This window comes from Molossus molossus, unplaced genomic scaffold (genome assembly GCF_014108415.1).
Source record: "Molossus molossus isolate mMolMol1 unplaced genomic scaffold, mMolMol1.p scaffold_m16_p_18, whole genome shotgun sequence".
NCBI lineage: Eukaryota > Metazoa > Chordata > Mammalia > Chiroptera > Molossidae > Molossus > Molossus molossus.
The window spans coordinates 43912988-45066420 of record NW_023425353.1 but is presented as its reverse complement, the minus strand read 5'-3'; the positions used below and the strand labels follow the sequence as shown (position 1 = coordinate 45066420).

At 39.1% G+C, this 1153433-nt stretch overlaps 1 protein-coding gene across 3 annotated transcripts; it reads left to right on the top strand.

Moving 5' to 3' along the window:
- Positions 1–240717: 240717 nt before the first annotated feature.
- On the top strand, positions 240718–980360 carry ZNF385D (zinc finger protein 385D). 3 transcript variants are annotated; one of them, XM_036267087.1, is made up of 9 exons: positions 240718–240823; positions 396407–396625; positions 760835–760977; positions 856722–856832; positions 895709–895871; positions 962865–963098; positions 976390–976568; positions 977663–977764; positions 980078–980311. In XM_036267087.1, the coding sequence occupies exons 1-9, from the start codon at positions 240718–240720 to the stop codon at positions 980309–980311; spliced, it is 1491 nt and encodes a 496-aa protein (XP_036122980.1). The 3 variants fall into 3 exon arrangements, with proteins under 3 accessions (XP_036122980.1, XP_036122982.1, XP_036122981.1); XM_036267089.1 differs by lacking the exons at positions 240718–240823; positions 396407–396625 and adding an exon at positions 689029–689460 and having other exon boundaries at positions 980078–980360; XM_036267088.1 differs by lacking the exons at positions 240718–240823; positions 396407–396625 and adding an exon at positions 690252–690315.
- The last annotated feature ends 173073 nt before the right edge of the window (positions 980361–1153433 follow it).

Here is a 1153433-nt window from a genome sequence, read left to right as displayed (position 1 = left end):
AGGTTAAAGAAAGACTCTTGTAGTTCAATCCAATCTAAGTTTATCTTTAAGACTTTCTTTTTCTAGTTGACATGATTCTTATTTCACAAATATAACTGTGCAAAAAAATGTTATTAGTCAATTTTTAAAAGTAATGAAATCTGAGAAGCTATGTTGCTTAGACACTGGGAAATTGCATATCAATTACTTGATTTTATTCTATTCTTTCTTGCTTTGTTTAAGTATACAGTATAAACATGCTACGTCCAGTATTCTGCACTTTCCTTTCCCCTTTTTTCATTAAGACTATTTTTTAGAGCAGTTTTAGGTTCATAGCAAAATTAAAGGAAAGGTACAGAGATTTCACATATATTTCCTGCTCCCCACCCCCACACGCATGCATAGCCATGATCAAAATCCCCCACCAGAGCGGTGCATGCGTTACTACTGATGAACGCACATAATCATCCAAAATCCATGGTTTACATTATGGTTCATTCTTGTGAACATTCTGTAGGTTTAGGCAAATATATTGTAACATGTAGACATTATTATAGCATTATACAACATATTTTCATTGCCCTAAATATCTTCTGTGCTCTGCCCCTCAACCAGGCAACCATTAATCTTTTACTCTCTCCATCGTCTTGCCTTTTCCAGAATGCTAGATGTAACCGTATACACCTTCACCTACTGAAAAATATCTCGGTTGCTTCTAAGTCTTGGCCATTATGAATAAATCTGTCAAAAACATCCACGTGTAAGTTTGTATGGAAGTAATTTTATTTTTATTTTGTGTATAAGGCACTGGCACACTGGAAGATTATAAAGTGATTAGGGAATGAATTGCTCTCTCAGTTGAAATCCATTGGATTCACCAGTGATCCCCTTATTGTCCAAGCCTATCTAGTTTTTTTGAAGTCAGAATTTTTGCTAAGCTCAGGGATAAGAATCTTTGTAAGGGTTGTGAGTTCATAAACACACCCCACATAGCTTTCATGATCCTACCAACTACCTCCAATTTTAAGCTCTGTAAGGGTATAAATTTCTATTAGCATATTAGTTTGTGCTAATAAGTTAACATATGCCTTTATGAATGAGTGAATATCATCAGGGAGAGAAACATGAAGTTCTGCTACTCAGCTCCCAAGTGCTCTGAGGAATGAATCTTCTCCTGGCCTAAACTATCGTTCCTGCTCCCACCCCACCTCTTATCTCCCGGTCCTCCTCCAGACTTTCACCCTTCCATATTCTGACGTTTTCTTCAATGAACATATGACTCTTGTAATTGTAAAAACTAGATAGATGTGGAAATACTTATGCAATAATAATAGGAATCTTTTCTCCTTTATGTTTTTAAGGAGAATTTTTCTCCTTTATGTTTTTAAAGAGCTGAGACAAAGAACTTTGTATATTTCTATTTTTTTTATTACTGTCAACTAGTTAAGGGTAGATAGTGAGATGCTTCTCATGAAGAATATTGTCAACATCATGAATTATGGATGATTATAACCCACTTAAGCCTTATTGTATTGAGATCTCATTTCTACCCAGCTTATTTTTCTTGCTGGCTGGTTGATCTCATCAAAGATATCAGTTGTAAATATAGTGTTTTCTCCTATTTTATTATTGTAGTTTAACAACTAGAAGACATCTAGGAAAAAAGAAAAAATTATTTTCCAATAACAATATTTTATAGAAATGTTTTTCAGACCATAGGTTACAATTTACTATGGAGTTGTGCAATCCATCTAGGGGATTTCAACTAACATGAAAAAGTGAAGTAGAATAAAATAAAATAGGAAAACTGAGGGTATATGGCATATATAAAGCTAAACACTGTTTTGCAAATTTTTTGTTTTAGTTATACATTTACATGTATATATACACACACATGTGTTTGTGCTGGGTCATTTAAAAATATTTGTTTCTGTGAATTGTAGTCAAACAAATTTGAAAGCCAATGTTTTAATGATTATCTGTTACAATATAAAAATAACGATAATCCATGATCTTCCTTACTATCACTGATATTATGCATAATTAAGAATTGCATCTATGTCAATATATTTAAAATTATTTCATAGTAACCAAATTAATATTCAAAATATTATTTTTCTACTTTTTAAAAAATATTCTTTTTATTTTATTGCTTTTTTAGAAAGAGAGGAAGGGAAAGGGAGAGAGAGATAGAAACATCAATGAGAGAGAACATCAACTGGCTGCCTCCTGCATGGCCCTCCACTGGGGATTGGGCCCACAACCTGGGCATGTGCCCTGACTGGAAATTGAATTGTTGACCTCTTGGTGCATGGGTCAACGCTCAATCACTGAGCCACACTGACTGGGCCAAAATATTATTTTTCGAATTTTGGTAAAAAGAGTGTCTGAAAAAAACATAGCCCAAATCTCCAATTCTTTTATTTTAGAGGGTGCCCAGCTGCTTTAGAGAGAGGATCTCTGGGATAATTAAAAATAACCCCAAATTCTCATTTGCAGAGTGAGCCATATTAGGGAGAGTTTAACAGAGAGGTTCTCTAACCTCTCCTAGGTTATAGATTATCTAAATTGGAGTATTCATCTGAGTTGATTTAAAAAACAACCCCCGAACCTCAGGGTCTTGACAAAAATAAAGGTTTGTTCTCACTTAAATTAAAGTCCAGTCAGAATGATGTTATGCTCTATTATCCAGCCATTCAGGCTCTTTGGCCCTCAAGTGCCAGATGCAGTTAGAGATAAATTATGAGAGAGAAGGAGAAACCATCAGATAGTTGACTTATGCATCCAAATGAATGCCATTTGCTGAAATGGGTGCCTGTGAGGCATCCAAGTGGAGCTGTCAAAGAGACAGTTCGTAGGATCTCCAACTATAGCTCAGTTTCCAGAAAACCCAGGTGTGGAAACAGCCTGCTTGATATTTTCCAATCCAAATCCAAGGTGGATCCTTGAGCCATGTACTAGGCTGGCCTGGTTCCTCATGGTATAGTTAATGAAATGGTGAAGAAGAATGATATATATGGTATAGTTAATGCTTCCTCATGGTATAGTTAATGAAATGGTGAAGAAGAATGATACATATCTCCTGGGAAATCATATCTGTGATGTAAAGTAGCCCTAGCGTAGTGATTCACACAGTGTGGGTCACTAGGCCAGCACCAGTAACAATGGTATCAATTGACAACTTGATAGAGACGCATGGCTCTGCCCCAAACCTGCTGAATCAGAAACTCCGGGAGGAACCCAGGAATCTGTGTTCTGAGAAAGTCCTCCAGGGAGCTCTGAGGTGGCTGAAGTTTGGAAAGCATTGTCCTAGATTATCCATGAGGAAGCTGTTGTGAAGTCCTTAGCGATTTCCTCTTACGTCCATTCATTCCTCCAAACACAGTTCTGAGTGCTGGCTGTACGCGGGGCCACTGCTGGGTTATTCCTGGGCAGATTGTCACTCTCTGCTCAGTTTCCACTCTGCAGTAGCCTCCAGGCACAATTTCCATAATCATCCAGGGGAGACATTGTGGAGTGTAAATCCGGTTTAATACTTGCTGAAAATAAACCTGCTTCAAAACATGTAACACATTGTAAATAAAGTACAATGAATATTGCATTGCTCACTATTTATTTTTATTATTATCTTCACTAATATTCTCTTATGTTTGCTCTAGTTAATTAAGTGTTGCCGGAAAATCAAATGTTTAGATTGCAAGTTCGGTGAAAGCAAATACTATCTTCTCTAAATTTTACAAACTTAGAAAAGTTGCGTAAATTAAATTGATATTAGCTGTAAAAAGGAAACACACGGAGCAAAATTGACTCTTCTTGTAAGCTTTTCCCACTTCCACCTGCAGCTATGGTTACCAACATGACAATAAATGTGTATCAGATTAAGTTCTTGAGAAATGAATTGGTGCCTTGTTTTGTAATGATCTCTTCCTTACCGAAAAGGCAGCCAAGATGTTGTCTTCTTGATTTCTGGGCTTACTCACTACAAGGGTAGTTAGCAGTTGTCAGTGTTTCCGAGGGAAAAGAAATTGCCACACTTTGGAGCCATCCCAAACAATGTTTTTGCAAACTATTCTTGCAGTGTGCTCCATGGAGCACTTACTTCGCAAACACCTGAAGAAGCCGTGTTCTAACGCTCCTCTTCGAGGTTTGAGAATAATCGGTCTGCTCCAACTGAGGCTGGATCATTTGAAAAAGTTGGGGGAAGATTGGTGCTTTGAAGGGAATAGGGGCTGGACTGACCACAGAGCAAGAAAGTGAGATGAGATTCCAAGAAGCTGAGAGGTTGAGGGTTTTCCAAGGACAGTAAAGAACGGTGACCTAAGTACTAAACACCCTAGATCTTTAGTATGGGTGACTCCATGAACGGCTGTGGTTTGACACAGAAGGAATAGCTGATTCCAGGCAGGTGCCTTCAAATGGACCTAGGTGCATGGCTTGGAAAATGACTAGTTTTCTGTAAGACAAAATTGGGTTCTGACCAGGCCATATTTTTCTTGCAGCATATGATCCCTAAGAGTGGAATTCAAGAGTGAAAGAGTAAGCCCTGAAAAATGACTGACTTTGAACTTCACACTAACTTTTGGAGAGGGCCTCAAAGCATGCTTTGACTTGATTTCAAGGGGAAAAAAGCACTTGTTGCATTTTGTCTTGGAGTAATTCATGAAATAGCTGAAAATATTTTTTATATCCGCCTCCTGGCATTCTTGAGATTAGTGTTCCGTCTTACTTGCAAACTCATTTCATCCTGTTTTCTGGTTTATACCATCTCCTTTCATACCTTAATGTTGCATTATGTTGTTTAGGTGAAACATTAAGTTCAGGTCTTTCTTTCCTCAGCAATACAGCATTCACCATATATACAGGGAACCAAGCAATGGAGATGGCCAAGCTAATTTTAGAGTCTACATTACATGGATTTGTTTTCTCCATTTAGCAGATTCTCGACGCCTCACTGATATCCCTTGTCCGCATTCAGGCTCAACCTCTGAAGAACAGCACTTGCTTTTTTTTTTGTCATATGATTTTTCTGCCACTATATCTTGCTTTCTCCATGCCCAAGGCACGATGCAAGTATGTGAAATAAGTACCTTCCCCCTCCCCCACTGCCAGCAGTTCTCACTCAAGGTCAGTGGGAGTCAATGCATAAATACCTCTGCTCCCTCACTCTGTGGTGAGATAACTCTACTGCCCATGTTATACATTGGCCCTTGGAGTTGCCCAGTAGGATTAAATTCCAGTTAATTATATCGGTAACCTACATACTTACGGACACTTTATTGGCTCCTTTTATTTCCCTGTTGGTATTTTCTGATGTCCCTTCCCAATGAACAACTCACATTCAAATTCTTGTCTTAGGGTCTTCTCCTGGGAGCATCTAAACTATGAAACGATGAGCCCTTAATTTTGGGCTCTATGATCTGTGTTCAAAATTTCAAAAATGAAGAAAGGTTTCAGTCCTTGTCACTCTTGTGAGTAGGAACATGAAGTCTTATAGGAAGAGTAATTAAATAATTTGCTCGTATGGTTCATATTTTGATTTACTAACTTAAAATTAAACAGGGAGAACAAAAAATGTTTTCTCTTAAGTACAAACATTGAGTGCCTGGTGGATACGCAAAATTGGCATAGGCAACACGGAAGATATAGGAACTTTGGCTTTTAGAAGTCCATGTTACCCATCAGGGAAAAGGATGGATGCTTCAGGTTACAGAACTGTAAACCCCCAGGACTGTGGGCTTTCTACATGGTCACAATGTAATAGTCTTTGAGGTCGGGCTTTAGTCATGAAAGTCTCATGTCAATCGTTTGGAAGAAGAGATGGAAAAGCATAAGGATGGAGAAATGCAGGCATCACAGGCAGACTACGTGTGAACAAATGTCAGTGGAAGGCACTGAAAATTATATGAAAACAATTATCTTGTTGAAAAGTGCCTTGTTTTTATATTTAGCCAGATCGGGAAGCAAGTGCCACTCAAACCTTCAAAATCTGGCAGCAAAAAAATTAGCACTGTGTCATTTCTTTGTACTGTATTTATAACAGCGCCAGCATATTCAAGCAGGATTAACGTTAACAATGGCTCAAGAACAGAGCCCGATTCAGAACTCTAAACATCCATTATTTTTCCTCTGGAGGAGAACAATTGAGAAGGTGTATTGTGGAGCAAGCAGAACAAATATCTCCCACTTCTTTGTTTTACTAAATTAATCCTCTTTGTGAAGGGGAGATGGCTCCCTGAGTTGTTAATGAGATGTAGCACATTTCCCCTTCGAAGAGTCCCTGACTATGAGCAAGTCTGCTCAACAGTGACCGAAAGTCATCCTCTTGATTGATTTTACTAGTTGAAGAACTTATCTGCTTCTCTAGATAGTTTGGCCTGAAGGAAAAACTATTAATTTGTGTTCTAATCAACAACAAGAGTTTCCAGTTAAAGTAGAATGGCACCTTTTCGTCTTTTTCTTTTACCTTTTCGACCTTTGCCATTTTTCTAAGAACTACGGAATTGGCTTTAGTCCAGTCATGAGTCCCTTATGCAAACAAAAACAACAAACCAATTGAGTCCTGATAGCACTTGAGACCTAGGGATTTTAAAATCAGCACTTAACATAAATAAGCTTCTTGGCTTGGAAGTAAGAAAATCTAGTATATTTTTTAATTTGTCAGGTTTATTATGAAAAGTTTTGAGAGGTTCACTTCTCCCCTCCCCTAACCCAAGCCTGATTCCTGAATTTGTATGTTATGAGTTTTAAAAATCTAAATTCAACTTGTACCTAAGTTCTTGTTTATATTTAATATACCTTCTTAAGATTAAAGTGTCATTTGTAAATAACTGTTTAGGATGCTATCTCCTAGACAAGACTCTATCTTATTTTAAAAGCCTCCCAGAGAATTAAATTCATCCCTAGCAAAATAAATCTTTGTTTAACCACCACCACGTTCAATAAATGGTCTCATCTTACTTTCCAACTGCAGCGAGTGGGAAGAGGCAAGATAAACCTGGGCTCCAGAAGGCGGCCCTGGGGTAACCCTGAGGGTGGTGGCTGGGTGTAGAACGGTGTGATGGGATGTGCCATCGGTTACTGAAATGGATGTGAAGGCCAGCCAGAATCCAAGTCCACAGTCTTCACATGTCAAGTTCTAGTGGTGACTCCCACCAAGACCCAGGCGGAGCCAGATGGCAATACGCCAGTTCTGGAGGAGAGCTAGGAAAGAAAGAAGCAAATACAAGTAACTGGTAAATGGCATAGGTCTGGCCCCGGATTTTGCTGCAGAAATGCCAAACAAGGAGTGGCCACCATGAAGGAATGAAAACCTGAAAACAGTTCCAAACAAGAAAACACAGTGGCTATTAGTAACGTATTTTCTTCTATCTCTTCTTTTTTTTTTTTAATCTTCACCTGAGGACATTTTTTTTGCATTTATCTTAAGATAGAGCGGGAGGGAAAGAGGGAGAGAAACAGCGATGTGAGAGAGTCACATCGAGTGGCTGCCACACACAAGACCCCATCTGGGGCGGGGACAAACTGCAACCGAGGTACGTGCCCTCAGCGGGAACTGAACCTGGGACTCTCTGGTCTGTGGGCCGACGCTCTAACCGCTGAGCCAAACCGGCCGGGGCCTTATATCTCTTCTTTTGTGGACCTTGATTGGACCCTGAATCCCCTACCCCTCGGGGAACGGACTTCGCCTCCAGTTGGCAGGAGTGCCCAGCAGGCCACCCTCAGCTCTCAGCCTGTCTGAGAGGGAGCTCAGCTGTAAGGAGGTGCCGCCTCCAAGTTTATACCCCGTGTTCCAGGTGCTCCACCTTCAGTGGCCGATGGGTGTGGGGTCTAAGGGGATTTAGGGTTAGTTTTTGTTTAAGAAACATTTCAGTTTTCAAGATTATAAGGATATCTCTCGTATTTTATTATAAAATTTTAAAGTTTTATTTTTACTCCACCTGGAGTTCATTTTGTATAGAGAGGGGAAGGGTTATTAATGTTTTCATCCTCCATATGGGTAATCAGCTGTTTCACTCCTATTCACACCTATTCATTGTCTCTCGGAAAGGCAAAGCCACTTTCATGATAAAGTGTCCATACAGGTGTGAGTGTGTGTTTGAGTTTCGTGGCTTTTTCCTCATTGACTGTTATGTCTGTCTTCATTGCAATACCACACTGACTTAATGACTATAGCACTAAATGAGCTTTGATGTATGGTTGGTGATTTAGCCCCTCATTTTCCTTCTTTAGTGGTTTCTTGACTATACTAAGTCTTTGTACTTACAAATAAAATTTAGAAAGAATTTGTCAAGTTTCATGAAAAATCCTATTGTGATTTAACAGGAATTATTTTAGATCTTGAAATACAGCTGGAGAGAATTGACTTTACAATGTTGTCTTCTAGTTATTAACATATGTTTCTTAAATTATTTAAGTCTTCTGTAATGTCTTTTAATCAGCTTTGTTATTTTCTTCTTAAAAATCTTGTACATTTGTTAGATTTATTCTTTTTTTTTTTTTTTGGTACGTGCCCCTAGCGGGAACTGAACCTGGGACTCTGCAGTCTACAGGCCGACACTCCAACCGCTGAGCCAAACCGGCCAGGGCTAGATTTATTGTTAAGTTAGTTATATTTTTTGAGCTACTATAAATAATTATGTTCATTACTATATTCTTTTAATTTATTACTGGTGTTTAGAAATACATCTGACTATTGAATTTATATTTATTCACCATGGTGAGTTCACTAATTAATTTTCATAATATGTATACAGATTCTTTTTAAAAAAATAATATTTTATTTTTATTGTTGACATTATTACACATGTTCCCCATTTCTCCCCTACTTTTTTCCCCCTCCACCAAGACCTCCCCCTCCCCCTCCCTGTGGCACTCCCCACATTGTTGTCTGTGTCCATGGGCTATGCATATATGTTCTTTAGCTATTATCTTCACCTTCCTTCATCCGGTCTGCCCCACCCACCTCTCCTCTGACATCTGTCAGTCTGTACTATGTATCCATATCTCTGGTTCTATTTTGTGGATCAGTTTATTTTGTTAATTAGATTCCACATGTAAGTGAAATCATATGGTACTTGTCTTTCTCTGACTGGCTTATCTCACCTAGCATGATGATTTCCAGGTCCATCCATGCTGTTGCAAAAGATAAGAGTTTCTTCCTTTTTCACAGCCGTGTAGCATTCCAGTGTAGAAATGTACCACAGCGTTTTTATCTGCTCATCTACTGATGGACACTTGGGCTGTTTCCAGATCTTGGCTACTGTAAACAACACTGCTATGAACATAGGAATGCATATATTCTTTCTCATTGGTGTTTCAAGATTCTTAGGATATATTCCCAGATGTGGGATCACTGAGTTAAAAGGCAGTTCTATTTTTAATTTTTTGAGGAAACGCCATATTGTTTCTACAGTGGCTGCACAAGTCTACATTTCCACCAACAGTGCACCAGGGTTCCTTTTCTCCCTGTCCTTGCAGGACTTGTTGTTTGTTGATTTATTGATGATAATCATTCTAACAGATGTGAGGGGATATCTCATTGTGGTTTTAATTTGCATTTCTCTGATGATTAGAGACATTGAGTACAAATTGGCAGTTACAAAATAGTCATGAGGAAATAAAGTACAGCATAGGGAATATAGTCAATAATACTTTAATTAACTATGTATGGTGCCAGGTGGGTGCTAGATTTATTGAGGGGATCACTTCGTAAGTTATATAAATATCTAACTACTGTGCTGTACACCTGAAATTAATATAATATTGAATATCAACTGCAATTGACAAATTTTAAAAGGTTGAAAAAATATATTTTGCAAGTTTTGGTGTAAAAGTCTTACACATCTTGTATTAAATTTATTTGTACATATTTGATTTTTGATGCTAATATGAATAGAATTGCTTTTTGTTTTTTTTTATTGAAAAAATTTTTCTTTCCTTTATTGATTTTAGAGAGAAAGGAAGGGAGAGGGAGAGATAGAAACATAGATGAGAGAGAACATCGATTGGCTGCCTCCTGTGTGCCCCCCACTGGGGATAGGCCCACAACCTGGGCATGTGTCCTGACTGGGAATTGAATTGGTGACTTCTTGGAGCATGGGTCGACATTGAAGCACTGAGCCACACCAGCAGGACTGGAATTGCTTTTTAAATTTTATTTTGGATTGTTCATGTGTTAGAAATACAATCGATTTTTTTTTTTTTTGATGTTGTATTTTACAGTCTTGCTTTTTAGTGAGTTCCTCAGTATATATGTATTTTTTAACTTTTTTCTTTATTGATTTTAGAAAGAGAGGAAGGGAGAGGGAGAGAGAGATAGAAACATCAATGAGAGGAACATCGATTGGCCACCTCCTGCATGCCCCCCATGGGGAATTGGGCCCACAACCTGGGCATGTGCCGTGATTGGGAATCAAACCAGTGACCTCTTGGTGCGTGGACTGATTCTCAGCCACTGAGCCACACCAGCCGGGCCTCAGTATATTTTATGTACAGGATCACATTACCTGAAAATACAGTTTTTAATCTCTTCTTTTAAAAATATAGATGCCCTCTCTGTCTTTTTTGGAAAGTGATTAATTTTTAAATTTAATTTTAAGTATTTCATTTATTTAATGTTACTATTTCTTTACAGGCCTATTTAGATGATTTTCCTTTGTATTTTCAGTGTGTCTTTCAAGGAATTGTTACATTTCATTTAAGTTATCAAATTTGTGGGCATAGAATTGTTCATAATATTCCTTTTTATCTTTTTCATGTTCTTGGGATTGATAGTGATGACCTATCTGTAATTTCTCATATGGATATCTGTCTTTATTTTTGGTCCTTTTTTATTTCTTGGTTAACTTGGCTAGAGGCCTTCAAATTGTACTCATCTTGAAGAACCAGCTTTTGATTTTTCTAATTTTCTCTATTGTTTTTTACTTTATTTGTGTGTGTGTGTATGTTTCTGCTTAATTTTATTATTTATTTATTTATTTATTTATTTATTTATTTATTTATTCATTTCCTCACCCGAGGTCATTTTTTCCATTTTTTATTCAGATAGAGTGGGAAGGAGAGAGAGGAAGAGAGAGAGAAAGCAACATTGACTTGAAAGGGACACATCAAGTGGCTGCCACCCGCACGACCCAACCAGGCCGGGGACAAACTGCAACCGAGGTACATGCCCTTAGCGGGAACCGAACCCGGGTCTCTCTGGACCGCAGGCCGACCCTCTAACTGCTGAGCCAAACTGGCCAGGGCTCTGCTTAATTTTAATTAGTCCTTATCTATTTCTTGCTTTAGGCTTAATTGAGCATTTTATGTGATTTCATTTTGTCTCCTCTTTTAGCATATCAATTATCCTTACTTAAAAATTGTTTTAGATTTTGCTTTATAGTTTCCATATGGAAGATAATGTTTACTAAGGCATGAGTAATTAAATGTGTTAATTTGAAGCTGATATATATTCTTAGCAAACTTTTACTTTTACCCAACATAAAGTAACCAGTATTGGATTTACTCTCCCACCTAAAACAATTTAAAAATTATATCAGAAAAAATATATAAAGAAAAAGTTTTAAAGACACTGGATAAAAAACAACATGGGATACTGGTATCCAGAGATGAGAAGTAAAAAATATTTGCTCTAAAATTCCCCCAGCTTACTACCTGGAAAGAAAGTGTCCAGTCTGTGGTGTATGTTGGGAACTATATACATTTAGAAGAGGGCACTCTTTGAAAAATCACACACCGTGGTTTTCAGACACACTAAGTATGCCACTGTGCAAACGTCATGTCTTGTTAAATCACTGCACTCAAGGAAGTCCAAAGCTATGGATCCCCACTAAGTGTTTATAGTTTTTTGAAAACCTTGTAAGTAAAAATCATTTTGTCAATAAGGAGCCATTTCTGCCATATCCGGTATTAGCTGGTGACAAATCTGACATCCTGTCCACATCAGGTTTCCAAGGAACCCATCTAGAAAGGTAGCTCAAGGTCAAATTTATCCATAGAATAGGAGACAATGTTACATTTACCCTTTACGCAGATGTGTGTACATAAACAATGCACTTACAGTTTTATGGAAATACCTGGTAACTACCCAAAGTAAGGTATCAAATTATTATGGGGACTTGTAGAATGGTGATTAATGCCAACTGGACTGATGGGAGAGGATTTCTAGGGGGCATGGATTTCAATTAAGCCTGAAAAATGATCAGGAAGATTTCCAAGGGTGAAAAGAGAGTCCTCAGAGGACAAGGGCAGTCCCGGCTGAGGAGGGGCCTGGCTGGTTACTGTTAACAAATGATTTTCCTCTGAGGGCTGTGTTAACTCTTAAAGTCTACTTGGGCTTTCCCATGGGAATGGAATAGTAGGAACAAAGGTTATTAGATGGTTTCTTAATGTTTCCAGTCAAGGACCGATTAATCTGCTCCTAGGCACTTTCTCTTCAATTCAGAATCTAGTGCTACGCTACATTCTATGAGATGGAAAAACATCGTCCAAAAATAGGCTCTTCCTCTTTCTGAGATTTTTTTCAACTTGAACTGATATTAAGAGAGAAATTATGAGGCATTCTTCCAACAGAATGTAGACCCACTTGAATGATTTCTACATTTCTAGGCAGCGTAACATCACCACAGACCTCTTTTTCTAGTAAATATTCAATGGAGTAGCGACATAAATTATTTCTGTCTTTATTCCAAGAGAAGGGTAAAAGTTTCACAGATTTTTTTTATTTTTATTTTCTTCTCCCCTTAATGGAAGTCTTCAATTACACCAGAGAATATGATGGCTTTTAGGAATCTAAAACCATGAAATTAAATGTAATTACTTTGTTCCTTTTATTTTTAAAGCCATTTGTGTTAAAATGTTAGAAATTAAATTACTCTAAATTAAAAGGCATGCTTTTGGCATTTTGCAAGATGAACAACAAAAATCTTATAAGAAATAAATGCTGGTTGTGTAGACGGTAGGGCACGAGGAAGCTCTTAGGCCTCAGTGTCTGCTTTCACAATCTCCTTTGCATTTAAAGTCACAAGGTCAGCGTTTTGGACAGTTGTAAAATGCTCTGCTGATACCCAGTAAGCCACCTACTGCAGTTTGGTGAAAGGAACACAATTATTTACACATAACTGCAGACTAGCACACCTTTCTGCTTGAAAATGGACCTATTTAGCAAAGATAAAATTGAACAGATTTTCTACATTTAAAGAAAATCAAGTAATTCTCACATATATTTAGAAACAGCAAATGGCTCTACTTGGTATTTCCAAATAACAGCAATACGAAAAGGAGAAGCTAGAGGGAGGAATTGTGAAAGTGGTACGTTTTTCAATTGAATTGAATGCTTATGTCTTAGAAGAAAAACAAACCTGCATCAGGCTACTCTAATAAAAGCTTTAATTATGTTACTGAATCAACAATCTGCTTCTTGTTATTAAAGACAAAGGAGAAATTCCCTTGCGAAACTCCTTTTATTAGAGTCATGGAGAATGCCAAAATAATTGCAGTATATTACAGAGAGGTGTATGTGTGGTATTTGATCTTAAGTGAAGAAGGTTCAGCCCTCTTTAATTGGTGTGTAACACCCACAAAAATATCAGAAACTTTTAAAAATAAGTAGCAAATAATTTCATTAATATGAAAGCCTCTGTGTTTGTAGGTGATATACCAGTTTCTTCAATATTTTGATAATAATTAGAAATTCTTTTTGATTTACTATAACTTTGTTTTAATTAGAAAACAGTTCATGTATAGGGGTGATTTTTACTTCCCTTTATAATTAATCAGTTAGGAATCTTTAACAGCTGAGAAAAAAATCAAAATACCTACTGGTTTCACTTTTTCTCTTAAGAATGGGTGCTTGCTTTCCACAAATGGAACATGTGTTTTTCTTCTATTGTTACTCTTAAAATGTGCTCAGAAGTCGGGCCCTGCTAAAATGCTGCCTCCCAGATGTCTGTGCTCCAAGGATGATGTATATTCTACTCAAGAGTCTATTTTTATATCTGTGTAAAGGTAAGGAGCAGCAGTATATTATGGTGCTGCATGTAAGTACATCTCCTGGAATATTTGACCTAGATTTCTTTTACTTATGTGCTTTGGCCAAGATAATGAATGGGTAATCCAACTATTTCATCACCAAGTACCTGTGAGACACAGTGAGATTGACCTCATACACCGAACAGTCCATTACTAACAAACCATCCAAATGACAAAACAGGCTCCGCCATTCGGACCGTACCTGTGCTTTGAAGGCAGTAAACAGGATGTTGTGAGAGTGTGTGAGAGGGAGGCTTGAGTCTTGACGAGTCAGGACAGACTTTCCTGAGGAAATCTTTCGGACGGTAACTGAAGAACGAGAGGGGTTTACGAATCTTGAAGGAGTAGGGGGTGGGAACGTTTTATGCCGAGTGACAGACACATGTACAGCCATTGTGGTAGAAGGAAACATGGCACGTAGGAGGCACATGGAGGGTAACAGGGTACAGAGTGCCCCATCTGTTAAGGCAAAAGAGGAAGATGATTTGAGATAAACTCTGAGAGCCAGGCGGGGACCAGCACGGTGAAGGCCTTATTGACACAACGTTCAGTTGGCCTGGGACAGTTCCTGTTTATGTTTGCTATGGAATAATTGTTAATACCCCCTCTCTCCTAACACACACACACCTCTTTAAATGTCCTAGTTTTGGTAGTACATTTATTTTATTTACCGTTCAGGTTCAGTCTTTAAGAGCAATGGAAAATGTTCTGGGTTTTTTTTGCTTTGTTTTAAAGTAAGGGTATGTTATGCTTATGTTTTATAAGGGAAATGCTCAATAATTGGGAATTGGCAAAGTGGATGGCACCCTTCTAAGGGAGGGACAGATGACAGCTTGGAGAAGGGAAGATGTCATTAGTAGAGATGAAAAGACAAGGATAAAGCAGAGATATATTCAGAAATGAAATGATTCGTCCATGGTGATGAAATACACAGGTCAGAGGAATGGTGGGCATTGAGGACGGCTTCTGAGTTTCTGGATGAGCATTGTTTGCTGAGATAAAATACCAAGCGAGAAAACCCAGTCTGGAGGGAAAACTACACATTTGTTCTAGGATAAGCTGAGTTTGAAGTGCCTTTGAAACATTCAAATAAGAGGCATAAAGTTTGATCTCTGTGTCTGAGACTCGTATCAGAGGTAGAGGCGAGAATTCGGTGCCAGCGGCGTGGCGCCTAGAATTTCGATGTGCTGGCAGAGAAGAGTTTCCCCGCCTCAGCACTGCTAGCCCGTGGACTGGATTGTCTTTGCTGCAGGGGACTGTCCCGTGCATTGTCGGTGGAACAGAATCCCTGGCTCTGCCAGTGGCACTCCCTTCCCAGCTGTGATAACCCTTGATGTCTCCTGATATTGCCAAACATCCCCGACAGATGGGGGAACAGGGACAAAACTCTCTCTGGGCCTGGAGTGACAGTACAGAGTAACAGGAGGGCCTAGCATTGAGTCCGGACGTCTCTCATATTTAATGGCTCAATAGAAGAAAAGTTCAGAAAACTAGGAAGAAGACAGAAGACTGGTATATCAGTCAGCTGTCGCCACAACAATACTGTGTCACACTGCTGTGGACTAAATCGTGTCCCCTCACATTCATATGTTGAAGTCCTAGCTCTCGGTATCTCAGAATATGACTGTATTTTAAGACAGGGCCTTTGAACATGTAATTAAATTACAATGAGGCTGTTGCCTAGTGTCCTTGTGAGGAAAGGACATTTAGACACACAGAGAGACTCCAGGGAGGTGTGTGCAACAAGGAAGGGTGTGTGAGCACACAGTGGGGCAGAGGCCTCAAGAGAAACCCAACCATCCAGAACCTGGATCCTGGACGTTTAGCCTCCAGAACCATCAGAAAATACATTTCTTGTTGTTTAAGTTGCTCAGTCTGTGGCATTTTGTCAACTAATACACATACCATCCCAAACCCAGAGGCTTAGAAGAACAATCATTTATGTTCATGAGTTGGCTGGGCTACACTTGGCGAACTGGGGTCCACTTGGCGGGGAAGCCGAGCTTCAGCTTCCGTGGCCGTGGCGGCTCTGCGTGTGCATGTCAGTCTGTAGGTCGGTCAGTGGGGTTCTGCGCTATGGAGCTCTCCCACTGCTCACACCAGGTCCAACTGGAGCTTCTTCCTCCTGACAGAGGTACAAAGAGTAAGTTACCTAGACGTGGGACTGGCACATTGCCTCTTCCAACGTATTCCAAGGGCCAGAGTTGTGACTGAGATAACCCCAAAGTCGTGTGTGGGAGGACTCCGCCCCCGTGAACACCACAGCACAGGTATGGGTTCCGAGAGGATGAAGTCCTGGAGGTGATACTCCAACCTTTCACGTCTGGTGGCAGAGACCGAGGGGACCGTCTTTTCAGACAGAAAGGACTGGTCACCAGAGTTGTGTTGATGAAAACTGAGAGGCCAAGTGAGATGACTGCATTTGGCAACAGGGTGGCAATTGGTCAATTTAGTGAAGATTTTGAAATTTTATTTCTTAGTGGAATGATGGAAAGATGGGGGAGGAAGCCTTAGTTAACACCAGGCTCAGACTTTCAAATCAGACTCATATATATCAGATAGCAAATGCATTGTCCAGCTTTCCAAATAATCCAAGGCTACAGGCAATAAAAAGACAAAAACAAATAAGAGAGAGGTCTGAGGCATGCTGCATGGTGACACCAGCTCTTTCTTCCTTGGTTGGTCATGGGCTCTCTGGTTCAGAATAATGGATGAGGATATCTAGTAAGTTTTGGGGGGTTATCACATTACACAACAGAGCTCATTTAATAAAGGTGATTATTTTATAATGCTGATAGTTATACACATTACTTAATGTTCTCTAGACAGCCATGCTTCACAGATACATTGTTTTTAGATTTATTTACTGTAAGTAATCTTTAATCATCCTGCTAGGCTACTGCATATATAAAGGCTCATTCTACTAACAAAGATAATTAGTCTATTTACCCAGAAGTCCGGTTGAAAAGGAATTTAGACCAAGTCATCTGCCTTCATCTTTTCTCCCCTAGAGGAAAGAAAAACGTGTCATGTAAGCAAATTTGAGGGAGAGAGCAGGACTGGAAGACAGCTGCAAAATCTTCTCTGAATAATTCACAGTGAACTCAGAGTACTGACTGCAGCTAGGAGGGAAGGTGGGTGATTAAACCGCACAATGGCTCCTGTATTCCAGAGCTTACAAAATGTTGGCACACAACAGGAATTCCATGAGTATTTGTTGAATGAGTTAAGACATGAATGGACAGATGAGTCTCAGAGGGACAGTCTCAGATTGTGAGTAGTGGTATGCAGAAGCAACTGGGAAGAAGGAAGATACTGATCCCTCCTCTAGACACTGAAGTGCACGCAGTACGCAGACAAAAGATCCACTGCTTTTGAGGGCTTTAGAAGAATTCACATGATAAGAAGGTAGCTGGGTTTCAGTTGAGGGTCAGAGAGGAGGTTGAACATATATTTAGGTATTGTTCAGAAGGTGGAGTGGAAGGCTTGGAGGGTGGGAGGGAGCAAGGTACTGAATCAGGTGCAAGAATATACACGTAGCACCTGTCTGTGCTCAAGAACTACTGGACATTGTGCTCAAGAATCAACCTTCAGGGTGAAGAGAGGGTTGGGGCTTCTGTGTCAGGTTTACTAATGAAAACAGGGATGTCTGCCTTGGTACATTTGATCAGGTTTTGGTTATCTCTTTCTCAGTTTCTAATCCTTGACATTTATTTGCCTAAATTGAGAGAAAGAAAATAAGGTCATGGTTCAATAGAGCAGAATGATTTAGGATTCTGACAACATCATTTTCTTTAAAGCAAATAATACCCCTTAAATTAAAGCAAATAAATTTTCTCTGATCTATGGTAATTCGAAATTCCATAATCCTATGCTTAGATTAATTAAAAGTAAGCCATTCCCACACCCATGGATAGTGTCACACAAAGGTTCCTTATTTATATGTTGAAAAAACCATTCTTGGGTCTCAGCAGCTATTTGATGCTGGGTGATCATTGGATGTTTCTGAGCCTCAGCTTCCTTGCTTTATTCTAGAACAGGTTCTATTACATTTAACTGATAAAATGTGGAGTGGAATATAAAGAAAGTGTAAATACAAAGTAACTAGTACAGTACTTATATAATTAGCACTTTTTTGCCTTTAGGAATGTTTGATATTTAACCAATATATCTGAAGTACCCTTAAAGCTGTTTCCTTCTATATCTGTTTTTGGGGGGTGGGGCAACAGAGGGTAGGGTTTAAGCATCCCTATAGTTAAAGAGTGTATGCTCCAATCAGTTTTATGGGACAATCAGAGGAAAGAGAAAAAGGCACTCAGGATAGAAATCATCAATTTGTGTAATATTTTCTCTTCTTAGGAGTTTAATGGATGACTTTCTCCATCAGGGTAATGACTCTTTGAAGGGACTCAGACTCTCAGAGAGAGCATAAGAAGCCAACTGTTCTTCCCTGCAAGCCACAAAGAATATGGTTATTTAATAGGAAGCAGTCATGACTTCTTTCATGTTCTTAATGAAAGGAAACATTTTATATCTGTAGGTATCCCCATTTCACTCTCTACAGCACTTTAAGAATTGATAAGTGAAATTTGACATTTGGAGACTTTTAAAGGGAAAAATAGATGTATATCAATGCATCATTTCTTCATGCAGTATACTAGGTCTATACACTTAATGAAGATAATAAGCTTTCATTAGCTTCAAGTTACCAAAGAGAATATCATGTAGTAATTTTCTCCTACTGTTACCTAAGATACATTTGGATAATAGAGCAATTTCCTGCTACTTTTAGCAAAAAATCGGGTTATAGTTAATTTCATTAAAGTAAGTGGTGGTTATAGACTGCCCTCTCTCCTTGCAGCTAATTCAGTCACAGGAGGTACTAAATGCAATTTATGTCCTTAAAGATACACAATATTCATGGCACTAATGGCGGTGCTCATTCTGAAGCTCTGGGTTTCACTCAGTTAAGTTACATGAAAACAAGGTTAATATGATGCCAAGGCCACTGTTTCTTAGACAAAGCTTTGGTGAGTGCAGACAATTTCAGGGGGTTGCATGGTAAACAAAGCTGTCATTACAACAAAGTTGAAAACAGTCCTCAAAGTGTTGCTTACATTTTCTATTCTTCTTTGAACCAAAGCCAAACAGGTTTTCATCTTCATCACCTTTCTCAAAAAGCTCTCATCAACATTTCCAATGACTGTGATATTGCTAAGTCCAGCCGCCAGTTCTTGGTCCTTATCTTACTTGACTTCTCAACACCATTTGATCTAGTTGATTACTTCCTTGCAACATGTTCTCTGTTTGGCTTCTGAGTCACCAACTCTCAGTTTTGTTTCTTTCTTACTGCTTGCTTATCCTCACTCTGTTTCGCTAGTCCTCTTTCTCACTTCCCCTTCCATTTCCCTGTCCTTTTTTTTTTTTTATCCTCACCTGAGGACATTTTTCCATTTTTTGTTCAGATAGAGCGGGAGGGAGAGAGAGGAAGAGAGAGAGAGAGAAACATCGATGTGAAGGGACCCATCGAGTGGCTGCCACCCGCACGACCAACCAGGGCCGGGGACAAACTGCAACCGAGGTACGTGCCCTTAGCGGGAACCGAACCCGGGTCTCTCTGTATCGCAGGCCGACGCTCCAACTGCTGAGCCAAACCAGCCAGGGCTATTTCCCTGTCTTTTTAATGTTGGATTATCTACGGCTCATCTTTGAACCACTTTTATTTTCAATCAACATCAAGTAATCTCATCAAATTCTTTAGTTTTAAATATGATTTATATGGTGAAAACAACTAATTTATATATCCAGACTCTGAAATCCAGATTCTAAACCCATTTGCTGATGAACATCTCCAGCCGATGTTTAATAGTTATCTCAGATTTAATATAGCCAAACCAATTTTTTTTCTTGCACTCAATACTGCTTCTCCTCCAGACTTCTTGATTACATAAACGATAATTGTGTAAGCCAAAATTTGAAGTCGTCTTGACTTTTCTCTTTTGCTCACACCCCACATCTAATCCATCAGCAAATCCAGCTGACTCTACCTTGAAAATATTCATTGTTACCATTTTCACCACCACTACCACTGCTACTACACTGGTTCAAATCGCCATCATCTCTCTCCTGGATTTTTGCCAAATCCTCCCAAGTAGTCTTCCTGCTTCCATCTTTGCTCACGTTTCATCTGTATCCTGTACTTAGACCCGAGTAATCCTGTTCAAGTATGTCTGATTAGGGCTAGAAACCTTTCAGGACTCCCCATCCCACTCAGAATAAAGTCCCACATCCTTACAGTGGCTGATGGGTTTCTACATAATCTGACCCCTGTTGTCTCTCTGACCCGATCTCTATCTATCACGCCTTTGCTTACTTCACTCTGGTCACATCGGTGCCCTTTGCTGCTTCTCAGTCACCTAACACATGCTTTCCTCAGGACCTTTGTACTTGCTCATTCCTCTGCCTCAAAAACTCTTTCGTCCCATATCGACATGGCCGCTCCCTAACCCTGCTCATGCCTTTGCTCACACATCATCTTACACTGAACCTTCTCTGACCATCCCATGTGAAAGTCAATCCTTCTCTTTATTCCCACCCTTTTTCTTGCCACTCCTTTACCCCTTTCTCTTCATAGCACCCAACATACTCATATTTGCTCATGTACTTGTTTATCATCTGTCTCCATCGTTAGAATGCACACTTGTGGAGTACAGGGAACTTTGTCTCCTTTGATCATTGCTCCTCTATTTTTGTGCCTAGTGCAGTGTCTTACTTGTATAAAGTATCCAGTCCATATTTGCAGAATGAATGAGATTGAGTAATAATAAGCATTTTTAAACTGTATGTGGTGGTTCCCCATAACCTACCACTTTCACCTTCTAGGGTCTTTCTCTGATTATTAATTCCCTTGGTCCCTCACATCAGTTGCATGGTTGGGCTGTGGAGTTTATAAGGGCTGGATGGGAGCTATTTTGTTGTTTTCATTACTAAAGGGCCACTGTGGATGATTGGCCCCAGAGATCGGATGGACCCGAACAAACAGGTTGGGAGTTGTAACAGGACCCAAAAGTAGTCGGTGGAAAGAAGCTCATGGAGATAGTTCCTCTCAGGAGAAGTCCAGAAGTAGGTGATTAGATGTCCCTGATTATAGGGGGGGGAGCTCCACATAACGGGAGAGGGGCAGTTCAGGCAGATGGTGTGGCTCAGGAAGCTCCGGCTGAGGTGGGGCTCAGCCGCGGTGCAGAGTCAGCAGCAGGGCTCTAGCGCACAGCAGACGAGGCAGGCAGGAGAGACGCAGAACTCAGAGACAAGAGTTTTTCTGAACTGAGGAAAAGTCAGGAGTTCTCAGAAGATGCATATAGATTTCTGGTGACATTAATAAGAAGCAAAGAAACAAGACAGAGGACTGGAAATAAAAGGAATGATTTGTGTTTGTCAAAATGTCAAAGGCCCACTTCTATCAGCATCACGCAGGTTGTTTGTTAAAAATGCGGAATTCTATGCCCACCTCAGTTGATTGAATGAATAAGCTGCCGTGGAGGCTCTATGATAAAGATCACCTGATAGGCATTAGATAAGGAAAAGGATAAAAGGGGAGAGACAGCACAAGAGATGCCATTAGGTATTAAAAGATTGTGATCAGAAATTTTAGGAATATGATATGTCCTATGAACCCCTTTGAACACAAAAAAAGATTTTGGAAGGTTTATTAATAATGTTGTAAGAACCAGATTTACCTGTAAACTCCAAATTCTGGCTAGCACTAGGAAAGGATTATATACACATATGTATGTTTATCTTACTATTCTTTTTTTGTGTGTGTGATACATGCCCCTAGCGGGAACCGAACCCAGGATTCTCTGGTCTGCAGGCCGACGCTCAACTGCTGAGCCAAACTGGCCAGGGTGTATATCTTTCTATTCTACATATAAGTATGTTATTTATGATTTGTTTCTGTATGTGGAGGTGGGTATTATTGAAAATATGTGTTCACATTGTGCATTGGCAAAGACATTGTGGTTGCCCTTTAGATTATATCCATGTGTTTCTGTGTGTGGAGGTGGGTATTATTGAAAATGTGTGTTCACATTGTGGCAAAGACACTGTGGTTGCCCTTTAGATTATATCCATCTGTTTCTAAAGAGGAGGTCAGAAATAGGCGGCCTGATGGGCAGAGCTGACCTAGAAGTCATTTATTCACTGAACAGTGTCATCATTTTGGAAACTATAAATTCGTTGACAACTTTTAAACATTTGGAGATTTTGCTTAAAAATTGGATTTCTGACTTTTGATAAATCTGAGTTTATGGCAAAGCTAGTTTTCACATTTCACAGGAGAAGAGAAGCCGTTTTCTTTGTATGAAACCGTCCTTCTTCGATTTGCCATAGTTTCCCCATCCCCTAACTTCACCTCACTCATTGGAGTGTCTTGCCTAGTCCATCCATAAGATAAAATAATTTAATTCAGTGAATCGATTAATTCTTTAACCAACTAATTGGTCCACTCAATCAAGACAGATGATTAAGTACACTGATATAAAAATAGTATTTGACTCATGCTCCTGACCCTTCTATTGATTATTTCACCCCTAGGCCTTTAAATAAATTAAATCCAACGTCTAGGAAAAAGATGTTGGCTTTCAAAGTTAATATATCATCTTTCCCCTATAAAATAAAAGAAATGTCCGAGGAGAAGAGAGTATAGTGAATAGTAATTTTTGTAAATTTTTTTCAGCTACAATATAGATATATTAATAAGATAGAGGACACAAGAAGCTAATGTACAATTCATCTTTTTAATAGACTAGAAATTCATTGTTTAAACCATTATGTATTCTGTAATTTTTTTCATGATGAACATTTATTGTATTGTAATTCCGCAAACTGTAAAGGGTGGAAAAGAGATTGGACATGGCTGGGTTATCAGCAAAGACGAAGGGATTTTCACTGACAATTCAAATGAACTAACATATGCAGAAGAGGGATCCCCAAAGATTTAGCAAATCGTAGTACCTTACTAGTTGGAATGCTGCCATTAAATCCAGCCTAGACTTAATATGGGTAAAAGAACTTCTTTAAACATTGCAGCAAAGCTGTGAATATAGATAAATGAAAACTCTAAAGGAGGTGACTTGATCCTCCTTCCTTCGTGGGGAGGATTTGCAGCCTGGCAGGCTATATGCCACGTGCTGAGAAGGGCTGGGCTTCTCACCCCACTTGGGAAGCTCTGGGGACAGGGACTGATTCCAAGATTGAAAAAGTAATTTCAGAGGCAGAGAAGCTGAGATTAGTGTTAGGAAACCAAGGCTAGTGTTAGGAACCAAAGATAAGAATGAAGGAAAGAAAAGGAGTTAGAGGATCAAAACAGTGACGTGGATCTAGCCAAGTATTGGATGGACAGAGAAGAGCTGCTGATGATTCTCCCCAACAGATATGAACCGGAAATAGGAAATGTGATAATGGACATGTGGTTATTGTATTTTACTAGCCTAGTAACAATTTTCCTTTTTATTTGTATGAGAATTTGTCAGTTCATGGCACAAAGCCATTTATCAGAATATTTAACATCATTTGTAAACGAAGCACTCATCTTTAAATGTGATGGCTAAAGCAATTGATTTGCTTCCCCCTAAATCGAGGGCAAAATAATCCTTTGCAGTATGAAATTAATGAAGTTGGTCACCTGATATGGAAAAAAATGGCAAACTACAGTAGTATAATCAAAGTTACACACCTCATAACAAATCAGGTAAAAAGTACATCAATATTGGAGATGATAATAAAACCAGAATGAAGGTAAGTGATTCACTGTCTTGTTCAAAGTAAAATTAGGAGACAAACTGGATATTTTCTTTCAAAACACAGTTAGCGGTTACATAATATAAAATGCAGTCAGCATGAACGTACAATTATTCTTGTATATGTATTAGATAATTACAGGTGGACGAACGCTGATAGTATGGATCAGCTCCTGGCCCACATTGATGACTTTTTGTTCTGTTTTTCAACAAAACCCTATGTTTTCAGGTGTTAATGATTTTTTTTCTGTTTAATTTATAAATTAGAAATTTGTTTTTGGGAGCAGTAGATAGAAAGCACTAGCTGTGTGCAGAGAAGGATGTGTGTTACTGCACAAATAAAGGCAGATGCCACAGATGCCCATCCATAGATGGGCTTGTTGACGGGACAACAGGCAGTGAAAATAATTATTCGGATCTCAAGTCAGCTGTGAAGGAAATGGAGATATTTAATAAGTTCCTTTTGCATCCAGTGTTGGTATAAGAGTATCCCAGCTTGGAGAAAAAAAGAGCACAGATGAGTTTTTAAAATGAGAACTGAATTTTTAAAAATTTTATAACAATGGTAATGCCAGTCAAACTATGTCAGTATACTTTAATGTCAGTGTTTAGAAGACTTGATAAAACACCAGAATTTGTAATGAAGATCACATTGTGATATCACAACCCACAATGGCTTGAATGTTAAGAGCTGACTCTCACCTGTATTTTATGAATTTCATTGAAGAAATAAAACACTGACATATTGAACATCTTTACAAACAATATCTAAAAATGCTATAGACTACAACTTACAAAAAAACCTGAAGCTGAATGCAATCAAAACCCAAAGTAGAAAACAAGTCTCCACTATTTCACAAGTAGAAATAGGCACTTTTTCCATTTTAGGGTGTGGTATACTCATAAATTTAGGATCTGATAGCATTCTTAAAGTAGCATTACAGGAAGGTATTTCTCAATAATTCCTGGGCCCATGTTTGGGACATTGCTGCCATTGAAGATGGCATCTATAAATCTGGAGTGTCACATTTAACGGAAATAAAGGACAAGAAAAGAAATTGAAACTGTTTAAATGGGAAATCTGATCTATGTTCCAAGCTATTTGGCATTAAATCACATACAGTTGCTTTGGAAAATTTGCTAAAAGAAAAACTTATTCTTCATCACTACTACGCTAGTTTATAATGTTGCTTTATTGCTTTTAAAATTATTTAAAAATAATCTAAAATCGGTGGTCTGTGTGTGCCCTCACTGCTGAGTAAATGGTTTGCTGACGATGAAATGCTCAGAAACATTGAGCTAGAGAACAAGTCAGGTACGGCCAAAGAAAAATGGAGCCAGACGCCTGGAAATAATCAGTGCAACAGAGTGTGAGATAAACAGCAATGTGGAAATGAGTTTAGGGGATCCAGGATATTTTCCGTGAGTCAGGCTGGTGTTCAGGACTAGCTACTATTGCACGTAGGGGTGTTGCTTTCATTAAAGGCAATACAGTGGGACATGGGGCTGACTCTCTGAAACTGTTGCTTTCATAGTAGGATATTATCTTAATTGTCTTTAAACCGTCCTTTCTCAATGCCCTTCACTTATCATTTCATCTTGAGTGACCACCTCTGCAGCCCCCCAACCAACAAATGCCCATATATCTCAAGTTAAGCCCTGAGCCTCTTTTCTCATTATATTCTTTCCACACTTTTATATACTTCTAGCTTTAACTACGAATGCAAAGCAAATAGCTTTTAAATAAATGTTTCTACCTCATCAATCTCTTCACTCATGGCCCATTTTTCAGCTGCCAGAGACTCTTTGTTCCTAGAGGGACTCTTCGCCCCAAAGGTGAATTTCTTTAAACTACAAACATGACTTCCTCCTATTTTGAACCCTCAGAGCCCACTGTTCCTCTGAAATTACCACTATCACATGTAATTAATTCGTCATTTATCACGTATGTGTTGAATCCTTCACACTGGATTGTATGCCTCTTGAGATCTAAGATTTTATTTATTTTATTAGCCCTGCTCATCCTCCTTGCTCCCTGCCATTTATAGTGTCTACCAGAGTGGATGGTGCATAGCAGGCGTTCCAAGACATTGGCTAAATGAATACATGAATGAGGGGACTATTTCAGACACTTGCATCTCTGTTTCTGGCACTTTATTGGTAAAACAGAAATAAAATTACAATATAAATTCCACTATATTTCTGTTCATTTGCCTGCCATAAGAGATACTATTCTTGGGATATAATATTTAACAGCTTTCTTAGTGTTTCTTTTTAAAACTAGACATCTTTATTAAAATGTACTGAGATCAGGATGATATGCAAAGTAAGACATAAGGCTAAAGGCCATAGGAAAGCAAACTTAGCAAAATTTAGCCATAAAGTGAAGAAAAGAGGCTTCGTATATTTTAATCATGGTTAATTCTGGTAAATAAGTATTTAATTTTAAAATAAAGAAATGTGTATAAGTCGTGGGCTTTTGCAGACCTACATGTCAAGGCAGATGTTTTAGAGAGTCTTATTACTTTAGTGACTTGATAAATTTCCTCTACTTAAAATTCTATTAAACTTGCAACCATTTACTGGGGTTTGTGCATTCTCTGTTGTATTTTTATTTTCGTTGCTCAATTTGCTCACTTTTTCTTTCTCTATATATAATAGATTTTATAAAACCCATTCTTGGTTGTGCAGTGTTTTGGACATAAAAATTTGTGTGCTAAATACAACCTTAAAAATCTTTAAGTGAGTCCATTAATCTTAAATGGGCTTGATGAGCTTAGATCCTTCATTTATCTCTCTTACAAATACACAAACACATCAGAAAATACAATAGTTATTCAAGTCCTTAGAAGATACTTTTATCAAGATCCCCCACCTAAAGTAGATAAGAAAGAAAACTGAAATATCTGTACACAGACACACACTTATACACACACACATAATTCAGGCACACATGCACATGTACATATTTGTCATGCCTTTTACTCTGTAGTCAGAATGCATGGGTCAGAAACCAATCAGTAGAGATGGAAGTATCACCTTTCATTATTACTGATCCACTGTAAGCATTTTTGTGTGCCTTTGGTTGGTCCCTTGGCCCAGGGAGTTTGGCAGGTCCTAATGCTCAAGGGAGGAATGCTTACCAGGTAACATAGTTATAAGTCCCATGAAATAAATCGGCTCCTATGTTCCTATTGGCCTTTTTCTGCCATTCAACCAGCAGGTAGAGAGTAGCATCATTGTCTTGGCAGGAGAAGTTGATCCCACTTATCAGAGAGAAATTGGATCATTCTTCCACGGTGAAATGGGGCAAAGAAGACTATATCTGGATTCTTCCTGGAGTGACTTTTGACGCTCCCTTTCCCAATAGCCCTGACCAATAGGAAAACCCAGTAGAAACAGACCACTGTGTCATTTCCCACCGGAGTAAACTTTGTGGAGTAGAAGAAGGAAGCTCTAATTAAAAAGTTAGGTCTTAGGAACCAGGTACAGAAAGGACAACCGAAGCAACTATGATTTATGTTACATATTTATTTATTTTATTTTTACTTTCTGTGAAGAACCCAATACTGGCTAGTATATAAAGGTTGAGGTGAGAGTATGACTAAGTGGACATCACCCTATTATACATTCGCCAATGGGACTTCAAACATTTCTTACCGGGGACATGACCTTTTTACCTGGGCAAGGACAAGAATAAATGCCGGGAGAAAAAAGGGGTTGGCTGTGATGTATCTCCTTCTTAATCTCAAGGTCTACTCTCTGACCTTTTCTGCACCAAGCAACCAAAATGTCAGGCTTAAATGTACGGTCTTTTTTGCCCTCCACCTTCCAGTTGGGTTTGACCAATCAGTGGTCAAGGCTGTTGATCAGCAGGAGGGAGAAGAAGGAGACCTAAGTGCTTACTTTTCTGGCTCAAGTTGCCTCTGACCGGCCTCTTTGACTAAAGTTCAGTCTTTCACTCAAAGTAGCCCTTTCTATATGACTTGCTTCTCAGCCTGGGAGTAGCTGCCTTTACTCTGGGTTAGCTCATAAGCACCTTCTGTTTTTAGAAGCCGCACATGTTTGTAGCCTTTCTCAAATTATCCTAACTTGGGTGGTCATCTGCTTCTTGGTAGGGACATCCCTGACATCCTCTCTTCTATAACTCCTGTCAGTAAAAGGAAGCTAAGCTGGAATAGGGTTTGAACTGGAGAAGTGGTTATGAATTGTGGCTTGCAGCTCTTAGAAGAAGGAAGAGGAAGAGCTGGGAATTAAGGATCTGGGGAAGCATTATGAATCTCTTCTTGTATTTTAATTGTTTTCAAATAATTTCTCCCCTTTGGCAGGTTGCCTTTCCTTTTTTTCTTATTATACTCTTTTACAATTGAAATATAGTTGTCATAGACTATTATATTACTGCATATGATTCAATGTTTGTATGTATATACTGTGAAATGATCACCACAATGAGTCTAGTTAACATCCATTACTGCACTTAGTTACAACTTTCTTTTTTTTATGAGAAGAACTTTCAAGATCTCCTCTTTAGCAACTTTCCAGTACATAAAAGTAGTCTGAATTGTCATCACCGTGCTGTATTGCTGTATCTTATATCCCAAGGACTTATTTATTTCACGATGGGAATCTCGTAGAGCAGGCCCATTCTAGTTCTGTCTTGTCATCATAACAGTGTCAGCTTGTTCTTCAAATTTGTATAATTCAGGATTTAGACTGAAATCAAGAGGAGCACATACTTCACGGTGCTCAGTGAAAAAGAAAAATGCACAGACTCTTGTTAAATAATTCTTAGTAATTATAAGATGGCAAAAGCCGAGCCGTAGACCAAGTGCAGGAACCCGGAGTGCCAGGCCCTGTGCCCCCACGGCGTGCATGCCTGTGACACTGGCCCTGCCTGCCATCCGTAGACGTAAGCAGGAGTTGCCATGACTGAAAACAATGAAAGCAGATACGAGCCACCACGATCAAGGTAAGTCTTACGTGAAATACATGTCATAATGCCTGAAGCAGATACGAGCCACCACGATCAAGGTAAGTCTTACGTGAAATACATGTCATAATGCCTGAAGGCAGAGAGGGCTGCTTTGTTCACACTGTTCTTCCTTCCTGGGGCTACTTTAAGAAGGTAGAGGCCTTAGGAAGGGATGATATAAGTTCAGAGTTTGGGGCATCTGGGATACCGAGACAGTGATTCTCAATGCTGGCTGCTAATTTGAATGTCCTGGGGGGCTTAAAAAAAATGACCCAATTAATTGTTCTGTACTTGGACCAATGTAGCTGCAACAACATTCTAGGTGATACTAATTTGTAGCTCAGTTTATAAACTTTTTTTTAATCTTCACCTGAGGACATTTTTGCATTTATCTTCAGATAGAGCGAGAGGGAGAGAGAGAGGAAGAGAGAGAGAGAAACATCAATGTGAGAGAGACACACCGAGTGGTTGCCACCCACACAACCCCAGGAACAAACTGCAACCGAGGTACGTGTCCTTAGTGGGAACTGAACCCGAGATTCTCTGGTCTGTGGGCCGAAGCTCTAACCGCTGAGCGAAACCAGCCAGGGCTGCAAACTTAATTTTTTAAGTTTGTTATCTTAATTTTTTCCTTCGAAGTTGGAAATGGTTTGCAGTTTAGTTACTTCTAAAGAGAAGTTGACACATTGCTTTTGCCCCCTAAGAAAAAAAAATCACGTAGGATTTTACTAAATCAAGCTCTTTCCCCACATATTCAGGAAATGTAATTGAAGAACTTGAAGTTGGAATGATGAGGTCTTTATTTGGACCTGAGCTTGAATTTTCTTTCAGTTTAGCTTCAAATTGTGTTTTCATTTCCGATTACCATTTGGGTATAAATAAGTGTTCAGTCACTGGGTATTTGATACTTTAATATACACACATATTCCTAGATAAAATATTTCTCTGTGATTTGTATATACCAGTGATTTTCAAAATGTGGTGTAGAGATTTTTTCAAAGAGTCCATGATTCAAAACTATTTTCTTAGCTCTTTTAAGATGTTATTTGCATTTTCACTCTCATTTACTTATGTGTGCAGCAAATGCAACAGGTTGGCCACAGAAGCAGGTGGAGAATCTAGTTGTTTTATATTAAGCTGGACATTAAAGGATTTACGAAAATTTATAACAATGACACTTTTCTCACTATACATATTTTAAATAAAAATGTTATGCTAATACATATAGTGCTACTGTTATTTTTAAAAGATTAAATAAATATTCAATAAAATAATTAGCTTTAATTTCTAATTACACTAAATAGTTATAGTCTAACCTACATAAAAGTTCTTTGAATTCTTTAATAATTGTTAAGTGTACAAGGGAATCTTGACACCAAAAAATTAGATAATTGCTAGTGTACATTTTGCCATTTTTTAGATTAGGCAACTATATTTCACTTAAAAAGAACATTTAAACTTGCTTTTGGTCCCATATAAAAGCACTTAAACCCTCTGTGAACTACTGGCATAAGGGCCTATAACATAATAAGTATTGGTCTAAAGTTCTACTATAGACCAGGTATTGTGCTAGTTCCTGGGAACACAGAAGAGATCAAAACAGACATAGTCTCTGCCACCATGGATCTAACTTTCAGTGAGTATAGAAAGGAGAGAAACATCTAACAGATCATCACAAAAAAAATAGTAATTCATTACACTTGTGATGAGCACCTGACAAAGATGCACAGGGTGAAGTGAGCAAGAATATGTATGAGGATTACTTACCAAACAGGGGTCCTTAAGCAAATGAAATTTTAAGTAAACAGTATGGACTAGGTTATGTCTGGAAAAGAATACTTTACTTAGTAAGCAAAGAAAGAACATCAAGTAATGAGGCTAGAAAGATGGGCAAGGGGTCAGATTATATAACACTATGTAGATTACATTAAAGAATTTAATCTTTGTATGAGTGTGTATGTGAGTATGTACATGGCTGTGGACAGCTAATAGACCCATTATAAACAGATGGAACTGTTAATATTTATTTAATGTCAAACCATAGGAGCTTAGTTCAAGTATGATACATTATTGCAGTGGTATATTACAAATGTCTTAAATATGATACAAATGCAAATTCAAAAAAGAAAATCAGTTCATGATCTCTCTTATTGCCAAGGCTTATTTTCATTTATTTATACATTGACATTTATTTTTATTGATATACAGTTGTATGAGTTTCAACAGATGAAAAAAAAATGATGTAACTACCACCTCAATTAGGATACAGAATAGTTACATAACTTCAAATAACATCTTCATACTGCCTTTTGTGTGTGTGTCAAGCCGCTCCTTACCCTCGAAACCCAGCAACCACTGGTTTGTTCTTCATCCCCATGGGTTTGCCTTTTCTAGATGTTATGTAAATAGAATCATGGCTCATTCCCTTTATAGTTAGTTATATTTCATTGTATGGGTATAACAGAGTTTCTACATCCATTTTTCTGCTGAAAGACATTTACATTATTTCCAGTCATTGGTGACGAAAAAAAATGCTGCTATAAACACTCACACACAGGTTATTGTGTGAACATACAATTTCATGTCTTTGGGGTAATACTGAGGGATGGGATTGATGAGTCATATAGTAATTGTATGTTTAACTTTCTAAGTTGCCAAAAAGTTTTCCAAGTGGCTGTAAAATGTTCCATTCTCACCAGCAGTGCATGAGATTTCAGTTGCTCTGTTTCTTCACCAGCACTTGATAATGTATTTTTTTTCTCCACCCATTTTAATAGGGATGAAGTGGTATCTCATTTAATTAGCATTTCTTTAAGAGGAATAGTGTTTAACCATCTTTTTACCTGCTTATTTTCCACCTTTACATTTTCTTTGGTGAAGCATGTGTTAACTATTTTGCCCTCTTTTTATTGGGTTGTTTTTTTTTTTATTGAGTTTGAGAATTTAAAAAAATATATTTTTTGTTGATTTTTAGAGAGTGCAAGGGAGAAGGAGAGAGAAAGAGAAACATTGATGTGAGAGAGAAACATCAATTGGCTGCCTCCTGTATGCCCCCTACTGGGAATCGAACCAACAACCTTTTGGTGCAAGGGAGGACGCCCTACCAATTGAGCTACCCTTGCCAGAGTGAGAATTCTAAGTATATTCTGTATACCTCTTTTGTCAGATTTGCATCTGTTTTCTCTCAGTCTGCAGCTTTCCTTTTTATTTATTTTTTTGTGTTTCTTCCAGATCAAAAGTTTTAATTTTGAAAAAGTTTAATTTACTGTTTTTCTTTTTTGTGGATTTGATTGCAGTATTATATTTAAGAAAACTTTTTTTAGCCCAGTGTAATGAAGATGTTCATTTTTTTCCTAAAGTCTTATAGTTTTATGTTTATATCTAGGATTAATTTTGAGTTAATTTTTGTATAAGATATGAGACATAGAAATAGCCAATTGTTCCATCACTGTTTGTTGAAAAGACCATTCTTGATCTGCTGAACTGACTTACAACCACAGACAAAAATCCATTGACGATATTTGTGTGGGCTTATTTCTGGATTCTCTAGTAAGTTCCATTTATTCATGTGTCTATCCATTTATCTTTTCACCAGTACAATACAGTTTTGAGTTGTGTAGCTTTTTTATTTTGACAAGAATATGTGTGTGTGTGTGAATATATTTTATTTATTTTTTAAATTAATTAATTTATTTTTGTTGCAGATGTTTCTCTTCCCTCCCTCCCACTGATTCCCTGAGTTGTGTAGCTTTATAATAAGCCCTAACATCAAGAAATGTAAGTCCTCTAATTTTTTCCTTCATTTTCAAATAGTTTTGGCTTCTAATTCCTTTGCTTTTGTACATTGATTGTAGAATCAGCTTGTTAATATCTTGGAAAAGTCTTGCTTGGATTTTGATGGGTATATCATTGAGCCTATAGATGATTCTGAGGGCAATTGACATCCTAACAATATTGAGCTGTCTGATGCATAAATATGAGCCAGTTCCCCTTTAATTTAGGGCTTTGATTTTTCTCATTAGTAGTTTTTAGTTCTTAGCATACAGATCCTACACATATTTAGTTAAGCTTGCAAATAACTCATTTTTTGTAGCTATTATAAATTATACTTTTAAAAAACTTTAGTTTTAAATTATTCATTGATGGCATAAAGACATATGATTGATTTTTGTGTATCAATCTTTTATTCTATGAAAACTTAAAGTTTTTTTGTAGCTTTGCTGAGATTTTCTATATACACAATCATGCCCTCTGTAGGGACAATTTTTTTTCTTTCTTGTCTGTATTGCTTTTATATCTTTTCCTGGCTTATTCCTGAAGAATATTTTTTGCTGAATGTACAGTCTTGACTTGGCATTGTTTTTTTCGAAGAACTTCAGTGAAACTGGTGATTCCCTGTTGTGGTAGGCAGAAAAATAGTCACTCAGAGATATCCCCAACCTAATGCTAAGAACCTGTGACTAGGTGACCTTATTTACAACCTTGAAACGTAATTGTAATTAAGACAGGTACCTTGAGATGGAGAGAGAAGGCTGTATTATCCAGGTGGGCTCAGTTTACTCACACGCGTCTTAAAAGCAGATAATCTTTTCCAGCTGTGGTCAGAGGGCGGCATGAACAGGGATAAACGGTGAGAGGTGCACTGTTGTTTGCTTTGAAAATGGAGGAAAGGGGTCACAAAACAAAAGGGGGAGGCTCTAGAAGTAGAAAAGGCAAAACTGGATGCTCCCCCAGACGCCCCACAGAGGAATGCAGTTCTCCAGAAACCTTGGTTTCAGCCCATTGAGACCCTCATCAAAGTTCGACCACAAAACTGTAAGGAAAGAAATGTATGTTCCTTAAAGCCACTAAGTGCGTGGCAGTTTGTTACAATAACACTAGAAAAGTAATACAACAGTCCTCTGTTTTATGACCGATTTCTGGTTCTGGTTTTTGTTTAGCAATCTCCAGCCATCGGAGTTGTTTCTTTTTGTGTAATACTCCTTTCTCTGAATGTTTTCTGACATTTTTGGTGTTCAGTAGTTTTATGAAGTATCTGTGTAGGGTTTTCTTTGAATTTTTCCATTTGGAGGTTTACTAAGCTACTTATATCTGTAATATTATGTATATTAAGATGAATTGCAATATTTTAAGAAAGATTGGCAAACGCAGTGAAGATTAAATGGGTTGAAGAAACTTGCTTTTCTTTTTCAAGATTGTTTACACTATTCTGTGTCCCTTGAATATCCACATAAATTTTGGGATTAATTTGGCAATTTATCAACTGGGATATTGATAAGGATTGTGTTGAATCTGTAGACCAGTTTGGCAAATATTGCCATTGTAACAATGTTAAGTCTTCTGGTGTCTTCCCCTTTATTTGTTTTCTCTAATTTCTTTCAAGCTGTTAGAGTGTATGTTTTGCACATCTTTGTTAAATTTATTTTTTTAGTATTCTTCCTGAGACTATATAGAATTCTTTTCTTAATTTCTATTTTAATTTGCTTGTTGCTACTGTATAGAAAAACAATAGATTTTAATATGTTGATCTTATATTCTGCAAACTCACTGAATGCTTTCTTAGTTCTAATAGTTTTATTTTTTAAGTATATTCCTTACTATTTTCTGTTAATGTGGCATATTACAGTCAATGTAGCATATGAGTTGATTTTCAGATGTTGAACAAATTTTGCATTCCTGGGTTAAATTATATTTAGTCATGGTGTGTAATAATCCTTTTGATATTGCTAGATTTGATTTATAATATTTTTGTTGCGAGTTTGGCATCTATATTTATAAACTATTTTGCTCTATAGTTTTTTTTCTTGTGATGTCTGAAGCCTGAAAGCAAGTCCCACTGAGATTACATGTAAGAAGATCTCCTGCCCCTGGTTCTGGCATTCAGGCTACATGGAAAAATCCTCACGTTGCAAAGGTTGTGGGCGGAAGCAGAAGAGTTGGTGGGCATAACTCCTCAAAAAGTGGTTGGGGCCCTGGCCGGTTTGGCTCAGCGGTTGGAGCGTCGGCCTGCGGTCCAGAGAGACCCAGGTTCGGTTCCCGCTAAGGGCACGTACCTCGGTTGCAGTTTGTCCCCGGCCCTGGTTGGTCGTGCGGGTGGCAGCCACTCGATGTGTCCCTTCACGTCGATGTTTCTCTCTCTCTCTCTCTTCCTCTCTCTCCCTTCCGCTCTATCTGAATAAAAAATGGAAAAATGTCCTCGGGTGAGGATTAAAAAAAAAAAAAAAAGTGGTTGGGGGAGCTATTGCTTATATGTAGAGTACTCCAGGATTATCTCTAAACGATGCTGTCTTGCAGGGAAGGGCCGAATTCTTCCTGGTTCCAGAGGATGAGTAGAGGAGTCTGGAGATAACTAGGCTGTTATGATCTGTGGGGAATGAGTCAAGACGGAGCTATTTGTGACATTCAGGCAAACTTTATCCCTATCTGTCTCCCACTGTGGAGCCAGACACAGCCCATTTTTTAAAAATTATTGACACTATTACAGATGTTCCCCTTTCTCACCGTTTGCGCACCCCCCAGCCCCTGTTGAAACACATCAAAGGCCTGGTGCGCCAAAGTGCAGTGACCACCCCTCCTGGTTTGCTCTAGACTAAGAGGTTCCAGGACATGGGGCTTTCGGTGCTAAGTCTGGGAGAGACCTGGGTGAACTTGGACAAGTTGGTCACCCTATTTCAAAGTGACCTACTTCCCTAGGAAAAATATGACTTCTCCCTCTACTTGATCGGGGTGGAAAGAAGAAAACAGTGCTACTGGAGTAACCCACATGTAGAGAAGGATGATGAATCATCTCTACACCTCACGTTTCTTATACTGGGAGTTAGTGTAACATATTTTTACAGTTCTCTGTGGAAATAGTATTATTTTTGTTTCAATTATAATAAAGTTAAATGTAAGATTTTTAAAACTCGGAGCATGTATCTGATAAGCGGATATTGCTTACGCTGTCCGTGCCGGGGTTTTGGCTGTTTGACATCTGGTAGTTCTGTCTCAGTTGTCGGGTCCTAACAAGTAAAAAGCAAAGTCAGACTCTACAGTAAATGCCAAGTGAGGGCCAGACGTCTCCCCTGCAGCTTGTTTCGACTCAGTCTCCCAGTCTCCCGCTATAGAAGGGTTGGGAAGGTGAAATCCCAGCCGAGCACAAAGCAGTGAAGAAGGTAGAACTCAGATGTGTGTGTCACTGAGTTCACCACCTTTGGGTCGAGACTCCTGGATTAGTTTTGGTGACATAACATCATCAATTACGTTACTGTTTCTCATGATTATATTTTATTGGTTTAGTGATTGAGTTTGAATTTGGTTTTATTGTTGAAGGAGAAAAACTAGTTATAATTAGTTTATGTTAAGATTTTGTGCTTGCTGTACAAGTAATGTAATTAAAGTCAACACTGAGAATATAGATTTTTATATAAATATAAATATAAATAAAAATATAAATAAAAATGTTTTCTTTATTATTTTTATTTTTTAAAAATATTTTTTCTATATTGATTTTAGAGAGAGAGGAAGGGAGAGAGAGAGAGATATAGAAACATCAATGAGAGAGAACATCAATTAGCTGCCTCCATCATGCCCCCAACTAAAGACCAGGCCCACAACCTGGGCATGTGCCCTGACCAGGAATTGAACTGGTGACCAAGATCTTGGTGCATTGGTTGATGCTCAACCAGTGAGCCACATTGGCCAGGCTGTTTTCTTTCTTTAAATGATGATATAAAGAGAATTATGTACAGCTTTCCAAAGGTATCCTTATTTAATGCAGATACATTCTATTTGTAAAATTTTAGGCTCTATAGAAGGAGATAGGATTCAGTGGGAAGGAAGGAAGAGAAGGTGGGGATCTTTTTGTTTGAAGAGCTAACATATTCTTTATAGAGCTAACATACTCTTTACATATCTGATTTTCTGCCATGTTTGATTATATTTTTGGAATCCACAAACTTCTTATTTAAAGATATCTAAATCATAATCCCATGATTTTAGTGGTAAGATTCTAAGGAAATATAAGTCTTGGGTGGGAGTCCTTTTGGGATGTATCAGGTAATACATGGACTTCTTGGATGTATAATATTGAGAATTAAAATAAATAATACTTAACATATATTGCCTATATGTCACATACTGTTCTGTTTATTAGACTTTTATGAGTGTTTCTATTTCATAGAAGAGAAACAGAGGCACAGAAAAGTACAGTAACTTGCATGAGGTCACACAACTTACAAATAATGAATCTTGGATTTAAACTCAGGTATTCTAGTCTTAGAGTGAACACTCTTAGACATTATGCTATGAAATGTGATTAGCAATATCAGCATCAATGATCCATAGTAGACAATAAATTTAAGTTTCTAGGTAAATTCATGGAAATAAGTGATTAACAATAAACAAATACCCATTTATAATTAAAGACAGATTTTTATTGCTATCATGCTGATAATCACTAATTATTGGATCTAACATTAAAGTGAAAAGGAACAAAGAAAAATATTAAACTATAATTGAAGGCTCCATTTTATTTCACATGTATAATGTTAACTACATATTATATAACTGGTAACAAACTAGAAATTATTGATGTCTTCAAGCATAAAGAGGGATGTAATAAAATGATTTCCTTGTTGACTAAGTTTCCAAAAAGTTAGATGGCAGTGTTGTAAAATGTTTGGAAAGTTGCATATAGCATGGCCCCCTTTCTAAAAGTGAGCAAGACCAGACAAGTGCTGTTGCTTGAGGAATAGCTTATGTTCTACTGAAGTTCATCTCCCTAGGAGAAATATATTTTGCTAGTTTATATGCTTAGGTTGCACAAGAACTGGAATATCTGAACAAGGTGAAGTTATTACTGTCATTAGTAAGGATCCTGTTATCTAGTAACTTGGAATATTTTATTATCTTCTTAAAGTAATAAACTCCGTAGGATCTGGCTCAGTGGTTGAGCATCGACCCATGCACCAAGAGGTCGCCGGTTCAATTCCCGGTCAGGACACATGCCCAGGTTGTGGGCCTGATCCCCAGTGGGGAGCATGCAGGAGGTGGCCAGGCATAGATGTTTCTATCTCTCTCTCTTTCCCTCTCTCTCTAAAATCAATAAAGGAAAAAAATTAAAAACTCCATAGGAATGATCAATATAATGCTTCAATGTTTCCAAGGAGTATATTGAAATCTGGATTTATATATATCATAGAAATATTTCTTCCTCAGTGAACAGCATAAAGAGAGGCTTCTGTTTTTGTTTTTAAAGAAAAACAGAAATGTAAATGGGTCACTTAAATGAAAAGACCAAGGGTGGAGCTCATTTTAAAAGTAACTGGATAAAAGCTTAATCAATGTCATCAGGAATGCATTTATTTTATTTTGCAAGCTCTTCTTTCTGCTTGGTAGGTTTTATGCTCAGGCTTTTTTATGGGAGTCAAAAATAAGTGCCATCATTTCAAGAATTATAGTACCTTTGTAGCTCTGTACTGGTGTCGGAGAAAAGTTTAGGTGGCCTTTCTCCACTGCTAGAAGGAGTGGGGTGCTTAGCATACTGTTGGAATCAGCATTTGCAGCGGCCCCACAGGGGGATGAGATACGGCAGAAAGCGTTATTTCCATGGAATTGCATCCGTCAGTAAAGCTAGAAGCAGAGCCAGCATTCAGCTTCCTTCCTGTGGTGGAGTTGCGTCCGGGACAGCATCAGGCTAGTTGCTGTCCATTAGTCCATTGTGCGGGGTCCACATGGCAGCAGAATGTCAAAGAAACAGTAACTTTCTGCCTTTTATTAGCCAAAGTTAAAAGACAACAGAAATTGCCCCAATGAAATATTAAAGAATGATATTAAGATAATATATAACTTCATGTTTATCTTTCTGCAACTGAAAGTTTCAGTTGCGGAATCACAATGTAACAGATAGAACTTTCTTTTTTTTTTTTTATTATTATTATTTTTTATCCTCACCCTAGGATATTTTTCCATTTTTTGTACAGATAGAGTGGGAGGGAGAGAGAGGAAGGGAGAGAGAGAGAGAAACATCGACGTGAAGGGACACATCGAGTGGCTGCCACCCGCACGACCAATCAGGGCCGGGGACAAACTGCAACCGAGTACGTGCCCTTAGCGGGAACCGAACCCGGGTCTCTCCGGACCGCCAGCCGATGCTCTAACCGCTGAGCCAAACTGGCCAGGGCTTGCTTTTTTTTTTTTAGAACTTTCTAATGTGAGTTGTGAAAGCAAGATTTAACTTTTCAGAGAAAGCAAATTAAAAGCAGGTTTCAGAGCTCTAAGATACTGTCATTGAAAAAGGGGAATAGAGAATTAGGTTATTGGAGATTTTTCAGGATTTGGTGCAAAGGGTTTCTTTGGTGAGAGGTGCGCATTGACTCCTGCCCTTGACAGGAGGTTGGAAGCATGTGGTGAAAGGCACTTCATCAGGACCATGGAGATTTTGAGATGCGATCCCTGTAGTTCAGTCACGTAGGACTGGCTTTGATCACAGCTGCTTTGCCAGTGGAGTTGCTATGACGAGGCTAGTGTTGGTCCGAGTTTCTCGGGGCAAAGGGAGCATGAGTTTTACCTTTGGATCAGAGGATGGCCAAATGAGAGATCCAGTCTGGAGCCATTTGAAATCCAGCCAAAAAGTTCTCCTGAAACTTCTCTGGGCTCCCCAAAGAAAGTTTTTTTTATGTGGTGAATGGCTAAAAATCAATGAGCTCAGGAAGATTGATTTCTTGTGTCTTGGGAAAGAACAACACAATGTTCCCAGTTGGGAAATCTCTGAAGAAGGCACAAAATTACTTAAGAGCAAAGGAATCAATTTTAAACATCTGCCAGGCTCAGAATGCAAACCCAGCTTAAAATGAGGCCAATTAAGCAAGAACTCGCCTATTTCTCTTCCCCTTCTCACTAACTACCTAGATCCTCTTGTTTGCAAAAGTAGTGATGGGGGTACTTCTAAAAGAAGTTGGTCTCTAGCAAGGGTAACTCAAGAAAAAGAGACAGTACAACCAAGTCTAGGGTATGATACGTGGCTGGACTTTTTTGCTGTGGATTTGAGAGAATGCATGGAACTTGAAGTGGCCTAGGCTTTCACTTCTCTAGGAGCAATCAGGGGCCAAATATTCCATCAGCAGGCTTAAGGAAACTAGAGAGCAGCTCCTGTGGGCTCACACCCATGGGGCATGTTTGTACAGATTACTGGTTATGTTCATTAAGACTTACATTTGAATAAAAAACACAGCCTTTCAAGTCTCCAAATGATACTTTTCATTAACATATTTCTTTGATTTCAAGTTGTACTATTTTTTCACATATTTAAAATTGACATGCACATTCAATGTGAAAATTTGTTTTTCTAAAAATGTTTCCATAATATTAATAATGTATCTTAGAGTTGCTTGGGTCCTAGAATTTAGGAACTACAGTATTACAAAGAGAGTATGTGCTATAGTTTACATAATTTTAAGTTAAATATTGGATGAAGTCACTGGGGGGTGGGGCTAAAATTGTTATTTAAATATATTCAGTGCCGATATAAGTTCTTATATTCAGTGCCGATATAAGTTCTTATAATAAAAAAACAAAACTAGGATTTTGGCCCAGCTGGTGTGGCTCAGCAGATTGAGCATCCTCCCATGGACTGAGGTCTCCATTTGATTCCTAGTCAGGGCACGTGCCTTGGTTGCTGGCTTGATACTCAATGGAGGTCATGCAGGAGGCAGCCAATCGATGTTTTTCTCACATTGATGTTTCTCTTTCTTCCTCCCTGTCTATGAAAAACCAATAAAAATATATTTAAAAATAAATAAAATAAAATAAAAAACTAGGATTTTGATCTTGGAATTTCCATATAATAGCATAGTATTTTTGAAAGGTGCAATCATTAAGGATCCTGCTTTCAAAAAAGACTGAACTGGTGATTTAAAACTGTAAATTGTTTTGTTAATTGTAAATATTATGATCTGAAATAAAAGTCTTGATGTCTAGGTTAAGTTACTGGTTTTGGAGAAGGTTAAGTAGTTGAGGAGAGTGTGAAATTAAAATGCTATTCCTTCAGGTTTCAGTCTAGTGTATTTTTTGTTGTTGTTGTTTTTCTCTTTTTTTGCATAGAGATATATAAGATGCATCAGAAAAGTATAATAACATCATTGGGAAAAAATTATATACACACTAACTGCCCATATCAGCTATAAGATGCATGCATTTCCAGATGTGTAAAAATAAATATTCAGAATCAAGAGAATATAATACCCTATGCTGTCAGATATTAATAATTTAACAAATGAATCTTGTTTGTTGAACCCTGCTCTTATTAAGGACATCTTTAATGTAGAGAAGAGTACACAGAAAAGCGTAAGGCACAATTCCTCCTCTCAGGGAAGTGAACGCTGTCCCTGGAGTGAGACCTGTGAAAAGGAACATGCACATGGGACGCATGGTAAGAGCACAGAGAGGGGCACAGATGAGGGATCTCATCTACTCTCACAGCTTCACCTACTACCAGAGCGGGGTGATTCCCAAACCACTGTTTCTAGCCTTGACATCCATAATAAGTTTTATTTTCATGTTTTCCATATATCAACCACCTCTTAGATGTTAAAAATTTTTTTCTTTATTGATTTTAGAAAGAAAAGAAGGGAGAGGGAGAGAGAGAGAGAAACATTGATGAGAGAGAACATCGATTGGCCACTTCCTGTATGCCCTCCACTGGGGATTTGGCCCACGATCTGGGCATGTGCCCTGACTGCGAATCAAACCAGCAACCTCTTGGTGCATGAGTCGATGCTCAACCACTAAGCCACACCAGCCAGGCCCTCTTAGACATTTTTATCTGACATTCTCAGGATGACTCAAATAAAGCATTATCTTCCCCAAGAACCTTAGTAGTACTTCTCTATTTCATCTTTGTAAGGTCATTGCAGTTTCTCAACAATGAAGAAAAACCTGGAAACCTCAAAGCTGTGTTAGAATGCTTGTTTGTCCTCATACCTCCTTGCCATCAAATATTTATCACAAAGACCTGCTGGTTCCTGCTCTAACGTGTTTTTAAAAAGCTTGATGCCTCATTTTATTGGGTACTTCATTTTTGGCTCAGGCTCCCATCAACTTTTGCTTTTGTCATAGTAATAACCTCTTAATTGCTTTCCTTCATCCATTTCTACAGCCCTGACATCAGAATTATCCTTTTATAACAAAGAAATGCTCATTTGAACCTCTAATTAAACACTTTTCTTACTGGTTTTTAATGTTAGACCACTGCAAATTGTTGAAGTATGACTGCTTTTTCTCCCCCACCCTTAAAGTACACTGTACTGTAAACATTCTATTACAGTAGACTCCACTTAGAGGGGCTTCCTGGATTCATTCATATGTCTATTAACTCAGTAATTCACAAATATCAATTGAGCAGCTAACACATTCTCTGTAAAGAATTTAGCTTTAGCAATAGAGCAGTAACCAACAAAAAGTCCCTTAACACAAAGGCTTACATTCTGATGGAGAGAAATAGACAATAATTTAAAAATAAGTAATTTTGTATCAGTATATACACATGTGTGTTTATTTGTACTTCTGTATATATAACCTCAGACATAATACATGTGATTGGAAAAAATAAAGGGGTAGGTTTGGAAGGCTATGCTCTAGTGCAAAAATAACATTTGAGATAAGAACTGAGGGAAATGAGTAAGTCACATGGGCTAGAGGATATAAGGAAGCAAAAGTATAAAAGCCCAAGTTTTTGGATGACTTTTCTGCTGTGTCTAGCCTGCTGATAAGCCCATGGAATTAATTATTAATCCATGATAGCATAGTTCTCATTTCCATATCATATATTTTATATTTTCTCTTTCTCTGAAATTCTACATTGTGGTCATCTTTTCCATTATATCTTCTAACATATTTATCCTGGGACAACTTTAGGTTTGCTTCTGTTGATAGTTTCCTGTCTTGGCCAGGGTCATATTATCTTGCCTTTTTACACATTTTTAAATTGTATGCTTCATATCTGTATAAAGTACAGTAGAGAATAAAAGAAATATTACCACCATGAAAGAGCACATCTCTTTGGTCATGTTTCTGAAATGCTGAGTTAAACTAATCTGTGGTTGATTTGGTTTTGAGCTTTGTTTGAAATTTTGGTTAGATTTAGCTCACCATGAACTTAACTATTACTAGAGTAGAATCAGGATTTTCTCTTCAGTAGGTTTTGAGATCTGACCTCAGTGAAACCCTGGAAATATTTTTCTGCTTTATAGCTGGGCTGGTATGTGTTTTGGGAACTGATCTATTATTTCTGGTTTCCATTCTCACTCTTAACTTTAGAACCTTAGAAAAATCTCTCTGCCGTGATGCTGTTCCCTAAACCTTCAGAGGGATGTGCAGTGCCTTGGAGGAACCTTTGTTAGCTCTCTTGCCTCAACCCCAGCCACTGGCTGATGGTACTTGACCCTTGTAAAATCCTACTGTGTTCAGAGAGGTCTGTCTCAAACTTCCTGCCCAGCATTCAGCAGGACTTTTTTTTATTTTATTTTTATTTATTTATTTATTTATTTATTTATTTATTTATTTATTTATTTATTTATTTATGTTACATATGTTTCTCCTTTTCCCCCCATTGACACCCTCCTCCCCCTTCCTCCCCCACCCTATCCCCAGCTTTGTTGTCCATGTCCTTTGGTTATGCATACATGCATATAAATTCTGTGGTTTATCTCTGCCCACCAACCCCCTCTTCTGGGAATTGTCAGTCTGTACCCTACTTCCCTCTCTCTGGGACTACCCCATTCTTCAGACTGTTAAGTACATTATATTCCACAAATCAGTGAGATCATATGACACTTGTCTTTTTCTGTTTGGCTTGTTTCACTTAGGATAATGCTTTCCAGGTCCCTCCATGTTGTCTCAAAGGATAAGAGATCTTTCTTTCTTAAGCTGCATAGTACTCCATTGTGTATATGTACCACTGCTTTTTTATCCATTCGTCTACTGATGGACATTTGGGCTGTTTCCAGATCTTAGCTATTGTAAATAGTGCTGCTCTGAACGTGGGGGTACATATATTCTTTCTGACTGTTGTTTCAGGCTTCTTAGGGTATATTCCTAGAAGTGGGATCACTGGATCAAACGGCAATTTAATTTTTAATTTTTTGAAGTAACACCATATTGTTCTCCATAGTGGCTGCACCAGTCTGCATTCCCACCAGCAGTGCACTAGAGTCCCCTTTTCTCCACACCTTCGCCAACACTTGTTTTTTGATGATTTGTTGATGGCGACTGTTCTGACAGGTGTGAGGTGGTACCTCATTGTTGTTTTAATTTGCATCTCTCTGATGATTAGTGATGTTGAGCATTTCTTCATATGTCTCTTGGCCATTTGTATGTCGTTTGGAGAGGTGTCTATTTAGGTCCTCTGCCCATTTTTTAATTGGGTTCTTTGTTTTTTCTTTTGTTGAGTTGTATAAGCGCTCTCTATATATTGGAAATTAACCCCTTATCTGGTATATCATTGGCAGTTATGCTCTCCCATACAGTGAGTTACCTTTCCATTTTGATGATTGTATCTTTTGCTGTGCAGAAGCTTTTGAGTTTGATGTAGTCCCATGTGTTCATTTTCTCCTTTGTTTCTGTTGCCTCAGGTGATGTATCAGTGAAAATTCTGCTGCATATGATGTCTGAAATTTTGTTGCCTGCGGTTTCTTCTAGGATTTTTATGGATTCATGAGTCACATTTAAGTGTTTTATCCATTTTGAGTTTATTCTTGTGTATGGTGTAAGTTTAGGTCTAGTTTCATTTTTTTTGCATGTAGCTGTCCAACTTTCCCAATACCATTTATTAAAGAGGCTATCTTTACTCCATTGTATGCTCTTGCCACCTTTGTTGAATATTAATTGAGCATAATGTTTTGGGTCCATTTCTGGATTCTCTGCTCTATTCCATTGATCTATGTGCCTGTTCTTGTGCCAGTACCAGGCTATTTTGATTACAGTAGCTTTGTAGTATGACCTGATATCCAGTATTGTGATCCCACCTACTTTGTCCTTCTTTTTCAAGATTGCTGTGGCTATTCAGGGTCTTTTTTTGTTCTGAATGAGCTTTTGAAGTATTTGTTCTAATTCTGTGAAGTATGTTGTTGGTATTTTGATGGGGATTGCATTGAATCTATAGATTGATTTGGGTAGTATGGACATTTTTAATGATATTATTTCTTCCAATCCATAAACAATGTATGTGCTTCCACTTTTTTATATCGTCCTCTATTTTTTTTCAATATCCTGTAGTTTCTGCAAATAGGTCCTTTATTTCTTTGGTCAAATTTATTCCTAGGTATCTTAATTTTTTTGCTGCAATGGTAAATGGGATTGAATTTTAGTTTCTTTTTTTGTGAGTTCACCTTAGTTGTATAAGAATGCTGTCAATTTCTTGACATTAATTTTGTATGCTGCTATTTTGCCAAATTCATTCATAAAGTCTAGTAGATTTTTGATGGAGTCTTTGGGGTTTTCTATGTATAATATCATGTCATGTGTGAATAATGACATTTTCACTTCCTCCTTTCCAAGTTGGATCCCTTTTATTTTTTCTTCATGTCTGATTGCCATGGCTAAGACTGCCAGTATTATGTTAAATAAGAGTGGCAAAAGTGGGCATGGTTGACTTGTTCCTGTTCTTAAGGGAAATGCTTTTAGTTTTTGTCCATTGAGTATGATGTTGGCTGTAGGTCTTTCATATATGGCCTTTATTATGTTGAGATATGATCCCTCTATTTCCAAATTGCTGAGCATTTTTTAAATCAGAAATAGTTGCTGGGTTTTGTCGAATGCTTTTTAAGCATCTACTGATATGATCAGGTGGTTTTTATCTTTTATTTTGTTTATATGGTGTGTCACATTTATTGATTTGTAAACATTGTACCAGCCTTGCATTCCTGGGATGAATCCCACTTGGTCATGGTGAATAATTTTTTTGATATATTGCTGGATTCAATTTGCTAGTATTTTGTTCAGGATTTTGGCATCTATGTTCATCAGGGATATTGGCCTGTCTTTTTCTTTCTTTGTAGTGTCTTTTTCTGGTTTTGGAATTAGAATTATGCTGGCCTCATAAGACAAGTTTGGAAGTCTTCCTTCTTCTTGCATTTTTTGAAATAGTTTGAGGAGAATGGGTGTTAGTTCTTCTTTGAATGTTCAGTAAAACTCCCCCATGAAGATGTCCAGGCCTGGGCTTTTGGTTGCTGGGAGAGTATTGATTACATCTTCAATTTCCTTAGTTGTTATTGGTCTGTTCAAGTTTTCTATCTCTTCCCAGTCCAGTTTTGGGAGACTATGTGTTTCTAGAAATTTGTCCATTTCACGTAGATTGTTGCTGTATAACTGTTCTTAATATTTGTTAACAATACTTTGTATTTCTGTGGTGTCAGTTATTATTTCTCCTTTTTTATTTCTGATTTTATGTGTTTAAGTTCTTTCTCTTTATTTCTTGGTGAATCTAGCTAAGGGTGCATCATCTTGTTTATCTTTTTTTTTTTTTTTTATCCTCACTCGAGGATATTTTTCCATTTTTTGTACAGATAGAGTGGGAGGGAGAGAGAGAGAGAAACATCAACGTGAAGGGACACATCGAGTGGCTGCCACCCGCACGACCGACCAGGGCTGGGGACAAACTGCAACCGAAGTACGTGCCCTTAGCGGGAACCGAACCCGGGTCTCTCCGGACCGCAGGCCGACGCTCTAACCGCTGAGCCAAACCGGCCAGGGCTCATCTTGTTTATCTTTTCAAAGAACCAGCTCTTTGTTTCATCGATCTTTTGAATTGTGTGTGTGTTTTGTTTTTTTTTTTTTGGTCTCCATGTCATTTATTTCTGCTCTGATCTTTACTATTTCCTTCCTTCTACTTGCTCCGGGGTTTTCTTTTTGTTTGCTCTCTAGTTCTTTAAGTTATGAGGTTAGATAGTCAATTAGGAATTTTTCTTGATTCTTGAGGTGGGCTTGTAGTGCCTGAACTTCCTCTCAGAACTGCTTTCATACATTTTGTGTTTTTGTGTGTTCATTTTCATTGGTTTCCAGGAATTTTTAAATTTCTTCCTTAATCTCCATGGTAACCCACTTATTGTTCAATAACATGCTACTTAGCCTCCGTGTTTTGAAGTGTTTTTGCGTGTTCTGGTTGCAATTAATTTCTAGTTTCATGCCATTGTGATCTGAGAAGATGCTTGATATAATTTCAATCTTCTTGAACTTGTAGAGACTTAGTTTGTGCCCTAACATATGGTCTATCTTTGAGAATGTCCCATGTGCACTTGAGAAGAATGTGAATTCTGCAGTTTTGGGGTATAATTCTCTGCAGATATCTATTAAATCCATTTGATCTAGAGCTTCATTTAGAGTCTATGTTTCCTTGTTAATTTTTTGTCTAGATGATCTATCCAGTGATGTCAGCGGGGTGTTGAAGTCCCCTGCTATGATAGTATTGCTGTCGATTTATCCTTTGAAGTCCTCCAGAAGATGTTTAATGTATTTTGGTGCTCCTATATTGGGTGCATATATGTTTATCAAGGTTATATCTTCCTTTGGATAGATCCTTTCAATATTATGTAGTGGCCTTCTTTGTCTCTAGTTATGGCCTTCATTTTGAAATCTACTTTATCAGTTATGAGTATTGCTACCCCAGCTTTTTTTTGCTCTCTGTTTGCTTGGAAGATTTTTTTCCATCCCTTCATTTTCAACTGATGTGAGTCTTTTGTTGTGAGGTGGGTTTCTTGTAAATAACATATATGAGTCATGCTTTCTTATCCAATCAGCTACTCTGTGTCTTTTTATTGAAGCATTCAACCATTTACAGTTAAGGTGATTATTGATATGTACTTATTTATTGCCATTTTTGTTTAGTGTGGTTATATTTTTCTTCTTATTTCTTCTAATTACAGCAGTCCTTTTAACATATTTTGTAGTGCTGGTTTGGTGCTAATATATTACCTTAGCTTTTGGTTTTGTCTGAGAAGCTCTTTATTTCACCTTTTATTTTGAATGATAGCCTTGCTGGATAGAGTAGTCTTGGATTCAGATCCTTGTTTTTCATGACCTTGATTACTTCATGCCATTCCGTTCTGGCCTGTAGTGTTTCTGTTGAAAAGTCAGCTGAGAGTCTTATGGTGTTTCCTTTGTAAGTGATCTGTTGCTTATCTCTTGCTGCCTTTAGAATTCTCTCTTTGTCTTTAATTTTTGGCATTTTAATTACTATGTGTCTTGGTATGCGCCTTTTGGGTTCTTCTTACTTGGGGCTCTCTGTGTTTCTTGAACTTGAATGCCTTCTTTCTTCACCAAATTAGGAAAGTTTTCTGTCACTATTTCTTCAAATATATTCTCTAACCCTTGCCCATTTTCTTCCCCTTCAGGGACTGCTATGATGCAAATGATATTACATTTCCAGTTGTCCCACAGTTCTCTTAAGCTATCTTTCTGTTTTTTAATTATTTTTTCCTTTTGGTTTTCTGATGGGTTGATTTTTTTTTTTTCTACCCTGTCTTCTAATTCACAGATCCGGTCCTCAGCTTCCTCTACTCTGCTGGTTAGTCCTTCCAATGTGTTTTTTATTTCTGCTATGTCATTCTTCATTTCCACTTGGTTGGTTTTCAATGTTTCTATATCTTTACTCATGGTGTTGATGTCCTTACTCATGCTGTTGAGCTTCCTCAAGATCATGACTCTCAACTCTACCTCTGATAATTTGCTTAACTGCATTTTATTTATGTCATCTTTGATAGAGTTCTCTTGTTCTTTCATTTGGGATTTGTTTCTTTGTTTCACCATTTTGGCTACCTCAGTGGGTCTTGGAGACTGCCAAATTTTCTCTGTGGGTGTTGGTGTTCTGCTGTTTGTGGCTCCCTCTACTGGGTTTGGATGAGCCTGGGTGGGCCCACATTAAACACCACTGTCAAGTCTTACTTTCCTGGATAGATTTGAAAGCCCAGGAAAGGTTCAGTTATCCTCTAGCTTTTTGCCTGGAGGTTATTAGTCTCAGTTACTCAGAACTTTGGAATGTAGCCCTTGTGTTCTGCATAAGGGTATTTCCAGGGGGTGGGACAGATAGTGGTTGTTAATGTGCCTCAATTTGTATTTCTTTGCCTCACCAGGAATGGGCTGAATCTTGGAGGGAGGGGCTGCTGCTTTTCTCCACAGCTCTGGGAATGAGCAAGCTGGCCACTGTCCTTTGTGGATGCAACTTAGCAAACCTCTGAGTGCCCTCCAAATCCCAGGTGTCCCCACGGAGCTCCAGTCCAGTCTGCCCTCCCCCTGCCAGAGCTCCAGGTGAGTGGCTGTTGCCAATGCAGTGCTCTGTCCTGGCCCTCTGTGCTGTGGAGCAAGCTTAGTATTTTATCCCCGAGGGCACTGCTCACAGATAAGACAGATGCTCTCCGTGGGCTCCCAGCCCGCCACCCTCTTGCGCCTCCACAGATCCTACCGATGTACCTGGTTATATGGTCTTGTCCAGCTGCTTTTCTGTTGCTTTTCCCAAGGATTTGTCTTTATTTTAGTTGTAATTCCCATTTGGTCCTGGGAGATTGTCTGTGTAGCTTCCATTCACTCTGCCACCATTTTCACATCCCAGTTTTTTTTTCTTTTATTGATTTTTAGAGAGAGGAAGGAAGAGATGGAGAGAGATAGAAACATCAGTGAGAGAGAACATTGATTGGCTGCCTCCTGCATGCCCCCAACAGGGGATCAGGCCCACAACCTGGGCATGTGCCCTGACTAGGAATTGAGCCAGTGACCTCTTGGTACATGGGTCGACGCTCAACCACTGAGCCACACCAGCCGGGCCGGTAGGCCTTTCTTTGTTTTGCACTTGTAGAAGGCCTTGTACACATCAGAAGGATCTCTCAGCCCTTGTCCTTTGCATACCTACCATCGTGTACTTGGTGAAGAGCTGAGGCAAACAGCTGGTGGCTAGAAGAGACTTGCTCTGTTGCCGGGTTTCAAACCTGTAGTCCATCATGCCAGTCCACACAATTCTTAAAAATGCCACTGGTTTCTTCTTACCCCTGCCCATGGTGGACTCCTCCTCCCGTTGCTCCACTAGGGATAAAAGTAGTTGTGGCTCCTTTCTCTCCCCAGAAGTTCTTTTCACTTCATTAAATTTAGTTTTGATTCTTCAGATCCTCAGTTCTTTGAAGCTTGCTTTTGTAGCTTTTCCGGTTTGTTGTTGTTTAGGTAGGAAGGATAATCTCTTGTCATTCTCTACTGGAAGTAGAAGTCTTGCATCTAAATTTCTGAGAAATCCAAAACTCTGACAAATTTTCCTAACAGGAAAAGGCGTAGGTGAATTTGGATGTAAGCCAAGAGGAAGCTAAATTATTAATCATTAATTTTCTATTCTAGAAAGAGTTTTGCATCTCCCTGTATGTGTCAGGGATTGTTTTAAGCTTTGGAAATATAGAAATGAACAAAATAAATTCCCTGCTCTCATGAAACTTACATATTTTAGGGCAGGTGGACAAGAAGAAAATAAATATGCTTAAATATTGTTTTAAACAATGGCAAACACATTGAAGGAAAAAAAGCAGAATATGTGGATATGTTAGACAAGTTTATGCACCATCTTGGATCTGCCTAGCTTTACCTACTTGCGTCCTCACCCTGGGTATTGATTTTATTGGCTGGATTGAATCTAGTGATTACTCCATCTAGTGATTACATCATCTCTAGAGTCATTAAGCTACCACAGCTGCCACCACAGTCTTAGGAGACCATCTGTATGGTGCCAATTGGAAAGGGGAGGCCCTTGTTCATTCAGTACTTGGAATGGATGCTTGAAGTCTCTGGCTTGTTGAGTGGCTTCCTGGAAGAGTCACTTATATAATCTGAGAGTGTAGAGGAGTTAAAAATCTTGTTGGACCTCATACTCATTGGGATGGCTACAGTAAGAAACAAAAACAACAGAAAATAAGTATTGGCAAGGATACCGAAAAATAGGAACCCTAGTGCATGGTTGATGGGAATATAAAATAGTGTGTAAAAAGTGTGGCAGTTCCTTAAAAAATTAAAACTAGAATTACTACGTGATTCAACTACTCTACTTCTGGGTTTATACCCAAGGGAATTGAAAACAGAGTCTTGAAGAGGTATTTGTACACCCTTGTTACACCAGCATTATTCATAATAGCTAAGAGATGGAATCAACTCAAGGGTCTACAGGCAGATGAGTGGATACACAACACTTGGTTATACATAAAATGGAATATTATTCAGCCTTAAAAAGGAAGGAAATACTCCAACCTGCTACAATGTAAATTCATTACAAAAGGACAAATATGTGTGATTCCACTTAAATGAGGTACCTAGAGTAGTCCAATTCATAGAGACAGAAAATAGAACAATAGTTGCTAGAGACTGGGTGGAGGGAGAAATGGGTTGTTTAATGGGGCCAGAGTTTTAGTTTTGCAAGAAGACAAGAGTACTGGAGATTGCTTACACAACGATGTAAATGTATGTACCACTACTGCACTTCACATTTAAAAAATGGCTATGACATTAAAATTTGTTATGCATATTTTATTATAAATAAAAATATGAAAATGAAACCTGGCTAGTATGACTTCAAACAGTGACAGCAAGGTAGAAGGTTAGAAGATAAATTCTGCACTCTTTCCTTGTGCCCTACAGTGACAGACTGTTAGGAGACTCGATAATTTCAAGCAGCCTTTCTGGGGACTCTGAGAGAGCAAGTGCTGTTTTTTCTTGAGAAACTGGGCCAGCTCAACAGCGCACCCTTTGGCATATGCTATCTTTTATTCCATTATCCTACTTCCATTTTTATGCTCATTTTGATTTCTCTCAGAGTTCAAAAACATCCCACTTCCCAATACATATTAGCACTCTTGAATCACGTTTAATTCCTAGGGAACCCCGACTAAGGCAGTGGGTTTGTGCTTCTTTAGATGGTTTGTTCAGGGCAAACATTTTAGGACAGATGCCATTTGAGCTGAATCTTGACTAAGGGAGTAGGACTTACAGATCTTCCGACAGTGCATGCCGGAGGCAACAACCAGTGCAGAGACCCTGAGGTGGGAGCCAGCTTGGTACTTTTGAGGATTGACAAGAAAGGTAATGAAATACGAAAGAAGACAAGTAGTGGCAGATGAGACGAGAGAGGGAGTTGTGTCCTCAGTCAGTTAGGGCCTTGGAGGCATTGCAAGGATTTGGAATTTTACTCTAAATGATAGAAGCCAGTGGAGGGGATTTACCTCAGTTGAGCTACAGCTATAAATGCTCTTTCTGGCTATAATAAAAAGACAAGCAACACATGTTGGTGAGGATGTGGAGAAATTGGTACCCTTATAGAGAGTTGACGAGAATGTAAAATGATGCAGTTGCCGTGGAAAACAGTTTGGCCGGTCTCAAAAAGTTAAATCATATGACCCAGCAGTTCCACTTCTGGGTATATACCCAAAAGAATTCATATATTCAAGTCAAACAAAAACTTTTACACAAATGTTTCTAGCAGAACTATTCACAAGTACCTAAGGTGGAAATAACCCAAATATCTATCAGCTGGAGAATGGATAAGCAAAATGTGGTATATGCACGTATTAGTATATTATTCATTCATGTAAAGGAATAAAGTTCTGGTACATGCTAAGCATGGATGAACATCAGAAACAGGCCCAGGGAAAGAAACAAGATACAAAGGTAATATGTTTTGTGGTTCATGTATATGAAATATCCAGACTAGGTCCATAGGAGCAGAAAGCCTGAGTGATTGTCAGGGATGAGGGGGAGGCAGAATGTGAGTGATTGCTAATGGATGCAGTTCCCTTTTGCGGTGAGGAAAATGTTTTGGGAACCGATGATTGTACATATGCTAAATACCACTGAACTGTACACAAAATGGTTAATTTTATGTTATATGAATTTTACCTCAGTTCAAAAAAGATCTTTCTGGCTTGTCTGCAGAGATAAGAGAAAAGCAGAAAACTCAGTTAGGAGATTATTGCATTAGTCCAGGCAAGAGCTAATGGTGGCTTGGGCTAAGGTGGTAGCTAATACAGATTAATAAGACATCACTTCTTAGGATGGAAATAAATGTGTGTGTGTGTGGGGGGGCAGTTGAGGAGCCAGAGGGAAGCCAATGAGATGGAACATTTCTAAACGGGAGCTTAAGAACCTTATATACCCACTCAGCAATGTTGTGTGTGTGTGTGGGGGGGGGGGGCAGGGGGGACAGTCCTGGTCCATTTCACTGGACCCAAGTGCCCCATGGTTGGTCAGAATCTTGAATGAACTAAAAAGAGACAACTTGATTTCTTTTCCAATTTGACAGTTGCCTATTTTGTTGTTAATCTGTTTTCAGTGTTACTGTTAGAGAAAGAGGAAACACTGGGTGTCTACCGGTTCCTTTGCTCCTCCTGCCCTTTATGCATGCAATGGGGACAACGGTTTGCTCATTAGATGTTTCACTGCAGCCAGGAATGGGTGAAAACCCTTCTTAAATGTACCCTTTGCTTTAGAAAATCACGAGGCATTCCATTGGTTCTTTTGTAATTTCAAGATAATTCTGTTGTCTCTACCGTTGTGCTAGGGTTTTGCTGGAGGAGTCCTTACCTGGTGACATCACTAACTACTTTTCTGCTGACCTTGAACTAGCCTGGCATAGGTTATAAAAGATTATTTTGAGATTCTGCAAAGCAAAATGTGGTTAAAACATCAAATAGGTTTGGACTTTTCTTATTTTATTTTATTTTATTTTATTTTATTTTATTTTATTTTATTTTATTTTATTATAGAATAAGATGTGTATACTCCCTGGCCTTTCCAACACATTAAATAATTGTTAGTAAAGGAACCAATGCCAGAGAGTTTTTACTCAGTAGTTTTCCATTCTGATCAGCTAATTTTGTGTTACATGAGATCAATTTTACTCTCTTACCTAAATCAAGATTGTGGGGCTTTTATGCAAATCTAGATAAATGTGAGTGAGGTGGAGTGGTGATTGGGGCAGTTAAGAAGCCACTGGCCTACATTTTCTCAATATCTGAATGGTATTCTTGTCATGGAATGCCATTGCTGTGGCGTGAATAATGACCCGGAAAGGTGCTAAGGAAACAATTCCTATGCAAGGAATTGAAATCACCTTTCCCTGACTCTTATGTTAGCAGCTTTGTTCAGTGTTGTTTGTTTTTGTAACTGACATAGTACTCTAGTCCCACAAAAGGGAAAAAGTTCAGATCAGAGACCATGCACTGGAGAGTGAGCGATTTCTAAGCTGACAGAATTTAGGCATCACTCCTGGGCTACAATGCCTGAAAGACTTTTTCCAGCTCAACTTTCTGCAGATCAGTCAGTTCCTTTGTACGATGGAACTCATAAAAAGGAAACGGGGGTAGAAAACTATTTGTAAAAATGTATTTTATTGGAAAATAACGTGCTCAGGTTCTTAAGTTAGCAGTTGAACTTTTCAGTGCTGGAATATAAAAATAGGTCAAGAGACATATTAAAATAGATCATGATGAGACTGTTTCCAATGACTGTCATGGATAAGCCAGCAGCAGCATGTCACAGATAATATGGGTTTTCTTCCCAGTCTCAGGGATAACTAGATAGGCTCAAAATAGCAGTCATTCATAAACTCATAAGTGGTAATGGGATTTTTTTAAGTCTGATTTTTTCTCTCACTCGGTCTAGTCTGCCACCCTCTTTGTAGCCCATTTTATGTCATAATTGACACCCGAGAGAAAGACAGGTGGTCACACCTCTTAAGTACCTCTGTTGCTTCCTGGGCAGAGTGCTGGCTTCTATTCTATAGCTACTCCCTTGGCTACATCGAAGATTCTGATACAAAAGTAGGTAAGTACAGTGAAACGGAATAAACCTTAAAAGGATTAAAGTATGGACAGTCCGTCTTCTATCTCGTGCAGTATTTTAAGAAATCGAACCAGTTGTTAGTATTTAAAAAAAAAAAAAAGATTTCACACACCAAACCCCAGGTTCCCAACATCCCTTTAAGAACTGGAAAATTGTAATTCTGGAGTCGCATTCCCACATGACCCAAACCAGTTCTCTCTACATAGTGATAGCTCTCAGAGGGGTTAAACCGTGACAAGGGCAACATTTCCCCGTCTTGGTTTGTTTCTCAATCAGAATTTCTGGTCTTCTTTAACTGTCTAGATTGTATTAGATATTTGCATCGAGAACACCAAATTAATGAATGAACTTTTTTTATAAAGTGGAGATGGATAATCAGAATTTGGTGACTTCTTTTCTAAACCATAAGCCCTAAATATACAGAACCGAGCTTTCCTGGTGCTCATCATATACCTCCAGCTCTGCTCTGTTGGAGTGTTTGACGTTTGCTACCATAGAACAGTGATTATTTTGGCTCTCTCTACAGAGGAGATATGGAAAAGAGAATTGTGTGGAAGTGTATTTCCTGTGACTGTCTGTCTTGGGATGTCTCTTAGATGGGATATGACCCCACCTAAAGAAGAAACTTGAGGCAGAAAAAAATAATTATCCTGCTCTTCAAAATTGCTATAGTCTTTTGGGAGGGCAGTTTATTAAGAGGTTTCTAAAAAACCTTAAAAGCTTATATATCCTTTAGCCCAGTGATATCATTCCTAGAATACATTTTGAATAAATAGGCAGAGATGGACTCAAACATTTATTGTGATGGTATTTATAATTGCACAAATATAGGTGCAATCTAAATAGTTAATATTAGCATAAATTCTGGTATATACATATGAACTGAAGCTATGCAGTCACTGGAAATAATGTTTAAAAGAATGTACAACTGCCCTGGCTGGTTTGGTTCAGCGGTTAGAGCGTCGGCCTGCGGTCCAGAGAGACCCGGGTTCAGTTCCCGCTAAGGGCACGTACTTCAGTTGCAGTTTGTCCCTGGCCATGGTTGGTCGTGCAGGTGGCAGCCATTCAATGTGTCCCTTCATGTCGATGTTTTTCTCTCTCTCTCTCTTCCTCTCTCTCCCTCCCACTCTATCTGTACAAAAAATGGAAAAATATCCTTGGATGAGGGGAAAAAAAAAAAAGAATGTACAACTATGTAAATGCAAATGATTTATTAAAAATGGGCAAAGGCTGTCCGATTCCAAGATTGTGAAGCTCACATTCATTTGCAGATATACAGAGAAAAAGGGAAGGCTCTCATAACAAAATATTACTAGTAATTGTCTGGAATAGTAACATTTCATCTCTTTTCTCTAATGTGACATTTCTGCTGTGAATAAATGATTTCTATAACTGGAAAAGGTGCTTAATTTAAATTATTTTTTTCTCCTATTACCCTTCTGGTTTTCCCTCCAGGCATCATCCCCTTCCAACTTTCAACAACTGGAGTCAACAAATGAATAAAAAGGTCAGAATTAGAGAATCTTCATCAAGAGCCAGACTACAACTTCCGGTCAAGATGGCGGGTAGGTAAACGCGGTATCGCGTCCTCCCACAACCACATCAAAGTTACAACTAAACTACAGAACAACCACCATTCAAAACCGCCTGAAATCCAGCTGAATGGAAGTCCTACAACTACGGAATTAAAGCAGCAGCCACATCCAGACTGGGAGGAGGGAGGAGGGCGGAGGGGACGGGCTGGTCCCACACCCACGTGTGGCGGATAAAAATCAGGAGGACACCTCGGCTGGGAAGGTCCTCCCCGAGGACTGAGGGGTCCCCGTCCCACACCAGGGGCCCTGCTCAGGGTTCCAGTGCCAGGAAGAGAGTCCCCATCACTTCTGGCTGGAAAAACCAGCGGGAACCGAGGCTCAGGGAGGCTGAGGCGGCTGGAGGCTCAGGGAGGCTGAGGCGGCTGGAGCCCCAGGCAGCTCCTTAAAGGGCCCGCGCACGGACTTATCGGACTCTCTCCCTCTAAGCTTGGAGGGGAGCCAGCTCGAGGGGCGCCAGAGACATACAGGGAAGAACTGAGCTGTTTGGCACTGGAGCGAGGGCTGGAGAGGGGGCTTTCTCCTGGACAAACGTGCTGTCAGAGGCCTTTGTTCCTTTGGTGAGCCCTTCCCTGGGCGGCAGACAGTCCCCATATCTGGGACTCCAGCAACCTGGCTCACACTGGTAGCCCCGCCCTGGTGACTCCCTGAGGCCCCGCCCCACCCAACTTTCAGGCCCACCCAAGCTGTTGCCAGTTGCTTAACCATAGGATTGGCCTATCTTGGATCCTGCTTCGGGTTTTCCTAAATTCTTTCAAACAAGCAGCATCTGGTCTCAGCTAGCCCCATACCTCTCGTTAAGTAATACAGAGAAACAAACACAGGGAGGCAGCCAAAATGAGGAGACAAAGAAACAGGTTCCAAATGAAAGAATAGAACAAAACCCCAGGAAAAAACTAAGTGAAATGGAGATAAGCAACCTAACAGATGCGGAGTTCAAAATACTGCTTATAAGGATGCTCAATGAACTTAGTGAGAACCTTAGTGAACTTAGGGAGGGCCTCAAAGGCATCAAAAAGGACCAGTCAGAAATGATGGATGCACAGTCAGAAATAAAGGAGGCATTAACTGAAATAAAGAATAATTTACACAACTTCAATACTGGAGTACGTAAATCCAAGAAGCAAACCATCGATTTGGAATATAAGGAAGCAAAAAACGCCCAATCAGAACAGCAAAAATAAAAAAGAATCCAAAAAAATGAGGATAGTGTAAGGAGACTCTGGTACAACTTCAAGCATGCCAACATTCGCATCTTGGGGGTGCTAGAAGGAGAAGAGCGAGAACAAGAAATCGAAAACCTGTTTAAAACAATAATGGCAGAAAACTTTCCTAACTTGGTGAAGGAAACAGACATACATGTCCAGGTAGCACAGAGAGTCCCAAACAAGATGAACCCCAAGAGGCCCACACCAAGACACATCATCATCAAAATGCAAAAGGTTCAAGACAAAGAATTTTAAAAGCAGCAAGAGAAAGGCAGCTAGTTACCTACAAGGGAGTTCCCATAAGGCTGTCAGCTGATTTCTCAAAAGAACCTTTGCAGGCCAGAAGGGAGTGGCAAGAAATATTCAGAGTGATGAAAAGCAAGAACCTACAACCAAGATTACTCTATTCTGCAAAGCTGTCATTTAGAATCGATGGCCATATAAAGAGTTTCCCAGACAAGAAAAAGTTAAAGGAGTTCATCACCACCAAACCGTTATTATATGAAATGACGAAGGGTCTTTTTGAAGCAAAAGATAAAATATATGAACAAACAAAATGGCAATGAATACATATCTATCGACAATGGAATTTACAAACAAAATGAACAGGTAGATCAGAAACATTCCCATAGATATAGCGAATGTTTTGTTGGTTGCCAGATGGGACGGGGTTGGGGGAATGGGTGAAAAAGGTGAAAGGATTAAGAAGTACAAATTCATTGCTAGACTGACAAACCTCAAAGGGAAAGGGGTTGGGGGAGTGGGAAGAAATAAACCAAAGAACTTATATGCATAACCAATGGACACAGACAACAGTGTGGGAAAAGGCGGGAGGGGGACGGGAGTGGAGAGGAGGGGGTCAGTGGGGGAAAAATGTGTAACATCTGTAATACATTCTACATTCAACAATAAAGATTAAAAAAAAGAAAGAAAGAAAAAAAAAGAGCCAGACTGCTTGAGTTCAGATTTCTAAAATGTTAAGTGTTTATACTTGTTTGGGTGTATATTTTTGGTATCTTTCCATAGGAATGAAACTTTATGAAGATAGGGACATTGTATAATCTGTATTGCCCATACTCAGTTCAGTGCCTGGGCACAAAGTAAGTGCTCAATAAATATTTGATGATGAGTGAATGGCCCTTTATTGAGAGCCTCATGTGTTTTAATTTGTTGTAATTATATAGGAAGCATTATCTTAAGTTATCTTCAAAATAGCCCTAGGATTTGAGAACTATTATTTCAGGTTTTCAGAGAGGAAACAGACCCAGATAGGTGAAGCAATTTCCAAAGTTCACACGGCTAGTAAGCAACGAGGTTCTGGTTCTAGTCCACATCCGAGGGATTGCAAAGGCTTTGCTACTGCAGCCTTTGCGGCCCTGTTCTCGCTCAGTTCTCATGTTAGCCTTTCTCCTCTCAGCTGGACTTTCTTCCCTGGGAAATTGTTTAGCATCCTGATCTCTTTGCGACTGGAATCCTATTTTTGCTTCCTCTAGTTACTCTTCTGAAGGGTTGCGTCTTGTTCCTGAGTCCTGACGAGTAGTAGGGCCCTTCGCTCTGAGCAGATTCCCCCTTTTGTCCTCCTGCCTGGACTTTAAGCATGCCAACACCAAGGAGAATCCTGTTTGGATTTCTACCACTTCAGGTCTGACCCCAACTCAAAGAGTGTGCTCACCTGACTTGCCTAAGAATCATTCATTGAGTGTCCCCATGACCCAAGATCTGGACATTCAGTGGAAATAACACAGACACAACCCCTGCCCATAAAGACTTCTCTGATCACTAGAGAGGAAGTATGTCACTGATTAATGATAAGCATGATGAGAGTTCTTCTGGGTTGTTCTATAGCAGGGTCAACAGATTTGTTCTTTAAAGAGCCAGAGAGCAAATAGTTAAGGCATTGAGGGCATTGTGGTCTAACTGTGGTCTAACTGCTGCTACTTAGTTCTGCCACTGTTGGGCCAAACAAGCCGAAGACGATACACAAGTGAGTGAGGTTGACTGTGTTCTGGGTAAACTTCATTGACACAAACAAGTGGTGGGGTAGGCTCGGTTTGGTCTGCAGGCTGTACTTTGCTGACCTCTTTTGTTATCTATTCGGCTTTAGTGAGAACTGCATTTCCCACAACCCCAGCCCGGGATGGTGTCAGGCTAGGGTTGGTATGAGATTTTAGGAAGTAAAAGTGCATCAGATCAAGGCCAAAGGGCTTTGGTGGTTAGAGATGGTAAGAGGTGGAGAGAGTGCAGGTGGGCTCCAGCTCATCCGGCTGGTGCCGGCTCTTCTATGGCCGGTTCCTTGTCCAACCATGAGTCTGGCCCACTTTGCTGTGAATTCACGGAACACTGACACTTTCCACAGAATCAACCCCACTCGCTTTCCCATTATAGCGTGTAGACATGCCAAGCTTCCAGGTATATCTAACCACTGAGCCCTGAAGGTTCAAGTCCAGAGGGTTTGAGGTTTTCTTTGGCTAGCCCTCAGCATTTGCTACTGGCAGGTCTCCCGCTGAGTGCATTTCTCCTTCTCCCTGTCACCTCTAGCTTATTGTTGCTTACTCTAGCTTTGACTGACCTTTATTTTAATTTACATTATTATTTTATAATTGATCTACAGCTGGAGATGGGTAGGATGTTCTTGATAAAAGAACTGCACAAGCTATTCAATTCATCAAGTAAGACAGACACACTCTTGCAAGCAGCCAACTTGGGTGTGTGTTTTCACTCCCCCTTGTTTAAGACCTGCTAGAGGTCCCGGCTCAGGTGCGGTACGAGCCTTGGTTGTTGGTGACAGCTGATCTTGATTCAAAGCCTTGTATTCTCTGGGTAAGCCTGGAGAAGTTATTTATCATATCAGAATCGGCATTAGCTCAGATGTTGTGAGGAGAACCACACCTACTGAGAGATGGTTCATTGACACAAACAAGCGGTGGGGTAGGCTGGGTTTGGCCTGCCTACCAAGGCAGATGTTGGTATACTCTACAGAGATGTTGTCATACTCTACAGTTAGCATGCTGCTGGGTGCTTAATGGCTATGAGGTTTCCTGTCACTACCTTTTCCCCCTCTCTCTGCCATAGCCTCTTTGGCTTTATTCAACTCTCTTCTCCAGTCCAGCAGGGTATCTCCTCCTCTCAGGCCCAGCACACCTGAACATTTCTATCAAAAATAGTAGCTCGCTATGGGATGTGACTCATTGAAATGTTGGCCGGGGAGGAGAGAAGATGAGAAACCATAAACCCCCAATTTCTAAATGAACATACAAAGCATAGATGTTGCTGATAACATATCTCTAAGAGAGAATGATGGGAATTCCTCTGCTAGCAGAATATTTCTAAAGACACAGGCAGATATAATTGCTTCACCTGGAATGGACTATATGCAGCCTCTGGTTGAAAGAATCAAAGCTTCCCTGGATTAAATGCTACTTTAGCCTTGAATTCTTTTCTGATCCTTTTAGCTGCAAATTTCCGTTTACTTTAAACTCACATGAGGCTTGACTGTCCTCTGATGATACAAATAATTTACACTGGTGTATTGAAGCATAGCAGTTAAAAGTGGGAATGAAAGATTAAAGTTTTATGCTAGTTTTTTACTCGTTGTTCAAACTTGGAAATACTTACTTTCTCTTATTCCTAGGTCCCTTGTCTTTAAAATGGGGAAACTAATAGTACCTACTTACCTGATATTATAAGTACTCACTATGACATTAGTAGTTATTCTTGTTATGTGGTTGGCTAAGTTTTGTCCTTCCCTTGCAAGTGAATTCTCTCGGAGAAAAATCTATGTTTGATGTATCTATGGCTTTGGTCTGGTTGTAGATTCCCAATTCATGTTTGCTGAAAGGATAAATATATGAATGTACTTAGCTGATCAGATAAAAATGATTCACTGGGGAAAGAAAAACAGATCAGTGTGCTTGGACATACTTGCTTCCTGTAGACCATATATTTAGGGTTGAAAACACCTTATAGTGTTTTCAATCTATATACCTTTAAATATTTAAGGTCCTAAATTGACCTCTTGCTGTGCTTTCTGCCTCCTACCTCAGAACTTATTTCTTGCCCATCGTGAACTAACCCCTGCTGGCATCCATCCCATGAAAGAAAATGAATGTGCTGATTCCTAAATAAATAATGACCCCGTTGCTAGTTTTTTCCACAAGGGATTCTTCCCATGTCTTACTGGGGCAGTGAGACACGCACAGAGAAAGGACTTCTCTGCTCTTTCTTTGCAACGGGAAGAGACATTTCAAAAGCAAATATTTCACATTTGTTTTGGGTGATACTGACACACGTCTCAATTTACAGTGATGGGGCAGCACTAGGTTACAAAGCTGACATCTGAAGAAAAGGACTGAAATGGGAAAATTTGACAATCTCTGCCTTTTTTCATCACCCCATGAATGATGGATGATTTCATAGTGATGACAGCTTGGGACATAGCTCTGGAACTCTGTTTTTGTCAAATTTACATGAAGTGTGTGTGTGTATCTATCTCTATCTCTCTATATCCTAATATTTTTCTCTTTTTCTCTAAGCGTTAAAAAGAATCACTCTCTTTGTTTGTATCTTGAAATCTATAAGAAGGTAGGAGAGCAGCAGAGAATCGATTGCATCTTTGACTTAGGACTAATCTGCATTAAAGAACACCTGGAGCTGCAGAGAGAGGTGCAGGTGTGAATCCTACATTCACGACCAAAAGGTTTTCTCCTCAGCTTTCTCCTCCTCCTCTTCCTTCCTATTCCCCTTCCTCCCCCTGTTTTTCACTCTCCTCCTTTCTTTCCTTCAAATTTTGTGGTCAGATCTTAGTGAAAAATAAATCGTGTAGCATACTGGTTCCTTTCAGTGAATAAGCATCATCTCTAGAGATTTTAAGTTATTATTGAAGTTCATCTGATTCTGACTTTCTGCCACTCACTGACAACTTTTGGTAATTCTGCCTGGAAGTCTCTTTAGTCTTACTTCTCTCTTTGATCATAGTGTGCCCCATTATGATGACAAAGTGGCATCTGATTTTAAGATGTAAATACCACACTGAACTTCACAATGTTTCATCCTTCACGAGTAGACTACAGCTTTATGGCTCATAAATAAAGCACAGCAAGGATAGTTAAAATCTGGGAAATATATGTACAATGCATCATACAAAATGTTCCCATTTCCTAAGAAAGCAAGCTTTCTATTAATGTAATATATCTTTCGTATTATTCTTGTTTGTGGTCAAAATTGTATTTTAACACCATGATTCGTCAACATAGACTTAACCACATTGATCCTTGATGACATGGAATCATAGTGTGTTAAAGGGAGAGGGAGCTTTGGAGGTCATCTAGCAATTATTGCTGTTTTATTCAGGGGGATATCCACGCTCAGAATGCATGTCTTGGCCTGGAGCTAATTGATTACCAGTAGAAGCAGAAGAAAAATTCAAAAGTTAGCTTTTACTAGTAAATACAAGTTACATTGCTTATTTCTACTGAAGACTGTCAGAGCATCAAGAAGTTGTGGATTGCTAAATTATGATGACTACGAAATGACAAAATGATGAATATGGATGTGGGCTGTACTGTCAGACTGATTTACGTTCAAATTCCAAACTTTCCAGCTGAATGTATTAGGCAACTTGCTCAAACTTCTCTGGGCGTTGACTTCTTTAATCATAAGAAAATATAAAATAAGTATTTTCCAAAGTAAAGGAATTAGGTAATTGCCATATATTAACTATACAGTAATTTTTAGTCGCTCACTGTATTTTTATTAGTAGTAGTAGTAGGGATAGTGTTATACTTATTAATATGTTCTTATAATAATAACTGTTGTGTCTGAACTAATTATTCCTGGGTTGTTTATGGTATATGATATTCTACATTTCAGTTGAAGCTTAAGATTAAGTGGGTCCTTCAGCCCCTGATAAAAATGTATACAAATTTGGGAGCATGTGGACACTATGGATGCAGCCCTAAGAATGATCTTTGCTACCTCAATGATTTTAAACACTTTTAGGCCATATATATGTCCACCCATTCACACATCCATCCATTCAGTAAATTATCACTGGATGAGTTCTATGTGCCATGATAGAAAAATAATTCTTTATGTGCCAGAGGAACAACTTGCTACTGCCATCAACATTTTTCATTGCTGAAAATAGGTCCCTAATAGGGATGAGAAAGGGTACTGTTAGATACAGGAGAGCATCCATCAAAGGGTTTGCCTTTGGGTTATTGATGATGGGTTGTAACACAAGGCCTAGGTCAGTGGAATACTTTGGAACATTTTGTTCTATGACTGCCCAGAAGGAAACCGAGCCATGCCTCGATAGCACTATGCCACATATTTTCAAATCAATTTGGCAGAAACAGGTTTACCCTGACTCTATTGAAGTTATCCAGATCGGTGGTTCGAAGAATGCTGGGGAAAATCTGCTGTGGCACTATAGACTTGTAAATTTTTGGACTGCAGCTTTATTTTTACTCAACTTCTCCTCCATCTTTCCCTCCCTCCCTCCAAAGATGTATCCATACTGTACCCCGAGGAGAAACTAGGATCAGAGTTTTCTGCTGTAAAACTCCACCATTTATTGAACCTGCTTTGTGTCAGATACTGTGTTAAGCCCCTTGCATGCCTGATCACCCGTGGGGTAGGCACTATTATAAGAAACTGATCTAGAGAAGTTACATAGAAAAGAGGAACTCAGATTTCTTTGAGTCTATGTCTGTGATGGTATTCACCACTTAAGAAGAACTGGAAAAGAAAAAAGTCGAAGAAAGTGTAAGGAAGATTGCCTGCATTAGGGCTGAATGATATCCCCTGAAAAAAGAATAAATATTTTTGCACCCGGGTCTGTTTTAAGACTCTCTGAGGTTGCAGTTTATCTTAGGTTTTGCTTTCTGATGAGACAATATGTTATAGAAATGATGAGAGAGGACTACTTAGTGAAGGCAGCAGTTTGAAGCATTTTGCCCATAAACCTGAAAGATGTCGTGTTTTCTGCAGAACTGTGCAGACCCAGAAACTGATTAAGGACATTTCCCATGAGAACAAAGGGGAGGACACTTTAGAATATAAATTGCCAAGAGGCATTCCCTTTTAAGCAGTCACCAGCATCCAAGTTATAATCCCTGGTGTACAATGTCATTTCTCCAGAGTGATAACCCTGAGCAGAAGCTAAGGAAAAGAGGAGGGTAAAAGAAAGTTTCAAGCTCACCAAGAGTTATTACGCCATTCAAGTTGCCAGTGTATCTCAGAAAGGGATGTCTAGTATAGCTCCCATACTTGTTCAAACGCTAATGCATAGCAAAGTTGGCTAAGGTTTTGTTGTGTCAGAGGAAGCATAGTTTCTCTTAATAATTTTTAAGTGCAGAGTACATGAGTCCAATGTATGTAGACCCTCGCTGAAAAACAGATGAGTGAAAAGCAACATGTTTTCCCATATACTGTGTTGATTGAAGGTTTGTTAGTGCTGTTATGAGTTTGGAAAAAGATATACATCTCCCCTTTGACATCCAGAGGAAAAAGCTTTTTTTACTACCTTGCCTTGATTCTCATCTACCCAGAGAGCGGCCCCTCTGCCTACCCCTGTGCTGCCAGCCGTGATGGGTGCCAGCTGCCCAAGAAACTTTACTGTGACCTTGTGTTGGTACAGTCCTGCTAGTGAGCATAGCTTATCAGTACGGAGCCCACAGCCCCAGACTGAGAGCTGTTTTATTCTCCACTTACCTACATGTCAGGTTTTTCTCCTTTTGGAGAGTGTGTTCTCAAAAATATACAAGGATGTGATGCAGGGCTTGGAACTTGAGTATGTTCGTGATGGAATGTAAACATGCACATGTAGGCAGAGCCGATGTAAATTTTCTTTTTCTCTGTTTACTACAGGCTTTTTTCTTTTTCAAAATGGAAATAGCATTGAGCCTATAATTGTGGAGTTTGAACCTATACCTCATAGTGTTGTTGTAAAGATCAAACAAGATAAAACATGGAAAAATATTTAAAACTGTAAAAAAGGGGGGGGGTTGTTTTGGGAAATGCCATCTCCTCTTCTTTCAGTCCTATTTCCAGTCTGTCTTTCCCAGATGAACTATATGACTGGTGGGGCTGGGAGGAAGCTGGCTTCAAGGGAGACTGATTCTGTGAGAGCTGTGGGTTTCAAAGGAGTATTTGTGTGCCTTTATTGGTGGATGAGATTCTAAAGGTCAGTGTAGCCCTGGCTGGTGTGACTCAGTTGGTTGGGCATTGTCCTGTGCACCAAGTGGTTGCCGGTTTGATTCCCTGCCAGGGCACATGCCTGGGTTGCAGGCTTGATCCCAATATGGTGCGAGCAGAAGGCATCTGATCCGTGTTTTGCTCTCACATCGATGTTTCTGTCTCTCTCTCCCTCTCCCTTTCTCTCTCTCTCTCAAAATCAATAATAATAATAAAATAATAATAATAAATTATTTTTAAAAAAGAATGATAAATGCCAGTATCAGAGGGCACTGAAGGGAGGATCAGAAATGTCATGTCTTGGGGAAGCCATGGATCTCACATTTGTATGGACTTGCTGATAGAGGTCAACATTGGCCACATGTGTGGCTGGTCCCCGTGGTCCCCGTGAGGTCAAAAACACTGACTGGTGCATAGAGACCTCCTTGCCCCGAGGCTGAGCGAGTGAAAGCAGGTCAGGAATCAGGCCAAGGATTTTGTTTGATGCCTTCAAAAACTTATTAAGTTCTTCTGGTACTCCAGTAATCAAATCTTAGACTCCATTGAAAAATAAAAGCAAAGGTGCCCAGAAGCTAGAAACATGAGGATCAGTCAGAACAAACCAAAATCCAAATCCAGTGAAATAGAGTCTAGAGGAGCCAGATGCCCACATGAAAAAACATAATGAGCATTCAGGGCAATATAAGAGTCAACTTTCTGGTGCTAAAAACAATTTCTGTGCAAAACAGTTGGGTTTAATTAAAGGAGAGGTTGGTCAGAGTTGAGACTGAATTTGTGGTCCAGGAAATCATCTGGGATACATATCTGAAAGCACGGGACAGAAGCAGAGGGAGAAATTACGAAACAGTTAAGAGACATGGAGGGCAGACCCTGGACATCTAAATGTACCTGTAACTTAAAGAACTTTCTTTGAAAAGACCTGAGTTACAGAATGAAAGTGCATAATGAGATCCAGGGAACATTGACAAGAAAAAACGTGTGTGTCAGCATACTTGGAAAATTTCTGCCCTCTAAGGATAAGACATTCTGACAACTTCCCTGTTGGAAAGATCAAGTTACACATCGGAGAAAAGACTCAGGCGGCTATTGTTTTTGGTCTGCAGTGTTGGAATCTAGAAAAGAATAGTATTGCTCCCAGAGACAATGGTGCATACAGGACTTCAATCAGAGAAGCTCTTACCTAGAAAACTATAATTCACCTGGAAAGCCAAACCATTCAATTAAGATTTTATAATAACTCAGAGAAGCCATCTCTAAGGAACACATAGGCTAAAAGAGAGTCTAAATGAATAAGTGAAGGAGAAATAAGTAATCAAGCTAGGGAAATGTGAAATGAAATGGAAATTTTAACCAACAAATTTGAGAATAAATGAGTGCTTATTTTCCTGTTTACTGAGAATGGGATATAAATGCTAAATAAATATGCTAAATATGATAAAATGTAAATAAAAAGAACAGACACAGCCCTGGCTGGCGTGGCTCAGGTGGCTGAGCATTGTCCCATGCACCAAAAGGTTGCGGGTGTCACTCCCTCAGGACACATGCTCAGGTTGCAGGCTCCAACCCCAGTAGGGGACTAAGCTGATCAGTGTTTCTCTCTCTTTCCCTCTCTTTTTTTCTCTCTCTCAAATCAATAAAAACATATTTTGAAAAACAGAAGAGAGACAAAGCAATGGAAATTCAATTAATAGTTTAGAACTAAAATTACTGAATTCTTAGTGAACCCTAGAATTTGAGGTGAGGTGAGGGAAAAGATAGGAGAAGTTAAAGAAGTAAAATCATTCTTCCCCAATTTTGATTGAAAGGGTCAAGGAGAGATGCTAGATGTATAATCTTAAGGAGAAGTGAAAAATGATGGGAAATAGAGATTTTTTAAATTTCAAATAATTGTAGAGGAATAGGTTTCTGATAATGAACAAAAATAGAGAGAAGCTAATCGTTGAAGATTGAGAAAGAAATCAATTGGTAAAATTTCCAAGCAAGCATAGGAGAAGGAGCCCAAAACAAATAGCAATGATCAAACTAGAAAAATAAGGCAGAAAAAGTAATGTAAAATAAATGATGAAAATTAAAAAGGTAAGGGATAACATTAAGTATGTCAATGATTTCACTAAATATAAAAGCTGAATTACTTGGATAAAGGTGTTAAACTGGCTTAAAAAATGCAGTAACTGCTATTTATAAGGAAAACACTTAAAATAATTAAAAATGAAGGCTGATGTGAGGAAAATGCAAAGGAAAAAGAAAGCACAAGAGACAAAAGGACTATCCGACAATGTAGAATTTAAGGTTAAAAGCAGTAAGTCTTGAGGGGCAACAATTAAGGGCACAGTTTACAAAAGACACATACCAGCTAAAAGCAGGCATGCACTCAACACCTCAATAGTATTTAATAGAAATAAAGCAAAACTTACAATAATAAGAAAAACTCAATAAAAATGCAAATAGATTATTTCAATATACCTCTTTTTGAACTGTGCATATCTTGAACACAAAATAAGCAATAGCAAAGAAAAATATAATTAATAAAGGGAGATTTTTAACATCTTTCAAAAGAATATACTTTATATAATCCTAAAATATTTACAAAAATTGATCATGGACTTGGCCCAAAGAAATTTTGCATTTGAAGTATAAATTTTATAGTCTATCTTGTCTACCATTAGAAATTGACATTGGAAATTGAATGAGACAGTTATTAGAAGTTAGGAATAAATGACATGAAGGTATTCCCAAAATATTAAATGTATAACAACTAATAATGAACTTCTGGATCACTATTGAACAAAACGGATAATCAAAAAAAAAAGCCCTGGCCGGTTTGGCTCAGCGGTTAGAGCGTCCACCTGCGGTCCGGAGAGACCTGGGTTCAGTTCCCGCTAAGGGCATGTACCTCGGTTGCAGTTTGTCCCCGGCCCTGGTTGGTCGTGCGGGTGGCAGCCACTCGATGTGTCCCTTCACGTCGATGTTTCCCTCTCTCTCTCTTCCTCTCTCTCTCCCTCCCACTCTGTCTGTACAAAAAATGGAAAAATGTCCTCGGATGAGGATAAAAAAAAATAATAATAATAAAATAAAAAAATAAAAAAAATTGCGAGCTTTATAGAAACCAGTGCAAACTGGAGACACGTGCCACAGCCAAAGCAGCAGTCAAAGCAACTACATCTTCAATGTTAAAGAGGAAAGAGGAAAATTAAGTGAATTTAACTTATAACCAATTTTAAAAGATTAGAAAAAATGAATCGGAAGAGGGTATTAATAAAGGTAAAATAAAAGTAGTGGGGGAAAACACTATGAAAAAGGATAAGCAAATCACATTTGTTTTTCAAGAAAACAAACTAGTTAAACCACTCAGGAGTCTACAGAAAAAGATTAAAAGACAAAAGTGTAAAAATATGGGTTGGAAAGGAATAACCATGCACAGAGCAATAGGTAAAATCTTACGTGATGGCTACAAGAAGGGTCTTAGTAGAAATTTTGAAAAACTAGATAAAAATGATATTTTCCTAGAAAATTACAAATTACCAAATTAGTCCATGAAAAAGCAGACAACTGCATAGTTGATTAAAAATGATAGGATGTGCTAAATTTAGCCTTGAAAAAGGGAAATGTTCAAGTATAGCAACACACACACACACTCAAGTGTGCAATATCTGTATATAAAATATACACATACACTCTGACATACATAAGTATATACAGATATGACTGCACACACATATGCACATTAATATGTATCCACATAAATAATGTACATAAATTATATATCCATATATACCTCATGTATATATAAATGTACATGTGTATATATATATAAACATACATTTTTATACATATAAAAAGATATACAAAAAGTTAAGCTATTTGCCTACTAAGATATTAAAACATACTAGAAATTCACACTGATATGATATTGACTTAGGAATGAAAAGTAGATGACATGGAACAAAATAGAGATTCCAGAAATAGAATAAAATACATGACTTGGAGAATAAAATACATGACAAAGGCAATATTTTAATTTAGTGGGAAAGGATGAATTATTACTAAACTGTGTTGACCCTATGCCCTATGCATACGGAAGAAATCATATTACTCCCATCTTACATCATGTACAAAAATAAATTCCAGATGGATTAAAGATGTTTTCTTCCTGAACCATTTGAGAGAAAGTTGCAGACATAATGTCCTTTTACTCCTAAACACTTCAGTATATATTTCCTAAAAGCAATCACAGTACAATGAAAATCACAGTCAAAACCAGGAAATTACAATTGATAGAATATTATTATCTCATCTGCAGTATTAGATAACAACCAATTGCACTACTGTCTTTTTAAACAACAGGGGAATAGTAATTTCCTTTTCTGCTCTGGTATCCATTTCTGATATCATGTAATACTTGGTTGTCAAGTCTTTTCAGTCTCTTTTAATCTGGGAGAATTCTCCAGTTTTTCTTTGACTTTATAACCTTAACACTGTTGAGGAGGATGGGCCAATTATTTTGTAGACTATCCCTCAATTTGGTGTGTTTCATATCACCGAAGACATTCTTAAGCATGCTTTTGATTGGTCTATTATTTTCTCTCCTTTCAAACAGTGGCCTATGCCACTGATTCGAGGCTGCCCAGAGGCAAAAGTGGATGGACCTCTGTTCACCCTTCCTTTCAAGGCTGCCTGCTGACAGTAGTAAGACCCCCGATATTAGCTACAGCCCACACAAGAAAACCTACGATTTCCTTATTACCTGTAAATCTTAGATTCCCTGTAATCTTCTTAGGTTCACATTGTTTATCAATTACTAGAAAATTTCTGCCTTCTTGTTGGCCATAAAGGTAATTAGATTTGAGGCAACACCCTTGCATAAACCTTAGTCAATCACATAATCAAATTTCATATCCAGCTAAATCAGGCCCTCATGACATGTCCACCCAGAAAGGAAAAGCAGTTTGCTTTATAATTCTACTTAATTCTGATGGCTTTCCTTGAGTTGGCAGGTAGTGGTTGTCTTTGTTGTAAATATAAATAATTTTTAGCTAGCTGGCAACAGCATTTTATTTTGCATAAATCCTTTTGACCTTCTGCCCCTCTTCCAATACCACAAAGACTTAGTGGGCCAGATCTTCCACTGGTCAAAACCAGCCTTTCTTTTAATAGGTGTAATTGAATCTCCTGTCTGTTTCTCTGCACAAATGCCAATGTTGTAACATTTATCAAAAGGCTTGTAAACTGGCTGCCTGATGCTGCCCACCGGCTAAGTGAAATAAACACTGCCCTAGGAAACCGGAGCCCTGGGTTTTCCCAACTTTTAATTAGTGTGATTGGAGATTAGGATTTGTGATGCTTACTAGATAAGACCTCACTTCCACCACTTTACTACTTCTCTGAGCTTGGGCAACTTAATTAATATGTCTGTGTCTAAACTTTCTCACCTATGAACAGTAACAATGATGTTATTTATTTCATAGGTACTAATTCTAATGTGAGGAAGAAATTAAATAATTGTACATGGTGCATAGCATACACATAACGGCATCTAGTAAATGTTGCCTTTTGTTATAACCAGTTATGTCACTTTGGTAAATCCTGTAAAATGAGTGTCTATTGATGTGTAACAGACTACCCCAAACCTAGTGTTTTAAAACAAAAACCATATTATTCTTACAAGATAAGTCAAGAATTTGAAGGGGGCTTAGCTGGGTGCAACATCAGCTGGTATCACTTAATCATTTGTAGCTGGTAGCTGGAATGGACTTGAGTAGTCCAGGAATCACCACTGGTTTGGGTGTCACTTGTCTGGTGGCTTGGGGAGGAGAAGCTACAAGACTGGTCTCCACACGGTCTCTCCCCTTGTCCATAGAGTTCCAGGCCTTCTCATTAGGTCTTTTCAGGAGGATATTCAGACTGTCTGCATAGCGGCTCAGGACTCGAGTGAGTGTTCTAATAGACCGAAGAGCTGCACAGCTTCTTGTGTCACAGTTTCAGCAATCACAGTGTCACATAGGCTGCATTCTTTTGGTTTCACAGGATCACCTCATAGTTTGGAAAGAGGCTACACGGGCATGAATACTGGGAAGCGGGATTCATTGAGGGATATCTTGGAGACAAGCTTACGACAATGAATAATGTTTCATCCAGGGTACTCATTTGTATCTGTGTGCAAACTAATGTTCATGTACTACTTGAGCATATGTCCAAGGTATTTTATTGCAAAAATGCTTGAAAAAAGGACGGTAGACTCATCACACGGAGTGGCTTGAAATTTTCTGAAATTGCATTTCAAGAATAAGATTGGCCTGGGAGAGACCAGAAAACTATTAGTAGGACCAGACTCCTCTTTAAACTCAATATTTTCTAAACACTTCCTAATGTTTTATTGCTCTGAACTGTACTCTGTAAAATGTCAGTGGGTTTTATAATCGGCATTTATTTCCTGTTCTAAGTCAGCTGTAGCTTTGCCGGGCTTAGCTGGGATCATTTGGGGTCAGCTGGATGACTAGGCTTCAGGCTGTGGGTGGGTCCAGGTAGGTTCACATGTCTCCTCATTCTGGAACCATAGAGTTCCATTCTGAACATAGGATGAAATCAAGAACTCTAGAAGTTAAAGCAAAACATGCAAGCACACATAAGACCTCTGCTCATGCCATGCCCACTTACATTCCATTAGCCAAATCAAACCACGTGGGAAAACCCAAAGTCAGTAGAGCTGGGATGTCTATTTTACTTACAGGGAGGCCATGAGGGAAAGGAATAATTGCGAACAACTAACATTCTCTACCATAGACATAGCAGGATAAGAAGTCAGTTTTCTTGGACATTCATATCATGTTGAATGGATCTGCAATTCTCCATTTGTGAAGCTCTATTTCCTATACAGTAGAATGGAGCATGCACCTTCTGATAAGTTTGGGGGGATCCTCAGAGTTCAATCCAAAGCATGAGATTTTAATTGTATTACATACAGAAATTACTACCCTATTTTTAGACTTTGTTATTCATATTCATATAGTGTTTATGAAGAACCAGCACTGTATTCAGCTATTGACAATGCATAAGAAATTGGTCTCTGCCCTGAGGAATTTATTTCGGAGCATTTCAAGCTGTTTAAATCAGTGTCAGGCTCTCAACTTTGAACAGACAGCTGTGGAGGGGAGATAAGCTTTTGAAGATGCAGCGGAAATGGTGTTTATAGAAGAAATGAAAATGGGAAAGGTGATAAGCAACCAAGAAAGGGAGAGTTTATCCAAACTTGCAAAACAAATGATAGAAAAGGAAAAAAAAATCAGTTCAGGTGATGAAACAGACAAAGGTGAGGCTCCAGCTCAACTTTATCCTCGGCATTTTCAGAAATCCTAAGAAATTTAGACATTCTTGATCATGGTGAATTTCTCTCAGTCCCTGTGGGTATGTTGTTAATAGAATGATTGATAAACTTTAGTAATTCTCCAGTTCAAGTTACCACATGAGCATACGCTGAAAAAGTAGCTTCCAATATGTTATAATTTGAGGGTTCCCATAGGTATATGTGCCTTGAAAATAATTTCTACAACTAAGCTCATTGTGTACCTGATGATCCTAAATTACTTACCACAGGAAAGTTGCTCTGCATTACAGGAATTAAGGGTAACAAGGAAGACTGTGGCGCCTCATAGACTGACTGGCTCATTTGGATGGAGACATGATGAAGGCATTTGATAGACAGATTCAGGCTGGTAGTAGAGTCCCCTTGCCGTCATAAATTGCCCACTCACTCTGTCCAAACTCCTTTTTAGCCTCTGTAGGGAGATTGTGGCTGCCCAGAATTGAGTAACTCTCCCCAGTATCCTCCCATCATTGTTTTTTGGTGAATTATTTCTCCAACATTGTGAGTAATATTTGGCGAGTCTGTAAACTGAGATGCCCTGTTCTGCTAGTCTTCTGTGATGGTATTTTGATGTGTCAGCTTGGCTACCCTACTGTCCCCAGTTATTTAATCAAATGCTAATCTGTATGTTGCTGTGAATATATTTGGTAGATGTTATTAAAGTCCAGAATCAGTTGACTTTACGAAGAATATCTTCAATAATCTGAGTGCACCCGATTCCATCAGTATGAAGACTCTATTAGCAAAGCTTAAGCTCCCCCAGGAAGAAGAAGACATTCAAACTATGGGCACCAGCTTCAGGCTGAGAGTTTCAGGTTGCTCTCCTGATTCCCTAAAGAGTTTGGACTTACCTAGCCAGCCCCCTTGTGAAGTGAAGCAATTGAAATGTGTCAAAAGGCAGCACCTAATGGAGGATGAGGTAGAATAAGGGATGGAAGATAAAGAGGACGGGGGGGGGGGGGGGGGGTGTTTGGGATTGCCGCAATAGTTACTAGCCATGCTCACCCGGTATGGCAGATAGGGTAACGGCCCCCAAAGTAGGCCTCCTATGTTATTTTAATGGCAAGGAGAAATTAGGTTGCAGATGGAATCAAGCTTGCTAATTGCTAACCTTAATATACAGAGATTAGCTTATTATCCAGAGACTGGCTCAATGTAATAAATGGGTCTTTAAAAGAAGAAGGTGGCAGAGGAGCCAGTGTCAGAGGGATGCGATGTGAGAGCACCTTGCCCAGCCATAGGTGGGATGGAAGGGGCCTGTAAGCGCAGGAATGGGGTGCAGTCTCTAGGAGCTGAAAAGCCAAGGGAAAGGTTCTCCAGTGGAGCCTCCAGAGGAAGGCGTCCCTGCGGACGCTGATTTAGCCCAGTGATGCCTGCCAGCAGATTTCTGACCTCCAGAACTACAGTGGAACCTTGGTTCTCGAACTTAATTCACTCCGGAAGTCTGTTTAAGAAGTGGTTTGTTCGAAAACGATCATTTTTTTTTTTCCCCATTAGAAATAATGTAAAAGAATTAGTTTGTTCCCGACCCCTAAATGATTCCGTTTTTAACCTTTCATATATACAATACATGTCTAATCAATAAATCTATACAGTACTATTGAATCTATAAATAAACACTTCTTAAATGTATCCAACTTAAATGTATCCTAGCTTTGACCGCATCATCTTCAGCAGTCCCACCAGGGGTGTCTTTCAGGAGGTCGGTGTGTGGCTGCTGCCACAGTGTTTCAACCTCTTCAATTGCCTGTGATCATTGACTGTTTCACGCTTAGCAACATTAGCATTCTTGATGGCCTCTTTATGTTTTAAAATTGTGCTAATCTGCCAGCAACAAAAGAAAAAAAAAAAAAAAATTCACAGGACATTTTCCTGAGATGTTAACAAGGCAAAGTTTAGTTGTAAACTGACTTAAACAAGTGTTCTCTCCTTTTTTGGGGGGCCTGAAAGATGCTTGTTGTCAGGCTGATGTATCAGCATGAAAGGGTTGTTGTCAGGTCAAGAACCCAAGTTAACTGAGACATTTCTTTCTTCCCTGAAAAACCTGGTGGAGAACCTAATGGTTGGAGATGGGAGACATTCGAGAACTGAGGTTTGACTGTATAAGATACATATTTGTGATGTGTTAAGCAATAGGTCTCTGGATAATGTGTTATGGTAGCAATAGAAAATGAGCGGGGGGCAGCCAATGTGGCTCAGTGGTTGAGCATTGACAGGTCACCAATTTGATTCCCAATTAGGACACACACCCAGGCTGTGGGCCTGATCCCCAGTGAGGGGCATGCAGGAGGTGGCCAATTGATGTTCTCTCTCATCGATGTTTCTATCTCTCTCTCCATCTCCCTTCCTTTCTCTCTAAAAAAAAATTAATAAAGAAAAAAAATTTAAAAAAAATAAAGAAAATGTGGGATGGGGAGACTTTTTGCCACCAAGGCCATTTGGATATTTATATTATTATTTGCAGGCCATAGAAAATTATCAACCTAAAAATTAGCCTGCTCTATTGGGTCAGGCTCATTTGGTGAGGTGTGCGATGTTAGCTGGTATTGATGCCTTAGGCCTTAACAGCCCGTGGGCTGGAGGTTCCCCATCCCTGGCTGGAAGGAATAGAGAAGTGCAGACATAAGACCTGGAGGAGGTCTGTACAGTCAAATGGTACAGATCATTTCCTGTCTCCACCATTTACTGGCAAGGTGACCGTTGGCCAGTATTTAATCTCTCTAAACTTAAATGTGATCACCTCGAAAATGGGCAGAAGATACCTTCCTTTTAGGGTTTTCTTCTGTACATGAATACGGTGCTTAGCTCTTCATATCTGAACTCTTCCTGGCTCTGAATCAGGGGTGGCACCGGGGGCCACCGAGGGGCAAAGGAGTGGTCTGGCAGGCAGGGTGCCAGCTCAGTGCGGTCTCAGGAAGATAATAGGTGACAAGAAAGGCAGAGTGGCTTTGAGCAGGGGCTAGCAGTCTGGCACGGTAATCGAAGGATGAGCTCGGGAGTGCAGATGCTGGAGAGAGACCCAGAGGCAGGGCTAGCCGCAGGCCTCCCACAATTGCGGAGGGCTCTCTAAGGATGCCTCCATACTTTAGACACCCGATGGTGGCTCACTAAATATAAATGACTGGCTTAAACCAAATTTGGAAAGATTGCAACCATTATTTCTTTGAATAATTTTTCCTTTGTCTTCTCCCACCCATTATACATCAGTTGGTTTGTATGCATGGTGTCCCACATGTATTTTTTGGAGACTCTGTTCTTTTTTCGTCATACTTTTCTCTCTCTGTTCTCCAGGTAACATAATCTTGATTTGATCTATCTTCAGGTTTACTGACTCATTCTTTTGCCAACTGATATGCACTGCTACGCCCCTCCAGATAATTTTTAATTTGGTTTGGTACTTTTTCTTTTATTCTATTTTGTTCTTTTTAATAGTGTTTACTTTTTATTAATCTTTCTTTGAGGAGACATTGTTATGATACCTTCATTTCTTTAAGCCATGGTTTAATATCGTTCTTTGAACATCTTTTTAATAGCTGCTTTGAAGTCTGTGGCTGCTAAATCTACAATTTGTACCTCAAAGAAGGCAGTTCTTATTGCCTGTTTTATTTTCCCCCTCTCCTATGTATTGGTCACATTTTCTGTTTCTTTGTATGTCTTGTAATTTTCTGTTGAAACTGAACATTTTAGATAATGCAGCAATTCTAGATACAGATCCCCCTAGCCATTTTTGTTTTGTTTGCTTGGTCATATGTTTGCTTAGTGACTTGGCTACACTCATTCACCATCATCTTGGTTGTTCCTGCCTGGAGTAGGGTCCCGAGGGGAGTTTGTAGCACAGAGCTGGGTAAGGAAGGTATGTAAGGGAGTAAGTCATGACTTCAGTGTAACAGACTCTCAGTATCCTTACCAAGATTTAGTAGATTATGAATGAGTATTTTCCCATTTGATTTATTCTCTTAGAACAATTTATAGACTTCAAAATACTAAAAAAAAAATCTTCCTCAGTTACATTTTTTGTTTTGCTGGGGTGTGTCTCCACTGAGCTCCTTGTTATATCATTCTGGAAGTCCTGCCTCTCTTATTTTATTGTTATTTTTATGCCACTGCTAATCTGAAGATATCCTACTGCCCTTTAGATGATTGAATGAAAATTATTTCTGTGACACCATTTAGCATGAACTTTGGTAAATGAGAAGTTCTGAACTGTGCCCAACTTGGGTATTGGGGTCATTGATGTCAACTCAGTTTATCTACCAGCAGGAGTCGTAGTATCCGAGAAGCAGCAGTTGGAATGTGGGGCTTATATCTGAAGCACCTAGTTCAATACAGTGATTCATTGTGGCGTAAATTTAGGTTATCTTTGGAAAAGTCTGACTGCAGAGTTGGCGAGAGACATGGTTGGCCCTCCCAGAGGTATCTGAAGGCACTTAGTAGAATTTCTTTTCATCTAGTAAGAAAAAAAGGTGATAAATGAGCTAACAAATTGAACCTTCAGTGTTAAAGTAAAGGTCTTAAATGTCAACTAAAGAAACACAGGAAAAGATCAGAGTACAATTGTGGTTAATAGTGTATGTTAGTCAGTACGCTGGAAAAAAAAAAATAGCTTGGCCCTGCTACATCTTGATTTCAGACTTTTTGCATCCAGAACTCTGAGAGGATACATTTCTGTTGTTATAATCCACTAGTTTATGATAATTTGTTGTGGCAGCCTTAGGAAGCAAACATCTACTTTGTCTCACGCTCCTACTTTTAGTGTGTTTAATGTGTGTCTTCCCATCCAGTGTCCATATGCTTTGTGTAGATATAAGGACAGCTTTGATATATGTCTAGGCTTATTAACAGTAAAAAGAATATAGGTTTCAAATGGCTGTAAAGAAATCTACCAACAAGTGCCTTAAATATGTCAGACAAATTCTGAGGGCAAATAATCTGTCCCAATTGTCTCAGAAGTCTACTTAGAAATTATACTCTCAAACTTGATTATCATCACCACAGTGCATCTTTTGAATTAGCATAATGATAAAAATTATTCCACAGCTGATAAGGGAAATGGACATAATCATGTGTTGCTAGAGGAGCTATAAATGGACCTAATGGTTATAAATAGAAATTTGGCAATTTGAGATAAGAATCATAAAGATGGCACCTTTTGCTTAGATGACACCATTGCTTTTAGAAATGTGTCCCAAAGAACTACAAAAGAAAAAGAAATCTATGAAAGCATTTCTGTACCAAAACAAAACAAAAAGAAAAACTAAAATCTTGGAGGAGTTCAAAGGTCAAACTGTGAATTAGTAGCTGAACAGGCTGTGTCCCACTCATTCATACAATACATTTTTATTTATCAAACACCCTTTTCCATGCTAAGGATCAAATAGAGCAAAATCATCTTCTCAAGAAGCTTAGAACATAATTCAGATTCTCTCCTATGATAGAAACCACTCTGAACAGTAACAAAGGCTCAGTCTAATGATTCACAAGAGAACAAGGTTGTGTGTGTGTGTGTGTGTGTGTGTTGGAGTTCATGGTTGGCCAAAGGATGGCCATGCTCCCTGTAGGTGCTTCTCAGGATTTCTGAGGAACAGGTTTTTAGTTTTGAATAGCTTTTCACTGGAAAAAATTCTTCTGGTAATTTCTATACACTCTCATGAGGAGAGAGAGATTGAGACCACTCCCTAATAATGTTAACATCCATCAAATACTTAGTTTTTGCTAGGTATTGTCCTAAGCCTTTTTCATTAACTCGTATTACTCACAAGGTGGGGAACCCAGGCATTTTAGCTCTGGATGCAATGTTCATAACCCTACATGACTGCCTCTTCTTCCCTGATAAGTAAAGACGAATGGATTATATTAAGCTAAACTTAGAAATCATGTTGAGTTGGAAATACAATCTGGAACAGATCTTGCAATGTGGCCTATACAAGAGCAATATCATGATTATGTTACTAAAAATAAAATAAGTCAAAAGCAGCTACAACAAAGGTTGTGTTTTGTTGGGGTTGAGCACACTTCTGTTGCAAGATAATTGATACCTTTATCCTGCTAGACCTCAAATCACTAATCTGTATAGTTCAGTGAATTTCTGTGCACTTCCTCATGTATTGATAACTTTATGCTCATTTCTTGCTATTTATGATAATTCCATTTTTTTGGCTATTGGTTCACTGTAGATCTGAACATAATTTAAAATCATCAAAGGGAAACAAGCTCAATTAGCATCAAAGTTGCACCCCTTATCTTATTTTTCTCCATGCACCTATCAACTTTACTAGCATTCTTTCCAGGGTATTAGACTGTTTACAACCAAAGGGGAAGGGTCCCCATGTTATCTTAATATATTATGTGTGACCAAATATAATGGTGCATTCTGTATCCTCACATATCTCCTCTATTCTGAAAGCCTATCTTTATAAACTCAGCATTTTAATTATGGGGGTTTCATACATGTTCTCTAGTCCTTTGCCTCAAAATTTCTTAGAGAATGCATGTTAACTTTTCACTCACCTTCCTTATAATAACAAGACAGAATATTTCAGTAATTATTACCCCCCATATAATTGGTTGTTTAGATAATTATAGTAGATGTAACACAACATTTTAGCATTCACCAAGAGAAAAGACATGAAAGCATCAGCTGAGATAATTGGTGTATATTACTAGTCTGTAGCATGCTAATGGCTTCCTACATAGCCTCTGAGCTACCATCCCTCGTATAATAAATAATAGCGGAGACAAAAGGGTGTCAAATGATTTGCTCATGGTCATTAAACATGAGTTGACATTTGGAGACTGGTTCCTATTAAATCACATGATCTGCATATTATGCTGTTTTCTATTGAAAACAATGTAGTGATTCTCAATTGCCTATCAAATTCCAAACCCCATGGCTGGGCATTATTAAATGAGTAGACTCGTGGTTCTCCAACTTACCCATGAATCAGAATCACCTAGGCTCGTTGACCAGATTGCTTGGCCCCTTCCCCAGAGGTTCCAATGCAGCGTGTTGGAGGTGGCGCCTACAATTCTATACTTCTAAAGGACTTCCGGTGCAGGAACAACACATCGAGAACTACTGGCATGAGCAGTAAACTTGTTTATTATTTTAAGTAGCAAGAAATCCTGGGATAGGGAAGCTCCAGGGTTGGAGAATTAAGCGACTCAAAGAGTCTCCATTTATGAACTCCACCTCCTGTCATGGCTACAAGACAGCTGCTGCAGTCCAAAATACCTCAAGAAGTAGAATGTATGGTGAAGTGGAGAGATCAGTTTTTGTATGTTTTATTTTCTGGTGTGCTTCTTTTAACACATGGGAATACTTCCCAGATGTCCTTAGAAGACCTTTATTGGCCACAAAAATGTGTCTTATATCTAGCCCTTCACTAATCACTAGCAAGGCAAACAGGATTACCATGCTAGACTTGGATGAATTAAGATATGCTTGCAAGTAGAAGATGGGGTCACCTTCCTAGGCACATTACCAAGTGGAGGAAGGTGAATAATCCCAAACATAATCACCACTAGGTTAGCAAGGGCAAGCTGGAAAAAAGGTTTGGATTGGCAACCAATAGCATCTATTCTACTAGATATTTAAGATCTTGTACAGTTTAACTTGATGTTAAAGTAAGTGCAACAATAAGAGAAATTTGATCTTAAGTGTTTCTATTTGCTGAGGATTCCAGTGAGTAGAATATTCCATTCTGTGATGATTTAATGAAAGTAAGCTACCCTTAGAATAGTATAACTCGCTCCAAAGAAATTGGTTGGTTTCCCTCCGGTGGAAATGGGTTATATTTAATATTTGAAATAACATTTAACCTAATGTATTTGGTATAGGGCTTCTGAGTTTTTATTTTCTTGCCAGAGAAGCATTAGAAGAGGCATTGCTTGCTTCATGAGTTGGAGAGAATGCAGCTTCCGAGAAGAGCAGAGGGAGCATCAATGACTAGGGCTTGCCACCCAGAGACAAAATTTTCTGATCCACGTTCTTCCCCCTCCCATTTTCTTCCTTTCCTTCCCCTCTGTGCATTTCTCCCAAATACAACAACAACAACAACAAATGTTAGAAATTTAGATATTAGGATTAGAGGAAAATTCCAACAATACTTCAAAGGAGAAAATTACAGTTAAATTTACTATATTGATTGCAGATTTCTTCTGTCCATAAGTTACTAACACTGTGTTTGAAAAATATGACAATTGGTTTCTGTCTCCCTGTGTCAGATGATGTGACATGAAGCCCATGGTGGTGAGGTCAAATAAACTCTGGGCCTTTAGAGGTGATATCTTAACAGTGGTGAACTGGTAAGTTGTAATAAAATAATTAGGAAATGATTTATTTTGAATATTACCTTTGTTCCTAATATAATTTATTTAATTGTAAGCTTATATAAATTGGTTTTTAATATAGTATATTTAACTGGCTCACAAATATCCTGCAAATGTATGGGTTGGCATGAGGCAGTTTCTGTACACCACTGGATATATTATACGGAGGGAGCTATTTAAACCAAGGCCATTGGTATTCTTGCTGCTGCAGGTCCTCCCCTTCATTCCAATGTCTGCTGCTGAAATGAGGGGGTGTTCTAAATCTATGCCAATTCTACTAGCAGGAGCCCATGTCCAAAGTCCATTTCTGTCAGAACCCTTGCTGACCCTGTGTTTCCTTGGCTCTGAGTATCCTAAGTAAAAACTAATTATAACTGCCCTGGCCGGTTTGGCTCAGCGGTTAGAGTGTCGGCCTCCGGTCCCGAGAGACCCGGGTTCGATTCCCGCTAAGGGCACGTACCTCGGTTGCAGTTTGTCCCTGGCCCTGGTTGGTCATGTGGGTGGCAGCCACTCGATGTGTCCCTTCACATCGATGTTTCTCTCTCTCTCTCTCTCTCTCTTCCTCTCTCTCCCTCCCACTCTATCTGAACAAAAAATGGAAAAATGTCCTCAGGAGAGGATTAAAAAACAAAACAAAACAAAACAAAAAACTATAACTCAAGTCATAAATCCACAACAGATGACAATATCAAATCCTACTTAATCCTTCTCCTCCTATGTGTGCGAACTCTTATGTCCCAGGAATACCACCCAGTATTGTGCTCCCCTTTGCTGGTCCTCAACCATCATTTGATACCAGCTCAAGCTTCCCTCTTAATGTAAGAAGACGAGAGGGATGAAATGATTGGTTGGGTTGAGAGAGAGAGCAGAGGAGATCAGAGAGGAAGCTACATTTTTTTTTCCCATCTTGATTTCAAAATAACTTTATGAAAACTGATCAAGATGAAATTGTTACCGGAAACCTGCTGAAAAAAAAATTTAAGATATTTTTCCATTAATACCTCAGTGACCATAATTCTGTATCTTGAGAGCCAGAAATTCAAAAGATATTTTGAGATTTGGATTCTCATCATTTGATCTCTAAAGAAAATCAGCATGACTCTAGTCTGCTTCCTTTTAAGTTTCTAAAATGGGTAAATTGTGCAGGTCACTTGGTACCATGGATGAGCAGGAGCACAGACTTGGAGAAGCCAGTGTGTGGGGTTTGGCAACAATGCCTTAAATATACACACACACACATTGTACTGTATATATGTGTATGTATACATATGCACACATGTATACTATGTGCTAATATATATTAGCATATATCTATATTTTCTGGTTTTCTAGAGTCTGAAGCTTTCTTTGAAAGAACTTATAAGGTACCTTCCTTTGTAGTTCAGCCATAAAGGTTTTCCTAACAGACACTTGAAGGGAGATAGAGATCATACTGCAGGGAGGGACAACTCCTGTGCGAAACACAACCACGGTAAGGAGGGCATTTGGCATGAGTGCTTACGCTCAGCTGCAGGAAAAGCTGTGGTGCTAAGTAGACCGGCCTATGGTGTGCAGGCTCTGCAGGCTCTGCAAGGAAGAGAGGTGCATGTACAATGACAAAAGTGTAGCACGACAAGTCCAAGTTCCTCTGGGCAATCCCCTCCGTCAGTTAGTGGTTTTATAAGTGACACACAGAGGAGAGACACAGAGAGGAGCTGAAAGTGGAGATTGGGGTGATGCGGCAGCAAGCCAAGGAGCTCCTGGAGCCATCAGAAGCTGGAAGTAGCGAGGACAGATTTTTTTCCTAGAGCCTTGGTAGGGGACAGTGTCCTACCATTTCCTTGATTCTGGACTCCTGGCCTCTAAAACCGAGGAGACATGTTTCTGTTGTTGTAAGCCACCCAGTTTGTGGTAATTTGCTATTGGAGTCCTAAGAAACAAATACAGGGCTGAATGACAGAACAATGTCTACAGATGACTGAGCAACCACTCGCCTCTGTTGTGGGATGCCTTCTAAGAACTGGCTACCAGAAGGGGGCATTCATTTTTCACCTGGGGAAGGGGACCGCGGAAGCTCACTCAGAGACAAATGATGATATAGCTCTACCCAGAGTGATGGGCAGTGTCAACACTTCAAGAGTTATTGCACGCCAAGCAGAGTCAATGCCATGACTTGCCTCGCTCAGGCGAAGCTGCAGTGATGTAGTCCGTGACAGTGCCAGAGGTGGTGAGCAGAGCCACCGTGGGCATGGGAGCCACCGTGGCTGGGCTTATCTGTGAAATCGGCTCCCCTCTCTGGCAGCCAACCCACACGGCAAGGGGAATGGCTGGCGTCCGGCAAGTTAACAATCAGAACAAAATATTATTACTATTTTTTAAAGGATAATTTTCTTATCTTTTAAAAATTTTTTTATTTAAATCCTCACCCAAGGATATTTTTCCATCTATTTTCAGACAGAGTTGGGAGAGACAGAGAGAAACATCGATTCGAGAGAGACACATTGACTGGTTGCTTCCTGCACGACCCCAACCAGGGCTGGGGACTGAATCACAACTGAGATATGTGCCCTTGATTGGAATCCCAGTAACCTGGGAATCGAACCCTTGACTCCTTCGTCCATGGGCCAACACTCCAATTATTGAGCCAAACTGACCAGGGCTAGAACAAAATATTGAAGTAAATTTCCTAGGACCTATACGTTACAGAGTTCAAAGGGACATTTTGGTCTCAAATTTTGGTGACTAGAAATAATTACAGAGTTGTATTTTTCATGTTATTATGGAACTAAATTATTTATTGCTTGAACTTCTTTTGATTATCATTACCCCTATAGGTAGAACTTGTATATCAGGTACTATGAAAACATTTTCCAAGGCAAAGAGCTAAAAACATCTGTGACAATAATGTTGTGCCACTTTGGGTAGTAAATAGTAGTCAGGGAGATATAGCCTTTGGATGATAAAATCCTGAAAATTTCAAATTGTGGTAGGACTGGGCAATTCAACATAATACATAAAATTGCCGTTTTCGCTCCCCAGAAAACCCAGATAGTAGAGACAAGGAATTAGCAGCTCTTGTTTTCTTAGCTTTGGTAAATTGAGACTAGAAAAAAAAAAATCAACAATGCATTTATTTTTTTACCAAAATATAATTCTAATAAAAAATGGTGCTATTAATGAAGTCTCTAATTAATGGTACTCAGGGTACTATAAATTTCTAACTGAGAAGGCACTGGATTAAAGATGGCACACTAACCACACAGGTTATGTGGATTCTCAGAGCATGATGAAGGTTGATAAAGCTTCAAGGGCTGTAAAATTCACTCCCCTCATTTTGCAGATGTGGAAATTGAGTCAGGAGTTATTATACTGTCTGGAATAGAACCTGGACTAATGAATTGCAGTCTTCGGTCCTTTTGACTTTGCCACAGTCTTCAAGGACACTTATCAGAACACTGACTTCCTCTGCTCTCAGCCTTGTCCTTGTCCACTTTGTGTAGCTTCTGGCTGGTTATCGTGGGCTTCAGCCTTTTCCCAGCTGCTTATCAGAGGCTAAGCTTCAACTGCCTCCTTAACACAGTCAATTCGACTCGAAAGACTAAGCTGGGCAGGGTTCTGAATCTCTTAATGTTCTTAGACATCATGAGCTCTCTTCCTTGGAAGATCTCCAATCCAAATTCAGTCCCTTTAATTACAAACTTTTATTTCCTTCAAATCATTTATCTCAGACTTAATTTAAACACCTTTTTGGCAAAAGAAAAAACACACACACAAAAACAAATAACGAAGAAGGCTTTAAATAAAAGCCCACAGGTTCTTCTCATACATCATTAACATGATGCTAGGCAGGATCTATGTGAATTCTTAGATACACAGTGGAAGAAAGCATGACAAACATACGTAATATAAGATTTTGAAATCAAGAGGATGTTAACTCAAATCCCAGACTGACCACTCTTTCTAAAGTCTGGACTACAGCTGTATCAGTAACCTAGGAAACATCTTTCGCTCGAACGAAATAGCCCGATGGAGTTAGTCACAGTGTTATTCTTCTATGGGTTCATCAAGACAGTATGAGAGGATGAGAGGAAGGAGTATTGGGGGGAAAAAAAGTAGTCCTGACACTGTGGTTTCTGTTGTTGTTGTTGTTTTTTTTTTTTTTTTCCTTCTCTGGAACTCCTGGGGCCATTAAGAACAGCAGAAACGCTAGGAGCCAGTGTTGAAAGTAGGGGGCTGTTCTTCATAGTCCAGTGGTCTTTGGGGTTTCATCATATTCTTCACTGCTGTGATTGAGGCAGACACAGAGACTGTCCCAATGACCACTCCAGGAATGCAAAGTTGGGACCAGCAGAGGTTACCAAGAGGTGCTGGATTCTTCATCGGTCCAGCACTAAATTTATTGAGAAAAGATGGTTGAAAAGCAGTGGTTGTAGGAGCCTACCTTCCGCCATCAGCAGGATCCCATACTTTCCACCAAACATGCTCCCCTGTGGAAAGTGCAACATGTTGCAACACGTTGGACATGATGTAGGGCAAGTGGAACACCAACTTAGGTCCTCTTGGATCCTCCTCCGAGCTGTGTGGGATTGTTGTTGTTGAGTTTCTATATCATCAGGTATCTATTGTCCTTCCAGGCCCATGTTCAGGGCATTAGGGCACTGAGCTCCAGAGAGTCAACTACTTTACCCTGATCTTATTTCCTTGAAATTTCTTTCTAAATTTGTGTCCTCTTCTATGGGCCCAGAGGGATTTTTCTTTCATCGTTTGTGACAGGATCTGTGATTTCATCAAATGCTCTATTTTCTATGGAATCAAACTCTGTGCTCAGACTTCCATGCTTTACTCTTTATATGTAAAAGTACAGCTTTGAAATTTAGCAAAGCATTTAGTCTCTAAACAAAGTCTGGTCTGTCAAGACTATTATCATACTGTGGACTCGAGAAAAAAAATTTTTTTAATTGTTTTTATCGATCTTTTTAGAGAGAGGAAGGGAGAGAAAAATAGAAACATCGATAGGCTGCCTTCTGCACACCAGCCACTGGGGATCGAGCCCGGAACCTGGGCATGTGCCCTGACTCAGAATCGAACTGGGACCTCTCAGTCCATGGGACGACGCTCAGTGTACTGAGCCACACTGGCCAGGCAAGAAAATATTTTTTTGAAGTTTAAAGATGAACAACGACTTCTTTATTCTAGACGACATCTGACTTTCCTCAGAAGTGAATAAGCCATTAAATCAGAAGCCAGAGGCAACATGATTTATGGGGTTGGAAGAATCATTGTTTTAAACATCTCAAAATAGAATACTCTTTTAAGATCAAGGATCTTGTTTCATTTCCGATTGCCTAGTGCCTAGCCCCACATCTGCTACACAGCAGGCAGTTAATAAATGTGTCTTGGGTGAAAAGGTAGTCTCATTAGCTTTTATTGAGATCATACTTTATAGCGCACCTTTGGATATGCTAGTTTAAGTGAAATCAACTGGAGGATATCTGTGAATGAATGAAGCATGTTTGTACTGGATTGGATTGACATGCCTCCCCACATTTACTCGGTTCCACCGATTTAACCCCTTGGGCCTAGGCTGCTTGTCACCTCAATCCTAACACAATAATTCTTCATGTGAGGTACTTGGATAAGCAGTTATCAGCCTTACCTGAGAGGTTATAATAACGCAAATCTTATGCTTCACCTAGATCTGCTGAAATCAAAAACTCTAAATTGAGGCCCAGCAATCTATGCTTTAACAAGCCCTCTAGGTGATTTTGATGTGTGCTAAAATTTGAGAACTACTTCTCTTACACCTCTTTCTAGCTCAGCCTTCCCCAGGATGCGAGCCAGGATATATTATGGCCTCCACTGAGCCCAACTGGAAGGAACCTCAGTTCTCCCATACCCAGAATTGATTGGACCAGATGCTTAGGGCTTCTGGTTTCCCAGAAAGAACAGGTAATACAATCCAATAGTGCCCAGGGAGTAAATGCCTCATACAGATTTATTGAGGTGATAGTGGGAGTCTATGTGAAAACTCAAGCCAATGAGCTTGATCTTGCTGTGTCTGCAGTTGAGATGAATTTAAGGCTATGTGAGGGTGAACATATGGCCTGAGACCCACGTCACAGTTTAGATCTCAAAAAGACATTATTTTGTAATGGGACTATCTATCTGGCCTTCAATCCCTGATGACTGAGTCTCACTGCTTTTGTTAGTCAAGTCAATGAATTTCTGAAATACATCATTAACATCTTAAATCAAGACTTTCTACAGATAATAATAAGACGACTTTGAATAACTAAGATTTTATGTGGAATGTATAAGGTAAAGTTCACCTAGCAGTTCAAGGAAGCATGACTGTAAATTATGTACAACCAATAGTATGGTTCTCATGCCAAATTTTTGGTACATTTTCATTAGAGGACTAGTAAAAACCTTAGGGAAATGTCTCTGCCCTGCCGCTGTTTTTCCTTGTTCTGGTTTTTAGTCATTCAATGAGTCTCTTCTAAGTCCCATCTGTTCCAAGTCCCAAGATGTCCGTGTTTGAATGGTTTCCTTCCTCATCCTAATTGCAGAGACGTTTCGGTGCTTTGTCAGTGGTGTTCAAGATTCATGTTGATAATATATAGCAGCTTCATCAACTGTATGTGCACAGCTTTCTCCTCTGATTAATGCCTACTGAGAGTGTCCATTCATTTCTGGAGCTTAAGAAAGTTTGCTTTTCTAATGGCTGCTCTCTGTTCCTCTAAGGACTTTTTTCTCTGAGGCTTTTATCATAGCTTGCTCGCTCTCTTTGTTCGGAATGCTTGCATCTCTGAAATCTGTCTATCTGAATTAAATAACAGTGGTTTTTCCTTTGGTGGAAAAACACATTTTAATCTGACATGATTATGAAAAGGCTTCTCTCTGCCTTCCCCTGCCCCAACAGAACTCATTTTCTGATCATGCTTTGTGTTATTGTCAAATATCTCCCACTTCATGTTGCCATATAAAATATTTTTGTTGAACTCTTCTTATGTATGACTATGTAAATTCACCGGAGGAGTGATTTCATAGGTAATGCAAGAAGATATCTGCTGAAAACAGAACCATAAAGTGGATTATGGATCTTTAGTGGGGAAAGGAATAGGTTTGGGTAGCAAGCCAAGGAGTCAATATGTATTTTCAAAGATGATCCCTAGCAACTGAGACCCAGACAGTGGAAGATGAGATGGTCTGGAGGAAGACACGGAGACCTTCTGAAGGTTACAGTGACCAGGTTGGTGCTTTTGGAATCCAGATTGGGGAAGAAGTTAAGAACAGCCAAGAAGAAACCAGTTGAGGAGAAAAGTTGAGTTAGCAGAGGGCAAGTGAGGATTAGGAATGAGTTCATATTACCATAAACCTCTTCAAAACCCTTTGATGTGTGACTTCTGAAGCATTTTGTCACTTTTGCCTTCACACACTCAAACTCCTGACACCACCCTGTTCTGAAGAAGCCTCTTCTAGCCTACTGCAGGATGGAAGGCCATGGCGAGGGAAGGGAGGCAACCCAACCAATTGCCAGACAACCGCCAGGCATGTGAGTGAAGCCAGGTTGGACCTTTGGCCAGCCAACCCTCTAGCTCAAAGGTTGGCAAACTTTTTCTGTAAATTGTTGGATAATAAATATTTGAGGTTAATGTTTCTTTCACTAAACCTTATACTACAATGTACATTAAGGGCCTCTCCTAGGTGCTCCTATAGACCCTGCTCATGTCAGTTTCCACTATGAAATTTAGGTGCCCAGGAACTGTCTGTATTTCCTAGTAGGCTGTGGGATCCACGGACTCAGTGATCACATTTCTTTGGTTTACAATTGAACTTGAGTGTCTGGCATACTTCTCGGCACATAGTAGGCAAACGATAAATGTTCGTGAATGAATACATGCATGAATGAATGAATCCTTCTTTAAAAAGCTAAGGGTACAATAGGGGGATTATTCATTGATACTTTTTCATTGTGTGAGATATTTAGATGGTAATTTGAAAACTGGATACTTAACTTGTTCTCCTGTTAGGTTATAAGGTTACAAACCAAAAGCATTTTCTGCCTTTAAGAATGTTAAAAAGTAGAAGACAATAGAGCTAGAAACAGATATTACTACTATGGCTATTAGCAACGACAGGAACACAGGAACAGCATCAACCATTACCAGAACAGCCACAGTAACAGTTGTGGACATGGGTTTATTGGATACATTTTGAATTTGAAATGGTACAAATAGAAAATGGCTTTATTTTCCTCCAAAAAGGCCTTCAAACACACTTTGTTGGATCATCCATGCCAATCCCTGGGTAACTTAATGTTTGGTAGGTCTCATACCTACTAAAAAGTTGAAGCCAGTCAGAATGGAGACCAATATAAATTTTAACTGCTCGATGGGAGAGTCTGACTATATTTTGTAGTAGATGTCAATATTTATTAAGTTTATTTTAACATAAATTTATTGGGCAACCAACTGGGGTATGAGTATAAAAAGTTTTATAAGAAAAAAATGCTAACCTGTGGCCAAGAAAATAAAGAGTGCTGCAGTATACATGTATGTACACATGGCCAGGACAGCAGAGAGGAGGAACAACCTAACTGCACCTGGGGTGTGGTTAGAAGGAATGCCTGTCTTGAGGCTTAAAAGTTACTAGGGAAGAAGATAGCAGGAGGCATTCATAGTATAAAAACATAGGCCAAAGGATTCAAATGTGAAAAAGCAGCTTTGGGTATTGCTGCATTAATTTTTCATTACATACAGTTGCTCAAGGAACTGTTTGTAATACAAAGCCTCGTAGGGTTGTTCATCCACAGATGTTTATTAAGCATCTACTTGGAATGATTGAAAGAACTTCTGAGTACCTTATCCAGTATTTTCTCAGCTTGAGTTTGTTCTCCTTCATACTCTTCTGCATTGGCAGGATTTCTTTCTACAGTTTTTTTTAAGGATGTTAAAGTCATGTAAGGTGTCTATCACAACGAGAAGGTGTCTTAAAACTGAACTCCAAAGCTGTGGTATGAATGACATCTTCTGCAAACCACCAGTATGGTGGTTTACCTATCATAGTATGAATGTGATGGAATTAGTCTTCAAACTGATATTCTTCTTGACAGGTGACTTTGCTTGAATAACACCTGGTTATAGAAAAATCCCACGATTAACACTGTCAAAATAAAACATAATTATATGTCTATGATTTGGAACACTAGGGATGATTAATTCACAAAGGGAATAGGAGCATTGTTTTAAAAAATGTATGCCTTGTCTTTTATCTCAGTACACAGGTGGATCATAAATAACTATTGTCAAAATATATCATCATATTGCTGAGATGTTATGACATCTTTTCTTCAATAAAGTTTTGCATATATTTTCTTCCATATTATATGTTGCTTCATGTACCAAAACATAAAATTCTATATTTCATAAAACTACTCACGGGTCATTTTTAGAATCATGCAGATTTAGGTGCATAATATGGAATAAAGCTAACATTTTTTTCCCTCTAAGTCATAGAACTAGTAAATTATTTTATAATTTGTCCTTGCTTTAGTAACTTCTTCTGAACTGATAGCCTATTTTCAAGGCTTCTCATGGAAGTAAAGTTAGAAGTCAAAATGTTTTGCACAAATTGAATTTGTTTTGCATATTTTGAATTATGCTAAAAATAATTTTTGTTTTAATCCTGACCTGAGGATATTTTTACTTTTATCTTCAGACAGAGTGGTGGGGAGGGAGAGAGAGAGAGAGAAACATCGATGTGAGAGAGACACATTAATTGGTTGCCTCCCGCATGACCCTAACCAGGGCCAGGGAAGAACTGCAACCGAGGTACGTGCCCTTGGCTGGAATCGAACCCGGGACTCTTTGGTCCACAGGCTGACACTCTAACCACTGAGCCAAACCGGCCAGAGCTAAAAATAATTTGCTCTTTTTCTCTCATAGCCTTTTACTATAGAATCAAACACAATAATGGCCATTATTCAATAGAGCAATTCAAAGTGACCGCAATCCTCACGTAGTACAAGGCAACTTTGTCTCACACTAATTGTCTGTAAAGAGGACTGGCTCAACAAACTACAAAAAGTTTCAGGACTATAAAACGTATAATTAAAAATTACACTTCTTGGAAGTGTGATGTCAACAGATGAAGATTAGAAAGCAAGGAAATGAATGTTAAGTGATTATACTAAAATTAAATTTATTCAACATTGATTCCCTCAGGGCTCTTAAAAGACATGCTGGGTAGCCTCAAGGAGAAACTTAGGGTTTATTTTCTAAACTCACACCTGGGGCTGTGACTGCCAGGCTTAAACAAAACCTTTGCCAGCACCCCAGTAACCTGAGGACAAGGTCAGCGTCCCGTGGCTTTGACAGTGAACCCCAGTGACCTTCTCCTGTGTGGAGTTGATGAGTCAGGCACACATGGGTTTAAAGCTTATGTCCTGCCCTGACCCTGCAAACAGAAAAAAAAAATCTCTTTTCTCTGAATTCTCATAGCCATGGCACTGGCGCTTCTGTTCCACTTCCATACGTCCTACCTTCCGTAAGGTATTCCGGTTCATAGGTTTCTCCTGTTAGACTGCGTGTTCTCTGAAGGGTGAGGATGGTGACTCCCAGGACCTTCCACGTGGTAGGTACTCTATACACGTGGACTGAAGGAATCTAAGAAATAAAGGTGCCTTGGAGAATTAAACAAAAAGAACAAGAAAACCCAACCATCAGCCCAGCAGAGAAAACGATGAGGCTATGTAGACTCTGGAAGATAAGTTCTAGACGGCCGAGTTAGAAATGCCGGTCGGATTTCATTCACGTCCACACGACAGCAAAGGTATGGAGCAGCCACACAACAGGTTCAGAAACTCCTTCCTGCTGAGATTTTTTCTCCTCCTTCTTTTGAAACAACTCCTGTACTTCAAATCCAAAGTATTCAAGAAAGCTCATGCCTGATGCTTTGTGAACCCATGACTGGCACTGTTCCCCAGGCCTGTCTGACAGCAACAATCGGCCAGGGCCTTGCCTCTCAATGGTCCTTTCTCCAGCAGGCTTGGTGTGCCTGGGAGCTTGCTACAGATGCAGACCTTCTGGTGGGACCTCCCATCTACTGAATCAGGATGTGTATTATAACAGGCTCCCTGGGTGATTTGTTTTTATTAGTTTGTGTATTGAGAAGTACTGAACTCAAACATTTGTTCAAAATACTGATTCCTAGGTCTTTTCCCATAGATTCTGATGCACTAGAGGGTTTCTGAAAATCCCTGTTTTTAGCAGCAGTGATCATAAAGCAGATTTACAAAGTACCACACTCCTTCAATCAGGCACAGAATGTTTTAAACAATGACCCAACACAGTTACACCCCCTTAGTACGTCCAGATGTTCCACAGGAAGAAGGGAATGTCGATGTAAGAACCATTCAAACCTGTGAAGAACTTTTGTGAGTTGTTTTGAGCCCAAACTGTTGACAATTGCCAGGAAGCAAAACCTCAAGGGACTGAGATGTGCTCCAGAGAATGGCAGTTTTGCCCTTATTGTATACGTTACAATCAAAAGAGGAGACCTAAGTGGGTTACGTGAACTCCATTGGTGATAGATTAGGGAGGTGGGAGAAGGAAATGGGGGGAAACCTCTGGGATTGGATGAAAGGTAAAATGATAGACACATCTTTCACAGAGGTGGGTACAGGATGGTAAGCAGTCAACAATAAACTCAGTATCAATGAGGGGGTTTGTGGTCTCCATAGAGTGGTGCCTGTGTTTTGAGGGGTCCGGAAAAAAGAAAATGACTTTAACATTCCAAAGAGATATTATTGTAGATGCAAAAAGACAATAGACAGGCCCAGTTAAGGTAAAGACTGAAGTTTGTCAGGGAAGATGCCGGCCTGGGACATGACTACCTGCCATAAACTGCTTTTAGTAAAAAGGTCTTATTTTCAGACCATCCTTTGTGGTTACTTTAGGCCTTTGAGTTTGCAAGGCCGCCACACAGGCCTTCCCTGAGCTTGTCAGGTTAGCATGTGGCCCCTTTTCGTCCACAGAAGGAATCAAAGACAGGAACAAATATCAGTAATGGGACCCTTGGGCCCACAGTGATCATCTACAACTGGGATACTCCATATTTCTGAAGAGCAAACAAGCCTGTTGCTTAGGAAATACACTTTTTAAAAAACGTTCAGCTGTTTTGGATAGAAATAGTCTAACATTGCATTTCATGCTTCCTTACTCTGGCAACATAACTCATTCTTTAAGGATGATGTTATCAGCTTGATGTGTATATTTGTTGTAGGATATTATACAGTGGAGCATTCTGGGGATGTCAGATGTGTACCGACAGCCACTCATGCAGGGAATGATCCACACAAATACAAAGTATATTATATGTGTATGGTGTGTGTGTGTGTGTGTGTGTGTGTGTGTGTGTGCATTAACATATGCACATCCATTGTATCACATGCATATATTCACAAACCAAAATTCACTTGTACACTTTGGCAAGTGCGTGCGAATGTACATCAACACAAAGCAATACACTGAAGTGATTATTTGATCTGAAGCCTTGGAGGAGAGAAGGGTTTTAAAGCCAGAGTTTTTTCTTTCAGATTCTAAAATTGTTTTAAAGCTGTAACGACAAATTTACTTAATAAGACCGATTGCCAACACAATGAAAGGTCGATCTGAATCCAATACACTAGACATTTTCTTTCAGCACTTGCCACAGCGAGAAGAATTTCTTTCAAAGCTATTTAATGGCACTGAGGTAACTAGTGAGTTCTGGTGAACCGGGACCTTCCTGGAAGGATGTTTGAGACTAAAAAGCAGTTAGCACTGAGAATATACCAGAAGATTTGCTTGTATGAAAATAATGATCTGACGAACAGACTTCGTGCTGAGAATGAATCCCTTTGAGCTCAGTGAGAAAAGCCAAATAGTGAAACAATAGGACAAATAGAAATAGGAAACAATGTCGAAAGAGACTATAAACCAAGTCTCCTCCTGCACCGCCTTGTCCTGAACTCGTCTTGTGTCAGGAGCGCCCTCCTTGCACTGTTAGGAGTATTCTGTTTGCGTTTATAGTTTAGAATACTGATGACTTAGCGTTATTACAGAATAAAGCCTCGAACTATACTATTTCCTATAAAACACTCTCTTTTTTTGTCTACATGCAGTAATACTTGTTTAATATATTCTCCTCTTACTCCTAAGCATGCTTGCATTATTCTGTAATTCTCTTGTATATATAAATCTCAACACTTCAATTCCTTTGAGCAGGGACCATGTTTAAATATCACATGTACCACTTATGAAGTATTTGGTGCCCTTTGTCTAGATGTAATGAATGGGAGAGAGGCCATTCGACCGTGTACAATTCAGTCCACAAACATTTATTCAGTATCCACTATATCATGTGAACTGACTTAAGCAGTAGAGATATAAGGTAGATGTGCTTTCTTCTAATAGCTTAATTTTAACGGTGGGGTGGGCAAGTAAGTAGACTGCAGAAATAAACATTCTTTTGGAAGAAGAGGGCATATTGGCAACTAACCCAGAGATGGGAATGAAGGACAATTCCCAGAGGAAGAGCTCTGAGCAGTAGTTTCCAGGACAGTAGGTTAGAGACGAGAAGGCAGGAGGGATGTAGAGACCCAGGCGTAAGGAAGACAGTGTACGGGTCTCCTGACTAGAGAACGTGGCACGTTTACAGACCTGAAGGCTATTCAGTGTGCTGGAGTGTGCATCCCAGAGTAATAACACCTGACACTCTATTGCCCTTTAAATTTTCCTAAGTGCTTTCTCATACATATCTAGTTCATGACTCATAATAACCTCAGCTGGCTTTTAGGTAAGTAAGGTCAATAGGGATGAAGTAAGTTCCAGGCTCAAAACTGCAACCAAGCCTCAACCTTTTCATGTCGCATTCACATTCCCTTCTAGTTTTGCTTTATGCACGCTAATATATCGATGTTTAATATGTACACTTTTATGCTGTCCTCAGAGTTTGGAGAAGTCTATTTCTTTGTTCAGCAGATACCTATTTAATCTGAAAAACACCATTCATTTGTGTGTGTGTAAAAGAGACAGTTTCCAGGGACTTTGAGACACTGAAACCTCAGGGGAGACACCTAGAGAGATTAATTAGCTCAGATTTGACAATAATTAAAATCTAAATGATAAAAGGAATGCTTTATTGGGCCCGGAATCTCACAGAAAAGTACAGATTTAATAGATGTCAGGAAAGAGCAGCTTTTTATCAATTATTTAAGGGGGGGGCTCTTACCCTAATTAAAATTTTAAAGAACTATCAGTCATAGAGTTTTGCTTAGCAAATGATTTTCAAGTATCTGTTTAGCTTTTTAAAAAATCACAGATTAGCATTTTTACTATGAACAAGATAAACCTAAATTTTAAATGGAACACTTGAATTATCATGTTTAAAATAATAATAGCTTAAGACAGTGAAGTCCTAATACATAGGCATTGAAACCTTTCTGCTCACTTGCCACAGGGAAATTACCTTCTTTGGGCCTCAGTTTCTCAGTCTGTAACAAAAATATATCTTCCAAGGTTTTTGTGAAGATTAAATAAATAAATGGTAATCATTATATAGTCATATCAATCTAGTTACTGAAAAATAATTTTTTTAATTTGCTCAATTCTTATTGAATTCCCTTTTATCTCATTAAATACTAAAGAAAATTGAGATTATTGCTATCAAGGGACTTTGTGAAGGGTAGACTGTTAATGAAATGCATCTAGAGCATAGCCTGGCAAATCGAAGATGCTAAAAATATTAGGTGAATGAGTTCACCCTTAATATAAGGGCAGACCAAAGAGGTGGCCAGGAAGTCGTTGTTCAGGAAGAACAGTAACCTGATATTTGGGGTGTATAAGGTTTGTAAAAAGCAGCTTCATTCTTTTGGGAGGAGACTGAGGGAAAGCATGGTGTGGTTCCAAGGTCTGGCTTTGTGGCTATGTGATTGCTTAGCTCACTCTAACCAATAATTCTGCAGTAGGCTGTGGCCTAGGCTGGGATGGTCCATGGAAGACCATCCTAGAAGCTGGACCTGTGTGAATGGTGGTGTGTCAAGAGCCCATGGTTCCAACAGGAATCTAAGAATCAAAGCTGCACTCTTTCCGGGCTCCCTTTCAAACTAAGCACTATTCTGTGGATAGTTTACCCCCTTGTGGTTGCATCAAGAGATGCATTCTAATTCCTCTAAGAGCTTGATTTTTGAAGTCCTTGAGAATCGGGGTTTGGAACTCATTTTCTGATCAGACTCAGTAGAACAGGGACTGGGGATATGATAATGGGGCCTTGTGGGGAGGTTAGAGAAATGTACTTGTTAAATTTATTCTGTAAGAGATTGGAATACTGTGAATGAATGGAAACTTTTAATATAAAAACTTGTTCAAAAGATGAATGAATGATGAATGAATGAAAGTTGTGTGTGTATGTGTGTGCGTGTGGATGCATGACATGCACATTATAGCTTTCCAGGTAAAATAATAATTAATAAGATAAAAGCTAACTCCTTGATCCTGAATAATATTTTATATTTATGACAATAACATATTAGTAGTAATTATTATTAGAGAAAGAGCAGATCCTTCACATTTACCTTTAAATTCATATGACAATATTAAGACCTGTATCAGTTTTCTATAGCTACAAATTATCAGCAATTTTGTGGTTTAAAATAGCACAGATTTATTTAAAATGTTACAGTGATGGAGATAGGAAGTAGAGAAGAGAGATGAGACTCCGATTGTATTTTAGAATATCCTTCTAGGTACTTTGATAGGCCTCAAAGCAGATAGCGATACCTGTTTATTTAAATAAATGGGATTATCCTTTGTCCATGTCAATATATATATATATATATATATATATATATATATATGTCTGCATCATGATTTTTTTAATCGCTTTTTAGAATTCCTTTGTATGATGCCTAATTTAAATCTTATTGATGGGCATTTCAATGATTCTCATTTTCAATTTATAAAAAAACACTGCAATTAAAAAATAAGATAAATTCATATATTTGTACATAATTCATTTCCTATTGATTTCCTTAGTATATATTCTAGGTGTATATTAAATTGTTAATTGGTATCAATTTATATTCAGGATATAAATAAATAACACAGTTCACAAGCCTGGAGATTAGAGATCTTATTATGATAATAGTAGATAATTTAAAATATACTGTATTGAAGAGAAGGAGTAAGAATGACTTTTGCACATAAATTTCAAATGTTTGTTGTTTGGATAGTTGCTTTGCGCTCTAGAATAAATTGACTTTATTCATATGTTTAAATCTCACTTTCATTCTTTCTTTGGGAGTTCATGGAACTCGAGACTAATGGGCAGAAGAATCCTTGTACAGGAAATAAAAATGAGCCACAAAAGATGATTACACTCTATTTTGAAAAAAGGAAAGAAAGAACTATAGCTAAGGGCCAGTTTTATGGCTAAAGTCATTTAGGTCACCTCTTTGGGACTTGCTGGTCATAGGATGGGGCTGAAGAGATGATTGATTTCCTTCTGGCTCTAAAATTCTACCAATATTTCATGCTCAGCACTAAATAAAATGGTGTTTTGATGTTGAAATTCCTTACTGATTTACATTATTTATTTAGGTAGCCTCTTTACTTCCAAAAAGGCTTGTAGCATCCTACAATAAACACTTTAAGAAAAGTCAAGTTACTGAAACCCTGTAAATCAGTTTTATTGGTGGAAAGGGAATTTGGACAGCTATATTACATAGCTGTTGAGCAGGTTATATGGAATAAAGGATATAAAATTCCCTGTCCAGCTTAGGTCTATAGTTCCCATCCTTGTCCTCTCAAGCAAAAGAGAGAAAGCAGGGAAATATTGGAGCAAAACTCTGGGTGAAGACTATTGCACAAAAATAGACTCGAGCTCCCTAGCATCAAGCAAAGTGAGAAATATGGTGGTAGATATAGCTGACTCTGCCTGGTACCAAAATTCAAAAAAGGCCGACCAAGTTCCCTGGACCAGCTAAAATTTTGGTGGTGTCATTGTTACCAAGCCTATTTTCATGGTCTTGTTTAGAGGAATATTAAGTCACATCATCTGATTGTAAAAAAGTGAATAACATTTTCCCCATCAGCATAACAGCTTTCTTATCATCACTGATTGCATTGGCCTGGCTCTCTTAATTTGCTTCAAGTGTGTTTCTCCTTGCCTGGAGGAGGTGCTTGCTCACTCTGGAATGGGACAGTTTAATTTCAGAGGGCGGCAGGTTCACTATCTTTCATTGTTGATTCATGTTGATGCAAATCATCAAACATTAATTTCCCAAATAAAAGATCTCATTGACTTTTTGGGGAGGTTTTTTGTTGTTGTTGTTGTTGTTTTTTATCATCACCTGAGGATATGTTTACTGATTTTAGGGAGAGAGAAAGAAACATTGATGTAAGAGAAACATCAGTTGCCTCCATACATGCCTTTACTGGCGATCGGATCTGTTTTCAAGGTAGAATGTGCCCTGACCAGAAATGGAAACAACAGTCCTTTTGGTGTATGGGATGACACTCCGACCAACCGAGCCACGGGACCAAGGCTTGGGGAGTTTTAATGTTATGGGCCATGCATTGTGTTACCCGTTTCAAGGGTAGTTATGTGAAAAAGAAATTCAAACATTAAAGAAAATCTACAAAAATAAGAGTAAATTATGAAATAAGTGTTTTCATTGAATATATGTGCTGTAGACGAGCCTCTTATGTCCCAGTAATGGAATGTGTATTTAAGGAGCAATGTTTCAGCAGTGGTAAATGCAAGCTTTAGTTACTAGTGCAATTTAAAGTTTAATTTAAAAAGCTATAGAGTCACAAATCAAGCGGTTGTAATGCAGATACTCTCCACATAATACGTTATATAAACATGGCTTTAAAAAATCTGTACACATAAAGTATTTATAGAGTCAGATTCCTAATTGAAAAAGTGGTATCTTTTCCTTCTCCTATAAACCAACATAGCTTTTTCTTCTTCTTTTTTTTTTATCCTCACCCGAGGACATTTTTCTGTTTTTTGTTCAGATAGAATGTGAGGGAGAGAGAGGAAGAGAGAAAGAAACAGCGACATGAAAGGGACACATCAAGTGGCTGCCACCCACACAACCTCAACCAGGGCCCGGGACAAACAGCAACTGAGGTACGTGCCCTTACCGGGAACCAAACCCGGGTCTCTCTGGACTACAGGCCAACACTCTAACCGCTGAGCCAAACCGGCCAGGGCAACATAGCTTCTTAAAGAAAACCCTTGCCTCCTCATTAAAAAGTACATGCCATAAAGTAGCACATTTGGAAGGTGCAAATTAGGAAGAAATATCCTTAGGACCTGAATTATATGGAAGTACACTGAAAACATTATTGGGAAAACTAACAGGCAGAAGGGACGGTTCTATTTGATCTTTCCAACTCGAACGTAATCCTTGTTTTACCCCCATTGAAAGGAGAAACAAATATCAAGTATTGTTTTTGTTTGTTTGTTTTGTAATTTTCTGCAAGTTGTAAAAAAACAAACCACTACAGTATTAGAATTGTCAGGCACTATAGAGCTTATCTTCAGATTTCTCATTTCATAGATGGGAACTTAGAGGCTCAGCCAGGAAATGACTTACCCAGGGCCACACAGCCAGCTTGACTTTCAATGTGGAGTTCTTCCCCCTGCCTATCATTTGGGTCTCTGGGCTTTTCACCTGCAGGGAAGGGAGTGCCCCATTCTTCCACTTTTCAGCCCATTATGAGGAGGGCAAAAGCAAAGATGACTCTATCTGTGACATAGATATTATCTTTTCAGTGACTCTAAAAACCTATTTTCATTTGTTCTGAATGTCCTTTACTGTAATGTGAAATGAGTGATACTCTGAAATCTCTCTCTCTTTTTTTTTTTCATCCTCACCCGAGGGCATTTTTCCATTTTTTGTACAGATAGAGTGGGAGGGAGAGAGAGAGAGAAACCTCGACGTGAAGGGACACATCGAGTGGCTGCCACCCGCATGACCAACCAGGGCCGGGGACAAACTGCAACCGAGGTACGTGCCCTTAGCGGCAACCGAACCCGGGTCTCTCCAGACCACAGGCCGACGCTCTAACCGCTGAGCCAAACCGGCCAGGGCTGAAATCTCTTTTTTTAAAATATGTTCTTATTGATTTCTCAGAGAGAGAGGAAGGGAGAGATAGAAACATCGATGTGAGAGAGAAACATCATTGGGCCACCCCCTACATACCTCCTACTGGGGTTTGAGCCTGAAACCAGAGCATGTGCCCTGACCAGGAATCTGACACTGACCTCTCAGTCCGTGGGACAGTGCTCAATCCACTGAGCCACACCGGCTGCGCTCTTTTATATTTTGGTTTTGTATTATGTTTGTACTAGTGTATACAAATTGAAATGATTCTCAGTGAATCTAAAACTCTCCTATTACAAAAATAAAAGCTGAGAGGCAGTTTAGGTATGTTTCTCTCTTTTTTCTTTTTCCTTTATGAACAACTTATTGCATTGCAGGTCAATTGTCAGGAATGTTTATTTAGCTGAGGTTGTCCTTCTGAGCTGAGTAAGACGAGGAAAAAAAAAAAAAGGTTGATTGAAAAGTCAGTGCACATGAGTTCACTGTGCAATCAACAGGATGATCAAAGTGTTTTTTTTCAGATTCAGGTTGCAAGGCATTATGCCTGCACAGATGATTTTTAGCTTTTGTAGTTTAAATATTGGGACTAAAAGGCCACATAAACATTACCTAAGCCCTAATTGCCACCAAATTGGAGGCAAAACAGCATGTCTAATGATTTTAGAGTCAGCCTTGACACTTTTTGTGGCTTTGGAGATTTGTAGAAGGTTTATGAGTGTCAGTAAAACTTGAGACTCTCACTTAAAATATTTATGAATGAATGAATGAATACACACTTATATTTCTATACACATTTTACTGGAGCAAAACTGGCTGTGTCTTATGCTTAGAGAGGGTAGAAGGAGAAACACAGGTGCATTGCAAGTCACAATTGAAATCTAGGAGCAGAATATAATTTATTTTCTCACCTTTTTTGACCTTTCAGCTACCGGTAGGTTGGTTGAGGTTGTTGGCCTGTGAACAGACTTGTTTCCTCAGGCTACAGTGCCATAAAACTCATTCAGTCATCGTCACCAACATCACCACTGCTACCTGCCACCAAATGCATGTTGTTTGAGAACCTACTAAACTTGGGCATAGCATAAGCAGCATGAGTTGGTAGAAAGAGCGTATCTTTCTTTAGACTCTAATGACTGTGCAATTAGTTAAGTTGCAATTGTCTGGTGACCTGTTCCCATTAAAACAGATCCCCCTGCCCACACACACACACATGCTTATTTAACAAGCAGTCCTTTTGAGCACCTACTATTCGTCAAGTGGTTACAGGCACTGGGCATTAGTGCCGTTGAATGTTATTACCATGGGCCCTGCTCTCATGGAGCTCAGAGGACATAAACTAATGACGTGATTTTAAAATGAGAAGCACTCTGAGTTCGTGCAGTCTGAAAAATGTCACCAAGGAAAAGACAGTTGAACTGAGTCTGTGGGGCCCTGGCGGCCATAATGTGAACATTTGGGAGAAGTCTTGCCAGGCAGATAGACGAGGAAGAGGAGAGCTCGACGTGGGAACACCCTTGAAATGTTTGAGGAACGTGAGGAAGGCCAGAGCGGAGGGACTGTTGGACGCCGGGAAATGGGTGGAGGAACTGAAGTCGGGGGGAACGGGCCGAGTGGGATCGCCCTGCAGAGCGCAGTGGGCACTGGTGCGGGGACATCCCTGGGCGCCCTCAGCAGGGGCGGTGAGCCCGGATTTGGGTTTTGGAACTGTACAAAACTGATTGATCGTAAAGCGGAGGAGAATGAGTGTTTTATGAGGGCAGGGATTTGTGTGTGTTTTATTCCTTGCCGTATCACCACCTTTGAAACAGTGCTTAGAGAGTAGCCCTGGCCAGTTTGGCTCAGCGGTTAGAGCGTCGGCCTGCGGTCCGGAGAGACCCGGGTTCGGTTCCCGCTAAGGGCACGTGCTTCGGTTGCAGTTTGTCCCCGGCCCTGGTTGGGGCCATGCAGGAGGCAGCCACTCGATGTGTCCCTTCACATCGAGGTTTCTCTCTCTCTCTCCCTCCCACTCTATCTGTACAAAAAAAATGGAAAAATATCCTCGGGTGAGGATAAAAAAAAAAAAGAGAGAATAATAGGTACTCAATAAATAGCTGTTGAATATACAGATAGTTGTATGTGTAGTGTTCCTATGGTTGATAGATTTTGTTAAGTATCCATGTGTCCCTTAGAGTTCCTCCATGTAATTACTAATTTTATCCCTAGAAGGTAGCATTATTTATTGGAAGTTTAAATATTTTACCAAGGAAATTGATAATTTGGTGTGTGTGTGTTATTTTTTTTTTTTGTAATTAGTCTGCATATTTTATACATGCAAAGTGAACATCTCTGAAATTCCAGGTGAGGGTCAGTTATTTTTATACTCTCCAATCTGCTATAAATTATTTTTTTGTACCTGCATTATTTTTCTTTTAAAACAAAACTGTGTTCCAAGTAACATTTCCCTGACAAAAGCTTGGTTTTCTTTTTGGTCGATTTAACGTTTTAGCCACTAGAAACATCCTTATCAGTTTCTTACGCATGCACCTCTATTTTATTTGCTCATTTTCTCTTTATTGTCTTAATTTGATTTTATATCAGGGCATTTAAGTTGTGCTTCTTTGCCTTGTCTCACCTCTGGAGATAAATTTTAGATTTGGGGGAGGGCTTTTTCTTCCTTTATTTGTCTAAGAAGGTGCTTATGCTTGAACAGCACATTGTATGCCTGCCTGAGGCCATGACTACACATCTAGTGGTGAAACTTAAACATTTATAGAGATGTCACCTCCGAACATTCCTAAATACATGCCCTCATCATCCTCCCTGGAAGAATTTCAAAAGCTCTCAATTGATCTCATTGTCAATAGGTTCTCCTCACGCTAATTCCTCCTACAGTTACTGTTTCAATTTCCTAAAACCCTGGCTTGTTGATGTCATTTCCCCACTTCAAAACCTTTCCTGATTCTGCTTTATCTGCAGAATAAATTCTGATCATAGTGACGCACAATTTAAAGTCCCCTACCATATCAACTTCATTCCTTGTTCCCCAGCTCCCTCCGCCACCGTCGAGAGTTTGCTTATCCTCAACTGTGCCCCTTTTCACTGAAGGCACCATGCAGCCTCATGACTTTGTTTACATCTCTCTTTTCCCTGCTTTCTCATCTCATCAAAGTCCTAATCCTACTTTAAGTATCTCTTCAATGTCATTCTCAAATTTCTGGGACAAAATTGATGCTTATGGAACTTTGCTTATGTTGATGTTCCTAAAACTCTCTCTGTCATGCTTAACTGGCTACATATCTATTCTCTTTACTGGTCTATGAGCTTCTTGAAGGCTGAAGAAGAACTTGATCATCGTTTTATTATCATTACCACCCAATACCGTCCTTAACCAACTAAGTGTTCAACCACCACTGGGTAAACAAGTGACTGAGGGACCAAATTAATTATTATATTTGTAAACATGAGTTGGACTGCCTGGCCAGCATCATCCTCCAAATTGACAAGACTTTTATGTTGTATCAGGAACTCTGAGACATGACTATTGGCGAGACAAGCAGTAGCAGACTGGGTCACCTTGAAACTCCAGCCAGAAGAGTCAGAGAAACTGTTTTGATTTTAAGTAAGGCATCTCAGTTTTTATTCTTTTTTTGGAATCTTCATTGTTTGTATATTTTCTACAAACAATATTTAAAGAAACTTTTTAATTAAACTATAGCATACATATGTATGCACAATGACTTTTCACAGGGATAATAGTCCAGGAAATCTTCACTCAGGCTGCAACAGATCATTGATCATCTGATTCTATCCCTTCAGGCCATCTGAGTTCACCTGTATGTAGGCTACACAGTGCCTCACATACCGAGCTTGTCTATGAGAGAGGTGGTGGGTGTTTGATGCCCCTGGGAAAACCCTAAGGCATGGGAGTCTAGTCCTGCCTCCTCCTCATCCAGTGGGACAGTTCTGAGATGTGTTTCATGAGGGTTCTCATACAACCGATTAAGTCATTCTAGCTAATGTACTTAGAACATAATTCAAGACTTTTCCCATGTAAAATTTTGTTAAAAACATTGTATTAAGTTTATGGAGAACAAATACAATTTTTATTCTGTATAAACACCACATAAAACTATTGTATTTAGAGTATGAATTTTGGATATTAGGATGAGATATGGTAAGAGAAAATATTAGCTCAGGAAACAGTTTATTGATATGTCTTGTATAGTGTAGTGGCAAAGGCTACCTAGTTGGAGATAGAGCCAAGGCTAGCTGTATCAGTAATCCAATCAATGTAAAATAATGAAATTTACCTATTGAAGAGTGTGTGTCGGGTTAAAGAAGAGCCAGCTATGTGCACTTAATAAGACTGACACCTAAAATCTAAGACTGGAGGAATTTTGAAAGTAAATGACTGAAATGTAAAATATAAAAGGGCCAACAATATAAAAGAGATAAAGAAGAATATCACTTTATGTGAAAAGAAATAGTCTACTAAGAATGTGTAACACTTAAGACTTTTATGCATTTAACAACCTAGGCAGGATTCATGACTCATAAAATGAAAATAATTACACTTTGGGAGAATTCAGCACAACTCTTTCAGAAACACAGATAAAGAATGAAAAAGTAGACAGCAGTATTTATAAGAATACAACATAATGGAAACCGAATAAATAAGCTTCAACTAATAAAGGTATACAAAATCGTTCATCCAACAAATAGATAATATACATTATTTTCTAGTACTTATTAAGCTTGCATAAATTTATTTATTACAAGCCCAGAAAATAAGTCTCAACAAACTTCAGAGAATCAATATTATATAAGTGATAATCTCTGATTAAAATTACTGTGGTAAATATCCATAGATATAACACATAAACAGAACCTCTTTGACATCCTCAATAGTTAATAAGCTTATAAAAAGGTCATAAGATCAAAATGCTGGAGAAACCAGCTGATTCAGTCAAATTTTCTGTCCCATCCTTCTCTCTTCTCTCATCTCAATGCAAAAATTAATCAAGATTCAGTCCGTTTCAGTTTCATTGTCAAGGCTTCATGGAACAAACCGCTATAGAATTTTCCAAATGTGTTACTTTTACCATCATAAAAAATATCTTAATAGCAAAATCTGACAAGCATTGTAAAAGAAAAACATTTTTTTAAGACAACTCACTTATTAATCTATAGCTGCAACCTGCTTACATAAAACATAGTAACTAAAATCTAGCACTGTATAAAAGACACTTGTTATCAGGTAGAGTTTATCCCACAATTACAAGGATGACCCAAAATGAAAAATTAATGTAATGTAATCTCTTCATTAATATATTAAGGAAATAAGCATGATCACCTGAAAAGATACAGAAAACTCATTTGAATAATCCAATGATACACATTAAAAGTCTCTTACCAAACTAGCAATAGAAGGCAGTTTACTTCATCTGATACATGGTATATATCAATATCATAGTTAGTGGTCTATATATAGAAGCGTCCAATTAGAATCAGAAACAGTATATGCATGCCTGCTATCACCTCCACTGGTCTTCAATCTATCGGTAATCACAGCCTATATATACAATAAGGAGGAAGAAAGGTTTAATATTACAGACTAAAAAGTGGTCTGCAACATATCTAGTAGAATGAGTTCAATATGAGAACATGTAAAGATCACATGTAACCTTATAACTAAAGGCTGAACAACTCAAAAGAAAAGTGGCAAAGCACAGAAAAGCAAACAAAACGGCCATGAGACATACAATGAAATCCACCCTTACTACAATCAGAGCAATGTGAAAAAAAAAAAAAAAAAGGTGTGATAGCCTTCCTATCAAAACAATATTATCAAAAGGGAACCTTCCTGCTAGTTAATACAAGAGCATTAAAATCCACCATTTTCTGTACTGGTGGTGTGTTTTGTCTACGATGCGAATACTTTGTTCTACTCTGTGAATTTTTTTCTCCTGAACTCGTGTAATTTTAATAAGAAGAGATTTCATGAAATGGACTATGGTTGGTTGATAACTGTGTGGGACCCACCGAAGATGCCCACACCCTAATCCCTGGAACCTGTGTTTATGGCACCTTATGTAATAAGCCCGGCTTTGCAGATAGGATTAAATCATGGATCTTGAGATGGGGAGGTTACCTTGGGTTATCCAGGTGGGCCCGATACAATGATACAATGACAACGGTTCTTATAAGAGAGGCAGGGGGCAGGGACGAAGGGAGAAGGTGATGTGAGGATGCTAGCAGAGGGAGAAAAGCCATGGCCACGAGCTAAGAGAGGAGGGTTAGCTCTGGGGCTGGTGAAGGGCAGGGAGCGTGGTCCCCGTGAGCTCGAAGGGGCGCAGCCCAGCTGACGACTTGATGCTAGCCCACGATCCTGGACTTCCCACTGACTGTAAGGTAGCGCACCTGTGCTGTTTTAAGCCCCTGCATTTATGGTAACTTGTTACAGCAGCAATAGGGAGCTAGAAAATGGCCTGTTGGAGTCTAGGATTTCCCCTCCACTCTTCACAGATACGGAAGAACAGACGGATGGTGGCCGGAGGGGAGAGGGGTTGGTGAATAAGTACAAATCGTAGTTACAAAACAGTCACCAAGATGTAAAGTACAGCATCGGGAATAACATTGTATTAACTGTGTGGTGCCAAGTGGGTATGGGAAATGGGGTGTGGGGGCGCACTTTGTAAAGCATATGACCGTCCAGCCACTACGCTGTACATTGGAAACTAACACAAAATAATATTGAATGGAAACTGTAACTGAACAATAAAATGAAATAAACGCTATCAGGAAATTCCTGATTCCTGTGAGGGCGCACCCAGTTCTCTCGACCCCAGCAGAGGATCTATGCCCCACCGTCTGGTCAATACATTCGCAGTGAGAAGGATCAGGTTTCTCAGATGAAAGCAACTGTCAGTAGGCCGCTGAGTGATTTCCCGATGACTCTTGCCCTGAAACAGCTTACTTCCACCCACCTGTTCATATGCTCCACCCTCTTGGGCCATCCTGAGAATTAACAAGGATGCAAACCAGTTCCAGAAGAGGCTAGAATTATGTTCTCATCGACAGGCAGGAAATGCCAAGATCAGAAGTAGTAGGGCAGCAACATAGAATCGGAAAGAAGTTACCCAGATTTGGTCAAGCTGACGTTATTTTTAGTCGCACTAATGACACTGCCCTTTGGAGAGTGCGCTCACCCTCCAGCGGTGGTAACCCGTGTTCCTGCGCCGGCTCCGGGGGTCTGGCCTGTGGGTCTGTGGAGAGGGCAGAGAAAGCTGCAGGTCTGCTTTCCAGCTCAGTGACAGCTTTTATCCTGTCCTTGTGTAGCTGTTGATCTGTGAGGTGATCGAAAGTGCCACATGGCCCGAGAACGAATGGCTGCAATTTTCAGTGTTCTTGCTAGCAGTCACTTTGTTCCTGTAAGTCGCAGGAGCCGGGCCAGCTCGATACAGCTGACTTATTTTTAATGTCTTCTGGTGTCTGTGTGTGTGGCTGCCTGTCTGTGGAAGGTGGTGCGTGTGTGTTCAGACACAGGTGTTATGTAATTAAATGTGTTGATCACATAGGAAGGACCAAAGAGACTGTTTAAAAGAGGACATCCTGCCCTGGCCAGTTTGGCTCAGGGGTTAGAGGGTTGGCCTGCGGTCCTGAGAGACCTGGGTTCGGTTCCCACTAAGGGCACGTACCTCGGTTGCAGTTTGTCCCCAGCCCTGGTTGGGTCGTGCGGGTGGCAGCCACTGGATGTGTCCCTTTCACATTGATGTTTCTCTTTCTCTCTCTTCCTCTCTCTCCCTCCCACTCTATCTGAACAAAAAAATGGAAAAATGTCCTCGGGTGAGGATAAAAAAATAAATAAATAAAAGAGGACATCCCCCTCCCCGTGGCTCATGGATGACAGAAGTGTTGACCAGTAACTACCAAAGATGGGGTCAACAAAAGAAAGAGAAGATAGTAGTGAAATACCTTGTGTTTTTTCTGGGCAGAGTGGGCCTGCTAGACTGCTTTAGAATTTTTGGAAGAATAGGCTTTTGTAGGATTTTGGAAGTTTGCAACTTGCCTAGTCAGATGCTAGTCAGCTGTAAATAATGGCCATTTAAAATATGGTACAAGAGCTGGGCTGAGTTGCTCAATTGTTTAAGCATTGTCCAGTGCACTGAAGGTCCCTGGTTCAGGTTTGATTCCCAGTAGTGACTGATGGATGTTTCTCTCTCAGTGACTGATGGGTGTCGGTCTGTCTCTTTCTCTCTCTCTCTCTCTCTCTCTCTCTCTCTCTCTCATTCTCCCTCCACCCCCTCTCTTCCTCCCTCCTTTCCTCTCTCTAAGCATGCCCTTGGCTACAAAAAAATGTGATTTAAATTCCAAGTGCAAGATGACAGTGCAAAAAGACAGATTTGTAATTTATTTGAATCTCCTGGCTTGTTTTTCAGGATTGGTGGTCACTTGTTTTGCTTGTTCACCTAAAGTGATCAGTGTCAGGGAGTTCAAAGATAAAACAGGCCTGGGAGACGAAGGCTATACGGAAAAAAAGAAAAGCTGTTCTGCTGTCATCCCGCTCAGGTGCATAAGTGCCCCACCCCACCCTCCAGGGAGCTGGTTTCAGTGTTTTGTGTTCTTGATGACATCATCAGCCCTGGTGAAACAGAGCATTCTTATTCTTAGCAGCCCATACCTGGTACATTCCTTTGTATTGATCTTGGCATACATTGAATTTTTTTCCTCCTTGCTATCACCTTTGCTAGGTAGATTAAAAAACAGAGTCTCTAATAGTTTAAGAGATGTACCCAAGGTCACAAATCGAGTAAATGGTAGCATATACATTTTTATTTGTTATTTTTGAGAAGATACATCTAAAGAGGTTAGTACGCAGTATTCCCAAGAAATTATTAGAATGTTTGTTTTATTAATTGAGTTGCATGAAGCTGTCTGTCTGATGGCAGGATTTATTATTTTAGATAACTTTCCTTTACACAGGTATGGGACATATTTACAGTCGTAGTTCCCAGGAATTGTAGTGACCAAAGTATAATGATTGGACAGTTGTTTGCATGAGGTTTTCATATGCTTTTGTGTCTTTTGTTATTGTAGTTTAATTTTTAAGCCACAAAAAGCTGTTAGCACTCAGTTTGGGCTCCTTAATACCACTGGGTTTTGCTAAACATCAGATAATAACCAAAAGATTAAAAATCTTACTTTAAAAATTCCAGCCTTTTATTACGCATTTTCCAGCACATACATTAAAGTAGCAGTGGTATGTTCAAATCACAGTGGGTGCTTGGTGTGTTTTGCTTTCGTTATTTTTCTCTGTGTTTATAATTTCACCAAGCTCCAATATATTTTACTAATAACTTTAAAAAAGGCACAGAGAGCAGAATGGCAGAGATTTGTATCACAATAGCATTAATTTCAGTGTCCTTTTCATAAGGCTCGTAACAGTTGCCAGGTTTAATCACAGCTATCCATCCCCAAGGAACTCTTTGGTTTGAAACTATTTGAGGCATGAAAGTTTCTTAACCTGAATTAGCTTGGCAGCCTAATTTGGAGAAAAATGAGGGTAATAGGTAGAAATAGTGTCATCATATTTTTTTTTTAGTGAAAAATGCATTTCTTGTAAAACTACTAAGGAACACAGTCATAAAGGTTGAAGTTTTACTCTGTTTGTGTGTGTGTGTGTTTGTGTGTGTTTGTTGCTCTTTTCACCCCTGAACAGGTGCGAAGACCATGCTTGGCCAGTGGAAACCTGGGCGATTCATTAATTTCTTCTCACTTCATGCAAGGAAGCTTTCTCTCACACCTGAGGTCCTCTCTCTCGGACCCACGCTGACCTTACCTAGGACCAGTGAAGCCAGCCTCAAAATAACCAGAAAGAATGTGCATAGGTATTTTCCCTGATGGTTTGCATGGCCTGTATCTAGCACTCCTCGTCTCTCTAAAGGAGCAGGATGCATTAAAAGGATCAGGGATTTATATCCACACAAAACCCCATTTGAGTCAGGTCTACTGCTTAGTAGTTGTGTTAAACTGAGAAAATGACTTAACTGTTATGAGCATCCGTTTTCTCATCTAGAAAATATAGTTACTAGTATATTTACTAGTAACATGTTTATTAGTAACATGTTTACTAGTACACATGCCTTGCAGGATGTTTGGGAATGAGAAGTCATGACATACAGTGTGGAGTACATAGAAAGCCTATGATATATGGAAGCCACTCATCATATAGATGGTATTTCATGTGACTTCTCCATCAAATTCCAGTCAGTCTGAACTGTGGATGTGTCTCTATGTGAGATGGAACGAATAGGGTCCACGTTGCTTGGGAATATTGCTTCACAAAAGAAAGCAGCATGTCCCGTGTGGGAGCTACAGGAAACACACCTGTTCTTCTTACTGAAAGAACTAAAATTTTTTTTTTTTAAATTGAGGCCTAATTTACATAGGATAGATAGCACAAATCTTAAATGTACAGCTCAGTGAATGCTTACATATTTATGTACCTCTGTAATTACTACCTGAGCAAAATATAGAACGTCTTGGAAAGATCCCTCATGCCTCTTTCTAGTCAATGTCCTCCATCTGTTCAGAGGTAATCGCAATTCTGACTTTTATAACCATAGTTGAATTCTGTCTATTCTTGAACATCACATAAAGAGAACCATACAGTGTGTCTTTTGGGTCTGGCTGCTTTTGCTTAATACAGTGTTTTTCACTCACTCATGTGTTAGTACTTCCTTTCTGTCACTTCTTAAAATATATTTGGGTTGCTTCCAGTGCTGGACTGTTATGAAAAACTCTGTCAATAATTTTTTACAGGTCTTTTTGTGGACATATCCTCTCATTTTTCCTGACTTATACCTAAAATTGAAATCGGTACATCAAAAGGGAAGCATGTGTTTAAAATTACTAGAAACTGCCAAACTGTTTTCCGAAGTGATGTTCCAACTTCCACTCCCGCCAGTGTGCAGGAGAGTTCCAGGCCCCTCCATGCTCCCTAAAACTCACATCGTCAGTCTTTTTCGTTTTAGCCATTTAAAAATAATTTTGTGGTGGCATCTTATTGTGCATTTAATTTGCATCTCTCTGAGTACTCATGAAGTCGGGTATTTTTTCATGTGCTTATTGGTCATTTGGGTATCTTCTTTTGTGAGCCTAATGATAGAACCCAAGACTTGTTGACCAATTGTACTTTTGGGAGTCCTCATGTGATAGGTAAGTACTTCCCTTGGAAGTAATTGATTTAAGAAAAATCAAATAAATGCAAATATGCTTTTAGTTCCTAGATCAGGGCTAATTGGTTGTAAAGAAGTAATAAGAAAAATACACAGGGGTGTCCTTTAGCTGGTTCCCCAAAGTTCCTGTAATAAGATGTTCCTACTGCTCATAGCCTGTTGGAACAGAGATGTCACCGGGGAATACTTTGTGCCTAGGGCTGGATGGCTGCTTGCACAGAGCAGATATGATTAGGCATGTTAGTGGAAGACAGCTCAGAAGGGATCTGACAGCTTTCCAGCGTTTGTTGTTCCACTGAGGTGTTCCGAGGCCCTCAGGGTGACATCCGGTGACGGCTGATTTAAGCAGAAAGTGTCTGGATGGCTATCATTTGGTGGCTGTTATTGAAAATGTACTTCAGGAAACAGAGAGTCATAAGCAGAAATAAATGCATGGCTCATAGAATTGTAGGATTTTAAAGTTAGAAGGGACCTTAGAGATAATCTAGTCTAACCATATCCTTTTATGAATGAGGAAATCTAGGCTCAATGAGATACTGGACTTTTTGAAGTTTTCAGTGCTGGTTAATGAAGGAAGTAGATCTTTGCAAGGATTAGGATCACTGGTGAGTAAAATTAAATTCAATGCAGGGAGATGGAGACACACACTTTGCCTCATTTGCAAGGTGCTGATAACTCTAGTTAGTTCTATTTATTACACAAGTCAAAACATGATTCTCTGTATGCCCCTGAATTCCTGCGGATAGAAGTTTTCCATGTTGTTTTCCTTGTGCCCCTCACATGTAAAGCCTGGTACAGGCTCTGAGCCCCTAACCCTAGGAAGGAAACTGCAGAAACTAGGCGGCATCTCCTCATCTCAACAGCACAATGGAAGAGAAAGTCATATGTACACGTAGCCTGAAGAAAGAGTTCAAATTCAGGCTGAAGAAGTTTGTCCCCAAATCTGTAAAACTAAGAGCCTTGATGTAAATTTCAACATATAGAGTAAGACCCTGTCTGCTGCAAGTAATGGAAATTTTAACAAAATGTGACACTTTTTGATCTCCTCCAATAATAAGTCTGGAGGCAGGGACTTTCCAGAACTGATGAACTTAGTGGACCAATGGCATCGATAAGGACCCAGACATCTTCCATCGTTCTGCATGAAATCTGCAGCAGACTGGCTTGTTACCCAGATGCCCCAGGTCTCACTGCAAGGAAGGTCTTGCTGAGAGATGAAGTCAACAGGCAGCCTCCAGCTGTCAGTTCCTTTAGAAATATTATGCCTCAGCTAAAGACAGCTGTCTCACGTCATGCCTTTTCTTCAGATGGCTGAGCGAGTGGGGGAGTAGAGAAGCAGCCATTTCAGCCCAGAGCGGGGCAACTTGTATAAGTAATACTGGTCCAGAGCTCCCTGTGGGGTTGTGTTCCAGTGGAACTACTCCCTTGCACCAGCCCTGCTTCTTCCCACTTCCTATCATGGGTGTTGACCTCTAATAAACACATTGCACTCCAATCTCTGTCTCTTTTGTGCATAATAGTTTGTGTGTATTCAAAATTATTTTTTTTAGGGTAGATTCTCATATGTAGAATTACTGCGTTAAGGGTTATGCCATTCTAAATGCTGTTTTGGTTTTTATAGCTTCCTTGAGATTTAATTGATATACCGCAAATCACACATATTATATACATTTTGATGAGTTCGAACAAATGCATATACTCATGATACCATCACCATAATTGAGGTAATAAGCATACCCATCCCCCTCAAAATATTCTGTAAGTACGTATGTGTATAGTTAGTACACTCAACATGAGATTCACCCTCTTAAATTTTAAAGCATACATCGCTTATTAACTATAGATATATGTTGTATAACAGATCTCTAGAACTTATTTATCTGATATTAATTGTAACTTTATAACCGTTCAACAACTCTTCTCTGGAAACCACTATTCTATTTATTGCTTCCAAATGTTTGACTAGTTTAGGTATCTCATATAAGTGAAATTATGCAGTATTTGTCATCCCGTGACTGACTTATTTTACTTAGCATAATGTCTTCCAGGTCCATTCATATTGTCACAAATGATAGGATTTTCTTATTTTTAAAGGCAGAATAATATCCTAACCCCTGTGTTATATTTGCTTCTGTAATATTCAACCCCCCATAGACTCTAAAGCTGGGCCTCCTTCCTGAGATTGTTTGCTATCCCAGCTCCAGGTGGCATATACAGACAATTAAAAAAAAAAGTTTTATTACTGATTTTAGAGAGAGAAACATCGATGAGAGAGAGGTACATCGATCGACTGCCTCCTACACAACCTCACCTTTGGAAATGGAGCCTGAGACCTGGACATGTGCCCTGACCAGGAATTGAACTGGTGACCTCTTGATGCATGAGATGATGCTCAGTCAGCTGAGCCACACGGTCCAGGGGTACACAGACAATTTAAAGGTAGAAAAGAGAACATACATCTGTTTTGTCCCATTTGAGGAGTAAAGAAGTTTCTCCTAGAACCACTTAGCAGACTTCCTCTCATTTTTATTGGCTGTAATTGTGCCACAGGCCAAGCCCCAAGCCAGTCACTGGGGGCGATGAATGACATGGTCATGACGGTCTTGGACCCGTTAAGATCTACCCTGTTGGGCTTGGACTGTGGCCCAGCTTCCTCTTTTTTTTTTTTTGGTACATGCCTGTAGGAGGAACCGAACCCGGGACTCTCTGGTCCACAGGCCAATGCTCCAACCGCTGAGCTAAACCGGCCAGGGCCACCTTCCTCTTAAGAACAAGACTGGGCTATGGATAATGAATAAAATTGGGGCTTTGGAAGAAAATGGCAGGGACTGGAAGGAGGAGAGCAGGAAATGATGCTTGCCTTGGTGTGTGATCAAAAGGGACCACGACAGCAGGACTCGCGGGGCCAGAAGTGGCGTGAGACATGAAAGGCAAAGGGAGGAGCAGTTGGCGGAGTTTGCAAACGACACCGCCAGAAAGCATGGATATAGAATATGTGGTCAACGAATTCTTGCTGAATTAATGAGAAGAGGTTTTATGATTTATTGGTCCCTTTTGGATAATTATGTTAATTCTGACTTTCTAAATCACTATAAAACCATTCATATATTGTAATGGACCTGTAGAGATTTTAATAAAACCACTTCAAAATTTGTAGGTAAGGCAGATACCTACAGACTGCCCCACCCCCGACTCTTTTCCCCTCTTTTGGCCTGGAATTTATAAAAAACATTTTTGTAAGCATATGACTCACATTATTCAAAGTAGAAATTTATGTGAAAAAGTAAATATGATTATGCCAATTTAAAAGTAAAGAATTGCATTTTACTTTCTTTTAGAAAGAGAGAAGATTAATTTTTCTTATATAACACCGATGAAGACAAATATGTCTATAAAACAAGCAAAAATGACTACGTTTTAGTTAAACTGAGAATATATTGAATTCACAGATTTTTAACACATATTAATATAGATACAATAATATTATTGTTGATATCACCTGCATCACCAATTTGCCTCCTTTTCATTTGACATATGAAATTGTTTTGTCTTTATAGAGATATCCTAGCATTATTCTCCTGAAAGGCAATGTGGCTATACTTGCTCTGTTCACCCTGCCTTCATCTAGTTCTTCCTTCTTAGCTACTTACCCATGGATAAAATTAAATTGAATTCAGAGATAAATGTAAAATTACCATGAAAAGGCACAGTGATAATTTTCAAACACTCTACTCTGAGGTGTGCCTGTAGAGTTCTATCCTGAAGATGGTTGGATGACTATGGCCGATTGTAGATTAGGTGCAGTTGTAGCTGGTAGCTGCTATAACTACTTTTTCTCTACCAGTTCAGAAAGCATATTAAGATGCAAGTGTGTGAGAGTGATTTATTCCAAAACTAATTTTTAATCAGTACTAAATTATAAATCAATTTTCACAAGTTTTATATTTTGACTATTGATTACAAAATATTAGTGATATATTTCTCAATATTTATTTGGGGGTTGAGAATCGCAGTTGTAATTGCAACACAGAATAGTTTATGTAACTCTGGAGCACACTTTGTTTTAGTGTTTTTTTTATTGAGGTGAAATTTATGTAAGATAAAATTAACCATTTTAAAGTGCAGAATGCATTAGTTCATATCCACATGGTTGTGAAACCACTGTCTCTAAAAGTTCCAAATCATTTTCATTGCCCCCAAATTTTGGTGTGTTTTTGATTCTGTATGCTAAATTTCACATAAATCTTTTATGGGATAAATGAGGGCAAGTATGTTGAGACTAGGAAGGTCACTTTAGTAGAAAGCAAATACATCCATCTTCTAGGAAAACCGAGGGTTTGGATAAAGGCTACTTCATTACTCCACGCATTTGGCAATTAATAATCACTATTAATCATATAGTCATCTGCACTGAATATTCAGACAACTGCAATAAGTATGTCTCAATACATACGCACTCACATATGTGCCTTCAGACATATCTAGTGTGGTTAAAATGTGGAGATACGAGTCCTGATTATAGGAGTAACAAGTAGCAAGATGGATGGAAATTTGTTTTGCAGTTCTAAAATAAATGACTATTTTATTCTGTTCTGCTATAACCTTACAAAAATGGCTTATTCGTAGTTTAAGTTGCCAATCATTGATCCAAAATGCCAGCTCAGGTATCTCAGTCACATCAATCACTCGCTAATGGATACAACTTTGGAAGTGTTATGATGATGATTGTTTAAAAACAACAGGGATCTGTAACTGTTCATCTTCTCTCATTATCTGGCAGATAAATCGTTTAGTATTATTGTGAGTAAATTGTAGGTCTAACAACTCTCTTTTTTTATTTGTTGCATTTTCATTCACATCCAGTATAAATTTCTTTGAAGCCCTGATCTCCATTACATTCAAATGCTAGCCTTCCTGTTATATTTACTTTAAAATCCCTGTGGTAAACCAAAACAATGTTTTAAAAATACTTGTACATTTTCCAAGAGACTGACAAATACTCTTCATGACAAATGAAAGAAACGTGTTATTGGTTGGAAACCTTCACAAATTTAAGCTGAATGCCAGAACTCTCAAAATTTATTTTAAAAGATGAAAATGGAGAGAGGAAGATTCTTTCACAGATTCAAAACACTGACAACAAAAGATAAGACTTAAACATTTGAGGACATAACTTTTTTAAATGAAAAAACTGCAAACTTTTATACAATGAGACAGAATAAGCTAAGTGAAAAATATGTAGGATGAGAATCAAGAATGTAGCTCTGGCTAGTTTGGCTCTGTGGTTGGAGCATCGGCCCGCAGACCAAGGAGTCGCAGGTTTGATTCCGGTCAAGGGCACGTACCTCGATTGTGGTTTGGTCCCCGGCCCTGGTCGGGGTCATGCAGGAGGCAACCAATCGATGTCTCTCTCTCATATTGAGGTTTCTCTTTCTCTCTCTCCCTTCCTCCCACTCTATTAGAGAAGTAGAAAAATATCCTTGGGTGAAATTTTTTTAAAAAAGAATTTATAAAAAAGTACACATGCATGTGTAAAATGAAAGCTACCCATTATAAAATGGACACTGATGTTAATAAACAACTCACCTGAAAGGAATCTCAAAAGTTCAGTAAACAGAAGAAGCTCAAGGTCGCTAATAAACAAATACATGCAAATCTAATCCAGAATCAGATAATTAACCCCAGTTCAAACTGGCAGAGTTGAAAAAGATTCAACTATCAAATGGGAAATATCAACTCGCACAGATGCTATGAATTGTAATATAAATTGGTTTAACATCTCAGAAATCAATTGGACAATATCAAACATATTTAAATATTTACAAGCTCAGTTATTCTCATGGCTATCATTTAGAGAACTAGAATACAGATTAACAGGAAACATACACAATAATGTACATTCCAGATTTGTGGACAACATCAGTACTGTAGAAAGAACTTAAATGTCAGCCATATGAGAGATGATAATATTCTGCATCTAATTGTAAGGGAGATCAGATATGAAGGGGTTTATGCTGAAATAAAGAAGATAGTAGGTGGATTATAATAAACATATTAGGAGAAGGGTTATCAGGAAGGAGTTAAGGAACAAAGTTAATTCAAATATTTAAGTTATAGTCATAAATATTAATTAAAATCTTCAATTAAAGCATAGTGATAACCAAATTGGATTTTAAAAAGTAGAGAAAGAAAACAAAAATATTTTAAAAGCCCAATTCAATTCTATGCTATTTATATGAACCATACTTTAAACATAAAGACATAGGAAGATAGAAAATAAAATAATGAAACAACAACACAGAGTGTTTTTGTTTTTTTTAGGGAGTAGCATTTGCAGGAGACCATCTTCTATTCTTTTGCTTTCTACATTTTTTTTTAAGATGGTTAATAGGCAAGGAACAGATGGAGGGCTATATCCTAGATACATATAAATCACAAGGTACTATATCCAGAATATGTAAATAACTCTTACAAATCAATAAAATATAAAAAAGACAGACAACTCAATAGAGTAATGGGCAAACTTTTTTTTTGTAATCCTTGCCCGAAGACATTTTTGCATTTATCTTCAGATAGAGCAGGAGGGAGAGAGGGAGGAAGAGAGAGAGAAACATCAGTGTGAAAAAGACGCATTAAGTGGTTGCCACCCACACAACCCCAACCTGTGCTGGCGACAAACTGCAACCAAGGTACGTGCCCACAGCGGGAACTGAACCTGGGACTCTCTGGTCCGCGGGCCGATGTTCTAACTGCTGAGCCAAACTAGCCAGGGCCAAACATCTTTTTAAAAAATATGTTCTTAATTGATTTTTTAAAGAGAGAGGAAGGGAGAGAGAGATAGAAACATTAATCTGATAGACACATCAATCAGCTGCCTCCTGCACGCCCCCTACTGGGGATCATACCCTAAACCTAGGCATGTGCCCTGACTGGCAATCAAACCATGACCTCTCAGTCCATGGGACTATGCTCCATCCACTGAGCCACACCAGCCAGGCTAATGGACAAACATCTTGAAAAAAAACACTTCACAAACGAGTGTATGCAAATGACTGACAAATATATGACATTCAATTAAAGCCAAACAAGAGTCCACTAAACACTTGCCAAAACAAAGAAAAACATTTACAATATTACATATTGACAATAATATGATGTAACTGAAATTCTTATACATTGCTTGGTATAAAAATTGCCATTATTGTTTTGGAAAAACTACTTGGCAGTATCTTCTAAAGTTTAACTTACTTATGCCTGTAGTATGACTCAGCAATTCCACTTCTTTGTGTCCAAGGGAAATGTGTGCATATGTTCACCACAGAACATGCACAAGAATGTTCATTGTAGATTATTTGTAATAGTTAACTGGACGTACTTCCATGTACATTAACGGAATAATGAATAAAAGAATGTTATAGTCAAAACATGGAATAAGACATAGAAATGAAAATGAATAAACTATCTCCATAGGCAGATGCTTGGACAAATTTTACTTACATAATTTTGAGCAAAATAATCCAGGTCTAAAAATATATATCTGATTTTATTAATACAAAGTTAAAAACAGTCACAAACCCACTGCGATAGTCAGGATAATGATTGCCATGGTGAAGGTATGGGTTCTAGTGAGTGAGGAAACCCCCGAGGAGGGCCTCTGGGTTTATGTTCCCCTTCTTGAGCTTGGTGGTGGTTACATGGGTATGTTCATTTTATGGGACGCCATTTACCTATATGTTTTTGAATAATGCATTTTCTGTTTTGTATGTTAGGCTTCAATAAAAGATCATTTTAAAGTACATTTAGTTATGTTAACATGTGTTAAATATATATTCCTGGTAAATAGGTAGGTGTAAGTTTTTTTATTCTCTGCAATTTATCTCGAAAATAATTATTAATTTAAAAATAATAAAGAAAAGTAAAGTAAAACCATTAATAAGCAATCATTCTCTTGGAAGAATCGAGCTCTAAAGTGCAGATAATACTATCTTAGGTGTCAGTTAATTTATTAAATCAATGAATTAATTTAATAGTTTAACCTAATCCTCCATTTTTCTGCCCTGCTCACTCACTCTCTCCCCTGTTAAAAATATCCATCACATTATTATTTTTTTATTCCCTCCCTCCCTCCCTCCCTCCCTCTCCATTTCACCCATAAAATGATAATCTTTGTAATGTGTTTATGCTCAGGACTTTCTGGGAAATATTCTCAGAGCCAAAAAAAAAAAAAAAAAAAAGTCGAAGCTTCTTAACTCCTGCTGCTGCTCCCAGAACACTATCTATTAATGGGCTGAGAATTAAAGAGATAATGTCAGGCCACAGGACGATAACATTTATTGATTTCCTTAAAATCATAAAGGGTTTATATATTAATTACATAAAAATATAATCATTCATATTCCCAGATACTCTACCAACCTTGTTTTACTTATATGCTGATTTTTAAAAGAAATATAAGTATCTAATTATAAAATACAGGGATATGTAGATAGTTGTATAACCTACTTTTTTTCACTTAGCATAGCATGAACCTTTTCATATAACTAAGTTATATATTGTGATATTTCTTTTTTTTCCAATTTTTATTAATTTATTTGTGTTACAGATGTTTTTCCTTTTTCCCCCCTAGACAACCCTCCCAGCATTGTTGTCTATGTCCATTGGTTACACGTACATGCATATAAGTTCTTTGGTTCATCTCATCCATCCCCTCCACCCCCCTACTCTGAGGTTTGTCAGTCTGAACAATACTCCTTTTTATGTCTCTGGGTCTATTTTGTTCATCAGCCCACCTTGTTCATTATATTTCATAAATAAGTGAGATCGTGTGGTATTTTTCTTTCTCTGATTGGCTTATTTCGCTTGGCATAATACTCTTGACCCAATGGTTTAGGACCTTTAGAAGTATGATGACTATATGGACTATGAAGGGACCGCCATCCTGGTGTTGTGCTGATTACCTAGCACTCCTGAGTGTGTCTGCTAGGCGGGCAATGTAGGGTGTTCACTGTAAAGCTCTGGATTTTGATTTTCCATGCACAATACATCAAAACCTGGATCTCTGCTCCTTTTCAAAGAAATGTCCTGTAACCTCTGAAACAGGGAGTGTCCACCCATTCCAGAAGAAACTGCTTTCTCTGAGAAGACCCCAGAGAATGTCCCGTCATCCTCTCCAGCGTTGTTCCCCCTTTCTGCTTCCTAAATTACCTTTTTTACTCCTGTCTTCTGAATTCAGGGTGGTCTTTTATCCCTGCTTTAACCCTCCAGTACATAAATACATGATGAGATTTACTGTAAGATTTACTTATATGGACTTGGGGAAACTAGACTCCTTTCCAAATCTTCCCATGAGAACAAACATTCCAAAGTCATCCTTTGACTGTCTTCCCCTTAGCTTCTCTATTTATAATTTCAGTTTAATTTTAGAAGTCTTTAGAAATGCTGATTACATTCTTTATGCTTAACTTGGCAGAAGAATGGATAAACTGGTATATTAATACCACATTATTTTATGGTTACAATAAACACAATTAAATTGTAATTTTAAGCCAGTTTGTGAGTCAACCCAAAGATCTTACTGTGCTGCTTTAAAGGCTATCATCTGCTTCAAATTAAACAATAATTTTACAGCCCCTCTGGTAAATGTACAAAAAAAAAAAGCTAGTTAGAGGACTGTAACCAAGAAAGTTTATGGTGATTCAGCCACAAAGAAAATTATCTGTGGGGTTACACTCTCCACTTACTTGATTCTTCTTGATAGATTGAGTCCATAGGTACTCTAAGTGAAAATAATCAGTAATTAAGTACATATAAGTCAATATATGACCCAATATATAGGGTCTGTGATAAATCACTAGAACATAATGGAATATACCCATTTGATATTATAGATGATATTCTAGTTTATAAAGTTCTTTATAAGATATGATACATTTATAAGAAATTAGAAATTTAAAATAATCTATAATTCCATTGTTCCTTTTTGGCAAAGATGAGATGTTTAAGTGAATTCTGGCAGTTGGCTTTAAGGACTTCAAAGCTTCATGTTTTCTATGAAGTGCTTCATTATTAATGTCCTGATGTAGCTGGTAATGTTCAGTCTAATTGGAAATAGCTTATTGTAGAAAACTTTCATTTAGGGTTATTTTTTGCAGCCTCAGTGATAATATCTGTGTCATTGAGAGTTTCCTAAGAATCTTTGCCAAGACATTTTCAGCCGAATAGTTCTGTCTCATTATCATGTCTATGATGGGATAAATTAATCTAGTAACTTTATTAATAATAATGATCCTAGTTTTTCCTAAGTATATAGACATCAGAAAGATCTGGTTCACATTAATTGTTCTGTTATAAGATGACATGTTAGCTTTGTGTGGTTGGGGTGGAGGGGAAGGGTTGCTAGGAAATATATCTACATCCATCTGTACAAGAAATCTCAATACCTTTGATCCCACCCTGCCCCACTGAGGCCAAAAAAGGGGTGCTGCTGGAAAACTCTGTATGATTGGGGCAGAATCACAGTGTTCAAGAGTGTCTATTTCTGTCTGTCTGTCTGTCTGTCTGTCTATCTATCTATCTATCTATCTATCTATCTATCTATCATTTGTCTATCTATCATCTGTCTATTCATCCATCTATCTACCCCATCTCTCCTCTCCTCTCCTCTTCTCTTCTCTTCTCTTCTCTTCTCTTCTCTTCTCTCTCTCTCTCTCTCTCTCTCTCTCTCTCTCTCTCGCGTATGGAGTTTCACTGTCAGCCAATCAGTGTTCTAAGTCCTTTAAAATATTAACTGGTAGATGAGAAAGAGGCTTTATAATGAGGTAAACTCTATTTTGTATTTAAGGCTGTAAAAAGACAAATGATAACATCATAAAACTAAAATCAAAACCTAGCTATAGTCACAACATCGTAAGTTATGAAAGGCAGGAAAACAAGGGAGTCTAGACACAGGTAGAGTCCCTTCAACTAATCTTGAAATGACTGGGAGACCCAACTTTCTGCTGTGAACATGATACATTGTATCTGTCAAAGGACTAAACAGCCTCTGGGAATAGCTGATTGGGAGCAAGTAGATAAGTCAGAGGAATAAATAAAAACTCTAATTTTGCTACTTTGCTTTATTGCTCAAAGCCCCTTACAGGTGTCAGGAGATTCACTAGTTATTTTGAAACATTCCTCTGGTATTCAATAGAAGTCAACAGACTGTCCTTCCTTTAACTTTTAAAAGAGAACACTGTGGGTCCAGGTCCAAAGATGCCCTGAAGTTACCGTTGGAATCAGTGATTACTTTATTGTTCCCAGTTTTTGTTCTCTCCAACCCTCTAACGTTGTTGTGTTTTCCTCCCTAATGATCTCTCTTGATTGTCACCTCACAAAATCACGGGAAGAGATGGGTCCTATGAAACAGAGTAGAAATTATTGTAGTGCAGTGGCCAGTGATCTGTCAGAGACTAGGATGATGTCAGGGTTACTAGGCAGGACCTGGGGTAATTTATGGATATCAATTCTGAAAACTATCAGGTTTAGGGAAAACAATCCATTAACAGATAATCATAATACTCATGACTAGAAATACGGTTTTTCTCATTTTGATGAGATTTTTATTAGTAGTAAAAATATAAATAACAATAACTTTAAATTAATAAATAACTTCTTTATAATAAATACATTCTTCAAAAATTAATAGAGATGTCAAAAGGAAGAATGAATCTCAAAGTAGAATGATCGTATAAGCCTGAAGACTTAAAGTGAATGTTGTCCAATAGAACTTGCTGTGATCTCTAATAACATCATAGCCACTGGCCACATGTGGCTATTGGGCACTTCATATGTGCCTAATAAGATAAAAAACGGATTTTTGAATTTTATTTAATATTAATTTAAATGTAAATATAAATGCCACATACCAAGTAGTCACTGTATTAGACAGGGAAATTCTACTGATTCCTTTTATGAAATTTTAAATCATAATTATGTATGATAAGACACTGAAGAAACATTTTATATGTTTTATATACTATACATCACCATCATAGTTTAAATATAATATATAACTTATAAGAAGTACAAGAAGAAAATGTTTGGTTAACTATACGCAATTCCAAAATTATATTTGACACTGTGGCTTGGTATTTCAAATACTCTTCCCTCTGACACTGTGCATCTTTAATTTTTTAAAACTATAATTGTGATTTTTTGCTAAAAACATGATAAACTATGACTATGGCAATATCAAAATACTTTTAATTTGAAGTTTTATGTGTTTGCTGAAAAGGGGCCTATTTAACACTAGTTTCATTGAGATATGTTTTACCTACCTATAAAGTTCACCTATTTAGTATACCGTTCAGTGTTTTTTAGTATATTTGTGGAGTTGTATAGCCATCAGCATAATCTATTAGCACATCTGCATCACCCACCAAAGAAACCTTGTCACCTTTGGCAGTACCCCTCCGTTTCCTCGCTAGTCCCTGGCAACTGCTTTCTGTCTACAGATCAGCTCATTCTACATATTTGATGGGAATGGGATTATACCACATGTAGTAATCTGTGACTTCCACTAAGAGACTAATATCTTCACCCAAAAAACAACTTCTTTTTTTTTTTTTTTTTTTATCCTCACCCAAGGACATTTTTCCATTTTTTGTTCAGATAGACTGGGAGGGAGAGAGGGGAAGAGAGAGAGAGAGAAACATTGATGTGAAGGGACACATCGAGTGGCTGCCACCCGCACAACCAACCAGGGCCAGGGACAAACTGCAACCGAGGTACATGCCCCTAGCGGGAACCGAACCCGGGTCTCTCCAGACCGCAGGTGGAGGCTCCAACCGCTGAGCCAAACCGGCCAGGGCCAAAAAACAACTTCTTTACCTAAAAAAAATAAGTAAATGCGATTAAAAATAATAAATTGCACTTGTAGGATGTCCAGAAGGTTCTGGAGAATAGTGTAATAATTAATAAAACATGTATGAAACCAGTATCTAGAAACCTCCATAAATAATTTATTCCTTCCTCTACCTGAAGTCACTACACATGCAAGGTACACAGTGCAGATACCATGACATTAGGAATTGTCCCGGGAAACCAGTAGTCTGTAGTAAGGTTTTGTTCTCTCTCAGTTTCCCTGTGAATTCTGCCCTCCTTTTAAGTTGCTGCCTGTTCTGTCTTGGGGGCTCAGAAAAATGGCTTGGAGCATGCAACGTTCAGTTGTCATTTTATTTTATTTTATTTTTTTTATTTTTTTTATTTTTTTTTATCCTCACCGGAGGACATTTCTCTATTTTTTGTTCAGGTAGAGTGGGAGGGAGAGAGAGGAACAGAGAGAGAGAGAGAGAAACATCGATGTGAAAGGGACACATCGAGTGGCTGCCACCCGCACAACCGACCAGGGCCGGGGACAAACTGCAACCGAGGTACGTGCCCTTAGCGGGAACCGAACCCGGGTCTCTCAGGACCGCAGGCCGACGCTCTAACCGCTGAGCCAAACCTGCAAGGGCCAGTTGTCATTTTAGGAGAAGAGCCCTCTTCCTCTCTAGTGGTTTATTCTTAGAGAGGACAATGTGCTTCTCTGTCAGCACTTTGCAGAGATTTAACTGGGTAACTTTTTTTGGTTTTTGTCTACTGCTTCCTTCTTCCCTCTTGCTTCTCTGCCACGTGCATGAAGTTATGTGTACATTAAGGAGACTAGAGGACAAATGCCTTCCCCAGACATTACGACCTAATTGGAATTTCTACTCTCCTCTGAGAAACAAGACTATGCAACTGGTCCGTCTGGCTTATCCTGCCCTGTTCTTTCTTCCCCACGATGAGTCTCTACCTCGAGGCCATTTCAGTTCCTCATGAAAATTAGTTTCCAGCAGGTCAGACTCCCCAGTTTTTCAGACATGTCCAGGTATTTAGGAACACCAGATCTATGTGGCGGTCATCCGATGCTGGGGATCCCACATATTTCTCTCTGTGTGCCACAGGACCTCTCAGTAGAGAACAGGGAGTGGAAATATGTAAGTGAAGCCCTCTGGTGGTAGGGCCATCTCCACACACCTTCCATCACACCCGATGTTGGCTTCTATGGAATTCTCATGTTGTATAATTAGCTTTGTCCTCATTCTTACATCTGGGAGGATAGTTCCCAATTCTTCAGGAACACCAAACACACACACACACACACACACAAACAAAAAAATCATGTTTTTCAGATCCAATAAATTGACTTTTTAAAATATAGTTGAATGCTTATCTAGACATTTTATCTTGAAAGGGCCTATATGTCAGCAGCAGCAAGAAAACTATTTGGAAAATGAAATATTATATGATATGGTGCTATGTGATCCGCAAAGAAAAACTGGCTGACTGGTTTCTGCTTACAAAAATTACGGAGTTCTCTCGAATTAGACACACACTGTGCTACCAGCACTATATAAATCGAGCAAAAAACTGCACATTCCCCTTACTTACACCATGGAAAAAGAGAACGCTAAAGAGTTTGGAATTTCTTGAAAAGCTATTTAAGTCAACATTAAGAAAACATATTAAGGATCCAGTATAAATCCAGACTTATGGAGGGAAATGAAAATTTCTTCTTTCAACACATGTGGAATGGAGCAGAAATCATTTCTAAAATAAGGGTGTTTTTAGACTTTTGGAATATTAATGTTAGCTTTAATCCATAATCCTTCAATTATTGGACCTTTAACCATGTTCTACGGGCAGATGTTACCAGCATACAAAAGATGACTCTGTTCTGGGGGCTATGCCTCCACGGGGCATCTCAGGACAGAGATGCTTATTTCTCCTGGTGCGGAAATTTAACATTTTCCAGATTAGTGTGTGATAAGTATTACTCTTCTTTTTACTTCTTCTTATATATTTTTTGTCCCCTACCTGTAAAGAATATCTCAGGAGCAGAATTTACAAAAATATTTCTCTAGCTACATATCCTCAAGATGGCTCGAGACTTAAGCCTTGCTGAGTTCTTCTGGTTGCTTATATTTCCATTCTTCAGGAATGTACTGAGTTTAGAAATGATTACAAATAAGAAGAGAGTTAGTCAAACAGATGAGTGTAGTTTGACACGGAGGGAAGCAGAGGCAAAGTGCTTCTAGATCTTGGAACCGTGCGCCCCTGATCTGAGAGGAAGGGCTGCAGATGTTCTGAAGAGAAGCCCGGTGCTCGGGCAGGATGAGTAGGCTGGTGTGCTGCCCGAGGCTTTGGCGTAGTCTGTGAATTCTGATGCTGAAGCCACACTTTTAAACTTGGTGAATGCTCTCATCTTCCTGTGGCCCAGGGTGAATTTCAGCTTCAGGCAAGAACACATCAACTCTTAATGTATTATTACAGGTTGGGGAGCCCACATTAGTATGCTGACAGGCACTGGAGAGAAAACAAGACGTTCTCCATGTTCTGAAGGTAGGCGCTTCCAGGCAAATAATCGCAACATGGTATTACATGTTGCAATAGAGAAAGCATGGAGTCTAAAAGCAGCCAAGCAAACAATTGCAAGTAATTCTGTTTTGGGAGAGTGGAAGGCATAATCTAATAGGTGACATTTGACTTGGGTATGGAAAGAGGAATCGGACTTTTCCAGGTAGCGAGGAGCAAGAGGGGAACAGAGTTGAGGAAATGATGCCTTGGGAGAAAGGTATGCACACGGGCAGAAAGAGCTTCCCATTTTCATAATCCTTGGCTCTATTAGACCTTAAAATGGGAGTAAGAGCCCTCTTTGTTCTCCTGTTTTCTTTCACGCTATTCTGGAAGTTGATGTATGTGTGGTGCCAAATGGAGTTTGTGCTCAAAATTTCCTAATCCATTAATCTTCAGGTGTTTTTCACATTTTCCACTCGAGCGACTACTGTAGCCCCACTGACCTCTGAAAAGATTGGTAAGACGAAGAGAAAACAGCAGCAGACTCCCTGAATGGTGAGTATTTATAGAAAAGACAGTTCACTTAGAGTAATTACTCAGGGAAATTAGGGGGAAAACATGGACTGAATGCCCATCATTTATTAGTTTAGAATAAAACCCAGTATAATCTCTAGCAAATGGATCTAGATGACGTTTTAAAGTGCAGCCCTTGCCCCAGTGGTGCCAACCCTCTGACCCCAGGGCCGGCCCGCCTGCTGAATCACTCGAATTGTGGCTCAAAGCCCACAACTCAATTCTTATTGTTCGGTGTCCTCTATAGTATGTTCTCTCTGAGACTCAGCTTGTTCTGGCAGAACTTGGCCTTATTGAATTTTGCTTGATTCGCTCTTTCTTTTGGGTCTGATGAAAGTTTCCTATTCTTTTCAGCAGCTGCTTCTTCCTGCTTCAAGCAAAGAACTTGCTTAGTTAGTTCAGTTTGATTTTACCTGTGGGGTTTTCCCAGTAACTCTTTTAAAAAATTCCTCACCCAAGGGTATGTTTTTATTGATTTGAGAGAGAGAGAGAGAGAGAGAGAGAGACATCGATATGAGAAACGTCAATCAGTTGCCTCCCATATGCACCTAGACCGGGGATTGAACCTGCAGCCTTTTTGATGCGCAGGACGATGCTCCAACCAACTGAGTCACCTGGCTGGGTCTCCAGCATCTTTCTTTATTGCAGAAACCTTTTCGGATAGAAACATGGCCTCCTGAGTGGATAACAGTAGCATTTGTTAACTAACTAATGTACTAACCCTTATACAGCCCTTATTATTTACCAGACGCGATTCTAAATGCTTTTCATGAATTAACGCAGTCATCTTTAGGAAAACGAAGGAGGCAAGTATTACTTTCATTCCCATGCTCCAGATAAGGAAAGGGAGGCAGGGAGAGAGTGAAGAGCTTGCCAAAGATCACGGAGATGCTCCCAGTTGCCTGTGCTTTGAATGGTTATACTCTACAGACTGTCATTAAAAGCCAGGGCTTTACATGAATTAGCAGCCTTAAAAAATTTTTTTCATTTACAGTTTACGTTCAGTATTATTTTGTATTAGTTTCAGGTGTATAGTATAGTGGTTAGACAATCATATACTTGACAAAGTGTTCCCCCTGGTAAGTCTAGTACACCTGGCACCGTACATAGTTGTTACAATGTGATTGATTATATTCCATATACTGTACTTTACATCCCCGTGTCTAGTTTTGTAATTACCAATTTGTACTTCTTAATTACTTCACCTTTTTCACCCAGTCCCCCAACGCCCCTCCCCTCTGGCAACCATCAGTCTGTTCTCTGTATCTATGAGTCTGTTTCAATTTTGTTCTTTAGATTTCACATATAAGTGAAATCATATGGTATTTGTCTTTCTCAGACTGACTGATTTCATTTAGGATAATACTCTCCAGGCCCATCCATGCTGTTACAAATGGTAACATTTCATTATTTTTTATGGCTGGGTAATATTTCATTGTTATATGTACCACTGCCTTTTTATCCACTTGTCTATTAATGGGCACTTGTGTTGCTCACATATCTTGGCTATTGTAAATAATACTGCAATTAGCATAGGGGTGTATATAGTCATTTGGATTAGTGTTTTGGGTTTCTTTGGATATACAGGGGTGGGCAAAACTATGTTTACAATTATTCATATGGAAAATATATTAATTAATAAATAACAATGCAAGAATAAACTCTGTGTTACATGTACTCACAACTATAAACCTATTTTTGCCCACCCTGTATACCCAAAAATGGAATTGTCAGATCAAAATAAATTTTCCACTTTTAATATTTTTGAGGACTCTCCATACTGTTTTCCATAGTGTCTGCACTAATCTGCCTTCCCATCAACAGTGCACAAAAATTCCTTCTTCTCCACATCCTTGCCAACACTTGTCTATTGATTTACTGATGATATGGCCATTCTGACAGGTGTGAGGTGATAATCTCATTGTGGTGTTTTTGATTTGCAATTCTCTGATGATTAGTGACATTGAGCATCTTTTCATAGTTCTGTTGGCCATCATTATGTTATCTTTGGAGAAGTATCTATTCAGGCCCTCTGCCCATTTTTAAATTGGATTGTTTGTTTTGGTGTTGAGTTATATGAGGTCTATATAAATTGAGGGTATTAACTCCTTATCAGATGTGTCATTGGTGAACTGAGTTAACACTCTATTATTCATGCCCTCCCTGGAAGGTGGGTACTTTATTCTTAACTCACATATGAGAAAGCTAAGGTTCATAAACTTTATGTAACTAGACCAAGTTACTTATAATTGGCTAAGATGTGTTTGAGTTGCTAGAACCTGTAAAATCAAATCCCTTGCTCTTAACCACTGCACTGAGCACCATTTTTTTTTAAGTTGTGATCCAGAGTTCACATCCCAGACTTCTTTTCCTTCCATGAGTGATCACATCCTGCCTCATGACTTTATATAACTCGACTCTGATGATTGTCTTCCCTGGGTTTCACATTCATGCCTTTGGCGACAGGTGTGTGTGTGAGTGGGGGTGGGGGAGGTTCAGGAAACACTTTCTGTAAAGACCCAGCCAGTAAACACTTTTAGGTTTGTGTGTCATCTCCCATGGTATGAGCAACTTGAGAGCAGAAATTGGATCTTGTTCATCTTGGCATCCCTGGTCCCTAGGACAACAGCTGGCAAATACATTCTTAGAATTTGTTCATTAGATACATTAATGAAGGGATATTAAACATTATCTCTGAAAGGATGGGGCTGAAAATCCTGATTATAGAAACCTTTTCCTGATGAACTCCTAATGCACATTATCTGCTCAATGCAAGGGGGTGTTTTTCTCAAAACCCAGTATCTCTGCAGGAAATGGGTTTTCTCTCCATACTCCTAACTCTAATACTTTGAAAAAAGTTATATAACCATGTAAGTGGTCATCCTTATTGTTGGTGTTAATTTTGATGTGCATAGGTAATTAGCACAGGATTTGGCTCCAGACAGAGCTGGAATCAAATAGTAACCCTGTCCCTTAGTAATTTTATGACAATATTCAACTCACTCAGACTTTCCCAGCCTCAGTTATAAAAGATGATGTAAAAGTTTTACAGCTAATGTAATAGATGCATTGTCATCAATCATATAAAAATCATAACACTGAAGATCAAAGGACATAAAAAGCATAATGTAGTGAAAATTAAAGAACATGGCTCAAATAATGTGTTGTTGCACACTACTGCTTAATTAATGGTAGCTATTGTTGTTGTTGTTCTCTTGTTTAATTAGTAGTATTATTCACCATCTAGGTACAAGAATCATAGACACTGTACCAAAACATCGTACTAGCCATGAAGTAACTGTTAAGTGAGTACTTTGAAGAGAATATCTAACATTAGGATGGTCATTACTGACTCCTGCCAAAGGCAGGTTTCCAGAACTCTCTTGAAGAGAAGCCAGTTCAGATCATCCATCAGCGGCACTTCCTGAGTCAGATGCTATGCTAGCAACTAGGGCAAAGGAAGAGGGGGCTTGGGCTGTAAGGAATATAGCCTCTAGTTCACAAGACAGTATACCCAAAGGGATAGAGAACACTGTAAATTATCTGTCAGTTGCTCAGTTAAAAATATATGGCCTAACATTTCAGAGGACAAAAATAACCCATCTAGTAATAGGATCTAAGGCTCCCTTCCTTGTGTTATAATCCTCATCCTAGAAAACAGTCTATTGTTTTAAACAGAGAAGGAGGCCAGATGATGCTCAGGAATATATTTCTTCTCTATGTTCCCAAAGCCTAGCACGGTGCCTGACATATACTACACTTTGAGTAAAATAGGTTGAATGGATAAAAGAATAAATTTTAAAAAATGTTCAGCATAGAACATGAAAGGGATGTAATATTACAGGGATATTGACTCGTCTGTCCTTTCTATCATATATTTAATTTCATTATCCAAAATTAATTCATGAGGGAATGAAAGTAACCACATCAGCATCATCCTTATCATTATCACCGCATAAAACCAAAAGAGATATTGATGAAAGCTTAAGAAGATTACCTTACCAACTTCACCAGGAGCATAACAGTAGCTAAAATAACAATCTTGTTAGAACCATCAGCTCTTTACTTGGTCCAAAGTTTTATTAGGAAGCAACATGATTTATTTTCAGTTCTAATTCTAAAGGCTCGTTCTGAACAACTGAATGCTGCTAAAATTTTAATGTATAAAAAACATCACTTGGGGACCTTATTTATTAATTATTTATTTATTATTATTATTATTTTTTAATTCTCACCCGAGGACATTTTTCCATATTTTGTTCAGATAGAATGGGAGGGGGAGAGAGAGAAAGAAACATCCATATGAAAGGGACACATTGAGTGGTTGCCACCCACACGACCCCAACCGGGGCCGGGGACAAATTGCAACCGAGGTACATGCCCCTAGAGGGAACCGAACCCGGGTCTCTCTGGACCGCAGGCCGAAGCTCTAAGCGCTGAGCCGAACCGGCCAGGGCTATTTATTATTTTTTTTTAAATTTCAACTGCAGTTGACATTCTATATTATATTAATTTCAGGTGTTCAGCAGAGTAGCTGGATATTTATATAACTTACAAAGTGCTCCCCCTGATAAGCCTAGTACCCACCTGACACCATGCATAGTTATTACAGTATTATTAATAACATTCCCTATGATGTACTTTACATCCACTTGGGAATCTTTTTAAAAGGCAAAGTCTGATTCTAGAGGTCTGGGGTGGTGTTCAAGATGCTGCATTTCTTACAAGCTCCCAGATGATGTTGATCCTGCATGGCCATTATCTGACATGCTTCAGGAAATGTCTCTGTATAAAAATCACTGTTAGCATTCCTATCCTCATCTCTACTCATCTCAGAACCAACCCAGACTGAAGTTCATGTACATGTTGCAACATTTTAATTTCTCATGAAGTCTCTAAGTCTACAGAACTCTGTCCTTTTGATTCGGAAAGCACTGTGAAATGAATGCAACCCTCAGAGATGTCTGCATCTGAGAAGAGCTTTTGTGCCCTCCCCTATGATTGCATATGTGCAAAGGGTTTGACCACATCAATATCGTAATTCCTCATGACGAAACATAATCCTTATCGGAACCCAGAGGGATTGCTTGAAAACAATAGGGAGTCTCAGAATTCTTATCAGAGTGTACACAGCCAACTTAGCCTCAAAGAGGTCAAATATAATCCTGTAACATTCTCCTATCACTTTGAGGATGTGTTATATAAATAAATGAATGTGTATTATAAAGAGATGGTGGTTAAGTTAGTTCTGAGTTCATGTGCATTTAACATGCAATTTTCATCATTTCTTTTTATAAATCTGTAGCTATAAGCTAACAGATTTTTCTCCTAAGTGTTTAGTGAGTCTTAGAATATGATTTAAAATACACATATATTTTAAAATATTAGCAATTCACAAAAATCCACTTGCATTTTTAATCAAAAGAAACTCTACATTGCATTTTTTGTCAGTTTTATTCCAATATTTCACTTGGTATTTGCCTAGCCATGGCAGATATACAGTGTCTTTATTTATTTATTTTTTTCTTTATCGATTTCTTTAGAGAGAGGAAAGGAGAGACAGACAGACAGACAGAGACATGGATGAGAAAGAACATTGATTGTCTGCCTCCTGTATGCCCCCGACTGGGAATTTGGCCCATAGCCTGGGCTTGTGCCTGACTGGGAATCGAACTGATGACCTCTTTGGTGCATGAGTTGACGCTCAACCACTGAGCCACACTGGCTGGGCTACCGTGTCTTTATTTTGATCATTTGTCATTTGGCGATGTTTAGATATACTTTAGAAAATAATTCTAAGGCCCAGTGCCAAGCATGTTCTTGTGTTTGAAATAGCCAGTGACACAAAGCACTGAAACACTGTTTAAGCATTACCTAAGGAGAAGTCAAGTATTCAGGGAAGTACATGGTCAAGATGTTTTGAAGAGGATAAATATGGATTTCTGCCTGTGTGTCCCATAGGATATTTTGCGGTCTAACAATAATGTATTCTTTCCAAATAAGAATTTTAACAAAGAATTTGTTGCCAGATTTAATGAGAAAGACAATTAGCGTTAGGAACAGATCCAAAACTTTGCCTTCTTTCAAACCTCAAAGATCTCAGGTCACTAATCGCCCAAGGGAAAGACAAAATCTGTTATAAAAACTATCAGACCCAGACAAAGCTTTGAAATTTAGTTTAAAGAAAGTGGAAAATAAAGGAACCAATAAAAGTAAGGTTTTTTTCTTTGTTTTTTTTAATTCTCACCTGAGGATATTCCTCTATTTATCTTCAGAGAGAGTAGGGACCAGCAGGGCGTCAGGGGGGAGAGAGATGAGGGAGAGAGAAAGAGAGATAAACATCAATGTGAGAGAGACACATTGGTTGGCTGCCTCCCACATGACCCTATCCTGGGCTGGAACTGCAACTGAGGTACATGCCCTTGACTAGAATTGAACCTGCAACTCTTTGGTCTGTGGGCCGATGCTCAACCTACTGAGCCAAACCGGCCATAGCTCGGTTTCTCTCTCTCTCTCTCTCTCTCTCTTCTCTCTTTTTTCTATTTCTCAGGCATTAGTAGGTCTGATCCTGGAAATATATAAGACTGTATTACATAAAAAATGAGAGCTGTATAAAGAAAAATAGGGAAACTCACACTATATAATATGAAAACTTTCAATGTTTATAAAGACTTATCTAGAACACTGCAGAAAATATTCAATAATTTTTTTTTTGTTAATCCTCACCCAAGTATATTTTTTCCATTGCTTTTTAGATAGAGTAGAAGGGAGGGAGAGAAAGAGGGCGAAAGAGAAAAAGAGAGAGAGAGAGAGAAACATCAATGTAAGAGAGACACATTGATTGATTATCTCCCACATGACCCCGACTAGAGCTGGGGATCAAACCTGTGATCCAGGCACATGCCCTTGTCCGGGAAGTCAAACCCATGACCCTTCTATGTGCGGGCTGACACTCAAACCACTTAGCCAAACCAGCCAGGGCAACAGTTATTTTTGATGAAATTTGCATTATACAGGTTAGGCTAGGTTATCCTGTAGACACCATCTCTTTCTCCTTCCCCAAAGGGACTTAGCACCCAACATTTGACGGGTATCTGGATGCCTCTCCAGGGAAATTCTAATGGAGCATCCCAAGTCCAGGTTGTTCTGCTCCTATGGCTCCTGCAAATAATACAAACCTAAAGCTTGGTGGGGCAGAGAGGGCATGGCGAACCTCTCACCATCTCACAACGTTTGCAACTGGAAGTTAAAACACCATTTCTACCCCTACTTCTTTCTTTCTTTATTTTTTGAACTAAAATCTATTTATTGGGAAAATTTGCAAAGCAATGTGCAGCATATACATTATCTCAAGTGTTTCTCAAGGAAGCCCTGTGAGGTAGGTATTGTGTCCAGATCGTACAGAGAATACAACAGTTTCAGAAAAATAAGCTGTTTGCCCACAATCACACTGCTAGGGAGAAGCCAAACCATAATGTGATCCTAATCTGTCTCATACACCAGGATGAACTGATGGATAAAACTTATTTCCATGTATGGGAGATCCATGTTTTCAAAGAGAAACAGAATCACTTCAGTTTATAATCACATGTAGTATCAGCGTCACCGCTGTCTGAAAAAAGGTAAATAATCTGTAAATAATCTTCCAGTTTGCTGATTCTGCTAAAATGTCCTCAGAAATGGCATTATCTGTGAAGCTGCCCAACAAGCCCTCTGAAACAAAACACATAGTGCAATGGGACTTTATTTATATTTAGTGCAAATTACAGTTTTAGGATGTTAGTATATGGCTATACCCTGCATAGATATGTATAGTAACGTTAGGTTCAAGGTTATCACTGTAACAGCAAAAGACAGGAAACAACCTAACTATTCATCAGTGATAATAGATTAAATAAAATATGGTGTATTTACTCAATAGAATCCTATGTAGCCAAAAAAGGAGAGGTTCCTTGTTCCTTACATACTCATTTGAAATGGGGGTGGGGGTGTGTGCTGAAAGAATCTATGTATAGTTTGTCATCATTTGTGCAAACAGCCCATGCACACGTGTTTAGGCACAGAATCTTTTTCAAAAGTACCCAGTGAGCTGGTGGCAGTGCCTACCTCCAGGAAGAGGAGCTAGGAGCTAGAGGTGGGAGAAGCCCTTTAGTCTACATCACTCTTGTATCTTGACCCACGGGAAAAGTGATGCACTCAAACATTTTTGTTTAATTTTTTTTTAAATGGACCGATTATATATTTGACACATTACAATGATAATTTGTGATTGCAACAACAAAAAAGTGTTCTTGTGAGAGCCACTATGAAGTTATAATGTAAATACATTTTTTTAAATGTGAAAAGGCATACAATTTCCTTTATATAAAACTCATCATTCATCCGTCAGGTAATGTCAAATGCACCTATACTTAAAATACGTGTGATTCTTTCGAGGAAAAAGAGCCAGATCAAATACATCACTAAGGGAAAGCACGTGTACAAGACTACGAAGTCTACTGAGGACAAAGACCACCGTTTCACATATTTTTAATTCCCCAGTTCCTGATGGGTTTTCAGACTATAGTTTCTCGGTTGATGAGTAGCAAATTGATTTACTGGTTAAGTGAGCAACTGTGGAGTCATATATGTCAGTTATACTGAGAACAGCATAAAATAAATGGGTAATTCACCAGAAACTGGCTTCTAGATTGTCATTTTAATGGCCTTGAAACAACATGATTTAATACCAAATGTTTAAACACTCATTATCATTGCTAACCTGTGAAATCAATATCATTTATATCTGATTAGCTATACAAAACTCATCAGTTTTTCTTTTGAAAAAGGCAGTAGAAATTCCAAAGAATAAGGGAGGGACTACTAATTAAAGGTCATGTTTACTAATCTAGCACCATAATTCCAGTCTTAGGACCTCCCAAGCAGCTGGACGGAGGCAGGGAAGAGGTGAGATGTTGGAAAAGTGAGGACGGACAGTTCTTAACCCGTGGCCCCCTTTGTGCTCGAAGCAGCGCAGGGTCTAGCAAAGGCTGATGCTGGAGGTAAGGCAGAGCTTTGGTTCAGATGCAGAGGAGGCCCGGAGAAGAGTACAGCCAGGATTTCCCGGAGGCAGCGCTGGAGCTGGCCGCATGAACTAGGGGGTTTCTTCTTGGCATCCAAGTCCTTTTTAATTCCTTCAAGTTCTTTAGCCAGGTTTGGTATGTCAAAATTCTGAGCCAGATACATTCCAACCAGGTTGCCAAAAATAGATCCAAGCAGGAACTGGAACATGATGATCTACCCACACTTCTTTAGTTGAAGCAAATCATATGGCACATTCGCCTTCCAAGGGAGCGAAGTACAACCACCTGTGTGCTAGGAAGTACTGTCTGTCACAAAGTTCTCTGTATTCATCTCTCCTGAAATTTATTTTCTTCTTGTATGTCACCTTACTGGTTAGGCCTTTTTTTTTTTTTTTTTTTTTAATTGCTCACCTAAAAAATTGTTTTAGCCTCATCCATGGATTTCTTATTTACCATCTCCAAACCCTTGTCTATCTCGCACATAGTCACAAATAAGTTTCCCTAAACGGAAGAGGTTTCCATATAACCTCCTCCCTAAATCATCCATGATTTCCCAACTGACCCATTTCTAATGCATCATGACACTGAAGGGTTAAATGTGGGTGCGACCACCTAGAGATGCCACGTAGTTGGAGTCACCAGTAGAGAAGCAGACATTTTAAACCAACTTCACTCACTTTAGCTGAGGAAACGCTAGGGAGAAAGGCCCAGGAACAAGTTTAATCCAGGCATGACCCGCGAGAGTGTAATGATAAGGAATGTGCCATTCATCCAGACAAGCAGTTGGCATTGCAAAGGCTCACCCAAGACAGCTATGGACCTCATTTCAGTTAGGCAGCTCCTGGGCATAAACATTTAGGAGCATTGGCCATGTATAGATTCATGCAGGCAGGTATCAGCAGAAAGCAGATTCTCAAATAGAAAAGTGGAGTCTGGGAAGAGACTCCATTACTGACCAATGCTGCGGGTTATGTGTCCATGTTGGAACACAGTGTATGGAGATAGGAGCTCATGCTAGAGAAGACAGTTAGGACTTGAAGACACACAGTCATCAGTAAGGCACTAGCTTTTAAATCTTTTATTGCCATTTCAAATGGAACATTCAGAATTCCAATATATATAAGTTAGATGATAGCGGAGCTATTCTGGTTGAAATCATCAAGGTATCCACCTCGAAAATAAATTCTTAATATCTTTAAGTTTCCACCAAGCGAGTATATGGTCTTAATTTAAAGGAACATAGCAGATGTACAGGAGCCAAAGCTAGCCTGGGGCAGGAGAGTAAGAAGCCGAATGTGTGCTAGCAGGAAAAGTGTTACACTGAGACCCCTGTCTGATGAACCAGGTCAGGCTTTGCAATCCCATCTGACGGAGGCAGGTTGGAGCTGGATCGAGGAGCAGAGGGAGCCTGTCTTCACAGAAGAAATGTCGCTGTTGTAATAAAGGACTTTAGTTCTTTGGATCCCAGACTCTCCCACATTTTCAGAAACTTGGCTCCTAAAGTTCTTCCTCTCTTGTATCACCAACATCTTTCTCTGCACAGGACCATGTTCTGCAAACACATACTCTAGACCAGAAGTTCTCAACGCGTGATCCCTCGATCAACAGTATTAGTCTCTCCTGGGAACTTGTTAGAAATGCAGATTCTCACAGCCCAGCCCCTAACTATTGAGTCAGAAACTCTGAGACCCAGCAGTGTTCTTTAAATAAGCTCACCAGGTGATTCTGATTAAGGTACAATCTGAGAACTGCTTTAGCATAATCCACTTAAAAAAAAAAAAACAAAACCAAAAACTAGAAACTGGACCTTGGCCCCTCAGTCTCCTGTAACCATTGCCCATTTCCCCTTCTTACTCAGGACGAACTCCTCAAACATGTTATCACATGTATCCTGCCCTTCCACATGGCTTTATGTGTGTGATTGATTATATTTGTGTGAGGATTCTTTGCATTCAAGAGGAAATAGAAGTTACTAAAATTTTACTTTTACTGCAATTTTTTTTTTTTTTTAATGTGTGACCTAATTAGCTCAAATGATCTTCACATTTTGGAAGTTTTGCTTCATAAAAAGGAAAGCAAACATTAACAGCCTCACTGCTGCTTTGCCAAACCAATAAGTAACAAAAAAATCGAAATGAAGCAGTTCAATACTTAGAATTAAAGGAGAGAAAAACACCACAGTGTTAAAGCAGAAAATGGATATTTCCACTAAGTCTATCTTAACTGAAGCAGCTATTTCTTAAAACACACACACACACACACACCCCAAAATGAATGTAATTCTAGCTTAATTCAGTTTTGTTTTATCAAGTCAGCAGAGTTAATTCTATGTCAATAAAAAAAGAAACTCAAGCTGTGCAAATCATTTTACACTCTATGTGAATTTCTGGAGGAAAAACTGAAAACATATTTAAATTGCACCACAGGAACTGTGAGTACATTTAATTTTACAAAAAAAATAAAAAGAGGAAGTGTCATCTGTGTTTCTTTGAGAATAAAAAAGATCCAAACAAAACAAACCATTTCATAATTTCGTGTTTGGGCCACTGGGTTACCAGTGGAAGAAGTTTCCTCCCAGGCCCCAAACAAACGCTGCTAACATATTGTTCTTCAAATCAATACCAGACCAAGCTAGGCGGGGGCTGCGGGGCCAGTTCTCTCTCTAGCAGTTTTAAAATAAGTGTACACGGTGTTTTATGAATGAAGAAGGTTTGGTTCCCCGTGGGATAATTGCATAGGAGTTATTGTGCACATCTCAAGTGTTAGTCTTGACCCCTGAACGATGTTATCTGGTCTAGGAGTTGGCATTCACCGTGAGCTTATCCCTGTAGGTAAATAATTGCTATTTCCAGAAACTGAAAGAGATCAGAATGAACCAGTTAAGTGATCTGTATATAGCTCAACTTCACCTCTTACAGTAGTCTCTAAAAAGAAGAAAAAACAATGAGTGTTTATACACTATGTGCTTTAAGAAGATACAATGAAAGCCAGCCATTTGCTTTATGAATGGTTTTACCTGATTAAAATTTATCCTGAAGTGTATGTGTGAGGAGCTGGTGTAGCATGATATTCAAAGGCTGTTTACTGTGTCCAATTTCCCCCTTATTTTGAAAAGGGAAAGAATTGAACTAAATCTTTCCAAGAAAGATAACTTTCTTATTTTCTACAAAGTAAAAAATAGAATTGGTATTAAAACATCAATTTTGTCAGCAGGATGGGGCTGGAACCTTGGTAGAAAAATCAGAGAGAAAATGAGAGAGAGAGGGAGAGGGAGAGAGAGAGAGAGAGAGAGAGAGAGAGAGAGAGAGAGAGAGAGAGATTGAGAAATTTTTAGTGTAGAGACATGCTTGAGAATTCACAGACATGGCTGATACTTCAGAACAGATGTCATCTGATTTTGGACAAGAAAATAACCCTTTAGATGCTACTTGCCTGTGGTGTTTCTGTGTGTGGCACCTACTTCTACAGCTTCGGAGATCTTGTTATTTGATAAAATCTCTTTGCATTTTCAAGTAATTTCCTCCAAAGGTACATGATTTATTGACTTCAGATGAAGATTACATGATATGTTTTTGACGTTAATAATTGCATTTTGAGTTTATTATTCATTCATTGCATTTGTTAGGCATTTATTAATGCACTTCTATATCTAACAAAGTTGATATTTGATATTTTTTAATACCATCCATCCTTCCCTATATGTCAGCTTCATTTTTAGTAATAAAGATGAAGTGAAACACATACACATACACACACACACACACACACATATCTGAAGTTTGTACCTACCAAACAAAAATATTACACCTTGCAGCTTAAATTCGGTTTAACTATTAAAACCTTAAGTATAAATAGAAACTCTAAGTGGCCAAATAGAATGATAGAATTGAATTAACCTAAGTTCCTTTTTTTTTTTGTCTTCACAATCACTATGTTGTTATTATTTTCAAATATGTTTAAATGTAGGAATCTTGGGAGAAATGAATTGTGCCTGAAGGGTGTTGGGATGATTCATAACTGCTATGAAATTACTCTGTGAGCACACCTAGTTGAGTCAACTTATGTTGAAAGCTGACTATGTAACTGAGAGTTCTCCCAATTAATTTCCATATAGAATTCAAAGCTTACTTAAAGATAATAATAAAAATGTGCTAATTTAGCCCTGGCCTGTTTTGTTCAGTGGTTAGAGCATCGGCTTGCGGACCAGAGAGTCCCAGGTTCGGTACCCGCTAAGGGCACATACCTAGGTTGCAATTTGTCCCAGACCCTGGTTGCGAACCGGGGTCGTGTGGGTGGCAACCACTCGATGTGTCTCTCTCACATCGATGTTTCTCTCTCTCTTCCTTCTTCTCTCCCTCCCATTCTATCTGAAGATAAATTCAAAAATGTCCTCGGGTGAGGATAAAAAGAAAAAAATGTGCTAATTTAAAGCATACACGCATGTATATTTATATATATTATATATAAATGTAATTGCTACATAATTATATGCTTATATGCAAACTCTATCTATCCTTCATTAATCTCTTTACATTGCAACAGTAATGGCAACAGATTTTTAGACTTTATTTTTTTCAGTTATCTTAACATTATTTATTGAGTTAGAGAGTTAATTCATTCCCTTTTAAGGCTAAATAATATTCCACTATGTGTGTATACCACAATTTGTTTATTCATTCATCCATTGATGAACATTTGGACTATTTACACCTTTGACTGTTGCAAAAAAATGCTGTGAATATTGTCATAGAAATATGTTTGTATTCATAAAGTGGACCAATTTTTAACTGGCTTTATTACCTTCAAATCTCACATTGCACCCCACACTTGTACTCCTGTGTAGGGGAAAGGGGACCACTGTAGTAAGTAGGAGACTCAGATTTTTGCATCAACTCTATGGCTGTGTGATCATGGATGTCACAGCTACATCTGCATTTAATTATCCCTAGAATGAGATTGTTTGATAGAATCACCTCTATTCCAGCTTATGACTCTACAAGTGCAGTCAGAATCAGTAGAACACAACTCTATTTATAAAGTACTTTCCCCTTTAAGTATCTCTCAGTCTTCACAATAATGCTGTGAGGTAGGTTTTATGGTCATTCCCATCCTGAAAGGACAGTGATCCTTTCCCATCTTTGTTTATTAATGCCTCGTAGGACTCTAGGACAGTGCCGGGCTCCAGGAGGGCTCATAACATGTATTAGTTTAATGAGTGTATTTTTCAGTTGGAGTTTTGAGAAGTTGGATTACTTGCCTTGAATACTTTACCCAGTAAATAGTACCTGTTCTGGAACTTAGTCTTCCAATTCCAATTTCTATACAAGTTTCACCATCCCGTATTGACATATTTTACTTCCAGTTGTAGGATCAAATATTTATTAGTGATGTGCCTTGCTGAGGACTTTCACATTCATTATTTCATTAATCTTTACATTCCCACCTGAATTACGTAAACTCATTCTAGTTCTGTAGATGAAGACCCTGAGCTCAGATTGTTGAAGTGACGTGTTGAAATTGGTAAGTGGCAGAGCTGGGATTTTGACCCCAGGCTTCCAACTCCAGAGAGAGGTCCTATAAATAAATAATCAGAATGAGCAGACACAGCTTCTTGAATAAATTTGGACTTAGCCCCAAAGAAATTGCAGGATAACTGTGGCAAATTTATGGAGACAAAGGAATAAGCAAGTTTTGGGCAGGAAATGAATAAGTCTAGCTGTTGAGGGGGCTTCTTGGAAAAGAGTAAGAGAGGAGACTGGAGCTCCTCCAAAAGTTCAGCGCTGTCTGTCAGCATTGAGAGAAGGAGGTCGGGGTGGGAGATTTTTCTTTATTTTAGGGCAGATTTGCAGTTGCTGTTTGGTTTGGCTGTCTGTTACTCAGGTTACAGAATACAGCATTCAAGTCCAGAAATTTGTGAAGACAGTCTCTGGCAAGCTGATTCATACTAGCAGAATCATGAGAGAATGACTCATAAATCAGTTATTTTACAGTAGAAAGTTCACTTTACTTGATTCCTCGTAGGACCTGGTAGGTGATGGGAGTCCATTGGGGTTGTGGTAGGGGGGCCACAAGCATCAACACCAGAAGTTATTTTAGCTCAGGAGATAAAGCAAAGGATTTCTTCTTACACGATCAGTCTTGTAAAACACAACAACAACAACAAACAAATGATGTTCTTTCTTACTAAAGTAAGCTGATGAAATGCTATTTTAAATTCTAGAACTATCTGTTAAAGACCTGAAGTTAATAATTTAAAAATATCTACCATGGTGGCTACAGGAAAACACTTTCATTCTTACCCTCTACTCTCCTTTTTAATACCAGGATGACACTCTCACTTGAATATAGTTTCTCATGTTACAATCTTGAAGTTTATACTTGCAAAGCCACGTTAGAGCACTGGGTTGGGAGTCAAGGAGCCCATGTTTACATATCAGTTTTGTCAATGATTAGACAGTAGACTTGAGCAAGACACTTCCAAAGATAGGCCTAAATGTCCTCACCTTTTACAGAAGTGTTGGAATAGAGGATAATAATGCCCCATTCTGCTTTAATGGACTAGACTACATTAAAAACTAATGGTACATATTTGTTTTTTAAGTGCACTTCCCATAGTGGTCTGAGCTGTTTGTTCACTGCTGGACATCGTTCCATCTTGTCTCATGGCTTAGATGGAAGAGGAGAGGAGACTTAGGAGAGTTCCTTACGTAAGTTTTGAATTAGTTTTTGCATCACCCCTTCCCCCAAACTCATGTGAAATCCTACCTCCTCAATGTGAGGGTTTTAGGAGGTAAGGCCTTTGGGAGGTGATTGGGTCATGAGGGTGGAACCTTTATGAACTGAATTAGTGCCCTTATTAAAAGAGACCCCAGAGAGCTCTCTTGCCCTGCCCAGCATGTGGGACACAGGGAGAAAATGGCCATCTGTGCACTGGAAAGTAGGCCCTCACCAGACACGGACTCTGCAGCTAACTTCATCTTCCCAGTCTCCAGGAATGTGAGAAATTAACGGTGATTAAGGCCCTCAGTCTGTGGATTCCTTGTTATACTTGCTAAAACAGATTAAGTGTCCCCTTGTTTTCAACCCAGTTGCTCTTTCCTGCTTTCTCCTCTTCCTCGTGTCTCAATTAATGAAGACTTTCTGGGATTATGACTGGCATCTCTCTCTCTCTCTCTCTCTCTCTCTCTCTCTCTCTCTCTCTCTCTCTCTCATTCTTAACTTTATTTTTATTACTGACACAATTACAGTTGTCTCCATTTACCACCCCCCCTCGGCTATCACCAAACTGTTTCCAGACCTTGGTTATTGTAAGTAGCGCTGCAGTGAACACAGGGGTGCATATATTCTTTCAAATTAGTGTTTTGAGATTCTTAGGATATATTCCCAGGAGTAGAATCGCTGGGTCAAAAGTGGTCTACCTTTCACTGCCCTGAAATGCTCACATTCAGTGCTTTGTCACGTCCGACGTCTGCTGCCCAGTTTGCCCACACTGGTGGACATCTCTCCTTGGCCCATTTTCTCCTTTTGTTTTCATTGTCCTTGCTAGTTACACCTTTTGAAATGTCTTTACTGTCATTTTTAATGGGGTTTCAGAAAGTAATAGAGGTAAACACATATCTTTAATTTACCGGGTTTAACCCGAGAAATCACCTCTGTGATCACATTTGATTAAAGGAATGAGATGGAAAATGTTCGGGGAAATGGTTTTGGCAGTTCTGTGTGAGTAATGGAGAGGAACAGGTCAGGAACCAGTGGCAGGGAATCAAAGAAGGCGGTTTCTGTAAGTATAATGTAAGGGGATGAAATGAGGGCTTGCTGATGAGAACAGCTTGAATCAGAAAGTTATATTTGGAGGAAGAATAAAGTAGAGTTTAATAACTTTTAAGGTGCTGAATAACCACCGTCAAAGGTGAGAGAAATTGAAGTAAACTCCGTGATTCAGAGCTGAGTGAGTGCTGCCGATGGGAGTCAGGAGGCTGTTAGTGTTACAATGGAGTCAGGCTTATGTGACTTGTTGAACAATTTAACTCTGAAAGGAAAAGGCACCAGGGCTGGAATTAAAGGCCTACGGATTCAGAGAAGGATTTTACTTTTATTTTCAGGTGGATGACACCTGACCTGAGCACAAAATCAGTGAAGAGGTAGAAGATTGTGGTGTGTAGGAGGGAGGACTGTGGGTCAGGCAGCTCAGATCTCCTCCCAGAGCATGGACTTCGGTGCCATGAGGACAGGTTTGCCTACAGGATTCTTTCTGATTTCGATGGTTGTATCCTAATTTGACCTCAGCACAAAGCTGCTGGGAACACTCGGGATCACCTCATTTCTTTCTGACTGGTCACTTTTAGGTTTGCCAACAATTAGTCCCTATTGTTAAAATGAGCAGAGCTCCTTCGTTAGGTGCTTACACCAGCTCGTTGAACATTATCTAACCTATATTTCTTGCACATGAGCTCTATTCCTCTATGTACATTTTTGAGAGGAAACTTACTGGTTTACTTTAATTCTCAGTAAATCCAAATTCACTATCTGTGTTGTGTGTAGCATCTGCTAACTCCTCCCCAAGCACATTGATTCGGTGGTTATGAGCTCCAACCAAGTGCCAAGTCCCCGTCTCTCCCCCCCCGCCCCCCTTCTGACTAGTTGACTGATTGCTCTCAGAATCCTCACTAGGGTTTATGATTTAGGATCTACATCTATTTGACACTTCTTTTTGTGTTTAGATATCTTATTCATATCTTAGGTCTTGCTTCATCATTCTAAAAAGCACCCGAAAATGTTTAAATAAAACTATAGCATTTTCAATATGGTTGTAGTTACATTCTGGCTACTTCCAGCTTCTGGGATTAATGTTTTTCCTGATCTCTGTAAGAATATCTTTCTCTTGACATCAACATAGTCTCACGTTAGAGGTTTTTTTGTTGTTGTTGTTTTGTTTTCATGGCTGTGTCTCAAATGTTTCAGTGAAAGCAAGATGTTTTTGGTAGTGTCATTTTTATTATTTTAAGATTCTTCACACTTTGCAGAATCCTGCTTTGTCAGCGGCCACTGTGTAGATATTCACAAGGGCAATATATCAGCAGGGTCAGAACACTGGCATGAAAATCAAGAAACTATAACTTATGAGGGGACATTTGGGGGAACTTGGGACATACAAATAAGAAGTTACATATTGTGTTACTTCTTCGAAGAATACAGAGGTATCATCCCCAGGGGGGAAGAGTATGAGTTCCAAGTACAGATTAGCGAAAGGTGTTTATGATGCTGATGGGCAAAATATCTAGTTTGTGATGAAGTATTTGGAAAGAAGGTCAGAAATGAAAGCACATTTCAGCCAAAGAACTGACTAGGAGCAATAAATACAGAAGATACAGGAAAGTGTGTGTTGTGTTTGGAATGGAATATATTATTAACATCTATAGAAAACAAGGAAGTAGCTGTTAGAGGACAACAGAATGGGTGAAATAGCATATTGACTCATACACTGTTTGTTGTTTTGAATTTCTAAGAAGTAAATTTGTTTTTATTGATGATGGACAGTCACCATTGGAGAATATCAAACTTTAGACTTTATATACGGGATAGAAATGAGAGGGACTAATATATAAATACCTTCTGTATTTGAGGAAAGAGTATATGGGGTATGGTTGGGGAGCAAACCAAGAGTACTCTGGGACATGTTTTAAATGGACACAAGTAAAGAATTTCAAAGTAAGTTTAGATGACCAACTCCAGGGAATCATCATTTTCCAAGTTTTCTATCAGTGAAGAAGTCTTTAATTATGTATTTCTGAACGGACAAGGTATGTTGAGAAATGGTGTCCATGAAACAAAAAATGTTATGAAGTAATAATTCATTTATCTCCTCGTTGTTAAATCCACTACTGCATAAAGTAGAATTTGGTGTTTCTAATGACCATGGGGAAAACTGAATAACAGCCTTAACTTAAAGTATATCCTATGGGAGTTTTAATCAGCCTGCATATCTTTAGCTTGGAAAAAAGGAATAGTTTTCTTTAAGTTCTTTGAAATATTAAAAATAAATTCTTAGATTTCTATGTGTCCCTTTAAAACTGCTGGTTATCTGAGCAGCCAGGCTTGGGTGCCCAGACTGTCCACGTTGCACTGGACGGGAAAGGTGATTCAAAAAAGATGAAATTAGTCTACATTTCTGTCCTTGTTCTACATTTCTGCTCATAAGTCATTAGAGTTTTTAAACAGAATATTGTAAGAAATCTCAGTTGTTGGCCATATTGTTACCAATACCCAGTGATGTTTGTTTTCCTATTAACCTAATTTTGAGAGTATACATACTCTGATGAGGTGTTTGGAGCCCCTGGTCCTCCTTGAGACATCATTTCTATAAAGTCCCCTGTCAGGCAGCCTAAGAGGTGGAGACATACTATTTTTGCCTGATAATAAAATACCTCTGTCTGACATTTTTTTTTTTTTTTTTTTTTAATCCTCACCCGAGGATATTTTTCCATTTTTTGTATAGATAGAGTAGGAGGGAGGGAGAGGAAGGGAGAGACAGACAGAAACATCGACGTGGAGGGACACATCGAGTGACTGCCACCCGCACAACCAACCAGGGCCGGGGACAAACTGCAACCGAAGTACGTGCCCTTAGCGGGAACCGAACCCGGGTCTCTCCAGACCGCAGGCCGACGCTCTAACCGCTGAGCCAAACTGGCCAGGGCTCTGTCTGATATTTTTAATTGAAAAAAGTTATAGGAAATCTAGTGGATCAAACATGAGAGGCACATACAGGAATCAAGGGAAAGAGACTATCAAATACCATTTTAAAGGAAATCAGATGGTCATATGAAAGTGAATATCCACAAAGTATGTGACTGAAAAAGACTCTCTGCTCTAAGTAAATCCCTGGAGTATCTTATTCTCGTCTTGCCATGATCCAAAGCACACATACATAGGTGCGTAAGTCTGTATATATGTGTGCTTAAAGTTATAAAACAAATAGCTTAATTATATCCTAAGAAAATATAATAGTAATAAATAATATCCTTCCAAGTGGAAGATTATTTAAACCAGCAAATGGATAAAAGAAATATGCAAAAATTAGGCTCAATATAACTACTCCAAACAAATAATTGTTTGAAACACATAATTGATTACACATAAGGAATATAGAACGTCACAGTTTTTTGTTGTTGTTGTTGTTGTTTTTTTTTTTTATCTAGATTTTAATAGTTAATGTGAGCCAGTTAACACAATTGGTTATAACCTCCTCTTTTTAACAATTGAGATAGAACTGACATATAACATTGTTATTTTCAGGTGACAACATCATGGATTGTTATTGGTATACTTTGAGAAATAATCATCACAATAAGTTGACCTCTATCACCACACATATTTACAAAACATTTTTTTCCCTGTGATGAAAACTTTTAAGATCTACTTTTAACAACTTTCAAATATTTAATACATAATTAACTATGTTTATCATGCTGTACATTATGTCCCCATGACCCGTTTATTTTATAAGTGGATGTTTGTATATTTTGACCCCCTTCACCCATCTCTCCCACCCTCCACCCCTCACCTCTGGCAACTACTAATCTGTTCTCCATATCTACCAGCTTGGTAGGTTTTTTGTTTACTTTTTAGATTCCTCACATAAGTGAGATTACACAGTATTTGTCTTTCTCTGTATACCTTATTTTACTTAGCATAATGCTGTCAAGGTCCATCTGTGTTGTCGAAAATGGCAAGATGTCATTCTTTCTTATGGTTGAACATATTTTTATTCTTTATCCATTCACTTGTTCATGAACCCTTAGGTTGTTTCCATATCTTGGTTATTGTAAATAACGCTACAATGAACATGGGGGTTCATACACCTTTTGGAATTAATGTTTTCATTTTCTTCGGATAAGTACCTAGAAGTGGAAATTTTTGGAGCATGTGGTAGCTCTATTTTTAATTTTTTGAGGAACCCCCATACTGTTTTCCATAGTGCTGTACCAATTTATAGTCCCACCAACAGTGTACAAGGGATAACTTCCTGTTTTTGATGCTAAGGCTAAAGGGTCATTTTCTCCCTGGGATAGAAGAACTACAACATATGGGCTACTTAGTAAACAGTTTGTAGCATGGCTCCGTACTGCAGCCAGAAGTGAGCTCTGCATAACCAAGATGTAAGCATCTTTGTACAAACAACCCAGAAGATCTGCCCTGCTGATACATCTTGGCACAATTGCAGATGCAGAGTATAGAAAATGACTCTGGCCCTGGCCGGTTTGGCTCAGCGGTTAGAGCGTCCGCCTGCGGTCCGGAGAGACCCGGGTTCGGTTCCCGCTAAGGGCACGTACCTCGGTTGCAGTTTGTCCCCGGCCCTGGTCGGTCGTGCGGGTGGCAGCCACTCGATGTGTCCCTTTCACATCGATGTTTCCCTCTCTCTCTCTCTCTTCCTCTCTCTCCCTCCCACTCTGTCTGTACAAAAAATGGAAAAATGTCCTCGGATGAGGATAAAAAAAAAAAAAAAAGAAAATGACTCTGCCACAAAGTTAAGAGTATAAGGTCTTATCTTTAGAAAGTGGTGCAGATAAAATTCCATTGCAACCCGTATGTTGTTTTGTCAAGAAATTCCTTTCCACAGAGTATATATAACTTAAAGCAGCAGCAGACATTGCTAACCCCTGGTAAGACCCTCTTCTGTAAGTGCTGCCACTTGCTTATCTGATTAGTCTTTCATTTCCATTTGTCAGTGGGATTCCAAATTGTCTACCTCTCTCTCCCTCCCTCTCTCTCTCACTCTCTCTCAATAACTCAAGGTTTTATAATGTCACTTCTCTAAGGATCGAGGGCTATAAAAACTTCCTGTGTACTCCATGCAAACATGTCCCAAGATGCTTTTAGCCAGTACCACAGAACTGCCAGTGTCTGAGAAGTCTGGTGCTGAATACAGAATCCTCACCAACGGCATCTTTCCTGTTCCAGCTACCGCGAAGATGTGTGTTTGCAGGACTTAAGATTTCATCTTCAACATGCTTTCAAAACGCCCGCTGCCATGTCAAGTGGCTTTATGGGGAGCCTCACATCTCTGTGGCTTCTCAGTCCTCCGATCCTCTGTAATCCCGACAATATGTGTACTGTGCTTCTCTGGTCTGGGGTGGGGAATAGCTCTGGAAAGCTTGGGTTTAGTATAAGAAAAGACATTACATGAGATGAGAGACCCCAAACCTCCCATCCTCTTGCCTGGGTGGGGTCCCCTGCCTCGTCTCTCCAGGAGTGCGAATTCTCAGCCAGGAGCTCTCGGAGCCTAACGTAATAACCCCAGCCTGGGGCATCCAAGTGTGTCAGGACCGTTCATTCAGTTACCTTTGTCTTTTCAGCAGGGAGAGTGTCTCAGAGTCTTGTGATGAAGCCTCTCTATTTCTGAAACAAGGAATGGGAGAGGTAGACAAAGAGCCATCTCCTATTTGTAGTGTACTTGATTGTTTCCATGTTGAATTTCTTGTGGTCGTCTCCACAGCCCTAGGAGCTAAATAGATAAAATTAAATAAAAAACAAAACAAACACATTATTTATTCAAAGGAACTAAGACTCAGAGATACACCTAAATTAATAAGGAATGAAAGCAAGAACTTCCACGTTATCCCTATAAGTCATATTTCCGAATCCTGCTTCCTCGGGAAACTTTTTCTGTGACTGTAAGTAGGACAGCTGCCAGCACCGCTGAGAGGAAGGTCTAATCACCCTAAGAGGGGGAAGAGAGCGGGTCCAGGAGCCGCTGTCCATCACCTCCTATTACGGCTCATGCAGGGCTGAAAGGTGAGGGCTGAATTACACCTCTGCAGGAACTGTGACATTTTCCAGTGTTAATTACCTCAGTGTTCCCAAGGCCCTGAGTTATTGCTTGACATGGTGCCGCCATGAATTTAAGAGTATAAGGTCCTATCTTTGGACAGTGACACAGATAAAACCCCATAGCGATTTGTACATTATTTAGGCTGTTAAGAAATTACTTTCCACATAGTCTAATTTTCTGTTCCCTATTAGCAGCAGCAGCAGCAGCAGCAGCAGATCTATAATAATTTCTTAGGCTCCCAACAGGGATGTGGGTTGGGGGAAGCTAGGAGGAGCAAGGAAAGAAGGTATGTGTATAAGCAATCACAGCAAACAAGTACGTAATAAGTAAAAAAGACCTAGAATATAAGCCACGACAAGGTCTCAGACTTAACCTGCACTTGGATATGTCCCAGCATTTTAAATCTGAAATATCTCTGACTCTGTACTTTGCCTTCCATTCTCTGCGATGATGCCAGTTGAGATATCAGGGCAGGGCCTTCAGTGAGACTTAGTGCAATACAGCGGAGCTTCAGCGGGCCTGGGGATGGGTCATCTACACTGCATTCTAAAGATACGGGCCCTTTCAGAAGCCCGCTACTCCTTCATCTCAGGAACCTTCAGGCCCAGAGAACGTCATACATTTGTTTCCCTGTTTGATTTTTTAATTTTATAATCTTCTATACTGACTTTATGTCCACACAAAATTTGTAAGTTAGCCCTGGCCAGTTTGGCTCTGCGGTTAGAGCGTCGGCCTGCGGTCTGGAGAGACCCGGGTTCGGTTCCCGCTAAGGGCACGTACTTCGGTTGCAGTTTGTCCCCGGCCCTGGTTGGTCGTGCGGGTGGCAGCCACTCGATGTGTCCCTTCACATCGATGTTTCTCTGTCTCTCTCCCTCCCACTCTATCTGTACAAAAAATGGAAAAATATCCTCGGGTGAGGATAAAAAAAATAAAAAAATAAAAAAAAATTTGTATGTTAAATCCTGCTGCCCAATGCGATACAGTCTTAGGACATGAATACATTGGAAGGTAATTCGATGGTTTGAGTGAAACCTCATGAATGGGATTAGTGTCTTTATGAAGAGTCTGGGGAGCTTTCTTGTCCCTTTCACCACAATAGGACACAGCCAGACGATGGTCATCTACGAACCAATGCTCATCTGTGAACTGAGAACAGGCCTTCACCGGGTGCTGCATCTGCTGGTTCCTTCACTGTGTGCTCCCTTGCCTTCAAAACTGCGAGAAATACATTTCTGCTGTTTATAAGCCACCCGGTCTCTGGTAGTTAGTTATCACAGCTCAAGTGGACTAAGGTATGGCCTGAGGGCTCATATCAACCATGTGGGCTTAGTAGCCAAATAAAGGCAAACTGTCACTAAAAGTATGATCAATGCACACTCAGGTTTAGGTGCAATGCTAAAATGATGTATTGGCCATATTTAGACATCAGTCATAATTAGTAATTATTTTTCCTTGGTAGTGTTATGTAATAATTCCCATCTACTGCCTCCTGTCTTATCTGATATTTTCAGTTATAGTCACTTAAATGAAGAGACCGTCCAAAGGATGCAGAATGGATGCCAGACGATTATCCCAGGCACGCACACCCATTGCTAGCAGTGTTATTAGCATTAGCAAAGAGAGCACAACATTGAAATCAAATTGATTTTTTTAAAAAAAAATCATGAGTTATTCATTGGAAAATGGAGAAGGAAGACAACCAGAATGTTTATCTTTTATTGTGGTAGATGGCATGATTTTCTTTTTTCTAGAAATGGTTTGTTTGAAGATAAAAAAAACCCCATAGTGGTTTAAAAGCTATCTATTGGTTAGGCAAACAGGTGGTATAATCTTTATTATTGTTATCGTAGTAAAAGTAATTATTTGCGAAAAAGCCGTGAGTGCTTTTTCTCCTTTGTAACTACTTCCTTTGCTTGCACCGATATAACACTTAATGCTTTTCAGAATACTTCCACTATAGTATTTTATTTGATCCAAAGGGATGTTTTCAAGCTCTCAAAAGAACGCCGACAACAACAAAAGCTTTCATAATAAAGAGATAAATAAATAGATAGGACATTGGAGAGGAAAACATTGCTAAATGTAGCTGAAATGACGGGACAAAGGCGGCAGGCGCTCTGTCCTACCTGACAGGGTGGTTCTGGGGATCAGAGCTGTGATCATTCAGAAGCAGCTCTGGTGGAGGCAGTGATGCAATACTGTTTTAAGTCCTTTCATCCTCAAAACACCCTTTGTTTTCAATCATTTCACCATCAAAATGACCTAAGCAGTATACTTTATTTTACAGGTGAAGAAACTGAGACACAGAGACATTAAGGCACTTGCTCAGGATGCACAGCTCGTGAGCTAGAATTTGAACCCAAGGAATCTGTCACTAGAGGCTGTGTTTTCATGCCTCGTTTATCAACAGAATTTGGAGGAGAGGAAAAATCTATCCCTGAAAAACTCAACTCAAATACTGAAAATATACTTGTTCTCATTTAACTTTAATCGTTCCTTCCTGCCCTCTCTTCTCTAAGCAGCACTGTTGAATGTTAATGAGCCTATATTTTATTCAACTTCACCAGTCATTTGGGGGTAATTAATCTGAGTTTTACACATACCGCCTCCCTTTTAATAAGTAAACTTTGAGCAAAGCATGCTTCCTCCACCGGGTATTTGCTTCTGCTTGTAGAGGCAAATAAACAACACAGACTCGGTTTCTGTTTCACAGTCCTTGTTGTGGATTCGGTAGTAAGGACAAATGGGGACATCGCTAATCAGAGTATAACCGTGCATTTTAGCAGTGGTCTGTGGGAATTCTGACACACACAGATGCCTCAGCCCATCAACAAAAGACAAGCAGAGGCTGTGCTTTGCACGTTGAACACATAGGCACTAGTCATTCTGTGACACAGTCAGTGGTCAAGTAGATGACTGTCCGTGAGCCACATTGGCTCTTTCAGGAACGGCCAGCCTCAGTGACACATAGAAAAGCAGGATCAGGTTGCTTTCCCCACCTGCATTACTTCTGCGCCCCTTCTTCTTTTACCATGCTGGAGGATTTGGTGTATCCTTGAATTTCATCTCATTACGTATCTGGTAGTAGTTTCCCCGAATTTTGCAAGTCCCTGGGAGAATCTTAAAATCCTGCAAGAGCTTTAAAGGATGTGAAGGTAGGCACAATGCACTTATTCAGGGTATAGAAGTTCAGAGGAGCTTGGAGTACAAGATTGCTGAAGGGTCCCCCATGGTGTGTGCCTAAGGAAGAGGTGGGATAAGCCTTTAAGCCTTTAGGGAAATTTACACTGGGGGGCTCAGTATCCCCAAATCCTTTTGTGATATACTGTGTTTTGAGTCAGGGTAAACATATCGCAATACTCTAGAGAGTAAATGTATATACTGTGTGTGTGTGTGTATGTTGTGTGTATATGCACTCAGTTTTGCCTCTAACTTTTCATCTTTAGCCTGCCATGGGGGAGGGCTGGGGAAGGAACGTGGGGGTACCATTGAGCGAGGGGAGAGGCAGCTCCACCATGATATAGGACATTGATACTCTTGTAATCTTTGCACATTACCCACGAAGGAATGCAATCTAGTGGAAAGAAATGGCAGAAGCTTTGGAATCAGACAGCAAGAGTTTCAACCACAGCTCAGCCGTTGATTCCGTGACTGCCATTGGGCAAGCTTTTCTTCCGTTCTAAGCCTCGGTGTACTCTTAAGTGAGATGGGAATGGTACTATCCAACTTGCTATACTGTTGTGGGGACTTGATATGATTGTGTATTTAAAGGGCTAATGAACAAAAACATGTATTTGAAATGTTAAACTATACCTAGAAACTATACCTATTAAACAGAAGTTTTACCTAATTGACGGCTTTGACAGAATTAACTTTATAATTAAGTCATAAGACTGCACCTTATTGATTCTTACCCAAATTTGACCAATTTCCCTCACCAAAGATATAAATTGTTTTTTTGACTTGTGATGGTTTCTTTGGTTCCTTATTGATTCAGCCTTAATAGAGGGCAAATATTCTGGTATTTACCTAGTCACAGGAATGTAGCAACATACAAGCCTGATTTCAAAAATATTGGCTGAAAGGGCTTATTTCTTTATATGTTTTTATAAAGAGTATTCAGTAACAAACCTTTTTAAAAAAGATAGGGGGAATGTATCCTGGGCAGTATATACGTCAGTGTCAATAACTAAAGACAGGATCGATTCTTTGCTTCCCCATCTCTTCTCTCCCAAAGCAAACCGAGGTAGGAGAATTGGCGAAAATTACAGAGTAAAATGTTTAGAACAAGATGACGAGTGGGCTTTTTTCCTCCTAGGATTATTTGGAACTGTAAAATGTGGTTCTTATTTGCAGCATGCGTGTGTGTTTTAATTACAAAATATGGAAGCATATGAAACACTCAGAAGAGCTTGTTTATGAGTCATTCAAAAGCATCAGATGGGGTAGTATGTGTGTTATATGTAATTCGCTGCACATGTGATGATCGCTCTTCGTGTCAGCCCGTTAAGGAACATCTGCCTTCACAACTGTCACCAGGCTAAATTATGTGTGTGCCTTCGAGGACGTCTTCAGTGTAGATAAATTATAGATGTTGAGAGATTTTTATGGATTAACTGAAAATGTGTTATTTTCTTCAATTCTGTTGGAAACACACTCATTGCTCAAGAGGATTTGATTCCATTTCAGTTCGTTACGATTATCCTGTTCGGACTTAGTTCCCATTCGCGAAACCAGTGAAGACCATTTTTACAGCGTGTCCTAAAAATAATTATTTAAAATATTAAGATTCAGCTTCCACTCACTACATTTTCACAGAGCCTTTAATAGTCTCTACCAAGGTTATTTGGGAACATTTTTAATCTAAAGTTAGCAGTACTTCTCAAAATTTGTAAAATGCTTAGAAAAAACACCTCCAAGACCTGCTATTTCATTGGTTGTGACAAGTTGGGGTCAAATTAACATTAAAAGAGTGTTTTGTGAACCAGGCAAAATAGTTTCCTTTATTTTTTCTCCCCAAAATGAATAAATCTGTAACTGAAGGAGATTATTTTGACTTTACTATATTTGTCTATAACAGCGATTTTCAACTGGTGTGCCGCAGCAAATAGTTCACTGGTGTCCCACCAGAACTTTAGAATCATTAAATACCTGACTGTTTAGTCAGGGGCACTGACCTCTTTTCCCTTAGATTATATAAATAAATAAATAAATAAATAAATAAATAAATAAATAAATAACAACAGCTAACACAGCAATAGCCATCCGGTGTGAATGAATCAAAATTATACCGATTTTTTTTTTTTTTTGTCAGATTGGCAAAAAACATTATTGGTGTGTGATAGAATTTTAGTAATTAGTTTATGTGAGTCATGAGAGGAAGAAGGTTGGAAATCCCTGGTCTATGACTTCGTTACTGCTGCTTTAAGTCATACAGAAACAAATGAATTTATTCAAAGCACATGGATGTATGGTATTATGGTATCATATATTGTTTAATAAGAGCTAAAGTTGTTTCCATTATAAAAGGGAAAAAATGTATATTTTGGAGAAATTCCCAAGTGGAAGTTTTGTAAAGAAATTTTAGAGAACGGACGTGCCTGGGCTCAGGAAGAGAGGAGCTTGTGGAGGAGTCGAGGTGAATGGTGAGAAGACTTGAGAACTGGTTTTGAGTTTGGGCTCTGTCTCTCATTAGTTGTATGGCCATGGGCAGCTAATTTAGTTTCATTGGCTTTAAGTTAATTTATAAATTAAGAAAGAAGATTTGACATAATGATCTCAAATGTCATCTCCTGCACTTGTAGTTTGTGTGATATTATCCCAGCACCCACGGCTATGCCACAGCCTGCATCGTTGTTACTATGGTTCTGTGAGGACAGAACCTAAAATGATTTTTCCAGACGCCCTCTTTTCCAACTGCAGTTTGCCTGTTGCCACTTATTTGTTTCAGACTTCCACTGCTTTGCATAATGTATGAAGCATTGTTTTCAAGGACAATTTTGGCATTTAAATGACCTTATTTCCCAAAGGATGTATTTTTCAAATATTGCCATCATCAAAATTATACAATCATGTAATATTAATGTGTGAAGGGCCCTTAAAGGAAACCGTTGTTTAAGGAGATTTCCTTTAAAAAATTTTTTTGATCAACACTTATTCGCTGTGATAAAAGCTCCAAAATAGAAATAGCTACATAAACAATCACTGAGTTGAAAATGAAGTGTCAATTTAGATACAATCTACTAATTAAGCTAATCATTAGTGGAGAGTAGCCAGTCATAATTGTCAGCAGTTCTACTTTTAACATGTGCCCTACACAATTAGAGAATATAATTTAAGGAAACGATTTCTGTGTATGTTTAAGATGGACTTTATCAAAACCGAACTAATTCATGTGCCTACACCTCCCTTCAGCTTCGTAATCATCGTCATCTTCAAAGCTAATGTTGATTGAGCCTTTTCTATGTAATAGTTGCTTGGGTCAGGCTTCCCCAGAAGCAGACCCTAAGGTGGAGATTTCTGTGCAGGTAGTGTACTGGGAAGTGGTTCTGTGATGGACATTCGTAAGAGAACAAGGAAAGCAGTTTAGGCAGGAGAAGAGGTCTCTGCCAGTCCAGGTCTGGACTTGGCCTTTTAGAAATTGTACTGAAATGACACAAGGGATCTGTGACTTAATGCTGTCTCATCGACTGAGCATTGGATGTAGATAGCGGTCCCCACCCCCACCTCCTGAACAGATAATGGTCTGGCTGAGGGTAATTCCCAGAGAGGAACTAAACGGACAGTCATCAACTTCCAATTCCAGTGGAGAGAGACTTCTATGCCTCAGTCCAGAAGAGGGGATCCCCATAATCAGGCATTGGAATATACCCTTACATTGTGTATCTTGCACTATAATGGTAGCAATAACTCTCTAGCTAGCTATTGTGACCGTCCCATTATTATTACTTCAGAGATAAGGCTTAGAGAATTAACTTGCTGAAGGTCACACGGTAGTAAGTGGGTGGGGCCAGATAGTTCGCACTTGGACCAAAGCCTGAGCTCTTCCTTCTCTCTTTCTTCGTCTTCCTTTTTAAAATTTATTTTATTTTTGCCATCACCATTGATCCTCTCTCTATCCTCTTCCAGCTCTGTCCCACCACAATCACCACACTGTTGTTCATGTCCATGAGTTCTCACTCTCTTTTAGTTTTTTTTTGCTCAATCTCTCCATCACCACTCACACCCCCCCCTCCCACCAGAGTTGTCTGCCTGCTCTCTATGAGTCTGTCTCTGTTTTGCTTAGTAGGTTAGTTTGTTTATTAAAATCCACATATGAATGGAATCATATGTGACTTGTCTTTCTCTGACTGGCTTATTTCACTTAGCACAATGTTCTTCAGGTCCATCCATGCTGTTGCAAAAGGTAAAATTGTCTTCCTTTCATGGCAGAATAGTATTCCATTGTGTAAATATGCCCCAGCTTTTTTTTTTTTTTTTTGGTGGTACGTGCCCCTAGTGGGAACCGAACCCGGGATTCCCTGGTCTGCAGGCTGACGCTCAACCGCTGAGCCAAACTGGCAGGGCTGCCCCAGCCTTTTTATGTACTCATCTAATGATGAACACTTGGCTGCTTCCAAATGTTGGCTATTGTAAATAATGCTGCAGAGAACATAGGATTTAACCACCCAGATAATATACACCTGAAATCTTGAACTAGGTAATGGCTTTGTAGTGTCGTTTCAAACTCATGACCATACCATAGCAGATTATACCAATATCAGATATAACTTCATTCTTTAAACTGCTTTTTTTCTATCCGTATTAGGGATCTGAAATAATGTGGCACATTATTTACAGTAAGTGGTCTTATCCTGTAAGGTAAACTATTCTACATATAACATTTGGTTTGTGTACACATTTTGCTAACGTATTCTACTGAACTCCATAACCCCTGGATATCATCATCTGCAGTTACAGAATTTAGTAAGTGGTGCTTGGGTGACAGGGGGCTGGTGGATCGATATGCGGTGCATGTAATATACTTCTAATTAAAAAAAGATAAGTCTTAAACAAAATAATATATGTAAAACATCTTGACAAATACTAATTGGCTATAGGATGCAATCTATTATTACAAAGTGAAAAAAAGAATAATTATGAGAGTGTCAATGTTCCAAAAGTTGATTCTATCCCAATTCTTAGGTAAAATCTTTAAATAAAATGATAATTTTTAAGTTGTAATTTTCCTCCCAAAGTGTGTTTATATTGTCTGTGTTGAAGTGATTGCCACACTGTTGGTTTTTATAACTAATGTGTGTATGCTAAGTGAGACCAAATAAATTAGCTTGCATTTTAAATAAGTAATTAAAAAGACCTTTGGCTCATGGAGATAAAATTGTAAAAAGGAATACTACCCAAATGTAATTATATTATTTTTCCATGTTCTCTACGTGTTGGTAATTGAGGATTTTGTCTAGGTTTTGTACTTTATGGGGAGGATTATATTCCTTGTGTATTCTCAATCCCTCCATCCAGCCTCCTTTAATAGACCGCATGAACTGGTATTCTTCCTGACTGTGGCTGAAAACCGAACTCAGGCTGGCTTAAGCAAAAATGGAGTTTATTGATCTGGGTAATTAAACAATCAACAGTAGGGCATGTCTCAGGCCAAGAGCCCAGGCACCTCTCCGAATCCCTCTCCACCTCTCACTTTTACTTTGTGTCTTGGTTGAATTCTCAGATTTGCCTTTCCTCCTGAGGGCAAGCAAGGTGGCTAAAGCAGCTCTAGCTTATGTCCTCTCATGTTCAAGGTCAGGAAAGAACACCTGCCTTTCTCCTTGTGGCCCAGCAGAAATTTCATGTTTCTTTTCTCAGTGGTTCTGGACCCATCACTGTGGCAGCGCAAGCCTGAACCAAATGTAGCTGAGAGAAGAGTCAACAGCAGTCAAGCTCCAAAGATGTCTCCATGGATAGCGTCAGAGGCAGCCCTTTCGTGGAGTTTAACTTTAATTTCCCCCCAAAAGAATGTGAGAAAATGAAAGCTAGATAGCCCAAACTGGTGATTATTTATCACTACTACTTAAACCTATAAAGTTTACTTCTCTGAAAGATAAGTAATTTATAGCCTAGATTATGTATTTTGTGTTCACTGAGGGTCTGAAATAAAAATAAAGCAAGCAGAAAAAACGAAGAAGTAAACTCTTTCTAACAGGAAAATGAAGCTTCATGAGAGAGAAAAATTATGCACAGAAGTCCTAAGCGCAGGTGTGAGTTATATGCAAAGCACCTTTAACTATTTATAAAGGTAGCGTCTCCATGAACCGTAAGAGATACAGTTTTTGTTAGGATGAGAATTTTGCACTGTCTTTTAATTATTGCCGGAAAGCTGAGGAATACCCCCATCAGTTTAAAACGCACCGATGGGTGGCGGCTTGTCAAGGTTACTCCTGTCAAGTAGATGAGTCATGTTTAAACATGACTGCATTATTCTCAATGTTTGATTTTGTCGTGATTTTAATAGCTTTTGTGATTGTTCCTGGGGGATGGAAAATTCATATATATATAGCAGATGACTCTTTCCATTAACCTTGCCAAAATATGACATTCTATTCTAACTACAAGTTACAGAGCTGATGTTTTTTAGCCTAGCAAATTTTTTTCAGAATTTATATACATCTAAGCTCACCGAAAGTTACAAGGGTGAATATAATCGGTGGATTAGAAAAAAATAACCCTAAACCTTGTTCTAGAGTTCTGCATAAACTAGCTTATGTCTGTTTCATGTTCATCCATTAAAAACGGCTTTCAAATAAGACATCTGCTTAAGAAGAAACATGTCACTGAATGTAGTACACCTCTGTTAGGGTTCAGTCTTCCTTCTCTTCCGATACTGAAATGGGTTCTCTTGCCACAGTTGGGTGTGAAACACCACCTGGCAGAAAGTGTGGGTGGGGAGGATATGGGTGAAACTAACCACTGGGACCGAGAAACACTGAGGGACAAATCCAGACGCAGGCAAGTGAAGATGTTCCACTGGGCAGGTCCACCCTGTGCCAAGAGACAACCAGTGCTGCTGCAAGGAAGCATTTAGGGCCCAGGTCGGTCTATGGAAGAGATGGGCAGGTAGGGATAACAGGGCAGCAGAGGCAGCACATTAACAGTGGAATTAAAAGCATTAATTCCTCAGGGATCCACAAAGGAAATCAGAGTCTGGGGCTTCGTTGCTGCAAATAACTTCTATTCCTAAGCTTAGGAACAAGATTTTAGACCCTGAGAGGAACTGTTGGCATATGCCCAGGACCTCGGTCTTGGAGGGATTAGAATTTGGGGGGAATTATCTAGCCAGGGACTCAGAGCAGGAAAAGAAGACAGAAATCTGACAACCAGAAGAGGGCCCAACAGAAACTTAGCCTCAGAACTAAAGCAGAGGTCAGGGCTTGCTTCACAAAGTGTGATCTGTGGCCTGCTGCTCTAGCCAGAAGCTTGTTAGAAATGCAGCAGTGTGGGCCTCCTGAACAGCAGCTGAATTAGAACCTGCATTCTAACAAGGCCTTCAGGTGTTTCATGTGCTCTTATAGGTCAGAGATATCTAGGACCTAAGGCCAGGGGTAGAGGATCAAAAGTTTGGTCTTGGTGCTAGGTCATCTTTATTTTTATTTTTTAATAGGTTTTTTTTATCAGTTTTTTAGAGAGGAAGGGAGAGAGAGAAACATCCATGTGTGAGTGAAACATCCATCAGCTGCCTTCTCCACGCCCCCTACTGGGGATCAAGCCCACAACCAGACATGTGCCCTGACTGGGAACCAAACCCAGACCTCTCAGGCCATGGGATGATGCTCAATACTCTGAGCCACATGGGCTGGGAATGTTAAGTCATCTTTATTTATTTATTTATTTTTTTATCCTCACCCGAGGACATTTTTCCTTTTTCGTTCTGGTAGAGTGGGAGGGAGAGACAGGAACAGAGAGAGAGAGAGAGAGAGAGAGAGAAACATCGATGTGAAAGGGACACATCAAGTGGTTGCCACCCGCACGACCAACCAGGGCCGGGGACAAACTGCAACCGAGGTACGTGCCCTTAGCGGGAACCGAACCCGGGCCTCTCGGGACCGCAGGTCGACGCTCTAACCACTGAGCCAAACTGGCCAGGGCTTAAGTCATCTTTAAACATTGAACTTCAGGGGCACTGATGCCTGGAGAGCTCCCTCCTCTGATCCTGTGCCCAGTTCTTTTCCTCTGTCTTTTCATTTAATCTTTATATCAACTCAGTGAGTTGGGTTTCTCCCTCATTTATAAAGCAAAGAATTAGGATTCAGAATAGTTAAATAATTTACCCAAGATTAAACTACTTATAAGTGATGGTACTGGATTTCTAAAAATTATTTCTTTTGGAATTGTTCAAGGATCTATGAAAGTAAAGAGAATAATAGAAAAACCCCATGTGCCCATCACTCAGCTTCAATAAACGTTAACATTTTACTACTTTTGTTTTATCTTCCCCCATTGCAACAAATATACTTTTTTCTCTCTTAGATCCTGGCTTATATATGGGCCTGGTTGACTCTGGAGACTGTTGTATCCACTATACTACTCACCTTGAATCACTCTGATCATTAAAGGGATTGTCACAGACACTGATATGGAACAGAGCCATATAAATGGAGCAAATGGGAAACAGGGTGAAAGGAAGCTTATAGAGTTTGTGAATCAGACAAACCCAAAGATTGCTACTGAAAAGTTCTTAAGTCAATGCATCTCTCTATGAGTAATAGATTTCTTGCTCGGAAGTAGTTCATTCCTCAATCAATAGACATTTGTGAGCATCTGCAGTATGAGAGTTAGTTAGGCACTATGCCAAGTGACCTGCTCTGCAAGGCCTGTGTGACATGCTGGCCTCTCCGGCTGACCTCCCACCACTGTCTTTCCACTTACCACGTCTCATTCATACTGATATTCAGTTGCTTGAAAGTCATTTGAAACTTCAGTTCATTGCATAAGATGTTCCTTTGTCTGGAGCGGTTTACACCTCACCAGCCAATCTGCACTCTCTCTCAGATCCCAGCATAAATCTTCTGCAGAAGAGCTTTCCTTCAGCCCATTCCCCATGCCCTCCCACCTCCACACTCACACATAGGCTAAGCCATGTGCCTTGCTATGAAGTCAGCATACTCAGTGATGATCACAGCCTGCAGTCTAAGCTCTGATGGCTAGTGGCTGGGTTTGTCTTGCTCGTACCAGTCTCCATGGCTTACGTAAGACCAGAACTTAGAGGGATAGGGCAGATAAAATGTATGAGTGCTTGGTTATTTCCATTCTTTCCCTCATCCATCTGCAACAGAGGATTCTGGCGTTGCTGGCTCTCTTTCTCCTTCTCCCTTGCTTTACAAGTAGGGCTTTGCCACTACCAAACTTTTGGACTTTTGTGATAATTTTGTGACAAGTGGTGGGTTCCAGAGGGAAGTGGAAGAAACTTTTATAGGAAAATTTTGGAGGAGCTGTGGAGTGTGAGGAAAACTAATTTTTGCTGCAATGTATCGATTGGTTATTGAACATCTAACTCCATGCTGGATGCTCATGTGGTATATTATTTCATTTAATGCACATCAATTCTGTAAGGTAAGTACAATCACTCTACTGCATATTGACTACATCATTATTGATAAAACAGCAACCTATCTTTTGCCTCTACTGGTCTCTTGACAAATTCTTGATGGCAAAACCCGATCTTTCAAGTAAAGAAGACGTGTGAGGAAATAACAGGAGAGGCTCTGGAAACAGAAATAGAAGGGCAAGTGGATCTCTGCTCAGATATTGCGGTCATGCTGTGTGCGTTGCACCTGGGCAGGGATCACAGTACTGAGGACGGAATGGGACACCAGCCGTACACTGAGTCCTATATTGGTATAGAGTTTGGCATCTAATTTAAGAAGTGATAGGGTACAACAGAATGGATGATTTATGTTCCAACTCAATTTCAAGCAGGAAGGACCATGGTTTGTTTTGTTTGTTTGTTTTTTGTTTTTCTTTATCCTCACCCGAGAACATTTTTTCATTTTTTGTTCAGATAGAGTGGGAGGGAAAGAGAGAGAAAGAGAGAGAAACATCAACATAAAAGGGACACATCGAGTGGCTGCCACCCGCACAACCCAACCAGGGCCGGGGACAAACTGCAACCGAGGTACATGCCCTTAGCGGGAACCGAACTCCGGTCTCTCTGGACTGCAGGCCAAAGCTCTAACCGCTGAGCCAAACCAGCCAGGGCAGGACCATAGTTTTTTAACTCTAAAAATACCTTGGATACTTTTAAGATTTTTTGATTTTAGGATAGATCTCACACTATTTGCAAATTTACTGTGACAGTGTCGTGCACTCAAAACACACACACACACAAAAAAAAACACTGTTAACTAAATTGGTGGTAAATTTTACATTTGATAGCTTTTAAAGAACTTTTTGTAACCTAATTTAATATACACCTGCTATAGACTTAGAATAGGAAAAATGCTCAGGTTAGATGAGCATAGAGAGGCACATTATCATAGTCATTACTGGGCTTAGAACAGCAGCCAATCAAACTGTATTTTAATCCTTCCTTTGAACTCAGTAAATTGTCAACACTTAAGATCTGAGTTATGGAGCACATAAATATCTTCAAGTAGCAATTTTTTTTAGGCATGTCGTTAGGGAGATGAACAAATTCTTTAGTGAAGAACTGGAAACTGATTTTAAACCTATTTTTAAAGTTCATTTTATGGAATCATATGTATAACAAATTGCCTCGGAGTTCTTATTTCAAATAGTAGATTGATCATTTTCGACCTATCCTACTGCTCTCTATAGAATGTTCCTCACATAATGTGTCATTAAGTATTATATATGGGTGATTATGGGGTCTGAATCGACTGCCCTCTTCTTGGCAATTAGGATGATGATGCGTAGATTTGGGAAAACATGGGCGTTTTCTTACTGCATTTTGTTTTCAGAACAAGGTGAAATCCCCTTCCTGTAAAGTACTTTCACTGCAATTGTTGGTCACGGTGGTCACAAGCACTGGGAAGTTAGGCGAGTGCTTGAACATGTATTCAGCTGTCATTCAATGTCCCCAGACCAGTTGCCAACGCAGGGAACGGCTTCGGTGCTGTCGATTTATCCCAGGCATTCTTATCTTATGTAACCATGCGTGCACAGAAATGTGTGCAGATTCCCAAGTTTCTGCTGGTTTGGGTTAGTTTTTGAGACTTCTGGAAATTCTTTTTTTTTTTTTTTTTATTAATTAATTTTTGTTACAGATGTTTCTCCTTTTTCCCCCACTGATTCCCCCCTCCCCCTCCCTCCCTGCCCTTTCCCCAGTTTGTTGTCCATGTCCACTGTTCATGCACGCATGCATATAAGTTCTGTGGTTTATCTCTTCCCCACCCACCCACCCCTATTTAGGGGATTGTCAGTCTGTACCCCATTTCCGCATCTCTGGGACTACCCCCTTCTTCAGACTGTTATGTTCATTATATTCCACAAATAAGTGGGATCATATGAAACTTGTCTTTCTCTGTTTGGCTTGTTTCACTTAGGATGATACTTTCCAGGTCCCTCCATGTAGTCTCAGAGGACAAGAGGTCTTTCTTTCTTACAGCTGCATAGTACTCCATTGTGTATATGTACCACAGCTTTTTGATCCATTCGTCTACTGATGGACACTTGGGCTGTTTCCAGATCTTAGCTATTGTAAATAGTGCTACTACAAACATGGGGGTACATATATTCTTTCTGATTGGTGTTTCAGGCTTCTTAGGGTATATTCCTAGAAGCGGGATCACTGGGTCAAATTCTGAATGAATGTTTCTGTATGTGGAGCAGAGTCAACAAACTTCAGTGTGACTCAAGAGAGGCTCCATTCCTTCCATGTAGACTACAGTCTCCTTCAGAGATGATGGAGGTGTACCACATAGACAGTTACCAAATGCGTCTTTTTGACTTTGGAGTCTCTTATACCCAAGTTGGCTGCACTCTTTTTCAGCTTTTACAATCTCTCAGGAACACATTGGCAAGCACTACTTGGTAATACAGGTATCTAGTAATTCTTATCTTAGGATATTCTTAGCAACCCAGCATGACTTTACCTTCTGATGGTGGTATACCTTGACATTCTGTCTTAAATTTTAAACAGAGAGAGCTGTGTATTGTTTGTTAATGACAGCAAGTGCTTGTTGCTTTGTCTTTTGTCCACAAGGCTAAAATTTCCCCCCAAAATTAGTTTCAGGGCACTTTCTAACATGCATTTCTCAAACAAGGACCATTTTGTCTCTAAGCCATTTCCAAGCTTCCTCTTTCTTACTTCCAGTGGTGGTTCCCAGAACAGAGTGCAGTCTTCCTCCTAGGAATGATTGTTCCTGACCCAGAGATGTTATTGCTCATTGGAACTGGTTCGTCTGTGTCGAAGAGGCTGGCTTTGGGGTTATATAACAGTTTTCAGGGACAGTTCCCATGTCGATTTGCTTGGCCTTCAGCAAGTCCCTTAATAATCTCCATTGGAAGAAGTTTTCTTGGTGGCAAATAAGAATTGTCATTCTCTTCATAACCACGTAACAGAAATGGTGTAAGGATACACTTCGGTGGAAGTTATAAAAGTGCTCTGCAAACGTTAATAGGGCTACAAAAATGTGAGCTATTATTAATGAAAAGAAGTTTTCAAAACTTAGATCATTTGACTAACTTTCATTTTTCCTGGGCTAAGAATGCATTTTTAAATTACATTTGTATTTTATTTCATAGGCTCTTTTAATCATCACATTAAAGAATTTCATCGGGGTTGCCACTATTAATTTTATAGTAGTATATTGTATCAGGTCAGCCTTTAAAGTTTTGACTGCCCCCTTTGAACTAAAGACTGGTAAAGAAATTTACAAGTTTTTCTTCCATATTTGTAAAGCACAGGCCAAAGTATGTCAAGAAGATATACACTTTATTAAAGACTTATACTGGGTATTCTACATCATTATTATTTAATGACTGAAAGAAATTATGTATGAATATTATACTTGATGAGTTATAATTGTATGCATAAACTAAGTCTCGGTCATAGAGTCAAATAGATAGAGGTGTGTGCTAATTGATTTCTAAGATCCTTTGTCACTCAACATTTTTAGTAAATAATTTGTGCCCACAAAAGTCTGGTAATAGCATTATTATTTTAATATAAAATACATACAATTTTAAACTATTTTCTTATAAATTCTTAACATAGATGGCTAACAGCTTCTGACAGATTACATTTTGGACCAAAGTACCAGATATTTTGGGGGGTTCATTTTAAATACCTCCCTCCCTTCTTTCCACCCACTCTTAAAAAAAAAATCAGTGAAAAAATATCCTTGATGAGGATCAACAACAACAACAAAAAATCTAATTCACATACCAAATATTTACATAAATACTACAAAATTGTAAAACATTTGTTTTATCCTCTAAGTCATCATCTTTAAAAGATTGCTTACTGGAATAATTATAAGATAACATTTTCAATTCTGAATGTTAATGAGGAAACACATATTGGAGCAATATGAGGAAGTTAAGTCGTCTTTCTGAGAAGTAGTGGTGCAGCATAACTGCCCCTGGGGGTTGTCATAGGGAGGAGGTACTTCTGTAAAACAGTGAGAACTGAAACTGTATCTTCACCAGCACACAAAACTGTGAGAAGCGTATGTTTCCAAACTTACAGATGCTCAGAACTCTCTACTGTAGGTCAGTGAACTATTCTTAAATATTCCCATTGTTCATTTCCCCAAAAAGTCAATGATGTTTTAAATTCCTTTCAGGCATATATTCTTCTAATAACTAGTATTTACTCCATTTTAAGTTTCATCAAGCTTGCTTATGTGTCAAGTCTTTATTTCATCTCTTTAAACTCACAATAAAAATTTCATTCCAGTTGTTCAGGTGAGAAAAGATAATGGATTGTTTTTTACTTCGGAGGTGGTATTTACTGTGAAATATTTTTTTCTTACTTTTTCTTTATCCAAGCCCTTTTCTTTCCCTTGTTGCTTTAAAAACAATCTAATTGATGTATAATCAACATACAGTCAGTCAGATGTATCTTTCATTGTGTCCAGTTCAATGAGTTGTTTCTCTTCCTTTTATCGCCCATTTCTCTGCCAGCCACGGCTCTTCCACAAGGGACCCGGATCCAAACCCCAACCTAGTGTGTTTGTCTCTTCCCCTAGTGCAGCCTCAACAAAAGCGATTGATTTCCTATCACTTACATTTGATTTTCATTAGTTCTTGTCCTTCACCAAAGATTTGAAACAGAATTAAACAGGACTGGTCTGGTTGTGGCTTGTCTTTAACTGAGTGAAACACTGTCAGAGGATGGAGTTATAGAGATGATCTTTATTCCTCGCCATCTGTGGAAATGGTTCTTGGTCTCATCATCTGAGACCTGATCTCTGCTTTCCTCATCTTTTTCTGAAGTCTTTCTACTTTAAAATGCTTGATGTCTACGTGCCCACCAAGATAGAATAAAATGCTTTAAAATTAGGCATTCAAAATAAATGGTGAGGGTTCTGCCTCAATAAGGCTCTGTTACATTGTACTCTGGTCACAACCAACTCCAAAATCTTTGCAGCCAAACACCAAAACCAAAACAACCTTACTTCTCACTCAGGCTATATGTCTATGGGTGGAGCTCTGCTCGTAGTTCATGTACAGGAGCTGTGGGTGATGGTGTTTCTATCTCACCTGTGTCTCCAGATCGTGGTGAGGGGTCAAGGGAACAGGACAGTTCTGTGCTGGCTTTTTAAACTTCTCAGAAGTGACATATGTTACTTTCACTTATATTTCATTGACCAAAAAGTCCCATGGCCATACCTAACTTTAAGGAGGTCAAGAAAATACAGTTCACCCATGTGTCTGGAAAGAAGATGAACCAGAGAAAATATATAAAGAACCCCCTTAGGAGGAATGATAAAAACAAAGTATTAAGCAAAAATATACAGATAGATCATCAGCTGAAATTATTAGCCACACATAATTATATATGTTCATTTGAGAATTCTGGTATTTCAAAAGTATAATAAAAGTTATAGCTTTACTTCTGGACAAGAAATACAATTTTAAAATGTTGACATGTTCTGTAGTGGGTTTTTTTTTTTTGTTTTTTTTTTCTTTACTTCTTGTCACATACTTTACTTAGCCAAGAAGTTTTCTTTCCCTGTCCATTTGTTTCCTTTTAATTACATGATGATGAAGCTACTTGTGCTCTTAGTTTCAGTTCATTATTGGGTTTGTTACACAGCTGTGCCTAGACTGCCAAAGTGGCAGACTTATTAACTTCCATAACGTGTCTTTATTTTCTGATAGACTCGCCTGCAGCATGAGCCAGTAATAGCAATTGCAATAGTAAGGACTGTGGAGGTCGATCTGGAAGTGGTACGTACACACACACACACACACACACACACACACACAGAGAGAGAGAGAGAGAGAGAGAGAGAGAGAGAGAGAGAGAGAGGGAGGGAGATTACCAGGCAGCACCTGGAATGCAGGGGAAGAAGAGACCCTGGTCCAGTTGACCAGGGAGAGTGGGAGGAGAGAAAATAATTATACAGGGAGCAATATTTCATTATCCATTAACTTCTACTTTATTTAAAAATATAATGAGCCCTGGCTGGTGTGACTCAGTGGTTAAAGCATCAGCCTATGCACCAAAGGGTCATGGGTTTGATTCCAGGTCAAGGGCATATACCTGGGTTGCAGGTTCAATCCTTAGCCCCAATCCATCATGCAGGAGGCAACTAATCGATGTGTCTCTCTCTCTCTCCCTCTCTCTCTTCCTCTGCCCACCCCCAAGCTGCCTCCTTCCCTTCAACTTCCTCTAAAAGTCAGTAAAAAAAAACAACAAAAAACTATCCTTGGGTGAGGATTAATAAAACAATAAATAAAAAATAAAAATATTATAATGAGCAAAACCTGGTGTTTATACAGACCTTTTCTTCAATAACTTCACTAGGCGGGTCGGTGCCCTGGGGTATCCTTGAACCTAATCGTGGTTTAAGGAAAAGCTTGGGCTAGGACCACTCATCATATTCAATTTCTTTTTGTTGACAGTTACTGGACAGGTTTATATCCACACGTTGCAGCAAACGAGCCCCTTTTAATCTTACCTTAGAGACTTCTTTAAAGAGTCACTGTCATCCCAGAGAAGATGAGCAGACTATCAATGTCTAATCCTCTTTTATCTGCAGAGAACAAACTTCGGCTATTTATCAGGAAAATACTTCCCAGTCAAATCCATTCTAGTCACAATCTTTAAGGACTCATTCTGGGAGACATTTATTGAGCATCTACCTTGCATAATCGAATTTTAATACCTTAATTCATTTTATCAGTTTGTTAAATATTTATTAGAGAATTCTCATTTTACTGATTAAGATATCTGTAACCCAGATTTGTGGCTAGAATGTACAACCTTCTCTCCTTTATTAATCCAGGATTCCTACTGCTAGGTTCTGCTGCAGGAACTGTAGCTCTGTTCTCAGGAACTCTGTGATCTACAAGAGGAGAAAAAGACAGGTAGAGAAATAACTATGAGTGCAGAATACCTTGTATGCAGAAGGCAATATTATTTACCATTTATTTAGTTCTTAACATAGCTAGGCAATTAAAACATTTTCCTCTGCTGCTCACAAAACCCATAGAATACTGTTGGAAACTAGGGTTTGGAGATGTTAAATAACTTACTCAATTTATCAGTTCACAGCTAATAAATAGGGATCTTAGGTTTGACTCCAAATTCAGGTGCTTAACTACTTTGCTAAACTACCTCAATAAAAATTTTTACAGAAAAAAAAAAAAAAAAGAAATAGGTACAACAAAGAGCTGCAGGGTGCTTGTGACCTATTCAAAGAAAAGATGGCTTCCTACCATTTATAACAGACCGTCTTTTAGCATTCTTCTCCACTCTTTGCATCCTTCTGGTTATTCTTGTAACATACTGCACTAGTTATTAATTTATCATTTCTACTGATTATAGTATTCCTCTGCTACCCTCCCTTCCCCTTCCTCCCGAATAGAATGTAAGCTGCATGCTGGCAGGGACCTTTGTTTTATTTATTGTGAACACCAAATATCTAGAATAATGCCAGCCGCATAGCAAGAACTCTGTGAACACTTGTCAGGTTTAATACACCAATAACATTAATTCGAAGACTGTCTTCTGGAGGCATGTCAACATTTTCAGATAATTATGGGATTTTTAGGTTCAAAATGGGGACAAGAGTATCAAACGTGTGAGGACTCTGTCCAGGGTAACTTATCCTCAAACTCTGGGCATGGCTAAGAATGTATTAAAAATGCATATGTTACCTGGTACTAGTGTTGAGATAGCTGCAAAGGTATCCTTATGTGATGGGAGAGAACAGCTGTTAAGCTTATGTTTTCTTTTAAATAACTGAGACTTTTGAATAGCATTTTCTTTTTAGGGAACGGTGAAAGGCAATTTGAGATTTTGCTTTGCCCTTCCCTTCCCGATCTGTCCTTTGAGCCACCTGGATCTGCTGACACAGAACTGCCTCTGTCGTTACTTCCTGTCAATGGCAGAGTCCCTGGCATCACTGCTGGTGACTGGATACTGACAGTGGACTTGCTTTGCCGAGTGAGTTTGGGCGAGGTGCTGTGTGCAGGTCTGCAAAGGAACCATAGCTTGGCCATAACCCTGCTCAGGTTTCAGCAGCGCAGACTCAAATATGGCGATGGACTTGTAAGAGAACATAACCATTTGTGTATAGACACCAGCCAGGTTGACCAGTAACAGATACAATCTGTACTGTTTTCCCTGTGTTTGGAAATGAAAGTGTGGGCAGCCTCCGGGGCTCCCATGGAGATGTGGTTGGAATTCATGACTCTGACAAGTCTCTAGCAGGTTTCCATTCTTGCCCTTCTTTGTTTAGGGTGCTAGGAGTGAGGTTTTCATGGTTACTTTTCAGCTTGGGTTTGGGGACCTTGGTGCTTTGAGCTGTGAGAGAGCATCGGAAATGGTTTCCTGCAGGACTGACAGCTGAAGCCGGCACTGACATCCAAAGGCAGGTCACAGTATCCGAGAGCTAGACAAGAAGTGGCAACCTAAGCATAGAGCCAGACTTGGGTGCATGTTTAGTAACCAAGACTCAGAGAGACTGGGTTGGTAAACACGCTGGGCCAGGGCAGGAATGGCTGGCTGTGAAGTTCTGAGGCAAAAGCAAAATACACTTTTATGTGTTCCCTATACAACCTGTGTGTACACATCAGGTGCATGTAAATCAACCTAAACAGAATAAATAGTACCTTGAGTAACAGAAAAAAATATATACATATTATCATGCTCACTGAAATGACAGCCAAGACAGACGTCCTTGTTGCTCTTCCCCTGGGAACCCCCAGGATGTTATATTTGACAGAACCCAAACGTCTTCATTCACCCTCTTCCTATTTCTTTCTACCATTGAGGATAAAGTCTGCACTGATGCGCTTGTGAATTCGGACATGTAGGAAAAGAGATCCCAGCTCCTTTCCTTCCAAGCTACACATCCTGGTATCACTAATTTTTTACTCAATGTGAAGAAATCTGCTAATAGGCTATTTCTAGGATTTGGGCAATAAAAACCTTCACAGAAACCTAGAGAGCCTTTGCAGTATTTAGGTCTTTGTACATAATGCAGTAGGTAAGTCAACCTAGAAGTAGCGTACACGGATAGCTGGATCCCACTGGACCAGGGAGCGCAGGGCAGGACTTCCTGAGGAAGAGAAGTCACTCTCCCCTGGATTACTGAGATAGATGGTATAATGGTGGGCTCCTCCAGTATCTCATCTCAGGTGACTGACACGGAGGGTAGAAGAGTTGATGTAGCAGTCCAGTTCACATTTTACATGCTCCTGGCACAGTCTTTGCTCTGAGCACTAAGAACCAAGCTTGTCAAAGTGTATCTACCATCCAAGGATGGCCATCAGCTTCCTCTTGAATGCTCTGCTCAGTCTTAGAAGGAATGCACTGTGATGGATTCGCAATGTTTACCAAGGCAGTGGATGGGAAAGTAAGTATTCAGGAGCCCCCAAAACTAACTTCTAAAGTTAAAGGACCACTGCAAAACACTCTCCTGGGCCTAGGGTGTAGCTTGTTTGGGGCCTATCATTAATGAAATTGCAAAACATCTCTTGCAAAAAAAGAAAATGCAGAATTGTAAATTTCTCAGCTACAGTATTGAACACAATGTGAATCAATGATCTTTAACATTTTTCTTTTACTCACTATTTAAAAGTGGTAAACGCACTAACCTTATCACTTCATGTTGCAGCGTCCAGTATATTTGTTCCCTGTTTTAAAGGAAGCATATTTGTTTGTTTAGTGAAACTTCCTTTGAGTGTCAAGGGGTACACACTTATTTCTAATGCAATGAAACATCATAACGAAATCCATGTATCCTTACCTTTTCTTTTCAAAATCATGGAAATGTACCAGGTGGCCTCTTGGCCTCACTTGATTGGAGTCAGGGCCACATGGACAACTAAACTGCTACCCCCACAGGACACACTTGGCAGTGGCTCCAGGATTCTGCGTCAGAGTGGCACCTCTCAGCTTGCACACCCTCAGTCTTTAAGTGCAGTCTAGATTGTTAATCGAAATCCCGGATCAGCAAAGCAGAGCCTAGGAGTTCAGTTCTGCCCACTGCCTGTTGTTGCATGGCCAAGAGCTAGCAATGACCTTTCCATTTGGGTGACAGTAAACACTAAATTTGGGTATAAACTAACTGGTATTGGGTCTTGGCCCACAAAGCCTAAAATATTTACTATCTGGCCCTTTACAGAAAAAACTTACAAACTCTTCATTTAAATGCATGTCTAATTAAATAATAAAAACACATTTTAATAAAATAAGGCACACCTAATTACTGTTTTTATTCCCCATCTATCTGGCTCATGAGAGTTAATGCATGTGAGAGGTTTTTGGTTTGTTTGTTCTTTAAAATAGTTACATCAAAGAATATCAAAGTCAAATATCAGGCTGGATAATTAATTGGCAAAACAGTTCTAAGAATTTCATATGCAAAGAGTCTTTTCTGTTTTGGATTATAATTGAGAGAGTCATTCATCAATACAAACAGCATAGTTAAAAACAAACCAACACCTAGGATTCAGATGGGGAGGGACCTTCTCGAGGTCCACCTGAAGGACTTGATTCTGTCGGAATGCATTGCAGACTTGGGGAGAACCTTCCTAGCAGGCTTTTCACGTTTTAAAGTCCACGCTGAAGCTGTGGCGATGGCTCAGGTGCTGATTCTGACGCATCAGGGTCTGAAGCCGGGCCTGAGATTCTGCATTTGCAGCAGGGTTGAGAAGACTCTGGTCCCTTCCCACTGAAACATCACCACTTGTCCCTTGAGCCGGGACAAAGCTGACTGCAATGGTATTACTTTGCCCTTGAGAGTCAAGATCATAAAAAATCACTAAACACCTGGACCAAGTTTTTGTTTTACTGACAACATTTTACAGCTTTGGCATTCCATCTATCAAGGTGGTATGGAAATCATGAAGAACAATTGCCTCAAACTGTGTATATCTACCTGGAGGCAAAAGCGACAGGCTGATGGCTGTACCTTTGAAGTGCAATGCTGTATATTAATTGAGCCACGCAAACAGCAGACAAATGCTGATGAGGGGGTGGGGGAAGGAGCAATTCATAATAACCACAGAGAACTCACATTTCATAAGGTAAGCTAATTGTTACTGGTGTTATACTAAAGTTCACCCCATCTGTGCCTCCTAAGTACTGCAGCTACTGACTTTCCAGGGCGGGAGATTATGCAAAATCACAAAGCTTTGAGCTCTGATGTTATTCTGACTTCTCAGAAGTTTGCATTATCAGTGTTAGAAGTGGTTTCTAAATAAACTAACAGACTGGATTAACATATTGAATTAGCAACTTCCTGCTTTTTGATGTACTTGCTTTTAATACTTTTTCTATAGATGTAGATTTGTTTTACAGAGGGTCTGCCTTCCACGCTCCCTTCTTCCCTCTCTTCTTTCCTTCCACTTTTTCTTTTACTCTTTCTTTTATTTTTCAAAGAGATTTTCTGGAATCTTAAGGCAAAAGGACCTTGCTATATATTATACTTATGTAACTCAAAGTGACAGAGGACACAAAGTCAGTCTTCTTCACTCATCTTCTTTATTTTTTTGGATCCACAGTCATGTAAAGAAACGACTTGTGGAACCGAGAAGGATATGTCTATATAACAAACCAAGACAAACGAATCTGATGTTATTATTAATGAAGCAGGTGGCACATCTTTTCAAATTCCCATTTTAGCTGGGCAGTGATTTGCAATGAAAGCTGACATGTTCATTTTTGCCAGGCTAACACACCCAAGGTCTACTGAAAGTCAGCGTGGAAAGAAAAAATGAAAGAAAATAGGCCTAAATTATTTAATAGGTCTAAATTATTGTTGCCGAATTTTCGTGGCTTCCTTTTAAAAAGCGAATTTTTATCTCTAGTTATTGCCACAAGCTTGCTAGTGTGATGGGAATCAAACAGATGAGTTGTTCCTAAGACTCTCTCCACAATTAATGGATAACTGTTAATTCAAGAATGGGAAAGTCTGAGACACACTGCTCTCTCTGCTTATTCTGCAAGTGTTATTTTTTTAGACAAAATGTAATTGCTTGGAGTAATAATCTGTGTTCACGATTTCTGGCTGAAGCTGTAAAATATTTAGCTGTCATAAAAATGATGAACATATTTAGTCTGTTAATTATAAGTGTCCATCATCACACCGTTTCTCCACTTTGATGAAACCATGTGACTAATGGAGGCAAAAGCAGAGATAACTGACCTTTACAGGTACTTTCTCAGTAGATCTGTCTGGGCTATAATTCTTTCTCATTTTAATAGAACAGATTTTAAGACTTATGAATATTTTAGAGTTCCACTTAGAGTTTTTTCCTCCTTCGGTGAAAGAGCTACCATGACGGTGAATTTCCTTTTTCTTTTGTATCAAGCGTGGTCCAGGAACCTGCTGGAACCTCTCGTGCTGGAGGCAGTTCACACGGTAACTCATCTGACTCACCTGGAGGCTGGAACTTTGCATAGCATTAGATTCATCAGGAGCACCTGAGTAATAAGGGTTTGTCTCTGATTGGGGGCTGAGATGCTGAAACCTTGTTTAATGAAATACTTGCTTCAATAGCACCTGAAGGTGAGGCTGATCTCGGAGTAGTCTTCTCCTTTGCAGAAGAAACACTGAATTCTGTCGGGGGAGTGGCTTCCTATCCGTGTTTCAGAAAAATTAAACAACACTGTATCCAGACTCGTATCGTGTTCTTTGAAATTATATGTTTAAAAGCTCAGTGCTGCTAAGGAACAAACACGAGGGTGTTCGTGTCCTTTTACCCTGTAGGATGCGATGCGCTCAAATAAAAGTTTGCTGCCAAAATGAATCAGTAAAATAGTTGTAGGAGTTTCTTGGAGAAAGATCATCATGAGGTTATTGAGTTAGGTGAGAATGTTTGCTCCCATTTATGTTTTTATTTATTCATCTTCCTGGCTGCTGAGAAGAAAGAGTAGAAAACTCAGAGGGGCACGTGGGTATTTTCCCGTAAGTTCTCCTTTGGCCTCGAACATGGAGTGGAAGGTGACTGGATGTGTCTAAGAGCAGAGACGAGAGTTTCTGCTCTTAGCTTTCCAGGAGCTTGGGAGACACAGTCAAGTCCCAAATGGCAAAATCAAAGTTTAGGGTGAGTAAAAGGTGTACTCTATTCAAACCATGCAAAACCTGGGTTAGGTTAAAGTTGGACGCATAGCTGGCCACTCAGAGGTGCCCACGTATAGCTGGTTGCATATGTTTCAAATAACTAGGTCAACAGACACCAAACTACAGTAATTAGTAGAATCTCATTTTCAAAGGGAAACTGTAATTGAGAATTGATGTGGGGAGTGGGCATGGGTGGAGGTGGAAGAGAGAGAGTATAGAGGGGAATACATGGTGATAAAAAAATTAAATTAAAATGCAAAACAATGAGATAGCAAAAAATAAAAATAAAAAAAGAATTCATGTGTTAGAGTATTTGACTGAGACATTAATACCTGGGTGGTGCCTATCTTGTTGGATTGCAAAACCATGCCCCAGGGGATACTATCAACTGACAGTCATTTGCAAGAATTGCAAGGTTATCTGATTTCAGAAGACTTCTAAAGCCCAACTTATAAAGTGAGAGCATCCCTGGCCAGTGTGGCTCAGTTGGTAGAAGCCTCATCCTGTGCACAGATAGGTTCTGGGTTCATTTCTAGGTTGGGGTCCATACTGCAAGTTCGATCCCTGGCCCCGGCCTGGACATGTATAGGAGGCAACCAATTCATGTGAGAGATGTTTCTTTCTCTTTCTCTCTCTCTCCCACCCGTTCCCCTCTTTATAAAAATATCAATGAAAAAGTATCCTCAGATGAAGATTTAAAAAAAAATAATAGGCCCTGGCCAGTTTGGCTCAGCAGTTGGAGTGCCGGCCGGCCTGTGGACCAAGGAATCTTGGGTTTGATTTTGGTCAAGGGCATGTACCTTCATTGCAGCAGGATCCCCAGCCCTGGTCAGGGTCATGCGGGAGGCAACCAGTCGATGTGTCTCTCTCACTTTGATGCTTCTCTCTCTCTTCCTCCCACTCTATCTAAAGATAAATGAAAAAAATGTCCACGAATGAGGATTGAAAATAATAATAATAATAATGATAATTAAAAAATATAAAGTGAGAGCAAATTTAGGAGTTAAGTCGTTTTATCATATGAATCCTGTCGAATGTATCAAGATTTCAAATAAAAAGTTTCCTGAATCTATGAATTTTACTTGATAAAATGTAACCCTTTTTTATGTGAATGCCTTTCCTAGAAATTGTTTCTAGTCTCTGTTTGTTTCTCTATTCTGTTTGCTTTTCAAAACCAAATATCCTTTGAAAGGGAAATGGTATTGCTGATAATGGGTAGATGGGACATTTGTTTACGATTATTTCTCTGGTAGCTCTAAAACCCCCATATTTCAGGTTGGGGGTCACGGATTCATTTGCTCATGTACACACACTTGTGGGCCTCAGCCTTCAGACCCAGGGTTCCACACGCGAGCTGTAGTGCCAGGCGAATACAGGGGTGGGAGAAGTGGTTTACAGCTAAGAGGACGCAAAACAGAGTTTATTCTTGTACTGTTATTTATTAATTATTGTATTATTTTCCATACAGACAACTGCAAAGCTACTTTTCCCATCCTGTATGTGTGAAGCCTAACAGAATGCAGACCCTTGCCTTTGTCTCATCATCATACCTCCTCTGCACATGCCCCCCTGATACTCTCTGAATGGCTGGGAACAGTAGCGTTTTCGTCTTCTTAATTACATAACTCTGAGCTTTGGCATAGATTGTTTCTCATGCTCTTATAGCTGTTTCTAAAAGGTTGGTTTGTCTCTTGAACATGATCCTACATCCCCCAAGGGTCTGGCCTGCTTTATGCTCCTCTGTTTTTCTTATGCTACCCTGAAATATCTGTTAGGTGGTGTTGGATTACATTTTGGTACAGCTCCTACCCCATGCCTCTCCCACTCCCGAATATAGAACAATATAAAATGTCTAAAGCAGATAGATTTGGCTCTAGCTGATTTCGATTCTTGTCATTTAGTCTTTTGTGTGGAGTGAGTTTTCTCACTGTTTTCTTGATTTTGACTTAATAATCTGCTATAGATGTTACCTTCTGAATATGAATCCTTTTTTTTTAATCCTCAGCCAAGGATATTTTTCTATTTATTTTCATACAGAGTGGGAGGGAGGGGGGAGAGAGAGAGAGAGACAGAAAGAGAGATACACAGAAACACCGATGTCAGAGGGACACATCGACTGGTTGCCTCCTGCATGACCCCAACCAGGGCTGGGGACCAAACTGCAACTGAGTACGTGCCCTTGACCAGAATCAAACCTGGTCCACAGGCTGATGCTCTAACTGCTGAGCCAAACTGGCCAGGGCAATCCTTGTAAGACTTCTAGAATTTTGAGAGGTGTGTTTCACAGGTAAATATTATAAAGTGAATTCAATGCTTTGGGAGATCACCTGACACTGGAATCGCAGAGTAGGCAAAGGGATGCCATGTTGGGTCCTCAGTTGCTCATTGGTGATCTCAGCAATGTTTTAATTAAAATCTACTCTTTATTAAGACACTAACACTTACCTAATACAACCATAATGCATAAGGGAAATTAATTCACCTGTAGGGAAGAGTATTGACCCCTCAGCTCTTTCAGTGATTCAAGCACAGTGATTGGACAAATGTAGAGAAAACATCCTCTCCACTAACGAGCAATGACCCATGCCAGTATTTTACCATCATATTATTCTAACACATTACAATTTCGAATACTGTGTTAAATGTATTTTTTCTAATTATGTTTTTAAATCTAAAGATGGAATACTATTTACTGTGTATTTTTATTTTAATTATTTATTTATTTTTTTCTATCCTCACCCGAGGACATTTTTCTATTCTTTGTTCAGATAGAGTGGGAGGGAGAGAGAGGAAGAGAGAGAGAGAGAAACATCGACGTGAAAGGGACACCTCGAGTGGCTGCCACCTGCACGACCAACCAGGGCCGGGGACAAACCACAACCGAGGCACATGCCCCCAGCAGGAACCAAACCCGGGAGTCTCTCTGGACCGCAGGCCGACGCTCCAACCACTGAGCCAAACCGGCCAGGGCCTGTGTATTTTTTTTAAAGAATAGTCTATTGATTTTTTAGAGAAAGAGGAAGGGAGAAGAGAGAAACATCGATGTGGGAGTGTAACATCAATTGGTTGCCTTCTGCATGCCCCCTAATGGGGATCAAGCTTGCAATCCGGGCACATGGCCTGACCTGGAATTGAACTGGCACCTTTCAGTGCACAGGACCATGCCCACAACTGAGCCACACCCACCAGGGCACTATTTACTGTTTAATATCTACACAGACACCATAAAGAATATGCTACTCAACACATTTTTTTTTTTTTGCACGTGATGTGAAATGTGATGATTATGACTCCTACCCTAGTGAAGTGCCATATTATTTTCTTCCAAAGACAGCCTTTTCTTTTTCTTCCACTCTTTTAAACACCATTGCCCGTTGATGAGACCGATGTTTAAAAGAGTCAGTTTTGAAGTCCATTACCTCTGTACCTTTGTACTTACAGAGCTCATAAAGTAAGCTTCCCGCTAGCTTGCATTCTTCTTGGGCCAACCTCCACACACCTACAGGAGAGTCATTCCGTCCTGTGGCTCCATGAACAAGTTTCTTCCCCACTTGCCTGATGCCCGGAATAATAACAACAATTCCATTAGAATGGTATCACCAGTGTTTCAGATGCTATTAAATTGCAGGCATTTGTCAATTGCAACTGAGTGAAGATAGCTTCTAACTACAGAACTAAATGTGAAGTGTATTAACAGTATTAAGCACCCAGACCCTGACATTACAGAAAAGAAATAGTTGTTCAAAAAACAAAGTAGTTCACACAAAATATGAGTGTGAACCATTTTAAAAATAGGCTCTAAACTGATGTAAAATACAAGCCATGATTCAAATGCCTATGAACTGTTTCTCTAGACAATGCTCAAAGAAGAAAAATCAAAGAGTAATTATAAATGGATAGTGAATTGGATAACTTGTGATCAAAGAGTTTGCTTATCCTAATTAGAAAATACAATTGCCACTTTCATATTTGGGTCGAAAAACGTTTTTCCCCCAAGGAAAGGTCCAATATTTTACACTACATAACAGTCGCATTAAGATTCATGATGTATTTCTTTGTCTACCGGCTTGTTCTGAGAATAATGGACCTCTGTTTTAATGGACTGGTTTAAATACTTTCTGTACTTGGCCACATCAAGAGCCGTTATAATAGTGCCCACCAGCCATGCCTTGCTCTGTCTTCCCTCCTCACCGAGTGTTCTTTTTTAGATAAGTGATTGTTCTTCTGCATGTAGCCTTGTAATACCACATGTGGTTGTCAGAATGAATTCTGGTAAAAAAAAAAATTGTACTTTTTTATTTATTTATTTTTTCTGACCAGCGTCTGAAACCTCCTCCTATGCTTAGAGAAGCTGCAGTCAAGTACATGATGGTGGGAAGCAGAACTCAACCTTCCACTACCAGGGAGATTAAAAAAAAAAAAGGCCAGATGCCTGCCCTTCCTGACCTCTGACATCTAGAGCTCAGCTGAACAGATGCTCTTGCCTGAAATTTAACTCAAGGATGAGAACAGAAAAAACAGGTATGGTCTAGAGCAGCAGCTCTTGAGTGGATCCACAAAACCCCATCAGAGGATCCACAATGTCAAATCTAATTTCATAATCACACCGGCACATTATTTCCTGTTTCACTTGCTTTATCATGAGTGCACAGTGGAGTTTTCTAGAGGCTACACGACATGATATTGCAGTAGAGTGAATGCTGCAGAAGCTGGGGGATGCCAGCTGTTTACAGTGAAATCAGACTTTGCAAAAATGTAAAACAATATTCTCACTAACTTGTTTTGTTTTGGAAAAGACAGTTATTTATTAAAAAATATGTATGTTAGCATATAACGTGTTTATTACTATTTTAAAGGAAATGAAGCATATTTTTTAAATTTCTGTTTTAATTCTAATGCATTAAATATTGATAGACTTTGCCTGTACTTTTGTCCGCATCAGCTCTCTCGGCTCTTACTCATTTTATTTTATAATGCAGTTTTCTATTCTTCACGGTTCTACATCTGCATAGTTTAAAATGTCGGAGTTCACAAAATGTAAGAAAAGCAGTGATTTCTTGCTTACCCCCTGCTTTTCAGAGGAAATTGTTTCCAATCTCTTAGCTTTTTCTTTTGGTATTTATCTCGGCATCTTTGTAATAAAATACTTACTTTGCCAGTTCTTCATTTAAGGGTTTTAGGCCTATTGACTTCCCACTGTGGGAGATGAAGACTTAGCTCTATTTCACTTTCTGCCCCACCCCACAAATGAGCACACTTCCTGTATCCCCATTGTCCAAACATACTTATGTTATAATTTTGCTTAGTTTAACACTTTGTCTTTACATGATGTTATTCACTTGAGCTGTTTTGTTTGTAATGACCACCTTTTCTTTCTTGCCCAACATTTTCCCTTTGTTCGTGAGAATTGCTTAATTTTTTTCTTTGCTTAATTGTGTAAGTACTTAGTCCTAGACTCTTTCTCACTTGTGCAAACCCATCACAACAGTTCAGATATTCTAATAATTGCACTTTTTAGCATCATCTTTTGTTAGAATATTTTGAACATCTCCAGCCTAGATTGTTTCTGTTCATACTGATACACAGTATCATCTGGGGTCTCCCTTCTGCATTTTCCTAAAGATTGTCTTCATTTCTCCCTGGTGTTAGACTTCCTGTTTCCTACGTCTTTCTCTTTTCTGAATTATCTCTGATCTTTCTGAAACACCTTCAGTTTTTACCTAAGAAGACATGCATGGGATGGAAGTTTCTTAAGAAGTTTTGATTGTTTGAAAATGTCCTTAGACTACCTGTACATTTGTGACAGTTTTGTTCAATTGGAAATAATCTTTACCAAATTTTTGAAGCTATTTGTCCATTCTTTCTCAGTTTTTAGTGATATTCAAACAATCCTGATTCCCTTCTTTTGTATATAACCATATTTTTTCTCTAGAAGATACTATTATATTGGGTAATAAGTGGACACTTTTAATAAGAAATCCCACGTCCTTCGAATCATGGGCATTTATTGATGTATTTCTTTGATGCTGTTTCCTCCATATTTTCTCATCCCTCTTCTTAGAATAGCTATGAATTGAATGATAGACCTCCTGATATATTTCTCTAATTTTATCTTTTCTTTATTATTTTTTTATCTCTGACTTTTTCCCTGTGTTCTGGGCAATTTCCTCAAATATGTCTTCCAACTCTTCAGTTGAATGTTTAATTTCTGCTGAATTTTACATTTCCCAGATCACTTCTCTATTTTTTTAAAAAGTTTTTTTTCCCCTCTTATATATTCTTTATTTTACCCAAGTTGCTTGTTTTGTTTTTTGGGGGAATTTTTTTATGTTAATGGTTTTCTCAAATGTGTAGTCAACTTACCTGTCAGCTCCTATTTAAAAGTGGCTAACCAAGGCTGTTGAGAAGTTCTGTGAATAATGAGGCTTGTCAACTGTGGCTTCTGTCTCTCTCTTTCTCTCTCTCTCTCTCTATACACACACACACACACACACATATGTGTCTATATGTATATATATGTATGTATATGTGTGTGTATATATATTTAAATTAATATAATTTATTTTTTAGAGTTTACAGAAAAATAAGTGCAAAGCATGGAGAGTTCCCTGGATCCTGTCACCACCCCTCCCCTTATTAACACATTGCATCAGTATGATGCTTCTGTTACAATCGATGAGCCAATATTAATATAGCATTGACTAAACTTTATAGTTCATATCTGGGTTCATTCTTTGTGTTGTAAATTTAATGGGTTTTGACAAATATAATCATATTACCACTATTACAATATCATCTAGATAATTTTACTGCCACAATAATCCCTTGTGCTCCACCTGCTCAGCTCTCTGTCCCTCCCTTTCTCCCTCCTTACCTCTTTCCCTTTAAACTCCTGGAAACCATAGATTCACTGTCTCTATATAGCTTTTTCTTTTCCAGAATATGTCATATAGTTGACATCTTAAAATGCATAGACTTTTCAGGCTTTTACTTAGTAATATGAATCTAAAATTTCTCCATTTTGTGTGTGTGTGTGTGTTTTGATCTCTCACTTCTTTTTAGTGCTGCTTAAGATTCCAATGAGTGGGTATATCACGATTTGTTTATCCATTCCTCCGCTGAAGGATATCTTGGTTTCTTTTAAAGTTTTGGAAGTTATGAATAAAGCTGCCATAAACATTCACATGCAGACTGTTGTATGGACATAAGTTTTCAACTTCCAGGGTGGGGATACCAAGGAGCGTGATTGCTGGATTGAATGGTAGAAGTATATTTAGTTTCCAAAGAAACCACCAAACAGTCTTCCAAAGTGACTACTGTTCTGCATTTCCATCAGTAATAAATGAGAGTTCCTGTTGCTTCACATTTGGTGTCGTCAGCGTTTTGGACTTTGGCCTTTCTAATAGGTGTGTAGTGGCATCTTGTTGTGCTAATTTTCATTTGTATTTTGTTTCTTTCTTTTTTTTTTTACACAAATTGATTTTTTTGTTGTTTTTTTTTTGTTTTGTTTTTTTGTTTGTTTGTTTTGTTTTGTTTTATTTTTTATGAAAGGCAGTGGTTCATTCACATATCAGGAAAGGGGTGTCATGCAAAAGCCATATATAAAGATGCACCAGCCATATACACAGATAGTATGTTTTTAGGGCAATGCTTGTGGAGGAAAGTCATAAAAACAAATATCTTCCCAAATCTTGATTTCATAGGTATAAAAAGTAGGATAGGAAATATAATCAATAATATTGTAATAACTAAGTATAATGTCAGGTAGGTACAAGACTTATTGGGGGGATCACTTTTTAAGTTATATAAATGTCTGATCACTATGCTGTACACCAGAAACTAATACTGAATGTTTACTGTAGTTAAACAAGATTAAAAACTAGGAAAGAAAATGATTTGACTTCAAAAAGGCTCAGTTAAAGATTAAAAGAATTTTTTAAATTGTTGTTTTCTTTGAGAGTCATTCATGATTAGCATCAAAGTTGGAATAGCTTGTGATGTTAACACCTGATTCACTTTAAATATCTCATGGTCCTAATGTTATTATCTTTTAATCAGAGTGTGTCACTAGAATTGAGATTAGATTTGAACAGATAAGTGGGAGAGAATAGCCAAATCATTAAATTGAGTAAACAGCAAGCCAAACCATCCAATAAGATTGTTTATAATTTTAATACCCAACAAATAGACTACTGAGTAGCAGAAATTCAAACCCTGCTCTCAGTTGAGAACTGCCTGGATCTGGAGAGTTAAAACCAGGCAGCCCGACTATGGTTTGAACGTTGGTGGGATCTGACTGGATTCTCTCAGGAAGAACGAGGAATTCAGGTACATCTTGACCTGTGGATCACTGATAGAAAAAGGAAAACAAACAAAAAAACTCTGAAGTTAAGGTTTACTTGCAGAATTTCTTATGGTAGAAGTTTAGAAATTACAATATAAATAGCTTGAATTTGACCATCAGAGTAGCATTTGCAAAGCCCTTTCATATTAGCCTTTAAAAAGTTTCCTTCTTAGCTTTCTCTGCATATATTTGCAAGGCAATATCACCCAGTTTCTGCTGGGCAATATCATCCACTAGAGCTTCAAGGGTCAGGCACCACGTATATGCTGATGGTCCTTTCTACTGAGATCCTGACAGATCTTTCATTCATTCCTCACCCTAGAGATTGAGAAACTCTTTCATAAACATATCCATTAATGGGTCAGATAGAACAACTTACCAACTATGAGGCCTTGAACAAATTTATTATGTCTCTGAACCAATATATTCTCTGTAGGTATAATAGTACATACTACTCAGAATCATAAGGAGTACTAAATAAAACAATATTTGTAATTTTGTGTCTGGATTCCTACTACTACTTCCTTAGCACAGAAAATCTTTATTTATTTACTGGACTATTACAATAGATTTCCGAATTGTTTCTTTGCCTTTCATCTGTTTCCTCATCTGTATAAATTCGCACCCTAGCCCTGGCCGGTTTGGCTCAGCGGTTAGAGCGTCGGCCTGCGGTCTGGAGAGACCCGGGTTCGGTTCCCGCTAAGGGCACGTACTTCGGTTGCAGTTTGTCCCCGGCCCTGGTTGGTCGTGCGGGTGGCAGCCACTCGATGTGTCCCTTCACGTCGATGTTTCTGTCTGTCTCTTCCTTCCTCTCTCTCCCTCCCACTCTATCTGTACAAAAAATGGAAAAATATCCTCGGGTGAGGATAAAAAAAAAAAAAAAAAATTCGCACCCTAATGCTATACAGTGTTCATACTTCCACTAGAGGTGACAGGAGTTGTGCTTAGGGAAGCAGAGTCCAGGAGAAAAAGGTGGAGTTCACCTGTGTAAGGAGACAAGAAATACTGCAAAGAACCCGGATGAAAAATGTACAGATCTAGACCCTTACTACTGCTCCAGAAATGTGTAATAAGCCCTTCCCACCCCAGCCCTACCTCTGTACTTACAGATGCCAGTAAGAAAAAGATAATGGAGTGGGGGAACTTGGAAAATTGACAGCATTTTCCTGAAGGGGAATTTTTAAGCTAAGAGGACATCGTTTAAATGGAGTGAGGTAAGAATATCATTAATTGGCAGGCTTATGTTTCCCTACTGGTTCATAGTTTAGAAGAAGATAAACTTAGTTAAATGTAAAGATATGCACTTTATATTCACCTTTAGTATTATATATATATATATATTTGCAACCCTGAAATATAGACTTAAAGTGGTGTCTCCTGAAATTATGGTTCTGCTATTTTCCAGACAGTGGAACTTTGCTAAAAATCTCTTCTGACTGATGATCGTTTTATGGAAATCCTAACTTTTTACTACTGTCCTTTTAAAAATGCATTATTTATAAATTTGGAGTATAAAAGCAAACAAGAGATTTTCTTGATACTTGATACAAACTTCCATAAAAAAATTATATTTGACAATATAAATCTCTCTGGCCTTTGACTTCTCTGTGCAAGAAGATAGTGATAAAATGCCTTCAAAATCCTAAGAAAAATGAAACTGACATGTTCTACAGTTTATATTGAACCAAATGGACATTCAAGTATGAAGGCAATAAACAGTTTTGATCATAGAAAACCATCTCAAAGAAACTATCATGTATTAAACTTTACCCAGCTCAAAAATGAAGAAACTGGGCCGAAATGACTTATTATGGTCAGTGAATTCATTTAGTTAATAGTCAAAGATTAAATACAATGTGGCAATTACGGTAGGAGGAAAGAATTATAGATGTTCTCAACCTGATCCTAGCCTTAGCTTTCTTTCTTGCCTCTTCTGCATCACGCTCAAGGCCCTTTTCATGCTAAAATTCTTGAAATCAACTCTAATGCTCTTACCATGGAGCCTTTACACAAACTCTCCACTCTGCTTGACACCGGCTTTCCCAACGCCCATCACTTATCCAATCCTACCCATATATTCACTTTTCTGCTGCCCAATATCTATGTATCCTAAGGACTCGGCTTCTCATCTTTTTCTTCAGGAAAGTTTCCCCATCACCTTCCACTGTTGTGCTTTTGTGCTTTGTCACTCACCACACGTAGCCAAGCTGCGTTAGGAATGTCCTGAGTCTAACCATTCTTCCCAGTCCCTGTGGTCACTGAAAGACTGTTCATCTTGTGCTTCCAGAATTAGGATCAGTTATGCTCATTTGTGTTTAAATCCCCGGCATCTTTCACGGTGCTAATAGATGGTAGACACACAATAAATTGATGTACATCAAGATATGGATAGTTTTTAATTTTTTGTTTTTTGCTTCTCCTTGTAATTAAACACACACACATTATTGCCATATTTTTTTATTAATTTATTTTTATTACAGATGTTTCTCCTTTTTTCTCCATTGACAAACTCCTCCCCATCCCCCTCACCCCGTCCCCAGCCTTGTTGTCCATGTCCATTGGTTATGCGTACATGCGTATAAGTTCTGTGGTTTATCTCTTCCCCACCCCCCACCCCTTTTTCTGAAGATTGTCAGTCTGTACCCTACTTCCACATCTCTGGGTCTACCCTGTTCCTCAGGCTGTTATGTTCATTATATTCCACAAATAAGTGAGATCATGTGATATTTGTCTTTCTCTGCTTGGCTTGTTTCACTTAGGATAATAACTCTCCAGGTCCCTTCATGTCATCTCAGCATTGCCATATTTTGAAAAATAATTTAATTAAAAAAAAAAAAACTACATGTATTTTTTTTTAATGTAAGTAACACGATTCACAGTCTGTTCTGACTTGCCCAGATTGAGGTTTTAGGTAAAACCAATCAATACTTTTTGGTCATTAAACTATGCCATTTCAAGTGATGGTTTTATACCACTGAAAGATTAATTTTATCACATTTGCAAAGCAAACCATTAACTTGATTTATTATGAAATAGCAAACTTACTTAATTTGACCAGACACCATGCTGTCAGTAATTTGACAGTAATGATATTGTTTTCCCCCCAGTGAGTGAGATTAACAATACCAATTTGCTAACTTAATGCTTGTGTGACTATTGTCAATAAATAATTGAGTAACTTGAATAAATTAAAAAGCAGATTCTGATATCAGGACTACTGAACTGAAGAGTTCAGTTTGGTCAAATAAGCTACATTTCCAAACTATGTGTGTGTGAAATATAATTACTTATTTTATTATAATGTATTTTATTACATATTGAAAAAAATTACATATAAGAAATAAAAATATAAGAATATAAGATGAAATTAAATTATAAAATATTATCCAAGTGACTCTTTCCGGAAGCGGTCATTCTCTTTCTGTAACAGTGGTTATAAAAGTTTTCACCTTAAAAAACTTCTGGCATTATTATAATATTCTGATTTATTGAAATCAACTTTAATGTGTTTTTTCTGAAACATGCAGTAATGGAATTTAAAAATGTTACTATCTTTTGAAGCCTAGAAACATGATACAAATACGAGGAGACAAATACGTCTTTCAAGACTCTTAATAGTCATTTTACTTTCTTTAAAATTAGAGGTAAATTTAGAGATACAACTTTTTTCTAACTCTCCTCTGCAGTTTTTCTTCTACTCTATCATCTATCTCTATTCATCCATCCATCCAACCATCCATCCATCCATCCATCCATCCAACCATCCATCCATCCATCCATCCACCCACCCATCCATATAAAATAGTTTAAATGACATGTGTTAAAACCAAATAGGAAACACTGGCTTCACATTGGAAGTATGCTTTTTCAGCACAATGCTTTATATCTGTACCAGCTGCCTTCAAATTTTACACAAGAGCTTGTTCTTCCTTTTGGGATTATTTCTTTATTGTATTTAGAAAGGGCCATTGAATAATCAGATATATTGGTCACTACTTAGGTAATATTTAGTCAATATTTAGGTAATAACAATATGTCCTTATTTAGTTTTACTTTGAGAAAAGTATACTGAAGATTGAAGAAATATTTCAAAAATGGAAATATATGAGTTTTTAAAATTAGATATATCCAGACTTATCTCTCTTCTTTCGTAATTTAAACAGCGAGTCAAAAGTTCCATCCACATTGTGAGTTATGTTAAAAGGTGCAGAAGGACATACAACCTGGAGCATAGCTCTCCCAAGGGGAGTATGGGTGGTGCTGAGAAATTTGAGGCAGGGCACAACACTCCCATAAAGCATGCTCACTCAAAAATAAGCTATCTTTTTTTCTTTTTACTTTTCAGAGAGAGAGAGAGAAACATTTGTTGTTCCACTTATTTATGCATTAATTGGTTTATTCTTGTATGTGCCCTGACTGGGAATCAAACTCACAACCATAGGGTATTGTGACAATGCTCCAACCAACTGAATTACTCAACCAGGGCTAAACATAGGCTGTCTTTTAAGGAGAAAGAGGCACTCCATTAATTAGTGGGCATCTGTTTTACTAGACAATGATATGAATGTAATATAGATATGTAGGACCAAGTTGAGACCCAGGACTATAGCAGACGAGTACTTCAGGTTACAGGGTGTGTAAGAAGAAACTTTGAGTACCTGTTTTTGTTGAGGATGACTATTGGGGTGGGGTGGTATGGGGTTTGCTCTGTTTTAGTAAACTCTCTCCTATGTCTCCCTTTAAATCTTTGATAACTTCTTCATTACTCAATAATGATTTTTTGAGTGGACTATCTGGAGGATTTGTGAAGAACCACTTCAAAGCTGGTGATAAATGCCAACAGAATACAAATGTAGATTGCTGGGTATCTGGGTCATACGTGTAAAGATTCTCTCATTCAACAACAGGATTGTTATGTATACAACTTACCTTAGAGGTGACTTGTTCTTGGGAAATACTTTGCATCATGAGCCTATTTGGGGGGCATATTCTATTTTTATCTATTCTTGCTACTTGTGTGTGTGTGTGTGTATACTTTCATTTCTATAAAACACATATGTGCATTGCACCTTGATTCTTTTGTTCGTGACTTAGACCACCCAAGCTCTGTGCAAGAATAACCCATCCTTTAAGTTCTTCAAATGTGTTCTTTTGGGCAGGCAAAGGAAGGAAACACATAGCTCTTCTCTTTACTCCGCATCTGAAAAACACATTCTACATGGAATCAGCATTTACACCAGACTCCACCCACATACTTTTGGTTTTGGTGTTTTTTTTTAAGCACCTCCTGTGATTTTGATTGGGATTGCCTCAAATCTATAGGTAGTTCAAGGAAAACAGATTTCTTAGCAAGATGGAGTCTTCTTACCCATGAACAAGGAATAACTTGTTTTATTTGGTCTTTAAATTCTCCCAGTAATATTTTACAGTTTTCAGCACATGGGTCTATCACATATTCTACCAGATGTATCCTAAAATACTTCATATTTTTTATGCTATCATAAATGATATTGCTTTTTTACTTTCTTATTTATTGTAGCATATAAAATACAGTTGATCCTTTCTATATAGATCCTGTATCTACTAGTTTTTATGTTGATACCATCAGTTTCTATATATATGATCATGATGTAGGTAAAGAAAGACTTACTTCTTTTCTAATCTTGATGACTATTAGTTTATTCTCTTCTTTCTCCCTTTATTTATTTAACTAAACACACTGGCTAGAACCTTTAGTACAATGTTGAATAGAAGTAGTGAGAGCAGAAATTATTTTCATGTGCCCAATCTTAGGGGGAAAGCTATTCAATTTTGTAGAACTCATTTTCAAACTGAGAGAGCTTTTTTGTACTCCTAGTTCTCTGAGAGTTCTTTTTTCTTTAAACCAGGAATGAATTAGATTTTGTCAAATGCTTTTTTCTATGCCTGTAGAGATGATCATATGTTTTGTTTTGATGTCTTTTTGTTTATGAATGTGGTAAATTAAATTCATTGATTTCCAAATGTTAAACTTAATGTGCATTATTGGAATAAATACCACTGGGTTATGACATATTATACTTTTCATATATTGCTGCATTCAACCTGTGAAAATTTTGTGTAGGGTTTTTATGTCTATATAGTTTTATTTGTAATGTCTTTGATATCAGGGCAATGCTGGGCTTATAGAATGTATTAGGAATTATTCTGTTCTTTTCAATTTTCTAGAATAATTTGTATAGATTTGATAGTGTTTTCTCATTAAAATTTAGGTAGAATATGTAAGTAAAGACATATAGGCCTGGAGTTGTCATTTTGGAAAGTTTTTTAAACTACAGACTGAATTTCTTTAGTAGCTATAGGGCTATTCCAATGATCCATTTCCCCTTGAGAGAGCATTGTTAACATGTGTCTTTCATATAATGTGCTCTTTTAATCTAAGTTGTTAAATGTATATGCATGGAGTTGATATTAATACATACTTATCATTCTATTAATGCTTTTAGAATCTGAGTGATGTCATGTTTCTCATTTCTAATATTGGTAATTTGTGTCTTACCCTTTTCCCCCCTGGTCAATCTGTCTGTTTATCAATTATACTGGTCTTAAAGAACCAGCTTTTAATTTCATTCATTTTCTCTATTTTTGTGTTCTATTTCATTGATTTCCATTTTGATGTTGGTTATTATTCTTCTGCTCACTTTGGGCAGCATCTGCTTTCTTAAAAATAGTGTTCTAAGGTATAAAATGAATCACTCATTTCAGATCTTTCTTCTTTATGAATATAAGGATTTGTTACTATAAAATTTTTTCTAATTACAGATTTAGTGACATTTTCTATTTAGTGCAATAGAATATATATATATTTTATATATATCCTTTACTTTTTTGACCTATTGGTTAATTAGAAGAAAGTTACTCTGTTTTAAAATATTTGAATACTTTCTTTACATCCTTCTGTTATAAATATCTAATTTGTTTTATTTTTTGTCAAAATACATGGCTTATATGACTTGAACCATTTAAAACATACTGAGATTTGCTTTATGATTCAGAATATGGTAGTAAAACCACACTTGAAGAGAATACACACTCTGTGGTTGTTGAGTAGAACATTTATTTAAAGTCAATCAGGGGAAGTAGATTGATAATGTTGTTTAAGACTAGTATAACTTTTCTGATTTTTTCTTGTTCTATCACTATTGGGGGGGGTATTGAAATATATGACTACAATTGAGGATTTGTCTAATTTCTTTTTGCAGTTCAATCTAGGTACATAAATTCTAGGTACATAAATATTCAGGATTGCTAAGACCTTTTGATGAATTGCTCTCTGATATTCCTAATAATATTTTTTTGTTGCAAAATCTACTTAGACTAAACATGGCCACTCCTGCTTTATTTTGACTAGTGTTAGCATGGCGTCACAGATTTTCTTTTATTTTAGTACTTTGAAGTTGTTTCACCACTGTCATCTTTCTTGCATTGTTTCTGATTACAAATCTGCTGTCATCTTTGTGTGTGTATCTCTGTACATAACATTGTTTTATTCTGGCTAGTTTGAGTTTTTCTCTTTCTTACTGGTCTCAAGTAATTTGATTATGTGCTAGTTTAATATTTCTTTTCCTTGGAATTTTTCAAGATCCTTAGACTTTCATATTTGTAATTTTCATTAATTTTGGAAAGTTTTTAGCCATTATTTCTTCAAATATTTTTTCTATCCTTCCTTTTCTCTTCTCCTTTGAGGATTTCTAATTGCATTTATATTAGCCTGCTTGAAGTTGTCGTATAGCTCACTGAAGTTTTTTTTTTTAATTCTCTCTTTTTCTCTCTCTCTAATCTAGATAGTTTTTACTACTATTTTCTAAGTTCACTATAGTTTTCTTCTGGAATGGTTAATCTGCAGTTAATTCTATCCAGCATATTTTTCGCTCAAATATTGCACTTTGAGAAGTTCAATGTTTTTAAAAAGTATCTTCTATTTCTCTCTTTAATACTTTGAACATATGGAACACAAGTATAAATAATGGTTAAATCTCCTACTTTGTCAATTACATCTGTGACAATACTGAGTCATTTTCACTTTACTATTTTCCTCATACTGAGCCATGTTTTCCTGTTTCTTTTCAGTCTTAGTATTCTTTTAATGGGTGGAAGATACATATATTGTGAGTTTTACCTTGTTGAGTAGTAAATATTTTTATAATCCTATAAATATTCTCGTGCTTTTCCTGGGGTAAGTTAAATTACACAGAAACAGTTTTATCCTCTCGGTCTCACTTTTACGCCTTGTTAGGTTAATCTGAAGTAATGCTCAATCTAGAGCTAGTCATTTCCCACTGCTGAGGCAAGACTTTCCTGAGTACAATTTCTGTCAATGATACATTGTTTCAATCTGCCTGGTGAGGCAGGCATTTTGCCTTGTCCTGTGTGAGTACCAGGCACTGCTTCATTTAATCCTTTCCCATGATTCTTTCCTAGGCTTTGGTAAATTTCCTCACACGTTTGTGTTGATAAATACCCTGATAAATAGTCAAAGCTCAATGCAGTTCTTCAGAGCTCTCTTTCTGTGCTAGTCTCCACTCTCTGGAACTCCGGTTGCCTTGGTTTCCTCAGACGCCAACTTCCTTCTCCTTAACTGAGGGAGATCACCAGCTTCTGCCCGGTTTCCCTTCTCTGTGCCATTGCTTTGGAACGTCCTCAGGTTGGCCAATAATCAAACGCATCCTGTTTGTTTTTCACTTATTCCATCCTTTGTTGGAAGCAGAAGCCCATATGTGGATTTTATATTTCAGACCTTTTCTAGGGATCAAAATAGTCTACAAAATAGACCTTACAGGATTGGTCAGGTGACACGAGGGCTCCTTACGTTAATGTGAGCTAAGATTATAATTGATTGTTTTACTAATCTTAAAGGTCTGCACTCTTCCTCTGAGATGGCTATTAGATTGGATTATATCCAAACCCATCTGAGATTATGCGTGGCAAGGTTCACTGATACCTCCACAGGGATTAGAATGGAAAGTTGTCTTTTCTTGGTCTGTGGCTTTGGGAAGGTAGTTCAACCCCCTTAGTTCTTCCTGGGTAAATCATGAATTCATTGCATTTTAACAGTACTTCATAATATACAATAAAGAATCTTGTATAGATTGAATACATCTAAGGCTGGATGGTTTCTCCTCTCAGTTCTATTAATCTTTTGGGTAGGTTTGCTTTTTCTGTAAGCCCTTGCCTCCTAGGGAAACAAGTAATATATTGTTGATCCTTTCTTTTTGCATAACTGAGATGGTTCCATTCTAAGTATCCAGCCGTCAGTCATTAGTGACATAATGAACAGGAATTTATTAAGCTCCCTAAAAGCAATGCCCTGATCTGCTCTCTTCCAGGATTTGCTCTTCACCATTAACAAATAACACACAGCACTCTGAAGAATTTTTTTACTTTTATATCTGTATTCCTTTGTGGCCAATTTCCAACTACAGTATTTTCCTGGTTATTCTCACTTCAACAATGCATTTTCCTACTCCCACTGAATGCATGTACATGCTTAGGGAGCAGGGCCTCTTCCAGGACCCTCGATCACCTGGCTCTCCATTGTCCCATTCATCCAATTTGAGAGGCCTTTCTGCTTTTAAAATATTAAAGCTTTCCAATTATATAATATAACCTAAATGTTTTAAACCTAATTTTCATGAATATTTTAATTTTCATATTTTCCTAATAGTAATTTAGGCTGCAGCAGGTTTTATTTTTTAGTGTTTAAACTATTTGGGTTTATATCTGATCTGTGTGAAGAAAGTTGTTTGCGCAGGTTTAAATTACATCTTCTCTGGTATGTATCTAATATAACAAACCCCTAAAGTGTATGCCACACTCAACAACCATATGTTAGCTGTACTCTTAAAACATATTTCATATTTTCATTGCTTTTCAGTGTGTCCTATTGGCCTATCAGTTTTATTCCGAAGAAACTGTGATTAAAGGAAGTATGTGTTCAATGTTCTTTTCTATCAATGTTAGCCAATTTAAAAATGTGTTTATCATTGGGATTTTGATATAGTTACAAATCTTAAATCAATAATAGATATCTAAAAACATCTGTTCTTTATTTTGTCAAAATCATCTCTCCTTTAGAGCTTTTTATTTGAATTTCAAGATAAAAATTCAAGATCCCAGGAAGACTACCAAAGACTTTTTAATGAGAGGCAAGATTCAGTTATTCTCAAGAGGGCAATGTAAAGCAGTTTGAGCTATTAAACAATAATATCCAAGACAGCAAGTGCAGAACCTGGAAAATGGATCAATTAGGAATCTATTGTATCCTTGGGAGCAAGAGCACTTTAATTAAAAAATTGAGGCCATAGCTATTAATATTATTAAGTAAAGACGACAAAAACTGTGATACATTTTCATTTACTATTGTAATGCGCAAGGGCCAGTTGTAGCTGGCACATACGGTTAAAATGTTCATTTTTTTCATGACAACAAGAATTCTCTAACAGTAGGTTTGGTCATCCTTGTTAAGAGTTTTCTTGAGCCCAGCTGGTGTGGTTCACTTGTTGAGCATTGACCCATGCACCAAGAGGTTGCTGGTTCAATTCCAGGTCAGGGCACATGCCCAGGTTGTGGGCCTGATCCCCAGTGGGGGGCATGCAGGACGCGGCCAGTTAATATTCTCTCTCATCGATGCTTCTATCTCTCTCTCTCCTTCTCCATTCCTCTCTCTCTAAAATCAATGAAGAAAAAAAAAGTTTTCTTGATCCATTTAAATTTTAACCTCCCTCCTGCACAACATAGAGTATTTATTGACTATTTGCTGGAGAAGAACAGAGCAGTCACTTCTAAATATTATAATCAGGATGTGATATCAGTATATCCATCATGAGTATATATATGTATGAAATTATATGCATATGTGCATTTATACTTTTCCTAAGAATTTATTAACTTACAATGAAACATTGTTGATCCTTGACATCAGAAAATTCTCTGTTTTCCATCTGATAGTTCTGATATTTGCCAAGTAGATGGATGATCTGCCCACTTTTTGGCATATGTAATATTACCATACCGGTCCCAGACACGCCCTCTCTCCCCTGGATTAGCCAAACAGCAAGCTGGTCTCCTCTTTCCTCCCTGCCCCTTCACAGTCTGTTCTCAATAAAGAAGCTGGAGTGATCCTTGTCCTGGCATATCCGCTTGATGTTCCTCTCTGCTGAAGCCCAGAGCAGCGCTCCGTTTTACCCCAAGGAAAAGCGGAAGGACTTGTGACCTATAAGGCTTTACCTGACCTGGCGTCCTGCTACCCTCCGGCTTCTCACGCTCATGGGCACCAGCCACACTGCTGTTCTTGCCCGCTAACAGGCTCCCATCCTGAGGCCTCTGCACCAACTTTTCCTTCTTCCTGGGATACTATTTTCCCAAAGACTCTCCTGGCCACCACCCCCACCTTTTACATTTAGTCTCCGCTTAAATGTCAACCTTCAAAATAAAGTTGTCTGTCACCCTATTTAAAATGGCCTATTCCATCCCAGAACTTTTAATTATGTCTCCATCACTACCCTTTTATAAACAAATTTACCATAGCAGATAATATGTACTTAATTCATATTTGTTAAAGCAATAAAGTAAATGAAATTATTTATCTCAGTGACACTTGGCATCAATACTTAGTATACGGGAGAAGGACAAAATATTTACTCTATAGGTACAGGACAGATATACCCTTCTCTAAATCTAATTAATACATAGAGCAATTCCTTTATTTGCTTCATTAGCGTCATTTTAACCAAATACATTTATAAATAATGAACACTTTGTTGCGCCTTTTAGCTTAGCTCATGCATACACAGTATTTGTACTATGTAAATAATTTATTGAATTAACTGAGGTAGGTGTGGTGTAACTGAGAAAAAAGTATATTTTCAAAGCTTGCCACTGGCCCTGATTATTTATTTGTCCTGGGTCAGGGTGTGTACACCATGGCAGTACACCTGAGTGATCCGTTCTGCCAGTTTGGATGAGCCATTCAAGTGCTTAATATCCTTAAGCATCAACAGCTATTGCATTTGGGTAGAAATGTTGGATGCAGTAGTTTCAAAAGAAAGAAAAATAGATTATACGTAGGGCCTAGTGCTAACATACATGTGCATGTTTACATGTGCATGTTTTAATTGCATTGGACATCTAAAGCTTTGTCTGAATATTATTTATTTGAATTACTTTTTGTTGCTCATAAGGAATTATTTCGAAAATGCCCTTTGATGTGTAATGAGTCCAATGACTACATTTCCTTAAAACAGTTTTCTTTGCGTCAAATAATTTTTAAAGCAAAACATTGTTTACTAACATAGAACACTGGTAATAGTTATCTAAACTGAATGTTAGAAACATTTCCCACGTGTGAAGATATTCACTGACACTGAAGGTGAGTAAATTCTTAAAGTGTGTCTTTAAGATTATTCATACACGTTTATCCACTGCCCATATTTGGGAAGGAGAATTGGAGGAGCTAAAAGCCATTGCCAAGATGCTCCCAAAGCCTATTTTGAAATTGCTCTATTTTTCTCCATTACCAAATGTAATGATGATTGCAGTATGCAGTCATACACAATAAGAAAGTTATACATACAAGCAATTAAAAAAAAACAACCCAAGTGTAGTGGTATCTAATTCCAGCTAGGGAAATGCAACTGTGTGTGAACAAATATAATTTTACTCTACCGTCATCATTATTGTTGCTAGAACATCTGGATGTCGTTACAGATGTACTTTGAGCACTCCAGGCTTAGACTTTCGGGGTCACCTTATCAGTAACACTTCAATGCCTCACTCTTCATGTTGCCATTTGTTTGAACAGTAGAAATTCTAGTATTTTTGATGCTTTCTATTCTTTTGTTAATTCAACAATTATTTACTTAGCACATACTCAATTTAGGTATCACTTAAAACTCTTACATATTTAATATGTGTCCTTTAGGCAGTCGTTCCTTGGTCATAAGTAAGGTTGTTCCTGCTCAATATAACTTTTTGGGATGATGGGACTTTCCTATAGCTGTATTGCTTCACATGGTATCAGCCACTAACCCATGTGGTTACTGAATAATTGATATGTGGCTAGTGTGGCCAAGGAAATAAGCTTTTATTTTATTTACATTTAAGTTAAATTTAAAAAGCCATATATAGCTAGTGGCTACCATATGGGACCTCTCAGGCCAGGATATTGTTATTTCTACAGAGTTAGTAGACCTCACAAGGACTTTGGACAAGAATGGCTGTTTTCTCTCTCCTTCAACTCTTGACCCCTGTGGGATTTTGGTCATATTGTCTCCTTTTAAGCTTCTGTACCACGAATCATGTGACTCGGACCATTGCTCACCCCATTGTCCATCAGCTCCTGAATCTCCGGGACCACACACGCATTGTTGCTGAAGTCCCTTTGACCCCTCGGGTAAACTTGGAAAGTTTCGAGTCTGAACTTCCCCCCTTATGTGACTTAGTATTTATTGCTACTCCTGTCTTCCCCAAACTGGGTTGTTTTTGGTCCACCTGGAGTGCTGAGTCTCCTACCATTTTTTAAGGAGCTGCCATTCCACCCCTATGTTTAGAAAACCAATCAGGAAACCAGTTGGATGAGCTACATGCTGGATTCATTTAAAAATCTTATTACACAATTTGTTGAAAAGGTTCAGAGTGTTTTCTGAAGCTTGCTGCCTTCGATGCCAATTCCTGAACGCTGGACCTTATCCCCTTGTTAGATTTCCCTGTGCAGATATCTTCCGCCAACTGGAGTTGGGTCTGGATGGGAGACTAGCCTCAGCAATGCATGGAAAAGACTCCTGGTTACTCCCCCTCCTCCTGTATCTTGCTAGCAGGATAACAGACATCCGTAGGGATAGGACACGCATACCTATGGTTTGTGAGGGGGACACTCACTAGACTTTATGGTCTTGTGGGCCTTGCCTGTCTAAATAAACTTGAGCTGTTATGGCAGAATTTTTCAGGAGAGAATCTGTTCGTGAAGCTTAAGTTTTACTCCTTTTTCTAGCCAATAAAAAAAAATAAACAAAAAAAGATAATTAAAAAAATCTTTGTTGCTCTTGTGTCGTCGTTCCGGGCAGGGGGGCGCTGCTGTACCCTTTGTCACTTCTACCACAGTTCTCTCCTTCCCAGGGCGCACAGGCGTGTTGGTGGGAAGCTAGTTTCAGGCCTGGTCACACGTCCCCTCACGTCGCACTGGCTCCCCTCAGAAACCTAGCAGGGTCCCGTCTATGCTGTCAGGTCTCTTCCTTCCTCACCCACAGGGGTTTTCCTCCCCAAGGCCTCTGCTTCGCTCTCAGTAGCTGCCTGTGGTGATCAAACCTCCCAAAGCCCCAACCTGCTTGTGTATTTCTGAATCTACATTGTGGACAAAGTTCGAGATCTTTCCCACAGGACTTGCGGGCCCCGTAGAAATCACTGTGGGTTAATGGGGGTTTAAATATCCCTGAATGGGTACAGAGCCCTGTCTGCACAATGCAGCGGTTCTCAACCTTCCTAATGCTGCGACCCTTTAATATGGTTCCTCATGTTGTGGTGACCCCCAACCAGAAAATTATTTTCATTGCTACTTCATAACTAATTTTGCTACTGTTATGTCTTAGGCGACCCCTGTGAAAGGGTCGTTCGATCCCCAAGGGGGTCGCGACCCCCAGGTTGAGATCCGCTGACCTAACGTAGACCTCTGACTGAAATATACTTAACTCTGCACGCTGGGTGACAGGCTCATCCGAGTCTCACATTTGACTGAGCCAAGATACTAATCTAAAACATCTTATGTAAGAAATGGAAGTTACACCAAACACTTTAAAGCAAACCAGAGAAGCCCATACATACGTCACTGGGATGACATAAATTTTCTATGAAGAAAGAACGTGAAGGGCCTGGATGGTAGAACTGCACACCTAATACATTCGCACTCTTCTCTTGAGGAGGCAGTAGAGTGAGAGAAAAGTGTGCGTATTTGTAAGATGCTTTTACGTTCCGCGACTCACTTGATTCTAATGAAAACTTATTGGAGTACACAGGTAGGAGGTGATTGGGACCCAGAGGGGTCACGTAACTTGCTCAGTTAAATGACATTAAAAACAAGTTTTCCTAATGCACAACGTTCAAAGATTATTCAAAAGAAAGAATGCAAGTTTAGATTTGGGAGAACTGCATTAACTTTTTATCCTGAACTTAAAGTACAGAGCTGGATTTCTTCGCTCTGTTGTTGAATGTGTTCCTTCATTTGTTTCTAAGACCCCTAAGAAACTTCTGGTAATTTAGCTGGGAGTTTATTTTTCTTATAATACAGTTTTTTTCCTCCAATTTTTTTTTTTTTTTTTGAGAATTTAAAGTAGAGATAACAAAAAAAAAGGAAAAAGGAAAAAAGGAACCCAATTGAATGATGTCACGTCTCACATTATTAGTCAAAACAGCTGCCTAACAGCCCCTACCTCTGTGGCCTCAGAATGCAATTGTCACATTTGTTCTGCCCCTTATTTTTCATTTCATTGGGAGACATTGGTCAGACAAGACTGCAAGAGGCAAATTTAAATTTAGTTCTGTTAAATTGTCTTTGCTCATTTCCCTTAGTAATTACTGCGAACACGAGTAGAAGTCAGTGACACCATTGCTCCCCATTCTCGTCCAGGTCTTCACCCTTGCTTCTGGAGGACAACGATCCCTTCCCCCTCTGCTCGGTTACAAGCGTGGAGGCTGATGTGTGCTGTGCTGATTTGTTTTCTCAAGCCGAAGGTGCATGTAATGGAGTGGAGAGGAGAGGTAATGAAGAGTGTCCTTACGACTGGCAGAGGAGTTCCTCTCCCTCCTCCCGCTAGCTCTGGCTCCGGTCCAGCTGGGCGTCATTAAATGTATGTTTACCTTGGGAAGCTGTTGCTGCAGTAGAAGAAATGTGTGCAGTAGAGGCAGGTGGTTTCTTTCGCCATGAAAAGAGAGTTTGAAAAACAGTGACATTCCATTATCCTATGACTAGCCTAGGGGTGGGTGTGTAGGCTCAGGTGGAGTATATAAAATCACAAAAAATATTGGTGGGAGAAAGGTAGGGTGGGATGTTGGAAAGGGCACTGGAAAGGTGCCCGTTTTGCCTCAAATTAGTAAGGTGACCTTAATAAAATCTCTTGATTCCTCCAAGTTACTATTTCTACAGTGTCAAAGTTTAAAAAAAAAAAGGCTGAGTCAGCTTGGCTCACAGGACCTGTATGTAGAGCAAGTGTGGAACTACTGTAAAAAGTATAAAACGGCAGAAAACTATGAAGCTGATGAAGTCACATTGGGGGTATCTTGTCTGAGGAACAGAAAGACTAAATGTGCGACAACCTTTATTTTAAAACAGTCTTTTAATTTGAAGGAACATAAACTTAATAAGATAGATTATTCCAGGGAAGAAATGATGTCCTGAGAATTAATTGGGCATTTGGGAGGCACATGGATGTGAACAGTTACTTTCGAACTGTTCTGTTGTTCTGCCCCACTTGCTGCAGCTCATGAACTGGTCAACTTACCGTCAAGTCGTAATTTACGGGTGAGGGAAATCTGGTACCACAATCCACACTCATACTCAGTCAGCCAGTCGAATGCAGTGCTTTTGAGGTTCTGGAGACTGTATTAGGCAGTAATGGGGCACAGAAGGATAGAGTGTCTCTCTAATGAAAAACACATTCTCTCAAGGAAAAGGCTCATGTCATTGAAAATATACAGATGAGGCAAAGTCAATGAATTTAGTAGGGAACATATAGGAAAATACGGTAAAAATCAAGGGGAGCTGAGGCTTGTCCAAGAATGCTTTTGAAGTGTGGCTTTTAGAAAATGTTATACTCTTCGATCTGTAATATTATTGAAAAGCAAATTTACTTGTACGTGAGAGGTTATTGTAATTTATGTTATTTTAGACCTCTATCTAATTTCTAAATATAAAACTCTCAAAAATATCTAAGTCTGAACTATATTAATTATAAATTTTTTAGTGAAATTTTTTTTTCTCTATTTTTTCCCCTTGTTCTGTTAAAGGAGGACGTGAATGGGTAACTTATCAGTGGTAAAAAATCCTTCCACAACCAAACAGGAGTGTTATATACATATCACAAGGAGGGAGATGGAAAAATACAACATTACTTGCATAGAGTCACTTCCTAAAAGTAAGTTAGTCACTTTGAGCTTTAGTATACTTTTGTAAGCCTAAGTATTACATACTGTCCAGGCAACTTTCGCCTGAACTGAAGTATTACTTATAGGACTTACCGGGCAGCAGGCAGTCTGTCTGTCTCAAGGTTTTCCTTGGGGGGTGTCCACTGTCTAGAGCATAAAACTTTGAGCATTAAGACAGTGGCCGGGGTGGCAAGACCCATGGGCTACAAAGGTTAATTCTCTTGGTCTCTTGTGTCCAATGTTAACCGAGACCCAAATGCAAAGCCTCACTCTCTCTGAGTTCCTCTTCTTTGTAGGACACACAGTGACATCAACATTAACATTTATGAAACTCACTGAGCTTTGCCATATTTGGAATGTGTGTTCTAGCTGGTGTTTTAGAGATCTAAAATATCATACTCAAAGAAGCTAGATATAAATTATTTTTTTTAGCTACTAAGTTTTGGGGCAATTTGTTATACAACAATAGATAACTAATACATATACAAGGAGCACCTCAGCATAGCTAGCTCATTCTTTGCTTATAATACTGATAAAATTCAGGATGAATTCTTGACTATTATTTCAGATGACTTTCATTACTTATGCCAAATGTACAATGACTTTGCTATATTCTGTGATACTCTTTTCAATATCCACTTTTCAATCAGGCACATCTTGAAAAGAATAATTTTATTAAACAATTTCTGAATATGTTCCATAGAGTATGGCTAAGGTATGATAAATGTTCCCTTAAAAACATCCAATTTTTTAAAATCATTTTGAACAGATAACTTATATAGGTTTTGTAAATAACCTTAGTTCTTCAGGTACTGTGCCATTTGCTTCTGCATATTGTGTATTTTATTTTCTCCAACCATGCTACCAAGCAGTATTATCATGCCCACTTAGAAAATGAGGTCCAGAGACAAGTCTCTCATTAAACTCACACAGCTAATACATGTTTAGCAGAGTACGAATCTGAATCCAGATATGACCAGTTCTAATGCCTACTAAACTACTTGTGTTGCTCAAGGATATTGGTGACTTTCCTAAAGCCCACCTTAGCAAAACACTCAAAGATAATGGCATTCAAGATGGAGAGAATTCTTGGGGCATGTGCTTACAAACTTTCCTGTGTAATTGATTCAAGGGTACCTTTTTTGATCAGAGTAGTCCTCAGCTTTATTCCTTCAAGCATCACATATGCTGTTAGAGTTCAAGTAAATCAGCGCAAAGGCTGGATCCAGATGGAATTGTGCTGGGTTCCTTGTCTAACTGAAGTCCTTAGTTCTTCTGAGAGTCGTTTAAGGAATCTATTGACAGTTTCCTTCATTCAGGCTGTTTCAATGGTATAATGCTTTTTGTACCCTGATATTTTCTCCTGATGTGAACACTTCTTTTTTCTCCTTTATTTGCACTCCCCTTGCTATGATGAGTGAAATCTTCCCTGTGAAAAGTTCTGCTTCCTGTTTTCATGACAACACTCAGCTGTAGCATCACCTTGATCCTGGACACACTCAAGAACGCAGAGCATGCCCAATCCCTTTGATAAAGCCATTGTTATGTTTTTATTTTATTTTGTGTTTTAGAGAGAGAGGAAGGGGGAGAGAGAGAGAAATAAGCACTGACGTGAGAGAGAAACATCGATTGGCTGACTCCTGCACGCCCCCTACTGGGGATCGAGCCGGCAACGCAGGCGTGTGCCCTGACCAGGAATCAAACCAGGACCTCTCAGTCCATGGGATGACACTCAATCCACTGAGCCACACCAGCTGGGAAGTAAAGCCACTTTTAGAGAAAATATAGAAATTGTGTTAAACACAGCATGGACCAATATCCATGTTAGATGTTGGATCTTATATTACTCTACAATTTTATATTTTCAGAATTTATTAACTTTCTGTGTTTGGCATGTAAATGATCATATCACACAATGTGATACCAAACTGCTTCTTCCCATTAATTTTGAATTGTTTAAAAGAGTGCATATTTGAAATTATCCCTTCCTTCTGTAGAATAAATGTTTTCCTTTTAGAAACTGTAAGGAAGATATGGGGCTGGTATATCTAGTAGATACTATAGAGGGCACATTTCCCATATTCTGATTTTCACTTTCTTTCCTTCAAATATAAGGCACCTAGTAGATTATCTGTTTGCAAGCGTGTTTATTGCATGAATGTAGTAGAAGCTACCTTTAAAATTTGTCTGGCCTGGAAGGATATAGCCCTACTGCTTGCAGCTTTTTATGGATCATTGCAAATGTTATAATCATTTCAGTCAAGATACATCACTGGTGCTAAACTGTGAATTCCACAAGCAAGCTGAGTGGGCAGCTTATCAATCATGGACCCCCTAAATTTCAGGGTTTATACAGATGGTAAGATTAAGTGCTGATAAGTTAAGATGAGCATTGTGGGTACAGAACCCTAATATTAATCATAAGGAGATCTTTATATTCAATCACAACTGGAAATCTGGAATGAACATGAATAGCCAGAAAGATTAAACCTTCCCCCACCTCCATTCCTTGATATATTTTTTAATACAAAAAAGGATCTTTCTTACAAAATAAACTTTCTATTCTTACTTTTGCTTACAAATCATCCCTTTAGAATATCAGTTATTAAAGTGACTACCCACTGATGTCTCTTGGGCAGACAGGGGTTCTAAGAGATAAGAGGACTCTGTATTAATTTGGGTGAGTAGTTTAAAAAAATCTAAGTAAGTTATCAATATTTTTATTTTGGTATAAAATGTATAAAGGGATTTAGTTTTATAAGAGTTACATCAGAAATATCAATATACATTTATTGCCTTTAAAAACATTTTTTTTAGCTGTATGACTAAGCGGGTCTACAAGAAGTGTCACTATTTTAGAAAATACCATTAATCTTGTTGAACAACCTATTTGCACTCAGATGTTAGTCTTTAACACAAGCATCTCACAGTGATCCGGGATCTTCTAGTTGTTTCCAGAGAGAAACAGTATTTTTTATTAAAGGAAAAAAAAAAAAGGGTGTGTGTGGTGTGTGTGTGTGGGTTTTATTAAATTGATGGAACTCAGTTAAAGAGGCTTCCACAGGTACAGACCATAATGGAAATAATCATTCTTCAAAGCTATGGGAAAATAATAATATGAGGTGTTTTAAAGATAAGGCAGTCATAATTTCCAATAAGTTATCATGAAAAGGGTTATTAAGCAACTTGAACTGTGTGCATACTACATTCAAGTATTGCTAAATACCTGAACTTGAAATCTCTGCAATTTTCCATTGTACCTCATTGTTTGTTTTTTTAATTTTTTATTACAGTTTAATTCAATATTATTTTGTATTGGTTTCAGATGTACAGCACAGTGATTAGACAATCATATACTTTACAAATTGTTTCCCCTGACATTTCTAGTGCCCACCTGGTACCGTACATATTGTTACAATATCATTGACTATATTCCTTATGCTGTGCTTTACTTCCCTTTGACTATTTTGTAATTCTCAATCCCTTCACCTTTTTCACCCCCACTCCCGGCAACCAGTGATCTGTTCTCTGTACCTATGAGTCTGTTTTAACTTTGCTTGTTCATATATTTTATTCTTTAGATTCCATATATACATGAATTCATATGGTATTTGTCTTTCTCTGACTTATTTCACTTTTTTGTCCTTCTCTGGCTGACTTATATCACAAATGGTATGATTTTATTCTTTTTGTGCCTGAGTGATAGTCTATTGTCTACATGCACTTGGATTGCTTCCCTAACTTGGCTATTGTAAATAACATTGCAATGAACATAGGGGTGCACGTATTCTTTTCAGTTAGTGTTTTTTTTTTTTTTTAACACAGCAGAATTACTGGGTCATAAAGCAGTTCCACTTTTTAATTATTTTGAGGAAACTCCGTTCTATTTTCCATAGTGGTTGCAACAATCTGCATGTCCACAAACAGTGCACAAGTGTTCCCTGTTCACAGTACCTGTTGTTTGTTGATTTATTGATGATAGCATCTGACAAGTGTGAGATAATATCTCATCGTGGTTTTAATTTGCATTTCTCTGATGATTAGTAATGTTGAGCATCTTTTCATAAGTCTATTGGCCATCTGTATGTCCTCTTTGGAGAAGTGTATATCCAGGCTCTTTTTTCATTTTTTAAAATTGGATTGGTTTTTGTTGTTGTTATTTGTTTTTTTTTCTTAGTGTTGAGTTGTATGAGTTTTTAAATAAATTTTGGACATTTACCCCTTATCAGATATATCATTGGTGATAATGTTCTTTCATTCAGTAGGTTGCCTTTTCATTTTGTGGATGGCTTCCTCTGCTGTGCAAAAACTTTTTAGTTTAATGGGGGGAAAATAAGAAACATCTGTAACAAAAACAAATTAATAAATAAATTTTAAAAAGATACCAATTGTGTATTTCACAGAACTAGAACAAATAACCCAACCTTTTATATGGGACTACAAAAGACCCCAAATAGCAATCTTAAGAAACAAGAACAAAGTTAGAAGACTCATGTTACCTAATAGCAAACTATACTAGAAGGCTATAGTAATCAAAACAACATGGTACTGGCATTAAAACAGACATATAGATCAATGAACAGAACAGACCGCCTAGAAACAAACCTACACTTGTATGGTCAATTAATGTATGACAAAGGAGGCAAGATCATACAATGGAATAAAGACAGTCTATTCAAAAAATGGTGTTGGAAAAATTGGACGAAAACATGCAAAAAGTTGAAATTAGATCATCTTTTTACACCATATACAAGATTAAATTCAAAATGGATTAAAGACTTAAACATAAAACTCAAAATCATAATACTCCTAGAAGAAACAGATAGTGAAATCCTGAACATTTCTCATGGCAATTTTTTTTTCCTGATATATCTCCTGAGGCAAAGAAAACAAATTAAAAAATAAACAAATGGGACTACATTGTACCTCATTGTTAAAAAAAAAAAATACACCACCACCAAAAAAACTCATGTAGAAGACCATCCAGAGAGAGGGTAAGCTCTCATACCCATGTCACCAAGGACCCTGCCCTTTCTGTGTTATTTGGTCATGCACAGCATTTGCTTCTCTACAAGGCTGATTGAGCAATGGTCAGAAGTGATCATAGGATGGTGCCCAGCAGTAAACAGGAGAACCTCTCAGCCATTTCTTCCCTTCAATCTGCACAGGGCAACTTTAGCCTTGTGCTTGTCTCTGGGTGGCCAAGAGCCCCCAGGTGTCTGCCCTAGCTGTAATTGACTTAGATTCATTAGAAAACATCCTTGAATCTAAGTATGGGGTCAGATTCCTCTGATTGCATGGGTTGAATTCCTGAACAAAATCAGATTCTATTAGGAGTGAGGATGGGTGTACTGAATAGTTGATAGGCAACTAACTGTGGCCACTACCAGCTGTAAAATGTAACTCAGATTTGGGAAGTTAGAATAAATAACTTAGCTGTGATAGAGACTAAATAATAAAGTAAAATGTATTGTCAAAGGTAGAGTCATAATTATATAAAATGAAAACTGAAAACATCCTAGTGTGATATGGAGGAAAAATCGTGGTCTTGAAAAAATCCAATTATAAGGGCACTAGCTCTTCTATGCCATTTCTACTCAAATTACTCTGGGAAGTGCAGGTTTCTGTGGCCCAGTTACATCTCTCCAATTTATATTCCAGATTTGTAGTTGTTCCCTAGTCTTAAATGTCCTACTGATAAGAATTGGTTAAAATCAGTACTGTTAATTCCACTCTCCACAGTATTAAATGATTTTACAATTCCAAGGAACGTATAAGTAAGGACAAAGATGATGACTAATGAGCCAAACTAATTAAATTCAATTATAATTATACTAATAACATTTGTAAACATTTTATAATCTGTGTAGATTTTTTTCTTAAAGTGTTTTTAATCCTTAGGAAAACCATAATTTAAATTGTAGGTGTTTTAATCACTGAAGAAAATTATCTTAATGTTTAAATTATTTAATGGAATTTAATAAACCAATATGATAATGGTAACAAATGATTAGGAAATATAAAACTGTCAGATTTATAACCTAATAAAGAAAAGTGGTCATTAGTATCTGTTATTAACCCAAATCACCAGATCTATAAAGAAAATAGCAAGATTTGTAAGTTGAACTTAGGGAATTTAAGAAAAACATTATATTTATAATTTTAATAGAAATTCAGCATAGTAATTATAAAGATCACTGTTTTCCACACACAAATTTTTCCTTTAGATAGTACCAAGGATCAGCTATGAGCAAGGATATAATAAGGAAAAGGTGGAGAATGTATGCTTCCCCCAGCCGATATATATAATGCCATCTGTATAACTTAGGACTTTGAATTTATTACCTGAGGTGATAAGGATTCTGGCTATGACTCCTTGGTAATATAAATTATGGAAATCAAAGAACATGATAAGGCCCGTGAGTAAGATAAATATCTGAAACATCATTTTTTCCCCTCTTTATTATGCATGTGGTGATAAGGTCAGAAAGAGAACTTGGGAAGGGGCTGAAGATTATTTTGCAAAAATGGAGTTATAAGCTTCATTTAGTCTTTTGTTCTGCTTTGGACCAGGGTTCATAGTATTGATAGATAATGAGCGGTTGAGAAATGAATCAAGTGTCTGTGAGTCACCTGACCTCTCCTTTTTTTAAATTGCCCTGAATCCGAAAGGGCTCTAAGGTTGATTAGTGAGTACTAGGTACTCCAATGTTGAGTCCTAATACCAATTCTTTTTTTTTTTTTTTTTTTTTTTTGAAATTTTATTTATTTATTTATTTTTTTCTTACAGATATTTTACCTTTTTACCCCATTGGCACCCCCCACCCCACCCACCCCTCCACCCTGTCCCCGGCTTAGTTGTCCATGTCCATTGGTCATGCATACATGCATATAAGTTCTGTGGTTTATCTCTTCCCACCCCACCCCCCACCCCCATCCCCTCTTCTGAGGGATGTCAGTCTGTGCCCCACTTCCATGTGTCTGGGTCTACTGTATTCCTCAGACTGTTATGTTCATTATATTCCGTATATAAGTGAGATCATGTGGTATTTGTCCTTCTCTGCTTGGCTTCTTTCACTTAGGATAATACTTTCCAGGTCCCTCCATGTAGTCTCAAAGGATAAGAGATCTTTCTTTCTTACCGCTGCATAGTATTCCATTGTGTATATGTACCACAGCTTTTTGATCCATTTGTCTACTGGTGGACACTTGGGCTGTTTCCAGATCTTAGCTATTGTAAATAGTGCTGCTATGAACATGGGGGTACATATATTCTTCCTGATTGGTGTTTCAGGCTTCCTAGGGTATATTCCCAGCAGTGGGATCACTGGGTCAAATGGAAGTTCAATTTTTAATTTTTTGAGGTAGCACCATATTGTTTTCCATAGTGGCTGCACCAGTCTGCATTCCCACCAGCAGTGTATTAGAGTCCCCTTTTCTCCACACCCTCGCCAACACTTGTTGTTTGATGATTTGTTGATGGCGGCCATTCTGACAGGTGTGAGGTGATACCTCATTGTTGTTTTAATTTGCATCTCTCTGATGATTAGTGATGTTGAGCATTTCTTCATATGTCTCTTGGCCATTCGTATGTCCTGTTTGGAGAGGTGTCTATTCACTCCTCTGCCCATTTTTTAATTGGGTTCTTTGTCTTCCTTTTGTGGAGTTGTATGAGCACTCTGTATATATTGGAAATTAACCCCTTATCTGATACATCATTGGCAATGATGTTCTCCCATACAGTGGGTTGCCTTTCCATTTTGATGATTGTTTCTTTTGCTGTGCAGAAGCTTTTGAGTTTGATGTAGTCCCATGTGTTCATTTTCTCCTTTATTTCTGTTGCCTTAGGTGATGTATCAGTGAAAATTCTGCTCCGTATTATGTCCGAAATTTTGTTGCCTACATTTTCTTCTAGAATTTTTATGGATTCACGGGTCACATTTAAGTCTTTTATCCATTTTGAGTTTATTTTTGTGTATGGTGTAAGTTGATGGTCTAGTTTCATTTTTTTGCATGTAGCTGTCCAATTTTCCCAACACCATTTATTAAAGAGGCTGTCTTTACTCCACTGTATGCTCTTGCCACCTTTGTCAAATATTAATTGAGCGTATTGCCTTGGGTCCATTTCTGGGTTTTCAGTTCTGTTCCACTGGTCTATATGCCTGTTCTTGTGCCAGTACCAGGCTGTTTTGGTTACAGTCGCTTTGTAGTATAACCTGATATCTGGTATTGTGATCCCTCCAACTTTGTTCTTCTTTTTCAATATTGCTGTGGCTATTCGGGGTCTTTTTTGGTTCCATATGAACTTTTGAAGTATTTGTTCTAGTTCTATGAAATATGTCGTTGGCTAATACCAATTCTTGATGGCTTGGCTCTTCACTATGTATAAGCACTTATGTTCATAGCAGGTTATGGGGTTTCCTTGTGTCATTTAAAACATTTGTAGCAGATGTTGTTGGTTAAGAGATTACCTAGAATTTTACAAGTGAGGGATGGATGGAAAATATATTTTAATGTTGACATGATGAACATATATTTAAAGGTTCTGCTCTAATAAAAGATGATTCTCGAAGCCACTCATGTGAACTTAGAGTGGGACCAAACACCTTGAAGTGGTATTTAAAGGGGTCCTATTATAGAGCTTGGGAAGGCTTTATACCTGCCCCACCTCCTTCCTCATTGGCTGTAAATGAGGGTCATACTGCTAACCAGATCAACATGGGTTGTCCAGCAGTCATCATAACAGTGCTTTTGTTTTGCTGTAACAACACCCTAGAATTAATTCCTTACCCTATCCCCCACCTCGTCAACCATGACAACAGACAATTTTCCTTACTGAAAGAAAAAGAGACATTATGTATAGAAATGACAAAACTCAGAGAGGGCTGTCATCAACAAATCATCAAACAAGTGTTGGTGAGGGTGTGGAGAAAAGGGGACTCTAGTACACTGCTGGTGGGAATGCAGACCTGTGCAGCCACTGTAGAAAACACTATGGTGTTACCTCAAAGAGTTAAAAATTGAACTGCCGTTTGACCCAGTGATCCCACTTTTAGGAATATACCCTAAGAAACGTGAAACGCCAATCAGAAAGAATATATCTACTTCTATGTTCATAGCAGCACTGTTTACAATAGCTAAGGTCTAGAAACAACCCAAGTGTCCATCAGTATATGAGTGGATTAAAAAGCTGTGGTACATATATACAATGGAATACTATGCAGCTGTAAGAAAGAAAGATCTCTTATCTTTGAGATGTCATGGAAGGACCTGGAGAGTAGTGTGCTAAGCGAAACAAGCAAAGCAGAGAAAGACAAATATCACATGATCTCACTTATTTGTGGAATATAATGAACTAAACAAATTGTTGAACAAAATTAACCCAGAGGCATAGAGGTGGGGTACAGTCTGACAAGCCTCAGAGGAGGGGGGGGTTGGGGGGAAGGGGAGGAGGATGTCAAGGGGGGAAAATGACAAACATCTGTAACAAAAACAAACAAACAAATAAATAAAACCACACACACACACAAAACTCAGGTTCAATATAAGTCTGGATCTTGCATAAATGTGATAGTGAGAAGAATCAGGATGCTAAAAATGAGTAAAAGCAGAATTTGAGGAGTAGACTAATTGGAGCAGTGCTTCTCAAACTTGAATCCTTGTATACAGCCCCTGAGGACTCCTCTTGAAATGTGGATCCTGATTCAGTAGGTCTGGGAATATGCATTTTTAACAATCTCCCAGGTGATGCTAATATATAGTATATTAAGGATGCAGTGAATTAGGCCATAAAAGACATGATTAGATATTATCTGGTGAGTGAATCATTGTAGAAGAGACCACAGGTATTGACATCAGATGAGAAAAAGTGGGGTGATAGCTGGTTCAAGACATGAAATATGGTCCCACAATGGAGTAAGTAGGTGTGAGCTAGACAAGACATTGGGAATCATTTTTGGAGTCTAGATCAGAAAAGAAGATGACAAATTTGGTTAATGCACCTTATTTTATACCTAGCTATGGGGATGGAGTAGGAACCTAACGTCATCCTCTACAGGTATAACTTTACTTATATGTTTCTAAAGCCCTTCTCCAAATTCAAGAATTTAAGACTAGTATTTGTGAGTCAGTCCTGATAAATGCAAATAATAGTTCTTTATCTATTATTCATTTCTCTGTCTATGTATCCCTACACTCATCTGTCCATCCACCATCTGTCAGGAATTTTACACATGCTACTTTCTTTGGTTAGAAGGCTCTTTCCTTCACTTTTCTAATAGCAGTCTTCTGTAGTATTTAGTTCTCATTTTAAAATTTTCTGTTGTTGTTTCTAATAATATCTTGTTAGTCTCCTTCTCAGTCCTTTGCTCCTTTGTGTGTGCCACATTAATCAATCAATCAATCAATCAATCAATCAATCAATATTTACTGTACTACTATAAGATGATAGGAATATCTTCAGTGCTAGAAATATAGCAATGAACCAAACCAAAAAAAAATGTGTGTTTTTGATTCTAGTTATTGTCTTCATAGCTTTAATGTGTGCAACCATTTATTTTGATTAATTGTTAACATGTTAGACTGTAAACTCCTTGAGTCTAAAAGTCATGTATGTCCTAATCACCTATGTATCTGCAATATGTGTTAAGTAATTTAATAATGAAAGTGGAAGAGTAAATGATGAAGCTAAATTTTTTTCTATGGGAGACACAATTACACAAAGAAAAATGAGAAAGAATAAAGTTGAATAGGAGATTTGTGATGGGGTAGGAGTAGAGGTTCATATTCAAGGCTAGTTAATGGTTTGTGGAAAACTTATGTTTAGAGCTCTGAAAAGTAGCCCTGGCCGGTTTGACTCAGTGGTTAGAGCATCGGCCTGCGGTCTGGAGAGACCCGGGTTCGGTTCCCACTGAGGGCATGTACCTCGGTTGCAGTTTGTCCCCAGCCCTGGTTGGTCGTGCGGGTGGCAGCCACTCGATGTGTCCCTTTCACGTCGATGTTTCTCTCTCTCTCTCTTCCTCTCTCTCCCTCCCACTCTATCTGTGCAAAAAATGGAAAAATGTCCTCTGGTGAGGATGAAAAAAAAAAAAAAGAAGAATAGAGCTCTGAAAAGTAAAAGGATATAGGAGGTGAAGAAGAAAAAATAGTGCTCTAGATACAGGAAACAACATGTTGAAAAGCATGAAATTAAAAGGAAGTATGGTATGTTATCCTAAAAAAAATTCAATATGGCTTGTGCATGGAGTTCAAGGAAGGGAATAGCAAAGAAAAAGGTTGAAAGGTAGAGAGGAGCCAGTGTATGTTGAAAAGCTAAACCTTATAAATTATTGAGAAATTGAGACTTTCTCCTAAGGTCAAGGGAGAGCAACTGAGGATTTCTAAATGGGGGCACTACAAGTTCAGACACATTTTATAAGCTCAATGAATATAGTCTGAACAATAAATTGGACATAAAAAAAACTATAAACTAGATTGAAGATTAATTTCAATAATATAGGCTAAATCTACTAAAGTCTATTAGAACTGATAAGTGAGTTTAGCAAGGTTGTAAGATATAAAATAAAAAAATTAAATGTATTTCTGTACACTAGCTATGAACAATTTCAAAATGAAATTAAGAAAACAATTTTAGCCCTGGCTGGTTTGGCTCAGCGGTTGGAGCATCAGCCTGCGGACCAGAGAGTCCTGGGTTTGGTTCCTGCTAGGGGCGTGTACCAAAAAAAAACAAAAGAAAAAAAGAAAACAATTTTATTCACAACAGCATCAAAAATATTTAGGAATAAATTTAATAAGAGAAGACTAAAATTAATAACTTGAAAACTATAAAATATTGTTGAAAGAAATTAGAGGAGGACTAAATAAATGGGAAGACGTCACTTAATTATGTATTGAAGACTTAACATTGTTAAAATGGTGGTATCCCTCAAATTAATTTTTAGGTTCAACACAGTTCCCATTAAAATCTGAACTACTTTATAGAAATTTACAAGTTGCTACTTAAATTTATATGGAAATCAAAGGGACACAGAATAGCCAAAATGCTATTCTTTATTTTAAAGAACAAATTTGGAGAATTCACACTTTCTGATTTTAAACCTTAATATAAACCTATATAATAAAACTGTGGAATTGGCATATGGCTGGACAAGTAGATTAATAGAATAGTATAAAAAGTCCAAAAATAAACCATCACTTTGATGACCCATTGATTTTCAACAAAGACTTCTGAGTTAATTCAATGGGGGAAAGAATAGTCTTTTCAATACTACTCGGCCATAAGAAAAGAAGGAAATCTTACCTTTTGCTACAGCATGGATGAACCTGGAGAGTATTATGCTAAGTATGTACCAGTTAGAGAAAGACAAATGCCATATTATTTCACTTATACATGCAATCTAATGAACAAAATAGACTAACAAACAAAACAGGAACAGTCTCGGGACATATTTAATACAAACAATCAACTGGAATTAGATAAGAAGGAGAAGATAGTGTTTTAGTCCAGATACTCCAAGAACCAGAAGCAAGCATGGGTTTAAACATGAAAGAATTTCTATTAGAGGAAGTATCTGTGTCAGAGAAATTAGCGAGGGAGCTGGGTAAGGTTGGGAGAGCCAGCAGATCATGATACAATCTGACAAGTGAAGGAGAGAGAGAAAAAGGCAGGTGGAGGTATCCTAGACTACTGTAGTCTCACAGACTCTCTGCAAAGTTGTTAGGGAGTCCTCAAGGGAAAGATTGCCATCTGCAGAGCCTCTTGTCTCCAGTAACGGTTCTAAAATGTTAACCCTGATGCACTCAGTCATCAATTCTTGGGAATCATGGGCTCAGTATGTATATGGGGATGGATTTCAAAGTGACCTGTTGCCCTGTAGTTGGTGATCTGTGTGTGAATTTTCATGGTCACCATGGATGGCATCAAGGATGGACCTCCAGGTTTCTCACTTGAGCATCTGAGCCATTCATCAAAGGAGAGAATAGCTGGGGAGGACCGGATTACATTCCAGGGGTGAGACTTGGGAACATAAGCAATTCAGGCTTGCATATGGCCGAGACACATTCAAGCAGACAATTTAGAACTATGAATATAGAAATTGCAAATATAGAAATAGCATCTAAATGATAAATAAATTAGCCATTTGGGTTGGAGATAAAGATTTGGGCAATTTGAGCAAGATGACCAGAGCGGTAATTGTAGGTGATGTGAATACTACGATATAGGCAGACACAGGACTAGGGTAATGCACGGATTCCTAGAGCAGATGGTTCCTGAGCTTGGAGGATGTGAAGAAGTTGGTTAGGCAAAGATGGTAAAGCAAAGGTACTCAAAACAGAAGGACCGTGTCTGTAAGTGTGCAGGCAGCAGGGGCACTGTGCTTTCCAGCCTCTGTTAGTGATTTCTTTTGGTGGAGGTGCGTGTGCAAAGGCAGAGTGACCCTGGAGAAGCCGGCGGTGCCGGGCTGCAGGCTTCTAGTACTTCGCTGGAGTTGCATTTCGAATGATTTCAGGTAGAAGCATGATCAAGTATATGCATTTTAAAAAATTGCACTGGCACTGGTGTGGACATAGGTGTCACTCTAGGAAGCTGAGGAGGCCTACCCTTAAGGCCCAGGGTTGCCAAAGATTATGATTTTAAAAATAAACATGCCCGTAAATCTGTATTTTATGGAAATTCTCTAATTATGAAATTATGGCAACTAATTCAAATTAAAATCACATAGTCCTTTTTGGGGGGGAGGGCAGAGAGGAAGGGTCGATTTTATATGCCTTTCCCAATATGTCTTCTGGTAGGGTGCAACCTACAACTTGCAGCCTTTGGAGCCACGGGCATGGCTAAGTCTCTTGTTGCAATGTGAGTTCCATACCCACGGACTTTGTTTAAACCCTCTTTATAAATGCAGTTAAATGTTACCCTCTGTGCTCTTCCCTTTTCTTCCTCCCTCCCAGAAATCCACATGTTCACCTCCCCCACAAGGATCACATCGCTGCAGATGTGTTTGTGTTTTTCTGAATTTTTGTTCCATTTCTTTTGTTGCAGAGTCTGATGCTCATGATGCTACTGCTTCTAACTTGCCTTCCATCCTCACTCTCTCTGGGACATCTGATTTTCCGCCTTAGGGTAGCCTTTTCTACGTCTAGCTCTGCCCCAGCTTCAGCTGCCTCTCTGACTTCTCTCATCCAATGCCCCCATTTTTTTCTCCTAGTCTCCCAGCATCAGAGTTTTCATGTTGAGTACCTTGTGATGAGCAGGGATTGATAATGGTTCAGAACCTTCCAGGATTTTTAGTTGGTGAACTAATTACTCATTCATGATATATAGTGGGATAATCTCCATGTTTTAGCAATCCACTTTTGTTTTGCAAGGATTAGAGCATGGTGATTAAAAGTACACTCTTTTCAGCCAGATGGCTTAAATTCAAATTTCCTATCTACCACTTCCTAACAACTTAACTTGTACATGTTTTTATTTAAATCTTTAAAGTGTCCATTTTTCCCACTTGTAAAACAGGGAATATAAATAATAACCTTATAGGGTTATGGTGAGGACCAAGGAGATTAATCGATGTAAAATATTTATAAAGTTCCTGAAATCAGGTAAAGATTCAATAAATGCCAATTTGTATTTTTGTTATTAAATATGTTCCTCTTTTTCCCCAGTTATTGCAGTATGTCTCTTCCTCCTTTCTCATTGTCTGCTTTCCAGATTTAGAACCATTCCAGAAGTTTCAAGTCACTAGACAACTCTTTAGGATAAATATGATTTTCTTGCTTTATGTATTTTTTCATTCTTTATGAGAAGGAGGTTGATAGGATTAATTTTAATGTACATAATATCTGGATGGTATTTAATAGCAAGCTGTGTTATAGTAAATAGGTTTCTAGGTAAAACTGTAATACAATCCGTAGTTCCTGAATTGTAGCCACAAATACAGAACTGTTAGGGCAAGACGTGGTATAGAAGACAGAAATAGACTGGGAGTAAAGAAATAGAATACCCTGTGCTTGCTTTAGAGCTACGATAGTGTAGCTGCTGGCTTTGGTCAAGTTCAACTTAACTCAGCTGGATCTAGGTAGAGATTGGACCAAATCTGTGCTTTTCATTAAGGGATAACCACATTTCAGGACTTTGGGTTGCTGTGACTGCAAGAGTTTAAACAAATTCATAGTATTAATATGGGTACACCTTAAGATTTGGGAGCAATACATTGCTTAACTAATAATAGTAAAATTAGTATATTATCAGATTTTACAACAGAGTATGTAACTTAAAGGAAATTTAAAATTAGTCTCCTGACTCCTTTGGATTAGTTCCTCAGATATTCTGGAGTATATGTCCAACCTTTAGGTATACTTTGATAGAGGAGATTAAAAAAGTTTCAAACATCTAGGGCTGAAATGAATTGATTTTGCAATGCCTATTTTTATTACTATCTGTCCCTATACATTCCCAATGATGTCTTTTATTTAAGATCCCTCATTATCAATAAATAAATGTGCCCTGGTCAATTTGGCTCAGCGGTTGGAGCATCGGCCTGCGGTCCCGAGAGACCCGGGTTCGGTTCCTGCTAAGGGCACGTAACTCGGTTGCAGTTTGTCCCCGGCCCTCCCACTCTATCTGATCAAAATATCAAAAAATGTCCTCGGGTGAGGAATAAATAAATAAATAAATAAATAAATAAATAAATAAATGTAATATTAGCTATTATCATTTATAAACTATAGCCCTTTAAAATAGTTTACTTTAAATTACATTTACAAAGTTTTAAAATAAAATAAGTACCTAGGATATATTATTTATCATGCATTTTGTAATCCATGGAATTAAACATGATATGTTTGGGTCCTTTGTTAAGACTCTTTTTATTAGACTTTTAAAAAAATGCAATTATAATATACCATAAAGATATTATCTTGAATATATCATCATACACTTTTAATGATGACCTAGTATTCAATTTTAGTAATAGTTTAGGGAAATACTAGTATCATTATTATTAGTTTTTAGAATTACAGCTTAAATTGTCGAGTTTTGCTTTAAGTTATTCATAAGCCAAGATAGGTGAACAATTATAACGTACTTCTTCAAAGAGCATTTAAATATTTGTAGTCAGTTCTCGTGGAAACACATGCAGGTAAAATTCTGAACTCTGACCTTATCATCTACATTATTTTAATTACTATTGAGATCAAAAGAAATGTCTCCACAGCCTCCCTTACAGTGAGCAACATTTTACTTTATGTTATGTGTAAATTGTCCTGCTGAATTGACTCTGTGGGCACCGGTAAGAGACAAAACTCTCCAGCAATGTTTATCCAGAAATATTTCAGGTAGAAAATACCAGGATAATGATGCTATCATTAAAAAATAAAAAATAATAGCAAGCCCTGGCTGGATGGCACAGTTGGTTGGAACATTGTCCCATACACCAGAGGGGTGCGGGTTCAATTCCCTGTCAGGGCACATACCTAGGTTTGGGGTTTGATCATGGTCAGAGCACATGTATGAGGCAACAGATGTCTCTCTCTCTCTCAAACAAAACCCCCTAAAAACCAACTATGCAAAAAGTTGACAGTTAACACTAAGACTATTGCTTCCAAAGAGACAAGTCTTTTGGCCTTACTTGTTTGTTTTATAAAAAAACATATGAGCATAGAGAGAACAAACATTTAAGTCCTTTTCCAGGGGTGAGTTATATAACAGTAGTTACTATTAATTTGGGAAAAAGTTTTTTTCTGACCATAAAATTTGTTAAGCAATCATACAATTCTGGGGCAGTCATTTTCTTCAGCTATTATTGTATTATCTTCTTGTACTTTCTCTGAATATGCCACATGATGCTTGGATTTTCATATGCAAAGTACAATTGGGGATAATTTTGGATATTTTCGTTCTAAAAAACTATCTTCTGAAATACATAGTTTATTGTTGCAATTTTTTGAATGTATGTTTTCTAGATTGACACCTAACAAAATATAATATATTGCAGTTAAGCTAGAAAGATGAAACAAGAAATTACATGTTAAAGAATGTGTAACCTTTTGAGAAAGGACACAGCTGTCACTGCTGTGACTTAGCCCTAGGTCTGTGGTCTGCCTATGGTTCTGCAGACTTAAACTTGCACTTCTTCGAAATATTTTTTATGAAGCACATCAATTTTATCTTCATAAAATGGATGCTTAATTGCTAAAGAAATAGTGTATATCACAAAGGTTTTTCGTGTATATAGTATTTTCTTTTTCTACTTAATAGCTACATGCTTTAGAATGAGGATAATATACGATTTAAGCAATGATATATTTTTCTATGTGAACTGGACCATTGAAAATTGTTTTTTTCTATGTTGATATTTAAATGATTTGGCCATTTGTCTGATAAATGTACCAGAGCATTTTAGGGTTTTACAAATAGATTTATTTTTTTATATTTCCAACTGCAGTTTTTGATTGTTAAGAATATAAAAATATTCATGGGAGAATATGCATGTGTGTCAACCTTTTAATAATTACGTTGATTACTGATAGGCTCTTGAATCAACTGTTCCAATCTGAAAAGTAGAGGAAGGTAAGAAGATTAATTTTTACAAATAAGATAATATGCAGGCAGGCAGAACGTGATTGGAGATAAAGGTCAGTAGCCATCTGTTCCTCAGTCTTATTTGGAAGAGCAGAAGGTGTGGTATGTCATGCCCAAGCTGTTTTCAAATGCATGGTAACAAAAAATGTGAAATCACTGGGAAGGTAAAATTCTTTAAAATTTCACCTTGAAACAAATTGCTTCCTAAAATAAACAAAAGAGTATGTTTAGTTTCTGCTAAAAAATTGTTTCTACAGAATTTGAAAAGTTATGCCGCTTCCTAACCTGGGTAATGCACCCTAGACTTAGGCTTGTGAAACAAATTACATCACATGCAAATATTTGGGAATGGAGGTATGAACCCTGTACAATAACATTACACAGATTTTTCAATATTGGTCAGTTTCTTACATAGAAATTTTATCTTTAAATGGCTTAATCATTGCATCATCATCGTCATCCTCATTCTCCTCATCATCAATCATCATTATTTACTTATTTATATGCTGTAGGTACACATACATCTTTGTGGAATTTTTACAAGGATCCATGTGGGCAGTACTTTGAGCTCAGATTCCAGCAGAGATGCAACTATATTAAAGGTTCTAGGTGGGTGTGGGCCCTAAAGCAATAAAATATGTAAACATGACAATTCTTTTTAGCTGCATCAACTCTTTTTGGTATTCCCACAGCCGATCTCAATTTTCTCTTTTTATAACAACTCAGTAAGGGGTTTTACCAGAGCAGACAAGCATGAAATTAATTTTCCATAGAAGTTTACTGATGCTGGGAAACTTGCTGGTCAGTAATATTGGTGTAAGTCCTGATGCTGTGTTGGCTGTTTCATTTTCCTCTCTTTAATTGCAGTGCATTTTATCAGCATCAGTTCTACAAAGTATTTCATATGCAAAAGTTTTAAGGAAAGGAATACGTGGTTTCTCATATTTCATCTCTTACCTTGCAGCAAGATATATAGTAGCACGGCACTCTGGCTTTTCTTGGTACTTGCTACACCTGACATATAGAATGTTGAAAGGAAGAAGACACCTCAGTGATCCACAGGGTAACTAAAGAGTTGAGACTCATCTTATGCTTCAGCAATGACAAGATTCTTTTTTAGAACTAGTAAAATCTAGATATGCTAATTCTAAATTGGCAATTTCTTTCCCCATGTTGTAAAAGCCTAAAACACCACTGGTGTTTTGGCAAACTAATAGATATGTCTGTTATAATTGTTGCTTTAAATTCTTTAGGAGTTATGTAGTATCTATTTAAAGGTTAGAGACTTTTTATTAATAGGAGCGATCATGCCAAATTTTATGAAACTAAGATGTTTCCGTTATTAACATTTCTCTGTTCTACAAAAGGAATGTTATATAATCTGGGGTACTAGGCTGTGAGACAGTTGCTAATCACCAGACCTGGTCTGGGTAGAAGCTTTTAAATACTGGTGATCGGGGCTGCTCTGGCAGCGACTTGCTTTCCAGGTGACCTCCTTATATAACCTTTGCTAAATGCATCACTTTCTTGTCTTGAAAGGCTCAGCTTGGTTTGCCCCTTTGCACTGGGCTCACCATCAGGGATACAAGCTTCTGCTGAGTTTCTTACTCCCTGCTGATAACATTTAAGGGGGGGAGAAATCCTCCCTGAATTTCTGAGAATAGTGTGTGTTTTGTCAATGGTATTCCTTTGAGTATTCTAGAGAGTGAAGATTTTGCAGATATAGTGAATTTCCTGCTTTTCCATTCCTCCACGGAGGTAAATGGGATATATTATTAGATTTGTTTTGCTATTTAAATGCATTTGGGAGTTGAAAGACTGTACGTGTAAGAAAAAAGGCAAACTCTCTGAAAGATTTCGACAAGAGGAAGGAGAGGTGAGAAGGAAATGCTTCCTGACCTCCAGCCTCCCTGCTTTATCCTTTTCAAAGGTTGGAATAGATCTGTACCTTTTAACAAAGATTTCTAGAACATTCATTAGATGCGAAGAAAAGTGTTAAGTTAGACTGCTAAACAAGATCAACAGCAACAGTAAAAGCTGCGGTCCCTATCCTCAGGGAGCTCAGGCACATACTCATAAAAACGTGCAGAGGTGTTCAAGCCAAAAACGTGAGTCCATATGAAGTTGTACTATTAGACAGCTGTTTATTATTGAAGGCTTCATATGTTTCAACTCATTAAATACTGACAGCCATGAGGTAGGATGAAGTTCATGGAGAGTGTCAGGGCTTAATAGAGACAGGAATTAAATTAGGGTCTAGAGGAATGAATCAGTCACTCTTCTTCATGACTTTATTGTACAGAAAGATTTCATAAACAAGACACAAAATTCACTAACTGTAAATGAAAACATAATAAATATAATTATATTAAAATTGAACATTTCATTTATCAAGAGACAATTTTAAAAACTACAACCAAATGTTATAACCTGGAAGATATCTCTAAGCAATGAATCATTAATTTAGAGGAAAACATTGCTACAAATTAATAAAAAGAATGAAAAACAATAGAAAAATGACCAAAAGGCATGCACTTATATTTCACAGAAAACAAACCTTCAAGGCTAATGAACATATGAAATGATGGTCAATATCAGTAAATAGCAAAATTCAAATTGTTTTATTGTTGAAAGTATTACAGATGCCCCCCCCCATCATTTTCCCCATTGACCCCTCCTCCCTGCTCCCACCCCCCTCCTGCTTTCCCCAAACTATTGTCTGTGTCCATTGGCTGAGCGTAGATGCATATACATTATTTGGTTTATCATTCCAAATTAAAACCACACTAGATGCAATTCCCACCAACCAGATTGGCAATAGATAAACAGTCAGATTACATCAAGTGCAGTGAGGATACTGAGAAATGGGAATTTGTCCTTACGGATTCTAGGAGTGTACATGGGTGTAACCGCGTCGGAAAGTATTGGAGTAATTCCTCGCATACGTCCCAAAGACAGTCCTATACATGTGCAACAATAGTGACCATTGCTGTTATTAGTAAAATTAAAAGCAGTAAAATAGTGCCCATTGTTTTTAATAGTAAAATTAAAAGCAGTTAAACAATAAAATAATCAGAAGCTGCTTAAAGACCTATTCTTAGGCAAATAAATATATTTTGTTGTATTCAACAAAGAAAATGAGTGAGTTATAAATCACCTGCAAACATGGTTGAATTTTGAAAATGTAAAGATGAATAACTATACTAATTATAGAAGTCTATATACAATATGTTACCATTTGGAAAGTCCAAAATATATACAATTTAACAACATACTGTCTACATATATGTATATATGTAGGTATAACTGACAAAATGTTATTCAAAGTCTATGGGAGGAACATGGAAGGGACTTCATTATTTTCTTTCTCAAGGTGAATGGTGAAACATAATATTTGTTATAAGATTGTTTTTTATTTTGGGTATTTATTACAATATTTTATAAAAAAAATGCAAATTTAAAACATAAAAAATGGTTAAAGAAGAAGATACAGTAGAATCAATGTTATGGCCATAAAAATGAGAGGAAGCAATATTTTAGGGTATTCCATGTAGACAGAGTGTAGTATTCTAGACTACAGGAAAGCAATATTTTCCTTCCAGTGAATTATAAACTTCCCTATTAAAATTATAGCTTTTACCTTTTAATGTCCCCTTTTTCTAGTAAAGATGTAGTGTATGCCTGTGGATTAGAATAGTACTGGTACTGAAGGAATATGAATTAGTCCCTCTCCAACCTGCCTCCCTGCCGCCTTCCCATTCTGTGATGAGGAGGGAGAGAAATATCTCTGATAGATAGGAAGAACATAGGCAAATTGGATTGGATCTCATTCTAGCTTTGTCATTAATCAGATGGATAACTTTAAATAATTTACTTATTGGATAACCAGCTTTCCTTAGTTGCTAAATGAAGAGGTTGGAGCAGAAGTTTCCTTCCAGCTTTAGAATTCTAAGGTCAATGATGTCACTGTCAAGATGGATTTATTATCTTCAGACTTTTATGCACATAAATAGTTGTTCTGTGCCTGAAATCCATAGTCACAACCTGTATTTTTTTTATAAGTGATAACAGAGAGTTTTATTCTAAGTACAACACCTTATTTCTGATGGCTGTACACCAAAATGATGCATCTGCCATAATTTCTCAGCTGTTGGCCTGAATGTATTGGGTACTAGGCATGTCCTTGAAGTGCTTCATCTATGTTATTGGTATTGCACACTGAAATTAGAGAACACATGATCTTTGCTTAAGAGTGAGGGCATTTGATTTTGGTTAGTATTTAAGCATTGACTTTTAGACCACATCATCAGTTGGCAAATTTAGTTTTTAAATGCAATGTGTTGAAATCTTGAGAAAATAACTTTCAGAAATATTGCAAATGCAGTGCATTGTCTGTTTATGTCTGATGCCAAAAAGCAGAATGATCTAACATTTTTATGAATTCCCGTCGGTGTTTATTTCTAAATAACACTATAATTTTTATCCTGCCATTTTATGGGCATGATTTTGACATCTATAATTGATGCTGTATGTCATGAGGAGAAGTTTCCTCTTGCAAATATATATTTCTTCTTTCAGCATATTTGTTTTCAGAAATACTCTGATAGAATAGTGAAATAGATGGTCCTAGTTGGGATTTCAGCAGTAGTGTGAGAAGAGTGGCATCATTAGCACCAAATATGGATGGATTCAAGAGACTGATTGGGAGGCTATTGCCATTCTTGTGATGAGGCATCTCGTCTACATTTGGGGCCTGACAGTCTTCTGTTCTTGCTCATCTCTTTCATTAGGCTCAGGAATTCTATTCTCCATTGTCTTATTGTCTTCACTTTAGCCTCTACGCTTTATTGAGAAATTAGTAAAACTATGCTCACTTTTTAGTTTCTGAACATGGAGTTCCTTTTATGTTTGTAGATGTGGTTCTAGAAGATTGGGTCCAACTTTTAGGTTGGTGGCAGTTTTCAGGTATGTGTCACATAATCCCAATAAAGTAACTATTGGTATAGATATATTCTCTATTGATAAAATTAACCCTATTGTATGAAGACAAATAGTGTTGTTTTATTTTTAACAAACATATCAAAATGGTCTGCATAGGTTAGCATAGAGCATCAAAAAATGATCAGGAGGTACATACCTGTGAGACTATATATATTGTTTCAAATAAGCCATTGTGACTAAGATGTATAATTTTATTCCTTCATTTACCAAATTTTCAGTTACTATCTACCTTCTGGGCATTTGAAAGGGTAGGAATAGACAAGTTGCTAAAAAGTATTCTCAGATTAGTCTAGGAATTGGAAATACTACTTTCTCTGAAAGTATTTCAGTAGTCAGGATTTTTACTCCAAAATAAGTACACAGAAATGGTGTACTTATTTAATGGGATGGTCTTCTAAAAGAGAAGTACTGAGAAGTCAGGTTAATTCCCCAGATTTTCTAATTGTTTGAACCCGGTTCTAGAAGAGTGATAATGTAAGAGGGGGGTGTGAAAGTAAAAACGCGGGAATGTGAGCATGCCAGAACGGAGTTTGCAAAGTCTTCCCTTTGTTACTTGGGGTAACTAGAGGGGAGTGAGGTACGAAACTGCACTTACAGCTAGATGAGGAACTTGCTTTTGATTTCTTAAATTTCCAAATTGTACGATTGCTTTGTATCCAGGAGATGGTTGCAAGAACAAAAAGTATGACTTCTGAAATCACATCACCTGGGCTCACACATCATCTCCATGATCTTGAGCAAAACATAGTACTTCTCTATGTCTCAGTTGTGGAAATAATAGTGCTTATCTCATGAGATTGTTATGCTAGAAAATTAAATAATGCATGTAAAACATTTCATACAGCATTAAGGATAGAGTAAATATGCACCAAGTGTTAGTAATTACTATTATAACATACTTTAATTTTAGTCATCTAAAACAGTCTTAGCTTTGGAAGAGCATGGCAGGAATTTTCTCCAATATACTTTTGAGAAATTGTTACAGAGTATAGATTGTTCACTACACCATGAGCATCCTATTTCCTCTTGAAGAGTTCAATCATCAGAAAATTCTGTTTTTTGTTGAGCCAACATCTGTGATCTCTAACATCCACCTACTGTTTCTGGCTCATGGAGCTTCGTGTAATGTTGAATTTTCTTCCGCATGACAGCCTTTCAAATACAGTATTCAAAGACAGATATCTCATTTTCCATATGTTGTCATTTCTAAGGCTAAATCTTGTGGATTATTGGGTTTGTGTTATAAAGCCTCCATTTATTTGAGGACACAGTTGGCTGGGTAACTAAACACCTACTCTCACTCCCTTTCTTCCTTACCTGCCTCCAAAACAAAGTTTGAAAATCAGCTCAGGGTAATGATGAGACTCAGTTCTGGCCAATGAGATGTAAAGAGATCTTAGCTGGAGACTTTCTGGGAAAGCACTTAGTTTCCTAGCGAAAGTGATCTTCCCAGTTGACACTGTCCCTTTTCCTTTTATCTCTTCCCGTCTTGAGTGAGAGAACACAATTAGTGGGATAGGACAGCCATATTGCAACCTTGAAAGGGTGAATTTGAGGGCAAAAAGCCAGCAAGCTAAAGCCACAGTAGTGGCATAATCAAAAAGAGCCTAAAACTGGTTGGCCACATCCAGCAGCTGAACCAGTGCTTACAACCAATACTCTCAGTCCTTTTGTAGATCAGATAATAACTTTACATCATTGAAGCCAGCAATTCTTTACTTTAGCATGCATCAGCATTACCTGTAGGGATTATTAAAACACCAATTGCTTGGCCTTAACTCTAGTTTCCAATTCTGTTGTTCTGGAAAGGGTCTTGAGAATTTGCATGTCTAACAAGTTCCCAGTTGACCCTGATGTGGTGGTAGTAGTAGTGGGAGCACACTTTGAGAACTCCTGGTTTAAACCATTGTTAATCTGACGTTTTCTTTGCAGCTTATAACCTTCTTTAATTAATATAAAAAATCATCACTTTGTTTTATTTTGAATTGCTCTCTTCAAGTGTTTCATCACTTAAAAAAGGATTTCTTAGTTTTTTGAGTTGCTCTTTAGTAAATCAATCTTTGGTCTGTGGGACATTTAGTGGAATTTTGTTATGTGCAGAGCATTGTGAGGATTCAAGAAAGTGTAAGATATTGCCACTGCCCCCCAAAAGTTTGCAATTGAGGTAGAAGGTAGCATACAAGAATAGAAGAGAGACTACTTTCTAATCGTATCAGATATTGTCTCTAAAGAGTTTTCCAATATATTAGCATAGTCAATACTTAAGACAGTGTGAAGTAGACATATTATCACTCACTTTGCAGAAAAACTAAAGTTCAGTTATTTAAATAATAAATCTAAAGGAAGCCAAAACTAACACACAGTAAAATCAGATCTAGAAATTTCAACTCCTAACTCAGTGCACAACATGTCAGACAAGTGCTTGTTTAACATTTATCATTTTTATCTTCACCCTCTTCAAAACAATATAAAAATAAAATTAGCTTCACTGTTTCATAATACTTTGCAGTCAAAAATTGCCTCTTAACCAGTCTGAACAACTATTGGCTGTTTGAAAATTATCTCTAATAACCTGTTCTTAAAAGTAATTTTTTAGCTGATGAGAGATGTTCAGGACTGCTGTGGGCCATTTGTAAATTTGCACAAAGGTGACCAGCTGAGGAGACAAGTGGAGACTGAAATCCCAGCAAGGTTCCCTAGCATGGTACTACCTCCATCTAGAAGGAGGATGTTTGCCATCAACTTCAGAGCAGAGAGAGTCAGTACCCACTAGCTACTCATCTTCCACAGAGCCATGAAAATATCAAAGTTTTCCTGGGAACCAGATATCATTTTGGAAGGAATATGAAGCAGAGTGATATTTTCAGAGGGGAACATCATTTTAAAAAATTGTACATTGAGTTGACTAAATATTTACTCAGAAGAGATTATTTGAAACCCGAAGAGATTGTATTAACTTTGATTGTAAATGTAAATCTCCATCCTCTTCTCTTCTGCCTGTCTTTCCCAACATCGTATCAGTAGGGATGGGGATGCAAGAGGAAGTTGTTGGATTTTACAGAAGTAGATGAGCTATTTTTTTTTTTTTTTTTTTTTTTTTACAATCTTAATGTATAATGAATTTCAACCTCACTATGTGTAAAATTTGCCACCTATTTTAAAGGGTAAGAATGAATCCTAATAGGAATTTATACATGATACCACACAACATGTATGCAACAAAGCTCAAGTCCTAGCCCTGGGATTGCATCCAGTCTAAAATAGAGTAAACTAACAGTGGTATAGACATTTCCAAGTGTACCTAGAGCACTTCTGAGTTCATTACACAATGAGTGGATATTGTTTATTTACACAATTGTGTGCAATCTTTTTCTTAGTCATTTTTCTCTATTTTAGCCATCTTGCAATGCATGGACTACAACCCTAAATACAATAAAAACTTTCTGTTGGCGGCAAGAAGGCACCGGGTGTTAGACTGGTGGGGTCAGACTGGACCTTGGTTCAGCAACCTTGGTACTTGAGTTCTGGCTAAGACAGAATTTAGAGCCAACTCTCAAACTACAGTAGAGAGTTTATTTAGAAAGTCCAAAGGTAGAAACCATGGGCTCAGAAAAGAAGTTACAGAGGCAAAATAAGTGCTCTTGGAGTTTAGGGGAAGAACAAAACAAGAAAACCATGCCTGGGGTGGGGTGGGGGCGTGGCATGCTCCACAGAGATAACCAATAGAGAGAGCTGAAGTGGGTCTTCTCTCTGGAAGGTATTTATCTGGAGGTCTCAGGGGAAGATCCTAATAGAATATTCATCAACTTTCCAGGCGTGTCCTTCAGGGTTGTGGTCTCCACTGATTGGTGAGCACCAGGGCTCCTTTAACCCTTGGAGGGGGTTAACTGCTTTCTTCTTTGAGACTGGCCTGTCATCTGCTGTCTGTATGGAAGTCAGATGGGGCTTTTCCGAGTCCCCTGTTTCTCTTTAAAGGAGGGGGGTGCTACTGCATAACTAGCTATATGCCAAGGGAGAAAAGGTCAGGGGAATAATTTGACCAGCATGACTGAAAATGATCTAGGGGAAGAAAGGATACCTCGGGGGCAAAATCCTAATTAATAAAACTTATTTCTAATCCTTGCTCTTCCAGTTCTGCTTGTTTCTAGGTGTCCATTGTTGGGGCCTGGACCTTTCTGCCCTGGTGACCTTCCTTACCTGGCCTATTGTCCTGCCCTGCTCATGCCTTTCTGACAGCCTACCATATCTTCAGTGTTAAAGAATTTTAGTTGGTATACTATAAATAAGGGTGGATTAAGAACCCTGAATGAGAACCCTGTAGAGAAAGAAAAATAAATAGAAAATCTGCCCTTTTTGTAGTATTTATTTTAGAAAAATAATTAAAATGTAAACTTAATTTCTGTTCAGGGCTAGAATTCTAATTAAAGCAGGCTATTGCTGCATGGTATAATTTGCATAGTAATATTTTTTTCTCTATCTGATTATTGAAATTCAACCATTAGTGATTCATTCTCTAGGTGCAAGCAGGGTGGTCTTTCTATAACCCTTTTAAAATGCAAATGAACATGAAAGAATGCAGCCAAATTGAGTTCTTCACAATTTAGAGTGGATGCGAATATCAGATAGATTCTTTTTCTTAGCGTAGCAACATATATGTTTTTAAGTGTTTGAAATGAAATACACAAAGTATGACATTAAAAATTGGAGGAGGTAGGCAAATGTTTAGAAAAGTGAGAAGAGAGATGTGCTAAAAACCAGTATCTTGTTATTTCCCAGTTGCGGTTATAGCCACTCCTATTTAATTATTCTATACGTGTGTAATGACCACATAACCTCATGAACGTAATAGAAAAGAGCACATTTCTACAGAATGGTGACTCTGCCAGGACTGTGGAACGTGGAGTCCTCCACTGTTCTTCTGCTTCAAGTCTACAGATGACAAAGGGAGAGAGAATGAGTGAGCAGGTGTTTGAGCAAAAATTCCAGGAGGCTTAAGGGGCTGAGACTTGGGGCCATTGTTTTCTGTTGACATTTCCTTGATCATAACTAATCCTAAGGATTCTTCTAGGAGCCAGAGGGTGGGAAAAGTACTTTTCCATGTTCCTAGGAAGCCAAGAGGATGGGTTGGTGAATGCACAGCATTTTTTTCTTGCCACTATTAGCTTTCAAAGTTATTAATATTAATAATCATTTTAAAGGCAAAAGTCTTTTTAATGTTTGAAGAACAGACATTTGCTTGGCACTAGATATGAATGCCCAGGTAGGGGCAAGACACTTAACAGTCATATTAATAGTCATATGAAACATTCCCATCTATGATAAATTAGTAGGCACTGATTGAGTTCCTGTTCTACCAACTATGTAAAATCAATACTGTCATTAATACCTATGGACTACATACTATACGCAAGACTCTGTATTGCCTCCTGTTAAAAAAATATGATGAAGTACAGCATGTATGTTGGAAAGTTGTCTGGTGTAATCAGAATCAGTATGTCAGTAAAAGTCAGTTAAAATAGGGCATTCATAACTTAACATTTTTAGTTTGGACTTAATACAAAGGAATGGGCATTCATTCACCGATTTTTAAATGTAGGGCCTTTAAGTATGGGTGTTCATTGTCATCTCTCTAGATTAACACATGATACATCATCTACCTGGAGCATATGGTATTGGTTTCCCGTCCAACAGCTACTCCCCTCTTCCATGCTGCCAAAAACTTCTTTTTCCTGGTGTCCTCTCCTTTCTCAAATGAATTGGGTGATTCTCTACCTTGTCACTGAATGGTGTTAGGTATATATCTTGCTCCAGGCCAATAAGACACAACAGAAACCTGGGGAGCTTCTTTGAAAAATGTCTTTGTTCTTAAAAGGCAGTGCTCGGGGACTCTAAGGGTCCCTCTCCAGCCTTTAATTTTGATTTATGAAGATGCGATGTCTTGAGCTGCTGCAGCCATTTTGATTCCATGAAGAAAGTTTGTCAATAAACTATAAGTGTTTGGACAGAAAGGTGGAAATGAAATAGGATTACTCGATTAAGTTTGTGTATTAAACAACCCTGGAGCTGTTTTGCCTCAGGACTTCTAGCTAAATGGAATAGTAATTCCATTATTCTTTGGCCTTTCAAGCATTTCTGTTATTTCCAGCCAAAAACATCTTAATTAAAACACCACAATTCCTCTTTCCTTTCCTGCTTCTACCACTCTATTATTATCCTTCCTGGAGAATATCCTTAATAAATAACTTGCACACACATCTTTGACTCAAGGTGTGTTTCTGGGAAACCTGTCATTGCACAATAGCTAAGTGTATGTAGACAGTATATGTTAGAGGGTTTTGGAGGTAAGGTTATCTCTTCCAACGGCAACGATCAAGACAGGCCTTGGAATATAACAGAAACTGTGTGTTTTGAAGACATTTATCTTTTCGACAAGTAATAGTGGAATGATGACAATGTGGGAATTAAAAGTGATGGCAACGGAGGGGCCTGCTAGGCCAGTGGTTCCCAAATTGTGATCTCTGGATCAGCAAGATCAGCATCACCTAGGTATTTGTTAGACATGCAAATCAGCAGGCCCCACCCCGGACTTACATTTTTAGAAAGGCTGGGGCTGAGGGCCAGCCCTGTTTTCATCATTCCTGTTACATTCAAGTTTGAAAACAGCGTACCAGGCAACATTCGCTCTGCCAGTTTGTAGTTGTGAGCTCAGGCAACTTATTACTTCTCTGATGTTTCGTTTCCATAGATGAGAGGCGTGAAGACATGTGATGACCTGCCAGTCGGGGGCCAAATTATATTCTGCTTTCATTTTCCTCTGCGTTGCTTTTCTCTCCTTCTATTTCCCATCTATGTTTCTCTTCTTCCCTCTTTCCCTCCTCCTCTCTCCACTTTCCTTCTGTCTTTACTCCCTGCCTGCCTGACTGCCTGATGTTTGTTACCTGGTTATGAAAGTTGGGTTGAATTTCACTAGGTGGGAAAGAGAACTAAACTTCCCAGGCAGCAGGAACGGCTTTCAAAAGCAAACCTGAGTCGAGGTGAGATTTGGCTGTCGGGGAGTCACGAGTGAGGCATAAGAATGGCAGGTTGTAAGAGAATAATGGAAGCTTCAGGGGCCAAGCGCTGGTCTCAACGACCATCTGCAGGCCACGGGAAGGCATGCGATACGGAGGACTGAGGGCAACATTGTGGAAGGAATGATTTGGGCAGACTTCTCTGACACTGTTCGACTTCCGCTGGAGGAAGATCAAGATTTTAGGCTGGGAACTCAGTTCGTTTTAAAGACTTATAAATGAATCCAAAGGGAAGCCTGAGTCAGGGTGCTGGTATTCTAGGAGGGAGAAGTAGAAAAGAATTTGAAGCCTATTGAAAGGTCGAAGTCCACTTGGCTGGAGGTTGAGGTGGGAGACAGAAAATGATTAAAAATGGCTTTGAGATTTGAAGTGTGACAGAATGGGGATGTGACTGTCAGGGAAGAAGAGTCAGTGGGAGGAGATGTTGCTGAAGGACACATACACACACACACACACACACACACAGTTTGAGGTGAGGTGGGATTTACGGGTTACCATATTATTCCCTCTAGAATTCAAAATAGCACTGTTCTGAAAAATCTAACAATGCAAATTTTCACAAATCTCCCTGGAAGATAACTAGATGGGCAAGCTGAAATAGGTATAATTTATACTTACATTTTAAGACAAACACCAATCTCTGCTAACTCATATGACTACATAGCAATTAATAGATTAGTTTTGGGAGAGATTCGTGTTTGAATAGCAAAATAAAAATGTTTTGACGTATAAATGGATCGTATACATTACACATTGTGCTTGTATGTGATTGTGTGTATGTGTCTCTGCAAAACGTGCAGTTTTTTCTGTGAATTTATTGCAGCCACACCACTGCGTGAGGTTGATCTGTGTAGTTCAAAGCATCCCTTCCATGCAGGCTGGGTACAAGTACTTAGTTGTTTGTCACAACCTTGGAACATCCCCAGGGTGAAATCTGAAACTGGTCCCCATATACAGAGGACAAGGAGTGACCAAAGAAAGAGGCAGAACACTCCAGATTGATAGGTGAAAATTATAAGAAGGAGAGGAACTTAGAAGGTTTGTCTTAGGCAGCTGCAAGAGAGTCTAGTAGACCACTGTACCCACCCACCATAATGTTAAGAGTTTATAAAGCAGCCTTAACTGGGTTCAGTCACAGATATTATCCAGATGGCCTCAACAACACATTATTCTCCCAAGACTGTGTCCTCAAAGTGGCTCCAAACACAGGAAAGGTGGGTAGACTGTACATTCTAAGGACGGAAGAGGGGGTGAATAGCCTCTAATCGCCAGGGCCCAGCTCAGGGTGAACAGGTGGTCATGTCCTCTTGATGACCTCTCCAACATAAGTTCACTCCTTGTCAGTTATTTTTTTTTCCTTTCACCTTCTCATTCATCAAGAGATCCAGAGTCCCCAGAGACTGACATATATGTTCTGTATTTAGCCACTATTGATCTTTTTATTTAACATGTACTCAGAGCCATTTTCGATCGACCACCATCCACTCCTCAATACCTAAGTTCTAATTGTTTTGTACCCTTTTCTTTTTGCTGTAGTTTAAATTTATTTTTATTAACCATTTTAGAGTTTTACTAGTAATGGAAAAGATCTTTTGATTTTTTCCCCCCATGGAAAAAAAAAATATCTATCAGTGGCTGGCCTTTTTCTGATACCCTTTGAGGTTTTTGTTTGTTTTATTTTGTTTGTTTTTTCCCCCTTCAGAGTTTTCCTGGTGTCTGGTTTCTAGTAGAATAGACACATTGGTTCTGAGGTAGACGATATTCAAAACTAACAGAGGAAATATTGTATTAAAGATTTATTCTGAAAAACTGTTTAAAAACTATCTGATCCATATGGTAGCACAGCATAGTTCAGTGCTGAGTCATTTGGTCAGAGGCTGTCTGGAAAGATGTTAGTAAGACAGCAGTCATATTCTCTAGAGCAGTGGTTCTCAACCTTCCTAATGCCACGACCCTTTAGTACAGTTCCTCGTGTTGTATGTGGGCGAATCTGCGTGGGCGGACCCGCCGGGAGATGGATAGAGGAGCCGTGTCTCGGTTCTAAGACCATCAGAAAACACATATTTCCGATGGTCTTAGGCGACCCCTGTGAAAGGGTCGTGACCCACAGGCTGAGAACCACTGCTCTAGAGAGTTAGAGGAGAAAATTGCTCCAGGATATTCCAGAAGGTATTTGCTCCAGGAGAAAAATGTATTATACAAACACTGTGGCCTTGCTTCTCAGACTTGAGTGTGTGGCAGAATCACCTGGAGGGCTTGTGAACGCAAAGACTCCTGGGACCCACACCCAGAGATGCTTTCGCAGGTCAGGGATGGAGCCTGAGAGTCTGCATTCCTAATGGGTTTCCAGGTGATGCTGCTGGTCCAGTGACCACACCTTGAGAACCTCTGGCTTAGCAACAGCATCCTCCACAAAGAAAGGTTAGTGTTAGGCAGGAAAAAGAAACAGAATTTTTTTTTGCTTCTAATTTATTTCGGTTTTAATTGCGCACAGGTCAATTTTTATCTGATGCCACTTTGTTGTTATACTTCTAACATTCTCAAAATGTCCACCCTTCATTTTCTTTTAAATAAAGCCCTAATATCTCACCAAAAATGGAAAGTCATGAGCAGTATCCCCAACTTTCACCTATATTCTTGACAAGCTAGTCTGTTTGCTGGCCCTCAAAAAATTTTTAAGCCTTCATGCCCTAAATATTTACCCATTCTATTTGTTCTCCCCAGAATATTCTTATCCTCCCCATTGAATTTGTCTTTCAAAGTCCAACCTATTCTTGAAGACTCAAATTTCCTCACCTTTGTTAAATTTTCTCAGGTAAAGGGAAAACCTTTTACCCTGAACTTATTACCTACTTGTGTGTACTTTGTTATTTTTATTTTGAAAAACCTTTCACTTTAACCTATTGTAGTTAGGAGGAAAAATTAAATACTTTTATAGCACTTATTTTGTGGCAGTTTTTTTTAATCCTCATATCTACCCTACGAGATAGATAGTATTCTTGTATCCACTTCACAGACAATTTGTCTCTGTATAGTTCATTTTATTTCTAAATTAAAGTTACATGACATCAAACATGTGACTGAAATATATTTGTGTTCCCCCAAATTACCCATCACAGTGCCTTGCAAACAATAATGTTTATTAAAATAAGTGTAAGATAGTTGTCATTGGATTGCTCTAAAGCAGTGATGATAAAATATTTGAGCAGCTTTGTTCTACAGGCTTCTCTGAGCACTAAACTCTGATTATCCAGAATGAGGCTGACATAAGGGGACCAAAGCCTGGTTCTCTGGCCTCTGTCCTGAGGGCCCTGTTCAGCCCAGAGCTCCGGCTGAGGTCTCTCTGAGACTGCACTGAAGTTCAGATTCTCCCTTACCCAAGGCCGACTCCTTCACTTGCTCGTAGGTCTTGATCTCAAAGGCTCTCCCAATAAGCTTCCTGCACACAATTTCCATGTCTCCAGAGTGTGCTTCCTGGAGAACCCAATTTAAAACAAAAGGAGTGTGGACTGACCACAGGTATTGACTTTGTTTTACATTTTTAGAGACAGTATTTTAGGATGGAAATGTATTATGTTTTATAATCAGAGACTGGAACTAATTATTAGGTATGATCTCAGGAAAGTTATTCAATCTCTCTGAGCCTGTTTTGTCATCTGGGAAGAGGGATCTCATTAAGATTAAAGACAGTGCATATAAAGCACCTGCCATAGCGTTAGACACAGTGCGGTACTCAGAACATGGGGGCATGTAGATGGCAAAGCTGAATCACTAGAAGGCTAAATATCTAGAGCACTTCTTCTTAACCCTTCCCAGATGTGCTTTTTATTCATCATGTCAGAATACGATGCCTTGAAGTGTGTTGAAGGTTCCTACCTAGAGAAGCCACAAGAATTCCAAGTTGTCTTATGCTCTAGGGGTGTGATTTTCCTCTGAATTTGAGAGTAGGGACATTTTCTCCAGCAGGAGAGACTGGGATTTACAAATCTTTGCTTCAGACAGTGACAATTGTGTAACATCACCTGACTCCTGCTTGTCGGTGGCTTCCAAAGCCAAGAGCCTGGCTCTGTGCTCAGTCACAACAGTAATATTGAGCCATTTCTTTGATAGGTCTGCTGTCCTCCCTTGATCCAATTTCCTCTTTCTATGATCTGATTTTATTTTTATGACCTTGGTTTTTATTATAAACCACCCTTTTAGAAAGTGTTGGGCTAAACATAAATTGATCTCCAAGATTCTGAACTCTTGGATTCTCTTTCTGGTCAAAATCTCACATCTTCTCCATAACTTCCTTTACACTAAATTGGACCTTCATTTCTATGACCTTTGAATTCTCAATGTCTGCCAATAGTCTCTGTCCATCACTCGCCTTCATTTATAACCTTTTCAGGTGGAACTCTACCTTCAGCCATCATACCATGAGTTGGCCACCAACCCTAAACACTAGCTGCCATGTATGTAGTACTTACTGTGTACCAAGCCTTATGGTAAATTATTTGCAACGTGGGGAGGGGGGTGTTTGCAAAGTATGATTCTCCAGAACAGCAGCATCAGAATGACCAAGAAACTTGTTAGAAACTCAAATTTCTGAGACCCATTCAAGACCTAGTAAATCAGTAATTCTGGGGATGGGGCCCAGCAATCTGTGTTTTGACAGATCCTCCTGGTGAATCTGATGAAGGCTGTTGGTTGGGAGCCCTTGCTTTAGGAGTATTACCTTATTTTTTTTTTTCTAAAAGCCTAAGCCTGAAGCATAAATTGTTTTATCCCAGTTTTACAGATGAGGACACTAAGACTCAGAGAGGTTAAATCAATTGTGTAAGATCTCAAACTACAAAGCTCAGTATGGCAAACCAACCACAGGTCTGAAATATTTGATTTAAAAAAGATATATATATATATTTTTTATCCTCACCCGAGGATATTTTTTCCATTTTTTGTACAGATAGAGTGGGAGGGAGAGAGAGGAAGGGAGAGAGAGTGAGAAACATCGACGTGAAGGGACACATCGAGTGGCTGCCACCCACACGACCAACCAGGGCCAGGGACAAACTGCAACCGAAGTACGTGCCCTTAGCGGGAACCGAACCCAGGTCTCTCCGGACCGCAGGCCGACACTCTAACCGCTGAGCCAAACTGGCCAGGGCTAAAAAAGATATTTTAAATAATTTGTATTTTCTATTTAAAAAACTTTAAAAATTAGAGTTGACATACAATATTGTATTAGTTTCAGGTGTACAACCTAGTGATTAGACATTTACATAACTTACAAAGTGATAAGTCTAGTACCCATCTGACACTATACATTGTTATTACAATATTATTGACTATATTCCCTACGCTGTACTTTATATCCAATTAGTGTTTTTATAAACTTGAGAGTTCATCCTCTCAAGTTCTACTCTGTGAAATCCCTCACTTGTTTGATCTTCCATCATTTCTACTTTTTTTAATGAATAAACTTGGGTAAACCATGCTGCACACTTTGTTACTGCACTTAGGTCTTTGAATACAGCTGAGAGAATACCAACAACAACAAAATGCCGACAATAAATGTATATTCTTTATCTGTAAGGTAGGTTTGCACCTGGTGGGGTCACTTGGTAATCTTTCTTCCCCTTTTTTATATTCATTGTTCAAATTTGCTCCAAATATTTCCCACATTTTTCTAGCTCACAATGCTTTCTTGATCACAAGGAATAAGTAGAAGACCTACTTTTCTGGAGATTCAGGGATAAGACAACATGAGTCTTTCTCACTTCCGGTCATTCTGCTTTAAAATCACAGTACATTTTCTTGTTTCTGCTCCTTTGTCCTTGTTTCTATAGAACAGGTGACCCTTTTCTGTGCTCAGATTAACCATTTATACTCTAAGCTGACTAGTTCTGTTTCTTTTTTCAGATATTGCTCAATCAATTCTCCCTTTCTCACCTGGACCCTCTCTCCTACACTTTTGGCCCCTTAACTCTATCAATAAAGTATGTTTTGACTTTCCCTTTACTAGAGAGAAACAACCTTTCTCAATTCTGCTCCTAGCCCTCTACCCCCAGGCTCTCATTTGATCTTCAGTTCACTGTCAAATTTCTTTAAAGAATAATCTAACATTCTTTTGTAAATTCCCTTGCCACGCATAGTAGTGATATCTTTCTAGTGCAATAGTTCTCTTGAATGAAATCAATTAAATTTTCAACCAGATCTTTCTCCAAAACAAAACCAAGAACTTTCTCAATGTATATTAATGTTTCCCTTTTCATCTCTTGGTTCCATCTGTTGCCAGTGTTCATCTCGAGAACAAAACATTTTCCGAACTTGGTTTCCATGGCATTGTAATAAGCAGAAACCACTTAGCCATCTCTTGCCATCCTTTTGGTTATGTTTCAGTGTCTCTCCTTCCTCTCAAATTATTAATTTCATTCAGTGAACATTTTTAGAGCCTACTATGTTCCCAGCACTAAGTTAGGTGTTGGGGCTACAACAGTGGACATGATACATATGTCCCCATCCTCTCAGACCAACCCTACAAGTTAGTGTAAAAAATATAAGTGAGAAAACAGTATGCTATCTCACTTAATGCTCACAACTGCTTTGTGCAGAAGATGTTATAATTCATATCGTACAGATGATGGTACTGAAGGATCAGGGAGGTCACGTAGCTCTAAACTTCTGTCCAAAGCATTTTGCATTTCTTTTTCTAATCTTCCTCATTGACCTCACATTCTCCCAACCATTTAACTCCAAATACACTTCCAGGACTCTCAAACATGAGACCCAACAGAGTCTCTAACCCAGAACCCACTTCCTCAAAATAAGGCTTGAATTTATAACCGTGTAATCATCCCTACCTAAACATCTCTCTTAAACCTCAACCAAAAATGTCCCAAGAAAACTCATTTTCTGATAGCCGTTCCCAAATAAACATAAACATCAAACCAACCAACTGTAAATTCTTGACTTCTCAATTCTTATTCGTGTCAACATTTTCCTTGTCTTCCAGGCACCGATTGTTTTTTTTTTTTTTTTTTTTTTTTTTGAGATATTCTGAACAAATCCCTTTCCTTCCCATAATCATTACATACTGTTAATTATGTCTCAGCAATGTTGCCTCTTAACCATCTTCATGTTTCATTTCTCACAACTATTGTCATTGCCTCCTTTCTGATCCCTTACATACAGTTTCCACTACTTCTTAAGTGCTACACCTGCATTACATTATGGTCCTAGGTCACCCTATTAACTTCTGTCAGATCAGTCTTTCTGCTAGATCTCTGATCACGGTGGTCCCCTGCTGCAGTGAAGGACAAACTGCCTGGACAGCGATCATAGTCCCTGCCAATGTTTCAAGGCATTTCTTCCACCCTCTTCCGTACACCGTATCTTCTGGGCAAAAAGAACCACGAGCCCCCATACTTTTTTGCCTTCACTCTTTCACCTTAAATGTCCATCCTCCTTACCTCTACCTGATGGAATCATACCACATTTAGAGGTTTATCTCAAATGACCTCCCCTCCACGAAGTCCCTCCAGACCTCACTGCTTTAGGAATTCTCTGTGGTAGCATGTTTGGTCCTCTCTTCTGGCAACAGAGGCTGCCTACTATGGTTTTTATTGGTCTATTGTCAAATTGCTCCTTCAAAGCAGGAACTACATCGGATCTGTTCGCTCCCAGGGAAGACCTTTACCATGGTAAAAGCTTATTAACACTTGTGAATTGAAACAATGGAATGAGTCCAGATGAAAACACGTAAAGAGAGCATCAAACCAATCGAACATAGTCATGTAAGTTGTAATACAACACAGCTTTTGCTATGTTGGCTGTATTTCCTTTTCATTTCTTTGTTCTTAGCATTTGCTTTTCTTGGTTTGCTTTATCTATTAGCCTCATAGCAATTTAACTACTTGATAATACACACTTGAATGGTGCCACATATCAACAGAAGTCAACAACTGGCTCACAGGAGGAATAGACTGCCCCTTAGAGGATGTTATGTAGCATTTTCTTTCTAAACAAGGGTGTCTGCAAGGTGGTCACTGTGAACTGTTTTTTAGAGGATCCCTTGAGAACATATACAGTGGCAAGTGATCTATATCTCTCTGCACTTTCATCAGCATTAGTCTTGCTAATGATTTTTATCAATATCAATAATAAATGACAATAAGTATAGCCTTGTATCTGTAGGGTATTTTATCCTTTTGCCCTGTGTTTATGTTTATAACTTATTTGCCCTCCCATAGAATCCCAAAATCCCATGAAAGACAGTGCCTTAGCAACTTGTTATTTTAGATCATCTTACCAATAGTTAGAGGCTCTGATGATGTTAGAAAGCAGGTGTATTTTGTTTGCGACTCAAAATGGGACATTGGCATCTTAGAAATATAGAATCTCAGGCCCCTCTCCAGATCTAATGGATCAGAATCTGAACTTTAACAAGATTTCTAGGTGATTTCCTGTGCTCAACAAAGTGTAAGAAACACTCCTTTAAGTCCCAGAATGAGGCAACAGAGGGTGTCTTTTTCATTCCCAGGGTAACTATCTTCAGTGTGAGTGAGTGAGTGAGTGTGTGTGTGTGTGTGTGTGTGTGTGTGAGAGAGAGAGAGAGAGAGAGAGAGAGAGAGAGAGAGAGAGAGAGAATGAATCAGGTGAGAAAAGAAACATCTCAGTGGGATCTGGGTCCCTCCAAAGGGGTGAGCACTTGGGTTTTGTGGAGGTGGGATTTCCCTACATTTGCAGTAGCTTTTACCCAATCACTTCGTATCCGTTCTCTGAGGTTACTGAGGTTAACTGTTTTGTTTTGTTGTTGTTGTTGTTGTTGTTGTTGTTGTTGTTGTTGTTAAAAGGGGGAGGCATTTTGTTAGGCGATTGTACCGAAAAGGAGGTAAAGCACAGGAAAGCCCCTTCCTGCGCCCTTTGAAGCAGCTCCCTGGCGCTCATTTCCAACATCTCTAGTTTCTGGCTGCATTTCTCCTCCTCGCATTTTCCCTCAACACCCATGACTGACTCAGTCCGGTAAAGCTAGTTCCTTGCCTCGGGCTTTCTTCCTCCTCCTCAGCCCTCGCCCTCTCCCTGGGCTCCGGTCCGGCTCCTCCCTTCCTCCGAGGCTCGCACCTCTCCCCGGCGTGCACCTGAGCTGGCGCGGCGGGACCTTGCGGAGCCCCAGGGGCGCGGAGGAGGCAGGGGCGCGCGGCTGCCAACTCCAGCGGGCGCCCGAGGGACAGTGCGCCAGCGCTTCAGGGACCATTCTGGGCGGCACTGCTCACGCTTCGCAGCGACCACCGCCTAGGCGGCTGCGGGCGGTCAGCAGGGTGCCCCCAGGGACGGCCAGCCCGGCTGCAGCGCCTCCTGGATGCCAGGGCCAGGGCGCCAGGCGGCAGCCAGCAGGAGGATGAAGGGCTCGGTGGGAGGAAGGAGAGAAAAGCTACTGGGGGCGCCGAAAGCTCAGCCCAGCCAAGGTAAGTTGAGTGGAAAATCGGAGTCCAGGCTGGGTTCGGGCGGTGGAGTTGGCTAGGGTGCCCAGTACCACTCTGGGGTTGCGCCCTTGCGGGATGGGGAGCGCGCGTGGAGTGGGCATTTGTTCCTCGGGATCCAGGATTACCCCCATCCCCAAAGCCTGCCCAGTCCTTCCGCACCCCTCCTGCTGGGGGGCTGGCGCCTGTGTGTAGCATGCAGAGCGGGGGTCTCGGACACCACGTGCTGCAGAGGACCAAGGGGCCGCGGAGGCAGCAGCCTGGGTGACAGGGTCAGCCTGGCTCTGGCGGGCGCCTAGGGCTGGGCCACCAAGGGTGGACGTCCTGCTGCTCAGTTCCTATTGGTGTGTGCGGGCTGCGCTCCCTGCTCGGGAAACCTGGCAAAGTTGTTGGGATAAGAAAGCACAACTGGGCTAGCTTTGTGATTGCCTTCTCATTTTCTTCCTTTCTTTCTTCTTTTTATTTTATTATTATTGCGATTTTAATTTCTCGTCGGAATGTACACACTTTGAGGACAGGGTGAGAAGCTACTGAGTTATAGGAAGCCTAGCTCTAGGAATCACATGGACATTCAGGGTGGGTTTGGGAGGCTAACGGTAGACCAGTGCTCCTGAATCCCATCGCCCTCCAGGTCCCGAGACCCACCCAGTTAGAACACAGAGCACAGGGACTGGTACTTTGCCAGCACTTGCGTTTCAGAAGTTTGATTGTGGGTGCGAATTGGAGTCAGAGGAAATCCACTACCCTAATATGGCGTCACCCCTGAAATGCCCAGTTCTCTGTCTGTCCCCCTACAACTCAGACTCACAGCATCATGCAGTTCTGGTGGCTGTGTTTATGTCTGCTTTAGCCTGAGCTGCGGCCAAAAAAACACGTGATGCGATGTTCTGGGTGTTTGGGTCTCTCCAAATTCTGGAACCTTGAATGACTTCGAAGACTACCCTGTGTTCTGTAGGTGTAACTAAGAACCCTTGCTTGAGCTGCCGCTTTTCTGTGCCGTTCTGGTGGTGTTTCTGGGGATGTGTCGGGGAAATTTTTCTTTCTTCTCTTGAGGCTGTTAGCTAGTTAGTCTGTTAAATGATTCTTTCATGTGTCCACTCCATTCTGGTTCACCGTGTTCCCTGAAATTGACTGCAAAGGTGTATCTCCCTCTGGGTTTCATGCCACCCTTGCCCTGGACTGAGTAGTAATTCAGTCACTTTACTGTGGTCCCTCAGCATGAAAGGCAAATATGGGTCATTTCAAATTATGTAGATTGATGCAGCACGGCGTGTCTGGGGTTTGCTGCAATTTCTTCATATTTCCTTCCAGATGTATCTCAGAAAATTAACTTGGGCACTCTATTCATGGAGCTAAAATATAGACTGGGGGAATAGACAAGCATCTTGAGTTAATGTGTTATCATAGGTTTAAGTGAATTAAGAGTAGGATGCACTCTGAGTTTGGAGAAAGGGACCTGAGCCAACATTTGGTACTTCTGGACTATTTTTGTTCTATTACAAAGTGGCTGAAGGACTTTTGGGGTCATTTAACAACAACAACAGCAACAACAGAATAGTAATAATAGAACATCGAATATGTTTTCCATTCACTGCACACCATTCAACACGTCAAGGGCTTTACAGCCTCTGCAAATGCATTACAACCCCAAGAAGGCAACAACCTTACCTTCCCCATTTTGTGGACAAGGAAAAGAAAGCTTCAGAAATGTTAAATTTGAAAAAAGTTCCAGAGTCGGTGTCTTGGAGACCGAGCTTACTGGAGTCCAAAATCAGTTTTGTTAACCACGACACCACCTCTTTGAGCCTCATTTGAAAAGTGGGAGGATGACCTCCCTAAGTCCCAAGTCTCATAAAAAATGAGGACAGTGATGATGCTATCATAGACTGATTCATCCACAACTCTTTCAGATGTTTAATTTAACAGAAATGTAGAACTTGAGACTTGGATTCAAGTAGAAATTGTGTGGCATTTATGTAATTTGGCTTGCTGACTCGAGAGAGGGCTAAATGCTGAGGTCTTGGTGCTCCCCTTGACATAACATTCCTTCCTCGAGTCTGTTTATTGTAAATCAATACTACCGTACTATAGCCATGCTCTTAACAATGTGTGATTTATGACATCAGGTGTGCCTGGTGCTAACATCAGTTTTGTATGACCCTAGAGAGTTATTCTGAGTTCTACCTGGACACTTTCATATTTTAGCCAGCCTATAATTAATGCTCAGATTCTAACAAGATGTTGGATTGCTATTAAGAGATACTAGCAGCTTGTTTTAAATTTTTCTTTTTATTTTCAACACTATTTTCAACACAATTACACCCCCTGCTGTGATTTGCTATTCACTAGGTGCATCAAAAGTTCAATAATAAAGAAAATGTTTGTAATTCAACAAATATAGTGTTTCATCTATAATAACAACTCCAGCTAAAATATTCATGTCTAATTTAGGACTTATTTTATTTGAAATTTAATTAAGATGTTTCATATCTTATTGCTGAGTGCATGTGAGTAAGCTGCGTGTACATTTTCCATGATTTTCTTGCAATCTCCTACTTTATAAATCCATTGCGCGTGAATTCTTCAGATCTGTGATATTAGAACTTTTCTAAATATTTTGAGATTTTTAAAACTAAGAGCAAGAACAGCAAATAAGATGCATTTGTTATATTTCTATACAAGTTGTAATTATGCTTATTTTGGGAATAGTGATATACTTTAAGTCACAGATCTGATTTGCCTGCACATGAATGGAATTGTCAAATAAAAACATATAAATCCATTAGGGCACTAATGATATTAATATCTAAGATGTGGGAGCAGCTTTTGGAATATAGGAGATACTTTGAGAAGTTAAAGATATTTTACTATGTTTCATTGTAATTGCAACTATTTTATTATTTTCAAATAAAACTACCTTTCTCTGTCCCATTAAACTAATATTTGTTGCCATGATTTTTCTTTTGTGTTAGGATTAAATTGTGTGTGTGTGTGTGTGTGTGTGTGTGTGTGTGTTTAGTAGTAATTAGCACTGCATGAAGTAGAAATTTTGTTTCTTCTCTTGATATAGTTGAAATCTTTAAAAAACATATTTTACCTATCTACAAGAAACAGTACATTTCTGAATATGTAAGGGTTTTGGCAAAAATGTAAAAATAACATAGAGGTTTTGTTTATTTTTTGGAAGCAGATAATTAAGTTGTTATAGTAGCTAACTTTTAATTTTAGTAGTGAAATATTAAACTAATTATAAACTTCAATTTTTGAAAAGTATCTTATGACAGTGGGAGTCTTATAAATGGGTTAACCTTATAGTCAAAGGAACATATTTTCTACTCTGTTTTAGAAATTTTCTAAATTTCACATTTTCACTATGGGACTAATACTTTATTTGATATCACTTGGTGATTTGAACAACCAGATCATTGGAAAGCAATTTAAACTGAATGTCTGAGTCACGTTTATATTGTAGATTGAAGAAACTAATATTGGGGAAGGATTTGTAATTTAGAATATTTCAAGTGTTTAGAACTCAATGTGGTAGCACTTCTTCGTTTTTTGACAAAGTTTCCAAAGTGGAAGTTTGAACAAATAAAAGCCTTTGGGTTGAACATCAGGCAAGCACTTAAATAGCCTCTTCAGGAAATCTGGATCAGCTCAAACAGAATAGATTCCTGAAATTTGTTAGTGAAATCAATCTTTTCAACAAGTGGATAGCACATTGCAGGCCATTTAAAAAATTCTACTCCATTAAAAATGTATTAATATGTATCTTCTAGGGCCTGATAAAATTAGCAATGACTCCCCTTTCTGGAGTAACCCAGCCTTAACTTTTGGGTTTTTTTTAATCACAAAGAGAGAAAAATTTAAGGATATCTAGAGGCAGAGATGCCTCATTTTTATTCACAGTCTTTATCTCATTGTTAATGTGATTTTAATTATATCCAGATAATTCTCTATCCCTTTTCATATTTATCCAGATTAAGGATGGTTTTCAAAGAAACTAAACCAATTGATGAACCTGTAGAAAATACTAGAATACAGGTCTAGATTGGGATAGACCACTTTATGACTTGATTGCTTATAGTGTCATTCAACCAAATCTTTAATTTTGTGTCTATTTGGAACACAAAGGGGTAGTTCTGCATAATCTATTTATGGAATTATATCTATCAAAATGAGCAAGCATGCGGTACTTCTAAAGCATGCGGTCTTTTAAGTGAGAAGCTTGCTGTAGACTTCATACTTTCTTTCCATGCAGTTAGGTAGCCCATCTTCCAGCAAACTGTACTGATCATGACATATCTTCATTACCCATTAAACCTATCTGTCTCCATGAGAAGAAAAAATATTATTACAGTGCAGCGTTGGATGGATCCATTTGAGGACTTTCCAAAGGGTTTTTCATAATACGGGATCAGATGTTCTCGGCTTAGTTCTGTGTGGGGGGGATCTTGACATGTATTCTGTTTTTATATCTGAAGAATTATTTGCTGCTATTTTAATAACATATTATTAAAATTATTAAAGATTTCTTTTTATTTAACAATTTCTCATCTACCCTCAAATAAAATGAAAGAAAAATAAATGAAATGTTTCTGTAATATCTTTACTTTGCTTTTACTTAAACACATGAAAAATCTAGGTTTTAAAACTGCATTTGTTGAGAACAACTTCTAGAAGTTAGCTTCAGTGTACTAAATCTATCCAGATCACCTAGAATTTAAAGAATAAAAGATTGTAGGTACTGGATTGATTTCTCAGGGGGTCAAAATTTTACATTCATAGTAAAATTTGACATTAAAGTCATAGGGACAAATAGTCACTTAATATGGTGTAGTGTTTAAGAGTGTGAACTAAAGCATTAGGAGGCCTGGGTTTGAATCCTTGCTCTGTGCCTAATCAACTGAGGATTTAGTAAGCTTATTATACATGTCTTGCCTCAGTATTCTCATCCATAAAATGGTGATACTAAATGACCTATCTCATGGGTTGATTGAAGACTTATGAAGATAGTACGTATCTGTAAAGTGCTTCAAATAGTGTTGAATACAAAGTGAATATGCCATAGATGTTAGCTATTTTTAATCATCATTATGTATTAGTTTCCTTTGACTACTGAGCCAAATAATCACAAACTCGGTAGTTTAACATAACAGAAATGTATTCTGTCACAGTGCTGAAGATCAGTGTCAGCTGGGCTGAAAATCAAGGTATCAGCAAGGTTGTGTTCCCTCAGGAGACCCTAGGACAGAATCTGTATCTTACCTCTTGCAGGTCCTGGTGGTTATGGGTGTTTTGTGGTTTGTGGCCACATCCCTCCAGTCTCTGCCTTTGTCTTCCCAATGTCTTCTCCTCTGTGAGTCTAATCTCCCTCTGCTTTTCTCTTATAAGGACATTTGTGATTGTAGTTAGGGTCTACCCTTATAATCCAGGATAATCTTCAATTTTAAGATCCTAAATTTAATCACATCTGCAAAGACTTTTCCCAAATAAGGTCATATTTATAGGTTCTGTACTGGGGTGGGGGTGGTGGGGAGAAGGCTATGCATGTTACTTTGCCTACCACAATCATCATCCTCATGTATTTTTTACTCTAGATGTATGAAAATATTGAAGAACCAATGTAACTAAATTGTGAAAAAGGCAGAAAGGACCAGACATTTCATATATTTTTCAAGTACATTGTCTTCTGTTCAAATTTTGAGCATATTTTGGATCCGTGACTTCAGAACAATTAATTATTTTCTGTTCACTTTACTTGAACATAATACAGTCAGTAAATATTTAAGACGTGGTTCCTGTGTGCTTATAGAGTGATAGTGCTAAGGATATCAATGTTGTCAGGAAAAGTAACACTCAGAGTGAGCTCAGAGTGTTTGTGTATAAATAAAAGTACTACCCTAGACAGCTTCTCCCTTTTCATGAGCAGCTTTGTTGAGCATAGTTGGTTTTTCATGTTTAACCTCAAAATTTCAGGAGCAAAGAATTTCTATTAAATTAATTTTAGAGATAAGGAACTGAGTCAAGAAATATACATATAGACAGCTAGGAAGAGACACTTTTTCAGCTCTGTTCCTTCTGGTTATATTTTATAGGCCTTGAAAGTAAGTAAAGATACAAGAGTAAATGTAGCACTGGCCAGTTTGGTTCAGCTGTTGGAGCGTTGGCCTGCGGACCAGAGAGTCCTGGGTTTGGTTCCCGCTAGGGGCACGTACCCCCCCCAAAAAAAAAAAAAAAAAAGCAAACGTAACAAAATAAATAAAAATGAATTTTCAGGATGATAAACCACATAATGTAATTGACTAGAAATATCAACTAATGAGATAATCTGGTTGACTGGACTTTTTGTTTAACTGGTAAGTTCAGAACCTTTCCTTGGATATGTTTATTTGTACGTTTATTTATTTACTTTTTTCTAAAATGGAATATGTTGATTTTCTGGCCTTAGTAAATAGATACTAATCAATTATTTACTCTTTATCTAATTTTTCCCACCTTTTAAATTGTAGTAAAGTATACACCTAATATTAAATTTACCATCTTAACCATTTTTAAGTGTACATTTAAGTGGCATTAAATAAATTCATATAGCTGTACAACCATCACCACCACACATTTCCAGATGTCTTTTCTTATTGCAAAACTATAACTCTATACTCATTCAATGATAACTTTCATTCACCTTTCCCCCGACTCCTGTCAACCACCATTCTACTTTCTGTCTCTATAACTTTGAGTATCTAGTACCTCATATAAGTGGATTCATACAATATTTGTCTTTTGTGATTGGTTTATTTCACTTAGCATAGTATCCTCAAGGTTCATGTCAGAATTTCCTTTTTAATTACTGGCATAATTCTATTGACTTACTTAATCATAAATTATGTCTGATGCCAATGTATTCTTCTTTGACTCTTCGTAAGTAAAATAATCATAACAAGTTAACCTGAATAGATGATACAGGGAAATTTTTTAAAAAATGTTTTCTCCTTTTGATTATAAATTAAAATATCTTTTCAATTTAAATTTTCCAAAGTTGAAGAGAACCCTGGTTGGTTTTTCTCAGTAGTTGCAGTGGTTCTCAACCTTCCTAATGCCATGACCCTTAATACAGTTCCTCACGTTGTGGTGACCCCCAACCATAAAATTATATTTGTTGCTACTTCATAACTGTAATTTGCTACTGTTTTGTCTTAGGCGACCCCCAAAGGGGTTGCAACTCAAAGGTTGAGAACCACTGGGGAGCATTGGCCTGCAGACCAAAGGGTTGTGTGTTCAATTGCCAGTCAAGTGCACATACCTGGGTTGCAGATTTGATCCCTGGCCCTGGTCATGGTCATTCAGGAGGCAACCAATCTAGGTCTATCTCTCTGTCTCTGTCTCTCTCTCTCCCGTTCTCTCTCTCCCTCCCTCCTCCCTCTCTCACACTATATCTAAAAAAATCAATGGAAAAATATCCTTGGGTAAGGATTAACAACAATAAAAAATGGTTGAAGAGAAACCACTCATGACTATGAGGAAGTCAAACAAAGAATTCCTTTATTAAAAGATTGCCTTTAACAAGAGTAAAGTTTCCCTAATAAGGATTTTTTATTATGAGTAAGAAAATTTGAGAAAAAATAATATTCAGGATAGAAAAGATAGTCATTACCAATGATGAAAGTCACATTTCTATGTCTATTTAGAGCAAAACTGTTTTTTGTTTGTTTTTATTTAAATCCTCACCCAAGGATATGTTTATATTGATTTTAAAGAAAGAGGAAGGGGGAGGGGGAGAAACACCAGTGGCTTGTCTCCTGTATGTACCTTGACTCAGGGATTGAACTGAAACCTGGGTATGTGCCCTGGCTGGGAATCTAACCCGCGACCTTTCAGTGTAAGAGATGACACTCCAACCAACTGAGCCACAGTGGTTAGTGCTAGAGCAAAACTGTTTCTGTCTTTTCCTCTTAATGCACATCATAAAATATTACATTGAAATACTTTTTCAAAGAATTAAAAAAGATGACCTGTAACTTCTCATTTTGTTTCTTCCCACAAATTAGATAGATAGGTGTTACTATTAGCTACATGTACATTTATTTTAAAGATAAAGAAGCAAAACTAAGGAGGGTCAAGTAATTTTGCCAAGCCAAGTAGCTTCTAAGTGATACAGTTGGACCATGCAGTAACCTTGCCTGACTCAAAGCCTGTTTCCTTTTCTTTCCACATACACAGGGAAATAGCTTCTGTTAAGTTTATCAGACATTGGACTGTTTTACCAGGGGGCAGTGATAGTATATGAATGGAATGGAGACGAGAATAATCAATAAACGACAGTATTAAGGGAACACTAATGAAACATGAATTTGAAAATTGCTCCAAAATGTACTCTGATAGAGACTTTATAACCACATCCAGATTTGATATGAAGATAAACTAATTTTATGCAAATGCTAAAGTGACTTTAACAGTTATCTTATATACCTTACTGTGGTCTTAAGGAAGATTGTCAGCACCATTAATAGGTTTCTAAACTGATTAGGCTAATTTGATGCTCCAAAAGGCATCTTCCTATAAATTAAAGCTGCCTAACATTTTGATTATAGCACATTGCTTGCTTTCCATGCCCAAGTTTAAAAGTTTCCAGTCTCTGCATTTCTGTGCTTTCCCAGTTGTTGGCGTTCCATTTGGTCTTGCCACATCAGAACAATGAATCATCTTGTCCATTAGCTGAGTTTGGAAATTCTGTTCTATTCAATGAATTTGTTTCCCCCTCATCCCTTTGCTTATTTGAAACCTGACAACTTAACTATTTTTCCAAATGTGTTTGTGATGCAGCATCAACTAGTTTTGTTTTGAGTAGCAGAAAGCTATATACGTGTTTTTTTTATCCTTATAAGTCAAATGGAATATTTTAATAATCGACATTGTGTATTTCAGAATAATAAAAGGTATTTTATTATTTTAAGGTATTAATAGCTGGTGATCTCTGGAGGGGCAGCATGATCAAATAGTATTAGAAGACTCTCAATTTTTATAACCTGAAGGAAACAGAAATGTGCCAACTGAGTGATCACCCTGATTATTAGAGTCTCATAGGAATACACAGTTATTCATTTTTATGTAATGAATTCCCACTAATGGAGAGCCAAACCGCTAAAGTTGGAGTGTTGTGTCTTTGTTTCTAACAGTTAAAGCAGGAGGTGAGCAGAGGGCACACCGCGAGACAGTGCATGCCGACACGTGCCTCCTGCTCTCCAGCGAATAGAGCCCTGGCATTTGTTCCATTGTGAGAGAATTCTTAAGGCTTTATGTCATCGCTTTGTCATTTGAAACAACAATACATGTTGAAGATAGCTCTTACAGAAGTGTCAATCGATAGAGTCTAATCAATGATGATAGTAACAAGTTATTGAAATTTGGTTGACTGTCATGTGTGGAGAGAACACAGTGAAGTATGCCCTGTTGGATACTGCCGAGCTCCGTGTTTGTTGTGTCTGGAACCAGCCTTACAGTGCTGATTCCACTAATATGGCTGAGTGTACATGGGAGAGTAACAGTGTGTGTCTACAGACTAACGTAGTTTGGAAGTCACTGAGCGGCTAGTTTGAGGATGGCTTGCATACTTTTGTGGGAAATCATAAAAGTAGTTTGGTCTATAAGAAAATGACCAGGCTAAAAGCATTGCTTTTAGTCTAGGGAAAACTTATTTAGTTCTTGCTTTATTAGTCTTAAAATTTTTCAGAAAATGGAAGAATTTGTAAGAGTTCAACTGGAAATACTTTCCAAGATGACAATGGAAATGTCACCAAAGAGGATCTTCTTCTTATTATTTTTTTTTATTGAATAATTTTTGTTACAAATGATTCTCCTTTTTTCCCCCACTGATTCCCCCCTCCCCCTTCCCTCCCTGCCCCTTCCCCAGATCTTCTTAAATCTAGTGAGGTGGCTGTGACTTTAATAATCACCGGAGCCCCAGCCTCATCGAGTCACATTGTTGGCAGCTCTTTGTCCTACCATCCCGGTACAAATGGGGCCCCACAAAGAATTTTGAAAATGTAACTCTACATTAAAAATACCTTTTTATTGAACATTTTGCTGCTTTTAAATATATCTAATTCTGTCTCATAACCTCTGTAAAAATATTAATCATATGACCAAGGGACATACACGATATTGTGCATTTGTTTGTTTACATGCAATTCATAACTAGTTTCCTTGCCAGAGAGACATTCACTGTCTCCGCAGGGCATCGGTTCCCATCCTTTCTACTGGCATTCCCTTTGTCCTCTCAAACTGAGTTCTTCATTTCGTCCCTCAGTTCCATACCACTTCTTGAGGAGACTCTTTCTTTCCATACCAACGCTGTTTGTACTACTTCTATACGTTTAAACAGCAGAAACTTATCTTGACTTACCATGTTTTGCAATGATTGCCTTGTTGTCATCATTTATAGTTATAAGGAACTTTAAAAGGCCCTGTACTTAGTATCATAATATTTCATTTTGAGGTCTCCCTATGGCTGAGACCAACCCTACATTTCATCACTATACCCTAGGTAGCAAAGTATCTGCAAATAGCCAAGAAGAATTTAGCTTTTTTTTTTTTGGCAAAATTCTGTTTATTTTATTTTTTTCTTCCTTTAAAAGGCTAATACCAGCTTATTTTTAAGGAGGTTTTGCATACTATAAGATAGAAAAATCTCTTGGAATTTGCAAATATATATATTTGAATCAATTTCCAGCCTTCTGCTAGCATTGTCCAATGAGAGTAGATTTAAAATGTCCACTGATAGAAGTCATTTCACAGTTACATGTTTATTTTGCTCCCAATTATTAAATCAGAATGGTCAACCATAGCTTTAGATCTTTTGGTACAGAGAGTCAAGCATTACACTCATTGCTGGATGTCAGAAAGCGGTAATCTGCTTGCATTTCCTGGGTTCTGGACCTGGCTATGTAAACAGATGGCTAGTGAAATCATGATATTGAGCCATGAATCATATAGATAGTTCTTAGAACTGTGCAGATGAGTGGTTACTTTTGCCATATAAAATTTAAACTTCAACTGGACATCCATTCTTAATGCTTCTCAGTCATTCTTCCAAACCCCATTAACCTCCTTTCCTGTGAGGGGCATTCTGAATTTTGTTGTGCATTTCAAGTCTTTGTCCAATGCCTGCTCCTACATTCAGAATATTATCTGGCTTCTGCTTCTCAGATGAAATAAGGACTATTAGACAGGCACATCTTCAGCTGTTCCTTCTTCCATTACCAGTCATCACTTTATTAATAACCATCCTGATTCACATCTCTATCTCCAAAGGACTGCTGTCCCAAATCCCACTTATCTATTTTATGACCCTACTTCCTCCTGGTGGCTCTTAAATATTTCATCAATTACTCATCCTCTTAAAACTTCATTCTTTCCTTCCATCTGTTTTCCCTCCAGACCTGCTGTACTCTCCATTCTATATAGAATAAGTTCTTTTAATTTGTTCTCATAAATCTCTCCTTGGAATCATTGTCAGTCTTTTGGAAAGGGCGTCTCCATAAATTTGCTTCATTTTCTCACCTCAATTTGCCATATTTCTGAGATACTTTTGAATGATTACATATGAACTTTAAGTCAAATCCAAAGGTCTCTTTTCAGTATTACTTCTTCTTGAAATGCTAAAATAGATCACACTGCTGCCTATCCTTGTTATTCATTCAACAAATACTTATTGAGTGCCCAATGGAAATATGGTTAAGATTCAACATTTTCTTTCTAGGAACTAAAGTGAGCTGGGAAAGGAGGAAATAAATAATTTAAAATAGAACATATGAAATGCTTAGTGTAATTAGATCTGTTTATAATATTTCTTATTTTTGTCTTTCCAGTCATTTGGAAAGATTGCAATTCTCCATCCCCACCCCACCCCGAAGTAAGGTTATGACATGTTATTTACTGTGGCCATGAAAATGCAAAAGGAAATGCTATGTCATTTTCTGAAAGGAGTTTTACAGCTGGTGTGTTTTGTTAGGATCCTTTCCCCTGTCACAGAGACTGACTGTTTTAGATGGTAGAGGATTTAATAGCTTGTGACCCTGAGTGAGGGTAACTTGGAACAGAGGACCTGCTGACTTGAATGAACAAGTAGCATGAGCAAGACGTAAATCTTTGTTTCTTTAAGTCATTTAGATTGTTAGGAGTTTGTTACTGCAGCAAAACCTAGCATGTCCTGACTGACACAGTGCTAAAGGAAATGTAAAGAAAGTGCTTTGAAAATATAACTCTGCACTTTGAAGCATTTATATTTTCACTTTCTAGCTTCCTACTAGAGTTTTCAAACTGGATGTTCCAAAGTCACCTTAAGCTCACCATATTAAAAAAATCTTAAAAATATAAAAGTAGTTGCTAGGCAATAAATGATTGAATTAAGCTACCTTGCATGTAATTGAGAAGTAGTAAAGGGTCTGTGAGAAAATCAAATAACAACCAACTATATATATTTCTTAACACACTTGTTATTGTAATTCATTGCTACTCTGAAGTTTGTTTTTCTTCTCTACAAACTTCTGGAAACTTAGAAATATTTCAAGTTCACTTAGAGATTTGGGGATAATGATATGCTTTGGTCTATTTTTCTTCCTATCTGAAAGCTTTATTGTGTCAAGACTGGAAAAGTACTGTGTAATTATGTGTATGAACTTCTGGATCATCTCAATGATGGAATTTTCTTTTTATGTGCTAATGCTTATTCCTGCACTTCTCATATAATTAATATGCTCACAATAACTTCGGTTCTATTGTAACTTGCTATCTAATTTTCTGTACATATCGAAGAGAGGGCATTGTCTGGATAGTAAATGTTTTGCTCACTTAATAGCAGTCTGATTTTGTTACTACTCTTACCTCTTGTTCTTGCTATTTTATATCATCTTTTTTCTCTTAAATATTTCACTAAAGACTTACCTTACAGTATGTTCAATTACATATAATTTAGGATAACTTTGAATGGACTAAACTCAGAAATACCCAATTAGAATGGCCTTATCTCTGATATATGCTCCTATATGTCCTATATTCCTCTCTCTATGTCTCTTAAAAAATTAAACCATAACAGTCCTACCTATCAATTTAATATATCTAAGTTTTATACTTACAACCATACATTACATTCCCTTGAAATCTTAGCTAGAAGGATCAGTTGGGAAACAGCATGCTAGTGTTCAAGGCGTGCTGGAATCTCACTAAAACAGGAGTTTCTGTGGTCATGAGAAAAGGACACAGCTGTGTTTAGCCCCTTTTTCCTTTTCCTCCTCTCTCCACTCCTCTTAAACCTGACCTTCCTATCTGCCCCCACCTCCAAACCCCATTTAAAACTTTTTCTGTGAGAAATGAATGTGATACTAAAAGAAAAATCACAAAAAGATAACACTCAAAACAACGGTGTAACTAAAATTTTACATTCTGTATCCATCAAAATATACCTCCTGTACCTTTTGCTGTTTCTCGTGATTACCATTTTACAAATGCTCAATATTAAAGCAAATCAGGGTATCTGTGATGTATAAATGCAGTTGCTCTGGTTATATAGCATTTGCATGGTTTGACTGCTTGAGTTCCATCTCAAGCTAGTGATGGGAACTCCAAGTAATTGAATCTCAAGCTGCTTAAAGCATTCACACGTGCCTACACAGACCACATGCATATATGAATTAAGAGTTTTTATTATTTCACATGTTTCTTATATGATTGTTTTTTGGAAGGAAGTCAGATGTATTTGTGACCTATATGTAGAAAAGTGAAATACTACTTAAATGATAACATAAGAATTTACTGAATTATGTGTCTGTCTGTGTTTTTATTTTGTTTTGTTTTTGTTTTTTTAATATTTTTTAAAATATCTTTTATTTATTGATTTTAGAGAGAAAGGAAGGGAGAGGGAGAGAGATAGAAAGAAACATCAATGAGTGACAACATTGATTGGCCACCTCCTGCATTTCCCCCCACTGGGGATTGGGGCCACAACCTGGGCATTTGCCCTGACCCAGAATCGAACCAGTGACCTCTCAGTGATCTCTTGGTGCATGGGTCGATGCTCAACCAGTGAGCCACACCAGTCGGGCTGTGTCTGTTTGTTTTAATACAGTTTTTCATGTATTGTAGTTTCTCTTTCATGATTTAAAATTATGTTGTTCTTTGTCAATAGGATCTATTATTATTTTTTATTCATTTATTTATTTTTAAATATGTTTTTATTTATTTTTTAGAGAGAGTAAGGGAGAGAGATAGAAACATCCATATGAGAGAGAAACATGCCTACTGCACGCCCCCTTCTGGGGATCGTGCCCACAACTCTGGCATGTGCCCTGATCAGGATTCAAACCCGGATCTCTCGGTCCATGGGACAACACTTAATCTACTGAGCCACACAAGCTGGGCAATAGGATCTATTTTTAAGTTTGTGATATGGTTGTATACTGTGTATGCTAAAAATCCTTTATTTGTTCCTTGGGTCAAGGACCAATCATTATTATTTTCTTACACTCTACAGATGATTCAAAGTCATAATACATTTTAATTTGCTTCATATTTTATTATGATATTCTTAAGGGTATAAAAATTTTTCCTGGTAATTTTTTGTTGTTGTTGTTGTTTTTAATAGAGAAGCTTCTGGTTCATCATCTTGCTAACATTGTCCAGCTTCGTACTTTGTTGGAATCCATTCAAGACCACTTCTTTAACTTTTTATGAAGCTCACTGGCTTCTTAGTCTCAGTTGCTTTCTAGACCCTTAAACAGCTGCCACTTTGAGATTTTATTTCATTTTTGTATGTTCCTATTTTCTACTATTTTATGTCTGATACCATCATTTTCCTGATTCTTACTGTTATTTTACTGGAATACATAACAAGCAACTATGTTAGAAGGGATGTGTGTGTGTGATGTAAAGTATATCTGAGTTTTTACAAAAGACTTGACAACATATATCCAAAGCTTTAAAAATATGTATATCATTTGATAAAGCAAACAAACATATGGGAATTTTTTTTTAATTTTATTTTTTATCCTCACCCGAGGACGTTTTCACATTTATCTTCAGACAGATTGGGAGGGAGAGAGGGGGATGAGAGAGAGAAACATCAATGAGAGAGAGACACATCGAGTGGTTGTCCCAACATGACCCCAACTGCAACTGAGGTACGTGCCCTTAGCGGGAACCGAACCCGGGACTCTTTGGTCCTCAGGCCGACGTTCTAACCTCTGAGCCAAACCGGCCAGGGAGGGAATTTCTTTTAAAATGCATTTATTTAATAAAAATATTACAATACCTATAAAGATTTAATGATATTATCATAGTTTCACTTTTTTTTTTAGCAAGATAAGGCAGATTATAAAAAGAACATCAGAATACACTCCAGAAATACAATGGGATACAGGAGGTAGCCCAAACTCATCTATTGACATTGAATTATACTCACTACATTGTAAGTAAATAAAAGGAATTGTAATCAAATGTAGATTCAAGTTTCTATTGAATTGTACCAGTACATCTGTAGCATAAAGGATATAGGCAGTGCTGTTCAGCAGAGCTTTCTGTGATGAGGGTAATGTTCTACACCTGTTTTGTCCAACATAGTAGCCACTTGTTAATCATGGCTATTGAGCTTTTTTTTTTTATCCTCACCCAAGGACATTTTTTTTTTTTTTTTATCTTCAGATAAAGCGGGAGGGAGAGAGGGAAGAAGAAAGAGAGAGAAATATCTTATGCGAGAGAGATACACCGAGAGACTGCCACCCACATGACCCCAGCCAGGGCCGGGGACAAATTGCAACCAAGTTACGTGCCCTTAGTGGGAACTGAACCCAGGACTCTCTGGTCCATGGGCCGATGCTCTAACCGCTGACCAGAACCAGCCAGGGAATGGCTACAGAGCATTTGAAATGTTAGCATGACTAAGAAACTGAATTTTTAATTTTGTTTAACTTAAAATAACTACAATACCATATCGAATAGCATAGGTATAGAAAACTAGTGTGTTCCAAAGATCTAATGGTGATTGTTTCTAGTAGGGAGTCATTGACCACAGGTTTCCCTTATAGTTTTTGTTCTCATTTACATGTTTAAATAAAATTTATGATAAAAACAATAAAGGAAGCATCATTTTGAAGAAAATGTGCCTGATAGGTATTGTTACCTTTCAAAACCACGTATCTAAATCATTATTTTAAGGTTTTAATATATTAAAAAATTGTTCATTTTCTTCATATCAACATTTCTGTCATCTTTCAGAAATAATTAAATGTTTATAAAGGAGTTGCCTGTGTCTCTTGGATTAAGTTTGTGTTTTTAAGAACAAAAAAGAAATGTTTTTAGTAATAGGAACAACAGCAGCAAACATTTATTAAACCTTACTAAGCGCCAGGTACTGCGTTACCTGGACTAACAACTTAACCCTTAATGCATGTATTTGGAATGTGTAGTGATGCTGTCTCTGCCTTACAGATGAAGAAACTGAGGCACAGATAATCTAAATAGGTTACTTAATATTACTTAGCTAGAAAATAGGGGTGTGGAGAAGGAGAATCTGGCTTTCAAACCCAGGCAATACAAAAGATATGTAATCAGCATAACTGTGTGTTATTACTCCTATTTGGTAAAGAGGGTACTAGTGAGAAGCAGGTGGAGTATTAGATTAAACAGGGTTATGTTCTAGACAATCAAGAAAGAATATAAAACTGCAAATTTGTACTTCTTAATCACGGGGAAGGAAAGTACATAGGGAATATAAGTCAATAATATTGTCAAAACTATATATGGTGCCAGGTGGACACTAGACTTATTGGGGAAACACTTTGTAAGTTATATAAATGTCTAACCGCTATGCTGCATACCTGGACCTAATATAATATGGAATATAAACTATAATTGAAAAATTAAAAAAGGATTTAAGAACTGCAAAAGTAAGCTAGCAACAACAGCAACAACAAAAAGAAATAAAAACAGGAAAAGGTAAGGGAATCGAGAGTAGATGTGTTTGTGATCAGAATTATTGTCCATAAAATTTATATTGGATGAGATAACACATGAAAGCAGAAAAAAGAGGAACATTAAAATGTGGAAGGAGGGGATAAAATAGCCGTCCCGGTAGTAGAACCTGTGAGCAGGCAAGATAGGAGGTGGGGATCACAGTCAGACGTCTGAGATCGTGAGGGGGGTTCACTTTTTTGCACAGTTAAGTTTTGGGTATACATGTGACAGTGTGTGGCTGAGGTAGGCTGGAGGGTAAGATCATTCTAGGTTAAAGGAATAAAATAACAAGGCTTTGGAAGGTCTACGTATGTGCATGAAATCCCCATGAAGTATGGCAGAAGTCGTTTTGGAGAGAGTGGTGGTGAGCCAGGAGCTGAAATCTTGGAGTGGTTTGTGAAGACTGCTGCAAGGAAGAGACATGCACATAGTACAGAGATGCACGAATCATGGCCATGTTTTATTTTCTCTTGTAACCCCAGGGTCTGGCACATGGGAAGCACTTGTCTCAGGGTGTTATGAGTTCCAATTGGGAGCATTTCCTGTACTTGGGGAACTACCAAATAGTACAGAGACTGCAACAGTCAATCAAGGGACAGTGACTGCATCTTGTATGAAAGTTGCTGAGCCGCTGACCTGGATGAGAACCTGATGCTGCTTGGCACGGGCATGGGCTGGAAGAGGGGGTGGCACGCGGTGAAGGAGAGCTGAGGGCACAGTCTGTTTGCACCATTGGTGTGGCACAGATGAGTCCATTTCCATGGAGAGAGGACCATCCGTTCAATAGGGAGGCTTCATCAGCAAGAGGCTGCGGCAGGGCAGATGGATTTAGGTAAGATCACACCTCCCACACCAGGAAATTGCTCGAGGTCGTGGGCACAGTTTGTAACAAACACAACAGGCCGTTGGTGCTGTTGTCACAGATGAAATCAACATGAGGGAATGCTTAGTTAAGCTCATGGTCAGCTTGTGGGTTGTTTAAGTAAGAAACAAACCATCACATTGGAAAAGACGGCAACTCTTCATGGGCTAGCGTAGCCAGAAACATGGTTTCTCCCCCTTCCTCCTCCCCACCCCGTCTCTAGTGGAATAAGAAGCGTACTGGATACAAGAAGTTGTTTCCTCAGATGAGGCCCTGTCCCTCCACATAGAACTCCAGAACTTTTAACCAAATATAAGACCGAAGTGTTAAAACAGGAGTGAATGACTCTTAATAATGGAAAAATCTCATAGATGATAGAATTAGATGGAAATGTTTTTAGGGGAGCCGGTTACCTAATGGAAAGGGAAGCTTCTATAGAAAATATTTGGTAGCAGTTTCCAGATCTATGTACGCTCCCACATTTTCACTGGCGATATTTGTGGAGTGGATGAAAAACTCAGACTGGATGACAATTCAGTATTGCATACTTTATACTTGAGACATTTGTAGATAAAGCTTTAGGGATAGGACATTTTAAAGACCTATATGGCGGTTATGTTCTCGTGGGTCCTCTAAAAATGGGTTAGGTAATAATTACATTGCAGGAATCCAAGACCCAAAGAAATCCTTTAAATTCGGAATCCACGAATCTTGAGACAACTCTCCCATCTGGGCTGCGAGTTACACTTCTCACCTCAGGAAGTGCAAACCTCAGTCACACCCTGTCGTGTGGGTTGTGAAGGTGGGAGCCTGCGGACCTCAGGGAATATCAAGTCAGTTACAAACACTCTGCACGGCTTTGGCGTACTCTGCTCATGTCCATATTGGAATAGGTCCGCAAGCTTGCTAGATGAGGCACGGAAGGAACTCAATGGATTTGAGTAGGAAACTGGTAACTTGTGTCTTACTTTTTTCTTCTCCCGGTTTTAGTTTATATGTGCCAGGAAAAGGAAAAATCCTAAACTCCCTCTTATTTGAAATCATGACAGACTTAGCCTTGCAGGGTGGATGAAAGTCTGTGATGTCCACTGTGCCGGGAGACTTTCCTTTCTTGCCTTGGTGGAAAGCTCTGTGGCCAGCTCAGATAAGGAAACATCCACGTATTCGTTTTATGTTGGCTACATGAAAAACATGAGGTCATGATGCAAAATATATATAAAAGGAAGCCACGTGTGAGGGTCAGTGAGAAGGGCACCAGCTGTTCTTCTCTTTCTCTTCAAGTTGGCCCTGTTTTCATTTCATATTTGGAAGGAAAATTAGCTTAAATCTCTCAGATCTCTCACACTTAACCTGATTTTTGAATTGCTCCCCCCTCCCCCCTTTTTTTTGGTAGAGAGTGAAGCAATTGAAACCTTTGAAGTCTGATTCTGTGACTCCCACAATTGTACCAGTACTTGAAATCTATGTTGGAGATACGAGTTCATCTTAAATGTGCTTTGTGCTGATGGGTATTTATGTAGAATTAAACTATAACAATTTTTTGATGTTGGCTTGCTTGCATTGGATTTTCAGCTTACTTTCACTATATAGAGTTCTTGGGTGTATTTACATTTGAAGCAACTCAGTTATGACAAGCATAATACTTATATTGCAGCTTGGCGTATAGAAAATCTGATTAAGCCCTGGCCGGGTTGCTCAGTTGGTTAGAATGTCCTCCTGATACCAAGGTCTCAGGTTTGATTCTCAATCAGAGCACATGCAAGGGTCAACCAATGAAGGCATCAAACAGTGGAATAACAAACTGAAGTCCCTCTCTCTCTCTCTTTCTCTCAAAAAAAAAAAAAAAAATCAACAAGAAAGAAAAAGAAAATAAAAAATCTGATTAAGATTTTTGAAATGCAGTATCCAGGAAATGACCCTTGAAATATTTTTAAGCCAATTTGGCCAACTGTTTTAGCAATTATACTTGCTAATTTTTAGTAATGTTATCTCTTGTGTCTGAATATCTCTTGTCTTTGAACAAACAGCTTATTTCTGAAATGTGGAATCTTCCAGAAAGTTCTAAAAAGAGTAGCGTAAGGACAAACAATCAGTGAACATTATATGGCTATGTTTTTACGGAAGAGTTTTGATGGAATCTCAGTGACTTTAGAATACAGTGTATTCGTTTAGCTAAACTGAAATGGCTACTTTTGTGACAAACATAAGCAATCCTGACTACTTTACATTCCTATTTTACAAGCAGTGTAGTTATTTTATCAGGCTAATTACTTTTTTAATTAAGCTTTTTATTTTTAGATCATTGTAGATACACATGCAGTTGTAAAAAAATGATACTAATTACTGTTTAATGATGAGATGACGTTGTGGATAAGAGTAGTATGTGATTGTCGAGGAGCAGATTTGTCTACTGAAACCATTCTGACATGTCCTCCTTATGGGACATTGTGTAGCATCACCGAGATCAAGTGTCTTCGGCAATGAAATGTGTAAAACAATTTGGACCTCTCAGGATGATTTTAGATGCATTCAGGGTGTGCCTGCCGAAGCAGTGGTTATTATTAGCAGTTTCTGCAAAGTGTTGTGATGCATTTCAACTGTTTCACATTTTTTTTGTACAACAGAAAAACATCTCCCACATAGAAAGACATGATGGAAAATAACCAGTATTTTATACATTTAAAATGGGAACTCTTTTAAGAAGTGGATCTATTCCATTAAGAAAGCTATAATTATGTATAGAAAAACTAAAAATGTTTATCTTATTAAAAGATATATTATTGCTTGGAGTATTGTTATCTGAGTATGTGCTTATTTTTTTCACCAAGTTTTAAGTTCTATGAAGGTAATGGCTCAATAGTATTTTGCACCCAGTGTGACCTCAACAAATATTAGTTGAATTAAGATCTTGCCAAGGGTTACCAAGCTCCACATCAGTAGTTTACACAAACAGACTTTCTGGGGCTAGCGCCTGGAATACTCGTAGTTTGGACCTTGATTAGTTACGAAGAATATTTCTCATAGTCAATATTATTAAGATATCATCCACACTTGAGTTCAAACTTAAATACACAGGTGATGCCAACCTAACATGATAGCTGCACAAAGAAATTTTTACTGAGGTATCTTCTAAGCATATACCTCTTTCTTTTTATATTAAAAAAATTTTTTTTCTCTGTTGATTTTAGAGCGAGACGAAGGGAGAAGGAGAGAGAGAAACATGGATGAGAGAGAACATCTATTGGCCGCTTCCTGCATGCCCCCAACTGGGTTTTGGGCCCACAACCTGGGCTTGTGCCCTGACCTGGAATCAAACCAGTGACCTCTTGGTGGCTGGGTCAATACTCAACCACTGAGCCACACTGGCCAGGCCTCTTTCTAGTTTAAAAAAAATAATATTGAATTTCAAGTGATAAAACATGAAATAATGTGCAGTGGAGACAATTATAAATAGCCATTGATATAACATCTTAAAATAGTTTTTTTAAATTTTTTTAGTCTAAACCATGAGTAAGAAAAATAATTTGCATATAATTAGCTTGGCCTGGAGTCATGGGTAAGCAGTAAAGATACATTGGCCATCTAGACCTTTGAGCACTGTGAATTCTCAAGATGAGAGTATTAAGTTCTACTGTACATTTTGTGGTTATAAACTGAGCAGTTGAACTGAACTTAAGTATACATATGTTTACTTGTAACATAGCCAAGTTTTAGTTCACACTGTACACACTGATTATTATTTTTTACCCTTGTTTGGTAATCTTGTCCTTACAGTTTTTAATATTATGAGTGGTTACAGCTTACATTATTAATTAGTTAATATCCTACTCTACAGAAAATTAAAAGAAAAATAATAGCAATGCAAGAAGTTTATAAAATAGCTTAATCATTCTTAACATGATTTTGGATCTTCCTCTTCATTTTGTCTCACAATAAGTGTGGTTAGACCCAGATTATAAATATTATATTGGAAACTACATGAGAACTCAGATGTCCCCTTGATTTATGATCCAGTGCCTGTATTATCTTTCAACAATCCTTGATCATATGTGGCTTCCATTTTTCAAAATGAGGAATGCCTCAAACATTACATTTGGTTCCAGAAATGTCAAATCTCATAAAAGATGTTTTACAAAACATGTTCAGTTCTATTGTCTTGTTTATTTCTCACCCTTGAGTAGTAAATGCTCAGACTGGGGTAAGAAAGGCATATATCACCAGAAGAATAGACTCAGCGGTTAAATGACTTGCTCAGAGTAGGACTCTACCACTGGAACACATAACTTCTAGCTTCACTTTGAGCAGTTTTTCTACTAAATCACATTTTCTCCCCAAGATAGGCCCCTAGTACTACTATTTATTTACATTGTGACAGTGAATAAGGTGAATGGGCATCTCACATTGTAATGATCTAGGTTCAAATCGGTGTTTTCTTGCTGCTGTTTGGTATTCAGCCAAACAAGCATTTGTTCATTCACTACCTCATAGACATATTTTATTCCAGAAGCATTTAATGTGGGTTAGGCATTGTTCTAGGCACTCTGCCTATGAAGATTAAGAAATCCCGATCGTTCCTTGAGAAATTTGCAATCTGGTAGAGGAGTCAAACCTAAAAGATGACTAACTAGATAAGTGAGATAAGAAGACTGACCAATTGCTTGAGTCATGAATGTAACAATTAGCATTTTCTCTGGTTATAATCATTGGCTGTCAGATCACAAGCATGAACAGTCTTCTGTAGCTATGCCATGTGATAACTACCTTTACCTCCTTGCCTGTAGTAGTTTTCTAGGGTTGCCATACAAAGTACTATAGACTGAATGACTTAAACCAAATAAATTAATTTTCTCATAATGCCTAAACCTAGAAGTCTGAGGTCACATTTTTGGCAGGGTTTCTTTTTTGAGGTCTGTTTCCTGGCTTGTATGTAGATGGCAGTATCTTCCTGTATCTTCACCTGGTCTTCCCTCTGCTAGTGTCTCAATTTCCTCTTCTTAAATATTGGATTTAATATTGGGTTAGGGACCATCCAAAATAACCCCAGTTTAACTTAATTAAAAGACTTTCTTCTAATATAATCACAGTTTGAGGCAATGGGGTTAAGATTTCAACATATGAATTTTGGGGAAACAACTCAGCCCATAACAATGTCTTTCTAATAAGGGTCTTATATGCTTTTATAATAAAGCTCATGAAACAGCCAGTTGCCTGTTTTCTCCTATTGATGTAGGCTCCATGGAAGATGTGCTCCAAGTAAAGAACAAATCATATTATTAATGCTCTAAGTATAGATCTTATTTAGATTTCATACGTGCCGCAGTTGTCACAGAATTATAGAAGTGGATGTACTGCAGTTCCTTTGGGAATTTATTCATAGACTAGGTGAAAGGACTCAGAGCCATCACACTGGAGGTGAGCTCTGTATTTGCAGATTCCATTTAATCCCAGCTAGTTATTGGAGTGATGGGTGAGTGTATAAAAATATGAAACTTAGAATTTTCTCTTTTATATGTAAAGTTTAAGATTCTTATTTGACCGGCTCCATACTCTGATATGAATGTGATTTTAGAAAATTATGTTGCTAAACTTTCATGACTGAGCATTTTTTTCATTGTCCTCCTTTTTTGAATTCTGTATTATTTTGGCACACAGAGATCATATGATCATATTATAAATTTACCAACAGTTTAACCTCACCTTTCTCATGAAACAACCAAATTGGAGGAACTATTTTCATTTCGCTTCCAACTCAGATTTTGATTTTGTTGAGCAGTAATGAAATGGCCCGGGCTTCTACTGCTGTGTCTGATTGTTTTGAAACTGGGCAGTTTTTCTGATTTTACCCAGTCTTTCCTGAGTTGACTTAGCATCAACTTTGCTTTCTCTGCTTTAAGGAGTATGGATCAAATACAGTTTACTTTTTTGATTCTAAGAGAAACTTTTTGACTTCAGTTCAGATCAAAACTCAGAGAAAGAAATCTTTCTTCCCTGCAGTGGTTTGACCTAAAATTGCTGTGTTCCAGTGTTACCTGTGATAATATTTTCTTGTAACTTGTAGGTTTTTTCTTCACACCTATTTTTTTTTTTAGAAAGAATATCCCCAATCAATTTAATTCAATGCATTGTTTAAATATGAATGATTGAAATATGAATAGGTATGTTGTGGACCTAACCATATGGTTATGCTCTGTAGCTCAAACTGAAATAAGTTTTGGAAAGGGTAATGAAAAAATACTATATAGTACATGATATACTATCTCTCTCTCTCTCTCTCTCTCTCTCTCTTTCTCTCTTTTGTTATTTGTTAATCCTCCTCCATAGGATATTGTCCCATTGATTTTTAGATAAAGTGAAAGTAGAGAGGGAGGGAGGGGGAAAGAGAGAGAAAGAAAGAAAGAAAGAAAGAGAGAAACATCTCCTCCACAACCCTGGACTGGATCTTGGGATTGAACCTGCAACCCCGTAAGTGCCCTTGACCAGTAATCGAACCGGGACCTTTCAACCCACTGAGCCACACCACTGGGCTATTTTATTAACTTTTAAATTCTGCCATTGCATTTTTGGCTTCCTTGTAATCTATTCTTCTCTATTATTCTTTAGTTTTTAAATCTCACCCTATTTTTTAAAAATATAAGCCTATTACCTCTTATTGCTTTCAACTCATAACCCATAGCTACCATTCCTCTTCTTTTGACCAATACTAAATAGTCTTCAAAATATTTATATCTATAGAAATCATTTTCATAGATCATTTCTTTATTAAATCTTCAGGCTAATATTCTTTGTGTGTAGGAAAAATGTTCACTTCTGTCTATGAAAACCTTTTCATCTCTTGGAACTGTAATATAAGCTTCATAAATCAACCTGCTATGGTAGGTGTAGCTCTCAATGAGATGTGCCTATAGGTGGACTTATAATCATGGAGGCAGGTATTGGGGAGCTGGGTGAAAATAATCTACATATTCTGCATTTTGGTACAGCTAGGTGTTGATGGATCTTCCCTTGGTTAATAATGAACACAAAGAACATTAAAGTTTTAGAACAAGATGTATTTTACTAGTAGTGGATAGGACTTAGAGCCAGATGATGAGTAAAATGTTAACAACTGCTTCAAATTGGTGAAGGTTTTGTGAGTATTCATTGTACCATATTTTAATATTATGTGCAAGTTAAAAAACTTTTCAAACTACTAAGAGACACATAAAAATCTAACTTTAACTCTGTTTTTTTATTTCAGAACAGGGTGGGTAAAAATAATAAAATGGGTCAGACAGGTGGTGGTAAATGTATAACTAGAGTATGCTAACACCAGGAGTATAGAAATACTGACCTGTTTATAATCAAGATTATGAATTATGAAGTTAATGATAATCTCTAAAAGAACAGAAATGCAATATATAGTTTCTAAAATAGAAAAGCAAAAGAAAGGATTTTATTAAAATGAATCCATCCAACAGAAGCACGAAGTGAGGGAGGGTAATAAAAGAGGTAGGGAAAATGTATAATAAGCAAGAAACACAAAACAAGATTTTTTTAAAAGTCCAAATGGATCAGTAATCACATCATATGGAAGTGGTTTAAATATTTGATTAAAATTCAGAAATGATCAGATGAAAAGAAATATAACCTTAAAAAAAAGGCATTTGTAAAAGACTCAGATAATGCAAAACAAATGGAAAAAGGAAAGAGAAAAATATGTGTTTGGAAGAGTGCTTACTACATACCAGGAATCAATAAATGTTATTTATCATTTCACAATTTTCTTCCAGATGATATATGTTTTCATTTTACAGTTATTAGCTTCATTATTGCATACCTCAAAGTGTTGAAACGGAGACAAAGAAAGAGAAACAGCTTAAGAAATAGCCATCTTCTTTTGTGTACATTATCAACATTTACAAAGCGTAGGGGCAAAGGGAATAAATCATATGTACTCAGCATCACTTAACGAGGTATAGCTCCTTCACCCTAGCCTGGGGCAGTTTATATACACATCAGGCTCTTATCTGTTGAGCAGCGTGCAATCTGCCACTGTGTGAGCAAAATAAGGAAAGACAGCGCTACCTGCTCTGTGAAGATCGGAGTCTGGAGAAGAAATTCTTAACTGGGTAGATGATCTAGATGAAGGTTTGTTTGAGGCTTCAAGAAATCCCTGGAAGAATATACAAAAATGTAACAATATGCATTGAAAATTGTTTTTACATGTTTTTATTTATTATTTAGAAAGAAGAGGGGAGAAGGAGAGAGAGAAACATCCATGAGAGAAGCATCAACATGGATCGGCTGCCTCCTGCACACCTCCTACTGGGGGTTGAGCCTGCAACCCAAGCATGTGCCCTGGCCAGGAGTTGAACCAGTGACCTCTTGGTGCATAGGCTGATGCTCAATCACTGAGCCAGGCACAATATGCATTTTTTTAGTGTGATAGGTCAATGATTCTCATCATATTGTAGAAGGGTTGGTGATGTCTTCCTCAAATTTTAACACCAACACACTGGAATCCGTGAGCCAATGTGTGCCCATGAAAGTTACAAGAGGGAATGGAAAGGCAAGGTTTCACATTTTTAAAAATTGTCCCTACTTTTAGTTTAATTTGGGAAATTTGATTTCTCATTTTACAATAATTGACACCTGAAAGACGCTTACCCCCCTCCCCCACCACTCCCTTTCCTGGTAAACCTGTCCCTACATTCAATATTCAACGTGTAAGGTTTACCACTCCTGACAACCAATTTTCAAATGGACTTTTGTGGCCTGTTCTTATTTATATTTGCAAATTAGTTAGGGTGATTGAGTGATAAAAAGAAAACTTCAGAACATCTCCCAACCTCATTTGGCCCAATCATTTCCGTACTTACCCATTCTTTTTTTTTTTATATAAGAACTTAAAATAGGTTTCAAAAATAAGTGATTTGCATTTCACTTCCTTCTGCTGTCCCTGTCTCCCCTGTAGTGAAGGTGTTAATGACCCAAAGCAAAAGACCTGGAACCTTGTAAATAATTCCAGGAGTTTAAACATGAGATTTCCTGTATTCTGGCACCCCAGCTGCTTTTATCAACCTGCTTTCAGTCTTTTGATAAATGTAGATATCAGTGTGAATAAATAATATAAAATACTTCATGTGGTTTGTTCTCATAATCTTGTTTATTTTCTCAGATGAAATCAGAATAGAAGTTCACATAATAAAAAATATGTAATGCTTCATTAGAATTTTTCTTTATAATGTTTCATGCAACATGATCTATGGTTGCTTTTACAAGCCAAAACCTCGAGGTAAGGAGGTCCTTTGGTATTTAGTAACCGAGTCATCCTAGATACGGCTCTGAGATCAGCCCACCCTATTGAGTTTAACTTTGGGTTATAATTTTATATTATATTTTAGAGTATAATGGACTTTTTATTACAAGCAGAATATTTATGAGTGAGGACTCAAAAATGGGTTCCCTACATTTAAATCTCAGCGCTAATGTTATAATAGTCAGTTGGTGAGGTATTTACAAAAAAAGAAGGGAGGCAGACATTTAATTAAGATGGATTAACTAGGAAGGGGCAGCTTCGCAGACTCCCCAGGGGATAGCCCCATCCTTGGCCAAAGGGAGTTGATTCCTGAGCAGGCAAGAAAGGCCAGTTTTCCAATCTCCCCAGGATAGAACTGGCCCAGCCTGGTCCCCCAGAGTGTGGGGGGTGGCACTGGAACAGGGAGAACCAGCACGGGGAATGCACAGTAGAGGCCAAGATGGCATAGGAGAGGATCTCCTACTAAGAGCATGCACAGTAGAAGCCAGATGATGAAGCAGAACTCTGAGGCATGCGCAGTAGGAGCGAAATGGTGACCATAAAGTGGAGGACTCTAGCCTGGGAAAAGGATCAAATAGGATAAGGGCAAGGAACTCTGGAAATCCAGGAAGGGGGGGGGGGGGGCTCAGCAAAAGCCTACAAAGAATTAACCAAAGAAGATTGGTTAGTTTGAAAGAAAGCTAGCCCTTCTTCAAACCAAGCAGATAAAATAAAAACTTAAAGACCCTGGGTGTGCTCGCTCTCCATAGCAGCTGCCCGGCCAAGGCATGGCTCTGAAAGTGCTGGATGGGAACAGACTGTGCTGGGCTACTGGAGTCTCAGATGCCGGGCCAATGGCACAGCAGCTCTGGGTCCTGACGCTCCTCCTGTACGTGGTGGGGACAAGTATGGCTGCGGCTCCAGAGCCTGGACTTCATCCATCTGGTTGTGGATGAGGCAGTGTGGCAGCCTCTTTAAGGGCATCTATGCCCTGCTCACTCTTCCGATAAGTCTTGCCACTATACAACAGCTCCTGTGTGTCCTGGCAGTTCTTCTCTCGTGGCTTTGCAAGAACACATTTCTAGACTGGTCTGGAAGACCTACCTTGGGCCCAGTCCATGTCTGACAACACTGCTACTTATAATTAGAATGACCTTGGGTAATTTACATAACTTTTCTAAGTCTCAATTTTCTAACCTCTAATATGGATGATAACATTATCATCATCATCATCATCATCATCATCATTTATAGGGTCATAGTGAGGACACAGTTACTGGCCCATTGTCAAGAAAGGAATATTTCATAAAAGAAACTAATTTTTCTCTTAAATATCCAATTAAAACTTCCTTTTTTCCCATTTTAGGAGATCAAATGCAAATGTTTATTGTTTTTCTCTTCTTACATTTTTGTGTATTCCTAAGAAATGTTTTCTCCATGCTATAAAGCAGTAAGAATGAGCTCTATACAATTACATACAAAGCAGAAAAGAATCTCTCACAGGCAAAATACTGAATGACCAGAACCAGACACAGAAGACTAAACACAGTCTGAGTCCACTTACCCCTTGAATAAGGCAGGCAGTGATTGGAAGGGAGCAGAAGGGGACCTTCTGGGTGCTGGGAATGTTCTATTTCTTGAACTGGATTACAAATGCTCCTTATACAACAGTGTTTAGTTTGTGAAAATTTATCAAGCTGAACATTATGATCAACACATTTTCTATAGGTAGATTTATTTACTAAAAATTTTTAAAACTGAAATGCACCCTGACTCAGCAGTTAGAGTATTGACCCTCGGACCAAAGAGTTGCAGATTCAATTCTGGTCAATGGCATGTACCTTGGTTGCGATTCAGTCTTTGGTCCTGGTAGGGGTCATGCAGGAGGCAACAAGTCAATGTGTTTCTCTCACATTGATGTTCTTCTCTCTCTCTCTCCCCGACCCCAACCCTCCCACTCTATCTGAAGATAAATGGAAAAATATCCTCCAGTGAGGATTATAAAAATGAAATGCTATCTTTTGAAAATACCAGTTCATCTGGCTGTTACTTGTCCTATCTCTTGCCCATCCATCTGACAGTGATGCTCCATTCTTAGCTAGTTTCTTCTTGACTTTGACATGTGCCCCTTTACTCCTCATTCTGCCTTGTCCCTCGTGTGAACGCAGACCTCTAGTCCCAAAGCGCAGAGGAGAAAAGACTTTAATAAAACTTTCCTCTGTTGTGGGAAATAACAGAAAATAATTAAATCACATGCAGAAAGAGCCGAGGACATAGGCAGGAGCTGGAGTCCACGTCCTCAGTCTTCTGCACGGGCTCTTGGCTGCCTCTCCCGGTGGTACATGGAGTGGCATTACGTTGTGGAGCCAGACACCCTTCCCCCGACCACAGGAGTTTCTTCAACAGTGTTCCCCCTCCTCTGTCTGGGATTCTGGGACCCCAAACTTTTATAGGGCTTGGAGAAAGGGATTTCCCCCAATGTCTCAGACTCAGGTCTATGCCAAAGTCAGCATAATCAACACAGCCAGGACCTTGACCACAATAGACACACCTTCTTACCTAAGACAAAGACATACTCAGTAATTGAAGTGTAAGTAGTCGGTGGCCTTTCCCCGTGTCATGTAATGAATGGAGATACAGACTCAAGTCCAAATTCAAAGAGGCAACATTAAGCCTCTGGAGGGGAAAAAGAATGGAGGAGACAAAGGAGGCGTGGCCTACCTCTGCAGCTGGGAACTAGCGAATGAGAGGAAAGTGCACTTGGACCGTTCATGAGAAAGGGGAGGTTATAGAACGGTGAGGAATGGTGTTTTCGGAAACAAGGTGGGCGATGATGATTATTCGGAAGTTTTGCCTATGCGGTGTAGTGAATTTCCTCTGTGCTACCTCTCAGGAGCATTTTCATTTAAGAACTACTGGGCCTTCAGAGGAAAAAAAAAGTGATACTCTTTGTTTCCTCATGATACTCGGACTGGTGTTAAAAGAGGGTAAGATGGCCCAGTTTTATCAGATTGGATTATATGTAATGTATGAATATACAAAGATTTTATATACATATATATGTATAAAGCTTTATAGTGTTGTTTTCTAGAACTTGTCATTTAGGATAGTTTTGTTGTTGTTGTTGTTGTTGTTGTTGTATAAGTAAGTGAGCAATTTAAGGGCTTCTTTAACCTGTCCCCTGTCCCCACTAAAAGATGTTTTCTCTAAAAGGTGTTTTCAAAACCTCAGATGCCTCCAACCACATTTAAAAGTGCTGAAACTGAAGGTTTCTAACTAGCTTACTTTTCATCCCAAATTTTAAAAATTCCTGGGACAATTTTCTAATAAAATTCAAGGCCAAAACGTGGATTTTTCTTTCCTTCAGTAACAATTAAAATTAATAATTATATTGCCCTGTGTGGCACATACTAGATGAAGAACTTTACATTTGCATTTTTTCTTTACAACAGAACTACAGAGTGGGTACTATTATTATAACTCTCCATTTTACCGAAGAAGAAACTGATGCACAGAGAGAGGTGAAATGCCTTTCTCAGGGTGACAAGGTCATAGCTGGGGGTTGGTAGAGCTCAGAGTCAACCTCTGGCAGTTTGCCTGTTCCTGGATCTCGACTTTTAATCTCTATGTTTTATTGTCTCTACAAAGACTACTTTATCAGTCTCATGACTGGTGTAGATAATGGCGGTAATAAGTCAGAGGGGAGGCAGGATTGAAGAGGTCACACTTGTGGTGAATGGAGGTCAAGGTGTGGAGGGGGCAGTAAAAGACATCTTTTTCTAAAGTGCTCTTGCTATATTTTATATTTCCTTTTCAAGGTGAACTTTAGAATTAGCTTGTCAAATTCCACTAAAAAATGCTGTTGAGCTTTTGACTGGGGTTGCACTGAATATGTAGATAATTTGGGGAGAACTGAAATATTTAGAAAACAGACTGCTCATAGGATCATGAAATGGCTTTCCATTTATATTTTCTTATTTTACATTAGCAAATTTGCATATTTTCTCATCTAAACTGTGCACATTTCTATTATTCATTTCTAGTTTTATTTGTGTTGCTATTGTAAATGACTTTCCATTATATTATAAATCCTATTCTTGGTATACAGAAGAGTCATTAAATTCTGTGTATTTATTTCACAAATGGATACCTCACTGAAACATCATATTAGTTCTATATAGTTGGGGTCTAATTCATACTCATCATTTAGCACATTGCCTTACTCGTAAATACATAATAGAGGTTTTCTGATATTATTTTTTATTAACAAACAGATTCAATTTATTATTTTGTATGGTTTTACATCTATATCATAAATTAGATTGTTGTGTAGAATTTTTGTATTAGCTTTGCTTTTTAAAAATATACCTTTAATCATCTTTTAGAATGAAATACTATTCAGTACTCCCTTCCTTAAAAATAAGAGATTTAACCTTCTTTTGGCTAAATTCTGCACTCAATCTTTCTTTTCCTCCTCCCAGTTTTTTTACGCGTGGGGTACCAAGTTCAGATGGTTGTTATAAATGTATAAATGTATAAGCTTTATATGGAATCAGATGGTGATCAGAAGTCACAGAAGGTGGAGGAATCTTACGACCCACATTTTCCCACTTCCTGCTCCATTCCCCATCCTCATTTACCTATTATCTTGAACCCTATGAAGCCTTATGAGTATCAAAGACAGTTGAAGGTGTTTTCTTGATTTTGAGCCAGAGATATTTCCATAAACTGGAAAATGAGAGCTCTGGGCAAGGACCAGAAAGGGATACATCCTATGAAGAGCTTGACCCACAGAAATCTTTGGGCTCCAGATGTGGGATAATTGATAGTAGCCCCCACATGTTTGTGCCATACCTCTCTGTGAGCCACTAAGAGTCTGGGCAAGTCCTTCCTGCCCCTAACAGTGCCAGATGGCTAGAACCAAGAGGATTCCTCTGCAGAGATCTTTTACACATTTCTTGCCTGTGAGGGTAGAGACTGCCCACTTTCCATATCATTAGGACTAGAGTCACCTCCAGTGCTACGGATCCCAGTGAGAGAAAACAGAACAGTGGAAGTCCACTTAAGGTGCCCTAGCAATGAGAAAGAAAGACAAAGTAGAACAAACAGAACAGCTAGCCAGGGCTGATAGAAGAGGTAGACAGCAACCTGGTGAAAAGTAATAAAAAGTACCATGTGAAGAATATCTACCTAGAACTTAAAAAAAAATCTCTGATCTTAATAACTTAGGAGAAGACTTGAAGGAGAAGGACATCCCTGACTGGTTGAGCCAATGGAAAGGCAAAACATAAAGATGGGTAGCATGTGAGGCAATGTTTATAAGAGACTTGGAAAATAGTCGATAGAAATTGTATGCAAGTAACTGTATTCCTGTGGAAGAGAAAAAACAGATGAAGGGAGGACACAAATTGAATAATAGACTAAAATATCACTGAGATGAAAATAAAATAGATTGCGTAGATTAAAATGGCTGATGAGAAAAGGTTGGAATAGACTGGTAAAATTCCTGATATTTAAGGGAAAACTTATGCAAGATTCAGTTAAGTTTCCTTTAAACATTTAGACATATTGAGCTTCTTTATAGCATTGGGAGATAGTGGAGAGTATAGTAGTGTCTAGACTTCAGTGAGAAGAGTACTGCAATGTAATATTACTGCCCCCAGTCAAGATATCCTTCTGTTACATGAAAGAAAAATAAATGAAGACATAAATAATTCAGAGTATATTCTGTGTCTCTGTCTGAAGAAAGTGTTTAAGACAAGACTTTCAATAACAACGGGTAGCACAAGTTATGGAAGGATAAAGAGGGGAGTAAAATAGTGATGAGAAATAGTGTATATGATATGGGTAAAGATATGTTGCCTGGGAATACATGATCTATAAGTGTGAGTGAAGGACTCAAGAAAATATACATTCTAACCAAATTTACTAATAGCTCAGACATAAATGGGCTAAACAATCTCAGGAAAGCCAATCAACTACGATTTGCGGGAGGAAGACATTTTTCTAAAGATTTGATTTTATTAGATGTGAGGGGGATAGAATTAGGGGAGAGAGGGGATGAACAACAGTGGGATAAACTGTTTGCATATGTAGGGGATATAATCATCTTTTAAAATAATATTACTTGTATTAAGACACTCGGTAAGAGGAGTATACCTATTAACAGAATAGTGCTCATTAAAGGAAAAAACACACAATAGATTCATATTTAGCAAAGGGAAGAGTGAAAAGAATAGTAAATTGTTAACATCAGCAAGTGAAAGAAAATGAAAAATAATTAGGGACCAGCACTTGAAATAAGTAATAAAGCAAGTTAGAAGATTTCAAATGAAGAATGTCAGTCATTATATTAAATATGAATACCTGAATTCCTGCATTAAAATGCAGGGACTTGTAGAAAGGGTTAAAAAATGGTAATCACTTAAAATGATAATGAAAGGTTGATGACAATTTAAAACACACACACACACACACACACACACACACACACACCCCAGAAAGTAGCAAAAAAAAAATGAAGGAAGACCAATGGAGTTAATATTAGATAAGGTGAAATTTTGGATTAAGAAATCTCAACAGGATGAAATGTAATATTAAATAATGATTAAAAAGTACAATTTGTAAATCAGTTTTAAAAATCAGGAGCTTATATAGCAAACTGCATACCATGATTTATTAATTATGCTTTTCCATAAATTGACTTTTCTTGCTTCAATGTTAACAAAATACTTAATTTTATCATTACAATTAATTTTTGTTATAGTAAGAGATAATCTAAACAATTAAAAAGTAATTATATAGAAAGTATATAAAATATATTTGCCTCAAAAATAGCAATACATTTGCAAATATTAGAAACTGAAAAATTAATTTACATAAGATCATTGCAGTTACTTTTCTTTAAAAGTGTTTGAAGATAATCTATTAAATTAAAGACCAAAATAATATTCTTTAAAGAAAACTGACATCTTAAAATCAATTTTTTTAAATTTAATTTTATTCTATTAAATGTTTTAATACACAAATTGTTTTCACTCTACTGCATTCTAGTATTCTGAGAGTATGAGGGAAATGATCCTGTAGACAAGAATTTATTACATTCATAAAAACTGAAAGGAAGGATTTGGGATAAATTAATTTGTCTTTTCCTTTACTGGAATACTAATCCCATTTAAATCCTCTTTGAGCTGTACATCAAGTAATGTTCGTCTCTGGTGTTGACTGCAGATGATGTTTAGAAAGAGTCACTTTTAGTTTCCAGAACATTGATTAGGAGATGCCTAGTCCCCCACTTCCCTTGGGGACTTATTAGTGTAAGTCATGAGAGGGGGTGCCAAGGATGTGCAGACCATCCGATCCCACATGAAGCACCCATATACTCTTCCAAAAAATCTGTGTGCTTGTGTTTTGTGGTATGAAGGGTCCACCAAACAGCAACCAAGGCAGGGGTCCCTTTCCCTGGGTCGAAGGCAGTTTTGATTATAAAATATCTCAAAATAATAAACAGTAAGATATATGTTTCATATTAAAATCCATGTGATAGCCCTGGCCAGTTTGGCTCAGTGGTTGGAGTGTCAGCCTGTGGTCCAGAGAGTCCCGGGTTCAGTTCCCGCTAAGGGCATGTACCTCAGTTGCAGTTTGTCCCCGGCCCTGGTTGGGTTGTGCGGGTGGTAGCCACTTGATGTGTCCCTTTCACGTTGATGTTTCTCTTTCTCTCTCTTCCTCTCTCTCCCTTTCACTCTATTTGAACAACAAAAAATAAATAAAAAGTACAATCCATGTGATAGCAACAGCTGTTCTCAAAGGAAAATGCATAGCGAAAATATTACTATTTAAGAAAAATCTTTCAGATATTAAAATAATCTCAAGACCAGCTCCTTTGTTTCCAAATTAAGGAAAGTTATCTAGAATATCAGCTTTGTGCTTATTTTGGCCTTGGATCCCAAATCTGTCCTTGTCCTTCTTAATTAGATAATTTTCATAGGACATCATCCAGGTACCTCCGGGAGCACAGCATTTCCCAGGAGGAGATTTCGAGGGACTGTTCAGTGATTCACAAACTATAGCCCATAAACTGTGGGGAGATCTTCGGATTCCCTGCCATTGTAAGCACCATGTTCACTTGCTCTTACTTACGTTTTCTTCTCCATGAAGGAGAAGCTCCATGCCTGTGTCAGATTCTCAGTGATCTGTGCGTGAAGTGCTACCGTGACTCTTGGTGTGCAGGTTTTTCAGAGAGCCATTGTTCCTGGCATTTGAAGAACATCATTCCTAGTCTTCAGTATGGTCACTGACAGCTTGCCCTGAAGTTTTTCAGTATTATTTCTTTTATACAAAGTAATGTGCATTCAATTTTGGGATTTCTGGAAGTCTCTTTCCTAGAAAAACTATTTTAACATTGCATAATATGTTATGTGTCACTTAGGACTTTTCTAGACATGAATATTCATTCAAACGAGGTTAATTTAGTTAATTAATGTTCCAGATATTTGTCATAACTTTGTGAAGGTCTTTACATATAGTAAAGAGTAGGTTGCAATCTGGGCATTGGCCTTTTCCCCCATATGCCTTTAAAAACTATTTGCCATCTATTGTTCGCCGTGGTGTTTCTGTTAGCTTCATGATAGCTATAAATTTAGCTTTTGCTTTGTGCTAATTTTTGGCATATTCTCTGAAATGGAACAATTTCTAAAAGACTGTACTGCATGCAGGCACTTAAGGTAACCTCGTTGGTCAGTTGTAAGGCAAATATACCTGTTTTAAAGATGCTTCTCTCCTGGGAGTCCAGAGGGTGAGCTGTATCCCCCAGGCTGATGCTCTAGCGAGGGAGTGCTCCACCACGAAGATGACTTCTGAGCCGTGGGCGGGGGACTGAGCACAGGGATCTTGGTGGCTGTCCCTTCAGCTCTCTCCCCAGAGCCAGAAACCCCAATCCCTCACCAGGCGACTCTCGTCCACTCCCCCCCCCCCCCCCGGAGCCCTGGGTGAGTGTCTGTGGAGAGATTTTGTGTGCTGGCCCTTTGAGGGGCCACCCGTGACTCCAGCAGACCTCCATCAGCCCCGCAGACAGACTCCCGACAGAGTTTCCCAGCCAGATGTCTAAAACCTATCTAATTGCATTAAACCAACGTCACCCCAATAAACTCAATTTAAAAAGGCACCAAAATGCCATCTAGAGAACTTAACCTTTGAATATTTACTCTCTGACTAAAACCACCCAACTTCATTTCCCTCCGCTTCTAATGATGTTTATCTTTATCCTCATCATGACCTCCAGCTCCCTAATCAGTGTATTTTCTCATAGTACATCTTCACTTCGTGTACAGTATTTCACTAGTTCTACAATGTTTAATCCAGTAGGCTATGCTTCCTTTCTCTCAGAAATGCAAGACTTCCTTGGATTGCTTCTTTTATCTGATGTTGCTGATCACTCACTCCTGGATAATTCTCATTCCTTTATATCTGCTTCTCTGCATGCAGCTTCCAAAATCTTGCTGAAAAGTGTCAGGCAGAGGGCCAGTTCGTTCGACCACCAAGTCACTTAGTGCTAATTCATCTTGGCTCCTTTCTCAATCAGAAACACTTATACTCCACTTTAATTCACCTCCCAGTTTATCCTCCACATTTCTAGCTTCATGATTTCCCACTTACCTCAGACCTCTGACCTCGCTCTCTTTACTCTGGAGACAAAGTTCTCTGATGCTTTATTGATTTGTCAAGGTGTTCTGATGTTTGCGTTCTCATGGTTTTCCTGCCCACCTCAAATTTTCCCTGCACCTTCACCCATTTTCACAATCGTGCCGTTTAGCTTTGATAGAGCAGCAAGCTTGCGGCTGACTTGAGCATTCAGTGCGGCCTCTGTCTGCTCCCTTGTGCACCTTACCATGCCAATTATTGCCACTGTTAGCAATTTTAATATTGTAATTGTCTCAAAATTCTTCCTTGCATTAAAAAAGATACCCAAAATATATTGAGTACCCCCCAATGTACTGAAGCTTCATGGCACATTTTAGGTTAATTTTTCAATTTGATCAGTAAGATAATTCCATGTGTCAAATGCGATTATGAGTCCCTTATACATATAGAGGAACAAACTGAGTCTTAGAGAATGTGAATAAACATAAAAAATGGGTCTCAAAATTAGGCTTCTATAACTCCCAAACCTATATTCTTAAGCATCTAGTTCTAATTCTTCACTCTTTTTTTCTTTTTTCTTATTAAACTTACTGGGTGGGAGTGGGGGTGGGAACCTACTCTGGTCTCTTACGTGTTCCGTTCTTGGTTTACTGCTTAATCACATTAATGCACCTGACACACTGACATAGGGCTGCTTCCTTTCAAATCCTGTCTTAGCTCCGTCTTCTGCGGTGTGGGCATGGTTGTCAGGGAGACAGCTTCTTTCATTTTAAGTCGCTCTTCTCCCTGGCATCCTCTGATATTGCTGACACCCCTCCTCTCACTCACCTATCCTTAGTCTCTTCCCAGATAGTGTTTTCACTCAGGTTCTGTCTTTGGATATTGTATGCTATCTGATCTGTCTTCTAGGCATCTCATCCTCCTGATTCAAATACCACCTATACATGCCAGTGTCTCCTTCATATAAATATTACTTTTGAAGTCTCTCTTAATAGCCAGACCTTAATTTCCAACTGCCCCGATAGTCACTGCTTTTGGAAAGTCCCACAGGCAATCGAAAGATCCAGAAAACAAGTCATTATTTCCCTGGAACCTTCATTCACTCAGCCTGACTTGTCTTCATCAAAGGCATTGTCATTCACTCAGTAGACTAAGGTATTTTGGCTTCTACTTTCCCTGTATTAATAGAGTTGAAATTTACCAATATTAGTTCCCTTTATCAGTAGTCAATTGATCACCAAATTCTGTTGGTTCTATTTTAGTGAGGTGCTGCTTCCTTGTCATCCTTTTCTCTTGCCTGGACCCCTGGTTTTTATCATCTCTCTTTGTTAATATCACCTGTCACAGTAACCTGATTGCTTGCCTCTGGTCATTCTCTTATTCAGTTCAGCCTTTGCCATGGTGCCTTTGCCTAAAAAGGTCTTTCTTCAAAACCTAGATGTGATGGACCTTTATGTTTTTTTCCTTTTTTAACTTTTACTCTACGTCAGTTCACTTTCCTTGTGATCATAGTATTGTGAATTTCCCTTCATTGCACAATTCTTCCAACACTTGTTTTGTTTATGTGGGGTCGTCTCTGTCTTCACATGTAGGGCAGCCCCTAACCCAAGCCTGGCCACTCAGTAAATGGCCGGGCTCATTGGTTTGGAGTTAGAGTGACTCAGACATCAACTAGAGAATGTATTCTCAATGAGGAAATATTTCCCCCAAGAGGGTAAAAATTGGTTCTTGGGATGGGGATAGTGAGAAAATCTTAAATAATACAACCCGACCTGACAAAATCTTACTCCATAATTTCCTGCAAGCAGGGAAATTAGGAAAAAATGTTTGAAGTCTTTTTACATGACAATGTAAATGATTTGAGAAATACTGAGCTAGAGTGAGTGAAAGAGAGAAGTGCTATCACTTCCAGTGAGGCTGGAATCTGAAATAATCCAGGTTTGAACTTCTGCAGCCCAGGTAACAGGATGTCTGGGAGTAGCAAGCACACTCAGGAGTCAGTGGCAGTGGCTGAGTCCTGATGACACGCTCTGCGCCTCTGAACTCGGCGGTTTCTGAAGTGAGAACTAGTGCTGGGCTTTGTAATTACATCAGCAAACTCCACTTTTTTGCTTAAGCCATTTTGGGTGATTGTTATTTTTTAATCACGTTCTGCACTATCAGCCCTTAAAGATATTTAGACTCTGCCCCATGTTTGTACACACTTCCCTACAATTCATCTTCTCTTTCAATTTCATCATAAATTATACATTCATAGCAGTTTGTCTTAGCTTAAGTATTTTTTTCCTTAGTCATAATGTTCCTGAGTCTCTACATTGTAAGCTTCTCTTTTTAAGACATAGTAAATTAGACACATGCACCAAAGATTTCTTTCTCCCACACCATACTATAATAGGAATTTATCCAGAAATTAATGTTAGAATTCTTCATGTTGTTGTTTAATTTATATATATCTCCTAGTGAGAATGTGAGATTTTGGAGTTTTTTTGTGTGTTTTTTTTAAGACTTTCAATATTTGTATCTCCAGGTTCTAGTTGAGTGCTTTCAAAATCAGAACTGCTCATGGAAATTGATTTAATTGCATTTTCACTAGCAAATTAGTGTACATATCTAATTTGTCCTCACTTTCTAAAGTGAAGAAGGAAGCTGATTATCAGAACATCATCTACACAAGTCAAAAAAGCAAAACCTAGCCCAAAGAAAGAGACACAGCATCCCATAAATGATGGATTAACTGGGTTTCTACATACTTAGGCCGTTTTGCCACACTGAGTGAGCACAGTGTGAATGCATAGTGTGAGGACGTCCACCACCATGGTCCTAACTGGTGGTTGGTACTGAATAGAGAATAATTATAGGGCTTCCATGTCCCCAAGTGATGTTGCATAATGTATACATCAGGGCTGATTTGTGTTGCAGCTAACATCCTTCATCAGACTAAAGACAAACATGCCACTTGACAAAATCGGAGGTGAACTGTGCTGCGGGGCATACTGATTCCGCAGCCTGAAGGGAATTATAATAATAAAAACAGACACGTTTTGTTGTAGCAATGCTGACTTTCAGAAGCTTTTAAAAATACTAGGTTTGTATCATATGAGATAGGAAAGCACCAATATTGACACGTATTCTTCTACTTAATTTTGGCCATCGGTACCCTTTCCTCTTGGCTTTCGAGACTGGTTCTGAATGATAAGGTGCTGAGGGGGAAGAATGGAAAGCAGATGTGTGAAAAGACTTTTGAAAGGCTAAACCAGGTTAGTTGATTACAGAGAAGAGAGGGACAAGACTCTTTCCAAAAGAGTGGCAAACCTTTAAGATTTAACAAAAACAGGTCATAATTCACAAGTGAGCTCGGTCAGATAATTGTCCACTCTTGCCAGTGACCTTTTAAGTATTTTAAAATACAAGAAAGCTGTCTAGATGCATGTTCATTTGGTCTACACACTTGGCCGTAATTTATCTGGGCCCGTCTTTTGACTTAAATTTGACTTATATTTTAACTCTTGAATAGAATATATTTTTGACCTTATAATAATAGGAATATTCTCTCTGTATAGTACAGCCTAGACCAAAATAGTTTGTTGTCCTAATTTTCACCTTTAGAAGTTAAAATCTGGGGCAAGGTCATGTCCTCTTACATCCAAGAAGTGTTTTATTTGTGCTTGCTTCTCCCTTTCCCTCGAATGCTGCATTATGAAACGGATTGCCACATGAATAATTAAAATTTTAAATGTGCAGGGGGAAAGTAAGTAAATAATTGCAAGCAAAAACTCATTTTTATTTAGAGTAAAAGCAGTTGCAGAGCATTTCAGATGGCAGTGACTTTCTTAAGAAAGGACAGACACCTTCTTCCTTTTCCATTTTGGTGCACTTGTTCACATGGGTGAACGGCCTGAGAGTAACACGAGGGCTGCTTATTCCTTTTCTGCTTCAGATCCAGTAGTGGGATAACTTGGCACCCTTAGAGCTTCACAGTGTGGTTCCCTGGGTTATTATTTCTTTTCTGGCAGTATTTTAATACAAATAAAGAAAATGGAAAAGTTATCTTTATAGCCTCCCATTTTATTGCAGAAGCATTGCAGGGATTAATCAGTTTGCAGTTTGCAAATATTCTCTAAATTATTAAGCAAACTTTTGGAATGTATTGAATTGCAGTCTGCAGAAGGGCTTTCGTATTTGTTTTCTCTGTTGCTGAATGAAAATTGGAACCTTACCTGAGAAACGGATTGGCTGCATGGTATTATTTTTGTACACTGTTGATAAAATCTCCATGTTTTGATTCTTCAACATGGCCTCTTTTGGCCACTTTTTTTTTTTTTTTTTTAAATATTCAGGTTTGGCCTGAGGTCTCTCAGTAAATTCCAATGTCCATATGCTCCAACCTCAGTGCTGCCTCTGGATGGACGGGGATTCCTCATCCATCTCTGCCCCATCTGAACAGGGCCCAGTGAGATGATCATGTGTCCATCGTCAGGAAACTTTCTACCTCTTCCATCCCTAAGTTCTTTAATTTGTTCACTGGGACTCATTTAATGGAATTCAAGGCAATAGTGCCATTTTAAAAAGGCAAGTTGTAGTGTTCTTATAATTTTTTTTGCATTTAAAATTGTGTTTTTGTTTTTTGTAATTTTATTTAGCCCAGATGGTAAACTATGCTGTTAATGTTTGGAATTTATATGAAGAAAAGTATGGAATTTATATGAAGGAAAGAAAAAAAATTTATCTCTTTTTTTTTAATTATAAAATTTTATTCAGACAGATGAGTAAAGAACTTAAAAAAAAAAGCTGTGGTACATTTATACAATGAAATACTCCTTGGCTGTAAAAAGAAGGCATCTTATCCTTTGCAACAGCATGGAGGGACCTGGAAAGTATTATGCTAAGTGAAATAAGCCAGTCAGAGAAAGACAAGTACCATATGATCAAGATGAACTAATAAGCAAAATAGAGACTCGTAGAGTAGACTGACAGCCGTGGGGGAGCGGGAGGGGGGACTGGTTGGGGGATGGGGATGGAGGGATTGAGAAAAAAGAAAAACAGAAAAAAATCTTGGAAATAGACATCAGTGTGATGACTGCTGAGGAGCAGGGGGAGGAGGGGGAGGGGAGGTAGAAGAGGGTAAAGGGGGATAAATGGTGATGGAAGGAAACGACTTGGGGTGGTGACCACACAATGCCGTGTACAGATGCTGTGTTGTGAAATTGTTCACCCGAAACATCTATAATTGTGCTAACCAGTGGCACCCCAATAAATTCAACAAAAAGGGAACAAAAAGAATAAAATACAATTGGGAGTAAATTATTTTCTAATGTAACTGTTTCAGCATTTTTGGCACCTAAAAGTAGATTTTCTTTGTGCTGTAAGTAATGTTCAGTCTTTTGAAAGGTGCAGTAACTCCTAAGTTCGCCAGAGAGTTCTTTAATTACTATTTCGGTGCTTTAAACCACACTGCCTCCTGCTCTCCTCTGCCAACCTAAAGGTAAATGGACCTTTCAAGAGGCCTAAAATATAGTATGGAATTTGATTATACATTGGAAAAAAAAATTCAATTCAACTAGTTAAAAATTAAGAGTAATTTAAAATTTATTTGGCTTTAAAGAGCCTCATTTATCTTTTATAATTTCCCCTTAGAAACATATTCTGATTTTGGTTATGTTATTAACCTGCCCTGAAAATAAGCAGCGTTGCTTCTTTGCCTGTGTGATCTTATGTGTTTGCCTTAAATGTTGCCTAGTTTAAATTACCTTGGAAAAACCATTTTTAAAAAGCAGAGAGAATAAATTCTAGGTTAGGTTGAGAATATGATTTTTATTTTATTTATTTGTTTTTTATTGTTGATGGCCCCTTTTTTCCCCCATTGACCCCCTCCTTCCTGCTCGCACCCCACTCCTTTCTTCCCCAGCCTAGTGTCCCTGTTAAGTGGTTGTGAGTATATGCACATAAGCTCTTTGGTTTATCTCTTCCCCCTCCCCCCTCAATCCCTCTGAGGTTTGTCAGTCTGTTCCCTACTTCCATGACTCTGGATCTCTTTTGGTCAACAGCTTATTTTGTTCATCATGTATTTATTTTGATTTATTTATTTATTGTCGAACATATTGTAGATGTTCTTTCTCTTTAAAAATTATTTTTATTGATTTTAGAGAGAGAGGAAGGGAGAGGGACAGAGAGAGAAACATGTAAGCAGAGCATCTATTGGTTGCCTCCTTACTGGGGATCAAGCCTGTAATCTGGGCATGTGCCCTGACTGGGAATCGAACCAGCAACACTGTGGTGCACGGGATGACATCCAACCAACTGAGCCACACTGGCTGGGGCAAGACAACACTTTCTTAACCACAAGAAGGAGGAAAGGTTATCCCACTTTATCATATCCATAGATAAAAGATTTAGAAATCTTAGTTGCCAAAAACTGGAAAAGAAGTCTTCTCTCTACCACTCCTATCAAATTATTATACATGAATATTGCATTATGATTTTTAGATACAACACCAAAGGTACAATCTATGAATAAAATATAAGTTGGGAAAATATATATATATATATATATATATATATATATATATATATATATATATATATTCCAAAACATAAAAGGACTCTTAAAACTCAACAATAAACAAACAACCCGATTATGGAATGGACCAAAGGCCTGAACAGACATCTCAGTGAAGAACACAAACAGATGGCAAATAAACATGTTCCACATATTATGTCATCAGGAAAATGCAAATTAAAACAGCAGTGAGATACCACTACACACATGTTAGAATGGCCAAAATCCAGAACACTGACAATACTAAATGCTGGGGAGGGTATGGAGCACAGAAACTCTCATTTCTAGTGAGAAAGCAAAATGGTGCATCTACTTTGGAAGATAGTCTGACAGTGTCTTACAAATCTAAGCATAGTCTTATCATATTGTCCAGCAATGGTGCTCCTTGCTATCTGCCCAAAGGGGTTGAAAACTTAGTTTCACACAAAACCTGCACACAGATGTTTATGGCAGCTTTATTTGGAATTGCCCAAACTTGGAAGTAATCAACAGCCGGTAGTAGGTAAATGGGTAAATATATGTACGGTGGTGCATCTAGACAATGGAATATTATTCTGCACCAAAGGAAACAAGTTATCAAGCCATGAAAATACATAAAGGACATTTAAATGCATATTACAAAGAAAAAGAAGAAAATCTGAAAAGGCTACATAATGTATAATCCAATTATATGACATTCTGGAAAAGATAAAACTAAAAACTATGAACACAGTAAAAAAGATCTGTGCTTGCTAGAGGTTTGAGGGGAGGAATGAATAGGCAGAACACAGAGGACTTTCAGGGCAGTCAAAATGCTTTATATGATACTGTGATAGTGGATTCATGTCATTATGCATTTGTTCAAACCCATAAAATGCACAACACCTTGCCCTGGCCGGTTTGGCTCAGCGGTTAGAGCGTCATCAGCCCGAGGACCAGAGAGTCCCGGGTTCGGTTTCCACTAAGGGCACGTACCTCGGTTGCAGTTTGTCCCCTGCCCCAGTTGGGGTCGTGTGGGTGGCAACCAGTTGATGTGTCTCTCTCACATCACTATTTCTCTTTCACTCTTCCTCCTGCTCTATCTGAAGATAAATGCAAAAAAAAAAAAAAAGTTCACAACACTAAAAGTGAACCTTAAGGTAAACTATGGACTTTGGATAACAGTGATGTGTTCATGTAAGTTCATTAATGATAACAAAAGTACCACCCTGGTGGGGGATCTTGATAATGGGGGAGGCTATGCTTGTGTGGGAGCAAGGAGTTTAAAGAAAAATCTCTATCTTCTGCTCAATTTTGCTGTCAATCTAAAACTGCTTTTTTTTTTTTTTTTTTTTTAAATGGTAGTTTTGTCATTCTTAATTGAGGTAGCCGGGGTGGTTTATTTTCACCTGTACTGTCATCTCCACCTTTATCACTAAGTGTTATTCTCAAATTAAGGAGCAAATAATATGAAGGATTAGTAGAAAACTTCGATTTTTATAATATTCTTGCCTTACATTTAGAGAAATACAAACTGTAGACTTTCTCAAATTATTTGGTGGAGGATTTGTCCTCAACTAACAAGAGAAATAGCTAACAGGAGCAAGATAAACATCTTTATACAGTGCAACAGAAACATGTTTAAAATAAATTAGTCCTGAGGAGAAAAGTAATGCTAAATGTAATGTTTTGAAATTACTATGTTAAAATTTTTTTTTTCTAGTTGAACATTCAAGGAAAAGATTGTAACAACACACAGGGGGACAGTGGCAAAACCAGAGTATGCCTGCTCAATCTATGGCTGTGTTATAGTTGGTTGTTCTTGGATATTTTTAGTTCTCAACTCTTTTCTAGGCACGTGGTAGAACTATACTTCCAAGCCTCCTTGAGGTTAGGTATGGCCATGTGACTTGTTTAGGCCAATGATATATAAGCAGCAGTAACCAGTGTCTAGGTACAGTTTTTAGGAGTTGATGTGTCCATTCTTCATATTCTCTTTCCTGTGTTATGAAGACTGGAGCTACTCTAGAAGGTGGAGGCTACATCATTCTGAGATTCTGTGTGATGATGACTTGATGCAGAGCCCAGTGATGATTGTAAGGTGACTCTGTGTTCTGAGCAAGAAGTCAACACTTGTTGTTTTAAGCCACTAAGATTTTGAGGTGGTTGTTACCACATCATAACCTGATATATTTGGTGAACCCAAGAACTGTTTAGTGTTCATGCAAGGATGAATGAATTTAGAGGGAAAAAAATAAGGAACTCTAGAGACTAGGAGACATTATCTGAAACAGTAATAACAAAAGAAGTAGCAAATACTCTAGGAGCAGATAAATGATAACATAGTTTAGGAGAAAAAATAGAATTATATACACATTTAGAAAGCATCTGCTTTGGTTTCTCAATAAAATCTAATAAACCAGTAGTTCATGAATAAAGAGATTACAAAGAATAAAGTGATAAAAAAAAAAAAAAGATGAAAGGAAGCTCTCTAAAATGAAATCTGAGATGAAAAGAAAGCTGGATTTGATGAAGTAAGTATTTGGAAATTAAAAATGCAAAAGTGAGATGGAAATCTTTATTGGGTATAATAACACGTCAAATTGGCACTATGGTAAAAGAGAAATAATATTATACTAAAGACAATGCTTTCATTAGAAAAATTAAACAAAGTAATGATTTTAATAAAACAAAGAAGACTTAACATTTGATGATGATTAAAGCAGACATTAATTGAAATACAGAGAAATAAGAATAGCAATGAAAAAAAAAATATCTGACTACTTAAAAGAAAGGTGCTTACATGTAAAGAGAAAGAATAGGAAATATCCAAAATAATAATAAGAAAAATATTTTAGACATAAATATGAAAAAAAAATTTCAAGTAGATGTAGCTGGAAATCTCATTATGCTAATCATCGTTTAAGAAAAGATAAATTATCCAAATCAAAAGAAGTGGTAAGCATAATTATATTGCTAACCATAAAACATATCAAACATTTGTCAGAGAATTATCTCCATGAGAGCCCTGATCTCAGAAGGATTTAAAAGTTATTTATTTCAAAATTTGGGGCACATAAAGAGGAAAGTCCTCAAAGCACTTAACAATGTTCCCACCCCATTAATATGAATAGCAAAAAAACAAAGAAAACAGAAAATTGTACATCAATGTCAGCTAAAATTTATATATTCAAGAATCTTAAAAATGGAAATAATTTTAATTCAATGGGATATAAATCATAAACAAAAATAAGATGACTTTTCATGTGTTATATCTATTACATTAGAAAGTATAATGTTGAGTGCTACATTCAAACACATTTCTGATAAAAAGTCATACTTAACAGGAAAATGCATTATAAGGACATTCATTTGAGAAGACTAGTTTCTTTAGCTACATAAATAAGACAAAAATTTAAATATTCCATTTAAAATAAAAACAAAAATATTAGATAATTAAGAGTAAACTAAATGAAAGATTCAGGTGTTTATGAAAAATTGAAACTTTAGGGAAAGCCATTAGAAAATATAAATATAAATAATCTAAAATGTGCAAGGATTCAATGTCTAATGTGATAAGGATCTTAATTCTCTCCAAATTAATCCACAAAGTCAATATAATCCAATTAATATGCCAGCAGAGATGCGCTACCTGAATTACAATTTTACTCAACATTTTAATGAAAGAGCAAAGGACCAAAAAACTAGCCAAAAGACTTTGCAAATGTATAATGAGTATGAGTGAATGAATTATGTTAAGTAATTTAACTTTGAGTGATAGAAATACAAATGAAGATCACAATGAGAAATCAACTCACACACAAAAATTGGAAACAGAAATTCTGAAACTCTAGCACTATTGTGTTGGTGAGGATATGGAGCAATAGGACTTTACCCAGACAGCTGGTGGTAGTGAAAATTAGTATACCATTTTTAAGGAATTCATTTGTCAAGAGATAGTAAAATTGAAAATCTGCATTTCTACATTCTAGAAGTAGGAGTCCGGTTGCACAACTTAGAAATACTCTTCATGCTATTTGTATAAGGAGACACGAGCAATAATGTTCTTATCAGTGCTGTTTGCAAAATATAAACATGGAAACAACACGTCAATAAATAGGAGAAATAAATAATAAAGTGTACACTCTGGATAAATAATGAAATATACACTAGTGAAGCCAAAAGAAGACATCTACAATGCATCAGCACGGATAAATATCTCAAAAACACATTATGGAGCAAAGAAAAGCAAGTGAGTTTTAAAATAGCCAAACAATAGTATATATTGCTAAATAATATATATTTCCATATAATGCCATGTTCATATGTGGTATCTTGAAATGATAAACCCTAAATTCATAATAATAGCTTCCAATGGACACAAGGGTGAGGTGTGAGTTAGGGTAGAGGATTCAGCTATATTTTTCTATATTTCACTTGTAATGCTTATTGGTAAAAACATAGGATTGTTTTCTTTATTTCTTTTTGTATGTCTAAACTTTTTACACCAAACAATAATTTCTTTTTAATGGTATTCTTATGGAATGTTGTACTTCTACTGTTTTTCAAATTAAGGATTATTTAATATTACCCATGTATTCCTCTATTCTCTGTCTGTGGTGTAATTTTTTGTTGGAAAGCAAATATTCCCAGTTATACAGTAAAGTAGGGACCTAAGGAGTTATTTTGAGGGTGGACTTCTTTATTTTTCCTTTGTTTTCTTGTCAGTTATTGTAAGAGAGAGTCTAAAGTATAATCGTGATGACAAATTATAATCTTAAGAGAACAGACGGTCATTTCCACAGCAAACCTGTGTAGATGTTAGTCATTTTATTGGTTATTTAAGTCACCAGCAGCCTCTTTAATTTCCACAGACTCAGTGAACCGTGAAAGCAATTTGAGAAGAGATGCCAGTTCATTATTGATAAAAGCATATTCTCCTTCTGACACAAGCTCCCAGAATTTGAATTATGATGGAAGCTGCTCCATAATATGTTTTAATCATAAAAGGGCCTTGACTCTGCCTATGTCCCCTCCACCAAATCAGGGTTTCTTAGAGTTAAGTGGAATCAGAAAGAATGTTGCAAGTTTCCTGTTTGGCTTTTGTTTTCAGAACTAAGAGAATGTAGTTGTAATTGCCTCCATTGGTGGGAAAAATAACAATAAAATTTTAAAAATCATAATTTTATGCCCACGTTTGTTCAGGACAATTTTAAACAGGGTAAAATTTTATTTACTGTTTTTCGAAGTATTTTTTTTTATTTTGCTGCCATGAAAATGAAATCCCCCAAATTGAAACTAGATCGTTTTTTATTTCTTGTTGGGTTTTGCATTTATGTATATTTGAAGCATGCCCCTTAACATGGTTCTCAGAACTTAGCTTGAGAAGCACCGATGAGGGCAATGGACGGGCCCAATGCTTCTTCCCCTCATCATCCGCTTGCTCTCCAAGTCTGTCAACTTTCTCCCTCCAAGAAGCCTCCACCGAAATCTGATCCTGGTTATTACACTCTTCATTTATATCTCTTGTTATCATTTTATTATCTTGAAGAGCAAACCCCACTGTTCGGACCACGAGGCATCAGAAATATATTGAACCCTTTGCAATTTTTGATTCCACTCCAGCCATGTCCTTGGCTCACCTCAGTTAGTGGTCACATGAATTCCTAATTTAGTCTTCCTCTCTGTGCACAAGACTTGAATAAATCATCCGTATTCCTATGAGCTTAGAAAGTTCAGACATTCTCTTTCGAGTAACTGAACCTAATACTTTTCCTGAGCCGACGGGATAGATGGCCCTTGGGCAGCGATGCGGTCTGTTCTCCTGACGAGCTGATGGTGGCGCTGTCCGTGGGCATGCCTGGCATCACGTCTCGACTCAGTGTAAGCTGGGACTGCGTTCCACAGTGGCAGACATGGATCTGATGCCACACATGAGCTTTTCTGCCAAATGAATGCTCCCCAGAGAGATTTTCCGCAAGCGTTCCACACACAGCCTCGCTTTCCCGTGTTGGATGTGATTCTCAGAGTGTGGTCCCTGGAGCAGCAGATTCAACCTCAGTGTCAACAGCCCCTGGGTCCTTCCTGCAAATGAAAATTCACAGGCCCCACCGCAGAACTACTGAACCTGAAATCCTGGGGGTGGGCCCAGTGTTCTGTTCCGGGTGATCCCGATGAAAGCTGACGTTTGCCAACACTGGTCTGATGGTTTGGTTGAGTTCAGTACATATTTGTTCATTTCATCTAAGTTAAATTTGGGTCAAAATTTTTTTCCCACACATAGGCAATCCTGCCCTTTCCTAGACCCCATTTATTATATTCTCTTGGGTATTTGGAGGATGAGTGTGGAACACATAGACTCAGGGTCTCTTGAAGTCATCTTGAAGATAAACATGATGCTGCCTTCTGTGATTCTCTGGGTGGTATAAGAAACAAAGGGAAGGCAGGAAACCCCAGGAAATGACTCTAATAGGAGGTGGATTCAGTTTTAGCTTCTCAACAACTTAACACCCCTTTAGTTCCTTATGGTACAGTTTCTCTCCTTGATGAGTCCTCAGTGTTGTGACATTTTTAGTATATTTTTCACCAGGCTCTCTCCTGGTAGGAATATTGTGCCATGGTTCTGTTCCTTATTCTATTACAGGGTGTCTGTCTATATATTTTGCTATTCCTTCATGATCTGGAGTGACTAGCTAAATGGATACATTGATTTAATTTAAGACTTCAAAGTTAAAATAAGCGAAATACAAGGAAACGAGAAATTCAGGGTCAGATGGAACAGGATGTGAGCTACCTCACCTTATTAAGCCTCTACTTTCTCAGTTGCAAAGAAAGAAAAAAAGTTGACGCAAAATTCTAGATTGTTGTAAGAATTCAGAATAAATAAGTAAAACATCAAGACTTAGTAGGCATATGATGCATTTTGGCTTCCGTTGCAGAGTTACTAAATAGTAAATATTTCATCCAGTACCACTACTAGATATTCTTTTTGTTTAAAAGGAGCATGTAACATATTCCTAAGGAGTGAGAAAATTAGATACCTGGTTTCAATTACAGGACCAGAGGAATAACTGTCTACTTCTGTTTATCCATTTACACACACACACACACACACACACACACACACACACACACACCCCTTTTGCTCTAGGACGATAATTGGTTTCAAAATGTTTGCTTATTAATTTCTGTTATTATTAGTGAGAAAACTCCAGTGTTCCTATTAATGGAAAAGTCATCATGCTGGTAATAACAATAACATGTGTTTGGAATTACATACCATAGATAACACTAAATTCTTTCTCTACACATGAATAATAAACTGTAAAAATTCCTAAACTAAACTTGGCAGTCTTTCAGAGGCTGGATAAATTATAGTAAAAGCAGGACTTAAAACATCCTCAATATGTTTGGTTGTGATATTCACACAACTTGAGGTGATATTCTAAGAAAAAGTTTGAATTTTGGTACAAGCACATGAAATAGAGAGTAAGCTACACAGTGTTCACATGCTAAGAAGAGGACGTGATGAGTCTACCTCACATGCATCCAAAGGCTGTAGTATGGCTCCAGGCTCCATTAGTGAAATGCATCCAATAAAATGAATAAAAATAAAACTCTGGAAAGTAAAATTGGAAATATATTTATGTCTCTGTCTCCAATCACCAAAAATGATGATAAGAACACTCATAGGAAAGCAGTTAAACTTGATGAAGGACGTTTCTATCGTCAGTGGGATGATCCCAAGGCTGAACCACGTGAGGGAGGTGGACCTGAATCTTTGCATGGTAGAAAAACATAAACACAAAAGAAAACGCACCACCCTTTTAAATTACTTTCACATCCCACAGTCTGACCTCTGGTGTTTCAGGCTTATATTTAATAATCTTTCATCGAACATTTTCCATCACCCTCTCAGCTACCACCAAAAGCCATCCTTTGGAAATGTAATCAGAAAATCCGACCATCGCCTGTCCCATGGTCCCTCCCAATGGAATTTCTGATTAAGAGATACGGAGGTGAATTTATGAAGAAATCCAACATTTAGAAATTGGAAAACAAAACAGGAAAAGGTGCATAAGAATATTCAAGGCAAAGGAAAATAAAAGAAATAGTAAAGTTTTATGAGAAGCAAAGGCTGGCCCAACGATAACATTTGCAGGCGCAGAGAAAAAGTACAAAACTGAGGTCCATGTGTCCGATATCTGAATATCTGCATGTTTAACAGTGAAAGATTAAGCCAATGCCAGAGGTTTTAGGTGTTTTGTTATGATATCACCAGCTCCAGGCACCAAATTCTACTTTAGTTATCTACAGCTACAAACTACTCCTAAAACATATGGGCCTTAAACCATTGTGCTTATTATTTGCTCAGGCTTCTGCAGGTTGGGCTGGGATTGGCGGACACGGCCTGTCATTGCTTCGGCCACGATGTTTTGAATGGCCCAGGGCTGGTGGGAAGGACTCAGGTAGTGTCGCTGGCTTGAGTCCTAGATTTTTGGTACTGCCTGGTGACTCAGTTTCTGTGTCATTTGGGTCCTCCAGGAAGAAAATACTGAGAAACAGATCCAAGAAAGTATTAGACTTTTGAATATTATAGAAAAAATATTTTGAAAAGCATAGATAAGATTGTTAGAAAATGAAATATGGATAATTAATATTGAAGGAGGCAGAGTTGGATCCCTATTTCAAGTTTCAAAGATCACAAAACAACAAAAATGTTTCAAAATGTGGAACATATATGAAAAAAAAATCAGTGTATTTTAATATTTGAAGGTATCTTATAAATTAAAGGGGAAAAAATCAAAACAACCAATGGAAAAAGTGGACAAAGGCCATTAGTGTATAATTTGTGAAGGACAAATACAGTCAATATTCACATATATGAACATGGTAATAAAGACTTGGTAATAAAAAATGCAAAATTTAGTATAAGTGAGTGGTCATTTGTAAACTTAGATTTTGGTAGGTATAAACATGCAAACAGACACAAAATTTTAGAAGAGATGGTAGGAAGTAGGCTTTCATACAGTTTTACTTTTGATGTATTTCTGTAAGGCCATTGGCAAATATGTGTGTATACTTTAGCTTGATGTTCTTTCTATTTTTATTTATCCAAAGGACATAATTCAAGACACATATTGGTTAGTGGAAAAATCATGGCAAATCTTGCCAAGTCTGTGCTATGGGATGCTATGTAATCATTACAAACCCTCACAGATTTCATGATATGAAATGCTCAGGACATTTTATAAAGAAACTGGAAGTAGGTTTTAAAACAGCATGCATAGTATATGCTACATTGTTACGTAGTATTCTTTCTGCTTGTTGCTATTTTCATTTAAGAATAGACAGGGGTAGCAAACTGGGTTTACAATTGTGAGTTCTCCAAACAGAGTTTATTCTTGTTTTATTATTTGCTAATTATTGTATTATTTTCAATATGAACAACTACAAGCCGACTTTTGTCTAGCCCTGTATGTTACAAGATTCATAATTGATGAAGGATTACATTAACATTTCTTCTTTTTAGTTTGATGCATCTTTGAAATCAAAGCCAGTGTAGGCATTTGTCCTATCGGGGATATCATGATGGGGATTTAGTGCTGACGTGAGGCTGCTGAAACATACCGGGGTCTGCATGAGGTGAACAGAGGGACGTGGAAGGTATGTGCAGGTCATGTAATAATATCACGTTGAAACATAGTTAAGTAAGCCTACCTCAGAGTAAGCTCCTGCTGACTCGGAAATTCTGTGCTCTCCTTGGATCCCTTGTTATCTGTTTTTGCCTCTTCATTCCCTGCGGGTCCTTCTTGCACTCGTCGTAGCGCTGAGAAGTGGGGGCCGCACCTGCTCCTGCACCTGGTAGCGGCTGTATGCTGATGAGACATACTTGCTTCCCTGCGCATCTATCAGCTGTATTGCTTCTGGCCTTTCGCAACTATCTGGGTGTGACTCCTGTTTTACTTACTTTGCTGTGAACCTATAGGCTCATAAACTTGGTTTCAGAAGAGTCTTAGAAAATAGTTCCAAAATTTGGAAGCCACCGCACATGGGATAGTTAAGGAATTGTGGAACGTAATGTCATGCCTAAATAAATATATGCCATTAAATATGAACACCTTAGACTAGTGATTTTAAAAGATTTTTTGAAGAACTTGATTCAAAGTTCCACAGCTAGAAGCAACAAATATTCAAATCTTTAAAACAATTCATGAGAAAACGTATTACCATTTTACAATTGCATGCTTTACAATTGCATACACAATACAAATTGTGTATTGCATCAGAGATTATAAATATGTTTTCTGTTGATCATTGAATACATACTACAGTCAGGAAAGGGAATAAAATGAAGGGCTCTCCCTTTTTGATTCCCTTTGATTAGAAGTTGGTCAGATGTATTGGTCAGGTGATCTCAACGTGTTATCTGAGGTTGAAAATCCTGAAAACAGATATACCTCTTAATTCTTTCTTCTAAGCTTCATTACACTCCTGAACATTCAGTAGTATTCCTAATAAAATTCCAAAGTTCTTGGAACCTCTAGTTAACAAGAATTTCTCTGCTTTTCTATTTCAGAAAAGAGGTAAATTATAAGAAGCTAAGCACATATTTAGGATCAATGTGTTGTGAGTGTGCATGTGTATATAAAAATGAACTTTTCAGGGTTTGTTCTGGAACAGCATTTTGATATCAAATTTTTATACTTGTTACATCCACGTTTACAATGATCTCTGATGTTTACCTTTATGATACTGGGGGGCTCAAATACTTTCAATCAACAAAATAATAACACTGATGACAAAACTTCATTTCTAGTCAACATAATCTTTTTGGGTGAGAGATTCTACTATTATATTTTAAAATGACATTGATGGATGTGATTGAAACAAAATGATTATTTCCAGGAAATTCAATACTTCAGCACTTCCCTTTCTATGAATATTTTTTTGACTTTTTTTTGTATTATGCTTTGTATAAGAGTACATCACACATTATAGAAGAATTAGGAAAATGTCAATTAACTGATCTTAAAATAAATGTGAAATATGTTTGCCAGGTTTTATATATATATATATATAAATAATAATAATAATAATGATAAATAATAATACTGAAAGTACTCTACACATGATTGAAAAAAATCAATACATTGAATCCAGAGATGTTAGAAGTGGTGCTATCCATACATCACCGTGGTCTCTTATTTCAAACCTTCCCAGTGTGTCCATACCTCATCTGTTTACAAAGGAAATGTATTTAAAAAGAAATGCCCTGTGAGGTAGGTATTAAGATTCCTAGGTGACCAGATCACCTGAATTTATTTGTAGCTTCTGTTTTCGCAGAATATGGCTTGGCATAAAATTTTAGTAAACTGCCCTGGCTGGTGTTGCACAGTGGTTAGATCATTGGCCTGCACACTGAAGGGTCATGGGTTCAATTCCCAGTCAAGGGCACATATCTGGGTTATAGGTTTGATACCCAATCTGTTCCAGCCTGTGCAGAAGGCAACCAATTGATGTGTCTCTCTCAGATTAATGTTTCTCTCTCTTTCTCTCTCTCTCCCTCCCTCCCTCCCTCTCTCTCTCCCTTCCCCTTTTCCCCCTCCCTCCCACCTCCCTTCTTCCCTTCCTCTTTCTTTCTAAAAAAAATTTTTTTCAGCAAATACTTCTTTAAGGATAAAGTAATAACATTAATACCAGATATGTATTTTTTAATTTTAATATGTCTTTATTGATTTTTTTTTTTTAGAAAGAGAGGAAGGGAGAGGGAGAGAGGGAGAAAAATATTGATCAGCTTCCTCCTGCACAGCCCCACTGAGGATCAGGCCTGCAACCCACATGTGTGCCCTGACTTGGAATGGAACCAGTGAACTCCTGGTGCACAGGATGACACTTAACCAACTGAGCCACACTGGCCCAGCCCAGATATGTATTTTAAAGACACTGTGTAGCTTAGATGAGGGCAAATTCCCAGATTACCAACTCAATCCTTGCATGAAAGCAAAGCAAACTATCACTTTCCAATTAGAAAAGTTCCTCCTACTCCATCCTTAGTTCCTTAACAAGTGTATGTGTGGGGGGGGTGGTATTAAAAAAACAACAGTCAACTTTAAAATGTATCCAATATTTTTCAACCAAATAAATGTGTTTGTCAGGTGATACACTCTACTTAGAGATGGATACATGAAGAGCATGTGGAAGGGTGATGGTTGGGGGTAGCGTATTCAAAGCACTTACAAGATAATCTATTTGGAGATAATTTTTCTGAAAATACTAAACTTACTCTGTAGCCAAATTAATGATTTAGCTTCTTTATCAGGGAAACACCACCTCTAAACACTGCTGAGAAATTCCTTTTTCTGCCTTTTCAGTGTATGCAAGGCCAGTTTCCAGTGGATTATTCAGCAACATTTATCCCATTATTCAGCAACCCAGACATTTATCTTGTAACTTTTTCTCCTCTTTGCTGCTTTTCCTCTGCTTCTCATTCCTTCCATATCCACTTCTTTGAGCCAGAACGATTTCTTTCCACAAGCATGAATGATTCATGGAGCAAGAATGCTGAAGTGGGAAGAAGCTGTGTTTGGATAGTGTGATTGGTTCACGCCTGCTTTTTCTTTATTTCACACGCAATGAAAAGGTTTTTCACTTTTAGATCTGCCTCTGAAATTAAAATTAGCCATCACGTCTAATGGCTCTTGAAGGATCACTCCTCTTTGTGGTCAGCCATACAATTTAGAATGGCGAAAGGTTCAGGGCATTTAACAGATATCTATGCTTATTGATAATATGCTTTTGAAGAAAAGGATTCCTTTTTCTTTCTTTTTTAAATTTTTTTTCTCTACTGATTTTAGAGAGAGAGGAAGGGAAAAAGAGAGAGAGAGATAGAAACATCGATGAGAGAGAACATCAATTGGCTGCCTCCTGCGTGCCCCCCACTGTGGATCGGGCCCACAACCTGGGCATGTGCCCTGACTCGGAAGCGAACCTGTGACCTGTTGGTGCGTGGTCCGACGCTCAACCACTGAGTCACACTGACTGGGCAAGAGGATTCCTTTTTCATTGGTGGATACAGACCAGCAGTTGTATCTTGTCTCAAGTAAGTGTAAAAGGATGTTGGATGTTAATCTATCTGTTGTCTTGGGATGATAACCAAGAACCCACCCATAATAAAGAGGTTCACCAGACACATTATAAACAGCCTAGCCTCCGACCTAGGTATGGGAACCTAACCATCACTCTCGATCCTCTTCCTAAAGAACTAGAATACTTTGACTGTGAGAGAGGTCACTGGAAATTATTCCTGTTAAGAGAGTACTCTCTTACTCTTTTTGTGTGGAGGAAATGAATGGAAGATTATGCCTTCCCACTAAATACATAGTCCAGGAGAATAATAGTAGCTAACATTTATTGAGTGTTTTATTCTGTGCCAGGGAGTGGATGAATCACACCACTTGCCATGAACTCATCAGCTTCTCACAGTTACCCTAAAAGGTAGGAGCTGCTGTTATCCCGAATTTACAGATGAGGACATGGAGGTAACAGCAAACATCTTGCTGGAAGTTACAGCGATCATTTGTCAGAGTCTGACTTCAACACATATTTTTGGGGTCTAGCTGCTCTCCTCATTAAAATGTATATTGTCTCACACTGATAGGGATGTGGGTAATAGAAAGAAAGGAAGGTTAGCACTCTGTTCCCTAATTGGACATCTGCTTGCACATGCAACTTGCAGATCTGGGCTCTGAGCCTATTTAAAAAGGGGGGGATTTAGAAAGCAATTCGGGGTGGATGGAGACATCACTGAGTCTCCACTGTTTGCTATGCAGGATGCACAGGATTCTTGCGCATCAAGTGGACGCCGTAGAAAGTAGAAAGTCTACATCTGTACTTCCAATAACCTATCCCAAAGAGCTGCCTATTGGACAAGGGGGCACGAAGCATAAGAGCCATGGGGGTGCCAGTGCCGGGGCGTGGGACCTGGGGCAAGGGGTGGGGGAGATTTGGAAGAGGTTGTATGCACCAATCTCATTTCCCATGCCTGGAGCAAGGCTAGCACCCAGCAAGGCTCCCCAAAGAACCCACAAGTGAATCAACATTTGGATTCTTGGCCAAGGGGGCGATTATTGATAAAGAGAAGACTACAGTTGCATCTGTTACTGAAAACAAATTTTGACATTTTTCTCTGATCCTTTCCCAACCACCACTGTTGAAAGAACGAGAAGAGAAGCTGGAGGTCAGGGAGGAGAAATAAAGAGCACAGATTGGCCTTCTTCAGCCTTTGGTCTTCGGCAAAGGAACGCCTGAGGCGGAACTGTGAAGGGGAGAATTAGTGAACTAAATTAGATATGAGATTTCATTTTAAACTGGATGAACTAAACTGAATTGTTTAATACTTTAATTTGGGGGAAGGCATTGGACCTGCCCAAAGTAATTTCAAGGTTCAAAAAAGGGAGAGTGAATAAAACATAATTCGAGGAGGAAAAAATTAGCCACCTAAGCCTCTGATCTTGGTGCATGGGTTGATGCTCAACCACTGAGCCACACCGGCCAGGCTGATCTCTATAATAGATGAAATGATACTGGCTTCAGCTTAGAAATATATTTACATGGTCACAATAATGATATACTCAGGACACTGAAAAATGGGAAATTTATTAATTTTCCATAACTGTGCTTTTTTAACTCACTGCTGTATACTTAATGACTACATTTATAAATGCATTGATTTTTTCTATTGAATAATAATTATTGGGCATTTATTTTCTTGATATTATAGATCATGGTATATATAAACCCGAATAAGACATGTTCTGTACTTGCTAAGTAATTTAGTGATGCTGTGCAGAGATCATAATTTAAGTACATAGTTATCATAATACCTAGTAAGTGCAATAGTGGAGACACATACAACTTTCTGGAGCACACAGAGGGGCACCCAGTGGAGTCAGAAGAAATCAGGAAGGCTTCCTGGAGGAGGTCTGGATTAAAACAGTAAAGCTATTTTTGAAGCACTACTCCTCATTTTTTGCATTTTATCCACACTATTCCTTGAAGACATTAAGCCTTTATCCATATCAGGGTCCCCACCCCATGCTTTGAACATTTTCAATATTCTAGCATCTGATGCTTAGTTGTTTTTTAGACTCAGCTGAAATGCCATTTCTTCGGAGAAATAAATCTGAAACCTGATCTAGAAATCTAAAATGTAACTTTTGGATTTTTCATCAGCACTTGCTGGTGTTTTTTTTGTTTGTTTGTTTGTTTGTTTTGTTTTTTCACTTTTCCTCATAAGTAATATCTATCTTAACACCATTTATTCATTGATATTCCAGGAAATTTTAAGTTTGATGAGACTGATAAGCCTGTTTTTATCATTCTTGTATTTCTAGTATCTTGTAGGTACCCAGTAAATATTTGTTGCATTAATTTGGTCACCATTATTTAGGAATAATTAATCGGTGTGTGATTACTTTGACTTTTGGTACTCCTTACCCCTTGTTTCTTTCTTTGTTTGTTTCTCCTCCTCCTCCTCCTCCTCCTCCTCCTCCTCCTCCTCCTCCTTCTCCTCCTCTTCTTCTTCTTCTCTTCTTCTTCTTTTTTTTTTCGTCTTCTTCATTGTTGACAGTATTACAGATGTCCCCCTGGAAGCATGGAACAGACTGACAAACTCCTGCTTTCTTCACGTTGATGGTTTTATTGTTCATTAGCTAACTAGAGCCGGTCTGAATGGGCCTGTTGCCCATGTTTTAGGCTGCAGCTCAGATCCTGGCATCCCATAAAAAGAGCCCTTCCCTGTGTGGATTGTACCCAGGGACTCGTCTAGGCTCAGCATCTTGAAACTACTGAAATGCTCTGCGCGCAGTCCTTCCCTTCAGAGTCATGTATCCCCTCTGGTTCCCTGGGACCCACAGCCTCTCTCTGCTCTCCCCACTGCTAGCATTGCTGCCGCCACACGTTGTCCCCCCTCGTCTTTATTTTACTTCTTTTTGAGAAGTTTTAAGATCGTTTTGCTAGGGAAAAAGTTACATCTAGGGCTAAAAATTAAAATTCTGAGCTGCCTCATGCTTTGTAAAGATAGAAAGAAATAAGCCACAGATAAATGCAATGCTAGGAAATATGATATTATGTTTAAAGAGTCATAGCTTGTATCGCCCATTTTTGCTTACCAGCCATGTCAAATAAGGTATTTCTGTGTGGTTGAAATATCTGATCTCTTGTTTGTTTGTTTTTTATCATTTTACTCATATGATCTGCTTTTAGGTACAAATGTTCAGAGCGGTATAGGAGGCTACTGACTGCCTTACTCCTGCTATTTGGTTCCATTCTATATTTCTTGCACCTGACGTCCTCACACAGATCACTTTTGGGTCCATGAGAAGGCCCCCCTGCACAGCAAAGTCCAGTTCTCTGGCTTGATAACAAAAAGTGAAGATGCAAATGCTCTGTGGCCAGCTCTGTCACCTGCAGTGAAATATGTGACCATGATTAGGGAAATCACATATTTTTACTGTGATTTTCCTAATGCATTTTCCCATGTAAGCCACAGCGTAGCACTGTCACATAAGCGGAGACTGGATCATCATTGTCAAGGTTAACGCACAAGAGTTGTCTTAGTATCTCTAAGTGCCTTGCTGAGCTTTCATGGCTAAAGCGTCAGTGGACCTGGGTCTCCAACGCAGGTCTCAGGACGCTTGGTACAGGTCTCCCTGTGTTCCGCCGTTTACCCCTTTGTGAGATCACTATGCCCAGGAGAACACTGTCGACGCGTTTACTGAGTGTATAAATAAAAAGAGTGGCTATCATGAAATATAATGTCTAGTGACAGTTAAAGCGCTCATTTACAGGAGGATGAAACTTTTTAATTTAAGTTCTGAACTTTATTGTGAAGGGCTGGACCCAGTGCCTCCCTCCACTGGCATCCTAGATAGAAGTACCAAAATGCACATAGCAACAGAATCAAATTCATTCATAATGAAGAAGCAATTTTCACTTTTGTGTCTGAGCCCATTATGACTGTCATCATTCTAGTTCTTTAGAAAACATGGATATGCTCATTCATTGAAAGTTGCCCACATTGGAATTCTGCCATGCAAGTCTTTTGACGTCACTAGATATGAAACTGTGGGTTTTCTGTCATTTTAAAGGCTGATAAAAATATCATTATTATCTTTCCCCAATTTCAAACATTCGTGTTATCAAAGGTGAAATATAATATATTTTTTTCAGATAAGAATATGTATCTGGCTTTCAACTCTTTGAAATGGAAAACAAAGTCTACAACCCCAGGATTAGTAGTGAGATGCAGTTTCTAACCTCAGCATAAGTAAACTGTCTTAAAAGCACCTCAATCTTACCTTGATAAATACAGTGTAAGCCTTGAAGAACCATTATGCTCTGTAATTACCTTGATTAAAGAAGAATAAAAGAGATTTCACAGCAATCAAAGGCTCTCAAACTCTCTTGTGTTACTATCCATTATCTCTCTGCTTTCAGAGTGCAGGTGGTGGTTGAAATAGGGGACCATCTATGCCCTACTGGCAGTCTTTGATTAATATATTTTTTCTCATTCTGCAAAGAGCTAATCAAATTTTTAATTCGCTAAGCAGGATTTCTTTTGATTAATGCCACAGTAATCATTTAAGGAACTAGAATACAGTGTAAAAATGTCCGTCCCTGAAAGTATGCCCTCTCTTGTGGAGCAAAAGCATTTATCTTTACCATGTGTTCCACTAGGTACTGTGAGATGTACTATTCTTAAGTAATTGACAATAGAGTGATAATAGAACCCAGGTGACAAACATGGCATAGTCTATTCTGATTTTCAACTTAGTGATAGATTCGTCTGGAGTTCTGGCTCAGTAAAAGAACCTTCTTTATATGCACAACAGTTATCAACTCGGGTTTGTCTTATTATCCTCGAATCAACTGATCTGTGGTATTCACATTCCTCGATTCCTTACCCGATCAAATTCAGCAAGTAATGTAGTATGTTGATCTTAGTTTTTATACATCTAAGTGTTTTCAGTTTTGATTAAAGTTTTGGTAGCACTGTCATTCTGACGGCTAGTTGAAATAATCTTGAAGCTCTTAACACATTAACTAAAGAGAATAAGAAGAAGACTTCATAAAATGAAGATTAACTTGGCTTGAATCCCAGCCAAAATTTTTATTTCTACTAGACAATTAAATAGAAAATATTATCTTAGGTGCAAGGTTTTATACATATGTATTTTACTTTATTTTTCAAATTTAGTAAAATGAACGCATTTGGTATCATTGAGTGAAGATACAATGTTCAATCAACCAAACTATTTGAAAATCCAAACAATTTAATACCTTTATTGCGATGAACTCTTGGCCAGTGTTGGTGAACCAGTTGACACATAAATGAAGTTGAGATGGTTAGCCATCACAATTCATAAGAGATTTATATGAAATTGAATTGTCCATGTTTCCGTGGGGGCCTATCCTGGACATCCTAATGAGCCTCTGCTGGACTTACTGTCTCAATCATTATTTCCAGGCTATGGCTTCCTATGAATCATTCATTTGTCCTTCACATGGATTATTATGAGACATTATACTGTCCTCATGGTTATAGTATAATGAAAAATGATATATTTTTCCACAAGATTCATTTAAAAAGACAAAATATTTGATTCTAGTTTTAGTATCTAGGCAACAAAAAACAATACAGTATCACATATTCTTTTTCTATCCATATGTGCTATATTTCGATGGAGCTTAAGTTTTGTTAATGGGGAGGTAGAGCATATAAAATCCAATTAAAATTTTGTTTTAGGTGTTTACCTTGCAGAGGGGATACATTTGAGGAGATCCTTTTTTTTTGGTACGTGCCCCGAGCAGGAACCGATCCTGGGACTCTCTGGTCCACAGGCCGACGCTGCAACCACTGAGCCAACCAAACTGGCCAGGGGGAGGAGATCCTTGAATAAATCAGTTTGAAATACCAGGTAAATAGAAATATGTTTATATGCTGACTAAACTCATTCTCTGGTGACTGTTACCCAAAAGTTACCAAAATATACTGTCAGTGGTAGTTTTTGATGGTGACTAATACCTTTACTCTGCCTCTTCCTTCTATAGGGAAAAAGTATCTTTCAGTGGAAAAGTATGCATTGTCCATAGTACACCCTGTAGTCTTACCTTATTCTAATTCTTTGGGAACTATTGAATAATTCTATAAATGGTAGATAACTTCTACGGGTCCTTTAGAGGTTCAATTGAATTCCTGATCCCATCTGGTGGAAAAGAGAGTTTTGCCTTCACTTTCACATACGTTTCATGCTCCTAATCTGCAAACTTGTTTTTCAGATTCTCTTTTAAACCACTTATAACATCTGTCTGATTCTCTCATTGACAGATTAAAATTAAATATTTAAGACATTTTTATATCTGTTTGAGAAGCCTGATTTTATTCTTTTTTGAAATTTATCATTTATCACTTATTTTTCTAGGACATATGATTTCCCTTTTTCTTTATTGACTTTAGAGAGAGAGGAAGGGAGAGGAAGAGAGAAATACAAACATCCATGAGAAAAAACATCGATTGGCCGCCTCCTGCATGCCCCACACTGGGGTCAGGGCCTACAACCTGGGCATGTGCCCTGACCAGGAATCAAACTGGCGACCTCTTGGTGCATGGGTCAATGCTCAACCACTGAGCCACACCGGCTGGGCAGGCATATGTTTTCAACATCAGTAATATTGGCGTGTTGGGCCAGATAATTTTTTGTTTATTTTTGTTTTTGGTGAGGCACTGTTCTGTGCATTGTAGGATATTTAGTAGGTTCTCAGGACATCAGCTGTAGATACTAGGGACACCCCCTCAGTGTGGCAACCAGAAATGTCTTCAGGTATTACGAAAGGATAATTGAGAATATTTAAAATCACCCCTGGTTGAGCCCTGGCCAGTGAGTTCAGTGGTTAGAGCATAGCCCCACACACCAAAGGGTCATGGGTTTGATTCCCAGTCAAGGGCACATGCCTGGGTTGCAGGTTCCATTCCTGGCTCTGATCGGGGCATGTGCAGGAGGCAACCACATCGGTGTTTCCTGCTCTTCTTCCTTCCCCACTCTCTCGCCCTCCCTCCCTTCCACTCTCTAAAAATCAATGGAAAACATTTCCTCTGGTGACAATTAACAACAACAACAAAAATCACCCCCGGTTGAGAACCACTATTCTGGAGTAAAATATATGTGCTCTAATTTTCTAAAACAAGGAATGTTCTCTACTTATTTATTCATTTAATTAATGTTTGTTGACACCACACATGTGTTTGTGCGTATGCACACACACACACACACACACACACACACAATTCTTTGTGACTAAGGCCAATCCAAATTTATTTTTAGGAAACTTGTAGCTAATTTCATTTATGATCATATTCTTTTTACAAATTGTTTATCTTCTAGTTCTTGAAAATGTCCTTGGTTACTTTTCCCCCCTTGTTTTACCTGTTTTCTCTCTTTATTCTCTCTCTTTACTTGACACTTTTTCATTTGTGAGTTAAAGAATGACCCCAGTCATAGTATAACAGTGCACTAGACATCTAGGAACTAAGTCAGCAATAGATATATAAGTGAAAATAGTCATTGTTAACATGGTCCTCGCCTCTCCCCAAGAGCTCCTGGAAGTTGGCCATGGAGGTAACCCACAAGTGAAGGATTAAGTCAGAAACTATCTAAGTACTTAGAGTATATTTTGGCATATCATATATAATATACATTAGAAAATATATTTAAGTCGTGTCCAAGATACTATAGTTGAGCTTAGTGGTAACCAAGCCAAAAAAGAAATACAATTATCTAAATATGGCCCATAGGAAGCAAATGCACCCGATTCTTAATAAATCTTCCAATAATTATTCCACAAAGAAGTATGAAAAAAATAGTTTTATGAGTAGAGGGTCATAGAGATGACATGGTGGTAGATAATGTCCTCAGAATTTCTCTACCTAAACTCAGTCACAGGTTTTATAAGGCTGCTTCCATCATAAAAAAAATTATAGGTCAGTGCCCCCTGTGCATCCAGAAAACACACCTCTACAGGGGCAGCAGGAAAGGAGACGTAATCTTTAAGTGTTGGTCAGTCAGTATGTATTTACTGAACATATTCTGGGTATTGCCCGAGGTGGTTAAGATGTAGAATTAATCTGTAAGACAGACACTTAACCCTCAAGGAGCTTATATACCCCCCGGGAAAAGAAAGTAAATCATATGAAAAATAAAATAATTTCAGCTACTGAAAAGAGCTAAGACAACATAAGATGGCAAAAAAAGTAATCCTGGCTGGTGGTTTGATGCATGGGGTCAGGGAAGGTAGGGAGGCTTCTTTCAGAATACAACGTGCAAGAAAGCTGGGAACGGTGAGGAGGAGGCAGACTTGGAAGGTCTGGAGGAAGTCTTTTAAGTTGAAAGAACAAGTGCATACTTTTGAGTTGGCAATAAGCTTGTGTTTAAGAAAACACAAACCTGGAGTGTGACTGCGGTTGGTTGAAGCATGGCTTTGGAAAGTGGTGGTGAATTTGGAGAAATAGGCTGGGGCCAGGCGAAAGTGGGAATTTGTGAGCCATGGTAAGAAATCTGTGTATTGTTTCAAGGGTAATTTCCATGTCTCTGTGCCATCGGGTTTGTCTTTCTTTGTATCTTTAAATTATTTGAGATGATCTTTGAAAAGTTTGAAGAAAAATATTTGCATTAGGAAAAAAAAAACACTGTTAGACTAAAGAGAAATGTCTGTATAGAAAGATGATGTGGAGAGGTAAATTAGTCTTTTCCAATGTCTCTTTTTTTCTTTTACCTCTTGCTTTTCTTTTTCTTTCTTCCTCTTCCTTTTCTCCATCTATAAAGGAAGACTGTTATTGCTTCCTCCTGTCCACAATAGCCCAAAAGGCAATGCCCAATATATTACCAAGTGGTTTCTAACACTTAATATTAGTGGATATGAAGAAATGAATGGACAGATGACTGAGTAAATACATAGATGGCAGAATCTTTGGTTCAAGACAGTGTCTCAGAAAAAGTTTCCAGGGATGGGTTACTTGGATCAGTACATCAAAGAGTGTTATTTCAATAATACGATGAATGAAGACTGTTGAGAGGCAGAACCAACAAAAGGAACACTTTGAGATTAACTGGGAAATGGATCCAAGGTGAACACAGAAGCTTTTTTATATGGACTCTTGATTTCAGCATTTCAAAAAAGTGTGTCAGGCTAGAGGCAGAAAACAGAAAAAACTTTATAAGTAAATTCAATACATTTATGGAAGGTAGATATATTTAAAATAATTTCAATCTGGGAAAAATTCAATACACATAATTCAAGAGGTATAACATTACTGTACAACTCTATCAGTGAAAAATAAGTACTATAAACAATATAGGCTATTATCACAAATAATGAGGTCATAAATAAGATTTCATGTAATATAGCTTTTTATTTCTATATGCTTCCTTACTAGAACAATAGAAAATTTAAATTGTATTATGTCTAGATAGATATTTATATTACACTGTCATTCATTCTATAAAATCATAATTTAAAATGAAAAATTAGCATTGCTTTTAATTGAAATATTGTTATATCCAACAATGAATAAGCTCACATAAATATTTTCAAATGTGTTAAAAGGAAAAAAAAAATTGAGAAAAAATATTGTATGATAGATTTTAGCAGAGGAGGACCAAAATAAGCTTCTCAAAATCAAAATGAGGACTGAAAGCTGTGTACGAAAGCTCTGTTGGATAGCATCAATTTTTGAAAACTCTAAGATGCTGTCCTAAATCCCTAACTGGAAAAATCCATTTAGGCAATTGAGGGAAATTGTAGACACATTCACAAAGTGAAGGTAGAGTAAGTGACCACTAATGTTCCATTTGTGCTGTGAACCAGAGAAGAGATTTTTTTTCAGGGAAAATAACAGAATGATATTAGGCACAAAATAAGAATTAAATGTTCTCGACACCCTTGCTCCTCAAAATAGGGCTCCCAGATCAACAGGCTGTTCGAGACATAGATTCTCAGACCTTCTGAGTCAGAATCTACACGTAACCAGGTGCCTACATGCACACAAACACCTTCAAGTCTGAGGATCCTCGCTGGTCACTCCTAAAGGAAACCTGGGTTGTCAGCACAGGATAAAAGAGCTGAGTGTCAGGTCTCAAGACAATGACACAAGTAGGAGCAAGCCAGGCTTTGCCACATACGGTTTATTAGGGTTGGAGGTTAGCACTCAGATTTAAACCAGAAGCAGGACTTAAGAACGTGGAAAGATGACTCCATAGTACAGTGTTTGGAGGTCATCTTGAGAATTAAACAGAGACGCAAAATGAAAATGTTCAACTGTATTTTCTCTTTGGAGACCTTGAGGCTGGAAAAAATCCTTTCCCCCGCGTAATTTAATTTCATTCCCGTTTCACCTTGTAACCTGTGCCTTTTCTTGGAATATCTTACGTTTCAAGTCCCCGGCGCTCTCTGTCCCCCATCACTCAGAGTGTTCCTGACTTTCCCTGACCTCCAGACAGTCCTTCCAAAGTCACTGGATGGAACCCGAGCTTCTGTGGCTGCAGTCTAGCTTTGACATTGAGTTCCTCGCAGGATACGTACTGTGCTTGTCCTCAAGACCCCTAACTGCTCTCAATTTCAAGAGGTGTGTGATGTTAGTGCCTCCCTGTCTAAACGGGCCTCCTGACTTGAGTTAACTCTCGGGGGCCCAGTTACCTTTGCAGTCATTAGCCACCAGGGATGTCTCTGTTAGTGCTCATGTTCATAAATGTATTCAGCAACTTCTTCCCTCATTCATTTCCCATTTCCCAACTGTGTGTTACACAGTAGCTGAGTTCTTAGATAAATAAGAACTAAGGGATGAATAAGCCTCAGGCACGTCCTTGGGGAGCTCCGAGTGATTTTATACATGCAGATCTCGGTTTATACTGTCAGTGCTTATGCACCTATTTGTTTATTTATTACTTGTTTTCTGACGACAAGGGGATGCTGGAAAATATAAATGGGACTTTTAATTTCCTGATAGGCTCTGCAGTTTGGAAATTAATGTTTATGAGATCAAATAATAGTATGTATTTCTTGCTCTTTAGCAGCCTGATTCTGAGTGGATTGTATGCCTTAGCTCACTTAATTCTCACAATAATCCCATTTCCTACTCGGTACCCCCACCCCCACGGCGAGGAAGGTGAGAAGACAGAGTAGGGTAGCTAGCAAGGCCGTGTAGCTGATGAGTGGAGGTGGTCTGGCTCCAGAGTCCTCGCCTCATAAGATTCAATTTGAAGCACGTGGTCACCTAGACATAAAGTGCCTCTTCATATCTTTTTGACAAGTGAAAGTATCATTTTACTTTCTATTTTCTATTTTTATTTTTTATCCTCACCTGAGGACATTTTTGCATTTATCTTCATTCAGATGGAGCGGGAGGAAGGGAGGGAGAGAAACATCGATGTGAGAGAGACACATCGAGTGGCTGCCACCCATGCGATCCCAACCCGGGCCAGGGACAGACTGCAACCGAGGTATGGTCTTAGTGGGAACCGAACCCGGGACTCTCTGGTCCATGGATCAATGCTCTAACTGCTGAGCCAAACCGGCCAGGGCTCAATTTGCATTCTAATACCACCCGTTCCTCTCTTCTATTGAGAAGTCTAAGAGTGATGACCCATGCACAGTTTACTTTGTAAATAAAATGTTTCGAAACACAGCCATGCCCATTGGTTTACATTTTGCCCAGGACTGCTTTTGTGCTAAAATGATCTGTGGTGGGTCACTGTGGCAGAGACCTTCTGGCCTGAAAAGCCTAAAATATTGATTATCTGGCTCTTCAAAGTAAATTATGCCAGCCCCTGTTCAAACACAGGTCCAAAATCAATTCAGCTTACATATTACATTAAACAATTAGAGCATTATATACAGAATTTAATATTTGTTATGAAACTTATCAGAAGAAAATAAACGACATATTTCAGTCATATAATGTTCACATAGTCTCAGTAAGAATTAGAGGGTAAACAATTGATTTTTCAAGAGCATGTCTTGCTTGTGCCCTTGCTGAGTGTCCCTGATCTTGGCTTCTGTGATCCTGATGTTGGGTAAGTGGGGTGGCCATCCAAGAAGCAACAGTTACCGTTTCCTTTTGTTGTTGTTGCATTAGCTAACTAATATATTTTTGTTAACGATTATTTAGCACAACCTGAAACTGAATAATAAATGTATATAATATGTTGCATCTTGTAGCAAATGCACTGTAATTGGAAAAGAGGAGAAAGAACATTTGCCTTTTTTCAGTTATTGGAATGCCAAGAGTCCAAAAAAACAAAACAAAACAAAACATTAACAAGTCAGGGTTTTATTTTCATTAGAAATGTGAATACATTTAATATTTATTTTGTTTTATCAATGCTTTTTATTGGCTTTTATTTTGTATTACATAAACTATGAAAAGTATGCTTTGAATATGTTTTTTACTACTATAATCACTTAAAGCTTAATTTGTTTTTAATAATTTAATAGATGAAATGAAATAAAAAAGAGAATTTGGTAGAATATGCATCCTTCTATTCTGGGAGTGCATTTACAGGAAGCAGTTAATCATTTGCACACTTTTTTTTTTTTTTACATGACAAATAAATTAAAGTATAATTTAATTAAAACGAACAATGTTTTAATAAACTTAAAAGGAATTCTTTTCTTAATCATTCTTTTATTATTGTGAGTTTATATTTCGTATGGAGAAATATTGATGTGACTACTGATATTATTTTCACTGAAACTATAATTTTTGAACGTCTGATACATAAACCTTTTCAAAATAAAGAAAGAATTATAATTAGTTCCGTATGCAGACTATTCTTTACCTTCTGTTTCTGAAAAGAATAGTGGGTACCTAGACATGCAGTTTTAAAAATCATGTTCTTTGGTAAAATGTAATGATAAACAGAGTTTGGTTAGAATTAGGAATTAAGAGATTGTTTCTTTTAAATTATGATAAGGAAGGAATCTGTGGATTTAAATACACATAGCTTTTAGTTATAGTCCTTTGGATTCTGCTGTTTATCCTTTGAAGTTTAACTATATAGTTAATTTGGACATATAGTAGCTACTTCTCAAATACTTTCCTCATGGACATTGGACACAAGTTTAGCTCTCTTTCCAAGAAGGCCAGGACTTAGCTTAGTTCATTGATGAAAGTAAATTAATATTAAAGTAGTTCATTTGTGCAAGTAAATTGACTTCTTTATGTTTTACAAATAATATTCAGAAGAGAATAGCCTAATTTATTTATACTTTGGTTTAAATAACACATGTTAGCTCTGGGCATTTAAAAGAATGTGTCAGAGTACTGTGTACTATACTAATGGTCATTACTGGTCCTTGGTAGGCAAGTTGGTTTGTTGTGCTCAGTTCTGTGAATGGAATGAAAATGATGCATGTCACTCCTTTCCCAGAAAAGAGAACCTGACTCCACTTGGGTCCCTGCATTATCGTATCCTCGGAAACTTACTCTTGATAATATTTGCAGCCGTATCAAATAATGATAAAATTGAAAGTGGTGGCCAAAGTGCTGTTTTGGGACACTAAATATAAATATATATCAAATTGTAGAAATGGAACTTTTGCAACCAGAATTGAAAATTTTCATTGCACACCCCTTGTCTATCCTAACTATTCAATCTAGTTCACGACTGGCAAACTTTTCTAAGACTAGTGCTCTTAAAATTATCTGTCTAGCTCTGGCCAGCCTGGCTCAGCAGTTAGAGTGTCGGCCTGCGGTCCAGAGAGACCCGGGTTCGGTTCCCGCTAAGGGCACGTACCTCGGTTGCAGTTTGTCCCCAGCCCTGGTTGGTCATGCGGGTGGCAGCCACTCGATGTGTCCCTTTCACGTCGATGTTTCTCTCTCTCTCTCTCTCTCTCTCTTTCTCTCTCTCCCTCCCACTCTATCTGAACAAAAAATGGAAAAATATCCTCGTGAGGATAAAATAAATAAATAAATAAAAAATGAATAAAAATAAATAAAATAAAAATGTTCTGTCTACTTTCCAGTTGTGCTTTTTCATGCTTCTCAGTTATTTTCCCGGGTATTATTATTAACCAGAAGCATCCTAGTAGCCTCTTCAAGGTCATATAAGATAGTAGTCAGCTGCCAACATACGTGAACAAGAATTTTAAACCCTATATCTGTTCTACTTGCGGGTTTTGTTTAAGCTCTAGTTCCCTGGGAGAAAACGAGTTAATTTTGCATGAAGAAGTATTGTGAGCTTACGTGAAAATGAATGAGTCTCTTGCTTTTATTCTTGTTTTCATCAGTGGGCACCATTTTATAGAAAAAAGAATATGAGCAGGTGGCTGCTGTTTATTTGCAGACCCAGCTCTCTTTCAAATGAAAGAAGCATTGCAATTTATTACGGCTCAAATGGGCAGAGAATTTCTTTTTTAATTGTAGAAGTATGGAGGCATCCAAGTTGCGGGAAACCTCAGCCATGGACAGGAATCGGAGTCTCAGAGTTGTTTGAATGCCTTTAAGCTGGCATTCCGACTTTATAGATGAAAACGTGGGTGCCAACATGGGCTGCAGAGGAATCTTGATCTGGAACAGAGGGGACAGTGTACTAAAATCAAAAGAGACAAACTTTGGAGTTGTGTAGACCTGGAATCAAGTCACAGCTTAGATACATATTAGTCGTCTCCTATTGAGAGAAATGGCTTAACCTCTGTCTCGCCCTATTTCCACACCCGTGGAGATGGCGCCTACTATGCACAGGCCTACATTGAAAAAAACAAATGTTAGAACACTTAGCGAAATGCTTACGATGTTGGATTTCTGTTCTTGAAGAGGCCCTAGGACATTGATATAGGACCCCGTCCTTTTCAGTTGCTCCTTCCTCTCATGTCTGTTCTGTCACTCAAAGGGTTTAGACTGCTGACTCACAGTTCTGTCATAATCCTTCCGTGACAGAAATGGATTTGATAGCGTGGGTTAGGGTGATGGCAGCGAGGTCAATTGAGTTCGATTTGCTTTTCCCTCTAAGTAATCAGCTTCGTTCCTCTGGCACGTGGACACCTTAAGACCCCTGGATAGCTTTCAGTGTTCCTACTCCACAGATGTTTATTATTTAGGTGCAAGAGAGTTCATGTAATCTCATTGGCCAGTCATGTTTCACAAAAAGATTCTGTAATTTCATGATGAAAGAATAAGTGTCCTTATTCATTTGAAAACGATTCCAGTACTGGCATTTTACATGCTCAAATTTTTCTCTGCTTAAACATCCTCTCCTGAGAGAGATCTTGGCTAATCATATTAACTGAGTAGCCCGCCTTGCAGTGTCTGTCTTCGGCTGTAGTTTTTGTTTATCTTTTCATGGCACCTGCAACAGTTTGCAAATACATTTGTTAATGTTTGCGTCCTTCGTTAGTTTGTAAATTCCGTGAGAATTGGGACCAGGTCTATTTTGCTTATCATTCTATCCTAAGCATCTGGTTCCAATCATGGTACACATAGAAGGTGTTTCATAAAATACATACTGAAAGAAAAAGGTATCCATTATCTGAGGAGTTTGGAGTAGAAGGTGACAAGGAAATCCCGAATCTATTGTTACAGGAGGGGATCAATGTAATTGTTCAATCCTTTTGTCTAACACTAGGATGCGGAATTGAACGTTGGAGACCTGAACATTCATTTTTTATAGTAAATTTTTTTTTTATTGCAGTGCCATTCACTGCTGGGTATACTTTTATTCATTAGTTCATTCAGCAAATATTCATCAAGCAGACCCTGTATAGCTAGCACTACCCAGACAGGACTCTTTCTCCAGTAGACTTTAGAATGCAATGGGAAGACCCAATTTAATCAAGTACACATAAACATGAGTATATCACTACCTATGGGGATAACATAATGAAGAAGGCAAGTGGGAAAACCTAATTTAAACCATGGGGAGAAAAGTCTGTCAAACCCTTTCTAAGGAGGAGATGTTGGGATCTTCAGCCACACCACGTCATCTGCAGTCTCCACTCTGCTCTGACACTAGTGTTTCTGGCCTTCGACACTGTTGCATTACTGGGTTCAGAGGATCCCTGGTCCTTGCTATATGAACACGGATCTATCACAGACAGATCGTCCTGTGTCCTAGAGTGCATTCATCTCTACCATTTGGACTGGTGTCCTGCCCTGAGACCCACCCCTTTTGCCTGCGACACTGCCACCTGCCCCTCTGACCATCATTTATACAAGGAGAAGCGTGCTGCTTCCTGCAAAGTAGCTGCTGGCTCATTTCCTATTCTGGATTAGTTGATGAATGCTTTCGCTTTACTTCCCAGCCTCATGATGTCACGCACTTCCTGGACATCTGTCAGGACTTAGCCCAAATTCACCTTACATGTACGTTAGATTTTTATCAGATTTAGCTTCTTCTGGTTTTCTTTCACTTCAAGTCGGTTTTTCTTTTTTTTCAACCTTCCTCACTTCATCCCATGTTTCTCTGGGGTCCATATTGATGTATTCACCTTGCTGATGACTATGTACCGTGGCAGTTGGACATATTTATATTTTTAATCTTTTAATCCGAGTTTCTTGTCCTCAACACTGTTAACATCTTATGTCAGATAATTATGTGTTATGAGAGCTATCCTGTGCATTACATGATGTTGAGCAGCACCCCCGGCCTATGCCCACTAGAAGCAGCAACCAAATATGTGTCCAGAGATTTCCAAATGTACCCTGGGGCCAGAATTTTCCCATTTGAGAACTAAGTATGCTATCCAGTGACTAAGGTGTGTTTCATTCCCTCACGTAGTCATCCCATCAATCATTCAACAAATATTTATTGAACACTTACTTGGTGGCAGATGCTATTCAAGGCATTGGGAATACACCTGTAATAAATACAGACCAAACATTTGCCCTTAGAGAGGGCTTACTATTTTTGTAAAAATATATAAATATAATAAATATAGAAGGAATATAATATCAGTTCATAAAAAAGTACAATAAATTAAAAGCAAGCAGGCAGAGATATAGTCAAATATAGTATCTCTGAGGAGGCAATTTTTGAGTAGAGACATAATAGAAGGAAAATTTGGAGTTGTTTTCTTTTTTTTTAAGACCTTGGACAAAATCATCACAGAAAGAAGGAAGCAGAAAGTGGAAAGTCCCTGAGTGGAAACCGGCTTGTCGTGATTGACAAGCAGCATGGTGGCCATAAGAAAACTGGGTCATAGTGATAGGTCCTGTCTGTGACGAGAAGTCATCCGAGAGCTTTGACCTGGGCAGTGGTGAAATCTGGCTTTTAATCAGGAAGGGACATTCTGACTGACCTGGACAGAATCGACAGTAGTAAGAGAGCCATGAATGGGGTTGAAGAGTCCTGTTAGGAAATTACTGAGGAGGTGGTGGCTACATGTAGGGTGATGACGATACTGCAGTTGGTGAGACTTTTGTTAAATGAAGAGATGCCATTTGAAGGAAGGCCTGGCTGCACCTGCTGATGAATTGGATGTTGGATGTGAACAAAAGAAGGGATCAAGTGTGATTGGTAGGCATGAGGACTTGGTGACTGTTGATGCATTTTCTAAAATGAACAAGATTGGGGAAGAGCAAGCTCTGGGTGTGGTTAAGAACTCAGTGTAGGGTATTTTAAGTATGTAATGACAATTAGTGAGGATGTTGAGTGTAAAAGGTTAATTTTACCTCAATTCTCTGTTTTCCTCAAGACAAAAATGTGTAGGGTAAATGGTATAACCATTTTTTTTTAAAAAAAATGAGGAATCTAAAATGCAATTCTTGTGTGAACCAGGATTTGTACTAAAAAAGTCAAGCTCTGAATTGAAACTAAAGTAGTGCCCTTAGTTATAGCTACCAAATAACTTTCTGATGTTTTCATGTGAACACTGTAGAACAGAAAGCCCTTGCTATTGTACTTTGCAGCAAATAGAAAGTAAGTACAGGTCCAAACTGAATGATTCGATTTACCATGACATATCTGATCAACTTCCTCCCAAGACCATTTGTGGGTCCTGATCTTGTTTCTCACCCATTTATCAGTGTATATTAACTCCGTGGATCACTTGAAAGATTTCCCCGAATGTCTCCCTCACAGTTAATGCCCGCAGGCCTGGAGGCCTCTAGCAGTGCAATGATTGTTCACAGGACAGCAGAGATCTCTTTCCTCAAAGCACCGCGTTGTATTGCTACTAAGTCCCAGAGGTTCTGCTTTACAGGGTCTCTGTGGGGACAAGAAAGATGATCACATTGAAAGGTAATTTAGAAAATTTTTAACATTGAAAAGGCTAACATTTATGGAATGATTTCAGAATACTATTTTAAAATACTTTCTAGAATAACATAATTTTAAAAATATATAATAGTACATTAATGTATCAGCCAGTGTTCTTGTAGGAAACAGGTAGCACAGTCAAATAGGAGAGTTTAATGGGAAGAGCAAGGTTAAGATCAATCAATAGTGGGGAGAGACATCACCGGGCTAGAAGCAAATGGAGGGCTGGGTTTCAGAAACTCAGAGAACCCTGTTGAAAGAGGCCAACAGATGGGAACTGTAAACCTGAGGCAATATGGCAGGAGCAAATGAAGAAGATTTCAACCTCACTTTCCCCCCACCCTCAGTCTGCTTGACATCCCCACCCCACCCCCACCCCCCGCATTGCTCAGTCCAGTCAGAAAACAAGAGGACCTATTGAGGCCGGTCAGGCTGCTGGCATAGAATAGGGTGAGTTAGGAAAAAGGCTGGTTCTGGAGGAGCAAATCTAGCACACCCATTGACACTACCTTTGTATTTATTTAGTTATTTATTTATTTATTTTTTACATAGATTAGCTCCTGAAACACCTTTGATCAGACATCTTCATCTGTTTCTCTAAAACTGCTTTTGATGTTTACTGCACAGGCTCTACCAAGCTAATTCAAACACCTCTTCTCAAACCAAATGCCACTCAACTCATCTGCATACTACTTTGCATTGTAAATGAATGTCCTGAATTGTTTCATGATATTATACAGCACTATTTTGTACCTAGTCTTTAACGGTGATGTTGCAGTCTCTCTGGCTTGTTCTCGCTCTCTTCTCTAACTACCTAAATGCATTTCAAGGTCTGGCCTTACCCCTCTTCTATACTTTGCAGTTGGAGGGTATGGAAGAGCAGGGAGTTGGCAGTAATACACATATATAAATAGAAGGTGAGTAGGCAGATATATAGATCAATAAATAGATAATTCTGAAAGAAACACAGTTCAATTAATTTTGGTTTATTTCTTGTACATAATTAGTCAAATAATTATTTAAATAATATTAAAACACTACTTTTAATTTTTTTTGTGTTTCTGAAGGATTCCATGATAAATGTTCTAATGTACTTTTGACATAATAGCATAATAGCCAGGTTTACTAAACATATTGCTTCACTAAAAATTATTCCCATCAAAAAATTGGTAAAAATACATTGCTTCAGAAGTGAAAATATGGCTATAATTTTTGAGTTTGATAAATCGTAGGAATATCTCATTCAATGTTAAAATTAAAACCATAACCAAAAATTTATAGTTGAATTAGCATTTTAATATACAGTAAAATGAGAAGTTATTTATGTTAGGTAAAAATGTTTCTTTTTTGAGAGCAGGCAGATTAAAATCATTTCACTAATGAAACCTTGTTCTGTATTAAGTAGAATTCCTAAAGTATCTATCAAATTCATACCCATTATTTCTTCTTATGAGATTACAGAATGATTTATAACCTATCAAAATCAATTCTTATGTAATTTTCATTTATTGGATACAATAATCACAACTGTTAATTAGGATATGATTTAATTTTTTTTTAAATTCTATACTAGCTCAGCCTGAATGTATTTTAATGATATATATTTAAATAACTTAGTCCCTACAGTGGTACCAAAATAATGTGACCAGTTGTGTCTTTACATTATTCTTTGTGCACACGAGGTGCATATCTCTTTCACATGTTTGAATTTCTATATTTTCTTTCTTACATTTTCCTGTCCCAACAAACCTTTTCTCTTTTATGTGAATTTTTAGGTCCTTGAAAGCAGAGAGGCACAAGGCTGATAAATCTCTCACAAAGAACCTGAGAGGGGAAAACTATTTTCACAATAAAACCATGATTTTTATTTGCTTTTTTCCACTGTGTTGACGTTTCCATTGACAGTGAACCAAGCCATGGTGGTAAAAAGGCTGGTGCTGAGCACAAATCAAGGCAGTGCCACTGGCTATCCTAGCGGTCGTTGAACCCTTCACACCATGTGATTGACTTTGTTTTTAGAGCAGTTTTGAGTTCCCGGTAAAATGGAGAGAAGGTACAGAGGTTTCCCACATACCTCCCGCCCCCCTCCCACACATGGCCTCCCTCGTTATCGACATCGCCCACCCGAGTTGTGCATTTGTTGTAACTGGTGAACATACCTTGGCACATCACAATAACTCAAGTCCATTATGGTTCACACTTGGTGCCGTGCATGCTGTGGATTTGAAAAAAATCTATATTATGGCATCAGACAGAGTATTTTTACTACCCTAAAAATCCTCTGGCTTTGTTTAAAAATTTCTCCTATGAAGCAGTTAAACATATTATTTTTATTAAATCTTAACCCTTCAGTATGCCCATCTTTTTAAACATTCTAGTGACAAACACAGGAAGTACCCATAGAGAGCTGCTTAGCATACCGACTGGTGACAGTCACCTCCAGCACTGGTGTGCTGATTGAACTGCAGGCTAAACTAGCCGCTTTTCTCATGAAATGTCCACTGTGCTTGAGGGAACAATGGACAGACTATGGTTTTTCAGACATAACTGGAAGAATGAAGTGAGCTTATCATTTCCAGAAAACCAAGTTCTAGTATTTTCTGCCAATGATAAAATTCAAGCTTTCAAGGAAAAACTTGAACTTGCCATCATCAGTTAGATAGCTTCCCAATTCTTTTTTTTTTCACCTGAGGACATTTTTTCATGTATTGTTCAGATAGAGTGGGAGGAAGAGAGAGAAAGAGAGAGAGAGCAACATCAACGTGAAAGGGACACATAGAGTGGCTGCCACCTGCACGACCAAACAGGGCTGGGGACAAACTGCAACCGAGGTACGTGCCCTTAGCAGGAACCGAACCCAGGTCTCTCTGGGCCGCAGGCCGATGCTCTAACCGCTGAGCAAAACTGGCCAGGGTGCTTCCCAATTCTTAGTGACCTTCCTGATTACCTCAGTGATAATTTCAACTATATATAAAATATTGGTTCACTGAGTTATGTTGATCTTCAAAATGTAGATATATTTATATATGTGAGTTCTGACACAAAAATTTTGAGAACTTCTGCAGTAGGTCCTAGGAGACCAAATCTGCTCTTAGAAGCTATTTCAAAGGGAATATTTTGAGTTCTGCAGCCCAGATAGGTCTCTTCTTGTCATTTTTTAAAAAAGAATAATTTTGGTTCTAAAAGCAAAATATTATGACGATACTACATATACAATGTGCATCTCTTCCAAAATAACAAAAAAGTATATATATACTTGTTTTCACAATTTACTTTTGAACTAAGCTCCATTTAAATGTTCACAAATTCTAGCCTGGCCGGTGTGGCTCAGTGGTTGAGCATCAACCCATGCACTAAGTGGTCACTGGTTTGACCCCCCCCCCACCCCCCAGTCAGGGCACATGCCCAGGATGTGGGCCAAATCCTTAGTGGGGGGCATGCAGGAGGTGGCCAATCAATATTCTCTCTTATCAATGTTTCTATCTCTCTCTCCTTCTCCCTTCTTCTCTCTAAAAAATCAATAAAGAAAAAAAATTTTTTTAATATTCACAAATTCTTACGAGAAAATAATACACTAATTCTGTCTTAACTCTTCTTAATTGAATGTTGCATAAGTGTGGCTGCATGAACAACTGTTTTTTCATATACGGCTCCCTTTTAGTGCAGATGTTACCTTTAACATTTATAGCTTGTTCACCGTAGACCCCAATCCTTCAAAACAAATTATTCTAATTAACTTTCTTTGGCAAAGTTTTCTCTAGACAGACTAAAAGTGTAATCTGCTCTAGCTGTATAAAATAAACTTTTCTTCTACCCTGAATTGCAAATTCATCAGTTTACTTAATATTCCATTGCGCCTCTATAGAAACATGTAGTTTGGAGTTCGTCATTAGAACACCTCTCCTGCATAAAGTACAACTATTTTACTATTAAATAGTGCTAGATAACTTCAACTAATTAAAAAGAATAAATATAATAAGATATTTTGTAACACTTGTGGACCTAATATTTCTTGTGTAATGATCAGTAGAAAAGGAGTTGGTATCAAGATGTAGGATATTGAAGTAGTCACTGGGATTTTTTTTTCCGTAGTATTTCAATCAGAGTCAGTATAACAACTGTACTACTCTCTACTTATTTATTCTGCTATGTTATGTTTCAGTCTTTACAGGATCACTATCAAGAGAGGAGACTATAATCCCATGCACAGATACGGGGTTATAAACATGCATGTACATAGTGATTAATGCATTATTTAAATTGTATACACAATTCAGATGCAGCACAAAGGAAAAGCGAATTATTCTTTTGGGGATTGGAGGGACATGTAGAATGCCTCATTGAAGATGCTGTTTCTTAGCATGGTTTTAAAAGATGAATAGAAATTTTGAGGTGGGGAAATACATATAGTGCAGGTATTTTAGTCAGAGAATTAACATTTGTAGAGAACTCAGAAATCTGAACCATATCTTTACAAGCTGATTTTCAGCTTCCTTTGTGTTGAGGAAGAATCAATTATTCAGTGAGACGTGGGGGAGAAATGGGGCTGAGAAACAGGGTAGACTCAGATCAGGGAAGAACTGGACTTTATCCTGTAAGTGCGGGTGAGTAATAGACGGTATAACAGGGAAGTGACTGAGTGAGCAATCTGAAGTGGGCGCTACAGAAAAGACGACAGGATGGGAGATGGCTGCAGTAGTCCAGAATGAAAGGGATGAAATAGATTTAAAAGAAGTTTTGGAGGAAAGATTGACAGGACTCCATCTTTACATCCTTTACTCCACTGGGCAGAGTGGAGGTGTTTTTAATCTTTTTATTTTTTTTGTCTGCAACAGCTATGAGACTCTGAAAATCTATAGCCTACATTTTTATTTAAAATGAAAGACAAATAGAGGGATGCAGAATAGAGGAGAGAGAGGAGGAATCGCCAGAAAAATAGAAGTGAAAATGATGACACTGTTGCAATTAAGGGGCAAGAAATTGTCCAGACACACTTGGGCCGTCAGGCAAAACACTGAGAGTTTGACTAGGGCAACGTGAACATGGTAGTCTCTTTGTAGCACTTCTGGGAATGGCGTGCCTGGTGGTGTTTTCTCTAATTAGAGAAATGTAAAGGGATAGAAGAATTAAGTGTAGAATTGAAACGTCCTGTTAAAGGGCAGGAGACTGAACACTGATGTAGGATGGATAAGGAGTTTATCAAAAAAGAAACTGAAAATATGGAGGCAGGTTTTCCTCTTTGGGACTAAGAAGCCTATAGACGGTCGTCTGGAGGTTGCCTTGGGAAACCGAAAGAAAGTCTGGGGGGCCCTGGTGTTCCAGCGACATGTATCTTCTGGGTGGTCTTGAAACACATCACCTTTCTGTCTCACTTAGGAGATTCCCAAAGAGAGAAATGGGTGAGGAAGGGTTACGTGGAACTGGGCCTTTAATACTGGGTGTTGCTGTTTGTTTTTTGTGGGAGCCAGGCATTATCATGAAACTGGGCGTGGTAGAATGCGGATGTCTCTTACAGATCTTACGTGAGAAAACCTCATCTGAAATCGTTCAGTGAAAAAATCTACAGTTGACACTCATGTAAAGATGATCGTTAAACGGGAATGCCTATCTTTTATGTATCTACTTTGAAATATTAGTGTTTTCAGGCTTATTAATGGTGGTCTTAATTATTTTAGCAAAGGGATATCAACAAAACCTTTTAAATTCGGTATAAAATCTTCCTTAACCTTGTTGTTGGAAAGCCCCTGGGGAGGCCAAGGTCAACCGGATAGTGGGACCATGTCCTCGTTACCGCACAAGAAAGAATTCAAGGGTGAGATAGAAAGATTTAGCAAAGCACACTGAATGTATTAAAGTGAATGTACGCACTCGAGAATTGAGAGCTGGCGAACTCGGAGAATGAGCTGCCTCACGCGGTCCAGGTGGAAAGACTTTATTAAAAGTAGGCAAGAACCCAGCCGGTGTGGCTCCGTGGTTGAGCGTTGACCCATGCACCAAGAGGTCACCTGTTTGGTTCCCGGCCAGGGCGCATGCCCAGGTTGTGGGCCCGATCTCAGTGAGGGGCATGCAGGAGGTGGCCAATCAATGTTCTCTCTCATCGATGTTTCTATCTTCCTCTCCCTTCCTCTCTCTCTAAAATCAATAAAGAAAACAATGTTTTTAAGTAGGCAAGAGCTAGGGTGGTCCTCAGCTTCTGATGCTGGTGGGCTGAAGGCCGATGTGGCCCATCCTGGTCCCTTCTCTCCTAATAGCAATTTCTTTCTTTCTTTTTGGTCCTCTCAGAACTGTCATGGCACTGGGGGGCAGGTTCCGAAACCTCGATGTCAATTTACAGTAATGATATTGTAATGGCCCTGTTGGTCACTTTTAGTTCAATATGGCTGCCGAATCTGGTCGGGATGGGTTTTTGTTTGGTTTAACTGTAGGAAATTGGGAGGGGAGAGCAGGAAACACCTGGTCAGCAGAAGTCCCATGCACAGTGTTCTAGCCAGGATGGGAAGGGCGGGGGGGGGTAGAGCTTCAAGCCTTTGTTCTCCAACTTTCCTGCCTCAACCTGGATTAATACTGAAACTGCAAGGAACTCAGAAGTCCAATGCATTTGGGGAGTCGACGTTTTCATTTTGCTGAGGCAAGAGTGATTACTTGGCCTTGACCCACAAAGTATGCAGTGAGGGTCTTTAGCTGGTCACATGAGTCTGGAAACCCAATTTGTTCGATTCTAAAACCTTACTTAGTTAAGTTATTGAGAGGTTTCAGATTAAGGTTTTCTTGGCTAAGAAGCATGCCATTTTCAAAACACTGAGTTACCCACAGATTTGCACTGGAACTCTCCACTAATAGACTGTTTTGGCTTTTGCTCACTTGGTCACTGCTCTGTTTATGCAGTAGCCTTTGACTGTTTTGCAGCCGGGCCTGGTATTATGCATGTACAACCGAGACAGTGCACAGGGACCTGTACTTAGGAAGGCCCTGTGCTTTGTTTAATGCTCTTTTATCATCTTGAAAATTTTGACCATGGGCCCACGTTTTCATTTCACACTGGGTTTCCAAATCATGTTGCTGGTACACCTACAGCAAGTACATTTTATTTGCTTATATATTGTTAGGTTGAGCATGCGGAGTATTGGGGGCAATGCTCCCAGGTACTCCTAATGGATCAGTTAAAAGTAAAGTAATTCCAATCTGAATTAATGGCATTTTTTCCTAAAAAAAAAAATAAAAGGAAGTGAGATGGATAGCCTCAGGAGACCAATAACCAGGAATATATACGTGTCTGAAAAAAAAAATCATCATAGCACACAGTGTTTGTTAAAGATTTAGATTGATAAATCTGTGTTAGCATCCCTATTAAAATAGGAATTAAAAAAATTTAGAGGCCTTTGCAATTAAAAAAAAACAACACAACAGTATAGTCTATTCAGGGAATTCTAGAAATATCTCTATGAAGTTATTTTATTTTTGCTGTTATCTTACATGATGATATAGCACTGTATTTGCCCTATATAAAGAAAATTTGGAGAAAATACCTTACATTTATCACATTTTTGCTTTGTTATTTTTCAACTGACAAATTCAAGAATGCATAACTGTAAACACTTGGAAATAGCCTTCATTTTTACTGTGGTATTTGAAGGTTGAGATTTTTTTTTTCCAGAAGTTTCTCTTCTATATACTTGCTTTAGTGACTTGTGTAACATCTGCCTGAGATGTGATGCCCAGTTGGTCTGGAGGGGGTGATCAATGTGCGTGCAAGCCACGTGATGGAGAGGCTTCTCCGCAGAAGGGAAAAGCTGACATGGCATATACATCCCTCTCTGGTTTCAGGTAGACTCCTGTGGACTTCAGTATAAATAGCAACAATGCTATTTTAGCTTTCAACATTTAAAAGTTGAAGCTCAGCATCATTTCAAATAATGCACATTTGCACATTTCACAGAGCTTTGAAAGGGTTTGTCAAAAACGATTGCTCTTGCTCTTCAGTTACATATGGATTTATCTATAGAATATCAATCTCTATCCTGAGTAACTTCCAGCATAACAAATCAGCCTGCTGACTTCATCCCTACCCAGAGAGTGATGTGTGGTAAGATGTTCATTGTGTTCTATTTATACACACTTTTTCCATTTTATTGGATTTATTGGGGTGACACTGGCCAACAAAATTATACAGGACCCAGGCACACAACTCCTCAACACATCACCTGTACACTGCACTGTGTGTCCGCCACCCCAAGTCAAGTCTCTGTCCATTACCATTTTTCCCCACACCCCCACACTATTTATCCACAATTTTAAAAATAGTATTTTATATCACTAGATTTCTTAAATACAGAACAGGATTATGATGGTCGGGTGACCTGAAGGTCATAAAATGTTAGCTTAATGCTTAGGAAACTAACCTTGATCTTAATTGTGTTTGTGTAGTTACTAGTGTGATTTTCTTTAATGTTCTACTTCCTCCCCCAGCACTTCCCCATATCCTCAAAGCAGATAGTAATAGCTCCATAAATACTTGTTAAGTGAATGAAAGTATAAATGTTTAATTTCATCAAGCTTGAACAAAGCTTATCTTCTCATATAACTGTATGGTCCTATGTAGGATTATACTGACCACCATTCTGGCCTCAACATTCCTACCACAGAACATAAGCGACCTATGACTGGTCCTGCTGTGATTTCTGCTTTCCAAGGGAAGCACACTGCTGGTTCACTGCAGCAAATTCCGTATAAAACTGTGTGTTCCCAAATATTTAGACATGGTGCAATATAGTGGTGGTCATTATATGCCCTGCAGGCCAGTGAAAATGGTTGGATTTATGTCCCATTAACAAAATGAGTGATTGACTAAAATAACCTTGATTACATCGCGATGATTAATGTTGAGATTTGCCTGATTCAAGGAAACAAAATATTCACAGAGCGAGTTTGTGTAGTTAATGAACCACTGTATCGGCTCCACGGGGGACTGTCAAACATTATCCCTCTTTTTTGTAACATAAAACTCTATTACATGCTTTTTGTGAACTTGTTTGTATAGAGTGCACAGTAAACTTTTTGTTTTTTTGTTTTTTTTTGTTGTTGTTGTTTTTTATCCTCACCCGAGGACATTTTTTTTGTTCAGATAGAGAGGGAGGGAGAGAGAGGAAGAGAGAGAGAGAGAAACATCGACGTGAAGGGACACATTGAGTGGCTGCCACCCGCACGACCAACCAGGGCCGGGGACAAACTGCAACCGAGGTACGTGCCCTTAGCGGGAACCGAACCCGGGTCTCTCGAGACCGCAGGCCGACGCTCTAACCGCTGAGCCAAACCGGCCAGGGCCACAGTAAATTTTTTGTTTTGTGCAGATGCTTTCGAATCCATGGGAACTCTGCCTTGCAAATTCTCATATTGGAAAACTGAAAATGTTGGTATATAAATAGTAGTCTGTTAAACATGAAAAATAAGTCAAAGTAAGTTAAATTTTTAAGAATAAGATGGTTTCCTTGCCCGGCTGGTGTGGCTCAGTGGATTGAGTCTTGTCCCATGGACTGAGAGGTCCTGGTTCGATTCCCGGCCAGGGCACATGCCTGGGTTTCAGGCTCAATCCTGGTAGGGCATGTGCAGGAGGCAGCCGATCGATGTTTCTTTCTCTCTCTAAAAAATTAATAAAAACATATTTTATTTTATTATTTATTTTATTTTATTTATTTAATTTTATTTTTGCTACATATGTTTCTCCCTTTTTACCCCATTGATACCCTCCTCTCCATCCCCCCTGACCCATCCCCGGCTTTGTTGTCCATGTCCATTGGTTATGCATACATGCATATAAGTTCTATGGTTTATCTCTTCCTACCCCCCACCACCCGCTCTTCTGAGGGTTGTCAGTCTGTACCCTACTTCCGTGTTTCTGGGTCTACCCTATTCCTCAGACTGTTATGTTCATTATATTCCATATATAAGTGAGATCATGTGGTATTTGTCTTTTTCTGCTTGGCTTGTTTCACTTAGGATAATACTTTCCAGGTCCCTCCATGTCGTCTCAAAGGATAAGAGATCTTTCTTTCTTACAGCTGCATAGTACTCCACTGTGTATATGTACCACAGCTTTTTTATCCATTCGTCTACTGATGGACACTTGGGTTGTTTCCAGATCTTAGCTATTGTAAATAGTGCTGCTATGAACATGGGGGTACATATATTCTTTCTGATTGGTGTTTCAGGCTTCTTAGGGTGTATTCCTAGAAGCAGATCACTGGGTCAAATGGAAGTTCAATTTAAAAAATATTTAAAAAAAAGAATGAGATGGTTTCCAAAACATCTCTAACAAATCTTCATCAAAATATGCCCTTTTAACATCTCATATTTTTCATTGATATAATTGTTGATGTGAGTTATATGGAGCTAAATTAGTCATCAGCAACAATTTCTTATATAATTTAAAAATCTGATTTAAAGCTTGTTATATTTACATGCCTGATATGCATACTTTTTTTTTCTTCTACCACTTTCACTTAGGTTTTTAGACTTAAGTCAAGGGAAACTCTTTCTATTTATAGTTTTACAATGAACTAAAAATACTTTTTCCTACTAATCAGTTAGCTTAATACATTAAATAATCAGTACTCTTAATGACATTGTTAACAAAGAAAATAAGAAATAAAGCTGCATTTTTATGGCCCATGATAACTGAATGAAGTAACATTATAGTTCTACTTTCTGATACCCAGAAATTGAAAATCTAACAGAAAATAAAGGACACATGAAACTGTGTGTGTGTATATATTTGAATACAAATCTGAAAGTGTATAAATGAAATTGTGTGTGTGGATAAGTTAATGGGTGTTTATATAAATTGAACAGTGTGAATGTTTTATATATGCATATAATTGACAAAAAGATGCTGCAAATATATCTAAATAGAGAATATTAGTTCCGAAAAAAAATAGTTAAGAAGTTCAGCCCAATACTTAGAATTACATGATTTCTAAGGAAGTGCAGTCATTGTTTATCAGAAAAAATGATAAAAGGCTTGATAATAGGAGTGTTTAAAGCAGAAAGAGAGAATTAATTAGTAGAGTATCTCTCAACGTCATTTCTGAAAGGGGTTCCTCTTTCTTATTTTTTCATAGGATTAAAAAAATTGCTTTGATCATACAATGAGAAAATGAAAGCTAATCAAAGCGTTTCATTGTTGTTGTTGGAATGATTTAGTGTACATTCAGGCAACTGGATCCTAACCTCAAACCTTGTAACATAAAGTTAACACCAGTCTATAACATTTCAGTTCATTTTATAACAAAGTCAGTTGTAGGATTTGGAGTGAGAGAAAATAAATGAAATATATGTTTGAAGTTCAATGTGGTTCAGAGTATGATTTTTATTTGATGTTGAGTTTCCTTTGCAAATGTGTCTGTGTGGTTGTTGAGAGCTACCTACATGCAACCATGGAATACTTTCTGGCTTTGAGGAATGTATTTACAACACACAAGATAAATCATTTTGTCTGTGGCAAGCAACATGCTTCAGAGTGGACAGAGGTCAGCCAAAAGGCGAATGTAGTCTTTCTATATGAAAATCAAGGACCGACAGGTGATTTTGCTCTGAGCCACAGAAAGGCTCAAATCCGATTGAGAACTATTCTGAAGAAAGACAGATTTCGATTTGAAAAGAAATATATCCCTTCCTGTGTGAATGATAAAAATAATCAAATGTTTGAATAAAACTTTACATGTAAAACATTCTCTCATTATCCATGGTTTCATAAACCTGATCCTAGCATCTTTCATGGTGTCCAAACTCCCTGGACAAACGCTGTGTCCCAGGAGGTAGGAGCAGTGGTCAGCTGGCTTCCTGGCACCGTCCTGAGATGGGTTGGGACTGAGACTTCTCCCTTCATCAGGAGCGCACATCGGGCCACAGCATGTAAGTCCAATGCACTCTGAGGATTTTCCTGGAAATGTTTCAGAGTGATTACTACTTGACCAGACTGGTTCTTCGTGTCAACTTCGATCACAACACCTTCACATTTGTGGCAGGTTCAGAAAGTTTATTCTCCTCCTGATAAAGCAGGTGGGACTGAATATTTTCCATGCAGACTGAAAACATTTTCTTTTTTCTTAAAAAGAAAGAAAATGAACACTTTGCTGAACCACTTTCCTTCTCAAGTTTTTCACTAAAGCCAAGGTAGTGGCTATGCTGCACCTCTCTGGCTATTGTGTATGGTAGCGAGCTGTTAAATCTGAAACAAATTTGCCATTTTAAAGTGAAAGTGCTTTCATCAGGTAACTTTAAAATTCTGATTAAGGAGAATGGAAGAGGAAATGTACTCTGTCTTTTTTTGCTTATCCTGTCCTTGCACAGTCAAATAGCTGAATCATATTGCACCACTTCTAAATATTTGGGAACACACTGTTTTATACGGAATTTGCTGCAGTGAAGACAGCAGTATGCTTCCCTTGGAAAGCAGAAATCACAGCAGGACCAGTCGTAGGTCGCTTATGTTCTGTGGTAGGAATGTCGAGGCCAGAATGGTGGTTAAAAAAAAAAAAATTAAATAATAATAATAATAATAATCAGGATATAAATCCCATCTTTCTATTTACTGTGACACTTCTCTAATAAAAATCTTACATCAAGAGTAAATAAACTGAAAGCCAATAATTATAATAATAAAGTCACTGAAATGTATCTATTATTTGGACTCTCTCACCTCGGTGTTCTAACAGAATCCCAGAAACTGAGTGGCTTCAACAACAAATATTTATTTCTCACAATTCTGGAGGCTGGGGATTCCTAGATGAAGGTGCTGGCAGGTCTGGTGTCTGGTAAACCTGCTTCCCGGATTGCAGAGGGCTTGCTTCATGTGTCCTGTATGCGAAGAACTGAATGAGTGAGAGCAAACTGTCATGTCTCTTCTCAACCCTATTCATGAGAGCTCCACACTCATGACCTACTTACCTTCCAAAGCTCACCTCCTTGTACCATCACAGTGGATTTCAACATATACATTTTGGAGGTTGGGGTTGCCAACATTTAGTCTATAGCACATTATTTCTAGTGTGCCATTGAGTTAGGACTTCTAGAACATTAGGTCTTTTATTCACTTGGAAATCATTTCTTTGGCAATGTTGATGCAAGTGCAGACAACTTAAAAAGAATAAGTTAGGCCGTTTTGGATCTGGGATATGCCAAGGTCATAGTTCCTCAAGAATAAATTTTGGAAATCACAGCGGATATTGAGACCTTGAAAGATTAAATGATGTAATGTTTATTCATCTGGGTACATGCCAGGCCAAGTTGTATAGCAGATGAGATTTTCAAAAAACCCCCCAAATTATCTAAAAATAATAACTGTACCTAGAATGTTTTTAGCACTTGCCATTACTTTTGAATGTATCTGTGAGGCAAGAAATGCCTTCATTTGGGAAGTTCCATGAAATAGTCATTTCAGTGTAGAGTTATAGACTGTGAAGTCGTTTGCATTTAAGGGGGATTAAACACACTTTGAAACTCATCCTATTTCAAATTTACCAGTTGTACTATGGGAGCTGGTATTCCTGAAAGGGACATTAAATAATCATTCCAAGCCTCCCCTTTTAGATTTGATGATCCTGACTCAAAAGTAGCTCCCAGTTTCACTTTGAATGGAGTATTTGATAAGACGCAAAAGATAAAGATGTTCTTTCCTGGACTGATAATAAGAATATACCTTAAAGTATTTATTACACTTTACATTTCTGCTTTTGTTATTTTTGACTTTATTCGTGTTCAGTTGTGTGGAATCACTTTGTTTCAAAGCTAAAGGAAATTCTCCAAAGAGTAACACGATTTTAAGATAAATCACTTCTCAAGTCGTAGGCAGTTACAGCGAAGCAACACATTGTGGCAAACTGCAGGTATTGTAAACCCTGGAGCAAGAGTTTAATAATGGATGGTTAATTTTGTTCCCTTAGGAAGGTTCTTGCACAGAGTACTAGCACTTTTTGAAACTTTAGATTTTTTTAGAGGCTTGTTGGCTTTAAGGGGAAATAAAATTCTTTCTCAAGAGGTTTTTTTTTTTCCAAAATCATTCTTTGTTCTGGGAAGGAGTGCTTGGTCAATGAAGAGAGTTACTAAAGGAAAGATTGGCTGTGTTATGGACTGTAAATGTTTGCTCATTATTATTGGAATATGTAATGGATATATTTCAAAGGTGCTCTTGCCTGTGTCCTGAGTTTAAGTCCCATTTGTTAGCTATTGCTTAAATGCCCTATTTGATCAAGTGATGAGTTCCATCCATGTCCGAAGTTCTGAGCGTCTCTCAAACACAGTTTGAGCTCTTGTCCATTTCTGGTAACAGTGCCATCATTTTGACAGGTTCAAAACCTAAGAGGTGCCTTCCCTTCTTCCCTTCTAAACAATTCAATTAGCCCCCTCTGCTTATCCTATTCTTTCCTTTCAAATACTCTGAAACCTTCTGACATTTATTTTCATTGCCCCAAACTGATTGGGACAATGATGCATATCATTTCCCCTGTCACAATAGAAGACTAATTTTTCTCTCTGGTTTCTGACTCAACCCATCTTTCAATATGTACCTTTTCACCTCTTCCTCTTTTGCTCAGATATCTTCAATGGCTGGCTCCTCATTGCTTTAGGATATAACTATATATTTTTAGGGATAGATTTTTTTTTTAAGCCATATATCAAAGTATTCAAATCTTACCATTACTAACTCCCTGTTTGTTCCTTCAGAATATTCAGTCTCAATGATTCAGCTCAAGTCATTTGGCTAATATAGAGGATGGCCATAAGGTCTAGATGCATAAGCAATAATTTGACCATGTTAAGTGACTATTTAATGCTCTTCTTTGATGGTCTTTGAAGAAGGGAAAGTCACCTTGAATGACTTGAATATGTTGACACAACACCCAGTATTTCCAATGATGAGGGACTCCTTGGATGATAATTTCCAGAGCTGGTTTGAATGATGTGGCCGTGAAGAGCGAGCTGTTGGCTTGCCAGAGCTGAAGGAAGCCTCTTGATTACTTCCACACAGTAGTGCTATAGGCCCACGTTTATTTAGTGAAGAGATACAAACCAGAGATGCACATACAAGGACTGGAAGAAACATACTAACACCCCAAATTACTGCAATGTTCCAAGGTACAGCAATGAACTACATAAATTGCTAACGAGGAATAAATTATCGGACATGGTAGGTAATGTCACTGAACTTAGTGTATATGGTCATGTAATATAGAATAATTTTTTAAATGTTTTCCTTTTTTTTAATTTTCCATTTTGGCCATCCTGTAGAACATTTTTTTTCTTCTTATACAATTATCAAGTTCCTTCCATTTTTTTCTGTATTTCCAAGTTGTTTTGCACAAAATTTTTCCTGGTAACTCAGCCTGGAATAATTTGCCAAATTTACACAGAAATTACTGTTTTGTTTGCGGTGGACTATTTCCAAGTATTAATTAATAAAATTCATGTCCTTCCTATCAGTTTCAATTATTTCTTTTTCACTTGTGCTCCCAAACACCCCCTACTTCTGCTCCCTGCTTAGAGAATTAGGCATAATTCTCTAGTACTCTTTCAGATGATAGTCACTGTAAAGCCACAGAATTTCAAGCACTTAAGTGTATTTTTAGTACTTAAAAATTAAAGCTGATGACTTAGGTATTAAGCAGAAAGAAATGCAGAAACATTGGAAATGTGAGTTGTCCTCTTCTGGCTAATATTCCGTGGGCTGGAGAAGGAGAAGAGAGAGATCATGTGGACAAGAGAGCAATCAGAAGTGTCACTGAAGTGTTATCCCCCTGCTGGAGGGGACCCTGCGGAGCTGGCTTGTCACCTCCTGAGGCATGAGGTCCATTAGTAACTTGAGATTTTTCCCAGTAGCCCGTTCTTTGAAGATAACCCTCTTTTAAAGACCGAGAGCTTTGGTAGGGTGCTTCTCAAACCATCAGTAATGAAAGACCAGTTATTTACTGTTTAAAAGGTTTTTACTTCTGAGTGCAGACTTGTACATTCATAGAACATAATAAAAATGAATCACTAGAAAATTGGAATGAATAAAACAAAGATATTTACAAAAAAAAAATCAAGTTCCAATCTCATGAGAATCAATAGCCATAACATTATCTGCTCAAATTGCTATAGAAGTTAAGTATTTGCTTGCAATTGCTGGATTTATTCTGTTTTCACAAACAGTGCCAGATAGCCGTCATCTGTGGCCCGCACCAGCAGCTCTGTTCTAGTTCGTGTCTATAGCCAGGGGCTGAGCTTGGACAGTCAGAGATGGCAGAGGCTGAGAAAGCTACCAGCTCGCACACTTGCAAGCCTACACTTCTAGGAGCGGCTGGGCAGGCTGGCTGTCTCTCACAGCCGTGAAACAAAGGTCTAGCAAATGCCCAACTCCCAGCCATAGGAAATACATTCAATACTTAATTGTGAATTAATCTCTTAGGAGATTTACCACAGTACAGTCTTAAAAATTGTTTTAAAATGGCCCAGCCAGTGTGGCTCAGTGGTTGAGTGTCTTCTCATCCACCAAGAGTTCGCCAGTTCAATTCCTGGTCAGGGCACATGCCCAGGTTGTGGGCCACATCCCCAGTGGGGGGCATGCAGGAGGCGGCCAGTTGATGTTCTCTCTCATCACTGTTTCTATCTCTCTCTCCCTCTCCCTTCCTTTCTCTCTAAAATTAATAAAGAAAACATATTTTTATTTTTTTAAATGTATTCATATTTATGTTTTATGTTTTTACTTTATGTCCCTCCAAAATACCTTAAAATTCTTGGGGTTAGACAATAAATGTTATTTTCTTTGCAATTTTCACATTTTCCAGCAGAATGACTTCTATAATTGCCTGTAACCAGATATTTGTTTTGATTACGGAAAGATGACAGTATTTTGAAGGAAACATAGCCAACTTTAAAGTGTGTAGGTTGATGTAAGTTATTTTTGGTATTCTGAATTGTCTCGCACATACCCAGGTGGAGAATATTTATTTAGGCTAATAGAGAAATGTGGGTTAGAAGGACCTTGATTTTCTAAACTGTGGTTTGTTTCCTCATCTGAAAAGTCAACATAAGAGCACTTCTAGATTATTTTGGAGATTGAATAAAATACTCCTTCTAAAGCACCTAAAATATGCTTGGTGGGCCCTGGTCAGTTTGGTTCAGCGGTTAGAGCGTCAGCCTGCAGTCCAGAGAGACCCGGGTTCGGTTCCCACTAAGGGCATGTACCTCGGTTGCAGTTTGTCCCCGGCCCTGGTTGGGTTGTGTGGGTGGCAACCACTCAATGTGTCCCTTTCACGTCGATGTTTCTCTCTTTCTCTCCCTCCCATTCTATCTGAACAAAAAATGGAAAAATGTCCTCGGGTGAGGATAAAAAAATATATATATATGCTTGGTGGAAGAGGTACAGATAGGGGGGATAAATGGTGATGGAAAAACATTTTAAAAAATAAAGGGAAATTATTTTTAAAAATATGCTTGGTACATAGCAGTAACCAAGGAGTATTAGTTAACCTCTCCTTAGAGGAATGTTTTAAATGCTTTGCTCTTATGACAACCAGTATATAATATAGGATTGCTAGTAAAATGGCTTTTTTCTTTATGTATTGATTACATTCACACAAATATAGCTACTTTATGCAAGAAAATAGTTCTTAAAATCGTAATTCTAGCTTTAAGGGAGAGAGACGCTACTTAATGAAAGTGATAATATTCATTTCCTCCCTTTGTTTCTAGTGCCAGGTTTATGACACTTTCCCTACAGTTATATTCCCCAAAGAATGTTTTATCCTTGAGGAAACTGTCTTCAGGAGACACAAATGTACATCTTTGCCTTCAGGGAGACCAGGAATGTGGACCAACATCTTCCCTGAAGGAGCACATCGGTGAAGGACTAATGGCAACTTGCATCATTAACTTTGCCAAGACCTCAACATCTTTGGGTGCAGTTCTCATTTCTTACTTGTTTTTGGCAAACACTGGAACTTCGGTTTTCTCTTAAGTCATCTCATAAATTCACAATCCTCTTTCAAGGCTTTAGTAGTGAGAGAGAAAAAGGGTGTATTTGTGTGTATTTCTTAGCTTTGAATTTGATCTTAGAAACAAATAGAACACATAATCGAGAAAGATAACTTCTCTTGTGTCATTGTCTTTTGTTTCCAAAAGTTCTTTGTATTTCAATGTCACTCTTGATTTTGCCAATATATAGATGTTTTTAAAGCTCGAACTTGTACGGGACTTCTTACACATGATATATACATGCTAGGTGTAGTTTGGGATATTTTTCACTCCTTTTAAGTTGCCTAGTCCAGCCCAACTGGAGGGGCTCAGTGGTGGAGCATCGACCCATGCACCAAGAGGTCACCAGTTTGATTTCCGGTCAGGACACATGCCCAGGTGGTGGGCCCAATCCCCAGTGGCGGACATGCAGGAGGCAGCCAATCCATGTTCTCTCTCATTGATGTTTCTCTCACCTTCTTCCTTCCTCTCTCTCTAAAATCAATAAATAAAAAATATTTAAATTGCCTAGTCCTAATGTAATTTCCACCTTGTTTATATTTGAACTGGACTCTATATTCCAAATCCCAATAGCAGTTTTTCTCTCCAAATCTGCTGTTGGCTTCAACAACACAAATTAATTTCTTTAGATCCTACAATTCTATAACTTCTCTATTTTTGAACTTTAATTCAGAGCCTTTGACTTCTTCCAAAGTTTCTAATTGTATAAATTGTTTTTTATTTTGCTAATTCGCTCTTATTTATTCCTTTGTATGAGAAAACAACTCATTTTTTAGATGTGGTTGGCAGTGGGGGACATCTGTATTTGTTAGCCCAGAATACGTAAAAAGTAGTTTTAAAATAACTAGCCCATGCAGTGTTTGTATGTCCCATTCACTTGACAGTATTCAGTCAAAACACCATTTCCCAGAATTACTTAGATCTGCTCCTTTAACCCTGACCCTGTCTGGTGAGGTTCTGTTAAACAATTGCAATAGTTATATTCATTTGTAACAATCTGCATTCTGTCCTGAAATCCCTTGCCATCAATTGATTTTGTTTTTTAAAATTGTATATGGTAAAAGTCACTCTTTGTGCTGTATAGTTCTATGTGGTTTGATACATTTATAGTCATGTATCCAGCACCACAATAGCATATAGAACATTTCCGTCACCCTAAAAATGACTTGTGTGGCCATTTTGTAGTTGACACTCCTTTACCAAGTGCTAGCAACTAGTGACCTATTTTCAGTATAATTTTACATGTTTTAGAATATCATAGACATGATTGCAAGCTCCGCCTTTTGGTGTCTGGCTTCGTTCACTCAGCAAAATGCATCCATGTTGTTACATGAATAAATAGGAGTAGGAGCTAGGTCAGGCAGTAAACATATGTCTAACTATATAAAAAACAAAAGCGCAAACTGCTTTGAACGTGGCTGTACCATTTTGCATTTCCATCGGCAGTGACTGAGAGGCCGTACTATTTAATGTCACCAGCATTACATAATGTCAGTTTCTGCTTGTTTTTTTGTTTTGTTTTTTATTCCATTCTTTTTTTTAGCCTTACCAGAGGGAGGGGGAGAGAGAGAAAAAAAACATCGAGTGGTTGCTACCCACAACCGAGGTACATGCCCTTAGTGGGAACTGAACCCGGGTCTCTCTGGATCACAGGCTGACGCTCCAACCGCTGAGCCAAACTGGCCAGGGCTTTAATCCATTCTAATAGGTGTGCAGTTGTATCTCACTGTGGTTTTAATTTACATTTTCATGATAACTAATATACTGAGCTAATATATTAATATTCTTCTTTGTCATTAATTTATCATCTTTGGTGAAGTATTATGTATTTTCTTGTCAATTTTATTTATTTATTTATTTATTTACTTATTTATTATTCATTTGTTTTTGTTACAGATGTTTCTCATTTTTCTCCCATTGACACCCTCCTCCCCTCCCCCCGCCCCATCCCCAGCTTTATTGTCAATGTTCATTGGTCATGCATACATGCATGTAAGTTCTGTGGTTTATCTCTTCTCCCCCTAACCCTTCCTCCTCTGATGCTTGTCAGTCTGTACCCCACCTCTATGTTTCTGGGTTAATTTTGTTCAGCAGTTTGTTTAGTTCATTATATTCCACAAATAAGTGAGATCTCTGCTTGGCTTGTTTCGCTTAGCATAACACATCTCAAAGGATAAGAGATCTTTCTATTTATGTATTTTATATACAAGTCCTTTACCTAGATAATTAGCAAGTATTTTTGTGTAGTCTGTAGCTTGTTTTTGTATTTTCTTAGTATCTTTCATAGAGCTGTCATGAAAAGTTCAATTTGGAAAAGTCCAATTTATCATTTTTTGCCTCTTATAATTGTGCTTTCAGAGTCTCATCTAAAAACCCAGCATCACAGAGACGTTCTGTTATTTCTCAGAGTCGTATATTTTTACATTTCACACTTGAGTCTATGATGAATTTTCAGGTAATATTTGTAATAAAATACAAGTAATGTGTTAGAGTTCATTTTCTTACCTATAGATGTCCACTTGTTCCAGAACTATTTCTTAAAAAGACTGTCTTTTCTCCTTTGAATTTGTAGCTATATTTTGATCACTGAGAAACAGTCTCTTAACTACAGAGTAAATTGTTATAGTTTTCATCCTAAATTTAAACTGCTCCCCTAGTGCACTCCACAAACAATATTCGACTTCCTAGGATGTGAACTTTTAGAGGAATTGCCCTTTTTGTTTAAAGAGCCTTTTTTTTTTTTGCAGTAAATATTACTGTGATAAAACATGGGAATAAATACTATATTCTAAATATGCAAGAATTATCTGTACATTCTGGCTGAGCTTTCAAATGACGGGCATGGCCTTGTAGAATATGTATCAACCACTATGTAGCTTTTATTTTTCCTAGAGAAACAAAGTTTTCTTAAGTATTTCTCTCTTCACTTTCTAAGTGAAAACAACAAGCTTTCTTGCCTCCCTTCCAGAAAAGAATGGACGTGAAAGACAACAGCATTTCCCCAGCCAAACAGCCAATGGGTTCACTGAGGTCCAAAGGGCTACCGGTTTAGGAATAATAAATCAAAAACCTGAAACAGGCAAAACTCAACTGTCTAAAAGTGTCTAAAAATATGTAAACAGAACGCACAAAATAAATCTTGTCCATGATTTTTAAACTGAGTCGAGTCGGGCCAGTACCTAACCATCCAGATGAGAGATCGGTCTGCGTGCAGGTGAACAGTTTGCGAAGAGAGATCACAGCCAATAGAGAATCGCCAAGGAGATAGGGAGGAAGAAATAAGGTGAGGGGTCCGGGAGGGTAAGTGCATGGGGACACTTCCCTTTAGCAGCTGGTGTTATTTATGAAGACAAAGTCTTGCCAACTTCCCCACTATGCTCGGCTTTCTTTTATTTTCTATATTACGGTTGACTTTTCTGAAAATATCATTGGACATTTATTTCAGGGAGAGCAGTAAAAGTTTTAGGGCAGTTAGTTTGGCTAGTTGGGTTTCTTAGAATACAACAAGGAGAGTGTATTCATTTAATCCTTTTTCACACATATACTCAATCCCTGCTACTTATGAGCTCCTCTTTGGGTGTTCTGGATATAAAAATGCATACGTTTACTCAGTTGAACAGACATTCCCAGATGGCCTGAAGTGTGTATGGGGTTGTGGAAGGTATTCATAGTGTAATAGAAACAATGGGCGTGGAAGCGAACTAGTTACACTTGACTTTGCAACAATAGAAGCAATGCCCTTGAAATGGAGATACCACAGAAGAGGAAATGGTCTGATCTGTGGGTGTGACATTAGGGGGATGGTGTGCTGGTTGATGAAAGAATCCTTTCCTTAAAGCTCATGGTCTGGAGACAGACAGCCTAGTATTTATGGTTTAAGTGTGATACAGTAGGGACCCGGAAAACTAAATGGAAATGCAGAAGGACGAGAGAAGCGGGGAGGGAGGGAAAAGAGGAGGAGGGAGAGGGAAAGGAAAACAGGAGTAACTGAAAGGAAATACATCCCAATGTTAAAATTACTTTTCTGGGTTACTGGATTGTTGAAGATCTTTATAGTTTCCTATATTTTTCTACTTTTCTGTTTGTGTATATGTTACTTTTTGAATTGGGGAAATATTAAAAGTCATTTATTTAGAATTTTGCCCAAGCGGAAGAAGTCAGCAAAAAGCCTTTTAAGAGAGGAGAGCAACAGAGAATTCTCATTTTTAGGACGAGGAGCTTAGAGGATTTCTGGAGCCTAGCTGCAAGAAGGCAATTGGCATTGTAATCTTTTCTGTAAAAAGCGTCCATGCACATGCACATGAATGAACTCGACTGCAAACATACATGCATGGACTTTATTGCTATGCCAACCTTTGGACTCGTTTTTATGATGAGGGAGATTACAGAGATAAATTGTTTAATCTATTGAAATGTTTGATTGGTTAGAAAGTATAATGTTAGACAGTTAAAGACAGAGATGGTGAAATCTGATTTAAATGACAATTAAAATTCTTTATAGGACTAATATGGACTGAAGAAATTAAAGGCAATAAATGTTTCCATTGGGGGGTTAGGAGAACTTGAAACTGGACAAGTTAGGTGGCATTCTGCAAATCAATTGGTAAATTTTGAAAATTAGGAGGTTTGCCACACCCTTAACTCTGTGTACTTTGGACCAGATATCATTGTTTATGCTTAGTTTTTGTATTTTTTTAATTGGATCAGTCTTCCTCATGAACATTATCTAACAAGCAAACATTGAAACATCCTTAAAATAGTCTAGAAATTTGTGAATCTGGAAGGAACAAAATATAGAATGAGGGACTACATTTTACTCTTTTAACTATTTTCTCTTGCTTTGATATATTCTCCTGCTTTTTCTTCCCTTCACTATGAGTAAATGTTAATGCTTTGTTGTTTTCCTTGTGTTTTCTTCCTCCAGTGCTTAGAAAGTTATGCCAATAGCTTTTTAACTCGGACAAAAGTAAAGGCATGTGAACTATATATAAAATCGAATATAGTAAACTATGAAGTTTTGAGCAGAAGAGATGATTATAACAGGAAAATAAGATTATTCAAACAGTGTAACCTAATATATTCCTTAAAGGTCTTAAATATGCTGGGAATGACTATTGCCATCGTCTGGGGTCCAAGTGGTTTATCATTTGAATTTAAAAAGCCCTCAGGAAAATATAGATTTGTAATGTTGTAATGATCTAAATAATATTAATTGCTTACTGTTTTATAAAACTGGAAAATACAGATATATATTGAGAAGAATATAAAAATCTGCCATCTTTCTAATACCATTCTTAATGGCACCACCTAATATTTATTAAGCATGTATGTACTAGGCGTGATTCAACCTGCTCTCCACGCATTATCTCATTTAATTTTTCTAATAACTTTATGAGTATAAAGGTCGTACTATGAACCTCATTTAAGTTAGGAAACTGAAAGAAGCAAATTGCTCGAGATGGCTCAACTGAACTGGCAGAGGGAATTCAAACTCCAGAGCACCGAATTTCAGAGCTTCAGTAATTAACCATCTTACTGTATCATCTTGTACACACTTCTTTCTTCTCTCGCATACGCCATTGCCCCATTGGAATCGACTCTCAAAACACAAGTTCAGAGATAAAACCATTAACATTTAAGATGGTGATAACAGAGCACGACACCAAGGGTGGGGTCTTTTAAAGCATGGAGCCCTCTGTCTCTGCACATGTCAAACGCCCATGAAGTTGTCCCCGATCTGAAGGCTTGACCCAGCAGAACCTCCAAGGTGGCTCCCTCAGAGAGCTGGCTATTGATCCTGGCTGACTGCTGGCTGCTCAGCCATGGCTGTTAGCCTTTCAAGCATGGTGGTCTTGGGATAATTAAACTTTTTACATGAGCCTGGCTTTCCCCAGAGCAACTATTCCCAAAGAACCAGGCAGAAGTTGCATGGCTTTTAATGACCCGGGCTTACAAATTATGCGGTGTAACTTCTACTGTGCTGTTGATAACAGCAGTCATACTACCACCCAGGTTCAAGGCAATAAAACAAAGACCCCCACCTCTTATTAGAAGTGTCATTGAGTTTCCAGCCATATTTTAAAGGCTACTATAGCAGGTGACACTCTTGAATTTAAGAATAAATATAATAAGATTAGTAATAAAGCCTCATATGAAATATCATTTTAACTAAAAATCTTCTTTCTCTCCTGGTCAACTTTCTAGTGACAAGGCTCAATAATTTGAAATACCTTCATTTATAAAAATATATTGTGTTTATATATAAGTATACACATATATCATAAATATACACATGTAACATTTTCTTCCCAGATAGTGCTTAAATTATTTCTGCAACTTGCTTTATTTACAGTTAAAATTTGTATTATTTTTTTTTGCTAGCTATGTATTTTTCTTGATGTATCATGTCTCCTTTTGAGTCTTTTCCCAATTCTTTGCCATGATAATCAGTGGTGCAATGATTTTTGATGTTATATGGTGTGTATTTTTTAAGTATCTCTCCACTGAAAACTTACAGAAGTGAATTTGTTAGATTAAAAAGCATGCGCAGGTTCAGATTTTAATTCACTGGTAAATATTTTCCTCTTCCTATTTGCCAGACATTAATCTAGGCACTTATTTTAATGGATATTTCCATATTACCTTTCAAAGAGATTATATCAGTTTTTACTCCCACCAGATTATGTGTGAAATTCTATTTCCTCTTGCCCTTACTAGCACACAGTGTTATTAAGCACATTAATCTTTGATAAGTGGATAACTACAAATTGTTTTGATTTCCAATTTTTGACTGTAAATATGATTGAGCATATTTGTATGTTTATTTGTTACTTGTTTCTCTTTCTTAAAGGTATTGCCTGCATGTATCACTGGACCTTTTTTTTTTTACTTAACTGTGTTGTTTTGCAAGGGTTCTTTAAGTATCAACAAAACTCGGTTTAACATAAGAATTGCATATTTTGTCGCTAGTTGTTATTTTCACACTGTTTTGGTATTTGGCTAAAGATTCTAAGATATTGGTCTTATCCATCCTTAATTTTATGGCTTGTGAGCATTTTGCCATGTTAAATAAATGTAATCTTTTCCCTTTTTCTTTAGTAATCAGCCTTATTTTCTTCCAGGCTTATTTGCCACATCTATATTTTTTATTTCAGTTTAAAATTAGGTAAAATGTTTAAAATTAAAGTATTTACCACTTTTGAGAAGACATAGTACATTAATATGAAAATATGTAAAAGGCATAGATTTGAATGTGGCTGAAGGTAAAATCTGGGGTTTCTACAGAAAAAAAAATTTACTTTTTGATTAGACACACACTGACTTACACACACACACACACACAGATACACACATCTACCTACACATACATACACGTACACAAATCCCATACACACAAAGGTGTTGTCCTTAATTAACCCACCAGGAGTTTTTTACCAAAAGATGACTCCTGTGTTGTGGCTCCATCTTGTCTTGACACCATTTAAAATTTTCCTTTTGGGTGGTTCAGATTTGGTACACATAATAAAACAAAAATTTACTTTTTCTTATTTGGTGCCACAAATATGTCTACTTAAAGATATTTTGCCTGTGTAGGTATCAAACATTGCCCTAAAGACCTCATTTGAAAATTATTACGAATAGAATACCATGTGGTTGGTGAAGTAGTGTTTCGTTGTCATATGTACTCAGTACCTATAGTTTGCAGGTCCGTGTTAAAACTCTATGACAGAGATACATTTCATAGTATTTCCATTCAGCAAGAATATCCTCTGGGGCTGTGGGAGGGGGGGCAAATACATGTTTATTCAAATCACTACAATAAAAAAAGTGTATGTAATTGCCAAATACTGGGATAAACTAAATAACTTATGAACACATAGGGGATGTATCCCTTAAACAACCATAAGTAAAGTTCTTCTGAAGGAGTTGAGACTCACTTTGTGAGCAAGGCATTGATAGTTATCAGAAATATCTATTGACTAAGATCATGGTGAGATACTCTTCCATCAAAGAGAAGAATAAAACAGAAGTTCAGCAGTAAAAAAAAAGCCTAGGACATTCTGGTGAACAGTGACTCTTTCAGAGTGGATGAGATGTATCATTTGGATTTGAGGATGGAATTTAATAAGGTTACGGAAGAAACAGTTCCCAAGACTCTAGATTTAAGACTGTCTTCAAAAGGCATTGGGATGATCTTTGTGGTTCATTGAGCTGCTCAGTGGAACCACCACCACAATATTTTAGGCAATAAATCTGATAACAGTAAATATAATACATTGAGGAGATAATATATTTTAAAAATATGTTTTAATTGCTTTTTTATAGAGAGAGGAAGGGAGAGAAAGATAGAAACATGGATGCAAGAAAGAAACATCGATTGGCTGCCTCCTGCACGCCCCCTACTGGGGATTGAGCCAGCAACCCGAGCATGTGCCCTGACTGGGCATTGAATCAGGACCTCTCAGTCCATGGGATGATGCTCAATCCACTGAGCTACACTGGCCGGATGAGGAGATGATATTTTAAATAAGAGTTCTGGTAGCAAGGAGACCAGTTATATTGATAAGGCAGCAGATACAGGCCTGAGTTCAAATAGATGTGATGGAAATGGAGAGTAACATCTGAATTTGAAAGTCAATACAAAAGAGACACTTGCATACTTGAGGGATGTTTGGTATGAATAGGTGCAGATAAAATTATTTGGAATTTTTAAGCTGGATGACTTTAAAATTGTCAGAGAAGTTAGGAGGAATGTCTGGTTTAAGATTAGAGAGTGGGTTTGTTTTCAAATCTGTGAACTTGGAAGTGAAACTGTAGAAGGCACCTTAAGAGGCAGGAGAGCTGAGAGTCCAATCCTGTCACTAAGGAGTGGATAATTAACGCTTTAGGAAATCCGTGACTTATGAGCAAGGCACTGGGATTTTCATGCAATCATCAAATTGCTTCCAAATGTCAGAATAAGGGTAGAGGAAAAGGATTTAGGAGAAGGGATGGGGAAGAAATAGTCAAATAAGTAGGAGAGTAAATAGGCCATTTACCCCTAGAAGTCAAAAGAAGAGAAAGATTAAGAAGGCAGAGACTACTAGGACTAAATTTGTGACATTCACTAAAATAGTCTCAGTAAAGTGGTGTGAGTAGCAGTCAGATAAGTTGGGGGTTAATAATTTAGTTTTGAGGTCACAGACAAAAATAAGTGGGGAATATTTTAAAATCAACTTTACTGAAGTATAAATGACATGCAATAATATGCACCAATTTGAAGTATGCATTTTCATGAGTTTTGATGAATTTATACAGATTACCACAATCAAGATACAGAATATTTTCATTACCCCCCAAAATGATTTTATGACCCTTCTCAATTCAATCCCCTAACTTGTTGCCCAGGCAACTACTGATACGCTTTCCTTCACTTCAGCTTAGATTTGTCTTTTCTAGAATTTCTTGTAAATTCAGTCCCATAGTGTGTAGTATTTTGTGTCTGGCTTTTGCATTCAGCATGATTTTTAAATTCATTTATGCTGTATATGTCAGTATTTGGTCTCCTCTCTTTTATTGCTGAGTATGTGTAATAAATTTGAGCAGTTTTATTAGTGAGGTAAAGTATAGGTAACAAGAGGCAAATACAAATACATTTCTTACAGTTTTTGAGATAGCAAGAAAACTGAGTGTGTTTATAAACAGATAAAAGGTCTCAATAGAGAAACTAAATAGGGAATACTAAAAAGGAAATAATTTATTGAAAATATTCCCAGGGGACCATGGGTTATAGGAGGAAAAGCCCGTTAAATTAAAGTACACATAAGGAATTAACCTGAGAACTTAAAGACAAATAAAACAAACAAACAAAAATAATAAAAAACATTTAACCAGAATAAAGGAGGTATAATGAACAAAAAAGAGAGTCCAGTTAAACTGAAATCTTCAGGATGTAAAGAAAATGTCAGGAATTGCGGCAGAAAGAAGATAGTGGAGAAAATATACACCAAATGGCCTGGATTTTTGTGGTAAGAAAGTAGAAAGGGAGGCCGTTCTCTGAGAGTGAAAAATACAGAGTTAGTGCCGGGAATTTGAGAAAATCGAGAAGGAGTTTTTATTAACATGCAATCAGCTGATGACTTCCTAGTATACTCAGCATATGTATTATTTATTCCAGCAACAGATTTGAAAAGTAGGGTGATATTAAACACAGATGATCTTCTATTTGGTGATTGCACAATGAGTAGGGTGTGAGGTCCAGAAAGTGAAGGTTTTAATGTATTACAGGAAGTATTATTTAAAACACTAACTTTGGGATCTAGATTGAGAGGGGAGAGAAGTCTAGGAAGTTGATGGATGAGGGGAATAAGAGAAATGGAGTGAGGGAAAGGGAAAAACAGCGAAGAATCTGAAAATATCTAATCCATTGGACCTTGAGTAAATTGAACGATCCAGTCATTAGGCACCAGCGGGTCCTCTCTCTAAGACAAGATCCTTTGGCGGCTGATGCTTTCCTGGGTTGAACTAGAATTCTCCGAAAGCTCTTTGGACTAAGTGATTGAAACCGCATGTACTTCCTCAGAAAGACTCAGCCCTGCCTTGCATTCAGCCGCCCTCCTTTTCTATAACGTGGAGCTCCCAGAATGCCCAATGGCCAAGTAAGTGCTTCGTTTCTTCTCTGTGAAGTCTTTGCAGTTCCTGCTTTACCACTTAACCCTGATCCAGTAATGAATGCCTTTAGGATGAACATTTAAAACAGCTGTGAATCCTACCCATTGCCATCTACGGTGCTTATATGAAGGCTTCTGGAGCTTTAATGTACCTGTGAATAATGTGAAGCCTCATTAAATGCAGATTCTGACGCAGTAGTCTGGGCCCTGAGAATCTGCATTTCTAGCAAGCCGCCACAATAGGCTGATGTGCTCGAATCACACTGTGCGTAGCAAGGATCTAGCCCACACTTCTCCATCGTGGCCTGCGCAAGCAGAAGTATGTCAGAGAAGAATGTGCTTAAAGTCATGATTAAACATGTGGAAAGATTGAATGGAGAGCATATTAAGGTCATTGGAGTTGTCAGCCTTGTGCTGGTAGATGGGAAAATCAACGCAGATGCTAACTAGTGCCATATAATAAAATGACAGCTGATGCTGTAGAGAGAAAAGAAGACAGGAGAGTAAAAGAACGTGATGAAAATGAAAACATGACTGACAGCTCTGCAGAGAGGATGCTATAAATGGATGACCTAGACTTCAAAAGAGGGAACTGCTGAAAGCTTGCCTGGGGGGCAGGGGAGTCATAGCGAAACACATCGTAAACACATGACACTCAAGTTCTGCTTGGTAACTTGAATCACAAATTCCGAAACAAACAAAGTAATCGTTACACGTGGGTTGCCATGGTTCCTGTTGTCACCCTTTCAGAGTGTTTTTCTCACCCACAGATAGGCAGCAAAAACAGTTGCGCTGTGGAAGATAACTTCCGAAGACTGTCAAGACAACAATCTAGGGATCAGGGAATCCTCGGCGACTTTTTCCCTGAGCCCACTTCATCTGTACTGTGTAGCTTCCTCAAGTGACAGTCCTTCCCATTGTCTGCTTGTGATTCTACGATGGCACTGGCCCGCCATGCTGAAGCCCCAGGCTTCTAAGCACCTTTATTGCTGCTGAGAGTTTGCTTATAATTTTGATGTCCAGCTGTGGTACAAGTGAATGCTCTTTAGAAAGGAATTGAGGCTTTTTTCCCCTTTCTTTAGGCTCAACCTTGGAAAAGGGAACATCGATATAAAATGAGCAGTACTTACTTTTTTTTTCCACTTTCATTTCCTTTGGGAGAGAGAATGCAAGAGTCTCACTTGTACTTGCTTTTCATGTCGGGTCCTGCGGTGTAAGTACAATAGCTATGCATATGGAAGTCTTCAGTGGGGTTTAATTTCAGTGGGACTCGGAGCTGGGTTAAGGTAGAGGGAGTAGTTAAGAGAACCCTTCCTATGTTCTTTCAGATACAATATAAACCACTGAAAAGAGATGTACGTGCAAAAGTCATTTCAGCTAAACTGAGCACACTGGATGTATTAACATTACGGGCAAAATTCGTTTGATAAATATTAACAAGATCACATTTGTATAAGTCTAGCAAAAAAGTGAGTGCAAACTTCTGACATTACTCTGTCTTAGTTGAGGTTTCCTCAGTTAAACCGATGACCCGGTTTTGAGGTTAAGTAGTTTCTTTGTCCACAGAACCCAGCAAATCCTGGTAGAGAAAGGGAACCGTGGGGACAGGGAAGGAAAGGGAGCCTTTGGGGTCATCCTGCAGTTAACACGGTGGGCAGTGTGCTGAAGGTCTCTGAAGAAACCTGGGGTGACAGGGTAGAATACACACCTCACATTATCTGGTGTCCCCCACACTTCTACCGCTGCACATATGCACATGAGGGCAAGGGGGCTGGTACTTCTGCAGGGACTCCGTCACTCCCAGTGGAAGGCTGCTCCCATTGGAGAGGGAGAGCTACTTCTGGTCTGCAGCTGGTACCGGGTGGGCTTGGGTTGCACCACAGCCTCAGGCTAACAAGTACACATGCCAACAGTTGGGCCTCAGGCTAGTGCACAGGGGAGGAGTAATAGATGCGAGTGGTCCACCACCAGTGTCTCCTGTTTACAATACTGAATTCCAGTTTGCTGCATTGTCTTTTCCTATAAGTACATGCTACTCAATCAGAATTCTTTTTGACTATAAGAAGGAGAGTAAATGGGTCAAATGATTTCCATACGAAGTCAGGAATTTAGAGACGTGAAAGTATGAAAAACAAGTTTTGGGAACGTGATATTTGCTTTGATTGTAAATAGACCTCCATTGTTAATATAATTGGAAACCTATCTGTCTTTTTTCCCTTCAGAATTAGAACTACCAGGAACATGGTGGTGTGTTTTCAGGAATCAGGTTTTCTGATAGTGCATGTTAGTCTTTGAGAACAAAAGAAGATACAGAAAGGTGTAGTACTGTTTGGTAATGAACGAGTGTATAGCACCGCTGCAGTGAACAGAGGTGCCCTGGTGGCCCCCAGGGTGGGTCTATGGGGCTGGACAGCAGGGCTCAGTCAGTTGGGCTGGACTAGGGATGTGGCAGGTCAAACCTCCTGGAACCAGTGTCCCAGGCTTCATGTATCTTCAGGAAGGGAGGAGGTCACTTTAATAGGAATAGCTTAACTTTGATTGGCTCTTGTCCTGACTATCTGACAAGGGTCTTCCACATCCTTCCTTCCTTCCTTCCTTCCTTCCTTCCTTCCTTCCTTCCTTCCTTCCTTCCTTCCTTCCTTCCTTCCTTCCTTCCTTCCTTCCTTCCTCTCCTGTGTTTCCTTGGGTTCCCAGCTTGTGCGTCACTGGGTCTAAACTGTGTTCTCCATGGGACTGTTATCACTTCATTGTCCTCGGCCAGTCACTGCAAGGCTTTGTTAAATAGACACTAGGTTGTCTGCTGTGCCTTTACATGCAGAACGCCAGTGAAGCCATTTGAAGTGTCTTGAAGGTATGACAGCAGAGAGAGGTAGGGTTTGAGATGAAATGGAGAATGCATGTTTCAACTAAAGATATTTAAATTCAGATATTTTAAAACACCCAAATAAAACATATATGCAGGGTATCCTATGCTGGTACATAGCATATCAATGACTACTACTCCAGTGAAGATTAAACATATAAATAAATAGCCCAGCCAGTGTAGCTCAGTGGTTGAGCATCAACCTATGCACCAAGAAGTCATCGCCGGTTCGATTCCCGGTCAGGGCACATGCTCAGGTTGTGGGCTCAATCCCCAGTGGGGGGCATGCAGGAGGCGGCCCATCGATGTTCTCTCTCATCGATGTTTCTATCTCTCTGTCCCTCTCCTTTCCTCTCTCTCTAAAGTCAATAAAGAAAAAAAAATTAAAATAAATGAAGCTTCAGTTTTATTTTCTTTCTTTAGTGGTTGAAATAATATTTCCCTCTTTTGAAATCTACCTGTATTGAATGTATTTATATTTATATCTAACTGTCTTATTACAAATATCCTTTCTTCTTATTCTTCTGCTCAGAATCAAATTCATGAAGTTTCTCTTTGCCTCAAAATGTTTAGGCTAGTGCCTTGCATATACCTGAAATGTCAGGAATTTATTAATTTTTTAAACTCATTCATTGTTCAGCCCTGGCCGGTTTGGCTCAGGGGTTAGAGCTTCGGCCTGTGGACCAGAGAGTCCTGGGTTCAGTTCCCGCTAAGGGCACGTATCTTGGTTGCAGTTTGTCCCCGGCCCGGTTGGGGTCGTGTGGGTGGCAACCAGTTGATGTGTCTCACATCGATGTTTCTCTCTCTCTTCCTCCCCCTCTCCCTCCCACTCTATCTGAAGATAAATGCAAAAATATCTTCGGGTGAGGATAAAAAAAATAAGTAAACTCATTCATTGTTCATATAAGTATGTATGGGGTTATTCTATGAGCCAGTCAAGCTCCAGGGAAAGCCGTGTATAATGGTGACTACAATGGGCAAGGCCGCTGACTTTACAAGGCTTCATTCTAGTGAAATTGGCATAAGGTAAAACAAGCAATCGATCTACCAGTCAGTGAAATTATTAGAATACTTTAGATTACATAAAAATATATAGCATCTCCTATAATTTTACAAATAATAGTCCAAAATTATTAAACTATATGCAGTCCATTTAACACATCAATTTTTCATTCACCTTATTTTCTTTGACATCTTTGTTTTTTTGTCATGTGCATTTGAATTGCTAAAAATTACCGAAGCATATTTAGTGCTAAGCACAATGGCTGGCACAATGTATGTTTTCCATAAATACCATTTATTAATGTTAAATAAAATATGTTCTGCTAATAGTCAAAATCTCATCACATTCTTTCCAATCATCCCTATTTCTTTCATTACAATTCTATGACACAATCACTATAATTACCCCTGATTTACAGATTAAATTTGAAGTCCAGGAAAATTAAATAATGTATCTAATGCCATACCATTCAGCAAGTAAGTGTATGTGCAGAAATAAAAATTTACTTCATTTAAGAACCAACATCCTTAAATACTATACACAATATCTCGTCATTGCTCAGTCTACCAGAAGTCATGACACCTCTGAAAGTTAACAATGATTTTTACAACAAATAATACAGAGACAGAAAACATGAAGAAAAAAATAAGCGCAATATATTAAATTTCTCATTATTTGTCTTACCTGTTTTCATTGGCCCACTTTGATTTAAGCTGGGCTGAGAACAGTTATTATGAAAGCTTACATATTTGTTCTCTGAAAATTGGAGTTGGGCTAATGTGAAGTCAGGGAACTAAAATATAATTATCATTGTTTTTATATTCAAAATATTAAGTGATATTATTTCAGTAATTATGGATTGGTGATACTAAACTCTTAATAGCTAATAAAATGGAAAGGATGGCATACCTAACTGAACTGAGTTTGGAAAAGGAAGACCTCAGGGAATTATCATTTGATTAAAGCATAGCCACACAGAAAGGTCAAAATGTGTTATGTTAACTGAGTGACACAATATCAACAATGAATATTTATATGAGCATGACCAGCAGATGAGGTTTTAGTCTCAGGATTTTCACTGTCATTTAAAAAAAATCTTCTGTGGTTCTTATTTTGGTAGCAATACAGAGCATCTTTTAGTATCTCTAAATGCTCAAAACTCAAAGTTACCTAATACTAAACAGAAACTTACGTAAGACTTTTTTTTTAATTTACGAAAGCACTTTTACATACATTGTTTCATTTGGTTTTCAAAATAGCCATGGAAGGTGAGTTGTTCTTATTCCCATTTTGTAGATGAAGGTACTGAAGCTCAACGCGGGAAGTCCAAGGTCCTATAGCTAACCCTTCACCAACCAGTTATGCAAGTCCAGTTCAATGCTAGCTGCACTGAGCAAGTTCGAAATGAAGCTGACTGTCCCTCTTCTTGCTGGCATTGTCCTTATGGAAATAAGGGAAGAAATAACCTTTACCCTTGTAGGCCCCTAATCTAAATATATTTGACCTCAGAATTTACTGCGTTTTGGTGATGACTTTAAGTAACTGAATACGGATTTTGTTCACGCACCAGACTGACACCCCAGACTTGTTCTTTTGGGGCGGGCTGGTGAAGACTGCGTAGCTTTTAATAATTAGCAGAATTAAGAGTGGTTAATGAAGTCCCCTATATAAATAGTTTTGAAAAAGATCCTAGAAAATCTGTGGTTTCTCTGTGCGTTCAAGAAGGCATTGATATCTGCTACTCAGGCATAAAGATATTTCTTTTATGGATATCTTCGCGGCGGATCTCAATCTGGGGGTCGCCACCCCTTTGGGGGTCGAATGACCTTTCACAGGGGTCGCCTCAGACATAACAGTAGCAAAATTACAGTTATGAAGTAGCAACGAAAATAATTTTATGGTTGGGGGTCACAAGGGTTGCGGCATTAGGAAGGTTGAGAACCACACTGTCTTAGAGGCTTTGATGATAAAGAAGACAAAGCTTAAATTGAAGCAATCAAACAAAGATGAATTTAAATTGTTGAAGCTGGGCAAATTATATGTAAATTAAATTTAAATTTTTTCAATCTTTGCACCAGCTTTTGTGCATATGTGGAGTAATTTAGTTACTGTCAGCCATGCAGACTATACACCATTAGGATGTCTATATTAACAAGTTAAAAAGAACAAATGAGTAATCTTTTTTATTAAAAAGATCAAAAACACACAGCTACAAAGAAAGCTATTTTCTCATAAGCCCTGAAGTGATTAGATATCTCTATAAAATAAAACAAAATGAAATTAAACCATCATTTATCAAAATTGCCTCTGTGAATTTGGAAATTAGTGATGATTTTCAGTCTTAAGAACATTCTAAAACAATGCTTGTCAAACGCCAGTGTGCATACAGATTACCATATTTATGAATGAAATGTTATGATGTCTGGGATTTGCTTCAAAATAAATGAGGTTGGGGTGAGGAATTGCATAGGGGTATAGATTCAATATGATTGGATGCAAATTGATAATTGTTGAAACTAGGCAATGAATACGTAAAATTCATCATTGTAATTTTGCTACTGCCGTAAGAAAAGTTAAAATATAAGAAAAAAGTTTTTAACTTTGATATTTCATATATATGTACATATATATTAGGTGCATATACATATACTTTGCTTTTATACATGTGTATATGCATGTGTTTGTGTGTGGGTATGTATGCATGTGTGTTTTTCTTTGTAAACACACAGATATTGCTTCTAACTGGAGATAATGATGAATAAATATTTTGGATCTGAGTAAGTGCTATTGTTGCAGAGTTCTGGAAGAAATGAAGCTTCCATGTAGAGATGAATGGAGACCTCTTTTTCTACTCTCTAGAGATTATTTTAATTGTCTGTGTGAGAATCAGTTCTTTCCTAAGGAAAAAATAGTAATTTCTCTGTTGGCTGTGTCTATGGCTTTAAGCAAACCATTTCTTGAATTGACCCAAAACTATTAAAAAAAAAACCTTATTTATTCCGCTTAGGACAAATATTAACACATTCATGCCGAAATATTGTGTTTAATTATGAATCATTGCTCCAGAAAGAGCTGAGAGTGTTGTGTAATATATTGTGCCTGTACCTCATTATCTTTATATAGTCCAAAATATTCTGAATACCAGAACGTATCTAATCCTAAGGGTTTCTGATGGGGATCATAGATTTACAGTACTGTTAAGTAAGATGTCGCATATTTATGAGATGCCACCAAGTCTCTTAAAAGGTAAAATCACTCTATTAAATTCAAGCATAACCTTTCTGGGCATTACCTGCAGAATAGGTTGTAAAATGGTGTCAGGAAAAAAGGATCAAAGATTGGCTCAGTGGTTAGAGCATTGGCCTGCGGTCCAGAGAGACCCGGGTTCGGTTCCCACTAAGGGCATGTACTTTGGTTGCAGTTTGTCCCTGGCCCTGGTTGGGTCGTGCGGGTGACGGCCACTCGATGTGTCCCTTTCAAGTCGATGTTTCTCTCTCTTTCTCTTCCTCTCTCTCCCTCCCGCCCTGTCTGAATAAAGAATGGAAAAAAGTTCTCTGGTGAGGGGAAAAAAAAAAGATTGACTCACATGTGGACTGGGCAGAATATACTTTCAATGTCCCTATTTCTAGCTCTCTGGTGCCGGCTTGTATATATTCCCCTGACTAGAATATACATGAGAACTTGGAAGGGGGGGGATCTCTGAAGTAGAAATATAAACTAAGATTGAAATGAGCAGAGATGTTGCTAGGGGAACGTTGAAAGAGGAGTTTTCTGGTGAGATTGTGTTTTCGATGCACGTTTACAGACAATTTTGACTAAATTTATTGCAAATAATCAAAGCATAACATTACTTCAAAGTCAATTCCAGGACATACGAGACAAAAAGAATACACCTCTCAGCTATAGAAAGAGCTGCAGAAAGTCCCAGCTCATTACCATACATTTCCACTGTGTTATGTCAATTGATTTGCCTTGCTTGTAGCTTAAGCTTTGAAAATGTACAATTGAAATACCCATCAAAAGAAGAATTACTAAATTATGATACATTATACCACGCAATACTCTGTAGTGAGTAAAAGGGATGAGGTCAATTTTTATGTACTAATATGTGTCAAAGGAGAATTACATTGTGCAGGGTTAAATAGGCGAGGATTTTATTCAAGACTACTGCAATATAGGTCAAGATTATTGCAATAGGGGAAAGAAATGGAGCTCTACTCTATTGAAACTCAAGGTGAGAAAGCTGTGAGGCGTGGTGTGAGTTGGTGGAAATATATTAGACGTAAGTGGTGGAGGGGAGGCTGGTCAGTTAGTTTAAGTCATCTGTGTGCACTAATTCGCACTGAGCTAGGTCTCTTACCATCTCCCTGAGACTTGCAGATAGGGGAGCTATCATTCTGATGATTACATTTCAAAGGAATAGCTCCCAGGTCCTTGAGCAATTATTCCTGGGTTGTAAAACTGGCAAGAGGCTGGGAGAAGATTTATATTTCAAAGGGGACATGCTCTAAGAAAAGTGAGGTCAGGGCCTCTCCTTAAGAAGAAACTCGTCTCAAGTTTAGTCAAGCTGAGGGGAACACTAGCCCTCTGGGTTACAGGGGAAAATTGCCAAGGTTACAAGGGAAAATCTCCAAGGTGCATTTTAGATCATTCGGATGAGCCTTGAACTAAGGACAAATCGAAATTCTGGACAGAAATCTATATTTAAAAATTCTTCTTTTTTTTATCCTCACCCGAGGACATTTTTTCTTTTTTTTGTTCAGATAGAGTTGAGGGAGAGAGAGAGAGAAACATCGATGTGAAAGGGACACATCGAGTGGCTGCCACCTGCACGACCAACCAGGGCCGGGGACAAACTGCAACCAAGCTACGTACCCTTAGGGGGAACCGAACCTGGGTCTCTCTGGACCACAGGCCGACGCTCTAACCGCTGAGCCAAACTGGCCAGGGCTAAAAATGCTTCTTGAAAGCAATATACAACTGTCAAATTAGCTAAAACTTTCAACTTATGTTTTTACTAACTACTGAGAGCCAGCGACTAATATGGAAATATAAATTCCTGATCATTTGAAGAGTTAGAACTGGAAAAGAAGAAAACGGAATAAAAACTGGAAGAAAATATAAGCAAATATTAAATTCTGAGGTAGAGAGAATTTTTTTCTTTTTCTTTTTCCTTTTTTTTTGGTACGTGCCCCTAGTGGGAACTGAACCTGGGACTCTCTGGTCCGCAGGTCGACGCTCAACCGCTGAGCCAAACTGGCCAGGGTGAGAGAATTTTTTCACATAACAGTTATCAAAGAAGTCATAATCAGAAATTAGCTAAGGTTTGACTACATAGATATAAAAATTTTCTGTACTATAGAAAGTATAAAAAAGAGGCAAATGGCAACTCTAGAGAAATATTTAAATAAACATAAAAGTTAGATGGCAATATTGATGTCATCTGGAAAGCTCTTGGCAATAATTATGAAAAAAGAATGTAATAAAAAAGAGGGCAAATAATGTGAATAGGCGGGTCACAAAAGAAGAGCCACAAATGACAGGGAAACAAGAAAAACAAATCAGTTTCCCTAGAAATCAACTAATTGCAAATTAAAGCAAAATATCACTTATTGAATTGGCCATTATACACTCAATATTGAAGAAATATTGGTAATTTAGTACATTTATACAGTAAGTCAGTATAGTAAATTGGCACATTGTTTTGTGAAATAGTTTGATAATATTGCTTCAGTCCTTGACCTAGTATTTCTTCTAAGACTATCCTTGGGAAATAACAGCAGTGGATGAATGTACATTTGAAGTAACCTAAATGCCTAATAGTCAAGAATTTTAAAATCAATTATGGAGCATTTATATTATTTGGTCATTAAAAGTTCAAAATATAAACTTATTTTGTAACTGATACAAATTGCCATACAGTATGAATCTGTATATGAATAATAGGACATAAATCAAAATATGTTTATTTAAATTTTCTTTCTTATAAATCGTCTATTATTTTATTTTCTGCCATAGGCATGTTAATTTCAAAGAAAAAAAGTATTCTTTAATCCTTCATTCCTATACCCATTTTTTTTTTTTGGTATGTGCCTCTAGCAGGAACCAAACCCGGGACTCTCTGGTCTGCAGACTGATGCTCCAACCACTGAGCCAAACTAGCCAGGGCTATACCCTTTTCTTTTTTCTCTGAAAACCACTATAAATATATAAGAATATAATTGAATGAACATATATATAAAATATGTGTATACATATGTATAATATATACACAGAGACAGATAGACCTATATAGACATTCACAGACATACTTCTATCTATACTGATGGGATTAAATTGCTCCTTGATTTGTCATGATTTTATTGTGTAAATGTAACCAGGCTTGACATTCAAATAACTGATTACTTTTGTTTCTGTTTGAATTTAGAAATAAGACTTAGTAAATATTTGTTAACTGGTTAGAAGACATTTGGACTGGTGGTTTCATATTCCAAAGATTTATTCTCATATGACAATACTCCAATTCATCTAGAAAAGGCAAACTAATTATTCCTTCTTTATGTCTATTTTATGGTTGTTTTCTTCGCCAGTTAAAAGAATTACGGGATGTCTGGTTTCACAGCCGTAAAGTGGCACTAACGCGGTTCTCCTCCTATCAATCACTGTCAGGTACTTTGCTACGTTAGGTTGCGCCTCTCTGAGCCAGTCAGATTCATGAGTTGCAGTGGAAAGTGGTTAAGCATTCCAGGGAAAACGAAAATATACAAAAAGGAAGGAACAGACCGGTCTCTGGCTAACACACAGGGAGCCCGCGGTGAAAACCAGTCTTGCATTTTGTGCGGGCACATCTGTATGTGAGAAAGGTTTTGTGCTGCCCTAAGACATTTCTTTCTGTAGCCATGAGGCATACAGTAAGCCATCCCATGGATCCAGCATGGGTGATATACAAAGAGGAGGCCCTGCCTGTGCTGGTTGGTGCTTACTATTTTAAATGTCAATCTTTCAGATTTTGTGTAATTTCAGTGTTTCCATACTTGGTTGAGGATTTACTGTGGACCAGGCTGTGTCCTAGGCACTGTTCCCCGCCATCTCCCCATTTCACGTTACAGCCGTGCTGGGCCCTGGATTTAACTGTTTTCATCTCTAAGGTATGGAAGACCTGGAGCACCCTCAGAGTTTTCCGAAAGCCATGTAGCTAGACTACGGCCAGGTCGGGGCCAGGGGCCCTCTGCTTCATACCACACTGCACTGTGTTCAGGGTTAGGCCCCAGGGTGCCCCAGACCATCTGCAAGGAGCAGGTGAATGGATAGCCTCACGGATTTCACATTACCCTGCGGCTCCTTCGGAACATTTTCTTAGAATTTGGAACTACTAACGCTACAGTCACAAAAATAGGAGAAGAAATCAATCATTTAAGTCTAATTACAGTTATTTAGTACTTAAAATATATAACCATTACATAGGCAGTCCTGTTACCTACTCCCCGGAAATCTAGGTCCAAAGATGTCTGTAACATGTATTTAATTTAAAATGAGATGGTTTATAAGTATGCCACAGCTAGGACCATAGTACAGTCCTGAGGTTTTTACACAAATCTACCAGAACCAATATTTCAGAAAACTTGTCATATTATGGTACCAAAATGCCCACAGGAGGCTAGAATATAATGTCTAATATGTCCAGGGTGTTTTCTCGACTTCAAAGCAATCTAATTTGATTTCTCTGACTGTACTGAAGGGTGACATCAATGTCCCGGTGACAGAGAGCCAGGTGAAGCTTGGCAAAGTGAGTTTACTTCTCAGAAGTCACCGACTTCGCTGCTCCTGACCTTGAATTGTGGTCACTTCGTCTAGGGCTCACTTCATTGAATGATTCCAGGGACATGGCCATGCTTTAAAAAGTTTTTAAAGTTAAAATTTTTAAATTGTGTTCCTTAATTTAGGGGGAAAAATGTTTGCCTCACTTTGAACCAAAGTAGCTATGTATTTGATTTGATTATCTACATGAATGGAGAAAGTTCCTGTAGCATTTGTTTTCACCTTGTGAGATAGAGGTTGGGCCCGTATCTTCCTTCCCCTTTCCAGATGATACATTTTATGAAGGCAGGGATTCTATGACTCGCCTGTGTCCCCAAAAACGCCTTATACAGTGTCTCCTTTGGATGGAGCAGGAATAAAATAACTATTTGCTGGATGGCAATTTAGTGTGAAGATGTTAGAGTTTGTATTTGTTTGCTAGGACTAGTGTAACAAAGTACTACAAATTGTTTTATAAAACAACAGAGATTTTCTGTCTCACGTTTCTGGAGGCTGGAAGTCTGAGATGGAGGTATTAGCAAGGTTGCTTCCTTCTGAGGGTTGCGAGAATCTCTTCTGTGGTTCTTGCCTAACTTCTGCTGGCTCGCTGGCGATTTTGGGCAGGTCTGCCCTTGCAGAACCATCACCCAGATCCCTGCTTTTATCTGCACACTGTGTTTTCCTGTGTGTATGCCTATGTTCAAATCCCCCCTTTTCATAAGGATACCAGTCAAACTAGATTAGAGGTTCTATTCATCATGCTTACATGGTTTTCTGTATTTTATGATGATTTGACATTTGGGGATATTGCTAATTCTGGAGAAACTGCCCCTTCTAGAACTAGCTAAATGCTTGAAATAGTAAAGAATGTGCCTGTTGGCACATCTCTGACATGCAAACCAGCCAATCCAGAGCTGATCATCTGAACCACCCCCTCTGTCTGGTGTTTACATTCTGGGTGGCAATGTTCCTCTGCCCTCCTCCCAGGGGCAGACATCAGATAGCTAGGAGCAGTCTCTACTGCCTGGAGCCCACTGAAATATTCAAGCAGGGCACTCCCAAACATGGTCATCCTGTCCCGCCTGCCTCCTCCATTCCTCTCCATGAAAACTGTAGTAAAAATGTTGTCCCTGCTTTTTCCCTCACTCCTGGTTTCTGCCCAACCCAGATACTTCTCCCTCTGGCCCTGCATGGTGTGCAGCTCCTCCATGCAGGGACCTGGGAGTAAAAACATCTTCCTTTGTGTCAATAATCTCCTGGTCTGTTGGCCTCACTGTACCTGACTCCAACAAAGCCCAGCTACGTTCATGCAGAGGCCCCCTCTGTTCCAGCTGACCTTATCTCCACCAATTACTTCTGCAATGACCCAGTTTCAAATAAGGTCACACTCTGAGCTACTGGTAATTAGAGCTTCGACATGTGAACTTTGGAGGACACAATTCAATCCATAACAGAGGTCAATTGTACTTTATTATTTGTAGACTTTTGGAGTTAAAAGAAAATCTGAAAACTTCATAACATGTTACATTTTATAGTAGATCGTGTTATGGCAAATATACAGAGTATGCATTGGAGAGAATGATAAGATTAGAAAGAAGGAGTAGAGGACAACCTAAGCATGGCGGAGAGCTGGAAAAATGATTTAAAGCTAGCTTTTACATGTGTTGAAGAAGCTCTAAGGATATGACCTGTGCAATACCCAGTGAATTTCCTCTACCTCTCTAATCTCACAATCTGTGCTCTAATTTGTGGAGAGTAGGGTATACTCTCTTGGAAAATATTGCAACAGCTCTCTAATTGGTCTCTCCTGCTCGCTCTTTGAACATTGTTCTTTAGTGGTTTTCTTTTACCTGCAGGCTAATCCCCAAAGGTCAAGATCATGCTAACTGCTCCAGCAAACACACAGCAAAAGCTAAGTGGTTTAAAACAGTCAAATTTTAATTCTTTTTTATGAATATTCAAGACAGATTCTTCTACTTGGCTGGTTCTTCTCTTCCCAGTGGTGATTTTGTGGCTAACTCATCTTCAACATATAGCTTCCAAACTGGCCACAGAAGGCAAAGGAGAATGAAGAGTCATGCATGGGAGGCTTTTATGGATCAGGTTTAGAGTTGCCATAGATCTTTTCCAGTCATTCTTCATTAACTAGACTTATGTCATCTGGCCACATCTAGCTGCAGGGAGACTGGGAAGTATCCTCCATCTGTTGCCTTTGATGAAGAAGAACTGGCTGGGTGAGCCGCTAGCAGTCTTTAGTGCGTGCTGTTCAATCCTTTCCACGAGACAGTCCAGTCTACTTCCCCAGCTCATTCTTCACACACACATTCTTTTTATGAACTCTGTTTAAGCCAAAATGAGGTAGTGTTTACTTTTTTACATATTTCACTTGTGTTTTCACATCTGGGACAATACTCAAAATTTTCTTCTACCTAAAATTTCTGCCTCCTCACTCCTAGTGGTCCATAAAGAATTTTACTTCCCATATCACTGCCATCAAGAAATGCCCCCTTGCCCTGGCTGGTGTGACTCAGTTGGCTGAGCATCGTCCCCTGCACCAAAAGGATGCAGGTCTGATTCCCAGTCAGGGCACATGTCTGGGTTTTAGGCTCGATCCCCCATTGTAGGCATGCAGGGGGCAGTCAATCGATCCATGCTCTCTCTTACATCAATGTTTCTCCATCTCTCTCTCTCTCCCTCCCCCTTTCCCTCCCTTCCTTCTTCTCTCTCCAAAATCAATAAAATTTTTTAAAAAATTAATGTCCCTTGTACCTTCCATGACTTAAAAAGAAAAGGCCATTTCCCCTTCGGGCTTCCCATAGCAATTTATCCACAGCGGTAGCATTGTGGACCAGATAGCCGTGGAAGTCTGAGGCATGAATTAGACACCAAATGAATGTAATATTTATGAAACTGTGAAAATATTTATTAAAATTTTATCATGAAGTCTGATAAATATTAAAAATGTTCCTTTAACATAAATTATTCTGACAGCAAGAATGAGGGTGATTCTATTTAACATCAGATTCTACTCAAATACCTAAACTGTTTCAGAGGAAACAATCTAAACTTTAAAGGTTGAAGGAGATAAGTGAGTCATAGGAGTTATAGGAAGAAGAGGGAGTTGGTGGGAGGAATGTATTTTGCCTGGAACACAGAACATGGAAAGGGCATAGAAGCAGAACTACCAACCATTTCTTAGCTCTGTCCCGGAGAAACTCCTTAGCTCTGTCCCGGAGGAACTCCTTAGCTCTGTCCAGGAGGAACTCCTTAGCTCTGTCCCGGAGGAACTCCTTAGCTCTGTCCCGGAGGAACTCCTTAGCTCTGTCCCGGAGGAACTCCTTAGCTCTGTCCAGGAGGAACTCCTTAGCTCTGTCCAGGAGGAACTCCTTAGCTCTGTCCAGGAGAAACTCCTTAGCTCTGTCCCGGAGGAACTCCTTAGCTCTGTCCCGGAGGAACTCCTTAGCTCTGTCCCGGAGGAACTCCTTAGCTCTGTCCAGGAGGAACTCCTTAGCTCTGTCCAGGAGGAACTCCTTAGCTCTGTCCCGGAGGAACTCCTTAGCTCTGTCCAGGAGAAACTCCTTAGCTCTGTCCCGGAGGAACTCCTTAGCTCTGTCCAGGAGGAACTCCTTAGCTCTGTCCAGGAGGAACTCCTTAGCTCTGTCCAGGAGGAACTCCTTAGCTCTGTCCAGGAGAAACTCCTTAGCTCTGTCCAGGAGAAACTCCTTAGCTCTGTCCAGGAGAAGTTTGCTCTGACTCAGAGTTGTCTTGTCATTTCTATGGCAGACACACCCTATATGTGATGAATGGGTTCTTAATAATTTAAAAATTTAACTCAACCAACTTCCCTTGCTCCAGTTCTATAGTAGCCATACAACCTGTGCTTCGTAAATTGGCTTCCCATGTAAATCAGCCCACGAATGGGAGAATACACAGGCCACAAAGATATAGCATCTGGGACTTGAATCAATTTGGTTTGTTTTTGTTTTTGTTTTTTAACTTACAGTTAATTTCTCAGAGACTTCTCACCTTTGGTATGCTGGTAAGATTGTGTCTCTCACTAGTATAAGAATCGGGTCCATGGCCCTGCTGCTGTGGCTTAGTTGATTGAAGCATCATCACATACATGGAAAGGTCATGGGTTCGATTCCTGGTCAGGGCACATACCCAGATGGTCTTGGGTGAGGATTTAAAAAAAAAGAATCTGGTCCATGGAAAATGTGTCCTCTGAAATCTTTGGAGGTATAGTGACCTAATGACTAATATGTGTCCAATATCAATGGCCTGAGGTTTTTTTATGGCTTTCATCATATTTTTATCTTGTGTTATATTTTGAGGGCTTTGTTAAAATAGATTTGTCATCCTAACTTTGAATACTTGGTCTAAGAGAATCACCCTGATGTCTGCAGTGTCTACCCAGTGCCGTGAATTATTCTTTGTTCAATTAGGAACCCATCTGAATGTGAGATATTCACAGTATTCTACTTCCCGAGAGAAACCATATCTAGCTATGGGGCACCCCAATCTCCCTTTGCTTCAGAGCAACACACTACAGCACACGGGGCAAATATGATCTGAGACTTTTTTTGTACTGCCAATGAACAAAGGTGGCTTTTAAACATTTTAAAAAGGTTATGCATACAAACAAATAAATAAAAACCAAGAAAAAGAGAGAATATGCAACAGAGACTGTATGTGACCCAAAAAATCCAAAATACTTACTACCTAGCCTTTTATGAAAAATATTTGTCACGCCCTGCCTAAGATCACCATGGCAGACTATGGCATTATTATACTTTACCGATAATAATTCCCCATAATTATATCTGTTCCTTCAGAAATGTCCTTTCGGTATGAAAGACATTTTCTGAAAAGAATGTGATTTATAAACTTCTGTAGATTAACTTGCCTTTTATTCAGCAGAAGCTAAAAAATATTTGAATGAGCAACTTACTCATTACCTCCAAATAAATGCACTCCAACCATTATGTTTAAGCAACCTTTCATTGGATTCAAATTAATAGATTTTATGTTCAGTTAATGTAATTAATTTGGACACGCATCTTCGCCTAGCATCTTGGCACTTCAGTTAGTGATTTCTTCTCAGAAATGCTACACATAAGAAAACAAGTGAATGATTTTAGTCTGACTAGTTCCATACTAAATGTAGCTATACAATTAACGTTGCCCTAATTTTACTTTTCTAATTATGAAAAAAAAAACATGCATTGTATGATACTTAACCCTAAGATAAGCTTTTATTGCCTTTCCATTTTCTTATCTATTTAGAAAATTATATTGACATTAGGAATGGCCTTTTTGACTTATTTTAAATAGTCACTTGAAAGGAGAAACATATTAAGACTGATTTGTTTAATGATGAGGGAATAAAGCCTGACATTTTAGAGACATATTAGTTCCAAGAAAAGAGAATTTCTTAAGTGAAACATCACTAATGTGCTTCCGAAAGGTCAACAATTTATTACCTTATTAGGGGTGGATCAGAGTCACTCGATCTGAGCTAATCAATTTCTCTTTTCCTCCAAACTTCTTGATTAAAAAAAAAAATCATTACAGGAAGACATGTGTGTATGAAAATGTAGCACGTTGGCATGGAGAGAAGAGAGCGTAAGAGTTTTGTTGTTTTGGGCCTTTAGTGGAGCAGGGATTGATGGATGGTTAGAGAAGAGACTGAGCCGTGGCACGCAGGTGGGACAGTGCACCAGGTGGTGGTCCAACCACTTTTCTGCCCATTTATCTTCCTCTGCTGCCTTTTGCAATCCACTGGGGAAAGCAGAACTAGAGATGATGAGGCCTTTTTAATATTTGCAATAGAAAATAGAGCTTTGTGGGAAAGGAAGCTAGATATAATGATGCTTCAAAAATACTTCTCTATTGCCACAACATCATAAAAAACGACCATTTGTGCGTCTATATTTATGAACATGTCTGAAGAGTATTTGCGGGACTGAAAATATGGGAGAAGACTTTTGAGTGGAGTGCACAGCCTAGGTATCTGCTGCCAGTCAGTGATCATTTGGTGGAATTAAAAAGTAAAGTCAAACTAGATTTAGGAAGGAAAAAGGAGATGAAGAAATTTACTGGAAGTATATAGGGTGATCTTACAGATGCTAGTCCAAGAAATTCAGTGAAGTCCCCGTAAAATTATATGCAAGAAATACACGATTTTGAACCACTGGAACTTTCTCTCCAATTCCCCTCCCTGCCTGCTGTCCTCCAATCCTCTGTCTGCTGTTTCTCTCTGCCCCGAGGCAGCATCCTACATATATACTCTGTAGACTTGATTTGGTGGTGTCATTAGAGATAGAACACACACAGTCGCTCCTCCTACTCTGTATACCCTCCTAGTCCAGCCGCCCAAATAAAACTCTAAGTCTAGTCTTGGAATCGAAATCCAAATGCTAAGATGATAAGATAAAAGTGTCTTTGTTTGGGCCAGCTGCCCAGTGGGACACGAATGTACTATCTCTTAGGTGATGTTAGATGATCCATTGCGTATGCAGAACAGTCCAGGGAACCAGATTATTTAAAACGGTGAAAACTCAGGGTGAAAAAAAAAAAGTGGCTACTAACATTTACATACTCAGGACATTTATTATTTTCTAGTCATTGTAAATATTAAGAAAGATTCATTCACTCATCAAATTCTTCATTGAGTATCTGGTATGGTCTAGAGATATAATGATGACTAAAATACAGTTCTTTCTTTTAAGGAATTTATAATCTACTGAGATTGATAATCCTGCAGACTCTTCTACTGAAATCAGGTCTTCTCCTGCGTAAGCACAGGGTGTCCATACAAAGGGTTTTGGGGGACTGAAAAGATTTCCTGGAAAAGCGAGAATGAGAGATAAGCTAGTTATTAAAAGACGAATAGAACTTAGCCAGATGGAGAAAGTTGGGGAAAACCAGACAGGGAGTGATGAAGTTCAGGATCTGTCCATTTGACTAAAATTGTCGACAAGGGCAATTCACCAGAGAATCAATTTGCCAACTTGCCTATTGTCAAAATTTGTTTTAAGGAATATCAATCCTTTCAATACAAATACATTCAATACATATTCAACATGAATACATTATGTTTATTGGAACAGTGAGTTTTCTAATTTTACTGAATTAATTACATGATGAAGTTGATGTGTAGTAAATTCATAATTCAGTTCATTGATTTGGGGTATCTCAGCTTGCTTTCAAGTGCATAGATTCAGAGGTATGAGGGCACAAGTTCTTTTTTTTTTATGGCCAGAGCTTAAAATGTGAATTGGGAAGAGAAAGGTGGGAGGGAGGGCGAGGAGAGAAAGGAAAATGAATGACCTCTCAGTAGGCTTTTGTGTATTGACATGAGTTAATTTCTGAAAAATGTGTATGACAAAATATAATGCAGACACATTATTATATTGATTTTTGTATTTATCCATATCCATTTAATTTCAATGACTTGTAGGTTTCTGCAGACCAAAGATATTTTTCATTAACTTAAATCATCTCTTGAGATGGCATTTTAGACACATTTTTTCCTCTTAAAGCTTTGTGGTGTCTTTGGGTGATCATGATCGGTAAATTTATATTTAACTGACCAAGCCTTTATGCTCATTAATGTTAAGTGTAATTAGATTTCCTTACCTCCCAGTTCACTTACAGATGCTTCTGTTACTTCAGGGATGTAAGTGTAGGACTAGTATACAAATTTCATTCTTTCATTCTTTCTGAAATAGAAAAAAACATTATCCTTGGTACAACATTAGCCATTTAAGCTATTAGTCAATGTAAAAGCATGATATACGTTTTACATTTTCAGATACATCCTACTAGTTATTAATGCAGGTGTCTAGATGAGTATCAAGTTCAACAGTGCAGTCACCACCCAGTGACCCCTTTCCTTGACGTCCACAGAATCTTTTCCTAGTGGTTAGCGGATATGAATACTGTGACATTAGCTCTTTGGTGTTCTGTAGGTTTCTTTCATCCAAAACACCTTAGTACATAGCAAATTATGATCCACAATATACTATTCTTAATTGAATATAATGGAATATAATTATGGATAAAGGAGTTTTCAAGATATTTAGAAATTCTGATAAAATATTACCCGTGTTCCATTACTATGGTAAACAACTGGTTTTCCAAAATGAATATTTATGCTTATACCCTCTCAATGATAAGGCTGAATAAATAATTGTTTTATAATTTCCACATTTATCCTTAGTTTACTTCTATATGTGTGTTTGTACTGTTGCTTAGTTGAGTGGGAAAAAAGGGAAGAAATTATTGCTTTATTAAAGATTAAATAAAAAATAAAAGCCAAGTAAATTAATGTATTTAGGAGAATGGTGGTAGAGTAGCAGTAACTTGATGTTTTTCTAGAGTTCTCAAAAGTAAATGTAAAGGAATACAATGATTTTAGGAATACTTGTAACAAATAGTCTTTGAAAAAATATAAAGAAATTTTGCCAGTGCACAGAAAAAAATAAATGGTTTGCTTGTAATTCATGTTTATATTTTTTCTCCCTAAACCAACTTCATTATAAAAATATACTAATATAAATAACAACACATATAGAATAGAGGGATTTTAAAGTATTAATAATGAAAGAGACACAAAGTTGTTACTAAATAAGAAGGTCTTCAAAGTGTTGCTATGCTCTACAGTTCAATTCCTATTGTGTTCACCAGTCTCTTTAATTAGCATCCACTTGGAAGTTTAATTTAACAGCTTATTTAATTTTGTGTTTCTAAGACCAAACATGAACAGCAGCAGTTGTGTCATGTCTGTAAGAAGCTATGCTTTTCAAGGTAATATGCTCTTTTTTAAAAATATGTTTTTGTTGATTTTTTAGAGAGAGGAAGAGAGAGAGAGAAACATCCGTGTGAGAGAGAGACATCAACCGCTGCCTCCTGCACGCCCTCTACTGGGGATGGAGACCGAAAACAGGGCACGGGACCTGACCTGGAATCAACCAGGACCTCGCAGTCCATGGGATGACCCTCAATCCACTGAGCCACACTGGTGGCTAGTCGCTGCTCTTCTTTTTAAAAAGTCTTCCATTGTAATATATGGATTACGATGTTTTTGTTCACAGTGTGCCTTGAATAAATAGTGTGAGCTGAATGAATGAATGTGAGAAGCAGGATGCTTTTATGGTCCACCATTCGCCACTCTAACATCATTGTCAGTGACTCCAGGTGGCCGCATCAAAGACTGAGGCAGCATTGATAGTCTCGTAAAGTGGGGATCACCTTGGAATCTTCAAGTGGGACAATAAACCAACAGCAGTCATTACAAAGCTGGCAACGCAGATTCCCTGATCTGTCATCGCGGCCGTCCCCGGTCCTCCAGGAGCCTTTTCAGCTTGAAGGAGTGTGATTCAACTCTTACTCCTTGGTTTTGTCAGCTTATACACTTTGGAAATGCTGACTGCTTTACAGATGGCTGATGACACTTATCAGAAAGCTGCCATGCACAACGGGCAATGTTAAGGCCCCAGAGTCCCTGCTTGCACCTCACGCACCTCACACAGGCACACTTTCCTGGTGGCATCGGGAGGTTTTGCTACCATTTTCTGTCATCACTTGCTTGTGAGATGAAGGGGGCGTGGCTGAATCTGAAGGCTCCCCAGAAAATTCTCAGCCAATTTCTTCCAGAGACCTTGGAAAGATCAGTATCAGAATCCAGAAACAATAGTTTCAATGTCGTTTATTGGTAGGCTCTGCTGTAAGCTTTCTTCTATGCTGTATTTTAACTCAGTTTATTCTTATATCACCCCAGTAAAGTACCAGTAGTGAACTGTCATTGTATAAATTTAAGAAATAAAATAAAACTCAGAGAGAAGGTAAATCATCAGTTTGTAGTCCAGTGTGATGATCTCAAGAACGTAAAAAAGACTGGTACAAAAGCTACCAATGGACCAGCCAGTGTGGCTCAGTGGTTGAGCATTGATCCATGCACCAAGCAGTCACTGGTTTGATTCCCAGTCAGAGCACATGCCCAGGTTGCTGGCCCGACCCCCTGTGGGGGGCATGCAGGAGGCGGCCAATCGATGTTCTCTCTCATCGATGTTTCTGTCTCTCTCTCCCTCTCCCTTCCTCTCTCTCTCAAATCAATAAAGGAAAAAAAATTTACAAAAGCTACCAATACAATATTTAAGTAGATTTGAAAAAAGTTTTTCTTAAAGCCTCATTTAATGTCTCAGTTTGTCCGACACACTGCTTTTTTTGTCATTGTTGGGTTTTTTAATATGTTTTTCCTTCAGTTAGCAACTGATTTTCTTTATATTTAAGTTCACAGGGGAAATGCAAAAATAACTGTAGTTTGTCAAAATCATCAAACTACAAGAATTTTTATTTTTGTTTGATCAGGATAGCCACCTCCACTTTTTCCTTTTACATATGTGAGTAAAAACTTTTTTGTATGGCTAGAAGAGTAGAAAAATAGTGTTTGGATATTGTTTAAACTTTAAGAATTAAAACGAATGAAGCAAAATGCATATTTTAAATATCTTCTGTCAGTTGAATCTGACATTTCCATGATTAAGTTAAATAAAAGTAAATTACTTTCTTATTTTTAAATTTCCTAATGAAATTATCATATACAAACTCTTTTAGGGCTGGGTGGTATCATGGAGAAAGTCCCCACCTATTAAGTCAGAAAAATTTCTTGCAGTGCTGGTTTGGTGCTAATGTACTGATTTGTGGAATATAATGAACATAACAGTTTGAGGAATGGGGTAGTCCCAGAGAAGCGGAAGCGGGGTACAGACTGAAAATCCCCTAAGGAGTGGGGAGGTGGGGGAGGGATGAACCACAGAACTTAGACGCATGTATGCATGAACAGTGGACATGGACAACAATCTGGGGAAGGGGCAGGGAGGGGAGAGGGAGGGGGGAATCAGTGGGGGAAAAAGGAGAATCATCTGTAAGAAAAATTAATCAATAAAAAAAAAAAAAGTCAGAAAAATATTAGTACCTATTCTACAGGTTTTCTTTGATGACTAAATACATCGGGCAGGTAAAGTCTTAAAAGAGTTTCTAGCATATAGTAAATATACATAATGTTAAATATTAATCACTATTGTATTTTGAGTGTCTTTTCATTAAACTCCACTTTGTTTTTTATTGATTTTAGAGAGAGAGAGATAAAAACAACTATTAGAGAGAACATCAGTTGGCCGCCTCCTGCATGCCCCCCACTGAGGATTGGGCCCAAAACCTGGGCATGTGCCCTGACCAGGAATCGAACTGGTGACCTCTTGGTGCGTGGGTCGTCAATGCTCAACCACTGAGCTACACTGGCCCGGCTACACTCCACTTTTTACCCTGTTTCCTGTGTAAAGTGAAATTGATAAATTCTGCCATACCTCACATATATGCATATTTTTGTTAACTCTATGTGTATTCATCCTCTTCATTCTTGGACTTGTAGTTGACCATCCCTCATTTCAGTCAGAACTCTGGCTTTAAAAAGCTGTCTTCCTTCAGAAAACTTACTTAAAGTTTTTGGCTTCGGTTTTTCCACCCGAACAATGAAGGTGGCAATAGTACATGTCCTGCAGGATTAGCAGGGTTGCTTTCTGGTGGTGAGAACGCACCCGTCCGAGTTCCCATCCTACACTTGCACAACGATGCTACACCTGAGGTCAGTAAGTCTGATCCCTTGGCTGTATGGAACCTGCCAAGCGAAATTTTAAACTGAATATTTCCATAGCCTAGCATCTTGTTTATTTGCAGGGACAAACACTCCCCCTTTGGATAGGTCTTGCTTGCAGCCCTATTGTCTATCAGTGTTGTTAATGATGCTGCCCATTTAAGTGTGCATTGAATAAAACATTGGAATCATGTTATTTATAACTTATGCATTTCCTCGCACACGTTTCCCTGAGCTGAGATGTGAAATGTGATCTACATCGGGCGGACAATTAATTGTAGCTTGGTGAAACAGAGAGACGGAAAAGGGGAGGGGCAAGTCATACCATACAATGGCAAAGGTAATGCGGGGATGGGATTGTGGGAGTGTGTCTTTTGTTTGGTGGGCTCTATTTCCCCGCCCCCCTCCCCCTTCAATAAGAACCAAGAAATTCTGGGATTTGCAGAATTTGGAAAGAGAAGTGGCATGTGAGATTTGGTCAATGAGAAGGGATACATGTAATACTCAGTAGTCATGGGACATGTTGAAGAACAGTAGCTGGTGTGGAATTTATATTTTTTACCAAAACAGACCTAATGAAATCTGCAGCAATAAGGATGTATCTACGCTGCCTTTTCTTCAATTCATAGGCAGCAGAAGGGCAGCATGATAAATGATAAAACCATCATTTTCCATTTAAAAGAAATGGTGAAATCTAACTTATGAAAAGGAAGTTAATGATAGGGGAAGATCTCATAAATTAAGATGGAGGAACAGTTGTTTGTTGAGTTATTTACTTTCATGTTAAACATGTTTTATTGCCATGCTTGCCTGTCATATACATATATTAATAGCAGGAATACAAATATATGGCCATTTGTTTAAATTTTGTGTTAGCATAAAATACAAGAGGGAAAAAAAAACAATATAAGAAATCTAAAAGGAGATGTGAGACATGAATTTTTTTCTTGCTTTATGTACATTTGCAATTCAATCATTGATTGAAACAAAACCTAACTTCTCTCTCGTTTTCTGTATCTGTTCCCTGAAAGTTTATTTATACAAACAAGAACTCATCAATTATCTGCTATGTATAAAAGATTTAGCACTCTCTTTTACAATATGATTAGTACCAGATCATTAATTATCCTGAAACTATCTCTCATTGAATGTCCTTTCACAAATCAAGTTTAATATGTCTTTGCGGAAAATACCAGTGGTATCGTCAACACCAGATACTGAGTTTACTATCATTCCCTTCCTTCTAAACGTGAAATCTGTAAATCTTTTCTCTATCTGTAAACGTAATCTTCCCCCTTTAAACTTACTAGATGAACCTGCCAAATCCGGGTATTAAGAGTTCCTTGTTCATTTTGGTTCTGTTTTCTATATTATTGTTTAAATACTCTCGGATCTTTATGATGCTCGACATACTTGTTATGTCCGTTCCCCAGTCTTTTAATCTGGATTATTGAAACATTTTACTTTCCTTTGTAAATTGTCTATAAGTAATTCATGAATATATACTTGTCGAAAAGCAACATGTAAATATATAGGGTATGAAGTCAAAAAGGATATCCGTTTCTGACTATTACCGAGTGGTTAGTGTCAAGCCAACCCGAAAGCCACCCGTGAGAGACACATAAAATAGCAAGAGGCAGTTTGAAACACCATAAAGGAAGGCAGACTATCGGAAGCAGGATGCCGGAGAAAAAGAAACAACAAGAAGTGAGATATTTCAAGCAGCTTTTCTTGGTGAAGCCATTTGTCTGGTCCTAAACCAGTGAGGTCATTGATCCCAGAGACTGAACTTCTAAGCTGCTGACAGACTCACAGAGCTGGAGAGAGACACACTGGCGTTCATGGTCAGGAGGAAAAGCTCGGGTTGATTCCATGACTTTCATCGGAGACTCCAGAAGACTACTCCCTAGGAATAAAGGCCAGAAGCCCACACTCAAAACGTCTCATTCTTTGCTTGAATTAAGAGGATCTGCCTCAGTCCCAGTTGAAGGCCAAAAGAAAAGTCATTCTCCAGTCCTGGCCGGTTTGGCTCAGCGGTTAGAGCGTCGGCCTGCGGTCCAGAGAGCCCTGGGTTTGGTTCCCGCTAAGGGCACGTAACTCGGTTGCAGTTTGTCCCCGGCCCTGGTTGGGTCATGTGGGTGGCAGCCACTTGATGTGTCCCTTTCACATCGATGTTTCTCTCTCTCTCTCTCTCTTCCTCTCTCTCCCACTCTATCTGAACAAAAAATGGAAAAATGTCCTCGGGTGAGGATAAAAAAAATATTTTAAAAAAGAATAGAAAAGTCATTCTCTCTGGAGGAAACAGAGGTCTTCTGGAGCCCCTGTAAATTTTTATGTACATTTCCTACCTTTCAGGACAAATTTTCAGTCATATCAGGAAAAATGACCAGATACCAAGAAAAAGAGTAGAACCATAGACCACAGATTATTCAGATATTGGAGATATAAAATATAACTAAGATTAAAGTCTTGACCAAAATAAATGATATAATGTAGAATTTCGCCAGAGGACTGGAATGTATAAAAATAAGGAGAAGTCAAATTTTAGAACAGAAATACATAATCTCAATTAAGAGTTCAGTAGAAAGCTTGACTAGCCAATTCGTCAAAGCAGGAAAGAATTTTTAGAATTGTCATACAACTCAGCATAATCGTCGGAATGAAGCACTAATAGGAAAATTTTGAAAATACGGGAAAAAATAAAATGGAGCGATACGGTTCACGGAGAAAAGTCCTAATCTTGGTGTAAGTATAGCTCCAGAACAGCGGTTCTCAACCTTCCTAATGCCGCGACCCTTTAATACGGTTCCTCATGTTGTGGTGACCCCCAACCATAAAATTATTTTTGTTGCTACTTCATAACTGTAATTTTGCTACTGTTATGTCTTAGGCGACCCCTGTGAAAGGGTCATTCGACCCCCAAAGTGGTCGCCACCCACAGGTTGAGAACGGCTGCTCTAGAAGAAGAGGAGGGAGGAGGGTCTGGAGGAGAAATAATATAGATCAAAACCTAAGTTGCTCATTCTGTTTGGATCATAGATCTCTAATATTAAAATGTAAAACTATAAAACTTTTAGTAGAAAATATAGAGAAAATGTCTGTGATCTGGGTCAGGATGCTGCTTTAAGACGTGCCACCAGGAGCACAATCCAGTAAAGAAAAAGAGTCGATAGTTTCCATTTAAAATCTTTGCTCTGCTAAAGACCGCGTTAAGAGAATAAAAATACATACTGCAGAATAGGAGACGATATTGGCAAAGCCCAGCTGCAACAGCGTTAAGTACGTGACACCTGGGCCCAGTGCAAAATGAAAATGCAGGGTCCCTTGTTCAAAACGCAGAAAAAGTGTCATTCAGGGCACTAAAATATAAAACTTCTTTCTTACAGTTTTTCTCTCAATCTTCATAGTATTAAAAAAAAAAAAACAGCTATTTTTAGAGCAGCTTTAGGTTCAGGGCACAACTGGAAGGAAGCTACAGAGATTTTCCACGTACTCACTGCCCCCAGGCATGCATGGCCTCACTCATTATCTCCGTCACCCACCAGTGTGGCACACAGTACAGCTTATGGACCCACACCGGCACATCACCCACCAGTGTGGTACACTTAGTACAGCTTATGGACCCACACCGGCACATCACTGTCACCCGCAGTCCATAGTTTACCTTGGGGTGCATTCTTGGTATTGTGCATTCTGTGGGTTTGAACAAATGTACAATGGCACGTGTCTATCATTATTTTACTACAGAGAGTATTTTCAGTGCCCTAAAAGCCCTCTTTGCCTAGTCAGCCCTCCATCCCCACCCCCCCCCCCAGCTCTGGCAACCGCTGATCTCTTTCCTGTCATCACAGTGTTGCTTTTTTCCAGGATGTAATATAGTTAGAATCCTATGGCATGTAGCCTTCTCAGATGGGCTTCTTTCACTCAGTGATATGCATTGAAATGTCCTCCATGTGTTTTTATGACTTGATAGCTCATTTCCTTTTGGCGCTGAATACTATTTTCTTATCTGGATGTATCCCACTTTATGTATCCAGTAACCTTCTGAAGGATATCTTGTTGGCTTCCAATGTGGGCAATTATGAGTACAGCTACATTCATGTGCAGATTTTTATGTGGACCTAAGTTTTCAACTCCTTTGAGTGGATTCTAAAGAGCTTGATTGCTGGATCATATGGTAAGAGTATGTTCAGTTTTGTAAGAAACTGTCAAACTGTCTTCCAAAGTGGCTGGACCATTTTGCATTACCAGCGGCATTGGATGAGAATTCCTGTTGCTCTGTACGCTCACCAGCATTTGGTGATGTCACCGTTCCGGATTCTGGCCATTCTAACAGGTGCATAATGCTATCTCGTTGTTGTTTTAATTTGCATTTTTTGTTGTTGTTGACTTCTGATGTGGAGCTTCTTTTCAATGCTTATTTGTCATCTGTATATCTTCTCTGACGAAGTGTGTGCTGAGGCCTTTGGCCCATTTTTTAATCATATTGTGTTCTAATTTTTTAGTTTAAGGGCTCTTTGTGTGTGTGTGCGTATATAATGCTTTTACATTCATTTTTTAAAAAATATTAAACAATTTTTTTCTTTATTGATTTTAGAGAGAGATACAGCAATTAGAGAGAATATCTATTGGCCGCCTCCTGCATGCCCCCCCCCCTGGGGATCGGGCCCACGTCCTGGGCATGTGCCCTGACCAGGAATCGAACCGATGACCTCTTGGTGCATGGGTTAATGCCCAAACATTGAGCCACACCGGCCGGGCCACTTTATTTATTTAAGACATAATTGGAGTATTTTCATGTAAACAGTATGGTTAGTGACAATTGTCAGAATAAGTAATAAAGCTTATCATTCAGAAAATGATTTTATATTTCTGCATATTTTGGATAATAGTCCTTTCTCAGAAGTACCTTTTGAGAATATTTTCTCCGAGAGCGTGACTTGTTTTCTCATTCTCTTGACATTGTCTTTTGCAGAGCAGTGTTTAATTTTAATGGAGTTCAGTTTATTAATTATTTCTTTCATAGATTACACCTTTAGTGTTGTACCTAGAAATCATAAAGTGATTTTCATGTATAATGAATTTGATAGGGATGGCAGAGAGAAGTCTTCTTTTTCAGTCGTCTGGCAAAGGGCATTTCTAAATCTCTTATCTCTGGAAATAAGGTGGAGTACACTTTTCTCTTTCTTGTGATGGAAAGAATGCTCTCTTTCCTCAGTTTCTGTTGACCTGTTTCAGCACCTGCAGCACACACTATATCATAGTTCCTCCAAGAGAATGGTGTTTTGTTATGTATTCTTATTTACCAAGGCTGGTCTGTTTTCACGTATCTGGTTTTGTCTGACCATTAATATTCCTAAGAAAATGGGGAGGAAACAATGGTTCATTAAATAACTGTCCTCAATAGCCAAGTAAAGAAGCCGCCTCGTCTATATGGAGGAAGAAAGAAGGAAGATGCTGTAGAGACTGGGCAGGAAAAAGCTACATGGTTAAGGGCTCAGCAGTTTAATTCAAGCTGAGTGGGAGTGAAAATGGGATAAAAATCCCCTGTGCGCCACGATGACGGACGGGTGATGCCCAACAGATTGTAACCTCTGCTGGGTGCCTTGGTCAGGGACAAGTGAGACTCGCACCTGTGCTGAGTCACTCCCTCCATGAGCTGCGGCAGCCCAGAGTCAAGACGGCCAGCAACATTGCCCGCCCCACGATACAGCAGAGTGCGTGTGCCCAGCTCCCAACAAGTTAAAAACTAAAAATACTCATAGCTGCATGTTAAAATTTTCCATTTTGATAACAAAATTAAGGATAAAATATAATACCCAGTGCTGACAAGAGCTTAATGAAAGACACTTTTACACCTTCAGTGTAGTGCAAAAATGTGTATAATCATTATGAAAATATTTTCTTTTTAATTTTTTTCTTTGTTGATATTAGGAAGAGAGAGGAAGGGAGAGGGAGAGAGAGATAGAACTGTAGATGACAGAGAACATCGGTTGGCCACCACCTACATGCTCCCCACTGGGTATTGGGCCCACAACCTGGTAGTGTGCCCTGACCAGGAATCGAACTGGCGACCTCTTGGTGCATGGGGTGACGCTCAATCACTGAGCCACACCAACTGAGACATTTTGAAAATCTTTTAACAATATAAGTGAAAAATTTAAGTTGCTCATCATCTTTGAAACAATACTTATATCTTTGAGACTCTAATTTAAGGAAATTATCCAATGTATGAAAAATATTAATGCCCAAATGTTTTTATTCTGGCTTAAGTTATGAGAGGGAAAAAACTGAAAAGAACCTAAATAAGTAATAGAATATTCCACTCATTCCCAAAATTACATGGACAACTAGTCCAAAAACTTTATGATAGAAGGGTTCTGTCACAGAATAAATTAGGAAATCCTTTATACTTTATTCTTCATATGTAAAATCACAAGAATCTATATATAAAAGATTATAATATTTCTGTACTGCCAAAAAGAATTCTACCTAACTTTTTTAACCCAAATTTTTCTAAAGTAATTTGTCCTGCGATCTCATATTTTTTCATGTAATAACCGGTAATACCTTATATAATGAATTTTGGGAGAAGCAGTGCTAGAATAATTGCATTAAGACTTTAATGTTTTCCTTAATTTCAAAATTGGTATGATTATATTATTTTATAATAGAAGAATACATAAAAAATGACTAAGCTCAAATTACTATCCTAAAAATGTTCATAACCTATAGGAGAGAGAAAGCCGTTTCTAATTAATAAAGGCTATGTTGTGAAAGGGTTATGTTAGCTTTATGAATGAAATTCTAAGTTAGCAAAGTGATGGGGAAATGGATTCTGCCTGGAGGGCAAATGTTGGAACAAAGGCATAAGTAAAGGACTTCCTCAAGGTAGTTGAGATGGGAAATACACACACACACACACACACACACACACACACACTTAATTTCCTAACAATTAAAATTTAATTTGGGATAACTAATAGTTTTCTATGAGAATGGAGAATGATATAAACAGTTATCTGAGATAACACTATCCAGATATATGGAAATATAAACTGTGGAGTTACAGTGAACAATTTGGGCTTTGGTATTAAATTGACCTAAAATCCAGTTTTGTTTCTTGGTTAATGTACTTGAGTCCTCCATTGCGATTTGATCCTAACAATAAGAAAAGCAGAGTTATTACAAATTCAGGAGAATAGTTATGTCTTCCACAGTGCCCGCTTCTTTAGAGGTGTCACTAAAAGGTAGCTGTCATCATCAGCAGCAGCAGCAGCATCACCATCATCATCATCATCATCATCATCAACCCTATTAACACTCTTTAAGTTACAAGTGAGTTGACACCAAATCAAGTCCCTGAGCAAGAAAAATAGTAGGGAATTTATTGACGTTTATAAATGGGAAGGATATTGGGTAACTTAACGAGGAGAGGAAAAGTCAAGTAAAGCAGGGCTCAAGGTCGAACATTTCAGCCAGAATCTCTCTTTTCTTTCTGTTTCTCATTTCTTCCCGACTCTACTGAACCTCAGTGTTAATGATCAGTCACTGTGCAATAGTTTATTCCCAAACTTGGCAGTGTACATCAATAAACATGTATCTCACACATTTTCTGTAGGTTTGGAATTTAGGAGCTCCTTAGCCAGGTGGCTCTGGCTCAGGGTTTCTCCTGAGGCTGTAGTCAAGGTGTTGGCCATGACGTCATTCATCTGCCGGCCTGCCTGACTGGGCCCGGAGGATCCATTTACATGGCTGCTGGGCTGGGCAGGGCCTGCTCTTGGCAGGAGGCCCCCGTTCCTTGCCATGGGCACCTCTTCACCAAAGCTGCTTGAGTGTCCTCACTGTGTGGCAGCTGGTTTCTCTGGAAAAAGGTGGTTCTAGAGGGTGCTAGGCAGAAGCCTTATAATCTAGCCTCAGAAGTCACACACCATCACTTTTGCGATATATCCTGTTGGTTACATAGTTAGCCTTATTGGCTGTGGATGGAGACAACACAACAGCATGAATATAGGGGTGAGGATCCCTGGCGACAGTTTTGGAGTCTGGCTAGCAGGACTTCTTTAGTCAGGGAAAGCAAAGGCTGCCAGGAGCTAACGCTGGCATCTCAGCTGTAATCTAGGGACAGTAAAGAACCATCTCTCAGAACCTGAACATCATCACAGCTTCTTAGTTCTGGGTCATACTCCTCACCCTGGGGTCGGGGCAGGGTCTCACGTTGATAGACTCCCTTGAATCATCTAAGGGGGATGTGAAGGAAGGGATTGAGTGCAGGCTTTTGAGGGTAGTTGGGCAGAAGGAAATTACCTCTTTTTTTTTTTTATCATTATCATCATACTAAAATATACAAGAAGAATCTTGCTTTATAATATGGATCTGAATATTACCATTGAATTTTTTAGAGATTGGCAGTTCAGGTTGATTCTGTAAGCATTAGTAGTAAGATATTTGTACATTTTCCTTGTGTTTTTTATAAAGCGTAAATTTTTAAAAGCTTGTATTATCAATGTCTGGGCCATTTTATTTCTTCACTGAAATACTTTTAATTGTAGTCTTTATTTTGATTATATTTCTTTAGACGATGTATCAAAAACATTTATTCATTAATTACTGTTTTGCAAGTACTACATACACATTTTAATAGTGTCTCTTGCTTTGATAAAGAAATTTTATCTGCTTAAAGACTTAAAAACAATAGAGAGATGTATGAAAACAAAAAGCTCATATTCTATCATAACATTGGAAAGTTAGAATTCACTCTAGAAGAGGAATGTGCTCTGGGGATACCTCTAAATGATTACATTAAGCAAAATTGATTTTAAAAGTCAGTAGAACACACTATTTAGAAGTATATTTAACTAGACTAATAATAATGGTCTAACCCAATTAACACTATAGAAAATCATGTCTGCTTTGCACTCCCTAAGTTTATAAAGTAAGTAATAAGTTGCTTAACTTAATTCACTCTGTGAAATCAACAGTAGATGAATAACAAAGGTTATGTCGTCTGAGGGGGAGAAAACTTGTTTAAGTAGGAATCTTAGGTATTTTTCAAGCATTGTTTTATACATTTTAGAATATTGCAGAATATCTTCTGTATATTGTCACTGCAAAATGGTAGGTCATGCTGTTGTTATTTTTAAGTAGAATAAATTATACTCCAAATTACAAGAATGGAAAGCTATCCATATATAGAGAAAAAAAGCCCATATCTATGTCATATTACTTGTCATTTCCTGCAGATGGATGTGTTTAAATGATTGAAACTTCAAACAAGAAATACTGGAGAAGCATAAGGTAATTCACAGAGATCAGTTTTATATATTAATATTTATTTTTACCTCAATATCAAGTCACTGCAGATAGTTCTAGTTGGTTTTCTCCATATCACTAGGTTAATATTTATGTAACCTTGACCCTTTCCAGCTCATGATATTAGCGATTGCTTTATGAACTTGTGACTACTAGACATTATGCTCAATGACCACAGCAAACCCCCTAATACATACATTTGGAGAAAGTAATTTTAGACACTTCAAAAATAACTTTTTTCTCATTTAAAATGAACTCAAGGTTACCAACATAGGAGTTAAAAATAAATTAGTGACAGAAAAAAACCATCCTTTAAACATCTATTCGCTATACCTCGTAAATGCAGCTATCATTACAGAGGGCACAAGTCAGAATAAAATTAATGCATGCTGCAGTATCTGAGCCCAAGGGAAGTGCTATATCATGGAGAGAATGTCAGTCTGAACGTCATCTTGTAGATTAGCTTTCCAACTTTGACTATATTTGAATATTATTAATATATTTGCCCACAAGTAATTGTTTTAGAAATTACTCCTCAGCAGCAATATAAAAATCTCAGACTGTGATGGCAACACTTACCAACCATACTGTTTTTATTGCTTCATTACACCCACTGGGCCATTTTTATTGTTGAATTGAATTCGTAAGTGTTCATTTTCCAAACAATGCAAACACATCAGAGCAAAAGTGTGTTAGAATTAGTGAGGAATGACAGGTGCATATGAGGGTCAGCATATACAGAGCTCTGTGGGCACGGCTCACGTTCTAGGGATCCTAACATCATTGGAAAGGAAGCGTTTGTGCTTAATGAACAACAGAATGCGTTCGACAGGACACAAAGCAATCTAAAATGGTCTGCGTAGGTCCCCTATCTATTAACTGCTGCTTCTGTACATGCCAAGCAAAACAACTTTGAGCTATTTAAAATTTTTTAAAATATGTTTTTATTGACTTCAGAAAAAGGAAGGAGAGGAAGAGAGAGAAACACTGATGAGCTGCCTCCTGCACGCCCCCTACTGGGGATCGAGACAGCAACCCCAGTAGGGGGCATGCGCTGACCTGTGACCTTTTTGTGCATGGGAGGACGCTCAACCAACTGAGCCACACTGGCTGGGCAACTTTGAGCTATTTAAATTTGACTTAGTATTCTCACCCAAAGAGAGACCCAGAAGACAAGTCAGTCCAAAAATGTAAAATTTCTGATGTAAAAAGGGAAATAAATGCTTGTATTCTTGTAATACCTTTCTCCAGGTAATGAAATTTACCCTATCTATCAAACTCCCTCTCTTTCTTTCTGTTTTAGGTCCCCCTGCTCCTAATTGAAATCTCCCCTTGGTTATCACTCACCTCTTTAAACTGAATTTTGAATGTTATGATTTGTCACAGATCTGTGAAATTAAATGTTATTTTTTAAAGTATGCATATATGTGAGTGTGTGTGAGTGTGTGTGTGTGTGTGTGCGCATATGGGAAGAGAGAGAGAACTTAATCGCTCTAGGAGAGCTTTTACATTTTATCATTTGATTTTTGTAAATTAATTAAGGTCTTAAATAGTTCTAAACCACCCAAAGTGCATCATTAGTTAGCATGCGTTTGAAAAATAGGTATATATTACCAGTTAATTGAAAAACATATGGTGTTGATTAGTGCTTAGTGATCTTATTTTAATTGACCTCAATTAAATAAATGACTGCAATGTATGCAAACTTCACAATGTCAGTTAAAAGTTGCTACTAGAGCACTGCCTGGGTAGCTCGGTTGGCTGCAGCATTGATCGTCCTGTGCACCAGAAAGATTGTGGGTTCGATTCCTGGTCAGGGCACATACCTAGGTTTCAGGTTTGATCCCTGGTGGGGGCATGTACGAGAGGCAACTGATTGATGTTTCTCTCTCACATCAATGTTTCTCTCTTTCTCTCTCTTCAATGAATAAACATATTCTCAATTGAGTATTAAAATTTTTTTTTAATTGCTGCTTGATAAAGGTACTGAAACAAGAAATGAGGAAATTTCAGTAAAGAATGGCCATCTACCTTTTTAAGAATTTACACATGCCTTTTTTTGCCCTGGCCGGTTTGGCTCAGCGGTTAGAGGGTTGGCCTGTGGTCTACAGAGACCCGGCTTCAGTTCCCGCTAAGGGCATGTACTTCGGCTGCAGTTTGTCCCCGGCCCTTGTCAGGTCGTGCGGGTGGCGGCCACTCGATGTGTCCCTTTCACATCGATGTTTCTCTCTCTCTCTCTCTCTTCCTCTCTCTCCTTCCCACTCTATCTGAACAAAATATCGAAAAATGTCCTCGGGTGAGGATAAAAAAAAAAAAGAATTTACACATGCCTTTTTATACGTGAAGGGATTTTAGATTTTCGGATTTCCTCGTTTGTTACAATCTAGACGGAAGAAAGCATGAGGCTCTCATGCTAGAGAGCTGGAGCCTGAGTTCAAAACCCAGTTCTGCCACCTATTGGCTGTGCCTGTTTCCTCCTCTGTAAAATTTGGGTTAATTATAGGATTTACTTCATTGGCAATGTTTTGAGGCTTAAATCAATTGATATTTGTTAAGTATTTCAACTCTATATGACACCTCATAAATACTATGTACGTGTTTCTAAATTATTAGTTAAAAAAAAAAAACCTGACATTTTCATTAGTGTTATTCATAAAATAACAATTAATTGTAAACACATTTCAAATATGATATTGGTGCCAAGTACTCTGGACATTTGTTTGAATAATACTATTTTATGAATCCTGGGATATATATAGTCCATGTAGTAAGAGCATGAAATGAATTAAGGCACCAGGATTTCAGTAGGAAATTCCTGCCACAAGACCAAAAATACGTCAAGTTCCCATGATCAGCTCATTCCCCCTTGTATACAGTAAAGCAAGCCAGATTAAAATCAAAAGTTTGTTTGGCAGTCATGAAATCAGTACAGGGAGAGTTAAATGAATGAAGAGTTTTGTGATATCAGAACATTAACACTTGTGACATCACTCATAACAGAAAGGGTCATAATAATGGCCAGTTTTTGTCCAAAGGGATGGTCTTCCCCAGACAGTGATACTCATGTCTCTCTCTTTCACGCGATTTCCTGGTTGACCAATGAAATGAATTTGAAGTCAGTATTTTTTAACATATCTGAATGGTGTTTCAGGTTATTTCACGTGACCTCCACTTGTGCTGGCCCAGGAGCGTCCTTTATCTCTATTGTAACTTTGCAAATCTCTTTTCTGATTCATGATGTATTGATTTCTAAGGTTAAAGCTTCAGAGACTTTTCTTATTTTCAAGAAGAAGCCTCACTTTCTAAGTTCAAAGGACAATAGGTAAACTTGCTTAATTGAACAATCAGAATGTAAAACTAAGTTGAATTTTGAAATATTTAAAAGTATTTGATGGTCTGACCAGGAAAGTTTTGAGTTTTACCTATTTTCAATTTAGCAAAGTATTATTATTATTATTACTTGTAATCCTCACTGGAGGATATTTTTCCATCTATCTTCAGACAGAGTGGGAGAGAGAGAAAGGGAGAGACAGAGAAACATCAATGTGAGAGGGACACATCGACTGGTTGCCTCCCGCATGACCCTGACCTGGGCTGGGGACGAACCGCAACCTTGGCAGGAATCGAACCTGTGACTCATTGGTCCATGGCCAACGCTCTATTGCTGAACCCAACTGGCCAGGGCTAGCAAAGTATTATTATTAAAAGTTTTATTAAAGTAAGACAGCAGAAATTTAGTACGAATCTCTTTATGCTAGTTCCTGCTAGTTTCTGCCGTTGCCCTGTCTCTGTAACACAGAGTTCTCAGGCGAATAAATGGTTACATCTAGAGACAGCAATAAATTCCCTTTCTCTTCTGGACAGATTTCAGACACAACATGATTAACATTTCCCTTACCAGCCTTCTTTTCCAGGTGGGATGGGAAGATTTTCTAAAAGTAAGTTCATGAATGCTGAAAGGTTTACATCATATTTATATAATTGTGAATTGCTTCAGGAAAAAAAAATCGTCACTATGCATGCTTTTTTGCACACGGAATTGTAGTCTAGTTTTCACTAAGGCTACAATAAAAGTTGTTTTACTGATAAGCATGATTGAGTCAGAAATGAGTATGAGGCTGAGAATAAGGTATCTAAACATTTACTTACTATGCCAATTCATTTGGCTGAAATGCTCTCTTAGGATTCTATTTATCTCCTAGTTCGTTGCTGTTCTATACATTCATGTCCTAACATTTGTAATTTTAAAGTTTCCACAGCTCTTTCCATTTGCATCACCGGCACTTTGGAGCAGATAGAGTAGACATGTTAAATTATAGTTGTAATGCACTGAAATTGATAGTAAATACCGTTCCATGTCCAGCAACATTTCTGCTGATTTGAGCATTTCTGCAAGGAAAGCCATGTTTATTTGAAACATTTTAATTAATACTTTATTTATTTATTTATTTATTTATTTATTTATTATTGATTTTAGAGAGAAAGGGAGAGGGAGAGATAGAAACTGATGAGAGAGAACATTGACTGGCCGCCTCCTGCATGCCCCCCACTGGGGATTTGGCCCGCAATCTGGACATGTGCCCTGACCGGGAACCGAACTGGCAACCTCTTGGTGCATGGGCTGACACTCAACCACTGAGCCACACCGGCTGGGCAAAACATTTTAATTTAAACATACCTCAAAAATTAGGATTATGAAAGGATCTTTTAATACATAGCACTACCATAAATTTATTTATTTATTTATTTATTTTAGTCCTCACCCAAGGATATTTTTTCCTTTTACCTTCAGATAGAGTGGGAGGGAGGAAGGGAGAAAAAGAGAGAGAGGGAGGAGAGAGAGAGAGAAACATCAACGTGAGAGAGACATATCAACTGGTCGTCCCCTGCCCAACCACAACCAGTGCCAGGGACTGAACCGCAACCAAGGTGCGTGCCCTTGACTGGAATCGAACCCATGACTCTTTGGTTTGTGGGCTGATGCTTTAACCACTTAGCAACCAGCCAGGGCGCACTACCATAGATTAAACAGTAGAGGTCTATGGAATGACAAATCTATAAACCCTTGCAGGGTACAGAGGCTTGATGGGCTCACTTCCTCCTTCTTGACTCTTGGCTATCAAGACTTTGCTTGAGTACTTTAATTCTGAGAGTTTAGTTCTGGGAGGCAACAATCAAAAGTTGTATATATTAAAACACACATTGCTAAAGATTTAAGGTCTGGCATAGTTAGCAAGAAATTAAGCAAGAAAATATATGTGAAAATAGTTTATCAACCCTTAAAATTTAAACAAAAATCAGATTAAAAATTATTCTTGAGGCAAACCCCCATATTGCACTGAGGGCGATAATGGTAGCATGAGCATGAGTGTAAAATCTCACTCTCCCAAAGCGGGCTGCATTTCGTAGCATTAGAAAGGACAGAGGCCATTGGTCCAGCCCCTTCATTTTACAGATGTGAAGAGGAACCAGAGGGGTGAAGGGTCTTCTGGAGACTAAACACCTGGAAGATGTTACAATCAGCGCACTTTGATGAGCTTTGTCCTTTATAAAACTACTGTGAATTCATGAAACCAGAACTCCTTAAAGTGCTCTTTGAATTCACCAGAGACTTGGAGTTGATATTTAGATAAAATCTAAGTATTGGTAAAGTGAAGCTTGTGATTTTGTACCCCACATTTCTTAAATAAAATTTACCTAACTAAAAATGGGAACTTTGATCTGGCCAGTTTGGGTCAGCAGGACCAAAGAGCCTTGGGTTTGATTCCGGTCAAGGGCACGTGCCTTGGTTGCAGTTCGTCCCTCGCCCTGATCAGGGTCATGCGGGAGGCAGCCGATCGATGTGTCCCTCTCATGTCGATGTTTCTTGCTCTCTCTCCCTCCCTTCCACTCTATCTGAAGATAAATGGACAAATTTCCTCGGGTGAGGATTTAAAAAACATAAGTAAGTTAAATTAAATAAAAATGGGGACTTTTTAAAATTAACATTTTTTCAGATTATAAAAGTGAAATAACAAAAACAAAATATGTATATTATTGAGCACTGAATTAAAGGAAAAAACTGAAGCTATAAAGAAGGTAAAGCCCTGGCCAGTTTGGCTCAGCGGTTAGAGCGTCGGCCTGCAGTCCTGAGAGACCCGGGTTCGGTTCCCGCTAAGGGCACGTACCTCGGTTGCAGTTTGTCCCTAGCCCTGGTCGGTCGTGCGGGTGGCAGCCACTCGATGTGTCCCTTTCACATCGATGTTTCTCTCTCTCTCTCTCTCTGTTCCTCTCTCTCCCTCCCACTCTACCTGAACAAAAAAAAATGGGAAAATGTCCTCAGGTGAGGATAAAAAAAAAAAAAAAGAAGGTAAAAAAGTAACTTATAGTCCTAAAACCCAATATTTTGCTGAATTTTATTTCAGTTACAAAGTAACATTCAAAGGGAGAATTATAGTTTATTTGCATACTAAAGTTAGTTTTTACAATTAAAATATGTTTATCCATGGTGGAATATAAATATACTTTTATAAGAAACTTTTCATTTTGTGGAGAGTCCTTATGAGTGAAACATTTTATTCTCTGGAGATGAAAGCACTTAAAAAGAATAGAATCCATTATTTTCCCTTTAAAGGGATTTAATTTTAACTGCACTAGATAAGTGAAAATCTATTTTAAAAATAAACAGATTTCAACCAAGGAACTTTCTTCCTTAATAATCTTGAGTGTAGGCTAAATTGTTCATGCCATAGTTTAAACTCATTCATTATTTTTCTTTCGTTAACAGAAATGGACAGATGCTGAAAATTACCTTCAATTTAATAATATTCCTTTATATATTTTAAGACTATTATGAAGGTCCTTCTTAGTCTTCTTTTTTAGATCTAAGAATCTAACTATTTATCATTTAAATTGGTAAATCTACTCTCTAACATTTTAATGGTCTGCACATTTTTTCATATACCTTTATTCATATCTATCATGTCTTTCTTTGGGACCTAAATCTGAATACAATGCATTTGAAAAACATGACTATAATGAAATCTGTCCTAAAGTCTTCTACATATTAAAAAGATCTCTGTTGAATTTGTATAGTTATTTTGTCTCAAATTTACCACCCTGTATTGTTTATTTATAACAACTATTATAATTTAAAAGTTTTTTTTCAATTTCTATTCTTTTTAAAGGTTCTAGGATTATTAAGTTCTACACTTAATTGACCATCTTCAAGCTTATTTATATAATGAAAAACATGCTAAATGGGACTGTAGTGAACAATGATTACAACATAGTTTCATCCTTTTAAAAAATGGGTGTATGTTTCTCCCTAAGTCAAATGGGACAATTACATATTAATCAAGTATCCTGTATAGCAAATACGTTTTCATCTTATATGGAAAATCGGAACAATTCGTGGATTCGTGCACTGAGCTATTCAGTGTGTGAAACCGAATCCAGGCTCTGAAGGAAAGGCTGTCATAATGGATGAGTGATGTCTGCCGTAGATGTTCATCAGGAGATCTAGATCTTTACAGGGGAAATTATTTATTTACTTTTCCATCTGTTTTACTCAAACCTGCTTCCTATGTTTGGGGTTAGGGGTATAGCTAGAATATTTTAAAGCTTGTAAGAGAAAAACGACTTAAATCATTTTTTAAAAGCTGAGGTGGTAAGTTGTTGTGGAATTTTTCTTGGCAAACCGACACATTTCCTTGTAAATTTGGGTTAACTCCTAATTTCTAAGTAACGCAGAAGAGTTAGATGGTGTGTTCGTGATCAACTGCTGTGCTACCCCAGCAAACGTGAGCATTTAGATACTGCTTAGCTGGGCTCTCTGGGTCCTCTGCAGCCTACTGCTGACAAGCAGAAACAGAAAAGTCAAACATAAAGTATCCTGAACGGCCGATTACAGTGCTCTGGCTCAGGGTCCAATGACAGTGACACACCAGTTACTTTGCGTGGGCTTAAGGGTTTTCGAGCTTAGGGTGAATGGGCATTTGAAATACGGACTAAGAAAGCTGATGCAGAGAGACGGTGGCAGACCTTTGGATTCTTTGGGGCTTCTAGAAGTCGGTTATCAAGGTATCAGCCACGGTTGTGGTCTCATCTAAGGTCTGACTGAGGAAGGAGCCAACTTCCTCCTTACTCAGGGAGCTGTTGGTAGCATTCAGCTGTTAATGATGGCCTCGGTTTCCTCCTGCCTGTTGGCCAGAAACTACTTTAAACTCCTTGCCAAGTGGTCCTCTCCATAGGGAAGCTAATAACAATGTGGTTTTTCAAGCTAGCAAGAGAGACAATGTCTCTCACCATAAGATGAGCATTGCCATCTTATGTAACATAACCCTATACATCCCATACATCTAAACACATATATCCCACCACCTTTACCATATTCTGTTGTTAGAAGCCAGTCGCAGGCTCTACATATGCTCCAGGGGAATCGACCATGCAGAGGGCGGGCTGCCAGGAGGCAGAAGTCTTAGGGGCCATGTCACAGTCTGTCTGCCACATTGGAGTGCACACATTTTTCAGGGAACTTCTTCTTGATGTGAGAAATAGTCACCAGCAGCATAAAGATCTTCTGAATCATTAATAGTATCTGCTCTACTCCTCGGATACCGAGAAGGGAGGAAAAGTGAAGTACTGAACCAGGAATAATTATGTGATTCCTAAGAGTGGTTATGATGAAACCGGATGCTGGTAACAGAAAGTCTGTATTGTTAAAGGACTAGACGTGGACAACTGTTGAAACCATCAGAATATCAAAATACATTTTAAGAAGATAGAATGCATGGAGGGGGAGAAAGGCAACGCAATCCTGGGACCGGACGCATGATGAATGAGAGAGAAGGCAAAGCTGTTTCTTAAAATTAACCAGCAACTTAGGCATCTAACTGCCAAATTTGCAAGCCCAAATCTTAATGACCACAAACACCACAATTTTACTTTCCTTTAGCATGGAACTGATTATCGAAAGTCATCCTAACGTCCCTATCGCCTAGTTTCACCCTCTTCTCAAATTCCATGCATAACTAGAATATTTGTTTGTATGGTGTGCTATTATCCCAAGCCCCTAAAAGGCTGTTAGACGCAGAGGGGGTGCTTAAAATATATTTGTCGAATCACTTTTCAGTGTTCTTCGATGATTTCCTAGTCCTTTCTTAACATAACTCTTCCGCAGGTATAAACCCAAAACAATCTTTCTCTTATTGAGGCCCCCAGAGGTTTTTCTGGGGCAAATCACTCTTAAGTTTTACATAAGCTGTGTGCGAGGCAAAGTAGGGTACAGGTGAAAGCACAAAGATGTTTGGTGCATTCTCAACGGAACATGGTTAATGTTTAAAGTAGCCTTATAGCCCTGGCCAGTTTGGTTCAGTGGTTAGAGCGTCGGCCTGCGGTCCAGAGAGACCCGGGTTTGGTTCCCGCTAAGGGCATGTACCTCGGTTGCAGTTTGTCCCCGGCCCTGGTTGGTCGTGCGGGTGGCAGCCACTTGATGTGTCCCTTCACATCGATGTTTCTCTCTCTCTCTCTCTCTCCCCCTCCCACTCTATCTGAACAAAAAATGGAAAAATGTCCTCAGGTGAGGATAAAAAAAAAAGTAGGATAAAAAAAAAAAGTAGCCTTATTAAAATATATATATATATATATATATATATATATATATATATATCCTGAAAACTCAAGAGCCTGGCTCATGATGCGACCTCAACATCCCTGGTAGAATGGCAGGGACACTGATGGCAGAAATCCAGGCATTATGTTTTGCCAAAGAGGCCCTGAGGACGTGACTTCTTCAGGAAGAGATTCCTAAAATGGGGGGGAGGGGGGCAGGTCAAAATATAGAAAAATATTTGCACCTTGCTTGTAAGAAATACTTTTCCCCCTCATTGGACTTTGAGACTTTGAGGGATAACCATAACTGCATTGAAATGAAAGCTATATCTGACCTATTATTGAATATAGGTTCTAATTGAAGAATAACTTTAAAAAAAAGAATTGCCTTTATTTTCATTTTGAGATTAAACCATGAGCTCTTATTTGGTCTCAGAGATATTCTAGCCATGATTTTATGATAAGTCACTTAAAAGTAAGGTAATATTTTTTTGTCTGTGGTGTCAAAATAGAAATTCTTATTCTGAGATTATAACTTAATTTTTTGATCTTTATTGTTGAGAGTATTGCAGATGTTCCCCCTTTTTCCCCTACTGACCCTCTCCTCCCCATTCCCACCCCTGTCCTGCCTGCCCCCCCCATTATTGTCTGTGTTCATTGGCTATGTATATATGCATATAAGTTCTTTGTTTTATCTCTTCCCACACCACCTCCAACCCCTTCCCTCTGAAGCTTGTCAGTCTGACCTCTACTTCCATGTCTCTGTAACTATTTTGATCGTCAGCTTATCTTGTTCGTTATATTCTATAAATGAGACCATATGGTACTTGTCTTTCTCTGACTGACTTATTTTGCTTAGCATAGTACTCTCCAGATACCTCCTCCATGTTGTCTCAAAGGGTAGGAGATCTTTCTTTCTTACAGCTGCATAGTATTCCTTTTTGTAAATATACCACAACTTCTTTATCCACTCATCTACTGATGGGCACTTAGGCTGTTTCCAGATCTTAGCTATTGTAAATAGCACTGCTATGAATATATCAAAATAAGAAACCAGCATCAAAATAAAAAGGGAATCCACTCTTTGGAAGAACATATTTGCCAAAGATATGTCAGATAAGGGGTCAATATCCAACATATATAAAGTACTAATACAGCTCAACAAAAAGAAGACAAATAACCTACTTAAAATGGGCAGAGGACCTGAATAGACACCTCTCCAAAGAGGACATACAAGTGGCCCAGAAACATATGAAGAAATGCTCAACGTCACTAGTCATCAGAGAGATGCAAATTAAAATGTTTATGAGGTATCACCTCACACCTGCCAGAACGGCTGCCATCAACAAATTGTCAAACAAATGCTGGTAAGGATAGGGAAAAAGGGAACTGCTGGTGGGAATACAGACCAGTGCAGCCACTATGGAAAACAGTATGGTGTTTCCTAAAAAAAACTAAAAATGGAACTGCCATTTGACCCAGTGATCCCACTTCTAGGAATATACCCTAAGAAGCCTGAAACACCAATCAAGAAGATTATATGCACCCCTATGTTCATAGCAGCACTATTTACAATAGCTAAGATCAGAAATTATAACTTTAAAAGCTTACTGCTTAAAAACAGGGGAAGGAATAAATTTCAAGTTTAATTCTATATCTCATCCTGCCACTCCTGGTTTAATTTTTATATGTGAATCCAGTGAGCATGAATATCCAGTAAGTATTCCATTACCTTGTGAAAACCATAATCTTATTGAGAATGACAACTTTAGTTTGATGCCATGTTGTAATAAATATTTTAATTGAAATAACAATCCATTAACCTTGATTTGTCTCATGTAATCTTCTATAATATCATTTTGTTATGAAAACAAGACAGCATAATTAAAATGTCCTCATTTTTAAAGTTCCCAAATAATATTTAAGTCAGGAATCATATTAAACAATTACTGCTTATTAATAAAAAGACTTATGATAACATATGGTAATTGATTTACATTGTCTGTTTTTCTGACATTCCTCCAGTTGATCTTTAATGTCTGATGATTATAGCTACACTTTTGTGAATGTATGAGATATTATATATTATATACAGATATATGCCATTAAAGCTGAATATTGTGCATATGAATATATGTGTGTATTATGTATTTACAAAGTTACAGTAATGCTATTTTTAATTCTAGTGTTACAGGAATTTCCAGATACTGTAGTTTTAATTTTAAATTCATACTGCACTCTAGTGGGGAACAAAATCAATGCAAAATTGTTCCTGTGTTGGTACTTCATAGCACTAATTATGAACTATTTACAATTTTAAGAGTGAAGTGTAGAAGAATGCTATGATGAATAATATTCTCAATGGTAAAATGCTATAAATATAATGTATATATTATTTTCATAATATGTTTAATATTTAGCCATTACAGTACAATATGATTTTGTTTCTAAATTGTTATGAAAATAGAAGAAAGCTCACTACTGAAATAGTTTATTTGATTTCTGTCAATACGTTTGAAATATATTTAAATATGTGTATGTAGATGTACTTATACCATGTAAATCCTAATATAAGGAAGTATTGAATAAGTTAAACCTTCATTTTTTTCTACCAAGAAGACAAAAGAAATGACCAATTTTTCTCCATAAGTTTCAAGAATGATCATTAGATTTTTAAATATTTGCTTGTAATGTTTTCATTATGATCTTAATTTTATAAAGCGACTCTATTTCAGCTCTCTCCAGGCACCATTGACAATAACAATGTCTTTGTCAACGCTAGAACCACCGTTTGAATGCCTATTTTTACATTTTTCTAAGTTACTTTTTTCTTTTATAAAATTTTTTATTTATTAATTTGTTTTTGTTACTGATGTTTCTCTCTAAGTTACTTTTAATTAAATAAATGCTTTAAACATTTATTTACAATTTCACCTTTGGAAAAATTTTATTAAATTTATGGGGGTGACATTAGTTAATAGAATCATATAGGTTTCAAGTGTATATTTCTATGATACATGATCTGGATATTGTATTGTGTGCCCACCACCCAAAGTCAAATCATCTTCCCTCAACATATGTTTGGATCCCTTCAACTTTACGACCCTGCTACCAACCTTCCCTCTGGTGACCACCAGAACTGTTGTCTGTGTCTATGAGTTTCTGTTTTATACCCTACATTTGAGTGAAATCTTATGGTTCTTAGCTTTTTCTGACTGACTTATTTTGCTTGGCATGAGATTCTCAAGGTCCATGTTTTCACAAATGGCAGTATTTCACCTTTTCTTATGGCTGAGTATATTCCATTTTATATATATACCACATCTTCTTTATCCAGCCCTCTAGCAAAGAGCCTGTTTGTCGTTTCCATGTCTTGGCCACCGTGAATAGTGCCGCAGTGAGCATAGGGGTGCTTATATCTTTGCGAATAAATGTTTTCAGTTTTGGGGGATAGGTACCCAGAAGAGGGGTTGCTGGGTCATATGGTAAGTCTAATCTTAAATTTTTGAGGAACTTCCATACTGTTCTCCATAGTGGCTGTACGAGTTTACATTCTCACCAGCAGTGAATTAGGATTCCTATTTCTCCACAGCCTCTCCAACACTTGCTATTACTTGTCTTGCTGATAATAGCCATTCTAACAAGTGTGACGAGGATCTCATTGTACTTTTGATTTGAATTTTCCTAATGTCTAGTGAAATTGAACACTTTTGCATATATCTGTTGGCCATTCATATATCTTCTTGGGAGAAGTGTTTGTTCAGGTTCTCTGCTTATTTTTAATTGGGTTGTTTGTTTGATGTTAAGTTGCATAAGCTATATTTAAATACTAACTACTTGTCAGAGCTGTTGTTTGCAAATATCATCTCCAGCATCCAATCACATAATAGTTATATAGTATTTTTTAGCCATTTGACTCTATAAATGCTTTTTTATATCTGCATAAACTTTTATTAATTTTTAAGATGATGCTTAAAAGGACTTTTCAAAATGGCACCTTACAGTTGCAGTGTGATCATATTTTCACAAATACCTATTTTTACCTTTTTTTCTAAGTTATTTTAAATGAAATGAATGCTTTTAAAATTGATTTATAATGCCTTCTCTGGGAAAAAATTTATTAAATTTATGGAGGTGACACTGATTAATAGAATCATATAAGTTTCAGGTGTTGATTTAGAAGATAAGATGTGACAATTTTTGCAATTTTCTCCAAAATCAAATTATTTGAGTAAATAAAAGTAAAGATCTCTCTCTCTCTCTCTCTCTGCCTTCCTCTCTCCCTCCTTCTACCTTTCTCTTTCTCTAAAATACTTGCTAAATCTTTGTTATATACATTTTTAAATGTTTTTTATTGATTTTACAGAGAGAGAAATGTGGAGGGAGGGAGGGGAGAGAGAAAGATGAAAGAGAAACATCCCTTGGCTGCCTCCTGTATGAACCCAGAACTGGGTGGTGCCGAAACCTGGGCATGTGCCCCAACCAGGAATCCAAACAGGGACCTTTCAGTGCACAGGACGGTGCTCAACCAAGTGCGCCACACAGGCCAGAGCAGTTTCCCTTTATTATATGATCTGGATTGATGTGTGTTTTCCAAATAGAAACTTGGTTTCAAAGAATAAAGCAATTGATAAAGTTCTGAATAATATAATAGACTCTCTAGGAAATTTGATGACAGTCGATTGCCCTTTCAGAAAAAGAATTTTTGAGAACATGCTGTCTTACCTTTGGGCAATATTTAGACCTTTACTTTTATTTACTCAAAGAATTTGATTTTGGAAGAAATAGGAAAAATCATCACTTGTTATCTTCTGTATAAATACTTTAAGTTCATATATGGTAACCGAGAAGACAAGATAATGTAATTTTAGGCTAATATTGAAATATAGTGGCCACGCACGAGGCCGGGATCTTTGCCCTCATGCTCCCAGTCACACAATTTACGTTTTCTGCTGTGAAAATGAAAGAGCAAGAGATGAAAAAGAAGAGAAGATTCTTTGTTAGTTTTTTTTCCAGAGTACTACACACAAGTTTATAAAAATAAAGAACTTCCTGTTTTGTGGCTTAAGGAGAGAAACAGAGGATGGTCCCTGACCTATTCCCCAACTTATATAAAAATTTTAAATAAACCTTTTATTTTAGAATAGTTTTTGATTTGCAGAAAAGTTTCCACGTAGTGGAGTTCCCATACACCTCAAACACCCAGTTTCCTCGGTTACTGCCGTGTTGGGCTAGTATGGTGTTTGTCACAGTGAATGGACAAGTAAGAATTCATTATTACTAATGAAGCTCCATACTTTATTTGGTTTATATTAGTTTTGTTTCACCAAGCTTTCCTGTACTGTTGCACAACCCCATCCACGATACTATGTTTAGTCTTTTTGTTTGTTTGTTTGTTTCTTTATTAATTTTAGAGAGAGAGGAAGGGAGAGGGAGAGAGGGATAGAAACATCGATGAGAGAGAACATTGATTGGCCGCCTCCTGCATGCCCCCCACTGGGGATCGGGCTCACAACCTGGGCATGTGCCCTGACTGGGAATCAAACTGGTGTCCTCTTGGTGCAGGGGTCAATGCTCAGCCACTGAGCCACACTGGCTGGGCCTATGTTTAGTGTTAATATATCTTTAGGCTGCTCTGTGCTGTGATGATTTCTCAAACTTTCCTTGTTTTTGATAACCTTGACAGTTTTCAGGAGTGATGGTGAGGTATTTTGTAGAATGTCCCTAATTTTGGGTTTGTCTGTTTTTCTCAAGATTTGAGTTGGGTTGTGTGTTTTTGTGAGGAAATCTCAGAGGTGAAGTGTCATTCTCAATACATCATATCAACATCCATTCATCAACATGACTGTCAGAGTGTTAGCCTTGATGACAGGTGGAGGTCATGTCTGTTAGGTTTCTCCACTGTGCCGCTGCTTTCTTTACTCTTTCTGTGCTGTTTGGAAGCAAGTTACTAAGCATGGGGCGCTTTTAAGGCACAGAGGGTTATACCCCATTTCTCCTTAAGGGGCGTTACCACTTTGAAATATTTGAAATATTTCCATCTGGTCAGTTTCTGTCTTCGTTCCTATTTTTTACATCAGTATATCCTCATTGATATGTATCTTATATTGTGGATTATAATCTAATAATATGTTAATTAGGTTGTTGTCCGGCTTTGGTTATTAGGGGTTCCTTCAGTTGGCTTGTGTATTTACTCCCCAACTTTTGATTATGAATCAGTTGGGTTCTATGAATTAGAGTCCACCGTGGGTATGCCCTGTTACCCTGGGGTGGGGTTAGGGGGAAGATCAGCACTTTTCAGTGCAGCCTGGGTACCAAAAGCTGGTGCTTTGGTACAAGTCGTGACATTTCAACATTTGTCGCAGAAGGCTCTCTAGTGGGTCAAAGCAATGAAGTTTAAATTGACTTCAAGAACCATGTTGCCTCCCAGGAAAATTATTACTTCCAGTTTTATTTTACTCAAATTATGCTCAGATGCGTAGTTTAATATACTTTACCAAAGATGAATTCTCCTATGTATACCATGTTTTAATTATTTCTTTGAATCTGATAGATTAATTATAGTTTCACATCTATAAAATTTTAAAAATACATACAAGTAAATCACTAATCCATACAATAATAATCCCTGGAACAATTCTATTCTTTTTTGTTTGTTTGTTTTGTTTTTTAAATCCTTACTGGAGGATATTTTTCCATTGATTTTTAGAGAGAATAAAGGTAAGGATAGAGGGAGGGGGAGAGAGAGAGGGATGTGAGAGAGACACATTGATTGGTTGCCTCCCACACGTGCCCCGACCAGGGCCGGAGAGCATACCTGCAACCCAGGTACGTGCCCTTGACTGGGAATCGAACCCAAGACCCTGTGGTCCAAGGGCTGACACTCTAACCACTGAGAACACTGACCAGAACTAATTGTGTTCCTTGAATCTATTATTAATACAGTTTAAATCCACATTATTACATTACACTACAGACTTTCCTAAAGCCTTAGTGGTTTGGGGGGATGGAGACTAGGTGGAAAAAAATGGACAAATGGATGAAATTTGAGGGTTTGACCCAGTTGCCTAAAGCCTATATGTGAACTCTGAATTTTTTCTCAGTAGAACTCAAATGGGCAATATTTCCTTCCGGAGCTTAAACATGATACCTTCACCACATTGGGAATAAAAAATCACTTACATAAAGCCTCCGACTTCACAGTGCCATTTGAGACACTGCAGCTCTCTTGCAAAACTGGTAAATGTTTTGTGGAATCACAATAATTTATTTGACATTTTCTTTTTCTCCTAATGTCCATACCACAGAGTTAACATACCGTACTCTCCACTTCCTGTGAGTTGTCCTTGCCCCTCGCCCTCCCTGAGCAAAATTAATTGTTGACTCTGGTGACAAGTCTTCATTTTCTCTCAAGATCAGGGAAATCCTCATGCATAAGCAAATAAATCTCATAGCCTTGGAAGAAAATTTCTCCTCCAATATTGTCCTGTGCTAAATTGTCGCAGACATTTTCATTTTATGCGTCAAGGTGGAAATTATGAGTCAAGGAAGAAAATCTCTCTTTATATATATTTAGCAACAATGACATGTCAAAGGGCTCAGGTGCTGGGATTATCTGTGCACTGTGGCCTCCATCTGACAAACCGAAACCTTTCATTCTACAGACCGCAGCTTTTTGTTTTTGTTAATTTCATTCAAATATATGGATTTATTGTTGTTCGTAACACATGTAAATGTAATTAGATTTAAAATTTTGGAAATTTAGGAAAAAAACCTTTAATCCTACCATTAAACATCTTCTACTAATATTTTTCTAAATCTTGTTTGTGTTTCACGTTTTATAAACATATATGTAAAAGTACATCTTATGTTTGTTTTCTTACTTATTGTATGGAAAGACTTTCCATGTTATAAAATTTTTTTAATGTGCTTTTATTGGCTATACAATATCACAGTGATTAAATATAGAATAATTTAAAAAATATTTTCCATTACCTAAGTATATTTGAGATAAAAGACTAAAACTGTAAATCAACTTTAGAAAAAAGTTTTGAAACATTCTGAATACAACCTGGAGCATATACTGAAATTCATTTCTTTATATAAATTAAGAAAAGCTAATATGTTTATATATTTTCTTTAACTAAAATTATGTAACAATTTTAAACGTTTATAAATTTTCTTTTACATATGACTAATTAATTTTTAGATATACTATTCTAATAAGGGCTACCTGAGTAAGAAAGATAAAGTTTCCTTTTTAAAATGAGCTTAAAATATTTTAAATAAATTAGTCCACCAAAAGCATAAACTACGTACTTAAACTTTTTTTACTCCTTTTAAAAATTAAGAAGTTTTCTCCATAGCCTTTAAGAGATAAAATGATTGTTTGGCTTAAGTTCAGTAGTTAGGTTTTTTGTTTGTTTTTAAATTTCTAGCAAGCTAATTTTTGCATGTTGTTAACACTATTTGGGCATTTGTTATCTCGCTTGCCTGGTCCCAAAGCCCATGCCTTCCCGTCTTTATGAGCAAGGTGTATAATGGCGAAGTCTGCCCTTGTCTTGCTCACCAGTCCATCTTCACCATCTGGAGAGTGCCTGCCGCTAAGCAGTCAATTAACAGATACACGTTAAAACAATGATTGCGCCCTGGCCAGTTTGGCTCAGCGGTTGGAGCGTCGGCCTGTGGTCCAGAGAGACCCGGGTTCGGTTCCCGCTAAGGGCACGTACCTCGGTTGCAGTTTGTCCCCGGCTCTGGTTGGTCGTGCGGGTGGCAGCCACTTGATGTGTCCCTTCATATCGATGTTTCTCTCTCTCTTCCTCTCTCTCCCTCCCACTCTATCTGAACAAAAAATGGAAAAATGTCCTCGGGTGAGGATAAAACAAACAAACAAACAAACAAAAACAATGATTGCTGCCCTTGCTGGTGTGGCTCAGCTGGTTGGGGCATCGTTCCACATACCGGAAGGTCACAGGTTCCATTCCCTGTCCGAACTCATACCTAGGTTGTGGGTTCGATCCCTGGTCGGGGCTTGCATGGGAGACAATCAATCAACGTAGGTCTTTCACATGATGTTTCTCTCTCTCTCCCATTCTCTGTCTCTAAAAAAGCAACAAAAAATGATTGCTTTCCAATAATCCAAGAGTACAAATCCTTGAAAAATATGGAAAATGAGAATGGAGAAATCATATTTGGACCATAAGAGTTCTGCAGAGTCCTGTGTAGAGAAAGCACAGAAGATTTTTAGAAAATAATCATTATTATTTTAAGTGACTTGTAAATAAATAGTAAGATATGTATTGCAATAGTTACTTTAATTATTATTGTTTTAAGGCTAGAAGTGCTGGAAATGTTAGTTACCCTTTTCTCTTAGATTTGAATATACAAAGCATGTATTTATCTAAAAATAATATGTGCAAATTTAATTCATAGATCAGTTATACTTTTTTACAACCTGATTATGAGGCTGTCTTGAATGTTCAGAATCTATTTTGTGTTTCTGGTCTAAAATATAATATTTTAGATGTTGAAACAATTTTAGCATTTTTGTATATTTAGGGTGTGTCCATCCAGATATAAGTGACTTTACTTAATTGCAAGGAATATAAAAGTAAGAGAATTTCATTTAGTTCAACCAAATGGGATTAAATCTAATACATTAATAAATGCTAGAGAACAAGATGATTAAAAACTTGGGATTTGGAGATGAATAAAACAATGCTTATTTCAACTACACTGTTTATTGCCTGTGTGACCCTAGGCAAGTTATTTACCCACTGGGAACCTTAGTTTCTTCAGCTATGAAACAGAGACACTTAAATGCCTAATCTATTATTATGATGGTTAAATGAGATAATGTGTCTTAAACACTCTCAGGCACAGTGCTTGACATAGAAAAAAATAAAGTAAAATATTTACCATTTGTGTTTGTTTTTTGATAGTACAAAAGCCACCTGTTAAAATGGGAGGAGGTGGAAATTTGGCATTCTGAGCATCTCAACCATCTTTATTTGCTCGACAATTAAATTCTATAAAAGAATCCAGAAATCTTACCGTCTTGTTCATCACTTTCTTTGCATCCTTAGATTTCACTTGTGCACAAGATGGAGAGAGCGAGGCTGAATTTTTACCTGATGACTTCGAAGAGAAACCGGAACGAGAAAAGAAACATACTAACTTCACGCTGTGCACCGTGTGTAACATTCAGCTGAACTCGGCCGCCCAAGCTCAGATCCACTATAACGGCAAATCCCATCAGAAGAGACTGAAGCAGCTCAGCAACGGGATGCTGAGAAACGACAACGGTGAGTTTCTCTTATTAAACAGGTCTTCTCAGTTTTACCATCATCAACTTAAACTGTGTAACTACAGATGTGAAGGTAAGAGAATGGATCCATTTCTATTTTTAAAACCTGGGGGGGGATGGATTAAATGAAAGCTTTATTAGCACAATACATTAAACTAAATAATGTCTCAGAGCTTTTCGGAGAAGAGGAAAATGTGTCTGTCGTGAACGCCTGACTATTACGGTGTGATCATGACCCAGCAGGACATTTGTTATTATTTGAAAAAGTGATGTTAGCGTTCTGGATGTTTGTTTGCCTTCAATATAGTTATTTGGAAATGGGCTTCCTTTTACATTTTCTGTGACACAATGTGATTTCTTTGTTTGCTTTATGTGTTGAACAAAAAACTTTCATGGCTGAACGCTTTCCTGAAAGAAAGGGTTATTGAATCAAAATGCTAGCCAGGGAAGGACCACACTGTGGAGCCTTCTGTTGAACCTCCGACTGCAACTCTAGGTGGAAAGACACTTATGTCGGCTGCCCTGGAGTCGAGGGGCTCTTTTATGGAAACAGTTTGGGGAAGAAAGGTGTAAGTTGTTTTGAAAGAATTTACATTGGCTGTAGGAAAAAGAGGGGAAAAAGGAAATGGGCCAGTTGTGGGATCAGGGCAGAGTCTATAAGGAAGAAGCAAACGTTTGCTCCTTCGGATTGGTGTTGGACAGCAGTCTGGAAAAAGCATGTGTGAGCCAGAAGCTGAGGTGTCTGGTGGTCAGTGGAGGATGGCTATTCTCTTAGTAACCACGGAAATGCCACCTGGAATTCAAAATTTCAACAGGCATCCAGGAGTGTAGGCAGTCTTGTGTTGGGTTTGCCCTGCAGTGGTTAACTGATTAACTTCTCTTGTCTCTTCCTTCCTCCCTCTGGCTTACTGTAGTTGAATGTAAGACATCTCAGAATGTTCTCCTTGTCATATGCATGTTAGGGACTTTAGTTGGTTGATAAGAATGAAATTGGCCCTGGACAGCTTGGCTCAGTGGTTAGAGCATCGGCCTGCGGCCCAGAGAGTCCCAGGTTCGGTTCCCGCTAAGGGCACACACTTCGGTTGCAGTTTGTCCCCGGCCCCGGTTGGGGTCATGTGAGTGGCATCCAGTCAATGTGTCTCTCTTTCTTCTTCCCTCTCTCCCTCCTGCTCTATCTGAAGATAAATGCAAAAATGTCTTCAGGTGAGGATAAAGGAAAAAAAAAAGAATGAATTGATTAAAAAACAATAGATCCAATAGAATTGGATCTCTTAATACATACAGATTGTTTAAATTTGCTAGTGAAAATCCATTTTTTGTTTATTCACTTTAGACTATTATTTTAAAGTATATGTTGCTTTTAAGAGTACACAGATTTTTAAAATAGCACAAAGATACTTTTGGTTATAGAGAAAATGTGGAGAGATGAGGGAGAGAAGGGGATTCCTGCACTGGGCACTTTGGAGCTAAAACAGTGCCAACTACAAAGTGTTACAATATTATATTCTGGTGGTAGGTTTCATGACTGATAAGTAAAATGTATTTTATCAAAAATTTAATGACATTTAAAAGTATAACTAAACATTTGATCTGTTCAACTATTTGACATCATGAGTGTTTTGAAATATAATTTTGTAGTTTGCTTCAAAGTTACTGAATCATGAGAAGAAAAACACAGTACTTTTTTCCAATGGAAATTTTTTCTACCTTGCTTTGTGTTATTTGGTATGAATGGGCTGCAATATTCTAATAGAACTCCATGTTTCTCCTTCTGTTGCATGGAGAATAGTAATTGAGGATGTTATTGGTCAAAGAGATGTAAAAATAAAAATAGTCTGTGGAAAGTATTTGAGAACTACTTGATTCTATAGGCATAAGATGAATTAGGAAGGCAGATATACTTATGTCATGTTTAAAAATGTATATTTCACAGACTCTGTTTTAAGATTATTGGGGGAAACCTATTCCTTGACATCATTGACATTTAGGTAAAATCATCTTAAGCACAACCTGGTTCGATTTCAAGTTGCTTTTTTTTAAGTTTGTATTATTGGAGGTGATAGTGTCAACTTTGGTATTTTATTTCATCTACCTTGATATTTACAAATTTCTTTTGGCAAAGGAACAAATGCTATCAAAGAAAGAAACTAGGACAAAAGATGCATGTGGTTTAGAAACTCCAATTAGAGCTAGTTTCAGACAAAAAGGATATTCAGTCACCAACTTTCAAAATACAATCCTAGGAATGAGTTTCCTCAAATCAAATATTTTAAAAATAATGACATCAGTGCACTAGGGGCTAGCATTGTATTAAAGGCGTTCTGTATATTTTTAAATATATTTCCCCCCTACCATCACAGAGGTGTTGCCATTATTTTTCTTTTACAAATGTGAAGATTGAGGATAGCGTCGATCGAACAGTGTGCTGGAGATCACACACCTATTAAATAGCCAAACTAGCAAACTCAGGTCTTACCCATTTCAATACCTGCAATTCTGAAATCTTGTGTCTCCCCAGAATAGTCTGTCGAAATAGTATATTTCTTTATTCAAAGAGAGAAATAACTTTAAGAGAATAAAAAAATTCTATCACATTCCCAACAATACATTGATCAATAGGGTACCTGGTGCTTAACAAAATTTATTGCTAATTTATCCTATCTGTATTATTTCTTTCTAAGGCTCTTTTTAGTAGAATCATTAAAAACACCCATGAATTAATCAGAATACTTGGCTTAGGTCATAATAGCTTGGCCTGCAATTATACTTCAGAGGAGCCCTCACCTTTAACAGCAAGTAGATCTAACTACAGGTAATCAATCTCAAAATTGAGTCACTACTTCATATTAATATTATTTCTTTTACATAGCCTCCAGGACCCCACTCAAGAATGAACCTTTTCAGGTCCATTGAGAATAAGAAAGGAGCCCTTAAATACATATTAATGATAATTCCTTTAACTACATAGAGACCAAGCTAAAACCAGGACTTCCCAGGAATAAAGAAATCTACAAATTCTTAGTCAGAACATTATCATTTTTAGTTTATTTAGAGAAAGATATGGGAGTTGTTTTATTCTTCTCATTAAAGATGCAACCTTGCAAAAGTGACTTCTATGAATTTCTTCCATCTTCAGCTCAATTTAGATTTCAATTAGGAAACAATTAAATATAGTAGTGTCAAAAAAGAATATAACAATAGAAATGTTTACCTGAATTTATTCAACCTCGTTCATACTTTGTTTATTTAAGGATGCAGATAAAATAAGTAACAGACACAGAACAAATTGTTATTATTTGGGAATGGAAAAAATAATATTCTATTTTGAGTACACGTAGAACATTGTATAATTACATGACTACACACTACAAAGAACAAGAATCAATAAGACAGATATTCCCATTTCTAAAATATGGCTCTGTATTTCTGAGCAAAATATGGCATTTCTTGTGTTATTTCACTTAGAAGAAATGGTCATCTGAAAATCACAGTGGAAAAATATATCATGGATACTAATTAATTAGGAGGTCATTGTTCCCACAGATATGGCCTAAAGAATTAACTTCCATTTCTGACAGTGCTGCGTTCTTTGCAGAGGTAAAGTTATATGCAGTACATGCTCACCGCCTAAGTGCTTGCTCACGAAGCCTCCCAGGTCCTTCCTGTTGAGTTGGGAGTGTTACCTGCTGAGATCCTCCTCAAGCATCGCCCTCAGGCAAAGGGGATACCTCTCCTGAATTTGCTCCTTCCTGGGGGGAAGACTACAAAGTATCCCAGTTCCTTTCCTCAAACGTAGACAGCCATACAAGGTCTCTCTTTCCAGCTTCAGATTTGCTGATACCACTGCGACAATTCTGTCACAGTGCAACCTCACCCTCTACTCAGTCCTGCTGTCCCCGTGCACCAAGGTGTCAGCCTCTAATGCGCAAAGTCATCTCAGTCTGCCTCCTGGGAATCCCCCAAATATATCACCAATGCTTTTTAAGTCTTTTTCAGTAATATCCATAAATATGCCTTATTGTGCAAAAGCAAAAATATTTAATACTTTCCCCATATGTATTTTCCATTTGATGCCTGTACATAAGTTTTACCATAAAAAAGATTCAAAGGAAACAAATCCTTAAACAGCATTTATTCTGCCAGGTATTTTATATCCATTGTTTGTCGAGCCCCAATTAACAATTCTGCAAAGCAAGTGTGATTCTATTTTACAAACAAGATAGCCAAGAGACTTTGCCAGATAACTCTGTTTGTTTATGAACTTTCTGTCATCAGCAGTACTAATCTGTCTGGTAAACTTACTTTCAACTGTCAACAAGTTTATACCACACATTCAGGTATTTTCCAATGTTATTGATTGACTTTGTAAGTTTTAAAAAAAATCACTTAACATACATTATTGCAACAAAGCTGATGTTTTCTTAAACTTTCGTCACCACATCTAATTGTTGTAAATATTTTGTGCACAATAGAGTCATGAAAATGGACCATTTGTAATTTATCACTATGCACTCCCTATTATTCCAGAACTAAATTTATTTTTATTTTAGTACACTTTTCAGAGATGAGGTGCAATACAGAAGTGGCAGAAGGGTGTTTTATAATTAATGGTTGCTCAAACATGTGGGATCTATCATATTCTAGAGATTCCATACTTTATCCTCCAAAGAAATTCAAATACAATCCACATAGCTTATTAACTTTGTTTTTGCTTAAACTCTTGATTTCATATTTATAAGGAAGTTAAGTTTGGCAAATAATTCCTTTTTCATGATAAAAATAATATTATTCCATCTGGGCTATACACAAAATGTACAGAAATAAAACAAAAATCTCCAAGAATCCTATAAAGGTAATTTACTTCTAAATCTTTTGTTACAATTCTCCCAGTTATGCAAATAAATATGAGTAAGAAATATATTACACATACACTGTTACATGCATTATAACATAATAGTGTTTGCAGATCATCACCTTTTTATGGATGCATATTTTAAAGAAATTAATAATGGAACAAAATGTTGAGATTGTGCTCACTTATGTCATTTTGCTTTTCAACTGTGTGATACATCATATAATGGATAAACCTAAATATTGTAATGAAGTTTAAAATGAAGTATTTTAAGGGATTTTGTAAAAAAAATAGAAATTTGAAGACTGGAATAAAAATGCTTATTTGATTTAAAAGAGCATTTTGGAATACGTATTACAAAGTGTACAACTTTCAGGAGGTTTCAAGCCTTTGTGACAACCACTTTAATTCAATTTCAGGTGCGCACCATGGTTAAACTGTTGCTAATGCTCATTGAAGGCTTGAGTACTAAGTTGACCTATTGTGACAGCTTTATTTTATTCATACCATCTTTTTTTTTTTTTTTTTTTATCCTCACCCGAGGACATTTTTCTATTTTTTGTTCAGATAGAGCGGGAGGGAGAGAGAGGAAGAGAGAGAGAGAGAGAGAAACATCGATGTGAAGGGACACATCGAGTGGCTGCCACCCGCACAACCAACCAGGGCCGGGGACAAACTGCAACCGAGGTACGTGCCCTTAGCGGGAACCGAACCCGGGTCTCTCTGTACCGCAGGCCAATGCTCCAACCGCTGAGCCAAACCGGCCAGGGCATTATTCATACCATCTTTGTCATATTTGAGTTATTTTATGAAGCCTGGTTTTCTATTTTTATTGGGCTGAAACTGCTATCAAATAATACATTTTAATCTAACAGTATTGCAGAGTATTTTGGTGCTCATTGTTTTGTAGCACATTAAAGTATTTTTACCCTTATCTATCCCCTAAGCATTAAATTTTCTTTTATTTAACAAAAAAAGCTAAATAAGTTTTCCCTTTCTAGCTCTCGCTGATCTACTCTCTTTTCTCTTTGAATCAATTGTCCCAGGTGAGGTTTAAAATATCAGTAGATTTTCAATTTACAAGGTGTTCCTTCTTCTGTAACATTGGTAGCTAATAAAAACAAAATAGCTTCATAGGATTTTCTGGTACCTCAAGACCTGATTTTATATATAAATGTGTCTCATCTTTTGATCGTCAAGGACTGTTTGTGCTTTTATAGAATGTCAAGAGACTAATTAGAACTTGCCAGTATATTTGTGGATTCATATTAATCCCTTTTGGGATCACTTTACTTAATAATGATTACTGCTTTCTTAATTATACCTTGTCCAAATTAGTCTATGGCATGTTTGTAGTGTGGCAGTAAGGAATATTGCTTTGTTCATATTTCTGCCTCTCTTACTGACCATGTGCTTTAGAAGGTTCAGCCAAGGTAAGGCAATGAAAAACTGCTGATGTTAAATTGCCCAACACTGTGTAATGCCATTTTGTTCTTGTGCGAGTGATCTAAGTTTCTTTCTTATCATTGAAGAACAAATATATGGGAGAAAGTGACAAATGCTAATTTTACCAGGTTCAGATTTTAAGTAGGTTTCTGGCTTTGGTTATTGATGTTTTCACCCTGAAGAGAAAACACATTGTTTCAAAAAAAGGTAGAATATCAGCCACTAGCTGCCATCTTCACCTGGACTTAATATCAATCCCATCGGAGGATACCATCTTTTTCAACACAGAGATTTTTAAAAATCCAATGTATGTCCCTGATAAACCCCTCTTTAATGGGATGGTGGTGAGGTTTAACGATCTGAGGCTGCTAATCCAGGCTGGTTCTGGTCTGGAGACCACCCCAGTGGGATACTGTGCCCAGGAAGTCAACTCTAGTTCTTCATGACTTAGCAATGAAAAAGTAGATTAAAGAACCATTAAGGAAAGCCTTAAGAGAAAAAGAATGAGTTAAATACTAGCCATTTAGTTTGAGAATAGAATTTATTGGGATACAAGAGATTTCCATCTGTGATTCTCTGTAGTTGCACGTGTATGTTTGGAGAGGTTTGGAGAATCACAGGTATTAGGAGCTTACAGCACAGATTGTATATAGAGGAAGGGCAGAGTATTGTCCATGTGGACTTCCAATCTGCTCAGCACAGACAGGGCCCTTCTTGTTCCCCTCACCTTTCAGTCACCAACCACTTTCAGTCTTAGTGTTTCTCTACCCTGAAATCTTAGAAAAATAATCACTTTTCTAGGTTTGAAAGTTTTTCTTTTTAAAGTTTTATTCTGTTCTCATTATATTTCCCCTAAACATGACTTGCCCGTGGTATCAGAGCTAGTAGATAGTAGAGGTGGGATTCTTTTATGTATACATTTCACTCCCCTACACAAGTTATTTTGCAGTTAGAGGCCAACTCTATTTAAATTTGCTTCCCCAATTTTTTTTATCCTCATCCGAGGACATTTTTCCATATTTTGTTCAGATAGAGTGGGAAGGAGAGAGAGATAGAGCAAAACGTTGATGTGAAAGGGACACATCGAGTGGCTGCCACCGCATGACCCAACCAGGGCCAGGGACAAACTGCAACCAAGTACATGCCCTTAGCGGGAACCGAACCTGGGACTCTCTGGACCACAGGCTGATGCTCTAACCTCTGAGCCAAACCGGCCAGGGCGGCTTCCCAGTTTCTATAGCTTCACCCCAGGTATGGCATGCTTCTTTTTGTGCATGTTTTCAGAAATATAAATTATTAGTAACATTTGTTGTATACGTACTTTGTTCTAAGTATTATTCTAATAACTCTGTGTATTTGTTTAATCACATTTTTTATGAATTAGTATAGTTATTAGTATCCATTATGTAGGTCAGTAAACCGAGACAAAGAAAGGTAACTTGCCTAAGGTCACCTAGCTAGAGAGAGGTGGGTCAGATCCTGAATCATGACAAGTTGGCTCCAGAGTCACCTGCGTGATGCTACATCACCTCTCACCCAGAACAACTGGGATTGCTCCAGAGTCCAGAAGCCACAGGAGGAGTTTCAGGGAAAAGGCAGTGGGTACTAGCAGGTGTCGAAGACTTTTTTCAGAGAGGTCAAGAAAGGTCACTTTTTATCAAGGCAATAAGAGGTTTAGAATTATTCTTAGTTTTCTCATTTTAAACTCCATTTTTTAACACAGGAAAATTACAACGTACTGGAGACCTGAAACTTGTAAAATGGCAGGTTATCTTTGAGAACTTCACTCAATCAAGTAAGTAAAGCAAAATCAGATGTTGGAAGCTCTCAAAAATTCAGATTCCCTAGGTATTCATTCCAAGATCCTTTCATTGAAGTTCTCCAGTAACATTTAGTGAGAAGAAATAGAAAGTTGGTAAAGGGGAAGGACAAAGTAGAGGAATGGGGGGGCCAGGGCCTAATTTACATACTTCATTCACATCAAAAGCTCTGCTCTACAGGCATTTTAGTGACTATCTGTTTTTATTTTAACATACGCTGGGAAAAGACAAATTTTAAGCCCAAGAGACTAATCAAAGTGTTTTCTTTTTGTTATGTTTTCAGTGATGTTTTAGGGACTCTCATAAAGCTACAAAACGTGAAACCAAAATCTGCCTATCAATGTAGCTCTGATCATTGCGAGTACATCCTGAGCACTGCAGGTAACTCCAGGAGCAGATAGCCCTTCCCTGCGTGCCCGGGAGGGGCTTGCAGACCACAGCTTGCATCAGGTCTTGCATTCTTGCTCAGCATTCCAACCATCCCACTTTACAACTTCATCCTAAAAGAGTGTCTGAGTGTGTATACTTGATCTCAAATTACTTCCTTCAGCAACATTTTGTATATTTTTCTTTTTTTTTTCTTGTTACGTCTTTACATGTTAAGAAAGTTGTCTTCTTAAGTTATTATTTTTCCAGAAGTAAATTTACATGTTTAATCTGATAAATATGCATTGAATAATTATCAACGTATAGATGCCCAATATTCTGTCGTGTCTCTTACTGTTGTCCTGTACCGGTCACGTATGTGCTCGAGTCCTTACCTGTAGGATGTCTTTGTGCCTAAGAAAGTTGCTGGGGGGATCTTCAGTGCTTTTCTTTCATTTCATTCCTTATCTAAAATTCAAAGTCTATATTTGATACCCTGGAGTACCTGAATACTCTTTGAATACTATTACTTTTACTTACTTTTACTTCACCAATTATTAAATATGAAAGAGACCCACACAACAAACTACATTATTCTTAATTTATTTCAACAAAAGTTGAACTATTGCTACCATCACTTTTTATCGGGGCAATAAGAGGTTTAGAATTATTCTTCGTTTTCTCGTTTTAAACTCCATATTTTAACACAGAAAAATTGCAATTTAATGAAAGCAGGAACATGTTCTCTTTATTATTTAATTATTTTAGTCAAGACTGCCAAAGTCTGAGACAATAAATTAGAACCGTGTCAAAAAAAACCAAACCCTAACACATCTTATGGATAATCAATAAATACTAATTTATGATTATGATCCTGTCGGGCACATTTTATTTACTCAACCAGTCAAGGACCCAATTTGTCAACATGACTAATGAAAATGTCCCAAAGTTTATAATTCCTACTGTCAGGATTTTATTCTTTCTCCATAAAAATCAAATTTTATTTTAAATAGAATTTTCTTTAAAAAATTCTTGAATTCCAAAAGCATCTTAACAATGTATAATAGTCTCACAAATATGAGCATCAGGGCTTATTTTAATTCTATTATACGTCTAAGATGAAAATAAAAATGAACAAGGAGACCCCTATAGCCCATGTGCCTGATCCTGAAATGATTTCTTTACCAAACTATCAATAATATTGTCCGTGTCCATCACATAATGAGATTGATTGACTCATTCAGTGATGCTTAAAGATCTCTTTTGTCACTATACTGCTTATTGACTGCCTTTATTAACTTAATATAGAAGGTTACGAACAGCTACTCTGTGCTATAACATTAATTTTTTGAGGTTCAATTATAATAAAATTTTATAAACCAAACAACATATTCAATTTAATATTATTGGAAAAAGAGTGCTCTTTTTTTCTTGTAGAGGTTTGGTGTTAGGAATCCAATAATTGAAGACTTTTCTCATTTAAAGCAGAATAAAGTTATCTAAACCATTTCTGAGTTATTTACTATTATTAGCAATGCTGCGTATTTACTTATCACATGTGATTTGGGGAGGTGTTAAAATGAAAGGAAGTGGGGCAGATATAGAAGTAAACTGGAAGTGAGAAGTCCCAGAGAGGTAAGGTATATCAGAGAGGCTTATAGAAACATCAAGGCTTGGAGGAGCTTTTTGACCCATAGTCCATTTAGAGCTCCAGAAAAATTCTACTTTGCTGAGTTCGGGCCGAGTAGAGAGATCAGGAGAAGAGGGCGCAGGTTCCACACTAGAGTGCTCCTCACTTTCCTCCTGAACGAGAGGAGGGACTCAGATACTCCCCTGTCCCTACATGGTCAAGGCCTATTAACTGAGTTAAGTTGCTGTGGAGTCTGGCATGATGAGAGGCAAAGGCAGCCTACATCCTAGACCTGAGCTTGGTTCAACAATGGAGCAGGGCCTCAGAGTGGTTTGCAGCACCAGCATGAATCAATATAGGGTCAGGTTAGTTCTTGATGTAGATAAAAGTGAAATGGGCTTCAGTCATAGCAACAGAATTTCAGCAGCAGACATTGCAAAATACACTCAGATGGGCCCTCAACCAACTGCACCCCATGTTAGACAGCAGCCAGCATGTTCTCAAGGACCTGCATTATGAGGCCAGAGATGATCCTTATTTCCATAGTCTTGTTCCACATACCAAACCCTTGAACCAGGGCAAAGAAAACAAAGATTAAGCTGAAAAATACATTTAAAAACTAAAAGTGACTGAATAATTCACAAAGGGGTATTTGAATCAGCAGAGAGAGCTACCATGATTGGCATACTTACATGTTAATTTGCAACTCTGCTATGTGTTCCACAGGGCGTGGAGGCAAAAGTTGTCCAGAAGTCCCTGTTGCTATGTAGTTGAGGATACTGACTGGGAACAGGACCAGCCACATAATTCGCAGGGCTCAGTGCAAAATGCAAACATGTGGTCACTTGCTCAAATTCAATTAAGAAATGCAAGATGCTGACAGTAGGGCCAGGGCCATTGTTACTGTGGGGCTCTGTGCCTGCACAGGTCATAGGGCCAGGAAGCTGGCCCTGGCTGTGAGCTTGCATGGCGAGGTTAAGACCTCAGGGAAGACTTGTCCCCACTGGGCAGAGGCTATAGGTCAGAGCACTCAGTCCCGCATGTAATGGGACTATGGTACCAAAGAGAATGCTAGAGCTGAACCAGCAGAGAAGATATCATTCATTCCCTGTGGGAGCATTTGCAAAGCAAGGAAACCAAATGTGAATTTACCAGCTACAGATTTGTACATTGGAGGTCAGCAGGGAGCCCAACAACCATGTAGAAAAATACTTGTGTGCAGTTGTATGCTCATGACATTTAACATCTCACTCTCCAGAAAATGAAAGTGATGATTTGTTGCAATACCTCTTTTCCACCGTGGCTGGTTTCAAGCTACTAAAATGGCATCAGAGAGCACAGGGAGGGAAGAAGTGTACCCATCTGGTTCTCGGGAGCCACCGCAAGGTTTCACCAAACCCTTGGTTGTATGTGTAACCACTGGGTTCAGAAGATAATACAAGGGCTCATGGATGTAGAATGATACTGAGTATGGCAACAAATGTTGCCTTGAAGATGTCCTAATTCCTGAGACCGGTGAATAGGCAAAAGGGGCTTTGCAGATGTGGTTAAGGATTCTGTGATGGGGCAATGATCCTGAATCATCTGGGCAGGGCAAATGAATCACAAAGCCCTTGGAAGAGGAAGGCAGGAGGGCCCGAGTCAGAGAAGGAGAGGTGAGGACAGAAGCGGAGGTTGGAGTGATACACTTTGAAGACACAGGAAGGATTCACCGAGTGCAGGTGCGTTTTAGAAGCTGGAAAGACAAGGAAATGGACTTTGCCTTTAGAGCCTCCAGAAGGAAGGTGCCCTGCTGACACCTTGACTTTTACCCGTAGGACCTATTTCAGATGTTTGACCACCAGAACTGTACAATAAATATATTTTGTTTTAAGCCACCAACTTGGTGGTAATTAGTTGTAGTGGCAATAGGAAGCCAATACATGTGCCATTCTCTTCCTTAGTGCTTGTTTGACTTTAGAAACAGTGTATCATGTGAACGTATGCAACTCATTGGTCACAGTTGTATGTAGAACAACAGAATGCTGTATGACCATAATAGTGCTGGGTAATCACCTTTCATTCTAGTGCATGGCAAAGTACTAAAAATAACTATAACTTAATTATGTTAGTGAATACACAATACAAATAGATGTAAATTGAAACCCACTCCTTGCCTTTAGTGCTCCCAGAAGGGTTGACTTTTAGTCCCTTATGAGATAAACTTTCTTCCCAGGAGTTTTAATGTTCAGTCAAATCATCTCCCGAGGGGCCCACCCAGATGCGCATATGTAATCAGATAGGCCTAGATTTTCACATGAGAATAGCTGAGATGAAGCTAAAGCCTCCACTAGTTATATTTATTTAATTTTCATTCTGGATGCTCCTGTTAGATTATTAAATGTTTTTTTTTTAATTTTCTTAAACTTTTATACTATAAATACATTATGATTAAAACATAATATTTTTGAATGACTCTATGTCAGTAGTCCTTTTGCATATGTAGTAAAATTCAAGTGCATTTAAAACACATGTTTCAAGCATTTGAGTTAATTGAAAGTGTCTAGGCCCTGGATGAAATTTTTCTCATTTCTTCAAGAGTATGGGCCTTCCTAATGGATAATGGATCTAGAGTACACCTGAGGAAATCACTCTTGATTCCACATTTTCCGCTGCCTGCTGGTGCCCTCAGCTTCTTACAAAAACTAGTACATGAGTTCACAATAGCTTGTTAAGTCAGGTCTTAACCACTGCCCCATCCTTCTGTAATTTACTGTGTTAACAGACTAATTGTGACCTAAAGGAATAAATTGAAAATATTTATCTCCTGCTTAATACACAATGCAATGGATACATCTTCTATGTAAAGAATTTCTATTCAAAGCCTAGTAGAGAAGAATGGTGAGCGTGAATGCTATTAATTATTGATCCAAGAAAAAACTTTTTGCCTATTTTCATATTTCTGGGGAAGTGATTCTAAGCATCTAACACTTGGTTTCTTCAGGTACAATCTTGTATAAATTCAAGTCGTTCCTACTGAGGAATATTTATGTAAACAGCAAAACTATATGTGTGTGTGGGTATCTAATATATACACATGTAGGAAAATATGGGAATCTGGCTATTCTCAAATGAGGATCTCCCTAAACTAAGACTTATTATGCTGCTGCTACTTGGTTTCCAGTTCCTCCTAATTATTTGTGGCATTACTTTATTTAGTTTGCCTATTTAATAAGATTCGTGAGAGAAGCAAGTGAGGTAATACAGGTCGAAGTTTCAGCAATCTCTTTTTTTAACAAAGGTGTGAATTTTAATTGGGTATTCTGAAGGAACTCTGAGTTTTTGAAGTTTTAAGGGCCCAAAGAATTTAATAGGAATTTAATTCCACATTAACACCTGGGGTGAAAGGCATAGGAATAAATTTGGAATTTGTGGGATTTCTGGAACGTTTCCACACACAGAGATTACCCATCACTCTGTGGTACTTAGCGCCGATAGCATCAAGGCCAAAAGAGTAGAGATTCAGGGACAGTCAGGGGGACTTGCGATGGGGAAAGTGTCTTTCACAGGTGGCCTGGGAAATGAGGGGACAGTGAGCAGTGTCCGCTGTGGAAAGGCGAGGAGCTCAAACAGAATTCCTAGGACTGCCAGACCAAAAAAGAAAAGAAAAGAAATAGAAAATTGATAGCCTATATTTGAAGTGTGAGCCCAGGTATTCACATTGGCAGACACTTGGATTGGGCGCCACGGTAGTAGTGGTACCGTCAGCGTCACCTGAGTACTAGGTAAAACCAACTTCTTTGGGGGTCTACCCCAAATTTATTGAGGCAGAAACTCTGGGGGATTGCCCGAGCAATCGATGCCTCAGACTCAGACTTAGCCCTTTGGGTGCTTCTGCTGCTGGCTCAAGTTTGAAATCATTGCCCGGTGTAATAAATACTATCTCAAAAGCAATACTTTTTTAATTAAATAAGGTAATTTATGTAATGTGTTCAGTGCAAGCATGCAGTTAGCCTTCAATAAATAAGTGTGAGCTGTAATTATGGTTAGCTCCTGTTTAATGCTGGAAAAGTCAAGGTTGGGAAACTAACGCATGCACTCACACAGACTTTTTTGACTCATCGTGTCCTCAAAAAATTGTTCAGGGACCTCTAGCACTTTGACCTTTATACGTATTTTGTGGGGGTTGAAAATACAGATTCTGGTTCAGACAGGTCTGGGCCAGGGTCTGAGATTCCACATTTCTAATCAGCTCCCAGGTGATGCCATTGCTACCGGTCCTGGGACCACACTTTGAATAGCAAAAATCTGGACCATGGCTCCTTTTACTTCCACTTGACGGTTCTGTGCTGCCCCCAAAGTAATCTGAAACAGAAGATTGAGTACTCATAGGAAAGTCAAAAGATAGATGATGGGCAACAAGTTGGAACTCTCTGGAGTTCATATCATTTACTCCCTTGACTTGTAGCTTTCATCCGTCTTAGGACGTAATTTAGAATTCTCAGAAGAGAATTAGAAAAGTATTCATAAATTCCTCAAGTTTTATGGTCATTTCTCTTTAATTACATAACGTTAGAAAGAGACAAATAGTACTACTGGGCTGACTGAAGCATGAGACAGATGCCTCAAACAAGCCATGTATAACTACCACTGTGTAGATGTTTGCAAACTCATCTAGAAGAATCCATGCTCCTGCTTTGCTGAGTAAACCTTTCTTTCTTTCTGTGTTAATCCATGGAGTTTGTTTATTCTTTCTTTATTTCTTTTTCAATTACAGTTTACATTCAATATTATTTTGCCTCAGTTTCAGGGGTACAGCATGGTAGTTAGACAATCATATACTTTATAAAGTGTTCCCCTTGTTATCCAACACCCACCTGGCATCTTACAGTTATTACACTATTATTAACTGTATTTTCTATGCTGTCCTTTACATTCCTGTGACTACCAATTTGTACTTAATCCCTTCACCTTTTCATCCAGCTCCCCCAACCCACCTCCCCTCTGGCAGCCACCAATCTGATCTCTATAGTTATGAGTCGGTTTCTATTTTGTTTCTTCATTTATGTTGCTCTTTAGATTCCACATATAAGTGAAGTTGTATGGTATTTGCCTTTGCCAAGTAAACCTTTTACGTTTACTTTTTGGAAGCTAAACTTAGTTTTAATTGGTGGTTCATGTACATAGATTCTTGGTGGGTCGCCAGGTGGATCCCACCCAGGGGAGCTTTAAAATAATCCAATTATGGTTGATTGTGGTCAGCACATTCTCAGAGTGTCAAAGCTTTTCCAAGAAATGATTGAAAATATGGTCTGCACTTTAATAGGGGAGCTGAGTGGTGTCAAGTGGCTCTGTCTTTTAACCAGCACAGTTAAGTGTTTAAAAGTGATGGCATGACAGACTAGAAATGACACAGCTTATTTAGGTGGAACCCACTTAAGTGTAAGACTTTTCAGTGCTCTGAACTCAGCCCGTGTAGGCCTGGTAAATGTGTACTTAATTGGGTTTGATCACTCCATCACGCATGGCTGAAAACAAATGTATAAAGCAGCTTCTAACTCAGTTGGGTTTCTTTGAATTATGTGGTTTTACATTAAGGTTGTTACACAAATTTTACACAATGGGAATTCTAATCATGAAAGGCTTAGTCTAGGCTAGGCTGGTGTGGAATACTAAAAATTAGCCATAATCAAATTATAGTTTTTATTAAACAATCAGAAAACAATTATCACAAGAATGCAATATTTACTCAGTGTCAACCCCAGAAGCATTGTTTTTAAATCCCCATTTAAAAATAATAATAAATCCCAATTCCTCGGGTCAACCTTCTTCTGGGTTGAAGCCAGCGGCTCCAGGCTTCCGTTTCCCAACCCCAAGCTCAGCAAAAGATAATTTGAAAAGAATCTTTTCTTCTTATTACAGCAAAACAAAACAAAACAAAACAAATCAACCTTATTTATCACTGAATTCCATGGCAAATGCAGGAAAATAGGTAGGAAGTTCTAGGGTCAACGGTGACTCTCTCACTGCAGGAAGTACTTCCTGAATGAAGGCATCTGCAAAATTGCAAGTTTAAAGCCCTTATAAGAAATTACAGATATTTAAAGAATAACAAACATTAAGCTCTTGTATGGACCAAGAATACAATCTCCTTTGCCAGTATTTCTTTGGGAAAAATCACATGATCTCTGCAACCTCAAAAGGGCACTTTGGCAAGTAGTAGCTTTTCCGGGCGCCTCTTAACACGTGAGGTCGAAGCTACAGTTTTATATGCCTCATGGACAGAGTTTGGCTGATTATTTGGATTTTAAATTAATTTGAATCTTTACTATAAAAATTAATTTTTGAACGTGGAAACACTTTATTGCCTGCTATCCTTTTATGAGTTTAGATTTTAATATTTAGCACTCAGGATTGTTTTTCATCATAAATGAGTATTCTGATAGTAGGCAGCCTTAAATGTCAATTTCATACTATTACCCCCCAAAATGAAAACATTTGTCTATCAGGATCCCTTTTAAAAATTCCACTTTAATAGCTTATTTACTTGCTATTGGTTTACTCTCCATATGAACATTTTTTATAGTTTCATTGTCATACATCTAAGTTTATCTTAGAAGGGGAACTTTTAAAAACCATATATTTATAAAAAAAAAAATAGTCAGTTTTATTTCACAAGATATTCTAATAGTGAAACTTAAGCATTAAAAATTTTTTTTTCTTTATTGATTTTAGAGAAGAAGGGAGAGGAAGAGAGAGATAAAAACATGGATGAGAGAGAACATTGATTGGCCACCCCCTGCATGCCCAACACTGGGGATTGGGTCCACAACCTGGGCATGTGCCCTGACTGGGAATTGAACCGGCGACCTCTTGGTGCATGGGTCGATGCTCAACCACTGAGCCACACCGGCCAAGCAAAACTTAAGCATTTTAAATAACAATTATGTGTAAATGATAATTCTTTTTAAGGACTTGATAGGAAATGTGGATTCCAAATAAAGTTACATTCCCCAGGAGAGCAATAGTTTTAAAGATGTTTTCTTTTATTAAAACAAAAACAGGATGGCCAGTATAGCTCAGTGGATTTAGCATCCTCCCATGGACTGAGAGGTCCTGGTTCAACACCTGGTCAGGGCACATGCCCAGGGTTTTGGTCTCCATCCTCAGTAGGGGGCGTGCATGAGGCAGCCAATCGATGTTTCTCTCACACATCAATGTTTCTCTCTCTCTCTCCTTTCCTCTCTCAAAAAAAGTCAATAAAAAAATATTTTTAAAAATTCACAGAGTCCACCCTCTATTAATGTTTTATGTAGGGGGAGAAATTATACAGTAAACCTTTATATTATTTTGGTATACTTTATATTGTCCTTATTAATATGGTGTATTATTATTCAGAAAATTAAGTTGCAAATGTCAAAAGAAATCAAACTGACTTAATTTAAAAAGGAAGTTTATTGTCTCATTTAATGAAAGCTCAGAGGTGGGGGAAGTGAGAGGGGGTATGCCTTGCTTAAAGGACAGCCACATTTAATGGCACGACCTTTGTTGTTGTTTTCAGAACTTACCAGCTCTATGATATGACACACAGGTCTTAAAGCCCCTTGGCTGCAGTTTCCTCAACTATGTAATGTCTGATGTTATCTTTTTCAGGGTTTTGTTGTATTAATTCACGTAGGTACTTAGAATGAGACCTGATACGTGGAGAGCATATGGTATTACCAAAACATTCCATTTCCAAATTCCCATTCCTCAGGTGAGCTTCCCTCTGTGCTGACGCCATCCTTACAAGCGGTTCCTGGCTTCCATTTCCCCAAAAGTAAATTCAGCAGAAGAGAGTATCTCTTTCCTAGTTATTACAGCAAAAGCTTCAGGACAACATTCACTAAACTCTGATTTGAGTGATGGCCAGTCCCTGTGGCCAGCGATTGTAACCCCAGCCTACACGATCACACGTCCCCCTGTGGACTTCAATCCCACACCTCTGAGAGTGGACAGGGGCGGTTTCTGAGGAAAATTGGGGTCCTCTTACCAAAAGAGAAGGAAGTGGGTTTGGACAGGCAAGAATCATAGCTGTTTATTTTTAAAGTTCTTTGAACTTTCATTCTAGCACTTTGTTTACATCCTTGTGTTTATTCTAAGTCATGTGGTCTCTTTCTAATTGCCAGCGTTTATGGAATGGCAATAGAAATATTTAGTGCTATATCTTTAAATATTTAGTACTACATTTCGTACAATATCAGATGCAGTAACAACTAGCATGTAGCGTTCATTACCAAAAGTGTTGTCACATTTGAAGAACTTACTCTATTATTTTTCTGTTTTATCTTCTATTAGTAGTGAAAAATAAAGTAGTCTTCTGAAAATAAACCAACAACCCCACCACCACCAAAAAAAGCAAAAAACAAAATCTTCACATAATATGCTTCATAATTCAGAAGAAATTCCAGACATATTGGCTTAGAGATCATCTTACTTTTTAAATAAGACCATCATTAAAGTATATTATTTTGGTCTTCTTTGCAATGTAGTGTTTTATTCATCTAAATTGTGAAGATTTTTTTTAATGATGCACAGATTTTGGGGCTTACAGTCTCAGGAAAACCAGAACATTAGAATTAACATGATCTAAATGTTAGCATAAATAATAAATATTTTACATAATGTGCTTATTCATTCATTCAACCAATATTATAAAAGCCTTTTATTTTTCAGGCATAAGGAACTTTATCTTCATGGAGTTTATAATTTAGCGAGTAGGGACAGATAATAAAAAGTAAATTATATTGTAATAATATAGTGCTAGTGTAGCATAATATTGTAAGAGGACTATATAGATTTTATTTTAGGTACTTAAAGTGATTTATTTCCATCTCCAGCTTTAAGACAAAGGGGAAAGACATACTAAGAGTTTTATTCTGTCCAAGCCATTGTTGTAGCCTTTTGGTTTATAATAGTTAATGATATTCATGGAGATCACCTATGAGTGCTTGTACTTCTAGTCTGCTTAATCCAGTAATGGGAAATAAAATAATTCTAACTGGAGCTATTTATCAAATGTTATTGTATATGTCTATTACATCAAACACTGGAAACGTTATGTCAAAACCTATAAATAAAAATGGATCTCTCCTACTCTTTTAATAGATCAGACCATTCTCCCCAAGACTAATGAAGTTTTTCCTTGAGTGGTCTCAGGGGTCCCCAAGCAAATTTTCACAGTGCTCCTTGCAACCCACAGTTTTCTTTGTTTCAGTCATGTGTATGGATCATGGTCATCAGCCCTGCAGGTCACTTCTCCCTTCACTGAATAGACATAGGCTTTCATCATTGCATTCCTTTGGTTCTAAGACCCACAGGAAATCTATCTGTTTACTCCAGCTGGGATGGAAAAAATCATGATCTTATGTCTCTATTGGGGAAGAAAGTTCCCTTTCCTCTGATCTCCAACTACCTGGAGGTTTATCGCCCTGTATCTCGTATTTTGATCTGGACTAGTGGCCAGTATGATCAGTGGCTCCTAACTCCACTTCAGCCGTCTACCAGTCTGAATCAACATGATCTGATCTAAATTCAGAATGAGAATGACTGTATCTTTATTCTTATAAATGTGCTCTTTATGTCTGAGTTCTTCTCTGCTGACTTCTTGACCCAATCAAGGCTGGTTTGTGAAACTCGAAACCCACAAATTGTATTGATTTTTCTTTGTCTTTTTGTCCTCTTGGTCTGTCTCCTCCCTTAGGCATAAATCTTGGGATGCCACACGAGAGGAGCGCTAATGGTCGAAGAATAGGCCCAGAACAGAAGCCTAGAAAAATATTGCAAAACCGCGTCCTGCTTTGTGTTTGTGATTAATTTTCCTACGAGAGACTGAGTTTCCTTCACAGACAGAGAGTCTGTCTGGTGGGAAGAGAGCGCAGGGCTGTTCCAAGAGCAGGGGCTCAGAAGACAGGGGTCCTGCGTTCAAACAAAGGTCTGTTCGCAAGCTGTGTGGGGTTGAATATTTTAATTTCTCAGCCTCTGTATCTTCCACATCAGATTCACAACATTATAGCTGTATTTCATGGTGGTTGTTAGGAATAGGAAAAAATATATACATAAAGAATGACATATAGTATTCACTCAATTGAAACAGTATTATATAGGTGCTAATGTTCAAAAAAATTACCTAGTAGTAGCTCAGGTTTCATATCTACACACGTGTGTGTGTGTGTGTATTTCTACCTCTAGCTAGCTAGCTCACCAACACTACATTTTTTAAATCAGCTTTCTCAATTATGGTTACTTTCTAAAATAAAGACATGTTTACATTACTAAACATTTTACATTTTCTATCAAGCAGCCTAATTCAAGTGAAATTTCACAATTTAAAGTTGGAATTAAATTACAAATGTTAAGACTTTAATTTTAAAATAAAACTAATAGAGAAACCATATTTTATTAAATTTCACATTTTTTCCTATGAATATTAACTTGTTTCTTATTTACTCGAATGATATACATATATTAAAGAAACAAAGCATTTAGAGTACTATTGATCAGATAAGTGTGTCAGGTTAGAGATCAGGGTAAAGAAGGATGGAAAAAATAGCTACAGGATCAAAACACGCTATAAATATTTAAATGAATAAATGTTTTCATACACGTACACACATAATTATTTTCATAGGTGTGTTTTGTTCATAAGTTCAGGATAACTTCCCCATTTTGGGGTTTGATTTGGTTTCCACATTGAACTTTAGATTACTAATTTTAATTTGGCCTTTTTAATGCTTTAAGGAAAATAGGTATAGAGATAAAAACAAACAAAGAAAAAACAGCAGCTGAATTTGAAATGAAACCCAAAGAATAAAATTCATCATACATATAAACTCCTAATTAAAATAAAATAGTAAAGGCAAAACAAAACTTGTAAAAATACCTAGTAAAAAAGAAAACATCGTTTTGTTTAGCAAAAAAACATATTGAAAACAACATAGTATGAAAACAAAACAAACAATAACAACAACAACAAAAAAACCACAATAATACTGTGGGCTAAATATTATACCAAAAATGGAGACATTTCCCGGGGTAGGCTCCAGTGTTTTCCTTGGTTGCTTCAGTCCCTAAGTCCTGTCGTGCCTGACAATTGCAGTGTCCTCATGTCTTAGTCTCTCTGAATAGGCTGTCAAACTGATGATGTCCTTTAACTATCTCTAAAACTGACTATCATTTAACCATGAGTCATGTGGCTAAATGTTGAAATGCAGTCAGTCAATGTCTTACGATCTGTATGTGTTTAAGAGGCAATGAAATGCCTCAAGGCAAAGAGTACCACCTTGGGGGATAAAGGGAACTGAATTTGACTTGGCTAATTGTGTGTCCTGGGTATTTATTATATCTAAGCCTTAGTTTCCTCACCTATAAAACTGAGAAATGAGCAACAACTTCTTGGGCTGCTGAAAATTCATCGCGATAACATGGAACACATGTTGGTTGGTGCATTGTTTCCCACAACAGGTAACTTTCCTAGGGCAGTGCTTAATGTGATTCTTCTCTTCACAAGGTGAACAGCAGACCAGTAAACTGTGGCTTGTCTCACCAGAGAGGCCCTGTAAGTCTGATATTCACCAGGCTCCCTTAGAAGCAATTTCTACTGCGCATGACGGTGCTCTCCCCAACTGGTGCACTTATTTGAGAATGGGCATCCTTAATCTCAGAAAGTTCAGCAAATTGAAAAACATAGTGAGGAGTCCTGCTTTGTCTTTGCCCAAAAATGTAAACACATCAAAATTTAGAACAAGGTAGATGGGGAACTCATTTATGTACTTTCAAGATGTGTATTTTTTAAATAATAAAGTGATTCACTTTGCTCCAATAGTAAGATGATTTCAAGGAAAAGAAAACACATTCTTTGAGAACAAGTCTTACCGGAGAATTTTTTTTAACAACAAAATGTTGTTTTGGAGTCATTACTGTACTACCGAATGAAGGACTAGTGACTCTTTACATTTGTTTATAAAGCATCCAGGGATATTTTTAATCTTCTTGCGAAGTGTTCTTTAAATTTTTTAGGAGCTATGTAAACCTCTCTTATGTTTTTAAATAAGGAAATATGTTGCTCTTTAAATATTTGGCTTTCAAATGCATTACAGTAAATCTTTTAATCTCTGAGTATTTATTGTACTATAAATTGCTCAGGATTTGAATTCCAGTGGCCTTGGTGTCCAATTTGTGTTTGAGTTCAGCGGCTATATGAGCTTCAATGTACCTTATGTCATGTAATCTAGGGTAAGCAACCTCAAATGTGAATGATTAAAGAACTAGGGTATTGCTCCATTTGTCATTTGTCTTTGAATAAAATGAAACCAACTCTAGCACAACCTTCTCCTGCCCTTGGCCATCAAGAAAATAATTTTAGAAATGGCATCTTGAGGGTGGATATTAACTCAAATTTCCTACAGATTTATCAACTTTATTTTATTTTTCCATTTGCATTTTAATTTTTTTTTAAAATAATTTAAGACTAAGAGGTTCCACAAATAGTACAGAGAATTTTTGTGCACCTTTTACCCAGTTTTCCATTTGTTTCTATTGCTGAGTAGTAGTCCATTGTATAGCTATGTTTGTTTGCTTATTTTTTCACCAGCTGAAAGACATTTAACTATTGCAAATAAAGCTGCTATGAACACTGATGCACAGGTTTTGGTGTGAACATAAGTTTTTATTTCTTCAGGATAAATACCCAGATATTCAATCATTGAGTTGTATGGCAATACATGTTTCACTTTATAAGAAACTGTTGCATCAGTTTTCCATTATACCTTCCAACTGGCAACACATGAGAGACAATTTCTCCACATCCTCATCAGCACTTCATTTAATCTTCTGCTATTTTCCCCCCAGTTTTGTCCACTCTAATAGGAGTATAGAAGTATTTCATTATGGCTTTAATTTGCATTTCCCAAATAAAAAATGATATTTAACTTCATTTAGCATGCCTGCTATCCATATATCCCCTTTGGTCAAATATATGTTCAAGTATTGCCCATTTACAAATTATATTTTTTTCCTTATTATTGATTTTACAGAATTCTTTATATAATTTGGAAATAGATCCTTTGTCAGATATGTGATTTGGAAATATTTTCTCCCAATCTATGACTTATCTTTTCATTATCTTAACACTGTATTTCACTGGGGAAAAAAACAGGTTTTAATCTGATCATGTCCAGATTATCAGTATTTTTCTTTTATGGATTGTGCTTTTGGTGCCATACCCAAGAACTCTTCACTCACCCTGGTCAAAAATATGTTCTATTTTTTTTATTATTATTAGTTTTCTAGTGTTATGGTTTGCATTAAGAGTTTTGATTCATTTATAGTTAAAATTTGTTTAAGGTATTAGGCTTAGGTTGAGGTTTTTATTATTGTTACTATTTTGCCTATAGCTGTCCAAGTGTTTCAACACCATTTGTTGAAAGTTCACCTTTCTTCAATTGTTTATGTACCTTTCTCCAATAATAATTGGCTGTACTTGTGTGGGGCTACTTTTGGACTCTGTTTTGTTCCATTGATTTATGCATACTGTTTCGCCAATATTATAGTGTCCCAATTTTATTGAAAGTCTTAGCATTGGGTAATGTGGTGACTCAAATATTATTATTTTTCAAAATAATTTTAGTGATTATAGCTCTTTAGTTCCTTTTCACTTAAGTGAGTTTTGGTAACTTTAAATGATAGATTCAGTTTATCTATGTCTGAAAAACATCTTGCTGGCATTTTTATAGGGATATAGTAAATCTAGAGATCAATTTGGAGAGATTTGACCTCATTATTACATCGAGTCTTCTATTCCATGAACATAGTGTGTCTCTCCATTTATTTAGATCTTTGTAGATTCAGCATACAAATTCTGTATGTGTGCTTAGACTTATACTTTACTATTATGATTTCGGAACTATTATAAATTGCATTTTTAATTTCCGTTTTCAATTGTTCATTGTTTGTATACAGCAATAAGGTTGATGTATGTGTGTGATAGTATGTATCTTACTAAACTGTTTTTAGTTTCAGGAATTTTCTTCTATAGTTCTTGCAAATTTCTATGTAACTAATTATATCACTGGCAAATGGGCAAGGTTTTATCTCTTTGTTTTGGATCTGTACGTCTTTCATTTGATTTTCTTGCTTTGTTACATTGGTTAATTTTATAGTGTGACATCGAATAGGAGTGGGAAGAGTAACTACCTGAACGTCTGGAGATTTTCCTGTTTTCTTTATAATATTCTAAATATCATTTCCATATGACCAGAGAACATACTTTGTATAATTTTTAATTATCTTCAATTTGTTGAGGTTTGTTTTATTAGCCAAGATATGGACTCTCTTGATGAAAGTTCTGTGTGCACTTGAAAAGAATGTGTGTTCCACTGCTGTTTGGTGGTAGTTATATAAGTGCCAATCAGATTCTGTGGATCGATGGTGTTGTTTAGATCTTCTTTATTCTTGCTAATTTTCTACTTAGTAATTTTAGTGATGACTGAGAGAAAGGTTTTGAAGCCCTTAACAAGATCTTTCCTTTTAGTTCTGTCCTCTTGATTCATCTTTTGAAGCTTTATTGTTGGATGCATATCCATTTAGCATTGTTCTATCTTTGTGAGTTGGCCATTGGGGATTTTCCTTGTCTGAATTTTAATTTGTCTAGCATTAACATAGCACTTCAGCTTTCTTTGATTCGTGTTTATGTGCAATTTTCCCATTATTTTATTCTTTTAGCTGTATGTAGATATAATTGACATGTAATATTGCGTAAGTTTAAGATATACAATGCGATGATTTGATACATGTATATATTACAAAACAATTGCCACAAAAAGGTAAGTTAACACCTCCATCACCTCATAGAATTACCTTTTTTTTTTTTTTTTGGTGGTGAGAACACTGAAGATCTATCTACTCTCAGCAGCTGTTGTATGTATACTATTAACTACAGGCATCATGCTGTGTTTTAGATCCTCAGAACATTGTAATTACTATTATTTTTTTAATGCACAGGTTAAAGAATCTTTTTCACCAGTAATGTCATCTCTCATAATTCTCCCCACACTCTGTAGTTGGGAAGGAGAGGTGGCTACTCTTTATTGTCACTTACTTAGTTTATGACCATGGACAGTGATGATCACACAGGCCTCCCCTCACAGTCTCCGCAATTGCTGTGTCTGTGGAAGGGGAGGGTGTTAGTGCAGGTGGGAAGAGGGGAAAGACCATTTCCTGGAGTAATGAGGTCTCTGTCTAGTGTCTTCTTGTGTCTATCATTCAGTTGTAGGACGGTTGCTTTATGCTTTTGTCATGAGTTTTTTAGTTTACTTAGTAGGAGAAATAAGGTAGAATCTGTTTACTTTATTTTGCCTCAAACCAGAATTGTGGTCTGCATAAATTTCTCAATCATCCCTATCTTAATATGGTCATTATACTGTGCTCTAGTATAGCATAAAATATAATAATAGCACTGTTTTGGGTTGTCTGTTTTGTGTATAGTCTCTCTCTCTCTCTCTCTCTCTCTCTCTCTCTCTCTCTCTCTCTCACACACACACACACACACACTTTTGCACAGCCAGACAGTGTCTCCATGTTCAGTATTCTGCTCCATAGTATGACTGGATTGTTTTTTTAAACCTCAGAGTTTTGTTATTGAATGTGATATTAAGGAAACTTTATTTGTGGAGATGAAGAAAAAAGAATGTCGAAGATATGACGTATTCCCCAAAGCCAAAAAACATTTAATTTAAGAATCCAAATCCTTTGTTTATTCCTACCAGGAAGGAAATATTTGAGGATATTTTTTTAAGATCATTTATAAAAAACTAGATACTGTTTTATTAAAAGAGATAAATTAACTGCACTTCAGGCTATTAAGCCATTTAAGAGGTTCCATAAACTTCTGGATTTTTAGTCCTCTGAGGAACTACAGCAATTTTCTAGTCTAATTTTTTTATTTAAATAGGAACTATTTGAGCCAACTTCATAATATATTTATACAGTCTGAATGTATTGTGTTATATTTTAGTAAGTTAACAGAATTTTCAGTGAATAAGTTGGACTAGTTAATCTCTTAAATGTTGAGATATCTTTAACATTTCATACAAGGTACATTTTCTGGAATTTCAGAATAGGAAGAAAATAGCATATAATATAAATACACTTTTCGTGTCTTTTAAATAAGTTACTGTTAAACATAGTTGGCGTCATTAAATTTTTAAGTATTAATATATCCTAGGCCCTAAATCATTAGGCAGTTTGTGCAATATTAATAAAATAAAGACCATTAATTGTTATTATTCTACAGTATTGCTGCTGCAGTTCATCTACAGGAATGGTTTTACAAAACGGAGTTAATGGAACACTGGTTGCGTTGCTTTTACCATCTATCCACTAGATGTTACCCTTAGTGGATGTTCTTAGTTTCCTCTTTATCTAACTTAAATTACACATTTTACCGTTGTAATCACTCCCTTGCATATGCCCTAAACTTTTTTCCTCCTTCTCACTTGGACAAACGTGAATTCTCGTTAACTCATACCACTCTTTTCCTACTTGAGGCCTGCACTCTGCGGACAATTGTATTTGACACACATACATAAAGACCCCCACGCTGACTTGCTTCATTTTAAGTTTAGGATCCTTGACCTCCAGTGCACTCTCAGTGGTACTGGCCAATCTCCCTGCACTTCCCTGATTGATTGATTTTCTCCGTCCTAGATGCCTCCTTCGCATTTCCCTCACTCCGTCCACCTCCATCGCCTTCTTCCCATCCAGTCTCAGCTGATGAATCTGCTGCCTATTTCACTATAAAAATAGGAGAGATCAGCAAAGAACTTCTAAGAGCTCCCCCTATGGCACCTCGCTACCTCTTTGCCTCTGTGCCCAGAGAGAGTGCTCCACTCCTCTTGTTGTGGACACATGCCCAGTCTCCTGGCAATGGCCCTGCCCTCCGTGTGCCTTGGATCCTGTCCTCTCTCCTCGTCCCCCTAATTCCCGCAGCAGTCTTCCCATTCTCTGTACACATCAGTTTTTCATTCTCTGGTCGGTATTCCCTATCACTATTCCAACACCGTCAGTTCTTTCATCTTAACATTATTCTCCTCACTTCATTTTCTCCTCTACCTTCAACCCCACTTATTTCTTTCCCTTTATAGAAAAACTCCCAGGAAGGGCTATTTATACCAGCCATCTCCACTTTTTCTCATCCAGTTTTTTCTTTAATCCACTCCAAATGTGTATTGTTTCCTTCACCTATTCACTGACATTATTCTACTCGAAGTCAATAATGACTTTCTGATAAGTTCGAGGATCAACTCTCAGTCCTCATTTTATCTGACTTATTAGAAGCAGATTACTATTTTGTTATTGAAAGATGATCTCTAGTATGCCTCTAAGCTTCTGGTTTTTCTCCCACTTTCCTGAGCACATCCTCTCTTGTTGGTGCTTCCTCAGCTCCTGACCTCTGGATATCGGAGTATCACAGGGCTTAGCCCTTTGAACTCTTTTTTTGTTTTATTTTATTTCCCTGATGATTTCTGCCAATGTTATGGCTTTAAGTGCTTTCTAAACATTGGTGATTTCTACATTGTATTTCTGGCTTGCATCTCTTTCCTGAATTCATATAACCATACGAGACCCATATAACCAATTGCTACTTAATGACTATGTTAATATGTAATCAAGCAATCAATCAATCTCTCAGATGTAGCCTGTATAAGACTGAGCTCCTGGTCTTCCCTCTTTAATATCTACTTCTCTTACCTTCTTGACAACATGGTATTCTATTTGGTTCTAGTCTCTTCTGTTCTATTTTACTCTTTTCTATTATGTTCTGTTTATCTTGTTCTATCTCATCCCATGCCATCCCATCCCATCCCATCTATCCCATCCCATCCCATCCCATCCCATCCCATCCCATCCCATCCCATCCCATCCCATCCATCTCATCCATCCCATCCCATCCATCCCATCACATCCCATCCCATCCATCCCATCCCATCCCATCCCATCCATCCCATCCCATCCCATCAATCCCATCCCATCCATCTCATCCATCCCATCCCATCCATCCCATCCATCCCATCCCATCCATCCCATCCCATTCATCCCATCCTATCCCATCCCATCCCATCCCATCCATCCCATCCCATCCATCCCATCCCATCCATCCCATCCCATCCCATCCATCCCATCCATCCCATCCCATCCCATCCCATCCATCTCATCCATCCCATCCCATCCATCCCATCCATCCCATCCATCCCATCCCATCCATCTCATCCATCCCATCCCATCCATCCCATCCATCCCATCCCATCCCATCCCATCCATCTCATCCATCCCATCCCATCCATCCCATCCCATCCCATCCCATCCCATCCATCTCATCCATCCCATCCCATCCATCACATCCCATCCATCCCATCCATCCCATCCATCCCATCCCATCCATCCCATCCCATTTCATCCCATCCCATCCATCCCATCCCATTCATCCCATCCTATCCCATCCCATCCCATCCCATCCATCCCATCCCATCCATCCCATCCCATCCATCCCATCCCATCCCATCCCATCCCATCCCATCCCATCCTTCTCATCCATCCTATCCATCCCATCCCATCCATCCCATCCCATCCCATCCCATCCATCTCATCCATCCCATCCCATCCATCCCATCCCATCCCATCCATCCCATCCATCCCATCCCATCCCATCCCATCCATCTCATCCATCCCATCCCATCCATCCCATCCATCCCATCCATCCCATCCCATCCATCTCATCCATCCCATCCCATCCATCACATCCCATCCATCCCATCCATCCCATCCATCCCATCCCATCCATCCCATCCCATTTCATCCCATCCCATTCATCCCATCCTATCCCATTCATCCCATCCTATCCCATCCCATCCCATCCATCCCATCCCATCCCATCCATCCCATCCATCCCATCCCATCCCATCCCATCCCATCCCATCCCATCCATCCCACCCATCCCATCCCATCCCATCCCATCCCATCCCATCCCATCCCATGCCATCCATCCCACCCATCCCATCCCATCCCATCCCATCCCATCCCATCCCATCCATCCCACCCATCCATCCCATCCATCCCATCCCATCCCATCCCATCCCATCCCATCCCATCCATCCCATCCATCCCATCCCATCCCATCCCATTCCATCCATCCCATCCCATCCCATCCCATCCATCCCATGCTATGCCATCCCATCCTAACCCATCCTAGTAACTCCCAACAGTCTCTCTTCAATACATCAGACAGAGTATTTCTGTCAAAACAGAAGTTATATTATGTTTCTCTTCTGTTCAAAATCCTCCAGGGGCTTTCCATTGCACTTGCAATAAATGCAAAGCCCTTGTGGTGGCCTCCAAAGCCTTATATAATCTGATTTCTTCAATCGCATTCTTACCTCATTTCTTGCTCCTTCCCCACGCCCCCCACACTTATGGCATAACAGCCATACTAGACAATTTGCTCTTTCTCTGACACAAATTAAGCTAGATTTTTACCTCAGGGCCTTTGCATTTGCTGTACCTTGGTTTAAATTACTTTTTACCCAGAAGATTGCATGGCTCATTCCCTTACCAATTTAGCTCTTTACTGAAACATCATCATCTCAGTAGACCGTTCTTAAAACTTTGTATATCTAAATTGTGACCCCCTCATAAACATATTTTGTTTTTCTTTCCCTCCATAGGACTTGTCATTCAATAAATCATATACCATACTTGTTTACTTGTTTTATTTTCTCTCATGCATACTTAAAACTAAGCTCCATGAAGACAAATGGTTTTATCCATTTTGTTCATTGCTGTATCGTCAATACCTAGAAAGGAACTTGGCTTATATTGTGCGTTCAATAATATTTGTAGAGTAAATTCTTCATGCAGGAAAAGAATCTTTTTGATATAATTGTTATAACTCTATTTGAGAAAACACTACTGGGAAATGACAGCTACAACTAATTTCTCTGTAAAATCCAGAATCCTTTTAGTAGGAACAAACAAACAAAGAATTTCTTAAGGTAAAAATTAAATCATTTTTAGGTCTTAAGGGATTATTTTTTACAGGTTATCTATCTCATTTTTTTATTATAAATGAAGGCCACACGATTGAATATCTTTCTCTATTTTTGTTGTTGTTTTATGTCCCGAGCATGGTGACCACTAGGTATTTTTAAGGCTCGTTGTACACCCGTGCATTGGAAATCCTCGGAGCACTGTGCACACTGTTTATCTTGCCAAGCAGGCTCACCAACTCAAAGCATTTTTCTTTCTCATCGGAACAGGTTACCATCTTAAGGTTCTTTAATCAATGCCTTTCTCCACTTACATCATATTAAGAAGCAATTTAAAAGTTTAATCAAGGACTTCAACAAATGTTGCTGATTATGCATGCTGAATTAAATCGGGGGCTGCTGACCGAAAGGCTTGGTACCGGGGTCCTGTGCGCTAGGAAATAAAGGGAAGCAGCTTTCTCTCTGTTCTCTAAGCACTTGCAGGAGGAGTATCGATCTATTTGCCTTTGTGCTCCGTGCTTGCCTGGTCAATTATTTACAGATCACTGAGACACTGAGTGTTCAGGAGCAGGTGAAAGAAGGAGACTGAATTTTCTGTGCTTAGAGTTTGGTGTTAATGGAGAATTTGATAGAATGAAAACACATTGTTTTGTTTAAAAAACAAAAACAAAAAACAAACATGTCACAGTGGGCAACAACCAGGGGGCTTAATCAGGGTCTCTTGAAATAAACATCATTTTGATGTAAACCTATCCTGCATTTCAATGTGCTATTTCCAGTGGGCTTCCAGACACTGAATATGGCCCAGTCGGAAGGAAAACACGAACCTGCTGACTCATTTTTATTTATGGGCATAAAAATGGATGGTCTCCAGGCTTCCTTCTGCCTTTAAGAGTCACTACATCTTACATTTTACTCATTTGCACCAAATACTCTTTAAGGATCTATTTGTCTCAAGTCCACTGTCATGTCCTAGGAGTATAAAAAGTAGATAAGAAAGCATTTTAAAACTTCCTTTTCTCTCGGAACTACCTCCCAGGGTTGTTATGAGTATCAAACGAGGTAAACAATAGTACTTATGAACTAGATCGTGTTCTTACATATTCACGAAATGTGGATGGAGAAGGTAAGCTTACATTCCCCTGAAATGCTTTGTGCGATGTCATCCAGCTAGTGAGAGGTGGGGAGGGAATTCAAGCGGTGGTGGCCGGAATTCAAGGCTGGAACATACATGGGCTATGCTGCATGCTATGGACTGAATTGTGCCCCCCACCCCCACCCGATTCGTGTGTCAAAATCCTGACTCCTGATGTGACTGTATTTGGAGATAGGGTCTTTCAAGAGACAATTGAGATTAAATGGGGTCATAATGGTGGTCCCTAGTCTAACATGATGTCTTTACAAGAAGAGGAAGCGATGTCAGATGCAGCCCTGGGAAAAGGCCATGAGGGTATAGCAAGAGGGTGGCCTGATCTGCAGGCCAAGGGGAGTTGCCACAGGAGAAACCAAACCCCGAACACCTCCATCTTGGTTTTCCAGCCTCCAGAACTAGGAGATATGAATTTCTGTTGTTTAAGCCGCCCAGTGTGTGATAATTTGTAATTACCTCGCCAGCTAAGACACTATACCTTTTCCAAGTACATGAAGTCCTTCCACATACCTAGTACGCGGTAGAAGCTGAATAAATATTCCCTAATAGAGGCTCATCAGAACTTCCCAAAACAATCCAGCAGAGAGATCCCAACCAGTCCTGCGACAGCAAATTCACTGAACGGATGATAAACAGCCTGTTATTTCCAATCCACCACCACTGCTTGGTGGCTGAAGGAGCTAGAAGTCCCTGGAAACAGAACAAATGATCAGAAGCTATTGAGAGGCAGAGACAATGGCTCAAAGGTGAGCAACAACTCTAAAATGTAGTAGAGGAGCCTACTTTGAAACAGAACCAGTTAAAAAAGCACACCAGATCAATACTATGTGATGAGACGTTAATGAAAAATTATCTGAGCATGAACATATGCAAACCTACTCCCCCCTACAATAATTTCTAAATGTTTCATGGACATTCTGATGAAAGTAAATCACCCCAGAAAAAAGTTCCAGTTCATGTGCCAAGAAAATATGATTTTAGAGTAGATTTGTTCAAATTTGACATAGGTCACCACCTTCTTTTTTATATTTACTTAATATTTCTTCTCAGCTTTGGGGCAATGAAGATGTTTACTTTCAACCTTAATCCATGTTAGGTAGCTGACTAGATGTTTATCTTATATTAAGTTCCAAGCAAATCCCTCGTGAAGGCGGAGCCAAGGGCCGAGTCCATGGAGCAGGTGGCGTTCTTGGCGTCTTCTGGGGCCAGCTCATCAGTGGGCTCTGCCACTCCTCTGGGACAGTTCCTCTGGACCGGTCACTGGAATACAAGACAACTGATGTCCTCTTCTTTCAGAAGAAATCATCCTTGTGTTTTAGATCTGCTTGTATTTTGAACAACTGAAATCATTTTCAATTCAGTTGACAGTGTTGCAAATCATTTTCAATTCAGTTCATCTTTCTATATTTGGAATGGCCCAGGAAACAGTTACAATAGCGCTTACGATCCTGTTCCCAGGGCCCATGAAATTCTAAACCTGAACTGCCACTGCTGTTAGCTGAGGATGTGCTAAGTTGGGTCAAGAATGTTGTACCTCAGGGACGCGAGACCTCTCAGCTCTTTGCTTGTCTTTACTTACACATCGATACCCATGAAATTATTCAACCACCCGATGCTATCATTAGAAACAAATATGTTTCATTATTTAATTCAAAGTATTAGAATTCCTAATGGTATAATTTGCATGAGTGCGATCATTTATAAGTATCTTATGTATGCAGCACCTTTGGAGACATAGTCTGTGACCTTACAACTGTATGCAGCAACTTGCCCCTCACTCCCTCCCTCCACCCTCCTAACCACAGCCTCTTACTCTGAGCACCACGCTGGTCCTTCTGCTTATATTGCTCGAAGATTTCTCACCTCTTGCTCCACAAAGGGTTTTATCAGTTACGGCAAAACAATTGATTGTTTGGAGTGATTACCAACCTGAAGTCATTTGCTCTCGGACCAAAGTCAGGGGAATAACAGCATACTTTAGAATCATAAGATTTTTTATTTTATTTTATTAATTAATTTATTTTTGTTACAGATGTTTCTCCTTTTTCCCCCACTGATTCCCCCCTCCCCCTCCCTCCCCGCCCTGTCCCCAGCTTTGTTGTCCATGTCCACTGTTCATGCATACATGCGTATAAGTTCTGTGCTTTACCTCTCCCCCACCACCCTCTCTTCTGGGGATTGTCAGTCTGTACCCCACTTCCATAGAATCATAAGATTTTAGAAGCAAAAGGGGCATTAGTAATTTTATACTTCATAATACTGTAAGTAAAGTGTACAACATTGATTTGACTTCATAATTATTGCAGTTGTCTGCGTCTAGATATTTTGTGACATTTATCATATATTTAGTATTCTTCATGAAGAAAACAGCAGGTTTTTTTTTCATTTTTATTTTAAGTTGCACTGTTACTTGTCACAGGCTTTATTTAAACAAAATTCATTTTATTGATCCTTCTTAAGGTGATGTATTTGGTCTTCATGCTAATTGTGTAAAATCCAGGAGAGGGCAGTAGAGTACCTGGTTCAGATGTTAAATTGTGCTACATGAAATCCTTTTAATGAAAAGTTGCAACCTTCAAGTGAGTGATTATAAGGATCATGTAAGATTAAAGAGACTGAGACCTTTGTCAGATAAATGCTGTAATGTAGGAAGATGAATATGTTTCTTAATTTTTCCTTTATTGGCAATAGTGGAATCTTCTTATTAAATACTTTTTATGTATTAATAATCAATGGTAATAGCGCCATTAACATTCACATTAGAGGTTTATGACCATTAAAGTTAATTAAAGTAAGTATATAAAATATTAAATTTGAGTCTAATTTTTTAATTGAGAAAGTATCAGATGTTTGGGGAAAAAATCCAATGATATGAATCGGTATGAATTCAGGTGACTTTTCTGTTTAACCTATTACTTAATTGTTCAATACTAGTTTTGCTTGAGCAAAATGCCTCTGCTTCATCTGTTTCTCCTGAAGCCAAAGAGATAAGCATTTTCTTAATTTTAAAATCATCATTTGTATAATCATCCCCCATATTTAAGTTGGCCCAAAGCTAACATTCCCACATAGCAAGTTAACTCAATTATAAAGAACCCTTTCTGAAACCTGTGTTCTTGGAGGGAACACTATGTATTGCTAGAAGGATGTTATGTAATCTCCTAGAGAGTACAAATATGAGGGTGTCAAAGCATACTTCTACTTGTCATAATTTAAGATTTTTCTATAAGCTCCATAATGCGGGATTTTTCTTTTTTTCTCTTTAGTTTATTATTTCCCATAACCATTTATCACCCATACCCTCTTCCACCTCCACCCCACCCCCACCCTCCTGCAATCATCACAGGGTTGTCTATGTCTGTAGGTTCTTTCTCTTTTATTTTATTTTTTTTACATTTTTTTGTTTAATCCCTCCACCCTACCCCCCAACAACCTCCACAGAACTGTCTGCTGGATTTTCTGTTTGTACTCAATTAGATATCATTGCATTGACCTAACTAGTGGGAACTCCTAAAGCCTAGCATTTTAGAGCCTGAGTCTGGAGTTACCAATTGGAATCCTGTCTATGACGCTGATGGATAAGTGATTCGGACAATGTATGTGATTTTCCCGAGCCATGTCCCTGGTCTGTTGAAAAGGATACTAATGTTGCCTACCATGTAAAGTGGTTATGATGGGTAAATGACTTAAAGAGACTGGGATGGAGGAACAACTCAATACATATGTATTAGGTTTTAATATTTCATACAGCTTTTTAAATTTTATCTTTATTATTGAAAGTATTACAGATCCCCCCCTTTGCTCCCCTCACCCCACTTCCCCCACACCCTGCAGGCCTTCAGAGCACTGTTGTCTGTGTCCATGGGTTATGCATATCTGCATAGAAATTATTTGGTTAATCTCTTCCCGCCCTGCCCTCCTCCCTTCCCTCTGAGATTCCTCAGGCTGTTCCCTGCTTCCATACCCCTGGATCTGTTTTGTATCGTTTGTATAAAGAAACTAAAATAGCCTTATGGTTCCATTTATAGAAAAAATATTTTTGAGCACATTGTCACCACAGGAAGAATTATGTCTCTAATTTTAGCACCATCGTACTTTGGATTATGTTGCTAATTTATTTAGCTTTATTTGATGATCACTTTGAATAAACTGTCATGGTTCTGTCTTTGCACTAGTTGTTAGAAAGCTTACTTTCAAATTTTGATCTCATTTCTAGCAAATTTTGTATAATTTACCCTCTCATATTTCTTTATGGCTTTTTTCATTATGTGCATTTGTCCTTTTTCTGCCTTCTTAATTCACTTCTATTAAATTTTATTGTGTATATTTTTGCAAGGGGACTAAATTCCTTCTTGGACTTGTTATGCAGCAAATCAACAAAATTGATCTGTGTGATTCCTGAGGAGCAAACTTTCTGATTTATTGACAAAGCGGATGGTCTCTATTAACTGCTGTCGTAATTACATACATACAAAGTATTATTTAATATAAAATATCAAATGTAGATATACAACAAGCATATATGTAATTAATCTAGAATATAATGCAATGGAAACAGTTTAAACCTTTTAATTATATTTCCTAAAAGTTGTCTCTTTGCCTCATGTACAGCCAACAAAAGATAATTTAATAGATAAAAAGTCATTTCTCACAATAACTGAGAGGAGGAGAAATTGCATTATCCTTCGTAGGTAGAAAGACCAGGATAGCTGTTTTGCACAGATATTTATTGAGTGCTGATACTGCACTCTGAGTTGAATTCAATGCAAAAGAACAATCTGTTAAGATATTGTCACTTTAAACTGTAAACTTGGTAAATCCCATGTAATTGCTATGGTAAGAAGAAAAATCAGATACAGATGAAGGTAAAAAGGTGCCTCTGTTATTTCCATTTATGATGGATTTTATTAAAGGCAAAATTTGAATGGTGCTATTTCTGAAAGTTTTCTCTATGATTTTGCAGTTTATAGTCATGTAGATCATGGAAAACATTGCTATTGCTGAATTATAACCTCAGAAAATTCTATGTAATAATTTCATATAGGAAAATTTCAATTGTTATATGTTCAATGTGTAAAAGTGAAAAACATTTTACTGTAACACAAACATTACATACCCTGATACAATTTAAAATAACTTTTTAGCATTAAATTCTTGATCACCATAGCTGCTGAATAGTCTTACATTCTAAGAACACAAAATTCAAAAGTTTAAAAGCTATCTTTCCAAGTGTTTTAATGATAGCTTGTATTTCTAAAAAAATTTGTAACAACAATTTTCGCAGACATTTTCCAATCTTTCAAGTACAGCAATTCTAAGGGCTGTTATGTTGCCCTAGAAGTCTAGATATGTAGAGCCTCTGTGATTTTTTTTATTAATTGGTAGTTGTGTGTAATTATTGTGATAGTTATCATTGAAATTTGTATTTCCTAAGATATTTGAGGGATTTTTTTACCCCTTCATATTATTACCACTTTTTCAACTAATCATTTTTTACTTATTCTGGGTCTGAGTATTAAAATATAATTTGAAAGATTGAAATTATTATTTCAGTAATGGCTATACCCTACTTGAATACTCAGAACAGGGATATCAAATACATAAAATGAGTATCAGTGTTGTACTGCTATGCTTTGGGCAGACATCAATGATCAATCAGAGCGTTTATTCCTAATGCGATCTCAAACATTCTTCATTTCTTCCTCAGTATTTCTCCTCTGAAAACCTCTACCAATGAAACCAATGTGACAAAAGAGAGTAATTCAATTTGTCATTTCCAATATAGAAATGACCAAATATAATTTGTGAAAAGTGCATATTTATGTACATGTGTATGTAAATTTTAATCCACCTACATGTATATACACATACAACTGTGTATCACATATAACCAGCCATATTTTATATATGCAAATGTCTTTTTGCCAATGTAAATGTTTAATGTTATATAAATCCTTATTAATAGAGATTTGTTTTATAAATAAATAAGTATACAACAAAGAGAAATAATTATTCTCACTTAGCGTCTAGCAGTGATTTGAAATTTAGGCATTTATATTTCATTCAATTATCATAAACATTCAATTTTAAATATTCATAAAGAATATTTAATGTTTTCTCATTTCCCTTGTTAAATATGTATTAATGCATTTTTAACTGTTATAATTATTAACTATTCTCAATTAGTTTATATTAAGGGCAAATGAAATCAATTAACCAGCGTCCTTGGCTAGGATTGGTGACTCTAGATCTGATAAATGGACTCTAATATTTTCATTCAATTCTTCTGATCTAGATTAGCAAAGTAGAGCTATGCACTTTAATCCTAGATAGTAGAAATGATCTCTTGATAATATACTTATTCTGGAAAAAGAGCCAGATTTTTGTATTTCCTTTAGCAGAACAGTCCCCTGGTAACACTGTAGAAACAAATGAGTTTTCTTTTGTATCCGGGTGTCAGTTGGTCAATCTCCCACCACCCACACACACTCCCAGTATTTGGCAGTAAAACAAGCCCCAGGGTCTCCCAGTTCCTGGAGTTCCCACCATCTATTTCCATCTGCACTGCCCTTACTGACAGTAATGCCCCACACATAAGACCTTTCTCCTTTTGACTTAAACAAACAAATTTATCACAGACCTCATTTTTTTCTAAGATGTTCTATCATCATATGTTAGCTATGTCGATCAATTAATTTGAACCAAGGTGTTAATGATTAGTAATAGGTCGGTCTGATAATAGCTGCCTTCATACCCCTAACCAAAGGGATGAACAACCAGAGAAATGTAAACATTATATAAGGCAATGCAATTGAAGGTGATATTTTTAAGTACTGGGACCTTTTCTAAAGTCTGTTAAAAGAGAACCTGCTTCTCCTATGTGTTTCAACTCTGCCTGTTATCTTGATACTAAATTATAGAGATCTAAAACTAGAAATTACCCAGAGATAAACCAATTCAGGAGTGGCAAATAAGCAGCACTTGAACTTCAAAGCTGCTACCCCACCCCACCCCCGTTCTTATTCACTGATCAGTGCCACAAGCTTACAATCTATTTCAACACAGAGAACTAAGCAGCTTTTTCCAACCCACCATTATTGACACTGATGTGAAAATGATTTGTCAGTCAGAGCTAATCTAATTCCTCATTTTTACACATGAGACGCAAAGAGATGAATGGGGTTGACTGAGCCACACAGCCAGTTAGCTGAAGAACGGAATAAAAGTCCATATTTCCAGGGCATGTTCACTTTCATTACCCATTGATGTTGTTTCACTCTATCATTTTTTCATCTCTGAATTCACCAAAGAGAGCATGAATTGGGTAGAAAATTGCTTCTCTGTTTTTCCCCGAGAGTGAAACAGAGGCTTAACCCAGAATGGTACATGTATTTCTGGATATTCCGTTCATATTTTTTTACTCTTTTCCAAGAATGGAACTCATGTCTCTTGATCCTCTGTGCATAACTTCCCGATATACCACCTAGGTTTATTGTTCCAAATTTCATCTGCATACGTCCAGCCCTCATGTATTTTTAGAGAGTGAAAATTAAGCTAAATCAGAAAGTATTCATGGTAAGTCCTATAATTATATAATTGGTATAAATAGATAACTATAAAGTAAATTAACAGATGCCAAATGTGTGTACATTGATAACATTGATAAATATAAGTTTATCAACAAGAAATAATTAGTAGTGTGATTAGTAATCACCCACCATTATCATTCTATTTCTAAAAATTCTATACTATATACCACTTTTGTGTATTATTTTTTCTGGTTTCTGATGATTAGAGGAAAACAATCAATCTAAAATTGTTAATTAATAAAAAAGATTTCTTATGCTTACTCTTAATTATTTTAATTTCTCAGGCTATAAACACAGAAATTATTCTCCTTATAATTAATGCAAATAAGAAAGACTTAATTTTGCAACTAAGGCCAATCAGATAGAAAGATAATAAATAATATTCTATTAAACAATAGCCTTAACAGTTTCTAAGTTCAGGAAACTGCTACTTTAGTTGCATTTACTTGTCAATTTATAGTCTATTTATTGGCTTTGCTACAGAATCTTGACTTTTCTTAATTAGTATCAAGTAAATTCGGTTGCCAGCCTTTGAGATTAAGGTAGATGGGGATAAAATGTGTCTGATTAATTTATTATATTATTATAGCCAGCTTTTCTACTTCCTGATGACCAGAGCACCTTTGATGGAGGTTGACAAGCCAGCATCAGAGCTGCATGTCGCGTATTTTATGCTTTTTCACTGGTTGTACTTTGTTCTCTGTCCTAAAACAAACAGGGCAGTGAGTTAACTCTACCTTTTATCATTCGGATTTCCATGAGAGTCCTGAGCAAAAGCACTTGGTAAACCGGCAGAAGAAATAAATGATTGATCTGACACCTACTTTTCATGGGTCTAAGCTTACCATTTACCAGCACAGCATACGTCTAACGACACAAGCGTTTGTTCAACTCATTGAGTCACTGAAAGGTAATATGTCAGGAATCAGCAGCGGCCGAACAAATGCCAAGATGGCAAATCGGGAAAGTACCATATCGTGCATATTCCTACTGTTTTCAGTCACTGCACGGTGGCTTTCTCCTGGCCTGAACCCAATGACATCTGACTGCTTCATCATGTGCGTTCCCCAGGCGTTTGGGCGGGGGGGGGGGGGGGTGGCGGTGTCCTCTGCAGTGTCCAACCCAGGTGTCCTCTGCTGAGCACTGACTGCCCTGCCTACATCTGCTTGAATGTCCTAAGGTGAAGCTCTCATACATATTTAGTACACTTCCTTTCACCAAATTCAGTCAGGGCAGAGTTCTACTTTTTAGACGGTCCTTCCTCATCTTTTCTGGAATTATTCCTAAGTAAATAGAGCTGTTTACTGATGCTTTGCCACATTTGGAAAGTATAAAACTGTCTCTGGAGAGTACAAACGACCAACATGGAGCCCCGTGATGTCACAGTCGTCATTTGAATACTCAGCTGTTTTAGGCTTAATTCTTAGAATTGTCTTAGTCCCAGTCTCTGAATTTACACCTTTGTAAATTGCCTTCAAAAATGATACCAGGGCCTTCTCTGTGTGGCTCAGTGCAATGTCCCAGACTGAGAGGTCCCGGTTCGATCCGGTCAGGGCACATGCCTGGGTTGCAGGCTCAATCCCCAGTAGGGGGCGTGCAGGAGGCAGCCGATTGATGTTTCTCTTTTACATAGATGTTTCTATTTCTCTCCCTTCCTCTCTCTCTCTCTCTCTAAAAAATAAAAAGCATATTTTTTTAAAAAAAAGGTAGCCTTTGTCAAACAACCTGATGACACTACATAACACAGCTTAAAAGTCTTCAATACTACACTTTTCAAAATCATCTGTGGAAACCATTTCAATGTTCTTCCACAAAACTCGCAGCTAAATCCAGCCTATCGTGAAAGCTGTGTACCCTGATCTGACCCCCTTACTGTTCCTTACACCCTTTGCTCTACTTGTAGTTTCCTTGACATCCTATCCACCTTTACTACTTCCATTGGGGAAAAACCCTATCATTCTGCCTGCAACCCAGCTATCTACATTACCAATTTTTTTTCCAAATATCATTTGTTCTAAAAAGCTCTCTCTTTACTTCCCAGCAAGAAGCCTTCCTCAAATAGTTCAAGCTTGCCCTGGCTGGTTTGGCTCCGCAGTTAGAGTATCGGCCTGCGGATCAAAGAGCCGCAGGTTCGATTCCAGTCAAGGGTACATACCTTGGTTGCGGTTCGTCCTGGCCCTGGTCAGGGTCCTGCAGGAGACAACCAGTGGATGTGTCTCTCACATCAATGTTTCTCTCTCTCTTTCCCACTCCCTCCCACTCTATCTGAAGATGAATGGAAAAATATTCTTAGGTGAGGATTAAAATAAATCTCAAGCTTTACTGTGTACATTAGAGGCTTATATTACATGTCTGTACACAAGACAGTGTCTGACATTTATTCTTTATGTTCTTATCCTTGTCATACCTGGCACATACTAGGAGATCAATAAATCATTATTGAGTGAATGAGTATAAGTGATGAAATAAGTGAATGAGTGAATGAATGAATGAATGAATGAATGAATGTGTAGGGTTGGGCCTCTGGCTGAGCCATCCTTCCAAAATGACCTGCCATCAGTAAGAGTTGATTTTAAATTATCTGTAGATTCATGGAGCAGAAATCAAGTAGCATTTCTTCCATAGGAGTGCTCCTCAGGATGTGGTGGCCTTAAGGTAGAGGACAAATTATGATCCTCTATCCTGTGTAAGAATCATTGCTTAATGATTTCCATATTGATCTTATTTAGACTTTATAGCATCTCTATGAATTGATATATAAATTATATTACCTATATGAGAGAACTGAGTTCAAAGAAAGTAAGTAATGTTTGTAAGGTCACTCTGGTGATGAATTGCAAAGCCTGAATTTGAGCTCCAATTTATCCAACTGCAAAAGCCTTAGTTACACAATACAGGAATTTGACCATCATTTCGTGGTGATCAGGATCAAAAATGTGTCCAGTCATTCAACTGGTTCTGACTCTGTCCTTGTCAAGCTATAGCTTCATTTCACACCCTAACTTCTTCACCTTTAAGGAATTGTATGCCTTAATAGACCATGCAAACAAACCTCCATCATCCATATCGCTTCTGTGTTGAAAATCACCTCTAGGGAGAAAAACCACACACTTAACATCTCTTCTGACCAAAACTGGATTGAAATAAAAAAGAAAATAAAACAAGTTAGCCCTGGCCAGTTTTCTCAGTGGTTAGAGCATCGGCCCGCAGACCAAAAGTGGTGGGTTCGATTCTGGTCAAGGGCAAGTACCTCAGTTGCGGTTCATAATCTATGAAGTTTGTGAATGAATGCAAGCAAACAAATATTTCCATTTATTCTGTATATAAATAGCTACATAAACCATTAAAATTATACTATGTATATATAAAACAGCACATGTTCATATAGATGGCATCATATATCACATGCACAGAAAAAAAGAAAGAGTCTAGAAGGAATTACACCAACCATTAGCAATTAGTTCTTGATGAAATTACTCAGTTTTAATGTATCTTTTATGGTAAGCTTACATTGTTTTTATAATTTAAATGAAGTTATGGAATTGTAGTCATTAAATAAGTCACTTCATGTTAGGTTCCTATTTGCATATAAATCCTTTAATTGCCAACTGACCCCATTATATTTCAGAAAATTGTAGGGTGTTTTTTTTTAGTTTGGTAGTTTCTAAAATATAGTTCCATGTATGATCCCTACTTTCTTCTCATCCTCTTCTCTATATCAGTTCCTTTTACAATCCCCACTCCAGAAAGAATAAAAAAAGGTTTAACGTAACTTCCCGTTAAAAGGGAAACTGCCTTTTAAAAACTGTAATTAGAATTTGTTTGCATAATTAGGTGAGGTAGTTCCATTAGGTCGATGAGGACTGCTGGGCACTCCTCTCAGGGAGCTGTTTGAGAGGAGCAGCAACTAGCCCTGGCTGGCAAGGGTTAAGAAGAGCTAGTGAGGACTGAGTCTCTTCAACATAAGGCATCATCGTGACTCAGATTAATAGTTGATCCTGATCCAAACGTGGGCTTCTCAGCATCAGGTAAGAGAGAGAAATAGACGAAGATGGGTCATGTGAGAGAATCTGAGGGGACTCTGGGGGACGGGCCCAACTATAAGGGTGAGGAACAAGCACCAGGCACGTGGTGGTCAGTCCTTCAGCAGCTGGACTCGGGTTCAAGGATAGGCTTGCAGGAGCTGGTATTAAGCCACGCAGGCAGGTTCTGATGAGGGGACTCAGATGACTAATAGAAGCCACAGAGCAGATGCCCACGAACTGAAGTCGCACCGGGAGAGAGGACTGCAAACACTTTCCAGACACTCATGGAAGTTGAAAGCAGAGGGTCCTAAAATGCTGCCCACTCGGGTTCTCTCTATGAATTACAGTAAGCCTGCAAGACACTAGTGTTTAGTCCCTGCAGCTGAACCCAGGAGGACAGTCACTAACCGCCTGACTACATCTCAGTTAAACACATCGGTCAGTGGGAGCAATAATTGTCCCCAATCCACACAAGTGTTTCGTGGAATGATGATGTGTGTCAGATGCTTAGGTTTGTTATCGGAAAACTTGGTTATTTTTGATGACCAGTTCCCTTATAACCTAATGTTTTCACCCAGAGGCTCCCAACTCAGACAGCAAGTGAGAATAGCCCATGGAGCTGTTCAAAGCTGCAAATACCTGAGCTCCACGCCAGTTCTATTGAATTAGATGTATCGGGCTCGAGTCTGAGGATCTCTAATACTCAGAGAATTCCAGGGCTACTTTATCCTGTTAAGAATGACTAAGCTATCCTGTAAGTAATGTGGTAGCAACACTGTTTCATTTACTAAAAAGTAGTTATGGTTATTTAAAGTAACACTAAACTTATTTATGATTACTTAAAGTAATACAGTAGTAACACGTATGCTGTTTAGTTAGGTAAGCCACAGGCTTAGAACTGAAACAGCTACTAAACTAATCTCTGAAGAAAGAAAAAGCAATCAGTGTAATAAACACCGAGTTTCTTAGCTGTGTCGAAATGTACTATTTGGTACTTGTATTCATAACAGAGAAAAATATCATGCTAATGGTGCTATTTCATGATTCTGATAGACAGATGGTCATAATTCCTTTGCCTGTCTCCCATAGCCCTTCTTCATGCGAATGAATGAATGAATGAATGAATGGTGTCTAAGAATAGACTGTAAAAGTGAATACTTATCCTAGTTCCTAAATCTCTTCATAAAAATATTTCTTTTCCTTTGCTATTATTCCTTGTTGAAACCATTCAATTTCAAGCATATCAGCAATTTTAACCCTCTGACTCCTATGATTCGAGAACAATACTGGATCAATGTAAAGAGGTCATGACAAGTAGCAACAGGTTTGATGAAACATTGACTACTCTGAATTCCCTTCAGGTACAGAAGCAGTCACTTGATGCCCCAGGGGAACAAAATCTTTTAGTTAATTCACTCAAGTTCATAGACTCCCTTTTTCTGACTTTAGACAACATATTTTCAGGTTGTATGCCTTGTGGCACAGAATATGATTCATAGTTGCTAGACGGTTCCATTTATCTCTCATAGTAATTCTCTATTTTCTAGTGCTTTTGATTGGAACAATATTTTTTCTAGTGTGGGTAGGAGGAGACTAACAACTTTGATCTCATTTACATGTCATCGTTTTACACTGTAGTTTTTATGTAGAGTGCACTAGAAATTTACAATTCTAAGCAAATTGAAAAAATGAAAACATCACTGAGAAGTACATATCCCAACAGGCACTGCCTACCAAACTCAGGGTTGTAAAATATTGAGTGAAACATTTACAGTCAGTGAAATAGAAGAAATCACTGTGTTAAAAAAATGAGTCCAAGCATCATAACATTACCTGCCGAAGAATGGCATTATTCTTCCTCTAAAGCAGGGCAGTGACAAAAATCAACAAAGTAGATTAGAGTGGACAAGTCATAAAACATTCCCTTTTTTCAGGCAGTCTTTGATAGCAGGAGGCACAGGGCGAATGTGAGTGCACTTGAGAGCCGAGAGTGATAGCACTCCGCAGACGATGCCATATTTAAGAAGAGAGAGGGTTCCCACGAACCATCTCCTGAAATCCATCACGCAAGTGATGGCGATTACACCGGCAGAATGCATTTTCCATAAGAGCTCCATCAGTTTGTCTCCAGCTTGAATAACGTATGGAGCTTTGAAAGGAAGAAAGGAAAGGCTCGCAAAGACCTCCTTCCCTTACCAAGGTGGGGAAATTGTTTTTATAATACGATTTTTTTAGAGTAAATATAACATATAGGTTTGACATATATATTATACATAATCTATGATCTATATTAATTTTAAGTGAATAAATTCCTGATTCTGCTGCCTTTTGTATAACTAAAGTCAAAACTGATTTACCTATTAAATTCAAATAAAACTTCAAAGCCATACCATTCAAGTTAATTATGTTAATTTAATACAATGAATGCCAGTGTTTTCTCAAGATGAGATTATCCCTTCCCATGTAAAATCACCCCTCATGGCTATGCGAAGGCATAGTTTGCTACTGTGAAATGAACCATGTGAGAACCTAATATCCCTCGTACTTGTTTCTCCTTGTACCATCATAAGCTTCTTAGTTCACCAGCGATGTCACTTGACCTTCACCTGATATCAGTGTGACCACAAGCGTTCACCTAAATGTGGGCACCAAAGTTACAAAACAGGACTCCCTTTTAATTTTGTGGATCACTCAGATAACCAATAACATTGTTGGTTTTCAGATGATCAACGTGCAAGCAAGCCATTTAAAAATAAATTGTGGTTTCTTCACCTTTCAAGTGGAAATAAAAATAACTGTACTTACTTCCTAGGGTAAGTAGAAGAGTGAAATGAAACCATGAATGCAAAGCATTTAGCAGAGCATCTGGCATATATCAAGTGCTTCCGTGAATACTGGCTGGCGCATGTACTTCCGGAAAGCCCTCAGGGACACAATGCATAAAAGGTATTCCCATTGGAGGGAAAAAAAACAAAACAGACAAATCAACTGTCTTGACTATCAGTCCTCAGGCATTTTGAGTTCTAAAAGAGAACGAACCACGGTTGATACTTTTTTTTTATGTCAGGACTACACTTTCCCATGGAAGCACTTTAATTTTTATTCTATTAAGAAAAAAACCTGATGTGTTCCATAGAAAGGGAGCGGGGTACTAAGTCCCATAAAACCTGATCTGTATAGAAGCCCGATTTGTTCACTACCTCATGCTGTGACTCAGAGTAAATCATAGTGCCTCCCTGGACTTTCACCTACTCATTTGTAAAATGAGGTCTGTAGCCACCAGATGATTTGAAATGTGTCCTTGGGTGCATTCTAAGATTTCCAGGAAGTGGACACTTTTTATTGATAATGTATTTAATCTTCTTTGGTCTACAGTTTGTAAGCACAAAAGCACTGCTGACTTGGTATTATTTTTGCCACAGAATTTTTTCCATGGTTTGTAGTTCAACTGATACTTTGCTAAGCTCATATCTTCCTTTTTTTTCTTTTGTAGAAGCCATTGTTGGCAAAATCATGTGTCAGTTTCTGTTTGGGGGTTTCTGGTCTTAGCTTAGAGTACATAGAACTCATAAGGATTTAGTTCAGTGTGGAAGTAGCAATAGGATGTTTCCTAGCACACAGGCCAGTACATGGTGCCCAGTGACCTGACATCTTCTTGTTCTGCCTTTTGCCAGCATCTCATATACACACTCATGGAAGTCTAGATAGAGAGAGAGATATATCTCTTTGAATCTCTTATTATTTTGTATTTGGGTATAAGTTAAGAAGCATTTTTATTCACTACTTCATGGTCAATTTTGGTGCTTTTTAACTCCCAAATGCGTTTTGAACACTACTATAGGAGACAGTAGATTATTGATTTATATATAAAAAAATATTTAGTCCAAATAGATCAGCATTATTTATGAGAATTAGGAGTCAACAAAATCTCATTGTTTCTAAGCTTCTATTAATTTCAAGTGAACGTAACTCAGAAACTCTAACATGAAAAGCTTTTAGGATAGCCCATTTATAATTGGCGCCTTGCGTTGCATTGTAGGACTGAGAATTTGTAGTCAATAAAATGTTGCCTGATTTCCTTTCTACCATTTCATTTATTCCTAGACTCTCAAGCTCAATCCTCAAAGTCTTATCATTCCCCAAAATATCTCAAGAACTAACACTTATTATTGAAAAAGTTTGATAAAGGGCGCTTAATGGAATCTCTGTTTTTGACCCAGCATTTTAAAGATCCTACAACCAGACCTCAATTAACGTATTCTTATAGTAGTAGCTCCCACTCACTGCCAGTGTAACCCAGGGCTTCTGGACTTCCCAGGGACCCCAATCAGGACACATACCCCTTTGCAGGTGTTGGGTGTCCTTACACTCAATGGACCTGTTGGTCTCTCTCCTATACTTCAAGGTCCAGTGCAAGTCCAATGTCATTATAAAACCCAGGATGACTGCTTACCTTATTGTTTATTGTAGGTGAACACTTGAGGGATTATTGCTGTTTCCACTCAAATTCTTTCGTCCTTTTAGGTGCTTGCCATCCACTCACGCTTTCCCTATAAATCCCAACCTCTCAAGATAAAGGCAGTCATCCCCATTCTCAACTCTTATATCAAGACTTTGTGACAAGCTGAAGAATATTGCTTATTTTGGTTGACTGCGATCACTATAATCTACTGATCATTCATTACAGCTCATATATTTAAATATATCAAGAAATTATTTACGCTATCCACACCTGTTCTGCTTCCTTTCCCATGGATCTCGTGTCTATTCCCAACTTTCAACATTTTTCTCAGGTCATCCACTCCACTTGCACGGGATGTGTTCACCCCGACGTATATACATGTCTGACATAGGAGAACACAAAATGAAAACAGTGGTGTAACACTCTGCCTACTGTTGTGTAGTTATCGGTTTCATTTAACAAGTTATCATGGCTCCAGTGGTAGCTCAGTTTGTTGGTGCATCGTCCCTACACCAAAAAGGTTGCAAGTTCGATTCCCAGTCAGGGCACAAAACTAGGTTGTGAGTTCAATCTCCAGTCAAAGCACATATGGGAGGCAGCCAACTGATGTTTCTCACATTGATGTTTCTCTCTCTCTCCTCTCTCTTTCTCTCTCAAAATCAGTGAAAAACCATATCCGTGGGTAAGGATTTAAAAAAAAAAATTTTAGGTCATCATGGACATATTCCCATGTGAAATGACATAATAGCATAAATATTTTCATTGTCTGCTAAACGTTTTATTGTCTAGGAATATCATATTTTATTTAAGCAGTCCCCCAACTTTGAACAAGCAGATTTTTCTTATATTTTCTTTCTATTATTCTCTATTACAAATAGCACTGTGATAAATACTTGTGAAGAAGTTGTCCAAAATTCTAATTTTATCTTTAGTATAAAGCAGCAATTTTCAACCCATGTGGCACAAGAGTTTTGAAAACATGCAATACCGCCCTGGCCAGTTTGGCTCAGTGGTTAGAGCATTGGCCCACGGACCGGAGAGTCCCGGGTTCGGTTTCCACAAAGGGCATGTATCTTGGATGCAGTTTGTCCCCGGCCCCGGTTGGGGTCATGTGGGTGGCAACCACTCGATGTGTGTCTCTCTCTCTCTTCCTCCCTTTCTACCCCCCCCCCCCCCGGCTCTATCTGAAGATAAATGCAAAAATGTCCTTGGGTGAGGATTTAAAAAATCAAAAACAAAAATCCATGCAATACCTGACTGTTTAGTCAGGGACACTGAGCCCTTTTTCCTTAGATTGTCAAATTAAAAAGTGGAAACAGCCCTGGCCAGTTTGGCTCAGTGGTTGAAGCATCAGCCTGCGGACCAGAGAGCTCCGGGTTTGGCCCCCACTAGGGGCACGTACCAAACAAAAAAAATAAAAGTGAAAACAGCCAATACAACAGTAGCTGTCTGGTGTGAATGAATCAAAATTATACCTATTTTTTGTCAGACCTGCAAAAAAAATATATAATATATATATATTATATATAATATATATATATAATTTTTTTTTTTTTGGTGTGCCACAGAATTCTAGTAAGAATTCTAGTAACTAGTTTGTGTGCCATGAGATGAAAAAGGTTGAAAATCACTAGTATAAAGTATTAGAATGGGACTTGCTGGCTTTATTAGCATGTGAGTGATAAAGCTTTGATGAACAGTGCCATTTTTTCCCCAGGAATTTTTACCTAACTGAAATCTCCGTATCTCCTATTTTTCTACTCTGTCACTAACACTGTATGTGATCCTTTTATTTTTATCTTTGCTTATTTGCTAGCCAAAAAGTATAATCTTTATTTAGGGTGTATTTCCTTCACTACTAAGGAACATAAACTGTTTTCACATGCTGACTCAACATGTGACTTTTCCTTTCTTATCGACTCCACATGTCATTTGTACCCACGACTACATGAGAAGTCTCTGATTCCCAGGTAGGAACTTCAAATGCAGGCTACCCAATAAAAAAGTGAAATCCTTGAAACCTTCCACTTGAGGTTGGTAAGATGACCATTCTCAGAGAGACATCTGGGAGTTGGTTAAACATCCAACACTTAAATCAATTTCGAGTTACCCTCACACATTTAGCAATGAATTCAAGGAAAACCCCTCCCTGTCCAAAGGGCTTCTTCTCTCAAACACTGAATTGGGAAAGTATTTGCAGTCATTCTCCGTAATTCAAGGGACAATCCATGCACTTACATTTCTCGCACTTTCCTAAATTATTTGACTTGGTTTCACTTCTCCTGGGACAATTTAGTCAACTGGAATGGTAACTTCCTCTCATACCAGTGTCTTCTGGGAGTTGTTGTGGATCTACGTTTTTGGCCCTGACACAAGACTGCAAGTCATGTCATATTCTGTTGCTTGCAACAATTTAGTATATTTTAAATTCCACTCCCTGCCTAGCTAGGAGGAAATTTTATTTTGATTATGTTTTGTGAATCCCTCTCCTCCAACATTCACCATTGCTCACACATGCACAGCCTGGGGAACCCCCTAGCTTTGCTGTTGCTAATGGTTTAGAAAATTCCAGGGCAAAGTCCTCTGGCTTTCCATGGCCATTGGTCAACATTGGTGTGCTCCTTCTCCAAGCTCACATGAGCTTCTAAGAGAGGGCAACTCCACTCTCTCTGTGTTATTGTGGATAAGGAATATTATTGCTCTTCCTGTCCAGCCCATAATTACTCTTGAGCACTCCATCAAAGTCCAGACTTTCTAGGGGTATCTGGATAAAACTGAAGTTCCTGGTGTCCAGAGTTCTTTCTTTTCTACTTCTCCAAGCACTTAACTCCTTCCACTCAGATCTGATTCGGCGTACTTTCCCACATGTGGAACTATAAAATCACAATACTGGCTTTAACTTCCTTGGGAATGAGAGTGGAGACATAAGCAAATCCTCATTTCACACTTTATCATAGTGGGAAGGAACCAGGTAGAATATCTTCCAACCAAAGGACCAAGATGCAATAGAAGGTACATATGCAAATTGAGATTTCAGACCAAAATATAAAGTTATCAAGTCTATATGGTTGGACTATTATTGCACCCTGGGGGTAATAAGAAGCCCATCTTTTTTCTAAGTAGAGTAGCGGGCCCTGGGTCTCATTACTTTAGATATAGTGGATAAAGAATCAGTTCTTGGAGACTTTTCAATTCACATGGTGTTTATGACTAAAGTAATGAAAGAACTTTGTATTAAAAAACAACAACAACAACAACAACCACATGCAAAGGGTCCTGCCTGCTGGGTTCCAAGATTTCATCCTGGATGAAAAGAAATGGGCTTCCCCTAGAGTTTAAAAGTACATGGATAGACAAAGCTAGAGTTCTATTTCAATTATATTCCATTGGTTATATCTGTTTAATCATTCCATTAGAATTACATATATAAAACATTTGCTGTAAAGTTGAACAAACCTTTCTAAGAGTTTGGCATCACTAAATTCTTAATATAGTTAGTATTTTTATCAATAAATGAGATAAACTTGAAACTTGCACATTCTTCCTATATTAAGTTTTGATAGGTTTACCAATTCTAATTTTCCTTAAGTAACATTCAAAATAATTATTTTGTTATATGTAATTGATATTAGATAATTTTGAGAATAGATAAGTTATAAATGATAAAGAACTAAAAATGAGTGATTCCTGGGAGATCATGACTAAGTCAAATCTTAATTTTAATACCCCTTTTTAACCAAATTCAATAGTAAAATTTTAAGAAGTATATCAGTCAGGACTCAGAAGATGAACCCACAAAGAAATCTGAACATCAAAAAATATTATCTATAGTAGGGCACTTTCAGCAATGAATAAGCAGAACTCTTAAGAATATAATGATAGCCTAGCCTGTATGGCTCACTGGTTGAGCATTGACCCATGTACCAAGAGGTCACCAGTTCGATTCCAGGTCAGGGCACATGTCCAGGTGGTGGGCCCAATCCCCAATGAGAGGCATGCAGGAGGCGGCCAGTTGATGTTCTCCTTCATCGATGTTTCTACCTCTCTCTGTTTCTCCCTTCTTCTCTCTCTAAAATCAATAAAGAAAAACAACTTCTTAAAAAAATTAATTAAAAAAATAATATAGTGATAGAAGATATAGGAACAGGGCCATTCTCTCATGGGCTTACATATTATACACTAGATGAGACAGGATCTTGAAAAAGCCCCCACATGACATCCTGAGATCCACACCTCATTGGAGAGGGCATAGTCATGGCTGTCTGGGTGGCAGGTATTTCTGAGGCTGCTAAGTTGCTCAAGGGGGCGCCAGGGGACGCCGTCTGCAAGGACCTGCCAAGGCAGCAGCCCCGCCATGATGAGCACCGCACCCTGAATGCCTGGAGCTGGCCCTGCAAAAGCTGTGGATGTGGCTGGAGCCAGACACTGCCGAAGTTAGGCTTCCTCAGGAAGCTGCGTCAGGAGCAAACCAGAACCCAGAAGAGAAACCCATTTCTCCTCCAATTTTCCTTTAGTATTTTCCACCGACAAAGCTGAATGTTGTGCCAACTATCAAAGGAGAAACGTTTATAGGTCCAGCTGCAGGGTCACAGGGAAGGCTACGAGTCGTGGGTTTGCAACCGTCGCTGTCCTTGAGCAACTCACACAATTAAATGTTGTCTGACTTTCAGCACTGTCAGCCCTGTGGCTGCAATAAATAAAATATTCTTTCATGGTTGTTATGGTAGCTCTGTGGTCCTCAAGCTGCGACTTGAGCTGAGAACTTGCCATTTCTTTCTCTGTTAAGTGAACTCAGGAAAACCTATCCTACACTACAGTCCTTGTAGTCATCATTATTTCCACAGTGGTAAGTGCAGCAGCCACCTGGGTTCTCATGACACTTGTCTAAGTTGGCGCTTCATCACAACACACCACAGGTGGTATTCTGGTGAATCGGGATGTCACTGCATGCCACCAACTCCTAGAACTCCATTTGCCATTAGCCAGGAGCTCAGCACAGCAAACACACCCAAGGATACAATCAAACCACGCCCCAATCCAAATCCCTTCTTCCTAGGTCTGCCACCTGGGACCACTCCCGGGGCAGAAACCTCCTGGAAGACTGAACAGGAAACGTTTAATATAGAATTATTACTTACAGCAGGGAGTTGAAGGAATGGGGGACAGACTAGTAATGATCAATGAGGACTCTAAAGAATATGGGCGGAGCATATACAGGGAGCACCCATTACCACTTGGGCTGAGATAGTGGAGATAAAGAATCACTAGGAATTGGGAAACACCCCCCTTTTCCCAGGGCTGAGATGTGAACCTCAGTGGAGAGGGTGCATTCGTGGCTCATCGAATGGCACATGGTTCGCTGCGGCCTTGGGCCGCCTGGGGCAATGCCAGGGAAGTGCTGGGTGCTGCCAGCCACCGCTGAGCGCACATGCACAGGCATGCCCCCTGCGGTGCCAGGTGCCCTGCAAGCCACTCCTCCTGCAGAACCCTGGCTGCACAGCTCACCTGAATCAGCTAAAGAAACCCTTTCCTCCTCCCATGTCCTTTTAGCATCCTCTACGCATAAAGATTTACAACCTACCAGCTAACCAATTAGGAATATTTACAGGGTCTATCGGCATTATTACAGCATAATCAATGAAGGGCGAATTTAGACTAGAAAGATAAAAATCAATGGCTATCGCAGAACACTATTCAATTAAGGTAATGTTTTCAGATTAATTTACCCAGTAATTATGAATATATGCTCTAATATGATGTGGGGAATGCACGAGAGTGAGCCATTTTCCCCCCTAATAATAAACGGGCCAAGAAATCTATATATTAGTATTGGATCCATGTACTATCAAGATAATAACACAAAAAAATGATAACAAAGGGAAGAGAAGAAAGGATCTTGGAGGAAAACTGAGCCTATCGATGCATTGGTGGCCCAACCAACATGACATTTTAACAGATGTTTATAAGAATAAAAGGAAGACACAGATAATCTGGACTTGGAATGAATTGATAGATGTATCTCTGAAGTCACCTACAGAAAGTTTCTAATAATTTACTTGGCCTCATCTGTTTCATGTTGACAGAACTTCTTTACTCTTTTCCTCATCTAAGAAATATTAAAAGATATGCACATAAATTATTTTCGTCTTTTAAGAAATGCTGTGTTCTAAAGCTCTTTACTGTAATTTTCAAAAAAGCAGTGTCTGGCATGTCTCCTCTTTCAACATTGTAAATATAGCGGTCCAGCTAATTAACCTACAACACTTGGATGTAGAAAGAAAACGTACGTCTTTATTGGTTCCTTTAGCTTATCTAATTTCTCTTATGATTCCTACCCACTGAGTAAGAAAAAAAAAATAGTGCAATGTAATTTTTATAATTTACAATCTCTAATGAAGTTTGTGAAAAATGTTCTTTAAGATAAACTCTGTCTTTCTATTTATTATGTACTAATTTTTTATTGATTTTAGAGAGAGGAGGGAATGAGAGAAAGAAACATCACACACCAGTCAGTTGCCTCTCGTACACGTCCTGACCAGGAATCAACCCCGCAACCCAAGTACGTGCCCTGACTGGAATCAAACCCACAACCTTCTGGTAGACGGGACGACATTCCAACCAGCTGAGCCACACAGGCTAGGGCAAACTCAGTCCTTTTAAAAATAATGCTCAGACTTGTGTATCCCTTCCCCCTTCTCTTGATGGGCAAGGCAACTTAGTTACAAGGGTAAGATGAATCACGATCCTCCCTGGTCACTGTTTTCTGAATTCTCACTGAATTTTGCTGCGATGTTGTCTGGTGTTTTCCTTTTACTCCTAAGGTCTCATCTTGGGTTTCTTTCGTGGAGCCATGACTTCTACCACTGAAGCCCATGTTCCCTGACAAAACCTCTACCTGAGGTTCCCACACATTCTGGGTCACTGCGCTGCCTCTGTCCTGAGTGATGCCACCAGACCTCTCATCACTGGTGTCCTTTCTCAGGCCCAAGGTAACTTTGAAGTCTCTCATTCAACAATTGCAGACCCTAGGAAACTAGGAGTCTTGCCTCGGATTTATTGATACATAGCTTTGCTCTTGCACCATGTTGGATGGTTCCAAGCTGAGCCTGGACATCAAGGTTGCCCAATGCTGCAACAAAGGAAGGGGTGACCAGACTATCATGCCAGGTCCCTTCACATTTATTGGAATGTTTCTAATGCCATTGCCTACAAAGAGGAATATGGGAGGAGGCTATTCCGAGTCCCATCATGCATTGTCTTCCTCTCACAATCTATTGGGCCAGGAGTGGCAGATTTTGGATTTCCTCTCTCTAGAGAGGTATATGTACATTGTACTTATATTTACATGCCTTGTAACAGAGTATCATAGGCAAATGGTATCTCTAACAGCATGGGAGAAAATTTATGGGTCCCGCCCTCCCTTCTATGCTTGGTTTCCATTTATTGAGTTGATAATTCAATTTGAAAAATCCTCTGGTTCTAGCAAAGCTCTGCTTCAATACCAGCTACAGGTCCTATTTGGGGCATCAAAAGCTGATTATTAACATTCTTTCTCTTTGCATTCATTCTCTTTAGGGAGATGGGTCTTAAGTTGAAACCTGAATGATGAAAAAAGTGAGTCATCCAAAAAAATAATCAATATGGAAAAAATATGCCAAAAACAGAAAAGTGAAAAAAACAGAGAGTGGGCAAGGTTGAGGGTAGAGAGTCTGACATGAGAAGTTGGAGAAATGAACAGAGAGCAGCATACAGAAAATTCAGGATGAGGTGTTCTTTTATTGTGAATTAAATGAGAAAATAATGAGGAGTTTTTAATGAGAGAGAGAGTTACAAGATCTGACTTAAGTATTCAACTTACTCTTCTGGGGAGAACAGAGAGGAACAGGCTTAGACTGGAAGTGGGAAGTAAGATTAAAAGAGAAGTCTAGGTCAAAAATCAATGGTGTGAAGTTAGGTGGTAACAATAAAGACAAAAGGTGAATATATCTTAAACATTTTAGATATTTCTCCGATTGAATCTGTAGGACTTGTTTTATTTGTTTGTTTAGTCACAGGGAATTAAATAAGAAAAGAATGTTCATGAAATATTCAGAAATTAACATCCAGCCCAAGGAATTGAGTGAATGATGACGGTACTCAGTTGAAGAAAACTAGGAGAGTTACAGGTAAGAGCTCAGGTTGATGCACATGAAGATGGAGGTAGTTGTGAGACCTGCAAAAGACAATGCAAAATACAGTAGATACTTGAATCTGAGGCTCAGAGAAAAATGAGGAATAGGTTTGAGGGTTTTTATTTACTTAGGTGACAGTCAAAGTCAAGAGGATGGCTATAAACTTCTTTGGAAAGGGTATCTAAGCAAGAAACTAGAGCCCAGGAATAAGCCCTGAGGATTTCCAAGCTTCAGCAGTTGGACAGAGAAGGACTGTCTCACAAATTATATTATAAAACAGTGGCCATTCTGGAGGAGGAAATCCAGGGGCACAGAGTGTTATAAAATTCAGCACAAAAGTTTTGCTAGGGTGGGAGAGGGAGAGTGAAGGGGAATGATGAAGGCTTAGGAGCATTGTCTGCATTTGATGACAAGGGTTCTGGCAGCTCTTGCAAAGGCGCTTTCAGTGGCGCGCGAAGCATAGGATTCAGATTGGACTGCACCGAAGGATGAGTGGGGAAGTAAGTGATTGTGCCTGGCTTTGATGCACAGCATCTGGAGGGGGATTTTTCTAAGTCAAATGATTAGGGTGCACATATATGTTTATGGGAATAATTCAGGGGTAGAAATGCGATTGACAATATAAGAGAGAGAACAATATAGGAGAGAGAAAGACTATCAGCACTGGCGTCACCTCAGAATCACTTGGGAAGATTTTTAAAATATCAGTGTTTGGCCCTGGCCAGTTTGGCTCAGCGGTTAGAGCGTCAGCCTGCAGTCCAGAGAGACCTGGGTTCGGTTGCTGCTAAGGGCATGTACCTCGGTTGCAGTTTGTCCCCGGCCCTGGTTGGTCATGCGGGTGGCAGCCACTCGATGTGTCCCTTTCATGTCGATGTTTCTCTCTCTCTCTCTCTTTCTTTCTCTCTCTCCCTCCCACTCTATCTGAACAAAAAAACGGAAAAAAATATCCTCAGATGAGGATAAAAAATATATATATATATCAGTGTTTGGGCCAAGCCCCGACCAATGGATCAGAATCGCTGGAAGTGGAGCTTTGGAATTGGCATTTTGAAAAATTGCCCACATGGTTCAAATATGTAGTTTGTGTTGAGGACCATTGGACTAACTCAGGGGTTCTTAAACTTCAGAGTATATCATAACCACCCTTCAGAGCTTCTGATTTCTCACCTAAGTGATGCTGATGTTACTTGTCTGAGGACCATTTTTGAAAACCACTGAACAGAATGAAGGTACCCCATAGAAAGGTGGGAAAGGGTCCAGAGTACCAGTCAAGTGTGCACACTTAATGGACAGAGGCTCACTTCCTCCAATATCACGGGAGGGGAAGGTGGTGATGGGAATGTAAGATTGATCTGTGAGGGGAAAGTAAGGGCATGGCCATTCCAATGAAGTATATGTGAGGTAACCCGATAAGAGTGGGGTCAGCAACTGGAGTATGAAAATGCAAAGAAACAAGAAGGTTATTTTCTTATATTAAACAAACTATGAAAATACAGTAGGACTACGAGGCAGTCCGCAGTTGAGTTTTGAAATGGGAAACAGCTGCTTGTATAATCTTCTCTTACAACAATCAGAAGTGACCAATATGTAGGATTCTTGTTCAACTACCACTTATTAGCTATCTTCTAGCATGAGGCAGCGGACTAGATGCTTTTGCTTAGCTTCATTCATAGAGAAACTGAGAGTTGGCTTCTCTGCCAAGGGCTAGATGATAGCAATGGATGGAATTATAGCTACTGAAACACTTGGAAGGCTGTTTACGGTAACTATGTATCTAATTGTTCTTTCATTGACACAATCAATGCCTTCACCCCAGTTGATCACTGCGGGATCAGTTTGCCACTGCCTTTTCTCTTCAGCGCAAACGGGCTGGCACAGGCAAGCCAATCACACAGTTGTGGTCGCTTGTTTCTGTAAAATCCTTGGGGAACTTCACTCTAGATGTCTTCATCTTATAGGTACACAGCCATAGAGGGGAAAAAATCCTGGTAAAATATTAATGTTGACTTAGAGTTACTTAGGATACTAGAATGCTCAGGAACCAAAATTGAAGGTCCCTGGAAATGTGCAGGGAACATAAAATCAACGTACAAGCAGGAAAAAAAAGAATAATAAAGTAACATACTTTATAATGATGTTCCTTTCAATACATGAAAATTAGCTGTTCTTTTAAGGGAGGCAAACACATTCATGAATTCTATACAACAATCTTGTTTGTAAAAAGTCGCTTCCTAAAAGAGGAAATGTTCCTCTTGGTATAAATGAGTATATTTGAGATTGGCAGTTAACCTCTTTCTGCCTATTTTGTGATAACACTAATTAGTATGCTCTTACTATCCAGAGAGCTTCCAAATGGAGTCTTCAATTCAACAAGTACTTCTTATTCCTCCTATGCAAGCTCCCCATCCCTTTAATTTCCACTACAAACTTGCAAGATAGGGATGCTAATCTTACACTCCTTTTACGATGAAGAAATATCAAGTATCTACGCTGCCTGCACGTGCATGGGGCTAGAACCCACGCTTTTTTATTTCTTGCCAATGTTTTCCTCCCCAAGGAAGGTTGTTGAGAGTGGCTTTTTATACTTATTAAAAAAAAAAAAATCCAGCAATTATGAGATTTCAGGAGAGGCTGTGTTTCTTGAAATTTAAACTCCCTTTACCCTAAAAAGTGAAGCGTTAACAATGGCAACATCATGGCGTGTTCCTCTCCTCATCCCATCCGCCCCCTGCAGGGGAAATTATTCTTGTTTCCTTTCCTCTCGGGGCCAATTCTTCTTTACGTAAAACGAACTTTAAAAGTAATTTAGGAAATGGAAAGCAGAGACCAGAAAAAGGAGATATTGGATTTGCCTCCAAATCATGATTTTAGTTAAGAACTTGGGACCTAAAGAGGATTCGAGGTCTGGATTTTGACCAGAACCCAGCTGGCTTTCCAGCGGGTCTCTCCCAGCCTTCCCGGGTCTGCCCGTCTCTCTGCTGAGGGACGCTGTTATTTCTTATTTTTATTTTATTTTTCATGACTGAGGAGATCTCTAGCTCACTGGTGACTTGAGGTGCTTGGAGCCAGAAGCCAGAACTTCTGAAAATAATGGAAGTGCCTCGAAACCATCTGAGAGGCCAGCAGCCATGGCCTCTCTCTGCTGTGCTCTGGGGACAGGGGCTTTCAAGTGAGCCCGAGTCTTCCAGGGAACCTCAATTTAGAATCAAACGGCCCAGCTGCAGGGAAGGCCCAGCTGCAGGGAAGCGTGTGAGTCCCAGGGCACTAGGAATCACATCTAGACGTTTCCTTTTCTTCTTAGTCTCCTTAGTTCCTCTTCTCTGTTCCGCCCTCCCCCCAACCTCTAATAGTTTCTCTTTATTTCCTCTGCCTGCTTGTCTCGTCAGGCTCCCTCCCCCTTCTCTACCTCCCTCTCTCTCTCTCTTCCTCCTTCCCTTTAGATCTAACTTGCATCCTTTACTACTTCTGTTCAATTTCACTTACTTCATATGATAAAAGATTCTCCATTTAGAAATCATTTTGCTTAAAAAATTTTTAACACTGTAACCTAATCCACAGAAGAAAATGTCATAAGTATTATACTTCTTTTTGTACCAGCTCTTCAGCAAGTGTCCATTATTCCTGAGTTCTAGTGCATTCTTGATGGCATTCTGCAGAGAACACTTGATTCTTCTTGAAGGAACTGAAGTCTCTTACATGACCAAATATTGAGTAGTTTAATATGATGGTCGCACTTGTTTTGATCTTTCAATCACCAAGTAATTCCCATTGAGTATATCATGCCGAAGTTTAGTCACGATGGCCTGTTGCACATGGTTTTTGCCCATGTCTAGTTAGGAAATTTTCCATGTTTAGTGAAGAAATTCTACCCTTTCTCAGACGCATACCACAAGATGGCTTCAGTTACTGTCTATAATACCAATTTGGAATAAAAGCGTTGAATTTACAATCCCATTATTTAGTTCTCTTGGTGCTTCATTCCATCATGTCACTAACATGTGGAAATATAAATATTACAATAAACATACCATGGGCATTACAGGTATAGATTATTGCCCTTGTCAAGAAAATAATTTTACATCACTTTTTTTCTGAATTTGATAGCTTACATCAGATACTAAGTGATATTCTGAAGTGTCTGTACCATTTCTGAGATACCTTTTTCCGTATTTATTAAGTCAGCTCTGTATGCCTCTGTGATCTATTAGAGTCTCTGTTATTTGTAGCTGGAAGCATTCCCTCATGGCTGTTCATTTGCCAACACTTCTGTAGCATCCTTCCTAGTGCATCAGCTGTAGAAATTCAATATCCTTTGTTTAAGACTTCAACTACAGGTATACAGAATAAAAAAATTATTATGGGAATTAGACCTTACACATGTGTGGAAAGAGATGAGGAAAAGAAGATCCAAAAAGAGGTCAAAGAAAAACCCCTCCCTAGACAGGGTGTGAGTGAATGGCATTGAACTCGTAGGAATCCAGGCACGTCCAACTGCTAGAGTAAGTCTTTAAGCTAATATGATAAAAATTAGTAGACCTCAAGAGGGAGGGAAGGAGAGAGAGTGGGATAGAGGTAGAGAGAGACAAAGAGATTGAGGTTAAAGATAGAGATCAGAGAGGTGGAGAGAGGGAAGGAAATAGGGACCTATATAGTTCTTAGATCCCTACTTATGGATAGAGGCCCTAAGGGTGGCATCTTGAGTCTTAATGCCCAGGAGGGGACAGGAATGTTAGCGTTGCTCAAATGTTGAACCGGAACTAAAACCGCCACATAGCACCCATTCCTGTGAAGAAGCAGTGATACTAAGTGCAACAAAGAGTAAAATTAGCACCACAGTATCTAGAAATAATGCAACTATATGAGAATACCTCTAAAGCAACTACGTTTAGACTAATAAAATTGCTATAAGGGAGATAATCCACAAGAGAAAACTGAGCTTGTTAAAGTTACTGAATTTTAAATTTTATTTAACTTTAGTTAATTTCCATTTTAATAGACACAAGTGGTCAGGTGACTGTGTTGGACAAATATGTCTCAGACATTTTAGTATTTCTCAATAGTTACTGAGTAATTGCTTTGTTGCTTTTGTTCACTTATGCAATTTGAAGTTCTGGGGGAAAGACATTTTTTCCCCATTAAAAGTTAACTTGTTTGCATAATAATATACATCAACTTTTGGAAATCGAAGTGCACCATCTCTGAAGTTAACTTTAGTGTTATGAGTCATTAGAAAGGGAGAAGATGGGAAACCTGCTTCTGTTTTGTAATAGCTCAAAGGAAGATTTCTAAGGCTTTTCTGAAACTGTTGCCAACTCAGAAACTGTATTATACAAATCGAAGTGACTTCATTATCTGTTACCTGTTATTGCCCTGTTGAACTAAAACAAACTGTTGTATTATGTGACCTATAAAATGGTATTAGGCCTTTTATTACTTGCTTGCTGTCAACTTGAACATAAGACAGTTATTAAAGGTTACATGAGAAGATTCAGAGTACTACAAATGTTATTTTACAGAGCTGACAGGTTGCCTTTAATGTTTCCAGTCATAAAAGAATAGAAACTGGATAAATTGGAAGCCGGTGATATGAACTCAAACAGGCAGCATGATGAATAAAACAGACATAAGCAATCTTCCTTTTCATATTCCCTTTATTTTTCTAATGCCTATGCCATTACTTTAACAGCTTCTAACTGATGTAAATTGGAAAGCAGGGACATTAAAAGAGTAATCCAAGGGGGGAAAGAATGCTTTTTTATAGTCACATTAGGTGCCCGAGTGTGCTCCAGACTTTCATAATCCATTCCTGAATTTATGGATGTTAGGAAGTAGGGAAACTAAACAGGAATGGAGCACTTCTGATTACAGGCATCATTGATTTTGATGAAGCATTCACTGAAGGTGAAACTTATTTAGCAACTGGGATTATGTTTCCAAAGAAATATAGTTTCAATTTATTTTTCTTTTTCATGTGGCTTACTCTCGTCCTAGAATAGACACATCTCAGGTCATGAACAATCAACTAGGGAACATCATGTGAAAAGATTAATAGCTAAGTGTTCACCACTTAACCTTCGCAGTCTCTTCCTAACTCCATTTACTCTTGGGCCTGGTTACTGCCTACAACAAAGCTGCCCTGGTTTTATGGCGCCCCCTGGTGTACAGATAAGGAACCATCCCACCCCAAATCTTTTCACTTTTTTTTCCCTCCTTAGCAACAAGGAAGAGTATATCCTTTTTTTTTTGGCCTTTCTTTCTTTTTTTCTTTTTTTTTTTTATCCTCACCCAAGGACATTTTTCCATTTTTTGCTCAGGCAGAGTGGGAGGGAGAGAGAGGAACAGATAGAGAGAGAGAAACATCGATGTGAAAGGAACACACCGAGTGGCTGCCAGCCGCACGACCTACCAGGGCCAGGGACAAACTGCAACCGAGGCACATGCCCTTAGCGGGAACCGAACCCAGGTCTCTCAGGACTGCAGGCTGACGCTCTAACCGCTGAGCCAAACCGGCCAGGGCTGGCCTTTCTTTCAACTTTGATCTTTCAAAACTACATTGGTTGTCTCATAAGCAGTATAATTTTTTTCTTCTGCCTGGAAATATCATTTAACTGTAAACCCATTTATTGAATCAGCTGAACAGAATATACCACAGGTAAAGAATTAATTTTATCTCCCATTACTTCTTTCAACATTTCTCTTGGCTCTCCCTTCCCTGCTCACTGAAGACATCTTTGGAAAATACAATATTGCTCTTGTGACTTTCTATTATCAGCAATGTGCTTGTATTTATTTATTTATTTATTTATTTATTTATTTATTTATTTATTCTAGTTCTTACAGGAATGAACAATTCTTAGGCGATCCCATGTTAAAATTGAGCCTATATACTATTTAGATCCCCCACATTCTACCTAGCTTGTGCCATTTTAAATGAAGCTATGATCTGTGCTTTTGTTATCTTTATCCCTGTCCATTCCAACTTTTCCAAAATCCACATGGAGAGAGTAGAGATTAGAAGAAAAAGGACAAAACCTCTTTGATGACTAGTATAATTACTGGCTATGGTGCCCTCGGTCACGACAGGCATTTGTGTGCTGGTTCTATTATGCAGTGTGTTTTATATTCTTTGGGAGCACCCCCCCCCCACACACACACACACATACCCACATTTTTGGTTCCTTGCATTTGCCTAATTGGATCCCTGCACACTCCAACTTACCCCTTGTGCTCCCTCACAGCCATTCTTTTCCTCAACAAATTGATCTTGTTTGCCATGCTAAAGCAGGCAGCTCTTTTGAGTCAGGGTCCCTAAGGTTGGCTCACATTTAGATGCTAGTGAACACCCACCTGGCCTCTAGAACGTCACTCTCCCTGCCACACCCACGAGAGGGCAGGCCATAGGATACTGCTGCCCCTCCCCTTTCCTCTTCCACTGGGAATGATGCTCCTGCTGCCTCCCACCATTGGAATTTTCTGGAGAAGCAGGTACCAGCCTTTACATTGAAGGAGAGGCATGAGCCCTCCCAAGCACTCTCTGTGGACATCTGAATTCCGGGGTAGGTGTGAGTGTCTCTGCACCTTTGCCGGCATTTACCTAGCCAGCAAGTAGGATGTCCATATCCTCCTAAAGGTCCTTATTCTCTGTTCAGGCTTCTCCAGGCACGTCCCTAACAGTTCTGTGTGGAGAGCCAGACAACAGCCAAAGTTCCTCTTTGGGTCTAAGTCTTATTGACCATGTAACTTGCTAAATAAGTTTCTCTTCTGTATATTTTTAAATGAATGTTTTTCTATTTATGTTTACTCTTACTTTATACTTTTTTTTTTTTTATCCTCACCCGAGGACATTTTTTGATTTTTTGTTCAGATAGAGTGGGAGGGAGAGAGAGGAAGAGAGAGAGAGAAACATTGATGTGAAAGGGACACATCGAGTGGCTGCCACTCACACAACCCAACCAGGGTCGGGGACAAACTGCAACTGAGGTCGGCCAGACCTCAGGCCGACGCTCTAACCGCTGAGCCAAACCGGCCAGGGCTATACTTATTGTATTTATGTTCATTTTATTTATTTGTATTTTTTAAATAAAGGTAGGTTAAAGACAGTTCTTAGAGAATCTTGTGGGGGCTCATCTGGAATATGGAGGTGCTTATATCTATTGATCTCATGTTTGGGGGCTTCAGCCAAATTTCTGAGACATGAGGAAGAGTCCTGATATAAACCATTGTGTTATATTTCTTCTTTTCTCCTCTCTTTTAAGATGACCCAGTACAAACATTAGAGATATCTCTTTGAGTATTTTCACTTTCTGCATTTGTAACAAAAACAACAAGAATTGAGGTTTGAAGACGTGTGACATATGACTGAATGTTTTACAAGCGTTATGTAATTTAATGATCACAATAATTTTCAGAGGTAGATCTTATGTCACCCATCATATGGCTTTGTACATCAAAGGTGGGAAAATTTTAACTAATTTGTGGATTTAGAGCTAGTAAGTAGTGTACCTTGGATTTGAACTCACATTTCTAAGATTCTAAAGGCTGTAATCTTAATGACAACCCTATGCTGCCTAAACATGATTGTTTAAATGAGTCATGCTATTGATACACTAGCATTCAGGAAACATTAAATGCTTTTAAAAAATACCTATAATAAGTAACACATGCTCTATTTTTTAATCACTCTTGAAATTGTCCTTGAGTTACCAGGCAAATAATAAAAAAAATCCCTGCCCCTTTATGCTCTTCTAATTAATTTCCTATTCCTTAAACGATAGCACTTAGATTGGAGAACCATCTCTTTCCACTTCACTCAGAGGGATTAACCCTGCATTGCCCGAAGAATCTGTAAGGGGCTCCTTTCAGATAGTTACAAGACAACGCTGAGTCTTCTCAGAACCCACCCCAGCACCCCTCTGTGCTTCCAGACCTACAGTACACTCAGGTCTCAGCAGGCTCCTAAAGACCTGATCAAAGCGAGACCCGGAGGAGATGCACTACACTCCCAAATGTCACAATCTTGTTCCCCAGGGAGCGGGTTCTGAGATGGAGACTTGCCTGCAGAAGTTTACCTAGTGGGGCGAGCTTTCAGAATTGAGAGCTTTCCTTTTTCCAGGAAAGAAAGAAAGGTTTGGGCAGAGGGAAAGTCGGGGTGTCCAGCAGTGACAACAAGAGCCTCAGCCAGCCCCGAGGGGAGCTGTGGAGCTGGAATGCCTCTTTAGGGTTGTAGTGAGTTGGAGCAAAGAAGCTGGACATTTAGAGCCCCACGTGAGCCAAGCATTGGATGCTGGCTGCCCCAGGGCAGGGTGTTGACTTCGGCTAAAACAGCCGGAGGGCTATCCGTAGGCAGCATCCTAGCAGTTGAGCATAAATCCTTCAGTTTCAGTGGGGCATCTGAGCATAGAATGCTCCATAAATATATGATCATTCCGTAGTTGGTTCCAATTTAACTACTTTGGGGACTTTTTAAGTTGTAATAGGTTTTAGTGAGGTTTCCAATTGTTGTATATATATATATTTTTTTTTTTTTTACTTAGAAGAATATGAGACAATATGCCACAAATAAGCTGTTCATGCACTAGATTTTGTATCATGTTGCATTTAGAAATTAGACTCTCTATAACTCTGAGGCTTCACTCATGTTTAATCAATCGGTTAAGACAAAAATAAACAAATTTATGTAATATGGTTGCTAGCTCCTCATTGATGAAAAAGCAAATACATTGAAATTAGACAATGTTCTAGGCATTGTGCACATATAAAAACTATTAATCTTCACAGTAAATCAGTGTGGTAGATAATATGCCATTATTCACATGAAGACACCAAGGTTCAGAGAGGTTAAATAAATGAGCCAAAATTATATATCAAGTGGCTGCTTCAGGAATTCTCTTAGTGAAAAAGGTACATTATATGTCTGTATTAGTTATTCAAGGCTGCATGACAAATTACCCCCAAATTAGTGGTTAGATAATAAATCCTTATTCTCTCACGTAATTTCTGTTGGTCATGGGCGTGGCTAAGTAGGGTGATTCTGGCTCAGGGTTTCTCGTGAGGTTGTGGGTGAGATGTCAGTCCAGGCTACAGTCATTCTCAGGCTTAACTAGGGCTGGAGCATCCACTTCCATGCTCACTCAAAGTCTGGTGGCTGGAGGCCTCAGCTACTTGCCACGTGGATGACTCTATGTGGCTGCTTTTGTGTCCTTGCAACATGGCAGCTGGCGCCCCCCAGAGAGAGGGCAGGAAACTGCAGTGTCTTTAATGACCTCATCTCACAATGCACAGTGTCATTCTGCCACATTCTCTTCCTGAAATTGAGTTTCGAGTCTGGCCCATACTTAGCAGGAGTGGGGATGTGCAGACCTTCCGTGTGGGGAGGGAGGTGAGTCATCCAAGAATGTGTAGATGTATTTCAAAATCAAAACAATGTGAAATGTGTTAAAGTAGCATGTGTGCTTCACTTTCAGAAATGTCGTCCCAGATGAGGCCCACTATAATTGAACCGACTTTCTTGATTGCTGTAAGAAACGGGTCCTTTCTTCATGAACAGTATTTACCTAGTTATGAATGTAGATTTGCTTATGTAAAGTGCTCGAAGTGGAATGAATGTTAATTATTTATGGCAACTTTTCATATCCTAAGTAAAATATTGTTTTAATGCAGTAATAAATATTTTCATGTTTTAAATCATTTAATTTATGAATTCATTCAGCAAATACTTATTAAGTTCATGCATTTCATCAGTACTGTTCTAGTGGCTGGGGATAAAGCAACAAAGAAAACAGGGATGACAATCTGTCTTCATTCATCTTATGTTTTAATGGCAGAGACAAATAATAAAGAATAATCAAGTGAATGAAACAAAGTAATCTAGATTGTGACAGGGGCTATGGGTCAGAATAAGGCAACAGCAGATAGAGTGAGCATGAGCAGGACAGCGGTGGAGTGTAGGGGAGAGGAAGAAAGGGTATATATATATATATATTTTATAAATTTTTTTTTTTAAATCCTCACTTGAAACTATTTTTCTATTTATCTTCAGACAGAGTGGGAGGGAGGGAAGGAGAGAGAGAGAAACATCGATGTGAGAGAGACACATCGACTGGTTGCCTCCCATACCACCCAGACCAGGGCCAGGGACGAACCGCAACCGAGGTATGTGCCCTTGACCAGAATAGAACCCGCGATTCACTGGTCTGCAGGCCGACGCTCTAACCGCTGAGCGAACCGGCCAGAGTAGAAAGGCCGTATTTTTGATACAATGGTCACAGAAGAACTCTCCAAGCACATAGCCCTTGATCTGTTCAAAATGGGGCCTAGTCCGGCTGCAATGTTGGGGAGGAGTGAAAATAACGCAGCTGGAAATGGAGCCCGGACCCAGGTCCCAGCCGTCTTAGAGTCCATAGGACTTAAAGACTTTGGGTTTCACTTTCAAGTGTTACATGAGCCAAGGGAGGCTTAAAAACATGAAAGCGACATCATCTGATGTGCATTTAAAAGCAAGATGCTAGCTGCTCTTGGAGAATAAACGCCGCGGGGGCTGTTTCGAGCCGGGAGGTGGCCCGGTGATCTGCAGACCACAGTGTCCGAGACTGAGGAGGCGGCGGGACAGGGGGGAGCACTTGGCTCCCGTCCACTTGGACAGGAGAGACAAAAGAATAAAGGGTGACCCGAAGGCTTTTGTCCTCCAGACTCCTTTCAATTAATACATAAATGACTATTTTCCTTTATGCTCTGTGCTCACTGCTGAAATGCTTTCTGACTTTGTTTCTCCCCTTGGAGAATATCGGGAAACAAACCAAGGGAGTCCTGCTTCAAGATGCACAGTGATATGCTAAATGCTCTATTTTTAGTTCTGTAGGACTCTCAGCTGATTAACATTGTCCTTGTTACCCAAGTTATAGCCCCTTGGCATTGCCCTCAGAAACGAGGCATCAGGACATCTGAAATGTCCCTGATTATCCGTTCGTTATACATGGATACAAAGGCTATTTAGTAAAAGTGCCATTACTTAATTTGATATGAAATTAACTTTATTATCAATTTACTGTTTCTTTGGATAACATTTTTTTTTATATTATACTATAAGTGCCAAAATATTCTCCGTCTGGTTATGGAATAAAGAAGCAATTAAACCTAGAGCTCAACACTCCCTTCTTTAATTAATAGTCATTGTTTTTATGAAAGCATTCATGCGGTCGTTTTATTAGATTTTTCTCTTTTTTTCTAGCTGAGCAGTGCCAATCTAATAATCTACCGTGTTATGTTAGTATCAGCATTTAATCATCGACATTACTTCCTCATGATCTAAGATCACTAGTTTTCATGAATGTTTACAGGTTTTAAATGAGAATTTAAAAAGATTCATTGTTCAGAGAAGTTTTGGAAATATAAGCAAAGTTCAACCAAAAACTCAGAATTTTCCAGAGCATGTAATGTACATTATCAATTTCCAAAGAGGAAATATGATTTACAAAGTTAGTAATTGACCAGTAATGGTTTAGTCCCCCTTAGAAATAAATAAATAAAACTAACAAAAGCTTGCCTACTCTAGTTTCTTTATTAATGTTACTCTATTTACTTCATTATGAAAAATTGAATATATATTGAGTGTTGCTAGAAATTCAATTTGAATTAAGTCACTATTATTAATTTTTCAAGAACTATTTATTGAGCATCTATTATGGGTGCTTAGGCTCAGAAGTATAGCACAGAACTAAACTGATGTAATTTCTGACCTTTGGAACTTACACATGGTCTTTAAATTGGATTCCACATTCCCTTTGGAGACCCCAAAGAGATTCCAAGATGCTGATGCATGGTTTTTAGGAATACAATACCAAATTTGCATATCTGTGAATACTCTTTCCTAAAATAAATGTACCTGGGAAAGCCCCCCCCCAAAAGATTCCTGCCCACCCCACCCCCACCCCCACCCTATCATAAAAGGCATTTTCCAGCTTTGCAGATGAAAGGGAGACAGATCACCCACCCCTCATCTTACCTATTTTATTTCACTGCATTGTTTCATGGAGGAAAATCTCTCAGAGACAACCTCACGGTTGATGTGGATATTAAGAAAGAGAATAACCCCAATTTACTGGTTCTTGTTCATAGCCTCACCCCCACACTCAACACACCGTCTTTGTTTTTCCATCTCCCTCTTCCTCCCTTTCTGGTCCTTAGCCTCTCTCTCTTACACACACACAGATATCTGTCTCTTAAATAAAAAATTATTATTATTTTTTATTAACACTCGGTGCTGACCAGAAGGGTGGTCACCTCTGACGATCACATGATACCATTTTAAAGACATAACTCCCGACAGGTTAGTTCTTGAGCCAGGGGGGCCAGTTACTTCCCGTGCTTGGCTGTCCGCGAAGCAATGTCTCACAAGGCTGTCATTTTTCTTTTCCTCAAATCAGAGCTGGTTGGAGGGTCAGGACGGATTAAAATAAAATTCCTCTGAGCTCAATTACATTGTTGGCTAATAAGTACCCCAGAAAATGATGTTAAGAGGAAAAGTCTTGAGTTAAGGGGACAGACAAACTTCTTGCTACGGAGACGGGCAGCGGTGCACCCGAACACCTGTCTGGTACAGGCCTTAACCGAACAAGCAAATGAAATGATAAATCAAGGTTTAAATTTCAGGCTGGCTTTCAAAAGCTCATTCAACACATAATGAATTTGAAGTAGTATAGATTTGCAGTGAAAATATTTTTAAATAATTTGAAATATTTAAAAATACAAAGAACACACATGGTAAGGTCTTATTATTCTTTTGGCATCACTAAATTATTTAAATATAAAAACTCTCAAATTAGCCCTGGCCGGTTTTGCTCAGTGGTTAGAGTGTTGGCCCACAGACCAAAGAGTAGCAGGTTCGATTCTGGTCAAGGGCACGTACCTTTGTTGCAGTTTGGTCCCTGGCCCTGATGGGGGTCGTGCGGGAGGCAACCAATCGATATGCCTCTCTCACATCAATATTTCTCTGTCTCTCTCTTTCTCTCACCCCCCCACTCTACCTGAAAATAAATTGCAAACTATCTCACTTATTTGTGGAATATAATGAACAAGGTGGGCTGATGAACGAAACAGACCCAGAAACATAGAAAGGAATATGGTCCAGACTGACAAACCTCAGAGGAGGGGGACAGGGGGATGGATGAGATGAGCCAAAGAACTTATACGCACGTGTGCATAACCACTGGGCATAGACAACAATGCTGGGGGGGTGGGGCTGGATGGGGAGGAGGGTGTCTGGGGGGTTGGTAAAGGACAAACATCTGTAACAAAAATAAATTAATAAAACTTGAAAACAAAAAACAAAACCCTTAAATGAGTTCATAGTGAAATCATCTTTGGCAACGCTCATTTGCCTGGCCCTGTGAAGATGTGCCTGACCCATGGGGTGGAATGGCGGCCTCACTTAATGACACATTGCACTATCCACCTCAGTGAAGAGGTCATAGGCATGAGAAGTGGGAGCACCCATGTTCTTTTAAACTGTGGCGTTCAGGTGGGACCCTGCTTGTACCCCGGAGGCCTTGGCCTCAGGCAGCAGCCTGCTGGACGGAGCCCACATCAAGTTCTCAACCCCCCTGTCGATCATTCAGTTAAGCAACACTGAGACACATCTCTCTCATTTGAAGCGCAAAGTGTTCTAACCATTTGTTTTGTCCAACAAGAAATTGAATGATACCACTTTATAAAGTTAAATTATGAAAACATGAACTATAGATATTTTAAGACACCATCTCCCTTTCAAACGGCATAAAATCCCTCCTGCCTTCTGTCAGCCTGTGTAGATTGCTTAAGGGTCCCACAGGATCAGATGGAATTATTTCAAGTTGATCTCCCTCCCTCCCTCCCCCCTTCCCTCCCTCCCTCCCTCCTTCCCTCCCTCCTTCCCCTCCTCCCTCCCACCCTCCCTTCTTTCTTTCCTTTCTCCCCCATCCCTCCATCTCTCCTTTGTATTCTTTCTTTATTTTCACTTGTACAGCTTGATTGAGAATATATCCAGAATGCCAGGCTTGGCAGAGTGAAATCATTATTTTCTCCACTAGTCTTCATTTTAAATGATCTAATTGTCTGCTGATTTGGTTTTTTCAGGGTGTGGAGGTCAGAAAAAGTAAATTGAGCTTTAAAAAAACTTTGGAATAATTTACATCTGCTTTTAAATAATGGGATTACAATATTAGTGGATATAAGAAAAACAAAATACTCATTCTTCTATTTGAAGTTCTTTTCCAAAGCAGTTAATGATATAATCTAATATGTCATTTTAAATATTTAAATGTGTTCCTAGAACAGTGCTAGTCACTTTAAAATGATTATCTGATTTAATGCTTAGCACCTATGAGGTAGGTATTATTAGTGATGTTATTTCTGTTTTACAAACAAGTAAAGGGAGGTTGAGAAAATTTAATGAACTTGCCCCATGTCACACAGCTAGTGAATGACTTGGCTAGAACTCGAATGACGTCTACGTGTCTCTAGAAACTGGCTTTTTAGCACAAATAATCTTGCATGGAGTCACACCGCAAATAATCAGATATTGTTAGTTAAATTATTGCTTTTACTCTTTCATGTCCCTGTGGTTCCCTTCACATCTCTGCCCCAGCTTCACGGTGGAGAGAGGGGTATACACCTCAGTCTCCTGACTTCTGAGCACTGTGAGGCTTACTTTGGTCAAGGTAACTCAGGCAGAAATGCCGAGAGCAGAGATTTCTGTGCTGACACAGTTGCCTTCTTGTTGCCTCTTGTTCTGAGTGACCACTGCCCATTCTTCCCGGGCTCCACAGTGAGATACAGGGACCTGATTCGTCTGCAGCCAGGCCCAGCCAACCAGTTGAGATGAACCAGTTCCAGTCTATCCTCAAACCTGCGAGCCTGTTTTAATTCACTGAGTTTGGCTGTGGTTTGTTACTCAGCATTTTTGTGGCAACACGTGACACGCAGCAGAACAGGGATTTGGATGAAGACTGTCCAAAGGCACCAGTTGAATTTGGTCTGTAGACTTGCTTTTGTTCATTTTGTTGTTTCTTGATTGGACCATTTGTAGATTTTCTTGTCTTATTAATTTGAACGGCTTCAGGAGGGTGTGTACCCTTCAGTGTGCATGGTTCCCAACACCAAGCCTGTTCTGATGGGGGTTTCTTTCCCTCAGTTACATTCTCACTTTCCTGGCCCTTGATGACATTTGAATATCTGATCTTTGCCACAGTCTGTGACAGAGTTATTGTATCTCCTTTTTGCTTTCAATTTGTCTCTAGTATTCTGTATTACATATTAAATTTCTAGGGTCATGAGGCTAGGGATAGAGTGTAAACTCAAACAGCAATATTCACTGTTTTGGGTTGTTTATATTTAGTTTATTTTCTATAAATATATAATAAAATAAAATGGATTAATGAGATTTTCATGTTGCATGAGACCTGAGTAATTAACTCATTAAACTACTGAGTTTACACAGAAAACCGATGTGACATATCTATTTACTGATTTAATCAAAAGTCGGGAAACTTCACTATTGGCATAGAGAAATTAGGTGAACTATTCATCTATAGTCCGATTGCTACTATAATTTATCATCCAAATTCTTCAGTGTTGGTCAGCTGGAAATTAATATAAATTTTAGTAACTATTTTGTCTATTCAAAGTAGATGTTATATATATATTTTGCAGTTACCTCTTGAATCTTATGCCATACAATCTGTTGTAAAGTTTTTTCCTTTGTTCTTATTAGAAAAGCCTTAAAATTATTCCATAAATTACATCTCCCAATAGTTTGATTTAGAAAAGAACCTCTTGTTGACTCTTTTACAATCTGCTTCAACTAACACACCGAGCTGAGGACAAGAAGGCACTCAGTTCTATCCATCACAGCTGAAACATACCATCTTGAATGACCTTATAAGCTGATACTGAATTTCATATGTATTAAAAGCACCTATTCAGTAAATCTCAAGATTTTTTTAATTGCATATTTTAATGAAAATGAAAGAAGAAAACAAATCAATGGAATAAGAGAAGGAAATCTCCTTCAATGGCAGTTACTTAAATATTTCAGCGAACATGGAAAACAAATAGCTAGTGGATTGTCCACTTTGAATAAATGTCAACTACCTTAAAAGGAATGTCAGCCAATCTACAAAGCCTTTTTCAGGCGAACATAGGGTGTAACAAACTGCAAAGCACTGTCCTATTTTAGAGAGCGTCTCTATTGAGTGTTCTGGAACAGTGCGACACATGGTGGAGAAGAGTAGACACGGAAACATATGGTTAATGATACTCAAAAAAAAAAAAAGTGAGCTATTTCAGAAAAAGTTTATCTGGTTTGCCAAACAAAAAAAGTGTATTGGTGTTTTGAATTGAAACCCTAAGTGAGTATTTTCCTTTGACTTTTTCCTCTCAGTGACCATTTGTTTGTTCCACTTAGCAGGTCCCCTGCTGCCCACTCCGCTGTCATCTTGGTTGGAACAGTTGTGCAGAGTCACTATCATCAATTTTCCTCCCAGTGGAATCTGCCACGGCTGACAATTATTATACTAACAAGTGCTTGTTCAGTAAAGTGCAGTCATTCAGATTGCCTCCCTCATTATTTTTCTTCCCTGGAGGCAATTGATATGAACAATCCCTAGCTCTTCACCTGGGGCTTAGAGATGGAGAAATTTGTTTAGAACTCAGTTATCTCTGATGAATGACAAAGAGATTTGAGTCTCACTTTTCAGGAGCAGTGGGGTGCCAAGTAGCCACACATAGATAGCTGGGTCATGACCCCAGTGTCTCCAAGCTTCTTTAGATGACAAAAAGGTCTGGGGGGAAAAAGAGAAAAAGAGAAATTAAAGATAGCTAGATAATGTGAATAATCTTCAAAAGTGATTACAGCACTTTACGCATAAAAATATGTTAAAATATCTATCATCTTGCCTCAGCATTAGAAATGATAATGAAACCTGTAGAGGATTTCCCACATTTGGGGTGGTGTTGGAATTAAAAGTTGTATGTGAAGAACTCATATCTTTGAATCTCTAAATGACTTGAAAGTAATCGGAAATGAAGTGGAAATTAGAAGGGATGGGAGCTTGTAGCACTCTCTTTCCAGCTTGATGTTGGAAGAAGACTTCCTAATGCTATGGAAGACTAAACTCTGTTTCGTGTCCTGGACTGCATCTCCCTTCCCATTTCTTATTTAATTCTCTCTTTCTCTGTACTGGAAGATTTGTGTGTGTGTGCGTGTGTGTATACTATATTAAATCTCACTAAACAAAAATAATCTTTCGTTGCACTGATGCCCTCTTCTGAACCATTTTCCTAATGTCACCTGCAGGCATGCTTTGCATTATTGCATTCCACTTGTTTGCACTTTGCAGGTACTGCATCTTTTACAAACTGAAGGTCTGTGGCAACGTTACATTGAGCAAGTCTGTTGGCACCATTTTTCCAACAGCATTTGCCCACTTCCTGTCTTTGTGTCACATTTTGATAATTTTGGAAATATTTCAAAAATTTTTATTGTTATTATTTTTGTTATGGTTATCTATGATTACTGATCTTTGATGTTACTATTGCAATTGTTTTAGGGCATCACAAACCACACCTATTTATAAGACAGCAAACATGACATATACATGTTGTGCGTGTTCTGACTGCACCACAGACATTGTGTTCCCCATCTTTCTCCCTCTCTCTAGGCTTTACCTATTCCTTGAGTCCCAGCAATATTGAAATTAGGTCAATTGATAAACCTACAATGACTTCTAAGTATTCTAGTCAAAGGAAGAAGCACATCTCTCTCTCTTTAAATTAAAAGCTAGAAATGATTAGGCTTAGTGATAAAGACATGTTGGAAGCAGAGAGAAGCCCAAAGCTAGGCCTTTTAGTTGAGTTGTGAATCCAAAGGAAACATTCTAAAGGAAATTACAAGTGATACTTCAGCAAACACATGAATGATGAGAAAGTGAAACAGTCTTGTTGCTGATATGGAGAAAGTGTTAGTGATCTGGATAGAAGAGCAAACCAACCACAACATTCCCTTAAGCCAAAGGCTAATTCACAGCAAGGCCCTAATTCCCATCCACTCAATGAAGGCTGAAAGGCAAGGGAGCTGCAGAAGCAACAGACCAGCAGAGGTTGATTCATGAAGTTTAGGGGGAAAAGCCCTCTCCATAATATAAAAGTACAAGACGAAGCAGCAAATGCTGATATAAAAGCTCCAATAAGTTATCTAGAAGCTCTAGCCTAGGTAATTAATGAAGGTAACCACACAAAACAACAGATTTTCAATGTAGACTAAATAACCTTATATTGGAACTAGATACCATCTAGGACTTCCATAGATAGAGAGGAGAAGTCAACGCCTGGCTTCAAAGCTTCAAAAGACAGGCTGACTCTCATGCTAGGGGCTAATGCAGCTGGTGACTTTAAGTTGAGGCCAGTGGTCATTTACCATCTGAAAATCCCAGTGTCCCAACGAATTATGCTACATCTCCTCTGCCTGTGCTCTATGGATGGAACAACAAAGCCTAGATCACAGAACATCTGTTTGCAACATGGTTTACTGAATATTTTAAGCCCACTATTGAAACCTACTGATCAGAAAAAAAGAAAAAAAATCTTTTAAAATGGCTGCTCATTGACAATGCATCTGGTCACCCATAGCTCTGATAGAGATGTGCAATGAGATTAATGTTGTTTTCATGCCTACTAACACAGCATCCGTTTTGCAGCCCATGAACCAATTTTGGCTTTCAAGTCTTGTTATTTAAGAAATACAGTTCATAAAGCTATAGCTGCCATGGATGGGGATTCCTCTGATGGATCTGGGCATAGTCGAGTGAAAGCCTTCTGGAAAAGACTCACCATTCTTAATGCCATTAAGCATAAGCATGCTTTATGGGAAGAAGTTAAAATACCAGCATTCAGAGCAGTTTGGGAAGGGTTGATTCCAATCCTCATGGATCACTTTGAGGGCTTCAAGATTTCTGTGTAGAAATTTAACTGCCGATGTGATGGAAATAGCAAGAGAACTAAAATGGAAAGTAGACTGATGTGACTGAATTACTGAAATCTCATGATAAAACTTTAATGGATGATGAGTTGCTTCTCATGGGTGAGCAAAAAAAAAAAGGTTTCTTGAGTTGAAATCTACTCCTGCAAAAATGCTCTGAAGATGTTAGAAAGGACGATAGAAGATTTAGACTAGTACATAAACCTAGTTGATAAAGCAGTGGCAAAGCTTGAGAGGTTTGACTCAAATTTTAAAAGAGTTCTATGGGGGTAAAATGCTATCAAACAGCATTGCATAGTACAGAGAAGATTTTTATGAAAGGAAGAGTCAACCAGTGCTGGAAAACTTCACTGTTGGCTTACTTTAAGAAATTGCCACGGCCACACACCTTCAGCAACCGCCATTGTGATCAGTCAGCAGCCATCAACATCAAGACAAGACTCTCCAGAAAGACGACTCCCTGAATGAAGGCTCAGCTGGTTAGCAATTTTTTAGCAATGAAGTAGTTTTAAATTAAGATATGTACATGTTTTTAGATTGCTATTGCCAACCTAATAGACTGTGCTAGAGTGTAAATGTAACTTTTTTACATACTGGAAAACCAAAGAATTAATATGACTCACTTGATTGAGATAGTTGCTTGATTGAAGTGGTTTGGAACCAAACCCACAATATCTCCAAGATATGCCTGTACAGTAAGTTATTATAGGAACTTTATACATTCATCATCTTTTTCCAGCATCAAGAAGACTAGTTCATTTCCTCTGTTACTCTCATTTCTCACATTCGGCTGAAATCCTTGTTTTTTTTAAAAATATTTTTTATTTGTTTTTTAGAGAGAGAAGGGAGATAGAAACATTGATGATGAGAAAGAAACATTGATCGGCTGCCTCCTGTATGCTCCCCCCCTCCCCGCCCCCACCACTGGGAATCAAGACTGCAACCCAGGCATGTACCCTGATCGGGAATCGAACCAGGACCTCTCAGTCCATGAGAGGACACTTAATCCATTGATCCACACCAGCCAGGCTGAAGTACTTGTCTTTTAAAAAAAATTTTAAAAACTTCATTTTATTTTAAAGCACTTTTAGATTCATAGCAAAACTGAGTGGAAGTTACAGAGATTTCCCATTTAATCCCTGTACCTACAAATCCATTTGAATGCCCCTAAAGCATTTTGCTTTGCTAAACCGAATGATAGTGGCTTTTGTTCTCTGAGTGGCAGTGATGTAAGGAGATAATTGTAGGTCAAAGTCAGCTGTAATAGCCTTCTAATTTGGAGCCTTGTTTGGCTCTGTAGCATTGCAAACTATGACCTTGTTAATAGGGTCCAGGAAATTAGAGAACCACGACCAATTTTAGATGTGAGAATTAAAATTTTAATTTAGTCCCTTGATTTGGTCATTGCAAATCTCAAGCCTCTTGCACAACAGAGAGTTAAAGCAAAAAGAGATTGAATAGTTAGTACTGGGCACAAGTCTGTGATCTTCCTAAGGTAACCAAACAAGTCAAGTCTCAGACATGGAGTTTGTTTTGATTCTGAAGCTACAGTATAAAGATCTAGATGTTCTTTCTTAAACTGGGTCTTAACAACATTGGATGTATTTATTGACTTCTGGACAGTGCCTTGTTTAGTGAGATTTAGACTTTTGATTCTTCAGAGGAGTGATATATTGGAAGACAAGCAATGGTTCTTTTATTGGCTTTCCCAGCAAAGAAATACAATACCAGGACTTCACAGCATTGCAAGAATTGAAACTGAGTGACTGCAAGCTCAAGGAAATGGCTTGTTGCAGAAAGATTAGAGAATACCTTATAGTCTCTTTGGCTGCAGAACAATAATTTAAGATCCTCAACTAACAATATGTTTAGTAACACCAAAAAAAAACTTTAAAAAATATATATCACTACTAGATACAGCAACTCAGCTGCATAGCAAAGAAAGTAAAATATCCATGATCAACTATGTAGTAATAGTTAATTAATATTGATATGGACCATACCCTAATTTAAGTGCCCTGTGTATGTTAATAATTTAATACAGTATCTCCAAAAAGGATAGAATATTATCCTCATTCTGCTGATGGGAAAATGAGGTTTGCAAAGGATAATCGAATTTCCCACAGTCTCATAAATTTTTACATCTCTGATTGTATTAGTCTTCTATCCCAGCATTGTATAATCAGCATATTTAATAAGTGTCCTCTGTGTATTTCCTTAACAGACTTTATGTTGACAAAATTCTGGAATATCAAATGGCAAGTCTCCTAAATTCTAATTAAGACCTTGTTCCCATAGTTCTTTATCATATGTTAAATGTTGTTTTTGGGAAATTAGCTTTTTGTGCATGTTCTGATGTGTTCTGAGTTTACACGATAAGGGTTTTTGTGTTTCATTGAAAGGGGATTGTGCTTGGATATAGTGCAACATTTTGCTTAACATTCAGAATATCATTTAAGAAAGGGGAGGGGGGAGTTGCTATATCGGTACTGCAGAAAAGGCCATCCATCTCTGCGTCTCCTGACTCAAATGGACCTATGAGGACAGGGTTGAAAAGCTTCGTCTGCTCATCTAGTGTCTCTTCTTACTCCACTGGTTGTTTGAACCTGATTGCTTTTTAATGGAAATCAAACTAAATGATATAAGTAATTTAACATACTTCATCCAGAACATTTTATGTTCGCTACACAGTTCATTGATACCCAGATGTGGGCTAACATTATACTACTCGGTGTTCAGTGATTTTCTTGCCCAGACAGCAGTATATAAATCTGCAGTGTTGACTTTATGTGCAAATCTTTGGGGTAACTTAAAAACAGTATAAAAAGATTAAGTGGTGCTATTTTATGAATTTTCCTATTAAACCTATGATTATAAGTTTTATATCTAAATCTTGAACTACTATCATACTAAAGAATAAATTCAACCCACCTATGGGCTGACTTTAAATATTTTTATTAAATATAATATACATTTCTTTTTCCTAGAATATCAAGTACAGCTTTGAAATGTACACTATTATGTTTCTCTGATTATTTTTTCCACATTGAATGTTACTTATTGTTAATATTTATCTATTCTTGAATTCAAGTACTTGTGATAATTAGAATATTCTTGAAAATAGCATGTGTGTAGGAGAGCGGTTGTAAAATAGCATTTTATGATACCACTTGTGAGATCATTTGATAGCTCCAATATCTATTTTTTGTTGCACCATATTTTAAATCTATGGTACATATATTTATAATTTACTGTGTTCGAGTTGATTTCTTTCTTCCTCATTTTTAAATGTCTTTCTCTTAATTTTTTATAGTTTTTCTTTATTAATTTTAGACAGAGGAAGGGAGAAAGAGAAAGAGAGAAACATCGATGAATGAGAGCAACGATTGGCCTCCTCCCGCATGCCCCACACTGGGGATCAGGCCCACAACCCAGGAATTCACGCTTTTAATACATTTTAACCACATAATAATAATTATGATGGGACTTAAACATAATACGTTATACTGGTAAGTTGACTGTAGGTCTGGTTTGCACAGGATTGCCAGGGTTCTCTAGGTGTAGACTTCCTGGAACTGTCCTGGGAAAACCACCCAGTTTGTAGAGACAGAGGGGTTTCCCAGGATGCAGGATTTTTAGTGTGAAAATGAGAAAGATTCTAGATGAACCAGGATGACTGGTGACAGCAGTTCTTAATTATATTATAGTTTTTAATTTAGAGCATTTGTAGTCATAGTGCTTGGTTTGAAGTCAATATTAAAGAAAATCCAGTGCAGCTTAATACACTCAGACTGCGCAAATGGTTTTTCTGGAAAATTGTTTTTTCATGATTTTAATTTCTAGTTGATCACCAATTGTTAAAAAGTGTTGTGGACTTTTTTTTTTTTCTGATATAACCACCATTATTTCTATAATGATAGCCCATAGCATGATTTCAATTCACCTTTGACTCTCAGAATCCATTCCCCCTCGTGGAGGTCCTTACACCTGAACACGAACAGATGACATCTCCTTCTGGTATGTACACACGACTCCAGCGAAACTTGAGGTCTCATTAGAATATGCCATTTCCTTTCCTCTTAGGATTTCTCTGCTTCCATCAACTTCTATCTTCAACCCGTCACACTGTTCGCCTTCTACTTTTGGACCCTTCCACCATGACATGGAAATGCTTTAGATAAGAGCTCAGTCCGAGTCCCAGCTCCGTCGTCTCCCTCTTGCCCTGCAGCATGGTGTAGCAGCTAAGGACAGGGACTTCCCAGGAGAGCGGCAGAGCGTACGCGTTAGTTAAGCTGAGGGACTTGCGTGTTACTCCCCCTCTCTGGTCTCAGTCCTCTCAACTGCTTAATTAGGGCAACAAGAGGAGCTCTGCCTCCGTAGGGGATTTTATGAAGATTAGAACGGATGCACCTAAAGCACTTAAGTCAGTCCATAGCTACAGTAAGTATTCGATATGCTAGATTACTTTTGATCTGACCATTGAAGTAAGTCACCACTTCCCAACCCTCTGATTTTACTTAATTGGTTAGTATTTGTCAGTAAGTTAGTTTGGTAAAGCATTGGTATTTGTCAGTAAGTTAATTTGATAAGTTAACGCTGATAGAATCTAAGTGCCTAGAATGAAGAAAGTCACCTCTATTATCAATTTTAAACAGTGCTACGACTTGACATACACTAAGTCCCTTAATGAACCCAACCCCACTGGCCTCGTCCTACAGACCGCACCAGCTACAGGGCCCTCTTTGAAGTTCTCACTAGAAATCTTTGTCTCTAACAAATTGTACCTTTCAACAATGTGGGGTGTACACGACTTAATCTGCAAGCTATTAGAATCCATAACAAGTAAAATAATTTCTGTGGAAATTCACTGAATCATCAGTTTGATACAAGATGTATTTCTTGATTTTCAAAACATGTTTAAAAGGTCTTTTTGTTTGTTTTGATCAACATCTCTTGATTTGCTCTCAGCCTGAATCAGCTTTGTAATTTATTTCAATGTGCAGAGGGAAGAAACATTGTCAATATGATTCCATTTTATTCTCAGTGAAAATGGGGTTTGATATAAAACTTTAACTTGAAAGGAGAATCAGATTTAGTTTCTCGGTGTGATCCTCTTTAGTGTTCTACGCCGCCGAGTTTTCAGATGTTAATGCAAAAGTTGTGCGTGCATGATCAAAACATTATGAGTACATTCCCTCCATCCTGGCCCTTGAGTTGAAGGCATCTGATCTCCAAATAGGCTGAGCTGATTGGTGACACTAGGCATACAGGAGGGCTGAGGTGATTCCTGCCCAGGCTACCCTGTTTCCTCAGCTCTCACTTTTGTTTTCCTTCTCACGGTCTCTTTCTGCCACTCCTCTGCCCTCATTTGTGCGATGTAACCATTGAAAGGACCATGATGCCAGGCTCTAGGTAAAGAAGGGTAGGGAAGATAAGAGGAAAAGGCCTCAGTGTGGGAGAAACACTTGTAAAGGGCAGACTGAAATACATGCTGTTTTTAAGGGACAGAGGGAACTGTATGCTTGTATTTTATTCGCCTCCCCCAGACTCTCCATTTCATCTTCGGCCCTTTGCCTCTGCCCCGATCCTCACAGTCAGCCTTTGCTGCCTCCCTGCTAAATAAATAGAAAACAAGCCAGTGGCCTTGACTCTTGAAAAGTATAGCCACTTTCTGTTCCTGGTAAGCATTCTGCATATGTTATTTGAGAAAATCGATGCTATTTATAAAAACAGTTTAAAAGTTTTTAAGTGCGCTTCTTGAAAGTTTTCTTCTTCAACTTCAGTTTTCTATTCTTTTTCATTCTCAGAAAAATGTATATAAATGTATTACAAAATATAGAGCATGTTGAGTTTGCTGAGGACAGATATTATTTCCTTTCTAGAACTGTAGTACTTTTATAAGATCTAAGGGATGCTATCACAGTGTACATGCTCTTTATTTGCCAACTTTAGGAATTTTTGATGTGTCATTTTGTTGTTGTTGTTGATTTCCTTTGGGGTGAATTTGTTATAGATACAAACAGCTGAACTAGGATCATCAGAGTAGTGTATCATGTCTTGGTGCTATTCATTTTCTCAAGTTTTGGACAGTCAAGAGTAGAAAGTTCATAGAGTAACCCCAAATTGAGAAGGTCAGAGTTTGGGGATGATCTTTCTTATAAAATCAATGTTGAAGTCAAGGAATCAATATAGAAATGGGAGTGGAAATTTTACATTTCAATAATATGTGAAATGCTTGTGAGTTACAAATGGTGATGATGATGGTGGTGGTGGTAATAATGGCTAACATTGCTTAGAAGTATGTCCATGTGTTAGTCACTGTATTTTACATACTGTATGTGATTGATCTCACTTGGTTTTTATAATTACCCTCTGAGGTTCGTAGCTGTAGGTGCCATCCTTATTTATAGATGAGAAAACTGAAGAGCAAAAAATTAAGTTGCCTAACATTGCAGAGCTAGACAGTGACTAAAATATTCTTCATACTCACTTGGTTCTGGTTTCCACAATGGAAAGCCTTTATTCTATATCCCCCTATCTGCACCCACGTATGGCATATATAGGGAAACTGAGGCTCGGTGGGATTTCATGTTTCACCACCTCACAGAACAAGTTAGAACAGGGGTCCCAGACATGCCTGTGCATTCAAACCAGCTGAGGATTCTTTAAACAATTCCAAACCCAGACCACACTCTAGAGGAATTAAATCACCGTATCAGAGAGAAGGACACACAAGCATCAGCTATTTCTGAAGCTCCCCATGGGATTCCAATACACAGACAAGTTTGGGGACCACCGAATTCGAGGGAATGCTTAGAAAAAGTCAAACTGTTCTCATTCCTAAGCCATTTTTTTCATTGTGATAGGCAGCCTGAGTTGTTTAGGGATTCCCAAAAGTATCTTTGTGCTTTAGCTGAGTGCTTCTTAGGGACCTGGCATCGAACTGAAACCTTCACTTGGGCCATAGGGCTCAGTCCCCCCAAAACGTATATGAAAACACTGACGCTGAGAGAGTTAAAGCAACAGGTTCAAAGTCACACACCTAATTAGTGGCAGAGATAGCATTTAAAGCTCACGCGGGCTTGACTCAGAACCCAGTTGCTGGGACTCTGGGAGTCATCGTAATTATCTCTATTTGGAGGTCACTTTTCTTTGTTTCTGTTCTTCTATGCCTGGGGGCCTTAGTGCGGTGGGTTTCTGACATTTCTGCTTGCTGCCCCTGACTGCTCCCAAAGCTGTGACGCTTGGAGCATCCGTGTTCAGCATAACTGGTTGCTTCCCACCTCGAGATTCTTAGTCAGAGTGACTGCTGTGCTTAGAGCCTGATTCGTATTTGCGTTCCAGCCGATGAGGCTGCCAGAGCAGAGACACTGTCTCCATGTGTGTTCTCCACAGGGTGGGGGCGGGGGAAGTGCTTCTACAATGTCCTGGAAGACTGTGCATCCAGCGTCGCCCCTGACACCGGCTCTTCCTTCAGGAGAGCCCTTGCCGGCCGTCACTTTTTTGTGCTCTCAACTCCCAGCCATAGCCATGTAACTCCACGCACTTTAAGAATTGCTCCTTGTGTGTTTGGTGACAAATCATGGAATCGTTACTTGGAATCCAGAACCCACCCATTCTCGAAAGGTTCTTAGTAGAGGAGAATGTAAGTAGAATATTTATCACATCTTTAAAACTTTTTGAGTTCTGTTTTTAAAATCAACAGTTGCTAATGTTTGTGCAGTCACTGAATTACAAGTTGTTATTTTCTTTTGTTGATTTTATAGCGCAGCATTGGGGACACGGGCAGTTAATAAAAGCACACGGAATAAAGGGATGGATCAGCTACGGGACCTAGAAGTAGAATCCACAGAGGCAAAGCCAGCTTCCCGTGCCTGTGACGTGTGCACTCACCCAGGGCTCCGTGGTCAGCAGGCATGTTCACAGCTCACATTTCTGGACTGAGAGATGAAGGACAATGGTGTCCCACTGGATGAAGGGACAGAAATAGGAATGAGAGTCACCGTCCTCTGTGTTAATAAACCAACAGGTTGGAAATGAATTCCAATGAGCAGTGAGGCTGCCTATGGAGGATATAGATGTTAGTGCAGACGAAAGAGAAACTATAAACAGTTCAAAGTCATGACAAACCTAGATATTTTCTTTCAAGTTCCCTTAGGTGGTAATAATACAGAAGAATTTGTATCCTTTCATGATGTACTATGGAACACAGGAAAGTGAAAATTATACTGCAGTGTGTTCTCAATCTATTTAGCTATTATGAATATTTATGTGCTAATTCATAGTATAATAAATTGATAAAATGGTGCTATAAAATTGATTCACTGGCATCTTGTTTAAAGCTTGACACTAAACCTATTTGCTTTAAATTGAATACTGTAATTGTCAAGGAAGTAATTCTTCAGTATCTTAATCTATAAATTATTTGCTTAGGCAAATAGTCTATGGCCACAGTGATGTTTAATTTCTTCGAAAAAAGGAATGATGTGGTGATATATATTCATTATGAATGATTCAAATAATAAAGACATCTATAAATAATGGGAATTCTCTTCTGCCTCACATCCACTCTCTAAACTTCGGTAAGAGTTACTTTAAACTCCAAATGGTTTTCAGATTAATTTGTAGTCTTCAATTTTAGGGTTTTTTTTCCATCATTAATTGGTGTAAAGTCTGTTTCCAAAGAGTTACTTTATTTACCAAGATGTACTTAAAGCTTTAGCCTGGCTGGATCTCAGATAATCATTTCCTTAGTTAAGTTTTCTACCTGTCAACGCATAGGCTGATTTTGCTTCCCACCCTGCTACTTGAGCTATTGAAGCTATCTCAAAGCTCTACAGAGAAAATTTGCTTTTTTTCTATTATTATTTTTAGAGGCTCTGACCCAAATATCAAGCATATTAAAATGTTCCCACATCAACAATAAATGCAGATATTTTGCAGTACAAAAATGTTACAATATTAATTTTAAAATATTTGGCCTAAAGTAAATAACTTAATACAGTTGGCTGAGGTTTTTTTTCAGTAATTGTGACCATGCTTGGGAATTTTTGCAAAATGAGAATATCTAACTCCCTTAGCAATTATAATAGAATTCTTATATATGTTCTGTATAACAATTAAGACAATTATTAGAATTTTAAGTTCAGAGGACCTTCAAGCTAGTGGGGCTTCTTATTCAATGTTTGCACTTTTTGTATTTTAAAGCCAAGATAAATGTTAGGTATTGAAACATATTTGTGATCTTAAGCACAGACCCTCTTTTTAACCTGTGTGGGTTGTATATTTATAAGCTCTTTAGAGTTTTACTTTCCGTTTGAGCTTATGTATTTTAAATTTTTCATCAAGTCCTCACATTTTTATTCTGTTAATGGTCATCTTTTACTTTCCAGTGCTAACATTGATTTATTTATAATTTTACATTTCTTCTCTCATTTTAACGGGGTTTGGGAAATAGAAAAAAAACTAAACAAAGTTGCTGAGTCAGCTCTTTTGGACCAGGAGCCTACAATCACTTTTGATAGAGAAACGCTCCATTATACCAAATACCTTTAAATAAATATAGCCTGTGGCCAATATTTAAATTTAGACAGAAGCTGATAGGCATTTCCTAAGAATTCCGTGTTTAGCAGCTCATGGAGAATGTCCCTAACTCTACACGGTCACCTGGTGGGTGGGCACTCCTGAAGCAGTCAGGATGGATCCAAAGACCAGAACGCAGCACGTGGTGCCTTGCTGAGTGAGGATGCAGGTGAAGCCAGCTCTGGAACCAGGGGCCACGCCACTTGCACTGGACCGTAGGGTGCCTACCTTACAGCAAATATTTTAAATACTTGTTTTGATGTAAGTTGGTCTCCTCCTTAGAGTATAATCTATAACTGATAATTTACTCATCTGTATAATTCCCAATTATGGGATCTTTTTCTGAGCAGATGTATTTTCTGGAAGACAAAGAGGAAGAAGAAACACGAGAGGGACAGAAGTAGGGTGGGGGAGAGAGAGAGAAAGGCAAATGCAAATAAAGGACCTTAGATTTTAGTATTGAAACACACTCAAGGAGCCATGGCCAGTTTGGCTCAGCAGTTAGAGTGTCTGCCTGCGGTCCAGAGAGACCCGGGTTCGGTTCCTGTAAGGGCATGTACCTCAGTTGCTGTTTGTCCCCAGCCCTGGTTGGGTTGTGTGGGTTGCAGCCACTTGATGTGTCCCTTTCACGTCGATGTTGCTTTCTCTCTCTCCCTCCCACTCTATCTGAACAAAAAATGGAAACACATTTGTAGAAAATATTTTGTGGTATCTCCTTAGGCTTCACCAAACATTTGAAAATAATTGTCAATGGAACCAATACCTAGGATAAAGTTCAGAAAGTGCTCTAAATTTCCATCTTGGTTTGTAAAGGTGAAGAATTTAGGATAACAAGTCTTAAAATGTCAAGAAAGAGGTGTGCTCTGTCCCCTTTCCAGAAGTTGATGTTGAAACAAGGCACTTCTCCCAGAAAATGAAAAACAAATTGCATGAATGATTCTGGAAGTGTGGTGGGCTCTCTGGACTCCAACTGTGGATCCTGAGTTAGGAACTCTTGTTATAAGAAAGTTCATCTAAATCCCTGTTTGATAATAGTATGCACATGTGCTGATTATTTTATGTATTTTGAGCTACAATATTTGAAAGAAATAAAAGAAGAAAGAAAGTGAGGGGAAGAAAAGCTGTGACCTGCTCAGGTCCTTTCAAAAAATGTGCATTTTGTTTGTGCTGCTAAGTACAAGCTGTGTTGTAGTAGCATAATCATAGTCTTTACAGTAGGTTTTCAGCTCTGGTACTTAGCAAAATTGTGATCTAATTAAATCACTGTGTTACCATGTGTCTCGGTAACTCTCTCTTTAAAATGGAATAATAATAATGTCCTACCTTCTTTGGAGGATTATTGTAAATATTAAATAATTGTTTTATAGCCCAGCCAGTGTGGCTCAGTGGTTGAGCGTCGACCCATGCACTAAGGTCGCTGGTTTGATTCCCGGTCATGGCACATGCCCAGGTTGTGGGCCTGATCCCCAGTTGGGGGCATGCAGGAGGCAGCCAATCGATGTTCTCTCTCATCGATGTTTCTATCTCTCTCTCCCTCTGTCTTCCTCTCTCTCTAAAAATCAATAAAAATATTTTTAAAATAAATGAATAATTGTTTTATAAAATACAGATTTTAATATTATGTTAATAGATGTTTACAACCATGCCTAATAATAAAACCACTTTGCTAATGTACTATCATTTAGATTCCAAACATTTTTCCTGATTATCCACAACTTCATTCTATGCATCAAAATTTAAAAACTTCCTGCCCTGGCCAGTGTGGCTCAGTTGCTTGGGCATCAAGCCCTGCACCAAAAGGTTGCTGGTTTGATTCCTGGACAGGGCACATGCCTGGGCTGCGGGCTGGCTCCCCCGTTGGGGGTATGCAGCCGATCGATGTTCTTCTCAAATTGATGTTTCTAACCCTCTCCCTTAAATCAATAAAAACATGTTTTTAAAAAGTCAAAAACTTCCTAAGGAAGATCAAACTGTATCATTATGTGTTTCTCTCCTCCACATGTCCATGAAAACCCATGATAGTAAGAACAGTTCTGTTCTTACCTCAGCTGAACCTGCCAACCTCATCGGTGTGAATGAAGAAGTCAGGTGGATAAAAACCCAACACCGAGTTCATTCTTGAGCGGTTTGCTTCTGTTTTAATGATAGCTATATTTGGTAACAGGAAACAAGGTTCTGATGAAATATAGACATGACATATTTCTAAGGAAAATACTATTTTTTAATATTTTAGATGTTTTAAAATAACCATCTAGCCACGCTCTAATCCTATGAAAAGCTTTCTTAGTGAGGACTTCTTTTTGCTTACATATGCTTACTTTAGAAATAATAAACACAGTGGAATTTACTCATAAATTACTACAGATGCAAGAAATAAATCAAGCTCTAAGTAATTATTTATTATTCTTCTGGAAATAATTTAGGGACAATTTATTAACAAAACCTGTAGAAACCCATGTATCATGTCTTCAATGAATTATATGAGTAATGAAACCTGTTAGGTTATAAGCTGTGGAATATTCTGTTCAGGAATCTATCATGTACATTTAGTTCTGAATAGATGATATTTTCATTGGGGGTATGGAGGGAATAGGGAAAAATGGGGAGAGGAATAAACCAGACAAGATTTATTGAAATAGCTCTCCATACATTATTTTCTTGGTTCAAAATATAAGCATTCCAACACCATGTGTCAAATTCATAGAGAAGTACCAAAATTGTTAAATTATTACGAGGAATAGTGGTATGCCTCCGAAAAACTCCAGTTGGTTTTCTCCTGCTTGTGGGGTAAGATGGATTTTTGAAATCCAGGTTGGCCCTGAAATGTTTTGTAGAATTGTGTCCATGGGAGCTGGTGTCTATATAGAACTAATCAAAGTCTTAGAAGATTTCCAAGCTAGAAATGTGGTTATTTCAACTCTGTTATATTGGGCATTATATAGACAGAACAGGATGCGGGTCTGAGCCTACATGGAGTAAGCTCAGTGAGTGTCTATGGAAATAATTGTTCCTGGAGCTAACAACGTCTTTCCTTGCCAAGACAGAAAATACTCTGTTGGTGAATTTTGTGTGTAGAACTCATGAAATTTTTTCTGCCCAGAGTTAATTTCCTAAATATTCTGAGTTATATGACATAGGCTGGTAAGGTATTTATGGCAAAAAACTGCTAAAATAACCCTGATCTTTCTGACTTTTATTGTTCTGCCTTCCATGTTCACCCTGTTTTTGCACACAAGCTGCTTTTTAAAATACATAATGTATTTGCTTCATATTTTATGATTTATTATCTTCTGGTCTTGAAATCTCTTAGAGACCCCCCCCCCCCCACACACACACACACACACACAATAGGCTATTCAAATAGTTACCCAACTGCAGGACTTTGATAGTAGTTCAGAAGGGGAAATGTTCATCTTTTCTCCTCCTTTTTCTTCACGACCTCATTATCTTCATTCTACTGTTTGTTTGTTTTTATTGTTGAAAGTATTGCAGATGTCCCCCCTTTTTCCCCATTGAGCCCCTCCTCCCCGCTCCCACCCTCCCTCCTGCTTTCCCCAAACTAGTGTCTGTGTTCATTGGTTGTGCATATGTGCATGTACATTCTTTGGTTTATCTCTTCCCACCCCTCTACCCCCCTCCCTCTGAGGTTTGTTAGTCTGTTTCCTACTTCTATGACTCTGGATCTATTTTTATTGACAGCTTATTTTGTTCATAATATTCCATAAATAAGTGAGATCCTGTGGTACTTGTCTTTCTATGATTGGATTATTTCACTTGGCATAATATTCACCAGGTCCCTCCATGTGATCTCAAAGGGCAAGAAATTTTTCTTTCTTAGCTGCATAGTATCCATTGTGTAAATGTACCACTACTGTTATTACTACTTCTATCTTGCTACTCTTCCATTTTAACTTTATTTTGTAATGTTTTGATATTACAGTATTTTAAAAAAAACCTTTAGATTTGATGTAATAAAGATGTACATACCCCTAATCAAACTTAAACATAAAACATGGAAATCCCATGAGGGACCTCTGAACACCGCTTTAAAGTTCCCGGACTCTTCTTCAACCAGAAGTGACTACTATCCTCCAGATTTTGGCATTTAAAATTTTCATAATTTAGTATTAATTTTCATATTTGAAACTTTATAAAATGTGTGTATTTTACATACCTTCTGCAATTTAACTTCTCACTGAATTTTTTAAAGATTCATTTATATTGTATAATGTTCCAAAACATGGATATACCACAATTTATTTGTCCATTATCCTGTTTATTGAAATGGATATTATTTATAATTTTTCCTCATTCCAAACGTTACTGAATCAGTATTTTCACATATTTTAATAGACTGTACACCTAGCAATAGGATTCCTAGGGGTTGCTGGTTTAGGGTATATTGTGTTTTTAAATGATCTAGATATTACAAAGTACTCTCCAAAGTGATTTGACCAAAATACCCTCCTATTTATTCTCGGTATCTGTGAATTCCATTCTTCTACATCTCTCCTAATTCTAGGAATTGTAGAACTTTGTAGTGTTTTGATTTCTTTAAGTCCTGTTTTTTAAAAATTATTTCTATCCTTTCAACTTCTTTTGATTTACTCTATGGTTTAATTCTGTCTTCCTAATGTAGGCATCTCTCATTCATTTCAGATCTTCTTTTCTAATATAAGGTGAATTGAAATCTACGACATTTATTGTACACACTGATTGAGCTAGTTATGTTTTGTCTTGGTTTGTACTGGTTTTATAACTGGTATTAAGCATTTCCTAATGTTAATTCATGTTAATTGGAGTTTGTGTGAACATTTCCACACACTTTCTAGTTGTGTTGTGTTGAATTTTGCGCATTGGTCCTGCTTTCCAAAGCGATTGCATTGTGGTTAGAAAAATAAAGTCTGTATGAAAGCAATTGTATTTGTTGAGCTTTCCCTTATGGTTTGGGAAGTATTTTCCCCCAAACTCAGGCCAATTAAAGCAAGTTTCCTTGTCATCTCCCTTTACTTCCAAGTGGATATATTTCCAGTCCAACTTATTTTGAAAGTATAACACTTCGAAGTTCTGAAGTTTATAAGGAGTCTTAGTTCTAGTGTACTTTTAAAAAAATAATAATAATAATGAGCCTGGTTGGTGTGGCTCAGTGGTTGAATGTTGACCCATGCACCAAGAAGTCATCGGTTCAATTCCCAATCAGGGCACATGCCCAGGTAGTGGGCCAAATCCCCAGTCGGGGGGCATGCAGGAGGCGGCCAATCAATGTTCTTTCTCATAGATCTCTCTCTCTCTCTCTCTCTATTTCTCTCTCTCTCTCTCAAATCCATTAAAATTTTTAAAAAATAAATAAATAATGATAGTTCAACTAGTCATTTAAAAAATAAAATTGGTCCCTACTTCTTACCAAACATCAGAATAAAGTGCAAATGCATCAAACATCCAATTGTTAAGTGATAAGTAAGGACCAGAAGGAAAGACGGCTCCGTTTTATTTATTTCTGTCACCTGGATATGGGAAAGCCTAAACAAGAAAAGACTGATACATTTGACCCTATAAGAATCATAGAAAGGAAACTTTTGTATGAACAAAAAGAAAACTCCTTAAATAAAAAATAAAATAAAGGACAGGAGAAAAAATCTAGTTTGCCGTATTGTCAAAAGTAATAGGCATTCTTTCTTTTTGTTTTTAATTCTCACCTAAGGATATGTTTATTGATTTTAGAATTTGAGAGGGAGGGGAGGGAGGAGAGAGAAAGAGGGAGAAACATCAATGTGAGAAAGAAACATCATGGATCAGTTGCCTCCTGTACGTGCCCCAACTAGGGATCAAACACACAGCCTAGAAACGTGCCCTGACCTGGAATCAGGCCACACCCTTTCTGTATATGGGACGACGCTCCAGCCAACTGATCCACACTGGCCGGGGCTAGACATTTTTTCTTTAAAATTTTTTTATTTCTTTATTGATTTCAGGGAGAGAGAGATAGAAACATCGATGAGAGAGAACATCGATTGGCCACCTCCTGCACGCCCCCCACTGGGGATCAGGCCCACAACCTGGGCATGTGCCCTGACTGGGAATTCAACCAGTAACCTCTCAGTACATGGGTTGGTGCTCAACCACTGAGCCACACCAGTCAGGCAAGACATTCTTTCTTGATCTTTCTTCTATTTTCCTTTTCTTTCCCTCTCTTCCCACTTCTTTCTCCATTCTATAATTGTCTTTTTAACTCATTGACATCCATGTGAGAGAGACACATTGACTGGTTGCTTCCCACACAACCCCAACCAGGGCATTAGATGAACCAAAACTGAGGTATGTGCCCTTGACCAGAATCAAACCTGCAACTCTTTGGTCCTCGGGCTGACACTCTAACCACCGAGCCAAACCAGCCAGGTCGTTGCTCATTTTTTATCTACGATTCAATTTACGTTCCCTCATGTCTATCCCTATTCTCCACCTGTTACTATAGTCAAAAGGAGATAACTATCAAAACTATTTTGTATATAATCATGAAAGCTTACTTTAAAAAGGCATCTCTGGAAATACCTGTTTTTTTGTTTTGTTTTGTTTTTCAGAGTTATGAATTTGAAATCGTGTATCACAAACATTTCAAATTTTACAAGAATTTCACTAAGTTACAAAGAAAAAAGAAGCAAGACCAGCCCAGATACCCAGATATCTTGTGACTAAGACACTTCCAAATACCTCACCATTGACCTTTCTTGTGTAATGACTATCAACAAAGATGATATTTTGACTGTTCACTGATGCCCTAGTTCATTAAGTTCCTCTCCCTCCTCTTCTCAAAAAGTGGCTCTGGATGTAAATGTATCTAAAATGTGTTCATTTGGACTCTGCTTTTATATATATTGAAGAATTACCCAAGCCCAGCCCAGCATGGGGAATAGCAACCAGAAGGTGTGTCTCTTGGGCTGCATTAAATTCATAAAAGTGCTATTCTTTCTTTTTACATTTGCTCAAAAAGGCACATTTAAGATGTGGAAAAAAGCTTATAAAACTTTAAAAACCTGCGAATTAGCCATTAGAGATAGAGATAGACACCAAAATAACGGCCTTTCGTCTATTTTTGCTTCTGCTTTTAAATACTCTCAAGCTCACTCTCATGTCTGCGAATGAGAAGGGGCCATTTTTAGTGAAATAATAGTACTTGATATTTCACACTTAAGTGTTCTGAAATTGTCTAATGGGTCCTTCCTTCATTATGTGAAATTTTCAGAGGGGGTTTTTAGGGGACTGTTCCTTAAGTAGGGGTGAAGGGGGGCATTGAATGTTGGGTTGTGATTGCTAAAACTCACATTCTATGAGAATAATCTATCATTTTCAAATCTTATGAAATTATTTTAATGAGTGGGCACCCACTGGCACACATTTATTTCTCAAGGATGTTTTTAGCTCATGTTGCATTGCCTACCACTTCCATCAGTTTGTTCAGAATTAATCTTGGGTAAATTTTTAGAAAGGCACTTCTCGTTCAAAAGTATTCTTTTTATGTTAGGAGGTGTAATTTCCTTTGCCAAGGATAAAACCCCCCCCCTAAAATTTTTAAATATCATCTTAACCTTAGTTATAAGTGTGTCTATTCAATATAAGAGTAAGGAGGATGGGCAGATTCACATGTATTTCTCATTAAAAAAAGATGACTTCATTTGTTCTTTGTCTCATGTATTTCTGATTGAAAAAAATCAATGATAAATTCATTGCTTCTCTGTCTCAGTAACTGACCGAGACCTACATTCCGGCATCACTGTCCATGAATAGCATTAGGGTTTGCTGCTCAACCACAAATATCAATTTTGATATTTTGAGACATTAAAGCAATGTTACTTAAAGTTCATCCCTTAATAAGACCATCAAAGGGATAGCGTGTCTGAAACTGTGATTATTGTTAATCCAAAGATTTTCTTTATACGTAGCTATTCCTACAGAAGAAACGATTATAAAACGGAGAGGGGGTAGGGAGGGAGAGAGAAAATTGACTCTGGCAGGCAAAAGGAGGGAAAAGGGAAACTAGTATGATGTTCTTGGCAACATGTAAAATTTAAAACATTGTGAGAAAACAATATTAGCTTTGTTGGAATTATAGTAGACCCTAAAGATCAAAGACAAATGATTTATCTACTAGATAAGTGATTTTCAACTGCTGTGCTGCAAGAATTTTTAAAACACGCAGTACCTGACTACTCAGTGAGGGGCACTGGCCTCTCTTCCCTTAGATTGTCAAATGAAAAAGAAAAAAACGAAAAAAATGGCAGCAGCCTACACAACAATAGCTGTCTGGTGTGAATGAGCCAAAATTATACCTATTTTTGTGTGTGTGTCGTATTAGCAAAACATATGCTACATTGTTTGTTGTGCTGCAGAAGTTTAGTAATTAGTTTATGTGTGCCATGAGATGACAAAGGTTGAAAATCAGTCATAGATATCTTAACTATTTTATTTCCAAACTCCACTCCATACGTACAGGCATGTTTCCTGTGTTTCCGTAGCATAGCTAATTTCTCTTGTAGCTTTTCTTTCAAGTAGTCAAAGTTTTCTTTGCTTGAAATCCCAGTAGGATAATTTAATTTTATTTACCTTTTCAAGGGAATGGCAAATTGTATTATAAAGTAGAAACACGTTAATATAGGAGTTCCTAACTTGGGATCTGTGTCTAGACTCCAGTGAGTTTTGGTGGTTGGTGTGTGTGTGCGTGTGTAATTAGAGATTTTAAAAAATCACATCTTTCTTTTTAGCACCTCTAAGGTAAATATACCATTAAAAAACAAATAAAAAACTGTGGATGTAGAGGACAAACCACAGTTCTATTGGCAATTCCTCTGACTTGTCACCAATAGACATAATGAAAAATCACATGTTGTTAGACCTCTTGACCCATTGCTTAGACTTATCATTACCCTGAAATGACAATTATTATTAGACCTGCTAAGAAATCTGCTATTTAATGTGTCAACAAAGAAGAACTTATTATGACCATAGCACATTTTTAAAATATTTTAACCATGGGATGTTAATGTATTAGTTTGCTTTGTAACTATTTGTTTTTCAATACTTTATTTGGGGTAATAAAATAAAATAAAACCATTATTTTGAGAAGGTTTAAACTGACTGCCAAAAGGGTCCATTGCATGCACTCTCTCACACACTCTGAATCCTTGCATTAATTTATACAATTAGAGTAAAGCACAATTTTTCTTTTGCAACTCATATCACTTGCAAAAAATGATACAGAATCAGTTCCCTGGGTTTAGCCTTTTACAAGGTCTTGCCGTACCTCCTAAATGCTGTCTGCTCTTAACAGAACTCATTTTGAGTTTCATTTTAGCAAGGCAGAGGTCCAGTCATACACGTCAGCGGGCTCGCTGGGCTGCAGCGTTCCTCTGTGGCTGGTCGTTGTTTTTATTAATAAAATGCCAAGGGCATTACACGGCATTAAAATGCCACAAAGCAAAGATAGTTTCTCAGGTTTTCACTAACAAACAATTTCTAGCTTGATATCTTAACTATATTGTTGTTTCTGTCTGCAATGACTCCTAAGTCAAAATAAATTTATGTTTTCTTTTTCCTGTCATATCCGAAGTTAACACGGACAAGTTTTAATACATTCTAAGCATGTGGAATGAGAACATTTATTATTTCTAGTTTAATTGCAATAGTTTGTGAGTATAATTCTCCAAAACGAAAAGATCGGCCATCATCAGTGTCTTTAGACTTCCTGTCTTCTACAATATTCTTTTTTAATTTTAATCCTCACCCGACGATATGTTTTTATTGATTGTAGAGAGAGAGGAAAAGAGCCGGAGAGAGGAAGAAACATCCATGAGAGAGTGAAACATCAATCGGTTGCCTTCCGTAAGCACCCTGACCAGGGATTCAAACCTGTAACCTATGTATGTGCCCTGACCAGACATCAAACCCACAGCTCTTCGGTGTACAAGTCGGTGCCCCAACCAACTGAACCACACTGGCCAGAGCTACCAATATTCTCATCAGATTCTTTAAATTCATTGTATTATTGGAAGGCAGAGAAGAATCTATGGAGTCAGCCTGGTTTATATTCAAATATAATTCTGTCATTACCTTTTGACCTTCAGCCTGTTAGCTAGTATCTCTGATGCAGTTTTCTTGTTTATAAATGAAAATTAAAGCAGCTATATCACATCAGTGTTTAAGAAGTAAATGAAATTATAGATATTTATGTGTATATATATGTACATATACATATATAGTATGCATTTGCATATATGTAAAAACATACATATAAACACACACACCCCTAGTGTCTTACAGAAAGCCTGGCATAAGTAAGTGAGCATAGTATGTGCAAAATAAGGAGCAGCCATTAGTATTGTATTACTATTATAATTCCTCAACCTTGATTCCAACCTGCCTCTCTCTCAGGAACTAGAAGTATGCATTTCCAACCACCCACTGAACAGTAGAACGAGAAAGCCTTAGGGGTACTCAAACAAAATAAGTCCCGCCCTGAACTCTTTTTCTCTTAAAAGCAGCTCTCCGACTTCCCCTTTGATAAGGGCATGTGCAACTGGACAAGGTTTTCAGGCTTAACAGTTGGGAATAATCTTGATTTATGTATTCTCTTTTATCAGGCATCAATTTAGTTGGTGAATGCTGTTGAAGTATAAACAGTATGAGGGTGTATATTCATGTCCTGACCTGAAAAACCCCAGAGTTCACTACCTGGAGATGACCTGGAATACATCTCCAGTCCAAGTTGGGTTTATTTCACTTACTGCTGCAGGAGAAACCACACTCCGGGAAGAGATCTCAGGAGAGCCTGAAGGTGTGTGGAGGCTCTTTGTGTAGGTTTTGCCCTGTGCTGACTGATTCTAGGAGGGTCTGGGAAGGCAGGACCATCTCCAGATTGGTAACTCAAGGCAGAGGGCAGCCCAGAACTTGGACACCTCACGGTTGTAACTTCCTGGAAAAGGCAAGACAAATGAAAGAGAGCTGCCTTGGGAATTGTTAAAACCAACCAAACAAAAACCAGAAGTTACCCAAACAGGAGGTAATATGTTGCCATTCTGAAGCTGAGATATGACCTTGAGAGACACAGTGAACATTTTACATGTGGCCTTACCAATGTCTCATTGGGAATAGTGTTTTTCTTCTGATAGGAACATCACATTCTGATGGCCAGCAAGGCTGATTTTTATTTTCTTGTGGTACAGTTCTTTAGAACAAAGTAATTTCATTCCATGTCTTTATTCATTTTTAAAATGATTACACAGGACCTATCAAGTACATAACTGATTAATAATGAGTAAATCCATAATTTAGTCAAATAATGAAAAAAAAAATGACTGAAATACAGAGTCAATATTTTTGTGGGAAGTGCTAGTTAACTTTTTATAAGACTTTTCATTTGTGTTTGGTTCTGGGGATCCAACATATCTTAAGATCATGTGTTCTCAAGTAGTTCATACTCCAGAAGTGGTAGGGAGTGGTACACAGTAATTTCACCACAATGGAATAAATGGTAACATAATGGCAATAGCACAGGTCCGAGACAGTAACAAACTTTATCTAGACAAGTTGAAAAACTTCCCAAACATTTTCAATTAAATTGTAGCTTCAACATTCATAAAATTTTGTTAGGGAAAAAACAAAGATTGAAAGCAAGAAGAAAGCTGAGGGACAGAGCAAGATATGAGTTAAAAGAATTACCCATATGTATTGTTTATAATCCTCAACCAAGGATATTTTTTCTTTTTATCTTCAGATAGAGTGGGAAGGAGGGAGAGAGAAACATTGAAGTGAGAGGGACACATCCATCGACTGGTTGCCTCCCACACAACCCTGCCCAGGGCCGCGGAAAAACCACAACCAAGGTATGTGCCCTTGGCCAGAATTGAACCTGAGTTGACACACAGACCAAAGAGTCAAGGGATCAATTCCAGTCAAGGGCACTTACCTCGATCCCTGGCCTTGGTTGGGTTCATGCGGGAGACAATCATTTGATGTGTCTCTCTGATGTCAATGTTTCTCTCTCTCTCTCTCTCTCTCTCTCTCTCTCCCCCTCCCTCTCCCCCTCCCTCCCCCCTCCCTCCCCCCCCCCTCTTCCTCTATCTAAAAATCAATGGAAAAGTATCCTCAGGTGAGGATTTTAAAAATATATAATAAAATAATGTGGCAACATGCTGATAATATTATATGGATTTCAGTAGAGCATAATATTATGTACTTTAGCCTCAGAGAGACCTGAGGTCTTGTCACATCTTCATCACTGCTTATCCAGACAGCCAGGGAAAAGTAACTTAAGTCATCTATACAATGATAAAGTAAGAGCACCTGCTCCACAGGGTTGCTGTGAGAGTTGATTGGGATGACATTTGAAGAGGGTAGTGCCTGGCTCCATAGTAAGGGCTGAAGAAATTATAGTTTTGATGGATGATGAGTTTATAATTTCAAACTGCTATTTTTCTTCTGTCTCATAGAAATGGTTCTTCTGCCTCCTGCTGCTCTCTGCTGTTATTTGCATCTCTTCTACTGTGTTTAACATGAACTTGTTTGGGTAATAATTTGAGTGTATCCTTATATTTTATGTTCAGAGTAAATAGTACAGTCTCTTAAATGCCCACAGCTATGATATACCCTCTAGGAATTGTTTGATCTTTCACTTTTATTTGATATTTGTCTTCTGTAAAATTAAGTATTAGCCCAGCTGGTATGACTCAGTGGTTGAGTGTAAACCCATAGGCCAAGAGGTCACTGGTTTGATTCCCGTTTGGAGCACATACCCAGGTTGTGGGCTCAACCCCCATTGGGGGTGTGCAGGAGGCAGCCAATTGATGTGTCTTCTCATCAATATTTCTATCTTTCTCTCCCTCTCCCTCCCTGTCTCTAAAAATCAATAAAAACATATTTTTAAAAATTAAGTATTATATTATCTAGTTGGCAATATTGATGGCACTGCTGGGTTGGAGTGGAGGTAAAAATAGTAACAAATAACCTATATAATACTGAATGCCAGGAATTATACATTTTCCCATTGGTTAACTCAACTAACACTCATAGCAGCTATATGAGACAGGACTGGTATTATTCTCATTCCACCGATGAGCATACTGGAGAGGTAAGTTAACTTGTCCAGTAGCACACTGATAACTAGTGGACAAGTCAGGATGGAAGCCTATGTGTTCTAGCACCGGAGTCCATAATTCACTAACACACTGAAATGCCTCCTTGAGAAACTGGACTGTACAATCCATGCACTCAGGCACTGTATCAGACCACTGAAACTGTACTTCCCAGCACTGTGGTTGATACAAAGTAGCAACTCAATAAATCTTGCTCAAAGCATGACTGGCCAAAAAATGAAGACAATGGACATTTCACATTCCAAAGGTAGTCTGTTGCATGTAACACTCCTGCTAATTGTTCTGCAGCTGCCTCTTACCTCCTAGGTTCTCATGTCAAGTACCTACTGTCCAGGCTGTACCGCAGTCCAGTTGTCCATCTCTTACATTGACATACTAAGCATCCTCTTTGTGGAGGACCTCGTATTTGCCAGCCATTTGGCCGATCGTTTCTGAGTCATGGAGACAATCTAAAAAATTAAGATGAATTTCAAATTATTTTCTTACATTTTAGCTACATAAATACTACAGTTTTATCCTCTGTTGCCCCAAATGTTTTCTAACTAAACAAATGTGGTTCTTGTCCCCCTTTATGCTTAGAAAATCCACGGCTTTGTGGTAACATCAGCATGTGGCTACAGATCTCAAAGCTGAGCGTGTGATTTTGGCTCTTGTTTCCAGTTTTCTTGACTGAATAGTTTATTATCACTAGAATTTAAAAAATTCTTAGAAACATGAAACAGTCTTTGCCAGGAGTACAACTGCTTTCCATCTAAAATGCCAACATTTCAGTACGTCTCGCAACATTTTAATTAGTTTTGCTTATGGAAACAAACACATGCATAAAATACTGAAGGCAAAGAAAAGTCTCCCTCCCCATAATTACTTTTTTTGCAAAAGATCACTTACATTTTCATAATTATTCAAGTGTTTTTGTACAGGGAATTTTACGTTTTAAATGGAAAATTATACCTCCATAAAAGCCACTGCACATTAGCAGTTTTAATATAGCGTTCTCATTCTCGGTACACTGCACTATTGATACTGTTGTCAGATCACACACTGGTTATTTTGAAAAATACATTTGCTGCAGCAACCTATTAAATTTGAGCTATTGCCAGAAGGTTTGTCCTTTAATGTAGCATTCTGTTTTCAAAGGAAGTCCAAGCCATACAGTTTTCAATAGTTTAGAAGCTCGGAATTTCCTCTGGTGGGTAGCAACAGGTATTTCAGCTCATAATCTTTCTCTATAGAGAGATGCTAAGCTCTATAAAAAGAAAAGAAGAGGGAAAAAATAAGACTTCTGTACCCAGTTTTGATTCAATTGATGACTTTGTCTATTGTTTTCTGGTATCAGTGCACCAGATAGAGTTACACAAAGATATAATTTATCATGTATAAATTATAAAACAAGTGCAAATATTATTACTAATAATTACATATTTATATAATAGAAGAGAACAAGGTATTTACTTTTAAAATGAATGTTAAGGAAAAGAAATGAGCAGTAATGAAAATAAAGGTCAATTCTAATCTCATTACCCGGAATAAGACCCAGTGAACATTTTGCGCTCTCATTGGGAAGTTAGGTAAGTTCATGCTCTGGCAGTATAAAACATGGAACATGTTTTTAGCTTTGAATTTGTGAAGAGTTCCAATCAGCTTCTGGTACTGACCAAACCTTTGCTAGATGTAGCCATGGCTCCATGTGTTCCCCTGCCAACCGATCCCTACGATGACAGAGTAATTTCATCAACAAGTCAAACATTTTAGATTACAGATTTTTTTTTTTTAGAAAATGAGCACCCCATAACAATTATTTATATGTGACACATTCCCACAAGGTCTTTAAAAAATAATAACAGAATCTTGCATCTGGGGTCGGGATAAAACGTACCAATTATTTTATCACACATTTAAGATTTGTCTTCAATTAAAGCTGAAAATGATAAAGATAAGCAAGGTGGCTATGATCTGGTGCTGAAAAGGCTACACACAAAGCTTTGCATGAAATCAAATACACATGCAAAAGCTTGAGGGAGACTAGAAGCAGAAATAAGTTGTCACTAGTCTGCTTGACAAATACCGTCCGTAGAAATACGCAAGTGGCAAAGGTCGTGCCAGACAAGATGGTAAGTTAGCAAGAGGTTAATATTGTGTTGCCTGAGCTAGCTGAGACATCTTAATGTAATTAAAATGAGAAGAGCACTCAAAAGTAATTACATACTTACAGACTGGATGGTTTGTGTGTTTTTTCTTTGTTTGTTTGCTTCTTTTGTTTTGTTTTGTTTTAATACAGAGAAAATATGATGTCCTAAGAACATCCACCCAGTACTGCTAAGTGTCAGAAAAAATAGCTCCTTAGACTTATGATTATATAAGATAGTTGTAGCTTATTTTATTATTTATTCAAATATTTGTTCCACGTCTAAAATACCTTTGGAAAAAGAGAATGGTCATCATTTGCTACTTACTATCTTTCTCATGTGTAAACCAAGAGGTAATCCCCAAATAGCTGGTTTCCAACTGCTGCATCAGAACATTGTGTCAGAAAATCATTATGGTATTTCCATGTGATTGTAATTTGGAAAATGACAAACATATTAAACAAAAGCATCTTGGGAGACCAAAGTCCAGCTGAAGTCAGGAATGAACCCATTTAGTAGGGCTCCTGTACAGGAGGTTGAATCGTGTGAATGGCTGATTTGTGAGCTCAGTTCATCCTAATAGTGGTTGTTTTATAGTTCTATGATACTGCTCTTCGCTTCAACGTGTACAACATTATGAGTTATCTACTGCTGTGTACAAAATTACTCCCAAATTTAGTAGTCTAAACAATAGCCATTTATTATGTCACAGTTTGGATGAGTCAAGAATTCAAAAGTGGCTTAGTTGACTGATTCTAGTTCACAGGCTCTTATGAGTTTACAGTCAAGTTATCAGTTGCAGTTATTGGAGGGCTTGACAGGGATTGTTGGGTTTGTTTCCAAGATATGTCCGGTAAATTCGTGTTGGTTGTGGACAGGAAGCCTTAATTCCGTGTGACAAGGGACTCTCTAAAGGGCGGCTTTAGTGTCCCTTCAATATGGCAGCAGGCTTAACCTAGAGCACGTAAGAAGGAAAAGGAAGTCACAGTGCCTTCTGTGACCTAGTCTTGGAAGTCAGGCACCATTATTCCTATCATATTTTATTCATTAGAAGTGAGTCACTAAATCCAGCCCAAAATCAAGAAGAGAAAATTTGGGTCTGCCATTTGAAGACGGGAGTATCAGAGAATCTGTGGACATACTTATAACCACAGTAGCAATGAGTACCCTCCATGCACACATATATGATTGATCATCACACAGCATGTTTAGCACAAGTCCCTGTTTGCCTAAGGCTTGACATATATATTTCTGCTCTGGTGTTTTCTTTCTCTGAATACTTAGCTCCTCTTCATCTTGAATGTTCTTGAAAAGACTATTTTTCTCTCTTTCTTAATATTTCCGGTGAGAGGGAGCATCTGAAAACTAGTAGTTGTTTCGGGAATCTAAGAGACAATTATCATTGAACATTCCAGGTTATAAAGTAAAAGTTCTACTGCAGTGGGCAAGAGTATTATTCCTTCCCTATTTATTACACACCTCAAAACCATGCAGTTTAAATAGAGCAACCCTAACCCTAACCCCAACCCTAACCCTAACCATTTGTTAGGGGAAAGTCTCCTCATTGTTGGCCAAGGTGACTAAGTTGTGGTTCAGCTTAGTTACTAATGAACTGTCAAGTCTTGCTCAATCTCTAAACCTCAGTGCTCCTTATCTCTACAGTAGGGTTGCCTCCAAGGTTTTATTTAAAAGAAAAGATTCTGATGGTGATTAATAGTGATATGTGGAATTAAATGCACATTATATAAGAGCACTGAATTTTATTGTTGTCGTTTTCTGTTTGGTGGGGTTTTACAGGGAAGTGACAAAATACTTTTTGTACCCTTTTTCTGTACTGTTTGGACCTAGCCCAGAAAGTGCTCCAGGCAAATGAGTCATCAGTGCTGCATCATTTGGTCAAACTGACCATTAAAAAAAAAAAAGATTGGCATGTACTAGGGATAGTCACAATTATTTTCTGTTGTTCTCATGTCATCATATCCAATGACAGGTTATTGGAGCTGCCTGGCTTATTGGAAGAGCATCCAGAGCAAATAAACTTTTAAACCTAAAGTTCTGATTTTGATATTGCCATGAAGCAAGTGCATTTTGTTTTTTTTTTCATAGATTTTATATTCTTTTGGAGTGCATTTGTGAATATTTTTATGGAACTGAGGTCAGCTAGCCGGAATCATTTGTGGAAACACTGAACCCCTCAGTATAGCTCTCACATGCCATCTAGCCTCATTCCCCAGGAAGACTTTTAATGTGTCAATTTGCCAATTTGTGATGTTCTTACTGATTGCATTTGCAGGGAGCCATCTAGAGACATAATTAATGGAAATGCCTTGTACTCACAAAGAGTAATCAGATAAAAAGTTATATGGAAATTTTTACTAATATCCAGTCTGGACTGGAGACAAAGGCAAAATCTGATCATAAACATATGTGTCAGATCCCAGTCAAAACCTTAAATCCTAGAGAAAATTTAGCAAGAGCTTAAGTCACACCAGGGCAAACACAGTATAATCTATGTTTGCCAATGATGGCAAAGTTCCTGAGTTATTTTCCTCTGTCTTTCCAAGGGGGAAAATAAAGATGCAAAGGCAAACCATGTACCGTATCTAAAATGTTCCAGTATTGGTCTTAATTTAAATCCTGGATGGTACTAGTAACAGGCAACAGACATTTGTTTAGTACTCACTCTGTGACAGGTCCCTTGCTATGGGATGTAGATGTACAGCTAAGATGTAGACCCCACTCTCAAGGAGCTCAGAGTCTAGAGAGAAGAGAGTCTAATCAGAAGAGTAGAAAGCTGTGGCAGCACCTCCAGATAACTTTGGGACATCTTACCTGTGGCGATGGTAAAAACAAATAAACAAACATAAAACCACCAAGGAAAACATAGTTTGTCTCTATCTGGACAAGAAGACTAGACAAACGTCAGTATTTGTTTATAAAGTCTATAATAGTATTATTATTAATATCTGGTGTTTCTAGTTCTTGCCTTTGAGCCCATCAAGTGCCCCTGGCTCTGCTGAGTTACTAGAGGAGGAAAGAATTGGTGGGACCATTTGCTTGTTCTCAAGCAGCTTCTGATCTGCTCATGTCTTAAGGACATGCAGGGCTATTGAGTAGGTTTTCAGATATACATACACACCCCCCACTCCACCTCCTATTACTTTTTTCTTTTTTTTTTGACGTGCTATCCTGATTAATTCTTCACATTTCTTGAAAGCCAAAAACAATCAATGACCAGAGGGACTTTATTAGCTATGGGAGAATGAAAGTGACTGATATTATCCCACAAAACTTTAATTTTGACTTTAACATAAGCTTTAATTGTTTAAAATCTTTTTTTAAATTGACGGTTAGCCTAGATACATCAAATCACACAAATTGTAAGTTTACAATTCAGTGGATTTTCACAAGACAGACAAGCTTCTGGAAACACCATTGAGTCAAGATATAGAATCCTAACAACCTTAGTGGATCCAGTAATTAATTCCTCTCTAATAATAATAGATTGAGTCTACTAATTTGTGAGTTGTATGTAAATGTCACCGTATGGCATGTAGTCTTTTATATATGGCTTCTTTTGTATAATATTATGTTTGAATGATTCATTAATGTTTTTGTATGGAGTATACTAAATAGTTTTCCACTATATGAACATACCAAATATATAGTTATTCATTCTGTTGATGGAAAGTTTGGGGCTGTTATTATTAACACAGACCTGAACAATGTAGTGTGTGTTTTGTGCTTATCTGTTACATAAAATATATCTTATGATTGGCTCTATGCTTTTCGTCTGTTTGGCTCTCTGTGTTACAGTCGAAATATTTTCTATTGATCTCTTCCACATCACCCATCTTCTCTTTTGTTCCCATCTGTCATGTCGTAATTTCGGTTATTATAGTTTTATTTCAAAATTTTCCATTCGATTCTTTTCTTATTTTCTCTTAAACTTATTTACCTGACCATCTATTTGCTTAAGGATATCAATCACAGTTGTTTTAAAATTTCAGCTAACAACCTATTATTTGTGTCTCTTTGTATTGCCTGTATTGTCTTCTGGTCTTATTTCTCAATATTCCAAACAATTTTGGTTTCACTGCCAATCCTGTAAATGTAAACATTTAGTGATGATTTTTTCCCTATATTTTGATAGGCCAGAAAGAGACATCTCAAGTAAATCTAATCACACGTTCAATAAACTTGACGCGAGTTAGCAGTGTTGGCAAGGTTCGGTCCACCTTTGGTTTATTCTCATACCTCTGGGTATCTCTCCAGGGTCTCAATTAGAGCCTGGAGGCTTTACCAGTAGCACTTCTCCTCGGAGGTTTTGAAGTGCCATTTGGACTTCCTAGCACCGTGCCAATGCTGAAGGCTCCATGCCACTCTTTAGTCTTATTTGGCTTCATTTCACACTTTTGCTTGGCCCCTTGCGTCCTTCTAATGTAGCTTAGTCAGATGATGTCTCAGTGGGACTACATGTCCGAGGGCCAGTCTCACTCTGCGACCTCATTCATCAGGCAGTTTTGGTCAATCGAGTTCTGAATGCAGTGTGATACCAGAACTCCAATTTTTGAAAATATGTTTTTATTGATTTTTTAGAGGGAGATAGAAACATCGATGTGAGAAACATTGATTGGCCACCTCCTGGATGCCCTCTCCTGGGGATCGAGCCTGCAAACTGGGCAGGTGCCCTGACCGGGAATTGAACCCGGACCTCTCAGTCCACTGAGCCATACCGGCCAGGCCAGAACTCCAGTTTTTGTTTCCCCAGCCCTGTGAAATCATCAAAAGTTCTTTTGTGTTTTAAGACTCCTAACAGCTTCTCTACCCAGCTTAGTCGCACCCTGGGATACATCAAGAATCAGTAAGTGCCCAGGGAGAAAACCAATGTGCAGAAAATAAGCTTACCTAAATAAGATTTTCTTGTCTCCAGGGTCTGGCCTTTCAAAACCAGCTACCTCAGCAGTTCTCTCATGTGTTCCAATCCACTGTTTAAATTTTATTGTGATATGTTTTATTCTTAGCAGGATCTCAGATCTGCTATAAGATACTGCCACGTAACTGGAGGTGCTAGTGTCAGGCTTGAATTTGTATGTATCTTTGTTTTCAAATAAATACTCAAGTGGCAATGAGATTAGGCTGTTGTCAACTTTGAAGGCAGTAAACTTGGGAAAAAATACATTGTCTTCACATCACGACCGTTGCCATCCTTCTAGATTCTAGATTTTCACAAGTACCTACTTTTCAAAAGTGAAAGGTAGAAATTTTCTGGGTAAAACATAGGATATATAGCACTTTTCATAATTTTTTGACCTTATTTATCTCATACTATAAACATTTTTATCTATTTATATGCATGCTTTTGTATCCATGGTTGTCTGCTCTAAAACACACAAACTCATGCATTAGCATGTATGTACTTGTACATTTCTTCTAAAAATCAGAATTAAATCCGGTGGTTAACATGCGTGACATTATTAATTAGAATAATTGGGAAATGGATATAATGAGCAGTTCTGATTATAGAGTCTGTGCTGCATGTTATACATTTGAACCAGTTCAAGAAATGCTACAGCAATTAAACTAAAAACCACGGTTGCATCTTGACTAACCTAAAGGTCTTCATTTATCCCACTTGTTATAGGAAATAAAGGTGAGGTCAATTCCTTAGCCTTGAAATGTCAATATATATTTTTATATTTGCTACACATTGAGTTTGTTTTTCAGAGAAAATGCCAGTTTCAGAAGTGGTGCTGGGTGTTTAGGGATGGTTTTCAAGTCATTCATGTCAGTAACATAATTCATCCTAAAGTCCTGTTCAATCAATTATTGATTTTGTCAAATCCGTTGAGGTAGAACTCTACTGCTCAGTATGGAGGCCCTACAGATGTGTATGTCTCTGTTTCTACTGCTGAGATTCAAAATAAGATTAGCAAAATGTGCCCCTGAAAGGCAGGTTCCAAAAGAATGGATAAGGATGGAAACAGAGAGTGGAGCAATTGGGACTCTTTCCCTGCATCATTTCTGCGTTTGTCTCACACATTAGGCTGATAATGGCTTCACTACTTTTCTGCAAGCTCTCATGGCTAGATCACTGAGAATAATATGAAAAACTAGAGTAAAATCCTCCTGACCACTGCCTGCACCCTACTTCCAGACACACCTAACACAGAACCATTGCCCCCACAAGGACAAAAGACCTGCTAAACAGATGCTAAGTTTCTCCCCAGTGATCACTACAACAGAGTTGTAAGTGGCACACCCCAGTTTGCTCAAGCTTTAACAGCCCGAAAAGCAAATAAACATTTTCAAGTATTTCCAGACAAATCCTATTGACACTCTTGGAAAAAGATCATTGTAGCTATTTTGTGTTTAAAGCCTGGATGGGACTATTGACTAAAAGATACTGCTCAGAGTAAGAGACTGTTTAACAAAGAGTTGCCCAAAGTTCATTCATAAAGTAATAGTTGTAAGAGACGATCTTGGGAAAAGCGTTCCATGTTCAAGTAATTAGGGAAATGTATCATTTCTGTGTTTGTCTCACACGTTAGGCTGATAATGGCTCCAAGATGTCTTGCAAGATCAAAATAAATTGAACTCTGTTTAAGAAAACATTTCCTTCATCAGGAAACACAATTTCGAAACCACAAATCTATGATATTACATGCTGACCAAAAAAAGTTGTAACAGAAAAAAAGATATATACATATATTATATAAAATATATATGTATTAAATAAAATACACACACACACACACACACACACACACATATTTCCATGGAACTCTGGGCACTTCATCAGCTAAGAAAAGTGGCCATCAGCCAGGGTGAATATTGTACCAAATGTTCCTCCTGGGGACTGGGTTGCTGGATTATATCTCAAAAAAATCAGTACTTCCAAGTTTTGTTCTTAAAAAAAAAAAAAAAAGGAAAAAGCCCAAGTTTTTCTAAGTCTTTAAAATCCAGACCAAACCTCCTTCTGAACATCACCTTGCTTGCTTTTGAAGTCCTTATTTATCTCCTTCTCTTTATGTCTAATTGAACACATGATCATCTCTCTCCAGCAAGAGCCTCTGTAACATTTTCTGCTTGGTTTTAAGTTGCACATAATCCCTTCTCCACACTTCTTTGGAAGAATCTTCGAATAAGTCATATGACCATGTCTCACCACTGCTTTATATTTTTCAGTGTCTTCCTTTTGCTTCTAGGATTAAGGCCAAGTTCCTTAAACTGGTCCACAAGATCGTGTATCATCTCTGTACAACCCAACTCACCCACCTTGGGGTAACCTCTCTTCCTCTTACTCTCTTCCTTTTTGTTGGTCCTCTTTCAAGTGCTCATAGGTTCTAAGGTCCTTTCCATTTCCGAGTTCTACAAATATTCCTCCTCCTTTCAATTGTTCCCCATGCTCTTCCACTAAATAATGGACTTGTATCTATCCTACAGAACTAATGTCTTCAAAAAAGCCTTTCCTGAGCCCCAAATAACTTCAGAAACACCTACATAAGCAGTCATAACAACTTACAGTTCTACACTTGTAGTATTTACCACAAATTTGATTTAATACTTAATATTAATATATATATACTCACTGCATCCACAATGCTTAGCACTTAGTAGCTGAGTGAATGAACAAGATCTTGGATATATGGATGGATGGATAGATGGATGGATGGAAGGACAAATGGATGGTTGGATAAATGGATGAATGAATAAAAAATGAATATATACATGCATGAGTGTTTATTTTATGAATATATGAACATGCTCGCACTTTGAAAGATAACTTAAGTTTTCACTACGTTTGTTAGTCAACAATAATTTCAAAGATGAGCTCTCCTTACCGATTTTATTCAACTAAAAATAATGCAGAAATATGATATTTCTAGACTCCTTTCACTGTTCTCATTCTATTTTAGTTTGTGTTCTAGGGTAAGGAGAAGTTACCTTCTGCTTCTGTCACTTGCTTTGACTTACACTACCACACTGACTTTGGGGGGTAGCATTTTGGGGGAGGTCATGATATGTTTTTTTTTCTTTTTTTATTAATAATTAAATATTAATCATTAAAGAAACAGCTGTCTGGGGGCTACAATCTTTTTACTTACAAAATAATAAGGAATCAATTATTCATGAATTGAAATATAACAATGTTATGATATAATGTGTATAGTACTACTTTACAAACCTTATAGTTCTAGGTAAATGAAATTCATTGCCATTAAAATGCAAAACAAATGTATTTAATTTACCACGGTAGTTCGTTCTGAAGACATTTCCTCTGCTTTGCCATAATTTGTTTCATTGCAATTGAACCAATTCTACAATTACTTAGAATTTATACTGAAACTTTTTTTTTTTAAAGGAATTTTTGGCCAAATACCTGTTGCAAGCCAAATAAAATAGAAAAAGAAGAATTATTAACTTAAAATAATTTGAAGTCTAGAGTTCTTCAAATGTGATATAAAATTGGCCAAATTGATGACAGGAAATAAGTATCCCTCAAGTGAGTTTATTCATTTTCTAACTGGTCACCAAGACATGTTTTATGCCAATTATGCTTCTAGAGTCCTGTCAACCAGAACTAAGATAGAGAAGTCCGCTTCTGCTCTGTGGAGCTTGTGCCCACCCTGCGCAGCTGCTTTGTTTGTTTTTTTTATTCTCGCTCAGACTCTATTTTGGGCTCGCCCTGGTTTAGGCAGTCACACTGGCCTAAGGGTGCTTGTGCCTGTGCCCACTGTGGGACCAGCCCCATCCTCCATGGAAGGAGCTTTTGTGACAGAGTCCCCTGCATCACATCCATGGGCTTTGAAAACTTCAAATCCTCTGACTGGAGTTGGGTCAGGGACCTCAGATGGTTGTTTCCAGTGCTCCGAAAACATCAAATTGAGATGAATGCCCTAATTGTCTGTATCCTCAGTTAGAGGGGGAAAAGATGAATGTTTTACTCTTTCATCACAACACTATTTTACAACTTTATGAATTATTTTCTCATCATTTTGTCCTGACAGGTAGGAAATATATCTTGAAGGAAAAATTGCATTTCTTTAATTGCATTCAGTATGTTCTTTTGGTTTTGACTATATATTTTTGTCCTGTTTGAGGTATGTTTTTCCTGTGTATTGGGAGCACTAAGTTTCATTCTGATTAGCTAATTAAAATAGATCTCTGTATAATAAAAAGCATAGAAATCTCAAATTGTGAAAACTAGATTTCTGGCCTGGATAAAATGTTATCTGTAATACAAGCAAAGGCATTTATATAACTGAAGTATTGGTTATATAAACACTTTAAATGTAACTTTATTAACCACATGGAATACAAACAACAAATACTAGAAGCCTATATTTTATGCCACAATCCCAGTAGCCGTTATCTTGTCATGTTGCATTATGATATTTCAGGATTTTAAAGAGAGACCATTATGGTTTATATTTTTTCTTCATATAGAAAATGTAACACAATGTTACACTGACCTTCAATAGTTTATTTTCTTGGGATTGTTGTGATGAAAAATACTGACATATTGCTTTACTAAGAGATAAAAAATATATGTAAACATCAATGGTTTATATTTAGCAAATCTGATTGCTAAACCCCAAGCCATCCTTCTCCAGCTGAATATTTATTTGGATTTTTAATTCAAGTGTAAATCTTTCTGTAATAGTTTGGAAAAATAGTTCATCTAGTTAGTGATTATATAATTTGGCAACAGAATCTACTTTTACCCAATGAAAATGTTCGTTTTTATTGACTAAGAGCATTTTTTAATGAGGTATACATCTTCTTGTTAGTAACAGTAATGATAACAATAAAGTAGGAGCTACCATTTATTAATTATATAATGTACCCAGCAAAGTGACACTCTATAAATACTGTCTCACTTGTTCTCATAGCAAGCCCATGGAGAAGCATTGTTATTCCCATTGCATTTTTCAATATGATTTTTGTTATCATTCCCATTTTAGCAATGAAGGTACTGAGGTTTTGAGATGCAAACCTTACAGAAGCTCCTGCAACTGGAAAGGAACAAAGTTTGAGCTCTGGTGTGTCTGAGAGCAAAGCCCATGTCCGTGACCTCTACTGTCGCTATCTAATGTCCCTACTACAAAATATAGGCCTTCTTATTGTAATCAGACAACAAAATGATGTTGACAATCATTTGTATAAGGCCATTATCATAGGTAGAGATGATGATCTACAAGGCTTGGTTACATTAATTTTGAAAACCACCAAGGGACAAGGATTTTCAGGGAGGAGAGAGGTAAGCTTGTGTGTGGTCATTCCGATAAATTTTAACAGTTTTGTTAAAAGGGGATGTCTCCATTACTGGGCTATTTTATGTATCAGAGTGATGACGAGAGGAGGCCCTATGGGCTACAGAATAGAGAACTGAAGGGGTAAAAGCCAAAGCAAAATAATGGGCAGACAGACTAAAATGCATTATCAGCTTCTAAGCCACGAGGGAACATCTACGTTGGAGAAAATGGGATGGAAACTAGGAGTAGCCAGATGGTGATGTTCAGAGGCAGACTGTTGGGGGCAAAGCTTGCAGTAATCCCCCCACAGCACACATCACACTCTTCCAGCATCATCTTATGCATAGTCTCTGGGGCCTGGGTAGGCTTGTGCCATGTGAGTTTATGAAGGTGCAAAAGAGCATAATTTTAGTTTTAAGATTGTTCAATAGAACTATAACAGAGAGCTTTTCCTCTAGATGAATGTCCTAATCTCACCGACGTGGACAAGAACTATGATAACCCCCAAGGATGTCATTGTTCATAAGGAAGGAAGGTTTATAAAACTTAGTAATGAGACAAGACCTGGACTTTAAAACCAAGAAGCAATGAACTTGTCATGGAGTCATTACCGGTTGCAAAATAGACGTGGAATTTTAAGGAAGGAGTGTAGTTGGGTACTGCAATTACTGCATTAGGTTACTTGCAAGGTAAGGAACAACCTTCATGCAAGACGCAATGTGAGTACTAAGGCTAAGGATATAGAAGATCCAGAGATAATAAACTTCAAGTCAAGGTTAAACTGGATCACCTGTTGAGGAGCGATTGCAGCTCACAGGAGCAAACAGTAGAGAGGGCTCTCTGTGGGAGGCTGCTTTCATGCAAAGCCTGGCACTGGCCCGTAGGTCTTGCGTTCCTCTGTCTGAGAGCAGGCTCATTTCATGATTCTTCGGAGAGACCATGCTTTGCATAACACTTCCTCAAATGACCAGAATTTCCCATTGCACATGTGTATCCACAAGCGGAAGGTTCATCCGTCACTGTGAACAGGTTTCTCTGACATATTAATTTCTTTGAATATGTCACTCCATTGGCCCGGAACTTTTTCCCAGTTATTGAACAGCTAAATGAAAAATATTTCCTTTCTTCAGGGCAGCACTTTAGTTGTTGTCTCCCTTTGAAATGTCTACAATTAGATCACTATAGAGGGTCGATCCTTCCTCTCCTTCCCTCACGCAAACGTTATCACTTTGAAAGTTGCCTCCATCCCCTTTTTATAACTATAACTACTATAATACTAAAATTTATACATGAATATAAAAGTGACCAAGAACACCACATTTGTAAAACAACCCCCAAGTGATAGGATTGGGCAGAACCTATACTACGTCTTATGGTAAAAAGTGAAACTTTTAACTTTATAAAATATGCAAGCAGTTTTCTTCCCCAATCAATTAATTATGAGAAAATTAATTTGACAGTAATATAAATTGACTAGAGCTTTCAGAATCATTTTAAATGCTTCTGCTGATAGAGAGCAAATTTAGATTATTCCTGACTTTACTGGAAACCTTCTAGAATTGTACTATTAAATATATTTCTGGCAACATGGGCCAATGTAAAATTATGCAATAGATATTAATATATCTTATATTTCTTTTTCACTTACTGTCATATAAATATACAACTTTTTTTGTCAGCCTATTTTTAAAACTGATTAATTTTTCACTAAGCTACATTCCATTCCATTTAAAAATGTGCAATACAACAAGACACAAATTCTATCAATAGTGCTCTGTTGTTTTCATTAAAACTACAAAATAGTAACAATAATGTAAGACAAGTGGCATTCCTGATGACCTCTCTATGTGTTGATTACTTTTTATTTTTCTATCACCCAATATTTGAAGTTAGGGTCTACCACTGACTAGTTATAACCACAAAGTCAAATTTGAACCACTGAAACGTATTTAAATGAGCTCATTTAAAAGAAATCAATTAGCACTAATGTTTGTGGTAACAAGAAATATTAGACCCTTTAAGTTGAATATTTTTCTTTTCTTATTTGTTGAAATGAAAGCAAATAACAAGCAGGCCAAGACACAGAGAGCAAGTCTTTGATAACCCACCAGATGGTGGGCAGACTACAAAACCGAGATAAGACTCAACTCATTTAATATTGCAACTTGTCAGCTGGGCTGATAATATAAGGGGTGGCAGAAACTGTTTAAAGGAGGTGATGAAGTATCCCATTTATTTAAATGATAAAGTCCTTTATTAGTGCCTATTTATCATAGATAAATTAAAGTGAATGTTGGGAATATTTTATAGTCATAGTTAAATAGTTAGTATATTGCTAGGGCTCAAGACAAATATTATAGCAGCTCTTAAAAGATCAATGGATCTAAGGGTTAGGTCTTTTAATAAATATTGTTGCACATATTCAGAAACACATGGGATATTTTTCTTGAGTATTTTTTTTTTCTATTTGTGCCCCAGTATTTCAAATGTCATGATGGCTTCAGACATCCTTAGGTTTACTGTCACTTATCACTATCTTTTTCAAATTTGTGTTTCTTTTTTGTAATATTTATACCTGTTATTTGACAATAACGTCAAATAACGTGATAACCAAAGTACTGCTAATGAACATTTTAAATTCGATAAGATGACTAGTTATAGAATAAACAATGAAAAATCTATACCTATTCCAAGGAGGTTTAATTATATGTTTGAGTAGTAGGGTGCACTTCCTGCACCTGGTGAAGACCTGTCTTCTGGTATGACAGGAAGAGTCCACCAGGGTTCCTGAGTTCTCCAAAATCTGGCCTATTAGCAGAAGTTTGGATGCCTCATCTTTGTTGCTGGGGACAAGGATCTGGCTCATGGCTAGGACTCTGGATGACTAAACTCAGGTTCTTATCTACTTGTGAGAAACCTGCAAATATAATCTCTTCCCTGAATTATGAAGAGTTAATTATCTATATCACCCCTGGAGCACCTTGCATGTGCCAGTAAACTGACTTCCATAGATAGCTGCTGCATGCTAAAGTTGACCCTTCTACCACCCTTAGCCAATAAGTGGATACGATATATTCAGTTCTGTAAAATGTGTGTTAATGAAATGGCCGGGATGAGCCTATGCATCTAGCTTGCTAGGAATCAGGGAATAGATTAGAAAGCTTAGATAAATCCAAGTTCTTGTTTGGTTTGGCACCACCTCGTGGCGTTTGTGTGCCCTGTAGGGTTAGAGATGATTCCGGATCCGGTGGCTAGCCAGGGCTTCTTGGAGGCTATCAGGGCTTTAAGGAATCACCTATTTAATTGATACATGTTGACCAGACATGGGGTAATGAGTATAGGAGGATACTGGGGATGAGAGGGCCCATCTTCCCCCTCTTCAGTTCTTGGGATGGAATTACCTGTATTTTTCATCCAGCCTTGTTCTCCCTTTCACTTCCTATCTGATATCTCATAAGAAATCAGGAACGTTAGCTGCCTCATCCATACCACCCCTCCCTGCAGCCATATTGAGAACAGGGCCAGGAAGAAGGCCAAGAAGCCAATCACCAATAGTAATGCATCCAAATTTGTGCTGTTGTGCTGGGTGTTATGAGAAGAAAGAAGGATTCCATCTGGTTGGTTTTCTTTGTTTGAGAAGAGATCTTGTCATAGCTTTCCACAAGAACCCTGGACTTGTAGTAGGACACAAACACCTTTGTTGATGATAAAATATATTGAATTTTTATTAGAAAAAAAAACAATTGTTTAAAGTCATGGTTCCCAAATTGTGTGTGATGGCAGTCCAGAACACTTCAGTACACTTACAGGGGTGTCAGCAGATATTTAAAAATTTTCAAACACAGCACAGCCTATCAGACTTTCCATCTTTAGATAGGATAAGCATAATGGAGACTCTTCCTCTTCTATGGCTTAAAAACCCTTCCTGCACTCAAGAGAACACTCTGACTTTTCCCTCTGACCTATGTTCCCTTGCCCAGTATCTCCCCCGCCCCCAGGACCTGGTTATCTTTGCTTTATTCTCTAACATCCCATTTCTTTGATTTTAAGACACCATACACTTCACAAACCACTTGATTGAGGCTGTTTGAAGTTTCAACATCAGATGACTTTTCATGATGTTATACTTTGCAAAGCTTAGTTTTGATACTTGTTGTGACAGAAGAACAAGTACAACACAACAGTCAATGAAGAGCAGGAAATGGTGGTGGAAGTGTTCAATTTATTTCAAGGTTGGAGAAATTGTGTCAGGCTAACCAGGTGTGTATCTTCCATTAGTAAGTAATTGTGGTAATTTAAGAATGAAATAAAAGTAGTGTTTTACTTTAACTAATGTATAGTATTTAATTCTTGAGCTACTAAGTTGTTAAGAAATAAATATTTATTAAGTTGTTTGGCCCCAACTGCTTAATAAACAGGATTCTCATATTTCTTTTGACCTGAAAGTATCATATACAAATTTTCTAAGACAATAAAAGTGCCACAAAATTAAAAAGTGTGGAAACCTCTGAGTGGAATAGTTATTCTACTTGTTCTTTATATACCTGTGAGTCTATGCAAAAACTTAAAGTTCTTCATTTTGAGAATGTATCAAAACCTGCAGTTTTGAGCAAATTGATCCCTATGTGATTAGTTGAAGGAAAAAATGTTGGAATGGATGACTTAGAGATAAATTCCATCTACTATGGATCAAACGTCCACCATTAAAAAATGTGGTAAAAGTAAATAGCCAGCCTCTGAAGTTGCCATTATTATTATAAGACCCTTGTCACAACAAAGAAACTGAGGCATTGAGGGTTTTATTACACAACAAAACAATGAGAAGACTGTGACTCAAAATTGTACTTCTTCATGACGTATCTCACATCTTTCTATTCTAAATGGTGAGGACAGTAACTCACATCCTGTAATTAAATAAACTAAACTCAAGTCAGACTTTTGATCTTAAGGAATTCAATTAGAAATAATTTAAGAGTGCCCATCTCTCCTGGCTTTGTGTTTGCAGCCAACTCTTATTTGTTCATGAGATTATAAATATGGCTCAGCAAAGCAGGTTGGAAAGGGTCTCATTTTAGAACAAATCTTTGGCAGTATTTTGTTGCAGACCACTTGTGCCTTCATTGTGTGTGTGTGTGTGTGTGTGTGTGTGTGTGTGCGCGCGCGCGCATGCGCGCACGATATTCTAATTAGAAATCTACTGTTCTCATTTTCTCTAATTTCCAAATACTGCAGTTATATCTTTATGGAAGCCCAAATAAATTGCTCTCTCAGCTTCCATTTTCATTTTAGTCATATGAACATTATAATAATGAATGGCTAGGTATATATTGGCTAAAATTAAATAAATGTGCAAAAACTACTCTGTATTTCTTCAACGTTTAGAAAATACAGCAAGTGTGTCAAACCAAAACTATGAGTAAATGTCATTTTCCTGGAAGCTATATTATTTGAAAGTATTCACTGATAACCAAAGTTTCTCCAGTATTATATCTTTGCCACCTGGTAAAACTTTTTAGAAAGTTTTACTTGGAGGTAACTACTTAAACTTACTGAAGTTATATTTATTCAGATTTCAAGTGTAGTATTTTATAATGAAGATAGTCATGAAAGACAAGTCAAAGTATAAAGATTAGGAGAAAACAGAAGAGAACTCAAAGAGCCGGTCAATATACCTTTCCCCCCCAGATGTTTCACTGCCAATTGAAAACTAGTTACCCATTGAGGTGGATGTGACTTTTGAAAGAAAGAAAATACAGTATATTCTGAGCCTGTAGGTTGTAAGGGCTGCTATTTGAAATGTGTGTTTTCCAGATGACCTTTACAAATGTTTTATTACATTTCATCTTACAGAAACAAGGGGCTAAGGAGACACCAGAGGGAAATCAAGACAACAGAGGAGATAATATTGTAGAGTATTCAGGTTCGATAATCATGGTAGTTTGTAACCCAATGAAGAACATAAAGTTAGAAAATAAAGAAGTCTGCCACCTGTAATCTCGATTTTGTGCTTGGTGAATGTGTTCACTAAGGGGAGAGGAAGAGACTGTGTTTAAGGCACCGTGGGGAACCTCTCTGGAAGTCTTAGAAATGAGCTCATAGATCATCAGAATTTTTCATGTTCCTTACAATTCTACCTTCAGCATCTATTTTATTTTATTTTTTTATTATCCTCACCTGAGGACATTTTTCCATTTTTTGTTTAGGTAGAGTGGGAGGGAGAGAGAGGAAGAGAGAGAGAGAAACATCGATGTGAAAGGGACCCATCGAGTGGTCGCCACCCGCACAACCAACCAGGGCCGGGGACAAACTGCAACCGAGGTACATGCCCTTAGCGGGAACTGAACCCGGGTCTCTCAGGACCGCAGGCCGATGCTCTAACCGCTGAGCCAAACCAGCCAGGGCTACTTTCAGCATCTAAATGTCTTTGAGTTTAGTTGAATCTGTGGAAATGCAAGGTAAATGGACATGCTTACTTTTAGAACTTGTTTGAAAACATTATAAAAGATAAGATCAGGTGCATTGTATTATACCATTGTATAACAAAACTTTGATATCCGTCCTCAAGAATTAATTTATACTTATATTAACCAACATATACTAAGTGATTATTTCGCGCCAAATTCTGAATTAAGAGTTTAATATGAATTATTTTGTTAAATCAACACACACACTCTCTGAGTTGGGTTCTATTATTATCTCTGTTTTAAAGATGAGAAAACTGAGGTCCAGAGCAATTCAAAGATCAGGGGACAATAAGTCACAGTAGCAGGACTTGAACCCATTTGACCTTAGAGTCTGTGTTTATTTCCCCTCTCATTTCAACAGTTCTGAAATCAAACTTCGGCTTAAAATCAATATAAATAACGTTATATCATGCTTATGTGGGGAAGCTACCAGGCAAGGGAACATAGATTAGTGGGAAAAACAACAGTGTTCTGGTGAGTAGGGAAGGCAGGGTTTTTAAGCCCTACAAGGGGAAGGGTCTCCTTTATATTTATTCTATCGAAGGACTGAAAACTCAATTCTAGATTGAAAGGTATGAGGTCACTGGTGTGTGGCTGGTTAAAATATGCCCCATTGTTCTTTGCTCAAGAAAGTCTTCAGTTCAGTTCAGTTCAGTGAGGGTCTGACATACGGAGGTCCCTCAAACACCTTGTTCTGTAACAAACACCTGGAACTAGACTGAGGAAAATACGGCATTCAGTTTTGATAACTTTTAAGCACGTACTAATGACGTGAAAGTTTTTCTTTCCTTTCATTTTGCAAGAGCTAAATAAAAGAATATAAACCTGAGAGGTAAAAAACTATAAGTAAGCCAAGAATGTTGAAAAGTCACTAAATACAAAAGAATAAAAATAAAAAATTAGTAGGGTTTATTTTAATATATGATAAAAATTGAACCAGAATAAAAACTCTTTGGGTGCACCCACAGAGCACCACTTTTTAAAGAACATATTGTGGAAAAAAATGTTCCAAATTCATTAGAGAGTAACTAATAAAATGTAAATTTGACAACATTTATATATAATGAAGAAATTAAAAACTTATTTAAATTATAAATATATTACTCTTATCTATTATATGACATTGTATATGGAGTTATTTGTAAAATATTCAGGCATTCTTATACACGAGTGGTGTATGAATTATTACAAAGTCTGAAGAGGGCAAGCTGAAACGTTCATATTTCTTTTGGCCCCAAAATTCCATTTTGAAATATTTATGTCAAGAAATAAATCCTAGAGATTTATAAAGATATTTCTCAGGAATTCTCAAACTGATGTTTTGTCAGGAGGATCAAATTGGCATTAATCCACATATCCAAGACCAGGGATTATTTTAAAAATCCTGGTAGATCTACCATTGTAATACTTTATGGCCTCTGAAAATTGCCGTCATAGAAGACTATTTACAAGGTTAGAAAATCAGTCTTGACATAGTGTGATTGTGGGGAGTGGAGGAGGAGTGAAGGTGGAAGAGGGCATAGAGGAATACATGCTGATGGAAAAAATTGAATTAAATTGAATTTTTAAAAAGTGGTGGCACAGCCCTCCCTGGCCGGTGTGGTTCAGTGGTTGGAAAGTCGGCCAGCAGACCAAAGAGTCTCGGATTCTATTCCAGTCAAGGGCACGTACCTCGGATGCGGTTCATCCTGGGCCCTGGTCGGGGTCGTGTGGGAGGCAACCAGTTGATGTTTCTCTCACATCAAGGTCTCTCTTCCTCTTTCTCTCTCTCTCTCTCTCCTTTCCGCTCTATCTGAAGATAAATGGAAAAATATCATCGGGTGAGGATTAAAAAAAAAAAAAATGTGGTGGTACAAATATACAGTGGAATATTTTTCAAATGAGCTTTTAGAAAATTCTATTTAAAATATATGTAAGAGAAAATAATGAAAATTGTAGAACCACTACTCAATGACTCTGTATCTTTAGAATGTAATAAAATGCAGTTTCAACTTTGGGACACCTGTACAGGAATAGGGGATGGTGTAGACTGATTTATATGTTGGTTCTTTTTGCACATAATGCAAAGCATTGAATAGATATAAAAATCTTTTGTGTACCTAAATCATATAAAATAACTTAATCTCATTATTCACTTTCTCTAATTGTTTTGTTATAAATAAAGGTTGGAAATAGTTAAGTTAAAAGAGAAAAGTTGCAAAATCAAGGAACCAATGCATCCTCAAAAGTAGAGAGCCTAATTTTGTGGTTCACTGGTGTATGACTTTGGAGAAATATATAAATACCCTTGGTGAATTGAACCATGAATTGAGCAGGGGTCAGTTAAGTCAGCTAATTTGCCATGTGAATGTACACACTGCATTAAGTAAAATTAAGAGATGATTACTGGGTTCAGCTTAAATTCATATTACTGTGAACTTATTTCTTAATTTTTAGAGCTCTGAAATTGAGCAGCATAATGTGAAATTTATCCTTATGAATGTGTATTGCTTAAAGAGGAAATGAAGCAAAGTTACTAATATTTCTGGAATAAACACATAGTATGAGGTCATAAACTTGATATATCAGTGCACTTATTTAAATATCTTCTAAGATATTTTCACAAAGTTTAGCAATTTGATGATATAGGTTAATATGAGGATTCTAGTTAAGGGTATGATTAAGATGGTACATTAATTAGGTATGGGCCCATTGAGCACATCCTAATAGAAGTACAGAATATGTTTTTGAAGATAAATTTTTGCCATCACGTAAAATTCTGAGTCTAGCAAAACCAACATTTGTTCAACCTACTTCAGGTCATATTCTTTAACATGAGCAAAATAATTTAATCTTGACAGCCTTATAATTAGATATGATTTCTGTTTTACAGAAGTTAAAATTAAGTTTTTAAATGAGGTGGCAAAGTTCATGCAGGTCATAAATGAAAGACCAGCCTTAAATGTTTTCTCTTCCATTCATAAAACATACAACTAACATGAATCTCACCATAAGCATGCGTTATGTATATATGAATATTCACATATTTTATAAAATTTCAATTAGACTTCAGACCATATCGAAGGATAGAAATATATTCATAAACTCTTTTAAGTCAGATACCATTTTCCTGTTCCAGCTAGTACTTGGGTGGCATAGGAAAATCTCTCTCTCCTCTTTCCTGCCCCTCTCTCTGTATATTCTAATGTACATATACATACATTTGCATGTAGTAAATGCATGCATCCAGTGTTTGAAAAATCTTAACATGATGATACATATTTTCTAAGAGACTACCTATGTGTAAATTTAAAACAACAATTTCAAATTATTCATATTGATAGTGCATTTGTGATAGTTTCTGTACAAATGAGATTTCCAAAACTCAGTGTGAAAAACTCTTGTATACTCATCTGCCCAATGTAGATAAAGGTCTTGACCTCCCCAGTACCTTCCATATATATCTATATTTCTATAATTCTTGTTTTCAAAGGATTTACTCATGTATGCTGAAAATAAATAAATGTATTCAGAAGGTATTATAAAATAATAATCTGAATTTGACTTTCAAATAATTTCCTAGAAGCAGCTTGAAAGCCACCCTGCCCTCCCCCCATACAACTTAATCAGCATTTGGGAGTTCAGAAATGTCGCATTTCTAAATGATTCTCTAAACCCAGTTGTGCTGCCACCTTGCAGCGGACCAGCTTCACAAATACCACGTGCAAAGCTGCAGATTAGCAGTACTCAGATGCCCAGGTCTGATGTGATTTCAGGCTGCTTGAAGGACTGTCTCTGACAAGCTCTCCCTTGCAAACCACCAGTAGCAAAGTGCCTCTTTGTCTATAGTTATAAGCCAGGCTCCAGTCTGGGAGTTTTCTTACTGTTTCTAATATATTGGTACTTGGACAAAGTCAAGTCATCCCCTATGAAAGCCTGGCTGCCCAAAGGGTATAAACCCAATTGCCAGTGGTTTATTTGGCTTTGACAGTTCTCAGTGTGATCCTAACGGAATTTGGTAAAACGAGAAAGCTCCAGAGACTCCCTTCTATTCATTTCGGGGATAGTTTTCTTGCCACAGGAGACCTGAGAAGATTCCTGCAATCCGCTCTCCTTTCATTAGCAGCAAGTGCTCTGCTGTCGGGTAAGTTAATGTGTGAGACTATGAAAAAGCAAGCGTCCTTATATATATTAATTTTTATTTCCTTTCTGCAAACAGTCCTTTTATGTAACAAGTACAAAACAGCTGAAACATAAAGAAATAGTAAATATACTCTTGTGTTTTTTAAACCATAGAGTTAGTATCTGGCTTCGTTCTGTTTGTTGAATGCAATACCATGGTTCACTGGGGGGTTTTTTTTTGGTACGAACGTGTTAAAATTATTGTTATTGGACTGGTGAGGAAACCTGATTGAATTTTCAGCACAATCATAGTTCTTGTCATGAAAGGTAACACTATTTAATGATTTCTTTGTATTTCCATATACAACAAAATGCATCAGAATTTTTAGGCTTAGTTTGACAACGTTGCATCAAACTGTCAGAATGAAATTACTCATATAGCATTCTTCTTTCCTTCTTTGCTAGAAAAAGCATATCTAGTTAGTAAACTCTCCAACTCTTATTGAGAAAAATACACATGTTTATATGTGGTATTGCATAGTACACTAATCTATGAATGTATTTACATATTATCTACATATAGAGCAAGATACTTCCCAGGTAAAGAGACTTCATCCATTGTACACTGTATAGTTTTGGTTGCATGTTATTCTTTTTTTTTTAATCCTCACCCGAGGACATTTTTCCATTCTTTGTTCAGGTAGAGTGGGAGGGAGAGAGAGGAACAGAGAGAGAGAGAGAGAGAGAGAGAGAGAGAGAAACATAGATGCGAAAGGGACATATCAAGTGGCTGCCACCCACACGACCAACCAGGGCCAGGGACAAACTGCAACCGAGGTACGTGCCCTTAGCAGGAACCGAACCGGGGTCTCTCTGGACCGCAGGCCGATGCTCTAACCACTGAGCAAAACTGGCCAGGCCTGCATGTTATTCTTAATTCTCTTTTAGAATGTATTCTACATTTTATCATGTGGACTAATTCCTGAATTAAAGGATTGATGAAATATACTGACTATATTATGAAAAGTCAGTAGATAAATCATCTGTTTATTTGAAGTTATTACTGAAGAAGTCATTAATATTTTAAAGTTCAATATGTCATAATTTGGAGCACAGATAAAGAGACTAGGAAATCAGGGTAAGTCAAATAAGGAATCATTATTTGGAACAGTTAGTAACATCTTTAAGATTTTTTTCTGTAGGTTAGACAGAACCAAAATATGGACTGGAGAAGAAGACTTTTTGTGGCCTTCCTAATCAGTTTTTATTGTTAAAAATGTAAGTTTTTATGTGAAGCAATATTAAAGTTATAAGTTCTATGTGTTGTCCAGAAAATTTTAGTATAGACCTAGAAGGATTAAGTTATAATGTCTTACGAGGCAAAATAAATGATGACTTTAAGACTGATGAACTTGGCATTCAGCTTTTGGTGAAATCCTCTTTTTTTTGTTTTTTTGAGAAATAGCAGGCTTTATGTATTGTATACCAGTGATTAGGGACATCTCAAACAATGACTTGATTAAGGAACTGCAGATGGAAGCGCTCTTTCCTCTCCTACATCTTTAATTTTTTTTCCCCCTGACAGTTTGTGATGGTGCATTGACATTTTGAAATATCAGAGCAGAGAATAACCATTGATACAGCTGTCTGCCTTACTGTGCTTCCTTATTATAGCCATCATGTTACCACGGGCCATACTTCTGTCAACAGCACTTCATCACGGTGCCCCAATTGCCCATATATGCATGGAAGCTTGGAGCATTGCCTGCCAAAGATGCAATAAATCAAGAAGCAAATTACGTGGTTGCTTCTGCAGTGCTTAGATTTTCTTGTGTCCTCATGGCCGAGTGCTCTTATCCAAAGTTAGTAAGTCTCTTAATGCATTAGCTGAAGGATGAGTCTCTCTGCATTCTGTTTGTATCATAGGACAGAAGGATGATTTACTAGAAATTAGATTTGGAGGATAATGTTTCCTTTTAATTAATTAATTTATTTTAATTTTTAATCCTCACCTGAGGATATGTTTTTAGAGAAAGAGGAAGGAGAAAGAGAGAAAAACAGCAATGTGAGAGAAACATCAATGGGTTGCCTCCCTTATGCGCCCTGACCGGGATTGAACCTGCAAACGTTTGGTGTACAGGACAATGCTCCAACCGACGAAGCCACCAGGCCAGGGCAGAATTGGAGGATAATCTCAAAGAGCCTTCACTCATGTACACTTTTAGCAAATGAACTTGAAATTATTATTATTTGCTTCTTCTATTCTCACTGCTCAAAGAAAGAATGTCATTATATCTGAAATACAAACTACTTGAGAACCAAGTAGGTATGATTTCTCAAAAATGAGAATTTATTACTTTATCAGAATTTTTAAAAATTATGACATAATATTGTTGACAAATTACCAATTGCTTGAAATAACACATATCAAGCTAGTGTTACTATTTATTGACATGCCATGTTCTCAGCTATAATATACACATATATACATATGTATACATATGTATATGTAATATACATTATTAAACTAAGACAAAGTTTAGTAAAGTAGAATTTTCCAAAATCAAAGTAGATAATTGTATATAACCTGATGGCATTTAGTTATTCTACTTTGTAAAAATTCCTGAGTCTATAAAAGAAAAAAAGCAAGCACAATCTATTTTTTATTTCATTTTTCTTTCCAATCATTGAACTTAATGATTTAGTTGCCTCTAATTAATTATGAAGTGGGTCACATGTAATATATAAAGGAAATTAAAGAATCATGAAATTAAACTTGGAAAAGACCATAGAAAATATGCAACTTAATCACTAATTTTTATAGATCATTATTTTCTTCACTTGTTTTAGTTAAGCAGGAAATTTTATTACAATTGACATTTGACTTGGCTTAGTACATGCATATAAGATTGCTCTGTTTCATAGCGTGTATTGGTATTTTTATGAAAACAAAATATCCACAACATTGGCATCATCAGCCAAGTACCATACAATTTACCTAAGCTAGGTCAAATAGCTAAGAAAAATCAGAGCTTGAGAAACCCAGATGTTTGGTTTCCTGAAGCTTCTCTTTTGACTACCACACAATAGAGAGAACAGCACTCATCTCATTTAATAGTCTGTTCTTGAAAAGACATACATACATAAAATGTATCATATATTTTTCCACTGGCTGAAATCCCACTTTCAACATGTTTTTGTTTCTCATTGATCTCTATCAGTCATTGGCTTCAAACACTTTAGACTTTATATTCTTTGTCTTTCAGCCATTGATAAAATACTAATTACCCAAAAGTGATTGGGTGGTTCTTTTGTGATCTCTCTCTATTTGATGTAAATTCCTATGAAGTTGATAATATTTTTGTAGTATCAAAACTATTTCTGAATAATCTCTTTGTTGATAAATATTTTATAGATCACATTTTTGCATGTGATAATTTCTTCATCAGGAACAAATCTATGGATTCGGCCTTCCCTGACCGCTCTCTCTGAAGCATCCATACTCCCAGCCCCACTCTATTAGCCACCTTCCTTTTCTTCGCAGCATTTAACTAGAGCTAAAATGATATTGTGTGTTTATTATCTGAACGCCTTCTATCTCCCTAACTAGAATGTGAGTTTGTTGACAGCATATAGACTTTTTGCTTTTGTTTTTATTGCTGTACTATAATAAGAAAGAGAGTTTCTGGTATAAAATTTATTTATTTTTAACATATGTTGAATGAATTGACAATACCCAGAGCTAATATTATATTTACTGTGTGTTAAAAATGGTGTTTATATAATTTCCAATTTCCACATTAAATTTTTCAAGTAGTTATTTTCACCATTTTATAGATAATGCATGCGAGATACATTGCATATAACCAACTTGCCACTAATACCTGCACTGGAGTCTAATCCAGCTCTGTCCACCTGCAAAACCTGTAAATATCTTTTTGCTGCGTCACTTTGTCTGATAATATATTGCACTTGCAAAAACTTTTTTCTTTTACCCGTTGAAAAAGAAAAGGAAGGGATGGAGGAGGATAGAGAAATACTACTGGTAAACACTGTCAAAGTTCACCAGAATCTTTAAAAAGAACATAAACAAAATGAGTCTCCAAAGACCTCTAAACGAGAAGGGCCCAGGAAGGAAAGAGAGGAAATAATGGGGAGGAAGTGAGGCATGCACAGAGAACATTCTTTTAGTTCCAACTACTCCTACCATGCTAGTCCAGAAGGGCTTGTCTTTCTCTTTCCTTGGGACAACTTTTCAGCTTTCCATCCATCACTCCCTGTGTGGACTTTCTCCTTTGCCAAAGTGGTTTACTCAATGTCATCTGAACCAGAAACTGTGGTTTACTTAAGCAGACTTCCCAACTCTGAGGCTTTCTCTCCTCATGATAGAAACAGAAATGCTGCCTTGGCTGGTTTGGCTCTGCAGTTGGAGCGTTAGCCTGCAGACTGAAGAGTCCCGAGTTCGATTCTGGTCGGGGGCTCATGACTTGGTTGTGGTTCGGTCCCCAGTCCAACAGGTCGTGTGAGGGGCAACCAGTTGATGTGCTTCTCTCACATCAATGTCTGTCTGTCTGTCTGGTCGTGTGAGGGGCAACCAGTTGATGTGTTTCTCTCACATCGATGTCTGTCTGTCTGTCTGTCTGTCTCTCTCTCTCTCTCTCTATCTCTCTCTCATCCCCTCCCTCCAACTGTATCTGAGGATGGGTGGAAAAATGTCCAAATGCCCTCAGGTAAAGATTTTAAAAAAAGAAATAGAAATGCTTTCCATCCATTTTCCAAGGTCTTTCTCCTAGCTCATCTTGTTCTTGAAGACATTAGCCTGCAATGACAATTACCCCCATAAAAACTCATGGCACCATTTGTTGGACATGTCACATATTGCTTTTAATACATTTATTATTTTATTCTATTTTTATATAACTTGATTTCTTGCCATCCATCACAATTTTATTCTTAATTTTAAGAGCTGTATATTTTAATCCCTAGGTACTCAACAAGGCTTGACTAAATGATTATTGTTTTTAAATAATATATAACTAATAAATTACTCAGGGATAATTTTGATAGATAATTAATGCTTTAGTGAATAAGTGCACAATTTTAAGAGGCCAAATCTTCCTGGAGTTCTGTGCTAAAAAGCTTTGGCATCGCCCCAAAGTAAGTGTTCACTGAAGCCTCACTTCACTCTTAACTGATGAATGTTCTTTGACATGTTCCTTACTCTGACTCTTTTTTCTCATCTGTGAAATGGGGATAGGAATGCTGCTTGATCAGTTGTTATTCATCGGTATTTCAGTAGGCAGACACGGGGGCTTCAGCACTCTAACCTTAGCAATGACTGCACAGTTCCTGTCTACTTGTCTTTACTGACTGAATGTCTACCTCCTGTTCAGCTGTCGCCATGAGAAAATCCGTTCATTAAAAAGCCTGCCCCTTCAATAGGATACCCAGCCCTACTAGTAACCAAACTGCAGATACCAAGAAGCACAAAACACGAGCACCTGGGAGACCCCACAGTTCAGTTAGATGGCCAGTTACTCAAGGGGCTTGAAACAATGAATAATGTACTCAATTTTAAAGCAAGGACTAAAATTAGAATAAAAATAACCAGGATGAACAGAAATTGGACAAGGAAAAGTAGAAGTGAACTTGATGTTGGCTTCGAGGGCTGATAGATTTTGTGTTGAGTAAAGATAGAAAGATAAACATTTCAGATCAGGGTGTTGGGATGAAAGAGTGGACTTAAAACAGTGAGGAATAAATGAGTTAAGAATTTATAGTGGATGATGACCAATAAGTGACTGATATGACAGGTGTCTGGCACAGTTGAAGAAGAAAAATATGGCCAAATTAGAAACCTACATAAAATGTGCACAGTAGTTTACATGAGGGAGCAGAGAGTGGATAAAAATATCATATTTATCATCTGGGAAGTATATGATGAATGACTGACTGCCTGATGAAGGGCTAATTCATGTGGTCGAGGTGGACAGGCAATAATTGACCAAAAATATTCTACCTGCTTTCATTCTTCAGTCACTGCCCTCCACACGCTTCTAGTCCACACGCCCTCACGGGAGGTTCATTCAGGCTTGGACCCGATACACTGGGATGATGTGAATCAGGCAGACTGCCCTGAGGCACTATCATCTGCCAGGCTCACCACTGTCAGTACCCAAACTTTCTTTTTCTTGGTGGTTAGTATTCACATCTTGGCCTGATTGGGAGAAAGACCTTGTCACCTATAAGGTCACAGCCTAATTATGCACTAGAGTGCGTTTTTCTGTTTTCTTAACTTAAATGGGTACCTTTAAAAATCTTTGTTGAGTGGATAGATAAAATTACATTAAAAAATGAAACTCTCTCGCCCTGGCTGGTTCTGCTCAGTGGTTAGAGCGTCAACCCGTGGACCAGAGAGGCCCGGGTTCAGTTCCCGCTAAGGGCACATACCTCAGTTGCAGTTTGTCCCCAGCCCTGGTTGGGGTCGTGTGGGTAGCAGCCAGTCGATGTGTCTCTCTCACATCGAAGTTTCTCTCTCTCTTCCTCCCTCTCTCCCTCTTGCTCTAGCTGAAGATAAATGCAAAAATGTCCTTGGTAGGGTAAAAAAAATAAAATGAAATGAAAATAAACTCTTCGTAACAGTGTGCACACACTGGCATTTTGTTGTGTTGAGTATTACTTGAAGCAAACTTAAAAGTGGGCATTCTTTTTAACATAGAGATTGGGCAATGTGTTGATATTTTGAAAATTACATGTCTAGCATTTGAAAAAGTTTGAACATGTGTTGCAAGGAGGAGAAACAGACCCAGAGATGTAGAAAGGAGTATGGTTCAGACTGACAAACCTCAGGAGAGAGGGGTGGGGGGAGGGATGAGATGAACCAAAGAACTTATATGCATGTGTGCACAACCAATGGACACAGACAACAATGCTGGGGCGGGGGATGGGAAAGTGAGGCGAGTGTGGGGAAAAAGAAGAAACATCTGTAACAAAAGTAAATAAATAAACAAGCAAGCATAAAAAAGAATATTATTTCCTAGTTTGGGACTTTTTGCTTGAAATTGGTAGAGACTATTTTAAGCTGTATGCATAGAACAATTAAAATTGCTGCTGCGTATTTTATTCATCATCAAAGGAAAATACTGACATCAAATACCAAACTGCAGGAACGCTTCTGTAGGGAGAAATTTTCCTTTCATCCCAAGGCAAAAGAACATAATAAAGCACCAATGTGCTTTGTGTATTTATTTCTAAATAAATGTGCACATAAATTCAATTTTACAATTCAAGCAATAGTGAGACATTCAATATAGTTCAGGTGTTCCACCACTAATAGCACCAAACATCTCTTAAGTTTCTTGATTAGATTTTACAAAGACTTATTAATGTGGCTAAAATACCTCTTGCACAAACAATTATTAATACAATATCAAACAGGTCCTTAGGTGAACTCAATTACATTGGCACAATGGGGCAAATAACTGTAAAAGTAATTGGCATTATTGTTCTCCGAAGGTCAAAGGCACTGGAGTGGAGAATGGTGAAATTAGATGACAGAGCAGAATAAGAGGCTGTGATTCAAGATGTTCTGGATCACAGACCTTCATTGTACTTTGATTTTTTTAAAGCTTGCTTTATTTTGGGTCTTTCATCTGTGGAGAAATATTAGTGGATGCTGTACTATACTTTGAAGTATTTGAACTTTTATGTACACTTTTTTTTTTCATCTCAAGAAGCTCTTATTATTTTCTGTAGCACCAGCTGTTTGAGTAGCTTCTATTAGTTATAATGTAAATCTCTCCAATCCAGAGTCGTGCTTTTCACTCTGCTTATTGTAATGTTCCATTAAAACCTGCTGTATTCATACATGTTTTACATCCAAGAACCTGAACAGTTGAAATGTTAATAGAATTTAACCACTTGGATGAGAAATGTTTAAATTCGGCATTACACTGCTATCCTAGTTGCAACTATTCCTGATCTTTGATTTCTAATAAAAGCTCAGGAATTCTATAGAGTTAGATTTTATTTTATTTTTTTAGCACAATAAAATGAATAGCATCCCCTCAGTGTTACCTCAGTTTTGTCTTGTTTTTGTCTGTAAGATTTTTTAAATCTTGGCTTTTAGTGAGGAGAAAAATCCTGAATCATGTATTTACTAATCATGTACCATAAACTATGTTAATAACTGGATATGCATTGCTGTAAAATGAGATAAAGTGCACGACTTCATGAAGATTTCAGTCTAGTGGAGGAAACAGACATTGAACAGGTTAAACACATAAGTGAGCGTGTAATTACAAATGACAATACGTGCTGTGAAGGAAAACATATGGCTTCATGAGAATGTCATAGAGGGTACCAATTTAGATTGATTACCTCACAGAGCAGGGCAGGTTACAATGAGGACATCGGAATATTGGTGAAAAGTTTCTCTTCATAGACTCATGCTGACATAGCCCCCCAAAATGATACAGTTTAAATAAGTTCTACTTTTCAAAACAAAAACATGCACATAGAAACAGAGACCAAAGGTACAGTTACCAGAAGGAAGGGGGTGAGGGGTGGGGCAACAGGTGAAAAGGGGTAAGAGAATCTAGTCAATAACCATGAGGTAAGTTACACGGAGAAGGATGATTACTACAATTAGTGGAGCAATCACATTCTAATGTATAAAGTCCAATCAATGTATTGTTCACCTGAAATATACCAATTATTAATGCAACCAATCATTAATTAATGGTAACGAATAATTCAAAGTAACAATTAAGTACTAATAATTATTAACCAATTATTAGTAGGTACTAATTAATCAATACTTGTGATGTAACATTATAATAAGCAGAGAGAAAAGCACTACTCTGGATCAATTATTAATCATTGACTTAATTATTAATTTTTGTAAAATATTAATTATTAATTAATATTATTTAATTATTGGCCATTAATAGGGCCAATGTAAGATTATATACCAACTAAACTTAAATAAAAAATAAATTTAAACAATTTTAAAGTTTGACTTTTACAAAGCTTGAGCATTTTAACCTCATTACACTAAATGATGACCAAAATAAGACCTTATGTATGTTGTTCAAAAGTGTCATTCACATCTTCCCTCTTCCAACTCTGTGCCACCTTTCCTGTCTCTCTCATTTCCTCCCTGAGAAGGTCTCTCTTTTGAGAGATGCTGGTGAAATGACATTCTTCCAGTTACACACACTAGAAGTCTGGAATCACTTAGACCACTCTCTTATTCTTGTCCTCCCTGTCTGGCCTCCTACCCAAGTTACCTGTATAACGTGTCCCTTTGGCCGTATTCATGCTGCACAAATATTCAATCTGACAAATATGAATGCGTCCCTACTCCAATCATTCTGCGCCCTTCCACAAACTAGTCCGTAGGCATGGCTCCCACATGTCAATTCTCAACACAAGAACCCTTAGTGGCCCCTTTTCTCTTGCAATTTAGACTGAACACCTCAAAACCAATCTTCAAGATCTTTAAAACCTGACTCTACTCAAATAAACCAAATGCTGTTTACACAATGGTGTAAGCAACTTTGAAACATCACATGATGTAGACTCCCAGGACATTTATTTGCCGAAGATCGGCAAGAGAAAGATACTCCTATGAGGTGTGTGCATCTGAAAACAAGGCGGCCTGGATTCAGGTGCAGCGTCTGTTCAACACGCTTTAACTTTGCTCTCCTTTGGCTGCTTTTTTAGAGAAATTGCATCTGCCCATGTGCTAAGAAAAAATCACTTCCAAATAGGCAAGCAACTTTTAGTCTGTCCAAGAAAGTAGACTTATAGGAAAGTATACAGTTCTGAAATGAACTCTAAGAAGACAGCATTGAAAGCAACAACAGGTGTCCAAAGCGGTGTCACGTGACCTGCCTACCTATGTTCGCACCCACACATCATTCCACTTTATGTCCTTGCTCTTCATCTTTGGGGGGGGGGGGGGTAATACCTAATCCTGTGGTTATTTTGAAGAATAAATTAGTTAATAAAGCATGTATAGCTTAGTAAGTGCTATGTGTTTGTTATATAAAATAAATGAATCAGTGTTTTATTGAAAGGATGTTCTTATGAAGATTATTTTAAGGCATGTGTAGGACTGAAAATTGACTTGTTAATCACTAATACCAACAGTGTGAACTTTTCATGATCAGACGACAAATACTCCTCCACTGTCTTCTTCTATATAATTTATTACTAGATAATTGCACATTTAACTCAATAAATTATCTATAAAGAGAACTTATTAAATGAGTCAGGTTAATTAATTGTTGCGCAGTTTTAAGGAGTAGTCTCCATGGTAACAATGAAACTAAAATCAAACAATTTTCCAAATACCATGGATAGTGGAGTAAAAACAGTTTTTTTCCTCAATTTCTTATTTGTGTCATTTAATCCATAGCTAATATGTCTTCCATGTTTAAGTGGAGATGAGAATTATTTGGTAAATAAAAAGTGGGAGGACAATGTGATGAACCAAATTAATTATATTTAACAGATTGTTTACTCAGTTGCTTGCAAAACAAGTTCATCTGTTAGTACAGTCAAGCTGCCAGCCAAAGCAGCCTTCCCTGGGGCTGAAATTGTTTAATTATCTCATAACTGGAGCAATTTGATCCAAAATTCTAAACTATTTTATAATCACTAGGTCTTGCTCATGCTGTCTTATCAACATGTAGCCAACTTTTGATTTTTAATATATTTTAATGTCTCTATGATGTTGTCAATACATAGTTTGAGTCTTAGAAGTTAAATTTACATAGACGTTTTTGCATATGTAATTGTTATCTGGTAGAAAGCCAAGATCTCCATTACACATCTCAGAATAAATAATTGATGATGGATGCTAGTAATTTAAAAAGCAGCAACATAGATTTCCTTGGAACTCAGATACTCCAGTAATAGTTATTTCTAGCAAACTCTTCTAATGTGGAGGAAATACACAGAGTGTGGAGCATATTTCAACCAAATATAGGCCCTGGTCTTCCACGTTTGGTAGACTTCCCTTACTTAAAATATGTTTTCATCCAAAAAGGAAATATAATGCAACAACAGTTGTTTTCAGATAATTTAAAAAGTAAAATTCAACAAAACTAGTAATAAGTGCTTCTCAGAGCTGAGGGGAAAAAGTATAGTATGCATTGACTATTGCTTCTTTTCCCTTGTCTGAAATATTCAGATTTTTTAAATACCAAAAAAAAAAAAAAAAAAGACTTCTCATTAAATTTTGAACACTTTTTGTGCCAAAATTAGTTTTATTATTACCAGTGAATTACTGTATAAATAATAATAACGAATTAATAGACAGACAATAATGCTTTAGTCAACTTTGCTAATAACTTATATGCATTATATCAGTCAAAAGTCCTGAAAATCCTATGATCCAAGTGGAATTAAAGTTAACTCCTTTTTGGATTTGAGGAAACAGAGGTTAAGAAAGTTTAAGTATCATAGAAACATACACATAAAATCTATATAATCTTATTAACCACTGTCACCCCGATAAATTTAATAATAAGAAAGTTTAAATGCTTTATTTAAGAGACCTGAAGGTATGACCATTGTTCAGATTTTACTGTGTGTAGGCTTCCTTGAAGTGACCTGGAAATATTTTGACATTCCAAATAAGATTTAATTTATATGAAGACTCACTGGTAGAGTCATATTGAGATAGGACCCATTTAATGGTATTTGTCATGGTATACCAAGTTAATAATGGTTCTCCCCCTTCTCCTAAATAAGTAAAGGTTATATTTTTGTTTTCTGAGTCAATGCTTAATACTAGTAGGTTAGACCCATTATATAAAAAAACATATCTAACAGTTTTTGTCCTTAAATACTAAAAAAAATTATAGCTATGATACATTGGCATTTTTGTAAATGGATAAAAATTCTGTTTATTAATATCTTTTTAATCACTATCATCAATCCCATTATATATTTATAAACCAGCTCACAGTTACATACTTTCAGATGTACTATGAATTCAAGCATAAATGGCAAGATCTAAACATCAGAGACATTCTTTTGGGGTGGACAGAGAAACAAAAGAAGCTGTGATGAACTTTCTGCGTTTTAGGTTACAGATCTAGAGAGGATTAAGATGTGGAGGAAATGGAGGAAAAGCAATATGAAATATTCTTTGCAAACAGGCAATTGATACAGGTATGTTTTGTTGGTTTGCAAATATGTAAGTCTCCACAATGAGACAGGTGTCAGTAGCACATGGGGAAAGGTACACAGGCATGAGTCCAGCACTGTGAAATTTGGAAAGTTTCCCTCTACTTCCCCAGGGCTCAGACCCTCACCTCCTCAGGGGAAGTTTGCCTAGCCTGGTTGGGGAAAAGCCATGTGTCTCCTCTAGCCCTGTGACCTTCTGTCCCTACAGCCAACTTTAGTAAATGCTTCAAGATAGGTCTGGGTAGCAATCCATAAGTAATTATTATTGCTACCGTAAATATCAGACAAAATCCTTCTTATAGCCATGAAAAAGAACAAGTATGGTTGTAAGTTTGTTTTACATGCTGTTATTACTCTGTGGTGTTTTCTAGGGCCAATATGACTTGACGTGGTCTGACTTTTTGGAAGTTGTTTACCTATTCTGTTTGAGAAACTAGAAAGTCAAGAAATAAGGTGGGTGGCTTTCAACTCCAACATGTTTTTTTCAAACTGCTTAACTTCCTCAAGAAAAGAGTAATCCTGGTACCAGCTCAATTGACTGTTAAAGCTGATGGCTCCCCACCTAATCAGCCACATAGAATAACTGCACTCCAGATACTTGTCAAGGGTTATCACCTCAGACTCACTGCTATTCAATATTTAATCAGAAGCTAGGTAGAGGGATATAATACCTATGGCAGATAGCCTGAGGGAGATGCTGCCCATCACTTAAAATATAAAAAATCTATCCCTGTATTAAGCTACTGAGTACTACATTATGTACTGAAAACTGACTCCCTTAATTTCATCGTCACAGTTTTTCCATTGGTCTAGAATTAGCAACATTAACAAAGCAGCTAAATATGGTATTTATTACAAGTATGGCGTTCAAAGTATTTTTTTTTTCTATATCCCAAAGGGCCTGTCTCTTTTATTTGCCTTGATTAACTCACATTTTTTAAAACAACTTTATTGAGGTATGATTTACACACGATAAAATACATCCATGTAAATGTACAATGCAGTGACATTTAGTATATTTATAGAGTTGTGCAAATACCACCACAATACAGTTTGAACATTTCCATCATCACAAGGTGTCTATTGCAGTCAAACCTGCTCTCGCTCCCAGCCCTTGATCAGCATTCATCTATTTTCTATCTTTATAGATGTTCATATAAATGAAGTCATACAGTGCGTGTGCCTATATATCTGGCATCTTTCACAGTGTTTGGGGGGGTTCATCTATGTTTTAGTATGTTCCTGCTTATTGCTGAATCATATTCCACTGTATGGATAAAATAAAAATATTCATTTACCAATTCATGGAAATGTAGGATTGTTTCAACTTTTTGTTATTATAAATATTCATATATGCCAATATATGTGGACATATGTTTTTCATTTCTCTTAGCTAGTTACCTAGGAATGGAACTCCTGGGTCATCTGATAAGTTTAACTTTTAAAGCTGCCAAATTGTTTTCTTTTTTTTTTTTTTTATCCTCACCCAAGGATATCTTTCCATTTTTTGTACAGATAGAGTGGGAGGGAGAGAGAGGAAGGGAGAGAGAGAGAGAAACATCGATGCGAAGGGACACATCGAGTGGCTGCCACCCGCACGACCGACCAGGGCCGGGGACAAACTGCAACCGAGGTACGCGCCCCTAGCGGGAACCGAACCCGGGTCTCTCCGGACCACAGGCCGACGCTCTAACCGCTGAGCCAAACCAGCCAGGGCCAAATTGTTTTCTTAAGTGATTATATCATTTTACATTCCTACTTGTTGTACACGATGGTTCTGCTGTCTCTCTGATCTCTCCAACACTTGTTACTATCTGTCTTTTTTATTTTAGCTGTTCTATTGGGTGAAAAATCATATTTCACTGTAATTTTAATTTGCATTTCTCTGATTACTAATGATATTAATCATCCTTCATGTGCCTATTAATTAGCAGTTTATATACTTTTGATATTCAGATCCTTTGCCCTTTTTAAAAATTGGGTTATCGCCTGGCTGGTGTGGCTCAGTGGTTGAGCATCGACCCATGGACCAAGAGGTGCCGGTTTGATTCCCAGTCAGGGCACATGCCCACGTTGTGGGCCCCATCCCCAGTGGGAGGCATGCAGGAGGCGGCCAATCGATGTTCTCTCTCATCAATGTTTCCATCTCTCTTTCCCTCCTCCTTTCTTTCTCTCTAAAATCAATAATAATAATAAAAAAAAACATTTAATAAAAAAGTTGGGTTATCTTTTTATAATTAGTTGTAAAAGTTATTCTTTAAATCCTTACCTGAGGATGTGTCTTTCTTGTTTTTGTTTTTATTATTGTTTAGAGAGAGAGAGAGAGAGAGAAAGGGAGAAGGAGAGAGAGAGAGATCAATGTGAGAGAGAAACATGGATTGATTGCCTTCAGTATGTGCCATGACCTGGGACTGAACCCACAACCTGGGTATGTGCCCTGACTGGGAATCGAGCCCACAACCCTTCGGTGCATGGGACGATGCTCCAACCAACTAAGCCACACTGGCCAGAGCTTTAAAAGTTCTTTATATGTTCTGGATATAAATCCTTTATGAAATATGATTTGTGTATATGTTCTCCCATTCTGTGGCTTGGCTTTTTGTTGTCTTAATGTGGTCTTTTAAAGCAAAAATAATTCATATTTTGATGAAGTCAAAATTGTAATTTTTTTTAATGGATTGTGTTTCTGGTTGTCATACCCAAGAAATTGTTGCCTTGCCAAAAGTCCTGAATATTTTCTCCTACATTTTCTCTCATATGTTTTATTGCTTATTTCTTACATTTAAGCCTATAATAAATTTTGAGTTATTTTTCTGTGTATGTGGTGTGAAGTAAGGGTTGAAATTTATGTCTTGCATATGGATATGTAATTTTCCTAGCACAATCCACTGGAAAGACTGTCCTTGGTCACAATGAACTGCCTTTGCATTGCTGCCAAAAATCAATTGGCTACCAAAGTAAGGATTAATTTCTCGTCTCTGTTCTGCCCATTGCCTCTCCTCATGCCAATATCACACTGTCTGCATTAACGAAGCTAATCTCAGGTCTCCCGCAGCATTCATCAGACTTTAGTATTCAGACGCATTGTCGTGGGGGTGGGAGGAAATGCTTCCCAAAACTCCTCTGACCAGGCTCTCCCCCACCTCATCATACCACTTTTTTTTTTCTTGAGAACCTTTTTATTGAGATATAATTTACATATGACGAATTAGATGGATCTTAAATGTTCAGTTCAATAAGTATTGGCAAATGCCTACATCCACAGTGGTAGCAAGATATAGAATATTCATTCTACAAAAGGCTGGCAGAATCCTCGGGTCATTATATTGGCCATATGGTAAGCCCAATGCCACTAGAGTCAGATAATAGTCTGGTCCAAATCTGGCTCTGCCAACTCTTATAATCTCCAAGAGAATAATAATTCCTCTCAACCACTGCTATATAATTTATCACTTACAGCTATATAAGGTTAGGGGTAGTAGGGTTTTTATGTTTGTTTCTTTTTAGATAACCAGTATTTTACTGAAAGGACTGGACTTGGGGATTTTGAGCTGATTCCTTGATATTTGGATTAAGGAGAAATGAGGGATCCTTATAGCATCTTCAGTGAATCCCACTTATGTATTCTTTTATAGTTTAGCTGAGAACTTTAAGTACTAAAATAATGCCAGGGCATCAAAGGCATAAGGCATCGGGAATAACAGAGTGCCCATAATCTTGGGATTGAATAATCAACAGTGCCATCAAACTGACTTCTGATAATAGTCTGTTCTTTCTCACAGGCCAAAATACTGATTAAGGACCATCTGTCAGAGCCCAACTAGTTTCTTTTACTTTTTTGTACCATAGAAAATATATATAGGAAAGTAGAGAGATTTCATATTTGTCTACTGTGTTATGTAGGGGGGTCTAATGTTTTTCTCGATGAATTATTGACTAGATCTTTATAAAGCACTCATCAGCATAAGTATATTTCTGGGCTATCCATTCTGCTCCACAACTATTAATCTTTTTTATACTATTACCAATACCACATACTCTAAATTATTGTAACTTTATAGCAATTCTTCTTTTTTTTTTTTAATCCTCACCCGAGAATATATATATTTTCAGACAGACCGGAAAGGAGAGCTAGAGAGAAAGAAACATCTATTTGAGAGAGACACATCGATTGGTTGCTTCCTGCACAACCCCGACCAGGGCAGGGGACCAAACTGCAGCCGAGGTATATCCCCTTGACCAGAATTGAACCCAAGACTCTTTGGTCCATGGGCTGATGCTCTAACCGCTGAGCCAAACCAGCCAGGGCAATAGCAATTCTTATGATCTGATAAGGCAAATTATTTTTTATTTTATTCAGTTTCAAAATTGTCTCGGCTATTTTTTGCCTTTCCCACCCATACAAATGTTGCCACCATCTTCTCAAGCACCACAGAATACTTATTGAGATTTAGATAGAAATTAAAGTAAATTTATATTTTAATTTTGAGGAAATTAATAATTTATGATGGTATTCTTTGATGTCTTGTAATAATAGTGTTTTCTCTAAAAATGTCCCACACAGTTTTTGTTAACAGCTTCATTGATAGGTGCTTTATATCTAAGTCGCTATTGTATTGCTATCTTCTCTAATTTTCTTTTCAACTCTTTACTGTTGTGATTTGGGAATAGAATTGATTTTATATTGACTTCGAATCTAGCTACACTGATGTATAGATTTCTATGGTCTTCTGGAGTCTACTGGCAAGCAATGGCATTTGTACTTTTTCTTTGCAAACCTTTGGGCTTTTCAACTTATTGATGTCATTTTTGTATTGCACCAAATGGGTTGTTCATTATGACTGCAAGTGGTGGTAGAGGGGATACTTATCTCATTCTTGATTTGAAGGGAGTGTTTTCCCATTAAATATGGTGCTTATGTCTCAATGTTATTTCCAGTGAGCATGTCAACCGCAGTTGATATTTAATAAATGTCATTAACAAATGAATAAATGAAGCTGAAATTGGTTATGTTTCTAAGAAAGTACCATATTTTATTTTGAATGATTCTATTTCTCAGGAGTTTTTTTAAAAGAGATTTTAAGGTAGGATACACAAAATCATTTTCTCCCAAAATGTATGCTTACCTAAAAGCCTGATCCTTCTATCTCATATTTTGGACTCCCATTTTCAGCATCCGCTCCTCCCCTCATGAGAAAATGTAAATAATGTTCAGGACTCATGGCCACCATCTATTATTCCTTTCCCAGAATAACTGTGTGTAACACAAAAGTGAGACTAGAAAGACTAGAAAGTGCTAAATATTAACAGATTTTATGTATGTTAAGTTCTCCAACTCATCTCTGACCAGTAAGTTTTTTACTATGCAGATTAAAATTGTGAAAGCAATTGTAAACAAAGAAAATGAAAATTGTTGTGATCTAGATTTCATTTTGATTTTGAATATTTGAGTTTTATTTGGAATGAACATATACTATTTTTGATAATTTGCAGATGACAATGTCTAACACTCTCACCTCTTCATGCTTTTGTTCTAGCTGTACCTTGTGTGAACACCCTCTCTCCCCTTCTCGACAGTAAACGCCTACTTACCCCTGTGGTCACAGCTCAGTTACTTCCTTCTTTGCAAAGCCTTCACTATACCTAGAGGTAGTGTAAGCCCCTCAAGGGCCAACGTTTCACAAGGCTGTTTATTTCATTCTCTCATAAAAGGTGGCAGTATTAGTAATAACAATAATTTTCACTTATTGAATGTATACTGCCTGCCAAATGTGTGCTAAACACTTTACATAAGAATATTATTTAACCCTCTCGCAAACACCATGGGTTATATCGAGTTATAATTTTCACTTTTCATATTTGACCACTGACTTAAGCAAGTTAATTTGTCCGACATTATACAGCAAGTAAATAGAGGAGGAGGTCTTGCATGGCCAATTCCAACCACCAGAGAATTATAAAACAATTTTCAAAGTGCATTCTAATTGTAATGGTCTATGTCTACAGCTGAAAGGTCAAAATCCTAGATGACAGATAACATGCAGTCGTGTACTACATCTTGACATTTTGCTCAATGACAGACCTCATATATGATGGGGATCTGATAAGATTATAAAGTTACAGTAATCTACGTTTAATTTATAATTTATAAGAAAAAATGTTTGATAAATCTAGAGTAGCTGAAGTGTGCAGTGTTTATAAAGTCCGCGGGCGTGTGCAGCACTGTCCCGGCCTTCACAGTCTTTCACCACGCATGCGCGCACTCACCACCGCAACTCCAGTCCTGCCGGCTCCACCACGGCAAGTGCCTACTCAGGTGCACCAATTTCTTTTTTAAAATAATTTTTCTTTATTGATTTTTAGAGAGAGAGGAAGAGAGAGCTAGAAACATTGATGAGAGAACATCGATTGGCCCCCTCCTGCACGCCCCACCCTGGGGATCAGGCCCACGACCTGGGCATGTGCCCTGACCCTGAATTGAACCGGCAACCTCTTGGGCATGGGTCAACACTCAACCACTGAGCCACACTCAGCCACTGAGCCACACTAGCCAGGCAGGTGTACCACTTTTTATCTTTTATTCTGTAGTTTTTCTGTACCTTTTCTAAGTTTAGATATATTTAAAGACACAAATACTAACCATTGTGTTACAGTTGCCAACAGTATGCAGCAGAGTAACATGCCATGCAAGTGTGTAGCCAGGAACAATGGGCTGTGCCACACGGCCTGGGTGTGTAGTGGCTGTACCATCTAGGTTTGTGTAAGTGCACTTCATGATGTGCACATGATAAAATTGCCTAACGGCACACTTTAAAAAAATGTATCCCCTTTATTAACCACCACATGACTGTACATTACATCTTTTAACACTTTGTGCCATGCTTGGTTCCTGATACATGGTGAACCATAATGCATCCTTGTAGATTAATGAATAAATGAGGACTAAATTCTGACATTATTATTCAACAAAGTGTCTCGGCAATTTTATCATAAAACTATTACAGGCAAGATATGAAAGATAACTATTCAAACAGATGTTATTAGAGAAGGCCATGTTCCTGATACTATTTAATACATTATGAAACCGTCTTATAGCAAGTGAAGAGATTTTAAATTAAGGTTGTCTTTGTTTAATAGGAGTAGGATGGATTTGAATATTTTCTGTTAGATGTTGGGATCTAGGACAAACATTTGAAATAACCTGGGAGCTAATAAATAGCAAAGGCTGAGCCTGGAGATAAAGACATTGACTAATATCACAGGATCTCCATGTCAAGAAGTCGTTTCAAGCTGCCAATTTAACTGAAATGATTGAATATTAAAAGAAGGTAAAATGATTTAAACACTGCACCTTCAGCCAACAAAGAGATAAATAAAATATAGTGTAGAATTATAAGAAGCTACTGGAATAAAGAGGAAGAGAGGAACAATGTTAAAGCTAATGAATAGTTTTGTTTCGTTTTTTAACATAGTCCATGTAATCCCCTATGTTATTATTTTACATTTTATATCAGATATGACCATCACTAGAACTATTGACATTAGTGTCAAAATGACAGTTATGAATGTTTACATATATTCCTATGTATATTTGAGGAATGAAAATACTTTATTATTCAGGCCAACCACCCACAAACTTCTGAAAAAGCAAGAAAGGCAATTTTAGAATTACAACCTCACTGAAAAAGTCACTGATTCTACTTGCTTCATTCTTGAATAAAAGAACCAAAATAACAGCAACAATAATAATAGCTTCTTTCAGTACCCAAATACCAAACAACAAGACACTGGGTAGTTAAATTATAATAGACATTTATAAAATAATTCATATAAGTTAATAGAAATTGCTTTTGAAACAATTGTTTAATTACTTGAAAAGACTAATAGTAGACTATTAAAATTTGCAAAGCAGTATACATGCCACACTGGAAAAATTTATGGCAAAGGACATATAACTGACTTATATAAACATATTACCAGTGGTTAAAATTATTAATTTTTAGTATAGGAATGCATGCCATTTTGTTGTTCTTTTTTGTTCATTCTATTCTCTAAATCCTATAATAGGTATTATTTATATGAAAATAAATATATTTTAAGTATAAATTTACAATTAAAAATATACATCATGCCCTGGCTGGTTTGGCTCAATGATTAGAGCGTCGGCCCACTGACCAATGAGTTGCAAGTTCTATTCAGGTCAAGGACACGTACCTCGGTTGTGGTTCATCCCCACCCCTGGTCAGGGTCATGTAGGAGGCAACCAGCTGATGTGTCCCTCTCACCTCGATGTCTCTCTCTCTCTCTCCCTCCCTCCCCCTCCATCTGAAGATAAATAGAAAAATATCCTCGGGTGAGGATTAAAAAAAATGTATATATATTCATCAAAAGCAGACAAGTAGAAAATCAACCCAATAGAAAATCAACTAAATAATGTGGAATATTAGCTTGAGGAAGTAACAAAAAGTTAAACCAGAAATAAGATTCAAATGCCACAAAAAAGTTTACAAAATATTTGTTACTCAACTTAATAATACCTGTCCAGGAAACATATTACTTTCCAATATTGTGATTTTCTTCATTCTTTTATTATAAATTTCAAGTTTTATTGCTTTCTGGTGGCAGGACATGACCTACACAGAGTTCTTATCATCTGATATATGTGCATTAAGCTTTGGCTGTGGCCTAATATACCTTCAATATCCATGATCATTTAGAAAGAAAGAGTCATTTCTGATCTTAAAGAAGTTGGAAATCCATCTATGAAAATAAAGTCTAGTATTTCTTGGCTGTTATTGGTCATCTTTTCTGGTTTTAAGCTAGAATTTTATGGAACCAATTTAGCTTCCCTCCCTCCCTCCCTCCCTCCCTCCCTCCCTCCCTCCCTCCCTCCCTCCCTCCCTCCCTCCCTTCTTTCTTTCTTTCTTTCTTTCTTTCTTTCTTTCTTTCTTTCTTTCTTTCTTTCTTTCTTTCTTTCTTTCTTTCTTTCTTTCTTTCTTTCTGTACGTGCCCCTAGCGGGAACCAAACCCGGAACTCTCTGGTCTCCAACCACTGAACCAAACCGGACAGGGCACCAATTTAACTTTTAAGCTACCACGGGCCATTTTAATAAGAGCCATAGCCATGGTGGTCTCAGCAGGACAACCTCACTTCTGAGTCATTTCTTGATGGTGAAACTCATACATTAGGGACAAAAATTTTCTGGTTTCCCTGTGTGGCCTGAGTTTCATGAAAGTTATGAGATGTGAACAGTATCTTTGCTTTCTGCCTTCTTTCTAAAGAAGTCCCTGACTTCCAAACTACCTTTGATATTCTACCTTCTAATTCTCTATTTAACTGACTCCTTGTCTGTGTATAGAGACACATACGGCTTTTGTTGTTTGTCTTGTTTTCATTTGTTCTGGAGGGTGAAGAGTAGTTTCATATTTCTTGAATGAACTGGTTGCCTTTCTGTAACCACTAATATAAGTCATCAATCTAGAAAATATTTAGAAACTCTTATTTATTTGTTTCACCTGATAACAGGAAAATAATCATTAAAATTAGAACACAAAAGAATAAAAAGAAAAGAGACACGCTTACATTAAAAAGAAGCATCCTAGCATTTCTAAAGTTACAGAATGCAGTAAGATGCTTTATGCTTACAATTCTATTTGCATTGTTATGAACTAGCAAATACCTGCAATAATAATAATACTAACCTTTAAAAAAAGAAAAAATAACCTCAACCCAAGGTGTCTTTCAGCAAATGAAAAGCAAAGTGTCAGCAGTTCTTTAGTGGGTTGAATTTTAATGAACTATAAACCCTTTCTCTGAGATTCAGAAAGAATTTATCTTATTCCCAGATAAGCACAATACTGTCAAGGCATACCACCCAATGTCCCTGGGCAGTAAAAAAAAAAAATATGCCATATAAATGAAATAGCAGAAAAATATACAGGGTGTTGAGACATGCATTCTCCTTGTACATAGTGTTTTTAGTAATTCTTAAAGTAATTTTTACACTCTGGCTTTCTATTGAATATGATCCTGGTGACTCACATTACCCAGGGTTCACAGTTCTCCCCTTGCTTGTGGTATGTGCACACATATTAATTTTTTTTATATTTTATTTAAAAATTTTTGCTATTATTCTTTTTTATGTCAAAAGCTGTTTGTGCTGAACATCAGGGTAATTTGTCACAATATTGTTAGATTTGATCCGAACTCTACTTAAAGAAAGACTATCTTTTAGATAATGAAACTGCTTTTCAATACAAATAAACCAAAGGGCATTTAAGATACTTTAAATAACTTTTTTTTGTTGTTTTATAGGTACTATATATTCATATTTTTTTTTCTTTCACTCCCTTTTTAGCAGTAATACACAGTATTTGTTTTCATTATAACTTCCAACACAATTGAATGCTGCAATGAAATAGATGCCTTTCATCATAATTTTCTGTTTCTAGAAATGTTCATAATTTAAATAATTATGTATCTTGACTTCATGCCAATTAAATTTGCTCATCAAGGGCCTGAATTTTAATGAGGTATTTGAATGAGTTTTCATTGATAGGATCTTTTGGCAGTGACACAATCAAATGAGAAAAGGTTTAATCTCATATTTTCATTTCTTCAATATTTGAAAAAGACAGATAAGACCCTCCCCCAATAAACGGTAAAATAGAAGCACTGAAAAAAACATGGGTTAGAGGCTGAATCGTTTAAGGACATTCAAAGATCATTTACTTGGTAACACTTGAAGTCAGTGTGATTTTCCTCCAAAATAGGATATGAAGTGTCTACCCACCCACTTCAAGAAAATCAAGAGACACAATGGGCAAGCGTTGTCATGCTTGAATGAGTCAGCTTGTTTTAGAGAACCTGTCCACCCAAATTCCGGAGCTGGCTTCTTTTTTTTAAGAGAGCCAGTGGTTTAAAATGCTTCCAGTGTTGAACTGCAGGCTACATGTGTCTCCCCGTGAATGGACAAAGCACAGTTCCCGGAGGAAGAGGATTTTATTAACTAAATGCCTAACAGCTGCCTCACAAGCATGAGCCTAGATAAACCGAACAAGCTGCAAATCTGGGCATCCTGCATGAAAGGCCACATAATATAAGCTGATTACTTTAGGGCACATTAATGTGGTTGTGAATAAAAATAACTAACCAACAAATCCTTGCCTCATTTTAACAACTACTGATGAGGAAATCTAGACAGATGGTTCATTATGAGGAATGGGTTTATGATGAATTAGCATTGTGATCAAAGGCTGGGGGGACGGCCGCAGACTGAGTGGTGAGGGACGTGGAATTACTAATCCCCACCAAGTGAGAGTTCTCCTCTCCCTTAGAAAGCCAAGCATTTCATACTTTCATCCCAAATAGAAACACAATAACTTTCGTAAATGAACAAGAAAGGACCGCAAATGACTTTTGATACACGGTTTAACAAAGATAAGGCTTTTGATATTGAAACCTCCCCAAAATAAACAAAACGATATGAATACTTGTTTATAGAAATCTACCTTTTCTATTAGAATACGAAAAATTGTCACTATAAGGATGGTAATCATGCCTGGATTATAACAGTCATTTAGGAAATGCATTTGAATGAATTAGCAATACAAAACTCAGAAATTCGTGTAGGTAGTCTTCTGACATCAAATTTGGGAAGTAAAATGTGCTGAAATTTTCTGTTAATTGGTTATTTCATACAGCAGCAGCTATATAACCCGAGGAAATAGCTTTAGACGAGGAACATAAAGCCACAATCATTTTCTTTTGTAGGTGAAGATGTCACAGTTATATGGAGGACACAGTGCAGCTTTGCATGGTTTCTGTCACCCCTCCCCCGCCCCCATCATCCTTTCCCCACCACCCCTACACCCCATGCTCACAAAGATCCCTTCTCCTGGTGAGAAGGTAGAATTAATCACATTTGGAGGAACATTGCCTTTCCAGCCAGAAGATTCCATTTGGTTCGATCACTCCTCCAAAGTACTTTTCCAGAACCTTTGTCCAGAGTGATTATCCACTGGTCCACAAAAATGAGAAAGAACCCCTTGCAGAAAGTGAACCATTTACTATTTTCTTATCATCATTGCAATTCTATTTCTAGTCTTATCAAACCACAGTAAGATCATCAGTACTATTTCAATTTCTTAGATGTGGAAGCCAAGTCGATTTAAAACATTATATATTGTGGGTTGGGAGTCAAATACTATTTCAGAGAAGTATTCAAGAGTAATGGGGCACATAATGGAATAGGAATGCCAGTCATTCTTATTAACAGATTTTCTGTAGAGGCCCAAATGTAGCATAATTTACTGTTAGCATATTGTATAGTATAGTATAATTAATTGGATTTTCTCCTTGTTTAAGTCCAAATGTAAGGCCAGTTCTAATGGTATGCAATTCCTCCTGATGCACAATTAGCTATGTCTCCTGGCTTGCATACAATAGAGAACAGCCCACTGGATTGCTTTGAATGGCATACAATTCCTAGATCAAGGCGTGATTGTGTTTAATTATTTTCCTCTGCACATATTTAGATGTATCTGTACACCAGTAAAAATAACTTTTTGCCTTTTACCATCATGAGGTATAAGGGATTCAAAAATTATCGCTCTAGATACTGTAAATGATGTCTTAAAAATTGATGTCAACTGTCAAGTCCCTGAAAGCCTACTAGAAAAATTTGTTGACAGAGTAAAGCTATTAACCTACTGCAGCAAGGGAGTATTCCACTGACAGTTGGTAATATCTCAGAATGGAAAATTAGAATAGTGTATTTGACCAGTGTTAGGGACAGGGCTAAATAATTCTAAGACAGGTCTGGTAAGGTAGAGACATGGTTGAGACAGCCGTGTTCAGTTTTGGGGTTGGTGTGAACAGAAAAACGAGGATCTTCAAATGAGTCTTAAGCAAATAGTCTAGCGAAATGTAATCCTTAGTGGTGCCCAGTCTTCGATTCCAGGAATAAGTGTTTCTCGGAGCAAAGAATTAGGTTAATTTTGTTTGTTTTGAATATTGTTTAACACAGAGATAGCACCTTATTTTGGTTTTCCATTCTTACTAATGTTAGTCTCAAAGTCCTCAATCACTCTCAAGTTTATTTTTAGATTTTCATACTGATAAATGTCCATATAACTATCATCTGTGACTTCTGAGAAATTTAACACAACGGATCATAGAGGTCTGTCTTATAAAGTACAATTGTCTCTAACCCTTGGAATGATTTCCAAGTATGATAAACATCTCTGTATAGATACATGGTCAATCCTTCATGTTGCTCCAATTTTAAGAAAATAATTTGCTGGTAATAATTAAATCAGGAAATTATTTAATGGCTTTTAATGGTAATAAAAATGATACAACGCTAAGAGTAGGCCATAAATGTTCTTAGCACCCGCCCCCCAAAAAGGTAATTATGTGAGGTAATAGAAGTGCTAACTCACCCTTTTGTGGTTATCATTTTACAATATATTCTTGCATCAAATTGTCATGTTATACAGCTTAAATTTACACAATCTATTATGTCAATTATATCTCAATAAAAAGAAAAAATAAATAAAATTCACTCAAAGTGCTAAAAAACCTGCACAACTGCAATATTGCTCTTATTTTTCATTAAGAATGCTAAAAATAGCCCTGGCTGGCATTGTTCAATGGTTAGGGCATCAGCCCATGGGCCAAAGGATCCCCAGTTCAGATTCCCAGTCAAGGTCACCCACCTGGGTTGCAGATTCAAGCCCCGGCTCTGACCAGGGTGCATGCAGGAAGCAACCAATTGATGTCCCTCTCTTACATCAATGTTTCTCTCTCTCCCCTCCCTTCCTCCCTTCTACTCTCTCTAAAAATCAATGAAAAAATATCCTCAGATGAGGATTAACAACAACAACCACAACAAAAGAATGCTAAAATATGTTGAGCATTTTCAATTTGTCATGTTGAATAATGTATGAGTATCATCTTAGATCGCTTGATTCTCAAAATAGCTTTATGAGCTGAATATTAAAAATATGGCCATATTACAAATACAAAACCTTGTGAACTATGTAACTTGCCCATGGTCATATAGGCAAGTAGATGGCAGAAGAAGAATATGAACTCAGATCTCCAGCCTCTTCACAGCATGGCCTTCCACCATGAAACTGGTGATCTGCAAAACACTTCACATTTTCTTTTACTTTGTTAGAAACTTAACAATAACCTTTACTAATATTTCTTTTTTTAATGTTTTTTATTGATTTTTTTAGAGAGAGAGAAGAAGGGAGAGAGAGAAACATCTATGTGAGAGAAACATCAATCAGCTGCCTCCTGCTCGCCCCCTACTGGGGATTGAGGCCGCAATCCTGGCATGTGTCCTGATTGGAAATCGAACCTGGACCTCTCAATCCATGGGACAACACTCAGTCCACAGAGCCACACTGGCCTGGCACTAATATTTCTTATAACAAATATTACATATAGTAATGAGAGATAATGAGGTATCATAGAATCTCTTATTTTTTAAAATCCTCACCTGAGGATATTTTTCCATTTATCTTTAGATAGAATGGGAGCTTAAAAGAGAAAGAGAGAGAGACAATGATGTGAGAGAGACACATTTACTGGTTGCCTCCTGCACGACCCCTACCCAGGGTCAGGGACGAACCACAACCGAGGTACGTGCCTTGACTGGAATCAAACTTGTGACTCTTTGGTCCGTGGGCCAATGCTCTAACTGCTGAGCCAAATCATCCAGGGCTATAATCTTATTTTTTAGTTTATTTAAAAATAGCAATTTACTTCTGTTGTCTTTATCACCCAAGTATTTCCAGTTCTAGTTGTCATCAGTACTTACAAATTCATTTTGAACTTTAGAAGCACCAGTATTATGAAAGTTTGTTAAACTACATCATTGTGAAAACACACAGATAGACTCTTTTTCCTCATCAGCACCCTCCCCCCAAACATAGCACACATACAAACACATACACATTCCATTCTTAGGAACTTTAGAAAATACCATGCAGTTTTTCAAATACTAACTAAAGAACAGTATGTTTTATTTCTTACTTCAAGTAACTGTATATAATACTTAGCCATCAATATGATAAAATTTTACAACTACATTTAATCTTAGAGCCTATATACTCTACATTTTGAAATTATGAGCCCTATAGGTGTGGCAAAAGTATGTATACAATTGCTCGTATGGAATATAATACAATGATTAATAAGTAATAATACAAGAATAAACTCTGTGTTTTGAATACTCACAACTGTAAATCTATTTTTGTCCCATCGTGTGTTTATTTTGTTTCTCAGATGCCATCATTTTAGTTTCAGGGAGTTTATGCAGTGCTCTTTGCTTTCTCTAACCTCCTCTCGACCCCTCCCTCCCCTAGCCTATGTCACATCTCACATCTCCACATTTATATTTTGACCTGTCAATCATCTCTGTTTATGCCACACATGAATATTATACACGAGATGCAATTATTACTGGTCTATGAATGTTTTCAAATTGCTGGGTAGACTTTAAAACATTTTTAACTCATTGTACTGGAACAGGAATATCATTTTTTAAAATAATTTAATAATTTCTTGTAAGTAGTAAATTCCTTATTTTAGTATTTGTATTTTTAGTAGCAAATAGAGAAGACAATATTTAAAAGAGTTTAAAGTGTGAAAGCTGTTCATATTTTGACCTTTTGAAAGATTATTTTTTGAGCTGGGAAATTTCAAGATTATCATCTTCATAGCTTTTAATAAGCAACTGTCTCTTCCCTAATTCAAAGATTTGGAAACAACATAGAACATATGGAACCTGTATAATAAACACATGAAACAGATATAATGCCTGGCAGATGTTACCATTTCCAGCAACAGTGAACTAAATGGCTGAATGAAACTCCAGAGCCACATAACTGTTGGGTGGCAGAGTGGTCCTATGGGGGAATGAAGTAGATGGTTTAGGAAGAAGAAAGACAATTGGCAGTGTGTGTGTGTGTGTGTGTGTGTGTGTACGTGCATGTGTGCGGGTGTGTGTCTGCGCATGAGATAACCCATAGAGATTTGGGCCTATAGACATTTGAAATTTAGTAGTTAGCTAAATAGTATTTGTGTCTAAGAGCAGTTTATACTTTTTTCTATAGCCTCCTTTAGTTGTATGTTAATTGTCAAAGTCACAAAAATAATTTGTTACAAATTCTTATCCCATATAATGATGATGCCTTATTCATAAATACAGGCTTATAATATGTACTTGATGGTTTATAAAAGAGTTGTCCCAAATATAGTCTCATTTTCCCTTTTGCATGATACAGTCTCATTAGTAGTCCCACTTTTCATTCAAGAAAACTGAGTCTGGTTGTTGTGGCTCAGTGGTTGAGCATTGACCCATGCACCAAGAGGTTGCCAGTTCGATTCCCAGTCAGGACACATGCCTAGGTTGTGGGCCCAATCCCTACTGGGGGTGTGCAGGAGGCGGCCAGTCAATGTTCTCTGTCATTGATGTTTCTATCTCTCTCTCCCTCTCCCTTTCTCTCTTTATAAAATCAATAGAGAAAAAAAAAGTTTTAAAGAAAACTGAAACCCATTTATTTTAAGTTATTTCTGTTAGCGTGTTCTCAGACTTAAATGCCTAGAATTGGTCTTCGTGCTCCATGTACATTAATCTTCCTCTCCCACAACAATGACCAGACCTGTGCTATTCCTGCTACGTTTATCCATGAGAAGCAGGATACTTTGGAGCAGGTGACTTTGGAGCACGTCATTCAGAGCCTTAAACTGGAGAGTCTCATGATGAAGTAGAATTTGTATGACCATGTATGAACCTGCTCTCTTCCCAAATTTAACCGTGAAACTCAATGTTTAACTATATTAAGAGGTAAAATGATTGTTGCAATGATTTTGTTATTGATGATGTGTCCCACCAGCATATATTATGAGAGGACAACCTTTTCTAACATTATTATCAATCATGTTCGGTCCTTTTTCGTTCCCATCTGACATAATGGAAAAACAAAGTGTCACCAAGTTCTCAGAACATTAGAGTTATTTTGTGTTGTTAAACTGATTACATGCTAGATAAAGAAAAAAAGTTTGGGATGGATTGGGGGAGGGGGTAAGAAGGTTGTACTTTCTGAAGTGACTGAGTTCTGTCAAGTGGTTCCAAAAATAGAATGTGATTGTTTCCATATGTGATTTATATTATATTTGGATGGATCACATCTCACAAGATGTAGTCATTCAATAGGAAGAGAAGTTATTTAAAGAAATAGAACATCTGTGTTTTCAAACAAATTATCAATGAGAGATTAATCTTTTGTTTAGACTCTGAGACCTTTAGAGAAAAGGTAATTTAAATATTGGGAAACATGTTTCTACTTAGTTTTACCATATTTTTAAAAATACTAATTTGAGTATTCTTGTAACTTTTTTATAGGCTAAAAAAAAAAAGTGATTATTTACCATGCAAAACAGAGCTGTCCCATGGAAAAATAATTCACATTCTGTAGATTTAACAACATTTCCAAACAGCTGAAATTGTCGTAACATTGACTCATGGGTGTGCATGCTCATAACTTTTGTGTTTCTTAGGCAAACGTTTTTTTAAGGAGCTAAAATGATCCCTCACAACATTAAGAATCTGATCACGAAGGGTAATTCAATCTAGATGAAGATGGAGTTGAGAACTTTCCCTATGTTGTTTCCCTTCCCTAGAATTCCTCCCATCCCTCTAGAGTGTTGCCAAATCTGCCTCATTCTCCAAGCCCTGATTTACAGGCTACATCCTCTGTGCATAGTTCAACCTTCCTTCATTGAGCTCCTACAGCCCAGTGCTCAGCCTCATCGGAGAAGGCAGCCTGTTACAGTGTTTCCAGTTGGCCTCCCCCTCCACAGGTGAGGTCTTTGCAAACTATATTCTCAGCATTTATCCTCAAATGTTGACATGCAGTAGGTGCCCAGAATTATTCGTTAGAATAAATGAATGACTTGCAACATAACACTCTTCTCCATAGAAAGATATATCTCAGGCAATATCGTTGAGTTCTTTTCTCTTTCCAATGCAGCATTGCATCCTAAAATTACATTTTTTTTCTTTTCACTTTTATTAATTCACTCATCTAATTTTCAAATCATCTACTTGCATCTCAGTTTCATCTTTCTTTTCCTGTTTCTGAGAGTCCTTGTTTCCAAAAAGTATAGTAAGAACGTAGACAAATAGCTGTTTTCTCCAGTTTCTATCAGAAATGTTTTAAACATTGTTTTCATCTTCATCTTGAGTATGATGTCCTCTGTTCTTGCATGATTTCACCCTTTCAGGAGCCCCTTGTGTTACTCACGAGCTTTGCTTCTCCTTCCAGAGAGAAGGGCTGTCTGGGCCTGTCACTTCCAGCAGGCAAGTTCACAGACTCCCCTCGGCCTCCCTCACCCTCTGCTGGGTCCTGTAGAATTCTGATCTCCGGGGCACAGTGATGTGCATGGCCTGAAGTAACATTTATATTTCTGGGATGGTAGTTCTTTCTTGCATTTTAGGATCAAACTGCGTAAAAGATTGTTGAGTGCTGAATTTTGATGAGAGCAAGAGGACATGCTGGTAGAGGAGCAAACTGGAAAAATCTTGGCAGAAGTGAATGTGCATCAAAGAGCCTTATGGTGCCTCCGCTTTAAGCTGATCCCATGCCTAGGAATGTTTCCTAACCCGACCAATGCACCTTTATGATCCAAATGCCCATTGCAGTCCTGTTTATAGTGGAAAGAAAGGGCGAGAGGACTACCTAAAATTCCAACCATAAGGAATTAATCATATAAAAATTGGTCATCTATAGAATGAAATGCAGTTTAGCTATCTAAAAGTATCCACATTGATATAGAAATGGTTTTCTAATATGAAAACAGAAGACATTGCATAAAGTAATAAAATGCCATTTTCACAATAACAATGTATATTTATGTATAGTGGAGGTAAAAGTGTGACGTTAATATGCCACAATGTTAGCAGTGTTTGTCTCTGGATAGATTTATGGCTATGCTTTTTAAAAAAATCTTATTAAATGTACATATTTTTAAATTTTTCTAGAGTGAGCTTTATTATAAATCCTAGAAGAAAATGTAGGCAACAAAATTTCAGACATCATATGCAGTAGAATTTTCACTGATACATCACCTAAGGCAACAGAAACAAAGGAGAAAATGAACACATGGGACTACATCAAACTAAGAAGCTTCTTCACAGCAAAAGATACAGTCATCAAAATGGAAAGGCAACCCACTGTATGGGAGAGCATCATTGCCAATGATATATCAGATAAGGGGTTAATTTCCAATATATATAGAGTGCTCATACAACTCCACAAAAGGAAGACAAAGAACCCAATTAAAAAATGGGCAGAGAAACTAAATAGACACCTCTCCAAACAGGACATACAAATGGCTAAGAGACATATGAAGAAATGCTCAACATCACTAATCATGAGAGAGATGCAAATTAAAACAACAATGAGGTATCACCTCACACCTGTCAAAATGGCCACTATCAACAAATCATCAAACAAGTGTTGGTGAGGATGTGGAGAAAAGGGGACTCTAATACACTGCTGGTGGGAATGCAGACTGGTGCAGCCACTATGGAAAACAATATGGTATTACCTCAAAAAATTAAAAATGGAACTTCCATTTGACCCAGTGATCCCACTTCTAGGAATATACCCTAAGAGGCCTGAAACACCAATCAGAAAGAATATATGTACCCTCCTTTTTATAGAAGCAGTATTTACAATAGCTAAGATCTGGAAACAGCCCAAGTGTCCATCAGTAGACGAATGGATAAAAAAGCGGTGGTACATATACACAATGGAGTACTATGCAGCTGTAAGAAAGAAAGATCTCTTATCCTTTGAGACGACCTGGAGGGACCTAGAGACAACCTGTATTATCCTAAGCAAAACAAGCCAAGCAGAGAAAGACAAATATCACATGATCTCACTTATTTGTGGAATATAATGAACATAACAGTCTGAGGAATGGGGTAGTCCCAGAGACTTGGAAGTGGGGTACAGACGGACAATCCCCAGAAGAGGGGGTGGTGGGGGAGAGATAAACCACAGAACTTATATGCCTGTATGCATGAACAATGGACATGGACAACAAAGCTGGGGACAGGGCGGTGGGGGGAGGGAGGGAATCAGTGGGGGGAAAAGGAGAAACATCTGTAACAAAAATAAATAAATTAAAAAAATAAAACCTATAAAATAAAATAAATAAATAAATCCAATGGAAAGTAAAAAAAAGCTAGGATTAAGATTAAAAGAACATTGGATTGCCTATGGAGGAGGTGTAAATTCTGACAAACATTCTTGATGAGTAGGTGGTAGATGTATTTTCTAAATGTCTGGTACAAGGGGCCAAATTAGCAGCACTAGGGACTGATATCAATGTGGATCCTGGGTACATACAGCGCGATAAGGCACTCGGAGAGAATGACCGCATTGCTTGCTCTTGAGCTGTGGGAAACAACCAGACAGAACTGTGGAATCAATACAAAGTTCAAGTTAACCTGCCAATGGACTTCAAAGGGTGCAGAGGCTAAGCCTGAAGACTGTGAATGCAGCAACTTGGGGTGTGTCCTCTGACCACCCAGTGAATTCTTTCTGCTGTTCATACCAGTTGCAGCTGGGGGACAGGTAGTGTGCAGACAGGCAAGGGTTCCAGATGTAAGAACAGAAGCCAAACAGCCTGGAATAACTTTAAAACAGCCCGAGTCTCTGGCCAAATCTGTGGTTTTAGAGCTAAGGCTGGGCATAGGAACACAGGGGTGCTGGCCCATCGCTGTGGAGAGGAGCTCAGCATACTGAGTGAAGTCGAGGTCAGATATAAAATCACTGAGCGAAGGAAGGAATCAGAGGCAAGAACTAGACCCAATTTGAAGTTTCTCTAATCTGTGTTCTTCAGTCACAGGTGGGGGTGGAGCCCAGAGGGGTTCCTTAGATGATCATTTGTTTAGGTCTTTGACCTCCCAAAAGAGCAGGACTTAAACTATTCAAGATAAGGCTCCATTGGGATGCCACCAGCTAAGAATCTGTAAGTCAAGGACCAATTATTGTGCATCTCTTCGGTCCATCTTATGTCAACTTGGGCCAGTCAGTGCTCCACCTACATTTAAAGGAACTTGGTAGACATGAAGCTGAAAAATAAGTCAGTAATGACATTTCAGCAGACCAATTACAGTAGAAAGTAGTAAGTGCTTTAAAGAAGGGTGACCCGAATGATTTGAAGGAAATAATTCTTGGGGAAATACTGACAGCTCTGGGAAAAAAAGAGGTAACTTGATTGGGTGTTCAGGGATGAGTAGGAGCTGAGCGTGTGGAGGTGAAGTTCTTTCCAAACAGAGGAGCTCCACATACAGCCCCGCCTCCTTTTCATAAGGCTTGAACTGATTTTAAGATGTTTCTTTGTAAGGTTTTCTCCCAAGCATCCATGATTCACAAAACCTCCAGTTACATGGTTCAGCCCTTTAGTTTTTTAAAAGAAAAAAGCACAGCAATTTACTCTTTCCATTTAACATCTCATCCTCTTGTAAATATATAATTTTCAAAAAGTAAAATCATAATTGTCAGTCTAATATAAAGTGAACATGTGAAATATTTTACTTCATTTAACTCATTGGTTAATGAGATGTTACAATCAATCAGAGAGTATTTGAGAAATTAGGTATATATAGACCATTTAACAAAGAAATGTTATGTTAAGATAACTTAGCTTTAAAAATACTGGTAAATAACCAAAAGCCATAAATTTGCAGTTAATCTGTTTTCACAAAAAAATAAAAGTAAAATGATTCATCTGTACCTCTTCAGACAAAAATCATTAAGTTAACAAATAAATAACTTTACTAAGTTTGAGACCTTTCATCAATAGCAAACAATGCATTGAATTGAGTATACTCCTGTAGATAACTACTCCCAAATGACATTTAAAGAAATGTGCCACCACCTTTGTACATTAAGTCCCAAGTTCTAGATAAGTTTTTTGATGCTTTGGACTTCTATCATTTGTTTTCCTTTATATTTTATCCTCTAGACTCCAAAAGGTTTAGATTCCCTGGGCAAATCTATTATTTTATCAGCTCTTTTTAGGTTGAGAAGTGTGCCCTGGTTTGAAATTGAGAAAGACTGTCTGATGCCCACAATTTAAAGTGCCTGAATAAATGCAACCTTGGATCAAGTTTAGCCTCTATGGATAAAAGAAAGCCCCTGGTGCTATCTCTGAATATTTATCTCTAAAATATTAAGCACAGCTTGGCTTAAACGTGCAAAGGGACACCTGGGTGAAGTTGTTTGCATGCCTTTTATTAAAAAAAAAAAGTAAAATAATCAAGGCAAGTTTAGTCATTTTTACATTTTATGTTAAAATACTGGGGCATATCAGATTCTGACTGGGAAACTGGTGTTGATCATTCATGTTCCCTTGTAAATGTTCCCCTGTAAATCCTATAATGGCTGAATTTCTAAATCATAATGATATTTTCACAAAAGTCAAAGATATGTTCAACTTTTTAAAATAAAAGATATTTTAATGTATTAGAGATGCTTTGTTAAAATATTAATGAGTTGAATCACAGCTTCATTTTTTAAAAATTTTTTTCTCATCAATAATATGGTTTTTCTTTCTAGTATTTTTCTGATAACCTCAACTTGTAGAACATTTTTCTTATCCTGTCCAGTCTGCTGAAAAGAAATTAATATTCTTGGAGTGTCTGCTGTATGTCTTAATAAAATAACTAAAAATGTTTTCTCATTCTCTCATCAGCACTGTCCTTTCTCAAAATCTTGTATGACAAAAGAAAACAAACTTTTAGGTGATAAAGAGAGAGAATGTCCAGGTAGTAAAAATAGAGCTTCTAATCCATGGGACAAGTATGATTTATGATGTTCTATGTCATAGGGCTTTATCTGAGCTTGTCCTTTTATTTTACAAGAGCAAAAATAGAGATAGATCCAGAGAAGTGATATGGCTTTGCCAAGGTCACACCATTAAAGGTAGTTTCTAGAATTACATATGGCTTCTTAGTATGTACAATGTTCCACATTAAGGAAATTAGCATTCATAAATATATTTCTTAGACATAGTTTCCATAATCCCAGAGAACTATGCCATGTTTTATTCTCTTGAGACAAGGAAAAGATGCACTCTTCATCGTTATAATGCATTTTGAACTTAAACTTTACCAGTTGTAATGATGAGTGTGTGCATGTATGGGGATCAAACCTTTGGAAAGCCATTGAACATGTTGAGACACTCTATGATTGGTCTGACAAAGGAAAAGACAAATTCCAGAGACTCATGTTGAGTGACTATTTTTGTCTTTGAGGGTAAGATAAAGTTCCCAGAAGATCTTTAATTATACTGCCCATTTCTCACAAGGAAGTCTTTCTGTTCATGAGTGCACAAAGTCTTCAATGCCATATTTAATCTTTATTAGTGTGCACCCAGAGCCAGATTTATGGTTTCTATTGTTTTTGCCAGAGGGGCATGTGTTCGTGGTGGACATGGACAGCTGTCCTTTTTTTAAATCAACTTTATTGAAGTATAATTTCCACACAATGAAACACACCATTTTCAATGTATGGTTCAATGAATTTGGAGAAATGTTTACACCAACGTAACCACCGCCACAATCAAAATTCAGAACAATTTCATCAGCCAATAAAGTCCTGTGACAGCCATCAATTTTGATTTCCATAGAATGCTTGCTGAGGCACTTGGCCTTTTGCCTGCCTGGGATGGGCCGTTAAGCCAGCCTCAAAGATTCCGAGGATCTTTTTAAAACAGAGGACAGGTGTGAGGGTGATACAATAGAGCTCAGGTCCTATTTTAAATGACTGAATCATTGCATCAAATATTGTATTTTGCCCTGGGCAGTGGTTCATATTTGAAGTGAGCCTCCTCACACACACATCTAATTCTGTGATACTGTGATTGAAGGAGGAGGAAATACTTTCCCAAATCCATTTAATGATCAGTGCCCTAAGGCTGAAGAGCTTATGAATATTATTAGTTATTAAAATGGGTCATCCCTTTTTAGAAAGATGACTGGATGGTTCGGTTTATCTTATGGTATCAAGACCGCATGCCATGGTGTGACAGGTGCCATAATTTTATAAATGTAGGTTTGCAAAGATAGCACTGCAAAGGTTGTTTACTTACCAATCACCATGCCAGAAATAAGTTATCTTTCTATGAGGCCAATGGTGAAGTTTGAATCATGGTCTAAAAGACTAAAGAAAGAATCTACTCTAACTCCCACTTTTCATACTCTTCCAAACTTTGGAGACTAAACCATCAGTAAAGTTGATGATGAGAATTTCATTTTATTTTATTTTTTTATCTTCACCCGAGGACATTTTAGCATTTATCTTCAGATAGAGAGGGAGGGAGAGAGGGAGGAGGAGAGAGAGAAACATCGATGTGAGAGAGACACATCAATGGTTGCCACCCGCAGAACCCCAACCAGGGCCGGGGACAAACAAGAATTTCATTTTAAATTAGAGGTTAGGGTTGGGAGGTAAGGATAGAAATTAAAAGATAAATTATGTAATATAAAGCCTTCCCACCAGTTTCTTAATCCCTAACAGAGTGACAAATGACTCTTTCAAATTGGTCATATGACCATCACTGGAAAATTTGTTTCTCTCTAGATTTTTAATTTTTTCTTTCTTTTCTCTCCTATTTTTTTTTTTTAAACTACTTTAGAGGAAAAGAGGAGAAAGTGTTTGACTTTGGAATCTTGCAGATATCGCTTTAAGAGTTCTATGACCATGAACATACCTTCTTAATTGTATCATGTACAAATGGGAGTAGACGACAGGCTTATATTGAGAAGTAAATGGGATGATGCAGGCAATGTGCTTAGCACAGCACTTGCTCATCTATAAATGTTAGTCATTAATGGTATGATGTTTATTATCACCATCCAAGGGCAACAACAACATTACAGTAGAAAGAGCACAGGCTTTGATGCCAGGCAGGATTGGGCTGCTCACGTCACCTCTTTGAATTCAGTGTCTTCATCTGTAAAATGGAGATAATAATGCTTTCTTGAGAGGGCTTCTGCATGAATGAATTTAGATGCTGTCCATGAGAAGCTGGAGACTCTGGTCAACACCAGCCTTTCTCCCAGTCCAAGGCCAAAGTCAGTTACTACAGATCTTTTCCCAGTCCTACCTAGTGAACTACTGAATTGTACATGTTTGTATGTATGTACAGAAATATATCAGCTGTAATGATCCCACCCTAATAGGACTATTTTTTTTTAAGTTAGCTTCTGACATAGTTCCATATTATAGTTCATCTTGTGTTACTTATCAGGTATGGTTATCTTCCTAGCTGTTGTTTTGCTATTTTTCCTTTACATCTAAATGAGCACTTGTAAAGAATGTATATTACCCACTTCACTGATCTAGTTAAATATTTTCTAATATCTTTTTTTTTCTTAGTATGTTAATAAGCAAAGGTATATTATCATCAGCATGATGAAATAGCCATACTGTGGTTCTCATATTTTGAACCTGGTTATCATTCTTCCATAGATCCAGTAGATATCCTATTTTGTTTCCTGTTTGATTATTTCTTTCCATCATTTTGTCTTCCCTGTTTGATTCGGTCATCCTGCTGGAGTGAAATCTGCTCAGTAATGTCAGGTGTGACTAGTTGTTTTCCCTGAGGACCAGCACTCAGTGTTTCCCTCTTTTACTTTTATCTTTTTCAAAACATGGAAAGTATTTCACGGTTGTTGTAATGGGCCTTCTTTGTTGGGTAGGTTGAACATCGGATCGTTTTCTCATTAAAATTTGTATTTCTTGGGATGATGCAGGAAATTGGCTTAGCAAAATTTGCTTAGGCCATTCCTTCAGTATATTGCTTATTTTATCAGTGAGAAAGCAGAAGCCTAGCGAAGTGAAGTTAGTTGCCCAATGTCACAATCTGATGAATGCTTATTCACCTACAATGCTTTTCAGTGGTGTGGTGTACAGACCAACAGCATAAGCATCACCTGGAATCTTATTAGAAATAAAAAAATTTTTTATTCCGCCCTAGAACTACTGAATCATAATGTCCGGAAATGGGTCCAACAATCCGTTTAACAAGCCCTCCAGCTAATGCTCGTGTTTTCTAAAGTTGAAAAACACTGATTTAATAGATGATTTTCCCCTGTGGATGAGACTATTGATTTCTTGCTAGCAGAACCTTGATTCTGTTCACTTATCAAAAGGCAATCTAACAGGGAAGGTGAGTGAATACCCAGCACAGGGTTTCGCAATCTTAGAGCTATTGGTATTTGGGGCCAAGTAATGTTTTGTTGTGGGAGGCTGACCTATGAATTGTAGAATGACTGCCCTCTTGTCACTAGATTCTACAAATGTTACCCCTCCACACACAAGTTGTGACCAACTAGAAATGTCTTCAGGCAGTGACTAAAAGTCCTCTAGGAGCTAATCCCCTCTTCTGCTGATGGGAATCACTGCCCTAGGGTATGACTCATATCTTTTGCAATCTGAGCATCATAATCTCTTTTCCTGATTTCTCGTGATAGGATTAGAGGCATAAAACCTAGTTCTGGACAAAGACACCTAAGGAGAAGTCTGAGAAGTCCTCAGAAAAGCATTTCTTCAAAAAAAATTGGAGAAGCACAAGAGAAAATGTCTTATTTCTTCCTTTTCTTTGGACATCATCTTTTGCGTATGTAATGCTTGGAGTAGTGGCATCCTTGTATCAGCAGGGGATTACCTATAAGATCAGAGTGAACTTGTCATTAACTGAGCTACTACACCAATAGGTCCAGGAAACAGTCATCATCAGACCTTCCATTATTGGAGAAAATAACCTATTACACAAGTTGGCTTGTGTAACTTGAAGCTAAAACATCCTGATATATGCACTATAACTGGAGATACTGCATTTTCAAATTCTGGTAATGGGAAGTTATAATATGTATATATCTTAGTCTTTTCCCAACAACTGACTTGCAGCAAACTACAAATGTAAATTATATGAAACAATACCGAACTACTTCAGAAAACATAATGTGCAAGTTGTTTATACATGAACAACTTTTTTTTCCCACGTGTTGATGTGTGAAGTTTGTCTTCCAATAGCAATGAAAATGAAACTCTTCAGAAATCACATTCAGAATATCTATATTAGGAAAATTCCATTACATGAGCTATTTTGGTGTAGAGCAATGCCACTGTGCTAGGTCTCAGGGGGTTTTATTAGAGAATATGTGCCCAGGTGTCTTTGTTCAATGATAATGAAATAGTTTTGTGTGACATCAACATCACTGAAATGTAATTTTATCTCTTTATTGCTCATTGTTCCTTTTTTTGTTTTAAAATAATTGGCCTCAAAAGTAATACTTAAATGCTAGAGGAATGGAAAATTGGACAGTTTGATTCACATATTTCATAGTCTAACATTTGAATGAACAAAAATACAACCTCAGTGCTCATGATTTATTCATCTATATTCACAAGGAAACTTGAAATGAAACTTGAAAAGAAACTAGAAATGAGGACTAAGTTTTGGTTGATATAAAGATGGAAGGTATATGTTATAGCTTATTTTAAACTAAAAAATAATAACAAAAACTGCTAAATCCATGTTGGTTATTGATTAGAATTTAGCTCATTCCTTTCCTTTCCTAGAAGTGTAATGGTGAAATTGAACTCTTAAACTACTTAAATTAACATGATGACTCCATAAATGCATCTAGATGAGGTTGCTGACACTAATTCCAAAACAAGAAACTCTGCTGGATATTCACTTCTCTTGCTTAGTCTCAATCCTACCTCAATATTCCGACATCTAGGAAATTATATAAAATTAATGACAACAGGCATGCCCTCTGTAAAATAATAAGGAAAAGGGAGGAGGGAGAAAAGAAAATTAGCATATGTAAATAAATATGAGACACAGTAAGGAGGGAAGAAAATAAGACTAGCCACTATAGTTCTGATTTCTGTAGCTAGTCATGAGGTTATGAATACTCAAAATATTTTTTTTAATTTCTTGGACTCAATATATATTTTTTCCAAAACATTGTAAAGCACTCTATTTTTACTTGATAACCAAGATCAGTCACCATGGCGATGTATGAATCCTCTTTTGCCCGTTTTTATCATGAGTAGCCTGAAATAATCATGTGGCAATCTCAAGGGAAGCACTATTGTATTCACTGGTCTAAGCATCCTCAGTCAGGTATCTGAAACCCTAAATGGCAAGTCTTTTGAAGCCTCAACATGATCAAGAGCCTTCAGTAGACTCCGCCTTGCACTTGCCCTTGCTGTGTCATGATTGCTCCTTATGGACTACCAACGTTCCACCCTTGATGATGGCCGGGTCCTCAGTGCCTGTACAACGAGCCATCAGAAAACCCGTCCACATTTCTTGTTTCCTTCAAGTTCTGCTGCCTACAGCGACTTCTATCAGCAGTTTGTGTTTTGGCAAGAATTCAAAATTGCAGATAACAGGCTCACCTCTGCCTAATTTAAGCATAAATTTATTAAGAATTCATTGGAGAAATGAACAGACTCCATGGTGAGTGTCAAGAACATTTTCCCATATCATATCACAACCCTCCCCAGCCCTCGCCATCCCCCGTAAACAACTGACCTACTGCCTCCGTCACAATCGTGCATCATTGCACCGGGAAACAGCTACACAGTCACGGGCTCCACCCCCTCCACCAGTTAGGGAGCTCCTACAGGAAGCTGCCTCCCATAGCTCTTGGTTCCAGGGACATGTTGCCGCTTCATAAAGTGTGTCCGGAGGGGGGAAGGATACACCAGGCCCTTCCTTATTCCCCCCACATAACTCAGTTGCAAATCAAAGTCTCCCATGGATATATCTGATTAGGGAACCCAACTTATATATGTGCCTTAGTATTAGAGGAGGCTGAGAAAAGTATGTAGTTTTTTTTCCATTCTACTGTGGGAAGGTGGTAAATACATTGTGGGAAACCATCAAATTACGGAGTTTGGGGCAGCCGTGAATAACATCTGTCCAAAGCATCAGTGCTTTCCAAAGGGCAGCTGTTGCCCACTCGAAATTAACATACTGGTAGACTAAACTGTTCAGGTACTGAAATTGCAGGTTTCCCAAGTTTTTCTTTTCCTGGTTTCCATTAACATTCCTGCCAGAAGAAACATATACATGGTGGCACAAAATTTCTTTGTTGACATGGGAGCAGAGAGGCATCTCAGGAAGAGCACTATTTAACGGGACGTTAAGGACAGGGATTCCTTACACCCAGAATTTAATCTTAATGTGGTCCAAATAACTCTTCCACTCAGTAAACATAATTGTCATTGATGACATTACATACATTTCCAATGACATCATTTCAAATTTTAAAAATTCTACAAATTACACACCAGTTTGAATTTAATGTAAACCACACTTCGGGGAGACATCATAGACACATTTTCTGTTCTCTACTTTATTTCTAAGATGTTAACGTCACTGGACTCTGCCTATTTCCATCTTGCAATTTCTGACATTCACTTTCTTCTTACCGTTTAGTTCTTCCCTCACAATCACCTACCACATCCCCTGAGCTTGGTTTCCTTTGTGTCCTGTGTATCTTCACCACATTTTTCTTTTCCCAGTGGAAATCTGTCCATGTCACACCCTTTTGAAAAATCCTTCAGTGGTTCATCCATGGCAGGCGGGTATCTTCCAGCCATTTGTAGAACGCTGGGTCCTTCACAGTCTGATTTCTATCTTCCTGAACATCCCTAGCGTTTACCTGTTACCCAGGCGAACTTGTCAGTCCAACAGAAATAATGAATTTTCCATATATGCCCAAATATTGTTTGAGTGTGGGCCTTTGAGCATGTTGTTCTCTTACTTAGAATGTCCTTTTTTCCAAACTACATGTTTTTGTTTTATGATCTAGTGAGAAGCCTTTTCTGGTCTGTCTGTGTAGGATTAAGTATGCACTAGAGGGTCTCCACTCCACTTTGTACATACCACCGTTACTATGTTCACCTCACTGTATTTATAATCAGCAGTGCTTGTCATTGTTTATACATGTCTGTGTCCCTTCTTCAAAATGAGCACCAGGGAGAGTTTGCATCATATCTTGAATCTCCAGAGACTGGCATGGTGCCTGGCTTATGTTTTAAGCCCTACCATTTCTTGTTAAATGAATAAAAAGATAAATGGCTTATGGCTGCATGCACACCTCATACTTATTATTTCTTATAAGGTTTAAACTCAGCTTTTGAAACTATGGCTTATCATTATTGAAATGCTTAGTTGCTGCAAATGGCCATTTCAGGAGATTTGTGAATGCTAAATTAGCCACTGGAGGGAGCCCACAAGCCATGAACTTAGAGAATTGTTGCCACGCACAAAGTGTATTAATTAAAATTAATTATAAAGTAGATCTTTACATTTAAAATAGGGTGAGTTATGTTGCTAAAATGATTGCTAGTCTGTAAGCTGAAAGGAAAGCAGATAAAACTCTGTGTTTTTATCACAAAGACAAGTTATGTTATAGAAGATAAGGAAGAGAGCAAATGGGAAAGAAATAAAATATCCAAAATTCAGGGGTGTTTTTGGCTTGAAAAATTGGTTCGACAATTTTTCTTTACATTTATGACAATGTGATATTTAAGCACTTTTTTTAAAAGCATGTTTTCCAGCCCTGACCACTGTGGTTAAGTTGGTTGGGTGTTGTCCCATGCACCAAAAAGGTTGCTGGTTCGATTCCCAGTTAGGGCACATGCCTGGGTTTCAGGCTTGATCCCCAGTGAAGGGTGTGCAGGAGGCAGCAGATCAATGTTTATCTCTCATATCGATGTTTCTCTCTCTCTCCCTCTCCCTTCATCTCTCTCTAAAAATCAATAAAATATTTGAAAACAAAAGACATAAAAGCATGTTTTCCAAGTGGTGATATTAGATGAAAAAATGAATTATACTAATTCTTAAGATAGTATTTGTGACTTTGGAATGGTTTTCTATTAACTTAGTGACCTGAATTTCTTTCATTTCAATTAATTATGATAAAGATAATGCTGCTGTTTTTCTTGTATATTGTTCGAAGAAAAAAGTCAGAAATTGTCTAAGGCAATTTTAAAATATGATTTAATGTACCTGGATTATACAATTTCAAAAAATTGAGATTTAAATGTAAAACATATATATAATCCTCAAGACACATATACACATCTTCTATCATTGGTCTTTTCTGAATTTTCTAAGTAAGGTAAATGTTTTGAGTATATTAAAAAATTGCTTTTGTAAATTATCTACAACTGTGATTATCTTTAGCGTGATCTATAGCCTATATATAATCAAAGCAATTTTTCTTTGGATGATAAAATAAAATAAAAAACTACATTCAGTCTTAAGTAATGATTGTTATTAAAAGTCTGCGCAGTGTAGGAACTGATGGTTGCCTACCTCGGGTGCTAGAATTTATAACAGTGACTTTGATAAAATGAGCACTGTCTCTATTAATTTCCTAAGTCCTGAGACAGCTAGGCTAACAGCAGGGGAATTCTAACTTGTCGAATCTCAATTCCAAATTTCTCTATAAAATAACTTTCAACCTTCAGGACACTATTGCTTCTCTCTCTCTCTCTCTCTCTCTCTCTCTCTCTCTCAGCACCGTTAAAATTTCAGATGGACTTCTCAAGATAATTAATTTTAATAAGTTCAGTAGAAAAACATTTAACGAGTAAATTATTTTGGAACACATTAAAATGTTGAAAGGTTTTATATTTCACATAAATGCTAAGTTATTTTTATTGTTTAGGCTTTTAAAATATTATTCATGGAGATCATGACTCATTTCTGCAAAGCTCATGGACTTGCTCCCAGACCAAAGTCCAGCACGAAGACACGTTGATGCCTTGGGTGCCCGTTAAGAGTCTGTTGAGGCTGCAATGGGGAGACACTTTTTTTGTTGTTTGATATTTTTACTAATGTTTTAAATTTTGTGCCAGATCTCCCTGACTTCTACAAATATGCAATCCATATTTAAGACGGGGTATATCCGTGATATGGATGTGAGGTTCATGTCGTTCATTCAGTCTCATATCAACGTGGTCCTGATCCCCCAGTCTCCTAGTTCACCACGTGGAATCATCACCACCTTTTCAGATGAGACTTGTGAGGCTGGGAGGGGTCACTTCACTGTCCCCTGGGGAGCGTTAGAGACAGAAATCAGGCTCAGCCCCGGTGCCCCCAAACTCCGTTCTCTTCTCTGCCCCAGTGTTTTTCACACATTTCTGATTAGAATTTAAAAAAAAATTTTTTTTTATATGGGACCAAATACGGATACTCACAATAAAAACATTTTCAAAAACGACTTACCTTTACAACCTGTGATTTACTCCGACGTTTTGCATTCTCTTCTGTTTCATTTTGCAAGACATAAAACAAAACATTGATTTCACAATCCACTAATTGGTCACAACCTATGGTTAGATAAACACTGATCTTATCTTTGCTTCTGGACTTTATCTTTGGGTACAAATAAATCATTTTTGGAAATTAACTTCAGTGAGTCATGGACCAGTTGAAGTAAAAGGAGTAGAAAAATTGATGGAGTCAGTGTCTTTTAAATTTAATTTAATATCCATTAAAGACCTATGTTTAGCTCCTTTGAATATAAATAGGACTTGTTGTGGCAGAAAACCAATAAATCATAATCTTGATATTTCTTCAAGTGTATTTTGAGAGAAGTCATGATTGCATTAACAGGAGTTTTACCAAATTAAATCACTGAGGCTAACAATAGTTTTAAATCCGAGGAGAACAAAGCACGAGCCTATTTGGAGAAGCGATATTGAGGCAGAGTGTATTTTGAGAATAATTTCTCCGGGTTGTTACATCCTTAGAGATTTCTTGAGGAATATATTTGGGCAAACCTGAGGCAATCATTTACCAGAGATCTCCCCTTGAGGTTTCTGTGCCGAACCAGCAAATCTCTGACACTGTAGGTTTTTAAGGTTGTAAACTAAAACATCTGAAAAAAACCAAGACAGCGTCTCTCTTGCTCTCGAAAAATTTAGCTTTTTCCACATCAGTTGTTAAAATTAAGTCTCATTTGAGGTGTTTTAATTTCCATTACTCTTAGTAATAGTTTTCTTCAGAAGGCCTCCTACCCCACCAGGCAAGTGTTAGAACTTAATTTTTAAAGTACTTACATTTTAGTTGTCCTTGAGATGAATAGATATCATAAAAGCTACAGTTGTATTAAAACGGATACTTTGCAGGCACACATGGAAACCAACATATTTGCTGTTTTTTATAATCTTTTGATTTAATATTTTCTGATCAGCTTGGCTCTCCATTTCAAAAGGTTATTAAGCAGAGTGTAACTTTTCTAAATCATATCAATGCCAGATAATTCTTCTGTGGAATTAGGGGAATTAGTATAGATTTTAAAATAACAGAGACTTACTACATCTTCAGAATTTTAGATAGATACCACTTAGTTATAATGATAGTAGAATAGAATCTGGTTCATTCATCTCTCGGATAATTGGGACGTTTTAAGGCCTCTCAGCCTGATTTCAAATCGATTCACCCACTTGGCATATTTGCTGCTGCTGTGACGTCATGGCGGTCACTCCTCGGTGGTCACATACAGCTTCCTGTGTGCTAGGCTCTGGTCCGAGCACTAGATGGATGTAATCCAGGTGAAACAGACAAAAGCTATGTATTGTATCATATACATTCTAGTTGGGAAAACAGATAAACAAATAACCACATGATAGTGTCTGGTAGTGAAGAGGACTTTCAGGAAAAACCAAGAAGGTGAGCAGTTGCAAAGTGTAGGATACAGAGGCATTTTTTTTTTTTATCCTCACCCAAGGACACCTTTCGATATTTTGTCCAGATAGAATGAGAGGGAGAGAGAGAGAGAGAAACATTAACGTGAAAGGGACACATCGAGTGGCTGCTACCTGCACGACCCAACCAGGGCCGGGGACAAACTGCAACCGAGGTACATGCCCTTAGCGGGAACCGAACCCGGGTCTCTCTGGACCACAGGCTGACGTTCCAACCACTGAGTCAAACCAACCAGGGCTGCAGAAGCATTTTGAACGGGATGGTAAGGGGGATCCCCTGACGAAGGTATATTTGAACCAGTCATGCCCTTTCTTGGAAGCTTCACATTTTCAAAAGGGATTTCTTTTTCTTCCCGACCGACCTATGTCTCCCATTCCCTGCCCCGTCAGCATTCTGTGCAGGAGAGTTAGAACACCACGTGCTTTGATGCTGACAGATGGCTTGCCTTCAGACATCCCTACTCAGGGGGGTGTCCATTCAATAGCCATTGTTGCCTGTGAACAATGTTGAAGAACTTTCACTAGAAACTGCCTAAGATGGTAGGGTTATATCGCAGAACATTAACGTTGCGCAGTCTATCTAGTTTATCTGCCTGTTGGACACATTGATTCCTAATTGTGGTTCTTTTATGATAATTTTTTGTTTTGGAAAGGGCTTTTTGTTTTGTTTTGTTTTGTTTTGTTTTAATTTGACTTACAACTATAGTTTGACAGACTTTTGTGTTTAGTTATTTTTGGTTTTGCTTTTCATAGGTTGCAACAAGTTCCATTAAAATCACGCGTTTGTATTTTTTTGTACCCACCTTGACAAGTACAGCCAACATGATCAGTGGTAAAAAGTAAAAGTAATGCCCGACTGGTGTAGCTCAGTGGTTGAGTGTTGACCCATGCACCAAGAGGTCACCGGTTCGATTCCCAGTCAGGGCACATGCCCAGGTTGTGGGCCAAATCCTCAGTGGGGGGCATGTAGGAGGCAGCCAATTGATATTCTCTCTCAGCAATGATTCTATCTCTTTCTCCTCTCCCTTCCTCTCTCCCTAAAAATCAATAAAGAAAAAAAAATATTTTAATTTTTTAAAAAGTGGAGACACTTACTAATAATTATAGTATAATGAGAGAACAGACATATCAAGTCAATCAGTTCTGTGAACTGGTTACTTATTGAGGACTTCCTGACACAGCTATGGCAGCAGACCCTAAGTGACACCCAGCTGTTCCTGCCTCCTGGTGTCTCACCTTTGTGTAAACCTTACAATGGAGTGTGAGTAGGACCTGTGACGTGCTCCTAACCATAGGATGTGACTGAGGGAATGAGATGCCACATTCTTATGTTATGTTATGTAAGACTCTCTCTTTGCAGTTTGGAAGTAGAGATAATCCTCACAGGCTTGATGAAGTGGCCCTGCTGGAGAAACATGTGGCATAAAACTCTGTGTGGTCTTTAGGAACTGTGGGGTACCAGCAGGCTCTGAGATGGCTTCCAACCAATAGCCAGTAATCAGCCAGGGCCCCAGGTCAGACAGCCTCAAGGAAATGAATTCAGTTTTACTAAGCTTGGAAGTGGATTCTTCCCCAGTTTAGTCTCCAGATGAGAATGCAGCCCAGTAGCTTGATTGCAGCCTTGTGAGACCCTGAGCTGAGGGCTGAGATCAACTCCTGACCCGTGGAAATATTAGATAATAAAAGTGTGTTGCTTTAAGCAGCTAAGTTTTTTTGTTTGTTTTTGTTTTTTAATATGTTTTTATTGATGTTTAGCAAGAGAGGAAGGGAGAAAGGGAGAGAGAGAAACATCGATGTGAGAGAGATACATCATTTGGCTCCCTCCTACACACCCCCACTAGGGATCGAGCCCACAACCCAGGCACGTGCCCTGACTGGGAATCAAACTGGGACCTCTCAGTCCATGGGAGAACATTTAATCCACTGACACACACCAGCCAGGCTAAGCAGCTAAGTTCTTGATAATTATTACACAGCAATAACAACAAAAGAAAACTAATAAATACATCAAACTCCTCCATATCCTTTTGCCCCACCTATCCATCAAACCACCAAATCTGAAAAGTGATAATGATGATGATGAGAATCTTAACACTGAAAATATAACAATAAAAAGTGTCTTTTAATTGAGTACCTGCTGTGTGCCAAAGCAAGTATTAGGTAAACACTTTCCCTCTATCACTTTATATATCTTTCATAAAATTGTTGTAAAAAAAAAAAAAAAGTATTATTTTAACCATTTTATATGCAATAGAAACATAACATTCTAGAAAGTCTGTGAACTAATTCAACAATGAGTGTCAGAGGCAAAATTCAAACCTGTATTCATCCAACTCAGAGTTGGCTTGCTGCTCTGCCATGCTGCTTCAAAAATTCACTTTCTTGTCTCCCACTATCAAACACTTATGTGCTTCTGGGACAGAAAACAAAACCACAAACAAAATCTTATGACCAGTGTTGCTTGAGGCCACTGCAAGTTCTTGACTTGCTTTCTCTGGCCTCAACACCACAAGTCAACTTACACTTTGCTCTGATCCTTCTTCTTATTCCTTTTATCAGAAACTTTCATGCTGTTCCCCTTGAATATTTGAGTAACTGCTTCCCTATCCCTCTTTTTCTCTAAGAGGACATAGTTCAGCAAACTATGTTTCCTTATACCCACCTGTACACCCCACCCCTATAATGTTCTCATACCCACCCGAGCCTAATGCTTTCCTTTATACTTCTTTCTGGTCTTAAACAAGAGGTTTTTTGTTTGTTTGTTTGTTTGTTTGTTTGTTTGTTTGTTTTCTCAGTTTGAGGCTTATGTATTAACTTTAAATCTTCTCCCAACTGTATTGATTTTCCCCCCTATTTTGCTTATATAATCTGCATATTTAAAAGTTAGGATTTGTCCGATATGATGGGTTGAATTATGCCCCCACCACAAAAAATATATATATATGTTGGTTTTCTAACCCCTAGTATATCAGAATGTGACCTTATTTAGAGATAGGGTCTTTAAAGAGGTAATCCATTTAAAACGAAGTCGTTAGGGTAGACTAATTCAATGATTCATGTCCTCAGAAGATAGAAAGAAGTTGGGCACAGAGACTGAAACACACACAGGGAGATGCCATGTGAAGAGTTTTTCTGCCACAAACCAAAGTGCTACCAGAAAATGATAAGGCTCCGGGAGGGGCCTGGGCCAGACCTTGCCCCGGGGCCGCTGGTCACGGACTGCAAGCTTTGGAGCTGCGCGACAATACAGTTCTGTCCTGGAAGCCGCTCAGCCTGTGGCACTGTGTCACGGCAGCCCTAGAACAATAGTTCACAAGGTGACACGAGAAAAATAAGCACAAACAATTTCACTCTTTCCCCCACACCCAGTTGCTGTTCTGTGTGTCTCCACTGAGAGCCTCTTCCTTGGGCCCCAGGCCCGTCTCTGCCCAGTAGTTTCTGAGGGAAGTCAGGAGCCAACCAATTTCTATTGCATTGTTGCTCATGTAAAATGCCAGTTTCTAATGGCCTGGGAGACCCTGAAAGCCATCTCTGCTTCTGTGAAGGCACTAGGAAAGGATGGGTTCTGATCAATGTCTAAGTGGTTAGGATTCTGAATCAGGCCGGGTCATCTGCACCTCGCCTCCCTGGACTTGCTACCGAGGTCTCCCAGCCCTTCAGGACGGGCCTACAGCCTAGAGACACACCGGAACCATGGGAATGCACGCTGTCCACCTGATGTCGGAGGGGTTCTTGGTATTTCAGATGTTATACTCTGGTACCACAGGCAGCCTCAGCTAATGGCTTCTCTGTAGTCAGCTTTCAATGTCAGATGCTTGTCCACACAGAGTCCCCGAAATTGCTCTTATTGAGGTCTCTGAGAAGTTTTCTTTCTGTGCCTCTCAATGGGTCTCACAGTGTCTACTGTCTTTAAAAATGAAAAAATCATCTGTTGTTTTCTAAGTCACTCTAGGCCTCCAGCCTCTTTAATTGGCCTGGGTGTGGTGGGGAGAGTCAAGTGATTTTTCTGGTGCCATCCTGCAAGTCCTGCCTTCGAAACAGGTGGTTGCCTGGAGGTGGTGGTCGACTCAGAGCTACAGACCTGGTCCTCTGACTCCTCCTTGCTTCCCTGAACTGACGCGATCGGGCATCTCACTGTGGGAACACTCGCTACTTATTATTTTGCTATCGATTTGAGGTCCTGGATGAAACGCCAAGAGATTCACTTGGAATATCCCATTACCACCTATATCCACCCTCTCCCTGTCTACCTGCCCCCACACATTTTTTTTTTTCCTTTTCAGCCCACTTTCCTGAAAAATGGGGCTAGACTTTTTGTTTCCATTTTCTTCCGTTTACTCCTCAATCCACGGTTCTATCTTCTCTTTCTACAGCAACACCGAAAACTGGCCTGAAAGAAATGTCTAATAAAAGCCTTGACTGCATCCAGCCGGTGTGGCGCAGGGGTTGAGCATCAACCCATGCACCAGGAGGTTGCCAGTTCGATTCCTGGTCAGGGCACATGCCCAGGTTGTGGGACTGATCCCCAGTGGGGGGCATGCAGGAGGCGGCCAAAAGATGTTCTCTCTCATTGATGTTTCTCTCTCTCTCTCCCTCTCTCTCTAATATCAATAAAATAAATAAAATAAAATAAAAAAAGCCTTGGCTGCTCCAGCCAGCGCTCCACTCAGTTCTGGCCACTCTCTGGCCTGTTCGAACCTGTGAGCCACTGCGAACGTGTCCCTTCCCCTTAAACCTGTGCCTGCTGTATCCTGTGACATTCCTCGCCCGCTGCCGCCTCCACCTCATTCCAGAAGCCCCTGTTCCTCTAACCTCCATCAACGCAAGTGGTCTTCGGGTTTCTTCCTTGGAACTTTCAAAAACATTTTTCTTGGTCTCTGCTATTTAACGCAATATAATAGTTCTTTTCTCCAATCGTTTCTAAATCTGAAGGTCCCCAGTAGTTCACTTTCCTGAACTCCAGATGGTTACGTACCCATCCATTTAACCAACGGATGGACATTTCTGAAGCTCTTTCATTTTGAACGGTTATTCTTGAGACAAAAATTGTACAATCTAGACAACTGAGGGAGCATTATCTGGAATTGAAAACGTGGAGGAGATTCTGTCTCAAAAGACAGGGTGAGCAGTGATCAAGTTTGAATAAAAGGGACAAAATGAAAGGGAACTAAAGGGCTTAATCACTTAGCCACTTTATTTTAAAAGAAATTCTATTCATTGGGATATAATTTTCTTCTATAAATGTTCGAGTTATTTTATAATATATTAATGTACTTGCCGTTGAAATATGCTACCCATTTGGAAAGTTTCTGTCATAATTCTTTGAAGCAACATTTAAAATTATTTTACAGATTTATTAACCATGACTTTTTCCCTCCTCTCTATTTCTCTCCAATTCTTTATAGTGTTCCTAGTGCTATAAGAAAAGATAGCATCTTAGAAGGATCTTTTCTATGAATTCTTTATTTAGGAATCATCAGATGCTAGGCCAAGTCTTAATCACTTTGCTGGATGATTTTAAATTTACTTCCCTGTTCTCTTTACTGACTGATTGCTATTCATGTTACTTATCTTATTTTTGCTTTTATCACACTTTTGCCTCTAAACAACTTACAGGAGCAAAGACCATCTGTGTTGCTAATTTCTGCTTCCTCAGCATGCAGCAACTGATATGTAATTGCTGTAAAAATATTTATTAAAAAAATAAAATAAGCCCTGGTCGGTTTGGCTCAGCAGTTGGAGCCAAAGAGACACCCGGGTTTGGTTCCCACTAAGGGCACGTATCTCGGTTGCAGTTTGTCCCGGCCCTTGTTGGATTGTGCGGGTGGCAGCCACTCGATGTGTCCCTTTCACGTTGATGTTTCTCTCTCTCTCTCTCTCTCCTTCCCACTCTATCTAAACAAAAAATGTCCTTGGGTGAGGATAAAAAAAAACATAAATAAAAAAATAAAACAAAATTATATGTTTGTTTATTTCTACAGCATTTATTTATCTGCTAGACTTAAGAAAGTTCCAAGTTTTAGTTGTTGCTGTTTTTTGTTCTAAATTCTTCATGTATAAGTATTCTCTCTTCATTCCATAAATTCACTTTTATAAACTATGCTATTAAGCAGCATAATTATGTTTCTTTAAATGGTTTCCAAAATATTGGAATCCATTCTTGGTAGTAGATAACTAAAAGGGCACACTCAGGAACAAACTCTGGAATTTAAGACTAAATCCATGAAAACGAAACGCCTTTCATCACATTTCAATGCATGAAATAAATTGTCGCTCCACAACTGAAAATTTACACACTACAAAAACCAAGTTAAAATCTTCTTATAAACATTTCCCAAAGGTAAACTTTTTTTTACAACCCCCCCCCACCCCAGAGGGCAGGGGTCTTTTCTTTTCTCCAATAAGGCGCATAATGGAGAAACCTGAAGCATCCACAAGAAAGACTAATAAATGCTGTTTCCAGAGGGACATCCATGGAGAGGTGAGGAAGGAAAGGAACAGTTGCCAAGCCTCTTGAACAAGTCTGGCATCAAATAGGGCGACAGACGTTCTAGCCAGGTGGTCCACACATATGAATGAAAAGATATACTGGAAGCGGACCCACAGGGACACTGTAGAGCCAATCATGACCAAAGATAAAGATTAAGTTAATGCCATTAGGTAGGAAGAACTGTTAAAAATTATGCAACTCATTTTGGATTTGCTTATGCAGGGCCAATGCTAATCATGTGTTTGAATTCAGATCTCATCAACTTATTATGGTCTTTGCCAAATATGCACCAGAGGGAATTCCATGCATATATATTAGCTGCCCATGCATCCATTTCTTTGTATAGATGCACACCAATTCTATATGGACACGGAAGCATTCTAAGATTTAACAAGACTCGTAATTATAAAATTTGCTGTTTTTTTGGAGTAAACTATCCCACATCCACCCAAGGCCTGTTTCTTTCTTTTCATTTTTTTTTCTTTATTGTTTTTTAGAGAGAGGAAGGGAGAGGGAGAGAGAGATAGAAACATCGATGAGAGAGAACATTGACTGGCCACCTCTCACCTGCCCCCCACTGGGGATCAGGCCCAGAACCGGGGCATGTGCCCTGACCAAGAATCGAACTGGTGACCTTTTGGTGCATGGGTCGATGCCCAGTCACTGAGCCACAAGGTGGGGCCCTTTAGAAAGGTTAAGGATCAGAGCTAGCTACTGGGACATCCATGAGGGGAGGGTGATGCTAAGAGAAAAGGGTGAAGTGATGTCAAATACAGACAGAGCTCACTTCAAAAGATTACCTATTCTAAATCAAGAAGGGGAAGAAAAGTTCTTCCTCCTTTTCTCTACTTCATTTACCAGTCACACCCATTTCCAGCTACTATATCCATAATCATTGTGCAATAAATTGAGCATAAGACCTCATCTATACCATGACTCATGGAGGGAGGAGCTTCTCCCATCCTCCAGGTATAACATTGAAGTAGGGAGCTGCATGCATGGAATAGGCAGACCACTAGAGGATACGCAGAGTTGGGGGTGAGTGTGTGCTTGTCAATGTTTCAATGGCACTTCTAGGAAAAAAGTGCATGTATATAAGGGTGTGATGGTTAATTTTATGTGTCTGCTTCTCTCGGTGATGGCACCCAGACATTTGGTTAACATTATTCTGAATGTTTCTGTGAAGGGTTTATTTTTTTAATGAGAGTAATATTTACATTAGTGGACTTTGAGTAAAGCAAATTATCCTCTGTAATGTGAGTGGGCTTTCTCCAATTAGTTGAAGGCCTTAATAGAATAAAGAATGACCTCTGAGCAAGGAGAAATTCTGATCGCCAGCTTTCTTGGACTCTTCCTTTGGTCTTCAGACTTCCCACCTACTCTGTAGATCTTGAACTTACTAAGCCTCCACAATCATGTAGACCAATTTCTTAAAATAGATAGATAGATAGATAGATAGATAGATAGATAGATAGATCGATCTTTATCTATACATACCGTTCTATCAATCTGTGTGTGTGTGTGTGTGTAAAACCTGTTTTTTTTTCACCCTGAAAAAAATACTAGAACCATAACTAATATAATTTGCATATGTTTATTTTAAATTTTACTGATATAAAACTGTGTAGCACCCAATATATTAAAAAATAATAATATATCAAACACTCTTCTCTTTAAGTTCCTTATAGCCGAGTTTCATTTGCTTTCTTGGGTTTTGACAAACTGTTGTATCCGTAATTGACTTATAGTTGCAATTTAGCCACGATTTGACAAATGGAGCTATATATTCCTATTTGCTCACTCTTTTCCAGTAAATATATTGTTATGAATTCTGGTACATAAACTTGTAAAATTTACTATCCCTTTTATAAAATTCTGTTGCTAATAATTGGTTTATGGAATCAGAGTCAAAAATAAATGTTTGATTATTATTTGATTCCATAAAGAATTTACTCATATCATTATGAACATGTGTAGTTTGACATGAGTAATCATTGGTTTTTTAATTTATATTAATAAATTAGCAAAGTAGAAGAAAAAGAAGTAATTTGGAAGTTCATTTGACTTCTCTACTGAATTGGATAATAGTTTTAGAATATGAAAAGATATTTTTCTGCTATCCTCAATATAACAGGTACTGACATGACATACCTTTGAGTTTAGTTTAAATTATCAAAGTTTTCTTCATCATTTTCTTAAATTCAGAGTAGGAGTTGGTACACTTTCTGTTTAAATGACCAGATAATAACTATTTTAGGCTTTGTGGGCCATCTAATCTCTGCATCTCAACTACTCAGTTCAGGCATTGCAGGGTAAAAGTAGCCACACCTATATGTAAATAGAATGAATGAGCATGGCTGTATTTCATTAAACTATATTAACAAATTGAGTGAAAGGTTAATTTTGGTTTAAGGGTTGTACTTTCCTGTCTCCTAGTCTAGAAATCAACAATTGATTAAACCAGGCTTTGATTTGCAGTATTTACTGATTCTCACCGTGTAGATATTCATATCATTGTCTACATCAAACTACCAACATGATATCATTGAGCATGGAATTGGAGATGTGCAGTACCACACCGTTGTAAAGTATTTTTAATATACAATACCCATAAAGTACCTCAAGAGAATAGGTCATAGTAAAATGTAGTAAAATAATTAAGAACTGGTGAGTTTGACCATTGATTACCTTTGTTTTTAATATAATTTAATTGTAAGCATATATAATCCAATTTGTCGATATTGGCTATGTTTAAACAAATGGCTTGCAAATTTTCTAAAAATTTAACAATTATCTCTAGTGAGCCAGTATGAGCTGTCTCCCAACCCACCACTGGCCAGGGTCAAGAACCTACTTAATATCTGGGTCAAGGCCATAAAAGTGTCTCAGGGAATAACTCTAGGGTAGAACTTAGATACAAAGTGAAGACATTAGGAAGGACACTCAGCAGGAACCACTTGCAGAGTTGTTCACTGATCTTCAAGGCACACTCTGGAACCCATGCCTTGGTAACATCAGTCTTGCAACATTCTGGATTGAAAAGTGCTTTTCTGAATTGACCAGAGAACACAATTATTTAAAACACTATATGCATGGAAAATAAAGCTCAGGTTCCAAACAAACAGTTCCAAAAGGAACTTTTTAGAGCTCTGTGTTCATAACTTATAGACTATCTGTACATACACAAATGACAGGGTTGTTTTTTGCGTGGGTAACTCATATTTTGCCAAAATGGTATTAAAGAGTATTCATTGTAATGGTTTTACTAAGTGTTTAATGTTTTCTTACAAAATGGTAACAAGCAATCAGATGCCAAACCCTCGGTCTTCCTTATCCTTCGGCAGATCGTCTGCATCATGGTCGTGTCTTGTGTTGCCCATCAATTCTAAGTCTTAGCATGCCTCTGTTAACATGCATTAAGGATACCATAAAATGTTGCACAAATGGATCCCCTTGGCAAGGCAAGAAATTTGACTTAGTAGCCATGATAAAATGAAATGGTGTAGCATATCACAATCTGAGACCAATTGTTCTTACATGTGGTTTACTCCACACTTGCTGCTGATAGAAACGCAAAGAGGGTGACTGAATGCCTTGCTTTCATAAACAGTCTTATTGTCCATAAACATAAATTCTATGATGAAATATCATAAAAATGAAGTGATCTCTTTTTAAAAATTGATATACTTTATTTTGCTGTGCAGAAAGTTTTGTGTATCACCAAAATCCATTTCTCGTCATTTCCAGTAAATATATTTAGACTTCTGCCATTCCAAGCATCAGGAATCTTGGGGAAATCTGCCAGTCTGTTACATGTTATTCATACCATGAAATAACATTACCAAAAATGAATGGTAGGTCCATTGAGTCATACATTCTTATATCTGAATGTGACACTTCTTATATCAGAGACGTGGAAGTAGGGTACAGACTGACAACCCTCAGAAGAAGGGATGGTGGGGGGAGGGAAGAGATAAACCACAGAACAGGTTGGGGGGATGGGGAGGAGGGTGTCAATGGGGAAAAAAAGGAGAAACATCTGTAACAAAAATAAATTAATAAAAAAAAACATAGATATTTATGATCAGATAAAACTTCATTTTACAAATGTAGAAAATGAAGGCCCAGAATGTGTGACTGACATAGTCATTTTGACAAGACACTTGCCTGATTAGAAAAAAATGTTTGCCCTGGCCGGTTTGACTCAGTGGTTAGAGCATCAGCCTGCGGTCCCGAGAGACCCGGGTTCAGTTCCCGCTAAGGGCATGTACCTTGGTTGCAGTTTGTCCCCGGCCCTGGTTGGTCGTGTGGGTGGCAGCCACTCGATGTGTCCCTTTCACATCGATGTTTCTCTCTCTCTCTCCCTCCTACTCTATCTGAACAAAAAATGTCCTCAGGTGAGGATAAAAAAAAAGAAAAAAATGTTTATTTATTTATTTTTTATGGGAAGAAAAAGGAGTTTGGGGTTTATTTTTAAAGATAAAGAAATTATTTTAAATGCTACTAATATATGTTTTAACTTCAAAATCAATTTGATTTTTCTTCCATGGACTAATTCTTATAGAACAAATGATTATAAAATAAAACAAAAGAGTTCCAGATGAGAAGACAGACTACCAAGTCTTTGTCATAACTCTAGACAAATGGTGAGATAATAATCTTATTTATATACAAGCTAACCCATAGATGACATATGGTATTTTCTTATGACGCTTCTTTAATGTGGCAGGAGACAATGCGTAAATCTGTCTCCTCCAACTTGTTCTCAGTATAATCTATACATGACGGTTGTGTTAAACAGTGAGAAGTGTTACATTTTACTCCATTCTCCAGAGTAAATATTCTGAATGTAAACACTGTTAGCATGATTTCCTTATTCGCTTTTTACCTTCATGTAAAGATCCTTGCAAACATTTTTAGGACAGAGTGGAAAAACTGGGAAAATTTCCAAGTAGGTGTTCTCTTTAAAACAAAGTCCACATAATTAGCTAACAAAACACAGTGTTGTAACTGTTCATGTGCATGGTCTAATGAAAACTAAAAACAAAATCAGGACTGACTCTATGATATGGAGCAATGCTTCTCAAACTTTAAAGCTATTTGCATATCCATGTATTATTACATTTCAAAATTTTTTTTACCTATTAGTTTTATTTTCACCATGCAGAGCCAAATCATGGCCAAACACTAATGAACAGTTCAAGGGAATAGTGGGAGAAGGGTATGTACTCCTACTTGCACATTAAGAAGAAAGAAACAGTGGTAACTCTCGTACCCTCTCTCCATTGTAAGACTAAAGAAATAACATCATGAAACTACTAAAATCTACCATATTTATGCATCCTTTGATGCTGACGTTTGTAAGCAACTTTCAAAATTAAGACCCTTGTGCCCTTTTAAATGTAGCACCTGGTGACTCAGAGCAGCTATTTTTATTATGTTTATTATTCCTAAACCCTGTGACTATTTATTTTTTAATTGAAGTGCTGTTGTGTGTTACAGAAGCTGCAAGGAAAGTGTTGTATTCACAGAGTGTGTGAAGGAGTTGATACTTAAGTTAATGAATTTATCTTAATACCTTCATGCCTTTGAAAAATGGTTGGTTTATAGCAGATGAGCTACACCATTTCAAGATTATAGCCCTGCTATTCATATTAGGTGTTATGATGACAACTATTTTAATGCCAGACAATTATATTAAGAACACAGACAAGAATCATCTGTAGGGGTAGCTGAGAGCCAGCATTTAAATCCCAGAGATGGTAATAAACAGACCCCAGGGTCCTCCCTGGAGCAGACAGTCTGTCATTTAGACAGGCTGCAAGTTTGTCAGAAATAATTGATGAAAGCAAACATTTTGGAGTTAAGAGGACTAAACTCAATGTGCTGAGAGAATGTGACAAACACAAGAGTTTGCTTTCTCATTCAGAATTTTTTTGATCCAATAATAGATAAATTATCATATTTGATTCTTATTAGTGCCATTTGTGACAAGCAAAATGCCATTATCTTGACACACTTTACAGTTTTGAGCAGAAGCATTTAAATAATGAAAAATAACAAGGGCAACTCTTTTTTATAAAATATTTTTCTATTGATTTGAGAGAGAGAGAGAGAGAGAGAGAGAGAGAGCAACATCAATGTGACAGAAACATCAATTGGCTGTATCCTGCAGGCCTCCCCACTGGGGAGCAGGCCCACTACCTGGGCCTGTGCCCTCACCAGGAATCGGGTGTGTATGAATCTAATTAAAAATATATTAGAAAGGATTCTCTGCACAACACAGAAAAGCACTTCAAATGAGTTTGAGAAATGTTCTAATATATAGTGTTATATAAGTTACTGCTTATAGGAACAAAATGCAATATAATGGGCTTTGTGCATTATAGTTAAAATATTTATATCTTCTAAAAGCAAATAGAAGCACATTCATGACCCAGAAATTCTAATTCTCTATATCTAACTAGAGAATTCTGTTCTTAAATGAGAACATTGAAACATATTTCCTTAGACAACTATAATAATGTACACATGAAAATCACTTACATGCCCATTCATATAATGGAATACTATGCAGTGAAAGAGGAACTTGAAATGTTAAAAGGACTTCATGCAAAAATTATTGTAGAGTGATGAAAACAAAATAGATTTTTACAGTATGATACACTCTTGTGTAAACACAGAGAACACTATATATTCTTTATTTTATACATATTAATGCCACCTTTATTCTAATGGGACATATGTGAAACTACTAATGTCAGTTTCTTGTGAGACTGTCTTGTTCAAATGACACTTGCATCATAGCTACATGGGATCATGAGACAACATCTCAAAGTAATTGACAATTTCAATCTGGAAAAAGATTGCTTACATTTAAATCACAGCTCTGCAGTTTAAGAGCTCTCTCACTTTGCATGTTACTCTCTGTGATTCAGGTTCCCCAGATTTTTAAAAATATGTTTCTATTGATTTTTAGAGAAAGAGGAAGGGGGGGGGGAGAGAGAGAGAGAGAGAGAGAGAGAGAGAGAGAGAAACAACAATGTGAGAGAGAAACATCGATGGGCTGCCTCCTGCACACCCCATACTGGGGATCCAGCCTGAAACCCAGGCATGTGCCCTGATTGGGAAATGAACCAGTGACCTCGTGGTGCACAGGACGAGGCTCACTCCACTGAGTCACACCAGCCGGGCAGTTTCCTCATCTTTAAGATGGGAGTAAAAACAGTATCTTTTAGAAAACGGCCTATACAATTACATCAGTTGCCATATTTTATAAGATGTCCTCTAACAATGCATTATTATGATTCATCATCAACTTCAAAGAGGTCAAAATATATGTAAAGCATTTATAAGGAGCAGTTAATATATGTTGCTTATCATTATATTCTGAAATCTTTATTTATTGCTGTTATAGTTAAAATTTATAAACTATCAATGCACAAAATAAAGAAAAGGGAAATAGACTCTATTGAGTCCATCTGTGCCTTCAAAAGTAGATTTGTTTGGGGAAACCATGCAAGAGGCTGTAACGACCTCCATCAGGTATCTCCCTAAGCAGGCACTCGAGGCCTCCGCCCTGAAACTCAGGCAGCATTGGCAGAGTTCATTTGCATAGGTCCATCCATTGCAGAGCCCAGTTCCAACAGCATGGCATGGCAGTCCATGCTTTCCACTGCAGGTCCCTTAAGAAAATCACCTTTATTAACTAAGAACTAAAAATAATTTATAATCCAGAGCAAATAAGATCTGTTACACAGCACAGCTGTGTTTCCCTTGGACCATTTCAGAGACTCTTCAGAATCAATTATCTCTAGTAGTCTATCGTGCCTTATGGTTCTAGGGAAGGGTCAGGTTAAATTAATTAACTTTAAATAACTACCAAAGTCTGTGTGACACCATGTCATCTTTCTAATCGAACACGTTTCCGGGAATGTGTGTGCTACCTGGAATCACAGGCTCAGAGAATGGGTCATATATTGAGGGCATTTGCTCTTGAATTGATTTCCTTAGTGGATCAAAATTCCAGGCCACTGTGCTGTTGGGACTCCCCTTCAGGCTGCAATAGTTGTTGTGCACAGTGTTTGCTGGGTTGATTCTCAGCTTTGTAGAGTTGGGACATGGTAATTATTAGAAAGCTTATTCCTATGCAAACAGAGCATCCAAATGACCTGGCTTAGGGAATCTGAGTGGTTTTGTGTTTCATATTTTTCAAAAAAGCCTTGTCTTCTTGCTATACAGGTCACTTAGGGTAGCAGAACAAACCTGATCTTATGGTACTTAAAACCCTCCAGGAGTCCACCGTCATGGTGTTTTACTGCAAATGGATCATAGAAATTAAACTGAGCTTTAATTGTGTTAACAGTTGCTCTTAATCCTTCCTGGGAGTGGAGAAAGGGTAAAAAGAAATGACTCTCTGGTTAATGGGCAAAGGCATAATGTAAACAATGATTCGCTGGAAGATTAGCGATCCTAAAGAAAGCAATTACTGAAAGACAGAACATTTAGACAGAAGCTAATACTCAGTAGCTTGCAGTGGGGTGAAGCTATGCACAATTTTATGTCCACATTAGACAGAATCCTTTCAAAGATTTTGTACAACGAAACAGGAAAGTTGAGTTTCCAATGACTCCAAATGATACACAAAATTACATGACATAAGAGAAAAGTGATCCAAACCCCTGTTATTTTCTACTGTGAACTCATTGTAGAAAAACTGCATTGTTCTTCATATACACCCAGCCCTGAGCCCAATGCCTGGAATATAGTAGATGCTCAGCAAATGCAATAAATGTTAGTTGATTGAATAGATAAATGACTGAATGAGAAAGCAAATCTTTAGAGTAATTCTTAGTAGAAAGCATAAATGTATATTTTGCTCTTCCATTTTTTAAGACAAATATTTGATTAATTTGTATCAAATATTAAGATAAAAATATTTTAGGCATGCAGGGGCTCTGTAATGATTCAAGTTAGATGACTTTGTTTATCCCATTTTATTAGGAAGATGGGGGACACTCACTGAGTGGTTCCCCTCATATATAAGGAACAGGACAGAGAGGAAGGATCACTAGATTGGGATTAAAAAGTTCTACCACTGCCCTGGTTGGTTTGGCTCAGCGCATAGCGCATCGGCCTACAGACCGGGTTCGGTTCCCGCTAGGAGCACATACCAAATAAAAATTTTTAAAAAAAGTTCTACCACTAACAAGATGTATGTTTTGGCAAATACAGACATTTTATGTTCCTCAGTTATGTTTTATATGTGTGTTTATTGTTTTACTTTTATAAGATGAAAACTATCTATTCTTGATATTTCAACATAAATGGAATGCTTATATGACTTATGAAAATGTTTTGAAAGCCTATAATGCAATGCTTCTCAAACCATCTACGATGTAGGGCCAGCTTTTTAATTTCTAACCCATTAAAAGCTGATACTTTTAAATCTTCATATGTCAGTGTCACCACCATGTTAAATTGATATCTAGATTTCTAAATGCTTTCTCTCACTTTTAGTCTTTAACTTCTTATGGAGCGACAGGAAATGCTTGGCTGACTGGCCAAGGTCTCCCAGGGTTTAGTCTTTGAATCAAGATGCTTTTAGTGACTTACAGATAGGATGATGATGATGATGATGATGACGACGATGACAACAAAGACGACAATGAGGGCAACGCGATGATGACCAAATTTGAGCTGGTTGAGGGGGAAGCAAGAGTACATTTTGTGTACAAGAAATCTGAGCAAAGGTGAGATGAGAATCACAGGGCAGCATTCAGATCAGTTCCCATAGAAGCAGATCAAATATCTTCAGAAAGTAGGCTTGGAGTGTGAGGTCTTGACAGACATGGGTATTGTCACAAGTAAGTCATGGATATTTAGAGATACTATGTTTGGAACTTCAGGAGGGAGACACCAAAGCAGGGATACAGTTTCATATTCAAGATAGGAGTTGAAGAAGTCTAAACTAGACGGACTAAAATGGGGTCCTAAAGGAGTGGACGGGAGAAATATGATAAAGGAGGAACAGATGAAAGCTGTAATCTGTGGAAGGGATGAGGAAGACAGAAGAGCGAGAGATTAGGCAGCCACGAAAATGTAGCGATAAGTAGAAATATCGGGAGCAGTGTAACATATGTGAGAACAGGTAAGGAGTTGAATGGTATGGCTCTGCGGTGAGTGTTTGGATAGTTCAACTTAGGAGGTTGCTTTATCTATAAATTAATTCTCATGTATACTAAGATAGATACATATTGACAGAATTATGCAGGTTTCAGGTGCACAATTCTACAACGCATCACCTGTACACTGTACTTGTATTATAGCTTGAACAAGTGAGGTTGCTTGATCAAAGAACTGCAGTGACTGAGTGGCAGAACCTAGATTCAAAACCTAGGTCTGTCTGGCTTCAAAATGTGTGCCTTTCACCACTTCACTCTCCTACCAACTATAAAAATGTTTTTGTCTCTTTTACCACTTTGTATGTTGTACTATAAATCTATTATTAAATAAATAAAAATATTCATCAGGTATCTGGCATATATTTAACATCATAGTATGTTTATATTAGACATTTTATAGGTCATGAACCAAATAAATAGATATAAAAATATATATTTAGATTATATGTTAAATAAGATATATATATCTTATGGGCTTACTGCAATTTTGAACATGTATGTAATATGCATAACATATGTAAAGTATTTACTGGTGCATGAGCATGTTATGTGAACACACACATACACACATATCTATGTCTTCATGTTTCTAAACCAGAGTCTTTTTGGTCATCTAGCTATAATGTATGTGCCTTTTCATTCCAAAACACATTTAAAGTCATTATATCTGTTTGATACAATGCAGATAAACTTAAAGGAAGGAATTGGACTGAATTGTTGATGCAGTGACCTTGACTTGACCTGGGTGTATACGGTCCTTGTACACAAATCAACTGGTAGACAACAGTGGTAGCAATTGTGTCATCCTGTCTTGGATGCACACTATAGCCATTCAACTGTAAATAGAAGCTAAAACCGTTCTATGGGCATCCTCTGTCGTTAATACTAACATTATCAGCTGTACACCCTCAACACTCCAACTTATATGGTTCCAATGACATCTTTAGAATAATGTTATCAAGACAATATGGTAGTGGCGGCAAAATCTGCTGAAGGTAGTTACGTTTTGTGATGCTCCTGTCCCTTTATAACTTCAGATTGGCAAGCTCTTTACACTTTCTCTCAGGACATTTTACCACCAGTAAATAACAACTTGGTCATCTCTCAGAGTCTGAATAGTAAGGCTTCACTGAGTTATGGGAACTATTTTGAGTGTACAAGGGTGGTATGTAAAACCATGTAATTAGAAGACTGCTACATTAAGTGTTGTGCTTTTTTTAATTCTTCCCCCTAAGGATATGTTGTTATTGCATAAGACCAATGCATTCTTAGTTAATTATCTGGAAGATCTTCAGTATTTTCAACTCAACTGAATTTCATTCTTTCAAAAACATGTATATTGAGTTTCAGTTGTGCGTGGTGTTAGGTATATACATATAATGAAAGATGATTCTTGCCCTCAGAAAGTTAACAACCTAGTATAGCATGTATAGCATGTACTATGGGAAAATGCAACTTCAAGCACACTCAAATAGAAATAAACCTTGTTAAGGTTATATTAGGAAAGTCAATTATCTCCAAATATATTTAACCATGCATCAATAACAGTAAATTTCTATATTTTATGTGTATATCTACATATTAATAACTTATGAATGATCTCCTACTCTAATAGAAATGTACATAAACATCTTCAAATGTAGATGTTAAATAAGATTATATATGATATTTTAATATGTGTGTTATATATGAGAAACTATTTTATCAAAATTACTATTATTCAAAATAATGGAGTAATTTCAAAGTTTGTTCTAAGTTAAAAATACTTGGTGGAAGTTGCAATTTTAATCAGAATTATCACAAAGATATATAGATTCAATAGGATTTACTAAATTGCTAATCATAATGCTCATGCATTTCTTCACACACTGATTTGTTCAACAAGCATGTTCAACAAGCATGTATTGGGTACCTACTACCTGACAGACACTATTTAAAACTATGAGGACAGAGCAACGAATACAACAAAGTTATTGCCCACAAGGATGAGAATGAAAGAGCAGACATAGGACTCTAAGCACTAGTGTGCTAGTAAATGCTAACATCTAGCTCGTGGGGGGAAAGTGATGCACATATACATATACATGCATATATTCATAACATATATGTATATTCATATATACACACATATATTCATGGTACATATGTATATTCATATGCACATACATATAGTCATGATATATATGTATATTTATGATATCTATGTATATATAATAAGCTAAAATATTTTATTAGGATTATTAGCAGGTATTTTAAATTTTTAGTTGACAAAATCTGCCCAACACAAGAGTGTGTTATTCTCCAATCTATGTTCTTGAGAACCTAATGGGATTTTTGGAGGTAAAACCGATGAGAATGTGGAGTCCCCCTCCTAAAATTCAGTCCCCAAGGCTCTTTAATTTTCTAACTAGTTCACACGCAGCCTCCAGCAATTCATCAACTCACCAATTAAATGTTCCTGTCAGTTTCTGGCTTCAAGGGCTTCTCCTTCGGATAAACTGACTTCAGGTGTGATTTTCTGTATTCACCCAGCTCTTCAGATTTGGAGGTGGTGGTTTGCCCTGTTACCTCGATTCTGAGATGGATCTAAGATGAGTCATTGAATTTCAGTTTGCTCAGCTTTCTTCTCCATGTGAGGTTGGAAGTGGTGACTCACAGCATTTTGCTAGTTGGAGATGACACCAGAAATCAATCCTCTAAGCTCTCATTCTACATCTAGGCAAATTGTAGTTCTTGATGTACAGCTTTTGGGTATAATTACCCATCCTTAGTAATGGTTAAACACCCATATTTCTTAAAAAATTTCTCAGTGTTGTATCTTAACAAAATCATTATAAACATTATAGAAATGGGGACTTCATTCAGTTTATTAATGTTGTCTGCCATTTTGCTATTGCATCTTATGACAATAACAAGAATTTCATCAAATTTCAAGAGTTTACTTGAAATAGTCCAAAATTAAATACAGCCTTTACTGTGTGAATGAAATGTATTTGGGGAGTCTCTGAGACTCTTCAAAGAGAAGATATATATCTCCAAAGACATACACAGTCAACCTCCTGATAGACATTCTCTCCTTCTGTTTCTCAAAGTGTGCTCTACAGAACGGCCATATCTGCCCCACCTGTGGACTTGTGAGAAAGGCAGGCTAAGAGCCCTGTGTCAGACCTACTGAATCAAAATCCCCGGGGGTATGATCCAAAAGTCTGTCTTTTGCAAATGTTCCAAGTTATTCTGATGCACACTAAAGTTTGATGGCAGTAACAGTACATTTATTTGAACAAGAGTTTCATGGGGCAGATGGTGCCCTAAAAATCAGATACCAGAGAAAAAGTTATTAGTGATTGTAAATGTGAATCCCAAATTGCAAGTTATATAGTCAGAAATCAGATTAAACAATAGAGCTTCTTTGTACATGAATTGCACATAGGTATATGCCATAGATTTATTTAGCCCTGCTAGCAGTAAGCATTTATTTAATGGTAAATTTATTTAGTCACTATATATAAAAGCACCCATATCATAAATCCAGTTTTATTGGTACCATGATGAAACCAGAGCCAGTGTTTGCCTTTACTTCAGGGATAACAGCTAAGTAAAAAAGACATGTTGGGGAGGAATCGCTCAGTCTCTGTATAACTTGCCTATCATACATGACAATTTTAATATATAACTGATGAAAATGGGTCACCATGTCCAGGGATGCTTGTTGAAATTTGGGATCTTGGTCAGAAAGAATATAAACTTTCTGTGGGGGAAGAATCATTACTAAAGTATTTAGTTATCTGCCACTGAAAGTTTCTTTAAATTCGCAGCTGCAACTTATTTAGTAGATATTTTTGGATAGACTGTTCAAATTTAGAGCTGGAATATGTGTTCTGTATATTTGGTAGACTTATTTTTAAATTTCCTCAAGAGAATATAAAAGCACTTATCTTTTTTATCTTATCATCTTTACCTACAAACCTTCTTTTACTAATTTTGCGCTTATTAGTTTTAATCTAATTTAAAGAAAAATTTACCCTAATGCTAAGTTGAACTTCTCTTTTTTAAGAGATCTACAGCTGCTTCACTGAACTGCTTTTAATACTGCTCTGGTGAGAAATTTATTTAAATAATATCTTAGGTTGGCTCCAGGCTTAACTTTCTGTCTTTTGGGGCTAGAATCCAATGTGCACTCAAATGGGTGACATTAACAGATTACTTTAATGCGTAAACTATTTTTCTTCTTCTTTAGCAGTAAAAGCTATGAATATTATGCAATTTTTCACTAAGAATGCATCTGAACTACATCATTTAGAACATGTAATACTTTGTAAGCCTGCATTTAGCTTGTCAATTATTCATTATTGATCCCTCAGAATATAGTTTAATGGTGCTTATTCAATTTAATGGATTTTGCTGACCTTCAACCTGACAGCATCAGGATTTCTCTCCTAATGTAATATATTTTCCCACTTCAGGAAAACCACCTTTATGGGAAGTGGGGGTGTCACAGGTTGAAGAGATATTTGATTTGAAGGTTTGTGTACTTGATGACTATGTGTTGGGATAAAATATGTGCATGCCCTCTCTAAGGAGGGTTTCAAGTCTCATCTGAATGCTATGCTTTTTGACATTGTACCTCTGCCTTGTCACATACACACCAACCCATTCACACTGGGATGATAGTCTTTAAATGAAACAATAAGGTAATCTCTTTTTGTTGGCTAATCTATGTGCTAATGAGTTTGTATAATGTTTTTTCTGGGTCCCTCAAAGCATTGCTATGCAGCAAACTACTTTGGTAGGAGGGGAAAAAGGAACTTTAAATTTAAAATAATAATAGTATGCTCCAACTAAAATAGAGATCAAATGAATCCTGTCTTTTCCATAATTTTTGCCAGGTGATATAGCATTTTAATATTTCTGGTTTTAGGCAACGCATAGAATATGAGAGAGCCTAAAAATTTTACTTCTGGAAATAGAGTCTTATTCAGGAAGATGCAGTTTGCCTCAAACATCCATGTGACAGATGGATAACATGTCCACAATGAAATAAGAATGCCGTTAAAGAAAGTGTTACTATAACTGAGAATAGTATGCTCTGTTTAGGTAAAAGCATACTATCTTGTACTAACCTATTAAGATGCTGAGAAAATAGTTTTTACTTCCCATCTGATTTACATATGTGAAATAATGTGCTTTTCCTCACCATGATACTGTCAAATATGCATTTGGGATTAATGGCAGTATATTAAGAATTCATTTGAATTTGAAAAAAAATAGGGTTGCCAAGCAATCCCTGATAATGGCAACATGTTTTATTTCCAAGAAATGGTAAGAAGAAAAATAAAGACGAATGGAGGCAGGGGAACAAGGAATAAGTATACTGTTAATACAGTGAAATAAAAATATACCAAAAGCCATTTTTTTAATGTGGTGAAAAATTTAGTGTGTGTACTAAAGGATCCTCATTGTTGCTATTACTATTCCATTACTATTAGTGGTTTATTTCCACTCTATTGAACCCTATGTGCTTTAGAGCAGATATATGCCAAATTGGCCTTTGTCCCCATAATAATTACTAAAGACTTTACCGTCCTTCATCTGTTCAGTTACCCCATACATTGTACAGTTCTATCTAAGACTGTACATATTTTGACATAGTTCGTTTTTGATTATACAATGTAAAGACCTGAAGGGCTTTGATTCTAATGATTGCTGGGTGATCATTATATCATTTTGACCCCAAGTTCTTTTTTATTGCAAACAGGATATCTCATGACAATAAATTATGACTCTGCTTCTTATGTAGACATGAACATTTTAGCTCCATACATTGGTCCTTCCTAAGGATATGTGTCATCACAAGCTAATTACATTTTGCTGTGGTCTTTGTTTTTTGTGTGTTTATTTGTTTATTTATTTATTTATTTATTTATTTATTTATTTTGTGGTACGTGTCCCTAGAGAGAACCGAACCCGGGACTCTCTGGTCCGTAGGCCGACGCTCAACCCCTGAGTCAAACTAGCCAGGGCTGCTGTGGCCTTTGAAAAGCTTTGTTATATAGTTTGAAACTCACCACTTGGAATTTCTGTCCATTGTTTGAGGAGTATATTTATGTTTTTTCTATTTAAAAATATCTTAAACTAAAGCAACAAGAAACCTAATGTTTTTCTTCTTTTTTTTTTTTGCTGGTGGCCTAACAAAATTCTCTGGAAACTAGTTAGACATTTAGTTGGTGAACACTAATTGAATTGAATTCAATGCTAGTGAAAAGTGATCCTTGGCTTCTGTGGACTCCTAGACTCTACTTCTGTTAAGTCAACTTGTATTACAGTGATTGATGTACATTTCATCTCCCTACTCAGACTCTAAGTTCCCTAGGATGAGTCATGCTGTATTCTTTTTTATTCCACAATAGTACCCAGTATTGACCTTGAACATAATGGGCACTTAATTACTGTTAGGTGAATTAATAAACATATGTGGCAGATCAGCTCCTTAGAGCTGTATTGAGCAATAATATACATACCTTCACATGAATGTTTAACTGCTGTACAATAACTCCCCTTTCACCTAATAGTTGGAGCCATGAAGTGCACCATAATATACCAGTTTACAAGCACATTATAATGGTGGGCCTAATAACAGTTTAAGAACATTTGTCTCTGAACAGATGACCAGGAAGAGAAGTGGAGGAAGGCAGTCCTTATAATGGATAATTCCTATCAAGAAATTGCCTCTTACTGTTCAATAAAATGGTAATCAGAATTAGAGAGGTGAAATTCGAAGCAAGTGGTTGGAGTAGAAATGAGACCCTTGCTTGGAGTGGCTATGCACTCACTTTGTTATTGTTTCCTCATCTATAAAATTGTAGGATGATCATGACTAGGAGTCTACAAAGGATTCTCCATGGGCCAAATCTTTCCTATTTTATAAATAGTTATTCGTTCACAGCCATACCCATTTATGCTATATAGATGATCTATGAATGCTCTCACTACCTCGTGAGAGTTGAAAAGTTGTAGCAGAGATTACACGGCCCGAAAGCTTAAAATACTTACTCTCTGGCTCTACAGAAATATTTTACCAACCGCTATCATGAAAGTCAAATGAAATAACGCATGTTATTCTTTAATACAGAGCCTGGCACATAGAAAATCTTCAGTCATCATATATAGTGCACATATGTATGCATTATTAAAAATTTAGAAAATATTTATTACCTCCTGTTGTAGGCCAGTTTTGTGCCAGATTAAGTTTATTATTTAAGGCTATATGTCCATTATGGTGGCCACTAGCCACATGTGACTATTTAAATTTAAATTAATGAAAGTTAAAATTTAAAGTTCAGTTTCCTAGGTGCACCAGCTACATTTTAAGTGTTCAAAAGTCACATGTGGCTAGTGGTTACTGTATTAAACAGAACAAATACAGAAAATTTCCATGTGCTCCGAAAGTTCTGCTGGACAGCTCAGATCTAAGGTCTCAAAACTGATTTAAAAATCTGTTGGTTTTTGTTTTTGTTTTCTCTATCAAAATATATTGCTTCTTGGCATTAAGCGAGAGATTGAAAGGCATTCAAATACACTAATAAAATAGCATGCCTTATTTAAAAATAGGATTGAGTATGTGTATATTCAGTAGAACATTATAAATACCTAAAAACTAAAGATTTAAATGTAGTGAATACAAATAGGTGATCAAGATGCAATTTGACAGAGAGAAAGAGAGAAGTAGATTTTTCGTGATTAGTGTCATCCTCGTAGGAAGAGAGCAGTAGAGGACCCTTTGGATGCAGACACCTAGCGCAGTGTGTCTCAAGCACACAGATTGATTCTAACTTTGGCTGCACACTGGAATCATGTAGAGATTTAGTGAGGCCTGCTTCCCACCCCTGGAGATGCTGACTTAATTGGTATGGGGTAAGGCCAGGGCCTCATGATTTTGAAACTCTCCGCAATGGATTCTGGTAGGCAGCAAAGTTTGAAAATCCATGGCTTCATCTTATGCCTAAAGATGGGAGACCCAGGTATTGGCCCAAATGATTCTAATAATTGATGTAAAGAATATGATAATAGCCCTGGCCGGTTTGGCTCAGCGGTTAGAGCGTCAGCCTGCGGTCCAGAGAGACCCGGGTTCGGTTCCTGCTAAGGGCACGTACCTCGGTTGCAGTTTGTCCCTGGCCCTGGTTGGGTCGTGCAGGAGGTAGCCACTCGATGTGTCCCTTTCACGTCGATGTTTCTCTCTCTCCCTCCCACTCTATCTGAACAAAAAATGAAAAAATGTGCTCGGGTGAGGATAAAAAAAAAAAAAAAAAAAAGAATATGATGATAAAAGCATGCTAACAAATTCTGAGTATCTTTGCTATAATGGGGAAAAATAAGTGTCAAAAGAGAATGAGCTATTCTGTATGCCAAATAAAAATAAGGTATTCTAGAGCAGTGGCACTCCAACTGTGGTTGCCAGGACGGGCAGCATCGGCATCAGCTGGGGAACTTGTTAGAAATGCAGGTTCTTGGGTTCCACCCCAGGCCTACTGAATCAGAAACTCTTTTGTTTGTTTTTAATCCTCACCCGAGGATATTTTTTCATTGATTTTTAGATAGAGTGGGAGGGAGGAAGGTAGAGACAGAAAACATCGATGTGAGCAAGACATATGGATTTGTGCCTCCCACATAACCCCAATGGAAGCCAGGGATCAAACCTGCAACCCACGTACATGCCCCTGACCTGGAATCGAACCCAAGACTCTTTAGTCCACAGGCTGATGCTCTACCAGCTGAGCCAAACTAGGCGGGGCCTGAAACTTTTTTCACGGGCCCTCCTTGCAGTTGAGCCTGATACAACCTTGAGTTGGAGAACCAATGTCATGGATGCACAGTGATGCACTCATGAACCTGGGCAGCACTGTTTTATTTTAATTTCATATTTATAAAATCAAAATAAACTATATCTCTATTTTGTTACTATTTTAAATTACCTGTGTGTGTGTGTGTGTGTATTTATAACTAATGTTATAAACAGATGTGTATTGAAGTATGCCAGCATGTTTATAACCCTAAGTGATGATATAATTTAGTGTTATTTTTTAAACCAGTGTTCAGTTATTTTAAAGCCCATAACGTAAATGTTGTGAGTGTCCTTTGCACTGTCACAGCTTCTGGAAACCCACACAGGATAAATTATAGCTCTAAGCTGCAAATAAAATATTTATATTTACCCTTAAAAATCTCTTGTTTGTATTGAAATAGTGAAGTGTACACATTAGAATGAAGTGACTAGATCAACTATGCAGACCTGTACTTGGATTTCAGCTTCCTGGATATTGAACAAGGTACATTTAATATGAAAGACGTTCAGTCTAAAAGAAAGCTCTAGTTCTTCCATAAAAGAAGTTTCTCAAGGTGTAAGGCCTTGTAATTTGACACATTACCCAGCAGTGTTCAGATTTCTACCCACCTTGTGAAAGATTTACAAAAAATTATTTTTTGATATTCAGAAAGGCGTATGAACAATATTGTCGAAGAAGATTTGCAGATTCTGCTCTCATGAACTGAAAACAGTGTTAGTGTTTATCATACTGTAGCTCCTTGGACCCGTTTAAAACGCCTTAATAATGTACAGGCATGCATCACTTAATGCTGGGTATATGTTCTGCAAAGTGCGTGATGAGGACTTTTCGTCATGTGCCAATGTCATAGAGTGTACCTACCCAAACAAAGATGGTAGAGCCTACTAAACACCTAGGCTGCATGTGATAGTCTGTTGTTCCTAGGCTACCAGCCTGTACAGCACATTACTGTACCGAACACTGTAGGCAACTGTAACATGATATTAAGTATTTGTGTATCTAAACATAGAAAGGGCACAATAAAATACAATATAAAAAGTGCACCTGTCTAGGGCACTTAACATGAATGGAGTTGGCAGGATTGGAAGTTGCTCTGGGTGAGTGAGTGGGTGAGCTGTGAGTGAATGTGAAGGCCTAGGGCAATACTGGACCCTACTGTAGACTTTATGAACACTGTACATTTAGGCTACGCTAACTGTATACAACAACATGAAGTAAAATCAAGAACAAGAAAAAAATGATGCAAGCAGGAGAGACGGGAAATATGATATGCGTGAGGCTGCTTCAGGCATAGCAGGGCATACTGATTTACAGCAAGCTTCTTTTTTAATAAGTGAAAAGAGTACATTCAAGAGAAGTGATAAAAAGTATAGTGTGGTAAACATACACCAGTAACATAGTCGTGTATTATCATTATCAAGTATTCTGTATTGTACATAACTACATGTGCTGTACGTAATATGATTGGCAGTGCAATAGCTTTGTTTACACCACTGCCACCAAAAGCACGTGGGTCATGTGTTGCACTGGGACATAATGTTAGTGATGATGTCACTAGGCAATAGTAATTTTTCAGCCCCATTGTAATCTTACAGGAGCACCATCATGTTATGTGGTCCGTTGTTGGCTGAAAAGTCATGTGGCACATGACTGTATTCTTTAAAAATAAATGATAGTATTAAATTGCTGAGCAAAGATGTTTTTCCTCCCACAGATAATGCAAAAGCAAATTCCATCAGACCCATGTTTGATAAGCCACACATTCCACACTAGCATAGCATGCGTTTTCAAGGCCTCACTAGGTATTGATTCCATCTCTTTATAAGTTCGTATGACAGATTCATGATATTTCCTAAGGGCTCTGGAAACCCATGATGTATTGCAAACATTCTAATTACTTGCACTGCTATCATAGGCTACTATTTTATAATGACTTGAAGAGAAACTACCGTATTACACCAAATGAAACTAGATATGCAAGTGGTGGGCTCCTCTAAAAATAAAAAATGCCCTCTCCCCACCCTCCAGAGTATCTGCTGTGAAAGAGAAGACATGTTCTGAAGGTAGGATGGCCCCCCAGCTGTCATAATCACACTAACAATGTTTGACTACTTGGTCAGTAGCACTATTAACTCTAAAGGCTTCATTTCACACACCACTTATATTTACTTGACCTACATATCTGAGTTATTGGCATAATAAAGAATGCTATTTTATGAGGACATTTTTAGGCTCGGAATACTAAGCTTCTTAGCAAGAAGAGCAAGAATTAAATAAGTTGACGAAAGGGAATAAATAATGGAATGGAAAGCATTATAGTTATCTTCAGGCATGCCCAGAGTCAAAAGACTAATTATAGAGCTATAACAATAATAATAAAGCCGAGTAGTCCTCTAGAAAATGCATAATAATATTGTGTTATTTTACTACTATTTATAACAGTCATTTAATGAGAAGTCATGGTGTATCGAAGACTGTGCTAAATATTTTAAATGTATTAGCCTGTTTGATCTTCAAAAATACAGATTTTATCAATAATTTAGAAGTAGGGAAACTGAGCCTGATAAAGATTAGGCCACTTCTCTAGTCAGTCAGCTAGAATTAGAGGAGCAAGGACTCAGAGAGGCAAGGCAACCATCCAAGGGACAGATAATGTAATTGATGCTCAGAGAATTTGTAACTTCTTGAAGATTTTATCCAATACATTCCCATTTCATCCTAAATGGGCTTGATAATGAAAAGGATGTATGCCTGGCTAACCAATGAGACTTCATTTTAAGGATAAAATATCTTGTAGCTTTAAATGATCTGTGTCATTAAACTGAGATTTTTAGAATGGTAACAACAGAAGTCGTTGAGAACTAAACTAGAAATTGAACTGGTGTGTGTGTGTGTGTGTGTGTGTGTGTGTGTGTGTAAGCATATTATGTACACAACATATATATTGTAAGCATAATCTTTACCTAGATTTTTAAAATTCATTTTGAGGATTCTGTTTCTGTCCTACAAAATGTATAATCCAAGAACCAACAGCATGGGCATCATCTGAAAGTTTGTTGGAAATGTAGACTTTTCCCCATAGTGAATCAGAATCAGCATTTTAAACAAAGCCCCAGGTCATTCATATGCCCATTCATGTTTAGGAAACACTGTTAACTCACTATGTTCATATTCAGTAGGTTCTGGATCTGGCTGGCCACCTCCTTATGTCTACACAGATACACTAATAGCTCTTTGTTTTTCTGCTAGCAATTTACAATAGTCCGGTCTTTACATTTTCGACGTTTCTGCATCAATTACACTGACATATATCGACTGTCTTTCTTTGCAAGTCCTTGTCCTTTTCTGAGTTAAATTCTTGCTGAACAACTCTCTTCCAATATTCAGTAGATCTTTTATAGCTTTTTATCTTGCCTCAAACTCTTGAGTTAAATGCTGTTTGGTTAAATACTGGCTTGCCTTGGAAATATAGGTTTAAAGCCTATCATTTGATGATGATTCTATGTGTGTTAAGTGTGAACACTACTTTTATTTCTAACAGTCAAAGAAGGTTGCTCAAAGAATGAAGACAAATGTTTAATATGAGCATTTTGGCATTTATTAATTTATTCATCCATCCATGCACTCAAAATATAATGAGTACCTACAATAACCTAGAAAAGAGAAGCTATATTACAAATTATAGTGAAATACTGACATTTAATTTAAAAAGTCAACATTTTTATACATTTAGTTTGACAAAATTGGAATTAATGGGGTAAATGATGAAATACAGAAAGATAATAAATTAAACTATCAGTGTAAAGCTTTATTTTTTTAATGATACGTCTATACCAATATCAGTAAGTTATTTTGCTTAGATATGTGCTCTAAAATGTTGTTTTCCAACATGGCTTTATGCTACTGGCCTCCGGGATTTTGAGGACAGTGGACTCTATGAATATTTATGTGTGTATTTTCAAATATGTTTACCCTTTTGCAAGCATATTATTTGCATATATTTTCACATATTTAAACATTTTAAATTTGTACACAAATTGAGGTAAAGTCAGGGAAGGAAGGGAAAGTGAATTTTTCAGACTAAACTAGGTAGAGAAGGATGTAGGATGATCTAGTCTCACTTTGTTGAGCTCCAAAGGTCCTGGAAACAACCAAGACCAGGTGTAACTGAGCTAATAGTTCAGTTTCACTTAAAGTTAGGTATGTCTTAGATTATCAAAGCTGTTGACATGGCTCTCTGAGATCTGCAAGGGCAGATATACCAGGGCCCAAGGAACAGGGAGAGGACCTTTACAAGGAGGCACACGGCTTCCCTGGAGAACTTTATCTGAGCTGTGGAATGATGGCCTCCAAGTTTCTTTAGTTTCTTCTAATTTAATTCTTTAGCATAAGTCCTTATGCTGGGATCCTGTACGCACAGCACAATCAGAATTTGAAGAGAAGCCCCCATTCGCTGGGCCACGTGATGTGGCAATGATGGAAGGTATGGCCTCCTTAGCAAAATATTGGCATGCCTTTGATCAGGAAAATATTTTGTTTGTTTCTGTTACTCATTTTCTATTCTTATACTCCTAGCGTGATCTAAAAATCTCAAATTAGTCTACATTTCATGCTGATCCATTTCACTCGGATCATGTTTTCAGTATCAAAGCTGTCATAAATACTGCATTTATCTTAGGCATTTAATCTGAACTTGCTATAAAGCAAAGCTATCCTGCCACTAGTACACAGAATTTATTCATCAATAATGCTTCCATGGTAGTTCTATTCCTACTCTTAATTACTTGAGTGCAGAGCTACGAGTTGAGACACTCTACAATATTTTAACCCTTTTTTTTTAAGGGATTTGAAATCAATATGAAAAAGTGTTGACATTTCTTAATATAAATAAAGTACTTGAGTATTTGTCCTAGTGTTTATGTGAAAGTGTGTGTAATTTAAAAATATAAATGATACTTATAAAAACGCAGTGGGAATATTTAGGTAGTATGACCAGGTTGATGGTCTAGCTTTAGGGCTGGTTTGATATCACTGTGCAATGCTCTCTTTTAGGCATGGAATAGTTTTCTTGATATGAGAGTAACCTCTTTTTCATATAACTCTTACAATTTTAATTCCTGTCTCACTGGGCCTAATTATGTATCTTAGGAAATAATATGTGCTGATTGGCATAGAACAGGTTGCCTCAACCAGCCACGATGGCAGAGGATGGGATTACCTTGATTGGGTTAGACAAAGTGGATTCTACCCACAGAGTCGCACATTGAAGAAAAGGAGAGAAGGAAAACTCCTGGGGAGACAAGCACAGTATTTACTATATTCTCCTATTCCTTCCTTCCTTCCTTCCTTCCTTCCTTCCTTCCTTCCTTCCTTCCTTCCTTCCTTCCTTCCTTCCTCCCTCCCTCCCTCCCTCCCTCCCTCCCTCTCTCTCTCTCTCTCTCTCTCTTTCATTCTTTCTTTCTTTCATCCTCACCCAAAGATATTTCTCTCTTTATTATCAGATAGAATGGGAGGGAGAGAGAGAAACATTGACTGGCTGCCCCCTGCACAATCCAACCAGGGTCAGGAATGAACCGCAACCAAGGCACAGACTCTTGACCGGAATCAAACCCATGACTCATTGGTCCGTGGGCCGACGCTCTACCCTCGAGCAAAACTGGCCAGAGCTATTCTCCTATTCTTTTGACATAATGTCCGCATGTGACTATTGGAAGGATTCTTCCACCAGGTGCCATCTGGCTTTCTCAACTAGAGTTTGTAAAGCAAGACTGTTTGGTCAAAGATTTTAGTGTTAAACTGTTTCAGCTCAGTTATATATTGGCTACGTTCTCCCCAAAATTGCATTTATCTAAATTGCATAGCATTTATTTATTCTGCACACAGAGAGAGTTTACCTATTTTCAAGGTCATTTTAGAAACAGCATCAGGCACAGCACATAAGTGATATGAGTGAAGGCAATTAGATAAATGCATTTTCATGAGCAGCAAATGATGGCCCTAAATGAAAATTTTCACTTACTTCTGAACACAGAAAAATTGTAATTATTCTGAATTTTCCAGTTTATCATGATGGACTGCACTGATATAGTTGAAACACCTGTGCTGTGGCATGACAAAAAATATATATAGAGAGAGCTTATTTGAAACAAGCCTGTTTCCTTGAGATGGCCAGATGTACCAACGATGAAGAGAGGCTCTCTGTGAATAGACTAGGAAATTGGTCAACCTCATTGGCTTGGCTGCACGCACTAAAATATTTCAGTCTGACCTTGAGCTGGTAGTTTAAACTCTGCTCTTTGCCTCGTCCATGCTGCATATTAAGCATGCAAGATGTGGAAGTTTCTTAATCAAACCTTTACCACAAATCAGCCATAAAAATAAACACTGGCAGATGTGCCCAGAGACTGAAAGAAATCAAGAAAACTAAATGAGAATCAGGCAATGAATCTAAAGGGATGTTACTGCATTCGGCCCAGATAGAACCTCCAAACAGACACTCTGAGTGGAGTTGCTACGGACACATGTTCAGCTTTACTTGGCCTGGTTTTCCCCAGAGCATCAAAAGCCCCTGTGCTAGAACTGCACTGGGTTCCAGTGGCTGCGGTGAATGTGTGATTTTTGAGGCAGAAGTTAGAGAAAATGTTTATGGTCTTGGCTTTGAAAACTATGCAGATTTTATTAAACCCGACGATAGAAGTGTTAAACCTAATACAGAGGAGGCACTTGCTCTGTTCCCAGGACTACTTTGATGAGGGCGATGAAAATGTCTCCCTTCTTAATTAATGTTGATGTGGAGAAATCTGCACTTGTCCCAGCTGATGAAAGAGGCTAGGAATCTGTAAGGGAATAATCAGCTTACAAAAATAGGCGATATTGTATGCTTTTCAATATTTAACCTCCCTCGTAAAAATATTAATTAATCTGTAAAAGTATATATTGTACATCAGGGGTTGTCAAGCGACAGCCTGCAGGCCAAATCTGTTTGACCACCTGTCCCTGTAAATACACTTCAACTGGAATACAGTCCCATCTGTTTACATCTGTCTGTTTTTGTACCGCAGTGACAGCGTTGAGTGTGATGAGGATCAGGTCCCCGCAAAGCCTAAATAGTTAGTATCTGGTTCTTGACAGACAAAGTGTGCTGAACCTTGTTCAATAACAACCTTTTTCAGAAATACATTTTGGGGGCATAAAAGAATGTACTTCTGTAGCTATTACTGTGCCACTCATCTTAATTTCATAATTTGTCTTTTTAACCCAAGAGAGAGCCTCTATATTAATAAAGTTTCTGAGTCCCCAAAACTGGGTTCCAAGTTCTTTGTTTTTTTTGTTTCTTTCCTCTTCTTTTTCAAGTTTTGATACTTTTCAAGTCAAACTCTGTCGGAAATGATTTCCCCATTTCAGCAGGATGTGGAGCATGACATCCTCCTGTCCCAGGGAAGTACGGCATACATAATGCATGAACCCTCGGGAAGATCTGAGCCTTTGAATGCACAGTTATACTTTGGGCTAAAATGGAAAGTGCCACATTTGGAAGCAACTTGAAGTTTCCCAAAATATTTGTTTGCAGTTCTAATTTCAGTAATTAACATAAGGATGAAAATATTTTTCCTATCTTTCAGTTCCAGCAGTGAGGTCACCACCTCCCAGCTGCAGGGGAAAAATGCCTTTAGAGCTTCCCGGGTGAACGCCAGCAGTGACATTGTGGCCGCCGCAGGCCCTTTGCAGGGGACAGTTCTGCAGGACGCTGCCGATGCGCCCGCACCTTGATTTGGCCTGAGACAGCCTGTTTTTGCCTCTTTTTCTGGAATGCCTTATTTCGTGGACCTCTGATGAGAGCAAAAGAGAGCAACATGTTCTTTTCATCTACATGACCATAAAAATGAGCCACTATATTTGTCCCTTTATGTTTTCTGTCTTTTTCTCTGTCTTTTTTTCCAAACCCAACTACTTACGAGGAAAGATAAATTCACGCATGCGTAACCCCTGACTCTTCAACTTCTGGGTTCTCTTCGGGCTTTCTTTTTGTTGATTTTTTTTTCCTTTTAAGAATAATTTATTGATTTTTTTCTTTTTAAAGAGAGGAAGAGAGAAGAGAGAAACATCCATGTGAGAGCACAACATCGATCGGCTGCCTCCTGCACGCCCCAACCAGGTGTCAAACCCGCAACCCGAGCATGTACCCTGATTGGAATCAAACCAACAACTTTTCGGTTCACAGTATGATGCCCAATCAACTGAGCTATTCCAGCCAGGGATCCACAGGCTGTTTGGGCTCAAGCTTTCTTCTTAAAGCACAAGTAAATCTGCAGACAGAGGATAAAATGCAGTTCTGCTGAGGGAGGCTCTTTGAGCTCCTGGGATCCCTCAGAGCAGAAAGGCTCACTAGCTGCTTTGTGGTTTTCATCTCTTCCCTGTGTTTTCTTACTACTTACAGAAACAATACATTCTAGTTCTGGGTGACATTGCTACTTAAAGGAATCCCTTCTTCAAATCTCAGATATGAAAGTTGAAATTTTACATTTTCTTCCCCATTGTATGTAGGGATAGATGCCTGTGATGTCTGCTATTCTGGCTTCCTGATGTCAGATCAGTTCCTGGAGCTCTTGACATAAAGTAGAGCTCTCTGCAAGTGGGGTGTACCATCAACAAAAAGAGGCAGTGTGTGGCAGTCACAGGTTGGCCCTGTTATCTGGTTGGTTGTCAGTGTGAACCGTTTATACTTCGCCTGCATACCTAGTGAGCAGCACAGAGCTGCACCATGGCAGGAAGTTGAATTAATGATACAATCCAGGAATGCTACCTAGTTAAACAGGAGAGTTAGAGGTAGAACTTACACAGAACTATGAAGTTTAGGGATATATGTATCTACTCATTCATATGAACATTTTAACTTCACCAATGGGTCTGCTATGCAAATAACCCTTCCCCTTGGCAGCTCTTGTTAGAATCTCCTTACTAGAACCCTCTCAGATTTGCCTCTTCTGAATTTCATTTTGATTCCATGCCCTTGACATTTTTAAGGCCTCTGAGTAAACAGTCATTTGGATTCAATTTCTAGTTTCCTTTGGAACCACATTTTAAGGACATTGCCTTGCATTGTCCATATATTAAGTGCACATTAGCTGTTTGTTCTCTGATTGTCCCTCAGATCAATTCTCACTCTTCTCTGCCCGACCCCTGCCCTAAATTGGTGGGCTCTGTTGACCTTGGCCTTCCATTGCGTTGGCCAAGGTAGAGCATCAGTAGGAGATTCCATGGCAGGAGGTCAAGAAAGGTCATGTATCCCCTTCTCCCTCACTACTATAGACTGTGACTGCGGCCACTCCCCTTCCCTCTAGAACTGCTACTCCAGCCAGGCAGCCCCCCTCTACAGCTTCAGCTCCCACTGAGCTCCAGCACCTCCTCAGTCTCCCCACTTCCTCCTGGGGCCTCAGAATGAAGGACTTACTCCGTTTTCTAATTTTTGGGTGCTCCAAATCCCTTGTGATTTCCTTACACAGCTCCTTAAATCCTTTCTACAAAATAATAATAATAATAACCATAATAATGATGATAATTCTTAATACATGAGAAGAATTCTATTTTCTGCTGAGACTTAAACAATTCAACTCACTATAGGCCAGGCACTGCTCTTAACCTGGGGATACAGTGTGAACAAAACATCCCCTGAATCCCTACCCGCATGTCATTATACTATAAAAGGGGAAGCCAACTATTAAAAACATAGAAGTAAATAAATAAATCAATATATACGATCTCAATCACATTATGAAGTGACATAAGGAAAGATCAAAGGGATAGGAAACACTAGTGAGGGCTCAAATTAGGTGATTACAGTTTGCTGCTTAGAGCCAAGGAGCTAGATGAGGCTAGGAGCGAGGAACGCATGTGGAGAATTAGAGGGTCCATGGACATGCCGATGCCTAAACTTCAGCTGTTAAAGCACATCCACTAAAAAGGACTATGAAGAAATGATCAAGGAGTAGGAAAGTTTGACAAACATTGCTATAAAATACCTCATTTGAATGATTTCTCTTGGAGAGTATAATAAGAAAAAGGTCTCCTCTTAGATACTAAGCATTTTGTAATTTATATTCTTCCACTGATACTCAACTGGTAGAACTGATAGAACCTGATTACATACATACAATACAGCATATATGTACATGTCTAAACATAAACATACACACACACACATATACTATACTCATATATTATATTCCATGTATATTGCGTGAAGATAGATGATAGACTTCCTCCAGTTCTTTTGGGTGGTATATTTGTTAGCCACTTCCTTTTAAAATCTTCAGCAAGATGTAAATAAACTGAATTAGCATTATACTATATTAAAGTTACTGCCACAAATCATCATTATGAACATTCAAACATGATCTAGATCATCCCATATTTCTTAAAGCATATTTACATTCAATAGAAGTTTACATAAGCAATTAAGTTAACTTTAAAGACAAGTTTTCATTCTTTGCCTCTGAGCACAAAAGTTTAAGAAAAATCTTGGAATAGACAGAATGGCGATTCTACAGGTAGAAGGACTCCAGGTCTGTGTTAGCCCACGTGTCATCTGGACGACGTTTTCTGATATGTGTGGGAAGGAAGAATGCTAGGAACTGCTGGCGATGGGTTGAGATTCTAATTTCCTGTGGAAATAGGAAAGAAATGAAATCCAGACACAAGATTAAAACACTAGGAAGACATCGAAGGACTTCGTTCCACAGAGGGGTAAGATTACCGGGCCTACACTACCTTATCTTCATGAAGAAATGCAATGAGGAAGTCTGTGGACAGTGTACATCTTGCCACACACCACCCTGAGATTAATTCCCTGGGTGGTTCAGGCACAATCTTGACTTAAGCGGGCAATCTGGGATGCCAAAGAGTGCAATTGTTATCAACTAAACATCTTTTAAGGGAAAAGAAACAAATCCTTTTGACATTATGTAAGGCCTAGATTGCAAGCAAATTCTCAGTGTAAATAACACTATGGTAAGTTACTTTGAAGGATGGGTATGGGAATAGATCGGGGAGTGATAATGTAGTTTTGATGACAATATTGTCTCTTTATTAAAATAGCAAGAAGCCACAAGGCTCAATGAGAACTCTGGTGGAGTTTGGACATGGTCAGAACCATGGTGACAGCAACAGCTGCCTTCAAGAGGGTTAACCTCTGAAACAAAACAGACATTGCAAAGTCTCCATACCACCTCCCCTCACCTTTTTCTCCTGTCCTGTGTATCTCACTCCATCAGCAGGGAGTAAATTGCTTAGGAAGTTGTTGAAGAATGATTTTATGAAGTATCAGATGAGTAGAGTTTTAAAAAATTTAGAAAACGAGCTTGACAACAATATGGCTGTATGCCTGAAACTCAGCAATCTGCCCAGCTTTACCTGCAGTTCCTGCCATGATCTTCAGGGACAGATATGCTACAGAGGTAGTGTTCTCTGTTCTTTAGCCCAGGAGTGTGGAGAGAAGGACAGTGAAATAAGGCTGTCAAGGAGGGGAAATGATAGATGTGATTGCCAGCTAATCAAGTATGCCTGTGCAGGGTAGGTAATATTTGTTGAGTGAATTTACAGATCTGATTAACGAGTGATTAGAGTGTTCAGTTTACTATTCAACTTCGTGCTATTTCTCAGCTTGCCATATCACTCTTACCCAGTACCATCAATCAACTCTGCCACTAATCAATTAATCCAATTAGTTTATTGCTTAGTTAATCTATCAATCAACCAGTACTCTTTCACTGACAATTAAATGCTCATAGATATGCTAGGTTCTTGGAATACAAATGGAAAAGCCATAGTCATGATTAAAGAGATTCTTGGTAAGTCAAGAAGTCAGAGAAGTCAAGAATACATCCCAACAAGAAAGATGCTTGCACAGGTATAGTGAAAGGTCAGAAGAGCAGAATCCGGTGCATAGTTTTAGGACCCAGTGCAAAATGAAACTGCATGGGCCCTTGTTGAAAAATTCACAATGTCAGGGTGACTATAGCAGAAGGTTAGCCAAGTGTGAGGCCTTTCTAAGCATGGAATCGGAACTGCTGTGGAGAATGCATGCCTGTGAAGCCAGTAACCCAGCACAGGGGCACTGCCTGATTGTCTCTGTCTGTGTAGAATGTTTCTGGAAAGGTTTTTGGAATAAATGGCACATGAGCTCTGATTTGACAGGGAAGTGAAGTTTGCTTGGCAAGGTGTGATAGAGTATAAATAAGCAAAGAGGCACACCCGTTAAAACATCTTTTCAACTCTAAAAAGGCAAATGTTGTGGCCAGGATATAATCATTGGTTCAAAAGTTGATTGGAGAAAGATAAGGGACTGGCTAGACTTGAGAATAGGAAAGTAGGTAAGGAACATTTTATGACTGGCCTCGTGGCCATGCTAAGGAACATGGTATCCCAGTTACATCTTCCTTCTGCTTATTTTATTGGTGTTGAATTTAACACAAAATGCAGAAATCTTAAGTGCACATCCCCATAATTTTTTATATTGTATATAATCTCTTCACTACCATCTAAGTAAAAGTGTAGATTAATCTATCACTCTAGAATGTTCCCTGGTGTTCCTTTGCAGTACATAACCCAATCCCCCATAATCACTGTTTGGATTTCTATCACTGGGCATTTGTTTTGCCTTTCTTAATATTCATCTAAATGGAATAACTCACTATGTACTCTTCCTTTTGTTTTGTACTTTATTTCTTTCTTTATTTAACCTTCACCCTAGGATATGTTTGTTTTTATTGATTTTAGAGAGAGAAGAAGGGGGAGAGAGAGACATCAATTGGTTGCCTTCTGTAAGTGCTCCGACCAGGTATTAAACCAGAAACCTACGTATGTGCCCTAACTGGGAATCCAGCTGCATCCTTTTGGTGTATGGGATGATGCTCCAACCAAAGGAGCCACCCGGCCGGGACTATGCTTTATTTTTTAATGAATGGCTTCACAGTTGTAGTTTAGTTAATCCTTAGTAATACTGCAAGGAAATTATGTTTGGTTCTCTCTTTTTACAGATGAGGAAATTAACATTCATAATTATGAAATAGCACGTCACATCATATTGTTAACAAATAATAAAATCAAGTCTCAAAATCCATTCTTCCAACTCTAAGCTAAATTTTCCTTCCTTACCCCCTGTTAATGCCTATTTGGGCATTTTATTCTGATAAATTGACACTGCAAAACACGAAAGAAACAGGAATGCACATTTTGAAATTTTAAATTCTAAAACGTGAAAACGTTAGCATTTTCATTACTAATTTTAATGACATTTGTCATCATCATGCTGTAAATATGAAAGTGGACTGATTGACCAAACATTATTTCTGAGCTAATAAAGACAGGCACTTTTTTGTTCAAAACAATTGTTTTAAAATCTACCAAAGAGGAAAATAGACAGTTGAAGAAGGAAAAAAAAAAGTCAGATCTATGGTTCTAGACCTTTTACTCTCCTTTCACTGAAAATAACTGTAGGAATTTCTTACCAACAATAAGAAAAAGTTTATGCCGTTACATGTAGGTGAGAATATGTAACTTCAGTAACACCTAATTTTAACAGATATTTGTTTTTGTTTTCTTTACTTCATTTATATTGTTGACACTATTACAGATGTCCTCAGTTCCCACCTGCTCTTTGCCCACCTCCCCTGCCCCCGCTCCCTGCTCCCTCTGGCCATCATCACACTGTTGCCTGTGTCCATGGGCTATGCATGTCTGTTTTCCGCCTAACCCCTTCATCCTTCTTCATCCAGTCCCTCCCAACCCCCTGAAAGCCCAGAATAGAACTTTCTGTTGTTTGTTTAGTTTTATCATAAAGCACTTTCAATTTCTTTGGAAGTTTCATTTTTGAAATGTGTATAGAAGTTTAACTGTCTTTTGTCACTGGGTAAGACAATCTTAGAAAGAGATAAAAATGGATTTTGCACTAGTGTACAGAGGGAACAAATAGAAGAAATTAAAACTGAACTTAGGTCTCCTACAATATTTGTGAACATGGGTATTAACTTATCCTGTTGTATCGCATGATGGCCTCATCAGGAGTTGGAGGAGGAACGGTGTCTCTGAATATAATTTCCTTCAGGTCCCATTATATTTGAATCTCCTAACCCCTCTTCTATTCCCTTCTCCATTAAGGTTCAGTTATTTCACATGGACCTTTAACCCTGGAAATAATCCCTCAATTCATGATTTCTCATCTTGTTCACCATTTTATTCATTGTCAATTCTTAGTAATTACAGTGTCATCTTGTCCTAACTACTGCTACAGAAATAATGGAAGCTACTGCTCAGCTCAGGACAGTAATTACTGTCTAATCATCCTTTTTTAGAATCACAACATTTCTTCAACATTCTTTGGAAAAAATAATCCTCTTTATAATCAACCATTTAGCATTATATTCATTTTGTTTCTGATTTTGATGCCTTGAAAGGAAAAGCAATGTAGACATCCATAAAGACACAGGTCTGCCCGGCCAGTCTGGCTCAGTGGTTGATTGTTGACCCATGCACCAAGAGGTCGCCAGTTCAATTTCCAGTCAGGTTGTGGGCCAAATCCCCAGTGGAGGGCATGCAGGAGGCAGCCAGTCGATGTTTTCTCTCATCAATGTTTCTATCTCTCTCTCCCTCTCCCTTTCTCTCTCTCTAAAATCAATAAAGAAATACAAAAATGAAAACAAATAAAGACACAGGTCTAGAGGTGACAGTTTTCAAATGAATGCTGTCTGTTCCAGTCACTTAGGGAAGTTCTTTTATGAATAAGACCTAGGAACAGTGTAGGAAATGTCCTAAGGGAAACTACTATGCAGTTAATTGGACTTGTTAAAATTTCTTTCTTCTCTAAATTGTCTTGCCCTCAGTGGTTGCTTGGAGATGTGCAGCCAAACGAGAGGCATGCCACATGCATCCCGGAGCTTCAGGAAGCAGTAAATTCACACTGAAAAATGAAGCAATTTTTAAATTGTTGGCAATATCAAAATGCCTTCTAAAAATGAATGCTTATTGAAATCTACTTGGTATTAATTCATTGGCTCACTTACTTATTTGAAAAATATGTTTTGAGGACCTACCAGGCAGTGTTCTAGGTGACAGATACACACACACACACACACACACACACACAAAGACAAGAAGGTTTTGATTTTGCTGTTATGAAACATATTTAGAAGAGAGAAATGAGCCCAGCCAGTATGGCTCAGTGGCTGAGCATCGACCCATGCACCAAGAGGTTGGGAGTTCGATTCCTGGTCAGGGCACATGCCCAGGTTGTGGGCGTGGTCACCAACGGGAGCATACAGGAGGCGGCCAATCGATGTTCTCTTTTATCAATGTTTCTATCTCTCTCTCTCTCTTCCTCTCTCTCTAAAATCAATAAAGAAACTTTTTTAAAAAGAAGAAGAAGAGAGGAATAAGCAATAACAGATAAACGTTGGGAAAACGAAACAGCCATAAGACAACAAGTGTCTACAGAGACTCTGGCGGTTGAGGAACCAGGAGCAAAGGCTGAGGTCGGGGTGAACTCGGTATGTCTGAGAAACAAAGGGATGTAAGTGCAGTATGTGGAACCCAGAAATGAAGAGGGGGGAAGGACACAATGAGAAGGAAGAGCCTGGCTGCAGAGTTGAGGAACTCACACTTTATTCTAATTGCAGTGAGCAACCTAGAGAGGGGGTTGAATGAATAGCAATGAAGGAGAATTCTTTAAAATTTGACTTTCATTGCCAAAAATACTACTTAGGCTGCTGCTGTGAAGAGAATGGACTGCAGGAGGCAAGAGGGAAGATGGGAGATCTGTTGGAACAGTGGTCTCAGAGCAGGGGTGTCACTGATGCAAGTGAATAGAATGCTGAGTACTTACATCTATAAACACACAAGAATTGATGCCAAAGTCTCTATGTCATTAATAATAGTTTGTAAAATGTGCTATGTCCCTTTTAATCATATCACTAATAACAATCCCAAGAAAATCTTAACCCATTGGGGTCTAATGATCACAAGAGATTTTCTTTGTTGCTTGTTGCTTTTTGTGCTGTTTAGCATTCCTTTAAGGGTTTATGCCACAATATTTCTACCATTCGCTGTTTAAGGACACTTGAAAGACTTGTAGTTGTTCGTCTATTAAGTAAAGGTTTTGTGAACCTTCATGTGGAGGTGTTTTTATTTTTCCGTTAATACTTAGGAGTAGAATTGTTGAGTCGGATGTTAAGTGTAGTGTATTTGACTTTACAAGGAGCTGCCAAAAGCAAGTGGTTGTACATTTCACACTCTCACCAGCACAGTGTTGTAGTTGTGGATGATCCACATCCTAATACTTGTGTGGTTGTGAGTCTTAATTCTAGCCAGTCGAGTAGAGGGTGCTAGTGTCTCATCATAGCTTTAATTTGTGTTTTCATGAGTAACCAGGGAATAAAAGCTGAAGTAGATGTGAATCTCTTCATGTGGCCATTTGTATACCTGAAGTACATGTTAAAATCGTTTGTCATTGTTAAAAATGGGTCATTTTTTTCTTTTTATTATTGAGTTGTAAGTTTCTTTATAAAGTTCCTTTATTATGTCTCTTTTATGTATATGTTTTAGAGGTAGTTTGTTTCCCTCTGTGGCTTGTTTTATTTTTTTATTTCCTTAAGAAGAAATTTTAAAAAACCAGAATATTTAAACTGAAATAAAATCCAACTTATCATTTTTTTCTTTTATGATTAATGCCTTTTATAAACTAAGAAATCCTTGCCTACCCTAAGAACATAAAGATTTCTTTTATGTTTTCTTCTAAAAATTTTCTAATTCTTTTTTTTTTTTTTTTATGCTTAGTTAGGTCTTTGATACATTTGAGTTTAATTTTCAGTATACTTCAAGGGGAGCAACAAGGTGTATTTTTTCCCATTAGTTAATGTGGGCATATTGAAATTTAATTCTCTAATCATACACAGATCTATTATTCCTGGGTTCTCCACTGGGTCCCACTGAGCTATATTTTTCTTCAAATATCACACATTCTTCATTCATGTAAATTTACAGTATATGTAAGTTCCTCAACTTTTTTTCTGATTTTTCAAAAATTTTCTTGTCAATCTATGTTGTTTGCATTTATATATAACTTTTAGAATTAGATTGTCCATTTCTACAGGGAAGCATGGATATATTTTGAATGAGGTAGTTTTGAATGTACAGAGATCACTTTGAGGAGAATTTCCATTTTAACAATGGTAAATCTTATAATCCATGAACACAGTGTATCACTCTATTTTGGTTTCTTTAGTTTTTCTGAACAATATCTTGTGCTTTTCAGTACATAGGTATTGCAATTTTTTGTAAAGTTGTTCTTGTGTATTTTAAAATCTTTCAATGCCTTAAAATTATTTTTTAGAAATATAATGGTTGACCATATATAGAAATATAATTACCTTTTATATTATTATATACCCTATAATATTACTAAAATTCCTGTTTCTTTTAGCTTTCAGTAAACTGATTAGATTTTTTGGGGAGGGGCCACATGATTGTATCATACAAATAAATATAGTTTTACTTCTTCTTTTCCAATCTGCATCATTTTATTTTATTTTCTTCACTTTATTTTATGGTCTGGGACACTTCCAGTATAATGTTGAAAGAAATCATGATTTGACCATTGATTTTAAATTTTGAGACATGTTTTATGACCCAGAATATTGTCATCTTGGTGAATATTTCTGTTGTACTTGAAATAAGTATATATCCTACACTTGTTCAGAGAATCCTACAAATGTCATTAAGTACTTTGAGTTGTTTTAATTTGACATATAATGTTTACCATTATTAATATTTATTTTTATCTCATAATATTCCTTGTCAGAAATACTTTGATATTAATATAGTCACTCCAAGTTTTTTATGTTTATTAATCTTCATTCTTTAAAGTGCATTTCTTGATGACATTATAAAGTTGCTTCTTGCTTTTAAAAACTCTATTCTTACAGTTTTTGCATTTTACTTAGTATATTTAGACAATTTGTATTTAATGTCATGATAGATGTGCCTGGGTTTAAGTCTACTACTTTGCTATTGTTATTTTCCTGAGAATAGAACAATAGAGGAAAGTCATTCAGTTTTTCACATTAAGTGTAGTATTAGCTGCGGGCTTTCATATATGACCTTTATTATGGTGAAGTGATTGTCCTCCATTTATAGTTTGTTGAGAGTTTTTATCATAAAGGATGTTAAACTTTATCAAACAATTTTCTGCATCTGATGATCATGTGATTTTTTTATCTCTATATTTTTTCTACTCTAATATTTATTTTCTACCATATGCTTTAGAAATCCCACTTCTGTGTATTTATCCAAAAGCATGGAAATCAGAATCTCAAAGAGATATTAGCACTGTCATGTTTACTAATGCACTATTCACAATATCCAAGATGTAGAAACAATATAGACGCTCATCAACAGAGGAATTGATAAAGAAAAGTGGTATATGATTACAATAGAATATCATTCAGCCTTAATAAAAGGAAATCCTGTAATATGTAACAACATGGATAAGGCTTGAAGACATTCTGTTAAGTGATTTCACAGAAGAACAAACACTACAAAATTCCACTTATGTGAGATATCTAAAAAAGTCAAACTCATGGAAGCAGAGAATACAATAATAGTTGCTAGGGGCTGGGAGGAAGGAAAATGGGAAGTTGTTAATCACTGGATATGAAGTTTCAGATAAGATGAATAAGAGATCTGCTAATCAGCACTGTGCTTACAGTTTGTAATACTGTATTATGCATGAACATATGTTGAGGATATGTCTCATGTTAAGTGTTCTTATCAAAATAAAAATATAATAAAGGAATGAAAAGTAATCTCTGGCTGCCCAAAGCCATGGGTAAGAGAGATTGACAGCAAAGGAGCAAGAAGGATTTTTTTTTTTTTGCAAGTGACAGAAATATCCTGTATTGCCACGGTAGTGGTACTTCTAAGAATCTATGCATTTATCAAAACTCATAACATTATACAATTAAAATTAGTGAATTTCATTGTATGTAAATCATAGCTCAGTGAAATTGACATGCAAGTTCCCAGATTAGGGGGAAACTACAAAAACATTCTTATATTCAATTAACCGTATTAATTGTGTAATTATTTAATTTTTTTTTAGTAATCTGAAAAATATTAAGAACTTAAGAAAGATTCTAATCAGAATGAAAAACTTGGGTTATTACTTTCCTATTGTCTCTTTCTAAAGCATAGAAATGCCACCTTCTATTTAACTTATGCAGTCTTATCAATGACTGTATTTTTGAAATTGCAACAATAAGTCATACACTCCTTATTATTCTATTCTCAATCCCCTCACAGCAAAGGAACCTCAGCAAGTGTTTTAAATATAGGTGGTGGGATGCTTCCAAACAACTAAAAAAATCCTTTGCTTGTACAAGCGTTTTGTTCGTTCAAGGTCTCTTGGAAACCCATCATGAAAACATAAATTCTTCTACGTTCCCACTAGTGAGGAATAGCTCTAGCAGCTGGATTTCCAGAGGTAAATTCTCTGACAGCTGATGTGAAATTCGAATTTAGAATTTGCCTCGACTGAAAAGTTGAGTTTGGAGCCCTGCCACAGAAAGGAATCTGAATGGGGCGTGAGACCATCTGGGTTCTTGCTTTTGCTTGACCTTTAACTAGTCATATGATCTCTGTTAAGTCATAAATCCATAGGGTTGAGCAAATCAAGTACAGCAATAATAAATTATGACTACTCATTGTTTTCTGCCAGGACAGCCACTATCTCATCTCGCAAGGTCCCCTCGGACCCCAAGTGTTGTGGCTTTGGGCTATGATGTGTGCAAGGTTCAAGTTTCTGTGGGTGCACCATGAAGCCCCTCCTTTGAACCTTTCCCATTCTCACTCTCCAAACTTGAGTTGCGTAGGGGGTTATGGGTAATGCCTAGCAGCCAGACACAGGACCCAGGTAAATCAGTCCCTTTCCATTCTCTTCGATCTCGCCACATGCCAGCGGCCCTCTGAAACTTCTGCCGTTTTGCAACATGTCCAATCTTCTCGATAAATGCCTGTTTTGCATATGCTGGAGGAAAAGCCATAGCAAAAGCCATAGCAAATGCCCTAACACAATATACTGCTTGAATTTAGAGACAAAAGAAAAAAAAAAACCAAAGCAAAAGAACATAGACAATTCAGTGTCAATCATGTTCCTGCTATACTAGTCTATGAAAAAGTCCTTTTTAAATCTGCAACACTCTACCCAAACATTAAAAGATGTTTAAATTATTTGGTTGCTACCTGTTCTCACATCAAGCAGAGATTGAAAATGTGAAAGGCTATAGTATATCTTAGTTAGATCTGAGCACCTGGAGAACTCAATAATTGAGAATCGCCTCTCAAATACTTTTTTCAAATCCTCCACTCTGTCAACTCAGCTTCCCCCGTTGTGCACTTGGAACTAGGAAGCCTTTGCAAGACAAAGACTAGTGTCGGTTCTTTTTCCGACTCCCGTAGCCCAGGTAGATGCAGCCGGCATGTTCTCTCTGACCATGGCTCAGACGTTTTCTCTGCATGTAACCAGCAGGCTCCCCAGCTCAGAACTGGAGTCTAGTTTTCAGCTCCAGCAGGCTTTAGATACTGTATACACCGTGTGAAGTTACTTCTTGGCCATTATCAAGAAGATTCGTGACCTCTTTTTGTGTGAGTTTCCAAATAATTTTCTATTTCAGGTACATTTTCTTCACCTGACATTGATGTAGAAATTGCAGCCAGCTCTCTCCTTTAAAAGCCAGAGATGTTGGTTCTTTGGAGCACTCATTAACCACAAAAATCTCATCTCTAATAATCAAGTCTTTTAAGTCTTCTCAGTGAACATCCTGATGGTATAATATGGCAGATGTGGCGGAGGTTACTCAGGTGTCTCTTCAGTACACTTGTCTATCAGAAAGCACTTCTGGGACTGTAGAAACATTTCCTTCCTGGGAGAGGTTGGAACGCGGCAAGGGTTTCTGGATTAATGAAAACTGGCAAGGTTTTTTCAGTTCATCTTTCGAAAATTTAACGCTGAACAAATTTCTCTTTGGAAAGGTCTCCGTATCAGTTCAGCGATAGATTTTCTCACTGAAAAGGAATTTAATAAAGAGAGAGAAGATGGAGAAAGAGACAGAGAATTTATAATAGCGCTAGTTGTAAGAGCTACTGTGTACTTCTATGCGTGCATTCATGCCACGACCACAATTATTATCATTATTGTATTCCATTACACCGGAAGGCACACTTATTTAGAAAAATGTTGCCATGAGGCACATTTAAATATCCACACTTTTTTTTTTCACACTTTTATTTTTAATCTCAGGAAGCTCTCTCTATTCTATTACAGACTGCAAATTTGCAGTACAGATATGCAACCTGTGATCTGGAATTCTCAAACTAGGCTGGAGAGTAGCCGACTGACAATAGTTACCACCATTTTCAGTGATTCTCAGGAAGAAAGCTGCAAAGTGATATTAAGGCCCATGTGCCAGAAATTAGCAGGTGCTATTTGTTGTTGATTTTTGCCTCTGTCCATGGTTTAGCAAGTGCATCAACACGTGTTTTCAAGTGTCAGAAGTACAACAGCACTAGTGGAAGTGAAACCAACAGCTATAAAATTCCAAAGTCCATCAGGATCTTTTCAATTATCTCAGCATAATCACAGTGGCGCCGTATACCGATTTTTATCTGTTTGTGAGGCTGAACAAACAGCTCTGCAAAATTACAGTAAAATTGATCTCTTTTGCCTTTCAGAGCTAAATGAAAATACTAGCTCCACGTAGAATGTGAACAACTTACTGATAGTGCCATATTGCTGATTGTGACAAATTCCTCATAGGTCTCAATAATGCAGATTTTAAGCATCTTTAACTGAAATGAATTTTATAAGGTGATATCATGACGCTGACGTTGGACTGCTTGTTCACCATATAAAACTTCACACCTTGCCTTCGTGTAGCGACTTCTCGTTTTTCAAAGGGCTGTCCTGTTTAATTTTGGTGAGCAGGGTAGGCTTTATTACCCTCACTTGACACATGGGGAACTGAGCCTCAGACAACTTCAGCATACAGGTTACTAATCAAAAATGCCAGGAAAGCACCACCCATAATGCCCAGTCAGCTGATTAGCTAGAATAAAATGACTAATTCTCTGGTTCTAATTTGGGATGAATGGTCTTTAGCAAAAAGACTTTGTGAAACTATAGTTGACCCTTGAACTATGCTGGGAGCTAGGGATACTGACCACCCGTGCCGTCGGAAATTCACACATAATTTAAGTTGGCCCCTAGCATATGCTGATTCCCAATCACCAGTTGATGAACAACAAGGATTTGAACTGTGCAGGTCAACTGAACTATAACCAATGGGGGAAAAAAAATGCACACAGAAGTGGACCCATGCAATTCAAACCTGCATTGTTCAGGGGTCAACTGTACATGTTGAGGAGTGAAACAAAACCACAACCAAAAATAATAACAAAAAACCTCTTTGACCTGTAAAACAGGCATAGTAAATCTCAACCTGCCCTGTATTGTCTGCCTTTCACGGTTCTTTAAAGATTAAAATTGGATAAGATAGTGAAAAGGCTGTAAGATGTGTGTGTCTCCGAATCCCCACTTCCTGCCTCCTGTCCTGCTGAGTGTCATCTCTCTCAGTTCCAACCACTTCCCAGAATAAGGATCTATACTTCCCCTGAACGCATTGCTTTCTATCTTGTATCGTATTTATTTATGAATGTAGCTTATCTCCCTACTGGAGTTACTTCTTGCACAATCCATGTGTGTTTCAAATTTGTTCCCCAGTAGAAAGAAAATGATGCTTTGATTGGAGCTGATGGTCACTAGAATGAAAGTTGGAACAAATGCCCTTCTCTTACCTCAGAGGGACCAGTCCTCCTATTTACACCTGGGACCCTTGGCGTTGTTTCTACCTGTCAAAAGTTCATACCAAATCACTCTTTCATTAAGAATTCACCATCTGCTGGGAATTTTTTTTCCATTTTAAAATTGGTAATGCCTTGATTATTTCTCTTTATCATATTTGGACTTTCCTGCATACCCACTATTAGATCATTCCTTCATGTTTCCTGCAGTGCCCAGTACAGTGCCCTGTATATTCCATGGCTCAATAAATTTTAGTTGAATTAAATAAATGTTGTCAGTTGTTATCACCCTTGAATCAGGGTCCACTTCTCACTTGCTTGGGCTACAGAACATAAGAAATGTAAATGGCTTTGTATCCCTAGAGCCACTTTTCTAAAATAGACAAGAGGATTGCATCTGTCCTGGGCTGATGTCTAGCCCTGTGGATGACCCAGATGGCCAAGGTAATTCCTGGGCCACGAACACTACTTCTTCGGGCACCTTGTGACTAGAGCCATTTTAAGATCCCCAGCAAAGAGCTAGGTGATAAAGGAGCTAAGAGAAATCTCCTAGATCTTCCACCTGCTGCATCTAAAACCCTCTTCTCCACATCTAAGAGCTCACTGTCCTCATACCCCCTTCAGAGCTCTGCACACGGGGTGGTCCTACCCCGCTTGTTCTGAAATGGGGCCGACATCATTCTCTAGCAATTATACAGAAACTACTCTCTAGGATAAACCACTGTTTAAAAAAAAAAAAAAAAGCCAGCCCAGCTTCTAAAGAAACTGTTCTTAAAAGGTTTTACTCTAAACTATTTCAAACAGGGACCAAGCATTCTTCAGAAAATAAAATGTACTGCAATTTGAAAGAAAACAGATTTTCAGAAGTGTGCCCCAACAATGTCTGGCAGAATACCATAGATTTGACATTCATGGGGAAGACCAGAATGTTCTTGTTTTGAATTCTGTCTTTAGAAACGGCCTTATCAAAATAATCCTCCTGCATCAGCTTAACTGCTGTTTGACAGCAGATGAAATGTGGAGGTAACCAGAGCTGAAAAGTACTATTTTTCTGCACCATTTCAGCATTCAAAAGGTGACAGATCGACTGTGAGGTTGAGGTAAGCAAGAAAAGACTTTCATTCCACTGACAAAGTTGCACAGCTATAAGACAACCCTCTGGATATGAATTAGCATTCTCAGACCAGTATATGAGCAACCATGCCAAACATCTAATTACAGGATCAATATAAGGAAGCATCACCATGAGCATCTACCATGACTCCAAGTTGAGTTTGAAATCTTCTTTCATGTCTGCCGATCACTGCCTAGCCTTTCCCAAATGGATCAAATTCAATTCATTACTGCTGGGAATAAGTTGGGGGGAAATCTACGTACAAATCAGATCTCATACAGATCAGATTTTAGGATAAAATTTATTCTTCTTCTTACCTGAATTCTTTTTCTCCCAACTCCCTGCTATAGCAGCCATCCAAATTGAGAGGTGTTACAAATTACATTCCTATTGTTCCAGAAGTCCAGGTTTGTTTAAGTCCTGAATTTGGTTCAAGGGAGAGAGAGCAAGAGAGCTGTAGATCACGGACTACGTGTTTGATGACAACAATTGAAGAAGTGACTCTAAAAACTGCATGTTTGTCTCTTGGTACCTCTTCTGAATAACACTTTTGTTCATAAATCAAAGCTGTTTTTGAAGAGCTGGGATAGCAAACTAATGGCATTAGTCCTAAAAAATAACTTTTTTTTTTTCTGTCTGCCTCCATCAGCAGCAATTAAAAGTTCTCAAAAGATCTTCTTGGAATCATGTTATTGACAATAGATAAATAAATATATAAGTAGAAAGGCAAAGGCATTTTTCTTACCTGCCTATCCTTGAGGTTCCAAGGCTTCTGTAGCTACTGCGCCTTTTCTATCATCACTCAGAAAGGTGACCCGAAAGAACTCCATGATTTCTTTTAAAATCATAGTCAGAATTCATTCATATATCTCACTTATGAAATAGTTGAGAAATTATGTAATATCATCTCAGGAACAATAATTGTTAAGCCTAGAAGAATTTTTAATTTTTTCTAGAAATGACACACCATTACTTATAAATGTAAAAAGGAAAAACAAGTCCTCATTCTCTGTAACAGTTTAATGTCAAGGTAATTTCCAGCGTACCAAGAACATTTCCAAAGAATAGGTAAAACCTTCCCTCTTTTAGGCTGCATGCCTCTTTCCTCATATTTTTTAGTTCTTCCTATTAGGTTATATTTATTACTTGTATATTTTACCTTAGTGACCATATGTATTTGGTTTAGGTATTTAAACAAAAAAATCTCTGTTGATCCACCTTCCAAATCATATTGTGTCTACCACATTCCTGAGAGGGCTAAAAGTATTTCAGCTAGGAACATTATCCAGCTAGAATTCTGGAGGCAACATATGCAATTACGAACAACTTTCTGGAGAGAAAACTTGTCCTAAGCGAGTTTTACAGTGGAAGGATCATGAGCCATTTGCTATATAGTCACGCAGAATCTATTTAATTCTAAGAACTACATTTTTCGTTTCTTTTCCCCAAACCTAAAAAAATACATACGTACTTAAATATTCTCACCAGTTTTTATCTTTCTTCTCTTGCTATTGAGAATCCCTTGTTTTCTGGTCAGATCTCACATATGATGACACAACCTTCGTAAGATTTGAATGTGAATAATAAGTAAATTGCAGTAACTAAGTGTTTATTTAGGGTCATAATTATATGCCCATAAACGGGTGGATTTATTTAGGGCCAGAACTCTGCCTAGCATTTTCCGGGCCAGTCTAACACTTAGGAGACGTTCAAGTAACAGAAAGTATAGTACAAAATTGCCTTTTAAAAAATGAAACTTGTTATTGGTTTGCTTAACTGGAAATGCAAATATAAGGTAAATTTCAATGTTGGCTGATTCAAAAGATCAGTGACAGAATAATCAACCATCTCCGTTCTGCAGCCCAAAGTGTCACCTTCATCCTAAAATGTCACAGAATGGTTACAGTAGCATTCTCCCTTATTGGTATCGGGCAGAACAATAAGAACCCTCCTAGACTCTTCCCCAGATAAGCAAAAAGGAACTTTCCAAGGATCCCTCAATAAATGGGTTCCCTGGTTCTCATTGGTCAATTCCCAAGCTAGTCTTTTGTAAAGAGGGTGGAGCGCAAGATGAAGAGATGAGGTCAACTCTGTGTTGCATAGGCTGTGTGACTATGGGAACATAACTAGGGTACTTCAGACAAGAAAGAGAAGGGGATAGAGCGGTAACCAAACATCAGTATCCACTTCAGCCAATGCAACTTTGATGGTAAGGGACAACCACATGCCCCTGTCCTTTGTCTTCATTTTATGTGGTGTGACTATCAAAGATCACAATTAGATAAAAGGTTTTGTGTGTATTTATTTCATTATCACAACAAAAGTAATTCTAAAATGATGTTCGTATTTTCAAGTGGAGAACTCCTCTAAAATAACTGTATTTCTTATATAATTATTTACATGACTACTGGCTAGCATATTGAAATGCCTACAATTTTTTGTATGCTTCCTATGTTCCAGGCTCGTCACTCAAATGCATACTACCTTTCAAGCTAATGATGAAATAGGAGGTAAAAAGGATTTTCTTATTTTATAGATTAGTCAACTAAGATGCAGAAAGCTAAAGTGATTTGTCTAAAGCCATCGATTTACTAGGTTGCAGAGATCAGAGTTCCCAAATCTTTTGGTTCCTAAGTCCATTTTTTTTAATCCTATTTAGTTGTAACAAACTGCTGCAAACTGAGTGGCTTAAAGCAACAAACATATATTCTCCCACAGTTCCGGAGGCCAGAAATCCAAATTCAAGGTATCTCCAGGGCCACACTCTCTATAAGGATACACATGGTTGCATTTCCGGACCACCTGAATAATCGAGGATACATTCTTTTCAAGATCCTTGATTTAAGCACATCTTCTGCCATATAAGTTAATATTCAGTCTCTTGCCATATAAAATAATAATCACATGTTCCAGAGACTAGGATATGGAGTCATTATTGGGACCACCAATCAGCCCATTAAACATACCATGTTAGCCCTGGCCGGTTTGGCTCAGCGGTTAGAGCGTCGGCCTGCGGTCCTGAGAGACCATGTTCGGTTCCCGCTAAGGGCATGTACCTCGGTTGCAGTTTGTCCCCGGCCCTGGTTGGTTGTGCGTGTGGCAGCCACTCGATGTGTTCCTTTCACATCGATGTTTCTCTCTCTCTCTCTGTTCCTCTCTCTCCCTCCCACTCTACCTGAACAAAAAAAAAAACAACAACATACCATGTTAGAAACCTGATAAAGAGAAAACTCAATACAGGACTCCTGTCTATCTTGATCTCGGCTGTGTTCCTAGTTTCTAACACAACGTGACGTTTTGTATAGTAAGTGCTCAATACATATTTGCTCAGTGGGTGAATGAACATTTAGGATAAGGCAGTGCAAAGTATCCTGATGTGTCCTACCATTGAAAAGAAGCCGTGATGGGTTCACAACATAGTTGAGGAAGTGAGATTGATTTTTATATAAGATATTCAAGTGTTTCACAAAAAAGATTTTGACCACACGGACTTAAGTGAAGTCAGAGAAATAATTGAATATCCATTGCAGGACTCTTTACCCTGTTATGGGCAGGAAACAGCAGAAGATACAAAATAGAGCAGAGAAATTCATGGAATCAGATCAACTTCAAGTTTGTAAGGACCTGAAATGTTGTCAATCCAATTTCACACCCCGTGACAAATGAGCACACTTGTGAAACACTAACAGCTTCCACTTAACTACCATAATGCTGAGGGTCACATCTTAATATCGGGCTGATCTGGGGGGGTAAAGGTGAATAACACAAAGCTTCAAAGGGTCAGTTATAATTTCCAAGTTTTGAGAGAGTCTTGTAGCAAAGGTAGAGCAAATTCCTATATTGTAAAGTTCTATGATGCTGAGGGGTTACTTGCTTTTCTGATACATGAAAATTTAAGGCAATCAATTAACTTGAAGATAGTTTCTATTCAGAAGTAGGGACTGAGCACCAGTGATTCTTAAATTATTTGTTGAAAACAATGTTTATTATTTATTATAAAATCCTGACAGAATGGCAACGAGTAACATGTAAAATGCTAAAAGGTAGGCAACATTATAGAGATGAGTGTTGCCCTGGCCGGTTTGGCTCAGCAGTTGGAGCGTCGGCCTGCGGTACAGAGAGATGAGTGTTGATTTGCTGTAAGATTTGTTACATTAAGGAAAAGTTCTGTAATTATTTTTCATATTTTTATTGAATCATTATTAAATGAAAGTAGATGTAAAGAAAAAAATATCAAACAAGACATGTGGTTTATGAACACATTCAATATTGTCAAATTTAATAAAAAGAAAAAAATTCAAATATATGGGCTTGAAGGAGAAGACAAGACAGGAATAAGCGAAAGATCAATTATTTAACAACACTGGCTAAAAATTACATTGGGTGGATTTATAAAGGTTTTGTAGGTAAATCTAGAAAGATGATACCCATGCTAGTTAAAGGGATAGTGCATTTTAATATCAAAATGTTTATATCGCCCTGACCGGTTTGATTCAGCAGTTAGAGCATCGGCCTGTGGTCCAGAGAGACCCGGGTTCGGTTCCCACTAAAAGCACAAACCTCGGTTGCAGTTTGTCCCCGGCCCTGGTTGGTCGTGTGGGTGGCAGCCACTCAATGTGTCCCTCTCACGTCGATGTTTCTCTCTCTCTCTCTCTTTCTCCCCCCCCCCACCCCCTGTCTGAACAAAAAATGGAAAAATGTTCTCTGGTGAGGATAAAAAAAAAAAAGTTTATACTTCAAAAGCACATGTATTACCACATTTCTCATAAGATGTTTAAGTGTAAACATGCATATAAGCTCCTTTTTAAAATGATTTTTTAATTGATTTTTAGAGAGAGAGGAAGGGAGAGGAAAAGAGAGAAAAACATTGATGTGAGAACAGAACATCAGTGGGCTGCCTCCTGCACGCCCCCTACTGGGGATTGACCGGAAATCAAAACAGCAGCCTTTCAGTGCATGTATGATGCCCAGTCAACCGAGATGCCACAGGGGTGAGGGATAGCATCTTTTAATATTTCCAATCTGCTGGTTACTTTGGTATGAGCGTAAAGTAATGGAATATTAAATATATTACTAAGATAACATAGTTGAAATTCTGTGGTGAAACCCACCATGAAAATCCAGATTTGTTCAGAATCAGGTGTCTGACTCTAGTGTTGCGTCTGTGGTCTGCAAAGGAGTCCTGTGTGTATTTGCACCCCACAGAGAGGAAAGCAATCTACTTTCCGATGGTTAGAATGAGAGACTTTCAACTGTTTCTGTTCCGAAGGTTGTGTTCATGGATAAAATGGGGTTAATTTGAACCAGACTGGAGCTCAGGAAATATTTACTGAATAAATTAGTAGCCAAGTGGGATGGATGACCTCTGACTTGAGGGTAGAAAGGTCGGGTTTAAGTTCAAATACTACCACTAACTTGGAACAAACCTAGGGTTTTCTTTTTTTTTTTTTTTTTAATCCTCATCCAAGGACATTTTTTCCATTTTTTGTACAGACAGAGTGGGAGGGAGATGGAGGAAGAGAGAGAGAGGGAAACATCGACGTGAAAGGGACACATCGAGTGGCTGCCACCCGCACGACCAACCAGGGCCGGGGACAAACTGCAACCGAGATACATGCCCCTAGCGGGAACCGAACCTGGGCCTCTCAGGACTGCAGGCGGACGCTCTAACTGCTGAGCCAAACCGGCCAGGGCTAACCTAGGGTTTTCTTATTCCCAGTCCAGGGATCACCCATCAAGAATAATTTGCCAGTGAATTAATTAACTATATAAGAGCTAAGGGGACTATATTTAAAAAATTAAATACATAACACTTTTGAGTACCTACTATATCTCTGCCACATGACTTTGTATATATTTTCTATTTTCTCATAACAGCCTGTGAGTAAATTCCATTTCTATCCTCCCCACCACAAGCGAGGGTAAACCTGGAAAAGTCTTAGAACAGTTACATTTTTAAAGAAATGATAGAACCTAAGAGAAAGGGTATTCCAGGTAGCAAAGTAGAGGGAATTTTCAAGCAAAATATTTTTACACAGCTATAGTTGCCTCTAAAAACAACCTCAGCTGTTGATTTATTTTGAAAAGAAATGTCAAGAAAACATTTCCTTTCTTGCTTAGATTCAGTCTGCAGTCTCACTGTATACATAAATTCTGAAGTCCTGAAATCTGACTCCTTTTGTTTTATAAAATTTTACTCTTGAAACCCAAATACTCGTTTTTTAACAAAACATTTTATATACTAGCTTTTAAAGCCAACTTATGACATACTATCCTCCAAGTGAACTCGGGTGAATAAATTAGACCAATTGCATGAATATTTTCCTCCAGACATATTTCAGAATCTCTGTCTATCCCGAGGCAATGACAAATATGGACATGCTTATTATTTCTCCCAGAAGCACAAGGTTTCTTTGTATACTGCAAGCAAAATTTCCAGACACAAACATTTGCTAAGGTTAAGAAATCGCAAACATGGAACACCTACTCTAAAATTTCAGGCATGTTCCACAACCATGCTAAGAAGTACTTTGGGCAAGATGTTGGCCAGAGTTTACTTTGTCTTGCATGATGGGGCCAGGAAGGTGAAGAAGGAAAGCAAACAAACACCAAGATTGGTTAAGCAAATAAAGTTTTGGCTACAAAATCAATTTGACATTAAATAACCATCAGTACAAATTATATGTAGAGGCTTTTCCCAATGTAGCCCAAAGGATACCAACTAAGATGATTACAAGTAACTTTATATAAAAGAAATATAAGTGTAGAGCCTAGGTCACCCTAGAGAAAGTGACAGCTACATCAACACTGCTAAAATAACAGATCAATCCAATCCATTCAGCCAAACAACTGGTCGACTCAGTTAAACAAATATTAGTCAAATCAACTGCCAGATTACATTGACTGGAAAACAATCCCCAAATACTCATGCCTGTTATATATGTACATTGTAGAGACAGTGTCGGTCTGATGGATATAAAGATTGTATTCTTGCTAGAGTAATTAGAGGCTTACATGCAAATATTTTTTAAGATATTCTAAAATATATTCCAATAATCCTGAGCATCATCCCCATGAAACCCTACTCCATGAAAACCGTTATATCCTACCTGGGCTATTGCAACTGCTCGTCTCGAACTGACCCACTGCCACCAACTTGACTCCCTACAGTCCACATTTTTAATCAACAGCCAAAAGATAAAATATACCCTCTCTTCTCATGAATTAAAATTCTCCTTTGCTTTCCCTTTTAATTTTGTTAAAAGTCAAGCTTTTTCCAGTGACTTACAGAGACCTATCTGGTCAGGGCACAACCTTTCTCTCTGACTGTGTCTCCTTTCACTTTCATTCAAAGCTACTACCATGGTCTTTTTGTGCCCTAGGACACTCAAGCTTGTTCCGAATGGACCTTTGCTTTTGCTATTTCTTCCACCTGGGAAGTTCTTTCTCTCCTTCTCATCATGTAGATCTCAAGTCTCATATGACTACTTTAGATAAAAGAGCCATTCCGTCCATATCTAATTGCTTACTCTCCTATTATTCCTTCAAAGTTTTTTCATAATCTTCATTCCTGAAATTATGCGTTTGATTGCTTTAGGTACATGTTTATTGTCTGTCTTTTGAAGATCACCTTCATGAGAGCAGATACTTGTGGTAGACAGAATATTTTCTAACCCCACAGATGCTGACTTCCTCCTTCTCAGAAATTGTAACTATGTTTCCTTACAAGGCAATGGGGGCTTTGATGATATGCTTAAGTCAAGGACTTGCGATGGTAAGATTTCTCTGGGTAATCCAGACGGACCCAGTAAAATCACAAGGGCCCTTATAAGAGAGATGTCAGAGGGTCAAAGTCAGCAAGAGGAGACATACGGTGAGACCCAGAGGCTGGAGTAAAGGGCTAGGAGGACAGGAAAGGGACAAAGAGCTAAAAGATGCAGGCGGTCTCTAGAAGCTGGGAAAGGCAAGAAAAGGATATTCTCCTAGAGTTTCTAAAGAGGACCCTCCTTGACAACACCTTGCATTTAGTGCAATGACTATAATTTCAGACTTTTGACTTTCATAACTGTAAGATAATAAAATTGTATTGTAAGCCACTAAGTTTACGGTAATTTGCTGGGCAACAGCAGGAACAAATACTGATGTTTGCTTTGTTCCCTGCCGAACCCGTCCTATTCATACCTGCCTGATAGTAAATAGTCAGTAAATATTTGTAAAACAAACATATGGCAAACCATGTGCCAAAGTTTCCTTATGTGCAGATATGAATGCCAAAGTGATTTTGACTGTATATGATGAAGTCTAAATGATTAAGTTTACTTATTTTAAAAATCCATAAAATTCCCCCCATTCTGGTTTGCTTATTTCTCTAGTGGGAAACACAACCTAGTAAAATATAGGTTGATTATGTCACTCAGAAGATGTTTAAAACGTGACCCCTGCCAACTTCAAGGTTTCCTGAAAACTGCTCTTGAACACCTAAATGACTGTTTCTTTGGAACTGACGTTCAAAGATAGCACATGTGTGACCGTAAGGCCCAATGACTTCTCATCATAGATGAACATATTGGTGTAAATAGAGTATTTTGTGTAGGCAATATGGCTCTGGTTTTTAGAAATTATAACCAACCCTGGTGTGCATAGATTTGTTCTTTTGTGAAATACCTGGTGTTTGTTTATGGTTTATCTCTGATTAGTTTACTGACACGATATTCCAATGGGCTTTATTGTAAGTACAGGGTAGGAAAGAATATAAAAAGTAATCAGAAGAAAATGCATAAACTGTAAGTCAAACTTTTCTTAATATTCAGTGCTACTGACTCATAGTGGCACTTATCCAGGTAAATAAGCTGAAGATTAATTGCTCTCAATATGTTCAGCCCTTGACCAATATTTTTTGGATGGTAAGAGAAACATATGCTACAAATTTAGCATGTTTCTGCCTGCACTATATATTCAGCCAGTGAAAGGCGGACTTCAAAAGAATCAGAAATTGCATTTGAATGGAGATCCAAATGTCATGCACATTTTGGAAACTTCTTTCCTGGAGTTGTAACTCCTGGGAGAATTACTCTTTTTGTAATTTGTCATTTCAGCATTCCAAGAATAGTTGTAATGCTTCAAAATTGAGGCTCTCCGGTATATTAGTACAAGGAGGCCATTGCGGTGGTGTCTTATCTTCCTATATGAAATCTGGATGAAATATAAACTACTATGTGAATTTAATCCAAGGGAGTTTACTGACTAGTGTAGCATGTAGCATCTTGAGACAGGAGTAGACTTAAAACAGTCACCTATTTTAAGGGTGCTGGTCACCCACAAGTGCCAGCTAATTTTATTAAAACTATTTGAAGGAGTCCTTATAAGTCCTTATAAGTCAGGACTCTGAAGCCTGTAAGACACTTACAGTGATCCAATTTAATCTATCTATCTATCTATCTATCTATCTATCTATCTATCTATCTATCTATCCATCCATCCATCCATCCATCCATCCATCTATCCACACACATATATTTTTACATATGTGCATAAATGAGTCCATGCATAGTTTACCTAACCACAGATTTAAAAATGTATTAGTATAAAATAAACAATATTCAGAGAGGTTGTGGTATTAATTTCCAATCTCTTCATGAAGGGCTGCCAATCCCTGGCTCAGGTTGTGGGTAATGGTGACAGAAGCCTACAAGAATTGAGTACTTACAGTGATCACTGTTCAAAGGGTGTTACACATGCTCCCTAATCCTGCCCCTGCAATAACTCTATAAGAGGAGTATTTCATCTATACTTCTGAGACAGGAAAACAGAGTCACAGAGAGGTAGAATTGATCAAAGCTGTACAGTTGAGCAGGTGGCAGAGCCGAGCTCTCTGCTCAGGCACTTGGACCTCGAAGCTTGTACTGGTCACGGTTTCATTCAGGTGCGAGCAGTAGAGGGTCCTGAGACCCCCTCCACCCTTATCCTGCAGGGGAGTTTTCTGTCCATTTCCTGATTCCTAATAACCCTCCCATCTCACCTCTGTTTATGCTAATTGCAGAGAATCCTCTAGCTTTCTTCCTGTAGTTGTTTACTGATCGACAGTCTTCGTTACACTATGCAACTTTCATCTCCGTGTAAAATTCTGGAACTTAAGGAGTGCACCTCGCACCCCATTGCAGCTCATGTTCGGCAAAAGAGTTTGGTCTGATCCCAACCTTGATTATTTTTCTGTCTGACTGAACAGTGACAGAAGTCACCTAAATCACCCGCACTCTCTGAAGAAAGGGAATAACTTCCAACTGAACCGCTGAACCTCTCTCCTACCCCCACCACTGTTTGGATGCCAATAACTATATGGCTCTCTGTGCGCTTTATGAAATATTTCCTCTGACTAGTGCCACATAGTCTGAATTACAGTGGGGGTGTAAGCTCCCAGCACTGAACAGGCCACTTTGCTGGGAACAGAAGTAATATATTACCCAGCCCAATCTTCAGGTAACTGAGTCAGCTCGGGGAATGCAGTACACATTTTTGGAACCAAAACCACTCGGCGTTGTCCTCTCCCATGTTCTCATTGGTAGAGTCAGCCTTCCATGAGAGAGACCATAAAAGCCAGGAGTGTGTTTTCCCAGCTTCATTTCCTCCTAGAAATGATCGCGTGACCTACTTCTGGTCAAAGAAGCAGAAGGAACATTCTGCTGGAGAGTTTTGTTCTTGGCAAACGATATAAAATGTTTGGCCATTCCTAGTTTCCTCCTTTATTTCTTGAAACTGAAAGCAGTTTGACTGATATGAGAAGACAAACCACAAACACTGTAAATAATTTGAGGGGAATACAAAGTAGTGTGTACTCAAGTGGCAAAACTGTTCTGGCGATAGATGCAGTGGGCAGGACAGGCAGTGATGCACACATCTGACGCCAGCCTCGTGGCCTCATGCAGTTTCTCTGGGCCTCGAGACCTCCCTTAGGAGTGCAGGTCATTTTAGAACATCTTTAGGGGGAAAACTATGCCATTCTTTTTTGTTTTCATTGACATGTGTATTTATTAAATATTGGTAGGAGAAAATAGATGTAAGTTCTCGAAGAAACATTTTTTGTGTGAATGACCTGTGTGGTACGGATGCTTACAAACTGAAAATTGTCAAATAGACAATGGGATCAATATTTAAATGCTATGGGAGTCTCTTCACCTTCAAAAATCCCAAAATATTAATTTCCTAAAAGCACTTATACGTAACATAGTTCATAAAAGCAATTTTGTTTGAAATGTCACATTATCATATTATAGTTACAATCAGCATTATGGTACCAACAGAGCAAGCAAGCATTTCTCTGCCTTTGTATATATGTAAAAATAGTCATCAAGTCCCATCAGCTAGAAATTTTAGAACAGTTGCTGTTTTTTCCCTAACTTTTCCAAATTATTTTATAAGATATTAAACAATTCACTCGGCCAGTGTGGCTCAGTGGTTAAGCGTCGACCCATGCACCAAGAGGTCACCGGTTCAATTCCCAGTCAGGGCACATGTCCAGGTTGTGGACCTGATCCCCAGTGGGGGGCATGCAGGAGGTGGCCAATCAGTGTTCTCTCTCATCAATGTTTCTATCTCTCTCTCCCTCTCCCTTCCTCTCTCTCTAAAAATCAATAAAGAAAAAAAATTTTAAAGATTCTACTTTCATCCATAGCCAATATTTTTCACTTACTAGAATTTGCATATTGACATCACCTCTAAGTGGAATCATTTCAGTTTCTACTTAGTTTTACCACCTTCTTTATCAAGTTCTTGAAAAAAATAATCTGAGCTATACACATAACTACATAACTACAAATACGTATAGTTATATGGAGATAATATAAAATTCTACATGGTCGTGTGTGTGTGTGTGTATATATATATATGTGTTTGTATATATGATCAGGACATATAAGTCTGTAAGATCAGGTGAGTCATATATATAGACATGTATGTATAAGTGCATACATATATATACATATGTGTGTATGAGATTTTGTCTTAAAGAAGACACTTGTGGTTTTTTATTGATTTTTGTATACCAATAATTTTCCTAGCTATTCATATTCTTACATTGCTGTACTCATGTTTGTGGACAAATATGTGCCCCAACAGTTGTTTTTATCAAGGTACCATTGCTATGTAGTTAATCTTTTTAATAAAAATTCTCAGACATAGATATTTTGTTCTGAATGCAAAGTTAATTTCAACAATGTGAGGGCGAATCTCCGCGCTTTCGCTCAGAGACCTCAAGGCCTCGGGTGGTGCACAGTACTGTGAGCTAATGAATTCTGAAAGAAGTCGTGTTTTAATTAGTCACCTTTTGTCATCTCCTTTCAGTTTCAGGTTTGCACAGATGGCCATGCTGTGTTTGGGGAACTGACAAAAATGCACCATTTCACATTAGTAAAACGCACAGCCTATACCCAAAATGCTTTCCTTCCCAATTGCATTTTGTTTTCATGCATCATTAAATGGTGTAATAATTCAATGATTTCTCAATAAAGTGACAACTTCACCTCGGGTTTGATGTACAGCTCCATGCAATCCATTAATATAAATTGACTCTCAGTAAACCTGAGCAACAGAGGCCCCTTGGGAGTGACGGAAGTAGAATTATTATTATTTTTTTTTCCTGTTGCAACCATATCTGACAATGTGGCACAATCGGCTTGCATCAGATGTAGGTATTATGTGCTCCATTTGCATTTACTGGTGTGTTCTTTGGAATACATACCCTCTGTGTTTAAGGAGTTTTCTGCTTTGATATTGCTATTGAATTTTGTTTCACTGGTTGAGTTTTCTGGTTCACTTCTGTGATATTGCTATTGACTGCGCAAAATTATTTCCTTGGGCCAGAAAATTCATCTGAACACGGCAACGCTTGACTTCATCCCCAGAGAGGGCCTGAATGTCTGATGAAAAGGGAGGTGAATTAAAGCAAAATGTGTTTATAGACTCTTTATGCATAGCCTACAAGAAGGTACATCGGTGCTGGATATAATGTGTGCAAGTCCAGTAAATCAATGTTTAGGATACAGATAGGAAGCTAACACCTGAGAACTTATCACATGAAGATATGGCTACAATGATTTAAGCCTCAAGTTGCCCAACTTGTATGTTACTAATTTGTATAACATTGGGTTTGGTATGAGTAAGCAACTATATAAATTATGATGTTGATATTTCTACCTACTTTCTAATTATGCAGTCTTAGAAGATTTTCATGCAGCATAAGTATGACAGTATAAGTATGACAATATGTAGCCTGAAAAGCAAAGAATTACAGTATCTTCGAAGTCATTGGTGTTACCCTTTTTGATTGCAACTTCCTTTCCTTGCTCCCTCCCAGGTAACTACTATCCTGAATTTTGAGCGATCCATTTTCCTTCCCTTGTTTATAGCTTTATAATATGTGTACATATCTCAACAATATTTTATGTAGTTTTCCCTAAAACTGCTTCTGATCTTTCTGTAAGCGTGAGAGTCCACATGCATTTTGTCACTCGTTTTTTTCACGCAGTGTTTTGGAGAATGGATCTGTGCTGACACCTGTCACCACAGCTCTTCTCCGATCTGTAGGTACATCACAACTCCTTAAGTCATTTTACTAGAGCTGTGCAATCTGGCTTGTTCCCTGAGTTTGCTCTAATAATAATAATAATGCCCCATCAACTTTTTTTTTTTTTTTTTATCCTCACCGAGGATATTTTTCCACTTTTTGTTCAGGTAGAGTGGGAGGGAGAGAGAGGAACAGAGAGAGAGAGAGAAACATCAATGTGAAAGGAACACATCGAGTGGCTGCCACCCGCACGACCGACCAGGGCCAGGGACAAACGGCAACCGAGGTACGCGCCCTTAGTGGGAACCGAACACGGGTCTCTCCGGACCGCAGGCCGACGCTCCAACCGCTGAGCCAAACCGGCCAGGGCCCCTCAACTTTTTAATACAGGCCATCCTTTGCAACTTTTCACAACTTTCTATAGATTGAATACCTAGGAATAGAATCACTGGGTTATGGGACACTGCCTCTTTAACTTTTCTACATAATGACAAATTATTTGGCAAAATGGTTGTACAAATTTACTTGCCCACCAGCAAAGGATGAGGGGACCTGTCAATTCACCAACACTTATGTTCAGTCAACTTCTTAACTTTGGACAACGTGGTGAGTGTGCAATGGTATCACCTTGTGCTTTTAATTTATATTTTTCTGATTACTGATGAGATTGAACATCTTCTCAAGCATGATGATGCTTTTCATTTTCTTCTCTGAGATGCTCATTAAAACTCTACCAAATTTTCCATTAGGTTTATCAGCATTCTTATTTTATTTCTGATTTTAAAATGAATAGATTTTACATTTCATTGTTAAATCTGATGCTTAATGCATAGTTTTTTTTTTTAAATTCTAAGTACCCTTTATTAGTTAAAAGAGCTCCTTTCAACTTTTAATAGGTTACAGTTTTTTGTTTGTTTTATCATGAAAGCCTTTTTAAAAAACTGTCTAATGCTTAATAACTTTCCAACATTAGAATGATCATATGTATTTTTTATTTGAACCAACCTTGCACTATTGAGATAAAACCAATTTATTTTATGATAGTTTACATTTTAAGTGTGCTACTGAATTTGACTTATTCATTTCTTGTTGAAGATTGTCCAACTAAGCTTATAAGTGACTGTCCTGTAATATAATTGCCTTCAACTATCTTCATTTCATAAAATTACTTAGAATTTTTTTGTCTGTAAAATTTTATGTAAGAATAGAATTTATAAAAATTGAAATTATTCTCATTGAAGTTTGGGGAAACATCTCTGAGAAACCATCTGTGCCTATTGAAATATTTTAAATCATTGATTCAATTTGGTTCATTATTGTGAGCTTATTGAAGTTTTTAATGTCTTCTTGATTCATTTCTATTGTTTTGTCTTCTTTTTCCCTTCACCATTTATCCCCTCGATGCCCTCTTCCGCCTCCTCCCCGACCCTGCAATCACTACACTGCTGTCCACGTGTATTGATTCAATTTAGTTCACTATTGATTCAATGTAGTTCATTATTGTGTTTATTGAGATTTTTAATGTTTTCCTGATTCACTTCTATTTCTGCTCATTTTACTATGCTTAAAAAGAATGTATAGTCTATAATTTGGAAATGAAGTGTTATAATATGTTCATTAGATAAAGCATATTAAAAATGTTATTCACGCCCTGGCTGGTTTTGCTTAGCGGTTAGAGCGTTGGCCTGTGGTCCAGAGAGACCCGGGTTCGGTTCCTGCTAAGGGCACGTACCTTGGTTGCAGTTTGTCCCCGGCCCTGATTGGTCGTGTGGGTGGCAGCCACTCGATGTGTCCCTTTCACATCGATGTTTCTCTCTCTTTCTCTCTCTCCCTCCCACTCTAACTGAACAAAAAATGGAAAAATGTCCTCGGGTGAGGATTAAAAAAAAAAAAAATGTTATTCACATATTCTGTTTCCTACTGGTTTTTATATGATTAGTCTGTTATTACTGAAAGGCACATTTATACAACATAGCCATATATTACTATGATTCATTAATTTTTTCTCGTAGCTATTTTAAATTTTTCTTCCTAATTTTAAAACAATGCTATTTTATATTGTATAATTTGTTTCTTCCTGGGAAATTGGGTCCATTGTCATTCTGTTGAACATTTTGCTGTCTATTAATTTTTCTTCCTTGAAGCATAATTCTTCTTATGTTAATGTAACAACCCCAAATCTTTTTTATATTTAGGATTGGCTGTGATATATTCTCCCACTTTTTCACTTTCAGACTTTTTGTGTATCTTGTGTTAGATTTGAGTCTTTGTTAAAGAGCATTCCCCAATCTTGTCTGACAAATTTTGTCTTTTAATTCCAGAGTTTAGTCTATTAATATTGATTGTGATTATGGACATATTTTAATTTATTTCTAGCATCTTATTGTGTGCTTTTAATTTATTCTGATCCCTTTATGTTTCATTTTTTGTCTCCTTTTTGACTTTTTTTTATTCTTTTAAAAAACTTTTATTTCTATTTTTTTAGTGGTTACTCAAAAATATTTAACACCATATTCATTATAACCAAATATAAATTTCAAATCTTTTTCATTCCAGAACAATATAAGCCCCTAGCACTTGTCATCTCCTAATAGGTTATATTCCGTTCTCTATCACAACATTAGTTCTATGTTGTTTTATTTTCCACATGAAAAATTAAATTGATTGGTTATTGCTTAATATTATAATGGTTTAGCCTCATCTGGATGTTCTCAGTTACTTTGTTTATTACTCTATATTTAATATTTCTTCTTCCTTCTGGCATTTTCTTTATCCTGAAATTACTTTTTCTATTAAAAATATAGAAAATTGAAAAATATATGTGGAAAAGAAGGGGCTTGTATAATGCATGCTCATCACCCAGCTCCCTTAATCATCAACATATGGTCTGATAGAAGCCATATCTCTAACTTTACTGGTACCTTTCTCTCATTTTCTCACTACATCCCATACACTAATGAATTATTTCAAGTGAATCCTAGTTATATTTTAATCTAGAAATTTTTCAGAATGTATCTTTAAGAGATAGTAACTCTGTTTAAAACGTAACACATGATCACGATCAAACCTAAATATAAAAATAAATTCTTAATATCATTTAGTATCTAGTTATTGTTTAAATATCCCCCAATTGTGTCATTAATGTATTTCTATATTTGGTTATTTAAATCAAATTTCAAAAAAGGTCAAAACATGGCTCTTGGTTGATCAGTCTCTTAAGTATCTTTTAAAGGATTTTTTAATCTGTAAAAGTTTTTCCTGCCTATTTTTTTTTTTAATCTTCACTCGAGGATATTTTTTCATATATCTTCAGATAGAGTGGGAAAAGGAGAGAGAGAGAGAGAGAGAGAGAGGGGAACATTGAAATGAAAGAGACACATCAATTGGTTGCCTCCCATGGTTGCCTCCCACACAACCCTGACCAGGGCTGGGGACCGAACTGCAATAGAAGTATGTGCCCTTGACAGGAATCGAACCCGTGACTCTTGGTCCCCGGGGCCGATGCTCTAACCGCTGAGCAAAACCAGCCAAGGAGCCTCTGCCTATTTTTTAACTGAAGAAACTAGATTATTTTCTCTGTAAAATTTTCCATGTTCTGACTTGAAATGATCAGATCCCATTGGTGGCATTTAAATGGTTCTTTTGCTCCCTGTGTTTTCTATAAACTAGTAGTGATATCTAGACTTGAGGAGGTTCATGAGAGCTTTTTATTTTTTTCCACAAAAATATTTTATAGTTTAGTTTTATGTACTTTTTACTACATTTTATCAGAAGGTACCAGATGTTTTGTTTTCTCCATTTCTGTAGTGTTGAAGTTGATCAGTAGGTTCAGATTTTGTTAACTTTCATCCATTCATAGTTCACTATCAACCAGTCTTTTACCAAATAATTTAGCAACAGTTGCTGATCATTGCCTAGGTCCAGAATTTCATTAGAGTTTGAAAAATATTGATACCCTAACTCTATCTTTCCTTCTGCATTAATTAGCTGGAATTCTCTTATAGAGGTACCATTCCTCATCAATTTGGATTCCATAGGGACAGTTTACACAGTAAAGGCAAAATAAATACTAGGTGCATTTCTTTCTTTATGAGTTTTCAGAATAATAATTGGTGCCATATATTAGCCACCTCCAAACATGTTTGACTTCCATTTTGTTTTTACTGAGTTCTCACATTTTAAATATTCAATAAATTCCATTTATTATTCTTTTTGTTATTAAGACTGCCCCATCATGAGAAGTGAGAACCCCTTGTACTGATTCTTGGTTCTTTTGAAAGGACCACGATAGTCATTGATATCTTTTTTTTTTTTTTAAATATGAAAATATATTCCAGTCTTGTCTTGAATATTTCCTTTCTGTGTCATGATAATTTCCCCAGGAATTCCTGGTTCTTCTAACTTGGAAATGTTATTTAAATATCACAGTCTCAATGATTAAAGTGTTTGTAGCTACTATTCATTTTATTGCCTTCAAATTTTTTATGGTATGAGCTAAGAAGTAGAATTTATGTTAAATAGAATAAAGTAAGTTTCTCCTAGTATTTTCAATTCAATTTAATATTTCAGGTAATTTTTATTAACTTTGATGTTTTAAATGTGTATCCATGTTCTATCTCCTTTCTGCTACGTGGAAAATGTGGTCACTAAAGACCTTGACCTAATTACTTATTTCATACTAATATATGTAATGATATGATTACCATTTGTTATCTTCGTAATTTATTTTATCCTTTGAATATATTCATAGGAATGTATATTCAAAATCCTTTGTTTAAATTCTCTCAAAACAATTCTTACCTATGTAATTGTCTCCAAATTGATATACAGCTAGTTTCATTTGATTCATTTTGTTTAATAATTGTGTAAAACATTTATATAGATCCAAGACCAAATTTTAAAACAAGGTATATTCAAAAAATCCATGTTTAATCTCTTTTCTCTCCACCTTGTTCCATTTCTTCCCCATAGGTAAACAGCTTCTTTAGTTTTGCGTTATGTTTTTATATATATATTTATTTATTTTAAATAAATTTTTTCTTTATTGATTTTAGAGAGAGAGGAAGAGAGAGAGAAATAGAGATATTGATGAGAGGGAATATCGATTGGCTGCCTCCTGCATACCCCACACCGATAATTGGGCCCACAACCCAGGCATGTGCCCTGACCAGGAATCGAACCAGCAACCTCTTGGTGCATGAGTCGATGCTCAACCACTGAACCACACCGGCCGGTCTACACTTTTATTTTTTTACTATAAATATATGTGTGTGTATATATATGCATACACACATATATAGCTTTATTGAAATAAAAGGTAGCATCATTTTTATTGTGAATGTTAAATATATTTTCCACAGCCATTGATACAATTATGTAGTTTCTATCTTTAGATTATTTAGCTTAATTGATTATTGAGATTGATTAATTATTAAAAATTGTACCTGCCTGGCATTTTTGGAATGCACCCCATCATGGTGTATTTTTTTTTTGTAAACATTGCTGAATTTGATTTTATAATATTTTATTGATGATTTTGTCAATGGTCATGGGAGATTTTGGTCTGTCATTTTTTTTTGTACTGTCTTTGTCCAGTTGTGGTAACAGCATAATGGTGTTCTCATAAAATGAAGTGAGAAATAAATTATCCTTTCTCTTCTAAAAAGGACTATGTAAAATGAATATTATTTTCTTCCTGAATGTTTGGGAGAATTCTCCTGTGAAATAATCTATGCTTAGATATTCTGTTTCAAAAGATGTTTTGCACTACGAATTTAATTTTCTTTTTAGTTATAGCTCTCTTCAGGTTATCTATTGGTTTTCTTTGTATTCCCTCTGTGTTTTTGGTTCTTCCTTGCCTTCTTCTTCATTTGTCAGTATTCCATTTTAATTTATTTTTAGTGTTTTTGAGTATACATCTTTGCATGGTGATTTTACTGGTTATCCTAAGAGTTTCATACACTCCTAAGTTATCACAATTTATTATCTTGTTTCAATATTTTATGACTTCAAGAGGAATATAAAAATCTAACCACTCTACGTACTTCCATACTTCTTCCAGTCCATCTTTATAATACAGTTATTTTAGATATTACCTGTACATGCACTGAAAAACACATCAGACTATGTTATAAGTTTTTCTTTGAATCACCAAACATAATTTTAAAAACTCAAGAGGATAAGGATAGCATATTATATTCAGTCAGATATTTACCTTCTCTGTGTGTTCCATTACTGTTGCTCTTTATTTATTCCTGAAAACTTCCTGAATTTCTATTATTTTTTTCTTTGCTGAAACTTTTATTTTTCCTTTTTCTTTGACCCCTCCCCCAAACACACCCACACACCAGGAGTGTTGGTAACTGCTTCCTGGGGCATTCTATGAGAGCTGCTTTACAGTCTTCATAGATAATTGCAATATGTGTGTCACCTTGGCACTTGGCACCTTGTGATTACCTCGTCTTGTTCAGTTGAGATGTTTTTAGTTCCAGTTATGATGAGCAACTTTGCATTATATTCTGGATATTTCATGTTATGAGACTTTGGTTCCTATTTAAATCTTCTGTTATAGCATTCAGAGAACCCTTTGAAGTTTAGAATGTATGTCTTGGCTGTCTTTTATAGGCTGTGGTCAAATGTCAATTTAGTTTTCAAAGTTTTTGCAGTATTCTTCTTTTTCTGTTATTCTAGTCTTACCCACTTCGTGCTACCCAGGGCCTATCTGAAACCTGGGCAGTTTTCCACCCACTGCTCAGCTCTTGAGGCTGTTTGCTGTGTTAATTCTGTTGGGTTTTGTTCACAGCCTGCTTCAGAGTGTGCTCTGGGACCTCATAAACTCATGGAAAACCTTGCGTTATCTAACTCTCCTCTTTCCATAATCTTTCCCCCACTCTGGTTGGGAGAGTGAGGTGATTTGCCCTCCTTGCTGTTATTAGTTTAGAGCAGGAGAGGAATTGTCCACAATGCTCCACCCAACAGTCTGTATGGCCACAGCGCTGACAAAGGGGAGGGATGGCATGGTGCTAACATTAGGGCAGAGCAGGGACACTCAGTAGTTTTCCTCAGGCTGCAGCTACCACACCCAGAGGTGAGTGTGATGGATGGCATCTCTGTTTGCTTCACTTAGCACAGAGCGGGATTGGTCAAGGGTAAATTGCCACAGTCTCTGAGGCCACAGCACAGAGCAGCGTTTTGGGAGTCACAGCTTCTGGTGTTTGCCTGGAGTGGGGCAGGTATATTCAGAGTTTTATCTTTTAGGTCCTTTTGTAAAGAAAACATGTTTTTGTGGGGTGATCTCTTTTTTGTTAAGTTTGCCTATATTATTTACTAAATTCAGTCCTTCAAGCATCTTCACATTGGCTTTTCTAATATATCTGAAAAAAATGTTTGTTTACACTGTGTTACTTTTGTCTTACATATAAGCACAATGAGTAGATGAGCATTTTGTCTTTTTAAGCAGAAGAACTTAGCTCCTTAATAAACTGTCAGAGAAATTAATGACCAGAGAAATAGTTACTCTTGTGGTTTTTATGGTTTCTAGCATTTTGCTATGATTTACATATTTTATAAAGATTAATACTAGTTATTACATATGTAGATCACATATGTATTAATCTAGTCACGTTAAAATAAATAGCACAGCCAGTGTAGCTCAGTGGATTGAGCATCATCCCATGGACTAAGATGTCCTGGTTGAATTTAGTAAATAATATAGGGCACATGCCCAGGTTGCATGCTCAATCCCCAGTAGTGGGCATGCAGGAGGCAGCTTATCAATGTTTTTCTCTCATATTGATGTTTCTAACTCTCTCTCCCTTCCTCTATCTCTAAAAAAATTAATAAAAATATATTTAAATAAATACATATATTTATTAAAATATACATTCACTCTCTTATCCTTGGCCATTGGCATATCCAATTTTTCATAAATTATATGATTTTGCATATATCATATACATTTTATGTAACATATATACTATAAAATATTTTCATAAATTATGCATTTTTCATATTTTCATAATGTATTCACTTTATTTTCTTTATTTGCTTATTTTTTATTTCTAAAACTGTTAGTTTTCTGCAAATATTTTTTCTTACACATAAGAATTATCTATAGCATAAATTGTTTATTTGGGGAAGAAAACTTGTAGGTTGTTGTAAAGTCTACTTCAGAAAATGCATATTGAAATTAGTGACTGACATCTCTCATCTTCCTTATAGACTCCAGCATCCGATAAAGCTTTTGCATCTGAAGCAGATGGACAATCTTACGTTTTCTTATAAGTCCAGGGAAGATAGGACTATGTGCTTGGCATGCAATAGCCACCCCAATTGACTTTTGAGGCAAGGAGAATATAAGGATGAGTTATGGAATAGACAATTTGGAAAGAGCAGATTTAAAAATCAATTTAAAGAGTTTATATATTATATGTAAGAAATTACTTTCTATTTCTTATCAGCACAATGCAGCTCCTGTCTGTGGACACTGTGGGAAATTTCTGACAGCGTTTACAGATATTTTGAGTCAAGGTGAGCTGCTTTCTGGTTTTCTCAACTCAGTCCCTTAGCAAAGTCAAGATGACCCTATTAATGTCTTTAATCCCCTGTGGGCAAATTTTTCAAAACTTTCTTCCAATCATTGATTTCTACCTGTAATTTCATTATGTCATGTGTTAATAAGGCTCAAGCCAATGTCCACAGGTAAAATTAGACCACTGAGAAAGAAAAAATTAGGGGGCCTTTTTAGTGTTTTTACTATTTTGGCAACTGTCATGAAGAGAAGAGAATGTCATTATCATTGAGCTACCTCTTCCTTCTGAGAAATGGTAAGGTTGCTAATCAATTCAGAAGAGTTCTTCAGTTTCTTGCAAGACTTTCTTCCTATTTCCAGGAGAAGTTACTAAGTGGACTAATTTCAGCGTTAGATGAAAGGAGGCTAGTACAGGAGCAGAGATCCATGATGTCGCTAGGCACTCAAGACTCTTCCGACTTCTTGCTTGACCATCCCTGGGCAAGCCATCATCCCCATGCCGTTTGATGTAAAGATGAGAAGCTAATTTATCTCCAGATCTCAACTCTACAGTCCAGGCCACAACAATAAAATGACAGGGCAAAAAACAGGGGCAAACAAACTAGGTCTTTTCTGGTGTAAAGGCCTTCACTAAATGCCAAACCAGAACTTCTGCTTACATTTAATTGATTGTCAGATGGGCAGTCCTAACTCCAAAGAAGGCCGGAAGGTATATCAGCAAAGGGAACTAGAAGACGAGAGAGTGGAGAGTTAGCCAAAGTATGTGCCACCATTTTCAATATGATATATTTGAATTTAGGACCTCAGGAGATTCGTAGCTGATTTTTATTATTACACATATGTATGTGTGTGTGAGTGTGTGTACATATATAAGAAAAAGTAGGAAACACATATATGCAACAACACATGTATGCAATAATAATAAAAATGGGGAAATATTAGCACTATTATGATGCATCAAAATTTCTGATTGGCAAATTATTATTTTTTTGCTCTTTTCTCCCTAATACTGGTTTTGGTTTCCTATCGTTCCATCATTTCATCACAGTATCAGGGAACAATGATAAAAAACAAACCCATACTAAGCTATTCTATTTTCAGACATGTTTGGCCATACGTAAGCTTAGACCTAATACAAAATTAAGAACTGAATTATTGGCACAATGCAAATATCCAGGAAGTAATTTTCCTCTGTAAGTTTAGTTTATATCCTCAAAGTAACGCAAATTTCGAATTTAGTGTAAGCCACTGGGTAACTGTGACGTTATAATGTTTATTAAGACTTTATCTCAGGAAGCAAATTTGTCTCCACATATTATCAAGGGGAAATGGTTTGACTTTGAAGCCCCTGTCTTGATGCTTGACTCAGTTTATATTCTTACTTTATATTAATAAAATAAATATGAAACACTTATCTGGGCCTCGTTTTCAGAGATTGCATATGAGAATTGAGTAAAGAGCTATTATAAAATTGTGACAGCATCTCAGAGACTTTCCTCAAACTTTACTCAGAAGTGGGCCTTTTCAAATACCACAGTATTCAGAGATGCCATTCAAGCACAGAGGTAGGTATTTTGAAAAACTTAAGAAATAATGTAAATAAAGCTCTTATTTTGTTTAAAATTTTTAAAAAGCCCTGGCTGGTGCTCAGTGGTTAGAGCATTGGCCTACAGACCAAAGGGTCTCCGTTCAGTTTCTGGTCAAGGGCACGTACCTGGGTGAGTTCGATCCCTGGCTCAGTTGGGGTTGTGTGGGAGGCAACCAATCGATGAGTCTGTCTCACATCTTTCTTTCTCTCCCTCCCTCCCTTCCACTCTATCTAAAAATTAATGGAAAAATATCCTTGGGTGAGGATTAATAACAACAACAACTATAATAGTAATTATACATACATATATATATATAGAAACGATTTTCCCCATGATTCCATTCCACTAATATGAAACTTGAACTTAATTATTTGAAACTTCTTAGCTGGTGTGGCTCCGTGGCTGAGTGTCAATGCATGGACTAAGAGTTCACCCGTTGACCCCAGTTGGGGCACATGCTGGTGCTGCAGGCTTGATCTCCGCTAGGGGCATGCAGGAGGCGGCCAATTCATGTTTCTCTCTCATCTGTATTTCTATCTCTCTCTCCCTCTCCTTTCCTTTCTCTCTAAAAATCAATGACAATTTAAAAAATAAATGAATAAATAATTTTAAATATAATGTGTTATTATCATGGCAAGAATACTTAACACTTCCTCATGAGAATTAGAATATATTCTTTATTTTATTTCTTAACTCAATACCATTTTTTTATACAACGAGAATATTATCTACAAGAAACTATCTCCAAAAGAAGGCCATATGGTTTTTGTAACCTGTCTCCTCCAGGTAGGAATGTTCCAGGTATAACTGCTCCAGGTATAAATCAGACTTGTAAGTTCTGTTTCTAAAAAGAAATGCAAAATATCTCAATCATTTTATAGTGTTTACATATTGAAATAGTGCTTTAGATATGTTGTTGTATAAAATATACTATTAAAATGTGTTTCAGCCCTGGTCAGTTTGGCTCATCTGTTAGAGCATCGGCCCACGGATCCAAGAGTCATGAGTTCGGTTCTGGTCAAGGGTGTGTACCTCGCTTACAGTTCAGTCCCTGGCCCTGGGCAGGCTTTTACAGGAGGCAACCAGTCGATGGGTCTCTCTCACACAGAAGTTTCTCTCTCTCTCCCTCTCTCTTCCACTCTATCTGACAATAAATGAAAAAGTTTCCTCGGGTGAGGATTTTATCTTAAGTGTTTCAACTATTTCTTTACTTTTTAAAATGTGGCTTCTAGAAAATTGAAAATTACACATGTGAATGGCGTTATATTTTTATTAGATCTTTCTAATCTAAATCCTTTGTGTCCTCCCTCTTTCTCCTGGTTCCCCACTGTGGTGTGGACTACGAAGTGGGCTAGATTGACGTCAGAGAAACAGTGGGGGAGGTTGGCATTGATTTCAGAAAAAGCCCATGTGGACAATGAAATGTCCATTATGAATATAAATTAATGGTCTCCCACCTTGGCTCTCACGGTAAGAATTACTGTTGATGCCTTGTGGACATCCAGATACGAAGGTTTCTATCCTTGAGATTCTTCTTCAGGTTAAGGGGAAATTTCCAGTGTTTATATTTTTAAAAGAGCCTTAGGTGAGTTTTCTGATTAGGAAAGTTGAGAAACTATTAATAGAGGGAGACAAACACAAATTCTTATACACTGATTTAAAAATTAAAGCTCTCTCTATTCCGTATCATTTCTTTTGGTCCTAAGTAACTAGTACAAAATGACAGAATTCTGTTTAACAGAGGAAGTGGACTTTAAAAGTGAATGGGTGTTACAGAGGGCGTGGTACCAGGAGTTCTCGGAGGAGGGTTCTGTGATCTCAGCAGTATCTCATAACGGGAGTGAGCACAAGTCTTGATAAAATGGTGTTGGAGTCTGTATCTTCATGAGTGTTACTGTACACATGTGTCATAATGTTCTCTTTGCAGGCACTAAGTGCAAAAGGACTTCAGATTGGCATAACAAAGAAAAGAGTAAAAGACAGAAGGGAAAGGAACTGGAGAGAAGAAGGGAGGGAGGGAGGGAGGCAGGCAGGCAGGAAGGAAGGCAAGTCCCAGGTAAGTACTAGATAAATAAGCTTGCTTTGCCCTTTGGCTAACATGCATATCAATTGTGTAGGGCAAATGAGAACAAAGGTATATGCAAGACTGTTGATTCAGATGCTATCTACGTATACACATATACTTATATGTAATTATATAAATATAATCATTTTTATGGTTTCCAAAACATACTGAACGTTGACCTCTCCCAGATTCCTATCTGGGGTGTAAGAGAGGTAAGTAGAAGGGGTGTACAGTAGGCATTTTAGCCCAGTAGTAATTATGCAGGGAAATGTCTCATTGTCTGTACGATCCGGGGCTCCAGGCAGCTGCCCATTCTTTCTCCAGGTCTGCATCACAGCCATTGCACGGCTCATTAGCATCTCCACTCAGCAGGGAGAGGAGGAGGTTAAGTCCAGTCTTGTCCTCTTGTAGGTACTAATGTAGTCCTGACAACTCTGAGGGAGGTGGTGATAGGGGGAGGAATCCGAACGTCAGAGGTAAGATGGTCAAAGATTGCTCAGCTTATATAATTCATAAATGAAAACACTGGTCTCCAGGGGAGGGTCATATAATCAGAGACAAATCTCTGTTCTGTAGAATGGTCTTTTGTTATTTCTCCTAATCACAAGCAGGCTGTTTGATTTGAAATGGATGGTGTGGGCAATATTCGTTTATGGATGTGTTGTTACCTGTGACCAGGAATCACTGACAGTCAGCAGTATTAATTTTCAGGGCTTGATTTTTATTTTAGTCCACATGGTGAAAACTGCCAGTGACCTGTTTCCACACCTAAACACCCGAAATTACAATAAATTTACAAACAACACTTACACAGGCTTGCAGTTTCTCTCATGTACTTAGCCTTGTCAGTTGGGGGTGGCAGTTATACTTCATCGTGTAAAAAAAAACAACAAAAAAAAAACAAGTTAAAACTTCACAGAGGACAATAATTGTGAACTCTAGGCATGTGGTAATAAAAATACTATTTTGTTTACTAAAATAACCTCATCAAGCACATCTTAATTCAGTCACAATTGCATCCCAATGTTTCACTGTGGGTGAAAATGAACAGTAGGTTCAGCTTGCCCTGTGACAATGCGTACTCTTAAGGAAAGTAAAAAAAAACAAAACTTTATAAAACCCCTTAGCTTTGTTGTCTGATGAGGCAAAATGCTTCTAGCAAAGATTTCTTCGTTGTCTAGAGATAAAACAAAACTCTATGGAACTTAACAGTATCATGATTAAAGTTGAAGAAGACTGAATTTCTGATTCTCAGATGTCAGTGCCACAAATGCTAAGCTCAGTTCCCAAACGAGCCATGACTGATCATCCCATGGCACCTGTTAAGTCATTTCCCCATCCACCAGTTGTGTCTCAAGACTCTTGGTGTAGCCTGGCCAGTGTGGCTCAGTGGTTGAACATAGACCCATGCACCAAGAGGTCATTGGTTCAATTCCCGGTCAGGGCACATGCCCAGGTTGTGGGCCCAATCCCTGGTGGGGGGCATGCAGGAGGTGGCCAATCAATGTTCTTGCTCATCAATGTTTTTGTCTCTCTTTTCCTCTCCCTTCCTCTCTCTCTAAAATCAATAAAGAAAAAAATTTTTTAAAAAGACTCTTGGGCTAAACTATTCCATACAAACTGTATCTCATATGGAGATATTAAAAAGCTACTTGAGTTTGTCCAATATCAGGAAGCCTAAAAAATCCTGAAGCCATTGTTTCTTGATGTGCTGTCTGAGGAAGTTACATTTTATTTTAATTATGATAGGGATGGTATGTGTATCTTTAATGTGCCAGAACAAACATGGACATGTTCTCAAATTTGCTTCACATCTATTCTATAAAGTTTTAAAGAAAAATGTTTTCCTTTTGTAAAAAGAAGCTGATTTTTTAAATTAATTTATTTTTGTTACAGATATTTCTTCTTTTCCCCCCACTGACACCCTCCTCCTGTTCCCACCCCGCCATTGCCCAGCATAGTTGTCTATGTCCATTGGTAAGCTGAATTTTTAAACATTTGGAAAGAATATTTTATTATGGAATGTTTAGGCTTCATGATGAGTTGTTGAACTATAATTGGTTTGCACAGTTTTTAAAGCATCTTGATTTTATATAGCAGTGACTCTATTTTTATACAGAAAAAAATGCTGTGTCTAGACAAATTTCTTTTAAAAAACTTCTAAAAAATGAAAATCGGGGAAGAAAATGAAATGTTAAGGAAAATGGTTACAGTGGACACTGTAAATTAAATAAATTAAATCAGACCCTGGCAGACTGATTGCACCATTTAAGTACCCATCCCTCCCTCCCTCACACTTGGTGCTTTGCTTCCAAGGTGCCATCCATACCTGTGCCTCTCTTTGGAGAACTGTCTTCAAGTTCCTGGACCTACTTTGCTCACACATTCATGCAACTTGAGTGCCTCAAGAGTTTTTATCTCACAAGGTGGCACCTTAGCAATGTCCTATAGCTTGCTTTGACGGGGACATAATTAGAACTCCAAAGCTCCCAGCAGGATCAAGATTGCTGAAATTCTCACCATCCCTCTCCTGCCCCCTTCCTGTACTGCTTCTCTGACTCCCTTGTTTCTCCTGGGAGCCCCTCAGTCACTTGCACACAAATCCTTGACAACTTAACTTTGCTTCCATCTGGTGGCTTACAAAGCATTTCATAAACATTATGTTATTAATCTGCCCAATGGTCAGGTGAGTGCTTTTGTCCTATACAGCAACTGGGAAAGAAAAAGAGGTGAGGAAATGGAGTGACTCAGAGATTAAGTGACTCTCCCAGGTTTAACACAGATGTTGAGATTGGAGTGTTTTATTGAGTACGTTCTTGCCTCCAGGATAATCATCATTCTTATCAACATTATCACGATCATGACCAGGATCACCCTCCTTCTCTGATGCAGTTGGCCTCTGTGATCTGCCCTGTTTGTCACCCATGCACATATAGTTTAGGTTGTACCTACCGCACTTTATAAACCAAAATGGATCCCCTGCGAAAATTAAGTTCATATTCTACATGATAAGCTACTGGTTCAAGTGTTAGGTATTACTTATTTGAAGATATCTATTACATAAATATTGTTTTGACAATAGTTTGTGGTTTTAAAGGACTTCAGAACATTCTGCCTCAGGGGTCTTCAGGAAATCAACCAACCAACCAGCAAACAAAAAAAGCCAAGTTACTTTGGAAACAACAGAAAATCCTTTCCAAAGGAATGAGTCCATTTCCCTATGAAAACAATAAATGCATTTATCAAAGAAATGACTCCATCTCCATAACCTACGCTAAAGGCCTTTCTTATTATTTGCTTTGTTTGGAAACAATGTTTAATGTATGCTACCCCTTTCCTAAGTATAACCTCTGGGACAATATTGGAATTGCAATCTATATGAACTAACGTATACCATTTTCATGAGACATTAATAAACAAATTCGTAAATTATATTTTTATGCACACTTTTACTACCTTTAAAGAAATATATTTATTAGATATTTCTGTGGCCTTTGTTTTCCCTGTGTGTGTGACCTAGTTAAAGAAAACTATCCAGTTTTTATAAAAGTTGAAAATTGTACTTTTCCCCTTTGTGGAGAGAGCTATTATGTCTTAATTGTTTATGTTTTTCTTGTAGTGTTTATGAGACATATCAATTTCTTATAGATGACTTAGCTTCTAAATCACCCAAGTTTCAATACCTCTAAGAGAATAATTTTTTGTTCATTCCAATTTTAAGATGGCAAATGACCTGTTTACCTCTCCAAGCTCCCATTCCACTCCCATGTGCTTCTCAAGTCTGATGGCTTCGCCTTAAGAGATTCGTAATGCACGTGTTTTGACAAGAGAGGGAAAGAAAACAGTGCCCCTGTTAAGTGCCAGATACATTATATGGAAGTTTATAATTAAAATAGAAAGATAAAATGGTAAAGAGGGTGAATTGGTAATAAAAAAAAATAAAAAAAACTTACAACAAAGAAAAGCCCAGATGGTTTCACTAGTGAACTTTACCAAACATTTAAAATTAAACCCTTTCAATTATTCTAAACCCTTTCAAAAAATCAAAGGGAAGGAAATACTTTCTAACTCAATCTATAAAGCCAGTATTAACCTGATACCAAAGCCAGATGAAGATTGAAAGAAAACTATAGCCAAAAAGCATTTTTCATCTTGATGGAAAAATCCTCAAGAAAGGAATAGCAAACCAAATCCAGCAGCCTATTAAGAGTATTGTACACCAGAACCAAGTGGGACTTATTCCAAGAATGCAAGGGTAATTCAACATGTAAAATCAATCAATGTAATACACAGCGTTAATAGAATGAATGGGAATAAAAACACATGGTAATTTCAATTGATGCAGAAAAATAATTGACAAAATCCAATATTTGCTCAGGAGTAAGCACAAAAACAAAACACTCAAACTAGGAATAGATGCCGGCTTTCTTAATGTGTTAAAGGGCATCTATGAAAACCCACCGCTGATAGTATACTCAATAGTGAAAGCAAAAGCTTTCCCTCTATGATGACGTATACAACAAGGATGCTATTACTAGAAATTCTAGACAGCAATTAGGCAAGAAAAAGAAATAAAAGACTTATAAATTGGAAATAAAGTAGTAAACTATATTTGCAGATGACATGATCTTATATATAGAAAACCCTAAAGGATCTACAAAAAAAAAAATGTATTAGAGCTAATAAACAAATTCAGCAAAGTTACAGAATACATCAACATGCAAAAATCATTTGTATTTCTGTGACTTAGTAATGAATGAACAATTTAAAAACTAAAGCTGAAAAAAAATAATTTGAGTATAACATATAAAAATACTTAGATGTAAATTTAAAAGAGGAGGTGCTTCATTTATATAGTAAAAAACTAAACATTGCTGATCAACATTGAAGAACATCTAAATAAATGGAGAGACAGCCCATGTTCATGGATTGGAAGATTTAACATTATTGAGATGACAGCACTACAGAATGCAACCTACAGATTCGCTGCAATCCCTATCAAAATCTTAATGAACATTTTTGCATAAATGGAGAAGTTGATCCTAAAATTCGTATGGAATATGTATGTGTATAGATGTGTGTGTGTGTGTGTGTGTGTGTGTGTGTGTGTGTGTAATCTGAAATAAGTATTGGTGAGGATGTAAAGTAACTGACAAATACACACATTGCTAGTAAAATGGTGCAGCCTGTGTGAAAAATAGTTCACCATTTACTAAATGATCCAGAAATTCCACTCCTAGGTATATACCCAAAAGAATTGATAACATCTGTTCAAAAATGTGTATAGGAATGTTTATAGCACCACTATTCTCAACCTCCAAAAGATGGAAACAACCCAAATGTCCAGCAACTGTTAGAAGGCAGACACAAAAGATCACATAGTTTATGATTCCATGTGTACAAAAATATCTAGAATGAGTCAACCCACAAGGACAGAAAGCAGATTAGTGATTGCTAGGGGCCAGAGGAAGAGGGTAGTGGGGAGTGACTACTTAATGGGTATGAGGCTCCCTTAGGGGTGATGGAAATATTTTGGAACTAGATAAAGATGATTGTTGCACTACATTCTGATGATAAATCCCACTGAATTGTACACTTTAAAATAGTTAACTTTATGTCGTGCAAATTTTGCCGCAATCAAAAATAAAATAATGTATCACAGAATTAAAAGATAGCTCCCAAGGTCCCCACCCCCTCGTGTGCATACCTTATATGACCCCTTCCCTTGTGTGGTGGCAGAACTTGTGAATATAATGAGATTCACACCCATGTAGGTTACAGTATGTGACAAAGTTGAGTTTTGTGGATGTAACGAAAGTCCCTAATTAGTTGATTTGAGTCCATCAAAAGGGAAATTATCCTGGATGGGCCTGACCTAATTGGTCGAACCATTCAAAAAGACAAGCTGCTGTAGCAGATTCTCTCCTGCCATGTTATGGAGGGCACCATGTGGATGACCTCTACGGGGCTGAGAGTGACCCCTGATCTACAAGTCGCCAGAACATGGGGGCCTCAGTTGTATCGACCTAAGTTTATGATCCTGCTGACAACCAGTGGGCTAAGAGGAGAATCCTGAGCCTCAGCAGAGGTAGAGGCCGAGGCAATGCCTTGATTTCAGTCTAGTGAGGCCCTAAGCAGAGGAAACAGCTCACTGGTACCTGGTGTCCCACCCCTGTAACTGTGAGATAATGAATTTGTGTTGTTTTAAGCTGCGTATTGTGTGGTTTTTGTCACCCAGCAAGAGGAAACGAAGATGGATAGAGAGATTTCACTCGTGAAGTTCTCTGATACACTCTGACTCTCGAAGCTCCAAAGAGCTAGGGAAATCTACTAGAACTTGATTAAAAATAGAAACAAAAGAAAACAGCTGGTGACAGTATTTCCATCCAGATGCCTAGGGGGAGAAGAAACTGTGCTTGCTGTCTGGGCTTTGCAACAATGCTATTGCTGCAAATCTACTCCTGTTTGAGGGGGCGACCATAAACTCCTAGATCTTTTCAATATGCACATGCCTGTGTTCAGAGCTAACTGCCAGCGTTTGCTTTCCTGGTTTTAAATATTTATATCCCTTTGTTTCGGTTGAAAAGAATAGTGTACGTTTGCCATTGAGGATAGAATACGTCTTTCCTATTGCATGGTGTCTGATAGTCGTCGTCTCTTTACCCTCTTTGAGTGCCTACAATTGTAGAAAGTGGTAGATGGAGAAGAGGGTTGTTTTGTTTCGTTTTCATTTGTTTGCCAACTAGCCAGAGTCAGAATTTCTTCCCACGGATTCACTGCGAGGCACCTGTGGACATCACTTTTCCTGCTTTATTTTTCCCACGCTAGGAGACATCCCGACCTCCCTCTTCCATGAAAATGACACAATTATTTGGGTTTATCTTTTCTGTTTTAGTAGCTCAAGGAAAGGGCTTTTTTTCTCCTTGCAGTTTGTTTCTCCCCTGGTGACATCCACAGCACATTGTCTTCCTTGCTGTCAATTATTTCTGGACCCCGCTTTCCTTGTGCTCACAGCGACTGCTCCACCAAAGTGGAACAGACATTAAAGGCCTGTGCTCCGCCCTCAGCCAAGTGTCTGGCAGTGGCCACTAATAAAACCATCTGTTACTAGGGTGAGTCTGCAGCCTGCCACTGCTGTAATTTGGGGAGGCACAGGCTTTTCAGACTCCTCTGTTATTAGAGGCCCAATGGGGCCCCTGAGGTCTACAGCAACTGTGTGTATAATTACATGAAAGACTCCGATGGTTTTTCCACGCACACTGGGTGATCTTGGAGCAGGTGGATACTGTTGGGTAACTAAACCTAAAGGGTGAGCTGAGGACAACCAGGGCTCAAACACTCACTTAAGCATGATTTTTCTTTACTTTGTCATTCTGTTGTGTGTGTGTTTTTAAATTAAATTTATTGGGGTGGCAATGGTTAGTAAGATTATATAGGTTTCCAGTGTACAATTCTAGGTTGCATCCTCTGGGTGGGTGCCCACCACCCAAAACTGAATCTTCCATCACCGTATATTTGATCCCCTTTGCCCACCCACTACCTCCATTCCCTCTGGTATCCGCCACACTGTTGTCTGTGTCTGTGAGTTTTTGGTTTCTTGTTTGTTCATTTGTTGCTTTCAGTTTTATATCCCACGTATGACTGAAGTTATATGGCTCTTAACTTTGTCTGTCTGACTTATTTTGCTTAGAATGATATTCTCAAGATCCATCCGTGTTGTTGTGAATGGCAGTCTCTCATGTTTTCCTGTGGCTGAGGGGTATTCCATTGTATAGATGTTCCGCATCTGTTTTTTATTTATTTATTTATTTTTTATTGATTAATTTTTGTTACAGATGATTCTCCTTTTTTCCCCCACTGATTCCCCCTCCCCCTCCCCCTCCCTGCCCCTTCCCCAGATTGTTGTCCATGTCCACTGTTCATGCATACATGCGTATAAGTTCTGTGGTTCATCCCTCCCCCACCTCCCCACTCCTTAGGGGATTGTCAGTCTGTACCCCGCTTCCGCGTCTCTGGGACTACCCCATTCCTCAAACTGTTAGTTCATTATATTCCACAAATCAGTGAGATCATATGAAATTTGTCTTTCTCTGTTTGGCTTGTTTCACTTAGGATGATACTTTCCAGGTCCCTCCATGTCATCTCAAAGGATAAGAGATCTTTCTTTCTTACCGCTGCGTAGTATTCCATTGTGTATATGTACCACTGCTTTTTTATCCTTTCGTCTACTGATGGACACATGGGCTGTTTCCAGATCTTAGCGATTGTAAATAGTGCTGCTACAAAGATGGGGGTACATATATTCTTTCTGATTGGTGTTTTATGCTTCTTAGGGTATATTCCTAGAAGTGGGATCACTGGGTCGAATGGAAGATCAATTTTTAATTTTTTGAGGTGACACCATATTGTTTTCCATAGTGGCTGCACCAGTCTGCATTCCCACCAGCAGTGTACTAGAGTCCCCTTTTCTCCACACCCTCGCCAACACTTGTTGTTTGATGATTTGTTGATGGCGGCCATTCTGACAGGTGTGAGGTGATACCTCATTGTTGTTTTGACCGCATCTGTTTTAACGGAGGATCTTCAGTGAAGCTCCTGCTACAACAACTCAGCACACAGTAGGTGCTGACTCTGCAGTGTGGACTAACACACTGAGCCTGGGTACAAAAGGAGGAGGAACGGACGCCGTGGGCACTCAGTTCGTCAACCCTTCTTATTCATTGTTCACGTGACTGTCATGATATTTTGTGATATGTGACAATAATCCGTGGTCTTCAGATGAAGCTCAGAGAGGTTGACTGAGTACATGTGGTCACACAGTAGTGGTAAGTGGCAGGATGGGGGTTCAAACCCCAGCTTCTTTTATTTAAACTCTGCTCTTTCTGCTATACCCCAGAGTGAGCAGCAACAGCAGCTTCAAAGGTTATCGTTTTTTCAATGGTATCACCTCTTGGCTTATTCTCTATTCCCATCCACCGTGCTCAGGGTTCTGAGAGATGAAAGATAAGGACGATGCTTTAACCCAATTTGTAAGGTATATACAGCTGTACCTCTAGATATGGCTTCTGCTCCGAAATCCCCACTATTCCCTCAACTGGGTGGTCTGAACTAGACAGTCTAGAAGCTGGCTTTCCGTTAAACTTGAGGCAAACCTCTCAATCCACTCTTCATTTTCTGTCCTCTGAGTGGCACTGCAGCTCCTCTAGTTCTCAAGAGGAGAGATACCCCAGAACCCAGAAACCCCTGGGGACATCCCCTAATCTTACTAGAGCAGAAGTTCCCTATTGTATCAGCCGCACTCGCTTTCCCTCTCAGTTTAAGCTCCCTTTTCTTTAAAGCTTTTCACCTCTTCCCCCTCCCTTCTCATCCCTACCCCTGCCTCCCTCACCTGGAAAGGTATACCTGGTGACAGAGAATGGGAAGGTGGAGCTAGGGTGTCTTCCTCTATCACCCAAAGCAACATTATTTCCCATGTATTCTCCCTCAATCACGTTTCTTAGTTATATGTCAATAGCTGGTTTGTTTTTTAAATACCCCAGTTATTCTTTGTTTCTCTCTTTACATCTTCTTCTATGGCATGCCCTTGATCCTATTCTTTTCTGAAACACTTTATCATTACGAATGTTGCTCTATCTCAATGAGCTAATAATACAGTGAAATAGATAATGCTACTTCCCATATGACAATTTTGCAGATAACAAGATCTAGAAATCTGCAACTTTCCCTGACAATGTTTCCATGACCTCATAAGAACAGATAGCAGCTCTTTGTGGATTTCAGTGACCTGGCCGAGCAGTTTGTAGGCATCGCACAGCATGCTGTGTGTATTTAATGAGGTGTCTCAGTTTCACGAGGCAGTGAGCACCCTGAGCACAGGATTGTTTTGGAAATATTTTAAATATCTCACATCTGTTTGCTCCCATCTCTTTGCATCTTGGCTTGTGCAAAACCTTAGCACGTCCTGGAATTTCTGTGAGCCTCAGTTTCCTTCCCGGAAGGAGATGGGCCTTATGCCAGGTTTGTACTCTGCAGAGAGACCTTTCCGTGGTCACGTTCCTCCAGCTTTCCCTGGTCTCCTGGTGAGCTTGTTAAAGTGCACATTCCGATTCACTTAATCTGCAGAGAGGGCTGGAATCTGCGTTTCTAACGAGCTTCCAGGTGATACTGATCCTGCTGGTCCAAGGATCACATTTCGAATACGAAGTACCCGTGGTTCTTCTGGTTCTTCGTTCCCTCCCGTGAAATAGGTTGTCAGCTTTCTCATCAGTCAGATGGGAAGCGTGGTGAGGTTTGTAAAATTTTCTTCCACATTTCCTCACTTGGTTCTTGTCCCAGCCTGTGGAGTAGGCAGGGCATTGATTATTTCCCCTAATTACTAAATGAACATAAAGCGTAGAGGGCTTCAGTGGCCTGTCATATCTAGTTAGTAGCAGAGACATGCGTGAACTTGTTCTTTTGGTTCCTCATCTGACATTCTTTATGATATGTCCCATTGGCTTTAAATCCTATATGGTAGCATTGACCTTTATGGTGATTGTACAAATTATTTTGCTTAGAAGCTATGGCGGTTCTAAAGTCTTAGATTAATGTGAACCACTCCCCCACCCCCACCCACCCAGAAAATTGGATGTAGAGTGCTGCTTGAATTATGCAAGCACATTTTCCTGGGGAGGGCCCATAGCTTTGATCAGATTCTCAAATATGTCAGTGACCAACCAAAAAGTTTGAATACTAGTCAGAAATTAAAATGTGCAAAGGAAGGAGAGTTGACAGCAATATTTTAAGATGATGAAAACAGTCATTTAGCATCACATAGGTGGGTGGCCCTGATAAAAGCTTGTCATTTAATGTAAAGAATCTAGATATCAGGTTTTGCTCAGTTGAAGGGGGTGGAGGGTGTCTACCTTTGAGGAGTGAGCAGGATGAGAAGTGACCGAGAGGGGACATGGAGCCTGTCTTTGGCTGTGCGTGCCCATCTCTTAGATAACTTGGAATCTGCGTCAGGTCCCAAGCACACCCAAGGGCCAAGAAAGTCTTTGGCAGTTGAGAGAGTTTCTAGACCAGGGATTGGCTGAGTCCATAAAGGGCCAGTTAGTGAATATTTTAGGCGTTGCATGCCAGAGGACATCTGGTATAAGTACTGTACCAATGTAGCCTGAAAGCAGCCATAGACAATAAGCCAACACATAGGTGTGGCTACTTTTTTATAACATGTTAGCTACAGAATTAGTGGCTGGCCAGATTTCGCCCCAGGGCTGAAATACGTATATCAAACCCTTTCCTAGACAAAACTTACCTACCTAGAGGCAGAGAGTGGTTGCCATGACTGTATAAATCCCCATGTTCTCTTAATGTGGGGTGCAAGGTACTCTCCAGAGAAAAGCACATCTTTGTCATTGAATATTAAAGTCAAGAGGGTCATCAGAGTTTATTTGCCTCATCACTTTATTTTGCAGAGATGAACATTTAAGGCCCAGAGAAGCTAATTGCTCAAAACAATACAAGTTATACAAGTTACAAATGAATGTTAAGCCTTTGAGCCCCTATCTTTTGATTATAAAACATTTTTTTGCAGAAAAAGGAGAAAGAGAGGATGAAGATGATTAAAGCCAGTCCCAATATGTAGACTGTGAGTCGTTAAGCTTTCTACACTTTGCTTTAGCTATCATTGAGATACATAATGTTAGAAATCATTAAATAATGAAAACCATTAGAGTTGCTAATGTTTTGTAAAATATCCCCTAGGGGAACCCTACGTGCTGGCAGACTTCCAGATTTTTGTCCCCAAAGCAGGATGGGAAATTGGAGGGGCCAGATTGCTTCTTTAAGGAAGAACATTTCCCCTAAAGCTTCCAGCTAAAAACCCTCAATGGAAAGGGGCCAGTTACCTGTAGTGAAGATATTTCTTGATACCTTGGGCACCTGCCATAATTTCTCCTGTCTCACACTGCACACCTCATGTCTATTTCTTAGTTTGAGCCACTGAAAGTATGTTTGTTTATTGTTAAAAACAGACCTACAATGTATCCAAACAACTTACTGAGGTAGAGGCAAAGCAATTGCTGTATCTAGTCCTGTTGCAGAGAAGAGATTTAAAAAAACAAACAAACAAAAAAACACTGTTGTGTTCCTTTTCCATACCCAAAGAAAGGGCAGAAAACATGGAATGAAGTTGATAAATTCTGCGTTGACCTTTATAAAGCCATTTACTTTCCATGAAAAGTACTTGTGATTTTTTTGAGCTATATAACCTCTGATAAATTGAGAATGAAGTTGCTTATTATTGTGAATTGGTGCTATGCCTGCTTGGTGCTGTGAATGTCTTTATATTGGCTTATAGTGTTTTTGTGTGTGTGTTTTGTTTTCCTTTGCCCTTGTTTAACGTATCTGGCAACTTAGGGAGCAAAAAGAAAAAAAAAAATAGGCCTAAAGCAAAAGTTAAAAAAAAATCCCTCCTTGACTATTCAAGCTATCAAAATCTCGCATTTCATGATGTACAATATTTACAAAGAAAAAGAATAATTTCAATAATGGGGGGAACTCCTTAAGAAAATCCGAGCAGATGCCGAATTCACATATTGGAAAGGAAAAAGTCAAGCATAAAAAAACCCTAGTCGGCCAAGGTTTAAATAGCAACCTGTGCTTCTGCAGCAACAATGTTCCTTGAGAAAATCTACCATATGCTTTGTGTGAAGTCCATCTGCAAATGTAATATGCAGACGCTCACTCGCCCCTTCCAGAAAAGCGAGTCTGACTGCACATCTTCTGTGCCCTGGAGAACTGATAAACGGATGGCATTTTCTCGGCTTGCTTCTTTTCTCTTGTAAAGGGCATTTTTTAAATTTTTATTTTAAAAGTAATAGAAATAGAATTGTAGAAAATTTGTCAACTTCAAAAAACTACAAAGAAGAAACAGTCATCACTCTTCGTCATGTAACCAACAGATAATTCCGTGTGAGTTTTATATAAATATCATAATTCCTTTTCTCCTTTGTCTATTGTTTTAAATCCTCACTGGAGGACAGGCTTTTACTGATTGGAGAGGGAGAGGAAGAGAGAAGGAGGCAGAAAGAGAGAAACATTCATCGCTTGCCTCCCGCACTCGTCCTGACTGGGATCAAACCCACAATCTGGGCATGTGCCCTGACCAGAGTCGAACCCACAACCTTTTTGTGTGCAGGATGATCCTCCAACCAACTAGGCCACACCGGCCAGGGCCCTTTCTCCTTTGTATAACTTGATTGATCTTTCCATTCTTCTTCAAAAACCATCTATTTTAATGGCAACATAAATATCAGCATTTTATTTATCTTTATGAATCACCTTTTAATCGAAAATAAACCACATATGCATAAGGTTAAAAAATCAGAGTAGTAAAGAGTTTACAATGAAATAGGAACCTTTCCCCTGAGATTTCTTCCCGAGGCCAACACTGTTAGCAGTATAAGTGTCCTCCCAAAAGTAGTCTGTGCATCCCCAAGCACAAATGTGTGTGTGTGTGTGTGTGTGTGTGTGTGTGTGCGCGCAAAAGGAATCACAGAATACATGTTTTACATCTTAATCCTTTTACTTAATGTTTGCTGGAGATCTTTTCATGTAAATCTATCTCAGCCTAGTAACGCCTTCAAAATGTTTCATTTTTAAATCAATTTCCTATAGAAGAGCTTTGGGTCCCTTTGCCCCATTTTTTTTTTTGCCATACTCTCACCACACTGACAAATTGAAGGAAGCCAAGAAGTCATATACGTGAAGGTAATAGAATATGCATTAATTATATCCAAAAATTTGTCACAGTACATGTAATAAATGTAATAAAAATGTAATGATCCTGCTCAATACTTTAAGCATTCTGGATCTTTGTTTAGTATTTAATTTCCATTTGAGTTTTATTCTTTTGTTTTTATACAAACAAGTTAATTCAGAATTTTTAAAAGGCAGGTGAATAAGCCTGTTTTTTGAACCTTTACCTCAGTGATATCTACCTTTATTGTTCAGGAGAATTTCTTTGCAGAAATGCAGTCAAAAGGCATCTATGAACATACTGACTTTTTATTAACTTGGATATTTAACAAATGAACACGTGTGCATAGCTTATAGTTAAATCATGCTTTGAGATCTTGATCGAACCCTGGCTGGTTTGGCTCAGTGGCCCCATTCAAGGTCGTGTGGAAGGCAACAGATCAATGTGTCTCTCTGACGTTCATGTTTCTCTCTCTCTCTCTCCCATTCTCCCTCTCCCCCTCCCTCCCTTCCACTCTATCTGAAAAATCAGTGGGAAAAGATCCTTGGGTGAGGATTAACACCACCAAAAAGATCAACATTCAACCCCTAACTGTCCCCACTCCAAAGTCCTGTTTACCAGAACCTACCACTTTCCAATGTCCTGCATACTTCTTCCAGGTTTTATGTTGCTCTATTTATTTATTTTACTAAAACAGGACTTTATTGCTTTTGTTTGATTTCTAATTTTAGACAGTATGTCTGGAATTCCAATGTGTGTGACACATACCCCCTCCCATCCTCCAAACATAATTATATTACAGTTTTAATTTTGTGTTTTATTTATTATGCCTGTGGGCATACTATTCATGGCGAAGACAAGGAACAGACTATAATTATTTTTACTTTATTGTATAATTTCTTTTTGTTTTTCTAGAAAAAAATATTTGTTTTATTTTTTTTTATTTTTTCACTTGCTCGGGGCTTTGGGGATATTTTTTCTACACCTTTCAAGAGCATATGGTCTAGTCTGTCGGATTCTCTGTCTGATTTATTCTTATTTTCTTTCTCCTTCTTGATGCCCTCTGACATCCTGCCTGATCTAGACCAGCAGTCCTCTCGGCCTCCTTTGTGGCTGTTCTGTCGCACATCCCATAATCCATCACCTTGGAGATTTCCAAACTCCTAGCAGGTGCTGGATCCCATGACTCCCCTTCCCTGGATGCCCTGTTCCCTCTAGCATCTCTATTGCCTCTCGAGAACCAAGTGCTTCCTCCACAGGACACAACGAGTAGAGACGTGCTTATTCTTTGGAAATCTTAATGTCTCAAAAACGTGTTTACTCCAGCCTCATACTTACTACGACGTGCTTTAGGGAGGATCCTGTTTCCCCTTTTGTTATTTTACTTTGGGCCTGCGCTATCTGGGAACATGTCCTTCTATTTGTCTGTGATTGATTTATTTTTGTAATTTGCTATCCTTCATTTTGTTTCTGGATCTCCGGTTAGGCAGGTATCAAATTGTGTGGGTTGAATCTCGAATTCTGTTATCATTTCTCTCTCACTTCCCATCTCAATGTCTTTTTATTTCTACTCTTTGGGACCCGTCCTTAACTTTACCTTTTAATGCTTCTCTTGAATATTCGATTACTCCTATCCTAATTTTAATTTCTTAGAGCTCTTCTCATCTGATTGCTCCTTTTCATGTCACCCTCTTTTTTTTTAATGGTGTAATGTTAACTCCTACTTCTCTGAGGTTCTTAAAGGAAACAAACAAACAAACAAACAAACAAATCTGCTCCTAGCACTGATTATGTCTCTTTCTTTGAGTTTTATCCTCAGTCATTTTGGTCTCTGGTTTTCCTGATGGAGGGTTTCCTCAAAAATGTGATCTTTCTGTCCATTGGTATTTAAGAATGAAGTGTTAAAAAGTTGACAGAAGAGTTTGTGGGGCTGGTGACCTTCACTATGGGGTAAGCTGGTTTTTTGTGTTGGCAGTTTCCAAAATGTTAGCATCTGGATGGCATTTCTGTGGGATCTTTCTGTTTCTCTTCAGAAGCATCTTCTAATACCCTGCCTGGCAAGGTGTGTGTGTGCAGGGATGTGTGCTGGATACTAGTGTCTGCATGATGATCGGGAGCAGAGGGCTTGGGGGTGGGTGTATATTCCCATTTCGATTTTAGACTTTCACTAAATACCTCTGTTATTATTTTAGCTTCTCATTCCCTCCCTTTTCTGTGCTTCATGTCCCTACTTGGTGTGTCTTTGAAGTCCCCTTTCTTCTACGGACGTTAGAGGAGTTTTCTCTAGTTGTACACATGCCTTTGCTGGGGGTGCCTCACACCTCCAATTCCTGAAAGTTCTGGAAGTTAAACAAGCTGATCTCTCATTAATAACTCCTCTAAATATTTAGTTTCGGCTTCCACTACTTTGCTTGATCACGTACTTTTCTTCCATTCTCTATCTCCCGAAAATGAGTTAACATTACTTATAGATTGTTGTTCGTTTCATGTCTTTGTGGATTAATACTTTTCTCATTTCTTGCTGTCATTTAAGTGCGGTTTCAGGCAAGAATAAAGATAAACATGTGTTCAATCCACTACGTTGTATCAGTAGGCTTAAATAAATGTAAAATTCTCTTTTTCTTTTATTCCCCTTTTATTTTGGTAGCTTAATTCCTAAAATAACATAATGATCTAGTTTGCATGGGCCTCGGAAAATATATTTGGAGATTTAGCTTGGGAATTTGTTTCTGGTTTCAAAGATAAGATTCATTTATACAAAAAAAAAAAAAAAAAATCTGTTCATTTCATTTTTTAGCATATGTCCACAAACATGGCAAAGCTTAATGCTAAAAAAATTGCTTAGATGCAACTTGGTTTTACGAATTGCCAAACAGAAAAGTATAAATGACCTTATTATTCTGTCACCACTGGGGCTATACAGTTCCAGCTCATGGTTTTTGCACAATGGGAGGTATTTGAAAGCTGTTTTTCTCACTGATGGCCCAGCATAGATTGAGTCAGAGATAATGTACTGAGGAAGACAAGCTCTGTGGCACTGGGAATGAGGGCAACATTTCTGATTAAAGCCTTTTGAATAATTCTGGCCAGAGGCGCTATATCCCATTTGCTGTGAATTTGTATATGTTTAAAATCTGAACTATGCCAAAGCAAACAAGATTTAAAAACAAAACGCAACGAAACAAAAACTGACTTCCCTAAAGAAGTACTGTGCTCTCAAGCAGTTCTGGGCTTCCTTAGGCTGAGACTATAGAAAACATTTCTGGTCGAGCCATGAACTGGCACATGGCGCTCCGTACACAGTGCCCTGTCCTTGCCCAGCATCATCAGTAGGGCCACGCTTAGCATTCGAAGCAACTTGTCCATTTCTTTGGGAGGATCATGGAAAAGGAGAATCAGAGAGAGAGCGGAGTCTGGGCCCAAGTCCTGTCATTTATGTGTGTGATGTTGAGCGGGTTGTGAGCCTTGACACACCTCTGTTAGAGTAACAACGCCATCTGTATCACACAAGGATTCTGTGCAGGTGAAATAAAGTTACGTGTGAAAAAAGCACAGCCCTGGCCAGCTGGCTCAGTTGCTTGGAGCGCTGCCCCTGTACCCCAAAAGGTGGCCGGTTCAATCCCCGGTCGGGGCATATGTGGGAGGCAACCAATCATTGTTCCTCTCATCTCTCTCTCTCTCTCTCTCTCTCTCTCTTTATTTCTCTAAATAGCAATAAAAACATATCCTCAAGTGAGGATTAAAAAAAACACACCTAGAGTACCAGCCTTTGGGATAAACAGAAAGCTTAGTGTTCCTTGCATTTTCCCCTCCCTTTCTCACATCAACATTATAACCTCTATGGAAAAGAATATTATTCAGGCCCTGGCCGGTTTGGCTCAGCGGTTAAAGCATCGGCCTGCGGTCCTGAGAGACCCGGGTTTGGTTCCCACTAAGGGCACGTACCTCGGTTGCAGTTTGTCCCCGGCCCTGGTCAGTTGTGCGGGTGGCAGCCACTGGATGTGTCCCTTTCACATCGACGTTTCTCTCTCTCTCTCTCTGTTCCTCTCTCTCCCTCCCACTCTACCTGAACAAAAAATGGAAAAATGTCCTCGGGTGAGGATAAAAAAAAAAAAAGAATATTATTCAGTTTGCTTTATAATGGTCCCATTTTGTACAGTTAGTCAAATAGATGTGTGTTTCAATGATGTGTTTGTGTGTCTTCAATTTTCTAGCCAAGTGCCATAAAACATGGCATAGGGACTTACTAGGTATTTGTCCAATCGAATTTGTTGTTATGTGTGATAACCCTGGACAGACAGGGAGAGACAGTGTAGCAGGGATTAAATGTGGGGCTCAGCTTTGGCAGGGACCAGGGTTCCCATGGCAGGATCATGGAAAAGGAGAATCAGAGAGAGGGCGGAGTCTGGGCCCAGGTCCTGTCATTTATGTTTGTGATGCCCTCTTCTTTGTCCTTTTTTAAATCCTCACCTGAGGGTTTATCTTCAGACAGTGTGGGAAGGAGGGAGAGAGGGAGGGAGAGAGAGAAAAAGAGAGAGAGAAAACATCGATGTGAGAGAGACACATTGATCGGTTGCCTCCCGGACGACCCTGCCCAGGGCCCAGGATAAACCGGAACCGAGGTGCGTGCCCTTGACAGGAATGGAACCCGCTGCGACTCGGGTCCACGAGCCAGCATCTAACCGGTGCGCCAAACCGGCCAGGGCCCAGCTGCGCTCTTGAACAGTGAGGTGATGTAGGGAAAGTTATCAGGGACCTCTAGCACCCCATTTTCACAGCTCCCTCTCCTAGGGCTGTGGGGGGCCCAGGTGTGACGTGGGCAGGGCCGGAACCACGGCCCGAGGACTGGCCTCACAGGACCTCTCTCTCAGCCGGACTGGAGCGGGCCAGGGAGGCCCTTGCCTCGGTCACAAAATTTAAGGCATCTCCAAATCTCAGTAAACAAGATAAATGATAGTTTAACGCAATATTTTCCCAATGCAAACAAAACAGGAAAGTTCTAAATGCAAGTCGCAATCAGTGCCCAAAGAAGGAGAAGGAATCAGTACGACTGATCATGCCTTTACTTACAGTGCTCAAATTTTCTTCATTGTGGTTTTATTTTTTGCATTGCTTCAGGTCATTTTTAGGAAGAAATATATTAAAATATCTTTTCTATTGATTGCTAAGATGTTTGGTGCTCTCTTAAATTTTGCTCCCGAGGTGGGTGCTCACTCCCCTCACCCTAGTTCATTCCCAGATTCTGCATCTATATGAGTGTATGTACACATACTTAGTACTGAAAAGTAGACTGTTGCAAACTTCTTACTAGCTTCCATTTATCTGAAACCCATGTATTAATATTTCAGCCAGGCAGCATGGTGCTGTCCTCAACCTTAGAAGCCCCAGGAGCCAATGAAATGGTCAATGTGATTACGCCGGTGTCTTGCAAATTAACACTAAAAGCTAGATCTGTAGGTAAGCAAATACGTAGCCCACACTGAGAGTTGGGTGGTAAGAGACACTTCCGTTTTGAAGAATACCCATCCAGTGGCGGAGTCTAGTTTTCTTTTAAATATATGGATTTTGAAGCCATAATAACATTCTTCTTCTTTCTAGGCTGATTTTTAAAATTTTATTCTCGGCAGATTTTGCTCCTAGTGACTCAGTCCTAATACCCAGTGCTCCAACTGACAACACTTCTTACAGGGGACTGACAGGCGGTGGAAGAGAGACCCGGACTGCCCGCAGAACTAGTCTGGCCATGCTGATAACGCCCTACTACGGTCCACGCGGCCCGACAGGAAATGAGGGAAAGGACAGAACTGTCACTGCCACAGTTTTCTGGGAGACTCGCCTTCATGCTGTATTTTTGGTCTTGTCATGAGAAGTGGGTGTCCATCAAGACATTTTAGGAAAGGCTTAACTTCCCCCAGCTAGCGAGCAAGTTTTTAAATGTTTCCTTATTCCGATAAATAGCCCCACACTTGTAAGAGAAAAAGATCAGTTGGCTTTTTCCGGGGCTGCTATTTATGTTATGTATTTATTTCTGTGGATAGCATCTTGTAGCTGATGCCCTTACGCTTCCGTCACAGTGCTCCTCCTAAAGGCAGAAAGGCCCAGTAAGGATCCTGACACTCCGGGAACAGAGATGGACAAATTATTCGTTCGTTATGAAATTAGACAGATTTTCCAAGGGCTGAGGGCTTATACATTAAACTGGGCTGTTAGAGCGTCTGAGATGTTTGCAGATGATATTTTAGATTCATGCTCGATCTGGACAGTCTACACATAATTAGGCCTCTCTGAAAATGCTTTGGCCAAAGGGTCATGGGTGATAGTATCTAACTGTCTTCCGAAGAGAAGGTACCATTTCCCCTCTCCTTGGAAGATTTTCTGGGAAGGTGTCTTCTCAGGTTCTTCTTTCTCCCCTGCTCTGATGGCATGTTTGAGACTCTGGGAGAGTTTACATTTGAAAGTAATTTGATGGAAGTCCTGATCAAATGAAACCTTTTTCCCATAAAACTTTATCTGAATTAATGGCTGTTCATTATCTATCTAGGTCATCCATTTGTCAGGGTTGTTTCAGACACCTCTCTGTTTACAACACCAGAAAATCTCAATACACGAGAGTCCTGAATGTAATTTAGGAAAAGAATGTAGCATTCTTCTATGATGCTCTTGAAATATTGAGCCAAAGATCAGGAAAAATAGTGATCAGTGACTAATCACGAAGGTCAAGCGAAACAGCAGGACCCCGAGTAGGAAATGCAGTTGAGGCGTGAATATTTTAGTGAGCTCCTGCTTTTCCAAGTCTGAATGCAATTATAACTGCATAACAAATTTTCAGGAAGGTAAGCCTAATTATGCAGGATGTGAAGTAACCAGGTTCATTTAAGTTCCTGCTCCACTTTCCCTCTGTTCATACACATCATAACTTATATGTTCATGATTTCAGTGCCTTTATCATCCTCACCCGAAGAGTAATGGTAGGGACCTAATATTGATCAAATACTTATTACATAAGATATGTCATAAACCATGTTTTCTAAAAGTGTTATCTAATTTAATTCTCCAAATACTTCTAAAAAGAACAGAGTTATGTTAATCATGCATGTTTTTACTTATAAAGAAATAATTGCAGCCCTGGCCGGTTTGGCTCAGCGGTTAGAGCGTCAGCCTGTGGTCCAGAGAGACCCGGGTTCGGTTCCCGCTGAGGGCGTGTACCTCGGTTGCAGTTTGTCCTCCGCCCTGGTTGGTCGAGAGGATGGCAGCCACTCGACGTGTCCCTTTCACGTCGATGTTTCTCTCTCTCTCTCTCTTCCTCTCTCTCCCTCCCACTCTATCTGAACAAAAAAATGGAAAAATGTCCTCGGGTGAGGATAAAAAAAAAAAAAAAGAAAAGAAAGAAAGAATCGCAGAGAGGTCAAGCAAAGTGCTCAGAGTCACACGGAGAGTAGATCTGGAGCGGCTTACAGGTAAAAAGACAAGTTGGAAAAGGAGACAGAGATCAAACTGGTGATCTCCCCGTCATATGAAAAGTAAAATGAAAAGACCCTGAATTAGTGGCTCATTTGTCTTGAGTCAATGGGTGACCTTGAACAACCCTCTTAATCTCTCTAAGCCTCAGTACCCTCACTCGAGAAAGATGCATTTAAATTCTCTGATCCCTAAATTCCCTCCAGGTGACTGATTAATTCTCTCAGTTCCAAGCCTGGAAATTTTATGTTGATGTCTCACAAAGACACAAGTGCTCCTGTTTTGCCCTCCATGTGGCAGACCAAGGATACTGAATATTGCCTAGGATACTGAATACCACCAAATAGGCACATACACACAGCTCTTACAGTAGTAGCTGTTGACCTCCAGGAAAAGCAGGGCCCCATCTTCTCCAAGTGAATTATGCTAATAGTGTATTTGACGATGAGAGAGCTTTGGATTTCTGTATCCAAGTCATAAAATAAGTGATTTATCATCAAAGAGGAGCAGGAAACATAGGGTAAACGATGCAGGTGAATCTCCCCCGCTGGTGGAAAGGAGAGAAAGTCAGGAAAGTGAGGAATCTGCTTTATTGAGGGAGGCGATCTTCATCAGTTTGAGAAGTGATGGAAGTTGTTAGTTGTTCCATCCTCATGTAGCCTTTTCAGCTTTCACTTGATCGCTAAAGCATTTTTCTCGGCCGTGTGACATTGCTGGGGGTGTCAGTTATTTGATTCGTCTTGACCTGTGGGCTAGAGGGTGACTTATAAGAACTTTTCTCTCTGTTGGTCTGGTAAAGGGATGAGCCCCCCAAACCCATGCTGCTTAGATATTTATAACCTTTGATATTATGACTTTAGGAATCATAATAGTAACAAGACTTAAGTGTTTGTTCCAGGTGTCTGGCTTATGTCATTAACACAGCAAGGAACCCTTAGTCATTCTCTGGCCTGAATTCATATGCGGTATTATTAGAGCTGAGACTCATGAAACACTTGTCCCAAATGACTTGTAAAGGAACCATTATTCAAGAAGATTTTCTATAAAGAATTATTTGTTTTCTCAAAATATTGCACATCATATGGACACTCAAGACCTGACACTCCTTGGCCAAGCCTGTGGTATATTTAATATCTGTTATATGTGGTTTGCTTTCAGATGAAGTCTAGAGGGAGATGAAATAAATTAAGGAATTTTTGGCATAGTTTATGCAATGTCTCATTTTTAGATGTGGAGAGGCTGCCCATCTTACTTAGGCAAGAGAACATTAGATTTCTACCTCCCATTTCTTCTGACAATAATTTATCTAAAAGGGCTCAGTTATTTTATTTTTCATTTTGCCAAAGTCCATCTGCTTCCCACTTCTCTCTTTATTTTTCATGGAAAGGAATAGCTCCTTTATCCCTGGACTTCATATTCATATTTGTCTCATACCCTTTAATTTTCTGAAAGGTTAATACCGCTGACCTTACCTCCCTCTTCTGAGTTCTCTCTCAGTTATAATATCCTCACATCTCCATCCAACTTGGGGAATTCCAGTGAAATCATTGCCTTGAAATTTCTCAAGTAAGCCCGGCCATTGTGGCGCAGTGGTTGAGCGTCCAGTGGTGAGGTCACTGATTCGATTCCCGGTCAGGGCACATGCCCAGGTTGTGGGCCAAATCCCCAGTGGGGGACATGCAGGAGGCGACCAACTGATGTTCTCTCTCATCAATGTTTCTGCCTCTCTCTTTCCCTCTCCCTTCCTCTCTCTCTAAAATCAATAAAGAAGAAAAATCTCTTGCCCTGGCCGGTTGTGCTCAGCGGTTAGAGCATCGGCCTGTGGTCCAGAGAGACCCGGGTCCGTTTTCCGCTAAGGGCACGTACCTCAGTTGCAGTTTGTCCCCGGCCCTGGTTGGGTCATGTGGGTGGCAGCTACTTGATGTGTCCCTTTCACATCAATGTTTCTCTCTCTTTCTCTCTCTCTCTCCCTCCCACTCTATCTGAACAAATAATGGAAAAATGTCCTCGGGTGAGGATAAAAAAAAAAAATCTCTCAAGTAAGATGGATCTAAAACTGATTGTTTCAAATGCTCATGTCCAGTAATTGCTGTGACAGCATTGAAAATACACAACCCGCAGTCTCTGATGGACCTCACAGGAAGTCTGTGGAGCTATTGTTACTATCTGAGGGTTAGTCCCCTGATGGGGATGGTCACAGGAGTATTTGGTAAGGTGAAAAGAGGGTATGTTTGAGGACTATACAGCGGCTCCCTAAGGCCATCTGGGTTCCTCTAGCATGTAGCTCAGAGGCACCAGTACTGCACCTGTGGACATTCAGAAGCTACTGTGGCACTTTCGCGTGTGCACTGCTCTCGGTCCCTAACACATCTTACATATTTAAAGAGAAAGACGAAGTGGATGCTCAATAAATTCACTCTTAATCTGAAGAAAAGGAACATCCCTCTTTTCCAGCCAATAAGTCATGACAAAATATAGTATAACTGTACAACATGTTTATGCTCGGAAACTGTAGCGACAGAAGAACAGGTGGGCTGAGCGGGAGAAACCAAAGCGGGCGAGGGAAGCGGCCGAGGACACCTCGCCCAACTCCGACGGGGCTCCCTCGACGAGGCTGCGATGATTTCATGCCCTTCGTCTCATATTCACTTCGGCTGTTAACACTCCGTTAAGCTGTTCCTTCCCTGTGAAATGTGTGAAACGTGTCTCAGAGGATTGCTAGGAAGATTAAAAGAGTTAATAGAACTGTTTAGAACAGCGCCTGCCGCATGGTAAGTGCTACGTGCTGGTTGTCGTTGCTGCTGCCGGTGGCTCCCCGGCGGTGTTTGTCTCCTGCATAGAAGCCCGTGCGTCTGTGTGCACGTGTGCTGTTCACTGGGACCCTAGTCACATCCCGAAAGTCACCCTCTCACAGCCCGAGATATAAGCTCATCTTTCTTTATTCTTCTCGGGGAGCAAGACAGCCTCGCAAGACAATGCCTGGAAATTACATTTGAAGCCAGGGTTTCCTCTGAGTCTGCTTTTTTAAAAATGTAAATTCCATTTTGGGACAAGGGCTAAGGGAATATGTAGCGAGGCCAGAAAGAAGAGTGAGAAGTTATTTGTGAATAATTGAGTTAGTAGATCCTTGTATTTTTCAATAGGCGATAGAGTTTGCTAAATCTAAGGCCATGCTCAGAAACGAATAACATAAACCTGTCTAGATAGCTGAGCCCTGGAGTCCTGAAGGGGCAGGTGCATCCCTTCTCCTCCCTCCCTTTTCATGTATCCTTTACGGTTCCTTGTGAAGGAAACTTACATATGTAAAGTAGGCACCAATCAGAAGAAAGTCAGTGTTTACTCCCAACCCCTTTCTTTTTCTCCAAGATAGGAATTAAGTCAGAAAAATAATTTTTGTTTCTAAGGTTTAAAAATTGCTATTATATAAACTCAACATGCTAAAGTCTCTAATTACAATCATTATTTAATTGACTTTTTAATTATATTTACAGTATAATGAACTGAATATTATGCTTCCGGTCATATAATTTATAGAAAGGCAACAATAGTCCTTGCTCAATGTTTTCTTTCCTCACCTTTTTATTTATTTATTTTAAATCATCACCCAAAGATGCCCTGGTCAGTTTGGCTCAGCAGTTAGAGCATCGGCCCATGGACCAAAGAGTCCTGGTTCAATTCTGGCCAAGGGCACGTACCTCGGTTACGGTTCATGGCAACCAGTGGATGTGGCTCTATCACCTCGATGTTTCTCTCTCTCTCCCTCCCACTGTATCTGTAGATAAATGTAAAAATATCCTCGGGTGAGGATAAAAATAAATAAATAAATAAGTCTTCACCCAAGGATATTTTTCTATTTATCTTCAGATAGAGCGGGAGGGAGGAAGGAAGGGAGAGACAGAGAGAGAAACTCTGATGTCAGAGGGACACCTCAACTGATTGCCTCCCGCAAAAGCCCGATTAGGGCTGGGGACAGAACTGCAACTGAGGTTTGTGCCCTTGACCAGAATCGAACTCACAATTCTTTGGTCCATGGGCTGATGCTCCAACCTCTGAGTCAAACTGGCCAGGGCTTTCCTCAACTTTTTAAAAAGTAGAGGGGAAAAAAAGGTAAATATATTTCTCCATGTGAGCTATTTAGACATGTTTCTGAATGCAAACCTTTGTACCATTGGGGGCATATATGACCATCGAGACAGAAATCAATTTGACTTGAATAATCTGCTCGCTTGTGTCACAGAGCATAGAGTATTTATGATGTTTCCATCCTGAAACACCCAGTGCTGCTTACTGACAATGATGCTCGAGGCTTTGTCACTGGTGCTGAGAAAGTCATGTCTAAGGTGGCTAATCGCTAGGCAGCTGTCTGTTCCAGCCACATCTGTGGTTGATATTTTCTGCTCCAGGCTAAACGTGGTATGCCTCCGTCCACGTCAGCACCAGACCACTGCTTCTGAGCATTGCTGAAAGAGTAGCAATTCTTGTCCAACCGGTTTTCTGTGGGAAGTTTGAGTTCTGTCTAATGCACCGGGCTAGGTTTGTTGTTCTTAGAGAAGCAGAGATATTAATAGGATCTGGTTCACGTAATGTTCCAGACTACATGCCAGACGGTGATTTCGCTTTATTAAAATAGTCTTTTAAAAAAATATTTGTATTGATTTTTAGAGAGAGAGGAAGGGAGAGGGACAGCAACACATCGATTGGCCGCCTCCTTCACGCCCCACACCGGGGATCGAGCCATCAAACAGGCATGTTCCCCAACCCGGGAATCTGACCAGCAACCTTTCAGTACACAGGACACCCAACCAGGTGAGCCACACTGGCCAGGGGTAAAATAGTCTTTTAATCACAGTATTCTTCCTTCAGTTTGCTGACTGTTTATAAAACACTTAACCATAAGTGGCTTTTAATTTGGGTAAAACTGAGTCACAACATGACCACTGGAGAGTTTGGATTGGGATATTTAAAGTTATTTTGCCCTGGCTTCTATGGCTCATTTGGTGGAACATCAACCCATGCACCAAAGGTCACTGGTTAGATTCCCGGTCAGGGCACATGCCCAGCAGCTTATGGGCTCAACCCCCAGTAAGGGGTGTGCAGGAGGCAACTGAGTGATATGATGTTTCTCTCTCTCATTGCTATTTCTCTCTGTCTCTCTCTCTCCCTCTCCTTTCCTCTCTCTCTGAAATCAGTAAAAACATATTTTTAAAAAATGAATAAATTTATTTTTAATGTGAGTATGAAATAAACATGCTCCTCTTTTTCTATTATGAGGAATCAGAAATGATATAAAGATGCGGGAGGTGATTTTTCTGCTTCCTTCATGACAGGTGTGCATATATTGTTTCTCTATGATTGTAGCTTTTGTTTTTCATGAGCCATGCCCTGAATCAAATTGTTTCTCTGCATCTTCACGAGCCGGCAGGGAGGGCTCGCCTGATTGACGAAGGTGCGCGCCAGGGTTTAGATTACCCCTGTGAGATGGAGAGGAGATGGAAAGGCTGGTTTTATTTCTGAACTCAGTCTCCACCACCTTCTGCCCAGGCTCTTTGTATCTCTGTGGGAAGGAAAAGAGTGAAGCAGTTGGGAGGAGCTTTGAAGAGAGATGGCTGGGGGTTGTTTGTTGTGAGAAATGTTACTTGAAAAGCCGATGAATAGATAGGCTTCCAGTGGGAGGCACGACTCAGGAGCTGGAAACAAGAACCTGAGAAAACTGCACATCACCATTCCTGAAGGAGGGGCAGTAACTGGCTTTCTTCCTAACTGAGGAATCTGAAATATTGTCCATTTTCGCACTGAGTGTGTAAGTTGTACCTTGTCAAACTCCTAGGGTACTATGTTAGTCTGTTACTGCCGTTTAGAAACCATCCCAGAACTCGCTGACTTAAAACAGCAGTGACTTAGGGTCTTCTTCTTGGGTTCTCACTGCAAGTCGGTGCGGGTGCAGCCGATCTTCGCTTGGCTCAGCGGCACAGATTTGTTTCTGGTTTTGATTATTGGGCAGCTCTGCTTCTCGTCACAGGTTTGAAGCCAGCTGGGTTGTCTCTGTTCCTCATGTTTCTCATTCTCCTGGGACCAGCAGGCTTGCCCAGGAAGGTCCTTCTCCCAGCGATACTGGAGGTGTAAGAGAGCAGGTGCAAGTACACCTCATTCTGTTCATCAAAACTGGTCACAAAGCCGAGCCCCGAATAAGGCAGTGGCTGAAATGCATGCCCACTAGAGGGGGGACTACAAAGTTGCATTGCAAAGGGCATAGTTATGGGGAGGGGTGAAAATTGGGGACCCATGGTGCAGTCTGAAGTGGGAGATTTGTATGAACCATTTCACAAATGTTTCATTGGACCCAAGTATAGAGTCCACCTAGTGTTTCAATTGATTTCTCTTTCCCGGTTTGAGCGTTTTGAAAGCCTTTCTTCCCTTTGCACTAAGAATACTCTATTCAGAACTTAATTATTATTTGCCATCGTCTATGGTGCTGGGCTCACCTGTAAAAATGATGCTTTGTCCTTCTCCTACGATGCTGCCCCAGCCCGGTAAAGGATGTAGAATAGAAGAAAATAACTTATGCAAAAATGTTTAAATATTTACTTTTTACAAAAAGCGAATTCAGTCCAAGGTAATGAAAATGAATTCCTGACAAAGATCAAAAAAAGGGTTTACAGTCAGAGTGGATTTATCAAAATGCAAGTATTTTAAACAAAACAGGACATAGCAATCGCATATCGAAGCTGTTCCCTCCAAGCCTGCTGGGGACATTTCCGAGTTTATGTAATGTAATTAAATTCAAGCTTGATGAATTCAAATTCATCTCAAAGACACTACTGGCAACATGATCCCATGTGGTGGAAAGCTGAGGAGGCAGCATGTTTGGGGACCCAGGGAGAATTAGGGAGTCATATCTAAAGCTCACAGCAAATGTTTGCAGGGATTCCTGCACAGTGCAGTTCAGCAGCGATGGGAGGGAAACTGGGAACCCTTCTGAAACTAATCTTCACTCTGAAACCCAACTGCAGCCATGGGCAGAAGAGAGCACCTTCAGGATCTGCCCAAAGGGGTAGCACATGTGCCTTTCTCAAGGGGTCCTAACAGCTGTAAAGGATAATGTTCCTTTTCCTTTAGGTAATTATGATTTGTAAACATCACTTTCAGAGTTTAGCTTTATCTTCTCTGTTGAGGTAATTGCTGATGTTCCATTTAGACATTATATTTCGAGAAGCTCAAATAAAGTTTTTTATTTTAGTTACTTCTAAATTGCATAAAATTCTTTGGGTGAAGTAAAACATTAAACATCAATTAAAAATGAGCAAGGAATATAAAGAGAAACTCACAGAAACACAAAAATGTCCTCTATAAAAAACACTACCTATTAATAAAGGAAAAATCAATGCAAATAACAATGAGATGCCCGTCATTGGTTATCAAATGAGAAAACACACACACACCACACACATACACACCACACACACATACACATGCATTCCTTTTGTAATATCAATGCTGGTGATGGACACATTCACACACAGTGCTGATGTCACTGTAAACTGGTACAATCGGGTTGAGAGCACAAGTGCACACTATACCAACATTCTTTGTAGCAATTTTACCCTTTAACCCAGTAATTACATTTCTAGGACTTTATCCAAGAAAGTAATGGGTAATACGCACAAAAACTAATGGAAGAGTAGGTCCATTGCCATTCCATTTATAATAATGAAAACTTGGAAACCATCTAAGTGTCCAAAAATAGAACAATGTTTAAATACATAAGGTATACCCAGAGGATATTGTTCAACAACTAAGGTTGTATTTTATAGACTTTTAATGACATGAGGAAGATGATAGTATAATGTTAAAGTTTTAGAACACAAATCTTGTGTTTAGGGTTATGGGTTCTTATTTTCTTCCTTTGTTTCGGAGTTTTCCAAATTATTTAGCATGAGCATTTCATAATTTTATACTTAGTGAAAAGTGCTATATTTAAAAAAGAGCTCTAGAAAGAAATGTATACTATTTTTGGCTTAGATTATTTTAAATGTACTCTATAATCATATTCTTCTATCACTAAAAAAAAAATTATATTCCTGTCATTGAAAACCATAAGATTTTCAGTATAAAAATTTAATATCTGGAGATACAAAAACAGCAAACATATATGGAGGAGGAAAAGATACACAAATAACCAAAACAGTCCTAATAAAATTATAGAAGATTTAAATTTGGAAATTAGATAACAGAGAGGGTCCCATATGCTGAAGGAAATAGCCAGAGAGAGATGAACTTCAGATAGGTGATAGGTACAATTAGGTACATTAAGATTTAGACTACTTTGGGGATAATAGAGCCATAAAAGCAGTTTGCATTTGCTCTTTTTCATGCACCCCCCCCCTTTTTGTTAGTAAGAAGAAGATATTTTTTATTTGTCCTAACCTTCAGATGACCTTAGGTAGTAGCAGGTGTTATAGGTTCAGACAATGAAACCCATAGCTGATTTAAGGAACAGGTGACAATACTATGTAACCCGACATGAAAGAGTTAATAAAAAAGGAAACACATGTGAAACAGAAGCAAAAGAGATACAAAAGGCAATCCTAATCCAGAGAAATGCACTTAACTATCCATGAATATTTTGCACTTTGACTATGGCCTGCTACTTGAATCGCCCCTTCTGCAATGGAGCGGGGTTGCACCCTCTACAAGAGCCAAGTGAGCACATCTCTTCCAAAGCTGTGCTGGTTGAGTGTATAACGTGAAATCAGTGTCTTGGTGGAAGTATTTAAACTATGGAGATTGGCAGAAGCTACAAACCAGGGTTTTGTTTCCCTGGAGAACCAGTTGTTAAGCATTTACCAACATCTGCATACCACTGGCCTAGATCTGCCTTCTCAGTTTCTGACCCTTTGTTCAACTGCCTATGGCATTTCCATTTCCTTGTTTCCAAAATACCACAAAGCTCTTATTCAAATCTGTTAACCACCCTCCCTCTTCGTGCTATGTACACACACACACACACACACACACACACACACACACACACACACACGACATCTTTAAAGTTCACCAAGTTCCCATATCAATGACAGGCATTGAATTGGAAAAGTCAAACCCTGTTATTCTCTTTTTAAAAAAAATTATTATAGAAAGTATTACAGATGCCCCCCTTTTCTCCTCCACTGACCCCCTCCTCCCCACTCCTACCCCTTCCTGCTTTCCCTACATTGTTGTCTGTGTCCACTGGTTATGCAAATATGCATATAAGTTATTTGGTTTATCTCTTCCCAACCCCCTAAATTATTCTTATCATATTCAAAACATCTTCATCAAAACTCAGCAGGACCCACCATTATCAATCAATTCAGTTAGTCAACAAAATCTCTTCAATATTTATCAAATCAATCCATCGCTTTACCTACCTTACTGGGAATTGTTCTCTTTTTAACTAGTCTTAGAGCTTTGTGATACTGTGGAATTAAGACTCTTCTCCCTATTTCCCCATTTTTTATTTCATCACAGTATTCCATGGCCTCCTCTTTTAAAGATATTCCATCTGCTCTGGCCGGTGTGGCTCGGTCGGTTAGAGTCCTCCTGTGCACTGAGAAGTTGCTGGTTTCATTCCCAATCAGGGCACATGCCCAGGTGGTGGGCTCGATCCCCAGTAGGGGGTGTGCAGGAGACGGCCCATCAATGTTTCTCTCCCTCTCCCTTCCCCTCTCTCTAAAATCAATACAATCATATATATAGATTTATAAAACAGAGATGTTCCTTCTATTTGACCCCGATTTTTAACAGAGAAACCCATGTTAGGGAGGAGATCACTAGTAAAGCTTGAAGATGGCACATATGAAAGTACAAAAGAATAAATGTCTTTTTACTATTACTATAACTCTTTAAAGTGTATAGCAATTCATATTATGTCATCAAGATAATGGATAATAATGATGATAGCAGCTTTTATTAAGCATTTATATGAACCAACTGTTCAAAACCACAAAACAATGTAGGGATTATTATCCTTGTTTTACAGACGATGAGATGGAATCTCAAAAGGTTCCGTCACTTTCATAGGGTCACACAGCTTCTGAGCGCCGATGCTTGGATTCAATCCTAGGTGGGAATTACTTCCAACCTACACTTTCTGCTTCAACATTTGGCCTGTCAGCAAACCCAAGGGGCCCAGTGTTTCTGATGTTGTAACCGAATACATTCAAACCTGTTAGACATATAGATCAATTTTGATTTATTTTAGTTTTCTGACCATAGCTCATGTCTATCTCCAACTTTCTTTTTTCTTTTTAAATTTTTTTTTCTTTATTGATGTTAGAGAGAGAGAAAGGGAGAAGGAGAGAGAGAGAGAAACATCTATGAGAGAGAACATCAATTGACCACCTCCTGCATGCCCCCCACTGGGGACCTGGCCCACAACCGGGGCATGTGCCCTGACGGGGAATCGAACTAGTGACCTTTTGGTCCATGGGTCAACACTTAACCACTGAGCCACACCAGCCTGGGTAACTCCAATTTTCAACTTTATGTTTACCCAATCCAATTATTCTGTGTATATACATATATGTCTTTAACATTTATTTTTCCATGTTTCTCTTTTTTAAAATATGATTTACATTTAATAAAAAACATAGTTCTTAAGTTTAAAGTTTGATTTGTTTGACAAATGTACCTTATGTAAGCACACCTTAATTGAGATATATAGAATTTCTTCAGTGGAAAACTATAAAACCAGGTTTGGGAATAAAGCTGTTTCATAGGAGTTTTGTGGTTAAATAATAATAAATAACTGCCTCAAACTTGGCAATATCTGTATAGCACTGTCCAAGATGTTTAATTCTAAAGACATAAACATTAAGCATATAAGATAGGCATTTGCTGAGTGCCTCCCCATGGCCTGGATAAACCCTTGTCTTTCTATCTCCCTTGGGTCAGATGCCATGTTCCCTAAAATGACCAATCATCTAACTAATATTTCTGTTTTTCAGATTGAATGATATTAGGTGAGGGAGAAAGTCTCAGATAGGGAACAGTGGTATTTGTCATTGAAAAAAAAGCTATCCTATCTTAAATCTATAAATGATTGTTTTGGGTATAAGCAAAGCAAAACAATACCACACATTCTCATGTCAAAATTCCACCCTAAAATATGTCTCTACCATCTTTTCCAGAGCTCGATCAGAGAATGTATACATATCCCCAGTTAAAGGGTCAGTGGTGACTCCTATTCCTCTCGTATTCATTCAATGGCTCTTCGACCATACATTTATTCACTCACCTAGCAAACATCCATTGAGAGCTCACTATGTATCAGATACTATTGTGGGTGCTGAAAGCTCAGATATGAGTGAGATAAACACAGAGATAAGTACTCTGCCCTCGGGGAATGCACAGTCCGGTGAAGGAAAAGGACACACAAACCAAGATGGACCACACGCTGCAATGAAAGCTTCAGGAGAATTGTGTTTAGATTGAAATTGATGGAGAAAGATACAAGGCCTTATCTCCTCCTTGAGAGAAGAGCGGTCAGTCAAGGCGACTTTCTTCAGAGTGTTGTTCCTTTAACGTAACTGCCTGGCATGGGCAAACCTGTGAGTTGCACCTTTATTCTTTCTTTTTTTTAAAATCCTCACCCGAGGATATAGGGTATTTTTCCATTTATCCTCAGAGTGGGAGGGAGGGGGGGGAGAGAGAGAGGGGAGAGAGAGAGAGAGAGAGAGAGAGAGAGAGAGAGAGAGAGAGATTGAGATTGGTTGCCTCCTGCATGACCTTGACCTGAGCCAAGGACCAAACCGCAACCAAGTAGGTGCCCTTGACCAGAGTCAAACCTGCAGCTCTTTGGGCTAACACTCCAACTGCTGAGCCACACCGGCCGGGGCTACATCTTTATTTTGATTCTTTAAATATAAATAAAGAGAAAATAGAAACTTGCAAAAAAAAAAAAAAGATTTCAGTTTAAGAACACATTCTTATTAATTATCAACTTCCTTTTTTGTATATTTAATCATAATATACCACTCCTTCTTGATGCTCTATCCTGGTTATAAAATGGGTCATAACTCTAACTTGGAGGAGATCCTTCAGCTTTGCCCATACCAGAGCGCAGGCACCAGTCACCTCGCATGCACGGCCGTGGGGAGTCTCTCATTCCTTGCGTTCATCTGTCTCCCTATCCCACTACGATGTCTCCCCTTAAGTGAGAGACAGGTTCACCTTTGTAAAATTCCCTCAGGCTTAGAATGTAATGTAGATAATGACAACACATTGTAATAATGTAGAAATATGAATAGTCTTAATTGTTGGCTAGAATTGGGTATTCATAATAATTTAAACCGATCATATGAATTTTTAACCTGTCCTTATAAAGAGAGAGTCCACTGCTTGAATTACCAAAATGCTTCAAAACAAAAGTCCTATTTGTCTGTTTCCACTATCTACAACTACACTTTATATCCACTATCTACAACTACACTTTATATACTCCCATCACAGTACACAGTCCTCTTTCTTCCTCCTCTCTTCCCCCGTATCCCACACTTCACTCAACTGTCTTCCCACTCACGTCCACTCATCCACCCAGCTATGGAACCAGTGTGTATTGGGTACTTACCGTGAATCACACACTGGACCCTGGAGATACAGTGGTGAATTCACCGTGGCATCTGTCTTCAAGAACCTTACAGTCTTGTGTAGGAACAGGAAGTGCCAATGTACTTAGGACAAATGAATGATCACTAAGCAGAGTGCGCTGAGGATGCACATAGGAGGCTTATCAGCGGAGTCATGAATTGCCCTGGAAGAAATGGTATCTAAATTGGGAGGTGAAAAATATGTAAAATTTGTCAGATACAAGCAGGAGTTGAGCTAAAAAGAGAAATATATTTTGTAGGTTAATAATACAAACCTAAAAAAATGAGTGTAGCTTCAGTCTTATATAAAGGTACTGTCTCATGCTGGCTTAGTATTTCTCTAAGAACTGTGATTTCTGTAAGGCTCTCAACTGATAATCTTGCTACCAAATTCTATTTCAGTTTAGGCTTAGATAGATACAGCTGGGGTGTGTGTGTGGGGGGGTAGGTGGGGGTTGAACACGCTTTCTTTAGCCACTTCTCATGAGCGAAAAGAAAAGTTTGGAATGGAAAAGATCTTATATTTGACAGCTATATTATATATGGTCATTGAGCCCACAACTTGAATCAAGTATTGGATTAGGTAAGATTTATATTAATAGAACCTCATCTGGCTGTCCTCTCCACCCATAGCCACAAATCCGTTCAAGTATATTGGCTCAACTGTAAACAGTTTTTCTAGTAAATACAATTTTAACTATGTGCTCTTGACTTCAAGGATCTTCACTTCTTTATCTCGCCTTCTAACTCATTGCATCCTTTCATTCTACTTTACTCCATTTAATATACCTTTATCTAAATTTCATCTATTCTAATTTACTCTTGTCTCCGGCCCATAACTGACTTTCTATAATAGCTTAATAATACTTTCTATATTCTTCCACAAGATCTCCCCTGAGATTTGCATTTTATGCTGATCTGTTGTGAACTACCAGATACTGAGATAAAGGAGAGAATCAAGGAAACCATGTTACTTATGGCCAATGATACGCCACATTCCTATTCTTCGCTAAAACACAAACTCATCTCTTCTTTTAATTTTTTTTCCCTTATTGATTTTAGAGAGAGAGGAAGGGAGAGGGAGAGAGAGCTAGAAACATCGATGAGTGAGAACATTGACTGGCCACCTCCTGCATGCTCCCCAATGGGCATCAGGCCCACAACCTGGGCATGTGTCCTGTCTGGGAATCGAACCAACGACCTCTTGGTGCATGGGTCGATGCTCAACCACTGAGCCACACCGGCTGGACCAAATTCATCTCTTAAAAGTATGCTGACCGAGCCTCAATACATGGACAAAAGTTATGGTTTGGTGTTCTAACACTTCAATAGCATGTCCCTCACACTTAACAGATAATCATCTAGCTAATAAAAGTCAATGGTCTTCATCAGTCTGTTAATAAAGGAGGTTTTATTATTAGGAAAATAATACATAAAACATAATGAATACAGGCCACATATCAACACTAAGAGTCAAAAAATTTTTACTTTTATTGTTGACATGTATAAAATATTAGTGGAAAATAAAGGTCAGAAGAGAATAAGTCTTTGATTTGGAGAGCTAAAAGTGATTATTTTTCCTTGTAGAAATCGTCATTATTTATCCTGTAGCTGCCCTTAGTTCACTTCCTGAAGCCCCTGGAATCCCCCACCCCAGCAGGACCACCTCTTCCTTTCTCCCTTGACGCCCAACTTTCCCTGCTTCACAATGCTGCCACCTTGTGTTCTCTTGCTTAGACACAGTCTAAAGGCTAGTGCACAACAGTTGACCATGACTCCTCCTAGTATCGGTCTTCTAAATCTCTTCCAATTAACTGAGGATGTAATGAAAGGTATCATTCAAGGAATACAGACTAATTATAGTTGCCTCAAGGGGGGAAATGAGACCATTGGAAAGGTGCACGTGAAAAGAAACTATTGAATAACCAAAACCTACTTAGAAAAATGTCCCTCTTGCTTCCTGGCCAGATGGTTCAGTGGGTTGAAGCATCCTCCAAAAGCGTTGTGAGTTCAATTCCCAGTTAGGGCATATACCTGGGTTGTGGGTTTCATCCCCAGTTGGGATGCATACAAGAGGCAGCCAATTAATGTTTCTCTCTGTCTCCCTTCTTCTCTCTGTAAAATCAATAAAAAACATATCCTTAGGTAACAATTTAAAAAAATGTTCATCTCTCCATCCAACATCCGGTATGTACACTCTTTCTTAGACTCTGCCTTTTCCACTTTTTTCTACTTTTCTGGGCTTATCTATTTTGTACATGAATCCATATGACTTGGGTTTATATGACCTTCTAGTTCCCTGGCCCTTCGTCAGTTGACAGGTTTCTTCGCATCTCTAAGTTTATGTTTTCAAGAACAAACATGATTGTCTCAATTCATCTTTTCAAGTTAGGTCATATAAGTCACAGGTCTTACAAAAATCCTATTCAGAAGCTGCCATAACCAAATCAGTCATGTCCAGGGGTGAGTGGGGCCTGTGTATTTTATATGGAAAAAGAATTTTTCCAGAGAGGAGGATGGCTTCAGCCACCCTGAAATATGTCCAAGTTCCCTAGATTTCCCATCAGCATTTATGTTTTTTAGAAAAGTAAGAGTGAAATCTCACATACTCACATTATCTAGTGTGTGAATGCTACACAGAAGCACAGACTTGGAAATCGCCGTTTTGACTGTCCTGAAATAAATGCAATGACCAACTTACTTTGTGACAATGTTACTGAGATTAGAAAGACATTTATTTTTGAAACTTTAGAGAGGAAACAAGATGTTTTTGGCCACTGAAAATATCTAGTATTTTATTTCCTTCAGGCAAGTGCAGGCAATGCAGCCTAAGAATACTCTTCAGTGCTTGAGGGTCTCCAAAAACAGGTCTACTCGTAATGTGACAAGTTATTTAGGAAATTTGTAGGCAGGAGAGAGGTGAAAAATTGGGGAAAAAAAAAAATGGGCTTGGAAGCCAGAAATGTAAAATTATACTACAACTTGCATATAAATCTACAAACTTATGGTCTATGACTCAGTAGTGTCATTTTTTCTACTTTCTTCCATGATTCCTATGTAGATATAGATGATACATATTATCTATATATATATCTGTATTTCAGTGCCAATATGTGAGAGGCACAAAATCCAATCTAGCCAGCACAGTGACTCCATCATTTGAAGGCCAATCTGGGTCATTGTCAAATAATGAACTGTTCAATTTTCATTCTTTTTTTTTTGGCATTTATCTTCAGATAGAGCAGGAGGGAGAGAAGGAGGGAGAGAGACAGAGAAACATCGATGTGAGAGAGACACATCGACTGGCTGCCACCCACACAACCCTGACCAGGGCAGGGGACAAAGTGCAACCAAGGTACATGCCCTTAGCGGGAACTGAACCTGGGTCTCTCTGGTTCGTGGGCTGACGCTCTAACCGCTGAGCCAAAGTGGCCAGGGCTCAATTTTCATTCTTTTAGTCAATATTCAACTCCCATGACAGCTAAAAGAGTTGATTTTCCCAGAAACTGGTTGAATTGGTGATTCTCAACTAAAGAACAGCTATGCAAGACATTTTTTCCCCTTGCCTGCTGTGTTTCATTGAATGGCATGGGGACAGAAAACCCGAGCCAGGGAAACTGGCTTGTACCAGAGCTTTACAGCATTGCTGCATATGCTTATCTCAAAGTCACATGGTCGTATGAGAGCTTTATTTCCAAAGCATCCTTAGTAGTTAACTATCCTAGTACCTTTTGAATGTATAACCATGCAGTCTACCACTTTGCTGATTAAGCTCTTTGTGGTTTTTCAAATTCTTCTTGCAGGTTCATGATTGCCTCCAAGCTGCCTGTCCTTCCTCATTCTATACCACTTTCCCCTATCTTTCCTTATCAAACACCTTTTAGCTCTTGTCCCATAATCCTTTTCTTCTGGGCCTTTGCCCATGCTGTTAACTATGCCTGGGATAGTCTTCTCTTATGTTTGTTTCATTTCAAATTATACTCACCTTTCAACCTAGATGTCACATTCTCAAAAATCCTTCTCTAACCTCCCTGATTGCCCACTTTTTTCTTCTTTTCTGCATCTCAACAGATTATTACAACCATTGATCCACCTTTCATTACAATCCTCCGTTCTCTGAAAAACTGTAAGTTCCATAAAACCAAGGACAATATCTTTTTTGATCACTCCTGTAGCCCTAGCTCTAAGAAGAGTGTTTGGCAAATTGGTGCTCAGTGAATATTTGTTAAATTAGCGGGGGAAATGACTTCCAGATTAAGCTTAGATTTGAAAATAAGTGAAAAACCACGTGAATTTAGTCTATGCTCTGTTGTTGGTAACGTGTAGTCAGAGGTTAAGAGGAATTTACTGTTGATGATTTATTTAGGGTGGACTCTTCAGACATATCTCTGAATCACAGATATTTCCAAAGCAAAGTTTGTTTTTCTTTTCTCCAGAAAGAATGAGTTGGTTGTGTAGATAAAGCAACGTAATTTAAAAAGATATGTGTTATATCATATAGACACTAAAAAACATGATCAATTAGTCAATTTCAAAGGATTTCCCAAGAAATTTTATACTTGAAAATTGTGGAAGTTCCTCAAAGCTGATGATGTATTTCTTCACACTCAAATTAATTAGGGTTTTTTCTCCTTTAATTTTTCTTTTCCCTTGAAGGTGAAGAGAACGCTTTCAACTACACAGAAACCCTTGTGAGACTTCTATTGTCTTTTCAAAGTAATGACACCTTCTAGAAAAGATTACCCTTTTTGAAGAGAAAGGGGAGAGCATCATGACTGAGTATCTCCTGCAGACCCGACAGCTCTGAACCATCACCACTGCTCGGACAGACTACATGGACCTGGCCACTTATTTAAATTCTGGGCTTCCCCTTCCTTACATTAATTCCAAAAGCAACAAGTCTCTGGAGAATGGATGGGCTTTCTTCCTAAGTTACTCAGCAATTTCAAGGGCTTCTGGGGGAATAACCATACTCTCTCTTCTTTGAGAAATTTGTCTTATTTGTCTGTAAACACTTGGGACCTAAATTTATACCACCAAGCACTTACTGAGTACTTACTCAATGACAGGGTCACAGGATGGGTTCTCTAGGAGACAGACTGAGATGAAGGCTAGCATGAAGGATGCGTATTAGGATGTGCTCTGGGTCGGCACTGGGAGAGGGAGAAGAGGAACTGGTTGGGGGTGGGGTGGGGGTGAGCTGTGCTGCAGGTCCAAAGGCAGCATGGGTACTCCAATTTTTTTGCTCTTACATTGCTCATCTGATATGTTCTACCACAAAGGCCAGAAACCTTGGCAAGGCAGTTTCCAGCAGCTGAGACAATGAATAAAGGTCCTGGCAGTTGAAAGCGATCTGTCTACGGCACTCATAGAAGCTAGGCAAGAAGTTTGTCATTTTAGGCAGATCTGGGCAGTGCGTCGCAGGTGGGCAGGCATTGTTGTGAAATTCTGATCCTCATCTCCAACCATGGGCAATAAAATAAATGAGACATACTAATTTTGCCTAATGAAATTCACATTAAAAACAGGGAGGTATACCTCGTGGGCCACAGGGATAAGAAATTCTTGAGACATAAGAAAGGTAGTCACTAATTATGACTGTGACCATCAAGAAAAGCCACCTAGAAGACTTACCATGTGAGTGGACCATCAAGAGAGGAACATGTGTTGGTAGATGAATGGTAGAAGTTTGCTAGTGAGATAGAGAAGGGTAGAGATAGTGATGGAAGAGGAGAACGGATGGAGCTGCTGAATACAATAAAAGAGATCCTTGAATAAAATCTTGAAGATATTGGAAAATGCAGAAAAGTAAAAGGAGAAAGTGTTTTCATCATAATTTAGAATCACTATGGCTTCAAATTGCAGTTACATGAAAGATTTTATCAAATAGGTCATGTTTTAATCATAGAAAGAAAAGCTATGAAAAAATGCAAGAATCGACAACATTGGATCACCATTGGCATGCTATCAATTGAAACTAAGTAACAGGTGACAATAGTTGACACACTCTTTAATCCCCCTATCTATAAACCCTGTGCAACTGTGTTACTTCTCTGACCTTTATAGGCTATTGCATTTGGTGACAACACTCATTCCCACACCATCATTTCATAGATTAAGAAACCAAGACCCAAAGGGGTATATGACATTTATGTGTATTTCACCTGAGCTCTAGATCATATTTTGGTCATTTCTATTAATATTGTACAGATGTCTGATGGCGACAACTGGTCTGTAAAGTTCCATGGTGTATTAGTTATCTATTGATGTGCTTAAGAGAAAAAAAACCACCCCAAACTTAGAATCTTAAAGCAACAAGAAATGTTTATCATTTTACACAGCTGCCGTGAATCAGGAATTTGTGAGTTGCTCAGTTGACTGGTTCTGACTTGGAGTCTGTCAGGACTTTTATTTAAAATATTGGTCATGGCTACAGGTGTCTGAAGACTTGACCCAAGTTGAAGGATCCACTTTCTAGGTGACTTACCCACATGCCTGGCGATTTGATGCTGGGTGTCGATTGGAAGTCTCAGTTCCTCTCCACGCATACTCCTTCGTAGGGTTTCTTGACTGCCCTCATAGCATGGCGGGCACCTTCCCCTGGAGTACGTGATCCAAGACAGAGAAAAAGAAGCAGCCACTTTGCCTTGTATAACCTAATCTTGAGAGTCACTCTTGGCCACACGCTTCAGAATGGGAAGGCACTAATAAGAGTATGACGACTGGGGGTGTTTTGGAGGCTGGCTTCCACACATGAGGACAGGGCCACATTACTTTCTTGTATTTCTCCATCAGAGCCCACCACATAAGTTGAGTTATCAACGAGTTCCTTTTCTAGTTCTTCATGGCTATGCCATAGGTATGATTGATTGTCACATATAGTTGACCCTTGAACAACATGGGTTTGAACTGTGCAGGTTCAACTTATGCATAGATTTTTTTTTCAATGACTACTGTGAATATATTTTCCTTATGGTTTTCTTAACACTTTTTCTTTTCTCTATCTTATTATAAGACGATAGTATATAATACATATGCAAAAGATGTGTTAATTGACTATTGATGCTATCAGTAAGGCTGCCAATCAACAGTAGGCTATTAGTAGTTAAATTTGGAGGAGTCAAAAACTATACATAGATTTTCGTTGGTGTCCCTAACCCTGAGTTGTTCAAGAGTCAACTGTCATCAAAATGTGATAATATTTTATAAAATCATTCCAATTTTAAGTAAATTAAACTATGGTCAGTATTGAAAAATAATGCAAAAGGGAGTATATATAAATCAATTTATACCTAAAATATGCACATTTTAAACCAATTTTTCAAAAATGTGACTCAAAGAAGGCTGTTATTATTGGATTATCTCTTGCTTTGCTCTATCAGTTAAATCTAACTTGCATCCAATTTATTTTCCAGTGCTCAGTGAAAAAGTCTAGATTTCTTATGAATTAAATTCTATATTTAGTCAGTCTAGTTCCTGATAGTGTACTAAGCATCAGTATTCATGAAAAAGAATATAAAGAAAAATATGACCTTTACTTCAAATATGTAATCTGTGTATAGCTTTTAAAGCACTTTCTCAGTTGAGGACAGAGTAGATATTTATGTTTTCTATGATTTTATAATCTTAAATATGAAATGTAAATGTTATCTCCATGTTAGAGTAGCAGTAATAATGTCCATCTGCATAAAAGCTCCCTACCACAAAAGTGAGTCTGTGTTTACCTTTTGAAAATGCTTTTACAAGAGGCTGTGGGTAGCATTCCAATACCGAAAAGGCCAGTTGATCAGATAGCAGCAAAACTAATGAAAAGTATCATGGTAGTGACAGCAAGATTAATTAAGTTCCTCCAGTTGTATTCACGTGTGGCTGTGCAGAGTTCCTTTGGGTACTGCTGCAGTTAAATGGTATTCATGGTGACAAATACTGTAGATTTCCAGAACTGACACATTTGAGTCAAGGGTAAAAATCACATTCGGTCATTTTATCCACCAAAGGAATCAGAGATGAGCCTTTAGGATTATTTATATGTTTGAGGAAAGCCAAAATGGAAATTGAAATATAATTAAAAGAATGCTGAAACTGGAATGTTTTGTTTTCCGTTTACACTTTTCCTCTATGTGTTTTAGACATTTTGACAAAGGAAGCCAAACAAATTTCCATCTACTGTATTTGACTGGAGGCACAGAATTATGCACACTTGGAAACACTTTCAATTACTTCGTGAATTCTTGCAACACTGGGGCAGAGATGCATTGTCTCTATGCTTACTCTATATAGTTATTATCAGAGTATATATAAAAATGGAATGTCCATGACCTAAAGCATCCAAACGTACTAGAGCTGTACTCAATTTATCTTGAAGGATTTTTGTTTGCTTGTTTTTTAAAGCAAAAGAAGAAATTCAATATGTTTCTGTTTTCTTCTTCCATTTTGTTTGCAAGCACATTTGCAGGGAGGCCGGGTGGGGACAGGGCTGATTTTCAAATTGCTGCCCAGAAACCAAAAATGAATTTTATTTTAAGAAAAACTGGAAACCTCTGGAGTGTATATGATCTTTCAACCTGCTCCACAAGATGTATTAACTCATGTTATTGTGTCACCAAATATCTTTGGAGCCGTATGATTACATTTCTGTCTTTGGAAGCACTTTGAGGCTCACTTATGTATTCATTCAGCAGACACTTCCTATGTTATCTGTCAAGTAAAATTCAAATCCTTTAACCTGGGATGTGAGATCACATCCAATATGGCTTCTGCATTTTCCCTTCCAACTTTGCATGAAAATCTTTCATGAAAATTGCTCTTAAATACTTGAATTTGTTCTTGGTCTCCCTGACATGTTATTCACAATCCCACCTTTGTTTTATGTTGTTTGGCAACGTTTTCGGCATTTTCTCAATCTGGGCAAGTGTTAAAAGACCAAGCTTAAGTTCCAGTTCTTTTCTGCAGTTTTCCAGGTTTGCCTGAAGCCATCATCATTTCATTTTTTTTTACCAAGACTTTATATACATTTCCTGGATTACTCACTTGTCATTTACTTTGTATTGCCTTTGTTTTTATTTATACTTTTGGGCATGTGCGTCATCTTCTTAAATACAAGTGCTCTGAGGAGCAGAGTGAGAGCTTAGACATTGGAGTTCAGTACCTCGCTGTATAGCATCTCCTTCTCTTCTCTCCTCCGTCCCTCCCTCCCTCCTCCTCCAGCACTCTCTCCTTTATTTTATTTATTTTTGCTAGTGATGATAATAAGTATAACAATTTGATTTCCTATGAGTGAGGCACCAAACTAGGTGGTCTCAGACTACCCACAACAGGCCAGAGTTGACCTTATAAAACACTAGTAAAATATAAACAACTTCCTGAAGGGCTTTGGGAATAGGGGGAGAAAGGGAGGCATGGCAAAGAGATGATCTGAAAAGCTTCGGAAAAGAAGCTTGTGATGTTTCTGGTTACAAGGGAATCAATACTATTAACCAGGGCAAATGAACTAATGAATGCCACCTATAAGAGAAGCTAGGGCTTTGATTAGCTTCTCCTGAACCACTCTCTGCCTAAACTTTCTGTTCTTGACTCTAGTACTTGGCTCCCACGTTGGCTTCCTGACCTGCTCCACCCACAGAATTTCTGATCTCTCTCTTGTCTAATGGCTGACCAGCCCTCTGGTTCCTGGCTGGCCTTTCCTCAGAGCTTTGGGAGTTCTCTCTGTACCCTAAGATTACTTTTGATGTCTCCTCCTTGTCTGTGTAATTCTGCCTCTTGTCTGCAACCACACCAAAGGTTGCTGCTTCCTAAATCATGGACTATGTCTGATGTTAAAGACATGCTCTAGTCTCTAACCCAATATGACATGTGCTTGGTTCTTGGCATGCATGCATTACTGCTATGTTCTGGGATATGTTAAAACATCCAAGGAATTAACATTTATATAATTTTTCCATGACTCCAGTGAGCTTTTCTTCTACTTGGGGGATATTGACAACTGAACAGGTCATTGAAATGCAATCTGATAAATATGATAATAGAGGTATACAAAGAATATTTGACAGCTCAGTAAGGGAACACATGAGTCATGCCTAAGCCCAGGGAAAGACTTATTAGAAAATAAAATATCTGAGTAGTTTGGGGTGGTAAATATAACTCTTTAGACAAATAAAGGGGAATAGAAAAAGATATTCCAGGTAGAATACAAATATATTCTCAGTAGGATCAGAATGGAGCATCATCTTTAGGTAGAAGACTTTTGAGATATTTATTCATGTAACAGTATTTATTATACACCTCTTATTGTTTACATACTCTTTGAGGCACTGGATACAGCATAGATATGGTAGATACACCGCTGACCTCCTTCCTATTCTATTTGGAGAAGAGGAACAGTAAACTGTAACTCATGAATGAATGAGATAAAGAGATATTTTAGGTCCTTTCCTCTGCATGTGAAAAAGGTGGAAGAGGTCCCAAATCCTACTGGACACGTTGGAATATGGAAACTCCTAGAACGTAGACAGAGATTTCTGTAGTGATGTACCTTCAGCATCTAGAGTAGTACTTGGCAATACTGCTGAGTACCCAATAACCATTTTTTGAATGAATAAACATGCCTAGGCCTACGTCATAGCCACTTCTAAGGGAAGAATTCTACGCAGGCTCTCAATGTAGGTTATTAAATGTTTTAAAAGAGCCCCTATTAACTGACTATAGAATTGATAGGACCACATATAGAAGGGATTTATTGGATGTCTCTGAAGTCATGGAAATTTAAATGGATAGAACTTTGGAATATTATAGTTCTTATAAGATTTTATTTTTATCCAAATATTAGTATGTCTTTCTTTGTGGGCAATTAATTTCAGACTAAGGTCCCTAAGCATTAATTTCAATGACAACTTCAAGGGAGAATATGAAAATAAAAATGATTTATGAGTTTATAGTAGTGTCTACACAATCTAAAAGAATTCTGATCAAAACACTACACAGATCAATTGAATTAGGCATTTGTTCTCATCTAAGACAAATTACTTATTTCTTCACTTTTCAAACTGTTTTTATAGTGGATGGTGGTATATCAGACAGAGGCAAACTTAGGCTTGAAATAAATAGCATTTCATAAGATGTCATTCATATGTCAACAAATATTTATTCAACAAATTATTATGCTTTCAACAAATACTCAATCACCAAATACCCACATACCTGGCTTCTTGCTTATAATGTTCCAGGGCTCAGTGTTAACCCCCTTGCTTCTCCATTTCCATCTATACTCCTTGAAAGGTATCATCTGACCTCATCCATTTAATTACCATCTACAAATTGATGACTTCAAAATTTAAATATAAAACCCTAAATCCTTCCCTGAACTTCAGATCCATAGAGTCAAACTGCTCTGGCTCATTCCCACTTGAATATGCAAGAGCTATCTCAAACTAAATATGCCCCACATTGACTACCTATTAACCCCCGACCAGGCATGTTCTTCTACTTTCTCCTCCAAATCAGTTAGTGGAAATTTCATCCTTTTCAATTGCTCAGTCCCCAATCTTGAATAATCCATTATTCTTTTTTTCTCTTCCATCACCTATCCAACTCATCAGGAAAGCCTATTGACTCATTCGGACATATGTCTAGACCCCACCCAATTTTGCCACTTCTACTACTCCTACCTTGGTGCAAGACATCCATTATTTTCCAGATTATTACAAAGGCTACCTAAATAATCACTTTGCCTCTGACTTTGTTCTCTTTAGTCTATTCTCCATACATTAGTCCTAGTGAATCTATTAAAATATGCAAAGTCATGTTAAATCAAAGGCATCCTGTACAAGTCAGAATAATGGTCAAAGTCCATATACTATGGCTACAAAGTTCTACTGAATTAGGCTCCATGTGACCCATTTGACTTCAATTCTTACATACTCTTCGGTACCTACTCTGCTCTGGCACACTGGCCTTTTTGCTCTTTCTGGTATCCCCCAGACAGGTCTCCCCTCTGCCCTTTGCACTTTGTGCAGTACTCTTTATCCAGCACCTAGAACAATTGATGGCACAAGCAGGAATTCAAAAGATATTGAATGAACAAATTAATAATGGATTCATTAAGTATCAATTTGTGTTAGGTCATGAAGATGAAAGAGCGTCCTCTTTCATTTGGGATGCTCTTTTATCTTCATTTGGAAAACAGACAAGTACAGGAAAATGCCCATACTATGTCTAAGTGCTAGAGTAGGAATCAGTGTTGTGTGTTATATAAAAAGAAGTATTATGTGTTATGTAAAAAAAAAAAAAAAAAAAATAGAAGCAGCCTGTCATTCAGTCTTAAGGTTAGGAAAGGGTCCTCAGAGAAATAATAATTGAACAGAGAACCAAGGTTGAATAGGAACTGTCCAGGTAAAGACAACAGGTAAAAGAGAGTACAGTCTTTAAGGGAACTATAGTCATGAAACAGGATTGCAGTGAAGAGTGTGAAGGATAAAGAATTCACGACTGGAGGAGTAATCAGGGACCTGGCTGTGAAAGGCTGTCTATGCCCTGGTAGGTGAAATAGAGAGACACTGATGAGTACTGAGGAAGGGAGTGACTTGATCATCTGTGCTTTAAAAAGATAATAATGGATCTAATATAGAGAATGGATTGGACTTGAGCAAGCCTGGAGTCAAGAACCCTGGATACAATTGTATTGCTGCAATATAGGTAAGAGATGAAAGTGGACTAAACTGAGACGTGGGGAAGGCAATGTAAGACAACTGGGCTGTGCTAACTCAGTGCTAAATTATTGCTGCATACAGCCATGAGAACTTGAAAAGACAAGCAAGTTCAAAAACTGTGGCCTGCAGTCCCACCTGGCATCTGTACTGCATGGGATTTAAGAACAGCTGCTGCAAAGCATGGACAAATTCAATTTGTGTAAGCACTTTGCATAACACACCATCAACCTCAAAGAACTGACTGCAGGCACACAGAAAAGTATGATGTTTTGCACACAATCTGGTGGTATGCAGTACGTTCATTCATTCTTTCACAAATATTTATTGAGTAGCAACAAGTGCCAGATACTTTTTAAGAACTGTGGATATACCAGTGAACAACTAACAAAAATCTCTGACCTCACAGAGATGTATTCCAGGGAAGAGAGACCGACGCAAATAGATGTGCACAGAAGTGTGTCAGATGATGGTAACTGCTGCGGGGAGTCCTGAGGGATGGGAGGAGGTTAGGGTATGCCAGGGGAAACCGTGATAAAAGAGAGCAGGACAAACCTTTTAGCAAGACTTGAAGGAGATGAGGGATCCAGGAAAGCAGCTATCTGGATATTTGAGCAGAGAGAAAATTTTCCTGTTACCATAATTTTTTTTTCTTATCACTTAGAATTTCTACTTTATATTTATTAAAGTTCTAACCCCAAATATGTAACTGTTTTAGGGCATTCCTCATTTTAATAGTGAAAAATAGAGTTCTATCTAGTAAGCAATGACCTGATTTCTCCTCGGAATCTCCAGCTTCTAAAACCTTCTTAGAGACAGAGGAGGGCCAGAGGTGTGAACTAGGTCCTTCCCTGGAAGCTGCTGAGTCCTGTCCTTGAGTTGACATTTGGGAGCATCTCTCAGGCAAGAAGACATATCCGGAACCTCATGTCTAGCTGTGTCATCATTTGGATGCTGTTTTGTTGGAAAATAAAAATAGTAGTATTTTTCATTTTTTAAAATATGATATATACAAATAAATTTTAGTGAAATAATAAAGAGTATAGAAGTAAAATTAGCCCTGTTGGTGTGGCTCACGGATTGAGCATCGTTCCATGGACTGAGAGGTCCCTGTATGATTCCCAGTCAGGGCACATACCAGGGTTTCGGGTTCAATCCTCAGTAGGGGGTGTGCAGAGGCAGCCAATGGATGTCTCTCTCTCACATCAATGTCTATCTCTCTCCTTTCCTCTCTCTCTAAAACAAAAATCAATAAAGACATATTTTTAAAAAGTAAAATTAAAGTAATTTGTTTTCCATCCAGATATAACCAGTGTTTGTGTCTGAGGCCTTGGCATTCCAGATAACCCTAAATTGGAGCGGGAGGGACATACACCCCCTCTCCCTACCGGAGCATGCAGTGACTTACCATTTAATTCTTTGAGTAATTGGGAATTGTAACATAAATTCAACATACAAATAGTAAGACAACAATTCATTACTGACCACCTCCTTGAAAAAGTTGCTAAGGTCTCAGAGCCTCACGTTGTTCATTTGTGACATTGACAATACCCACAATTCTGCATCTCAGTTTGTGAGTAAGAAAGATGACATAAGTGAACGCACCTTGTCACTGCAAATGCATGGGTGTTATTAGTTATTAAGACAGTCATTTAGTGACTCAAATCTCCTGTTTTAAATTCCACTCTTAATGCTTGCATCTCCTAACTACAGGAACTCAAAAGGACCAAAAAATTTAACATTAAACTGCACTGCCCCCTAGCCCATGTAGGAGGTCAAGGCAGCCCATGAGTTTCAGGAGTAAACTCCACCACAGATGGTTCTTCTGCCTGAGGGAAGGGCCATTAATTGGGCTTTTGGATGATTTCCATCTGTCCAAAAGGAAAAACACTTATGTGCTTTCTTCAATATTTTCCCGTTACATTATTTTTATTTTTAATTTTACAGGAGGAGTAAAAATGTAAATATTCTTTATTATTTAAATTTTCTTCAAATGGCTTTACATGAAGTAAAAGGACATCACTAGATGTATCCTAGGACTCGGTGTAATATTTCTGATTTAAATATGATTACCTATTCACATTCACCAAAACTCTTTATAATTCATTGTGGGAGAGGATATTGGTCATAGTGTTCATTTCACAGAGAGGAAAGAGGGGGTTAGGCTTTTTTTGCAAGATTGTACAGCAAGCAAGCTGTTATTATTATGAGCTTTGGCCCCCTCATTCCAAAAATATCCACCAACAGATACATAATTGTGCAAGGAAAGACTCTTCAATATTTTAATATCAAAATGCAGAAATATGTGCTCACACGGCTAACAAACACCCATATGAAAAATATATGGATTGCTTTCTTTCATAGGCTCCAGTTCTTTATTTAATAAATTTTTGTAGAAATTCTTTAAGTCTAAACGACCCAGTAGGTAAGTTGGTTTGCAACTTCTCTTAGGAAGAACTTGTTCTGTGGGTTTATTTTCCATGCTGAGAATTTAAGTATTAATCAGCAAGCTTTCAGGGATTTCTTTCTAACATCCTTTTCTATGTAAGATAAGAACTTCAATTCATTAGACCATTGGAGGAGCCAGAGGCTTTGCTAAGCTTTGCCTTTCTTGACTGTTCATCACAAATTTAGTGGGAGCGTGTGTGCGTGTGTCTATTACACCGGTGATTAGACTGCAATTTTGACACAATCTTGTTGTCTGTCAGGCTGAAGGGCTCTTCCTTTTAGGAGTCAAAGATCATTTCAGCCTTAGCGTCCTTTCTACTACCTACTAAGGGAGGCAGCAAGTGTGATCTTGTGAAACTGGGAGGAGACTTATTACCAGTTAATTTTCTTTACATTTCTCTATCGACCTGGCTCAGAAAAACACTCCAGAAATAAAAATAACTCTTCAACTACTGGCTCCCTGTGTTCTGATCACTCCTAAGTGAAAACCTCCATTACCCTAGCAATGGTCCCTTGAGTCTTTTATTCCTCTTTGGTGTAAACAGCACAAACAAGAAACCCTCAAGCCTATGGCAGAGAGAACGCAGGCACAGGAGACAGCATTCCTTCCTCTTCCCACCCACTGCCTTTTAACTTGGTAGGGAAGGCTACATCTTGGCGAGGATGGTGATGACAGTGGCGGGAGGGGCGGGAGAGAAGTGTGTCTAATTACACGTTAATAGCAGACCTCCCCTAACCATGTCCCCTCCCGCACACCGGAGACTCTCCCCCAGTGCTCCTCGGTGGATCCGGAGACCCCGCTCTCTTTAAGAGAGCCTCCCGCGCCCCTCTCTCCGCCCCCTCCGGGTCTCTGGGCTCGTCAAAGCTTCCCGAGAGCCATGGTTGGTCCAGGCCGGCCAGCGGGCACCTCCTGGAGCCGCGGCGAGCCGGGGGTGGGGTGTGGTGCGGTGGGGGGGTCTGTTTGTAGTACTCTCAGTCCTGATGTCACAGGCGCGGCAAGGACATCGCAAGGAGGAGTCGGATTACAGTAAGGATGGGCAGTGCAGCAGGCAGCCCGAGCGCACGCTCCAGCCGCCGGGGACCGTAGCCCGGGCGAGGCAGCCCGCGAGGCGCTCAGCCGCCGCCGAGGACGCACGCCGGGCGCTCGCCGCCCTCCACGCCGCCGGGGACCTTGCCGCCGGGTGTAGCATGAAAGGGCTCTGCTCTGCGAGGCAGCCTCGGGTGCGAGCTGATGCTGAAGACGCCGCGGTGGGGTTCCGGCTGTCCGATTAATGAGAAACATAATGTATTTTGGTGAGTGTTAACTCCGAGGATGGAATCCTGGGGGTGCCCAGCGCTTCATCAGGGCAGACGAGCCCTAAAAAGAAAAATCTTTAAACCGAGAGAATCTATTACCTCCAGTTGGCAACCGGAGGACCAGGCTGGTGCAGCGTTCAAAGCTTCCTTTGTGCTCCGGTTGGGGCTGTTTATTACTCGTGGATGAGTTTAAGTTGGAAAAGAAGAGACAGCGGTGGGGGTGGATAAAGTTTGCCTTGGTTTGTCTGCATGGAGTTGGCTTTTTTAGCTAGGTGAAGCAGCAGAAATGGTGGGAGTGGGGAGTCATGGGCTAACTTGATGGAATGTGAAACAAAGTTCCTATATAACTGATGCTGTGAGAGCTTAGTCAATATCAGTGTTTCCTTAAGCATTTCGGTTTTTCCCTAATTCTGAGCCAGAAAGGGAAAACATTCTTGGGTGTGCGGTGGCTCAGCAGCTGAGAACGCTCCTCCATACCATCCAGCAGCCTAGCACAAAAATGCATCTTCTTTTAAACCTTGCGAGGTCTCGGAGCTGTTAAATATCTGTGCAGTTTAGTTGGGCGCCGCGGTGGAAGCCTCCCTTAGGTTTTCAGCTGAGCTGCCTGTATTTCCAGAAAACATGTTGAGGCTTAGATCTGGGCTACCAGTGGAGCACTGTAGGCAGGCGGGGAGCTGTACATTCTCACTGTAACGCTGCAACTTACAGTTAGGGGAGGAGGCGAAACCCCTTCGCTAAATAAGAAGCCACGGATTAGGACGGAATATCCTTTCCTCCACCCTGAAGTTATGTTTTCCTTCTGTGAGTTCCATCCGGTGTCATCCTCTAAGGGCATCTATCTGATATTCAAAGGTTTGTGAGAGCAACTGGAGAGGGGCGAGGGGGGGGATTCAAGAGGCAAACGCTCTGGGTGATTTCTCGGTTAGCTTTAAATATGAAGTCTGGAGTCATTTTTCAGATTAAAGAAATATTTAGATAAATGCATTTGGGGTATTGTTAGTTTCTTGGGTATTTATTTCTGTGTGTGCTCTGTGCTTTGTTTTGTTTCCTTGAGCCTTTGAAACATTTGTGAAAGTATGGAAGGAACACAAGTTGCAAAAGCTGAACGCCTCTAGTTGTCTTGACAGCAGTTTTGATTTCCCTATATTAGAAAAAGGGTCTTAACATAACTAGAATTGATTTGGAAGAAACAATCCTGATTTCATATCAAATTTAAGCAGAACCCAGAGTTAACACCCCTTTCCAGGGGTTAATGATAGAGGTAGTAAGCTTGTTTATTGGCAGTTAATAAAATAGCAAGTGGTTATTGTTTATCATGACTATATTTGTGATAAATGGAAAAGCTTGTAAAGATAATACGTCTTTGGACAAAGGAAAATTTTGGCATCTGTAATGATATTTGAGGGATGGGAAGTAGATTGTAAATTTACTTAAAGTTTTGAGCCTCTTGCAACAATTTCTTAGGTGATTGCGTTGAGGAAGTAGCGTTAACTAGAGTAGCGGTAGAGTCTAAAAGTACTGGTCAGAGCCATCCATGCTGTACTGGATTATCATGTGGCTATTGGTGAAATGTTCGCCGGGCCAGCTCATGTTATTAACTGTACGCTAGTCCAGTCGTCTTGTAAAGCAGGGTGATTCACAGGGCAATTAGTTTCAGTGTGCAATGCAAGTTTTTAATAGTACAAATTGAAATGTGATGTCCTACTTCAGATGAAACGATACTCTTTTAAAGGCAAGGCTAAAGTTGCCCTGTGTGTCATGAGCATGGTTCAGTCTTACCATAATTCCGGCATGAGATATGTTTTTCTATTCCCGGAGGAAATCGTGAGGATCCAGGAATGCCGCCTCTTTCAGGTTATGCTGTGCAGCCCCTTGCTCAAGCTGATAGCCATCCAGAACTCCGAGAACCCACCTGTCTCTAATAAAATGCGTGGTCTAAGAGTGAGGGCAAGAAGCATTGAGCAATGCAACCCGGGCATGTGAGGATTCAATAGCATTCACATGTTTGTAAATCCCTAAGACTATGCTAATAGGCAGATATGTGTGTGTGTATCCAAAATGTTAGCTATTTCAGGTAATTTTTCAGAACCATGCTTTTACTTTGCCTATTACTTTGCCTTCATTTTTGAACTGCCGATGATTTATCAAGTCAGGGAGAACGGGGACAAAGGGAAAGCCAGGCTGCATTCTTGGGCTTTTCTGGTGATTTGTGGGAATGGGGTAGAAATGTCAGAATCCTTTTATTTGTGTCTGGGGAGGAAGGGAGGAAGATCATGATGATGCTGTAACATGGGGTGAATTGATATGCAGACAAGATGTTTACTTCCCTTATAAATAATCTAGTTTTCAGTGCTGTACCCCTCCCCCAAATATAACTGAAGAATCATTGCCTGAGCAGGCTGGCTCAGCTTTTCTGCTTCTCTGTATGCCTCCTTACCCTTAGGGACTGGACAGTTGGACCCTGTCCTTGCTCAGTTGGAGTCACTTGTTTGTATGCAAGTTGGCGGAATACGGAATATTTCCAGTTCTCAAGAATAGCTCGTGTTCCGAGTGCGCTGTCTCAGACTTACATGACGAATGGACTCTTTTAATGGCTTAAGCCTCACTCTTATCTCCTATTGAGATTTCAGTGCAGTGTTTTCAATAATTGTTCATTCGCACTTAACTGCGTAGTGATTTAAGAGTTTGCTGCTCAGTTACCCTGGATACTTTTGTTACTTATTCTATTGATCTAGCATTCATTACTTAGAGTTAAAAATAAGGTTCACATGGGAGAAAGAAGCAAGGAAAATCCCAGTCAGCAACCTGATTGAGGTTTACTGTAAATGCAAGGGAGAGTAATAAATGCTCATGAAGTTACCCTCTCCACCCCCATCAATATTTTACATAGTTAAAAATTACACGTGCCAACGATGAATAGCCATTAAAAATGTATCCAGAAATAAAAGCAAGGCAGTTGGGAGACTTCATCCCAGATTAAGGAAGAGAGGCTGTGGGTGGTTGTAGGTGCAACAGACCAGAGCCACCGGATTACAGTTTGGTTAAAGGAGTGTGTTGGTATGAAGGGCAGGTTCTCTGCTTGAGTGCATCCCGGTTATTTCTCAGAGCCTGGCAGAAGGTTGTAACTGTGTCCTGTCTCCAGCTCTAAGCACTGTATGTCTGAATCATCTCCCCCTTTCCATCTGGCCCCAACTATTTCTCCACCGCTGGAGCTGGGAGTCGTTACCACTGGTCATATCAACCTCGCAAATTGCCCAGAGTTGGTCAGAGAGGTGCCATGTCATAACCCTGTGGCATCAGGAGAGAATTTGGGAGGCTGATTGCCCTGAGAAAATTCTATGTGGCCGAACATTAGCACATTATAAGAGCCCGAGTCAACCACACGAAGAACACGATGATAAAACAAATGTTACGACTTACACAAATGAGCAGAACTAGAACTGAGAGACAAACGTTAGAGCTCACGCTAAATGCTACTATTAATGGCATATTAATTAAACCTGGAGAACAGGGCCAGCACATTGTAGAAAGTGGGAATGACCCACGCAAGTTCAGCTTGGTGTTAAATGTGGATCAGTTGTCTTCCTTAAAATGCCTAGGAAAAATAGGAAAAATACTTAATGGTGTGCCTATCATAACAAGAAATACGTAATCGAGGAAGCTTTGAATACAACAGCTAGAATTAATTTGGTAGGAAAATTCTGGACCAGAAACTATTCCCCTGCCTATCATAAACACGTTTGTATATTGTACTAAGAAGGACTTTTGTTTTTCCCTGGGATGTTTGGAACATTCTTAAGTCAGCATTTACACTTTTGTTTTTGGCTGGCCCATCAAGTTTCACCTCTGAAGTGTTGGGTTAGAGAAAGAGTTCAGTGGCCAGGTTGTGAGGAAGGAAATAAGCAGAAACCAGCGGGCATCAGAAAAAAAACAACAACTCCTCTTTTTTGGTGTTTTCAGTGGAAACATTTAACTCGTCCTAATTAGTTTGTACTGAGTGACCTGTTATGGGGAATTAGGTCCACTAGAGACTCTAAACACTGCAGAGGTGTTTCTGTGTTCCCGAGGCTGACCCCGGGAAAGAATAATTCAGGAAGAAATTAGTCCACATTCCCCCTTTTTACAGTTTGAAGTCATTACCATTATGTTTTAGGACAAATGAATCTAAGCAGCGTACAATAAATTACTACATAACAGGGGTGGAGAATGTGACAGGTGAATAGTGTTGGAGAGAATTATATGCAGAACCTGAAATCTAAAAGAATTTCTAAAACCATAAAGAATTTTTTCTTCAAGACCGTTCTCTGTTAAATTCACATGAAGTTCTTATTTTAAGGAACCAAATTCCAAATTTGATCAATATGCTAGTAATAAGGATTCCTTATTAATTATACCCTTAAAATTTGAGCTAAGATTTACTTTTTTTTTTTTTTTAAAGAACCTTCTTAGTTGTTGTAATTATATGGAAATGAGATGGGTTTATTTAAGGGCTGAGTTCCAAAATTCATGAGATAATGACTTGAAAAGTTACCCTTTTGTGGGTGGTATAATTGTTCCAAAAAACAAATGAAAAAGTTAAATTAGTGGTTTTTGGCTTCCATTCCAGAAGATATGGTCACAGCTGCTTTTGACTGAAACCTCCCTTGATAAGACAAAATGTGTTGGCTGGTGTGTGTGTGTGTGTGTGTGTGTGTGTGTGTGTGTGTAACAGTGGATTGTTGAATAGTGCCTTGTTATATAAGTACTCACATATTATTCCTCATTCACATCTTTTCTGTATTCCTAAATCTTTTCATATCATTTGAAAGGTAAATCATTAAGTATTGACTTAATAAGATGGAAATGAAACTACTTTTTTTTTTTTTTTTTTTAGCACAGCTGGCTTTTAAGTTTAACAACCATTACATACATTAGAGGTTTTTAAAATCAAGCCATAAGGATAATTTTCAAGGCTTTTCCTGCCTAAGAAAGAGTGATGTTTGTATAAGCAGAAACCAACTTTTACTTTGACCTTAAGAGAAAGATGTTTCCATTTGTATTACACTATGAAAAACATGTCAAAAAACAACAGAGGTCATAGTCGCTGCCCTCTCTCCGTCTCTCTCTTTAAAGAAGCCATTACATCTCATTTCCCACAAAGATTAGTTTTGCAACAGAATTTCACACATGATTGGTGGCATTAAGAGAAAATACAGCATAAGAAGTGGCTAGAAATATCAAAGCTTAAAGTGGTTGAGATCATGCCTGAACCAAATTGCTAGGGTTGAAAATAGGAAGATGCTTTGCTTTGCTCTGTGGCAGCGTTAACATCGTCATGAAGCAGCTGGAAGGCAGCCTTCGGTGAATGTGAACTCCAGGTTACACAGCCTTGAGAATGGAAGGTAGTACCATGAGTCTCTCGATTCCAAAACTTGCAATGCATTTGGTCCTCCATTGGAGCACTGGGTGGAATGCATTGAACCTCTTCTCCTTATCAACCTTTTTGTTTTCTCTTTTTTCGCCCTCTTGCAATATCCCATCTCTGTAAGTAGGGAGGAAAGAGAAAAGAAACCTGGCCAAGGTCAGGAGGGAAGACAGCCGCAGTGTCAGGATGGGTGCTCTGAGCACAGGGTACCTGGTGAGAGGTGGGGGCTGCGGGCGGGATGAGGTTGGTCGGCCCAGTTCTTTAATGTATGGATATTGTTCAGTCTGTATCCTCAGCTCCCTGCTCAACTCAGTGCCAGGCACACGGGCACTTAGAAATATGTGCTGAATGTGCAAGATTTGAATCCACTTCCTCAGCAGGTCCTTTGAGGCTGATGTTCCCTCTGAAAGCTGGTTTATGTGTGTTGACGAGAGAAACACGCCTCTGGCTCCTGAAATATCAGCTGCCCCTTTTAATCTGTAAAGTAAGGACTAGACCTTAGAAATCCGATCTTACAACAAATGTGAGGAATTTCACAATATTTTATCTGTTTCCATTGACTTCTTTCTTCCTAGGGCTCTGCCATGTAAAAAGAGGACCAATCTGTTAGAATATTAAGACCAGTGTACAAAACTGTCTGAAGCAGGCCTGAAATCATCATATAAAGTGGAATTATGCCTTGTATCAGTTCACCTGATCACAGCTTCATTTTTCAGTGTCATCTGGTTTCGGTGACTTTGCCCCAGATGTTTGCATTGCCAGGAGACTAGGAGAGGTAGGAGAACCCCTTGTGTATAAGTAACCGGAAATGCCCGGGAAGGCCATCAATTTCAAAGACTGCCATTGGTCAAGGCCGCAGAAAGGGGAGGTAATCTCGATACTCTTTGCGAGGCTTTTGTAAAACTCTTCTTCACGCTTAACCTTTTTCATATTCATGCCTTTTGCTAATGATGAGGGAAAGTACTTGTGGCAGATTGCTCTGAGGATAAAAACGCAATAATGAATGTAAACGTCCTTTAATAAACATGATCTCTTACACCTTCATAGCAATTTGTATTTTTCAAAATTCATCAACATTCTGCTTTTTTTTTTTTTTATCCTCAAAATGACCCATTGCAGGAGGTACACAAAATATAATTCTTCCTATTTTTAGGTGAGGAATCTGAGCCTCAGATGACTGAAACAACTTCTTCAAGGTCACACAGCTAGTAAATGTTAAGGCCAAGACTAATCCAGTACTTCTGAGGCTTACTTCAGTGTTCTTGACCGTTTATTGCACATAACGGGGATGGAATGGAATGAATGAAAGAGTATCTGTAATAATAATGCTAGAAAAGATATTCTAGCTAATAGGTAAAGTAATTCATACCGATGGTTAGGGCTAAGATATATTTGTGTTTGACTTTGTGGAATTCTCATTGATGGGAGGTCTGAACATAATTCATACTTTTATTTATTCTTTCTTGTCTTTTTACATCAAATAATTAATAATAATCAGAAAAAAAATACTAATTAGAAGGCATGGAGCCATGTTAGGCAGGACCCAGGATTATCTACTGCTTCAGTTTTTCCAAGGCTTGTACTAATGATATGTTATATTTTCTTGCTGTCTCACTGTTTAACTCAATGCTTGTAAAAATAACAAACAAACAGACAGAACCTAAGTCACCCTGGCTGGTTTGGTTCAGTGGTTAGAGCGTCGGCCTGTGGACCAAAGAATCACGGGTTGAATTCCGGTCAAGGGCACGTACCTCAGTTGCAGTTCAGTCCCAGCCCTGGTTGGGGTCGTGCAGGAGGCAACTAGTACATGTGTCTCTCTCACATCGATGTTTCTCTCTCTCCCTTTCTCTCCCTCCCTTCCACTCCATCTGAAGATAAATGGAAAAATATCCTCAGGTGAGGATTAGAAAAAAAAACAAAACCTAAGTCATTTGTGCTGCAAACTCTGATATCCACAGTGACATCATCGCAGGTATTTTTTTTTGAAGATGGAGTCTCAGCCTGGTCTTTATTCCACTGCTGATAAAGAGGAAAAAATGGCCTATGTTAGAATTTTAGCTGTTCTACTTACTGGCTTTTATCTTTGGGCAAGCCACCATACTTTTTTGATATCCAGACTTTTTTTTTTTTTTTGTAAAAGGAGAATAATGATAGTATGTTTCCCACAGTTCTATTTTGAGGACTGAAATATACAAGGCATATGAAAGCACCAAACTCCAAGAAGTCCATGTTAAGCCTACAGTAAAATTTTATTATTATTATTATTTTTTGCTTTTCCCCTTTCTATCCAACCCAATCTACAAATGTATAAAAATTGACAAAAGGGATTACTTCCGTTGGGGTAACCAGAAAACAGGAGCCATGCCAACTAACGCACAGAGAAGGATTTTAATGTGGATAACTTGTTACATGGGTGATGGAAGAGCAGAGAAGCGACTTGAGGGATGGCGCGGCAGCCCCAAGATTAGCAGAAGCAAGAAACTTGGGTAGTAAGATGGAGAGACGAGATGCCATCCTGGCGGGCGGAGCCCAGGGCCTTGCGGGGAACTTGTTATCACGGCAGGCCTAAGCCATGGAAGGATGGAAGGATGGAAGGATGCCGCCTTACGCACAGAGAGAGGCAGAGAAACACTCGGGCTCCTCCCTTACTCCCTCCCGCCCTCCAATGAACTGCTCTGTCCCTTCACTGGTGGACCCGAGCCAGGGGCCACTGGCAAGGCAGCCTGGGCAGTGCACCCTGCGGGTGGCCTCGCCTGGGCCATCCGGGCAGAGTTGAAGAAACAGATGTCGGGGCAGACTGGCCAGGGGCCGGGAAGGAGATGTTACACCTGATTTAAGTAGCACTTTAAATGAGGTGGTGTGTCTGCATCAACATCTCCGTGTACCTGAGGGAGGTTCTCTTGGGGGAGACACCCTAAGAGGAAAGGAGGCTACTGGAGAGTTTCAGTTTAAGTACCTGCTTTGTCGATCTCTGGCAGTGTGACATTGGACAAATGAGTGGCTCGCTCTCTGTGTCAACTGTTCCCTTTGGGCAATGGGTTTAAGAGTCTTCTGACAGGAAGGTCAAGGAGAAATCGAACACAAGCTTCGTCATCTGCAAAGCGCCATAGGAAAGGGCCTTATTGTGAGGATGTGGAAAACCTAGTGCTTTAGAAGAGTGGATTTTGAAGAAAATAACAGCTTGGAAATAATATGTTCAACGATGCAGCTTAGCATTCCAGCAGAGATTTCTGTGCTCTGAGGAAGGGGGCATTCCATTACTTCCTCAAATAGCCCCTTGTGTTATGGGGTGAGATGTACCATCCAGGCCCCTTCTAATCTGTTGTTTGTCATGCTTCCGTCTCAAAGGGACATTGCAGACGCAGAGACAGTGGAGAGAAACTGAGCTGGGCAGGAAAACCCCCCGCAAAGACCACATGCCCCTTACTCCTTCCTCTCTGAAACTCTAATGGGGATAGACACCTTGAAAGCTGCGGGAGTTTATTAATAGCTATTTGGAAGGAAAGAGGGATTTGGTATCGATTTTTATCTGTCCTTCCTTGTGTTGCTAGACTTCTGAACACTTATTTCTTTGGCTGACTGGCCCTCCTATTAGGAAAAAAAAAAAAAAATTAAGGTGAAACATTCTCCCCTTTCTGCATGGAGTGATTAGCATCCCTCTCAAAGGCTGCTTGTAAGCCCAGTGACAGTGCATAACTCATGGTGCCCTTGTTTTGAGGCAACACCGCAGGAGCTGCTGGGGAGCATCGCCCTCGCTGTGTACAATATGGAAGGCGCTGATTACCACCAGGTGTTTTAATTAGCTGCCCCGAGGAATGGCAGGCTATAACTTAGAGGGCGACGGGGGTTCTGAAGAGTCACATCTTCAGGCAACTTGATCAGGTAACAGGTGCATTAGAAAACAGGTTGTTTAAAAAAAAAATTCTTTTCCCTTTAAAAAAATATGTTATGTAAGATCTGAAACACGAACCTTCTGGTAAATTGCTTCCTGTGTGGCACTGCGGCCTGGCCTTCCCTAACTTGAGCATGCTTAATCCGGGGGACAATTAGAGTGAGAAGCCCGAGGCATGGGCTCTATGGGTCTCTTGGCTTTTTTAGAGAATTTCTCAACTTCCGTTGGCGAAGAGCAGTCCTGGTGCTGACAGGTGATGTGGCCACCACTGACAGAGAAGGGGAATTTGACAAAGCCTGGGTGCCTGCTTCGTGCCAGGTGCTGGCGTGAGTTACTGCATTGGCACCTTACCACCATCCTCAAGAGGAATTTCAGTGGATCTAAATGCTGGCCGAGAAAAGGAATCCCCTGCGGGACTTTGAAATGATGCTATTGTCAAGGCCCCACCATCACCGGATTGAATTAACCTCCCTGGGGTTGGAGCCTAGGCATCTGAATTTTCTTTTAAAACCCCTCAGTGGATTCTGAAGGATGGCCAGAATTGAGACCCTTGAAGGTGGGTAATTTAACCACTTCACGAAGTGCATCCTGTGCCCTAGAGTTCCCAGCTTGCCCCTGGTCACCCGGGCAGGAGGACCAGGATTCCAACCCAGGTCACTCTGAATTTAAAGCCTGTGTTCTGTCCTCCCCAACACACGGTTTCCCCTTAGGGCAGCCAGTCCATGGCATGAAGTCGGGGCCTGATTGCAAATTGCCTTGTGCCGCCCCCCTGGTTTCCAGAGTGCAAGTCCCTAGCCATGGGCTCCTCTTCTCGTACTTGGGACCCTTTATGGAGCTGGTACCAAAAGGAGGTTCATGCTACACTAGTTGATTGAGGATCACAGTGGTATGGTCCTGGAAAGGATGGTAGACCCTTTCTCAATATGTGGTGTTGAACCAAGTCACCCTAGGATCATATTCAAGTGCAGATTTTGATGAGCAGGTCTCAGCGGTGGCCTGGGAGTCTGCCTTCCCAGCAAGCTCCCGGGTGATGTTAGTGCTGCTGGCCTGCTGAGCACACTTCAAGTAGTACGGCTTTTTAGAGATTGTTCAGCTGAGCTTTGTTTACTGCTTTCCACAGATACGGGAAATCAGGTCTAGGCGTCTAAACGAAATTGCTCTCTTTATATTCTGCAACATACTGAATGGCCCATGGTTAGGATTCCGCTGAGGCTGACCAACTGTCCCGTGTAGCCTGAGACTGAGGGGGTTCCCGGGATGTGGGACTCTCGGTGCTGAAATGAAGGACATCTCATGCAGCCTGGGATAAATTGGTCACCCTAGTTTCAATAGATGAAGTTCGAATCCTAGATTCAACACCCAAGATCAACTTCCCCATGGAGACCTTGGCAAGTCACTTGATTTCTTTGAGCCTTGGTTGGTTTCCCTATCTGTGAAGCAGAAGTAATAAATGCAACCTCCTAGGATAATTGCAAGGAGTGAGTTAGATGGCGTGTACAAAGAGTTCAACACGCCACCTCAGTGTGCATTCACACTCAATGTTGGCAGTGGCTGCTGCTACAGATTCATAGACCTGACTCTGCATTCTTCTCCATGACTGAAAAGAAGAAATACCCCAAAGATCAAGTGTAAGTGCTCATGGATCATCTTTATTGCACCATCATTGTACAGAGAGAGCAGTTTGTAAATCACCTCCTGCCCTGAGATATGACGGGTGAGCCAAGGTGAAGTCTTTCCCGGTTCACTGTACAGTTTGCCTATCCCGAATATCAATACTAATGCTTTTTGTGTGCTGTTTAGGGAAAGAAAGGCCTGGCTAAGGTTTAGCCACCTTGGGGCATTTTGAACTGGTCCCTCGTGTTCCTGTCAACTTTGTTTATCCATTAGTGTTTCTCTGGAACAACCGAGGAGGGCAGCTGTAGCTAATGACTGTGCCTTCCACCTCCCAGCCTGTCATCGTGGTAACGGTCGATATCCTTAAAACAACATGCACGCAAACAGACAAGGTAGCCCCACACTGAAGCCGCCACCCGATGTCTGCGGAGGGGGAAACTGAAAGGTGGCTAACTCACACACTTCCTAGCACACAGCCTGGCACGCGGACCCCGGAACCGTAAATGTCTAAGTGCAATGCCAAGCCGTGGGCATCTCTCTTTGATGAACTTCCAATAGAGACCTGAGCTTCCGCTTCCTCAAGCTCCACTGGCTGGCCCTGCCAGTCCTTACGTAGCAAGGCCGGTCCACGCGCCTCCTCTCCAGTGCCACCCGCTCATCAAGCCTTTCGTCTGCCAGATGTGTGACTTTTACATGTGAAGCAAAGTGCACCTTTCGTGGTTCTGTTATGGCTGAGAAGCAGGCTGCTCTGAGCAGCAGATCATGCCCCAGTGGAGGTTACGGCGCCCAGACTGCTGCTGACTCGTGTTTTTGACAAGAAAACAGATGAACAGCCAAGTGGAAGCTGCTTTTGCTTCCCTCGAGCATGAAGTGCAGTGGCAGGGGGCCCAGGGCGATCGCACTTTCATGACAGTGTCCGTTGTAGAGGCAAAACCGGGGACTTTTATCTCGGTCCCCATCTTCGCTATTGTCACAGCCTGTGCCATCGTGAAACATCGGAAGCCCACGTCTCCGTTTCATAGAGCGGAAGGTGGAGGCCCAGGGGTTAGTAAATGCATACATCTGGCCAGTACCAATACTCAAACGAAAAATTAAAACCAAGTCTTGATCGAGTGATATAAATTTGGCTGACTTGCCCCTCCCCCCCAGCCCCAGCATCCCAATCAGTAAGGCAGAGCTAAAAATAGCTAAGGTTTATGAAGTGCTTGGTTCTTGCCACTGTTCTAAGTGGATCACCTCCACCGGTCCTCCTAACGGCCCCGTGATGGAGGAATGATCACTGGCTTGTTTTACAGAGGAGGACACAGGGCAGAGAGGTTAAGCAGCGAGACTACAGTAAGCAGCCAAGCTGGGTCATGCCCATGATGTCTAGCGCCCTAGCACAGACTCCCCTGCCACCCCGTCCTGGGTGACCTTGAGTAAATCTCAGCCTCTGAGAGCCCAAGCCCAGGGGGCCATTCTCATATTCAGGTGAGCAGCGGAGCTTTGAAGCAGGCAACACACGTGTGTGCACCAACGCACAAGCCAGACTCCTCTCTGTCTGCAAGCCAAGCAGCCCCCTGCTGGAGGGACCTGAGATCAGGCAAAGATTCCAGTTCCCTTCTAGAAACGCACAAGGGCAGGAGATGTAAGATCTTGTGCGTGGAACATGCCACACCGGAGCCAGGAATGCTCGCAAATCCTGGCTTACGGGGGATGCTAGTCACAAGGACAGCTGACTTCTGTGTGCCAGGAGACGGGCCCCGCTCTTCCAAATGGTTTTCCTTTCTCTCTGAGCTGGGCCTGGGCACACGGTGCCGTGTGCCACCTGTGGGGTGGTCTTTCCTTCTCTGATAATAATTCACACTTCTTTTAGTTCCATGGAACACCAGGAACTGAGAGAGACCATGAGATCTTTCTATACCCTCAACAGAGTATGTTCGATTTTTTTAAAAGATACTATATGTACAGTTTGAAAAATCAAATATTCTAAATTGGTAAATAGGGAAAGCTAAACCTCCTAGGTTCCGTTTGTTGCACCGGAGAGGCTCGATTCGATGGAAGGCACGGGAAGAGGTGCGCGGGGAGCGGTTGCATGTGGTCACGAGGTAAGTACGGTCGTCCCTCGTTTATCGCGGTCAGTCCATTCCAGACTCTACCTGGCGTTGAAGGATTCCGGGGGTGCTCGAATACATGGGCCTACAGTCCAGACGTACAGTAATTTTAATTTTAATTTAGATTGTAATACGGGGGTGTATAACTGACTCAGACAACCAAGCGTGAGCTGTATCATTGTCACTGTCTCGATCAACTTTTTAATGAATATATTTGAAAAAACTGTGATAGAGTGAAACCACGGAAGTCGAAGCGCGAAGTGGCGAGGGATGACTATAATGTACACATCGTGACTACAGTTAATACTGTGTTGTATGTTTGAAAGTTGCTAAGAGAGTAGATCTTAAAAGCTCTCCTCACAAGGAAAAAGAATCAAAACTATGTACGATGATGGATGTAAATTGAACTTACCGTGGTGATCATTTCTCTCTATATATATCTCATCATTAATCTGTATACATAGAACTATACAATATTATATATCAATTACATTTCAACACGATTGGAAAAAATAAATTTTGTGGAAGGGTATCTGTATACATTCCCTCCCATTTCTTATATGAAATGGTAGCACATCATATACCCTGTTTTATTGCTTTATTTAGCAAAAGATTGGTGTTTCTCATTCTTTTTTCTTTATGGTTATTCTAATACAGGAACATATTTTGATTTATTTTATGGGCCCCTTTAAAGGAAAAATAAGTTCTTTCCATTATTTCACTAATAAAAACAATGAACATCATTGTGCATACGTAATTCTTTGTGCACATGGACACACATATCTATAGGATAAATTCTCAGACATGGAGTTTATGGGGCAAGGCACATTTAATTCTCATCATTATTTCCAAAGTGCCCCATGGAAAATGTTGTTGTTAATCCTCACAGGAGGATATTTTCCCATTGATTTTTTAAAATAGAGTGGAAGGGAGGGAGGAAGGGAGAGAGAGAGAAGAAACACCAATGTGAGACAGAGACACATTGATTGATTGCCTCCCACAGGACCCCGAACATTCCGGGTATGTGCCCTTGACTCGGAATCGAACCCACAACCCTTCGGTCCCAGGGCCGATGCTCTAACTGCTGAGCCAAACTGGCCAGGCCCCATGGAAACTTTTTATTGACAAATGTCTGCATGTAGTTCTGTCATTAAAAAGGAAAACAGTGGCTTTCAAGCGGGTAACTGTTTATGTGAAAACTGCCTGGCGGACTTCTCAGAGCCTGGCTTCCCAGGGCGGAGCAAAGTGCAAAATGAAGCAGCTGCTTTTCTGCCTTTGCTCCCCCTACCGCGGTCTGTTTCTCCATCTCCCTTCCACTGTGCTCATGCCATGTGGAGATCGCCTTCAATGTTCAGGAAAACAGTGGTGCCATCAAACTGCACGCTGTCCTAGGCTTTCCCATGATCGACACAACAGGAAGAATGCATCTTTTTTTTTTTTTTTTTTATCCTCACCCGAGGACATTTTTCCATTTTTTGTTCAGGTAGAGTGGGAGGGAGAGAGAGGAACAGAGAGAGAGAGAGAAACATTGATGTGAAAGGAACACATCGAGTGGCTGCCACCTGCAAAACCGACCAGGGCCGGGGACAAACTGCAACCGAGGCACATGCCCTTAGCGGGAACCGAACCCGGGTCTCTCAGGACCGCAGGCGGACGCTCTAACCGCTGAGCCAAACCGGCCAGGGCAGGAAGAATGTATCTTGTAAGTGACAGTGTCCCCTCTCCCCTCAGAATGAGAATGCTGCCCCTTGAAAGATCTCTAAATCAATTAGATCTGAAGGCAGATATGGTTGGCAGTGCCATTGTCTTTTGGAGCCAGTGGGCATTAAAAGGTAAAAGCACATTTGCATAATTACATATTTCAGTGTTTTTTTCCTTCTATTCCTAACTCTACATTCTTCTGTTACCTTTTCAGCATTTCTATTTATTTGTTATTTTTATTTATTTTTATCATCCTCACCCAAGGACACTTTTGCACTCATCTTCAGATTTAGCGAGAAGGAGAGAGGGAAGAGGAGAGAGAGAGAAACATTGATGTGAGAAAGACACATCGACTGGTTGTCACCCACACAACCCCAACTGGGGTTGGGGACAAACTGCAACCAAGGCACATGCCCTTAGCAGGAACTGAACCCGGGTCTCTCTGGGCGGCAGGCTGATGCTCTAACCACTGAACAAAACCGGCCAGGCCCAGCATTTCTATTTAGAACACATTCGACTTAGGAAGAATCTGGAATATCAGTAGCATGGCTCTATGGTAAAAATGCCACATTGATTAAAGGAAAGAAATCCCCAAGTCATGCTAATGGTCACCATCTATTGAGCTCTCGAGCTTTTTACAAACATTAACTCATTTATTCCCTAAAGGATTGATATTGTAATGAATGAGATGTAATTCTTTATACTTTCCAAAAAAAGGGAAGATGTGATGAAGGATTAAGTTTCTTGCCCAAGATCACATAGATTACACATGGAAGGCACAGGATTCAAACCCAGGATCTTCTGAGGGGACATCTTGGGGGCCAAAATGTTAACACCACCCTTTGGTGTTTCCATCTAGACACTGCTCTTGAACCATATCTCTGGCATTTATATAAAGTGACAGTTTTCACTTTCCTGGCCCTTGCTGTTGAAGAGTCTTAGGGACAATCACAGCCATTCCTGCTAAGGTATAAAGGTTACTAAGAGCCCTGCCCAGGGGTGGGGGCTGTGGGAGGGCGGGGGGACCAATCATCTATTCTCTCTTCTGTTGGAGGGACAGTCTCCCATGTTAACTGCTGTCTCTTTGAACCATCTTAACTGGCCCTAGTGCTGACAAAGCAACAACATTCAGGTGAAGGAAATCAGTAAATCATTGTGCTTTATAATATGCTAATTAGGAATACTGTGTACAACTCACTGTCTAGTGGCCTAATTTACATCCCTTCTGTTCCCTGAGCTACTGAAAAGTTCTCTCCCGCCCTGTTGAACATCGATACCTTGTGTAATATGCAGTATAAGAATTTCATATCTGGATGGTAGCTTAGGATCTTATCTAGCATCTCACATCCTTATACTTACAGGTTAATAACTTAACCCAAACAGAGAGCCAACAGTGGGAAATCTGGGTGGCCTAGAATTCAGGTCTGCTGTGTTCTTCCCGGTGCCATGTGCCCTCCCTGGGATGCAAGAGGAATGGCCACGGGCTTGTTCTTTTTTCACAGCAAATCTAAGAGCTGAATATTATTCTTCCCATTTTGCAGACGGGGAAACTGACGTTACTTCCCAGAGGTTATACAGACAGCGTGGGAGCCGGGAGTTGAATTCAGGCTCACACACTCTCCACCCCTCCTCTTTGCCTTCCGGATTCAAGGCTCCAGCCGGCCATTATGTACATTAGGTTTAAAAGTGGGTGGATCCCAGTACTTTTCAGGGTCTAAATAAATTCAGAGATTCCTCCCAGCCCTAAAAATCTCAAATCCTACAATAGCTGTGGGGATAGAAGGGCGGAACCCATCGGAGCAGTAAATCACTGCAGCCCACATGAGTCCCAAAAGCATGATCAAGTCTCCCTCCCGCCATTCCTCGCTGTCAGCAGTGTGCAGCATTTATCTCTCGTGTGAACTGCTATTATAGTCTCTAATGAGTTTCCTGACTTTATTCTCTCATGCTTCCAACTCAACCAGCACTTTGCTGTTCCAACGCATAGCTACAGACACGATACCCGCCGGCCAACACATGCACGGGCTCAGATGCCTCCAGTGGTCCTTACTTTTGGATACAGAGCTTCCAAACGCCTCACTCAGGTGGCTGGTACAGTCTGGGTCTGGCCCCAATTCACTTTGCTGTTTTCTTTCTACAGAACTCCCTTCGCTTCATTCTAAACTCTGGAAAACCACTTCCTCTCTCCTAACCCTCCTGCAACTTTGCCTCACATGGTCCTTTTCACCTGATAACGGAGCTGGCTTTGGACTCTGTGTCTCCAAAAATCTGAAGCATTTATTATTTTTTCCCCTGTCCTTTCTATGTTTTATGTAAAAATAACAGCCTTACAAAATATTCAGGAAAGTGTACTGCAAACACCCCATCTTCAGGAAGACCATCTAATTCTTTATAAAAGGAAACATCACCTCTCCTCTGAATTTCCATGTATGGCATTGTCAAAATCTGCCTCAGAAAAAAACCTGGAGTATTTTAAAAGTTCTGTGTTTTGTGTTTCCCACTCTAGATTTACTGAGTCAGAATCTCCAGGGATAGAGCCCAGAAATTAGTATTTTAAACCCCCCTCCCCCCAAATTTAATATCACAAGATTCTCGGCTACCTCTCCATAAATAAACCTATAAATGTAATGCTTTCGCTCTTAAAGTACTAATGGTGAACTAGACAAAATTATACTACAATTTATCTGAAAGAAGAAACGTAAGCAAACTCTCCAGGAAATGATGAAGGAGCATTCTGACAGGAGAGACTTATCCTAAATTAGATCATAAAACCCTAATAATTAAATGATTTGCTCCTGAATGATAGGTAATAAAAAGAAGATTAGAATACCTAGAAGTAAATGTTAATACTTGTGTATATGAGGATTTAGGCTATGATAAAAGTGACATTTCAGTTCATTGTTGGAACCAGGAAGTATTACATGGTTTAGGGACATCTGGATAAACATTTAGACAATAAGTACAGTATATTCCTATTTCACTTCTTACACCAAAATAAGTATAGATTGAACAAAAACTCAAACATTAAATTTGAAGCCATAGGTTTATAGATCGAAGTCCAGGTGAATAAACTTATATTCTTATAGTGGAAAAGGCCTTTGTAATCAGGATACAAACCCAAAACCATAAAGGGGACAAATAATACGTCTAACTGCGTATAATAACTTGTGTTAGGGAAACTATTGATTCAAAAACTAAGTAAAAAAAGAACAAATGACAAATTTGGAAAGTAGTATTTAAACAGCAATGTCAGCCAGCCGGTGTGGCTCAGTGGTTGAGCGTTGACCCATGCACCAAGAGGTCACCAGTTCGATTCTTGGTCAGGGCATATGCCCAGGTTGTGGGCCGGATCCCCAGTGGGGGGCATGCAGGAGGTGGCCAATCGATGTTCTCCCTCATCAATGTTTCTCTGTCTCTCTCCCTTCCTTTGTCTCCAAAAATCAATAAAGAAAAAAAAAATTAAACAGCAATGTCAGAGAAATGGCTAATTTCTTTAATTAACAAAGAACTCATAAGAATCAATATGAAAAGACAAACGGTCCAAAGGAAAAATGAAGAGTATGATCAAACATATTACAAATAAAGACATAGTTTCCCATGAAAGTATAAAACTGCACACTCATAAGTAACACAATATAAATTAGAATAATGGGATACATATATCAGATTGATAAATATTTAAAAGATGGATAAAATTTTATGAGTTGGGTATGGGAGAAGTTACTCATACACAGTCATATGTGAGAGAATAAATTTTTGCAAACTCTACACAGATTTGAAAATACTTATATATGCATATGTTTTTTATAGCGAGAACGTTTTTCCCTGGCAAGCTTGTTACTGGGAACATACTGTATATTCTCAAAAGGTCATGCATATGATTAAGGATGTTAAATGCAGGGTTGGTTTTTAAAGTATAAACTAGAAACAAGTAAGGTGAACATCAGTAGGGGACATATTAAATAAAATTATGGTACATTGAAAATATTTGAATAGTGTGCAGCCATGAAAAAAATAAGTATGTTTTTATGCTGTGATGAGGAATAAAATAGAACGTGACACCAGCGAAGGCAGGGCTCATAAGGGTAAAGAGGAATCCCGAAAGATATCTCCTTGAGAGTAAAGTTTAAGGTTTTTGTTTTTTTTATCCTCACCCGAGGACATTTTTCCATTTTTTGACTCAGATAGAGCGGGAAGGAGAGAGAGAAACATCGACGTGAAAGGGACACATCGAGTGGCCGCCACCCGCACAACCAACCAGGGCCGGGGACAAACTGCAACCGAGGTACATGTCCTTAGCGGGAACCGAACCCGGGTCTCTGTGGACCGCAGGCCGACGCTCTAACCGCTGAGCCAAACCGGCCAGGGCAAGTTTAACGTTTTTGTAGCTAGACTTATATCTCCATTTCCAAAAAGGGACGTGAGTGTTAGCACTTGTTAGAGTTGGGTGGCACTTAGCCTTTGAAGTCATTCTGTACAGATGTAACGCTGGGCCAGGGGTTCGTGTCTCTTCTGCTCTGTGCCCACATGAGAAGGCACCTGGCACATCCCAGGTGCTGTCACTGTCACTGGACATCCGGCAGTGGAATATGAGCCACTTTTTGTTGTTGTTGTTCTCTTGTTTATATTTCTCTGCATTAGCAAAGACAAGAAATAGACTAGTTGAAAACGATTTTGCCGTATAAATAAAAGCGTCTGGGTGGTTCTGAGGCTCAGCCAGGGGAAGTGCCTCGTTCAGAGAGCAGGACGCCCGTCCCTGGTTCGGCCTCAGCTGGCTCTGTTTGGGTCACAGGCCTTCCTTGCTCAGTGCTGAGAAATGGCTTAGGGCCCCTGTGTTATCAAATTGTCTGGCTTTAGTCCCACTTATACCTTTCAGCTGAGTGACCCTGGCCAAGTACCCCACATTTGACATTTGTGTCTCAGTTTCCTCATTGGGTTTTTCTTGAATGAGCTAACGCATGATGAAACCGCTTTAGTGTTAGATGGTGGCAGTTTGTCATCTAGCATGAAGTGATGTAGTCAGTAAATGATCACTGAATGAATGGAGAATGCATAAAGGGAAGAATGAAGCGTGTGCGTTGCAATGGGAGGCCAGAGGCGGCTACTTCTTCATCTCATAGCTCTGGAGGGATTTTAATAAAAACATCAGCTGGTGATTCATACAAACCGGATATACAATCAATCCCCTTCAGTCTACAAGGAGATCCTAGTCTCCATTTCTTCTTTCTTAGCGAGGCCACTGACTCTTGCAGGTCTGTGCCCTCGCGCGTGTTCTGAGTGGTGTCATCTCTTGGGTTAGTACGGCGTTTCCTTATTGCCCCGGCTTTCTGGGCGGTTGCTGTCTTCCTAAACCTCCCTTGGTTTTATTTTGTGCCAGATTTTTCACTCAGTCTGTTGCAGCCCCGTTCAGGACTGGACCCTGAGAGAGGACGGAAGCCTGGCAGTGCACGGGCGGAGCCAGGGACCTTGTCCTTAAGATGCTTTGTGGGGAGAGAGAAGCCCCATCCCTCTGGAGTTCCTCAGGGTTGACGAGACTGTCAGGGTCCTTGAGCCACACCTCCCACTGCTTGTGGAATTAGCAGCTTTATCCCAAAGACCGCGGAGTGGAGGATAATCTGTTTTCACGGCGGGTCACAGGATAAGTGTTGTCTGTTCTTAAAAATGTCTTGAGCCCTGGCCGGTTTGGCTCAGTGGTTGGAGCGTCGGCCTGCGGTCCGGAGAGACCCGGGTTCGGTTCCTGCTAAGGGCACGTACCACGGTTGCAGTTTGTCCCCGGCCCTGGTCAGTCATGCGGGTGGCAGCCACTCGATGTGTTTCTTTTGCGTCGATGTTTCTCTCTCTCCCTCTCTCTCTGTTCCTCTCTCTCCCTCCCACTCTGCCTGAACAAAAAATGGAAAAATGTCCTCAGGTGAGGATAAAAAAAAAAATTAAAAAACTCTTTAAAAAGCTTGAATGAAGGCCTTTTAGCCAATGAAGAGCAAACCAATATTTAAATGAAGATGCCCTAGTGAGCAGTTTGTTTTTAGGGCTTCATTGCTTCTAAATTCTCATTGTTGATAAATCTTTATGCATCCTGGTGTAACACAGACTTGAACACTTACAACTTTGACTTTTGCCGCCGGTGAGACCAGGATGGTGGGAGGAGACCTCCTGCTCACCCCCCTGACTTATTAGCAGAGAGAGGAGCTCAGCACAGAATGAGGCAGAATTTCTGTTTCTGCGCCCAGAACAGGGGCAGTAGACAGCAGTGAGGGGTCCAGCCATTTATTAGTAGGTTCCGAGTTCGGCCACGTCCCAGGCACTGTTCTAGATCCTAGAGGTCAACGGATGAACAATGCAAACATCCTTGCTTTTGAAGAATTCACATTTTCTTGGGAAGAGACAGCTATTACACAACAAACATGATACTAAGTAAATAGATGGTATGTTAGGGTACAGGGTGCAATGGATGGGAATGCAGGTCAGGAGAGGCTGGCTGGAGAGGGCCTTAGCGTGAAGGTCATATTTCAGCCCAGATTTGAACGAGCTGAGTCCCTCCTCTGCCACAGACCCTCTGAGTCAGTTGGGCAGAACTTCTGACCACACTGTTTTCTCACCGGTGAAATGGAAAAAATACATCACTTAGCTACGGTGGGAAAACCTCAGTAATGCAACTGACCTGTAGTAGATCCTCAGACAGCTATAGTGTTTTTGTTGCTTATTTTATGTTCAAAAATGGTAAATAAAACAGTTTTTTTTTTTTTTTTATCCTCACCCGAGGATATTTTTCCATTTTTGTACAGATAGAGTGGGAGGGAGAGAGAGGAAGGGAGAGAGAGAGAAACATCGATGTGAAGGGACACATCGAGTGGCTGCCACCCGCACGACCAACCAGGGCCGGGGACAAACTGCAACCGAAGTACGTGCCCTTAGCGGGAACCGAACCCGGGTCTCTCCAGACCACAGGCCGACGCTCTAACCGCTGAGCCAAACTGGCCAGGGCAACAGTTTTTTTTTTATCCTCACCCGAGGACATTTTTCCATTTTTTTGTACAGATAGAGTAGGAGGGAGAGAGGGAGAGAGAGAAACATCGACGTGAAAGAGACACATCGAGTGGCTGCCACCCGCACAACCAACCAGGGCCGGGGACAAACTGCAACCGAGGTACATGCCCTTAGCGGGAACTGAACCCGGGTCTCTCAGGACCACTGGCCGACGCTCTAACCGCTGAGCCAAACCGGCCAGGGCAATAAAACAGTTTTTAAGTAGTTTTTTGTTTGTTTGTTTATCCTCACCCGAGGACACTTTTCCATTTTTTGTACAGATAGAGTGGGAGGGAGAGGAAGAGAGAGAGAGAAACATCAATGTGAAAGGGACACATCGAGTGGCTGCCACCTGCACGACCAACCAGGGCCGGGGACAAACTGCAACCGAGGTACATGCCCTTAGCGGGAACCGAACCCGGGTCTCTCTGGACCGCAGGCCGATGCTCTAACCGCTGAGCCAAACCGGCCAGGGCAATAAAACAGTTTTTAATTAAATGTTTTTTGTTTGTTTTAAGTGGGCATGTGTCCTGAGATGGTGTCACACAGGTCTTGAGCTTCTAAGACCTGGGAAAAGCTTCGTTTCATTTTGCTTTGTTTTTTGTTCTATTTATTTATTTATTTATTTATTTATTTTTAATTTTTTTTTCCATGAACTGATACTGGGAAAGAAAATGCCACCATACTGGTTGGGTGGGAATCTGAGCTTTTCTTCCTTTTACATTATAATCTTGGGAAAACCACCTGGGTTCTCACCTGAGCAGGCCTGATGGGAGGCCTCAGGACCAGAAGGCAGGCCCCAGCTGGGTAGGCAGAAGGGCGAGCCAGGCCTGCATGGACCTGGGCACGCACCGAGGACAGCCAGGCTGGGCACCCACTGTCCGAAGGTGTGCGTGCCCGCTGTGTGGAGAGGCAGAGAGGAGGACAGAGATGTCTGGGGAACCAGACCGATTCCACTGTGGGTTGGGAGGCAGTGAGGGTACTTGCAGGTTTCAGGACCTGTGCCCAGTTCAGCAGTCTTCCACCTAGAGGAAAGGCCCCGGCTCTTTGGTATGGACCCTGGCAGGAGATTTTAGGTCACATCCGGGTACAGGAGTTTGAAGCGTGAGGAATGGAACCCTAATGGGTCCCTTGAGGGGGTGGGACGAGGAGATTCGAAGCTACATCTCCCGGGTCACGGCGGCCTCCCTGGCTGGGAGTGAGAGAATTCTAAGTGCCGATGAGCAAAACAGACCCGAGACATAGAAAGGAGTGTGGTTCAGACTGACAGTCCTGAGCAGGGGGGTGGGGCGACGGATGAGATAACCCAAAGGACTTATATTCATGTATGCATAACCAATGGACACAGTCAGCAATGCCGGGGGGTGGGAGAGAGACATCTGTAACAAAAATAAATTAATAAAAATTGGGGGAAAAAAGAAAATTGTATTTGCCAAAAGAGACTCCCAAGTGTAAATATATTTTAAATGGCATCATTAATAGTATTCTACCTATAAACATTAAAACTATACAAAGAGTTTAACTATGAAATGGTTATAGGTTTAAATATTTAGAATTCATTATTCCCATATGTTAAACAATATAATAAATATCAAATTTTTCATTAAAAAAAAAAAAAGAATTCTAAGTGCCTCCAGCAGGAGGGACCCAGGCTCCTAAGACTTCAGGCTCCGTTCTGCCAGGCAACCCCGGGCCTGCTGGGTGGGTACCATGGCATTTCCTAGGGCAGAGAAACAGAAAAGGCAAACGAAACAGGCAAGGCGTAAGCGCCAGAGTGCTGGGAGCATTGTTTGTCAAAGGTAAAGGGAGGAGGAGGGAGAGGAGGGCCGTGTATATGTATCATACCAAACATCTATTGTACACACAGTGTGGTGTCCAAGGAAGCGTTTTTACCAGCGCTGCTTGCTGATTTGTGCAGCCACAGGGGAGGGAACTGCTACTGTACCTCATGTCTGTAGCAAACGGCAGCTTATATTACTTGTCCCCTTTGGGGACCAGGCGCCACCCCTGCTGTCCTATATGTTGGCAAATATCTCTGGAAGATGGGACCCTTACAGTTCAGACACAGAGGGCCAGGCTGAGCTTTGGATTCCAAGCCAAGCTTTGTAAAATGCAGTCGACAGGCTGTGTGTATTTATAAACGTATCTTTTCCATAAAGTGGAACATTACAGTTTTGTAACTGAAAATAGTCTGAATTAATATTACTATTATTGCTAAGGGACTTGAGGATCAAAAGCATTTCAAAATCAGGCGCTCTCCAAAACTAGATGTTCTTGTCCTCATTTTTGGTTATAAAACCTCAAAGAAACTCAAAGCACAAGAAAACCGTTTCTTTGTATTTAAGGAGAGGTTTTTTTTTTCTATATTTGTGGAGCCTTTGATAGGATACGCCACCTTTCGGTGCTCTTTTCTAGGGATTATTTCTTATAACCATGGGAAGGATGTTTCAGACCATTGAGAGACAACCAGTCCAAAGGGTTTCACTTCCCTTTTTCTCCAGAGTGATGAAAAATATCCAACCGTGTTTAGAGCTACCCTGCTACAACTCTCTGTGTTAAGGTGGAAATCTTAAATTATTTCACTGATCCTGGGTGTTGCAACAGGCAGAATAAGGACCAACATCCACTGAGATCTTGTAGGGGACTTCTGGGTGACCGTTCCAGCAACGAAGAAGGGGAGGTGGATATGCCCCTTTCCAGGAATACGGACCATAGCGTCATATTTACATTTCATCTCAATGCATTAGACACAGTTCTGTTCTAACTTTTTCATAATAATGAGAGATATCTTTATTTTTTTCCTTTTTATTTATTTTTTTAAATTAATTAATTAATTTTTTTGTTACAAATGTTTCTCCTTTTTTACCCCATTGGCACGCCCCTCCCCACGCCACACCCACCTCGTCCCCGGCTTAGTTGTCCATGTCTATTGGTCATGCATACATGCATATAAGTTCTGTGCTTTATCTCTTCCCACCCCCCACCCCCTCTTCTGACGGATGTCAGTCTGTGCCCTACTTCCATGTTTCTGGGTCTACCCAGACTGCTATGCTCATTATATTCCGTATATAAGTGAGATTATGTGGTATTTTTCTTTTTCTGCTTGGTTTATCTCACTTAGGATAATACTTTCCAGGTCCCTCCTTGTCGTCTCAAAGGATAAGAGATCTTTCTTTCTTACAGCTGCATAGTACTCCAGTGTGTATATGTACCACTGCTTTTTTATCCATTCTTCTACTGATGCAGGAAGGGGATGGGGAAAGAGAAACAAGGTATGAGAGAGACACGTCCATGAGTTGCGTCCTGCACACACCCCTACCAGGGCCAGGATCAAACCTGCAACCAGGTACATACCCTTGCCCAGGAATCAAACCCATGACCCTTTGGTGCGGGGGTGTGTGTGTGTGTGTGTGTGTGTGTGTGATGCTCTAACCATTGGGATACTGGCCAGGGCTCTTTCTTTTATTTTATAAGAAGGAGCCCTGGCCAGTGTCCCAATGGTTAGCCCTAGCCAGTGTCCCAATGGCCAGGGTCCCAGTTTCCCCCCCCCCCCGCACCAAAGGGTCATGGGTTTGATTCCTGGGCAAGGGTATGTGCCTGGTTGCAGGTTTGATCCTGGCCCTGGTAGGGGTGTGTGCAGGACGCAACCAATGGACGTGTCTCTCTCACACCTTGTTTCTCTCTCCCCATCCCCTTCCACTCTCTCTAAAAATCCATGGTAAAAGTATCCTTGGGTGAAGATTAACAACAACAAAATAATACAATATAATAAAATAAGAGAAGGACTTCTAAGCAAAGCATGGCATTCAGCATATGGGCATATGCTATTCATGCCCCCTCAAATGTGAAGTTCATCTTACAGGAAAAAAGGTACAAATAATTGTGTGGTTACCATCTGGGATTGTTTTCGTCACCATTTGGAATTCTTAAGGTTCTCCTCTTTCTTCCTCACTAACTGACCCTAAATAGAAGGTCTTCAAATTAGATATCATGCAACCCACAGGGCACACGTGTTGTTAATATTTGCAGTCAGAAATATGTGCTAAAATTACAGTCGTTTACAGAATGAAAGGGAGCTTGATGGTTTCTTCAGTTCAGGGTTTTCAAACCAGAGTGCACAGCGGAATCACCCGGAGGTCTTGGGAACACAGACTTTAACCAGAGGACTGAGAAGATGGTGCTTTATCTTTTGGAAAGATTGCCTTGGTAGAACAGTGGAGCATTAATTCCAGTCTCTGATTCATGACTGTAGACAGATCCAGGAAGTTATCACAAGGAATTTGAAAATCTTACATGGTTCCAACTGTTATCTGCAAGTCTGCAAATCCCAGAGGGACTCAGAACATTCTCTTGTACATATCCATTCCACCCTTCACGCTAAGTGGTTTTATGATTTACAAGGGTGGATCCATTTAAAGGCATAATTGTGTTTGCAAAGAAAATCGTTTCCCCATATATTTTCTCAATCAACTGATAACTGGGGGTGAAAGCATTTTCTTTCCATTTAATCTGTAGTAAGGATTTCTACGTGCCAGAAAATTTTCTTGGCATTGAAGACAGAACAATGAATGAAAAGAAATATAGTTTCTTACCCTGGTGGAACTTACATTCTAGTGGAGATATGGAGATATTCCAAGATAAATAAGTAAAACATTCTCTATGCCGTATAGGAACACATTTTTATGTAGAAACATAAAGGAAACGTAAAGAGAAATGTTGGGGATTCAGTGAAAAGGTGAACTTTGAGTAATATATTCCAGCAGCTCAGAAATCATGCCAGGCATATATATGGACAGACATTGCCCGGTGCACAGGGAACAGCACATGCGCATGGCCTGAGGGAGAACTGGCCCTGACATTAGAGAAAGACGTGGAATCCAGTGTGGCTGGGGTGGCAGGAGAAGGCTTCAGAGTCACTGAACTTGAAGGTTGAGGGTGCTAGTGGGGAAGACCACACAGGGAGATAATAGAGTGAGTGTACAAGGACCTTCAGATATTGTTAGACAAGCGACTTCCCTCTGAGTAAAATGGAAAGATGTTGAAAGTTTCTGAGGGAAGTGACCTGTGTTTCAACAGTATCATCCTGCCTGCTGTGCTTGGAATAGCTTGTCCACGGACAGAGGTGGAAACCTGTTAGGAAGCCATCAAACTCTTTTCGTTGTGACAGGACACTGCTAACTTGACCAGCCTTGGAGCCTCCAACAGAGAGAGTCCACAGAGAAAATCAAATTGAGATGGCTTCTCTATTTCCATTGTCAGAACCTAAGGACACATCAAATATAGAATAATAACCCCTTGGCAAAGGCCCCAGTGACTCCACCAGCCGGGTACGACCAAGTCCCATTCAAGAGGAAAGATGGCCCCTTTTCTAAACCTCCACTTGGCAAGGGTCACGCCCAGACTCTGGGTGGTCCTGCAAACCTCTCTGATTGTCTTTGCAGGGTCCTCACAGGGCACACGGCTTCTCCGTTCATCCTCCCATGGGGAGCCTGTGTCTCTTTGCCCTCCCTGTACCATGGGGCACGGTAGGGAAGTAGAAGAAAATTATTTTTACATCAAAAAATAACCCTCATACAGTTGACCCTTAAACAACGTGGGAGTTAGGGTACGTGGACCCTCGGGGAGTCAAAATCCCTGTATAACTTTTGACTCCCCCATGGACCTAACTACAGTCAGGGTCCTTCCTATTCGTGGATTCAGCCAGCCGTGGAACCACAGATCGGACTTTCCATTCGGGCTGGGAACGCGCGGCTGGGAAACCGCGGTTACAAAACTGTGGTTGCGAATGTGGAAAGACTGTTTCCATCTGAGATCGGTCGAATCCGTGGAGGTGAAACCTGTAGACAGGAAGGACCGACCGTATTTATTGAAAAGAAATGTTCGTATAAGTGGGCCTGCACAGTTCAAACCCTTGTTGTTCAAGAGGCCACTGTGTTTATTAAAAAACTCTGGCACCGCTGGTAAGTTGAAAAGAGAGAGTGAGCGTGGAGGAACATTTGTGTGGGGTGGGTTCAGACTGCATGCATCAAACCATTTAGGACTCCATTACAATATTTCAGGAGATAAATAGAGAATGAATTAATTCACTGCCAGTAAAGGCTGAAAGGATATGATGGATTCAAGAAATAATTTACTCTTGATTGAGTAGAGAAAACTATATTTACTCAGAGATGGTAAAGGCAGCCAATAGGTCTTAGGTATTCATCCAACAATAAAATCAATGTTTTCAAGAGCTCGCCTATTTGCAAACCTGAGTATTTTCTTTATGAACTGTTCGTTCAGCACGTGATTTTCACATGGGATACCAGTGTGTTCAGAGTGAAATGTCTCAAGATCAGTCTCATTTAATAGAATTTTGCAAGGGTGTACCGATTATTGAGACAGATTTTTCTTACGTCTATAGTTTTCTATTATTTAAAATATTATTCCAGGATGGTTTAAACCGATCAAGTATGATGACGTTACAGGGTTCCGACATATTCAAGGTTGAGATAGGGGGAGAGGAGTGACATTTCACATAAAAAAGAAGGACAAGAAGAGACCCTGAGCACAATTAGGGCAGGTGCATGGGTCGACTCTCAACCACTGAGCCACACCGGCCAGGTTATCATTGTGTAGTTTTAACTTAGTAGTGATTTTGTCTCTATCATCATGCCCAGGGCTGTGGTCTGTCTCCCTGAGTCTCGGAATGCACTCCCTTTCTCTGGGAGTAGAGAGGGATTGGTCTTGGATGTTGTTTATTTCCCTTTTAATATCTTTGGAAATGCCTATGTCAGTAAAGCTAAATAGAAAACACAACTTACTTGGCTATGTTTTAAAATTTGAAAAAGGCAGTATAAATGCATGTATTGTAGGAAATATTCTATTTTCTCCACATGATAGTTACAGAGTGCATGCCAGTGATGCATGGGCTGTAGGGCTGTCAGAGTTGGCCTCCTATAACAGAATGGTCCTGTAACTTGCTGTAAAAAATCAAGTGTTGAAATGAGATTGCGGTGAATCCTTTCTAAGCATCCTAACCATTTCTCCCATCTTGCCAAACTTACTAATAGAATATAAGGTATTCTGAAATCATTCTAGGGGATGAGGACACACTTTGCCAAGCATGGAGCTTAGTGCTAAAAGCAAAGACAATGCCAAGGAGCATGTAGGAATGTGAATTTGACTGCCCAAGATGAGATACTGGGGGAACCCAATACAGGGTGGGGCAAACCTAGGTTTACAGTTGTTTGTATGGAAAATAATGCAGTAATTAATAAATAATAATACAAGAATGAACTGTGTGTTTTGCATGCTCACAGCTGTGAGCCTACTTTTGTCCCACCCTGTAGATTTTATGTCCAGAAAACCTTTGGAGGGATGGGAGAGTTCATCCCAGAGAGGTTTAAATTGTCCAAGGACAAAAGTCATACAGCTAAGGTAGAAGAGAGGACAGAAGAAAATCAGAGAGGCTTTAGATGAGCAAAAGTAGAGTATTTTGGTTCATGAGGAAGGACCAGGGTTTAGAAAGAATTTCTTAACATCAGGGCTGTGAACGAGTAAAGCAGCCTAGCTCACGTAGGGATGAGTTCCTCCACCCTACAGGTATTCAAGGACAGGCTAGATAACTGCTTGGAGGAACTATTACAGAGGAGATATTCAAGCATCCGTGGTTCCAAAACCAATGTCACTTCAAACACAGTCTGCAGAATTAGCACCAATGCCTTCTTTTCCTCAAGCTGAAATTTAGGGAATCCTGTCCCAAGCATGCCTGAGTGTAGGTAAAATGACTGAGGAACGAAAGTGGGAAAATGGGAACTGCGAAATATTCCCTGAAACACTCACTAATAGGCACTGTGGAGTTGAAGGATCTAATCATTAGGTCCTGGAGGCTTGGGATAAAGGTGAGGAGATAGAGGTCCAAGCACCTGGTAGGCAGGAGCGCGGAGAAAGCCATGCAGCTGGACCTTGTGAAGACCGAACGAGTTTCAGGAAGCAGGCAGGTCATCTTGATGTCTGCTCAGCAGCAGTTCATGTGGCTCATTCTAGCCATCCTTGACTCAGCTCCTGCTTCTCTCAGTGTCGTCGCTCTCCACTCCCCAATTTTCTCTCTCTTCCAGTTTAAATTCTCCCAAGCAGCTCTGAGCGCCCAGGTTAGAGCCTACATCACAGAAGCTTCCAAGGGCTGCCCTGGCATTGACTTGTCGCACTGGGTCTGCGCTCCTGGGGCCAGGGAGAGACCAGGCCAGATCCCGAGGTGGAGAACATGGCACTCCTCCCTTCGGCGTTCCCTTTAGCAGGAGACTGTCATTTCTAGGGCAGAATGCTCTCCGTGCTGTCCTGTGTCTGACATTTTATCATCACCTGTATCACCCTACACCTGTTTTCACCAATCACTGAGTCTGGCAGATGCAGTTTACTTGTATTTTTTATTGATTTTTTTGAGAGAGAGAAGAAAGGAGAGAGAGAGAGAAAAACATCGATGTAAGAGAGAAACATCGATCAGCTGCCTCCTGCACACCCCCTGCCCTGGATGGAGCCAGAAACCCAGGCATGTGCCCTGATGAGGAATCAAACCAGTGACTTCGTGGTGCACGGGACGACCCTCAATCCAGTGAGCCACACCAGCTGGACCCAGTTTACTTTTGAAAAAGTATTATCTATTTTTATTGTGGTATGATGTATCCCTTTAGTTTATGAGTCTGCACGTGGTGACAGGTGCATATCGATCGCCCCTGAACTACCATTGCAGTCACAGCGTGGAACGGCTCTGCTGTTTCTCCCCAGATTTCTCCCTGCTGCCTGAGAGCAAATGCCTCCTCCCAGCTCCAGGTTTTGGAATTCTGTCTCTAGTTTTGTCATCTCCAGAATATCGTATGAATAAAACCACGGAATATGTGGTTTTTGGAAGCAGGTTCCTTTCACTCAGCCTAAAGTCTTTGGGATTTACTGTTGTTTTGTGTATCGATCATTGTTCTGATTTATTTAGTTTTATGTCTTTACAATGTTACGTACAGTATTCCAAGACTGGCTTTACTATAGTTTGTCAGTCCATTCTCTTGTTGAAGGACAGTTTCCTTGTTTGCAGTTTTTGGTGATTGCAAAGAACCCCACTGTGTAAATTTGGAAACGGTGAGAAAATACCTAGGAGAGGTCAAGCTGGGCCAAAAGTTTTGTATCTATCACCACTAACGCAAAAGGTGCAAAGTGTCACTGACCTGCGTTCTCCTTGTGGTCTGTGCACTTTTAATTTTAAGAAAAATGAAAGGAAGTGTTGGGCCTACAAGAATTTGAATCACAACTTTAATCCCAGTCTAGCCATGTGGTCTCAAGGCTCTGTGTATTCCTCTACCACGGGAGCTTGCAAAACAGACCTTGTCTTCAAGGAAAAATTGCTCTATGAAATTTAAGTCCTGATGAGGACATTATGATCAATGTATCGCTGTGTGTGTGTGTGTGTGTGTGTGTAACATGCTCCAGATGTTTTAATCATTGCTCAGTTAAATAGGTTGATTGTAAAAATAAGAGCCAATGAAAGCTATTGACACAAATCATTTGAAACTGTTACACAATTAAATCTATTGCTTTCTAATAGTGATGAAATATAAATGGGGTAGAAGGGGATCAAACCATATTTTAATAAAATAGTTTTTGACACTGAATACCAAAAAAAATGAAAAAACAAAACAACGAAATTGAAAAGAAGGAATAAAAGCGTCCTTTTATTTCTAAGTAATGTAAAACATTAATATCGAACTTATTCCTGTACTCTGGGACTTAGAACAATTTCTTAAAGAACATTGGTAAAATATGCAGGTAGCTTAAATAGTCGTGGGAGGGAGGCACCTACGAGATTGGCTGGAACATTCAGGAATCCCACATTCCATGCGGAAGTGATAGTGGTTAAGGACAGTTGAGCTAGAGCAACCTAAGTTAAATCCTACTTTTTTGTCACTTATGAGTTGTGCCATCTTGGGAAAGTCACTTTACCTGATCCTAGAGGAAATGATAGCTTCCTCCTGAGGTTCTTGTAAGCATGACCTGAACTTGCAAATTTCTTAGCTCAGTACCTAGGACATAGTAAGTGTTCCATAGTTATTGCTGCTATTCACCTAGGATATAGTAAGTGTTCCACAGTTATTGCTGCTACCCGCCTAGGATATAGTAAGTGTTCTGTAGTTATTGCTGCTGTTCACCTAGGACATAGTAAGTGTTACGTAGTTATTGCTGCTACCTACCTAGGACATAGTAAGTGTTCCAGTGTTATTGCTGCTGCCCATGTTAGTAATAGTAGCCACAGTTAACCCAAAGTGACTTGTTTTTTTCTTTTTTGCTCAGAATCACTAGCTATGACCTAATATTAGAACTCACCTTGTCATAGAGTTTAGGAGCTAAGAAGAAGTCCAGATATGATTTTCAGCTGCTCCTTGGACAAATGCAGAAACTGAATCACAGAGAGGTATTGCTTTCCAAGGTCCCTCATGCCTTTAGTTCCAGAGCCAGCACCAAAACCCAGCTGTTCGTGCCCAGCCCAGAGCTCCTCCACTTCACCACGGAATAAATGACTTCAGGTCCCTGAGCACAGACACACACATATAATCCCGCTCACTCCTCATCTGTTAAAATGTTAAAAGAGCTGATGTGTCATCTTTTACAATTTGTATTTTTCCAATCTCTGAGGGCTGATTAAGGACTAGATATTACTAATTGGAAACACTAACCAAGACAAAGAGACCAGTCCCTCCTCAGATGATCTCACCTTCAGAAGACATGTATAGTTGTACTGTACTCCGGTTGGCCACGCCCTTCCCAAATGCTGTGGCAGGTTTTGCCCATATTAGCACTTGTCTAATCTACCGTCGTTTTTTCTCCCTGGGGCATGTAGGAGTTTCAATGTTTTCTATATGTAGGGATCTTTCCTTTTCAAAATTCTAACAAAGAAACACTTGCGGTGTCTTAAGGAGAGACCATGATGACGGTTGAGTCTTCAAGGTGATCTGCACTGACAACGCCTTCATGTTTAGAGCCTCCTTGTAATGATGCTAACGTTTCAGAGTTAAACACTCACTGCACCATGAAATATAAACGAAAGCTTGGATTCCGACTGTACCAAAGGACTGTAAATAATCCTACACCTGTGCACAATTTATAGTAAATCAAGCATTCAGAATTTCATTTCATGTTGAATATTTTAAGGGTTTTTTAATAAAGACGATGTGATTTGTAAGTCACATAATGAAGCCAGTCTAAAGAGGAGGTATTTGGAAAGAACAGTCGTTATTTAAACTAAGCATCTCTCTCCCTCGGCAGTGCACTTCAGACATCAGCTCACTCCATTTTCCTTTAAATAATAACAAATAACTCTTGGCAAGTAAGACCCACTCAAGTTTGAATCACATCTGGGTTTTATTAAAGGCAGGCTACTGAAAGCCTTTGAACTTAAACTTCATCAGGGTTTTCAAATTGTCTTTGGGTATGTCTATGGCACAGACGAATGCCAGCCAAGGCAGCCTCTTGAAGGAGGAAGAAAAATAAATTGTCAGCTCTATAAATCTGATTTTATCTCTGGTATTAGAATCAATCTATCTATCCATCTGTCTATCATCTATCTATCATCTATCTATCTATCTATCTATCTATCTATCTATCTATCTATCTATCTATCTAAACAGCCCATCCCCAGAGGTGGATTATTAAGGGATGTGGCACTCTGTTACCCTGACTGCTGCCTTTGTGGTGCGTGCAAACCAGTAAGTTTCTTGATGTTGGTCTTAAGTATAATGGATTCGTTAACACACACACAAAAAATGAGAAACTAGAATAAACCATCTTGGTTCATAGCCACTTCTGACCATAAGATTAGACAGCTAATGTAGACATGAATTAGAATATATGTCCCCGGAGCCCCAGTTTCTGCCTCTATTCAAGAGGTCAGCTATAGCTTAGTAAAAGTCAGAACATCTTCTCTATTGTATCAAGTCATAAATATGCTGTGACTAACCCAAAACTAATTCCTGGCCTCACTGCAGTTTCTACCAAAAGATACACCTTTTTGTAGAGGTATATGGTTTTTCTTTGACTCCAGTGTAAGAGGTTAGAAGTGAGCTGTCAAAAGTTGGTTTTTTTTTTTCAATTACAGTTTATGTTCAGTATTATTGTGCATTAGTTTCAGATATAGAGCATAGAGGGTAGAAAATCACATACATTACAGGGTGATCCCTTAATGTTTCAAGTACCCATCTGGTCCCTACATAGTTATTACAAAAAAAGATGAATCATATGTTATGTGAACAATATCTTAATCAAACAAGAAAAATATTTTTAAAGGTGACGAAATTCTTGGTAAGACCTTTGCAGCAAGTCAATGTGTAATTATATGATGCTCTATGGCCCTGTTGAAGTCTATTCTGTTTTGGTCCTGGGGGAAAGTAAGATGATTTTTTAGTCATTGTTAGTCCTGTGACCAATGAGTAAGTATTTTAAGGACAAGTCATTTTGTGGAAGTGAGTTAGACCCTTGGAGGAGGCGAAGCAGTCCATCAGATGTTCTGCAGTGTACAGGGATGGTAAATTTCCACTTCCCACCCCCACCCCCACCATCGTTAGTCAGGTTATGCTTTCTCCCTGGTGACTGAGCTTATCTGGGCACATGTCCCAGGCTGAGGCTTTGGCAACCAGGGTTTGATGTGGGAGTGGCAGGAATTGAGCCACTGAGTACTTCTGGGGCAGGAAGCAGAGGACAGTCTGGAGAGTCCAACCCAGGCATGCGCGTAGAACAGCAAGGCCCACAACTGATGCAGAGGGTCAGGACCACAGGAGAGGCCCAGGAGCAAGTGGATGTTGGGGTGGTAGAAAGAGGCGGGGGGGACTCAGAGTGGTTCTGTTTCCAGCTCCGCCATCACAGGACCCCCAGCAAGTCCCTTCCTCAGCGACACAGCTGTGAAAGGGAGAGACTGGCAAGGTTCTGTGCCTGCCCCTACCCCTTGAGGAAGCAGAACCACATTACAAATGAATTGAGGGTCGTGGGGTCCCTGAGATCCTTGAGTGTTTAGTACAGTAGGATTCACTTCTAAGTTTCAAATTAAGTTCTAATCAGGAGTTTTGTTTCATACTCTGTGGACTTCTATGAAAGAACTTTAATATATATATTTAGTGCTTCTTAATCTATATGAAGAAAACTGCTTTTGATATTTTTAAAGGAGGTCACTAGTCCAGGGTGCTATTATTTATTAAAGTTTGCCTTCTTTAATGGATGCATTTTATTTTATTTACTTAATTTTATTTTTCTTTATTGATTTTAGAGAGAGAGAGGAAGGGGGAGGGTGAGAGAGATAGAAACATTGATGAGAGAGAACATTGATTGGCCGCCTCCTGCATGCCCCTTACTGGGGATCAGGCCCACAACCTGGGCATGTGCCCTGACCGGGAATCGAACTGGTGACCTCTTGGTGCATGGGTAGATGCTCAACCACTGAGCCACACTGGCCAGGCTAATGGATGCATTTTATAAGGCCAGGATGTGAGGCAGAGATCTCACACTGGTAGCCCGCTGGCTGTATTAACACTTGTAGACATTTCATTTTGGTCACATAATATTTGTTAGTACTTTTAATTCATCACTACTTTTTAAAATGGGGAAATTTTAACATAGAAATATCAAGAATTTTGGCACCAAGCCTACATTCAGAATGATAATAAATGTCTAGTGTTGAGCCCCAGCTTTTCCTTCTAGGTGGCTTGGTCTCTCTGGTTCACCATGGTTAGTAGACCTCTTCTTGGAAATCTATAAAACAGTCATTATGCTACTGCTGTGGGACACTAGAGGGACACCTCTCAACATTCAAACAAGCATTTATTAAGACCCTTCTCTGTCCAACACTGTGTGAGAAATGTAAGATGGTTTGTTCATTCACTACGATAAGGGATATTAATCGAGGGCCTACTCACTGTATGTCAGGCACTGTTCTAGGTACTGTGGATACTGTGATGAACAAAACAGATTTGATGGGACTTAAACTTGAGTGAAAGAAAGTAATCATGAATAAAGAAGCAAATAAACAATATCAGATGCTGATAAGGACTATGAAATAAAGTAGGGAGAGAGGATAAAGAATGAAGAGTAGTACTTAGGAGGGAGACAGGCACCTCAGGGATGACAACAGGTGTGCTCAGGGCTCTGCTGGAGGACCATACAGTGTGCTCCAGGTCTACAGGACCTAAGACTCTTCATCTGGAGTCTAGGATTTACTGATAGGTTTCATCAGGAAATTGCACCTGGCTATAATCTTGAGGAACAGAGGGGAGCATTCATGGGTGACTGAGGAGCAAATCAACCACAAACTAAGTTTAAAACAGCCATGCAATGTCCCCTCGAAAATTAGAAAAATCCGGTCTCATGGAACTGAAATGGGATCAGAAACTCTGGGAAACTCAGTGTTTGGTAAAGGACCTGAGCAGACAGAGCCATGCAGAGAGCAGGTGAGGGCCCTGCTCACAGATGGCGGAGTCGTCCAGGCACAGGGTCTGAAGGGAGTTTGGCTTCTCAGTGATGGGAAAGGTGTACCTTCAGAGCACCGGAGTGTATGAATTCGGGAAGGAAGTGGTGGGAGTCGGCTGTGCGGGAGTAGCAGCTAGTTGGTATTTAAGTGTCTGGGCTCAATTTAAATCCAAAGGTCAAGAAGAGGAGGAACCACAGACAATTTGGTCAACTTACCAGTCTAGCAGTCAGGCTCATGGACCAACATGAAAAAGAACTTTGTGCAGTGGTGTTTTTACATAGGAGGATGTTTGCCTGAGGGTTGGTTGGTTGGTTGGTTTTTGTTTTGTAAGAGTATATATAACATAAACTACTTTTATAAGATTGGAATACTGCTTTCTCATTTAAATAGTTTATTTTACAAACACTTAGCCATGGAAAGTCAGGGATCCAACAAGAAACAGATGGCACACTAAAACGGTGTAATTGTGAATAATGTCTTAGTAGAGGGGTCATTTACAAAGGCTGAGTAGGATTTCAGGAAACCAACAAGGATTGTGTAGTGCCCTGGAGAAGTCACCTTTGAATGGTGTGGAGAGGGCTGCTTCCTAGGAGGTTTGGTGGAGGGACACAGGCTACCAATGGAGACCCATCAGAGAATTAAACTCCCAAACTTGCCCTGGCTGGTTTGGCTCAGCAGTTAGAGCGTCAGCCTGCGGACCGGAGAGTCCCAGGTTCGGTTCCCTCTAAGGGCCCGTACCTCAGTTGCACTTTGTCCCTGGCCCCGGTTGGGGTTGTGGGGTGGCAACCACTTGATGTGTCTTTCTCACACATAGATGTTTCTCTCTCTTTCCCCACAAGCTCTATCTCAAGATAAATGCAAAATGTCCTCGGGTGAGGATTAAAACAAAACAAAACAAAACAAAACAACTCCCAAACTTATCCTCATTCTACATTCAGGTCATAGCAAAGAAGGGAGAAAGCTTGAGAGTACACATGGATGAGCAAAGAGCACATGTCTGGAACACGTACTGAAAATATTTTCTTCTTTAAAATGTAGTAAATTCTTTTTTTTTAATTTTATGTTTATTTTTATGTTTTAGTATTTTTTCTTTATTGATTTTTTTTTTTTTTTTTTTTTTTTTTTAGAGAGAGGGGAAGGGAGGAGGAGAGAGAGATAGAAACAACAATGAGAGAGAACATCAACTGGCATGCCCCTCACTGGGGATTTGGCCGACAAACTGGGCATATGCCCTGACCAGGAATCGAACCGGCGACCTCTTGGTGCATGGGTCGATGCTCAGCCACTGAGCCACATTGGCTGGGCTGAAGTAAATTATTTTCAATATGAAGTGTTATAGGCTGTTGCAACACAGATGAATTAGAACTGTTTGGGACATCTCCCTTGCACATGTCAGGTCTGAAATTGACATGTATATATACTTGAGTATCCAAATGTGATTTTTCTTGAATTGTGTAATTTAAATAACTTTCTAAAACTGAGCAACCATTCTCTACAGAAGACAAAACAGATATCCATACTTATTTTCCCCTCTGTTTTGCATGACAGTGAATGAGGCTCAGAAAGGCCGAAAGAGTTACCGAATGTCACAAGGTCACAAAACTTGTCCGAGTCGAGAGCACCGAGGTCTTCAGGCCTTCTGTCCCATCCAGCTGCTTCTCCCTAATCCTTAATGATGGTTAATCCTGGCTGCTACTTCTCAGAAAAAGAAAATTCAAAACTAATTTTTAAATTGATCAAATGGCATAAATGCAGATCTGTAAACTATTACCCTGGGTTTTGAACCTGAATAATAATCATTAGAGCTAAAGTTTACCCTTTAAGTAGGTGCCAGGTCCCTTCAGTTGTGTAGGATACATTATTTCATTGATTTCTGACTGTTCTGTCATCCTGAAATGCTTCTTCCCCAGAAACCCACATGGCTTACTACCTCACTTCTTCTGGTCCCTGCTCCAGTGTCATGCTGTCAAGAGAGATCTCCCCTGACCACTCTGTGCCCCCACCCCCACCGATCCCTGCCCCCAGTAGTAAGAGAAATATAACATGAGCCACAAATGCAAGTCACATGGGTAATTTAAAACTTTCTGGTAGTTACATTTTGAAAAAGCAAAAAGAAACAAGTAAAACTTAATATAAATAATGTGCTTTATTTAACCTAATATTCCCAAACTATTACCATTTGAGTATATAGTTAATATAAAACATTTTTGAGATACTTTATATTCTCTTTATATTTACGTCTTCACTATATGGCACTGGCATTTAGGACACATCTGATGATACACTGTATTTCCACTTGGAGCGTGTCTCAGTTTGGATCAGCCACGTTCTAAGTGCTCAGTGGGATTGGTCGTTCCATAGTGGATAGGGTAGCTCTATGCCCTTTGCCCCACCTTACTTTCTTCTTTTATTATGAGGCTGAACAAGGCCAAAGAGTTGCTCAGAACAGAACCCAAAACATATTACAGTCAGAGCTAAAGGCAGAGCTCAGCTGATCACTTTGACACAGTAGATACTGATGTATTGTGATTAAACACTTTTTAGGGGCAATAAAACTATTCACTTTTGTCTCTGCACTGTGCGGAATAGGATCTTGCTGAGGGTAAGCCCTCAAATCTTTTGTTGGATGAAGAGTGATCTTATGGAAAGCGTTCGGCTTTGATCCCACACCCTGTATGGGAAGAGGACGGGGCAGTTATGTAGGAAGACAGCTTCCTCTCCTCAGGCCACACGGCTAGTTCATGGGTGTCCACCCAGGCAACCTGCTCTTGGAGAGAACACACTGTATCTCAGCTGTTCTGCTGAACTAGGAAAATACGCAAACACATTGATGAGAGTGATAAACTCATGTTCTAATGGTTTTCTCATAATTTCCCTGTTTTAAATAATGTTAGAACAAAGACATATTAGCAGGACACAGACTGATAAATAAAATCACATCAGGTCCTTTATCGCCAGCCAGAGAGGACTGGCTCAGCGTAATGGCCTTGCGTCCTTCAGGTCCCAGTAATTGCAGGCTTTGCTGATTTATGGAGAGGTTGGCTCAGGAGCAGATTTTCCCCCACAATAAAGCATTGTTTGGTAGAAGCTAAGTTCTCATTATATAGTTGGATAAGTCACTGGAAATGCATTATATGAGCTTGATAGACAATGATCAATTGTTTCAAGGGCTGCAATTTGATGGATGTGGTAGGTTATGTGGATACACAGTTATGCTGATTAGATCAGAAAGCCTATTATTCATTGATCAAGTGGTTTAAGGGAAATGCTTTAAATGGGCTGAATTTACTGTCTTGGTTTCGCTCCTGCGGGCCAGCTTCTACATGACTGTGTATAATGGTCGTATGCCGTCACAACACACTGTCATAGCGACAACCAATAGTTGTTGTGTTATCTTTCTGCCAGGTGTGTCAGGGGCCAGAGGGTACCACCAGCAGGTGGAGGCCGTCGCCATTCCAGAGAAAGTAACTGAGCGTAGAGAGATGAAGTACATTCCCCAAGGTCACACACCTGCTTGGTGGCAGGGCTCTGACTTGAATGATCCAATTCTGAAGAACACATTCAACTCCCCCCCTAACCTTTGAAGTCTCCTGGCTCACCAGGCCTCTGCTCGCTGTACTCCGTGAAAACACTTCAAAGGACATCCACGCCGCTGGCCTTGGCGCGGGCAGGAAGGGGTCCCCATCCGACTCCGATATTCCGCACTTGTAGGAAATTGGGCAAAATGCTTGACCCACTGAGAACCTCACTTCTGTAGTTTGTAGAAAGGGGCTGTAATGCCACTTGTGTGATTGGGCCGAGAAGTTCTCTGTGACAGTGAGGTAGCACAGGGCCTGGCGGAGGAAACACAATGATGAAAATTATCTCTCTAGCTGTACTTCAGGAGAATGAAATGCTGTTCTTATTTAAACTACATCCTTTTTTTTTTTTTCCCAAACAAGAGGTAGCAGCAAAGAGAATTAAAAGGGAGGGCACTGGAAAGGAATAACATGGAATATCTCCATGGACCCTCTGTGTGTGTAAATATTCTTAATAGCAGGTGCAGCTTGACTACGAGAAGAGCATTATCAGGAGGGTAGTGAGAGCTCATGTCCTGGGCAAGGCTGTGTGACTTGCTGAGGTCAAGAGTATATGCTTTGATGGTGGTGTAGAGCATGGTAGGGAATATGGATACATTTTGTACTTTTCACCGAAGGATCTGGTATTATTTGAAGAAGAGGCCTGGTGTTAGCTAGGTGGGCTGTGCGTTAGTTCTACTTAAACTATAATACACACTGTGTCCTGCAGTGATTTTACTTCAAATCACATGTGGCTGCAACCTTTGAACTCAGAAGTGTGGCGCTGGGTGGTGTCTTGCTGATGATACACATTCTGCAAACCAGACCGTATCCCCTAGACATTGCCATCCACTATGGATCGCCTTCGCTTTTGCTCAGCTCTTGAAAATTACCTGTCTCCAGAGGCATTCCAAGATTAATTTAAAAGAGAAAAGGAAGGTAATTTCTGAAAGCTACTTTAGAAGAGAAAAATAACTCCATTACAGTGCTCTGCTTTTGATGTCCTTTCGGATGCCCGACTCCCAGCTTTGCGCAGTGCACTTTTGCATTCTGGGAGGTGGTATGATGCTAATAATAATTGTGATGATGATGATGACGGCGACGAGGGTGAAGATGATGTCTATTTATGCACAACGCCTATGTTTCGGGAACTTTGTATACCCCGTATCTAATCTCTGAGATAATGCCTTCATTTTGTAGAGAAGTTCAGTGATGTATTAAATCACAAAAGCAATCTCGTGCTGGAGCTAGGATCCAAGCCCAGGTTGGCCTCACTTCAAAAGCCAAGCTTATGCTTTCTTTTCTCTTCCTTTTCTTGTCTTTCTTCCTATTTTCTTTCCCTCCCCCCTCCTTTTTTTTCTTTAAAAATTTTTTTGTGTGTGTTTTAATGGGACTCAGTGAACTTAAATAACTGGCCTGGCCTTGCATCATTAGTAAGAGGTAGATCTCAATTAGAATTACATAATTGACTCATCGAATCTACCACAAGAAGCTCTCTAAGTTATCGTGTTCATTGTCAGATACACCCAAGATTCCATCTTTTGTCTAGATGTACACAGATAAGTACTCAAGTTACCATCCAGAGGATTAGTTAACCCTAATTCAGATTTCTCTTTTTCTTTCCCCCACATTGTCTTCCTGTGCCAAGTGTGGGATAGTCTAAGACCCAAGATTCCTCCCAGAGTGCCCAGATTTGGCTGTAGGACCAGTTAGTATTTGGGAGGGGCTAAGAGAATTGTTAGGATGCTCTTGAATTTATTTCCAAGGTGCAAGGTTTTCCCCTGGGCCTTTATTATATCAGAAGGCATGCCTTAAAAGACACTACTGCCCAGCCAGTGTGGCTCAGTGGATTGGATGTTGTCCCATGGACTGAGATGTCCTGGTTCAATTCCTGGTCAGGGCATATTCCCAGGTTGTGGGCTCTATGCCCAGTAGGGGGTGTGCAGGAGGCAGCTGATCAATGTTTCTCTCTCACATCGATGTTTCTATCTCCCTTTTTCTCTTTCTAAAAAAAAAAAAATCAATAAAACATTTAAAAAAACACTCTACTGAAAGATTTCCTAAAGTTTCACAGTGTCAATAATTTTGACTATAATTTCTACTCTTCTCTGGCTAGATGATACATCATTTTTTAAAAAATTCATAAAGTTTATTGGATTTTTAAAAAAACCTTTGGGAAACTTGTTTTAAAACTTGAAAAATATCAATATGGAGATGATTCGGATATGTCTATAACCTGTAGTACTTGACAAAGTGCATATACTTCTTTAGCTTATGAGCGTTAGCATAATTCCTCTTAGCATCTTCCTCTTTAGGAATCACAGGGAGGTCATGCGACTTGCCCAAGGTTACACAGCTCATAAATGGCAGAGCCATGCTCAGGATTCAGTATTCTGAGTGTCAGTTTGAGATCCCCCAGCAAGCAGAGCTTGGGGGAAGGGTCTGCACTGCAGGTCCACTTGATCCTTGAATAATGGGGGTGGGTGTGGGGAGAGGTGTGAGGCACTGACCGAGCACAGTCAGAATTCTTGTATAGCTTCTGATTCTGCAGTGGGCTCTTCACATCCACGGATTCAGACAACTGTGGATTAACGTCAATATTTTTGAACTGGGTTGGGAATCCGCTGTTGACAATGTGAAAATACTATTTTCCAGCAGGTGCAAAACCCACCAATAGGAAGGACCAGTTGTATTTATTGAAATAAAAATCCATATTTACATGGACCTATGCAGTACAAACACATTGTTCAAAGGTCAACTGTAGTTTATTTTTAGAAAGCATCACAAAGATCAGGAGTGGAGAACTGGAGAGTGGAAGAAAGGTTTGTTATCAAGCTGACCACTGGTATGGGCAACAAGGCTCAGTCTGACAGGGACCCCTGAGTCTGTACATCCAGTAGCCTCAGAAAGTTTCACTCAGAAGACTAAAGAAGGAGGCAGCTCATCAGCTCCCATTTCCCTCTGGGTATGGGTGGCAACATGGTACAACTCCTACATAAATTCAAATCTGTACATGTGTGCAAACTCAGACTCCCATAGGTATATCTCATTGAGGTATCAGAAAAACTCTGGGGAGGTAACCATTGTCACTGAAGCAAGGGGTTGCCAGGTTATAGCTGTTAGGATAAATAACAGAAGCTCCAAGGAAGATGTGGTTACTATGCCTGAGTCAGGTGGGATTGGGATGACCTGAGACTCTCCACAAAGGTACCTTATGTCCTGGGCATAAACAAGAGAATATCAGGAGAAACGACCAAAAAGGACATTCTAAGGGGAATGCGGGGAGGAGAAGGGAGACATGCATTGCTTGGGAGAGACAGGCGTCCTGGGTGCTTGTGGCAGTCTATGGAGTGTGCACTGAGCGTGTCATTGGCAGATGAAGCTGGAATAGTACATTGGTGGTAGACTGTGAAGGCACAAAATGACCGGATTGAGTTGGAAGGGGAGAGAGAAGAGATACAGGATATCATTGGTGACTGTTGATGGCCAAATCTGGGAGAGTTTGGGAAGTAAATTGAAAATGAGAAGTCGATTATTGGTAGGGTTGAAAAGAATTGAGTATGATTTTAGAAAGGAGTAGGTAGTGAGGGAGAAAGTCAGCTTGATGGAGGACAAACAACCAAAATGTCCATTGATGAATGAATGGATAAACAAAATGTGGTATAAACATAATGGAATATTATTCAGCCTTACGAAGGAATGAAATTCTGAAACATGCTTCAACATGGATAAACCTTGAAAATGTTACGCTAAGTGACATAAATTGGACACAAAAGCACACATACTATGTGATTACACTTATGTAAGGTAGAATAGTCAGAGATTTAGTTTGGGATGATGAAGGTTTGAAGATGGATAGTGGTGATAGTTGACCATAGTGCAAATGTATGTAATGCCACTGAACCCTTAAAGGTACTTAAAATGGTAAGTTTTATGATATATACATATACATATACATATACATATACATGTGCGTGTGGATACACACACATCTATCTATATACCTATATCTATAAATATCTCTATATCTCCACCTACAGTGTTGTGAGAATTAAGGTGGGTAGTATATACAAATAACACTTTCATAGCAATGATGGTCAGAGTTATCCATAGATAGGCATTAGATTTTGGCAAATGTGGAATAGGAGAAGAGGGAGATGGGAGGGATGGCTTAGGAAAGGTGGTCAAGACACCTCTTCTTAGAGGAGAGAACGGAGGAAAGGGAGGGCACAGATATTTGAGTTCTTTTGATGGTGGCGGGGAAGGAAGTTTCCATTTGATCCTTAATGCTGCTGACCTGGGGAGCACGTGTTGAGAACCACTGGAGTAGAGTATAGAGGGTCGGGTAGGTCTTCAGTGTAGGTGTCATACATGGCAGAAGATGACGGAAGAGGGCTCTGTTCCAGGTGCTCAAGTTTTCAAAGAACCTGAGGAAACGACCCAAGGGTCTGAAGATGATGATAAGGAGGTGGCATCAGCATGAGAGTTCTGCTAGGTTGACCAGTTCACCATCTAGTCAAGGCTTTGCATAGTGTGCACACTTTGGTGCGGTAAGCACTGAGTCCGAACATTCCGATTCCCCCAGGACCCCTGGATAGGCTATATTGAGTTATGTGTGCATCCCAGATGGTTTAATGATTTACTGCCCCTTCAAATTGTTTTTGTCATATGAATGTGTATGTTTACCCATATATATTTTTATTCTATATTAAAATTGTATTTATTTAGTGAAGAGAAAAAAATTGATATTCCTACTAAAATTTAAAAAAAAATTTTTTTAAATCCTCACATGAGGATATTTTTCTATTTATCTTCAGATAGAGTGGGAGGGAGGGAGAGAGAAAGAGAAACATCGATGTGAGAGGGACACATCGACTGGTTGCCTCCCGCATGACCCCAACCAGGGCCCGGGACAAACCATAACCAAGGTACGTGCCCTTGATTGGAATTGAACCCTCGACTCATTGGTCTGCAGACTGACACTCTAACCACTGAGCCAAACTGGCCAGAGCTAAAACTAAATATTTTATATTTGTTTTTTGTTGTTGTTTTTAATCCTCACCTGAGGACATTTTTCAATATTTTGTTCAGATAGAGTGGGAGGGAGAGAGAGAGAGAGAAACATCGGTGTGAAGGGGACACATCGAGTGGTTGCCACCCACACGATCCAACCAGGACCGCGGACAAACTGCAACCAAAGTACTTGCCCTTAGCGGGAACTGAACCCGGGTCTCTCCGGACCGCAGGCTGACGCTCTAACCGCTGAGCCAAACTGGCCAGGGTTAAATATTTTATATGAATGAAAAGTGTATCCAAATTTTATGTTTAGAATAAAGGATTTTTTACATGTATTTCATATATTTGATATATTTAATTTTCAATCTCTCCATCACTCAGAAATGTTTATTGGATTACACTCCTTAAGACAGTTGTAAAGTCTCATTCAAATATGTTTAAAAGTCCTCATTCTTTCTTACTGACCAGTGTTTTCCACTTAAAAAACATTTCTTTCTTTCTTTTTTTTTTTTTTACCTAGCCAACATTTTAGAAGACACAATAAAGAGTTTTATATTTAGATTTTCAAAATAATGAAAAGTATCTCCTTGTTCCCAGTAAGCAGCACTATAGGACACACTTAGAATTTCAGCTGACATGTAGCATTTTCAGGCAACTGTGAGCTCACTGATCTCAGACCTAGCAGCAGGGTCTGTCATTTCAGAGTTGGATGGGGCTTATGCTACCCATTCATTGGAGATAAATTGGTGAAAATGAGAAGGAAGGCAGCTAAATTCCCTCTCTCATGGATCACCCCAAGGTACCGTTTCTCAGAATAGTCTGTCTGGAATTGTCACATGTGCTCAGCAGAATTGGCTGGGTCTCATCACAGATTGTCGGGAAGCAGTGGCGGACGTGGTGAGGCATCACCTTGCATTGTTTGCTCTTCTTCCCTGCCTCACATCCCTTTCCTTACTCCACTCTCCTGTCTGTCCCTGCACTTCCCAAATAAAGCATGAACACTTAAGTCTTGTCTTTGGCTCTCTTACCTAAGGAGCCAGGTCTGCCATCATTCAAGGGCACTATCTACTTTGGCAAGAGCAGAAGCACTTATATTTCATTGGATCTGTAAAGAGTCATATTTAGAAACCAATATAAAGTGCCTTAACACTCCCAGTGTAATCCAAGGATATTTTAGAGCAATGACTCTCAAGGCCACCAAGACAGTAGAATCAGCATCACCTGGGAAGTTTTGAGAAATGTAAATTCTCAGGTGATGGGGCCCAGAAATCTGTTTTGTTTTTGTTTTTTTAAGCCCTCCAGATGATTCTGAAAAAGGTTGAGAATCACTGCTTTAGAGCTCCTTACAGCTCGATGTCTCCGACAGCTATTTGACTGGCCTCCCCTAGAATGTAACACTACAAGAGGCAGGTTCTCAAAGATTGACATGTAATGTACATGAAATCTCAACCTAAGTGTGTCTAACTATTAACAGGTAGTTGAATCTACACTGAATTTCCAGTGACTATTACATTGATAGCTGCTTTTCAGGTCCTCCCTCTTCAGATTGCTAGAGAGAGCCCATCAATATGTAGGTTGCTTGGCGAGCATGGGGGAAAAGGGGGGTTGATCATTTTGAGTGGCAGCCTATCTAGACATTGTATGTTTAATAGGACTTATGTTGCCCCACAACAGAACACACCTCTCCAGTGATTGAATTCTAGTGGTTGATAAATTTGGTGGTCTCCTCTGGACAGCACTAGATAAACATGGCAACATCCTCTCTCTCTCCCCTCTACTTTGATAGTATTTTATTGGAATACAGTCAGCTTGGCATAACTAATCTGAGATTTCGTTGTTCAGTCTTTAAATGTGATAGTGACTTTGTGCTTCAAGAAGGTAGGGCAGGCCAGATGATTCTAAATATTTGGACATCACAAGATTCTCTGGATGTTGAGATTGCCCAGTCTCGGCCATGGGAGTATATAAGATTTGTACATCCAAGTTCCCTTTTGTTTTCCTTAGCTTATCTGTTTAACTAGACTTCAACTTCTTGGCTAAGGACTATCTCTCTATATGTATTGAAGCATGTTGTTGGAAACACAAGCACTTTATAACAATGCCATAGCATTCACATACTGTTTGCAGATATCCTGTGTGCTCTTAATGATTTTCTAAACATAGGGTGCAGTACAAAGCTATTGTGCGGTAACTGAGAAATTTCTCTTTGCTGTTTTTAACATTATTTAGCTTGGTATTTAGTTTTTACATTGTATTTCTGGAGTTATTAATTGAGTATTTGAATATTAATTGAATATTAGGATTTCATTAGATTATAAGACAGAATTCATGAATTTTAAAAACAGTTTATTGATATGCACACACACTATGGGAGTAGAGACATTAGTAGAAATACTTAAAGTAGCTGAGACATAAAATATTCAGTTAATGTCTAGCTGTGATAAAGACTTCTTTTGCAACTTTTATCATAAAAAGATAGTTAATGAAAAATGTCATTATGTATTTCATGATATGCTTTATTGTCTCCCCAAATTATTGATTGCCTTATTTTGTTTCATTTAAAATAACTTATTTATGATTGTAAAATTATTATATATCAGTTTTATTTATAATGGCAAAAATCAGATGTATCTTAAATGCTCCATGATGGGATATTGATTAAATCAGATATGATATATCGCTAAAATAAAGTATTTTTTATAATTTAAAATGATATTTTAGCCTGACTGGTGTGGCACAGTGGTTGAGCGTTGACCTATGCACCAAGAAATCCTCGGTTCAATTACTGGTCAGGGCACATGCCCAGGTTGTGGACCTGATCCCCAGTGCAGGGGGCAGAGGGGGCATGCAGGAGGCGGCCAATAGATGTTCTCTTTCATCAGTGTTTCTCTCCCTCTCTTTTCCCTTCTCTCTCTCAAAATCAATAAAGAAAAAAATTTAAATGATGTTTTAGAAGTACATTTACTAAGGTGCCCAATTATGCTCAACTGGACAAAGGCAGCATCAAATGATTCTGTCATTGTAAACTAATATGTTTGTCCCCCCTCAAATATGCATTTTAAAAAGGAGCAAAGCAGTAGAGATGCCAAAAATAACAGAGATGACTTCTCAAAGTGAGGTTATAATAATATTTTTTTTCTATTTGTTGTTTGTTTATATTTTCTAACTTTTCTACAATAACTCTAACACTTCATGAGTCCATTTAGCTATGTCTCAATTGGAACAAATCAAAGTTGTACATGATCACCAATGATAAACCATTGATTTTTCTTGTTGTGTTTATTCCCTGTGAATTGAGAGGTGCCTTTTACTTTATTTAAAAAATATGTCATGGCTTAGGGGCATTAGTTTTGTGAGCTATTGCTGCATAACACACCAGCTCTAAACTAACTGGTTCCCAACAATAACAGTATTTTATTGCTCATGATATTTTGGGTTTGGGCACTTCTGTTTGTTTTGCCTGGCTCATTCATGTAGCAGGTTTGTTTGGAGAGTCTTCTGGGCTTCAGGTCCAACGTGACTTGACTCACCTTCCTGGAGGTTGGTGTGGCTGTTGACTGTGGACCCGGATTCTCCTTGTCCTGCCCTCTCATCCTCTTGCAGGAGCTAGAACTGCTTCCTTACCTCCTGCTCTCCAGGCAGCGTTACAAAGAACACGGGCAGGGGTGCAAGGCCTCCCGAGGCCCGGCTCTGGACTGCACATGGCATCCCTTCTGCCATATTCTATTGGGAAAGCAGGTCGTGAATCCAGTGATGACTCATGGGATGAGAAAACAGGCTTCTCTCCAGCCAAGGTTTAGTGGCCACATTGAATTTACTACAAGGGATGAATAAACTGTTAAAGGCAGCATCCCATAGTTCTCAATACGAAATGTTTCGTAGCTCTCACATCTAGAAACTATGAATAATTCCAATGGACTAGAATTAAAAAGAATTGAATGTTTAAATGTCAAGTCAGTATTTCCCTCATTTTATATGGATTATCTCATTTAATCAACAGAATAACACTAAGAGTAGATACAACTTTTTGTTTGTATTACAGATAAGAGAAATTAGGTTTAGAAATATTAACCATGTGGCCTAGGACCCAGCTAGTTGATGGTGGAGACAGCTAGTTAAATTCAAAGTCTGACTCCAAAGCCTGATTTATTTCACACTGGGCACAAGACTTAACACTAGCTAATGTCAGCTGAGGGGCATAAGTGTGAAATACACTCTGGTTTATGAAGACTTAATACAGAAAATGGGATGTAAAATGGGTTATGTTTTTTCAGATTGCTTATGTGTAGAAATGCTCTTTTATGCATATTGAATTAAATACAACCTATTATTAAATTAATTTCACCTGTTTCTTTGCCAAAACTAATGACAGCAACCTTAAAATGCAAACCCCGTAATTGTGTGGTTTCCTATTAGTGAAGAGAACTACAAATAAACTATGGCAAATCAATACACATTTTTGCTCACTATTATAATATTTACAACTACTGAATGGCTTGCCATTAAAAAAAATACTTTCTTAATGTTCATTGTGTTTCTCTGTCTTCTTTTTCTGTATTGCTTATCTCGAATTATTCTTATGTGGGTCACATGAAAGGCTACCACGTTTCAATTTGCCTTTGCCCCTTATCTATGTGGGAACGCAAGATGGAAATCTGACAGCCCAAGATGCCTGCCTGCCAGTCCTTGTTGTTCTCTTTGTGCTTTATTGGTTGGCCCCTTGTTCCTGCTCTGATTGTCTCAATGGAGGAATTATTGCCTGGGGAATTCACCTGCCTTGATGTCAACTCCTGGCTTATCACTTTACTGGTCCCTCAGCCAAAACCTCAGTGTGGCTGAGCGTTTTTACCTCTAGCACTTCATTTTCTATATTAAGAGGGGCAGTTGTGTTGTTCCATATGAAAATGGTTTTCCAGAAGTCTTGTGTCATTAGTGATTCGGCGATGCCAGTGACTAAGTTCATCATTTTCTAATGGGTTTGCACTTTGTCTCCTTATGCACGGTGCTATTTGGAGCCCTTGAAATCTGGCCGGAGCCTTTGGTTTAAACACCCCTCAGGTGATGCAGCTCTTCGGAGCTGGTATTTCTTCTTCTTGGAGCCAAATCGCATGTGCCAATTCGTCTACTTGGTTTGTCAAGTTCATCACACACAAGGTTGGAGAAACTCATGTGGAAACGTTGAAGAGAGAGACAGATATTTGAAAATCAGATGCGAAATGCCTGCCACTCCCGTGGTCCTTCATGGACTTTGGCCGCACCATGTTGTGTGCTGTGGTTATATTTCCAAGGTAGGTTGAATTTATGTCACCAAGGCAAATAATGTTTCGAAAGAGATAGTAGCCAAAACAAACAAACAAAATCTTTAGGGACACTCCTCTTGGCATTTTTTGAATATTAAATAAAAGTGGGTTTTTTTTGGTGGTTGCTTTTTTTTTTTTTTTACATTCTGCAAGAAGAAATCTATTTAATATCTCTTGCTAAGACAAAATCGTAAGGTAATGGTTTAAAAAATAAAGTTTAACACCTGTATGGACCAGGATTTTGCAACATTATTTAACATTTCTTGCAGCAAGTAAGAAAAGTGTGTTGCTGATACGATACCCAATGGATTCCTTACGAAGCTTACCCCATCGGTTTCCTTGCTAGCTGGCAGTGCAGTGTACCTATTCTAAAGCATTAGCTTAAAAATGAGGATTTTCCAAATTGCCAAGCAAGTTTGCTGAACTAGCAGAACACATCCATGTTGTTTATTGTCTTAAGCCGTACTCCCACTTCATTTAAAATGAAGATACCCCTGGAACAACATTAGTCATTCATTTTTCCCCCAAGTAAGCTCTTGGAAAATGTGACATTTTTAAGTAGCTAATATGTTCAGAATAAAAATAGGAAATTCTTTGGAAATCTGTTTGCAACCTAGCTTTGCTCTGATTAATAACCTTGCAAATGTGTGCTTATTATACCATAAACATGACCTTTATAAGAACGTTAGAAAAATCAAACCATGGATATGCCGTATCAGAGACTTTTTAAATGTCAGAAAATGTAATGCTTTCAAATTAATGTGATTTTATAATACTTAACTGCTGAGGGTATTTTTGAACTTTCTATGACTTTGGGGCTTATTAAAGATCCTTAAAAGGGTTCTGTCACTGAAATAATCAGAGTTGGCTTAAATGAGATGCTAGAAGTCGTAAAGCTACTTGGAACGAAAAAAGAATGGTCACTATTTTACAGGTTTAGTATCATTAAGTTTGCCAAACATATAAGCTATTAATTACCTCAGTTTTTTTGAGCTCCTGACCAGAAGAGCAGTTGGAGGATGTCTTAATTAAAAGCAAGATATTCTCTAAATAGTGCTTTGGAGGGGATGCACGTAAGGAGGACAATGGGTAGAGCAGAGCATGCCTGGAAGCTGTTGGAGTTAATAACAACAGTTGGTGGTGGATATATAACCACTAGGGAGGCTTAGGTCTAAGGTGGGACACATAGCACACACAGCGTTAGATTCCTGCCACTGCATGGTCTGTTTACCAGAAACTCAGTGGCTTAAAACAACACTCATTTATTAGTCCAGAGTTCTGTCCAGCACTGATACAGCTGTGTTTTCTGCTCAGGGCATCATAAGGCTAAAATCAAGATATTGGTTGGATTGAGTTCTGATCGGGAGACTCTGGGGAAAACAATCTATTTTTAAGCTTATTGTTGTTGTCAGAATTCAGTAGTTCCTGTGGTTGTAGGACTGAGGTCTCTGTTTCCTTGCTACTGTCAGCGTGGGGTTACTCTAGCTCCTTCACACATGGCCTCCATTGTCAAGCCAGCAAGAGTACGTTGAGTTCTTGGGTGTTTTTGTGACCAGAAGGAAAAGTGTGCTTTTAAAGGTACATGTGATTAATTAACTCAGGCCTAATTTTGAGGTCATGTCCTGTAGCATAATCTAATCACAGGAGTAATGTACACAAAAATTCACCGACCTGAGGATTATGCAGTGTGTGTAATCGGAGGCAGGAACTCATAGGGGCCGTCTTAGAATTCTGCTCAACACACACACCCTTACCTGGACCTTGGGCTCATCATTTCCATTCTCTGGCCTCAAGGTTCTCAGTGTATAGTCCCTGTACCAGCAGCATCAGCATTACATGGCAATTAAGAAGTGCAAATGAGCAGACCTTATTCAATACTCAGTCAGAAATTATAGGTAGAGACAGTCCTCAGCGGTTTGTGTTTTAAAAGCCCCGCTAGGTATTTCTGATGCTCATCAAAGTTTGAGAACCAACACTTTAGACCAGGGTTAGCAAACTAAGGCTGATGCTAGACAGTTGAATCTGGCACGATGACTATTTTGGAAATAAAAGTGTCCTGGAACACAGTCATAGACAATTTGTTCACATATTGTCTATGGTCACTTTCACACTACAATGATGGAATAGTTATATGGACGCCCTGTGGCCCACGTAGCCTAAAATATTTATTATTTTGTAAATAATAAATATTTATTATTTATTATGTATTTACAAAAAAAAAAAAAGTTTGCTACTCCTGCTCAGGAAGTAGATTACTTGATTGCATAAGTCCCATCTAATTCTAACATGTTCTGATTTTGCAGATCTTCCCATACGAATCCCCCAGAGTTGCATATGAGATTTAGAGGCTCATTCTTCTAAAAAGGATTAACCCTTGACAGTCATTCCTATTACCGGGCCCGAAAGCGTGTCATTTTCTCCAGACATGTTTGCAACTACAATAACTTTTTTTTCCCTCTTCCGCACTTTCAGCGCTCTGTCTGACTTCTCTGTCTTCAGTGGAAATGGAGAACATCTGTTCACCATCCTTCCTACATTGCTTTTCAAATAGTTGAAGGCTATTCAGTCACGCTGGGTCTCTTCTCTTCCAGCAAACATTGCCAGTACAGCACCGCTACCTCCCCCGTTCTTCCCCCTGTTCTGTTTGCATACCCTTTAATCATGTCTTCTGCGCTTGGGATATTTTATAGGCTGTGTGCATCTTTCCTAAGTTACTAGACGCTGAACAGACTTAGCCAATTTGTCTGGCTTCTACGTTAAAACAAAATAACAAAACCTCTAAGGAGCCAGGTTTCAGTTCTTTGTTGAGTTCTATATAATTGTGTATCTTCTGAGCTTACCTTTGCTCGAAGTTCACGAAATGTAACCTGCATCCCTTGCTTTGCATCCTTTCTTTCCAAAATGAGTCCAACAAGCAGACTTAACGTGGTAAAATTGACTCTCTGAGGCCAGATGCCATAATGTTAAACATTTGGCGTAATGAAGGTTTACTGGCATATGATGTTTTTTTGTTTTTATTTTTTAATGAATTTTTTAATCCTCACCCGAGGCTATTTTTACATTTTAACTTAGAACAGAGTGGGAGGGTGGGAAAGAGAGAGAGACATCGATATGAGAGACACATCAATTGATTGCCACCTGCATGGCCCTGGTCGGGGCCGGGGATGAACTGCAATGAGGTATATGCCCTTGGCTGGAATCGAACCCGGGACTCTGGTCCACAGGCCAACGCTCTAACTGCTGAGCCAAACCAGCCTGGGCCCATATGACGTTTTTCATTGGCCAACCAATTGGTTCAACGTACTCTAGGTACCCAACTCCAATTTTACAATTCTTACCTCATTTTTGTCCATGTTTTCAATACCTGGCTAATCAATCAATCAATCAATGGAATCAGCGAAATCTCACAGGACGTTTTGCCCTTAGTCTTGATTTTTTCTGATTTGTGGCACACACACCAAAAAATGTGATTGTTGTTTCACATTTTTTTCTTTTGGTATTTTTTTTTATTATCCTTAGCCTAGATTCTTCCAGAAAACGTGTACATGTGTGTGTGTGTGTGGGGTGTGTGTGTGTGTGTGTGTGTGTGGGGTGTGTGTGTGTGTGGTGTGTGTGTGTGTGTGTGTGGTGTGTGTGCACACCAAATATATGCAGAGCTGTTGTTTTATTCGTTTTGGTTTCCCTTCTACCAGCCTTATCTGTGCTGTGCATTTGTGCTCGCAGAATTACAGATTTCTTTGAGGGACAGCCAGCCTTCCCAAGCTTCCCCCTTGAGGTGCACCTCACCAGTTCCTTCAGTAGATTAAAGCATGCTTGTTTGAAATATCGTATTACTGAAATAATCACTTTTAATTTACCAACTGTGCCGCCTTTACCTTCTCAGAAGCATAATGAATAACATACTTTTCTCCATGCCAATTGAATTAGCGCCCCACGTGCCCGAAATGTCGGTTTTGACTCATGCGGTCTATTCACATAGGCTTTCTGAGTGTGTGACTTAGTTAACATACATGTAACGTCTCCTAAGAAGAAGATTTACCTTACCTCACCCCTTTGTTCTCAGGGACGGACTTCAGGTGTTTTATAACAGTGTTACATTCTGCCCTGTGATGGGCGAGTTTGAGTTCTTTGCAAACAGTTCTGCTATGCTCGTTTCTATAATTGGAATTTATCAGTCGTTTGAGACCCAACCCAAACTAGCCAAATGAAAACATAGCCAAGGGCCATTCAAACTGGGACACAAAATTAAAAACAAAACCACAGAACATCCACAAGGTCTACCTGGCTTTGTGGCTGTGGCCATTGAGGAGAGACTGTTACACAGCAGCCTTGGCAGGAAGAGGGGATATAAAATCATGAGCGTGTGTCTGAGGGTAGAGAAGAAAGGACAGTTATGTCTGGAAGTGCGTAGCACTGATGATTTGGCTAGGAGTCATTGAAAAAAAGAGCCAACTGAAATTTTGGGTGGACTAATTAAATTTTCGAGCTACAGGCAAGACTGCCATAAAAAATTATTATCAAAATTTTCTCAGTGCCAATAGGCATTTAAACTTAGCCTGGAATAGTTGGTGAAAATGTAGCAAATGGACCAGAGAGCCACTCATGCAACTGAGTGGCCTTGATTCTAGTCCACGTGAAACGCGAGTGTGTCCCATTTTGTGTTTTGTTTTTTTTAAAAGTGTCAATCATCATATCTGACACTGTTAATTAAACATAACTTATGATTCTTTGCTAAAGAAGTGGGTTTCAAATTATTTTGCTTTTGTTCATACATACTAATATTAACAACTTGAATTTCTTCTACTCGATGGTTCAGAAAAGAATTTCGTTTTATTAAATAGGAGAAAACTATTATCCCAAGAGGGGAACTGGAAAGAATAGAAGTGGGTTTTTTTCCTTATCCCCTACTATTGCTTTTGCTTTATTTTTATTTAAAGGTGTTAGGATTGTATTTGCTTTTATTGACATTTGCCCAGTGCATTCAAGAGTGTGGGCAACCAATACATATTTGTGAGAAAGAATGAATGAACCAAGAAATAAATATGAGAGGAAAGGGAAGTGAGGGGCAGTAAGAGAGATGACAGAGCAGGTATTTGAGAACAAAGCTAAAAGGGGATGAGTATGGATTACTGTGTATCCATGTTTCTACTGACCAAAAACCCTATCGGTAACTACATCCATCCCAGATTCCCAGTCAGCAGCCATGTTTCTGTATCCACAGGGTAGTAGGCACTGAGCTAGCCTATATCCTCTATAATACTGCTATGCTCTTGATCACTTCCCAGTTTAAAAGATGGGAATGTTTCTGTGGGTTCCCATGAGCTCTGTTGTGTGGGTATATCCATATAGGACATCTTGGAGGCATTTGCCATGCTGTTTACAGCAGGTCATTTTTAGTTATAGTCCTGTCTAGGTCAAGTGAGTCATCTGCATATCCATCTGATTTGGATATGGTAGTTTCCCTAAATTATTTTTTTTTTCAACCTCCCTCCCACCTTCCCTCCATCCCTTTCTTCCTTCATTCCTTTCTTTTCATTTCTCCCTCTTTTTAATACTGTTTCCTTTGCCTACCACCACAATGCGCATACATATTTTGGAAATAGGCATCAATGAATATTTCATGTCCTTAACAGGAACCAAACAAATAGTATTAATGAAATTAAATATAATTTCCTATTTCCGTTCATTGTCTTTGGATATGCTTTCAAATAAACACTGTCTTATCCATTCATTCATTTATTAATTTATGCACTCAGGAACACTTGAATGCCTATAATTCAAAGCACTTTGTTAGACATTGTGGAAAAAAATAAGGTGATACAGACATGGACACCCCTCTTCAAAAACTTTTAAGCTAGAACCAAACAACTAGGCTATTAAACAAAAAGTAAGAGTCATAGAGACATACTGTTTAATGATTTAAACAATAGTATTAACAAAGTCAAATTTAATAAAATGTTAGATATTTTTTTATAATTTTCATAAAATAGTAATGAATGAAAAAGGCAATAAAATATTTACTGTAATTTAGCATTTACTCTATTAAATATCTCTTCATGGAATCCTTAAAGAATTTCTTTGATTTAGGTATTATTTTCCTTAACTTGGAGAAGAAATGAAGTATCTGCCAAGTTCCTGAGGACATGAAAACGTTGAAATTTGGAATCAGGTTTCTGATGACAAAGCCTGTTCTCAAAACCACTTAAAACAGTCTGGAAGTTTACAAAAGAGAAAATTGATTATCATGCTAAATGGACAGAGAGAGGCCAGAGCAGGAAGAACTGGCGTTTCAGCGAAACCTTGAAGGGCAGGGAGGAGTTAAAGAAATGACACAATTAAAAAAAAAAAAAATTAAAAAGTATTTTTCTTATCTTAGTTACATGAGGAGGCCACCAAATAGTATGAATAGGCCAGAAGAGGTCATAATGACATCGCTAACAGCGGAGACAGATAGCACTTGGAAGGCATAATGACTTTTGAAAATGATATGCAGGGCAGGCCAGAATCATTCAGGGAAATGCGGGGCCAATTTCAGAAGAGACATTTCTTACAGAATTTCTTTCTTCTCTCAGCAGGCATCCCTGTTCAAAGCAATTTGACTCATTCTACTTTATTCTTCCTTTCGGATTAATGTTCTTCAAAAGCACAAAATAATCTTTACAATTTAAGGCAACAGACCCATGAATTTGAAAGGACTAACTCCAGTTCCGGGGGCCTGTGATTTTGCTCCCTCTAAGTGTCTCTTTTACGGTCAGTTGTGGCCATTTTTCCACAGAATTTTGTGGGTTTACGTTGATCAGGTCCGTCCACAGATTTCCACTATCTTCAGACAGATTGATCAGGAAGGACAGTGAGGGAACTCTATATTCTCAAGACACCGGTCACATCTGAGTCACGAGGGGCCTCAGAACATAGGTTTACTGTGTCAGCACCCACCGTTGCCCAAAGCCAGGGAATGGAAGTCTCCCCCGCTCACTGAGGAGCAAAGGCAAACCTTCAGTGATCCTATAACGGGGCAGGCTTTGCCAGAAAAGTCAAATGCTCTGCTTACTCCTCTCGCCAGATCCTAACCAAAACATTGCCGAGCAGTGTGGCAGATGGCTTAGTATAAGGAAAGCATGAGGCTCGTTTCACTGTCCGTCTTGCCCTGGTCACAAGGGATTCTGTACATCCTCTACCCTGATGGGTGAGCATGTGCGTCGGGTTCAGGATGCCCCGACCTTGCCATGTTTAGACATTTGGGGCATTTATGTTGGGGATAGCAAACACTAATCAACTGGATTAGATACTGGTATGTTGTATTAGAAAGATTCTTCTGCCCTGGCCGATTTGGCTCAGCGGTTAGAGGGTTGGCCCACGGACCAAAGAGTCTTTGGTTCGATTTCCGTCAAGGGCATGTACCTCAGTTGTGGTTCGGCCCTGGCCCTGGTCGGGTCGTGCGGGAGGCAGCCAGCTGATGTGTCTCTCTCACATCGATCTTTCTCTCTCTCTCCCTCCTTCCCACTCTGTCAGAAGATAAATGGGGGGGGGGGGGAAGAAAGATTCTGAGGCTAACTGGAAAGAGGATGGATTGGCTAGCACATGCCCTTAGTAATTGAAAGGAAAGCAGTATTATGGATTTCTGTCTTTGGCTTCTCGAGACAATGGATAGAATGTGTTTTTGTTTTTACAAAAAACAAGAGTATTGAAATCAGTCCACTATGTTTGCATCCCTACTTTGAATTAGTTGCCATGTAGTACTTATTCTCATTTCCACTACTAAAAAACTACTAAAATTTAAAAAACTAATGGAATTTTGAAAACTAAAGATACACACACACACACACACACATATATATATAAAATTGAGGTTATAGTTATTATTTTGGTGGTTATAATTATTTTTTGAAATTGGGGCTGCTTTGAGTAATTCAGCCTATATGGTTTACCACATGCCAGCATAGTATAATTTTATTATTGGAATATTTTACTCTCATTGCTAAATTAAAATTTTCTCTTAGAAATCTATTTAGGCCTGTGCTATTCTGAACACCCAAATCCTAAGCAGTAATAAAAGAATGAGTTTCTTGTAAGCTTACATTTAAAGAAAAAAATCTCAGGCAATTTCTCTGGTGTTCCTTCATCAGCCAGTCGATGGGAATTAGTAGCACAGTTCAAGATGTCTTTGTGCTTCGTGGCAAGTCAAAAACCATATATTTTGGGCTGCAATTCACAGGAAGGTGCGGACTTTATTGTGTCAACAAGAAAAAGCCGGTGTTCTCTTATTACCATGATCTCTGACCTCGGACTTGTGGTCAGTTCTTGGTGTCATCTGAGCTCAGGGCCTCTCCAGATTTAACCTCTCATGCTCATCATCTCTATCAACATGGCTCCCAGGGATGACAGCTCCAGCTGACCACCTGCTTCCCTTTCATTCTAGGTTAGCTCTAATCCTGTATTTGACTGCACCACTTTATGATGTCCTGTATTTTATCACCATCTAGATGTCCCCTTCTATTGTATGTTTTCTTGGCGATGGCTCTATAACCTTGGTGTGATGACTTTCTCCCCCTTGAGGCTATAAGCCATTTCTGTTTGCTTTTTTCTGTACCTGCTGCCTCCTGACTATTTGAATGTGAAAACAGCTTCTTTCCGCAGAGGGGGTTTCTGCTTCCATCCGTTCCTCTTTTAAAGCAGTGGGAATCACAGCTTGGTAGGTATTTGACAGGAAGAAGGATATACTGTAATCAAAGAATATGGACTTGGGAATCAGACACCTTTGCTTCCTAATTCTTCTTGGTGTTACCATTCGTCAAGATGGTTTATCTCCAGCGAAACGATCTGTCTAAGCCTCCATTTCTTCACCTGTGGAATGAGAACAAGGAGATCTTCATTGTTTACATAAATAATGTATGTAAAGCCATCTAGCACAGAGCCTAGAATAGAGGCAGTGCTCCAAATGACAGGGCTCCTTGTAAAAATGAAATATGGTCGTGTGTATCTTCTTGCTTGCGAACACGTACAGGCATTTTATTCCCCTTCCATTTAAAGCCAGACATTTTCAGGATACGGCAATCACTAAATCCCATTAGTGACCAATTTTACATCTTTTCAAAGGACCAAATGTTTCGGAATTAAAAGAAAATACAAAGTTAGGTTTGTTTTAAGCAAAAGCTGCCAGGAGAAACAATCACATTCGGGCTGAGACTAAACAGAGCCCATGTCTGCTCCACAGGGAATGCCCTTGAGGAAACTGAAATCAGGATTTATTTTTGCTATTAGAGAGTTTGTGAGAATGTTCACCAGAATGGAAACCAGAACTCACAGTTCCTAAACCTTGGAAGCTAATGGATGCATCAGCTAGGATGTGCTAAGTATAGGCCCCTCAAGAGAGCAATGCTGTGATCGTCACTGTTCTTAAGGCATTGTGTTTAATTTGATGATGTTGATAGTGACACAGTCTCTTCTTCCATGGTTCTTTCTAAATGTCACCCAGTGCTACCTCCAGTGGCATTTTCTAGGAATTTTGTGTCATGGCTAAGAAAGAAAATTTAATTGAAATGTGGGAAAAAAATTACAGTGAAACATCGAATGAAAACATAATCAAGCAAATGCTCTAAGAGGTATTGCCATGGAGTGCAATAAAATTAATTGTGCTCTTCTGGATTATCTAGACAAAGTGAATAGTAGAGCTGAACCAAAATTAGGTTAATTCAATAAAGTGAAAATCTGATACTTGTAGATGGACATACGTCTTCATATACATATTAGTCTATTTGAGCTGCCATAACAGAATATCATAGACTGGGTGGCTTATCATCAACAGGCAATTATTTCTCACAGTTTTAGAGATTTGGAAATCCAAGGTCAGGGTGTCAGCGAATATGGTGTCCAGTGAGAGCCCACTTCCTGGCTCATAGGCGGCCACCTCACAAGATGGAAGGGGCGAGGGATCTCTCTGGAGCCTCTTTAGTAAGGCCACTACTAATCTCATTGTTGAGGGTTCTGCCCTTATGACCTAATCAACTCCCAAAGGTTTCACCTCCAAATACTATCACTTTGGGGATTAGGTTTCTCCATATTAAATTTGGGAGGACACAAATATTGAGTCTGCAGTATTGTGTCAGGTAGACACAATATATACATAACCTACTATATACAGTATTGTGAGCCCCAGTGGAGGCAAGAAACAGGTGAAATTGCTTGAATAGTCTGGTGCCTTATACTAAGTATCTCTTAGTATACATTGGTTTGACTTGCTTTGGCAAACTTTTAATTGAAGCTTTATGTTTATAGAATTATTTTTCTCTACCAGATGGCAATCTCTGAAGAAAATGTAGATATAAGAGCTTAGTCTGTGGAAGCAGAATGGTTGGTGTTGAATCCTAGCTCTAATACTTACTAACAGTTTGGCCTTGAGCAATTGTGTTACCCTCACCATTGCACTTTGTCCTTATTCGAAGGACGAAGGAGATACACTACATAGAGTACCCAGCTCAGCACCCGGTGTGCAGGAGCTGCAATGTTCTTGCTCTATGCCTGTGCAGGAAAGGAGAGTGCTTACGAAGATAGGATAAATTTACACCTAAAAATAAATCCATGTTTACATAACTTACGTAGAGAAAAATGTTAATAAAATTATAATATTAAAAGTTAGAGCCTGTTATATTTGGGCCATTTTTTTTTTAAGGAAAAAAGTCATCAGTGGAAGCTTAATTGAACTAAAAATCTATGATACATTGTTTCTCACCTTTTTTTTTTTAATCCTTACCCAAGGATATTTTTCCATTTATTGTCAGACAGAGTGGGAGGGAGAGGGAGGGAGAGAGAGAAACATGGATTGATTGGTTGCTTCCCACATAACCCCGACCAGGGCCAGGGACTGAACCACAACTGAGGTTTGTGCCCTTGCCTGGAATCAAACCCACGACTCTTTAGTATGTGGACCGACACTCTAACCGCTGAGCCAAACTGGCCAGGGCTGTTTCTCACCTTTTATTCATGTGCTCCAATAAACTCTGATCTCTGATCGTTTAATACATATTTCTTTCCTAGTTCTTCAAAGAAGTTGCTGGTTTCTGAAATGAAGTAAAATTATTAATTTGAGCATAGTAGAAGAGAGGGTACAATATTCTCAGAAGGCTGTGACTCACTTTACTTCAGTCATTTGTTTGTTGATCCAACTATTCATTCATCTCTTCATTCCTAAGAAAACAAACAACAAGTCACTAGGTACCAAGTACTTTCTAATGCATTGAAGTCAAGGAGGAATGCAATAGACATACTCCTCAGGACCCAGCATCCTTCTGTGGATGCTGTAAATCCAGCAATGTATGTTCAGAGGAAAGTCTGCAGGGCAGACAGAGTAGGGCACCGAGAAAATGATGTACAGTGATGTCTGGGAGATACTACATGGACGGCATCCTGAACCAGGAATAGATGATTGGTTATTTGCCACACTTTGAGAATATGTGGGGAGAGCTGTACTGGCATAAATACAAATTATAATGCTTGATATGCTGTCATGGTTCACATTTTCTGGGCTTAATTTCTGGTTGAATCTTACCATTCCAAAAGTGAGTTATATTAGATATTCTGGATTGAATCAGTTCCTTTCCACGCCTTTCAAACACAATTGCTCATATCTATGATGCCATATTCTATTTTTCCTTCCCAGTCACGTTTTTCAAAATAATGTTCTCCACTGGTCTCCATTTCGAATCCTTGATCCACCCCTGATTCTTCTCAAAAGTGGCTCCTCTTTGATGTTATGAACTTAAATGACTGCACTTAGATGACTCATAAAGTCACCAAAAGTCTCCAAGACATAACATCTAACAGATGTTACTATCTTACTTGATCCCTCTGCATGTAGCCTAAGACACGGTTGACCAGTTCTTCCTTGCCTAAACGGTCTGCTCTTTTTTCCTATGGGCAATCGTATTCTTCGCTCCCCCCAGCCCATTTTTGTTCTTGTTCCTGTTCTCAATCTTCTTTACCAGCTAAAGGTCCTGAAGACATAGGCCCTAGTCTCCTTGTTCTACACTTTCCCAAGGAAATCTTTTTCCTGGCCACGATTTTAGTGCCCACCTGATGACTCTCCTCAGTGTTTACTCTGCATGAATTCTGCCCAGAACTGTCTTCTAAGTTCTAGCCCCACTTATCCAATAGGCATATTTCCACTTACACCTCAAACTCATCATGTCCAAAACTTAGCTTGTCTTCTTTTCTAGTAGTCCTGCTCTTCCTCTGGTGTTCTCTACCTCAACCAATAGCCTCACCATCTAAACAATAAGGACAATTAAGTGAGATAAATGAAGGTGTTCCCTAATTTGTGTGAGTCTCGCTTCACTGACCTTGATGTACTGGGAAAACTACACTCAACTACTTAAGGCCAGGAAATTTTTCGTGACTACCTTCTATCACATTCAGTGCCTACACAGATTGGCAAGTGCATAGGGATGAAGCAAAGGATATGATACAGTTATCCTGTGGAAGGAACCATGGGAACGGAAATATGTATCGGCTGTGAAGGAGCTGCATGCTTAGCTCTACTGGCATAGAGAAGACCATGCAGGCAAGTCCCAGGCGAAAGGCAGAGGTCATGGAAGAAGAAGACCATGTAACAAGGATCTTTTTTTCTCTTTAACGAGTGGGATGACTAAACCTAGATATTATGGCAAAATTACCCTGAGAGGCAGACATAGCTTGGCAGATTCAACTGCCTGTATTAGCAGCAGGACTAAAACACTTGGCTGTTAGGGAGGCTAGATTTTGACACACTTGGGTGAAATAGAAGCTTATGATAGCACTCTCAAGGAGTACCGGATATTAATAAACACCCATTTACCCCATGACTGCTCCTTTACGCATCCTTCACTTGAAGATGTGGTATCATTTTTATCAAAAACACTCATTATTCACTAATATTGATTTCAACATTAACAATTTTTAAAATTAGGTCACCCTAATTTAAATGACTAGTATTATCATTGACCACACATGAAGATTCATAGATTGGCCACTGTCTTCTCTCTGAATGGAGGACTAATCCTATCTGGCATGAGCGCAGCAGGGCCTGCCAATGTCCGTGTTTGGTTCTGGGAAAGCTCTCCTCCTCAATCCTAAAAGGAGAACCACCCAGGAGAAAGCAAGACTTCTCCTCCTCTCTGCAATGCATTCTGAAACAGACTGTATCAGGCCCCTTATCTGCAAATTACTCGCCACGTGAGAATTGTTTTCTTTTTGCTGGAGCTGTGGTGTCCAATGGAAGCTTCTACAATGATAAAAATGTTTTTTGTTTATTTTTTTCACTGCAGTATTGAACATGGTAACTTCTAGCCACATGTGGCTATTGAGCATTTGAAGTGCAGCTAGTGCGATTGAGAAACTGAATTTTAAATTTTATACAATTGTTTTAAAGCTTTTAAAAAATGTGTTTCTATTGATTATTTTCAGAGAGAGAAGAAGGGAGAGAGAAATAGAAACATTGATGTGAGACAGAAACATTGATCGGCTGCCTCCTGCATGCCCCCTACTGGGGACCGAGCCTGCAACCCAGGCATGTGCCCTGACTGGGAGTCTAACCAGCAACCTCTCAGTCCATGGGATGACACTAAATCCACTAAGCCACACGGTCTGGGCCTAAATTTTACATAATTTTAATTTAAAATAGCTACATATGGCTAATGACTCCCGTATTGGACAGCTCTGCACTAGAGCACCTTTTTTATTAGTTAAAATTGATTTTGTGATTAATTAAATAATGAAACCTTGGGAAATTCCTCGTGAGGGAAATTTTACATCTTTGCATTCACTGGTGCTGACTTGAGAGGATGTTTCCAGGCAAAATCTTTCGATTTCCTGTGAGAAGGTACTTGTCCTGATTTATGCATTATTCGACAGAGGGGCTGAAATGCAGAGGGATCATTTGGTTAAATGACTAAAACTACTTACTCTGGCATTCCTAACGGAATCTTCTCCCGTGGCTCCCAGGCTCCAGAAATTGTCTTGAAGCTTGGTGAAATTAGTGGAGGACTCCACTTTTCTTCTAGTGAAGGCTTGATTCAGGATATTGGCAACTAGGTAACAGCAGTATTTTGATTTGGCTCATGGCATCCAATGACAGTGACAGAGAAAACAATATTAGTTCGGCTTTCTTAGCTGCCTTCCAAAATAAGTAGCGCGGTGACTTAGTGGAATATGTCGATACCACAACTTAAAACGAATAAATAAGGAATTTGGACAACAGAAAATGTGGATCGCTGACGTGTGTTCTCTTTCACGGGTGAAGATCAAGTCACTGGCCAGCGGTTGAGGCACATGGTTTTGAATCAGTGTTTCCAGAACGGGGATCCATCCAGTTGCCCTGACTCACACCCCATTCTTGCCTCATTCCGTCCGCTCTGTGGTCAAGAGCAGCGCTGTGAGACCGCAGTCGCCGTCCCGTGTGGCTCGGGGCCACCAGCTCGCCCCTGTGACCAGGACTTCCCAGAACGTTGGAATCGACCTGCCCAGACAAGTCACTTCAAGCCAATGGGGACCTTCCTCCTGAGGCAGAAAGTACTGGATCAACTTGCCAAACAGAGAGGAAACTTACAAAAAAAAACCCAAAAAAACAAAAACACAAAGAAAACGTGTGACCAACTCACACAAAACTCAAATTTTATCTCAAAATACGCTTCTGTTTTATCTGCCCGTTGGGAACAACGTTTAAACAAAGATAGGAGCTGCATGGGAGTTGGATCACCGGGTTTTAAGGAAACACGGTAAACACAGTTTTCCTAGTCAAGGAGTAAAACATGACGACACACTGCCCGTTGTGACCCCTGACCAGCGATGTTGAGTACTTCAGAGGCAGCCCCACAACGGAATACAATGGACACACATTTGTTTTTCTGAGTTGTCAAGTCGATGTTGAAGAATATAAAGTCAAGGGCTTTTGAAACATGTTTCATATGTGAGTCTTTCTGGATCCTTTCTCAAATATAAGGCAGCGCCAGCGTGTTCCCATGGTAGATAAATATTGGTGATAAATACTGGATATTCCTTTATCATCTCCTTTACAGGAAATGCGTCTCTTCTTTTTTTGATCCCTGCTAAAAACTTCTCACAAGATTTATGATTTTAACGCATTGCATTCTGGGTGCAAGAAAGCTAGCTTGCCTAATATGGCAACACTGACTGTGTAGTGTGTTCTTTTTGTTTGTTTGTTCTTGTTGGTTTAATTTAAAAGCTATTAGCATCAGTGCATTGAAAATTGTTGTGTTTGCTCAGGTTCCCATTAAATGCCATTCATTACCTGTGTGATTTTAGGCGACATACTTTGCTTCCTTGAGCCTTGACTTTGACTTTGTACATTGTGTATTTAAATAGATACCAGGCAGAGTTATTGTACATTTATAGGAATTAAAGGGACGGCAGTCCTAATTCATGTCAATTAATGAATAGATTCACAACATTTGGTTATATTCTTTATATATATATGTGTGTGTGTGTGTGTCTGTGTTTGCGTGTGTGTGTGTATATATATACACACACATATATATAAATATTATTATTTTTAATCCTCACTCAAGGATATTTTTCTGTTTGTCATCAGATAGAGTGGGAGAGAGGGAAAGAGAGAGAAGAGAGAAGCATCGATGTGAAAGAGACACATCAACTGGTTGTCTCCCGCATGACCCTATCAGGGCCAGGGACAAACCGCAACTGTGGTCCATGCCCTTGACTGGAATCAAACCCACAACTCATTGGTCCATGGGCCAATGCTCTAACTGCTGAGCCAAACTGGCCAGGGCTAGCTATATTCTTTTTAATCACTTCTACCCACCCTGGCTGGCCACTTTTACGAACTACAGCACTCTATGGCCAGTGTTCTGTCAAATCAAGTTTTGCCTTCATGCCCTAAATCCACAATTTATTTTCTACTTCCTATTTCCACTATCACATAGACCCCAGAACTCCCAGTGTGCCCCTCCTCCCCTCCCACAGTGCACATGGCAAATTCTAACTGAAATAATTGGGAGTGGATGTGAGCAGTCTTACTATGTATGAAAGTAGTCATTTTGCAAGTGACTTCTTAGGGTTTGATGTTATATAAATGCTCCAAATGTTTTTTGTTAGGTATGAACATTCTGAGTTTTATAATTTAGTAAAACTCATTACTGATGATGAAAGAAGAAGATACTGTAGAAATTATTTCTCCTATTAGGAAGTCAGGGAATTCTGTTGCTTTCTATCAATGTAGGTTACACACACACACACACACACACACGAGAGTCACAGCTCTAAAGCACATACTGGCATGAATACTTAACATTATTTTGACCTTTGGTTTTGTCATCTTTGAAAATGAAAGATTAAGTAGTAGGTTAAGCTGTGAGACAGAAAGTCTGTGCCTGTGTGACTGTCTGATGAACTCTGAACGAATCACGTGCAGAAATTCAAGGTTAGAAGGGATGTCGTTTGGAAAGAACATTATTCCACTCTCAAGGAATATTTTAAAATATTGATTTACAAAGTAGCCTCTTTTTGTAAAGAGTCTCCTTCAGCAGGATTCAAAATAAAGAGAAGAATTTGAGTTTCTTTTCAACTTATCTTGATTGACTGTTTTCACAGAGAGCCTGGATTTGAGTCGGGACTGACTTAAACAGGTCTTTCAGAATTTATTACGTTCATTCAAAATATTTGCCTAACTTAGTGAACACCAATTGGCTAGACACTGTGCTAGGCACTTGTATACATTATCTCTTATACAATAAGCTTTAGCTGACAACCACTGATTGAGAATTCCTATTTATCTGCATGACTTGTTAAACGTTTTCAAGTTTATAGCTTAATTTACCAAAATCCAAACTTCTAAAGTCAATATGTCTTACTGTCTCAGTCTCTACTAACAAACACTCTTTTAACGAATAGGTTACTCCAGTATATTTTCAAACTCTCAAATTTGTATTTTAATGAATACACAGCTATCTTGTGAAGAGAGCAAAGTCATATTTAATGTTTACTCTGTGTTTCAATTATGAGTTCTTAATATAGACTAATAGAAATAAACATCAAAAAGGGAGAGAGGCCCTGGCCGGTTTTGCTCAGCGGTTAGAGCGTCGGCCTGCAGACTGGAGAGACCCGGGTTCGGTTCCCGCTAAGGGCATGTACCTTGGTTGCAGTTTGTCCCGGTTGGGGTTGTGTGGGTGGCAGCCACTTGATGTGTCTCTCTCACATGGATGTTTCTCTCTCTCTCTTCCTTCCTGTCTCCCTCCTGCTTTATCTGAAGATAAATGCAAAAAATATATATATATCTATATATATCTATATATATCTATATATCTATATATATATCTCTTTGGTGAGGATTTAAAAGAAAAAAGGGAGAAGTGGTTTGTGAGCTTTGATGATCACTTTATCTTATGTTATTTATCTTCATTATTTAATACCTTATTCAGTATCTAATAATGACTCTGTACTCAGGGAATGCTTTTAATTTGTTGAGTTTAGTGACATATACAAATTTGGTACAAAGAAATATTAATTGCTCTGGAATCAGAATAACTTGTTAGAACTTAACTTGTTAAAACTGCGTATGTTACAGTTGCAAAGGCTGTGACATGTGTGACCAGATGTAGGCAGAGTTTCATATGAAGGGCATGATGAAGCTATATCTTTTTCAGTTCTACCTCATGGAGGCTTCAAATGCTTTGCTCAAATTAAGAATATCAATATTGCCTGGCCGGCATGGCTCAGTAGTTGAGTGTCGACCCATGCACCAAGAGGTCACTGGTTCGATTCCTGGTCAGGGCACATGCCCAGGTTGTGGGCCCAATCCCCAGTGGGGGGCATACAGGAGGCAGCCAATCGATGTTCCTTCTCATCGATGTTGCTATCTCTCTCCCTCTCCCTTCCTCTCCTCTCTAAAATCAATAAAGAAAAAAATTTTAAAGAAAAAGGATATCAGTATTTCCAGAAGTGTGACATTCCAATGCAGAAGCAAGATTATTTGTAAACAGTAGCAACAAAACAACTCTTTTAACCTGTAGAAATGTCTATAAATTTTCTACGTATTTTGATGTTTACTACTTTCAAGATAATTCTATAATAAGGAAAATAGTGATAAATATGTATTCACGTCTTAAATGCAATGCTTTCTACTAGGAAATGGAGGCATGAAACAGCTTTTCCCTCAAGGAGCGTATTTCAATCTGTTTTATAGACGAAACATGTTATATTTGCTGGTTTGATTCTACACTATTTGCAAATAATAGTCTTACTGCTGAGCGTGTACCGATTGGTACAAGTAAACTGTTTCAGGACTTATCTAAATCGTAAAGTCAGCAATGCTAGCCCCGTGATTTTTAAGAGGTAGCCTCGATTTGTGCTTCAGTAACAGCACTGTAGATTTTAAGTGATTCAGCATTTCATTCACGCTCATGAAGTGCTCTACCCTGGTGTCCCAGGCCATGTCCTTCTGGAAATGGACTTGGGCTTCATTGGGTGTGCTCCTGGGCACATCTCTCTGTGAGGAGGGAGGGATGCAGGACTGGGCGGAGGGAGAAGTTGAGCTGTGATGCAATCACAGTAGACACCTCTGTGTATTCAGGAACCTAGGAGGAGCTTTAAAGCTGAAATACAGTTTCCGAGAAGCCATTAAACCCTCGCATTAACAAGTCATTGGCATGGGGCTACCAGCCCCTCCACTTGGGGGAGGCAGTTTGACCTTGGGGGAGGCAGCTCCTTTTGGCCCAGGGCAGTTTGTGAGGAGCGTCTCAGGTGTGAGTCCTCAGCTACCAGCACTCCCAGAAGCACAGAGAAGGAGTCCTGAGGCTGGAGGGGCTGTGGGAAGCACTCAGCAGCATCCACTACACCTGTATTTGTATCACAGGGGCCAGAGAATATGTAGTCATATGTCCTCTGCTCTCTATTGATCTTTTAGGTTTCTCTCTTCAAACAGTTGGGAAGAGATGAACTCAAATACTTTACCAGCTTCCCAACTTTGATGACTTCCTTGATTTTTTTTTTTTTTTAATTCCCAGGAAGGAAACCCTACTTGTAATATTGAGAAAGGGCCTTTATATATGTATGTATACATATCCTGGAGGAAGAGAGACAGTGAGAATCGAGTTTACCTAGTAATCAAATCAACATATATTTATCCTTTATTCTAAGTGCTGTGCTGGATGAACTGTCTCTTAGTGTCTTGGGATATCCTGAGCCAGAGTGGGCTTTGCAAGTTAAATAATTACAGCGTTGTGTTCCTGTTAAATTGCATTCTTGTTTCTGTGGAAGCAACATAAATAGCTAAAGATTTTGTCAACTATTTTTCTCTTCATGATGTTATACTGGCCCTTAGCTAATTTCTGAGATTTTAAGATCAAATAAGATAATGAATACATTTTGCACAGCCCGATGAGACACAAATAAAAATAATTTAGAATGATTTCTTAAGACTCACTGTGATCTGTGGATACGTTAAACCAAACCACTGATTTCAACCAAAACTTATTTTACTTCTGAGCTCTCTACAGAGGCACCAAGCAAAATTCTATCTTGGTTCTTGAACTTTTCATTAAAAGAAATTGTGAGCAATACCAGACTCAGGACAGGTCTGTCACCAAAGTTTTATGGATGTCCTTTCTAAGAAAGTCTACACACCCACACTTAATGCCCTACCCGGTGATTAATAAAAGAAATTTATGGTGTGACCAGGTGAATGTAGACTTGTTATATTTTGCTTTTATCTCTGTTTGTTTTCATGTCTGCCCTCTGTTTCCTGACTGGTACTACTTTTCATTTTAATTGGTTTGCTGATTCAGACTTGCTATTGTTGTCTTTGTTGTTGTTGAGAAACGTTTCGAGAGGGAAGTTAAAGAAGTGGGGAAACTCCTGTGTTTGTTCATTTGGCTCCAGCTGGTTTTATACTTGGAAGCAGGGGAGCGGATGACTTTTCGGTGTGGTTAATTAAATCTTGTGCTGATGGCTCCTGTCATAGCTGTTAATTCACCCACCTTGTTAGCAGAGCCTCTGTCCAGGAGGGTTGGACTCACCATAGGGGAAGCATTTTAAAAATGTTCACCGGGTGTTCAGGTGACTGATGGGGGCTGGGTGGTGGTCTGTGTGCTGACTGTGACATTTGTCAAGGGAATTCCTACGGGGTCTCACTCTACTTTGTTTTACAAACAAGAAGACAGGCCAGTAAGTGGCACAGGCATGCACCTCTCTTCTCTTTTCTGTCTCTGAGAATTCCTTTCTGTGAGAAGGAAAAAAATAAATCCCACTGCATTTTGTTTTCCTAATGCTTCTTGGATGCTCACCAGCAGGTTTTTCCAGTCTGTTGCTTGCCTTCCCAGATTAGAAGAATGCTCGCATATTTTAAGGTTCCTAGGATTCCGTGGCCTTTGATTAACAGAGACTTGATGTTTTGGAATGTTACCAAAATACGGGACATGGGGCGCTGAGGTGGGCTCCATCCTTCCAGCGCCTGCGTGCCGTGGAGTTCTATAACGGGGAGGTGGGACGGGGCAAAAGTGGGTGCTCTGTTGCAGCCAGCTGGCTGGCATGATATTCCGCTGCCTGCTCATTGGTGACCTTCTGAAGTCCACGTGCTCTCAGCCGGGAAGAAGGCAGGTAGTCACTGGCTGCTCAGGGCTATGGGGCTGCTGAATAGTTCTGGGACGGCTCTACCTGGAGCTGGGTCCGCTGGTTTTAATCCTCCACTGGCCTCCCGGGCCGGAAGGCATGGCTGCCTGTGTTTGGGGTGGTTTCTTTTCCATGCCAGGTTCGTGTCATCTTGCTGCCAGAGTTTTGGATGTGATGGAAAAGAGCAGTTTTGTAAAGCAATCACTCAGACTGGATACATAATCCGAGCAGAAGTTAGCTTGCAAAGAGGGATGGGGCACAATGGAGGGGTTTTCCCTTTGAATCGAGGGGTTAGGGTCAGGGTCAGGGTTAGGGTGGCAGGTTGGTTGCCGACCCAATCCAGAGCTCTAGGCAGGACAAGAAGGGTAGATGGGGAGTGTGAAATGTTTAAAATGTCAACTGTTACTTACATCACCAGATAGTTATAATCCAAGAGGAGAGAGAAGCGGCTCAACCAGCTTCCTCTGCCTAATGGCAAATCTGCTCAGTCTGGTTCCCAGTTGAGGTCAGTACACTTTGTGTCCTGGTTTTTCCAGTGACCCACAGAGCTGGCCTTTGGGTCTCAAGTAAGACCTTGGGATATGTGTGTGTGTGTGTGTGTGTGTGCGTGCTGGTTTTGTTTTGTTTTATGTTTTAATGTGCTGGCTGTCCCTGATTGCTGCCTTTGCTCTCCGCTCTGCAGGTGGTACATGCCAGAGCCCTGCCCTCCCAGCCCTGGTCCGTCCACCAGCCCCTCCTTTGCAGCCATCGCTGGATATTAAACCATTTCTTCCTTTTCCTCTTGACACTGCGGCCGCAGTCAACCTCTTCCCCAATTTTAATGCGGTAAGTCCGACCGTCAAATGTGCATGCACCAGAGTGGTAGGTGCTGGGAAGCCTTCAAGGCCAGGGTGACTACCTCTGTCTTGCTACCATTTTTACTCCGCGGCTGTCTGAAAGTCACGACGCAGCTGCCTGCCTGGTTATGTAAGGTCCCCGGAGCCAGGCTTCTTCAAGGAAAATGAAGAGATTCAGTGGATTGGATTGATCATGAGTTCATGTCTCCCCTTTAGTGTCTTTTTGGGTACCACTAGCAGTGTTATTGTTTTGTTGGAATAGATCTAAATCAAAATGGAATGAATTTGTTAGAACATTAGAATTCAAAACACTTAAATGTGTTTCTTCTGTATGGATCCTCTGTTTTAATTTTAAGATCTGTCACTTCTTACCTAATTTAATAAAGAGGACCCGGATGCATTCCATGTCTAGAACAATTTTTGCCTCCTTCACTTAAAAAAACTCAGGATTCTGGTATCTAGAGTTTTCTTTTTCTTTTCTTTTTTTTTTTTTTTTGGCTCAGCTACAGTTGCTCAAGTGTCATTCTGAAATTACTGTGTTTGGGGAGAGCGTTGTCAACAGCCTTCTCAGCGCAACTTTAGTCACTTTCTTGCCTTTATTTTCGCTCTGAAGCTTGTCTTTTTAAGTTGGCAGATTCCTCATGTTCATCACCATCTTTTTTTGTGAGCAGTGAGCATATTCTTAGGATGGAAATAGAAATAAGAGTTGAAAAGGTTAGAAACCAGTGAGTGACTTTTTTATTTTATTTTTTTCTAGTATCATCTGATTCAGCTTTCAGTGGTTGTTATAAAGCAGATCTGAACTTATCAATGACAGGACACGTCAACACGAGGAAGGCAGAGGATTAAGATGGGAGGTCACTGAATGCCCAGTGATCTAAATAACACAGATTTCTTTCTTCTTTTTAAACTTCTAATTTAATTTTATTTTTTTTCCAACACTATATATTTTGTACCCATAATGGATTTTTTTTTTTTAAATCTGCCCCAAATTAGATCATTCTCCTGAAGAAAGATAGTAGTGGGATGGAAGTTTGTCATGGGTACTTTGGTCGTGCCAGTGATGTAGCATGACCTAGTCCTTACTGAAGGACAAGGGAGAATCACAATGGTTACTTTGCGTTTTGGGGGGGTGAAGGATTTTCCCAAGGGAACCTTATTTTGAAGTTGGTGGGGCATAAATAGAGCAGCGTGGAGAGATCACATTTCCAAAGGAGGGGGTTCTAATCCTTGGCATTTTAGTGAAAGGAGAGAACCAGCTGCCCAGCATCCAATTCCCTGGTTCCTAAATGGTCCCACTGAAGTCCCCTGGGCTCCCTGGCTCTGAGCAGCTCGTCTGCTCTTTGGTTAAGTGGCTTCCTGGCGCGTCTCGCTCCCCAGGCCCCCAGGGATGGCCCATCAAGGTGCTTTACCTGGCTGCTGAGAGCGCTTGATACCTTGTCACTCAGGTCTCATGTGAGCATTGGAGCAGTTGAAGTACAATTTCTGGAAGGCTGGGTTTCAACCTTCTGATTTGCCCTTTGGGAAACATTAAAAGCAGAATTATTAATTTGACTGAATATTGTTTGTCGTAAAAACAAAGATGAGTGATAAGCTGAGTTATAAGACATTGAGCAAGTCCCCTTACCTCCTTTGCTACTGTGGCCATCCCCCCTCTTTAAAATAAAGGGAGTAGACCTGACAATCTCTTCCTTTGGTGGTTACACCATTCTGATATTTGAGCTTTTGTGGGCAAAGGCAGCATTCTCTGATGATGACGCTGGATTCCGTAGCTAGACTGACTCGGTTCAAATCTCAGAGCTGCTGCTTACCGTCGGTGTGACCTAGGGTAAGTCCCCTAACCCCCATGAATCTCAATATTTTCATCTGCAAAATGGAGCTGATAATCTACTTTATAGGTAGGTGATAATGCTTGTGATTAGACCATTTAGAACAGGGCTCAGCCTATAACAAGTACTATTTGAATGGTAGGTATCGTAGCCCGTAAATCCTTCTTATTTTAAATGTGGAAGTTCATTGACTAACTGATTGAAAAAGTGATGTGATTCCTTTTCCCCCTTTCTATGATGGATTTTGACTTGTGCTGGCATTTGTTCCATTTACATCAAGAGACTTTGTTGTTGTACATATTGGTTCTTTCCTTCCATTGCTAGTCTGGATGCAGCCAGCCATGGGTTAAGCCACTTCTAGCTTCCAACTGAGGGGAAAGGTCACAAAGTCTTAATTAGGTGGCCTCAGACTCAGAATCAAGGCATAAAGCATCTCCTTTAAGTAACAGCTTGAGTTCTCAATCCACAAATTCAGGGTGTAAGCAAAGTAATTTTTTTTTTTTAATGTCTGCAAAAGCTCATTTCATCAGACTGGAGGGGAATGCACTTGAATTCTGTTTCAGGGTGTGCAAAGGTTCAAGTATCTGTAGGTTATTCATCCAGCTTTTGGTAGGAGACTTCCTTGGGTCATCAGATTACTTATCCACATAGGCATGGGCTGGTCAGCACCTGGTTAGCATGGCCCATCTGGTCCCTCGCTCTCAGCTTTGGGTACAGAAGCTTTGTGAGACCATCAGTGGTCTCCCCTGCCTAGATATGCCATGCTGCTTAACTTCTTTGCCAAGGAAATAATGAACCACTATGCCCCCCAAACCCTTACCCCTTCTTACCTTTTTGAAACAATGTCCATGACAATCAGAGTCTGTCTGCCTATTATATTCCTCCCCTGAGGATATGAGTATGGCATCCTCTGTCCATTTGGGCTAAGGTAAAGCAGAATAGTGAAGGAAAGTATAAAATATATGTATATTTAAAAAAAATGCACACACGCACACACACACGTAAAATAAAATATGTGAAAACATAAGTGGTATCTCTAATTGTTATCCTTCCACAAGAGTATAAGCCATTGGGTTTGGATGTGAGTCAAGGAAGAACAACGAAACATCTGTAAAAATAAGCACAGTTCGGGGGTAGGGGGAGGAAAACAGATGTAGGATCTGAGCTCGGATGTGGATATAAAAAGAGGACATTTGAAAAAACCATTAGGATCCTGTAGTCTTCCTAAAGCCAATTTTTAAGGAGTAGCAACAGAAGCTGTTCTCTTGATGTAGGGATATGATGTCGCTGGATGTTTCAGTAGCTTTCAGACAGGAGACGGCTTTTCTCGAATTCCCCAGGTACCCCCGCCCTGCTCCTCAGTCTCTGAAGACATGGGAGTTCCAGTTAGGACCATTCTGATCCCTGCGTCCCCCTCTGAGCCTGCATTTCTTGACAGGACTCAATCCTGTAAGTAAGTAGATGGTGTTTAGGAAACAACTGTTAGTAAATAAATGGATGAAGTTTAGGAAAAAAGTGTTAAGAAATGGTGTGACCTTGCTGTGTTCAGGTAACTGCTATTTCTTAGGCACCTACTCTGGGAGGAGTGGTGATAACTGAAATCGCGTTATGACCCCTGCCACGAAATGATTCCGTTTATGAAGCATACGTTGGACAAACAAAGACACATTTGTGAATATGGGGGCTTTTACAGAGGAAGGTGTGTGGATAGGATGGCAGCTTGGAGACAGTAGTGGAAGGCTGTGTGTATCTTAGCGAGGGCTCGGTGAGGAAATAGAAATTGTTTTAGGCGTGCAGACAGGAAAGGACTTCACGTAAGGATTTAGGTACTTACACAACCTTTGGACGTGCTGGGGGAACAACCGTGAGAAGGCTGCTGCTGGCTCGGTTTTTCTGTTTGTTTTCCCGGAGTCAGGAAGGTGCAGAAATCAGGACACCCAGTACTCCCAGTTACTTCCTCCCAAAGTCCTTTAAAAAGGCCGCTTTTTAGTGGAATCTAACCCAGCCCCGCTAGCAGAGATGCGTGGGCATGTCAGAGTCAGGCTCCAGACCTTCGATGGAAGGGAGAACCCAGCAAAGGGGGATGGCACTGGGTTCCCAGGGGGAGGGGGATGGCACTGGGTTCCCAGGAGGAGGGGGATGGCACTGGGATCCCAGGAGAAGGGGGAGGGCACTGAGTTCCCAGGAGAAGGGGGATGGCACTGGGATCCCAGGAGAAGGGGGAGGGCACTGAGGTCCGGGGAGAGGGGGATGGCACTGAGTTCCCAGGGGGAGGGGGATGGCACTGGGTTCCAGGGGGAGGGGGAGGGCACTGAGTTCCGGGGAGAGGGGGATGGCACTGAGTTCCCAGGGGGAGGGGGATGGCACTGAGTTCCCAGGGGGAGGGGGATGGCACTGGGTTCCAGGGGGAGGGGGATGGCACTGAGTTCCGGGGAGAGGGGGATGGCACTGGGTTCCCAGGGGGAGGGGGATGGCACTGGGTTCCCAGGGGGAGGGGGATGGCACTGGGATCCCAGGAGGAGGGGGATGGCACTGAGTTCCCAGGGGGAGGGGGATGGCACTGGGATCCCAGGAGGAGGGGGGTGGCACTGAGTTCCGGGGAGAGGGGGATGGCACTGAGTTCCAGGAGGAGGGGGAGGGCACTGAGTTCCCAGGGGGAGGGGGATGGCACTGAGTTCCCAGGAGGAGGGGGATGGCACTGAGTTCCGGGGAGAGGGGGATGGCACTGAGTTCCCAGGAGGAGGGGAATGGCACTGAGTTCCGGGGAGAGGGGGATGGCACTGAGTTCCCAGGAGGAGGGGGATGGCACTGGGATCCCAGGAGGAGGGGGATGGCACTGAGTTCCCAGGAGGAGGGGGATGGCACTGAGTTCCAGGAGGAGGGGGATGGCACTGAGTTCCCAGGGGGAGGGGGATGGCACTGAGTTCCCAGGGGGAGGGGGATGGCACTGAGTTCCCAGGAGGAGGGGGATGGCACTGGGTTCCCAGGAGGAGGGGGATGGCACTGAGTTCCCAGGAGGAGGGGGATGGCACTGGGTTCCCAGGAGGAGGGGGATGGCACTGGGTTCCCAGGAGGAGGGGGATGGCACTGAGTTCCCAGGAGGAGGGGGAGGGCACTGAGTTCCGGGGAGAGGGGGATGGCACTGGGATCCCAGGAGGAGGGGGATGGCACTGAGTTCCCAGGAGGAGGGGGAGGGCACTGAGTTCCGGGGAGAGGGGGATGGCACTGAGATCCCAGGAGGAGGGGGATGGCACTGAGTTCCCAGGAGGAGGGGGATGGCACTGAGTTCCAGGAGGAGGGGGATGGCACTGAGTTCCCAGGGGGAGGGGGATGGCACTGAGTTCCCAGGGGAGGGGGATGGCACTGAGTTCCAGGAGGAGGGGGATGGCACTGGGTTCCCAGGAGGAGGGGGATGGCACTGAGTTCCCAGGAGGAGGGGGATGGCACTGGGTTCCCAGGAGGAGGGGGATGGCACTGAGTTCCCAGGAGGAGGGGGATGGCACTGAGTTCCAGGAGGAGGGGGATGGCACTGAGTTCCAGGAGGAGGGGGATGGCACTGAGTTCCAGGAGGAGGGGGATGGCACTGAGTTCCCAGGAGGAGGGGGATGGCACTGGGTTCCCAGGAGGAGGGGGATGGCACTGAGTTCCCAGGAGGAGGGGGATGGCACTGGGTTCCCAGGAGGAGGGGGATGGTACTGAGTTCCCAGGAGGAGGGGGATGGCACTGAGTTCCAGGAGGAGGGGGATGGCACTGAGTTCCAGGAGGAGGGGGGTGGCACTGAGTTCCCAGGGGGAGGGGGGTGGCACTGAGTTCCAGGAGGAGGGGGATGGCACTGAGTTCCCAGGAGGAGGGGGATGGCACTGAGTTCCAGGAGGAGGGGGATGGCACTGAGTTCCCAGGAGAAGGGGGATGGCACTGAGTTCCCAGGGGGAGGGGGATGGCACTGGGTTCCCAGGGGGAGGGGGATGGCACTGGGTTTCCAGGGGGAAGGGGATGGCACTGAGTTCCAGGAGGAGGGGGATGGCACTGGGTTCCCAGGGGGAGGGGGATGGCACTGAGTTCCAGGAGGAGGGGGATGGCACTGAGTTCCCAGGAGAAGGGGGATGGCACTGGGTTCCAGGAGGAGGGGGATGGCACTGAGTTCCCAGGAGGAGGGGGATGGCACTGAGTTCCCAGGAGGAGGGGGATGGCACTGAGTTCCAGGAGGAGGGGGATGGCACTGGGTTCCCAGGAGGAGGGGGATGGCACTGAGTTCCCAGGAGGAGGGGGATGGCACTGAGTTCCCAGGAGGAGGGGGATGGCACTGAGTTCCAGGAGGAGGGGGATGGCACTGGGTTCCAGGAGGAGGGGGATGGCACTGGGTTCCAGGAGGAGGGGGATGGCACTGGGTTCCCAGGAGGAGGGGGATGGCACTGAGTTCCCAGGAGGAGGGGGATGGCACTGAGTTCCAGGAGGAGGGGGATGGCACTGAGTTCCCAGGAGGAGGGGGATGGCACTGAGTTCCAGGAGGAGGGGGATGGCACTGAGTTCCAGGAGGAGGGGGATGGCACTGAGTTCCAGGAGGAGGGGGATGGCACTGGGTTCCAGGAGGAGGGGGATGGCACTGGGTTCCCAGGAGGAGGGGGATGGCACTGAGTTCCAGGGGGAGGGGGATGGCACTGAGTTCCAGGAGGAGGGGGATGGCACTGTGTTCCCAGGAGGAGGGGGATGGCACTGGGTTCCAGGGGGAGGGGGATGGCACTGGGTTCCCAGGGGGAAGGGGATGGCACTGAGTTCCAGGAGGAGGGGGATGGCACTGAGTTCCCAGGAGAAGGGGGATGGCACTGAGTTCCCAGGGGGAGGGGGATGGCACTGGGTTCCCAGGGGGAGGGGGATGGCACTGGGTTCCCAGGGGGAAGGGGATGGCACTGAGTTCCAGGAGGAGGGGGATGGCACTGGGTTCCAGGAGGAGGGGGATGGCACTGAGTTCCCAGGAGGAGGGGGATGGCACTGAGTTCCCAGGAGAAGGGGGATGGCACTGGGTTCCCAGGAGGAGGGGGATGGCACTGGGTTCCAGGAGGAGGGGGATGGCACTGAGTTCCCAGGAGGAGGGGGATGGCACTGGGTTCCAGGAGGAGGGGGATGGCACTGAGTTCCCAGGAGAAGGGGGATGGCACTGGGTTCCCAGGAGGAGGGGGATGGCACTGGGTTCCAGGAGGAGGGGGATGGCACTGAGTTCCCAGGAGGAGGGGGATGGCACTGGGTTCCCAGGAGGAGGGGGATGGCACTGGGTTCCAGGAGGAGGGGGATGGCACTGAGTTCCAGGAGGAGGGGGATGGCACTGGGTTCCCAGGGGGAAGGGGATGGCACTGAGTTCCAGGAGGAGGGGGATGGCACTGGGTTCCAGGAGGAGGGGGATGGCACTGAGTTCCCAGGAGGAGGGGGATGGCACTGAGTTCCCAGGAGAAGGGGGATGGCACTGGGTTCCAGGAGGAGGGGGATGGCACTGAGTTCCCAGGAGGAGGGGGATGGCACTGGGTTCCAGGAGGAGGGGGATGGCACTGAGTTCCAGGAGGAGGGGGATGGCACTGGGTTCCAGGAGGAGGGGGATGGCACTGAGTTCCCAGGAGGAGGGGGATGGCACTGGGTTCCAGGAGAAGGGGGATGGCACTGAGTTCCAGGAGGAAGGGATGGCACTGAGTTCCCAGGAGGAGGGGGATGGCACTGGGTTCCAGGAGAAGGGGGATGGCACTGAGTTCCAGGAGGAGGGGGATGGCACTGAGTTCCAGGAGAAGGGGGATGGCACTGAGTTCCCAGGAGGAGGGGGAGGGCACTGAGTTCCCAGGAGGAGGGGGATGGCACTGAGTTCCCAGGAGGAGGGGGAGGGCACTGAGTTCCGGGGAGAGGGGGATGGCACTGGGTTCCCAGGAGAAGACATAACAATGTGACAGATTGCAAAAAGCTCATGGAATAAGGCAAACCTGAACATGTCTACAGTCATGGGCAAGAGACTAAATCCACTGGCCCTCCAGTGTCCTGTCCTGTAACATAGGAATGACTAAATGTTTCTTAGGTTTGTTATCTGAGGAGTGGCTGAGTTTTATTAAATTTTCTTTTTCTTTATTGGCTTTAGAGAGAGAGGAAGGGGGGGGAGAAAGAGAGGGAGGGATGGCGGGAGGGAGGGAGGGAGTGGGGAAGAGAGAGAGACAGACAGACAGACAGACAGACATTGATGAGAGAGAACACCGATTGGCTGCTTCCTACACATACCACACTGGGGACCTGGCCCACAACCTGGGCATGTGCCCTGACCAGGATTTGAACCGGTAACCGCATGGTGCATGAATCAGTGCTCAGCCAGTGAGCCACACTGGCTGGGTGTGGCTGAGTTTTGAAATGCTGGAGACTGGGCTTAAATAAGAAAGACCTTGGGAGGTTGTTTAGAATGGCAGCTAAGCATTAAAGCTATATTAAGTATAAGGCTATTCTCCTTGACATCCCCCACCCCCACCCAGGTCTCACAGTACCCCTTTTGTTTTTCATTTTTCTAACATCATTTCTTCATATTCTGGTCAGTAGGCATGACAATAATGACCTTTAGAATGTTGTTGGAAAGCACAACTTCTGGGGAATGTGTTCTTGGGGAACCTGAGTCCATGCTCCCCTTTTCCTGGCGGTGTTTCCTGGGGCATAAAGGTTCGATGGGTAGACTGCCCTAGTGCACCTGCATGATTCCAATGCTCAGCAAACAGCGAGCCCTCTTGCAGGAGAGGCACGGGCATGAGCGAGGAGCTCGCACACAGAGGAGAAAGGTGGGCAAGTGTAGCTGAGTGGCAGTTACACTGTCAGTTAGCTTGGGCTAATAGTATGTAACAGTAAAAATGTGAATTAGCATAGAATTTCGACTGTGCTGCTCCTTTGCATAGTCCGATCTTATTGGGGAGAGGGAGCAACGGGGAAGGAGGGCAGGGAAAAGACAAGACAGAGCGAAGATCCAGTCCTAGAATGCGACTCTACTTTGTCCTGTTTCTCAGAAACACCAGTTTCCCTAAAAATTTAAGAGGGGTGATAGTTTGGGGGCGAAAGTTGTGTCCGTTAGGGGGCAGGAAAGTGAAGTCTACGTGACCTGTGGCAGTGCTTGTGATTCTCTAGGTGCGTGTGAGTCACCGGGGAAGTTATGTGACCGCGCAGATCCTGGTTAGGTGCTGAGAGGTGGGGCCTGGGGTTTGAACATGTGTGGGTGGAGGGAGGGGAGCCAGGAGAATGATTCAATGCCTTGTTCTCCAGCAAAAGCGTCTCTTATAAGGGTAGCGCTTGTAACTGTAATGGAGAGTATGAGGAAGAGGAGGTAATGAATCTCTTACTCCGTGATGCATTCGTTGGGGCATTTACTAAGCACTGACTACGTGTCTGACACGGTAGTGGACACTGGAAATACAAAATACAAAGGGAAGGGGGAAGAGGAGGAGGGGAAGGAGCAGGAGAAGAGAGGATGGAGGGGAGGAATGTGTCTGTATCTGTAGAATCGATGTGGTTGATTACTCCTCGAAACACTCTTCTCTCTGCCACTAGTGAGACATTGGGATGTCAAAACACTGCATTAGATAATAAACTCAACTAATAGAGTTAGAGAGTTTACTTCATTTATATAGTTTGCTTTATTTATTAAAAAAGGGGTACAGTAGATAAATCAGTCCATAAAGAACTCTGTAATTAAATGCTTAAAGTCTTATAAGTAAGTGCTACCTGAGTTTAAGAGAAGGAAAGGTATCTTGGAAGTGGCCAAGGGTATTAGCTGTATGGTAAAGATTACGGTTCAGTTTGGGAGCTGACATCATATGCATTTTATGTGTGAAGGTAGCCGTAGTATAGAGCCTGAAACGTCTCCAAGACTCAATGTACATTTATTGAATGAATGAGTGGAAGATAGACGGATCCATGGATAGATAAATAGATGGATAGACAGACAGGAAAAATGCATGACAGATAATTTGTAGAAGAGAAATAGCTGTTACAGTTATACAATAAGAAATGTAATTGATGGAAATACCTTAATAAAAATGTCCAGTTACTTACTGGTTTGATACATTACATTATTTACATCTAACCAAAATTATTCATTTAAGCCATTATTAGAAAACTTGAGCAAGCAAAGCATTAAGTCATCCCCTTCATTTGCGGGTGCCTATGGAATGTACTCTGAAATCATTCTGCACACTACTTGTCAGCTCTTTCATGGGAATCCGGAAGGTCTGTCGCCATAAAATATCCGTGAGGAACTTCAGGACTCTAAGATGACAGGATTAAATATGCTTAACATATAGAGATTATTCTATAATTGTAGCTTAAATATGCATTTATAATATAGGTAAATGACAAAAATACAGAACCCCAAATAGGAAATTTCAAATATAGATTTTTGTTATCCTTTGATATAACATATATCCTTCAGGATTTTCCTTTTCTCACCAGTTTTAAAATGGAAATACCATCATATTTATTGTCGCACTTTGTCTCCTTCTCTTCAAAAATTATTCTTGACATTGGTCTCCTCTGCGGCTCTATATTTTGTTACCTGCTCCAGGGACGGAGATTTCTCTCAACCTCAGCCAGGGATGGAGTTATAGAAACGGTGGTTTAAGCACACTTCCATTTGTTTGGTTCAAAGAGATATTAATTAAATTCAGTTTATACATTACTAACTGCTCTAAGTTTTTTTTACAACGGCTGCTGTCAAATAGGTAGGCAGCCACGTTGCAAAATAAGTCTGTCTCTGTCAGTCAAAACTGGTAGAGGGTGTGGAAAATTTCAGGTGAAAAATGCCGGAGTAAATAGGGTATTGATTGCCAAGTTCTCTGTCCGTTGAAGACAGATGCCGCAGATTGCTAACTGGTTCTATGCATTGAGTGTATCATATTCCTAGAGCAGAAGCCTCTTCAGAAACATCTGCTCATGAAGTCTTCTTTCACTGCAAGTTTTTATACCAAACAATATATAAGCCCTTGGAGGAGCCCTGCAGTTTCCTGGGTCACCCCAAGTCTGTAAAAGTCACAGCTACTTATAAAGACCCCCCAAACACAAAATGACTTAAATACAAAATATCTAGGCTTGAAAATAAAAGGCTAAACAAATGCACAATACATGAATATCTTTCTGTTTTGATACTTGTTTACTCTAAAGAGGTAACACATTTCCTATGATTCAAATGGAAAGAGAACAAAGAAATTTCCCTCACTTGCTCATTCCCTGCCACTCAGTTCTCCTTTCTTAAGTGACAGTCAAAGAGGTAAATTGCTTTTGTGTCTGTCCTTCCAGACATATTTTGACATATGAATGTCTTCTCATTAAAGAGGGAGGCGTAATACACATTATAGATTTATTTTCCTTTGTCAGTCAATCTAATCATAATGGGCGGAAGCTTTGCTCTTGAAAAGAATATGTTTGACCTGTTTCCTAGTCTGACTTCTGACTAACTGTGATTCTGGGCAGATAAGCGGATGACTAAGAGAATAGCGAAACTTATATAGTTCATTTTATGGTCTAGCAGTTGTTTTTTTTTTTTGGAGATCGACATTTTAGAAATGAAAGGAACTTTTTAGGGTTAATTTATGTCTACTCCAACACACTTATTTCACTGATAAACCTAGAATGAGAGATTTCCAGGTTCAGAACTGAGAGAAAAAGCTGATTCCTGAGTTCTGTTTCTCATGAGAATGCTAATCACTGAACCATAGTGTTATGAGTTTAATTATATGTCTCCAAAATTAATCACCCACAGTGCCTTAGAATGTGACCTTATTAAGAAATAGGGTCATTGAAGATGTAAGTAGTTAAGATGAGGTCATTAGAGTTCATCCTCACCATTATGAATGGTATACACATGAAAAGGAGAAATTGACACACGAGACACACATAGAAGGGAGATGGTGTGAAGGGACGCAGGAAGAACATGACCTAGAGCCGAGGAGAGAGGTCTGGAACAGATGCTCTGCACGGCCCTCAGAAGGAACCAGCCCCCTGACACAGTATCTTGGACTTCTAGCCTCTCAAACTCCGAGAAAAGACATTTTTCTTCTTTACGCTACCCAGTGTTTAGTACTGTGTTATGGTTGCCCTAACAGAACAGGATTCTCAGAACCATCTGATCTACCTACCTACTCTTGCCAGACTACAGTATTCTTTTTATTATTATTATTTTGGTATGTGCCCCTAGCAGGAACCGAACTAGGGACTCTGGTCCACAGGCCAGTGCTCCATCTGCTGAGCCAACCCGGCCAGGGCTGAGACTACAGTATTTTTGACAACTTGCCGTCCAGCATTTACTTTTCTGCAGTGATGGTAAATAAGCCGAGTCTGGGGCAAGAAAGAGTCGACACCCTGCATTGCCTGCACTATGAGGAAGTTCTTTCGTTGGAGCCACCGGAGGCTCCCTGTAACCACTGTGGACCAAGGACAAAGACAATATACAATGTATTGCTTTTTTATATATAAAAAATTTGTATTGCCCTGGCTCAGCAGTTAGAGTGTTGGCCCACCAACCGAAGGGCTATGGGTTCAATTTCTGGTCAAGGGCATGTACCTGGATTACAGGTTTGATCCCCAGCCCTGGTCAGGGTCATGCAGGAGGCAACCAATTGATTGATGTGTCTCTCTCACCTCTCTCTCTCTCTCTCTCTCTCTCTCTCTCTCTCTCTCCCCCCCCCCCTTCCTCTCTCCCTCCTCCTTTCCCTCACACTTTATCTAAAAATCAATGGAAAAATATCCTCGGGTGAGGATTAACAACAACCAACAATGAACAACATTTTTATTGATCACAAACTAAGTGACAAGGGCTATTAAGGTAGGCAATTGTACAGTCACTATTTTTAAATCTAATTCTGTAAGAGCCTGCATGTTCTCAGTATTATCTGAATTGCATGGGTAAAGAAAACTTACTTAAGGTGAGACAAAATAATCTGTCCCATATCACACAAGTAGTGAATCCTGAATCATGGCCATGTAGGTCAGTGATCCAAGTCTAGTGCAATTTCACTCAAACATAGGTAGCTGATCCCCTACCTGCAAACAGTTCTAATTTCTAGTCAGCTGTTATAGCGTTGGCACATTGTAATAGCTAATTAATTAAATAACCTGTAATTCCTTAGAAGACTTAACTACATGAAAGTGAGCTCCTTCATGAATAATATTCTGGCTGCGATTGGACAGTTATGAAGAAGAACATTTAGAGCATCAGTAGATTGTGTCTCCTTTGGAAGCATTTATGTTCTACACGGACAATCATCATGAAGGGGAATAAATAAGGTTAAACGGTAGTAAATGAAAACATTTACTTCTATCCCAATAATAGTTTAGGCTTTTTAAGACTCAAGACACATTTTGCACACATAAGATAAAACATACTAAACTTAGAATCTGAAAGGTACGAGTTCTATGTTTCATACTTGATCTACGGCAAAACTGTGAGTACTTATTTCTTAATTTGTGAAACTAGGAATAACCCAGGTGGCCACACAGGAGGGTCTCAAGGTATTTAACATTGAAAGCACTGCAGCAACAGTAGGTATTAAGGAGGCCTATGGAGTGTGTGTCTGGCATCGGGGCCCGAATGAGCGTGTTTCTATAACCTCCCCAAGGTCGTCTCTTTGCCCTGTGAATGTTGAGGGACACTGCCTTCCCCACGGTGGCCAAAATTGGTGGGAAAATCCATTGTCACAGGTAAGGACGGATGAAACAATAACCTTCTCAGACTATGTTTTTGATAAGAGTTGTGTTTTCCACACTCCACCTTCAGTACAAATGTAAAGAAAGATGTTAATTCTCTTTCTCATTACTCTTTATCAAAGGAATGAGAACTTGTACCCAAAGAGACCATTTTGTCTCATGACTCAGTGCTTCTCAAAGTGTGGTTCTTGGAGCCGCACTTGTCCAAGAGCGGCTTGCAGATCTGCAGTGAGACAAAGGCAGACACCGAGAGGGCGCAGCATTCAGAAATTTCTGTAGCCACTTAAGAGAGCAATGTAACATCTGTTGAAGCTAATGAAGAATTGTCGTTTACTGGCTGTATGGTTTTTTTCTTTTTCATTCTATTTTTCCTGGTAATTCAATCTCATTCTATTTTATAAAAGCATTGGTTTATGACTGATGGGGGAGGGCTGGTCCTTCAGCAGAGAGAGTTGAGAAGCCCTCTGCTGCTGCTGCTAAGGATTTCAGAGTTCCATCTGTACTCAGAAAGGGATGGAGACTTTGAAGCAGTTACTCAGGTAATTCGCACAATGGATGGTTGAGAAAGCTGCAAATACAATTCGATTCAGATTACTTTAGCTCTATCCAATTTCCCTCGCCCTGGTGAGGTGTGGCAATGGCAAATGGCTCTCTCGGAAGCTCATAAATCAAGACAGTGGTAGAATCTAAAGTAAGATAATTTGCATTTTGCCTCTCTCTGAAGCATAACCCCTTATGCCACATTTTATCTAAAGTTTGGACACATAGTAAAACGGTTATGTTAGTAGTTAATTCTTAAGCTTCTTTTCTTGAACATTTTAAAATGGAATTGACTTCAAGGACCTTGCTGAGGGATTTTAAGAAACTGAAAAAAAAATTGGAGTGCTTTTTTACTATATACGGGGATAAGAAACAATATTGTTTTGATTTCGAATCCAAATTTATAAATAAAAAATAGAAACTAGAATAAAGGATACTCTATTGCACAATAGAGGACATTTTTCAAGGACATTCTTCAAGGAAATCATACAGAAAAGTAATCAGTTTTACCAAAACACCTGTGCTCTTTAGAGCATCTATGTATACCTGGTTTAGTGCTTATTTGACTTCCGTGGCCTACTACATAGAAATGGAACTGACTGCTTTCCTAAGTACTTGTAACAGGGAAGAGAAAACAGAGGGGTACCCAGCACTTTCTACAAAATGTAGAATTTACATACTCATGTAGATGGGACTTGGGTGTGGGGGACTAAAGGGGAAGACTGGTACCCTTTTCTCCAGATAATCCTGCTTTATTTTGTATTTAATTCAACTACAGTTGACATTCAATATTAGTTTTAGGAGTACCTGCTAATTTTTTAAAGTAAAAAAGTTCATCAAATACTTGCCCTGGCTGGTGTGGCTCAGTTGGTTGGGTGTCATCCCATGCGCTGAAGGGTCGCCAGTTCAATTCCAGGTCAGGGCACATGCCCAGATTGTGGGCTCGGTCCCCAGTGGGGGGCATGCAGGGGGCAGTTGATTGATGTCTTGCTGTCACATTGATGCTTCTCCCTCTCTCTCTGTAAAAATCAATGAAAAATCTAAAAAAATATGTTCAGAAAATACAGACATGATTTTCATAATCAACTTAATTAGCTCTTAAGACTGTCTAGAAGGTCTTATTGACATACTCTGGTTTTGAGATCCTGGGTCAGAATGAGGCAGAGAATACAGTAGAATGATTTTGAGCTTAGAGTTTGTTTTTAATTCTACATACCTAAAACTAGAGTAAAAAGTTTAGAATTTTGAAGGAGGAAAAATATGTATACACATAGGTGCACATCTATTTATATTTATGTTATATATTTATAGGTGCACATATATTTGCATATATATATGTTTATGCATGTATGTATGCTTCCTACTATGGATCATGGTTTAAAATATGTATGTAGACACATTCTTGTGTATGTGTGTCAAGAGGCTTAATTCAAAGATGATTATTGCAGCAATGTTTTTATTAGCAAAAAAGAAAACAATAAATAACAACCAATATGATTATCAATGGAGAAATTGATATATAAATTGAGATCTATGTATGAAATGTATCTTAAGAGGCATTTGAAATGAAAGAGTTTTTGTTTTTTTTTTTACATGGACATATCATAAAAACATAATATTGGGTGGGGAAGAAACAGTTTCAGATGTGTATAGAATTCTAGAATATGTGTGTGTGTGTGTTTAAATCATATGGCAATGACAGAGAGAGAGAAACATGGACTGAGATTGACTTACAGTATATAACAACACAGACTGGACAAACACACATCAAATTCTTAGTTGCAGTGGTTCTGAGGAGTGAGTGAGAGTCAGTAGAGCTGGGAAGGGGGAGAGAAACAGAGGATACTTCAACATATCTGTAATGTTAAAGTTTAGTTACTTTAAAAAGCAATAACTGCAACGAAAGTAGAGTCTTTAATATTTAGTGTTTTAATCTAGGTGATCAGTACATGGTTATTTATAATAATCTCCGTATTTATATATGAAAAAACATCAAATTTTTAAGTGGCAAATGTCTGAAACAAAATATTTAATTGCAAAATGTGCTACCTATAATATGTTATTAGTTGAAGGCCTCGCTGATGTTAATATTTAGACGTGCTAGTTTCAGATACTAGTTTGTATTTTCTAATCAATATGCCCTCAACTCTGAGATTTCTCTGGCACACATGATTTGGTTTGCTCAAAGGCCTTCTATGAGAACTGTTTTAGATTAATATAAAGGTAGAAAGGTTAATGTATTGATTCTTGTAACCTACTATTTAGTGAGATTGCAAAATCAATCAGAAAATGTGTTGACCAAGCTTGGCAACTTACTTTTAAAATCCAATTCAAATTTACTTATTCAAAACATTATCATTTAAACACTTGCACATTCAGTGAAATTCAAAGAGGTTAGCCCAGTTTCTGGGCTTTATTATTAATATCTATTGTAATGGGCTTTGATTGCAGTGGCCCTGTAGCTTACATCAAGTTTCATAGTACAGGAAGGGATAGTGTTTTCGAGTCTTGGAAAAATTAGTGTCATCTTTCAAATATGCCTTGAATCATTTCTTAGAAGCGGCCAACTTTATCACACTTGTTTAAGAAGAGTTGCTCTAAACAGAAAATTTAAAATGTCAAGTTGAGCCCTGGCCAGTTTGGCTCAGCGGTTAGAGTATTGGTCCATGGACCAAAGAGTCACGGGTTCGATTCCAATCAAGGGTACTTAACTTGGTTGTGGTTCATCCCTGGCCCTGGTTGGGGTCGTACAGGAGGCAGCCAATCAATGTGTCTCTTTTACATCAATGTCTCTCTCTCTCTCTCTCTCTCTCTCTCTCTCACCCCCCTTCATACTCTGTCTGAAGATAGATGGAAAAATACCTTTGGGTGAGGATTTTAAATAAATAAATAAATAAAATGTCAAGTTGATAATTTTCTGTTGAATTTTAAGGAATTGCTGTAGTTTGGAAATAACTACTAGGTTTGAGTATTAGGGAAGTTTTCATTTTGGAATCAAGGATTATTTAGCCCACTATAACATATCTATTATAGAACTCCTGAGTGAGGTTCAACAGCCCAATTTAAATATAAAGTTGGTTGACCAGACTCGTCTATACATTCAAATTGATATATCAATACTATTCTATAAATAGTTTTAGTAATAACTTGTAGGAACATCTTCCCACCACCAAAAGAAAAAAAAAAATCAGACTGCCGTGCTTACCAACCCAAACAGAACCATAAAACCATTTCTTCAACACAGTCAAATTCAGTGATCATCGATATACTGTATGGTACATCTGATGAATATATTCAATTTTAGCTCAGTAAACATAATGAAAATAACATGAGTCAGAACATAATACTATATAGGCCTTAGCCCCAGGATTTTTCTCCACTTTTTTTTCTTTAAAATTTTTAAATTGTTAAAATAATTGTAAAAATCTGAAAAACGTAGTTTTGGCAAATTTAAAAATGTGAAAGCTGACACACTCCTTAAAAAGAAAACAAAAACCAACCAAACCCAGTTCAGTAAACTTCCAATCAGATGACTAACTCTGTAAGTGTTGTATGACGACTTTCACTCTATTCATAGTCCAATGCGCTCTTCCCAGAAATCATAAGTCCGAAGTGAGGAGGACAAAGTCAATACCTTGTATTTACAACAGCTGATTTCCAAGGTCATCGAAAAGTTCTGGGACTCTGAGAGCAGAACGTATAGAATTGGAGAGCCCAGGGTGCTCTCAGAATCCTTTTGAAAGCGTGATACATTGTATGCGTTATCCTAAATGGCACATCCTTTGGAAATGCCCGTGTCCAAAGACTTGCGTGGCTAATAAAGAAACGTAAGTGAATAAAAAGCCACTCCTTTCTCATCTGAGTAGTAGGCTCCCTGTTTTTAACTGGTGAAGACTTTAGCTTTATCCTTATTGAGCCAAGTAAACCTTTAAGGACATCCTGAAGAAAAAGATTCACCACAGGAGCAAAGAAAAATGTTTCAGTTGACTTTTAGCTCCTGAAATCATTCTGGGGATTTAAAGTTGACAAAATCTAAAACGTGTCTACATTTAACCTACAATTTGTAGGTTTTGGGACATGTTGAGTACATACGTAATTCCTCGTATTCTGCTTTCATTGTGGTCTTTCCCACACTTTCAGATTTTGAAATACTAGTACTCCAGGATGCTTCCCTTACCACATCTTTGAATCTTCTTGCCGACTTTAGTATTTGACTGTAAATATGGTAATTGGCTTGTGATTACTATCTGATTTCATATTTCGTACTTTGACCTGCTTTGATGGAGCTGTTTTCTTTCTTTCTGTCAATGCGTTGGCTGTTTGTAGCCATTATTTTTAACTGGCGTTGGCATCTTGTAATTTTGAGCAGGTGACATGGAAAAATAAATGGCTCTAGAATTCTCTCCTGTCCTTAGCATATCTGCATGATTTTTTTCTTATTTGTTGAAGAATGACTTAAACAAAAAATCTTATGAATGTGAAGTGCTCTAAAAAAAATACCTACCATAATAAAAACCTATATTTTATCTATATCTTTTAAAAATTTCTTTCCTTTATTGATTTTAGAGCGAGAGGAAGGGAGAGGGAGAGCAATAGAAACAATTCCATAAATGTGAAATATTGTAGAATAAATGAACAATAAAGCTAATAATTTAGCTAAGGAGGCAGGCGGAAGAAATCAACGCATTTTAAATAATTTAAGTAGTAAATTCGATACTGCTTGTTGGACAGATTGACTCCCTTGAATGAATTGACTCTCATTTGGACAGAGTCACTGAATTAGAAAACATAAATCTATCCTCTCCCATCGTTTTTTTAGCTAACTTGTGTTTCTGATAAAAGAGCTATACCCAGTTTTACATTCAATATAAATTAATTATGTGTGTGTGTGTGTTTGTGTTTTCTTGAGCTATTTAAAACGTTCAATAAAAGAGACTAGAGTTTTATATACTTTTTGGTGCTGATGAGTTTCTTGGCTGAGATTTCTCTTGTATAAATGGAAACTCTCATGAACTGAGGTTTTTTTTTTTTTTTTTTTAAATAGGGAAAGGGATAGAGAGAGATAGAAACATTGATGAGAGAGAACATCGATTGGCTGCCTCTTGCATGTCCCCCACTGGGGATCAGGCCCACAAGCTGGGCATGTGCCCTGACCGGGAATCCATCCAGTGACCTCTTGGTGCATGGGCCAATGCTCAACCACTGAGCCATACTGGCCAGGAATGAACTGGGTTTCTTTTATTATATTTTCAGAAAGGACATTTTGTGTTATTTTTGGTAAGATATCTTTTTAATGTGGTTGGACAACCCTTCCTGGGCGAGTTTGGCAAATCTCCATGATGTCATCCCACTAAGTAGCTTCTGGGGACATGAATCTATAGCCACTCCCTTCATAATTAAGTAAGAGTACAGCATGTCCATGTCATCTTATCAACTGCAGGAAAAAACACCCCTTGGGGACATCCAAATAGACTCTTTTTCTTCCAGAACATTGTATTCATTCATTCATTCATTCATTCATGCCTTCTCTCTTTGTCTTGCCCACAGGTAAGTAGTATATGTGCATATACTTTTAAGATATAAAGAAACATATAGTGCAATATATACTATTATTATTTCTACTATCGTTATAGAGCAGAGCTCCCAAACGTCAGTATGCAATTAAATGAGAGTGTGCGCGTCTATCAAAGCCACAGGTAAAGCCCATGTTGCCTGTGCACGGACTGCACATTGAGGAACAGGTCTGCAGAGCTTAAGATGATGAGTTTTGTAATCAGAGTCTAAGGTTTATAGTCTAGATTCACTACTCACTACATATATAATGTTGGTGAAGTTACTTGGTCTCCCTATAGCTCAGTTTTCTCATATGCAAAATGGAAGTAAAACTGTGACTGGCTCATTATGGTATTTGTGGATTAAATGTGACATCATGTATATCTTATTTCCTGGAACACACCTAATGGCAAGAATATTATTGTACGGGCTTTGGGCAGTTGTGAGAGTGTCAGTGATGATTACATCCTTGTTATTTCTTGGTAGACCTGTTATGGCTATTTTATTCAAGTAATCATAAGAGGTGTGTAAGAATCACAGATTTTAATTGGCAGTTCTTCCCTTCTACATTTGTTATTGATGTTTATAAAAAAACCAGACCTATAAACAAGATTATGACTTCCTGCTCTTTCTTGCCACCTTGATTTGTGTAAAAAGCAATTTGCACAGTAGACCTGCTAGAAGTAACTGCCTTAGGTCCCAGTCACTCCAGACCACCCGAGTCCCTGAAATCTCAGTCCTTCAGCGTGCACAGCATCCTCATAAAGGAGATTAAATGAAGTGCTCTTCAGATTTACTGAGTCATAATGAGAAAAATTGCTTTAAAATAAATTTCAATAAAGCATCTTAAGTAACATTTTAATGAGCTAAAGTTTACACTGTGTTTCTTAATAGCATTTATATGAAAAAGATCAATGATTATTTTATTCTGTTAAGCCTATAAAATTGGTAATGGATAACCTACTATTATAGCACATAAAATGTACAGTTAAACATAGACAGTTGTTAACTTGTTTTACTTTTTTTTTTTTAGAATATATTTATTATTTATATTTTAAAAAATGGTTTTATTTTTTTTTTTTTAGAGAGAAAAGACGGGAGAGGGAGAGAGAGAGAAACATCCATGTGGGAGCAAACACTGAGTGGATGGTTCCTGCAAGCACCCCAACTGGCAGGATTGATTCATCATTGTCATTCTAGAATATTCTGCCAAAGAAATGTAGATCTGGACATGATTTAAAGCGAGACAATAGGGAAACTCCCACACTGTAGTTTTGTGTTGTTTCTATTGCATGTTAGTTAGGCAATCCCTTTCAAAGATTAGTACTTAGGAAATGACTGTAATTTACTTAAGAGCCATATCAGAATTTGGCTAACAATTATTCTGGACATTTGAGTTATCCATAAATATAATATTGAAACTCTTAGATCCGTCTGTACCTGCTGTTTTCCGTGAGTATTATGTTTTGCTTAGAAATGAGAAACTACTTATGTCACTAAGAAATTGATTCCCAATAAAAAGATCACTGGTGGGGTAGTATGAATGACAGATTACAGAATCACTTTGGACTGGCTCTCAATTCCGTCTGGCCTTGATTGCAGCAAGCCGCCGAATCAGACGCGGGGCTGGGCAGTGCTGCCCGAAAGCCCACGTGCTGAAGCTGTTGGCCCCGAATGTTGGTTGAAATGTTCCCGGATAGGAAGGAGCGAAAGTGGATTGGTTTTCCCTCCGATGGTAGGAAAGGGAAGAAAGAGGAGCATCTTTCTTTGTCACTGTCTCTGAAGTGGGTGGAGATTGTAGAGAGGTCATAACTCAGACTTACTCTAGGTTTGACATATTTCCAAAATTCACCATTTGTCATTTCCCCCCAGTAATGGTTAACACACAGTAGATGCTCACTTAATACTGGTTGAGTGAATTAGTCTCAGTTACCACTGGAAGTAGTCTGTGGCTGATATGTCTTCTTTCAAATGTGTAGCTTCCCTTTGAAGATAAAGATCTGGGTTCGAATCCAGGGATTGCCACTTAGCAGGTTTGGCTCTTGGTACAAGTACTTCACCTGCCTGAGTGACTAATCCCTCATCTATAAAATAAGGATAATAACGTATGACACCAAAACATGCAAAACCTCCAATCTGAAAGCGTTATGTGGAACTGAGCAAGTCCTGGATGAGCAGGTGCTCAGTTAATGGCATTTTCCACCCTTCTTCATTTTCTTAAACCAAACCCACGATCGCATTTACTTCATGACACACTCCCCTTTCTCAGTGTTTGAGAAACATTTCCCTGAGTTTTTTCCTTCCCAAGGACAGTGATTTGGCCCTGTGGCCTTTGACAGCCTCTGTCCCGTTAGGTCTCGGGCCCTGTAAACTAGGGGCCACTTCTCCGAGATTTGCAAGATGCTCCTTTAAACCCACTCGGTGTTGGCTGCCTTTTCAGGTTGGAGGCACATTTGAGGTTTGCCTGTACTGAGTTATAAATCAAATATAAAAGCTTTCCTGGTGCGACATTTGCTAAGCTGTATTAACGTACAGATTTTCTCTGCATCTAATACTGAACATGGACCTAGAAAAGCTAAATTTAAAACAAAGACTCAGCAGCTGTGGCTTGCTAATGATGTAGAGAAAACACACACACACACACACACACACACACCCACACAATAGCTCTAGTTCGAATGAAGTCACTTCAACATTGTTCAGTTGTCCTTTTCTCTGTCTGTTCTTCCCCCATGCAGGACTGTTGGCATTACACTCGGCTGAGAGGGAGGGTCGGTGGCTGCCTGGGGTGTAGGTGGGGACTACAAGGAGCTTCAGCTTTTCCAGACATTCTTAGGTCACACCCACTTCTGTAGCAGTTGTACCAACTGCTAACTCAATAGCCAGTTTTTCCCAAACTCCCAGCCTGGCTTTCAATACCCAGTCTGGCCTGCCACTGGATTCTGAGGTCTATTATTTATTTCTAAGCCCTGCCCTCACCCTCCAAACAGAGGCTGTACGTCGGGAATGACACCCTTGAGGTTTATTCAGCTCTGCATACGTTCTCCCTCTCTCGTCTCCAGCTCTGGTTAAGGGCCCTGCTGGTAGGAAGGTCAGGGTCGAAAGCGTTGGAAGGTTAGTTATTCTAGAGCCTGCAGACATGGGGGTGGCGGGGTCCCGGCTGGCCTCCTCCTGCCGGGGCATCCACATTCGCACCCCAGCCCCAGCTGCTGGCGTGATCTCACCAGCTTGCACCCCCTCCTCCTCCACAGCGGTTTGTTTGATCAGCCACCCAAACAACCTTGGCTGCCGTTGGATTTGGACACCTGTTCGCTGCCCGTGAGGTTGAAACCACAGGTGTCCCAGTCCCACAACGGAATTCCCGATGCTTCTCGGGGACTGTGGCGTCAGAGCCACGCCGAGCTTTCGGACTTAGGAGCCTTCAAGATCTCTTGAGTCTAATTGGCTGCTTATCCTCCAAGGCAGTTTCGTTGTTTTTAGACACTGAGGTCTTGCTGCTTCTCAGATACGCACTTTTATTTTGTGTATTTATAACAAGACGTGTTTAGAGAATAATAATCAGAAAAGCCATCATTTTTAAGTGCTAGCTATAAACTAGGCTTATAAACTGCACTACACTGGGCATTTCATACAGGGGTGGTGATAAGAACATAATTTTATCTTAAAAAGGTGCTGCGCTCGCTTTCACACAATAGCTGGCCCTTTTCATCCTGGGGAAGTATGATTGATGGGGGATGAGGTATCAAATGTAATCCATGAAGCTCTATGTGCAGGAAACTTTACTTTCCCCCCCTAAAACTGAACTTAGTATCTGTTTTGAACTCCTAATTTATTCTATGTGGAGCAAGAATACTATTTCAGCTCGTTCAGAGTCTTTCTCTTTACCTTCCTGGATTGTATTTGTATTCTGGATGCTTTAAAAATGTCATGGGGCAGGAGTCATCTTTTGTCCTTCTTTGTCTATGTTGGCAAGAGGTAGCGTGCTCTCTGGTCTATTCCATATGATGCTTGGTTGTCCAGCCACATAAGTCGCTATTGTAGGTCTTTGTCCCAAACCAGCATTATCCAGTCGACCTTTCTGTGGCATTGGAGTTGTTCTCTATCTGCTCTGTCTGATTGGGTAGCCAGTAGCCACGTGTGGCGTTCAAGCACTTGCCATGTGGCTAAAGGGACTGAGAACGTGGACATTTCCATTTACTCTACCCGTGGCTAGTGGCTGCCGTATTGGACAGCACAGCTCTAAAGCCTGGGGTCTGTGCAGCTCCTCCAGCCACTTCGCACACCAGGAAGGGGCTTAAAATCAATTCAGTCCTTTCTCCATGACACTGTAATTGAAGGGACTGTCTAAGGCCGTAGCAGCTTCAGTGCTGCTGAAGAGTAGCCACTAGAGAGCTCTTTCAATTCTGGAATTCGGAGAGATTGACTCGCTCGTTTGTTTCGACCTCCTCGACCGCTCATGCAGACATCTGTTTTGCTTCATGATTCTGGTGGGCACAGGGAATCTCTGGAATCTTACTGTGTCACCGGCCCTTCCTGGTGTTAGAAACGCAGGTGGGGGATGAAGATGAAACAGGTTTCTCTTTCTCTACTTTCTCAAAAAAAAGCACTTGATAGTACTCAGCTTGACTATTCTTATTTACCAACCAACTCGGAGTTTTTCCTTCTACCACTCCCCCTTCTCCCCCACTTCAGAGAATGGGTTATCTCTGCAGTCGGAAGAATAGCTCTTAATGAGCATGCCTCTCTCTCAATGTGTCTCGCTAGGGTGGAAACTCTGTGCGCTGTGGCCTTTCGAGCGAATGCTTTTACACTCAAAAGCCCAGCTCTTAGAGTTCAAAAACATTGGCTTTTGAAAATCAAATGCATTTTCTCTGCTTTGTTTTCTTTTAGTGTGTTAAAATATACATGATATAAAATTTACCATTTTACCGATGGCTAAGTGTATACTGTTCAGTGGCATTAAGTGCAGTCGCACTGTTGTGCCACTATCACTACCATCCACCTCCAGAGCTTTTCATTCTGCACATCTGAAACTCTGCTCCCACTGAATGACAACTCCCCACCCCCACCCCCGCCCCCAGCTCCTGGCAACCACCACTGTGCTTCTGTGTCTATGAGTTTGAATACTCCAGGTGTCTCACATTAAAAAAAAAAAAAAATCATAGAATGTTTGTCCTTTTGTATGACTTTTTTCACTTAGGAATTCTTCATGGTTCCCCCGTGCTGTAACATGTCAGAAATTCCTTTCTTTTAAAGGCTGAATAATATTTCATTGTACGTATATACTACGTTTTGTTCATCCATCATCCTTCAATGGATATTTGGGTTATTTCCACCTCTGGGGCATTGTGAACACTGCTGCTATGAAGATAGGTGTACAAATATCTGTTCACATCCCTGCTTTCCTTTATTTTTTTTATTTTTTTTGGTATTACCCAGAAGTCTCTGCTTTCTCTTAACTAGAGAATACGTCTGATTAAATGGGGTTAGAGTAAAAGTATCTCAAAATGCATCTTGACTTATAAGGAGATTTCAAAGATATGGCTTCCAAGGAGATCTGATTTGTTCTGTGTAACGTGAGAAAAACGTTCCATTGTGCAGTTGTGGAAAGTGGGAATAGAGACAATGAGATGCAACGATTTAACAAGAAAGAGGGGTTCGGGTACATGGCGTGAGGACTGCGCAGCAGAGAGAGAGAACCAATGAAATTCCCAGTGATGATGATGACTAAGAATAATAATACTTTTTTTCTATTTTCTCTTCCTCTTCCCTCTTTCCCTCCCCTCATTTTCCTCCTCTTCTCCTCCTCCGTTTACTCCAACTTGTCTGGTACTATGTTTCCTTCTTCATGCTAAAATTTACAGTAGATACCCCTTAATTGTCTATAATACCCTACTACACACAAAAGCTCTAGGAACATTCAAGGTGAGAGCTAGTCTCCAGTGTGGACAAAGGAGACCAGTGGGAGAGGGTGCTCACCGCAGGCGGGAGTGAGGAAGTAGTTACAGCGAAGGCACATATAGAAAACTGTTACTCTACTTCCAAATTGGGAGATATTGCTGAGAACTGGGGGACTTCTACCACATTAAGATGGGCATCAAGACATTTATTTATGTATTTCTCCTTTATTAATTTTATAGAGAGAGGAAGTGAAAGGGAGAGAGAGAGATAGAAACATCGATGAGAGAGAACACTGGCTGCCTCCTGCATGCCCCCCGCTGGGGATCGGGCCCACAACCTGGACGTGTGCCCTGACAGGGAATCGAACCAGCGACCTCTTGGTGCCTGGGTCAACATTCAACCGTTGAGCCACACCACCTGGATAAGACACTTTTATTTGAATGAGTAGACTAAAGGGTTGAATGATTTGGGCCATCTAGATGAACAGCTTGGTTATACATATAGTTAGAACAATTATATGTAGTTAAATTATCCTCATTTTATAAAAGGATTTGAGATATAACATGAATAATGAGTTTACCTATGCTCCCAAAGCTAGAAATTGACAGACCCATGTTTCAGAGTAACTGAAGCACAGACATCAACTATGGTATCTTATCAAATCCACACACGTATGTGTGTATTCATAGCAAAAGTATGTGCAGGTCAAGGTGTGATTGTCTTTTTCATTTGGACACACATGCCAGTATCCTTTAGTACATTAAGGCTCTAGGATTCTATAGGTATTTTTAGATGGTGCATTTAAAGGCCAGAGTAATTAGATACGTGATCTTCTCACTAAGTGTGTGTGTGTATTTCAACTAGAAGGTCCACTTTTCACCATGTTAATGGCAGCTTCATGTGTGAATTAGAAACACTGGGAGGAACAGTATAAGATCTGTAAAAATGCCACAGAATGGATCTCAAGCTTCTTTCTTTCTCTAAGATTTGGAAAAAGAAAATAAGTTAAAACTAAACAAAGGGGAAAAGAACTCTCATTTTAAAATCCAAGATAAATTTGAGTGAATAATTTAAATGTTTAGTTACTTAAACTGTTGGGAAAGAGACATAATAATGAAAGATCATTTGAAAGCTTTAAAGTCTATTTGGACTATGCATTATATAATAAAACTATGTCTGACATGTTTCGTCATAATTTTTTTTTTTTCTGAACTGTAATACTGTTGTGAAGGAATTCCTTTTCAGGAGACTCATATAATGAACCTTTTTTAAAATAAAAAAACCTATAACTAATGCAAATAATTACACTTTATCCAAAAATTTTTAAGTAGCAAAGGTCTGTAGCACAACTGATTTTCATATAAAACTGTTTAAGAGTTCACTGAATTGAAAATATCACCCATTAGCAGCATTAAGATAGCCAAAGATTAATATTCATAGAAGTATGAGGCAGTTTATTTATAATATCAAATACTGGACAAAAGCCAAATTGCCTACCAAGGAGGAAATATTTAAGTTACATTAGATTGCTAAAATGGATTTTTATATTGTCATAAAAAGTAATGGTTTGAAAGAATATTTAATGACAGAGAAAGGCTCATAATATTTTAATTTATAAAGAACAATATAAAACTCTTTTAGTAGTTTTCTAATTTTGTAAAGAAATTAATTAGCATATCCATTTATTTATTTAATGTATTTAGTAATTCATTCAGCAAGCACTTAGTGGGTACCTCCTATATATCATATTCTATTATAGCTCTGGGGATCATACTGTTTGCATTTTAGTGGAGGGAGAAAGATAGTTAATAAAGAAATGATATATAAAATATGTCAGATGGTGCTAAGTACTCTAGGAAAAAAAAGCAGAGATGTAGGAATGTGGAAGTGGTGGGTATATTTCTGTGTTACTGAAAGATTTTGAGTATGAAAATATTATATGTAACAATTATCTTAATTGCTCGTGAATAAGTCAAAAAATTGTAATTGCTATCCATGTTCTGAAATTCTGACATGTCACAGAGTGGTAGTTTGTTTAGATGGGTATATGAGGTTAACTCTTTTTGAAGACGGAGTGTGTATGAGCGCACACATGTGTATGTATGAGTGTGTGTGTGTGTGTGTGTGTGTGTCTTCATCTGCTGAATTTGACAAACTACCTTTTGCAGTCTATCAGAACTGCCATTTCTTTATGGTTTCATGTCAATAAATATGTGTATATTCTTCAGCAACTGGGGAAATTTCTCTAGGTAAAAAGGTTCATATATGATTCCATTGGGTCATATTGTGTCAAGTTCAAGTACAAGCTTGCATTTCACTATGCATTCTTCTAGAAATCTGAGGATTACAAGAGGTAGATAAATATTTAAATAAAGTATAGCTAAAACAACTTTCTAGACATGAAGCCAATATACCTCTTACTGAATAGGCTATCTCAAGAATAGTACAGGATCTGAGACTTTACACTACTTACAAGCTAACAAATAAGTCTTATCACAGTTTTATAGATGTTGACAGAAGACATGAAACTCCTAGGTCAGAGACAAATGACTATATTACTTTCTGCGTATCAAGTGCCACACACTTCATGTTCGCATTGCCTGCCAAGTCCACGGGGTGATGCAGGGTGGACTCGGGTCACAGCTGTGGAAGTCTGAACTTAGCAAAATCACAATCTTTTAAAGAAAACTCCCAGTAAATCTGCCCACCCTTTGCCCCAGAGAAAGGCATTATCTGTATTGAACTGGTCAGGAAACAAATGTGTACTCTGCTGAACGGGAGACACTATGCAACTTCCAAGGCTGTTTGCTGGACAAATGTCCTTCAAAAGATAGCCCAGAACAATTCCACCAAGGTCATTTGCCCAGTAAGGCAGAAACATAGAACCCAGGGATACTTTTCTCCCAATTGAATATTGCATATTAAATTTCTTGGTGAGTTATTTGTATTTTCTTCCGTGTGTTTGCATTTTTTCTTTTTCTTTTTAGTATGTTTAGGAAAAATGCAGGCTAAAATGTCTCTGTTAATGTGTACACAATATAACGTGATAACTAGTATTTTGTTTTCACTGCTATGTTTTCTTTTAAAATTTCTCTGATTATGTTTTTTGAATTTTCGTAGATAATATATGTATATTCAATAACAGATAAGGGTAGGAAAGTGCAGAGACAAATATTAGGGTTAAATTTTAGATTCGGTTTAGATCAAGAGTGAGGAGGAGAGATTTTGGATTTGTGGTAATAACCAAAATTCATTCCCCCTTTAACAAAGAAGCAGTTTCCCCTGAGGATCACCCATTGAAATAGACCAAAATCTGGAATCTAGATTTAATGAGAGAGAGAGATTAGGGAAGAAAAGCAGAAGAATTGGAAAACTGGATCTCTTGGAGATAATACCTTCCATAAACTCAACACTGCAAGTTACTTAGCAAATATGAATTGGCGGTGGTGTACTCAGTGTCAGTTACCAAAGTTTATGCAGTGTTTATGAGTGTGGACTGTGGAACAAAACTGCCTAAGCTAATCCCATCCCAGCCACCCTAGTAACTATGTAGTTGAATATAAATAACTTATATTCATTGTGTCTCAGTTTCCTCATCTACATAGCAGGGATGCTAATGAAACATGAGGTGTAGGATAGTTGCAGAGATTAAATTAGTCGATACATATCAAGAATTTGAACAGAGCCAGGCATATTATAGATACTCAGTACATTTTAGTCATTAGATATCATCTAATTCTTTGCAAACTTTTTCTTTGAAACTGACATTTCTAAATTCATTTGATTTGACAAGAACAGGGATCATCTAGCTTGAGCATCATTGTTTTTAGGCAATCACAATACCTCATACAAAGTAGGTGCTTGGTCAGTATTTATTAAATAGGTGAATAAAAGAAATGTTTTTATTAAAATTCCGAAACAGAATTTCAGGCATGTATATAATGGCTGTGATCGTGTTCTGTACAAATGTGTAGGTGTCGATAGGTTTCTTTTACATAAGGATCGGCTTTGATTTCTAGAGAAGTGCTCTTGATACTGAAATTCGACCTGATGAGCAGAAGCGTGGTTTGCTCCCACTGAAATCATAAACAGGTTGACACAATTTACCCTGATGTGCGTGAATAAATTCATTTTCTTGCCTCGCAGCTTAAATTACATTTCTTCTAAGTGACAGTTATTTTTTTTTCTCTAGAAAATGAAATCTACAAGAAAAATATTGCAATCCAAAAAAAAAGAGTTAAGGCTTAAATTATAGAACTTACTGAAGGCAAATACCAGGATTGAAAACATGGATTTATTCATATGTAATTTGATTAGCTGGATATTTGTGTACTTAACAAGCCATCACGACAACATAACATACATGCAGTTCACCCCAAATGTTGCTATGGAGCTGGGAAAGCTAGAAGGATGTGACTTACCCTTTATGTCCTTCTTAACTAGGAATAGCATATATTCACCTTTATGTTGACTGGAAAATGAGAATTAAATTTTGATAAGTACTCCTGAAATTTAATACTAAAAGTATAGTACTTTTTTAATGCAGAGATGTGCATCATATAATGCTATTTAGAGCTTAAAAAATCATAGATTTTGCCCTGGCCGGTTTGGCTCAGCGGTTAGAGCGTCGGCCTGCGGTCCGGAGAGACCCGGGTTCGGTTCCCGCTAAGGGCACGTACTTTGGTTGCAGTTTGTCCCCGGCCCTGGTTGGTCGTGCGGGTGGCAGCCACTCGATGTGTCCCTTCACGTCGATGTTTCTCTCTCTCTCTCCCTTCCTCTCTCTCCCTCCCACTCTATCTGTACAAAAAAATGGAAAAATATCCTCGGATGAGGATTAAAAAAAAAAAATCATAGATTTCTATTATGGCTCCTTTTTTGTTTATTTCATTATGAAAAAGAAAAGCCATCTTTTCCTTTTATTGCTGTGTTTAGCCACCACTACCCCTGTTTCCAAATATTAGCAAAGACAGTATTTACGTACATGATTATCGATTCTTTAGGTTTATCAGTATGTTATGAACAATGAAATATATACATCACTGAGAGGTTCATGTTGGAAGAAGTGTGCAGTTTTATGAAATGTTTATACTTGATTATATATTTTTTTCTGTCTACTGGAATCGTAAGAGCACAATGCTCACAGATCTTTTAGAACCTTCATGGATTTATTGATTCTCTAAATAACAGTATATCATTTGACATTTCCTCAGTGAAGTCAGGACACCCAGAACTAATATTCAGAATGGCCTGAAAGGAGTAATTTGGTACAATAGCTGAACACAGACAAATATAGTAAAGTTTTTTCCATTCCCCCCTCTTTACTTTTTGTTTCTTGTTCGTTTGTTGTGCTTTCCCTACATCTGCATGCCCACTCCATTCACAGATCCATCGTGTTGACATACACACTCACCTGACTCTGTATAGTTCAAGTGCTATAGTGAGCTCTTGTTCCAGGTAATTGAACAATCGTGGATACTGGAGAAAAATTAAGGTCAAATAATACAGTCAAAAGTGCCATGCTTCCAATGATTTAATTTTAATGTCACTCTCATGTAAGAGACCAAAATGAATGTTTTTATATATTTTTTTCTTTCTCTACCTTTGAATACTGCCTTACACTAGCTATAAAATTGATAATGCTTCTATTAAGTCTCGGTTATATACTCATTTTTAAAATGTCTTTCTGTGTGTTCAAATTTCACCCAAATTAAAAAAATAGTTCCACTCTAACGACATCACAGATTTGCTCATAAGAAATATATTGAAGTAAACATATAAGAATAACTTTTCCATAAATTGATTTGTCAGATAAATAAATAAAATAGATATAATACAATTCTTCCATGAATGAGATTATATGTGACTAAGATACATGAAAAAGTAATTTCTCAGGACTTCCAATTGCTTGATGACAATGTAACTTGATTCCAACTTTCACACTGAAATGATGGTTTTTATTTTGTTTCCCCAAATTTTGTCACATCCAATTCAGCAGTGAAAATGTATGTTCCACTACAAATTAGGGAGAAGCAACAGTCCATGTCAACTGAATCTGGAAATAGATTTGTAATGTCTCTCTTTCTCTGGTTTCTTTCATTAAAGAATACACTCCATGGTCTAATTCATAGCAAGCATTACCGTTCAATCTCCCAGAGCAAAATGCTACTATATTGCCTCCCCCCCCTTAACTGTATTCTTTTGGAAATTAACTAATGCATTTCATGCAGAATTGTTTGGAATTGACAAAAATCAGCATGAGAAGTAAGTAAAATTTTAATATATTTTGCAAGGTTTTAAACTATGGTTATAAACTCAGTAAATGAACAAATTAAGAAAAGTAGTCTCAAGTTGGTCACTTTTAATTGAAATGTATCAGCTTTCATTACCTCACCAGTATGCCCTGCCTCCTACCCAGTATTCTTTGTAAAAATATTTTTTCTTCATTGGTTTTAGAGAGAAAGGAAGGGAGAAGGAGAGAGAGATAGAAACATTGATGAGAGAGAACATCGACTGGCCGCCTCCTGCATGCCCCCCACTGGGGATTGGGCCCACAACCTGGGCATGTGCCCTGACCAAGAATCAAACCAGTGACCTCTTGGTGCATGGGTCAACACTCAACCACTGAGCCACACTGGCCAGACCCCAGTATCCTTTTTCTACATAATACTTAACCAACATCTGACATTATTTTTACGTTTGTTTCTTTAATTTTATCTCTCCGCCATTGGATATAAGCTCTCTGGTGGTAGAAATGTTATAATTTTCCCCCCATTCAAAATTTTATTTTATTTTATTAGTTTTATGTTATTTTATTAGTTTTGACTGCAGTACAATTGACATACATTATCATATTAGTTTCAAATGTACAACATCATCTCCCAATATTTATATATATTGCAAAATGATCACCACAGTATATCTAGTTAATAATTAATCCACTGTCTTTCCTGACACTGGATTGTAATCTCTCTAAGAGTGAGGCTTTTGTTTTTCTTTTTGTTCACCATATCACTATGTCTAGTGTAGTCCCTGGCACATATTAGGTTAAAAATAATGCTTAAATAAGGGAAATCTGATTTGGACATCCATAGACATGTACGTATTGTCAGTACACTTATATACATTTGGATTTTATATAAGCCCCCAATGGACAAGGATCCATCTCTGAGAATCGGAAGCCTTAAAGGAAGGCCTTTTATTTCTAGTAAACTGATGACAATGAACATCCTTTACTCCAGTGCTTACCAGGAGTACCTGCTGTTTTTACACCCAGGTTCTAGCATTAGGAAGCTTCTCCTTCCTATTTCGTATCTTGACTTAAAAAGGAAGCCACAGATTCAAACTGTCCGCGATGCCTTCGGATGCCTGTCTGGAACGGCAGCAGCGGAGGTGCAGACCGGCTGTTAGATAGTCCAGGGCATCGTGGCTGTAGTAACAGATGCATATTCATTTATTTATTTTTTATCCTCACCCGAGGACATTTTTCCATTTTTTGTACAGGTAGAGTGGGAGGGAGAGAGAGGAAGAGAGAGAGAGAGGGAAACATCGATGTGAAAGGGACACATCGAGTGGCTGCCACCCGCACGACCAACCAGGGCTGGGGACAAACTGCAACCGAGGTACGTGCCCTTAGCGGGAACCGAACCCAGGTCTCTCCGGACCGCAGGCAGATGCTCTAACCGCTGAGCCAAACCGGCCAGGGCCAGATGCATATTTTTAAATGAGGGTAAGAACGGACTCCTGGCCACAAAAAGAGAAAACAAACAAACAAAAAACACGCATTCATGGTGACCTCCTTGGTATTAAAGGAAGTGTCTTCTCCAAAGAAAGGGATTTATAAAAGGTCCTTCTGTGCTTAATTGCACACGGTGCTAGAGTGCGGAGAGGGTGGGAAGGACGGTCGTGTGGCGGCAGAACTGGGTGCGGGAGGCTCCGGAGTGTGACCTGGCGGTGTGACTGCGGGAGGGGCTGTCAGGCTGGCCTGTCAGGGGGGAGGAAAGGAGAACCCTGGACCGACTGCCTGGAGAGTCCCTGAGGGGCAAGTGAGGAGCCAGGGGCCACGGGCGCCCAGCCCTCCACGGAAGGCAGCGGGAAAAGGAAACGGTCACCAGACAGCTGCTCTTCACTGCTCCCGCGCCATGTGATGTCGCACTGACATGCCTCGCGCTCCCGCAAACCACGCGTGAGCTCACACGTGCTAAGCCTGTATGCTGGGAAACGGCTTCATGGCTTTAGTTCTCTCTTACCTCACCTCCCGGGTAGGGACGTGTGAGAGGAGCAGACCTCTGCACGGCGAGCACATGATGTGTGCTCCGCAGATACTGCCGACAGAGAGCGTTGTGATGAGGAAGAGGAACTCGAGTTTCACCATTCTGGTAACAGTGATTCCTAAGTCTGCATGACCTGCAAACTCAAACGTACTTCTGAGTGTGTTTAACCGGGGCTTCCTATTTCACAGATGAGCCCAGGGAGGCTTAACCAAGGAGGCGACCTGCCTCAGTGCACACAGTGTGCTAGTGACGCTGCACTGTGGCTGGTGTTTTAGGAATGCAGTTCACTCGAAAGTAAAGGTGGCAGATTTGGAACATTCTGAGTCCGAAACACTGATTCCTCCATTTAGTAGCTAAATAATTATGAGAAAAGTTCTTACATTTATAAACTCCCCTTTTCCTGTGCAGTGGTGATGGTGGTAAAACCTACTGCACGGGATGGCTGGGTAGATGCAGAGAGGAAGCATGTACAGAGGAACCCCTTCTCCACCGGCCCCCCAGGTAAAACACCATCGACATGGCGAGTGTTTGATCACATGCCTGCAGCAAGTCCTGGGATGGGTTTCCTCACTGGTATTTGGCAGGGACCCATGAAACAATGTCGGAATACGATTCCATCAAAGCAGTTCCAGCACCGTGTGTCCCACTTCTCCATCCTTCCGTTGAATCGATGACCAGGCTTGCAGAAGCTGGATGAGTCTGTGTTACGCGTTGCAACTTACGTTTTCCTTTCTGATAAATACTGGAAGCAAGGGGCCTAAACGGCTTAAAAGAGTCGCTCACAGGAGAGGCTGCCCATCTTTTGGTGGAATGTGAGGCTACTTTTCCTAAAAAGAAGCCTGAAAAAATGCTGGTGGGGTGGTGGTGGTGGGGGTGGGGGAGAAATACGAAAACCCACATGGGCAGAGAGAAATATGTGCTTGATTAGCAGTCATGGACGGCAGTTCCCGTGACCGGGTCAGGCGGTCATTTCTCAGGTGTGTCCTTTCATTTGCAAAGGGAACATGGAATATGGAACCTGTATGTATATGTTCTTATTTTTCATTCTGTTTTAAGAAGGAGCTGTCTTACCTGGTAAGAGAATAGAGCTGTTAAAATCCAGATGAAAATCAGAAGTAGATTTTCGTAGGGTGTTAGGTGGGGAAGAACCAGCAGCTGAATGAGCTTCTTAGGTCACCCAAACCCACGGCTGACCTGGCCAGAGCAAATGGCTTTGGCAGATCTCGACTTGTAGCAAATCTCCAGGAAAAGAGGAAGGACGGGTCCCCAATACGACAGACTCATTCACCCCAGATTGACCAGGAACGGATCACAAGAAAAGGAGACTTTCATCTGATCCTCTGTGCTTTAGCCAATACTTAACTGTCTGTTAATTATATAGTACAGTGCCGGCTGGGTGACCTTAACAAAAATATTCTACTTTTACTAAATATTTCCCAGGCAAAATATGAGTGGGAAGGTACATGGAGTCCTAAAATCATGGAGTTAGAAAGGATATTATAAATCATATTTGAGGAGCAGTGGGGATATAGTATTTTAACAGGGTCTCTTGCACATAGTGCTAGGAAGTTTAGATATTATTTTTATCATTATTATTATTACTTAGGACTACTTCCAGTTTAGGTTATGTGCGTATGAGCACCAGAGGTGCTTATAACAATTCAGATTCCAAGGCTTCTGCCATATTTATTAAGTGAAAACTAGGGGTACTTCCAGGGCATCTGTGTAATGAGGACCATCCCAGGCTCCTTCAAATTCAGCAGCTACTCACAGACTCACCCGCCTTTCTTAGAAAACAGTAAAGAACTTGGAGACCTTAACCAACTTCCTTTTTTCTTCTTCTTTTATTGACTTTTTTCTCTCTCATCTAGACGTTTCATAAAAGCTGCCTTACATCCCTTCTCTCTCCAAGGGTGAGCAAATGGCTTGCCTCCGGTAGCAGAACCAATCGGTGGCAGATTTGGGGACAAATCCTCCTTTTTTTTCCCCCACTGCCAGTTAATATTTCCTTTGTCGAACCCCACAGCCTTCCTGTGAATGTCACTCACCCCTTCCAGCAACGCTGTAACTTATGAGCAATGAAACTGGACCCCATCTGACAACGAAATGCCACCTACAGCCCAGGTGTCCGCGTGAAAACTTTTACTTATCTCCAGGTTTCCAAATTCGTGGTCACCTCACATGCTTCTCACGCTTTGCAGCAGCAGCATTGAAGAAGTTTGTCCGCAGTGTTAGGGCAGAGGGGGGAAGCGCTCCTTGGTGGAAAGAGGGGAGTCTTTCAGGTCAGCGCCCCATTTGTCTTGCAAATCCCAGGCAAAGGGATTATTAACGTACCCGCTCCTTGTTTTACCATATATATTTGCAGAGAAGACACTTGACATGTTTGGTCCATGCCACTCATTGTCTGTGCAGCAAATGTGAAATAAGTTCTTCAGATCGGATGATAGTCGTGTTACACACCTCCACCTATCCATAGCGTTGCTCGATTCAAAGGCAGTTAGATAACTAGCAGAACTCTTTCCACAGAAGCAGCTGGGTCAGTACCTGAACAGAACATTTCCTTTTGCTCCAGAACAGTAGGTACTTCATGGGTGACACTTGCGCCAACGGTACACATTTCCAAAAATTTAACGATATGTTTTAGTTAACCCCATAAAGAACAACAGCTTTTCTCAGTACATCTGTAAACATCCAGAAAGACATCACCTGCTTTTTTTCATGAACAAAATGAAGTTGCATGTTGAATGGATTGTGGAAGTCAAGCCTTATTATAGTGAACAGCAGTTGATCGAGAACGTGTCTGATCACACGTTGTGATGTGTTGTTTCACGGGAGAATCACGCCTGCCTCAGACATTCGACTGCACGTTGCCCTGGGCGGTTGCTTTTAACCGTTTGTTTTTATTTTCATTTGTATCTGTATCTATTTTGTTGTTTGCGATTTGCACAGCTTAGAAACCCTAATAATCAAAGGAAGCATGTAGAATTTTAGTAATTGAGATGGGGTTGGATGGTGAGAAAAAGATACTTATCTACCACCGGATTTCACGGCATCTTTTAGTCTTGTAAATGCTCAGCTTTCCTCATAAAACACGACACACTGATAAAAGGGTCACTCTTAAAATTACTTGGAACACAGTGTAAGTTGGACTATATGGGGGGCCTTCAAATGCAGACGGGGCTTAGCTTCCTTACTAGTTATTCCACAGCATAATGGTTCCTAGACTTGACTTAGCCTTCACAAACCAGTAATAATTCTCTCTCTCCCTCTCTCTCTCTCTCTCTCTCTCTCTCTCTCTCTCATCTCTCTTTCCTCTTCGTTCTCCTCCTCTCCTCTCCCTTTCTTTCAGACAGACACACACACACACACACACACACACACACACACACTATTTAATTTAACAAAGGGCATTAAAACAAACAGCCTAGCATATACTATTAATGTCATTATATTTAAAGATTATTTTATCACCAAAAGAGATAACCTCAAAAAGAAAAAAAGATACTGCTGTCATTGTAGTCATTTAGTTTTATGAAAAAGAAAAAGAAAAAACTGCCCTTAACTGTCCTAATTTTTAAATTGTGTTTTCCCGCAAAGCACTGTAAAACTCATCAATGATAGGCACCAAATCCCTAGCTGACATTTGTTTTTTCTCCCCTAAGCCCCTGAATACCCAGATCCTTTCAACGTGCCTGTCAGGGCCACTTCCAAGTGCAGGGAAGCATGGAAATAGCCCGCCAGCCTTGGCCCTGGTTCTGAGATCTGCTTGGATCACTGCCCATTTACAAATTCTAATGCACTTGTCCACCCCTCTTGCTCCCAGCTTCTCCATTCTGCCTCCAGATGTTTGCCTTAGGTTTTCTTGTAGTGGCACCCATCTTGGACTCGCTTTTCAGATTCCATCTTGACACTTGCCTTCACATCCACGCCCCTCAACCAAAGGTGAGAGGTGCTTCCACTACCTACCTGGCCTTCCCTTCCCCGGAGGGAGCACCAGCAGTGGCCATGGTGGCCACAAGGTGGTGGTAGTGAGAAACCTCCTGGGTACTTGATGCTGCCTTAGCCCCTGGGAACCTGACTCAACCCAGATAGGAAATCCCACAAGGAGAGCAAGGGAATGCCACACATCAGAAGCAAATCTGACCTCAAGAGATGACATTGCACCCACGTCAATTAACAGGCCATTTATTACTTAAGCTCCATGACCATCACTGTGCCTATGTGTGCTATGTGGATACATTACAGGGGCTTTTAGTGAAAACTGAGACACATCTGGGCATGGTCTCTGGCACAGGTGACTCTTAGCCCATGTTAATTCCTTTCTACTCCCTCACCTTGTCACATTCTCCCACAGAGGACACCTGCGAAGGGGGTTTGAGTGGGTTCATTCCCCTTGGCGGTGTCTGGAATATTTGGGCCCCGTGAGAATAAACTCCAGAAGCCTCACAGCTCTGGCTCAGGACCTAAGGTTCAGTCCTAGGTAAGCGACCTTGGCAGTGTGTTTACCCTGCCATTCCAAGTTTCCTCATCTGTGAAATGAGAATTGCATCATTTGCCCTGTAGTTCTGAGAATGAGACAGATAAAATGTGGAATGTACCTGATCAATAATATGACGTAAGTAAAATGGAAGCTTTAAGAAATCTGGAAGGAAAGCCAGCTCGAAGGACAGCCTCGGATTGCTTTGACTGCCCGGGCAGCTCTGTCCGGTAGAACTTTCTGGGAGGATGGACGCGTTCTATTTCTGTTCTCTGTGGTAGCCACTCGCCACACCTGACTACTGAACACAGGAAATGCGGCCAGTGAGGTCAAGGAACTGAAGTTTTTACTTTTAGTTAATTTAAATTTAAATAGTCACGTTGAACTATGTCCACGTTATTAGATAGCACAGGACTAGGAGCTGTGTGACTTTTTTTTAAGTCTTCCTCAGTCGTCGAAGTGGACAAGAATAAGTTCTTAATACTTTGCTATTTTCCAAGGCTTAAATTTGGGACCTAGTTAAGATGATGCCTCTTAATGTAGTCAAGTAACATTGTTCTATGGAATTTTTCAAATTTAGTGAACATGCTTGTATTTTTTTTTTTTTTCTTTATTGATTTTAGAGAGAGAGATGAGAGAGAACATCGATTGGTCGCCTCCTGCATGCCCCCCCACTGGGAATCAGGCCCACAACCTGGGCATGTGCCCCAAGTGGGAATTGAACCAGCGACCTCTTGGTGCACGGTTGACGCTCAACCACTGAGCCACTCTGGCTGGGCTACATGCCTATATTTTTATAGCCAACAGTGAAGGAAGAGAAAAATGTTGCTAAGTATCCATGTTCAAGAGTACTAGATTCAGAAAATATATATATATATTTTTCTTTTTGTTTTGTTGGTCCCTGGAGTCCTGAAAGGCTCTACCCCATGATTTAGAAACTTGCCTTTTGAGTGCACCCTACAAAATTCTCAGGTAGTCCTTCCTGGTTAGTCTTCATTTGGACTCTCTTGTATTCTGGCTATCAACAGGAAAAGCCAAAACACGTAACATGCCTGCCTCTGTAAGAATACAAATCCCAGGAAGACTTGGAAAGCCCCGTGGAATCATTAGGAAATGTTTCCTTTGCTTCTTATTTACAAAGCTAATTACATTAGATCTTTACTACTGCAGTTGACTATTGGAGTCTGCCATCAACATAGTTCAAGTATTTTCTAAAAATCAATCCTGTTCTATCTTGTTACATTATGCTTTTAGCTTATCTATCCTTAAAATTGGGTTAAAGAAAGTATTTGAGAGAGAGGCAAGAGACAGATGATGAAGATATTTCTGAGTGAATAGATTATTACCAAGGACAATTGTTATGGGATCTTAATCCTTCCTTTCAAAGCCTCCTGTTTGGGGGTGGGAATGGGGTGGGTTTGGCAGGTCACTCTAAAGAGAGGAAGGTTTTTACCTCTGGTCTTTGATAGATTGAAGCTTGGCTTCAACTCAGAAGAAATTTGGAGACCGCAGTGTGACTGCAGTTGAAATAAGATGCTTTTCCCTCGCGATCCAGGATTCAGATTGCAGATGGCTCATGGCTTTCCTGGAACACTCAGCACCGAACTGCAGGATGCTTGACTTGGGCCTTCCGGGGCTGGTGGGGAGAGCTGGGGAGTGAGACTTTCTTCCCTGAGTTCTGTGCGGAGAGTCAAGGTTTCTGGTAACGTCATTCAGGCAGCATTTGTCCAGCTGCCTGGATGTCCGCCCGTCTCATTCTTTCCAGTGGTCAGTGTGAGACCTCAGAGTATGACTGTTGTCCAGATTTTGTTCTGTGTTTTGTTTTCGTTTTTAAATAAACTAAATCTTTGCCAACTTTAGTACTGTATCTTTGTCTTTTATATGTATCTGTTTACCTGGAAATAGCATTGTTATTTTTATTACAGTACTTTTTGAAAAGAAAAAAAAATTACTTCTTGTAATGCCAGTTTTTAATTTTGGACTAATGTTGTAGGTCACCCAGAAAGCAGATACATGACAGCGTAATTCTCTGTGCAGTGCAGAGTGGGGATTTATTTCAAGGTGTGTGGCCAATCTGGGAGGCTCCGAAGGCTGACCAAACTGTAGTTCCCAAAACTGTGTTGTGATGGCAAGAAAAAAGCACTTTTATGATTAAAGGCAGCTCTTAAAATAGTGCTGTTGGTTTTCATTAAGGAAATAATGTCAAATTGTTGCATGTGAGTGAAAATAAGAAGCTGAACTGAATACTTGTAACATTTTATTTTTATTCTTTTTGCTGTCATGATTTTTTAATCCTCACCCAAGGATATGGTTTTCATTGATTCTAGAGCAAGGAAGGGAGAGGGAGAGGGAGAGGAAGAGGGAGAGAAACATCAATGTGAGAGAAAAACACTGATCGGTTGCCTCCCATACGCACCCCTACCAGAGATCGAACCTGCAACTTGGGTCTGTGCCCTGACTGGGAATTGAACTCGTGACCCTTCAGTGCATGGGACAACACTCTAACTGACTGAGCCACCCTGGCTGGGACATTTTTCTTTACTGTATATTGTTCCATCTTAACTAGATATATGTTTCAATCCATTTATGTCTCTGAAAAAAACAAAGAACCATAAAAGACCTTACGGCCATTTCTCCCATTGTCTCATTAGATCCTGATGATTTTAACATATTTCAGCTTTTCACTTCAAACCCATTGGCATGCATAATTTTGCACCAATTTTTGTCAGAGTTTAATTGCTTTACTTTTGCAAGAAACAGACGCTGCAGCTCAGAAACTCGTGACTAACTGAACAGATGAGGAAGCTGAGAGCCATGCTCAGGAAAATCCCAGCTAACAGAGATTGCATCTCTCGTGAATGACAGCAGTCTTAAATCTGAGCCCTGTTCTCAAACACAGGTGATGCTGCTTCTAACTATATCAAATAGTGGTTCTTCTGTTTGGGGACATTATTTTATCATTGCTGTGTTTCAGAGGCAAGTTGAGAAAGAAAGGCTAATCACATTTTCTTTTTCATTTGGGGGCAAGGTTTTTACATTATTTCCCTTTACCATTACATGTGGCTTCGAGCATCCACATAAATCATTTTGAAAGTACAGCTGAATTATTTTAAAGACTTGAGTGTTAGTTAAAAGGAGCCTGCTTATGGAAGTAGTGTAGCCATCATCAAGTCAGTGGAAGATTAGGCAAACTACAACTTCTATTTTACATGAAAAAGTAAAATAGTAATCATGTCCAAGAGAAATTAAAATTAGGCCCTTTTGAGCTGTATAGATGGATTAAATTTGACACAGAAAATGAATTTGGCTGTATAGGTGTATAGATTTTATAAATACATATAAAGATATAGATATGTATATATCTTTTTCGGAAAAGAATAAACAAAACAGTATGCCCCCCAGAATTGCCCCTGGCATCTGCAGAGCCTGGGCAAATATTGTTTGATGGGGATCCTGTCTATAGAAAAAGTTGATTATGGCCCTGGCCAGTTTGGCTCAGCAGTTAGAGCGTCAGCCCACAGACCCATGAGTCGCGGGTTTGATTCTGGTCAAGGGCACGTACCTCGGTTGTGGTCCATCCCTGGTCCTGGTTGGGTCATGTGAGAGGCAACCAGTCGATGTGTGTCTCTCGCATTGATATTTCTCTCTCTCCTTCTCCCTCCCTCCCACTCTATCTGATGATAAATGGAAAAAATATCCCCGGGTGAAGATTAAAAAAGAAAAGAAAAGAAAAAGTTGATTATAAATCGTTTAACAAAATTCAGGGGCCCAATGAGGTATAGTGATTTAACGAAGAAAAACTAGAATACTGGGTAGAGCAGAGCTAATATATGTCTTTGTTGTCCAGTGAGTAGTGCACATGACCTTTTTGTAGGGTGCAGACACCAGCTCTTCCTTTTCTTTGTTCAATGCACCGTTCCTAGTTGATTTTGTATCTTTAACTGCAAGAAGGGGGTAACAGCGTTGTATTTAAATAGCAGGGCTCTTCAGAGCCGGTTTGTATTAAAACAGAACAGGTCTTGCTTCAGCTTTTCCTTCACGCCATTCATTTAAGGGCTGTTCCATCGCTCCTCACAAGCTGCCTCATCCATCAGCTCGCGGAAGACTGACACCCAGTGACCCCACTCAGAGTTGTCAGTCAGCTTCCCCCTGATGATGACAGGAAGTGCAAGTCTTCCAGAAATGTGAGAACACATGAAGGATAATTCTTTGGTAACCGCAGACTTACTGTCCGAGTTTTCCAGCACAAACGTCGAGTATCTCCCGCTGTGCTGCGAACCATGCGGCGGTGCGCATTGCTTGTCTAGAATGTGCTCTCTCGCAATGGGGACCACATCCCTGCTACCAAAACAAGACCGCTGCTGGAGGACAGAGCATGTCTGTTCTGGCCAGAAAGGTCCATCCACACTCATCAGACATGGCCCAAGAGGACAGGGACAGCATGGCGTGGGAGACATCAGTGGGAGACAGGAAAGGACATTGACCACGAGGATTTGTTGGCTTGAGGAGGAAACACCTGGAGAGCCACCTAGGAGACAGTGGAGTGGTGTGAGGGTAGATGGCTGTCCTGGGTGTCGAGCATGGGGCTGCACAGGGCCAAGGTCAGTGCCTACCCTGTCAGTGCTGTGGACCGAGGCAAGAACCACGCAGTACCCATGTGTGTGACTCAAGCAGGGTCTGTGGTGGACAGTGGGGACACCAGAGCCCCAAACATGTCTTGTGCTGAATGGGTGTGAGTGGTTGCCCCAAATTAGGTGTCAGAAGCTGGGGTGGCCTGACATGCCTACAAGCTGACCCCGGTCACCCTCCTGGAACTATTCTGGCCACATGTATCCTGATGACCTCACAGGCACAAGTCACTGAGGTCTGTGGTCCCTACTCAGGATGCCCCAGGAGATGACCTTGATAGCTCCTGCAGGTTCTGGCACCCTTACCGGACTTGGGAAATTTTGAGAAAAGTACCCCAAAGTGTAGGATGGGAGCAGGCTGGCTTCCTTCCCCAGTCTAATGCCTTGCCCCAGCCCTGGGGATTCTGATCGACTGGGCCTGCCCTAAAGCTATTTCTACCTCTTGACAGCCATGTGGTTGGACTAAATTTAACACCCAGAATTAATTGACATTGATGAACACTTTCCTGCTCACAAGTTCACATGATGTCTTTAACCTCTTAAGACCTCCTTAGGAGGAACAAAGGTCCTCTGCTCTATCCCCTTCCGACGGATGACAAATCTAACTTCCAGGCTGCTTCTCAACAGGGACAGAGGTACGACTTCACCCTTGATCTTTCCACTCCAAATTCAGGACTCCATTTACTCCACCACTTAACGTCTCAAAACATTTGCCTTTGCCCTGCTTTGTGAGGTTCGGCGTGGATGTACCTGCAAGAATGCAGGCTGCACATCTGGGAAGTTTATGAGCAAGTGAGCTCTTCAGACGAGGTGTTAATGGCGGCAAGGCCGGCGGGGGTACTGGAGGTCTGTGGGCCAGGGGCCTTGGCCTTCTTTTCTTTCAAAAGCATCATTTTTTGAATGCCTTCCCGCTCTGTCACTTGTTTTCTATTAGAATAGATTCATCTTTGATCTATGATAAGACCTAAGGGAGATTTTTAGTGCATCAGAGCCTCAATTTGTGAGTCATAAAGAATGAGTGGAAACTCTTTGTGTCTCCTATAAAAGAAACTGCATCTTTTTATTAGCAAATTGAGTCTCTTCTGAACTGTAAAGCGACGGAGCACATGTTTCCAGCCAAGGAAATAAAAAGCAAAACAAAAATGCAAGAGGATTAAAGTCCAGAAGAGTAATATAGTTCCCCTTGTGTAGGAAGGATGACATGCACACACACACACACACACACACACACACACACACAGTGCTCAAGGATGGGAAAGAAGAGACACTTCAAATTAGTGCAGGGATAGAAAACAATTTAAATGAGTAATCAAAGTGGGAACTTTGCGCTGAGAGCAGCCAGTGTACTTGAGCATCCCTGAAGATCACAGGCTGCATCCCTGTGTCCCCGGAAACTAACCTGACTCTCCCTTTTCAGAGGTCCAGTGCCTCTGTTCCCGCGTGATCAGCTGAGGTCGACATTTCCCACTGAAAGGTCATCCTTAGTGGTGATTATGTGCCACTGCGCAAAACAGCTTACACACACACAGATTTTTCTAAACTGATGACATGAAGAATCGGGGTTCCTTGTCCACTGCACTGTGTACACCCTGCATTGCCATCCCTGCCGGCCCCTGCTTTGGCCTGTTTTTAATGACGCTACTTAAGCTTTACCATAAATGATCCTAAGGTCTGTTTTCTTTTTTCCCCACCACAAACTATTCTTTACAGAAGAATGTTAATTAGTAACTGATAGATATAAAGATTGCCGGCGACAGCCCATTAATTCCATTTACTTGAATAGGACTTAGAACTTAGCTTGCAGTACAGCTGTATTCAGACTGGATTATAAATGTAATTTTTTGCATCATTAACTTCCCTGATTAATCTTAGACAGCAAATGCATAATTATCAGGGGAAGATGCCACCCAGTATTTGCAGCAGGGAGGTGTCCAGCTTTCCAAGTTGTGCTTTTGCAGCCTTCTCATTAGCCTCCTGGTACGTGGTGCAGGTTTTTATAAGGAAATGATTGCTTTCCATCGCTTAATGGCTAAGCCACACTAGGTATTTAATGCTTCAGAAAATTGCACGCATGTGTGTGTGTGTGTGTGTGTGTGCACCCAGCACACAGGGGCGCACACAGCCTTGCCTACCTACAGTGTTTGATTTATGAGGAGATCACCTGCAAGGATTTGCATGACAATAACACTATTAGTTTGCATACGCTGCTTCCCAGGTTTGGACTTCGGTCTCTTGCCAGTTCTGCCTCTTGAGGCCTTTGTGGACAACTGCCTTCTACCACTGTGACATTTCAGGGGTGAAGTGTACTGGCAGCCATTATATCACAGCCACCCCTGTTCCTGTTGGGTGTATGACTCAGGGTTCAGCCTATTGGGCAAAACCAAAACACAGAATCAAACAGGCAAAGGACATTCAAATGAAAAGAGAAAAAAAAAAAAAAAACCCAGTGAGCTGAAGTTAAAAATACCTTTGCTTGCAATTCTGTGCTACTTGAGGACGGACGAAAAGGAGTAGCCTAGGTGTAAAAGAAAAATGCCCCAATATAGGGCTAGCCGGAATCGAAGCTTGTACTCAATGACTGCTTGGAATGAGACTAATTATTGGCTCGTTAGTATAAAATGGCACTTCATTAGCACAAAGCTTCCTGCTAAGGAAGCTAGAAAAAGTCTCATCCCAATTGTATGTCTGTTCACCAAAATAGAGCCACTAAATAGGGACTGAGATGGGGTGAAGGTTTGGAAAATTGGCAAAAAGAGAACTCCCTTGTAATGAGTTATGATCGTGCCTGTGAATAGCAGTCAGCCCCTTACAAGCCATTCTTCATTCGTTTTGAACCCTAGAGGTGGGAGGCCCAGTGCCTAGATCTTCTGGCCTCGATTTAAAATACAGAGTATCCAAAAAAGAAAGAAATGATAATAAAATAAAATACAGAGTATCGCCCTGGCCAGTTTGGCTCAGCAGTTAGAGCATCTGCCTGTGGACCAGGAAGTCCCAGGTTTGGTTCCACTAAGGGAACGTGCCTTGGTTGCAGTTTGCCCCCGGCCCCAGTTGGGGTTGTGTGGGTGGCAGCCAGTTGATGTGTCTCTCTCACATCGATGTTTCTCTCTCTCTCTTCCTCCCACTCTATCTGAAGATAAATGCAAAAATGTCCTCGGGTGAGGATAAAAATAAAAAAAATACAGAGTATCCAGAGATCTCTGACTACATTTGTTTTTAAACATAAACTTCCCCATGCTGTATTTCTGGTATACTCTTCATTGCTTTCTATAATAACTTTCCCTTACACTGAAATGTGTGCAGATGTTTTGCTAGCAGGCTCTTGAGTACTACAATGGTAATGTTGATGGGCTTTCAGTCAAGTGACACCCAACTTTGCATTGCACTTGTTAATATGCATTGAAGAGAATGCCTGTTTGGTACCCAGGATGGGGTGCCGTCCCCAGATACACGAAGTAGTCAACACCCTCTCGTTCTTTCTCAGGTACAATGTGAGCAAATTACTAGGCGTTGCAGTAACTAGAGTTCTGGCCCTCTCTCTCTCTGATGGAGTTCCCAGAATTGCCTTATCAGTTAGATCTAGAAGACAGCAGGGTCTTCCCCACCATTCCTGTAGCAGGTCTGGCTGAGAACACTAAAGCTGCCCCAGGTCCTGCAGCTCTTTACCGCCATTCTCCAGGCAGAGACTTGTTCTCTTCTAGGAATGCTTAGTGGAATAGAGTCCGTCTTTTATAGCATCCTTGGCGTTAAGCAAAATAGAGGGATCATCAGGTTTGTGTTCTATCAGTGTTGTTCCGGCTGGATAATGGAGTATGAATTTAGAAAAGAAAAGCTACAAGCATGTCTGGTCATATTTAAATATGTATGTATTTATCTAAATATACATATATACTCACATACATTTGAAGGTTGAGGCCAGGAGATGGTAAGTTTACATTTCAAGCATTCCTGACTATATGGCCTTATATTAGGTGGGCCTCCGTTCTTTCCCCGATGGGCTTTTTTCCTTTATTTAAGATTAGCAATCCTTGCCCTGGCCAGTTTGGCTCAGCGGTTAGCGTGTCAGCCCTCAGACCGCTCGGTCATGGGCACGTACCTACCTGGGTTGCAGGTTCGATCCTCAGCCCCGGTCAGGGTGGTTTAGGAGGCAAGCTATTCATGTGTCTCTCTCACATCGCTCTTTCCCTCTCTCCTCCTCCTCCTTCTCTTCCACTCTGTCTAGAAGTTAATGGAAAAATGTCCTCAGGTGAGAATTAACAGCAACAACAAAAAAATTACCAATCCTTATTAGTGTTTTCCTATTTATACTTAAAGGGCCTACAGTATACTGATTTCTACACACGACTTAGAGTTCGAGTGGGAGGAAAAATCAGTTGCCTGGTCCCTGCCTGGTCCCGGTACTTTGCCTTCTGCCATGTTACTTGTCTCAAAAATCTTACCAAGGGCACTAGATCCTAGTGCTTGTAAAAGAGGTCAGTACATATCCGTGCTGGACAAGACCTTGGCAGTGTGAAGGGCAGGCGAAGAGCGTTTACTCCTGCGTCGAATCAGCTTCGTATCCACTTGCTGTTTGATCATCGTGTCTCGGGTTTTACCTGCATAGAGCAAAGGTGACAGAAGTACTTTGCTCCTGGGGTTGTTCTGAGGATGTGGTGAACTAGTACCTGTGAAGCACACACATGTCGGGGCCGCAGCGCGCTCTGTAACATCAGCTATGATGACCGAGTAGTTCATCCGGATACCCCACTTCGATGTGCACAGGAGATCCTAGTGTTATGACTTGTTCAAGAGCACAGAACTATTTACTAACAGGGCTAGTCTCAACCTCCTCTCTCTGGAACCCGGCACCCACATTGCACCCCTGGTTCTTTCCAGAAAACGTTCATGAAGAACTTAGCCGGTTGCTCTGAGCACGGGGAGTCAGGACACCTTGATGTCAACGGTGTTACGTAGAAACGTTGGTCTCCTTAGGGGCTAGAGAAGCCGGAGTTTTCCATTACTGAACACATTAAGGCTTGTAAATATATAAATTATTATTGATGGCACAGGTTTCAAGGACAGAGAGGAGAGTGCTGACATTCAGTCTCTTGCAAAGAAGGAAAATATCAGGTTTGTATTTTTAAAGTACACGGTAGGGGCAGATCAATGTGCCCGAGCGATTTAGTCAGATGGGGTAACTTCGGACCTTTTTGAAGCCTTTCAGAAAATAATCAGCAAAGGAGTAATAATTTGGGTAGTTGCTGCAATAAAGGACTCTATTGTAGAGTCGTAAGTGATAGCAATGTATACATTCTTTTCACAACAAATTGAAGTTCCTGTTTCAAAGGGTGTTGGTAATTTCTGTCTTATTTATCAAAAGCATACATGTCATGAAAAGTATTTCATCCTGTACCTTTAGATACCAGATACTGTAGTTAATGAGTGAGCCTTACACACACACACACACACACACACACACACACACACACATTTTGTAGTTGTTCAGCATTGTTTGGAGACATTTTAACAAACCACTTAATAAGTGTAACAAGCAAAAAAAAAAACACATAAGCAGGAGAACATGAGTCATTTCTTAACTTTTTAAACAGCAAAGCTAGTTTGACTTAAAGGGGGAACATGTGTGATTTGCAAAACTAAATGCACCCTGTTTTGTAGAGGTCACTTTAGGAACGAAAGCGTGTTTTGCTACAACTAGTTGTGGAAGGTCCCCAGGCCTCCTTCCGAAACTCGCCTGCAAGAAAATGGATTTTATGATGGAAGGTACTGAAGGCTGTGTTCAGCATCAGCAGAGAAGCAACTAATTGAGCACTGTCAGTGAGACAGATGTCTGTGTGTTCCCAATAGTAAACAAGAATTGAGCCATCCCTTACCCTGTTTCTGTTACCCCGCTGTCTTTATAAGGAAACAGCATGGCTGGTGGCCACCCCAGACTGGCAAATGACCTGATACTGTGTACCCTTCAGTTGACCTTTATTTTTGTCACATTGTACACATTATCCGATTACTATTAGTTTTCCTTTTCTTTTTTGCTAATATTTAGGAAGAGGGGAATCTTTTTTTCTTTTACAATAAATAACCAATTTTCTTTTTAGAGTCGTATCGTATATATAATACAATATATTACCTTAAGTGTTCCATCAATTTTTACATATACAAACACTTGCTTTAACATCAACCCAGATATAACTATAGAGTATTTTTAGCAACCCACAAGGTTACATGAGGTCTGTTCCCAGTAAACACCATCATCCAAAAGTCATTAATATTTATTTTTTAATCCTAATATAGACAGATAATGTATTGTTTCCTGGTGTGGGCTATTATGAGTCAAGTTACTTTAAATACTTTCTAAAGTGGTTGTTACCAAGGGGAGGGGAGTCTTAAGGTGGTTTTATTTTGTAAATTCAAATAGATTTCAGCTTATTTAAATAGAGCAAACTTGATGCCTGATTACAAATTTTTGGTTTCCTGTTTTCCATGCATTAATTCTATTCCTTAATTTTTCTATTCATTAATTCTGATTAGACTTCCAGAAATTCGTCTGTTCATATTCGAGGTAAATAAAACTGCTCAGATTCCTGAAGCTGCACTTAAATGAGCTTTTACGCCTTTTCTCCCTATGCACTGAATAATGAGGCCTTTACAAAATGAGCAGGTTTTTAATTTTTTTTTTTTTTTTTACCATTCTCCCAGCACACACACGCGCGTGCGCACACACGTACACCTTTTCCCCACTTTCTATGTGGTCATTCGCTCCAGAGATGAGACAGAGGAGGCTTTATACAGTGGTTCGGCCACCTGAAGCCCTGACTGTAAAATCAGTTTTTAAATGGAAAATTAAAGATCAAGCAAAAGGACAGCTGCAAAAACAGCACTACTCTAGTTTTGTGATATTGGAAAAAAAAAAAAAAATGGGTCAAGGACATGACTAGAAGACAAGATCAAAAATGTTAAAGGAGCAGAGCAAGACATAGAAGTGAGCTAAAGTCCAATTCTGTGTGTTGAGTCCTTGCTCTGTGAGACTGCGTCTTTTTAAGAAGGAGCTTGCAGATCTGAATTCAGTTCTCTAGCGGAGATGCCCACCTGTCCAAGCAAAATGTGTCCTACCTTTCATTGTGTGAGCTTTGGTAGGTACTGAGTCTCCCAGCTTTCCTTGTGAGTACAGCCCTAGGTCTGAGTTCTAGCTAAAGGAATGGGACTGGACTTGATCATCCTGTATTTCAGGTCTGACTGAAACAAGAACCCACAGCACCATTGTCTCCCGTATTCCTTTCTACTTCTGTGTCCCTGGAATCAAGAGAATCCTTGCGATAACCATTATGGACTGAATTGTGTACCTTCCCTCAAATGTTTATGTTGAAACCTTAAACCCCAGCACCTCTGTGTTCGGAGATAGGGCCTTGAAAGAGGTAATTAGGTTGAAGTGAGGCTGTTTGGGTGGGCCCTAACCCAGTCTGACGAGTGTCCGTATAAGAAGAGGAGATGGGGACATACACAGAGTGACAGGAGGGATGCACACACACAGAGGAGAGGCCAGGCGAGGGCACAGTGCAGAGGCGGCCACCAGCAAGCCAAGGAGGGGGGCCTCTCTCGTTCTCTCTCTCTCTCTGCATGCGGGTTTCATTTGTCTTTGTGTACCTTTGGAAAAGGTTGCAAGCCAATCTAGCTTATACAGTAAGAGTTCTAAGACCATCATAGTGTCGAGAACGCAGCTGCTTAGTTTCTTCTTGTAAAGGATCCCAAGGATGAACATTGCTGGTTCCCCTTAGGTTCCAGACCGACACTTCAGACCAATGTATGAGCGCTACGGGGGAAGGTATTCTAAGATGCTCAGAATCGTTCATGAGTGGAATTATTCCCAGAAGAAGAGTGGGAAGATATGTTAACTAGACAAAACAGTGTTGTCTAGAATTTTTCTCCAGTGCCTTGAATTTAAATATTTACTACTGGAAAGCCTGGTTTGGATACTCTTCTCCACAAATGAGCCATTTGGTTTACTGATAGATGATTATGAAGCATAAATTACCTCTACACTTGAGCACTTTCTTGTTCCTTATTTTAATTAGTAATTCTGGAATGAAAGGCCCAGAGATTGAAATCTGGAAACAATTAATGGTAATTCTATCTATAGCTGACCCTAATTATTTAGCTCAATTGGCCAGAGCTATGTGTTAATGAGCCTGGTGTGGTGGGTAAATCCCTGTGTGGACCAGTGGGTTTTACTTGTTCTGGAATATGAACTCTTCTTTTACTCTAACCCGCTTCTGAAAGTACTTGATTTGGGATCTAGGGCAGAGCAAGCAGAACTATTTAGCACAGTTCTGTTTAGCCCAGCTGCGGCAGCAACGTGAGGATAACTCCTCTCGAAAGTGGTTGGCAGTCACTTACGTTTATGAATGGCGGAACAATTATTTTCATATTAGGTACCTGATTATATCCCAAGGTGGTCTGACTTATTGTTGACAAGATGCTTAAAGCAGATTTTTCTCCATGTCTCAGCAAAGTCTCATCATCCCAACCCATGAATGAATGAAACTTACTGGAAATCGACACAAGGATGCTGGAAGAACTATAAATGTTACCACTGATGAGTTTAGCAGACCTTGATCTTATTTCACAGCTGGATTTGAAACTACTCTCATTTGTAGATGGCATTTGACACTTCTGCATGAACCCCAAAATGAAGCTTTGTCCAGAGAGTAAGACACAGAAAAGTAACTGTGGAGATCATCAGAGTAAAAATAACAAAAAGTAACAAGTAACATTTTTTTTTTTGAGCTGTTCTTTGGGTCAGTTACTGTGGCAGCTGTTTTTTATACATTACTTTATTCTCATCACAGTCTTTTTAGGTAAATTCTTTTATTTTCCATATTCTACAGCAGAGAACGCAGAAGCATAGTAGATAAAAATAACTTGTTTTATGTTATACTGATGCAAATTTTAAACCTAGGTCATCTGAATCCAGAGCCCAAACTTTTTTTTTTCTTTAATCTTCACTTGAGGACATTTTTGCATTTATCTTCAGATAGAATGGGAGGGAGGGAGGGACAAAGAGAGAGAGAGAAACATCAATGTGAGAGAAACACATTGAGTGGTTGCCACCCACACAACCCCAACAGGGGCTGGGGACAAACTGCAACCGAGGTACATGGCCTTAGTGGGAACCAAACCTGGGACTCTCTGGACCACAGGCCAACGCTGTAACCACTGAGCCAAACTGGCCAGGGCCAGAACCCACACTTTTAACCACTGTTGGTAATTCTACATGTTTAGTTACCTGATATTCCATTAACTTTAAAAGTTTAATAACCAGCAACAAACATAATTGATGTTCTTAATCACATGCCTAGAAGACATCCATAATAATCCAAAAAAATTTATATTTCTGAATTATGGGTCAGTTGGTTGTAAGTAATACAAAACTCTTTAAAGTGGTTTATGTAAATTAAAAGAAGAGCCCAGCCCATGTGGCTCAGTGGTTGAGCATCGACCCATGCACCAAGAGGTCGCCAGTTCGAATCCCGGTCAGGGCACATACCCAGGTTGTGGGCCCAATCCCCAGTGAGAGCATGCAGGATGCGGCCAGTGGATGTTCTCTCTCTCTCTCTCTCTCCCTTCTCTCTCTAAAAGCAATAAAGAAAAAAAGTTAAAAGAAGAGGTGAATTACTGAAAAGAATAAAGGACCATCTCTCACGGAACTCATAGGCAGGACCCAACAATGAGACCGCTTACACGGACAAGACCAGGACACCATCAGGGTCCTGGATTACTTTCTTCCTTTCTCCTGGCAGAACTAAGTGGTCTCTCATCTACAGATTTTTCTCTTTGAAGATATGCATTCATGCTCTGTCTCTAGAGTTGGTTCTCTCCAGTCCAACTGGACAACAATAATCAATGCCAACTCCAGTTACTGGAGCAGTCTATTAAGTCAAGAGTGCTAGTTTCCGCAACTAAACAATAAGTGTTCGCTATTCTTTATTGTAAATTAAACTAATTGAAGTTATATTCGTTTTTAAAGACTGTGTTTGTGTGCATATGTCTGTATATACTTGTGTGTGCCTGTCTGTATATATTTCTGTGTGTGTGTGAATTTCAGATGCCATCTATTAGGCACACCATCAATTTTAAGAATAATTTGTGGGAGAACAAAACAGCAAGGAAGTTCATTTTGATGAATGTAAATACGTTCTCTGCTCGGTAAGGCACCAGAATTGAGGAGTTGTTTCAAAGACTGCATCCCTTCGCAGGGCCAATGATACATGATCCGCTGTGAGTATGCGAGAGCGAAGAGAGAAGTCTACGCCACCACTCCCCAAACAAGAAGCACATATACAAACTGTGTCCTTTTGCAGCAGAATTGATTGGAAGAAAATAGTTCTGACCCTTCAGTCACATCTCTTTTCGAAAGCTAGCAGCTTTCTGTCTCCGGCATGAAGGTTAAATCCTAATGATCTCCACAGAGAGAGCTGGTAGGGCTGCTCTGGCGACGGGGTGGAGAGGTCTGCCAGTGGACTGGATTTAATAGAAGTCACACTCACTGCCTGGCCGCTGCTTCCTGGAAGCAGAACCTTTCGCTTTCCAGCTCAGGTCTTTCTGGGAGGGACACGGCCCCGCCTGATGGGCCTCACACTGCCCGCGCTGGGCGTCGGCGGGCCTGGCCCGTCCTCGCTTTACTCCTTACTGGCCCCTCCCAGAGCCCCTTGGCTTCTGCCGCCTCTGCTGCTGCCTCTATTTCAAATGCATTCTCGAGTCACCTATGGATCTAAAATGTCCTATTGCTGTTCCGCTTCGTACATAAAATGTATGGTATTTCATTATGCTCTGTGGGTCGGTCAGGACACGGACGGGAAAAAGATCTACTCAAAAGATTTAATAGAAAAGAATTGAGAGGATGCTGCTCAGAAGTGTGGGCAGTGCCTAAGGAGCTCCCAGGTTGTGTCGAGGTGCCCGGAGGTGGCATCAGGACCACCCCAGGGCCTGAGCGGAGGTGATGCTGCTGGCATCCAGGAGAGCCGAGCTGCGGTGCTTGGGGGGTGCGGGCTTAAGCTGTGGTCTGCAAGGGAAACAGGTGCTGTCGGGGGGTGTGAACATGTAGATGTGCTTTGGCTTCTCTCACCTCCATCCCTCAGTCCTGCCGGTGCCCCTACTATCCAAACACAGCTCCAAGTCCAGTGGAAGGGATCCAGGCGGTGGGGTCCCCAGAGTGAGCCCCCTCAGGGAACAGAGGCGAGAGCGCGCCAGGGCCTGGATGGGGTGGCGAGAGGAGAACCCCCAGTCCAGTCTGCACATTCCAAGGGGTGGCCTGTGTGGGTTTATGCATGTTGAGTACAGGACTCACGTCGCCTGTTTCATCCAGTGTCGGATTGTGTGGAGTAGAGCCGGCAGTTACTATGCCATGTTTGTGTTCCGATCTTTTAATGAAATAATTCAGGATCAGAGTAAGAGTCTTCCAGCTTCTTCAGCTGCAACTTTACAATGAATGATCCTACCCAACTCACCAGCTGGTGGTACCTGTGACCTGAGACAAAAATAAAAATTAACTTCACGTCAACCCAGCAGGTGCTTGTTATTAACTGCCTCCATCTCACAGATGAAGACACTGAGGCGTGGAGAGCTGGTAGATGCCGTAGGAGTGGGCCAGACAAAAATGCTGACATCTGAGGAGGGAAGGGCTTCTTTTCTTTCGTGTGACCAGGAAGAGCGTCACTGACCAGGGCGTCGGTTTCTGCCATCCTGCTGTCCCCTCGGTTTGGCCCATTGCCTCGATCACCACACGCTGGCTCCCTACCCTGGCCACAGATGTGAGCCCTGAATATTGCAGATTCAAGGACAGACATGCTAGGAGTCACCTCTCCTTCCTCTTCTCCCCTCAGGGTAAGCCCAGCGATACCCCAGTCCTCTTCCTCCACCCTGTCCCAGGCTGCCCAAACACCAGTATTGGGTTCAGTCAGACTTTCTCTTTGCATATGAACCTTCAGTGGGGGCTCAGGGAGCCTTGATGTGTGTTCCCACATAACTCTCTGTCTGTCTGTTCCAGGAAATTAACTGTCCCCATCTTCTCGCTCCCCTCTGTGACCTCACTTCTGAATCCCACTCGCAGCCTCCAGACTCTGATGAAAAGGGCATGCCCTTTGTTTCTGCTGAAAAGTTAGGGCCACGTTTAGTTTCCATTTAAGTTCTGAACCTTTTATGCATGTCAGAACCCTTCGGTGGGTTTGCCCCTTTCTCATGCTTCTGGGTCATGTCAGAAGTGTGGTCAGGGCTGCTCTCTTCACCTGCGCGTTTGATTTAACCATCACTCGTGTGGGCTGTGGCAGGACATTAATTTCTACCCTCTAGCATCCCCTTTCTTTAATTTTTATTATTTTTTATAAATTTTCTTTTTATTGATTTTAGAGAGAGAGGAAGGGAGAAGGAGAGAGAGAGAAACATCGATGAGCGAGAACATCAATTGGCCACCTCCTGCATGCCCCCCACTGGGGATCGGGCCCACAACCTGGGCATGTGCCCTGGCCGGGAATCAAACCGGCAAACTCTTGGCACATGGGCCGATGCTCAACTACTGAACCACACTGGCCAGGCCCCTCTAGCATCCTTTCTATCCTCCTAACCTGACTCCTCTCTGTCCACAAATATTTTATTATCTCTTCTCTCTAAACAAATAGTTAAGTAAATAAACAACCTTTAACTTTTTAAAACTTTTCTCAAACTCTTTCCCTTTCTCTTCCTCTCTTCTCTCTGTATATTTTCTTTAGGGAGCTTCCTACTGAGTGACTCCATTTCCTTACCCACCTACTCGAAGCTCAAACTCTGGCAACCTAGTTTCTTCCCACCTTACTCTACTAATTACTTTCTCTAAGTGTGTGTGTTAATCACCAGAATCACACAATTCTTGGGCCTTTCCTTATGTCACCGCCTTGGGTTTCACTTCCTTCCTTTGTCCTTGGATTCTAGAACATAAAATACGCTGTCTTACCCTGTGCTGTCTTCTCTTACCCTGTGCTGTCTTCTTTGCTGAGTACCCCTCTTCCGTTCGAGACCAGGTGTCCCTCTCAGTCCTACATGCCAGACTCATCTTCCTAAGTCATTACATTTCCTCAACCTTCAATCATGTCACTTCTCAGCTTCAAATGTAAACAAACAGAAGAACATGCCAACAAAAAACTTTCAGCACAAGCCCAGCCAGTGTGGCTCAGTGGTTGAGCGTTGACCCATGCACCAAGAGGTCACAGGTTCGATTCTCGGTCAGGACACATGCCCAGATTGTGGGCCAAATCCCCAGTGGGGGGCATGTAGGAGGTGGCCAATGTTCTCTCTCATCGATGTTTCTGTCTGTCTCTCCCTCTCCCTTCCTCTTGCTCTAAAAATCAATAAAGAAAAAAAAAAACTTCCAGCAATTTGTTAATCCAAATCCATTCCCTGTAACCTCTCGTGTATGGCAGTCAATTTCATTTGCCTTTCAACCAAAGGCCACTTTCTGAACATCTCCTCCATCTCTACCTCTTCACACAGTAGACATTCTCTGTTATAAACATAGAGCCCCTCTTTTAAACCATTTCCCTATGATGTTATTTCCTCTTCTGATATTATCTGTACCAGTCAGGCTAGGTTTGACCATAGTAACAAACAACTTCAAATCTCATTGGTTGTACATAGTGAAATTTTATTTGTCATTCTTGATGATTCCTGGGACATAACAGGGCAGCTGTTGTTTATGAAGATGCTCAGCGATCTTGTTCTACCAACTCAACATGGGTCCTTCTCTGTGATTGGATCAAATTAGACAAGGGCTCTGGAGATGAGACATGCCACTTGCGCTCACTTTCCATCGGCTAGAAGAGATCACGCGCCGTGCCCAACATGCCCGTGTGCTGAGAGGTGTGTTCCACTCGATGCACAGGATCCTGCCACCATCGCTGCTCATTGAAACACTGTCTGCCCTTCTGGGCGAGTATAAAATTCCACTTATCTCATTTAATCTTTCCCTAATGTTCACTTCACTTTCCCTTTAACTAGGTAAATGTCCAAAGACTTTTAAAAACTTTATTTTAATAGAGAAGTAATTATGAAGATGATAACTGTATGTGGTTAAAAATCCGAATATTGGAGAATAAAATATAGAAACCTATCTCCACTGCACTCACCCAACCCCACTTCCTAGAGACAGCTGATCACTACTTGTGTTCTTTCAACTATGCCTTGATCATTTTAATATATATAAAGACATATATGCATAGATATTTTTAAACAGAATGAATCATAGTAGACATACTGTTCTGTACCTTTGTTTTACTTCTTAGGTTTGAGGCTTTTTCTGTATTATCTCATAGAGAACTAAGTCATCCTTTTTTTTACACATAAAATACTATAGATATAACACAATTTATGTTAGCAACATCCTATAGATGGACACTTACTTTAGCCTCTTAGAAAAACTGCTACAGTCATCATTAATGTAAAAAGAATTGAGCACATATCTTCATAAGCAAAATTGCTGAGGGGACATGTACTTTTCGCTTGGAAGGACATTGTCAAATCCTTTCCTCCCAAAATAAAAGTGAACACAACCCTGGCATTGATCTACATCCCTACCGACATTGTATGCAGGTGTTTTTTCCTCACCTTCTTATCAACTCTAGATGTTATCAATCTCTTAATCATCTAATTAAATTGTCTGCTTCTTTAAGGGAGGCCATTTATTATCCATCTTTTTTTTTTTTCCCCTCTTCTCTTGCTTGGTATGTAGAAAGTGTTCAGTGTTTTATTTGATATCACTTTCTTTTTATTTGTTGTAATTGAACATGGCGGTAGATGAGCTGGACCCGGAATGATCGTAGGCTGGGGGCAGCTGAAGACAAAGGCAGGGAGTCCCTGGGCTGGCCAGCAGCGTCAGGGAGGCAGTAGGAGGGGTGTGCTGGCCCTGTCCAAACAGCGAACAGATCTTTTCGTCTGGGTCTGTGAGAGTGTGGAAGGTAAGCAATGGAGGCGAAGGTTATCATCAGTTTTTGTGGCTCCCTTTTTTTTAGTGTTTCTACTTCATTTAAGTTTGCAAAATACATGATTATAGAAAATTAAAACATCATAGCACTACATGAAGCCGACCATGATAGTTCTCTCATAATTCCACTCCCTCACAATGCCACTGATCACAATGTGGTGTTCTCTATTACTTTTTAGAGTAATAAATTACTTTTCAAAAAAGAATACTTGCATAACCCTTTAAAACACTTATTTTTTATTTTATTTTATTTATTCATTACCATTTATCTCCCCTGTACCCTTTTCCACCCCCACCCCCCTACCCCGGCAGTCACCACACTATTGTTCATACCCATGAGTTCTCTCTCTCTTTTCCTCAATATTTTTCAATTATTGTTGACATATTATATTAGTTCATCCAGTCGTGGCTCTTAAATATAGGCTAACAGATTCTGTTTCCATACTTTATTTTTTTTTTTTTTAGCATTAAATTTCATTTAATGCTTTAGAAAAGCAATAGGCAGAGAAACAGAAACCTAAGTTCTGCTCCTGGCTTTTCTACTAACTGACCCTAACACACTGCATTTCCTCATCTTAAAATGAAGAGTGCCGTTTATTTATTCATTTTATCCATCAATATTTGAGCACTTGCCAAGGTGCGCTAGACAGTTTTTAAGTTGTCACGGGCATAATAATGGAGAAGATAGCCTGGTTCCTAATGCTCTCTGAACACAAAGTATCATGGAGAATAGGGACCAGATGAACAGATGATTACATTATTGTCAGAAGTGCTCCAAATGGACACGTGTAAGGGTGGGTGCAGACCATTGGTTGGAGCTCCTCACACACCACAGTATGAGCTGATCTGTTCTTCCTGGAGGAAAGGACGGCCACAGTCATCTCAGGGGTCAAATGTGTCTTCCAGATCATTAGTGAAATGCAGTTTCCTGGCTTGGGAAGGAGCAGGGCATCCTGGGATGCCCGTTGACTCAGACAAGTGATGTGATCACTCCTTTATAAAATATGGTAACAGTTTATAAATAGGTGCCATTAAATTCTGCTTTCCTTAACTGATTTCACACTTAGTAACCTTGTAAAACTGAAGCACTTGCTCTAATCTAGTCTTACAAGTACTGGTAGATGTTGCTTTTTATGAGACTCATTTGCAAAGGAGGCCAGACGCTTCTCCTAACACCCAGAGCGTCATCCCCAGGGATTTTCTCTGTCGTGGGAGAGCAGCCTGCAATTGTCTGTTACTTTTTACTCTTGAGGTTTCCCTGTAACACTTTTTGCTAATCAATTGGAGGTATTCATGCTAATGAAATCGCATAAATGGCCTCATTAGCTGGAGTTTTTCTCTTTCTTGAGATTTTGAATGTTTTACTTCATTCATATGAGTCAGCAGGAAGCATTCAGATCTATCTTGGCTGGTGGTTTATCTTCTGCTTTCTAAAGTGAAAAATATGTTGGGTTAACCCTAAGGAATGGATATCAAATACATATTTTGTAAATAACTTAGTCATCCATCTAGTGGAATATATGGATTCAACTTGCTTAGTAGGAATGGTTTGTGGGTTTTCAGATAATAATTATTATGTTAATTTTTATCAACAAAAATATTCGGTATTCCTTGGGCTTTATCTCAAATTTCTATGCGCATTTTCTCAGAATTTTCTTTCTTTCTTTTCTTTTTTTTAACTCACATTAGTCAACTGTGAGATCTCTAGGCTTAATCTTTAATTTTATTGTTACTCTATGGTACATATCTTTGGCTTTTTTTGTTTTGCTTTCACTTTTAATTATGAGAATATTTTCTCAAGTTTATTTATAAATTTTCTACTACTTTTTACATGTATACTTCATATTTAGAATTTCTCTATGCTTTTTTTACATTTGAATATTTCTTTTTCACAGCATCTTCTCATTTGATTCATGAATACATTCTGTTATCTAACACAGGAATTTTTTTTTCTGTTCTTTGTACTATGTCTGTTCCCTCTACATTGTATTTGTGTGTGGGGGAGGGGGGCGTGCTTTTTGTTTTTGTCTTTGTTTGTAGTTTCTGTATTCTGTGTTGGAAGGTTTTCTCAAGTGTCTCATGATTCACAGCTTTAAATTTATTTTCAAGAGTATATCACCAAAAAGCTAATTTGATGCCCTGTGGGAATGGTGATAGGATCATGACTGTAAAGATACATTTATGACTGACAGCTGTTTTTACTAGAAGACCCTAACATTAAGGACTGTAGGTCTTATTCTGGGGATCTCAGGTGCTATTGAGGCATCACTGAGTCTGCTCTCTGGTGGCTGTAACAGATTGTCTGCTTCCTCAGTGCTGCCCATAGAACCGTCTGTTCTGTGATGATGGGTGGTTATACACACCTGTGCTGGCTAGGACAGTAACCACTGGCCACCTGTAGCTCTTGAGCACTTAGAAGGAAGCTAATGCAGTTGAGGAAGTAGGTTTCCATTTCATTTAATCTCAACATCCACATCTGGCCGGTGGCTATCATTCTGTATAACACAGTTCTAAATGTTGGGAGGAAAAAGATGCCTGGGAATTTTCACCGTTTATTCGACTGACCTTTAGTAAACTCCCATTTAGTCAGTGACTCCATCCCAAGTGACTACCGTGTTTGATGTCTTCTGGTTTTTAACATTTCCAAAGAATGTATCTTTTGCTTCCCAAATGCTGGATCAAGAGTAAGAAGGAAATAGGAACTGGAGGTGGGACCTGCCGGTCCAACCACTCCTTATAGAGCATCCACTACTTGTGTAGGTCTACATGCTGTCCCCAAGGTGCTCGGTGTTGCAGATCCCCAATGCTCACTGTGACCCTGAGGGTTAACTCAAATTTTGTTGTTCTTTTCCCTCTCTCTTGAAGTCTTCAAACCTGATTTTTTTTTCACTTTGTTTTACATTTGTGTGACAAGGGCATGTTTCTTGCTATCATCCCACATAGAGATTTTGATTCTTGTTCTTGTGTTCATTGATTTTTTTTCAAGTGATGAAGGAGAAAGGGACAGAAATTTTGTTTATTCCCCATCTCATGATAGAGTTGCTTTTCCTCCCATTTGAATTTGTTTTGATTCCATAAAGTAATGCTTTGTTATTTGACTTTCTTCAAATAACTTTTAGAAATTGTGCTAACCCCCTTGGAAAATCAAATTTCTTAAGACTTTGCTGGAGGCGATGGATACACAATACAGTGTTGTTGAGTTGCACACTTGAAACCTATATGGTTTTTTGAACCAATGTCACCACAATAAATTTTTTTCAAAGAATATAATATCTTGATCATTTAGCAAAATGTTGCATAGGTATTCATAGTTAGTCTAGATCTGTCTGACACAATAATTTATATTTGGTTAGAGCATTTTATTTAATTACCATGTTTTTATTTTTTCTTTAAAACAATGAAATAAATGATTAATACATCTTTATGGTATATTCTATAAATAAATGTAATTATATTTGCTATGATATTAATATTTAATATTTTACATTAAAATAAAAAGATAACTTGCTCTTTTAAAATGGATATCTTATGTTGATATGATTGATTTTGTATCAATGGATTTTATATAATTGATATTAATCAATATATTTGATTATATCATCTTGAAGTTAAAATAAATATCAGGTTAGAAGGCTTTATGTGGAGATTTTTTAAAAGGGAAAAAAATTGGCCATATATTAAAATAGAAATGTTCTATTGGTAGAAATAAAAAAAATCCTCCAACTACTACTTTATTTCAACAAAAGTACATTTTGGACAGCCTTAAATATGGTTCTACATACCCTGTGACTTTACGTAAATACCTCTGAACATCATTTTCCTCCTCTGTGAAACAAGAATAACACCACCAAATGTCACATTTCTACACTAGCTCAGCATTAGAGTCAGCAAAAAGCTTAGCATGTGGCAGAGTCTCACAAATAGGAGCTATTCTGGTTCACCTAGAGAAATTGTGTCTTACGTAAACCACGGCACCAGTGCTTGGCAACTTAGCAAAACCTTTGGTATTTAAAAGTCAGAAATGCAAACTTTTCGTGCTTAACGTTTTTATCTTTTGATACCACACGACTCACCCATTCAGTAAGTATGTGTTCTTCAGTATCTGGTGTTTGCAAGCATTGTACTTATCTCCTAAAAATCCTTTCCAGAATCCTACTCAACTTTCAGTTGCAGTAACAGTATTTCAACCAAATCTATAAAATGGCTTGCCCTCCATTTGCTGTAAGTAGTCTGTCTGTCTGTAAACAGTAGATACAGTCTGCAGTGGGAACCAGCCTTGACTTTTTAGTGACCTTCAGCAGAAAAGTTTCTATGTGACCCCAGATTCACATGAGAAATAGTTGGAGTGTATTTAGAAAGTGCTGCCTTTTTTAGTGGATTTCTCTTTGACCATTTTTACAAATACAACAGTGAAACAGTTTAAACATGGTGATAGACTCAAGAACTCCTTGTTCCATGGAGCTCAGACTCTGTGGATACTCCCTATTTAAGATATTCATGAACATTGGAAAACATAGTGACCTTGTCTGGAGTCATTAAAGAAGTTGAATAAATAAGATCGTTTTTTAAATTGAACAGGACTGTGTTTGCCTAAGAGGCCAGAAGAAACCCTGGTGACCATGGAGTTCTATATTAAAAATTCACATTCACCTTTCAAGTCCCAAAATATTTATTTACTTTACGTAAGTCACAGAACCTAATTTATGCTTTAAACTAAAGCACATAAATCCAGATAGTCATAATTCACTAAAAGCATAAATCGATGCTTAGGTTTTTTTCTTTCAGGATTCAAGTCAACAGAAATTATTTGAGACTCCCGTCTCTTGACTTTTGGGCAGAAATCCCGCTTTGAGTTTTGGGCAATGACTTTGCTCTACTGCTGTTCAATCCAACTAGAGTATATGGTCCAATTATATTGTTTATTCCGATATAAATGATCCAGTTGGGAATGTGTTATGTAGAGCTTGCCAGCTCCTTCTCCTAAATTTCCTTCTTACTCACCAAGCTATAAATGCTTCTGTGTTTTCTCAAATTATTATTGTGGATTTTTCTCCCATTTAGCCAAAATCTTTGTGTATGTGGTTCTGTACTGTGTCTATTCGTACCTTTGTGAAACGCTCTTTGAAATCTAGGATTCTTTGAAAATAATTTAGAAATAAGATGTGTGTATATCGGTTTCTTTATATAAATAATAAGCTAATATATCCTTAAAGATATGAAGTTTATAAAAGATGAAGAACATCAATACTTATTTCCAAGACTGCTTTCTCTAAGGTTCACGTGGTCCTCTTCTATCATAAACCATGCAGGCCCTTATGAATTATTATAAATGTATTTGCTAATAGGTGTTCTATAAAGTAGTCCTTTTTTTTAAGGTGATATGTGAATCAGTGAATTCCATTTAATTCTCCCTTTTTGCAATGTCGATCATCTTGTCAGTTCACCTTTTATTTCCCGCCACTCATTAAAACGTTGCCTGGACATTTTCAGACGGACCTTAGGTTTCTGTGTCTTCTCCTTTCTTCCCCAGTCAGTCATCTCTTCACATGACTGTTGGATTAAACTTTCTAACGCCTGTCTATGATGCCATTTGCCATCCCTGAAAAAAAAAAAAAAAACATATTCCAAGTCATTGGTAAGCCCATTTTAAGACAATCTGCCTACGGTTATCACCTCCTTCTAATCAGTACTCAGATAAACCACAAACCTCTCAGTTGGCTGCAAAAGCTTGGTTACCCCCATGCCATCCCCATGCCATCCACCTTCCCAGATAGGTGCCGTGTCTCTGGAGCCTCTCACCATTCCTTGCGTTTTTGTGGTCCTACCCACTCTCAATTCTAAGCATTAAGATTATTCTTCTCTGAATTCTTTCTTCTTTACCCATCAGAAATCACTCTCATTTTATCTATGTCTTCTTGTGATCTCCTATCCATTTTGTTTGTATGTGGTCTGTTTACTGTGTGCATCCTGTTTCTAAGTTTTATAAGTTTTAAAATAATTGTTTCTCGATTTTTTAAAATCCTTTCTTTCATAACACAGTATCTAGTTCACGTAAGTTGAACACAGGTGTAGGAATTTTGCATATTCCACTTAGTATTAAATGCAGCATGAACTGCAGGACTTCTTGAGTCACATGATAACACCACTTGAAAATAATCTGCGTGTTCCCACTAGAGAAGAAAATGAAGCCACTAATTAATTAGGTTATAAATTGCAACTAGTTGATTAAACCAGAAACCGAAACATAGCTTTATTTTTAAAGCAAACCCTACTTAATTAAAATGCCTTGTTTTTAGGTCAGTCATCAATATATATTTTGCAAAACTACAACTACACCAACTATTGTCTATAATAGCATCCAGCATCAAGTTTGCTGGTGTGATCGATACCCAGAAAAGCACAGGGAAAATAACTGTTGGGAAAGTTAAACTTGCAACTTCTCAGGGTACCATTTGCAGAAGGATGTATTCTTAGGCTGAATTTGTTATTTTTAGGTCTGGAAATGGGGGGGGGGGTATGTCATAAAGTGATACTCCCTTTTCCCCTCCATCATTAATCCTCTTTGTATCTCGTACCTATGAAGACAAAGAAAAGATGAGGTCCGCAGGGGCTCAACTTCTCAGAAGCACCGAGGGAAATTAAAACTACATGCAGAAGCATGTCTGTTTCTGCTGTATCCCAGGCTTCCATTTCTCCAGAGCATCCCCTCAAAAAATCCGAGGGTGTTAGACTGATGAATGTGTCTTCTGACTGTGCCATGTAGCTTGTAGGCTATTTGAAGATGAGATGAGGAATCTTTGAAGAATGGTAAGTTTCCTCTTTTACAAGGCTCCTCAGCTCTGTACACTGAATAGTGTGGTTTGTGACTTTCTAATCTTATCTTTGCTTTGTAATTTATTGATTCTTAATTTTGTTATAAAATTACTGAAGTGTTGTCAGTAAGGTACTCTCAAGTCCTTAACTTCTTCCCCTCTTACAGTTGTTCAAGCTGAATTTCAGAACTACTTTGGATAACTTTCTCTCCTGTTCATCCATTTTTTTCCATGAAAAGATCTTGGAAAAAGAGTCTGTCGAGGTTTTGCAGTTAAATGTTCATTATGTTTTGGTCACGGCCATCAAATGGCTGGTTCTTATGACTTGAAAAATAAAAATGCCTGTGCATTGTGAAATTGCACCGATACCCATGCCTCTGGATTAATGTTGTTAGAAGAGACTCATCCACAAATAGGTATCATGCATGATTTTGGTGGAAAACCATGACAAAGATTGGGGCTGATGTTCGATATTTGCTGCTCCTCATGAGAGATCACTCTACGAATTTTATACTTGTCTTCTTTTCTTTATCTTTCTTGATCTAGAAGGTTTATGTCTGAAGACTGTTCTAATTTGCTTCTGTAAGAGAACTTGATCATTATTTCTGCTGCTCACACATCACCTCAGTTGTTAAAACATGATTCAACTGAGAACAGTTGAACATAGAGTCCAGGATAGAGGAGACAACTAATGAAATTGGAAACAGAGGACTATTTCACTTCGATTTCTAAGGGGGTCTGGAATTCAATATTGCTCATGTAGTAGGTACTCAGTTTTCCTGTTTTACATGCATTGGGTTCCTGAATCCAGCCAGGCTAAAGCAAAGACGTGTACATGAATAACAGGGCTTGGGGAACGAAGCAAACTGCACGAAGGTGAGAAGAGTCATTGCTAAGAGGACCTGCAAATACCGACGCTACGGACGTTTATAGGACCTGGGACAGCAAAGAACCGTGCTTATGGAGACGCTGTATTCATGTCCATGGGAGGAATACTGAGTGGGGTTCAAGGACGTGGCTGTCTGTTGAAACCACAGTAGACCCCTGTTGTATGTGCAGCGATAAGCGTACTTTCCAGGCTTCCTTCTTCTAGTCTAAGTTCCATTAGGACAAATGTATCTTTTTAACCTGGATAGAGAATGTTACCACTACTTAACTATTTAATACTGGTTTTAAAAGGTTGGGACATTTAATTAACTATTATTTTTACCTGTGGTAGCAAATCCACCATTTAAGTTTGTACTTTATTGAATGACTGTATGATGCATGAATATGTATATATGTCCATACGTTTTAAAAATATACATATAATTAGGATATGGTTCACTAGCTAATTGTGAAGGGCAGTTGTATCCTAGGTAATGGGTTTATTTTGCATCTTTTCTCGATGGGTCAAGGTTAGAAGATCGAAATGATATTATAAATGAACATAGGATTAAAGAGATTGAAAATTTTGAAAATAATTTTTTTCTGATTATAATTAACTATCATCTCCTTAGTTCTGCCGAATTCTTTTATTTTTAATTCTTGGACCGGTATCTTTATTTTTATTAAAGTAATTGGGGTGACAGTGGGTAATAAAATTATATAGGTTTCACATGTGCAATTCCACGATACATCATCTGTATATTGCTTTGTGTATTGACTGTACAAAGTCAGATCTCCTTTCGCAAGGCAAGATGAAGGCAATGCTCCAGGGTAGGATTGGCTCATGTTTTTCTCCAATTCTCATTCATGCCAAAGTGATCACTGAGCTGAAAATGTGCCGTTACTGTGTCCTGGCTCTTAGAGCGCCTGTTTTAGTGGATGCTGCCCATTATCCACGCTGATCCCCTTGATCGCAGCTGGAGCGGGGGGCCCCTCCTAGCTTTTCATGCTTCTGCTCCCAGCCGTCTGCACCTCGACTCTTCCCAGCACAGCCATTGGCCTACTGCAGCCACGTGTCCAAGTCAGGCAGACAACCAGCGTCTCTGGACGTTTAGGATGCTTTGGGAGGTCCTCCGCAATGATGGGCAGATGTGGGGATATGCAAGCTCAACTCCCTTGCCTCAGGCGAGGAAAACTGTGGCATAGCCTACACTGTAGACACCCCTGAAGGATCAGGCTGAAGCCATTCTCCAGAGGCAGAGCCTGAGCTCACACCCTTAGTTATCTTCTTCCCTTTCTCTGTGCCTCTCCCGCTGCTTATTTGCACATCTTCCCTAGACGCATGCCATTCAAATACTTGGACAGTGTAATCTGTACGTCAGAGTCCAGTTCTAGGAAATCAGACGAAGACAGGACTGTTCTAAAACATAGGTACAGCCCTGACTAGGTGGCATGGTGGGTTAGAGCATCGACCTGTGCACCAAAAGGTTGTGAGTTCGATTCCCAGTCAGGGCACCTACGGGAGGCAACAGATGAATGTTTCTCTCCCACATTGGTATTTCTTTCTATCCCTCTCTTTAAAATCAATGAACATATCCTTGGAAGAGGATTAAAAAAATAAGTTAATAAAACAAAGGTGAACAGACTTCATCTCTTAGCCGGCTCTGTTCTGTTTGTGATTCCACACTTCCGTGAAGACGCTGCAATCCTGGGAAATCCAGAGGACAAATGCGCGTAGCAAGATAATTGAGTGATCTTGGCAGTTCTGGTGTGAAGCACTACATAGAAAGCCCTGTGGTTTTCATGGGGAAAAGCACAACTTCTGAGCCCTACCTGTATGAACCCACCCCACTGAGCAAAAGGCCTGTCTGCTGGAGTTGCTTCTTATCTTCTGTTACCTGTGCTCTTCTGGGACAGCAGCTCTAGTGAAAAGCTCTCTGTGTCTGTCTCCCTGGAGTTGTGCTACTTTAACTTTTCTTGTCTGCTCCCTTGCAAGTACAGCTCTGAGCTGGGAAGCCAGGATTTCAACAGTAAGTCACAGGGACATAGGTCTTCATGGCAGAATAAACCCATCAGAACCCTCTTGGCTCTGACCAGTGCCCTGGCACTTTTGTATTACTTTCTCCTTTGAAAACCTCTCATTCCCTTTCCCCTGCAGTTTTCTGGGACTAGCGTAGCATGGCCAAGAAGTTTCAGATCACATTTTCTTTCCTGTTGTCCATTGTCATTTTTAACAAAGTGTATACTATATTTTGGGGGGCCCAGAAGTAAAAGTAAGCTCTGTGCAAGTTTTTTAAATGCACTGTGTGTACCTGTGTATGTGTGTGTGCAGGTTGTGTGTATTTGGAGGGCGGTGGGGACTGTGTTCAGAAAGAAAGATTCACTGCTCGTACTGAAAGCAAGAGACGGCCAAAGACTCTGTTTTACTTAGTGCCCCTTCCCATCCTCTCTCTTTCAGTTCAACTCAGAGAGAAAAGATGGAAGTCTGTCCACAAAGAGTGGAATAAGAGTCATTTACATTTCAGAAGTTGTTTTGACCCAGATCTGGGTCTCGGCCAAGGGTGGACAGAGTAAGACACAGACTTGTCCAGAAAAGAGGTGGTGGGAAGGGAGCCAGGGTCATTGCCAAGGTCACTGCCGTTGGAGACGGGAGGTAGGGGAGGGTGGAGGAAAGCCAGAGCCTTGTCCCCACACCCCCATCACTGGCCCATCAGCCCTTCCTTTAAAGAGAGAACACCAAAGCCCCCACCGCCAAATGAGAACTGGAACTGGGTGGAGAGATCTCAAGCAGGACCAGCTGGGAGTAACCAGAAAAGAAAGCAGCGAGGACGAAGGCATTCTGTGACCTGGGGCTACTCTGCCCTGGCGGCTGGAGGTGTGGGGGGCACTCTGAGATCCTGCAATAATCTTCCATGCAGGGTGTCATTGCAGTCAGCAGCCTGCTGTGCAGCCACAGGTCAGCCCTTGTCCCTTAGCCAGTGAAGGGAAGGGAGCATGGAAGGAAGGGGCCTGCCCAACGGACCCACCTTTTCCTTTGATGCAGATCAGCCAATGGCTTTATGTCCTAGAATGCTTTCCCCTTGCAGATGTTTTGTACTATGATTGACAGGCCTTAACTGCTTTCTACTTAAAAGAAAAAGAATAGGTTTTATTCTTGAAAGTCACCTGTTTCTGGGATTCGAAATCTTAAAATAGAAGTTACCATTGCTTTCGCATCCGAAAGATCTGATTCAAGAACAGGAGTTTGAGCAAACCAAAGCTTTTTTTTTTTTGTAATTTTTATTTTGTTTATTTTTTCTTTATTGATTTTAGAGAGAGAAGAAGGGAGAGGGAGAGAGAACTAGAACATTGATGGCCACCTCCCGCATGCCCCCAAATGGGGGTCAGGCCCACAACCTGGGCCTGTGCCCTGACCGGGAATCGAACTGGCGACCTCTTGGTGCATGGGTCGATGCTCAGCCAGTGAGCCATACCAACCTGGCAATGCAGATACATTTTTTAAGTTTTTATTTTGTTTTTTGTCACAGAGCAGAAAAGTATATATAATGCAATAACTGCTTTTTTCCATGAAGACAAAATTATGGACGAGGGAAGAGTTTATGAGAAAAATGTAAATAGAACAAGAGTGAGAGGAGGGGAATGTAAGACACAATATATTGCCATCTATTGCCATCATTAACTTCTTCTTTCTCTTAGTGTTTGTTTATCATTTTAAAAATGGTATCCTTTTTCCTGGCTGGTTTGGCTCAGTGGTTAAAGCATCGGCCCGAGGACCAGTGAGTCGCGGGTTTGATTCCAGTCAAGGGCATGTACCTCGGTTGCAGTTCATCCCGGCCCTGGCCTGTTCGTGCGGGAGACAGCCAGTTGATGTGGCTCAATCACATCGATGTTTCTCTCTCTCCCTCGCTCTCTGTCTTTTTTTATCTGTCTCTCTTCCTTCTTCCTGCTCTATCTAATGATAAATGGAAAAATATCCTTGGGTGAGGAATAAAAAAAAAATAGTCTCCTTTTAAATGGACACTAAATCCTATTAGGTAAATAAGTCATCAGATTGGAATACTGGAGAATGTTTTTATTTAAGAGATGGGCAGAGGAACAGAATCTTAGAATTTACAGAGAAGCAGCAAGTGTGGGAATGAAGCAGTACATCTCCATGAGGGTTTTATTTGTCTCAGGGAAGTCATGAAAACTACTAATAATCAAAAGTGATAATTATGAGGATTTCTTAGACACCAGAAAATATGCTAATTAAGTCCTCTGCAAATATAATCTCACTTGATCTCCCACAACATACCTCTGTGTCACATGTTATTATCTTAATTATAAATACTCAGGCTTAAAGAGATTAATTAACTTGTCTAATGTCTCACCACTACTAAGAGTTAGGACTTGATACTTGAAGGAGTATCAGGCTTGAGAAACTGGTAAAAATTAAACCATAATAATCAAAAAATCGAAGAATTCAAGTGTTTGGTTGATCTATGATGGACATTTTATTTTATTTTTATTTGTCCTTTTTAATCCTCATCCAAGGATATATTTCGTGATTTAAAAATTTTTTTATCTTCACCCGAGGATATTTTTTCATTTATCTTTAGACAGAGTAGGAGGGAGGGGGTGAGAGAGAGAGAGAGAGAGAGAGAGAGAAACATCGATGCCAGAGAGACACATCAACTGGTTGCCTCCTGTGCAACCCCCACCAGGGCCGGGGACAAACCACAACCTAGGTACGTGCCCTTGACCAACCCAGGTCTCATTGGTCCCTGAGCCAACATTCTAACCGCTGAGCCAAACCAACCAGGGCTGTTTAGTGATTTTAGAGAGAGAAGAAGGAGGAGAGAGAGAGAGTGAGAGAGAAACATCGACGTGACAGAGAAATATGGATAGGTTAGTTGCTCCTTGTATGTGCTCCAACCGGGAATCAAACCCACAACCTTTCTGGTGTATGGGATGATGCCCCAACCAATTGAGCTACCAGCCAGGGCTATGATGAGTACTTTAAAGAAAAAGTATGATGGAAGTACAGGGGAACAATGAAGCATGAAAGCCCTTGGCACGCGAAGTTTCTAGGCTGGCTGTTGGAGAAAGAATTTTAAGTAGAAAGAACTAATGCTCTGAAGAAAATTAAAAACAGGATACAGGGAGAAAAAAGTGGGGTAGAACTTGAAGAAGCTGTGGACAGAGTAGAGGGTGCATTTAAGATTTCAGAGGAAGGGTCAACCATAAAAGTAAAGTAAAAAAAAAAAAAAGGATCCAGAGGAAGGGAAGTTCCTGGTAAAGATTTTGGGCATGACCCTAAAGTAGGTTAATGCATACTAAATGAATTGCATGTGTGTTTTCTCTGTATGAGGACGACATAGTAAACATTTAGGAGGACCTAGTAAGTTAATGTCTGTTTATATTGGACTTAATGTTGTTGGCTTTTAAAACTAAATATTGCTTATTTCATCATGTAATCAACTCATTAAAGTAAATCTGGGTAAATAATGATTTGGGATATCTATTAAATTTCTTTCATTGCCATAACCATTCAGTGATTCTCCTACCCTTCCTCGCAAGAGGTATTGAAGTACTGTAGGAATGAATAGACGATTTCCTTTTGGTTAGGTACACGAGAACTCAGTAAAATAGTTTTGTTTATTGAGGAATCAAAGGGTCACTTGAGAAAAAAGAGAAATTTATAATGTGGCATTTCAGTTTGTTACAATTTAATTCAAAGAAGATGTGAAGAAACTTAAACGTTTTTTATACTTATGTCTCTGAGTATTTTTCTAAGCTGCCATGTCTAATGTGATTTTAAGATGTATACATATTTGAAATTTTAATTTCTTTCCTAAAAAGTATAATGGAGTTGAGATTGTTTTGAATGTTTTTTCTCCTTGATTAGATGGAGAGTGATAACTGTTCCAGAGGGTTTTGGGGGGCATGTTGGGGGGTTGGCACACCATCACAGCTACATTCCCTTTAGTCCCTATTCCTCCACCCAGTAAAGACAAAGGAGATGTAAAATGTACAATAATGTAAACATCATGAACCCCCCATCCAGCTTGAGAAATTGAACATTATCTTTAACTTTTAAAATAATTTGTTTTTGTCTCCCTGCTGATTGTATCCTCTTGCCTGCGGATCAGAGGTAACCAATATCCAAAATGTTTTATTCATCATTCCTATGTTTTTCTTTATTGTTTCAGCCCCCGAGGATAGAAACTTAAAAAGAGGATCATTTAGTTCTGCTGGATTTTTTTGGCATCAAAGAAATAATATTATATAGATCCTCTGTCACTTGTTTTTCCTCTCTAGACCATGTGTCTGGGTTTCACCCAGGAGGACACATTTAGCTGTACTTAGTTTCTTATTATGCTGCAGGGCTCGTTGGATGAATAAACCACAGGGTGTAGGTCTGTCCTACTAAAGAGGGTTATCTGGATGCAGGTTTGGCTGTGTAAGGACTGGTACTATGAATGCTCTGACTTATGCCCATTTGTGCACATGGGTTTCTCTAGAGTCTACTGCCTAGGAATGGTATTGCTGGGTGGCACAGGACCAGGAACTCAGCTTTAGTAGATATTACCCAACAGTGGAACCCGTTTTGACTCCCACCTGGGTGTGTGTTTTTTGTTCTACATCTTTACCAGTGGTTGGTGCTATTGTACATTTTTTAAAATGTGTGTCAATTTTTTGGATGAAAACAGAATCCTAAAGTTATATTGTGTTTTCAAAAGTGTCCCTGGTTGTCCTGGCTGGTTTGGCTCAGCGGTTAGAGCATCGGCCCTCAGACCAAAGAGTCTCGAGTTCAATTCTGGTCAGGGGCACGTACCCCAGTTGCGGTTTGGTCCCTGGCCCTGGTTGGGGTCCTGCGGGAGGCAGCCAATCACTGTGTCTTTCTCACATCAATGTTTCTCTCTCTTTCCTCTCTCCTTCTCACTCTATATGAAGATACATGGAAAAAACATCCTCGGGTGAGGATTTAAAAAGAAAAATTTTCTGGTTACTAACAGTGTTGATAAATTTTTCATGTGTTTACTGGCTACTTATTTTTCTTATTCTGTAAAATGTCCATATTCTATTAGGTTATGATTTTTTTCTTACTGAATTATTGAAACTCTTTATATATTAATAATATTAATTCTTTGTCAGATTAGTGGTTTGTCTTTTTACCCTCATTACAGTAATTTTATTTATTTATTTAATCCTCACCCAAGGACAGTTTTTTATTGATTTTAGAGAGCAGAAGGGGGAAGGAAAGAGAAAAAGAGAAACATTGATCAGGCTGCCTCTCATACTCGCCCTGACCAGGGATCGAACCTGGGAACTTTCGGTTCTTGGGACGACACTCCAACCGACTGAACCACACCGGCCAGGACTTTACAGTGACTTTTGATGAAAAATGTTCTTAGTTTCACAGCTGTTTCAGCCTTTTTTGTCTTAGTTAATTTTTTTTTTCCTACCTTAAGGCTATTAAAATATTCTTCTTCTCTTCTAATAGATCAAGTTTTACTTTTCACATTTAAGTCGATAACCTACTGGGAATTAGTTTTGTGTGCAGTATGAGGTATAAATCTAGTTTCATTTCTTGTCACAGGGTAAGCCAGTGTCTCACCTCATTCACTGGTGTGTCATGTCTGCCTCCCACACAGGACAGTGACATGTTGGCCTCAGGACGGCTCTCACGTCAGGGTGACCGTGCTGGCTCTGCCCCGACCTGAAATGCATTTCCATCCTTCCTCACCTCCTTCGGGCCTTTTCTCTAAAGTCACCTTTTAATAATTTTTTTCTTTATTGAGTTTTTAGAGAGAGGAAAGGAGAGGGAGAGAAAGGTAAAAACATTGATGGCCGCCTCCTGCATGTCACCAAATGGGGATCAGGCCCACGACCTGGGCATGTGTCCTGACCGGGAATCGAACCGGTGACCTCTTGGTGCATGGGTCAGTGCTCAGGCACTGAGCCACACCGGCCAGGCTAAAGTTACTTTTTAGTGAGACAACATTTATTTACACATCAGTTCAACACGTCCCCAAACTTCCTCAGTTTCTTTTCCCTGCTTTATTTTTCTCCCATCACTCTTATGACTATTTGGATTTATATATGCTTGTCATATATATTTGATTGTGTATCTCCCCCATTATACCAACTTGAGCCCAGTAAAGAGACAGGTGTTTTGTGTGTTTTATTTGCTCTTGGGACCCCAGCATCTAGAAAACCCCTGCACATACTCAACACTCCATAGTATATACTGAGTGACTGAATGAATGAGCACATTTCATTTTGAAAATAGATCTATTCATTAGCTTCAGGCCTGTTGCATTGGTCTATTTCAGTGACCTTTTTCATCTCATGGCACAGGTAAACTAATTACTAAAATCCTGGAGCACACCAAGAAATACATTTTTTTGCTGATCTGACAAAAAAAATAGGTATAATTTTGGTTCATTCACACCAGACTGCTATTGTTGTGTTGGCTATTGTCATTTTTTAAATTTGACAATCTAAGGAAAAAGAGATCAGTGCCCCTGACTAAATAGTCAGGTGTTGCCCGGCCAGTGTGGCTCAATGGTTGAATGGTGACCCGTGCACCAAGAGGTTGCTGGTTCGATTCCCAGTCAGGACACATGCCCAGGTTGTGGGCCCAGTCCCCAGTGGGAGGCATGCAGGAGGCGGCCTGTCGATGTTCTCTCTCATCGATGTTTCTCTCTCTCTCTCCCTCTCGCTTCCTCTTTCTCTAAAAATCAATAAAGAAAAAAAAAGTCAGATATTGCATGTTTCAAAGATTCTTACAGCACACCAGTGCAAAATCGCTGGTCTATTTCCTTTTCTCTGGGTGAGTACTGTTGTCTTAATCCGTAGCTTTATAATAAGTTTGAGATCAGATAGAATTTGTCCTCTCCATGTTCTCATTATTTTAGGGAGGCCTGTTTATTCTTAATCATTTCTTCTCTTCTGTGAGTTTTAGATTTATCCTATTCAATCATTTGAAAAACCTCATGGCTCTTTGATTCACATTGCATTGACTCTTCAGTTCGATTTGGGGGAAAAAAAAAAAGAGAGAGAGAGAGAAAGACATTTTAAAATAATTTTTAAGCTTTCTACCATAATAGGATATCGCTCATTTATTTAGTTTTTCCTTAACGTCTTTCTATATATTTTAAAAATTATCTCTATAAGGTTTTGCACTGTGATAAATTCTTATTCTTGCAGACATGGTTAAATTATTCATATACTTTCCAATTAAATCATGATGTCATTTAACAAAATATGGACACCATACATGTTAAAAATCAAATCATAAAATATCATGGATTTTTATAAATAAAAGTAAATTTTTGAAAGAAGCTAATAAATATAAGACATCAGAAGATTTCCATTTAGCTAAGAGATGTGAATCTAAAAAGCAGAACCTAATTAAAACGACTGAGAAGGCTTAAGGAGAAAACCACTTTACCCTTCTCTGGCATGTTCTCTCCCACTGTGAAGCTGTATATGATCCATCCCCAACGAAATCATTAGTTTCTCGCTTGTGTTTCTAACGATCACCCTGTTTTACAGCAACTGCAATATTGCCTTGTGTTGTAATTATCTCTGCGCACATCTGTCTTCCCACTGGATTGCACACTTATTGAGACCAGGGACTTGATCATGTCTTTGTATCCACCAGGCTCAGTCACAGTGCCCACCATGTAGAATATGGGCAACTAGAAGCTTTTAGGCATTCAAATGGGGCACCCCAGGGAGATACTAGAATCTTCTCTCAATAGAGTCTTCAAAGATTATACAGATATTGGTCTGTAAGATAATTCCTTCCTTCCAGTTCCATGTTCCCTTAGATTCAGTTGATCCATTCTAACCTATTTCTCTTCCAACTCTCTCCTCTTTGGCTCCTTTGTTGTATCTTTTGCTTCTAACACCCTAGAAATATCAGTGCTCCCCCAGGAATCTCTTTGTTGTCCCCTCTCTTCCCATTTTACTCAAAAGTCTGTTGCATATCATCCACTACTTGGTTACATTAAGAATTATAAAATATGAAACTTCAACACTGGACATACTTTTAAACTCTAGAGATTTAGCCCTGGCCGGTTTGGCTCAGCGGTTGGAGCGTTGGCCTGCGGTCTGGAGAGACCCGGGTTCGGTTCCCGCTAAGGGCATGTACCTCGGTTGCAGTTTGTCCCCGGCCCTGGTTGGGTCGTGTGGGTGGCGACCACTTGATGTCCCTTTCACATCGATGTTTCTCTCTCTCTCTCTCTCTCTCTCTCTCTCTCCCTCCCTCCCTCCCTCCCTCCCACTCTATCTGAACAAAATATCGAAAAATGTCCTCGGGTGAGGATAAAAAAAAACAAAAAACCTCTAGAGATTTATTTCTAATTTATTTCTAGTATCCTACATATCTACTATATTTCTCATATAAATATGCACATGCAATATATGCCATGAGCACATACAATTTAATATGTTCCCAATAATGAACTCGTTAATACCCCTACCCACTCATACACCTACAAACATACCTTTCTGAAGTTTGCCCTTCTCCCTTTATTTATGTGATAGTTAATGTGGTCACTATGCATTCAGTTACCCAAATGAAAAGAATCAGTCTTTTTGGGGCCTTATTTCAAAAAGATAAGGCTGACTTAAAAGCTTGTCTCCTAAAAGTCTTCCCAATCTCTCCCAGGTGCTCCTGGCGAAACTGTGACCTGTGGTTTTCAGCTGAAACGCCTCCTGATTTGTCTTCCTGACTCCAGATTGATTTTCTCACTTTGGGTTCTTTTCTAAATGATTTTTCTAAAAATACATATGTCATTACATATACTTGTGAGTCGAATGTTTTCTTATACCTGACCATTGCTCAAAGGACAAACATCCAAGTTCACTGACATAGCACACGTTATGCACACCCCCCAGCTGACCTGGCCACACTCATATTTCCCATTCGTACTGTTCTCCATTCTTACCTCAATTTGAAATGTTTACTGAAAACGTCACATTCTTTTATTCCTTTACATTGGTGGTTTCTGTTATCATTGTCACTTTCCCTTTTTTATCTAAATCATTCCTACTCATTCAGCCCGGCTGGTGCGGCTCAGTGGTTGAGCATCAACACATGCACCAAGAGGTCGCTGGTTTGATTCCGGGTCAGGGCACAGGCCCAGGTCGTTCACCAAATCCCCAGTGGGGGGCGTGCAGGAGGCGGCCAATTGATGTTTTCTTTCATTGATGTTTCCATCTCTCTCTACCTCTCCCTTCTTCTCTCTCTAAAATCAATACAGAAAAAAATGAAAAATAAAATAAATCATCCCTACTCATTCAGCCCACAGATGGTATTTAGTTGCTGTTTTCAGAACACCCCCAAGCCGAGCAACTGCCCCCTTTCCTCTCCACCACGGCACTGTGTTCACATCTTTACTCCAACAATTGCAAATTTGAACTAAAATTTATATGTTTTCCTAACCTTCATTATTCTAAGTTCCAATCCAGAGTTCAGAACCATGTGTTTTGCATTATTGTATCTGTCCCAGCAGTTAGAATACATATCCTTCCTTCCTCAGACAAAACCGCACAGAGGTCCAGAAAACATCTTCCTTCCACTTCACAGGGCGTATTTCCCCCCTCGACACTGATCAAGCGCCATCCTTCTTGCAAGCCTAGATGTTTGGTCTCCATGTTCAGGTTCTCCTTTAAAATCGTATCAGACTGAACAACCTTCTCAATGTGTCTTTATTGATCACTTCCAATTTGTTACCATCTTAACTAATCTCTGTACCATCCATATAGAATATTTGTTCCTGATTGTATATTTCAGGTATGATCTTAAGCATGGGTACAAGAGCATAGGACTTATTATTCCCCCCACTTCTGTGGTCCTCCATACCTGGAGGATGGTATCTGAAAACCACAGTACCATTATGGATTCCGAACGTGGCAGGCCCTGTTTCAAGTGCTTCCCATGTATTCCTTCATTTAATCCTCCCAGTACTCTGTCCCAAGGTCAAAAATTTAGTAGGTGACCATTCCCAGATGTCGATCTAAGACTATTCACCCCAAGATTGGTATTCCAGGGCACCTTATTTTTTTAGAATCAATTGTATCTCTCCATTGTCCAGTACTCAGCTGTCCATTTTACCAAGTTTTGAATGCTGTTTGGTCTTTCTTTTTTACTTTTATTATTCCTATGTGCATTCTATGATAGAGTGAAAATGGTTATAGGGACTCTTGCCAAGCTGTGTAATGCAGTGCATGGTCTCTTCCTGCTTAATAGTTTGGAATTGCTTGAAATTCAGCTTAGCTAGGCTGACACTTAATCTGTGATGTGTTTTTCTTAACGTTAGCATTGACATCCAGAGGTACTCAGGCAGCCAGATTATGTTGCCAGGTAATTAGCAGAAGTCTCCAGTACTAGTACATTTTCTTCATTGCGACTGCCTTTTTTTTGCTTTCTTTTCTTTCGCCAGGAATTTTTTTACAAAATGCAAATTATTATCAAGAAAGATGTGGGGAATTGCTTTGGAAATTTCACCTAAACACAAAGTAAACTTAGCAACAGAGGACAGAGGAAACTAGTTTGTAGCTGTCATGCATTATTTTCATGATGGGAGGAAATACATATTCTAAAACATGGAGAAAAGCATCATTCACTAAGAGTTCCCAGAAGATCTCTGAAGTGACATGATCCTAAATCATGTTCGTGATGTTAAATTGTTGTTTAGAATGGTGATTATCTAAATGGGGTAGTTTTTGTCGTCCAATATAGACAATGATTCTTTACCTGAAAACTATAATTTATTGATATCAGATATCAAGTATTTTGGACTAGTGTACATTTTTTAATATACATGCTTTTCTTCAGATTTTTTAAATTAAAATACAGTTAGAAATAACTTGTAGTTTTCTTCCAAAAAGGGAAAACTAACATTCAAATATGAGAAATAAACCTAAAGAAATACCAAAAAGACACACAGCCTCAAAATACAAAGGTGATTTGAGTAGCCAACAGGTGAAGGTCTGTACATTTCTGGAAACCATATAGATAGACAGAAGTGCACAGAAAAAGAAAGTAGAGAAAAGTATGAAGTCAGAACCTTGTAGAAGGTCTGGAATTAGGGTCTGGAGGAGTAATGATAGATGAATAAAATAGAAAGCACGAGACAGGCGGGGCTGAAAATACGGGGATCGACTGAGAATAATGTGTTTTAAGATAAGACATTATAAAAAAAGGAACAACTGAAAATCATGTCAAAATAGGACAGAATTTCAAGCAACACATGGATAATAAGAAAGTAGAAGCCCCTTTGCTCAAAGTTAAATGATAATTCTCTTCTAATGGGCCAAAATCTGTAGTCTTGAAACCATAGAGACAGGAATGGAATCCTGTCACCTTAGCAGACAAAAATATTGATAAAATTTAAATCAATGATAATTGTGTTGATTAGCTTTGAAACTTTTGAATCATCCTTGAACAAAGCCAAGTAGAATGGGTGGCAGGTAGAGGGGAAAATATTTTAAATAGAAAATGTTGAACATTTAGCCCTGGCTGGTTTGGCTCCACGGGTAGAGTGTTTGGCCTGTGGACCAAAGGGTCCTGGGGTTGATTCTGGCCAAGGGCACAGACCTCGACTGTGGTTCATCCCAGGCCCTAGCTGAGCTCATGCAGGTGGCAGCAAATTGATGTGTCTCTCTCACATCAGTGTTTCTTTCTCTCTCCCACCCGCCCCCTGTCTGAAAAAATAAAAAATAAATAAAATAAAAAGGTCAGGAAGTGAAAAACATGCAGAGTAGAAAAATACATAAGCAGACGTGAAACAGTGATTTAGCAGCACTTTGGGGATTAAAAATAGCCTATAGTGTAATAAAAACAAGTCAATTGTTGGAAACACTTTATAATAGCCCTTGTTTATTTCAACATGTTCTGGTTTAGTTTTCTTCATCAGTCTGTTCTGTTTTTAAATGTATGTGTGCTTCTGCCTGTGGTTTGCCAATTCCCAAGAACCCCAAATTCAAATCCAGTTTTTAAATTGAGTTCAGAGGTTGATTGAGCTGCTTACACATGTTTGGAAGCCAGTGTGATATGTATGAAGAACTCTGGATGTTGGTAAACCTGGATTTAAATCTTGGAGCTGTCTGGTAAGAAGTAGGTTGCCATAGAAAATCACTGATCCTGCCCTGGCCGGTTTGGCGCAGCGGTTGGAGCGTCAGCCTGCGGTCCTGAGAGACCCGGGTTCGGTTCCCGTACCTCGGTTGCAGTTTGTCCCCGGCCCTGGTTGGTCGTATGGGTGGCAGCCACTCGATGTGTTCCTTTCACATCGATGTTTCTCTCTCTCTCTCTTCCTCTCTCTCCCTCCCGCTCTATCTGAACAAAAAATGGAAAAATGTCCTCGGGTGAGGATAAAAAAATAAATAAAAAAAGAAAATCACTGATCCTGGCTTTTCCTCAGTTTCCATTTCTGTAAAATGAGGATAACATCGCATCTTTTATAGGATTATTTGTCTAAAAATTATTCATTGGTGGGTATGAAGACATTGGTTTCCTGGAAACATCTGGTGGAAACATTTTAATCATAGGAAGTTGATTATAATATCAACGTTTGAACCAATACTTCTTAGCCATTCCCATGGAGACTTTTATGTATTTATTTTCCTTTTGATTGAATTTATTGGGGTGACATTCATTAACAAAATCATATAGGTTTCAGGTGCACAATTCTATCACACATCATCCGCACCCGGTATCCTGTGTTCACCAATACGAGTTTCTATCCATCACCATTTATCTCCCCTAGACCCCGGTCCACCTCCCACACCTCCCCCTTCCCCAGCAATCACCACACTGTTGTCAGTGTCCAGGAGTTCTTTCCTTTATTGCTCAATCCCTCCACCCCACCCCCACCCCAGCCCTGCCCCCAACAGCTGTCAGCCTGCTCTCTATCTATGAGACCGTCTCTATTGCCCATGGAATCTTTTAAACATGGATCAGGTTTGCCTTGTGTCTGGGCTCTGGCCCTGTACCTTCACCACACTCCCTGGGTATTCCCAGTATACCGTCAGGGTGGAGAATGAAGGCCTTCGATATGTGGGGCAAGCATCTGAAGGGAGAGATTTTGTCCTTGAAAACATGCAGTTCATTTTGCATCTTTACACCCATGTCCCAAGACACAGTCAGCTTCAAATGACAATGTAATTTCATGACAATACGACTTTTCTACAGCATTGAACACAGTGGGGTCAACCAGGAATTACGTCTTGGGCCATGTCTTTCTCCTTAAAATGATTGACAGTTGGCAGGAGAGGCTGCTTTTACATATCTAATTACTTTCTTCAACAATAAAACTTTCTTGAGCATTTTCTGTGCTCATACACCTGTTTTTCAAAGACACGGAGTTTGCAATTTGGGGCTGGGAGAACTATCAGCAGAGTATTTGAGTGGTGGATATTATAACAGGACGTTACAATGTATAGGGTGCTGTAGGGACTGGGAGGAGGGGTATTGAAAGACCAGAGGGGATCCACTTGGGGGTGGGGGATAGCCTTTCATAGGATAGGCAGGAATTATACATGTAATATATAAATAATAAATATTGGAAAAGTGAAAGAACCTTACAGTTCCTGAATTATGCAAGAAATGCCTAGCAGGTCTGTATTACAGGAGCAAAATATCAGAGGCCAGGAGGCATGGAAAGGAATCCAGGGATGTGGGCTGGGCAAACTGATGGAAGGCAGTGTTTGCCAACACAAAGTGCCCCTTGTGGTTTCATTCCACATCACTGCCTGAGAGAAAGGGGTATATGAGCCATCCGTAGGTAGAGGGGGCAAATGTATGCGTAAATTATTGAACGAAAACTTCAATGCCAGGAGAAGTCGAATATTTTAAGAAATGATTAACTCTAGCCCAAACACAGAAATTGAATTATGCCAAATTCGAAGCAGTGAGAAATTTTATGTAGGGAATTGGTGGGCAAATACTGCTACATAAATTGGTGTATAAATGATATGTATGCATGTGTATGTATGCATGTATATGTGTGCATTTGTGCACGTACAGATACATACATATGCACAGACTTATATGTCTATGTGCATTTTTGAACAAAACGTAAAAAGTAAAGATAGCTCTGCGTGCTTCATTCCACATACATGTGTTATCTTGGAATTTTCATGCTAGAAGAGATCATACGAATTACCTACAGAGGTGGAATTTGTATAAAGAGCCATTTCACCCATCATTATACTTTCTCAAAGGCATTAATTGGTGATTTAAACAAAGAAACAAACAAGCAAAGGAGTAAAAGAAAATACAATGCAAGATATTTCAAAAATCCCTCATCTAAGCTATTTGCAGGCTCACTAGTAATGATCTATACTACTTCTTTCAGTTCATTATTTTCATCTCCGTGTTCATTTCAGTTCTTTGAATTTGTTTCTTCTTCCCAGAGCCTTGGGGGTCACAAAACTCTTTGAGGCTAAAATTGAACGTGTTAGGGAGAAGGCAGGTCAGAAATGGTCTCAGAGAAACATTGACTGTTCACACTTTCCCTTTTAGTTTTAGCCACGAAGACAAGAAAACTGATTTTAATTTGCATTTTTGCTCAAAGCGAGAAGTCCTAGACTTAGTGCCTGAGTAAAATGTCATGGTGGTTTCTAGATTTTACATGGTCTAATTCAATTTATTATGTCCTAAATTGTGTCCCCCAAGAAAGGTATATTGTAGTCCTAACCTGTAATATATCAGAACGAGACCTTATTTGGAAATAGACTCTTTACTGAGGCTATCAAGTTATAATGAGTTCAGGAGAGTGGTCCATAGTCCAAGATGAGTGGTGTCCTTATAAAGAGCAGAAATTTGAACATAGACATCAACACACATAGTAATAATGCAACATAAAGATGGAAGCTTGGGGTGATGTGTATCTGTAAGCCAAGGGTTGCCAAAGCTTGCTGGTAGAACAGCAGAAGCTAGGAGTAGGCGGGAATCATTCTCCTTACAGATGACACAGCACTGGGCTGCTTGATTTCAAACTTCTAACCTCCCAAAGTGTGAGATAATGAACTTCTGTTGTTTTAACTACCAAGTTGGCAATACTTTATTTTACAGGAGCCCTAGGAAACGAATACACAGTAAAAATATTAAAAAGGAAATGTTAAAAGGCCAATTAACATAGTAATTTCACATTTTAATCCTTTCAATCGAATAACTCACCAAATAGCACCATGATTTTGGAAAGAAACAAATTTAATAACGGAAAAGTAGAAAGGACACGATTTCAGAATAAATCCATTCAGCGGTCAGTGATTTATGTTCAAAGGTATTTTGTCCTTACCTTTCTTGTCAACGCAGAGTACAGCACATTTTACACCTTGTCCCTCATTTCAGTGACCTGTCCTAGACCCAGAGGTGTTTTGGAATTTCTGGTACAGCTGCTAATAGCATGGATTTTTTCACTTTATTTTCCTGATCAGCCAATACCAAGTGCTCCATGTAAACAGAATCCCAACTCTGGAGGTGGGTTTAGTTACTATAAACCTTACTCAGAGACCAGACCTGAAGACAGTGGAGAGCCTGTCTTCTTACACAGGCATTCGTGGTCTTTGAAAGAGATTTTGCTACTTAAGTCTCCAGACATAGGATTCTGATCAAAACATTTGAGTCAAACTAAGTCCCTGTAATGCTGGTAACGTGGTTTCTAAACTGTCCAAATTGAACACTGGCGTCTTCTCCACAGGGTGATATTAGTATGACCAGGCAACATTCATTCTTTAAAGAAATCTAATATATATATAAATAGGCTAGAAAAAGTGTTGTTGCAGAAAAAGGAAGCCTATCAATAGAATAACATCACCTTCTTTCCTTTTTTATGACCTTTATTTCCCCCTGGGGGTGTGGATGTTCTCATTTATAAAGTGAGAAATTTCAATAAAATTTAAATATATATTGACGGCTCACTGGATCAGGGGAAGGAATGAGAACCACTAGGGATATGAATATAGGGGGAAACATAGCCCCTACCCACTGAAAATACCACACACAGATGGTTTCTAAAAGTGTGCCCACGATTAAATGTCCATAACTGGGAAATTGTGTTGATAACAATTCTATATATATCCACTTAAAATTCTCCGAGTGACGGTATCTGTGGGCATTTCATGTCAAGGCCACAATACATTGGTTAAATGCAGGCTGTTTGAGCGCATAAATTACTCTAAGAAAAAAGTAATGTCTTAAGATCCCCTCCAGCTTATCCATCCTTTACTTTGAACTTTCTGTGTTTCCCTTGATTATCCGACTCATAGAACATTAGGAAAAATAGCCATGGCAGAAAGCTACAGGCAACAGAGTGTCTCTTACATGTGGACATGTCCTGACTGCTGGATAGCATCCAAACACTTTGCACATTTAAGCTCAAGCATGGGTTTTATGAACCAAATCCACTTCTCCTTAACTGGTCAGGGGACAAGCAGGTCTGTGAGCCTGGTGAGAAAACGGGCTGATGTTGGCATGAGAAGTGGAAAGAGAGCCTGCCTACCACTTCCAGTTGTTTAGGTGACCATAGGTAATAGGAGAATTCTGCACGGTGGCTTGCAGGTGTAGATTTTACTCCCAGTTTCTATATCCTGTATCCCATATTGTATCATGGAGTCATTTCCCATTTGCCTTTGGTTCTTTTTATTTTTTTAATATGCTCATATCCTTTGAGATGACATGAAGGGACCTGGAGAGTATCATGCTAAGTGAAATAATCCAATCAGAGAAAGACAAATACCACATGATCTCACTTATTTGTGGAATATAATAAACAAAAATACTGATGCACAAAACAGACCCAGAGACATAGAAAGAAGTAGGGTTCAGATGCACAAACCACAGAGGAGAGGGATGGTGGGGGGAGGGATGAGATAAACCAAAGAATTTATATGCATGTATACGTAACCAATGGACATAGACAACAATGCTTGGGGCGGGGGGAAGGAACAGGGAGGAGGGTGTCTGTGGGGAAAAAAGAGAAACATCTGTAACAAAAATAAATTAAAAAAATATATATATATATATGTTTTTTTTGTTTGTTTGTTTGTTTTTTTTTTTTTTGTTTGGATTTTTTTTAGAGAGGGAGAGGAAGAGAGAGAGCTAGAGAAACATCTATGTGAGAGAGAAACATCGATGGGCTGCCTCCTGCGTGAACCAGGACCTCAGTCCATGGGATGATGCTCCATCCACTGAGCCACACTGGTGGACTTGCCTTTGGTTCTAATAAGCTCTCTTCACTTCCTGTGCTTAAGGTTTTCTTGTGAAGCCAGATTTTCCCACTGCTATTGTTAATACCATTCCAACACTATTATGCTTTGATTTTGGGCTTCAATTTATTTAGCAATTCAACAGACATCTGTTAAGCTTCTAATAAGTGTGAGCCACTATGCTAATTGCTGGGCACAAAGAACAATGGGACCCAAGTCTGCCTTGACTTTACTCTGTGTCAAGAGATAGCTTCAGATGGTGTGACGAAGTGTTGTGAGTGATAAGTGGGAGCACCGAGCCCATTTGGAGGGGGTCAGTTATGAATTCTGGAAAAAGGGATGAGTCCTGTTTAGTCAGGGGAAGATGAATTAGAAAGCACGGGGGAAAAAAGTTTTCTAGACAGAAGAAATGGAATGTGCAAAAATCTTGAAGGTAAAAGAGAGTGTGGTGCATTGAAGAATTGACTGTGCCCTCAATGTATTTATGTGACATATATGTATTATGTTTCTTACTCAATTTAAATTAGCAGATTTGGGCTTGACCTGATTAGAGATTGATGAAAATAAACCTACCTCCAGTTGCATCAATTTATTTGTTGAATGAATTCATGCATGCCCTTTGCTATTCGGCAAAATCAAAGACTTCATATGTACCTACGTTCAATAACTGCCCTCCCCAAATACGCACACACACGTACACACACACACACCACTCAGAGCTGTATCTTGGACTTAGGTGATTGGTGTTCCTGTTGAACTCCCTACCAATCCAAATACCACAGAAAGGAGAATGAAGACATCATCTCTCAAGTGAATCGTATTCCTGTTTCTTCTACTGAATGCTTTACACATGAACTTTACTTTTAGATTTTTAAAAAGAAATAAAAAGTTACATATGATAACAAAATCCATATTCAGTGAGAATTTTACAACTGTTAATATTTTGTCACTTTTGTTTCCAGTTTTCTACTGTAGAAGAAACGAAACATTATGGATATAGGTCTAGTCCTCCTTGGCCATTGGCCACCTCCCATCCTTAGATTCTCAGAAGACAACTGTAACGAGTTTGGTATACGCTCTTCCTTCCTTTCGAGTTTGCACACTTTCATATACAAATATGTGCAACTCAACAATTGATCATTTTTCATGTGTGATTATTGTTTATTTTCGTTTTAAAAAATCATGTAGAAGAATAATAATAAGAAACCCATATAGACATCCTCTAGCTTCAGCAATTCAGGACCAATCTTGTTTCATGTATATCCCCTCCCACTTGGCCCCAAATTCCCTAGAATAATTGAAACAAATCAAGTCGTAATAATATTTCCTCAGTGTATATTTCACTGCGTATTTTTAAATGACAAAACACGTAATCACACTGCAGTTATCACAACTTAAAATACAAACAATTCCGTATTGTTATAAACATTCGTTTTATTTTCTTCTTTCTACTTTCTATATTGACTATGCACGTGTGATTTTTTAGTGTCTGGGGTCATATCTAGGTATTCTTATGCATTTTGTTTTTGTTTAGCTGTCCACGCTGATAAAGAAACACTTCGTGAAATGCTTGTAACTTCTATATAGGCTTTTGGTCCTGTAGCTCTCTGGCTGCTGGTCCTTCCTCCTGCTGATGGCCAATGAGGTTGTTTCAGAATGTTTCTAATCCAATGAAACTGCAGGAAACAAACTCCCTTGTTACCATCTTGTGCTGCCCACGAGCCCAGGTTTCCGCAGAAGTGGAAGGTATAGGGCAGGTGCTCCATTCATCTTCAGTGCTACCAAGTGCTGCCAAATTCTTCCCCAGGTTCCCAGACCCTAGTCAGTCTCGGATGCTGTCAGAGTTCCCTTCGCCTGCCGACTTTGTAAACACTGTCTCCCTGTTATTTTAAATTTAATTTTTACCTTAACCAGTACGCTTTATTGTTGACCTTTCAGATATTTTTCTCTACAAATTTCCTTTTAGTATGACTTTACCCTTTTGCCGTTGGTATTTTATCTTTTACAAAGTGCTTTCTAGAGCTCCTCTCTGTAGCTGGAGTATGTAAGCTTCAATTGATTTAGATGTTGCAATCATCCCCCATTTTTTTGTTTATACATATTGATTAGTAGTAGTAGTATTCTTTTTGCTGACAAAAGAACACCTCACCCTGGCCGGTTTGGATCAGCGGTTAGAGCATCGGCCTGTGGTCCAGAGAGACCCGGGTTCGGTTCCTGCTAAGGGCACGTACCTCGGTTGCAGTTTGTCCCCGGCCCTGGTTGGTCGTGCGGGTGGCAGCCACTGGATGTGTCCCTTTTGCATCAATGTTTCTCTCTTTCTCTCTCTTCCTCTCTCTCCCTCCCACTCTATCTGAACAAAAAATGGAAAAATGTCCTCAGGTGAGGATAAAAACAAAACAAAACTGAAACACCTCGCCAGCATTTAGGAGTGAAGTGGTGGAGTCAGATTACCTGATCTCCCAGCACAACTCTGAAATCCCTGCTGTGAAATCCTAGTTCATTAACTCTGTGTCTGTACCTCAATGTCCCGTATGTAACCTGAGAGCAAAGAAAGTGTCCACCCTGTACCTTCTGCTCAGTTTTGCTGTGAATCTAAAACGGCTCTAAAAATAATGTCAATTAAAAGGAAAGTGTTAAAGTAGCTACCATGTAGGGACACTGTAATGACCTAACAAGATAAGACAGGTTCTCTCGACAGTGCCTCACTGAAAAGTAGTTATTGTTTTCTTCAAACATAATTTAAAGGTTAATGTAGTTGAATTTATATATATTTTCTGGGATGGGGTTGGGTCACATGGATCTTTTGAGGTATCCTTCCACTTTTTCTAGGGTTTCTGCTTCTGAAAAGGAATGGTGCTTTTAAAAAAAAACTATTATTGTTGTAAAAGACTAACAGCAGGAGCAGTTGCATTTATTTATTTATTTATTTTAATCCTCACCTGTGGATATTTTTCCATTTATCTTCACATAGAGTGGGTCAGAGGGAGAGGGGGAGAGAGAGAGAGAAACATCGACGTGAGAGAGACACATAGACTGGTTGCCTCCCACACGACCCCAACCAGGGCCGGGGGTGAACTGCACCCGAGGTACGTGCCTTTGACTGGAACCGAACCAGTGACTCTTTGGTCTGCAGGCTGACGCTCTAACCGCTGAGCCAAACTGGCCAGGGCAGTAGTTGCCCTTACTGAGTGCTTTCTGTGTCAGACACAGTGCTGGGCTCTGCGTACACTTATATGTTTCATTGTTCACCACAACCCAGCAGTGATTAACACTTCATTTTGGAGAGGCTTGGAAACATTAGAATAAAAGAGCTTGCAAATAAAAGAAGGGAGATTTTAGCCCTGGCTGGTTTGGCTCAGTGGTTAGAGCGTCGGCCCGCGGTTCAGTGAGACCCGGGTTCGGTTCCCGCTAAGGGCACGTACCTTGGTTGCAGTTTGTCCCGGGCCCCAGTTGGGTTGTGTGAGTGGCAGCCACTCGATGTGTCCCTTTCACGTCGATGTTTTTCTCTCTCCCTTCCTCTCTCTCCCTCCCCCTTTATCTGAACAAAAAATAAAAAAAAATGTCCTTGGGTGAGGATAAAAAAATAAAAGAAGGGAGATTTTAGAGTAGATTGTAACCATTAGGTATTCTTTTTTGGGGTAAAGAGGAAGGGTCAGACTTAGTGTCATATATCATAGCTGCAAGGACCTAGAACCAGGAGGTGGCAAGTTGGTTCCTTGTCCACTGTTTTACCGGAGGAATTCGCCTCTTTGGGCTTTAGTGGTCTTGCGAACAGAATGAGAGAGAAAAAATGTGATCACTGAGAATTTTTCTCCCCCAGCTCTAAGATGCGATGATTCTTAGAAAAAGTTATACCCAAAAAGATGATCTGTGCAGTGCAGGTTAAAACCGTGACAACCGAAATATGCAGACACAGAGAACGGGCTCGGTGAATTGCAGTTCAATCACGTCGTGAAGCAGTATGCTGCCATTTAATCGGTAAATATAAAAACCGAAGTGAGATGAAAGTATTCTTCCGATACGTTGTTAAATGAAAAAAGGGAAATATTCTATTTTGTGCTTACAGCTATGTAAAATTATACGTTCAAAAGTATAAAGATATACAACGGTATAATAAAGAATTTGGCTGTTTTCATCTTTAGTTCCTGGGAGGTAACCTCTAAAATCTTGCATTTTCCTGAGCAATACGAGTGTCTTTGTTAACCACTCACACCTTGGATCCTGCCTGGGTTTATGCTGATGAAATGCCTCAGGATGGGGTAGTCACTAGAAGGACTAACCATGTTACTAGAAGACGGGGCTTTGAGCAGATGACGTCAGTATGACCCCCAGGGACGGGAAAGGGACTGAAGACCACGCTCAGTCATGTGGTCAGTTATCCAATCAATCATGCCTATGTGATAAACCCCCACAAAAGCTCTGGACAGCAAAGCTTGGGTGAAGTTCTTGGCTGGGAGGGTGCCCAGAGGAACCGCATCCTCGTAAGATGTCCCGATTCCAGGGACGAGGACGCGGAAGCTTCGTGTTCAGGATTCTCCCAGACCTTGTCCTGTGGGTCTCTCCATTTGGCTGATTCCGATTGATAACTGTTATAATAAAACTGTAATAATAAATATAGTGCTTTCTTTTTTTTTATCCTCACCCGAGGACATTTTTCCATTTTTTGTTCAGGTAGAGTGGGAGGGAGAGAGAGGAACAGAGAGAGAGAGAGAGAGAGAGAAACATCGACGTGAAAGGGACACATTGAGTGGCTGCCACCCGCACAACCGACCAGGGCCAGGGACAAACTGCAACCGAGGTACATGCCCTTAGCGGGAACCGAACCCGGGTCTCTCAGGACCGCAGGCCGACGCTCTAACCGCTGAGCCAAACCGGCCAGGGCTATAGTGCTTTCTTGAGTTCTATTAGTCATTCTAGCAGGCTAATGAACATTTAGGGGGGTGGTAACTCTCGAATTGGCCGTTTGTCAGAAGAGCAGGTGACTTGGGGACTCTGAACCTGTGGCTAGATTCTGAAGTGAGGACAGTCTTCCTGGGGACTGTGGAGACTGCCCTGGCTGCAGGGAATCTGTGCCAGAATCACAGCGCAGTGTGACAACAACTACTTTGAAAACCTCACTGGCAGTATCTGTGACAGCTTAACTTGTGCATTTCTTACCTAGACATTTAATTCCTAGTTATATACCTCAGAGAAATGACTGCTATATTCAGCAGCGCCCAGACTAATATTTATAGTAACTTTATTCATAATAGGTTTAAATTGAAAACCCAGATCTCCGTCCACTGTAGAGTTGGCAAACAGTCGTGGTACAATCATACAACAAAGTACTATACAGCACTGAAAATGGACAAAATACTCCCAGACACAGTGCTGAATGAAAGAAGCCATACACCCAAGAATAGATACTGTGCAGTTGCACTTACTGATGTACAAAAGCAGACAAAAATAATCCATATTGATGATCTCATAATGGTCGTGATCAGTAGAGGGTATTGACTGGGCTAGAGCAGGGCTAGGAAATGTCTAGGTTACATATCATGTTCTATATCTTTGTTGGGATGGTGAGAACATGAGAGCACACACATATTAAAATGAACCTAATGATACACTTATGTAAGTTATACGTCCATATAAGAAACTGAAAGAAAAAGGACAAAAATTCAGAGTATTTCAGATGGACAAACTTGTTGCAGAACTGGGATTAAGGAATGTTTTATTGGTGTTTTCTAATGTGTGCATGTAAGTATATAAACACAGATTTTACTAATTCTTACTTGAGGTAATAAATTGACCAGGGTCTCTACCAAGTGTCACTTAATACGACAGGGTCTTAAACATGTAGGACAATGGATATCACCATACTGGTTGTATAATTGTACACAAGGGGCAAAGAGAGCTTCCTCAGTAAGTTGCTGAGATACAAATAATGCTTATAAACAACAAAACTCACTGTAAGTGCCCTTAAGTGTAGCCTTTAGAGTTACTGTTAGTTGCCACTGTAGTACGTAGAAATGCTAGCTGGAAGGGATAACCTTTATATTTCCAGACTTCAAACTTCCTCCTATTTAAGTTCTTATTCTTTGAATTGAAAACTGAAAGCCACAACAATAATAGGAACCTAGGAGGGGAGGTCCCTGAGAGCCAGAAATGTCAAGTCAGGGGTCAGCCCAGTTCTCTGAAAAGACAACAGCCATCCTAGGGAAGGGACCTTGAGCGGTGGCCGCTCTCCCTGAGCCCGGGCCTTGCACACTTATTTACAAATCAATTTAGCAGAATGCCCAGAGGAGAGGGGAGGGAAAAGCAGGGCCTGAGATAGAAATGCAAGATCCTGAAGACTGAAATCAAGAGAAACATATTCATTTGGCTTTAAATAAGGCCATAGGCTGGGTTTGAAATTGAATTTTGTTTCGAGTTTGGGTATGCATATTAGTAGGCACAGAATCTTTCTTCACTTTTATTTGTTCGTTTTGGGAGACTGGATGTTGCATTTAGAGAAGTTTAGCTTTCAAAAAATGTGGCTGAAAATACCATGTATATTGTACCATTTCTATTCATTTTTAATTCAGTGCCACGTGGGATAAGTGAAATGTATCAAAGCTTTCATGGATCTGATTTCTGTGTATTACGTTCTTGGTTTAGTGGCATTACTTTTGTACTGAAGGCTTCATGTTTTATTATTTTTATAGTGATTTTACTTTTCAGATTACTATGTTCTAAACTGCATGCATTGAACCAGGGATGCTAAGTTTAAAAACAAACAAGAAAACAAGAGCTCTAGTTAGATTATTTTAGAAATTATTTATTTAAAACATCTTTCATTCTGCGGCATCTCAGAGATTTACTATTTTATTGTGCACTGTGAGTGTTCAGGTTGAAATACCTAGGTTTCCTATGACTTATTTGACCCAAGAACCCCACCCCCACCCCCCCCCTTGATTCCTGGCATCTCTGGAGACTGAGTTTGTGGAAAAACTAATGATAATGTGCGTACGCACAGTAAGGTTGGATCGTTTGGACAAATCAGTCCTATTTGTTATGGAGAGGGAATCAACATATATGACTTTCTTTTTGAACAAAATGTTTGATCATAATGGTAAATTATGGAATATTTAATTAAACGATCAAAATATCTGTGTGTGTCCCTAAGTTGATAGTAGATGCTAATTTTAGTTACATACCATGTAGATTCATGTAATTAACTATTAAACAGCAGAACTGGTTATTATTTAGATTTTGCCCTTTCAAAATTTCTACTTGTAAATGGTTTTACATATTATTTATAGATGTATATATTAGAGAGGTATGATTTACGTTCACTAATAAAGGCATTAAACTTATTTTGTTGTACTAGAGTACTAAAATGATAAAAGATTAATATTTGTGTTATAAGTATAGTTTGTGAATCCTTCTTTAAAATATAATTTAGTTAGGTGCCTTTTTTTAAAGTATACTGGGAAATAAAATTGTTTCTCGAGAAAAATATACAATTTTGCATTGTGAAGTATGATTTTTATAGTCAGTGATTAGAACATCATTCAATTGAAACAAAAACATTAAATCTGGAGAATATGCCACATTTGCCTGGTGTACAGTTTCAAAATACCTCCTACACAAATTTGGATCGAATGTGGTCACGGCTTCCCCAGTGTTACTGAAAGATCAAAATAATATGTTGCTCACCAAAATGTGATAAAAACTCCGTACTACATTTCACAGAGCATATTTAATATAAATGTGTAGTTCATTTTTATTTCATAGTATTTTTATAAGAGGACTTCAGTGTTCCTAAGTAGGTTATAGGCATAATTTACCTTATTCCCTGATAGAAATGGGACCCATTGATGCACAGAACAGATGTGATATAACACGACGAGACAACTACCTCTAAGTCAGTGACCTCTTTCTGCTGTTTCTTTTCTCTAACTGTTGGCTCCAAGGGGAATTATCCCAGTGTCCTCTGTGATTGTCGTCCCGGAAGCACTGTGATGGCATGTTTGAAGTAGTGTACGCGTGGTCCCGGGAAGTAGAATGAAGGCCATTGAAGCAGCCAAGATCCATACATCTGTGTGACTGTTGGTTTTCTCAGGCTCTGTGCACTGTATTTTGGGTGTGAGGAAACAGGGGTGATGGGGGTTGACAAAGGTTTGGAAGTTTAGTTGGATTGGGGAACTTGAAGGTGTGTGTGTATGTGTGGGAGAGAGAGAGAGAAAGAGAGAGAGAGAGACGAATCCTATATCATTTTCTATTTCCTTTCAAACTACTAATAGGTTCAACTTATGGAAAAGAGACTGTAATTTTAAATTATTTTTGATGTTTGTATTAAGTCACTGAACTGAATTTTGGAATGAGCTTTAGATGCGTATTGAGACTTGAAAAGACGATAGAATTCCCTGGAAACAATTCAGATGTTCATCCGCTGACAAATGGATAAACACAATGTGGTATTTCCATATAAAGGAATACTGTGTAGCAATAAAAAGGAATAAGTTACTAATACATGCAACAACATGGTTGACTCTTAAAAGCATTTTCATTCTCATTGACATTAATGAATGATGCCACATGTTGTATGATTCCCTTTAAATGAACTTCAAGAAAAGGCAAAAATATAGTGACAGAGAGCAGACCAGTGGTTTCAAAGACTCAGGTGGGAGAAAGCGATCGACCACAGAGGGGCGGAAGGGAACTCTTCCAGGTAACGCAAACACTCTATGTGATAATTAACATTACTGTATGTATTGGTCAGATCTCAACCAATTCTACAGTTAACGATGGTGAACCTTATTGTATGCAAATTATACCTATATAAAACTGGTTAAAAAGAAAATATGTTAGAATTTGTTAGTAAGAGGGAAGGGGATACTAGAATTAATTCTAATATCCTGGCAGTTACCAGAAATATCACACAGCTGAGTTCCATTCAGAATCTGGGCAAGGATTAACATAAGATAAGAAAATTTAAAATGATGGTGGAAAATAAAAAAAATTACACCCATTAGTTGTTGGGTTTCTTTTTTTTTAATCATTGTAAGTGTTTAATATATAAACCACCTAGCCTTGTGCTTAGTACATAGAAGGCACTTAATACCTGTTGAGTGCTATTATTTTTGTTTTAGTTTTATTTAGAACAGTACATTGAGAGTACCTAGATAACCTAATAGGGGTTGTAAGTAAAGACAGGAACTTCCTCCTACCTACCAGTGCAGACAGAGCCTGTGAGTCAACTGGTTCTGATGATTTGAAATATACAGAAGGAAGTGGAATTTGTCAATGACTTGTTTAGGGTAATCAACAAACTACAGTGTAACATAGAAAGTGAATATTAGAGCATTATTTCACCGACATATTCTTTCTTTTGGTGTGTGTCTGTCAAATTATGTCTGAAATATGTCAACCCCTTGTGCACACTCTCATAAAAACTTTGAGTCTGATGAGAGTTAAGAGTTCCAGCCCTGGCTGGTGTGGCTCAGTTGGTTGGAGCCTTGTTCTGAACACTGAAAGGTCATGGGTTCGATTCCTGGTCAGGGCACATACCTAGATTGGAGGCAACCAATTGATGTTTCTCTCTCTCTCTCTCTCTTCCTCTCTCTAAAAATCAATAAACATATTTTTTAAAATATTAGTTAAAAAAAAAAAGAGTTCTAAAGTTGGCAGACATTCACCTGGAGTCATGACTGTATGTGTAACACTTAGATCATTTTGAAATGTATTTTTGGCTGCATGAGAAATGGGTAGCATGCCAACAACTGGAGGAGCGTGAGACTCATGTTAACCTTGATCTCACATGTGCTGCTACAGAGAATACATAGTAGCCAACATGTATTGACTTCTTTTTTTAATTTTTTTAAAATTAATTTTAGAGAAAGAGAGGAAAGGAGAAGGAGAGAGAGATTGAAACATCAATGACAGAGAACATGGATTGGCCTCCTCCTGCATGCCCCCCACTAAGGACTGGGCCCACAACCTGGGCTTGTGTCCTGACCAGGAATTGAACCGGTGACCTCTTGGTGCATGGGTCCATGCTCAACCACTGAGCCACACCAGCCAGGCTTATTGACTTCCTAATGTGCCCAGCAATTACTGTGCTAAGTAAATTTCATGAATTATTACTTTAAAAACTCATCACAACCTTAATAGAAACAGATAAGCAAGGAAGTTATACACTGATTAAGAAACAGATCAAAATTTTTATCTGATTCTAACAGTTGAGAACCAATGATGTGGACTGTAGGGCAGAGCTCGGTGAGGAGACATTTAGTTCTATTAAATCAGGATTATTGACATTAGGTATTTAGTGTCACTTGTCTTGCCTGAGAAAATGGGATGGAGAGAGACAATTGATATAGGGCCCAAACTCTTTGAACCTCAAATAATAAATCCATAGGATGTCAGTATGTATTGGGGGATTAGTAAATGGTTGTTGAATACGTTGATAGCTCCATATATTTTTGTTACAAAAAAACCTCCATATATAGGAATTTCATACTATATTCTTATGGTAGAAAAGATACCAAACATAGCATAAAGTTAATGTTGGGTGATGGTGCATAATTTATTTTCAGAACTGATAGTCTGACAAGTCCATTGGGGGCAATGGTGTAGAGACACTTCTGTGTACGATTGCTGGCATTTATAATAACTTGAGTTTTGATAAACCTTTCATTATATTTTAGGATGATCAATCTCAGACCATTGTTGATCCTAAATGAGAAAACAGTTAGTATTCAGACTCTAATGGGTACATTTATTATTTTCTTATCATAGTGAGCTTTGAGCTTATTGTTTTCTATTTTTGGACAAAGCAGGAATGCTACTTCTTAGAATAAGAATGTTTTTTATAATGTGAGCAGTAGATTGAAGCTGTGCAGATCGGCTCTTTAATGAAATAGGCAACATTCCAGGGGAACTGAGAAGCTTTATTTCTATTCGTTGTATTTTTTTTCTCATTACAGATGGACCCGATTCAGAAAGCTGTAATAAATCATACGTTTGGGGTTCCTCTTCCTCATCGAAGAAAGCAAATCATATCATGCAACATTTGCCAGTTGAGATTTAATTCCGATGTAAGTTTATCATTTAGTGTGCACTAAAAAAAAAAATGTATTATGTTGTTCTAATCTTGCAGAAGAGACTTCTTAAACATTTTTCTCCAATAATGGAGCATGTTTGAATTCAAAGATAATATGTTAACTCCTTATGTACTTTGATTTTTGAGTTTGTTATGTTTGCTTGTTCACTATTGAAAAATCGCACATGTGTAATCTTATGTACTTGCTGTTTAATGGTATTGTTTTAGTCTCTTGAGGATGCTAAATGTAGGTTATACACGTTCCCTTTGGGGAATAGTCAAATATAGGACCAATGAGGTTTTCAATAAATTACACCTCTGAAATAAGACAGGGACCAAATATTTCAAGGTCAAGATTGTGGCTTTGGAAATCCTATCTGCCTGCCTTGGTATAATTCCGCATCATCCCTGTCCTTAATTATATTTGTGTGAGAGCTCTCAACGGACTGTCCTAGGATTTTTTTCACTTTAACCGGAATCCTAAAGACCTCAAAGCACTCAAGCCCCTGATGAATAAAGATGAATAAAACTGAAGTGGAGAACATGACAGGAGGTAGACGATTGTGGACGTGACCAGTGCTTTGCAAATTATGCACAGAGAGCTCTTCGCATCCTTCATACTTTTTCAAGGATCAGGGGCTACTCTTGGCTCATCACAGTAAAGCTAATGTGGGCTTGTGGCCAATGTGAAAAATACTGTTCCCCACAACCTGCTTTGGTGTAGAGTTGGTGCTGAGAAATACAGAAAAGAGAGGGGGTGTTGGTTTGGAAGAAATAGGAATTGAACACCTTGTGGATTCTCTCGAGGCAAACAGAGGACCTCATCTTATTAAAATGGACCCTCTAAGGTGCCATTATCTTGCCCTCTATTGATATGCGTTGTGGACATGACCAAACAGATCTGGATTCTGGAGACTGTTCAGCCTTCCAGTGCTTATCTCCCTGGCAAGGAGGCCCCTTAGGTGCTCTCTGGTGAGAACAGCATATGAGACCATCAGGCCCAGCAAATAGATGGGGTGTAAATAAAGTGGCCTCTTTCTTCTGTGAGAACATTTCATTTTGTATGAAGATTGCTACTATCCTATGAACTCATACCTGCTAGTACAGCACGATCATCAGGTGATTTTATAACCTTCCTTCTGTTGTCTTAAAAAAGAGAAGGGTAGATTACCCACAGCATTTGGAAGGTATTTGCTGCTATAAAAAAGAATAACTAAACACCATACAGCATTTTATTTGGAGGGATTTTTTTTTGTTTTTTTGTTTTTAATACTGAGTGCTTTGATTTGCATTTTTAAAATTTTTCTATAGTTTAATTTATTAACCAATAACATTTTCAAGTGATATTACATAGTCATCTCTTCCAGTTGTTGTGCACAATGAAAAAAGAAGAGTCTGACATATAAATAAAAGTTCTGAACGTAATACAGTCAACCCTTGAACAACACGGGTTTGAACTGCGTGGGTCCACTTACCCGTGGATCTTTTCAATAAATATGTACAGTACTGTAGGTGTAATTTTTCTCCTTTATGATTTTCCTAATAATACTTTTTTTCTCTAGCCTACTTTATTCTAAGAATGCAGTGTATAATACATACAACTTGTTAGATGTGTATTAATTGACTGTTTATGTTATCAGTAAAGCTTCCAGGCATCAGTGGGTTAGTAGTTAAGTTTTGGGGAAGTCAAAGCTATACACGGAATTTCAACTCCACAGGGCACCCCCAACCCCTGTGTTGTTCGTGGGTCAACTGTAGTTGCAATTGTGATCATTTCTAAACACAGCGAACAATCACAGAGTTCTGTAATTGCAATTTTAAGTGGCTTCTTATTGGTTCCTTTTCTTCTTAAATTGTTCTGATATTTTACTCATCAAATACAGACTAAAAATCCCCTTCTGCCAACACGTCCTCTGTCCGTATTTTCCTCTGTATTAGGAAAACCATCTGCCTTATCCAGGCTAGCTCTTTTGGTTGATTATCCCCAGTGATGGGTCACTTACCCTGTTAAGACAGCTTTTCCTTCCTTCCTTCCTTCCTCCCTCCCTCCCTCCCTCCCTCTCTCCCTCCCTCCCTCCCTCCCTCCTTCCTTCCTTCCTTCCTTCCTTCCTTCCTTCCCTCCTTCCTTCCTTCCTTCCTTCCTTCCTTACTTACTTATCTATTTTTGTTTCTTATTCTGTAGATAGAAATCAGTCATGGTTAAAAACTTTAGAAATAGTGTCAGGTATGCTTTAGGAAATACCTACATATTTACACACGTGATTATTGACATTAACATAAAGGACATAGCACAACATAAAGAACATTTACATACTTCTTTTCTAAAATGTAATTTATTTCATTTCCTTGGTAAGAAAGAATGGCAATTTATTTTGCTAATGAAGTTTCAAGGTGATACAGGAATCAATACGTATTTATTAAGAACAATTGCTTCTTATTCTCATAATTTTGCTTTTAGGTTTGTCGACACGTGGTTAAAGGAAAATAGCCAAAGTATTTCGGGAATTTAGATTAATTAGTCTGGGTCATAATTAAACAATTGCAGGCAAGACCATTTACTAGATGATTACAGCATCAATCTTCTATTGCTTATGTAACAAGTTACCACAAACCTATTGTTTTTTTTAACAACACATATATTATTTTATAGTTCTGTGTTTCTGATAATTCAGAAGTGGGTCTCACTAGGCTAACAGCAAGGTGTAGGCAGGGTTATGTTCCTCCTGGAGACTGCAGATGAGAAATCAGTCCCTTGCCTCTCTTTTCTAGTTTCTAGAGGCTGCGCTCTTTCTTTGGCTTATTACTCCCTTCAGTCTTCAAAGCCAGCATGACCTACGGAGTCTTTTGTCTGTTACTCTGATTCTCACTCTCCTGCCTCCCTTTCCCACCATTATGGACCGTGGTGGTCACTGTGGACCCACCAGTACAATCCAGGGTGACTTTTCTATTGTAAACTCAGCTGATTAGCATTCACATTTCATCTGCTAACTTAATCCCACTTTGTCATGTAATGTAACATATTCATCTTTTCCAGGGGTTAGAATTTAAATATCATTGTTCTGTCTACCACAGGTACGCATGTGGATGTCTTTAGGTTTGAATGGGATGTCATGACCACCTGAATTTATCAGATAATCACTCAGTCCAGTTTCGTGGGTCTATATACACGGAACACGTAGGAATTCAAATTTTTTTCTTATCTTGAACTTGAATATAAATTCACAGTGCAGTACTAAGTTTTAAAATTGAAGTTTTTAGAAAATAGGAAGACCCAATGTAATTGAGTTTATAAATGGCATAGCAACATTTTAACTATGATTTACAAGCAAAGCATAATTACTGCAGAATTGAAATACAGGAGAAAAGCCCCTAGAGCAGCCGTTCTCAACCTGGGGGTCGCGACCCTTTTGGGGGTCGAACGACCCTTTCACAGGGGTCACCTAAGACATAACAGTAGCAAAATTGCAGTTATGAAGTAGCAACAAAAATAATTTTATGGCTGGGGGTCACCACAACATGAGGAACTGTATTAAAGGGTTGAAGCATTAGGAAGGTTGAGAACCACGGCTCTAGAGACTTTAAAAATATCTACGTAGCATTATTATGTCAATAAAGGGAACGGAGCTGCAGAAGATATTAGTTTTGTTTACTTATTGACGGGTCATATCCATCAATATTAATTTTATGTAACAGTTAAAGCTGAACACCAAGATCAATTGGATTGATCATTCATTCATTCACATATAAGAAAAGAATCTCTAAATAAAGGGGAAATACAGATATATATCATATTGGATCATTTTAGTCCCAAGAAAAAGCTTTATTACCCCAATGCAACTGCCTCTTTGCTCTTTCCACATAAACCTGGAATTTATCTTCCTGTTTCCATTCTTAAACCGAGAATCCTTTTGGAAAAGTAACACTGCGGTTCATTTGTATGCTTGGTTGAACCCTCTGTCACGTAGGAAAGTGTTTTTGCCTTATGAGCCATTTTACATTTCAAAGCTTCTTCCCCTTCCAATGAAAATAATAGTTTGTACTTTTCATCTCTGCATCATGAAAATTCAATTTCCTCTTCCTCTAAGCTTTTATTTATTTTTTTTAACCCTTTATGTTATAAGCTCTATAGTCTGGTGCTATGCAGTACCCGTTTCCCTTACAATCCACTTTCCAGGTTGGGCCCTGCAGATATATTTTTTAAATGCCACATTATTTTGTATCTGCTTTAAATCAGATTGCCTTCTCCTGGTTTAGGCTGTTCTTTAAAAAAAAAACAAAAAACACTATTTTCGCGATTTGTATGAAACACACATGGAGTTATGCAAAAAGCTGCCAATTAAAGACTGAAAGGTTGCAATTTGCCCAGTTACTTTATCAGCATTCTAAAATAAGCATAAATTACCATTAGCCTGGGCAAGTTATTAAGCGTGCCTTTGAAAGACAATGTATAGCAGGGCCAGCATGGATGTAAGCTTAAATGAGGCAGAGAATGATCACTCAGTGACTGTTTACAAATGGAAAATAAGATCTCAGGCCCCAGACTAAGGAATCATAACTGGAGCATCTAAGAGTCACTATGGTTCACCTCTTAACAGTAGCGTTTCATAATAATGTTAGAGACAGGAGAAAACTTCTACTAATTTCACGTGTGGAAACCGAGGTGCAGAGAGTGTGGGAGATTTATACATACATGGCCTCACAGGGTCACCGTCCACTTCTCAGATGTCACAGCTTCATGTGGTCCAGGCAGGCCAACAAGTCCTTCCCGAAGTCCCAGCAGATCCTACAGCAATGGCGTGGACGGAGGTCCGTGTGTGTCCTGCCCGGGCAGCCTGTCTCAGAGGGGGGGCTGAGGCCTCTCTCTTGTGCAGCTGACGAGGTGCAGTCAGAGCTGCTGGGAAAGTCATCCACAGCCCAGGGTTGCCCTCACCCAGGACTCAGGAGTGCTCCCAGGTGGCCTCCATGGAATTCAGCCCCACTCCCAATTCAGTCCTAAACACGGTGAGAATTTAAATACGAATGCAAATTACGCAACTGTAGCACAGTAGCAACATGTCCTGTATGACTCTGAGCTGCCAAGCATTAATTAATTCAGGGGACTGTGATAAACCGGGAGAGAAAACAGTCTCATTAGGGGATAACACTGCTCAGAAGCTTCAGACCCCTTCAAAGGGGGATCCTTGGGATCATCGTCAAAAGAATTGCTTCATTTCCAATGGTATTATAACATAGACATCATTAGTCTTGTTCTGCATTTAAAAACCCAGAAATCTAGTGAAACTGAGCAATATATCTGAATTTAATTCATATCTCTGTCATAATTTCCATAACCAAATGTGGAAATATAAGAAAGATAATGCTAACAGGAATACTTTTTCCTACCAAATGACCACCTTAGATAATTAAACTTTCTTAACCTTGTATCTTAAGACACACCTTTTACTTATTTATTTATTTATTTATTTATTTATTTGGTACGTGCCCCTAATGGGAACCGAACCCAGGACTCTCTGGTCTGCAGGCTGACACTTCAACTGCTGAGACAAACCAGCCAGGGCAGCCTTTTACATATTTAAATCAACATAATTTTTTGGGGGGGCGGGGGCACACGATATTTAAAGAAAATACTGCTTAGATGGAGAGAGAAACAAAAACTAACAGCGACTACATTGGGGTGGAAGAACTATTCTTTTACTTCTTTCTGCTTTTTAAAAATGTTTTTCTAAATTCCCTTTATCAGCATGTTTAAATTTTATAAAGGAATTGTTGCATCTACTATCCCATTATTTTTTCAAACTGCATGCTTTGTACCGAACTATAAATCCCATTTTGAAGGCCCCAGTTGCAGTTTTTTATTTTTCTTGCATGTATCTGGTCGTGTCTGCAGTCTCGAGACATTCCAGAAGAGCTCATAGATATTATCATTGTCTCATTTAGATTTCAACTTTTTGTTACATATCCTAGGAGGAAGGTTAATAAAAACCTATGCATGGGGGATATGCATCTAACCCCAAACCTAAAACCAGCATCTAGGGAAGCTGAGTAAAATGATAGGAAAATCATTGGATCAGGAATTAAACGACTTGCCTAGATGTGCCGTCTCTTGAGCTCCTCATTGAATTGACAGGTTCCACAATCATAAGTTCACTGGACCTTCAGAAGCATCAAGAACAAGCAGGATGCTCATTCACTGAAGTGTTATCTGGAACTATGACCACTGTCGGATTATAAGAAACTTTGAAATGGAATCTCACAGCCTCTGGAGTTTGGCCTTGGAGACTCATGTAACTAAAGACAGTGAATTAAAGGAACATACCCCAAACCAACATTGCTTCTGATCACGAATCCATTACAGCAAAAGAAGTGAAATCTCTGTGGTCTCACTGTGTTCCCATAACCCAGAGTAGCTGATCTTCTGGATGGTAGAATGAATGGCCTACTGAAGGCTGAGGCATGGCACCAGCTTGGAGGCACCACCTGTTGATGTGGAGATCTGTCCTATTAGGATGTTGATAGAATTCTTGGGTCCAGGCATCAATGGATAGAAGTGAGACACCTCTGGCTGATATGCCTCATGACCCCTCTCCATATGTTTGCCTCCCTCCTCTGTCACTTTGAACCAAATCCCCTTCAGCTTCGAGTAGCAAGAGTGACTTCTGTTATCTGCAGCTGAAACCTGGCTGGTGTGCTCATTGAATCACCATCTCTCGGGGAGGTGCCAAAGCACACGCTTTTTTTTAAAAACAAGGTCTCCAGTGAATCTTAAGTTTGCAGAGTTTGAACTTTACTGAGAAACATTCTTTGCGGTAACGAAAAGGTAGGTTACTTCAGGTGATAGCTTTGAAGGACACTTCGCCCAGGCTCTGGGGAAGCTGGATGCCCCACTCCAGCCCCACGCTGGAGAACACTGTCCTAGTGACGGGGATTTGATTGCGGAATGTGGAGGGACAGGGAACTGGGTAAAATGAATGATGACAGCTAGTCCTAGAGGGGATTACCTGGATTCAAATCCTGCCTCACTAGCTATGTGGCTATCGGCCAATTACTTGACTCACTGTGCCTTGGTTTCCCGCCTATAACAGGGATGAATAATAGTGTCTACCTTACATTCCTGTTTTGAGGATTAAATGGGTTAAAACATATAAAGGGCTTAGAAGTGCTTACCGGCATATACTGTATTAGGCATACAGTAAGTGTGAGCTAGTTAAAACATTTTACCTTTCATAATATGAAAAAGTATCTTATACACACACACACACACACACACACACAATCTCATTTGCGCTCTTTCAAAATACCTCTTAAGGCACCCAAGGCCCAGAGAGGCTAAGTGACTTCCCCAAGATCACACAGCAAGTGACTAACAAAAGCACTTCTGTAATGGGGACTAAGAATTCATACCTGATTTTTCCTATATTCTAAGTACAGGAACTAAGTCCTACCCGGCCCCGAGGAAGTCACGCACAGCTCTACACCCTGTGGGCCTTGAGGAGGCAGTGATTGTCCATAACCCGTGGTTCTAGAAATGGTGTGTGCTAGAACAGTGTGACTGAATTAACACTTTGCCCCTCAATTTCTTTCCAATGTTCTTCCCCGAAATTGCTCTAAAACTCCAGGTCCCCATGGAAACCTCAGGAAAGACTGGCTATTGACTGTAAGTGAAATTCTGCTACGACTGCTCCCTTGCTAACAAATGGATGTTAAAAGCCTGGCCCCAAGATACTCCTGCTGTAGCTCATGGCCAAAGCCACGTTCTCCTTGGACTGAGAGGGTGAAGAGACAGTTCAGTCGCAGTGCTACGCTGTGGTCAGCTAGGAAGAAAGGGGGGGAATGTAATCTGAGCCCCAACTGTCACCATCAGACACAGGGCAAGGTGCTTTTGATATATGTTTAAAACAGGAGGCAGGAGTGATTAAAAGAATAAATTAAAATGAAATTAAAAAATAAGTAAATGACTAGCCAGCCATTTCTTACAGCCATGTTGTAAGGATTATAAGATACAACATGTAGGCACTTGGAGAGGAGACTGTATAGTGAATGAAATGGTAAGGACATTTTTTATTTTATGGGATAAACAATGCAGTTATAATTGGTTTTTTTTGTTTGTTTGTTTGCTTGTTTTCTTTATTGATTTTACAGAGAGAGGAAGGGAGAGGGAGAGAGAGATTGAAACATCGATGGGAGAGAACATCAATTGGCCGCCTCCTGCATGCCCCCCACTGGGGATCCCTGCCCACAGCCTGGGCATGTGCCCTGACCGGGGTCAAACCAGTGACCTCTTGGTGCATGGATTGATGCTCAACCACTGAGCCATGCCAGCCGGGCACAATTGTTTTTTTTGTTTTTTTTTCTGAATGTTAAATCACTTCTTAAGGAACACAAATGTTTGAAAACTTCTATTTTTAAGTATTTAAATAAATCTCTTCAATTTTAAGTGTGTTTAGTGCATTTTTGTGTTGATTTGAGGTTCTCATTCTTGGTAAATCTTTACCTTTTACCTCTTAAAAGCTGCGGAGGCAGCTGCTGCTGCTGCTAAGTCTCAAAGGATCTGAGGGACCCAGTTACAAATTAAATTTTCAGGCAGCATTGAAACATCTCTCTCACAGGAGAGTGTCCTCTGTTAGTCTCCAGGACTCACAGAGCTATTTAGAGCATTGCTCTGTGCAGTGTGGTTTTTCCACTGGGGTTTTTCTTCTTCGAACGCAGTTCTATGACAGGGCCTCTCAGCTTCTGAAAAAGAGGGAGCGCATCCAGGATCTCATGAGGTTCAGTCGGGCCATCAGGTCACCCATGTGAGGAACTAGCTCTGGAGTATGTGGTGACGGACTAGATTGCGGCCAAGTTTGAGACAAATGACTAGAAGGTCTCTTTGAAAGGGATCATACTCTGAGTGTGCCTTTGGACCGCATTTCCCTAGTTTTTGCTTTTTAAATGGAGCCCACATCTCTATCAGAATTCTAAGGAAACAAAACTTGAACAGAAAGACTGAGCAAGAAATGTTGGGTCTGGCTGCTAGATATTCAGGTGAAGATAAGCCATTCAGGAGTGCAGGATTCTGTTGAAGCATTGTATTTCGTTGGCAGGCTTTTAAAAATAAAACTTCAACATAGGGATATTTTAGGACTCTCTGAATCAAGCTTTGATATTGCAGAACTTTCACCTGTGGATGGAATGAAGAGTAAAGGCCGAGAAAAGAGAAATCTTTATAAAAGAGTCCATATTTCTCTGGGCTTCTTTTATTATTTTATTTATTTGTTTGTTTGTTTGTTTATTTATTTATTTATTTATTTTTGTTACAAATGTTTCTCCTTTTTTTCCTCATTGACACCCTCCTCCCCATCCCCTTGACCCCGTCCCCGGCTTTGTCGTCCGTGTCCATTGGTCATGCATACATGCATATAAGTTCCGTGGTTTATCTCTTCCCTCCCCCCACCAACCCCTCTTCTGAGTGTTGTCAGTCTGTACCCTACTTCCACGTCTCTGGGTCTACCTTATTCCTCAGACTGCTATGTTCATTATATTCCACAAATAGTGAAATCATGTGATATTTGCCTTTCTTTGCTTGGCTTGTTTCACTAAGGATAATACTCTCTAGGTCCCTCCATGTCATCTCAAAGGATAAGAGATCTTTCTTTCTTACAGCTGCATAGTACTCCATTGTGTATATGTACCACTGCTTTTTTATCCATTCGTCTACTGATGGACACTTGGGCTGTTTCCAGATCTTAGCTATTGTAAATAGTGCTGCTATGAACATGGGGGTACATATATTCTTTCTGATTGGTGTTTCAGGCTTCTTAGGGTATATTCCTAGAAGTGGGATCACTGGGTCAAATGGCAATTCAATTTTTAATTTTTTGAGGTAACACCGTAGTGTTTTCCATAGTGGCTGCACCAGTCTGCATTCCCACCAGCAGTATACTAGAGTCCCCTTTTCTCCACACCCTTGCCAACACTTGTTGTTTGATGATTTGTTGATGGCAGCCATTCTGGCTGGTGTGAGGTGATACCTCATTGTTGTTTTAATTTGCATCTCTCTGATGATTAGTGATGTTGAGCATTTCTTCATATGTCTCTTGGCCATTTGTATGTTCGGTTTGGAGAGGTGTCTATTTAGCTCCTCTGCCCATTTTTTTTAATTGGGTTCTTTGACTTCATTTGTTGAGTTGTATGAGTACTTTATATATTTTGGAAAATAACCCCTTATCTGATGTATCATTGGCAATGATGTTCTCCCATACAGTGGGTTGCCTTTCCATTTTGATGGTTGTTTCTTTTGCTGTGCAGAAGCTTTTTAGTTTGATGTAGTCCCATGTGTTCATTTTGTCCTTTGTTTCTGTTGCCTTAGGTGTTATATCAGTGAAAATTCTGCTGCGTATAATGTCCGAAATTCTGTTGCCTACATTTTCTTCTAGGATTTTTATGGATTCATGAATCACATTTAAGTCTTTTATCCATTTTGAGTTTATTCTTGTGTATGGTATAAGTTGATGGTCTAGTTTCATTTTTTTTTTTTTTTTTTGCATGTAGCTGTCCAATTTTCCTAACACCATTTATTAAAGAGGCTGTCTTTATTCCATTGTATGCTCTTGCCTCCTTTGTCAAAGATTCATTGAGTATAATGTCTTGGGTCAATTTCTAGGTTCTCTGTTCTATTCCACTGGTCTATTGGGCTTCTTTTCTTTAAAAACAAAGTAATGAGCCGGGCCAGTGTGGCTCAGTGGTTGAGTATCAGCCCATGCACCAAGAGGTCGCTGGTTTGATTCCCAGGTCAGGGCACATGCCTAAGTTGCAGGCCCGATCCCCAGTGGGGGGCATGCAGGAGGCAACCAATTGATGTTCTCTCTCATCGATATTTCTATCTCTCTCTCCCTCTCCCTTCCTCTCTCTCTAAAAAAAAAATCAATCAATAAAAAAATTTTAAACAAAGTAATAAAATTTGCTTCTCTATTGAATTCTTCTAGACATGGAAAATTTGACCTTGAAAGTCTATAAAGAGAAAGCTTGCTTTAGATATGTGAATGTGTACCTAACCCACAGTAATCAGATCTATTAGTATTTCTTTGGAGCACTGCGAGCACCTCAGAAATTATTGTATATCAGAACTAAGAGATGTCTAGGAAACCATCCTGTCCACTTTATAGACTACATAGATGGCAAAAAATCAAAGACCAGAATATTTAGTTGATTATTGTCAAGGTCTTTAAGCTGTTAAAACAGCTGATTGGCCTGGAAACATGCTCTTAAGTCCCAGCATAGCAGTTTTATTTATCATCTCAAGTGACATACCCTAAGGGAAATATATTGAGGCTTGCATTGGCATCAGTTGACAGTTTTCGGCTAAGACAATTGATCACTTAAGATCTACACACACTACAGAAGTTAATCAAGGTTAATACTAGTTGTACACTCAGAGCTAGATTGCTAGTAGTAGAGGTAGCTAAAATAAACACATTGAGAACCACTTAAAAGGCTATAGTATGGTAGTAAGTATGGAAGGGGGCAAAAGACAATCTGTGTTGCGTCTGTTTCATCAGATGCCACCTAGTGGATGCAATGATTTTGTGAAGAAGGTTAAGCAAGGGCAGTGAAAGGAAAGAATGTGTGTGTGGGGGGGTGTACCACTTGTTGAAGCAAGGTTTATGTTTCCAATAAATGAACTAAATGTTGTCCACGTGTCCCCAAAAGATGAAGCAAGAATCCTATTAAAGTTGGGAAAACTCTACAAGTCTTAGCTATCACTCAATAAATGTGTAAGTAAATGAATGAAGTGCTCAAGACCAGAAACGTTTTTTTTTGTTTTTTTATCCTCACCCGAGGACATTTTTCCACTTTTTGTTCAGACAGAGTGGGAGGGAGAGAGAGGAAGAGAGAGAGAGGGAAACATCGATGCGAAAGGGACACATCGAGTGGCTGCCACCCGCACGACCAACCAGGGCCGGGGACAAACTGCAGCCGAGGCACACACCCTTAGCGGGAACTGAACCCGGGTATCTCCGGACCGCAGGTGGACGCTCTAACCGCTGAGCCGAACCGGCCAGGGCCAGAAACGTTTTTCATGTGCCAAGAAAATGCAGGTGGAAACAGGGATCTCTGAGATGGTCTAGGTTTCAGCTTCACTAAGGTCATTTAGAATAATTGCTACATGTTGATACAAATGAATTTTAGGTTGTCTTTTCCCCAGTGCGCAATTCCTCTGCCGTGCAGTGTGTGTCCTGAGCAACTGGTTTCCTAAAACCTGAAAAAGGAAACTCACATGAACCGAAAGGGAGATGAGTGAGTGGAATTAGATTTGCGTGCAGCCTAGAAACGGATTCTTACCACTTTGAAAGCTTGCCATGTAGCAACCTCTGAATTTTAGTTATTTGAAATAAATCACTATAGTCTGGCCGGTGTGGCTCAGTGGTTGAGCATTGACCAGTACACCAAGAGGTTGCCAGTTCGATTCCTGGTCAGGACAGTTGTCCACGTTGTGGGCCAAATCCCCAGTTTGGGGCATGCAGGAGGCGGCCAATCGATGTTCTTTCTCATTGATTTTCCTATCTCTCTCTCCCTCTTCCTTCCTGTCTCTCTAAAATCAATAAAGGAAAATAAAAAGGTTTTAAATAAATAAAATAAATCACTATAGTCAAAAATCGCCAATTGTATGATTATACCCTAAAGAGTTTAGAGCACTTCAGCAACCTTATCACTCTTTGACTAAAGAAGTCTTTATTAGCCATGGAATAAACTTCTTTATGTAATCTAGTCCCCCAGAAATTGCTTGATATACATAGCTAATATAGATTCCACCAATTGTTTTGTATCTCTTTTTACAAGTATAGACATTTCTCAAAGTATGAATAGGTACCAAGTTTCGACAAGTAGTGTTAGAAACTGGATTAATAATCACTAATAATTGAAAGTCTCAAAAATAAATTTGTTCATCCCTTCTCATTCATTGTGGTCACTGTCAGACCCCTTGTCTTTTGTTCTGCTTCGTTTTGGATTATTTCAGTATTTAATAAAACATCAGCTTCACTACAGCCCCGGAAATGAGGACAAAATAGAAGATTTGTTCCTGGGCAGAGGAGCAAAAAATTTTGAGAAAAAGATAATTCATATTAATAGCTCTTATTGAGTCATTTTGACTTTGTGGCCCCCTGTATCCTGCCTTTTTTAACAGTTACTATTTGGTATTATCTCTTCTTCTGAATCCTATTCTCTGTATTAAATAACTAGAGTAATTGCAATGAAATACCTTGACCTTTCTCAAGTGTCCACATGGCCAAAGACCTCTATACAGATGACATGAACCTATCCATTCATTTTTACCTTCTTCACGTTCCAAGTTTCTTATGATGCCTGGATTAGGAGTGGCTATTTGGTTTCATCATGAGCCTAAGGAGAATGAAGTTGTACTATGTCTGCCGTAAATCACATACTATATATGCATTACATTACTGGAATGTCTTTTATGACATTAGAACCGGAACTTGAAAAGATGGATGTATTCCTTCATATTCTACGATTCCCTACATAATCTAGCTAGTGTTTTAGAACACTGTACTTATACCCGAGATACTGGCCCAGATTCACCTTTTTCAAGCCTGCCAAACCTCATTTCAGATGCAGAATACTGCCTCTGGGATCTGTTGTCTCGGTCCAGATCTATGCTTTGATGTAAATTGAATCTGATAGTGGTAAAGGTTGCAGTCATTTGGGGAACTCATTCTTTGTGGAGAGGGAGGGAACTGATGAGGGCAAATGGAGGCATGATATGCTACGAAAGTTTAATTTTCTGTGTCCATGTATGATTTTCATATGCTATGAAAGTTTAATTTTCTGTGTCCATGTATGATTTTCAGTGGTACTTTGAGAAGCAGAGATAACTTTTAAGAATCACACACGCAATTGAGCATTATGCAGTTTACCTTTTATTGGGCCTAAATGAGCTTTGAAATTCCTTACATAGGAAACCCGTGAAAATTGATAAATGGAAAATTTATTCTTCTCAGGTTTATTGGAGTATCAGGTCGGTCTGTACAACTTTAAACCTTCTCTTAGATTCCCTTATAAATAAGGTTTTCGGAAGGTAGTCTCTGAGCAGATTTTATCCATTTCCCAGGCGGAGCTTATTTTCTCTGCATCAGTGAACTTGTCATGATAATCAACTTTTTTGTCCCAACCATCAATCACTCTTGATTACAGCAGGGTAGAAGTTCTGTTCTGTTGATCAGCTCATCAGTGCACATAATATTACACCTGGCGGCCAGTACAAATCATCCCTCGATGGGAAAAGTGTTTTCCTTTAAGGCTTTTGTCGATGGATTTATCATTTACATTTGGGTCTCATTGACTCCTCATGTCTGTCTTTGACTCTTTCTGCTCATATAAAATGTTCTCCAGAAATAGCTTTCAAAGTCTGCTTGATCATTTGTCCTATTTTATTATCATGCTTTAGCCTTCTTAATGCAAAGAATAGCTAATGATCGATTGTTTCCTTATTTTCATATTAACTTTTCCCCATTCTTAATGTTGTGATGGTAGATATTAAAATCATAGGAATTATAATTCAATGAATATTCAGTACTTCTGTAAGAAACCGTTTAGCATATGTTTTACGAGGATGTTTGCAAGTCTAATTTTGTTGATTTTTAATGGTTTCCTAAGTTAGGCTTTTTGTTTTATGTTTTAACTTGGGCTAGGGAATATTTATCTTTCATTTTCATCTTATTTTAAGTAACACTAACTAGCTATACTCATGGTTTAAAAAGGCATTGAGAAGTAAATGTTTTAAAGTCAGTTGCTCAGAGTCAGCACTGCAGTCAGAGTATTTCTTCTCTCTCTCAGCCAACTCCTATTTCTTAAAACTGGCATTTTTATAGCAGTACTAGAGTAATGATAGAATATTATCATGGTAAAATATTCATTGATTTCATAAAGTATTTAGAGTAAGTATCTGATTAAATAAACATTTAATATGTCCTTTGTATATTCCCCAAAGACACTCTTTTTCTTGTATTTGGTGGTATTTTTATTAATTTATAAAACCCACAACAATAATTTAGAGACGTATAAAACATATTTTAATATTTAGGATGCAAAGTATAAAGAAAACTGACTGGAATATGAAATTGTAAAATAACGTAGATTCGATTACAAACCATGCCCTCTCTATTAAAGGGGTACATTAGAACAACTTAAAATTTTTTCTATGAATGGACTTCCTATGGTAATTTCTATTTTTGAGTTAAGTAGGACTCTAAAGAGAAACTGATATCTTCATTTGATACTGAGATATCTATATATCTATTTATATATTATTAGTTCTTATTTTAATCTGTGAAACAAAATGAGGGTAAGTGGCATCAATTGATGAGAAAGTTATCTGTGGAGAAACATAAACCACACAACACTCACTGGGATTTGGTTTTGAAAAGTTGAGCTAGGAGCTCCACCTGGTTCACTGATGCATGTGTGGTCTTGAATCTTCCCACGATAGGAGCTGGTCAGGGTGTCAGTGGGTGCTTTGTCATTGTGCAGGTGTAATAACTAATGTAAATATTTTTCTGCCCCCACCCTTGTCTCTCTTTATTAGCAGTCGGCAGACTGAACCTCGAAGAGTAGGTCAAATAGTTCATTTCTTCTTAGCCCAGAGCGGCCAGTCAAATGGTTTGCTACCAGAAGCGTGTCATCATGGCCTGCCATATGATTGTCATACTTTCAAACAGTAGCTACAGTATGGGACCTAATGCCTAACTTTGAAAATCAGACTAAGTGGCCACATTTGTATATTCATAAAACACTCAGATAGCCTGAAAATTAATTTCAGTTTATTGGAGACCAGTATGATGTGACAGATGTTTATTTTATTTTGTTTTTTATTTTTTATTTTTTATTAACTCATTTTGTTACAGATGTTTCTCCTTTTCCCCCCACTGACACTCTCCTCTCCCACCCCGCCTGGTCCCCAGTACTGTTGTCTATGTCCATTGGTTACACATACACACATATAAGTTCTGTGGTTTATCTCTCCCTCCACCCCCTCTTCTGAAGTTTGTCAGTCTGTACCCTACTTCAGATGTTTATTTTAAATGAATAATTTGGGAAAGAATTTTCTCTCTCCATTTGTTTTCACTGTGGAGATGTTTAGTTGCATAGTAGATATATTAGCACCTTAGACACTGGCAGAAAATTGGATGCAAATTTTGGGAAACGGTACATTTGTCGTGGGATCAGTTTACTAAAATGTTGGCCATGTCATCTCCTCTACCTTGAAACATGTTCCCAGTTTTGTTTTGTTTTTAATTAAAAAAAAAGAAATTACTAAAATTAAAACCTCAGTGGAAATGAGGAGTCTTGAAAGTAGAAGTTGACAGTCCTGTCTCAAACAGAGATGTCTTCTCTATAAGGTTTCTCAGTTCTAGTCCACAGAAGAGCTTCAGTATCTGGAGGTGGAAGATGGGAAGACGTTCTCGATATAAATTTCAGGACGATGTCCATATTTTTATCTCCAGCTGAAATCACTTCTTCAACTTCATACTCGGGTATCAACTGCTCACTCAGTATCTTCACTTGTTTGGCTAATGGATATCTCAGATCTAAAATATTCAAACTAAAGGTTCACTCCTCCAAACCTGCTCTACAGTCAGCATTTCTCTGGTGATGATGAGTCCATCTTTCTGTTTCATCTCATAGAAATATTGCAATCATCTTTTCAGTCTCAGACCCTATGTCCAATCCTACACAAATCCCGTTAGGTGTACCTCCAGGATATAACTAGAATCTGACCGCTTCTCACTATCTTCATGCTTCTGTGCTGGTCCAAGCCATCATCGCTCATCTGGATTATTACTCTCTGCCTCTACTTCTTCCACCCATCATTTAGAAACTGGAAGTCGAGATCAGGTTTCAGGCTTTGATTGACAGGTGGAATCCTTAGAATGGCTACACAGCCCTATGAAGTGTGGCCTCCAGGTGCCTCTCTGACCTCATCTCCTCCCACCACCCCTTCCTTCTCCCCTCTGTAGCCACATCGGCCTGCTCAGCAGGGCCCAGACTAGGGTGCGAGTGAGGCATTCGAGTGCAAAAATTTAGGGTTGCTGAAAACTCAATAATTAGGTCAAATAATAAATGCAGTATCAAGAAGATGAAATTGCCAAACTGTGGCTCACAGTCTGACTGCCTATTTTTGTAAATAAATTTTTGTTGGAAAAACGGTGAATGAGACAGGGTTGTACAAGTGCAGAGTCTGATCCTGTCTTATTTACAAATTTTGATATTTTGTTCACCATGGATTTTGGTTATTGCCTTGACTGATTTTTAAAAAAAATATTGAATTAAAATATCATTTGTCTTTATTCCTGAGTGTTTTAGTATCTTCTTAAATTTTTCTCCTGGGGCTGGTACTTCCCTCATCTCGACCTCGTTCCAGCGCTGCCCTCACTATTCCTTGAATACACCAGGCTCATTCCTACCTCTGGGCCTTTGCACTGACTCTCCTGTCTGCCTGGGATCCACTTTCCTCGTATTTGTACATGATTTGTTTCCTGAGCTTTACTCAAAGGTGACCACCTCATGATGCTTACTACAACTACTGTATTGAGGATTTCAGTCCCTGTCATTCCCATGCTTCTTACCTGATGGTTTTTCTCCTCGTAACTAATTACCTTCTACTGGACTATATAATTTACGTATTTCTTCTGTTTATGATCCACTGCCAATTTGTATGCAAGCTCTATCAGGTCAAAGACTTTAGCCTGTGTGGTTCACTATTTTATCCAAGTAATTAGGGCAGTGCTTGATATATAGTGCTTATTAATAAATGCTTACTGAGTGCATATATTAATGATTAAATGAATATCATGATGTTTAACAGATATACATACATAACATATATATATATATATTTTCAAGATTTATTTTACCCAAGCATTATAATATTTCAGCTCTCTCCCAATTTGTCTTTCTCTGTTTTCCTACTCAAAACATAAAGACTCATGCCCCACGATGTGAAAAGAAGACATTCTTAGGAGAGATGAAAGAAGCTACCTTAGGCTCAGTTCACGGTGCTCCTCCTGTGAGCTTGCTTCCTTTCCTACAGCATTGACTACATGACAGTAGTTGGCCTGTCCATGGCCATTCGATGGTTTCACAGTGGACCCAGGCTTTTCCTGGTGTCTCACCACCAGTCACACTGTTGGGCTCCTCCATCAGGTACTGCATCAACAAATGAGATTACCCGATTATGGAAATCCTCCTATTTCAACTAGGGCAATAGTAAAATGAAAGAGAAGTGTACTGCATTCCCAGACAGGTAGCTACAGTTTGACCACCAAGAAAATGTGAGATCATCAAAGGCTTTGGCAGTGCCTAACCTTGGAGCACATAGGAGAGTGCTTATTAAGCATAACAGATCCGGCTCCTTGCTGTGATCGGGAGGAATCCACAGTATTTTCCTCATCGCTATTGATTCTTGTACATCAGTAATGTAGACAGCTGTGCATCTAAGAAAACCAGGGCTGACAAAGATGGGAAAGGGCAGGGCGACGCAGGACCACAAACAGGCGTGATGGGTGGCACCATTTTGGCTTTTCTTTCCTGTATGTTGGCTCGTGTGGAACAGGGAATACACGTGAAAGTGACTAGTTTGAGGCGAATTGTGGGTTATGAGAGTTTCTAGTCGAATGATCAAAGTCAGCTGTAAGTGCTTCTCTGTTGTAGAAAAAGCCAAGCCGAAAGAAACAAAACTTAAAGTAGATAGAGCTCCCCTTTTCTAATTTTTCCTTTATTCTTTTTCCAATAAGTCTTTGAATTGTTTGAAGTTCCACAATAATCATTCTCCATGCCTAGCAAAATAAAAGAACAGATAGACGTCCACTTTTTCTATCGCATTGACTCTAACAGTTGCCAAGAGAGATCTTCATACATATTGCAGAAGACCAGGTTTCTTTAGTAACTCGGTGGAATGGCAGGAAACTTCCTAATGACCAGGTCTGAGTATTATCTTGTTCAACTGAACAGATGACATTCAAAGCTGGGGAATGATTCAGTGAACTCTTCATGTATCAGGTATTTTAGAAGGTCACTCTTAGTTACCCGTTAAATGAATAAAAAGAAAAACGACTATCGTTGTTCAGCCGGTGTGGCTCGGTGGTTGAGCATCGACCCATGCACCAAGAGGTCGCAGGATCGATCCCCAGTCAGGGCACATGCCCAGGTTGTGGGCCAGGTCCCCAGTGGGGGGCATGCAGGAGGCAGCCAGTTGATGTTCTCTCTCATCAATGTTTCTATCTCTCTTTCCTTCTCTCTTCCTTTCTCACTAAAAACCAATAAAGAAAAAAAAAAAAAAAAGACTATCAATGTTAATGGATAATTCACACCTATAGTAACAGGCCTTTTTAGAGACAGGATCAATGTTAGGTACTAACATTTCTACTTTCTTAACATCACAAAGAATTCTAGGCAAATAGTCACATCCCAGTTGCCTTGTCCTTTAGATGATTCAGCCTAAAGCAGTGGAGTCATTGATACTAAAAAGACATTGTCTGAAACTAGTCTACACATCTGTCCTCTGACCTCTATTTCCTTTATATGGAACAGAAACTTGAGGCTGATCTTAAACACCTGGACCCTCTTTCCCTGGGACTCCAATATGCCCGACGGGGGCAGTTGCCCCAAAGTAAACAAATGGCACCTGAATATTTCTTCTTCCATAACATCAGAGGGCATCAGGGGTGCCTTTCACCAGCTATGGCTTCATCCATCACGGCCACCGTTTTCCCATAGATGAAGGACTAGATTTGCATTCTAAATTAGTTCCTCCAGCAGCTGCTATAAGGTAACTTGGCTGTAAGTTAAGAGTTTGCGTTTGATCATCTGCCAGTGAAGATCATAAAATGCAACTTGGCAGCAGTCTTCGGGAAAAGCGGTCTCCGCGGCCCAGCTGTGCTTACCCGTGGCGAGCGGCGTGTAAAGTGCAGCTCCGGCTCCCTCCTCCCCTGGTCAGCATGTGAGGGATTTGCTGCTGAGAACCTTGACTTGAGTTCCAGTTTCTCTGTGGCAGAGACTGGAACGACCTTTGGTTGGATATGGAAGGGCCGGGGGAGGGGGAGGGAGGATTATATTACGCCTACCAGAGTAAACATTCTAGAGTATGAATGGAGCAATCTGTTCAAATCTTTGGATGCTCCTTGATAAATCACCAAGACCATTGTCCTCAGGTTGCAGCTAATCCACAATGCAGGTTCCCAGGAGAAAGGAGTTATTTTCCAGATTACTCTTTGTTCAAGGGTACGCTGTGGGATGATTTAGAGCAGGCTAATCCTGTCTCAACACTTATTAGTGGTGTGATATTGAGCAGGATCTTCACCCTCTGTGAACCTCAGATTGCACTTGTAAGAGCAGATGCTAACACTGCCGTATGAGATGTCTGTGAGGATTAAAGGGTGTATTATAAGCAAATCATTAGGTTCATAGGTATCAGAGTTAATTTCCTTTCCTTCTTATATTCAGTACTGGCATACACATACTACTGTTTTCATACTTGGTATCTTTCCCGAAACACCAATTACTTGTCCTTGGTAAGGACTGTTAGATGTCCAATACTTCTTCTATCTCTCTTTCTCCAGCAGATAATTGAGTGTTAATTTGGCACTGCCAATATAGTCTATCCTTTTTGGACATTTTGGTAAAGCTTTGACATGCACAGTCATTAAATATTAAAAATATAGGTAGGTAATATAAATTAATTCCGGGAGCAATTTATAGCTTGACTTGGTAGCTGACAGTTTGATTCTGGGTGTTGTCTCTCTTGCTTTCTAACTCAAAGCCACAAGAACTTGGGTAATAAATGCAGGTTTGACCTAACGTTTTTGGAAAATGGTATCAGTGAATTGCTTTTCAGATATTAGACAGTTGGCATTTGGAGGCGTATAGATGGATAAAATAGATGCGGAGCCATGGTCATAAATAAATTCATATGCCATTGACAGGTTCACGAGGGTTTTGCTGCCATAGGATTCGTAGAGAATGACTGCCGTTCAAATGCTTAGTGCAACAAAATGTTTCTCAAAGAGAACTGACTTTCAGTCTCAAATACGAGACAGTTCACATGGGCCAAAAAAACAGGTATTTTCCAACTGATAAGCAATTGCATCGTACTTGTGGTTTCCTGAGAGGAGAAAGCTCTCTGTGTCAGCGATTCATGCGACAGGCAATGATGAAGTGACTTCCTCTGCCCCTGTTGAATGGTGAAGTGCTTATTTGCCAGTCCATTGGGAAGATTTAGAGCTGCAGCCTCCTGGGCGAGGGCCACTGGAGGTTTGGTAGCACATCAGTAATGTCGGGGACCTGTGATAGCTCGTGGCCTTGTTTGTCACTGTGGCTTTATGCATAACTTATCAATTTATGGCTGTGATTATATCCATCTTCACGGAACACAGGCTCAGGCTTTGAGTCCCAAGATCATTAACCCTTGCATTTCTGGACCCGTGTGAGACATGCGCAACCTCTCCGAAATCAGAGGTTGGGGACATTTTGGAGTGCCAGTGATGAGTTGTATAGGCTGTGTGTCTTTGTGAAATGCTTTGATTTACTACCTTAAGGGTGTTTTTTAATAAATACCTCGAAGAATTTTCTGGCTATCATAGGCATTCAACAAGCGTTGAATGAACTCAGTATATACTCAAATGAATATATGCTGAAATGCATATATGCTGGTGAAAGATAAACAGAAATAAGAAGAAAATGACCTTGGAAGTTGCTGGATATAGTTCTACTTGGAATATTTATTCAGATTATTATACTCTCAACAACGGACAGATGTAAACTTTGTTTTCTGCATTTGTTTCAAATATGGGGGGTAGATGATTTTACTTTAAAAGTAATATTATTAGGCTTTGAGAATTCACATAGGAGCTATAGCCAAAAGAAAGCAAAATGTTCCATTTTTAAGAATGTCTTAAAATCTAATGATCAGAAATCTATATTTAGTTAAATATGATGTTGAACAGACTGAAATTTTTGCAACATGTACTCTTTATCACTGTTCTCTCTTCTTTTAAAAAATATTTTTTTATTGATTTTAGAGAGAGAGGAAAGGAGAGACAGAGAGAGAAACATCAATGAGAGAGAACATAATTGGCTGCCTCCTGTATGCCCTACATTGGGGATAGAGCCTACACCCTGGGCATGTGCCCTGCCTGGGAATGGAACCGGTGACCTCTTGGTGCGTGGGTCAATACCCAACCACTGTGCCACACTGGCCGGGCTCACTCTGTTCTCTTTCCACACACATGTTTTCATGCAGCCCCTTCCCCACTGTTGGCATAGTAGGATGGGCATATGAAATTGCGGGTTTTATAGCTCAAAAAATGGTCAACTGCTGGCAATTTAATATTATTCACATATAAGTGCACACAAGTGCATTTTGGTTATTCTAACAGCAATCGCATGGGAGAAAAACACTTCATCTAAAAGCAAATTGCTCTTTTTTGCAGTTTTTTTTTTTAATGTAAATCTTAAAATCCCCTAAAAGCCTCATAACCTGCACCAAGATTGTTTTTTGTGCCATAATAATAACAGCATCCTGAACAGTAATAGATATCTCATGAATTGAGAACATAATGTTTTTTAAATTCACTCTCTCCTGTAATCCTCAGGATGCCCAGTTTACCAAAGACGGGGACTGATTCTTTTCCCCCAAAAGAATAGCCCTGGTTCTAGTGCAGAGTTTAGTACCTAGTATGAATTTTAACATTTGATGTGAGGACGAATGAACAAACTATCATACATTGTTCCTTCTACTTTGCCAATGAGAGGCTCGGACTTTATAACGCTGTATTAACCCCTTTATCGGCAGGTGGTGGAGCTAGGATTGGAACCCCGTCTCTTGACCACGAAGTCCATGCATTGCATTGAATATAGCACTTCCTTAAAGACACCACAAAAGGGAAGATACATCTTTTGGTGGTTTGAACTGTGATTTTATTTCCCGTTTTCTTGAAAAATTTCAGGAAAATGTGACACAGATCTGGATTACAGAGAAAATGAGAGAGTGAGAGTCAAAACGGTGAGGATAGTCAAGCCAGCATTTGATTAACAAATGACAACAACAAAAAATGTTGTTTGTGGTCCCACCAAAAACCAAAGAAAGAAGTAACTCTCAAATGTGTCCTTTCAACTAACATTAACAAGAACTAAAATCTTCAAGGAGGAAAAATGAATGTTTCTGAAACACAGTGTATGTTGCTTTCTGTTTCTTTTTTTTTTAATCCTCACCCGAGGACATTTTTCCATTTTTTGTTCAGACAGAGTGGGAGGGAGAGAGAGGAAGAGAGAGAGAGAGAGAGAAACATCGACGTGAAAGGGACACATCGAGTGGCTGCCACCCTCATGACCAACCAGGGCCGGGGACAAACTGCAACCGAGGTACATGCCCTTAGCGGGAACCGAACCCGGGTCTCTCTGTACTGCAGGCCGACGCTCCAATCGCTGAGCCAAACCGGCCAGGGCTGTTGCTTTCTGTTTCTTTGCAATATACCATGATGGTGGGATGTGAGGTTTTAACTGAATGGGACCTCTGAGAACATTCTTTTTCCCATCCCTTCCCCTTGAGTCTGAAGTGTCCCAAAGAAAACTCTCAGTAACCATCTGGAGAGGGAGCAACTAGGATCTGTGGAGAAGAAGACCAAGAAGTTGAGGATCAAAAATGTTCTTAGACCTACTGGGCACAGTTAGTTGAGGTTCCTGAAAGAAGATGAGTTGGAGGGAGAAAATGCTGTTTCTTCCACAAGAGGGTCCTAATGTGATAAAGAGCAAGTCAGTCAAAGTCCGGGATATAGATCCCAGATCTTCCACTCCAATTTAAGCTTTGTTCAAACCAGGAAAATTTTGCTTCTCTAATTTGATTCTCACAAAGTAAACAAAAATAGCTTTTACCATAATAATTTTGCAAATGAAAAATAACTGAGGTTTGGAGAATAATAACTTGCTTAAGGTCACACAGTCCATGATTGGAAAGCCAAATTTAAACTCAGGACTATTAAATGCAAACTTAGTTTCATTTTATTTTACTTAAAATAAGACTTACACCCAATGCTTAGCTCGTAAAATTTGGTGCCATAATCTTCGCGGTTGCATTAAGATTTGTACAAAGATTTATTCATTTTCTGCATTTGCACACCTATTGCAAAGCAATGTTTGTTATCTTCTTCACTTGAAAATAGTGAAAAATGAATGAATGTATGCAAAGGGGACTTGAGATCTGTAGATGAAATTCATGCAAGATTGAAGAAAGAATCACAGGATTATATCTGTGTCTCCTGAAAAAAATATTTAAAGACATAACTAAATTTTTATTTTTTTTCAGTTTTCTAGGTGTGTGATGAGAAAGGACTGCCAGGAAAAATAAACAAGAAACTGTAGGTGTGAAGGAGTCCTAGTACTTATATTTGAAGTACTTATATTTGATGTGAAAATCATGGGAAGTTTCATCGATCATTTGCAGGCCTCTTTTGGAAGGAGCAGGGTCTTTTGATTGATTCTGTCAAAGTCCAATAGGATAGCAGAAACTGAAATTCCTAGCATGTTGTACGTAGACGTTACCTGGCTCTGACGAAAGACTGAGAAACCCTCCAGCCCTGGCCCCGCCTGTGGTTTCAGAGAAAGTGGGCATCTGGGGAAAGTAGGTATGCCAGCCATATTGCTTTATTAAGAATTGGCGAGGAATTATATGGAAAGAGTGGTTTGAGTCAGATCTGTGGTTCAGCACCCCTCCTAGATGTTTCTGTACTCTTGGCTATACAAAGAAATACCCCAAAGAGGCCCAAAGAAAGATATATATTCTTGCTTCTGTGAAACTCATGGAACGTGGAGATTTCCAGAACATTTTGGTGCTTCATTTAGGCACAGATTAGCTTAAAAATAAGTTATGAAGACTTGGTTGTGCCTCTCTGCTCACACACCCTTCTTTCCCCTGCCGGGAACTCTATGTTGGTCTAGATTTAAAACATAGTAAGCAGGTGGATGCATTCATTAGGTTAATGTAACTCTGGCTGTCTTGTAAATTAATCAAAAGATGTCTCATGGCTCTAATAATAGATATTTAAATTGTGCTGATGTAATAGCCAAAATATATGTCCTTTATTCATTGACACATCTCTTCCAAGTGGTGACTCAGGAATCCAGGCCCTTCCATCTTGTGGTTTTGACATCTTTAATGTGTAGCTGCCAAGTAGCTATGCTAATCTGCATCAAAAAGGCAGAAGGGGAAGGCCTGGAAGACTGTGCTTGGGAAGTTTTAGAACCACGCTGGACATATTGCAGGTCACCTGCACTCATCCTCATTGTCTGTGACTCATTCACATAACCCTGAAGTATAAGAGCGGTAAAGTCTGGCTGTGTGCCAAAGAAAACATAAGTGTCTCCTGTGAGCTCCTTACATTGTGCCCCAGAACTAACTAGAATATTACAAAAAGGATTGTTTTCTTTGTGTGGTAAAGATGACAAGATAGAGGGTCACAGAAGAAGTGGGGAATCTGCTCTGTCAGAAATAGTCTTCTCTTTTTAGTGTTTTCTCCTCTTCCTGGATCATTTTTATTTTATTTTAATTTTGCTAAATGTCTGCATTTAAGACAGAAATATTCAAAAAATTCTTCATGGTGTGATGGAAGGATCATGAGCTTTGGAGGCAGGAAGACCTGATTTCAACTCTTTCCTCTGTAGACCTTGGGCAAGTCACTTAAACACTATGAACCTCAGTTTCTGTATCCATGAAATTGATATAATGAAATCTAATTTTGAGGGAAATTATGAATTTTACATAAAGTCCCTTGTATGTATATATAGGAGAAAACATAGTACATATAGGGTTTGATCATACTTATGGTTTCAGGCTTCTATTGGAGGTAGATGTATCTTATGTGGATAAGGGGAGGGGGGGCTACAGCATTATCATTAGGGCAAGTCTAAGTCCTTTGTTCTTCATCTAAAAAAAATTATGGAAAGAATTTTATTAGTTACGTTAACACTAAGCTACTGTAACAAGAAGACCTTAATTTGAGAGAGAATAGATGTTTATTTGTCTCATACATAATCTTTCTCAGGAAGCATTTCTGATTGTCAGGCAGCTGTGCTCCATGTGGTATTGATGTTTTAGCATGTTGTGGTCATTGCAGATGTTGAGGGCATTGAAGACAGAGGTCAGCCAATTTAAAACACTAATCTATGAAGGAAAGCCTGAAGTTACTATTTCCATGGATAATTAAAAGTAAGTCTTTACCTAAAAATTTACTTTCAATGTAACTAATAAATTATTTCATTCAGTAACCTGCTTATATAATAGTGATTTATTTTAGGAATAGGGAAAATTTCACACTGGAGACTAAATTATTTCTGTTGGGTGAATGAATAAAGTTAGGAAACTAGATAGGAGCTGCATCTTTCCATTTCTAGTGTGTTACTTACTATAACAAACTATATCTCCTCTCCCGAAGAGTGGCAGTCATCATGAGGATGTGATCCAAAAAAACTTTTTTTTTCTTTATTGATTTTTAAAGAGAGAAGAAGAGAGAGGGAGAGAGAGATAGAAGTATCAATGAGAGAGGACATTGATCGACCGCCTTCTGCATGCCCCCCATGGGGATTGGGCCCACAACCTGGGCATGTGCCCCAACCAGGAATCGAACCAGCGACCTCTTGGAACATGGATCGATGCTCAACCACTGAACCACACTGGCTGGACCCAAAAAATCTGGATCAAAGAAATGTTCAATATATATTAATAACTAAATTAAGTATTTCATGTGACAGTAAAGAGTTTAATTTTATTTTCTGTGTAATAATATATAATTATAATTCAACAAATAGATACTGAGCACCTATTATGCACTTACTGACTTAATAAAATTCCTGAAAGTCTGCAAGATTAATATTGGATTATTTGTTTATAGGTTATTTTACATGATTCCTTCTCTTTATTTAAACTTTCAAAATTTTCTATTTGATGGACTTTCTAAAAGAAAGTGAAAATATTTTAAGATAACTGATTGATGTTATTAAAAAATATTACCTCACTTTTGTCCTTTTACAAATGATAGAATGAAAATCCAAGTCTGTTTCCAGATATCCAGTTGTAACATGGAGACATATGTTGGTAGAATTAAGTAAGGCAATAGTGCTCAGTGCAGGATGACAGTGTCAGATGGGTGACGTGTGCCTACAGAGGCCACCTGAATAGGCAGCTCCATGACCAAGCAGTCAGAGCTTCCTTTATGCGTACCTTCCAAAATTCCATTGTTCCAATTAATTGATTATCATTAAATTATCCTGTCTTATATCACAATCACCGACAATATATATGTTGTAAAAGCCAATGGACATTCTTTGCCCTCCTTTTACCTGACGTGGTAGCAGCAGTCAATAGTGAAAACTACCCCTGGCCAGTGTGGTTTAGTTAGTTTGAGCATCATCCTGTGCACCAAAGGGTCTCAGGTTCTATTCCAGGTCAGGGCACCTACCTGAGTTGCAGGTTCATCCTCCATCAGGGCATATTCGGAGGCAACTGATTAATGTTGCTCTCTCACATTGATGTTTCTCCCATCCCCCCTCTTCTCTCTAAAATCAATAAAAAACACTTCTTCGGATGAAGATTTAAAATAAATAGTGAAAACCACTCTTTTCCACAAGCTGTTATTTCTCTTGGCTTTCATGATACCAGATTCTTCCGGTTTTTATCCGTTTGCCCTGCCCTCCATCTCCTTTCCTATCTTCCTACCTCCCCTTCCTGCAATGCCGTCTCTGTGTGGGCATGCTCCATAGCATCGCCTGTGCTGAATCCATCTATGTTTAATGCACAGATAAACACATACATCTAATGTTTTGAAGGAGTGGCACTAATAGTGGGGGTTTCAGGAATGGGAGCCAAATGAGCAGAGGAAGGGGTAGAAACTTTCTCCTTGGGAGATTGTTTACAGGACTCACCCTGGAAAGGGGAAAACTCAACTTTGGATAAACAACCTCAAAGAACAGAGGCTCCACGATTCCTGGTTGAAAAGTAAATGCTGGAGTAATTTTGCAAAATGTAGTGCTTTATTTTTCTCTTGGTTTTCATGAAGCTTGAATCACTGAATCATTCTGGAAGTTCTTTTGTTATTTTAACACATTAAGTTAGCTCATTACAGCTGAATAAGTAGTGGAAAATAGCATCTGTTTACACTGTAATAATATAAAAATTACTTACCAGTAACAGAATAAAGAGCAATTTGCAAAAGCTAATCATATTTGTGCACTTGTCTGCAAAAAGTAAATTGTTAATATATGCCCAAGGGGGGAAATCTCTTGCTGGTGGAAGTAGTGATATTAACAGGCATCGCTTGGACAACTCCTGTACTTAAGACTGTATTCAAAATATGCTAACTTGTCATGAAAATACAGATGTTCATTAATTGTGTTAACTTACTTTGACTCTGGTAAGTTAAAACCGTTTAGGGATTCAGATAATATCTTGGAAAATCCTATGGTTAGAAATTTCTTAATATTTACAAAGTCAACATTTTAATAATTCTTAGAGAAAATTTTATTTTACTTTTTTTTTTAAGTGTTAATCAAAAAATCTATTAGACAAATGTGGCAGATGAAAGCCCTGTTTTGCCAACATCCCCAAAAGCATTGAAATGAAAGGTCTGTTTAAACGTTGAAAATTAACATTTAAAAATATTGGGAAAAAAATATGGACTGGAATGTTACTAATCTCACTGAGTAGCATTTTTTTGCTTCTTCAGGTATGGAAGCCAGAAAGTGCTTAAATTTTATCGTTATTGAGATTTTCAGATGTTACACTTATAAATTTTTTTCAAAATATGATTTACAGAATAAACCCTTTCTCCTTTGGTCATAATAGATAGAGACAGGTGTCATTAGGTTGTTTTTCCCCCTCCTATATTTATCGAGGGAGGAGAGAGAGAAATCTGATGATGTTAATCTTTAAATTCCCTTTTCTCTGGATGTTAGGATATAACCTATTCAACTAAGGCGGTCTTACTTCAGACATGTTAATAATATTCATTAAGCAAGCTCTCTTTTATAATTAGCCCTGGATTACGATTCTCATTCGGCCTTGTTGCATTTGATCTACCCTTTAATAAGTTTCCCGTAAATGACTGATTCCATCCACTACAATTTTAACTGAGAGAACGACCCCCTGTTGGGTTGGCAGACCACCGCCTTCATTGGGGCGTTGTCCAGTCAGAGGTGACCATGCTGATGTCACTGCTGTAGTAATAGAACGTTTATCCTTGTGAATTCAGCCACCAGAGACCAAATGCTAAGATGTGCGATTCTATATGGCAGAAGAAAGGGGTCCTTTCTTTCTAGTTAACTTACTCCGGTGTGCGGCTGAAAAGAGAATGACTCATTCTGTCACTGAAACATGAAGATTTTTAAAGCACTTTAAGAAAAGACTTTTTTTTAAAGCTAAGTGATGAAGTATATACTTTAGCTCGATGAAGAATTTGGAAATATATTGTTTCATACACTGTCAGAAGGAGTCTTGGTTTATTCATTCATATGTTGCAGCTGATGGAGGATTATGTTTCACTGGTTAAACAGGAAAAAAATAATTTATTTGCCTTTCAAATGGCATTTCCCAGTGGCTTGAGTTGCCATCTGTTGCTGATAACGCCACAATTTAGCTACAACCTAGACTTCTCTCTGAGCTCCAGACCACATAGCTAATTACAGAGCCCACGTCTTACTTCAGTGTTTTAAACTGTCTTCAAACTCAGCGTGCCCTAACCCAACTCATGCTTTTCTGCCCAAATCTTTGGACCCCTTCGAAGATCAACAATTCCAGGAAACAGAACCTCCAATCATGCGTTGGAAAGAAGCAGAAACCTGTGTGGCATCTTTGAGACCTCAACATCACCATCAGTTCTTGACATTTTAAACTCATCTGTTAATCAAATGTGTGTCCTCTTCCCTCTGTGCTTTCACTGACATCATCAAATCCTTAGCTGTGGCATCTCTTCTTTGCACCACTATGATGATAATCCGGCCCTCTGCTCCTCCTCCAGTCTCCCCCTCCCCCTCCCATCCAGCCTCGTTGCTCCTGCCAGAGTGATCTCATAAAAATACAAACATACTTTTGCATCTGAATGTCTTTTTTTTTCTTTCTTTATTAATTTGAGAGAGAGAGAGGAAGGGAAAAGGAGAGAGAGAGAGATAGAAACATCGATGAGAGAGAACATCGATTGGCCGCCTCCTGCATGCTCCCCGCTGGGGATTTGGCCTACAACCTAGGTATGTGCCCTGACTGGGTATCAAACCTCTTGGTGCATGGGTTGATGCTCATCCGCTGAGCCACACCGGCCGGGCATACATCTGTATTTCTTAAAAACCTCCGAGCAGCCTTCCATTTGCACACAGTCAAGAACACAATCCTTAAGTGAGCCTACAAGGTTCTGTGCAAGAGCTGAGTTGTGCCCAATGATACTTCCTGACGCCTGAAGGCTTCACATTTTGAGAGATAAACAAATCGCCTACTTTCCCACACTCTTGTTTAGCACACCAGCATTCATTTATTTGAGCTTGTATTGAAACAGGTGAGCCCTCAGATAGACTAATGCTGCTACAGTCATGGTATCGAAAGCATGGGCCTAAGACACAGTGAAATTAGTAAGGTGAAGTTTAACCACTTTGCAATAAAACTTGCTTTTATTTTTTGGTATTTATTCCGACCATTTTACTTTGCCTATGGTGTCTTTTTCGAATAGAGCAGATTTGTAAATTCAGTTTAATGTATCAGTCTGACTGATTTTCTATCCATGACTGCAGTAGCATCTGGCCACAGGTCAGCGAGTCATTTGTGAATGAACAGACCGTGAATGGACGGGGAAAAGGGTGGATTCTGCCTACTAGTCTAGGTTCTTCAGGTTATTTGTGGTGTCTTAGACCCAGTGCACCCAACATGCTTCAGACAATTATAATGGTGCTCAGCACGGATGAAACATCTGGCTCAAATACAAACCATTCTTTTGTGGAACTGAACGCTCTCACTAACAATTCCATATTTTAGAGGTGATCTTTGGGACACATTCAGTAAGGGAATGATTGTAACAATTCTCAGATTGAAGAATTAGAAATGAGAAATGCTACAAACCTAAAGGAAGAAGTCCTTCCTTGATCTGTGGAGAAATGGGGACTTCTCCCCTGCTGGAAGGTGCTCTTCTTTAGCAAATACAGGGTATGTACTATTCTGTGGATTTGTAGGGAGGAAAATGTCTTGATGATGCCAGAGTTAATTTCTTTATATTGTTTTATAGCATAAAATATTTCATTGTGAGAGTTAAATGGTGTCAACAGAGAAATAGCATTCTCAAGTACTGCAAATTTCTATCTGTGTATTTAAAAGAATTCTGTCTTTTAAATAAATCTTAAAATGCAGAGTCATTGCTGGAATTACTCATTGCATTTCCCAGATTAAAACACAAAAGAAAACTTGTTAGTTATTCATCAGAATTTGTAAAAAGTGAAACAATCGCCATATTATTCCTTTGCAAAGAGAGCCCCCATAAATAGCACAATTTGCAGTTGGTGATAAGCTTCTCCCGGAGAAAAAAATAATAATAGTTTGTGTTTGTGCCAGATGCTTTTCCAGCATTAAGTGCCATAAAAATTCCCTGAAGTGTGTTCAGCAGATACGGCAAAGTGCCCACGAATGGCAGCGAATTAAGCTGAACCCTGTTCACATATAAAGTCCATTGAGATACCATATGCATATTTCCATTCTGAAATCAAAATGTGAAGCTAGTTCCAAGTGCATTTGATAGGCACCTATTTAGAGATCAAGACTAGGACCTAGGACAGACTGACAAGGAGCATCAGGTCTTTCCCTCTCGTTGAGAGATTCACTCTATCAGAAGAAACAGTTAACCATTCCTGCAGCAGTGACATCAGTGCTATGAGGCAGGCACACCCAGCACTACATGGAGCAGGTGACATGCGATGAACAGACATCTGTCAGCCAGGTAGGGTGCTCCAGGCAGAGGGAACTAGTCATACAAAGGCTTGAACATGACTTCTTGTGATGTTTTTCTCAAGAGAATAAAAGGAGGGTACATCCCTTATTTATTTACACTAAAGCAGATTTCCTTGCTAGAGAACAGACATCAAGATGGGGCCTGGGGGGCAGGGGGTTGGGGCAGGTAGGTTGTGTGGAGGAGGAAGTTGGGGGTTACTTGGAGGAAGCGGGCTCATTGTGCCAGGAAATAAAGATGTTTTTCTCTGCTGATGACCCCAACACCTGTGCCAGCTTAACCCTTGGACCTAATTAGATTCAACATGTCAAACTGCCTTCAAACTTTTAAGTGGTACGTGAGAGTCACACAGGGAGCAGAGTATTAAATAAGCTATGGGCATTGTGCAAGGATATTGAACACTGATGAAGTAGTGAGATGTGTTTCTGAATATAGCTCAGTTCTATACAAGACATTTTTGTGATTATATCACTAGAGTTGAAACTCACTTGAGGTCTCTAGCTTACAAAAAAATCTCCCCAAAATATTAAGCACATGTAGCCAGAGCCAAATATTCCTTTCAGCTCAACTAGACCATGTGCACCAGCGTCAAGAGCACAACGTTAGCCTGTGACCCCCAGTTGGGGCCCTAACGACGTGAGTCAGTGAGGCAGCTGTTTGGATTCCAGATGTACAAAGACAATGGTTTCACAACAAGAACCTGGCAGAACCTCTCAGATTAGCTTTTCTCACTCAGATGAGGACCCTCTGCTTTATCATTCACATTAGATACTTGAAAGCACTAAATGCTTAATGTTTAAAAATTGTGATGTTTGCAGATGAGTTGAAGAGCTTTAAAAGATGAGTCCATCTAGATTATTTTTCCCAAGCACATGAGTACTTAGTGATGTTTTCTTTGCTAATAAAATGAGCTACCTAATGTATCTGAGAAATTCTGATAAGCCTCTCTTCTTTGTTTATTTAGTTTTTTTTTCCTTTTTCAGTGAGCAGTGGTGGTGTATAAAAATCACTTTACCTTTGTGGTATTATCTTTACTTTTTTCTCTATTTTTCTATTCCTGTGACTGTTACTGTTCGTTTCTCTACTGAAGAGTGCAGAAGACAGGGACACATTTAAAGTAATGCATCAATCACTTGAGCTGAGAGAGAACACTTCATTGAAACATGTTTTTTAATTTGGGACTCGATGCCAGTGAATTTTCATTTTTGTTCACGATGTAGTCATCTACTTCCACGTTAACTACACAATCACAGATTAAAGTAAATTAGTAGATAGTAGATACTCTTTATGGGACATGTAATTAAGGAATAGAAATGTGTATATCACATAATTTCCCCGATTGTGTAAGAGAATTTGAAAGGTATGTGTATTCACAGCAGTAAGAAAAATGTAACACAATGAACTTTTCTATCTTTAAATTTCTATTTCAAATAGTTTAAGTGGAGTAACAGAAAAGGCACTCTTCTTGGCTTAACAGAGTGGTTTTTATTTGCCTGCTGGCGAGAAGTTTTCCTCAATAAAAAAGCCCTAAGTACATAATGAAAGAACCAGGATATGACTAACACTACATTAGTTTAATGCAAATAAAAATAGTGAATTAGATACTTGTTATGGTGAAGTTTTAAGAATTGTGATACAGGGCTTGGCTTGGCTTATTTTTTCGTAGAGCTGGGGATTCCCTCAGCCCCCACAAAAAGGATCATTGCAAAGCATTCAATAGAGAGGCAAAAATAATGGGGTCAGAAGGTCACGCTGCAATAATAATTAGCTTGGAGAGAAAAAGTAAAAACTGGAAAGAGAAAGTCACAAGACTTGGAAAGCACTTGAGGGTTTTAGAATCATACGGAGATTTTCAAGGTTGATTTGCTATTTTGACTTCATCTTGGACAGAAGTTTTCCAATTGTATCTGAGTTATGTTTTACTTTTTTTTATGACTTGTTTTTAAGGAAAGAAACTTTTGATAATTTTTCTTGGTAATACATATTTCTGACATTTAGACCTATGTAAATGTTCCATCTTCAGATGATTATGCATTCATCTTTTTAAAAAATCTAGACTTTGGCTCCTCATAGAAGAAGGGGTCATCTTTGGAGAAAATGTACTGATATTGAAAACAAGTGGTTTTGAAACTTTACTATGCATTAGAGTCACCTGGAGATCATGTCAAACAGACTGCTGAGCCCCACCCCCACAGTTTCTGATTCAATAGGACCCAGATGGAGATGGAGAGTTTGCATTTCTAACAACGCCCAGCTTCTGTTGCTGCTATTGGTCTGGGGACCACCCTTTCGGAACTAATACTTTATATGAATGCTCAGTTAAGCCGAGAGTTGATAAAAAGGGGATTAAGATGGAATAGGGACTTGGAAATCTTTTACTGGTATATACAAAAGTGATATTCAAATTATTAAACAACCCACTGACCAATCAGAATGCACACTGGTCTTAATCCATTGGCTGAGCCTGTGCCCACTGCCTCAGTCTTAGCCTTGAGTGAGTATAAACCACATAAAAATCACTCTACTTAGAGTCATTAGAATTTTAAATGTTTTTCTGGAGTAATTTTTTAATAGTTCTCAAGATATAAATCAAAGTAAGTGTTTCAGAGTTTAGGATGCTATATCATGTGTTATCATTTCATTTGTCCTCATCTCCAATCAGTAGTCTAAAATTTTCAAAATCAGATGGTTGAAGAAAAGAAAATATTTCCTAGGGCTCAAGTGTTATCTCTGGCCCACTCCCCACCCCCCAAAAAGCATGGCAACTTCTTTAATAACTATTCATTTTTCTTACATTACATTTTAATGTAATAGTGTTCATTTTATTTTAACAAATGTAATATGTGGTCAAATGACATGATAATCAGCTAACAGAGACATGCTGTTCCTTTTGAAATAATGTGTTCATGAAAGTTAATTGGTTATGGTAACCAGTACACTTCCTAGTTTAAAAAAGAAAAAGCATATTAAGACACCTGGATATAAAACAGATGTAGAGTAAAAGTATACCAGGTATTGGTGCTAAAGGAAGACAACGATACATGAATATTAAATATCCTGTGAGTTTACAGGATCCTAGTGATTTACAAAGAAGCCTGCTACTTAGATAAGTAAAATAAATGTGTGCGTGTGTGTTTCAGGAGGAGGGAACTCTTGCAAATGTTAGCCACTCGATGGTTATTTTTATCTGCTTTGGAACTTCTGTTGTTTTTAAACTGGAAGCCATTTTGAAACACTGGAGATAAAATTTGATGACCGGACAGTCTGACTGGCCACTGGTGACGAGGATGTGTCGGTGACATTTAAAGTGGCATCATTCTTTTCGACAGGAATGCGTGCGCATATCTTTAATGTCAGCACTTGCCTCTGTGGGGACACTTGTTAGATTTGTTGGTGTCGTGCTGTTTCAAGGTCGATAATAGTGATTTTGATTGCCCAATGCTCCAATATTCCACTTATCACTTAAAAGTTGTCAAAGCCCAGTTTTTATTGTTTGCTCCCTTCTGTGTGCACTGTGATCATCTGATTCCGTTTTGGTTTTCAAATACAACATTCTGAAATGTGTCGTAATGAAGAAGTACACTTCTTTCACCTTGAGATCATTCCTGTGAAAAATAACGGTTTGCTGGGTCTGACAGTTCCCAGGTTTCTGGGAAAGACTTGACTCGGAGACTGGCTAATAAATAACAGGGAGAAGCCTTGGAGGGAATGCAGCTACGTTACATCCAGCTCCTCCAGACGGGGCCCACGGAGACAGCTCGAGCCAACTGCTGCGTTTTAAAAATCTCCCAGCAGGATTCTTTCTTAGGCTACAGTCACAGAAAGATTAGATGTGGCTGAATAGTCTATCCAACCCAGTGAAGTGGCAGAAAGGGGGAGGAAGGAGAGCGGGCTGAGTTGGCTTTTGTTTTTTTACACAAGGAACACACTTTTATACAACACACCTATAGCAAGTTGGACCGAGAGTCATGGGGTTAATATACACAGATAGAAAAATTAATACTAGTATAACCCCAGGGCAGTCAAGTAAGTTCTACAAACATTAAATAAAGGTTGATGACAAAGAAAATATGTAGTATCTAGAAGGGTTATCTGTCTACATTCGGTTTCCTACTGGTATGTCCACTTCCACCCCAACACACACACCTGCGCCTTCACAACCACACTGATCTCCTCCAGTGCTCTCTCCCCTCTCTGCACCACTGTGCCCCTAAATTCTGCATGTTGTATGTTTCTATTGCCCTTTAGACCTTCATATCATTGAATTGTTTTTCATATTTGTGGGAGGCTTAATTGTCTTTCTTTTAATCAGATAATTTTTTTTAATCCTCACCCAAGGATATCTTTCCATTGAATTTCAGATAGAGTGTGAGGGGGAGCGAGAGAGAGAAACATCGACGTGAGAGAGCCACATCAATCGGTTGCCTCCTGCATGACCCCAGCTAGGGCCGGGGATTGAACTGCAACGGAGGTACGTGCCTCTGACTGGAATTGAACCCGTGACTCTTTGGTCCATGGGCTGATGACCTAACTGCTGAGCCAAACCAGCCAGGGCTCAATCAGATAATTTTAAATTAAGATTAATATTATTAAGGTGCTTTGGGACTGATATTCAATTAACAAATGAATGCATTTTTTTCTTTTGCTTTTTAATATATCAGGTATCTCAGTTGGAGCACAACAACTATTGGTCACGTTATCATCCCCTTCTTCCCACAACTCTCTGAGCCATTTTGCTGGTTGGAAGTAATCTCTTAGTTTACCTGTGTGGAGAGTATTTTGGGGGTATAAGTACTATTTTCACTTGTTGGGTTCTTTTGGGGTAAGGTTCTTAATTTCCAAAACAGTGACATTCTCCTGGTGCTATGGTGTTCTAAAGCAAAGTCTTACCTGGTTGGAAATACCACTGAAAATGCAGATTTACTAGAAAACTTAAAATGTATATTTTGGATATTAGTGGGCATATGAATGTTCATTTAAACACTGTCTTTTAATAGATATGTATACAAAACATCCACTTCTATATCAGGGTAGGAATCTGACAGAGAGAAGAGAGGACCGTTGCTTTAAGGAAAAGTATGTAGCCAGTTGCTTGGAGAGGATGACCAACTATATTGTGGATTTAATTGACTATAGCATATTGCCCTCAAAAGATATATCCAAAGGACTTGATTTATTAATAAGAAGAACTAGGCAGGAAATAAAAAGAGACACACCTCTCTATCCATCAAAGTAGCATTCTCCATGTAGAATCAAACCAACCCAAACTATCACTGGTTCTTCAATTAACTATAGGAAGTCTTAAGTTCATATTTTGACTCACACTATGTCTTTTGATGTTATGTGTTGTTGGGAAACTTGTAACTGATGTATGAGTGTCCTCTTTGTTCAAACTGTTTCTAATATATAATTTTCTTGTCCAGTGTTCTTTCAATAAGGGTACCTAGTCCTTTGAGGATCCTTGTCAGAATGATGCAAATGAAGGTGTGGATTGTTTAGTTATCATTTATAAAAAGATATACTGCAACACCCTGCCTACCGCAGTGGCTGTGATGAAGAGGACAATGTAATTGTTATTGTTCTCGCAAAATGGAACATTGAGCTTCAGTAAGCCTTTGGAAGTAATGGGTATCTAACCAGCATAGTCCTCCACTGAGATAACTTCTTTGTGAGGTGATTTTTTTAAAAATATTTTTTTCTTTATTGAATTTTTTTAGAGAGAGAGAGAGAAGGGGAGAGGGGAGAGAGAGAGAAACATCGATGAGAGAGAACATCGACTGGCTGCCTCCTGCACGCTCCTCACTGGGCATTTTGCTCACAACCTGGGCATGTGCCCTGACCGGGAATCGAACCAGCAACCTCTTGGTGCATGGGTTGACGCTCAACCACTGAGCCACACTGGCTGGACATTTTTAAAGGTTTTGAGCTGGAAAACCTGATCTAAGAATTTCCCAGCTCATTCCCAAAGGCATTTTTCCCCATAAATAAACAGTAATAAATATAGATTTCTGTAAGATGATTCTCTATCTCAATGAATGTGTCCCTCTAGTACCATAAAAAGATAGTTTTAAGAAAATATAAACTTGGGTAAATATATATTACTGTTTAAGAAAAATCTCAGGAGGCACAGACGAAAGAATTACATTGACCCCATTAGATTGTCAAAACACACTGGAGCCTCCTGACAGTGGATTGGGGCAAGAAACACTCGCGTATTGAAAGAATGCCACTGCCTTGACTTTCAGAGACTGCCCCCGTGGGAATCAAGGAGAAAGAAAGCCCCAGAAAAGTGTCGAGCTTCCGTGGACTCCATTTGGAGATAGGCAGTACATTTGCTTTTGAACTCTCCGGCTTCCACCTCAGCCTCCAGGGTGCCCACTTCCCTTGTTATACGCGAACTTTTCCTTGTAGACACCTGGTGGGGGCTAGATTAATGAGACGCACTGTAGAAAGAGAAAACACACTTCCCAAGCCAAGAAGGCGAGAGCTATATTTTTCTAGGGCCCTTGTTAGTCTTCGGGAGCCCAGCATCTTCGATGGCAGAACAAAGGTGATCCAAGGTGTACATTCTTACTTTTCCCCACTTCACAAAGAAAATCTCGTCGATGTGTTAGTGTTCAGCTACATTTCTCTTAAGAGAAGCAGTAAAATACTTCTTTCTTCCATCCAGAGGCGTCAGAACTTGATTCCCACTGCTTTCTAGCATCATTCTAAATAGAACCCCGCTGTCTGGCCACGGCCAACATGAGCGTGGATGGTACCTGTTATTGAAAGGGAGTCTGTATTTGCAGCGATACAGAGAATGCTAGTCTAGAAATGAGCCTGATTGCATGGTTCATTTTGTTCTCCTTTGTAGAGCCAGGCTGCGGCCCACTACAAAGGCACGAAACATGCCAAGAAGCTCAAAGCACTGGAAGCCATGAAAAATAAGCAGAAATCTGTCACTGCCAAGGACAGCGCAAAGACTACCTTCACCTCCATCACTACCAATACCATCACTACCAGCTCTGACAAAACAGGTTAAGCGACGATCTTTGTTGTTGTTGTTGTTGTTGTTGTTGTTGCTGTTGTCGCCATCGCTGTTCTTCGGGATTTCTTCCCTTGTCTAACCCCGTGTCTGTTTCCTTAATGTTCCTGCCACATTGACTCGTGCGGCTTGACCCCTCTTTCTGTGGGATGGTAATGGTTTCCCCTCGGTTTTCGAAGACACTAAGATCATCACAAGGGATACTGCAGAGTTTGCATTTGAAACAGTCCTGTGGCTGTTTGAAAGCAACACAGGGGTCATAAAGTCATTGGAGGCCCTGTCCCCGGGAACCCTTTTTGAGAAGTGAACCTTTCCGAAGTGCATTGTTTGCATGTGGGATGCAGCACCCCAGCCTGTGACTGCGTGATTGAGCTGTGAGTACACTGCAAAGATGCCAATGAATCCAGAAGGCCCCAATCAGGGCATTATTACTGACAGGCTGTATTCCCATAAATCCCAAGCATTGCAGTGTTTTAAGTAGAGGCTGTGTAATTCTGGGCTTGTTACGGCTGGGTAACCCTTCCTCTGCATACACAGGTAAGTGTTATTGATACCAATTACTCTTTTTAACAGAGTCTTCACAGTGAAATAATGGCCTCTGGATGGCCCCTTGAGATAGCTCCTGCAAACAGCCTGTTCATTTGGGGCGAGGGAAGCCAGTAGGGTTTCCCTGAGCTGACATTTGAAAATATAAGAACACTGATCCTCAAAATCTACATTGAAAGAAGTGCTGTGTGATTCGTGGATGTACATTTAAGAATTTACTCTCTTAAAACAGAAAGGCTGGTACATGTTTCCCAATCCCTACAAATGGCAAGGATCAGGAAGTGTTCATACTGCCGTAGATGGTAATGTCTTAATTAGAAGAGACCCTTCTGGCCATGACTGATGAAAATATAAAATGCTACAGTGAACAAATAGGACAATGGTGACTTTATTACACCTGGTTGCATCCATTAAACACATAAAGGCTACTCAAAAGATCTGGGGAGATGGTTGCTCCTACGTGACTCTGGAAGGGATAGTGATGTTCTCGCCAAGTTCCCGTGACAACATTGTTGTCCCTTACCCAAGTATCATCGGTAGATGCATCATGCTGTCCTCCCGGAGAACCCTGTGTACCCTCTGAAGCTGAGCATATCTGTCATCATTGTACCCTGTCACCAGGTGTAGGTGCCGAGTAAAGTGTCTATTGGATGGCTGAATTTTCTCTCACCCCCTCAATTCTCTGATTCATTCAGTTCTGTGTCACAACATACTGAAGGTAAAAAAAAGAAGTCCTTGTCATTTTCACTTCTACAGTATCCAGAGTAAGAGCTAGATTATGCCATTTTAATAACTTAGATGTAAAACTTACAGGGGAAGCGCTCATCTCTGTTCATTTAAAACTCACTCCTTGTTTTGGGGGCTGCAGAGGAAGGAGCAGGTGAGTGTAATCTTTGTTATCCAATATTGGGGCATAAATTGGCATCCCTAAGGCCATACTTTCCATACAGAAATAGCTTTCATTTGCAAAAAAAAGATAGTAGGTAGGGGGAACAAAAAGATGCATTTAATGTAAAGGGTTCGATTTAAAGAGATGAGTTTGCTGTAAAGTTTTGCTTGTCCCTAGACGTTTCTATCCTTAGACATTTCAATCAATAATGGCTACTTAGATTACCTTGACTCCTCTTTAAATTGCAAAAGTCCCTGTTACATAGAGGATGCAGATCACTTAAAAATATACACATACATGGCGGGCAGAGCTGCCAACTTGGGTTAGGAAAGGCTCCCATGTGTGCTGTCTCTGTTATGAATGCATTCTTCCATTCCTCAGCTTAAAGCCTAAAATATGAAGGGCGGCAGTCACCAAGGCTCTATCCTTTAAGAAGTTGAATAGAAACAGTTTTTCGATTGGGCTGTGGGTGACAACCTACATAAAATACACTGGTTCCCAGTGGAGATTCCAGAACTTACGTATCGGTTGGAATGGTGTTGAAATGGCGAGACACCTTTCAAGCTGGATCTAGAGAAAATTCCGGAAAGGCAGAAGGGATAGTAAAATCTGTGAAGTTGGTACAAATATCATAAAGCCAAAGGAAGAAAGTTGTGTTCATCAAGAAGGGCATTGCTCTCCTAATCTATGGAGATCTATACTTGAAATAAAATAACCAGTCCCATCGGTGGAAAGACTGAGGATTCTAGCACACTTACCAGACGCTTTAAGCCAGATATCATCAAACGGGTTTCCACAAAACTGTCAATAAAAAGTAGCCAAGAATGCTCCTGTCATTTTATAGATTCCTATCTCATTAGTATTGCAATAAAAACTAGAGGCACCTATGCTAACCAGTTGGGTTGTTTTTTGTTTGTTTAACTTTATTTTTATTTTCCTTTTTATGGCTGCCTGTTTCCTCATACTGATTCAGAAAGAACCCAACCCTGAAAACAAGACGGGTCTCTGAGGAACTTTCCTAGAACAGTTACATACTTGGAGGCAGATGCAGAGAGAGATAAGGCTCTAGAATTAAAGATCCTGTGTCTTTTCATAATAAAAAATATTAACCATTTTTCTCTGTGCACAAGGTTGTTTTTTTGATTTGTGGGCTTATCATACATAAAAAGTATGGATGTGTTAAATTACATTTTACCAAATTATTCTTAACAAAAATAACCCAAATGTATTTTTAAAAAAATGAATTCCTTTTAAAAAGGCTAACTGTACAGTGATTTCGTAGACAAGAACCTTAAGAGAAGTCTGGGCCACAGCAGTAGACAGGGCAAGAAGTGAACTTGAATTAGAAAATCGACTTGGAGGTTTTCTTGGGTTGCTCAATCCTACCCGAAGCAGAATGCTCATAAAAAAAACCCATTTTCATCTCCTATCTCCTTGATAAAAAGAGAATTGTGACAAACAATTCCTTGTAAATTCCTAAGTCATACATTATGGGTTTTAATCACCGCCTTGGGCTAACAAATAATGTCTAAATGACACATTGGATAAGCTTTCACTCGCTGACTTTGTGATCTTGGAATTCTCTTATTGCGCGGTCAGTCTGCATGCTGGAGTGGTGACGAAGATGCCGCTCAGGCTCAGCCAGCCGCTGCGCACGGACAGCCCAGCCCCCCTGGCTCTGGGCAAGAGACATACCCCCGAACAGTAAAACCTAATGTTAGTCCTGGTGGTGTACTGAGAAGGATTAGGTCGGTGAATTTACACAAAGAAAAATTTATAAGGTGAAAAAAAAATATTTTGAGCACTCATTTTTGGTAACATTTTTGGTAAATGGGAGGGGTTGCTATTTATCACAGAATATTTCATAGAGCAGACATTTTCAAAGTTGGCCAGAATACCTTTGTCTGATCTAGCAAGTTTTTTTTTTCTTTCTTTCTTTTTTTTTTTTAAAATACAAGAGCTTTAGACAGAAAGAGCAATGATAAAAAGTAAGAAATTATGCTCAGAGTGACTTGGCCGATGTACTGAGTTTTTTTTTTTTCCCATGACATGACACATTCAGAGTTGTCAGGTTTGGTCTTATGCTACGCCACCTTCTGATGTTTATTTTCTTTTCCTTTTGGGGAAATCGTATTTATTCCTATCACCTATCAGTTAGGTTAGGCTACATTATGCTTCTGTAATAAACAACTTACAAATCCCAGTGGCTATTACCACAACTAATTCTTTCTCACTCACACAACACATCAGCTCTGGTTTTCTTTCCATGTTAATTTAACTCCGGGGCCAGGCTAATGAAGCAGTCACTAGCTTAATACCAGCAATTCTATGGAAGACAGAAAAGAGAGTCATGAATCAATAGACTTGTAACGCTTTTTAATGGGAGTGAATTTATAACATAGCTCTCGCTTCCACTGACAAGTCACGTGGTCAAGCCTGATGATAACGGGCAAGAAAGAACACTCTCCTCCGAGGAGGGGAAGTCGTGTTAGTGAACAATAAAACATAGTACACCACCACGGCCCCAACCATCACCCGTGCTTCCACGTCTTAGCAGTCCCCATTTCCAGCCTTCTTCTTTCCCTCAATTCTGACCCAATTTTCCGTGAATTACTGGCCATTCACTTGGATGGTTTGTCAGCGCTTCTATTTTACAGGTTCAGAAACAAGTAGAGCTCATCTTGGCCATGATCCCCAACTTTCTCTTCCTCCTGTCTTTCCCGGTGTTATTTCTGGCCCTGCAGTGGACAGAGTGCAAACCTTCCGGTTGTCTTTGCCTCTTCCCACTATCTCAGTTCACACATTGATTCCGTTGTTGGAATCCACTGCCCGCGCCGTCCCGGGGAACATCGTTTACGCTTTCACACATATCACTGCCCATTTCTGGCACGGCAGCCACACAACTGCCCTGGCCTCAGTTCCTGCCCCTCGCCACCATCCTCTTCATCCTCCGGTCCGCTCGGACCGGCGCTTGCCCCTTCAGAAACCTTCAGGTTGTCTGCATGCCGAGCTCCATGGCCCTCTGTGATTTGACCACAACCTGCCTTTTTAAACGTTTCTTTTATTGCTCACCTGCAGTATTTTCCACTAGAGACATACTTTTTTGTCTTTGTTTCTTATACTGTTATTTTATTTCATTGTTTAAAAGAAGGTAGAATTTTTTAACATATAGATTAATTTATTTTTATTGAATTTTGAGAGAGAGATGAAAACATCGATGTGAGAGAGAGCCATGGATTGGCTGCCTCCTGCACACCCTCTGCTGGGGCTCGAGCCTGCAACCCGGGCCTGTGCCCTGATCCGAAATTGAACTGGCAACTCCTGGTGCCTGGGATAGCTCTCAATTCACCGAGCCACACCGGCCAGGTTTAGACTGTTTTGTTTTGTTTTTAAATTTCTTACAAGCATATCACTTTTCTCTTTTTCCTTCTGCCTATGCATTCCCATAAGAATTCATACTTTTCTAACTCTCCTGTCATATTCTTCTTAAAATATAATTCTTATGTCTTTATAACTGCCTTTTCTTGCCAGATGGCATGTTGTTGGGAGTAAATACTTGAATAATACTTTTATTTATTTATTTTCTTACAGAGTAATTTCTATATAAAAGATACTAAGTAGTTTTAAAACTTGAAGCAATGAGCCCTGGCCATTTTGGCTCCATGGTTAGAGCATAGCGCATGGACCAAAGAATCGTAGGTTTGATTCCAGTTAAGGGCACTTACCTTGGTTGCAGTTCAGTCCCCAGCCCTGGTCCAGATCATGTTGGAGGAAACCAGTTGATGTGTCTCTCTCACGTCGATAATCCCCACCCCCCTCTATCTCTCTCTCCCCCCCTCCTACTCTACCTGAAGATAAATAGAAAGAAGTATCCTCGGGTGAGGTTTAAAAACAAACAAACAAAAAATTTGAAGCAATGAGTTTTATTATTGAATTAAAGCATGGCAAAGCTTTAGATGTTTTTATTTATGAGTTGATGGTCTCTAAAGTTTATTTAGTTTTCTTTGAGAGTCTCTAGTTGCACAGGTAAAGAATACTTGACTACCCGGCCAGTGTTGCTCAGTGGATAGAGCGACATCCCATGGACTGAGAGGTCCCGGTTTGATTCCTCATTAGGGCACATGCCCAGGTTGTGGGCTCGGTCCCCAGTGGGGGCATGCAGGAGGCAGCCAATAGATGTTACTCTCTCACATCGATGTTTCTATCTTTCTCTCCCTTCCTCTCTCTCTCAAAAAATCAATAAAATATATTTTGGGGGAAAAATACTTGGCATTTCTAATGTCCCTTAGTGACCAGCAATTAGGAGTCAATTAGCCTGTTAAATATGTGGATTTACCTTCGTCGTCTAATTGGTAAGATCTGAGAACATTTCTTCTTGATTCTAATACATAATTTTGTATCAAGTCTCAATGAATTGCCAATATATTCATTGGCTAATGGTACTATGTTACAATTTAAATGTGCACTTTTCACTTTTGATTCCATCTTTCTTGAATCTATTTTTCCTCCCTTTTTAAAATATAAATTATAATGCAGGGATGTTGTACTCGCCTCTCAAAGGTGCCAAGAGTGGCCCTGGCTGGTTTTGCTCAGTGGCCAGAACATCAGCCTGTAGACTGAATTGTCACAGGTTCAATTCCAGTGAAGGGCACGTGCCTTGGTTGCAGTTTGGTCCCAGCCCTGGTTGGGTCGTGCAGGAGGCAACCAGTCGATATGTCTCCATCATGTTGATGTTTCTCTCTCTCTCTCTTTCACCCTCCCACTCTGTCTGAAAATAAATGGAAAAAATATCCTTAGGTGAGGATTTAAAAAAAAAAAAAGTGCCAAGAATGAAATACGTTTGAATCTATTGTTAAGAAAATCTGTGAAATGCGAGGAGCCTTTATTTGCTGTGAATTAATAATTGACACTAAATGTTTACTGGAATTCACACTATTTGTTCAGGGATTTGGAGCAATAAAGAGACTTTTCTAATGATAAACAAGATACCTGATGTAAAATGATGGCCAGCGAGTGCCATCCAATACATCAGGAAATACAGCCGCTTTGGGAAAGTCAGTCAATAACAAGGTCCTGAAGTCTGGGTTCTTTCCTTTCCTGAGCATTATCTTATTTACTCCAGGCCCGCTGCCAGGCAAAGGGAGGCACACACATTTCTTCCCTGTGCATTTAGCGAGGAGGTAAATCATTAGAATGGTGACCTGGAAATAAAGGTGGGAGATGAATCGTTTGCAAGGAAAAGCCAAGCCCTGTGTCATTTAGAAAACAGTTTTCAGAGGAGACGAGTAGGAATTAGCTTTGTTTCAGTTTTCAAAAGGAAGATGGAATACCTTTGCTTTTTTTGGACATAGGCTTCAAACAAATGTCCCAAAGGCTGAAAATCACAACAAAGTACAAGCTGGGCTTCGCATCAGAGAGACACATATCTCTGATATTGTATTACACCTCTATGTATAGATGCCATAGTACGGTGTGTATTATATAAATATTTCATGCACATATGTATATGCAACATTCTGTCTTTAATGCCTGCCCTCAAAATATCCCACTATGCCAGGTCTTTATAATCAGCATTGTACATTTTTTTTAAGGGGAAAACAATGTATATCTTTGTGGCTTGTGAATCTATAGCTCCGTTGTACTGGAAGAGGAAATATAATGTCATTTGAAAAGGACTCATTTCGATCAGCACTTGTAGCCCCGGTGCTGCCTTAGCATAGTGGGAACTGTGCTGGATCCTGGGGTCCTTCTTTTCTGGCCCATTGTCCCAAACAAAGCATCCCTGGGACAATCACTGCTGTGCTAAAGGACCCTGTTGCAAGCATCGTGGCACAGGAGTTGAAGCGCCAATGTGAGACCATTTATTTTAAAAGGAAGTGCTTTTTCTTTTCTTCGCACTGGCTCATGACATGCTTTAGATTGGTCAAAGAAAGAGACTTTATCAAGTGTTCCCTTCTCGAGATGTGTGATAAGTGCTAGCAGAGTGGGGTGGTGGCCGATGTCTACAGAGATTGGAAAAGAGAAGGGACATTCAGAAGAGGGGAAGGAAAACCCCCAACGCTCATTGGAATATCGTGGTTCCAGACTCTTTATATCGTGGAGTCAGTGATGCCAAATTGTGCAGTAGGAGTGACGGAATGACAAAAAAGGTCCTATCACGTTCCCTGTGTGCACGAGGAAATCAAGATGAGTGTTGTTGTGCTGGTTCCTTTAGGCTGATAAAAGTGTTGACCTAGATACGTTACATATCAACCCCTCCTTGAATCACAGAAGAATTTCTCAATGAATTCTTCATCTGAACAAGGACGTGTTGTCTTCTTCAAGATAACGAATGAGTGAAGTAGTAAGGACCTAAACTGCTTAAAGAACCTGTCACACAGCTTTGTTCAGAGTCTGGTGTGTAAGAGGGGAATTAAAACTAAATTGACAAAGTAGTGATAATTTTATGTTACAGTCCCTTACTTGTGTGTGTACATGTGTGTGTACACCCTGTGTATATGATTGCCTGCCTTTCTTCCCATAAACATCAAATCTATAAAATAAATGATAAGCTAAACACCTAATCAGTATCTGTGAAATAACTAGACATCTGGATGAATTTTTAAAATTAAATGAAATTCCCAGTGGTTTTGTCTACAGATGTCATACTGAGGGAAGCATCTGTGTCTATGTGTGCATTTGTATGTGTGTTTCTGATTTCTGAAGGAGTGTTTTTTTTTCCTTATGCTGTTCTTAGGAATTGAATAGACATTACCTTATGGAATGATAAAATTTTCAACTGCAAAGTAATTATTAAAGCTAAAATTTTAACCATAACACAGAAGCCGGACCATAATCAAATATGACAGACTGTGAAGAGAGCACCTGTAAAATCACGTGGACAGTAAGGAGGCCATCCCCAGGGTGCGAACGTGAAGTTTGCTATCTAAGCGTAACAGACACGAAGTGTGAAACAAAACAGGTTCACAGCCTCCTGCTTGTAGTTGGGAGACATAAGCTTATACCAAAGTCTTAGTCCAACCCAGACTGAATCCGATATGTAAATTAAGAATTGCATTTGCATGTATGCTCTATGGATTCCAACCTCGAAGCCTGGCACCCGGCCTTCTTTGTGAGCGAGCCCTTGCCCACCGTGTCTGGCAGGCCTCCGCATCTCTCCCTAACTCCAGCCCAACAAAGTCACGTGAGGGTTGGAAGCTGGGTGGATTGTTCTTTTGCCTGGCAGAGTCCTCCTCCTTACTCACCCCATCCCATGCATCATGTGGGCAGGCACAGAAGATGCACATGGTGTGTGCTACTGCACATGTGCGTGGGTGTGTGCAAACATGTACAAATGCATTCACAGTCTTTGCCTGGCTGATTTCTACTTCTAGGCTTCTGTATAAGCTCTGTTTTCTAGCACCTCTGCAATGCTCTACCTCCCTGCTTTCCAGCCTTGTCCTTGATGGAGCATACACCTCTGTCCTCTACATCTTTATCCCAGCAACCAGCAGTTCTACATGAAAACAATCACTGAATAACGATCTATTACTTTTATTTTCTGGAAGACTATCCTGAGAATTCTTTTAACAGCAAAAAGTAGCACACACTAAAATATATAGTAACGGTTCGAATGCATATAGTCAGTAAGTCTGACTAACTGAACTGTATTGCATTTACCAGCGTATAATACAAATCAAAGGCATTAACCAGTATTAACTCAGACGTTGAATATGCAACCCTTGGGTTGAGCATTTTTCAGAGGCAGCATAAAATTAAGTTGCCATTTTAATGATCATAATTGCATTCAGATTCATCATTAAATTACTGTGCTACTTCAGTTTCTAATGAGAGTTAAGAACACTTTAAAAGCTCTGTTGAGTTAGATTGACTGTGTACTAACTTCAACTTGTGACATTGGTGTGGGGTTACACTGGAGGGCAAGGAGCACATTGAACTCCATGGGGCAGAGTCTGTGCCACCCGGGCCGGGCACAGCCAGGGCTCTGCTGTTATGGCTCAGTTTGGGAGCAACCTTGACAACAGTTTACACTTATGCGACTGCTCACATCAATCACCCTCAGGCTGACAGTTGGTGCCTGGCCAGACTCCAAGGTGAAGGTCAAGATGCAGAATGTGTAGCAGTAATGATACTCATTAGGGCTTTATTTTATTTTTGTCCAGTTTTCTGTTTCTCTGTGAGTTCTCTAGTAGGATTCAGTAAAACCAGAAAGAAAAAAAAAATAATGCATGTTTTTCATGCTACTCTGGAAGTAGAACTTATGGAAAAGAAAGTCTTTTTTGTCCTTCTCTCAAATGGTCAGAGATTTAAATCTGAGTCATGGACTTTAGATTATTTATTTGTTCTTTTATCCATCCATTTATTCATATCCAGCTCATTTATCTGGATGGATTTTTGCAATATATAAGATGCCGTAGCGTTGAGAACTAAGATGCAAAACACAAGTCCTGTCCTCAAGGTTGGGTAAACAAGAAAGAAACACAAAATATAATCCTGGGTAGGAAATGATTTGTCAGGAGAAAATAGTAGATATGGTGCCGTGTACGTCTAGAGCAGTGGAAGCGACCCTTTCATACTGGAGGAAGAAAGAAACAAATGTTATTAACTGGCATGTGCTCAGCTTAATGTCAAGGGTATGTAATCCCTAAAATAACTCCATAGATGAAATGTCTCTTTAAATAACATTTAGCGAGCTCTCAGTATTTGCTGGTTTTCAGAGGTGGCTCCTGTCCTCCAGTGACTCCTGTTAGCGGAGGAGACGGGGCACAAAAGGCAGGAACAAAGTGGTTTAGAAATTCTATGCTCCAGGCTTGTGAAAGTTAAGGGAGTACCTAATCCTTGGAAGTAAACAGTCTTGCTTTGCAGATAAAGAAACCGGGTTTCAAGTTAAATAACTTGACTGAGGTCAGATTTGTCAGAGTCACAGCTAGGATTGGAAATGAGTTCTGATACCTCCCAGTGCTTTTGCCTTTCTGTCTCCTCTTTGGCAGCCAAATGCTTAATCCTCCCTTTGTCCTTGTGAGCAGTAGGGCCCGTTTTGGCTGCTAATTGATATCACTGTGTCTGTTGGATCATTCAGGAGAGTCCTCTTATTTTACCAAAGCCTCTGACACCCAAAGGTGCTGCTGTCAATAGCTGCCTTTGCATCTCAGCCCTGGGATCTGTTAAGTGTGTGTGTGCCCACATACATGCTCTTCGGGTCTTCACTGTGGTTTTCACCTGCACCGAAGCTGGTCAAGGAGATAAGGCGAAGGGCCAACGCTTTGTGCCAGTCTACATTTTCTTAATGAAAACCACACTGTTATTTTTATTATTTTGCCAGACAGAAAAGCTTCATGTGTATTGGAAAGTAACATCTTTGATCTCCCTGTGTAAAATTTATAGCAGATAATTTAGGAGTTTCAGGTGAAGCCATTTAAACCTTAGTTTTTCTCTGTATGTTGATTTTGTAATACTCTCTAGACAATGATGGAATTCTCTGGAAGAACAAAACTCAGGTCTTAAATCCAAAAGAAAAAGAAAAGCCTGGTTTTTATTTTTGCCATTAAATGTTAATTTTTCTAAATGGGTATAGAAAATTAGCAAATAAAATACAAGATTACCTACACTGGAAGAGATTAAAGTCTTACAGTATAACTCCTAAGAATTTTTGCTTTTGAAAAGTGCTTTAATTTTTTCAGGCAAGTAAGGTGATATTTAGTGCAATAATTTCAGTAATTGAAAATTTAGTAACCTAGAAAGGATTGATTCAGGTCTTATAAATGCATGCTTTTTCCTATGTTAGTAAGACATTTTAGATCAGCATATAGTGATATTTAAAAATAAGGCAATGCAGACTAGAGTTCAAGGTTATAAATAGTTTTCCCTATAAAGTTGACAATTTCCTAAGCAGGAAAGACTGTGGTTTTTATTTCCATAGCTTTTAAAATTTCATTATGTCATTATACAAATTATTGCATGTTAGCCTCATACAGAATTGTTTTAAATGTGTAAAGAATTATTTCTAAATTATTGATATCCCCCTTTTAAAGAATTTGTCTTGCAGAAGTCTGTATTAGAAATTGGACAGAAATAAGGTATCTTCATATTCCTAAAAACATTACATAAATCTCTCATTTGCAAATATTATGGAAAATATATTTGTGATGTAGTGCCTGTCTTTTAGTTATTCCCAGTTACTGGTGTGTGTTAACTTTTGTGTCCTTGGAAAGGGGCTATTACTTGTTAACCCGAAGGATGAATGAATCTTAGAAAGATTTTGGAAACAGTAGGTGAAGACCAGTATCTTCAAAGTCATCCAACATTCTAACCAGATTATGCATTTTTTGTGTTAAAACCACTGATGAAATAGCTATGATTGGAGCAGTGAGAGAATAATTTACTGGTCGTGGCTGTCCAACTCCTGAGTATTTCTGTCCACTGCAATTTCCATTATTCAAGTGGATAGAGGCAGCATCTTTCATCACACTTGCAATTAATGGGGGAGGGTAAGAGTTTTCCTAAGTTGTATCCTGCAGAAATTATTTTTTTATGATGCAAAAAGTAATGAGGGAAAGAAGTCAAGTGGGCATTGATTGACAGCTTGTGTTTTTCTTTTTAATTTTTTTCTCTTTATTGACTTTTGAGCGAGAAGAAAGGAGAGAGAGAGGGAGAGGGATAGGGAGAGAGAGAGAGAGAGAGAGAGAGAGAAATATCAATGAGAGAGAACACTGATTGGCTGCCCCCTGCATGCCCCCCACTGGGCTTTTGGCCCACACCCTGGCATGTGCCCTGACCGGGAATCAAACCAGTGACCTCGTGCATGGGTCCACGCTCAGTCACTTAGCCACGCCAGCCAGGCCAACTTGTGTGTGTTTTTATTAAACAGAACACATTTAGAATCCATAAAGCATTCAGTTTGTAGGTATGTACCTTGTGATCAGGTGAATGCAGTTGGAATGTTGTTGATCTTTACTTAAAAAGCCAAGAAATTCACCTTTAGTTTTCTTCATCAAAATCCTACCCAATGTAAACTTCTGAAGAGCCAGGCGTTTCTGATTTTATCAGCCCCCTTCTTACTCCAGAAAGGAAAATAAAACATTTACTATAATGTGTCATGCTCTTTGGCTTGGGCAATGAGTATATTTACTTTTGGGAACCTCAGCTCACACTCAGTTCAACATTAACATTATGAAAATCACATACATGGATGGCTATTTAGAATCTCTGTGGTATAAGCAGTTTAATGAAAGCTTTACTCAAATACATGAGTTTATGTGTGTAGCTTTACCTTTAGTATGCAAATTAAAATAAAACTTTACATATCTAGGTAGGATACAAGTATATTATGTGGCAATATGGTAAATATACACTGTCGGAAGTTACAAAAGAGAAGTCAGCCATTTGTCTAGATTATGGTTCAGAAATGTTTTTCCTCTAAGGGAGCCAGGCATTAAATACTTTACCTTTGTGGATCATGCTTTCTTTGTCACAGCTACTCAGCTCTGACACTATCTCATGAAGGCAGCCATTGGAAATCTGTAAACAAATGAATTGAGTTCCAATAAAACTTTATTAAAACGCACAGCAGGCTGGATTTGGCCCAAGGGCCTTGTTTTGCATATACCTGGTCTGGAGGCCTCCAAATATTCAGCTATTTACTGTTTTTCGGTTATTTGCATATGCACAACAAACCAGTGCAAGCCTGGCAGTGGGGAAAAACACCCAAGTATGTACTTTAGTATCTTAGTAGCGTTGTTACTATCTCTCGTGATTCTGAGATTAAGGAGGGTATTTGTTTGGGTGAGGGAGGAGGAGGACTGTCTTCTGTATAGTTACAGTGAGGTGGCCGCTTGTGCTGGAGTCATCACAGGACTCCCCTGCCACGTGTCAGGCCACTGACGTTGCCTGCTGGCCGGAACCTCAGTGGGACACTCTGCCTGAGCACCTGCGGGCGGCCCTCTGTGTCCTGGGCTTCTCACAGCATGGCATCTGGGCTCCAAAGAAGACAGCCCGGCTGATGATGTATTTCCTTTCGACCTAGCCTCTGACATCATAACATCCTTCCCTTATATCGTATTGGTTGAGACAGGCACAGAGGGCCTGGATTCCACCCGATGACAGCAGTGTCCAAGTCACCATGTGAGGTGGTCATGTGAGACGGAAACTGTTGCTGTGGTCATCTGTGGAAAACAAAATCTTCCACAGGGGTCTCCTATTCTAATGGGAAATGCAGGGTGACACGGTTTGGAGAGCAAGGGCGAGATTGGGTCCGCGACAGGGACGGGCACATTGACTGTTCTGGCTAAGGCTAGCAGAACTGAACCCAGGGTGGTGTGAGGTTCAAAACCCTAGAGTCATACATGGAAGCAAAAGAATTTTAGGGATATTTTTTAGGGTATATAAAAGATGAATGGAAAGCCTCCACTTTTCAGAGGAAGGTCGTGAATCCAAACTTAGACAAATAAGACAGGGAGTCAGAAAGAGGCCTCCCTAGCCAGGGGAGTGAGGTGTGCTTACACTGAAGCCACATTCTGAACTGTAAAATCTTCCAGACGCCTTAAACCCACTGCAAGTCAAGAACAACCCATAGCATAGAGTGGGACAGGCAGACGGATGTTCCTAGCTCGGAAGTGTTGACTGGGAAGCTGAATCCTGACAGGTGTCACAGAAGCAAAAATCTCCCTGCAGCGGCTGCATCGACTGGTCGGTTTGACATCACGAGTCCAAAAATAGATGAAACAGCCCATCTGGGAACTTAAAGAATAAGGAAAGTCTTTAAAACTCCATCCCCTAACTTCTCTCATTTTTGTGCTCAATAAGCCATTCCCGGCATTAGAGCCCCCGGAAGAGCCCTTCCGAGCGTGCACCTTGATACGAGGGCCCTGAGACATCTGTTGTGCCATTTCAATTCTCTCTCTGCTGTACCCAGCTCTCTCTGTCTGTGGACCAAATGTGCCTATTTTTTGCTCCACTGATTTAATAGCTCCAGGAAAAGTTGATAATGTAATCATAGAGTTCTGTCTGAGTGAAATGTCTCGGGTTTTATCTCCAGCCTTTCGGTGGGGCTCCTTGGACCCTCTAGACTCTAGATTTTGCTCCCTTCCAGCTGCTTTTGGTATATTGCCTTTTGAAATTAATCTCTCAATTGTGTGTGTGTGTGTGTGTGTGTGTTCTTGTTCCTCTATCAACTGCAAGAAAAATTTGCCTTATTATTTAGCAGTGTTTTAACAGGTTTCAGTCCATTAAAAGCAAAAGAGAGCATTAAATAGCATCCTTCAGCTTTTAACTGGTGAGCTTTCATCAGTTTATTAATAGACTTTAACTGCAAATGTGCTTGTTACATGCTAGGGCTTTAGGCCGCTTCCAGCAGCAACAGCGGTGTCCTCTGGGACTAGAAATCCAATTCTAAGTTCTCCCTTCAGGTAATGCTTTTGGACTGCTTGGAGAGATTAAACAAATAAATGCCGAAACTTTCCTTCCAGAGAACTGGATTTATTCCTCCCCTAAAAACCCTGGCCTAAGAAAACAGCTGAGACTTAAGTAGCAAACTTCCCGGTGCGCCAAGGTCTGTTCTAACCGCAAGCTCCTTCGTGTCCCTCTGTCCTGTCTCCGTAGAGCTCTGACAATGGATGGACAGGAGGTTGAGAACCAGGTTAATCGGAGCGATGCATTTCAGTGCTTCCACAGAGAGTCCGATGCACCAGAATGAGATTACAAGCTTCGCCTCGGCTGTCGCACTGCAAAAGATTCTATTCTAGATACGGAGATGCGTGCAAGGCACCAGGAAAGCTAATTGATTAGCTCTCCGTGCACAGGCATGCTTTCTCCTTTCTCAGAATACGAATTGTGTTGTTCTTTTTGCCTTGACTGCCAGGAAGATGAGAACGATTTTATAAACAATTGAAATTCTCCTGGAGTTAATGGAAGTGAAGAGGAAGAGGTAGATCGAGCAGAAGAGAAAGAGGTCAACAAGGCCGGGGAGCCCTTCCTTGCAGTGTCTGTTCTACGTGTCTCTCCTATTTGTCCAGTTTGGCAAATAGGCCTCCTCATAAGTCTCTGGCTGGAACATAATTAGCATGAAGAAACTGTTACTAAGAAACATCAAAATGTCTCATATCATTTTTTAAAAAAAAGAAGAAAGAAAGAGGCATTTTATCTCTGTGCCATAGAGTTAAAAAAAAATCCAAGAGACTATTCAACCTGGAAAGATTGTGACTATGTTCATAAATTCCATGTGAAAGTACATCTTCCCACCCCCTTCCAGCTTAGCATGGAGGAAGCTCTTCAGGAAGATGGATTTGGATTTTCTTTTAGCAAAAAAGAAATTACATTTTCCTTGCACATTTAATTGTAGCAATAACAATAATGTACACATCTGTAATGCATACTATGAGTCGAGCTTGCTAATATTTTACAGATACTGATTTATTTAATTCGCACAACAGGTTAACAAGGTTCTAATCTTACTATTATCTGCGAGTGACAATATGAAGGAACAGAGAGATGAAGCGCTTGCCCAGGGTCATACGACTGGTAATGATGGAACCAGGATTGGAGCCCAGCAAATCGCGCTCCAGAGGCCTGGTCCTGGGCAGTAGGCTTGTTGTCTCTGTGATGCAAGGTTGGGATCCAGCTGTATGTGTTACATTTTCAGTAAGCGTGTTATTTGATCCCCTTTCCTCAATCAGGGTTTCTCCGTTCTAATGCTATAGTAATGTTGTTATGTGTGTACATAGTATATTGTGTATGTGTGTGTGCATGATTACAACTGGAAGTGATATAGTAAAGGTATAGTATCGGCAGTGAGGAAGGTGATCGTATTGTGAGATATACTATCGGGATGTTAGATGAGGTGTAGAATTTGCAGTATGCACCGAAGAGCCATGTTCAAGCCCTTCTTGCCTTTCTACTGGGGCCTTATAATTAATTGTAGCAAATGTGATTATGAGCCAGTGTGATAGATTATAAGCCACTGCATGTATAGAAAGGAAAAAAACAAAAAATCTACCACAAAAGACCAGAGTTGTGAATTAAGAGCCTTGTCTCATGGACTGGGAGGTCCCAGTTGGATTCCCGGTCAGGGCATATGCCCAGGTTGTGGGCTCGATCTCCAGTAGGGGGCGTGCAGGAGGCAGCTGATCAATGTTTCTCTCTCACATCGATGTTTCTTTCTCTCCCTTCCTCTCTCTCTAAAAAATCAATAAAAACATATTTAAAAAAAATTCTGGTGGCATTGGTCCTAGAGAACTTTTGACAGTACAATACTGGCTGTCGTCAAATATCTGGTGTGTCTCCATGTAGAAGAATAAATGAAGCCTTAGTCTGTATGGCATGAGAGTATACAGCCTGGGCTACTTGGTGGAAACTACAGTGGATGACATTAGGTGCAGGGTGAAAAAGAACTTATTTTTGATGCCACACATGGTCTCTCCATAACACATGTAAATAACTTTTTTTTTTTTTCTCACCCGAGGACATTTTTGCATTTATCTCAGATAGAGCAGGAGGGAGAGAGGGGGGAAGAGAGAGAGAGAGACATCAATGTGAGAGAGACACATCGACTGGTTGCCACCCACAGGACCCCAACCGGGGCCAGGGACAAACTGCAACCGAGGTACGTGCCCTTAGTGGGAACCGAACCCGGGACTCTGGTCTGCAGGCTGACGCTCTAACCGCTGAGCCAAATGGGCCGGGGCAATAACTTACTTCTTGTACAATTTTGCTTGTGTGTCACTTCCTATAACTAGAGAAGCTTCTTGAGAGCAGAAATATGTCTATCTTGTTTGTAGCTATTTTCCTAGTGCCTTGCATACTCTTGGCTTATTTAAAAAAAAAAGCATGATGTAAATAGTCATCAAATGAATGAATGAGCGAACAGAAGAACTTTCTACCAAATAGAGCACCCCAGACATTTTGCTGACTGGAGGAATTCTGGTACAGGCCATGTTACTAGTCGTTAAGAATTTCTGGAGCCAATTCCAGCCCTGGATTGTGGTTCCGTTAGACGTAATGTAATGTCTATTACAGTGCCCAGATTCCCTGGTTTTTATCTCTTTGCATTTGCACTTTCCTGATAATTGAAGCCTTTTGCTTTTTATTCCCCAGCATATAGGAAATTCAGTCAAGATGTTTGCTGTTGCAAAACTACTGAGAAATATTGCAAGCATTTTTTTTTTTGAAACCCTACCTGTTTGTGAGGACATTTATCATCTTTTGATAACATGTCATCATGTTCAGAGAAATGGACAGCATGTACTTTGTAATCAGGAGGGGAGGCTGTGGCATGACTGATGTGGGCCTTCATCGGGCATCATCGTAAAATACGTGTCTCTGAAATGTGTGTTTGAAAGGCTTGGGCTTGCCTTTACGACACTTGGCTCCACTTCTTCGTCGGCGGCCATAAATCAGTGTGTGCAGTGGCGCCTCGTCTCGAGTGGGGCGCTCATCTGTATGCATGGTCAAATTGTGGCCATCAGTCAGATTAGCCTCGTTAATCACTGAGCGTCCCTTCCACTCAGCTGGTCATTGAGTGGATTTGTGACTCTCCAGATAAATTCTTTTAATCTCTTTGCTAAGTCACTTTCCAGAGAGGGACAGCCTCTAAATTAGCAGCTGTGAAAATCAGTAGCCACTCAGTGCCTAAAACGGGATTCTATGTCAGGCAGGTGTTTTAAGACATGATGATTTACTGCCATCGGGGAGCTTTCACTTTTATTTTATGGATAAAACCGAAATATAAACACTACGATGTGTGCCTGAAGGTACAGACAAAAAGGGCAGAACAGTTGGGGGGTGCGTGTGAGGTGGGTAGAGGCGAGGCTTTATTTTGGGAAGTAGATGAGATTCGGAATCAGACCTCTACTCTAGGTTTCTAATCTGTTGTACCTTTTAAATTTTTTTTTTTTTTTAATCTGTCAAATAATACGTTGTAGTGAGGATGATCAATAATGCAGCTAGGGCACCTGTCTTCATGCCTGGCACATGGTAGGTCCTGTGAAATGGTAGAAAGATCATGGTTACTATTTGCTATTGTGATCATTCTCATTATCATGATAATTAAATGTGAGTGTAATTTTGAGATAGGAGTGGAAGTTCCCACTCTTCTGCGGTCTACATAAATGGGAAAAAAGGCAGGGTAGAGGACTAAAAAGATGTCATCTATAAAAAGGCTGCCCCACATAGGAAGCTGATGTTTGGCAAAGTCAGAACTGGAGGTGGAGTTGAGGGAGTGCCAAGGCATTCTGGGACCTGTGATACCTCCAAAGGTGAGGACCAGTGACACCAGATGAGCGTTTGTCACCGCTAGCTGGCAGTTTAGGACAACTGCAGCTCTCCCCTCAGATCTGCTCCAGTCTTTAGGAGCACTTAGCACTTGCCCTTCTTAAAGACATGGGTGTCTCTTTATTGCTCACATTATGGCCCATCTCTAGTTCTAGCAAATAAGGAAGGCTTGTGGGTCAGGATAAGCATCTTCAAAGGACTCCCTGAACCAGGCTCAAGCCTTGGCATGTGGTCTAAGGGAATAAATCAGTATAAGCATCGGCCCTGGGGGCATATCTTGTTCCAGAGAAGATGGAGAAAACTCATTCCATCATATTCTCCTCAAAATTACAAGTGTAAACCCTGGACAGGATACATGAGGCAAGGACCAGAGACTTTGAAGGGTGGAGAGACTAAGGGCCTCGGGATGGCCCAGTGGGACGTTCCCTGTGTTTGGTCTGTTTCTTTTGTTGTTTCCTGTGGGTCTGTTTTGTTTTGCCTCCTGTACATCCCAGCCCGGGCGCCAGTGCAGCCTGCAACCTGGAACTGGAAATGTTTGCAGACACAGCAGCCCCAGGGAAAGTGCTGTTTCTACCCTCTTTAGGCCTAGAAGGCGGCAGCCCTGTGGACGGAACCCTTCTGACCATGCACACTCTCCTCCAGGTGGACATCACAGGGAAGCCCTGCCTCTCCTCCCCCTTCCCACTGGACACTTAGAACTGGGGGGGGGGGGGGTCCTGTTGACCACTGGCTCAGCACGGATGCAGGCAGAGGCAGTGCCCCTCTCTAACGGGCACTGTGAAGACTGGGGGGCAGAGCCCTGTGGGCCAGCCCCCGCCTGTGAAAATGGATCCTTTGAATATCCTTCCTTCACCAACTGGCATGATTTTAAGCTTTGTCAGTAGAGGGCACTGGAGAGACATTGCAGGAGGAAGAAGGGGTCTATCTTCCTGATGGCAAGAACGCACTGGCCAGACTCTTGCATTGTGGACAGCTTCTCCCATAGATACCAGCTCCTGATGGGAATCCAGGGCACCCACAGGCCAGCAGCTTCTCCCAAGACACCGTATGGCAATTTGGTAGATTTGTGCTTCCAGTAAGATACCTGCCCATGGTCAGCTTTGATTTCCAGCAAGGTCCACCAGCAAGGCCCCACAACAACCTCTCAGCCATTCAGTGGGCGGTGGCCACGCCTCCTCCACGAGGTCTGGAGCTCAGCCCTGGGAGGCGTGGGCGCTTCCTTAGGCACAGGACCTCAGCCCTAGGGGCGGTGGCTGCTCCTGTATCTAGTTCTATGTTATTTAGAGATCTCTTTACTTCTTAACAGTCAGCCATCACTAAGGAACCCCTAAGACAGTTAGTAAACTTTCCATGTTCAGATTACTGTGTAGTTACTCCCTCCTGATTGGACCCTGACTGATGAAGAATAACACCAAAGGCGTGATCCAGAAAAGAAAAAGAAATTGATAAATTGAAATTCATCAAAATTAAAACTTTTATTTTTATTATTATTTTTTTTTATCCTCGCCCGAGGACATTTTTCCATTTTTTGTTCGGATAGAGCGGGAGGGAAAGAGAGGAAGAGAGACAGAGAGAAACATCAATGTGAAGGGACACATCGAGTGGCTGCCACCCGCAGGACCAACCAGGGCCGGGGACAAACTGCAACCGAGGTACGTGCCCTTAGCGGGAACCGAACCCGGGTCTCTCTGGACCGCAGGCCGACGCTCCAACCGCTGAGCCAAACCGGCCAGGGCAAACCTGTTTTTTTTTGTTTGTTTGTTTGTTTGTTTTATCCTCACCCGAGGATATTTTTCCATTTTTTTTGTACAGATAGAGTGGGAGGAAGAGGAAGGGAGAGAGAGAGAGAGAGAAACATCGACGTGAAGGGACACATCAAGTGGCTGCCACCCTCACGACCAACCAGGGCCGGGGACAAACTGCAACTGAAGTACATGCCCTTAGCGGGAACCGAACCCGGGTCTCTCTGGACCGCAGGCCGATGCTCTAACCGCTGAGCCAAACTGGCCAGGACCAAAATTAAAACTTTTAAAAATGTATATTTGTTTTTATTGATTTCAGAGAGAAGAAGGGAGAGGGAGAGAGAAATAGACATGTAAGTGAGAGAGAAACATTGATCTGCTGCCTCCTGCACACCCCCTACTGGGGATCAAGCCCGCAACCTGGGCATGTCCCCTGACCAGGAATTGAACTGGCGACCTCCTAGTGTCTGGGACAACTCTCAATCCACTGAGCCACACCGGCCCAGCAAAATTAAAACCTTTGATCTGCCACAGTCTGGGTGAAAGCATTTTCAGTTCACATATCTGACACAGATTTTTGTATCCAGAATATATAAAGAACACATTAAACTCAAGAGTTAGAAGCAGACATTCTGATTAGAAAATGGGCCAAAGCCTTGACCATATAGTTCACCAAAGAAAGCACCTGTGGAAAATAAACACATGAGTGATTAGGGAGATGCAAACTCAAGCCATGGTAAGAGTCTGCTGCACACTGACTAGAATGGCTAAAATAAGGTAAGTAAATACAATTGCAAGTTACGGATGAGGATGCAGAGCAGCCGGGTCACACTGCTGGGGCCATGCAAACTGGCACAGACACGGAGGACAGCACTGGGCAGTTTCTCGGGAACTTTCTTGTAAAGTTCCTTGCATATATCTGTGCAGTGTGACTCAGCAATCCTTCAGTTCTCCTGGGGATTTACCCAAGAGAATTGAGAACTAATGTTCACTTGAAAACCTGGATACAAATTTTTATAGCAGTTCTGTTAATACTTTGCAAACACTGGAAACCACCCAAATGTCCTTCACTGGGCAAGTGGATTAACAAACTGGGGTCTATCGATACCACGGATTGCTCCTCAGCAAACAAAGGAATGAACTATTGTCACATGCAACTATTGTCACATGTCACATAGGCAGATCTCAAGGGCATTGTGATGAGTGAACAAAACGAGTCTCCAAAGGTTCCTCACTGTATTGTTCCATGTGTGTTCCTTTCTCCAAATTATGCCGTGCAGTTTTCAGGGGTTAGGGTTGGAGGGAGGCTACCGTCTATTATATAACAGTCTATTTCCTGGTGGCGGTGGTGATGACAAGAATCTGTACATGGGATAGCATTTCAAAGAAATATACATTTTAAAGGATTGCATGTTAAAACGGGTAAAATCTGAGTAAGATCTGCAGTTCCGTTGCTGGTACTATCCAACATAGTTTTCTTATTTTGATACTTTTGCTGTGATACATAAGATGCTATTGTGGGAGGGATCTGGATGAAGACTACATGAGAACTTTTTGCATACAACTTTGACTACTTCTCTGTGGGTCTAAAGTTATTTTACAGTAATAAGCAAACAAACCACCCCAACAATAACATCAAAAATAGAAGTAAGCTGAAGGGCACCGCGGTAGAAGGATAGGGCTTGGCTAGGGCTGCAGATGCCAGGGATTAGTCAAAGCCACACCCTCGAGTGTCTGAGTCAGTTGATCTAGTTAGAGACTTAGGAATTGGCATTGAAAAAAATTTTCACAGATAATTCAACCAATTACAAGAGGTTAGGGAAATGCTGATTTAAAGGAATTTTAAGCCCTGACCAGTTTGCCTCCGCAGTTAGAGCATCAGCCTGCGGTCCAGAGAGACAGGGTTTGGTTCCCACTAAGGGCGTGTACCTCAGTTGCAGTTTGTCCCAGGCCCTGGTTGGGTTGTGTGGGTGGCAGCCACTTGATGTGTCCCTTTCACATCAATGTTTCTCTCTCTCTCTCTCTCTCTCCCCCCAATCCTCCCTTCCTCTCTCTCCCTCCCACTCTATCTGAACAAAAAATGGAAAAAGGTCCTTGGGTGAGGATAAAAATTAAATAAATAAATAAATAAAGGAATTTCAAGACACAAGTTAGCTTTCCCTTGAAGGGAGTGTTTTCCCAGGTTCCCTGGGTTTATGGTGTTTGGTGACACTGTTTATCTTGGCTCTAACTTTAATTGATTCTGGGCAAGAATGATTTAGAGCAGGGTTGGAAATTTTTTTTCTGTGAAAGACCAAATGGGAATATTTTAGGTTTTGCAGGCTGTATAGTCCCTGTCACGCCTAGTCAGCTCTGCCATTGTAACTCAAAAGTAGCCATTGATAATGTATAAATGAATGGATGTGCCTGTGTCTCAATAAATCTTTATTGATAAAAACAGACACTGAAACAGAGTTGGCCTGCAGACCGCAATTCACTGACCACGGATTTAAAGGATTGAGTGGACCACATACTTAGTGGGAGTCAATTAAGTGATGATCCCAGCCCATGAGCTGTTGTAATCCAACTCAGAATTAATAAACAATGAATTCAGACTTACAAAACCAGTGGTTCTACTTACTCTGTCTTGTCAGCCCATGCGCAGTGTGTCGTGCTTAGTTTTGCCTCCTCCCTTCAATAACGTTAATGAAGTTGTTCAAGGGTTGAACAGACTATGGAGGACGTGAAGGGTCTGGAAACCACACCTTGGGGAAAGTACCTCAAGCACCTGCAACACTGATTTTGAAGAAAATGTCGAGAACACTGTCCAAATAGTTTGTCATTTAGAAAAGAGATGAGGACTTAAAAATCAAGAAAGAGAGTTGTTTGTTCACTCATTTATCCAATGGCTCTGTATTGAACAGTTCCATTCATGTGCTGTTCTAGGCCCTAGAGACAGAGTAGTGATGAAAAGAAGCTGCAAAAAGATGGATTGTAGGCCAATAAAAAAGGCTTTTCTAGCCCTGGCTGGTTTGCTAAGTGGTTAGAGCATCGGCGCGTGGACCAATGAGTCGTGAGTTTGATTCTGATCCAGGGCACATACCTCTGTTGTGGTTCGCCCTGGCCCTGGTCGGGTTATGTGACATGGAGGCAGCCAATTGATGTGCCTCTATCACATCAATGTTTCTCTCTCTCTCTCCCCCCTGTCCCCTCCCTCCCTCCCTTCCTCCCTCCCTTCCTCCCACTCTATCTGATGATAAATAGAAAAATATCCTCAGGTGAGGAATGAAAAAAAAAAGGCTTTTCTAAAAATTCAGAGCTGTCTGGAAATGGACTGGGCTACCTTGGAAGGTGTTGAGTTCTGTCTTTTGAGTTGTGCAGAGACAATCTAACCAATAGAATAAGCCGGCCCAGGGCACCTCAGTGGGCTTGCATAGGGAGAGGGTCACCTGTGCTCTGAGCACCCTGGGCTCACCCTGAGCTCCACGGAGGACTGTGGCGTCGTGGTCAGAACTCTGGATCCTCACTGCGACTTTAACCTCTGTATGTACATTTGCACCTGCATAATCGTTTCCTCTAGGCTAAAAATATATTTTAAAACCACTGAGATAATGATTTTAATCAAATGCCCTATGAGATGCGCCCTTTCTAAACTCGAATTTTTATTTTATTAAAGTAGGCAGCAGCGAGTGGAGCACTTAAAAATTATAATTCATGATCAGAAACTAAGGATTTGAAGAGAATGTCTAAGAATCCCAAAGGCTGCGTTCTCTGTTGGAAACAATAACTGTATTTGATAGTATCTTAATTTTCCGTTTTTTCTTTTTTGGACCTTGCCTTTTATTTTTATATAAGTGGTTTACCTCTCTTTTTGTGATATCACATCCCTTTTGTGTTCAATTTTTTACAGTCTGTGCATTCTGAGATATAATGTTACGTATGTTCCTGTAATTCCACAAATTCTGTCTAGATCCCCATTTTCAGGACAGGAGAAATATTAGTCGTGTCCCTCCCAGAGGACTCAGTCCCTCTGCTGGGCAGCTGTGTGTTTCCTGTCCCCACTCACTGCTGAGCGTGGAGTCGGCCTTCAGTAAATCAGTCCGGAACACCTAGGAGATTACATAAATAGTTCAGGATTACCTTCTGTGATGAGTAAACTTGAAATGCACTTTCGGAACATGACATTTAGTGATTTATGAAACTGATGAAATGACATTTAATGATACTGCTATTTGGTTAAAATCCTTGAGAACACCATATATCCAAACAGCCATCTGAATATATTTGAATCCTAAGATAGCTTTAAATTACTTGCTACTTTGAAGTGATTCATACCCCCTGAAAGAAGTCGAAATGATTCATAACCCCTGAAACGAGTTGACGGCGTCTGTGGGCTGACCTTACAAAATTGAACAAGTCAAATATAATACCACCAGTCAAATAACTTACTAGTGAATCAAGCCATGTGTGTTACACATTTTAGTATCGTTAAAGTGGAAAAGAAATAATCCCTCTTCATCCTCTGGATTTTTGTTTATTGGAAGGAGCTGATGATCTGGCAGTGTGTGCGGAGGATGGGGCCACGGTTGAAGAGAGGGCCCTCTGGGGGATGAATTGTTATTGAGTGACAAAAGCTTAACCTTACTGTTACACCAAGTAACTCATCCTCCTGAGACCCCTTTTGCCCCATACAAGTGAGAAGTTTATTTCTTTTTTATTTTCTTTCTTTCTTCAAATAAATATGAGTCGACCATGATTATGATAGGCTACTATCTCTTTATATAGCTGTTTTAGGGGCATTCTATGAATGTAAAGTGTATTTTAAAAACATATTTCTAATCTCTGATGGCTGTAGATTTTATTTCCATTTCCTAAAGAAGACCAGAAGGAATAATCTGTGTTTAAATAGCAACGATCACCCTAGATGCTGCTTGCATTAATACTGAGTACATGATGAAGCATTTGTCATAGCTAATGCATTTTTTTCCATATCAAGTAATATTAGGAGGGGGCTTTTGTGATGAATATTAATGTAAAAGACAGCCGTAAGTAATGCAAATTGTAGAGGCAGGTAAATGTAGAATTAGCTGCAACTGCGATGTAGCCTTTCATTACAAATTTACGTTCTTATGATGTTAATAAAAATGTAAGTTTCTGGGTTGTCATTAGGAACTGCTGAACACTGACAGGAGGTAGGAAACACTTTTTGGTCCTCTTAATTCTAAATCAAAACCTTTAAATAGTTTTTTCATGCAAAAGAATATTTACATATTTTAATTTTTATTCTTGCCTTTAAATAAATCCTCTTTTATAGAAATCTACTCTTTAGTAGAGTTAATTTAAGTCCAAAGTTAGTTCCAGATGCAAATGTTTAGAGAATAAATTAAGTAAATAGAGTACTTTGTGTTCACTGAAGCTGGATGCTGTATAAATAAGATATCATTAACACATCATTACATGTGTTAATTACACATGCTAAATTATGGATCAGATCTGAGAAGGAAAATTTCTACAAAAGTTACATAAAGCAAAGATAAATTTCTCAAGTGGTATCCTAGATGAAATTATACAGAGAGATATGTATTTCCTGCCTGAATATTGAACTACATTAACTTACAGCTTTAGAATCTTTAAGGTTTTTCGTACAGGGAATAATACCAATACTTCTAGGCTACCAGATCAAGTATTAAATACATTAACTTGATCATTTATGTGGTAGGTTCTGAACTAGTTAATATCTGCATTCACAAAAATGTTTCTACACAGTGTTTATGAGAAATTTATGGTTGGCATTTTGTCTTGTCATCTATTTCTTTTTCATTACTATTTTTTTAAATTATACATAATACAAGCTCATTATACACATTTTATAAGATTCGTATGACTGGAAAAGTAACAAACTTCCTGTAATCCCCTTTTCCAGATTTTTTTCTGTTGCCAAATTCAAACAAAATAAAGAAAAAAAATAAGATGTCATCTCTTTTTCTGTTCTTCAGTCAGTCAGTCTTCTGTTTTCCTAGGGACAAAGTTTTTGTTATTGGTATTCATACATTTGAATAAAAGGGATTCTCCTTTCTTTCTTTCAGAGACAATAGCTACTTCAAATATTTGATTACCCCAGTATCAGACAGTTTAGGGTAAGTTATGTTATGCTGATAGATGACCCCCAAATCTCAATGGGTTATAAAATCAGAGGTTTGTTCTTTGCAATGAATTTGCTGAATGTGCCTTTATTTCTAGACATAACTTGATGGAGAGGTATATCTGAGCATTGCTTGTTTTGTGGTACAGGGAAAAGGAAAGTAATGGTAAACCACATATTACCTGTTAAATCATCTGCTAGGAGGGGCGGGGGTCACTTTCACTCATGTTTTTATCGGGGGACCAAAGGCAGTGGCTTGGTGAGTCCTAATGTCAGTGGGACACAGGCATGTACAATCCTCTGGCAGAGAAAGGGTTTTGGACAAGGAGGCTGTCATCCAAACAGTAAATATTTGTTTATATAATGCATATTTTGGAATGTCTAATATGTACTAAGGTCTGTGCTGGGGCTTAGGCTAGAATAATGAATAACAGACATACTTTTTGCTTTCATGGCTATTGTGCTGATTGAAATTTTACGCTACTTCCATAGAGGCTGAAAACATTCCTTTCTGAAAGAAATCTCTTTAAGGTTTAGGGAGCAAGAAATAAGTCAAGGACATTTTCATACACATCTCCAGAGATTCTGAGCAATTCTGGAAAGTGCCTCCTCCAACCCTATTATAATAGTAGAGAAAGTCACTGTTACCCACAGATTTGTATATTTAAATGTGGGGTGGTAGCATGTAGGGCAGAAAATTGGTGGCCATTCATATGTGTCTACTGGTTTTTGTCTCTGGGAGTGAGGCTCCATGAGAGACGTAACATTTAAAGACACTTTTGCTGGATTTTTGGGATGTCAGAGGTAAAGCGAGCCTGGTGGAAGTAACCATAAACAAAAACAGGGATGCAGGAATGGACATTTTGTTGGTTGATGGAAAGTTAGAATGCTATGGTTGGGTAAGAGGATGGAACTCTCGCAAGAAAAGGTAGATTAAGGACTCAGGGTTTGTCCGGCCGGTATGGCTTAGTGGTTGAGCGACGACCCCTGCACCAAGAAGTTGCCAGTTCGATTCCCAGTCAGGACACATGCCCAGGTTGTGGGCCCAATCCCCAGTGGGGGGCATGCAGGAGGCAGCCAATCGATGTTCTCTCTCATCAATGTTTCTATCTTTCTCTCTCTCCTCCTTCCTCTCTTTCTAAAAGCCAATAAAGAAAAAAACAAAAATAAAAAAGACCCGGGGCTTGACATTAGAGAGACCAATCTGAGAGTTGGTCGGATGGATACTGGGGAGCCAGCAGTGACATGAAGAAGAAGGTATGTTGGGGAGATCTTTGCTGAGTTGTAAATATGACCCACTTGCTACCCAGAACATGAGGGTGTTGACAGGAAGGGAAGGGATGAGCTGGAGTGGAGCTGGGGTCTGGTGGGTTTGTCTATCAGGCGTAGTAAAGGAAGGGATAAGAGTGCCGGGAAGATCGAGTTTGACAGTCTTAGAAGAATTGTGGGGCAATTGGAAAAGTGGTCAAGGGTACACATGGCAGAATGAGTCAGAGTGGAGTCGTGGGCTCTTCAAGTGGAGGGGACAGCGAGAGGGCTGTGGATATGGATGAGACTGCAGCCCCGAATGCAGTCATTCCGGTGCCCCTGCCACGCATGGGAATGGGTGAGAGCTTCCTGGGACTAGCTTTGGGGGAGAATTGGGTCTGGCCAGAGTAAAAGATGAGAGGAGATAAGAAATAGAATTTGGATAAGGAATTTTTTTTTCTTCAATAGAAAAGAAATCTATTTTATCCTTACCTGATGATGTCATTTTATTGATTTATTTTTTTTATTTTTGGAGAGAGGAGGAAGGGAGAGAGAGAGAGAGAAACATTGATGTGACAGAGAAAATCAATTAGTTGCCTTCTGTGCACGCCCCAGCTGGGGATCGAACCCGAAACCCTTTGGTGTGTGGGGTGTCACTCCAACCAACTGGGCTACTCCACCAGAGCACGTCTTCTATTTTAATTCTGACCATGTTCAGGTTCTGTAATCAGAAAAGGATAACTACTCTCACCTAAAAACATTTACCTTTTATATGCTACAAATGCAAAATAAAAGAGTAAAAGTCTCCTTCCAAAACACACACATGCACCTGCCCACACACGGGTCCTGAGAATGAGTATCTTAAAGACATAATTCACACAAACACAGGATGGGGCAAAAGTAGGCGAAAACAATATAATAATTAATAAATAACAATACAACAATAAACTGTTTCAAGTACTTGCAGCTGCAAACCTGCTCTTGCCCCACCCTGTCTGTGTAAGAAGAAAACTGAGTTCAAGATCATTAAAAATATTCCAATTTATATGTAAGAGGAGAAGAGGGTCTGATTTTTAGAACTATTAAGTAAACAATAAATTTGGCAATTACTTCTTTCAGCAGTTCCCTAGTATGGTTACTTTGTCCAGTCTATTTTAGGAGCCGAGTGAATGATTAAAGGAAGAGTTGCCTTCCTTCATGGAGACAATGTTTCAATCCAGCCTCAGACCACAACTAAAGTGGATTTAACTCTGTGTTCAAAGTACTGTGGTTTAAAAGAGTAAAGCGGCCACACACACTGTCATAGCTGCAGCTTCTCTGCCCAACAAATTTCAGTTGCTTAAATGTCTAACACTTGCATCCATAGTTGAGGGACGTTTACAGAGCTATGTGCAAATAACACAGAATATTTAGCTGTGCTCTGTCTCTTAATCCATGTGCCCTGCAATAGCTGAGAAAACAGCATGCTTTTCTGTCTGTCGATGATGAACTGGCTATGCAACATGCATATACATACCCACGAGCTGTACCAAAGAGATGAGGTCTTTTCCATACATAATACACTGGAAATGATTTTATCTGAAGCTGTAAAAAATCAAGAGAAAAGAAGCAGATTCTTCTAAGAGTGTCAATGGAGTCTACTTTAAATTCAAAATTTAAGTATCTATAAAATGTCATCTTTTTTTCTTGTCTTAAATTTGATGTATACTAATACAGGAATGCACTGATTGCTTTTTTGAGAGACTTGAAAGAGTTAATGGGCCTGACATTTTAAATGTGTGTGTCTTTGGCTAATAAAAAAAAAAAAAAAAATGAAGATATATTGAAATTTGAAGTTTTATACCATTTCAGAATTTTGGATCTTGGGAGGTCTTTCCCCCTGGATCTATCTCTCTCTCTCTCTCTCTCTCTCTCTCTCTCTCTCTGTCTCTATATATATATATATATATATATATATATATATATAAATGAGGTCAGTCTAAACAATGGCTTTGGATTTTTTAGGAAAAGAGAAACCTTTTGTTTTAGTAGCTGTGATTTTTGAATGTGTATCAAATCCCTAATTTCCTGAAGACAAAGTTGAACAAAAAGGCCATTAGATATTTTAAATGAAGGTATATTCTTATTTTACACATCATTATTTACCTGGACATCGAAGACAGGACTCGACTGCTCAGGATTGGAAATAGGTGCCTTCAGACATTTTGTTGTAGACTGCATATATATATAATAAAATATATATATAATAAAAATGCTTATTCTAATCACATTATCTAATATAAATACCTTTCAAATACTATTAATGATAAATGGAATAACATAAAACAGGTATTAACATGCACAACCAAATTATTTTCTTTTTTCTTTTAAATTTCTAACTATCCTAGTAGCATTCCATCACTCTCTCTACCATATGTACAATAAATAACACTGCAGAACCAAAGAATTATTTTTTCTTCATTTATTCTGTATTTTCTATATCAACCGGCAGAGAAAAGGATCCTCATTAATTACACCATCTACATCTTAGTCATAATTAAAATATAAAACTGTTTAAGAAAACATGTCATGAGGAATGTAACCATTAGTATGAGGACTACAACATTTATGTATAATTTTATTAGCAAAGGCCTTGACCTGGGGTTTGAGCAGGAAAAATCATTTCAGATTTTGAGAAGAGAGACACTTGTGAGGGGGCTTTAATCAGAAAATATTCTGCACATTTTAAAGTTTGAGTTTCCAAAATGATTATCAGTTTTCTCTCTCAGGATTTAGAACAAGTGGAATGTACTTCGAATCTCATAAGTCAAATATGAGAAACTTCAGAGGTATGACAGCTTGACCTGTAAGAGAATGGTGTGAGATAAAGGATAATGCCTGTGTATCTGATGCCACTGGAATTGAGGTCACCTCCAAACAACATAGTTGACCTTGAGAGAGTGGTTTAACCTTCCCTGACCTTGCATTACTCTCAGAGGAAGGGATTGAGCAAAATCCGTTTATTTACCAAACATTTACCTCGTGAGCACCTATACAGAGTTCAGAGACCTTGCTGGATGCTAGGGAAATAGGACACAGCCCCCCCGATCTGTGACCCTCACCGTCTGTGACAGTTGTTCTGCGGTTTGCCTTGTCACCGTGGTCTTGGGGGACTTCCCCAGCCACTTGGACAGAGACATCTGTCGCTTTCTTTAGTTAAGTTATGGTCAATGAAAAGCAATGAAAGAACAGGCTGGTTGAAAAGTTAGCAAAACCTAGAAGCAACCTAGATTTATTCTCAAATAGTTGTATCAGGCAATCCCCAAGCTACTAGGTATCCATTACTGAGCACGGGGCAGAAGGTACAGCATAGAGGCTGAACATGATAAACAAGGTTATATACAGGGGTGGGCACAGTAGGTTTACAGTTGTGAGTTTGTGAAACATTTATTTTTCTATTCTTATTTGCATTCTTATTGTATTATTTTCCATAGGAACAACTGTAACCCTACTTTTGCCCACCCCTGCAGATAGATATAAATTAGATATAGATAGACAGATATCTTTCATATATAGGATACAAAATATCTGATATTTTATGATGTATGTTTGTATACGACAGCTTATAGAACTACTATTACATTACAAAACAAGGGGATGTAGTAGGAGAAAATTGGGGAGTATTTAAGTTGGGTTCATTAACCAAGGAAGGCATCTCTGAGGTGCTAACATTACATTAAGAAGTGAGATGAGCCCTGGCCAGTTTGGCTCAGCGGTTAGAGCATCAGCCTGCGGTCCCGAGAGACCCGGGTTTGGTTCCCGCTAAGGGCATGTACCTTGGTTGCAGTTTGTCCCCGGCCCTGGTCGGTCGTGCGGGTGGCAGCCACTCGATGTGTCCCTTTCACATCGATGTTTCTCTCTCTCTCTCTCCCTCTCTCTCCCTCCCACTCCCTCTCTCTCCCTCCCACTCTACCTGAACAAAAAATGTCCTTGGGTGAGGATAAAAAAATAAAAATAAAAAAAAATAAAAAAAGAAGTGAGATGGGAGGGCCCAGAGAAGGCCAGCCCAGGCAAGGGGCAAGTACATGCCAGGACCTTAAACCAACAGCAAAAAGAGTTTCGTCCTTTAGTGAAACTGAAAACAAACATATCGTTTGGGGTTGAACAACAGGACTTGGAATTCACCTGAGCTAGTTTTAGCAGGAAGGATCAAATGGATTCCAGATTCATGAAGAACGCAAAGGAAAAACGCACACGCAAAACCAAGCTGCGGCATCGGGCCAGCAAGGGGCTGCCTCCAGCTCAGGGAGACACCACAATCGGGAAACAGCCCCACATGGGAAATACCCCAGAAAAAACGGACTCTTCCTTCATCCTACTTGCTAGAAAAAAAGAGTAGAAAAAGAGACAGAAACATAGTCTAAATCCCTTCCTCCAATCTCATGCCATCGAACCGGTAGAAACCAGATTACCGCCAGCGCTTTGTGGGCGAGAGCCTGGGACATAGAATGTGTCGCTGTCCGGTTCTGGGTGGCTGCAGAGCCAGGCTACCGCGTCCACTTCAAAAGCAAAGAAGGGGAATGCAGTTGCCAGGAGTTCAGTCATGCTAAGGTCTTGCGAGCTCTGTAAGAGCCTTGGGAAGCCTTGTTGGACTTGTAAGAGCAATGGGAAGCCATGAACAGGTTTTAAGTAGGCACCGTCTCTTCGTGTTCTGGAAATGGTAACTTTCTCTGTCGTGCAGGGAGCGGATTAGAAATTAGGAGTGGAATCAGGGAGACCGATGGAAGGTAATGAACCAGTTTAGGCAAGAAGTGATGGTGGCTGGGAACAGGATGGCCACAGCAGTGATGGTGGGTTTAAAGTACATGTTTATATAGAAACAAGAGGACTTGATGGGGCGGAGGTGACAGGTAAGAGACAAGGACAGACAAGGTTCCGGTTGAAGCAGTTGGCTGCATGGTGGTGCCATTTGTGGCCGAGGATGGTCTTTGCTAAGCGGGAGTCATCACCTCCCCTTTGGGGTTCCATATGCATTGCTGGCACCTGGGCTTCAAGGGGATGGCACCCCTTGAAGTGCCATCAGGTTAAGTCCTTGTCTGCTCCCTTTTCTTTCTTTCTAAATTATTTTTATTAATTTATTTTTGTTACAGATGTTTCTCCTTTTCCCCCCACTGACACCCTCCTCCCCCACCCCGTCCCCGCTTTGTTGCCTATGTCTATGCATAACCTGCTCCCTTCTCTTAGCTTTAAGCTCTTCAAGGGTAGAGATTTCTTGTCATATTTTTTAAAAACTTATTTTTGTGTCCCCCTGAAGTGCCTAGCACCGTTCCTTATGTCAAGAAATGTTAAAATGGAATTAAATGTTCCTTCCTTTGTCCCCTGTCAATCTTTGGCAAAATAGCTTTATTATAACGTAAGGAGTTAACACTTTAAAAGTTGATGGAAAACATTGCATTTGAGAATTCATCAAAGAGCATCTGTGAGATAAGGTTTACACACTTGGGTCAGGCTGTCTTGAACATATTTCAAGATGAGAGTGGTACTAACCAGTCCTTACATAAACACAGTTTCTCCCTACATTAAGCAAAGTAATTTAGCATTTTGTTTTCTGAACCTATATATGTAAAGCAACAGGAAGAAATAATTATTACATTTTCCATTAACAGGGAGGGGGAAAACTTAACAAGCAAATAATCATTGATTTCCTTGGTCTCTGAGTTTTTCATGCACAAAGATATTCAGAAAGACCCTGTAAATATACTCAGAAAGAAATCAGTTTTCCAATTGTGTCAAAACTAAAGAATCTTTAGGGAAATGTAACCCTGCATACTGCAGGCTATTTCGAATAAGGAAAAATTGATTATAATAAAAATACTTTGATGTTTGAACTTGAGGGGTGAAAAGTGTTCTCTGCATTCCATCCTCTGGGAATTTTTTATTGTTCGAAGACTTGATATAATAGATTAATTAATGGAAAAGTATTTCACCACAAATATGAAAGGCTGACATTTTATTACAGAGAAATGCATTTGTTTATTTGCTCTGGGTTCTTCAGTGAAAGTTTTCAGAACTGCTTTAGGGGTTCTGCATTAGCGGAACCTTTGTATGACCAGCAGACTATGGCTTTGAACTTGGTTCATGAAAATAAGCTCCTTGTCTGAATAGATCCTACCAAGTAACTGTAAGAAAACAATCCAGGGAATGCTACAGTGAAACAAACCCAAACTCAGAACACAGGAGAATCTGGGCTTGACCTTGCCTATGACATGAAGTATGTGTGTTATCTTTAGCAAGTAGTTCATCTTTTTCTGGACCCCAATTTTTTTTTTTTCATATTAAATTGAGAGATTTATAATGTGAGACCCACCACCTAGCCCTAAAAATTCAAGAATTTTATGAATCGTTAGCTTGTACTGTCTTTAAGAATTGGGTATAGAATACGGATTTGGAATTCCGTTATTGCTTCAGTTTACCATCTGACTCTGATGGCCGCATCACGTTGAAATGGAATTGCAAACCTTCCCAAAGTATGTTTCACGTGGATACAAGTATCTTGGGCCTAATGATGGCTGAAGGTTACAAACAATCATTCAAACAACTGCATCACAAAATGGTAGTTGTCTCCAGGCCGTTTCCTTAGCATTTTGCTGCATCCTGTATATATTTTTATATATATTTTTTATCCTCACTCGAGGACACTTTTGTATTTATCTTGAGATAGAACAGAAGGGAGAGAGGGAGGAAAAGAGAGAGAGAAACATCGATGTAAGAGAGACACATTGACTGGTTGCCACTCACACGACCCAAACCGGGGCCAGGGACAAACTGCAACTGAGGTACGTGTCCTTAGCGGGAACTGAACCCAAGCCTCCCTAGTCCGTGGGCCGACACTCTAACCGCTGAGCCAAACGGGCCAGAGCTATGTCCTATATTTTTTTCATCTCCATAGTCAGTCTAAGAGGACACATCTTCTATCTGTAGGAGCAGTTTTTAAATTGTACGTCTGGAACTGTCACTGTTTAAATGTTAGGAAAACAATTTAATTTTGCTTTTCCCCAAAATGTAGAGATATAAATCATATTAGATACACAGTACACTTAATTTGGACTTTTAAAAATATATTTTCATGTCACCCATTTATTTTGAATGATGTCTTTTGATGCTAATTCTAGAAACAGTATTTTAAAATTTTGTAGAGGAGGAGAAACACCTGTAACAAAAACAAATTGATAAAAATAATTTTAATAAAATAAATTAAATTCTGTAAAGGTTTATATGGAAATTTATATTGCATTTTCTCAGTCATTTTAGACTCTGACATCATTATAGAAATTTCAGGATAATGTAGGCAAAATTCACCCACCCCCATCACATTTCACATTTAGGGTGCCGAGAACCCTAAAGCTGGGCAGCTGCCTACTTTCCCCAAACTACCTTGATGATGACTTCGTATCCGGGACAATTTTAAGATAAAGGTCTTTCATACCGCGCTCTTAATTCTTTAATTGCATCAGCATTTGTTTGTCGACGAGTTGGGCTGTGCCGCCCTGTGCAAGGCAAAGCAAGAAAATCGAAAAGAAGTGCACAGTATGTGTCCTTACTTACCATGACCGTGCAGGGAACTTGCCTTTTCCAGGGAGAAACGTGCCATCGTGCCTGATGCGGCCAGCAAAGTGCTGAGAGACAAGCAGTTACACTAAGCTGATGTGACTTCCATTTTATCCATCTTTAAAACCAACACATTCCATTAGTAGCTATATTCATAGTCCTCTTACCCATCAATTTCTTCTTAATGCACCTGCTTTGTGGAGTACTTTGCGAGAGATGAGAGATTGCTTTGGATACCCAGTCTTAAAATTCTTGGCCACAAAACAATTACTGACTTTCTTCTTTTCTCTTTAAGTCTTCTTTGTGTGGTTGTTTAATATCCTGAGTTCCATTTTAATAATTCTTTCCTGAGCTTGAAAGGGCCACGCCTATGCCGAATTATTTGTTACAATAAAGCGAGGAAAAGAAAACTTGAAAACTTTTCTCAAGTAATTGAACATCCATCAGTCTATGTATTTTTTTTTTTTTTTTTTTTAGATAGAAAGCAATGTGTACTTCATGGATTAACATCATAAAAACAAACTAAAATAAGTTTCTATAGTGTAAACCCAAACCTACTCTTTTAACTGGTCTTTGTTCAATATGTATTAATTATTATAGATGAAAAAAATTCCACTCATTTTGAAACTCCCTGCATTTTTTAAATTTCCTTTGGGGAAAAAAAGCTGTTAAAAAAGAACTAGTATAACGTGCTTATATTTTATTCTTAAAAAGAGAGCAACATGTACTAAAATGTGTTCTGTGAAGCCTGTGGGGTCAGCTGGAGGTGAACTCAAATTGGGCAGTTTATGGACACAGCTGAGGGTGGCATTTACATTGGTGAACCACAGTGCGACTATGATTGTTTTCCAAGTTCACAGCCCCAACTCCTGTGGCCTGGTTTGTTTACGGTACTCCAAGAGTCAGTAGGGGTGAACAAATTTCACTTACTTTACTGTTATATTGAGGCATATTTCACATACTATCAAATGCACAGATTTTAAATAAGTTTAGACAGTTCTATTCACCAGTATAACCATCACCCTCATCAAGAAATAAGACCTTTTTGTCCTGGCCGGTTGTTAAGTGGTTAGAGCGTTGCCCTGTGGACTGGAGAGTCCGGGTTCGGTTCCCACTAAGGGCACATACCTTGGTTGCAGTTTGTCCCCAGCCCCGGTTGGGGTCGTGTGGGTGGCAGCCACTCCATGTGTGTCTCTCTCACATTGATGTTTCTTTTCCTCCCCCCCCCTCCTGCTCTATCTGAAGATAAATGCACAGATGGCCTCAGGTGAGGATAAAAAAAGAAATAGGACCTTTCCATCACCCAGACAGTTCACTCAGACCCCATCCCAGTTAGTCAGTTACCAACTCAGAGGCAAGGGCGCATCTGCTGTCTGCCATGGGAGACTAGTTTTGCTTTTTCTGGCATGTGATAGAAATGGAATCACACTGTGTATTCTTAGGGGCTTAGTATCATTTGCACAACGGGGTTTTTGAGGTCCATCCACGTTTTCATATCAAACAACTTGTTTTTTATTGCTGAATACTGTCACATTTTATAAACATACCACAAGTTATCCATTTACCTGGCCATGGCTATTGAGGTGCTGTGATGCTTTTATGTACGAAGCTGCTCTGAACATTTGTGTCTACATTTTTTGTGGACAATTTTTAATTTTTCTTTGTAAATGCCAAGAAAACAGAACTGCTGTATTCTAAGACAGGAGTATGTTTCACTTTGTGGGGGGAAAAAACAACAACCTTATTAAACTTTTATCCGACCAGATTATGCCATTTTACATTTCACAGACAGTGGGTAAGCCTTGTTTGCCTCATGTCCTCACCAATACATGGGGTTGTTAGTCTTTTAAACTTTAGATTTGCTAAGTGGGTATGATTAATAGATATCATATTGTGGTAAATACCCCCATTCTGTAGATGCTGCAACTGTAGTTTAGAAATGGTCACTTGTTCAAATCACACCGTGTGCAAGTGGCAGAACCAGCGTTGGCAGCATGCTCTTACATGCCGTGTGCATGCTCACAAGTGCAGTTGCTGAGCTCTGAAGGATGTCGCACCCAAGTGAGCCTCAGACGGTGATTGAGGGGAAGCCTGGGTTTGCTGGGCCAGAGCCAGGATGCTATGAGTTACGACAGAAATTCCACAGAAGCATGTCACTGACACCGGGCATCTACAGGCAGGACGGAGCCCAGTGGTGGGAGTAAACTGAAATGATCATGTTCGCTAACATCACCCCTTTTTTTGTTCCCCAGATTAGACTCAATGGGAGGTGCTTACGATTGGCAAAAAGTGCCTTAAACTATTTTATTTTACTTTATTATTTATTTACTTTTAAATATTTTTTCTTTATTGATTTTAGAGAGAGAACCATCAATGAGAGAGAACATGGATTGTCCACCTCCTGCACGCCCCCCACTGGGGATCGGGCCTACAGCCTGGGCATGTGCCCTGACCGGGAATCGAACCAGTGACCTCTTGGTGCATGGGTTGATGCACAACCAGTGAGCCAAACCGGCCAGGCTGCCTTAAACTATTTTAAAAACTGTTTTGCTCCCCAAATACTATAGAGTCTGCATGCATCAACAATAATGTCGCAACGAAACAGTCAGATAATCTTTCAATTTATGTTCATTTAGAATCAGATTACTATGTTAGGGGGGAAAAAGTCCTTAATATCTATGATATTTTGTAAACCTCGAACAATAAGAACTGTGACACCCAGAAAACCAAACTGTCCTTGGTTTTCATACTCTGAAAAAGCTGCCCAGTTCATACAGTAGGAATGATAAGTGTAATGTGTTCAAGTTTTGGCACATACTTTCAACGTGTCCTCCTTAGTTCTGCTTTCACGTGTTGTTGATGAGCACATGGATGAAGAGGCATGACTGAAATGAGCTAGCATCCCCCATCAGTATTTGGCATGGACAGAATGTAAATGCTAGGGCCAGTGGCACTAGACCCTGTGGAGGGAGTCGAAGGGAAATTCTCGATTATTGTAAGTGTAGTTGAGAGAATATAAGCCAGGGATTTAGAAGATTTGGCTTCAGGTTCAGAGTCTGCTTCTCTCCAGCTCAGTGTCTTGGGCAGGCTCTCTGATCTCTGTGGGCTCATATTCTTTCACTGTTTAGATGGTGGGGCTGTAAGAGATACTCTCCTAAGTTCCAAGTTCCCTGTGTTTTTCTGTATTTGCCTATCAAGGCCAATGACTCATGGAGACCTAAGAGGGGGAGAAAGGGCGTGTGTGATTGGAAGAGAACACGGAGTACAAGGACATGGGACAAGCTTTTCATTAATTTAACAGTGTTTTGTGCCTAATAAATGCCTTAAGAAGGAATCACAAGACATGGTGGAAACAAGATGAATATGTTGCCATTTCTTCCACAGCTTTCAGACTAGTAAGAAATGCAACTAGGAGGCAGGAAGTCGAGGCCTAGGAGTGGAAAGCCCCAGTTGTAACAGTACGCAGGACAGGGTCCTTGAGGGCCTCCTGGGAGAAGAACTCTGTTAGCTGGAGGCAAATAGGCATTTCCCAGATGAGGAGGAGGAGTGACATTAAAGGCACAGGTGACAATGTTTGCAGCGCTGAGGTAAGGACGATTTCCTAGGAAATGAGGGTTCGATGTGACTAGAGCCAAGTGATGGATGGAGGAGCAGGCAGGGTGAAAGGTGGGTCTAGAAAATGAACCAGGGGCCAGATCCTTAAGGACCTCATCCCCCAAATGCTGAGCAAATGAACATAGAATCAGGTAAAAGTATCGTAGATTTGCCGATCAGAGTGGGTCGGGGTGGTGTAATTGTGTGGACATCATTTACAGAGCTATTTCACTGGTATTGGTGAGAAGAGGACTCTGTTATCAAACTAGAGACAGCTTTCCAAGATCCTTGCACTCAGTAGCGGAGGGGCCCGGCACGAAGTCGTGCAGAAGAGCACCTGTCTTCGTGCTCCCAGCAGGGTGTTTCCTGAAGCGTGATGCACATGAGTGTGGTACACCCGGGAGAGCGGTCCGCCTGCACACAACACGTCTGGTTCAGGTGCCAGTTCCCATCCCACAGCCCTGATTAGGTCTACTGGGCGATTAATCTCAAACATAAAATGGGTGATAAAGAAACAGACTACAGAAATGTTATAAAATTGGCACAGCTGGACGCTGAATGGCTTACTTTTCACAGTAAAAGAAGACGCGGGGTCAGGACAGACATTGAGATGCCCTGAGATGCACACAGATGTCAGACAAGAGTGCCAAGAAAAGTAAATACCTCCAACGCGTTCCTGGAGGAATTGTTCGAGAATTTCACCTTAAGTCCTGGTGTTCATTGACAGGCGTGGTTTCTGGTTCATTCATTCTTGTATGGCTTTTCCTGGACATTCAAATGTTTGCCTGGTGTTGTGTACCCTTGCCAGGCATTGAGAAGGTATGCCCTCTTGTGGTGGGGTGCAAAGAATGGGCCCGCAAATGTATGGATGGGACAAGATAGGCCCCTTAGATCTAAGTTCTGCATGAACTGTTCCAACACATCAATCTTCCTGTTCAGGGAGAAAGTGCTTCAAATTGACTGGGATTATATGTGGTGTTGGTAGACCAACTTGTAGTACCTGCATAACCAGGGTTCTGAATAAAAATATTCAGTAAAGAGAACAAGCTTTAAAAAGTGGTGTGCGCCCTGGCCGATTTGGCTCAACGGTTGGAGCGTCCACCTGCGGTCCGGAGAGACCCGGGTTCAGTTCCCGCTAGGAGCATGTACCTCGGTTGCAGTTTGTCCCCGGCCCTGGTTGGTCGAGAGGGTGGCAGCCACTCGATGTGTCCCTTTCACATCGATGTTTCCCTCTCTTTCTCTTCCTCTCTCTCCCTCCCACTCTGTCTGTACAAAAAATGGAAAAATGTCCTCGAATGAGGATTAAAAAAAAAAAAAAGTAGTGTGCTTCTCACCCTGGCTGGTTTTGTTCAGCGGTTAGAGTGTCGGCCCTTAGACCAGAAAGTCCTGGGTTTGGTTTCCGCTAAGGGCATGTACCTCGGTTGCAGTTGCTCCCAGGCCCCGGTTGGGGTTGTGTGGGTTGGAACCACTTGATGTGTCTCTCTCACATCGATGTTTCTTTCTCTCTCTTTCTCCCTCTCTCCCTCCCGCTCTATCTGAAGATAAATGCAAAAATGTCCTCGGGTGAGGATGATAAAAAAAAAAAAGAAAAAGAAAAAAGTAGTGTGCTTTTCATTAAACACTTAATGGGTTGCATAAAGACGTAATCTAAAAACAAAATAAATTGGGAAGATTAGGTATAAATGTAGTTGCCTACATGAACATCAAATTTAGGTTCTTCAAGTGGTCAAGGGGACAGTAAAAACATACATGCAAAGAAATATTTAAGAGAAAATGTCCCATGTAGAGAGAGATGGATGGAAATCTGTGAACCACAGGATATCAAGTACTTGGATATAAAATCTTTCTGTGACCATGACTAAGTATTTAATGAGAAAGAAATTTATAGCATCTAACTTTGAAGCAGAGTCGTTGGCCGGCAGTGGCATCTCATGACAGCCTCATAAATTTGCTCGGATCCCTCTGCCTGTGCCCCAGCGAGAAGCGGAGAGTGGCGAGTAGCGTGCAGTGAGCAGCATACTGTCTCATTTTCACATGCGTTAGATTTCTGTAAACATTTTAACATGTTACACATCTGCTGTGATTATTGTTCCTCGTGCATGTGTGTGTGTGTGGTTTTCCAGGGGCTGTAAATAATTGAGTATGTGTGTCTATGTCGCACAAAAAGGGATTTGGGGAGACTATGAGTTGAAAACACAGCGTAAACACACTAACTTTGGACTGCCGCTTCTAACAGCTGTGGTTTTAGACCTGCAATTCCAGACAGAGCGGACTCTGCTTGGAGGAGCTGAGCGCTGTTGCAGCTACCGGTGTTCAGAGGACAGAAAACAATCCGCACCGGAGGGAGGGTCCCGGGCGGGTGTGCCTGAGCAGTGCGTCCGTCCGCGCCAGAGGGAGGGAGACAGACGGACGGCAAGACCGAGAGACCGTGTGGAATACCATCTTGGTTTTCTCTTTACTATAAAAATGGATTCATTAGCGTTAGGATTTATTTGCCTCCCATTAACAGACCCATTGAAACGATGGCTTTTGGTTTTCCATTCAAGAACATAAGATCACGTCGTTAATGAGAACGTGTACCTACATCATGTGTTATTCTACATTAGACTTGCAGGCGGTGACTATGAAGTTATTTTAAAATCTCTATCATTTCTCTCTCAAAAGTCTGCTTCATGTGTTTGAAGCACTGCTTTTATCAAATACCCTGCGAATATTGTAAGTGAAAATATTTGCGCTAGGCGGAGGTTTAAATGAGTGTAAGTCTTATTGTAACCTTTGCTTCCTCTGGTTGAAACAGGAATTGTATAAAGTAGTGGTTCTCAACCTGTGGGTCGTGACCCTTTTGGGGATCGAACGACCCTTTCACAGAGGTCGCCTAAGATCATCAGAAAACACATATTTCCAATGGTGATTCATAACAGTAGCAAAATTAGAGTTATGAAGTAGCAATGAAAATAATTTTATGGTCGGGGGTCACGTGACCCACAACACGAGGAACTGTATTAAAGGGCCGCCCGCGGCGTTAGGGAGGTTGAGAACCACTGGTATAAAGCATTCACCTCAGCTGAACTCACGTCGGTTCTCTGCTTTGCTTCAGTTGCTTCCTTCTCTGGGCGCTGTCGCCTCCTATAAATAAGATAGTATGGGACATATGTTCTGAGTCCTGTTTCATGTGAAGAAACTGAGGCTAAGAGAGTGCTATCTCCAAGAGGTCGCCGGTTCTATTCCCAATTGGAACACATGCCCAGGTTGTGGGTCTGATCCCCAGTGGGGGGCGTGTAGGAGGCGGCCCATCCATGTTCTCTCTCATCAATGTTTCTCTCTCTCCCTCTCTCTCTGTCTAAAATCAATACAGAAAAAAAAAATTTTTTTTTTTAAAGAGAGTGTTATCTGATAGCTCCAAAATAGGAAGAAAAAATGGAATCTCTAAAACTGTAGACATTTAACTTTATGCATAATGTTGGATTTCATCTAGAAAACCTGTCATTAAGAAAAACGAGGGACCTCAGATTTGAAGAGGTTTCTCCTGATTCTCAGATAGGGGGGCGTAATGGAATGACCTGGAAATAGGCATCCGTTTGTATCTGCAGGCATCGGTGGGGCAGGCTAGTGAGTCTGGAGTCATGGGAGACAGAACATGAACCAGCTGTTATAGAGAGCTGCCTTCAAGGCCAGGCCTGTGGGGGTTCGCTGCTCCTCACCCCCACACCCCCACAGCACCCAGCTTGGAGGCCACCTTCAGGACTGATGGGGCTCCGAGGGGCTTCTGTGTGGGTCTCAGCTGCTGAGCCTGTGTGACCGCCATGCTGGGCCACTGCCCGTGCTCTCTGTCTCTGCATTATTTTAAGTAATTGGTTTTTTTTCCGAATTGTGAAAACAATAAATTGTGTATGCATTTTAAAACAGAAAAAAAAAAGATTCTGTCAATCATTTGCATATCCTTCTTGTCTCCCTTTAAAAACATCTGGGGTGGCCCTGGCCGATTTGGGTTAGCGGTTAGAGTGTTGGCCAGAGGACCAAGGGCACGTACCTAAGTTTTGGTCCCTGGCCCTGGTCAGGGTCGTGCTGGAGGCAACCAATCCATGTGTCTCTCTCACATCAATGTTTCTCTCTCTCTCTCTTTCTCTCTCTCCCCCCACCCCCCCTACCACTCTGTCTGAAAATAGATGGAAAAATATCCTCAGGTGAAGATTTAAAATTTGTTTTCTTTATTGATTTTAGAGAGGAAGTGAGAGGGAAAGAGAGATAGAAACATCAATGAGAGAGAACATTGATTGGCCGCCTCCTGCATGCCCCCTACTGGGGATTTGGCCCATAATCTGGGCATATGCCCTGACTGGGAATCGAACTGGCAACCTCTTGGTGCATGGGTCGATGCTCAACTACTGAGCCACACCAGATGGGCCTCAGGTGAGGATTTAAAAAAATAAATAAGTAAAAACATCCGGGGCGTAATTTTTATGAAAATGAGAGCACATTATACATAATGTTTTGTAATCCTATGTCATTGAATATTTTCTGTTCTACTTCATTTTCCCACTTAAATGGTGTTATTTTTGGTAATTAAAATATTCACTATTTTAATTACCTAGATTAATAAAATTATATGTATTATCATTAATATCATTGTAGCTATCTACTTATTAAATCTTTCAAGTCTGTATGCTATTTTCAACAAACAATATTTTAAAGATTGTTTTACTTGGTGTTTACTGCTTAGCGTTTTAAAAGCTTACCATGTAAAGCATTATATAATCATTATTACATGTAATTATATATTACATATACAATTATATTATATGTAGTTATATAAAATGTATAAATTACATAATTATTTATAATATATAATTTTTAATTAAAATATGTAATTATTAGTTAGCCTTATATAATTCAAACTTTATAGCATTTAAACTTTACTATTTTGCCTCTAACTTTTTAAATTGATTTTAGCGAGAAAGGAAGGTAGAAGGAGAGAAAGAAACAGCGATTTGTTGTTCCATTTATTTATGCACTCATTGCTTGATTCTTATTTGTGCCCTGACTGAGGATCGAACCCACAACTTTGCATATTGGGATGATGCTCTAATCAGCTGAGCTACCCAGCTAGGGCCTAGTTTATCTCTTATCTTCATTATGTTTTTATTCTTAGCCTCCTAAAATTTGATATTTATTTCTAGCATAATGTTACACATATTTTAATGTCTAATATTTAGCTATTTATCTACCTATCTGTATCTCTCTGCTCATAACATATTTCCTCTCTCTCTTTTTTTTTTTTTATCCTCCCCTGAGGATATTTTTCCATTTTTTGTTCAGATAAAGTGGGAGAGAGAGAGAGGAAGAGAGAGAGAGAGAGGAAGAGAGAGAGAAAGAGACATCGATGTGAAAGGGATACATTGAGTGGTTGCCACCCGCATGACCAACCAGGGCTGGGGACAAACTGCAAGCGAGGTACGTGCCCTTAGCGGGAACCGAACCTGGGTCTCTCTGGACCGCAGGCCGACACTCCAACCACTGAGCCAAACCGGCCAGGGCCATATTTCCTCTCTTGTCTTATCTCATTGCAAACAAGCATCTCTGGTGTCAGGATCAAACTGAACGAAATCGCTCTCTTTCTTCCAGTTAATGCCATGACAGTTGTTCTGGGTGCTCGTTATATAACTTTTTTTTCTAGAGAATAAATCCTTGCTCATAATATTATAGTCTGAGAGATCTTAAGTACCTGCGAATTCTTGCACCCTATCTCTTGGTGTGGGGGATAGAAGGAGATTAAGTTAAAAGGAGAAGAAGTTGTGTTTAGATTTGATTATAACAATTCTGATACCAGATAAAGTAGGGGATCCTCTTCCCCACTGGCTGCTGCTGAGGGTGGAGTCCTTGCGGTATTCCAAGAAAAGGAATTTTCTGAGACTCACAAGGAGAATGAGTGATTTTTTGTGTGTGGAATTAAATCCCTGAGTTTCCAAAGTCCCATATCCCTTAGTCCAGTCATAGAAGAAGTGTAGCTGGGGTTTCAGTAGAGCTAAAATCAGAGCCAGTGTCCAGAGTTTCTTTTCTATGTTGGAGCAGGGTCCAGTCCAGCATTAGGCTAGTTGCAGTCCATAGTCCATTGTGTGTTGAGGTTCGCATGGCCATGGGCCACATAGGAGAACAAAAGGAAGTAGGAACAAAAGGGCCCCATAAGCCAGGAGTTAAGTACAATGCACCAAGAGGAGCCAAGAGTAAGAGAGAGAAGTCCTCCCCAGGGGATTATATATGCCAAATCTTCATGCCCTTGCAGTGGCCATGCTCATTCTGGCCAATGACCTCTGTTCCTAGGTGTGATTGACAGGCAAGTATCTTCCCTAACTAAACTGGGCATGTCTATCTTCCCTTTGTCCAGTCTCCTTCCCCCAGTGTTTTGCAGTGAACATGCCTATAATATCTGGCCTTTCCTTTGCTCCTTTCCTATTTTTGATAACTAGCTAATTACAACGGTATCATTTTCACCCAAGACACTGTGGAGCGCCAAGAGTAAGAGAGAGAACTAGAGTTTTTAATCTATGGGATTTGCTGTTGATTGCTGTTGCCATTGTACTAGCAAATAGTGTGCATGAAGGTCAAATTTTAGCTATGAAAATGTTATAAAGACCCCCCCACTTATAAAATATTTATTAAGCAACTACTATATACTAGGTACCTACTTTTATCTATCATGCTAAGAACTAGAAAGTCACAAGGAGTAATCGAAGACAGATAATAAGTGCACAGACGTTACAAGGACTTTCATATGGCTGCAGATGTATTCTTGCCCTAGTCTGCACCCACAAGCAGCTTTAGTGGACATGCGCAGCTTTTCAGGGAGCACACTCTCAGAAGCATTTTGGACACCTTCCTGTGAACATTGGAAATGTACAGCTACAAGTTGATAGTGTGTGATTTCAACTGGCTAGAGGCCTAATTAGTTGCTGTGCAAATTTGAAGGCAATTAAGTCACTATTTAACATTTGGCCCAACATGAATAATTTGAATTTATAACATCTGTACTAGAATTGCTCTCTTAAATTGTCTTCTTCAAAATTAACGCTTAATTTTGAAGAGGAATTTTACATTTAAAAAAATTCACATACCATTTAACATGTGAAGACCAAACAGGAATCACTGAACAGGGACAGTGATTTTAGAATATGAAAGGCAAAGAGTCTTCTTTCCTTTTACATCCTTCCCTCGCCTTAATTCCCTGAGATCCTGTGTGTGATGGGAGGGTCACACCGTGGCCAGACACCGCAATGCAGAGTTTATGTTTATGGGTGAATTACTTCAAGTCTCCCAACTATTGTCCCTGAATCTTATTTATTTTTATTTCATTTGTATTGAGATGTAATTGGCACATAAAATTGTAACATATTTGAAGGGTACATGGTAGTGCTTTGATATATGTATACAATGTGAAGGGAGTCTCCCCATCTAGTTAATTAACATATCCATTACTTTGTGTATTTCTCTTTTCTTTCTTTCTTTCTTTCTTTCTTTCTTTCTTTCTTTCTTTCTTTTTCTTTCTTTCTTTCTTTCTTTCTGTGAGAACACCTGAGTTCTACTCTTTTACCAAATTTAATTTATACAGTAACAGTGTTATCCTCTCTAGTCACATTTTCTTAAATAGCAAAAATACCTCCTGCTCTGATTTAGAGGACACACAAAGATTTCATTTCTAAGTTCAATGCAATGTAGTATTTAAAGAAAAATCTATTGCTTTATTCCCACTGAAGAGCACAATTGAAAAGCATGTTGGTAAAGCTTTATGCTGAATATAATCTGATATAATCAGAGTTAAATGATAAATATCCAATCTCCGCCAACTGCTTCATGGCTCTTGACACGATTTCTCACATGATCTGACGCCTGTAAAATAGTTACACGGAGCATTAGGCGGAGGCCTCTGAATTTCGGCGGATGCAGAAACCAAAGCATTCCGCCCGGATTGACACCGCTGTGCATGCGAGCGAGTGCATACAACGCTAAACTGCTTTGGGATTTTATTTTGTCGAGCACTGGAAAGAAAAAAAGATGATGTTACTGACAGAGCATCTGAGCATGAAACTGAGGTCAAGCCTGTGTCTCTCAGGAATCCTTATGTAAACAGCATCAACAGAAATATGGACACAAAAGAACAAGCTTAACATCCAGAGTAAATTGACTGAGAATTCAGAAAAGTTGGCAGGTGATTGAGCAGCAGCCAACAGACTAGCGTTTTGGGTCTCTGCTTGCTGCACCCTAAGCGTCACTGTGGGCGGTTGTATGGTTGGTCTGGGACCTGGAACATCATTTTGTATTCCAAGATTTAGCTAGTAGAGTTGCATCTTATATGGAAGATGAGTTTTAGTCTTCATCTAATATGAAAATTGGGCATTATCACAGGTACCTTTGAACCTACCTTAGACAGGTGGCAGTTGGGTGTAGACAGGTCATCTCTCTTGAATGCCCATCCCTTCCACTTTCATTAGGCCGTGCAGTAGATTATGGTACATTGGGTGAGCACCAGATGAGACAGTTGGCTTGTGTTTATGGGCCGTGTTGTTTAAAAATATAATATAGTAGCATGATGGAATGCTCTTTGTTGGGGATTGAGAACTCATTAGGGGTAAAACAGATCCCAGCTGTTTATTCCACACTGTTGCCCACCCGTTTAATTTGGGCTTGCTCACACCATTTAAATAATTTGAAACTTACATTTTATTTATAAAGTATTGTTTCACTCCATCCCCCCACCTCTCCTATAGAGCAGAGATATCAAGCAGGGAGAGTTAAATGCAACACTAGATTCAATCAACCAGCCAGCCAAGTCATAAGTATTTCATTTACGCACTTACCATGTGCCAGATATTGGCCTTGGGAGACTCATTGTCTGGGGAAAAGATTACTAATTAAAAAATCATTATAGTAAAATGATTAGTACCCAAATAGGAACACGGACAAGGTGTTATAAGCACATGGAGAGGGAATCACCAGATGTCTGCAATGACATTTGTGCTAAGCCTTGGCCAAAGGGCGCAGAGTTCGGGAAGAGCCCAGCACTGGGGCAACTAGGATCATTTGACAAGATTGACGCGCAGTGTGTGGGTGGAACTGGGACCACAGTCTGCACACTCTCCGGGGCTAGACAGGTGTATTAGACACAGTAGTTTAGATTTTGTTCTACAAGGGTTTTAGCAGAGGAGTGATTATAGTTGTCTTTACGGAGGACCTTATTTTTGTCCTCCCTGAGATACATGATAACTACCATCCCATTTCATGTATGAATCTATAAGGCTCAACCTCCCAACAGAGGAACCTAAAGTCATGAGTTGCTCAGGGGGCCTGCCCCCTCTTGATACTTCTGAAATCCACCACTATACACCAATGTAACAGTCGATGCAACCTGCTCTGCCCTCTTGTCCTCCCTGGTGACAGGATGGTCAGCAGGTGGTCATGTTTCCTCACAGTAAACCAGAAATGAAGGAGCTAGAATTCAAGAGGTGATTTCCCGGTGTATCACTTCTTTAAAATAACTCCTTTGTTGAAATATAATTTACGTACCATACAATGTGCTTCTTTAAAGGAAACAATTCAGTGGTGTTTAGTGTATTCAGAGAGTTTGCATTGATCACCACAATCAGTGTTAGAACCCCCAAAGGAAACCACATGCCCGAAACCCCGTCTCCCCTGGCAACCAGGAATACACTTTCTGTAGATTTGCTATGCTGGGTATTTCATAAAAATGGAATCACATAATAGCTGGTGTTTTGTGACCAATTTCTTTTACTTAATGTTTTCCAAGTTCATTCACTCCATGTCATGCATCATGACTTCCTTTCTCTTTAGGGCAGAATATTCATTGTTTGGATATGCCAGCTTTTATTTTCCCTTTTGTTAGTTGATGGACATTTGGATTTTCCACTTGAGAGACATTATAAATAACGCTGCTGTGGACATTTTCATGTGGATGCCTGTCTCCTTCCCGTGGGCGTGTGTGAAATTGGATAGGATGAAACTCGCTGGGTCTTATGGTGATTCTCTGTTTAACCTTCTGAGAAGCTGTGTCAAAGTGTTGTCCAAAGTGGCTGTCCCAACTTAAATGACTAGGTTTGAGAATATTTGGTTTCAGCTACCAGGTCAAAAAGTGCTTGGCAAGTTTCCAGAGGTTGATTCTCTTAGCACACAGCCTTCTCGTAGAAGTCATTCACTTAAATATATATATATATATATATATATATATATATATATATAAATGAGTGTTTTTACTCAGTGAGGGTGTTCCTGTTTTATAAAAATGAAATGGATAAACAAAGTATAACTATTAACTAGTCCTAATAACATGAATAAAGTTTATTTAGGTTTAGAACAAGATTTAAAGAACCATTATATTTTGTAAAAGTAACATTTTTTAACATATTTTTACCTGTGATTTTAAAGAGAGAACCTAAATCTTTTTCTTAATGTTGAGTCACATTTCTAAGTCTTGCACAGCTACTCATGCTTGAGAGTTCAAATTTTCCTCCAGTCTTTCATCTTGCATTACTAGCTTTAAGCTTAATCTTTTTTTTTCAGCAGCTTAAAGTTTAGTTGTGTGGCTTCTTTCCCCCCAAATATCTCAGAAACTTTTCTTTTCTGGACTGTATCATCTCATTCTCCCGACCTAGTAGAGTGGGGAAGGAAGGAAGGAAGGAAGGAAAGAGAGAGAGAGAGAGAGAAAGAGAGAAAGAAAGAGAGAGCATGACACTAATGCCTTGATATGATTCATGGCATAACTTCCCAAGTGCAGAAAATGATTTTCCACATACACCCTATCTAATTTACCTATTGGCTTTTGGTAATGGAAGGGCTAGTAAAGAATTACCTGTGTGTAATTGTCAAATTAACTTATTAATCACTTTTTTAGAAGCTCTATGAATCTCACAGCTGAGTTTTTATAAACATCCTGGTTTTCAGAGCATCCTTTTCTTTTAGAGCTGGGAGGGACTTCAGAGATCATGTAACACAATTCCTCAGTTAAAAAAATAATAACCACTTTTCTTAACTCACATAATGAAATCATGATTGAACAATGGAAAGCAGACATTTTAAACAGGAAAAAAAAAAAGAGAGATTTCTACATAAATGCAGTCACCCTGGTGTTGGGTCTTTCTCTGTCTTCTCCTACTATTGCTTCTTCCCTTCCAATTGTCATTTTACTGGGGGATCATTTTGTTTGTTTATTAATTCATTCAATAAATATTCATTGGGAATCTACTATGTCTCAGGTACAATTCTAGATGCTAAAGATCAGCAGAGAACAAAACAGCTAAACTCCCTGTCCTTGTGCAGTGTACAGTACACTGTGTGGGAGACCGACAATCTACACCACGTAGGTTGTTATATATTTCACAGCATATTTGAATGTGATAAATATTACGGAGAAAAAGAAATCAGGGAAGAGGAAGAGGAATTACAGGCGTGGGTAGAGGGATAAAACTTTATCGGGGGTGGTAAGATAAAACTGCAAAGGTGAGACAGACGTACAGATGGAGAAGGGGTGAGTGACATGACTGTGAGGAAGAGGACTTCAGATGGATGGACCAGCGAACTCAAGGTTTCTAAGGTGGGAGCATGCTTCTAGGCTTGAAGAAGAGCAAGAAGGCCAGGGCAGTGTGGGTGTTACGGGGGAAAAAAGGGAAGGGAGAGAAAGATAAATTCAGATACATAATGAAGGACCACACAGGGCCTACTGACCATTGTGGGACATCAGCTTTAAAAAAAATCCTAAGAGAAACCATAGGCAGCAAAATTTCAGACATCTCACGTAGCAGAATATTCATTGATACATCGCCTAGGGCAAGAGAAACAAAGGGAAAAATAAACACATGGGGCTACATCAAACTAAAAAGCTTCTGCACAGCAAAAGAAACCAGCATCAAAACGAAAAGGGAGCCCACTGTATGGGAGAACATATTTGACAATGATACATCAGATAAGGGGTTAATTTCCAAAATATATAAAGTACTCACACAACTCAACAAAAGGAAAACAAACAACCTATTTAAAAAATGGGCAGAGGATTAGTATAGACGATTCTCCAAAGAGAACATACAAATGGCCAAGAGACATGAAAAACTGTTCAACATCACTAATCATCAGAGATGCAAATTAAAATAACGAGATCACCTTATACCCGCCAGAATGGCTACCATCAACAATTCAACGACTGATAAGTGCTGGTGAGGATGTGGAGAATAGGGAACTCTAGTACACTGCTGGTGGGAATGCAGACTGGTGCAGCCACTATGGAAAACAGTATGGGATTTCCTCAAAAAATGGAACTGCCATTTGACCCAGTGATCCCACTTCTAGGAATATATCCAGAGAAGCCTCAAACACTAATCAAAAATAATTTATGCACCCATATGTTTATAGCAGTGCTATTTACAATAGCTTAGATCTGGAAACAGCCCAAATGTCCATTAGTACTTGAGTGGATAAAAAAGTGTGGTACATTTACACAATGGAATACCATGCATCTGTAAAAAAGAAGGATCTCTTACACTTTGAGACAGCATGAAGGGGCCTGGAGAGTATTATGCTAAGCGAAATAAGCCAGTCAGAGAAAAATAAGTATCACATGATCCCACTTATATGTGGAATCTAATGAACAAATGAACTAACAAGCAAAATAGATCCAGAGACATGGAAGCAGGAAACAGACTATCGAACCTCAGAGGGAAGGGGGTGTGTGGGAAGAAATAAACCAAAGAAATTTTATGCATATATGCATAGGTTTACCTTTTAAAAGGAGTGTACTGTTGCCCAGCTGGTGTGGCTCAGTGGTTGAGCATCAATCCACACACCAAGAGTCACCAGTTCAATTTCCGCTCAGGACAGATACCCAGGTTGTGGGCTGGATCCTCAGTGGAGAACATGCAGGAGGTGGCCATTCGATATTCTCTCTCAGGAATGTTTGTATCTCTCTCTCCCTCTCCCTTCCTCTCTCTCTCAAATCAATAAAGAAAAATAATAATAAAAGGAGTGCACTGTTATACAATAGCTGATTCATGTAGCAATAATAACAATTAAAATAAGAACCTATAAAACTAGACAGCAGCTAGACTGTTGGACTAACTAGAGAGAGCTACTCTGTACCATGCAAAATTTAAAATAACAAAATTAATGAGACATAAAAGTATTTGAAGAATCCGTCTTTACCTCATTTTGAGTGATGCATTATCTATCATTTTGAGTATATTGCATACCACATATCTTGCAAAATCAGCTGCAGGCTTCTTTTGCATTTACTTTGGTGTGTCGGTGACGTTCACATCAGAATTCATAAATCACCATATCCAGTGGCACTTTTCCATTAGCCTCTCAAGAAATCTTAACAAGATCTATCCCTCAGTAGAGATGGAGCATCTGTGATGATGGGATCTTAAAAGATGGAAAGAGAACAAATGTTTCCCAATTCTATGGATTGGTTCATCACATTGATCCATCTGGGCTGGCTGATAAAAATACCATTGAAGAAGAGAAGCTCCCGCCCTGGCAGGTTTGGCTCAGTGGCTACAGTGTCCATGCTCGGATGGATTGCGGGTTTGATTCCCAGTCAAGGGCACATACCTGAGTTGCAGGCTCGATCATCGGCCGCAGTTGATGTTGTGCGGGAGGCAGCCAATCAATGTGTCTCTCTCACATTGATATTTCCCTCCCAACCTACCTCCCTTCCACTGTATCTTTAAAAAAAAAAAAAAAATTTCGGTGGAAAGATATCCTCTGGTGAGGATTAACAAAAAAAAAGAGAGAGAGAGAGAGCTCACAAAAGTTCTCTTTTTATGAAGCGTCATTTAGAAGGATAAATAAGACACATCTCTAACTCTTCTCCTTTTTTTTCTAGTTCTCTCTTATCTGGTGGAAAGCAGAGCTAATAAGCAAAAACAAATAATTTCTATCTCATTCAGATCTGTTCACCTTTAATTAGACTTCAAGTCTGAGGAAACATGTATTAATCCAGATTAACAAATCAGACTGAGAAGAGATTTCTCTGGCTTTTGGAGGTTAAGTCAGGTGGAATTTTTCTGGAGAGTGAAGTAAAAGCAAAAGCAAATGTCTGCTGAAACTCGGACATTACAGTGCTTAGAATTCATTATCATGTGTTGAGTGGAAATAAAGTGTGAAAATAAAATACCGTTTTCCCCAATGGCTAAGCATGTTTTAAGAATTCCCTCAACACTTTGAATTATCTGTACACTTATATTATCCAAGTGAATTTATTTTTGGCTTCAATTTTTGGTAAGAAAAAATAATAGTAAGTGTGTTTTTACAAAGCTAGGCGTAAGTGGTGATGTTCCCTAAAGGAAACTTCTGAGAAAAGATGATTTTACTGAACCAGCTCACACAACTGAACTCTGTTAGCTGACTTACCCCACCCTTGGCCTGATTGTTTGTTTGTTTGTTTGTTTTTCCCTCAGACAAACTGGAAAGTTTTAAATTTGCTTTCTCTAGAAATGTCCTTAGTGAGGGGACATGAGAGCAAATAGAAGTCTCCACAGGAGAATTACACTATGCATGTGCTGTTTTATTTATTTTACTGTGATTTCATTTTGGCTGAGGTAGGGAGTAGGGGAATAGAACTAAGGAGGACAGGAGCTTGAGCCCGGTCTGGCCTCCCTGCCTCTTCATCCCAGTTCCCTGTGGTGGGACCCGGAGGACAAAGTCCCCAGACAGACCACGACCATCTCTTCCTTTGCCTCCTCTCCCCTTCTGTGGCCACGAGTGCTTTTTTCTCAATAAAACCATCACAGGCTGTCCAGGAGGTGAGGCCTTCATGCTAAACATAACCTGACAAGGTCACCGCCCTGTCTGCCTGTCCTGTCCTCAAATGCCCCGAGGCGATTTTTTCTCACCCAGCTTGCCTTCTGGCTCTGCCTCCTCTCCCAGCCCTGTGAATTGGCCGTCTGATCTGGCTGTGATCTTGACCCGTGGCCAGCGCCGTGGGAGAGCCAGGCTTGGACTGGGCCGCCCGGCCCCTCCCGGTGCGCTCGGTGCGCTCAGGCACACGGGCGGCCGGCTGCAGGCACGCGGGGCCGGCCTGGTCCAGCCAGGGAGCCTGCCAGGCAGGGTGGGAACGCAAGTGGTCACGCATTGAGGCTTTTCCGATCGGAGAGAAACCTCCTCAAAGGAACTGAATGTTGATTTAAAACAGGTTGACAGAAAACAGGATACATAAAAGAATCTCTCCTATCCCAAGAATATTCAGCTTTTAAGAGTGATCTGTGAAGCAAAGTGGTTTACCCAGAGTGCTGGCTTTCAGTTTTCATTTTACAACTGGGTTTCGGTTAAAAGTAGAAGTGGCGATAATTAAAAACAGCTATACCAATACAGGGAGGGGCAAAAGTTGGTTTACAGTTGCGAGTACACGAAATGCAGTTTATTCTTGTACTATTACTTAATTATTGTATTATTTTCTTTTCTTTTTTTTTTTTTTTTTATCCTCACCCGAGGATATTTTTCCATTTTTTGTACAGATAGAGTGGGAGGGAGAGAGGAAGGGAGAGAGAGAGAGAAACATCGACGTGAAGGGACACATCGAGTGGCTGCCACCAGCACGACCAACCAGGGCCGGGGACAAACTGCAACCGAAGTACGTGCCCTTAGCGGGAACCGAACCCGGGTCTCTCCGGACCGCAGGCTGACGCTCTAACCGCTGAGCCAAACTGGCCAGGGCTGTATTATTTTCTATATGAACAGCTGGAAACCTAATTTTGCCCCACCCTGTATGTATCCTAAAAATATAATGGTTTTCTAAAGCTTAAGTAAAAAAAATATTTTAAAATTATTATACGTAAATTAGTGATAAAATTTCAGAACTTCTATTCATATCAAGTGGGCTCTAATATTGTTTTATGATTCGACTCATGAAATGATATCTCAAAGGGTGAAATGGAATAGAAATGCCACCATCTTATGATAGGTCAGATCGTGGGACTAGATGTCTATCCTTTTGTAGCCATAAATATATTTGGCATTCCACAGGATCAGAATGGCCAGCACCAACCATCAGAGATAATACAAATTTATTTTGAAATTAATTCTCAGATGGTTGATTCTTAACATAGCTCTATCTTAAAATATAGTTATCTTAAAATATTGTATTAAATCTTGGTTGATAGAGTTAACCAAGGAGTCTTTTTCTTTTTCCTCCTGAGTATATAACCAAAATAAAAAATTAGATGTGGAGCTGTTTAAATAATACCAAAATAACTAGTCTCTTAAATGAGGCCAAGGAAAATCAAAATGCTTATTCTGCAATTCTGCATCATATATATATATATATATATATATGGTGTTTCAAATAGTGTTTTGGTGAAATCGTGTTATTACAATTGATATATTCTCAAAAACAATAAGAATACACAGCATGGTGAATTTTTGTGCAGGGGGCAGTCTGCTGTGGCTTGCAATTTCTGAAAGTGTGATGGTTTATGGAAATAATAGGAAAGATAATTTTATATTTGGAATCTCACAGAAATCTGGTTTAAATGGTTTCTACAGATAAAAAGGGAATCTTACATTTTAGAAATCGGTCTGTTGGTTTCACTGAGAGGCTTCTGCTCCAGAATTATATTAGTTTCCAAGCAATTATTTTAATGTTTTAGCAGCCAGTGTTTTAGTAAATAATAAGTAGAATTCGGGTTTCTCCTGTACTGTTTTGATGTGCATATTTTTCCTAATTTTCATGTCTTCTCCAACTTAATATTTTCTTGATTGGAGTGTATTAACATTACATGAAATAACTAGTTTGAGGAGAGAAATTTTATCAAAATGGTTATATGATGACCTCCCTCTTGCTCTCCATTCTGCAGAGGGAAAAATAATAATAAGTTGCTGTTTGGGGTGAAATGACTAGTAGTTTGATTCTTGAGACAACACAGTTTATAGTTTAAATGGAATGCTTAAAAGTAGTTGAAAAGTTGTCACTTGAAAAATGTATAATATGTTTTCTCAACATGTAAGAGTCCTCCCTTTCTCTTTATTTCTGTCGTCTTTGTCAGCAATTTCCCATAATTTGACCAGTGTAATTACACCCTGAAAATGCCTTTCCTGGTCACCTGAAATTAAAAAAAAAAAAAAAAAAATCAGGACGTGTGAATGTGACGAAGACCTATCAGTTGCATCCTGGTACCTTGCTACCAATTTAAATTTCCCCTGTATAGTTATCTATGAAACACCAACATTGTAATGCTTGTAATAAAAATTGCTAAGTCAGCTCTTAAATACACAGTAAAATGCCTGAGACCAGGCAGAATAATGTTCTATGTTAAATCCACACTAAATATTTTACCGCTGTGCCATTTGTTATGAGCGCTTGTTTTCTAATCTTGAAGACTGCTCTAAGGTACAAAAATTATTGAAAAGCTGACAATTATTACTTTATTATGATTTTGCTGTTGTTGTTTTTGTTAATCCTCACTCAAGGATATTTTTCCACTGATTTTTAGATAGAGTGGAAGGGAGAGAAGGATGGGGGGAGAGAGAGAGAGAGAGAGAGAGAGAAACATCAATGTGAGAGAGACACATCAATTGGTTGCTTCCTGCACAACCCCGATCAGGGCCAGGGAGCGAACCTGCAACCTAGGTACATGCACTTGATCAGGAATTGAAGCAGTGAGTAACCGTTAGGTTTGTGAGCTGGTGCTCAAACCGCTGAGCCAAATCGGCCAGAGCTATTATTATTGTTATTGTTGTTGTTGTTGTTGTTATTATATGGGCTGCCTCCCAGGCTACTACAGCAAGGATTTGTGTCCTAAATGGGTTGGAGTGACTATCCATGTTCTCAGCTCTCTACTCTTTCTAAATTCACTATTCAGAAGGCACCTTCTCCCTCACTTTGTGTTCAATTTCAGTTAGTTAAAGCTTAAGATTCATGATCTGTCGTGTCACAAACCTTTGTAAGTTAGATATCATGGAAGTTAAGGACACAAGGCAAACCCTTACATTTAACCTAAGCACCTAGCCAAAAGGAAGAAGACTGTTACCATAGAAAATAAACTACCAAAGACAATCACTGAAGAACTGTGCCATGACTTTTTGCAGGATTTCAAATTGAGTTGCTCAATACACAGGTCTTCTCATTAACGAAATGCATCCGTTACTGTGGCATTCAACACTTGTTTCCCTCTGAAAATTCTTGGAACAGGGAGCTACCATTTATAGATGTGAAAAGACGTGGGTTTTTTGTTTTTGTTTTTCTATTTTTTTTTTCTGCCTTACTGAGGGGAAGAAAAGTATTAGCTGCCTTAAAAAGGCAGTTTCTTAATCTAATGGCATCCAAGTCACTTAAAATAGCTTTGGAATACATTGATTTCCTTTTTGTTTTCCCTTTTCTTTCCCTTTTGTATTATTTATCAGAAAGTTCCCAAATTCTGACAAAACTAACCCCTTGGTGCTTCTCAATTGTATGTCCAGGGACCAGACCCACTCAATTAACACTCAAGGCTTAGTGGTCTTGACTTCTGATTAACTTAGTTTTGAATTAATTTGCTTTGAGTTAATTTACATTCAAGGGGGATAAAGCATACATTCTGTGAGCAATACAGGAAATGAAGTCCCTTAGAAACCTAGACTCCAAGAAACAGAGAAAAGACTGTATTCTTACAGAACTCCTGGCTTAACTGCTAAATGGAACATTAAATACGTAGCTATTTACCTCGGCTTCAGGGATCTGACTATGTCTCCAGCCTCCCTTGTTTCTTATTCCATTTATCTGAAACACAATGCATCTTTCAATAGAAATGGTTCATTGCCTGTTTGGGCAACATTTAAAATATTTTCTTAAAAAGTTGTTCTCTCATTTATTCCAAACTCCCATTTAGAGTAATCAACTTGTCCTGGCTTGCTGGTACTTCCCCTGATTTAGTACTGAAAGTTCCATGTTTCAGGAAAAACAGGACAGTGGCCATTCGATCTCTCATGTCCCATTTTGACTGTCATGACTTTCTGTTTAAGTGACATTATAGCTGTAAAGCTGAGACCAGTTAAGCTAAACCAGAAACTAATCGGCAGACTGTAAGGGGTGGTTTTTGAACTGTGGTCCTCAGCCCAGCGGTGGCAGCAGCAGCCACACCTGGGTACTTGTTTCCAAGGTACATACTCAGCCTTAGCCCGGACTAGGAAACAGAAACTACAGGCCGGAATCAGCAGTCTGTGTTTAGTAAGCCCCCAGGCGATTGCGGTGTGTAAGAAATTTTTAGAACCACTAGTTTACAGTTACAGGATTATTTCTGTTTCACAGAAGTTTCCAGCATCTTGGCCCCAGCATCTTGGCCCCATCACTGTTGAGTATTGTGAGAGCCAAGAGCACAGACAGGATAGAGGGAGAGAAGCAGATTTGAAATACTGGAAGACAAAATGGAGTAAGGATGAAAACTTAGGGTAGCACGTCCGAGATGTTCTATTTGTATTGCTATGCCCGATTTTCAGTGTCATGCCTAATGGGGATATAATCTGAACTTGCCAAAGAAAAGCAAATGCCTGGCAGAACAAATTGGTTGACAGCAGCCTCCGTACTTACCAGTTACCAAATGCCTAGCAAGCTCTGTGCTAGTTGTGTTACGGAGTGTGTATGTGTGTGTATATATCTATATCTATCTATCTATCTATCTATCTATCTATCTATCTATATATATGCATATATATATATGCATATATATATATATATATATATATGCATATATATATATATGCATGCTAGAGGAATAGTGAATGAAATCCCCACTGACTTGCAGGCACTGAAGCTCCAAGGTGGTAAGGTATTAGAAATGGCTGAGGTGACTGTTACCACCAAGAACACCACTGAGGTATTAAGTGTGAACCCTTACACACAACTCTCAAGACACGCCAAGGTTTCTGCCCAGGCGTCTCTTCTTGTGGACTTGAAAGAAAGGAACAGGGGCAAATTATCTGGTAAAGGTAAAACACAAGACTAGCTTTGATCCTTGCGTCTCTCCTTAAAATAGAAGCCCGGCCTTCTGAGGGAGAGGCTGAGTCAAGCCATCTGACCAGAGTCTCCGAACCATGTGGAACTGAGCAGGGTTAGGGAGCATAGGTAGTGTCCCTGGATCACCTTGCAAAGCAGCAGCCCACAGCTCGCGTACCACACAGGCATGTTGCCCCGCACGGGATCATATACATGTACACATACACAGTTGCTAAAACTTAAAATTTGGAAATTTTACGTAAAACATGTTGCCTTTTCTCAAAATGATAATCAAAACATCTGATAAAGCCGGACCTGCATGTCTACAAGGACAGGAACTGACTAGAGTGGTGTAATGAACTACCCTTTATTTGGGAGGCTGTGCGCTCTCCAGTTTACCACAGTGGCTGATACTTGATTCATTTACATCTTGTCATTTCCTGTTGTCATGCCGTGTGCGTGCGTGCGTGTGTGTGTGTGTGTGTGTGACTATTGCTAGCTTTATGCCAGCTTTTATACTTGGTGAAATCTCAGTTCAACCTAGAAAGGTCCATTTTGAGGTCAAGAACATTTTGGAGATGTAAGCTTTTGAGATACTAAGTAGATCTCGGCTTTAGTTGGCCAACTTTTGGGGCCTGCCTAACTCCGCAGGCGGCTGGACAGTTCCTTCGAACTCTCTTTGCTTCAGAGCATCTTATCTCCCCTGCTTGGCTTGGTCCTCTTGTTCCTCCTCTTCCTCATTAGCTTCACTCGTGGTTGTGTACCCAAGTCAAGTCTTCTTTAACTGGTCCCGATCACCACCTCCTTCTCGGGGCTTCTGCAACCATACACTAGCCTGGCAACCAAATCTTCCAGCCTTCTTACCCCAGGATTGCAGTAGTACCCAAAATGTATGATGAAGTGTCCTATGAAATGAAAGTTAGTCTGACGCTACCCTCTCAAATCACATGATCCTCCTAAAAATGGCCAATTCCAATGGAATGAATTGGTCCCAGCTTCAAGAGGGAAATCTGAAAGTTGAATCACCTTTGTTAAAACAGTAGGCTCTGACTCTGGCTGGTTTGGCTCAGCGGTTAGAGCGTTGACCTGCAGTCTGGAGAGACCCGGGTTCGCTTCCCGCTAAGGGCATGTACCTCGATTGCAGTTTGTCCCCAGCCCTGGTTGCGTTGAGTGGGTGGCAGCCACTCGATGTGTCCCTTTCATGTCGATGTTTCTCTCTCTCTCATCCTCCCACTCTATCTGAACAAAATATCAAAAAGTGTCCTCAAGTGAAGATAAAAAAAATTAAAAAAACAAAAAACAAAAAAAACAGTAGGCTCTGTCCCAAATACTTTTTATCAGAATAATTTGTGTTTTAATCTGCCTGTGGTGTGCATGGCACACAGTGAGCTCCACAGGTAACTGTTATCACCGGGTTTGACACACTGATGGAATTACCCCAAACAAGCCATAGATCAGGCAGCTTGGAGAAGCATCTCAAAAGTTGCAGTTCAATATTTTTTGTTTTTAAGTTTTTGAAATCTCTTGCCTTGCTGTAATATCTAATCTATGCAAGACATGATAAATCTAGTTCAAATAATGTAAAAGTAGAAAGAATTAGTCACCTGATCCCTTAGGACATTAAGTTTTAATCAGGTCACACTATAGGACAGAATATGCCACTTGATTTAAAAAGCACAGTGGATCACTTCTTGCATGGCCCAGAATACTGGAGATGTGATGAATCAGTTCAAAGTACAACTTTTAAAAAAAATATTTTCTAGTGACTCCTCCTCCTGCTCATCCTCCTCAAAGAGAGCAAATCCATATTCCCTCCATTCTCGTCACGTTAGAGCCTATCACACTTCAGTATGCAAATTATATCATGTTTATTTCTTTACCTCCAGTGAGTAGCACAGGATCTGGACACATGAGGGTTCCATCAGGACCACCCCAAAAGTTTCAGGACCAAGACAAGGGTAGAAATGAATACCTTCTGCCATATAGCTAAATATTATCAAGTTACACCTCAGGCGGCACCCAGCAGCCCCAGCCGAGGGATTGCCTGGTGGCTGGGGGATAAGGAACCTACTCGCCTGAGTCAGCTCTGAGCCCTACAGTGTGGTAGCCCAGATCTGCAGGGACGGGCCAGGAGCTGTTCACCACGCAAGGACGTTTGGGAGGTGACTGGACCCAGCAAAATTGGGCAGCCTGCTGGGGGAGGTATTTCTGCTCCCCAGTCTCATTTTGTGGGGTCAGGATTGCCAGGCAGTTTGAAGCACTTCTCACGCCACCACCGCAGAGGAAGGGAGGGAGTACTGGGGGGATTCTGTCCACTCAAACATACATTAGTGATGATGCAGCCAAGTTTGAACAGCGTCCTTCTCTAGTTTCCACACAGAGGCTGTGATCTCCTCCTACCTCTCAACTCACACAAGCCAGACATGCACACACATGGACACACACACACACACACACACACACTCATTTGTGAACTCTGGCCTTCGGGTACCCAGCTCAGCCGTCACTTTCCTTTCCTGTAATTCCCATCTGCTCAGTTAGTGATTGCACTCTCTCAAAACTCCTTACAAGGTCAAAAGAACACAGTCCATTTCTGTTGCAGCGGTGTGTGATTGAGGTACGGAGCCCCCGTAAGTACAGAGCCCGTTGCGGGGGCCCTTTCTGCCTGAGCCTACGGGGGTGGCGCTGTGCTGAATGAATGAAATGGAATCCATAGGGAGGAAACCACCAGTAATAATTTCTAAAACTGTGATTTTTTTTTTTTTGGTCATGAAGCACCTATTTATTCTTCAAAATATCAACATGTTCAAGAGGAAGCAGCTATTCTGCTCACTTTCTGACAAGCCTGGGTGAGATTTACATTCACACCGGGAAGGAAATAAATTGTCCTGGGTCTTCAATTGATAGGAGAACATGATGAACATCTTTGGGTCATAGTCTCAATTACTGTTACGTAGGAGAAAACTTAACTCACCTCGTTCTCCCACTTGGGTTATGAGGTCTGTAATGAGGAGAATACGTTTCTAACTCAGACCATGTCACCTGCTGTTCTGTTTTACTTTCTGGAATTCAGGTTATTGGTATTTTCTGGAGTCCTTTCTTATGCTTTGTGGCTGGATTTTAAAGTATTTACAGTTTTCTTATACAGGGGTGAGAATCCCAAATAGACCACTCTGCATACAGTCCAGTTCCCTTTTATTCTCAACGACAGCCCCATTCCATAAAGTATTAGCGGTCTGTTTCGATGCCAAAGCCAAATTGCGACAGTTGCAATAATGCATATTTGCTACAGGGCACTGGCAGGAAAAAAAAAATGGCCCAGAACCGCAAACCCAAATCATCTCAAGCCCTTCTCTTCCCACCGAACTGCACCATTACTCTCGACTCCCTGTCACATAGATTGTTCCTGGAGGGTCATTGGTTGAATAGCGCAAAGAAATCTGAATCCGCCTTCGGGAAACATTAAGAAAAGTGAATTATTTTCTGCCTTCTGATCTTAAGAAAAGAAAAGAAAAGAGAAAGTTGCAATCAGGAAGGCTTGTGGTTTACACTTTATTATTTTTCACAAGAGGTTATTTGAGAGCTGTAGGTTTTTCTTTTCTTTCCTCCTCCTAAATAGATTCCAGACACTTAAATACTTGAACATAAATGGATGTTTGGACATACATGATCGACTCTACCTGGGGCCGTGTTTAGTTTCTTTTAAAGGCAAATTAATAAATCATGACCAATGTGAATGCACTGAAGGGGAGCTAGTTTATTCTTTTATGAAAAAATAAAAATTTTAGCAAGAAAAAAATAAGTGAAGAACATGTGGTTCTGAGCCAGACTGTCTGAGTTCAAATCATTGTGCTACAGCCCACAGCTTTGGCCTTGGCAAGCTCCCAAATCTCTCTATGCTCCAGTTCCTCTCTCAGAGCAGGATAAAAGTGGCATGCCCCTTAGGTTTTTGTGAGAATTGAATGAGTGAATACCTGTAAATGCTTGAAAAGTACTTCCATAGTCATTGTCTATAATTGTTGTTCATTCATTTACTACATTCTTTCCATAAATGTTTATTGAGTTCCTTTTTATGCTGATTATGGATTAAGTTTATTGTTATTATTTAAAGTCATAAGAGATGTCTCATAAATCCCTTTTTTATGGATGGATATGTATTGGCCTCCTCATTCTTAGTGACTAGAACTAAATAGTTGCTTAATGAATGTAGATGGAACACCCTGGCCAGTTTGGCTCAGCGGTTGGCACATCAGCCCAAGGACCAGAGAGTCCCAGGTTCGGTTCCCACTAAGAGCATGTACCTCGGTTGCGGTTTGTTCCTGGCCCTGGTTGGGGTCCTGTGGGTAGCAATCACTCGATGTTTCTCTCTCTCTCTTCCTCCCTCTCTCCCTCCCACTCTATCTGAAGATGAATGTAAAAATGTCCTCAGGTGAGGATAAAAAAAAAAATGTTGATGGAATGAAGTTTGAATACATGGGTCATTGCAACATAGGATAACGAGTGCTGGGTTTGGGATTTGGAGATGCAGTGGCAAGTGCCCATCTCTCCCCTAGAGCACTTTGTGTCCTTGAGAAATTAACTAAAATGTCCTACTCCGAAAACCAAGAAAACTATACTGTAGCTTCTGACTATGATCTAAGATCCCTTCTGACTATGATTCTACAAAGTAACAATGATACACTATTGACTGGTTATAATTCAATTTTCTTAAATTTAATAAACTTTTAACAATTTTAGATTTACAGAAAAGATACAGGAATATTACAGAGGGCTCCAGTATACCCTGCACCCAGTTTCCCTTAGTGTTAACATGTCACACTGCTATAGTGAATCTGTCAATACTAAGGAAACAATATTGATATATTGTTATCAACTACAGTCCATACTTTATTCAGATTTAACTTTTTATGTAATGTCCTTTTGTTTTTATGGCCTCAGGATCACAACCAGAATACCATATTATATTTAGTCATCCTGTCTCCTGAAACTTTTCGGGACTGTGACAGTTTCTCAGACTGCTTTGCTATGATGATTTTAGTAGGTTTCAGGAATTTTGTAGAATGTTCTTAAAGTAAGGTTTGCTTTATGCTTTTCTCCTTGTGAGACAGGAGTTACGAGTTTGGGGGAGGAAGACTGGAGAGGTAATAATTGTTAAATTAACATACCATTTTAAGGAAAATCTCTTTGCTATATGTAATTTTTTCTATTCAATTTATAAAATAGTTGGTTCTCTTTGAATTCAGCATAATCTTAAAATATATTTAGCTTAATTTCTTTGTTAAAAATATTTCCTTCACCACTTATAAATGAAAAGTAAAAACTCTGTCTTATTATAAATTTATGAACTCAAGATCCATATAATAAATTTAAAATTAAAGATGTAGCTGTTCATATTTCTTTCACATATACTACAAACTGATAATAATAGATCTGTGCTCAGCTATGTAGTCTAAAGGATGCAACACAGTAAAAGCCCAGAAGTTAAGCATTGTTATACTAATTCCTCTAAATCTGTCTCAAGCAAGGAACTTGCCTTAAGAAATGTTAGTGCTTCACTTAGTCCTAGGCATAGAGCATCTGGTGTCCCTATCTTATGTTGGCTTTGGTATAAATGCACATTATCCTCTGGGGTTAGGAAACACACTAATGGAGCTAGTCACAGGGATTGGAAGAGCCATGGTTTTGTTTATTCTATACTCTTATTATGAATTTCACTGTAGATAGGGAAGTGAGTTTAGGATTGCTATGATCTATGCTATGTACAATTTTCAGATCAAGGCATAAAATAAACATGCTCAATCCAAAGGAAAATTTGTTAGAAGTAGGATATTACTAGGAATATCTGTACTCAGATTTAAATGAAATAAATAACCATAGTATCACACTCTGGCTCCAATGTGTGGCCACACTACGTTTAAATATCTCTGTATTTATTATTGTCACTCCCTATAGAACCGATCTTAAGAAAAATTTGGTGTTTGTGACCTTCCTATGGAGAACCACTCTCATGGCCAAGGGTATCATTCACACATCCTCCACCCCTCCCCGCAAATCCCTGGTTTCTTTGTTTCTTGAAAAAGTTAGCCCTGGTTCACCAGATAGTAATGTGTGACCTTGGGAAATTTTCTTAACTTCCAGAATTTCCTCATTTGCACAAGTTTGAAGATGAAATGAAATTATATATAGAAAACACTTAGCAAATTAACTGGCCATTTGTTATTTATTTATAGACATATGCATACGCTTTCAATCACTTCTGGTTTATTGGAAGCAATGAACAGCTACTAGACTATCATAAAGTAGTCATTGTATTTTATGCCATATCTAGGTTCTCAGAATTATTTTCTGGCAATTACCTGATGTTGCAGTTTTAATCAGATAGCTTATTAGGCAAGTAAAAACTAATCAGGAAATGGACTTCTCTGTGTTCAAAGGAATAAATTAATTCTAGTGGCAAAACTTGGTGTTATAGTAACTTTATTTATTTTTTTCTAGTATGAGAGACTGAATTTTTTTTTAACATGGTTGGTGGATAATCTCCATGATGCTAGAAGAGGCTTACTTGATGATCTTAGCAGCTAAAATAAGTGATTAAAAGTCTGTGAAGTGTCAGGCAAAGGAAATAGGATCCAGATGAATTGTTTTATACAACAGCCCTCAACACGATCTCATTTATCTACCTATTGACTACTGTTTCTGATGCCAAGAAAGCCATATTTAGTCTCACCTATATTTCCACCTCTGGATTGGATCAAAGAGGTATCCAAGTTAAAATGCATCCTGAAACTGTGATCCACTCTTGATAGTGGGAGCGAACCAGAAGTAAGTGTGTATGAGGACATTTCACTGCAGACAGACCACTGTCCTTTACAGCCACCGCCCAATCCATTTATCATGGACTTTCCGGGGTGGCATTAGGTAGTGACCACAGTGGCAAATGGAATGAAAGACACTGGCAAGAGCAGCTGTAACTGGAGAGACAGCTGAGAATATTGTGAAGAGGAGGTTAAGAAGCAGCGCCCGGGGAGCAGAATAGGTAGTGGAAGAGGATGTGAGCATAGAGCTCATTTGCAGTTTCTCGTTGGACATGCGAATGTCACCAACACCGTGGTAACTGGCATACTTGGACCGCGAGCTGTGTACACCCAAGGGGAGTTAGGACAAGGTAGTCTCACTTTAGAGCTTGACTTCTCAGGATTTAGAATCAGACTTTGAAGCCAGAGGGTGGTAGGATTACAGTGGTCATCAAACTCTGGAAACTATTTGACATTAACAGGGTGTGACCAGTCTGTGAATTCCTTGTAAGGAGTGGCCATTAATGTTTGAATACTATGTCACAAATTCCCAATACACAGCTTGGTGCAGAGTATGAGTTTAATAAACATGCCATACCAGAATTCCTCTTATTTGTATATTGATGATTTTTGCACTTGGTATTGAATATACAACTCTTTGTAATTAGGGTGATAATTTTCTAAACTGTTAATCTGGACAAAATGTATCATCAAGCCCCCCCTTTTTTTCCTTTATCTTTTACACGAGCAAGTACAAAAGGATCAGTGCTTTTTATTTTTAATTAAAAAAAGAAATGTAAAAGGAAAATAGAAAGGGAGTAGTAAGTAAAAGTAAAAATATCTTAAAAGTATTTATCCTCTGTTTTTTTAAAAAGCCATTTGTGTAGAAAGATATGTATACAAAGTATAATGCATTGTAAATATTATTTTACTAGGGCCATATGTTAAAAACAGAAAATTGTGGGTATATTTATTTACGCCCTAGAAAAAATGTAAAGTGTATTTGTATATATTCAAGAACATCGGAATATTTTATATCAATATACAAAAACCACATGTGGTCATCTGTGTGAATTTCTTTGTGAGAAGACTGACTCACAGTCGATAAACAGCAGTTGCTCGCTGCTCTTATCGTGATTAGCAGAATGTAACATTAGTGATACATTTCCAAACAGGGAAAGATAATATCACTGTTTTTCCCTCTTTTTTCTTTTTTTTTTTTCTGTGCTGTTTTGAATGCAGACAGTACCACAGGGACACCAGCAATATCAACGACGACTACAGTGGACATTAGCAAAAGCAGTGTTATGACAACTGAGATCACCTCCAAAGTGGAAAAAAGCCCCACGACAGCCACTGGCAATAGCTCTTGTCCTTCTGCGGAGACCGAGGAAGAAAAGGCAAAACGGCTTCTTTACTGCTCGCTATGCAAGGTTGCTGTCAACTCCGCCTCACAGCTGGAGGCACACAACAGTGGTGAGATGCAGAGATTTTTTTTTTCCTGTCTCAACAGCTTGGCAATTATCTTCCTCTGAATAGATGAGATGTTTTGCAGCAGGGGACAAAGAGGTGGCAGAAAACTGGCAATTATTACATGCAATTCATTAACCATTAAAAAATCAAAATGACACGCAAAGTGTCATTTACATGGGGTTAAAGGAGGGTTTCCAGGGCTCTTGTGCTGGGTTGTATATGGGTTTGTGTGTATGTGTCAATAAACATTAGGGGATAAAGTAAAATAGAATTCCAAAGTATAAACTTTGCATTTATTTGATTTCTAGATTGATAAGTTCTTCCACGCATCTGCTTCTAAATGAAGTTTTCTAAGTTTGTACCAATGACATAGTTGCAAAATTTAGTTGCTAGCTTCATGTACTTTTGGTTATACAGTTTTATGGCAAATAATGTTGTTTCAGCTAAATCTGTATGACCTAGGCAATTAAACTTAAGAAAGTCTCTATTATGGACAGTGAATGAGGCATGATCTTTACATATAATATTTTATTTACTCTTTCTGACAACCTAAATGTACTAATTGTCTTATTTGAGGTTCAGAGAAGACACAGGACAACTTAAGTGACTGAGCCATCCATGATTTATACCCAGGTTTCACTAACATAAACTGTAAACTCTAATATATCATAACAGAAAATATTGATAAGTCAGGATGAAATGTTTTCTTAATATATTTTATCTCATCCATCAATTCTATATCTATATCAAGATATTATATATCTATATCTATACTTACCTTTCTAATAGGTAGATATAGGGTATATCTACCTATCTAGATAGAAATAATAGTGGTTTATTAATTTATTTAATTAGTTAATTATTTATGTCCTGCCTGAGATTTTAGCCAGCCTTTTGGCCCAAGGTCAACTGTTGTCTAAAAGACTGGATTCATTGCCAGGACTCTGTCAGCAATTACAGTAGAAAAAGAATCACTTGGGAATTATACCCCAAGTTAATATCGCAGCTGTATTTGACTGAGGCATTGACCAGTCATTGTGCTGCACTGGTAATAGTCAAGTATTGACTTCCAAACTCAAAGGGAGTAATTGCAGATGAGAACAATTCCTCTAGCACATCCCTTCCTCCTGCGTACAACATGAGCTGTAGTCAGGGAGAGTTCATGAGTTCAAGGGCTGAGACACACAAAAAAGGATCTGTCCCCAAGCGAGAATCTGCACCATACAGCTTTATCTCGTGCTTCCTCACACCAACACGTTCTTCCTGAAGCACGATGATTGGGAGAGCACAAACATCATTGGAAGGCCGTGCAGTTCTCAACGATGTGTTTTTTTATCATTTTGCATAGTAACAGAGAAACATTCCTTTGAGGTAGGGAGGGGGCAAGCTATATTCTTTGAGGCTGGACTTCATTGATCAAGAATGTTGGGTATTCTTTCTAATTTCTTATCAGAAACATCTGATTAACAAGTAAAGAGGAATTACTTATTTGGTTCTATCACGTCAGGTCAACATTTTTCATAATACAATTTTGCAGCCGCATCTCTGCTCTGTGTGTCAGAATATGCAGCTTTTAAAATGCATTTACTCATGATGCTTTAAATATATATATTTATATAAATATATTTATTGATAAATATTTATATAAATATATTTATTTATAAATATTTATTATAAATATATATATTTAAAGCATCATGAGTAAATGCATTTTATATATATAAATATATATATTTATAAATATATGTATATAATATGAATCTTAAATATGTTTATATAATATATGTGTATTTATATTTGTTTAAATATATATACATATATTTTAATTCTCACCTGAGGATATATTTTTTTTTTCATTTATCTTTAGGTATAGTGGGAGGGAGGGAAAGTGAAAGACATTGATGTGAGAGAGACACATTGACTGGTTGCCTCCTGCACGACCCTGACCGCGGCCTGGGACCAAACCACAACTGAGGTATATGCCCTTGACTAGAATCGAACCCACAACTCTTTGGTCCACAGGCCAACGCTCTAACCACTGAGCGAAACCGGCCAGGGATGTTTAAATGTGTTTTTAATATAAAAATGTATATTTATACGTAAAAGTATTTTTTTCTATATTCAGGGATTCTGATCTATTATATATCCAGAGCCTGTAAAGTATGGTATTTGGGGAGAAAAAGAAGTTGTGCAATCAGAGCCCAGAAGTACTGAAACCATCTCATCTGGAAATTTAAGGTGGTGGCCCTGGCTGGAGTGGCTCAGTTGGTGGGGCGTCCTCCTCATTCCTAAAGGTGGTCAGTTCAGTTCCCAGTCAGGGTACACGCTGGAGTTGTGGGCTCGATCCCAGGTACGGGTGTGCAGGAAAGAGCCGAGCTATCCTTCTCTGTCGCATAGATGTTTCTCCCTCTCCCTCTCCCTTCCTCTCTATCTCTAAAGATCAATGAAAAATATTAAAACAAATTTAAGGTGGTGAATGTGGTTGTCACCCTTACTTGAATCCCTTCGTTGGGGTGTCTCCTCCAAACCTTTAGCCTAAGCAGGGGACTACAGCCTCTCCCCTTCCCTCCAGACTCCGGGGTGGGTTTTCAAGACCCTGCACTTGCTTTCTACATCAGGGAGCTGTTTACAGAGTCCAGACCTAATGCTTACTTTAGGCCTCACCCTAGACTCGGGCGAGCCAGCTGTGCCAGACTGGACGTGGTAAAGCAGGAAGAAAGGACATGCAGTTGGTTGCTCTTGACCCTGTTTGGGTACCATTGTTAGGCTCCAAATTCAGTTCTGTTATTTGCACCTGCAACAGGGCTGGGAGGCTCACTGGGTCTGGGACTTCCTCTAAATCTGGGACTTCTAAATTAAGACGAAGGTGAATGCAGTCCTTCCTGTACCCAGACAAGTGCCACTTGCACCCTGGTGTCCTGCACCTTTCCCTGGGGTCTGACGTGGGAAACCCACCGGGCAGGTGGGAAGGACAGTGGCTCAGTGTTTTTCATCATAGGATTTATTGCAGGATTCCTGTGGTGTGTTTCAGTCCGGGCTCCATCAGAAGCAGACTCTGAGACAAGGATCTGAGGGCAGACAGTGTGTGGGGGAGGGGGAGGAAACCGGTTAGAGGAGGGGGAGAGGGAACCAGGGAAGGGAAGTGGCCAGTGCAGGGCACACCACTCAGACAGTTATCAGCGTGGACAACTGCAGCTCACCAACCACAACCCGGACACTGCACAGCTGTTTAAATGTATCACCTTCAGGTGGTCACATCCAAAGACAGAATTGAATTAATTCAAATATTGTTTCTTCATCTTCTCAATCGCTGTGCAAGCATTGTTTATTCATGATCTATTGTTCTCATAAAAATATATAGTACCACAGGGGGTTGAATGCATGAACTGCAGTCTTTGTGAGCTCAAAGGATTTTCAACGATTATACCTTACTAATGAAACAGAAGTTTACAGATGAATTACTGTGTGTCTGGGGCTGACTGCATAATGGAAAGTTCTTCCAATTAATTTCCATGTATCATATGATGTTTATTATAGAATAAGAAACAAATGGGGCTAATTTAATCAATATGAAATCTTAACAGTAACCACATCAATTATTTAGAATATAGACCAACAAAACATTTTCATGGAAGGAGTCCTTCATCACTGACAGTAAATTATCTAGTCGCCAGTTTGTGGTGCCAGTGGAAAGCAGATTACCTTTCAAATCCATTTAGTTATGGTTTTCTAATTCTCTTTAATGTATACCCTTTTAACTTGCACTCAGAACAGACCACAGTCTGTACCCCGCCCTTAGTCCTTCACTGCGTCCCACTCTTATCCTTGTTCCTTCAATATAATGCTAAAGGAATATTCTGCTTTTTCTAGAGTCAGATATTAGGAAAGCATTGTTAAGATCGGACTGTGCTTTTCAGGGAACTGGGTTTAAATGTCAGTTTTGATCAGAAGCAAGCAGGTGCAAGGGAGGGAGATGTGTTCCTTGCATCCAAATTATAATTGGAAGTATTTTTTCACTTTTTGTTTCTCCATCATAAACATATTATATACATAAAATTCAGCCTGTAGCCCTGCATAGAATTATGCATTTATGGTATTTTCCTGAAAAGCCAATGACCTTTCAAAATGTGTGTTTTTTTTTAATCTTGGAGAAATGTGTTCTTAATCTTAAACAAATTTGGGGAGTATAACTTCCATCAAACATTGCTTGTGGTACAGTCTAGTAGAATGGACTAGAATGGACTAGAAGTGGTCAGATTTGTTTTACCTCAGATCTTCAAATAACTTTTCTATGTAAACCTGGGCAAAGTTCATTGTCTTCTTTGGGCTCCATTCATGCATTCTCTTATTCTCATTCTCTCCTCTCTGTCTCTCTCTGTCTCTCTCTGTCTCTGTCTCTCTCTCTCTCTCTCTCTCCCTCCCTTCCTCCCTCCCTACACCCCTGCCCTGCCCCTGAGTTAAGAGGCCATATGGCACTTTTTAAGGATCAAATATAATGGCATGATTATGGTATAACCACAGTTGCTAATTGCATTATTCAGGGATCAATAGTGCTATCTCATTTTCTTTCTTTCTTTTTTTTTTTTTCCCCACAAATGTGTAACCATTCAAAGGTGAAGCTGATTGGCTTAGATTCCATGCCATTAGAATGCAGGATTTGAATAGGGGCTTCCTGCTTTGCTTTTTTATAATTTGGAAAGAGAAGTAGCTCTCCTGAGCTTACCAGCAAGATTCACAAAACAGTGTAAGAAAGCTTAGAGCTCCTTAAGAGGACGTACTCTTTTCAAGAGATCTGCAAGTCTCCTTTTATTTTATGTTATGGACACAGATGTTACAAAATATGTTTTGTCTTTCAAAAAAAAAAAAAAAAAAAATTCCTCCGAAACATCCAACTAGGTGCTCTGTTGCTTAGCTAATTTTGATTTTCTCTATATAATTGAAAAATAACTTTTAAATATTTTCTGGTTAACACTCATTACTTGGGCAGCCTTCTCTGGTAATGACTCAAAGTGGTAACACCTGATAATTTTTACCCAGCTCATTCCAGTTGTTTTGTCCCTAGGCACAGTTTGTCATACCCCTCACTAAGTTTTAAAGTCTAGAAAAGACAATTGTCAAAGGACGGGCTTTACTAGATTCTAGAATGCTTAGAGATTTCTAAATTTTTGCCCAAACAAAACAACAATGTTCAGAAGGAGAATGAGAAGAGTAACTAAAATTTATTGAGCAGATAGAAGTGCCAATCTTTAAAACAATAAGACAACACTACAGTAGAGCATATAATTTATTCTTTTTTTTTTATATAGCTGAGCACACTGAGGCACAGAGACCCTTAAACCACACAGCTAATGGTTTACACCATTCCATAGCCTGAGCTCATGACTCTACAAATATTTGTCTGTCGAACTTTATTAATATCTAATACTTCTGCTAACCTTCACTGATACTATGTGTCAGGTACTGAGAATTAAAAACATGTGCAAAACCAGGACTTCAAGAAGCCCATATTGTCCGGCCAACGTGGCTCAGTGTTTGAGAGTCAACCCATGCACCAAGAGGTCACCAGTTTGATTCCGGTCAGGACACAGGCTGTGGACCCGATCCCCAGTTGGGGGCATGCAGGAGGTGGCCAGTTGATGTTTTCTGTCATCGGTGTTTCTGTCTCTCTTCCTCTCCCTTCCTCTCTCTCTAAAATCAATAAAATAAATAAATAAATAAACCTATGTCTAGTTTGTGCCTCTGTATTCAGGGATAAAATATGGAAAGATGTGTTCCATCAGGAGATCTGTCATTTCATGTTTCAAGTGAAAAACTCATTTAAATCTGTCAGCGTGGCCAGTGTTCATGTCCTTATTATTAAGGCCCAAGAGTATCTGCCAATCCTATTCAGCATATTCTATGATAATGGTAAGACTTCAACGTGGTTGAAAATACAGAAATTCTCCTACGCAACTCTGCTATTGTGTCTTCTTTAAACTTTCTACAAATGATTTTTTTAAAAAAAACACACAAAAAACAAATGGGCCCTGGCCATGTGGCTCAGTTGGTTGGAGCATCATATTGTACACCAAAAGGTTACAGGTTCAATTCTTAGTTAGGGCATGTACCTGGGTTGCAGGTTTGGTCCCTGCTCAGGGTGCATATGGGAGGCAACCAATGGATGTTTCTCTCTCACATCAATGTCTCTCTCTCTCCCCACCCCTCTCTAAAATCAATAAAAACGTATCCTTGGGTGAGGATTACAAAATCAAAACAAAGCAATTCAGCCTCAAATTTCTTCCGTGTTCCACATCCATGTAGGCATATTTGAGTTCCAGAACTTCACTATCTAATAGGGTAACCACCAGCCTCAGGTGGCTATTTAAACTTAAATTAATTAGAGTCACTTTGGCAGTGCAGTAGCCTCATGTCAAGTGTTCAAGAGCCACAGATGACTAACGGCCACCATATTGGACTGTACAGACACGGAACATTTCCATTAGCACAGAAATTTCAATCACACAGTGTCCTAGCTCTAAGTCACAAATGATCTGTTCGGGGGACTGTGATATGTTGTGCGTTGCCTAATAAAAATAATGTTGGCATCGCTGTGAGCATTCGGGGTTTAGTTCTTTCAATTTGGTGACATCTCACTGATTACGAAGCAGAAGGGGTGACTTCAGAGTCTGTCAAGAGGAACTGTCTTGCTGTGAACTTCCCTATGCCTGTTCTTGAAAGGTAGTTTCATATGCAAACCAAGTGGAATAGTCGACCTACGTTATTTTTCTGACTCGTGCCTGATATAACGTCACTGATGTTTAGAACATTCCAGGAGGTTTACACCTGACAAGGTGTCACAGCTGAGGGCACGCCGCTTGCCGTGGTGGACAGGCCTTCGCTTCCCACTTTAAATGCTCATTGAATTTTCTGCTAAGAGCATGTTTTACTTTCATCAAAAATAATTTTAAAAATGAAACATCAGACGAGTTTACACCGGAAGCAAACAGAAACACTGCTTTGTAAATAACTGATACAACATCGTATCTGTTATACTGTTATACTATGAAAGTGTGTCTGATTTGTCCGTTTGTTGATTTCGTGTTTATTGCGTAAAGACCTTCTTTCTAGTCTCTCTTGGGTAATGGATATAACAGCAATGTGGCATTGAAAGGCATTGGGTTAAGGACAAGAGACCAGTGCACATAAAGTGTGTTAAATGCATGTCAAGGAAGCGGGGGGTGGGGGGACTGGGGGGGGGGATGCCTCAGTGTTGCTGTGATCAGTGGTTAAGGGAAAAGGAGGGTTTCTGAATACCGGGCATTTCTCCTTCACGTGCTGGGATCCCGGGGGCTCTGCTACATCGGTTCTGTGATTTACCTTCCCAACCGACCCAGCCAGTGCGCAGGCCACTGGGTCCCTGACCCTGCAGAGCTTTTTCCTGAGCTCTCTTTATTTACCAAGTTCACCCCCACTGGCAATACTGTGTGTGGCTTGTCTCCCACCCTATCTCAGCCTTAGGGCTCTTCATCTGAGGCTGTTTCCGATGCTGAAAGCAAAGCTCTCCTGTCCTCTTTAGACGTCCTGTTTCCCTCGTCTCTTCCTCCACCTCTGCAAATTGGACTTCAGATATATTACTGGTGAATCAGCAAATTACTTTCCACCAGGAAGCTAATAGAAATAATACAATTTTTTACTCATTTGAGGCATTACTTTGCTACTCGATACCATGGATGTCATTCTGGGTGCTTAATGTTTGCTAATACAATGATAAGATAAACTAAAGTTTTTATCTCGGTGACAAAATGCAAATAGGATTAACATGGAAAATACATATTATGTAGGAGGTCAGGGTAAGAAGAGGTTAATTTGATTTTAGAGGATAAAAAGAAAACATGGAGGCTTTGCATGCTGATTATACAGTTCAGATGTATAGATTCAAGAGTACTTTTCTTTCTTACGACACACAGCAGTTGGAATATAATGCCATTATACCAAAGGTCTTAAATGAGCACATCCTAAAAACACCTTTGCACTTGCTGTTTGTATGGAGGCTGACTACTTTCCTGTGCATTTGTCTATAAGCTAAATCATCTGAATCTGTCAATGAGATGGCAACTAAGTTATCACTGGCAGTTGTGTGGGTTTGTTAAGGGTCTAGTCCAGTGATTGTTAACCGGTGTGCCGTGAGAATTTTTATTTTTATTTATTTTCTTTAATGTTGTTATTGATTTGAGAGAGAGAGACGTAAAAGAGGAACATCAGTCTGCTCTAACCTCCTGCGCATCCCTACTGGGGACCAAGCCAGAAACCCGCACGTGTGCACTGGCGACCTTTTGATGAATGGGATGACACTCCAACCGAGCCACACTGGCCAGGATGCAAGAACTTTTAAAACATGCAATACCTGACCATTTAGTCAGGGGCACTGACCTCTTTTCCCTCAGAGTGTCCAATGAAAAATGACAAACAGTCAACACAACAATAGCTGTTTGGTGTAAATGAAATCAAAATTATACCTATTTTTTTTCTGTCAAAAGGGCAAAAATTATAATCTATTTTTTGGTGTGCCACAGAACATCACTGATCTAATCTAACACTGGAAAATTGAATTGCAAAGTATTGAAATTTATTTTATACAGGGGTAAATTTTGCAAACTATACCAAGATACATTTTTCTATAAAATGAATCCCTCTGAAACGTTTTTTGCAATGTTTAGAAACTTGTTTGGCAGCTTGAATCAAAACTTAAAAATAGTCATATTCTTTGTCCCTATAATGCCCCTTATGAAAATCTTTTCTAAGGAAACAGCCAAATGAGGGATAAAAGATTTAACAAGTAGGATGTTCATTGCGACCTAATTATATAGGGAAAAATAGAAACAATATAAATGTCTACAATTCGTGGGTAAATCTATCACAGCCAAATATTCTAAGCCTATGTTGTTAAAAATCAAGCACATTTCTAAAAGTGCATGTAATTCCATGGGAAATTCTCTACAAAGTCACATTAACTCAGTTATCTAAATTTTTAAAAATACACATATAAAGATAGAAAATAAGACTGGAACATGATAACCACTATTACTGTTTTGATATGCCTCTCCTTGGTGGGATTAAGTTTCTTATTCATTAAAAAAATTTTTTTCTCAAATTTGCTGATGATTTATTTACTTTTAAGAAGTTAATTGCCAGTTTTCTTGCTCACCTGCCTTTTCTTTGTCCCTAACTTGAGAGCCATCTAAAAAAGAGAAGAATAGTCGTGAAGATGATAGGGAATACAAGGGAAGCCCTTTTTCACACACCCCCATATATTACTTTGATTTTTGCAGATATAAAATAAGTAAATATCTTGACCCAAGGTCACCAAAAACAAACAAACAAAAGAGTATTTATTGGAGCGTTTCGAACTTGCTGAGGTGAAACTGTGGCTGGCCTATTTCACATTTCAGGAATCATGACGTTTCCAATGAAGGTCATAGCCAGTGTCTGCCTTTTAAATGTGATAGGAAGAAAATTGTCCATTTCCAGCATCTGTCCTCCGAGGAGGAAGGAATGCAATACCGTAGCGGACTGTGCCTGACCTGCTGTGAAATCACAGAGGAAAACACAAGCTTTGCAAGATGTGTACATAGTGTTGAGCCAGAGTGATCAAAGAGGTGATCAAACTGGCCCTCACAGAACCACAGCCTTTTGAAGCATCATGTTTCATGGTACTGTGCTGAGCAGAAAGGAGCATTGCAAGGAGGAAAAAAAAAAAAGTTGGGGGATAAGGATTCGAAAGACTCAAATCCAAGTTTAGAAAGGTTGCATTAACAAAGGAGAAAATTAAAGGTGCTCTGAGAGACACGTGTGTGCCTGGAATCCATCTGGCTCAGACATTCTTAGTGGATTTCTAGCTAAGTCCCCGTAGCTGTAGGGACTGACTGAGAAATCCACTTTCTACCTGCCAGGAACTTCAAGTGGTGCTTGCTTTGTGAGCCAGGCAAACCACTTAACCTTTCGGAGTCCCAGATTGTTATCTCTAAAATGGGTGAAATAATAGCACCCAACTCTTAGGGCAGCTGTGAGCAGATAAATAATTTAGCACAATGCGGGCAGTGTTTTAGAAATAAAATTAGTACAAGGTCTCCTAATAATCACTGTGGGTTTTTTTGTTAATCATTAGTGGAGGATTTTTTTTTCCCGTTGATTATTAGAGAGAGTGGAGGGGAAGGAGGAATGGGGGGAGAGAGAGAGACATCGATGTGAGAGAGATACATCATTTGATTGCCTCCTGCACACGTCCTGACCAGGGCTAGGGAATGAACCTGAAACCCAGGCTACGTGTCCTTGACTGAGAATACAACCTGAGACCCCTTTGGTGTGCAGGCGGACACTCTAACCACTGAACACACCAGCCAGAGCCTAATAATCACTGTTTTTATATTAACGCATATTGAATCTCTCAGAAATGTCACTGCTTTAAAACTAAAAGGACATCTTTTCTTAATTTTAGCTCTGCTTGGAGGAAATACCCTTCTAGTTTATTCAAGCTTTAAGGTCTTGTAAAACTACCTAATAGCTATTTAATTATGATTGACAATCTGCTACAAATTCAAGAGGTTATATGGTACAAAAGTTCCACTCTACTAATGATGAATAGTAAGCCCAGAGTCAAAGCTATTAGTTGAAGGTTTTCACCCCATCTTGCTACAAGTGTGTGTGTGTGTGTGTGCATGTGTGCATGCGCCCACATGCGCACAAGTGTAGTTAAGGCATGTATGGGTAGGCGTATTCAGTTTTCCTGTCTTTGCTAGCTTCTGTAGAGAGACCAACACTGCAGTAATAATGCTAAAAATCCAATGATTTTCTGAGAGAATGGGTGTTTCTCAAATGTTCACATGTATCCCATTTCTCCTCTTCCCCTAAGGACATGACATAGGGGGGACTTAACTTGCCAAAGATATTATGGAGAGAATTTTATGTTTTGGACCTTAACCTACTGTTTCTGATCCCCTGCTACTGGGGCCAAATCCTTTTGAATTTCCTCTCATCTCCATAACTCACCTGAAACTCAATCCTGAGGCGAGCCACCTACACCTGGCTCGGTTCTCAGACGAGATAAACTACTGAAATATTGTTGAATAGGCAAAAACACTTTTCTGCTCCATCCAGGTCCCACCAAACACCAGCTCCCATAACAAGTGAGCCAGGAGTCCTCCAGAGAGGATGACAGTCACTCTCCTACTGACTACTTTTAGGCATTTGTAAACCAAACCAGCCCCAGGAATGCTTTTCAGTTTGACTGAAAAGCCTACATGGCAAAGAAATATTTTGATAAAATCACCTGTTTGGGGAAAGAAGGTTGAACAACTAACAACCATCTACACACACACACACACACACACACACACGCACACGATGTGTGTGTATGTATCTTGCTCCCTAGAGGAACACTGTGGCCCTCCTCTCTCTTATGCCATCTCCATACAAAGTAGAAAGCACTTGGGTCTCTGTGGGACCTCAGTGGGGCCCAGCAGCCACCACCACGATGCAGTTCTGTGGCTCCGTGTTGCAGTTGCTCTCGTCTTCTCACTAGGTGTTGACAGTCTTCTTTTCTTACAGGTCGAGATAAGAACATTTTCATAGCTGTGCATCCCAATATGAAATTCAAAGTGGGGAATCTAAGTTGTAAAAAATATGCACTTATATTAAAGTCAGTCAAGTTGTAATCATTTTTAAAAAAGAAGCAGTCCAGCCAGTGGAGCTCAGTGGATTGAGCATCTCAGGCCCATGGACTGAGAGGCCCCACCCAGTTCCATTGCCTCCAGGGCACACGCCCAGGTTGTGGGCTCCATCCCCAGTGGGGGGCATGCAGGAGGCGGCCAATCGATGTTCTCTCTCGCATAGTTTCTATCTCTCTCCCCAAAATCAATAAAAACATATTTTAAAAAGGAAAACAGCGACAGCCAGGTGGCTCTAAACCTGCCTCACGTAGTCCTTGTCCCTTATTTAAGACGGTGGTGATCACCGACTTGAACTGCCCCTGCATGTTTTCCTCACTAAGAGTCACTGGTTCTGGGAGGCTGGCCCAAGAATCAGAAGTTACAAATCCTTTCTTGTGCTTGCAGAACTGATAACAGTCTAGTAAACACAATTAGGAAGGAGAAACCACTAAAAAGGGATTTAAAAACCAGGGTGACAGAAAGGACATAAATGATTACAAGGTAAATTTTCTTAGCAAAAACACATGACTAAGTGAAAAAAAAATAAAGACTTCTTAGCAACTCTAAGAAAAAGGAAATTGTGAGCAAAATTTTGAGAGAAAACTCCTACTGTGAACTTTAGTAATTTTTAAAAAATAAGCAGCCCTGGCTGGTTTGGCTCAGTTGTTAGAGCATTGACCCACGGACCCAAGGGTCGCAGGTTCGATTCCGGTCAAGGGCACGTACCTCTGTTGCGGCTCATCCCCGGCCCTGGTTGGAGTTGTGCAGGAGACAACCAGTCGATGTGTCCCTCTGCCATCAATGTTTCCCTCTCTCTCTCTCCCCTCCTTCCCACTCCGTCTGAAGATAAATGGAAAAGAATCTTCAAGTTAGGATTTTAAAAAGAAGCAAATGTTGAGTTACATGTGTGACAATCCAAAGATGTTGCTGGTTTTTTAAAAGATGCATGTATTTATAGTGATCTGCTTAGCCTATGATTCCACCCTCATCTTCTTGGTCATTTATTTTCACTTAAAATCACACAGCCCATCAGTGTGGGCTTTACTATCCTATATAAGGTGTTATTGTTGTTTTTCATAGTCATTAAGATCTTTATACTATTACTCTTCCTCTTTGAACCTAAAACACATAGCCAGGAAAACCTATTTGTATTCTGTTTAGAAAGTGAGTATTTAATTAGTGCCACTTGGGTAAATACACCTTGTATAAAGTGATTACATTTTTAGCACATCACCTTCAACTGTACCTATAGCAACTAAATCACTCTTCCTCATCGGCTGCCATTTATGTCTTATTAGTATCAAGAGGAGATGAAATGAAGTCACACCCATTTAATTTCATCTCAGGACTCCAGTTTAGTTACTATGTTGATTGTACTTATTTGTAATGTAGGGCACTATTTAAAAACCACAACAATAAGTTATTAAGTAATGATGTATAAGGTGGTCTGAACATATCGTTATGGTCTTCCAAGTCATGCATATACTTCAGCAATGACCCCTGGGAGTACCGCTCTAAAACTAGGAATGTTTTATTATTGTATTATTTCTTGAAGGTGTATACCAGATAAGATTTTTCTCCTCTTTTTTTCTCCTAAATATTTCTGGCAGGTACAAAGCACAAAACCATGCTAGAAGCCCGGAATGGAAGCGGGACTATCAAAGCCTTTCCTCGGGCAGGTGTGAAAGGCAAAGGACCAGTTAATAAGGGAAACACAGGCCTGCAAAACAAAACGTTTCACTGTGAAATCTGTGATGTGCATGTCAACTCAGAAACACAACTTAAACAGGTAGGCCCCACATATTCTAGAAATGAAACAGGCAGGGGGCTGCATGTGCGGGATGTTTGTGTTTTCATTATTCCCTTTCTATTTTTTCTCACATCCGTCCGTCCGTCCGTCCGTCCATCCGTCCATCCATCCATCCATCCATCCATCCATCCATCCATCTGTCCGTTCATCCATCCACTTCTATTCATTGTCCTTATTTATGTATGCTAATTTATTTTGTTGCTGAGTGAATACTAAAATATAGTGGCTTCTCAGACCTTTTGGAAATTATTTGAAGTGAGTGTGCACCATTTTTATAATGCAAATGGCAGGAAAGGTATATCAGCTCTTTTTTCTGCCAGGTTTCCCATTCAAAAGCGTTGGTTTTATTTAAAGTCCACATTACAATGTTTAGATTTTTGTTTGTTTGTTTTTATTTTTACTTGTTTAGATATTTACATGCTAACTGTATCCTATGCTATTCTTTCATTATATGTACTTTATTACATGGTCTTGCACTGTATTTTGAAATCCTGTAGCCACCTGTTAAAGAGGTGACGGATCCTGTTGCATTCACTCTTAGTCTGAGTAGCTTTACAAAGGGATCGATTATGTTTCCAGCTGAAAGCCCAGTCCTCATATTGTGTCGTGTTTTAATAAGCATGTGAAGCGTATTCTGCTGATTCATGCACCTTAGTTTGTTTATCTTTCGAATTTAAGGGGTTGACACTTGGCTGTACAAATATGAGGATAAATATTAGTATGGAGATAAATTCATGCCTGCCTGGGCATCTTTGTTTATCTGCATATCAACTTCTTTCGGGCATTCCTTTCATTTATAAACTTCTAAAAAGGGAGATCTATTCGACGACAAGGAGAAAAGCTGGGGGAAAGGTCCTTCTATTTGTTAAAACATACACTAGAATGGTTAGCATAAAAATATATGTCCTCGAGGCATCCGAATCCAAGGACAAATGTGCACGCTTGTTTTTATATTTGGCTTTCTGAAACTTGCATGAAATCATTAATATTCTTCCCCAGTTTCAAGTGATATTTGTGAGGGCTTCTTTGGTTTGACTCTTTTTTAAGCTGTCATTTTTAATTGCTTTTAATAGCACATTAGCAGTAGAAGGCACAAAGACAGAGCTGCTGGGAAGCCCCCGAAACCTAAATACAGTCCTTACAACAAGCTACAGAAGGCAGCACATCCGCTGGGGGTGAGTGTCACCTGCTGAACTGGGATTGCTGTTGTCACTTACTAAGGGAAATAAATGGGAGGTACCTCGGTAATGACAAACAATTGATTTGAGAGTTCAACCTCTAGACCACCAACGGAATTTTTGGTTTCATGAGTTGTTGGGGTGTTTTGCCACCTTTAGCCACAGGATTTACCTTCCTGAGTGGTGCTCAGGTTTATGACAGAGTGTGGGGAAGGGATAAAAGTCCAACTCTTTTGAGTCAGGTAAGTAGTCACCCAAAATCTGCTCTTGACATTAGTGGATCCATTTAGGGAAGAATATCGGTGAACATCAAGTTTTTGAATCTCCTTTTTAGTATCTTCAAGAGACAAAGCAATAGTATTATTAATAGACTCAAAAATATTTTGGATTTTGAGTGATACAGTCACAAAGGCTTGACTTACTGCATGGAATTACTCACCGGGGTCACCATGTAACGCCTAGGAAGTACTTCCTGGGAAGTGCTCTCTTCTCATTACTCTACATGTGCCTTTTAGATTAGCAAACATTCTAGTACTGATGTTCTACCTGGAATTTTTGTAAGGTTTAAGGGAAATCTGTGAACCTCCTGACATCTTAGGCTAATATTTATGACCATGTACTTTTTTGTGTTGTTCTGGTTAATTGTACACAGCTTTCATCAGAGAGACACTGGGCACAATGAAAAATTAAGAACAACTGATAAAAAATATGCACTGAATTGTGCATTTTTAAATCTGTTTTCTTCAAAATAGACTTTATTAATACAGTTGACCCTTGAACAACATGGGTTTGAACCCTACAGGTCCACTTATATTCGAATATCTATAAATACAGTTGGCCATCCATATCCGTGTGTTTTGCATTCATGGATTCAACCAACCTCAGCTTGAAAATAGTATTTTTGAACCACAGTTGGGAACCTTCAGCTGTGGAGGGCAGGGGTGACTAGGTAAGTTTGGGGGGAGTCAAAAGTTACACAGAGATTTTCAGTGGTGCTGGGGGAGGGTGGTAACCCCAATCTCCCCACCCCAGCATTGCTCAAGGGCCAACTATAATTGGTGCTATTTTATGCTGCTGACACATGATAATATAGGTAAAGGGAAACTTCATCTATTATGAGAGCTAAATATGAGTTGACCCAATTAACTTGGTAGCATCATCCATTTTTATGCAAATGAAGTCACTTTACTCTTTTGTACAGTGGCAATTTTATCTGCATTTTGAGGCTGTGAATTCTGCACAGAGCTGATTTTCAGCCTCACTAGTCATAACCTTGAGTGCTGTCTCTGACCAGCATGGACACAGCCTTCAACAATCAAGTAGTTTTTGAATAAAGAGACAAGTCTAATCATGATAATGTTAGCATCCATCCAAGACCTCCTTACCTAGCATCACGTTACTGTTTCCACACAATGGAATCTTTTCTTCATGCGAACGACCATCTTACCAGTGCTCCTAGCCAGAGAATGAACTGGTTTTGTCCAGTAGGATTGAGAGATTGTTGCTACCATTGCACAAAGACAAAGCAAAACATGTCAGACTTTTGGGGAGATAAGTTTTCTTTACTTCTTTATTGAAAGTGGGATTTTGTTATTTTTCTTTTTCTTGATTAGACCTCACACCTCTCTGTGCTGCTCAGTTAATACACTTGAGTAGTCTATTAGTAACTGACAGCATCAATGATAATCTTTATAAAAATGTATGTTGCATGATATATAATGCATGTGTATAGGATGGAGTAAAAAAATCCCTATTTTTCTCAATATGAATACTCCCCACAGGAAGTGTATGTATCAAGAAAAATAAGGTTGCTGAGTACTTTTCTAAAGGACATTCCAAAACCCGAGCTCGGCCATTTTCAGGGGTCTCCCAGCTCTTCCAGAGGAAGGATGGCCTCCACCTCCATTCCCTTCAGTGTCCCCTCACAGTTGTGCACGTACCTTTGTGGCTGTTTACGGCTCCATTTGAATGCCCTGGCCGGTTTGGCTCAGCAGTTAGAGCATCGGCCTGTGGTCCGGAGAGACCCGGGTTCGGTTCCCGCTAAGGGCATGTACCTTGGTTGCAGTTTGTCCCCGGCCCTGGTTGGTTGTGCGGGTGGCGACCACTTGATGTGTCCCTTTCACATCGATGTTTCTCTCTCTCTCTGTTCCTCTCTCTCCCTCCCACTCTATCTGAACAAAGAATGGAAAAATGTCCTCGAGTGGGGATGATTAAAAAAAAAGAAAAGCTGCCTACCATTTGGGATGCCAAGTGTCGCCTCCAAAACGTGTGTTCTTGCACTCGTTCATTCTCTCTCTCTCTCCCTTGCAGGTAAAGTTGGTATTTTCAAAAGAACCTTCGAAGCCATTGGCTCCACGAATCCTCCCGAATCCACTGGCAGCTGCAGCCGCCGCAGCAGCCGTGGCCGTGAACTCCCCGTTCAGCCTGCGCACGGCGCCCGCGGCCACGCTGTTCCAGACGTCGGCGCTGCCGCCCGCGCTCCTGCGCCCTGCCCCCGGGCCCATTCGGACCGCCCACACCCCCGTGCTCTTTGCGCCCTACTGAGCGCCGCGCCGCGGGGTGGCGCTGTACTGCAATAATTTTTCAAAAAACAGAAAACAGAACAAACAAAAGAGAACTATGCAGTGTTTATTTATAGTTCAAAGTATATCTGAAGAGCCAGGACTTTTGATAGTGAATTGAAAAGATTATTTAAAAAAAAAGGGGGGGGGTGGGAGTTTTGGGGGGGTGGGGGAGGTGGGGTGGCATTTTCTCCAAATTCAAGCATTCCTCTTGAACATCGGTTTTTAGAAGTGATCTCCAGCATCAACTTGTGGCGGTATCTAGAACTTACGAAGCCTATGTGACTGTGCTTTTGGGCACCTCTTTCCCTCTGCATTGTCTTTCCTGCTTTATGAAACAACTATATATTGTCTAAGGGCATTACCTGGTTCCAATGTATATATAAGAATTTACCCTGTAGATTAAAATAATACACATAAAAAAAAAAAAAAGAAGAAGAAGAGAAAAAAACAGAAGCAACACTGTGAATAGTAGTACCCGTGCCGGTCCTCTTGCTATGACAGCACTTAGTGGGTATTGATCCCAACAACAGTAGATACAGTAGATGTCTCGTAAAACAATAGTGCTGTGTCTCAATCTATGCCACTAGGATTTCAAGAGTTGCAAAAGGTAGAACGAACAACTATTTCATGCCAGTAAGCAGTCAAAAAATAAACAAACACCCGGTGGTGGTTCTGGAGGTCTGCCTGGTCCACCTTCTCCCCTCTTGTCCAGCGTGGAGATGATTTTGAGTTCAGAACAGTATAACAGGGCCATGTAGAGAGGTGGGGGAGATATTTATAAAGATATATTTTTTTTTTCCCCAAAGTACCATTTTCCCACCCTGAAGCAGTATTGCTGGAAATTAAGGGAAGTATGTGTAATGAACTTATATCTGAAAACAGGTAAAATCATGCATCATGAGTATTTGAAAAGAAATCAGTACAACTCTTCTGTTTCATGGATAAGGGACAATCATAACTTAGGATGATAATGCCAAGTAAAGATCTTCCAGTAAAAACAGAATATTGTACCTCTGCAATATCCCTTTATATCATACCAGTAGGATTGTCTCTTAGGCAAAGGTTTCTGCCTGGAATATGATGGTAGACCTTAGCTATTGGTATGAGTTTTTTGTTTTTTTAGCTTTCCTACTGATGTGATATAAAACAATTAATATATATTTAAATGTTAGTAAAACAAAAAAAATTAATTGAAGTTCATTGCAGACCAGGATATAGTGTTAAAAAAAATACTGGTAAGATGCACTTGACCATCATTTCTCTAGTGGAGTTGTAAAATACCAACAGCCTTTGATAGTCACCATTAGGCTGAAAGGAGTTGATGTTTTACCTTTAAAACAAGATTTATCAGGGGTATATATAAATATATGTATATTGTATATATGTTAGAAAGATTAAGAGAATAACTTATAAAAAGAAAATCTATATAAAATAATTATATAACCATCCATGTTACATGTTATCATTAAGTTGGTAACAAATGGCATAAAAATAGCTGTGCCTTTAATTTGTGATAAAGGCTATTTGCTTTTTCCCATAGAGAGCTAACATATAGCTATCACTATGATGGGGTTTGATGCAGCCAGCCTGTTGCATTAATAAGAACAATGGCAGTCAAACTTTGAACAATGATAAAAACATGTGCAAATAAACCCTACATGATTTAAGTTTAAAGAAAAAAAATATTTTTGAAAAGGTTTTGTAAAGATTATTTAAAAACATAGGGAAGGGTTGGATATGGCCTTCCTAAAACTGCTCTTATCTAAACTGTAGTAACCGTTTGAGAGGTATAAAGATTCGAGATGAAACCATTTGAGAGAGAGGTATTTAGCATTTGTCATTTTATATTTAAGAAACACCCATAGCGTGCTTGGTGCTCAACATTAAACATGGTCTTTGGAGTTCTTGTCTACCATCTAGTTATAAACATTTGTCATATAAACATATCTTTAAAGCAGTTGGCTTTATATATCTTTTGTTAAACAAACAACAACAAAAAAGAAAGAAGGGACAAAGGAAAGAAACTATTTCATCAGTCCTCGCTAAAAAAGAATTTTAAACTATACACTATACATCCTGGTTAAACATGTTGGTTAGCATTAAAATTTGTATTTGAGAGTATCTGGTGATTTTTGCATTTACCAATATCTCTCCTCTTTGGTCTAAGCAAGTGTGTGTTTGTTTTTTTCACTCACAGACTCTGCTAGTACATCAGGTGGAGAGTTCCTCATGAGTTAGTTGTTTGGGATTCTGTCTATATCACGTGTGACTTTTTTCTGACTTGAGTTTCCTTTTCCTGCTTTGTCGGATATTTTGATCTTTCACTGTAAGTCAGCCTGAATTCCTGTCCAACTGCCTATACCTGATGAAGCGTCTCTCTCTGTTGGAGAACTTGGTGTTAATTGATGCAGACACACTACAATGTGCTTTCGCTGCTCCTCCCCGTGTTCCTCGTAGCCAGTCCACTAGAAGTCAGGGCCTGTGGGTTACAAGAGTCCTGGATCACAAGGTATTTCTAACTTTAATGATTTGCTGGGAACAAACAAATCAGCCATATTTTCTCCATCAGCCATATGAGAAAACTCAGAAATACGTAAATCCCTTCTGCCTCACTTCGCTATGGAACCATTTTTGTTTAAATGGTCTCTTAAATTGGAGTTGTAATCATCAGTTGTCTTTTACTCACTACCTAATAAAGGATGAAGCCTAACCTTAGAACTTACAGTGGATTCTCTGTGAATTGTTTCCCCCCACTCCACGCATTTATCAACACCAGATCAACATCTCTTACAGTTCAGACTGCTATAAAGCTATACCCTTCCCCTGAGGGGGCTTTCTCCTTGAATAAAGATTATTAATTCGGATTGGTCAGCAGTGGTACTCTGAAAATCCCCAAGGGTGGTCTGACTTTATGATTATATATATCCCTTCCCATGCATCACACCCATGACAAGAAAGGGATAGAGAAAGCATCTCTGATTCCATTTGAAACAAATATAAATGCATTGCAAGAGTCAACCGCCTCTGGAAGATGCATGGTTGCACCTCACCCAGATCATCCAGACAAATGGGAAACAGTTGTTGGGGAGGTACTGTGTTTCTCCTTTGAGAAAACAGGTGATTACAAATGACAAATTGCTCCTCTCACTGGTTCTAAATTTTGAAAAGTGGTGGTTCTATTCACATAAGCAAACACAGTTGGCTTTTGGCGATCTATATCACCCCTTCGTCATCCGAAAGGACTGTGATCTTCAGGTACTCTGTGGCTCCCCCTCGTCTATTGAAATGATTCACTGCTGTTATGATCAGAGATGGATATAATTTGGTTTTTTGAAAGGGGCTACATATTTTGCTGCCAAGGAACTACTTATCCAAGAGTGTGTTCATACTCAGAAATTAAAAGCAGTAAATCACAAAACAAAGGATTAAAAATGAAAAGATAATGAAGTTTTCAATATAGGACCAAAGTGTATTGTAGATATGCCCATGTAAGTTCCTAAGGAACAGAACCAATACAAAGCAGACACAGGCATTAAATTTCACTTATAATTAAATTTTAAACTCGATCTTTGTTTCCATACACATGTAATGTTTCAACTTTCCTGAAGAAATCAGAGCATGAAGCTGAAAGATATCTCGAATGGTTTAGAGACCTATTCCTTCAATCTGAACTGGTGTATAGAAATACCTTTCTGTTTGTAAGCATGGATAACATTGTATTAATAACTCCCTTTGTACAGGAAAGCATTATAAAGTTGTGGGGAAAACAATGAGCCTGAAAGAAGTCAAAGTCTATTGTCAACTTTGTCTCTGACCAGCAGGATAACAAATAGTCAACTAATGCTTTGTCCTTAATTTGTTCATCAATAATCTAGGCAAGGGTGAACAAAGGCTGAGCTGGTTTACTATTTCTACATTTAAAGGACCACTTCTCTTGTCCTCTCAGGAATAAAACAGCTCTTCACATATCTGCAAGTGTCCAGAGAAGTGTTCTGTATTCCCTTCTATCCTGAGTGTAAACCACACAGTAGGCCATTGATTTAATTAACCAGAATGTAGATGTCACCAGCAATTACCAGAGGAGGTGCTAATTCACATTGGACTTAAAACAAAGTCATGAAGGGTACACTGCATCTTTTTTCTCAATCTAGAACATAATGAATTTGGAATTAACCCCCAATGAAAGCAATAGAAAGTTGGCCATGTGGGTGTGGAAGGGAGCAACAGATTTAAATACCTTCTCATCCCTTTAGTTGTGCTTTCCCCCTACAGTACAAATGGACCCACTAATTCTGCCCTGGTTTTGCAGGTGCTTTAGCTAATGGCCACATTATCAAGACCATGTGTCCCCCAGCCAGAGGATATTAGTTATGCCCTCTCCCCATTGTTACCGCAAGAATTCAAGTCATGCCTCCTTCGATTGTCCTTGCTTTATTGAGCTTCACAGGAGTTGGGTTTTTCACAAAGTGAAGGCAAGAGCTTCCACCTGCAAAGAAATTAGGGCTTGCATTATCGCCAGATTTGCTCTATTAGGGCGATCTGGTATGGAACTGCCAAATCTCCGAGGTGTCCAGCTATGCGCTTTACTGAGGTGGTCTGGAACCAAACCGGCCATGTCTCCGAGGTATGTGTATATTTGAATTCAGTACTGACAGTTAGCGTTTTACATATTGATTGCTGTTGGTTTTCATTAAAAGGGCAGACTTGTTTTTGGAGCGTCTCTGCTGGTCTTTGCAAAGTATGCAGCAATAACTACAGAGGCTCCTATCAGGCAGTGAAATGGATCATTTATATGGCAAGTCTCCATTGTCTACTTACTGTTTCTGAGAATGATATTAGGGCTTCCAGCGAAAGACAGATATGTTGATATAGCATCCTCAGGAGGCCTATAAGGTATTTCTTTCCAGAAATGGATTTATAACTTACCAGAATTATGAATGGTGATGGAAGGCAGGTCTGCATTGGAAAAACCTCTGCGCTCCTTGATTAGAGGTTCGTATGGGTTACAAAGGGTCACAGAGTTTAAAGAATTCCCTGGTTGGCTCATCAATGCTCAGGTGTGAAATGAGCAAGAATTACCTTCCATCTGAGTGTCTTTTTGCTTCTTCTCAGTGATGGAAAGCCATCTTTCTTGGGTAGTCTAGTTTACTCTAGAAACTGCCAAAATGCATTTGAAGTCAAATCTGATGATTAATATGTATGAGCAAGTATAGTATTGTAGAGTTTGGTGACGTTTACTAAAACCTTAGAAAATGGGATCATGTTATTTTTGTGACAAGTTAACTCTAAAAGCAATTTCCAGAGTAGAGCTAAAGTGATTTGTGAGCAAAAAAGTATAACTAAATATAAGTACTGTTTCAGTGACCAGTTCTAAGGAATCTTAATCACTTCAGGGCACTGGAGAGATTGAAAAGTAGATATAATATCAAGGTACTATGCTCTCTAGTAACATTATTATGCTCACAATTTGAGTTGGGTAATGCATTGTACATTCCACGCAGGCTACTGACTTTGAATACAGAAGTTGAACCCTTATCAAGTCTTCAAATGGTGCAGGACATGGTAAAACAGGACTAAAGAAAATTAGGAGAGAGAATCTTTTCTTGGGGACACAGACTCCATTTTTTTCTGGGAAACAAGTTTTTGTTGTTGGTTTTTTGTTTTGTTTTGTTTTCTTTAGTCACTCAGTTATTTGATTGTCCAACTCTCTTGAAACATAAATCTATTGAGAAACGATGCTTTTACGGAGTTTTTAAACCATGGTTAGAGTGTATGAAATTTTAGTAACCGTGGGTTTTATTGGTTGGATACCTGTCAGCTAAGTTGAAAATACATTACATACAATTTCAGCGTAGGACCCTAGGGTTGGGGAGGTTACTACTGGGTAAAGACCCTCCATTAAATGCTCTGTGTCTACTGTGATGGAGAGCTAATAGCATTAGAGAGAGAAGAAAAACAAAGTTCTTGAGATTATGAAAAATTTAACTCTCGTGAAAGAGTTAAGAACATTCCATGGGATGACATCTGTTTTTTAAAGAAATTATTGAAAAGTGTGTGGAAGTATTAAATACTGAGGAAAAGCCTAGTGGCGGAGGGATCTGGGCGTGAGATTGATCATCACAGAACAAGGAGCATGGTGTCTGGCTTTAACACAAATATCTGTGAGGAACCTGGGCAACTCGTTATTTTGACTATTTCCTTCTAAAATTAAAAAATGTGGGGGAGTAATAATGAGGTTACTTTACAAAGATATGCTTTTAAAAAGGCTGAATTTACTAAAAACAAGAGGTTTGGGTCTCAAAATTAGTCCCAAAATTTTAAGCCTAATTCCTAATAATTTCAATAAAATTGTTCTAAAATGCATCTTATACTTAGAGTTTATATTCCCACATATTTGAAATTAGACTAATCTGATAACCAAAGCAACATCATATGTAGCTATATTAGATACTTAATTTGCCCGGGAAAAAACAAAAAAACGATATATTTTTTTAAAGAAACACTTCCTTATACATGTAGAGCTAAATGCTAGGAATATTGTTTTGTTGGTAAAAAAATTTAGTTATTTTTTAAATTTTTATTTTATCAGTTGAAATCTTATGTCAATTCAACTTTTTCTTTTTAACTTATTTGTAAGCAATCATTTCTGCTAGTAATATTTAATTTACTAGAATTTCAATGGAAAATGTAGCCCATGTATGCTGAAATATTCAAATCTCATGACCACTGGAGTTCAGCTATTTTAAAATGGTTATTCTTAACAACAGAACTACAAACGGACCCTATCAAGTGAATTGAGTGATTTTGCTTATCTACTGACATGAGCCGATTTGAGCCTTAATCTCAAGACTAAAAATAGCTTAATCTCAATACATTTAGTGATCACAAACTAAAGACAGTACTTGTTTTTGACAACTACACTTCTGATCAGAAACTTTGGCATTAACATTCAAAAACATTGAATGATATTTTTAAACTAACAAAAAAAATAGACTAAGGTCTCTCCCACATGTTTGTAACCCTGCAACAACTACTTAAGGAGAAAAATGTGATTTTTTTTTTTCCTCTCTCCTTAAAAGCGGGGCTTTTCCCAATATCAACAGCTTGGCAAAAGATTTCATTAGGTTTTACTTGATCGCAATAATATGTATTTGGCAGAACATTACCACAGACACTGAAGAGGTACAGTAGACAGGACTTTCTTGATTTAAAAGAAAGAAAGAAAATAAAGAGTAAAAGATTGGCCCGTAGCCGCACAGGGATGGGTCTGCGCTGCATCAGTCAGCTACAGTGATGCTACATGATGGTGGAACGTGCGTGTTCTCTCCTTATCTGCACGTATGGGAGCTCCAGTTAAGCAGCAGAAGCCAAAATGCTCAGAATGCAAATTTGTGCCACCTTACCAACCCATGTGTTCAGTAACTGACTTGCTCTTTTCTTCTTATCAAACCATGTTGAATAAGCTTGACTCTGAGGTTTTAGCTGTCCCCAGGTAGACTTGGACCATTGAGATGGGTTTTTTTGTTTGTTTGACATTTTGATGTTTGAATTATGATGATTTCTGTTGTTGTTATTGATTTTAATTGCAGACCCAAAGAACTGCCCTTTGTATGCCAGTGAAGCTCTAAATTTAAAATAATACTTAGGACAATTTACATGATTTGTATCATGCTATTCTTGTTTTAAGTCATGTAATAAAAGTCCCCTATATGCCAGTGACTTCCCCAAAATAAAATGAAGCTGCTATTAATTTTATTAGCTCAGACCTGTAAAATATAACACATTTTATCCTGCACTCTCTGGTTCTGTACTAAGGTAAGCTTGTAACTGTAAAGAAAGTAATCTTTATTTTTACCAGAAATTTTTAAAGAATTTTTCAGTTTCAATAAAAGAAAGACACTAGTGATATTTCTACGTGGTAAAGCTCCCTGGTTCCGCCAGCAGCTCTAGTAACACCTGTAGTCATCATGGTCTCTCTTTGTGACTATCAAAATTGTCCAGATAAATGTAACATTACTGGTGGTTTCAGGAAATTGGTACATTTATGTCCTTATTCTTCACTTGCTTCGTGAAATAAAGATGGTTGCTTATTTTCCTTTCATCCATAAATAATTCATAGGCACTGTATCCAATTTGGGAAACATTTTCCTTATTTTCATGTTCTTTTTCTTAGCATTTTATTGAATGTATTGGGGTGACATTGGTTAATACAATTACTATACAGGTTTCAGGTATACCATTCTACAGTACATCATCTGTATATTGTATTGTGTGTTTACCAGCTCAAGCCAAGTCTCCTCCATCACCATTTATCCCCGATTTACCTTTTTAGTTTGAGTTTTAAGGATCTTTGGAAGATGAGTATTAGAAAAAATTAACTATGTATTCTATATGTTCTACTCTGCTTGTTTGTAATATCTTACCATTTAGAAAAGTACAGAAAATCGACATAACAAGATTGTTCCAAGTGTCAACTAAGACATCTAGTGACTCACAGAACATGTGTCTTGTGACTGTTTCTTAAAAGAAATGTGCTTGAAGGAAAAAAAAAAGATAAAGTACTTTGTTTTTATTCATCTCTGAATGATGCCTATTCCATTGTCCCTTCTCCCTTGTTAGACAGGAGTTCTCATCTTGAAACTGACCACAGTCCTTTTCTATTAAGTGTAAAGCAGAACAGTTCTTTTATTTGTAACTTTAAAACCTTGTGGTTGGTCCTGGCTTCAAAAAAATTTCAGTGCCGAAAAGAGGTTTCAAGATCATGGTCCATATTTCCATAGGACCAAAACGGGTGTTTTTGCCCAAACCAGGTTTTTTGAACAAATTCTAATCAACTCCCGAACATCTAAAAATTAAAGTATTCTTTTTTAATTGGAAACTCTGATTTCTCTTGAAAAATCTGAGAGCCCTAGATTGCTACAGAGCAGCTATCAGCTGCGGTTGCACTGCGACTGCCCCCTTTAGACAAAGCAGAGTTTTGCAATTTATTATGATCTATATTCAGGCCCCAGTTCCTGTTTCCTGTAATCACTTGGTTTGCAAATCTCAGCATGGAATATTGGTTCTCAACCACCACATACTCCTTTGCCAGCTAGTTTTCAGGGCCCTTTTCATCCCTCTCCCTTCTCCCCCAACTCATTATTGCTGGATTCATCTTATAATGCTTTTGATTTTCATTTTGGCTAGGCGGTTTGCAAGGGGCAATGTTTTGAAACATCAATTTCATTAGGGTTTCCTTCCCCAGAATATGACCTGTGACAAATCAACGACTAGAATGTGTGTGGGATTTAAGAGCTGACATCCAGGAAAGATTTGGTTCAGGCAGTGGGGGACTAAATTCAAGAAAGGGATTCTGGCATTTTCTCAGTGTTTGCCTACAGGAGGATTTGGCTTCAACCATTAGCAGAAACTGGATTTCAGGAAGAAACACCAAGCATATTTCATATGAAAGCAATACCTGACCTCTTCTTCTTTAGGTAAAATATGAAGACAAATTTAGAAGTAGTAATGTTTCTGAACATACCTTTGCTGGATGCATTTGGTTCTTTTTTGTAGGGCCACAGACAACTTTCCTACAAATACCTGTAAGCGTCCAGATTATTATTTTGAACAAGAAAACCCATACTCATGTATTTTTATTAACTTTTAAAAGAAGTTAGTAAAACTTTTTTTTCCACACAGGAATAGCATTTAAAATATAGAATTAGCTATAGTATGCAAAATAGCTGTCCTTTCCTTCCTGGACAATAAACCCACACACTGGCATTAATATTAACATCCATGGTTTTTAAATTGCTAATTATCTACTAGCAAAGGTCTCTTTCCTGTTGTTTTACTTGGAAATAAAAAAAATAATAACAAAAAAGTAGATCATAAGTTTCTTTTGAGTGTTCCAAGCTAGGAGTCCAAGCCAAAACTAGAGTTGGAATCTGGACGAACATACAACTGCACATTTTTCAAAGTGTGTAATCCACGCATTGTGAATAATTTCTGGCAAGTCCTAGGAAATTGGTCATGGTCTTTCTAATCATAGCCTGGGAATTGTTATGCTGAAGCTAAAACCAAATGTCAGTTAAGGTCTGATGCTGTGGGAAACAATCAGGGCATTACTGAATTACCCTCCTGCTAAAGAGTTCACCTTCAAAAGCTAATGATCAGTTTATCATGTTTTATTCATTAGCTGGAATTTTGTTCAAGAGTGTCAGAGCATCTCAGGTAGGCTGGGTTATGATGGGAAACACAACATCCACGTACCCTCTGCACGTTTGTGATTTATTTAGCCGAGAGTGCAGAACTCAGCAGAGGCAAAATGCTGTGCCGAGGAGGAGAACAGGAAGTCTGTGTTGGCCACTGTTTTCTTCTCTCTGGATCCCTCCGGCTGGGAAGTGGGAGAGACAGAGGGCACGGTCGCAAGCAACATCTGCTATAAGGTTCTGCCAGGTTTATGAAGAAAAGCCCCGTTTATCCTAACTCACTGCCCTTGTATCCTAAGGTCTATTCATTTCCTAAGGCCGCTAGAACAAGTAGCAATGCACACTGATGGCTGGAAACAACAGAAATCCGTTCTCTTCCAGTTCTGGGGACTAAGAGTCCAACATCAAGGCGTTGGCAAGATGGGTTCTTTCGTAGGGGCTCAGGGACCACCTGTGTTATGCCTTCCAGTTCCTGGTGGTTGCCAGCAGCCTGGCACACAGGTGAACACTCCTGCCTTTGCTTTCACGACGGGCTTCTCCCCACGTGTCCCTCTAGGGACAGTGTCTCCCATTCTTATAAGGACGCCAGTCATAACAGATGGGGAACCCACCCTCCTTCAGCATGACTTCACTTAAGTAATTACATCTGCAAAGATCCCATTTCCAAATAAGGTCACATTCTCACATTCTGAGGTAGGGCTTCAACTAATCTTTCTGGCGGAGATAGCCAACTCACTTCAGGCTTCTTTCGCTTTTCCCAGCTAACTTACACTAACAATCTGTACTCTTCCCTTGAAGGGGTGATTTACAGTCTTAGGACCTGCCTAATTCTTGAGCCAAACCAGTACCATCAAGGCCTCCACCTTTATCACTGAAGTTTGAAGTGCCAGGCAAGAGGAACAGGGCTCTGAAAACTGTCTATTTCTCTGTTTGTCTATTTCTCAAACATTCTGTCCCTTTCTATCCACAATCAACCCTATTGTCTTAGGTTGGTCCCCTAGAATCTGAACCCGAAATGGGATACTAATGAAAGCTGGCTTTTCCTGGGGTTGTGCTCTCAGGGGAGAAGGAGTAAGGGAAGAGCCAGAGAAGACAGCTAAAGACTAGCTTCAGACTGGTCTCATAGGAAGCTCTGAGTATGTTCAATAATTCTTTAATATAGTATTTGATCATTAGTAGAATCTAAGGATAAGGTATTAAAAGAGATGAGTCAGAAAAAACTGAGAAAAAAAAAGGTGATTAAAAGGACCATGGGCCATCTGTAACACTTTGTCTGGAACACTTTGTCTGGAGTACTTTGTCTGGAGTACTTTGTCTGGAGTACTCTGTCTGGAGTACTTTGTCTGGAGTACTTTGTCCGGCACACTTCCAGGTTATACCGGTTGCACTGGTGTACTAATTCATGTGCTGCGTTCAAGCTCAAGTGTCCTGGTTTGCTTAATAAACTGTATGGAGTGTTTATTTTTGACTCTCCTTTTCCCAAATTATGAAATGAGTGGTTTGAAATAGATAATATGTAAGGGCCCTTCCAACAATAATAGTTTCTGTATAGTACTTTGTATTTAATAAAACATGTTGCTTTTTGAGGAAATCCACTTGGAAATGAGATAGACTATGTCTCCTAGAGAAGTAGTTGATAAATTATAAATGAAGTTAGTGAATTTCTTATTTGTCCATCCTCCCATTGTTCCATCCATCTGTTCATGCATCTTTTATTAGTAGTATGCTGTTATAATATACCCTATGCTATTGGATGAGTTAGAGGAAGGTAACTAAAACATATTCAATGCCAGTTTTTATACCAAATCCTACGTTTCTGAGTTTTTAAAAATATTTGTTCAGTCATCACAGGGACAAATATTATTATTTCCATATTAAAAATGTAAAATAAGATCTGAAAAGTCAAGCAGCTGCCCTAAGATAAATAATAAGTGAGTTTGGAGACAACATTTAGATCAAGAACTCCAATGCCTAATTTTGTTCTACTATGTAATGCAAAATTTTAATCAGGCTCTTTCTTAGAATAACAAAATGTCATAGACTCTAGCTCGAGAATAGGTAATTAGAAATTGTTTGTAGTACAGGTTGAAAAAACACAGCTTTTAATTAAATTTGTTGAGGAATAATAACGTTGGCAATGATCACAAGGATAATGACGATATTCGTGCTGATGACTTGGAGCTCATTTCAAATTCAGACCACTTCACTTTTGCCATCTTTGCCCACCAGAGTGATCTAAGACAGTCAGACCAAAGTGCGAGTTCTCTACCCACTCATCAACCCTTTTACTGCTCTTGGCAGTACCTGTTATATTCAATTTCACATTTATTTTACGTAGTCCTCAGTGTGTTGTAGTCACTTTAATACAACAGTAAGATTGATGTGCGAGGGGTCATCAATTACACAGCAGCAAGGAGAGGCCCTGCTGAACCTAATGAATTCGTTAACAGCAGTCTGAAATCACAGAACCCCAAGACTTCTGGTCATGGTGTTTTGTCTACCCCCATTGGCTATGAGCAAGCGCTCCGACCGATGCAGGTGAAATGTGTGATAGGAAATGAACGTTTTTAATAAGGTAGAAAAAAATTACAAGGCCAGATTTTCTTCCTGAGGACACTCTGAAAGGTCTGAGGACTAAAATATCTCTGTCACTTAATGGAGAATCTTGTTATGATCTATGATGTGTCTGATATTAATTGCCTTCCAATTTCTGGTATAAAAGTGCCAGTATATCTTAGGATCTAGGGTAATGACATCAGGGTCAGGAGAGAATTTTTGTAACTCTCTACAGTTTCTGAAGCTTTTAGAACAAATGGTATTAACTATTAAACACGAAAGTTGCCCTCTAGCTGTGTGTGTTTGGGTTTGTAGGCCCGCTCCATCAGAATCCCCGGCAAAGCTCCTTATGCAAATTCTTGGGCCCCAACTAAGAGAGAGAAGGAGAATCTTTGAAGATGATGCTCTTGCTGTTTCCATATCTCTTAGTGATTCTTTATGCACTAGACCTCCTGTCTGAACAGCCACTCGTTCTGACTTTCTTTGGTGCTCTTCCTTCATCATCTTTGGCATCATAACAACACTGAAATAGTCACCACTGTGAGTAGGCTTTCTCCCCCAAAGGGATTTTTACACTTTAGTATAAATCTTCTATAGTGGAAGGATATATTATTTTGGTGAAAGGGTACATTATTTTGCAATTTGGTATTAATTTATACCACACCTCTTCCATAGATAAAATGAACAACTTGGAAATGTGTGTGTGTGTGTGTGTGTGTGTGTGTGTGTATATATGTAGGATGGGACAACCTTAAGTGTAGTTATTCTCCGTGGTGACTCCCTAAGACTCCTATAATAAAGAACACATAAGTTTTTGTTTCATAGATACACGTATTATGCAGACAGATCAGAATAAAAGTGGGAGGGTTTAGGTGAGTACGTAGCTGAGGCAGCTCCAAGCAAGTTGACGTGCCCCAGATATCACTGTATTCCACCGCAGTGACAGACTCCACACAAACTATTATTGCAAGGTCCAAATTCAAATGGCACCCCAGGTGCCTACTTTGAACACGCCTGCCTACTTGGTGCCTGTCACCCACCAAGCCTGGGGTCTTAAAACTTTAGGACCCAGTACATAACAAACAATAAAAGAGCACCAGTAAATAGCAAACAATAAAAGGGCACTGATAGTACATCTACATTCTAGTGTTCTTCTGTCCATTAGCTAACAATATATGTAAAGTGCTTAAAACAGCACCTGACTCATAATACATGCCATATTAATATTCCTATTCCTATTATTATTATTAATATTTATTATTCCTCTGTTGCCTCGTATAAACAAGCAAGAGTTTCTAAGCCAAATGGTACTTTTAGGAAAAAACAGACATTTATATTCGTGATTGCCTCAGCATGTGTGCGTGCGTGGGCTCCCACACGTCTGGTAAACCATCTATTGCTTTGAACATTAGTGTTAAGGAGGGAATGTCTATGCATGTATTCATGTGTGCTGGGAGGTCTATAATTATTTTTACTCAGCAACAAAGGTATGTTTTAAAGAGTAGAGAGAACCCGGCTGGCGTGGCTCAGTGATTGAGCATTGAGCCATGCACCAAGAGGTCACTGGTTTGATTCCTGGTCAGGGCATATGCCTAGGTTGTGGGCCAAATCTCCAGTGGGGGGCATGCAAGAGGAGGCCAATCAATATTCTCTCTCACTGATGCTTCTATTCTTTCTCTCTGTCTTCTCTCTCCCTTTCTCTCTCTAAAATCAATAAAGAAAAAAATTTAAAAAAATAAAGTGTAGAGAGATTTTTACTTTATAAGTAATAATAGTTACCATTTATTGAGCATTTATAATTGACCAGACCCTTTATAATCTTATTTAGTGTTTAGAAAAAGCCTTTGAGGTAAGCTTTATTAGGCCTAATTTATGAAAGAGATAGTTCATAGTCTAAAAAGTTAAGCAACCAGAGCAAGCATAGCAGTCGGTACTCTAGCAGTTATTTAAACCCAAGTCTTTATGCTTTCAATTGCCCTCTTTATTCTATTCAGTCATTTCCTATTTAACCAATGTTTAATTAGCGAGTCGTAAAGGTAGTGATGCCAAGATTTCCACTATTAGGTCTTATCATTTAGTTCATCCAGCCAGCCATTCAACAAACATTTCTTGAAGTAACAATTTGCTAAGCAATTGGGATTAAAAAAAAAAAAGCAAGTCTAAGGCATATGATTTGTCTTGAGAAGTTCACGCTTTAGAAGGCAGATGAACATGCAGACAAGTAAATGTTGATTTTACCAAGGGGATACATAAAATGGCATGAGAACTAAAAAAGAGAGTACTTGACTTCCAGGTGGAGGAGGAGAAGGGAGATCAGGGACCTGACTTCCAGGTGGAGGAGGAGAAGGGAGATCAGGGAAGGCTTCCAGGTGGAGGAGGAGAAGGGAGATCAGGGAAGGCTTCCAGGTGACAGCATTTCAGAAAAGATGAGCTACCTAGAGCCACACAGGAAGGGATGCCATGATCTTTCTAAATGATGACGTTCTGCTCTAGAAAAGTTGGGCAAATAGTTTTCAGACACCGGAGACTTTTTACAGATGGAGTCTTTGGCCTAGGTCAGAACCACTTCCCGTAGACCATGGAAAACAGAAGTAGGGTAGGATAAGGTGTGAGTTAAAATAGAGGCAAATGGCCTTTCAGTAGAGATCGAAACTTTGCCTGGTTTCATTAGTTCAGTTGCCTAATTCCTCACATAATTATGAGTTAAAATTTGTTCAATGTTCTCTCATGTAATATTTTTTTGTCTGACATCTACTCCACCATCCCTCCTAAACTTCGAGATTCTTGAGCATTCAAAGGACAAGTTAACTGGAAATAAAATTGGAATATCTCCTTAGCCAAGTCAGATTCAGAAATGACATCTAACAGAGATTCATCTTTTTAAATAAAACTCTCATCCCTGACATTGTTTCTGTAGCAACTCTGGAGAATTTTGAAAAACCGTGTTTTACCATCCCCTGAAAACCAAGGCATTTTCCATTTGTGATAATAATTTACAGAGGGGAAGAAAGTTTGTATGGTTTTTAGATTCAACACTGGAAGAACAGAACATTGAGTGCTACTTAGCCTGAGAGACAAGAACCTGAAATCTCTCCTCAGTGAATAAAGTTATTTGGAGAACAATTTATTTATCAAAATTGTGCATGTTGCTATGATACAGATTTGTAACAGGCATGTAACTTCTCTCAAGTGGCTGATTCCTGAAAGGCAGTCCTTGTGCGTTGTGGGTGTCTGGTAACCTGGGCTGTTGTGTGAACCCTGTGTCCCTTCGGGGGCAGAGTGAAATCAGGACATGCGTGTCCCTCTCCTGGTGGTGAATAAGGATACATAACTGACTCAGAGAACTGGCTGAGAAATTCACAGACTCAGTGGATTTCCCCTGTTATTTTCTATCGTAAGGAAAACATTGGTGCCTAAATAAATCTGTATTTAAGACCAGCTTTTGGTCAAACATAAGAAAATTCCGTTTTCTTGCTTTGGGTTACACATATTTGTTTTGTTCATTTCCTTAAAATACTTTTAACAAATTGCTTCTGATGGAAAGTTAGTGAAGCAGGATTGTTGGGATGGGGTAAGTGAAGAGGGCTGTGGAGCATTAGATGAGAGGAAGAAAGAAAATTCCCATGGTTGAGTGATGTATGTAAACAAACAACAAAAACTAAGATCAAGGGGTTCAAGTCTCATGGACACGATTAGGCCTCAAATAGAAGCATGCTTTCCAGCCAAGAGTACTGGCAGACAGTAGAGAGTGAGGGGGCTAGCTGTTGAGAAGGCAGTCTTGGAGACATAATGCCAGACTTAGAGTCCTGGCTTGGCCACCACTTGCTCTGTGTCCTTAGGAATAGTACATAACCCCTCTGTCTCTGTCTTTCTTAATTGTAAAATAAGGATAACCATAGTGCATAATTCATAAAATGCCTAAGAGGCATAGGTGAAATAATGTCTATAAATTGCTAAGCACATTGTCTCACATTCAACAATAAACCAACTTATAATCTAGTTAACTATTACTGAATGTTTTCTAAATGCAGTCACGGTCCCAAGAGTTATTATTACCTCATCTAATATGCATGATAACCCTGTATTAATGGAAATTTTAGTATTCCCCACTTTATAAATGAGAAAAGTGTGGTGTTAAGTAAGATACCGAAGCCCAAGGTCTCACAATGGTGGGATAAGGGTTCAACACAGGCAGCCCAACTCCAGAACCCATGGTTATCATCAGTGATCATGCCCGGGTTAGCAATGTGCCTGGCACATTGCAAGAATTACATAAATAGTAGCTATTTCTCTTCTTATTATTAATAATGGGGTAGATGCCTTGGAAGGCAGGGACCTGGAACTATTCAGAGTTTGGCTAATCACCTTCCAAGAATTCTAGATGAAGGATGACTACAATTTGTAGAAAATTATTCATTGGCCTTGAATGACCCTTTCGACACTGCATTGGCTTTGGAAACAAGCTGATGTAGATTAAAATACTGACCCTGCCACTTTATAGTTTCATGACCCTGGACAACATGTTTAAGAATGTGGAAGCCCAAGCTGCCCGGGTAGGTAAGATAGTAAGTAATATCCATATTGTAAAGATTCAGTGGCAATAATGTGCACAGAATTCAGTTCATTGATTGACACATGGACAATACTTGGCAGATGATAGACATGCATTCTAATATTTATGTTTAGACTTTTACTTCTCCAATGTATTTTCTTCTGTAGTTTCACCTTTTAATGTTGGGCTACATAATGTCTTAGAAGAGAAACATTATTTTGCAGATTGCTTTGTTACTCTATCAAGAGAAAAGACAGAACCGGGTACCCTAGGTGAAGGGAATATGAAGAAAACTAAAAAGAACCATTGGAATTAGAGGAAGAGGAGCTAAAATAAAGAAGAGAGGGGTGGCCCAGTTGGTGGGAGCATCTTCCCATATACCAAAAAGTTGTGGGTTCAGTTCTCAGCCAGGGCACATACCTAGGTTGCAGGTTCAATCCTTCGTCAGGGCATGTATAGGAGGCAAGCAATTAATGTTTCTCTCTCACATTGATGTTTCTCTCTCTCTCTCTCTCTCTCTCTCTCTCTCTCTCTCTCTCTCCCTCCCTCCCTCCCTCTCTCTAACTCTTCTCCCTCTCTCCCTCCCTCTCTTTCTCTAAAATCAATAAACATATTCCTGGGTAAGAATTTAAAAATAAAAGAAGGAAAGAGACATAAGAGACCTGTGTTACTGGCTCCTCATTTTGACCTAAATCTGGTGCCATTGCTAAACATGGTTAATTCTTAGGATGAATTAAAGCAAAGACTGTCCATTGACCACTGCAAAATTCCCATATATGCCCAGCAAGCATGAGAAGAGAAGATGCCCCCCATGGGTCAAGCAGGGTCACGGTACCTAATTATACTTTCAGAGGCAGGAATTCAAGCCCACCCCAGCTATCCCTGGCTCCCCTATGACAGAACCACAGCGAGTTCTGCACTGGACTTTATTACAGAGCGGTGATACTTAATCAGCGAGAAGAGAAAATACTTAATGGAGATTAATGACCTTGACTGGAACAAATCAAGGTGAATATCTCAAAATGCAACCTATTTAGGTAAACATATTGGGTTCAAATTACACATTGAATTCTTTAAGGATGACTTCAGTCATATTTTTAAGAGAAATATTTAGCTGGATTCAGATAAATTTAGCATCCTTTCTTGTGGGAGAAAAGGGAATTACTAACAGGTCTATTTTAATGTTGAAGGGTTTTTATGCCTTTACAGGTTTGTGGCTATGCAAAGGGAAGGGGAGAAAGAGGGAGGGAGGGAGGGAGAATGGGAGGGAGGGAAGAGGGCAAACTAGGGAGGACTGAGTATCACAAAAAGAATGAAATGGAAGCTGAAAATTCAGGCTTCATGTGCTTCTCACACTGTAGTTAGGCTGTCACTAATGTGGCTATTAACTTTTCATGTTCAGATTTATTACACTGTCATTACAGCACTTTTCCTTGCTGATGTATCAAACCACTATTACATATTTGTTGGCATCTCATCTATTTAAGGGAAACAAGTGATTACCAGTTGCCAAGGAGACTAATAAGGAGTGTGCAAGCAAAGGACTGCAGCATTCTTGTTGGAAGATAACAAGACACGGGTGTTTTGTTTTTGATTAAATCATAAACTCTCATTGTTTGAAGAAAAATCATCTTCTCCTTCCTATAAGACACCTACAGCACTTATTCAAGGGATAAGCCTGCAGACTTTTTAGAGACCAAATAGATGCACAAGATAGATCTAAACTATTTTGGAAAATTGTAAGTTCTAATAAGCTTTCATAGAATGTGTGCAGTTACTCTTGGGGTTTTTGAAAGTGTTCCTTTCCATCAGAGAACTATGGAACCAAATATGGCACAAATGTTTCTGAAAAAGAAGAGAGACAAGGTTATGGATATGAATTTTAGATTTCCACAGACTCTGTGACACATGTTCAAGAAAGTAATGTGGGCTTTAGAGTTAGTCAGATCTGGGTATCATTTCTCATTCTCAATATGTTGTCAACCTTGCCCAAGCTACTTGCCTTCTCGCGTTCCTTTCCTTGCTTATAATATGTAGACGATGATATATACCACAAGTAATGTTGAGATAATTGAATAGCATAACTTTTACAAGTAGGCTAAAACATTATTTCTATGGACCGGGTACTTCAGGTCATCATTCCAAGTGGTTATGGAATATCTACATTTACTTAGGGATACAAATATGTGTAAGACACAGCACAGCCTCTAAACTCCAAATTGTTAAAGCAGTCTAGTAAAAGATTCAGCTATATAAGATACAATTTTAATACCATGTGTTTCAGTATGATTGTTGAGTGGATTGGTTGGGGGTAATACTAGCTGCTGTATCAGATAAATCCCTAAATCTCAGCAGTTTAACACATTTTATTAATGATTTCAACATGGGTTGCTAATGGTTAGGTCAGTGGGCTTCCTGGGTTCACTTAACACCCAGAATCCTTTCATCTTATGACTCCATCCTCTTCTAAGAACATTGCGTAATCTTCAGGGTAGCAGAGGATGGAGGATTGCACTAGAAAGAGGTTCTCCAAGGCCAGAACTAAAAGAGTTACATGTCACTTCTGCTCAAGTTCCATTGGCTTGAATCAGTTGCATAGTCACATTTGACTGCCAGAGAGACTGGAAAATGCCATTTAGCTATGAGTCAGAGAAGGAAGTTGATGAGGATCCAAAAATGTCTGCAGCCCAGAGTGAAGCACAGGTACAACGGAAACACAAAGCAGGACCACACACTTCAGCCTGGGGTGGATGGTGAAGAGGGTGTGAGAGACGACTTCTGCAAGAACTGATAACTGAATTTTGTTGAAAAATTAATAAACACTATCTAGGCAACAGAGAACACATCAAAGGCATTTGAGGCAATAAGTAATTCTTTCAACATTTCTGGGCAGTCTTCCATTGTTTTGGCATTGGCATACCATAGATTGTGTTTTCTTTCATCTATTGATGGACATTTGGGATCCTTCCAGTTTTGGGACACTACAGATAAAGCTAGTATGAACATACGTCATAGCATTGACATATGGCTTTATTCCTCTTGGGTAAATACCTAGGAGTGAAATGGCCAGGTCATATGGTAGGCATGTGATATACATTTTAAGAAATACATCCAACTATTTCCAAAGTAATTGTACCACCAGCAGTTGATGAGAGTTTCCAATTGCTCTGTATTCTTACTATATGTTCGGTCCTTTTCATTCTAGCCATTTTTATAGATGTGGGATCTTATTATGGTTGAATTGGCTTTTCTAAAGACTAATGATGTAAGAATTCCGTTATTTACTTTACATCCATATAATCTTCTTTAGTAAAATACGTATTCAAATAATCTGCCCCATCTCCTCCTTTTAACTAGGTTCTTTGTTTTCTTATTGAAGTCTAGAGAATATATGTTCTCAAATTGAACCCTTTATCAGATATATACTGTGCAAAGATTGGTTTTTCCCCAACCTGTGGCTTTTCCCAATCAATGGGTCTATTTCTGGGCTACATATTCTGTTCCATTGCTCTATTTCTTTCTCTTGATGTCAAAATCATACAGTCTTCAATATGTAGTTTGGTAATGTCTTAAATAGTGCAGTTTTAGTGCTCTAATTCTGAGCTTTTTAAAAAGACTCTTTGCATTTCTACATGGATTTTTCAATTCAGCTTGCCAGTTTCTACAAGAACAGTCTTTTGGAGTTTTGATTGGAATTAGGTTGAATCTTTATATAAATTTGGGGAGAATTTATATAAAGCCAGTGTATCACTCCATTTATTTTGGCTTTCTTCAATTTCTGTTAGCAATGTTTAAAAGTTTTCAGCTGTAGTTTTTCACATATTTGTCAGATATATCTCCGTGTGTAAATTTTATATTTTTATGATAGTCGAAATGGTATCTAAATTTTTAATATCTGATTGCTATGAATATACAAAAACAGAATTTACTTTATATACTCATATTATTAAGCTGAGTTGCTAATTTTAATACTATTTTGTGTAATTGCCATCAGATTTTCTACATAGAAAATCATACCATCTGTAAATTTTGACCACTTTGCATCTATCTTTCCCGTCTGAATGCTTTTTTCTTTTTCTTTTTGCATTATTACACTAGCAAAAACTCCAGTACAATGCTACATGGAAGGGTAGCCTCAAGTTTTGGGGTATTGCAAATAAAGCTTTCTTATTTCTTATCTTGGAAGAAAAACATTTATTATTTCATTATTAAGTATGTTAGCTGAAGGTTTGCCATAGAAACCTTGTATTAGGTTGAGGAAGGTCCCTTCTCTCCCTAGTTTGTGCAGAGCTTTTACCATGAATAGATGTTGGATTTTGTCAAAAGCTTTTTCTTAATCTATTGAAGTGATAAATATGGTTTTTCTTTTATGGTGTTGAAATGTGATGAATTACATTTATTGATTTCTGCATTTTAAGCCAATTTTGCATTTTGGGGACAGACCTTATTTGGTAATAATATACACTCCTTTCTATGTATTGTTTGGCTTGCTTAAATTTGTTAAGGATTTTTGTATATATGTTAATGGAAAATTTGGGTCTGTTTATTTTTCTTGCAACTTCTCTCTCTCTCTTTCTGTCTTTGTACCAGACTAATTCTTGCCTCCTAGAATGCAGGGGAAGTATGCTCTCCTCTTCATTATCTGGACATTTGTGCAAAATCGGTATTGTTTATTCCTTAAGTGTTTGGTAGAATTTTCAAGGGAAGCTATCTTGTCCTGGAGTCTTCTTTTGTTGGGAGAGGAGAACAGGGGGGTGGATTTTAACTACAAGTTCAATTTTATTAACAGATACAGGATTATACATGTTATCTAATTCTTTTTCAATGTGTTTTAGAAGTTTGAGTTGTTAAAGAGTTGGCTAATTTCACCTAATTATCAAATATAATCACATAAAATTATTTATAACATTCCTTTATCATTTTAATATCTGACAGTTTCTATTGATGTTATCTCATACTTGATATTTATAATCTGTGTTTTGTTTTATCATGAACAATCTGGCCAATATTTAGCAACTTTATTGGTCTCAATGAACCCACTTTTGATTTATTTTTTTTCTTTATTATTTTCTTGATTCCTATTGATTTTTGCTCAAAACCTTTATTATTTTCCTCTTTGTTTACTTTGTTCTCTCTTTTTCTAAAGGTGGAAGCTGAGCTCTTTGATTTGAAATCTTTCTGTCTTTTTTCCTTTCTTCCTTCCTTTCTTTCAATACAGGGATTAACTCCCTCTCCCTCTCCTTCCCCTCCCCCTCTCTCCCTCTCCACCTCTCCCTACTTCATTTAACTGCATCCTTTACGTTATGTGTTGTATTTTTATTTACTTCAAAACTCTTTCTAAACTACCTTGTGATTTCTTCTTAGACCCATATATTATTTAGAAGTCTTTTTTAGTTACAAAATAAATGTGGATTCCCCAAATATCCTGTTATTGATATCTAAATTAATTCTATTTTATTAAAGAATATACTCTGGCCCTGGCCAGTTTGGCTCAGCGGTTAGAGCATCGGCTTGTGGTCCAGAGACCTGGGTCTGGTTCCTGCTAAGGGCACGTACCTCGGTTGCAGTTTGTCCCCGGCCCTGGTTGGTCATGCAGGTGGCAGCCACTCGATGTGTCCCTTTCATGTCGATGTTTCTCTCTTTCTCTCTTCCTCTCTCTCCCTCCCATTCTATCTGAAAAAGAAATAGAAAAATGTCCTCGGGTGAGGATAAAAAAAAAAAAAAAAAAGAATATACTTTGTATTCATAAAAAATTTAAAATGCATTAATATTTGTTTTATGACCAACAGTATGGTCTAGTTTGGTGAAAGTTTTGTGTGCACTTGTAAAGAATATGTATTCTACTGGTTTTGATTGGAGTGTTCAATAAATGTCAATTAGGGAAAGCTGATTGATAGTCTTTTTCAAGCAGTCTATATCTTTACTGAGTTTTTGTTTACTTTTTTGTATTAATTATTGAGAGAGGCTTGTTAAAATCTCTGAAGATGATGATGGATGTGCCTATTTCTCTTTTCAGTTTTATCAGTTTTTGCTTCATCTATTTGTAAACTCTGTTATAAGGTGAAAGACATGTAGGATTGTTGGATTCACTTGGAGAATTGACCCCTTTGTCATTATTAAATGTCCCTTTTTTTTGGCATGTGCCCCTAGCAGGAACCAAACCCGGGACTCTCTGGTCCACAGGACGATGCTCCAACTGCTGAGCCAAACCGGCCAAAGCATTATTAAATGTCTCTTTTTATGGGTGGTAATGTTCTTTATTCTAGGGACTTACTTTGTTATTTCTATAGCTACTCATTTTTTAATTGTTATCATGGTGCATTTTTTTTTTTTTAATCCTCACCCAAGGATATTTTCCTATTTACCTCCAGATAGAGTGGGAGGGAGAGGAGAGAAAGAGAGAGAAAAACATTCATGTGAAAGAGACACATCGACTGGTTGCCTCCCGCACAACCCAGACCAGGGCCAGGGACCGAACTGCAACCCAGGTAAGTGCCCTTAGCGGAAACCAAACCCAGGTCTTTCTGGTCTGTGGGCCAACGCTCTAACCATTGAGCCAAACTGGCCAGAGCATGTGAGTTTATTCTAGGCAGCATATAGTTGAGTCTTTCTCTTTTACCCAATTTCACAATTGCTGCTTTTTAATTGAATGTGTGGATTATTTATGTTTAATATGATTATAATATTGTTCTGTTTACATTTATTACTTTGTACTTATTTTCCATTCACTTTTTTTTTCTCTTTTGCCCTCTCTGCCTTGTGAAATTTGAGCATTGAAGATATATTTGATGATATTAAGGAATTACAACCAGTTTGTCATTAGGGGAGATAATACAATTGTGGTTATATTACAAAGATTTCTCGTCTTTAAAAGGTACATAGTGAAATAATGTGGTTAAAATAATAGAAGATTTAAAATTTTCTTTAAAATAATGTGAGATGTTCAGGTGTGGAGATCTATGGTTGAAAAAACATTGGCTATAATATATAAAAGTAACGAGTAAGTGGGAGTTCATTATCCTACTTTATCTTATTTGCATTTGACACTTTCCATAATGCAAAGCTATTTTTTAAAAACTGTTTTAAGGCTTAAGACTTGGGGAAAATGTTGGAACAAAAACAGGTTGCTAATCCTTTCCCAAGCTACCACCTTCTAGCAATTGGGCAACATAGTTTAAAAAAAAAAATGGGGGAGAATTAATTTAATAATTATTCTACCTAAAGAATGGTCTAAACTTCTTATCATAAATCTAGAGAAATTTCTGCTATATATATGGTACTGGTTAGATGGTTTTGAAAGTAGATATCAAAATCTGAGGCATGGTTTTTCCTCCAAGAAAATTATATTATTGCCATAATTGCATAGTTTGAGACAAACATATAAAAATATCATCCTTTAAACACATGGGCTGAAAGATTTTAAAGAAGGAAGAAGGCAACTACTTTGAATCCCCTTTCTGGTCACAGTCTGACCAGTATCCATGAAGTGTCTCTTCTGAGTCGGGCACTGTTGTAAGAGGCTGTTGACATCGAACTGATCAAGACAGACAGAGCCCAGCTCTGACACATCTTACATTCTAGAGGGGAGACAGAAAAAGAAGAGATAAACAACTGGATTTATAATCTAGAATTCCAGATAGTGGTTGGTGCAATGAATAAACATGAAATAGTCTTAGAAGGTAAAAAGGGAAGAAAATCTCGCAGAAGGAGATACTGGGAAAGGAACCTCCGAGGAAGTGACGTTTCAGCATGGTTCTCGGTAAACGAAGTTAAGGAAGCCACGTAAATATTAAAAGGAAGAAAATTCCACATGTAGGTACAGCAAGTACAAAGAAAGGCCTTGAAGCTGAAATAAGATTGACATAGTTATGGAGAAATAATTTAAATTTATAAAATAAAAATTGGATTCCAAATCAGTTACAGTTTTAGTACAGATATTGAGAAAGTCCTGTTAAAATCGGCTCCCCCTTTCTATAAGCATGCTTTTGGATTCTGAAGCAGTCTTATTTCCAAGAATCGAGTCTTTTTTTTTATTATTACATGAGTTTTTATTGCAACCTACATATAACATCACATAACTCAGGCAGTCAGTTCATCCTTTTCTCGACTCATTATGGCCCTTCAAAGATCATCAAATAGTTTTGGAGAAATAGCATATAAGTTTCTGTTAAGTAATCGTTTTTCTGTTTCTCATTTTCTATGTATTTCTAAATTGGAAAACATTCTTCTTGTCCCAATCTTTGAAAATACAATTTTACAAGAGGCCAACATTTTAATATCTTTCCCAAGGCTAGAATCAATGAGATCCATCCTGTAGACATGTGAAAGGCTATCTCCTTTTTATTTCAATAAAGTCTAAAACACCATTAAGTGTTTCTGCACATTTTGAGGAAACTGTAAAGTGATAAAAATTTTTCATTACAAAATCCTCAATATCACAGATAAGCAAATCACATTCCAGTTTAGCACTGATATATACTTGGTTTGCAGGAAATTTAACAGATTAAATCTTTTTATTTCCTTTCATAAGAAGTTTATAAACGGAATAGAATTTTCCAAAATTTACCTTTTCCTTAATTGGCCAAATATGCAGATGGATAAGCAGAGTCTAGAGGATATTTGGACAAGATATGAAAAGTCTTTTCAATACTTTTTCTTTATTGATTTTAGAGAGAGAGAAAGGGAAAATGAGAGAGAGATAGAAACATTGATGAGAGAAAACATCAGTTGGCCACCTCCTGCATGTCCCCCACTGGGGATTGGGCCCACAACCTGGGCATGTGCCCTGACCAGGAATTGAATCAGTGACCTCTTGGTGCATGGGTCAATGCTCAACCACTGAGCCACACCAGTGGGACTCAACAACTTTTTAATTTACATTTACTAACATGTCATTCAAATATTCATAGAAATTTAGAAAATGATTTCAAACTATGTTTTTTAAAATCAAAGTACCTAGTGGCTAGGAATAACATTTTTTGTTTGTTTTCAGAGTGATTTAGCTCATCACTTGATGTACTGTAGAAAGTATGGTCACTGATAAAATTTGACACAAAACACTGTCTCCTGGAGGGAGCCAGCATATCTATCTTCAGAGTTTCTCCTCTTGTTTACTCACATGCCATTTTAGTTGCAGTCTCTGAACCAAGAAATGCAACTACTCATTTTCACAGGACAATAAAGGGAACTCTATGATCTTGTCAAGAGTGGAGCTAAGTTACTGTGTGGCATTATTGCCTCCGCATCCATTTTGCTTGGTCAGGTGGGGACCTTAAACTGAAAACAGCCCCTCACGCAAGTGCACACCCTTGTCACACCTAAATAAAGAGGTAAACAGAGGCAAGGTCAAATGATCGGAAATTGAATTTATTCAGGAATAGCAGAGGAATTGCAATTCAGGAAAGGCCGAAGGTTTGAGGATGCTGTATTTTAGGCCACAAGTGCAAAGTGGGGGGAGGGAGGAGGCGTCCAGCCAGAGTCCAAGCAGTAAGTGTATTGGCTTGAGGATGGGGAGAGATGCTTCGTGGGGGTTCATTAGTCACGGTTTTGCTGAAAGGCAGGCATTTATGGGAAATGAATCTCTCCATTCTTAAGTCTTGTTTTTCTGAGGATACATGTGGAAGATTCTTCATTTCATATCCTCTGGCTCCATTTTAGATTGAAATCTTTTTGTACCCTTGATAACGGCCTATCGAGTCGCGAGGAAATGTAAGCTTCTCAGTGGCTCTTGTGATAAAATTCTCCCCAGCCTCCCAGGGCCCTCCTTAGTGTGTGCCTTACATGAGAACCCCTGGAGCTCACCAAGCACCCACTCTCTATGGTTTGAATGGACAAATCCAGCCTTAGCCTGGGAACCCCAAAGCATCCCACCCATGAATCTTAATAAATGCATGTGCTCAGGTTCTGTAGCTCTCTCTGCCTTGACCACCCTTTGTGGCTTCCTGAGGCCCGCTATGTACTTCTTCCTGGACTGACGGGCATTAAATTTCCCTATTTCAATTCCCCTTGTGGTCTTTTGCTGAACTGAGGCTCACCATTCACACCCTAGGATTCCACTCGCTAAATGTTAATTTAGCAAGGTCACATTAGATATGTGTTCATTTGTGAGAAATGTTCACACAAATTCAGTGCCTGCTATTTTTTGTTGTTGTTACTCCTTACCCACGGATATTTTTCCCATTGATTTTTAGATAGAGTGGAAGGGAGGGAGGGAAAGAGAGAGAAACACCCATGTGAGAGAGACACATCAATTGGTTGTCTCCCACACGACACTGACCAGGCCATGGATGGAACCTGCAACCCAGGTATGTGCCCTTGACCCCGGAATTGAACCCCTACCCTTTGGTCCAAGAAGATGATGCTCTAACCACTGAGCTCAACTGACCAGGGCCAGTGGCTGCTATTTTTGATCAAGCATTGATATCTTTTTGGCAGATGAAAAAGACTTTTAATTGATGTAGAAATACTTGACCATCTCATCACAAGTTTGTGAGATTGTCTCCATATGAGCTTTTATAGCTCCTACTCCACCCTATCCATTCCCAAATTCTTTCCACCGTGTTATTTAATATGTTCTGTTTTCATCATTTACCTCCCTAGTCCAGTTGTACTTTCATTTGTTATTAAAATAATACAGACATGTAGTCTTTTTCAATATCTGGGTCACGTTCACATTGGAATCGAAATCGTTTTCATTTTCATTATCTAAATTCTTAGGAAACATGATTACAGTATTTACATTGTTAAAAATTAAATTTGCATTATCTTGATACAAAGATTAACAGTGAATTCACAGGCAAAATGAGAGATGGACTGTTAAAACTCATGATTACACTTCTCTTGTGTTTTTACGTCATCACATTGTTTAGGCCTTACAGCCACAAGTACCCCACTATTTACATCTATATCATGGACTTGGCTTTTTGTTTGCATAAATAAGTGGCTCATTCAAGTGGTTTTGTAATAGCCGATAAACTGGATGCCTCACGCTGTCTTCAGATCTTCAACGCTTGCAAATGAAAACAGCTTGCACCTTTGAATGGCGGTTCTTTCAGACTACTGGTCCACTGAATCGTTCCGATTTTCAGTCAGGGCTGAGGTCCCCGGTTCTCTGTCTACTCTGCAAACTGGAAGTATACCTGGGAATTCTGTAGGTGGCAATCTATTCGATAGAGCAGTGATTTTCAGCCGGAGGGCCACGGCACACTGATGCGCCACAAGAAGTTTTAAAACATGCAATACCTGGCTATTTAGTCAGAGGCACTGATCTCTTCTCCTTTAGATTGTCAAATTTTAAAAAAATGACAACTGCCAACACAACAATAGCTGTCTGGTGTGAATGAATCAAAATTACGCCTACCGTTTTTGTCAGATCGGCAAAAAATATATTTTTTTGGTATGCTGCTAAATTTGAATTATTCATTTATGTGTGCCATGAGATGAAAAAGGTAGAAAATCGCTGTGATGTAGTATAGCTGGGCTTAAGCCAATCATGCCTACTGCATTTAAAATCAAATGATGGCACAACAAAATGGGAACACAGGACCCAAAGGCATTAATGAAATATAATAACTGTGGGATAATTTCATGTCAATTAATCAGATGGCAAGAAAGAGAAAAGAGACATACGGTTAGGCTCAGATTAAATAATTAAATTGCAGGGGATCTCAGACAACTCTGCGTTTGTATGAGCAGGAATAAGTTTATATTTTTTCCTCATGGAATAGTAATGAGAATTTCAAAGGCTCCTCCTGGCTAAATGTATTTTACATAAATGCATAATGCAAAAGCTGAAGTCAAAGACAGGTACATTCTAGCAATATTCAAATGCCAAATTATGTGGCATTTGAAAATCTATAAATATATACAAAGTTCTCTCTCTTGCTCTGTTTTCTTTCCTCTCTTCCTTATTTATTTTATTTTTTTAGCTTTCACACTCTCCCTTCCTTCCTCTCATCGCCCACCAACCCTTTTTAGGGCTTCAGTGAAAAATGTCTAGTTCCTGTGGCTGCAGGAAAAAGCTCTCTGATGTTGCCTGATAGAAACCCAATCCGGTCTGCGAAAGCCAAGCTGGGCTTTTCCTTATTGACCCACATTGGACCGTCCTGTAGACTGGTGTGTGCTGGCTTCGGTATCAATGTTTAGAGTCCTCCAGACTAATTGGAAGGTAACCATTTTCAGAACCTATAGGCGTACAGGAACTCCTTAGAATAAAGAGAGGAAACTCGGGCCTCCTTGCGGGGTCTCTGAGAATGCTGACTTGTGTTTGTAGCTGCAGCCCCGGCGGCACGTGCTGCCTGGCACGAGGCCCTCAGCAAGGATCTGCGACACTGAGACAGATCACAGTACAGGGAAGTGGGCCGTATGCGCTCAGTATGTAGTTTCAATAAACACGTATGGGTTCTAAAGGAGGAAAAAGCAATGGGTTTTGACAATAGCTGGATGGGCTGTGTCGGCTAGGTCTGTGTGTTTACCACAGGAGACTATAGGAGACTTCCGTTGGAAACCACACCCAAGATATGGGTCAGTCATCTTGGAAGTCCCAAAGGGCCAAGAAGTTCTTAGTTAAAAAATATATGTGTGTGGCCCTGGCCGGTTTGGCTCAGCGGTTGGAGCATCAGCCTGAGGACCAGAGAGTCCGGGGTTCGGTTCCCGGTAGGGGCATGTACCAAAAAAAAAAAAAAAAAAATGATATGTGTGCATGTGTGTGTATTTATATAAAATATTAGTTTTTAAATTAAATGTATTGGGGTGACATTGGTTGATAAGATTACATAGGTTTCTAGTGTACATTTCTATGATACGGGATCAGTATATTACACTGTGTGCCCACCATCCAAAGTCAAATAATCTTCCCTCACCATATATTTGGCCCCTTTGCCCTCTACCAACCACCCCCAGCCCCTTCCCTCTGGTAACCACCATACTGTTGTCTATGTCTATGAGTTTCAGTTTTATATCTCATATCTGAGGGAAGTCATATGGTTCTTAACTTTTTCTGTCTGACTTATTTCTCTTAATATAATATTCTCAAGGTCCATCCATGTCGCAAATGGCAGTATTTCCTCTTTTCTGTGCTGAGTACTATCCAGTTGTGTGTGTGTACCGTCTCCTCTCTATCAATCATCTAGGGAAGGCCACTTCGGTTGTTTCCATACCTTGGCCACTGTGAGTAATGCTGCAATGAACATAGGGTGCATACATCAATGATGCATATATATATTTAAATGTTTTTCTTTATTGATTTTAGAGAAAGAGGAAGGAAGAGGGAGAGAGAGAAACATAGATGAGAGACAACATTGATTGGCTGCCTCCTACATGCCCCCCACTGGGGATCAGGCCTACAACCTGGTCATGTGCCCTGACTGGGAATCTAACCAATGACCTCTTGGTGCAAAGGTCGATGCTTGACCACTGAGCCAAACCAGCTGGGCTAAATGATATATTTTTTTAAAAATCTAAAGGAGAACTTAAAACTATTCTGGACACAGAGCCAGTAGAGCATGATATGACATTCAACATTAAAACGTCTGGTTGGTGATAGGAATGATTTCCCTATCGTCTGAACCTTGATGATAGTCATTGCAAAAGGCAAGTGCTCTTGGTGAGTCTTTGCCTCTTTAAAATTTTCTTTTGGTATTTATGAAGATTTGGGGTTTTGCTTTTGTTGCTTGTTTTAGAGATACCTTATATTTATACCATTTAATGTGCCCTTAATTCACCTTTCTCTTACTTTTTATTGTCAGGTTGGCTACTCTTAATTGCTATTCCTACACAACAGTCCATGACTTATGCTTTCTTCTTGTCTCTCACGTCCTTCCATTTTTTAGTTGCATTGTTTCTCTTTTGCCAGAGCATATAATGTATACGTATTTTTGTTTAGACTCGGTTCTATAATTACGTATATGAAATGCTCACTATTGGTCTGTTTGCCAGTTTTTCAGTCATCCCTTGGTTGGGTGAAGTTTACCTCCAGTAGACTGTTCAGGGAGAACATACAGCAACAATCTCTCAGTGCCCACTGTCCAGATCGTTTCCAACAGCCTTGACATTTCATAGGAAATTATTCATTCACACTTTCTTTCATTTGTTCTTAGAAAATGCTGCTCCATTGTGCCTTGATTTATATGTTGTTTGTGAAGATTCTGATGCCAGTAATTATCTTCTACTTTTAAATTATTTCATCTTTTTGCCTGACACACTGAAGATAGCTTCTTTGCCTTTGAATTGGAATCATTTTACTAGTGTATATCTCCAAATCGATTCTCAACAATCAATATTTCCAGTAAGTTGGTGAAAACTTTCTGGTTTTCTATTACATCTAGAAATTTTTCATGTATCATAGCTTTATGCATTTGTTCTGATTAAGTAACTTAATATTTTTTGTATGTATCATGGTTTCTCTCTTCTTATTATTCTCATTTCAACCACTTTCTCTGTCTTTTTTACTTTTACTTTATCTAATTTTCATTCACTTGCCTATTTATAATGTTCCTTATTTAATTTTCTTTTACACTTATTCTTCCTAAAGAATAAGTTGTAATTCTTCCTAAAGAATAATGTTGTAATTTTATCTTTATTTCAGATATGATTCTTTTTATCTTCTATATCTTAATATAATCAACACATTTGTCTTCTTTCTACTTTTGTTCATTTTGTATTTAAGTTTTGAAGAATAGATTAAAATTGTTTTCCATATCCCACAGATATATGTCAGGATGTTTGGCTTAGTTTAAGTAACTATACTAATAGTTTCCAAAAATATCCATGTCCTAGTCCCTGGAATTTAGAACTTGTTACAGATGCTATATCAAATTAATTCAGTGATATCAATAGTTTCCTTATGTTTTTTCGGTTGCTTTTGAGAGGAAAATTTCCATTATTTAAAATGTTTTGTTTCACATTTTTTGTTTTCTCCTTAAATTTGTTTTGTTGAGATCTGGTATGAATTTTTTTTATATATATAATTAATCATTTTGTGGACAGGGTTTACTATTTAAATTTTAAAATATTTAATTATAAATTTTGATTCACTGCTCTGATTTTTTCAGAGACTTTAATCACATGTACTTTATACCTTCCATAGTAAATATATGCTGTAGATATCTCGATATGGTTTTATTTATAACAATTATCATTCTGCATTTCTGCCTTAGTATCATTTAGAAAGTCATTGTGTTATTTATTTCTTTTTCTCCTCTCGCTCCCGTGTCCTTCCTCCTGCTTCATGTCTTCCTTTGTCTTTCATCAGCTCTCCACGTTCTTCTCATCATAGTGTAATCCTAGGATGTGCTGATCTAAGCATAGCATTTCACAAGACCTGGAGGAGAGTTGTCACTCAACAAATACAATTTGGCTTCATCGAAATGCCAGCAGAGGATTTCTCTTGAATTACCAAATACTCCTAGTCTGGAACTTCAAAATAGACCATCTATTCTAAAATGTCTGTATACTTATTTCTGCCTAAACAATGCCACTCGGCAGAGTGTAAAGTCGGACAGATCTGAGCTTGAATTTGATGTCCGGCCTTTACAGCCTAAGGAATCGTGCTTAACGACTTCCACCTCTCTCAATGCCAGTTTTCTCACTTCCAAGGAAGGAGGATAATGGTATCCATGAGGTTTGGTGTGAGAATTCAATGGGATAATACATATAAAGCACGTCACTCTAAAATGACAGCATTGTCGCCTTCACTGAAGATTTTGTGAAGATGAAGTGGATAATATAGGTGAAGTCCTTAGAAAAGTGCTTTGCCACCTTGATATCTGATTATTTGTGATTTACAATAATCAATCTTGCACCAAAAGTTGTCATCCAGATCCAATCTAATCTCAATCAAATTATAAAACGTGGTCCATTACTGAGTATCGTAGGTGCCCTATGATACAGATGACAGCCATTCGCTGTAGCCTAAATGAGGAACTTGCTGACAAGGAGGAATTCTCTACTTGAATTTATATTCTGGACTAACAGACAATGATGCACTTTCATACTGAATACATAGACATGTATGCAGGGTAGGGCAAGAGTTGGTTTACAGTTCACATTAAATAATACAATAATTAACAAGCATAAACTGTTTCATGTACTCACAACTATAAACCTACATTTGCCCCACCCTACATATTTTACAATTATTTACTATCATAGACAGAAAAATAGAGAAACATTTATTATCGCACATATTTTGTCTTATACTCTGTGATTTGTCTCTACAGCATAAATACAAAAGTACATTTACAAAATGGCATTTTCAAAGGAAGCATTCAGCCCTACTATACAATCAAAACATGAGTATCAGCACCAGAGAGACACACATCTCTGTACCTATTGTATGATGTCAATATATTTGGGTTTGGAGAGGAAAAGTAAGAGCTGTTACCCCTTCCTTTTCTGTTGCAGTAATATCTGATTGATACCTTTCTTGCGAAGATGCTCTTCAGGCATACAGAGCAAGAGCTTTTTATCTCATTTCAGTCCTCACAGCAACTTTGGGCGGAAGGCATTGGTACTCCCCTCTGACACGGAGCAGGAATACCTCTCAGAGAGGTGAAGAGGCCTGTGCACCTGCACGTTGTGGGAATGGGAGAGAGCCTGTGTTCCGGGGGTTAATCCAGTGCATTTTTCATTACACAATGGCACTCAATATTGGAGTACACCTTGGCTCCTGGGGGCATTGAAGGCCCTTCCTAGCACAGGAAAATTGTATCAAAAGCCTCATGCTGTGTGCATTATGCACAGACACATAAACAAATAGAAACAGTACAGAGCAGGAAGTTGGGAAGGGGTAAAGCAGTCAGGTTCACAGCAGAATAAAATCAGTGAAATTAATTTGACATGAGCATGGAAATTCCTCAGTGACTGCCTATCTCATCACTATGGCGCCCATTCACCCTCCTCCCGACTCACAGCCTCCCCCTTTGTCCTAGTACCGCCCCAGATGATCATTTAACTGGGGACAGCACAGCAGCACGTGGGTGGTGGGCTTCTCCTTTTAAGTTTCCCCATGGCAGCCGGCAAGTCTCGCTCCATCTTTCCATCTTGTTTTCCTCTTCTGCAGAATCCTAGAAACATCTGAACTGATAACCTCTTATTGGATTAGGTCACCGGTTAAAGACAGCAAGGAGTCAGTTCACACGAGTGTAGTTGAAAATAAAACAACAAACATTTTCTCTTTTAAATGTTTTCTACAAAAGCACTATATGAGAGCCTGAGGCTAAAATACTTTCTCTGTGTAAGCATGCTCCTCTGAGAGGTAGCCATTTGTATACATTTTAGTTTGCCTTGGAAAGCAATGTTGTAAGAAAAACTTCACTTAAAATTAAACCTTTTTCTTGTCAAAGAGATTGGGGAATCTACCCAGTAGCTATGACTACTGAAACAAACAAATAAATCAAAAAACACCTGCACCTAGCCTGAAAATTTTTTTTTTTTTTTTTTTTGCAGATACTCAGTTGTTCTGTCTGAGTCTTGCCCTGTACGCATGCCTCGCCCCACACTACATGTGCTATTATTACCACCGGTATCAGCAAAGCGCTTCAGAGCTGCACGTTCATTTTATCATTGAAATACATTTGCCTCCTACTCTCTCCTCTAAGCAAAAATCGATTTTGGTCTAGATATTTATATTACATTATTACTACTCATTGATTTAAAAATGAAGAATTTTTGAAAATTGAATTAGTCAATGTTTTTTCACTTACAGATGACAGAAATTCTAAAATGACTTTAAACACAACGGAAATGTATTGATATTTTCCTTTTCAGATGCCCATCATATTCTTTGCCAATAGAAGCCCCTCCCACATTTGTTTATTTCAGAAAAATTCCTTAAAAATGCATTACTGCTCTTCTTGGCCTTGTACATGAGGCCTCTTCCTCATGTACCAAATGAGAAGTTTGGATCTTCCAGACTCTTCCACTTCTGTCTGTGATGCTGGGACTGGTACCTCCTCCCTCCTCTTTAACTGTGGAGCAGAAGGCTGTGCACTTGTTAAACTGAGTTTATTCTACAGCAAAGTAGTTACCGGAAGTATTTCAAAGGGTTAAAAGTAACTCTCAGTTCTCCTAAAAAAAAAACAGACCACAAAGACATCCGGCATTTCTTCTCTAGCCTAGAGCAGATTTTACTCAAGTTCTGAGGCAGTCTGGCTCTTCGAAAGTCTTCTGTCCTTTATTATCATGGTGACAAGGGATTCCTCTCCTTTTCCTGTTTAATTATCGCATCATTCAAAATGCCAGGCATTTCCCCTCATTCATCACACTGAGAGCCATAAACGTCATGTGGAACCTGGTGTGTATTAATTATCGTTTCCTTTATTTGTGTTAATTAGGTTAAACATCGGGGCTTGCAACAAACATATAAACATTATTTTGGTAGTGTTCTGCATTTCATGAGCAGGATGCAATAATAAATTCTTTATCCCGAAAGCCAAAGACAAATCAAATCATTACCCACTTCTGCTTCATTCTTCATTTATTTTTCAATGCAGTTGTTTTAAATACTGTTTAGTGTGTACCTGCTTATTTCCAAAAAGCATTTATGCTGCTTAAACAAGATACATATATTTGGGGTGTACTTGAAATAAATAAGAATTAAACTTTAAACTCACGTGCAGAGCACGCATTGGATTTGGGCAATGGCAGTTTGGACGATATATAATTGTTTACAAAGCCATGGGCTTTTCTACATTTTTTTTTATCCTCACCCGAGGACATTTTTTCATTTTTTGTTCAGATAGAGTGGGAGGGAGAGAGAGAGAGAGAAACATCGATGTGAAAGGGACACATCAAGGGGCTGCCTCCTGCACGACCCAACCAGGGCTGGGGACAAACTGCAACTGAGTTACATGCCCTTATCGGGAACCGAACCTGGGTTTCTCTGGACCGCAGCCGATGCTCTAACAGCTGAGCCAAACCAACCAGGGCTATACTTTTCAATTCTCATTGCAGCAGGATGCAAATCTTATATTTTGTTGATAATTTTTTCTAATGGCCTCATCTCCCATGCATGCCAACATGCCATGGATATGAGATTAATATTCTTCATTGGTCTTTCTCTCCTAACAGTCACTCTATCAACTCATAGATCTCCAAAGGCTAAAGCACTTATGCTTGGCACCAAATAGTTGACCTTCACTGATATTACTTTCTGACATCTCTAATGTCATTCTCTATTATTTAAATCCTATTATGATTTCAGCTTTTATGTAGGTAAAAATTCTCTATAGATTAGGAGCTAATTTCTATAACATACTCTGAGATGATATTCAAAGCCAGATGAATCCCTGATAAGACATAGTTTCTGACCAGTCAAAATAGGACTCACTATAATCAAGCAGTAAGACTGCATCAGAATGTCCCAGGCCCAAGGAATATTTGTGGTGTGTACCCCATTATTTGCTGGCTCTTTTACAGAAATTAAACCTTTCAACTGACAATTCTACAAAACTAGTCGTATTTTAAAGCTGAAGAGAAGGGAGCCCAGAGAGAGTAGGGACTCACCAAGATTATGCATTTTATTAATTAGGAATTGTTAATTAACTGTTCACTTAAACGTAATAGAAATTGATTTCACTCACATGTTCAAACCCTTTAGAAGGTAGGCAGTTGTGATTTGTATGGAGTCTCAAATAGGTTGTCATAGACTCATGCTCTTTCTCTTCCTGCTCTGCCAACCTATGGACTTGACATTTCTTCTCAAGTTTTCCTCACTCTCCCAATGGCTGTTGGAGTTATGGAAATCACACTTACATTCCACTCAAGAGGCAGGAGGCACTATGGGGGAGAACAGAACAAGTCCATTAAAGTTGTGTATCCTCCTCTTAAGGACATTTCTTGGACACCCATCCCCAACACCCCCAACCCTACACACAGATACGACAACTTGCTCTTAAGTGCAATTGATCCATCATAGCATCACTGCTGGTGGGGAAGGGAGAGGAAGAGAACGTTTTTGTTTCTAAAACAACGTCGAAGATGGATTTGGAACAGACAACCAATAATCTCTACCCACACAGCTAGAAAGTGGCATAGGCAGACTCTTAACCCAGATCTCATGGATTAACGTATCCTACATCATGCAACCTGTCATGTGTGGGATAAGCACCCGGAATTCAGAAACCAAACTTCATATCTATTTCCTTTTGCATATATCACAGTTTCCGCAGAATGTTGGGAATGGTGTTTGTTAAATGGATGAATGGATGAATTAATGAACGCGTAAATTCAAGAAAAGAGAGAAGGATGGAGAAATTGAGTTATTCCTGCAGGTAAATCAGGTGGTGTATATTTCTATGTTCTATTGTTTTTACTTTATAAATAATTAGGTACAGCTTAGGATGGATTGGTGATGATGGTGATAAGTGAATAAACTAAATTTCCAAATTTGAATTTTGTCTGAATATTAACAATTATTAACTTAAGTCATATATGTAAAAATCTGCGAGACCTAGAAGGCATTGAAAGCTATCAGCTTCATTCGTTTTTTATTCATTCATTTGTTTTTTAGAAATTAATTTCACTTATATGCAGAAATCGATTTCTCCTTCTAATGACTGACTTGATAAGTTTTTGATAATCAGGGTCTCAAATTTCTATTTTGAAGTACAAAATGAGATGCATAAGTGAAGCAACTGTCTGAATATTGCAGTAACATTCTTGTCTCAATTGCTGGGAAAGCAATTATCAAGATAGTTCTCTTGATTTCCATTTCAAACATTGTGTTTGTCAATGAAATTAAGTCAACCATTCAACTCTTGATTATTTTGTATTCTCTCTTTAAGTTACACACGTACACACTGCCATGTAGTTAACTTAATTCGATTATTTTATGACCTTTTTAGTATCTAGTGAGTTCAATTACTCTTAATGGAGATCCTGAATTTGGCCTCCTGGGCGAGCAATAATTAGATGTGTGGTGAATGTTACTTTTTATGTGGGGCAAATTGCTTATGTGTGAAGGTACACCTAAATTTGGCACAGAGGAGAAAGCAGGAAACGATTTCAAGCATACTCAGGTCTAAATTGCTCGCACTTGAAGTAAAGATTCCAGAGTAAACCCAAACCTTCTTTACTTAGTTAAATCCACCAGTCAAGAATGCCGTAAGGCTGCCCCCTCGCCTTTGCTGCGGTTACGTTATGCTGCGTCAAATATAGCTGGAAAGAGCTGAACTCCTGATGAGGCCCTGAAACATTTTGTAATGTGGAATCTCACATCATAGTGACATCAGTTGGGTAATAATCTGCCTTCGTGATTGGTTGGCAAGCTCTGTCCAAAGATTCAGCTGTCTACGCCATGCAAGTTATGAGGCCAGTTTGAAAAGTTCAAGTTGGTTCAAAATAGTAAATAAAACTAAATGTGGATATACAAAGGTAGAAATCAATTATCAAAAGCAAGGCAAGAGTACATATTTTCATTTCTGATAACAAATGTCACATGCCTCATTTTCTATTTGCCAGGGTAAAGAAATCAATTTTGCTGGGAGAGAGTATAAAAGGAAAAATGAACAAAAGAAATGGAATGCGTGTCGCTGATTCTATGTAGCGTGACACTTGCAGAAATCATACGAGTTTTAGGAAACACATAACAGGAGTGAGACTGACTTCCAAAATGCAGAGCCGTCTCATCTCAAAGTGGTAACAAGAACAGAAAGCTAGTTAATGCCTCCTCCTCGCTGCTGCTCTTACTGCTGTGCTGCTCTGTTCTCGTTTCTGGAACCCCAGTTGGAGATTTTAATCCTCTTCTTCCCTCGCTTCATTTAACAACAGCTGGCAGTAGATGCCTATTTTGGTTACGTGGACCTGTCAGCCTGTATCAGTCACTAGGCCCAGCACTCAGAAGGCAATCACTTAACTAGACATCACATCAGCCACTCATTCAAAAAAAAGGATGTTTCCAATTGAGCAAAAATCAGCTCTGGAGGGAATCGGTTGTTTAAAAAAAACACAAGCCTGGCCAGTGTGGCTCAGTGGATTAAGTAGCATCCCATGGACTGAGAGGCCTTGATTCGATTCCCGGTCAGGGCACATGCCGGGGTTGCAGGCTTGATCCCCAGTAGGGGGTGTGTAGGAAGAAGCCAATGGATGCTTCTCTCTCACAGTGATGTTTCTATCTCTCTCCCTTCTTCTCTCTCTAAAAAAAATCAATAAAAACATTAAATTTTTTTTTCTTTATTGATTTTACTGATAGAGGAAGTAAGAGGGAGAGAGAGAGAGATAGAAACATGGATGAGAGAGAACATTGATTGGCCGCCTTCTGCATGCCCCCCACTGGGGATTTGGCCCACAACCTGGGCATGTGCCCTGACCGGCGACCTCCTGGTGCATGGGTCGATGCTCAGCCACTGAGCCACACCATAAAAACATTTTAAAAAACAAAACAAAACAGCACCTTGCTCCTTACAAACACACCCTCCCCCCACCCGTCATCTGTTCAGCTGCCTGTATAGCAGCGGTTCTCAAACTGTGGGTCGCGATCCCTTTGGAGGTTGAATGACCCTTTCACAGGGGTCGCCTAAGACCATCAGAAAACACATATTTCCGATGGTCTTAGGAACCGAGACACGGCTCCTCCATCCGTCTCCAGGCGGGTTTGCCTACATGCAGATACGCCAACATGCAACATGAGGAACTGTGTTAAAGGGTCAGCATTAGGAAGGTTGAGAACCACTGCAGGACTTGGGCCCCAGGTTAAAGAGCATCGTTGGAGGAGTGAGAGGGAACGGACTCAGGAGGAGGCTGCGTGTAGTATGAAAGAGTGTGACTTGAAATTGGAAACGAGATGGCATCCCTGGTATTCATCTTTAGAAAACCTGGGTTCTAACAGCCAGAGAGTGATGCCAAGAACCGCAGCCTGCACACCTCTGAGCAGCTGAGCTCTGTGAGACGTGCCCTATGCACACCTAGGTCTCTCGTTCCAAAGGAAGACAAGTCAGAGTTAGGCTGGGATGCTCTCACTGTGGGGATGAAGGGTGAATGGGGCACATTTGAAAATAACAATTATTCGATAGTGCATCTCGAAGGAAGACAGAAAATGTAGCTTAACCATCAAAAATTATTTACACTGGCTAAAATGCAGATGCCCATAGCTCCTATAAAATGATAAATGAAAAAGTTATCCTAGTTATGTGTGAAAATTACATCGACGCCAACATTTCCTAAAATGTAAACTGCTCTCAGACCCAGCATTGAAATGCCAATTAAAATATTCTCTTGTAACTAAAAAGCAATGCATATTAATCGTGGAGTGTTAAGAAACAGAAAAGCACAAAGGGAAAAATCACAGTTTTTCTTAAGTTTAGATAGCCTCTATAAACATCACAGGGAATTTTCTTTCAGCTCTTTCTCTTGCTCTCTCTTTTTTGCTTCTCTCACAAGTTTTCATAATTATATCCCACACTTCACTTCCTTTCCATTCAACATTACATTATGAACTTTTTTGTACATTATCAAGCATTATTCAAAACCATGATAGTGTATGGCTATATTCATTCTATCATGAAGGATGGAACCACTCAGTTAATCATCTCTTATTTTTAAACAACACTGCAAACTGAATTTCCTAGAAAACCGACCTTGAGACAGAGATTAGCATTCGGGAAGTTAATTTGGAAATTCTCTCTGGATTTATACTAGTGTAGGAAGGAAAATGAAGCAGGATGGGCAGAATAAGAACTTAGTTCGTGATGCAATCACAACAAAGGCCCCAGACAACCCCACAGAGTTCTAAGAAGTCAGGATTGCGTTGTCATAGTTATCCCAAGGTTAGCCAAAGGGGCCAGGCCTTTGTAACCATATTTCATCAGATGTAGGCTACCCAAAAAACGTATAAGATTTTGAGAGAAGCAACTCTCTTTAGCTGAGCGCAACCAAATAGCATCTGCTATAGCCAATTTTACGAATGTTATATGTTACAGCATCCAGAGAGATCATGCATTTTAATTCAGTGTTTAACCAGAGACCAAACCCAGTCTGTCAGCCAGCAGAACTCTTGGCATCCAGGGAAATAGATCAGTCCATTCCGAAGGGTTATGTAAGAGACACAACTTGTAAGTTCACCTTTTGCTTTGTTCAAATCCACTTCTTTAAGTTCTGGAAGCAATTCTTTCGGGACTGTGGTGGTCTCATCTTCTTGAAGTGAATGTATAAGGGGAAGATCCATGGGATACATGATCATTCCTGCCATTAAAGCTGGTCTCTCAAAACGAATATGTATTATTTCCTGCCTCTATTAACCATTACAGTTTCTTCTCACCCTTACCTCCCATCTCCACTGGTTGGACTCAGATCTTCACTGCTGAAGTATTCAGATCTCTTGTCTCCATGCCCATCTCATCTCTGGTTTGTTGTACTTTTTTTGTTTACTGTCAATACTGGTCAAGGGAGTGCCCAGAGTTGCCTGAAGGGATCATGTGGATGCTGAACGTACTCAGCCATACTTCCCTTGTGTAAAAACAGCCCTCCTTCCTCTTGTTGACTCTGGTTAATTACTCCTGTTACTTGCCACTGGTCCCTTAGGACCTAAAGGAGGCTGAACTACCTGGTGGCAGTCACACCTTAAAATTCCTTGGGACTCTTCCTGTGTTCCCTGGTGGAAGAATTATTATTTGGGATCTGAGAACTGTTAACCTTAGAGCCAGGATTTGTGGGGATAGGAAGCAAAAATTGATAGTGAATCTGCTCCTATTTTTACACTTTGGCTTACAGACCATGCATTCTGCTTTTGGGAGCAAAGCTTGATATAATACATATTGGTTTAGAGTGTATTCTGCATAAAATCTCATCTTTACAGGGTATTGTCTTCAACCTGTTGCCTCAACCATACCTTCAGCATGGGGTAAGGAAAGGAGACATCTGTAGGGTGAAGGAGCAAGATTGTCCAGGAGTTGATAAGCTTCAAGGTCATCACAACAGAGTCTTAATAACTTACTTCAGAGGATCTCACAGGGAGATGTTAAAACTCAGCCTTTCCATGTTGTCTCAAAGAGGATCAAAGAGGTTGAACCTTTATACCCTCATTCAACCATTTGGTTGACATAGGCTGCTTTAGAGAGGGGAGAGTGGTCTTGGGCAAGGTGACTCTTTCTAGAGGGAGGCAATACTTGGAGAGTGTTGATAGCTGAGAGCAGTCAGCTGACAGTACTCCAAGTAGCTGAGAGTCTAGGTCCTTCTGTCCTATATAGATCACCTGGGTGGTGCAGCACAGAGTCTACTTGGACATATAGTTAAGCTATGTCCAAATTTGATAAATATTTTGATAAATATTGATAGATAGCTTAGCATCATGACTTTAATTTATATGGCTTTTTTTTGCTAGTTTTTAATTCAAAACTTATTACCCCTTTATAAATGAAATATTGTCATCAGAAAACATTCTTATATTTAGACACTGTCCTTCAATCTAGTTTTTTTTTTTTTTTTAATTATCTAATTTCAAATATATCTCACCTGCTTATACCTGGAATGGCTATGCATATTGATGGGCTCCTATCCTAGGAGCAAGCACATTCCTGAAGAAGTAAGAAACGAATTCTGTTTGAAAAATATTGCTTATAATACCTCTCTTTGGTTTGAGACTGTTACTCTCGTTCTTGATTCACCGGTTGCTGACCAATGGATGTGGTTGGTCACTTTCACCCAGACTGCCTTGTCCATTGCCAAATCTTGATGTCTGACATGTGGACTTACTGGTTTCATAATTTTAATATAGGTTTTAATTACATTCTATTCTGTTTCTATCTTTATAATTTTTCTCTTTGCAGAATGTGATATAATTGGGATCATAAATATGTAGCTTTTCCAGACTGACTTTTTTCACTTAGAAATATCATTTAATATTCATCCATATTTTGTGTCATTTGATAAGTTGTTTGTTTGTTTTTTTTATTGCTAAAGAGTCTTCTGTTGTACTACAGTTTGTTTATCTAGCCATCTACTGAATAACATCTTGCTCACTTCCAGTTTGGGGAAATTATAAAGAAAATGGCTAAAAATATTTGCATGCAAGTATTTTTGTGCACATAAGTTTTCAAATCAATTGAGTCAATGCCTAGAAGGATGACTGCTGTGCTACCACTGGTAGGAAACTGCTAAACTGCTCACAAGCAATGAATAAGAATCCCTGTTGTTCCAAATTCTCATCAGAAATTGGTATTGTCAGTTTCTATTGACATGTCTTAAAGCTCACTTATTTTTCCCTCAGTTGGTCCAGCCTACTAATAAATCTTTCAAAGGCACCCCCCCCCCCTTTCTATTATAGTCCTTTTGATTTTGACCACTTAGCTTTTAATCTTAGAGTTTCCATCTCTCTGCCTACATTACCCATCCATTCTTGCATTATTTTTCTACTTTTTATCTGAGGGCCCTTAACATAGTTATTTTAAATTTCCTGTCTAATAATTCCAATATCTCTTATATCTGAGTCTTGTTCTGATCATTGTTTTGTCTAGTCAAATCATGGTTTTTGGTTTTTTTTTCTCCTTTTGATCATGCTTTGTAGTTTTCTTGTTGGAATCCAGACGTGTTGTTTTTAGTAACAGAACCGGATGTAACAGGTCCCGCTTAGTGTGAGGATTTCTGTTTATCTGCCTAGGAGTGGGGCCGTGTTTAGTGTTTGTGCAGCTAGCTCTCTGAGCTGGAGGCTCCGGATTCAGCGTTCTTATGTTGGTTTCCCCTCATGGTTTCAGGTTTCCTTAATGATTCCTCCTCATAGAGAATCATTGCCTTTCAGCTCTTTCAAGTTGGAGCCCTCTGTAAATAAACTGGAGCCCTGCTGGGTGGCGGTCTGTTGGGTGGAAGCATCCTGTAATCTAATCCCATCTCAGTGTTTCTGTGGGGCTGTGGACTTCCCGAATGCTTTCTCATCGGTAGAGTCCTTTCTCTCCCCACCCCCTCCCTCCCTCTCTGGCTGTAGTATTCCTAATCTATTTCCTCGAAGCTTGGTGACTATGTTTTCTTCTGCTTCGGTGGTACGGAAGGGCTGTGATGGGAGAGATTCCCCTTCTTGCAGCTGTGATAAATTCTGGCAAAGTCTTCACCCCTGGAGACCAGGCTTTTGTTACACAGGAAGTTCTGGGTATCTTTCACAAGGATTTCTCTACTCCTCCCCTGGACGTAGCCACAAGAGAATCTTTCTTACATTTTCACTGTGAGATTCTAGTGGGGTTCCCAGAGGCAGTACCCACAGAGTGTGGGAGATCCCTGAAGACTGCGGTCCCCACGCATTTCTCACTTCATTCTCATGCTGGCCCCCAACTCCAATGTCAGCCATTCATCAAAATACTGTTAAGCCTTCATATTAGTTTAAGTCTCCAGTAGCTTCTGTTCTAGGCAAGCACACCAGCCGCTGGGTCTCTGATGTGCCCGTCTCTCTCGATTTGAGGTTGAGAGTTTGCTCTGCAACATTAATTCTCCGGTGGGTCCAAGAATAGTCACTGATTTTCAGCTGTCAAACTTTCTTGTAAGGACAGAAATGACAAACTTCCAAGCTCTTTACATGTCAGAGCGGAAACCAGAAGTCACCTTTGAGCTATTTTTAATTCTGAGCTCTGAAATTTTAAATCTTCCCAGTGAATTCTGGGGAAGATCAAACACCAAGATTTGTGACAACTTAGGGTGATTTGAGAGTATATCTCACAATGTATAATAACCATGCTAAATTAAATCCAGTAAGTGATACTAGTTAAAGATCAGTGAGAAGGAGCTCAAATACAACTGAAATGTCTATTAAAACTAATCTGAAGAATTCTCTTAACTCATTTAACTTCAGTTCTTATGAGAAGAGTCTGATTTGCTTGTTTATAAGAAAATTTGATCAAACGTATATATATTTTCGCTCCATTATTAATTCTACCAAGCCTAGCTATTAGATAACTCTGTTAACAGGCATCAGTGATCTGTTAATTCTAGTTCTGTGTTTAAAATACTGGCAAAAAGCCTGATGAGGAAATAAGCAATCTCTTAACTCTTAAGTTATATACAGAGTGATCAAGACATGGCAGGCACTGTCACTCTTAAACCAGAAAGTTCTGCATTAAAAATAATGGTTTCACTCGAGGTCTCCTTGCCTGAAATGACTCTATTTAAATGGATTACTTTGTATCGGTTGAATTCTTATACTCATTTACTTGAGAACAGTTCTTATCTAAGGTTTCAGTCTGTGAATTTCTCAGAATTATATTTAAAGTGTTGTGATGATGAGCAGTTTTTCTAGCTAGAACTTCTGTAGTTTTTATTAGTTTCTCTAGGAGGTCTGTAATATAAAAACATTTAAGACTCAGTACAGAGAGTTAAGTACTAAATTCTGTAGTTTTAATTTCTAAATTATGACCTTTAGAAATAATATCAGTGAAAAAGTCTCTCTTAGAATCCTAATATTCTTATGACAACATGTTTATAAAAATATTGTCATGCTTTCAAAAGTAGATGTTAAATATAAGCTCTACAAATCATTAAATTATTACTTACAAAGATATTTTTGCAACTAAACATATGAACCAAACAAAAGAACTTTTATTTTTATGTCTCTTTTATATATCTTTATTTGATTTAAAATCAATTCTTACATAACATAATTACCAAATACCATACTTTGAAATTCTTTACCATACAACAATGGTATTCAAAAATAGGTGTTCTGCCCTGGCCGGTTTGGTTCAGCGGTTAGAGCATCGGCTTGCGGTCCAGAGAGACCAGGGTTCGGTTCCTGCTAAGGGCACGTACCTCAGCTGCAGTTTGTCCCCGGCCCTGGTTGGTTGTGCGGGTGGCAGACACTCGATGTGTCCCTTTCACATTGATGTTTCTCTCTCTCTCTCTCTCTCTCTCTCTCTCTCTCTCTCTCTCTCCCCCCCCCCACTCTATCTGAACAAAAAATGGAAAAATGTCCTTGGGTGAGGTTAAAAAAAAAAAATTAGGTGTCCTAATTGTATGGGAATATTTCCTCAAAATCAGTTTTTATTTAGATGTGTTTCCTCCTAATACTTCTCCCGGCTCTGATTTTAAAGCAAAGAAAAGATTTCAATTTTAATGAGCTACTCCTTGGGAAAACTAAGGATCTATGAGATTTTGTAAGGAACCTACCAGAGAAGGGATTTTAGAGAAACATGTTTTCATTCTGGTTCCATTGCTTGGTAGAGCAGTAGCCTTGGACAAGTCATTTCATATCACAAAAACTTATTTTCCTCTTCTGTAAAATGGGGGTAGTAACTGTTTTCAACTTCATTTTGTTATTACTGTGAATATAAGAAAGTACATGTATACTTAGGTATATATGGAATATGTATTTATTTACAAAATACATAATTTGTATTTCATAAATTATATATTATATTTAAATATTATCTTCTGAATAAAAAATTGGTAGTATCATTTCACTAATCTCACTTCTATTGACTTAGATAACTGCTTAAATAAATATTTTAAAAGAAACAGTAAAGCTCAAAACTTAAGCTTTATCAAGGGTCCTTCATGTTTTTTCCACAGCTTTACTGAGATAAAATTGATATATAACATTGTGTAAGGTTAACGTATACATTATGCTGATTTGGTATATGTATCTATTGCAAAATATTTACAATAAGGTTAGTTAACACATCCATCACTTCACATGATTACCATTTTTGCTGCTGTTGTTATGGTGAGAACATTTAAGATGTACTGTTTTAGTAACTTTCAATATATAAAATATAATATTGGTAAATATAGTTGCCATGCTGTACATTAGATCCCTAAAACTTATTCCTCCTATAATTGAACATTTGTACCCTTTGACCTTCACGGTCTGAATTTTCTTACCTAAATCAAATTTCCTTGAGAAGATTTCAACATAAAGGATAACTTGTTGCAGATGCTTAAAATTTGTTTAATTTTAGCAACTGAATGAGCCACAAATCTTTTCAATAACTACCAGTTGAGCTTTTGTTTCTAAAAATGAAAATGTGACTTCAGCCCTGGCCGGGTGGCTCAGTTGGTTGGAGCGTCCTCACATACACCAAAAGGTTGTGGGTTCAGTTTCTGTGAGGGCTCATTTATGGTTGTAGTTTCTATCGCCGATACGGCTGGGTATGGAAGGCAACCAGTTGATGTCTCTCTCTCGCATCGATGTTTCTCTGTCTCTCACTCTCCCTTCCTCTCTTTCTCAAAAACAAAGCAAAACATAAAATCATTTTTTTTAAAATGCTTAGGTGAAGATTTAAAACAAAAAGTGACTTCCATGGTGCTTGAAGATATCAACATCTTGATGTAGAAAAACAAGCTATGGGCCCTGGTCATACTTAAATGGTATGTTTTAAAACTCCAAGGTCACTGCAATGGGCAGCAAAGTCTGAGAACCACTGTGTTCAACCCGCAAACATTCATCATTGCCTAGCCAACTGGGAACACTGTGCAACGACCTTTCTAACACATTCTAGATTTTTCCTTTCATACTCAGCAACCAAATCAACAGGCATACAACAATTGGCTTAAACAGTTAACCGAGCAACTAAAAGGTTATAAAATATATCTGACTCTCTCTCTCTCTCTTTTTTTTTTAATCCTCACTTGAGGATATTTTTTGTTTATCTTCAGATAGAGTGGGAGGGAGAGAGAGAGAAACATTGATGTGAGACAGACACGTCGACTGGTTGCCTCCCGCATGACCCTGACCAGGCCTGGGGACCAAACCACAACTGCAGTATGTGCCCTTGACCAGAATCGAGCTCCAGACTCTTCGGTCTGCAGGCCAAAGCTCTAACCGCTGAGCAACCCACCAGGGCCCGACTCCCCTTTTTAAATTCACTCTTTAACTTTGCCTCTGATATCATATTGTTTCTAGAGTGGGTTTGTTTGTCTGCTTTTATTTATTTTTTTTAATCCTCACTTGAGGATATTTTTCTACTTATCTTCAGATATAGTGGAAGAGAGGGAGGCAGAGAGAGAAACCTCGACGTGAGAGAGACACATTGGTTGGCTGCCTCCGCACACCGAGGACAAAACCACAACCGGGGTACGTGCCCTTGAGCGAAATCGAACCCTCAACTCATTGGTCCTTGGGCAAACATTCTAACCACTGAGCCCAACCAGCCAGGGCTGTTTGTTTTTAAACCAGTGTTGGCAGAACAAATTTTGAACAAAAAGCCATCGTGTATGTTTGAATAACTAGGTGTTTGGTATTGAATACAGAATTTTCTCTTTCTTTGGCTCTTGTTTTTATTTTTAAACATTTGCTCTGTAGGACAATATAATCACCCTTAATAATATCTTGTTATAGCTAACAGTATAAAAAACAATAAAAGTCACAAACCCAAAGACATATCATAGTAATGGTGCCAGACCCTAAAAGCCCTCCACCTTACCATCACATGATACATTCTATCCAGGCACTGAAGAATGAGACTTTGATACATGTCTCTCTTTCCTTCACCCAAGTGTGACTCTCAGGAGCCGGGCGGGCGAGCACACAGCCAGGGACTCCCACACAGGGAGTGAGGATGACTGTGTCAGCTGAGTGCGTCATCTCGTCTCTGGGTCCGATGCAGAGACTGGCAAGCTGAGCATCTCTTATTTAGTTCACTTTTCCCACATTGAGAGCAAATTTATGTTCCTGTCCATTAGAAGGGAGAGATGATAAACCACCTCCATTTTTTTCTTTTTAAATCGAGAGTAATATAATGGCTACAACAGAATCAATTGCTATGAAAGTAATGGGGTGAGGCCAACCACCCCATTACTTCCAGCTCCGGCTTCTGGCCAATTCCATCCCACAGACATTGTCACTGAGTTCAGCGATTTGCACATGCTGTAATTTGCAAGTTTACAAAGTTTTAAAATTCTCTTTTGGTCCCAAAGCACACGTACGCAAACACACCAGAGAGAGAAGGGCTGCATTTCAGCAGTTTCCAAAGGGAAATTCAGGCTCCTCTCTACCTTTTGCGGGTGATGAGGGTGATGAGGGTTGGTTCTAATATGACACAGCCTTTGTGCCTTTGCACAGAAATCCTCATTTCACAAACAACTGCCTCCTAGACAAGCTGGTTGAGAGCTGTGTCGCAGAAAATGGCTCTCCTGTGGCGCTGGGGGGTCACTCCTCATGGCCGAGACTTAGCTCCCACGCCACCAAAAATGCCATCAATGGAAAGAAAAATAACACCCTACCAGTTTGATTTAAACAGGATTGGGTCTGAAGAATGCAAATAAGGAGGCTAGTGTCTCATTATTTTTTCATTATTATCTTCATCAAAGCATATTAATTCCGAAAAGAATTTAAGAAAAACAACGAACAGTGATTTTCAATTTGGGACCTGGCACGTGCATAGGCTTTTTCTTTCCTCGGGCAGCGGGAGCTGCTGTATTGCGGGAAGGCAGGTGTTCATGCTTTTATCTAATTTAAATGTATATCTAGATCTGATTTTATCCATATTTAAAAGGCAAATATAATATAACAAAATTAAATGCTTACCACTACTTATCCATTTAGAGGGAAATTTTTCTGATTGGAAAAAATTTTTTTATAATATCTTTTCTTTATTGATTTTTAGAGCAAGAGGAAAGGAGAGGGAGGGAGATAGGAACATTGATGAGCGAGAACATCAATTGGTCGCCTCCTGCGCGCCCTCACTGGGGATTTGACCCACAACCTGGGCATGTGCCCTGACCGGGAATCGAACTGGTGACCTGTTAGTGCATGGGTCCGACGCTCAACCACTGAGCCACACCAGCTGGGCCATGACTGGCAAACTTAAGTGAGGCAGAGAACCCTAATCCAGGAAGGATGTGAGAAGAAGCATCACTGCTGGTTGGTTGTGTCAGGCCCTATTTGGGAAGCGAAATTTTGCAGGAGAAAATACTGATTGCCCCAGAGCTTATTACAAAGTGACTTCAAAACTTAAGTTCATTCAATGAAAATCTAAAGGCATTTGCTAAATTTATTTCTATTTTTATTTTCTTTTAATTCCCCAGTGCATAAAATTTTTCTATTTTTGCATATCCTTCAAATCTCCTAAGAGATAAACTCTGGGGCAATGAATATTTTCCCTCTTTCTTCTGGTTCTAAGAATATCTTTGCAAAAATAAACAAAAACACAATAACAAAACAATAAAAAGGTGAGTGAAGCAAGGGGAAAGCATCTTTCAGAGAGTATCAGATCAAAATAGACCATTATCACTCAGTCCAGGTCATACAGGTAGAAGACCTTGAAATAATATTTTCAAAACATACTTAAAAGGTTAGGAAAAACCCTTACTACTGTTAAACCCCTCGACAGAAACTCAGCTGAGTAGAATTTCTTGGATTTGGGAAAGGTCTCAGAAAACTTCTTCATTCATAGTCTACAAACTTTTCATCATCTGAAATTCATATTCTTGAATTGATCAAATTGCATTCAACAATGAGTGATACTTCTTTATCATGATTAATTTAATGTGCCCACTTCACTCGGCCATGGTTACCAGACATTTGGTTAAACACCAGTCTGGAGAACCCTGGCTAATAGATTCACTTTATTATTTTTGTTTATCAAATTACATAATAAATTATTATTCATGAAAGACATGTGTGAGGAGGTGGAGAAAATGTACCCCTTTGAAAGGAAAATAAATAAATGAGCTATGCTGGGTAGAAGATGAGAACTTCAGGACATACAATTTTAAAAAGTAATAGCTAGCCCTGGTCGGTTTGGTTCAGAGTTTAGAGTGTCGGCCTGGGGACCAGAGAGTCCTGGGTTCGGTTCCCGCTAAGGGTATGTACCTTGGTTTCAGTTTGTCCCCGGCCCCAGTTGGGGTCATGTGGGTGGCAACCAGTCGATGTATCTCTCTCACGTCAATGTTTCTCTCTCTCTCTCCCTCCCACTCTATCTGAAAACAAATGCAAAATACAAAATGCAAAAATGTCCTCAGGTAAGGATAAAAAAATAAAAAAGTGATAGCTAAATGGCAAATGGCTTTAAGTTGGGGGGGGGGAGATAGGGAAGGGAAGGAGGAGAAAGCTGTGCCTGAGGATGGTAGAAGGTTAGGCAACATGTTATCATCATTCATAAACCGTTTGGTATGGAGGAATTGTGAACCATGAGAAATCATGTTCACAATGATGGGAGGATGGTGGGTGGGTGGGGGGGTGGTGGTGGCACTGCCCGGGTGAGGGAGGGCATGGGCTAGATGGGGCTGACTTTTACAGCTCTCAGTAAGTCAGAGGGCTTCAGGCTGACCTTTGCCTTCTGAACAGCAAAGAATGATCACACTTAACCTTTTAGAACAGATTTAAATCCAGCTCAAAGAAAAGACAGGATGATTAGCAGATGGGCATCTTTATGTCAGATATAAGGACATTTCTTTAGGCTTTTGAAACAGGGCATACCCCAGAACCTTAGAGCCTCATGTGGGAACCGCCTCTCGTCTTCCAGGAGGGTGAGTGTGGCCCAGAGAGGGTTGCTGTCTCTCACTGGACTGAGGCGTGGAGTTGCTGCACAATGCTGAGACTGCTTTTCAGTTTTCAGGCTGTGTTCTTAGAGTTTAGTATTTTTTTTTTAACTTTATAAAATGTCAATATTCTTTTCTAAGGAAAGTCTCAGTTCCTAAGACGTAGATGCAAGCATATAAGTTGCAGATCTGACTTTTTCCCTGCTTCTCCATTCACTCGATTGTAATTGCTTAAGAAACTTTTAAAATGGAAGATGTAGCTTACATCTTCCCCGACAGCACATACTTGAGTAAAATCACGTTTGTGGCAAGTTTAGACTCTACATCACTGCCACCTGCCACATCAGCTAGTATGGTGGGTCCTCTGTTTCTCTGACTCCCCTTTCGGTTCCACGTGGGAATTTCTAACCATGAACAACTCTTGGTAAGAGGTCTGAGGATGTACCGCAAACTGAACCTTGCAACCAAAACAAGGAACTGGCAGCCCCAGACTGTGTGACTTGTCCCTGGGATCAAAAGTAAAGATGTAAGCTCTGGCCAGAGAGCTCAGTTGGTTAAAGCATTAAATGATACACTAAGGTTTCGGGTTCAATCCTAGACAGGGCACATACAGGAATCAACCGATGAATGCATAAATACGTGGAAGAACAAATCGACGTTTCTCTCTCCCTTCCTCCCTCTCTATCTCAAAATTCTTTTTCTTCTTTGCTCCTCTTGAAAAACAACAACTAAGACCATGTACTCATTTCGGAACTGGAAGCCAGGCTGTGACTGAGACGATGGGTTAATCATGCAGGGAAGGAGGACCAGAACATGTATTTGTGTTCAATGAGCTGAGATAATTTTACCCCTCTTTCTAGATCTCCCAGAAAAAGATGTTTTAGGGCCATTCAAAAATGGAATGCCTTGAACACTCGCTCTTTATTTTAAGGCCCTACAAGGAAAGTTTGAGTCATCCTAATTTCACAGAAATTTTCCTGAAAGGGGAGGAATGTGTCTCTTCGCTTTGCATGTCCTTGGCCTTAAATGTACCGAGTGGATGGGGGGAATTTGACAGCTTTTGTTCTAAAGTTAGCCCTCATTCTCTATTTCAGACTCAACAGGGGAAGGACTGAGCTTCGTAATTAATACTCAGGAAATTAGCAATCAGTAATGGCAGAGAGAGAAAATAGGCATGGGAAGGGATGTCAGCCGCCCCTGGCGGGCAAAAGGCAGTGAGGGGCTCGTGCCAACAGCGGCAGCAGAAGTTCTTTTTAGCTAGTTCTTTTGCTGTTTTAATTATTTGTCTTTATTGGTTTTAGAGAGAGAGAGGAAGAGAGAGGGAGAGAGAGATAGAAACATTAATGAGAGAGAACATCGATTGGCTGCCTCCTGCATGCCCCCCACTGGGGATTGGGCCCACAGCCTGGGCATGTGCCCTGACCAAAGTGGCCTCTTGGTGCATGGGGTTGACGTTACCACTGAGCCACACCGGCCAGGCCTGTACTTATTCTTTTAAATACACTTTATTCAGTGTCCCAGAAGTGTAAAAGCGGGTCTTATTGAACTTTTTTTAAGGAGGTGGTCATTTCTAGTGCATTTAGAAATATACTAATGCGTACTCTTCATCAGAATTCAAAAATATTTTTCTTTGTCGTCTTACACAAAAATAAAGAGTATCTGAGAATCGGATTTTGATCCAACAGGCCTTGAGAGTACAAGCTGTTTATTTTTGTAATAAGGATCCACTGAAACATTTGAAATGGCAATTTCTTGAGAGGGCGGTCTGTCTGTTGGAGGGGTCCTGAGAAAGGTCAGCAGGGATCCTCTCTGTGGGGAGCACCGATGGTGAGTTTTTGGAGAACTTCTACCTCTTGGGGAAAACAAACTCTCGATTGATTCCATTATCTACAGAAGTGACAAAGAGTGTTCACAGAATCATAAATACTAAAGGAATTGTTTCTGCACAAGCAAGGTTATAAAGGCTTTTTTGCTGTAAGTGTGTGTGTGTGTGTGTGTGTGTGTGTGTACACATGTGTGTACTTGAAGAGGGAACAAACGATGTTCATCTACTTTAACATTTAGGTCCAACAATCAGTGTATCATTGACTCAGTTTCAGCTACTTCCTGAGACCCTGAAATCTGACTTTTCTTACTCAATCCTACCTTCTGTTCAGTGAATATTCGGCAAAATCCTTTCCCACGGAGCATGAGGCCCCGAACCCCCTCTGGCCCAAAGTCATTTACCCCCTCCTGTGGGATCTTTCATTTCTCTGTTATGTAACCGTTTTATTGTAGCAGCCACTGCCTTTGCCTTATTTCCCAGGCCAAGCAGCCTGAGTCCCGAATAAAATCTATGGTGCCCTGGGTTTTTGATCATTCTGACTGTTTCCAGTTCATGACCTTTCTCTGTTTTCCTGTTTTCCCTTGTTTTCCATCAGGTCTGCCGCACACTTGTATCACCTCCTCGCCCCACAGGAATTGGGGTGTCCAGTGTTCTTCCCTGAGCTCACTCTATGATCTTTATGACAGCAATCATAAAGAACACGGCTCTTAATAACGCAACAGTAACCCACTCATAAAGTGAGGCTGAAAAGGGCATATTTAGCTCTGTGTTCTTGAAAAAGTCTCTCAACTTCTCTAGCTCTTACTGTCTTTTTCTTTCTAATGAGTGAGTTGGACCAGATAAGTGGTTCTCAAAGGTTGGGGTGCATAAAACCCGCACAAATAACTTCTCAAAAAGGTGCACTCCACCTGGTGTTGTGGCTCGGTGGACTGAGTGCCGTCCCATGCACCAGGAGGTCGCCTGTTCGATTTCCAGTCAGGACACATGCCCAAGTGGTGTGCAGGAGGCAGCCGATCGATGTCTCTATCTCATCAATGTTTCTAGCTTTCTCCCTGTCCCTTTCTCTCTCTCTCAAAAAAAAAAAAAAAATCAATAAAAACATTATTTTCAAAGGTGCATTCCTAGGCCTTGATCTGTTTTAAATTATGTATTTTTTAACAGGTACCTATGCATCACTGTATGTCCATCAGGTAATTTTGTTGAGATGGTTTTTATAAACAGACCAAACTTTGAGAAACAATATTACAGATGATTTCTATGGTAGATAGTATTTTCTAAAGATGGCTCCCACATTATATTCCATCTCAACTGTTCTCCTCATAGTATGGCATTGACACACCTCCTCTGAGAGGCGGGGCTTATGTTAGTAACTCCCCTTTGAATCTGGGTGAGCTGGGACTAGCTAAGTAACCTCTGGTGCTGGTCGTGAAAGATGATATGGCTTCCACCTGGCACTTTTGGGAGGGTTGCTCTTGGCACCCAGATGCTGCATATGTGAGGAAACCACAACTAACCGATGCAGAAAGGCCACTTGAAGAGGCCATGTGGAGGGATTTCAGCCAATAATGCCAGCTAAGCGCTCAGCCGACAGCTAGAAGCAACTGGCCAGCCACACGGAGGAGCTATCTTACAAGTGGGTTAGTCTCAGTCAAACCATGGTGCCTGATGCTGTGTGAAGCAGAGGAGCCCCCTGCCGAACCTGCCCCAACGGTAGGCTTCTCAGTGAGAGAGATCATTATCACTTTAGGTCACTAAGTGTTGGAGGTGGTTTGTTACACAGTAACAGATAATGCAAGGGATTTCTAAACTTTATGGTCTGGATTAGCCAATTGTAATGGCCAGATCATATACCTTGAAATCAGACCTGGGTTTACGTAGTGTCTCCAAAATTCCTTACTGGGTTACTGTTGTCAAGTTCTTAACACTGATTCTGAAAGACTTCATTTATAAAATGACGATAACAATACCACTTATTACTTGGGGCGGTTTTGACAATTATGTGAGATAATGAAAGAATATTTTTCTGCCTTATCTTTTTTACTCCTAAGAATTTTATCAATACATGCAATCAATGTACATAGAACTTGCATTTTGGGGGAAATATATGACTTCCTTTTGTGACTCTTCCTCCTTTAAATACTAGCTATATAAATGTTTAAATACTCTTAAACATTGTTCCAGTTATGAGATTTTATTACTAGATTAAATTTTGCTATAGAAGGAGTTTGTGAATCTTTCCGCATTCAGCAAAAAACAAACAAACAAAAAAACATTTATATATATATAGTGGAGCTGTGGTTGGCAAATCTAATAAAGACATAAAAACTGAAAAAAGTAAATCTCTCTGTTTGCTGATGATATGATATGGCATACTCAGATAATCTATAAAAGAGGTAACACCAATGATAAGATATTTAGAAAGGGAGAAAACATATAATTAAAACAACCAAATCCACAGCCTTCTTATATTTAAACAATAACCAATTAAGAGATATATTTATATATATACTTTTTTTAGGACTTAAATGTGTCTTTTTCTCTGTCTTATGCATTACTAATTTATTCTGGTATATAGGGCATGATGAATGATACAGAGATGGAGGTAAAACTACTCTGTGATATATACATTTCAGTGTTTTTTTAGCCGTGAATTTAATTTTACTTAGTTTTTAACAGCTTTATTAAGGTATAATTGACATTAAATGAATTGTACATGTTTAAAATGTACAACTGAGTAAGTTTTGACTATCACTCTAGGTTAGTTTACTATTTCTAGAATTATAAATAAATGGAATAATAAAATATATATACGTTTTTTCTGACTTTTTTCAGTTAACATAATTATGCGGAGATTCATCCATGTTGTTGTATGTGTTCATAGTTTATTTCCTTTCATGGCTGAGTACATACAACAGTTTATTCGTCCATTCAGCTGTTAATTATATTTGCTTCTGGTTTTTTACTGTAACAAAAAATGCTGCTATGAAAACTCATGATTAAGGCTTTTATGAATATGTGCATTTATTTCTCGAGGAATGGAGTTGCTAGATCACATGGGAGGTATATGTTTAAGTTTTTAAGCAACTGCCAAACTGTTTAACAAAATGAATGTGTCGTCAGCAGTTTATGAGGGTTCCAATTGTTCCACGTTCTGGCCACTGGTTGGTATGGTCAGTCTTCTCAATTTCAGTATCATCCTGTTCATCAGTTCCAGTTTAATTCCATTTTGATCAGAGAAGTATTTTGTAATACTTTCATCTTTTTTAAATCTATAAGAGTTGATTTATGGCCCAGAATATAGTCTATCTGTGTAAATGTTCCAAGAACACTTTGTAAACGGTGTTCTATTGTTCAGTGGAGTGTTCTAAAAATGCTAGTGAGGTCAAGTAAGCTGATGGGATTTTTCAAGTTTGTTATGCTCCTGTGACTTTCTACCTATTGTTCTAGTATTTATTGAGAGAGCATCACTTCAAATTGTAACTGTAATTGTAGACTTGGCTTTTTCTCCTGGCAGGTCTATCACTTCTTTCCTTATGTATTTAGAAACTGTTATTTTCCTGCATGTTTAGGATTGCTATGTTATATTAATAAATTTCCCCCTTTATAATTATGACATTATCTTCTTTACCCCACTAATAGTCTTTACTATGAAATCAATTTTGTCCTATATTAATATAGCCACTCCAGTATTCTTTTGATTAGTGTTAGTGTTGTATATCTTTCCCATCCCTTTTTGGTTAGCCTATTTCTTTCTTTATATTTGAAATGCCTTTCTTGTATGCAACATATAGTTGAATATTGTGAATTTATCCAATATGACAATCTCTGTCATTTAACTGGGGTGTTTATATCATTCATATTAAATTTGATTACTGATATGATTAGGTTTAAATCTATCATCTTTTTTTTTTTTTTTTTATCATCCTCACCCGAGGACATTTTTCCATTTTTTGTTCAGATAGAGCAGGAGGGAAAGAGAGGAAGAGAGAGAGAGAAACATCGACGTGGAAGGGACACATCGAGTGGTCGCCACCTGCACAGCCAACCAGGGCCGGGGACAAACTGCAACCGAGGTACGCGCCCTTAGCGGGAACCGAACCCGGGTTCCTCCAGACCGCAGGCCGATGCTCTAACCGCTGAGCCAAACCGGCCAGGGCTAAATCTATCATCTTTTTATGTGGTTTATACCTGTGCCACTTCCACATTTTAACTGAGATATAATTGACATATAATATTATATTTGTTTCAGATGTACAACATGGTGACTGAATATTTGTATACATTGATCATCACAATAAATCTAGTTATCATCAGTCACCATACATAGTTATAAAACTTTTTTCTTCTTTTTCTTGTGATGAGCACTTTAAAAGCATATCCTCTCAGCAACTTTTAAATATGCAATAATGTGTTATTAACTACAGTCATCATGTTACACATTACATTCTCACGACTTAATTTATTTTATAACTGTTTTCTCCTTTATCCATTTCACCCACCCCGTGCCCCTGCCTCTGGCAACTCCCAATCAGTTCTCTGTATCTATGACATTGAGTTTTGTTGTTGCTGTTTACATTTCACATATAAGTGAGATCACAGGGTATTTGTTGTTCTCTGTCTGACTTGTTTTACTTAGCATATGGCACTCGAGGTCTATCCATGTTGTTTGCAAATGGCAAAACTTCATTCTTTTTTTATGGCTGAATAGCATTCCATTTTATATATAAACACCATATTTTATTTTATTTTCCTCAAAGGACAGTTAGATTGTTTTTATATCTTGGATATTTTAAATAATGCTGCAGTGAACATGGGAGTGCAAATATTTTTTTGGAATTAGTGTTTTTGTTTCTTTGGATAAATACCCAGAAGTGGAATTGCTGAACTGTAGAGCAGTTTCTTTTGTTCTTGTTTTTTTTTTTTTTAATCTCTCAGGTGAAGGTCTTTAAGGTTGGGTGCCTCAGGTGGGGTATAAACCCTTTGCTCCTCCAAGAGAAACCCCGGAACTGTGAGTCCCTTTCGATCTGGGGTGGCTGCGCCAGGGGCGGGGGGAAGTTTAGGGTGATACCGCATCTCTGCGGCCCTTTCCCTCTTTGCCATCTGAAGGAGCTGTTTAGCTAGTTGTCAGGTCTTTTCCAGAGGGACCTGTACCCCATGTAGCCGTGGACTGGGTGTATCTGTGGGAGAATGGGAGTTCAGGATTTTCCTATGTCACCGTCTTGAATCACCTCCAATATTTTGTATGGTTTTTCCTTTTTTCTGCCTTCTTCTGGATTAACTGATATTTAAAAAATGACTTTAGTTCATTCCCTTCTTTGACCTTTCAGAAATAATTCTTTATATTGTTATTTTAGTGATCACCTTAGGATCCATTGGGTACATATTTATTCATTATAATCTGGTTTCAAATGATAATATATTACTGCACATATAATATAACAGACCTATAATAATATAATTCTGTTTTCTTGACCTATGTGTTATGATTGTCATAAACTTTGCTTTTACATATATGGTAAACCCATGCCAACTAAAATCCATGACAGCAATGTTAGAATTTCAGAATATCTATTATACCACTGTACCGTAATATTTCTATTGGGCAAGGGGCATCCACGAAATACTAAAGTCTTTGGGTGGAAGATTATTGGGGAACAGAATATTTGTTCATCTTTAAATTTTATGCCATATAGCCCAGACTCTTTATTGATTATAAAGGAGAAAGAGACAAAACTTAGAATCACCATTTGTAAATCAGACATTTTGTGCCTCTGGTGTGATGGAATGGAAGGTAAACCTCACCTATATGGTGTTCTTGCCAAAGATGTTTCCCTGAATCTACTCATGAGGACATAGTCTTCTAAAACCTGATTGCGGGATATTTTACGAGACAACTGGGATGGAGGGAGGATGCGGGGGGAGGGGGAGAGAAGAGCAGATGGAAAGGGAAATGATAGAGCAAATGTGCCAAATTTTTGACAACTGTTGACTCTAAATAAACGATACAAAAGTGTTTAGTCCTGGCTGGTTTGGCTGAGCACTTGGAGAGTCGGCCTGCAGACCCTTGGTCTGCAGACCAAAGAGTCAAAGGTTTGATTCCCGGTCCAGGGCAGGGGTCATGCAGGAAGCAACCAGTCGATGTGTCTCTCTCCCATCAATGTTTCTCTCTCTCTCCCCTCCCTCCCTTCCACTCTATCTTCAAAAAAAAAAAAAAATCAATGGAAAATATCCTAGGGTGAGGATTAACAAAAACAACAGAGTTTGTTTTTTTCCTTTGGAGTGGGTAGGATAGTTGTGATTATATCTCTGGAAGAATGTTCTGACTCTGAACATTGTAATAGATAAAGGGTTGAGATTTCTTGCTTAAGGATATATTATAATGAAGTGGAATCTACATAATCAATATATAAAAGAATCTGCTAGCCTGGCTGGTGTGTCTCAGTGGTCGACCCATGCACCAAGAGGCCACCTGTTCGATTCCCGGTCAGGGCACATGCCCACGTTGTGAACCTGATCCCCATTGGGGAGCATGAAGGAGGTGGCCGGCCAATTGATGTTCTTTCTCATCAATGTTTCTATCTCTCTCTCTCTCCTTCCCCTTCCTCTCTCTAATATCAATAAAAGAAAAAAAAGTTTAATTAAAGGAAAAAATAAAAGAATCAGCCAGCAATTCTATATCTATTTTTAGCTTTGTATCTCACTGACTACACAGAAACCATGTTGAAATATACAGATTTTAATTAGTCATTATATATGCATTTTGAGCCCCAGTCTTCTCATCTGGGGTATTGTCTATTTCACAAGATTATTGTGATAATTAAATGAGAAAGTACATATAAAGCACCTACTGAAGTGCCTAACACGTAGTATGTATTTAATCAGTAGTAGTGGGGGGTACAGAAAATAATTTTCCTCCCGCCCTTAGAGGTTCTTCTGGCTTGACTAATAATCAAATTAACATAAGGCAGATTAACAGGAGAAAATGTCCAAATTTATTATATAGGTATATATGAAGGTGCCATAAGAATAAAAATATTGGGCACTTGAGGCTTATGTGCCATTCTGGACAAAGGAGAGAGAGGCAGGAGTCTGGAATTTCAAACTAAAAATAATCAACTCATATGTAGATGAAAAACACAACACGTGCTTACCAAATTGTTGCTCTGCTCCCAGAAACAAAGGGACACGCAGAGGAGTTGAACAAACAGGCCTTCCTAGATCTCTCTCTCTCTGTGTGTCATACCTAATGTAAATGTGCAAAGGTGAATAAGCAAGCAGGTTTTTCTATCTGAATTCTTTTAGGCAAGTAAATGGGGGTGGGTCAAAAATTATTTCTGAGTCTTTTGTTTTTTAAAAAAATAACCAGTTTGAAATAAATATTCTAAGCTCGGCTGGTGTGGCTCAGTGGTTGAGTGTCGGCCCATGCACCAAGAGGTCACCGGTTCAATTCCTGGTCAGGGCACATGCCCAGGTTGTGGGTCCGATCCCCAGTGGGGAGCGTGCAGGAGGAGGCCAATCGATGTTCTCTCTCATTGATGTTTCTATCTCTCTCTCCCTCGTACTTTAAAATCAATAAAGAAAAAGTATTAAAAAAAAATAAAAAGAGTAAAATCAATATTCCAAGAGGCATGTTTTGCCGGGGCAGAACTTTGGTCTACCTCCACAGTTTCCTGTCCCCTGGACTCCTCAGGTCCAGGTTTAGGTCCCCGTGAATGGAGCACCCTCTCTGGGCACTGCAGGATTCACCGATCACCCTGAAGCCTGGTTTGCTTCTTCCTCGATCATGAACTTTAGTCCAGTTCCCTGCTTTCCCTGGGTTCCTTACACAAACACGTTCATGTCTCTCAACAGCACAATAGATTTGGTATGTTTTTGAAGTTTATGCATCTCTGTAGTATTCATAGTACATAGTTCAGGGTCTTTTGGCTAGCAAGAGTTCAATGACTATTTTAGGCTAAAAGAATGGTGAAGTCTGGAGAAGTATGTCAGCATCTTACCTTTCCCCAAACGATCAGATCTGTACTTGGAATACCTGAAAACACCCTCGTTTTTTACTCTATAATGAGCATCTCTGAAGCCTAGAAAAATCTTCTGACCTCAAGCACAGACCGTGAAGGGAAATGAAAAGGAAAGCAAAGCAAAGAAAGTCATTTATCAATGTACATGTCATCTTTTTCTGAGCCTTAATTAAAATTAATCTCTGTTTTGGGCTAACTTTTAGGCTTATTTTTTTTCTAACCATTTTCTCTTTGATGAAGAAAAATGTGCTCATGGATGTTCAGCTACAATATTTCATTTCTTTTTCCAAGTCTATCTTGGAAAACTTATATCATATTTTGAAACCTTGCCACACAGAAAACAATGATCACCTTTAATTTAGCACTGTGTATCCAGACACTTCACCGATGACAGCATTTCATTACCAAGTTAGACGAGAGTAAATGAACAAAAAAAAGAGAGGAGGTAAAATGAAAACATAAGCTTACTCATTTTCGTTTTCACAGAGTAAGAAGAAGAGTCCACAGTCCTCTACAGAAGTCCCCAACATCAGGCTGAAGTTGTTTAAGAAACTTCTATACAAGCAGAAACATAAATCGCGTGGAAGACAAACACAAATCTAAATATCTGTTGTCTTTTGAACCACTTCCAGAAATTATCATAGTTTTCTGTTAGAGACACATCTGCAATGGCTACACTTCAACTAATTTTTCTATACATTTGGGCTCTAAGCAGCCTCAAGAAATATTATACTACCACCTTGAAGTCAAACACAGCTTTATCTTTCTGAATAGCAGTGAAACTGCTCAGTACCTTTAGTTTTCAAATGCACATGAAAAAAACCGCAGCAATGATTAGGGGCATGTTTGCTGCCATTGCTGGTACAAATATCAAAAGTAATAGTGATGAAAAAAACAATGTTTTGTCCAGCCGGTGTGGCTCAGTGGTTGAGCGTCGACCCATGCATCAAGAGGTTGCCGGTTTGATTCCCACCCAGGACACATGCCCAGGTTGTGGGCCCGAACCCCAGTGGGGGACATGTGGGAGGAGGCCAATCAATGTTTTCTCTCATCGATGTTTCTATCTCTCTTTCCCTTTCACTTCCTCTCTCTCTAAAAATCAATAAAGGAAAAAAATATCAAATAAAGAAAAACCAACTTATCCCATGTTGCGTGTGTTGGAGCGGTGAGTTATTATCTCCTTCGCTGGACCTGGCTTATAATCCAGTGTCACCACGTTTTGCGTGTGCGTTAGGTCTTCCCCTTCAACAGAGGAATTTGGAGGTAAGTTGTCTACACAACCTCCTTCAAGGTCTGGTTGGCTTGCATCCTGCTTCCTCATATTTCTCAGACAGACTGCTGTTACTCCATTTGTTTTCATGGTTAAAATGCCAGTTATCAGAGCAGATACTTCTCCCTGAACTCACTTTGGGGGGCTATGCTCCCCCTGCATGCCAGCTCCGTGAATGAGAGCATGCTTTCCAGTTCTTTCAGACCGATTTTTTGACAGCTAGTCAGAGGCATTCTGTCCAAAAGAATCAAGATACAGCCCAGAGAGGAATCATATTAGCCATTTTGCCTCCCAAATTATGAAATGAAGCTAAGTTTAATTTGTGAGTAGGTAATTTTTTAAAGTCATGGGTTTCATGCCTCAGTCCCTTGGCCTGTCTCACCAAATAATGATTTTTGGTACAACAACATAAATTATTCCCGGATTCGCCTCCTGCATGCACATTTGGAATTGAGGTGAGTTGCAAGAAACCGAGGGAACGAAGCTGTCATGTTGCAAACAAAATTCTTCAGTGATCTATGTGTGTGGCTTCACCTTTGGATATCATCATTAAAATAGTTGAGCTACAATGAGAGAGCCGAACCTTAATGCCTTATCAAAGAATTTAAATTATTAAACAGACTTTTTGTTAACTGGCCAAATCATAATATATTATCTGGCAAAAGTGGGCATAGATAGTGGGGGAATCTTTGAATCACTAAATAATGTTTTCAGAGAGGATAATAATACAAATCTATTGTCATCTCTGGAAAATTGTGTAATAGGGTTAGCACATCCCCTATATTGTCTATGCAAGCAAAAAATGTGACTGAGCAATTTTGGTGATACAAAAACCTGCAGATAAAACTTAAATTTTCCAAGAATAAGGGTATGAAAAAGTTGATCCTAAAAAATATGTATAGCCCTTGCCAGTATGGCTCAGCAGTAAGAGCGTCACCCGCGGACCAAGGAGTCCTGGGTTCAATTCCAGCCAAGGGCACATTCCTTGGTTGTGGTTCATCCCTGGCCCTGCTTGGGGTTGTGAGGGTGGCAACCAATCGATGTGTCTCTTTCACATCGATGTTTGTATCTCTCTCTCTCTGCCTCCCACTCTCCCTCCAGCTCTATCTGAAGATTAATGTAAAAATATCCTCAGGTGAGGATTAAAAATATATATGTGTGTGTGTGTGTGTGTGTGTGTGTGTGTGTGTGTATAGCTTGAAAATGCCAAAGTTATTCTTAATATATTCTTCCATTTACTTACATATATACATAAGGCATAGGAAAACCCCTTGGTGGTAGAAATGCACATCTTTATCTTTGATGGTATTTATTTATTTTATGACTGTAAGTTTGTAACACTTGACCACCTCCAATTTCCCCTCTCCCACCCCCAACTGTACTAACAACAAATCTGATCTTTGTCTATGAGTGAGTTCAGTGTTAGTTTTTGTTGTTGTTGTTTCAGATTCCACATATAAGTGATGACATGCAGTATTTGTCTTCTGCTGCTGTCTTATTACACTTAGCATAATTCCTGAAACAAAATATCCGTTTGTGTTGTTGCAAATGGTAGAATTTCCTCATTTTATTATGGCTGAATAAAAATACACTGCATGTATATACAACTTTTTTATCCATTTATCCATCGATAGACATTTGGATTGTTTCCATGTCTTGGCTATTGCAAGTAATGTTGCTATGAACATGGGGTGCAGATGTTTTTTCCAGTTAGTGTTTTCATTTCCTCTGGATATATTCCCAGAAGCTGAATTGCTGGCTCATAAGGGGTGTGTGTGTGTGTGTGTGTGTGTGTGTGTGTGTGTGCGTGTTTTAATTTTGAGGAACCTCCATACTGTTTTCCATAGTGGCTGCTCCAATTTACAATCCCACCCACAGTGCAGAAGAGTTCTTTATTCTCCACACTGGTGCCTGCCTTTGTTATTATGTCCTTTTGATGATGGCAGTTCTAACAGTGAGGTGGCAACTCATTGCAATTTTAATGTGCATTTCCCTAATGACTAGCATCTTTTTATGTACCTGTGACAATTCCCGTATCTTCTTTGGAAAAATATCTAATGAGGTCCTTTGCCCATTTTTTAAATTGGATTGCCTGTTTTGCTATTGAGTTTTGTGAATCTTTGTATATTTTTAATACTAACCCCTTATCAGATATATGGTTTGCAAATATTTTTTTCCCCATACTATCATTTTTTTTTCACTTATTGATGATTTCTTTTGCTATGCAGAAACTCTTTAGTTTGATGTCATTCCACTTGTTTTTTATTTTGTCACTTGTGATGTAGTTTTGATTTCCATTAAATCATTACCAAGATCTGTGTCAAAGAGCTTGATTTCTTCTAGGAGTTTCATGGTTTCAGTTCTTACATTTAAGTCTTTAATCTGTTTTGAGTTAATTTCTTGATTTCTTGCCTACATGGATCTTTTGTGGTTCCATAAAAATTTCAGGAATGTTTTTCCTATTTCTGTAAGAAACACCATTGGAATCTTGGTATGGATTGCATTGAGTCTATAGATGACTTTTGAATATTGCCATTTTAACAATAATAATTACTCCAATTAATGAACACAGGATACCTTTCCATTTATTTGTGTCTTATTTGACTTATTTCATGAATGTATTATAGCTTTTAGAGTAGAGACATTTTACCTCTTTGGTTAAATTTATTTCTAAGTATTTTATTGCCTTTGATGCTACTGTAAATGAAATCAATTTTCTTATTTCTTTTTCAGAAAATTTGATTTACTGTATAGAAACACTACTTATTTTTGTATGTTAATTTTGTGTTCTCCAAAATTACTAAATTCTTTGATTAGTTCTAACAGTGTTTGGTTCAGTCTGTAGTATTATATAAAATCATGTCATCTTCAAACAGATTTTACTTTCTTTTAAAATCTAAGGCTTTTTTTTTCCCCTTTGTAATTGCTCTAGGTAGGACTTCCAGTGCTATGCTAAACTGAGGTGGAGAGAGTGGGAACTCTTGTCTTGTTCCGGATCTTAGAGGAAAGCTTTCAACCTTTCACCATTGAGTATAACTTAGTTGTGGGCTTGGTATATGTGGCCTTTATTATATTAAGATATGTTCTTTCTGTGCCTAATTCAATTTGTGAAATGTTTTTTTTTGTTTTGTTTTGTTTTTATCAGGAATAGAGGTCAACTTTTTTCAAACTCTTTTTTCTGGGTTGGTTGAGATATATGATTTTTTTTCATTCTATTAATGTGATATATCACATTCTTTGATTGCATATGTTGAAGCATTCTTGCAACCCAGGGAGATAAATCTCACTTGATCATAGTGAACAATACTTTTCATGATTTGATTTGCTGGTATTTTGTTGAAAATATTTGACCCATTTCTATCAGAATTATTGGTTAGTAGTTTTTTATTTGTTTGCTTTGTTTTCACTTTGTTCTCTTTTTGCTGGTAGTGTACTTATATGGTTTTGATATCAGAATAATGGTGGCTTCCAAAAATGAGTTCAGGAGTGTTCTCGCCTCTTCAATATTTTTAGAGGAGTTTGAATTGGATTAGTGCTAATTCTTTAAATGTTTGGTAAAATTTACCAGTGAAGTTACCTGGTCATGGGGTTTTCTTCATTGAGAAATTTTGTATCACTTATTTAAAGTCTTTACCAGTAATCGATCTATTCTGACTTTCTATTTCACCCTGATTCAGTCATGGTAGTTTGTGTGTTTTAAAATTGTTTCCCATTTCTTCCAGGTTGTTCAGTTTACAGGTGCTTTTTATTATAATTTCTTATGATCCTTTGTGTTTCTGTGTTATCTGCCTTAAACGCTCCTTTTTCATTTATAATTTTGTTGATTTGGGTCCTCACTCTTTTTGTCTTGGTTTGAAGGATTGTCAATTTTGTTGATCTTTTCAAAGAACCAACTCAATTTGGTTAATCTTTTCTATTTTTTCTGTTCTCTAATTTATCTATTTTTGCTGTAATCTTTAAAATTTCCTTCTTTCTGCTAATTTTAGGCTTAATTTGTTCTTCTTTTTCTATTCCCTTAGGCAGACTTGGGATCCTTCTTGCTTCTTAATGTAGGCATCTATTGCTATGAACTTTCCTCTTAGAACTGCTTTTGCTGTATCCCATAAGTCCTGGTATCTTGTATTTCTACTTCCATTTATTTCAAGAAATTGTCTTATTTTCTTTTTAATTTATCTTGATCCATTGTTCATGCAGGAGAGTGTTGTTTAATTTCCATGTAGTCATGATTTTTTTAGTTTTTCTCTTGTTATTGATTTCTAGTTTCATGCTATTGTTGCCAGAGAAAATAATTGGTATAGCATCAGTATTCTTTCATTTATTTATTTATTTATTTATTTATTTATTTATTTAGCTAATCCTCACCTGAGGATATATTTCCATTGATTTTCAGATGGAGTGGAAGGGAAGGAGGTAGGAAGGGAGAGAGAGAAAGAGAAAGAGAAAGAGAAAGAGAAAGAGAAAGAGAAAGAGAAAGAGGAAGAGAAAGAGGAAGAGGAAGAGGAAGGGAAAGGAAAGAGGAAGAGGAAGGGAAAGGAAAGAGGAAGAGGAAGGGAAAGGAAAGAGGAAGAGGAAGAGGAAGAGGAAGAGAAACATTGATGTGACAGAGACATGATTGGTTGTCTTCCACATGACTCTGACCTGGGGAATCTAACCTACAATCCAGGTGCATGTCCTTGACTGGGAATCAAGTCCACAACCCTTTGATCCATGGGCTGATACTATAACTGCTGAGCCAAACCGGCCAGGGCAACATCAGTATTCTTGAAATTGCTATGGCTTGCTTTGTGGACTGACATACGGTCCATCCCAGAAAATATTTCATGTTGCTTGAAAAGCATGTATATTGTACAGCTATAAAATAGACTGTTCTGTACATGTTTGCTAGGTCAATTTTGTCCACAGTTTTCTCAAATTTAATATTTCCTTGGTGATTCTCTGGATTTTCTATACATTGTTTAAAATAGAGTATTAAAATCTCACCTGTTACCAAATTGCTGTTTATATAGCCTTTTAGCTCTGTCATTTTTTTGCTTTATATATTTAAATGCTTCAATATTGGGTGCATAAATATTTATACTTGTTACATTTACTTCACGGACTGATTTCTCTGCCATATATAATGACCTTCTTTGTCTCTTTATAACATTTGTAGTTTAAAGTCTATTTTATTTTGTTACTGTTTGCTTGAAACATCCTTTACATCCCTTAACTTTTAGTCTATGTATGTCTTTAAGTCTAATAATTCTCTTATTGACAACATATACTTGGATCTTGTGTTTTGTATTCATTCAGCCATTTTGTCTTTTGATTGAAGAATTTAATCTGTTTTACATTTCAAATCTTGTTTGTACCTAACTGATGGGGCTCAGTGGATTGAGTGATGTCCCATGGACTGAAAGGTCCCCATTTGATTCCCAGTCATGTCACATGCCTGGGGTGCAGACTCAATCCCAAGTAGAGGGCATGCAGGAAGAAGCCGATCAATGTTTCTCTCTCATATCGATGCTTCTATGTCTCTCCCTTCCTTTCTCTCTAAAAACATCAATAAAAAAACCATATTTTTAAAAACAAATTAAAATAATATTGTTTATAGATAAGAATTTACTATTGCTATTTTGTTGATTTTGGTTGTTGTGTTAGATCCATTTTTTGTTGTTTCTTGTCGTGCAGACTTTTTCATTAATGATGTCTTTTGATATGAATAAGCTTTGACTTCTTTATCATGTTCTTTTGTTTGATTGCCACAATGTTTTCCTTTGTGGTTGCCATGAAGCTTAAAATATCTTAAAATAATAATACCCACACTTATAACAACTTAACTTCAATAGAATGCCTGAACTTGCCACTTTTACTCCCTCCCCCCGCACATATCAGGTTGCTGATGTTAAAATTTACACTTTTTAAACATTGTGTAACTATTATAACAGATTATTGTATTTTTGGTTGTTGTTACTATTTTCTTTCTTTCTTTTTTGCCTTATAAACTAGAGTTGTAAATGAATTATGCACCACCACTGCTATATTACAGAGTCTAATTCTAAATTTGACTATATATTTAACATCAACAGTGAGTTTTATACCACTGTTAATGTTTTTATGATGCCAATTATTGTTACTTTCACACAAAGATCTCCTTTTAGCATTTCTTGTAAGACGTGTAGTGGTGATGAACTCCCTCAGCTTTTGTTTTTTAGAAAAATCCATTTTTTAGAAAAATCCATTTTTAGAAAAATTCCATTTCCATTTTGAAGGATAACTTCTCTAAGTATAGAATTCTTAGTTGACAATTTATGTCTTTCAATATTTTAAATAGATCATCACATTTTCTACTGAAAATGTCTGAAATTTTCAGTTGTGAAATCTATGTACAGTCTTATGGGACTTTACTTGTGTGTACCTTCTCTCTTTTCTCTTGCTGCTTGAAAAATTGTTTGGCTTTGGCTTTTGACAATTTAATTATAATGCATCTCAGTGTAATCCTACTTTAAAAAAAAAAAATCTTTACCCAAGGATATGTTTTTATTGATTTTTAGAGATAGAGAAAATGAGAGAGAGAGAGAGAGAGAGAGAGAGAGAAACATCAATGTGAGAAGGAAACATTACTTGGTTGCTTTCCTTACACACCCCAATATGGGACCAAACTTACAACGTAGGTATATGCCCTGACTGAGAATTGAACCAGCAACCTTTTGGTGTATGTGTATGGGGCAATACTCCAACCAATCGAGCCACCTATTTGGGAGCCTGTGGGCCTTATGTATTTGGATGTCTATTTCTCTTCCCAGATACAGTAAGTGTTCAGCCATTATTGTTCTAAACTTATTTTCTGACCTTTCTCTTTCTGTTTTCTGTGTGGAATTTATATAAGGCAAATGTAATTTCTTTTCTTTGTATTCCGCCAGTCCTGTAGGATTTCTGTACTCTTTTTCATTATTTTTCTTTTTGCTTTTCTGATTGGATAATTTAAAATGTCTTATCCTCTATGTTGCTGAGATTTTCGTCTGCATGGTTGAGTATGCTTTTGAAATCCTCTATTGAATTATTCAGTTCAGTTACTGAATTTTTAACTCTAGGATTTATTTATTTTTCCTCTTTGATGTTTTTATTTCTTTGTCAAACTTCTTATTTCTTTCATGCATTCTTTTCTAATTTTGTTTTGTTATTGTCTATGTGTTCTTGTAGTGTGTTAAACTTCCTCAAGAAGACTATTCTAAATTTTTTGTGAGTCATAGATATCTGTTTGTTTAGGGCCAATTTTTGGAGCTTTATTTGTTTCCTTTGATGGTGTCAGATTTACCTGATTTTTTATTTTCTTGGTGTATTACATTGGTATGTGCTTTTGAATAATTTGGCTCTTCTTCCAGACTTTACAAGTTTACTTTGGCAGAGAGAAATCTTTACCAGTCAGCTCATTTTGGGTCTGAGTCTGTCTCCTGGTAATGTCCTTGGGCAGGTGGGGCTTGCTATTATGGTTTATTTTTGGGTGAGGCCACTGTTCAACCTCTGATTTGGGGAATGGTTGGATAGGACTCCGATTTGATTCCCTACACAAGTGAGGCTGTAGGACGAGCTCCAAAGTTGCCTAAATTCTCTGGTCAGGCTTACTAGACGATCGAGACTGGGTACTATATTCAATAGTAGAGGGGTCTATGAATTAGCTTTTCTGTCCTGGTAGGGCAGCAGGATGGAACCCAGGTCCTGTATGTCTCATTGCTTGGGGATCCAAATCAAGCAAGAATTCTCTGGCCCCATGAGGCCCCTGGTAAGGCTGTGCAGACAGGGAAAGCCACAGGAATTGCTCTCTCTTTATGTGCCGCTGTAAGCAGGGCTGTTGGATGGGCTGTACAGCTTGCTGTCTGCTCCAGGCAAGTTCCCTGGGCAGATAGCCTCGAGGCTGCAATGAACACATATGAATTAGTTTTTCTGCCTGTACACAGCAGAAATAGCATCTCTAAAGCTGATAAAGCTGTTTGTTTGTTGTCTTAACTCAAGCCCATCTGTGCCTCAACATCTCCGGTCAGACCAGGCTATTGTTTTTGTCCTACTGACTACTGGTTGTGCCTGCCCATCTGAAGCTTACACTGTGCTGGCTTACTCAGCTTCCAGGTGTGCTCTGGCCTGATGGGAGCAGGACACAGTCTGCACAGTGGGTGAGGCTGTCTCAGTTCCCTTGCCCGGGCATATGGGTAGGGGTAACTCCAGGACCCTCCCAATTTTTCCCAAACAGACTTTCCCATTGGGAGGGGCCAGGAGCTACCCTTAACCTGAGCAATAAATTAATCTACCTGCCTGAGCATAGCAGGGGAACCCTCCATGCCCAGTAGTGGTTTTACTCAGGTGCCTTAAACTCTGCCAGCCCAACTCTTAGCTCAAAAGTTGCAGGTGTACAGCTTCGAGGTGCTCTCGCCAGCTTCTCTGGCAAGCAGGTGGGGCCATGACTCACCTCCTTCCCTGGACACAGGCAAACCAGACTCAAAGCCAGCAGAACTTCTCACTTGAGGACTCGTTTCAGTCAGATCTGCCTGATTTTTTTTGGTGGATGCTTTAGGATTTTCTATATATCAGGTATGTCATCTGTGAATAGAGATAATATTAGTTTTTCCTCTCTAATTCAAATGCCTTTTATTTTTCTTTTCTAATTTCTCATAGTAGAACTTTCAGTATAGTTCTCATCAGAGTGACAAAACTAGTCATCCTTATCTTTTACCTAATCTTAGAGGGAAAGTTTTAATTCTTTTTCCATTGAGGTTTAAAAAAATTTTTTTTAGGTAAATGTTCTTCACTATGTTGAGGAATTTCTTTTATTGCTAGTTTGTTGAATACTTTTTGTCATGAAACCATGTTGGATTTTGTCAGATGTTCTGTTAGCTACATAAACATTAAGGATTGTTATTTATTTATTTATTTTTTGGAGAAGTGACCCTTTTATCATTATGGAAAGCCTCTTTTAGTTGTTGATAATGTTTCTTGGTCTGAAATCGGCTCTATCTGAAAATATAATTTTTGTTTTCTTTTGATTATTTTTAGCATAGTATATATTTTTCTTTTCATTTCTATGTGTATTTATTTTAAAATGGGTTATTTTCAGTCAGTATATGGTTGGACTTTACTTCTTGATCAAGTCTGACAATCTCTTTTAGTTGGTGTGTTTGGACTATTGATGTTCAAAGTGATTATTGCAATAGCTGGATTAATATCTGCCATATTTGCTATTATTTTCTATGTGGTGCCACTATTTTAAAGAGTAGATTTTTTATATTATACATAATATATGTTTATATTATATGCAATATATTATATTGTTTTATATATTATATATTTTATACATATTATTATATGTATGTTTTTATTGATTCTTTTGGAGAGGAAGGGAGAGGGAGATAGAATCATCTATGTGAGGGAGAAACATCCATCAGTTGCCTCCTGCACGCCCCCTACTGGAGATCAAGCCGGCAACCTGGGCATGTGCCCTGCCTGGAATCAAACCAGGACCTCTCGGTCCATGGGATGACCTCCAATCCACTGAGCCACACCAGCCAGGCTTTAGTCCTAACTTTATCTTCCACATTTTTTTTAACACCTTTTGTGGCTTCAATTGAGAATTTTATATAATTCCATTTTCTCTTTTATTAGTATATGAGCTGAACTTCTTAAAAACATTTTTAGTGGTAGCTTTAGCGTTCGCAATATACATTGACAATTAATTCAAGTGCACATTCAAGCAGCACATCACTTCAGAGGCAGGCTGAGTACCTTCTAATAACAAATTCCCATTCCTCCCTCTTGTTCCTTGTATCGTACCACTGCTACCGTTCACTTCATGTATATACATACACATAAGCATGTATCATCAAACACATTGTTGCTATTGTTATTTTGAACAAACTTAGATCAATTAAGAATAAGAAAAATAAGTTTTTATTTTATCTTTACTTATTCCTTCTGTGATGCTTTTTCTCTCTTTGAGAAAAAATGATCTGAGTTTCTGATCTTTACCATTTTCCTTCTCTCTAAAAAATGTATTTTAACATTGCTTGCAAGGCAGGTATATTGACTACAAATTTCCTCCAATTTTATTCATCCTAGAAAGTCTATTTCTCTTTTACTTGTGGAAGATAATTTTGCAGTGCACAGAATTCTAGGTCAGAATTTTTTTCTCTCAAAATTGTAAATATTTTATTATACTTTCTTCTTGCTTCTCTGTTCTGAGGAGAAGTTGGATGAGATGCTTCTCTTTGTTCCTCTATAAGTAAGGTCCCTACCCCCCCCCCATTGGCTTTCTGGATTTTGTTCTGTATCTTTGAATTTTTGGAGTGTAAAATGATATACCTAGCTGTAGAATGTTTGGGTTTTGTTTCCTGTTTGTTTGTTTTCACATTTGTCCTGCTCTTTCTTCTCTGAACGTCTTGATCTGCCGTTTAGTGTCTGACTTTAATTTTGGGAAATAGTCATTATATTTTTCAAATATTTTTTCTGTTCCTTTATCTCCTTCTTCTACAATTTCCATTACATGTATGTTGTACTTTTTCTAGTTCTCTCACAGATATTGGATACTTTGTTGTTGTTTCTTCAGTTTCTTTTTTCCTATGCATGTAATTTTTGAAAGTTTTTATTAAGATATCCTCAAGCTCAGAGATTCTTTCTTCAGTCATACCCAGTCTACTAATAAACCAAAGGCATTGTTTCTGCCACTGTAGCTTTCATTTGTAACATTTCTTTTTGGTTCTTTCTTAGAACTTCTATCTCTGTTTACCTTGTCCATCTGTTCTTACATGCTGTCTACTTTACCCATTAGTGCCTTTAGTGTCTTCATCATAGTTGTTTTCAACTCCTGGTCTGATAATTCCAACATCCTGCCATATAGCAAAGTCTAGTGCTGACGCTTGCTTTGTTTCTTCCCAATGTCTTTTCTTGCTTTTAGTAGTTCTTACCATTTTTTCTTGATAGCTGAAGTATTCAGTAAGTGGAACTGCTGTAGATAGATGTTTAGTGAGTGGTGGTGAGGTGTGTGGGAAGAGAAGCATTCTGTAGTTCTTTGAATTGGTCTGAGCATCTCAGCAGACGTTTAGTGAGGCTATGCCTCTAGGCTGTGGACTTCACACACGTGTCTCAACCTCCTCTCCCTCACCCCAACCAGTGCAACAGGATGGCAGAGGGGGCTTGAATTGGGTATTTCCCTGCCCTAAGGTCATTCATTTCTGATCAAACCCCAGCAGGCTAGGCTCTGGTTAAACAGTTTCTCCTGAGAGCAGATTCTATTAAGAACAGGCTGCTCTAGCCTATTCCAAATGGTTCCTTTTCCCTCCTTCTTCTGAAAGCAGGTCTTTTTGTTTGATTGTTTTGTTTTCAGGTTTTTGTTTTTCATATTTCTGGTTGGTTGGTTTGTTTCTGTTTACTGTGAGAACTTGGTTGAACTCCTAGAGTTAAAATTCACAACTCTGGGGGGCTCTAGGTGACTGGGTGTCCCAGAGGTGTATGTGTCTCAGATTTGTCCACACTGAGCCTCCAGCAGTTGTCAGCGGAGCTCTGGCTGTTCATCCTGGCTCTGGTTCCAGGGGAGTCTGTGCTGGTGCTTAATCGTGGTTCTCTGTGTTTGCCTGTCGGTCTCCAACTTGGGGGGCAGTGGTTTGCCTGGTGACCTCACTTCTCTGATGGATTCAAGAAGAAATGTTGATTTTCCAGTTCAGCCTTTTACTCGTTTAGGATAGAGTATCATCTTTCATTTTCTTACATGCTGGACTAGACACTGAAAGCCAGTTCAAGGCTTTTCCCTCTTATCTGTATGTGTGCGTTACCCATTAACACAGTGGTTCTCAACTTTCCTAATACCGTGACCCTTTAACACAGTTCCTCATGTTGTGGTGGCCCCCAACCATAAAATTATTTTTGTTGCTACTTTATAACTGTAATTTTGCTACTGTTATGAATCATAATGTAAATATCTGATATGCAGGATGTATTTTCATTATTACAAATTGAACAGAATTAAAGCATAGTGATTAATCACAAAAACAATATGTAATTATACATTGTGAAATATTTATTTCTAATTACAAATAAATAAAATTTTGTCTTGAAGCATGGTGTAGCATGGTAAGTCTTAATATAACAACAGTAAACAACATTGCTACATTTTGTGACAGTATGCGTAAAAAGCCAACGTCAGTGTGAAGGTTGAGATTGCTTCTTTCTCACCAGATCAGAAATTCTCCGGACAGTCTTTGCAAGAGCACAACAAAGATCATCTTCCACAACAAGTCTACTTCTGTATTTAGACTTGATAACCAAGAAGCAGGAAAACCCTGTCCACAAGGATATGTTGTTGGAAATGGAAGAAGAAGGTGCAACACAGTCTCAGCAGAACAGGATGACTGCAAACACTTGATCCAGAATTTTGTAACTGGCATTGTAGAGAAATCAGTTCTCGCTGCGTCGCTGTTAATAAGTTCAATGAACTCCTCTCGTGCTGTCTCAGGAACATCTTCAACTTTGACTGTGAGTGGGCTTCTGGCAAGTGTAAATGGGGTGTCAGGTAGTTTGGGAAAGTACAACAAAATTTCATCTGGAAACATGTGCAAGTATTCTTTCAGAGAAATTATCATTGTAATCCTTTTGTCTGGTTCAATGTCATGTTCCTCCAAAAAACAGATAGGTAGGCAACATGTAAATTTTATTTTCATCCAATTTTTTTTTGCAAAGCTGAAGTTTCATTTGGAATGATCGGATCTTTTCAGACAAATCGAGGCATGTTGCATTTGGTCCTTGCAGTGATAAATTTAACTCATTCAAGATGGCAAAGATGTCAACCAAGTAAGCTATTTTCTGCAGTTCACTTTTATCGCTGAAAAGTGTTTTGAACTGCGGTCTTGCTTTCTGATTAAAAAACGTTTTGAGTTCATCACAAAACTCAAAAACACATTTTAAAACTTTTCCTGTCGATAACCATCTCACTTCAGTGTGAAATAGCAGAGCATTGTTCTGCACATCCAACTTGTTGCACAGTTGAGAAAACAGTGGACTGTTTAAAGTGCTCGCCTTTACAACATTGACAGAACGTATGATGCTTTTCATTACTTATTGAAACTCTTGTGACAGCGTCTTTGTTGCCAATATTTGCCGATGAATTATATAGTGAGTTCCGATGACTTTTGGTAACTCATTCAGTACCAAACGTTGAAATCCAGATCGACATCCTAGCATAGCTGGAGCACCATCTGTGCAAACACCACAAACCTTTTCCCAAGAGATCGTATGCTCTTTCAGAAATGAACCAACTGTGTTAAATACATCACGTGCAGTAGTTGTCATTTCAGGAGGTTTGCAAAAAAGAAACTCATCTTTAAAGTCGCCATCATTAATATACCTCATGTAAACCAGTAACTGTGAACAGTTTGCAATGTCTGTAGACTCATCAAGCTGGATGCTAAATATTGGAAGCGGAGCAGATTTAATTTCCTGGATTACCTGATCAAGAATATCAGCAGACATTTCATTTATTCTTCTGCAGACAGTGTCATTAGATAAGGAAATTGCACTCAATTTTGTAACAAATTCGTCTCTGATCATAACTCGAACAATGTCTTTGGCCACTGGCAACAGTAAATCCTCAGCAATGGTGTGAGGTTTCATAGCTCTGGCGATTCTGAGTGCCACCAAATGTGAAACTTCAACAGCTGCTACATTTTGTTTGTGGTACTTGCCACCAGTGTCAAGTCTGGCTTTCTTGAGTCCATCAGCTTTGTTTCTAAAACAGTTGGTATCCTTCCCAGCAAAGCTCAGATGCTTGCTATCAAAATGGCATTTTAGTTTGTTCAGCTTCATTGGCTGATAGAACTTCACAACAAATAACACACTGCGGTTTCTCAATTCCTGCTGTAATTATTGAGGTAAAACCATGCTGTAAAAAATTCTCACTATATTTTCTTTTCTTAATGTTCTTCTCTACACAATCCATTGTCATTGGATGGTTTGCTAATGAAAATAATATATAACAATAGCTTTAATAATACAAAAGATGATACATGGCATAGTTTAGTTGATACAGTTCATTAAAGTTTCCTATGATTTACTATTCTCTGTGTTTTTTTACCTACCTGTTACTCTCACAAAGGGGCAGTATTCACATCAACCACAGCTGAATATAAAAAGACTGATCAGCACCCAGATTAAGTTCCCATCATACAGATATATATTTTTTGCAGCAGTTGATGATTTTACAGTACATGATTTCACATTTACCCAGTAATTATAATTTATGAAGTATAATTTTACCTCCAATACTGCTGATTTCAACACAGTAGCTGCTTTTAACAGAGTAGCCTTTTTCTACAATGTAGCTGCTCTCTACATGTGTGACTGGTCCATATAAGTACATTATGGTGCCAACCCTGTCACATACACCTGTATTTGTACGAGGTGTATGTGATGAGGTTGGCACAATGATGTTATCACACCGGGTACTGTATGTGGGCGTGTCTGTATGTGGGCGTGTCTGCATGTAGACTGACCTGCCTGTAGATGGATAGAGGAGCAGGGTCTTGGTTCCTAAGACCATCGGAAATATGTGTTTTCCGGTGGTCTTAGGCGACCCCTGTGAAAGGGTCATTCAACCCCCAAAGGGGTTGCAACCCACAGGTTGAGAACCGCTGCATTAACAGGACTCTGGCTGCTGTCACCATGCCTGCTAAATAACTGATCAAATTCTTGTTTCTGCACTTTCATGCCATTTTCTATGAGTCCTTATGAACTACAATGGATGCTAAATAAAGGCAAACATTTTTATCCTGTATATTCAAGATTATTGTGATACCATTGTAATTTAACCCAGTTATTAATAACTGGAAAGGAGCAAAGGGAAGATCAAATATTATGGTCATGTCATTTGTACAGCTTTGCCAGGAAGCTGCAATTCCGATGCATGCCCAACCAGTAAAGTCTGGGTGAAATAGGAAAGGTACTTGCTTGTAAGTCACACCTGGGAACAGGTCATTAGCCAGAATAGGCATGGCCACTGCAAGCATTGGGAAGATTTAAGATATTTAATCTCCTAAACAAAGTAATTTGCTCTCTTGCTTCGTGTTCTTGCCCTCTTGGGACTCTTGTTGCAGGAGGTGCATTCTCTCAGCTCCCCTGCATCTCCCCACATGGCTCACAACCATGTGGACCCCACACAATGAACTGATGGACTACAACTAGCCTGATGCTGTACCCAACCCACCTTCACGTGAAAATGAAACTTTGGACACTGACTTTACTTCTAGCTCTGCTAAATCCCAGAGCTGTACATCTTCCAGGACTGGATGAAGGGAAATGGGACTTCAGAAGCTGGGGGATGTAATTCAATGCAAATAAAAATCACCCATCCTCTTGTGCGAGTCTCAGAAAATTCTTTATCTCTAGACACTGTAAGGACTCGACCCCTAGTGTTCAGTGGGGAAAGGGATACCCCACTTCTACTAGTGGATACTCACTTCCACTGGTGATAATTGCTCCTGGGCTTTATCTGAGCAATCTGCCTGTATCTCAGACTACCCTCTCTTGCTCATACTGTGTCCCATGTATAATGTCTCCTTCTCCTCAGTCAAATGTATCCAACTTTTTATTTTGTGAAGAAAGAAGGTACAATCCATGTACCAGGAGTTTATAGATTAGTAGGGTTTGAATATGAAAAACTTCTGTATTTTATAAACTAAACTTTTTATAAGATTTATGTCATATGGCTTATTACTTTGCCTCTTGCCCTATCCCATTCCAATTTGTCATCAATAGTTCTTCAGGTTTAAGTTTTATAAAGCATAGTTCTAATAATTTTTCTAATTAAAATTCTTCAGTAGCCCTCTCTCTCGGTGATTGAAGAATAATCCCAGCAAGTTCTCAACACCATATTCCTAACTTGCCTTTCTCTACGAGTATCTCCCTGGATAGTGAATTTCCAGGCATAGCTCCTTGGACTGTGGATTCAATGAGGGACAGAACTATATCACACACACACACACTCACACACACACACTCACACACACTCACACACACTTTTTTTTTTTTTGGTCCTACTTGTCTGGTGACTACTTGCTTCCTATTTTTTTTTCTTTCTATATATCCTCTTGTTTCTGTCTAGTGCTGCTTTCTTGCCTTCTTTACCAGGTATCAAGTTCTATCTCAAATGCTATCTCCTCTATATATCATGGTTGGTCCCTAGAGCCAACCAAAAGCAATACTTTTCTCACCTAAATCCCCATAATAGTCCTGTATTTTGCTATGTACCTCAGTTTCAGTTCAAAACCTTGCATTCTGAAGATCTATAGAACCATCAGTCACAGCGAATAGTACCACTGTACCCCAGGCAAACAAATATAACATTGTTAGATAGACATTGCAATAAAACAAATTCCATGAATGCTTTCATACATGCTTGATGAAATTCTTATTTTCCTGACCTTTTCAGCTACCTACAGTTTAAACAGAACACAAAATCATTGGTGGTTCCAAGGTAATTTGAAACTAATTCTGAGGCACATTATCAGGTCAGATTTCCCATGAGTTTAGTGACAGATAAGCATGAGTAAGAGCTTTAGAATCACTCTTAATTAAAATGGCTAATTAGGAAATGCTGTTTAGAAATGTGCCTTACAATGACCCAGAAAAGGGCACTGTTTAAATATAAGTATGTCATCTATTAGCTACATTAGAGCTTCTATTGGGAAAGCCAAAATAAAGCTTGCTTGCTTGCTCATTCATTCATTCATTCATTCATTCATTCATTCATATTAGTAAGTTTTAGTCTTCCTAATGGTATGTAAGGAAAATATGACTCCGAGGAACACTACAGTCCAGTGATTACCATAGAGAGCTGCACTATAGAAAACAACCATCTTTTCTACTGGAAGCTTTTCCCTCCCTCTCCTCATGGGTCATCATCCCCAATCAATGTCAGCTCAGTGCTCGCACAGGGCCTCAATCCATCAACCTTTCAAATAGATCCGTGATGTGTGTACATGCATGTCACCCCCGCTAATAAGTTCATGTGTCGATTTCTTTCCATGTCTTTCTTCTTAGTATTTAGAAGAAATCCTTAGCACACATTTGGACCTGATAAATATTTGTCAAAATGAATTAAGAAAAAATAAGGATAGGTCACTCAAGAAAGCAAATAGAGAAAGGGACGCAAGTTGGTGCAAAATGCCTGGGGGTGGGATGAGAGGGAGAACATCCCGTGAGAAAAACACTGTCTTTTTAGTACCTAACGGACAGTCGATCAATAGTTGGCCTTCAAAACAGGAACGGAACTTTGGGAAGAGTATCAAAAGGTAGGAGTTCTAACCCTAATCCTGCTCTCATGTTACTGAACTAGCAGATTAAAGCCTCGAGTTTTTCTACCTACAAACTCTGCTCAAGTTTGTATTTCATTTATAAAGCTAAATAAGATTATATAGATGAATGTACTTTGTCAGTAAAATTGCCATTGGAATGCATTTATGAAATGCTTCAAGTCACATTGAGTTTAAAGAGATTTGGCTGTTGATAAATCGGGGGTTTATACGTCCATACACATCGGATATAATAGCTTATTGGGCTAAAGAAAATCACTGGAAGTTGAAACTGGCTGAATGAGTTATTTCTTCCCATGGCATCTATTATGCTCCTGGCTTTTAATCATAGTTAAAAACCGTTTCTCAAAGAATTGAAATCTATCTGACCCTGAACCAAATCTCCTTCCCAAACAGAAAGTATTTTAGAACACACTAAAAAGGACAAGAACTTTGTTGTTTTTACAAATAAGGGAGCAAGACATATTTTGAAGGAGTTACTACATTCTTGAAGGAGAAAAGTATTGTCTTAACATTTAATTGAACACTCAGAGATCATTTGTCCCTTGGTGATTCTTGCTAAATACCACTGCTTTGCTTAGAAAAATACTGCCCAAAATAACAGCCTCCCACAAAATGGGCAAACCCTTATTGGTCTGACGAATCGTGTAAAAAAGTTTTGTTTCACTTTGTGACTTTTAAACTTTTTATTCTGCGTTATTTTTAGAACTGCAGAAGAGTTGCAAAAATAGTACAGAGAGTTTCTCTATTCCCTTCATCCTGACTCCCCTAACTTCCACATTTATCCACTCTAACAAGTAACATTGGGCAGTGCCATTATAACTAAACTACAGACCATTATTAACTGAACTAGACCTTTTTCGTAGTTCATTCTGTTCTAGCATCTCATTCAGGTTCTAGTCTCGTATCACACATTGCTTTTAGTTTTCATGGTCACCTTTTCTCCTCCAGTCATGACGGTTCTTAGTTTATCCTTATCTTTTAGGACCTTGATATTTTTGAAGAGTACTGACTGCTTATTCTGTAGAACGTCCCTTGTAAATTTGTCTGATGCTTTCTCATGACTACATTGGGATTACGCATTATTGGGAAGAAGACCACAGGCGTGTTGTGGTTCTCTCGGAGTATTTTATCAAGGGTACAGGAGGTCAAAATGTCTTGGAACTGGCGATGTTAACCTTTTCTTGGTGAAAGCAGTGTCTGCCAAGCTTTCTTTCCTGTAAAGTTACTGTTTTTCCCTTTGCTCTTATTTAGTTTACAGCAGATGCTTTGAGACTATGCAAATATCCTGTTTCCCTTAAACTCTTATCACCGATTTCAGCATCTATCGGTGCTTCATGCCTCCAGCAGCTATTACTGTGACATTCAAATGAGAACTTTCTATTTTCGCCATTGCTTCTACATTTCTATTTTTGTTTTCATCGGTATGGACTCAAGGATATTTATTTTATTTTTAGTATTATAATCCAATACTATGATGTATTTTGTTGCTAAAACTCTTCCAGCTAATGCCGTTAGGTGCTTTGTTGTTGTTGTTTTCAATAAAATCCCCTTATTCTTTAGAATTGTTTCAGATATTCAGAAAATTTAAGAAAATAATACATGGAGTTCTCATATACCCTCAGTTTCCCCTATTATTAATATCCTATATTAGTATAGTACAATTGTTATAATTAATGAATCAATATCGATGCATTATTAGCAAACATCTAGAGTTCATTCCGACGTCTTTAGTTTTTACCTGATGTCCCTTTCCTGTTTCGGGATCCCATTCAGGATACCACATTACATATATTTGTTGTGTCGTTGGCTTTCCTTAGCTGCGATAGTTCCCAGACTTTCCTTGGTTTTGATGACCCTGACATTTTTTGAGGAGTACTTACCAAGCATTTTGTAAGCTGCCCTTCTACTGGAGTTTGCTGATGAGTTTTTTATTGTTCATTTGTAGTTATGAGATTTGGGGAGATATAAATGGCCATTTTCATCACATCACATCAAGAGTACATCATGGTTTACTACTGTTGATGTTAACTTTAATTACCTGGCTGAGGTGGTATTTCAGCTTTCTCCATTGTAAATCTGTTTTTATTATTACTATTTTATATTTTATTATATTTTTATTGATGAGAGAGAGAGAAAGAAGCACCAGTGTGAGAGGGCTGCCTCCCGCATGCCTGCCACCCGGGACTGAGCCCGAAACCTGGGCATGTGCCCTGACCGGAAATCTAACCAATGACACTTTGATACATGGGATGATGCTCCACCAACTGAGCCACACTGGCCACGGTGTTTTTTATTTGTTTATTTTATCCCTTTCCACACTTCACTTTGGGGAAGGAAGTCATCATACACAGTGCACACTTAAGGAATGGATACTTAGGCTGCTAAGTATCTATTTGGGCAGCGCATACTCGTAAGTTGTTTGGAATTCTATTGTTTAGAAGATTTGACTATTCCTCCCCATTTAGCTATGTATGTGAGTATTCACTTATATCATTATAGAATCATGGGTATTTATTTTATATTTGGGGTGATATAGCAATGCTACCTTATTGGGCACAAATTGTTTTGTCTTTGGCCATTTGAAACTCAGAAAGAGCTGAAACTAAAAGTCGGCACTTGTGTCCCTTTGACATATTCCCTCAGTATAATTTGTTTTTATTTTATTACCTAATAAAGTTCCATGGGTTTTGACAAATGCATAATGTCATGTATGCCCCATTAGGCATCATACAAACTAGAGTCACCACCTAAAACAATTCCCTGTGATTCGCCTGTTTAACTCTTTATCCCCCTCCCCTCTACCTGGCAACACTGATTTTCATACCATCTCTCTAGTTCTGCCTTCCCCAGAATATCATATACTTGAAATCATGGAGTATGTAGATTTTTTCAGGATGGCTTCTTTTACTGAGCAATATGCACTTAAGATTTCTCCATATCCTTTTGTGGTTTGATGTCTCATTTCCTTTTATCACTGAATAATGTTTCATTTTACGGGTGCACCATAGTTTGTTATCATTAACCTATGGAAAGGCAGTTGGGTTGCTTCCATTTGGGGTGATTACAGTAACACCGCTATAGACATTTATATGTAGATTTTTGTGTGGACAGAATTATAAAATTAGTTGGTTAACTGCTTGCAGCAGGTTGACGCACTGTCCAGTATGACTATGTTAGCCCCCCGACTTGTATTGAATTTATGGGGGTGACACTGGTCAACAAAAACAGACAGGTTTCAGGCACACAATTCTATAACACATCATCTATACACTGTACTGTGTGTTCATTACCCACGTCAAGTCTCCATCACCGCTTATCCCCCATACCCTCCTCCACCTCTCCCTACCCCCCTCCCAGCAATGACCACACTGTTGTTTGTGTCAGTGAGTTTTTTCTCATTTTGTTCCCCCCCGACTCAATCCTCCCGCCCACCACACCCAGCCCCCCGCCCCCAATAACTGCCAGCCTGCTCTCTATGAGTCTGTCTCTATTGTGCTTGTTAGTTCATTTCGTTCTTTAGATTCTTCTTGTGAGTAAAAACATGGTACTTGTCTTTCTCTGACTGGATAATGCTCTCTAGGTCCATCCATGCTGTCACAAAAGATAAGATTTCCTCCTTTTTACAACTGAGTAGTAGTGCATTGTGTAAATGCACCACAGCTTTCTTATCCATTGATCTGCTCATGGGCACTTGGGCTACTTCTGAATCTTGGCTATTGTAAATAACGCTGCAGTAAACATATATATTCTTTCTGATTAATGTTTCAGGTTTTTTGTTTTTGTTTTTTATAAATTCCCAGAAGTGAAATCACTGAGTCATAAGGCGGTTACATTTTTAATTTTTTGAGGTAAATTCCTATTGCTTTCTACAGTGGCTGCACCAGTCCGCAATCCCACCAGCAGTGCACAAGGGTTCCCTTTTCTCCACACCCTCGCCAGCACTTGTTGTTTGTTGATTTGTTGATTTGTTGATGACAGCCTTTCTGACAGGTGTGAGGTGATATCTCATTGTGGTTTTAATTTGCAGTTCTCTGATGATTAGTGATGTTGAGCATCTTTTTGTATGTCTGCTGGCCATCTGTATGTCTTCTCTGGAGAAGTATCTTTTCAGGTCCTTTGCCCATTTTTTAAATTGAACTGCTTTTTCCTTGGTCTGAGTTTTATAAGTTCTTTATGAATTTTGGAGAGTAACCCTTCTTAGATGTGTCATTGGCAAATATGTTCTCCCATTCAGTGAGTTGTCTTTTCATTTTGTATTTTCAGTTTTCTTTGCTGTGCAAAACCTTTTTAGTTTGATGTAGTCCCCTTTGTTTACTTTTTCTTTTCTTTTCCTTGCACAAGGCAAAATATCAGAAAAAATATTGCTGCAAGAAATATCCGAGATTTAGCTTTGTAAGAAACGCCAGACTGTCTTCCAGCATGGCTGTGCCATCTTGCATTCCCAGGAGCAATGGAATGTTCCTGCCGCACTGCGTTCTCGACATCATGTCGTGTCACTTTTTTGGATTTTAGCCTGTTTATTAGGTATCCAGCAGGATCTCATTGTTTTGTTATTTTTTAATGTGCAATTTCCTGATGGCAAATCATGTGAGCATCCTTTCACATGCATATTTTCCATATGCTTATTCTCTGTTTAGATCTTGTGCCCATTTTTTAATTGGGCCCCGTTTTATTGTTTCTTAAGCGTCCTTTATGGAGTTTGGACACAAGGCTTTTATCAGATACGCGCTTTGCAAATATTCTCTCCCAGTCTGTGGCTTGTCTTTTTATTCTCTTAACAGTGTCTTTCTCAGGATATGTTTTGATTTTAATGAAGTCCACTATTTATGTCTATAATTTGCTTTGACTTCATTTTGGCGAAAGATGCCAAGTCTGTGTTTTGTTTCATATTTTTGCATATGGAGATGCAATTATTCCAGCACCATTTGTTGGAAAAGTTTACTGTTCCTGCATTGAATTGCCTTTGCTCCTTTGTAAAAGACCAGTTAACTATATTTGTGTGAGTTTATTTTGGGGGTCTTTATTTTGTTCCATTGATCTGTGTGTCTGTAGTTTCACCAACACTACATTGTCTTGATTACTCAAGCTTTATACTAAGTCTTGGAGTCGATTAATGTCAGCCCTCTAACGTTATTCTTATTCTTCAATATCACTGATTATTCTATTTTTACTTCCCACACAAATTCTAGAATCAATTTGTTGAGATCTACAAATAGCTTGTTGGATTTTCATTGAGATTGCATTAAATCGACAGATTAAGTTTGGAAAAACTGACATGTTAAAAAATGTCAAGCCTTCCAATTAATGAACACAGAATATTTCTCTGTTTATTTAGATATTCTTTGATTTCTTCCATCAGAGTTTTACATTTGTCTGCAGAATGGTCTGGTTTATACTCTGTTATGTTTACACCTATTTTATTTTTCACTGCTATTATAAATGGCACTGTGTTTTTTAATTTCGGATTCTAATTGTTAGTTGCTGGCATATGGGAAAGCAATTGACTTACATATTAATCTCATGTCCTGCAACTTGCTATAATTGCTTTTTAGTTCTAGGAATATGTTTATTCTTTGGGCCTTTCTTCACAGACAGTTGCGTAAACTGTGGAAAAAGACAGTTGTCTTTCTTTCTCCCCACCTGTATGCCTCCTGTTTCCTTTTCTGACTGCACTAGCGAGGACTTCGGCAAGCGGGCGGATAGCTGTGATGCTCCACTACCGGTGCCCACTCTTCGGGCAAAGGATCTAGTTCCTGACACAGTGTAATGCTAGCTCCAGGTTCTTTGTAGATGTTCTTTATCAAGTTGAGGAAGTTCTTCTTTAGGTATTTTGTGGGGTTTTTTGTTGTTTTTTTAATGACTAAAATGTCACTCCTGAAAATAAACAACTATAGGAAATTTATCAGAAGAATCCCAGTGAGATGGTACTCTATTCTTATGAGAAAGGAAAAAGGCCCCTCAGCCCCCCTAAAATATATATATCTTTTCTTTGTAATTTTTTACCTGAGGATAATTTCCCATTGATTTTTAAATAGAGATAGAGTGGAAGGGAGGGAAAGAGAAAGGAGGGTGGAGAGAGAGAGACATCGATGTGAGAGAAGCACATCAACTGCTTACCTCACACATGACCCAACCAGGGCCAGGAATTAATCCTGCAACCCAGGTACATGCCTTTCACTGGGAATTGAACCTGAGACCCTTTCCATCTTTGGGCCAACGCTCTAACCACTGAGCAAAACCGGCCAGGGCGCTATATATATATATCTCAAAACCTAGCTCATTGCCCTCTTTCTTCATAAAGCTCATAAAATGATGGGCTGACTGGGTGACAGCCCCTCCCCCTTCAGTTAGATCGGATCTCCACATGCATTGTAGTCGAGTTTGGTCTTCAGGAAGGAGGCTCCCTTTCAGCCTCTTTATTCTCCCTTGCAAAATCCAAAACCTTTATACAGTATCTTGTAGGCCCAATTCTGTTCAGCACCTGCTTCTTAAATATACTTTTTCCTTCTCCCTTTCTCCTGAGATGCCTAGACAGGCACAGAATCCTGGTTTTGGAATCTAATACTTATCAGTTATATAGCTGGGGTTGTTTCTTCTTTTGATCTTCAGTTTCCTATGAGACACTAATTCTCTTCTTTCTTTATTCATTTTTTTTTTTTTTACCTATTTACTAGTTTTGAGTACTAAAATAAAACTGATGTAAAGTATCTGACACATGGTAAGCTTTCAATAAATGTTACTTTTCTCCTCCTGTAAAGCATTTTAATATGCCTCCATTTAATGAACCAGAAGTGTAATGATGGAAATTTTAGATTCTGTGGCAATTTTGTAAATATGTTATTTTTAAGCTATTTCATCTCTCATCACTGATCAAATAATTCACTTAAATAGATATGAGTATCTTTTATATAAAGATATGTTTTTAAAATAAGGTCATATGCATTTGTCTACTGATTTGGGCTGTTTCCAGATCTTAGTTATTGTAAACAGTGCTGCTACAAACATGAGGGTATATATATATCCTTTCTGATTGGTGGTTCAGGCTTCTTAGAGTATATTCCAAAAGTGGGATAATTGGGTCAAATGGCAGTTCAATTTTTAATTTTCTCAGGTAACACCATATTGTTTTCCATAGTGGCTGCACCAGTCTGCATTCCCACCAGCAGTGTACTAGAGTCCCCTTTTCTCCACACCCTCGCCAACACTTGTTGTTTGATGATTTGTTGATGGCAGCCATTCTGACAGGTGTGAGGTGATACCTCATTGTTGTTTTAATTTGCATCTCTTTGATGATTAGTGATGTTGAGCATTTCTTCATATGTCTCTTAGCCATTTGTATGTCCTGTTTAGAGAGGTGTCTACTCAGCTCCTCTGCCCATTTTTTAATTGGGTTCTTTGTCTTCCTTTTGTTGAGTTGTATGAGTGCTCTATATATTTTTGAAATTAACCCCTTATCTGATATATCATTGGCAATTATGCTCTCCCATACAGTGGGTTGCCTTTCCATTTTGATATTGTATCTTTTGCTGTGAAGAAACTTTTTAGTTTGATGTAGTCCCATGCTGTGGTACATATACACAATGGAGTACTGCGCAGCTGTAAGAAAGAAAGATCTCTTATCTTTTGAGATGACATGGAGGGACCTGGAAAGTGTTATCCTAAGTGAAGCAAGCCAAACAGAGAAAGACAAGTATCATATAATCTCACTTATTTATGGAATATAATGAACATAACAGTCTGAAGAATGGGGTAGTTCCAGAGATGTGGAAGTGGGGTACAGACTGACAATCCCCAGAAGAGGGCATGGTGGGGGAGAGATAAACCACAGAACTTATATGCATGTATGCATGAACAATGGACATGGACAACAAAGCTGGGGACAGGGCGGGGAGGGAGGAGGAGGGGGGAATCAGTGGGGGAAAAAGGAGAAACATCTGTAACAAAAATAAATAAATTAATTTTAAAAAAAAAGAAATGATAATTATAGTAATCAAGAGATTAGTTACCTCTATGGAGAGGAATACACAGTGAATCTGAACAGTTTCTAGTAATATTATAGTTCTTAAATTAGGTGGCAGGTGGTTCATTTTATTATTAAGCCTTTCTATACTTTATATCTAGTGTATGGATTAAATATCTATGCAAGATTTAGAAAAATAGGGGCACAAAATGGAATTTGTAAATAATGACTTTTCTTATGCAAAATATTCTCAATATAACATTCAACAATAATTTAAAGAAAAAATAAAATAAGGACATATTTCTCTGAAAACATACAGAAATAACTATAATACAGCTTGATAAATATATATGAAAACAATGAGGTCAGTGCATGGGGCAGAACATTTTTCATAGAGAGGTGGAAACATAGGAAAACAAAACTGTCATCTTTGCACGTGAAAATAAGCACATTGTATATTAATGCAGAGGTCTGTAAAGTCATCTTCATGACATTGGCTCTCAGCTCAGTGATACTGAAGCGCAATGTGAATGAGGCTGAAGAGAAATGTGCTGGTCAGCTATGGAAGTGAGGAACGTGGGAATTTAAAGGGGCATTGCCACAGTGCCTGAAATCTCTGCCCAGGAAGAGGTGCAGAACCCAGGATTTCCCCTGTGACTTCCTGTTGTGAAGAAGGATGAATCTGGTTGAGCTGACATGGTAACAGTCAACTCATGAATGTCCCAACACCCTGTTCTGGTTTCACGCTGCCTACATCACCTTCTGATTGGTAGCAGGCTTTCCAGAGACTCTGCCTACAGGGAAAACTTATGTTTGATAAACTGGAGAAGGGAATTAGAAGTTTCCTTTGAAAGAAAAAAAGAAATAGATTTTGGCATTTTAAGTTTGTTTATTCGTAGCACGAGGTTCTTTTCATATGAATCTGTTCTTAAGAAGTGAAATGATCTTAGAATGCCAAGAAATAAGATTTTAAGCTTTCAAAGACTAATAAAATCTTATGAACATTTTTAGGGTAAAGCTACTCTTTAGTCTTTTGATGATTTAATTTTTTGGCAAGAGCTGGACCAGGAGGCAATACCTGTCGGACAGAAGGAACTGGGGGACAGTGTGAGCACGTTCAGGGGTGCTGGTTGCTGGGAAAAGGAGTGAGAGTTTAATTGCTCTGAGGGGCAGGGAAGCCGGAGTAGAAAGTGAGATATAGAGAGCAAAGCAGGCTGGAAACACAGGTTAAGGGCAGAGAATGAATGAACTTACCTGCCAGGTAAAGGACTATGGACAATATGAAGTTTTTCCAGGACCATTTCTGCTAAGGAATGATATGACCCATGCTTTAGTTATCTACTGCTATGTCACAACAGCATTAAAATGTATTGGCTTTCAGGGGTGGGCAACCTTTTTTCTGCCAAGGGCCATTTGGATATTTATAATCTCGTTCGAGGGCCATACAAAATTATCAACTTAAAAATTAGCCTGCTAGCCTGGTCGATGTGGTTCAGCCATTGAGCATCGACCCATGCACCTAGAGGTCGCTGGTTTGATTCCTGGTCAAGGCACATGCCCAGTTTGTGGGCCTGATCCCCAGTAGGGAGCATGCAGGAGGTGACCAATAGATGTTTTCTCTCACTGGTGTTTCTCTCTCCCTCTCCCTTCCTCTTTCTCTAAAATCAATAAAGAATAATAATAATAAAAAGAGACTGAGTTTTAAAAAATTAGCCTGTTATAATCGGTGAGGCATGTGATGTTAGCTGTCCATACACGCCCCTCGGGCCGGACATTCCCCACCCCTGCAACAGTCAGAAACACTGGGAGAGATGGTTCATTGGGACCATCATCCTCTGGCATTATGACCAGTCCTCTGGTTGGGATAAAGTTCCAGTGGCAGGATGGAGAATGGACTGGGTCAGAAAGAGACCTGAGGATGGAAGACCAATGGAAAGACACACTTGCATAGGCAGGAATCCGCACAATTCTACACCTGTGACAGCTGTAGTCCTCAGGGTATCCTGTGAGATGAGGAAAGCAATAATAAGGGTATATTTCTTTTGACCCATAGTAATCAAGTATCTGTTTTTTCTATCCCTTAGAAGTATAGGGAGTCACAATTTAAAAAAATAACTGGATAAAACAACCATACGTTTTATGTAAAAATGTTCAGATTTCTCCAAACTATTGTTGGCTTTGTTTATTGTTTGATTGTTACTTTGCTTTACCTTTGCCACATTTTTATTCCCCTTCATAGTCTAACCCACTGAGTTGCATCCCCTCCCCCTGGGCCAAGAGTGTATATAGTAACCTCAAATCTGAAAAACTCTTCAAAAGTAGACATGACAGCCCAGGATGGTTTTGCTCAGTGGTTAGTGTTGACCCATGGATGGCCCGAAGGGTTAAGGGTTCAATTCCAATCAAGGGCACCTACCAGGGTTGCAGGTTCGATCCCTAGCCCTGGTTGGGGTCATGCAAGAGGCAACCAATTGATGTGCCTCTCTCACAACAATGTTTCTCTCTCCCTCCCTGCCTCCCTTCCACTCTCTAAAAAAATCAATGGAAAAATATCCTCTGGTGATGATTAACAAGTAAGTAAATAAATAATAAATAAATAAAATAGGATGTATGAAGATGATCACAAGAATATTTTCTTTAACACTTTCACAATCAGTGTTATCCGTGAATCTTCCTTAGTAATAACTCACTAGCCTAGGTGAAAATAAATTTACAGTCCTGGAAAGCTTAGTGTAAAAGTTCTAAGTCATTTGAGTAAGCAGAACATGCTCAGTATCGAACAGGTTCAAAGCCCACACTGCTAATAAGTAGCTTGGTGATCTGTGGCCAGTTACTTAGCCTTTCCCGCTCACCAGGAGCTCTCTTCATCTACAGGATGAAGGGATTAGACTTGGTGATATTTAAAATCTCTCCCAGCTTCCATATTATATCTTTTATAAGCATTGACATTCCTTGTAAACTTAATCTCTTTTCCATATGTTCATTTCAGTATTTTGGTTCTGTTGGTATTAGAATCAACAAAATCTGGATTTCACAGGCTAATGAGACCAAAAACCAGAAATCAGGAAGAACTGAAAATCTCATAAAATGCTCAAATTCATGTCAAAGATGCTGTGGTTACCCACAGTCAGGGAAGGTTTTGGATGAATGCCCAAGGGCAAACACAGGATTTAGAATCCCTGCTATTATTCTTAATAAATTTTTCCAAGTGGTAATACTCTGCATTTGTGTCACATATAATACTTTGTTTCTTATTTTAGAAGTTTGAAATATATCTTATTTATATTTACATACACTAGAAAAAAATCATAAGAGGTCTTCATATAGGTGTGGCTAGAACCAAGTTTTGACATGGATTAAATATAAGATATGCAATAAGGGATATATATATGTATATATTCATTTTTTTCTTTATTCATCACAAATTCTTTGAATGTTTACTATGTGCCAGACAATATGCTAATTGGTATGAATAGAAAGATAATTAAATTCTTGCTCTCAGAGTAATCATATTTTAGGGGAAGATAGAGAAAATACAAAATAATGTGATAACAGGCATTATGGGGTACCTAAAGAGAGAACATCTGATTGGAACCTGTCATATTAAGAGAGCTGCCTGGAGAAGCTACATTCTAGCTGGGGCAAATTGGAGGTTAATAGAGTGGTCTATATATATAGACAGGAAATCATACAAAAGTCCAAAGACCAAGAAGATTATGTTAGAAATCTGGACAAATTTCAGCCTAAGCTGAGTATAGAATACAGTGTGGGGGAATAATGTAGAATTAGACTGGATTGTCATTAATGAAAACCCTGAAGGATATGGTTATCCATGATAAGAACATCTCATTTAATTTTGAAGGCAATGGGAAACCACTAGACAGACATCTTTAGATGAACATTGACATGACTTAGAATGTTTACAATGGCTAAAGTGAAGTGTATAGAATCAAAATAGGATAATTCTTAAAAGAGTCACAGGCAACATATTTAGAAGGAAAGAAATATAATAAGTTAATGTAGTTTGATACATAGGGTTGTGACAAGTGGCATTCAAGGGATATAAAAGACTCTGAGTCATTAGTGTACATTGAATCAATAGGATTTGGTGATGGATTTGATGTGGAGAGATTTAGAAACTTATTAGGTTTGACGCTCAACTTCCCATTGTAAGCACCTGGATGAGGGGTAGTTAGGTGAGCACAGATTTAAAAAAGAAGCAGCAGCAGCAAACTGTGACTGTAGATGAGACTAGGGCTTCCGTTTTAGAAGAGTTATGTCTTTGGAGTTCATGTGACCTCTAAGTTGAAATGTCAAAGAGGCAGCTGGTGGTGGTAATTTCAGACTTAGAGAGAGGTTTGAGCAAAAGAAATAAGGTAGTAGGTCAACATAAACAGTAATGATGAAGACACTAAATGCTTATTTAGAACTTACTATATCCTAATGACTATTCTAAATACTTGACTCCTTACAAAAAAAACCCTTTGGTACAGGTATTATTTCTATTCCCACTTTATAGAGGAAAAAACAAAGACACAGAGAGGTTAATGAGAGCATCATGACTGAACCCAGACAGCCTGGCCCCAGGGTTCATGCTCTCAACCACCAAAGTAACTGAAGCTACAGGAGGATTAATATATGACCCAAGGAAAATATGTGGAGTGACGACAGAAGCAGCCTCAGCGAGGACCCAGGACTGCAAAACCACCAAGATTTCAGACATTGGAACAGAAAGAAAAAGAAAAGAGATTTAAAAAAAAAAAAAGGAGAGAGAGGAAAATTGTGTCTATATTACCATAATGCAAAGGGAAAAGCACATTCTCAGTCAGTGCTATCAGATTCTGCCCAGCAGGCGATGAACATGACTCCTGAAAGGCTCTCATTGGGCTCGAAACATACTGAACCCAGCTGTGAAGTCTTACCCATCCTGCTGAAGGGTTCCGCTCATGTTTCATGGTCCAGTGATTGTCTGCCTGGGTTCTGTGCATCAGAGTCCCCTGGATGCTTTTTAGATATGCAGATTCCTATAGCTCCAACACAGACCCAATGACCTAGAAACTTTTGGGGTGGAGAGGAACATATACAAACTTTTAAAACTCTGCAGGAGATTTTGATGCCCATCCAAAGTTTATAATCCGCCCTCTTAGTCCCTAGGAATCACTGATCACATGGTGACAGTGACATTGTTACATCCAAGTTTTAGAGAGGTGTCTTGGGTGGTTGGGGGAGTCATTGAGGCCAAACAATAACTAAGAGATCTGGATAGTCCAATCTTTGGGAGACACTTCTCAATCTGAACCGAGATTATAGCTACTGTTCGATTTTCTCATACCTTTTACCATCTTGAGGAAGATTCTCCCTTGTATACCTAGTCCCTGATACGCTGTTGTCTTTCCAACATGAAAAAGCTTTCATGTTGAGTTTGAAATGACTGAGTCTGGCAGTTACGAAGTTCAAAAAGGAACTAACATAGCCCCAGACATGGCTGGAAATAAAAGGCTTCCCTGCACTGTGCTGTTTAGTTAGAAATGCGCTATATATTTGGTTTTTGCTGCTTAGAGATGATACCTTAATGTGTCTATAATTCTCAAAGCATTGACAGAGGGGTTCTATTTGGAAGTGTTGGGTGGGTTTATTTTTTTATTTATTACAAAGAATGGGGGGGGGGGGAGGCCTTGTTTTCTTTCCTGTCTGCTGCTTTTCAAAAAGCCTTAATTGAGCACAGCTGTGATGTGGCCCAGCGCTAAAGCCGGGAAACAGGGTTTTGGTAATTCGACATCGCCAGAGCGCTTCTTAGATGTCGTGGTGAGAGTACCAAGGACAGTATCGCTGAGATCAACTGGGAAGGAATGGATTTAACTCACTAAACTATTTCAGAAGATGCCCATTTCAAAAGGATGCTGAAGAAGAACCCGTTTCTCCAAGCTGTCAGGATGCAGCAAACTGAAAAGCCACAAGCGCAAGAAAAGAAGGAAAAAGCGAGTGGACGCCACAGAGGAAAAGGCTGCTGTTCCGAGCGGGATGTTTCCCTCTCTGTGTTGTGGCCGCCAAGTACGACTTCAGATTTTCTTTTTGTTTAAGAACAATCTTTAGATAATGTCTGCAGTGGGAATGTGGCCAGTGATGAAGTGCTTGGACTCTTGGACCAGGTTCTTAAGCACGTTGCAGTGATGCAGTTCAGGAAGAGGGTTTTTTGTGTTTTGAAGAGTTACAATGTCAACAGATGTTACAGCTAATAGCAGCCCTATGCCACACACATCCTTTCCCACTGCCACCCTTACCTCCTCCCAGGATTTATTTGGATTACTGACAGAGAGCTCCAACCCCATGGCTGGTTGCTAGCAGCAGAGGAAAACCTTTGCTTTGATTGCCTGATGACACAGCAGTGCCCCTCTATCTGAGGTTTTGCTTGCTGCAGTTCCTGTTACCTAGGTCAACCGTGGTCCAAAAATATTGAAAGGAAAATTTTAAAAAATGAAAACTTGAAAAGGTTTAAATTGAGCATCATTCTGATTTGCATGATGAAATCTTGCTCTGTCCCACCCAGGGAGTGGATCATCCCTTTGTCCAGCATACCCACTCCGCAGGTGCTCCCTGCTCTTCGCTCACTTAGTGGCCCTCTGGGTTATCAGATCTGCTGTCATGGTGTCCAGTGCTTGTGTGCCAATAACCGTCTTTCACTTAATAATGGCCCCAAGGGCAAGATTAGTGATGCTGGCACTTCGGATTTGTGAAAAGGGAGCGGTAAAGTCCTTCCTTCCTTCCTTCCTTCCTTCCTTCTTCCTTCCTTCCTTCCTTCCTTCCTTCCTTCCTTCCTTCCTTCCTTCCTTTCTTTTTTTAAATTGTTTTAGAGAGAGGAAGGGAGAGGGAGAGAGAGATGGAAACATTGATGAGAGAGAACATCGATGGCCACCTCTTGCATGCCCCCTACTGGGGACTTGGCCCACAACCTGGGCTTGTGCTCTGACCAGGAATTGAAACCAGCGACCTCCTGGTGCATGGGTCGATGCTCAACCACTGAGCCACACTGGACGGGCTAAAGTGCTTTCTTTAAGTGGAAAGGTGAGCCCAGTACAATAAGATATTTTGAGAGAGAAACAGAGAGACCACATTCACCTTTTATTACAGTATGTAGTTATAGTTGTTCTATTTTATTAATTATTATTGATATTCTCTTAGTGTGCCTAATTTATACATTAAACTTTATCATGGGTATATATGTATAGAAAAAAACATTGTGTGTGTGTATACATATATATGTGTGTATGCAGTCGTCCCTCGCCACTTTGCGCTTTGACTTTTGTGGCTTCACCCTATCACAGTTTTTTCAAATATATTCATTAAAAAGTTGATTGAGACAGTAAAAATGATACAGCACGCGCTCAGTTATTTGAGTCAATTATACACCTTGTATTACAATAAAAATTTAAATACTGTACGTATGGACTGTTGGCCTACGTATTCGAGCACCCCAGGAATCCTTCAATGCCAGGTGCACCTGCTAGAGTCTGGAATGGATTAACCGTGATAAACGAGGGACGAGTGTGTGTGTGCGTGTGTGTGTGTGTGTGTGTGTGTGTATGTGTATAAATATACTTGGGTACTGTCCATGATTTCAGGCATCACTGGGGGTCTTGGAAGGTATCTCCGGATAAGGGGACTACTGTAATGTACCTGGTCACAGATTCTTGGGTTTGGGTGAACTGCAAAGTGTGCTCAAAATGGTAGTATTTATGTTTCCTATTTTTCAAACAGGCTTCACTGAGGAAACCAAAATATTAAGACTATTTTCATATGTTTTTTCTTCGAAAATTCATCAGTCATTGAGTTCAGTTGGAAAAGCATTTCTTGAGCACATAAAGAATCTCCAGCACTGTGCTATTATGCTGATAACACAAAGATCTACCCCCAGTTGGTTAATGCTTCAGTGCAAGAGTTTGCAAACGGATCTTTATACAATCCAGACAGCAATATTGCAGGCTTCTTCAGCCACATACAGTGTCTGTTGTATGTTCTTTCTTATTGCTTTATAATCATTCAAAGTGTAAAAAACATTCTAGTATCATGGTCATGCAAAAACAGATCCCTGGTTTAATGGATAAATAAATAACATAGAAAAGATGGTTTCATTTGCAAATGAAAAAACAATAGTTTGAGCCATATAAAATTCCAAATAGTCAACCATTTTTATGGAAATTTCATAGGCTTCAACCTATGTTTTAAGTGCAGTCTAGTGCATAATTAAATTCTGGACAATTATATACTTGCTATAACGTTAAATAAACATGCATAGCTGTGCCTGGCAGGTGTGACTCAGTTGGTTGAGCATCGTCACATGCACCAGGAGGTCACTGGTTCAATCCCTGGTCAGGGCACGTGCTTAGGTTGTGGGCTTGATCCCCAGTAGGGGGCGTACATGAGGCAACCTCTCAATATTTCTCAGTCATGGATGTTTCTATCCCTCTCTCCCTCTGAAATCAATAAATACGTATTTAAAATAAATAAATAAATGCATAGGTGAAGAAATTAGTCAATGCTCCTTGGGAGTATCTCATCAGAGAGACACATTTTGACTTTGATTTGATAAGCAGACAGAGAAGAGAGGAGGGATGGAGAGATCTAAGTAGGTAAAACAGAGGGAGCTATGACACCAAGTCCCCACAGTGGGGCTGACACACAGGTGACTATGAATGACATACTTCCGTCAAATTGAGCCAGAGCTCAGGGCCTAGTACAACTTGCTAAGAAGTCTGGGGTCGATCATGCAAGCAACAGGAATCGGAGACCTGACCAGAGGAACGTCGCAGTTCAATCTGTGTTCACGAGAGCTAACCGGACTCAGGGCTAGCTTCTGCCTGAGGCGCCGGGGTTCCCATGAGGAAAAGACGTCTGTTTCCTTCCTAAGTCACTTTCCTTCCCTACCTCAGAAAACAACTCTTTTATATACTGGTTATGTTAGCACGAACCACTATCATCTGGAAAGTTGCCATAATATGAAAATGTATAGTCTCTGCCATGTAAATGGTGTTTGTGGGTGTGGCATTTTTTTGGACAAAAAATAATTGTGAAGAAAAGAGTCACACTAAAATAAATTGGGAATTAAAAAAAAATTTTTTTTCTTTATTGATTTTAGGGAGAGAGAAAGACAGAGAGGGAGAGAGAGAGATAGAAACACAGGTGAGAGAGAACATGACTGGCCACCCCTGCATGCCTCCCACTGGGGATCGGGCCCACAACCTGGGCATGTGCCCTGACCGGGAATCGAACTGGCGACCTCCTGGTGCCTGGGTCAGCGCTCAACCTCTGAGCCACACCGGCTGGGTGGAAATTTCTTTTAATGATCCAGGGTCCAGGCAAGAGATGAAGTACTGGGAAGAGGAGGCGCGGAGTGTGACACACGTGGAAGCTACACGAGGTATCGAGTGTGCAGACTAGAAAGGGAATTCATACAGGACCCTCAGATCTGAGACAGCCGGGGAGGCGCTGTGCCCAGAGGAAACGCATCCCGAGTGGCCGGTGCGACAGAGCTTGGGGAGTGCGGTTTCGGAGCCGCTAAGTGTGACGTAGGTGTGACGCGTGTTTCCAGGAGGCGTCTGGAGCTCAAGACGGGGGCCACTGGCTATGTGTCATCTCTCAGAGTGGAAAGCTGAGAGAAGCTGAAAGCAAAGATGGCAAGCAGAAACCAGCCCGGAACAAAGTATACAGCGCATCAATAAAAGTTCCAGAGAAAACCAGATGGAGGTGACAGCGGATTCACAAAGGAGGAGGGACGTTCCAGCAGGTATAAGCATGCAAGTCGCATCCACCCTTCCGAGGGGAGTCGGATGGCGAAGGAGTTGGGAGCCTATTGGTTACCTTTGTAAGAGCCGTTTAAAAGTGTGGCAAAATAGAATCCAGCTTCCTGGATGCAGACAAGAGATACAATTTAAAGATTAGAAGGCAGCGACTATCAAATACACTTTCTCTTTACTTCGACAAGTCTGGTAGCAGAGTCAAGGGGAGAGAAATAAGAATTGGTGTGAAAAGAAAACTTTTTTTTTTCTTCTTTTTGGTAAGGATCAGAGGGAAATGACAATACGAGAAGATTGAATATGCCATATTCATCCCACATGAACATGCGTGCATCACACAGAAAGCCGTGTGAAAAGAAAAACAGATACCGAACTAACTTCACAAGTTGAAGGGTCAATAGAGAACGTGTGAAGGTAATGACAGTACATGACCAAGCGCCGAAGGGGCAGCCTGGACAACAGGTGCTATGGGTTTAGGTATTATTAGAACTTGCCTCAGTTTCTGTATCTGAGCATCTCTTGCCACCATCCCAGGCTGTAGGGCTTTGGAAAGTTAGAGGATGAGATCACATTTTCCACAGGGCTTGGCTGAACGGAGGGCCTGCTGCAATTTGACCTAAGCTACCTCTGTAAGAGGGAAAAATACCTCCTGCTTCTTTTCCACTGGCTTACCTTGGGTCTGGGGGTTAAAGACAAATCTGGAAATAAAATCACTCATCCTAAATGTAAGGGCCTTCTCCACACATGAATTCTGGAACTCAGTGTCTTAACATTTAATGTCTTTTTTAGAAATTGTTGTTGGCCCTCCCCTCCCTCTCTCCCTCCCTCCCTCCCCGCTCTAATCCCCCCATGAACATTGCAGTCATCAGGATCAATGCAGTGTGGTTAGATTTTCCAAGGCACTGGATTTATTCTGAGGACAGGTGTGTACGTACATTTCGCTCTGTGATTAAATAGAACCAGCATTCCTTCTGACACCCAGGAATGCAGGCATTCTTTTCCTGAGATGGATCGATAAAAATAATCTTCTGCATTGAGTGTCACTCCTGGCTACTCCTCATTTGTGCAGAGACGACAATCTCCCTCTGAATCTCAAAGTGGACAACTCCATACATTATTCTCAGCAAACAGAGAGAGCTGAATCATTGAGAGTTCGCCTGGGCTCTGATTAGACACAATGATACATTCAGGAGGAACACACCAGGGACCAGATCACATATATCATCACAGGACAATTGAGTATGCCCTTAGAAATAAATAATATAGTCTCTGCATCTTACTAGACCACTGAAGTGCTCTTGGCTCTTTTCCGCTGGTAAAGAACCTGGCAGGAACATAGGAAAGTCAAGGTATCCAGGGTGGAAATTGCTAAGATATAATCAGACAGGCTGAATGGAAGAAGTGGATGTGTTTTATTTTGGTGAAGGGATAGGAAGGGTTAAAATCGAAGCTTGGAATTTCCAAAATCTACCTACCTGATTGAAGCTGGAAGCTGAGGTTCACCGAGGGTTTGAATTGTCTGGGACTAAGGTCATCAACAAGGAAACTGGGGAATTCATCATGTCGTGATTATGATACGACCGTAAAACAACATTGAACATAAAAGGCGGGAATGAACATAAAAGTGTTAGGAATTAACTGCCAGCCTGCAAAATGTTGGAGGGAGCAAAGATGAGGGACTTGTTGTTTTTGGCCAATACAGTGTTTGTGTCTTAGAAATTCTTAAAACGGCAAACGTCTCACAAAGGTAGATATGTTGCAAATTTCTTAATCCAACAAGTTGGTTATCTGATATTGTGAGAAACTACCTGCATGGCTGTCTGTTAGAAGGGATTAGAGAGGCTGGGAAAATTAGTTTTTCATGTGGCTGAAAGGAGGTTTGTGAAATCTGAATTGGAATGAATTACTCTCATTCATTCACTCACTCATTGTTAACCTGTGGCAATTACTTCTATATTTTAGAAACAGCTTAATAATAAATTTTTAAAAACTTGCAATAGGCTCTGATGCCCAAATATACTAATAAGCCTTCCTACTACATCTGATACCTATCTTACCTATGACTTTAAACACTGAGGGTGTCTGAAGCCCTAGCCAGGTAGACCAGTTGGTTAGACCATTGTCCCAATACCCTAAGGTTGGGGATTTGATCCCTGGTATGAGAATCAACCAATGAATGCAAAAGTAAGTGGAACAACAGCTCTCTCTTGTTCTCTTTCTCTTTTTCTTTTCCTCTTTCCCTTTCTCTCTCTCCCTCTGAAAAATAAAGAAACAAACAAATACCGAGGGTGTCTGTGGAGGTGGACAAGGGCTAACGGTCTCCTTGCTCTGACAATCTCAGGTTTTTGAGAAGAACTCTAGCTTAGGGCTTCGCCTCAGGATTCCCCCAGCTGCTCCTCCTTCCTGTCTCGGCCTCAGTTAAACTCTTTGCTCATTTGAGTTCTTATAAGAAGTTCACAGGAAGGAGGAGGGAAACAGCTCTCCTTAGCTCGCATGACCTCAGATTTGGAACAGGGTTTGGCAAGGGTAGAATTTGAAAATGGTCCATTCAGCTGAGTGCCAAGGCTTATGTTTGGATTTCATTTCCTATCATGTTAAATGATTAGAGCTGACTGTGTTATTGAGATAAAAGGGGCAGATGTGAGACAGATTAGTTATGCGTACCAATGAACAGGTAAGTGGCCTTCCCTAGTGGAGGGAGATGATTCAGTTAAGTCCCCAGCTTGAAAACTGTGTAACTCAGTCACTAGTAAGATGGCCCTGGCACGAGGAAGAAGAAAAATATGAGTTTTTCTCAGGAATTGTAAGTTTCAACAGGCCAGATTTTACTGATGGATTTTGAGAGCCAACAATACATCCAAAGTCAAAAACTTGACTTTAGAAAGTGGCTTACATGATTCAGGGCCCAATCTCTGAGAGGAACTTTTGAAATATTATCATTTAAAAAAATCAAAGTGAGAGAAAGGGTTTTAAATAATGGAACTGCAGCAAAGATGCCATCTTGACGATGAACATTGATATCCCCCAACTGACTTAAATTGGATTGTGCTGAATGAGGAGTGCTCATGAATTCGTGTAAATTATTTATGGAATGCATGCCTCCCTTCAGCTGCTCCTCGGCAGAGGGAGCGGATCCCCATAGAACTCCACCCGGAGGTTTCTGTCAGGATCACTCCGCATTACTCATGTAATAATGCTTCCCCACCTCCTGCTTGGAACAGTTGGAGCCCCAAAATGCCCAGAGCGAATAAATGCCACGCGTGCGTCTCTTCCTCTGATCCTGATCGGCATCCCCTCTGGCTCGTGCCGAAATCGGCTTTGCCGTGATGGCAGAGAGGGTGGCATTTGGGGGTGTGTGTGTGTATGTTTTGCATGGTTAGCACTGAGTGTAATTTCTTTTTCACTCTCATTCTCTTGCTCTTCCTCAGGCTAGCGTTTTATGTAGGAAGTTGACTTCATGACCCTCTGCTTTTCTGAATGTATCTTCATCATTGATATTTTAGGCAAACTGTGGAGGTCGTCTTCATTCTTTTAATTCCTTATTGTCAACATCAACTAGATAATGCCACTGTTTGGCATGACGTGGAGTTTATGCATTGACACCATACATAAATTAAATTAAGGAAAACATAGACACATCACTTGAAATTACTCATCAGTCTTAAAGATAGATACCCTATTTCAAATGATAAAAAGAATTCTCAAAATATAACTTTCAATAAAGTATGTATTGCAAATCCAAACACAACAAAATACAAAAAGAGTAATACAAAATTTAAAAACCCAAACAGAATGAATAATAAAGTCAAATTCCTATCTATTATTTCAGTAAATCCTACTCTAATGGCAAGTAAATTCTTCTTTTTCCAAAACTCTGGTCCCCTTTATCTGTTTATTCTCAGGTCTTAAATTGTCAATCTCAGCTTTAATGGCCATATTAAAAATTTTTTTTGATTGTGAGTTGCTATAAGAAAATTACTGGCTCTTGCATATTTACTTAGAGTTTTCTCTTATGTAAGGGCACTTACCTTGTGTATCCCCTGCTAAAAAGTCCCATTTCATCCTGAGACACCCTCATCTTCGTGGTTAGTCAGCCTCTTAGAAGAGAAGTGGGTGATTACTTCTAGATGTTTCTCATGTCTCCTATTTTCTGAGCCAAAGACTTTATTTGACTTAGCAACTTGTCTGTTCAAAGAGACAAGTTGAGTATAAAACAGATTTCTTTATAGTCACAGCATTGTACACGATGACCATACAATTCTTGTTTAAGGAAGTGAAAACCAAGTGAAGTAAACATACTGAGAAATATTTATTCCCTCTTTCCTCTCACCCCACTTTCAACTTCTACTGGTGTCAGAAATAATCCAAAACAAGAAAGATGTTGGAAGCAAGTAGACACCAATAAATAGCACCATTTTCTTTATATTTATTAGAGATAACAACAAATTACATATAGTTGAGGTGTTAAATGCCTTGCTGTATTGTATCTATAATATACAACTATATATACATGGAAGTTGAGAAATATTTTCAGTGAAGTAGAAAGAAATTGGATAGATCTTTGAATCAGAAAACAAATGTTAACATCTCAGTTCTAGGGTAAAGTAGCTTGACAACCTTCGAAGAGGCTTTGCTCTTCTAAGCTTCAGTGGCTTTATATCCAAAGAAAAGAGGGGAACATGATCTGTTCCATAGAGTTGTTGGAAACATTACATGAGAATAACATGTAGAGTGTCTGGCACCCAATACATTCGCGATGAATATTACTCAATTAAAACTTCAGAAACTTATTGCAGAAATAATTTCTGAAAAAAGGAAAAAGCCTTCAAATGATAAACTATGTTATAAAATTCTAATTCATACGATACATTGTTATCAATTAGTCTTCTTTCCCTGGGACCTCCAGTTTGTTCTTGGCACCAATGGACAGGTGGAAGGAGTTAAAAAAGAGAGAGTTTAAACTGAGGAGTTAGATACATGCTTTTTAAAAAATTAACATTTATCTAGTGCTAATATACCATTATTTTAAGTAATATTTCAAGACAAACATGATGTATTATTTTATTTACTTCTTATAACAGTTCCAAGACTGTGTGTGGTTACTCCTTCTTTATAAATAAACAAAAGCTCCAAGACAACTCAGTTTTAAGAAAAGCTTTGCTTCCCTTCAATGTCTGATAAGCTGGTATGCTTCTCTCTCTCTCTCTCTCTCTTATTTATTTAAATATTTATTTATTATAATGAGAATAATTTAACTGATTGCAATTTTTATTTCTTTGTAGGATTACTTTTAAAAGCATATAGAGTGAGCACAAGACGGGGCTGACTGGATTCGGGAACTGACACTGACAAATGTCCTCCCAAAGTGGGCCTCGCTTTTGCGGTGGCCTCCGGATGTCCCTGAGCTGCGGTGACTCTAGGTGGATTGCAAGGTGAGACGTTCGTGTCTGGGGCTTTTGTCTTTGTGGCAATACATTGCAGAGGGTTTCATGGCAGTTGCACAACATAAGCATATGAGGTTAAATATTTACCAAAAGATGAATATCACATTTTCAAAATTGTTATTCTCTGTGAAGCATGCCACTTTTAATACAGACATATGAGTTCCGAATTCCTGTCCCAGGAACTGAAAACATGGAGGTGAACGCCCCACTCCTCGGGAAGCTGAACCGCACTGCGGAAGGCCAAGGAACACATGTCGTAGTGACAGGCCCCATCTCTCTCACCTTCTCTGCAGGTGTGAGAGTGAGTTCAGCCCAGGAAATCTCCGGTTCTGTTTTCTGATCACTCCGCATGGCCAGTCCCCCCAGTTTGCAGGCTGGGGGAGTCCCTGCATGCTCCCCGAGGCTGCTCTGTCTTCTCACAGAGCTGGACAGAATGCTCATCCACTGGCTAACTGCTCGCGTGGCCATCAGAGGCTGAGGCAGGAATCCACCTGCAGCCACGCGCAAAACAGCAAAACAAACAGACGGGGGAGGGGAATCACCTTTAAGGATTCCAGAATGCTAAAGCAAAGGAATAGAGCAGGAGAGGAAGGTGGTGTGTTTTTAAATTAATATTAATGGATGTAAACCTGAACAGCTGCTATGGCCCAGCTACACTCCAAGGTCAGGAGTGAAATGGCGCGGCACCTCCTGTTCTGGGGACAGTATCTAAAAGCAGTCTGTAGCGAGGCCAGGGCCACATGTGCTTTCCTGCTCCTGTCATCGCATTGGAAAATAAATGCATTGAGATCATTTCTCTTGCCTAGTGCTTTTTACTGGACTGTGCTTTCTTAATTATAATGATTACAGCTAAGCAACTTCATATAGATAATTGAGAGGTGCAATACTTTTAAAAAGGGACAGAGAGATGGTATGTACCAGAGTACTAAAAGAAAAAAAATTAAGGAGTGATCAAGCCAGCAAAGGCCCAGCTGCAGCACTGGTGGGGAATCACAAGAAACAGTTTGATGCCTGCCTCGCTGCTGTCTAGACGTGAGCACGTGAGCAGTCACTCAGCCTTCTAGGTCGGCGCTGCCCAGACAGGAACAGTCAAGCCACATTAAATATATTTAGAAGATATAGGTGGTTAATTTTAAACATATGTTTCGCTTAGGTGGACATGTAATCAATCAATTTAAAAATTATTGAGATATTTTCCTTTTTTTTTTTTCACATTAAGTCTGCAAAATCCAGTAGGTATTTTGCACTTAACAACCGTGCCTCAGGACCCTGGGCAATGCAGTTTTAGACCCTCAGGGCCTCATTTGTAAAACAAAGGCGTTTAATAGACACCTCATCCATGTCTAAGAATATTTAACTCTATGGTGCCCTTTTTGCATAAAATGATCTCAAATGCAGTAAATTCAAGCTTGGATCCGATGTGTCTCTCTTCTAAAGGTAAACACATTACTTAAATAGGCTAGAAGAAGTTTTCACAAGGAAAAATTAAAAAATGTAACTCCGCTCTCCAAAATTTTCTGCAGGACTTAAATGATATAGTGTGTACCAAAGCACCCGACACGGTGAATGTACAACACGTATCTTTTTGTACGACAAATTAAAATATTCTGAGAATGAAGATGTCTTGGCAGTGCAGTAGATCTGTAACTATGGAACGTGGATGGCACTTACTACACTTGTCAGTTTATGAGAACTGGCGTCTATCATTGGTTGTCCCGTTTTGGTTTTCGAAAAAGTTAATGGTAGAATTCTTCTTCTAGGTACCTGACTCTCCCTGGGAGAGGGGTTCTGTGTGAGCCAAGCCAGCCCCATCTGACCACCTACACCTGGAGTTTGAATTTAGGGAAGAAAGTTCTGGAAGGAACGTAGTTGGAGGGGGTCTCCTCCCAATGGAGCATTTCCAAAGAAGCTGTCCATCTGCTGCTGCTGCCCCTTGCCCTGGACCGTCCCTGGAGCTGTGCTTTCTGAGGCCTGGTGACTCAGCGTCTCCTTTGATTCTGCAAGATTCACTGTTGCATTCACAGAAAGTCCCCTCTTGAGTACAGAGTCCAATTCTGTCAATCACCCTGAGTGGGCTAGGTCGAAAAATCGGTCTTCTCATCCCCACAAAACCTTCGGATTGCAACACAACACCCATCCTAATATCTACTTTAACACTTTGGAAAGGTTCTTTAAATTGAAATATGAGGTAAATGGTTACTCAGATTTTCATTTTTGCTGGCAGGTTTTCTGATCGTCTAGGCTACAGTACCCAATATGGGAGCTACTAGCCAGACATATGTGGCAATTTAAATTAAAATTGATTAAAATTAAAATTCAGTTTCTTATTTACACTAGCCAGATTTCAAGAGTCCAGTATCTATAAGTCACTAGTGGCTACTGTAATGGACAGCACAGAAATAAAACATTTCCACCCAGCTGGTGTGGCTTAGTGGTTGAGCGTTGACCCATGCACCAGGAGGTCACCAGATCGATTCCCAGTCAGGGCACATGCCCAGGTTGTGGGCCCAATCCCCAGTGTGGGGCATGCAGGAGGCAGCCGATTGATGTTCTCTCTCACCAATGTTTTTTTTTTTTGCATTTATCTTCAGACAGAGCGGGAGGGAGAGAAGGGGCAAGAGAGAGCGAGAAACATTGATGTGAGAGAGAGACACATCGAGTGGTTGCCACCCACATGACCCCAACCAGGGCTGGGGACAAACTGCAACTGAGGTACGTGCCCTTAGCGGGAACCGAACCCTGGACTCTCTGGTCTGCGGGCCAAAAGCTCTAACTGCTGAGCCAAACTGGCCAGGGCTCATCAATGTTTCTATCCCTCTCTCCCTCTCTTTTCCTCTCTCTCTAAAATCAATAAAGAAAAAAAATTAAAACAACAACAAAAATACACCATTTCCCTCACCTCAGAAAATTCTAATGGGAAGCACTCGTCTAAGGACGTTCCAGAGCACTGGTTCAAAAAATGCATTAAAGGTCGAGATACTGTCTGTTAAAGGTTATTGAATAATGACAGAATGAAGCGTGCTGTAAGAAAAATAATTATCATTTGAAGAATGAAGATTAAATGTGTCTTTCACAAGAATAAAGCAAACTAGGAAAAGAGAAAAATTGTATGGAGGATGGTCATAGTGCTTTGAGGAAGAATGCGTGTAGAAATGACGAGACCTTTAATATCTTAATGTTTCCTTTGGGGACTAGGACAGTTGTAAAGTATTAGTTTCCTGGGCAACTTTAGTAACCCTCCAGTCATCCTCACTCATTATTGAGCTGTCCAGGCAGCATGCGTCACTTTCTGGGTCACACAACTCTATTGCCTGCAGAAACAGCAGAACTAGCAAATGTCACCTGAAGTCCCAGTCTAAACAGCTATTCCCTGTTGGACAAGGTATAGCCAGGACATCTACCTGAGAATCATTTCCAGAACATTACCCTAAGTGAAGGTATTCAAACCGAAACCTTCCTACACTCAGCCTTTCTCTCCTACTGTGGAACAGGTAATTCCACGAGTCAGAGCTAAAGCGCCATGTATCTGGGCTTCTCTAAGAGCAAGGAAAGGGGAAGTCATCCCCCCTGGAGGCATATAACTAGGACTGACCCTGGACTACCTAAATCTCATGCCCTGAAATTTGCAGATCCATCTCCACTCTCCTAAGCAACTGGCGAAGTTATGCCATTTTTTTCCAGGGCATTTGGTTTAGGTAAGGATCTTCAGAGCCGAAATAATGTGTTGAATAAGTAGGAAAATATATATTTGTAGAAGAATTTGTAATATATATTGCACGCCAGAACCAGAGAAGGCGTTTCTTAGTATTTTATGAGAGGTTTATATAAGGAAGAGCAAAACTGTCAAGCCGGTAAGCCTGGGGTAAATTAGGTCAGTTTCCAAGAGTCGTACTTATGCATATGTAAGTGAATATACACCTTTGGCCTTGGGGCCTAAATCTGCCAGGTGTTGAGGTCTGGGATGTACTCAGGACAGTCTTAAACTTGACATTTCCTCAAGTGGTTGAGTATTAGCCAAAGCCTCCCTGCCGGCCTGCCAAGTCTCCCTGTCTGCTGCTCCTTGGATGGCTTCCTTCTGGGGCCGCTGACTCTTGCTGTCTGACGAATGAATGACCAATAGGACATTATCCGAGTGGTTGAGATAATTAATGTATATTAGACATTACAGTGAGTGTATATATTAAAAAACGTTTGCTTTTTTAAAATTTGTTTTTCTTTATTGATTTTAGAGAGAGAGGAAGAGAGAGATAGAAACATTGCTGAGAGAACATCAGTTGGTCATCTCCTGCATGCCCCGAAATGGGGATTTGGCCCACAACCTGGGCATGTGGCCTGACCAGGAAACGAACCGGCGACCTCTTGGTGCATGGGTCGACGCTCAGCTGCTGAGCCACACGGGCCAGGTGAGATGTCTCTTAATAATCATCCTTAGAATCTATTATTGAGTCTGGGTGCATCAATCTTTTTATTTCCTGAAAATAAGGCTGCTTCTGCAAGTCCTTGGGATATACTTGATATAGCAAAAGTGTAGAGAGTGGTGTCTAGAAACCCAGAATGTTTCTTTAGATTGCTTAGGGTCTAATGCCAGCTGACTTACTTTCTGCATTAGTTTCCTCATCTGTAGAATAGGAAACATAGTACGTACCTCATAAAATGTTGTAAGGATTTTAAAGGAAAATATAAAGAGCTTAGAAATGATAACTATTTTATTATTATGAAACAGTATGATGGTTCATAGTAAGTGGAATGTCTATCGGTAGCCATGTCCAGTAACCTAAAATAATTGATGCCAGTTGATTTTGTCTTCCTAGTTGCAAAGAGGCTAAAAGGATGAAGACTTCTGCTAGTGTGCAGTCAGAGAAACCTAGAGAACTTGAAGTCCACTTACAACTGTTTACCTGGTTGTAGACACAAAGGTGAATAAGGTGATGTATGTGTTTGTAGAAGCTCAAATTTATAAGTGTATACAAATCTATTCTCATTATTATTCCTTAGGATACTAGATAAGTAGCCAACACAAAGACCCAGATAAAAAATGGTTTAAAATATGAGATCAACTTCTTTCTTCTTTAACATTCCAGTTATAAGGAGTCCAGGTCTGTTATGGTCATGCTATTCATATTTTACTATCACGGGCACATTCTAGCTGAAGAAGAAGACAAGGGAAGACACACCCATTTTCCTGGAGGGCTGAAAGTTGAACTTATCATTTCTGTTCACATACCTTTGGTCAGATCTTACATGGCCTACCTATATGCAAAGGAGGTTGGGAAATATCTTTAGTTGGGTGGGGGGGGGGCATGCTAAATCCACATCCCATCAAAATTTAGGGGTTTATTACTCAAGATTGAAGACTGAAAAACGATCTTCCACAGTCCACCCTTTGTATACTTATTGCAGCTTCTTCAAGAATGGAATCACTTACTCCTCCTCAGAGGATTACAAGTCCCATCTGGTTACTGCCTTTAGCTCAAGATCCAAGGTCTTTAGTTTGTATAAAGCACTTTCCTTCAGTTCTGAGTGTGTCCCTTGATTGCCCTGCAACCAAAACACTAAAATATAACTATTTTACATCAAATTCAATTCCCAATATGCACAGTACAGAATGATGGAGAATGAAGGAGGAACATAACATCTACAATAAGAACACCTCTGGAGAGGCTTTGGAAGGGGAACACACAGCAGTTGATCTTCACAACAATTATTAAATCTTGCTGGGCAAGGACTTGGATATTCTCCGTCCTGCCCATGAATTAAGTTCCTGGTTCAGCACAGCCAGTTGTTGTTAATTTGGTTTGGGGTCAATCTTCTGTGGTTCAGGGCTTTTCCTTGTATTTTATCCTTCGTGGCCACCTCTGAAGTAGGCATTGGAGAAAATTCCCTTCCTCAGGTCTATGTGACGCTGGGTTGGCTTTAGGCATCAAATGGCCATAGGCTTTGAAGGTCAGGTTTGTGATTTCTTGAATGGTAAAATAACTTCAATTACATGGTAGGCTTCTACTCTATTCACTTTCAGACAATTCTTTGTACTAAAAATGTGGCCAGAAATATTATATCTATATTACACTTTAAAGTTTTACTTCTTCATACCTTAGCCTCAATAGAATACCCATTTCCATCTACTTCAACTAGAGAACCAAGGGAAACCTGTTAAAATAATGAGCTTGGATGAAATCTTCAGTTGGACTCCCAGAAGGTAGAACCTAAGACCAGTGTTTATGTGAAACTGATTCATTAGCAAGTGTGATCAAGGAAAACCAAGGAGTAGGAAGAGGGACAGGACGTTAAGGGTGGCATTTAGTGCCAGTGGAGGGTAACGTTGCCTCAGTTGCCCTGGGACACTCTGGTGATGGTAGAATGGTGAAGTCACAACTTGAACGTTGCTCTAATCAAGTAACGAGGCAGCTGGAGTATTTGCATTTCTACACCCATTGGTGATTGTTTTGGGGGCTCTCCCGGGTTAAACAAAGGAATTTACGTTCACAGACACTTCTGGCTGCTGCAGTCTGAGGCAATGCAGTTCCAGCTGCCCGAGGGCAGCCTGCCAAAAAAATAGTTGCAGGTGCCGGCTGGAGGGAGAGGAGGCTGGAGGGAGAGGAAGCTGTCCTAGAGCTCGTGCCCCTAAAGCAGTAAAGGGATCACAGTACATGTTGGCAGAGTACTGACAGCATCTGCTGGGAGGGGGAGGCAAAATCTGTAGTCTGATGGTTAACTACACCAGAGGTGACAGCAGAGGCACAATCTCATGCTACTTGGATTGCCTCTGTGGAGGCATCTCTTATAACTAGAGTAGGAGTTCCAATCTTGCCTCTTGTAGTAATTTGATTAAAAAACAAAGCTACAAGACTCAGGCCACTTATACCTCCATTTAAAATGTTTCAACCCATTTCACTTGAGCTACAAAGTCAGCCTGAATTCCAAAGTATAACAGATGACAGTTTTACCAAAAAGTTTGTCCTGAAATCACAGGGTTATGGTTTGCAGTCTGCAATATTGGTGCGCTCACTACGGATGAGTACTAAGCCGAAGCCGAAGCAACACCTCACTTCTAAATATCAAAGTGTAGATTAGTTATTATATAAGATCAGCAGCAAAAATAAAGACCCAATGAGAATGGTTTAAAAGATGGAAAAATAGAAGACTTACCTCAACCTAACACAGTTAATCATTTCTTTTTTTTTTTAATATATATATTTTTAAATTTTTTGTTTTGTTTTGTTTTTGCATTTATCTTGAGACAGAGCAGGAGGGAGAGAGGGAAGAAGAGAGAGAGAGAAACATCGATGTGAGAGAGACACATTGAGTGGTCGCCACCTACACAACCCCAACTGGGGCCGGAGACAACTTCAACCGAGGTACGTGCCCTTAGTGGGAACCAAACCTGGGCCTCTCTGGTCTGCGGGCTGACGCTCCAACCATTGAGCAAAACCAGCCAGGGCAATCATCTCTTTATTGCATTAAATTAGGGTGCATAAAAACCAGATATAATATGTGGGGTGGCACTGGATACTGGCTTTGACAAACAACCTATAATGGGCATGTTGGGTATAACTGAGGATATTTGAATATGTTTTGTTTTGTTTTTAATTAAATGAGATTTAAATTTTCTGAAATGGAGAGTGGAGATGATTGGCTGACAGCAGCAGCTTACAACTGCTGATTAAAATGTATTAAATTAAAATATTCAGAAGTATATGAACCTCAACTTTAACAGTGGGACTATAGGTTGTAAAAATATATAATTTCTATTTATTTTTTTGTAATGATTTATTTTAGTTACAGATGCCCCCCCCCCCCATTGACACCCTCCTCCTGATCCCGCCCACCACCCACACATTGTTGTCTATGTCCATGGTTATGCATACATGCATACAAGTTCTGTGGTTTATCTCATCCCTCCCTCCTTCTTCTGTGTCTCTGGGTCTATTTTATTCATCAGCTTGTTTTCTTCATTATATTCCACAAATAAGTAAGATCATGTGATACTTGTCTTTCTCTGATTGGCTTGTTTTGCTTAGCATAATGCTCTCCAGGTCGTCTCAAAGGATAAGAGATCTTTTTTTATTATAGCTGCATAGTACTCCATTGTGTATATGTACCACTGCTTTTTTATCCATTCGTCTACTGATGAACACTTGGGCTGTTCCCAGATCTTAGTGATTGTAAATAGTGCTGCTATGAACATAAAGGTACATATATTCTTTCTGATTGTTGTTTCAGGCTTCTTAGGATATATTCCAGAAGTGGTGGGGTCACTGGGTCAAATGGCAAATCAATTTTTAATTTTTTGAGGTAACACCATACCATTTTCCATAGTGGCTGCACCAGTCTGCATTCCCACCAGCAGTGTACTAGAGTCCCCTTTTCTCCACACCCTCGCCAACACTTGTTGTTTGATGATTTGTTGATGGCAGCCATTCTGACAGGTGTGAGGTGATACCTCATTGTTGTTTTAATTTGCATCTCTCTGATGATTAGTGATGTTGAGCATTTCTTCATATGTCTCTTAGCCATTTATATGTCTTTTTTGGAGAAGTGTCTATTTAGGTCCTCTGCCCGTTTTTTAATTGGATTCAATTAACCCTTTATCTGATGTATCATTGACAATTATGCTCTCCCATACAGTGGGTTCCCTTTCCATTTTGATGTTGTTCCTTTTGCTGTGCAGAAGGTTTTTAGTTTGATGTAGTTCCATTTATTCATTTTTTCCCCTTTGTTTCTCGTGCCTTAGGCATGTCAGTGAAAATTTTGCTGTGTGTGATGTCTGAAATTTTGTTGCCTACATTTTCTAAGATTTTTATGGATTCACAAGTCATATTTAAGTCTTTTATCCATTTTGAGGTTATTCTTGTATGGTATAAGTTTGTGGTCTAGTTTCATTTTTTTTGCATGTAGCCATGGTTCTCTCCAGCTGCTTTTCAGTTGGTTTCCTCCAATGATTTGTCTTTATTTAGTTGTAATTCCAGTTTGGTTCAGGGAGACAGTCTGTGTAGCTCCATTCACTCCACTGTCATTTTCCATTAAGGTTATTTTTTTTTAATGTCTATAAGTTTTATCATTTTTTTCTCCAGTCTCTTATTTCCTGAGAACAAGGTTGAAGACAAGATTGGGGGTCAATATGACTTTTCTTTTTTTAAAATGTATTTTAGAAAGAGGAAAGGAGAAGGAGAAAGAGATAGAAACATGGATGAGAGAGAACATCGACTGCATGCCCACTACTGGGGATCGGGCTCACAACCTGGGCACGTGCCCTGACTGGGAATTGAACCAGTGACCTCTTGGTGCATGGGTTGATGCTCAACCACAGAGCCACACTGGCCGGGCTATTTTCCAGAGTTTCAAACATGCCCATTCAATCATACAAGTATACATTTCTCCATTTCACATACAATATGTAGCATACCATTTACATCGTTATGTAATGATATATCTAAGTTATTTTCATACAACTACATGGGAAGATTCCAATTTTTTATTATTTTACATGTTATAATTTTATTGTAAATTTATGACTCCTATTAAACATTTGGGATATTTTTTATCTTTTGCTGCTCCATAAAGCGTTGAATAAATAATTTTGCACCTGTGTAAGTATATTTGTAGAATAATTCTCTGCGTAGAAAAGAATAAGCTTTTGAAATGTTAGTAGATATTACCAAATTGCCTTCTACAGGGCATTATATCAATTTATGCTCCCACCAGCAGTGTGTGACTGAGTATGTGTTCCTCATAGCTCACTACCAGTGTCAATTATGAAATATTTGGATTTCTACCAATTCCATACATGAGAATAGTATCTCCGTGTAATGATTATCAACTGGCGTGTGACAACCTCCCCACCACACAGAGAAACCACACTCACTTAAAAAAAACAAACAGAAGTTTAATGACAAGGCTTATCATTTCTCACCATCTCGTGGGTTGGCTGGGCAGTTCTGTTGGCTTTGTCTGGGTTTGTTCCTGTGGCTGCATTGTCGGGGAGAGATGGCCAGGGCTGCTGGGACAGCCTCAAAAGCTCATCATGTTTCTCTGTGTGGTCCTTAATCCTCAAGGTCATTCTGTGCTTTCTCTCAGGGTGGCAGCAGCATTCCAAGAGGAAATCCCCTAAGTGCTTCACATTTTCAGATGTCCTAATGGCAAAGCAAGTCACGTGTGCTGGCCCAGCGTCAAATCCAAGGGGACCTCACAAGAGCACTACCACAGGAAGGCATGATTCATTGAGGGGGCTGTTGTGGGCAGTGTACCACATTTAATGTGCTTTTCATTAGAATTTCTCTTATTATTAATGGGTTTGGGAATCTGAATGTATTTTCATGTTTAGCAGCACATTTATTTCCTTTTCTATCAAATGTCTAACATTATTTTAGCCAATCTTAATTCTTCATAGATTTATTGGTCTTTTTCTTCTAGAATTTCAGAAATTTTCTCTTTGCTTTTTAATTATACTTGACATACAATATTATATTAGTACAACATAGTGATTCAAGATTTAAATACCTTATGAAATAGTCACCAAAATAATAAGTCTAGTAACCACCTGTCACCGTAGATATTGTAATATTATTGATTAGATTTTCTATTCATTACACACCTGTGACTTATTTTATAACTAGAGGTTTGTTCTCCTTAATCCTCTTTTACTTTTTCACCCATTCCCCACCCCTCTGAAAGCCATCTGTTTTTTTTTTGTATCTGAGTTCATTTCATTTTGTTTTTATAGATTCTACATGTAATCGAAATCATATGGCGTTTTGTCTTTCTCTATCCAAATTATTTGACTTAGCATAATACTCTAGGTCCATCCAGATTGTTGCAAATGGCAAGAGTTCATTCTTTTTTATGGTCAAGTAATATTCCATTGTATAGATATATCACAACTTCTTTATCCATTTATCTTTTGATGGACACCTAGGTTGCTTCCATATCCTCACATTGTAAACAGTGCTGCATATATCTTTTCAGATTAATGTTTTCTTCAGATAAATACCCAGAAGTGAAACTGCTGCGTCAGTCATAGAGTAGCTCTTAAAATTTTTTGTGAACTATCCATTCAGTTTTTCCATAGTGGCCACACCAATTTAAAATCTCACCAATACTTGTCCTTGGTTGTCTTTTTGAGCCATTCTGATGGCTCATTCCATTTCAGCCAACTGGTCACACAAGGTAAGGTTTCCTCTCCCTAACGTTCTAGATCCATTTATCTCCTTTCCCATTCTGATATAACCAGTTTCCCTTCATTTCCCTACCTCCTGTCTTATTCCAAAACACACCGTATTCTCCTTGCAGAGTTGTTTCTCATATTATTTCTAGTAGTTTTAATGACGTATATTTATTGTGGCAAATTTCTGTTGGCAGGAAGAGACAGACTGCACACACTCGGGGGATTGGAAAAGGACTGTTTAATGCGCCCCAGTGTTGGCCCAGCAGAGTCACCTCCAGAGGCTGAGCTCTGAGTTCAGGTTCCAGCCGCCTTTTATCCATAATAAGCCTCCCAATACTGGGGGGCTTTCTAGTTCCACTGCAGTTTAGGGAGATGTAAGGGGATTACAAAGCCAGGGGTGGCGTCTCTGCACTGCCCAAGGGGTTGTCTGCAGAAGGCTTGCCTTCTCACATTAATAAAGATTTTAAGGGTTAATAATTCTAAATCTTTAGTGTAAACTAAGAAGCAATTGTGACTGTTATGCCAGCATTCTTTATATTGGCAAATTTATTTACATATTTTATAATTTTTAGAAACATGCTTCTTCCCAGTTCAATCTTTCAGTGTGGCACAAGGCATATTTACAAACAGACCCAAGTATCTTCAGTGCCTCTCTAATGCCTATCTCCAGTATTTATCTTTGAAAAATGACTTTTAAGTGGACATATCATAAAACAACCATTGCTGAAGAGTTTACTCTTATCTCACTGTCTCTATCTAAATCATTTGCTCAACAATTATGTTTAGATTACTCACAAAAACGTTGAGGCATTAGACAAAGTCAGCCATCATCAGCTGTTTTTCTTGGCTGACAAATTTTGTTATGGACATAACATGAACTTACTTGACTAGAAAACCCAGATAGAATAAAAAATGTATGTCTGTTACGTTTAATGCTAATAAAGCTGCATATATGTTCATTTTAATTAAACCAACACACTTAAGACAATTAAATAGCTCTCTTTTACAAATTAATTTTGGCATCCAAGTCCAGAGGTAGAAAAATAGCATATATACATAAAATGCATATATAGACATATAGCTGATGCAAACAGAGATCTTACAGCTATTAATATAAAATTTTAACCATCAATTAGGTACAATGATACAAAACTCACTCATTTCTAAATAAAAGTTGCATTCAAATTGCATTTCTAGCAATTTATTCACTCTGGGCAAGCTAAAGGATTTTTCCTAATATTTATGGAGAAGACGAGAGTTTTCATTAGCCCAATGTCCAAAAGATTTTGTAATGAGAATAATTCCTAAAGTTTAAATTTGAAAGAGATGTCTCTTAAATCCTAGAAAAGATGGGGTAGAAAATTCTATATCACAATGGCCCAGAGAAAATATCCAAGTGTTCTAGGAATTTTTGGGTTGTGTTTGATTATCAGAGATCTAAAATAATTTTTAAATTTTGAATTTGTTCCTTCATTTTCTTAAATGCAGAACAATTGTTTCCAATATTCTCATCCTTTAAAATATCTATCAGCATTGAATTGCTTATGGAGCTACATTTCCAATTTTGTTAAAATTTGTAATACAGTTGCTTGTCATTCCTCAAATACTTGGATTGTAGCCTGAAACCTATAAAAAAAACTGGCTTGCCCATCCAACTACATTACCTCAATTTGTTTATTTTTTATATATCAAGGAGAATCAAAAGATTTCTATGTCCTGGAGCTTCAGGGTTTAACTCAGTATGGCTTCGTAACGTCTGTATTAAGGGTCCATAAAGGACTTCAAGTTCTCTCCATTTCCTGAGTGCACAGTTCAACTAAGTCCAATTCACCTTAGGTGGTGGCAGCCTCTACTTCTGCGGCTATGAATATAGGACTCCAGGTCATCCGTTTCTTGATCATTTGTAGGTGGGCCTGGGAAAAATTCCGTTTCCTCTGAGGGGTTTTCCCCCAAGGGGGCATCTGGCTTGTTTGCTGACTACAGTGTAACCCCGAGTAGGAAGAGTCCCCTCAGCAGACTGTCAAGGTGCCTGTGAGGTGGCTGTTAGTGACCACTGATCTCCCGTCTACTCTGAATTTGGTAGGATCTTCACTAAGTGGAGACAAAAAGGGCTTTCTAATTTTACCCTGTTAAGGGAGTCCCTAAGCCTAGTGGCTGTACTTCGTCCTATTTTCAATTTAGTTTTCCCACAGGTGCAAAAAAGATAGTTGTTTAAGATGAGAACTGTAATTCCTTTCCTTTTCCTTTTCTCAAATATAGAAACATTTCCAATTCAAAGGATTCTCACCTGGCCATTGACAGATAGGACCTTATATTACTCTCTATCATGGCTTAACCATGGGCGCAAAAGATGCGGCCCTTGTAAGGTCCAAAAGTTCACTTCCAGAGTTAGCCTAAGAAGGCAAAGACCTTCCTCGTCACAGGTGGTCAGAACGTTGTAGTGAAAACAGTATCTCTGGTTTCCCCATGAGAATGTAACACCTCTCTAGTTGTTGATCCACTGATCTGTGATATCAGAGAGGTGTTACTGGGAGGGAGCTTTTCCAGCAGTGACAAGGCAGTGAAGGTGGAGATGGCGGGGACCCCTCGTGAGAAAGCCCCTTGAACGCTGGCATGGTGAGACAAAGGAAATGCTGCTGCCAAGCTCCACAGCTCATTCAGCTGTCCACCAGATGAATGCATCCGGCTGGCAGAGACCACAGAACGTGTTCTCACTGGTTACAAAGCCAAGCTCTCAAGCTATAAAACACGACAAAAGAAAACGTCATCTGGTCTATGGTTCTCCTTATGACAAATGACATAAAAGACGGAGACACGAGAAAACAATGACCATCTGGGAGAAAAAATAATATGTGGGTAAAAAAGGAGGGTGTGGGGGTTCTGTGGATGGTCATATCACAGTGTGATCTGATCATAAATTCCTAACTGGGCAGGTCATGCCCCAGGCATAAAAATTTTTAGTGAAAGATTTGTCTTTGCTATAAGCAAGTCCCATTCATTATTTCTGTGCATCTAGGTGAGCACCCATTTGAAATGTGCTGTAAAAGTAATCACCCTGAAGAAAGCCTATAACCTTAAATATCATTTAATTCAATCCTGCCCTGTTTTCTCCCACTTCTACATAATGTTTCTTACCTTTACTCCTTAATTTCAAATGCATAAAGAAGCTGAAAAATGGCTATTCTTTGGAGCTGTTGAGATCTTGCTTTCTGGCATATGTCAACAGATTTGTTCAAATAACCGCTTCTAAAATGTTTCCACAGGTTTGAATGTTTCTTATGTCAAATAGAAAACAAGAGGACTCACGACTAATCTTTACCAGAGCAGCCATACCCACAGAACTAGTTGACACAAATATTTTCTCCCGCCGATCTCTAAGTTTGGAAAGGAGAGGTGAAGATAAGACGTTTCCCTTTCTCTCTCAGCTGGGCACCCCTGAGTGAATCTGGGAGAGCTGACCTCGGAAGGAATTCTCACTCCTGGTTGGCCTCGGCCAGTTTTCCGGGGTCCCATCTGCAGGTTCCGGAGCGAGGAGGTTGTCCCAAAGTCTCATCATAAGTCGCCAAACAGTAGGGGAGAAAAAATAATGTTTTCTCTGTTCTTCCTGGTTCTTAGCTGAGAGCCTGTAATAAAAGATAGATGAGCAGAAAACAGAAGTTTAATAATATGTATACCTCCTGCATACTTGAGTAACTCACCCACGTGGCCTAAGCCACAACTTTAAATACCATCTTCAGCTCACGACAAAATAAAATGTGAGGTGGGGGGAGCCAGTCATGGGAGTCTATCGGGCAAAGCACAGTAAATGAAAGTGCGGTCGCTATGCAGATTTAGTTGCTGCCTTCTCCACTGATAAAAGTCCCTAGAAATTTGGCCATCCTCTTCCTGGTACAGAGAGGGAGACCCCCACAATGCATGAGCCCAATCCTTAAAATCAATCTCTCTCTCAGAATATATATATTCTGATTCTCTGGAGCACCCTGACTAATGCAGATGGAAATTCAGATATTAAGAAAAAATCAGTCCATGGAAGGAACTCATCATTTAAAACATAATTTAAGGAGAAGGTATGCCAAGGAAAATGAAGAAGACTATTCATAAAAATCAGGGACACATTTGACTTGTAAGTTAAAGCATCTGGAATCTCCTTAATTTCCCCTACAAATAAGTTGGCAAAACCACATTGAAACCTAATTACTATTGATATGATCAACAGAAGATAACATTTTATTATGTAAAATGTTTGTAATATTGATGTAAACAAAAAAGGGACATATACTGAGCCTGACAAGCTCAGTGGGGACAGAACAGCAAGCTTCATAAACTACCTGATCAAAAATGACAACACTTCCCTCTCTTGCTGCCACGTTATGTGATGAATAGCTTAGAAACAATAAAGATTCCTAGCTAAGCGGGTCAAGGAGGGTAGTCACAACATAGGCTTTGTAGCTTCCTTGATAAGGTCAGTCTTTAAATGAGCTTGTCTATTGTCTTTGTACATCTAGGATAACATATCTTTAAAATGTCAATGTAATTTTCTTTTCCAGACCCCTTGAAGGCACAACCGCTGGCACCTGCGCGAGAGACCACAGAACTGGTCCTTGTCATCACACACAGTCCAGTTCTGTGTACAGTAAATATTAGCTATTAACCACTCTATACCCACCAACGTGAAGGTATGTTTCTCTATTTTTCTCTTTATCCAGCCTTAGAGATTTTCCTACTTTGCCTTCTCCTGTTCCCTTAATCTACAAACAATGAATTTCAGGCACTAATCGCTGTTTTCTCCTTGGATGTATAACAGCTTCTGAACTGCCCTTCTTCAGAGCGTTTTCTCAATCCATTGAAATTTTGCCTCTGGGCATGTCCACAAAATTGTGGCTCCACTAAACTCTCATAAAACTTTTCTATATGCTGGATTTTCTTTCATCAACATTAATAAGAAAACATTGAGAGCTCAATCAGTAAAAGATAAGAACTGGAATAGATGGTATTACAGAGTAAGTACTAAAAAACCATTGTTTTTAAAGAAGGAAAATGTCATGATGAAGAAATTGATCAAAACAATTGGACATTTTTATCTGTTAATTAAGTAAATATTAAAATAATGATATTGTTACTGTTAGCTTCTGTCTGATTAAATAGGAATATAGGGGAGCACTGAACATTAGAATGATCTTTTCCTTATGATATAATGCCTACATCTATGTTGCACTGTAGAGATTCATATATGTCTGCCCTTGGTCCACATTTTATCTCTTTTGTATTAATTGACTATGAATGGTGTCCACTTAGGGAACACCGTCACCCAAAATGGGATTGATTAGTATATGCCTACATTGCAAACTTTCCAAAATATTGATTAAAATAAATATTTCAATAAATTAGTAGTGGTACAAAGCATTCAGATGAGCTTGGATATGTTCATTTTTGTCACTATTTTGTAAATTTTCTGAACAATAATTATATTCATTTTATTTCAACACATTATGCTTTAACAGTTTCTATTTAATATTCATTTGTTTTCACTTAGTTCTATATTTGTGAAAATTATGGAAAAATACTTCTATAATTTATGTCTTCTTTTCAGTACACCGGGCTATAATTAGAAAGAACTACAAAAACATGAAAATTTAACTGTAGATAAAATATAAACAAAACTGGTAGAGTATTTCAAGCAGTTAAATATGTATTCAAGAAGTTAATGAAATATATACTTTATGATCAACTATGTAGATAGCATAGGTAACTTCCTTCATGTATATAATCTTGAATTTATTTCAATCAATATTTTGGAAAGTTTGCAATGTAAGCATATACTAATCAGTCCCAGTTTGGGTGACGGTGTTCCCTAAGTGGGCACCATTCATAGTCAATTAATACAAAAGAGATAAAATGTAGACCAAGGGCAGACATATATGAATCTCTACAGTGCAACGTAGATGTAAGCTTCTGAGGAATTAATTATACCTGAATTTGAGAAAATGAAGGTCAATCACTATTTTAGTTATTTAACCTCAGAATTATCTGTCTCCGATAATTCTGGAAACTCATTAACAGACCTAGTGGATTAGCCCCTTCCCTGAAACCTAGGCTGGAAATAATGGACTAACAACAGAAGCTGTGAAACACAAGCCCTAATTAAAGAAATTGTTTCTATGATGAGGACTAGAGAATTGATTTTGAAACTGTTTGATTTTGTTAACGCAAGGAAGTGATGAAGAATTTTTCTGTTTCTCTACTGAGGAACTAGCAGATAATATTCTGGGACGTTTTCCATGTCTCGAACAAGAGTGGATTCTAGGATCAAAATACACCTTTCCTTTTATGAAATTGATGACCTTAAAACTGAAACCAAAATATGATGCATAAATATATATACATATATGTGTGTATGTATATACACACACACACGTATATATATGATTAAGTATAAATTCTTTAATAATCCCCATTTAAGAAGTGAAACCAGTGATCCATGAATTTTACAATTAAACTTGCTTCTTTATAAAGAACTAAATCTAAGATCCAAAAAAATCCTGTGGCTTTTTCCAGACAAGACACTAAGGATCTGGATAATTTACAACCAGAACCAGTTCTGGTTGTAGCCCTCCCAGCATTTAACCTTGCACAATGACATCCACTTCCCCTCCATACATATTACCATATTGTTAAGGAACCTACCTGGTTATAATGACATCTCACTAAGAGAATGTTTTATGGAGTAGACACCAAGTATATAATCACTAAAAGCCCTTTCATCATTATTGACAACATATAATTATATACGTGCTACCAAAATCTTAGTGTCCGAGATGGGCACATGTGTACCTCTAGTTCCATTAGCAATGAGCAAGGGAGCAGAGTCAAACAGTGCAGACAGTTTCTGGCATGGGGTGGGGTGCCATTCCTGGAGGGTAGTCTTTTGAATAGTGACGCTCATGCAGAGAGTCGCTGACTTCAGTCTTGGGAGATAAGAAATATGTGAGCAGGGAGAAGGCAGAAAAGGATTTGGAAGAATCTACATCTAACAGTTCTCAAGCTCATTTTATGAGGTCAGCATTACCATGATTTTAAAACCAGACAAAGACATTACAAAAAATAAATTATAGGCCAATGTCACTAATATAAAAATAGATGCAAAAATCCTTAATAAAATATTAGAAAACTGAATTTAGTAATTCATTAAAAAGATCATACAACATAATCAAGTGGGAATTTTTTCCAAGGATGTGAGGTTAGTGTAATATTTGCAAATCAATAAACATGATACACCATATAAACAAACCGAAGTATAAAAATCATATGATCATATAAATAGATGCAGAAAAAGCATTTGACCCAGCATCTATTTATAATAAAACTCTCAGCGAAGTGGGAATAGAGGAGATACATCTCAACATAATAAAGACCATATTTGACAATTTTACAATTAACATTATACTCAAGATGAAAAACAAAGTTAAGATCAGGAACAGGACAAGATGTCCACTCCTACCACTTTTATTCAACATAGTATTGGAAGTTCTAGCCACAACAATCAGATATAAAAAATAAATAAAAAGCATACAAATTAGAAAAAAGAGGTAAAACTGTCTTATTTTTTTGCAGATGACAAGATACTATGTAGAGAGAATTCTAAAGAGTCACCAAAAAACTGTTAGAACTGATAAATGAATTTGGTGATGTAGCAATATACAAAAACTAATGTTCAGAAATTGATTGCATTTTATACACTAATAACAAACTATCAGAAAGAGAAATTAAGAAAATAACCCCATTTACAATTATATAAAATATAAAATACCTAGGAAAATATAAAATATATAGGAATAAATTTAAACAAGTACTTAAAAGACTGTATTCAGAAAATTATAAGACATTGGAGAAAAAAACTCAAAACTATACAAATAAATGAAAGCATATATCAAGTTCATTAAATGTCCATACTGCCCAGAGCAATCTATAGAGATTCAATGCAATCCCTTTCAAAATACCAATGGTGGTTTTCACAGAACTAGAACAAATAATCCTGAAATGTATATGGAACACAGAAGACCCCAAATAACCACAGTAATCTTGAAAAAGAAGAACAAAATTGGAGGTATCACACTACCTGGTATCAAACTATATACTACCAGGCCATAGTAATTAAAACAACATGGTACTAGCATAAAAACAAACACATACATACATGTAACAGAACAGAGAGCCGAGAAATAAACCCAAGTCTATATGGCCAATCTATGACAGAGGTGAAAATATGCAAGGGGTGAAGACAATCTCTTCAATAAATGGTGTTGGGAAAATTGGACAGATACATGTGAAAGATAGAGAGAGAGAGAAACTAGACCATTTTCTTACACCATATACAAGAATAAACTCAAAATGGATTAAAGACAAATGTAAGACCTGAAGCCATAAACTCTAGAAGAAAACATAGGCCATAAACTCTTTGACATTGTTCTTAGTAATTGGCGGGGGTGGAGGGGTGGTTAGCTTCTTGGGCAAGGGGAGAAAAAGGAACAGTAAACAAATGGGACTACAGCAAAGGAAACTATCAACAAAATGAAAAGACAATTTTCTAAGTGAAAGAAGATATTTGCCAATGATACATTTTATGAGAGGTTACAATTTGCAGTTTCACCAACAGTGCATGAGAGAAAAACTTGTGGAAGTTCTTCAAAATATTAGAAACAGAGCTACCATATGACTCAGCAATCCCACCTCCTGTTTATTTCACAGAAGAAATCCAATTCCGAAAGATATCTGTCCCCCAGTGTTCAGAGCAGCATTATTTACTATTGGGAAGACATGGAAACAACCTAAGTGTATATTAATGGGTGAATGGCTAAAGAAGATGTAATTTATATGATGAAACATTGGCCACAAAATATTATGAAATGCTACCATTTGTGACAACATAGATGGACCTTAAAGGCATTAGGCTAAGTGAAATGTCAGACAGAGAAAGACAAACACTATATGATCTAAGTTATATGTGGAATCTAAAACACAGACACACACACAAAATAATAACAAACTAACTGAAAAAGAGATCAGACTTATGGTTATGAGAGGTGTGGGTGAAGGGTAGGTATAATTAAAGGAGGGTGGTTAAAATTTCTAGTTATGAGATAAGTATGGGGGACATAATGGATAACAGTGCCATATGATACATGGGAAAGTGTCAATATTGTATCTCTATGGGGTAATGAATGTGAACTAAACCTATTGTGGTAACCATTTTATAATATATGTAAATCAAACTATCATGCTATGCATCTTAAACTTATATAGTGATGTATGCAAATTATTATTCAATATAAAGGAAAATATTTAAAAATTAACTGAACATCTCCACCTGTGCATGCAATGGTCTGCCACTTCCAGTGTTTCAGGAGGAAGATGTTCCCTTCTGTGGTACAGAATGGAGTTCTGTCAAGCCTTAGGAGGTTTTGTTGTCAAAGGGAGGACCATTCATCCCTGACCTGCATTTTTCAGAAGAGTATTTGTTATAATCAAAGTTACCACCAATGGTTCTTTCAAGAGGTGTGGAGCTGGATTACTGGCATTCTTAATAAAATAAATGAAAGACTAACTCATCTGCTCTAGAACCTTCCAGGTATGCATATAGCAACAGACAAGCATTCCTTCTTCTGTGGCTCTACCCTTAAGTAGGTGACTCTTCAGTTAAAGTCTTATCATCATCTTAGACTGTGGATGTGAAACGTGCGTGATTTTCAGAAATACCCGGGAAATGATTTTGAAACTGTAAGTTGTTGATAACCACCCTTTGAAATTCTTATTCTTAATATCTTAAGTGGAGGTTAAGAAAACACACACATTTGAAGAAAAATGGTCCCCTATTAACCAACGATGGAATACAGGAAGCAAGCAACAGGACAAATAATACCAGAAGCCTAACTTTGTAAGTCTCGAAAACAGTCTCTTCTTCCCAAGAGCTATCTTCGGTAGACCTCACCTTGTGCTGCCACCAAGTCCCCAGATTGTCAAAACTTGACAGAAAGAGATACATGCCTCATTAGTCCTTGACTGGCTTCCAAAGCAGATGATGACCACAACACCAGCTCCAAATAGCAGGCTATGTGCTTATTTTATTCATCCAGAATGTGACTAAAACATAAGCATTTCTGTGGGGGAGAGTTGGGGAAGAAAAATTTGGCAGAAAACTACAAAATTAATTCTCTTTGAGCTGTGCAGCTCCCTGCTGGAAGATTTCACCCTTCATCAACCAGCTGAATTTATTTTGATACTCCCATTTTGGCAATGAAAACCTAGAAGGAAAAGTTTTCTCCTTCCTTTTCCCCATCTTCTCCTTTATCTGATTTTTGCTCCAAGCAAGAATAGACTGTCCTGACCACACAGAGAAGCATCCTCCCAACTTTCCTGCCAGCTGCATGTAATTTGGGGATCTCAATCTCTAAAAATGTACCACTTACTTCTTCTACTGGCATAAGGCCCTCTAGGATGTTAAGGATATGTGTGAACCCTTTGCAGGTGATGTTTATCAACTATTGATAAATTATATCTACAGACCTCAAGTCCTATTCTATGAAGTAATGCTTGACTAAGTGTTGCTTTGATTGACATACTCAGGGGAAAAATACTAGATGTTAGGTATTGTTCATTGTTAGCGGGTTTATGCTCTAGAAGTCCTGGCAAAGTACAGGATTCAGACAAGGCATCCAATAAAATGTTCACTGAATGAGGAAACATGTTTGCGTTGAAACTGAAGTCATCTAGAAGAAGGGCTGCCCCTAGAGAATGACTGGTTATTCTTAAGGTTTTCATTTGGCTCTGTTTCAAATACAACTTCTCATACTGTTTATGCATGAGGTGGTTTTAAGAAAGAGAACTGGAATAGAAACTGAATTTTTAGTGAAGTGTCAGGATATAGCCGAATTTAATTTCCAGGTGCTTAGCATTCATGAAAGAAAAGCATCCCCAGAATGAGAGTAGAGGTAGAAAAGGGGAGAAAAAACAAAACAAAAAAACAACAACAAAACTCCACCAGAATAAGTCTAAGAAGATCAGAATTTGGGTCACTTTCGGTACAATTTTGAAGAACTTTCCACCTCAAGAAGGTGCTGAGAGAATTCATGAGACAAGTATGTTCTTATGGCCTTAAAAACAATTTCAAATATATTTCAGAGTAGTTAGTTCCAAAATAATAATTTTTAAGTACTCAGCTAAAGAACCTATTCTTTGGCCCGGCCAGTGTGACTCAGTGGTTGAGCGTTGACCCATGCACCAAGAGGTCACCAGTTCAATCCCCAGTCAGGGCACATGACCAGGTTGTGGGCCCGATCCCCAGTGGGGGGCATGCAGGAGGTGGCCATCTATGTTTTCTCTCATAGATATTTCTGTTTCTCTCCCTCTCTCTCACAAATAAATTAAATAAATAAAATAAATTAAATAAATAAATAAATAGAAGCTATTCTTTGGCTGTCTCCATGTCTTCAGGGCTGAATATTTGGTGAGAGAAGATGATTTGACTTTGGGTGGTGGGCTCACAACACAATATACAGATCATGTATCATAATGATGTACAGTAGAAACCTATATGACCCTATTAACCAATGTCACCCAAATAAATTTTTTAAAATGATATAAAAGTTACAAAAAATATATATTCGTCCCTCCTTGTGAACAGGCCCACGTTATCTACCCAACTCTATCTCCATGACTTAATAACAAAGTAGCATTCTCCATACAGCACTGTTCTCTACCTTATTAGGCTCAGTGTCAAGTCTCCTTCCACTGAATCTCTCCCTCCCTTTTCCCACTTAAGAGTTCATTCATTCTTCAAGATCTTTTTCTAAATAAAGCCAGTCCAATGATTCTGGCCCTGTCTCTGTTTTTGTTGTTTTGTTTTGACCTCCTGGCTTTGTGGACTTCTTGTCTTTCCCTCTTGTGACTATTGTATTGTACTGTAACTGTTTCAAAAGCATTTAAAATTATTGAGTAAGCTAAGATACTTTTTGAGGGCAAGATTCCTGTCTCATTTATTACCATAGATAGCAAAGGAACATAATATTTGCTTAATAAATTTTAGTGAAATTGAACAGTATCAAATTGATCATTTGACTCAAAAACCTCATGGTTATTAAAATCATCACAAAACTAATAGATTAGGGTCATTTAAGGAGCAAGGCAGAGAAACATCCTTTTACGTATCTCTGCCTTTGGGCCTATGTAATCAGATGTTTTTCTCAGATTCCAGGGCTCCAGGGGACAATCATGAACCCACAATTTTTTTTTCAGTTTGAAGTCTTTATAATTTATAGTTAAGGTGACTGCTGGGTTAAGTTGATTTATTCAACTTTCTATTGTTGAAGGAATATTTGAACATTCAGAAGTCTCCTAAGGGGCCTTTTGTAAATAAATGAAAGCATGTCCAGCTATTCAATCAGTGTGGCCAATACTACGTGTTAGACTGTTTTTCCTAGAGGATCTCTCTTTCAAGTGGACAGCACATATTATTTTGACTATTACACTCTATAATTACTCACTCAAATGTTAGCAAAATAAAACGTTATCTGATCCATAAACTATTTTTCATTATTGGAAAAAGAGAAATATTTGGGATATGAGTATTTTATACGAAGATCCTAGTTCTTCTGCCAAGAAAGGATAAACCCCACTACTGTCCTCAGTAGGATTTGCCCTAGTTTTTGAAATGCCTGTGATCCTCGATGACCTCCAAAGTTTTTGCTGAAAGAGGAGAGAGTTTTGCATCTTCTTCCAATCCATCATAATTAGAGAGGATGAATGAGGAGCATGGATTTGAGTTCCAGGTGATTGCAGGCTGTCAGCTGCACTTCATTAGGAGATGCATTCGCCTTCCTCGCAGAGTTCAGGGCTGTGCTGCTCTGCCATAGAAGCTGGCTTCCTGTAGAGCCTCCTTTAACCCTTCCCTGGGACTGAGATGTCCATCCCAGAAGCCAGCATCTCCCCTCAGAAAGCTAGCTGAATGTAGAGAACTCGGAGAGCCCAGCCTTGGTTTTCCCTTTGCCAGCAATGTGCAGGTGGAGGGGTGTGCAGGGAGCAAGGTAGGTGTTTCCATGTGAATGTTGTGGATGGCAGTACGTGGAGATGCTAGTAAACACATTTGTTTCTGACTTCACTATAGATTTGTGGCTGACAGTTGAACCCCTGGTGAGGCACTGTGTGGGTCAACCCACTAATCCTCACAGAATAGATGGGTAGAAACGAGAGAGGTGGAGTACACAGAAGCACTTCATTGGACACTGTTTTGCTGTACACCCAACTACAGATGTATTATCCTAAGTCACCTCTTTTACATTGTTTGAAATTTTATTCCAAGGCAACTGCCTGATTTCAAGGTTCCCATCAATGCCCACCCTTCTTTTACCCCTCAGCAGGCACTCAGGGAAAACACTAAGGAGAATGATCTTGAAACGTGTCACTCTAATTTGGGATTCCAAGGAGAAGGAGACAAGGTAGCTGTAGCAGTTTGTTTTACACACTATTTAAGTTTACCCTTTTCACTTCAATCTCGAAACTAAAAGTAGTGCTCAGTCGCTGCCTGGTGTATGCCAATACAACTTGGCTGAAATTTAGGTTCAAGTCAGTCTTTGCATGAATAATTACATATGTTGAAAGGAGGCCTAAAGCTACAATTCTTAGCTACTTCCAAGTGCATAGTAAGTTATCGGTGTGGGTAGTCATTGCTTTTGTTCTATTCAGGGAAACTTAGTTTGGAGTTCCAGTAAAGTTGGAAGAACTGTGTGGCTTTGGGAAAATCACCTGGCTGTTCTGGACAGCAATTTGCTTATCTATAATATAAAGCCACAGCTTTTGAGGGGGTGGAACAAGGCCCCTTTTCAATTTCATATTTTATGCTTTTATGGGGAGAGGAACATCTTAAGGAATGCCTACTTGGGTCTGTTTACAGTCCCAAATTAAGTTTAAAAATAAAATAAATATTAGTAGAGGACTCTCACACAGAGTCCTTTTTCCTTGTTAATTGTTTGGTTTAAGCACTCAAGCCACAAACAGTGAATGGTTTGCTGTGTCTATGGAGATGTACACGGAACCATTGGTTTTACAGGGCAGTTGCACAAGCCCCGTGCTCTCATGCTTTCATGGAACAATTGCAACAACTCCCAAACCCAATGACCTGCTTCCTCAGGTTGGCATTGGCTTACTTTCCATTAGTAAAGTGATCCTGGAGCACAATTTCAACCAAGTATTATATCTTAAAACACAAACTTTCATTCATTATGCGTTCACTTATTATTTCACTCTCTATACAGTCACAGGACACCAGCTGGGAACTGTGAGATTTGCAAAAGTGAATAAAATCTCTTCCTGGTCATCAGTGATGTTAATGAAGCCCAGAACCACACATTGGCAGATACAGTCCTAAAGAAAGCCATAAACCCCTCATTGGTTTTTTTTATACCATCTTTTAGTTGGTTACCCAGAAAACAGCTACAGAGAAAATAACTTTGAAATTGAATATGCCCTTTTACAATTCATGTGTTATGTCCAAGAATATAGGATGGACTAAAATATGATGAGCAATCTGTGTTGAAGCAATGTATCAGAGTGAAAAGAGCAAATACGTTAAAAGATGCTAGGGAATTCATCCATGTCTCCATCCAGCCGCATGTCTCCATTCAACCACTTATCCATTCGAAATATTTATTAAAAATTTACTATGGGCCAAATATTATGCTAAGAAAGAAAACTGACAAGAGCTCACATTTTAGTGTGGGATGATGAGAGCCGGTACTTAAGATAGAGTGCTTTATCTTATGATAGAGATGTGGAGGTACTAAGAATCAAGGATTTCTTCTTGGATGAAGAAACATACATCCTAATATCTGGAATATGACTAGGAGTATTCAAGCAAGAAGCAAAGTAAGAAGAAAAGCAAAGGAGAGGAGGAAGGGGTGTCTGCCCCCCAAAAGAAATAGAAAGCACCAAGGTCAAGGGAAAAGAAAGAGCAGAAAATGGAATTAATTCAGTTTTATGGAAATGATGACCTCCAAAGAGGGAAGGAAATGGCATGAAATGGAGCTCGAAATATAAGCAAGAGAAGATCTTCTAGGGCCCAGTAGAGTTGAGTCAGAAAATTAATGTGCTCTGATCTGCATATTAAAGCAATCATTCAAACTGCTGTGCAGAAAATATATTGAACAGGGTGAGACCAACGAGGAGACTGATGCAAATAAGAGATGGTGATGACTTGAGCTAGGAAAACATCAGTGGGTTTTGGAAAGGGGCAATTTTGAGAAATCTTCAGTAAGCAGAAGAGACATGACTTGCTGACTGGATGTCAGGATGAATGAGAGCTTTGATGAGATTCTGCCTGGATTATAATGCTATTCATTGGCCAAGATGGAATAAATGTGATAGAAGACAAAGAGAGTCATTTAGGGAGAGGACAGAATGACTTTCATTTCAACATTCTGAATTTTAAATGCACATGGTCTAGCCAGGTGGGGTTCTCCAATGGGCAATTTGATTGGTTGGATCCAAAGTTCAGGCAAGATAGAGAAACTGAGATTTAAGAATCATCATCATAAAAAAAATGTGTGGCGACAGGGAAAGCTAGGGAGAGTATTTGAAACCATGCACTAGAAGTAGGCCTAGAAGAGGGAAAGGACCTGGTGAAGGACTTTGAATAATATTAATATTTAATATATTTATTCATATTAGTAATACTTAAGAAGAAGAGTAGCCTGCTAAGGAGATTGAGCGGGAGTGATCAGAGACGGAGAAAATATGTTTTCTGTACCCACTACTGCTCGCACGTTCAGTTTGTCACGTACTGTGCGTCGTCTGCTCATTTCCATTCTGAGCTCAGCTGTGCACTAGAGGGGAGGACCCACTGAAAACTACGTTTCCCAGACTTCTTCACCAGCCGGCTTCCACTTTCATTTAAGCAATGAGAGATGCCTATTGAAAACTGGAAGATGTGAAGAAGGAAGAAGCTACCGCTCTTTTCCTGTCACTCTTTTTGGTGATGTCTCCAGCAGTAGTGACCATGTCTGCCAGGGGACTGTGGACCAGTCAGTCTCAAAAATTTTCGAACGGTGGTTTTAAACATAGCAGCACTCACTTCCACCACTGTCGGCCGCAAGGTGCTCCTCAATGGCAGCAGAACAAGTTATTGTCTTATTTGCCCTACCCTAGTGACAGTTCAAGTTCCCCAGAGTTGCTTCCTATACTAAGTGGCTTCTGTTCTTGCTTCCCTAGCCCGCCGATCACTCCCAGTCCTAAACAGGGCTTGCAGGACTCTGCCTCATTTTTCTTTCTTTTCTTTTTCTATTAATTTATTTTTGTTACAGATGTTTCTCCTTTTTTCTCCCATTGACACCCTCCTCCTCATCCCCCCCACCCTGTGCTCAGCTTTGTTGTCCATGTCCCTCAGTTATGCATACATGCATATAAGTTCTGTGGTTTGTCTCCCCCCACCTTCTGAGGATTGTCAGTCTGTACCCTACTTCCACATCTCTGGGTCTTCCCTTTTCCTCAGATGGTTATGTGCATTATAGTTCACAAATAAGTGAGATCATGTGATATTTGTCTTTCTCTGCTTGGCTTGTTTCACTTAGGATAATACTCGCCAGTTCCCTCCATGTCGTCCCAAAAGATAAGAGATCTTTCTTTCTTACAGCTGCATAGTACTCCATTGAGTATATGCACCACTGCTTTTTCATCCATTCGTCTACTGATGGACATTTGGGCTGTTTCCAGATCTTAGCTATTGTAAATAGTGCTGATATGAACTTGGGGGTACATATATTCATTCTGATTGGTGTTTCAGGCTTCTTAGGGTATATTCTTAGAAGTGGGATCACTGGGTCAAATGGCAATTCAATTTTTAACTTTTTAAGGTAGCACCATAGTGTTTTTCAGAGTGGCTGCACCAGTCTGCATTCCCACCAGCAGTATACTAGAGTCCCCCTTTCTCCACACCCTCACCAACACTTTCTGTGTGATGATTTGTTGATGGCGGCCATTCTGACAGGTGTGAGGTGATACCTAATTGTTGTTTTAATGTGCATCTCTCTGATGATTAGTGATGTTGAGCATTTCTTCATATGTCTCTTGGCTATTTGTATGTCCTGTTTGGAGAGGTGTCTATTCAGCTCCTCTGCCCATTTTGTAATTGGGTTTTTTGTCTTCCTTTTGTTGAGTTGTATGAGTACTCTAAATATTTTTGAAATTAACCCCTTATCTGATATATCATTGGCAATTATGCTCTCCCATACAGTGGATTGCCTTTCCATTTTGATAGTTGTTTCTTTTGCTGTGCAGAAGCTTTTGAGTTTGATGTAGTCCCATGTGTTCATTTTTCCCTTTGTTTTTGTTGCCTTAGGTGATGTATCAGTGAAAATTCTGCTGTGTATGATGTCCAAAATTTTGTTGCTTACATTTTCTCCTAGAATTTTTATGGATTCACGAGTCACATTTAAATCTTTTATCCATTTTGAGTTTATTCTTGTGTGTGGTGTCAGTTGATGGTCTAGTTTCATTTTTTTGCATGTAGCTGTCCAGTTTTCCCAACACTATTTATTAAAGAAGCTGTCTTTACTCCATCATATGCTCTTGCCACCTTTGTCAAATATTAATCGAGCATAATGTCTCAAGTCCATTTCAGGGTTCTCTGCTCTGTTTCACTAGTCTATATGCCTGTTCTTGTACCATTACCAGGCTGTTTTGATTACAGTAGCTTTGTAGTATAACCTAATATTCGGTACTGTGATCCCACCTACTTTGTCCTTTTTCAAGATTGCTGTGGCTATTCGGGGTCTCTTTTGGTTCCATATGAACTTTTGAAGTATTTGTTCTACTTCTGTGAAATATGTTGTTGGTATTTTGATGGGGATTGCATTGAATCTATAGATTGCTTTGGGTAATATAGACATTTTAATGATGTTAATTCTTCCAATCCGTGAACAAGGTATGTGCTTCCACTTTTTTATATCTTTCTCTATTTCTTTATTCAATGTCCTAATAGTTTTCTGAAAATAGGTCCTTTACTTCTTTGGTTAAGTTTATTCCTACATATCTTAATTTTTTTGCCGCAATGGTAAATGGGATTGATTTTTTAGTTTCTCCTTCTGTGACTTCATCATTGGTGTATAAGAATGCCATTGATTTCTGAATGAGCGTGGGAGGACCCACATTAAACACTCCTGTCAAGTCTTACTTCTTGGGTAGAGTTGCAAGCCCAGGAATGGTTCAGTTATCCTCTAGCTTTTTGCCTGGAGGCTATTAGTCTAGGTTACTTGAAAAGCCTTGTGTTCTCAGTTGAATGAAAAACTCCCTCAGGTGTTCAGCATTTCCTGAGGGTGGGGCAGACGCTGGTTGTTAATGAGCCTCAATTTGCATTTCAATCGTCCACCTGGGTGGCATTGAATCTCCATGGGAGGGCCCACTGCTTCTCCCCAGAGCCCTGGGAAGGAGTAAGATGGCCACCATCATAGGTGGCTGCAACTCAGCAAAAGCTCTGAGTGCCCTCCAAATCCCGGGTGTCCCCGCATAGTTCCAGTCCAGTCCACTGTCCCTCTGCTGGAGCCCAAGGTGAGTGGCTATGGCTATTTTAGCACTCTGTCCCGGCTCTCTGCACTGTAGAGCAGGCTTGGGCATGTAACCCTGAGGCACTGCTCATAGCTAAGATGCTGCTGTCCATGGGCTCCCAGCCCAACCTCTCGTGCCTCCGCAATCCTACCAGAATTGATTCAGTGTCCCTGGTTATATGGTCCTCTCAAGCTGCTTTTCTGTTGCTTTTCTTGATGATTTGTCATTATTTTAGTCGTAATTCCAGTTTGGTCCTGGGAGATGGTCTGTGTAGCTTCCATTCACTCCACCGCCATTTTGGAATCCCCTGCCTCATTTTTCTCTAAACACTTTTCCAGCTTCATTTTGCACCATTTTATTTCCTCTTTTAAAATGACTACTCTGAACAGATTTGAGGTTATTTTAATTCTTTCATTTTTGTAATAGCTTTCTTGTATGAAAACCCCTTCATTTGAAGACCTGGTGTAGTTCATGTGTTCCTGGTTGACTTTGTTTGATTCAGAACTCCTGCTGAAGAGGGAGGACTGAGATTGAATGTGGCAACAATACAGTTGTTGAGGACTTTGGCAAGAATCATTTTAGTCCGGCTGGTGTAGCTCAGTGGTTGAGTGTTGACCCATACACCAAGAGATTGACAGTTTGATTCCCAGTCAGGACACATGCTCAGGTTGTGGGCCTGATCCCCAGTGGGGGGCGTGCAGGAGGTGGCTGATTGATGTTCTCTCTCATCAGTTTCTATCTCTCTTTCCCTCTCACTTCAATAAAGGGTCATTTTAGCATGCAAGTATGGCAAAAGTCAGACTTTGGGGTTGAACATACTGAATGGTGGTCAAGTCCAAAAAGGAAGGACAGACACTTTATAGAAATTTGGCCATAAAAGGAAGAAAAGAGAAGGCAGGTAGGACAAGGATTTCTAGCTTTCGCTGTCAGACATGGTAGCCGGTAGTCACACGAAGTTACTGAGCCCTTGAATTCTGGTTCGTTTGAATTGAGACGTGCTGGAAGTGAAAAATAAATGTACTTGATTTCAGAGACTACATATTAACAAAGAAACTATATCAATAATAAATTTTGTATTGATTATGTATTGACATAGAAATATATTAGACATATTAGGTTCAGTAAAAATATCATTGAAATCACTTTAATGAATTTCTTTTAAATTTTGTTTAATGCTGTGACTAGAAAAATTTTAATCACATATGTGGTTTGGACAGTGCTGTTCTGGACTAAGACTGAAATAGTCAATAGCGTCATAAGCTCTCTTTATTTATTACAGCTTATGTGGTAGCTGGTTTAAAGAGTTAGATAAGACCTCAAACATACGAGATGTACAGAAAATAATCTTGCATCAAAACAAGCATAGGTAATGGAAAAATGATGACTATTCCTGATCTCATAATTAGAAAAAATACATATAATTTTCTGTGATTGAAAGACTCTTGAAGAAATGGGATTTGTAGGAGATATGATCAGATTTTCAGTAAGAAAATAACTATCACGTCAGTGTGCAAGGTATAGTTGAGAGAGCAGAGACTAAAGGGAAGGAGATGTGTTAGGCTCCATCCAGAGTCCTGGAGAGAGGTGATGGAGGCCCAAGTTGAGGCAGGGTAAGTGGGATAGAGAGGAGAAAGTGGTATTATGGATATTATGAAAATAAATGGTCAGGATTTGAGTAATGATGAAATGGAGGATTTTAGGAGAATCTACACTACCTACCTGCCATGAAGCACACCAGGGAGTTAGATTGAGTACTCAGGAGGACATGCATTACCTTTGAGGAAAAGTTGACTTGTACTGCTGCTTTGCCAAGGACCAGAGACATCACTGTGTGCCCTGATGGGGCAGCCAAACCTTCCTGTGTCAGACATTCTCCTGAAGTCCACAAATGGCAGGTATGTGGTGATGATGTCAAACACCAACTATCCCAGCTGTCACCCCCTGCCCCCCATCAATCATTTAATCCAAATACCAACTGTCTTCTGATATGATACCACTCTGGAACAATGCTGAACAATGCAGTGGAAACCACCCTGGAGGTGGAGGTAGCAGATAAGGGTTTAAGGCCTGGCTCCATCGATATGAAGGTGACTTTACCTAGTGGAAGCCCAATTCCTTCACCTACACAATAAAAAATGAAATATCTACTGCCAGAGTACTTTAAAATTGTACAAGGTCTTATAAGTGAGTGTACTTTATAAACAAGAAAGTTGTGTGTGTGAGTGTGTGTGTGTTGCATTTTTAACGGCTTTAGTTTCAACATTACACACAGACTTTTTTAGTGGAAATTTATTTCAAGTAGTAAACTTTTAATGATTAATCTCCTACATTGTTAAGAAAAGAAACTCTGATCTAGAGAATTTATTAATAGGACTTCTAATACTCACCTCCCCCAACAAATATGTGTTGGTATATGAGTGCTGAGTGCGAAGCAGTGTGGGGGTGTGTTTCAGGGTGTGTGTGGGGGGGGTGTGTTTCAGAGGGGAGGCACAGAAAGAGGCTTCATAGCTTGAAAAGGCTATACTTGACTATTTTGAAAAATATTTTCTACAATTAACCCTGTTGATCTGTTTATAAACCCAAATTAGTATAAACATTCACAGTTGCTCTCATTAATTTTTGATAAGCAATGAGACTTACAAATATTTTGCTTCCAAGCATATGTTATTTGCATTTGGCTTCAGTGGCAGGCATATGCTTTGACATATGATAGTCCCATCTTGTATCAAATGCACATGACTCATATCTATAGTAGCTGAACGACACGTGGACATCTCATTGTCTGAGTATTTGGCTCATTTATATTCGGGGTTCTTTCACTAAGACTTTAAGCACAAATACATAAATCTGAGACCCTCTAAATTTTATGAATGTTTATTACCCTATCCATTCTTAAAACAGTAATAAAAAATAGTAGGTTGGATGTCTACACAGTGTAAGTTGAGTCTGTAAAATCTTCTGCCCTACAACACCCACTTGTCCTAAAATAACCACACACTCTAACACTCTTTACCATTTCCTGATAATATAATTTGCAAAGTCTCTTTTTTTAAAGCTATCCATTAACATTGAATACTTTCTACATGTTTAGTACAACACTTGCTACAGTATTTTTTAAAAGCAGCAAAAGATCCAAATTGTAACCCAGTAGTTGGAGAGTTAATATTTACACATAAAACAATTAACAAGTCAATATTATATCTGAATACAAACTTTTGCATTATTTAGTAAAAACAAGTAGATTCTACCACCAATCACTGTCAAACTATGAATCCTGTGATATTTGAGGAGTTGAAGGCTATGCTAAGGGAGGACAGAATGAGGAGATAGCTGACATGCACAGCCAGGAAATGTGGGTGCAAATGCGCCTGAGTTAGGGCAAGAAACAAAGAGCTTCACCAGCTTTAGAGCTGCTGCTCCTGTTATGCTTAGGCTGGGAAACTAGTTCATAGCCCCACTCATTGCTGAACCCAACCTTCAGCCTACAGGACGAGGAAACCCAACCAGAGCACAAGGGAAACTGAGGAGCTCATCCAACAGCCCTGCTTACAGTGGCACTTGACACAGAGCAAAGCTTGTGATTCTCGCCGTCAGCACATGAAAACAGTGGCCTTATATGTCCAGGAAATTCAGTGAATAGTCTTGCCTGAATCAGGTTCCCAAACAATGAGCCACACAGGCCCCGAGTCTCATCCTGATGCCCCATCAGGGTAGGGAAGCTAATTCATATCCCCGCTGACTGCTGAGTATAATACCCTGTCTGAACCACCTAGTTAGCCTGACCAGAAAATCAGGGAAAACATAAAGCCAATTCTATAACCTCATTTGGGTAGGGAACCAGGCCAGCTCTCCTATTAAGCTGTTCTCAGCTAATGGCACACACTCAGACCAACAACCTCAGAGGTCAAACAGTTGCCCTGCCCCAAAATAGACCCTAAATCAGGCCCAACCTTCCCAAGGACATTATCAGCAGACATGTACAGAAACCCAAACTGAGTTGACTGGTGAAAAACTGTCTCCGCCAAAGCAAACCTACAAAATCTGGAGAAGTAGATTACTTACTCAAATGTGCAGATACCAGTGTAAGGAACCAAGGATCATAAACAATCAAATAAGAAACCAACAAAAGAAACTAACAAAGCTCTAATAACTGACCCTAAAGAAAGGGAGATCTCTGAACTGTCAGACAAAAAGTTCAGAATTACTCTCTTGAAGTTTAAGGAACTACAAGAACACACAGACAAACAAACAAAGAAAACAATGCATGAAGAAAATGAGTTTAACAAAGAATAGAAACCACTAATAAAATTCTAGAGTTGAAAAATACAATAACTGAATGGAAGAATTCAAAAGAGAGCTATGAAACCAGACTCAATCATACAGGAGGAAAAAAACGACGACAATGGTGTAGAGAAAAAGGTATTTGAAATTATCCAGTCAGAGTATCAAAAAGAGAAAAGAATAAAGTGAAGGGTACCTACTCTCACCACTCCACTCCTATTATTTATAGCACTAGAAATGCTTGCAAGATTGATCAAGCAAGAAAAAAAAAAGGCATCAGAATTGGAAAGGAAGAGGCAAAATTGTCTTTATTTGCAGATGACACATTTTTATGTAGTCATGTAATACATAAGGACATTTCAGTCAATAATGAACTGCATATATGATGATGGTCCTATAAGATTATATTGGAGCTGAAAAATTCCTATTGCCCAGTGATGTTGTAGCTATTGTAATACTGTAGGGCAATATATTACTCACATATTTGTGTAGATACTAGTGTAAAGCAACTTACTGGACTGCTAGTTATATAAAAGTATAGCATGTACAATTATGTACCATAATACTTAATGATAATGATACTTGATCAAATATAACTTGATTATGCAAATAAATGGTGTACTCTTTTTACTTATAAAAAAAAGTTTGCTGTAAACAGTTTATGTTATGCCAGTAGCATCCTTACACATTTCATGTATACCATGTATCTTGATTGCATCATTTTATCTTGTATTTGATTTAATTTCATGCTTTTTTTTTTTTTTTTTTTTTTTATCCTCACCCGAGGACATTTTTCCACTTTTTGTTCAGATAGAGCAGGAGGGAGAGAGAGAGAGAGAGAGAGAGAGAGAGAAACATGGATGTGAAGGGACACATCGAGTGGCTGCCACCCGCACGACCAATCAGGGCTGGGGACAAACTACAACCGAGGTACATGCCCTTAGCGGGAACCCAACCCGGGTCTCTCTGTACCGCAGGCCGACGCTCCAACCGCTGAGCCAAACCGGCCAGGGCTAATTTCATGCTTTTTGGTTCATCATGGCCCCTAAGAGTTCACACAACAGCATAATGGCCTAATGACACATTTCTCAGAATATATCTCCATCGTTAAGCAATATATGACTGCATAGAAAATCCTAAAGACTCCACCAAAAACAGATCTAAAAAAGACTTCAGTAGCCCTGGCCAGTTTGGCTCAGCAGTTAGAGCGTCAGCCTGCGGTCCAGAGAGATCCAGGTTCGGTTCCCGCTAAGAGCACGTACCTCGGTTGCAGTTTGTCCCCGGCCCTGGTTGGTCGTGTGGGTGGCAGCCACTCGATGTGTCCCTTTCACGTCGATGTTTCTCTCTCTCTTCCCCTCCCTTCCTCCCACTCTATCTGAACAAAAAATGGAAAAATACCCTTGGGTGAGGATTAAAAAAAAAAAGACTTCAGTAAAGTTGCAGCATACAAAATTAACATACAAAAATCAGTTGCATTTCTATACACTAACAAATTATCTTAAAAAGAAACAAAGAAAACAATATTATTTACAATAGCATCAAAAACAGTAAAATACTTATGAATACATTTAATCAAGGAGGTTAAAAATCTCTACTCTGGAATCTACAAGACATTGATGAAAGAAATCAAAGAAACAAACAAATAAATGGAAAGGTAGCCATGTTCCTTATTGAAAGAATTATGAATAGTGTGGGCATTTTAATAATATTAATTTGATGCAATTCTCACCAAATTCCAATGGCAGTTTTTATAGAAGTAGTAAAAACAATTCTAAAATTGATATGAAACTGCAAAAGACCCCAAATAGCCAAAACAATTTGGAGAAAAAAGAACAAAGTGGGAGGCATAATGCTTCCTGGTTACAAGCTCTACTGTAAAGTTATAGAAATCAAAACAGTAAAGGAATGGCATAAACAAACAAACAAACAAACAAACAAACAGTCAAATAGACCAATGAAAAGAAATTGAGATCTCAGCAATAAGCCCAAGCATAAATAGCCAACCAATATTTGATGAGGGAGGTAAGAATACTCAATAAAGAAAAGACGGTCTCTTTCATAAGTGGTTCTGGGAAAACTGAATTTTCATATTTAACTAAATAAAACTAGACCCCAATTTTACACCACTAACAAAATTAGCTCAAAATGGAATAAAGACTTAAATATAAGACTTGAAACCATGAAACTCCTAGAAGAAAACAGAAAAGAAGCCCCTTGTTTATGGGTCTTGGAAATTATTTTTTGGTTATGAAACCTACAATACAAGGAACAAAACAAAAAATAAACAAGTGAGAAGACATGAAAATAAAACGTTTCTGCCAGCAAAAGAAAACATCACCAAAATGAAAAGAAAAACTACAAATAAAAAATTATTGCCAAACCATACATCTGATAAGGTGTTAATATCCAAAATATAGAAAGAACTCACACAACTCAATAGGAAAAATACCAGTAATCAAATTAAAATGGGCAAAAGACTTAGATATTTTGTGCAAGGAAGACATATGAAAGGTCAATAAGTACATGAAAAGATTCTGAATATCACTAGTCATTAGGAAAATGCAAATCACAACTGTAAGAACGAGGCGGTGCTGAGTAAATAGAAGAGCGCAGGTTTATTGAGGGAAAGACCTGAGTGCAGGTTTATTGAGGGAAAGACATGCTGGGCTACCTCTAAGGAGAAAATAGCAGCTGGCTCTTCCAGACTAAGGAGTTTTAAATTTAGGGCTGGGGTGGGTGGTTGTGCAGTGGAGGAGGAGTCGTGGTCATCCTTGATTGGTCCAGACTGGGGTCTCCTGAAACTTGTTTTTCTTGTCCAGTGACCGTTTGCAGTTTTGGGTGGGTTAGGGTGGTTCCATCATTCCATTTGCCTGGCTGGAGTGATGGGTTTGGGTTTCCTGGAATGAGAGGCTTAGGGCAAGGTTAAACGATAAGAAGCTTGGGCATCACTCTGAAACTAAAAGATTTAAGAGGTTTGGGGCAGTAATATGGAAGTAGGAGCTAACAACAACCACAATGAGATATCACCTCACACCTGTTAGAATGGCTATTATTTAAAAAACAAACAAACAAAAAAACCGAGATAACAAATGCCGATGAGAATATGTGGAAGGAGAACACTTGTGTACTGCTTGTGAGATTTTAAACTGATAGAGTCACTATGGAAAATAGCATGGAGGATCCTGAAAAAATTAAAAATGAAACTACCATATGATCCAGCAATACCACTTCAGGGAATATGATATCAAAAGGAATAAAAAAACACTAACTTAAAAGATATATTCATACCCATGTTCATAGCATTTTTTCACAATGGCCAACACATGCAAACAACATAAGTGTCCATCAGTGGATGACTGGATAAAGAAGATGTAAAATGTATTATATATAAACACACACATAATATATACACATATACATACATACACACACATCCATAAGAGGCTATTATTTAGCCATAAAAATGGAGAAAGATAACTAATAGGAATGCAATATATGGCATGATGACCATGGTTAACACCACTATATAACATATATGTTAGTTGTTACAGTAAATCCTAAGAGTTCTCATTTAAAAAAAACACACATTTTTTCTTTTCTTCTTTTTATTGTATCTATATGAGATAATGGATGCTAACTAAACTTATTGCAGTAATAATTTCACAACATATGTAAGTGAAACCATTATACTGTACAAACTTATACATTGATGTATGTCAATGATAGCTCAATAGAAGTAGAAAAAAGGATTAAAGGCAAGAAAAAGGCAACAGTCAGGAAGAAAAGGTAAATTTCAGTAATTCAAGATAATCATATCGAGTGCTTGGACTAAGATGATAACAGGGCGAAAATGCATGGAATAGAAAAGGCCACTCTTCATATTAGGAAAATGGCCATTGCTACTGACACATATGCTTCCCTTTGTCCTCATCTACTGCTTCTTCCTCTTATTTCTTTACTTCACTCAATAATTGAGCACCTATTATATACCAGGCACTTTGCTAAACCCTTTACCTATATTACCCTTGTTTTACATATCAGTTTTTGCTGATTATTTTTATGCCTGGCGTTTAGATGAGTAAACTGAAGCTTAGAGAGAGGAGAGGTGCCTGGCCCAGCCCCCAGGGCAGAGTCAGATTCCCACCCAGGTCTGCTCGACACTGCTGGCCGAGTGCACAACTGAGAAACCATTATTAGACCCAGCACCCTCTATTATCATGGGTGTGCAGTTAACCTTTGATTATTTCTATCTTCTGTTTTCCATTGTTTTATATTTAAATATTTGTTTAAATTTAAAAGTACAATTTGCAAATTTAAAAAATCAACCCTCAAATACTATGAAAGTACATCAGTACAAGGCAAACATTCTATTCACCACTGTGCCCCTCCACCAGCCAAGTTCTATCCCCTCCCTGGAAACAACTGATAATAACAGTTTATAGATTTCCATATCTTTTTCAGCGTTGAAGGCAATCTTTATTTCCTTAAGAATTTACCCTGCTCTGAATTAATCCCGTCTTCTCATTCCCCTTGTGGGTGGAGGTGTTGGGAAGAGAACAGGATACTGAATAAATGTGGCCTGTGGAGGAGCTTAAATGTGTATCTTTTTTTATGTGTTGTCTTTTTTCTTCTCACCTAGTTTAAGAAACAGACAAATCCACTGTGTACACTTACTTCAATTCAACAAATACTTACTGAGAGCCTACGATGATTTAAGTACTGATGCTACAAACACCTATAAAAAAAAAAAAAATGCCTCCGTCTTTGAGATGTTGAGAGTTTAGAAAGGGAGATAAACACACAAGAAATAAATACAATAAATGGAGTATACACATGCATGATAAAGGTTTTTTGGAACCAGAAAAAGAGTAGTCTAGTTATTAATTTCTACATAATGAACCACCTCAAAACTCAGTGGCTTTAAATGATTCATCGTTAACGGTTATGGTTTTAAGGGTTGACTGGGCTCAGCTGGGCACTTCTTACTTGGAGTTTTCTCTTTGGTTTCAGTTGCATAACAGTTGAAGTCACCTCCAGACTCAGCAGTGTCTGATACCAAAGACAGCTTCCTTGCTCAGGTCGGGACCTCAGTGCCCTTCTTGGCTGCATCCCTGTCCACCAGAGCAGTCTGCATTTTATGTGCTGGTCCAAAGCTGCACTGCCAGGCCAGTTAGGGTTGGGCCTGAAAGAGTTATTGCATCATTTCTGCCATGTTGCATTGGTCAAAGTAGTCACAAGTCCTGACCAGATTCAAGGGGGTAGAGAAATAAATTTCACCTCTTTTTTATTTTATTTTTTTATTTCTTAATCTTCACCCGAGGATTTTTTTCTATTGATTTTTTTTTTTTTTAAGATAGAGTGGAAGGGAGGGAAGGAGAAATGGATTTAATCATTGATGTAAGAGAGACACATCAGTTGGTTGCCTCCCGCACAACCCCAACTGGGGCCGGGGATTGAATGTGCCCTTGACCAGAATCAAACCTGTGACCCTTTGGTCTGAGGGCTGATGCTCTACCCTCTGAGCCAAACTGGCCAGGGCCAGATTTCACCTCTTGATGCAGGGTGACAATAACAATGTCCAAGTGCAGAATTGCACATGGTGGTAGACAGCGTTGCTGTCGTTTCTGGGAAATATGGTCTGATACAAGCAGTAAAGGGATGGAATAATTAAGTGTTTGGGGAAGAGACAAAGATGGCAAATGCCGAGCCAAGTTTTTAAGAGCAAATCAAAGTTTCAAAGGTAGAAAAGATGAGAAGCAAGTTAGTTGAAGCATATTCCAGGCAGAGAGGAGATGTCATCCAAATACAAAGAGGGTTAAATTGCATGTTCAGTGTTGGGAATAGTGTAAAGAGTGTGTGTGTGTGTACACAGGATTATAAAATACCAGGCTGGAGCTTTAGAAAATGGGATCAGGTTTTCTGTTAGGAAAGCTCAAGCTAGTAGTAAGGTGAATAAAATAAAAGAGGGTGAGGGAGGAGAAGCAGGTAAACTAGTGAATGCTCTTTCACCAAGAGAGATTTCCTTCACTGGATTTGAAGTCAGTCTACCTGGGTTTGAACCCGGGTACTGACATTTATTAACTGTGTGAGCTTGTGACGGTAACTTGGCTTCTCTGTGCCTCATACTCTTCATATTAAAAAATAGACTAATATACCAGCGTTGTTAAAATGATTACCTGAGCAAATGAATATTAAGCATGTAGAGTAGTGCCTGGCATATAGAAAGCTAATACCTTCTAGGTTTAATTATTTTAAACTCATATTTCACCAGGCTATTGCTACCAGGGGTTACCATGTACCTGCCACAGTGTCTTGTTTGTCACATTTAACAACCCAGCGAGGTGGGTACCATTGCCAGCCCCTTTGGGTGAGGACACTGAGATAGAAGGACTGTGTAACTTTCCCAAAGCCATTCATTTGCAAAGGGGACCAAATCTGACCAACAGAATGACATCAGAAAAGTCTAGCAGCAGAATTACAATTTCCCCTTTAGATTCTACATTTTAAAAAGAGAGAACATATATATTTCTACTTAGGAATTTAAAACACTTCTTTACAATGTTTATAATTGTTATTTTTTTATCCTCACCAAGGATATGTTTACTAATTTTAGAAAGAGAGGAAGGGCGGGAGGAAGAGAGAGAGAGAGAGAGAGAAACGTTGACCTGTTGCCTCCCATATGCACTCCCACTGGGGATGGGACCTGCGTCCTAGGTATATGCCCTGACTGGGAATTGAACCCACGACCCTTTGATGTATGGGACAACACTCCAGCCAACTGAGCCACCCAGCTGGGGCCATAATTGTTATTGTTTTAAAACATCATCTTTCAACCACATTATTTCCACATTTGCCTGGGCATAATGCTCACCGGTTGCTAAAAATTAAACTTATTCAGAACAACAAATCACCGTTTGCTTAGACAGAGAGGCCGATTAGGCTTCTTATCTGTCAGCGGGAAGTAGCTGACAGATCAGCTTTGCAGGAGGCCTCCGAGCTCCAGCTGCCCTTTCTTAGCAGCCCCACAAAATACTTCTGTGATTTGGCCCCGCAGCTTCTCCTATTCAAGTCATTCTTATCTACAGGCACCTAACTGCCGTCCAGATGCACCAGCCTGGAGGAGATGAATCAGACCTGCGGACCTGAATCCAGCCTAATAGGAGACTTGAGAGTATGACTCCCTTCAAGGCGATGCGTTACTACTTTTTATTTCCCTTTCTCCAACTGTTATTTCGAACCCTGCCGTGATATAGAAGACACATTAAGTGAGAGCAGGAATACAGCTTCAGGAGACATCTCTAGTGAAAAAAAGCAATGGAAGAAAGGGAGAAAGAAAAAGAAGAAAAGTATAAACAAGAAGAAATAGAGCTCTGGTCTAGCAGCTGGCATTGGTGAAGTACACACTTCTCTTTCTCTTTGAGATGAGTTTTGTGGGACAAATTGAAATGACACAATCAAAACCCTTCATGCTCACAATAGGGGGCCGTTGGCTAGAGAGGGGAGTCCTGTGAGCTTGGGCAGCACTGTGTGAGAGCGGGGCCCCCTTAAATGCCCGGTTGCTTCTCAGGGAACTCACACCCATTATCCATTTGCTGAAGGAATCTGTGGGAAACTTGTCACATTCTTTTCACTGGGCCTCCGACCAACTGTTTCATGAGCTCTTTTATTTGATCAATATTGCACCCATAGGAGTTCGCTGGAAGGCTGGTTTTCATTCAAAACAGCTTGGAAATCATGGGAATACAAGTCACTAAAATGTCTTCACTTGACTGAAAGAAAGAAGAAAACTTCTTATTCTTTCCGTTTTCCTCTGGTTTTATTCTAACCAGATGGATTCAGTGATCAGAACCCAAAGAACTATAAAGAAAAACTGTACCTTTCTTTGTGATGAGATTTATTGCCGGAGACATGGAGGAAGACATTCCTTGGCTCTATTTGGGGGTCCAAGTCCCCCTGTGAGGAAGAAGCAGACTTCTCACCAGCAGTGGCCCCTGAGCAATGTGGAGGGCAGGGTGGAGGGTGAAATGCATAAGGCTTGCTTTGGCCACATTCCCTCTTTAAAAACCTTTATTTTGGCCTGGCAGTGTGGCTCAGTGGATTGAGCATCCTCCCACGGACAGAGACGTCCTGATTCGATTCCCAGACATGGTATGTGCCTGGGTTGCAAGCTCAGTCCTCAGCAGTGGGTGTGCAGGAGGCAGTCGATCGATATTTCTCTCTCACATCTATGTCTCTCTATCTCTCTCTCTCTAAAACAATCAATAAAAACATTTTTTTTTAAAAAAAAGCTTGATTTTGCATGAATGACTCATGGAGGCCATTTAAGGGAAACAAAATTCACCTTGTCTGAAGTCAGGAAAATTAAATTACTTTAGGATTACTTAGAATTATCGTTGTCACTTCTGGGAGCACTCAAAAAAGAAATCTGTGTTCTTAGCAGTGCAGTTGAGTTCCCAGTTTTATTCAATTTTACACTGTGTTGTCCAAGCCACAAAAATGTTGGGCTATGTTTCTGAGAGGCTGGGGCAGAACAGATGGAGGGGCCAGAAGCCAAAGGAGCCCCAGCAGAGATGACGTAACTAACTTGAGTGAAATGTAGGGTCATGTGTTCAGCAGCACTAAATGTATTCGTTGTGGCGTTTCTTACAATGAGGTTGAGTGTCAGGGTCTTAGGAAAGGTCATTACCTGTACTGAGGCAAGAGAAACTAAAGCCGGGTCTAGATTCAGGGCAGGGGAAGAAACTCATGGCGGGGGGGGGGGGGGGCAAAGGAGAAAAGGTCTCACATGGTGACGCTTGAGCTTAGACAGTCTTTATGAGAAACTGGAGAGATCATTTGGAAACCAAAGCAGAAACGGGCTCTCAACGTCAAGTGAAATGTAAATAAGGAGGTGGCACACCTGGTGTTTATCTTACCCTTGGAGTCAGGTTCACTCATTTGACACACTGAGTGAAAGCGAAAGGCTATTAAAAGGCCAGGGCTGGAGGTCCCACCAGATAGATCTATTGGCCCTGAGCCCGGAGTGGCTAAATATGCAACTAGCTAGTGCAGACAAGACACACACACACACGCAGACAAGACACACACACACACACACACACACACACACACACACCCCTAGATTAATTTTTCCACAACACTGTAATGAAAGCTCTGGCAAAGTGCTAGATTAAGGGACTGTTATCTATCCCTAGTTTTAATATTGGTAGATACATCTGAAGCAAGGGACCTGTTTCAGAGCCAACTGTTGATCTTCGTTCGCTCTTCTGACAAATGCCAGTTTCGCATTCTGTTGAGCAGACATCAAAGAAGAAATAGTTTAATCTCTTTGCCTAGGTCATCGGTCAAGCGCGGTCAGTTTTTATAACTTGTTTTAAGAGACCCACTCTAAAGACAAACTTGGAGAATTCAGTCGGAGATCCTCACGGGGGACTCCAGTAAGTTCGGAGGAGCAAGGAGGAAGTGTGCTTCTGATGAAGGGTGCTTGGTGGAAAGAGCATCCTTTGAGTACAGCTGTCTGCTCAAGTTGGATGGGGCTGAAAGCCTCCCGAGGCAGCCAGAGACCTCCCGGCCGACCGTCCCTGGAGAGGCACTCGAGCACTCAGCCGGCGCGTCCCCAGCCGCACAGGTGACTCAGCTTCCTGTGTCTGCTGAGCCCACGTGGGTGGATGGAGTAGCAGTGTGCCAGGGACACTCCATATGAGAGCTACAAGGAAGTCATAATAGGTTACAGGAGCACAGAATTTTTTTAGTTTTTTTTTCCCCATTGGTGGGAAGCCTAAAATCGAAGTTAGAAAAACAGCAGCTTCGTGCTGAGCAGCCCAGGGTGCATCTCTTAGAAAGGGGTGAGTTCTTTGGAAGGAGAGGCTGCAAAAAGATAGGCGAAGAAGCCATGCCAAAGATTTTATCAGTAATGACAAATGGGCTCTGTCACAAGAGACTAAAGGCTTGGCAACCATCCACATACTTGTCTCTGAGGTCACGAGAAGCTTATACATCTCTCCTTCTTGAGCACATTTATTTATTTATTTATAAGATATTTATTGGGCACTTTGAATGAGCCTGGCTAAAGTAAGTAATGGAAAGTATGAAAGATACAGAGCAACCAAGGTCAAATTCAGACAAAACACAATCTCCTTTCCTTGATGTTTGACTGACAATCCCAGACTATGCCTTAAATGTGCTCTTTGACGAAGGCCATGAATACAAATTTAAACTTGGTAAGAGCAAAATTTAGGCAGTCAATTATGTCTTTTTTGCAGAGAATTGCACCATTGTTTTAATTACTCCAAGGAATATTCAGACCCCTGCCTCCAAGCGTTAGTTATGATCTGGACAATTTAAATGTGATGTGAATTACTTTTTCAATAAAAATTTTATTTCCTGAACTTCTGATTCTCTTTTCTTCTGACCCTAAACATATATATATATGTGTGTGTGTGTGTATATGTATATGTGTGTGTGTGTGTGTGTGTGTATATATATATATATATTTTTTTTTACAAAAAGTTTTACTGAGTACCTAGTATGTGGCTGGTTAAACTAATAAAAACTATGTGAGATACAGAGTGATCTAAACTCTATGCCAGAAACAAGACATTCTATTTTGAAGAACTTTTTCCCCCTTCTTTATATTTATAATGAATTCCACAGGTTAATAAATTATTTAATACATAATTATCATCTTATCATCCTTTATGAGGACTTAGTATATCTACCAGACCCTGACCTAATTCATTCCAGTGCATTACTATTCTAAAGCCATACAACCATTCCTTGAGTAGTTACTACTTACTATACCTCCAATTTTCACATGGAAATAGAAAACCCGAGATCCAGAAAAGGATTGTAAAAGGACAAGACTTATAGGCAGGGGAGCAAAGCCAGCCCTCTTTTTAACGTATTATAGCTTTCAGGAAATTACTGATTTATTTAGTCAGTAAAGATAAATCATGAAATTGAGGCTTGTTACCTGGGAACTCGTCCAGACCTAAAGGGCTAAAGGGAGTTTCATCTGGCTACGGGTAAGCGTCTATTCACATAGAAACAGGTAATGAAGACGAAAACCACGCTTCGCTCTTGTGGTTGCCGCCGTGGTTTCCTGAGCTCACCCAGGACATATTCTTTCCATCACCCATTTAAGGCCTAGCAGAGGATTACTCACTTATTTATACAGAGAACCCATATCATCAAATATATTTAAACCATCATCTTCCTGAGGTCAGAGGCTGTGCCAGTTCCTAGCCACACAAACAATGAGTGCTCAAGTCACTCATCCATGTCTGCATATATTCAACAAAAATCACCAAAGTTTCACCTTTTGAAAAATAAACATGGGTTTATTGTTGCTTTGCACCGGAAACTGCCTCTGTGTTAGGGATTTAGTGATAAACAAGACACAATTTCGATCCAAGAAGAAGAGAATTCCAGGCGAGGTCAACAGCAAAGCCAAGCCCTGAGGTGGACGGAAGCGTTGGGTGGAACAAAGCAGACAGGAGTTGAGTGCGGAAGCAGGGAGATGAATTAGGAGGTCACTGATTACTACAGAGAAAAACCTGCTGGCTTCCAATATGGAAAGAGAGGTGGAGCGATCTGGGCATATCTTTCACATCTAAAATCAGTGTGAATAGCTGATAATGTGAGTGTAAAGGCAGCTCCTAGTTTTCTAGCAGTGAGTTGGCAGCTGTTGTCATCTGCAAAGAGGAGGAGCCGACTTTCTGAGGAGTGAAGAGAACAGCAGCTCTCTGTGGGCCACGGTACGTATGGGACGCCTATCACATCAGAAATGGCACGCAGGCCTTTGGACATGAGTCTGATGTCCAACAGGGGCTCCACTGTGCCACATGCTGAAGTCACAAACACGAATAAGCACAATCTCTGACTTTGAGAACCTCACGACCTAAAGGGCTTTGTTGAAAATGATCTTGCTGCTGAAAACCAAGCTCTTATTTCTTTCTTGATTAGTCAGTTATCTTTATAAGGGCAGGGATATTATTTTACCCATCTCTGAAACTCCACTTTTTATCACATAGTAAGTGCCCATTATGTTTTGCTAAGTTGGGCTGAACATAATAAGGCCAAGCAGAGAGCCACTGGACTAATACATCAGAGAGATAATGTAGGGTATGACTTCTGCTTCCCAGGAGCATCACATTTAAGTGAGGCAACGAAATACATTTTTTAAAGTCTGAAATTTGAGAGAGCATATAAGTGCCAAGTGCTAGATATATGTGGATAAAAAGACTTACAGGGTATAAGTGGAAAGAAAGATACCAGAAGGATGGGGTGATTAGGGAACATGTCATATAACTTGGATACAAGCCTACCTTTGAGAGAAGGTAGGATTCAGAGGATTAATGATAAGTTGCATGATAGCATGTATCATATCACATTCTTTTAAAATTAGCCAGTATAGGATATCAATTTGAACAAAAAGATTAAACTTTTTTTGAGCAAGACTTGAAATATTGGATGAATACCTGGAATTTATCATGTGCACAGACCACTTAAGTGGGGCTCTCTCCGGGGCTTATGCCACTGGAACTTAGAGTCCCCAATTCTCTCTCTCAACTTTTGTATAAAGATTCCTGGCCAGTGTGGGTTAGTGGTTGAGCGTTGACCCATGCACCAAGAGGTCGCCAGTTTGATTCCTGGTCAGGGCACATGCTCAGGTTGTGGGCCAAATCCCCAGTGTGGGGCATGCAGGAGGTGGCCAATCAATGTTCTCTTTCATCAATGTTTCTATCTTTTCCTCTCCCTTCCTCTCTCTCAAATCAATAAAGAAAAAGAAAAAAGGAACCTCTGATGATGTTCAGTAGGTGCTACTAAGATGTCGGCTCGAGAGGCCTTGAAAAATCACCCTCACACTTCAAACAGCCCTCCTATTGCTTCATCACCTGCCTCACTGCAAGAAATGCTCCTGTTAAAGCATCAGTCCTAAAAGCCCATAGAGCTCATGTATTTTCCATCGGAAGTCCACATTCCAATGCATTTGATTCTAATGTTTTAAAGGACACAGGTTGATGGTTTTAAAATATCCAACCTAAGATGGACAAGTGGGGTCCTGAAAGTTGGGATGGATGTTGGAAGAGGTGGCAAAAGAACATGCAAACTCCACTTTGCTCTGGGATGAATTACTTGTTTTTGTTTTGTTTTTTTCTCCCTGAGTTTTATAAACATTCTCTCACAATCATAGAAAAATTCTTTTATAAAAAACACCACATGACATTAAAATAATGTCCACCAGATATATATGTCCACCAAATATATATATATTAATCCTCACTCAAAGGTATTTTTCCAGTTATGTTCAGATAGAGTGGGAGGGAGGGAGAGAGAGAGAGAGAGAGAGAGAGAGAGAGAGACATAGATGTGAGAGAGACACATTGACTGGTTGCCTCCTATACAACCTCGACCAAGGTTGGGGACCGAACTGCAATCAAGGTACATGCCCTTAACTGGAACCGAACCCGCGACTCTTTGGTCCACGGGCCGATGCTCTAACTGCTGAGCCAAAATGGCCAGGGCATGTCCACATTATATTTTAAGAAGAATATATTTCTACCATCTCATTTGTTTTTAAGGCGCTTAGGAAAGGATTAAGACATAAAGAATACATTCTTTCCTGCACCAGAAAAGGCCTAAGTGTCCCAGACATTGGCTATCCATCTCAGAAGCTGGATGCTCTGCCCTTCCCCTGCCCTCAGACTTCTCTTCTACATTATCCTGTCACTACCTGCCTTTTGCCTCCATGTCTCCTCCCTAGAGTGTCGGGCTTAAGTTTTAAAATATTCACTAGGGGAACTTGCTGAGTTGCTCTTCACACCTGAAATGTCAGAACTGAAGCAAGAGAGCTTTTGAATGTAACACTGGAGCCCTCTAACAAATTGAGTGCAGGCCACCTTTTGTCTCTTGTAGTCATCCCTTGCACGTGTCTCACCGCGACCACTCTACTGATCAAGCTCTTAGTTCTGTCCTGATGTTAAAACATCAAACTGGCTAATGACGAGCACACTCAAAAAGGATACAAAATTGGGGAACTGGGGACCTAATAGAGAGTGGCCTCTAATAAGAATATTGGAAGAAGTATCCATGTCTGCTGGTTACTTTTCTTGAGGATTGGCACATTCACAGAATATTCTAGCAAAGCTAGCTTAGTTTATATGAGTGCTGACTCCACCTTTGGTACAATTGACATGAATACCTTTTCCAGTTTGTTCAGCAAAGATATCAAGCATTTATTAGGTTAGTTCATCTTATTTGGAATTGTAGTGTAAGCACTTTATGGTTTTTTTAAATTTGTAATGCAAATGAAAGACTTATGCTTTTGTGTATTGCCAAGGCATCTACTTCAAAGATAGCTATCTCAAATAAACATTGCCAGCCACATGAGTAGATAAAAGGACAGCCCCACCCCCCACCCTGGTAAGATTCCTTTGCTTTAGAGCGCTCTGGTTAAGTTAGATAACTGACCATGTGGCTGCTTTTTCCACCTTTTCCATGCTTTAATTTCTGCTCTTGTGTTTTACATTCACTAGTTAAGAGTGAATCTATGAAACCCTAGGTCCCTTCACTTGAACCCAATAAAAGCAAAACCTCAGGCCCATTCTCTCTGTCTACCCCCCACCCCCAACTCCCACTACTTTGCTGTATGGTCCCAGATATTCTCTGTACCCTCCAAGACTTGAGAGTAATGTACCTTGCTTTTTGTTTGTTTTTGTTTGTTTGTTTGTTTAGCTTTAAGATTTCCTGGTGATTATTGTTGAGGGTGTCTTGCAATCATAATAACCATAAGGGCTGGTCCAGCCACCATATTGGTTTTGAAGGGAGAGATATCTATCAAAAGAAATGGGAAGTTATATTCAAAGTGCTGAAAAAAAGAAGCTGCCAACCAAGAATACTATATCACCCAAAACTCTTCTGCAAAAATGCACAAGAAATTAAGACTTTCCTAGATAAACAAAAGCTGAGGAAGTTTATCACCATTAGACTTGCCCTACCAAAAATGCTAAAGGAAGCCCTTCAAATTGAAAGAAAAGAATACTAGACAGGAAAATGAATATACACAAATATAAAGTTATCTGATAAAGGTAAATATATAGACAAATATAAATCCTATGGCCCTGAAATGTTAGTGTATAAGTCCACTTTAATTCTTATATAGAATTTTAAGAAAGTCATAAAATAACTATAAACCTGTTAATTGATGCACAATATAAAAAAAGTAATTTGAGACATCAGTAACATAAAGTGGAAGGGTGTGGAGATGTAAAGGAGTAGAGTCCGTGTATGCAATTGAAGTTAGGTTGTTACCAGTTTTTAAAAAAATCAGCATAACACAAAGGAAGTTAACAAGAGAAGAAAAAAGGAGCAAAATAGCTATAAGACACAGAGAAACATATTATAACAAAATGACAATTGAAAGTTCTTTCCTATCAGCATTTACTTGAAATATAAGTGGACCAAACTCTTCTCTCCTATCAGCAATTACTTTAAATATAAGTGGATTAAACTCTCCAATCAATAGACAGATTGGCTGAGTGGATAAAATAACAACCTATATGCTGTTTATAAGGGACTCGCTTCAGATCTAATTGTACACATAGGCTGAAAGTGAAAGAATGAACACAGATATTCCATGTAAATAGTAACCAAAAGAAAGTGGGGTGGCCATATTTATCAACAAAATAGACAGGTTGATAATTTGTCTCAAGAGACAAATAAGGACATTATATAATGATAACAGGGCTGATTACCAGAAATATATAACAATTACAAATATCTATGCATTTAACAACATTAGAGCTCCAAAATGTATGAGGTAAACATTAACACAGTTGAAGGGAAAAAGAGATAGCAATAATACACTATTTTCAATAATGGATATAATAACCAGATATAAGATCACTTTAAAACAACAACAACAACAAAGAACTTGAATAACACTATAGAATAATTAAACCTAAGAGACATATTCAGACCATGCAGAACATACATTCTCAAACTTTACATAGAATATTCTCTAAGATCACATGAAAGGCTACAAAACAAGTCTTAAATTTAAGACAATTGATATAATGCAAAATATGTTCTTCAACAAAAATGTATGAAACTAGAAATCAATGGCAGAAGGAAAACTTTAAAATGCACAAATATATAGGAATTAAACACTCTTAAATGACCAATGGACCAAAGAAGAAATCACAAAGGATGTTGGAAGGTATCTTGAGACAAAAACAAAAACAGCACACCAAAACTTATGCATGCAGTGAAAAGAGTATTAAGAGGGAACTTTATAGTGATAAATGCCTACATTAAAAAGAACATCTCAAACAATCTAACCTCACATACAATTCAAGGAACTAAAAGAAGAGGAACACACTAAACCCAGTTAGCAGAAGGAAGGAAATACAGAATAGAGCAAAAACAAACAAAATAGAGAATAAAAAAGCAATAGGAGTCCTGACCAGTTTGTCTCAGTGGTTAGAGCATTGACCTGCAGACCAGAGAGTCCCTGGTTCACATCCTGCTAAGGGCATGTACCTTGGTTGCAGTTTGACCCCACCTCGATTGGGGTCGTTTGGGTGGCAACCACTCGATGTGTCTCTCTCACGTCAATGTTTCTCTCTCCTTCCCTCCCTTTCTCCCTCCCACTCTATCTGAAGATAAATGCAAAAAAATGTCCTCAGGTAAGGATAAAAAAAAAAAAAAGAAAACAATAGGAACAAATCAAAGTTTTTATTTTAATAAAAAAAATTGACAAACTCTTAGCTAGATTAACTAAGAACAAAAGAGAGAAGTCTTAAACAACTAAGAGTTTATCAAATCAGAAATGTAAGAGAAGGCATTACAAATAATGCCATAGAAATAAAGAAGACAAAAGAGACTTCTATGAACAATTATATGTGAACACATTGATAGCAAAGAACAAATAGATACATCTTATAAACATACAACCTATGCAAACTAAAGCACAAAAATGTAAAATATCTGAACAGAGTTATAATAAGGAAATTGAATCAGTATTCAGAAAACTCCCAACAAAAAAAAGCCCAGGACCAGATGTCTTTATTGGAGACTTCTACCAAATATTTAAAGAAGAATTAACACCATTTTTCCTCAAAAACTTCCAAAGAGTTTAAGAGGAACACTTCCAAACACATTTTATGAGACCAGCATTACCTTGATACTATACTATGAGACAATCATAGACTAATATCCCTGATGAATATTGATGCCAAAATTCTCAACTAAAATACTAAGTTCAACAGCACATTGAACATATTACAGGCAGGACTTCCAGTCAAGACAGCTGACTCAGTGAACTGTGAGATCACTTCTTCCCATTATCACATCAACATTACAGAACAACCCTCATTGAGAACCACCAGAAGACTATCTGAGCAGAAGTCCTGTGACCAGGGGTGTAAAGAAGAGACCACATTGACACTGGCAGGAGGGGAGCAAATGTAGACGAGGCAGGTCTCATGCCCCAGTGTGAAGATGTAGAAATGGGAGGAATCTCTTGGTGGTGGATGTTCCCTCCTTAGGAACAAGGGGTCCCAGCCTACACCAGTGCCCCAGCCTGGGCACCAGGGCCAGAAAGAGAATCCCAATAATCTGGCTCTGAAAACCAGTGGGAATTGTGACCCAGAGATTAAGACCTGCTGCTCTTAAAGAGCCAGCCTACCAACCCACTCCCACTTATCTCCAGCATGGGGTAGCATCTCAAAAAACACCAGGGACATATAGAAGGAACTAAATTGACTAACTTCCGGGTGAGGGCAGGAGGGGCAGGGGTTGGGGCTATTTTCTCTTGGCACAGAAATGCTAGCAGGTGCATTGTTCCTTTGTGGAGCAATCCTTCCACTAGCCAGCTGGAGCAGGCTTGTGCCAAATCTGTGCTCCGCACTGACCTGGCTAACATCATTCGCCCCATCCTTGTGATTCTCTAAGACCCCGGCCCTACCCAACTTTCTTCCCTGGCTCAATTCTCTTCCAGCGGCTCCTTCACGGGAACAGCCTGCCTCAGCGCATGCTGCAGACCCACTCAAAGGTCTGAAAACTCCACACAAGTGGTGGCTGCCCTAGGCCTGGGCTGCAGAGTCTCTCCAAGGCCCCACACAAGCAGTGGCAGACCTCAGCATACATAGTCCTTTCTGCCCAGCAGCCCTAAGCCTAGCCAAGGCAGTGACCAGTCCCAACTTGCACTGAAACTCCCATCAGGTGTCCCCAATCTGACAAAGATGGCAGCCAGTCTTGGCCTGCAACATAGCTGGTGGTGTCCACAGGACTATGAATCAATTGATCTTTCATCACCTGCCAGGTAGAACGAGGAGATGCTGATTGCCCCACATGGATAGCATTGACAGAGATCTGGTCGTTCATTTCCTGCCCAGGTAGGTGAAGAAGTATTCCATTCCCCTTACCAGGATAGTGTTAGTGAGGCCCAGCAGCTGGCTGATTCTTCACCCTCATCCAGAAGACTGAGAAGGTAGGGAGGGTCAGGGCTAATTATGACCAGCCTTCACCTAGCAACAGTGGGACCCAAAGGCAAACTGAGCTTCCATGCTCATCACGAATTAATAAGATTTAAGATGGTGATGAAATTCGGGACTAGTAATAGCTCCAACTTCTCACTACCCATTTTGTTAGCAGGCCCAGTGGGTTGCTGCATCTCCACACTCACGTAGCAGCAAGGAGACTTAAGGAGGCCATCTGCAGAGAGGCTAGGCACCACTTCTGTTTCCTGCTTCCGGTAACCATGGGGCCTGATGGGACCTGAGACACTCCATCCAGTATCAGTGAGGCAGAATGAGACTATAGGAGGGGCCCCAGTTTAGCTGGGAAGGTATCGGAGGGAGCAATGAGAGAGATAAGTTTCACTTCACCCTTCTTCAATAAGGCAATTTGAATAAATGCTCCCCTTCTGCTGGAGTGGTATCGGCAAGATCCAATGGAAAACTAAGCACGCAAATGCACACACACACACGTACACACACACACCTCTTGTGCAACATATCAATGGTGGGGCTGTCTGCTGGGGAAAAAAAAAACAGACAACAATAGGCTCCAGTGTTTCATAATATAATATCCAAAATGTCCAGGATACATTAAAAAAAAATACTTGTCATATCAAGAACTGGAAAAATAACTATATGAGTAAGAGAAGATAAGCAGAAGTCCACATTAATATGAATCAGATGTTGGAATTATCTGACAAGGATTTCAAAGAAGTTATTGTAAATCACTTCCACAATCAATTGCAAATTTTCTGGAAACAAATGAAAAAATAGAAAATCTTAAAAAGTACGAAGAGTTGTAAAATAAGAACCAAATGGAAATTATAGAATTGAAACATGTTATCACCAAAATAAAATCTCGTTAGGTGAAGATGGCAGAAGACTGAATCAGTGAACTTGAAAACAGATTGTAGAACCTAGCCAATTTGAACAGGGAGACTGAAAAATGAACAAAATCTGGAGAATCTATGAAACAATAACAAAAGCATTAATTTTTCTTAATGACTGTCCCAGAAGGAGAGGAAGAGTGTATAAATTCAAAGGAATAATGGCAGTAAATTTCCTAAATTTGGCACAAAGTATAAACTTACAGACTTAAGAAGCTGAATGAACCCAGAATACGGAAACCCAAATAAATCTGTGCTAGAAATATGTCATAATTAAACATTAAAATTAATGGCAAACAAAAAATGTCAAAACCAGCCAAGGAAAAACAATACATTTTTTGAAGAACACCAATTCTCATAAGATCACATAAATGGCATACCGTGCTTTAAGTACTGAAAAACAAATCCAAAGAAAGGAACCGTCAACTGTAAAGTCCGTATTTGGTCTTTCTTTCTTACAGCTGCATAGTACTCCATTGTGTATATGTACCGCAGCTTTTTTATCCTTTGAGACAACATGGAGGGACCTGGAAAGTATTATCCTAAGCGAAACAAGCCAAACAGAGAAAGACAAGTATCATGTGATCTCACTTATTTGTGGAATATAATGAACATAACAGTCTGAGGAATGGGGTAGTTCCAAAGATGTGGAAGTGGGGTACAGCCTGACAATCCCCAGAAGAGGGCGTGGTGGGGGAGGGATAAACCACAGAACTTATATACATGTGTGCATGAACAGTGGACATGGACAACAAAGCTGGGGACAGGGCAAGGGGCAGGGCGAGGGGGTAATCAGTGAGGGAAAAAAGAGAAACATCTGTAACAAAAATTAATTAATTAATTAAAAATAAATAAATAAAGTCTGTATTTGGTGAAAATATACCTCAGAAATAAAGGGAAAATTAAGACATCTCAGATAAAGTAAAACTTAAAAAAAAAAAAAGTGGATTGCTAGCAAACTATCCCCAAAGAATAGCTAAGGGAAGTTCTTAGCAGCAATAACATTATAGAAGAAGGTTGGAACTTTGGAGAGAAAGGAAAACATCAGAATGGGTATATATATAGGGGTAAAAATAATAGGCTATCCTAGTTACCATGTTTAATGGTTGAAGTAAAATTATAAAGGGACCTGAGAGAAAATGCTTTTATACTTTACTAGAACTGGGATTTAGTTTTATAAATTACATATGTATAATACATTATAATACCCAGAACACTTGGCAAGAAAATCATACAAAGTGATAACATATAGGCAAGCTGAACAACATAATTAAACAATAGGATCTAACTGAGATCTATAGAATGATCTGCCCATCAACAGAATACATAGTATATGTGTTGTATATAATGTATATATTTTAAGTTACTATTCACCAAGAAAAATTATATTCAGAATCATATAGTAGTCCTTAACAAATTTGAATTAATAAAACTGTATCTCTTATGGTCAGAGAACAAATTCTACTTTCATAGATTTGGAGTGATTATCATGAACAAGCAGAGAATCCACTCCTAAAACGGATGCATAGGAAAAAAGGCGAGAACACTTTAAGACAACCGAGTATATTTTCCCCTTTACCAGCACTGATGCTGATACCCACTCCAGCCTGCTTTTACGCAGGTGAATTTGAAGTGTTTTGATTGCTTTCGGGTTCCGAGGGATAGCTGCCAAAATTCTAGAACCACTACTTATTTTTGTAATCAGTTCCTAACTGGGGATGCTATTCTGTTGCTCCTTAAAATGCAAAGAAGTCTGTTGCAGCTCTAAAGGTGTGTGTTCACCACGCAAACCCTTTCAGGCCTGAAAAAATGATAAAGTCTTCAGTGCTCTCCCCGAAGAGGGTGATTGGTTTCCTGTTAGTAGTCTATTGTGCTGTTGGTAAATTTCAGGTTTTTCTTTTATGCACCCAAGTCAGAGAAGGAGGAATTAGCTTCAGGCCCAGTCCGTATTTCTCCTGGAAGGTAGAAGGAGCCTCTGGGGGGCGATTCACCCCATGCGGGGTGCGCACGGCGCGCGTGGAGAGGCAGCCTCCTGAAACAACAGCCAGGAGGGGGGCTCCCTGATATATGGACTTCACCTGCTCTGGAGGCGAAGCCTGTAATAAAGTTTACAGTTTATAAAACCCAGTCTTAAAATATTTATGTGGTTCTGTAGGTGAATTGCGTCTGTTTTTCAACTCTGTATGCAACCACGCTGTAGGGAAAACACTGACCTTTGCGAGGGAAAATATAGAGCTTCCCCCGAGCTCCTCCGCGAATCCGTGTTCTACGTGAAGGGGGGTCTTGTGGTTTGGAGAGATGTGAGGGGGTGGAGGGGAATGGAAAACAAGGGATTTGGCTCATTTCATGTATACAGAGCTAAGGGTCTTCTGCATTTCCTTAAAATGTTGCTCTCCTCTAAATCAGCACTGCCCGGTAGAACTTTCTGTGATGCTGAACACACTTTCGATCTGAACTGTCCAATATATGGGGTGGGCAAAAATGGGTTGACAGTTGTCATACAAATAAACAATACAATGCTTGATAAATAATAATACAAGAATGAACTGTTGCATGTACTCACAACTGTAAACCTGCTTTTGCTCATCCCGGTAGTAGGTATTAGCCACATGCTGAGCATTTGTAAATGTGACTAGTATAACTAAGAAACTGAATTTTAAATTGTATTAAATTTAAGTAGCCACATGTGGCCAGTGGAGACCATAGTGAAGAATATAGTTTCAAGCATTAATTTTAGTATTTGAGCTTATAGAATTCTTTATAACTGTGTTGAAAACCACGGACCCTTTCTACCTAGAAAAACGTTTAATGCAAACACGTACTTTCCAGGTTTTCACGGATGCTCTGAGCACACCTATGGGTCTGCAGATGTGTGTACACCCTGAGGACTTGTATTCTGGAGACACACTGGATTTGAATTAGAGCCACAACAAGTTGTGTGAATCGAATTAGACAATATTCTTAAAATGTTCCCTCACCTGTAACACGAGCCTATTAATAATACCTAGTTCATATACTTGCTCTGAGGATTGAATGAAAGCGTTTTGGCCTGAAGCACTGGAACACATGGACAAGTTAGTTAGAGCTTTCAGGAACATTCTAGAAGCCTAAGTTCCTCTGGACATCTAAGTGAGGCTGTGAAGGGAGAACTTTCAGGGCAGCCTGTAGTAACTGCCCCTTCTGAAGACATTGGTGCCTATTTATAACTGACACCTTCCTGGGCTTGTAGTCAATGCCCAGTGGTGGGATTGGGGTCATTGAAGGTCGACAGGACCAGCAATTAGGAAGAGGAGCTGGACTAAGACTGGGAGGACAGTGAGGATAAACTGGATTTCATTGGACAATTCTGGTCTGCTGTTCTGGTGTTCAACTGCCACGTTCCTTCCAAGAGTAATGGCTTTGGCTTCATTTCCCCTTCCCAATCTGGTACAAGTCTCTTTCTTGGCCAGCTCTATTTTAGAACTACACAGGGAAGGGGATTCTGGGAAATACAGCTTCCAATCTTAGTCAAGTTGATAAAACACTTTCAAGTACACAATCTCTGTATTTTATAAATGATTTTGATTTTATCATTTCTTAATGATATGATTATAAGTGATTTTATATATAATTAGACACATCTGATCTATCTTCACTTTATACATGATTTCAGAATGCTGTCAGATGGGCACAAGAAGGGCCAATAGGAGATCATGATAAGGACACAGGTTCTGATCCTTAAAACGTGGAGGCCTCTGTCCACCTAGCCACGTCTGGCAGACATGCCCTGAATCGATCCTACGCTCTCACTCTCATGATAATAAAAGAGAGTCAGGGACTAAGTAACTTCCAAGGACAGTTCACATTTCCATTCAGAGACAGTGATGGGCGTGAAACTGGCCATAGGATCCCTGGAGTACACAGAAAAATCTCAAGGCCAAACTACTCATTGGGCTTTTTCTGTTCCTGTGCATTATTAGCCTTTGGCTAAAATTCAGGTATATCTTTGCAAAATGAAAGATCAGTATTACCTTTTCAGAAAACGGGATTAAAAGAATGTACTGCGGTCACATTTACCTACTGTGGCAGCTAAGAAGGTAAATCGATCTCCTTTCTTTTTTTGTGACAGAAATGGAGAAATAATGGTGTGTAAGCAAATGAAATGCAAGGGAATCATTTATGTAATGGAGACATTTGTTCTCATAAATTGTCAAATTATAAATAGTGGCAGACCTGTTGGATTTTCCTAAGGCTGTGCTCTTTGCTTTTATCAAATTTATTTATGATTTATGAAGGCAGATGCATCCGATTGAAAAACCATAAAGAAAATGTGACTTGCCTAAACACAGAATCCAGAGATAAGCTTGAGAGTTTAACATACACTGAATCAGAATTTCATTGGAGGGATGATATAACATCTATGTTCACCAAAAAATATATAAATTGCCATGTAAAACACCTTAGAAATTCATCACAAAAACTTTGGGAAGTTGGTAATGCAATGCCTACTTGTGTGTGAGAAATAATCGAGGCTCCACGAAGTGTAGCCACTTGTCCCCGTTGTTGTCCAAGTCAGCGCTGAAGAATGGTGGTTTGCTTTTGTCCCTGCCTATAAATCTATTCAATGTTAAGCTAGTCTAAAAATACATCTAGGCTTAAACTTGGCTGCAGCTTAGGAAATTCAAGTCTTGCCTCAATTATGTACAGCAAAGCTTCATGTTCATTTCTGTATAAAATGTGAGAAAAATGAGCTCAAATAAATTACAGTGAAATTTGAAGAAAGATCTGGTTAAGAACCACATGCCTCCAGGCGTACACACCATGGGACAAAGCACCATGACTGCTTTTTATTAGGTTCATAAGCAAGTTCATTTCCTCTATTATCAACATTTTCTATACCTCTCTAAAATATTACATATATACATATTTAAACACACACACATATACATATATAGATATACCTATATGTACCCATACATATATATGTGTGTACCTATGTATACACACACACATATATATGTATGGGTATATATAGGTATATCTATCTATCTATCTATCTATCTATCTATCTATCTATCTATCTACCTACCTACCTACCTACCCCGGACCCCCGCGCCATTCCTAGCACAGAGATCCTAAAAGCACTAGGAGCATCTTTTATTCTAATATCTTTGGCTCCAACTTCTGACACAGAGTGTTTACGTCCCTTGGAATTTCCTAGGTGACAGCAGTGTCTTACTCTAATGAGGCGACTTGCTGGGTTTCTGGATAGAAACTGGGCACCAGAAAGACCGTCATGATTAGAAGCGTACAGTTTTCAGCCCCAGGCCCCATTTTTCAGAGGGGCTGGGAAGGGAATTATGATTGACCATGCCTCCATGATGCAGCCTCCATTAAAATCCCCGAGGCACAGGGTCCGGGGACCTCCCGGGTTGCCGGACACAGGGAGGTGCTGGGAGAGAGTGACTCCAGGGAAGGCGAGGTTTCCCACACCTTGCCCGAGGTGTCTCTTCCACCTAGATGTTCCCGGTCTGCTTTATCGTATCTTTTGATTAAAAAACTGGTAGACAGTAAGTAACTGGTTTCCTGAGTTCTTTAAGCTGCTCTAGAAAATTAATCAAACCCACGCTGGGGGTTGTGAGAACCTCTGATTTATAACGGACCAGCCAGAAGCCCAGGTGAGAGCCTGGACTTGAGATTGACATCTGAAGTAGGGGAAGGGGAAGTCTTGTGGGAATGAGCCCTTAGCCTGTGTCCCGCGTCGCTCTCCAGGTAGAGTGTGTCAGAATTGAGTTAAATTGTAAGGCACCTCAGTGGTGTCACAGAATTGCTTGATGTGAGAAACATTCCCACACATCTGAAGACTGAAGTGTTGTGGATGTGGTAGTGTAAGAGAGAAGGGGAGATGCAGGAGTCACGTAGTTTTCTACACAATATCCCTGGAGACAACCTATACAAGCAGGAACTGTAGCATCATCATCATCATTATTACTTCTTTAGCCTCAAATGTATCTTGAAAAAATACTTAATAGATATTTGGCTTTCTTTGTTTAAAAAAAAAAAGGGAAGAGCCCTGGCTGGTTTGGTTCAGTGTTTAGAGCATTGGCCTGCAGACCAGAGAGTCGCGGGTTTGATTCCAGTCAAGGGCAAGCACCTCGGTTGTGGTTTGGTCCCTGGCCTTGGTTGGGGTCGTGTGGGAGGCAACCAATCGATGTGTCTCTCTCATGTTGATGTTTCTCTCTCTTTCTCTCACCCCCCTCCCCCCAACTTTGCCTGAAACTAAAAACAAAAGAAAACAACAAACCTTTTCTGAGCTTTAGACTCATGTTACCAACTAACTCATCAACATCTGCCCTTGGATCAGCTCTGGACATAGCAAACATAGAGGGACCCAACCTCCAGTTAGCACTACTACTAATCAGTCCTTCCCACAAACCTTCCAATAGTCCTCATCTTAGCGAGCCCACCCCCAACGACCCAGGAACCCACACTGGACATCTGGGATACAGTACAGTGTGTCAAAGGCCAGACAGCCTGGATTTGACTTCACCACTGCAGGACTTGGGTAACTTTGCCTTCCAGTGCCTGTTTCCTCACGTGTAAAATGAGAATATAATAGTACCTACCTTCCAGGATTCGAGTGTGGATTAAATGAGTTCATACATATACTGTACTTAGAATTCAATGAATCCATAACTCCCATTCCTTCTCGTTTATGCCTCACACTTCATTTATAACCAGGCCATTTCATTCCCTTCTAACAGGTTTCCTGGCTCATTATTTCCATTGCCTTTCTTCCAGCCCTAACAACCTCTTGCGTTTTAACTGTTTAGTCTCTATCCAGTGTCTGGACCTTCTCAACCTCCTACCTCCACCGCTCCCCTTTGACATTATCCAGTCTAGTCTCTTTCCTATGCTCCCACCCGTTCACCTGCACATGATCAAGCCACTCTTTTCCTTTAAAAAATTGCTACCTTCTCAGTACTTACGAGATCCCAACTTTTTTTTGAATAAGACTTTCATATCTGATAAAATTTACTTGTATTGATCATTTCCATTTCATCCCAACTGGAAATCAGAACCATCTCCACCCACACAGCTTACTGTCTGTATTTACATGACTTGATTATTCCACTCTTCAGGAGCAGAACCTCACATCCCAGGCTACTTTTGTCAGGCAAGACACAAGTTGCCAATAACTCTCAATTATAACAGGAGCTTCCTGAAGGATCCCTCAGCTCTTCAATTGAAAATGTCAAGTGATAGTTAACACCCCGACTCTTAGATTCTCTTGTTTCAAAACCCTTGCCTTGCCCCTGTGTACCAATTCTAATTATATGATGATTGTTACCACCCTTGCATTTGAAGACTGGTGTTAAACTTGATTTCAAAATCTCAACAAATGTTGCAACTCTACGCTTTCCTCTCTGTCACTACGACTGTGGAGGTAGATCTCTTACGAAGTAAGCAATGAACTCAGTTTTGTCCTATTGGCTGATGCTTGGATTATATTTTGGGAGCCTGCATTTGCACAACAAAGCCAATATCGGGGGTTCCCAGTTCCCTGAATGCCCCATTCTCAATCACTCTCTGTTTCTTTCCACAAGTCTGGAATGCTTTACACCATCTCATTTATTTTTTATATTTTAAATTTTTTTTTTTTTTTTTTGCCTTCTGACAAACTTCAACTTCAACTTTCAGATTAATTTGATATTATTATGTGGGCTCTCCTTCGACAATCACAATTAGAGACAATCATTTCCTATCTGGTAGTACCAAAACACATTGTCTATATCTTAATTGTTACATATCCCATGCTACATTACAAGTATATGCATGCTTTATGCTCCATTGGTAGTATTTGAGCTCCCTGAAATCAAATATTATATTCCTTTCACCTGTGCATCTCAATTATCAGTCTAGTGACTAACATGTTGTAGCAATTCATTTCTTCTTTGTTGAGGAAATGAATGTACATAGTTGACATGTGTCTTCTTAATATTAGGTATTCATAAGTTATGTTTTGTTTTGGGATATAAAATAAATCAATAATTAACACATAGTGATGAAATAAAATGTAGAAAATGGCACTCTACCACTATGAGAAGCTTTTTCTCCTTGTGGAGAATAACCACCGAGTAGTTGAAGCAATGAAGGGCTATGGTCTAAGGCAGTGGTTCTCAACCTTCCTAATGCCGCGACCCTCTAATACAGTTCCTCATGGTGTGGTGACCCCTGACCATACATTATTTTCGTTGCTACTTCATAACTGTAATTTTGCTACTGTTACAACTCGCCATCAGAAATATGTGTTTTCCAATGGCCTTAGGTGACCCCTGTGAAAGGGTCGTTCGACCCCCAAAGGGTCGTTCTGACGGTTTTTCTGTCGCGACCCACAGGTTGAGAATCACTGGTCTAAGGCCCCACAGTCTGTGACAACGTTTCTTACCGTCTCTTTCAATCTGGGGAACTGCTCTCCGCCTATGTTGTACCACACTGCTAGCTCATTAGGAAACCATCTTTTGTTTTGATTTTAAGTTAAGGCAAGTATTTCAGAATTGACTCGCAGATCCAGAAAGTGGATTCAGGATTTAAAGAGAGCAGGAGTTGAACAACTTTATTCACTACAATAGGTATATTTCTTTTACATCCCCTCTTCATTATCATTGTAAGCTGTTACTTACCCTCCATTCAGTAATGAATATTTGTAGATACATTACATATAGAATTTTCTAGATTTGAAGCCAGAGGACCTTCTTTTAGCACCATATATACCCCTATATAATGTCTGAATAACTTAGTCTTGCTAACCTAAGATTTAAAATGGAGATAAAATTAATACTCTATTCACAGAATTATGTAAAAAGTTTAATGTGATAACGTAAACAAAATAAGTGTTCTATGAGTGATTAAGATCAGGACAAACACCAGCCTTGACCATTCCCTTCGGAAATTGTTGAAAGGGGATTATTTTCTCTAAACCAATTATGCACATGATAGGATGATTTCTGCAACAATATCCTGACAATTGCAACAATATCTGCAATAATTTCTGCAACAATGGCCCATCTGCAGAAGCTTCACCAGAGAGAGATGTGACCTTCACCAAACAACTGTGTGCAGTTTCACATCTGCACAGTGATTTCTTCAAGGTCCCAGAGTCCTTTTACACACGATCTCAAACACAATTCTCTCTTTTGGAACCAATTTTTACTGCAACTGTCAGTTTAATCACAAACAAAGAATCAATGGCACGTTGGCAAGCAGAACTAATTCTCAGCAAATCTGTGAAAACTGGGACTATTTGTTCCCTCTCTCTGTCTGGTTATCTCAGCTTTTCAAAGTGCTAGTTCTAGAATGCATTCAATCCCCCACCGTGGACTTGCGCACAGGTGGCAGAGCGAAGTTGCGATCATGGCCTTTTTCCCCAAATGCAAGCAGTGGGAAAGGAGTGAAAGTCTCTGGAAATCAGGAAAGGGAGGATGGACACAGAGAGAAGGGGTTCCCTGCACACCGAGAGGCTGGTGTAAGTGAGCCTCCTTCGCTTTCCAGATTGTAGAGTCAATCCCACAGTGCAGGCAAGAGGAACTGGGTGGGAGGGGATCAATGGAATAAAAAGGAGGATGAAAAGCAAAGGTTTTATTACTCAGAGGGGTGTAAGGAATTTGGGGCAAGGGCAGGCAGACATTTGGCTCAGGTGGGCCTTTTGAACTGCTGTGGCTGCTGTTTTTCTGGATAAAAGTCGTGTTAAACTAACAAGGTCTCCTCAGCATAGAGCTTCACTGAGCTTTGTGGGAGGCGTCTTTCAGGAACCTTCTGGGGACGCTGAGTTTGGGGAACGAGAGAAGCCCCTACGAGGTTTGTCTCCATGCCCTCCCTGCTCAGGTAAGTGTCTTCCCCTCCAGTGTCATTGTGGTCACTCTCCCTGTGCAGTAGCGTCTGCTCCCCGTCCACGTGCCGTCGCGTCCCCGTGCTCTGTCCACGTGCCGTCGCGTGTCCTGCTCCCCGTCCACGTGCCGTCGCGTGTCCTGCTCCCCGTCCACGTGCCGTCGCGTCCCCGTGCTCCCCGTCCACGTGCCGTCGCGTCCCCGTGCTCCGTCCACGTGCCGTCGCCCGTGCCGTCGCGTCCCGTGCTCCGTCCACGTGCCGTCGCGTCCCCGTGCTCCCCGTCCACGTGCCGTCGCGTCCCCGTGCTCCGTCCACGTGCCGTCGCGTCCCCGTGCTCCGTCCACGTGCCGTCGCGTCCCCGTGCTCCCCGTCCACGTGCCGTCGCGTCCCCGTGCTCCGTCCACGTGCCGTCGTGTCTCCGTGCTCCGTCCACGTGCCGTCGCGTCTCCGTGCTCCCCGTCCACGTGCCGTCGCGTCCCCGTGCGCTCCGTCCACGTGCCATCGCGTCTCCGTGCTCCCCGTCCACGTGCCGTCGCATCTCCGTGCTCCGTCCACGTGCCGTCGCGTCCCCGTGCTCCGTCCACGTGCTGTAAAGTGCTCCTGAAGGGCACACAGCCTCCCGACATCCCTGTCATTAGGTCCCCGGGTTTCTTCCAGAGAAAACACAAGGGACGCCGATAGCACCTGGCCTCTGCGGATCGGAGCCACGACGCACTCGTTCGCTGGTTCATGACAGAAGTCGTACATCTTTGAGATGTGGAACCAGTCAGAAGTAAAGGTGCTTTCCCAGACTGCTGGACAAAACACACGAACATAGTATATAAAAACATTGTACACGGATATGTAACCTTTACAAATGAACACTTTCCCTTACCAAGTTCTCCATAAATCCTTGGCATTCCTGGTATGGGCCAGTGTTTATTTATAGAAGGTACACCAGCCCTGGCCGGTTTGGCTCAGCAGTTAGAGCCTCTGCCTGCGGTCCAGAGAGACCCGGGTTCGGTTCCCGCTAAGGGCACGTACCTCGGTTGCAGTTTGTCCCCGGCCCTGGTTGGGTCGTGCGGGTGGCAGCCACTCGATGTGTCCCTTTCACATTGATGTTTCTCTCTCTCTCTTTCTCCCTCCCACTCTATCTGAACAAAATATCGACAAATGTCCTCAGGTGAGGATAAAAAAAAAAATAGAAGGTACACCATACAGACATATATACATGCATATAAATGTTATACGCACACAGAGGCACGTTTATGGCTGCTTGATCTTTGCAGCCTCTAAGACACACACACTCCTGTGTTTATCCTCTACTCACACACAATACTGCTGACACTGGATGTGTGGGTTTTCCACATACCAATTCTCTGGCACCTGCTGATTATCCACAATTTAAATCAATTCTAATACAATGTACCTGTAGATAGCATCTGACCCCCAAATTAAAAGCTCAGTCCCACAAGCTTGTTCCCCTCCCCCCATTTCAGATGCCAGTCACAAGTCCCAGGTTATCACTTATACTTTTGATTGGCCAGCTACAAATTAGAGTTCCCATGGCCCCCTCCTTAGGTTTGAATCTTTATTAGACTAGCTCACAGAACTCAGGGAAACACATTTACCAGTGTATTAACAATAAAGTATCTGAACAAGGATACAAACTAATAGCCAGATGAAGAGAGACACAAGGTGAGGTCCAGAAGGGTCCCCAGTGGAGGGGCTTTTATTTTGGAGAGGGGGGTGTACTACCCTCCTGGTACACGTGGATGTATACACCAACTCAGAAGCTCCTGTACCTTTGGGATTTCTATGGAGGCTTCACACATGGGCACAATCAGTCATTATCTCCATTTCCGGCCCCTTTCTGGAGAATGGGGCCTGGGGCTGAAGATTCCAAGCTTCTAACCATAGCTTGGTCTTTCTGGTGACCAGCCTCCATCCAGGAGCCCACCAATGGTCACCTCATTAGAACAAAAGACACTCTTATCACCCAGGAAACAAATAGGTTCAGAAACTCTGTGTCAGAATTGGGGTCAAAGACCAAATATTAGAAGAAAAGATGCTCCTGGTTTTCTTATCACTTTGGCAATTACAAAGGTTTTAGGATTTCTGGGCCAGGAACTGGGGATAGATTTTATAGATAGAGATGCAGAAAGAGAATATATACTGTGTACTGTGTTATCTCACACAGACGAACAAGAACAACATGCAGCCTCATTGGACAGTACACCCTCACATTGGGTCTAGCAGCAAATTAGGTTCATGAACCCCAAGAGTCTGTTTAATCTAGCAGCATAGGGCATGGCCTAACCCACTTACTACTCATTTACAAGGAAAAATATGTTCTTGTATTATCTCTGGAGATCCTTGGGCTCTCGTACGTATCCAGCATGTCCCGGGCTCACTGAATCACCAAAAGGCCTAACAGATATGACTTTACCATTACTCACTTCAATTCCTTTTGAAGCCACCTTTTTTTTTTTTTTTTTTAGCTAATTAACTTTAATTTTTCCCTTGGTCTCTGTCCTGCCAAAGTGACTCAATATAAGACCCAGAAACAGTCTGAAAATGAGAGTTATATTTTTAGTTCCATTTAATTCTTTTTTTAAAAAAATTTTCAATTCTCACCCGAGGAACATTTTTTTTCTATTTATCTTCAGATTGAGTGGGATGGAGGGAGAGAGAGAGAGAAACATTGACGTGAGAAGGACACATTGACTGGTTGCCTCCCACATGACCCGACCAGGGTTAGGGATGAACCACCACCGAGGTACGTGCTCTTGACTGGAATCAAACCTGCGACTCACTGGTCTGCAGGCTGGTGCTCTAACCACTGAGAAAACCGACCAGCCTGTCCTGTTAATTCTTGAACAATGAGTTAAGCTTGTTAATCTATACAAAAACAGATGGTAACATCTAGACCACACCAAATAGAAGTCACACATCTAGGTATATCCAAAACCAAATTACTATAGACTGATTCTTATGTTAAGATTGCCAAGTGAATACTAAGTTCAAATATTATATATATGTTTAAATTTTTTTTCTTTATTGATTTTAGAGAGAAAGGAAGGGAGAGGGAGAGAGAGAGAGAAACACAAATGAGTGAGAACATTGACTTGCTTCCTCCTGCATGACTCCTACTGGGGATTTGGCCCACAACCTGGGCGTGTGCCCTGACCAGGAATCAAACCAGAGACTTCTTGGTGTATGGGTGGACACTTAACCACTGAGCCACACCGGCAAGGCCAAAAATTATATTGATAGCTGATTTTGACAACATCCTACAGAAATGATTTATAATATGGCTAAAAAAGAATATTTAGCCCTCATAGTTATAAATATGTTCCAAAATCACCTCTTCAATGCGTAATGTTTGTATGTAAATACTATATGTAACTTTTTGTACATATCAATTGTTAAAAAATATCTACAATCAATTTGCTGTTTGAATTACAGTTGACCCTTGAACAATGTGAAGGTTAGGGGCAAGCTCCTCTCCCCCATAACTGAACCAGGCACTCTGTATGTATCTCTTTTAATCCATGCAATTATCCTTTCATAGGTACTATCATCATCACTGGGAAATATATAAGGAATCTGAGACTTAAATACATGAAGTAACTTGCCAAAGATTTGGAACTCGGAACCAGGATTAGTTGACTTTAAAACTTAATAGGTAAGGACAGCTATCCCTTGGTACTATATAGGTGGAATACACGTCTCAAACAAATTCGAAAAAGAGGATTGACTCTAGGAAGAGAGTGAGCTTGTATAGTTGATACTGCCTTGTAACTAGGTATATACTTCTACCCTTGTTATATGAGGCACACATATAGCATCACTGTTTTCTATGCTAAACTTACAATACAAAAAAGGCTTATAGAATAAGTCAAGGACATTCTATTTCCTGATAAAATGCAGATTTCCCCACTAAAGCACAATGACTTCATTTCTAAGATTAAATTGAATGGTTCTCACAACATAATTTCCGCTGGTAAATTTGGGAAACTGAAAGCCATTCAGTAAAAGAATAATCTCTGGGGAAAAAAACCAAAAAACCCAAAACCCCAAAACTTATTTTCTTTCTACCTTTATCAATGTAAGCTCTACTCAAGAGAACCTTATAGGCTAATGAACAATAGAGAAATAATAAACACAAAACAATTATTGAAAAAGGAATACACAGTAAGATTGCATAGCACCAACAATACATATGAAAAAAGCTGCTAAGGGAAAATAAAAATCCATAAATACAGGCAAAAGATGTGGTATTCACAGACTCGGAACAGATGTGGGTGTGCTTAAGAGAAGCTAGACAGTCAGAAGCTGCCTGCTGTGAATGCCCGGAGTGGGGCATCGGCTCCCGTGGCTGCTCCGGCAAACGCCGGCAGGTGCGGCGCTTGCAACAACAGCAGCTCGTTCTTCCCCGGTTCTGGGGGCCAGAACCAGGGCAGCGGCAGGGCCATGCTCACGCTGGAGGTTCTAACGGAGAATCATTCCTTGTCCCTCTCCCCCTCTGCTGGGGGCTGGCGTCCTGCGCTTGTGGCCACATTACCTTCTCTTCAATGTCTCTTGTGTAAAAATCTGCCACCACCTCCCTCTTATAAGGATGCACATGATTGCATTGAGGACCCAGCTGGATAATCGCGCCTTGTCTCCCCATCCCAAGATTCTTAATCCCACTAGCAAGGATCCTTTTTGGTTGGTTGTTTTTTTTTCCATCTAAGGTAACATCCCCAGTTTCCGGGGATTAGATGTGGACATCTGTGTGTGCGTGTGTTTTGGGGGATGAGGGGTGGGTGCATTTTTCAACCTACCTCAAATGTCTTCTTGATAAATAATTGAAGAACAGAATAAATGGAAACAAAAGTTTGGACCTGCAGTGCATCTGTTGGTTTACCACTCAGTCGTTAACCAGGCGCGTGACCCGTCTCAGCTGCTGCCAGGGTCGGGTGCTAACTGCTCACAGCTGCCTTCTCTGGAGAATTGTCAGCTGATAGACGGTGCCTGCTCCCAGCCTGCAGCCAATGACTGAGGGACGCAGGGGTACAAAAGACCCGCAATACTGCCCCGATGATAGTTAACAGTATCAACTTAAATATAGGAGTCTAATTCAGCAAAATGTTTCACGGAGAAACCCAAATCTGCACCTAGCAAATGAAAATACTGCAGCCTTTTTTTTTTTTTTTTTTTTGACTGATTGAAATTTTTAGCACACATCGAAATGCCAAATGGTCACAGTGAATTACGTGATTGAGATAACTCTTCATTTTTTGGTCTTGTTTGTGAGTCCAAATAATTTTATCCTTTACCAGTTAACTCTCAACTAAACACACGTAGCTAAATCTGCATGTGTTGGGACCCGCTTTCTAAATAGGAAAATTTCAAATTAATTTCTAGTTGTAATAAAACACTTATTAAAAGATTAATAAAAATGTGCAAATTTGAAATACATATATATATTAGTGAAACAGGTATCTCAATGTACAATTCAGTTGAACCAAAGTTTTTGGAGTGAGAACTTCAGTGTGGAGTGGTAACAATACCTCTCTTTAGTTGGCTCTATTACTGATTTTAAGTTTTTTCAGACAGTGCATCTCCTTATTGTTTGTACCCAAACAATAAAGTAGGCAGAACACTCTTCCCACCCTTGGTACTTCCTCAGCTGGGTAAATACAAAGAGTTTTGCTTTAATTGATGGTTGATGTTGTTCAATGAAACATGAATCCTAATGGTTTTAAATGAAAGACCGTTAATGTTTGAAGGATAACACTTTGCAAAACACAGCTGTAGTGGGTTTCCATCCAGTTTCTAAATAATACAATAGAATTTACTAGTGCCATTACTTTTTAACATTTTTCTGGAGGTTCCAGTCTAAGCTGAGAGAGAGAGAGAGAGAGAGAGAGAGAGAGAGAGAGAGAGAGAGAGAAATGAGAGTTAAAATGAGTGAAAAGAATAAAACAAGATGATCACAATGAAGGCATCATATCCATTTTTTAAAAGCATCCAGAGGATTAATAGTAACAGAATTAATCATAAAACCCAGGAAAGAAGCCAAATAACAAAGCAATAAATTTCTTATGTATTACTAAAGTCAGTAAGAACATACAATGTATTGAAGTTTCCTTTAATAAAACAATGTAAATATATCAAATGTGTAGAAATAATTATAGTGGGAAATGGCTAGAATTCATGTAAGAAAAGCTCTAACACTTTCTAAGAGCTATAAACGTTGAAATAAAGAAAGAAACATAAAATTTCCCTGAATGAAAAAATTGAGTACGTAAAAAGATGTTATGGCCAAATATTTCTTACGTTGGCTGAAATCTCATTATAAGTCCCAATGAAAAATTATTTGATATTTGACAAGGTACTTTTAAGTTATTTGGAAACATTTAGAGAAACTATTTTTGAAAAAGGAAAATAAAGAACTTTCATCATCACATATGTATAAAATAAATCTATTATAAAAGTGCAGCAATGG

Coding starts and splice junctions, on each gene's coding strand:
- ZNF385D (XM_036267087.1), top strand. CDS start 240,718: ATGCCAGGGCCAGGGCGCCAGGCGGCAGCCAGCAGGAGGATGAAGGGC. Junction 240,824..396,406: donor GAAAGCTCAGCCCAGCCAAG/GTAAGTTGAGTG, acceptor TTGCATCCTTAG/ATTTCACTTGTGCACAAGAT. Junction 396,626..760,834: donor GATGCTGAGAAACGACAACG/GTGAGTTTCTCT, acceptor TCCGCTCTGCAG/GTGGTACATGCCAGAGCCCT.